At 38.3% G+C, this 832,823-nt stretch overlaps 1 protein-coding gene, 2 long non-coding RNA genes and 2 pseudogenes across 3 annotated transcripts; 2 read left to right on the top strand and 3 right to left on the bottom strand.

The window, feature by feature from the left end:
• Positions 1-200,266: 200,266 nt before the first annotated feature.
• On the bottom strand, positions 200,267-287,462 carry LOC129045161 (uncharacterized). The gene is made up of 3 exons (XR_008504905.1): positions 287,375-287,462; positions 216,122-216,357; positions 200,267-201,562 (listed from the first exon to the last, which is right to left on the bottom strand). It is a non-coding gene; the product is annotated as an uncharacterized LOC129045161 (long non-coding RNA).
• A 2,281-nt stretch (positions 287,463-289,743) lies between these two features.
• LOC129044977 (GPN-loop GTPase 3-like) lies at positions 289,744-291,451 on the top strand (annotated as a pseudogene).
• A 46,613-nt stretch (positions 291,452-338,064) lies between these two features.
• Positions 338,065-766,157, bottom strand: GPR158 (G protein-coupled receptor 158). The gene is made up of 11 exons (XM_054503519.1): positions 764,815-766,157; positions 715,495-715,600; positions 546,805-546,907; positions 530,303-530,526; positions 476,539-476,607; positions 389,007-389,116; positions 367,483-367,721; positions 351,410-351,548; positions 345,850-345,955; positions 343,504-343,650; positions 338,065-342,521 (listed from the first exon to the last, which is right to left on the bottom strand). The coding sequence occupies exons 1-11, from the start codon at positions 765,714-765,716 to the stop codon at positions 341,019-341,021; spliced, it is 3,648 nt and encodes a 1,215-aa protein (XP_054359494.1). The 5' UTR covers positions 765,717-766,157; the 3' UTR covers positions 338,065-341,018.
• On the top strand, positions 422,059-422,117 carry LOC129006983 (U6 spliceosomal RNA; annotated as a pseudogene).
• A 13,639-nt stretch (positions 766,158-779,796) lies between the features above and the next one.
• Positions 779,797-831,168, bottom strand: LOC129045162 (uncharacterized). Its single transcript, XR_008504906.1, has 8 exons — positions 830,541-831,168; positions 827,843-827,935; positions 827,136-827,257; positions 817,561-817,651; positions 816,058-816,137; positions 815,466-815,713; positions 782,544-782,674; positions 779,797-781,388 (listed from the first exon to the last, which is right to left on the bottom strand). It is a non-coding gene; the product is annotated as an uncharacterized LOC129045162 (long non-coding RNA).
• Positions 831,169-832,823: the final 1,655 nt, after the last annotated feature.

Here is an 832,823-nt window from a genome sequence, read left to right as displayed (position 1 = left end):
TGCAAAAGTCTTTGCCATGTAATGAATTCATTTGATGCTGAAGCATCCAGTGATGGGATGATGCAAGTTGTATTGGTGGCATTAAATTATACATTCACCTAAAGCTGAGGTAAAGTAACCCCACAGAGTTTGTTAAAATATTTACATTGCCAATTAGTGTAATGGGGGCACTAGATTCTGTACAAGATAGCTTTGTTTGAAAAGCAGGAAAACCAGTTAAGTAATAAAAAGAAAAAAAAAAAGAACAAAATACATCTTTGTAAAGAGGTTAGAAAATGTTTTCAGAGTCATCAACTCATTTCTTTTTCCCCCAAACCCACCAGGAATTTACATCTTTGAGCATTTGGTCTATGATGCTTATAAACAAATACAGGGGCATCTTTCAGGCAAAGCAAATCATAGCAAATAATTTTAGCTCCTTGTTGTAGGGGCTTTTGCCATTGTTGGTAGTAGGCAGAGTCCAGATTGGATGGGTGATAGGTGGGAGGATAAATATTGAGAATGATTGCTTCCTGTGGTGCCAAAGAGAAGCTGAAGCTGAAATGTACATCTGTACGCTGCAAGGTTGCCATGTCCTCCCTCATCATCTTCAAGAAAAAGTGGAACTACCCTAGTCCCTTCCATATACATTTGTCCTTCTGAAATTTTTTTATTGTGACAGTCAAGATACAACTAATTGTCATTTCAATGAGTTTATCTGAAAAAAGAAACAAGCATATTGAACACTAACCCTGTACCATATGTCTACTAGGCCCTTTGCATACATCATTTAACTTAATCCTCACAAGAACCCTACTGGAGGCTGGGTGCAGTGGTTCATACCTGTAATCCCAGCACTTTGGGAGGCTGAGGTAGGAGAATCATTTGAGGTCAGGAGTTTGAGACCAGCCTCGGCAACATAGAGAAAATAGAGAGATCCTATCTTTACAAAAGCAAAAAAAAAAAAAACAAACAAAACTTAGTAGGGTGTGGTGGCACACACCTGTAGTCCCAGCTCCTTAGGAGGTTGAGGCAGGAGGATCACTTGAGCCCAGGAATTTGAGGCTGCAGTGAGCTAAGGATTGGACAACAGGGCAAGATCCGGTTTTTTTTTTTTTTTTTTTTTGAGACGGAGTCTTGCTCTCTTGCCTAAGCTGGAGTGCAGTGGTGCAATCTCAGCTCACTGCAAACTCCGCCTCCCGGGTTCACACCATTCTCCTGCCTCAGCCTCCTGAGTAGCTGGGACTACAGGCACCTGCCACCATGCCTGGCTAATTTTTGTATTTTTTTTTAGTAGAGATGGGGTTTCACTTTGTTAGCCAGGATGGTCTCGATCTCCTGACTTCGTGATCCGCCCACCTCAGCCTCCTAAAGTGCTGGGATTACAGGCGTGAGCCACCGCGCCTGGCCGAGACCTGGTCTTAAAAAAAAAAAAAAAAAAAAAAAGGCTAGAAAAAAATTTGCATTTCCATTTTACAGATAACTAAAGTAAGGCTAAGAGGGGTTAAGTAACTAACTCAAGGTAGCACTGTTTATAAGAGGTGGACCCAAGCAGTGAGAAGCAATTTTTATGCAATTATACTTTATAGAGCATGGCATGTGTAGAAGACTTGCCTTATTATAAAAGTTGCCTAAAATAATACATTCTAATCACATGACTTTGGTGTTTAGATACTTTGTTTACAGACGGATAAGAAATGGAGCACCTTGATATGCCAGCTTGGTTGATTGTCTTTTAAAGATGTGGTAAAATACGTATAACATAAAATTTACCATCTCAACTATTTGTAAGTTTACAGTTTAGTGTTATTAAGTACATTCATATTGTGCTACCATCACCACCATCCATCCATAGAACTCTTTTCATTTTTGCAAAACTGAAACTCTGTACTCGTTAAACACTAACTCCCATTCCATTCTACCCTCGAGCCCCTAGCAACCACCATTCTACTTTCTGTCTGTATGAATTTTACTGCTCTAACCTTATATTAGTGGAATCACACTGTATTTGTGGTTTTTTGACTGGCTTATTTCATTTAGCATAATGTCCTCAAGGTTCATCAATGTTGTAGCATTTGCCAGAATTTCCCTCCTTTTTAAGGCTGAGTAATATTCCATTGTAGGTATGCATTCAAACACAAATTCACATTTTGTATGTGTATTCATTTGTCAATGGACACATGGGTTGCTTTTTTCACCGTTTGGCTGTTGTGATCAATGCTGCTGTGAGCCTGGGTGTACCAATATCTCTTCGAGTCCCTGCTTTCAGTCCTTTTTGATATGTTCCCAGGAGTGGAATTGCTGGAGCAAATGGTAATTCTATTTTTAATATTTTGGGGAACCACCACAATATTTTCCACAGTGGCTGCATCACTTCACATTCCCACCAATAGTGCACAAGTGTTCCAATTGCTCTACATTCTCACCAACACTTGTTATTTTTTGATTTATATTTTGTTTGCTTGTTTTTATAGTAGTCACCTTAAGGACGTGGGGTTGCTTGTCTTTTTTTTTTTTTTTTTTTTTTTTTTTTTGACTGAGTCTTGCTCTGTCACGCAGGTTGGAGTGCAGTGGCATGATCTTGGCTCACTGCAACATCTGCCTCCCGGGTTCAAGCGATTCTCCTGCCTCAGCCTCCCGAGTAGCTGGGACTACGGGTGCATGCCACCATGCCTGGCTAATTTTTTGTGTTTTTAGTAGAGAAGGGGTTTCACCGTGTTAGCCAGGATGGCCTTGATCTCCTGACCTCGTGATCCACCCATCTCGGCCTCCCAAAGTGCTGGGATTACAGGTGTGAGCCACTGCGCCCAGCCGGTTTTCTTTTAATGCACAGGTTTGCTTCTGCATAAAAAGGTAGGAAACTTTGTAGATATCGAAAAATATCTTCCAATTTACTTATCACTGAACCCGAAATTCTCTGCGATGTGTGAGTCATTAAAGGCCCTCAAGAGAATGCAGATTAATTATTAATTATTCATAGCATTTGTATAATTCTTTTCACGTATGTTTAATCCTTACAACGTCTCTTTGAGGTCAATATTATTATCCGCATGTTAGACAGAAGGAAACTGATGTCTGTCTTATTCATGAACTAAAAGATTCAAACCTAGATCCCCTGGCTCTAAATTCTGGATTGTTCCACACCTAGGGGATGAAGGCAGTTGGGAAGGGTGTTAAAAGAAGAAGCTATTATCACTGGTAAAAATTATTGGATTGTAGGTAGTTGGAGTTTGAGGTTACAGTGAGCTGTGGTAGCTATGGTAGTGCCACTGCACTCCAGCCTGGGTGAAAGAGTGAGACCCTGTCTCTAAAAATAAAACATAAGTTTATTGGATTGATAGAAGAGAGCAGATCCTGAGGGAATGGGAGGCATGATTATTGCTAATTGAAAACTTTTCCAAATACCTTGCCCTGATGATTTGCAATACAATCACATTGGTAATTGTTGTCAGTCTCTATAAAGACTGAATGAAAAAAAGACAAAAAAGTGAAGCCTTTAGTAATATCTGACATTCTAGTAATGTGATTTTTAAAAATACCTTCAAAGCTAGTATTTTGAGATTCTCTATCTAGGAAGAAATGAAATGACCAGAAATAATCACCCCAGTCATTTGCTTATTATCTGATCAGTTGACTGTAAGAGAACTTAAATATTGACAACCATTTAGTAACCCAACAATTCTGTTAATAAAATAATTTGGAAGAATGGAATAGTCATACGTTAAATAATTCAGACATGAGACTAAACTAGAAACATGAATAAACAGAAAAATATAAGAAAGAGTATGGAAATAAGTTTTGGAATGATGTAACACAACCAGACATCTCTAATAAAATTTTCTTCATGTACCTTACCCATTTCAAAACATTTCTTAGTTGACGTGGTAGAAGTACAAGTGGTGACTATAATTCATACATTCAACATGACTTCTAAATAAAAGTTTAAAACCAGATAAACTACCAAGATAATGCTCTATCTGTAGGAATAGCACATTAGCCATTATAGTTTGTTAGAAAAAATATTGCGAATGAGGTATTACACAACATCAAGAATGGAGCCTAATTTAAGTCTTCAAATTAGGGCCGGGCACAGTAGCTCACACCTGTAATCCTAGCACTTTGGGCGGCCGAGGCATGTGGATTATCTGAGGTCAGGAGTCTGAGACCAGCCTGGCCAACATGGTGAAACCCCATCTCTACTAAAAATACAAAAAAAAAAAAAATTAGCGCAAAGGCTGCAGTGAGCCGAGATCACACCACTGCACTCCAGCCTGGGCGACAGCGAGACTCCATCTCAAAATACATAAATAAATTAATTAATTAATTAATTAATTAATTAAATAAACATCTTCAAATTAAAAAGAGATAGTATTGCTTTTGATGAGTGTGATATGGAAGATTATTTCCATGGTTCATTATACTCATCTGGAGAAGTATCTAAGCAAATGTTACCTGACTCTGGCTCATAGAGGGAAACCCAATTCCTGGACAGTCCCGGAAATTCAGATACAAACTCTGCTCACCCCCACCAAGGGATTGACTCTGGTTAATGGTGACCCTGGAGAGTCTGACAACTCTAAAAGTGATCCTTGATCACACAGATCCTAAAAGGACCAAATTTGGTTAAAGTGCTTCTGAAATGCAGGTCCCGAAAAGCCTCAGAATACAAGAACAGGAATGTTTTCTTGCTGTTCTCACTAAATATCTCCAAAATTACACATACACACATACATACACAGAAATATAGGCAATCCAGAAGATTTTATTTATAAAATGAATTTCATTGTGTGTATGTATATATATATAGAGAGAGGTATATATAGGTGTATATATATGTATATATAGGTATATGTACCTCTATGTATCTATATATACATACTGAGATGATTCCTATTTCACTCAAGGTCACAGATATTTTTAGAATAAATGAGTGATCAAGGAGACAGATTAGCCAAGGAAGACTTTCAAACAGTCTGATGATAAAGGAAATAAGTGAGGCCAGGTGTGGTGGCTCACGCTTGTAATCCCAGCACTTTGGGAGGCCTAGGTGGGTGGATCACCTGAGGCCAGGAGTTCAATACCAGCCTGCCTAACATGACGAAACCCCATCTCTACTAAAAAATACAAAAATTAGCCGGGTGTGGTGGCACGCACCTGCAATTCCAGCTACTCAAGAAGCTGAGGCAGGAAGAATGGTTTGAACCCAGGAGGCGGAGGTTGCAGTGAGCCGAGATTGCACCACTGCACTCCAGCCTGGGCAATAGAGGGAGACTCTGTCTCGAAAAAGAAAAAAAAAAGTGAGAGGTAGCAACATCAGAAAGGATTTTTTGGTGGGTCTTGTAGATATTAGAGCAAGAGAAATGCATCTAGAAGAGAAGCAACTGCAGATTAAGCACCAATCTATCTTTGAAAAAAATAGTGTATATTAAGCACACATATTATGCCCTGTGTTACTAGTTTTTCATGTTTTTTTAGAACAACACATGAGGCACATGAACTTTCTTACTTTCTTCACTGGTACCTTTCAAACAGCTCTAGTCCCATTGACTTAGAATTTTACTTTTGTTTGTGTGTCTCCTCAAAGGCAGAGTCCATCATTTATTCATTTTTGTGTCCTTGGTGCTTTAATACAGGATAGAAGTTCTGATTGGTGAATGAATAAGTGACTGGATAAAGAGAAAGGGGGAAGAGGAAGAACCAATGGAGCGAATCCAGGGGAAGGCAAACGGGGCAAGCTCATGAACACACAGGCTCTGATAGCCTGGAAAGGTAGTATTCATCTTCAGTGACACAGACATAAGACCTAGAGAGTAAATATATGGGAAAACTTTGAAATGGGGAGATGAGCATTAAGTGAAGGCAGGCCAGTGCAGCACAGTACCTTTCAGTATGGTAAGTGGGTACACACTGAGAGACTGTGTATATGTGCACAGATGTGGGCAGGGCCAGGGTCTCCTGGCAAAGAGGAGTTTGTAACAAGCGAAGAGTGAAGACAATGTGGCTGCCCATGAAGAAAGTGTGATGGGTGGTAACCGGAGTAAGCTCAATCACTGGGGCTCAAATCTTTTCTCCCACTATAATTGGCTATTCAAGAATTGGAATAGAGATGCCATAATGAGGATATTACACGTGATTAGAAATTGGCAAAGTGAAAAGTGCAGACGCCAAGGAAGGGACCAAGTAGAGGTTGGAGATGAGTGTACTGGGGAATGGCAGGCTGTGGAGTCCAGTCTGGGGAGATGGGGGGCCAAAACATCAACCAACATGAACCCAGATTTCCTTCCATCCTTTCTAATTTGGTTCTTTTGTGTGTGTGTGTGTGTGATTGGCCAGTGCTAGAAACACTCAGGTGTGTGCTCTTTCCTAAAAGCAGCCAGATCCGCTTTCATATCCTAGCTGATTCATTTCCAGATGGTGTTTTATCCTAAGCAGTCAACATTCATTGCAGAAACGGCTATCCTTAACCCAAACCACAGGCTATGCAGGGGCAGAACAAATCTAGCAGCAGGAGGGAGGCTGACTCCCAGGATGTGTGTGTGGCCAAGCACTATCCCTTCATCAAATCACTGCCATCTGGCTCTCAAGATTGATCTGTGGTCCCCAGGTTTCCTTAGCAATAGGAAAAACCAACAGCGAGGAAATTTCTGGTCTCCGTTCTGGAGTGAAGTACACAGAAAAACATAATAAATATAAAGTTCAACTAAATCCACTCAGTGAAAACTATTATAGTTCCCACTAGAGACTGTGAACCGCCCACTTACAATACCAATACATCCATGGAGAAGGCACTGCAGATCGTGACCAGCCAGCACGAGTGGCTCACATATATTGACATTAATATGCAATAAATATTTGTGTTGTAAGAATTAAAGAAAAAAGAGAGAAACACAAAAAACAGCTCAACAGTCAAAGACTGTTGGAGAATAAATGTGAGAGGGGCTTCTGGCCAGTTTCAGTTAGGTGCGCTGTCTCTTACAGACTAAGAGTAGTTAAGGGTTTTAGGGTGAGAGAGCTCATCACAGGCTGTGTGGAGGAGAAATTTATTTCGGGGTTAGAATGCCTCTGTTTGGAGGGGAGGTTATCTTGGGGCTGACATCTCTCTGGTCAGAAGGGAGGTTATCTCGGGGCTGGCATGTCTCTGGTCGGGGAGGGGTTTATCTTAGGGCTGGAATGTTTCTGGTTGGAGATGTCATTTGTGGTTTATGGTCATGCTGACCTTAACCATTAGGCTGATGCCCTTTGGATTTAGGTGGTTTTTGATCAAGGGTAATTTTAAAATGGCGTCGCTTGTCCAAGGTGGTGATGCTCCTGTTCTGTTATGTCTGAGGTGACATATTATTTCTTCCACTTCTGTGATTTAAAAAAAAAACTGTCTTCCAGGTTCTTAAACACTTTGCACATTTAATATCTGACATCTAAGTCTTTCTGGAAGTAAATATAAGAAACTACTGCACTTGACACCTTGATCCGGGATACTATAGCCTACTTTTTTCTAAACCATTTATCTTTTCTTTCTTTCTTTTTTTTTTTTTTTTTTTGTAAGGCAGGGCCTTGCTCTGTTGCCTAGGCTGGAGGGCAGTAGCAGGATCATAGCTCACTGCAGACTCGACCTCCCAGGCTCAAGCGATCCTCCCACCTCAGCCTCCCTAGTAGCTGGGACTACAGGTGCATGCAAAACCATGTTTGTGCTGTCAGTTGCCTGACTCAAAGACACTTGATACCACTGCTAGCAATGCATGAGCAACTAAGCAAAGCAAAATGCATCTGATCAGAGGCCATTTCCCATTAGCAATTCACCTTGCACAACTCTCAATGTCTCATTTTCTTTTCCCTTTTCTTTAGGTTTTATTCATATTTTTCTTTAAAATGTTTTGGCACCTTAGTAACCCCATAATTGTTCTCAATCAGCATATATTTATTTATCTCTTATTAATATGATTCATATGTCTTCAGCACTGTGTTAGGTTCTGTGATGAACAGAAAAGAAGTAAATGAAATGGCTCTTGTCTTCAAGCAGTTAATATTTATCTGTTATATTTTGAAGAGCATGATAGAAGATCTTAATAACTGCCATTTACAGTGATTTACAGTTAAGTGCTTTCTTGTACATTTTTTTTCCTTCTAACAGTCTTATGGGGAGCTCTTGATACAACCGAGGTTCAAATGCAGTTGTTTGGATTCTAAATCCTTTAATCTTTTTAGTACACCACAGATAAATTGGGAAAAAATTCATGCAATTTCCAGACTCAGGATTCACTCTGGATTTAGCACTTATTGTTGATCATGGGTACAGAAATTCAGTTTCTTTGTTTGAAAAATGAAAAGAATAAATCCAGTCCTAACTTTTTTTTTTTTGCAGGAGATTTGTGAAGACCCAGTAGAGCATTTATAAAACCAGTCTGAAAGTCACAATATAAACAGGAAACATCATTATATACCATGGTTTTCTTATTTTATATAGAGGGGACACTGAATGTTTGTTTACATACCAAGAAATAAAACGGAAGCTTGGCAGATACTCTCCCCAAGAGACTTCTGCATAATTTCCTTGTTTTTTGCTTCTGGAATAGAAGGGCACAACATTTTCTTCTCCAAGACCTCATACTTATACCAGAAATAGGAGACTTGCTTGGTGGCAGGTATGGTTGCTTCCTGCTAATATGCCATTAGCGCAAAAGACATTGCATAACACATATGTGCACATCCCTGACATACAGTGTCAAGGATATTCAGGAAGAAAAGTATATTTAAGTGCTGCATTCTCGTTATTATTGAGTGAAGAATAGACTTTTAGCTCAATTCTTAGTTTTTTTGAGTGACAGGTTTGTAAGTCACACGCTTACCAAATTGAAAGGAAGGGGAGTTATTTTTAAACTACAGTAGTAAGATATTCTGAAGCCACTGTTGGGCTCTATAATTCTTGCAAAGTATTTCATTTAAAACATTTTCTTTTCAAAAGGCTGATTTTCTGAAAATACAATTACCCATAAGTACAGGAATGCATCAGTTTATTGTGCTTTGCTTTTCTGTAGTTTGCAGAGGTTGCATTTATTACAAATTGAAGGTTTGTGCCAACCCAGTGTCAAGCAAGTCTATTGGCACCATATTTTCAACAGCATGTGCTCACATCTTGTCTCTGTGTCACGTTTTGGTAATTCTCACGATATTTCAAGCTTTTTCATTATTATTTTGCCTTTATGGTCATGTATAATCAGTTCCCTTTGATGTTACTGTTGTAGTTGTTTTGGGGTTTGCCCATATAAGACAGCAAACTTAATCAATAAATGTTGTGTGTGTTCTGACTGCTCCACCAACCAGCCGTTCTCCCATCTTTCTCCCTCTCATTGGGTTTCCTTATTTTCTGAGACAAAACAACACTGGCAGTTTGCTGCTTATGTCTGCTCCCTGTGCCCAGGGTTGAGCCACCTACAGAGAGGACTGGAGCAGGAATTTTAAGCAATTATAATCTAAGTCCAATTAGCTATAAACTAAATTTATTTGTATTATTTTACTTTATTTTATTTATATATGTATATTATTTTATTTATATATACATATGTTACATATTTACACATGTATTATATATATTTACATATATGTATATATAAAGTAAAATAATATACATATGCAAATATGTAAATGTATATATAAATATGTAAATATGTGTGTACATGTATTTATACATATATATGTGCGTGTGTGTGTGTGTGTATGTATACACACACACACATATATATATATATATATCTTAGGCTAAAGCAATCCTTCCACTTCAACTTCCCAAAGTTCTGGGATTACAGGTGTGAGTCACTGTGTCTGAATTTTCTTTTTACATGAAGTCCCAATTACAGTTTTATTTATCAGTTAGCAGCTTGTTTTTGTCATTTACCGTAAAGTTTTGCTCCTAATTTTAAGTGAAATAAACCTGAAAGTCTTTGTTATAAACTATTTATCCTCCATTACGGTCTTTCATTACCATGTGCCAAGCAGCATCCTAGGAATTTTACATGAATAGACATCTTGAAATAATATTTAAAGCTCAGAGAGATTATGCAATTTGCAGAGAGTTGAGCACAGATTCAAACCCAGGACTTGTTTAACCATTTTACCAGGCCTCCTCTCAATGTTAAGGGTAATAGACCAATGCTCTCTTATATGCTGTCTTCTACAGCCTCTGCTGTTTAAATACATTTACATCCTACTATAACTTTAGTTTTTGTTGTAAAAAGAAGATTGTGCTACCTGTTTTTGGAAACATGCTGCCACTGTTTAGAATGTTGGGAAACTTTGCTACATTGCCAGACTTAAATTCCTTTGATGCCCAGGAAGATTTGCTTTTACAAAGCTTCCACTATCAGCCTCTGTCATGCATCAAAGATTCATCATGACCTTTGACATCTAGCTAGTAGATTGGACATCTAGCTTGGAAATGGGCTGGCCATCCACTACAAAGCTTGGTTCTGCAGCCTTCCCAGAAACAGGAAATGGGGGTCCCCTCTTGCACTGTCGCTAGTTCCTCTGCTAGGAAACATCTCATGAGTAGAATCACAGCAGGGAGCCTGCTCTGGAACTGCAGCATCAGCCATAGCACAGCAGGCTGTGATGGAAAGACATGGTAGTTGGAAATGATGTGATCCTTGTCCCATATAAAATGGGAGGGCAGATTATGTGGACAAGAATTTAGAACATATTCAGTTTAAATGAAACCATAATTGACATGGGCTACTGAAAAATATAATGTACTTGTACAATTTATTTTTGGAGGAATCTGTAAAAATTGCACACACACACACTCTCATGCAGCGATTTCTTTTCAAAGTGCTCTAGCAACAATAATTGCAAATGGAGGCTGGGCATGGTGGCTTATGCCTGTAATCCCAGCACTTTGGGAAGCCGAGGTGGTTGGATCACTTGAGGTTAGGAGTTCAAGACCAGCCTGGCCAACATGGCAAAACCCCGTCTCTACTAAAAATACAAAAATTAGCTGGGCATGGTGATGCACTCCTGCAGTCCCAGCTACTCAGGAGGCTGAGGCAGGAGAATCGCTTGAACATAGGACGGGAAGGTTGCAGTGAGCCAAGATTGCACCACTGCACTCCAGCCTGGATGACAGAGTGAGACTCTGTCTGAAAAAAAAAAAAAGAAAAGAATTGCAAATGGAAGAACGAGAATTTAAAAGTGAGGTATGTGGCTGGACATTGTAGCTTGTCTGTAGTCCCAGCTCAAGAGGCTGAGGAAGAAGAATCCCTTGAGCCCAGAGTTCAAGGCTGCAGTGAGCTGTGATTGCACCACTGCACTCCAACCTTGGTGACAGAGTGAAACTCCATCTCTTAAATAAATAAATATATATATATATATATATAAAGTTATGGAAGTGAGCTTAGAATAACCACAGAGATAGAATGTAGACAGTTTGAATTAGTGAGAATTTTTTTCTTGTTCATTTTATTGTTTTCAGCCATCAGTATGTTATTTGCACTCATGTGTGGAGACTTGTACACAGTATTTCTTGGGTGCAGACTTTGAAGCTGGAGGTAGATGTTCTGCAGAGTGCACAGGCGAGCCTCTTTCCCCAGAGCTTTACTGGGTTTGCATTTTTCTATGTCCTCTAGCTCTATCTTTAGCTCTCATGTTTAACTTTGATCTCAGGAAGGGCTCAATACTCAGGGTTATTAGTATACTGCAGAGAAAAACCTCCAAAGAATCCCAGATTGGGATTCTGTCAAAGAATCCTTGGGCAGCAGCTCCTGGGTCTGTCCCCTGAGCATTCTCCAACACCACGTCACATGCACATCTGGATGGGATGACAGCACAGTGAAAAATCAAGGGCCATTGTTTTACATTGATGGAATCAACTCTTTTCTACCTCTCTTGCTTTCCACTTTTGCTAAATCTTTATGAAAGCTATATTTACGTATCATTTTCCATATGGAAAAATTAGCCAACAAACAAACAAAAACTTCATTACACATTAGCTCTAAACTCTTGTTTTAATAGCAGCAGCATTTCACATTTACATACCAGTAAAAAATAGAAAACATCATTATCTCAAGGAATATTGTATTGAACAAAGTCGTTTCTGGTCAGCAGATGATCCCAAGTTACATATTTGAGGGATTCAGTGATGACAAATGCTTGAACAATCCTGTACAACATTACTGTCTGTATTAGTCTGTTCTCACACTGCTAATAAAGACATACCCAAGACTGGATAATTTATAAGGAAAAAGAGGTTTAATGGATTCACAGTTCCACATGGCTGGGGAGGCTTCACAATCATGGCAGAAGGCGAAGGAGGAGCAAAGGTACATCTTACATGGCAGCAGGCAAGAAAGTGTGTGCAGGGTAACTCCCATTTATAAAACCATCAGATCTCATGAGACTTACTCGCTATCACAAAAATAGCATGGGAAAAACTCATGATTCAATTACCTCCCATCAGGTCCCTTCCACGATATGTGGGGATTATAGGAGCTAAAATTTCAAGACGATATTTGGGTAGGGACACAGCCAAATCGTATCGTTCCAACCCTGGCCCCTCCCAAACCTCATATCCTCACATTTCAAAACCAATCATGCCTTCCCAACAGTCCCCCAAAGTCTTAACTCATTTCAGCATTAACTCAAAAGTCCACAGTCCTAAGTCACATCTAAGACAAGGCAAGACCTTTCCATCTACGGGCCTGTAAAATCAAAACCAAGTTAGTTACTTCCTAGATACAATGAGGATACAGGAATATATCTGTTCCAAATCGGAGAATCTGACCAAAATGAGGCAGCTACAAGCCCCATGCAAGTCCTAAATCCGGCAGGGCAGTCAAATCATGAAGCCCCAAAATAATATCCTTTGACTTCATGTCTCACATCCAGGTCATGCTGATGTAAGAGGTGGGTTCCCATGGTCTTGGGCAGCCCTGCCCCTGTGGCCTTGCAGGGTACAGCCCCCACTCCTGGCTGCTTTCATGGGCTGGTGTTGAGTGTCTGTGGCTTTTCCATGTGCATAGTGCAAGCTGTCAGTGGATCTACCATTCTGGGGTCTGGAGGATGGTGGCTCTTTTCTCACAGCTCCACTAGGCAGTGCCCCAGTGATGACTCTGTGTGGGGGCTCCCACCCCACATTTCCTTTCTGCTCTTCCCTAGCAGAGGTTCTCTGTGAGGACTTTGCCCCTGCAGCACACTTCTGCCTGGACATCCAGGCATTTCCATATCATCTGAAATCTAGGCAGAGGTTCCCAAACCTCAATTCTTGACTTCTGTGCACCCACAGGCCCAGCACCATGTGTAAGCTGCAAAGGCTTAGGGCTCGCACCCTCTGAAGCAATGGCCTGAGCTGTATGTTGGCCACTTTTAGCCATGGCTGCAGTGGCTGGGACACAGGGCACCAAGTCCTAAGGCTGCATACAGCAGGGAGGCCCTGGCCCAAGTAACCATTTTTTCCTCCTAGGCCTATGAACCTGTGATGAAAGGAGATGCTGTGAAGGTCTGTGACATGTCCTGAAGACATTTCTCTCATTGTCTTGGTGATTAACATTCTACAGCTTGTTACTTATGCAAATTTCTGCAGCCTGCTTGAATTTTTCCCAGAAAATGGGGTTTTCTTTTCTATCACATCATCAAGCTGCCAATTTTCCAAACTTTTGTGCTCTGCTTCCTCTTCAATGCTTTGCTGCTTAGAAATCTCTTCTGTTGGGTACCCTAAATCATCTCTCTCAAGTTCAAAGTTCCACAGATCTCTGGGGCAAAGGTTAAATGCCACTAGTCTCTTTGCATAGCAAGAGTAACCTTTACTGCCATTTCCAACAGGTTCCTCATCTCCATCTGAGACTTCCTCAACCTGGACTTTATTGTCCATATCACTATCAGCATTTTGGTCAAAGCCATTCAACAAGTCTCCAGGAATTCCAAACTTTCCTACACCTTCCTGTCTTCTGAGTTCTCCAAGTCTCTAGGAAGTTCCAAACTTTCCCACATCTTCCTGTCTTCTTCTGAGCCTTCCAAACTGTTCTAATCTTTGCCCTTACACAGTTCCAAAGCTGCTTCCATGTTTTTGGGTATCCTTATAGCAGCACACCATTCTACCAGTACCAATTTACTGTATTAGTCCATTCTCACGCTGCTAATAAAGACATAACTGAGACTAGGTAGTTTATAAAGAAAAAGAGGTTTAATGGACTCACAGTTAGTTCTACATGGCTGGGGAGGCCTCCCAATCATGGCAGAAGGTGAAGGAGGAGCAAAGGTACATCTTGCATGGGAGCAGACAAGAGAGTATATGTAGCGAAACTGCCCTTTCTAAAACTATCAGATCTCATGAGACTTACTCAATATCATGAGAACAGCACAGGAAAAACTCACCCCCATGATTCAATTACCTCCCACCAGGTCCCTCCCATGACACATGGGGATTATGGTAGCTACAATTCAAGATGAGATTTGGGTGGGAACACAGCCAAACCATATCACTGTCTCTCCAGTCCAAAATATAATGTCATCATATATGTCATTTTAAAAAATCCATTTCCACATCAAATTAGACATGGGATTTTTTAAACTAAAATATCCATGAGTGTTTATCTTTCATTTGGACTCCACCCAAAAAGAAACTATTATTGTTACTGAAAAAGCTCTCAAACTCCTCCCATGATCAAGGGAGGAGGTGCACTGAGTAAATTCAGGAGCCAGCCAGAACGGAGTGCTGATCTTCCAACAAAGACTAGGCTGACAGGAAATCTACAAAGACAAAGATCTTAGGTGACAGATTTTGGATGTATCGTCATCACTCTCTAGTAAACAAGCGTAAACCTAAAATAAAATTCTAAGCCCCCTCAACAGAATAAATGGGCCCCCTCTTGACCAAGAGGACCCCAAAGAAACCTGAAAAACTAGTTCAGGCCATGACAGGAAGGAGGAGCTAAACATGCCTCATTCTGGCCTCTGCCCTTTGGAGTTCAGGAACAACTGACCAGCATTAGAATCAAAACAGAGATCTTAAGACTAACAAAACAGACTTTTTCTAACAATAGGATACCAAATTCCAATCTGACTCTGGTATAGCATCATATGACAGATAGCAGGCAAAATATTTACCCTCAAAATGTATTTCTTTGACATATTTTGAAAGGGCCCTGCAAAAACATCTCTTATGGGGGAAATTTCTGTTCTGTAGAGAATATCCTTCCCTCACTAGGTCTTTTCTGGGGAGTCTGAAATTTTTTAGAGTCTGATAAGAGATATTTCCTATCTATTTTCCCTGAAGCCTGCTACCTAGAGTCTTCCACAGTCCCCCTTATCTAAATTACTCAAGCCTTTTTTTTTTTCCAAATTCAACTCTTTAGGCAGAGCTTACCTCTTTTGACCAATTGCCAATTAGGAAATCTTTGAATCTACCTATGACCTGAAAGATGCTCCCTACCTCCCTTCAAGATGTCCTGCCCTTCTGGGCTGAACCAATGTATAACTTCCGTGTATTGATTTATGTCTTTGCCTGTAACTTCTGTCTCCCTAAAATGTATGAAACCATGCTGTAACTCAACCAACTTAGACACATGCTCTCAGGACCTCCTCAGGCTGTGCCATGGGCCATGGCCCTTAACCTTGGGAAAATAGATCTCTAAATTGATTTAGACCTGTCTCAGATACTTTTTGGTTTACACAAGTAAGGGCACTAGAACCATCTGTGATAATAAGTCAAAGATTGAATATTTTAACTCAGACCAGACAATAGGGACAAGAGAAAAGTAGAATATCCAGAGAAAATAAAGACAGCATTTGAACTTCTCCCTCAGGAAGCAATGGTATCGTCTCTACTTTTTGTCTATAACTCCCACCCTATAAACATACTTAAGGGAAGCCGTGGAGACAGTTACTGGAGGCAGGAAGTCCCTGGCTCATCCTAGAAGTGACTATTTACCTCTCCCGGGCATATCTGGAAAGCCAGCAGGATAGCTTACCAGAAGCCTCTTTGCATGAGGCACGCACTGAGGAATATGCTAGGAGAGAGCTTCCCCTAAGGGAAAAATGAGTCATGACAAGCTTGACCCAGAAACAAAGCCTTAGTCATCACTATGGAGCACAGAGCAGAACCTGTCACTCAAATGTGTCCCTGCACCTTGACTGAGTCCAAGGACAGGAGAGGGGGCTGTACGTGAAGCAATTAAACAGCTGTCATACCAGAAGCTGAGCATTTCCATAAGGGCAGCGCAGATTTGATGCTCTTTAACTGTACTTGCATGAGACTGAGGTGCCTGTTGTGCCACAGGAAACACTATACAGTCCAGGCCTCTTGAGAGCTCCTGAGTGTCTGTGGTGGTGCAGGAACAAGATGGCAGAAGAATGATGGTGCCATGAGACAATCATCAGGGATGATTTGATCGGCAGTGTGCCTGGGAAGACAGAATGTAGGCCCCAAAGTGTCACATAAAGCATTCCTGGGGGATAATGAGAATTGTCACTTACAATGATGTTCTTTTCTGAAATATATATATATTTATATATTTATTTACATATTATTTATAAAATCTATCTATCTATCTATCTATCTATCTATCTATCTATCTATCTATCATCTATCTATCTATCTTCCAGAGGGTCAGGAAGGGACAAGACATTTGTGTAGAATTGAAAGACAGTAAGGAACAGAGAAAGGAAGCAGATGGTAGTTTCAGTTTCAAGATGGGTCGGGGGTCAGCAGGACATTGTGCCATTATCATTTCAAACCTTTCAAATCTATATATTTACTAATTTTTTTCTTTCCCTTAATTAAATTTGGTCAATACATTATAGTCAGATGCCTTAAATCTAGGAAGCACCAGGCTGTCCAATAAGATGTATTTGCTAAATTTTTAGGTAGGGGATTAGAATAAAATCAATATTATGATTCCCCAGTTAGTAACTTGGGCCCTCTAAGCTGTGTGCAGCTCTTGAAATTTCCAGTCCATTTCCTCTTTCAGGAAGAGCTAGATTAGTAGAAACTTGGCCAGGATTGCTTCCTGGGGCTTGGGGTGCAGGATACAACAGCAACAGCATAAAAGCAGAGGCAGGCGTGTACAGGAATACAAGGTGTGACTGGAGGAAACACTCTAAAACCAAATGATCAATTCACAGTAACCTCACCAAGCAGAAATAAAGGATGGGTCAGAGAAACCAGGTCAAGGTGCAAAGAAGTCAGAAAGCCTAGAGACTTTCTGGAGCCCCTCTATGGGGGCTTTTAGGTGTGCTCAGGGCATTTAAAGGACATGAAACAAAACCCACAAGTCTTATGATTCCATGTTGCATTACTTCCTGGAGGTTGCCATAACAAAGTACCACAGACTGCGTGGCTTAAACAACAGAAATTTATTTTCTCACAGCGCTGGAAGATTGAAGCCTGAGATCAGGGTGTTTGGCAAGGTTGGTTTCTTCTAAGGCCTCTCTCTTTGGCTTCTAGATGGCTGTCTTTTCCCTTATGTGTCTTCACATGGTCTTCCCTTTGTGTGTGGCTGTGTCCCAATCTCCTCTTTTTATAAGCACACAATTTGTATTGGATTAGGGCCCACATCTATGACCTCCTTTTAACTTTACCTCTTTAAAGATCCTATTTCCAAATACAATCCCATTCTGAAGTTAGGATGGCAACATTTGATTTTGGGGGTTGGGGCCCAATTCAGCTCATAACACATGTTTTTAAAATACAGTTGTCTCACCTTATCCATGGAGGATACATTCCAAGACCCCCAGTGAATGCCTGAAACCACAGATAGTACTGAACCCTATATATACTGTGATTTTTCCTATATATGCATACCTATGATAAAGTTTAATGTATAAATTAGGCACAGTAAGAGACAAACAACAATAACTACTAATAAAATAGAACAATTATAGCAACATACTGTAACAAAAGTCAAGTGCGTGTGATCTCTGTCTCGCTCTCAACGTATCTTACTATATGTAGTACTCTTGCACTGAAGTTGACCATGGGGAAGCTTTGGAGCGCAAAACCACAGTCGAGAAGGCAACTGTAATTATATCAAAGTATGTATCTATGATTAGTCTCTTCCTAATTAATTAGAATGAAGTGGTCCATCTTACCTTTTTATCTGTACTGGGAAGAAGCCATGGAGTGTAGAAAGGAGATGGATGATAGTTTCGGTTTCAAGATGGGTCAGCAGGAGACTATGCCATCAACATATTCAAAACTGCCACCTATGATTAGGGGAGAGCTGGACAGCAGACTCCCTTATTCACCCTTTCCCCAAAGGACTCCTTTCAAGCCAAGGAAAAGGGGAATGGTAGAAAAAAAGTGGCACCAAATCACTTTAATCAATGTCTTAAGAAGGAGACTGTGTTAGTCTGTTTTCATGCTGCTGATAAAGACATACCTGAGACTGTATAATTTATAAAGAAAAAGAGGTTTAATGGACTCACAGTTCCCCATGGCTAGGGAGGCCTCAAAATCAAGAGCAAAGGACATCTTACATGGCAACAGGCAAGAGAGAAATGAGAGCCAACAGAAAGGGGAAACCCCTTATAAAACCATCAGATCTTGTGAGACTTATTCACTACCACGAGAGAACAGTATGGGGAAAACCACCCCCATGATTCAATTATCTCCCACTGGGTCCCTCCCATAATACATAGGAATTATGGGAACTACAATTCAAGATGAGATTTGCATGGGGACACAGCCAGACCATATTAGAGACATTATCTTTTCCACCTTAAGATGGAGATCTGGCTGCAGGAATATTACTGGGAGTGATCTTGGGAACAACATCTGTAGGGAAGTAAAGAAATTAGGATTGGATAGAGGCAGTAGCCGAACTCAATGCAGTCAATGTAAATGCAACATAGGCCTTAATTGTCCAACAGATCTCCGGAGCTGGAATGGCCCTTTGGATTTGTGCTGTCACCTTATGCAAGAGGCTGGATTTCCTCCACCCCCAACACGCCCAGGGCAGCTCTTGAATAAGGACCATCCCCTGAGATGGGACAAGACCTTAGCTCTCTTCAACAGCACTCTAGCTGCTGGGGGGTGAGGGCCTCAGTTCCAAAGAGGGGGATCTGAGAGATACAGCATGGCATTCACTGCAGTCAACTTCTAATCTAAATTATACAGAAAAAAAGCAGCTGGGGCCCATGAGAAGTCAGGCCCTCAGATGACAATTACATGCTTGAAATTAATCTTTGCCCATGATCAATAAGAAATAAGTCCATGAAACATGCTGCTGTAATGTTGGTTTCAAACCACTGTATCCTCTAAAATAGGAGAAAGACTTTTAAAAAGTGACTCATGTGATCCATTGGCCCTGAAAGTGTCAATTAACTGCAATGAGCAAAATTCCTGAATTTACATTTGCCTCTTTCACATGACCTCTTTCTAGGCAACAGATAATTCTTCAACAATTGATCCATAAAAGATCAAATACTTCTAACTCTTTAAGCATACATATAAACATATAAAAATGTGTTGTCTTTTTTCATCTCTGACTTTTCAGTAATGAGTGAAAATAAATTATTATATATCTAGGGCATTTTAACGATGGAAATTTGCAAAGTTGTTTTATTCAATTCCCCAATTTCTTACATCAAATATTTACTGAACATCTTCTCTATGCCCAGCACAGTGCATTGTATTGAGCACTGCAAGTGAAAAAATGGAAAAGACAGATATGGCCCCAGCCTTCAAGTTATTTACAACTTTTGGGAGAGACAGACACACGAAAAAATGAAAAACTAATAAAATACAAGTTATTTTATGTGCTATTAAGACACAATGTGGATCTAGAGAATGACTGAGGTGAGGAGGTCATCTGCTTCAGTTGGTGTACTGGGAAGGCCTCTCTGAGCAATTGACCTTGAAATTCTGGCTTGAAGGTCAGAAAGGAATCAGACATTTATGCAAAAATGGAAGAGTGTTCCAGGCAGAGGGAACAATTTGTGCACAGGATGTGAGGTGGAAAGGAGCTTGGTTTGTTCAAGGGACTGAAATATAATCAGGGAGGGTGTAGGAGGTAGTGTTAGGGAGTATTGGGAACCCAATTGTGCAAGGGTTTGGAGGCCCTGGAAAGGTGTTTGCATCTTACTTGAAGTATAATGAGAAGTCACTGAAGGGTTTCCAGTTGGGAAGAGAGATGTGATCTAATTTCTATTTTAAGAAGAAAGTTCTGGTTTTGTGTGGTTAGAGGGGACTCTGAATGAAAGCAGAGAGAAGATTTAGGAAGACGAAGCTAAATAAAAATATAAAATCCAGGGAGAGATGATGATGAGATTATAATAACTGAAATCAGATAGACAGTGGCCAGCCAGTAAGGGAAAGGGAAATATTTACATTGACTCTGAAATATTTGGCTTGAGCAACTGGGTGGATGGTATTCCATTTATGGAGATGGGGAAGACTGGGCATAGAATAAAAGGTTTGAGTAGCAGGATTGAGAGGGTGAATCAGGCATATATTTTTCTGATTCTTTCTCTTCCTCTTTTCTCTTACCGTCTCCATCTGTATGCCTATACTTTCACAACAGGTAGACGTGAATTATATGTAACACAACAAATGTATTCATAATATAAAAACAATAATGACAATGATAATCTTATCAAGCGTTTTCCACATAGACCAGAGACTAGGCTAGTTGCTGTAATACATTATTTCTTTTCATTTTCACTATAATCCCAAGGGCCTATTCCCTCTTTTCTATGAGGAAACCAAAGCCTCCAGAGTTTAAGTCACTTGCACAAAGTCACATTACTTATCTGCCTGGCTATTGTCAGGCCTCTGAGCCCAAGCTAAGCCATCACATCCACTGTGACCTGCACGTACACATCCAGATGGCCAGTTCCTGCCTTAACTGATGACATTCCACCACAAACGAAGTGAAAATGGCCTGTTCCTGCCTTAACTGATGACATTATCTTGTGAAATTCCTTCTCCTGGCTCATCCTGGCTCAAAAGCTCCCCTACTGAGCATCTTGTGACCCCCACTCCTGCCCGCCAGGGAACAACCCCCCTTTGACTATAATTTTCCTTTACCTACCCAAATCTTATAAAATAGACCCACCCCTATCTCCCTTCGCTGACTCTCTTTTTGGACTCACCCTGCCCGCACCCAGGTGATTAAAAACTTTATTGCTCACACAAAGCCTGTTTAGTGGTCTCTTCACACGGACACGAGTGAAAGGTATCATCTATCTGCTGAGATCTGAATGAAGGCAGCCTGACTCCAAAGTTGACACAGTTTCTGTACATACTGAATTTAAGCCTTTTGAGATGTTAAATATTTTTACTGTTTTTATGACACTTTCAAGTATTTCTCTGGAAAGAAACATTTCCTTCACATCGCCATATGGCAGTTTCAGTTCATACTTCCTTACCACCTGTCGCAGGACTAGATCAGTCTACAAATACTGTATTTTATATCAACAGAAGCCTCCTAGCTGATTTCAAATATGCTGAAGCTGAGCCTAGAACAGAGCATGATGAATTGTCAACTCCATGGTGTATGATGTTGTTCTAGAGGATTTCTATATGCAGTTTCTATTAATGAAAAACGCAGTTAGATGAATTTTTTTTTCTAATTGTGAACAGATCGTTTTTATTCAAGAATATCAATGATTCTATTTCTGCCAGGAAACTGAATATTTGGATTTGTGGATTACTGACCCTTCTTTATTGCACTCTGAGCCCTGCAATCTGCCCTTGGCTAGATTGAGTAAGGAAGGGAGTGGGTAAGGAAGGGGGTTTCTTGTGGGTAAAGTACAGGTAGTGGATAAGGGAAGGGTTCTTTTGTGGGTGAGTGAGGAAGGGATAAGGAAGATGATGGGGACCAGCTTCCAGTAGAACTGGTCTGTACACCTCGGGTTGCCCAGGTTTCCCTGCACCAGCAGAGGTGTGGCCCAAGCAGGGCATGGGTCTCCAGGTGCCAGCTACTATCTCTGGGGGCTCCATGCACCATCTCTGAGCTTCACACCAAACTGCAAAGGAAGAAACTGAGGCCAACAGCCAGAGTCTGTGCTCTCACCTCTCCATCGCACTGGTGCTCACCTTTAGGGTACTCCAGGGTTAAAGCTACATTTCAGCAAAGCCACAGAGATCAGGTGCAGAGTCACAGCTGAGGGTCTGTCCCTTGGGCAAAATAGTTGGTTTTCAGTCTTACTCTAATGCTTTCTTTACCATGATGATTTCTATCATATATCCAGTAATGTTTCACTTCCTTGGCGACATCCTCTGCAGGGGTGAAGGGAAAGTGTCCCCTTTGCTCTTGGAAGGTTTGCTGAAAAATCAACTAACAAGAAGATTAATAAGAGAAAAGGCATGCAGATATATTACTACTATGTGCACAGGGAGAATCACAGAGTGACTGCCTAATGTCCCAATGGGATACAGCCTCTTACATACCCTACTTCTTAGGGAAAAGTGTGGATCATTTTATAGAGATAGTAAATAATTTTTAGGGGAATTCAGTGGGCTTGAAGAGCATACAATGGTTTAGGGCAAAGTCTGTTGGGCCCTCAGAGTGGATAAAGGTTATGACAAAAATTTGTCCAGGTTTGTTGTCGGACTTTAGTCTTCCTTCCCGTGATAAGGGTTCAGCTAATGAAAACTTAAGAGAAAGGACCAGAGCTTATTGTTTACTTCTCTGTTAGATTTAGATTTTAGGTAGATAAGACAACTTTATCTGTGCTTTGGGATAGGGAGAGGATTTGGGGGTGTGGGGGTTGAGATGGATTGTTCTCCATTGTTCTTGGTGGGTCTGTCTGATCTTTAATTCAAAACACTCAATATACCATATACCATATTTTCAGGTGAAGTTCCTTGTGCTCTTTCATTCTTTAATCAACAGTTTTTTCTTATTCCTCTTCCCATCACTTTATATTAATTGCTATTGCAATTTCAATGTTTTGTTTACAAATGAATGGTCATTACAGGAAATTGAGACATAATGCCAAAATAAAAATGAAAATAAATCACCTGTATTCACACTACCAAGATATAACCTTGGTTGAAGTGCATATTTCCTTTTAGGTTGTAAAAGTATTTTCAGAATCACATTAATTTTGTAAATACTATTTTACTTTACTCTCATTTTAAAACAATAGAACACCAAGAGAATCTTCCCATGTTGTTACCTATTTGTCAAACAAAAACACTTAAAAATATTTATAATGTTCTAGGATATGGCTATGGCATAATAATTTCCCTATTGCTTGACATTTAAAATTGTACAAGGGAAGATTAAACTGTGGTAACAGATATACCAAAAATATATTATGATACAGACACAATATTTAGATGTACCTAACTAGCAAAAGGGAAAAGAGAATTTGGAACAGATACACTTGTTCTTTGGTTAATGTTATTATTTTTTTGAAACAATGTCAAACTTATAAAGAATTGCAAGAATGTTTTTATTCATGAAACATTTGAGACTAAGCTGCCTACAGGAGGCCTCACCACCTCTGAATGCTTTAGTGCATTTCCTATAAACAAAGATATTCTTCTACATAATTACAATACCACCATGGAAAATTGGTGGAAATTAACATTGCTACATCATCGTCATCTAATCTTCGGACCCCATTCCAGTTTCACCAATAGTCCCAACAATATATTTTAGTAAAATGATTAATTGAGAATCACATTACACATTATTGTCACGTCTCTTTGGTTTCCACAAATCTAGAACAGTTCCTCAGTATTTCCTTGATTTTCACAGCCTTGGTACTTTTGAAGATTACACATCAATTATTTTTTGGGATGTCCTTCATGAGTTTCTTTGAGGTTTCCTCATGATTAAATTCAGGTTATGCACCTTTGTCAGGGATATCACAGAGGGGAGGCTCTAGTCTTCTCATCACCTCTTACCAGGCAGAACACTACCTAGATTTGTCCTATTACTAGTGATTGGCACATTAAACATTTGATTAAGGTGGTATCTGTCAGGATCCTTCACTGTAAAATTTATCTTTTCCCTTTTGTCTTTAGTGAGTATAGTATTGAGATGGAGGAGTGATCCCTCTCAGGGGCCTGCCAGCCCAATGCCCCATCCCCCACAAGCATGGAAAGAAAGGGAAATCTTGAGTTATTTCAAAGGAAATTCCAGGCACCTAGCTAGCCTGGAGAAGTAAATGAGCAACTTGATAAGCAAGAAGGTAATAGTAGCTTAAAACAACAGACAAGGAAGTTAGAGTCACGAGATGTTTGGTTTCCTATAGGAACAAAAGATAACAGCTTAACATATGTCTCCGAGTTGTTTTTCAGAAACCCCAATTCCCATGAGATGGAAAACGTCATCCACTGGCACATAGAGGGAACCGAGGATTGAACTGTGACCACCATTCTTTCTTCTAAATTTCTTCCTGAGGGGCCTGGAGGGGGTAAAACCCATGGGCCACAGCTAACATTATTTTCTGCTGACCTGAAATTTTAGACAAATCTTTGTGTCCTTAACCAATCACAAATCAGAAAATCTTTGAATCCACCCACGACCTGTAGGCCCCCGCTTCAAAATGTCCGTTTTTTTGTTTTTTTTTTTTTTTTTAAGTCGAATCAATATATACCCTCCATGTACAGATTTATGAGTTTGCCTGGAACCTCTGACTCACTGCCTTTAAAAACCTTTACATGTAATTCATTGGGGAGTTCAGGTCTTAATCATGAGCGCCCTGCAATAAATACCTCACTTTTCTCTTGCTGCAAATCCTGATATCAGCGTTTGGCTTTGTTTCATTGGGTGGGCAGACCTAAGTTTGGTTCAGTAACGGTGTTTTGAAGGGAAGGATTTTGAAACTGTGTTATCCTACTGAAGCAGCATCATTTGTCCTTATCTGGGGTAAATACCCCAGGTTTATCATCTCAGGCCAGGGAAATCGAGGACTCAGACACACAAGAAGTGAGTTTAAGAGTGGAGCCACTGCACTCCAGCCTGGGCAACAGGGCAAGATTCCATCTCAGAAAAAAAAAAAGAAAAAGAGTAGAGGTTTAATAGCTGAAAGAAAAACAGAATCGCTTCGGGGAGAGGGAAGGGTGGAGGTTTTATAGACTAGCTTGAGGAGGCTGTGTCTGATTTATACAGGGTCCAAAGATTGGGTGGACCAGATGTGCCATTTACATAGCACGTGAAGAAGCTGGCTACCCTACCCTAATCTTTTATTTTGCAGATCAGTTTTCTACCTGGCCAGGGCCATGTTGTCTGTTCCTTATTGTACACGTAGTTGACGAAAGAAAGGGAAGATGGAGCCGCCATGTTACACATGCCTGGCCCCCAGGTAGCCTTTCCCTGTTCGCACAGCTGCCAGCATTCACCTGTGCAAGCTTCCAGCTTGCTTATCTATGCTTGCAGCACTATTTTGCAGGCTGCTTTTTTTGTTAGAAAAGAAATGATTTGGAGGCTGCTTTTTATTAAAAGGAAAGCGTTACTGAGGACTCTCTTACCCTCACTATCTGCCTAAATAATTTCTTTTTAACTCCTATATCATTACATTATCCTACTTTGCCTCAAAATTTCAATTATTCATTATTAATTTATATCAGTATAGACTCATGGATACCTAATTGATTCGATAGGGTATAATCTATTATTATCATTTATATTTATGTTCAAATAATCCCAGACTTGGCCAGTGGAAGTTCCTATATCATTTGGACGTATCTTTATATTCTTTAAGCTCTTATTTTCTGGCACAATGAGATGTTCTAGACCCATCTTGTACTTTCTTACCCCAGCCCTGGAATCTGCCGTTTTTCCAGAGTCCTAGTTTCTTTTAGTGGATACTGGTTTATGTAAACCTGTCATCATTTAAACATTTATAGTGTCTTCCATTATGTTTGTATCAGAAAGTCCTTGCCCCACTAAACTAATTATTTATTTCACGTTTTCTTCTAGTTTTCTATCGGCTTCCTTTATTATGTTTAGTTCCTCATTTGGAATTTAATTGGGGCATGTTATAAGCTGAAACTCTTGTTTATTGTTTCGAGTAATTAGCCAATTTCTCATATAATTTATGAAATAAGTGCATCCCTTCCCTACGTGTATTCCATTTTCAAATAAATTTCAGGGCTGTTCATTCTGTTTGCTGATTACTTTGCCACAGCTATCCAGTTTTCATTATTGTAGCATTCTATTACATCATAATGTCTGTTAAGGTAATTTCCCAACACAAAAAATCTTACATGTCAATGGACTAGTATTTTCTGCTCCCAGAACACTTGGAAGCATGGTCCAATGACCCAGGAAACTATTTGGAGTTTGAGGATTTTGTGTCATTTCCCAAATGTTGTTACATATGAATCTATTTCTTTTACATGCCCTGGATTTTTAAGAGGGAAGAATATATGTTGTACGCATTATACTGACAGGATACAGACATATTGGTGGCTTCTTACTGATGGGACAGTTCATCAGAGCATCTGCAGGGATAGTGTAACTAACCAGGAAGGTAGATTTTGATCCTTCCATACAAAGAGAAAAAAACTTAAGCTCGCTCAGTTGTATTTCAACAACTTTCTTACCCCCTTCTTTTGTTTCCTAATTATCAGGTGTCATTTGCGCAGAACAATTTGCACTTCAAAGCAAAGCTAGGGAACCACCCCAGACAGCATAGAAGTTAAAATCTAAATTAACCAGAGAATCAAACCACAAAAACATGAAAACAAAGCATTAGAAAATAAACAGGTTTTCATTTTCATACTATAAAATCCAGAAAATTTATTTCATTGTATCCTAATCTGGTTATCACTGTGCCTCATTTATTCCTTCTGGTGACTGAGATAACTGTGCTCATTTGGAGGAGTGATGTTTTAGTTGGGTATAGGGTAGGCAGCAAGAAGGCAGCAAAGCAACTCTACACCTTTGTCGTTATTGGTATTCCACAGGCAGGGCTGCTAGTGTGTCCTTAATTTCTTGCTTCACTGATTTATAAATGGTAACTGTATAGCTGGGAATGAACACAGTGGTAGACTAAGGAGGGAAAAAAAAGCCCCTAATCTCTTAAATGGCAAGCAGGCAAGTGTCCAGACGGCAATTGTTATCTGAAACAGCAGAGTGACAATGGAAACATTGATGTTGCATGATAACGAGTCACAAAGCTAGATGAGGCTACTAGGTCACTGGTGCTTAAATGTTTCATATTGTTTTCAAAGGTGCAACTTTTATTACTCAATTCTGCAATGGCACTGTTTGCACAGAAAATACTAAATGGCTTTTAAATACTATTACATTAAGCATGACCAAATAGAAAAGGCCTTAAAGAGAAACAGTGACATCAATATTTCAGATAGAAAGAGATCTTCCTAGGTGTCTGCATGTTCACATTACACAACTAAGTCTATTTTCTCTCTTTGTTTAAAAAATAGTCACATTTATATAGCACTTAGGGCTGATAGAAGCTTTCATATATATTACCTGTTTTTTTAAACTCACACACATTTATTGAGGCCTTGTTCAGCACCACACACCGTACGGAGAACACATAAACATTATCTCATCAAATCCTTACAAGAGCTCCACAGGGTGACTGTCAGGTTAGCCTTTTTACATAGATGGAAGAACAGAGGTTAAAGAGCTTAGGTAATTTCCCCATGGTTACTCTCCGCTTCTAGTGAGTGCTAAGAAAAGAGACAGCTCTTCCTTCTGCATTTGGTTATCCTGGCACAACATCTGGGTATTTCTAAGGATACCTTGGGAGCGTTTCTTGATAAGCTGATTTTTCCAGTATTAGATATCCTTTTGTGTCTCCTTCTGTATTTTTCCTCCCCATCTTCCAGTCTCTTATGGAAACAACCACAAAGGGAAGGTTAGTTAGAATACACAGAGGGAGTACCCGTTATCTCAATCAATTGAAAGGTTGAGAAGATGAGACAAAATTCAGACTATCGGGGTCTGACAAAGTATCTAAAACACCTTAGATTCTGAGGGATGCAGACTAACGAAGTTCTCCTCTAATAGCATTGGGGTGTAAAGTCATACATCTTGCTTTTGCTAGGTAAAATAAGAAAATTCATTCTTTTAAACAATTAATTGATTAATTAATTGTGACAGAGTCTGCTCTGTCGCCCAGGCTGGAGTGCAGGGGCGCAATATCGGCTCACTGCAACCTCTGCCTTCTGGGTTCAAGAGATTCTCGTGCTTCAGTCTCCCAAGTAGTTGGGATTACAGGTATGCACCACCATGCCTGGCTAATTTTTATGTTTTTAATAGAAACAGGATTTTACCATGTTGGCCATGGTGGTCTCGAATTCCTGGCCTCAGGTGATCCACCCACCTCAGCCTCCCAAAGTGCTGGGATTACAGGTGTGAGCCACCGCGCCTGGCCAGGAATTTCATTCTACCTTTCACACCAGGAATTTAAGAAAGGAAAAGTCGTTTTATTCCTCCTCTTGATCTGGAGTCCTTAAAGCTCAGGCCTGAGTTTGAATCTTGAATCCTGGATACAGCCTTTATAGAGATGGGACTTAGGGAAGTTACTTACCTTTCCTGAATTTAAAGTTTCTTGGTGTTACATTGGGGATCTAATGACAGTGATTTCTTTATGGTGTTGTAACAAGAACTAAACTAGATTGTATCCAGGCACAGAATAGACACAGGTAATTTTAGCTATTGTTTTTATTTAAAGAGAAGGATTGTGATATTTTTAAGTGATTCTTATTTTCAGATACCAGATGCTGCTACCAACTTTGGTTTTTACCCTGCATGACCTCTCCTTCCTCACCACTACCACATGGGCAGCCCTAGACATGGACACAGACTGACGATCATTCCCGGGAGAGCTCTGAGACCCTTCTTGCATTGTATGCAGCTTGGCTGTGTACAAAGTGGTTCTCTGGGGCTCACAACAGCCTCTCTCTCCCTTGCTTCTGGCTCCTGGCCTGTATGTTTGTTTAGTGGACAATTCTTGGATGTTTCAAATTCTCCTTGAATTTACCATCATAAATCCATCTCAGCACATTTTTCCTCTTCCTGCAAATTGTCCTACTTCCTGATTTTCCTATCCTCATTCTCTCTAACCTTTAGAATACTTTTTATTTATTTTTTTAGAGAGATGAGGTGTCGCTATATTGCCTAGGCTAGTTTTGAACTCCTGGCCTCAAGCGGACTTCCTGCCTCAGCCCTCTGAGTAGCTGAGATTACAGATAGGTGTACTTCAGAATTATTTCAATTCCCTCCTTTTGCTTAAATATGACAGTTACCAAAACAGAAGTGTTAGCTCTGTTGATGGTAGCCTCACCTGGTACCTCTATTTTCAACGCTTTTTAAAGTTTATACTTACTTGTAGGTTTGTTTGTTTGTTTGTTAAATCACTACTGTTGTAGTGTAGGAATGTTCTTTCCCTGTAAGGCTATGAGCCCCATGAAGTCTGGGTCATATCTGGTTTCTCAGTGACAGTATCCCTAGTACCTATTACAATCTCTTGTAATGACTGGCACCCAGCAAATACTGGTTGACTATCGATCTGTTCTGTGTGATGCTTTCTTTTTGCTCCACTTCTATCTCACTGTTGCCAATGACACCTTCCCTAGTGAAAACATCAATGCCTCTCACTTGGATTTTGAAAGACCTTTTACTGTAAGAATATTTGGGCCATCAGATACAGACTGAATCCTGGTTCTGCCACTTACCAGCTATGTAATCTTGGGAAATTTTTTGAGCCTCAATATTTCCATTTCTAAAGTAAAAATGATAAAACGCACCAATAGGATTGGAGGGTTACATGAATTAGTCGATTTAAAGTGCTTTGGACGTGCCTAGCACATAGTAAATTCTCAAGGCATGTTGGCTAGAGGGAAATACACAACGAGGAACATAAAAGACAACTTTGTCCCTGATTTGTAACATGTATTAGATTACCTGCTCTGGAACTCTATTCCTTTTAAATCTCCTTTAAATCTAAATGTCTGAATTTTATTCCCTCAGGCCTTTACTCTCTCTGTTTGAAACTAATGGCTAATCTGGTAAACTAATATATGTTAATGACTGATCTCTTAGGGGCTTAGTATGTCACCTCTCTGGTAGCATATTTCACATGAACAGATCCTCTAAAAGACTCCTTAAAAGTTATTCTAAAGATAAGACATTTGAGCACATGGCAGGAAGGCTGGTGGTTTCATCTCCTGCCAGGGTTCCCATGCAGTATCGTCTTTTTCTTCCCATAGCTCTGCTTCTAGACTCCTTCCATTGGGCTCAGCTTCATAAAAGCCTAAAAGGTCAAATCAACCTTTACAGGGGATGGAAAGAGGAGTTCTTGCCTTACACTCTGAGACCCTGAATGGATCCTTCTGTGGCTGGTTCAACTCAAATCTGAGGTTTTCTGCCTTGTCCGTGTTGTAGTACCATTGTCCTTCTAGATATATGGAATGCATTCCTCTTTCTAGTCTTGTTTCAAGAGACTGGCTCTCTTGCTCTGAATCCTAGAGTCCTTGCCGGTTTCTTGCTGTGACAGATTTTCCTGCATGCAAGCTCTCTCTGCTTACCTGATCCTAAATAGCATCCACTTTGGAATTACATGGGCTTCTTTTCTGTTAGCTGTGTAGACTCCCCCTTCCCTGCCACAGGGTGACTTATGTCTGTTTTCCTAGGCTCTGGATTCTCAGCTCTCTCTCTTGACTGACATCCCTCCTAGAACCTGTATCTGCAGCGTTTGTCCAATCCAGGAAATTATGTCTAGAAAACAGCACCTTCCAGCCTGCCTTCTTCACCCAGTGGAATTAACTGATCTCTCTTAGGTGTGATCCCAAGATAAGAGAGATGGAGAAGAGATATTGTGCAAGCCAGTCTTTTTGCTGCTGATCGAATCGTTCTATGCACAGTTATTTCTTCTACATGAGAGCTAACATCTTCAATTCCTTGAGCTAGGCATAACTAGAGAGGTGGTTAAAAGCACTTTGAGTGGTCAACAAAACACAAACAAAAACAAAAGCACAACCACAAAAGAATTCTGTATGAAACATTATAATTTACCCTAAATTACCATAATTGTATTTATTATTAAAATATCTTTAATATGATTATAAAAGTTACTGCAGTTGATACAGACAAGAAGCAAGGAAATACTAGGTAGAAGAGGGTGGTTGCCTGGCAAATAACCCATCCTCAAGCCTGGAAATCTGCAGCCCTAAATGGGAACAGGCATTCCTGTTTTTGAACCCAAATTTTGTCTTTTTGGCCCGCCATACCCCTGTACCCTGTACTCACATAAACCCCAAACAACAGGCTCCACCAGCAGATGAAGAGACAAGCAGATGAGCAAAAGAGCAGAGGAACAGAAAAGTGGCATGGCAGAGCAGGAGAGAAGAGGAGCATCTGAACATTGAGAGGAGTTCAGCTGAGGATGGTTGTAGAGGAGTTTGGCTGTGGGATGGTCAAACTCCAGGGGAAGAGCATCTTCCCACTCCATCCCCTTTCCAGGTCCCCATCCATCCCACCAAAGCCACCTCCACCACTCAGTAAAATCCCTGCATTCACCATCCTTCAAGTCCATATGTGACCTGATTTTTCCTGGATGGCAGACAAGGACCCGAGTACCAAGAGGGCACTGAACTGGTTAACACTTAAAGTTTGCAGATGGCAGAGCTAAAGGAGCACAGTAACACATCCACTGGGGCTTTGGGAGTCACAGATACCCATCGCTAGATGCTACCATGGTGCTGGAGCCCAAAAGTGTGCACCTCGGCTCCTGCATCTGCCCGTCTGCCTGCTCCCCCTCTTGTAAGGAGTTTGAGAGTGTGGTGGTCAAACAGATGAGCCACACCCTATTGCGTGTTCTGTGATGGAGGTCAGGGAACTCTCCCATTTCACAGTCTATCTGGCATGAAGTAGTTTTATTTACAACAGGATCTGTGAATCCTAGTCACATGGCATTCCTCTTCAGGCCTATTATAAAATTATCTGTAAAGCTCTCAAAAATAGTAACCTATTCCTTAATGTTAAAAAGCAAATATTTAATAGCACATTTATTATGAGATGTGATATATTTACACAATCGTAACTTTAAAGTGATAAATAATAATAATTTTCAAAAGACTGTGAACTATTGGAGTTTGTTTATGGAAGACTGCTGTCTTTTATAGCAGAGGATTAATGACTTATAGATCATCTGTCACATTTAGGAGGTATCTGGAATTCTTCAGGAATTTTTCTACTGACTCAGTATGACACCTGGGACAAGGGAAATGAGTTGCATGAGGCCTCAGTTGCTTCAGATGATTGACAGGAAGGATTTCAGAACTGTATCATAAGAAGCGGAAACCTAAGCAGAATGTCACAGTGTCCCTGAGTTGAGTTGTCAGAGATTGGAGCATGTGGAGGTTGAAAAGGCTAGAATTTTCCTGAAAAGGTCCTGGAGAAGAGGGAGCTACCCAGAAAAAAAGAAAAAAAAAAAAAAAGCCCTTTAGGATGAAATTTCCAGGGAGTTGTAAACTGAACATTTCCAAGCAGCTGAGTCCTGACTAGCCAAGGTGAGAATGCTCATTGTTGAACACACAGAGTACGCAAAGGGCCATACTTTAGTAAGAGGACAAACTAGCTCTAGAGCAAAGGCTAGTCTAGACCTGCCTCAATAATCTTTCTTTACACTTAGATTCTGATTTTGATCAGAGTGGCAATATACTCAGTCACAGATCTATGCTTTTTTCTTTTTTCTTTCCTTTTTTTTTTTTTTTTTTTGGAGATGAGTCTCACCCTGTCATCCAGACTGGGGTGCAGTGGCGTGATCTCGTCTTACTGCAACCTCTATCTCCTGAGTTCAAGTGATTCTCCTGCCCCAGCCTCATGAGTAGCTGGGATTACAGGTCCATGCCACCATGCCTGGCAAAGTTTTTTGTATCTTTAGTAGAGACAGGGTTTCACCATGTTGGCCAGGCTGGCCTCGAACACCTGACCTCATGATCCACCCACCTCGGCCTCCCAAAGTGCTGGGATTACAGGCATGAGCCATCGCGCCGGGCCTTTTTTTTTTTTTTTTTTTAATCAGCTTTCTTTGCTACTCAGTTTGTTCATACAAAAGTTTTAGGTAACTGCAGTGTCTAAAATCACTGTAAGGGGTTTCTGAAAAAGTTCTTTAAAGGGGAGTAACTCACCTGGCTTATATCTTTTTCTCATTTGCTCTTCTTCTTGTTGCTTACTGGAATCCAAAAGTGATGTTGGATCAAGTGCAGCCCTCTTGTCACCATGATGTAGTAAGCTTGATAATTAAGGCACTCACTGAGGATGACTAAGAAGAAATTCAAGAGGAAATCATTGTCTCTTGAAGGTATTGTAGAACCACTGTACTGGTCCTTAACTGCCTACTTTTAGGTTTCTTGTTAAGTAAATTGTTGAGAAAAGCTAGTCTCACACTCCTGGCCTCAAGTGATCCTTCAGCCTCAGCCTCCCAAAGTGCTGGGATTTCAGGTGTGAGACACTGCACCTGGCCTCAAGGTGTTTTTTAATTCTGAAGAAATAATCTTATGTAAATTTTCATTGTAATCCCCTTAATTTAGAGAGCTAGAGGCTAATGTAGGCTTCAGAACCAGACTACCTGGATTTGAATCCTGATTATACCAGTAGTAGTTGTATAACTTTGAGCAAGTATGAATGTCTCTGTGCATTAGTTTCTCATTAGTAAAATGGAGATAACTGTAAAATAGAGTCACTATGAAGATTAAATGATTTAACATCTACAAAGTATTTAAAACAGAACCAAGCACATAGAAAGTGATTAGGAAGTGTTAGCTATTACTATCATCATTATTATTATTATTTTGAGATGGAGTCTCACTCTGTTGCCCACATTAGAGTGCAGTGGCACGATCTCAGCTCACTGCAAGCTCCACCTCCAGGGTTCACGCTATTATTATTTTAAATAGATATATTTGAAAAGTATTGACTCTCATATTGAGCCTTATTATCCACAAACAAATATGCTTTTTCTAATATTTAAATTTTCTTTTACAAGACTGAAGTTTTTAAACATTTTCTTTCTTAAAGACTTAAAAGTTTCCTTTTTTTACACACTCTCCCATTTAAATGCAAATGATTATATTTCAATAAAAATACGTTTGTTCTTTCTATCTACAAATCAAATACTTTCTGGACATAAAAAGATAGCAGTGTATGTTGACAAATTGAATAATTATGTTATCCCACTTCAATACACATTTAAAACATAATTATATATTGAGGTAAAAGAGAACATGATAAATCAGTAATCAACATTTTAGTTTTGGCAGTTTGAGATATTTTTAGCAATCTCAGTGATTTATATTTTCAAATGATTTTGTTGCATAGCACTTTTTAAGCACAAAGTATTATTTTCTGGAAAGAAATGTAATGAAGAAAAACGGTGAATTTTATTAAACTTGGTTACATCGGCTGCTTTTGTCTAATAAACAAACATAATCCAAATGGAAACATGTATGTATGCCAAGGGAAAGATACTGTTAATAAAGATTGCATCCAAATGTCAAAACCATGTAGAATTTGTAGTTTTGTAAATGTGCTCCAAAATCCAAATGTCATAAACCTTCGAGTGACCTTTGTGTTCCAAGCCATAACTAAATGGCCAAATCTGGCTTGTGTTACCATGGAGACACACTCTGATGGAAAGACCTGTGATAAGGTTGAGCAGCATGAATGATTAGGGGGCAGTGTTGTGATAAATAAGGATTCGCCTCAGCGTAGCACTCCCTGCACGAGATTAAGGATGTGTGTGCTGCGTAGATAGCATTGTTTAAGAAAATACTTGATAGCAGCTAATATCTATAAGTAATGAGCAAAGAAGAAATATTCTAAAATTTTAATATTCTTCCTGGGGTTCTTCATGTGAAAATGCCGGGGGAGGGGGTGACAAAGATGTCAATTCAATTTAAGGACAAAAGTTAATCACCAGCGTAATTTATTTTATTATGCTTCACTATGCTTCTCAACAAATATTTGATGTTATAAAAAATACTACATAATACAATAAATAAACAATGATCATAGAACTGTTCAGTCCAAGCACACTATATAGAAGAATTTTCTGTGATTGATAGGAGCTGGTCATAAATTCAAATTAATTCAATTTTAGTCACAAATGTTTCGCCTGATATAAGGACGGCATTGTTATGTGCAATGGGAATCCAAAGAGAGGAAAGATAACATACTCTGTTCTCAAGAGGTAATAAGTTCACAAATATTTAATTCTTTTTTTTTTTTTTTCAGATGGGGTCTCACTTTGTCACTCAGGCTGGAGTGCAGTGCTGTGATCTTGGCTCACTGCAACCTCCACCTCCCAGGTTCAAGCGATCCTCCAACCTCAACCTCCTGAGTAGCTGATGCTACAGGTGCACACCACCACAGCCAGCTAATTTTTTTGTATTTTAGTTAGAGATGGGGTTTTGCCATGTTTCCTGGGCTTGTCTTGAACTGCTGAGCTCAAGTGATTCTCTCGCCTTGGCCTCCCAAAGTGTTGGGATTACAGGTGTGAGCGCCTGTGCCTGGCCCGCAAATATTAAATTCTTATTTATGCTACAACTTGCTCATAACAGGGATTCAAATTTAGGACCATAAGAATTGAGTGGAGGAAAATATTAACATTTAAATGTGAGGAAAAGGTAAATCTTCAAGGAACAGAAAGCCCTTAAGATAAACAAAGAATAATACAAGAAATATGTAGCAAGAGTCTCACTAGAATAAGGAAGGCTTGGAGGAAGAAAAGCAAAGCGTATGTGCCCATAGGGTCATTATTAGATGAATGTGGCTGGTACAGAGTAAAAGAGAACACAGAGGGAAATAAGAATGGGTCAAAATGACAGTCTAAGTACATATGCTTCCATCACCACAATTATCCCATGAAAACATTATGTTAGAACAAAGCAAAAAAAAAAATCCGTAATCATATGGGAAAACAAAAGTCTAATCAATGCATCAGAAATTTTGAAGAATCTTTGATATAAAATCAATCAGGAGCAGCTCTATGGAGAAAAGTAACTGGAGGAAATCTTAGCTCATTAAACATGCTGTCCAGCCAGGATATGTTCCAGGGAGCTCCAGCCCCAGAGACAAAAAGCCCAAGGAACAGGAGAGAGCATTATGGCAGTCTTCAGGATAATTATTGGACAATTGCATCTTGAACTGCAAGATGAATGGGTTTCTACAACTCAACACAGACAACAGAGCCATTTGCTCACAACCTGTGGGGGCTGAGCTCCAAGTACAGGTAGGGCCTTAGAAAGATACCAACATAGGGCAGAGACAGGCAGCCTAAAGAAGCTACACCTGGAGGGAGGCAAAAGTGTGCAAACGTTCTTGCCCTGTATGTTGAGATCACAATAATACTGTAAATTTTGAAGATAAAATGTATGTTAGAAAAGTATGTATGCTAGGAAGCTAAAGATTCATCTTAGCGTACATCTTTTTTGGTCACGAAGGTAAGGATTTAGAATGAACAACTTCCCAACAGAAGAAAAATAAATAGAACAAACAATGATCCATCAATGTAGCAAAAGGCAGAAAAGGAAACAAAAAGGAAACCAGAAAATATGGAAAAAGAAAACACACAATAAAATGACTTTAATATGTCTAAACATATCAGTAATAACAGTAGCATTAATTGATTGATAAGCTTTGCTAATAAAACACAGAGGTATTCCGGTATGTAAGTAGAGTCTAGCTATAGGTTTCATTCAAGAGACACACCAGAAAATGTGACCAAAAATATACAATGAAAAGGGGTGGATAAAATATGTCAGATAAACAATAACAAAAAGAAAGGCAAAAGTAGCAATAATAACACTGTACCAGACATAATTCAATGTAAAATATATTATATGGGACAAACATTGATTTCTTTAATGGTGGAAAGCCAGTCAAGAATATATCCACTATAAACATGTAACTAACAACACATAAGGCAAAAATTAATATAAAAAATAGACACATCCACAATTATGCTGGGAAACTTATGACATGTTTCAAGAAATGACAAAATAAAGAAAAGAAAAATGAAATAAGACCGTAGAGAACTTGAGTAACACAATTAACAAGATTTATCTCTTAGATCTAAATAGAATTTTAAACCAATATATAAGAAATATTTTTTCAGACACATAGAACATTAAAAAACAAAGTGAAATAGGCCACACATAAAATTGCAGTAAGTTCCTAAAAATATATTTCCTACAGACTCATAATAGACTAAAATTCAATGCTATTAATAACAAAAAGATAATTAGGCAAGAGGATATGCACAAGAGGAAAAGATGAGAATTTTTAATGGCTGAAGAATAAATAGGGATGAAAAAATACATATCAACCCTTGAGATAATAAGAACAAAAGAAAATTTAGTGAACACAGAACAAATATAAATCAGTACATTTATTCAATTAAAAAATACAACATTTTGTAAAGCCTAATAAAATAGTCATAACTGATATACTTGATCAAGAATAAAAGAGGTAGTAAACAACCTAGTTCATTGCAGTTTTGGTAGAATGTGCCCAAGAGTTCTTATCATAAAAATATGGAAAACATCTCTATAATGGTAATGATTCCCCAGAGAAATGAAACTAACAGAATATATATAGTACTGAGATGGAATTGATTCATGAGACTGTGGAGGCTTGGCAAAACCAAAGTATGCAGTGTAGGCTGGCAGGGAAGAGTTTCTTTGGTATGAGTCCAAAAGAAGTCTGCTGATAGCCTTTCTTCTTCTTGGGGAGGTCAGTCTTTTACTATTAAATTTACTATTAAAGCTTCCAACTGATTGGATGGGGCCCACCCACATTATGGATGATAATCAGATTTACTCAGTGAACTGATTTAAATATTAGTTTCATCTTAAAAATACCTCCACAAACATCTAGAATAATGTTTGATCAAATATCTGATTATCTTGACCTACCTAAATTGACACATAAAATAACCCATCACAAATTTACCCTGTGTCAACTTGGCACCCATACACAGCTCCTTAAACCACACTTACTTTCCAAATAAAGACAATAACAAGGTCATGCTTCCACCTAAAACGATGCAACTGTGTACAACTGAAAATGCACTGACCCCTTCCCCAGAAGAGGATGCAAAATCCTTGGGTCATGTTTACTCTTCTCCTTGATATCCTTTGTTATCTCCTTGACAACAAATAGTATGATGTAAAGTTAGCATTTTAATGCTATGAAATCAAGTCAACAAATCTTATATTGCATAAGAAGAGAATAAGAAAAGGAAGAAAACAGGCCAGGCATGGTGGCTCAAGCCTGTAATCCCAGCACTTTGGGAGGCCGAGGAGAGCAGATCACGAGGTCAGGAGATCGAAACCATCCTACCTAACATGGTGAAACCCCGTCTCTACTAAAAATACAAAAAATCAGCCGAGTGTGGTGGCGGGCACCTGTAGTCCCAGCTACTCAGGAGGCTGAGGCAGGAGAATGGCATGAACCTGGGAGGCACAGCTTGCAGTGAGCAGAGATCACGCCATTGCACTCCAGACTGGGCGACAGAGCAAGACTCCATCTCAAAAAAAACAGAAAAGGAAGAAAACAGATATTTGCAAACACACACATACAAGCACACACACAGAGTCACAAACACATTCATAACAAAATAAGGAAGAAATATTCTTGACAATTATAATGCTCATTTCTGTAACCAGTCATGTTTATGTAGCTTGTACCTTCTTCTACTACCATTCTGTATTCCCTTTGCCGTTAGCTGTGCATTTGTTTTACCTGGTGGGGTAACCCGGGTCTTCATTCCTGAAGGATCTGGGCCATTAATAGCCCTGCCTGGATGGGGTTGTGGCTTTCCAATAACTTTAATAACAGAGCTTGGTAATATTAAAAGATATGTTAAGCAGTCTCCTGTATTCCAGACATATTCTTCCTTACCTCTATTGTGGAGTAGCTGTCCAATTTCCCCTTGTAGTCTGGATCAATCAACCCAGCCAGCACAGTAACTTCTTTGCTTGCCTGTAGATTCAGACGCATCAGGTGACAGTCTTAACTTGCAGTTCAGTATAATCATTGTTGTGTCTCCTGGTGGAACCATTCCTTCCTTTGGAACAAAGACTTTTAGGACAACAGAACATGAGTCTTTGGGAAAAGAAAGGAAACATTTTGCTGGTAAGTTGCTAGAGATAATTGTAAGTGATGCCCCCTTTCATTTCCATCCCTAGACTCCTGGACCTGTGAATCTTGGTTATGGGAGGGAAAGCATCACATATTGGACTTTGATGAAAAGAATGTACAGCCTTCCAGAGGAGGCAATACCTTTCCCCAGCCCTGCAAGGTATTGCTACCCATCTGGAACTGTGATGGAGTCTTCAAAATGCCATTGCATTGTTCTACCAAGTCAGCGGCTTCAGGATGATGGGTAATATAGTAAGACCAGTAAAATCCATGACCAAGGGCCCATTGCTGCACTTCTTTCACTCTGAAGTGAGTTCTTGTTCAGAAGCAATGCTGTGCAGAATATCACAATGGTGGATAGACATTCTGTGAGCTCACAGGTGGTAGTTTGGCAGAAGCACTACATATAGGAAATGCAAATTTGTATCCAAAGCAAGTGTCTGTTCCATTGATAACAAAATGCTGTCCCTTCCATGAGGAAAATGGTCCATTATAATCAACTTTCCACCCATCCGACTGATCACTCTGGAAATGCTGCCATATTGGTGACTTAAGTGTTGATCTCTGCCACAGGCAGATTGGGTACTCAGCAACTGTAGCCAGATCAACCTTGGTGAGTGGAAGTCCATGCTGCTGAGTCCATGCATCCTCCATCTCTGACCCCATCCCTGGCACCTCCATCCCTGGCACCATGGCCACTTTGTCCATGAGCCTAATGGGTGATGATAGGGGTGACTGGGGAAAGAAACTGGCTGGTGTCTACAGAATAGGTCATCCTATCCAGTTGATTATTTACCTCCTCCTCTGCTGAGGTCAGCCTTTTTGAGCATTCACATGGGACAGAAATACCTTATGTATTTGTCTGTTCTGAGAGGTTTATCCTCTGACCTCTTCCTATGACTTCCTTGTTACCAATTTTTTAATAATAATCCTTTCAATTCCCTAATTATCCTGCCTAACTATTGGCCACAGTCTGTGAATTGGTATATAATCTCACATTTGGTAATTTCTCCTTCTAAGCAAATTGAACAACAGGTGCACTGCTCAGAATTGTCCCCACTGGGTGGATTTCCCTTCACCCTTTCCTTCACGAATGTCCTAGAGAGGGGCTACAGTGCTGCAGCTGTCCACTTCCTGGAAGTATGTGTATATCATGAAAAACCATTTTAAAATTAGGCCTGATATCTTTCATGTTTTGTCAACTGATTTCAGGGAATTCTTCATGAGGCCATAGACACTGGCTGGGAGAGAAGTTGGGTAGCGAGAGTGAAGACTGTGGACGTTCGTGCCACTTTTTCATGTCATTTTTCCACATGCCTTCAGGTCCTGATGAAGCCCAATCTTGAATATAACACCACTCCCGTTTGATTATGGAATGTGGCTGTGCATGCCCAACCTTATAGCATGTAAGAGACACACCTGAAAATAGGACCCCAAAAGATAAAGAGATGGATAAAATATATCAGTTGAGTCTGACAAAAAGAAAGGCAATTGTAGCAATAACACCAGAAAACATAAAATTCAATGTCAAATATATTATATGGGACACAAATTTAGGTTTCCCAATTCAGTGACAGTAGCTCCCACTATAAGTTCTTGCCTAGTGAGACAGGGACCCCAGAACTCTTCCAGGTTGGTAGGGCTCTCCTCACACATTTATTTCCCACAGATATGGAAAAAAGTGTTCCAGGGTGGATGAGCAGATCTGAAATGATAAATTCACTCCAACTTTTCTTTCTCTATAAGCTTGTCAATCCCTTCCTCTAGAGTAACCAGGGTAGTTCTGGCATTTCAAATTCGTTTACTGTGCATAACCTTTTGGTCCGTGTTTCAGCCATCCAAGCAAACAAATGAGCTTCTTCTGACTCCCCAGGCTGCAACATTAAATCAAGAATCTCTGCTTAGTGGTCCCATATCAATAAATTTGGCCTGATCCAATCTTATATTCTTCCACCATTATCCCACATCCTTAACGGCCATTCCTACACATATTTCCCAGATTTGGCTGTATAAATTGGAAAAATCAAGTAGTCCTTTTGGAGTATAGTATACCTCTTCATGGGTCACATCTTGTGCCTTACCTTCAGGGGCCTGCTAGGACTTAAGTCTAGTATAAGTCCAGAAGCAAAGAGGAATGGTGGGATTGTGGATTTGTAGGGAAAAGAAAGAGAGATCAGTCTGTTACTGTGCCTATGTAGAAAGGGAAGACATAAGAGACTCCATTTTGAAAAAGACCTGCACTTTAAACAATTGCTTTGCTGAGATGTTGTTAATTTGTAGCTTTGCCCCAGCCACTTTGACCCAATCACTTTGATCCAACCTGGAGCTCACAAAAACATGTGTTGTATGAAATCAAGGTTCAAGGGATCTAGGGCTGTGCAGGACGTGCCTTGTTAACAAAACGTTTACAAGCAGTATATTTGGTAAAAGTCATCGCTATTCTCTAGTCTCAGTAAACCAGGGGCACAATGCACTGCGGAAAGCCACAGGGACCTCTGCCCTTGAAAGCTGGGTATTGTCCAAGGTTTCTCCCCATGTGATAGTCTGAAATATGGCCTCGTGGGATGAGAAAGACCTGACCGTCCCCCAGCCCGACACCCGTAAAGGGTCTGTGCTGAGGTGGATTAGTAAAAGAGGAAAGCCTGTTGCAGTTGAGATAGAGGAAGGCCACTGTCTCCTGCCTGCCCCTGGGAACTAAATGCCTCGGTATAAAACCTGATTGTACATTTGTTCAATTCTGAGATAGGAGAAAAACCGCCCTATGGTGGGAGGCGAGACATGTTTACAGCAATGCTGCCTTGTTATTCTTTACTCCGCTGAGATGTTTGGGTGGAGAGAAACATAAATCTCACCTACGTGCACATCCAGGCATAGTACCTTCCCTTAAACTTAATTATGACATAGATTCTATTGCTCACATGTTTGTTGCTGACCTTCTCATTATCACCCTGCCCTCCTACTACATTCCTTTTTGCTAAAATAATGAAAATAATAATCAATAAAAGCTGAGGGAACTCAGAGACTGGTGCCGGTGCAGGTCCTTGGTAAGCTGAGCACTGGTCCCCTGGGCCCACTGTTGTTTCTCTATACTTTGTCTCTGTGTCTTATTTCTTTTCTCAGTCTCTCGTCCCACCCTACTAGAAATACCCGCAGGTGTGGAGGGGCAGGCCACTCCTTCATGTATTAGTTTGTTCTCACACTGCTATAAAGATACTACCTGAGACAGGGTAATTTATGGAAGGAAAGAGGTTTAGTTGACTCATAGTTCTGCATGGCTGGAGGGGCTTTAGGAAACTTACAATCATGCCAGAAGGTGAAAGGGAAGCAAGGTCTGTCTTCACAAGGTGACAGGAGAGAGAGAGAGTGCAGGGAAACTGCCACTTTAAAACCATCAGATCTCGTGAGCACTCCCTCACTGTCACGAGAATAGTATGGGGGAAACTGCCCCCATGAGCCAATCACCTCCCACCAGGTCCCTCCCTTGACACATGCGGATTACAATTCGAGGTGAGATTTGGGTGGGAACACAGAGCCAAACCATATCAGGCTTGGCCATAAGAAGAATCAGCAGGGTCTTGAAAGATTGCCTCTAGGGAGGCCATTGTAGTTTCAAAACACACAATGAAACAAACAAATAATGATTGCAGAAAGGTCAAATATATCCTACTATAGTCAATAGAATGTATACAGCAATGAGAATGGATAAACCGTTGCTACATGCATCAGCATGGATGAATTGCCCAGGCATAATATTAAGCAAAAGGTGAGACATGAAAGAGTATATGCTTTTATGATTCCTTTTTATAAAATTTAAAATAGGCAAAACAAATGCATAGTCACAGAATTCAAGAGAGTGCATCCCTTTGGGGTGGGGAAGTTCCTGGGAAAGGGTGGCGAAGGAGCCTTCTGGGGTACTGGTCTTCTGTTTCTTGATCTCCATGGCAGCCACATGGTTATGTTCACTTTGTAAACATTTATTGGCCTAGCGTGGTGGAACACACCTGTAATCCCACCACTTTGGGAGGCTGAGGCGGGTGGATCATTTGAGGTCAAGAGTTTGAGACCAGCCAGGCCAACATGGTGAAACCCCATCTCTACTAAAAATACAAAAAAAAAAAAGGCCAGGTGCAGTGGCTCACGCCTGTAATCCCAGTACTTTGGGAGGCCGAGGAGGACGAGGATGGATCACCTGAGGTTGGGAGTTTGAGACCGGACTGACCAACATGGAGAAACCCCGTCTCTACTAAAAATACAAAATTAGCCAGGCGTGGTGGCGCATGCCTGTAATCCCAGGCTACTTGTGAGGCTGAGGCAGGAGAAGCACTTGAACCCGGGAGGCAGAGGTTGCGGTGAGCCAAGATTGTGCCATTGCTCTCCAGCCGGGGCAACAAGAGCGAAACTCAGTCTCAAAAAAAAAAAAAAAAAAAAAAGCCGGGTGTGGTGGCAGGCATTTGTAATCTCCGCTACTCTAGAGACTGAGGCAGGATTATCACTTGAACCTGGGAGGCAGAGGTTGCAGTGAGCCAAGATAGCACCACTGTACCTTAGCCTGGGTGACAGAGTGAGACTCCATCTCCAAAAAAATAATAACAATTATTGAGCTGTATGTTGGTGGTTTGTGCATTTGCATGTATATATGTTGTCTTAGTCCATTTTCTGTTGCTTACAACAAAACACATGATACTGGGTAAGTTATAAAGAAATTTATTTCTTACAGTTATGGAAGCTGATAATTCCCAGGTGACAGAGCCACTTCTAGTGAGAGCATTCTTGCTGCTGGGAACTGTGTGTAGAGTCCTGAGGCTGTACAGGGTGTCACATAGAGACAGGGCTGAACATGCTCACGTGCTAGCTCAGGTCTTTCTTATAAAGCTATGGATCCCACTCCCATGATAACCCATTGATGCATTAATCTGTGAATAAATTAATCCATTCATGAGGGCAGATCCAATCACTTCTTAAAGGCCCCACCTCTCAAAACTACCACATTAGGGATTAAGTTTCAACATGAGTTTTGAAGACATTCAAACCATAACATATGCTCTGCAACAAATTGCTTTAAAAAAGTGAGTGGCTATTGAGGAAGTGAAGGTAATTAGCCGCTATAGACCGAATATTTGTGTCCCTCCCAAAATACATATGTGAAAACATGAACCATAATGTGATGGTCTTTGGAGGCAGGGCCTTTGGTGATTAAGTCACGTGGGCAGAGCCTTCGTAAATAGGATTAGTGCCCTTATTAAAAAAGACTTCCTCACCCCTTCTGCCATGTGAGGACACAGTGAAAAGACAACTGTCTTTGAATCAGGAAGCAGGCCACCAACAGAAATGGAATCTGCCAGCATATTTATCTTGGTTTCCCAGCCTCTAGAACCAGAAGAAATAAATGTCTGCTGTTTAAGCCACCCAGTCCATGGTATTTTGTTATAGCAGCCCAAATGGAATAAGGCAGTAGCTTCTTTCGTATTAATGTTTCAAGTCATGTAGCAGCTACAGAAAGGAGAAAAAGATCAGTAAACAGAAGCACTGAAATGAAAGAAGGGAACTGTTTCAGCATAGGAAAGACTGGAGCCAATTTGCAGACAAAGGGGAAAGAGAAAGTTTGAGGCTGTCTAGAGCCAGCTAGAAAAAAAGGAATCAGGAACACAGTGGAATTATCCTTGGAAGAGATGAGCAAAGAATAAAAAAAGTTGAGGGTTTAGGAAAAATTTGAAATGGAGATTTTATATGAAAGAGCCTCTATCTGCTCTGTGTGTTATTGGACCAAACTTGGGTCTGCCTGCGCAGTGCAGCAAAGCCAAACGCTGACATCTGGATTTGCAGCAGGAAAAAGTGAGGCATTTGTTGCAGGGCACCATGCAAGGGGAATCGAGTAGCTCATGGTTAAGACCCGACCTCCCTGACGGCTGACAGGTAAGGCTTTATAAAGCAGAGGTTAGGGTTACCCATGGATGTGATTTCCTCCAGGACCCCCAGGAAGAAATTTAGAACACAGAATGGTCAGAGTTCAGTCCTCAGTTTCCCCTTATGAGGTCTACATACCAGCCGATCCATTTGGTGGGGGTCCGGGTTTCTGAAAAACAACTCAGGGACATATCTTAAGATGTCATTTTGAGTTTCTATAGAGAACCAAAACATCTCATGAGTCTCACTTCCTTGGCTGTTGTTTTAAGCTACTATTACCTTCTCGATTATCAAGTTGTTCATTTACTTCTCATGGCTAGCTAGGTGCCTGATATTTTTCCTTGAAGGAACATAAGATTTTCCTGTATTTCCATTCTTGATCAGGGGGTTGGGGGTGCAGCAGTCCCCTAAGAGAGATTCCTGCTCTATCTCACAAGCAGAAGGCTAACGGTGTTGGTAGAGCTGTTTCTATCTTATTATTGGAGGAAAGCACGTTCTTTGATGAAACTAAAAGTCTAGATGAGATCGTTTAAGTCATGGTGAGTGTTCCTTAATGATCACATGCCTACTTTAAATAAAAACCTGTTCTGAAACATGTTTAAAATGACAAACTTATATTTTACATAAAAACTGGGAAGGGAACATGGAGTGACTGCTATTACAACTAGCTATATGAGAAAGGCCTGCACTATTGCCTTTCTGATACGGGTTGTATCAGTACAAACAATCAGTAGACTTTATATGAAAAATTATCCAACAGATGAAGCTTGAAAAGTAAATGAACGCTCATAGTTTTGCACTTGTAAATGCTGAGATGCTGAGAGGTTACAATGCCTTCATAGCATCCGGGGCAGAGCTCAGTAAGTAATGAATGAAATAGTTAAAATTCATATGCTATGAGAAATCAAAAATAGTTGCTCCTGACACTCTTCAGAATTGTACACATAAGCAAGGGCTACCAGACACACATTTGCACATTTATTAGTTCAGTCATTTTTTCATTCACGTGTATATCAAGTTACTCAGCAAACACTTAATTGGAAAAATTATCCTTGGTTGGACAGCCAGTGATGAATATGATGTAGTTCCTGTCCTTGAGGAGTTTATGGCTTAGGACAGGAAGTGAATGTAAATAACTGTCATCTATTTATTTTATTAATTAATTTATTATTATTATTTTGAGACAGGGTTCCACTCTGTCGCCCAGGCTGGAGTACAGTGGCACGATCATGACTCACTGCAGCCTCAATCTTCTGGGCTCAGGTAATCCTCCTGCCTCAGCTTCCCAAGGAGCTGGGACCACAGGTGTGTGCCACCACACCTGGCTAATTTTTAAATTATTTGTGTAGGTTCTCCCTATATTGCTCAGGCTGGTCTCAAATTCCTGGGCTTAAGTGATCTCCAGTCTTGGCCTCTCAAAATGCTGGGATTACAGGGGTGAACCACCATGCCTGGCCTAAATGACTGTAATCTAAAGTGATATAGAATTGTGCCCCAAGTGTTAATCGCGAGCTAAAGTAGTAGCAAGTGTGAAATTTCTATGTTAACAATATGCTGCCTTAATATTCCTGGACAGAGAGGGCCTTTATAAAGCAGAGCAGTCCTATAAACAAAGGATTTTCTTAGAAACTGCCAATTAGAGTTTCAGCTCCTTATTTCCCACTAAATGATCTGGAATAAAGACACTTAACTGGCCACATCTCATTTCCACATCTATAATTTGAAGATGATAATTCCTCTCCCATCAGCTTGTCACGAAGAAGACTCAATGAGATACTGCAGACGTGACCCAAATGTCCCAGGCCTGTGACTACAGAATAAGGTCACATTCACTTTCATATTCCCATCACATGACCCTGGATCTCCAAAACCCCCCCCAAAACAGCAAGTCCCATATCTCAGGACCGAATCCCCAGGCACTTTACTCTGGAATGGCCAGGAATTCTGGGTACTTTCTTAACCATAAGTGTCAGCTTTGTGACTCTCACCTCTCTGTTGAGTTCGAAGAAAGTCTCTGGGCAAGACAGAAGCTTAGCGATATTTTCCCAATATCCCAGAAAGAGCTAGATGCCCTTTTCCCCACTCTTGTTAATGGGAAGATTGAGGTTCTAGCAAGTTGGCTGCTTGCTCAGGATTACATGCCTAGATTTTGTGTATTGGGTTATAAAATCCCAAGCCCAGGCTGCTTCCCATCATGATAAAATAAGGCAAATAGATAACAAAAAAGGAAAAAGAGGTTTTAAGGGTTTGGGGTAGGGTGATGGTGATGAGTATTTTTCATTTGTTTTGTTTTCTTTAATCAATATGCACAACATACATGTAATAACCTTTCCGTAATCCAGGAACATAAAACAAGAATGGAATATGAATTCATTGACACTGTATATTCAAACTCCCTCATTTAATACTGCCATTGCTTGTGGAACATGAAAATGAAAAGTAGCAAATATACATTTTTTGGAAGTATAAATCATTATCTCAATATCATATTTCATTTCTTTTTGGTGTGATTTTGGTAAATACATAGTGCTTTACTTGTTTCTCTATCAACCAGATTATATGTTCTGGGTTTGTGTTACGCAGGAGTGAAACAAGCAGAAACCAAAAAAACCCAACCGTTTCATCCAGTATTAATTTTAACCCCATTTGTCTGTCCTGAAAATGTGTCAGTGCCGTTTTTTTGCTTCTACTCTCTTCTAATCCTATATTGTCTCCAGGGTCTCTCAGCCTAGTTAAATTGCTGGATATAGAGAAAATGTTTTTCTTCTGTTTCTGTGCACTCCATAGGGGCCAGTATAAATCAAAGGGTTGATATTTAGTTTTTAGTTAAAATACACTTAGAATTTAATTGACATGTACTATTAATAATTATGAACTACCATTAGTTCTCTCAAGCTCCTGTATCCTTTTCCTCTAATTCTCAGCAAATGACCTTGTTCTCCTCTTTCCTGAAAAAATGAAGATGTCATGAGTGGGGATTTTCTCCTTCCACTGGCCTCTCTACAAATCCCTCCTGCCTCTCACCTTAGCTCTTTCACTCTTGACTCTATTTACTCGACGCCCGTCTGGACCAAAGCTCATCACTCCAGCTATTCCTTGGCTAATATCACTTCATATGTGATACTCAGTTTCCTCTGATCTCTCCCCTTTTGCGGAGATGCCTCAAAGGCAGGGGAGGGAATTCATTGTTCAGTGAGCTCTGATCCCACCTACTAAAATATACCCAAACATGTTTTCAGATAAGACCTTCATGGGGTGAGATGTATCCCTCTAAACCCTGACGGCTTCCAAGTATCTCAGAATCAGTCTCATTGGCATTCCTGTTTTCATTCTTGTCTTTCACAACAAAACCAACCGTCATCCTGAGAATACCGACATGGACAGCAGCTCCTTCCTCTGGTTCACCCTAAATCCTAAATGCCACACGGATTTCCTGTTCTCAGCTTCATGTCTTCAGATGTGAGCAGAGTGCTGGGCTCTCCTGCCTTCTGGTTCTCACTGAACTTTGCTCTTCCTCTTCCAATTCCTCAGTGCACTCATTTCCATTTGGCTGCTGGACTCACCCTTCCTCCAGCCAACGCTGCTCTCTGGCCTGGTCAGGACTTAACTGCCAATACCTCTCCCTCTCCCAGAACTGCATCCCCCTTTCTTCAGGGATCTGCCTCTCATTCCTAGTATTGTATGGCTTATCCTTTGTTAAAAATAACTGGGTTTTCCAGGAGGCAGAGGTTGCAGTGAGCCGAGATCATGCCACTGCACTCCAGCGTCGGTGATGGAGCCAGACCCTCTCTCCAAAACAATAAATAAATAAATAAATAAATACTAGGGTTTTCATGCAATTTCTGCTAATTGTCAGAGTTAGGACAAAGGAATGAGATATCCAGAGGAGGTGTGGACGAGAGGAAAGGCAGAGGGAGAAAGAATGCAGAGAGGACTAAAAGTGAGGTCCGAGAAGTCTGTCATTAGAATAAGGAGGAATTCAGTTTTCTAGTTCCTCAGTGAGATGAAGGATTGTAAACTATCAAAACTGGATGAATTGGCCGAGCATGGTGGCTCATGCCTATTATCCTAGCACTTTGGGAGGCCAAGACAGGCAGATCACCTGAGGTCAGCAGTTTGAGACCAGCCTGGCCAACACGGTGAAACCCGTCTCTACTAAAAATACAAAAAATTAGGGGGGTATGGAGAAGCATTCCTGTAATCCCAGCTTCTCGGGAGCCTGAGGCAGGAGAATCGCTTAAAACCGGGAGGCAAAAGTTGCAGTGAGCTGTGATCATGCCATTGCACTCCAGCCTGGGCAACAGAGACTCCATCTCAAAAACAAACAAACAAAACAACAACAACAACAACAAAAAACAGAGTGAATTACCATATGACATAGATTCCTTTAACTTTACTTAATAATATATATGTAATTCAAAATGATACAAGTTAACATAAAAAAGCTCAAAATTTAACTGTAAAAACTTAACTAAATTTGAAATGCATTAAATTACATGTTACCATGGGACCCAAGGGAGTACACATTAACTATTGCATTTTGATCAGTTTTGACCGCCATCCCTGGTTCAGACAAGGTATCATAATAAGGCAGTTGTGGAATTTAATCCTTTGAGCAGAGCTGCTTGTTCCTCTAAAGAGAGAGTGATAAAAAAGGTTCTTCCCCTCTCAGAATGATTTTGAGACCCAGGGCAGAAACTAAAGGGAGAATGTGTTCCCCACTTCCCCAATCTAATCAGTGCATGCTCCAAGAAATGAATGAAAACATAAAAGATTTATAGCAAAGAGCATCAAGGATCAAGCCAAGACTCCACAAAAATTAAGTGTAAAGAATCAAGGATTTCATGGAATTTTATATTTCCCTTTGTGTTCACTCTGGAGATAAGAGTGGTTTAGGTTGTTATTGGAATTGTTGACATTTCAGTGATCATTTTCTAGAAAAATAACTTTTTCTGAAAGGCACAGTCTATAGCACAGCAGTCCTCAACCTTTTTGGCACCAGGGACTGGGTTCATGGAAGACAATTTTTCCAGACAAGAGTGGGTGGTGGGGGGATGGTTTGGGGATGATTGAAGTGCATTACATTTATTGTACACTTTATTTCTATTATTATTACGTTGTAGCATATAATACAATAATTATATAATTCACTGTAATGTAGAATCAGTGGGAACCCTGAACTTGTTTTCCTGCAACTAGACTATCCCATCTGGGGGTGATAGGGTCAGTGACAGATCATCAGGCATTAGATTCTCTTAAAGATTGTGCAAACTAAATTCCTTGCACACATGGTTCTCAACAGGGTTCACGCTCCTATGAGACGATAATGCTGCTGCTGATCTGACAGGAGGTAGGGCTCAGGTGATAATGTGAGTGATGGGAAGCATCTGTAAATACAGATGAAGCTTTGCTCACTTGCCCACCCTAACCTCCTGCTGTGCAGCCTGGTTCCTAATAGGCCACGGATCAGAATGGATCTGCGGCCTGGGGATTGGGGAGCCCTGCTACAGCAGACACTTAAAATAGAAACTTTTCTTCATATATATCTATATATCTCTATTATTGGCTCTGGCTCATATTCTTCTGTATTTATTTATTTTAGACACAGGGTCTCACTGTTGTCTGGGCTGGAGTGCAGTGGTGTGATCATGGCTCACTGCAACCTTGAGCTCCTCGGCTCAAGGGACCCTTATGCTTCAGCCTCCTGAGTAGCCAAGACTATAGGCATGAGCCTCCAAGCCTGGTCTACATATTCTAACTGGTTTAAAAAAAATGTTGCACTTAACTAGTTACTTTGAAATGACAGTTTACAATAATGGAATTTAATTTGGCATACAGTTATTTTAGCAGATACTGAGATAATATATGACCTGGGCGATGTCCCTAAAACTAAATATTCCTTCAGAGCAGTTAACTATTCTATTGAAAAGACTAATTTTTAAAAACGAAACTTGTGGCTAAGCAACACAAGGATTTAAACTCTATTGACTGTCTTAATGTAAATTTTCACTTGCTCTTCATGTGGAATCACGAGAGTTTATCAGATGGAGCTGAGATAGAAATAACGGCTCATGTGGGAGGCTGAGGCTGCCAGTCAAAGGGCTCACTATTGACTCACCCCCACTGGGGGACTGGGATGCCAGGACCTTCCACAATTTGATTGTTCACTGGATTCTAACACCAAACCCAAGTCCACTCGGCCCACCTTGGGGATCTCATTATTAGAACAATCTATCAGCTGCCTCACTTTGCCAACATTAACTAGAAATGTGATTTCAATTCTGTATATCAGAAATGCAATTAAAATACATTGATTTTATTAATGAGTTTCATATTTGACAAAAGATTTGTTGGAAAGCAGATTTTTTTGAGACATTTCAAGGACTTTTCATAAGATATAAGACTTCCCCCAAATCTTTGAGATGTGTATTTTATCCCCATTTTACCGTTGAGGAATTTAAAACTCGGGATATGATGATAGTTTGTATCTAACTCCAGATTTATTTATTTATTTATTTATTTATTTATTTATTTTTGAGACGGAGTCTCGCTCTGTCGCCCAGGCTGGAGTGCAGTGGCGAGATCTCGGCTCACTGCAAGCTCCGCCTCCCGGGTTCACGCCATTCTCCTGCCTCCGCCCCCCGAGTAGCTGGGACTACAGGCGCCTGTCACCACGCCCAGCTAATTTTTTGTATTTTTAGTAGAGACAGGGTTTCATCGTGTTAGCCAGGATGGTCTCGATCTCCTGACCTCGTGATCTGCCCACCTTGGCCTCCCAAAGTGCTGGGATTACAGGCGTGAGCCACCGCACCCGGCCAACTCCAGATTTATTTCACTCCAAAGTTTGTGTTCTTTCGTTTATCCTTACTTTTCCTCAAAAGAAAGAAGGCTAAAACTATTGACTAAAAGAATGTTTGGAGATTAACAAATGCATTTCAACCCTGTATCCAATTCCTGTTACTGTTACCAAAGATCTGAACAACCACAGAAACAGCTTATAACCTACCAAAACTCCAGAAGCAGTAAGTAGCATTAACCTCAAACAGGGAATCTGAACAACAAAATTCCTCTATAAAATATTTAATGGCATTTAACTTATCATATGAGTAGTAATTCTCCTGAGAATAAAGCTGTTGTCTTGGATGAATATCATACAGGATTTAACTTATTATATAAGTAGTAATTCTCATGAGAATAAAGCTGTTGTCTTAGATGAATATCATACAGGAGGTTGCTTATGAAACTGACACCTGGAATCCACTCCCACACTTACCCATGTTGTTCCCTTTTATGTTGATGTTATAGCCAGTTAAAAACATAATTCTATCTGGACAGGTAGATATGGTTAATAACTAAGGTATTGTTAGCCATTAACATTTTGTTTCAAATTAGATAACCAGATTAACAAACTGGCCACTTAATAAGCCCCTCCTAGGAAGTAGAAGCTAGGACATTTTAATTTTGAGGAAAGAGTTCAGAAAATTAGCAGAACATTGAACAAGTTTGGGTGGAATTCTGCATTGAAAAATAATTCCTGATGTGAAGAAAGACTCCATAAACCTCCATTAAGATGCTCTTCAATTCTAACATTTTATAATAAAATAATGTTACAGACAGGTGAACATTTTTATAACCTCATTTTTCTTAGGGTCAATTTTGCATAAAAAGAAAGTCAATCAATACCAGTTTCTGAAATTTCGAATATAGGAAATCATGCAAACAATAACTCCCACCATAATCCCTTGACAATATCTCTTCTCAGTGTACCCAAGAGGGCCAAAGGGTACCCTGACTGTCGAGCACACTAAGCTCCACGCGCCCTCTAGTGCATCCCTCTGGAAATGCAGCCACTAGTCCGAAGCTTAGGTATTTTCTCTGTTAAGAAAAGAATTTCCAGAGCAGCTGTGCTTAAAATCTGTTTATCCTGCATAGCCAACTCACACTGAGGTGTTTCTCCAGGGTTCATATAAATTCGTTAAGCTAACTTATTTATTTCCCATCTATTCTCAAAGGTGACTTACAAGAACTCATAAAATATGACAAAATTGAAAACATTAGGCTGCGTTGGATGAGACAATATAACAAGGGTGAGGCAAAGTGATCAAGAAATTAAATCAAAATACATGTAAAATAACAACTGACCATCCTCCCGTCGATGATATATTTAGCTGTATATTAATCAGGATGCACCAGGTTCTACTATGGTAAAGACAGCTCCCAAATCTCAGGAGTTTTTGACAACAATGCTTTAATTTCTCTTTTGTTACAGATCTCAGGCTTCTTTTTAGTTTCTAAGCGAATGGAGCAGCCATTGTCACTCACATTGCCTGCCACCATGGCAGAGGGGAAGAGCTTTGAAAAATCTTGCATTAGCAATTAAGTGCTCTGATCACGTTGATTCTACTCACTCTCATTGGCCAGAACTCGCCTCATGTCTCTACCCACAAGAGAGGGGAAAAGTCAGGTCTTCCATGTGTAAGGAGAGGAGGCAGAAATTTGTGGACAGCTGAAAGCCCACTACAGCATTCCCAGGCAGGGTCAAAAAGGAAACCAGAACAGATCTGACTCAGAGTGTTCATGAAATTAAAAGCAAATACAACAGCTCAGTAAAATTACAAGTCTTTTTGATTCTAGGGTCAGACAAGAATTTCTCCAGGATTCCTCATAGGACAAGGTATAACATAAATCATGTCATCATAATGCATTTGTGGCCTTTTCTTATAAGGCTCTTGTATAGGTTTATGACATTACAATAATCTACAGTTTGTCTAAACAAACTCTGGAAGAGTCGAATTATAGGTATCTTCCTCTTTGCTAAACTTCTGCATCAGGGACATATGTAAACATTCCACCTTGCACACTGTGTTTAGTTCTTTGAAGGGCAGTGAACACTAGGTTGTGTTCTCGAGGAAGCTTCTGGACAAGAGCTAATTCTTTGCTTATAGGTGAGAACCAACTCACCTTCCTTCTCCCTTCGCTTCCCTTCCCTATCCTTCCCTTCCTTTCCCTTCTCTTCCCTTCTTTTTCCTTTCGTTTCCTTTCCTTTCTCTCCTCTCTTCTTCTCTTCTCTTCTTTTTTCTTTTTCTTCACAGGGTCTTGTTCTGTCTGCCAGGCTGAAGTGTGCCATCGTAGCTCACTGCAAGCAACGTCAAACTCCTAAGCTCAAGTGAACCTCTCACCTCAGCCTCCCAAGTAGTTAGGACTACAGGCTTATGCCTGGCTAATTTTTTAATTCTTTTTTTTTGTAAAGACTGGGTCTCACTATGTTGCCCAGGCTGTTCTCAAGCAATCCTCCCTCCTTGGCCTTCCAAAGCGCTGGGATTACAGGCATGACCCACTGCATCTGGTTCCAAATTATCTTTCTTAATCATTATCAACTAAGGGTTGGTTAAGGTCCAAATATGGAAACTTAGGAGCCAAGAGGGGCTCCTTTGTAACCAGAATCCATGCTAGTGTTCTGAGGTGAGCTGAGAGAGGAACCAAAATTTGGGCCAAGATCCTTTCCAGACAGTTCTGAATTTTTCTAATTGTACAGGTAAGTGGTCGATTAATAGATTTTCCATGGTTCTATTTCATTGCCAGGGGCAAAATAGTTTTAGCCTGAAATTTGTAAGACAAGGCATAGCTAGACCTTCATTTCAGCCACCTTAAACTACCATCCGAATGCCCAGGTTTGAACAATTCTACTTCTAGAAGAATCCACAATAAAACAAATGTTTGAGATACCTTTCCATCCTGAAAATTTATAATAAAACAATGTCACAAATTTTATAATAAAATAATATTATTTTATTAATAATTTTGCCTAGGAATTCTATGTATTACCAATTTAAAAGCTGGAGACTTGTCTTCTAAAACAATAAATAATAAGAATAATAATAAACTTTGATTGACTGTTTGCTGTGTCCAAGCAGTGTGGTAAGTAAGCACTTCAAATGTAGTATCTCATTTAATTTTACAGGCAAAATCTGTTATTACTCTTAATCTACAGATGAGGTAGAGTGAGGTCATATAATTTGTCTAAGGTCAAACAGGCTAACAAATGATAGAGCTAAGGGTTTTGACAGGACATCTAAATCTAGAACACATGTGCTTAGCAACTACATTTTCACCTTTCATGAATAATATCTTTATTTTTAGGAAAATATAGCTATGGTTCTTATGCAGAGAGATAATTGACTAGCAGGGTCAGTACTTGTCAGCTTTAGATAGTAAAAGCATCAACGGCATATGGAGGCAAACTGGTTTTCCTACTTTTGGTACACCAACTGCACCCAAAATTGGTCGTTGATTGACTACTAGAAAACAATTTTTTTTGTTTTGTTTTGTTTTTTAACAGGACTCAGCAAAACTGTGTTTTCCTTTGCAGGAAGATTTATTTTTATTTTTATTTTTTTTTCAATTTTTATTTTATGTTCCGGGGCACATGTGCAGGAGATGCAGGTTTGTTACATAGGTAAACGTGTGCCATGGTGGTTTGCATTTTTTTAGGTACAATGTCTTGCTCTGTTGCCCAGGCTGGAGTGCAGTGGTGTGTTTATGGTTCACTGTAGCCTCGACCCCCCTGGGCTTAGGTGATCCTCCTGCCTCAGCCTCCCAAGTTACTGGACTACAGGCAAGTGCTACCATGCCCAGCTATTTTTTTAAATTTTAATTTTTGTAGATATGGGCATCTTGCCATGTTGCCCAGGTTGGTCTTGAACTCCAGGCCTCAAGCAATCCTCCCGTCTCAGCCTCCCAAAGTGCTGGGATTACAGCCATAAGCCACTGTGCCCGGCCTACAGGAAATTTTAACTACTGTCAGAAAGCCACTCCCACTGTCTCTTGTTCATATTAATATGGTTTAGTTCTCCATGAGCACCAAAACCCAAGGATCTATAACATTCTCCTACAACTTAGTCCCAAACCAACTTTTGTTCTGGAATTGAAGGCAAAAAAAAAAAAAAAAAATTCCTATTTAGTGTTGCAGACTTTGACCTACACCTGATGGCTTAAACAGCTGTCCACACTGCACTTTGTTCAGGAAACTAGCTTAAAGTAGCTCATTTTCAAAAACTTATCCTGGGTAAAGGGCACAACATCAAGTGGCAGTACTGCTGAGTTGTCATTGTCATCATCCACACAGGCAACCCAAAGTCCCTTTGTCTGAAATGTTCTGGTTCTCTTGAAAGAGGTCATTCCTAATGTGTGAAGTACTTTTGAAGGATGATCTTCCATGCTAGTCATTGTGTTTTGATACTTATTGATTGAGAAAATATGTGATGACAAATACTACTGTAAATTCAGCCTCATCTTTGAGTGCATTTATATAACTCTACTAGTAATCACATCCCTACCTATATATATTTTATGTATATTGGTACATACATATACAGCATTTATTCAGTCTATAAACAAAGTTTAACCCATATACGAATTCACAGATGCCTTATAATAGCTCCAAGACATCCAGGACTTATTACAAATAAGTTGAATATACCTATTTTCTACTTTCATAAACTCTCTAAAGCTACCAACAGTTCTCTTCACACTCCAACCCCTCCATCCCCACCCCACTGGAACTCCATGAGAATTTTATAACTTTGAAGCCAAAACAAAATCTGAAGTAGATAGAACCTACCTTAAAACTTACATGCAAGCTGGACACTGTGGTGCATGCCTGTAATCCCAGTTACTTGGGAGGCTGAGGCAGGAGGATCACTTGAGGCCAAGAGTTTGAGGCTGCAATAAACTATGTCATAGCACTGCACTGTAGCCTGGCAGCAACATAGTGAGATCCCATCTCTAAACAATAGTGAGATCCCATCTCTAAACAATAACAATGACAACAACAAAATACTGCATGTATATGGCTGAAATGCTTAGGGGTGAAATGTACTGATGTGTACTTCAGAAAATGAAATGGATAGAAAAGTGGATAGATGAAAACATAATAAAGCAATCTGGCAAAATGTTAACAATTATCGAATCTAGGTTGGTTGGATATATGCATGTGTATTAGTCTGTTCTCATGCTGCTAATAAAGACATACCCAACACTGGGTAATTTATAAAGGAAAGAGGTTTAATGGACTCACCGTTCCATGTGGCTAGGGAGGCCTCACCATCATGGTGGAAAGTAAGGAGGAGCAAAACCACATCTTACATGTTGGCAGGCAAGAGAGAGCTTGTGCAGGGAAACTCCCATTTATAAAGCCATCTTGTGAGACTATCAGACCATCAGACTACCATGAGAATGGTATGGCGGAAACTGTCCCCATGATTCACTTATCTCCACCTGGCCTCATCCTTGACACATGGGGATTATTACAATTCAAGGTGAGATTTGGGTGGGGACACAGCCAAACCATATCAGTGCTCTTACTGTAAAATTCTTTCAATTTTTCTCTATATTTGAACATTCACATAAAAAGGGAGAAATAAATTCATGATTCTCATAATTATTTGATACATAGAGACTATATGTATAATATTTGGATGCAATTATCATACAAATTTACAACATAAAATTCTAGTCAATTAATTAATTTATATTTATTTATTTATTTTATTTTATTTTTAAACAGAGTCTTGCTCTGTCTCCCAGGCTGTAGGGGAATGGTGCGATCTTGGCTCACTGCAACCTCTGCCTCCCAGGTTCAAGTGATTCTCCTGCCTCAGCCTCGGAGTACCTGGGATTACAGGCACCGGCCACCACACCCGGCTAATTTTTGTATTTTTAGTAGAGGCAGGGTTTCACCATGCTGGCCAGGCCGGTCTTGAATTCCTGACCTCAAGTGATCCACCTGCCTCAGCCTCCCAAAGTGTTGGGATTACAGACATGAACCACTGCACCCGGCCTAGTTAATTTTCAGTATTAAAATCAGCTCCTTTCACACTAGGGAAACACTCTTCTCATGTCTCTTGGCCTTCTTCCCTCTCCTGACACTAATCCCTAGTTGGAAAAACCTGCAGAACATCTGCCATAGGCTAGGACCTCAAGAATGGGAGGGAGGAGAAGAGTCGTCTCTGAGCTGGTCTCTGGGCAGAGCTGTGCTGTAGGGCTGGCCCCAAAAGAGGTAGACAGAAATCCAAATTACGGGTTTTGTTTGTTTGTTTGTTTTTTGTTTTTGAGACGGAGTCTCACTCTGTCACCCAGGCTGGAGTGCAGTGGCGCGATGTCGGCTCACTGCAAGCTCCGTCTCCTGGGTTCACGCCATTCTCCTGCCTCAGCCTCCTGAGTAGCTGGGACTACAGGCGCCCGCCACCACGGCTGGCTATTTTTTTTGTATTTTTAGTAGAGACAGGGTTTCACCATGTTAGCCAGGATGATCTCGATTTCCTGACCTCGTGATCTGCCAGCCTTGGCCTCCCAAAGTGCTGGGATTATAGGCGTGAGCCACCGCGCCCGGCCCCAAATTACAGTTTTAAAGGGAGAATGACATCTAGGTCTGATGTGGGCTGTTGCTGGCATTCCGCAAGGTGCTAGGCTTAATAAGGCATCAAGAGCAAGTCCAGATCTTAAAAATTAGGGAGATTGGAACCTCCAATGCCCTATTAAACTTGCTTTCATTCACTTAAAGACTGGGAAGGGCTGAACCCCTCGGTTGAAGGCTCTTGGTACCTGGAGCTGAGCAGGATAAAATAGAGAATATCCTGGCACCCCAGGCAGGAAACACTTCAGGGGCCACCCGAGGGCCTCTGTTGACACGGGTTCTGGGCATCCAAGGGAGTTAAGGGGAGCTACCTTAGAGATAGGGCCTCCTTAGTTCATTAGTGTCTCTCAGAACAACCTTTTGGAGTTTGTTCCACTTTTTATTATAAAAGGAATTAGGCTTCTCTTCAAACATTTTCTTAAATATTTAATGGACTTTTTGGAGCTCCAAATTTCCATTGAGGCCTGAGGTTGGGAAGAGGATGCTACAAGTTTATGATCTTAAACTCCACTTTGATATAGTGCTGTGCAAGATCAAAACCTGAGAATTTTATTGCCTTTCTGCAAAAGGGAGGGGTACTGTCAATAAGGACACTTATGCCAAATATATTATCCTGTGACAGTTTAATAGGAATGAGTTCCTGCGCTTATGTCGTTAGGCAAGGACTTGAGTGTGGACTTAATTTTTCTGCCTTCCTTCTCTCTCAACTAACCACGTGCTCACAAAATCAAATACATGTGATCCACATTCGTGTTGTTCACTTATGATCAATGGCAATTTATCAAGGGAATTCTGAATATATAGGTGAATAAACAGAGAACCCAGTTTTCCCCAAATGATCACTGGTGTGAATGGTTATCCAACTTTAGCTGATGTTTGTTGTCATAAATCCTCAGCATATAATCCCATCCATAGATCTGCCAGAACAAAAGTGCACTGGGAATTATAATCACATACATGAAAGATTTTCTAGCATATAAAGAAGAGTGACTTTATGGTCCTATTCACCTGTATTCTATACTCTGATGTTAGAGCCACCTAGAAATATCCTATCTTTGAGGTTATCAGACGCCTGTATTTTGCCTCAGCATTTAGTCATCCATAAACACAATTTGTTACTGTATGTACCATTTGGTTATAAAGATCAGCACTGAATTTCATAGTGATGTACTGATGACAGGACAAGTCACTTCATTGTTCAGGATGTTAGGGATTTCCAGTGGAGAGATATGTCCATGTCCTAACTCCAGAGCCTGCGAACATGACCACATATGGAAAAAGGGTCTCTGTAGATGCAACTAAATTAAGGATCTTGATAGGAAATCACCCTGTATTATCAGGGAGGGCTCTAAATCCTTCAGTCCAATCAATTGACACCTAATATTAACCATCACATTAGATAATAGAATAGAGGAGCAAAGGAAGAGCAAAAGTATAAAATACATTGGGGGAATATATATATACCCAAATCATTTTAGTCACGAATATCAAATGCTGCTACCATGATTTTTACCATTTATGCTTCCAGCATTTTATATGGTACAAAACAAAGTAAAACAACACAAAACAATACATGTAAAGTAAGTCAAAACTAATAGTGTAATGACTTCAACTCGGAGGATTACAAAACGCTTTGTTAAAATATATATATTTCAGGGTCTCACTTGTCACCCAAACTGGAATGCACACGATCTCAGCTCCCTGCAACCTTGATCTCCTGGGCTCAGGTAATCCTCCCACCTCAGCCTCCCAGGTAGCTGGGACTGCAGGTGCGCGTTAGCACACCCAGCTAATTTTTTGTTTTGTTCTGTAGCGATAGGGTTTCACCATGTTGCCCAGGTTGGCCTTGAATTTCTGGGCTTAAGCCATCTGCCAGGCTGGTCTTGAACTTCTGGGCTCAAGTGATCGGCCTGCCTTGGCCTTCAGAACTGCTGGGATTACAGGTGTGAGCCACTGCAACTGGCCTAAAAATATATATCATTTGGTCAACAAAGGGTTCAACCTAGAATAAGGGCCCAACCAAAAATGGAAATCTTTTTATTTGGAAAAGAGAAAAATGAATTTCAACATAAGTGAATTTAGTTATATGTAAGATTAAAATATCAACGATAATTTCTTACTCATTTTAGTGTAAGTTGCCTCAAATCCTCGGTGGAATAAAACTGATATATAGCATTCAATCAATCCATCAAGATAAAACAAAAGGTAAAATTTCAACTGTGTCATGCATGCTTCTATTTCTAAAATCTTATTTTCCATTTTTTAATTTTCTCAATACTGTTGCAGTATTTTTAAATGTTTACCAAAACTTTGTCTTTAGATTTTCAAAGCTGAATTTATCCTCACCTCCTGCCCACTAATTTACTCATTTGTTTATTTCCTACTCCCTGTCAACGGCACCATCATTTTCTGCATTACAAAAGCTTCATTTTTTGAGTCATCGTTGACTCATTCTTCTTATCTTTTGATTTTAGTCACCATGAAATCCTACATAATTGTTTTGCAAGATATTTCTGGATTGCATCCATTTGCTTATAATTGCATAACCTCACCGCCTTGTCCTCGTGTAGCCTAAATACTCCTTGTGTACCTGAATCTCTGTGCTATGTCAGTTCAGAAAAATAAAAAATAAAATTGATTACAACTCAAGACTTTACTCAGTCTCTCAAGAACTTTGCAGTCTAAGTAGCTAAGAGCCAAGGTCTGAAGCCAGATTGCCTGAGTTAAAAATGGACTCTGACAATTCCTAGTAGTGCCTCAGTTACTTCATCTGTGAAATGGGAGTAATAATGGTACTCTAAACATCATAGGATTATTGTGACAACAAAATGACTTAACACATGTACAGCATTTATAACAATGCCTGGTATATGAAAAGCTATTATTATTATTAGTTTTCTTATTGTTAAAAACCCTTATTAGTCTTTGTCACTATCAAAGGGGATAGCAATTGTTTTCCCTAATTTATTTCTCATCTCCACTCTCTACTGCCCACCCAAATACTCCTCCAGAAGCCAACCTACACTGCTCCCAATGTCTCTGGCAATTTTTTCAACTTGGTGGATCCTTTTCTTGTCTTTTCCCAAGGCAAGATTCGCTAGCCCATCTCTGATTCTTTCAGGTTTTTCAAACTTTCTACCAAAAGGAAGATAGCGAAACCAGTATACCAGGCACAGGTGATAAAGGATGCATCCATTACAGAGAATTTCAAAAACATCAGTGGAACTGATAAAAAGTCTGTTTGACTCTAATCTTTACCATATGCTGGCAATTATTGAAAATATCTGTAAAAGTCAAGGCACAGTGGCATGTGCCTGTAGGCTCAGCTGCTCAAGAAGCTGAGGCAGCAAGAGGATTGCACCCAGGAGTTCGAATCCATTCTGGGCAACATAGTAAGACCTGGTCTCTCAAAAAAAAAAAAAAAAAAAAGCAATAAGTGATAAACTGCTCTTTTGCTCTTCCCTCCTTCCATCCAAATATTTTATTGGTCTAATTTCTGTAGTTGCTGTTGAGTTTTAACAGCATACACATATATAAAAAATGTACGCATATATACATATTTACATGAATATATGTAAAAGCTTTATATTATTTCATTTTTATTACTTATCCTCTAGTCAACATTAGGTTCTACTTGTAAATTAATTCTGAGAGCTCCCAGTTAACACAGTTGGCCCTGACACATGTGAACTAAAATTCCCATATTGTTTTGACAATAAGTTTATGAGTGTTTAGAGCCATTCCAGCAGGTTCAAGCACAATCTCTGTCCAACTCTTGTGGTATTGCATATTCTTGCACTTAGACAGTAGTTTTAAAATAAACAGTGGTATCACAGTGACTGTAAAGACAAAGAAACTGAACTTAAATTTCTTCAATTTGGCATTCTATGTGACCAATCAGTTTTACTCTGAGTTTAAAGTTTAAAACAGCCAAAGAGTGTAAAATTGAAGTGTATAATTTACTGAATTCAAATAGCCTGAAAACTTCTTTTTAAATTGTTTTTTCAAATCTAAGGAATGCATCAAGAAAATAATGATTAATACTGATAATTGCATGATTATTACTGAAAATAATTATTTCATACACATCGGGGGCTATTAAAAATGACTTGTCTTTGCATATCAAATATCCTCATAGTAGCTTTCTTTCAGTATCCCTGGTCTGCATGACACAAGACACAAAGCCCGATTGTTTTGACTTGGCATCCTTCTCAGAAAAGGGTTTGTGAAGTCTGGGAAAACTCATATGCATTAGTAACTCTTGTACAGTTCACAGATTACTGAATTGGCCTTTTAGATAACCTTACTGCACCAGGTTGTGACTCTCTGTTAAGCTTTGCTTTCAAACTCTATCTCCTTTGCTCAATCCCACATCAGCACAACAAATCTAAACTTCTCTGCCTGGTTCTCAAAGTCTCCCACAGTGACTCTGTTCCCATTTCACCATTCATGTGTACCTATTGCTAGCTCCCATTTCACGGAAAATATAAGAATTACAATTTACCATCTATGCAGCCTCATGGTTTGAACAAACAACAATGGTAGTAATTATACTGAATCAATTACTGAACATTGTGATGATCTGCTATTATCCATCATTGATAGTGGTTTGCAAGAAGAATGTAAGCTTCTATTGGATGAGGAGGGGATTATAGAAATGTTACATATTCACCACAATGCTTAATCTGGGGCCAAGGACAGGTTATTCCTTGAAGTTACTCTTTCAGTCCCTCATATGGTTTGGCTGTGTCCCCACCCAAATCTTGTCTTGAATTACAGCTCCCACAATTCCCATGTGTTGTGGGATGGACCTGGTGGGAGGTAATTGAATCATGGGGTCGGGTCTTTCCCATGCTATTCTCATGATAGTGAATACATCTCATGAGATCTGATGGTTTTATAAAGGGGAGTTCCTCTACACACGCTCTCTTGCCTGCTGCCATGTAAGATGTGCCTTGGCTCCTCCTTCACCTTCCGCCATGATTGTGAGGCCTCCCCTGCCATGTAGAACTAACTACGAGTCCATTAAAACTCTTTCCTTTATAAATTATGCAGTCTCAGGTATACCTTTATTAGAAGCATGAGAACAGACTAATACAGTCCCTAAAGTGTTGTGAAACGCCGTCTGAACTTGCCCTGTCCTCTACATTTTCACTTGAGGGTGTGCTTTAGTCAGTGAGCTAAAACTCTACTCTCCCCACACCGTGTTCCCATTGTTATATTATTCCACTGCTGAAACAAGTAATGTGATTTCACCCTTAAAGAAAAGAAGTGTGTTAAGGGAGAATGTTCCCTGTGTCATGTTCACATCAATTTTAATTTCTGACTCTACCTCAGTTGTTCAGCACATGTTTTCCTTTCCTCTGGTTTGGATCATGTCTTTTTTGTGTAGCTGTTGTTTTTCTTGCATCCTATTTTATTTTCCACTTTTCAATTCTTCTTATATGCCTATACCATATCAACATGATCCATTCACTTAATCTTATTTACTTCAGTAAGTCTACTTCCTCCTTGGAAACATTCCTTCTGTAGCCCTCAAACTTTCTGTTTCCATGGAATGAGTTGCTCTCTAGAACTCTGACAGCCATCTTTTATTTTTTTTCTATTTTTTTTTATTGAGACGAAGTCTTGCTCTGTTGCCCAGGCTGGAATGCAGTGCTGTGATCTTGGCTCACTGCAACTTCTGCCTCCTAGGTTCAAGTGATTCTCGTGCCTCAGCCTCCAGAGTAGCTGGGATTACAGGCATGTGCTACCATGCCTGGTTAATTTTTGCATTTTTAGTAGAGACAGGGTTTCACCATGTTGCCCAGGCTGGTCTCAAACTCCTGACCTCAAGTGATCTTCCTGTCTCAGGCTCCCAAAGTGCTGGGATTATAGAAGTGAGCCACTGTGGCTGGCAGCCATCATTTTATAAGTGTGCTTTTTAGTTTTAAAAATCACTGAAATCATTTTGTTAAAGTAATATTTGATATGAGGCTTAAGAAAAATAGCATAAACATTTATAATGATAATTTTAAAAAACAGTGTCCTGTGCCATCTTTCCCCAACCTCATTATTATACTCCCCAGAAGCAATTCTTTTATTATTTTAGCTATCCCTTTTGATAGTTACCCTCAATATCCTAAATACTTTCTTCATTTATTCATTTGAGGCATTATTTCCTTTCATGAAGGAAATTTTGTAATGACACATCTAGGGCTGGACATCCTTTTATTACCTATAATGAATACTCCCTCTATTCTTTCAGTCTGAAAGTTTATGTCCTTCATTTGGGGAAATTTTCTTCAATTATTTCTTTGATTATTTTTCTTTGTTTTTTGAGATGGGGTCTCACTCTTGTCGCCCAGGCTGGAGTACAATGGTGGGATCTTGGCTCACTGCAACCTCTGCCTCCTGGGTTCAAGTGATTCTCCTGCCTCAGCCTTTGAGTAGCTGGGATTACAGGCACCTGTCCCTACATCTGGCTAATTTTTGTAGGGGAATAGAGATGAGGTTTCACCATGTTGGCCAGGCTGGTCTTGAACTCCTGATCTCAGGTGATCTGCCCACTTTGGCCTCCCAAAGTGCTGGGATTACAGGCATGAGCCACTGTACCCAGCAGTCATCATTTTATAAACTTTTTTTTAGTTTAAAAAATCACTGAAATCATTTTGTTAAAGTAATATTTGATATGAGGCTTAAGAAAAATAGCATAAATATTTATAATGATAATTTTAAGAAACAGTGTCACCATGTTGGCCAGGCTGGTCTCAAACTCCTGACCTCAGGTGATCTGCCCGCCTTGGCCTCCCAAAGTGATGGGATTACAGGCGTGAGCCACCACGCCTGGCCTCTTTGATTATTTTTTTAAATTTTTGTTCTTTTCTCTCTTTTCGAAATACCTATTAGAGAGATGTTGAACTTTCTGGATTGAGTATCTTTGCCTCTTTTTTCCCCTCTTACATTATCCATCTTTTGTCTTTTTAGGATATTTTCTTAACTTTGTCTGATTTTTATTTGAAAACGTATAATGTGATCTTCTCAAGAACTTCTGAGGGTTATCAAATAGAGATTTTAAAAGTTCAAATGCTTCTATCTCTTTCCTCACTGACCATTTTTTCTCTCATTCTGCAGTTTCTTTAAGATTGGTCTTTTTCCTTTATGTTGAAAAGTCTTACCAAGTATCTGCTGATATTAAAGAACAAGGCATTGAAAAGCTGAATGAGAATTCTGCATGTTGGTGATGGTGAAGCCTTCTGTGGACTGATGAGTATCATTTCTAATGGCTGCTTACCTGAGTTAGGGACCCATGTGACCTCTGACCTCCTGCATGGAGGCAGACACTTAGTCGCCTGTGTCCTCCTCGCACGGACAGTTTGGGAATAAAGTCTTCTACCCACACATTTGCTGTTCCCCTGTTTCCAGCCCCATGTTTGACTCTTCTCCATTAGTCTCCCGGGATCAGACTCCCAGTCTAATTCCATAACCTCTTCAGGGAGGGGCAGGTGCCTTGGCTTCATTGTTTGGCTTTATTGTTTCCCATGTGCCCTGGAAGGCATCCCTTGTCCTGTAATTTCTTCTGCCCTGCTACATCAGTTTTACTTTCTTCATCAATTTTCTTCTGCCAGTAATATTTTAAATCTATGACCTATTGATAATCTCTTACCTATTCTCATCATAATTGTGAGTTTGTACATTTAAAATATCTGCACTTACATTTTAATTGATCCTGGCAGGAAGAAGAGGTATACAATAGGCATCTTTAGCCCAAACTCTTATAATTTATTTTCATTGGTATTCCTGGGTACAGTGGAGGTGAACTTTTTCAAAGTTGACCTGTCAGAAAATGTCTGTATTTGGCCCTCTCACTTGGTTGCAAGTGATTCATAATCACTTTCACTCAGAAGACTGGAGGCATTCTCCATCGTCCTCCAGCCCCGTTCTTGGTAATGAGAATTATGAGGTCAGATGATGCTTGTTTCTGGCTGAGATTTCTTTATTTTATTCTGAAACTTTTAGCAATTTCTTATCCAGGATGATTCTGGGTATAGGTATTTAAAAAAAAAAAAAAACTCTACTCAGCATTTGGTGAGATTTTTCAACCTGAAAATATGTGTCTTTCTTCAAATCTAAAAATTTTTTACTATATATTTATTTTCTTTCATCCAGTTTTTAATGTTTTCTCTGAAATTTAATAAATCTACATAAAAAATTTACATAAAAAATTTTAAAAATCAGTAGAATCTAGATGAAAGAAATAACTAATTGGCAAATTTATTTGGAAAAAAAATTCCAATGGCAATAACCTATAAAATGCTTAGAAACAAACCTAAGAAGAAATGAGCAGAATTACTTGAAGAAAAATATGATTTTAGGAAGAATATTTTAAAAACCACTCGACTATGTCCTTAAATGGGAAGACTCATTATTGTAAAGATATTTACAGTAATTTAACAATAAATTTAATACATTCCTTAAGTTTTTTCTTCTTTTGCATATTATCAGTCATCTGAAATTGTATTTACATAAGGACAGCCAAGTATAACAAAGGTTATCTTGATATAACAGCTAGAAACTCTTTTTAAAGCTCTAGTGTAGTAAAAATATATAAAAAGTTCCATAGAATACAATCATGAGTCAAAAAATAGACTGAAATATACCTGTGATATAGTTCAATTTATCTATTTTTACTTTGTTGTCTGTGCTTTTGCATCATATCCAAAAAGTCTTTGCAGGCTTCTCTGTCTATAGAGTGACCATTCTTTATTCCTTTACTTAATAAACTTGCTTTCACTTAACAAAAAAGTCATTGCAAACCCAACTTTAAAAAAAAGTCACTGCAAACCCAACTTCATAAACTTTTATCCTATGTTTTCTTCTAAGAGTATATAGTTTTAGCTCTTGTATATGTTTTTGACTTATTTTGAGTTAATTTTTGTATATAGTGTAAGGTAAGGGTCCAATTTCATTCTCTTACATGTGAATGTCTGGTTTTCCTAGCACTATTTGTTTAAAACACTCCCCTTTCCCCCATTTAATAGTATTAGTACCCTGGTCAAAAATCATTTGACCATATATGTGAAGGTTGGCTTCTGAGCTCTTTATTCTATTCTTTTGGTCTACATGTCTTCCTTTACACTAGTATGACACTGCTTTGATTACTGTAGCATTGTAATATGTTTTGAAACCAGGAGTTTGAGATCTCAGACAACATTTTTTCAAGGATATTTTGGCTATTTAGGATCTTCTGAGATTCCATATAAACTTTAAAATGGATTTTTTCATTTCTGCAAAAAATGCAATTCGTATTGTGATAGTGATTACGTTAAATTGGTAGATTACTTTGGGTAGTATTGACAGCTTAATATTAAGCCTACAGCCCATAAGCACAGAATATCTTCCCATTTATTTGTGTCTTCTTTAATTTCTTTCAGTAATGTTTGGTCTCAAACTCCTGAACTCAAGTGATTCTCTTGCCATGGACTCCCAAAGTGCTGGGATTACAGGTATACACCACCATGCTTGGCCTCAGCAATGTTTAGTAGTTTTCAGTGTACAAGTCTTTTTTTCTCCTTGGTTAAGTTTATTCCTAGTATTTCATTATATCTAACACTATTGTAAATTGAATTATTTTCTTAATTTCCTTTTCAAATTTTTTCACTGTTAATGTATAGAAATGTAACCAATTTTTGCAAGTAGAGTTTGTATACTGTACTGACGTTATTTATTCGTTCAAACAGTTTCTTTTTTGGTGGAATTTTTAGGGTTTCCTACATGTGAGATCATGTCAGCTTTGAACGGAGATAATTTTACTTCATTTTCAATTTTTATGACTTTCATCTCTTTTTCTTGTCTAATTGCTCTGGGTAGGACTTCCAGTATCATATTAAATAGAAGTGGCCGGTAGACATCCTTGTTTTACAACTAATCTTAAAGGAAAAGCCTTGTCTTTCGCTGTTGTATATGACGTTAGATGTGGGCTTTTCATATCTGGCCTTCTATAGCTAATTTGTTTAGTGTTTTTGTCATAAAAGAGTGTTGAATTTCATCAGATGCTTTTCTGTATCTATTGAAATAATCATGTGATTTTTATCCTTTCTCTTTTTAAAGTGCTGTATTATACTGATTGCTTTTCATATATTGAACTCGTATTTCAAGAATAAATCCCACTTGGTCATGGTGTATAATCCTTTCAATATGCTGTTGATTTTGGTTTGGTAGTATTTTGTTGAAAATTTCTGTGTCAATATTTATAAAGAATATTGGTCTGTAGTTTTCTTTTCTTGCAATGCCTTTCTCTAGCTTTGGTGTCAGGGTAATGCTGGTTTCGTAGAATACAATTGGAAATGTTTCCCCGTTTTTCATTTTTTTTGGAAGAGATTAAAGAGGATTGTTGTTAATTCTTTATATTTTCCATAGACTTCACCAATGAAGCCATCTGGTCCTGAGCTTTTCTTTGTTGGGAGGTTTTTGATTGCTGATTCAATCTCCTAGCTAATTATACGTCTGCTCAGATTTTCTGTTTGTTTATGATTCAGTCTTGGTTGGTTGTGTGTTTCTAGGAATAGCCATTTCATTTAGGTTATCCCTGTGCAACAATTTTCAACCTTACAATATTAAAACACCAAATACATTTACAAATGAATAGCCATTTTTTTAAAATAGAAGGGTAAAGTTAAGATGTTTGGTAACATCCATTCTGGCAAGAAACTAAGAAAATAGGAAATATTTTGCACAATTGCTAGGGTGTCAGTACAATAACAGTATTTTGTCTATGGAATACGAAATGCTCACAATCACGGATTCATCCATTAGAACTAGCACATACTCTACAAGATATACTAACAGAAGCGTGCATTGTTAAATGTACAAGAAAGAAAGTTGCAGCATGGTATGTAAAAGGTAAAAATCAGAAAACATCTAAAATGCCATTGTCAAGAAAAAAGTTTCAATTCTGCGTTGTTTTAAAAATGCTTATGTTACAGTTCTTGTTTATTTTTAATTGAATTATAATAGGATGTTTTGAACTTATAGCTCCTATTTCGTATACAAAATCGCCTCCAATTGATATCTGTATAATATTTCTTCCTATATTTATTAGATCATCAATTCATTTATTCATGTTCCCTTCCACAAACATTTATTGAGCATCTTCTAGAGGCCAAGTACTGTGTATATTAGATATAGAATAGTGCGTGAAAGGAAGCCCTAGATATCATTTATTTCTTCACTTATTTAAGTCTTCCTTAAGGTCTTGAAATACAATTTTATCATTTCTTTTGTTTATTTGCTTTTTGTTTTCCTTATTTCATTTTCTTTTCTTCACACTGGTTTGAAAGAGCTATATTCTTTGAGTGACTATCCTTGGAATTTTAGCCTTCGTATTTACCAAAGACTGATGTATTCAGTATCTCGTCTCATATAACGTAAGTGCTCTTGGAATGCTATAACTTCAACCATATTCCTCCCAGTTAATATTTGTGGTTGTTCTGTATCTTATCTCTATCTTGTTTTAAGTATATGTAACCCTGCAGATTAGGTTATTATTGTTGTTTTATCATTCCAGTGTTTGTTTAGATTTATCTACATACATACCTCAAAATATATCCTATTTAAATTATTTGGGGTATATATAGTTTGGAAACTCTGTTTCCATTTATCTTTTTTTTTTTTTTTCCTGAGACAGAGTCAGACTCTGTCTCCCAGGCTGAAGTGCAGAGGCACGATCTCAACTCACTGCAACCTCCACCTCCCTGGTTCAGGCAATTCCTCTGCCTCAGTCTCCCAAGTAGCTGGGATTACAGGCACATGCCACCATACCTGACTAATTTTTTTGCATTTTTAGTAGAGACCAGGTCTCACCATGTTGATCAGGCTGGTTTCGAACTCCTGACCTCGTGATCCACCCACCTTGGCCTCCCAAAGTGCTGGGATTACAGTGCAGGCATGACCCACTGCAGCCGGCCTGTTTCTATTTATCTTAAAAATATTTTTATTTTAACTTTGTTGTTAAAAAGATATTTTTATGGAGAATACAATTCTTGATTAATTGTTTTCTGTTTGGTTTGGTTTGGTGTGGTAAGTAATTTGAGGATAATTTTTATTTGCTGAATTCTGCCATCCAGTGTTGCTTTGGAGAAGTCGGCTATCAATCTAATTTTTGTATTACCTTGAAGTTGATGTTTTTACTCCGTGATCCCTTTATGATGTTTCTCTGTCTTTGGTGTTTAGCGGTACCATTATAATGATTCTTCCCGAATCTATATATTGATATTTTCCCTCAGTTCTGAAGCATTTATGCAGACAAGAATATTATTAGTTTGAATCTATATCTTTGCACTACATAGCTATTATATTCTTTCTGTTCATTTTCACTCTTGTCTTTTTCCTATCCCTTTTGAACAAACTGTCAAAGTTTGTACTGTATTATTGATGAAAATTCCTCTTTAAATGTTCTATTTTCACTTTTACACAGTTGGTGAGACTGTAAACTAGTTCAAACATTGGGGAAGACAGTGTGGCGATTCCTCAAGGATCTAGAACTAGAAATACCATTTGACCCAGCCATCCCATTACTGGGTATATACCCAAAGGATTATAAATCATGCTGCTATAAAGACACATGCATACATATGTTTATTGCGGCACTATTCACAATAGCAAAGACTTGGAACCAACCCAAATGTCCATCAATGATAGACTGGATTAAGAAAATGTGGCACATATACACCATGGAATACTATGCAGCCACGAAAAAGGATGAGTTAATGTCTTTTGTAGGGACATGGATGAAGCTGGAAACCATCATTCTCAGCAAACTATCACAAGTACAGAAAACAAAACACCGCATGTTCCCACTCATAGATGGGAATTGAACAATGAGAACACTTGGACACAGGAAGGGGAACATCACACACTGGGGCCTGTCGTGGGGTGGGGTGGGGGGAGGGATAGCATTAGCAGATATACCTAATGTAAATGACGAGTTAATGGGTGCAGCACACCAACATGGCACATGTATACATATGTAACAAACCTGCACGTTGTGCACATGTACCCTAGAACTTAAAGTATAATAAAAAAAGAAAATGTAACATAAAACACTTAAAAAATAAAAATGGCAATATACCTAAAAAGATAAAATAAATGTTCTGTTTTAAAATTTAAATGTGGCCAGGTGCAGTGACTCATGCCTGTAATCTCAGCCCTTTAGAAGGTGGAGGCAGGGAGGTCTCCTGGGCCCAGGAGGTTGAGGCTGCAGTGAGCAGAGATTGCACCACTGCACTCCAGCCTGGACAACAGAGCAAGACCCTGCCTCATAACAACAACAACAACAACAATGACAGCATTAAAATTCAAATGTAAAATTCTATTCCCTAACCTATTTTTCTTTTTCATTTATTTTTATTTTTATTTTAATATTTATTTATTTACTTATTTTTGAAATGGGAACCTGCTCTATTGCCCAGGCTGGAGTGCAGTGGTGGGATCTTGGCTCACTGCAACCTCCGCCTCCCAAGTTCAAGAGATTCTGGTGCCTCAGCCTCTCCAGTTGCTGGGATTACAGGCTTGTGCCACCACACCTGGCTAATTTTTTTTGTATTTTTAGTAGAGATGGGGTTTTGTCATGTTGTCCATGGCTGGTCTCGAACTCCTGACCTTAGGTGATCCGCCCACCTCGGCCTCCCAAAGTGCCGGGATTACAGGCGTAAGCCACCATGCCTGGCTTCATTTATTTTTTAAACTTCAGACTGCTCTCTTTTTATCTCCACTTTGGTCTTAGCCACTCTGTCTTCCAGTTTCTTGTTCATGTTTCCTCTTCTGAAAACTTTTTGAGGAGAGCAAGATCTGATTTCTAAAGTTTTCTGTAGAACTATTATAGAGAAATGCTTTGTCTCTGAGTTTTCTTCATAATCATAATTCATGATGTATATTAGCTGAGGATTTGCCAAAGGGGGACAACAGAAAGGAGGAGAGTGTTCTAAACATCTCTTTTTGTATATATGAGTGTTGACTGGTTCCTGTTTTTAGCTGGAGATCTGATACACAAGCTTATGTGATTAGGAAACATTCCTTCAATACTTGCTAAACTTCTCCAAAGAGATTCTGCTTTGCCCATTATACTCTAACACGACTAGAGTAAGATACAGCCTATATTTTTTTTCTTGGCTTAGGTATGGGCTCTGAAAGCCTTTCCCCATAAGTGACCCCACTGCCAGGGCCCCTGCTGTCTCTGCTCATCAGCAATGTTTCTTTGTTGGTTACTATGCATTTCATAGCATACTATGCTTTCCACTAAGAAGTTAATAAAAGGAATTGAAGGGGTTATAGTGCAGAAGCAAGGTGCAGCTTTAAAAACACCTAGTTAAAAACAATCCCTGTATCGTTGAGGATTGCTATGCCAACTGTACATCCTTCTATCCCTACATTGGAGATAACAGGGAGTTAATTTAAGACTTGCCTTCTTTAATGCCGTCTGTTATATTCCGCTTCTGAAGGCAGAATGCATGATGTTAAGGAACACATTTCTCTTTTATCCTCCATAATTTGCATTTAATGGGAATATCTCCAAGTGTGTTATTAGTTTTAGTTTTAAATGGTATAATTGGGTTTTGTGATTATTTGGCTGTTGACATAGTGCTTTTCATGGGAAATTGGGAGAAGTCTCTGCTGGTATTCTGAACTGAAAGCCAGTAGTCCTATATTTGCATGTTTCCCTATATTAGCTTCCTTCTTGATTTTAAGGACTTTTGTATCATTTATGTAACACAGACCACCTCTTTTTAATATTGCTGATTTTCTTCATTTCATAAAATTGATCTATTCAGAAAAGAAAAAAGTTCCCATGATTTCTACTTCTATTTTCCCTTAGAGGAGTCTGGTTATTTTATGAAACTATATGAGCTAGACTCTAAGAGAGTTGTCTAATTGGCTGACTAGTAAGACGATGGATCAATTGCCTATATCTCTCTTTTGTGGGATTGGAGAATTAAATGTTCTGAATCTAAGGCAGCTACATTACTCATACTATGACTTCCTTGGTAATCTCAGCCACCTTCCATCTGGTTTTCTGACTTCATAAACATATTAAAATAGAATATTTCCCAACGTTTTATCATGAAAATGTAAAAAAAAAAAAACCTCTAGAAAAGTTGAAAGGCTATTACAACAAACATCCATCTATCCCTAACCTAGCTTTACCAGTTATTAACATACCCTCTGTGGGTGTGTGTGTCACTGTTGTTTTGTTTTTGCAGAACCATTTCAAAGAAGCATATGAGTTGTACACTTCATGACACTACTTTTAAATGTTTTAGAATGTATCTACCCAAAGCAAGCTTATTCTCAAATAGAACCACAATAACATTATTATAATAAAACATTTAGTCACTTTGATACAATAATATGTGATAATTTTATTTGATATACAGTCCCAAGTCAAATTTATACAATTGTCCCAATAATATACTTTATAGTTATTTTTTTTCCAATCAGGATCTCTTCAAGATCAGCTATTGCAGTTAGTTGTTTTTTCTTTTCTTTTCTTTTCTCTTCTCTTCTCTTCTCTTCTCTTCTCTTCTCTTCTCTTCTCTTCTCTTCTCTTCTCTTCTTTTCTTTTCTTTTCTTTTCTCTTCTTTTCTTTTCTTTCTTTATTTTTTCAGACAGGGTCTCACTCCGTCATCCAGGCTAGAATGCAATGGTGCTATCTCGGCTCACTGCAACCTCTTCCTCCCAGGTTCAAACAATTCTCATGCCTCAGCCTCCTGAGTAGCTAGGTCTACAACCATGTGCCCGACTAATTTTTTATTTTTAGTAGAGACAGAGTTTTGCCGTGTTGGCTAGACTGGTCTCAAACTCCTGGGCTCAGATGATCTGCTAATCTTGGTTTCCCAAAATTCTGGGACTACAGGTGTGAGCCACTGGGCCCGGCCAGTTGTTATTTTTCTTTACTTTCTTTTAATCTAGAATAGTCTCTCTGCTGTTATATTTCAAATCCAGACAGTAGTGCAGCTGTAGACAGAATTATGTTTTAGTCAGATACCTAAAACATATCTGACTTGGAAGATTAATAAAATGATTTATTTTTGAATTGGTTATGTTCCCGTAAAAAATTAATTATCCATTTGTTAATCTGCAAAGGATCTCTTAATGGCTAACATCATGTCTTTATTCTATTAATATAAATTAAACAAATTATACTCATTATAAACATTTATAGCTTACAAATTGTTGTTTAAATTATAAAGACTATAATCATAATAAGGCTCATTTTACCCGTCACTAAGATGCATAAATATAATGCCTTTCATCACTAACCATTCCATCCTTCTGTCCATATTTGACACTCATTCTACTATTTCTTCTCATCATTTTACCTCTAATTATATCTCTTTTCTCCTCATCATTTTTAGTATCTGTTACTTTCCCTCCCTGTTTTCTCTGTTCCTTATCCCCCTCTCCTGTAATACCATTTTCCACAGCAGGAACAAGTAATTTATCCTTGTTAAAAGCGTTTTGTGTGTTGGGCATGGTGGCTCGCACCTGTAATCCCAGCACTTTGTGAGGACGAGGCGGGCAGGTCATGAGGTCGTGAGATCAAGACCATCCTGGCCAACATAGTGAAACCCCGTCTCTACTAAAATAACAAAAAATTAGCCAGGCGCGGTGGCGGACGCCTGTAGTCCCAGCTACTCATGAGGCTGAGGCAGGGGACTCTCTTGAACCCGGGAGCTGGAGGTTGCAGTGAGCCGAGATTGTGCCACTGCACTCCAGCCTGGGCGACAGAGCAAGACTCCGTCTCTCAAAAAAAAAAAAAATTTGTGGTATGGAATAAACATCCAACCGTTTAGTTAAATCAACTAACATTAATTATTGTTTCTACCAAATGTTGGGTGACTTTTAAGGTTAATCTCAGCATAAAAAGGAAACAAATGAAATAAAAGCAACCTCAGAAAGTGAATACCGTGGAGAAGTGACTGTGAAGAAGTCCGTGATCTTGCCCATGTTTACACAGCTGCTCAGTGGTGAATCTGGGAAGTGAATGCTAGCAGTTGCAGCCAGAGTCCCTGACCCCAATCACTCTACTGCCTCCCCAAGGCAGATATCAGAGAGCATTTGAGTTTGTGATTCCTATCTTGTCTTTCAGGATGCGCTCTGTGGTCCTTGATCTCCCTTTTGGTAGAAAGCTTTCCAATAGCTTTCCTTGGGGCCTTATCTCTTCACCCCTCTCTGATGGCATGTTGGCTCTTTGCATCCCCTGGATGCCTCCTGGGATCCACCTCTCTTTGTCCTCTGCAGGGAAGTAGGTAGAGTAATTGTGGTTATGGGCTGTGGCCACTTAGCTGCATTCAGTCCAGCTTCTTCTGTTTGGGGATAGGGGAAGGAGGCTTCTCATCACACAGGTTGAAGATGGTGAGAGAAATAGTCCTTTACTGTGCAGGGATGTGCATCTACTCTGCCGAGATGAACATGTTTCTCTGCTCTGGATTCATTTCCAAAAGGCCCCTCTCAGTTGTCTTTGACTTAGTACCTGTCAGACCCCAAAAGGGGATGAAGGTGGGATAGAAAACACTATAGCAAAAGTTACTCAATTAGCTGAGCTCCTTTACTGCTCTAGGCCTGAGACAGCACCCGCCTAAAATAAGGATACTAATGCCAACCTTGCATTCTCTAGTAAGTACAGAATTCCCCCCAATCTGTAGTGTTGCTTTCTGGGGTTTTTGTTACCTGTAGTGAACAGAGGTCCAAAAATATTTCAGAAAATAAACAATTCATAAGTTTAAGTTGTGTGCCATTCTGAGTAGTGTGATGAAATCTCCTGCTGTCCTGCTCCATCCTGCCTGAACTGCGAAGCATCCCTTTGTCCAGAGAATCCTGTATGTGCTACTCACTCTTTAGTCACTTAGGAGCCGTCTTGGTTATCAGATTGAAAAAACAGCGTATTCAGGGTTAGGTACTGTGAAAGGAAATTATTGTGGGCCCTCAAAATCACTGAGCTAAAGGGAAAATTCAAGCTGGGAGCTGCTCAGGGCAAATCTGCTTCCCATTTTATTCAAAGTCGTCCCTCTGCTTACTCAGATAGATGCATATTCTGATTGCCTCCTTTGAAAAGGCTTATCCAAAACTCAAAAGAATGCAACCACTTGTCTCTCACCTGTCTCTGACCTGGAAGCCCTCTCCCTGCTTCACGTTGTCTCCGCCTTTCTGGAAGGAACCAATGTACTTCTTACACATATTGATTGATGTCTCATGTCTCCCTGAAATGTATAAAACCAAGCTGTTCCCCGACCACCTTGGGCACATGTCATCAGGACCTCCTGAAGCTGTGACACAGGAGCACAGACAACCTTGGCAAAAAAACCTCCTAAAATGATTGAAGCTTGTCTCATCATTTTTCTCGATTAACAATACTATCTGTAGGTGGAACTACTGTATTTGATAAAATTAATCACATGAAACACTGAGGAGATAAACTAGTAAAAAAAAAAAGCAAACTCTTCAACAGTGGTAGCTATTCTTATTTATCTTGACAAAGAATCTTATGTGAATTGAAGCAATTTTCTCGGAGACTCTGACAGTGTTTCTGTGTAGTTATTAGTATTCACAGGATCCTGATAAATGTTTATTTCACTGAGACCTCATATACATAGAAGATTGTCATAAATAATCCTGGTATACGGATGTGATGCTTTTGATGTGTTTTGCTGTGTTGCTTTGTTATGTTGCCTTTCGGGGGAGTGGTAACTTACTGCAGGATATATTATTATAATTTTGCTTAAATATAATTGCATAGTTTCTCAGAAAATTACATGTGACAAATAGCAGTAACATGTGACTTGATTTAGAGGAGTGACTATATTTTTCATCAATTTTCAAGAAATAGACATGGCAGGTTTTGATTACCCACATGTTGAGGTTTCCATTTTGGTCTTGAAAGTCATTACAAATATGACTCACCTGGACAATTTAGAAAACAAAAGCCAGAATTTACCTTAAAGCAGGATTTTTCAACCTCCCCACTACTGACATTTGGGGCTGCATAATTCTTTGTTGTGGGGACAAGGACAGTCCTGCACATTGTCAGTTGCTTAACGGCATCTTGATATCTACCCCCTAGATGCTTATAGCATCCTCTCAATGGTGACAACCAAAAATGTTTCTAGACATTGCCAGATGTCTCCTGGGAGTGATGATGGTGCAAAATCACTCTAGTTGAAAAATCATAGCCTTCAGCTCACATTATATTTAATTTTCCTGAGTAAGTCTTCAAATAATTGAGAAAACAATTTCCAGTAGGAAAAAAGATAAAAAGAAGAAAGAGGCTTCAGATAATCCATTCCTATTGATTTTGCATTCAGGCCATTTTTTTTGGTCAAGATATTTTCCTAAAAGAGAAAAGAATCCACCCACTATTCTCACAAATGCACTTTCAACTCCTTCCTGCTTGACAGATCATTCCCAGGCAAAGCAAAGAGCTCCTGATGGCTGTAATTTATTTCAGCATCCAATGCACCAATTTCCTCCTCACATCTTGAGCTATTGTTCTTCCTCCAGTATCATGTGATAACATTTACCTCCCACCACTTCACAGAGACTATTTCTCTCAGACACTATAAAGTTAAGGAATCAGTATTATGCAATTAAATGGTCCTTTTTAAGACTTTACAAAGCTCCATGGATTCATTTAAATAGTGACTCATCACATTATCCTTCTCAGAAGCAAAACCCACTTTCCATTCCCCCATTTATGGCCTCCCTACATCGTGTGCTTGAGGTTTAAAATGTTAAGAGTCTGCTAAGACACAAACTCAACATATCTTTAAACTAGCACAGTGTGAAATACAAGGGGTCATGAAGATACCAGAACTTGCAACCGATCTTTCCTGGTGAAAAATTTGCTTTGTTTTACAAAGCAATTTCTTGCATTTTCTCTTTTTATTATCCCAATAACCCTTATAACCATGCATCAAACTGCCACTCCTATTTGAATAAAGCCCCTGTCAATCTGGTAAATGACTAAAACACATAATTTTTCAGGGTGTAAGGAAACAATAGATTTGATCTCACAAGATAGTGTCTGGGATGAATGGATCAAATTCCCCCCTCTGCCTCTTCCCATCCCAGCCTTTGATGTCTACTCTCCATGAGAGACTGAGAGAGATGGTGAGGTTTGGGGTTTATTTGTTTGGAAGACGTAAAATGTCGGTAAAGGCTGTCTTCAGATACAAGAATCTGATGATCATTTCTGGCTGTGCTGGGGAACATAGAGAAACTCTAGCAGGGAGGAGTTTGGAAGCAGTTTCTGTTCCTCCCTGACTACCCCATGGCTCTGGTCCTAGATGGGAGAAGAATGATGTCAGTCTGTCTGACAATCTAATTGTCTCTGAAAGGGCCAAGGTGTGGTATCCAAATTCCACACACTGTCATCTTACCAGGTCTGGCTCAAATGGCCCCTTTTCAGACAACTGTCCCTGTTCCATCACTTAATCAATCACAGTCCAGTCTTTTCCAAGGGAGCCCCTCTGAAGTCTCTTATCCCTTTATACCAGTGTTGCATTTACTTAGGTACGAGCCTTTGATCTTGTTTTAGATGGTGTGGTCCTTCAGAGCAGGGCTATGTGGTTGTTTGTCTGCAGGCATCCAGTTCTGAGCTACAGCATGTGTCTTCCCTGAATAAAAAGAGGAGAGAAAACCTGTGCCTGATGTCCACACAGCATGACCTTCACTTCAGGGCATCCCTAAAATTTGAGTCCTCACACCCCCAATCCTAAACAAAAACACTCTGCACAGTAGTGATAAATATCCTCGCTTCTTTGCTTCTCTTTATATATAGTGTTTGCATCAGCAAATGTTATTCAAGCAATAGTTATAATTACACTCATCAGTGCAGGAAATCTGAATCCACCAATAGATTTCTCTTTTCCTCTCCCTGTCTTTCTTCCCCCTTTCCCTTGTGACATGGTTTGGCTGTGTCCCCACCCAAATCTCCCCTTGAATTGCAATAATCCCCATATATCAATGGTGGGAACAGGTGGAGATAACTGAATCATGGGGTGGGTCTTTCCTGTACTGTTCTCATGATAGTGACTACGTCTCATGAGATCTGATGGTTTTATAAATGGGAGTTCCCCTACACAAGCTCTCTTGCCTGCTGCCATGTAAGACATGCCTTTGCTTTTCCTTTGCTTTCTGTCATGATTGTTAGGCCTCCCCAGCCATGTGGAACTGTGAGTCCATTAGACCTCTTTCCTTTATAAGTTACCCAGTCTAGGGTATGTATTTATTAGCAGACTGAGAACAGACTAATACACCTTCCTACCTTCCTTCCATCCTCCCTCCTTCCCACTCTCCCTTTCTTCCTCCCTCCCTTTTATCCTCCCTTTTCCCCTCCCTCCCTCCTTCCCTCCCTCCCTCCCTCCCTCCCTTCCTTCCTTCCTTCCTTTTCTTCCTTCCTTCCTTTCCTTCTTTCCTTCCTTTCCTTCCTTTCCTTCCTTCTTTCCTTCCTCCCATCAATACATATTTTAGCATCTACTCTGTGGCAGTTTCTCTTCCAGGCACTGGGATTCATTGGTGAATAAGATCAAGTCCTTATCCTCATTGAACTTACATCTTAGTGTAAATCTCACACTTATCCTGAAGGTCTCAAAAGTGATTTGGCCACCTTCCTCCACCCAGGTTCAGTTGTTGGAGGCCTGAAAAGTGGAGAGCAGAGCCTACCATCACAGCAGCATGGGGTGCCTTGGGTCCCTTCCACGAAGGATCCATGAGCATCACACTCCTGGTTTCTGCCCAGACCAGTACCCCTCATTCCTCATCACCTCAGGGAACTGGAGACAAGGAAACAGCCTCTCACAGGACGATGAAGCCTCCTGGAATAGCTTATTTTGCTTACAAAGTGATTTCTTGCATTTCTTCTTTTTCATTATTCCAGTAACCATAAGAAAGACGCATCAAATTGCCATCCTTTTTTGGAAAAAGTTCCCTTCAATTTGATAAATGGTGAAAACACAGCATTTTCAGGCCATAAGGAAATCACAAGGTATTAGTTTGGTGCAAAAGTAACTGTGGTTTTTGCTATTACTTTAAAAAAAAATGCACTGGGCGCAGTGGCTCATGCCTGTAATCCCAGCACTTTGGGAGGCTGAGGCAGGCGGATCACCTGAGGTCAGGTTCGAGACTAGACTGGCCAACATGGTGAAACCCCGTCTCTACTAAAAATATAAACATTAGCTGGGCGTGGTGGCACACACCTGTAATCTCAGCTACTCAGGAGGCTGAGACAGGAGAATTGCTTGAACTCAGGAAGCAGAGGTTGCAGTGAGCCGAGATCCCGCCACTGCACTCCAGCCTGGTGACAGAGTGAGACTGGGTCTCAAAAAAAAAAAAAAGACAAAAACCACAATTATTTTCACGCCAATGTAGTACTTGCTGATTTGCTATCTGACATGAATCTTTACTGATACTATGAAAAGCTGTTGCTTTAAGAAAGGATGCCCAGGAAAACTCTTTATACCCAACATAGAAATAAGGGCTTGTAGAACCCTGACATGGAGGGATTTTTTTTTTAAAGGAATTTCCTAATAAGAATTTCTAGTCTATCAATAGAAATGTCAATTGTTGCATATGTAATGTCTCACTTACATTGGGACTTTCCACTAGGAGCAAAATTATTTCTATTTTGTGAGCAGAAAAAACAACAAACAAACTGGCTTCTTTGAAACCCAGGGAAGAGAAACGTGACAAGATACAGGTAGAATGATTGCATGTCATTAGAAGGAAAGAGAATGAGTTTCTGCAAAGGCACATTTGATTTTCTGTTTGAGAAACAAATTCTCCCAAATAAGAGGTATTTTTTGAATTATTGAAAAATGTATTTCAATTGGACATACTGTTCCTTCTCAGTGACAGCTTGTCCTTTATAACGATGTTATATGATAAAACTCTGGTGAAGGAATTGGCTTTTGTGCCCCATTTAAACTAATTTTATCAAGCATGCGTAAGGAACCAATATTATAAATCAACGCACTAAACATACTCATGTCACTCATCATATTTTCTTAACAGTTTTCCAGGCTATTGTCCTTATTTCCTTTCTGGGAAACCTATTTAGTTTCTGTTTGTGTATGTTCGTTTTTGTTGTATGTCCCAGAAGAGCATTTCTACGGTCACTACATCAAGAGAAACTTACTCCAGTGGACCAAGTGAAGTCACTGTTCACATCTGTTGTTTCAAAGCAGTGTTTAACGCTACAGTCGCCACCAGCCACTTTCTCTGTTGGCTACACACTTACGCAAATGCTTTGTGAATACATGTTACCACGTATCCAAAATATAGAAAAGTCCAGGATTTGGGGTACAGTTTCCAACATGAGGCATTATCATTCTGTGTCAAATTTGCCAATTTGCCAGGCACGCTGGGACACTGCTAATGGCTGGTCAGAACTGTGCTTCTCAAACCACCTGAAGAATAACTAACAACAAAATTCGATTCCATCATTGGCTAATATTTTACAAATTAGAATAAATCATGAATTACTAGAAAAAGCATTTTTAAAAAATCAAAGGTATACACAATAAAATACCATTTAAAAAAATTATTAGAGTCTAGCTGGGCATGGTGATGTGTGCTTGTAATCCCAGCTACTTGGGAGGTTGAGGAAGGAGGATCTCTTGAGCCCAGAAGATTAAGGCTGCAGTGAGCCATGATTGCGCCAGTGCACTCCAGTCTGAGAGACAGAACAAGAATGTAAATATGATTCAATAGACATAAAGTTGTGTAGGAGAAAGAAAAAGTAATACCTTTTCCTCAACCATTGCAAGTTTCATGGCCGAAATCCCTGTAACAAAAGACAGACTAACAGGAGAAAAGCATAACCAAATTTATTTACCACAAGTTTTATGTAATATGAGAGCCTTCAAGATGAAGACCCAAGGACCCAGGGAAAAACTGTATTTTTGTAGTTAAATTTGATGAACAGGGATCAGTCATGCAGAAGTATGATTAGACGAAAAGGAGATACGACCTGATGGCAGTAAACTGGTGGTAACTTAACAAAGTCTATTTTTTCAGATTTTTCTGGGCTTTTCTATGTAACATTCCTTTCATGGGGTATAGGGCAGGACACGTGTCACATGAGAGTCTTCAAGAGAGAAGGTCAGAGAGAACTTTCTGCTTCCATGGTTTTTTCAATTTCTTTCAGCTCAAAATACTCAGCATGCAAAGATGCCACATTTTATGGTAGTATTTCCTGCAGACCATCAATTGCTTTCAAGTTTCTAAATGCTTACTTTCAGTTTCTAATCCTACCCTGTAGGGAGCACACATGGAGTAACAATGCCTTAGCAGGTACCTGGCTAGAGGTAAGCAGGTCAAACTGAAACAAATTAACAAGAGGTAGATGTAGCAAATCTTGAGGGCTCAGCTCTATTCAGCCAACAGAAATACTACTAACAGAACAGCCTTCGTGGCCTCCGTACTAGGGTAATGTAAACCAAAATGTATCTGAGACAGGTCTCAATCAATTTTGAAGTTTATTTTGCTGAGGTTAAGGACATCTCTGGAAGAAAATAATAGGGAATCACAGAAACAGTCTGTGATCTGTGTCTTTCTCCAAAGAAGAGTTTGAGGGCATCAATATTTAAAGAGGAAAAGTGGGCTGGAGGGGAAAGAAGATGGGTATAGTCATTCATATGTAACAGAAGAAAAGAAGCAGGGAGGGGAAGAATCAATGACACTTTCATCTGTGGCTCAGAACGGACACTTTACATAATATAAGGGGAGCATAGAATAGCTACCTGTGGAGATATTTAACCTATTTTTTTTTTTTTTGAAACAGGGTCTTGCTCTGTTGCCCAGGCTGTATTGCAGTGGCATGATCATGACTCACTGCAGCCTCAACCTCCTGGACTCAACCTCCTGGTCTTCCTGAATAGCTGGAACCACAGGCATGTACCCACATTCCCAGCTAATTTTTGTATTTTTTGTAGAGACAGGGTTTTGCCATGTTGCCCAGGCTGGTCTTGAACTCCTGAGCTCAAGTGATCCTGCCTTCTCGGCCTCCCAAAGTGCTGGGATTATAGGCGTAAGCCACTGCACCCAGCCTTTAACCTTTCATCTGCAGCTGCCTGATTAGCAACAAAAGGAAAGGCCGTGTCTTGCATGATTCAGCTTTTGACTTAATTTTTTCCTTTTGGCTCAGTGAATTGGGGTGCCAAGTTTTATTTTCCTTTCACTGTAAGTAATGGCCAAGGAAGTTTACCATGGGATGGCATAAGGACCTGTAATTTTATCATTTAGCTGTTGCTCTGTGTATTTATATCTTTATTTTTCTACATACTTATATTTTCTTTTAGCACAATGTGGTAGACTTGAAATCAGACCACTAGTTTGGTCCACTGGAGAGACTCCCCAGATTTCTGCTTAGGAGCTAGAACTGCAAAATTGTATCACTCTTAGAATATCACCCAAACTTCCCAACCACTAGCATCTCTGACACAAAGCATTTCAAAGAAATAACACGTCTATGCTTATATTTTAGTTGTACGCTACAAATAGTAGGTGAATCCCTGGCCAAAACAACTTTTCTATCATGTGCTGCATTCAATCCTGAAATATCTGCAAGAAATCCAAGATGAGCAATCGTTTGCCAAACTGCGATTTGGTTGGCGAAATCAAAAGCCAGGGTGGGGATGAGGTGGGAGTGAGAGGTATTTGTTAGAAACAGAACACAACGCATATTTGGGGGTAAACAAAAAGGGAACTGTAAAGATAAAGAAGATTTATAGAAGGCCAGGAGATGAATAGCCAATAATTTTTCCTTGGATAAGCCTTTATTACTCAAGGCAGTGTGCATTATAAAATATGAGAAACTGAAAAAGAAGAGGAGTCAAAGGCAAACTCATGCAGATCATTAATCATTGATAAAGAAGAGAGACAAGACCCATGCGAAGGCTCGGAGTAATGGCCTTGAGGATTCTTTATCACAAAACCGGGGTAGATTGTAAATATGAGACAGAGTAAGAACACGAAAATCACTGAAGTCTGTCTGAGAAAATCTGAGCAATGTACATGCAATCCTGTTTTCAGTGAACACCGAGCGGGCCGTGGGAAGAGAAATCCAAAAGCAGCCTCATTTGTTCCTATGTCAAGTTGAGAATGAGTTGGATTGATTTAGGAGATGAGAATGCTGAGGATTCGACAAGCCATAATTATGGATGCTCAGGTTTTTACAGTGACTTTTTCATTTCATGGAAATATAACCTTAAAGTTGCATAATCTGCAGTTTAAAAATACTGAAACAGCTTGGTGAGTGGGAAAGGGATCTGACCTTTACTTTAGGAGACCTGGTTGCAAGTCCTTCAGTAACTGCCCATCTGACATCGAGCAGGTCTCCAAACCTCTTCTTGACTCAATTGCATTGTCTGAGATAAGGAAATAAGTATTTCTGCAGAGGCCAGGCACTGTGGCTCATGCCTGTAATACAAGCACTTTGGGAGGCCGAGGTGGGAGAATCGCTTGAGCTCATGAGTTTAAGTCCAGCCTGGGCAACATGGCAAAACCCCGTTCCTACAAAAAATATGAAAAATTAGCCAGGTGTGGTGGTGCGTGCCTGCGGTCCCAGCTACTCGGGAGGCTGAGGCATGAGAATCACTTGAGCCCAGGAGGTGGAGGTTGCAGTGAGCTGAGATCATGCCACTGCATTCTAACCTGGGTGACAAAGCAAGACTGTCTCAAAATAAAATAAAATAAAATAAAATCTGCAGGGTTTGATTGATTGACCAGGTTGCTGAGTGAAAAAAAGGAAAATGACTGAGATGTATAAAATCTGGGAAATACAATTATACACTTAAAAATAGCTTCGCTTAGCTTGGTCTTGATTCTAGAAAGGAAGGAGCTTCATTCTTAGTATGTAAATAAATTTAAGATATGTATTTATTTCTATATTTAACTTATTCCAGATATTTTTAGGTAACTATGTAGGCTGTATTAAGTTCATGTCAATGACTTATGGGATAGACTTTTCTTTCCTATAGTGTAATGTTGAAGAACTAAAAACTAAAATATGGTGTATTTTGGTTTTTATTGTTGTCTTTGCTGTTGCTATTTTATTATTTTATCCTCTTCTTCAACATCAAATGTTTCTTAATGGAGGTGAACTAGAATCGAACAACTAATCTGGACATTCGTTATATCTCTATTGCTTATTGTGTGGTGTTTTCAAATCAATTCCTTGTGGCTTAGGGCAGAAAACTGACCGAACCCCAAGGTGACTCTACTGCTTTGGGGGTATCCAGAGCTTTTGATGGGTCAGGAGGGGAAAGGGCGTTGTCATCTGACTGTGGGGTCCAGAACTCCCATTTGTTCTTTGCAACTGTAGGCTGATACTCAGGGGAGCTGTAAGAATAAGCTCAACCCCTCAGAGTCCATGCCCCTGAGCCCAGCCTACTGGCCAGCAGCCAGTCTCATTTTCCCAAAACCCGCCTGTATGTAAATGTCCACAGCTAGTCAGCTACATAGGAGCAGCTGTTAACCTTGAAATGCTTTAATTGTTGGGGCCCTATTTCCATTAACATGTGTTCCTTTGTCTTCATCTCTCCACTAATGGCATACAAATTAGCACAATTTATGCATTACTTGGGAAATCCTATAATGGTGCCCAGTGCATTTTAGGAATAAGGATCTCCCAGGATACTATTGTACACATTCTAGAAGGAGGGAACAGCCTCCAGGGAGCATTTTTCATTTCCCAAAGACACATTTTATCTGATTTAAATGAATTCATATTGCTTTTCAGTATTTTTTATTATACTTTAAGTTCTAGGGTACATGTGCACAACGTGCAGTTTTGCTGCATAGGTGTACATGTGCCATGTTGGTTTGCTGCACCCATTAACTCGTCATTTACATGATACAATGGTACAAAGAGGAGCTGGTACCATTCCTTGCTTTTCAATATTTAAAGGGAGGCAAGGGGAATAAAATTTGAGCTTCTGAATTCCAAGTAGTTTTTGGTGAAAAGGCCAAATTCTAAACTTTGCTGCTTAATCTCTACACTATTACTATAGGAGGTCAGCAGACCTAAAGATGTCAATTGAGCTTAATCTCTCAACTCTGAAGATATAATGCTGAAAGAATGCAGCTTTTAAATATTCCTGTCTTGAAGCATACAGCTTGATGGACTGGACGAGAGGTATGAAGGGTCCTTAAAGTGCCCAAAAGAAATAGAAACAAAATACATTCCACAAATGAGTTTTTAAAACATTCATTGCAAGGTGCCTATGATCATAAAAGGCATAGATAGCTACTTATCCATTTAAAACTTGTAAAAGCAGATGTAATCTTGCTAACAGTTTTTTGTGTGTTTGTTTCTTATTTGTATAATTTTTTATTATACTTTAAGTTCTGGGATACATGTGCAGAATGTGCAGGTTTGTTACATAGGTATACACATGCCATGGTGGTTTGCTGCACCCATCAACCCGTCACCTACATTAGGTATTTCTCCTAATGCTATCCCTCCCCTAGCCCGCCACCCCCTGACAGGGCCTGGTGTGTGGGTGTGTGATGTTCCCCTCCCTGTGTCCATGTGTTCTCATTGTTCAATTCCCACTTATGAGTGAGAACATGGGTGTTTGGTTTTCTGTTCCTGTGTTAGTTTGCTGAGAATGATAGTTTCCAGCTTCATCCATGTCCCTGCAAAGGACATGAATTCATCCTTTTTTATGGCTGCATAGTATTCCATGGTGTATATGTGCCACATTTTCTTTATCCAGTCTATCACTGATGGGCATTTAAGTTGGTTTCAAGTCTTTGCTATTGTGAACAGTGCCACAATAAACATATGTGTGCATGGTCTTCATAGTAGAATGATTTATAATCCTTTGGATATATACCCAGCAATGGGATTGCTGGGTCAAATGGTATTTCTGGTTCTAGATCCTTGAGGAATCACCACACTGTCTTCCACAATGGTTGAACTAATTTACACTCCAACCAAGAGTGTAAAAGCGTTCCTGTTTCTCCATATCCTCTCCAGCATCTGTTGTTTCCTGACTTTTTAATGATTGCCATTCTAACTGGTGTGAGATGGTATCTCATTGTGGTTTTGATTTGCATTTCTCTAATGACCAGTGATGATGAGCTTTTTTTCATATGTTTGTTGGCCGCATAAATGTCTTCTTTGGAGAAGCTTCTGCTCATATCCATCGCCCACTTTTTGATGGGGTTGTTTTTTTCTTGTAAATTTGTTTAAGTTCTTTGTAGATTCTGGATATTAGCCCTTTGTCAGATGGATGGATTGCAAAAATTTTCTCCCATTGCTCACAGTTTTTTTAAAATTCAGTATTTCCCTCGTTTCTTCACTTTTACTGTTATGTAAAAGACTTGATCAATGTTTAGCTAGAATGTATGTAAATGACAGAGAATTTCAGAAATTTGGCCATCAGAAAACATTTACATATATCACACTAAATATTAAACAAAGTATAGTAGTTCAATATAAAGTGCAGAAGAGATTAAGGATGTTATAATTAAACATGAGCTGATTAATAGGAATTTCAATTCACGTAACTTAGAGAAAAACGTGGCTGTTTCAATAAATGAAACTAAAATTTCTCCTGGATCCCAGAATTCAAATTGTATTTATAAATACATCATGTATTCAGCTACTATTTGGTTTAAATGAACTTGTTGGGCTAGCCTGGGAAATGTTATCATTTTTACTATTTTGTACAGAGAAAATATTTTCTAATTTAAGTTGGAGCTATCTGTGCAGTGGTTTCTCTACAGTTGTACATAAAATAAAATGTTTTTACTATAAAATGAGCTAATATACAAAAAAAGATGAGCTGAGTAACATGAAGCATAAATAGATTACAAAAAAAAAGCATTTCACGGGGTTGCTATGAGCATCCAATGAGGTCATATATAAAGTGTTTTCAATAGTGATTGTCCATAGTGAGATTTCAGTGGAGATTTACTATGACTACTGCTGCTATTACTAATGCTTTCTTTATTAGTTTTCATAGACTTTTTCCAGAGAAAAATACACATACGTTCCAAACTTGTACATCTTCATCCGGAGAAATATTATTGAGACTCTCTGAAGACAGAATTTCCAGTAATTGGGCCATGGATTTAGTTGTGTACTGTTACAAAAATTGTAAAATTTGGAAAATGTCAGAGACACTTCTTAAATTTTTTAGAAGTATTCCTCCTGTGCAGTAGCTTTTGAAGAAGCATTTAAAAATTAGGGGAGCAAAATTCTAGCCCCACTTGGGGTGAGAGAGTGGGAAGAAGGGACAATGATGAAGAAATGCTGGTTAATACCCAAATGATTGTTGAATGGACTGTGAATGTTTTACCAGCCTATTTTAGAGGGAAGTGCTTTTCTTTTTCTTTCTTTCCCTTCCTTCCTTCCTTCCTTCCTTCCTTCCTTCCTCCTTTCCTTTCTCCCTTTCTCTCTTTCTCTCTCTCTTTCTCTTTCTCTTTTTTTTCTCAGACGGCGTTTCACCTCTCATCAGGCTAGAGTGCAGTAGTGCAATCTCAGCTCACTGCAACCTCCGCCTGCTGGGTTCAAGTGACTCTCCTGCCTCAGCCTCCCGAGTAATTGAGACTAAAATCATGTGCCACCACGCCCAGCTAATTTTTGTATTTTTAGTAGAGACTGGGTTTCACCATGTTGGCCAGGATGGTCTTGATCTCTTGACCTCATGATCTGCCCTCCTCAGCCTACCAAAGTGCTGGGATTACAGGCGTGAGCCACCAAGCCGGGCCGGGGAAGTGCTTTTCTAACCAAAGATATACCCAGTATCTTGTTACCACTATTGGGGTGATTCACTTTCTGCAGCTTCCTTCATATTCTTCTTTCCTCATCTGTTGGATTTAAGAGACTTAAAGCTGCTAGAAACGTAATTAGCTCAAAAGTGATAACATATGTGTGGCCAACATTTGAGCATATTTGCTGAGCTAAGTGCATAAGCAGGGCTGGTTATTTAATTTGAGTAGCTTATCAGTTTCATTTAGAGTGACTGGAGAGTCGCTACAGCCCATTATTTAAAAAGTATATTTCTTTTACCACTTTTATATTTTCGGATGAGAGACAGGCCCATGAGGGAGACTACAGACAATTAAAAAAATTCTAATGTACACAGCATTTCATGGCTCTTTGACAGAATTAATGAGAAAAGTATAATCTTGATAAATTTATAATAAATTTACTTGTTTAGATCATAATTTGCACAGATTAAGCCAAAGGTAGTCTAAAATAGTATCTTCCTCTTTGACTTTAGAACATATACACATACCAAAATCCTCAAAATAAAAAGTTAATTTAGTATTCCTGGTGATGATAGAAATATACCACCTAATTTTTAAAAATGCCTCTTCTTATACATACTATTGGAGAAACACAGGGCTACATCCATCTCCATAGAGCCATTTGCCTGAAGCCTGCAGCTTGAGGGACCCCACATTTTGGCCATTCTTCTGTTGCCTGGTTGTGGCAAGGGGAACAAGAGAAACCTCAACATAAACTTTGATCAAAATTGATATTGATCATTCCCTGGTACTAGATCAATTTAAGAATGAGGGATAAATCCACTTATGAAGGTTTTGGAATACCTGACTCCTTCTCTACACTTCAAAATTCAGTACATATATAAAAGGATGGATCGGGTGAGTCCAAAGGCAAAATTACGAATTGTGAATAGCAGTTAAGTACCCTAGCTTTCTCCTCTCCCCAGTTTATGCCACTGTATTTTGTACTATCAATGATTATTTATAAGTAGACAAAGTTCTGAATTAGTTAGAAACTGTTGTCCCAATGAATGTGATACTATTGGTACCACATTTGTTTAAATATCAATTTTAAATGGAAGGATTTTATGATATTAAGTGACTTATCACGTGATTTCTCATTTATCAGTAAAAGTTTACAAGTTCTGGGATGAGCTCTGCAAATAAATTTAATCAGATATATTCCTTGTTCTTTAGCAATTTGTAGTTGGTAACTGACATAGCCATCTACAACAAATCAAAGTGTAATTTTTCACCAAAGGGGAAATAAAGTTTGCCTTTATGATCATATGATTTCATTCATAGGTGTATCATGAAGCACACAGGATTTGGGCATTTGAACCACACTTCCTTCTTCATTGATCTGGAATCCTAGCATCAACCATTCCCATACTTGCTATATTCTATACTCAGTTACACTTTTAATCCCAACTTTGTTGATCAAATATTCAGTGTAATGTGCATCACCATAATCTGAGACTATATAAATTTATGTTCAAATTTCAGTCTAAAATGACTCCCTCCTTGTAGGTATAGTAGCTAATGCCTCCTCTGACTCCTGTACCTTCTGCTCTGGGCTGAGGGATGAGGGAAACAGCATCTTTCTTTTTCACATTAGCTGGGTGACCGAAGAGTTAAGAATCTGTCACTCTTTTTATCAATCTTTACTATAATAAGCCATCATTAAAAAGTCCTTTTTCCCCTCCAACAATATCAGATATTTCACTTGGGAGACAGTGGAGTTAAACTAAAGTTCAAAGCACACATATCATACTTTCCACCCAAACTTAAACTTGATTCTATTTAGTTCTTGTTCTGTTAATGATGTTAAATCCCCATCCACCCATTACATATTCATTATATTATGCTTACCTTCTTATTATTCCAAGGAGTCCCCAAGTCTTTCAGACTCTTCCTATAGGAATATTTCTGGCATTGATTGTGTTCTCTTCATTCCTGCTGGTTTAACCCTAGTGCGAGTCTTCATTGCATAGACAATTTACTTTTCTGGATGGTATGATCTTTGGAGTCTTAGGTTATACTTTGTACTTGTTTATATCTCCCAGCATGTAGGATGGTATCTGCTATGGAAGACCTTCAAAATGTTTCTTAGAGGGTTTTTATTTATTCTGCATCATCACAAACAACTGTGCAAAAATGTCTTGACTCTCAAATCCAAATGTCCTTCTATGTCTTTTAAAGCATCCATTAAGATTCCTGAGTTAATATTGTCAGTTTGCTAAAAAATAGATGCATACATATTACAAATCCCTGATTTATGAGTTGTTTGGTTATACACTTACTGGTAACTGACACTGAAATGGGCATAGTACAATACTAGAACAACTACATTTTAGAAAAATGGGAGCTGTTAGTTTAAACTAATGAAAGAGAGTGGCATATTTTGGTCTTGGTTAATAATGTCCCCAGATTTATCCCTCAGCTGTTCAGATGCCAAAAGCTAGCACCAGTCAAGCATAATAGTGCCAGATGTATGTACTTTTTCATCTGAAATGAGGGCATAAACAATTTGCCCAAGCCCTTTGGCTAGTTGACATGGCATATCTGTGGGGAAGTCAGAGTCCCAGATTCGTGTGTGAACAGGTTCCCTTTGTGCATTCATGGGTAAGTCACAGCCGATGAGCTACCATGAAGGGCTACTCTTTCTTTGAGGGCATTCCCTTTGGTTTCATATGATCTTTAAAAATTTCAAGCTGCTTATTGACAGAATCAGTTTTAATCTATTACTCATTTACACTGCTCACATAAGTCAAATAATAGTTCTCACTGATATTGACACACTGGATGTTTGTTAGACAGAAGAGCTTTGATGGAAAAAGGAAAACAGATTTCACATAATAGAAACAGCTAAAATAGAAAATTAAAGGAAATAAAACAAAGTGATCTTTAATCATCTCTCTTCTATGAATCTTGGCATAAGTTTAAGAACACTAGTGATATTATTTTCATATATGTATACAGTTTTCATTTATAAAAGACATTATGAACACACACACACACACACACACGCACACACACACACTCCAGAAGCCTTCAGGCCTAGCTTTTAATGAGATAACTAGATTCTATTGAAAGGAGTCCAAAGTTAAATAGCCACATAATGATTTCTGCTGCATGGCGAATGGTATTATATAAAGGGGAAGGGATGTTCACAAACATGGTATTATAATAATATCTAAATGTTTTCTATCTAAGGCACTGGCTGATTTTAACTACTTGGTATATGGTCAGTCAGAAGAATAAAACCCGTCTCCTATTTTGTTTCTTGTCTCTCTTCAAATAAGAGTGATTGAGTTTACCAAATTTCATAAAAGATTTCCTGATGAAATTAAAATTGTATTCATGCTAGTCACTGTATTAGTGAAAATTGGTATATATTTCCATTTAGTCATTGCTTTCGTGCTGTAGGTACATATGTTGAACTATTATTTTTATCATTCCTATACCTCTGTCTTTAAAGATGGGATTCTTCCCTCTCTGGGTCAGTCTGGTTTGATCCGATAGCCTGAAATGTAATAGTCCTCTTTTGGGACTGTTTATTCTCCCTACTCACTAGACTCCCACTTGTCTTGAGTGGACACTTAGAAACTTCTAGAGCATTCGTGAAAGTCAAGTGCATTAGTTAGGATAATTATACCCAATAAATGAGATTTTAATACTCTTGGGATCTACTGCATTATTAAAAATGGTCCTGATAAGACTGGAGATAGTGCTAAGGGCACTATTTAAGCAGTGAGATATGATGTTTGTGGTTATTCAAAACTGGAGAATATTAGTTTGAAGTTTAGTGCCTCAGTGGTACAAAACAGCCAAGGTAAGCTGCTTGATGTGATTTAATATTTCATTTTTAACCCCATGAATCTTTGTGATGGAAAATGAGACAGCATTAATCTGGTGAGCTTTAATAACATGGATTTTAGTGAATATCTGAGGGTGAAAATGAAAAATAAATGACCAGTCATAGAGACTCCACCCAGCTACAGAAAGAGAGCATAATAGACATCTACAGAGCTCTCCACCCCAATCAACAGAATATACATTCTTCTCAGCACCACATTGCACTTATTCTAAAATCGACCACATAATTGTAAGTAAAACACTCCTGTGGTTCACGCCCGTAATCCCAGCACTTTGGGAGGCCAAGGTGGGCAGATCACCTGAGGTCAGGGGTTTGAGACCAGCCTGGCCAACATGGTGAAACCCCAACTCTATTAGAAATACAAAAGTTATTTTTCTGGGTGTGGTCATGTGTGCCTGTAATCCCTAGTACTTGGGAGACTGAGGCAGGAGAAGCACTTGAACCCGGGAGGCAGAGGTTGCAGTGAGCCGAGATCACGCCATTGCCCTCCATCCTGGGTGACAGAGCAAGACTCCATCTTAAATAAATAAATAAATAAAAGAATTTATGCCATAAAGCTATATATCACTTTTGAAAGTTGTGTTTCTCACTCGTTTTTAAATTATTATTTTTTTGTTTGTTAATAAGAACACTTAACATAAAGTCTATCTTTTTTTTTTTTTTTTTTTGAGATGGAGTCTCACTCTGTCGCCAAGGCTGAAGTGCCGTGGGGCGATCTTGGCTAACTGCAAGCTCCACCTCCCGGGTTCAAGCGATTCTGCTGCCTCAGTCTCCCAAGTAGCTGGGATTACACGCGCCCGCCACCATGCCTGGCTAATTTTTATATTTCTAGTAGAGACACGGTTTCACCATGTTGGCCAGGCTGGTCTTGAACTCTCGATCTCATGATCTACCCTGTGACATCCCAAAGTGCTGGAATTACAGGAGTGAGCCACCGCGCCCAGCCAAAATCCACCTTTATGGGAAAGTTTTAGATATACAATACAGTATTATCAACTATCAGCACTATGTTGTGCAGTAAATCTCTAGGACTTATTCACCTTGTGTAACCAAAGATTATTCCCTTTGACTAATATCCCCCTGTGTCCTCCTTGTTCTCCTGCCTGGCAACCATTATTCCACTCTTTAATTCTGCCTGTTTGACCACTTCAGATTCATCCTATAAGTGGTAGGATGTGGTATATTTTTTTCTGTTTCTGACTTATTTCACTTAGCATAATATTTTCCAAGTTCACTCATATTGTCACAAATGGCATGATTTTTTTTTAAGGCTAAGTAATATTCCATCATTTTTATTTTTATTGTTTTGAGACGGAATCTCGCTCTGTCGCCCAGGCTGGAGTGCAGTAGCGTGATCTCGGCTCACTGCAACCTCCGTCTCCTGGGTTCAAGCAATTCTCTTGCCTCAGCCTCCTGAATAGCTGGGACTACAGGCGCCCGCCACCACGCCCGGCTAATTTTTTGTATTTTTAGTAGAGACAGGGTTTCACCGTATTAGCCAGGAAGTTCTCAATCTCCTGACCTCATGATCCGCCCGCCTCGGCCTCCCAAAGTGCTGGGATTACAGACGTGAGCCACCGCGCCGGGCCCGGTGTTCTCTTTTCTTTACATCTTTGCCAACATTTATCTTTCATCCTTTTGGTAATAACCATCTGAAAAGTTGTGAGTTGATATCTCATTGCGGTCTTGACTTGCATTTTCCGGATTATCAGTGATTCTGAGCACCTTTTCCTATACCTGTTGGCCATTTGTATGCCTTATCTGGAGAAATGTCTATTCAGGTCCTTCGCCCACTTGTGAATTGGTTTTCTTGTTATTGAGTTGTAGGAGTTCTTTATATAGTTTAGATATTAACCCTTTATTAGGTATATGACTTGCAAATATTTTCTCTTGTTCCATAGATTTCTTTTGTGTTTTGTTGACTGTTTCTTTTGCTGTGCAGAAACTTTTTAGTTTGATGTAATCCCACTTGTTTACTTTGGTTTTTGTGGCCTGTATTTTGGTGTCACAGCCAAGAAATCATTCTCAAGGTCAAAAGTTTTTCATTATGTTTGCTTCTAGGTGTTTTATAGTTTCAGCCCTTACATTTGGGTCTTTAATGTATTTTTTATTTGATTTTTGCATATGTTATAAAATAAGGCTCCAATTTCATTCTTTTGTATATATTCAGTTTCCCCAATACCATTTATTGAAGTGACTAGCCTTTTCCGATTGTATATTTTTGGCACCCTTATTGAAGATTAGTTGACTGTGTGCACACGGGTCTATTTGTGGGCTATTCTGTTTCATTGGTCTATATGTCTGTTTTTATGCCAATATGACACTGTTTTGATTATTGTAGCACAGTGATGAGTTTCAAAATTAGGAAGTGTGATGCCTCCAGCTTTGTTTTTCTTGCTCAATAGAAGTGTCTCTTATAAATAGCCTAGAGTTAGATTATTTTTATCCAGACTGATAATCTTTGATTTTTAATAAAATAACTTGGTCCATTTGTATTAGTTATAATTATTTGATATATTTGAATGTATTTCTTCTCTTTTCCTTTGTGCTTTTGATTTCTTCTGCTTTTCTGTTTACTTCCTTTTTTCTGGTCTTGACACCCATCCCTCTGCTTTAAAAAAATAAAAAGATTTTATTGTTATTTCATTTACTCCCTTGTTTTCCTTTACTAGTTTGCAAATTATGAAATCTTTTTCTCTTCTCCTAGTTGTTATCGTAGAAATTGTAAAATGCACCCGTAATCAATAACTTTTTCTTAACCTTCTCTGAGCCATACAGACTTCATAATGTATTAATATCTATTAGCCTACTTTTATATGTCTTAAAGTATCTTAATTTTATCTTTTTAAAACAAATCATGTCTTGTTTTATAGTCAATATGTACTCATTTGTTTACCATTTTCTTTTCTTCTATTTTTTGTACCTTCATCCTGGCTCCTCCTTCTTCCTAAAGTACATCATGAATTCTTCTGTAGCCTTCTGCTGTTGCTGCTCAGCCAAGAGCAGAACAACTTTTCCTTTCCTCTCACCTTCCAGTCTTTCACCAGTACCTTCTTTTGGTGGAACCCAATCATAGACCAACTGGCAAGATAATCTGAGAAATGTGATTTTCAGGACAATACCTCCAGGCAAGACAGAGGAGAACACAGTGAGTTGGGAGCAGGGATGAGCGCTATCAGACTGTAACTGGCCTAGTAATGTGCACTCAGGTCACAAGCCCAGATGAAGGCTGAATTTTAAGTAATTTCACCTGCTCCTTCTACCCAGCTACTATAAGACAGGCAAGTTTCCTTCCTGACTTCTTTGAGGAGTATTTTCCCTCCTAATTCATGTTCTTTCTGCTAGCCCTTTAGTACTTGAGATTTATTTTTCAAACAGCATTGGCAATGGCCTCTACTCTTGCACCCATGTGGTTACTTAGTTATCAGAGATGAAGTCCTGGGTCGCTAGGTCTGGATACAATATTGCTTACCGTGTTAATCAATATATGTTAGGTTTTGTGCAGTAACAATGATTTTTAAATCTCAGTAGCTCACAGCTGAGCTTTATTTCTCACTCACAGTGCACGCGAATCTTTAGGAGGCTGAGAGCTCTGTTCCATACTGCCTGAGAAATGCCAGGGCATGGAGACTCCACTTCTGATGCATCTCTGGTTTATTGTAGAGCGACGGAAACTTGGTTAATCAGCCTCGCTCCTTAAAGGCCTCTGTCTTGAAATGATACACATCACTTTGGCTCAAATTTCTTAGCCAAAGAAAGGTACAGGAAAGTGAAATCCTACCAAGTGTCAGGAAGAAGAACACTAAATATAACTGAAGAGCACTAAGGACTATTCCACTTACATTTACTTCTAAAAACCTGTAGGTATCTATAGGATGTCTTCCAGTCATGTTTGTCGGGCATTCTAAGTGCAAGTTTGAAGCTCAGAAGAAATATCTAGGCTTAAGACATAGAATCGAGGTCTACAGGAACAGATGAGATCACCTAGACAGGGGTTACAGGTCTGCACTGTCCAACACAGGAGCCATTAACATGCGGCTATTGAGCACATGAAGTAAGAGGAGTCTAAATTAAGATGCGCTGCAAGTGTAAAATATGTACTAGATTTTGAAGACAGTATGAAAAAATAATGTAAAATATTTAAATTATATTAATGAAATGTTGAAATGACAACATTTTGAATATATTTGTTACAAAAATATATTATTAAAATTAATTTACCCTGTATCTGTCTGCTTCTTTTCAACATGGCTACTAGAATATTTAAAATTACATGTACAGCTTGCATTGTATTTTTACTGGACACTACTATTAGAGAATGAGAAGAAATAGGGTCTATGATAAAGCATTTAGAAACACAGGACCAAGTTTCCAAGAGCAATTAAAGAGCTGCTTCAAACAGAAGTGATCAGTTTTGCAAACTGCTAATCTGGTTGCTTTGATCTTATTTGTTGTCAGAGCTGAAGGGACTGTCTTATAGTGGTATTGCCTAAAACTATCCACTGGTACCATATTGACCAATTTTTCATGCACGGAAAATAGAGACATGTCATGAGTTATTAAAAGACTAACATTTTGTTTTCTTTATTTATTATGGATTGTATTGCTTGTAACTCCTTTTAGTTAACATACTTCTTGCTTAAGACCAATGTCCTAAGTGTAGGAACCAAATTGAACTCACAAATCAAGAACTACTTTAAATAGCATTCCTTGTTCTTATTGTATTTCATGCTAATTAGACATAAAAGGATAATGTAGTTGATATAGGTCATTGCAACCATTTCTATTTTTTATGACTTTAAACAACTATGAGGGAAGTAATTCAGCAAACTTTTAATAATTTTTTCACTTGTCATTAATTAATCTACAGATTTATTGCAAGTATTGTGGCAGTTAATACGAAATATTTTATTTATATCAATATACTTATTAACATATAACATATTAATACATTATAAATACTTATTCACTTACATATAATTAATGCAAATATTTTATTATATAATCATGCTAATTAATATAGCAATATATTAATTAATATTAACTAATATTAAATGCTTTAATATTAAATATTTATGTATATTAACATTTAGTATTGAGTAATTTAAATATTAGACATAGATTATTTAAACATTTTATGTGAATGAATTAGCAATATTTTATTACCCTTAGTCAAACCATTATAAAAACACTGGGTTTTCTGCAGGCAAGGGTACTCTTAGATGGGCCAATGACAATTTATGGTCCTCTAGCCACTTCCTTTGCTGAAGGATTGGTGGTGGTAGAAGAAATTGTTCTTAGTGGTCGGTCCCATAACCCAAGTGCTCTTCCTGGGGAATTTGGAAGCCCTAGTCCCCCCCCATACCTAAGAGTCTTAAAAACCGTCTCAGAAGCTGGGCGCGGTGGCTCACGTCTGTAATTCCAACATTTTAGGAGGCTGAGGTGGGTGGATCACCTGAAGTCAGGAGTTTGAGACCAGCCTGGCCAACATGCGGAAACCCTGACTCTACTAAAAATACAAAGATTAGCCAGGAGTGGTGGTGGACACCTGTCATCCAAGCTACTCTGGAGGCTGAGGCAGGAGACTCGCTTGAACCCTGGAGGCAGAGGTTGCCGTGAGCCGAGATCATACCACTGCACTCCAGCCTGGGCAACAGAGTGAGTGAGACTCTCTCTTAAAAAAAAAAAAGAGTCTCAGATGAAAGACATTATCTTTTCTTTTCAGGTTTCTCCTCCATTGTTCTTCCCAACAGTAGAAAAGAGGAAAGAAAGCACAAACATTTATTTTCATTCTTATCTAGGAAAAAGCTAAACATTATCTGCTCATACCATTTAGTAATCAAAGGTGACAGAAGATGCTTCTTTTAATAAAAGAGGCAGCTGTGAAACTGCCAATCTGAAGGGGTTTTTAAGACACCAGAAAGGCAGTGCGGTAAACAGCTGGACAGGGCGACTGAGGGAACTAGTGGAGGTGAGATTATCAGCCAAATTTAGAAGTTAGAAAACCAGGAATGATGTTCATTAGCAGCCATGTGGATGGAAATGATGCTACGTGCACTCAGCACTGAATGGAGGGGTAGCACCGGGGCACAGTAACAAACTCCATCCTGCCACAGACAGTCACAGATCGGAAGTCCTGAGGGCTTCTTTTAGCTTGATGAGATGGAGTTTCTAATACCTTCTTCCAGGAGAATGGCTGTTTTGATGTGAGCATATAAGGAGAGTCATCGTTAGCCGTGTTTGGGATGACTGAAAAAATGCCAAAGTGGGGATTCGGGCACAGAGGGTGCTGGCCTGCCATTAAAGGTGATGCAGAAGTGGATGGGAGTACAAGGAGGGCACAGCCTGGCCCTGACAGATTCTGATCTAGGCAGAGTAGCCTCCTGGTTTCTTTGGACACTTCAGGTGTGCTCCTGCTTCAGGGCCTCAGCACTTCTTTCTTCTGCGTGGCATGCTTGATGCAAGATCTATTCAGACCGCCTTCAATGCCGTAATGCAATTCTGATGTCCACCATCCAGGGTTAGTGTACACTACACAGGTTTAAGGACACAATCTCCAACAAGACTGTCTTCACTTCCTATGCCAGCTGCAAATTCAGGGGTCTCCAGGCTACCCTCACTTCTGACCGACTGGCTACAAACTCAGGAATTCCTATGACCCCTTCAGATACAACTTGCCAGAATGACTCACCGAATTCAGAAGCATACTATACTTATAACTACAGGCTTATTTTGAAGGGCACAAATCGGAACCAACCAAATGAAGAGATATGCAGGGCAAGGACTGGGAGTGTCCCAAACACAGAGCTTCCTTGCTGTCTCCCTGTGGAATTATGATGCATTGCCTTACTGGCACACGGATGTGCTTACCAGCCAGGAGGTTCACCTGAACCTTGATGTCCAGAGTTTATTCTTATTTTTAATTTTTTTTTCAGAGATGAGGTCTCACTCTGTTGCCCAGGCTGAGGTGCAGTGGTGCAATCACAGCTCACTGTAGCCTCGAACTCCTGGGCTCAAGTGATCCTCCTGCTTCTGCCTCTGGAGTAGCGAGGACTACAGCTGTGCACCACCATGCCCAGCTAATTATCATTATTTTTAAAGATGTGGTCTCGCTGTGTTGTCTAGGCTGGTCTCGACCTCCTGGCCTCAAGTGATCCTCTCTCCTTGGCCTCCCAAAGTGCTGGGATTACAGGAATGAGCCACCATGCCCAGTGATGGGCAAACCCAGAGTTTTTATTGGCATTATGTAGGCATAATTGATTGAATCACTTGAAACATGATTGATTCCACCTCCAGCCCCCTCTCCTCCCTGGAGGTTGAGAGGTTGGGCTGATTTTGTGTGGATCAAAGCCCCAATCCTCCAATCACATGGTTGGTCTTTCTAGCATGGCCAACCTCCACCAGAATCATCTCATTAGCATAAACTCAGGTATGGTTCAAAAGTCTCATGAACAGAAAAGACAGTCCCATAACACAGGAAATTCTAATTAACTTCTCAGGATCCAGGGACAAAGACCACATTCTTTATTATATAACAAGCTATCTTCTGATCTTTGGTGATTGTTCTGCTACAGCAAAGTGTTATCTGAGCATCCCCATTTGGTATAGCATTTATATAACAGATACAGCAATAGTATCAGCATAAATACACCTAACATTTGGAGGAGCCAGTGTAGGGTAGGGACAGGAGATTTAACTCAATTTCCCAACACATTTAACCACTCCTATCAGTATTATAATCTTACCAACAATGCCAGTGTCAGATCATATTAGAGTGTAGGAGATGTAACCTGAAAAATAAAAGTTCAAAGATATTTGAACATTACTAGAATCCCATTCAGTCATTATAACTAGCCTGGTCCATTGTCATATTGTATGCCAAAATATCTTGCAGGGTGAGCCCACTAAAGTGTGCAGGCTTCCATTTAGTCTTTGCAAGTTCCACAAGCAGGTGTGGTTTCAGAAATACACGACTTCATCCATTCAGGAATCTGGTATAACAGAGCTAAGAGACAACGTCATCACTTGCTCTAAGCCTATTGGATTATCTTATTGCATAATCCATTTATTTATTTCTTTACACTTTGCCATTCATTGTCTCTTCTTTTTCTCCATTTATACCCAAACTTTTCTACCTTTGAATGGGATGTTAGGTTCAGCCACTGTTCTGGTTTAGATTGCAGGCTTTGCAGGCAGGAATAATAGTCTAGCAAGTGTCTCCCCCTCACTCCATCTTATTCATATAGCATAGGGTTACTTAGGCACATAACTAGTGAACTATTTCTACTACTAAGCAATATAGTAGCATACATTATTAATCTCATTTGTTCCAGATGGGGTGAAGGCATAACCTACCCTATCAGGCCCTTAGGAAATCTGGCATAAAGGTTTCAAAGCATAGTTACGGTTTCTTGCTTAGGAATCATCCTTGCTTTCTTCACTTGTAATTGCAGCGCTGGTCCTGGGACCACTGCATTAGGAAAGAAAAAGAAAATTGAGGACTGGGCACGGTGGCTCACACCTGTAATCCCAGCACTTTGGGAGGCTGAGGCAGGCAGATCACGAGGTCAGGAGATGGAGACCATCCTGGCTAACACGGTGAAACCCCGTCTCTACTAAAAATCCAAAAAATTAGCCAGGCTTGGTGGTTTGCACCTGTAGTCCCAGCTACTCGGGAGGCTGAGGCAGGAGAATGGCGTGAACCCGGGAGGTGGAGCTTGCAGTGAGTCGAGATCGCGCCACTGCACTCCAGCCTGGGCGACAGAGCGAGACGCCGTCAAAAAAAAAAAAAAAAAAAAAAAAAGAAAGTTGAGGTGATATGGAAAAGAAAGAAAAAATTATAGTCATAGCAGCGTCTTCTTCTCATGGGAATGAATAACTGCATAGTCATACAAGCAACAACCTCTCCTGCCCTTTTTTCCCAGATCCACCAGAAAACCAGGAATCTGTCTAATATGGACTTTCCCTTGGACCTCCCCAAGTTGAGTGTAAGCACACACTCATGAAAGAGTGTAAGCTTCATGCCTATCTCTCTCTCTTTTTTAGACAACCAGTGTTGTAATTGCTCATTTCAATTCTTTACCAAACCTTTATTCTGAAGAAGTCTAAGGAAGTATTACTCTGTAGTGAAGACTGATGCAGTATTTTTTGCTCCAGTTCTTTTATAGCACTCTGAGGATTCCCTTCTACCACCAGGTATGCAAAGCCTGGTTTAGAGTAAGTGTGTGTTCCTATCAGGACCCACTAGTAGTGTCCTGGGGCTACCGACCTCACTCCAATTTGGCTGCTCTGTGTAGGACCTTCCCCCAGAAAATCTGCCCAAAGCCATTTGCAGGCTCTGTCTCTTTTACTGGCAGACAGAACAGCTCTTAATTTGTGCCTCAGGTAGTTCAAGAGGAATATGTATAGATTCAATCCATCTCTGCATTGCTGCAGCCCCTCAATATCCATTCATTTCATGGAACCAGGTGGCTACTTCGAGTGAGTATATCAGGAAATCCACTTGCACGCTCAAATTACTTCTGATTTGTGAAGAGGGTTCTTCTGATGGGCTTTGGCATATCCTACTTAAATGCACCCTTCAAACTCCCATGGTGATTCCATAGGGCTGTTTCCTATACAGGCATCCCTGAATAGACCAGTTTTGTATTGCCCTTCTCTCTAACCATGTGGTTAGGCCATTGGCCACTGCCCATGAATTGGTCAAAACCCAAACATAGAGGCAAACATCATGCAATTCAGCTGATTTAAGTTTACCTTCATTGATCAGAATGTCAGCCTTCTAAACAGGATGCTCTTTGATCACCTTGGAACTGCCATCCATAAACCAAGCAGCTCTTTTTTGGTCAATCAAAAGCTGTTTATAGGGCACTGTTCAAGTGACAAAAGAATGTATCAGCTCTTGAAGTCGTTCCATAGTTGGCCCTAGGAGAAAAGATTCTACTTGTCTGTAAATATGCTGGCTAACTCTGTCCTTTCTCACTGTAATATCCCTGCACAAATCATAAGAGAACTGTTCTGGCCTCTTATCTCACCATTAAAGCATTATCTGACATCATCCAAGACATGAGTATTTCAGGTTTCAAGATTATTTTGTTTCTCAGTCAGAGGAGCAGTTTCAGCTAATGTCTTACATCAAGCTAGTAATTGCTACCCTACATGCATGAACTCCCCATCTCTCTTTCTTATTTTATTTTTCTCTTCATAGCACTTATTACTATCTAATATATTATATCTCTTATTGATTCATCTCATATTTGTTAATCTCCTCTCCACCTTGCACCAGAACGTAAGCTTCACAAGTGGTGGGATTTGTATGTGGTTTTCATTTCGTTATCCCCATTTTCTAAAATCATGCCTGGCACATAACAGATCTTCAGAAACATTTGTTAAATGAAAAAGTGAATGAATTAACAAGTAGACAAATCAACATTAGCCCAGAAATAAATCTCAGAATATAAAAATAGTGTGTGATAAAGGTGATACCATAAATCAATGAATAACAAAAGGAATAGTCAATAAATGCTGTTGAGTAAGCTGTTCAGTCATACTTTAGATTAGACACTCTTTTCTCATCTTACACTAAAAAGATCCAGATGTATTTAAGAGATAAATATAGAATAAAATAACATAAGGCTCAAACTCTTTTAGATATTGGTGTATGGAGAAACTTTCTAAGTATAAAACAATTAGAGAAGTCACAAAGGACAAACGTATTAAAACTAATAACATGAAGTATAAAATCATGCCTATAGAAATTAGTAAAAAGTAAAAGGCAAATGTCAAATGAGAGTAAAATAATTGCAGTAACTATGACCAGCCAAAGAATAATATTCTTACTAGAAAGTGCCTTAGGGTAAGAACAACACAATCAGATGGCAAAAAATGAACAGTTATGACCAGACGATTCACAAAGGGGAAGATGTGCAAATAATAAATAATGTTACAAGGACTATTCAGCTCTGCCAATAATACATGAAATGAGTATTTAAGTGCCAGTTAGAAATCATTTTTAAAAAGTCAAACAGCAAAAATGTTAACATGATGCTATTCATTGCTAGTGAAGATGGGGTGATGGAGCACTCATAAACTGTTGGTGGGAGTGGAAATTATTATAACATCCCCATAAATGAATAAAGCAAGATCATACACATGACTATAACAAGAGTCTCCACAATATTCTTTATTTTGACACTTTAATACCATTTCTTATAATTTTTATTAAGGAATGAATTAGGGATGTGACCAGATATTTATTAACAAGGATGTTCACTAAAAGCATTTGTTTACAGTAAGTAAAAATCCGAGAATTAAAAATTTTTAAAAATGGATAATCATTAAATTATGGCACAACGAAACATTGGAATATTATACAGCCATTAAAAATATATCTTAGAAAAAGATTAATAACTTGAGTAAATGCTTACACTATTAAGAAGAAAACTGGATAGCAATCACGTATATAGTAATTGTTCATTGTGTTTGTGTATGTGTGGATAAAATTTTAAAGAAAATACACCATGTGTTAGCAGTAGTGATTTCTGAGTGATGTGATAGTAGATAATCATTTTTAGAGGTGGTGTCTTGCTCTGTTGTCCAGGCTGGTCTTGAACTCCTGAGCTCAAGTCCAGGAACATCCTGAGCACTTGGGACTACAGTGTGCATCACTGCGCCCAGCTCGTAGGTAGTTTTTAATGTTTATTTTTGACTTTTTAACCATTTTCCAAATATTCTATCAAAGGTGCTTAAATAGACAAAAACAATAAAAGTAACAAAAATGTCACATGTCCTTACTTGTATGTGGGAGCTAAGAAAGTTGATCTCATGGAGATAGAGAATAGAAGGATAGTCATCAGATGCTAGAAATGTGATGAGCATGAACAGAGGTTGGTTAGGTTGATTAATGGGTACAAACATACAGTTAGAACGAGTAAGTTCTAGTGTTTGATTGCACACTAGGATGACTACAGCCAACAACGGTATATTGTGAATTTCAAAAAAGCTAGAAAAGAAGATTTGAAATATCCCCAACAAAAAGAAATAATAAATGTTCTGGGTGATGGATATCATAATACCACCTAAATACCTTGATTTGATCATCACACATTCCATGCATGTATCCAAATATCACATGTGCCCCAAAAATATGCACAAAAATTACATGTCAATAAAAATTTTTAAAAATTAATGAAAATAGTCTCAAAGACATTGCAAAAACTGTCCCAAGCGGAAGAGCAAACAATTTTCACCATCCTATATTTCGTTGGGAAAGGTCACTTTCAGGTGTACGCACTTGACAGTTACATGTACCAACTGGCCTTTATCACAACAGAAAATCCTTCAATTTATATTTCACAAATAAACCTGAACTTATGGTGCATTCTATGTGATTTCATCAAAAGTGCTAGAAAGACTGCAGATCTCAAAATGAATGGGTTGTGTGTGCTGTTAAAAGACTCTACACTCTCTCAAGGGAAATCTTGATTGGAAGAGTTGTGTGATCTTAGCACTCGAAGGGCATGAGCCACTGCGATGAGAAGTGCATGTTCTGCAAAGCCTGAGGAGTTCTCAGCTGGCATGATGGGCCGAGGGGGAGGAAATCCTATTTTCTCGAATAAGTCAGGGATACACACCATATTGCCAAATCTAACAATAACAGCATGGTAGCCTTATGAATGTAATAGTAACAACTAAAGCCAAGGGCAGCCTCTATTCCTAACAGATTAACATACTTTCCTGAAGTAACAATACCAGGACTGCAGGGTCTTTTATACGTGTTATCTTGCTTAATCTCTCGTAAGACTCTACAATACAAGGTCATCTGAGGATGAAGTAATGGAGACATGGCTCTAGATCTTTAAAAAAAAAATCCAATTCAGATAAAGTGTCATGGAGCCCCATTTTTTTGTAATAAAATTCATAGGAAGGAAACTGACATGTATACACACATGCCATATGCCAAGGTTAGGACTGAGTATTCTATCATGTAGATATCAATCAACTCTTTTAAATTTAATGTATGTAATTCATTTCAGAAGAACTTTTGTTTGCCAATGGGAACTTTATAATTTATCATTAAAAAAACATTTTAATGCTAATATAGGTGAGTTGGGAGACAGTTTGTGAACCATTCCCAAACTAGCATGGCTGACTAATCAGGTATATAATCACTCTTCATAACATGTAGTCACAGGAAACATTACAAACCAAAAGTAGCAAAATTAAAATGCAGTATCATAAAATCCAACCAAATTTAATTCTCAGATAGTAAATGATGAAAATTACCACTCAATCAGCACAGACATATAATTCATGTTGAACTTTTCTCCCTCATCTCCAACATGATATTCTGGTAGAATGATATCTAGAAAATTTGAATATCAAAATTATTGTGTGCATTCATTGTACATAAAATGCATCAAGAAGTAAATAGCATAACTGGGGTCTGATAATACCAGAAATAAACCAGACAATATTATCAATAAAACATTTTGGGCATTTGTGAAAAGTCTCAGTTTCTCAATTATTGATAATTTATATTAAATTAAAAGAAATTAAGGAAAAAGTAACATTTACCTTAAACCCACATTCTTTTGAAACTTATTCTCTTATATGTATATTATATAACCATGATTGTTCTGATATATCTGATGGTGTATGCTAAGGCTCTGAATTTCTCTTCTGTGGGCAGAAAACACAGCCCTTTAATAGAGAGCTGTACATAGCTGATCCTGTTTTCAAATATAAACTAAAATCATATGGAATGAATTAAACACCTGCTTTTACATCAAAACAGCTGGAAATGATGTGACTTGTCTAAGGACCCTTGAACTCTGGCCTTGACTGCTGCTCACAAAATTTCAGAAGGAAATTGACTGAATTTTATGTTTCTATGTTACCTGAGATTTGCTAAATCACTCATAGGCTCATAATTTCTACATACAAAGGCGAAGTTCCTCAAGACACAAGACTTGCCTTTCCTTTTGGTGTCAATTCTTGCATATTGAGCTCTCTGAGTGATCTCTTGAGCTTCTTTTGTGGTCCTACTTGTAAGGATTCTCTATCTCTTTGCTTTCCTTAATAGCATTGTTTCCCGTATTTCATTTGTGCTGGACAATATATGGAGTAGTGGCTTTTTCTCTTAATAAACCCAGTAAACAAACTTTGCAGAAACCTGAAGCAGTGATTAACTTTAGGTAGAACAATATTAGTCCCTCATTATGATTTCTCAGTGCCCAGACACATTCCAGAGGTAATAAGAAAATTCCGAGACTCTTTGTGGGCAGGAACCATTTTTCTCTCACATCCTTATTGGATGTGCATCCTAATAAAAAAAAAATTCTAGGGAGATCACTTGGGTAAAGAGTCTTTCTAATAGTTCTCAAAAGACTGGCCTGGATTGGAAAGCAATTTCAATTTTCTCTCAACTTTCCTTTTCTGCTCACATTTAGAATAAGAATATGTCTTTCTTTTGTAGCCAAAAAATAACTGTCAGCAGTGACATTGTGCAAGAGACTCCAGGCTTGTTCTTTTTCCTTGTGTTCTCTGAAGAGAAAATGATTACACTGTGACTTGCCATTGATTAACTAAAATCATCCAACTATAGAGAGAGGAGAAAGTGCAGCCCAGAAACCATAGCAACCTCTGCAAAAATGATTCCTGTAATGACACTCTTTCAGAATGTCCAGGCTTCCAGGTGGGCGACTGCTTGTCATTTTTACCTGTAGTACTGGATCATCCACAGTGGAGCTGACTGGGGTTTACTTGTAAGGGCCATTCTAATTATGCAAGGAGAGCTCATACTTGCTGCTGAGAAGGAGCAACAGAAACATTAGCTTTTGCTACATTGTACCATCAAGGAGGGATTACCTATACTCACCTCACTGCATTGGGAATCTATATGTATCTGCTCCCACTAATCTTTTCATTTCACCAGATAAACAAGAAGTTAGCCTCATTTCAGAGTCTAAAGAGTCATTTCCATTTTGTGGGACACAGCTCTCACATCAGGGACTCCTATTATTATTCAAGAGCGAGAATATTGAAATTTATCAGTGCTATTTTGACAATTTATGTTATGAGGACATCTATTTGATTGCCAACTGTAAGTTCAATAGATGAGAGAGTGGAACTCTGGACATGAAAGAGCAGTGTTATCACCTGGAGATCAGTGGGAAGGTTGGAAGTAATAACCTTTTTTCACTAGATTTTTATTTTCACCATTTGGAATAATTTTCCTTACTACATTTTCAAACATTTTTAACACCCACATTTATACACAAAAAGCGAAAAGAACACAGCAGTCTGCTATCATTGTTGCTCTGGTATTTAGCCATTTGCTCATATACAGTGCAGCCAGCTGTCAAAGGCAAATATTGGAAATAACTTATAGATTGTTTTAAAGGCAGGCTTTTGCTTATTTAGAGGAATCAGAAGATACTTTATCCAAACTAGTACTGTGCTAAATCGTCTTGTATTTTAACACTGTTAAGAAGACACATTCATTCATTCTTTTTTTAAAAAAAATCAAGCAAATAGGGAATACTGAAAGTCCAGTGTGTACTATATAAGTAAGCACTGGGCCAATCAAGATAAAAATTATCTTTCTTCAAGGGAGCTACAGTCTAGAAATCTTCAAGTTCCTACTTGTTAAGAAATCAATGGATATTTAAAGATTTTAGAGTTGTTCCAGAGGGTAATTTGCTACCAATGGAAATGGCTCCAAGACACTTTCTTTGTTTTGACTGAAGCTCTCCTTTCACACAGGCTGCTTAAGGCTTATGTGATAACCTCTTATGAAAACTACTCTCCAATCATGGGATAATGGTAATCTCCCATTTGATAAAGAGAAAGTATTCCATCTAAGGCTTCTATGGGCTGCAGTTAGAGTGGAAAGAAGTAGGCTTCAGGCTATAACTGGAGAGCAGAGGCCAGCAAGTAACTGATAAACTGCAGGACATAGCACAGCCTTTGTAAACCACGAATCTTACATCATTTCCATACAATTCTTATTTATCTATGACTGTTTCCATGTATCTAAGTCTTTTTTCCTCAGCAAGACTTTCCTTTCTGGGTAGACAGACTGTATCTCACGCTCCTTTTCTATGCCCATAGTATATGAGATGCTTAATAAATATTTATTGACTTGACTGAATTTCTCTCTCATAATTTAAATTATAAGTGCAGAAAGCAAACTGAAACATTGAATGCCACCTATGACTATAGAAAATCTCTTAAAAGGTTTGAAGCTGAGTTTAGTCATCATTTAAATCTACTGTGGGGTTATGCAAGGTTATTTCTTGAAGCTAAATATAATGATGAATACATAAGTTTGCATTTCACATTCTCCTTTTAAAGAACTCATTTAGCTTATCTCTCAAAAACAGGTTTGATTAATTTAAAATATACCCTTGGATATTGACTTTTCTGAATGAAAACCTACAAGAGGCTTGGTGCATATATAAGCTGTGTACTGATCACGGAAAATACAAACAAATGGCAGACTCAGCAGAATCCATGCCACGTTTCAAGGACTTGACCTCTAACGCTGAATAGTTAATGTCTCATTCTTTATCATCAGTAATTATTGCCTTTAACGCAATTAGTAAAACTTGCAGGATGTTCATCAGGGAGTGAATTTATAGGTTGTTATGTGATGGTATTTTTTATTTCTAAAAAACAAATATATCGTGAGGCAAGAATTCATGTGGCAAGTCCTATGGCTAATTGCTTCCTTTGGGGCAGGCAGTTATTTGAGGGGGCTGAGGGAGAAAGTGCTTAGTTAACATTCACTTGGCTGGCGATGATCATAGTTGAAACTATACTTGAGATAATTTTGCTTATATAAGTAAAGTGAGTATTACTGGCAAAATGTCATGAAAAATGTAAAAGTTACTGTCAATTTATACTGAAATGCAGCTAGTTAGAGAGAGAGGATTTTGAAGGAGATGATGAGTCAGAAAATATTCAAGAAAGCTTCGGTGTGCATCCATTTTCATGATGGTAAAAATACATTGTTTTTCCCTCTCCCGTCAGTAATGTGCAAATAGCTGGTTAAGTAGTTGGTATTTCCTAAACCTTGTGGTTGCTGTAGAAGTTTGAATAGCAAGTACAAAATATTTAGTTCAATTTACGTAGCACGTATGTTTGTTTACATGACTAGATATGTCATTCACTAGACATTGTGCTCTAGAGAGCAAGGGCTGGAGTGTGATTCAAAGTTTAAGGGAGGGCCGGGCACGGTGGCTCATGCCTGTAATCCCAGCCCTTTGGGAGACCGAGGTGGGAGGATTGCTTGAGACCAGCCGGGGAAGCATAATAATGAGATCTCATCTCTACAAAAACTAGGATCACTTCAGCTCAGGAGTTCTACTAACACTGAGTGAGACCTTGTTTCCACTAAAATTCAAAAAACATAGTGAGACTTTGTTTCTACCGAAAAAAAAAAAAAAAATAGCCAGGTGCTGTGGCACATCCCTGTAGTCCCAGCTACTTGTGGGGCTAAGGTGGGAGGATTGCTTGAGCCCAGGAAGTCGAGGCTTCGGTGAGCTCTGATCGTCTCTCTGCACTCTAGCCTGGGCAACAGAGCAAGACCCTATCTCAAAGTCTAAGGGAGGCTTCCAATCATTCTAGTTTAAAGTGTTGGTGAGAGTCAGCTTGATCTGGTTTTTAATCTGGGCTCTGCCATCTACTTGCCTTGTATTGTTGTATATTTAACCTCTATAAAGTCAAGAACATGTACTTTGTAAATGGCAGTCATTGTATATATGGTTTTATTAGCATGGTGAAATGTTTCATTTTTAGTATGTTCTGGAGGACAGAGAGATAGGGTGGTGGAGAGGAGAAGGGGAAAGAGTTTAATTTGTTGGTTTGCTTCAGCTAAGAGGTATTAGTTTAGTACAATGGTTGTTAAATATCTATCTGCAGTTCCATTATATTAAAGACTCTTGGAGATTTTTAAAAATGTAGATTTCTAACTCCATTCCTTAAGTCTCTCTGGAAAATTATTTTCTCCACTTACTCACTAACCTACAAATGGAGAAAATGACTGCTCAGTGTGAACTCCACATGGTGTTTCAGTAATAGTTTTCAATATATTTTGACCACTTGGGATAAAACAAAACAAAATGCTCACCTACATCACTCAAGGTCAAAACACATTTAAGCATAATTGTGGAGTATTAAGAAAGTGACAAGAACTCTACAAATCAAGCCCATAGCATGAGGCTAAAGCTGTACTCAGGGACAAGTGCTTAGTATCAAATATTATACACTATTGAAGAGTAATTTTAAAAAATGAAGCATTTAAATGAAAAAGCTAACAAAAACAACAACCAAAACTGTATAAGGAAGGAAGCTTTAAAAAGTGAGATAAAAGCAGAGATTATTCAATAGGAAAACAGACAATAAAGCCCTATAAATAAGGATTTTTGTTTTGTTTTCAGTTGTGGGACATGTCAGTTTCATTAAAGAAAGAACATAAATATAGCAAATGTGAAACCAAAATAATGTCATATCAGATAGAATGGCAATTATGACAATAACACATTTCGTAGAATATTATGCTTTATAATAAATTGAAAATATCAGTGTTAAAATTTACCTTAAAAAAATAAACTGCCATCATTAACTCAAAAAACAGGTAACCTTAATAGACCAACAGTAAGGGAGGAAATTAAAAATATTGTAAAAATAATTATCTCCCAAAAGGCTCTGGCTCCACATAATTTTACCAGTGTGTTCTTAAGATGTTTTCAAGAACAATAACTATTTACTATACAAAATGATCCAGAACATGAAAAGAAAGAGAAGGGAATTAAAAAAAAAACTCATTTATGATTCTGCCAGAACAGTGAATTACAAATCTGATACAGATTTGTTCAAGACGAGCCTGGCCAACAGCGTAAAACCCTGTCTCTACAAAAATACAAAAATTAGCTGGGAGTGATGATGGGTGCCTGTAATCCCAGCTACTTGGGAAGTTGAGGCCGGAGAATCACTTGAACCCGGGAGGTGGAGGTTGCAGTGAGGTGAGATTGCACCACTGCTCTCCAGCCTGGGTGACAGAGAAAGACTTCATCTCAAAAAAATAAATAAATAAAAATAAAGTTCAATCATACATGTTATTACAAATGCAAAAATTTCCAAGTTAAACATTAATTAATATCGTTTATTCTCAGATATTCTCAGAATGCCAGGATCATTTAATGTAAAAGAAAATATTATATTTCATAAATCAGTAAAAGGAGAAAATTATCAGAAAGTGAAAAGGCATTTGAAGATGTAGCCTCTGTATTTGATTTACAAATTGTTTTATTAAGCTAAGTTTTGAGAAATATTTTTATCAAATAGCTTACTAAATGCATCTCAGTGCAAACCTAATACCCTTAACAGTAAAACAACGCAGGAACATAATTGTTCAAGTCTGGAAAAAAAGCTGTTGTGGAGTTATTACTACTATTTAACATTGCTCTATAAATTCTAGCATTCACTAGTCAAGAATAAGAGTAGTATATAAGCTGGAACTCAGACAGTGAATTTTCATTATTTACAGATGATATGATTATCTTAAAAGCTCAATAAAGTAAATTCAAGGAGAAAAACATGCTAAAACTAAAAAAAGACAAAGCCATGTATTTAAAAAACTAACTATATAACATTAACGGACAATAGATATATATGGATAATGACCAGTTAGAACATGTATATACCAGGGAGAAAGTAACAATTTACTCTAATGATAAAACAAATCATCAATTTAACAATAAAGATATAAGAGTCATTATAAGAACATTTAAAACCTGCTGAGATAATTAAAGGAACACTTGGACCATCAACATATCATTTTCCTGGAATATAGTAAAGATATCAAATATCATTTAAATAATTTTAAGTTAGAAAAATAATAATCTGATAGGTATTTACTATTATTTAAGCTTTTTACTTTGCTACATGTAATTGGAATTAGTTTGTAGTTTCCTTTTCATATTATCAGGAAAAAAGGGCAAATTACCCAAACAATTTACAATAAGTAAGTTGCTTGTGAGGGAGATATTGTAGAAGTTATTAAAACATTTTAAAAATATGATTTAAACAGTATGTTGCTGGTTCACGAATAGGCTTTCTAATACAGGTGACAGAATAGAAAGGAAGGAGTCTGATATTTAGAATGTGGTAAAGCTCATTATTTCAAATAAGTCAGAAATGAACCATTATTTAATAAAGTGTGCTGAAACAAATGATCACTTCATTTGAGAAAAAAAGTTAGACCCCTGACTCATACCTTACATTTCTGGAACTAGTTAATAATGGGGATAATTATAGTACCCATTAATTATGGTACCTACCTAATCAGATTGTTTGTGGATTAAATTAGTTAATGTGTATGAAGGCCCTGGCACATGGTGACTTAGCTTTTGTTTGTTAATGAAATAAACAAAATAATAAACAATAAGCAAAATAAAAGCTACGTTGCCATGTACCAGGCCCTTCATACATATTAACTAATTTAATCCACACAACCATTTGATCAGGTAGGTACTATAATTATCTTCATTTTACAGATAAGAAAATAGAGGCACAGAAAGGTTTAGTAATTTGTCCAAGATCATCCAGCTATTAAATGGCAAAGACAGCATTTACACAGGGCTCAATCTGTATGCTAAACCCTATTTGTCCTAGGATATGATTCTGTTAGCTTATGACTGATCAATTCTATTTAGTGTTATTTTATTTAAACTTTTCCCTTTGATATTTATTCAAAAGTGAGAGGGCTTTCAGGTTTTCTTTTTGCATACCTTCATCTGATTTTTATATTACTGTTATTCTGGCTTTACCACAAAGAATTTGGGAGCTTTCCAACATCCTTATATTCTAGAGCACATTAAATGGCAGTCAAAGAATCTTTTTGTTCATGTATCAAAGGACCCCATCTTCTTTCTTCATCTTAATATCCTAAGAGACATTTCTATGAACATAGTTCATTTTCCAAAGGAAATGGGCACATGTGTGGGAGTGGCTATACAGAATTCTCTTTGCAGTGGCCATACTGTTGGGACACCTGATTAAACATAGCATCTGACAACGGTGCAGAGAACTTAAAATCAGAGAAGTCTCTTCACTGCGCTGTTTCCTGACTCCGGGATGCAGCCGAAGATCAACCCTGCAGCTCCCTGTGCTCTCTCCTGCCTAAGTCACATCTCTGAAGTCAAGGGGAGGGGTCTGTCAGGGTGCAGGCACGACCAGACCTTTATTTAGCAGGAGGCACAGCTGACTCAACCCCTGCTCGTGACACCCAGGGTGCTAATCAGAAGTCTATTGTGAGGTGCTGAGGCTGAGCCATCACTCCAGCAACTCTGACTTATCTGCAAAATGATGCCTGTTTCGGGAAGTTTCTTCCTGAGAAATGATCCATAGGGTGGGCAAAAAAGTTCTCAAACGGGCAAATGTGCTGCCCCAAAAGACGATTTTCACAGACACAGCGATCTCTCCCTGATATAGATTAGATATTTGTCCCTGCCCAAATCTCATGCTGAATTGTAATTCCCAATGCTGGAGGTATTTGGGTCCTGGGGGCAGATCCCTCATGACTTGGTTCTGTCTTCACAGCAGGGGGAGTTCTTGCACGATCTGGTCATTTAAAAGTGGGTGACCCCTCCTCTCCACTCTCTCTCTCTCTCTTGCTCTTGCTTTCACCACGTGACATGCAAGCTCTGGATTTGCCTTCCACCATGAGTAAAAGCTTCCTGAGCCCTCCCCAGAAGCTGAACAGATGCCAGTGCCATGCCTGTACAGCCTGCAGAACCGTGAGCCAATTAAACCTCTTTTGTTTATAAATGACCCAGTCTCAGGTATTTCTTTATAGCAGTGCGAGAATGGACTAATACACTCCCTCTACAATAGCGAAAGGTGTAGATTGGTGCAACCAGTCATATAATTTTAACCACTGAGAATGTAAGACTCCATTTATGATATCCATTTTATAGGTGAGAAAACTGAGCCCCAGAAAGTTGATATAACATACTTAAGGTTTCTCAGCTATTAATGACTGAGTCAAGTTTTATCCTTTTCCCATCTGTTACTGTCTCCTAGTCCACCAGTGAGAATAATTTTATATCCTAGCCAGGCACAGTGGGTCACACCTGTAATCCCAACACTTTGGGAGGCTGAGGCAGGAGGATAGCTTTAGGCCAGGAGTCCAAGAACAGCCTGGGTAACATAACAAAACCCTGTCTCTAAAAAAGCCTTTTTAAAAAATATACTCCAAACAAAGACGTCTGCACCTGGCTGCACAGGTTGTGCACTGCACAACTTCAAGTGGTGCTGTTCATATAGACTGAGTAAGAAACAGAGAATGGGGTAGTGCCGCCTCCTACCCATAACCTTTGGCTTATATCACTCCAGTGACACCCTGGGTTAAGGCAGAGAGACATCTATTCCCTGATTTTTGCTCCTAAGTAAATTCTTATGAGAATAGAGTTGCCTCCCTCCACTCAAGAATGAATCAATAAAGATTGAATCGAAAGATGAACGCTGACTGACGAAAAATTGCCTTTCTCCTTTGAACATAAGACTTTCTTATTATCCCTATTGCGGAGCCTTAATTCACTCCTGCTTAGGATGAGTTATTTTGCAAAATTTGAGATTCTTTGTGCAAAGAAATTCTTGGCTGGCTCGTGTTACCAGCCCTAGGGACATGGCCAGGTTTGTGCGTCTCTCAGCAGTGAACACAGCTCAGACTCAAGCTGAGAGCCCCCAATGCATGATGATAAAGTTGGTTCTTGTCTGGGCATGGTGGCTCATGCCTGTAATCCTAGCACTTTGGGAGGCCGAGGTGGCCAGATCACTTGAGGTCAGGAGTTTGAGACCAGCCTGGCCAACATGGAGAAATGCCATCTCCACTGAAAATACAAAAATTAGCCATGCACGGTGGTGCACGTCTGTAGTCCCAGCTTCTCAGGAGGCTGAGGCATGAGGATGGCTCGAACTCAGGTGGTGGAGGTTGTAGTGAGCTGAGGTCTTGCCACTGCATCCAGCCTGGGCAACAGATCAAGACTCCATCTCAAAAAAATAAAAAATAAAAAATAAATAAACAATAAGTTGGTTCTCTAAAAAGATAGTACATGTTAAGGGTTCTCATGATTCATTGAAAAGAAAACAGAACAGAGGGTTCAGGGATCTGGGCTCCCACCTGACTCTAATACAGAAGGCCCGAGTGGCTGGGAAAGTTATTTTGTTTTTCCAAGCCTCATTTTCTCAACTCGCAATCTATAGCATTGGATTAGCCCTTCATTATTTCCTTCCTACAATAAGTGCTATACGATGTAAGTATCTTTTTATTGTTGTATCTCATTCTCCAGAGACAAAGCAGCTCTAGAAACCTTCCTCACCTGAAGTTGTGAGACCATCCAGGGACCTAACTTTCCTATCACTTTGAGTTAATAACTTTTGCAATAGTTTTGTCTGTTGCTGTCCCAGAATCCATCATTGTGTGGTGTCGGTGCCTGGGGTTAAGGTGATTTGATTAGATACTGGGGTAGTAAATGGAAATAGAAAGCACCAATACAGATTTGAAGTATGACAGGACAGACTGGGCAACAGAGCGAGACTCCATCTCTACAAAAAATGTTTAAAAAATTAGCCTGGCCTGGTGGCATTCACCTGTAGTCCCAGCTACTCAGGAGGCTGAGGTGGGAGGATCACTGGAGCCTAGGAACTTGAGGCTGCAGTGATCACCAGCCTGAGTGACAGAGCAAGACCCGTCTCTAAAAAATAGAAATAAAATTTAAAATCAAATGTGATGGGAAACTTTGTGTAGTAACAGACTCACTTGGAGCTTTGTTTATGGCTCCAGGGGTAGCACAAAGAAGACACAGCCTACTGTAGTGACCTGAGAGGCATCATACAGGCCTTCTTCACCCACAACATCCTCACTCTGCCCTGCAGTGGTTCAAGGAGAGATACGGCTTTGAAAGCTGATTTTAGTCACTAAGAATACCCCAAAGAAGGCCAGGCATGGTGGCTCACACCTGTAATCCCAGCACTTTGGGAGGCCGAGGTGGGTGGATTACTTGAGGTCAGGTGTTGGAGAGCAGCCTGACCAACATGGTAAAACCCCGTCTCTACTAAAAATACAAAAATCAGCCGGGTGTGGTGGCAGGCCCCTGTAATTCCACCTACCTGGGAGGCTGAGATAGGAGAATTGTTTGAACCCGGGAGGCTGAGGTTGCAGTGAGCTGAGATTGTGCCACTGCACTCCAGCCTGGGCAACAGAGACTCTGTCTAATACACACACACACACACACACACACACACACACACACACACACACATACATATACCCTGAAGAGGAACAGAGGTAGACATGCAAAACCTTTACAACCTCATTTTTAAGTAGGGTCCAGTCTCAACGCAATAAAGGTCACAACCTGGCATAAAATGAGCAGCCCTAATGAGGAGGCTGGGGGCTCCAAAAGGGGAAATAAGATAACACCAAACTCAGCCTCACCCCCATTGCATAACTGCCCCAGAATTGGAAAGACTTCCAGATGCCCCTTGATGCACAGGAAGAGGTGGTCCCAGTTACTTCCTCCCATCTGCATGTATTAATTTACAAATTTCAAGTTCACTTGGCTATCTGAATAGTCGGTTCTCGCCTCCCCTCATGCTGAGGCAACAGCTGAAGGCACTCATTGCTCACGTGTGTGCCAGAGTTTCAGAGAAACGCCGTATGACCTCTGCCTCCTTATTATTCCTGCCCACTCGGCTCTTCTGAGTTAATGAGGAACCAGAACCTTCCAGGGGCCATTGTTCGGATAATGCTAGCTCATCTTCCTGTTTCAGTTTCAATTTTCATCGCCTTAATAAAAAGAGTGTTTTCTTTCTCTTCAACCTTGCCTGCCATACCCCGAATGGCCACTTCCATCAAATTACGTAAAGGATGAAAGAAATGGGCAAATACAGCTATATGAAAGGGGAAAAAAACCCTGCAAACTAAAAAGTCAATGCTTTGGAACTGCACATAATTTTCTTCTCTCCCCAGTTATCCACATATAAGTAGGAAGGGGCAACATGAAAGCTTTGTAATTTTTCTAAAAGGTTATTCCATAATGTGTCAAACCTGGGGAGCAAAAAGAATGTGTGTACTCAAAGCCACATCTCTTTCACTGCAATTTTCCCCGCTATTACTCAGATTGCTAAGATGGGCTGATAGGACAGCTTTTTCCTCCTAAAACCACATATTGAAATTGGAAAACCCTGCTAAGAGCCAATTCGAGTTTCTGACATCATTGTATTTCCTGAAGATGAGTTCTCATGCTGATGATGGAAAAATGAAAAAAATAAACAAAACAAAAAGCTCAAGCCTTTGTTTTCCTGAGAGGACAGATTTTGCTGCTTTGAACCAGGGGTTTCTGTGGAGCAACGTTCTTGAGACGAATGTGAGTCAGGTGCAGGAGGTGAGGCAAAAGCCATTAATTCAATTACAGGAAATTAGGATGAATATTTAGATTTCTCTACCTCTGTAACATTTTTCATTTGGATTAAAATCAGGCTAAGAAATAAATCTTCTGATAGGAATTTTGCCCAGTAAATAATGTTGAATTGAATCTACTTCCCTACTAGTGGTTCCACTCATCAGTCATTAGTTCTACTCTCCCTACTAAGAGTTAAAAGATTTCTGTTTAAGGAAAGCTTCTCTCTCCCTCAAAGAACAAGATCTAAGATATAAAATAGACTATAATTAAGCAAAGGGGATATCATGGAATACCTTCCAAAGTCATAGAGCTAAAACTTTGCTTCTGTAGGGAGTAGTTCAATTTAGTTTTTCTTCAATCTGTACATCAGCAATAAAACAGCAAAAGCAGAATTAGAGTGGCTGTGTTCGCAGCAACCTGGATGGGACTGGAGACTATTACTCTCAGTGAAGTAACTTAGGAATGGAAAACCAAACATCATACGTTTTCTTTCATAAGCAGGAGCTAAGCTGTGAGAATGCAAAGGCATAAGAATGACACAATGGACTGTGGGGACTCGGGGACAAAGAGTGGGAAGGGTGTGAGGGATAAAAGACTGCAAATTGGGTTCAATGTATACTGCTTGAGAGATGGGCGCACCAAAATCTCACAAATCACCACTAAAGAATTAACTCATGTAACCAAACACCACCTGTTCCCTAAAAACCTGTGGAAGTACAAAATTTAATAAATAAATAAATAAATAAGTTCCCATTCAAAATAAAAACAATTACAGTGGCTATGGGCTAGGATTCGTCCTTAATTTTTCCCTACTAGGCCTAGACAATAGGTAGGTACTAGGCTAGAAAGCAGAAGTCTGGAATGCTAAAATAATTACGGGGCAGGCCATGGGCCTTATCCAGGGAATCCAGCAGGACTTACGTATTGGAAGTCTGGACAGGCATTTCATTCATTCATGTATCAATGATGCAGTGCTCACCTTGGCAGCACATACACTAAAATGGGAACAATATGGAGAAGATGAGCATGACCCCTAAAAAGTAAAAAATAAACCAATAATGATGCACTAATTGGGTACACGTAGCAGGTGCTTTTCCAGACAGTTGGGATATATCGGTGGAACAGACAAAGATCCTTGTCTTTGTGGAACATACATTCTGAAGCAATTAACCATAAACATGATAATGGGGCAAATTCTACAGTGTGTTCAAAGCTGAGAAATGCTATAGGAAAAAAAATGAAATAGAAAGATAGGGATCAAGAATGCCACGGAGGCAAGTGGAATGTGGGTTTCAAGTTTTAAATAGGCAGTCAGGTTTTATTTCAACGGTGCCACTTGAAGAAAAGACGGGAAGAGCACGAGGGCCTTAGCCAGTTAGGTGTCTAAGGCAGAGCATTCCAGGAGGAGGGGATGATTGTAATACAAACGTCAGAGGCAGGAGTGCATCTGGCAGGCTGGTGAAAGGAGGGAGGTGGGTTGGCTGTAGCAGAGGCAAACAAGGTAGAGAGGAGAGGAGCTGACATCAGATCCGTAAAGGGAAGAGGTTATAGTTACTGTGGACCATTGTAGGAGCCTTGGCTTTTACCCTGAGCAAGATGGGAGCCATTGGGGTTTTGTGGGCTTTGTATATTGAATTAAGACTTTCATACATCAGTTGAGAGAAGAGAATTTTAGGTGATTACTGTTCAGGTCAACAGTTCTGTTTCAGCAGTGCTGCTATCTGTGAGGAATGCTTTGCAATAAATTGTTTTTTTTTTTAATTGTGATTTCATCTTTTTCATAAAAATTAAGTGCTGGTCCTAATTCAATTGAGACAAAGCTGGAAATCGTTATATCTGTGATTCCTAACCCTGGTCATAAATTAGAATCCTATGGGGAGCTTTTACAGCCTATGAATGCCAGAACCCATGCCCAGTGATTCGGATTTAAATGGCCCAGGAAAGAGCCTGGGAATCTACATTTAAAATAAAACTAAAACAAATAGTGCAAAGAAAAAGACTTTCTAGGTGATTTTAATGTGCCACCGAGATTGCCCAGTTCTGCATTAGATGCTTTGAAGGTAAAAATCTTTAGCTCATTGAACTAAAACTAATAGATCCTCTATTTTGATTAAAAACAATAAAATTTCAAAAATATGCATGAAATCCTCAGACACTACCATGAGATAGCATGCCTAAAAGGAATGATGTAGTCAGAGATTTTAGAATATTTTCAATGTAAATGAAGCCTCTGCTTACAACATGTCAGCCTGTAGGAATTTCCTTCACTTTATTTTGCTTAGAGTTTCAAAGAGTAGTTTTTAAGAGTGGGGATATGGGAGTCTATGAAAATGTACTTCTCTTTGATGGTGACTGAGCCCACATGCACGGTGAACTGGATGTCCCTAAATGCATGACTGGCTCTGCAGTGTCCTCTCTGCTCATCAACAAACTCCACTTTGGGGCACAGGCCTCCTTGCCCAGTCTGTAGAAATGAGGCAGCCACTCACCTGAACAAGCGTTTAAATTAGCCACATTAAAATGAAAAGGATAAAACATAAAAACACTCCTGACGCCCAAGGAACAATGCCGCATGTGCAAGGGTAAAGGAAAAAGCAAAATAGTTGATAAAGAGAAGGAGGGCTATAACTGGAATTTCTATGTAGCACTCTGCTTTCCTGTCTTTTTGGATGACAAGTAAGAGGAAGCCTGCCTGTTACCCTCAAAGATGTTGCACTGTACTAAGTAAAATCACCTTTGATCATTTCAAAGTGGGGTATGCATGTTTTAAATCATTATTGTCATCACAGCTTTATATTCATGATCTTATGCCGTTCTCACAATCCTGACAGTTAGATATTATATTCACCCCCTTTTACATAGAGAGAAACCCAATTTTAGAAATCTAGAAATCTGAGGAAACTTTCCTATTCTAACAACTGGTGCATGGCAATAGCTGGCTTTGAGCCCCTGCAGTCTGGCTTCAAGGCTGTGACACACAGCTACCCTGCTCTCCCCTACTCCATTGGAATAGAAATGCTGGATCCTATGCCCCAATGCAGCTCCTATAACTGCTGAATAAATAGGATTGAGGTTGTGGCTGATTTGCTCAATATTTTCTCCAAATAAAATATTCTTAGAATGTACATATCTATTATTCATTCTGCAGATGAGTATAGGCACTCCTATATTTCTCCTGGCATTAAATGACTTAGATGGCATTTATTGTGCTATGACATCAAAGATAAAATAAAATATTTTGTGAACATCACTAGGTAAATCTCATCTTCTTCCTTGAAAACTGCTGTCTGCCTACTCATTTTGACTTGATTTCATCACTGCCTTCAAAATGTGGCAGCCAAAATTCTACTAATGTTAGGGTGAGGAAAAGTCCATTCTCAAAAAGCCGGATTACCCAGATGGAACAGAGAAATCTGTTACCGGCCTCCAAATAACAACAGTGTATAATTAGCAGCTGCTAAAAGAATAGAAGTCAATTGAACAAAAATATGGTATGATCCGCATTCATTTATTAAATACCTTATGTTTCCAAACACTGCTTTTCACAGTGGCTGAAAAGTCTTCTTGGGGGCATTTCAGCATGTGTCCCTGGGCACCAAACACAGAGGGAATTGACAGATTTTTTTTAAACTTCTAAAAGGAGCTATTACTACATCCAACAGCCAGGCACAGACATGCCTTTTACATCTGCAGGATGAAAAAATACATTTGTCAAAAGCAACCTTCAAGGAGGCTGCCATTATCAAAGACGTCAGCAGCCCATCTCCCTAGGAGACAGCGAAACCCCGCATTTATCTAAATTATCTCAGTAATATGACAGAGTGATTGCTCACTAATGGTCAGTAACAGTTTTCTTTGTCATTTTCCTAGTCATTACCTCCTCAGAATGAACTCCAGAATAAACTGCTTGCAGTCCGTGACTAGAATGCTAATTTCCTCCTTACATTTGTGACTATTTCTCTTAAACATATGAACATGGCTATCATATTTCTGACATTTTCATTTTGTGAAAAAGAACACCCTGCCTTAGAAAAACTGATGAACACAGAGATACTTTGCATGCAAAAAAAAAAAAGATACTGTTAGAATTTCCTCTCATGTGAATTCTTTCATCTGACAAAGCTTGTAGTGAGTGACTGCAAACTCAGAAAAGGCCAGAGGAGGTTATTTGCAGGTGTGGGCTCTGTTTTTGTGGCTTTATCAAAATATGCCTCACGTTTTCATTTCTCAAACCATCCTCCTTTGAAGATACCGGTGATACAGTCGAACCAAGTGCCCTGGACAGCAGATTCTGTGAATATTTTGCTGCAACAGCATGAGTCTCCAAACCCTTGGTCCTTTCTGAGAAGGAAGGAAGAGGTGACCAACTGTTTGTTGTACATGATTTTCTGCCCAATAAAAGCTAGATTGGACTTTAGAAAAACTAAAAAGCCCAAAGCCAAAAGGAAAATGGTGAGAAAGCAGAACTTTTTCTTTCAATAAATAGAGCTGGGGAAGTTGTTAAAAAAGAAAAAAGTGAAGTTTAAAAAATGTTGAAGAAAGAGCTGTACCGGGAAACTAGGTCACAGTAGTGCAAGGTGATCACTTGGCTGGTCAGTCCAAATACAGCAGCCAAAACAATCAGCTGGGGATTCAGAATGGCAGCTACAGTGACCATTACAGTTAGGAAAAGCCGGGTCAGCTGTGCTCCTATCCTGTGCAGAACTTCCACCTTACAAAAGATGAAATGAAGTAAATGCAAACACTATGGAAATAAATGTATGAGAATATCACTGTCCGTTCATTCATGTGCAAAAGGAGTCGTGAACAATTTGGTAGTCTCCTTTGCAACCTGGTGCAATCTCAACTGCATTGTTTCTCTAGCAATTTTGACCACTTTGTTTATTCACTTAAAAACCAACCATACGACTCATATTTTCTGGGAAAGTCCTGACTTAAAGGAATTTGTTCCATTTCTACTTGGAAGTACATACATGCTTACTGGAATAAGTATACTGATTATGGGGTTGGGAAAATATGACCGCTAAACAAACACACATCAGACCTACACTGAGTTCCAGTACAGATGTACTCCCTGTCATCCACTGTAATCTTTCCCTATTTGACCTGGTGCATGTGATCAGTCACACCTTACTCCCCAGAGTACCCATATGTCCAAGTGACAATTAGAACTGGCAGCCTACATGCCCTACAGGCATTTCAAAGGTATCTTATCAGAATACTAAGCTCCACATTTTCCCTTTCCAATTTGTGGTTTAATCTAGTAAGTTTCATAAACCAGAACACTGTGGTTATCCTAAAATTTATCTTCTCCTTCACTTCCAAGCCAAATCCAGTTCTACTTTTGTTTGCTCCCCAGAGTACATTTGCACCTCTGTAGGCCTAACACTACTGCGTATCAGGCCCTCCCCATCCATTGTTTGAACTAGTGCGGCAAACTTCTTTTTTTTTTTTTTTTTTTTGAGACAGAGTCTTGCTTTGTTGCCCAGGCTGGAGTGTAGTGGTGTAATTATAACTCACTGTAGCCTTGAACTCTTAGACTCAAGAGATCCTCCTGCCTCAGTCTCCTGAGTAGCTGGGAATACAGGCATGCACCACCATGCCCAGTTAATTTTGTTGAAAGGTTTTTTTTGTGGAGATAAGGTCTTGCCATTTTGCTCAGGCTGATCTCAAACTCCTGGGCTCGAGAAATCCTCCCACCTTAGCCTCCCAAAGAGATGGGATTACAGGCATGAGCCACTGAGTCTGGCCCCAACTAACTCTTAATTGGTCTCTCCATTTCTAGTTTCTTCATTTCCAGGCCATTTTCATACTGCTTTCACTTTTTTTCTTAATTAAAAAAAAATCTTGTCTATTCTCCTAATTTAAAATACAAAATGGTCCCCCAGATTCTTCAAATCATGGCATCCGATTTAACCCTAATTCAGTCTCTGCCACTCAGTCTCTAAACCCCACTCAAACATGTTATGATCCCATCAAAATTGGGCTTTATGTGGCCACTTTCATCAATGTCGCATCGTCCTTCCCTCCGTGTTTACACATCTTTTGAAACCAACCTTAAATCCCATCTTCCTTCTTTAAATTTCATTCCATCCCTTAAGTAAATTAACCCTACTTCATACTTTCTCTATTTGATTTTTCTTTTCTCTATGCTAGCTCAATTTCGATGTCTAATATAGGACTTAACACACTGAATTTGTAGTTGCTGCTTTACATGTCTGGTCTCCTTTCCAATCTATCAGCCCCTGGAGGGCAGATGCTGTTATCCATTCACCTGTGTGTCCAAGTACCTGGCATATAACAAACCCTTAATGCATACATGCTGAATTGAATGACTATAGATGGTCATATTTGACATTCTAACATCTATATTATTAAAAAACAAGGCATAACTTTTAAAAAATACTACTTTTCTCATGCAATAGTACTTCAAATCCTAAGACTTCTTCTGTGTTAATGATAATAACCTATCTTTTGTCTGTGGCCATATGAACGTGCCTAAACTTGTCTGATCTTGGAAGCTAAGCGGGGTCTGGCCTGCTTAGTACTTGGATGGGAGACCAACTAACAGGTGCAGTCGTCTTTAAAAGAAAACAAAACCCCATCTTGTGTCTAGCAGCCAAATGTTGTCTGGTTTAATCACTCAAATAGCAGAAATCCCACGTTAAGGGTAAAAGTCTTTGAATAGCAGAATCATGGGTAAGGAAAGAAAAATAACACTGTTGTTTGCTGGGCTGTACACAGCAAGCCTGTGGACTGCAACTAGTGTGAGGTGGAGGTTGGGGGATTTAAAAACATAGGAACAATATTCCAGTCCATAGGCACTTCTCAGACTTCATGCTATCCTTTTAAAATATTCTTTCCCTACCAGATATTTTTCCCGGAATCCAGAGTCCCTTGATGTTAGTTTGAATGTGATATAAAATTTGGAGATGATTTGCTAAGAACTATCATATAACTCCTCTCCTGTCGAAGGAGAGTTCTTGGCCATGTCAGCATCCATAAACTTTGTTTTGAGAAGAGGCAGAGGTATCTCATTTCAGAAGAGGGGGCTGAGAATATTGAACATTAAACTGTACTGAATCAGTAAACTTGAGGTCACAATATAAAGCCAAAAGCTGAACCCCTGAAAAGCATAAGCCCCAGTATAACACAGATAGTTATACTTACCCCAGTGGGCCTTGACAGCATTGCTGTATTATCACTCAGTATAAAGGCTGATGTTCAGAATGTTGACATTGGGCCGGGCATGGTGGCTCATGCCTATAATCCCAGCACTTTGGGAGGCCAAGGCTGGCGGATCACTTGAGCCCAAGAGTAGAGATCAGCCTGAGCAATGTGGCAAAACTCTGTCTCTACAAAAAAAATACAAAAATTAGCCTGGCATGGTGGCCTACCCCTGTAGCCCCAGCTACTCAGGAGGCTGAGGCAGGAGGATTGCTTGAGCCCAGAGTTCGAGGTTGTGGTGAGCCATGATCATACCACTGCACTCCAGCCTGGGTGACAAAATGAGACTCCATCTCTAAAAAAAGAATGAGAATGTTGACAATGAGTCATCAACGAAAGGTTAAATTATGCTCAGTTCATCTATTTATGAAGTCAGATGAATATAGAATATGTTTGAGGAGGAATTCCTCTCAAACAGCATAATTTTAAGGATCTTGTGTTTCAGGGAGTAAAATTCCATTGCCTGGTGATTTGCTTTTTTGACAATTAGCTCTTTTCCTACCCATGCAAAGTCAACTGAAGTATTTATCATACCAATAGACTAACTCCATGACAGTGATACATCTGAAATGTATTTTTAGGTGTAAATGGTTTTAAAGAGCATTTTGTACCCTTGTGAGAGATAAACAGCAGATATGGACTATAATATATACTCAAAAACAAACTCTGAAAATAAAGTAAAACATTTAAGATAATTCCATGGTTTGCAGCTTTTGATTTTGCCTTATTACAACTATGTACTCTGTTTATTTCTTTGCCTTCTGTCTAAAATAAACGGTAAGTTATTTGAAGCACGATTGTGTCTCGCTCATCTTCCATGTTATGCAGTACCTAAAGGAAATGGCTAACATTATTAACATTCTCAATATTAGCATTGATAAGGGACCACTAGCATGAAACTCTGGCCTGGTCATCATAGACAGATTCTAAGTTGAAGACCAAGAAGGTATCTCTCTATCTGGATTACCAGGTGTCACAAATAGATGAGTCCTTCATGCTTCATGAGATACAAGAGGAGGAACTGAGTTTGAGTTCAGACATGACTGAAGACCTACAGAATCTCAGTTTGCATTTAATAGGGTAGTTGCAACTGATAGTCACTTTTAGTATCAATACAATTTTTGTGTTAAATCTCTAAATATCTTAAAATAACATCCATTAAATAAAGATGTCCTTCTCTCACTAGGGTGTATCTAGAGAAAATTGATTGAGATGGCAAAGTCATGAAACCAAGCTATAAAGGGAAGTATTTTAGCTAGAAGAAAATAAATCCAAATGCCATGATATTTGAAGAACTATTAAATGCAAAAAAAGAGCAAAATGTTTCTTTTTGTTATTTAAGCTGGTTAAAGTAGAATCAGTAAGTGAACCATATTACAGAGGGGCAGAGAAATGTGTGTGTGTGTGTGTGTACGTGTGTGTGTGTGTGTGTGTACGTGTATGTGTGTGTGAGAGAGAGAGAGAGAGAAAGAGAGAGAGAGAAACTAAGCAGGAAAATAAAAAGAGAGAGGAGAGATTGAGAAAGATAGTTATATTTTCAGACTTTCAGTGATTCTTCCAATTAGTGAGAGATAATTCTTGATGACATCGAAGGTCCTTTCCAACTCCAGATTCCATGATTCCATGTCTGGAGGTTTATTTTACTTAGAAGGGAGTGAATGATTGGCAGAAATAATGACTCAGCTTCAAATGGAATCTTATTAGCAATTTTTTTGTTGTTGTTGTCATAGCTTTTCAACCTCCAGCTCCTTAAAAAAATATTCAGTGGAAACACATAGAAAATAAGTCTCCTTGAATGTCCCTCAATCAAACAGCAGCAGTAGTCTATGCTACCCGACAGACACAAGTCTTGTATTTCCCTACAGACGTCACTGCGGAGAGTATGTTGGCTGACTGCTACATACACACAAATTCATTCAAACACCAGTGACACAATCTGGATCTTGCAGACAGCACAGATTCACATCACCTTCTGTGCTGCATGTCTGTGCTTCCAGATTCCATTACACTGTTGCCTGCATCTGTTATTGAAGAAACAGCTTGGTTTAAATGTCTGCCTGGTATACAGAGAAACATTCCCTAGGATTTGAGCTGACAGTGATTTCACCAGCTTGGAGAATGAGAATACGAATGATGGGTTACTCCTGGAATATAAATCATGGCTTGGAGATTAGGAATCTATTTAGTTTAGTATGAGCTACGAGTCTCCCTTGTGAGATAATCCTACCATTCCAGTGATATCCAACCTTTACAGGCAACAATATCGCATCTCCATCAGGAGGCACTGGGTAGAACATGGGGCAGTGTGGCTTGCCCGGAATCTGCCTGCAAACTTCTTGCTCCTAGTCCCATCATTTCTATGTAACACTGACATTCTTCTCTTTGTTTTAAAGATTTGGAGGTCAGAAACCATTATATGGTAAAATAGACCCCATATATGTAGACATCCAGATCTTATTTATCTATTTACTGTTATTCTGAGCAGAACAGGCAGTTTGTAAGAAGACTGCAATTCCACTATTATAGAGTTGTCTATGGCTGAGAGGGGACATAGAGTCAATAACATCAGGACTACACTCCCATAACTATCAGAGCCAAAAGACCTGCCTGTCATTATCCAAATAACCAAGTCTCAGTCTTTCTAAAACAGGCCTGTGTCCTGCATCAATACTTTACTCATTCATCAACCACATTAGATAGTCTCCTAGGGTCATTTTTCTCTAGTGGTTTATGTTCTAATGGGAAAGGCAAGACTCCCTCCTCAAAGGAAGGCTCAGTAGATTGCCCTGAATGGGTAAAAGACACATATCATATAGGAATAGAATAGGTAACAAGTGTTGGATGGTTTTATGGCATGGCATGACTGTGTTGATGATTTAGAATAGCAGTATTTTCTCCTTCTTCATAGAATAAAAAAAAAAGATGAACTATGTTGCAGTGGCCTCTTTGGTTAATGCAGAGCTTGTGGACTAGGGAATGAGAATGTTGAAATAACTACATAAAAAGTTAGATGCTTATATGTCACAGAAAATGATAGGCCATTGTAACTCCTAGGCATTAGAAATTTTAAGGAGCTAAATCATAGGGGAAGGCTGGGTGCAGTGGCTCACGCCTGTAATCCCAGCACTTTGGGAGGCGGAGGCAGGTGGATCACCTGAGGTCAGGAGTTTGAGACCAGCCTAGCTAACATGGTGAAACCCCGTTTCTACTAAAAATACAAAAAATTAGCGAGGTGTTGGGGTGCGCGCCTGTAATCCCAGCTACTTGGGAGGCTGAGGCAGGAGAATGGCTTGAACCTGGGAGACAGAGGTTGCAATGAGCCGAGATCGTGCCATTGTACTCCAACTTGGGTAACAAGAGCAAAACTCTGGCTCAAAACAAACGAACAAATAAACAAACAAATTATAGAGGAAGTGATTGTAGAATTGTCTCAGATCTATAAATATGTCATACAATATGTAAACCTTCTGCTTTTAACCTGTGAGTAAATGAAATTGCATTCTAATACCTTTCTACTGCTTGTACGAGAGGTTTTCTTTTATTAATTGGAGTTTAAAAATACACCTCCAATAACAGAAAGGGTAGGAAATCCTGCACCTTCCAAATTTTTTTTTTTTTTTTAGACGGAGTCTCACTCTTTCGCCCAGGCTGGAGTGCAGTGGCGCTGTCTCGGGTCACTGCAAGCTCTGCCTCCCGGGTTCACGCCATTCTCCCGCCTCAGCCTCCCGAGTAGCTGGGACTACAGGCACCCGCCCCTACGTCCGGCTAATTTTTTGTATTTTTAGTAGAGACGGGGTTTCACCATGTTAGCCAGGATGGTCTCGATCTCCTGACTTCGTGATCGGCCTGCCTCGGCCTCCCAAGGTGCTGGGATTACAGGCGTGAGCCACCGAGCCTGGCTCAAAATGTTTAAAGTGTCTCCTGCAGGAGCAAATTCTCCAGAATCCCAAATGGTAAAATACCATTGATTCAATTGGGTTTAATCAATTCCTTGCTGTATTTCAGTTTATGGAGAACCTTGCAGAATTATTTAAAGAATTGCTTATTTCAATTCAATTAAATTATTAAATTGAAGTTTCAAATCAATGTATAATACATATTTTATTTTTTATTTTAAATTGCAAAATATTAAACACATACAGCTAATACATAGAACAGACACTTATAGACCCCATCCACCAAGATTAAATGAATGTAAATATTTTGCCATATTTTTTCACATCCTTCATTTAAAGCAACAATATTTATACTCAAATTCCAATAGCCTCACAGGTCTCTTCTTTTCCGGAGGATATCCTTATTCTCTAGAAGTAAATATCATTTTCATATGAGTATCATTTTATGCCTTTTTACATAGGCATATATCTTGTAAAAATAAAAGGAAAAAATATAAACCTTCTGCTTTTACCCTGTGAATAAATGGTATTTCATTCTAATATGTTTCTCCTACTTGCCACTTCATTCATTCATTTTCAGATTTATTGATAAATTATTTTAGGTACCTGTGGCTCCACGTCATTCATATTCCTTGCTATTCAATGTCCCAGTTAGATGTTCCAATCCTCTAGGTCTGAACAAGCTAGCTTATCCACAGGCTGCCTGACTCCACCGTGAGTAAGAGCTGCTGGAGCATGTCTGTGGGTGGCGCTGTCAGCTGCAGGGAAACATCACCTCCTTCTGCAATCTTACATCTCCTAGTTTTCACAAGCCTTTCTGTAATTGCCTGGGGGATTGAGTGTGTTGGTCATTCTGATTTCCTTGTTAGTCAATTGCATTTTCACACTTTTTGCTCTGTAGTTGGGGTGGGCAGAGTTGGGTAGGGTGGGGTTGCTTGTCCTTTTCTTATTGATGGGTAATTCTTTATATAGACTGGAAAACTCTCCTTTATCTTTCAAGGGTGTGGCTTATAACTTTCCCAGTTCACTGCTTGACCTTGAAACTTTCTTTAGGTGCCATTTGTCTAATAGACATTTTAAATTGTAATAAAGTCTGATTTATCAAGCTTTTACTTTGTGGTTTCTCCTTTTTTCTCTTATTACCTAAATCTTATTCTACTCCAATATTAAAATTATTATTCTATGTTCCTCCATAAAGTTTTAAAGTTTTTTTATCCAAATTTTGGTCCACCACTTGCTACTAATTCCATGGCCTTGGTTAAGTCACTTTGACCTCCTTACCTCAGTCTCCTCACTTGTAAAAGGGGGTAGTAACAGTAGAGACCTCACAGGGTCACTGAAAGGAGTAACTGAATCAATGTATGTGAAGCACTTCAAAAGTCCCTGGAACATAATAAAGGCCACATAAGTGCTGGTTATTATTAATAACATTAGAAGCAATCATATTACAAGAATTTAAGTAAATAGTAGTTAAAAAATTCTAAGGTCTGAGGTATGTTTAAAAGGAGTACAGGAATACTAAATAATTATATACTGTGTTAAAAATATTGATAGTATGATATGCCAAAAAAAACCCACAAAATAAAATGGTAGTTATAATTTTAAAAATATCATAATTATAATACAAGTAAATTGAAAAAATCGTCTTTGGAAAAATATTGTTAGCTTAGATAAAAACATAAACAGATGCTAGCCAAATCCTCCTGACAAGTGATAATGGCTTAAAGTAAATGGATGGAAAAAGGTAAGTATGAAAATGCTAGCCTAAAGAAACTTGCCTAGAAATAGTTATATCAAGCAAAGTACAATTTAACCCAAAAGGTGTTAATAAGGATAAATAGGGATACTACATAAAAATAAAAGGAAAATCTACCAAGAAGATATAATAATCATGAACATGATTACCCTAACCACTTAGCTTTAAAATACGTAAAATAAATCCTGACAATATTATTAGGAAAAAAATTAACAAAACTATAATTACAGTGTGAAATGTTAATATATTTCTATTAGAAGCCAACAGACAAAGCATAATAACTTTAAAAAGTCTTTTTGAAGTTTTAAGAAACAAAATTAGCCAGCCTGTCTAATTCTCTCTCTCTCTAAAGATCTATCGGTCTGCATCCTTTAAATAGAAAATATTTATAGGTTTGAGTACACAAAGAATGTTTACAAAAACTGATCATGTATATGTCACAATTTCAGTAAATTTCAGAGAATAGCTATTACATAAACACATTCTCTGACTACAATATTAGATACTTTTAAAAAATATAGGTTTAGAAACCCCAAAACACACTCCTAAGTAGTTCATGTTTAATTAAAAAAACAAAACATTTAGGAGAACTACCACAAAGCATTACATTTTTTTAAAATGTGAGATACACCTAAAGTAGTATGTAAAGGTAAATGTATAGTCTTAAATGTATTTGTTTAAAAAAAGTCTAAATAAATTAACTAAACAGTAAACTTATAAACTAGGATAAGATCATAGTAAATCTGAATAGCTTAGAAGGAAGAAAGCAATAAAGAAAGAAGCAGAAATCTATCAATTTAAAAAAAAAACAGAAACAACAAAATTAACTTTATCCTGCCACCATTTGTTTTATTTATTTATTTGTTTATCCATTATTTATTTCATTTATCCTTAGAACCATTTGTTCTAAGTTAAACCTGAGCTTCCTTGTGAGGAGACTTTATTTCTCCAATTTACTTGGCTAGTGTACTTAAATGTAGTCAGTAGAAGTGAGGTGGATAGAGGTAGAGAAACAACTATGTTGGCTGGGCATGGTGGCTCATGCCTGTAATCCCAGCGCTTTGGGAGGCTGAGGTGGGCAGATCACTTGAGGTCAGGAGTTCGAGACCAGCCTGGCCAACATGGTGAAACCCCATCTCTACTAAAAACACAAAAATTAGCATGGCGTGATGGCAGGTGCCTGTAATCTCAGCTACTCGGGAGGCTGAGGCAGGAGAGTTGCTTGAACCCAGGAGGTGGAGGCTGCAGTGAGGAGAGATCCACCAATGCACTCCAGCCTGGGCTATGGATCCAGACTCCGTATCAAAACTTAACTACTAATAGTCTAATGGTGACTGGAAGCCTTGCTGTCAGAGGCGTTCAAACCAGAGCAACTTCATCTTGAGTGAGGGCTAAGAAAATGACGCTGAGACTTGCTCGGCTGCATTCCCAGAAAGTTAGGTATTCCTGGCCTCAAGATGTTTACAGTTAAGGGAACAGATTGATAATGTTTACTAAACAGACCTGGACTTGGGAGTGTCCTAATATCCCGATATCTTGAGAACAAAAGCATTCCTAATTTTGCTTTAAAGATAATAATATCGATTCTTGCAAAATAATTAAGAAAATTAATCCCTTATCACAAACTCTTACCAGAGCACATCTCCCCGTAATCTTTTTTTATCCTATATATAGGAGCATTTTACTTAAGGGGGACGCCTTCCTCCTCTTACTTTCGGGAACCCCCTACTCTGTCTATGAAGTAGCTGTATGTATTCGTCCGATTTCACGCTGTTGATAAAGACATCCCCGAGGCTGGGCAATTTACAAAAGAAAGATGTTTAATTGGACTTACAGTTCCACGTGGCTGGAGAAGCCTCACAATCATGGCAGAAGGCAAGAAGGAGCAAATCACATCTTATGTGGTTGGCAGCAGGAAAAGAGAGGATGAGCTTGTGCAAGGAAACTCCTCTTTAAAACCATCAGATCTTGCGAGTCTTATTCACTATCAGGAGAACAGCACGGCAAAGACTTGCCTCCTTGATTCAGTCACCTCCCATTGGGTCCCTCCTACAACATGTGGGAATTCAAGATGAGATTGGGGTGGGGACACAGTCAAACCATATCACTCTACTTTCACCACTTTACTTTCTTAATAAACTTGCTTTTGCTTTGTACTGCGGACTTGCCCTGAATTCTTTCTTGCAAGATCCAAGAACCCTCTCTTGGGATCTGGATCTGGACCCCTTTCCCGTAACATTGCCAATAAGATAAACAGTCGATTAACACATATTTTGTATGTTATATGTATTATATACTACATTCTTACAATAAAGTAAGCTAGAGAAAAGAAAATGTTATTAAGAAAATCACAAGGAAGAGAAAATATATTTACTATTCATTAAGTGGAAGTGGATCATCATAAAGGTCTTCATCCTCATTCTCATCGTCTTCACGTTGAGTAGGCTGAGGAGAAGGAGGAGGAAGAGGAGGGATAGTCTTGCTGTCTCAGGGGTGGCAGAGGCAGAAGAAAATTTATATATAAAAGGAACTGTGTGGTTCAAACACATGTTGTTCAAGGGTCAGTCAACTGTAGCAGTGAACAGGCAATTGGCTTTTAAAAAGAGCTTTCAAATGGCAAATGACCTTTATCACTTATGAGAATGTGTTTGCTAATCTCTCTAACAGAAAGATAAAATGCAGCTCAGATGTGGGCCTCTGTAAATCCCTCTATATTTGGCCTTTCATGGGTCAGACCCCCTTCTCAGCTGAGAACAAGAGTCTCATCCTAACTCATTGTTTGTGCTTCTGGGGCGTGTCCCTGTTGTGTCTCTGCCAGCTGTGAGGTGGCCCAGGTGCATTGGCAACAACCTCAATTTTCCAGAATTGGCAAAGAGGAGAGGGTGCAGCCCCTGCTGGCAGATTGGGGTCAGCAGTGCCTGTCGGCTAGGAGCTTGCCAATGTATCTGCATGGCTTGCCCTTTCCCCTGCAAATATTTACAGCTCTAAGCAAAATCTCAGTGAACTGAAACCCTTTTCTCATTTGGCAGATGTTTGGGCAAATTATTTTTCTGCTGATAATCTGAAGAAAATTGGCAATAACAGTTAGTGGCTACTTGACACATTGAGTTCCCTACAGGAGAAACAAATCAAATGCAATTAGAGATTTCTTTTTCAAGACCGGGATTTGTTCAGTCTTTCAATATTATCGTTCAAGTGCATAGCATTACAGGACCACTTCTATCTTGGGCTCAATCTAAATAAATGACATATTATAATAAAGCATGCAATACATGTTCTCTTGAATAAATATGATCCCTATTTTGTTTTAAAATAACATTTTAATTAATATTTGCTATGACAAATATACCGTGATGAACTTTATCTTTGGTGGCAACTATCATAAAGAATAATCTGGCTTTTGAAAAGCTGAATTTGAATATTTTATTAAGCAATTATTAAGACTAAATCTAAAAGGTTACTAAATATAGCATATAATTACAGTTTGAGAAAACCAATATTAATTAAATACAGTTGTGCATTAAATGAGAATTTTGCATTTAAGAGTCCAAAAGCGAACTCATTCATAGTAGGTAATAGGTATTAGGTATTGGTATTGACAATATATGCCTATAGTTTCAGACTATGGATTATAAATATTAGACAACAAAATTAATACACTTAAATATTTTCAGACCACTCAGTAGAATTCAATAGTAATAATAATCAACAGAAATAAAAATTATTTTCCATGGTCGGGGTCTAGAAATCCAACAGTCTTTTCAAAAATAGAAGGTTCAGTTTTCTAACCCCTTAGTGCTTTCCTGGGAAATCTGTTTATTTCCCCCACTTTGCTACTACACTTGAGTTTCTTCAGTTATTTTCTCTAGAGGAAAACCCTCTGCTCTCCTGTTTCTCAGGCTTTGTACAAGAATAAAACAAAATGAAATGAAAGGAAAAATATACAACAGACTTTCAGAATCTCCAAAAGAATTCACATGAAACTTCCCATAGCCATACACTGTTGCTTAGGAGATTATATTTATTTCCAAGTCAAAACAGTTACTCGGTGGAATTGATTATGGTGGGTTTGTTAGCCACCATGATGAGAATCGTCAATTTTGTGACCGATAGCAAATCCATGAGACAATTTGTGTTTTATTCCACTTAAGCAACAAGCTAAGCAGATTTCCATGTATCCACCAGGACTCTGACTTTCCCGTTTCATTATTTACTCTCTCCATGTATGTCAGAGGTTTTGTTATAATCATGAGACCAATTTAACATCCTCCAGCTCATGGCCTCCAGCAACCAAGCTCCTCTCCCTAGGAGTTTTTTCTCTATCTTTCCAGAAATATTATATGCATACCCAAGTAGCTCGTGTGTATGGATATACCTAATCTTTTTTCATACAAAACAGAAAAATAAAATTAACAACAAAAATCTCCACACTATTCTCAGCCTTGCTTTGCTTGCTTAATAATACACTTTAGAGTGCTTTCCACATTAGTGCTTACAGATCTGCTCCATTCTACATTGTATTATTTCATTCTACAGTTATACCATAATTTATTCAACATTCTTACTAAAGAAGGTTTAGGTCAGTAGCTCTCAATCAGAAATTTGGCCTCCCCAGGGAATATTCGTCCATGTTTAGATACATTTTTTATCATTGTTTACTTGGGAGAAGGTGCGTTTACAGTCTGTTTTATAATTGTGAATTTTTATCAATTATTTATTCTGATTGGTATTGTTTTCACACAGTGAAGACTCTTGATTACCATATATTAATTCCCAGTCATCTTGCTTATTTCTCTTAATGTTTTAACATTTCAAAGTTGATGATTCTGGAATTTTTAGGTATATAATAATGTAATTGTCACCTACAGATACTTTTAACCCTCTTTCTAAATTTTACTCCTCTTTATTTTCTCTTTATGTTTACATTAGCCCATACCACCAGAATAATGATAAATAATAGTGATACTAGATACTTTGTACTGTTGCTGACTCTGATGGAGATATTTTCATCATTAAATATGATCCTGGGGTTTGTATGTGTGTGTTTATGCAGGTATGTGTGTATACCAACTCATATTAAGGACATCAATATCCATCATTGTATTAAGAGTTTTTATTATGAATGGATGTTGAATCATATTGAATGCCTTTTTGAAGTATATAGGAATGATTGTATTGATCCATTAATGTGTTGGATTTAATACTGAAGATTTTCTAATGTTGACTAATTCTTGGATTTCTGGAATAAACTTTACTTGCTCATATTGTGTGTTTTTTTTAATAGACTGCTGAATTCTGTTTACAAATATTTTTAGGAGATTTACATAAATATTTTCATATGTGAGGAAATTAGTAAATATTTTATCATTAGTTATCTGTTTATACATAATACATATAAAATTATATATTATATAAAATTATATATGTATGTATTATATATATTTACTATGTATAAATATATAAAATATACATATATATGTTAATGCCTCAAGAAAACAATTTGTAAATCTTTTTTCTGTGTTCCAGAAAATTACAAATAGCACCAAATTTATCTGTTTCTTAATGCTATAGAATTTCCTGAGACCCTCCCAGAGAATGATGTGCTTGTTTTGAGGATGTCATGATTGGGTAGATTTTTTACAAATTTTACATGTTCTTTTATGGTATTTATTCCTTTAAGATTTTCTATCTCTTTAGTTCTCAGTATTAATAATTTATGGCTTCCATAAAAAATCATGCATTACATCCAGTTTTTCAAATTTATTTACACGGTATTGACAGAGTAGTCCCATAATATTCTTAATTTCTCCTGTATCTATAGATGTCTTTCTATTTTCATTTAATTTGCATAATTAAATTTTGCCCACTTTTTCTTGTTACTAATTTTTGTTGCCATCACCATTAATTTTTAGTTTCTGCCTTCTTTAAACATGTATTAAACTTTTTTTCAAGCATTTTGGATTGGAAACAACTGTTAATGTTTATTCTTTCTTTTAAAAAATATAACTATGTAATACCACATATTTTTCAAGTATTGAAGAGTATGTATTTTCCTCTGATATATAGAGATATATTTACTTTTATTTTTCTAAGAATGCTCAATCTTCAATACTCATTTCCTTGGTTATACAAGAGTGAAGAAAATTATTACTCCAAGTAGAAGTGAATTCGGTATGGTTGTTGCTGGTTTTCTTTTTCTTTTTGTTGTTGTTTGTTTGTTGTTTCTTTTGATTTTTTGTTTTGTTTTGGGGTTTGTTTTTGCCAATTTCTATGCTGTTTTCATTGCATTACAGTCAAAGAATGTTGTCTATGTAATTTCTACATTTTGTAAATTAGTTATGGTTTGTGGACAATATGTAGTCATTTTTCGTCATCATTCAATGGAAAAATAAAAGTATATTTTGTCTTTTGAGAGTATAGTGTTTGATTTACACCAATTAAATCTACTTTACTGGATATATTTTTCATGTTAGTATATTAATTATTTATGTCAATTTTCAGATTACTTTCTTAAATTTAATTTGTTCTTACTTTTCTCCATGTTATTTTTTACAGCCTAAGAAGAGTGAAGTCTCACATGTCTATTATTTTTCTATTTTTTCCTATAGATTTCTTGTATTTTGGCTTACTGAATATTGATGCCATTTTAAGTGGTGCTTAGTCATAAATATTAAATATTAAACATTTGTCATTTTAAAGAGCACTTCTTTGATTCATATAACGCCTATTTGACCTGATTCAGCCCTGTTTCTTAAGATTGCAACTCTTGCTTTCCTTTTGTTTGAATTTTCCTAATATGCCTTTGGCGGACTTTATTTTCAAACATTCTGAATTCTGATTTTTATTTATTTATTTATTTATTTATTTATTTATTTATTTATTTTATTATTATACTTTAAGTTCTAGGGTACATGTGCACAACGTGCAGGTTTGTTACATATGTAACATGTGTATGTATATGCATGTATATTATTTATGTGTATGTATACATGTGCCATGTTGGTGTGCTGCACCCATTAACTTGTCATTTACATTAGGTGTATCTCCTAATGCTATCCCTCCCCCCTCTCTCCACCCACAACAGGCCCCGGTGTGTGATGTTCCCCACCCTGTGTCCAAGTGTTATCACTGTTCATCTGAATTCTGATTTTTAAAAGCTATGTTTGTTGTTTCCATCATTTTGTTAAATGTTGCTTTGGGATCCAAACTTGGAATTCTTTGTTTTCCTTTATTGGAAGTTTATTTGTATTTCTTAATATAATCGATACCTCTAGAGGCCCATCCTGACATTTGAGAAATCTTGGGCAAGAGTACAAATGCAGGTCTATATATAATAGGTCATGAATGTATTTTTTTTCATCTTCTAATGCGGAGGCCAGAGTCACTCTTTGTTGTTTTTGAACCAAGATTTTTATAGGAATAATTCTTTCTTATTTTCGTTGTTTTGATCAGAAATTAAATATTCATTTAATAAAGAAGATGAAGTTTCAAGGATTTGACTTGTTTGAATTCTGGATTCAATAAGATTAATTGTCTTGCTCTTTTTCATTGTTTTTTTATTTCTCTTCTCAGCTCATACCTAATTTCATTGTTTTAATCAGTAATTAAATCTTCCTAAATAATGAATTTGTAAGGTTCTATTTTAGAGTTATTTGTGAATTATACTTTAAAGACATCTGTTCACTTTTACTGTTTAGAGTTTTCAAAAATGTAAACAAATTTTTTTCTCAGAATTTTGATTTTTTTCTTTCAGCTCTTCTCTATTACGATCTGAACTGTTATATGTTGTTATCAAGATTGCTCCTTGTACACCTTGTAAAATTAAAAGAAATAAAATGCAATTATCTTCAAAGTGTATGCAGTTTGAAATTTTTTTATCATAAACTCATAAATGAAAGTAAAAGTTAGAAATTGAAAAAGTAAAAATTATTTATGTACATGTTTCCCAAAAAAGTTCTTTTTTTCAAAAATAATAAAATTACTTTTTAATATTAAAAACCAAAAATACAAATTTTGCATATTAAAATAGCATAAAGGCTGGGCATGGTGTCTCACCCCTGTAATTTCAGCACTTTGGAAGAGTGAGGCAAAAGGATTGCTTAAGCCTAGGAGTTTAAGATCACCCTGGGTTGATAAACATAAAGAGACCCTGTCTCTACAAAAAAGTTTTAAAAAACTAGCCAGGTCTGTTGGTGCGTGCCTGTGGATCCTGCTACTTGGAAGGCTGAGATGGGAGAATCTCTTGAGCCCCAGAGGACAAGGCTGCAGTAAGCTATGATCAAGTCATTTGCCCTTCAGCCTGGGTGACAGAGTGAGACCCTGTCTTAACAACAACAACAACAAAATAAAAACCTAAAAATAAAATAAAATACACATTAAAAAGCACATAAAATTCTCGATAACGTTTTAAAAATAAAGTGGAATTTTAAATTTATATTTTAAATTTCACTACTTTCATTAAGAAATATTATAAATGTACAACTATTAGCAATTTTGTGTGTTTGGGGTCTATTTAGCTACCAATCATAAAGAGGTATGACTGTTGTTAATAATTGGCTGATATGTTTAAAGTGCTTAAAACAATGCAGAGCTCATATTAAAAGCTCAATATTTCCCTCATTATCATTACTACTAATATTATTTTCTATTCAGCTTTTTAAGTTATATCACTTTAAACTGTTAGGATTTAAAAATTTCCAATCTGTTCAGTGATTGTAATACCTAGATTAAGCACTTCTATCTTGTCTTTGAGTTAAATATTTTCATGCTCACTGCTACTCTTTCTGTCATAGTTTCCACATTCATCCTTTGATTGGTTGACGTTTGTCCTCAGGTAACCTAAGAAAGGCTTAAGACAATATGTTTTGTGAGTTCTCAAATGTTTAAAACTATTTTTTGTTGCCTTTATGCTTAAATAATAAGTTGGCTGGGTATAAATACTATCATATTATGTTTCCTTTAGAAAACAAATGATCTATTCTCTAATTATTTTTATAGCACTTGATATTGCTAAGGAAAAAGATACGCCCACTGTGTGTGTGTGTGTGTGTGTGTGTGTGTGTGTGTGTGTCCTACCTGGATTCTAAGGATCATCCCAATAATTTTACTGGATTATTCTCACTGTTGATCTTTGTGGATCAGTTTTCCCCCAGATATAGTAGGCCCTTTAATATTAGATTCAAATACAATTTTACTTATGAGAAGTTTTCTGAAATTTTGTAGTAGTCTTCAGAGATGTTCACAAATATTGCCATTCTTATCAAACAAAAGCCACACAACACCATTTAAAAAATGGGCAAAAGACATGAACAGACACTTCTCAAAAGAAGATATATATGTGGTCAACAAGCATATGAAAAAAATGCTCAATATTACTAATGATTAAAGAAATGCAAGTCAAAACCACAATGAGATACCATCTCACACCAGTCAGAATGCTTATTATTAAGAAGAAGAAAAAAAAAACAGATGCTGGAGAGGTTGCAGAGAAAAGGGAATGCTTGTACTGCTTGCACAATGCTGGATGGAATGTAAATTAGATCAGCCATGTGGAAAGCAGTTTGGAGATTTCTCAAGGAACTTAAAAACAGAACTACCATTTGGCCCACCAATCCCACTACTGGGATGTACCCAAAGGGATATGAATTTTTCTACCATAAAAACACATGCACATATTTGCTCATTGCAGCACTATTCACCATAGCAAAGACATGGAATCAACCTAGATGCCCATCAATGCTGGACTAGATAAAGTAAATACGGTAGGTACACACTGTGGAATAAAAAAGAAATGAGATCATGTCCTTTGCAGCAACATGGATGCAATTGGAGACCATTATCCTGGGTGAATTAATGCAGGAACAGAAAACCAAATACCATTGGTTCTTACTTATAAGTAGAAGCTAAACATTGAGTACACATGGACTCAAAGAAGGGAACAGTAGACACAGGGGCCCACTTGAGGGTGGAGGGTGGGAGGAGAGTAAGTATCAAAAAACCACCTATTGGGTACTATGCTCATTACCAGAGTGATGAAATAATTTGTACACAAAACTCCCATGGCACACGCTTTACCCACTAACCAAACTGCACACGTACCCCCTGAACCTAAAATAAAAGTTGGAAGGAAAACAAAAATACAAAAAAACCCAAACAATATTGTAGTTATTTTTCTGGGCATATGGAAGCATTGAACTTCCCTCCCTATTTGAAATGGACTGTGGCTCCGTGAGTGGCTAATGGCCAGGGAAATGTTTGTGGAAGTCACATGTGTTATTTCCACTAGAAACTTGAAGAGCCCGTATATGATATGACTTGTTCATTTCTCCGGGTCACAGAGATTTTAGGACATTGCAGATAATGGTGGCTCTTTTAGCCTAGATTCCTAAGTAGGAATGTCATGAAGCATGGCTCAGTCAACCCAAGAAAGAACATAGCCTGAGCGAAAAATAAAAATTTGCTGTTTTTAGCCACCAAGATTTAGAGGTTTTGTGTTGCTGCAGAGTAACTCAGTCCACTCTGATAAATAGTTTTGTTTTGCTTCGCTTTGTTTTGCTCTGCTGTTTCTTTGACTTAGGTTTGCTTTCTTTTCTGACAACATTTTTTCTGATCAGTGTCTTTCATCTTCTATTTCTCTTTCAGTCTTTTCTTCAATTCTCATTTTTTGTAAGTAGGATCTCTGTATGGATTCTGAGCTGGTTTTTCTGGATTAGTATTCAACTCTCAACAAGGTTAGCTTTTTCTAGAGAAGATCTTTGTTGGAGAGGGGTCAGAACCATTTTCTAGCTGTACCAAGATTATCTCTGATTCATACTGTAGTCCTTCATAATATAGGGTTCTGTGTGCAATTGAAACTTTTAGTCTTTTCTTCTCCCAAGTGAACCAAGATCAGCAACTTCAGGGCTACTCACCCTACACAGTCTCTTTTTCCCCCAAAATAATGTGAAGACAGTTTCGTAAAATGTAATTCTAGAAAACACTTACACAGCCTGTACATTGTGCTAGACGGTGTTCTAAGTGCTTCAAAAACATTGATTCATGTAATCATCATGAATTCTCTATGGCATAGATATTACATCGATTTCCACTTTATAGATAATGAAATGGAGATACTGAAGTTTATTGATTCACCAAAGTTTACACATCTGGTAAATAGCTGAGCCAGGCCTCAAACCCAGACAAGCAGCCCTTGGGGTCCTCATTGCTTGTTACCATAGCACATTCCACCTATCCGATATCATGGTGACAAAGAATCTGTCCTGGATCAAGCTCTAGCCAGGCTCCTCTGAGCCCTCGTCTTGAATAGGCCTCAACCTTGGCCTATAAAGACTTGAATGAACACTGACATACTTTCTTTTTCTAAATTTTAATTTAATTGAATTTCTAAAAATTTTAAGTTCCAGGGTACATGTGCAGGATGTGCAGGTTTGTTACATGGGTAAACGTGCGCCATAGTGGTTTGCTGCACCTATCAACCCATCACCTAGGTATTAAGCCTGGCATTGCATTAGCTAATTTTTCTGATGCTCTCCCCAACTCCCCACCCTCCCCCAACAGGCCCCAGTATGTGTTGTTTCCCTCCCTGTGTCCATGTGTTCTCATTGTTCAGCTCCCACTTGTAAGTGAGAACGGTGTGGTGTTTGATTATAAATACAGTGCTTGGTTCTCTGTTCCTGCATTAGTTTGCTGAGGATGATGGTTTCCACCTTTAACAATGTCCCTGCAAAGGACACAATCTCATTCTTTTTTATGTCTGCATAGTATTCCATGGTGTATATGTACCACATTTTTTAAAAAACCCTGTCTATCATTGATGGGCATTCAGGTTGATTCCATTGCAGCACTATTCACGATAGCACTGACAATACTTTCCAACTGCTCAAAGCCACATCCCTAGGATGACCCCAGCATCCCCCCACTCCCCAAGGTGCCTGCTTGAAAAAATTCAAGGCTGCCAAATGAATTTACTATTTGTTCTGGCCACGCTTGAAGATAGGGCCCCTGTCTCCCAGCCTCTGTGGGAAGGTAGGGGCTTAACCTCCTTAAGTGCCCAATAGCAAACCCACATGGGTTTCACAATGACCAACCCCCTTTCTGCTTTTTGTAATTTTTCATTTCCCTGACTCTACTGAGCTCCTGCTAGCCCCTTTTCCTATTCCCTCATTATCCCTTTAAAATGCCAAGATATCTGTCACCTGTGTATGGTTCACATTGGACTCTTTTTCCTATTGAAATAGTTATTACTAATTACACCTGCCCTTAACACTTTAACTAGTGTCCAGCTTTGTGTATCTTGGACAGTGGTCAGTGGTTCTTCATTCGATGTCAATTCCTTTGCTTCTCCTTGGTGCCAAACCCAACTCAGAAAAGCTACCATCCCTTGTACTCTGTTCCTGTGTCTTGTATCCTGGTTTCAGACAGTGGGCTGTGGTCTTGTCTCACCAGATATGCCAGTTCTCTGGAGCTCTATCCCCTTTGCCTGAGAGATACCCCTGTGGGCGTGTTTTCCTTGGTTTCCCCATATCTGAATTTGACTTCACCTCATAAAGAAGACCATCCTTACAGATCATGGTTTGAAGTGAGGGCTGTCTTCTAATTTTGTCATAGATGAAATGTATGCTTATAGTCAATCCCCTGTGATTTTAAACACGATTTAGAAAAGGAGAGAAGGTGGGAACATTTTTAGTCTGCCATTTTAAAAATGAAATTTAGGATTTATTCTTAAGATTAAACTCACTGATGATACAGAGCCAATATCAACTCTAAATACTCAATAACCTTGGATGTAGGGAAATTAAAATGTTGGCCAGTAATGGCTAATCTTACAAGCATTTGATAGGACTAAGTCATGTGCTTCAGCGACCTTAGGCAGATCAGGTGGTACCACACATAGTAGCCACATGTTTTCAATTTGTTCAATAGAAGATACCAATAAAGTTTGCAGTGGGGGAATCTTTCCCAGCATGGGCTACTTGCAAGATATTACTTTTCCCACTGTAAAGGGTTTAAAATGATGCTTGACAGAAAATGGAAGAAACTAGAGAAAAAGCAGCCAACAGGTCCATGCATCTCTCCCTGGTGTTAACAATTGAGGTGGGGGTTGGGGCAGGAAATATTGGAGCTATTACTGGCCAATAATTTAATTTTCCTAAATCTGAGGTTATTGAATATTTAGAGTTGATATTGGCTCTATATCATTAATGAGTTTAACCTGGGGGTTGGGGCAGGGACAGAAGTTTTTGAAACATACTGGAGGGAAGCGAGGTTTCCTTTTAATTAATTCTCTAGCATTGTTCAAGGGTATAGGGGAAAATAAAGAAGAAAAGAAGCTTTTTACTTGAAGAATGCTAGCTCCTTTAAATGATCAGGCCCAGAAAGGCACGGAATGTGACAACAGTCACATAATCACATCACTCTCCCTTGAGCTAAATAGTTACCTCCTGAAGCCACTTGCTATGAGGGATCTAAACTAAGTGAGGAGTCATAAAATTCCATATGCTGGACATCATAACTCATACCCTAAAATCCAAAAATGAATAGCCAATCACTAATCAATGTTATCTCTGTAAACCAAGGAGAACTGCTGTCAAACAACTTTGTGTGCACCCCCTCCTTGTTCCATTTGCCTTTAAAACCCGGCTTGTAACAAATGCTGAGGGAGCACCCCCCAAGGCAACTTGGACGTGTGTCCAGGCAGCAGGCCTCACTTTGGCTCAAGTAAGCTCTAACTTGTATTTTATGTCTCATCTTCTTCCTTTTAGGTCAACAAGGGGATGAAAGCAGTAGTCCCAATTTAATATATGTTACTATAAAGGGTATTTTGAGCACTTAGACAAGAAACAAAAGTGAGAAAAAAAATTATAGTCAAGATTTTTTTTTGAGACCGGGTCTCGCTCTGTCACCCAGGCTGGAGTGCAGTGGCACGATCTCAGCTCACTGCAACCTCCGCCTCCCAGGTTCAAGCAAGTCTCATGCCTCAGCCTCCTGAGTAGCTGGGATTACAGGCATGCACCATCATGTCCAGCTAATTTTTGTATTTTTGGTAGAGACAGGGTTTTTCCATGTTGGCCATGCTGGTCTCAAACTCCTGACCTCAGGTAATCCGTCCACCTTGGCCTCCCAAAGTGCTGGGATTACAGGTGTGAGCCACTGTGCCTGGCCTATACTCAAGATTTTGATGCTCCAAGTAAGCATCAGATAAAAACAAACAAACAAACCAAAAAAAACACAATTATTTAGTCACACCAAGGCTAGGTGTTGCCCTGAGTGTACCAGATTTCAGGTGTGAAACTTTTCAATTTATAATCTTACCAGTTCATTACTTCATCTATTCACTAATTTATTCATTTGTTTTTGTGCAACGCGTGGTAGCTACAAAGATCAACAGACCAGAGGAGAATTTTCATCCAAGTCAATTTCTTTAACAGATTATGGCTCTCCAGACTTGAAAGGAAACTTAGTTCTCCAAACCAGCTTCCTTGGGAAAAAGTACAATATGCCTATGTTTTAGAAGAACATTTTATAAAATTAATCTGCAATCTGTCATTTAAAATAACATTAAGAACGGGGATGACGTCCTGTGTATACTTGTCCCCAAGCAACACCTAATGCCATTATGTTCACGGTAGACACTTAGCAAATATTTGTTAAAAGAAAAAAGGTACATGTGTATATATGTCTATATGTCTGTGTATATGTATTTCATAGCTAAACAATGGTTTATCATGCTACATATTAATTACATTGATTTGAATAAGAAATTACCATGTAGGGAACATTGCTATGAAAAATCATAGTTGTATTGGCAATAAAGAAAATTGTATATCTAAAAGGCTAGGCGAGGTAATCATTCATACGTATAGGTGTCGGAGTAACAGTATCCATTTGTTAGCAAATCAGTAATTTATCATGTTCAAAGAAACCAAATATTTTCTCATTCTCCCAGAGATTGTGCAATAAACTTTCTTCCATAAAGGCTTTGAATCTGTTAAAATACTCATTAGTTCAAAGTGCCAGATTCTCTGGAAACCAATTCAAATAGCCTGTCGGCAAGGTGATAAAACACATTTACTTGCTCAAATGCCCTAGATAACAATGTCAGCTAGCAATGGCACTGCTAAAGCCAGTGGCACAAAATTCCTAATTGAGAGCCCTACTAAAAGAAAATTGATGATTATAAGGCTTTTCTTATTCAGCTTTATTAAAATTTTTCCTTTTTTAACATTGAAATATGATGTTCTAGTGAAAGTTCTTGGTTACAAAAAATCCAGAAAAGGATGCAATAAAATACAATAAGGACAGGAAGGGCGATTGGATCAATATAAGGAAGTCTCAAGGAAATGAAATAATGTTGGGCTTCATGAAAATGCTAGTTACTTGCAGCAACATGGGTAGAACTGAAGATCATTATGTTAAGTGAAATAAATCAAGCACAGAAAGACACTCATATGTGGGAACTTAAAAAGTGGATCTCATGAAGATGAAGAGTAGACTGGTGGGTACCAGAGGCCAGGAAGGGTGGGGGCAGAGAGGGATGAAGAGAGATTGATTAATGAGTGCAAATATACAGTTAGATAGAAGAAGAAATAAGACCTAGTGTTCAACAGATCAGTAGGCGGACTATAGGTAATAATAACCTATTGTACATTTCAAAATAACCTGAAGAGAATAATTCAAATGTTATTGGCATAAAGAAACGATAAATGTTTAAGGTGATGGATAGACCATTACTCTAATTTGATCATTTTTTGTTTGTTTAAAGAGGCAGGGCCTCTCTCTGGCACCCAGGCTGGAGTGCAGTGGAATGGCCATTGCTGACTGTAACCTGGAAGTCCTGGTCTCAAGTGATCCCCTCCCACCTCAGCTTTCCAAGTAGCTGGGACTACCGGTGTGTGCCACCATGCCCAGCTAATTTTTAAATTTTTTTGTGGAGACAAGGTTTCGCCATTTTGCTCAGGCTGGTCTCAAACTCCTGACCCCAAGCAATCCTTCCACCTCAGCCTCCCAAAGCACTGGGATTACAGGAGTGAGCCCTGATTTGACCTTTACACATTATATGACTGTATCAAAATGTCATGTGTACCCAGAAAATATGCACATCTATTATATATTAACATCAATAATAAATGAATGAAACAATTAATGAATAAAAAAATTTAAAAAAACAAGTTCAGTGGTTTTTTCTCTTTCTCTTTCCCTTTCTGCCCTCTTTTCTTTCTTCTCTCTCTTCCTCTCTGTTTTCCTCCCTTCTCTCTTCCCTCCCTCTGCTTCTCTCCCTCTGCTTCTCTGTGTGTAGGTTTCTCTGGCCACACGGTCTCTCAACTTTCTTTTTCCGTGTACCGCTACTACAATCTCATCTCTGCAACTTGACTTCTGCTGTTTTCTCTTATTTGACTCCCTTGTACTATAAGTAGTTGTGGCTTGCTTTGGTAGCTTTTAATTTCTGATTATGACTTCTGGCCTCTTAGTTCAAACTGTTGACAGGGATAATCTGATGGTCTCTGGCCATTCGAACAAATTGGCTTCTGGGAGGTCAGGTACCCATCCCTGATCCAACTGGTTAAAAGTACAAATAGTATAAAATATGGGTCCTTTTGCATGGGGTGGAGTGGAGTGGGGTGTGGTTAAGAGAGAAGGCAACATGAGGTGGCTACACATTCAGCTCTTTCTACTATATACAACAATGACCAGTGCCAGGCACAGTTGCTCATACCTGTAATCTCAGCACTTTGGAAGGCCAAGCCAGAAGGATCACTTGAGCCCCGGAATTCAAGACCAGCCTGGGCAACATAGTAGACCCTGCCTCTATCAAAAAAAAAAAAAAAAAATTAAATTACAGGTGTGCACCTGTAATCCCAGTTACTTGGAACGCCGTGGCAGGAGGATTGCTTGAGCTCAGGAGTTGAGGCTGCAGTGAGCTATGATCACACCACTGTACTCCAGCCTGGGCAATAGAGCAAGACCCTGTCTCAAAACAAACAAACAAACAAACAAACAAAACAAAACAGAACTCTTAGAAGTAAAACTCCCTTCTAATACATAGTCCATGTGTTTCAGAAAATGGAAACTATGCATGGAATTCAGGCTTGCTCTTATCTTTTGTCCCATCATTTATTTGTTCATTTTTAGTAAGTACTTTTGAGGATCAACTACTAGCTAGATACAAGTGTGGGGAAAAAGATATTTTTATTTTCTTTATTGCTCGGTAGGAGATCGTGTTTTGATTCTGACATACTAAGTCATCTGTAAATGTCAAATAAAAGAAACCAAAGGAAATAATTACATTAAGAATGTCTTCTTTCAATCTATGTATGTTTATTTGCCATTAGATGTGACTATATTGTTGAAGAAAGAGTCTTGGCATCTCAGGAAATCAGGCCACCACCCCCAACCCAGGCTGGCCCTTCAATGAACTAAACATAAAAATGTAGGCAAGTCAGTTAAATACACTTCCTCAGTTTTATCATCTCTAAATTGGGAGAAACGATATCTATTGTACATGCATCACAGAGAGTTCTTGTAAAAGGGTAAAAACTTAGATGTTCTTTGTGGGCAATGATATGAGATTTATTTCTAGGGGAAAATTACTTCTCAAAAAGGATCCAAGGAAAGCAGTTTTGGATTTGAGGAAAACTTAAACGATCCACCTTCATTATATTGCTTGTAAAACATAGTTAGAAATACTGGATTTTTGGTTTTTTTTTTTCAGGCTTCTAACTTTAAGGCTTCTGATGCCTAACAGTGAATTCATAAATATTTATATTACTTGATATTTTAAAATCCTTGAAGAAGAAAAAATAAAAGCGTGTCTTAAATAGATGTAAAATTAGCTCAATTTTCCCTTTTTTCTTAAAGCGTGTAGATTCATATAAGCAGAATTGCCTTGGATAAAACCTTATAGAAACCTCCAGGATCTGTGCAGCACTGCTGCATAGCTACACTGGGACCCTTTCAAAACCACAGAAGCACGTAGCTCATTGCATGTGGAAACTTCATCATTTTCAAGGCCAGACAAAAGAAAATGAATTTCAATTGAGGCCAAAGACATTCAAATAAGACCTCAGGTACTTATTTATCTCTAATGGTAGAATTATTTGGAAATCAGATACTGAGAAACAGAGAATGGGTTCCAAGAATTACTCTAACTCTTGGTTTTAATCAGACAAATCAGTATGTTCTGTCTTTCTGTACCTGTTCTGTCTAGAATGTTCTCCCCCAACCTCTGTGCCTCTTTCCCCCTTACCATTCATTGCCTCAGGACAGGTGTCCCACCCAGTCAGAGTCAGTCTCCTCTTGTGCCTTTTGATAGCATCATTTATCAATACTGCCATCATTCTTTGCTAACAGACAATCTTCCCATGGAACCGGCACCTCATGAAGATCTCAGCTGCCCAGCTGCACCCCCAAAGTCTGTTGCAATGCCCCACACATACCTGGTGCAGCGCTTGTATGGAAAACACTCAGGAGCTAATTTCAACTTCTCAGGAGGAGAAGGAAATGCCAGCCTGAGTGAGGGGGATTTTGCATGAAATATTTTTTGTGAATCTTTTCCCTTTGGAAAAAAAAAAGTATTAGGCTGGGCATGGTGGCTCATGCCTGTAATCCTAGCACTTTGGGAGGCTGATGCGGGCAGATCACTTGAGGTCAAGAATTTGAGACCAGCTTGGCCAACATGGTGAAACCCTGTCTCTACTAAAAATACAAAAATTAGCTGGGCATGGAGGTGGGCTCCTGTAATCCCAGCTACTCGGGAGGCTGGACAGGAGAAATGCTTGAACCCGGGAGGCAGAGGTTGCAGTGAGCCAAGATCAAACCATTGCACTCCAGCCTGGGGGACAAGAGTGGGATTCCATCTCAAAAAAAAAAAAAAAAAAAGAAAAAAAGGGAATTAAATGCATACCTACTGTATTTAAACTTAGATGTTGTGTTTCAGTTTAAAATATACAATGAATCAAAGACAATTGGCCAGAAAAATGTTTTAATTCTATAGGACTAGAGCCTGCTGATGAAGGCTGACTCTAGAGGTAAACTTCACAAGTTTGAATCTTACTAATTCATGTACTTTGTGAACCTGGGCAAATTCCTTAACCTCCAAGTCTCAGGTCTTCATCTATAAAATGGGGAAATTATTGAACCCATCTTCCACACTTTGATCAAAGAGACCTTGCTAAAACACAGATTTGATAGTTTCTTTTCTTCTTAAATAAAAATGTAAGTTCTTCTGGAAGGCAAAAATTGCCCTTCCAGAGCTGTTCCCTGGGTTCACCCCAGCATATTCTGACCCTCCCCCAACTCTCTGCCTTACTCACACCAAACTACTTATGGTTTCCCAAATATTCATTCATTGGCGAGAGGGCCAAGCCCATTGCCTCAAATCTCCTAGGGATGAGGTGGTATTTGATTAGAAATAAAAATCTTTTTGTGAAGCAATGAAATTGAGGCAGGTGAATATATTTCTCCCTACGTCTGTTACTTAAACCCATGAAGTCTCTACCTGGGCATTATTTAAGTAGCTATTTCTCCTTAAAATGTAAAGTATGTTTTTAGCATGCTGCACATAGAACTTTAAGTTTTATTTGTGTTTCTCAAAGCGAGGCTTGAATTCTGCCATCATAAGCACCACCTGGTACCTCATAAATGCAGATTCCTGCACCCCACTCTACATGAATGAATCAGTCTCTGGGGTGGAGTCTGAGAATCTGCAATTTTATTAGCTATAACTTATTCATGCAGCCTGAGGGTGTTTTTCAAAAAGCTTCCCTCCCCTCAATAAATTGTCTTTATTTTTAATGGTATAGGTGGGAGGCATCAGGAGATGGTCTATCTTCCTTAAAGTACCAACAAAAATGCATGCTATTTGCTGTAGAACTCCTGGTGCTCGAGCAACGTGGTGGCCTGGTGCAGGCAGCAGTGCAGACATAGACTCAACACAATCCATATATGAAAGGAGGCTCCTCCTGCTCCTATAATTTGCTATTTAATAGCCACCAGCCTTTTCTTCCAGAGAGTGCTACTGTTTCAAAAAGAACAGAGAATCTGTGCTGCATGGCTTAGTCTCACTTTAATATCAAATAATTTGAGTTTGACTTAGGGAGACCTGCAGGTGTTCTTTGGGAAGGCTTCAGAAATCAATACAACTAAAAAGAGAAGTAAATAAAGTCACGTTTAAAAGGCCAACTTGATAGAGAGGTGTGTAGACAACAGCCTAGTGAAGTGATTCAAGACTGCAATGCCATTTTCTATTAGCCAGGAATAAGTCAGAAATTGCACTGTCAAGATCTTCCTTTTACCTAGAAAATGTCTGATGGTCCCATGAACTCGCCCTGCTCTGAAGACGCCAGGAGAAGCAGCAGAAGTGGTGAGAGGGTTTAGGGGTCACTGCTGACCACTCCTTTACTAAGTAGCAAGGACATTTCTTTTTCTTTCTTTCTTTCTTTCTTTTTCTTTCTTTCTTTCTTTTTCTTTCTTTCTTCCTTCCTTCCTTCTTCTTTCTCTTTCTTCCTTTCTTTCTTTTTCTTTCTTTCTTTCTCTCTGTCTTTCCTTCCTTCCTTCCTTCCTCCCTCCCTTCTTTCTTTTCCTTCCTTTCTTCCTTTCTTTCCCTCCCTTCCTTCCTTCCTTCCTTCCCTCCCTCCTTCATTCCTTCCCTCCCTCCCTCCCTTCCTTCTTTCCTTTCTTTTTCTTTCTTTTCACCAAGTTTCACTCTGTTCACCCAGGCTGGAGAGCAATGGTGTGATCTCGGCTCACTGGCTCACTGCAACCTCTGCCTGCCAGGTTCAAGCAATTCTCCTGTCTCAGCGTCCCATGTAGCTGGGATTACAGGTGCCCACCACCACGCCTGCTAATTTTCATATTTTTATTACAGGCAGGGTTTCACCATGTTGGCCAGGCTGGTCTCAAACTCCCGACCTCAGGTGATCTGCCCGCCTCAGCCTCCCAAAGTGCTGGGATTACAGGTGTGAGCCAGGAACCAGACATTTCTTTAAGAACATGAATAAGAGGCATTTCTTGTCATAGAAACGACACATGAATTCACTTAGTTTGGGTTTGTAAGACTTCAGATTGGTGAGTAGGGGTTATTAGGATAAGAATGGTTAACTTAGAGTGAGTGGAGAGGACTGGGACATTGAAACACAACCCTAGAGCTGTCATAGGTCACCTTAGGCTACCTCCAGAGGCTGGGAGGACAAATAACTCCACCAGCCATGAAAATCACACAAAATCCCAAGAAAATTGGAAGCACAGGTGTCACATTTTAAATGTTTCAGATTGCAAGTCTTGAGTAAGCACTTAGTGAATACTTGCTTATCTGACTGGTGTGGCAATTGGCAATGAGACAGCTCTCCCTTCTCAGCCAGCCAGCTGTTGTCTATTTTTCACAGACTCTCTGTCAGGATCTGTTCTGTGATAGACACAACCTCACAATATCTAGTGCCAAGACTTGATTTGAAAACAAACGGAAAAGAACCAAACAGGTGGTAAACATCCAGGTGTTTCTGGAGTTACATTGATATCACGCTTGTTATCATCAGGATGAAGAAAACTTGAGATCAAACAGTAAGTTGTTGATATAAAGGTCAGATGCTGGACCAGAAAACAGGAGCAGTCTGTAAAAATTAATCCAATGTGAGGAATTTAAATAGACTCAAAAATTACACACAGAGGTTGGGCACGGCGGCTCACGCCTGTAATCCCAGCACTTTGGGAGGCCGAGGCAGGCGGATCACGAGGTCAGGAGATCGAGACCATCCTGGCTAACACGGTGAAACCCCGTCTCTACTAAAAGTACAAAAAAATAGCCAGGCGTGGTGGCAGGCACCTGGAGTCCCAGCTACTCAGGAGGCTGAGGCAGGAGAATGGCGTGAACCCGGGAGGTGGAGCCTGCAGTGAGCCGAGATCTCGCCACTGCACTCCAGCCTGGGCAACAGAGCAAGACTCTGTCTCAACAAAAAACAAAACAAAACAAAAACAAACAAAAAAAATTACACACAAAAAGTCATGTGGGGATAAGCTAGTGTAACTTTTATTGGTAGTTTATTGAAATTGTTTAATTTGCATAACTCTTCCTTTAAGGTGAAATGCACTAAAGGATAAACAAATGGCTGTGACGTCAATAAACTGGCATACTACTGCTTACTGTTAGCCACATAAGCAGAATACCTGCTTCTTTAATTAATCCTATTGTTTTTATGCCTTATATAATACATGACAGTAATAACTGATTCAGAGTTGATTCTGAAAACATCCAATTCACACACTGCTGCTGGCCTGTTACGGCATTGATGTTTAATGTAAACCCATATTTTCTTACAGGTGAATGTAATTATGCTTTATTATGCAGATATCAAGTATCAAGACCCACATCATCAGCAACAGCTTTATTCAGAATACAATATTAGGAATACACACACATAAACTCAAACTGCAAATTGAAGAACAGCAATTTCAGCATGAGTCAAAGCATTTATATGAACAGCTAACTAAAACGAAATTGCAAAAGCAAAATAAGCTCTGATCCACTCTGGCTTCTCTTTCATCAGGCCAGTTACCTGATCTCTGGTCCATTCTTTCCTATGTTGCCCAGTGAAAGGAGCAGAGAGCTGACCTTGGTAACAGGAGAAAGAAAGAAGCACCCTGGGAGAGCAAGGTGAATTTGTGATCTAAGCAGAGAATGCAGGTGTCCAAAATAAAAAAGGTAGAGACTTCTAATCATAGTAACAAGATGAATCATGGAACTTGGAAATAATGACACATAGCATGGCAAAAATACATAGACTAGAGTAAGAAGACATTTTCTTATAAAATTAATTTTCCAAACGTCATTATGAGTTACTCTTTAAAGGAAGGTTAGGAAAGATTAAATGAGACTCCGACCAGACTTATAAAGTAGTACCCTCTCTTAAGGACAAAGACTAGTGAATAATGATGTTTTATGGTCAGTTCTAGCCTCTGACTGTAGCATAGGCAAAATAAGTAATAATTAAGTAATGCATAAAAGTAGAATGAAGGCCAGGTGCGGTGGCTCACGCCTGTAATCCCAGCACTTTGAGAGGCCGAGGTGGGTGGATTACCTGAGGTCAAGAGTTCGAGACCAGCCTGGCCAACATGGTGAAACCTCGTCTCTACTAAAAATACAAAAATTAGCCAGTGTGGTGGTACACTTCTATAATCCCAGCTACTGGGGAGGCTGAGGCAGGAGAATCACTTGAACCCGGGAGACAGAGGTTGCAAGTGAGCCAAGATTGTGCCACGGCACTCCAGCCTGGGTGACAAAGTGAGACTTCATCCAAAAAAAAAAAAAAAGAATAGAAAGAAATAAAATATCTTCAAAAGCATAATAAAAAGAGTAGAAAGAAACTAGAAGGTGATTTAAGGGAAATGTCAATTTACTTCATATAAATGTGGATTACATCTAGACAGATTAACATAGGGAAGTTATTCAAACAAAGGAAAAAATGCCAATGGCAAATTGGTGATAGATAAACTAGGGCAAAACTGAAAGAAAACATGTAGACATGGTTTAAATTAAAGAAATAAACTAAGAACAAAAATGATACTGACCATGGCTTGACAGTTTTAAATGAAAAATAAATCAAGAAAATCATTCTTGCCGGCTTCCTTTCTTTGTTGAACAGTTATGCTCTTTTAAGAAATTAGTTCATTAAGATCATAAAATTGCAGAATTTAGTCATATACTTAAAATGAAAATTAATAAGCCAAAATGTTGGCTTTGGCAATAGATTAAAGTATAGGAAACAACCAAACAGGTGTTTTGAACGATTTTTTATTGATACCCATGTATATTTTTCCTCAGGAACATCAGTTAGGGCTGCTGTACCAAGAAGCATTTCTTTAGATTATAGATGTGGGGTGAAATATGCAAGCAGTTGACAAGCACTGGAAGTCTGATATCTTTCCAAACAGTGGATCCACTGCCATATGGAAAGCGTGTTCCATTCCCTTGGACTCACACAACTCTGGATGCCACTGATGTTTCACGGAAGGCAGAATGTGGACCCAGGCATTCCCAGTGAACAACACCATGCCTGTCTTCCTGCTATTCATTGCAGTTGCTTTTATCCTGAATCTCTTTCTCCTTCTACCATTTCTCTATATTATATTTAGTCACATTCAGGGACTGCCTCTTCCCCTGGTAGGGAACCCATCAAGAACCAAATGGAACAGATCAAGACCCAAGGAAAGCTTTGGGGCACTATGGAACATTTCTTCATTGACCACATAATGTAGCTGCAACATGAACTTTATCCAGCAACGTAATCTTCTCTTTGAGTGTTTTGGTTTAATAATTAAGTAAAATAAGAAATCCTCTTATCTCAAAATGCAATGTCCCTAAGCGATTCAGAACCTTAAATTGAGGCCTGTGCTATACATACTTGAAAAAAAAAAAAAAAAGAACTTGAATCTGAAAAGCAACACAGGTGCATTTCAAAAGAATTTGATTAAAAAAAAAAAGTAGAGGTGTTATCTAGTTGAAAGGAAAGAGAGATGACCCTGTAGGATAACTTTGTGAATGAATCGAATAAAAAGTTTGCTCACTAAGGCAAATGGTTGAGTCAGCTGCTCGAGCTGAAAAGGCAAACTGAATTGTTTTTTAAAATCAAACAACCCTATTACTGTGAAATTGGGAAGTTGAAAGTCCTGTGTTTGATATTGTCTGAAATACCAAAGTCTGGAGGAACCTGATCCCTGTGGTATTTTCTTGGATTTCCTTGAATGCCTGTCTCTTACTTAGTGCCTGTCATGTAGTATCTATCATTGAAATGTCAGAATGTCTCCCACAATTTCATGCCACCCTGGAAAAGGTCCTAAATACTATGCAGGCTTTGACACTCCAAAAGCTTTTTAAAGAAACTGTGTTACCAAAATAGATGACCAGGGTCAAAGAGCTCTTAACATTTTTTTAAAGTTGACTTTCTAGTTTTGCCTTTAATTACAGCACTGAAATTTTTCGATATCAAGAACAACAAACAACATGTCTCAGCAGCTAGGAAAAATATCCACTGCCTGGTTACATATATTGTCCTTCGCGAGGCTGGTGATGTGAGTTTGCTGCGGGAATTTCTCAAGACTGGAACTTTTTCATGGAGCCAGAACCTAGCACTTACACAATGACTACTACATGTGGCAACCCATGGGTACTTTGAGGTTCTTTTATTAGTTTTGCTGTGAACACAAAATGGACCCACATGGATGATTTACATATCAAAGGAACAAAAAGGCCCATGCACACATGATAAAAGTTACTATGCTAGTAAAATCACAGAAAAGCAAATGATCGTTTTCCTCTCATCAAATTGACAGATATTTTTTAAATGATAACTTGAAGTATTGGTGAGCATACAATAAAATAGGTCCCTCCCAAGTAGCTGCTGGAGGGCAGGAAAATCATCCTTTGACCTGGCAACTCCATTGATATGAAATTACTCTAAGGATATCATTACAGATGTGTACAATAATTTATGCACAATGATATACACCATGGTTTTCTTTATAAATGCAAAAATAGAAATAATCTAAATATTTAATAATGGAAGGCTAATTAAATGAATTATAATAAATTCTTATCATGGAACACTATGCCACTGTTAGTGCTCAGAAGACACTATCCCAAAATATGACACTTTGGCATGCTGCATACTTTAACCTGAAGGACATTGGAACAGACTCAGAAGCAAAGTCTCTTTCTGATCTTTTCCCTTCTTTCTCCTGCTTTTTTCCTCCTCCAGGGTAGGCCATAGAAACTGGAATCCTTCTTCCTCAAGGCAAGTCATGGAAACCATAACCCCTTTTCCCCAAAGTGAGCCATAAAACCTAGAAATATTTCTCTAACTTCCCCCCACCTTACTATGTATGAGCCGGCTATAAAGAAGTTCTCTGACCTACCTTGTCTGAAAGTAGATCATAAGACCCTCATTACAGAGGGGTCCTGCTCTATACCCCGGAAGAAGGAACGTTACACAGAGAGCCCAAGAAGAATGTAAACAGACAGGCCTTGTTGGGTTTTCCTACTGAGTCTATTATTATTAGATCATTCTCTTTGCATCCAATCATAATTTCTACACGGCTGTTCACTCTTCATTGAATCTAAACATACACATGGAGAGTTTTCTTTTGGGTCTTTGGGTCTTCATTTCTGAAGTCTCCCATGCCATGTAAAACTATGATTAAATAAGCTTGTTACGCTTTTCTCCTGTTAACCTGTCTTTTGTTACAGAAGTGTCACCCATGACCCTTATGATGTGGTGAGAAAAGGTATCATATCTGTTTGGACCCTACGCCATTAATAAAGACATCAAAAAGTGCCTTTATTAATACTTACAGCTGTTGGAAAATATAATCTGTATATTTTTAGATAAAAAGTCAGGTCACAAAACAGTATATCCAGCTGTCTGTTGTGATCCTCATTTTGTTTTAAAAACACACAAGACCGGGCATGGTGGTTCATGCCCATAATCCCAGCACTTTGGAAGGCCAAGGCCGGAGGATCACCTGAGGTCAGGAGTTCGAGACCAGCCTGGCCAACATGGTGAAACCCTGTCTCTACTAAAAATACAAAAATTAGCTGGACGTGGTGGCATGAAACTGTAATCCCAGCTACTTGGGAGGCTTAGGCAGGAGAATCGCTTGAACCCAGGAGGCAGAGGTTGCAGTGAGCCAAGGTCGTGCCACTGCACTCCAGCCTGGGTGACAGAGCAAGACTCCGTCTCAAAAACAAACAAACAAACAAACAAAAAAACAAAACAAACAAACCAAAAAAACCCCAAGAATTTGGGTGCAGTGCCTCATGCCTGTAATCCCAATACTTTGGGAGGCCTAGATAGGAGGATTGCTTGAGCCCAAGAGTTTGAGAACAGCCTGGGCAACATAGTGAGACCGTGTCTCTACAAATAATCAAAAAAGTAGCCTGATGTGGTAGGTGCACACCTCTAGTCCCAGCTACTTGGGAGGCTGAGGTGGGAGGATCACTTGAACCCAGGAGGTTAAGGTTGGGGCTGCAGTGAGCCATGATTGGGCCACTACAGGCCAGCCTGGGTGACAGGGTGAGATCCTGTCTCAAACAAAACAAAAAACACACATGTGCACACATGCATGTACAAATGAATATAGAAAAACATGGTAAACTGGGACAAAATGTACCACAATATTAATGATAGTCATCTCTAATTGGTGGGGTTCCAAGTAATTTTGGTACTTCTTATTACTTACAAATACTTTTTAAAGTTTCTATAGTAACCAGGTATTATTTTATAATCAGAAACAAATATTATTTAAAATAGTTTTCTAACCAGAAAGAAAGTACGTATCATTTTTAAAGAGCTGAAATAAGAAGCTATCCCTTCACAGTGTCTACATATGTGGAGGATACAGAGAGGATAACAGAGAAATGTTGAAGTTGCCTAATCTGGTTTGCATCTGTGTCCCTGCCCAAATCCCATGTCAATTGTAATTCCTAATGTTGGAGGTGGGGCCTGGTGGGAGGTGACTGGATCATGGCGGTGGATTTCTCATGAATGGTTTAGCACCATCCCCTTAGTGCTGTTCTTGTGTTAGTGAGTGACTTCTTGGGAGATCTGGTTGTTTAAAAGTGTGTACCATCTTCCCCCAACCCCTTGCTCCTGCTTCTGCCATGCAAGACATGCCTGCTCCCAATTTGTCTTCAGCCATGACTGTAAGTTTCCTGAGGTCTTCCCAGCCATGCTTCCTGTATAACCTGCAGAACTGTGAGCCAATTAAACCGCTTTTCTTTATAAATCATCCAGTCTTGGGTATTTCTTTATGGCAATGTGAGAGCAGACTAATACAGTGCCCTTCTTCTCCAGGGCTCTCACAAAAAGTACTGTTATATACTTAAATGGGGGCAGAGCATTAAGCAATAAAAGCCAATACTTTGCTACTTGCATTGAATTTGTTGAGAACTAGGCGTTTTAGTCCTTGGAACTTCATCAAATGTCAGTACCATTACCATTTACAGATGTAAATAAGTAAATTATGAATGAAATGTTCATCTCAGAATGAGAATGTTCCATCTTATTCCAAAAACAGAAACCTACAGCACCAGGAAACTAAACAAGGTCCGCTTAGTTGTTATGATCTATTAACGTGCAGAGCCAGAAGATGGGCTTTAAAATAATCCATTAGAAGTAAGTAATGAAAAACATGTTCATTTGACTGAAAAATATCTCTTCTAATAAATCTGATCTTGAACTCATGAGACCAATAGAAGGCACCACAGAAGATTTTTTTTATTACATTAGATAAGTCAGTTAGAGACAGAAAGAGAAAAATAAACCCTGAGCACATCATCAACTAATAAAAAATCAGGCTGGGCACTGTGGCGCATGCCTGTAATTCCAATGCTTTGGGAAGCTGAGGTGGTGGGAGGATAACTTGAGGCCAGGAGTTTGAGACCAGCCTGAGCAAAATAACGACAACTCATGTCTACAAAAAATTTTTTTAAAATTAGCTGGGCATGGTGGTATGCACCTGTAGTCCCAGCTACTCAGGAGGCTGAGGTGGGAGGCTTTCATGAGACCAGGAGTTCAAGGCTGCAGTGCACTATGATTGAACCACCGTGCTTCAGCCTGGGCAACAGAACAAAAATCTGTCTCACACACACACACAAAATCAGTTTGTCCTGCCTTCCTGGTTTCATTAAATCCAGGTATTTCTGAGGCTGATGATGATGCCGAATAGGATCGCATCATAGAACTAGAAAGACTTCACAAACTGTCTCATCAAATCATCATCTTTTATGGATGAAGAAGACAACCCCCCACAGAGGTGAAAAGCCTCGCACAAGATCACACAACGCTTAATAGCAGTCAAGATGAGGATTCCAGTCTGACTTCCAGGCCACTCTCATTTCACTACAACACACTTTTTCAGTGCGAAATGTCTCATTTGATCTGTTTCATTTATGTATCTACTCAGAGAATGTCCTCATGGACCACAGCAAACGAGGCTGGGTGACAGCTATAGTAAGTAACACATTCTCAAAAGATGCCATCTATCTGTGCAATGTATTTTTATCCATCCTGATAGATCATTTGCACTTCAAGCATTATAAAACACCTTTTAGAGTTAATTCTAAAGGACGTAAAGATCTTTATTTTCAAGCATGACCTGTGCTACCAAAGTCCAGATATATTTCAAATAACATTTTACAGAAGGACAGTGACTTTTTCCAGCTAAAACCCACAAGCCTTTAATAGACATCAAATGTTGGTTAAATAGGATGTGTATAGCCTAATATGGAAGACCATAAATATACACAAAAGGTAAGACACATCCAGGTAATAAATCAATCATATCCCAAAAAAATTTTAAGATGGGAGGGGAGTGGTTTTTGTTTGTTTTTTTGAGACAAGGTCTTACTTTGTAACCCAGGCTGGAGTGCAGTGGTGCAATCTAGGCTTACTGCAGCCTCGACCTCCTGGGCTCAAGCAATCCTCCTACCTCAGTCCCCCAAGTAGCTGGGACTACAGGCATATGCCACCATGCCCAACTAATTCTTGTATTTTTTTTTTAATACAGATGGAATTTCACTATATTTCTCAGGCTGGTCTCGAACCCCTGGGCTCAAGCAATCTTCCTGCCTCAGCCTCCCAAATTTCTGAGACTACAGGCATGAGCCACTGAGCCCAGCCTGTGTTAGCACTTTCTATACATCACAACATTTAATCTTCACAATAGCTCGAGGAGGTAGATATAATTATTTCTCTCATTTTACCAATAAGAAAACAGAGACACAGAGAGGTTAAATAAGTTGACCAAGGCAGAACCAGGATTTTCACTGAGACAGTCTGGCTTTGTAGTCCCTGCTCTGAACAAGGAGGAGAAATATGACTTGTGAAGAGAGAAAGAGTAGCTGAGAATTTTTAGAGTAAAGCCCAGGGTATGGCTGTTTGTAGGACCTCCCATTTTAACTATAAAGCTGTAGGACATATAAGTCACAGTTAAATGCACTTATAACAATCAGATACCTAAATGTTGATGTTGTTGGCTATTTCCTAAACAGTGTGAGGCCATTTGCCTTGATGAGGCAGTACAGTCAATTCACTACGAGGAGATACATTTCATGAGAAAATATGTTCAATATGGGGGCTTATTGTGGGAACCACATGGAAAAAGCATATAAGAGAACACACAGAGAAACTGTCAGTTTTTTTTCCCCTAGAGCCTCATAATCCAATGGAGGAGATGGGTGCATATGCTTATGACAATAATGAGGACAATAATAATGATTGTAAGTAATCAATAGTAGGCAGTGCTCTGGGTGCTGTCTTGGGTGTCTTATGTCATTTTTTCTAATCCTCTACATACTAAATATGAAGACAGGGTGGTAGAGTCTCCAAACAAGATCCTTACTAAGTTCTTTGGAACTATGCTGGCTGAGTCAATGAAATTTAAGAGTAGTAAATCAAACATTATCATTTGCAATGACTAAGCCCTAATAAATACAGCATGTTAGCTTTTTCCTGAAGGACATAAAGCATAGCTGTATTTTACTTATCCCCTCTCAGCCATATTTCCTGAGAAGATCATACACAATGGTGAGGGTTTGGGCAACAACTGCGTAAATGAGGTTGTGACGATGAGCTCCTGGAGAGGACTTCTAACTCCCTGCGTTCCTTTGCAGCTTTCCCCAGCCCCAGACTGTTAGCACTGAGAAGATATGGAGTACGATTTCCTGACCAATTACAAGATCACAATGTTGAGGAACTGAACTGAGGTCCGCTTATCTGGCGTAATAAGGCCAAACATCCACATTGAGATCCTGCAGTTTGAAAAGGAGACATTTCTTTGCAAAGCACTAAGCAAGGAGAATCAAGAATAGGGCAGCTTACACTTCAGACCCAATCTCCTCAATGGCTTGCAAACAAGGATGTTTAAAGGAAGTGGAAATTTTCAGGAAAGCAGGAAATCAGTGACAGGCAAAAGTGTAAATCAATACATTAAGGTTACACATTGGTTTGGCCTGAAGGGTGGGATATCTTGAAGCAGGGGGCTTACAGATCATAGGTGGTTTTCAATTTGCAATTGGTTAAGGAAAAGATTTTCCCATTTGCAACTGGTTAAGGAAAAGAAGCTTTGTCTAAAAAAATTGGAGGCATCAGAAAAGAATGTTAGCTCTGGCTTGTGGACATGACTTCCTCCAGGCCCCTCAGGAAGAAATTTAGAACAAAGAAGGACAGTTGGAGTTCAGTCCTCAGTTCCCCCTTATCTGAGGTCTATGTGCTGGCAGATCTATTTGCTGGGGGTCCAGGTTTCTGAAGAACAACTCCGGGACATATATTAATATGTTATCTTTAGTTCCTATAGGGAATCAGACATCCAGTGACTCTAACTTCCTTAACTGTTGTTTTAGTATACTATTACTGATACAGGAGATAGAAATTATTTAGTCAGATAGGGCAAAAGAGTCCTCGGCAGAACTTCCCTTCTAACAAAGAGCTCCCAAAAACATTTCTTTTCTAACAAAGAGCAGCCTGAAAGATTGAGCTGCAAACATAGATAAGAAAGCTGGAAGCTTGCATGGTGGAATACCAGCAGCTGTGCCAATAGAAAAGGGGTACCTGGGGGCCAGGCATGTCCACCCTGGGAGCTCCATCTTCCCTTGTTTGTTAGCATGTGTACAGTAAGAAAGAAGTGGGCAACGTGGCGCAGCTCAGGCTGAAAACCTGCCTGCATAATAAAAGCCTGGGGTGGGGGCTGCCAGAGATTCATGCCCTATGCAAATGGCACACCTGGTCCTAACCAGTTTTTCATGCCCTATGTAGATCAGACACCACCTCCTGCCAGCTCATCTATAAAACCCTCTGCCTTTCACTGCAGATTGGCAATCCATTTTTCTGGGACCTCCCCCCCCAGCCGTCTCCAGCAGAGAGCTATTTGCTTTCTTTCACCCATTAAACTTCTGTTCTTAACCTCACTCTTTGTGTGTCTGTGTCCTTGATCTCTGTAGCCATGAGACAACAAACCTTTGGTGTCACCCCAGACAATGAGGCAGCTTCATTACCTTCTCACTTAGGAAGTTGCTCATCTACTTCTCAGGCCTAGCTAGGTGTCCAGAATTTCCCTTGAAAGAATTCAAGATTTCCCTTTATTTCCATGATTGGGATGGAGAGCCCACAGGCCCCTAAGAGGGGCCCCCACTTCATCTCAACAAAGGAAACACGCCTTTCTAGAAATTTCAACTTGAAAAGAATAGCCATTCATTCAACAGAAATGTTGAGCATCTACCAAGTGCCAGTGCTGGAGATTTTACAGTGATAACTAACATGGTCCCTGCCAGCCCTTTGCTGCTATAGGATGCCTACTTGGCTTGCAAGAGTCTATTGTTATTTGCAGGAATTTTACCAGCCTGTAGCCGCCATGTTGGTACTTTGGGGAGACAGCAAACTGAAGAGACAGCAAACCTGGACAGCTGGTTGTTAAACATTTACTAGCACATTACTGCTTCCTGCCCCCCTAGGACTTACACTCTAGTGGGGAAGGAATTTAAAACATAATTACAAGTGTGATAAGTAGTAGCAAGTGGAAGGCCAGGGTGTTATGGGAGGGCTTTGTCAGAGGGTACTCAGAAGTAAAAATTGACTTACATCCCTTCTTGTTTTTTTTTTTTGGTTTTGAGACAGTCTCACTCCATCTCCCAGGCTTGGGTCCAGTGGTGCGATCTGGGCTCACTGCAAGCTCCGCCTCCTGGGTTCACGCCATTCTCCTGCCTCAGCCTCCCAAGTAGCTGGTACTACAGTAGCTGAGCTACAGGTGCCCGCCACCACGCCCAGCTAATTTTTTTTTTTTGGTATTTTTTTAGTAGAGACGGGGTTTCACCATGTTAGCCAGGATGGTCTTGATCTCCTGACCTCGAGATCCACCCGCCTCGGCCTCCAAAAGTGCTGGGATTACAGGCATGAGCCACCGCACCCGGCCGATTTACATTGCTTCTTAAAGTCAACTACATTCCTCCTTAAAATGTTTTCAGCACCGATTTATTTTTATTTTTTTTTATTTTTGAGATGGAGTCTCACTTGATTGCCCAGGTGATCTTGGCTCACTGCAAGCTCTGGCCTCCCAGGGTCAAGTGATTCTTGTGCCTCAGCCTCCCGAGTAGCTGGAACTACAGGCATAAGCCACCATACCCCAATAATTTTTTTGTGGAGACGGGACTTCACCATGTTAGTCAGGCTGGTCTTGAACTCCTGACCTCAAGTGATCCGCCTGCCTCGGCTCCCAAATGTTGGGATTACAGGTGTGAGCCACCACACCTGGCCAGCACTGATCTTTACCACATCTCTGAACTGCATTTTATATCTCTCCTATAAAAATAATAATGTATTACCTAGTGTTATAGACAGGGTGCAGTGTACAGAGATCTGAACTCAAAGTGAAGCCCTGACATTGCCAGACTGTTTGGCTTTGGACAAGCCACCTAACCTCACTGAACTCAATGTTTTCGTGTGTAAAACAGGATAATCGTGATGTTTTGCAGGGTTATTTTGAACATTAGCATATTAGATGTATAACACTTAATTAAATGCATTTTTAAATCATTTTTAGTCATGCAATTGTTTTTATTCTAACTCCTACTAGATTTTAAATACCTTAAGGAAAGACAGAATATTTTATTTCCAGCATATGCTAGAAGTTGACATATGATAAAAGTTTGTTGAATTAATTCATTCTTAATTGAATTAAATTGCCCCTAAATGTCTGTTTGCAAAGATAAACTGCTTATTTCAATTCAGATCTAGAATATACACTGCTTTGCTGTGCTGGAGTTGAGGATACATTTGTTTTAAAACTAAAATAAACGAAAACATTAACAAAAACTGTATTTAATTTTAACAAGTTAGTAATGATAGCACCAACTACATCAAAATTACTAAAGCTATTGATGCCTCTCAGTACGACCTTGGTAATAATGATTTTTGTTATTCCATCAGAGAAATTTCCAAAAAAGGAGTGCTGTGTTGGGTAATGTAACACATAATCCTTTCAGCAATTCTGCTTTCCATATCTCCCTTATTTCCATATTCCAGATATCTTGTCTAAGTCATTTCTAAATACTGTAGGAAATTGATTTTTACAGTCTTGCATTTTAAGAGCTGAAAGAGATCTTAGCAATCATTTTTAGCTTCATTTTGCAGGTAACTGAAATTTTAAAAAATAAAGGACTAAAGGTCACACTATGAGGAAAAATCATCCCTTGTTAAACTGTTTGGCTTAGATTGGAATCAGAATTACTATTACAGAACAACTTTGTAAGGGAAACAAGAAAATATGAATTATAAAAATAGTCCCATACAACCATTGTGGAAAACAGAACAAAGTCTCCCTGCTGGCACCAAAAAATATGGCAAATGAAATAAATGAAGAATGAATAAAGCCATATAAATTAAATGTGAAATTGCACTAGCAAAAAATAAAAAAGAGAGAAAACAAATTTTCTGTTTTCTTCATAACACATGTGAACGACCCAATCTGAAGCAATGGGCATTATTGCTTCTTGTAAATTGCCTTTTCTTTTTCTTCCCAGACATTTCTAGTTCTAATCCTGCTGTCCTTCCTGTATTTGAAAACCAAATCAAACGCTGAGTACGTCAGACTCTTAGATAGGCCGACGTTGATAAGGTTCTCTGGCACAGCACGGCTTCTTCCCCTCGCTTAACCTTTTTTCTCCTAATCCTTTCCGATCTGAGTCCACCGATTTTATATTTCTAAGCAATTAATTTTTTGGCTGGGCTGCGCGATCCACAGGTGGGGGATGATTGACACCGCGCAGATAGGCTCCATCTGTTGGCGGCTGATAATGGCATCCTGGGGGCTTCTGGGTAATGTCTTTGCACACATAAAAGGGAGCAGCCTAATCTATTTGCAGCTCAGGCAGAAAAAGCCCCTCAGCTCGCATTGTTATTCAACAGGAACAATTGGTTACAGGCAGCACGTTTATGGGCACAGTGGGGTGGCTTGGGGAGGGGGCAAGGTTCCCACAGTGAGTGATGGTTCCTCTAAAGCCCATGGTATTTTTCCCTCTTTGGGAAGAAAAGAAAACAAACAAACAAAAAACAGATGCCACGGGGAGAGGGGGAATTTTGTGACAATCCCAGGAGAGAGAGAACTTGGGGTTCCTGCCTATCCTTGGCTTCACGCATTATCAAAGAAAGATGAGGAAAAGGGAAATAAATAATGATAATAATTATAATTCAGTTGTGATGTAAACAAATAAATGAATACGGAAATGGCAGGGCTGGCTTCAGAGCCTCCGCGAAGGCTTTGTTAAATTCCTGGGTTCCTCATGGAATGTAAATGACAGCACTGGTGTTCTGTTAAGAGCACCCACGTACAGGGGTCTACACTTTAACAGAAAGATGATCAGGTATTCATCTAGGGTGAGTGGGGTGGGGGTAAAATTAAAATTGCTTTACTTGTGAAACAGATATTTCAAAGGCTCTGGACAAGCAGTACAAAGATATTCAAAATCAGAAAGATTTTTAAACATTGTCTTAAAGTATTTATAATTAGCAAATATTTCAGATTTAGGTAAACAATTGATGTGGCAATATTTGAGGATAATATTTAAGGCTTTTAATCTAAAGCCTTAAAAATGATGAAGTTTTTGCTTTTCTTGTCTGATTATCTTGTTCCCTCATCAGACACCAGTTGGAGACAATTTAGCCTCATCGTCCCTTGCCAAAGGATGCAATGATTCTTAAGGTCAGTTCTTCTACTTTGATGTATCAAGTTGGATTTTTTTAAAAGCAGTCTTTGATGTATTAAGTTGGATTTTTTTTCCCTCCCTTCTATTTTCTCTATCTCGTGTTCTCTCTTGCTCTCACCCCACACTCATTTCTCTTTTGGAACCCAGTAAATAAAAGTCCTTTTACACAAGACAAGCATATCCAGGTCCATTTTAAAACCATGCTTGCCATAGTAGTCGGTCCTTATGGCCCCCTAGCATCACTCAGACCCACTAAAACACATCCAGCCTCCTTGTCTCTGGGTGTTTTTATCTACTCCGAAAGACAATCTATATGGTGATTTGAGAATCCTTAATAGGTAAGGAAATTAAATGCATATTTGCTTACAAGCATATAAAATGACTTGTTATCTCCTTTCACAGCTGATGTTTAGAAGATGAACCTATGTCAATAAGCATTTCTTTCCTCCACACTTAAACTCAGAATTATCATCTACCAGAAAGAATCAGAGGTGATATAAATGTAGTAGACAATGAAGTCTGTGTCTAAACAGCACTAACATCAGTGCTCTTTAAGTGATTGAAAATAGAGTCAATATTCCATCAACCTCATTCATACTAGGGGGGCAGGAAGCTGGAGGCATTATTTTGGCTAATATGACACTAAATAGTTTACAATGGATTATGTAATATTTTGGGGAATATGACACTAACTAGTTTACAATGGATTATATATGTGAGTGACAGATATACATTCTCATGGTCATGATAATTGACAAGACTCAGGTTTCTGGAGCTACTGCTTTCTTTATCTCTGTAACTCAAGTTGACTTTTGATTCTCAGTGTCTAATTCTACTCTTGGTGTAAAATGTAACTTAGTCATTTCTGAGATTTTTCTTCTATCTAGTCCAACAATTTCTCAGTCAATCTGTCTCTGCATCATATTTTGTTCTCTATTTTACATTCCGATCAAGGTCTAATTCCACAATTCTCAAATTCAGTCAAGTGAAGACTGTCCCTTCTTGACTTTTTGGAAAGCATCTCCTAGGGTTCAGGGGGAATTTATCTGTTAGTGCACAGGAACTATCCACAGTCACGTGTCTTTCACAATAGATGTAATTTCTTTGGCTAGGATTCTGCCCTAACTTTACCTCTGAGACTTTGGGAAACCCAAGGCTGTCAGCCTCGCAGCAGATACACACACATGCACACGCACATGCACACGCACTGCCCTATGACCCCTCACCAACATTTCTGTGAAATGCCAACTACCAGAGAACATATCAAACAAGCACTAATCCTCACTAGTTTCCTCAACTTGTTGGGCAGTTTCCCTCCTGTCTCCTGTCTCCACCACTATTTGAGAAAGATGGGTGGAAGAAATACATTTTTTTCTTCCAAAATATCTCCCTCCCTTGTTTCAGGTTTTATTGACTCATGCCCAAGATATCTCCTTACAATCAAAGAGTATGGACCAGTCGTTACAATCGTGGGTGTTCCTTGGTTTAGCTGCCAGTGGGAAGATGTCATATACCAGGCAGGCAGGAAAGAGCACATGGACATCAGAATATGTGGGGTTGTTAATACATGCTGTTAAGGATTAAAAGTGAAGCGGCGCCACTGTCTGGGATAATACTGGAGATTTGTCATCGAACGACAAGGAAATCGAGTAAGCGAACACAAGAAGTGGGTTTAGGAGCAGAGGTGTAATAGGCAAAAGAAAGAGAAAGGAGAGTAGCTCTCTGTCTTGTAAGAGAGAGGGGTGCTCAAATGGGACTTCTGGCTTGTGGTGGAGTGCACCGGATTTTATAGACAAGCTTGAGGAGACGGTGTCTGATTTACACAGAGCCCAAAGATAGGTTGGACCAGGTGTGATGTTTACATAACGCGCAGGGAAGCTGGCCACTCCACCCTAATCTTATTATGCAAATGGAGTATTGCCTGGTGGGGGCCATGTTGCCTGCCCCTTACTATACACGTGACTGGCAAAGAGAAGAGAAGATGGAGCCACCATTTTGAACAAGCCTAGTCCTAGGTAGCCTTTTCCTATTGGCATGGCTGCCGGCATTTATCTATGCAGGTTTCTAGCCTGCCTTTCTGTCTTCAGCTCAATTTTACTGGCTGCTCTTTGTTAGAAAAGAACATGATTTGGGACTGCTTTTCTTTAAAAGGAAAACCTTACTGAGGACTTATTTACCCTCACTATCTGCCTAAATAATTTCTTCTTCTATTTCAAAAGCATGAGGACACACATTACCATAAAATCCATTAATATGTATTCTAGGTAATAAGATATACTTTGTAATCTAAATTCAAAAAACAATTAAAAATATAAGGACAATGAAAAAATCAGGCAGCTCTGTTTAGAGATGCAATTTAAAGGTAATATAAACATTTAAATTTGTGTAGAGTTATAATGTAAAGGAAGCATAGGAGTCAGGGCATATCTTTGAACAGAGTGCATGTATGGTTTTTGGAAGACAGTCAGCCTGTTGAGGATTACTATCAGACATGGTACATGCAGAAACCCACCATGTTACAGCCACAGGAAAGGAGAGGTACAGAAAGTGCAGGCCTGATGCAGTCTTGTGTAGAGGGCACTGTTAGACAAATACCCTGCAGCAGAGGGGACCCTGGAAAGGGCCAGGTAAGGATGTAAATGAAGGTTTCTCTGGTCTTGAGTAACCATCTAAGTCCAAGCTCAATGTTTGAGAACTTTAGGGATTGTCACTTCCGGGCTAACTCCGGTTTGGCTGGTGATGGCAAGAAAGCCTGTTGCTAAAGAATCTCCCCTGGAAAAAGGCAGAGGCTCCTTCTCCTGGACATTGATAACCCAGCTGGGATTGGATCCATTAGATCAGACTGAGGTGCAGATCATTCTCCTTGCTCTTTCTGACACAGGAGTAATACAGGGTGGTCACAGGAGAATAAAAAATTCCAGGCAGCAGTTTCACATGACTAGAGGCTATGGGCTGATAAGACTCTGAAACACCAGAGTGTGGACCAAGCTGGCTAAGACTGACTGGACCCAACATGGCGTTGGATTTGACCTAGGTTTCACCTAGGACCTCATTATATGCTAATTAACATACTAATCACACATCCACCAGTGCTATGACAGTCCAGAGACCACCCATATTTAGTGTAAAAATGGGTGGCACCACAATTCTGAGAAATTGCCATCTTTTTTTCTGGGAATTTTCATGAATATTCCACCCCTTGGTGTAAAAAACCCATAAAGGTAGCAGCCCCAAACACTGCATGACTCTCTCTTGAGTCCACCCACACTCACTCTTCTTGAGTGTGCACTATTTTCTGACTCATCCTTGAATTCCTTCTCTCAACAGTATCGAGAGCCTGGTCACCAGCTGGCATCAAGGTCCCACCAGCATTTGGGGACCCCGCCTAGCCCACCAGTATCATTTTCACAGCCCCAGAGTTGGAACTGGGAAGGAGAACAGGGGATTGATATTTGCATGATGTTCTATAGAACAAATATCTTAGTGTCAATTCTTTCCCTTTCGATGTCCCTTGAGATCCTTTTCTAAAACTCCAAATTCATAGGAACACAGAAAAGGACTCTCAATAAATACCCATTGTCCTAGTCAGCTCTGGCTGATTATAACAAATTATCAAGGAGTGGGAGGCTTAAACCACAGACATCTATTTCACACAGTGCTGGAGGCTGGAAGTCAAGATCAAGGTGCCGGCAAATTCGGCTCTGTGGAGGGCCTGCTTCCTGGTTTGCCGTTGTCCTCACGTGGAAGAGACAGAACAAGCTTTCTGGGTTCTTTTCATAAGGGCACTAATCCCATGACGAGGACTTCAGTCCCCTGGCCTAGCCATTTCCCAAAGGTCCCACCTGTTTTCATCATGTCAGAGGTGTATGAACTACAGCAACCTACTGGGTTGCATTCCCAGACAGTTAAGGCATTCTAAGTCACAGGATGAGATAGGAAGTCCGCCTAAGTCCGCATAAGACACAGGTCATAAAGACCTTGCTGATAAAACAGGTTGCAGTAAAGAGTCCAGCCAAAATCCACCAAAACCAAGATGGTGATGAGAGTGACCTCTAGTTGTCCTCATTGCTACACCCCACCAGCGCCATGACAGTTTACAAATGCCATAGTAATGTCAGGAAGTTACTCCATATGGTATAAAAAGGGGAGGCATGAATAATCCACCCCTTGTTTAGCATATCATCAAGAAATAACCATAAAAACGGGCAACCAGCAGCCCTTGGGGCTGCTCTGTCTATGGAGTAGCCATTCTTTTCTCCTTTACTTTCCTAATAAACTTGCTTTCACTTTACTCTATGGACTCACACTGAGTTCTTTCTTGCACAAGATCGAAGAACCCTCTCTTGAAGTCTGTATAGGGACCACTTTCCTGTAACAATCACATTGGGAGTTAGGACTTCAGCACAGGAATTTGGAGGGTGCGTAAACACCCATTGGCTGACTGGCTGAGCAAACATGTAAATAAATTTGCTGCTCAAACTTTGCATCTCTACCCTCAAGTCTTTCTCACTATCCCTTTTGCTGTTCTTCTCTTTGCCTCTTGTATTTCAACACTGTAGCCCGGTCTGATTAGCTAAAGCTGCAGATTCAAACCCTTGAGGCATCTGTTGGTTTTTATAGTCAAGCCTCCATCTGTAATTTCAGCCAGCACTTTCTTGATTGTTTTCACACAAAGGGTATCAGCGATACCTGTATGTCAAAACAATAAGAATTATCAGGTGAGTGTAGTTAGTTGCCTCCTTTCTCTTATATCTTCATTAATTTCATAAGTTAAATGTTTTCCCATAAAAAAATGCAGTTTGCTCTCAGCATTCATTTAATTTTACATAAACGCGCTCTTTGAGGCTGAAGCAAATCTGACTGATTTTCAATGTGAAAATGAAATATAAAAACTGTTCTTGGAGTTATTTCTAAACAGAACTAACATCAGAATCATCTGAATCATTAGAATCATCTATTTTGGAAAAATCGGATTCATCAAATGAATCTTCAGCCAACTGTTAGAGAATGATGTTAACATCATGTGTAGGAACGCTACATTTTCTAGGATTTGACATTTTCAGTGGTTGAGAATTACTATGTTTTGTAAATGGAAATACTACTACTAAAAACAGATGCTATAAATAGAATGATGTCTTTTGTTTCTCAAGTCGATATACTAGAGTGATGCAAAAATAATAATAAAAGTGAGATATTTTGTGGCAAAGTTATCTTGGGGTAAACACTGCTGCTGAAAGCCCACCGGCAAGTATTCCCAGAGCAAACAGGAAAAGGGTTAATTTAGTTTAATAACTGATTTTCCCCCTATATTCCTACCAAGTTCAAAATCTGTCTTACAATCAGGCCTATTGTCGATTGCACTTGCCAACCCTACAAGCCGAACCTAGCAGTCTCTCATATAGCTAAGCAATGACAAGAGCGTCAGGCAGCAGAAGTGAGGACAGATCACTGCTGAGTCTTCATGTTGAGAGCAGTGGGGCAGTTGTTAGCTGGAGGTGGCTTGCACTGATTAGTGAGAGCAGATTGTGTATATTTCTTCCCTGTGCTGAGTTCAGTGTGCACTGATACATTGGTAGGATGAAATTTACCATGGTGAAAGTATTTACACCATGGAAATTGGCAAATGCTATTTATCAGGCCTTTTTTTTCCTCTCCTAGATCTATTATTAAATATTTTCCAGCATACCACTAGATGTGCAGAAGCACAAACTACCCAACAGGCTTTTTGTGATTCAGCCTTAAATGTTAAATCCCCAGAATATAAATAGGGAGATCTTATTGGTTGGATGTAGGTGGAAAAGTATGAAAGGTAATGCAAGGTCGAATTCAGATGCACTCATATGTGAATGCCCATTATTAGCCTGTCCTCAATCAATTCCCAAGGCCAAGCCTTGGGAAATTGAGCATTAGTGAAAGGAAAATGTCTGCTTTGGTCAACTGAGAATAATCTCAAAGACTAAACAATTTAAAAGTTAGCTGCCTTATGAAAGCTTTCATAATGGTGAGATTTATATCTGGACAGATGACAGCAGGAGAGATATTAAAGTCAATAAATAAATGTTTATTAAGGATTTCTACTAGAGACTTTGAAAATACAAGGACATACAAGCTATAATGCCTTTTCTCAACAATCTCACATGCAGGGGTATATTAGTCTGTTCTCATACTGCTAATAAAGACATACCTGAGATTGGGTAATTTATAAAGGAATGAGTTTTAATTGACTCAGAGTTCCATGTGGCTGGGGAGGCCTCGCAATCATGGTGGAAAGCAAAGGAGGAGCAAAGGCATATCTTTACATGGCGGCAGGCAAAAGAATGTGTGTAGAGGAACTCCCCTTTATAAAACATCAGATCTTGTGAGACTTATTCACTATCACGAGACTCTCCCCCATTATTCAATTACCTCCCACTAGGTCCCTCCCTCAACATGGGAATTATGGGATCTACAATTCAAGATGAGATTTGGGTAGACACAGCCAAACCATATAAAAGGGTAATAATATTATGTGGTGGAAACACATCAGTTGGGAGTCAACGAGTTCCTTTATTGGCTTTGCACTAACTGGCTGGTTGGTCATGTCCTTTACTGTCTGTGGACTTCACTTTCCTCTTCCATAAAGTAGAGATTTATGTTCTTTGAGATTACACTCTGAGATGTTATTTTGTTTAGCTATGAAAAGAATAAGAGATTCCAGGTCCAAAAGAAATCAGTGTGATTGCAGTTATTTGCAGATGTGTGTATGTCTGTATGTTCATTTCTCCTGGACTGAATTTTTTAAAAACATAGATAATGTGTTATTCATCCTTATATTCCCAGTACTGGACACATATTGGATGTTCAGTAAATGTTGAATGAACAAATAAAGAATAAATACCTCTATAATTGATCAGGGAATAGGTATAACACAAATTAGGTTGTGGACCTGTGAAGAAACTGGTGTACCCTATTGTACTTTTCCATTTGGTTTTCATAGGAACCCTGTTGGTACAAAAATATATGCAATTTCTTCAGATTCTGGTGAGAGGTAGAGATAGGGCCAAGTTGCTAAAAAAAAAAAAAAAAGTGTCTTCTATGAGTTTTTTTTGTACCGTTACAAAAAATTTTTTTGGAAATACCTAAGTGTACTTTGTTTTATCAGATAATTGGCACACTAGTTTTATTATAACTGGTAAGAATCTTGCAGTACCTAGAGGCAAAGATTCTGAACATTGATAGATTATCTAAGCATATATTTGTAGTGATGTAATTGTAGCTATAGGTGACTGGATAACATCTATGCAGGGCATAGGACGTTTTAAAAAGTTGCTTAACCAAATGAACCTCTGCTATCAACTTGCTGTGCTACTACATTTACCTTTCTTCTCTTTAGTGTTGTAGGGCAAAAAATCTGGCTAATAGAAAATTTTAATTCACTGTTTGGTTGAACTGACTTAATTGATTGCAATTACTGAGGTAGTATTTAAACAACCAGAGCAGTAGCTGTGCTTTTTCACATCATAAATGCATGCTAAATTTATCTTCCTTTATAATGTAGCTTGTAGGTTTGCTCCATTTTGCTGTGTGAGTAAATGGTTAAACATCTTAACAGTTTGTATTGCCCCTCAGGGTTAGAGAGAAAACAAGTCATTTATCTTCAAGAGCTCCCCTGAGACCTGCAGAAGGGTGTGCTGCTTTTAAATAGCTTTCTGTAGCAAAGTGCACAGTCATTTTAAAGCTACTGACGTATTTGGAGACATTCATTTCCTATCTGTCAGCCCCTACCTTTGGATTTCATATTTCCTTCTAGTTCACAACAGGGGAAGTGCAGACTGACTCAATGCTGCCCCCAAGTGTTAGCTCAAAATATAGGCTCAGGACAAAAGCAAGACAAAGAGCCACTAATCACAAGAAAAGAAATTCATTATCAAAATCTACAGTTTATTTTGAATTGTGCTTCTGGTTGCTATTTAAAGAGAACACATTATGAAATGAAATCAAGTCAACAAATATTTTTGGAAAACCTATGCTATGTGTAAGAGGATACAAAGGAACAAAACACGATCCAAGCTTTAAAGGCTTTTAAACAAGTCAAAGAGACAAGAGTGGTTGAAAGGCTAAATAAAAAACAACTAATAGATGTCACAAGAATGAATTAGATGAACTGTTAAAATAATGGTAAAGTAATCTAATTTGTACAGCTGACATTTTAAAAATATAACCTAATAGACATTTTTAAGGCATGTGCTAAATTCTTTGTATTCATTATCTCATTCAATCTGCACAATAACCCTATGAAGAAAGAAACAGTGTAATGTCTCCTTTTTTCTTGAATGAAACAGAGGCTTTCAGTCTGGTGCAAAAGTAATTGCAGTTCTTGCCATTAAAAGTAATGGCACCAACCTAATAGCTAAGAGCTAGGTCACCTACCTATGACATGACAGAGCTGGGACTCACCTCAAGTCTTCCTGGCCAGAAGGCCTGTGCTCTTACCTGAAATGCTTTGTAACCACAAGATGCTAGAGAAGACAACCATCACGAGAGTAGAGGTGATCCCATGGGGTTTTCCAAGGATGTGTGGTTTGAGGATGTTCATACTTACAAAAAAGTTAGAAAGTTTTTTTGTTTTGTTTTGTTTTTGAGAAGGAGTCTTGCTGTGTCACCCAGGCTGGAGTGCAGTGGCTCGATATCAGCTCACTGCAACCTCTGCCTCCCAGGCTCAAGCAATTCTCCTGCCTCAGCCTCCCGAGTAACTGGGATTACAGGTGCCTATCACCACGCCTGGCTAATTTTGTATTTTTAGTAGAGACGGGGTTTTATCATGTTGGCCAGGCTGGTCTCGACCTACTGACCTGAAGTGATCAGCCCGCCTCGGACTCCAAAAGTACTGGGTTTATAGGTGTGAGCCACCTCACCCGGCCGAAAAGCTTTCAAAATGAAGCAATCAGCATTGCTTGTGTGTCCGGAATTGGTGGGTTCTTGGTCTCACTGACTTCAAGAATGAAGCCGCGGACCCTCGCGGTGAGTGTTACAGCTCTTAAGGTGGCGTGTCTGGAGTTTGTTACTTTTGATGTTCAGATGTGTTCAGAGTTTCTTCCTTCTGGTGGGTTCCTGGTCTAGCTGGCTCAGGAGTGAAGCTGCAGACCTTCCCGTGAGTGTTACAGCTCTTAAGGCCGCAGGTCTGGAGTTGTTCCTTCCTCCTGGTGGGTTCGTGGTCTCGCTGGCTTCAGGAGTGAAGCTGCAGACCTTCGCGGTGAGTGTTACAGCTCATAAAGGCAGTCTGGACCCAAAGAGTGAGCAGCAGCAAGATTTATTGCAAAGAGCAAAAGAACAAAACTTCCACACTGCGGAAGGGGACCTGAGTGGGTTGCCACTGCTGGCTCGGGCAGCCTGCTTTTATTCTCTTATCTGGCCCCACCCACATCCCGCTAATTGGTAGAGCCCGGTGGTCTGTTTTGACAGGGCGCTGATTGGTGCCTTACAATCCCTGAGCTAGAATTCCCCACCAGATTAGCTAGACAGAGTGTGGACACAAAGGTTCTCCAAGGCCCCACAAGAGTAGCTAGATACAGAGTGTCAATTGGTGCATTCACAAACCCTGAGCTAGACACAGGGTGCTGATTGGTGTGTTTACAAACCTTGAGCTAGATACAGAGTGCCCATTGGTGTATTTACAATCCCTGAGCTAGACATAAAGGTCCTCCATGTCCCCACCAGACTCAGGAGCCCAGCTGGCTTCACCCAGTGGATCCTGCACCGGGGCTGCAGGTGGAGCTGCCTGCCGTCCCGCTCCGTGAGCCCGCACTCCTCAGCCCTTGGGTGGTCGACGGGACTGGGCGCCCTGGAGCAGGGGGTGGCGCTTGTGGGGGAGGCTGGGGCCGCACAGGAGCCCAGGGAGTTGGGGGAGGCTCAGGCATGGCGGGCTGCAGGTCCCGAGCCCTGCCGGGCGGGAAGGCAGCTAAGGCCCGGGGACAAATCCAGTGTAGCACCGGTGGGCCCCCACTGCTGGGGGACCTAGTACACCTTCCGCAGCCACTGGACCGGGTGCTAAGCCCCTCATTGCCCGGGGCCAGCAGGGCCGGCCGGCTGCTCCGAGTGTGGGGCCCGCCAAACCCACGCCCACCCGGAAACGCCAGCTGGCCCGCAAGCGCCGCACGGCCCTGGTTCCCACTTGCTTGCGCCTCTCCCTCCACACCTCCCTGAAAGCTGAAGGAGCTGGCTCCGGTCTTGGCCAGCCCAGAAAGGGGCTCCCACAGTGCAGCGGTGGGCTGAAGAGCTCCTCAAGTGCCACCAAAGTGAGAGCCCAGGTAGAGGAGGCGCCGAGAGCAAGGGAGGGCTGTGAGGACTGCCAGCACGCTGTCACCTCTCACTTGGTTTGGTAAGAGGAGCAAGATTTTTTCTTTTCTTTTCTTTTCTTTTTTGAGGCAGAGTGTCGCTCTGTCACTCAGGCTGGAGTGCAGTGGCACCATCTCGGCTCACTGCAACCTCTGCCTCGTGCTTCAGCCTCCCTAGTAGCTGGGACTACAGGTGTCCACCATCATGCCTGGCTATTTTTTTTTTTTTTTTTGTATTTTTGGTGGAGAGGGGATTTCTCCATGTTGCCCAGAATGGTCTCAAACTCCTGAGCTCAGGCAATCCACCCACCTCGGCCTCCCAAAGTGCTGGGATTACAGGCATGAGTCACGGCGCCTGGCTGCAAGAGATTTTTTTAGTCAGTCAGATTTATAAGCCTGAGTTTGAATCCCAACTCAGGCACTTGGTTGATCAGTGACTTGGGCAAACATCTTACACCCAGTTTCCTGTCCTGTCAAATGAAGACAGAATAACACATACCTCTGCTGTGTATCAGACATATATGAGAAGTATCTTGTCCATGGTGGGGTGACTCATGTCACAGCTCCCTTCTTCTTCATGGAAGGGAGGAGTAGAAAGGTTGGGAGTCTTGGACCCAATGTTCACGGCCTTGAGGGACAGACGAAAGTGTGATTTCAGAACACAGAAACTTTCTAAGGAGAGAGTTTTTAAGACTCATACAGGCTACTGGGGATGGCACAATTTTATAGCTTATGCAATTTATACTTTTTTTTTTTTTGAGACGGAGTTTTGCTGTTGTTGTCCAAGCTGGAGTGCAATGGTGCAATCTCAGCTCACTGCAACCTCTGCCTCCCGAGTTCAAGCGGTGGCTCATGCCTGTAATCCCAGCACTTTGGGAGGCCAAGGCGGGTGGATCACTTGAAGTCAGGAGTTCGAGACCAGCCTGACTAACATGATGAAACCCAGTCTCTACTAAAAATACAAAATTAGGCCAGGTGCGGTGTCTCACGCCTGTAATCCCAGCACTTTGGGAGGCCAAGGCAGGCGGCTCATGAGGTCAGGAGTTTAAGACCAGCCTGGCCAATGTGGTGAAACCCCATCTCTACTGAAAAAAATACAAAAATTAGTTGGGCGTGGTGGCATTCGCCTGTAGTCCCAGCTACTAGGGAGGCTGAGGCAGGAGAATCGCTTGAACCTGGGAGGCGGAGGTTGCAGTAAGCTGAGATCGTGCCACTGCACTCCAGTCTTGGCAACAGAGTGAGACTTCATCTCAAAAAAAAAAAAAAAAAATTAGCTAGGTTTGGTGGCGCATGCTTGTAATCCCAGCTACTTGGGAGGCTGAGGCAGGAGAATTACAATTTAAACTTTGAAATACCAGCCTAGAATATATAAGTTTCCTTCCATAAATATCTCTGATCTAATCCTTATACTCCAGGGAATGTAGCTCAGAGAAGCATAAATAAAAGAGATTTTAAAAAATTACCGAGGTCTTTCTAGATCAGATTTGTAGCTTATAGTTATGATCTCTAAGCCCCTCCTCAGCATGTATAAAATTAGGTCATCTTGGGGGAACTCAAATGATCACTTTGTTCTGCCTGGTTCAAATATTTTCTAAGATGCTGTTGACTTCATGGGGTGCCATGAGCCTCTGAGCCCTCTTCTGCATCATAGCAGATTCCTTCTGGCTTGGAAAGCCTATTGTCAATGCAAGTCGATTTTAGCACTTTTAAAATCATTGTTGCTATGTGTGCAATGGTACCTTGCTTACCTGAAATGGTTAATTTGCCTTTCTAAGTACTTAACTCAGGTCTGAGCTGCGACTCAGGCTGTGCCTGTATGGGGAGATGGAAATGAACTTGAGCAATGTGGTCATCTGCTCTTGACTTCATGGGGCTCTTTCTGCCTGAGTGAAACTTTCCCTGTGCTGAAAATTGCAGCAACCAATAGGATTGCATCATTGCATCATTGCATCATTCCAGTGCGATTTTCTTGAATTTACATGATTTTTAATTTTCTCTTTTAGTATACATTTTTTGAGAGATAACCCAGTTAACAGGTCTTCATGTTCTAGATGAAACAGTGGGTGTTTAGGTCCCTTTACTAGAGGCAGTCAGTTCACAGGATTTATACCTTTTCATCAGTGAATAGTCGATTTCACTTTTTGGCATATGTGAATTGCTAAAAGAAAAGAAGGAGGTGGAAAAAGAGGAAGAAGTGTAGGAGAAAAAAATTTTTCCGATGTCATGCTCTCATCTCCCCAAAATAAGCAATTTTGATGCTTTCTATTGCATTAAGAATTCCTTGAGTAATTTGTGAAATTCCAATAGAAGATTTCTTTTTCTTTTTTCTTTTTGTCTTTCTTTCTTTTCTTTCTTTTTTTTTTTTTTTTTGAGATGGAGTCTCACTCTGTTGTCCAGGCTGGAGTGCAGTGGCACGATCTCGGCTCACCGCAACCTCCACCTCCCAGATTCAAACGATTCTTGCGCCCCAGCCTCCTGAGTAGCTGGACTACAGGCGCGCGACACCATGAGCAGGTAATTCTTGAATTTTTAGTAGAGACGTGGTTTCACCATGTCAGCCAGGCTGGTCTCAAAGTCCTAACCTCAAGTGATCTGCCACCTAGGCCTCCCAAAGTGCTGGGATTACAGGCTTGAGCCACCGTGCCTGGCCCCAATAGAAGATTTCCAACCCACTCATGCTACCCTTCCAATGTTTTTAATCTCCCTTCAGTGTTCGTTTCTCTTCTTCCTCAGATTAGAGTCCATGGCCCATCATTATGATTCCCTTGCATTATGACACAATGTCTTGTACTTCTCTCCCTCTGTGCTGGCACATGTGACAAAACCTCTGTGGATTCATCCCACTTCTCTGCCCAGTCCACTTTTGTATCCAAAGAACTGAAAACAGTTGGAGAAAAACATGATCCTCCTTGCTGTATGGTTGTGAATTTATGAACTCAAACTGCAAGGGGACCTCAACATTTTCTGTTGACCTTGATCACGTCACTCCCAGAAGACTATTCTCTCCTCTCTCCCAAGACTCTTCCTTCCCCCTTGTATTAGTCCATTTTCCCAAATTATAAAACATATCTAGGGCTGGGTAATTTATAAAGGAAGGAGGTTTAATTGACTCACAGTTCCACATGGCTAGGGAGGCCTCACAATCATGGCAGAGATGAAGGAAGAGCAAAGGGATGTCTTACATGGTGGCAGACAAGAGAATAACCAAGCAAAAGAGGAAACCCCTTATAAAAACATATATCTCTTGAGACTTACTCACTACCATGAGAACAGTATGGGGGAAACCACCCCCATTATTCAATTATCTCCCACTGGGTCCCTCCCACAACACGTGGGAATTATGGGAGCTACAATTCAAGATGAGATGTGGGTGGGGACACAGCCAAACCATATCACCCCTCCTTACTCCCAGCTGGTTCCTGTTTATCAGTTTTCTAAGATGATGGAAGTGATTAGAAAAGAACTTTCAATTCTTGCTACCTTTAAATTGGCAAATACATCTGCATCTCGGCCCATAACCCTGCCTTCCTTCCTATGACAATGGATAAATTGTCCGTAGCTTAATCTAAGGTTAATCTCTCCACCATGCACTGAATCCCAGGTCTTCTCACCTCCTCAAAGATGATGTTCCTGCCAAGAAGTTAAACAAAGGCTTCCTTCTTCTCATCTCCTTTTAAAGCGACTGTTTCATTTCTTTCTTTACTTATATAGTAAAATTTTCTAAAAGATTTGTCTTTACCTGCCCTTAACACTTTCTCACTTCCAATGCTCTCTTGAATACATGCCAATGGTCTTCATCCACCTCTTGCCAAGTAATCACTCTTATGAAGGATACAGGGACATCCGCAGTACAAAGCCAATACTTAATTCTCTGCCCTCTCCTTCTTTGGTGTCTCAGGTCCATTTGGCAGAGTCTGCCTTTCCTTCTGAAGCAGAGCACTGTCTTGTTTATCTGCTACCTCCATAGTTGTTTCTTCTCCATCTTTTTAAAAATATTTTTTGCTAGATTCTCCTACTTTTCCCAAATTATAAAACACTGGAGTGCTCCAGGGCTCAGGCCTCACATTTCTTCTCATCTCTATCTACATTCATTCCACAGACATTCTCTTCCTGTTACTATAAATCACATCTATATGTTGGTGATTCTCAAATTTAAATCCCAGCTCAGACCCTCTCCTAACCCCAGTGTCACGGATCCTCCCGTCTGATCACTCTCTTCTCTGAGGCATCTAAAAGGCATCTCCAACCAAACCTGTTCGAAACCAGAATCACGATCCTTCCCCACCCCAATCTGTTCCATTCCCTTGAGTGCCACTCGTCTATTTCTCCACCAACCACCCAGTGAATCAGATTCATTTTGGAGTTAGCTTTTGAATTCTCTTTATTTCCTCCAACTCCTACATTCACCCTATCAATAAATCCTGTTGACACCACCTTCAACATATATGGAAAAAATAGCACCTCTCATTGTCTCTCCTGCTACTATCCTAGTCTGTGTCATTAACATCTCTCATGTGGAGTATTCCCAACAGCGTCCAAATTGGCCTCTCTTCTTCCGAACTTGCCACCCTATAGTGACAAGTCTCAATATTGCCCATACAGTGATTCTTCAAACACCAGTCAGATCATGTCACACCTTTGCTCTCAAATTCCCAGCTTCCATGCTGTTTGTCTCCTTCAGAGTGAAAGCCCAAGTCCTTACCATTGTCTAGAGGTGCTACATCTTCATATCACTGGCTGTTTTTTCTCGCTCTGGCTGTGCCACATTAGCTTTGTTGGTTGTCTTCTTTAATTGTACCCCAGTCATTTTCTCAGGGCACGTACACCTGCTATTCCTTCTTCCAGGCACACACTCCCTCTTAAACATTCACATGACTTGCACTGTCACTTTATTCAGATGTCAGTCAAAATGACTCCTTTAGGAGGTCTGCCCTGACCACCCTACCTGAGGTAGCACCTTTGTCACTCTCTGTCTCCTTACCCCACTTAATTTTCTTTATTATACTTCTCACCATCTGACATCATGTTATATGCTTATCAACTCATGTATTGTATTAGTCCATTTTCATGCTGCTGATAAAGACATATCTGAGACTAGGTAATTTATAAAGAAAAAGAGGTTTAATGGACTCACAGTTCCACGTGGCTGGGGAGGCCTCACAATCATGGTGGAAGGCAAAAGGCACGTCTTACATGGTGGCAGACAAGAGAGAATGTGAGCCAAATGACAGGGGGAACCCCTTATCAAACCATCAGATCTCATGAGGCTTATTCACTTATTCCCCCATGAGAATAGTATGGGGGAAACTGCCCCCATGATTCAATTATCTCCCACCAGGTCCCTCCCATAACCTGTGGGAATTATGGGAGCTACAATTCAAGATAAGATTTGAGTGGGGACATAGCCAAATCATATCAATTGTTTTCCATAATATAGGCTTTGTGAGGGTAGGAACTTTGTCCTAGGTACCTAAAATGGTCCTAAGCACATGGTAACTATTCAGTAAGTATTTAATAGTTGTTCAGTCAATAAATGAATGGAAATCATCATGAATATGAATGAAAGGCATTCTCCAGGTTACAGTCTTTGCACTGGCTTTCTCTATCCTTGGAAAGTTCTTCCCAAGATATTTTCAAGGCATCTTCCCACACCTCCTTCAAGTCTTTCTTAACCCCATTACCTTCTCAAGTAAGCCTGCCTCACCCTTATTCAAAACTTCAGCTTTTCCCCTAATACTCCTGACCCCTCTTTACCTACTTCACTATCTCTTTTTTATATAGTGTGTCCCCCTTGCAACATATTATATCATGTCCTTATTTTTTTAAATAGATTTTTGTTTATTGTCAGTGTGTTCCCCTCTCTCCACTCAAATGTGAATCCCATCTTTGCCCAGTTTGTTCACTGATGTATCTCAAAAAAGTTCCTTGGCTGGTCGTGGTGGCTTACACCTGTAATCCCAGCACTTTGGGAGGCCAAGGTGGGTGGATCACCTGAGGTCAGGAGTTTGAGACCAGCCTGGCCAACATGGTGAAACCCCATCTCTACTAAAAATACAAAAAATTAGCCAGGTGCGGTGGCACACACCTGTAGTCCCAGCTACTTGGGAGGCTGAGGCAGGAGAATTGCTTGAACCTGGGAGGTGAAGGTTGCAGTGAGCCACAATTGCGCCAGTGCACTCCAGCCTGGTCACCAAGAGTGAAACTCTGTCTCAAAAAAAAAATAATAATAATAAATAAAATAAAATAAAATAAAAAGTTCCAAGAGCTGTTTGTTGAATGAGGAGATACTATGTTGGGAATGACATTTTACCTATTATCTTTTGAATTCAGCTCAAAGGGTCTCTGTTGCTGGAGAGGACAGTAGATGGTATAGAAGACATGCTACAATTATTGTATTTGTACCTACAAGCAGTTTTTCAGTTGCATGATCATAGCCCAGAGGTCGACCACCTGGAATACTGCAGGTGCACTGTGCTCAGTGGTGCCCCCTTGACACCTGGAGTTAATGTGCCTTCCTTAAGGACATTAATTAACAAATCATGGGCTCATGACTTCCAGACACCATTCTGGTTAAAATCAATAAGTTTATCTTATTGGTCCATTTTCAACTAATTCAAACTTTTCATAATTCTGCATGTACAAATTTTTTTTATTTAAACAGTAACAGAAAGACTCCTTTCAATGTAGCTAACCAAAAATGTTAAATCACAGGAAGTGGTCTGGTGAGATTTGGTGACCAGGAGTAGGAACAAGCAGCCTTTGAAGTATTGAGAATCAGAACTCAGAAGTAGACTTACCACAGGTATTGAAGGGATTCTATTCTGACAAGTAGAACATGGCCAATGTATAGTGACTGTGGTGGTTAATTTTTTTTGTCAAACTGACTGGGCCAGCTATTTGGTGAAACATTATTCTGGGTGTGTCTGTGAGTGTGTTTCTGGATAGGACTAACCATCCAGTCCTATCTATACTGGGGAGGGCAATTTGAATTGAGTAAGCTGAGTAAGGAAGAATTTGCTCTCTCTGTCTGACTGTCACTGAGCTGGGAAATCACTCCTCTTCTGCCTTTGGACTTGAACTCAGGCTGGAACTTACATCACCGGCTCTCCCGGTTCTCAGGACTTTGAGCTTGGACTGGAACTAGACCATCATCTCTCTAGGGTCTTCACATTGCTGCATTGCTGACTGCAGATCTTGGGACTTCTCAGCCTCTGTAATTTCATGAGCCAATTCCTTAAACTTAATAAATAAATATTCTGATGACTATTAATGTGAGCACAATGTGCAAACATAGGGATGCAACAAATCTCTACTGATAAATGAACTGGCTACTGTTTAGGGTATATTCTCTCACCCTATCAATGCAAAGCTTCTTCTACTCATATGTATTCAATACACACTTAATTAGTAGTAATTATTTTATTTATGACATCCTTTGATGGTTTCGAAGATAGTTTTCATCTACTGACCCACATATTCAGCTGCTTGTCTGTCTATTTCAAGGTCACCTTAAACTTACAGGTTGAGGAATTGGGTTTAAGAGTATTCTAGGCCGGGCGTGGTGGTTCACTCCTGTAATCCCAGTGCTTTGGGAGGCTGAGGCGAGTGGATCACTTGAGGTCAAGAGTTTGAGACCAGCCTGGCAAATGTGGTGAAACCCTGTCTCTACTAAAGTACAAAAATTAGCTGGACATAGTGATACGTGCCTGTAATCCCAGCTACTCAGGATGCTGAGGCAGGAGAGTTGCTTGAACCTGGGAGGTGGAGGTTGTAGTGAGCTGCCAGCCTGGGTGACAGAGCAAGGCTCTGTCTCAAAAAAAAAAAAAAAAAAAAAAAAGTATTCTAGTCAATAAGCATTATTTTCTAATAGAATTAATGGTCTTATATTATGCAAGTGATCATCTTGTTTGAAGAGAAAAACTCACTTTTTCTTATTTTAGGAGACATGTGGGAATCCTTCTAGAGAATCTATTATTCTAAAATATTTGTCTTTATTTTTAACCTTACGAAATTATCAACTGTTTTATGGATTATTCTCCTTATTACCATTAACTTTGACTTTATTTAATTAACTAAAAATAATTTTAAATAAGAAAATTTAAATGAAGTCTCAGTACATTTGAGAGAAAACAATCAAATATCAAGATCTCTAATGTGATCTGAAACTGACAACTGAAGCAAAAATTCCATAAGAATAGACCATTTGTGAGCCATTCTCAGTTACAGAAACATCCAATTCTGGGCCTGGGAAAGAAGCAATCTCCCCCGGGGTTTGCTAATATTTCCCTTAGCTTTTGCCTCTGAAACCTGAACAGGGCATCTTCTTCCCTTGGCCTCCTCTTTCTCCTTTCCCAGAAACGGGTTCAATGAATGACAGAAATGGGCTCTTGTTATTTGAGTCAGCTGGTCATCTGTAATCACAAAATGCCAGCTCAGACAGTGGCAATCATGCAGAATAACTAACTTTCCTTGGCACCATTAGTCACTGAGAACAAAATAAACATAAAAACAGGAGAAACAATTATTTGGTTAAGGAGTTTCCTGTGAAAGATGAGTGGGCAACCCAGCCCTCACATTACTCATGAAATGTGGGCTTAAGTTTACATACAAATTGGTTGCTTGGAACTCAAACACAGTTTTTCCACCAGGTTTGTTGTTTATGGTCTCAGGTAAGGGAACAACCATTTATTTCCTCTATGAGAGTATTGGTTGAGTTGATATCAAAGAATATTGCAAAGAATATTTCATCATTTTTTCTTGAATAGAGGACGAGTCTAAATTAAAATATTTGGTATTTGGTATTGGTCTTTCTCAACTTGTTTTCTGAACCCTTCCTCATGCTGTCCTTGATCCTTTTTCCAAAGGGACCCAGACTCCAAAATCATTTCCCACACTGCCTCTTATCAAAATGCTCATTCCTTTGGCACATTTTGATCTCCATTAGGCAATAGAAGCCATGCACATTAATGCCTGGCTTTTATTTAATGTGTTGAAGAGCACAGTAATAGCTCTTCAACATCCCAGAAATAGCTCAATTTTTTTAAGAGGATGAATTTTTTTTCTGAATGCATTTCTAAAGTAGTAGAATATCAGAGTCTCTTAAAGTAAAGTGAAAAGGGAAATTTTAGACGGTCTGTTTTGCCTATGCTATTTCTGCCTGTTGTAGTTTCATTCTTTCCTTCACTTCTGAAATCTATAAAATTTTCAGTCATCTTTCCAATTCAGCAGCAGGGGGTGAAGGTGGGACAGGAGGTGGGAGCAGCCTTCATGTGCTGACCAAGGATTCCAACCCGAAATGCTGATTGTTTAGGTTTCTCTTCACATCCTTCTCACAGCTTCATTAGACAGCTACTGTCAGAATGCGTGAAGGAAACACAGAGGAAAACTAGCTTACTTAGTGATTAATTGGGACTGGCTGGTCCATACTGAATCACAGCTCTCAACTCAGACTTCACAATTTAAACTTCACTAACAGTCTTCTTCATTTGCCAGCCACTTCTACAGGCTATCTTTGAACTAAGAGCTTAGCTTATCTTTGGAATGAAGCACGCGCATTACTTTTAGGTCTCCAATTTGGTGTGAGTCATTCAATCCCTAAATCAAACAATGTGTCAGGAAGCAAATTGGTTTCCCTGGACCTCAGTCACTGATAATAATAACCCAGAAAATTCTAACTTATTTGGGATAATTCCCTAGTACCTGTGACAAGCTAATTTCCATAAATATCTCTAGGGCCTAAAAGTACCCAAATCACTTTGCGTATTACTATAGAAGGATATGATTGACATTTTATACTCTTTGTGGAAATAAAAATGTAACTAAAAAGATAATAATTCAGGTAGGCTCCCCCAAATCACATATCTTTGGTGACTCTGCTACCAACTGTTCATTAGAGAACATATATTTATCCATGATCTTCAGCAGAGTTGGAATGGCAATTTTATATTAAAATTCAATTATAATTTGTGCCAATTACAGTTTTACTTTGAAGATATATCTTAAATTTCTGGGCTCTGAATAAAGGTCTCTCAGTTAAAAAGAAGTTGTATTTGTTTAAACACTAATAGGAAGGCAAGTCACCAAATTTCTGATATTGATAGATTTCTTACAGACACCTAACTAGCAGTTAGCTATTCAGACTAATGAAATTTAGATGGAAAGAATGTACTCACAGTTCTGAAATAGGCTTATAGTACCACCACGTCTTTTTGAAAAATCCTAATGCGAATGTTCATGGAATATAGATCCAATAAGATCTGAAGTGCCAGGAGTGATTTGAAATTATATCACTGCTTATAATTCAATATCATGCTCATCCGTATCAATAACAACATGTTTGAGTTTTCATTGCTTCTTTGTCAAACTGACTTTAACACCATTGTCTCAATTCTGCATCAGAATTAATTGAGACACAGAAAAACTCTATGCTGAAGGCTACCTATAAAACAAGAAAATATCAATCCATTATGTATGCATAGGTGGAGGGGAGTGAAGAAATTAGACATTCATGCTTAATATGGTGCCTTGTATAATGGACAAACTTTGAATAATTATTAATCATGATGGTGAAAAAATAATTAAATCCCGTTATCACTCCATTTTTAACAGTGCCAAAGTTATTAGCATTTAAATAGAAAAGAGGAAGAATTTAAGTTTTTCCTAAGGAGAAATATATTGAAAGAAAGTGTCATCTGGATTTAGCTTGAGGATTAAAGGCTGGAAAATAACCTGTGAAAATAGTGAAATTCACAGAGACACAAACTACACAAGCCAGTGGCTTTTTATGCTTTTTATACATACATATTGAAAATCTCTCATCTTTGAAAAATTTTCTCCTGCCTTTGATCTTTTCTCCTGGCAGAGCAATGAAATTTCTACTGCATGTGCTTACAACTATACTGAATAGCAAATTTCAACTCTAGAAATGGATGTACATTACTGTCAGGGAGGTAAAGGGGACATCACGTATCACTGTATTTTTACAGATTTCTTATTCCTCAAAATGAGGTTCATGATTTGTGAAAATTGTCCACATATTTTTATCTTTTTCTTGTTTTTCCTTCCCTCCTTCCTTCCTTCCTTCCTTCCTTCCTTCCTTCCTTCCTTCCTTCCTTCCCTCCCTCCCTCCTTCCTTCCTTTCTCTCCCTTTCTCTCTTTCTCTCTTTCTTTCTTTCTTTTTCTTTCTTTCTCAAGATTTTGTTCTCTTATCCAGGCTAGAGTGCAATGGCACAATCATGGTTCACTGCAGTCTCCACCTCCTGGGCTCAAACAATCCTCCCACCTCAGCCTCTTTGAGTAGCTGGGACTACAGGTGCACACCACCAAGACTGGCTATTATTATTTTGTGGAGACAGGGTCTTCCTATGTTGCCCAGGCTCCCAGGCTTGTCTTGAACTCCTGGGCTTAAAGTGATCCTCCCACCTCAGCCTCCTATAGTGCTGGAATTACAGGCATGAGCTGCCATGTCCAGTCTTGTCCAAGTATTTTTCTAGAGTGAAAGGTTTGAGATGATGCTGTCTTATAAACTCTCCAACTTACCAACTCCATACGTGATGTTATATATAGCCATTTTCATCTCTTGGTAACAAGTGCATCTCAATTGTGAAGAGTTAGCTCCATGTTGTAAATTCATCTTTTATGATCTCCAGCTGAGCCATGGAATCTTGAGTAGAGCTTCCCCGCAATTTCACGTTCAATCAAGTCAGTTATGTAGAAAATCAGTTAATCTGGCAACATTACTAAAGGATATTGTTGCCATGTTCCATATGCTTTTAAAAAGAAAAAAAACTTTTCATTTTAGAAAGGCTTTAGATTTACAGAAAAATTATGAAGATAGTGCACAGTTCCCATGTACCCCATACGTTATAATTAACATCTTATATTACTATGGAACATTTGCCACAATTAACCAATATTGATACATTATTATTATCTCAAGTCTGTACCTTATTCAGATTTCCAGTTTTTTTTTTTTTTTTTTGAGACAGAGTCTCACTCTGTCGCTCAGGCTGGAGTGCAGTGGCGCAATCTCGGCTCACGCAAGCTCCGCCTCCCAGGTTCACGCCATTGTCCTGCCTCAGCCTCCCGAGTAGCTGGGACTACAGGCGCTCACCACAACGCCCGGCTAATTTTTTGTATTTTTAGTGGAGACGAGGTTTCACCATCTTGGCCGGGATGGTATCGATCTCCTGACCTCATGATCCACCCGCCTCGGCCTCCCAAAGTGCTGGGATTACAGGCGTGAGCCACTGCGCCCGGCCTCAGATTTCCAGTTTTTACCTAATGTCCTTTGTCTGTTCCAAGGTCCCAACCAGGATACCATGTTACATTTAGTCATCATATTTCCTTCAACTTTTCTGGACTGACCGTTTCCTGGACTTTCTTTGTTTTCAATGACTTGGACAGTTTTGAGGAGCACTTAATGGCCAGATATTTTGCTTACTGTTCTTTTATTGGAGTATATCTGATGTTACTCTTATAATTAAACAGGTGATATCTTTGGATGATACTGGTCTTGTAGAATGAGTTGGGAAAATGCTCCCTGTGCTCCTATATGTACCTATATGTATACATTTTTTCAAAAAGTTTGTGAAGGATTCATGTTAATTCATCTTTAAATATTTGGTGGAATTCATCAGTGATGCTATCTGGGACTGGACTTTGTTGGTAAGAAGTTTTGTTATTAACAATCTAATCACTTTGCTTTTTATACATCTATTCAGAGGTTGTAAGTCTTCCTGAGTCAGTTCGGGTGGTTTTTATCTTTGTAGAAATCTACCTGTTTCACCTATATTAATATGTTGAAGTACAATTGTCCATAGCAATCTCTTATAATTCTTTTTGTTTCAGTAATGTCAGTAGTAATGTCCTCTTTTCATTCCTGATTTAGTAATTTGAGTTTTCTCTCTTTTTTTCTTATTCAGTCTAGTGAAACTTTTGAGAATGTTATCAATACTTCCAAATAAAAAAATTTTGGCTTTGTTGATTTTCTGTATTTTTCTATTCTCAGTCTCATTTATTTACACTCTGATCTTAATAATTTCCTTTTTTTTCCTGCTGTTTTGCCTTAAATTTGCTCTTCTTTTCTAGTTTCTTAAGGTAGAAGAATAAGTTTTTAATTTGAAATCTTTCTTCATTTTAGGTAGGTGTTTATAGCTAGAAGTATCCATTTAAACATTGGCTTAGCTGCTTCCCATATGTTTTGGTATGCTGTATTTTTGTTTCCCTTCATCTTAAATTATTTTCTAATTTCCCTTGGGGATTTCATCTTTGGCCCATTGGTCATTTATTAGTGTTGTGTTTAATTTCCACATATTTGTGAATTTTCCAAAATTCCTCTTGTCATTGATTTCTGTTTATATTCCATTTTGTTCTGAGAACATACTCTGTATAATTTTATTTAATTTAAATGTATTGAAGTTTGTTTTAGTGGCTGACATGTAGTCTTTCCTGGAGAATGTTCATATGTACGTTAGGAAGAATGCATATTTTGCTGTTTTCTCAAATGGTCTACAGGTATCTGTAAGGTGTAGTTGGTTTAGTGTTGTTCAAGTTTTCTATTTCTTTGTTCATCTTTGGTGTAGTTCTGTACATTTTTTAAATTAGGGTTTAAAGTCTCTGTTATTGTTAAACTTTCAATTTTTCTCCTTAATTCTGTTAGTTTCAGCGTCATGTATTTTGGGGTTCTGTTGCATGGTACATATATCTGTTTATAATTGGTATGTCTTCCTGATGGGTTTCCCCTGTTATTATAAAATGTCCTCAGTGTCTTTAGTAATAATTTTTGTCTTAATGTCTACATTTTCTGAGGTTAGTATAGCCACTTAAGGTGTCGTTTGGTTGCTATGTGCATGGTATACTTTTTTTTCATTCTTTTATTTTCAAGTCAATTGTGTCTTAATTTGAACTTTTTTTTTTTTTAAGAGAGAGAACATACAGTTGGATCATTTAAAAAAAATCTATTCTGCCAATCTCTCCCTTTTGATTCAAGTGCTTAGTTCATTTGCATTTGATGAATTTACTGATAAGATACTATTTCCATCTATTTTTCTATTTGTTTACTGTGTATCTCATTGTGATGGTTAATACTGAGTGTCAACTTGATTGGATGGAAAGATACAACGTGTTGATGCTGGGTGTGTCTGTGAGGTTGTTGCAAAGGAGATTAACATTTGAGTCAGTGGGCTGGGGAAGGCAGATCCACCCTTAATCTAGTGGGCACAATCTAATCAGCTGCCAGCAAATATAAAGCAGGCAGGACAACTTGAAAAAGAGAGACTGGCCTAGCATCCCAGCCTACATCTTTCTCCCGTGCTGGGTGCTTCCTGCCCTCGAACGTCGAACTCCAAGTTCTTTAGTTTTGGGACTTGGACTGGCTCTCCTTGCTCCTCAGCTTGCAGACAGCCTATTGTGGGACCTTGGGACCATGTAAATCAATACTTAATAAACACCCCTTTATATATATATATATAAAAAATATAACATATAAGTAATATATATTATTATATATTATATATAATAATATATATTACTAATATATTATTATATATTATATATAATAATATATATTACTAATATATATTGTTATATATAATATATAATAATATATATTATATTAGTAATATATATTACTAATATATATTATATTATATTAGTAATATTATATATTATATACATTATATATTATATAAAGTTGGATATAAAGTTCTGGCTAAAAGTTTATATATAATATATAAGTTATATATATAGTTTTTTTATATATATATAAAATATATATAATATTAGTTCTGTCCCTCTAGAGAACCCTAATACACTCATGTGCTTTTTTTCTCTATTCTGCCTTAGCTGCCTTTTCTGTGTTAAATACATATTTTGTAGTATACCATTTTAATTACTTTTTACCCCCTTTTGCTAATTTTTGAGATTTCCTTAATGATTCCTTTGGTGATTATAATTTACATCTTAATTTAAAATACAACAACCTAATTCAGATTAAAACCAACTTAATTTCAATAGTAAAATCTTTGCTTCAATACAACTGAGTTTCCTCTACTCTCCTTTGTACTATTGCTGTACAAATTATATCTTTGTGCTTTATTAGCTGATCAACATTGTTTTATAATTATTACTTTATGCAGTTGTCTTTTATATCAGATAGAAGAATAAAAGAGTTACAAACAAAAATATATTTATATTATCTTTTATATTAACCTATGTAGTTACTTTTACCAGTGCTTTTTATTTGGTTTTGTGGATTCAAGTTACTGCTTAATGTCCTTTCATTTCAACCCTAAGTACTTCTTTTAGTATTTCTTCTAGGGTAGGTCTCATAATAAGAAATTCTCTCAGCTTTTGATTATCTGGGAATTTTTAAATTTTTCCCTTGTTTTTGAAGCATAGTATCGTTGGATATAAAGTTCTGGCTAACAGGTTTTTTTTTTTGTTCATCAAATTGAATATGTTATCCCACAGTCTTCTGGCTTTCATGGTTTCTGATGACAAGTAAGCTATTCATATTATTTAGGACTCCTTGTATGTAATAAACTGCTTTTCTCTTGCAACTTCCAAGATACTCTCATTTTTTATTTTTTTGGCTTTTGACATTTTGACTACAATGTGTCTAGGTGTGGATCTCTTTGAGTTTATCCTACTTGCATGTGCAGATTAATTTTTTTTTTAACCAAATTTAAGACATTTTGTACTATTATTTCTTCAATTTTTTCCTTTTTCTTTTTTATCTTTTTCATTGTATATTTTCTTGTGCATGAACCATTTTTTCATGTTTTTTTATGTGTGTTAATCTCTTGTTAAAAATTGGGTATTTAAAGTAATATAATGTGGCAGATCTGGAAATTAGATCCCCCTCCCCTAACTCAGGGTTTATTGCTTTTGTTGCAGTAGTTGTTGCTGCTGTTTCCTGAAACAATTCTGGAAAGTTTGTATTCTTTATCATGTGTGGCACTGAAGTAACTGCTAGGTTAGATTAAGGGTCAGCTAATAATCTGGCAGAAATTTCTTAAAATGCCTTGAATCAATATGTCCCTCAACTTTTGCCAGGGTACTCTGTATGTGGCATATCTTCAATTCCCTGTTATGCTTTCACTTTCTTCTTGCAGAAAACCTCTCTTCTTCTTGCTCAGGGCCTCAAAGTCAATCAGAGGTGAAAATTGAACCTTTCTTGGGCATCTATACAGCCCTGCAAATGCGGGTCATCTTCTAGATTCTCAGGAATATGATAAAGCTTTTTGAAGTTCCCTAAGGACATCTCAATTCCTTTTAATTTTTTTTTTTTTTTTTTTTTTTGGTCAGCTTTTTGTTAGTTTGAAGTGCCAACACTGATTCAGGGAGCTGCAACGTTAAACAGTTACCACTGTTTTTTTTTTTGAGACAGAGTCTCACTCTGTCGCCTAGGCTGGAGTGCAGTGGTGCAATCTCGGCTCACTGCAACCTCCGCCTCCTGGGGTCAAGCAATTCTCCTGCCTCAGCCTCCTGAGTAGCTGGTTCTACAGGCGTGTACCACCAAGCCCAGCTAATTTTTTGTATTTTTAGTAGAGACGAGGTTTCACCACGTTGGCCAGGATGGTCTTGATCTCCTGACCTCCTGATTCTCCCGCCTTGGCCTCCCAAAGTGCTGGGATTACAGGCATGAGCCACCGTGCCCAGCCACCACTGGTTGTTTTTGATGAATGCCCTGGAGATAAGGCTGCTCAGACAGAGCAAGCCTAAGTCGTATCAAATAGAGAAAAACTCTGATAATTGATTTTTTCATTGAGCTTCCAGACAGTCTAACTATAAGCATGCCTCAGAGATATTGTGGGTTTGGTTTCAGATCATTGTAATGAAGTGAATATCACATAAATATTGTTGTTTCCCAAGGCATATAAAAGTTATGTTTACAGGCTGAGTGTAACATAACAATCATGCCTATAATTCCAGCACTTTGGAGGCCACAGATGGTTCATGCCTATAATTCCAGCACTTTGGGAGGCCAAGGCAGAAGGATCACTTGAGCCCAGGAGTTCAAGACCAGCCTGAGCAATATTGTGAGACCTCATCTCTATAAAAAATAAAAAAGTTAGCCCAGTGTGGTGGCACACGCCTGTGGTCCCACCTAATCAGGGGGGTGAGGTGGGAGGATCACTTCAGCCCAGGAATTGGAGGCTGCAGTGAGCTGTAATCATGCCACTTCACTCCAGCCTGGGTGACAGAGTGAGAGCCTGTCTCAAAAAATAAAAATAAAAGTTGTTTCTAATACATTGTAGTCTATTAAATGTGCAGTATCATTATGTCTAAAAACACAATCTGCATACCATAATAAAAAAACTTCATTGCTGAAAAATGCTAACAATCATCCGAGCCTTCAGTGAGTTGTAATCTTTTTGCTGGTGAAAGGTCTTGCCTCGATGTTAATGGCTGATGAAGGTGGTGGCTGCTGAAGCTTGGGGTGGCTGTGGCACTTTCTTAAAATAAGACAACAGTGAAGTTTGCCACATCAATTGACTTTTCCTTTCACTAAAAATTTCTCTGTAGCATATGATGCTGTTTACTCACAGTAGAACATCTTTCCAAATTGGAGTCAATCGTCTCAAACCCTGCTGCTGCTTTGCCAACTAGTTTATGCAATATTCTAAATCTTTTGTTGTCATTTTAACAATGTTCACAGCATCTTTATCAGAAGTAGTTTCCATATTAAAAAACCATAGTCTTTACTCATCCATGAGAAGCAACTCCTTACTCATTCAAGCTTTATCCTGAGATTGCAGCAATTCAGTATCATCTTCAGGCTCCACTTCTAATTCTAGTTCTCTTCCTATATCTACCACATCTACAGTTTCTATACTGAAGTCCTAAGCCCTTTGAAGTCTTCCATAAAGTTGGAACCAGCTTCTTCCAAACTCCTGTGAATGTTGATATTTTGACTTTCCACAATGAATCATGAATGTTCTTAATGGCATCTAGAATGGTGAATCCTTTTCAGAAGCTTTTCAATTTATTTTGCCCAGATCCATCAGAGGAATCATTTTCTATGGCAGCTATAGCTTTAGGAAATGTATTTCTTAAATAAGACTGAAAGTTGAAATTACCTTGGTCCATGGGCTGCAGAATGGATGCTGTGTTAGCAGTCATGAAAACAACATTAATCTCCTTGTACATCTCCATCAGAGCTGTTGGATGACCAGGTGCTGTGTCAATGAGCACTAATATTTTGAAGGAAACCTTTCCATCTGAGAAGTAGGACTCAACAATGAGCTTAATATATTCAGTAAACCATGCCATAAAGAGATGTGCTGTCATCCAGGCTTTGTTCTTTCATTTATAAAGCACAGGCAGTTCATTTAGCATAATTCTTAAGGGCCCTGGGATTTTCAGAATGGTAAGTGAGCATTGGCTTCAACTTAAAGTTACCAGCTGCATTAGCCCCTAACATGAGAGTCAGCCTGTCCTTTGAAGCTTTGAAGCCAGGTACTGGCTTTTCTTCTCTAGCTGTGAAAATCCTGTATGGCATCTTCTTCCAATGGAAGGCTGTTTCATCAACACTGAAAATCTTTTATTTAGTGTGGCCACTTTCATTAATTACCTTAGCTAGATCTTCTGGATAATTTGCTGTAGCTTCTACATCAGCACTTGCTGCTTCACCTTGCACTTTTATGTTATAGACATGGCTTCTTTTTTTAAACTTCATGAACCAACTTCTGCTAGCTTCCAACTCTTCTTCTGCAGCTTCCTCACCTCTCTCAGGGTTCATAGAATTGAAGAGAGTTAGGGTCTTGCTCTGGGTTAAGCTTTGGCTTAAGTGAATGTTGTGGCTGGTTGATCTTCTATCCAGACCACTCAAGCTTTCTCCGTGTCAGTAATAAGGCTGTTTTGCTTTCTTATCATTTGTATGTTCACTGGAGTAGCACTTTTAATTTCCATCAATAAGTTTTCCTTTGCATTCACAACTTGACTGTTTGGCACAGGGGCATAGCGTTTGGCCTGTCTCAACTTTTGATAGGTCTTCCTCACTAAGGTTAATCACTTCTAGTTTTTGATTTTAAGTGAAAGACATGTGACTCTTCCTTTCACTTGAACATCTGGAGGCCATTGTAGGATTATTAATTGGCCTCATTACAATATTATGGTATACCAGGGAATAGGGAGGCCCATGGAGAGGGAAAGAGATGGAGTAATGGCTTATTGGTGCAGCAGTCAGAACACACACAACATTTATTGATTAAGCTTGCCATCTAATATGGGTACAGTTCATCGCGCCCCAAAACAATTAAAATACTAACATCAAAGATCACCAATCACAGATCACCGTAACAGACATAATAATGAAAAAGTTTGAAATATCATGATAATTACCAAAATGTTACATAGAGACACTAATTGAGCACATACTGTTGGAAAGTGATGTCCATAGACTTGTTCATTGCAGAGTTGCCACAAATCTTACATTTGTAAAAAATGCAATATCGAGGAAATGCAATAGAGTTAAGCACAATAAAATGTGGTATGCCTGTAATAATAATCTCTAAAGAAGGGATTTTTGGGAGCTCCAAATCTCTTCTGTGCCTTCCAGTGGCTGCTAGGCTGTCAGTGTTTTTCACAACCACTGTAGTTGTGAGGCTGTTGTTTTCCATGGCTACTGTGAAGCTGGACAGAGGAGGATGGGATTAGGGCAAGTCATAATGCCCCAAAGTTCATTCTTCTTTTCAAGATTCGGTTGGTTTTCTTGAATAAAAGCTCCTAGAGTTTTTGCAAGTCTTATTCAATTTGTAGAGTTCTGAAAATGTTGATTTGGACAACTTTTGGGGTCAGGGTACTAATTATTTTTGTGGAAGAGCAGATTTCTGGAGGTTCTCAGCCATTCTGGATGTTGTCCCATTTTTAATTTGGTCATTTGTTTTCTTCTATTGGGTTTTAAGCATTCTTTGTGTATTTTAAAAACAAGTCATTTATCATAGATCTGTTTTGCAATTTTTGGTCTGCACCTATGTCTTGTATTTTCATTCTCTTAACAGTTTTTTTCACAAAGCAAGGGACTTTATTTTGTTGAGGTGAAATTTATATAACATGCAATTAACCATTTTAAAGTGTACAATTCATTGATATTTAGTGCATTCAGAATGTTGTGCAGCCACCATCTCTCTCTAGTTTTGAAACTTTCTCCTCACGTAAGAAGAAACCCCAAACCTCTTAAGTAATTACTTATTCTATTCTCTCACTATCACCTGGCAACCATTAATCTACTTTCTGTCTCTATGTATTTGCCTATTGTGGATATTTCATATAAAAAATTATACAATTTATGACCTTTTGTGTACAGCTTCTTACTTAGCATACTGTTTTTGAGATTCATCCTAGTTCTAGTATGTATTGATATTTATTTCCTTTTCATGTCTGAGTAATATACCATTGCATGTATATACCACAATTCGTTTATCCCTTCATTAATTGATGGATATTTGGGTTGTCTCCACCTGTTGTTACTATGCTTAATGCTGCCATAAACATTCATGTACAAGTTTCTGTGATGATTTATATTTTCGTTTCTCTTGGGTATAAATCTGAGTAAAATTGTGGGGTCATATGGTAATTTTATGTTTCACTTTTTGAGGATCTATCAAACTGTTTTTCAAAGTAGCTGCACCATTTTAGATTCCCAATGTATGAGGGTTTCTATTTCTCCATAACCTTACCAACACTTGTTATGTTCAGTTGTTTTTTCTTAAACATTGTTGTCGTCATGCATGTAAAGTGGGATCTTGTGATCTTGATTTACATTACCTTAATGACCAATGATGTCGAACATATTTTTATGTGGTCGTTGGCTATTTTCATATCTTCTTTTGAGAAATGTTTATTCAAGTCCTTTACCCACTTTTAAATTGGATTGTTTGTCTTTCTGTTGCTAAGTTGTGAGAATTCTTTATATAATCCACATATGACACCATTATCAGATATAAGATTTGCAGATATGTTCTTTTATTCAGTAGGCAGTGTTTTTACTCTTTTGATAGTGTCATTTAATGCACAATAGTTTTTAATTTTGATAAAGTCTAATTTATCAATTTTTTCTTTTATTACCATGTTTTTGGTGTCAGATATAGAAATCTACTGTTTTCTTCTAAGAGTTTTATTGTTTTAGCAGTTATATTTATGTAATTAATCTATTCTGTGTTAATTTTTATATATGAAGTAAAGTAGGAGTCCAAATTTATTCTTTAGCATGTGGCTGTCCAGTTGTCCCAACATCACTTGTTGAAAATACTTTTCTTTCCCCATTAAATGATCTTTGCACACTTGTTGAAAGTCAGTTGTCCATAGATAGTTGGGTTTATTTCTAGACTCTCAATTTTATTCCATTGTTGTGTGTGTAGAATTTTATATTACCATAGAGTTGAAGTAAGTGTTAAAATTGAGAAGTTTTAGTCCTTCAACTTTGTTTTGCTTTTTTTAATATTGTTGTAGCTATTTGAGATCCTCTTCAATTCCATAGAAGTTTGAGGACTGTCTGTCCCATTTCTGAATAAAAGGTTGTTGGAATTTTTATAGGAATTACATTTGATCTGTAGATCACTAATGCTGCTAAAACTGTTATCTTAATATTGTCTTTTAATTATGGATGAATAATGTCTTATTTAGGTCTTCTTTTTTTTTCAATGTTTTGTAGTTTTAGGTGTATGAGTCTTTCACCTACTTGGTTACATTTACTCCTAGGTATTTTATTCTTTTGGATTCTACTGTAAATAGAATTATGTTCTTAATTTTGAAAAGTTCAACTTACCTATTTTTCTTTCTTTCTTTTTTTTTTTTTTTGAGATGGAGTCTTACTCTGTTGGAAAGGCTGGAGTGCAGTGGTACAATCTCGGCTCACTGCAGCCTCTATCTCCCGGGTTCAAGTGATTCTCCTGCCTCAGCCTCCTGAGTAGCTGGGATTATAGGCGTGCACCACCACATCCAGCAAATTTTTGTATTTTTAGTAGAGACAGGGTTTCATCATGTTGGCTCGGCTGGTCTTCAACTCCTGACCTCAGGTGATCCAACCACCTCGGCCTCCCAAAGTGTTGGGATTACAGGCGTGAGCCACTGCGCCCAGCCCCTTACCAATTTTTCTTTCATGGATTTTCCTTTTGATATTATCTCTAAAACCTCTCTATTAGTCCATTCTCATGTTGCTAATATAGACATATCCGAGACTGGGTAATTTATAAAGGAAAGAGTTTATTTATTTGTTTGTTTATTTTTTTTTTTTTTTTAGTAGAAACGGGGTCTCACCATGTTGGCCAGGCTGGTCTCGAACTCCCGGCCTCAAGTGATCTGCCCGGCCTCGGCCTCCCAAAGTGCTGGGATTACAAGCATGAGCCACTACGCCTGGCCAGGAAACAGTTTTAATTGACTCGCAGTTCCTCAGGGCTGGGGAAGCCTCAGGAAACTTACAATCATGGCAGAAGGAAAAGCAAATGCGTCCTTCTTCACATGATGTCATGAAGGAGAGGTGCCAAGAAGAAGGGAGAAATGCCCCTTATAAAACCATCAGATCTCATGAGAACTTACTATCATGAGAACAGCAGCATAGGGTAACACTAACATTTTCCTACAGAATTGCTTATGGATGTCCAACTGTTCCAGGACTTGATCTTGAAAAGACTATCCTTTCTGCATTGAATTTCTTCAGTATCTTTATTAAAAATCAGTTGACTATCTTCATAATTGATGCTGGGAAAAACACATATTCACATGCAAAACCATGAACTTGGATCTTTATCTTATATTGCATATAATAATTGACTCAAAATGGATCAGAAACCTAAGTAGAAACGTTGAAATTATAAAACACCTAGAAGAAAACACAGAGCAAAAGCTTCATAACATTAGATCTGGCAATGATTTATTGAAAATGGCAACAAAATCACAGGCAACAAAAGAAAAAAATAGATACACTGGACTTCATCAAAATTAAAAGATTTTACACATTAAACGACACTGTTGAGAAAGCAAAAAAAAACAACCCATAGAATAGGAGAGGGATTTTGAAAATCAATATATGATAAGGAGCTTTTATGCAGAATATATAAAGAACTCCTGCAACTCAACAATAACAGAAAAATAATACCCAGCCCAATTAAAAAATAGACAAAGGACTTGATTAGACATATCTCAAAAGAAGATATACAAATGGTCAATAAGCACAAGAAAAGATGGTCAACATCCGTTATCATTAGGGAAATGCAATTCAAATGTACAATGAAATATTACTTTATACCATTAGTATGGCTACTATATATTTTTAAAAAGAAAAATAAATGTTGGTAAAGATTTTGAGAAATTGAAGCTCTTATGCATTGTGGTGGGAATGTAAAATGATGCAGCTGCTGTGAAAGACAGCTCAACAGTTCCTCAAAAAGTTAAACATAGAATTGACATATGATCCAGTAATTCTGCTCCTAAGTATATATCCCAAACAATTCAAAGCAGTGCTCAAATAGACATTATACACCAATGTTCATAACACCGTCATTTATAATAGCCAAAAGATAGAAACAACCCCCAAATATCCATCAGCTGATGAATGGATAAACTGTCATATAGACATACTATGGACTATTATTCATGCTTGAAAAGAAATAAAATTCTGATCCATGTTATAACATGGATGAACCTTGAAAACATTACATAAACTAGGCACAAAGGACCCATATTGTATTATTCCACTCATATTAGGCACTGAGAAGGGGCAAATTCATAGAAACAGAAAGTTCAATAGTGGTTACCAGAGACTGGGGGCAAGGGGGGAATGAAAATTTATTGTTGATAATAGGCACAGAGTTTCTGTTTGAGGTGATGAAAAATTCTGGAACTGGATAGTGGTGACGGTTATACAACGTTGTTGATTCTTAATGCCTCTGAACTGTGCACTTAAAAATTGTTAAAATGGTAAATGTTATATACATTTTAGCACACAAAAAACCTCTTGACTATATCTGTGTGAATTTATTTCTGGAAGATGTATTCTGTTTCATTCATTGATGTGTCTATTCTTACATCAATACCACATGTCTTGATTGCTGTAGCTTTACTTGAAATCAGGAAGTGTGAGCCCTTTCACTTAATTCTTCTTCAGTCTTGTGCTCCACATGCTTTTTTAGTCATTCATGTCATTTTGCTTGGATAAAATGATAGAAATAGAGTATTTGTTATCTGCAGGTTATTACTGAAAAAGTACACACTACGCGTTTCTATTTCCGTGGCATTCTACAATAGCCCAAACCTATCTACCGTAGGAAAATATCAGAACACTGATTGCCCGGACAGTAGGGGCAGGGCGGGACTGGTGATTGCATGGTGTAAATAAAGAGCTGATAACAGAATCTTCCTTACCCCAAATTCTGCAACCTGACTGGAAACAATGGTTCATATAGCAAACTGAGAAACAGTGATGCAGGAGATGGAAAAAAATTATTTAGGCAGATAGTGAGGATAAAAGAGTCCTCGGCAAGGCTTCCCTGCTAACAAAAAGCAGCCCAAGAAATTATTTTTTTCTAACAAAGAGCAGCCTGAAAAATCAAACTGCAAACATAGATAAGCAAGCTGGAAGCTTGCACGGGAGAATGCCGGCGGCTGTGCCAATAGAAAAGGGCTACCTGGCGGCCAGGCATATCCAACATGGAGGTTCCATCTTCCCTTTTTTGTTACCACGTGTGCAATAAAGAGACGGGCAACATGGCGCTGGCCAGGCAGAGAACCCATCTGCATAGTAAAAGATTAGGGTGAGGGCATACAGCTTTTCATGCCCTCTGCTAATGACACACCCAGCCCTAACCAGTTTTTCTCACCCTATGCAAATGGCATACCTGGTCCAACCAATCTTTTGTGCCCTATGTAAATCAGACATCGCCTCTACAAGCTCATCTATAAAACCCTTTTCACTTTGGAACTGGCAACCCATTTTCTCGGGACCCCTCTCTGCAGCAGAGAGCTCTTCTCTTTTTTTTTGCTTATTAAATGTCTACTCTGAACCTCACTCTTTTTGTGTTCACGTACTAGTTTTCCGTGGCCTTGAGACAACGAATCTCGGGTATCACCCCAGACAAGGAAGCCGCTTCAGCAGTACCTTAAAAGAAGTTGTAAGAAAACTAGAAGAATGTGGTCTCAAAAAAGTCAAAACAAGCTTTCTTTTTTGTTGCTTGTTTTTGTTGTTGTTTGTTTTGTTTTGTTTTTCTTTAAAAAAGGTGACTCGTAGTGTCAAAATCTTTGGACACGTTGTGTACGTTCGGGAGCGTGCACTCTCCAGGAGATTTAACAAGAAGGAAGTTGTTGCTAACCTGGGAGAGCCATTAATGAAGTCCTCAGGCTTTAGGAGCATAGCAGGACATCTTAGAGAAACTGAAGTCTGTGATTTCTGAAAGTCTGACAAGAAAGCCTTAAGTAAGGAAAGTAATTTTCAGAAATAATATAGTGTGGCTGCCTGGAATATTAGTTCTGATTTCTGAACAGGTTTCTTATGTGATAAAAACAACCCAAGCTGTCTCCCTTTCTGTGCCCGTACTCCTACATCTTACAAAAAAATCTCTCATAATAATCGGGAATGCTACTTAAGAAGCTCTATGTATAACCACAGCTGATGACAAAGTAAGGTGTCACATGGTTAAAATATTTTAAATTTACCTCTCTTCTTAATCTGGAAGGTAACAAGGCCATGACTTCCTTTTTGAAAACATTTTATTTTATTTAAAGTTCCAGGACACATGTGCAGGATGTCCAGGTTTGTTTCATAGGTAAATGTGTGTCATGGTGGTTTGCTGTACCTATCAACCCATCACCTAAGTACTAAGCCCAGCATGCATTAGCTGTTTATCCTGATGCTCTCCATCCTCCCACCTCACCACCAGCCCCTGGTGTGTGTTGTTCCTCTCCCTTTGTCCATGTGTTCTCATTTTTCAGCTCCCGTTTATGAGTGAGAACATGTAGTGTTGGTTTTCTGTTCCTGTGTTAGTTTGCGGAGGATAATGGCTTCCCGTTTCATCCATGTCCCTGCAAAGGACATGATCTCATTCCTTTCTATGGCTGCATAGTATTCCATGGTGTATATGTACCACATGATTTCTTTATTTGCTGTAACTCCTCCTTCCAGAAAGAAGAGCCATTTCCTCCCACCTGAGTAGGATATCTTTCCGTGATGAAAAAATATTCTTATTTTCAAACAATTACATATCATCTGGGAGAAAGACAGCAGGATCTTTACTATTTTAGATTGTGACATTCTGAAATAAAACAAAGGGTAGACTACTCTGCTGGTCTCTAAACACCCTCTATAGCACAGCCCTGTTCCTCCATGGCACGGGTTTAATTTTTGGATGCCTCAGTCTGTTATTTTTATGAGATTAAAGCCTCAAACTCTAAATGCATCTCTCTCTAAGTAACAATCCTGAATTTATTTACTAGTCTCTAAGAATCCTGTAAATATTTATTGTATGTATCTTTCTGGGTCCTCTTTCCTCATCCACAGCCCAAGGAAGATTGCTAGCAGTCATTAAGAATGCCTGGATGCTGCTTTCGGTCTGTGTTTTGACCTGGTAAAGGCAGGGCAACAATTGATACATAATATTTTTACGTATGTACGGGGTACATGTGATATTTGCTTCATGCATAGAATGTGAAATGATGAGGTCACGGTATTTGGGGTACCCATCACCTTGAGTATTTATCATTCATATGTGTGGGGGGACATTTCAAGTTCTCTCCTCTAGCTACTTTGAAATATACAATACACTGTTGCTAACTATAGCCATCCTACTCTGCTACCAAACATTTGAACTTTCAACCATGGAAAAGCCCTACTTCTCAGTCCAAAGAGATTTTTAAGGTAAAGCTTCAAAATAAAAAAACAACTAGCCAGGTGCGGTGGCTCATGCCTGTGGCTCCAGCACTTTGTGGGGCCAAGATGGGTGGATCCCTTGAGCTCAGGAGTTAGAGACCAGCCTGGGAAACAGAGTGAAGCCCCATCTCTACAAGAAACACAAAAATTAACAGGCATAGCAGCATGCGCTTGTAGTCGCAGCTACTCAGGAGGCTGAGGTGGGAGTATCACTTTAGCCCAGGAGGTTGAGGCTGCAGTGAGCTCTGATTGTGCCACTGCACTCCAGCCTGAGCAACAGAGCAAAATCTTGTCTGAAAAACAAAACAAAACCACCACCACAACAATAAGCAACTATCAGTCATTTCATCTGCTCCTTGGTAATCTTAACTCTCTTTTAACTTTATGTTTGCTGTGTTTATAATAGTAATAATCATCAGTGTTATTAGCACTAACATTCATTAACCACATACCATGTCTCAGGTATTGTTTTAAGTACTTTGTCCATTTTATATTTTAAAAAATGAGGTAGGTAAAATTATTATCCTCTTTTATAGATAAACTGAGACCTAGAGTTTGTTAGGTAACGTACTTGTTGGGTGATAGATTACCACCCAGAGGGTGGGGGCACTCAGTCCTGGATTCCCTTTGTCTTAACTACAGCTGGCCCCTGATTTTGCTCTCTTCCCGTGTGCAAATGACTGGGGAAACGATCCTTTCACCCCTGGACAACATCAAGGAGCAAGAGGTCAGGGACCAAGGAAGAAGCAGCCTACTGTTCTGTAGGCAATGCAAAACTAAGCCAGGTGAAGGCTGGGCGCAGTGGCTCATGCCTGTAATCCTAGCACTTTGGGAGGCCGAGGTGGGCGGATCACCTGAGGACAGGAGTTCGAGACCAGCCTGGCCAACATGATGAAACCCCATTTCTATTAAAAATTAGCCAGATACGGTGGCACGTGCTTGTAATCCCAGCCACTTGGGAGGCTGAGGCATGAGAATTGCTTGAATCCGGGAGGCGGAGGTTGCAGTGAGCCGAGATCACGCCACTGCACTCCAGCCTGGGTGACAGAAGGAGACTTCATCTCAAACAAAACAAAACAAAACAAAACAAAAACTTAGCCAGGTGAAGAAGATTACTAGAGGTGCCAGGCCAGAAACTGCATGGCAGCGTCATTTCTCCCAGAGTGCCAGCCTCTGGTTTCATGTATTTGTGTATACTGTTGGGGGCTTAGAAAATATGCTAGAAATGGAACCAAAGAAGCAGTGTCAAGATCTCTCTAACCTCCCCTCCAATCCGTTCAATCTTCTCTCTCTCCCAAACACAAGATGAGGCTGTTCTCTGAAGTCCCCTTGTTAACCTAGAAACTAGGCTTCAAAAGGGAACACAGTTGGATCCCTTGCATCTGTCCCCTGAAATTTCATTAACCAGAGAAGATTAAAACTCATCACAGAGGAAGAGATTGGAAGTTAAACACCATACCTGGAATGCAAATGAACTTTGTCTCAAACTCTTATCTGTTCTCTGTGACCTCTCAGTTCCAAAGAGCATCATTTACAAGATAAATATCTGCCTCCTGGATCCCTTCAGACTTCCCTAAAAATCATTTTCTCCTACAGACTCTCACCTCCTCTTCCCCTCTGAAGAAGAGTATATAAGAATCTGGACCTCATTGGGTTATTGGGAATTCATTCTCCTGGGATTCCCCAGTGCTATGCATGTTAAAATAAATTTGTATGCTGTTTTCTCCTATTAATCGGCCTCTTGTCAGTTCATTTTCAGTGGACCTTCAGAGAGAGAAGGGGGAAGCTTTCCCTCTTCACCTCTACACCTCTACAACACTCCAGGGGCTGAAACCAGCACCGAAGATGCCAGAGAAGTGAGGAAACAAAAAATAAACAAAGTGAAGGAAGGAAGGGAGGGAGGGTGAGAGGGAAGAAAGAGAAAGAGAGAGAGTGAAAGAGGAAGACAGAAAGGGAGGGAGGAAGAGAAGAGAGTGGGAGGAGGTGTGTATTAGTCCATTTTCATGGTGCTAATACATATCTGAGACTGTGTAATTTATAACAGAAAGAGCTTTAATGGACTCACAGATCCACATGGCTGAGGAGGCCTCACAATCATGACAGAATGTGAAGGAGGAGCAAAGGCACTTCTTACATGGCAGCAGGCAAGAGGGCACGTGCAGAGAAACTGCCATTTATAAAACCATCAGATTTCATAAGACGTATTCACTATCACAGGAACAGCATGGGAAGACCCACCCCTATCATTCAATTACCTCCCACTGGGTCCCTCCCACAACATGTGAGAATTATGGGAGCTACAATTCAAGATGAGATTTGGGTGGGGACACAGCCAAACCATATTAGGGAAGTGGGGAGAGAGGAAAGAAGGAAGGAAGAGAGAGAGAGAGGAAAGAAAGAAAGGAAAGAAAGGAGGGAGGGAGGGGGAAAACAAAGGGAGAGAGGAAGAGGGGAAGAAAGAAAGAGAGAAAGAAGGAGAGTTAAAGGGAGAGAGAGGAAGGAATTTGTACCTTTTACTGAACTCATGACTGGGACACTTTAACTCCAGTGAATTCCTGTTGTGACAAATGTTCCCTTTGTTGAAAATAGCAAAAACTTTTTGTTCAGTTATTAGGTACTCAGGATAACTACTTTTGTTCTTAGCAAACTCATGAAAACTTGGGTTTGCTAGGTTTTGGAGGGAGAGAACAGGTCAAATGCTAACAAAATTCCTTAGCCTTGTGGAAAAAGGAGTCAAGCTGTGTTTTTGAGTAGACTGCCATCTAGTGGCCACGAATGGATACATTTACATGTCAAAAGCTATCACACCGGAGTGGAAGATAAAAAACAGTGGGACAAGAAGTATCCAACAGAGAGGCCTTGGCAATTTCCATCTCAGTCTCTCTTGGTTCATTTTCTCGGATATATTTTTGTAACTGTAGTTGGAAATTTATCATTCAAAATGCAAAATTTTGTTTTCTTAAATGCCACGTTTAGAAATTATGATTAATGACATTATTTTCTATCACAGATCACATATATGTTAGAAAGAAAGTAACAATTTAAATATATATATAGAGGTCAGGCACAGTGGCTCACTCCTGTAACTCCCACTTTGGGAGGCCAAGGCAGGCAGATCACTTGAGGTCAGGAGTTCAAGACCTGCCTGGCCAACATGGTGAAACCCCATCTCTACTAAAAATACAAAAATTAACTGGATGTGATGGTACGCGCCTGTAATCCCAGGTACTTGGGAGGCTGAGGCACGAGAATTGCTTGAACCGGGAGGCGGAGATTGTAGTGAGCCGAGATCATGCCACCGCACTCCAGCCTGTGCGACAGAGCAAGATTCTGTCTCTAAATAAATAAATAAATAAAAATTAAAATATATACAGAGAGTATCATCAATTTTGTCCCTAACTTCAGTGGGCCACAGATGCCAACAAATTTCTGAAAGGTGCAGCACAAATAGACAGATAGTCATTCAGATATAGAGCATTGATGCCCTTACGCTCTTCATTCGATGGCATATTGTTATCGCAGGGCCACGGGAAACTTCCCCTTCACTGTCTGATGGTTTACTGAAAGTCAACTGGCAAAAGGCAGATTAATGAGAGAAAAGGCATACAAATTTATTAGATCATAGTTTTATGTGACATGGGAGCCTTCAGAATGAAGATCCAAAGACATAGAGGAAATTGTTCATTTTTATGCTTAGGTCCAACACAATATGGACAGCCCTGTAGAAACAGGATTGGGTCATAGGTTCTGGTCTAATGCTGACAGACTGAGTGAGGAAACCCAGCAAGGCCAGTCTGCCTAGATTCTTCTTGGCCTGTCTATGCCACGTTTCTTCCTTCTGGGTGTGGGGCAGGACCCTCTCTGGAATGGGGCTATTATGACCTACAATCAAACAAGGTAGGTCAGACAATTTATTTATGGCCAGCTTTTACATAGAAAGTCATTGAGCCTGGGGAGTGGTGGCTCACGCCTGTAATCCTACCACTTTGGGAGGCTGAGGCAGGAGAATCCGTTGAGCCCAGGAATTCAAGGCCAGCCTGGGCAACATAGTGAGACCCTGTCTCTTTCTCTTTTTATTTAAAGAAAAAATTAAAAAAAAAAAAAGAAAGATGTGGGGGGAGGCAGAGTAATAATTTTCGGTTTTATTGTTGTTGTCAAGGAAAAGAGGTTCTGGTTTCTATGACCCACTCTGGGAAAGAGATAATCTTTCTTTCTTTCCCTTTCTTTTCTTTCTTTCTTTCCCTTTGCTTCCTTTCTCTTCCTTTCTTTCTTTCTTTTTTTCTTTCCTTCCTTCCCTCCCTCCTTCCTTCCTTCCCTCCTTTCTCTCTCTTTCCATCCTTCCTTTCTCTCTCTTTCTCTCCTTCCTTCCTTCCCTCCTTCCTTCCTTCCCTCCTTCCTCTTCCTTCCTTCCCTTTCTCTCTCTTTCTTTTTTTCTTTCTTTCTTTCTTTCTTTCTTTCTTTCTTTCTTTCTTTCTTTCTTTCTTTCTTTTCTTTCTTTCTTTCTCTCTCTCTCTCTCCCCCTCCCTCCCTCCCTCTCTCTCTATCATGCTGGACTAACTTTTGCATTCTTAGTAGATAGGGGGTTTCGCTGTGTTAGCCAGGCTGGTCTCAAACATCTGACCTCAGGAGATCTGCCCACCCTGGCCTCCCAAAGTGTTGGGATTGCAGGCGTGAGCCACCGCGCCTGGCCAGAGATAGTTTCGTTCCTATTAGTAGCCTCAGGGAGAATGAGACGTCAGAGTCAGGAGGCAGCGGAAAGTCAGAGAGAAACTTTTGTTTCTGAGGCCTGGATTCTGGAGTATCCTTTCCTGAGCTCCTGCGTGATCACACCAACTTAAAGCTCCTTGCTCCTTTGTTTCCTTTTATCCTCATTCCCCATGCCTTCTCCTCTCTTTCTCAAATAGGCTTAAGGACCTCACTCTTGAAAATGAATGAATAACCAAACATCATGAGGTCATCCTTATGGAGCTAGACTGTGGGATGCATTACAAGAGTCCCAGCTATTCTTGTCCCCTTCCTGTATTATATTTAAAATGAGTTTTTGTACACTTTGCCTATAATAGTGTTGCTTCTAAGATGTAGTATAATCTATATCATCTCTACTTTTCCATTTGCTTGTGCTAGACCTCCGAGCTAGACCACAAACTTCTTTTGCCCTTGATCTCTTCCTTTTCCTGAAGAATGTTGTCAGCTACTTTAATATGTTAGAAAAACATGAATCTGCTTGTATTTGCATTTTTCATATGTATATCACCAAACCAAGAGTAGTCAGTGTATTTATTAATCAAAAATTAATAGAATGCATATGTGTGGGTCTATTTCTGGACTCTGAGTCACTGATCTGTCTCTCTTTTTCTATGAAAATACCACCTCATCTTGATTACTTTGGCTTTAAGTCTTGAAATTTGGTGCAGAGTCTTTTCAATTTGTTCTTTTTTTTAAAGGTTGCTTTAATAATTTTAGGTCCTTTGCATTGCTATATAGATTTTAGAAACAGCTTGTTAATTTCTATGTAAGGAAAAGTCTTCTAGGAACATGTTGAGACTGCACTGAAGACACATTAATTAGGGAAGAATTTCACATTTTAGGAATATTTAGTTTTCTAATTCATGCACATGGCTCTCCATTTATTGATGTCTGCTTTGATTTCTCTGGGGAATCTTTGTAATTGTCTAGTATAAAGATATTTCAAGACTTTAAACATTTTTCTAAGTATTTTGTATACTTCTCTCTATAGTAAATAGCATAATCTTAGATCTTATTTTTTGAGTTGTCTAATGCTAGTCTATAGAAAAACAATTGATTGTTGTATTTTGACCATGTACTTTGTGATCTTGCTAAATTCACTAACTTCTGGTAAGTTACTTGTAGATTCCTTAGGATTCTTTTCATGCATGTCCATGTGAAGAGACCACCAAACAGGCTATGTGTGAGCAACAAGGCTGTTTATTTCACCTGGGTGCAGGCGGGCTGAGTCTGAAAAGAGAGTCAGTGAAGGGAGATGGGGTGGGGCCGTTTTATAGGATTTGGGTAGGTAAAGGAAAATTATAGTCAAAGGGGGGTTGTTCTCTGGCAGGCAGGAGTGGGGGTCACAAGGTGCTCAGTAGGGGAGCTTTTGAGCCAGGATGAGCCAGGAGAAGGAATTTCACAAGATAATGTCATCAGTTAAGGCAGGAATGGGCCATTTTCATTTCTTTTGTGGTGGAATGTCATCAGTTAAGGCAGGAACCGGCCATCTGGATGTGTACCTGCAGGTCACAGGGGATATGATCGCTTAGCTTGCGCTCAGAGGCCTGACATTCCGGTCTTCTTATATTAATAAGAAAAATAAAATGAAATAGTGGTAAAGTGTTGGGACGGCGAAAATTTGGGGGGATGGTATGGAGAGATAATGGGTGAAGTTTCTCAGGGCTGCTTCAAGCAGGATTGGGGTGGTGTGGGAACCTAGAGTGGGAGAGATTAAGCTGAAGGAAGATTTTATGGTAAGCGGTGATATTGTGGGACTGTTAGAAGAAACATTTGTCATTTAGAATTATTGGTGATGGCATGGATATGGTTTTGTATGAATTGAAAAACTAAATGGAATAAGAGAAGGAGAAAAACAGGTATTAAAGGTCTAAGAATTGGGAGGACCTAGGACATCTAATTAGAAAGTGCCTAAGGAGATTCAGCATAGTCCTGCCAGCAAAGATTATTTATTTACTTCAAGAGTTAAGAGTGGCAGTTTGGGGATAGCACCAGGAGATATCAGCTGTGATGGCTTGGAGAAACAGTGTAAACTGGCAGTGTAAACAAGATCAGGGCATGTATGAGTAGTTGAGAACGGTGAATAGGAGTATGACTAGACAGAAGATAGTAGGGATGACAAGTTTTTGGGGGCGCAGTCCAAGTTGGTCTGGTGTCTGGAATGAGACTGGGGCTTAATAAAAAGGAGCATCTATACAGGAGCTTAAATGGGCTGTACCTTGTAGCATTCCGAGGACAGGCCTGAATTCTGAGAAGGGAAAGTGGTAAAAGTATTGTCAGTTCTTTTTAAGTTGGTGGCTGAGCTTGGTGAGGTGTGTTTTTAAAAGACTATTAGTCCATTCTACCTTTCCTGAAGACTGAGGACTGTAAGGGATATAAAGGTTTCACTGAATACCAAGAGCCTGTAAAAATGCTTGGCTGATTTGACTAATAAAGGCTGGTCGTTATCAGACTGTATAGAAGTGGGAAGGCCAAACCGAGGAATTATGTCTGACAGAAGGGAAGAAATGACTGCGGTGGCCTTCTCAGACTTTGTGGGAAAGGCCTCTACCTATCTAGTGAAAGTGTCCACCTAGACTAAGAGATATTTTAGTTTTCTGACTCAGGGCATGTGAGTAAAGTTAATTTGCCAGTCCTGGGCAGGGACAAATCCTTGCGCTTGATGTGTAGGAAAGGGAGGGGGCCTGAACAATCCCTGAGGGGTAGCAGAATAGCAGATGGAACACTGAGAAGTGATCTTCTTGAGGATAGATTTCCATGATGGAAAGGAAATGAGAGGTTCTAAGAGATGGGCTAGTGGCTTGTAACTTACATGGAAGAGGTTATGAAATGATGACAGAATAGAATGGGCCTGTGATTCTGGAAGGAGATATTTTCCTTGGTCTAAGAACTATTTGCCTTGTGTGGGAAGAGATTGATAGGTGGAAGTTTCAGTGGGGAAGTAGGTGGGAGTGACTGTTGTGAAGGAGAAAAACTGGCCTTGAGGGACAGAAGTTGGAAAGCTAGCTGCTTGTCTAGCCATCTTATCAGCATAAGCGTTGCCTAGAGCAATGGGATCTGATGCCTTTTGATGGCCTTTGCAGTGAATGACTCCAACTTCCTTTGGAAGTAAAGCGGCCTTGAGCAGAGTTTTTATTAAAGAGGCATTAATGATGGAGGACCTTTGCATAGTGAGGAAACCTCTTTCAGCCTATATAACAGCATGATGGTGCAGAATATGAAAGGCATATTTAGAGTCAGTATAAATATTGACACGTATTCTTTTTGCAAGAGTGAGGGCTTGAGTTAAGGCAACTAATTCGGCTTGCTGAGAGGTAGTGGAGGGGGGCAGAGCGGTAGCCTCAATGGTAGATGTGGAAGATACTATAGCATAGCCTGCCTTTGCTGGTGAGTGGCAATTAGGCCTGGTGGAACTGCCATCAATAAACTAAATGTGATCAGGGTGAGGAACAGGAAAGAAGGAAATATGGGGAAATGGGGTGAATGTCAGGTGGCTCAGAGAGATACAGTCATGAGGGTCAGGTGTGGTATCCAGAATAATGTGGGAGGCCAGATTGAAGTCCGTGCCAGGAACAATGGTAATTGTGGGAGACTTAACAAAGAGTGAGTACAGCTGAAGGAGCCGGGGAGCAGAAAGTATATGCATCAGGTGTGAGGAAGAAAACAGATTTTGGAAGTTATGAGAACTGTAGAGAGTGAGTTGAGCATAGTCTGTGATTTTTAGGGCCTCTAAAAGTATTAGGGTGGCAGCGGCTGCCACATGCAGACTTGAGGGCTAGGCAAAACAGTAAGGTCAAGTTGTTTGGATAAAAAGTCTACAGGGCGCGGTCCCGGTTCTTATGTAAGAATTCTGACTGCACAGCCCTGCACTTTGGCTGTGGGTAATGAAAAGGGTTTGGGATGAGTCAGGGAGAGCTAGGGTGGGGGCAGTCTCTAAAGCTGTCTTCAAGGAACGGAAAGAGGAGTGAGGAAAGGATTTAGGATCTATGGGGTCAGCTAGTTTTCCTTTTGTTAGTTTATATAATGGTTTTGTTAGGATGGCAAAACCAGGTATCTAAACGAAAGTATCTAACCATGCCTAGGAAGGAAAGGAGTTGTTGTTTTGTAGAAGGTGTTGGGGTTTGAGAGATCAGTGGAACACAATCAGCAGGGAGAGCATGTGTGTTTTTATGAGAATTATGCTGAGATAGGTAACAGATGAGGAAGAACTTTGGGCTTGACTGAAGTAATGGGGGCAGTCTGTGAAGCCTTGCAGCAGTACAGCCCAGGTAATTTGCTGAGCCTAGTGGGTGTCAGGGTCAGTCCAAGTGAAAGTGAAGAGAGGCTGGGATGAAGGGTGCAAAGGAATAGTAAAGAAAGCATGTTTGAGATCCAGAACAGAATAATGGGTTGTAGAGGGAGGTATTGAGGATAGGAGAGTATATGGGTTTGGCACCATGGGGTGGATAGGCAAAACAATTTGGTTGATAAGGCACAAACCCTGAACTAACCTGTAAGCCCTGTCTGGTTTTAGGACAGGTAAAATGGGGGAATTGTAATGAGAGTTTATAGGCTTTAAAAGGCCATGCTGTAACAGGCGAGTGATAACAGGCTTTAATCCTTTTAAAGCACGCTGTGGGATGGGGTATTGGCACTGAGTGGGGTAAGAGTGATTAGGTTTTAATAGGATGGTAAGGGGTGCATGATCGGTCACTAAGGAGGGAGTAGAGGTGTCTTATACTTGTGGGTTAAGGTGGGGAGATACAAGGGGAGGATGTGAAGGAGGCTTTGAACTGGGGGAAAAGATGGCAATGAGGTGTGGCTGTAGCCTAGGAATAGTCAGGGAAGCAGATAATTTAGTTAAAGTGTCTCGGCCTAATAAGGGAACTGGGCAGGTGGGGATAACTAAAAAAGAGTGCTTAAAAGAGTGTTGTCTAAGTTGGCACCAGAGTTGGGGAGTTTTAAGAGGTTTAGAAGCCTTGCCGTCAATACCCACAACAGTTATGGAGGCAAGGGAAACAGGCCCTTGAAAAGAAGGTAATGTGGAGTGGGTAGCCTCCGTATTGATTAAGAAGGGGACGGACTTACTTTCCACTGTGAGAGTTACTTAAAGCTTGGCATCTGTGATGGTCTAGGGGGCTTCCGAGGCAATGGGGCAGTGTCAGTCTTCAGCCGCTAAGCCGAGAAGATCTGGGAAGGAGTCAGTCAGAGAGCCTTGGGCCACAGTTCCAGGGGCTCTGGGAGTGGCTTCCAGGTGAGTTGAACAGTCTGATTTTCAGTGGGGTCCCACACAGATAGGATATGGCTTGGGAGGAATCCTGGGCTGTGGGTATTCCTTGGCCCAGTGGCCAGATTTCCAGCACTTGTAGTAAGCTCCTGGGGGAGGAGGTTCTGGAGGAACCCCTGGCAGCTGCGGTTCAGGGGTTTGGAGTTCTTGTGTGCTGGAGATGTGGCTGGGGTTTGTCTTACAGTGGAGGCAAGGAATTGCAATTCAGAAATACTCTGCTACTTGGCTGCCTCTACTCTAACTCTATGATTGTACACCTTGAAGGTGAGGTTAATTAAGTCCTGTCGTGGGGTTTGAGGGCTGGAATTTAATTTTTGGAGTTTTATTTAATGTCACGAGCGGATTGGGTAATAAAATGTATATTGAGATTAAGATGGCCTTTTGACTTTTTAGGGTCTAGGGCTGTAAAGCGTCTCAGGGTTGCTGCCGAATGAGCCGTGAACTGGGCTGGGTTTTTCATATTTGATGAAACAGCCTAAATGCTCACTGATTTGGGAGAGGTTGGATAAAGAAAAAGGAGCATTAACCTTGACTATGCCTTTAGCTTCAGCCACCTTTTTAAGAGAAAATTGCTGGGCAGGTGGGGGAGGGCTACTCACAGAATGAAACTGTAAAGTGGACCGGGTGTGAGGAGGGTAGGTGACAAAAAGATTATAGGGTGGAGGAGCAGAGGCTGAGCAAGAATCGGGACTTAGCTCAGCCTGGCGAGGAGCAGCCTGGGGAGGAGGGGAGAGGTCAGATGGGTCTGTAGAAAAGGAAGATTAGCAAGACTCAGTGATGCTTGGGGTTGGGATTGAGGGGACAGGCAGGGGGGAAAGAAGGAAGATTTGGGACAAGTTGCACTGGGCACAGAGACTAGGGAGGGACCCACGTGTAAAAGAATACCTGGGTGTCAGGCATCATAGACCGTTTGCCTATTTTACAGCAAGAATTATTTAGATCTTGCAGGATGGAAAAATTGAAAGTGCCGTTTTCTGGCTATTTGGAACTACTGTTGAGTTTGTATTGGGGTCAAGCGGCATTGCAGAAGAAAATGAGGCATTTAGGTTTTAGGTCAGGTGTGAGTTGAAGAGGTTTTAAGTTCTTGAGAGCACAGGCTAAGGGAGATGGAAGAATGGAGGGTGGACGGTTGCCTATAGTGAAGGAAGCAAGCCTAGAGAAAAGAGAGAGTAGAGACACGGAGGGAAGGAGTTCGGGGGTTCTTACCCCCCAGAAAAGTGGGAAAGGGGTCAGGGCATGGAAATAAGGGGTTGGGGCACAGAGATAAGAGGTCGGGGTGTGGAAATAAGGGATCGGGGCGCAGAGATAAGAGGTCAGGGCACGGAAATAAGGGATCAGGGCACAGAGGTAAGAGGTTGGGGTGTGGAAATAAGGGATCAGGGTTCTTGCCCCCAGAAAAGCAGAGAAGGGGTACAGACACAGAGAGAAGGGGTTGGGGGGTTCTTGCCCTCTAGAAAAGGGGGAAAGTGGTAGAGACATGGAAAGAAGGGGTTGGGGAGTTCTTGCCCCCTAGAAAAGCGGTACTTGCCACTAAGGGTGAAGGACCAAGGCAGGCGTCCCTGCGTGGTCAGACACCTCTGAAATGTGGGTGAATAATCAGAGAGGCATCCCTGCAATCATTAAACACCAAGGGAAGGCTGCCTTCCTGAGTCTGTGACCGGCGCCGGAGTTTTGGGTCCACGGATAAAACGTGTCTCCTTTGTCTCTACCAGAAAATGAAAGGAATTGAAATTAAGAGAAGGGAGAGATTGAAAGGTGGTGCCAAGATTGAAAGGAGAAAGCAGTTGAAGGATAGTGAGAGAGGTTGGAGAAGAGAGTAAGAAGAGGCTGCTTACCTGATTTAAAATTGGTGAGATGTTCCTTGGGCTGGTGGGTCTGAGGACTCAAGGTCATAGGTGGATCTTTTGCACAGAGCAAAGAGCAGGAGGACAGGGGATTTATCTCCCAAGGGAGGTCTCCGGATCCGAGTCACAGCACCAAATTTCATGCGCGTCCATGTGAAGAGACCACCAAACAGGCTATGTGTGAGCAACAATGCTGTTTATTTCACCTGGGTGCAGGTGGGCTGAGTCTGAAAAGAGACTCAGTGAAGGGAGACAGGGGTGGGGCCGTTTTATAGGATTTGGGTAGGTAAAGGAAAATTACAGTCAAAAGGGGGTTCTCTGGCGGGCAGGGGTGGGGGTCACAAGGTGCTCAGTAGGGGAGCTTTTGAGCCAGGATGAGCCAGGAGAAGGAATTTCACAAGATAATGTCATCAGTTAAGGCAGGAACCGGCCATCTGGATGTGTACATGCAGGTCACAAAGGATATGATGGCTTAGCTTTGGCTCAGAGGCCTGACAGTTCTCTACATAAATATCACATCATCTGCAAACAAACACAGTTTTACTTCCTTCTTTCCAAACTTTCTTCCTCCCTCCCTTTCTTCCTTCTGTCTCTTTTAAAATTCTTTATTTATTTAAGTTTACCTTATTTTAGTAGCTCTAACCTCTTGTATAATGTTGAATTGAAGTGGTGAGAGCAGATATTCATGATTTTTTTCTCCAAATTAAGAAGGAAATAGTTCAATATTTCATCATGTATGTTAACAGTAGTGGTTTTCGTACTGACCATTATGACGCTGAGGAAGTTCACTTCTATTCCTAGTTTGCTATGAGTTTTTGTCATGAATGACGTTAATTTAGTCAAGTGTTTTTGTTCATATATTAAGATAATTGTGTTGTTTTTCCTCCCTCATCTGTCAATGTAGTGAATTATCTGAGTGGTTTTCTATTGTTAAATCAGCTTTGCATTCCGTGGATAAACGCTCCTTGGTTGTGATGTAATATTATTTTTATATACTGCTGGATTTGATTTTCTAATATTGTTAAGAACTTTTGCATCTATGTTCATGAGAGACATTTTCTGAAATTTTCTTTTCTGATTTGTCAGATTTTGGTATCAGAGTGATGCTGGCCTCATAAAATGAGTTGGGAAGTGTTCCTTTTTCTATTTTGTGAGGGTTTTGGTAAGATTGATTCTTTTCTTATTTCAGTGTTTGATAGAATTCACCATCTGAAACTGCCTAGGACTGTATCCTTTATGGAAATGATCGTTATTGTAAATTAAATTTTTTTAGTAGATACAGGGTATTCTGATTCAATATTACTTCCTGGAACAATTTTGAAATATGTCATTTAATTTAAATTGACATATGTATTAGCATATAATTGTCCATAATATTTTTATTATCCTTTTAATGTTTGTGGGATAAGCAGTTATATTTCCTCTTTCATTCCTAATTCTAGATATTTTGTATGTGTGTGACTGGTTTTTTATGAGTTTATTAATGCAATTACTCTTTTCAAAGGAATAATTTTTGGTTTTATTATTTTTTCTTTATTTCTTGTTTCATTGCTTTCTGCTTTTATCTTCATTATTTTCTTTCTACTACTTAATTTGGTTCAATTTGAATTTTTCAGCATCCTGAGAAGAAATATAACTGGTATAATTTTTTTCTTTTCTAAATATTTAAAGTGATAAACTTCCCTCTAAGCATTGCACCTCATAGATTTTGCTATGTTGTATTTTCTATTCTCATTCAGTTCAAAATATTTTCTAACTTCACCTGTAATTTTATTAACATCAATTAGCTTTTTAAAAAATGAAACGTGGACATTTTCTAGGTGTTCTTTTCTTATTGGTTTCTGATTTAGGGCCATTATTGGAGAATATAGTCTGTAAAATTGTAATCTTTTAAAATGTATTAAGACTTTTAAAGTCTGATATATGGTCAATGTACAGCTAAAAGTATTTATATTCTGAACTTGTGTATTAGCTCAGGCTGCCATAAAAATACAATAGACTAGGTGGCTTAAATAAAAGAAATTGGCCGGGTGCAGTGGCTCATGCCTGTAATCCCCACACTTTCAGAGGCCAAGGTGGGCAGATCACCTGAGGTTGGGGGTTTGAGACCAGCCTGGACAACATGGTGAAACCCCATCTCTACTAAAATACAAAACTTAGCTAGGTGCAGTGGTGCATGCCTGTAATCCCAGCTACTCATGAGGCTGAGGCAGGAGAATTACTTGAACCCGGGGAGTGAAGGTTGTAGTGAGCCAAGATCGCGCCATTGCACTCCAGCCTGGCCAACAGAGCGAGACTCTGTCAAAAAAAAAAAAAAAAAAAAAAAGGAATACATGGATTAGATAGACCTGGAGCCAAAGGAGTTGACCAGCAGTCCCACCTTAACACATGGACAGAGTGTGCACTGGTTGGTCTCTAAAGTAAAACTGAGGCGCTGGTACTAAGGAATGCAGGCTGTATGGAAAACAGGTGAAAGCCACAGGTGTTCATGACATCTGTACTTTTAATTGTTTTTTTTTTTTTTTGTTTTGAAACAAGATACCTGGATTTCTTCTGTATAAGTAAATAAAATGAGGTTTGGCCATATTAAATAGCTCAGGCTCTTTCTATTCTGATCACTTCCTCAAAAAACAGCTTGTGTTTTATCTTTATTCTCCTTGCATACAGCACAATTATACTAACCTACTGTAAGCATTCCCTATATTTGTTCAGTCAAAATACAGTCATCCTTTGGTGTCTGTGGGGGGTTCTAGGACCTCCCACGACTACCCAAATCCACAGATGCTCAAGTCCCTTAAATGCAAATTCTACACCATTGTAAAATGATGTCTTTTTAAGTGTTTATTTGTGGGTGTGCAGACAAAAGGGAAAATAGTAATGTTTGCAAATATGTAGTGTTGCACATAACCTACGCATATCCTCCCATATCCTCTAAGTCATCTCTAGATTACTTATAATACCTAACACTATGTAAATGCTATGTAAATAATGGTTATACTGTATTGTTTAGGGAATAATGACAAGAAGAAAAAGTCTATATGTAAACAGTACAGACGAATTATTTTTTCTAATATTTTTGACCCATGTTTGGTTGAATCCATGGAGGCAGGATGCACCCACATGGAGGAGGATCAACTGTTATCTCATTAAAAAGAATCTTGGCTAGACACAGTGACTCACGCCTATAATCACAGCACTTTGGGAGGCCAAGGTGGGTGGATTACTGGAGGTCAGGAGTTCAAGAACAGCCCGGACAACATGGTGAAATCCCATCTCTACTAAAAATACAAAATCAGCCTGGCATGGCGGCATGTGCCTGTAATCCCAGCTACTCAGGAGGCTGAAGCAGGAGAATTGCTTGAACCTGGGAGGCGGAGGTTGCAGTGAGCCAAGATTGTGCCACTGCACTCCAGCCTGGGCAACAAGAGTTAGACTCCATCTCAATAAATAAATAAATAAATAAAATAATAAAAAATTTTAATAAAATTGGCCACAAGATGTCCCCACAGCTTTAAAAGATACTTTTTCCATCTAATCAGGCCTTTTCATATTTCATTTGATTGTATGCCCGTAAGAAATCAGTTATTAAACGTTCAGAGTAGTAGACATCTTCAAACTAGACTTCAAGTAATAGTCCCAAATGCTAAATGTACATTTATCCTTTAAAGGTTCATATTAAACTATGGTTTTCCTAAATTGCGGGGATTCTTTGAGGCCACCTTGAATTCTTTTTTTCTTTTTCTTTTCTTTTTCTTTTTTTTTTTTTTTTGAGACAGTATCTCGCTCTTGTTGCACTGGCTGGAGTGCAATGCAATGGCGTGATCTTGACTTACTGCAAACTCTGCCTCCTGGGTTCAAGCGATTCTCCTGCCTCAGCCTCCCCAGTAGCTGGATTTCGGGCACGTGCCACCATGCCCAGCTAATTTTTGTATTTTTAGTAGAGATGGGGTTTCACCATGTTGTCCAAGCTGGTCTAGAACTCCTGACCTCAGGTGATCCACCCGCCTTGGCCTCCCAAAGTGCTGGGATTACAGGCGTGAGCCACCACGCCTGCCCTTGAATTCTTAAGTGAGCGGAAAATGCTACTGCTTCACATGGTGTTTACAGCTCTATTACGGTCTGTAAAAGCTAATTAAAAGTGAAGAAGGGTGAAAGAAAAGTGTGTCCTGTCAATGTTTACTGCAAGATAAAAGAGGAATATAAAAACATTCTATTTGTTTTGTTATAAACATGTGCTCTGGAGACTGCTGAGTGAGTCTAGACTGCAATTTTGGAGACTTCCATCACATTTACCAAACACATTGAAATTGGGGTTACTCTGAGCTACCGACAAGGACTGGTTCTCTTCCCTGTGGGTACATTGCAGACACCGAAATCATTAAAGGCAGTCTAACTTGTTGCTTCAAGGATCCCTTAAGTGGAAAACATTCTGGAAATAACCTCTAAACATCACTATACTTGAGTTGGAGGGGTAAAAACAGATAGGCTAGAAGAACTGGAAAGCTTCTAGAGGCAAAGTTTTATGATGACATATAGAAAAAGACATACAGGAGAACAAGAGTTTTTCTTTAGTTGACTTAGAAAGTTTTCTTTTTAAAAAAATGCTTTTGATTTAATTACTGATTAAGAGGAACATTACAGAAAATATAGTAATCCCCTCTTATCTGACGGAGATATGTGCCAAGCCCACTAGTGGAAGCCTGAAACCATGGACAGTGCTGAACGCCATATACACGACTATAGTATACTATATATACTACTGTATGTTTTTCTCTTATACATGCATACTTATGATAAAGTTTAATTTATAAATTAGGCACAATAAGAAATTAACAACCATAGCTAATAGTAAAATAGAACGATTATAACAATATACTGTAATAACATGTATATGAATGTGTTGTCTCTCTCAAAATATCATATCGTACTGTACTTATCTATTTTTGGACCGCAGTTGACTGTGGGTAACAGAAACCATGAACAGTGAAACTGTGGACAGAGGAGGAGGCTACTGTGTAGGTACATGTTGACTGAGTCTCTATTTTGAAATGGACAGGATGAGTGATATGGTTTGGATCTGTGTCCCCACCAAATCTCATGTCCAATTGTAATCCCCAGTGTTGGACGTGGGTCCTGGTGGGAGGTGATTGGATCGGGGGGTGAATTTCTCATGAATACTTTAGTACCGTCCCCTTGGTGCTATTCTCATGATGGTGAGTTCTCACGATACCTTGTTGTTGAAATGTGTGCAACACCTTCCCCCCACTCTCTCTCGCCCTGCTCCTGCCATGTAAGACGTGACTGCTTCCCTTTCACCTTCTGCTGTGATCATAAGTTTCCTGAGGCCTCCTCAGAAGCTAAGCAGATGCCAGCACCATGCTTCCTGTACAGCCTGTGGAACTGGGAGCCAATGAAACCTCTTTTCTTTATAAATTACCCAGTTTCAGGTATTTCTTTAGAACAATGTGAGAACAGACTGATACAGTGAGAGACTTAAATGTTCTCATTATTATTTTTTAATCCACTGACAGGTGGTGTTATAGTTTTATATGTGTCCCCTGCTAAATTCATATGTTGAGGTCCTGACTTCCAGTACCTCAAATGGTGACCTTATTTGGAAATAGGGTCATTGCAGATGTAATTAGTTAGATGAGGTCATACTGGAGTAGGGTGGGCTCTTAATCCAATATGACTGGTGTTCTTATAAAAAGGGGAAATTTGGACACAGAAATGCACCCAGGGAGAATGACATGTTATTCAGCCACAAGCCAGGGAACTACGAGAAGCTAGGAGAGAGGTCGAAAACAGATTCTTTCCTAACATCTTCAGAAGGAACCAACCCTGCCAATGCCTTGATCTCCAGGACTATGAGACAATGCATTTCTGCTGTTCAGCATACAGTTTGCAGTGCTTTGTTATGGCAGCCCTAGCAAAGTAATGCAGGCAGTAATTGACTTAAGGAACTGGTTCATGTTCATAATAAAACATAAACAGTATATCGATTGATTATGTTGCTAACTGCCTTTCTTTTTATTGATAGATATCCTCATTTGGTATTTAGTCATTATGTAGCCATGATTTTAATTTAATATTTCCCTGGGAAGCATATGTTAAATAATTTTCTCTAGAGTCATAAGTAGATTTCAGTTTCCAATCCTACTAATTAATATAATTTTAGAATCATCCAGGATATCCACTCTTTTTATAGATGAGGAAATTAAGGTGGAGAGGTTTTAGGACAACGCTTATCTACATCAGCTTTCTGTCCCCAACGAAGTAAAGTGGGAAACTTTGCATATCTCCTTCATTTTGACTGTTTGCCTCACAATGGAAAGTTAGAGTTTTTAGTCATGGAGGGAAACAGACATAGTCTGGGTACTATTGAAATGTGAGTGATACAGTTTTGCTCTACATCCCCACTCAAATCTCACCTTGAATTGTAGTAATCCCCACGTGTTGTGGGAGAGACCAGGTGGGAGGTAATTGAATTACTGGGACAGGCTTTTCTCATGCTGCTCTTGTGATAGTGAGTAAATCTCACGAGATCTGATGATTTTATAAAGGGGAGTTCCCCCGCATAAGCTCTCTCTTTCCTGCTGCCATGTAAGACGTCCCTAGCTCTTCCACCATGATTGTGAGGCCTCCCCAGCCATGTGGAACTGTGAGTCAATTAAACTTCTTTTCTTTGTAAATCACCCAGTCTTGGGTGTGTCTTTATTAGCAGTGTGAGACCAGACTGATACAGTGAGTGCACTATGAGTGCTATGACAAGCAGAGTGTAGATGAAAGAAGACCTAGAAACCCTGAAACCAAGCTTTTATCAGTGACTTATCTAGAGGCAGCACAGAGCCTCCTTATTGTCATCCAGTCTGTCTGTGTTTGGTGTCTTTCCCTTACCTAAGAGTAGATTGAACGATATTTGGGCTGGGCACGGTGGCTTATGCCTGTAATCTCAGCACTTTGGGAGGCTGATGTTGGTGGATCACAGGGTCAAGAGATCAAGACCATCCTGGCCAACATGGTGAAACCCCGTGTCTACTAAAAATAGAAAAATTAGCTGGGAGTGGTGGCTGGCGCCTGTAGTCCCAGCTATCCGGGGGACTGAGGCAGGAGAATTGCTTGAACCCGGGAGGCAGAGATTGCCGTGAGCCGAGATTGTACCACTGCACTCCAGCTTGGGTAACAGAGCAAGACTCCATCTCAAGAAAAAAAAAAAAAAAGAAAAGAAAACACACACACACACACACACACACACACACAAAACCAAAAACAAAATCTCTTTGCCCAAATTCCAGCCCCTCTCAAGCCTTCTCTGCCATATATATGTGCATTCCACTCTACTCCACCTCTGCTGCCTCCTCCTCTTTGCTTTTCTCAGTCCTACATTTCTGTTACCAATTGAATTGTGCCCTCCAAAATTCATACGTTGAAGTCCTAACCCCAGTCCCTCAGAATGTGACTGTATTTGGATAAGTTATTCAAAGAGGTAATCCAGGTAAAAGGAGACCACTAGGGTCGGCCCTGATCCCATATGACTGGTGTCTTTATAATAAGACACACACACTCAGAGGGAGGCCCACGTGATGACACAGGGAGAGGACGGCTGTCCGCAAGCCCCCGCAAGACACCTCCGAAGGAATTTCCCCTCCCACACCTTGATTAGGCTTCTACTCTCCAGGACTGTGAGAACATTAATTTCTGTTGTTTTATGCCACTCAATTTCTGGCACTTTGTTATGACCCCCCAAATGCACTAATACAACTTCCTTGAAGACCCAGTCAGCTTTTAACAGCCACATTATTTCCCACTCACTCAGGACATAGCATATATTGACGATTTTTATTTTTACCCTTATAGACTTTATCCCCAGTTCCAAGCCTTGGATCTTCGAAGTGCACTGTTGTTGGTAGAGGTAAATCATAAGAAAAACACAAGATTTTACACACACACACACACACACACATACACACACACACTTCAATATAGCTGAGTTTGTTATTGGATTCTGTCTCCAGCTAACATGTTTCATGGAAGAAGTAACCATTTTAAGTTCAATGCTTTTCATCTTTTCTGGAGTCTGGAGCTGGGCCTCCAGTCCCAAGTTCAAAGCATCATCACCTGGTCCCTTCCCAACAGGTAATTAATTATGGCACCTCTTCATCACAGGAAATGTGATAAACCCACCTGTCATTCCCTAATGATAGGCGATAAGCGTTTTTGGAAGCATGCTATTTATCCACCGAGGTTATATATTTCCATGATAGCAGAAGTTTTCTGGAAGCTGGGTTTTAATGCAGACAGACTACTTTAATTTTAAGAGCTGTGGTAGAACCAGCAGTGTGTGGTTTTATCCCATGAGGCCTTTCAGTGTCTCCAAGCACAGGGGTGTATTGAAAGGACCAGGCAGGCCATCTTGGCTTCTGAAAACCTGGTCATGGCCTTGGATTGTTGTAAGAAGTGGAATAACGGTCCTCCAAAGATGTCTGCATCCTGATCTGGAACCTGTGGATATGTTACTTTACATGGCAAAAGGAACTTTGCAGGGGGGGTTAAGCTAAGGTTCTTGAGATGACAGATGACTTTGAATTATCTGGATGGACCCAGTGTGAACCCAAGCATCCCTATAAGCGAAGGAGGGAGGCAGGAGGCGGGGAGCGAGAGATGTGACTGATGGCAGAGCAAAGATCAGAGTGATGAGCCGAAGAATGCAGGTGGCCTCTGGAAGCTGGAAAAGGGAAGGAATGGGTTTTCCCCTGGAATCTAGAAGGAATGCAGTTCTGTCCACACCTTGATTTAAGCCCGTAAAACCCATTTTTGACTTCCGACCTCTGGAACCGTGAGATAATAAATTTGTGTTGTTTTAAACCACTAAGGTTATGGTAGTTTGTTACTGAAGCCACAGGAAACTAACACAGATGTCCGGTAACTGGGTTGCTCAGCCGTGCCTCTTCAATGCGGGACTTCTAAAACCTGAGCAAACTGGGAGCCTAGAACCCCAAGCAGCTCCTCTCCAGAGCCCAGTCCCCCAGCACGCTTGGTTTAGCTCATGATGCCCTGGGAAGACCTTTTCTGTTCTGTGGATGCTTGTAAAAAGCATTTGATTAATCTGATCTAATCGTCTGATCTTTCTAGTCATCTAATAAATCAAACCAGAGCAAACTGGTCTGCTGCCTGCTTGATCTGATTATTGGACTAAATTGATTGATTAATTTGGTAAATGAATTCACAGTGATGCATGAATGGCTGTCAGTGCCTAAATGAATTACCTTATTTAGAAATTATCAGGTTCTTTTCTTTTTCTTTTCAAAACTTTAGGATAAAATGTTAGACACAAAACCAGCTGGGGAGCTGTGTGGTCATTTCGTTTTTGCTGTTGAGGAGGGGTGAGGATGTGGAGGCAGCATCAAGAGGAGAGGGGAAGATTAAGCGACCACTGGCCCCGACTCACTTGTAAGACTACAATAGAGGAAACAGGTGGTGGAAGAAGACATAATGCTGAGACTCAGGGTGACCAGCCCTAAGGTTCTGGATCTCATTCACTTCAGTGCATTTCTAAGACTCTTGTTTGAGTTCTATTCCTGGGCAGAGATGCATCATAACTCCATGTATATGATAAATATACTGTGGCCTTCAAGTGAGATTTCTACCTAGGCCTGCCCAACACATCTGAGTCTATACATTTCAATGCCAATGGGCCTGGCTGGTACCTACATGAGGGACGTGAGGTTGGTGGGAACTACTGTGAGGTAGTCACTGCCTGCCCTGGGATGCTTACTCCACCCTCGGGCCACCAGTGTTTGACCTCTGGGCATGTGATTAGAGATGACACATGCAAAATGGTATTGATGAAGGTGATGGTGATGATATTAATCTCATTGGTGCTAGTGAGACAGCCACATCCCTGAACAGATGTTAAGTGGTTCCCCTCCCATTTTTAAATTCTTTTCTTCCCCCTCTTTTTTTTAATTTTTAATTTAGAGACAGGGTCTTGCTCTGTCTCCCAGGCTAGAGTGCAGAGGCACCACCCTAGCTCACTGTAACTTAAACTCTTGGGCTCAAAGGATTTTCCGGCCTCAGCCTCCCAAGTAGCTAGGTCTACAGGAGAGTGTCACCACACCTGGTTAATATTTTAATTTTTTTTTGTTAGAGATGGGATCTAATTTTTTTTTTTTTTTGGTTAGAGATGGGGTCTTGCTGTGTTGTCCAGGCTGGTCTCAAACTCCTAGGCTTAAGGGACAGTCCTTCTTTGGCCTCGCGAAGTGCTGGAATTCAGGCATGAGCCACCACACCTAACCTCTGCTCCCTCTTCTTTGGCTCATTCTTTCTTCATTTTCTTGTCTCTTTTCAAGCAAACCATTGCCTTCCCAAGCCTTTCAGGTTTAACTATCTCCAGAGTACCCACCAACTTCAGGCTAAAATCCAAACTGACAAATCTTACAGCAAAAACATCTTTGAACCATACACAAGCCTGTACTTGTCTAACATAAAACCTTAGGGAGGGGCTTCTTGGTGCAGCCCTGTTTGTTATAGGTGTGTAAATGGGAATCCAGGAAAAGACAGGGCCTCTCTCAGCATATCTGGGTTGCAGGGGTGTGGGCAGCAGCAATAAAAACATGTAGGGCTATGATCCTGGCTGCTACATGAGTGCCCCCTTGATCCCATCCAACCTCTTCCATCAGGTCAAGTGAGGATGGTGACATAAGGTCTTGGAAGTCCTGTTCCCTGAGGTCTTTTTCCCGTGGAGAGCTGAGGATGCAGAGCTAGACTAAACATGAGTAGATCTGTGCATAGGTGGAGTTAGGAGGAGATGGTCTTGCAGAGTCTCCCAAACACCAGCCCTTGGGGTTGCCTAGTGTTTCTCAAGCACCCAAAAGATTTTGGGTGAAGTCAGGCAGGAGTGCCATCTGTAGGAACAACGTGACAACAACTTCCATGGTTTGATGGCTGAGGACCAGATTCCTCATCCGGATCCCAAAGCACTGTTTATATTCCCAACTAACTCAGACATGACCCTAGGAAACATGGGTCACGCCGGACACCATGGCTTTTGACTGAGATTAAGTTTCTGCAATCTAGTGGATTACTGGCTTGCAATTCAATGAGATGGCATTTTAGAAAAACATCCCAGAGAACCTGTCTCCTCTAGTGAATAAGAATGCAGATTCTGTTCACAGACTACCAAATTTAGTATCTCAGCTCTGCCTCTTTACCTGTGTGTTGTTGAGCAAGTGACTTGAAATCCTTGTGCCTTCATTGTTTTAATTCAGAAAGTGAGTCTAATAGTACCTACCTTATAGGGTTTTTCAGTTACTACACTTCAAACCTTCAATAAATATTGGCAACAAGCCACTGCCAATAGCAGCAAAAACCTGAGTCTGAGACCTGCCATCGACACATAATATGTTAGGATTTATTAACTTGTGAGGGAGGTGTGTTAGGCCATTCTTGCATTGCTATAAAGAAATACCTGAGGCCGGGCACAGTGGCTCACACCTGTAATCCCAGCACTTTGGGAGGCTGAGGTGGGTGGATCACGAGGTCAAGAGATTCAGACCATCCTGGCCAACATGGGGAAACCCTGTCTTTACTAAAAATACAAAAATTAGCTTGGTGTGGTGGTGTGTGCCTGTGGTCCCAGCTATTCAGGAGCCTGAGGCAGGAGAATCGCTTGAACCAGGAGGCAGATGTTGCAGTGAGCCGAGATTGCACCACTGTACTTCAGCCTGCTGGCGACAGAGAGAGACTCCATCTCAAAAAAACAAAACAAAACAAACAAACAAACAAAACCTGAGACTGAGTAATTTATAAGAAAGGGGGTTTAATCTTTAATTGGCTCACACTTCTACTGTGTGTACAGGAAGCATAGCACCAGCATCAGTTTCTGAAGAGGCGTCAGGAAGTTTACAATCAAGGTGGAAGGCAAAGGCGTAGTAGGAATGTCACATGGTGAAAGCAGGAACAAGAAAGAGAGAAGGGGGAGGTCCCAGACTTTTAAACAACCAGATCTCCCAAGAACACACTATCGTGAGGGCAGCAACAAGCCATGAGGGATCTGGCCCTGTGATCCAATCACCTCCTGCCAGGCCCCACCTCCAACACTGGGGATTACAATTCAACTTGAGATTTGGAGAGCACAGCCAAGCTGTATCAGGAGGGAACACACTTCATTAAGTCCATGGATTTTCTCTATCATGGACGCACTTTGTGATGACACCACGAGAGAACAGATACAGATGTCGCGTTTATTTCTAAAAGTCAATCTTGACAGTGTAAGACTGGCATCTGGGAAGAGGCCCCATGCATCTTCTCTAACGCTGTGAATTCTGTCTTAAACCTTCAGTTAGATTTGAGCCCCCACAGCCTGTGTCCAGAGGAGAGCAAACCTGGATGTCAAGGAGGATGTATGGGTATCAGGTAGATGTTTCATGGACAGCCCATAATTTTTAAGAATAGACAAGGCAAATATGTCTGGAATGGATATGGAGTGAAAGAAAGTGGGAGCCATAGGCTGTAAGGATTGACCAACTAGCACATCTTTGGAAGGTGGGGATTGCAGTACCTCTGCAAGCCACTTAGGTTACATTTGCACAGTTTTAATTCAGACGACATCTCCCATTTCATTGCTAGTTTTTGTTAATCTGGAGGGAGAAACCAGTCACTAAAGATAAATTATAGATACAGAGAAAATAGTTGTATAGAAATGTGAATTATTTGCATTCAATAATAATGAGAATAGCTAATTTACTAAGCATTTTTCTGTGAGCTAAATTTGTCCTAAGACCTTTGCAAGTATCTACACATCTAATCTTTTTTTGTTTTGTTTTGCTTTTTTGAGACAGGGTCTCACTCTGTCGCCCAAACCGGAGTGCAGTGGCAGGATCTCAGCTCACTGCAGCCTCTGCCTCTCGGGTTCAAGCGATTCTCCCACCTCAGCCTCCCAAGTAGCTGGGACCACCAGGCCTGGCTAATTTTTGTATTTTTTGGTAGAGATGGGATTTCACCATGTTGTCCTGGCTCACCTCGAACTCCTGAGCTCAAGTGATCCGCCCACCTCAGCCTCCCAAAGTGCTGGGATTACAGGTGTGAGCCACTGCACGGGCCTCATCTAATCCTTAAAAAATATACATTTGTTCTACTGATGAGAAAACTGAGGCTCAAAGAGGCCAGGTAACTTACCTTACATCACTTACAGCTGTAAATGATGAAGCCTGGAATCAAATGTAACCAGATGGTTATGACACACTCGTAACAACAGTTTGAACTATGGAAGCAAGAGAAAAAACAAATGGCTCTATGCATTAACTACTGCTGTGTAGTAAAATTCCCCAAAACACAATGGCTTAAAAAAACAAACATGGGCGCGGTGGCTCATGCCTGTAATCCCAGCACTTTGGGAGGCCGAGGCAGGCGGATCACAAGGTCAAGGGATCGAGACCATCCTGGCCAACATGGTGAAACCCCATCTCTATTAAAAGTATAAAAATTAGCTGGGCGTGGTGGCGGGCGCCTGTAGTCCCAGCTACTCGGGAGGCTGAGGCAGGAAAATCGCTTGAACCCAGGAGGTGGAGGTTGCAGTGAGCCAAGATCACACCACTGCACTCCAGCCTGGGCGACAGAGTGAGATGCCGTCTAAAACAAACAAACAAACAAACCCAAACACTTGTTTTCTGATAGCTTCTGTGGAATGGAACTCAGGCCCAGCCCAACTGGGTCCTCTGGCTCTGGGTCCCTCATGAGGTTACAGTGAGGCTGACAGCTGAGGCTGTGGTCATCTCCAGGCTCTAGTGGGGCTGGAATGGCCACTTCCCAGCCCTCTCTCCTGGTTGCTGGCAGGTCTCAGTTCCTCACCACGTGGGCCTCCCCCAAGGCTGTCTGCCTGTCCTGAAATGGCAGTTTGAGATTGCAGTGACAAAAAGTTAGCACCCAAGACAGAACCCCTTTGTGACATGGGATGATACAGCATCATTTCCTGTGTATTCCAATCATCAGAAGCAAATCGTTAAGTCCAGGCCATACTGAAGGGGAAGGATAACAAGGGCAGGGATCCTCGGAGGTGGTGTCTCTGGGGGGTCTTTTAGAGATTGCCTGCTATGGTAGCCTTTGGAAATTGGAAAACCTAATATGAACAGTACAGCTAAATGTTAGCTCTAAATTGTCAGAAATGTTTCCCCCATATTTTCCAATAAGGCATTTTTTTGTTTTGTTTTCCTTTTTTTACAGAATTACAATAATCTTATATTTATATCTTTATTAAAACATAAACTCAAGAGGCTGAGACAGGATGGTTGAGGCCAGGAATTCCAGACCAGCCTGGACAACATAATGAGACCTTGTCTCTTAAAAAAAAAAAACAACACACAGAATTATTCTCTATTTCTGCATTTGTTTGACATTTCCCCAAGTAAGCTGTGTTGAGTAGAAAGGGGTGCATAAAGCAAGGCCTTTGCACTCTATGGAGCCCATAGTTTCCCACGTTGGAGAATTGCCCCACTAATTTGAGGGTTGAGCTCTTCTTTCTTTTTTTTTTTTTTTTTTTGACAGAGTCTCACTCTGGCACAATCTCGGCTCTCTGCAGCTTCCCCCCTCCTGGGTTCAAGCAATTCTCATGCCTCAGCCCCCTGAGTAGCTGGGATTATAGGTGCCTGCCACCACACCTGGCTAATTTTTTTATTTTTAGTAGAGACAGAGTTTCATCATGTTGGCCAGGCTGGGGATTGAGCTCTTCTTGTTGGAAGATGAGGAAATAGCAAAGGTCGAGGCCTTCCTTTACTCTGCCTCTCTTCAGCCTGGGAGACCTTCCCGTTTGCTGGCAGCAGCTATCCCTTTCTATTCGGTCACGCCTCAAGTCCCTGCCATTTCATGGTGTTGCATTAAAACTAGGTCAAGCTGCTCTTTCATTAAAATGTCCCCCCAAATATACCTCCGTCCATTCCAGAATGGTTTTTCCAAGCCTGGTCAGTCAGTGACAATGCCTGAGGAGCCTTGGGGGTTGCCATGGTAACCACCAGATCAGCCGGGAGATGAGGCTGCACGGGTTAAACAAGCTGTCTTCCTCGCAGGCCACGCGGGGCTGCTCGGGTGGGAGGCCCCGGTGGGGTTCTGGAGCCTGGAGCCAGCCTGGGATGCCCCAAGCATGCAGGGCAGCAGGGAGGCCTAGCCGAGATGCTGCGGCAGGAAGCGGGTCAGAGCCGGGCATCTGGAGGGGCAGATTGTGCCACTCAGCAGCCCGGCCCTCCCTGGGGACTGTGAGGCAGGGCCAGCCTTCTGCACTCCAGGTCACCCCAGCTTCACCCTCCCTGTCTCAGAATTCCCCAATATGAGTGTGCCATTAATTTAACATCTCATGCACACAATTTCTCTTGAACAAGTAAGCAGGTTGGGTAGAAAGGGGTGCATGAAGCAAGGACTTGCTATGTATGGATCCCATAAAAAATGTGCACTGGGCTGGGCGCCGTGGCTCACGCCTGTAGTCCAAGCACTTTGGGAGGCCGGGGCGGGTGGATCACCTGAGGTCAGGAGTTCGAGACCAGCCTGGCCAACACTGGCGAAACCCTGTCTCTACTAAAAATACAAAAAATTAGCCTGGTGTGGTGGCGGGTACCTGTAATCCCAGCTACACGGGTGGCTGAGGCACGAGACTTGCTTGAACCCGGGGGGTCAGAGGCTGCAGTGAGCCAAGATCCTCTACTGCACTCCAGCCTGGGCGATAGAATGAGATGTGGCAAAGAAAGAAAGAAAAAGAAAAAAGCGGCATTGCCCTTTCCTGCAAGAAAGGCAGTGTTTTGTAGCACGTCTGCTTCTCCACAGGTCCTGTGTTTTCTGTCTCTGGCTCTTTATTTTTAATGCAACCTAAATAATTATTTTTCTTTCTGACAAGATGTTCACTGCCATCTGCTGACCAAACTCAGCTACTGCACATACAACTGCAAACCTGAGAATAAGAAGAGAATACTGTGTATTGCCTGTCCTAATGTCTCTGAATTAATTGAAACTTAGATAGATGTCTCTATTTAAATACGATCATTGTGGTATTAAGATCAGAAGAAAAATGATGTTACAGTATAGCTTCATAGAATATTGGAAAAATAGAAAAGCAGAACACAAATGACAAATCATTGAGTTAATACCAAAAACACATCCATCATTTTTCCTTCTCAGACATGTGAACAAAAGGCACATGTCACAAATACCAATGTTTATTCTGAAACATTTAAATGAAAATATTACCATTTAATGCTTTAAGGAGGAAATGACAAATTTAGACACCATGAAATAAAATCAAGGGAAAATGAATCATTAAGATTGACCCTAACAGGGTCTTGGTTTTGGAGTCAGTGGCTGAGGAGAGAAGCCCGGACGGAGAGCATGCTGCCCTCAACATTGCACAAATGGGCCGGGCGCGGTGGCTCAGGCCTGTAACCCCAGCACTTTGGGAGGCCGAAGCAGGTGGATCACCTGAGATCAGGAGTTCGAGACCAGCCTGGCCAACACAGTGAAACCTGTCTCGACTAAAAATGCAAAAATTAGCTTGGCATGATGGCACACACCTGTAATCCCAGCTACTCGGGAGGCTGAGGCAAGAGAATCGCTTGAACCCTCGAGGTGGAGATCGTGGTGAGCCGAGGTCATACCACTGCACTCTAGCCTGGGCAACAAGAGCGAGACTTCATCTAAAAAAAAAAAAAAAAAAAAAGCACAAATAAATGGAAGCCACATACCATATGTCCAACATATAAAGTTATAAATTGAGCTCCACACTGTTACATAGAATATGTTTTGTCCTCCTACCTTGGCAAACAGTGCTTCCTAAGGACATGGAATACAAAGTTTGAATTCAGAACTTGGGTTCCTCCGTGTGAAGTACCAGAATATCACCTCACAAGGAGAGCCAGCCTCCACTCCCCCAGCCTGTGACCCTGCCCCTTCTCTTCTCACTCCTGGCTCCCTCCTGCTTGGAGAGGTGACTAATGATGGGTGGACATCCCAGCTTCACATTCAAGTTCTACTGCAGCCCTCCAGCCCCTCAGCTTGCAGAGCACACCCCAGAAGCCCGCTTGGCCCTCCAGAAGGTGGACCCTGGAAAGAGGCAGGCAGGGATGCTGGAAGTGGGCTTGGGACTATAGGAGTAGATCATTCCAGGGTCCCAGGTACTGGAGGGTGTGGTCTAGAAGGAGGTGCATGGATTCCGGGGGACATGGCCCTTTGGCCCCTTGGAATCATCACCTAGTGGTGACCAGCCTGGCTGGAGAAGGGCAGAGAACATCTTCTAGAACGTGGCACTAGGGCCAGGGGCTCCTCTGCCAGCATTTACAGGAAGGACTGATGTGACAGGAGGTAGGAGGCAGGAAGGCATGACAGTAAGCTGAGATTGGGAATGTTCTCTTCCCCCACCTCCTTCCCAACCTCTCTTCATCCTCCTCAAATAACACCCACTCTTCAGTTATTCACGCTCAGACACCTGGACTGTCTCTTGTATCACATCATCAAAACTCCTCTGCCTAGTATTTCAGGTTTGTGTCATTTGCCTTTTGTTCACCTTTCTGCAGGGGCAAGAGGATGGATGCTGTTTAAAATGAACTCAGTTTTTTTTTTTCATGTTTCCTGTTTTTCCAGTGGCCTTATCAAGCCAAGACACTGTAACTTTTAAAAACGTTTCAACAGAGATATCCTTAAAATGATCTACATGATCTGATCCCTGAGTTTAATCTTCCTGACTTCATCTCCTACTTCTGTCCCCTTTGGTTTTGAGAGTGTGACCGGATCTGCAACCTTAGTTTGTGCACACATCGCTCCCTCCAGGACACACAAGCACATTCATAACAGACACAGCCAGGCAGACATGGCTACTAGCAGAACTTCCACATCCTTCCTACATTGGTTTGCTAGGGGTCCCATTACGAGACACCACAGACTGGGTGGTTTAAACAACAGAAATGTATTTTCTCACAGCTCCAGAGGCTAGAAGTTCAAGATCAAGGTGTTGGCAGGTTTGATTTCTCCTGAGGCCTCTCTCCTTGGCTTGCAAGATGGCTGCCTTCTCCCTGTGTCCTCTCACAGCCTTTCCTCTGCACACGCACAAGCCTGGTGTCTCTTTCTCTTAAGAGGACACCAGTTGTACTGGATTAGGGCCCACTCTAAAGGCCTCATTTGAGCATAATGACCTCTTTAAACACCCTCTCTCCAAATACAGTCACATTCTGAGGTTCTGGAGATTAGGACTTCCAGATAAGCATTTTAAAGGGAGAAGAATCCATCCCATAATACTTTCCTACTTGTGTTAGGCCATTCTCATATTGCTAGAAAGAAATACCTGAGATTGGATAATCTATAAAGAAAAGAGTTTTAATGGTCTCGTGGTTCTGCAGTCTGTACAGGAAGTGGCATCAGCTTCTGGAGAGATCTCAGGGAACTTATAATCATGGCAGAAGGTAAAGGAGGAGAGAAGTGTCAAAAACGGCGGGAGCAGGAGAAAGACAGAGGGGCCAGGGGGAGACGCTACACACTTTTAACAACCAGATCTCATGAGAACACATTCACTATTGCCACGACAGTACCAAGGCGGATGGTGTTAAACTATTCAGGAAAAACTGCCGCTGTGATCCAATCACCACCCACCAGGCCCCACCTCCAACATTAGGGATTTGACATGAGATTCGATGGGGACACAGATCCAGACTATATCACTACTTAAAGAAGATGTTTAAAATAACATCAACAAGTAAGGGAAGGAATGCTCATGAAAAATGTCCCGGAATGAAGAAAGGAAAGACCGGACACATAGAAAGAAGTCATCCGCTTAACCCCTTCATTCCTGGGGCTTTGAACTGCATGCTTTCATGGAGTCACACAAAGAACGGGGGCACAGAGGCCAATGGCTAAGGGTGACCAGAGGTGGGGATCCTGTGGCTCATCCTCAGCACCTCCAAATCCAATAAATATGTATTCATATTTCTTTCTGACTTTTGTTATAAGTTTTATGCCTTAAGGTACTTGCTTTCCTGGGCCTCTGTACTTCCATTCTTTTATAGTACCGACACTATTTCTTACCACCCACCTCACAAGCTCGTTTTCTGGCAATCTTCAGTCCATTCATAGCACAAGGCTCCATCCTTTACTATCTGTTCTTGTCACTCTGTGTACTTTCCCTGGGTGCCCCATGTTACATGGCTTCAAGTGCAACTTTGATGCAAATGGTTCCTATTTCTGTCCCTAGCATTGATGTACCCATGACACGTCACTCACTTGGATGAAACATGGGACCTTCACACTCAGCACTTTCAAAGTCAGATTCATCACCTTCCTCCCCTAACCCGCTCCCTGTTCTCTATTCCATGTTATCAACATCAGTACCAGCCAGAAAGCCCAGAGCCAAAGTGCACATCGCCTTCTCACTGAGTCCCACCCTCAGACACTCACCAACACATATTAATTCTTTTTGTTATCAGTTATATTTCATCCCTCCCTCTCCATATTCGTGCTTTTGTTTCTGATTTTGTTGTCCAGACAACTGCACTTTCTTTTTGCCTCCTTTCTGCTCACCTTCCCTCTATTCATTTGTTCTTGATATTTAAAACACATTGGCCAGGCACAGTGGCTCACCTCTGTAATCCCAACACTTTGGGAGGCCCAGGGGAGTCTCTTGAGTCCAGGAGTTTGAGACCAGCCTCGTCAACATAGCAGGATACCATGTCTATAAAACAATAAAAACGAAAAAGAAAAACATTAAATATACAAGAATTCACAATTTTGTTGGTCACATTTGATTGAATTCTTATTAAACAAAACATAAATTAAACTTTTTGAAGTGAACAACTAATTTGTCTCACCAAAGTTATTCCATTATCTTTTGAAGAAACTACTATATTGTAAACTTTAAATTAATTTTTGTAACAGTTACATGTCTGTATTTTTTGTATCCAGAACAAGCAACACATACTATTGTTTTCAATGTATATAAATGGTATTATGTATATATTAAATGTCATTTTAAATTTTGTCATTTTAATTTAAGATTTATCCTTGTCCATGTATATGTGTATACAAAGTATATGATGTGTCTGTGTGTGTATATATGTCACATATTTATATGTCTGTCTATCCATCTATCTAGAATACTGGTTCACTCTACTTCTAAATTGTAGCCCAACACATACATATATCACAATTAATTATTGATTTCTCTGCTGAATATTTACATTTTTTCCAATGAACATCATTGTACTTGTTTCCTTGTACACATATGTGAAATTTTTCTTTGGTTATATACTTGGAAGTATATTTTCTGGGTCGTTTTATGACTTAGAAAAATGTGTGTGAGTGTGTGTGTGTCTGTGTGTGTGAGAGAGAGAGAGATGACACTTGGGGACTGAAGCTGGCATTAAAAGGTGTAGTGACCACACCAGGTCCTCCTCCCTTCCATGTCTCCCCTGGGCCCAGGACCTCCCTGGTGGCATCCGTGATTCTCTCTGTATGGCCTCTCCATTCCCTTCTCTCTTCCTACTGGCTCCGTCTGCTGTTGCATTTCTGTTTCATCACCACGGTAGCTCTTCAGAGTCACGGCTCACTACTGCCCAGCCTCTATCTCATAGCACTTCCGAGCTTCTGACCCCTCCATTGACTCAATCTCTCTCTGTTGCTTTATTTAAACTCTTTGGAACCACCATACAGTAGTCTTGTTCGTTTTCTGAACCAGGCTTTAGTGAGGGGACCTCAATCTCTCTCTGCTGATTTATTTAGACTCCTTGGAACCACCATGCAGTCGGCTTGTCTGTTTTCAGAACCAGGCTTTAGTGATGGGTGCTGCCCTCCTGTGGCTGCTGCAAATTGGAGATGGGCTGGGGGCTTGGGTGCTGCAATGCAATCTTCATGCCAGCAGGGCCATGGGTGAGAGGAAGCTTGCCTTAGAGGGAGGGGTGACAATGGCCAGCATTCTGAGTCTGGCCGGTCCACTACATTCCTATTTCCCCCCAGAACTCAGCCAGAGCATCTCTTCAGGACACATTCCTGACTTCCCCGTCTGATTTAGATGATCACTTTTATTTCACGACCCCACATATAACTCTATGATCATGTAAAGTACCGTGATCTGTTCCTTCTGATAGATGTTAGTCAGCTTGATAGCAGGAACCACATCTTACCTGGCTTTGCCCAGGCCCCAGCACAGCATCTGAAACACATTAGATGATTAATAAATGAAAGAGGTTGGGTGGATAAAAAATGCCCCAGATACTAGAATAGTCAGGGAATGCTTTATTGTTGAATTGGATCTTGCACAGGTCCCTACATTTAATCTGATTACACTGGACTTTTTCAAGCTTATCAGATTGTTTTCTCTTAATTTCAGGCAGGTGGACCTCAGTCTCATGGCAAACTGAGCACATGTTTCTCCGACCCTTTCTGTGAGCTCTTTGCTCCATCTTCACTCTCTCCAATCACCCCCACTTCCCCACCGATCTTTCCACATACACAATTTTAAAACTTTTCCCAGGTATCTAGATCTGTCCAAATTCTACCCAAGAGTGCAGGGCCCTTGAAGCCAAGTGGGAAACAAAAAGTCAAAAGAGCATCAAAGAAGTCTTGAATCTTGGATAGTCAACTAAGAGCTTTGGAACAAAGGAAGAGATGGTGAGAGGGTAGAGAGTTTGCAATCGGTATCGTGGAGGGGCGGTGGCCCTGGACACAGGGCAGAGCATGGTGGAAGAAAAGGCTGCAGGAGGTGAAGAATTGGTTACTGGAGGAGAGGAAGGTAGGGAAGGGAGGCCAGGGGATTGGAGAGGGCATTTGTGGTCACTGACTCACCAAGGAGCCTCATGAGGATGGCATTGAACAGACTGTGTCAAGGAAGAGGTGCTAACCTTATTGAGAGATGAGAGGAGCTCAACTCAGTGATGCATAAAGGGATGTAGCAAGGAGGGGTGGTGGGTGGTAGTCTGAGAATGTGAGGACTGTAGAGGGGAGAGGAAACACGGTCTTTAGTCACTATGAGGGGCACACCCAAAACCAATGTGGGATGTGGAGAGGAAACAGCTGCCCCTTCGAGGGGCCATAAGAGGCAGAGGCCTCAGAGCAGCAAAACAGTAAAGGGACCCATCAGAGAGGTGGCTGAGGATACAAGGATTTTACCTAAAACTGACCGTGATCCCAAAGGGTGTGTTGGCAGCGTTTCAAAAGTCGAGGGTGATGGGAGGTGGGGTCAGGGTAGCAGACGGGCTTCACATGTTGGGGTGACATGGAGTCTAGGCCTTCCTGTGGATACGGAGTCACACGGGAGAAAGGGCACGAGGAGATGCCTCCGATGGCCTCAACACGGTCAGTGCTTGCGAAGCTTCAGGGCTGGGGGCAGGGAACGGGGTTCTTTTCAGAGACATGCAGAGCTTTGGGGTGCCCTGTTTGTGCCTAACAGTGGCTGGGTGGAAGCCGAGAGCGTGGGATTCTGGGTCGACATCAGCTAAGCTGAGACCGGCTGCCCGCGAGAACCGGGATCTGGCTGGAGGCACCCGCATCATTACGATGGCTGTACTCACCTTTTCCCCTTTCTCCTCTCGTACTCTCGTAACCCACCCCAGGTGTGGCTGGCCCTGCCCTCTGTTCCAACCTGGAAGTTTTCACAGGCCTCCCAGTATTGCCTGGGGACCTGGGGATAGAAAATTCCCGAGACTTCCAGGTCAGGTCGGCAAGAGGGTTGCTCCCTGTCCTGCAGCACAAGAGAATTCGCTGCATACCACTCCACTCTCCTCATATCCTCGGGCCCTTGTGTCTTCCCCCCAGGACTCCCTCACTAGCACATCCCATCACTAGATTTTACTTTTGGTCAGTGTCAATACAGTATCCATTTATCTCACAATTTCACTGAGAATTGCCCACCAATTTTGCCTCTTTTTAGAAAAAAAAAAAAAAAGTCTATTTTTACAAAGACATGGAATCAACCCAGGTGCCCATCAGCAGTGAACTGGATGAAGAAAGTGTGGTTCAAATACACCATGGAATACTACACAGCCATAAAAAAGAACAAAATCATGTCCTTTGCTACAATGTGGATGCAGTGGCGGCCATTATCCTAAGTGAATTAATGCAGGAACAGAAACCCAAATACTGCATGTTCTCATTTTTAAGTGGGAGCTAACCATTGGATACACATGAACATAAAGATGGCAACAATAGACACTGGGGACTCCAAAATGGGGGAAGGGAGGACAGAGGCAAGCATTGAAAAACTATTGGCCAGGTGTGGTGTCTCATGCCTGTAATCCCAGAACTTTGGGAGGCCAAGGTGAGTGGATCACCTGAAGTCAGGACTTCAAGACCAGCCTGGCCAACACAATGAAACCCTGTCTCTACTAAAAAATTAAAAATTAGCTGGGCATGGTGGCAGTCTCCTGTAATCCAAGCTACTCGGGAGGCTGAGGCAGGAGAATAGCTTGAACCCAGGAGGCAGAGGTTGCAGTGAGCTGAGATCGTGGCCACTGCACTCCAGCCTGGGCAACTAGAACAAGACTCCATCAAAAAACAAAACAAAAACAAAAAACAAACAAAGAAAGAAAACTATTGAATATTATGCTCACTTCCTAGGTGACAGGATCACACACACCCCAAACCTCAGCAACATGCAATATACCCAGATAACAAACCGGCACATGTACCCCCAGAATGGAAAATAACAGTTTTTTAAGGCTAATTTTGTAACCATTTAAAAATTGACAACAAAATATAATGGATAAGTTAATGTTGCTATGCTTATTTTACAACCTAGTTATCACAATTAGAATTTAAATTTCCTACAAGTGATTCCAATTCAACTGTTACCCAGGGAAAATGCCATTTTACAAGGCAGTAAACTCTAGCAGAAAGAAAAAAAGCCAGCGTTGAAACAGTTTTTCCTTTTTACACAGGTCCTGGGTCAGAGTTTTAGCTGCATACAACCTTAATAGTTTTCATCTACATGTGGTCATTCACCTAATGGTTACAGCTTTGCCTTGTTCAGGGACAGGACCATGTCTCTTCCTGAAAGCTGAGCTGTGCTGGTGAGCAAAGTGCCGAGGGGATCTGACCTTACTCACTCCACAACCCCCTCAGCCCCCAGAAGTCTCTGGAAGTAGGCTGTGATCCAATACGGAGCACCATCATCCTGGGACTATTCCCAGGATCTAGTCTAGGGTTGTAGTGGAAAGGGTCCAAGGATGTTAAGGCTGAGATGAGACAAGGATGCTCTGGGAAGCCAGATTCTGCATGGTAGCATGGCAAGCCACAAATCTTGTAGCTTTCTCCCCTGAAAACCACAGTGGCCCTTTGGGCTCTCTCCTTTGAAGATAGATCCACACCTATCAGGCACAATGTGGCTCTGTTGAAGGTTAATGCTGAGAGCCTTAACCCTGTCGTCCTTCAGAGATAAAGCAGAAGCTGCCTCTGATCATCTGAGCTGGCAGTCACCATTCCTACACCTGGTCCCATTGTGTCCTGTGGCTCTCAGCAGTAAATGACTTTGTCTAAGATTACATTCAAAAAAGAGTTAAATTCCTGAGTGAGGAAAATGCAAAGCCACCTCAAGTATTGCTCTTGTCAAGAATTTGTATCATGGGCTGAAAGACCACATTCTGCAACAAGAGATTAAGGGACTCACAGGGACAGGCAGTGCTGGAGGCCCTGCGAGAGGCTGGGGGCCTGAGGGAGTTGGTGCCACTTCACTGCAGGATGTTAGAGCCAATTGTGTGAGAGGAGAGCTCACAGACTGCCAGGACTCCACGCGGCGGGACGGGCTGGTACAGATGTGTGGAGAACTCAGAGACCATCTGGGCAGTGCAGATGGGTTTAATTCTTCCTTCATCTTCTGCCATTTGTGAGACAACCTGTTGTTCCAAGATTCTTTGTGATGTCCTCTGTACTTGCCCGGTTGGCCATCCTTGCTACTTTGATAGAGGCGTTGGATCTTCTCTCTGCCACTCTCTTAGGATCTTGTTTTTTTCCAAAGTGGTCACAGGAATTTGAACTTCAGTAGCTAACTGTGGCTGAACTGTTAATATATGTGAACTTAAAAATGCGACTTTCTCATCACTCTGGGGGATCTTCAAGCTCATCCCTGGAGAAGTCTAAGAAAGGCTACAGAACCATCAGGAGAGAAGGCCAAAATGTCACGTCCATCAGGTTCCAGGTACTATCCATGATAGCATTACCAAAAAGCGTATGCATAACAATCAGAGGTCGTTTTAAAAGGTCAGCCAGTCAGAGAGGGAACTGTCTTTGGTGCCAATGCACACAGCCTTGGAGGCAATGGTGCCCCCAATCTACTGCTTCCTTTTGAAGACATGTTTGTAGGCTGAATTTCACAGTTACTGTCTTTTGTGTCCCCACAAGATCCATGTTGGTTTTCTAGTAACCCCCCTGGATGACCTGTACAGTTATCATGGTGTGAGCAGATGTGAGGCGGTCTCCATCATCTACCAAGCTGGACCTGAGCTCCTAGGCTGTTCCTTGCATTCATCAAAGGCTTGGTTTTCACCAGCATCTTTACACAGTTTTATTTATTTTTTTGCTGCATTAAAAAACTACACCCAAACCCACTGGCATGAATCATTAGTGATATATCTCTTCTTACGATTTTGTAGGTCCACCACATAGCTCTTCTGTTTTATGTAATGTTGGCTGGAGCATTGGGATGTCTGAAAGTTTCCAGGTATCCTCACTAGCCTGGCTAAATGCTGGTTGGGAGCTCAACTGGGGCTTGGCTGATAAGGCCTTCGATTCTCTTCTAGTGGATCTTGCCACATGGCTGATAGGGCTTCCTGTCATCATGGCAGCAAGGAGTGAGAAGCTTAAAGGGCAGGAGGAGTTGGCTGTTGCTCAATGTTGTATATGTCTTGACTCCTTTCTATTCCCATTGGGCCTAAACTTTGGAAACTCAAAAGCTAAAAGCTAAAACTAGATTAGCTTACACCATTTTTTTTTTTTTTTTTTTTTTGGTGGTGGTGATTGGGGAGATGATGAGGCCCAGAGAAAAAGGAAGTATCCGTTTAAAGAAATTAGTTGACATTTCACAAAAGGACATCCCATTACGCTTATTTTAACACTACATAAGTTTTGCATAATATCTTGTTTCATTGCTATGCAGATTTTTCACCTTTGGTCTAAGCCTCTTAGCTTTCTGTAATTACATCTGCCATTTAACACACACAGCAGGACTGAAGGATGTCTCTGCAATAATTAATTCTGAAATCTGTTGATTTAGGTAAAACTGAACACTTTTTTAAAATAACAAGAATAGTATATTACATTTTTATGAAAGCATTTGGTCTATCAATCTGGTAGGCAGAATAATGACCTCCCCCAAAATGTCCATATGCTAATCCCCAGAACCTGTGCATATGTTATTTTACGTGGCAAATGGGACTTTGTGGAGGTGATTAAAGTTAAGGACCTTGGGATGGGAAGATGATCCTGGATTACATGTGTGTGCCCGATGTAATCAAAGGTGTTCTCTTAAGGGGGGAACCTTTCCTTGGGTATGCTCAGAGAAACAGATAGATCTGTGGAAGTAGGTCAGAGAGATGCTCCGTTCCTGGCTTTGAGAAGAGGCTACAACCCAGGGAATAAAGGAGGCTTCTAGAAGCTAGAAAATGCAAGGAAACCTATTTACCCCTAGAGTCTCCAGAAAGGAAGATAGCCCTGCAGACACGTAGATTTTACTAAACCCAATGAGACCCACATAAGACTTGTGGCCTACAGAACCACAAGGTAATGCATTTGTTTTGTTTTCAGCCACAAACTTTTTACAATCTCCTATCAGTTTGCTCAATGCTATTGATGATTGTTTCTACGAGGAAGCTTTCTAAAAAAACAAAAGAAAAGAAAACTTTCTTTTTTTGTACTTTTGCATTGCTTAGATTCCTCAAAAAAGTGTGCACTTTTTTTTTTTTTTCAAAACAATGATTTTCTGAGGAGAAGGAGGAGAAAGAGAGGCATAAGGAGAGGAAAAAGAAGAAAGCAAGGCAAAGGCAGAGGAGAAGGAAATACAGAAGATTCTGGGACACATTTCTGCTCAGATTTTATGTCCCATTGGACACTTCTTGGCCAAAACAAAACTAGCCTCATGCAGAAGAAGCTGAATGTCAGGCAGAGCCAGCTGGTGGCTTCTCTGTCCCTTCATGTGCTCATGTGTGGCTGCCACATGGATCCTGAGGAATCTGCCTCACTCAAAGGGAGTGTTGGCATGGGGGAGTGTCGATATATATTTTTTGGATTAAAAAAACTACGCTGAATTTTAAAAATTGCTTTTGCTATCATGAATTCTCAATAGCCTCTGATGTGTGTTTCTGAAGCTCATTTTGCGGGGATTGCATTTTCTCTCCTTGACTTATTTCTGATGAGACCAGGATGCCTTTCAGCTTTTGCTTGGCTTTTCCTGAGCGCTGGGGCCTTGCCATCAGCTTCTTGGCATTCGTCTGTGTTGTCCTCACAGCAGCCTGAGTGATCCTTTCCAACATGTCTTGTCACAGTTTTCCTTGCTCAGGGCAATCTGTGGCTTCCCGCCTTGCTCTGAGTAATGCCAAAGTCCTTTCTGTCATCTGCAAGGCCCATCATGAGCTGGTCCCCGTCCTCTCTCTGACTCACCTCCATTCCTTTCCCACCTGCTTCTGTCACCACAACCAGGCTGGCCTCCTTGATTTCTATCATCACTTGAAGAAAGTGGCCCCTCAGGGCATGACACCTGCTTTACCACTGCCTGCAGGGCTCTGTTCTCAACAGCTCTGGGGTCTGTTCACTCATTCTTTTAGAAATCTGCTCAAATGCCTCTTTTCAGAAAGGTCTCCTTGTCACCCTACCTAAATGATCACTCTATCTCCTATGACTTGCTTTTTTTTCCTTTAAAGAAATTATCATCAACTGTCATCCTTCGTATATGGAATATATAATGTCATACTATATTTATATAATGCCTATATATGGACTTATACATGTATATAGACACAAATATAGACATTATATAAAGTCTAGTATAATGTATTAATACAAGAAAAATAACTGTAGTATAAACAACATATATACTATACATATATACATATTATATATGCTGTATATATACACTCTATATAACATATACTATGTTATATATGCTGTATATATAGTATGCATACAACATATATACTGTATATACTATATATAGTAGTATATATAATATATATAGTATAGTATATATAGCATACTACATTATAATATATAGTATTATCTTATAGTATTCTATGTAGTATATATAGTATTCTATATATAGTATTATAGTATTCTATACTATATTATATATAATTTACTATATTAACATAATATACTATATATCATACTAATATAATAATGTACTATACTAGTACCTATAATATACTATATATAATATATAAATATAATACTATAAAACAGTATTATATTTGTTATGTTATAGTATTAATATAGTATATACACTACATGTAATATAGAGTATATATAGCATATACTATATAGTATATATATACTATATAGTGTATATATATACACTATATATATAGCATATATATACATAGTATATGGTAAATATAGTATATAGTATATGTGTATGTATATATTGTCTATATAGTATATACTATATAGAATGCCATACTACACATATATAACCTTTACTGTATATGATGTCATATTACATATATAATAAACAAACATACACGCACATGTATAAGTGGATGTGCATTTATTTGTTGATGAATTGTTTCTAACCAGTAAGAATTTAAGCTCCATAATGGGAGGGACTTTTTTTTACTCTGAATCTTTATTGCACATCCTAAGTTTTGGTAATATTTGGTGAATGAAATATGTTGTAATGAATGTATAAATGACAGTAAAGCTTAATATTTTTCCAGTTAAACTGCATGTATGCATCTGTGTATTCCTATGTGTCCATAAAAAGCAATGTTTTGAAATACGAGGACCAGAAGATGCCTGCCTTAGAAAAACCTAAGGATCTTGTTTAAAATGCCTATTTCGGGGCAGAGACACTGAGTCTGAACGCCTGCGGATGGGTTCTAAAAATCTGCTTTGATAGCAAAGTCCTCATGAGATGCTCTCACCAAAGCGTGAGATCCAGTGGTCCGTGAAGTCCTATGAAAGAATGGATACAAGAGAAATGCAGATTACTATATTCCCTCCAAGACTTCACTTCCCTGTTTTGATGGAGAGATAGCATGTCACCTAGAATAATGCAGGAAAAAATCAGTAGAACCAAATGATACCATGCAAACAAAATACATCAGTGGTGATGTATTGTGATTATGATCAGCCCTTCTTTACACAAATTTTAAGAGACTCCAAGTCTCCTGGGTTTACACAACCAGTGTTATAATTGGACAGCCGGGCTCTTTGTCATTTCCCAGGCTCTCAAAATTAGATAATTTTAAAAACATCCACAAGAGCAGAAACCACAGCAATAAAACTAATGGCCATTTTCTTTCCTTCTGAGAAGAGTTCCCTGTCTTTGGGTCTTCTGTTTAACCCTATGTGGGGTTTTATCTAACAAGCATGAAAGACCTGGAGATCTTGCATGAACCTAACAACAGAGACACCCAGACTCTAGGTGAGCCCAGTGATGACAAAGCAATCCTCAGGGGAGTCTGGAACTTGGGCCTGGGTGTTCAAGTCACCCATGCTTCAGGGTAATTGATAATTATTTTTACCTATTCTTTCATTCCAAAATATTTACCAAGGGTATATGGGGTTATTATAACAATATACATTATCATCATCATTGCTAACTTTTTTGGACATTTACTATGTATCTGGTTCTGTTGCCATTTATGTTGTTAACTCATTTAAACATCACTGCAACTCACTGAAGCAGGTACTGTTGTTATCATCCCCCATTTATAGAAGAAGAACACACAGCATAGAAAACTACTACATAGATGCTGAAGTAATAAATCACATTGAGTCAAGGCACTTACATAATGGGAAAAAACCCACAATTTCTGTAGAAGAAAATCATTTCAAGTTATTTTGGGACCAAGGACAAAAAGGGTTCAGACAGGGGAATTACGGAGAGATGAACATTTAAGCTGGATATTAAAATTTTATATGAATTATAGACTCAGAAATGATGTGTGGAGAAAAAAATGGGCTGTGAGGAGGAGGGGGAAGGCATTCCAGGCAGAACAATCCTCAACACTGGATTGCAAAAATGAGCATCTGGACCCTCGAGTGGGAAGCACCAGTGCCCACCAGGATTTGGGGTTTCAAGGGTATTACACTTTGCTGGACTTGAGGCCTTGCCTTGAACTCTTGAGTTTCTCTGTTCACCAATGGGATCAACTGGTTGGTCCCTATTCCCAAATTAGCCTGGACATTGACCACAAAGCATAGGAACAAGATTTTAGTAAAAGTTTTTAAATACCATATGTTATACAGCAAATGAACTCAGGAGTGGGGTCCATACCTCCGCTCCTGGGCCCTAGAACAAAATTTGAAGCTCTACCTTCTGGGCGATGTCTTCAAGTCTCCTGTTACCTGGAGAAAGAGAGCAGCAGAGCTCAGAAACCCAGTGCGGCAGGGCTGCAGATTGAAATGCCTCCTCTTCCGACAGTATTTTCACACACCCTCAAGATTAAGAATCCCTGCTTTTTTTTTTTTTTTTTTTTTTTTTTTTGCTAACTGCACTGTTTTTCTCTCTTGGTTTCATTTTTGATCTGAAACAAACAAACATTGGATCTTGTGAGAACCAGCTAAGTTGTTGCTCTGTCCTTTGGGTTGAGAAAGGTGGGGAGAAATTCACTGAAGACTAATTTAAATCATTTCCCACTTTAGACCCTCACTGAAGAGTATTAGAAACATCTAGGTTGAGAAAGATTTGTATCCTTTCATCATAAAGAACAGCTTCTTCACTTTATACTTGTTAGGAAAAAAGTTTCTCTGGAATGCAAATAACAGAATCCTACGTAGAAATAGGATTAAAGAGTGAGACAGGGTAGGGTGGGGTGGGCTACAGGGTGGAAATGTGTATATTAGGAGAGAGAAAGGAGGGGGGATAAAATATTATCCATAAAGTTGGGCTCTCCATCTGGGGCTGATGGAAGAAGAAATTTGCCTACCTTCATTGTGTAGGATTTGAAGTCCTGGTACCCAAAGGCAAAGCATCTTTGTGGGGTGTGTCCCATATCATTAACCTGGTCATGCATGGCATTTTTCCTGGAGATAATTTCCTCTCCTAGTCTATCAATGTCAAACATGAAATATTTAGAGTCTGTAGCTGTTCTACAAGAAAGCTACATGAAACATTGTAGCTTCTTAATTTAAATGACTGATCACCCTCAATCACGTAATTCAGGCCCCACATGGGGAGGGGGTGGCTGACTACACAGCCTTTGTTAACTATGTAATTCCTGATTTCCTTTCTTCCTACTTTCTTCTTTCTTTATGCAATGGTAAGCTATAAGTACCTGGGGGTAAAATTAAGGTTTTACTGGGAGTACAAAATAAGGGTATGTGGACATGCAAAAGCCAAGCTCAACCATATGTAAAAAAAGTCATCCTAAGTTATATTTGATAAAAGGGTGGATCTAGACTATGAATGCCCAAGTTCAGAGACCAGGACAAAGCTAAGGAAGGGAATGGCCTTTAGGGGGTGCTCAAGATGGGAGGTTGGTTTAGACAAGGCTTGTGACAGGGCATCGACAACAGTCTGGGGGAGGATGCAGGGGCCTTCCAGCAGGGAGGCAGCCAACCACATCAAGGTACATCCCCCACAGGTCAGTGCGCATCCCGCGGATTCATGCCATTGTGTGCACTTGGTTTTCCAGTATGCTTTCACTTCCTACAGCCAGCACCTGCACCTCTTTGAGTCCTGTGCCTAGGCCAGTGCCGACTTCTGTGAAGGTTGCCAGAGTCTGCTTTCTGCACACATGGGTGACTCTTATCCAGTGGCTCTGTGTGCTGGAGTATAAGTACTCCAGTTCTCTTACCCCTAATGGGACAGTTTGATGTGGGAACTGCTCTACCTCCAAAGCTCTCCTGTGAGGTTGAGCCAAACTCACCTTCCTGGGGACTTCACCTGGTAATTCAGCCTTGCTTACCTCACTTCCCATTCCTGTTCCACTTCCCCACTCACTTAACCAGTTTTTCCTGGTAATACATTCTGAAAAATCACTTTCATATGAATCCTTGTCTCAGAGTCCATGTGCTTCTAGGGAACCCAACCAGAATGCTTGGCAGGCATGTCCCAGTCAAGACAGGTGAGCCAGATTACTATAGCTCAGTGATATTAGCCTTGCAGTTCATTCTTTCTCCTCCACACCCATGCTTTCATTCCATGATCACCAAACAGCTTCCAACTATAAACCCTCTTTTCATGTAGCTTTTCTACAAAGAGAGAAGGCAGAAAGAACATTTCTAGCTCACTTTGGCAGTTTTATTTCACAGTGTACATTTGGAGCTCTGGATTATATATTAGTCTCTAAAGTGCCATCAATGCAACACTTGCCCCAAGAGTCAGACCATGCCTGGGAAATTGACAAGTCATATTTTAAAACCTGCAAAAGCTGAGATGTTTTAGAACCACATCAGGTGTCACCTTGAGAGAACTTGTTTGGAAACCACTTAGCTTTCCTTGGTAGTTTCTCTATTAGATTGCTCTTTAGTCACCAGAAGCTGCAGTGTTTGAATCTCCTGGCCAGGTAGAGTTGAAAACGTGAATAGTAAGTTTCCCTCATCTCCTTGAGAGGGGTCCTCTCCCTTATTGCTATCATTTTAATGTTTGTCCCTTTCACAACTCATGTTGAAATTTAATTCTTATTGTAGGAGTATAAAGAGGTAAGGCCCTTAACAGGTGGTTAGGCCATAGGGCTCTACCTTCACGGGTGGAACTGGTGCCTTATAAAAGGGCAAGTTCCACCCCATTTTGCCTTCTTGCCATCTGCCATGGGAGGATGCAGCACAGACGCTTGCACTTGTACCAGATGCTGGCACTTTGGTCTTGAACTTCCCAGCCTCCAGAACTGTGAGCCAATACATTTCTCTTCGTAATAAATTACCCAGTCTCAGCATTCTGTTAGAGCAGCACAAAATGAGCTTGGGCACCTATTCTGAAAAGTGGGCAACTTATTCAGTCAGAATTTTTAGAGATAGACCAAACACTGGGGTCAAGTTTCTTGGCTTGTGTGTTTTGTTTGTTTGTTTCTTTGCACCCTTTGCCTTCTCAGTTCAAGTGATCCTGGTGCCTCAGCCTCCTGAGTAGCTGGGATCACAGACATGTGCCACTCTACACCTGGCTAATTTTTTGTATTTTCGGTAGAGACAGGGTTTCACCATGTTGGCCAGGCTGGCCTTGAACTTCTGGTCTCAAGTGATCCTCCCGCATCAGCCTCCCAAAGCGCTGGGATTACAGGCATGAGCTGCTGCACCTGGCTCTTTGTTTGCTTTTTGAGACAAGGTCCTGCTCTGTCACTAAGGCTAGAGTGACAGTGATGTGTTCTCTGCTCATTGCAATCTCCACGCACTGGGGTCAAGCAATCCTTCCACCTCAGCCTCCCAGTAGCTGGGAAGGTTCCTTGGCTTATTGTGCAATTCATAGAATCTCTTACTTACATTCTGTGAGCTCTAACCGTTGTGTATTAGGAAGAGAAACACAAGTCTATTCTTGCGGACGCATTGAAAGTACGAAGTAAAAACACAAATACAGAAATCTGGAGAACTCTTGTCTTTGTCTCTCCACAACAGGCAGAATCCCAATCTAATCTTTTGCTTCTGTGCAAAATTAGTATATGGGAAGTTTTTGTTTTTAAAGAAGGCTTAAATTTTGATTAATAAGTTCCCTCTAAGATCTTTAAAGTGATTGATTATAATGATTAAAAAGTGTTTATAAGTAGAGTCACACACTATGAACACAAAATAACCATATTACTATATTTTTCCCAGATATACTTTGCTTCACAAGAATCTTAGTTGAGTGGAAGGTACTATAAGTTTCATTTAGTTTTTCTATTTCTGTACAGAAGTGCCAAATTCCTGTGCAGCATTTAATTCCTTTGCTTTCCTCTTAAACATCCGTTACAAACTGGTGCTCAGGTGAGGTCATTCGCATGACTGAGAATGTGGGATCATCAGCTGTCAACTATCAGTATAGAGAGACCAGCACTAAAGGAGGAAGCTGTTCTCAGCTATTGTGCTGAGCAAGGTCTCACCCTTTCTGACAAAGGTTGAAATTTTGCTTTCTCGGCCTCTGCTTTTTGAGGTACAGAATTCATGAACAGGCAGCCGGCTTCCCCTTGCACTTCTGGGCTGGAACCACTGAGGGATGCTGCTGTATTGAATTCCACCATGGAGATACAAAACTGAAAGTTGGGAAAAATCAATGGCGATGAGATCACTCCCCTCTGTGTGTCTTTCCATTTCAGGGGACTGTTTTTCAGTGAAAACTCCAGACACTGACAACCATCATTCACAGCTTGCCTCTTTCAGAGCCAGGGCAGGGGCCAGGGCAGGTGGGAGAAATGCTTTCCATTCTGCGGAGCTGCCTGTGCTGTGGAAAGAGATGCCAGAAATAGACCTGGGAAAAAGAGGAGAATGGGGACTTAGCAGATGCTTGGAGCCGTTTCTCTTGATAAATATATCTGTGCACTTCCCACTCTTGTCCGTGTCGCTGAAGGCCATTAGCGCTCTATTTCTGTCTCTGAGGAGGCTCCGGTCCTGGCCCACCCTACCTCCCCTCCTGGAAGATGACCTCAAGAGGGCAGCACTCCTGGGATGAGGGTCTGACATCATGAATTATTTTTATCCCAGTGGATTGCAATATCATAACAGCACATATCTTGTGCCAGAAAGTGGCCCCACTGCTGATAAAGAAGAGACATTATCTCAAAGGTAAACTCCTTGATCTCAAAATGCCTCCCAAGGTATGCTATTTAAAGCCGTTGCAACACGAGTAACAAAAATGACACATCTTTAGTGTGGCCTGGAGAACAACGTAATATCTTCTCCAGTTTCCTAATCACCACAAGAAGGCCTTATGAAAAGATAGTCGTATGTCTAGTTAAGGTAGGCAGCCACTTGGCTAGATTAGAACTGAGGGCCAAGAAAGGTGTCCTATCACTCCAGATCTATGCAAAGCTATCCTCTCTGCTTTCCTTACTCTAAAAAAGTTCTCTTACTGGATTCCTTTGGGTTCCATTGTGCTCTAAGAGGGGAAGCTGAATAACGCATGAAGCTGCAGCAACACCTAAGCATGATCCCTAACGGGAGAGCTGTGGATTTTAACGCAGTAAAAGGAAGAGAGTTCAAGGACAATGTGAACTAGAGGATCCAGCAAGAGGCCACTCAACAACTGGCAATATTTGGAGAAGTTTAGTGTAAGACCAGAAAATACCTGGAGCACCAAGCGGGCACAAAAGACAAACTTCAGGCAACAGAGCTACATTAAGCTGTACCTTGTGAAATTCCCGGTTTGGTTGGCCAGAATTGGTCAAAAACCAGCTCTGGAGTCAAGCAATCCTGAAGATAAGTTGGACCTGCCAGTAGTGGTGAGTGGCCCTCCTGCAATCCAGGACTGCCAGCTCTGGAACTCTTAGAATATAGTGCCTGTGTTTATCACCCCTCTCAGGCATCTGAGTGTCATCTCACATCCTTTAAACTCAGTGGGTTTTGGTGTCAATTATTACTAGCCTGTTTTCTCTTTAACACACCTAACAGATGACACTTCCATGCAAGGCACCTTCATCAGTAATGTGGCCACCGTGTTGGCAGTTACACAACTAAAAGAGGTGAGAGTCTAGGCACATTTCCTGAGCTGCTCTAATTCCATCTTTCTTGTCAGGTTACCCTGTGGTGTGGAGAGAGAAACATTTAAGAACATCTGGTGTAGAAGATCAGGAATATGAAAGAGGCTTTAGGAACAAGGTTTTATTGGGAAAATTTATCAGCCTCTCTACTACAGATCAATAAAAACTGTCATTAAAATCTAATTGGGTTGGGCTTAATCTGAAGGTCTCTGTGAGACAGAATCATGGGTCTTCTCATTTGCATGGAGATTCGCTCAAATAGATGATGGTACAAAAGAAACACCCCCAGGCCTGGCGCAGTGGTTCGTGCCTATAATCCCAGCACTTTGGAAGGCCAAGGCCGGCAGGTGGTTTCGGCCCAGGAGTTCAAGACCAGCTTGGACAACATAAGGAGACCTCATCTCTACTAAAAATTAAAAAAAAAAAAAAATTAGCTGGGCATGGTAGCGTGTGCCTGTGGTCCCAGCTACTTGGGAATCCCAGCTACATGGGAACTTGAGCCCAAGAGATTGAGGCTGCAGTGAGCCCTGATCGCACCACTGCACTCCAGCCTGGGTGACAGGGTGAGACTCTGTCTCTCAAACAAAAATCAAACAAAAGAAACACTCCAAAAAAAGAGCCAGCTCCGGTTTATGACTCTGTGCCCTTAGGTTGAATGCCAAGTTCATGGGAATCATCCGAGAAGCCGGGACGAGAGCTGCTGTTGATGGGAAGCTGTGAATTGTGCTTTTAGTGACTCGCTAAGCATAGAACACTGACACTCAGGGCACACTGGGTGCTGCAATTTCCAGAAGGGAAAGGAAATAAAAAGGGTTCACCTTCTATGTCTCAATTTTATCTCTTATTAACAGGAACAGCTGAATAGAGTACACAGATATGCTGCTGTGTGAGTCCCTGTGGAAGGGTACCTCCTGGGGATCGCAGGCAGGAAAAGTCCCTCAAACACAGAAAGCTTGGAGGGGACTAATCCGACAGAGTCAAAGACACTTATGCTGTTTCATGTTCAAACATTAGAGAATTTTTATAAAATCATATAGCAGAATTTAAGAATTTCTTAGAAAATAGATGGGATAGACACCAAACTCCAAAATCTGATCACATTTATTATGACTTTTTCGTGCTTATTTCTCTCCTCTTTTCACTTACCAGTGAATAGCCACATAATTATCCTACTAAACCAATCCATAAGCCTTCCTGGGATTCAGCCCAGGGTTTTTAGCTCTAGGAAGCCTTCCTTTCAATTCTGACAAAGTGGTCATTCCCCTTGGTGTTTTCATCGCTATTCAAATGTACAGTATTGAAAACATAGATTGATATCCTGCCAGCCTCTCATTTGATCACCCCAAGGTGAACAGATTTATGAGCTGTGACTATAAGATAATGAGGACGCTTTTAATAAACTCTCTCTTAGAGTGATGCCAACAGGGACACCAACTATATTTTGAATAATAACCTCATCTTGAGAATAAATGTACAGGCTCCCACAGAGTCTATCTTGAAGGAAAAATTCATTTGTTTGGTTAAGTTGTGGTCTGTATACTCATATGTGAATTTTTTTTCTCTAAATTTACAAATTTCTGGACCTTGATGAGCATAGATATCTTTGGGGAAATGAATACTACATATTGCATTTGAAAGACTTTATAAGTTAGAGTTCAACTTCTCTTTGCAGGAAAGTTTCTCATGTAATTAAATGCAGCACATGAGGGTTTTAGCCCTCTACACTAACTACAGTAGCTAAAACTAGAGTGTTAGAGATAATACTTTTATGAGGCTGTTAAATGCATGTACAACATTCAGAGTTTAGGAGCTATCTTTGGAGCTGGGCACCACTAGATTGGAGTGGAGCCATTCACCAGCATTGGCAAGACCAACCAGAGTTCAGGACTGCTTGTCTCCAAAGTTGATGATTTTTACCATTTCCGGCTTCCAAAAAATGGCATTTCATATGATTCAACTTAATTTTAAGCTTCGCTGCCTTAGGCTTGTGCCTGTAATTATAACCACGAACCAATATTTAATTTTTGTAGGCAGGTTACTGTAGTCAATGTAGTACTACAGAACAGAAGACATATCTGTGATTTAAAAGTCCAGGAGTACACAGCATGTTTTTGAGTCATTAGTAAATGTCATAAAGTACAAATACCAAAGCTCAGGTCCAAAGTAACCTACATGTTCTGTAAAGGTCTGAGCAATGTGGATACATGATAATTTCCCTACAATAAAAAAACCCAAGAGTTATTCTCTCTGACCCCTCCTCCACACAGTGTTAAAACTGGAGGCTGATGTTCATTTGACAATGAGAGTGAAAGTGAAATGATGACTCTCAGATATAATTACAGAGAGTTACACACAACACGGTAAATGCCTTTCAAAACCATTTGGTCTGCAGAAATTCTGTTCGGCTTACAGTGAGACATCAATTCCATCAATTTTTATCTGTTGTTTATTTAAGTCTTCTTCACCCCACAGATTGTCTTTTGTTGAGTCATCTCCCAAGGCTGAGTGGAAATCAACTACCACCCAGAGAAAATATACTCAGATATCTCATGAATTTGCTTTGTTATACAAGCATCTTAAGGACAAACAGAAAGGAGAAGTCAATTGCAACTGGGCTCAGATTGAGTAATTGGTTTTAATTTTATTTTATGCTCCAAGGAAACAACTTCATTTAAAAAACATGAGATCTTTTAGATTGTGTAGTATACTTTAACTTATTTCTAGTGAGATGATCATTTTTTCCCAAATTAAAAAGACAACTTTTTACTTTTGTTATTGACCTCTGTACATGTGAATTGACTGGTTAACAAAGAGAATTTTGAGTCTCAAAATTTACTCTAATGCTTTCCAAACATTTATTTATTTATGTATTTGAGACAGGCTTTTGTGCAGTGACATGATCATAGCTCTCTGTAGCCTTGAACTCCTGGGCTCAAGCTATCTTCCCACATAAGCCTCCCAAGTAGCTAAGACCAAAGGCATGCACCACCATGCCTGGCTAGGTTTTTATTTTTATTTTTAATAGAGATGGGGTCTCTCTATGTTGCCCAGGCTGGTCTTGAACTCCTGGGCTCAAGCAATTCTCCTGTCTCAGCCTCCCAAAGTGCTGGATTATAGGTGTGAACCACTGTGCCAGCCACTCACCAAACTTTCTTAATGCACTGGATAAATTAACAGATCACAGCATAATGTATACTTGGGATGAAATAATTATCAGTGAGACCATTAACATTTCAAACAGTATTCTTGATAAATGCACTTTTGGGGGCCTCTTTTTTTGGTCAGATTGATTATATGAAGATTGCTTTTATTGAAGATGTGGTTGGCAGAGGGATCGTGCAAAAACCAAGACAAATGGTAATGTCATTTTCTTCTTCACTTTTGCTGAAATTGTTAGCATTGTGATGGATGTATACATTTTTGGCAAAACTCTTTTCAAGTCAATTGTTTCTTTTGTAATGATCTATAATTAGATAAATATAATCTATAAATTCATTTCATTCAGCATGAATGCAAATTGCAATGCATCACCATGCACTGAAAGATCACTGGGGCAGGGACCACCATCAGCTCCTATCTTGTGAGATTCCCTTTCCTACTTTATAGGAAATTCCTGGAAACCCCTAGAAGATATCTAAATCATAGACTAATGAAGACCTCAGCATCAGCTACTATTTTAAATATTATTAAAATAAATTTTCTATTTTCTGATAAAGAAAGCTAATGGAAGTAGAATACCAACATTTCTTCCTAAACTCAAATGAACGGTCCTATTAGATGACCAGTTCTCAAATGATGATACCATGAGCCACTGTCATCAGAATTATTAACAATAATTATTTTAAATGTAGATTTCCAGGATCTACTCTGGATGCATTTTTTTTCAAGTCTTTTAATGAGCAATCCAACGAGTAATCGTCATTTAATAATAATACATACCGATCATATATTGTTTGACAGACACTTTTCTAAAGCTTTATGTGTATTAACTAATTTTTTTTCTTTTTTGGGGACACGGTTGCCCAGGCTGGAATGTAGTGGTGCCATCAGGGCTTACTGTAGCCTCAACCTGCAGGGCTCAGGTAATTCTCCAGCCCCAGCCTTCTGAGTAGCTGGAACTAAAGGCGCATGCCACCATACCCGGCTAATTTTTGTATTTTTGTTGTTGTTGTGGAGATGGGGTTTCACCATGTTGCCCAGGCTGATCTTGAAGTCCTGGGCTCAAGTGATTTGCTCCCCTTGGCCTCCCAAAGTGTTGGAATTACAGGTGTAAGCCACCATGCCCAGCCTTGTATTAACTAATTTAATGTTTAGATCAACATTATGAGATACATACTGTTATTATGCCAGTTTCACAAATGGAGAAATTGAGGCACAGAGAGGTTAAGTAACTTGTCCAAGCCTACATGCTATGAACTGGCTGTGAAGTTAATTTTAGTATTAACTTAATCAGGTCATGCAGTGCCCAGATTAAGCCTTATTTCTGGGTGTGTCTGTGGGGGTGCTCCAGATGAGATTAGCAGCAGCATCAGTGGACTCAGTAAAGCAGATGGCTCTGCCCAAGGCAGGTGGGCACCATCCAGTCCACTGAGGACCCAAAGAGCACAAAAGGCAGAGGGAGGAATAACTTGCTCCCTTTTATTTCTGCCTCACTATTTGAGCTGAGACATCTCATTCCACCTTTCCTGCCCTTAGACTGGGCTTAGCACCAGTGGCTCCCCTGGCGCTTTGAACTGGGACTTAATTACACCACTGACTCTCCTGGATCTCCAGCTTGCAGACAGCAGATCATGGGATTCTAGGGCTCCATAATCATGCAGGATTTCTCCTCATAAATCTCTCTCTCTATTAAACTGAATTACAGTTTTTGTCCTTAAAAGTAAAGGCAAAAATCGCAATTACTTTTGTACCAACCTAATATACACACATGCATGCACACATAGATAAATAGATGTGTGGGTAAGGCCTGTTGGTTCTGTTCTTTTAGAAAACTCCGACTAATACACTAGCAGAACGGGTTCAAAACACTCTTAGATAAATGAGTTCTTTAGATGATTCTTATGTGCACATTAGGTTTAAAACCACTGATTTACACTGTGTTCTGAACGCCTTAAAACTGATATATAGGCCAGGTGCAGTGGCTCACACCTATAATCCTAGAACTTTGGGAGGCCAAGGCGGGTGGATTGCTTGAGTTCAAGAGTTTGAGACCAGCTTGGGCAACATGGAGAGACCCCGTTACTACAAAAATATAAAAATTAGCCTGGCATGGTGGTATGCATCTGTAATCCCAGCTACTCAGGAGGCTAAGGTGGGAGAATAGCTTGAACCCAGAAAGTGGAGGTTGCAGTGAGACGAGGTTGCACCACTGCACTCCAGCCTGGGTGACAGAGCGAGATTGTCTCTCAAAAATAAATAAATAAAATAAAAATAAATAAAAATTGAAAATAAAATAAAATAAAATTGAATATATATAAAGAACATTCTTGATTTCTTGTTTCTGGGTCAAATTATTTGTAAGACCACAATAATATATAATTATTAAACTGAATACAGATTAGCCCCTATGTTCCATGAAAAAGAAAAACAAATATGCCAAAAGTACATGCAGTGTTTGATATATTCATTTAGTTAATATACACATAATGTCAATAGGTATGATCATAATTGCAGTTTTGGGTTTTTTTCCCATATAAGTTCTTTAACATAAAAGAGGTCACACTGCTGTCTGAACCCACGTGTCATTTATTAGCAAGACTAATTGAGAACAAATGCTTCCTGAGCAACGCCCCTGTATCGCAGAAACAGAAGGAAGGAAGCAACCCCGTTTTGGGATGTTCCGTGCAGGTGGGGTCTATTTTTAGTCTCTCCAGCTATATGTGTCAGATGGGAGTGTATAATGCAGTAGAATCGCTTAGTAGTGCATAAAGGCAAAGTGCCCCATTAAAACCGGGGCAGCAATTAAAGAACAAAGCTGTTGTCCCAAGGCTCCCAACTCAGCCAGGCTCTCTGTTTGGGTCTCACCTGAAGGTATGTCAGGGCTGGGTGCATGGGTGAGATACAGTCACTGATGTAGCTGCTCCCATGTCACCAAACATCTCGGTCAGTAGCTCTAAAGTGCCACAGCATTAGCAGAGAAGCATGTTAAGAATACAAACCCTTAGGACCCACTTTCAGAAATTCTGTTCAATGGAATCAGCATTTTAGCAAGGATTCCAGGTGATCCCAGTGCAGGTGGAATGATAACTACTTGTTGAGAAACACCGGTAGAGAAAAGGGTTGTTTATCACTAGAATGGATACAATTTGAACAGAAGATATAATTTTTATTTTATTTTTTTACTTTTATTTTTGAAACAGTCTCACTCTGTCACCCAGGCTGGAGTGCAGTGGCATGATCTCAGCTCACTGCAACCTCTGCCTTCTGGGTTCAAGCGATTCTCGTGTCTCAGCCTTCCAAGTAGCTGGGATTACAGGTACACACCACCACGCCCAGCTAATTTTCGTATTTTTAGTAGAGTTGGGGTTTCACATGTTGGCCAGGCTAGTCTCAAACTCCTGACCTCAAGTGATCCTCCTGCTTCGGCCTTCCAATGTGCTGGGATTACAGGTGCACACCACTACACTCGGCTAATTTTTGTATTTTTCGTAGAGATGTGATTTCACCATGTTGGCCAGGCTGGTCTTGAACTACTGACCTCAAGTGATCCACCCATCTCAGCCTCCCAAAGTGCTGGGGTTACAGACGTGAACCACTGCACCTGGCCAGATATAATTTTTAATCATGGACAATATCAGTTACCTAGAACAGCACAGAGATGGAGTACAAAAATTGGAGGAAATAAATAACTGGGCATGGTGACAGTATAGTCGTCCTAGGTATTTGGGAGGCTGAGGTGGGAGGATCCCTTGAGATCAGGAATTTGAGGCTGCAGTGAGCTATTGGGGAGCCTGCCCCGATAGTCACGTAGGTTATTTTCTATTTTCCCTAAGCGTCGGCCGGTTTGAGAAATAGAGGGACAGAGTACAAAAGAGAGAAATTTTAAAGCTGAGCGTCTGGGGGAGACATCACATGTTGGTAGGTTCCGTGATGCCCCACAAGCTGTAAAACCAGCAAGTTTTTATTAGGGAGTTTCAAAAGGGGAGGGAGTATATGAATAAGGTGTAGGTCACAGACATCAAGTGTTTCACAAGGTAATAGAATATCACAAGGCAAATGGAGGCAGGGTGAGATCACAGGACCACAGGACCGGGGCGAAATTAAAATTGCTAATGAAGTTTCAGGCACCATTGTCATTGATAACATCTTATCAGGAGACAGGGTTTTGAGAGCAACCAGTCTGACCAAAATTTATTAGGTGGGAATTTCCCCTTCCTAATAAGCCTGGGAGCGCTATGGGAGACTGGGGTCTATTTCACCCCTACAGTCTACAGACCATAAAAAACGACCACACTCAGGGGGGGCATTTATAGAACTATACCCCCAGGCACGTATTCTCTTTCCTAGGGATGTTCCTTGCTGAGAAAAAGAATTCAGTGATATTTCTCCCATTTGCTTTTGAAAGAAGAGAAATATGGCTCTGTTCCACCCGGCTCACTGGCGGTCAGAGTTTAAGGTTATCTCTCTTATTCCCTGAACAATTGCTGTTATTCTGTTCTTTTTTCAGGGTGCCCAGATTTCATATTTGTTCAAACACACGTGCTCTACAATTTGTGCAGTTAACTCAATTATCACATGGTCCTAAGGCGACATACATCTTCCTCAGCTGACAGGATTAAGAGATTAAAGTAAAGACAGGCATAGGAAATCACAAGGGTATTGATTGGGGAAGTGATAAGTGTCCACGAAATCTTCATAATTTATGTTTAGAGAGTGCAGTGAAGACAGGCATAAGAAATTATAAAAGAATTAATTTGGGGAACTAATAAATGTCCATAAATTCTTCACAATCCACATTCTTCTGCCATAGCTTCAGCTGATCCCTCCGTTTGGGGTCCCTGACTTCCCGCAACAGCAAGCTATGACTGCACCACTGCACTCCAGCCTGGGCAACAGAGCAAGATTCTGTCTCTGAAAAAAAAAAAAAGAGGGAAAGAGAAGAAAACAAAGACTGAGGAAAACAGTAACTGCAGGGAGAGGAATAAGGTTCTTATTTTCTGCCTCTTTTCTTCAGTTGGAATCACAGAAGTGAATGAGGACAGACATTTGATATTACCCCTGGTAGTGTGGATGCCTTTTGATGGCTAAAGAAAGTGGCCAGGCTATTTCAGTATCCTTGAGGGTGTCACTTTAGGGCCATGTCTTGATCACCATGCAGGGCCACATGGAGGTTGCACTTGGAAACAGTGGGAACAACCAGGGGTCTTGGGAGGCTGACTTTGTAGTAGTAAGAGGGTGGGGTGCCCTTGGTTCTTTCATGAGGATGTGATCAGCCTGCAAATAATTCCATTAACTGGCAGAGAAGGGAAACCTGCTACTCAGGGATAAGCAAGAACTTATCCCTGGTCCTGGTCCTCTCTGTAAGGAGTGTTGTTTGGATGGAGGACCTTATTTAGCGGGGCAGAGTAGAGAGAGGAACTTGCAGTTAGGCCATTAGAGGCCTTTTCACTTTCAGATGTCAGGGGAACACATCAAATTTGTTTCAGGCCTTTCACCAGAGGCCAGCTGCCTATTTGTTCATGTTCTACGAGCAAGGCTTGGGAGAGAGATAGGATGCTGGTCCTTTCTGTTCAAAGTCCTGGTTAGGTGCCTCCATTTTTACAAAATGTCCTATTATCAGATGTCATCAACTTTAAAGGCTATACTTTCACACATTTCTCACCCACAGCTACATTCCCAAGGAAAGTAATCTTGGCCTGTCAGCAGCTCAGATTTTCATCAAAAGTCTCCAAAGAAAGATCTGACATTCATGTAAAATTGAAAAATATAATTCAGCCAGAAATACTAGAATTTACCCCTGGATAAAACTGGAGCTAAGAGACCTGCAGAGTGAAACAACATTGTTTTACCATCCTACACACTTGTAGTTTGGCAACAGGTCTCAGCTGACTTTCAGGGATACTAGAAGGAAAAAGCTCTACACACTTTGTTGCTATGCTTGTGGAAATAAATGGTTAAGAATGGCATCTACTGTGTCACTCAGTGCTCTCTCTATTTTAAACTTCATGTAAGAAATTTATTTCAAGCTTAAGTGTAAGGAAAAGATGTTCCTTTTGTTGATAAACTGGCATAACTTTTCTACAGATGCGCTAAGACATCTGGAGATCTGTTCCAATCTTTCTTTATATTTATTTATTGATTATTGATTATTTATTTGTTTATTTTTAGAGACAGGGTCTTGCTCTGTCACCCAGGCTGGAGTACAATGTTGTGAACACAGCTGACTGCAGCCTTGAACTCCTGGGCTCAAGCTATCCTCCTACCTCAGCCTCCCTAGTAGCTGGGACTACAGGCATGTGCCACCACACTTGGCTAATTTTTAATTTTTTTTTGGTAGAGACAGAGTCTTGCTTTGTTACCCAGGATGTCTTGAACCTCTGGGCTAAAGCTATCCTCCCACTTCAGCCTCCCAAGGTGTTGGAATTATTGGCATGAGGCTGTCCTTGTCCCAATCATTAACCTGACCCTATCTTTCTCTTTGTTGATAGTTTCTCTAACTCTAATTTGTTTTTTTATGTATATAACTATGAATATTGTGTAATATTGCCTCAAATCTTTTGTGAAATTAGGTAGATAGGTAGATAGATGGAGACACTAATTTTTTTTAATTAAGGAAGATGGATTACTTCCCCTTAGCATTTGTTCTGTTTATTTTTTTCCTGCAAGCTGTGCATATTTAGACACCTATAATGCTACACTGTTCTTCATTGCAGTATTTCTCTGCCTGTTAACTTTATTTACATGTGTATTTTTTTTTTTACTGTTCAGCATTAAATGACTGCTCCATTGTTTTAATCTTGGGTTTAGTGATGACCATGAGCAAGAGCTCCCATTCTTAGGTAAAAGATGTGAAAATCTTTCACAAATGAGAAGGCATTGTGCACATTTTTTCGCCAGGGAATTTGCAGCACTGCTCAACCGTGGTTGAACTCAAATTTCAAGCCTGGTGTTACGAGCAATAGCAGAGCTGTTCCCTGTCTGTGCGTAATGTTTCATGACCTTGGCATACATCTTCCTGAGACTCAACTTTGAACTGAAGTTTCTCTGGGGAGGATGCCCTCAAAATAATGGCTTTCAGAGTGCACTCACTGCCCCTTTTCCTTAGAGTTTATCTATTGGTAATGTCACAAAGGATACATACTAAGTTTGGGGGGGTGTAAAGAGAGACATATTAATTTCAAGATTTTTAAAATCCTCTCCACTAACTCCTGCATGACAGCTCTCAAACAGAACATATTCACTTGGGTACTCATCCCAACACACGCCCCGTCTGTTGTCATGTCTCTAGGGCTGGATTAGATATATTGCGTGATTAAATAAACAAATGAATTGCTTTAGAGCCGGAGCCCCATGTTAAACCCTCTTTATTTTATTTTATTCTTTTTTGGATTTTGACTGGATGACAACTTCAGTATGTTGCCTTTTTTATGTTGTTTTCCCTTAGGCTGCTACTATGAGATTTAAACTAATTGAGGTTTACACCAATACAGTTTACAACACTCTAATAAATCAAGTTTACAAGCCAAATGAAGTTTTAAATCTTGGTAGCTTAGAAATAGGTATTTAAAAACAGCAAGTAGATCCATAATGGAGATGAAGGAGGCAAAATACCCCAAAGATCAGATAATGTTCACTATGTGTAGTTCTTATGAGGATTAAATAAAATAAATAGTACAAAGCACATAGAACACTTTCTGGTACATAACAATATGAAGGTGAAATAAATGATAGCATAGTAGGCTGTCTTAGCTGAGCAAAAACTGATATTCAGTTTGTTATTTGTGAAACAAGTGGATTTCGAGTGTAGGTACCACTGTTGAGTTCTACTGGAAATTTCTATGGTGAAATATTTACTAAATTAATTGCACATTAAAGCTAAAGGCTGCAACTTGGAAATCACTGACAATGCCAGATAGTCAATGGACAGCAAGGATGTCTGAAGTGGACCATAGTGTAGAAGAATGCTTAAAAACACAAGCCTGCAAGGAAAATCAGCAGCTCTGGGCTTGGAGAAAATTTTTTAAAGCATAGACCTTTCTCCAAGGAGGAAGTAGTCTAATAAGAGAAGACAGATGATGGGCAAACAAAAACTTGGATGCAATAAGGAATAAATGTAAGAGGTTCCACACTAGAAGGTGGGGAGGCAATTAATGGGTAAGTTTGATTAGGGGAATTTCAAAATCATGGACCTTTCATGGAATTCTTTCTTCCTTTCAACTGTGTTGACGCATGAGTATAAGAAAAAGAGAATAGCCTTCTGAGTATGTTGTTTTACACCTTGTATATCTTAACATGCTAACGGGCACAGCTGAGCTCCAAATGTATTTGCCTTAGTCAAAAAATATAGCTTTCACTGTGGTGTTTTCTGGGCAACTGTGTTCTGTTTTGATCTTTCCTTGACCCAAATTTATAGTCATTGAATTTTAGAGCTTTATTCAACCTGAAGTCTGATATCCCCATTTGGTTAAGAGCAAAACTTTTGGATAAAGTAGATTTGGATGAGAACCACTGGTTCATTGCTCAGAAATCTTAGACAAGTTAATTAAGTTCTTTTAGCCTTGACTGTACAACTAAATAAAAAAAATAAAATTACATTACTAGGTACAGTCATTCTCATAAATGGACATTATTACTATTCTTTTTAGGGCCCAGGCAAATTAAGTGATTTTTTTCAAGCCACACAGCTAGTTGTGGAATTCAGAATCATATGAAGATTCTCAGACAGGAGCTATTACCACTACATAATATTAGTTTTTGGATCCCCAAAAAGATTCTTTCATTTCTCAAAAAAAAAAAAAAAAAAAAAAGGAAAAAGTAATCTCTCTTCTGACTTTCATGCTATCTGAAATTTTTTTCTAAGCTCAATTGATGATTATTATTCTTGGACATGTGCTTTGAGAAAATCTACTTCAGTAGAAAAGCCACACTTTTGTGGCAGAACAGAATAAAACGTGTACTAGTACCTTATAGGTGTACATTGTGAACTACTCAATATTCCAAAGAAAGGAGAACAGTGAGAGAACGAGAGAGCAAGATGAGTGTGTGTGAGTATGTGTGAGATTGTATTTCCCCAATTTCTTGGGCTCCAACTCTGTGCTTAGACACTCTACTAAGTATTTACAAATGTTATCTCATTTAATCTTTACCATACTCTGAAAGATAGATACTGTATGGTTACAAAAACCTGAGGCTCAGAGAAGTTAAGTAATTCACCAAAGCCACAAAGCTTGAAAATGACAAAACCAAGACTTAAATCTGGTCTGTTTGTGCCCCAAACTTATAGTAATAATGAATGAATTACATTGCATTCCTCTATTGCCTATCTGAAATGAGTACTAAATGGAAATTGGACTGGGGAAAGTCTCATTAATAGGCCTGTTGAACATGCAACTTTACATAAAGGAATAATGAAAACCACCAAGCAAGAATCAGATTTACTGACTATTTGTACACATAATAACTTATTTAAACAAAGACAAATAACAATAACTTATTTATTTTTATTTAAATAATGTGTCTATTTGGACAAAAAGTTTATTAATGGATCCTCCTCCTTTGAGCATCCCCTCTTATTTGTCTGATTAGCAGAGCTGACTGCTGTGCTAGATCTGAACACAAAGTTGAGTTCTGAGAAGGGAGAATTAAATGAGGAGAATGCTAGTTGTCCATCAAAATTCATCTCACCTTCTTATATGTTAATGTAGCAATATCATGGCTATCCAATGAGATTATATGTTCTAGCCTACCTTGTAGTAGGTATGGCCACGTGACTACAATCTCACTAACAAAGGGTGAGCTTGAGACTTAATCCATGTGGATGTTCTCTTCTCCAATTTATTTTACCCCTTACAACTGGCTGTTCTGGAAGAGAAAGAAAAAGTGGCAGAACAACAAACACATGAAAAAAGGCTCAACTTCATGGATTAGTGAAATGCAAATCAAAATCACAATGAGATACCATCTCACACAAGTCAGAATGGCAATTATTAAAAAGTCAAGAAACAACAGATGCTGACGAGGTTGCAGAGAAATAGGAATGCTTTTATACTGCTGGTGGGAGTATAAATTAGTTCAATCATTGTGGAAGACAGTGTGGCCATTCCCCAAAGATTTCGGACCAGAAATACCATTTGACCTGGCAACCCCATTACTGGGTATATACACAAAGGAATATAAATCATTCTATTATAAAGATACATGCACAGGTGTGTTCATTGCAGCACTATTCACAATAGCAAAGATGTGGAATCAACCCAAATGCCCATCAATGATAGTCTGGATAAAGAAAATGTGGTACATATATACCATGGAATTCTATGCAGTCATAAAAAAGGAATGAAATCATGTCCTTTGCAGGGACATGGATGGAGCTGGAAGCCATTATCCGCAATAAACTAACACAAGAACAGAAAACCAAATACTGCATGTTCTCATTTCTATGTGGGAAGTGAACCATGAGAACACATGGACGCAGGGAGGAGAATAACACACAGTGGGGCCTGTCAGGGATGAGGGGGACGAGAGCATTAGGAAAAATAGCAAATGCATGCTGGGCTTAATACCCAGGTGATAGGTTGATAGGTGCAGCAAACCACCATGGCACATGTTTACCTATGTAACAAACCTGCACATCCTACATTTGTACCATGGAACTTAAAATAATAAAAAAAGAGAAAAAGAAACTACATAATTACTACTAAAAAAAGGTGGCAGCAATCCAACTTTGACCATGTAGGGGTTGTATTTAAGGGGTTATGACATGATGGCTTGAGAGGAGCCTTGGAAAGAGCTGCCCTGCTTACCATGCACTGCTAACCTTTAAACTGATAGCTGAGAGAGAAATTTCCATATACTTCAAGGTGCTGTGTTTTATGGTCTCTCTCTCTCTCTCTCTCTTTTTTTTTTTGGCAACTGTTTAGCTTTATCATAACTAAAACAGGGATAAAATAGTTGGGTAAGACTCCCTAGAGAAAGAGACTTGAGTTGGACCTTGAAATATTCATTGAAGATTAATCCAATGGAAAGCAAAAAGGCAAAGACAGAGAAGAAAAACTCTTCTTTATATGTCGAGTAGGAATTAGACATTCCCTTGTCCATTATAAAATAGAACAATAAAATCTGTACTTGGCAGGAGTCTCACTTTATGACAAAATAAAATTGCTTAACAAAGTAAAAAAAGATACTCTAAATGCAAATATACAATAGAAGTACACATCTTTAACTCTTACTAAAAGGTGTCTAGACCTGGTTCCCTGTACATTATGGGGAATTTTTAGTGGAAGTAATGGAGTTCTATTGGGGATTATATAAAATTGTAGGATAAAACCTACTTTAGTTCTATCGTACAGTTGAAAAAAGCACAAGCAATTACTATTTGACTATACTTGCCATATCCTTAATTACGTTACTCTCTACATTTTATCTTTTTGAAAACAAATGTTTCACTCAAGTCATGATGGAGTAACTGGTACCAGATTTAATATCCTACCATAAACAACTGGAAAGCTGTTTTCAGACATTGGACCAAAAGCAGTATAAGATGGATATCCTTGAAAGAAGAGAAACAAGAAAATGAACCTGACCATCACCCTGGCTTTCTGTCTGGAGGCTTTTTCTGGGCAGCCATCCAGGCAGGAGAAACTTAAGGAGAACATGGTCTTTTTGAGTTGAGAAAATAGGGATCAGAGTCTGCAGGGGTTGAGGTGACTGGAATTTGCAGTGTGAAGAACCAGACAGGAAAAGGGTATGCAGAGAAAGAGTTCCATATATATGTATGGAGGTCACCTTAGTATTGCGGAGTACTAAATGACACCTACAAAGGGTAACATTCCATGAGACTGAGAAAAGAATGGGGTGGGACATGTGTGCTAAATAATTCCCACAGTTCACATAGGGTGGGAGGAGATGTTCAGCTTTCAACCAGTCAGAATGAAGTGAACAACTGGAACATTCCGTAGAGTCCCCTGAGAGGTCATGGTTTAGTAGCAGAGTGAAATGATGCCTAGGGTAAAGGCAACATTATATCTGCCCCAATATAGTTTTAAAACAAGCCTCAAAATAATTCAGCATATCCCCACGTAATTTTAGTGCATTTGAGAAAAAGTCCAACACTCTTTAAAGACAACAAAATCTAGCACTCAACGTCATACTAATCACTAAGCTTAGCTTCCAATGAAAGTTTACTAGGCACATGAAGGAGCAATAAAATGTATTCATAATTTGCAGAAAATATGTCAATGATCCAGAAAAGACAATGATGATATTAACAGATGAGGACTTTAAAATATTTATTGTAAATACATTAAAAGACTTAAAGGAAAATATAAACATCATGAGGTAATATATGGGAAATATATTTTTAAAGAAACTAATAATAGAGCCGAAAAACACAATATTTCGAATGAAATTTTTACTGGATGCAATAAACAGCAGATTGAGCACTAAAAAAAAGCAGGCTGGGCATGGTGGCTCATGCCTGTAATCCCAGCACTTTGGGAGGCCAAGGCGGGCAGATCATCAGTTCAGGAGATTGAGACCATCCCAGTCAATATGGTGAAACTCCGTCTCTACTAAAATACAAAAAAAAAAAATTAGCTGGGTGTGGTGGCATGCACCTGTAGTCCCAGCTACTAGGGAGACTGAGGCAGGGGAATCGCTTGAACCCAGGAGGCGGAGGTTGTAGTGAGCCGAGATTGTGCCATTGCACTCCAGCCTGGCAACAGAGTGAGACTCCATCTCAAAATAATAATAAATAATAATAATAATATAAATAATAAAAAAGCAGTGAAGTTGAATACATAGCTTTAGAAACTATTCAAATGGAAATAAGAGAGGATAAAAAGAAACATAACAACTATCTCAGTTACTCGTGGGATAGTATCAAGCAGTGAAACACGTGCAACTTCAGCCCCATAAAATCGAGGTGTACAGAAAACATCTTTTTAAGTTACAGCCAAAAAAGTATAAATTTGATTAAAACTACAAAGCCACAGATCTAAGAAGCTCAACAAATTCCCAGCAGAATAAACACCCATAGAAAACTAAACCATGGCATGCCACAAATTGTTTAAAAACACTGAGTAAGAGAAACCTGAAGAGCAGCCAGTTGCTGGGGTACAGGCATTGTGTACAGGGGAACAAAGATAAAAAGACTGTGGATATTTCCAGCAAGCTGGAAGACAGTGGAACATATCTTTAAATGTTAAAACAAACAAAAACCATCAACCAAGAATTTCATATGCAGCAAAAATATCCTTCAAAACTGAAGACAAAATAAAGGATTTTTCGGATAAATAAGATGCTCAGATAATTCATTAGCAGAATATCTGCCCTCTAAGAGTTTCTTCAGGCAGAGGAAAATGATACCAGATGAAAATATTGAAAAGTGAAGATTGTAAGAAATAATAAATATGTAGTACATTTTTATTTCTTTTTATATTTTTAAAAATATCAAATATTTAAGGCAAAAATATCAAATATTTAAGGCAAAAATATTAACACTGTATTTATTATTAGGTTTATAACATATGTAGAAATAACATGTATAACAACATAATGGCCAGGGAGAATTGAATTATCATTAAAAGTAGACTCTAATAAGTTAAAGATGCATATGAGAAACCCTAAGGCAGCCATTTAAAAAATATCAAAAGAGTAAACCTAATAAACTAATACATGGATAAAATGGAATACTAAAGAAATATAATTAATCCAAAAGAAGGCAGCACATGAGAAAAGAAGGAAGGAAATACAGATGCTACAAATAGAAAACAAATGGTAAGATGATACATTTACCATATTGAGATCCTCACTAAATATACATAGTCTAAATATTTCTGTTAAAAGCACAGATTGTCGGTCTGGATAAAAAGGCAAGCCCCAACTATAAACTATCTACAAAAAACATACTTTAAATTAAGAAGACATAGACAGGCTAAAAGTAAAAGGATGGAAAATATTTACCATGCTAATATGAGTGATAAGAAAGTGGGGTGGCTGTATTAATATCAGTTAAAGTAGACTTTGGGTCAATAAATACTGCCCGACATAAAAGAGACATTTTATACTGATAAAGGAGTTCATGCTTGAATAAAATATCATATTTCTAAATGTGTATGCACCTTGCCTAAAAATAGAGCTTCAAAATACATGGAAATAACTAAACAGAACTAAAAGGAGAAATAAATACACATAGGTAATTGTAAATTGCAACAAATCTCTTTATGTTATTCATTGAGCAGGCAGACAAAGAAAATCAATAAATGCTTAAAAGTCTAGAGCAAAATTGTCAATCAACCTAACAAAAGTAGAATGTATATTTCTCAAAGTTAATATAGAATATTGGCTAGGATAAACTATCTGTTGAGCTGTAAAATAAATCTTAGCATATATAAAAGGATTGAAGTCTTATAGAAAATATTCTTTGATCACAATGCAATCAATTAACTATAAATTGGAAGCAGAAACATATCTTTCAGATCTCTTAAATTTTGAAATTAAACAACACACATTTAAATAGTCCATGGGTCAAAGAAGAAATAACAAGGGAAAATCAGAAAATAAATTTTAAATTGAAAAATAATAGAAAACTTAATGCATCAAAATTTGTAGGATGCAGGTAAAGCAGTATATAGAAGGAAGTTTGTAACTTTTAAATGCTAAGTTAGAAAAAAAGAGCAGTCTCATGATTTAACCTCGTATCTCAGGAATATAGAATAAAAGAGCAAAGTAAACCCAAAGTATATACAAGGAAAGAAAAAATAAAAATAAGAACAGAAAAATCAATGAAACAAAACATGAACAGAGAAAATAAATGAAAGAAAAAGAAAAATCTGTAAAATATTAATAAATACATTTCTAGCCAGAAAATTAAAAAGTGAAGTTATATGAATTAGCAATATAATAAATGACAGAGAAGACATCACTACAGATCTTCTTTATGTTACATTAATTATTAATGATTTTATGCCTGATATTTCATTTTTGACATCTTCAATTAAATGAAGATGTCAATTGAAGGTTGACATCTTCGATTAAATAAAAAATGCCTTTAAAAATTATCAAAATTTACATAAAAAGAAATAGAAAAACTTAATAGCCCTTACATATTAAAGAAAGTAAATTTGAATTGAAAATGTTCCCACAAAGAAAATGTCAGACCCGGGTGGGATCATTGGTAGATTCTATCAAATATTTAAGAAAATAATAATACCAATATTTTACAAGACGTTTTGTAAAATAGAGGAAAAGAATTATCCCAGCTTGATTCACAAGGTCAACATTTCCAAAAATAGGCAAACATTGTGCAAGAAAACGAAATTACAGACCAATATCCCTCATTAACATACATGTAAGATTTCTTAACAAAATATTTAGCAAATTGAATCCAGTAGTATATAGAAAAATAACATGTTATAACCAAGTGGGTTTTATTCCAGGAATGAGAGGTCAATTTAGTGCTTAGAAACCAATGTAATTACCATAGTAACAAAACAAAGGAGAAAAAATTACACACGATTATCTTAATATATGCAGAAAATTATCTGACAAAATTTAACACTAATTCTCTAAGAACTTTCAGAAAACTAAGAAGAGAAGGTGACTTTTACAATATGATAAAGGATAATAATAAAATCTCATAGTCATTATCATACTTAATGGTGAAAAACCAAGATAAGGAAGAAAAACAAAGATACCATTGTCACCATTTCAACACTTTACAAAAATCATAGTCAATGCAATAGGATCAAACTAAATAAAATGTGAGAGGAAGTAGAGCAAGACGGCTAAATAGAAACTTTCACTGATTGTCCTCCCTGGAGAAACACCAAATTTAACAACAATCTACACAAAAAAACACCCTCATAAGAACCAAAAATCAGGCAAGCAATCACAGTACCTGATTTTAACTTCATATTACTGAAAGAGGCACTAAACAGGGTAGGAAAGACAGTCTTGTATTGCCAACACCAACCCTCCCTCATCTCCTGGCAGCAGCCACATGGCATAGAGGCAAAACTCTGTGCTTTGGGAAGGAGAGTGCGACTGTGGGAGTTGGCACTAGAACTTAGTGCTGCCAACACCAGGCAGAACTCAGCCAATTAACATGGAAGGAACATTTAGACCAGCCCTAGCCAGAGGGGAATTGCCCATTCCAGCAGTTGTAACTTGAGATACCACAAGCCTTGTCACCCTGGGTTTAAGCGCTCTGGGGTTCTAAATAAACTTGAAAGGCAGGCTAGGCCACAAGGACTGCAACTCCTAGGCAAGTCTTAGTGCTGAGCTGGGCTTGTAGCCAGTGGACGTTGGGGGCACGTGATTTAGCAAGACACCAGCCAGGGCGGCCAGGGAGTGCTTACACTGCCCATCCCCCAACCCCAGCCAGCACAGCTGACAGCTCCAAAAGAGTTCCCTTTCTTCCACTTGAAGAGAGGACAAGGAAGAGTAAAGAAGACTTTGTCTTGCATCTTAGATAACAGCTCAGCCACAGTAGGATACGTCACTGGACAGAGTTGTAAAGCCTCCCACCCAGGTCCTACCTCCTGGAAAATATTTCTAGACACACACTCAGCCAGAAGGTAAACTGCTGCCTTGAAGGGAAGGATCCAGTTCTGGAAGGATTCATCCTCTGCTGGCTAAAGAGCCCTTGGGCCCTGAAAAATCAGCAGTGGTAACCAGGTAGTACATGCCATGGGCCTTGAGTGAGACTCTGAGATGTGCTGGTTTCAGGTGTGACTCAGCATATTCACAGTTGTGGTGGCTATGAAGAGAAACTCCTTCTGCTTGAGAAAAAGCAGAGGGAAGAATAAAGGGGACTTTGCCTTGCAGCTTAGGTACCAGCTTGGACACAGTGAAAAAGAACACCAAGTAGACTCTTGGGGTTCCCAATTCCAGGCCTTGACTCTTGGATGGCATTTCCGGACCTACTCTGGGCCAGAAGAGAGCCCACTTCCCTGAAAGGTGAGTCTCAGGCCTGGCAGCATTCACCACAAGCTGACTGAAGAGCCCTTGGACCTTAAGTGAACATTAGTGGTACCCTGGCAGAAATCCCCATGAACCTGTGGTGGTAGACATGGGGAGAGGTGCCTCTGTCTGGGGAAAGGGGAGGGAAGAGTGGGAAGGACTTTATCCTGTGATTTTGGTGCCAGCCTAGTCACAGTAAAATAGAGCACCAAGTAGATTTCTGAAGTTTCAGTGGCTCCTGGATGGCATCTCTGGACCTGCCTGAGGCCTGGGGGGAGCTTGGCACCCTGAAGGGAAGGACACAAAACTGCCTGGCTTCACCACCAAGTAGTGGTTACAGCAGGCTTTGGGAAAGACCCAGTGCTCTGCTAGTTTCAGGTCTGACCCAGCACAGTCTCACAGTCTCAGTGGTGGTAGCCACAAGGGTGCTTGTGTTACCCCGCCCCCAGCTCACCAGAGAGCAGCTCACCAGAGAGAGAGAGAGAGACAGAGTTTGTTTGGGAGAAAGTAAGAGAAGAATACAAGAGACTTTGCCTGGCAATCCAGATAATTTTTCTGGATCTTATCCAAAATTACCAAGTCCGTACCTCTAGGAGTCTGTAAGAATCACAGCATTACTGAGCTTGGAGTGCTCCCTAATGCACATACAGCTGCAGTGACTAAAAACTTGGATCACAACACCCAAGTCCCTTCAAATACCTGGAAAGCCTTCCCAAGAAGTACAGGCACAAACAAGCCCAGACTGTGAAGACTACAATAAATACTTAACTTTTCAATGCCCAGACATAGAGAAACATCCACAAACTTTAAGACTATCCAGGGAAACATGACCTCACCAAATGAACTAAATAAGGCACCAGGGACCAATGCCAGAGAGACAGAGATATGTGACCTTTCAGACAGAGAATTCAAAATAGCAGTTGTGAAGAAACTCAAGGAAATTCAAGATAACAGAGAAGGAATTCAGAATTCTATTAAAGTTAACATAGACATTGAAATAATTTAAAAAAATGAAGCAGAAATTCTGGAGTTGAAAATGCAATTCACATACTGAAGAATGCATCAGTCTTAACAGCAGAACTGATCAGGCAGAAGAAATAATTAGTAAACTTGAAGACAGGCTATTTAAAAGTACACAGAGGAGACAAAAAATATGAAAGAATGAAGCATGCCTACAAGATCTAGAAAATAGCCTAAAAGGGGCAAACCTAAGAATTATTGGCCTTAAAGAGGAAATTAATACATATCAGCAGAGAAAAACAGCTATATTTAAAGGAATACAGGAAGAAAGAAAAGAAGGAAAAAAAGGCCACAAAACAACAGAAAACAAATAATAAAATGGCAGGAGTAAATCCTTACTTGTCAATAATAAAACTGAATGTAAACAGACAAATCTCTCCAATCAAAAGACATAAAGTGGCTGAATGGATTTAAAATATAAGACAATGGTGTGTTGCTTACAGGAAAAATATATTTCATGCCATTGGAAACCAAAAAAGAGCAGGAGTAGCTATACATGTATCAGATAAAATAGACAAAATAGGTTTAAAGACTAATATGATAAGAAGAGACAAAGAAGGTCATTATATAATGATAAAAATGTCCGTTCAGCAAGGGAATATAACAATTTTAAATATATATATTCACCCAACACTGTAGCACTCAGATATATAAAGCAATTATTATTAAAGAAAGAGATAGACCCCAGTACAATAATAGCTAGTAAAGTCAGCACCCCACTTTCGCATTAGACAGATCATCCAGACAGAAAATGAAAAATGAAATATCAGACTTAATCTGCACTATAAACAAAATGGACCTAGAAGATTATTTACAGAACACTTAATCCAACAACTGCAGAATCACACTTTTCAGCGCATGGATCATTTTCAAGGATAGACCATATGTTAGGTCACAAAACAAGTCTTAACACATAAAAAAAAATTGAAATAATATCAAGCATCTTCTCTGATCACAATGGAATAAAACTATAAATTAATAAGAGGAATTTTGGAATCTATACAAGCACATGGGAATTAAACAATATGTTCCTGAATGATCACTGGGTCAATGAAGAGATTAAGAAATAAACTGAAAAATTTCTTGAAACAAAGGATAATGGAAACACAACACACTAAAACCTATGGTATGCAGTGAAAGCAGTACTAAGAGGGAAGTTTGTAGCTATTAGTGCTTATGTGAAAAAATAAGAAAAACTTCAAATAAACAACCTAATGATGCATCTTAAAGAACTAGAAAAGCAAGAGCAAACCAAAGTCAAAATTGGTAGAAGAGCAGAAATAATAAAGATTAGAACAGAAACAAATGAAATTGATATGAAAAATACAATACAAAGATCAATAAAACAAAAAGTTTGTTTTTTCAAAAGATAAACAAAATTGAAAAAGCTTTAGCCAAACTAAGAAAAAAAGAGTGAAGACCCAAATAAATAAAATCAAAAATGAAAAAGAAGACATTACGACCAGAGACACTAAACCAATACCACAGAAATTCAAAGGATCTTTCTTTCCTTGTTTGCAGAAGATATGATCTTACATTTGGAAAAACCTAGAGACTCCACCAAAAAGTATTAGAACTGATAAACAAATTCAGTATTATAAGATATAAAGTCAACATACAACAAACAGTAGCATTTCTATATACCAACAGCAAATAATCTGAAAAAAAATCAAGAAAGTAGTCCCATTTACAATAGCTACAAATAAAATACCCTGGAATTAACTAATAAAAGAAGTGAAAGATCTCTGCAATGAAAACTGCAAAACATTGATGCAAAAAATTGAAGAGGACACACACACAAAAAATGGAAAGATATTTCATGTTCATGGATTGGAAGAATCAAAATTGTTAAAATATCCATACTACCCAAAGCAATCTACAGATTCATTGCAATCTGTATCAAAATATCAATGACATTCTCACAGAAATGGAAAAATCAATCTTAAAATCTATATAAAACCACAAAAGACCCAGAATAGCCAAAGCTGTCCTGAGCAAAAAGAACAAAACTGAGGAATTACATTACCTGATTCAAATGATACTGTGGAGCTATAGTATCCAAAACAGCATGGCACTCGCAAAAAAACAGATATAGAGGCCAGTGGAACAGAACGGAGGACTCAGAAACAAATCCAGACTTCTACAGTGAACTTATTGACAATAAAGGTGCCAAAAATATACATGGGGGAAAAACAGTCTCTTCAATCAATGGAGCTGGAAAAATTGAATATCCATATGCAGAAGAATGAAACTAGATCCCTATCTCTCACCATATACAAAAATGAAATCAAAATGGATTTAAGACTTAAATCTAAGGCCTAAAACTATGAAATGACTACAAGACAACATTGGGAAAATTCTACGTGACATTGGAGTGGGCAAAGATTTCTTGAGTAATACCCCACAAGCACAGGCAACTAAAGCAAAAATGGACAAATGGGATCACATCAATTTAAAAAGCTTCTGCACAGCAGGGAAACAATAGACAAAATGAAGAGATAACACACAGAATGGGAGAAAATATTTGCAAACTACCCACCTGACAAGGGATTAATAAGCAGAACATATAAGGAGCTCAAATGATTCTATAGGAAAAAAAAAATCTAATAATCCAATTAAAAAATGGGTGAAAGATTTGAATTGACATTTCTCAAAAGAAGATATACAAATAGCAAAGAAGTATATGAATTGGTGCTCAATACCATTAAGAATCAGAGAAATGCAAATCAAAACTACAATAAGATATTATCTCACTCCAGTTAAAATGACTTTTATCCAAATGATGGACAATAACAAATGCTGACAAAATTGTGGAGAAAAGGAAACCCCAGTACAGTGTTTGTGGTAATGTAAATTAGAACAACCACTATGGAGAACTGTTTGGTGGTTCCTCACAAAACTATAAATAGAGCTACCAGCGTATGATCCAGCAATCTCACTGCTAGATATATATCCAAAAGAAAGAAAATCAGTATATCCAAGAGATATCTGCACTCCCACGGTTATTGCAGCACTATGCACAATAGCCAAGATTTGGAAGCAACTTAAATGTTCATCAACAGAAGGATGGATAAAGAAAATGTGGTACACACATACAATAGAGTACTATTCAGCCATAGAAAAGAATGAGAGCCAGTCATTTGCAACAACATAGATAAAACTGGAGGTCATTATGTTAAGTAAAATAAGCCAGGCACAGAAAGACAAACTTTGCGTGTTCTCACTTCTTTGTAGGTGTTAAAAATTAAAACAATCAAACTCATGGAGATAGAGTAAAAGGATGGTTGCCTGAGGCTGGGAAGAGTAGTTGGGGGATTGGGAGGGGGACGTGGGAATGAATAATGGATACAAAGAAATAGTTAGAAACAATGAATAAGATCTTGTATTTGCAGCACAAAAGGGTGACTATAGTCAAAATAGTTTAATTGTACATTTTAAATATCTAAAAGAGTATAATTGGATTGTTTGTAACACAAAGGATAAATGCTTGAGGTGATGGTTACGCCATTTGCCTTGATGTGATTATTACACACTGTTTGCCTGTATCAACATATCCCATATAGTCCAGAAATATGTACACCTACTATGTATCCACAAAAATTAAATGTTTAAAATTTAAAAATTAATAAAATGCATACAGTTGTAGAAAGAAATAAAAGTGTGTATCTTTGTATACATCATGATCATTTATATAGAAAATCATAAGAAAACTTCAAAAATCTACTTGAACGAATGACCTTGGCAAAGTCATAGGGTTCAATTTAATATAAGAACTACGTTGTGCTTCTATATACTGGTAATAATAATTGGAAAATAAAATTTGATCAACTACACTATTTAGCATATTATCTGAAAATATGAGCTATTTAAGAATAAAATATTTGCAAGATCTGTACTTTAAAAACTTCAAAACATGTTGAAAGAAATTAAAGATAACATAAACAAGTGTAGATATATACTATGTTCATGGAACAAGAAACTCAATATGTTAAGATGTCAATTCTACTCAAATTGGTCTGTAGATTGAATGATATGCTAATCAAAATCCCAAGTCTTCTGATGTAGAAATTAGCAAATTGACCCTAAAATTTATACAGAAATGCTAAGAACATAGAACATAGAATAGTCAAAATAATTTTGAGGTAAAAAAAAGAATAAAAATTCAAGATATAACCATCTGATTTCAAGACTTCCTGTATGGTAACAGTGATATGGTTTGGACATGTGTCCCCACCAAATCTCATGTTGAATTGTAATCCCCAGTGTTGGAGATGGGGCCTAGTGTGAGGTGACTGGATCTTGGGGAGAAGGTCCCATGAATGGTTTAGCACCATCCCCACTTGGTACTGTATAGTGAGTGAGTTCTCACAAGATCTGGTTGTTTAAAAGTGGGTAGCACCTCCCCTCCTCCCTTCTTGCTCCTGCTCTGGCCATGTAAGATGCGCCTGCTTCCCTTTGGCCTTCCATGATGATTTTCAGTTTCTTGAGGCCTCTCCAGTAGCAGAAGCTGCTATGCTTCTTGTACAGCCTGAAGAGTCATGAGCCAATTAAAGCTCTTTTCTTTATAAATAGCCAGTCTCAAGTATTTCTTTTGGCAGCCAACTGACTAATTAGAACTGACTAATGCAAACAGTAATCAAGATAATGCAGTATTTGCATTCAGATAGACCTGTAGACCACAGGTCAACTCATTGTTTATAAAGGCAGCAAGGTAATTCAGTTAGGATGGTCTTTCCAATAAACAGTGCCCAAATCACTGAAGAGACATTGATTAAATAAAAAAGAACCTCAATGAGTTCCTCATGTCACAGGCAAAAATTTACTCAGAATGGAGTATAGGTCTAAGTTTAAAAGCTGAAACCATAAAACTTCTAAAAGAAATTATAGACAATGATCTTCACAATTATGGGGTAGGCAAAGCTTTTCAGGCCACACAAAGGACAAACTACAAAAATTGGAGAAACTGGACTTCATCAAAATTTTATTTTATTTTATCTTTTTATTACTATACTTTAAGTTTTAGGGTACATGTGCACAATGTGCAGGTTAGTTACATATGTATACACGTGCCATGCTGGTGTGCTACACCCATTAACTTGTCATTTAGCATTAGGTATATCTCCTAATGCTATCCCTCCCCCCTCCCCCCACCCCACAACAGTTCCCAGAGTGTACTGTTCCCCTTCCTGTGTCCATGTGTTCTCATTGTTCAATTCCCATCTATGAGTGAGAACATGCGATGTTTGGTTTTTTGTCCTTGCCATAGTTTACTGAGAATGATGATTTCCAATTTCATCCATGTCCCTACAAAGGACATGAACTCATCATTTTTTATGGCTGCATAGTATTCCATGGTGGATATGTGCCACATTTTCTTAATCCAGTCTATCATTGTTGGACATTTGGGTTGGTTCCAAGTCTTTGCTATTGTGAATAGTGCCACAATAAACATACGTGTGCATGTGTCTTTACAGCAGCATGATTTATAGTCCTTTGGGTATATACCCAGTAATGGGATGGCTGGGTCAAATGGTATTTCTAGTTCTAGATCCCTGAGGAATTGCCACACCGACTTCCACAAGGGTTGAACTAGTTTACAGTCCCACCAACAGTGTAAAAGTGTTCCTATTTCTCCACATCCTCTCCAGCACCTGTTGTTTCCTGACTTTTGAATGATTGCCATTCTAACTGGTGTGAGATGGTATCTCATGGTGGTTTTGATTTGCATTTCTCTGATGGCCAGTGATGATGAGCATTTTTTCATGTGTCTTTTGGCTGCATAAATGTCTTCTTTTGAGAAGTGTCTGTTCATATCCTTTGCCCACTTTTTGATGGGGCTGTTGGTTTTTTCTTGTAAATTTGTTGGAGTTCGTTGTAGATTCTGGATATTAGCCCTTTGTCAGATGAGTAGCTTGCGAAAATTTTCTCCCATTGTGTAGGTTGCCTGTTCACTCTGATGGTAGTTTCTTTTGCTGTGCAAAAGCTCTTGAGTTTAATTAGATCCCATTTGTCAATTTTGGCTTTTGTTGCCATTGCTTTTGGTGTTTTAGACATGAAGTCCTTGCCCATGCCTATGTCCTGAATGGTAATGCCTAGGTTTTCTTCTAGGGTTTTTATGGTTTTAGGTCTAACATTTAAGTCTCTAATCCATCTTGAATTAATTTTTGTAGAAGGTGTAAGGAAGGGATACAGTTTCAGCTTTCTACATATGGCTGGCCAGTTTTCCCAGCACCATTTATTAAATAGGGAATCCTTTCCCCATTGCTTGTTTTTCTCAGGTTTGTCAAAGATCAGATGGTTGTAGATATGTGGCATTATTTCTGAGGGCTCTGTTCTGTTCCATTGATCTATATCTCTGTTTTGGTACCAGTACCATGCTGTTTTGGTTACTGTAGCCTTGTAGTATAGTTTGAAGTCAGGTAGCGTGATGCCTCCAGCTTTGTTCTTTTGGCTTAGGATTGACTTGGCGATGCGGGCTCTTTTTTGGTTCCATATGAACTTTAAAGTAGTTTTTTCCAATTCTGTGAAGAAAGTCATTGGTAGCTTGATGGGGATGGCATTGAATCTATAAATTACCTTGGGCAGTATGGCCATTTTCACGATATTGATTCTTTCTACCCATGAGCATGGAATGTTCTTCCATTTGTTTGTATCCTCTTTTATTTCACTGAGCAGTGATTTATAGTTCTCCTTGAAGAGGTCCTTCACTTCCCTTGTAAGTTTGATTCATAAGTATTTTATTCTCTTTGAAGCAATTGTGAATGGGAGTTCACTCATGATTTGGCTCTCTGTTTGTCTATTATTGGTATATAAGAATGCTTATGATTTTTGTACATTGATTTTGTATCTTGAGACTTTGCTGAAGTTGCTTATCAGCTTAAGGAGATTTTGGGCTGAGACAATGGGGTTTTCTAGATATACAATCATGTCGTCTGCAAACAGGGACAATTTGATTTCCTCTTTTCCTAATTGAATACCCTTTATTTTCTTCTCCTGCCTAATTGCCCTGGCCAGAACTTCCAACACTATGTTGAATAGGAGTGGTGAGAGAGGGCATCCCTGTCTTGTGCCAGTTTTCAAAGGGAATGCTTCCAGTTTTTACCCATTCAATATGATATTGGCTGTGGGTTTGTCATCGATAGCTCTTATTATTTTGAGATATGTCCCATCAACACCTAATTTCTTGAGAGTTTTTAGCATGAAGCGTTGTTCAATTTTGTCAAAGGCCTTTTCTGCATCTATTGAGATAATCATGTGGTTTTTGTCTTTGGTTCTGTTTATATGCTGGATTACATTTATTGATTTGTGTATATTGAACCAGCCTTGCATCCCAGGGATGAAGCCCACTTGATCATGGTGGATAAGCTTTTTGATGTGCTGCTGGATTCGGTTTGCCAGTACTTTATTGAGGATTTTTGCATCAATGTTCATCAAGGATATTGGTCTAAAATTCTCTTTTTTTGTTGTGTCTCTGCCCGGCTTTGGTATCAGGATGATGCTGGCCTCATAAAATGAGTTAGGGAGGATTCCCTCTTTTTCTATTGATTGGAATAGTTTCAGAAGGAATGGTACCAGTTCCTCCTTGTACCTCTGGTAGAATTCGGCTGTGAATCCATCTGGTCCTGGACTCTTTGTGGTTGGTAAGCTATTGATTATTGCCACAATTTCAGATCCTGTTATTGGTCTTTTCAGAGATTCAACTTCTTCCTGGTTTTTTCTTGGGAGAGTGTATGTGTCGAGGAATTTATTGATTTCTTCTAGATTTTCTAGTTTATTTGAGTAGAGGTGTTTGTAGTATTCTCTGATGGTAGTTTGTATTTCTGTGGGATCGGTGGTGATATCCCCTTTATCATTTTTTATTGCATCTATTTTATTCTTCTCTCTTTTTTTCTTTATTAGTCTTGCTAGTGGTCTATCAATTTTGTTGATCCTTTCAAAAAAAAACAGCTCCTGGATTTGTTAATTTTTTGAGGGGTTTTTTGTGTCTCTATTTCCTTCAGTTCTGCTCTGATTTTAGTTATTTCTTGCCTTCTGCTAGCTTTTGAGTGTGTTTGCTCTTGCTTTTCTAGTTCTTATAGTTGTGATGTTAGGGTGTCAATTTTGGATCTTTCCTGCTTTCTCTTGTGAGCATTTAGTGCTATAAATTTCCCTCTACACACTGCTTTGAATATGTCCCAGAGATTCTGGTACGTTGTGTCTTTGTTCACTTGGGAAGCGCAAGGTGTCAGGGAATTCCCTTTCCTGGTCAAGGAAAGGGGTGACAGATGGCATCTGGAAAATCGGGCCACTCCCACCCCAATACTGCGCTTTTCCGATGGGCTTAGTAAACAGCGCACCAGGAGATTATAGCCCGCACCTGGCTCAGAGGGTCCTATGCCCAGGGAGCCTTGCTGATTGCTAGCATAGAAGTCTGAGATCAAACTGCAAGGTGGCAGCGAGGCTGGGGGAGGGGCGCCCGCCATTGCCCAGGCTCCCTTAGGTAAACAAAGCAGCCGGGAAGCTCGAACTGGGTGGAGCCCACCACAGCTCAAGGAGGCCTGCCTGCCTCTGTAGGCTCCACCTCTGGGGGCAGGGCACAGACAAACAAAAAGACAGCAGTAACCTCTTCAGACTTAGATGTCCCTGTCTGACAGCTTTGAGGAGAGCAGTGGTTCTCCCAGCATGCAGCTGGAGATCTGAGAACGGGCAGACTGCCTCCTCAAATAGGTCCCTGACCCCTGACCCCTGAGCAGCCTAACTGGGAGGCACCCCCTAGTAGGGGCAGACTGACACCTCACATGGCCGGGTACTCCTCTGAGACAAAACTTCCAGAGGAACGATCAGATAGCAGCATTCACAGATCAAGAAAACCCGTGGTTCTGCAGACACCGCTGCTGATACCCAGGCAAACAGGGTCTGGAGTGGACCTCTAGCAAACTCCTACAGACCTGCAGCTGGGGTTCTGTCTGTTAGAAGGAAAACTAACAAGCAGAAAGGACATCCACACCAAAAACCCATCTGTACAACATCATCATCAAAGACCAAAAGTAGTTAAAATCACAAAGATGGGGAGAAAACAGAACAGAAAAACTGGAAACTCTAAAAAGCAGAGCGCCTCTCCTCCTCCAAAGGAACGCAGTTCCTCACCAGCAACGGAACAAAGCTGGACGGAGGATGACTTTGACGGGTTGAGAGAAGAAGGCTTCAGAGGATCAAACCACTCTGAGCTACAGGAGGAAATTCAAACCAAAGGCAAAGAAGTTGAAAACTTTGAAAAAACTTTAGACGAATGTATAACTAGAATAACCAATACAGAGAAGTGCTTAAAGGAGCTGATGGAGCTGAAAGCCAAGGCTCGAGAACTACGTGAAGAATGCAGAAGCCTCAGGAGCCGATGCAACCAACTGGAAGAAAGGGTATCAGTGATGGAAGATGAAATGAATGAAATGAAGTGAGAAGGGAAGTTTAGAGAAAAAGGAATAAAAAGAAACAAACAAAGCCTCCAAGAAATATGGGACTATGTGAAAAGACCAAATCTACGTCTGATTGGTGTACCTGAAAATGACGGGGAGAATGGAACCAAGTTGGAAAACACTCTGCAGGATATTATCCAGGAGAACTTCCCCAATCTAGCAAGGCAGGCCAACATTCAGATTCAGGAAATACAGAGAACACCACAAAGATACTCCTCGAGAAGAGCAACTCCAAGACACATAATTGTTAGTTTCACCAAAGTTGAAATGAAGGAAAAAATGTTAAGGGCAGCCAGAGAGAAAGGTCGGGTTACCCACAAAGGGAAGCCCATCAGACTAACAGCGGATCTCTCGGCAGAAACTCTACAAGCCAGAAGAGAGTGGGGGCCGATATTCAACATTCTTAAAGAAAAGAATTTTCAAACCAGAATTTCATATCCAGCCAAACTAAGCTTCATAAGTGAAGGAGAAATAAAATACTTTACAGACAAGCAAATGCTGAGAGATTTTGTCACCACCAGGCCTGCCCTAAAAGAGCTCCTGAAGGAAGCACTAAACATGGAAAGACACAACTGGTACCAGCTGCTGCAAAATCATGCTAAAATGTAAAGACCATCGAGACTAGGAAGAAACTGCATCAACTAACCAGCAAAATAACCAGCTAACATCATAATGACAGGATCAAATTCACACATAACAATATTAACCTTAAATGTAAATGGGCTAAATGCTCCAATTAAAAGACACAGACTGGCAAATTGGATAAAGAGTCAAGACCCATCAGTGTGCTGTATTCAGGAAACTCATCTCATGTGCAGAGACACACATAGGCTCAAAATAAAGGGATGGAGGAAGATCTACCAAGCAAATGGAAAACAAAAAAAGGCAGGGGTTGCAATCCTAGTCTCTGATAAAACAGACTTTAAACCAAAAAAGATCAAAAGAGACAAAGAAGGCCATTACATAATGGTAAAGGGATCAATTCAACAAGAAGAGCTAACTATCCTAAATATATATGCACCCAAAACAGGAGCACCCAGATTCATAAAGCAAGTCCTGAGTGACCTACAAAGAGACTTAGACTCCCACACAATAATAATGGGAGACTTTAACACCCCACTGTCAACATTAGACAGATCAATGAGACAGAAAGTCAACAAGGATACCCAGGAATTGAACTCAGCTCTGCACCAAGCGGACCTAATAGACATCTACAGAACTCTCCACCCCAAATCAACAGAATATACATTTTTTTCAGTAGCACACCACACCTATTCCAAAATTGACCACAAAGTTGGAAGTAGAGCTCTCCTCAGCAAATGTAAAAGGACAGAAATTATAACAAACTGCCTCTCAGACCACAGTGCAATCAAACTAGAACTCAGGATTAAGAATCTCACTCAAAACCGCTCAACTACATGGAAACTGAACAACCTGCTCCTGAATGACTACTGGGTACATAACGAAATGAAGGCAGAAATAAAGATGTTCTTTGAAACCAGCGAGAACAAAGACACGACTTCATCAAAATTTTAAATTCAGTTACATGAAAGAGACCAAAGAATATATTGTCCAAGCACCATGGTTCATGCCTGTAACTCTAAGATTTCAGGAGGCTGAGGTGGGAGGAACCCTTGATCTCCGGAGTTTGAGGCTGCAGTGAGCCATGATTGCACCACTGTACTCTAGCCTGGGTGAGAGAGCAAGACCCTGACTCAAAAAAAAAAAAAAAAAAAGAAATAATATATATAAAGAACTCTCACAACTCAATAATAAGACCAATTGAAACTACCTTTGCAAAAATTATAACAGTGAGAAAATTATGATGCTGAGAGAAATCTAACCTGATTCCATCTAGCTTCTAAACTCCAAGCTGCCCTTGTTCATTCCTGATCATAGGCTGAACTAACTTTGGAAGGAACTTAGTTTATAGTTTAACTTTGAAACAAAGATAACAGCCCTTTCCCCAAATCAACTCCCATCTTGCCTGGGGACCAGACTGCCCTTATAGGAGCAATATATTAGCCACAAGATTAGAAATTATGTTCTGGAGTCATACAGCCAGAGGCCACAAGATGCTGAACCTCCCCAGTTGCTCCTAGGGATAACATCACTATTATAAAACCTAAGACTGGTGCTCGAGACACTTTCTAGACCCTGCATTCTGATCCACCAGCTAGCACCCAGACCAGTAATCTGGCTCTACCAGTTCTGCAATCCCACCGAGGAACAGAAGACAACAAGAAAAACCCACTTCGATCCCTTGTGATTTCATCTCTGACCTAACCAATCAGCACTCTCCAGTCCCCGGCCTCCTGTCTGCCAAATTATCCGTTAAAAACCCCGGTCTCAAAATTTTCGGGGAGACTGAATTGAGTAATAAAACTCCAGTCTCCCATTCAGGTGGCTCTGAGTGAATTCAGCCCTGTCTACTGCAATTCCTTTACCTGGGCATGCAAAGGACAAACTCCTTGATAAATCACCTTTACTTGGGCAGCAGGCAAGGAGAACCCATTGGACAGTTACAAAATGGCCCTATTTTTAAAAATGGGCATAAGATTTTGCAAACATTTCACAAAAAGGACTTCACGAATGTCCAATAAACACATGAAAAAACTTAACATTACTAGTCATTAGGAAAATGTGATTAAAACAATGAGATACCACTTTATACGCATTTCAGTGGCTCTGGTTTGGAGCAATTAGAAATCTCGGGCATTACTGATGGAAATGTAAAGTGGTACAGTCAGTTTGGAAAACAGCTGATGGTTTCTTATAAAGTTAAAAATACACTTACTATATGATACAGCAATCCCACCCCCAGGCATTTACCCAAGAGAAATGAGAACATATGTCCACACAAATACATGGATACTAATACCCATAGCCGTCTGATTTTTAATGGGCTAAAACAGAAACAACCCAAATGCCCATGGATACACATATTGGAGTACGTTTATATAATAGAATACTACTCAGCCAATGAAAAGCATGGACTAATGATGTACATACAGCAACACGGATTGAATCTCAAAAAACGTTCAACTGACTTTTTAAAAAGCCATCAGATAACTTCATTTATATGGAATTCTAGAAAAGGCAATACTAATCTACAATGACAGAAAGGAGACCAGTGGCTGTCTATGACCAGGGCTGGGGAGAGTGGTTACTGCAAAGGAAACCAGAATTCTTTGGGGTGATGTCAATTCTCCATGTTTTAATGTGGTTATGGTTACATAGGAGGATACATTTGTCAAATTTGTTAAACTGTAAAATAAAGTTAGTTTTTTTTAAAGAGAGACTGTTTTTCCTGTTTTGTTTTCCCCTTCACTTTTCAGAATTAAGCTGCACTTAGCAGACTTTCCTGGTTACTTTGAATCAGGAACTCCTCAAAAAGTCTGTTGATGAAGGGAGAATCACAGTTAGGCATTTAGAGCAGCTTGATATGACAACTAAATGTAGAAATTCCTAATGAAAAAAAAAAAACCACTTGAAATGTTGCCACATATGGAATGGGCTGGAGAAGATATCACTGAGGCATCATTGTTGTAGGGGGTCCTTTCTAGGGAAGGGAAGGGAGGCGAAGGACCATGAGCTCATCATTATCAAGGATTCTGAAACTTCAGTTCATTTTTTATTAATAAATTGCCTTAATGTGGCCAACGAATCGCCAGTCTGATTGGAAACTCTTTCCTGCACTGAAGAAACTGCACCAATTAGCAATATTCATCTGCCAATTCAGCTCTGCAGGTTCAGGCTCATTTAACTTGACAAAAATAGCTTCTTTTTCTTGAGTAGGGGAAGTTTTTCCTCTGCCTCCGGCCCTAGTGATGGGCAGAGGTGGTGGAATCTTATTACAGCCTCCCTGTCCCTGATGCTCTTTATCCACAGGCTACCCGTTTTTTTTTTTTTTTGGATACCCATTTCACGACTTTCTTTGGTTTCTTTATCACAAAAGTCACTCTATGTCTTTTAGCTCAAAGCCCTACTGCAGTATTCTCTGTTTGTCTTTTTCCCTTTACTCTTAATATCTTCTTTATTTGTTCCTTCCCTTTTCCCCTTCTTCCCTTATCCCGTTTCATTCTTCCCTCTTTTTTTCTTTAATTCTTCACCAGCCCCTAGCATATTGTAAACTATTTGCCCCTTTCATGATGTAATCAGGAACCGACCTCTGCCGTAGTAATCAGGTGGGTTTTTTTTTTCTTTGCAGTTTCCTTATACTGAAGTTGTACCACCCCGCCCCCATCACCATCACCTCCACTTCATTTTAAATGTTCTACTCTTGTCCAAGAGAGACTGGCCACTTCTTCCTACCATTTCAGCCCATCATAAATTCGTAAATATGGATTCATTTGCTGAGCCTAAGTTTTCTGCATGAAAGTAAATCCCTTTTGTGATACCTACAAAAGTCACAGAATCATCAACCACAGTTCAAAAGAGCAAATGATAAATATTCATTGCATCACAATGAACTTGATTCTAAAAAGCAAATTATTTGCTATATAATAGAAACAGGCAGGTTAAAAACAATAATTAGAGTGTGAAAGAGGTAAAAGAAAGTTCTGAGAGTGATATAAAGTTTCATTACATTGACTGAAGATGGTTTCATGGAAGTATATTATGTCAAAACTCATCAATAATACACTTTAAATATGGATGGTTTATTTACATCAATTATGCCTCAATAAAGCTGTAAAGCAAAGCAAAGAAATAGTAAGAAACAAAGACAAACAAAAACACCAATGACTTAGGAGTAATTAGCCAAGCTATTCTTAAATGTAGGCTAGTGTATATGTAATTTTAGCCTTGCTATTTATCAGCTGTATCCTTATTCTATGAAAATCTCATTTTATCTTAAAAAAAATTAGGATGCGAGGACATACCTCTGAATGTTCAGTGGTCCTGGGATGATCTCATGCAAGCTCGTTTCACTGTGAGCTGATGAATCAGCATAAAAGCTGAATGGTATCTCATGATCACACTCTGCTCTGCCAATAAGACAGTTTATTTTAACTTGCCGTTCCCATATTTTGAAAGAAACTGACTGCTGCAGAAATACACAAATCAGAGATATTATCAATCCTGAACTCCCAGTAACTTTATTTTTATTCTACTTGGTCACACAGGCTACTGGAGTTAATGTCCTATAGGCACTTGAGGATGCTGGGCACCTGGCAGGTATGCATGTTGGTCAATTCATTTGACCACATTTGTTTGCGAGGAAAATTTTCCTTAATGCATCTTCAAATAGAAAAGTCTATGAGTAATCAAATGTGAGTGACAGAAGAGTAACCTTATTCCACTAATGTCCCCTTTAAAAATTTTCCCCCTGAGCAACCATAAAGAATAAAAATAGTGATAATTATCAGTTCTCCATTTTTGCTGTGGAAGCTGGGGAGCTATGAAACAAATATGCAGCTCAGTTTCTGAGGACATTAAAAAATGCATTATGCGTGTTATTCTTACCCCAGTGACAACTTATTTTTTTTAACCATTGTTTTTTCTCTGACCTGATCCTTCCTTCCTTCCTTTCTTTCTCTCTTTCTTTCTTTCTTTCTTTTTCCTTCCTTCTTTTTCTTTCTTTCTCTCTCTCTTCCTTCATTTCTTCCTTTCTTTTTCTCTTTCTCTCTCTCCCTCTCTCTCTTTCTCTTTCTTTTTCTCTTTCTTTCTTTCTTTCTCTTTCTTTCTTCTCTTTTGTATCACAGAAAGCTTCCTCCAATCCTTTTTCTAACAAGGTAGGGTGCAAACAAAGGAATAACAAACTTCCTTTAGATATGAGAAATGTGGATCTTTTTAAGTGTTATTTTTGAGAGTCTTAAGGCAACATTAGGATAATGACATAACATGAAAACTGTGGAGATACATTTTGATCTCATGTGAGCCCCAGGGTGGCTTTTATTTACAAATCATGTTTACTTCTCAGAGGGGTGGGCAGACATAAGCCAATGTTTCAGAGACAATCTGAGGTGAAAGCTTTTCTCTCCCCAACAATGGCATATTTGTAGTAGAATTTTCTCATAAAAGTCTTGGTGAACAAAAATACACAGGGATAGAAGGTGGAATGGAAGGAAGTCCATTTCAGAAAGAAATAATCCTAACATAACTTTCAAGATATAACAATAGGTTATTAACTGGTGGATTTGGCAGGGAAAATTCTCCTACATCATTTTTTCTTTTTCTTCTTCTTCCTTTCTTTTTAAATTTATTTTATTTCATTTTTTTATATTTAGAGACAGAGTCTAGCTCTGTTGCCCAGGCTGCAGTGTAGTCGCACAATCATAGCTCACTGCAGCCTTTGACTCCTGGGCTCTAGAGATCCTCCTGCTTCAGCCTCCCAAGAGCTGGGACTGTAGGTGTGCACCACCACGCCCAGCTAATTTTTTATTTTTTGTACAGACAGGGATCAGCCTCTATTGCCCAGGCTGATCTTAAACACCTGGCTTCAAGCAATCCTCCCACCTCAGCCTCCCTAAGTGCTGGGATTATGGACATGAGCTACTGTGTCCAGCATGAAATCATTTATGGTATGTTGACCATTTTTCAACTGGATATGAAGGCAGTATAGACACACAACTGTGAATTTGTGCTTTGTTTACTTAGTTTCTTTATATAGGAATTTTCAAACAAATGTAAAGTGGAGGCATGTACACTGCAGTAGGTAATGGCTGTATCAGTCAACACTTAGCCTTAGTTGTCATCACAGTGTTTTACCCCAGTACCATGCCTATCCTCGTGGGCCAAAAACACAGATAGAGTCTAGAAGAATGCACAAAGCAGCTTTTCACCAAGGGTTCAGTTTCCATTCTACTTGCTAACCCACAGAGAATGCATAGAAGGTGGAGATTAGAGAGTGACTTCTACACTCCATTCAGCAGATTCCAAGTTTCTCAATGGCCATGAAGAGTCTTCGCTCTAGAGCCTCAAGGTTACTAAACTGCCACTTTTCAAGGTTCCTATTCTTGCTTTCTCCTCCATGCCGCAGTCTTTAATTCCTTTGGTCTTCCCAGTTTTTCCCAGATTCTGCCCATTTGGTCTCTGGAAGGGGTTGTCAGTCACTCAGCTCCATGGGTTTTAATGCTAGGTGGAGTCATAGTGAAGTTTCTATAATGTAATCAGACTTATTATTCCAAGGCCAAGACTGATCTACTTTTATCAGTTAGAACTCCTTATATTGCAAGTGACAGAAAGCCCAAGCCAAGGGACTTGGGTCAAGTTTGTCCTCAAGAACTCGCTTGTCCTTTCAGCTTCTAGTATGTCCTTGCCCTCATCTACTCAGGCTTTCCTACCAATTTCTGGCTGGCTGTTCTATAGTGACTTCAGGTTCGACATCAGACACAGAGACAACAGCCTTGCACAGACTTCTCCACCAGCAACATAGTTTCATAAAAATCTAACCCCCATAACAAATCCTTTAATCTATATTACTTCTAGTGGTTCTACTTCTTTGACTAATAATATGCCTTTACATAATACATTCCAAGGTCTTGGAAAAGTCTATGCACATTGCATTCATCTGTTCTTGCACTGCCATAAAGAAATACCTGAGACTGAGTAATTTATAAAGAAAATATGTTTAATTGGCTCACAGTTCTGTAGGTTATACAGGAAGTATGGCAGCATCTGCTTCTTGGGAGGCCTTAGGAAACTTACAATTATGTCAGAAGGTGAAGGGGAAGCGGGCACGTCTTACATGGCCAGAGCAGGAGCAAGAAGAGGTGGAGGGGCAGCCTAGGCAGGTGATACAGACTTTTAAACAACTAGATCTCGTGAGAACTCTATCATGAGAATAGCACCCAAGGGATAGTGCTAAACCATTCATGAAGGATCCACCCCCATGATCCAATAACCTTCCACCAGGCCCCACCTCCAACATTGGGGATTATAGGGACATGAGATTTGGTGGGGACACAGACACAGACCATATCACACATATACTCTGTCTGCCACTCTCTTGATTAAAAATTGCAATCTAGTTTAGACAGTCGGTCTTAGTAATAGTGAGCATTCTCTTTTTATATTTTATTGAAGTCATTAGACAAATAATTATAAAGCTTGAGTCACTATTTAATATGTCATGAGCATTATTCATGCCCTTGCACAGTCTTTATAACCATAATTTTAAAAAGGCTTGACAATATTTGAGTGGATGCTCTGTAATTTCATTTTTCACTTTTCTATTGTTGGCGCTGTAGGTTTTTCCCAATACTTTACTGTTATGAATAATGATCTGAGGTGCTGCTTCATGCATATAATTTTTCCATATTTTTGGAATATTTGGTTAGTCTATAATTTCATAAATTGAGGATAAAGGTATGTAAAAGGTATTAGCATTTGTATTGCTTTTGATTCATATTGTTTAATTGCTTCCAAAAGGACTAGGACAATTACAATCCTGTTAGTAATTGGTAATATCCTTGCTAGCTTCGATTGTCCAGCTTGGACTGAGTTGTACATTCACCTGACTGTGATGAAGCAGCTGGTCCTGCAACTCGAGCAGTGGAGTTTCCGAGTCTATAGAGTTTTTCTTGTTGATTCTCAGTTCATGGTGGAGTCATTCAAGTGTATTTCTGGCATCTTGGCAGTCCTGAGTGCCATGCTCTCTCTAGAAATTCCACAAGTTAACATCGTGATCAAAATGTAGCTGCAGAGTAAAAAAGCTAAAAAGCAAACTGAAAGTTTCTAGATCTAGACGTGGATTCCTTATTTGATGATTCTACAAGTGGCTTAGGAAGCAAAAAATTCAAAAAAGTAACTAAAGTTTTATGTGGACTGATGACTGCAGCATAGTTCTCTTCTTACCTTATGATCAGTCAGATGAAGAAAGTATGAACATTGTATTATAGCATATTGATTTTGCCATTCAATGTGGAGAAGATTCAAAATTTAAATAACCAAAGGAATATGAAAATGAGTCTTCTTCTATGTTTGATGAATATTTTCAAGAACACCAGGATGAATGAAGAGTTTACTAAGGAGTAACTGTCTATATGTGAAGAGCTTGTGGCCAAACTGGCAGAATATTCTTCTCTTCAAAGGATGCAGTAGTAGAAAGCTGCATATTCTAATGAAAAAAAAAGTACATTTTTTTTTATCAGCAGCATGCCTGAATCAAGTTTTGAATTATTCTGAAACTGCTGCTGCTTAACATGGAAACTTGTAGTATTATTTTGATAGTATCAATTTAAATTTAAAAGTCAAAATTGAAATGAATGCACATAGATTTGTATATAAATTAGCACCTCTGCAACAGTTAATAAGGCTAATACAATCTCATTTTTACTGTTTGTATTGTTTTTGAGGTGCAGGAATTATTGTAACAAAATATACATGTCTATTCAGAGGGAAATATCTGGAAGGATATAGGTAAGATCACTGCCCATCTGTATCTTACCATTTCCCTACATTGAAAATGTATTATTTATATAATTAAAAAATTTAAAAGGGAATATAATTTTAAGTTCTTTCCCGATTTAACAGAAAAAAGTGCCTATTCAATTTGAAAGGCATTCTACATTTCTCATTTTATGCTAGTATCTATTTTCTGCTTTACAATATCTAGAAAATATCAATATCTTTACTGATCCAGAGTACACCTGAAATATTGGAAAGACACTTTCCCTGGACATTAATTTCTGAGTTGTGAATGCAATCTGCCAAAAATATAAGGATTTGACCGCATATTTTCTGATTAAACTAGGATACTTATTTGGATCATTTGTGTAATTGGAAAGGTTAAGAGAATCATCAGGGGAGACAATGTGGAGGCTATAAAAACACTGCAATTAATATCTTATCTTTTTAAATTTTAGGTAATAGCACTTTTGCTCTTCATAATAGCATCTTCAGGGAAAGCATATTGAATTCAATCTGTTGTGTGAAATATTTTCAGTTAGAGAAGGTACAGTATATATATATAAATGAATGTACAGATTGCTGATGATTTATTTTGGATCTATAGCAGCCTTGGAAATAGAACTGAGTTTTATATAGATCTTTCCGAGTCAGGGTAGCCCTAAGCTCTTTATAGAGCAGTAATGTTGGCTGTGTCTAAATAAGACCCATCCTTACAGCTGAAAGATAAAAAAAAATTCAGATAATGAACCATTTAATTTTTTCTGTATAATGTCACATAAATAGTTTGATTTGGGGCTTCCAAAACTGCATGGCTATTTTGGCTTTATGGATGCATCTTTTGCAAGTCTCAATGCCCTGTAAAAGTGGGAAGGCTGTCAGAAATATCTTTAAGTAGGCCGGGTGTGGTGGCTCATGCTTGTAATCTCAGCACTTTGAGAGGCAAGGGTGGGAGGATCACTGGAGTCCAGGAGTTTGAGACCAGCCCGGGCAACATAGTGAGACTTCACCTCTAAAAATAAAAACAAAAAAAATTAACCGTGTGTGGTGGTGCACACCTGTAGTCCCAACTACTCAGGAGACTGAGGTGGGAGGATCACTTGAGCCAAGGACTTCAAGGCTGCAGTGAGCTATCCAGCCTCGGTGACAGAGCAAGTTCTTATCTCAAAAAACAAAAAACAAAAAGAGTGTCCTAGGTAGCCTACTGGGTAGGGGATGGGAATGCTTTTCCTGGCAACTAGTCATGGAATCAGCATGGCACTAGTGAGTTCAAGATGCTGCCCAGGAATACAAGGACAGCTCTGTCTCAAAAGGGGAAACTCTAGCCTGGCCATGGTGGACGAGCTACAGTGAGAAGTAATTGGAGTTGTCAGTATTGCTGATGATTTCCTTGCTTGCCCTCAGACAGGACCCATCAGAGCCCCTCAGCTGCCTGAAGGTAAATGTATATATGTGACGCTTCCTACCTTATGTTCAGGAGTAAGTTTAGCACATGTGTCTACAAAGAGTAGCGTTTTATATCCTGAACCACGCATTTTGCTATATTAATAGCAATGCCTCACATTTATATAGATTTTCTGAGTTTCTCAAACCCATTTATATTTCCTAGGATTATCCATACAATAACATCTCAGCCATTAGCTGCAAGTCTTCTCAGCTCCACCTCTATGTACCTCAATCTTCATCTTCTCCCTTCTATCCTTCTAGCTGAAATCTGTATACTTGCTTGTACAGCTTCAATTGCCACTGAACTGTTTGTCCTACTTATTATACTGCCTGATGCTATGACAACCTCTTCTCCATATAACAGCTTGAGAAAGCTTTAAAAATTGTACCTCATGACATATTTCTGCTTGCTTAAATCCTTTGTTGCTTTCTAAATGGCTTGGGAAAAATCCAACCTCCTTAATGTGGCACGAAGGCCCTGCCTGATCTGGCTCCTTCTGACTTATCCAGCCCATCCTTCTCTTTGTCTCACCCATGGCCACATTGGCCTTTTCTAAGTTCCTTGAGTGTAACCCAAAACTGTCTTCCTTGAAGATCCTTGCACCTGCTGATGTGTCTGCCTGAAAACCTCTTTGTATGGCTAAATCCTTCTCATCCTTCAGGCTTTAGCTCAAGTATCTCAGCCTTCAAGAATCCTTCCTCTACAAATGGGACTTCAGGAAGAATGTGGGACTCAGATAAGGATGCACAACTATGAAAGCATGGAGCCTGGACAGAACCTAGTTCTTCCAACTCCTCATCCATGATGCCTGCCATGATGTATGCCAACCTGTGATTTAGATGCATTTCTTCTGTCATGAACTAGGGAGATGATAAATTATAGGGACAACGTCTTTTATGTTTGTTTGCTTGCATTATTTTGCAGGGAAAATGGGGAGATTATTGCAGATGTTAAATAATTTCTGAGTGGTTGAGACTGATTCTGGCAGGAAGGATTTTGACCATCTGAGAACCCACACAGATGTGTGCTTACCAGCTTCCACAGAGACATGCGCACATGAGTCCCTTTTTAAAGTCTGTAGAGAGACAGCTCTCCTTGCTCTCTATTTGTCTGAAAGGACATGGATATTTCCATTTTAAAAAAACCAGAAAACATCTCATTATGAGTTCTTTAAAATAAAATGGAAGTATATTTTAGGCCCAGTTTCTGCCCTTATAAGTCATATTTTATCTAAACTATCAGAATAAACAGGTCATTTTTCCTCTGGACTATTAATCCAAGCATTGTCATGCAAATACAATTTTGGCATCTATTTGTGACTCATTCTCACCTTTTTAACCTAGAGACTCGCCCCAATGTCAGCTTGTCTCCTCTGAGTTATTCATCCAGGTTTTGAGCATATTGAACACATATGGCATGTGTCACCTTGGACCGGCAAAACCAAGGAAGGATAATAAACAAAGAAACAAACATTACTTTTCTTAACCATTCATAAGTGATATGCATTTGCATTTCAGATTTTCATGGTCTTAGATTTTAGAATAATTGAATCACACAATAGAAAAAAAATTAAAAGATTGTTTTGCCCCATAATCTCATAGATACATCAAGTCTCCTTGGCTGTGTCTCCGCCAAGCCTCATTCAGCCTCTCTTTTAAGATGTTCAGCAATGGGAACTGACTCTCTCCTGGGACTGCACCATCTTTGCAGAGAACTAACTGTTACAAATTTAAGTCAAGCCTAAATTTGGGGGTGTTAGTTTGATCGGGGAATAGCATATGTTTTCATTTAGGTCATCAGTTGAACACTAAAAAGCCAAGAACAGTGCACTGAGGTCAACTTCTAGAGAACTCCAGAGCCATTAATCAAGACATGCTGTATCCTAAAAATCTGGCCACAATGCTCATTGAAGAGACCATGGAAGCCTTTGGCAATGTCTTACAAAGGTCAAGATATGCTATGTATTCCATGAACATTCCTTTGTCTAAGAAGCTTTGGTAACCTCATGTTGCCCTCTGGCATCCTGATAATAGGTAATGTTATTAAGTAAGCTCAACTCCAGGTAAAGATTTGACAAAGATTTATATATTAATAGATTAAAACTCCTTCTCCCATTGCATAATTTTCAAAATCTCCTTAAAGCTCATCCACCTCTCACTTCCATGATAATACATACCATGATAACCATTGGAAGAACCTGATAATTTGATTTTATTGCCAGTTGAGAGCTGTTCATCTCTGCACACACCGCCTGATAATGGTATATTCCTTTTTCCCTTGGAATCTTGGTATTTGTGGATGCACAGTACCTCTCCAATAGCACTAGAAAAATCACCAGGTGAATCTAAAACTCTCATTGTCTTCCCACTAAGGATACTATGTCTATGTGTCTTCTCAAAATCTAGTATTCACAATCAAAACAAATTCTACAATTATGTAAATTCTATATCTTCAGTTTGGAAAAAGCTAAAGGATCCCAGCTGTACACAGGTTATAGAAGAAGGAATGTGGATTCTCACTGGATGGCCCCAGACCTAGGTAGGGAAGTAGAGGATTATAGAGTTCTGAAAAGAACACAGGCCAGGGAAACAAAGAGAAGAAAAATATGGACCAAGAAAGATTGGCGATGACCTTAAGATGCATAAATGTAGCTCACCTCAATTCTGTTGGACTATCCCTCATTTTAGCATACTATAAATGATGTGTACATTTGTTTGTAACTGCATCAAAAAGAAAATGAGATTAGTCTGGCATGACTTACTTGTTCTAACTGAACCCATGCTTGCTGCTAATGATTGCTTTCTTTTTAAATGCTCCCAAGCCATCTGTTCAATAATCTATTCTAGAATTTTTCCTGAGAAGAATCTCAACGCTAGTAAAGTGAAAAGATCTCCAGGCAAAGACCAGGAGACCCAGGTTCTAGCTGTGCTCTGTCATTAACCAGCTGCTAGGCAAACACCTTAGTCTAGCTCATCCTGTTTCACCTCAAAAATGAGTGGGTCAGAATAGATGATCTTCATCGCTCCTTCCAGATGTGGATCTACGATTCCTTCATTTCATTCATCTATAGTTTTTGGAGCCTACTCTTTCCCCTGCTTAGAAAATCAGGACCTTAACCATTTATAGTCTTTGAATGTTTCTGCTCTGTGTCTTCTAGATCCTGCTCTCCCACTAATTTGTTAATTAACTCTGGAGCAGGTTGTTTAAATTCCATGGGTCTCAGTTACTTCACTTCACTTTAAAAATGAAGGAGTTTAAATCAGATGATATCTAAATTTCTGAATATGAGTCTAATGTCTAGCTATATTGGATATTGTTTCTGCGATTACATTCTATACATTCTTGGAATAACTAAGTGTTGTGTGTTTGATTCTTGGGCATAGAAACATAGACTTATCAGTCTAAGTTGGGCAGAAAGCTTAGCCATTATCAGTCAAACAATTTATTGAATAATATTTAGAATGGCCAGTTACTTTCCTTCTTGACTTAAATTTAAATTATCTTCTTATATTTTTTCTTTATTTTTTTTGTAGAGATGAGTTCTCACTATGTTGTCCAGGCTGGTCTCTAATTCCCAGCCTCAAATGATCCTCAAGACTCAGCCTCCCACAGTCCTGGGATTATAGGCATGAGCCACTGCACCCGAACTAAATAACCTTTATTTCTGATTCACGCTGAATTTGTAAAGTCTCCTGCCTCTTTAACAGCTAAGTCTGCTGGTTGGCCCGTTTACATTGAGGAAGGGCACTATGCTCATCTCATAGAATGCCACCAAAGCTCCAAGGTTGCAGAAAGAGGAATCTTGCAAATTTCTCTGTTTCTTATTTCACAGGTGATGAATGCTTTGGGTTGTGGAGCTATTTTATTCTGGCCTGATGGTGTTGCATGACTCAGAATAGATGATTCCCACAGGAAGGTCTGATTTTTATCCCTTGACTAAAATCTAAAAATAGAGCCTTCAACTCATCCTGCACTCTCAGCTGTCATATGCCAAATAAACCTGGACACTTGGCATGATTGCTTGTGGCTTTAAAAGGATCACCATGTTCTCTAGTTTAAAACAAAGAACAACACATATAAGGTATGAACCTGGAATGTTGTTTATGTTGTTTCATTTGCTGTTGCCTTTATGCTGGGGGAATTATGCAGCTGAAGGCAGTTTGCCTTTCAAATTCATTTGAGTACAATTCGTTTCAAGGTGACCATAATCAGGTTTGGCCAGGAAAAGAGATATTCTGTCTAATGACATAGTCTTGTTAAGTCTACCTTCCAAATAATAATAAAGGCTGATGGAACTTTATGCTTTGCATAGTCTTATTTTGTGTGGACGATAACCATCTGTTACCATTCTCACTTTAGGAATAACCCAATTGGGATTTAGTGAGTGCTTTGCTTAAAGTCTCAGGACTATGGAGTAGATGAGCTAGAACTGGAATCCAGGATTTATATTATCCAGGATTTATATTACACTTCATGTCTTTCCACTGCCAGTATGTTCCTGGACCAAATTGAGGGTGGGGCTGCTTATTCTCATGGCCCAATAATGAGATGCAGATGATCTGGGAAAGAAGGGAGTTTATTTCCATACCTGGGTACAAGGAGAAGGCCTGGAAAATATCACCAGACCAACTCAAAATTACGAAGTTTTCTAGAGCTTATATACCTTCTAAGCTATATGTCTACGTGTAAGTTTGCATTCATCTAAAGACATAAGTGATTAACTTCTTCTAATCTATAACTAATATCCGAGTTCTGAAGACCTTCCTCTGGAGCCTCAGTACATTTACTTAATCTAAATGGGTCCAGGTTCTGGGGTGATTACCCTTATCTTGTCTCCTGCTAAATCACGGAGGTCTGGGGAGTTCCTTCAGACCCCCAATAAACTTGTTTGTGGAGGTCTGAGGAGTTTCTTTAGACCCCCAATAAAACTTGTTTAATTCTAAACGAGTCCTGTTAAGAATTCCCTTATTATCATTTCATACTTCAAGGCCCTGGAAAGGCCTAGGCAAAAACACTTGGTGGGTTTTTATTACATTCTAGCCTTTGTATAAGGGCACTGGCTCTATCTGCTTTTAATATTTAACTTAACCAGTCAGTCAGTGCTGAAACAGCTGTTATGGAGGCCTGGGTTAGTGAGACCTGGCCTGCCACAAGTACACAATGCACCATTCCCCTCAACACAAACACAGACAAACCCCACAAAATATTAGGCAAAGTCAGTGCTACCTTCTCCATGAGCCCTGCCCAGGTGTTCAAGTGCACATAGACCCATGGATGGTCCCTGTCTCTGAGTATCTCTTGTAGCTAATGTTTGTGCCACATAATTGAGGCCCCTTCCTTAGCTCTTTGTAGTGTTCTCATAATCATATGTCCTGGCCAGAATGTCTATTTATTTTATAAAAACCTTTCTCTGCTGGCTGCGGTGACTCGCACCTATAATCCCAGCACTTTGGGAGGCTGAGGCGGGTGGATCACGAGGTCAAGAGATCGAGACTATCCTGGCCAACATGGTGAAACCCTGTCTCTACTAAAAACATGAAAATTAGCTGGGTGTGGTGGCGGGCACCTGCAGTCCAAGCTACTCGGGTGTCTGAGGCAGGAGAACAACTTGAACCCGGGAGGTGGAAGTTGTAGTGAGCTGGGATTGTGCCACTGCACTCTAGCCTGGCGACAGAGTGAGACTCTGTCTCAAAAAAAGAAGAAAAAAAATCTGTCTCACTGTGTATAGAGCTGGGTCCATAGTAGATTCACTAGTTTAGTTCAGGAAAATAAGCTTTCAGGATAGAGAGGAGGAATAGCCCCATTCCTGGAGTTAAATGGGACACCTCTAGCACTTAGCCTACTTCAGAGGCCTCTTCTGGTTATGTGGATAGATCACTGTGTGCAACTTTAATTAGTCACATATAGACTCACCATATTTCAGCAGTAGAAAGAGAAAAAAAGTTATTATACCTAAATTAAGACCTTTGAGACCCTGGTTGATAAAATTCTTAAATATTATACTGGAAAATATTTCCCAGCATCTCTCAAATAATTCATTACATGATTGCATGATCAGGAAGTAAAATTGCAATAGCAACCAGTTTGATTATTTTGACTGAATCAGTTGGCAAATTCAGTTATGCAATCCATAATAATGGTTAATTAAATTTTAAAATATTCAAATTGGGTTTATATGCTCCTATGGCCAATGTTTACTTTAAGTCTCCCTTTGTTCAGTTCCAAATTCCGCTCTGGGAAGTTTCTAGTAATAGGCACAGAGCTGTAACAGAGCATGCTGCAGACGTCTCATTAGGTCTTAGACGGACCTGCTGAGCCAAATAGGAACCCAGGTTATTACACTTCTTTTAAGAACTAGGGCCAGGTGTGGTTGCTCACACTTGTAATCCCAACACTTTGGGAGGCTGAAGCAGGTGGATCACTTGAGATTAGGAGTTGGAGACCAGCCTGACCAATATGGTGAAACCCTTTCTCTACTAAAAATACACAAATTAGCTGGGCATGGTGTTGGGTGCCTGTAGTCCCAGCTACTCGGGAGGCTGAGGCAGGAGAATGGCGTGAACCCAGGAGGTGGAGCTTGCAGTGAGCCGAGATCGAGCACTCCAGCCTGGGTGAAAGAGCGAGACTCCGTCTCAAAAAAAAAAAAAAAAAAAAAAGAAATAGGCTGGGTATGGGGAGCATAGAGAACCTGCAGTTCTGTTCATAGAAGCAGATTAATTGTGAGAGCCATTACGCCCACAATATGCCACTGGCTAGTGCTAATATTCCCTTGTCGGAGGTTCTGAGCATGACATTGAAAATCGTCTTGGTGGACGCCGGCCATTTCTCCAAACCTGCACCTTCATTTTACCTACTTTGAATCTATGCCAGTTATCAGTGCCTCATCTCCAAATCCACTCTTCTTTGTCCTGCTTTGTGCTACTGGAGATGGACCCTGAAATATGTCTCCTCGGCCAGTGCCGCTGGTCCTTGACAGAGGTGAGAGAGTGGGAGAGATATTAAAAGAGGACAGGGCTTGTCTTTCCCTTTCTGGTACTTTATTTTTCTTGCTCTTTCGGCATAGCCATGGCTGCCAGCAGGTGGCTTCCTTGTTTAGGAATTTCACTGATTAGAAGTAAGAGACAGCTGAACCCTCGTGGGGCCATTCATACAAGTCCCTATTTAGGGAACAAAGCGGGCAGCTTTCCTGCCAATGGGGCTAGGGATACCGCAACCCAAGGGGGTAAGCCCCAATAGCACCCACCATGGGCAGTTTCCTGCCAGCCCGTCCTGGCCTGTGGCATCTCAGAAAACTTCTCCATCCAGTGGGCCATCGATCCATTGTCTCCAACAAAGTAAGTCTCAGCCATGGAGTGGAGCTTTTTCCAAGTTTGTTCCTTCCTTGAGCACTCTTTCAGCCCCTTCGTGGAGTGGTTGTACTCTAGAGCTGCTATTTCTGTTTTTGTTTTTCATTTTTTTTTGTCTTTAGATGGAGTCTCATTCACTCTATCTCTAAGGCTGGATGGAGTGCAGTGGTGTGATTTCAGCTCACTGCAACGTCCACCTCCCCAGTTCAAACGATTCTCCTGCTTCAGCCTCCTGAGTAGCTGGGATTACAGGCATGCACTACCATGCCCAGCTAATGTTTGTATTTTTAGTAGAGATGGGGTTTCACCATGTTGGCCAGGCTGGTCTCGAACCCCTGACCTCAGATGATCCACCCACCTCGGCCTCCCAAAGTGCTGGGATTAGAGGAGTGAGCCACCGTGCCCTGCCTATTTCTGTATGTTAAGAGTTATCTTTATCTCTCCTAGAAGGTAATCCCTCATCAGTAGTTAATAACTTTGATGTTAAATTGTCCCAGTAAAAATTAGTCCTGTGATGTTTGTTTTATGGCAGGACCCCAGCTTTTGTAGCTGCTGCTTCATGAGTAGCTCATCCTTGCCCTTTGGTCCAGGCTGGCTTCAACTATTCTGTTTGGACCTTGTTTTAATTTGTCTTTGGACTTTGCTCCTTGGCATTGATAAAGAATTACACTATGCCTTAAAATTCCCCCAGGTGCCATGAATTGGTTTAAGCAGGTTTCATAGCTACATGCAAGACCATTGTCTTGGTAGCAGCATCTACCTTCCCCATCTCTATCCCTCACCCCTACTTGTCCAGGAAGAGTGATGAGTCAAGTTCAAAAAGTGCAAATAAGATGATCTGTCTACAAAGCTGTATGAACTGCAGAAGTATAAAGTACTTGTTGACTCATCACTGCTGTTTGAAGGGATGCAATTGAAATGGTTCTTGGAAGCATCCTGATGCTGCTTTGGTGCATAGAGGCTGTGCAGCTGAAAGACCCTTAGAACATGTGTGTGAGATTACAGAATGGTAATTACCACTGTTATCAGCATTTATTGAAGGCTGTGAGCCAAGTGAAACTCAGAGATCGAGCAATGTGCTCAAATGCATCCAATCAGTAACAGGTGGAGACACCATTTTTCCTTAGGTTTGTCGTTTCCAGAGCACCCCCGCTTTTTGTTTTTTTAAGATAGGTCTTCTGTTACCCAGACTGGAGTGTACCACAGCCTCCCAAAGTGTTGGGATTACAGGCATGCCCACCATGCCTGGCATACAGCCCTAGATTTTAAGACCTTCACTTGAATCTCTTCCCTGCCTGACAGACAATACTGCTACTCCCCTAGGAACAGACCTTAGCTGTAGGAGAGGTTTGCTTTAGGAGTCACCATTAGAACTGAGTTGAGTCCCACCTGTTCTTTTCAAACGAGTGAGAATCCATAGCATAATAAACTTTAGACCACAAGCTATAAAACCAAAACAAGCATCTCATCATTATCAACTAGCCATTGAATCTGGTTAAGAGCTGTTTCAAAGCCATGGCCAGAATCTGGCCAAAAACCTTTGGTCTGAACATTTCCCTTGCTCCTTTGAGTATTTGCTTTGATTGATTTATTGAAGGTCATTGGATTTCAGGTGCTGAGCATCTTTAGAGCCATATAACAAAATTTAGTTTTATTCTTAGCTTTCATGAGTTACACATGAAGACAACATAGGAAAGGATCAAGGTAATAGAAAATATATAAAAACTATGGGTGTTAGGAATAAATAATTCAAATAAGGGTCTCTTCAGGGAGGAATAAGTGCAAACTGTCTTATGCAACAGATATGCTTCTATAGTTTTGGGTTTTACATTTAAGTCTTTTTTTTTTTTTTTTTTTTTTTTTTTGAGACGGAGTCTTGCTCTGTTGCCCAGGCTGGAGTGCAGTGGCGCGATCTGGGCTCACTGCAAGCTCTGCCTCCTGGGTTCATGCCATTCTCCTGCCTCAGCCTCCCGAGTAGCTGGGACTATGGGTGCCTGCCACCACGCCTGGCTAATTTTTTGTATTTTTAGTAGAGTCAGGGTTTCATCATGTTAGCCAGGATGGTCTTGATCTCCTGACCTTGTGATCTGCCCGCCTCAGCCTCCCAAAGTGCTGGGATTACAGGCTTGAGCCACTATGCCCAGCCTACATTTAAGTCTTTAATCCATCTTGCGTTGATTTTTGTATATGGTATGAGGAAGGGGTCCGGTTTTAAGTTTCTGTATATGGTTAGCCAGTTATCCCATTAATTGAACGAGGTGTCTTTTCCACATTGCTTGTTTTTGATGATTTTATTATCAGATGATTATAGGTGTGCAGCTTTATTTCTGAGCTTAGAGAATCATGTTATTAATCACATTTTTCAAGAATATATTTTAAAAAAAATATGCATTAGGAGAGTGGCCCATTTTCAAGAATCACTGCCTGAATTCTTCTGCAAAGTGAATAATACCTGAATTATGTTAAGGAAATCTAGACTTTCATGTATCAAGTTTGCTTAAAGCGTGGTCCCCTATAGCATTATATTTGTCCTATCTGGATCCTAAGGCCAAACTCCTCCCTCCAACCTCTCTATCAGCAACCCCTATGACTTCTTGATAATATGGATGATCTAGAATTCTCTCCCTTTTGATTTATGATTTGGCTAGCATTCATATAAAATGTCAAACTGCTAGTTCAGATGTGAGAAAGTTGCATTTTTTTTTTCCAAACTGTCTTTCATATACAGGTTAATTCCTGCAGTGACCAGAAACTAAGAGTTGGGGTTGAAAGCAAAGGAGAGAAATGAAATATACCAAGAAATCACAGAATAAGCATTTAATTATGACCCACTTATTATTTTTAACAGCATGACCCCTCTGGACAACATTCTTAACAACTTTCAGATTTAATTTTACCTGTCACCACTCTCTCGGTGACTTCAAATTATCCCAGTAACTTTTATTTTTTTCTTTGCCTCTCTTTATTTTTGTTTGTTTCTGGAATAAACAGTGAAAGGCCCTTTGGGCAAGTCCATGTACTGACCTGCACAAAGTGAAGCTTGTAATAGGCAAATAAACTCCAGATAAATGAGACTCATTTCTTTTAACTGTTCATGACTTCAAGTTGACTTGCATTTCTACTTCAATAATTGATATACATCAGGTGTGAACATTGTTACTCCTTTTGTTCTTGCAGCAGGTGAATAAGGTGGGATTTGAAATCAGCATGGCAGCGTCCAGCGGAAGAAGGGAGCTGAAGTTTTTTGAGGGTGAGTCATGTGCTACACTCCTTATCTTCATTAGTCCATTGGATCTCACGTTGGCTCCATAATATAAAGAAAGTTTATGAGCAAAGAAATCTGTGAGTGCATTTTTTCTTGTACTAACTGGTTTGTCACTCACTTAGCTGTAGAGTTTAAATAGAGTTAAAGTTACGGTTAGATTCAGTTTAAGGCCAGGGACTCAGGATCAGAACGAACTCTATTTTCTTTTTTTTTAAATATCAATAACGATTTAATCTTTGTCTTTTTTATTATACTTTAAGGTTTAGGGTACATGTGCACAACATGCAGGTTTGTTACATATGTATACAAACTCTATTTTCTAATGAGAAAATAGAATTGCAGAGAGATTAAGGGATGTTTCCCATGTCACCCAGTGTATTTGTCTTCTATGCCTGCTGTAACAGATTATCACGCACTGAATGGCTTCAAACAATACAAACGTATTACCCTGCAGTTCCCTAGGTCAGAGTCCAACATTGGTCTCACTAGCCTGGAACCAAAGTGTTGGCAGGGCTGTGCTCCTGTCTGGGGCTCTGGCATGGAATTGTTTTCTTGCCTTCTCCAGCTTCTAGAGGAACCCTGCATTCCTTAGCTCCTGGTCATCTTCGGAGACAGCAATGGCAGGTGGAGTCCTTCTTACTTTGAGTCACTCCAATCTCCTTTTTAGCCTTCCTCTTACACTTTTAAGTGTATTTGGGATTATGTTGGCTCCACCTGGATAATCTAGGATACTCTCTCACTATATTACAGTCAGCTGATTAGAAACTTTAATTCTCCTTTGCCATGGAATCTCACTTATTCACAGACTTGGAGGATGAGTACATGGACATCTTTGGGGAAGGGGTTCATTACTCTGTCTACTCCACCCAGCTGCTTTCTGAAGGGGTAAGGAACATAGGAGTTTAAGCATTCACATTTTCAGATAAATAAACGAAAGCTGAGAGAGCTAAGAAAACTGTGATGGGGTGGGGGATTTGCAGACTGAGATTTCTGCAAATCTCAGAGGGGAGCACCGATGCTTAGAGAGGTCAGGACACTGTCTTTATACCATTCAGTTCTGTGTTTGGGGGTTTGAAGGTTGGGATTGGATATGTTATTGCTACTCTCCAGAAGAGTGAGAGGAGGAACAGAGATGGAACTTAGCTAAAGGCTGAGGATAATTGACTTAACCTCTCTGGGCTTCTGGTTCCTCCTCTGGGAAAGGAAGATACACATTTACTTATCTCAAGGGTTATTGAGAATTTAAGTGTGTTTAATGCACGTAAGGTGCTTAGTACAGCACCTGACACACTAGTCAGTAACTATAAATGTCAGTTTTATTATGAGGTTAATGAAGAGGTAATGTGAGATGCAACATGTCAATTTTATAGTTCTGTGAGTTTTTTCTCTTGGGTCTAGACTCTCATATCAAAGCTTGTATGCCCTCCATTGTACTCAGCAGATTTCTAGAAGCTATTAAGAAGGTGGGGAGGAGGTCAGGCACAGTGGCTTATGCCTGTAACTCCAGCACTTAGGGAGGCCAAGAGGGGTGGATTGCTTGAGCCAAGGAGTTTGAGACCAGTCTGGGCAACATGGCAAAACCCCATCTCTACACATAATAGAAAAATTAACCGGGTGTGCTGGTGCATGCCTGTAGTCGCAACTACTTGGGAGGCTGAGGAGGGAGAATCCCTTAAGCTGGGGAGATCAAGGCTACAGTGAGCCATAATTGCACAACTGCACTCCAGCCTGGGCGACAGAGAGACATCCTGTCTCAAAAAGAAGGTGGGGAGGAAAAAGGATCCCTAGGGGTGTTAAATCTGACCTTGACTAAACCACTGACATCTCTGTGAACAAAGCTCTTGGCCCAAAGGTTTATGATGCATTTTTTTGTACTTTATTAATAAAAATGGCTACAATCTCAGGGGAACTAGGACAAAATGGCTAAATACCCAACCTAACTCATAAGAGAAAAGAAATTCTTTTAAGAAGTATTTTATGCACAAATCATGGTTGAACTACAAGGAATTAAAATGAAACATTCTTGGGAATTGAGGGGGGTGTGTGTGTGTCTGTGTTTGCAAGTGCGTGCGTGCACGTGCTAAGATACTGAAATATGTCAAGCCATACAAGAATTCGCTTCTGTGGACATAATTCACTTATGCCAAGATACAAGGAGAAATTACTAACATTTAGAAGAGGAAAAGCCAGGTAATGGAGGAGCAGTGAGGAGACGGCAATGTCTTCTCCAGAAAATAATATGTAGGGAAAAATTAGCAGAGTCTTGAATGTGTCAGAGTCATCCTCCTGATAAAGGTTACAGGGATTGTGTCAGGGAAAGGGAAAGAGGGCAGAGGCCCTGGGACAACACAGCAGTGGGAAGAGTTGGAAATCAAGGGAGCATACAGGGTCTCCAGAGGATTCTCAAGCACTTTGATGCAAGAATTATTTCCTTTTCAGTGACACCCAAACAAGCATTGCTAATTCCTAGCTCTAAATAGTGAATGCAAAACTCAGAGTTCTTTATAATTTTTATTTCTGTAACATACTTTCAATATTTAGGTCATGGAGTTTTTTTTTTTCCCAAATGAATATTATTTCTTTTTTGTACTTTGAAAATTACCATCCTCCCAGCAAGTCTGATACAGCTATCTGCATGAAATGGGGGGTCTGGATAAGGACTGCAGCTGGGATCTAAAGAGAAAAAGCTAATGCTGAATTTCTGTCATACCAAATAAGATTATGCAACAACAACAAAAATAAGTTGCGGCTGGGAGCAGTGGCTCACACCTGTAATCCCAGCACTTTGAGAGGCCGAGGTGGGCAGATTACTTGAGGCCAGAAGTTTGAGACTAGCCTGGCCAATATGGCAAAACCTCATCTCTACTAAAAATACAAAAATTAGCCAGGTGTGGTGGTATGCGCCTGTAATACCAGCTCCTTGGGAGGCTGAGGCATGAGACTTGCTTGAACCCAGGAGGCAGATATTGCAGTGAGCCAAGATTGTACCACTGTACTCCAGCCTGAGTGATAGAATGAGATTCTATCTTAAAAAAACCTATATCTTTTATATAAAAGATAAAAGTTGCATGCATGGCTTTATATAAAGGAAGAGGGGTTTCTAAATGGCTTTAGGCCTTGCAGACTTGGATGAGAGTGTATTTTTTTGGAGGTGGAGAAGATAATCTTTTCATGTAGAAGAGGGGGAAACTGCCCTTTCTAGCCTATTAGAATTGTGGGAAAGAGATGGAGAACAAGGAGGTCAGATACAGGGGCTTTCATCCCTCTATCCATTCCAGCTTCTGTGCTTGACCATCTGGTGTGGAGGAGTGGCTTTAGAAAACTCAGAGAGGCATGAGAGAGACCAAGCATATTTAGGTTCATGGCGTAATTCTCCTGGCACCGGGAGCAGAGGAGGCTGCCAGCCATTGGGAGAAACTCTAGAGACAGTTCCAACAGGCCCGGGGTGATGGCATGAAGGTGGGAGCAGACCACAAATGGTTGATCCCTATGGCCTATGTTTGGTATGCAAGAGAACCAGATGACTCTGCATGCCCTGGCTATGAGATATGGAGGTGCTAAGAGCACCCCTGGACTGCAGAGCTCTGGGGTCAGGACCAAAAGGCTACAGAGCTAGGAATTTCTAAACAGGAGGCAAGTTCCTGGGAGTATGAGCTCTAGGGATGGCAGCAACACAGATCCCAAGAGAGAATCTCAGCAGCAGTCACCAGACCAGTGAGCAAACCAATCCCATCATTTGGAGCAGTGAATCTAAAGCCCCAGGATATACCAGATAGACCCAAGGACTCTGTTTCTTTCCACCACTATGAGAGCCCAAAACTCCTCCTATACCCCAAGCCAGAAGTGTAGGAGGGAAAGAAAAGGGTAGAATATGACATTATTTACATAAATTTCATCATACCAAAGGTGATCCCAAAGAGAGTGAAAGGAGTGAATGTTTATAAACAGAAAGGAAACTGCTTAAATTAGAAGAAACAAAAGTAGGCCAAATGCAGTGGCTCACCCCTGTAATCCTCACACTTTTGTTGGCCAAGGCAGGAGGATTGCTTGGGGCCTCACCATGTTTCCCAGAATGGTCTCAAACTCCTGGGCTCATCTCTATTTAAAAAATTTTAAAATGAGGCAGGAAGATTGCTTGAGCCCAGGAGGTTGAGGCTGCAATGAGCTGTGATTGCACCATGGCACTCCTGCCTGGGTGACAGAGGGAGACCCTGCCTCAAAACCAAAAAACAAATAACTGGCATATCAAAGTTTTCTCTCTCTCCCAGAGGGGTAGAAGTCTGGAAAGAAGATTAGGACAATGTCAGAGAATTGGAAACTAGATTTTTTTCTGTGTGTCTAAGTATAGAGTAACTCTGCTTTGGTTTGTAAAGTTGTTAAAACTTGGCCTTCAAGCCCATTAAACAAACCAAACATTCTGAATGAAAAATGAAAAATGTAAAGTTATTAGGGATTGGAACTGGGTTTTTTTAATCTTATAAAGGACATTTTCTAGACAACTGCCTTAAATTATTCCTTTAGAACTATTAACAGTGGAGGGTGTCCAGGTTCCTGGCGTCTTGAACAAAGAATTGGACAAAATGCACAAAGCAAGCAAGGAAGGAATGAAGGGATTTATTGAAAATGGAAGTACACTCCCCACAGTGTGGGAGCAGGCTGAGCATAGGGGCTGAAAGGCCCCACTCCAAAATTTTGGGGAGTTTAAATACCCTCTAGAGGATCCCATTGGTTACTTGGGGTATACCCTATGTAAATGAGGAGGATGAAGTAAAGTTACAAAGTCATGGAAAGGATATTTCCTGTCATAGCTGAAGTGTGAATTAGCCTTGGGTCCCCTGCCTTCAGACCCTATTGTCCTGCCTCAGAACCACTGGCTGTGGGAGTTGACTTGGGAAAATACTAAAGCACCTTGCATCCATCTTTTTATGAACTACGTCTCTGCTGGATTGGTTTCGTGCTTGCTGGATTGTAAACTCCTCAAGGGAAGTGAATACATTTTCTTTCAGTGAGCACGACACTTTTTACAGTGATCATAATGTAAATTTGGTGATTACAGTCCCATTTTCTTCACCAGGGAGACAACGGGTGTATGTCTTAAGGCACAGCAAACCGTGCTGGGTATCTGATTATATGTACAGTTATCGTGCCATTGCATCATGACTTTCACGAGTTTGTTGAGGTTTCTGATTTCCTTTTTGTCTCTATACTTTAGGACCCCAGAGTACCTTGTGTATTGAGGCCACTTGGTGCTGCAGTCGGCGGAATGCACTTTGCTGACCCTATTTCTTCTAATCTCAGCTATGATTTGTGCAAGCCATAGTTTCAGTTGTTCCTAGTAACTGTTTTTTTCTTCCTCACTGCCTCTTATTTTTCCTTTCATTGCTTCTTTAATGATCCTTCTCAGTTTGTTGCTACTGGAACTAGACTTATCAACATCATCTGGTCACCTCAGGCCTTTTCTTTTTCACTAGGCCTTCTGTGCTTTCAGTGTTTTTAGTGTTTCCCAGCTGTTTTGACTGCTGGTCATTGTCAAGTCCTAATCCATTTCCAGATCTGGGGCTGTTTCTGAACTCAGACTGTTAGCGCTCCCACATGTGAAAAATGCAGATATTATAATGCTAAAAAGAATCAAGAAAATGAAATAAAAACATCTGTCAGATGAAGCTTAAAGGAGAACTTAAAAAAATCAAGAAAGTGTGAGTTGCTAAATGGTACTAGACACTGAATAAATGGTACTAGACACTGAATAATGTCCTTCTATTTAATATCCTAAAAACACTTTTAAAATGCAGTAACCATCTTTGACCTAGGGGATAAAACATATAGAAGCACAGAAACCTAGGCTTCAGAATTACTTACGTGCTGTTACTTTCCAGTGCACCATCTTCTGCACTCTGTTTCTTTTTTTTTTCTTTTTATTATTATTATTATTATTATTATTATACTTTAGGCTCTATGGTACATGTGCGCAATGTGCAGGTAAGTTACATATGTATACATGTGCCATGCTGGTGCGCTGCACCCACCAACTCGTCATCTAGCATTAGGTATATCTCCCAATGCTATTCCTCCCCCCTCCCCCCACCCCACAACAGTCCCCGAAGTGTGATGTTCCCCTTCCTGTGTCCATGTGTTCTCACTGTTCAATTCCCACCTATGAGTGAGAATATGTGGTGTTTGGTTTTTTGTTCTTGCGATAGTTTACTGAGAATGATGATTTCCAATTTCATCCATGTCCCTACAAAGGACATGAACTCATCATTTTTTATGGCTGCATAGTATTCCATGGTGTATATGTGCCACATTTTCTTAATCCAGTCTATCATTGTTGGACATTTGGGTTGGTTCCAAGTCTTTGCTATTGTGAATAATGCTGCAATAAACATACGTGTGCATGTGTCTTTATAGCAGCATGATTTATAGTCCTTTGGGTATATACCCAGTAATGGGATGGCTGGGTCAAATGGTATTTCTAGTTCTAGATCCCTGAGGAATTGCCACACTGACTTCCACAAGGGTTGAACTAGTTTACAGTCCCACCAACAGTGTAAAAGTGTTCCTATTTTTCCACATCCTCTCCAGCACCTGTTGTTTCCTGACTTTTGAATGATTGCCATTCTAACTGGTGTGAGATGGTATCTCATTGTGGTTTTGGTTTGCATTTCTCTGATGGCCAGTGATGGTGAGCATTTTTTCATGTGTTTTTTGGCTGCATAAATGTCTTCTTTTGAGAAGTGTCTGTTCATGTCCTTCGCCCACTTTTTGATGGGGTTGTTTGTTTTTTTCTTGTAAATTTGTTGGAGTTCATTGTAGATTCTGGATATTAGCCCTTTGTCAGATGAGTAGGTTGCAAAAATTTTCTCCCATTTTGTAGGTTGCCTGTTCACTCTGATGGTAGTTTTCTTTGCTGTGCAGAAGCTCTTTAGTTTAATTAGATCCCATTTGTCAATTTTGGCTTTTGTTGCCATTGCTTTTGGTGTTTTAGACATGAAGTCCTTGCCCATGCCTATGTCCTGAATGGTAATGCCTAGGTTTTCTTCTAGGGTTTTTATGGTTTTAGGTCTAACATTTAAGTCTTTAATCCATCTTGAATTGATTTTTGTATAAGGTGTAAGGAAGGGATCCAGTTTCAGCTTTCTACATATGGTTAGCCAGTTTTCCCAGCACCATTTATTAAATAGGGAATCATTTCCCCATTTCTTGTTTTTCTCAGGTTTGTCAAAGATCAGATAGTTGTAGATATGTGGCATTATTTCTGAGGGCTCTGTTCTGTTCCATTGATCTATATCTCTGTTTTGGTACCAGTACCATGCTGTTTTGGTTACTGTAGCCTTGTAGTATGGCAAACAGAATCCAGCAGCACATCAAAAAGCTTATCCACCATGATCAAGTGGGCTTCATCCCTGGGATGCAAGGCTGGTTCAATATATACAAATCAATAAATGTAATCCAGCATATAAACAGAACCAAAGACAAAAACCACATGATTATCTCAATAGATGCAGAAAAGGCCTTTGACAAAATTCAACAACTCTTCATGCTGAAAACTCTCAATAAATTAGGTATTGATGGGACGTATCTCAAAATAATAAGAGCTATTTATGACAAACCCACAGCCAATATCATACTGAATGGGCAAAAACTGGAAGCATTCCCTTTGAAAACTGGCACAAGATAGGGATGCCCTCTCTCACCACTTCTATTCAACATAGTGTTGGAAGTTCTGGCCAGGGCAATTAGGCAAGAGAAGGAAATCAACGGTATTCAATTAGGAAAAGAGGAAGTCAAATTGTCCCTGTTTGCAGATGACATGATAGTATATCTAGAAAACCCCATTGTCTCAGCCCAAAATCTCCTTAAGCTGATAAGCAACTTCAGCAAAGTCTCAGGATACAAAATCAATGTACAAAAATCACAAGCATTCTTATACATCAATAACAGACAAACAGAGAGCCAAATCATGAGTGAACTCCCATTCACAATTGCTTCAAAGAGAATAAAATACCTAGGAATCCAACTTACAAGGGATGTGAAGGACCTCTTCAAGGAGAACTACAAACCACTGCTCAAGGAAATAAAAGAGGATACAAACAAATGGAAGAACATTCCATGCTCATGGGTAGGAAGAATCAATATCATGAAAATGGCCATCCTTCCCAAGGTAATTTACAGATTCAATGCCATCCCCATCAAGTTACCAATGACTTTCTTCACAGAATTGGAAAAAATTACTTTAAAGTTCATATGGAACCAAAAAAGAGCCCGCATCGCCAAGTCAATCCTAAGCCAAAAGAACAAAGCTGGAGGCATCACACTACCTGACTTCAAACTGCACTCTCAGTTTCAAGAGAGGGTGGCCACTAGGGTACATTGGTTAAAGGGAGTCAGAAAATTTAATTCTGTCCCTCAAAGTGCAACAATTAGGGTTTCGTCGTAACATAAACTTCACCATGAGCAGCAGGTTTCTTCAGTTTGTAATTCTGCTGTTTCTGAAGTGCCCTTATAAGATTAGAATTGTTTCTGTATCCGTAACCCATAATTAGGTTTATGCAGAAAGATCTATGGTATCACTGATCCTCATAGAGCCTGAAACAGCTGGTACATTCCAAGAGTAGGTGCAAAATTTAAATTTAAGATGGACCGTATTATGCAGCCATAAAACAAAACAAGATCATGTCCTTTGCAGCAACACGGATGGAGGTAGAGGCCATCATCCTCAGTGAACTAACCACAGGAACAGAAAACCAAATACTGCATGTTCTTACCTGTAAGTGGGAGATAAATATTGGGAACACATGGACACAAAGAAGGGAACAACAGACACCAGGCTACTTGAGGGTGGAGGGAGAGGGGGGTAAGGATCAAAATACTGCTATTGAGTACTCTGCTTATTACCTGGGTGGCAAGGTAATCCATACACCAAATCTCCATGACACTCAATTTACCTATATAACAAAATAAAATGGGCCAGACGTGGTGGCTCATGCCTTTAATCCTAGCACTTTAGGAGGCTGAGACAGATGGATCGTTTTGAGCCCAGGAATTTGAGACCAGCCTGAGCAACATGGCAAAACCTAATCTCTACAAAATATACAACTATTAGCCAGGCATGGTGGAGGGTGCCTGTCGTCCCAGCTACTTGGGAAGCTGAGGTGGGAGTATCTCTTGAGTCCAGGAGGTTGTGGCTGCAGTGAGCTGTGATCACACCACTGTATTCCAGGCTGGGTGACAGAGAAAGACCCTGTCTCAAAATAAATATATACATACCTATGAAAAAATAAACTGCTCAGTTTATCACCCTCAAGCAGCAGCTAGAATGAAATTATAATATAGACCCTGAAAGAAAGATTCTTCATGAAAAGGATGGTTTCCAATTCTATCAAAAGCCACTGATTTCCTCAATAATTATGTCTCCCCCTCACACACCAACAGGCCCAAAGTAAGGGCTAAAGTGATGGAGTTTAGGCTATAGTTTCGCCAATCTATTGACTAGACTTTCAGTATCAGTCAGCTTTTCTTGGGTTGCGCTGTGGTAACAAACAACTCTATATTCTTACTGGCTTACAAAGTCAAGTCTTATATTTTGCTCCTGTTACATGTTGGCTGTGGAACTGCTGTGCTTTTGCTGGGCTCTGCTTGGCTGTGCTCCATGTGCCTTTTTTATTCTGAAATCTAGGCCAAAGGAGAAGTCTCAATTTAGAACATGCTGTTCTTGTGGCAGAGAGAGAACAGCTAAGCCAGAACCACATGAAGATTCTGAATGCTCTGCTTGAATGTGTCCAAGCCTGAAACCCATGGGGACGGGAGTATTCTCTCCAGGAGGGCCCACAAGTCATGTGCCCCTGGGTAAGAACGGCTGCATCTCCCTCTCACAGGGAAAGCTGCATATGAGCAGGAACAAGAATGCAGTCCACAACGGTCCAGCCTCTTGCTTTCTGCCTTCACTAAGAAAAATATACTCACTTCTCCTCCAAAGAAGATGTTGTAAGAGTTTTACTCAGGTATTAAACTAACCTCAAAGCCCATCATCTCATGACATCATCTTATCAGGTCCAGATAAAGCTTTTCTTGATCTAGGGTTCTCTGAACTAAAAGGCAAATTATGTACCCTGCTCCCTATGTACCCCAGAAACAAGGGTGGGGTGGAGAAAGGATGGCCACGGTAAGTATGTCTATCCTGAAGTGGAAAGAATGTCAGGTGGGTTGGGGGAGTCATAAAATCTCATTGAGCAACTTTTTTTTTTTTATGGATTTAGGGGTATAAGCATGTTACATGGATATATTACATAGTAGTAGTGTTCTGGACTTTCAGGGTGCCCCATCACCCAAATAGTATACATTGTACCCAATAGGTCATATCTCATTCCTCACCCACCCCACCTCACCTACCCACATTTTAGAGTCTCCCGTGTCTATGAGTCCCTCTTCATGTCCAGGTGTACCCACTGCTTAGCTCTCACTTATAAGTGAGAACATGTTTTTTACTTTTTGTTCCTGATTCATTTCAGTTAGGATAATGACCTCCAGTTCTATCCATGTTGCTGATAAAGACTCCATTCTTTTATTTTTTATGACTGAGTAGTAGTCTGTGGTGTACATATATGAACCACATTTTTACTCCAATCATTCCTTGATGGACACTTAGGTTGATTCTATGACTTTGCTATTATGAATAGTGCTGCAACAAACATATGAGTGCAGATGCCTTTTTGATAAAATGATTTATTTCCTTTGGGTAGATGCACAGTCGGGGGATTGCTAGATCAAAGGGAAGTTTTATTTCTAGTTCTTCGAGAAATCTCAAAGAACTGTTTTCCAGAGAGGTTGTACTAATTCACATTCCTACTAAGAGTATAAACATTACCATTGGGCAGATATTAAGAGCACCTTCCTATCCTGGGAGGAGATGTCTCTTGAATAGAAACTAGTTGTTCATTTCTCACATTTAGCTCCCCAGTAAAATGTATTTTGTTGTCTTTGTCTCCATTGTCTGGGCAGTACTTCCATTTCCATAATTTTCTTGGCCACATCTGAATATGACCTTGGAGAACATATGACTCCTTGGAGGTGGGGCAGGCTTCCTACTGCCTATCAAAAGCTAGGTGCCAAAAGGCAATTTTACATCTCAAGGCAACTTATCCTTTTTGTTAGAATAATCATATATTCTAATTTGTCCAGAAGCTCTAGTTTATGGCTACAGTCTCAGTATAATGAATAATGCCCCTTTATCTCTAAAAATGCTCCAGTTTGGTTGATGAATTATAATTATTCTGCTTTTATCCTGCAATTTTTTGAAAAAAAATTAACTCTTTATTCATTTTATGTCTATCATCACCATGTGCCAATAAGCTTACATGCAATTCTTTTTGAGATAAGCTTTTTTCTTATACTTTAAGTTCTGGGGTACATGTGCAGAATGTGCAGGTTTGTTACATAGGTATACACGTGCCATGGTGCTTTGCTGCACCCATCAACCCATCATCTACATTAGTTACTTCTCCTAATGCTATCCTTCCCCTAGCCCCCCAGGCCCCTGATAGGCCCGGGTGTGTGATGTTCCCCTCCCTGTGTCCATGTGTTCTCATTGTTCAACTCCCACTTATGAGTGAGAACATGCAGTGTTTGGTTTTCTGTTCTTGTGTTTGCTGAGAATGATGGTTTCCAGCTTCATCCATGTCCCTGCAAATGACATGAACTCATCCTTTTTATGGCTGCATAGTATTCCATGGTGTATATGTGCCACATTTTCTTTATCCAGTCTATCATTGATGGGCATTTGGGTTGGTTCCAAGTCTTTGTTATTGTGAACAGTGCCACAATAAACATATGTGTGCATGTGTCTTTATAGTAGAATGATTTATAATCCTTTGGGTATATACCCAGGAATGAGATTGCTTGGCCAAATGGTATTTCTAGTTCTAGATCCTTGAGGAATCGCTATACTGTCTTCCACAATGGTTGAACTAATTTACACTCCCACAAACAGCATAAAAGCATTCCTATTTCCCCACATCCTCTCCAGCATCTGTTGAGTGAGAACATGTGGTATTTGGTTTTCTGTTCTTGTGTTAGTTTGCTGAGAATGATGGTTTCCAGCTTTATCCATGTCCCTGCAAAGGACACAAACTTGTCTTTTTTATGGCTGCATAGTATTCCATGGTGTATATGTGCCACATTTTCTTTATCCAGTCTGTCATTGATGGGCATTTGGGTTGGTTCCAAGTCTTTGCTGTTGTGAACAGTGCCACAATAAACATATGTGTGCATGTGTCTTTATATTAGAATGATTTATAATCCTTTGGGCATATACCCAGTAATGGGATTGCTGGGTCAAATGGTATTTCTACTACTAGATCCTTGAGGAATCACCACACTGTCTTCCACAATCGCTGAACTAATTTACACTCCCACCAACAGTGTAAAAAATATTCCTATTTCTCCACATCCTCTCCAGCATCTGTTGTTTTCTGACTTTTTAATGATCGCCATTCTAACTGGCGTGAGATGGTATCTCATTGTGGTTTTGATTTGCATTTATCTAATGAACAGTGATGATGAGCTTTTTTTCACGTTTGTTGGCTGCATAAATGTCTTTTGAGAAGTGTCTGTTCATATCCTTCACCCACTTTTTGATGAGGTTGTTTGTTTTCTTGTAAGTTTAAGTTCTTTGTAGATTCTGGATATTAGCCCTTTGTTAGATGGATAAACTGCAAAAATTTTCTCCCATTTCATAGGTTGCCTGTTCACTCTGATGATAGTTTCTTTTGCTTTGCAGAAGCTCTTTAATTAGATCCCATTTGTCATTTTTGGGTGTTGTAGCCATTGCTTTTGGTGTTTTAGTCATGAAGTCTTTGCCCATGCCTATGTCCTGAATGGTATTGCTTAGGTTTTCTTCTAGGGTTTTTATGGTTTTAGGTCTTATGTTTAAGTCTTTAATCCATTTTTATTTTTTGTATAAGGTGTAAGAAAGGGATCCAGTTTAAGTTTTCTGCATAAGGCTAGCCAGTTTTCCCAACACAATTTATTATATAGGGAATCCTTTCACCATTTCTTGTTTTTGTCGGGTTTGTCAAAGATCAGCTGGTTGCAGATGTGTGGTGTTATTTCTGAGGCCTCTGTTCTGTTCCATTGGTCCATATATCTGTTTTGGTACCAGTACCATGCTATTTTGGTTACTGTGGACTTGTAGTATAGTTTGAAGTCAGATAGTGTGATGCCTCCAGCTTTGTTCTTTTGGCTTAGTATTGTTTTGGTTATGTGGGTTCTTTTTTGGTTCCATATGAAATTTAGAGTAGTTTTTTTCCAATTCTGGGGAGAAAGTCATTGGTAGCTTGATGGGGATAGCATTGAATCTATAAATTACTTTGGGCAGTATGGCCATTTTCACAATATTGATTCTCCTTATCCATAAGCATGGAATGTTTTTCCATTTGTTTGTGTCCTCTTTTATTTCCTTGAGCAGTGGTTTGTAGTTCTCCTTGAAGAGGTCCTTCACATCCCTTGTAAGTTGGATTCCTAGGTATTTTATTCTCTTTGAAGCAATTGTGAATGGAAGTTCACTCATGATTTGGCTCTCTGTTTGTCTGTTATTGGTGTATAGGAATGCTTGTGATTTTTGTACATTGACTTTGTATCCTGAGACTTTGCTGAAGTTGCTTATCAGCTTAAGGAAATTTTGGGCTGAGACAATGGGGTTTTCTAAATATACAGTCATGTCATCTGCAAACAGGGACAATTTGACTTCCTCTTTTCCTGTTTGAATACCCTTTATTTCCTTCTCTTGTCTGATTGCCCTGGCCAGAACTCTCAATGCTATGTTGAATAGGAGTGATGAGAGAGGTCATCCTTGTCTTGTGCTGGTTTTCAAAGGGGATGCTCCAGTTTTTGCCCAGTCAGCATGATATTGGCTGTGGGTTTGTCATAAATAGCTCTTACTATTTTGAGATGCGTTCCATCAATACCTAGTTTATTGAGAGTTTTTAGCATGAAGGGCTGTTGAATTTTGTCAAAGGCCTTTTTTGCATCTATTGAGATAATTATGTGGTTTTTGACATTGGTTCTGTTTATGTGATGGATTACATTTATTGATTTGCGTATGTTGAACCAGCCTTGCATCCCAGGGATGAAGCCCACTTGATCATGGTGGATAAGCTTTTTGATGTGCTGCTGGATTCGGTTTGCCAGTATTTTATTGAGGATTTTTGTGTCAATGTTCGTCAGGGATATTGGCCCGAAATTTTCTTTTTTTTGTTGTGTCTCTGCCAGGTTTTGGTATCAGGATGATGCTGGCCTCATAAAATGAGTTAGGGAGAATTCTCTCTTTTTCAATTGTTTGGAAGAGTTTCAGAAGGAATGGTACCAGCTCCTCTTTGTACCTCTGGTAGAATTCAGCTGTGAATCCACCTGGTCCTGGACATTTTTTTTGTTGGTAGGCTATTACTGCCTCAATTTCAGAACTTGTTATTGGTCTATTCAGGGATTTGACTTCTTCCTGGTTTAGTCTTGGGAGGGTGTATGTGTTCAGGAATTTATCCATTTCTTCTAGATTTTCTAGTTTATTTGTGTAGAGTTGTTTATAGTATTCTCTGATAGTTTGTATTTCTGTGGGATCAGTGGTGCTATCCCCTTTATCATTTTTTGTTGCATCTATTTGATTCTTCTGTCTTCTTTATTAGTCTGGCTAGGAGTCTATTTTGTTGATCTTTTTTAAAAAAAAAAAACCTTCTGGATTTTTTTTTTTTTGAAGGTTTTTTTATGTCTCTTTCTCCTTCAGTTCTGCTGTGATCTTAGTTATTTCTTGTCTTCTGCTAGTCTTTGAATGTGTTTGCTCTTGCTTCTCTAATTAAAGAATTGTGATGTTAGGGTGTCGATCTGAGATCTTTCCTGCTTTCTCTTGTGGGCATTTAGTGCTATAAGTTTCCCTCTAAACACTGCTTTAAATGTGTCCCAGAGATTCTGGTATGTCATGTCTTTGTTCTCATTGGTTTCAAAGAATGTCTTTATTTCTGCCTTAATTTTGTTATTTACCCAGTAGTCATTCAGGAGCAGGTTGTTCAGTTTCCATGTAGTCGAGCAGTTTTGAGTGAGTTTCTTAATCCTGAGTTCTAATTTGATTGCACTGTGGTCTGAGAGACTGTTTGTTATGATTTCCATTCTTTTGCATTTGATGAGGAGTGTTTTACTTCCAATTATGTGGTCAATTTTAGAATAAGTATGATGTGCTGAGAAGAACGTATATTCCATTTATTTATTTGGGGCAGAGAGTTCTGTAGATGTCTATTAGGTCTGCTTGGTCCAGAGCTGAGTTCAAGTCCTGAATATAATTGTTAATTTTCTGTCTCATTGATCTAATATTGACAGTGGAGTATTAAAGTCTCCCACTATTATTGTGTGGGGATGTAAGTCTCTTTGTAGGTCTCTAAGAACTTGCTTTATGAATCTGGGTGCTGCTGTATTGGGTGCATGTATATTTAGGATAGTTAGCTCTTCTTGTTGCGTTGATCCCTTTACCATTATGTAATGGCCTTCTTTGTCTCTTTTTGATCTTTGTTGGTTTAAAGTCTGTTTTATCAGAGACTAGGATTGCAACCCCTGCCTTTTTTTGTTTTCCTTTTGCTTGGTAAATATTCCTCCATCCCTTTATTTTGAGCCCATATGTGTCTTTGCATGTGAGATGGGTCTCCTGAATACAGCACACTGATGGGTCTTGACTGTTTATCTAATTTGCCAGTCTGTGTCTTTTAATTGGGGCATTTATCCCGCGTACACACTTAAGGTTAATATTTTTATGTGTGAATTTGATCCTGTCATTATGATGCTAGCAGGTTATTTTGCCCATTAGTTGATGCAGTTTCTTCATAGTGTTGATGGTCTTTGCAATTTGGTATTTTTTTTTCTTTACTTTTTTTTTTTTTTTTTTTTTTTTTTTTTTGCAGTGGCTGGTACTGGTTTTTCTTTTTCATGTTTAGTGATTCCTTCAGGAGCTCTTGTAAGGCAGGCCTGGTGGTTACAAAATCTCTCAGCATTTGCTTGTCTGTAAAGGGTTTTATTTCTCCTTTGCTTATGAAGCTTAGTTTGGCTGGATATGAAATTCTGGGTTGAAAATTCTTTAAGAATGTTGAATATTGGCCCCACTCTCTTCTGGCTTCTAGGGTTTCTGCCAAGAGATCCGCTATTAGTCTGATGGGCTTCCCTTTGTGGGTAACCCAACCTTTCTCTCTGGCTGCCCTTACTATATTTTCCTTCATTTCAACCTTGGTGAATCTGATGATTATGTGCCTTGGGGTTGCTCTTCTCAAGGAGTATCTTTGTGGTGGTCTCTGCATTTCCTGAATTTGAATGTTGGCCTTTCTTGCTAGGTTGAGGAAGTTCTCCTGGATAATATCCTGCAGAGTGTTTTCCAACTTGGTTTCATTCTCCCTGTCACTTTCTTGTACACCAGTCAAACGTAGATTTGGTCTTTTCACATAGCCCCATATTTATGGGAGGCTTTGTTCCTTTATTTTCATTCTTTTTTCTCTAATCTTGTCTTCTTGCTTTATTTCACTAAGTTCATCTTCAATCTCTGATATCCTTTCTTCTGCTTGATTGATTAGGCTATTGATACTTGTGTATGCTTTGTGAAGTTCTCATTCTGTGTTTTTCAGCTCCATCAGGTCATTTATGCTCTTCTCTAAACTGATTATTCTAGTTAGCAATTCGTCTAGCCTTTTTTTTTTTTTCAAGGTTCTTAGCTTCCTTGCATTGGGTTACAACATGCCCCTTTAGCTCAGAGGAGTTGTTATTACCCACCTTCTGAAGCCTACTTCTGTCAATTCGTCAAACTTACTCTCCATTCAGTTTGTTCCCTTGCTGGTGAGGAGTTGTGATGCTTTGGAGAAGAGGCATTCTGGTTTTTGGAATTATCAGCCTTTTTGTGCTGGTTTCTTCCCATCTTTGTGGGTTTATCTACCTTTGGTCTTCGATGCTGCCGACCTTTGGATGTGGTCTCTGAGTGGACGTCCTTTTTGTTGGTGTTGACGTTATTCCTTTCTTTTGTTAGTTTTCCTTTTAACAGTCAGGCCCCTCTGCTGCAGGTCTGCTGGAGTTTGCTGGAGATCCACTCCAGACCCTGTTTACCTGGGTATCACCAGCAGAGGCTACAGAACAGCAAAGATTGCTGCCTGTTCCTTCCTCTGGAAGCTTCGTCCCAGAGGGGCACCTGCCACGTGCCAGCCAGAGCTCTCCTGTATGAGGTGTCTGTCGGCCCCTGCTGGGAGGTGACTCCCAGTCAGGATACACGGGGGTCAGGGACCAACTTGAGGAAGCGGTCTGACCCTTATCAGAGCTTGAACGCTGTGCTGGGAGATCCACTGCTCTCTTCAAAGCTGTCAGGCAGGGATGTTTAAGTCTGCCGAAGCTGTGCCCACAGCCACCCCTTTCCCCAGGTGCTCTATCCCAGGGAGATGGGGGTTTTATCTATAAGTCCCTGAGTGGGGCTGCTGCCTTTTTTTCGGAGATGCCCTGCTCAGAGGCGAGGAACCTAGAGAGGCAGTCTGGCCGCAGTGGCCTTGCTGAGCTGTGGTGGCCTTCACCCAGTTTGAACTTCCTGGAGGCTTTGTTTACACCGTGAAGGTAAAACCTACTCAAACCTCAGAAATGGAGGATGCCTCTCCCCCCACCAAGCTCCAGCATCCCAGGTTGACCTCAGACTGCTGTGCTGGCAGCGAAAATTTCAAGCCAGTGGATCTTAGCTTGCTGGGCTCTGTGGTGGTGGGACCTCCCGAGCCAGACCACTTGGCTTCCTGGCTTCAGCCTCCTTTCCAGGGGAGTGAATGGTTCTGTCTCACTGGCATTCCAGGTGCCACTAGGGTATGGGGGGATGGGGGGAGGGAGAAACAAAAACAACAACAAAAAAACCTCCTGCAGCTAGCTCGGTGTCTGCCCAAACAGCTGCCCAGTTTTGTGCTCGAAACCCAGGGCCCTGGTGGCGTAGGCACTGGAGGGAATCTCCTGCTCTGTGGCTTGTGAAGACCATGGGAAAACTGCAGTGTCTGGGCCGGAGTGCACCATTCCTCACAGCACAGTCCCTCACAGCTGCTCTTGGCTAGGAAAGTGAAATCCCCCAACCCCTTGTGCTTCCTGGGTGAGGTGATGCCCCACCCTGCTTCGGCTCGCCCTCCATGGGCTGCACCCACTGTCAAACCAGTCCCAATGAGATGAACTGGGTACCTCAGTTGGAAATGCAGAAATCACCCACCTTCTGTGTTGATCTCACTGGGAGCTCTGGAGACCACAGCTGTTCCTATTTGGCCATCTTGCCAGCAAAATGAGATAGGCTTTTTTCCTCTATAGTAATTGACTGGTACATTGATCTTATCAGGCTTCTGTGAGAGAGACATGCCCTTATTTACTTTTTCATGAACAATTTTGAAAGGATTTACTGGGGCCAACTCCAACTCAGTTTAGTTAAGTCTTAGATCTTTACCCAAAGCTGAGGCTGAATTGGTTTTTTGGCTCAAAAGTTTTTAGGTTTTAAGTTCCACCAGTTTCAGTTGAGAAATCATTACACATCCCAGCCCTGCAATTCTCAGAATTTCTGGATAGCCTATATCCCTTTTAACTCTGCTTACAAAGCAGCCAATTCTTTTCTGAGCTTATCTCTTTTTTGGTAGTAAAACCGCCTTTGCAAAAATTATGACAGGGAGAGAAATCTAACATAACTGGCTTCATCTTGTCTCTAACCTCACAAGCCAACAGCCCTTGCCCATTCCTGGGCATAGGCCAAGCTAACTATGGGAAGAATTTAGTTTCTAGTTTAACCTTTAAGCAAAAATCGTTTCTAGTTTAACCTTTAAGAAAAAAAAAAAAAAGCCCCTTCCTCAAACTACCCCTCCTTGTTTGGGGACTGAAACAACCTTTGTAAAAACCAAGGAAGGGCCACAAGATTAGAATATGAGAGAAGCCTGCATTGTGCTAAGACCTATGCATAGTTAAATGATAAGTAGTCATTATCTACTAACTTTCTTCCTGCTCAGAAGTAATACAGCCAATGGTCAAAAGACTTGAAACTTCCCCAACATCACTATTGTTAAAATCTAAGACTGGCGTTTGAGATATTTTTCAGATTTTGCATTCTGGTAGAACAACTGATGCCATTTGGACTGGTGACCCCAACCCAGAAAATTAGCCCACAAAGACAGTTTTCAACACCCTTGTGATTTCATCCCCAACCCAGCCAATCAGCATTTCTCATTTCTTAGTCCCTCTGTCTGCAAAACAATCCTTAGAAACCCTAGCTTCCAAATTCTCAGAGAGGTGGATTTGAGAAGTGTCCTCTGTCCTTCTCCTTAGCTGTCTTGTGATAATTAGACTCTCTGCTGCAATAAGCCTGCTGCCTCAGTGCATTGGCTTTATCTGTGCAGTGAGCAAGAAAAACTCATTGGGCAATTACAGTAGTATTTAACCTAGTCAAATTCAGCCAATGACTTACTAACTCATAATTGCAACATTCTGTTTACACAGTTTTTGTCTAAAGTCACAAGTTCATCAGGGAGTTTATTGCAAACAACTGTTTTACTAAATATTTTGCCACTAAATATGCCAACCACTAGTTATATTTTTCTTGACACCCACTGAGGCAAGGTATTGAGAGCCAAGTTTCAAAAGAAAGGATTTGTGGCTGAAGGCCCAGTAAATACTGTATATATGTACATGCAGTAGTTAAGATTAAATTCTATTTCAGGTGACAAAGTAAAGGGAATGGCTTAAAAAAATAAAAGTTTATTTTTTCTCTCATGGATTCAAAATCTCCAGGATAGTTCAGGGGTGGCACAATAATAAAGTGTCGAGGATTCTTCTATTTTGTTTCCTGTCATATTTAATATGCGTATTTTGCCTCAGGGTCCCAGATGGCTATTAGACATCCAGTTGTGAGGAACAAAAAAAGGCAGAGTAAGAGGCATGTTTCCTCACATTTTAGGACACCTCTTGGAAGTCACATGTCTCATTTCTACTTACATCTTATTGACCGGTCATTTACTGGCCAAAATGTATCATTAACTTAGTCATTGGCCATACCTATCAGAAAGAGAGGCTGTGAAATTTAGAGTTTATTCCAGGGCACTCTGTGTCCAGCTAAAAACCCAGGATTAAATTACCAAGAAGTTAAAAATAATAATGAGCATAACCACCAGTCCTTGCCAATGTAGTCAGATGGCAAAATAGGAAATATAATTTAAAACCTCAAATCATTCAAAATTAAGAGGCCTTTGTTAATTTTTCATTTTATGGTTTCTCCGTGTTGATGGAGGCTATATTCAAGGCTGAAATTAGAACTTTGTGTTACCAAAATTGCCTCAGCTGCTTGCAGCTAGGAATGCAGGACTGTTCCTCTGGCAGAAGGCAGCAGAGCTCACATCATATTTGGTAACATCAAACCACTGTCTGAGATAGACTGAATGCTTACTGGCCTCCTGGACTATGGTGGACAGCACATAGGCTCAAGTTTGGTCCATTCATATTTTTGTTAACATTAACTTTTTGCCTAGTATTTGGTCTGCCCTCCTTCCATTCCTGCCATTAGCTATACTTCTACTGTCTGCTATGCCATCTTTAGAGACCCATTTCATTTAAGAAAAAGGGAAAGCTACCTAGACATAAACCCTGCCCCTTCACAACTGCATACTGGAAGGCTCCATTGGGACCAACCTCAGATAGCTCAGAGTCTCTTTAAAATTCATGACAGAAGGCCAGGCGTGGTGGCTCATGCCTATAATCCCGGCACTTTGGGAGGCTGAGGCAGGCAGATCACTTGAGGTCAGGAGTTCAAGACCAGCCTGGACAACATGGTGAAACCCCATCTCCACTAAAAATATAAAATTAGCTAGGTGTGGTGGTGGGTACCTGTAATCCTAGCTACTCAAGAGGCTGAGGGAGGAGAATTACTTGAATCTGGGAGGTGGAAGTTGCAGTGAGCCAAGATCTTGCCACTGCACTCCAGCCTGGGTAACATAATTAAACTCTATCTCCAAAAAATAAATAAATAAAATTCATGCCAGAAGAGGGGTGGAGAAAGGTGGTAGAGTAGAAGGCCATACCAATCATTCCTCCCACAGGAACATCAAATTCAACAACTATCTAGATACAAAAAAGCACCTTTGTAAGAACCAAAAATTGGTGAGCACTTACAGCACCTGGTTTTAAATTCACATCACTGAAAAAAGCACTGAAGAGTGTAGGAATGACAAATTTGTCTTGAATTGAATTGGTGATGCCATTCCTCCCCCATCCCCTCACAGTAGCTATGTGGTGAATAGAAATCTGTGTTTGGGAGAGGGAATGCAACAGTTGTGACACTTTGTATTGACCTCAGTGCTGCCTTAACACAGCACAAAGCAAAACCTGGCTGAACTCAGCTGACACCTGCCCATAAAGGGAGCATTCAGACCAGCCCTAGCCAGAGAGAAGTCGCCTATCCCCGTCGTCAGAACTTGAGTTCTGGCAAGCTTTGCCATCACAGGCTGATGTGCTCTGGAGCTCTAAATAAACTTGAAAGGCAGCCTAGGCCATAAGGACCACAAGTCCAAATACTGAGCTGGGCTTGGAGATAGTGGAATTTGGGTGTACACGGCCTACTGAGATACCAGGTGGGGCATGCTTATACCACCCCTCCCCCAACCCCAGGCAACATATCTTGTGCCTCCAAAGGAGACCCTTTCCTTCCTCCTGAGGAGACGGAAGAGTAAAGAGGACTTTGTTCTTGCATCTTGAATATCATCACAACCACAATAGGATAGGGCACAGGGCAAAGTCATGAGGCCCCCATTCCCGCCTCTAGCTCCCAGACAATATTTCTAGACACATTCTGGGCCAGAAGGGAGCCCGCTGCCTTTAAGACAAGGACGCAGTACTGGCAGGATCCATCATCTGCCAACTGAAGAATCCTTGAGCCCTGAATAGCAAGCAGTAATACTCAGGTAGTATACCATGGGCCTTGGGGTGAGACTCTGAGATGTGCAGGCTTCAAGTGAGACCCAGCAAATTCTCAGTTGGGGTGGCTACAATGAGAGACTCCATCTGCTTGAGAAAAGCAGAGGGAGAAGTAAAGACTTTGTCTTGCACCTTAGGTGCCACTTCGGGCACAGTGGGGTAGAGTGCTAAACAGGCTCTTGAGGTCCCTGATTCTAGACCTTGGCTCACGGACAGCATTTCTGGACCTGTCTTAAGACAGAGGAGAGCCCATTGCCTTGAAAGGTGAATCCCAGACCTAGCAGTATTCACCAGAAGCTGACTGAAGAGCCCTAAGACCTTAAGGGAAAATTGGCAGGAGCCTGATAGTATTCCCAGTGGGCCTGTAGTGATGGTGACCATGAGGTGAGGCTCCTCTGCCTATGGAAAGGAAAGGGGAGAGCGAGAAGAACCATGTTGTCTTGTCATTTGACGGCAAGCTTAGACAGAGACTGAGACTTCATTTGTTTGAGAGAAAGTAAGGGAAGAGAACAAGCCTCATAAGGGCAGATCTTAAGACTTATTGGCCTTAAAGAGGAGGCAGAGAAAGAAATAGGGGCAGAAAGTTTATCCAAAGGAATAACAAAAGAGAACTTCCTGAACCCTGGTAATCCAGATAATTCTTTTGGATCTTATCCCAGACTACTAGGGTGGTACCACCATGAGTCTGCAAGAAGCACAGCATTACTAGGCTTGGGGTGGCCCCTAATGGAGATATGACTTAGATCACGACACCCAAGTCCTTTCAAATACCTAGAAAGCCTTCCCAAGAGGGATGGGTACAAACAAGCCCAGACTGGTTAGACTACTATAAATTCCCAACTCTTCAATGCCTAGACACTGAAGAACATCAACAAGCGTCAAGACCATTCAGGAAAATATCATCAAATGAACTAAATAAGGCACCAGAGACAAATCCTAGAGAAGCAGAAATATGTCACCTTTCAGACAGAGAATTCAAAATATCTGTTTTGTGGATACTCAAATTCAAAATAACACAGAAAAAGAATTCAGACAAATAAATGTAACAAATGGATTTAAATAATTAAAAAGAATCAGACAGAAATTCTACAGTTGAAAATACAAGTGACATACTGAGGAATTCATTAGAGCATCTTAATAGCACAACTGATCAAGCAGAAGACAGAATTATTGATCTTGAGGACAGGTTGTTTGAAAATACACAGAGGAGACAAAAGAACAAAGAGTAAAAAACAATGAGGCGCACACCTACAAGATCTAGAAAATAGCCTCCAAAGGGCAAATCTAAGAGTTATTATTGACCTTAAAGAGGAGGTAAAGAAAAAGATGGTGTAGCAAGTTTATTCAAAGGGATAATATCACAGAACTTCTCAAACTTAAAGATATTAATATCCAAGTACAAGGAGGTTATAGAACACCAAGCAGATTTAACTCAAAGAAGACTACTTCAAGGCATTTAATAATCAAGCTCCCAAAGGTTGAGGATAAAAGATCCTAAAAGCAGCAGGAGAAAAGAAACAACATACAATGGTGATCCAATATGTCTGGCAGCAGACTTTTCAATGGAAACCTTACAGGACAGGAGAGAGTGGCATAACATACTTAAAGTGCTGAAGGAAAAAAAAAAAAACAAAAAAAAACTTCTACCCTAGAATTGTACATCTGATAAAAATATTCTTCAATCATGAAGGGCAAATTAAGACTTTTTCCAGACAAAAGCTGAGGGATTTCGTCAACACCAGACCTGTCCTATGAGAAATGCTACAGGATGTACTTCAATCACAAAGGATGTCAATGAGCTATAAGACATCATTTAAAAATACAAAACTCACTAGCAATACACAAAAACATAGAATATTATAAATATTGTAACTGTGGTGTATAAACTACTCAAGTAGAAAGGCTAAAAGACTAACCAATCAAAAATTATAACTTTCAAGACATACACAATACAATAAGATATAAACAGAAACAAGAAGTTAAAGGGTAGGGAAACAAAGTTAAACTGTAGAGTTTTTATTAGTTTTCCTTTTTGCTTATTAGTTTATGCGAGCAGTGTTAAATTGTCATCAGCTTAAAATAATGGGTTATAAGATAGTCGCAAGCCTCATGGTAACCTCAACCAAAAAAAATACAACAGATAAACAAAAAATAAAAAGCAAGAAACTAAATTATATCACCAAAGAAAGTCACTTTCACTAAAAGGAAGACAGGAAGGAAAAGAAAGAAGTAAGAGAAGACCACAAAACAACCAGAAAACATAACAAAATGGCAGGAGTAATTCCTTACTTATCAATAATAACATTGAATGTAAATGCACTAAAATCTCTAATCAAAAGACATGGAGTGGCTGAATGGATTAAAACACAAGATCCAATGATCTCTTGCCTACAAGAAACACACTTTACCTATAAAGGCACACATAGACTAAAAACAGAGGAATGAAAAAAATTTCATGTCAGTCAAAACCAAAAAGGAGGAGTAGCCATACTTATATCAGAAAAAATAGATTTCAAGACCAAAACTGTAAGAAGAGACAAAAAGGTCATTACATAATGGTAAAGGGGTCAATTCAGGAAGAGAATATATCAGTTGTAAATATATATACACCCAACACTGGAGCACCAGATATATAAATCAAATACTAGAGTTAAAGAAAGAGATAGATCGCAATTCAATAATAGGTGGAGACTTCAACACCCCACCTTTAGCATTTAACAGATCTTTGAGACAGAAAATTAACAAAGGAACACTGGACTTAATGTACACTATAGACCAAATGGATCTACATGTACAGAATACTTAATATTTACAAAATATTTTATCCAACAGCTGCAAAATATGCATTCTTTTCCTCAGCACATGGATCAATCTCAAGGATAGACCATACGTTAGGTCACATAACAAGTCTTAAAGCATTCATTAAAAAACCTGAAATAACATCAAGCATCTTCTCTGACCACGATGGTATAAAAACTGGAAATCAATAAGAGGAATTCTGGAGACTATACAAGCACATGGAAATTAAACAATATGCTCCTGAATGACCAGTGGGTAAATGAGAAATTAAGAAGGAAATTGAAAAATTCTTGAAATAATGACAATGGAAACACAACATACCAAAACTTATGGGATAACAGCAAAAGTTGTACTAATAGGAAAGTTTATAAGCTATAGCACCTACATCCAAAAAGAAGAAAAACTGTAACCTAATGGTGTACCTTGAATAAATAGAAAAGAGCAAACCAAACCCAAAACTAGTAGAAGAAAAGAAATGAAGTTCAGTGCAGAGATAAATGAAATTAAAATGAATCAAAAAATACAAAAGATCAAAACAAAAAGTTGGTTTTTTGAAAAGATAGAATAGACGTAATTGACATGCTTTTAGCCAAGCTAAGAAAAAAAGAGAAGATCCAAATAAAATTGGAGATGATAAAGGAGACATTACTACTGATACTGCAGAAATTCAAAGAATCATTAATGGCTACTATGAACAACTATAGGCCAATAAATTGGAACATTCAGAAGAAATGAATGAGTTCCTAAACACATACAACCTGTCAAGATTGAACTAGGAAGAAATTGAAAACCTGAACAGACCAATAAGAAGTAATGACATCAAAGCCATAATAAAAAGTCCTCCAGCAAAGAAAAGCCCAGAACCCAATGGCTTCACTGCTGAATTCTACCAAATATCTAAAGAAGAACTCATACCAATTCTACTCATACTATTCTGAGAAATAGAGGAGGAAGGAATACTTCCAAACTCATTCTACAAGGCCAATATTACTGTGATACCAAAACCAAAGACACATCAAAAAATAAAAACTACAAGCCAATATCACTGATGAATATTGATAGAAAAATCCTTAACACTAGCAAACAGAATTCAACAACATATTAAAAAGATCATTCATCATGACTAAATGGGATTTATCTCAGGGATGCAAGGATGATTCAACATATGCAAATCAATTAATGTGATACCTCATATCAATGGAATGAGGGACAAAAACCATATATGATCATTTCAATTGATGCTGAAAAAGCATTTGATAAAATTCTTTCATGATAAAAACCTTAACAATCCTGGATATAGAAGGAATATACCCCAAGATAAAGCCATATATGACAGACCTATAGCTAGTATTATACTAAATGGAGAAAAACTGAAATCTGAAATCCTTTCCCCTAATATCTGGAACATGACAAGGATGTACACTTTCATCACTGTTATTCAACATAACACTGGAAGTCCTAGCTAGAGCAATCAGACAAGAGAAAAAAAGGGCACTTAAATTGGAAATAAATTATTCTTGTTTATGGATAATATCTTATATTTGGAAAAACCTAAAGACTCTACCAAAAAAGTGTTAGAACTGATAAACAAATTCCATAGTTTCAAGATACAAAATCAACATTAAAAAACCAGTAGTTTTTCTATATGCCAACAGTGAATAATCTGAAAAAGAAATGAAGAAAGTGGTCCCATTTAGAATAGCTACAAATAAAATACATAGGAATTAAATTAACCAAAGAAGTGAAAGACCTCTACAAGGAAAACTATAAAACACTGATGAAAGAAATTGAAGAGGAGACCAAAAAAAGGAAAGATATTCCATGTGCATGGATTAGAAGAATCAACATTGTTAAAATATCCATACTATCCAAAGCAATCTACAGATTCGATGCAATCTCTATCAAAATACCAAGATAATCTTCACATAAATAAAAGAAATAGTCCTAAAGCTATGTGCCAACCACAAAAGACTCAGAATAGCCAGAGTTATCTTAAGAAAAAAGAACAAAACTGGAGGGAATCACATTACCTGATTTCAAATTATACTCTAGAGCTATAGTAAACAAAATGGCATGGTACCGACATAAATAGAGACATATAGACCAGTGGAATAGAATAGAGAACCAGAAATATAATCCATACATATACAGTGATCTGATTTTTGACAAAGGTGCCAAGAACATTACACTGAAGAAAGGACAATCTAATCTCTTCAAGAAATAGCACTAGGAAAACTGGATATCCATATGCAGAAAAATGAAATTAGACCCCTATCTCTCACCATATATAAAAGTCAAATAAAATTTGATTAAAGACTTAAATCTAAGACCTAAAACCATAAAACTACTGCAAGAAAACACTGGGGGAAATTCAGGATATCAGGGTGGGCAAATATTCCTTGAGTAATACCCCACAGTGACAGACATCCAAAGCAAAAATGGACAAATGAGATCACATCAATTTAAAAAACTTCTGCACAGCAAAGAAAACAATCAACAAAGTGAAGACACAACTCACAGAATGGAAGAAAATACTTGCAAACTATCCACTTGACAAGGGATTAATCACTAGAACATATAGGAAGCTCAAACAACTCTATAGGAAAAAAATCTAATATTACTGTTAAAAAACGGACAAAATATCTGAATATACATTTCTCAAAAGAAGACATACACAGGCAAACAGGTATATGAAATGGTGTTCAACATCATTGATCATCAGAGAAATGCAAGTCAAAACTACAATGACATATCATCTCACTTCAGTTAAAATGGCTTATATCCAAAAGACAGGCAATAACAAGTGCTGGTGAGAATGTAGAGAAAAGGAAATCCTTATAAACTATTGGTGGAAATGTAAATTACTACAAACACTATGGAGAACAGTTTGGAGGTGCCTCAAAAAACTAAAAATAGAACTACCATATGATCCAGCAATCACACTGCTAAATATATACCTAAAAGAAAGGAAATCTGTATGTTGAATAGATATATGCACTCCCATGTTTATTGCTGTTCACAATAGCCAAAACTTTGAAACAACCTACACATCCATCAACGATGAATGGATAAAGAAACTGTGATACATATCAACAATGAAGTATTATTCAGCCATTAAAAATAATAAAATCCTGTCATTTGCAACAACATGGATGGAGCTGGAGGTCATTATGTTAAGTGAAATAAGCCAGGCACAGAAAGAGAAACTTTGCATGTTCTCACTTATTTGTGGGAGCTAAAAGTTAAAACCATTGAACTCATGAAGATAGAGAGTAAATGAATGGATACCAGAGGCTGGGAAGGGTAGTGGATGGTAGGGGGGATGGGAAGGGGAGTGGGGATGGTTAATGCGTACAGATAATTAGAATTATTAAGACCTATTTCCTAGCACAAAATGGTGACTATAGTAAAGAAAAAATGTACATTTTAAAATAACTAAAAGAGCATGATTGCATTCTTTGTAACACAAAGAATAAATGCTTAAGGTGATGGATACTCCATATACTTTGATGTTTTTATTATTGCATGCCTGTATCAAAATATCTCATGTAAACCATAAATACATACACCTACTATATACTCACAAAAACAAAAGCTAAAACACTTAAAAAAATTCTAGATCCTTGAGGAATCACCACACTGTCTTCTACAATGGTGGAACTAATTTACACTCCCACTAACAATGTAAAAGTGTTCCTCTTTCGCCACATCCTCTCCAGTATCTGTTTCCTGACTTTTTAATGATTTTCATTCTAACTGTCATGAGAATGGTATCTCATAGTGGTTTTGATTTACGTTTCTCTAACGACCAGTGATGATGATCTTTTTTTCATGTGTGTTGGCCACATAAATGTCTTCTTTTGAAAAGCGTCTGTTCATATCCTTTGTCCACTTTTTGATGGGGTTGTTTTTCCTTGTAAATTTGTTTAAGTTCCTTGTATATTCTGGATATTAGCCCTTTGTCAGATGAATGGATTGCAAAAATTTTCTCGCATTCTGTAGGTTGCCTGTTCAGTCTGATGATAGTTTCTTTCACTATGCAGAAACTCTTTAGTTTAATTAGATCCCGTTTGTCAATTTTGGCTTTTGTTGCAATTGCTTTTGGTGTTTTAGTCATAAAGTCTTTACCCATGCCTATGTCCTGAATGGTATTGCCTAGGTTTTCTTCTAGGGTGTTATGGTTTTACAGGGAGGCGAATATCACACACCAGGGCCTGTCACGGGGTTAGGGGCAAGGGAAGGGATAGCATTAGGAGAAATACCTAATGTAGATGACGGGTTGATGGGTGCAGCAAACAATCATGGCACATGTATACCTATGTAACAAATCTGCACGTTCTGCACATGTATCCCAGAACTTAAAGTGTAATAAAAATAAATAAAATTCAGGCCCATGCTATGGCTGCTGTTCAGTGTGTTCTGGTCCCAGGCCAAATAGTCCAGCAGCTTGAGTTTCATGAATTTGTATTGGAAACTAAAAAGGAATTTCAAAATAATAAAAATTTCATTCTAAATTTAACTTCCTTGTTAAATTTACTGCCTGAAATAGTATTTTATCTTTATGGAGAACTAAACTCATTGCTTACATAATGCAGGCTTTTGGGGGAGGCATGTTTGCTCTGTTCCTAGTATTTTATCTATTCTTCGTGATCAAAGAATAACAATAATTTAAGTTAAATACAGCTTTATGAAACAGCAGGGAATAACCGCTGTAGAAGCAGAATGTGAGTGCAGTGATGCAATCGTAGCTCACCACAGCCTCAAACTTCCAGGCTCAAGTAATCCTCCAATCTCAGCCTCCTGAATAGCTAGGGCTTCAGGGGCAAGCCACCACCCCTGGCTAATTTATGAATTTTTTTTGTAATGACAAAGTTTCACCATGTTGCCCAGGCTGGTCTTGAAGTCCTGAGCTCAAGCAATCCTCCCGCCTCACCCTCCCAGAGTGCTGGCATTACAGGTGTGAGCCACTGTGCCTGACCCCTACTGTTCTTTATCAGAGGTATTTACCACTATTTGTACATGTTATAAGATATCTATCAAATATCTCCCAACTTACACATGGTTTTTTAAAATGTGTTTTAGGATTTTTGTTTCAATGTGTTTTTAATTCATACTTTCTATTACACATTTTTTTTTTTTTTTTGAGATGGAGTTTTGCTCTTGTTGCCCAAGCTGAAGTGCAATGGGGTGATCTCAACTCACTGCAACCTCTGGCTCCCAAGTTTAAGCGATTCTCCTGCCTCAGCCCCTGGAGTAGCTGGGATTACAGGTGCCTGCGACCACATCTGGCTAGTTTTTTGTATTTTTAGTAGAGACAGGGTTTCACCATGTTGGCCAGGGTGCTTTCAAACTCCTGACCTCAGGTAATTTGCCTGCCTCAGCCTCCCACAGTGCTGGGATTACAGGTGTGAGCCACTGCGCCTTGCCCATGTTTTTAAACTTAGTCAAAGACATACAAATTTAATGAAAGTAAGTGGGTACAGAAAGCAAGAGGAGAGGTATGCTTTGCCTTGGCTTTTCCATGCCTTCTGGGTCCCGCACCACTGGAGGAGGTGTACAGAGGCAGGTAACTGCACAGGTAGGATACCATCAGAGTTGAGAAAATAGATGACCGCTCTTCTTCTTTACAGGGGGCTGTAAAGAGGATGAGTGTCTATTATATATTTGAATGATAGCCTTTCTAGCTTTCCCATGGTCCAGCAAATGCTTACAGGGCAGTCAACCTGCTGACCCTTTCATTCAAGTGGTCCAGAAACTGAGTTTGTGCCTGGGTGCTCTTAAACAACTTTATTTCCAGTTTTCTCATGTGTCAGAAAGTAGACCCCTTATTGGCCGCCTCTTGACTCTGGTTTAATCCCTATTTATTTACATGGTTCCATCATCAAATTTTGTCTAAGGACTACAATAATAAATCTAGGTTCCTCAACTTATTATAAGCAGCATGTAATATGAAAGGCAGAGGGACAAATTTGTAAATTATTCACCATATGTGCATATTGCTATTAGTCTTTGAGATGTAAAAAGAAAAAATATTTTTCATGATCTTTTAATATCTGTACTATGTGGCAAATTTAGATGCTTTTTATATATTTTCCCAATTTCCAACAAATGATATGTGTATATGTATTTACATGTAACATATATATTTCTGTTCACACAAGAAACACTTATGGTTATATGCAAGCATATTATGACTACTTCTATATAACACGAAACATATGGACAAGAAATTCTCAAGTCAACCAAATGTCCAAATAGTTTGTTCAAACTCAATATCTCACTTCTCAGCAGCATCTGAAAGCCAAGCATCAGTATCTATTTTTATGTGGATGTTTTATATAGACTCAGCCATGCTTTATTTTTCAGAAAGAGTTCAAATAACTAAAAGCAAGTTCAAGTTCCTACAGCCTAATGCAATATTTCTTACTTTTTATGACATATGGAAATCTCTTTCATAGCTCTAACAAACCGGGCCATGGCCGCAACCTTAGCTTCTCTTTCCTTATGGTGGCAAATCAATACTTAACGTTACAAAGCTGGAGAGTTAGAATTAACATGATTCAATCATACTCTATGGGTTTTCCAGGAACTGCCAGAATCTACATGGAAGTCCAGTTAAATAACATTTTAGAAATGCCGCAGCAAGTTCTCGCCCAACTTCTGAATTTCTCCCTCTCTTCAGGTGTATTTTAAGCAGTGATTAGTAATCAAAAATTCCAGTTGGGCAAATATTTACTGAACTCAGGGCAAAGCACATTATGTAAGATTGGGGATCTATAGATGAATAGAGCTCTTAATTTAGCAGATGACTCAGTGGAGCATGTAACTAAATTGTAAGTCAGTGCAGTAAGAGACATAAGTAAATTCCTAAGGCGAGCTGAGAAGAAGGAATTCATTCTGACTTGAGGAATTAGGAAATGTTTCACGGAGATAACAGGGGCCTTTGTGCTGCTCCTTGAATTAGGGAAAACAAACATCCTGGGTGACCAGGGGTAGTCCCAGTTTACACTGTTATCCAGGTGTAATTTATTTTTTTAAGACAAGGTCTTGCTCTGTCACCTACACTGGAGTGCAAGAGGCATGATCATGGCTCACTGCATCCTCAACTTCCTAGGCTCAAGGGATCCTCTTGCCGCAGCCTTCTGAGTAGCTGGGATTACAGGCACATGCCACCATGCCCAGCTAATTTTTTTTTTTTTTTTTTTTTTTTGGTAGAGATGGGTCTCGCTGTGTTGCTCAGTCTGCTATTGAACTCCTGGCCTCAAGCAGTCCTCCTACCTTGGCCTCCCGAACTGTTGGGATTACAGACGTGAGCTGCAGTTCCCAGCCAGGTGTATAGTTTAATACTGCCCTTTTACTCTCAAAGGTTTTCTTTGGCCAATAAAATATATGATCACTCTAGCATTAAAGTGTACATAACATGTTGGCAGGGAGAAGAAGGGGAGGGAATTTGAGCTGGACCAACAGGCAAACACAAAAGGCATGGAAGAATCAGACCTCTTGGTGTATCTGGAGAAAAAACTGCATGAATCTTTCTCTTGTGTGCACAACTGAGGGCATTTTTTTCTTTTCTATTGCTGATTGAATTGAAATGGGAGTATGTTCTACAAGAACTGGCATGGACCTTCTATTTGCATATTTAAATTATTTTTCTTTCTAGGAATGTGACTGCTGTGCAGCACAGGCCTCTTCCTATATTTATCCCTTATTTTCCATGTTCATTTGATCAGACAGTTTTATTTCTGGCAATTTTCACATCACAGGGAAAGAGAGGGAAATTAAAAACCGATTCATATATTTCATTATCTGACTTCTAGCCAGTTAACGCTGAATTAGAACACACAAGATGCTTGAACTTTGCCCTTGTACTTTCTAAGAATCAAAATGTTTAAAGAGAAAACAACACAAATTAGAAAGATTTGATTGCTGTCTTTACAACTATTCAGGGGGAAAAGATGGAATATCCTGATATAAGAAAATCTTAACTAACTTGCATTGTTTTAGGACACCAGATTTACATTATTAGTTTTTATGTGATAAAGTCTATTTCTGATTTCCCTTAGGTATTTTTTTTTAGCAGAAAGATTCTAAATTTAGAACAAAGAAACAATATATATGAAAAAATAATATAGCCAGGCAGGTCAACTAGGCAAGTCCAGCAATAACTGAAAATTCTGTAAGTGGCAATGGTGTGAGCAGATGGGAAAAGGTAGTTGCTACGCTTCTTCCAAATAAAGAGGGGTGCAGGGATAAGGTGGGGGACCAGCTCTCTTCCCTTCCCTCTTTTCAGGCCTGGTTGTCTTTCTAGAGCTCTTCTGACCTGATAGAAACTTCAGTCCACACTGCAACATGCCCCAAGTGCCTTCTTTCCCAGCCCAGTTTAGTACCAAGCTTTCCCATAGCAGGAACATGGGATCCTGTTCGTGAGCTTTTCTCGTGAACAGATGATATGAGGTCTACCAGTCTTCAGAAAGGGCTTTCAAGGCTTTTGAAATCAGCCAAAATGTCAACAAACTTAGAAAAAAAATTATATTTGACAGTTATCTAGGTAACCTGATTTTTCCCATTTCCCATGAGTATAATAAAATAGTAAACTCAATTGGAGATGTGATTTTGATGAAATAAACACGATAAAAGAAAAAAAAAAAAAAAAAAGAAATAAACACGAATCTTTCCATCTCCTCTTTAGGCTCTCATCTTCTCTCATCATGACTCTCACACTAATCTTTTTTAGCTGCCTCTAGTCTCTTCCCATTTCAGTCCATTTCAGGGCTGCTTCCAAAATGATCTAATTTTTGGCTTCATTATGCCATTTTTAAAAGCTTCCCGGTAGCTTCCAGTGCTCCAGGATGAAGCTGCAGTTAACCTGAAGCGTGGCGTGCAGTCTGTGCTCAGTTACTTCTCCAGCCTTACAACAGTTTCCCTTTGATACCTGTTTGTTCCCTTTGCAGATTTTTGGCCTGGTGAACCTGAACTCTCTAGTGAGACTTCCCTGACCTTACTTATGCTCATCTGCATATTGTTATACTAGTGACTGGATACTCTCATGGGCCTGAGTGTTCCTGGAGGGGTTGTTTATCTTTGTATCATCGCTCCTTAGCAGATTTCCTGGTACTGTGTGTGGAGTAAACAAGCAAAGAAAAAAGGTAGCTGAGTTAGTTTCCATTTGGGAAGAGCCTTCTTAAATCAAAACCACAAATAGGTTTGATTGCCTCCAAATGATTACCTGTGTGTTTGAGGCCACATTTGGCTAATCACATATTCCTATAGACTGGCAATATGAGGATGTATGTGCACAAGGATACCAGAGCCAAACAAATATATGGAATTTCTTTTAAAGTTGGATGAAATAAATTCAGTTTTCTATAGATGAACACACAAATCCCCACAAATCACTTTCATATAAATATGTTTTATTGCAGAGAAGTTATAATTATTTACATGCTGCAACACGTCACAACATAAATTTACCAAATATTTCATGGTGGGATGCTGTAGGTTTCAGATAATAGTTTTAGGAGAACCACAGATTAAGTGAAGAGACTTACAGCTTTATTGACTCTACGACTCTCGGTTGCTAAATGCTAGAAGTCAAAAGGCAGTGTTTTTTCAGTCCTACCTGTCATAACTTGCATGCAGAAACCTAGGAAGCAAATACAAGAGAACTGTCGAGTTTCAAATCCATATTGCCACCAAAGTTTACAGTGGGTTGAGTTATACTTCATGTTGTAAAGCATTTAATTCTTGCATAAAATATACAATTCTATTAAGATTGGTATAAATCTACTTATTTATAAACCCTGGCTTAAAAACAAGGACAGGATGCAGCCTGCACATGCATTGAGAAGGACAACGTAGCAAATGTTTGCGACCTTAAAAGTGTTTATTCACTTTCTATGGTTATCAATCTGCAAAAATAACCTCCTGACTTGTAAATTTCAACTTCTCTTGTTGATAATGGCAATGAAACTCTCAGAAAGACTCTAGGCACTCTCACTGATTTATGCTGGTGGAGAATAATCTATGAACTATAGAATGTCGCTAAGGTATAATTTGGCAAGTCTTTTTAAGTCACATCTCTAGCAGGATCAATCCTGAAGTGCAATAGAAAGTCACTGATGCTTGACTGCATATTTCTCAAGAAAAGAATCAAGTGCTAACAGATTTCAGACATAAATGAAACAAATATGTGGGTCTAGGAACTTCCAACCCAATTCACAAAGACTCCTTAAAGGAGGTCACCAAGCATATAGGCCTTCATTGAAAAGGAGGAGATAAAAGAAATAAATAGTGTAAAGACACAAAAATAGAATTTCTATATCTTCTCAAACCGACCCCACCAACCTGAGTAATGCATAAAGTCAGCAAATGGGTGAGGAAGATTTGCACACAGCTTTGTGAAATAGTGAAGTGCTTGCTTACTCCTGAATAAAAAAATCACTGAGAAAAATTTGATGATGAATATGGAGAATTCTGTTTTTACCTTCCACTGAAAATACTCTCTAAGAACAGCCCTATATCCACCCTCTGATTCTGTTTCTCCATCTTTTTATCACCCTAGCATGTCCTCCTTGCTGCTTGTGACATAAAAAATAGTTATTTGTGCTGGGAGTGTCCTGGCCAAATAAGCAGTTGATACTTGGGTGTTTACAGGGAGAAAAAGGGAAGTCTCGGTTCTATTTCTGAGTGATTCTTCTTTAAATGAAATGAGACTGAGCTTTGGAATCTCATTGCATGATCATGTCGGTAGGGCTAAGTCGGCAGCTTAGGATTCCCATGCCAAGAGATCAGTGTGGAATGCAATAAGCTTTATAAAATATGCTTTGGGGGCTGCTTTGCATTGCAAATAGACCTCACATGTTACATGTCGAGCAAGTGGCTCACAATGGCAATTTGCAGGACTTAGACATTTTCCAGTGCTTGGGAGAATGAAGATTCCATACCACCTTATAGGCTTTGATTAAATAAGGTTATGAAACCTCTTTGGGATTTGAGCCCAGCAAGTTCTACCTCTAGCTGAAGCAATGAATAAGAGTTTATGAGAATAAATAGTCTAAGGTATTTTAAAATACTGTATTTTCAGTATACATAATAAAAATATATCCATACAATGATCTTAATGCTACCATAATTTTTCTCTTTAAAAAAATAATCCCTTGAAAGTGCTATCAGGAGCTACCTGTGTTTTTTTTGAAAGGCAAACTTCCTGGGTCTATAGTACTGCTATAATTCTCATGTCATCCCTAGAGTCTTCCCTTTCCAATGGTAATAATAATGCACGGTATATTTTTCTCACTCTTAGCTTCTTCCTTTGGAAATGCTGCTAAGTAGGAAATACTGAAAGAGTTAAAAGGGACAATTAATTGGAATGAAGGCGTTATCTATCTCTGACTTTGAATAAACAACGGATAAGTTGTCCTTAACTTATTGAGACATATGACTAAGTAGGACCACTTGATCTCCAATATTAATAAAGCTTCTGAGTCCTAACAAGAAGTGCAAAACAAGTAACTCAACTTGTATAAAAAACCCTGATTAAGACAGTATAACAAACCATGATGTGAAATAATAGAGTCAAATTCAAAGTCACAATATATAAACCACAGCCAAAACTAAAAGTTTTTATAGTAACAGTTATGGCTTCCCAAGACAGAGAAAGCTTACTGTACTTCAAGAATCAACTAAAGTTGATAGATAGCAGGTATTCTGTAAGGTGCAATAACAATTGAGTAGCTGCAGATTGCATAAATGTGTTGTGTCACATAATACCAAAGTTATTTGCAAAAATTATACAATCTGGAATGCTTGAATATGAGACACAATGATGTACTGAAACATACATTTATAAGAAAATGAGAGCAATCATTAATATAAAAGATATTTTTGGGATGCATTAAGTTAGCAGTGCTATCAAGGTTAAATAGGTAAAGTAAGTTCTTCTCGGTCAGCTACTTAGAATTTCAGTTATATATGTCTATACCTTTTCCTTCTTTGCAAATCTGGTACGTCTTCTGTGTCTCCTGGTTTACTTAGCTTAGGATCTTCAAAGTCCCATGGGTACGTATTGATCAGGGCAGACACTGTGGGCTATTTTCCTTAAACATGCTGAAATGGAAAGATTTTCCTAGTGTTACCAGGGGAAGGACTTTCTTGACCAAAGTCTGACTTCTCCATTATGACGTTGTTGCTCTTGCTCCCCTGGTCCTCTTCTACCCATGCCTTTGACTTTACCTCACCATCTGTCATGTTTTCCTTGATTGACAAATCCTCCTTGGGAATTTTTGATTCTTATATCTTCTGTCTCATATCCAATCCGGGGTTCCCTCCTTTTCGTCTTCTTCCTGGAGATGCTACACTTTGAAAGTATCCCAGACCTCTTCTTTCCTAGGCCCTGCTATCTTATTAGCACTTAGAGCAGAAGAGGCAGGTAAAGCTACACTTCTTCCAGCATTTGGTTGAGCTGGGGTCTCAAACTCCCAAGGACAAACCTCCGCTCGTGATGTTAAAGGTTGTTGGAAGTTATTACTTGAGTTATAGGAGCCACGCACATTCTCCTCAGAAGATGTCTTTTTTTCCTGGTGTCCTATTTGGTTGAGATTTTCATTCTCTGTTTTTGATGCTACAGCTTTGGGGGGCAGTTCTTCACTCTGCCCAGCACACACATTGGCTGCATGAGGCTGACCTCCATTCTCCTCTTTTGCCCTCTCTGGGAGAACTGGAGTCTTGGAAATCAAAAGCTTCTTATCTTCCAAAATGGACTGGCCTTGGCTCTCCCAAAGGCATACTTCAGCCTTATCTATGCGCTTCTGATTGGATTGCTGACAAACCTCAGCTGCCTTAGGCTTGTGGTGAGATTTCTCCTTTAAGGAAAAAGTGGGGTTTTTCTCCATTTCAGAAGCCACAATAGACACGTGCTTTTGAACTTTTGATTCTGAAGGCACAGGACCAGGGGTCAGGTCATAAACCTCCCAAGGACACACCTCCCCAATGTCAAAGTTGTCCTTCATCTGGGTGGCACCTGGGTTCAGGTCAGAATTGGCAGTGGTGGGGTTGACCCTTTGTTGTTTCATAATCCCAGATTTCTGAGGCTTTCTTGGCTCCTCTGCAGGATTTGAGTTTTGGGGGGCAGGATCTTTAGTCTCTGTGTTATCAGAATTTGAGTGATTTCTGTTTGCCTCTTTATCTTTTGGCAGAGGTTTCTGGGATTTAGTGCGTTCTTCCACACCTGCTGTTTGGGTTTTCCCAGCTAATCCAAGAGTCTTCTCCTTGGCGCTTGCTATGACACTGAGAGACTTCTGTAACATCGATGTTCGTGGGTGCCCAGGTTTCTTCTCTGAGCTGAGGTTGTGAGCGCTTGCTGACTTGCACACCAATGGCACCGACTCCGTGGACTCAGCCTCACTGTCTTCTTTTAGTTTTTGTGTTAGTTTTTTACCCGACAGGGATTCCAGTGTGGAATTTTCTGTCGCCTCCTCCTCCTCTTGGCTTTCTGTGGGTAGGCTACTGGACTCTTCCGTTTGGTCTCTCACGTGGTCATAAGTGCTGTGGGATTTCTTGAGTGAGAAGACTCGGTTTTTCAGGGTCTCCTCCTTGGATTTCCCTGTGTTCCCTGAAGACTCTGGGGGGTTCTTCCTGATGAGGGCAGTGCCTTTGGCTGTGCCATGGTCGGCGCCCTCCTTGTCCTCTTTAGAGCACTGCCGGCTGACTGTCTCTGGGATCTCGGTAATGCGTCTCATGATGGAACGACCTAGGCCCTTCTTCGAGCACCGCTTTTTCTGGAGGTGGGGGTTGTTTGTGATCATCTTCTTTCTTTTATATATTTCCAGTTGGGCATAGAGTTTTTTCAGCTCATCCTGCCAGAACAAAAGCAAATTCAAAAAAGTGTAGAATTTAGTGTTTCAGTCATAGAAGATCACTACATGGTACTGGAATTCAGTAAACTTGGGCTCTAATTTAGGGCAACTGCTCTACAGCTTTCTCTGACACATGTACTTGTCGATTTTCTCCCCATTTGTACTTTCTGATTCTTTTGTGTTTTGTTTCACATAAAGTGTGGACCTTAAGACATGAACTCATGTATTCTAACCTTGCTTCAAGGAGCAAGCACCTTCTGATTTGTACTTTTCTGATTTGTATTTTCTGATTCTTTTGTGTTTTGTTTCACATAAAGTGTGGACCTTAAGACACGAACTCATGTATCCTAACCTTGCATCAAGGAGCAAGCACTTTGCACATTCAAGTTGTGAGGACCAGACTGAGCCTGGACCAGAACAAAACACAGCATATTGTTTATAGGTGAACCATATCCCTGAGCAGTATTGGAAGAATCATGCAGCTACTGATAAAGTTACATGTGATGTTAGATTACGCTTAGAGGGTAATAGTCCATTGACTATTAAAAACATCTGCTTCCTTCAGATGCTGATATGTAGTCATAGATTATTTTAAATAATCCAGGCTCTCCTCTCTGCTCCACAGATCTATCCTACCTTTCCCTAAGCAAGATGTTATAAACATGTATCATGGAACACATTTAATCAGTTCATCACTATGAATACCAATAAGTTAGTTAAGACTACTGAGGTTGACCACGCTACTATAAAAGTTGAAATGGCCTGTGCATTCTAATTTATACTATGGTTCATATATTTTAGAACTGGATTAATCCTGCATTTGACATCTTCAGTTCATACCCAAACACATTCCCTCTTTCTGAGACATACATGCACAAACATGAGTGCACATGCATGCACACACACACCCCAACCCACACATGCCTGCCTGTATAAATGAGGCTAATCTGAAATAGGAAGAAAGAAAGAGTACTGGCATTACCCGAATGTCCTCTGGATCCAAGCTGTGCTCACTCCAGGCTGAATTGATACTGCTGTTCAGGTAGGATCCAGATCGGCCCATGTCTAGCTCATCCTCATATGCTTCTGTAGCAATATCATCTCGTGGGTTATTGCTTGAATGTGAAAACTGAAACAGAAATTCAGTATGAGCAGTAGATGTTAACTCAGTGTAAGGCATTGCATAGATATATCTATATCTATATCTACATATACATATAGATATATATATAGAGAGAGAGACAGACAGACAGGGTCTTGCTATGTTGCTCAGCCAGGAGAGCAGTGGCTATTCACAGGCATAGTCATAGCACGCAGCAGCCTCAAACTCGTGGGCTGAAGCCGTCCTCCTGCTCCAGCCTCCCTGGTAAACTGAATCTTTACTTTACTCTTCTACATATGTTTGTGAGACCCACAGATGCCATGAACTAAAGGCCACAAATTGTGAATATCATAGAGTTCCTGCCCTCCAAAATAACATACGCCACTGGTTACACCACCTGGAGGTCATTTATAAAAATGAAATTGTTTTTCTTGTTTTCAAAGTCTTGGAGACAATTATGACTTTAAGAAATAATGTCATTTGTCATATATTGTCCATTTCCTGCTTTATTATTTTTCCTTGGCACTTATCTCTATCTAAAATACTATTTTAAATACTACTTACCTTATTTATTTATCTTGTCTGTTTCCCCTTCCCCCTCTCCCCTTCTCCAGAATATAAGTACTGTGAGAACACAGGTTTTTATCTGTTCATTTCTCTTATTCTAAGGATATATAACAATGCCTAGCAAAGCCCCTCTATAATATTTTAACATTCTCTTTTTATTGAGATAGAATTCACATATATACTATAAAATTTATAACTTTAAAGTGTACATGTCAGTTCTTGGTACATGCATGAGGTTGTGCAACCATCACCACTATTTAATTCCAGAATGGTTTTGGAATATTCATCTCAAAAAGAAACCTTGAATCCATTAAGCAATCACTTCTATTCATCCTTCCCCCAGCCTGTGACAAACATTAATCTACTTTATGTTTCTATAGATTTGCCCATTCTGGACATTTCACATAAATGGAATCACGCAATGTGTGGCATTTTGTGTCTGGCTTTTGCACTTCTTATTGTTGTAACGTGCTAGAACTTCATTCCTTTTTACTGACAAATAATAATCCATCGTATGGATATACCACATGTTTATACATTTATCAGTTGGTAAACATTTGGGTTGTTTCTACTTTTTGGGTATTATGAACAACACTGCTATGAACATTCATGTACAAGTTTCAATCCTCTTTGGAACTCAGTAACAATTTATTAAATAATCTCAGTATAGCTCCATTCATCTAATACAAGTGTAATCGTATTGTGCAAAGTATCAAAATAGTTGAGATAATCTATAAAAATACTTGTGTCTAGTTGTAATTCAAGTAGGGAATAAAATAGGTATCTTGTTCTGTTTACAATGGTTTAGACTTGTCAATCAGGCTGAATCTCAATGTTCTGGCTAACTGTGAGACTTGAGGAAGAGCCTGGAGTGAAGACAAGAAATCATAATTCTGGTTTCAGCTGTGCTAACACTGTATTTTGTGGCACTGAAAAGATACACAGTGTTCTAATATTGTGTTTATGTATAAAAGAGGAAAATAATAACAATGATATAATTTGTATAATACCCTCCCCCTAGAGGAAAAAAACTCCAATATCATTTTATTTTATTCCAGGAAGCCTTACTATTATATCACACACACACAAAAAAATCAAAAGTCCTGGCTAGTGTCATAACACACAGCCAGTTTCTGGAAGGTCCATGAGTCCAGAATCCCTGTATTCTGAGTCCTGGCTCATTTTTCCTCATTTCTTGGTGCTGCCTGGATAAGTCTTTGTCAGTATCTATCATTATGGAGATTCCTCTATTTATTTCTATATACATAAAAAATTATTTGAATGTTTCAAACAGGAGATTTCTCTGAATATGAATCCAAACAAGAGGATTCTTAGGAGAGTTCTTTTAAAAAAATGATCTTGATGTTACACCTAGAATGAACCCATAATAAAACATACTAGACATCAATATATTTGGAAAAAGACTGAAACAGATGATGGGTTTTTGTACAAACAAAGGCATTTAAAAATTATTTAAGAAGTTTCCAAAATTCAAAAAGAAAGCAGCCAGTTTCCGGAGGAGGGAGCTTTAAAACTCTTCTAAATATTAAGCAAATTTCCATACCTCCCTTTGCCTATAGGATAAACAACTCCATGTTCATTAAAGATAAGTTTTGCAAAAAAAAAAAAAAAAAAAAAAAAGTAATATTAGAAGAATACCTTTGGAATCAAAAGCAACCCGATGGTGACTGTCACAGTCAAATGAGTATGTGCAAAATACAGCATCAACATCCAATCAGACTGAAGTCTCGAGGCAAGAACAAATCTGAAATGAGAATTCATTGAGTTAACAATCCAAGATTAAGATTCTACTTAAAACACTAGGATTACTTGGAAACTCTTTTTTCCTCATTGTATTAAAAAAGGAAAAAGGAAATTGTATTACTATTTCTATGGCATATATTTTCATCTCAGAAGAATAAAGTCTAAGCTTAATTTGATGCATAATATATGAACACTTTATTATGATTTTAGATTAACAATAGTAAGAAAGGCAGCATAATAATTCCCAAGATTATTATTTTATATGTAAAGTGGCCTCTAAAAATCAAAGTGGTAAATATATGTAAATTCAACAGGAGTAGGCTACAAACTTATAAATTTGTAGAGTTATGAGTTGTAATATTCTTAGAACTCATAATTTGCCTACAAAACAATGTTTAAAAACAGTTATAATTAAGAAAAAGTGGACAATTATTTATCTTTGTGAATGATCCAAGGATTGAAATGATAAAACAATTTAATGGATACAACAATTTAATGAAACATACTAATGGTTTATAAAATGTACCCTTTAAAATTGTTCTAAATTATCAAATTGTCTAAAATAATTTAAAATGCAGTAGTTAAAAATCTTATCTGATTGAGAAATTTATAAAGTTGTGTTCCAGTACGCCTCTGCAGGAAAAATGGTGAGGAGAAATTCAGTACTAAGGTCTACTCTAGTAATTTGGGAATATTTTCATAAATTAATAGGTGTACGTACACAGTTCATGCTTTAAGGATGCATCCTTATGCAGAAACCAGGGGTTTCTTTCATAAAGGTCTTATCCATTGTTTATCCATGAAAGCAAAATATGACATTTTGCCACTTGAAATTAGAGAATTACAATTTTGTTTCACATCATCAAATTTGCAAAGTTAACATCCTAAGAAAATACTCATGATATTATAATCACAAAACAAACATATTAATCGCTAAAATAGGAAGAAACTAATTTTTATATCTTCATTCTACCATATTAATGACAAATTTACCAAGTAAATTATCATTAATGTTTAAAATTGTCATCAAGAGGATTTCCTTCTCATTTTCACCTCCATGCTGCTCCCCTAAGGATATCAGGCTAAAATGGAAGCTCACCAGTTACCCAAAATGGATAATTATTTTCCCTTGTGTCTAGAAATGCAAACCAAATAGGCTTGTAACATACATAAAATACAGGGCACTCATCACAATAGCTCACATTTCATTAAACAGGGATAGGGCTTTCTGGCTAACCATCTTCTCTAACTTCTTTGTGAGAAAAACACATACCTTGAATATGACTGCAAAACTCAACCAGTTTTAACAAAAGATTTTGAAAATAGACTTTTGACACAGTCTGTTTTCTTGGGTCAGGCTTTTTTTTTTTTTTTGCATTGAAATAGGATCATTACACTCAGTAACAAGAAACAGTCTCTGAGGCATATAAGGGATACAACCAACACTCTGGAAAAATAATACAAATCCAGTCTGTTGGGGGTCATTCCAGTATTTGGAGCAGAAAGTTACATTAAAGGAGACATTCATAAAAGGATCCTCATGTATTGAGAATTCCATTTTAAATGTAAACCAAATAAACTTTAAAGTAGCATGACAGTATCTAGAAGGAAAAATGCTTGCACATAATTTAAAATAGTGAACCTTCAAAAAAGCACCAACTGTGAAATATACAGACATCACTCTCAATCAGTTTTAAATTACTGCCAGGTTTTTAAGGTTGCAATTCAGACTAGAAATATTTTGAGAAAAACTGGGTTTGCAGTAATTTTAAAGCTTTATTTTTTCAAGAGTATTTCATCTTTTAAAAAATAGGTCTAAAAGCCAGGAGCATAAGATATTTGAAAATTAAGGTTAAAAATAAACACACTTAAAAGTCTTGTACTTTCCCAAAGATTTGCTTTATGCTTAGCACTAAAAATAATAAAGGGTAAGGGATAATAACAGCCTGGGAAAAACGTCTCTGCGTTATTTATCCTTCTAGACTTAATTCTTTGCTATTAGTCTATTTTTATGCAACTTGACAATTTGATATGAATAAAGGTAAATCTGTATATAATGTATAGTCATAGTTTTTAATTTATATATGTATATAAACACATATACACATAAATTTTTTAAGCATATAAGAAAGAACACATGCTATATTGATAGAGAATATATTTTTCAATGTTGGAAGCCTTATTTTATATTATTTCATTCAAGGAAAAAATTACCAAGATGGATACAGCTGATTTAAATTATTATGTTATTGCTTCTTATTCTTGGACTTTATAAATATTTGAACTATCACATGTATAAGTTCAGGCCATATGTAAATAAGACATTGTACATACTTGATTGATTTATTATTGCCTGTTACTTTCTCCCTATCAATTCCCCCAAAATCAGTGTTATGCAGATTTACTGTATTAAACTACAATTCCATTCCTTCATCCTTTATAGCCATATAAATTAAATTTCTGAGAGTAGCTAATACATGCTATGATTCCTTAAAGTCAATATACCACAGTCTGATCCAATCTAGGCAGAAAGATATAGTGGGTCAAATTTGGAACTTAAAACATAGGGCTTCTTCAGGTTTATTTAAGCTGGCTAAAAAATCAAAGCCTACCAAGCTAGTTAGTCTTTCTGTGTCACACTTGCTACCAACGGAAGTTCTCCCTTTTCAAAAGTAATAGAGGTCCACACAGTTGTCTGGAGGAAAATTGATCTTGCAAGTACATCATGTCTACTCAACACCAGATTTACTAGGTTCAACATGGAGCATTCAATCAGAGTGTGTGTCTATAAGAACCAAGCTCATGTTCATATGATTATTCTGGTTGGGCCAATGGGTTGCTTGGGGCTCTGTAGGAAAGATTTAAAGCAAAGTAGTAAAGCTGTTTTCAATCAGTATTTAACGTGTACTTCCTGTCACCTTGAATCAGTAGTAAAACAGTATTTTCTGAAGTGTGGATGCTGTTATCAAATGTCAAGTGAGGTTTGGGGGGATTCCATGGTCAATTAAGTTTGCAAAATGCTGGTTAAATAAAATTAAGTAGGTTTCCTTGCAGCAGGACTTCTCAGCATGCTAACTTGCATTGTGACACTCTGAAAAGGAGACTATAAAGTGCAATGTATCATAAATATACAAACACACATAAACATCTAAAAGTGATATACTAAGATGTTAAGAGTGCTTATCTTTGGGTAGCGTGATTGGGGAGTTTATTTACTTTTTTCTTTATCATTTTAGGATTTTTCTTTAACATCTATTGCCTTATTAAACTTTTTTTTTTTTTTTTTTTTTTTGAGATGGAGTCTCCCTCTGTCGCCCAGGCTGGAGTGCAATGGCGTGATCTCGGCTCACTGCAAGCTCCGCCTCCTGGGTTCACATCATTCTCCTGCCTCAGCCTCCCTAGTAGCCGGGACTACAGGCGCCTGCCACCATGTCCAGCTAATTTTTTGTATTTTTAGTAGAGACAGGGTTTCACCGTGTTAGCCAGGATTGTCTCAATCTCCTGACCTCGTGATCTGCCTGCCTTGGCCTACCAAGGTGGTGGGATTACAGGCATGAGCCACTGTGCCCGGCCTAAACTTTTAAAAGATTCACTTAAGAATAGTTTACCATGCCTACTCCTGAAAGAATCTGGGCCAGTTTAGAGTTTGACATCTATTGAGAAAATAAATTTAATGATGAAAACTGAACAGAGAAAACTTTAAGGAATAAAAGGATATTTAGATATTTATTAGACCTGTAAACAGATTTAAGTACTTGGACAATTTGTTTCTAAAAAAATCTAACAGTTTATTATAAGGCTTAAAGTGGACAACCTTCTGCACTACATAAGCACATTTTGACCATACAAGATATTTAAACTCATCTCTGAGAAGCCTTCTTACTGGTTTATAACTCTTTAGTTGATTTGTTAACCTTAGTTGATTTGTTAACATTTAACTTGTAGCTGGTTGTAGAAAAGCATGTTTGTTGTATCATGAAATATGTCTGCTTGATATTCTTCAAATAAGCAAAAAAGTAGCGTTTCTTGGAAGAAACGCTTCATTTTCTGGGGAAAATGTCAAGGCTGTTCGAGCTGTGGCATCAGGAGGAGACATTCTATGGTGCTCAAGATATTGTCAACAGAGGGCATCCCCTCTTAGGTCCTGAAACTCCAGTCTGAGTAGCTGCATTTCTTCCTTTGCTTATTTATAATCTTATATTTCCATTCTTATATTTCCTTCCTCTTCTAACGACTGTCTCTCTCCTCTCTCTTGAGAGAGAGGGCAAGACAAAGCAAAGAGGCCAGTTTTCTAGATTCCTGGCCTCTTGATGGAGTCTTCAGGGTTGTCAGACCAGAGATACCTCCTTTTCTTATTTAAAAGTTTTAAAAGTGTAGGCTGCAACTGCGGCCCACTGCTGTCTGGCAATGTCTCTTTCTAACGATGTAAGATCGCGTCTTCTGACTGCTGACTAAAGTCAGAGAGGATAGGCATCCTATAAAATTCCCCCAGACCCACAACTGCCTTCTTCCACTCCCTCTCCCTCTCCCATTCTCACTGATCTCCAGAAGAGTCTGAAGGTCAAAAAAGGAACAGAAACCAAAGAAAGGGGATCCCTTCTTTCCACTGAGGCCAGAGACAAATGTTCAACATTTCTAATTTTCTTAAGTGTGTCCTAACTTTCCATATCTGTCAAGCAATTGAATGACATCCTTTTGCTGCTTTTTAAATTATAGAATTCCTTCTTTTAGTTCTGCCCTGAGAGTTTCATTTCATTTTCAAATATGAATCAGGGACACATTTTCAGAAGATAAGTCATATATGTTTCATTTTGTTCACTTCACGATAAGCCACTGTCTTCCTCCTCTGTTCTCCTCTGCTAGAGAGAAACCTGGGATGATTACACAATAGAGGACCAAGCTATATATTCTTATCCCAGAAATTCATTACTAGAATGTGTGATAGTGCCAAAGCCCATTGCACATGATAATCTAGTCATCAGATTGAAGTACTTTTTGTGTTTTGAATTCCAAAGAATTCATACATATAAGTTGTCTATATGAATATTGAGATTTTGAAAATATAAACCAGCCCATTAAACATGAATGAAAATATAGATGAGTTAACTGTATCTGCTTTACAATGTATGCACATATTGCATTACATCTTCGTAATGAAAAGTGCTACATATTATAAACAATATTCCATTACATTTCCATAAGTGGTTTAAGATAATACAATAACATTGAGTTAACCTTCAAAATAGAAGAAGGCAATAAACAACACAGCAGAAGGAACTAAGAACAACAGCTTTAAAAACTATTCATTTTCCATATCTGTAAAAGAAATTAGTCAACTTATAAAATGCTGTCTTTCCTAAGTCTCTCTATTATGCATCTTATCTAATTTTGCTATTTAAACTGCAACACATCAGAAGAATAAAATAGTTATTTACTAGCTCTTCAGATCACTTGCCTAATTGTATGGAATATAGCCGAGATGATGAGCTCATTGTGAACTGCAACAGCCATATAGCGGGGCTCATGGAACGCCGATGGGACTGTCCGCACTGCATAGCAGAGATAAACACCCCACAAGAGGAATAAAAATTCAGCTGTGAAAATAACAAACCATTTTGATCAGTTTTATAGGTGAAGAAAAAATAAAATTCTACTTCTTTAGCATACATTTTGTCTATTATTAAACATAAGTTTTTTAGAAATAGATGGGTTAGAAAGTCTTATTGACATACAAATACAAATGCCATATATTTTTAAATTTCAGCTTATGGAATATTTTTCAAAGGGTATACTTTGTTGTTGTTATTGCATTTCATTTAAAGGTACACTTTGTTGTTGTAATAGCATTCAGAATCTTCTAATTTTTTGGTAATACCTTGCTTTTTCCTAAAACCACTGTAAACTAATTTTCCATATCCCTAACCTAAGTTTAGGTTGCTCGTGGAACACTCAGGTCACAATAAAGTTACCAAGGCAACAACAACAAAAAATTTTAGAACATGTTTATATGCAGCTTCTAGAAATTTAAATTCAAACTGCACTAAGCCCAGTACAATAAGTAAAGATACCATTGCCAGCTATGTGAGAACACGGGTTGCTAAACATTCAGTGGCATATTTTATAAATAAAACCTTGTTTTGTCACGCATGACAGAAATCATGTCTTCTGTGGGTTAAGTGTGGAAAGGTTTAGTAAAATTCACAATCACCTTGTTTGATCACTGAAGCCAGAAGAGACGAGCACAGTGTAGCAGCTAAGAATGAGGACTTCAGCACCACGTCAGACATAATTCTGACTCTGACTCTGGTTCTATCCCTAAATAACTTTGCATAATCTTAGGCAATTTACTTAACCTCTCTGGCCAATTTCTTCATTTGGAAAATTAGGATAATAAAAGTACGTATTTCATGTGATTATGTGCTAATTAAATAAAATAATGCATATAAAGCACTTAACATAATTTCTGACACATAGTAATTGTTAAATAAATGGTTTTTATTATTAAACATTTCGTTTGACTTTTTTCCCCAAACTAAATATTGCTATTTTATCTCATTTTGAGTGATAATCTATACAACCCATTTTATCTATCTTAGTGGCATGACCTTTCTGGAAGATAGTGTCTAATTAATAAGGAAGTTCTAATTTGGAGAAAACATTTCATCAAATGCATTATCTAGATGGAACTTTCTTGTAAACAGAAACATTGATGTCCACTCAAAACATGGATCATCCATCCAAACACCAAGGTGTTTTCCTTGCCAAAGTTTCAGTATATTTCAATCAGCATTTAAACGGTAGGTAGGGCCTTAATTATTTAAAATCCCTTAAAGGAACAAATGTCTCAGGAGCTACTCTAAAACCCTGATGTAGCCGGAAAACAAAAAAATTAATGTCACTCGAAACTCTCCATGAGATCTAGTGTAGGTCTGTCTTATTCAGCATGGTGGACCCTGGCCATGCTATGAATGTTTCCAGCCAAGTTTTATTGGATCGAGAAAAGGGAATCGGGTAACTCTGAGATTTTCATGTATAATTTCCTTTCCCAACTCTTGTATTTCTGTCCATGGAATTACCGTTGCCTTCTTTACCTAGGTTTGAAATCTCCACCTTTCATTTCTACATTTTTCTTCGAGTCATTTCTCAGATGTATTAATTCCTCTCAATGCCCACAATAACAATCTTTGCCTAAGCCCCTATCAGTTTACTCCTTATTTGTTGAAATTATTTTTCAAGGGCTCATCTAAACCTGACTTTGAAACTGGTCAAATTGTCCCACAGAACTGATATTTGTGGTTTCTTTGAATAAAAATAGAAATTGATCCTCCCAGTCTTACCATTTGAAAAGGTTACATTTGTCATATCTGAGATCCTTTTTCAGGAAACCAACCATCAGTCCTCCAGATAGAATCAAGGAGCTGAAACTTACCAGATCACTGCATCTGGACAATGAGACACCAGATCCCTCACCCATCATGATTGCCTAAACAACCACATGCTTCCTGTTGACCAACTTCTCTTTGTTACCCCTCCCTAATTCCTGTTTTCCACATATGGTTACATTTCTTCCCTGCTATATAAACCTCTAATTTTAGTCAGTCAGGAAGATGGAATTGAGACTGATCTCCCATCTCCTTGGCTATAGTACCTGATTAAAGCTTTCTTCCCTGGCAATATTGTTGTCTCAGGGATTGGCTTTCTGTACAGCGATCAGTAGGACCTAGACCAAAACCCTGGCATTTCAGTAAGTTTCACCTGTGTTAACACATTCTTCATAACAGTAACAGGTTCATTTTTCTGTAACTCCATTTTGATCATATCGGGACTTGTCCACATCTGTGCCACTGCATTTGGGTTAACCCAGTCACATCTCCATTAGAAGGTTCATGCCTACTGGGCCGGGCACGGTAGCTCACATCTGTAATCCCAGCACTTTGAGAGGCTGAGGCAGGTGGATCAGGCTGATCAGTAGTTCAAGACAAGCCTGGCCAACATTGGTGAAACCCTGTCTCTACTAAAAATTCAGAAAATTAGCCTGGTGTGGTGGCACTTGCCTGTGGTCCCAGCTACTCAGGAGGCTGAGGCAGGAGAATTGCTTGAAACAGGAGGTGGAGGCCTCAGTGAGCTGAGGTCATGCCACTGCACTCCAGCCTGGGTGACAGAGTGAGACTCCGCCTCAAAAAAAAAAAAAAATTCACGCATACCTACTTACAACCCTGGAAATAATTCCTGTCCCAAAGGAAGACCTTATGGCCTTACTTTCAACACTATCTTACTGCACAGCCTTCACGTTAGCTGCCCATGTTGCTTGACTTTATTTATTTATATTTGCTTGTGGTTTCTAGACCTTCACTTCTACTGTGGTCTCTGGCCTTCGGGTCAGCCTTCTGTGAGGCGTCAACGTGTCCTCATTCAGAAATGTTCAATGGTTCACTATTATTTCACAAATCCTGTTATCCTGGCATTCCTAGCCCTCTACAATTTGACTTCATAATATATATCTAACACGACATCTCAGTACTCCCCAGCATAAACTCTTTGAGCAGATCTAGAAGGTCTCTTTGTCCTCTGAACACTCCAAATCTTTTTATATTTTTGTTTTTTTGAGACAGGGTCTTGGTCTGTCACCCAGGCTGGAGTGTTGTGGCACGATCTTGGCACACTGCAACCTCTGCCTCCAGGGTTCAACCGATTCCTGTGCCTCAGCCATCTGAGCAGCAGAGATTACAGGCATGAGCCACCATGCCCGGCTAATTTTTGTAATTTTAGTAGAGATGGGGTTTTGGCATGTTGGCCAGGTTCGTCTCAAACTTCTGGCATCAAGCAATCCACTCACCTTGGCCTACCAAAGTGCTGGGATTACAGGCGTGAGCCACCGCTCCTGGCCCGTTCCAAATCTTGGTCTTGCTTCTGAGCTATTGGTCTTGCTCACACTATTGCTCTCATTTCTATTGGGAGCTAGAATTTCAGGTGGAAAAATCGTAATCAATTTTTCAATGTCCAGTTGAAGTCCTATTTCTATCACAAAGCCTCCTGAAATGATTATAGCCTACACTGAATTTTCTTCCCTCTAGTATCTTTATAGTTTTTATGTATACAGCACAATGCAGAGAATACCACCCAACATATAACTGGAAGGAAATTGTTCATGGGGTCTTGTTAGTTGACACCCATCCCAACTAGTTAAGAACTACCGGGCAGGAACTGAGTTTTTCAGTTTTTTTCTCCCTTTGCCCACATAGGTGGTAGCAACAGTACTGGGACAATGTAGATAAGATTTAGTAAATAACTGTTAAGTCTAAATGATGTCAGTTTCATGTTTAAGTCATTAGAGATTGAGACTTTCTGTTACCTTGCCCCTCCATCTAATGTTGCAGGGCCTGTTAAAGGAAAATAAGCAAGCCATTAGCCTTTAGTTTCTATTTGCTTGCATAAGGGTTCTAGGCATACAAACAGAAACTAAAGGTAGAAGCATTCTTTGTAACTGATTAATTGTGAAGGAAGCTTCAGCCAATCATAGACAGCCAAATAGCCTATTGGTTTTGTAACCTGGGACCTCCCACTGGACAATATCCAAATAAGGCAAACACCTAGCTCTAGCCAATCAAGTAGTTTGTTTTGTTTTGTTTGTTTTTTAAATTTTGCTTCCATCTCCAGCCTATAAAAGTTCAATGCTCAGGCCGCCACAGCAAAACCCACAACCTCCCTTTGGTTTTGGTGCTTCCTGATTCATGAAATGATCTTTGCTCAGATAAACTGTTAGATTTTTATTTTGTCTCAAGTTTTTTCTTAAACAGGCTTATAAGTGATCTAAAGATCATACTGGCATCATTAACTGTGTTAATCTGAAACTGATGCACCACTGAATTTGTGGTACTGTGCTTGGCACAAAAGAATGGTGAATGCAAAAGTATTATTAAGTACCACTAGCACAAAAAAATGCTGTAGTTGAAGGATTCACATGTAGCTGCATTATGAAAACAGTATCTCCTGCTACTTACCACACAGTTTTTACATAATGTTATAGTGAAGATTCAAAAAAAGAAAAGTTATCAGGTTAATTAGTGTGCTACAATGGAGAATTATATTTAAAAATATAAGACAAAATAAGATTTCTCATAATAGCTCGGTTGAACATTAAAATCATTTCATTAGCAATACCAAACAATATGCTGTAGCTGAAAAACAATTTATTATTCAAAGTACCAATTAAACTAAATGTGATATATAAAAGTTGTGCTTGGGAAAAAAATCAGTTTCATATAATTAACTTCAGACTAGCAGTGCAATTAGTAAAGAAAATATGCAGATGTTACCAAATTTGTGGTGTTATTACGTGGGAGTTGAAATACGTGTTGTGCTTCTTCTTTAGAAAATAATTTCTGGTGTTAAATAATTTTGATGAAAGGCATGAGTATAGTTACAAAAAGGACTGCATTTATATTTCGAGATCCAAATAGGGCTTTCAGAAACTGAGGTCTTTTCTTTTTAATCTGTATGGAATAACACTCAGTTTAAAAGTTAACTACCATAGCCTTTGAAAAATTAATATACTATAATGAGAGTATTTTCAAGTTATTTTTTCAAACGGCTGGGCCAAGCAAGGAAATGAAAATTAGCAGAAATTCTTTGACACTGAAGGTGCTCCAGTTCTGTGATCCTAGACCACCCACAAAAGCTGAGAGAAAAACAACTTCAAAGTGCAAATGCCACTCAAGCTGTGGTACTCTGATTTACCATGTTGCAAGGCATTTTGTATTAATAACACTTTACCCTGCTTGGCCCCATTAAAAATTATCTTTACGCAGCATAAATAAGTACATAAATGATAAAACATTTAGGTTTTATTTCTCAAGTGTCTCTTTTAATGTCCTCTTCTATTTTTCTCTATATCCTATCCACTTAAAAAATTCATGGTTAAAGTAAAAAAAAAATATTTACAATTCTACCCAGGATAACTCATTTTGTTTTCTTTCTAATGACAGAGTGGGTGGCACAGAGGTTATCACTAAGTGTTAAATCAAACAACTTCAATAATTCTTGAATACCTTCAATTCCAGAATTCTAGGCTTCAGCTAGTATAAAGAAGCTTGAATATGAATAATAAGTATTTATATTATATTATACGCCCTAGATATTCTGGGTGGTTATCTGGCTCTTCTTTGGCTAAAATAAAGCCAATTATGAGTTACACTGATTAAAACAATGAGAATGTCTCTTCTGATAGAATTAAGTTACAAGTGACTTTATTAGACCATGTAGTGAACAGGTACATTTTTGAGTGTCTGTGCTGCTGGGAAGCAGGTAGTTGGTGAGCTGCTGTTATTCTGCTGGCCTTAAAGTCAGTTGATTCAGCTCCGAGATAGAGAAGCATACAGAAGACGTCGCAAGTTACAGTGCATTTCACAACTAGGACAATGGAGGCTGGGTGTGTGTTCCCTTTCCAGCTCTCTGGAAGCACGCAGCCCCAGGATGGGCGGGATGGGCTATAGGATATGTCTGCAGAGAACCTCCGTTCTCCAGCTGCACTCACCCTGTGAGCAGCAGATTGGAGCCTAGAATCCGAGTCTCTTAGTTCCTGACCAGTGCTCCCTAAATTATATTCTTGGCTGAGATTTTCTTAACCCTTGGAAATATTTTTATCTTACTGAAGAAAACAAATATTTTTCCAGGCAGCAATTGTTTGTATTTAGAACAGCTGATACGTTAATTAGAATTGAATAGCCTGTGGTGATTAAAGGAGCTCTCCTCAGAAGTACTTTTGTCCCCTCAATCTGATTTCATACCTGACATCTGTTGAATGGACCGGGCACTGTGCTAAATGTATTTTGTACATTATCTACCTTTGTGAAGATTTTATTGTAGAACTTGTAAGTCCTTTAAAAAGGCAGGAGTAACAATTTTGAATGCTGAAATGTCAAGCTTGGGTCAGAGATACTGTTGGGAATAATGGGGAGTAACACAGTCAATCATACCAACGGTATGAAGTCACATAGTGACTTGATTACTCTATTCTCTTACCACTCCCTAGGAGCTGCAGGCTCTCTGAGGCCAGAACTTTTGGAGTGACCACACATTTACAGGCTGGCTTTTCTTCATTGCTTCTGTTCACACTTCACTAGAATGGGGACTAAGATTTTTTTTCCTTATTTTCCATTGCATCTTAAGTAAAAAGGGTAGGGAGAGTATACTGTTCTCTCTCTGGCATATACATTTAAGTTTTTAGTTTCACATGGGGTGACAGAACTCTGGCAAAACTCAGCTACCTCAGAGCTTATGGATACACATTAAAGAGTGGGGACATGATGAGCTCACAAAGGCAGACTCAGATGGAAGTCCTCTCAGAGCACAGGGTCCAGGTCAGAGGAGCAGGCTATGTCTTCCATTTCGTCTCTGTCTGATATGGTTTGGCTGTGTCCCCACCCAAATCTCATCTTCAATTGTAGCTCCCATAATTCCCATGTGTTGTGGGAGAGACCCCCCACCCCACCATGGGAGATAACTGAATCATGAGGGTGGTTTCCCCCATACTATTCTTGGGGTGAGTAAGTCTCAGGAGATCTGATGGTTTTATAAAGGGAAACCCCTTTCACTTGGTTCTCATTCTCTCTTTGTGTGCCACCATTTAAGATGTGCCTTTCACCTTCCACCATGATTGTGAGGCCTCCCCAGCCACGTGGAAGTGTGAGTCCATTAAACTTTTTTTTTTTTTTTTAAATAAATTACCCAGTCTAAGGTATGTCTTTATCAGCAGTGTGAAAATGAACGAATACACTGTCCTTTGCATGGGTATTGTTTGGGGAGGGAGCTGGATATGGGATCACTTGCTACTATTATCAAAGTGTCTGATTTTTGATCTTTTATGAAAGCCTGGTAGCTTTGACTAGTGATCTGCCTTTCCTCGGGCTGCATCACTAGAAATTCACACATACTGTTTGAAGTGATAGCTGGTAGGCTACCATGAAGACTGCTGTGGGGGGTTATTTATTTATTTATTATTTACATTCTGCTTTTGTGGAAAACTGTTTTACTTCTTTGAGGCACAGTTATTTGAACTATGCTAAAGGGCAAAGAGAAAGTAAAGCACTTTTCAGAAGAGGTGGTATATAAATAAGAACTCCCAGTTCCATCATTCCGAAGACACTCAAGCAAGTGCTTTGAGAAGCATGTGTAGTTTCTAGTGATGTAGCCCTAAGCCAAGACAATGTGGTCAGGCTTTTATCCTTTGATTGAAAATTAAAAATACATGTTTAAGGTCACACATGGTGGCTCATGCCTGTAATCCCAGTAGCTTGGGAGGGAGGATTGTTTGAGGCCAGGAGTTTGAGACCAGCCTGGTCAACACAGCAAGTCTGTCTCTAATAAAAATAATGTTTTAAAAATTAGCTGGGCATATGGTGGTGCACCTGTAGTCCCAACTACTTGGGAGGGTGAGGCAGAAGAATGGCTTGAGTCCAGGAGTTTGAAGCTGCAGCAAGCTATGATCACACAACTGCACTCCAGCCGGGGTGACAGAGGGAGACCATGACTCAAAAAATTTTTTTTAAATAAAAATGTATGTTTAAAATAGTAACAAGTAATGCAGTGTGCATTAAGGCATATGACATATTGGAATAAAAGAAAATGTATGTAATGAATCTAAATAACGTTAATCTGTCAGATGAAGAGAAAGTCTAATCTATTTTCTGTAACATTCATTAAATGGCACTTATATCACATTTCACCTGTCATAATAAAGCCTAATCTTCTAGGGTAATTAAGTATTTAAATCCTTAAGAACAATTGCTATTTTAGAATTTCCTTATATAACTCAGAGAGAGAGATGCTGTATTTTTCTTGGTTCTTTCTAAACATTGGCATATGACTAATTAAATTACTGAACACACTGCCTGTTTTTTTGTGTGTGTTAAAAATATTGTACCAGGAAAGAGAAGAACAAAGGAGAAAAGCATGTCGATAAAGAAGAATAAAGACTGTATTTTCTATAGTGGCAATATTTTATATTATGTGAAATCCATGGAAACTAATACTTTTGAACAGTGGAGTAATCAATGCTGGAATTCACTAAAAGCACAAATATTTAAAAATTTCCAAATGGAATTAGACTCAAGCCTATCATACCTGTTTAATTATTGCTTGTATTTTCATTTACGTCTTGTATTTTCATTTATGTGGTGAATAAAATATATAAGAAGCGATGTCAAGCTCTGAGTTTCCAGAACCATGAGACTCCTCATGTATCAGTGGACTTTCACAACTATGAAGAGGTGGAGGGTAGGGGGAGAGAACTTAATTTATAACAGGATTCCTATCAGGGAACAGTTATTAGATCATATAAATGCTGTTAAGAAGAGTTAGGCTATATCAGTGATACAGAAAGAAAGAATTACAGGAGATGATAGAGGATGAATAGAAGCCTAGATAGGGCTTTTTGGAAATATTGTGCCAGGAGGGCAGTAAAATAGATTTATTCTCAATTACATAACTTTTTATAACATTCTATCATCAACTAACTTCTGGAAGAAACTGTGGAAACAGCTCAGCGCTTGCCTGGGTCAATATTAAAGTCTGATGTGCAGATTTAACCATGGAAGGGAAGTTCTAAATGTCCTCGATGCTACCATTTATTAGCTACTTTTTTGCGGTCTTGTTGTTTCTTGCAGGTAAGGTAAGAATCTGCCCACTTGTTCTAGCTTATCTTGGTCACTGGTTCTGCTCCAGTATCTTCAATGTATGCTCTAAATGTGTAATCACAAATTGAGTGCTATCCAACTACATATGTCAACAGATGAACTCCATTACATCACTACCTTTGTTATAAAATAAATGTATTTTAAATTTGGGTGCCCCATACTGGAGGACTTGCCTGCCTGGGATACCTAAATCTAGGTGTCAAGATCTGGTGTACTTGACTCTAGTGAAATTGTAACAGTTAATTCAGGCATGAGAAGTCAATTCTACTTATTTGTCAGTTTGTATTATCCAATTAGAAAACTCATAGAGGAATAAAGTTTTGACTTTTTAATATGACAAGTTTAACGTTATTGCAAAAAATCCTGAACATGGACAATTGACTGCCAATTTACCAACCAGGATAGGAGGATTTAGAAAAAAAAAAAAAAAAAATCTGACAGTTGTACTACCAACAGTTTCCAAAATGAGTATGACATGATACATTGATTTGTTTTCTTCATTAATTTAGGAGAATGTTTCCCAGTCTCAACCCCTTTAATCTTTACTTTGTTATTATTGTTATTATTATTTTTTTTGAGACGGAGTCTCGCTCTGTCGCCCAGGCTGGAGTGCAGTGGCGTGATCTTGGCTCACTGCAAACTCCGCCTCCCAGGTTCACGCCATTCTCCTACCTCAGCCTCCTGAGTAGCTGGGATTACAGGTGCCCGCCACCATGCCTAGCTAATGTTTTTTTGTATTTTTAGTAGAGATGGGGTTTCACTGTGTTAGCCAGGATGGTCTCGATCTCCTGACCTCGTGATCTGCCTGCCTCGGCCTCCCAAAGTGCTGGGATTACAGGCATGAGCCACCGTGCCCGGCCAACCCCTTTATTCTTTAGATAGCTCTAGGACAATAGTGAAATAATCAAAATGTTCATTAAATCTATTTTATTCTGCTTCAATATTTGTAATTACACTATGTAATCTTTAAGTTATAGTTTTCCTTTGCCATGCAAATTTGTACCAATCTGTTATGACTGTTGGAGAAGTCAAAGGTAGAGTTTCATAAAATGGCCAGCAATTATCCATTAGTTTCTATAACTTGCTCCAAAATACCTCCCCCCAAATTTGAACTTATACATTTACCATGAAAATGAAGCTGGGGACAAGTGTATGACTTCCACAGTCTTTAGCTTTAACATGTTTCCTCATACTGGTCTAAGTCTGACAATAGAAAATATCACAAGATAAAGACAGCTGACTGCTTTGTTCTTTCAACAAATATTTTTCAAGATCCTACACCTGGCAGGTTCTCTGTCTGTGTCAGGGATAAGTGTGAACAACGTAGGCCATGTTGCTGAGGAGCACGTAGCTACAAGAGGGAGGAGCAGATGGAAAGATTCTTTTGTCTTCAGTGAGCTACAGAAAATATATTTAAATGTACTCAGAAAAGTTCAGGGTACTGAGTCATATAATGATGAGTAGTGTAAGTACTATAGTATGTATTGTTATTATAGATGTACATGATTCTCAAAAAGGTATGGCAGTTTAAATGTTTATAGGAATTATAATCTGATCTAGAAATGTCTTGGAACATCCAAATTTTAAAACTCTCTTTCCACCAAATGAAAAAGTCATTTGTTAAGAAAAACTGACTACTCTTCCTGAAAAGCACTTCTCACATTGTCCAATGTCCATGTAGCAATGTCTTTATCCTTATTTTTTCCATTAAATCTTATCTCATTTTTTTATACAGGACAAATTGATTGAAAATTATAAATGGACATAAATGACAATGTGATTCTGAAAACTGTTTTCCCCCTTCTATGTTTTAAAATCATTTCTTCAAAGAAGAAACTGTGGCTCTTGTAGGTTCTGAGATTTTTCCAACCTATTTTCTATACGTGTTTTCTCTTTTGAAACACTTGTGGTAGGAAAATTATCTGAGCAGTTTTGGAGCAGCCCTGTGCAATGAGCAAAAATAGAATGAACCCGGTCTTTGAATGTATGACCCATATTTCTAGCCAGAGCTCTACTTCAGTGGAAAAACTAGTATTTCACTCTCTCAAATGATTTCTCATTTTGAAAAACGGATTGTTTTTGACGGGTAAAGCTGATCCCAGAACGCAAATGTACCAATGTATTTAACCATCACTTTTTCTTTTTTTTCTGAATGAACTCTTGACACTAATGTAAGTGCACACAGCTTCTTGAGAAAGTTTTCCCACCACCCTCACGGTTAAGCCTATTTCCTCCCTCTCTACAGTCCCTTCCTACATGGGAACATTTCCGCTTAGGATCCAGGAAATAATTTAGTGTTCAGTACAGGTTTTCTAGCTGACTGAAGATACATGGATTTATTTTTGATTAACAGTCTGAGTATCAAAAACATGTTACTTATAGAGCTCTATAAAGAGACTGTAAAAAGGCACACACTACACGTTAGAAACCATTAAATTAAGAGAGTTTAAATATTGATGCTGCATGCTGAAACAGAAATAAATGAAAACTTTTATTAGGATAGTGTGAAAAATAATTACAACAACCACATGTCTCAGATTTCTTAAGACAGCCCTAATTCCAAATATTATTTTTAAAAATTATGTGCCCTGACTTTTATTTATTTATTTATTTATTTTTATTTTTGAGAAGTGTCACTATAGGATGAACACACTATGGGAACTAATGTGTTACAGTAGTTTATAGGACTTTAAAACAATGACTGAGATGACAAAAACACCACCCAAAATTTAACTTCCTCTTACTTCTTGGTCCCTGCACTCTCATCACGAGTCTTGATTTTCTAAGAGACCCTAATGTTATTGCCTAACACCTTTAGGGGTATTTGTTTAATTTCTTCCTCTTAAGTTTTGGTACTTCTATCTCATTCCTGAAGCCATGACCTAGATCCTACCACTATAATCAATCTCTTCTCTTAGCTTCTCGGTACATCTTTAACTGAGACCTGGTTGTTGCCTAAGGAACTGCATGCCCTGCAGCCATCTCAAGCTATGAATCTTCATTTTCTATTGCACTATCTATCTCAGGGTCGTCATTACTCTCTATGTCCTCTTTCCCAGTATTATTCAAAATTAATGTCTTTTAAAAATGCCCATTTTCTTTTCATAGTTCCATTACTGCAAGTGGAAAAATCTGCTGTCTCTGGAGGACAGCAGAATTTAGGTGGAGGACAGCAAAATTTAGGAGGATTAAAGTACAATGAAAACAGTCTATGTTACTAAAGAGCTATTGTAGAGAGAGTAAATGAGCTAGGAATGGGTTGTGATCAGAATGGAGTTCTTCATAATTCAGGAATGACAAACCAAATTCCGTACGTCCTCATTTATAAGTGGGAGGTGAGCTATGGGCACACAAAGGCATACAGAGTGGTATAATGGACACTGGAGACTCAGAAGGGGTTAGGGGGTAAGGGATAAAATACTACAGACTGGGTACAATGTACACTACCTTGGGTGACAGGTGCAATAAAATTTCAGACTTCACCAGTATACAATTCATCCATGTAACCAAAACCACCTGTACCCCAAAAGCTACTGGAAAAAAACAGAATTCTTCAATGTCTTCAATGAGTGATTTTTGGAGGTAGGGGAGTTTTAGATAACAGAAAGTTCATATAAAGTGAGAGTGGCCACTGGAGAAAAGCTACTGGAAAAAAAACAGAATTCTTCAATGTCTTCAATGAGTGATTTTGGAGGTAGGGGAGTTTTAGATAACAGAAAGTTCATATAAAGTGAGAGTGGCCACTGGAGATGAGGGGGCCAAAATGTTAGATGAGTCTGGCACAGGTTGTGGTGTTACCTTAGATAATATGGAGAAAAGATAATAAATGTGGATATGGGAAGATTTATAGATGATATGAACGCAGGAATTTGAAGACATTTCTATTGTATGGCTCCTGTTTATTTTTTTTCAAGTAGAAGTCATCTAAGAGAAAACAAACATGGAGAGTTTGGAGGTATGAAAAGAGGATTTGAAATAATAATTGAAAACAATGTTCTAGTGTTTGATCAGGGGAACAGTAAGAGTGAATGGAATGGCCAGGGCACTATTGAGATTAGTTATCTTTATGTTTTCTCAGACGTTCATCTGACTCCCTCCACGGAGTCAGTAGTTCTGTACTTTAGAGTAATATGAGAATCACCTGGAACACTTATGAAACAGATTGCTGGGCTCCACTATCCGGGAGTGTCTGATTGAGGAAGTCAGAGTGAGCTCTAAGAATCTGCATTTCTAACAAGTCCCCAGGTGATGCAGCTGCTGCGGGTTCTGGGACCACATTTTGAGAGCTGCTCTTTCTCCCTTCTAATGATTCCAACTCCCAAACCCCTGAATTTGGTGAGTTTGGTACATTTCACTTAAACAAAATAATACATCCTTATAGTCATCTTGATTGAATTTACCGATTCATTATATCACTTTTCTGCTTCTCTAAATTCCTCTAAGACATTTTCAATAAACTTAACCATACAGTATTATTAACAGTATATTCAATAAACTCACAATATACTCAACCATCTAGCATTACTCACAATGTATTCCATCATTATCTTATTTTCTAGGTAGGCATTTCCTCCATGTTTCATACAATTTCCGCCCACTTCCATCCTTCACTATTTTTTTTTTTTTTTGAGATGGAGTCTCGCTCTGTTGCCCAGACTGTAGTGCAGTGGCGTGATCTCAGCTCACTGCAATCTCCACCTCCCAGGTTCAAGCAATTCTCATGCCTCAGCCTCTTGAGTAGCTGGGATTACAGGTGCGAGCCACTGCCCCTGGCCCATCCTTCACTATTTTTTTTTTTTTTTCTTTGAGACAAAGTCTCACTCTGTCTCCCAGGCTGGAGTGCAGTGGCATGATCTCGGCTTACTGCAACCTCCGCCTCTTGTGTTCAAGCGATTCTTCTGCCTCAGCCTCCCAAGTAGCTGGGATTATAGGAGTGTACCACCATGTCTAGCTAAGTTTTGTATTTTTAGGAGAGATGGTGTTTCATCATGTTGGTCAGGCTGGTCTCAAACTCCTGACCTTGTGATCCACTCACCTCGGCCTCCCAAAGTGCTGGGATTACAGGCATGAGTCACCACACCCAGACCTTCACTGTTCTTATAAAATGAATGTTCTTTACACCTCTTTACAGTAATATAAATATTACCCATGGTTAAAGAACTTGTCTTTTATAAAAGGTTCCTGAGTCCTGGTCCAAACTGCTTATCCTTTTACTAAACTACTATTGTACCAACAATCTTCACCACCTAACTTTGCTTTTTAATAATTTTTAATAATTCTCATGCATCTATGTGAATCAATAATAAGCTATCTAACGAAAGGAATAATGACTTTATACAGGTTACTATCAATTATATATTTCTACATAGAAATCACAAATATCCTCTTTGGAGTGCAAAATAACTTTTTTAAAGGTCTCAAATGCATCTCAATTCCAATGCATAAAATAATTCTTGGTAAATAGGCCATGCTATGTGCTTGTTTGTGTCATCATGTATTTTGAGGTTTTTTTTTTTTTTTTTTTTTTTTTTTTTTTTTTTTTTTTTTTTTTTTTTTTTTTTTTTGCAAAACAGAAAAATAAAAACTAGTGGCCTTTGCTTCACAAGAATACAAGGAAATGATTTTTCCTATTTGGTTAACTTGCATTGAGAGCATAAAATAATGTTAGGGTGAGTCGAAATTTTTTATCTATACAATTTAATTTTCATATCCAGACTAAAGTCAAGATCAGAATTGCTTCCTACCTGTGCCATGATTTATCTTCTGATAGTTATATTACCCAAAATATAATAACCTTTATATTATAATCATTCCCTTTACATACCCATATTGCTTCACTATTACAGATATCAGGTTTATAAGGCTCCTAAAATATCTTGCCCAGAAAACTATTCCTCCATTTGAACTCTAAACTAAATACACATTTTATTAGCTTCCAGCAAAAGACTATTTAGCCAACAATTGCAAAATATGAGGGAGACAAAAAATGGGAATCAAACTCATGTTTCTATTTTTTACATCTGCCAAATACAATTAAGGTTTGTCCTGTGGCTTACTGAGGGGAACAACAATAAAATATCCCTTTTTTTTGTATGTTTAGGGATTTAGTTTAAAATAGACTAATACGAGCAACAGAAAAATTCCTATGTATTTTCCTCCTCCTTTTTTCAAAACACTAGGCTGCCAGAAAAATAATCCATGTTTTGGGCCCAAGCCATGATGAAGCTCTTCAAAATTCTCCAGGTTCTCAGCCACATAGCACTTACTACGTTCATGGAACATGGCTTAGTCTTTGTGTAATTCTAAACCTCCAGAGAATTATAAATAAGTTATCTTTTGAGGTCAGCAAAGGAAAGATAGATTAATCAGAAATTCTGCAGAGACAATATTTTTACAAAGAGTGCCCTACATATCAAGTCTGATATATTATAGGGCCAACATTTTATTTAAAAAACCAGCATGCTTCCTTTTTCTCTCCCAAGTAAGGAAATAAATTAAGAGAATAGCTAATATTAATCAAATGGGGACCAATTGATAAGAATGAAAAAAGTAAGCTCTTTATACACAGAAGTTGCCATTATTCATTTCTCCTTTCTGATTTATTTGATTACATTTTATAAACAAAGCTATATATCTTTGAAAAAACAATAGAAACTTCCAGAAAAAGTTTGCATTTCACATGCCATTACTGCCATTTTCATGTTATTTTACCAGAAATACATTAGGTGAGATTAGTTTAGGCTTTACTAAAGAGTCTGGCAAGACTTTTAAAGAAGTCAGTTTTAATGCTACTGAAAAATGGTAAGACCATCACACGAAACAAGTGACCACATACCAACTGCTGTCATGTAGTCCCAGCGGTCAATGAGGCACATATTGAAGATGAGGTGATCGGATGTTTGCCCCTGGCCAATAAGTGAAATCTGTTTCTCCAAATTCTGGCACACAGAAGAAGTCCAGCCAATGAGAAACCAAAACACTACCAAGAGTATTACTGCCAGCATCCTCATGACCCGTCCGCCAGTCATATATGGAATTCGTTGAGCCGTTCGTGAAAGAAACACCTTCAAAACCCTAGAAAAGCAAAAGTTCAAATGTGAAAGCAAACCTAACATTCAGAAAGTATAACTCTAAAATAACTTATTTTTCTAGGTAAAATGTAAACCCACCAAAATCCAGCTAGTCAGAGTTTGCTTTGTTTTGTATTTGTTTTTGTTTTAGAGACAGGGTCTCGCTATGTTGCCCATGCTGGAGTGCAGTGGCTATTCGCAAGCACAATCATAGCGTACTGCATCCTTGAACTCCTAGCTCAAGCATTCCTCTCGCCTCAGCCTTCCGAGTAGCTGAGACTCCAGGCACGTACCACTGTGCCTGGCTTATGCAGAGTTTTAACATGAGAAAGTCTAGAAACAGTATTGTTCATATTTTTATTTAATTTTATCTTAGTTTATCTTCCAGTAGTAAAACACTTATGTTAGAGTCCATTAAGTCAATAGGTTCATATACAATGGGATGTCTTTGAGCGTGTCTTAATATTTCAAGGAAAATTCTCAGGACTTTAGAAAGATCCGTAGGCAAACATTGCTCAAACAAGGTTTCTGGGGGATCAAAAAATAGTCCTGAAAGTAAGTGGTTGTATTTTACAATATTATACTAACTCAAATAACTTCCTTGAACAAGTTGTTTTTATAGTAGAATGTTATTAAAGATATTTTCTGAAAATCATTTCATATTACCTACTTTCATGGTCATTTTATATTACCAAAAATAATACGAAGTAATAATAAAAATGAGAGAAATATTTAAACATTAAGTAGACTAAGGCCATTGCATTAAGGAAGAAAATTGGGATGACCTATAGGAAATGTGATTTTTAAAAACTAAGAGTTTTTTCTGTATATATCTCAGATGAATAGCCAGAGTTGAGAACTACTAGATTAGATGATATCTAAGCACTGTTCTATCTTTAAATATTTTGTGAAGACAAAATGCACCCTTACTATAGGAATTCTCTACCCATTCTTCAATTTCATTTCTAGAATATTCTTGGCTAATTTTAACTCCCTACCCCATTCTGATATTTGATGTCACAAAATTATGATTTGACATAAACCACCATGAGTGGCTTATGATACTATGAGAGTATCTGTAATCAATTTCCATAAAGCATAAAAATAAACACATTTTCTCAATGTTCTATTCTCTCCTTCACTTCATTCTTTGAATAATTTTAAGTCATATGAATTTTTTATAAAGATTATTCTAAATCTAGAAATGAAGCCAATACACCTGAAATAGCCTAGAGGTACTATGCTATATTTTTCCTCCATATATAGACCTTTGGCAATTCTCCCTGAATTAACACAACACATCCATTAAATTAACCCCACTGTCCTTCAGGACAGAGGGAAAAGTTATTTAATTATTAACAAAATACTTCTCAATTTTTCTGTGGAACAATGTCAGAAATATAGTAACAGATACAAGTAAAACAGAAGATCTCTTAACCACGCTCCATCTCATCAGTTCCCCAGATTAACAGTTACTCTCCATTCTGTATATGCAATATATTAAGTGCCATCCATGTCATAGTGAACGCTAACACTGGCAGGTAATATCTTCACTATGCCTAAGCACTTCTGCTCCAACCAGTTTAATTACTATTTGTTATGAATCAGGTGTATTTGTTCCCAAATTATGCCCACTGTTATAAATATTAAATAAAATAATTATACATGATTATGAAACAAAAGAAGACTACTTTATTTTTTTTAAGATGGAGTCTCACTTTGTCACCCAGGCTGGAGTGCAGTGGCATGATCTCAGCTAACTGCAACCTCCACCTCCTGGGTTCAAGCGATTATTCTCCTGCCTCAGCCTCCCAAGTAGGTGGGACTACAGGCATGTGCCACCATGCGCCACCATGCCTGGCTAATTTTTATATTTTTTAGTAGAGATGGGGTTTCACCATGTTGGCCAGGCTGGTCTTGAACTCCTGACCTCAGGTGATCCGCCTGCCTCGGCCTCCCAAAGTGCTGGGATTATTACAGGCGAGAGCCACCGTGCCCAGGCAAGGAGACTTATTTCTATGGAATCTCTCTTGAATGCTTTGGAAAGATAAAAATAAAACATTAAAATAAAATGCTAACTTAGTGGAAGTGAAGAAATTTTAAAATAGAGAGTGGTCAATAAACAAGAACCTAGAAAAATTCTACACTCAGATTACTTCAAAAACATTTAACACAATGCAGTAGACAATACATTTTGGTGATTTATGCTATAGAGAGAACAATGAACTCTAACTATCAAACCCATAGTCAAAAAGAGACCTTATTTCAAAAAGACTAGTGAGTAATTATTTGTGTTTTAAATTACAGTATCTATATACTTTTTAAATGCTTTTCTACTTTAAAAAACTTCAACAAATTGACCAAATATAATACGAAGTCCAGTTATATTGGATAAGAAGGTTTCTATTGTAATTAACAGATTAAAAGATTCAAGAATTCTACCTTAGAAATAAGAGAAATTTCCTGGAAAATTAATATTTTTGCCAGTTCCAATCTTATTTTCTGTAGGAGAAAGTTGTAATCATAATGTACACATATTTGTTTCTGGTTGAACCCGGATGAATTCTAAATTTTGAATGACTACATTCTCCAGAGAGAACCTGACCCACTTTTCTTCCATAGTTTGGCAAGGGCAGAAAAAGAGAAAATGGTTCCAAATTCTAGCTTTACTCTTAATGTAAACATTTTAAATATAATGAACAAACATTTATATAGTGACAGCCATATGTTAGGCATCATGCTAGGCAACGTGGAAAGTATAAGATATAATTTTTTTCTCTAGAAACTTACAATTTAACTAGAAGTAAGTAAGTTTGCAAATAGCTACCATATGCAGTAGCTAACATTATATATTGTATGTGGCTAGCAAATCTACTAACCCAATAGAACAGGTAGTATTTGATCTGGGCTTTGGGGGATATCAATAGGTAGAAATGAAGGAAAGTGGAAAGGATATAAGGGGGTATTCTAATTGATGGGAATCAAAAGCAGGGAAATGCAAGTTGTCTTTAGGTAGGGACAGTAGGGGGAACTGGTTGTCAGGAAGCAAAGTTTGGTTCTCAATACCCAGCAACTCCTAGGGAGTTTTCAAGTTAAGGCAAGGAGTTTTCATCAGGTTGAGAAACAGTGCTTCAGAGAAAAAATAGTTATGAACTATATATTCTTTCCATGGTCAAAATGTGATAAATATTTTTTTTGATACTTGAGTTTCACAATTCCCATCGAAACTTTAAATCTCATAGAGAGCTAATAGTGGATTTGTTAACTGTCTCCTTTAAAATACTTCTTAATAAGTTAAGTTTTGTCTTTTGCAAAGGAAATCTACGATTCCAGTTATAGTAACCTTTTACTCAAGAAATCCCATTTCCAAATTATCAGAAATGTTCATGTTTTCTAGATGGCCCTTTGGGTATTTATGGTATAGCTTGAGAATTCAAGATTGTCAGATCCCTATAATCTCATTTCAAGAGTGCAAAACCAAAGCAAAATCCCTCATGAGTCTTCCGTTATTGATTTTACTGGCTTTCAAATAACAGAAAACATAATAAACACAACTCTACACTTCAATCTAAGCATTTCAGGATATTGGTTTTTGTAAAATGGAATAAGATGCATTTTTCTAGGATTGTCTTAAAAGAAGCCTAGAGGCCAGACTATAAAAAAGAATTCATAGACATGCATTTGTATGAAATACAACTGTAGAAAAAAATACAAATCACTGGACTTCCTATATGGATGACTTTTCCACTATTTTTTCGTAGATAAATCTTCAGGAGACCATGAGTTCAGAAGGTTTCACTATTTCTGAAGGAAAGCCCAACATATATGGGAAGACTGCAAGAAACTTCCAAAATTTAATATGAAAAGGCATATTTAAAGCGTACATTCAATTTTCATTAATAGCAGATAAATTCATGGAAATCATTCTGAAATGACAAAAAGGGCAACCCAGAAATTGTCATTATATTCATCTGCCTCTGTTTTCTCATTTTCTATACATTTCTGGTTCAAGCTATATAGCTCACTGTAAGAACCTGTACTTGGGTTATCCAAGACCTTCCTCCAAGAGCTAATTGATACTGTTCACTTCTTAGTTTACATGGTCTCTCCCCACCTTTTGGTGTGGCTGGAACCCTCAGCTTCCATGATGTCACATTCTCTTGGTTTTCTTCCTAGTTCCCTCTTCCTACTTTCTTCCTACTTCTTGGCTAGCTCCTTTTCAGTCTCTATTGCAGACTTCTCTACCTCAGTCTGCCCCTTAAATGGCAGTGTTTCCAACGATCTCCTAAATGTGGCCATGTTATATTATCACTACATATTGCACCCAAGAAACTCCATTGGCTCCCCTATCTCAGTTATCATCTATATGCCAGCAAGTCCCACCTCTATATCTCCAGTTCAGATCACTCTCCTGGGCTCAATCCCTGTATACTCAGTGTCCTACTGGACATCAGCAGGGCCTGAAACAAAATCATCCCTCTCTCCATTTCTTCCTTCTCCAACCCACTTTGCTGTTCTCCAACCTACCTTTGCTGTTGTGTTACAGCCCTGTCTAACTGTACAAAGCAGAAGCTTAGGAATAAACTTTGATTTTTCTCCCTTATCCACATTCCAGCAATCAAATGAATCATTAAGAATTTGATGTCTACCTCTTAAGTATCTTTCAAATTCTATTTTTCTCCATCCTCACTGCCACTATACAGCTCCTGGCCACCAACTCATTCCTATAGTAGCTTCCTAGCTAGTCGCCTTACTGGTCTTGCCCACCTTCAATCCACACTCTACGATGGACGACATGGTCTTTCACTATTGTACATCTGATCGTATTGCTTCCCTGTTTACAATCACTGGCTCTCTACCAAAATTTAGTATGGTAAAACGCTTCTAATAATTGGTTCCTCCTCACCTCTGCAGGCGCATCTCTCCGCACTCTCTACATCCTATAGTTCTGCAGGTCCCTCTGGATGACATGCAGTTATCCTCTATCTGAGCCTTTGCCCTCAGCTTTCCTCACCATCCTTCCTCCCACCTACACAAACAGTGTTTTGCTAAATCCTACATCTCCTTCATGTCTCAGTTTAGATGTTACTTGCCATCGACACCAGCACTTACCAAACAAGTAGCATCAATTTTACCCACAAACTTGTTATGAATGAGAACTCTTAGATCCCACCCAGACCTACTGACTCTGAAACTCTGGAGGGATGGTCCAACAATCCATTTTAACAAACTTTTCAGGTAATTTTGATGAAGGGTAAAGTTTGAGAACCGCTGCTCTAAACAATTTTTCCTAGCAGATCTAAGATTGGTGCAGGTGCCTTTCCAATAGGCTGACCGCTCTAGCCTGCCAGGTAGATTTTTCAGTTTTTATTATGCCGATGACAGAATGCAAGGCTTCTAATAATAGCTTTCCATTTTCAGAACATTTGCACTTGTGATTTTGCAGCATCTCGTCTATTTATAAAAAAGGAATGAAAATATATATCCTCAAGCCATCCAGTCTTCTGTCCTATTACCTTAATTGGAATAATTCTAATGTCCTGAGTTTCTTCATTACAGTGTAATTTCTATTAATCTTCCCATGTTCGTAGAAATTCCAGAGAATAAATGTTTGTGATAAAAGGTATGAGGTGACACTTCTTGTAAGAGTAAAGCCAATCAATTATTGACAAAAGAGTCCTGAGAGCTAACAATTCAAAAAGTGCTGGGGAGGTTCTGTCATTCTGCTTTTAATGGTGACAAATCCCATGTTCATTAAGCTTTTCATCAATTTCTCAAAATTTCATTTTCAGAAGTAAAGTAACTTCTTGGTCAGTGGATGAATTTTAGATAAATACCTAAAAAGACTGGCATCACTGGCATAGAAATAGGTTTTACACACTTATCAGACATGAAGTTCTACAAGTTTATTATGAGTATATTAAGTTATTGCTATTACAAGAAAATTCACAACTGGGTTCTAAATATATTGACAAATTTTTGTCAGTTTCTGTGAGCTGCATGAGTTCTCATATCTCAAATTGTTTTTCCTTTTTTCTCACCTTCCTTTTTTCTCTAATTAAAGGTAGATGGGATAAGGAAGAATAATGAAAAAAGGAAGGAAGGAAAGAAGGGCTGCAAGACTGTTACAAGTCAAATCTTAGATGGTTATGAGAGGAGGGGCCAGCTGGGCTTCCTGGGTTGAGTAGGGGCTCAGAAAGCTGTGAAACTCACTCACTTCCTGCATCAGGACTTACTTCGGTCTGGGATGAATAATATTGAAGATATATGCTTAAAATACTCCTAACACCAGGATTTGTGTATGTGGTTTTCTTCCCCAAGAAAGCTATAAACAGCGAAAATTTTGCTGTAAGCTTCCCTGTGTCCTCGCTCCCTTCCCCTTCCCCAAAACTAAAAGGAATGTTAACTGCCCGTTTTTCTGTGACCAGCAGACCTTATCTATGCTCCCAATTCCAGTTCCTTGTAAACACACTTTATTATAAAGTCCTGTAAGATCCTGTCTCCTTTGCCATGCCGCTGCAAGGTCATAAAGTAGATAAAACCTAAGTTGCAATTCCGGTTTTCCTCAAAATCTAAGACATGTCACAAAATAATTTATGGCCTTTGTTTCTCGCTCTAGTAACATCTTCCCACCACACATATTTCTGGCCTTAAGGAGTTTAAAAGGCAATTGTATAATCTAACTCTGGCTTACCCGTTCGAGACCCCTTCCACACTGTGGAAGCTTTGTACTTTCAGTCGGCTCAAAAGAGCCTACAGCTTTTTCTTGCCCTTGGGCCCCTGTCTCTATCACTCGCCGCAGTCAGCCGCCACACCAGTTCTTTGGCATGGCCAAGCAAGAACCTTTAGCGTTAACAGTTAGAGCTGAAATGCCTCTCGGCATTATCTGTTCTGATCCCACTAACGTATAAAAGACAATTCTGAGGCCCAGTGAGGGGAGTCATTTATCTAAAGCAAAACAGTCAGTAGCAAAATCACCTCAAAACTCCTATCTTCTTACTCTCATGTGAGTACTTTTTTCAGTTACAGTATTTTACCAAAATAGAACTATCTAGCAGTTGGTTCAGGGCCATATCATCTTTTAAAAGCACAACAGGAATCTGCCTTTCCAAACATGCCACAATTCCTCTACTTCCCTACATGCTCTTTTCTCTCTAATCTAGATGCTCGTACCTTTGAATGCCATCCCATCTGTCTGAACTGATTCAAATCCCATTTATCCTTGTACATTCATCTCAGGAACCTCATCCAATTTACATCTTTGTCTGACAGTCCCAGGCCACAAAATTTTCTCCAATTACCACTATTATTCAGTTGGTATTTCCTGTACCCTTATAAATCTTCCTGAAGTTGGGAGATGTTTATTTTCTAAGCGCCTACAGAATCTAGCACATGAAGGCAAGAAGATTTAATTGACCAATTAGTTAAACATGTCCTTCTGACGGTTATGACCAACAAGAAAAAGTTTTATGGTTGATACAGCATCCCAGAAACTCGAAGAAGCAGGGTAAAATGGAATTTGGCAGAATTTTGATAACAATATAGGATGTGAGAGTAAACATTAGCTCCTGTTATGTGTCAGTATTTGCTAAATCACAGAGGTTCAGTGCTGAAAATGGCAGTTATCTACCTGTTTTCATGTTCATTATAACTCAGTAAATATAAATGAATAGGCAATTTAAACACAAGCTTAAAAATGATGGAATAGGGAACTTCAAAAGTCTATCAGTCCATAAAAGCAATCAACAAACTAGCAAGAACTGTTAGAGTCAACTTTTTTGGAATTCTAGAAACTACTTAGGAGCTTATAGAAAAGAAGGGGATACTTAAGAGAAAAAAAAAAAACAGCTGAATCTGAGTAAAAGAGCTATGCAGCATTTCAACTTACTTTGATTCTGTCTCACGCTCCTCAGCTCAATGGCGGCCTTCAAGACATCTGCATGCTCAGGACAGGTACCTAGTACTAGAGGAGCACAATGGACCTTATTTTCAAAGAACTGCTGTTTATTTTGACCTGGCTGGTAGATCCCTGAAAGACTGACTCAAAGGGCTTGCTTTTGTTTTACCCAACTGCTAATTTTCCTAAGGCTGACAAAGCTAACGGGGGTCATTTATCTAAAAGTTTAAAGGCAAGTGGATTAGTCAATGCTACCCGGGACAATGAATAATGGTTAAGACAAACAATTGACTAAACAAAAAGATTGGGAAGAAAGAATGGGAAATGAGATGATCTGGGGAATAAGAGCATTGAAAAGTACCAATATATTTCTGGGAATCTAGAAGCCTGGAACATTCTCACAAAAGGCCTGAGATGAGAAGGGCTCAAAGCTCTCATCTCCTGCCGACCTCAGGCTCTGCACATGCAGGAAATAGAGGCTTATGTGTATTGAAGACATACCCCACACACAAACATGCAGTTCATCTGCAAAGAATTCAGATTTTAAAAAGTATTTTTTGGTCCAAGCTTTGTGAAAATCTCTGTTGAATTACCAGCTGACTACTTACCCAACAGAAAAGAGACTTCAGTGGCCACACAAAACAAAGAATACAGACTATAGAAGTCACTTAACAAACAAGCCTGGAAAGGATGGAGAATCTGATTTTTGGATTTACCATAATATAATATTCAAAATGTTCAGCCTCTAAAAAAAAAATGAGGCATGCAAAGAAACAAGATTATAGGGTCCATAAGCACGGAAAAAAAAAGACACTAATAGAAATGATACCTGAAGACATCCAGACATTAACCTTATTAGACAAAGTTTATTAAAAAAATTTTTTTTGCAACTTCTGATAAAATACAGATGCATAAAACAGTAAGTATAAATCTGTGTTAATGAGTTCCCAATGCTTAAAGATATAATTTGCAACAATAAAAACATAAAAGAGGAGCATAAAGGTTCATAGGAGCAAAGTTTTTGTATACGTCTGAAACAAAGTTGGTATTAATTTGAACTAAACTGCTATAAATTTAGGGCATTAACTGTAATCTCCAGGGCAACAACTCAGAAAATAACCAAAACATACGTAGTAAAATAAACAAGAAGGGAATCAAAATGATATATTAGAAACTTGATTTACCAAGCAGGCAGTAATGGTGGAACTGAGAAACAAAATGGATATAAAATATATAAAAACAAATCACAAAATGGAACAAGTCCTTCCTTATGAGTAATTACATTAAATGGAAACTAAAAGGTAGAAATGGTAGAAGAGATTTTTTAAAAGATGATTCAACTATGTTTTCTATAAGAGAGTTACCTTAGATGTAATGAAATAATAGGTTGTAAATAAAAAGGTAGCAAATGATATTCTATGTAAACAATAACCAAAATGGAACAAGTCCTTCCTTATGAGTAATTACATTAAATGGAAACTAAAAGGTAGACATGGTAGAAGAGATTTTTTAAAAGATGATCCAACTATATGTTTTCTATAAGAGAGTTACCTTAGATCTAATGAAATAATAGGTTGTAAATAAAAATGTAGCAAATGATATTCTACATAAATAATAACCAAAGTAGCTATATTAATATCAGATAAGATGTACTATAAGGTAAAATTTGTTGGAGACAAAAAGTGACATTATATAATTATAAAAGGGTCAATCCCTCAAGAAGATGAACAGTTATGAACATATCTGTACTAAACATCAGATCCCCATAATATATGAAGCAAACAGGAACAGAATTGATGAGAGAAAAAGATAGTTCAATAATAATCTAAGTTGGAGACTTCAAGGTGCTGCTCTCAGTAATGGATTGGATATCTACACATACAAACAATAAGAAAACAAGGGACTTGAACAGCATTATAAGCTAACTAGACCTTATAGACAAACACGGGGTATTCATCTCCACAGCAGCAGAGTACACGTTCTTGTCAAGTGCACGTGGAACATTCCCCAGGACAGACCATATGTTAGACCACAAAACCAGTCTCAATAAATTTCAGAAAATTGAAATCATACAAAGTACCTTCTCTGAACACAGTGAACTGAATTAGAAATCAATAATAGGAGGAACACTGGAAAATTCACGGATAAGTAAACATTAAACAAAATACTCTTAACGAATGGGTTAAGGAAGCACCAAAGAGAAAACAGAAGATAAGCTGAGATAAATGGAAATAAAAAAAACATATCAGAATTTATGGATTGCAGTACATGCAGTGATTGAGGTAAATTTATAACTGCAAATGTTTATATGAAAAAAGAAGAACTACATTAAGTCAATAACCTTATCTTTTACTTTAAGGAACTAAAAATTGAAGAGCAAATTTAATCCAAAACAAGCTGAAGGGAGAAAATAATAAATATTAGAGTGAAAATAATTGAAATGTAGAGTAGAAAAACAGCAGAGACAATTAAAAACAATCTAAGTTGGTTCTTCCAGAAGATAAACAAAATTACAAACATTTAGTTAGACTGAGCAACAAAAAAAGACTCATTAGAGTCAGGAATGAAAGTGGGGATATTTCTACTGACTTTATGTAAATAAAAAGAATTATAAGATAATACTATGAATGGTGAATTTTGTTATGTGAATTTTACCTCAATACAAAATATACAATGGTTCTCTTTCTTGCAAAAAAAAAAAAAAAAAAAAATTCTTCTGCATCCTCCTGAACATTGCAGACCCAGTCTCTTATAGCCCCAGGGTATCTTCAGCCATCTGGTTGTTGTTCTCCTCCCATATGTGAGATTCAGCAGGCTTAAAACCTGGGCTCTGCACTAATTTGTTACCTGCAGTATGACTATTTTAAACTTATATGCACCCTTCCTTATTCATCAGAGTTCATTGTGTAATCTTAGATCTGTAAGAAAAGACTGAGGAAATGTGATAACATATCATGGTTGATTCCCTCAAATATAGGCCAAGAATGCTGAATGAACTCAAATCAGACCTTAATATTAACTAAGCATAAACACCTGTTCCCTAAACCACTCCTTTGAAGCCTTTTCAGTTGTAGTAATATTGCAAATAAAGGACATTTGATGGCCATTGGGTGATTGTGCTCCAAAAATGTTTAGTTTTGAAAAGTTTGGCATAAAAGCTTACAGAGAAACGGATTTAAATATAGATACTATTGGTCCCTCCCCACTGCTTCCCCTACTCCCAGCTTACTACAGAAAGATATTTCAAACAATAAGCAGATGGTCAATTATTCTGAAGATCAAGAAGAAGCCAGATTATTCAGTTTGGGAATTACATGCTTGTTTATTTCCTTATATCCAGAGTAAATATGAATTCTAGGACCATGGTCTGCCAAGTACCTATTAGAATAAATTCTGTCCTTAAATCTCAATGATCTAGCACTGATTAATCAGAAATAATTTTAAATTTTCATTCCAGGATTAGTTATTTTTTTAAAATGTAATGTTTTACTATTTAATACAACATTTTGGTATTCAAGAACATGAATTCAGATAGACTATAAAAACAAATTTATTACAGATGGTTGCCTAATAGCATCATTACTTAAATGAGCAATTTTACTACAGTCTCAAAAGGGAAACATCACTAATTGCATCACAAAATTGCATGGTTTTGTAGATAGAAAATATCTAAAATGACACCATCTTAATATTTAAATCTTGATCTGCTCTTACTCTTAATTCAGGATTTAGTTTTTGTGGTCTAAAAAAGCCTTTTCTCTAAAAAACAAACAAAAACAAAAACAAAAACAAAAAACAGTTAATCACATAAGTATTTCCTAGAGATATCACAAGGGAAAGCTTTTTGAATCTGTTTTCTCTGTAATCAAGATTGTCCAGATTGAAATGTGGTAGAAATGACTAATAGCGAAAATGTTTCAATTTCCAAAGAAAGTTTCCATCTAATTTTATAAGACCTAATTGCTGTACTTTTGTAGCCTTTTTAGCATATTATTATAGATAAAGAATGGTATTAGACCGCAGGGAACCCCAAAAAGATGACAAAATTCTTTGTAAATATGAACTTCCCATTTAACTGGTGTGATCATTTACAAACAGACAAATATTTAATTCTCAAAGCATAGTTGCACATTAATATCTTTATGTACTTTAGGTGTTAGTCCAATATAAAAGAAGTTTTAAAAACAATATTTTAGGACGGGCACGGTGGCTCACGCCTGTAATCCCAGCACTTTGGGAGGCCGAGGCGGGCGGATCACAAGGTCAGGAGATTGAGACCATCCTGGCTAACATGGTGAAACCCCGTCTCTACTAAAAACACAAAAAATTAGCTGGGCATGGTGGCAAGCACCTGTAGTCCCAGCTACTCAGGAGGCTGAGGCAAGAGAATGGTGTGAACCTGGGAGGCGGAGCTTGCAGTAAGCCAAGATCATGCCACTACACTGCAGCCTGGGCGACAGAGTGAGACTCCGTCTCAAAAAAATAAAATAAAAAATAAAAATATTTTTAAAAATCCTACTTACCATTGCATTCACCTTAACCTTAACCCACAGTAAAATACACAAATATGTGCTGCAACCACGAAAGTAATTTAGGAGGTTCACTGTGTGAGTACATAACAGTTGCTGAGTTTGACTGCTCATGTTTATAGCTGGTTAGATAGTATTATTAATATTGAAATAGAATAACTTTCAGTCGCTATCAATGAAACTTTTGGAAACTAATTATAAAGTGCTATTGTGATTACTCTTTGGTGGTTGCGCTATTTAATTGTTTTCCCTTTGCACACCACTATATTAAAAACTCTTGACTTAAATTTCCTTGCAGGTCCCAAAGTGCCTTCCACACCACCTTACCTGTTATAGATCAGAAGAGTTACATATTGTGACAAAGGCCTCATCTACTTTTTAGTGCAGATTGATTCCTCCATTAAAACTGTAATAAATGGTCAAAGTATAAAACTATAAACAAACATAAAGAATTAAAACCATCTAAATAGCACTAGTTATATATAAACACTGTTAACTCTTGGATGGATTTTACTCTCTAGTATTTTTTCTATACATAAAATATTTTATAACATTAGGATTATAATATATCATTTATGTTATGCTTTTCTCGTAATATGGCTTTCTGAGAATTCTCATAACATTCTATCTTTGTAAACAACATGATCTTTGATAGCACATACCATTTACTTAAATCATTATTTCTTTATTATAAGCCACACTCTAACGAATATTCTTGCAGGTAAATCTCTGTTCACACCTAATATTTTTTTCTTTAGATTTCAAAAAGTAAAATAACCCAGCTTTTAAAAAGCTCTTGATACACATTGCTACATATTTCAGATGAGCTGTATCAATTTACTCTCTCTCCAGCATAATATGAGAGTGTCCTACCCCACCGAATACTTACTATAAAGACAAAAATAGGTCAAAAGTAAAATAATGGAAAAAAATACCATGCTAACACCAATCAAAAGGAAACTGGAGTGGCTATATTAGCACCAGACAAAATAGATTTCAGAGCAGAGAATATGGCAAGGGATAATGAAGGTCATTTCATAATAATAAAAGGTTTGATTCATGAAAAGGACATAACTCTAAATGTTTATGCATCTCAGAATGAAACTTCAAAATACCTGAGGCAAAAACTGAAAGAACAGTGAAGAAAATAGGCAAATCAGAAATTTCCAACTCCTCTCTCAATAACTGATGGAACAAATAGAGAGCTAATGAGTAGGGATATCGAAGATTTGAACAGCATTACCAAACAACTCCCAAGTAGAAGAAAACACTTTCTTCTCAAGTGCCTGTGGAACATTTACCAAGACAGATCATATTCTGGGCTTCAAACAAGTCTCAATAAATGTAAGCGGATTTAAGTCACACAAGGTACGTGCTCCCACGACAATGGAATGAAATTGTAAATAACAAAAAGTTCATGGAAATCCCCCTAATATTTGGAAAACAAAAAATCACACTTCTAACTACCTTGTGGGTCAAAGATAAATCAAGTTTGAAATTATTTTTAACTGAATGGAAATAAAAACACAACTCAGTTGTTTTGGACTGAGCATGTGCAAATGCTGGGTGAGGGGCAGCAGAGTAAGCGGCAGCCAGGTGGGCCTCTGGCACATCACAGAAATCATGGGTGCAGCCGTCCAAAAACAAGCCAAGACCCTGACTCTGGGCCCAGATGACAGCAGGCAGGTGCAACAGCAGGCAGGTGATGCCAGTGAACAGCTTGCAGGAGCAGAGAGTCTCACCTTGACCTTTAAAGAAACCTGCCCCTCCCCTTTTTGCCGCCTGAAGTAATCTCATTTCACACTCATTCTCTTACCGACTTCACATAAAGAAAAGAAATATTTTCACTTGAGGGTATACAAGATTTGAACAGAGAGTTGCTAACGAAGAATATTAGGATAATAAAGTGTTTATCAGCTGTAGTCTGCTAAGTACTAATTCTGAATTACCAGATGGGTTTTTATAAGTTTAAAGTTGGTTGGAACACACACTCACGTGCGCACATACATATAACAAGTTGAAACCATAACAACTCAGGCAACAAAAAATCTTGTGTTTCAGATATGGCACATAGCTCTTAAACTACATATTTTAACCAAGCCTCTTTTCAGAAATCTGGACACAAAATAGTAATGCTGCAATTAGAAATTAGAACATGTATATAAATATTTTTTAAAAAGAGAAGCTCCAGATTGAAAAGCTTTGAACGTATATGTTAAATAAAGTGTATTTCAAAGTCATGTGTCATACAACAAAACAAGTAGGACATCTGCAGATGGACAAAATAAGTAAAGCTTTAAGTCTCCTTAGTTCTGAGTGAACTACATTCTTATTTTATTCATATCCAATAGTTAATGTGTTCTGAAAGGGAGGACAATTAAAATGGTTTTGCTTTTATTTCTACTTTTATTCAAAAGGTACTCATTGATGTTACAGATTTTATATGAATACAGACCTCTAGTTAATAAAACATGTCAGTATGCTTATATTTCCCAAATCTCTTACTTCTATGAGTAGACTAAACATACTAATCTATAAATGGAGCTACTCATGGCAGAAATCCCTGATTTGTTTCTGAAAGTTAAATGTATATACCAACCCAGTTAAAAGCATTAGGCCATTTAGCTGGGGGCCTCTGCATGCCGGATAGGACAGTAGGATCAGAAGTCACTGGAGGCGGTGGGGTGGGGAGGAATGAGCAGAGGGAACTATCTCATCTTCTAGCCAATTAGAGATTTTACAATTAAAGAGTGACTCTTTGGAGCTTAGAAAGTTTCGTTCTTGTTTTCATGGTTTCTGGGGGAGCCATTCCTAATGATAAGCTGTGTGCAAGATTCTGAGGGAGCTCCGGGTAGCTCCAGACAGACTGCAAGTATGCCAAGGAAGAGAAGATGAATGCAGGAAGAAGTGAGAGGTCACTGCCTACTTATTCCTCGGGTTTCAAGGGCCTCCCGTCTGTGCTTCCAAGCATATGAATGATGAGAATGACAAATATGCAGGGTTTGTAAAACTAAGACCTGTAACTACACAGAGTTTCTGAGATTTAGCTAGAATAGAGATAGCACACAAATGGGTCTGGGCACCAGCACGGGTCTTTATGGTGCATTCCACACTAATGCTTCCTCGATTAATAAAATCATGAAGAAAATTTATATTTGTTAAGAGCCAAAGGACTTTTGATCTTTCCTGTTAAGTACAATTTAAAATGATAAAAATGTCTGTAGGGAAACCTTAAATCTTCATCTCAAAAAGCCTAGGGTAGCACTTTAATAAACAGGAAAAGAGAAAGTCAAGTCAAGTCACTTACAAAACTTTTTTTTTCAACGTTTTTAAATGCTAGTTTGAGAGTTCTGAAAGATCATTTCAATCCTTAATCCTCTAAGCGTTCATCTGGAGCACATTAATTTTCTTTAAGATGTTTGGCTGTTCTACTGGTATATGTGAAGTGTGGGTGTATGAGGTAAGCCTTGGATATTTTCCAAATCACCTCTGCAGCTAGTGGACTTTCCTTGGCTTTCGAAGTTGCTCAGCTTCCTGTCCAAATAGTACACTCATTGACTGGGAAAGAGACCTTCCTCAGAAGCTTAAGAATGAGTCCCGTTTTTTTCTGGTGAATCCTGTGGTTCTTAAGAAATGTCGCTATAAGTAATTCTCCACTTAAAGATACTCTACATCCCAGAGTAGGCAGCCAGTAAAGACAGAAACCCCCATGAGTTCAGCAGAAAGGAGGGCCTGAAATCCGTATCATTACCAGGATTCACATGGCAAGCTCTTTCCATTTTCTAGTCAGAATGCAATGTTCACAGCTACGTGTTCAAAGGATGCTTTATTGGTGTATTATTTTGGCTGAGGTGAGAAACTGGCTAAAATCGTTTTGAAATTGCTTCATGTTAAAACCGTTGGGGTCATGACTTAGGATCTTAAACAGCATCCACCTGTGTGCTGGGTGGGGTCAATGGAAGAAAACTTTTATTAGAGGAATCTTCTGGATGCCAAAGGCATTTATATTTTGGCCTTCATAAACTAGGGCTAAGCAACACTGTTCTGTGGTCTGTTGAGGCAGATGAGCCTACACGCAATCAACCAAGTCGAATAACTGCACTTCAGGCATTTGCCTAAGACACCATCTTAAACTCTCTGTTGTCACCTAGTGGTTGTCACAAGCTAAGCTGCATTTACGTATCCTTATAAGAATACATAAAATAAATAAATGTAAATGTCTTCCAGTTACTTTTCAAACTTTACTAGGAAACAAACTAAAACATTTAAAATAGAAACCTTCCCCAAAACTGTAAATATTTGGTGCTAATGAGGACAGTGAAGAAAACAGCTAAGGGTTGTACCCAGAGCAAAGAGTACTGAATAATGCATGAAATGACAAATCCCAGGCCAGAGCCAGAAGATAGCTTTTCCCAGCTTGCTTAAAAATTCATTTGAAACATAGTACACAAAAAAGTCTTTTTTTTTTCTTGATTAGCCTTAGAAAAAGGAAAAGCCAGAGTCTTCAGAAACCATATTATAGGAAATAGGAAAATGTTCTTTCAGCATTAAGTTTTTAAATCTTTTTTCACCCCCTTTCATTTCAAACATTTGCTCACTCTGCCTCCTGAAAATATACCTGGCTTTTCTGAGCGTAGAGATACTGCCTTCTCAAGTTTCTGTAAAAGAAAATTGCTTAGCAGGGGTTCTGTGAACCCACATATCATGGGAATGCTAGGTGTTCTTTTAGATCTGCCCCACATCACTATATACTAAGTCAAACACATCCAAGGTTCCTGAAGGAAGTTCCTTTTTGTAAATAAACCTTCATCGTTTGTGCCTACTTCAGCCCATTTTCCTTTATGATCCACACTGACCTAGCTAAAAGCTGTACTCTTTTCTTTCTTTCCTTTCCTTCCTTTCCTTTCCCTTTCCCTCCTTCCTTCCTTCCTTTTCTTTCTTTTCTTTCTCTCCAATAGTTTCAGCTTCAAATAAATTACATCGCATCAATGGCTTGCCAGTGAGGTGGGGCTATGTGAGTGGTCTGCCTGGGGGTGTAGGCAACAAGAGGATATTTTTCCAAATGGCTGTGAGAATTTAAGGCAATAATAAAGACAACTAAAAGCTGGTCTTTTTATAATCACCATATACTGTTGATTCTAAACAATGACAGTGATAAAAAACAGAATACACCTTTCTAAAGGGACAGGTCACTTCACCCCAAACCCCAACTTGGTGCAATTGTGTTTCTTTGTTAATAAACAAGGGACCCTTTTATAATTTTCGTTTGGATTATTATAGTAGTCTTTGGCCACATGACTCTCAAATGTGGGGAGAGACCACCATAGAAAAAAGCGGGAGATTTGGTAAAAGTGAACAAAACCTTTACGTTCTCATCCCAGACTAATAGTATTTATCAAATGAAAACAGTATTTATTTTCATTTCTGGTGACAGAGTGTGATCCTGTTTCTCTTTCCTGTTTGTTTCAAGTTTTCAGTGCTACAGGAATTCTACAAATACTACAGTCATTTAATGAGAGACCCAGGTGATAAGAGAAAGAAGTATTTAATAATTCCACTAAGCCAGAAGGGAAATGGCTGAAATAAAACAAAAACTCAGATCTTTACTGCCTATCTTATCCTCAAGGGACTATAACAGTCATTTCATAAATCAGTACTCATAATTTCCTGAGAATTTTCTGCCTAGAGAGGTATGGTTTACTTTTAATTTTTTAAAACCTTGAAATGAAAAGTGAAATTCCTATAAAAATGAAGCTATGGTATTCAAAAGGCATTATGCCTTAGCTTGGGCTACTTTGATCCCTCAAGCTACCCTGGATCAGCTCCTTCCAAAGCCTGGTTCTTTAGCTTTCCCTTCAATGGGTGACACTCCCCCATCCTTCCAATGAATCCCGTTTTTGCTTCATTTAGCCATAATCCATTTCTGTTCAGCCAAATCCATTTGGTTCTGTGCAGCCATAACCCATTTTGTTTGCAACCAAAAAACCCTACTTGACATATTTACCTACATTCAAATTATACTTAGTCCCTATAACTTTACCATCTTAAAGTTATTAAACTTTAAACCATTTTACAGATGAGATATTAAACCATCTTACAGATGAGAAAACTAATTCTCAGATGTTAATTTATTCTTTGTTGTATAAATAAGTAATGGCAGAATTGAAGTTCCAATTTGGATTTGTCAGGATTTACATCTTTCCTCTCTATCATGTCACCACAAAAGCTTAGACATCCCTCCTTCAGGTCCATATGTTTCTTGACTCTAGGGAGACACCTGCCAAAACCACCCTTTGCAACTCCATTTACTAGAACCATCCACCCATTCATTCATTCAACAAATATCTCAATACATAATCTGGGAAAAATACAGTACTAAATCTGGGGAGCACAAAGCTGGTTCAGCTGGTCCTTCCTTCAGGTTGTTCACATTTCTATGGGATGCTGATTGTTCAGTTTATAGATGTAAACAATGTTGGGATCAGTTAAATTTAAGCAATATAGAGAAAAAAACCAGAATATAATAGTAAAGCCATATGGTTCACAGAGGATAAGAATGATTCAGCTCATTACGTTAGCAATAATTTCAATTTAAGCCTTTGGTGGAGAAACTCTTCACTGCAATGACTTCTAGAGATACAAAGCCAGAGGGAAAATAGTTTTAATTTCGTTTTTTAAAATAAAAGAGAGAATGTTATAACACAGTTTCCCAAATTCTAATCATTTGCATACTAGTGTCAAGATTTCTGCTCTATCTGTGCATCAGCTAATAATTTCTTTAAGTCAATTTTATATTTATTGTTTTAAAATATTTAAAGGAAGATTTATATCACTACTTTATCACTATGTAGTGATAGTCACACTTTCCATAAATAGAAAATAACTATAAAAATAAATGCAATGAAAAAAAGATAACGAATCTTATGGAGACAGCATTGCAGTGAAAAGCTCTGAAACTGAAGCCTGATCTGCTCTTCATTGCAAAGGAAGATTGGCAACTATTCAGCAAGTGTTAAAGACCAACTAGTTCCCAACTAATCTTTCTCCTGAAAATAATCAGAAGGATTGAAGGAGAACCTGCACGGAAGTAATTTTCTCATTAAATGATTCAGTGCTACTGAACACTGGGTTCACATCCCCCTAAACATCCTCTCACAGACCACAGTGTTATGTGTTCCAGACACTTGAAGACATGCTGAGGTAGACCACAGTGAGTCAGGGGAGTATGAATGGGTTATGTGTGGAGAGAATGATGGGAAGCAGCTTCCAGGGCTGCCACTGACATTTTTCATTCATTCACTCATCTACTCATAGGTATTAAACATGTCCCATGGGTCAGTCATTTGTGCTGAGTGCTGGGGATTCAATAATGGTATAATTCTCACTACAAGGAGAAAGTAAATGAAAGTGAAGACAATTAAATAAGAAAACTGTAAGGCACCATAAGTATTATAATAGAGGACCCACTAGACACTAAGTGCTAGACTAACAGGGACAGAGTTCATCTTCAAGTCTCAACAGGGCATCTATTCTTTCAGGGTTTCTAGAAGGCTTATTGTCCACATGGGCTGTCATTGATTTCTCATTTTCTTTGGTGAGCACCAGCTGGAAAACAGCTATCATATAAGAAATGGAAACCTGGAAGGTAGTTGAAGAAGGATGCCGGAGGGAAGTGTGCTGTGATATGGATAGCATACAGTGAGAGTCAGGGAGAACATTAGAGACTGGTCTAATCTCTCCTTTTGTAGGAAACAGAAGCCTATAATTTATTAGAGTTAGAGGCTAAATTGGGATTTAAATAGGATCTCTTGAAACCTAATCCAATATCCTTTGTACTTTACCACATATATAAGAAGGGAATCTTGAGAGTCAAACAAATTCACTTTTTCCCAAAAAGATAAAAGGATAATCTAGAGCATTCTCAGTAATTAAGTACCAAAAGAGAAAAAATGAAAATAAAATTTCTTACGTGGTAGACATGACCCACATTAGGAGATTTTCATTCAGAAACATGTATGGCTAGACTAGCATGAACATACGAATGGCTTACCATGGTTGTCGAAACAGCTTTAAAGCTGATCAGTACAAAGGGTTTTCTTTATAGGGATACAGTTTTACCCTGCAGAGAAACTTTATTGTTTATCTCCTATGCTCTTTGGCACCACTTAATTCCTCTTAATTGAGACTTTCTTTAAACTTGGAAAAAGGAGGCAAGGGAAAGCCCTGGAATAATTTCCAGCCATTCCTAGCCTTTGTAGATAGGTAGTTTATTTTGTTGCTTCCCCCGCCGCACCCCAATATTTAGGTGGTTTAGAACTAAGTATTAGGGAACTTAGAGCATTCTCCATTTTCCAAGGTTGATAATCACTGAAGCACACTGGTTTAGGAGAAAAGCCAAAAGCACTATTTTCTGAACTTCACCCATTGAATATCAGCAGGATTACCTTGGGGCATGGAACTTGGGAATGGCGGACAGTAGTTTTTGTCAAATAAGTGTGTTCCTGTATGGGATTCTATGGTCACTCTGGATATGTAACCTTATTTCAGCTGTATTACCTTTGTATTCCTTCCTGCTCTGAACTAGTAAATACTGTTTCATATTTTAAGCTTTATTAGGAACTAACCCTTTCCATAACCAATGACACATTTTATTGAAGCATCTTGTTCAAACAATTCAGTTGTATTAAATATTTCCCTGAAGAATCCAAAAGATGTCACACCTTGAAAGTGAAAAATATATAGTACCTTGCTATCTAAATTCTTGAAACTGCGCCATTTAAGTGGTCAGCCCAGCTAACAATTATGTGCCAAGATGATCAGTTTGATCTTTCAATGAGAATGACGATGAATAAAATATATATACCTGTGAAGTTTGAGAGTGACAGTTCCGTAAACAGTAGCAAAACCGAGAAGACGGACCCATCTTAGGAGAATACAGCGAAATGTGCTTGGCTCAAAGTACAAAATAACAACCTGTGGGATGAAAACAGAAAGAGACCTTCAGGATCAACTGATGACCCACAGACCCAAGTCAATATCTCATAGCCTGATGTTTCATACATAAGAATTTTGATATAAGCATACACTCATCTGAATACTTCTTTAAAATTCTATTTTGACCATTTATTGTCCGGACCAAAGAAATACACAGTCTCCCTACTGCTTATCAAATAAATCTAAATTCTTAAAATTTTCTAACTTTGGGGGGAGGGATAGCATTAGCAGATATACCTAATGTTAAATGACGAGTTAATGGGTGCAGCACATCAACGTGGCACATGTATACATATGTAACAAACCTGCATGTTATGCACATGTACCCTAAAACTTAAAGTATAATTTAAAAAAAATCTAACTTTTAGGAGTTTCTATCAACTGTCTCTAAGTCTTTGGTGTATGTCCAAACTTACCTCTCCTTATTGTCCAAAATGAACAAGCAAGGATAGTCCCATTGCCATTCTCCCCGCAGAGCCGTTTGTTCCCACCTCCACACTTCTGGCAATCCCTTTCCCCCATCTGAAACAGCCCTGAGATTGCTGTGTACTGCATCTTGCAAACAATCTACCACTCCATATTTAGTACTCGGCTCAATTACCTCACTAATTCCATACTTTCTCACTCCAGAGTTTTTGTTCAACAAATATTAAGCATTTACCCTGAGCCAGGCACGGTGCTAGGTGCTGCTGATACAAGATACAAAGGCCAAGAAGAGGGGGAAAAGAGACATGGAAATAGGAAATTGCATTCAAGTAACATAGGTACTGTGATAAATATTTCTACAATTTCAGTGGGACCACAAAGAAACGAGTGGCCAATTCCAGGGGAGAGTGAACAGATAACGTGCAAGACACTCCACCACTCTTCATATGCTACTGTACAGTTTTGAGTGAGTCCTTGTAGAATAAGAATTGGTTTGACCCTGCCTAAGAAACCTTGCAGTGCTAAAGGATTAATACTATTGAAGAGCACAGACTCTCAATCTTCGCTGGAGCAGCTGGCCTGAACTATTTCTGCTAAAAGCAAGGTCATAACAGAAAATATGCCCACTGCCAAAACCCTGAGTATGACTTTTGTTTTTCCCTGCCAGAGATGTGCATATTGCTGGGGGCCATGGGGTAGGTACTGACATTTTCTTGCTGATATTTTACAAATACAGCCCCTCTCTCTAGCAGTGCCAAGAATGAATTACCTAAACTCTCCTGGCATTTCTCAAGTATTTCTACTACATAAAGACATTAAGTTCTCAAGGAGTGGAGAAAATATGGACAAAACTGTTAAGGAGAAATTAAAGAAAGGTAAAAATAGGTGTGAACAGGAGCTAATGTTGTTTTGCGCGCTCCTGAAGTCAAGCAAAAATATTCAACTTTATTATTTCACATACACAGAATTTGTCCTTAGTTTTCCAATTTACTAGGTCTGTGTGAAGATACAGATAAATATTTTCCTTCAGGATTTAATCTACCAGAAAAATGTCTAGATTCAGGAAAAAAAAGTAAAAACCTGTTTTTACTATTTTCACAAAACAAGTTAAAATTGTACAAATTTGCATTCCAAGTTTGAGCTCGTGTATTTCAGACATATTTCTTTGCATAGTAGTTCAATAGGAATAAAGAGTTCTGCAAAGCAAGTTTTATTGTTTACTAAGGACTTGAAGCTAAAAGGGGGAGGAAAAACTTAGAGGGGGGAAGACAAATGGAGAAACCTTGACAGAAGATTGAGGTATGTGGGGAGCATATGTGCTCCTTCTCATGGAAGAGAGAATGACAGATCAGAGACTACACATACAGGGGTCTCAAGTCTGGAATATGTAAAATCTCAAATATTTCCACTAGAGATGGCCATAGAAATTCTTCTGAAACAGTGGATTCTTGGGAGCTGCAAAATCCTATCAGTAAAGCTTTTCATTATCCACCATGCTTTCTCTAGGTAATGAATGAGCAAAGGTGAACAACTGTAATATAGAAGTCTGCATAATTTTTACTTAAAAATACTTACTTTTGAGCTGTCTGGGAACTACTGATACACCTTCAAACTTTTTATTTCACAGATGAAGTTCAGGACTGGTTAGTATAAGTGAAAGATTGGGTTGGCCAGAAATACATGAAATAACAATATTTTTCAGCATCCATGGTGGAGGTATAAGTTTAAAAATAATATGAAATTCTAGTAAACTAAATAAAATGTGTTATTAAAAATAGTTCAGCAAATAGTGGACTGTAACTCTTAGTTTGCATGTGCCACAGGCAATGCTGGTGGTAGGAGAGAGTACAGGCTTTGAATCCAGTCTCCCTCGGTTCCAATTCTGGGCCTACTCTTTCTTAGTTGTGGGGCTTCCACCGTTTATTTAATATTGCGTTGCTATACTTCAGTTGTCCCATTTGTAAAATGGGCACAGCAACAAAATACTTCATCTTGGAAATATATCGAAGCTTAAACATAATAGTGTGTGGTAAGCAGTCAAACACAGTGCCCGGTACAGTATTCAATAAGTATTGGCTAATATTATTAGGAGAGTTGATTTATTTATGCTTTGTTCTAAAAATTACCATTCTCATTGCAGCACAATTACATCTCATCATCTCAACAAATTGTTTTCTGATCAACCCAGCCACCCCTTCTTTTGAATTCCTACTATGACTATTAGACTATATGCTTCTTCTACTGCATAAAATGTATTAATTAAATGTAAATTAATTAATCTGAATTAAATGTAAAATTGAAGAAGGGCCTGTTCCTCAGTATATTCTGTGTGCTTTACAAACTAAAAGTTTATACATATTAAATATTTGCTCAATGATCTATTTTAGCCAATTTTAAAAGGAAAATGTTACCTTCAAAATAAACGATTTGAAAACTGATTAGGGCTTCCTAATCATTAGTATCCTAATTGACATATTCAATATTTATTTACTCTGTGTGAGGCAGTAAGGGATTTGGAAGCCATAAAAAACATCAGATGTGGATTAGGTCTTCAAAAAAGTTATAATTTCATAGAGCAAATATTACATGTAAGTGATAAATATGATTTACTAAATAGGCAACACTTACTATATGCTAGACACTAAATTAAGCATTTTTGCATACATTTACTCATTTAATCCTCACAATACCTTAGAAAGACGAGACTTTGATTTTACTGAAGGGAAATAGGGCAAAGATAATTTAAGTGATGTGCTCAGAGCTACACAGCTAGAACTGTCAGAGCCGGGATCTGAATCCAGGCAGTTTGGTTCCAGAGTTCATGCTCCTAAGAACAATGATGTCATCCTGCCTCCTAACTGGCTCTACTGTGTGGGGGAGGTGATGAATGCCATCACCCTGTGAATTGCATTATAATGAGGATTTCGGAGGAAAGGGAAATTACTGGCAGTGGAAACAAGTGAAATTATCCTGGAAGGGCTGACAAGTGAGCAAGAACGGAAGGAGGAACAGGCTTAAGTGTTCATTCAGGCGAAGACGAAAGAGGGAGGGAGCCCAGTACAAAAAGCATATTGTGGGAAAGTTCCGGAGTGTGGAGTGTATAGTTACAGCCAGTAAGACAAGAGGAATCATGTAAAGAAAGCTTTAAAACAGATGGAGCCAGATCATTGTAAGCTTTGAATAATAGGGTGGTGCATTCAGATTTTATTCCAGGAGCAGTGTACATGGCATTAAAGCTCTCTGAGTTGAGGTTAGCAGCGTGTGCACCAGGGAATCCATCCGGCTACAGCACGGAAGAGCATAGGTTGGGCTATGGAAAGGGGAGAGATCGAAGGCAAGAAGAACTAGTTGGAAGAGAAAAAGAAAAACCAAGTTCATCTTCCCCGCTGAACGTTTTCCTATTTCTTATTCCAGTGTCTGTCATTTCAGTTCCCAAATGGCAACTGATGGGATCTTTCTCATCACCTCACTTCCCTGCTTAGAACCTTTCAGTGGCTCTCAGTACTCTTAGGAAAAAGTCAAAATTATTTAAGATGGTTAGCAAGAGTCTTCACACTTGGAGCTAGCTGATGTCTACAACATCATTATTTCCACCAACCTGATCCCTGCGGTCCTTGCATTTGCTGACTCTTCTGGCTGGATGTTCCTTGCACAACCCCCGTCTCACTTGTACCTGGCTTTCTCCTGTTCACCCCTTCAAGCCTCAGCCCAAATATCCCTTCCTCTAGGAAGAACATGCCTCCCCTGTGGCTTAGCACACTATCCCTACTTGTTAATCGTGTCTTCCCTCTGGTAGGCTGCAGGCTCCGTGACAACCATGGGTTTTCTCATTCACTTCTGTGACATTGGCACTAGCAGTGTCCTGGCACACAGAAAGTGCTCAGGAAATATTTCTTGGATGAAAGGAAAAATAAAGCTATAGGGCAAAGGCAAAGAAGGATGTGACTAATATGGTGAGAGGGATAATTCATTCATTCATGGGGATACAGGAAAGAAGATATGAATCAAGAAAACTGGGCAACCTGTTATTTGTTGAGGCAAAAGGGAATATAGTGTCAAACATAACGTAAGATTTTAAGCCTGGGTGACTTGGAGGATGATTGTACTTGAAATGAAACAGCAAAAAGAAAAGGATGCATAAGTCTGCAGAAGACATTTCGAAGTCTGCTCGATTGCCTTGACTCTTTGGATACTGAACACAGCTAATGGGGGTGAACAACAGAACCACAAAGGATAAGACTATTAGGCTTCTCAAATATGCACAAAATAAAAGAATGCTTTACAATGGAATAACTTTTTTGCAAGTATAGACACACCACTAGAGACTCATAAAATTAATCTCCACTGTGTCTGCTCAGTAGGCACAATGCCTAGTGCTTTTAAAAGAGAAATGCCCTTTGTCAGATGAGTAGGTTGCGAAAATTTTCTCCCATTTTGTAGGTTGCCTGTTCACTCTGATGGTAGTTTCCTTTGCTGTGCAGAAGCTCTTTAGTTTAATTAGATCCCATTTGTCAATTTTGGCTTTTGTTGCCATTGCTTTTGGTGTTTTAGACATGAAGTCCTTGCCCATGCCTATGTCCTGAATGGTAATGCCTAGGTTTTCTTCTAGGGTTTTTATGGTTTCAGGTCTAACATTTAAGTCTTTAATCCATCTTGAATTGATTTTTGTATAAGGTGTAAGGAAGGGATCCAGTTTCAGCTTTCCACATATGGCTAGCCAGTTTTCCCAGCACCATTTATTAAATAGGGAATCCTTTCCCCATTTCTTGTTTTTGTCAGGTTTGTCAAAGATCAGATAGTTGTAGATATGTGGCATTATTTCTGAGGGCTCTGTTCTGTTCCATTGATCTATATCTCTGTTTTGGTACCAGTACCATGCTGTTTTGGTTACTGTAGCCTTGTAGTATAGTTTGAAGTCAGGTAGCGTGATGCCTCCAGCTTTGTTCTTTTGGCTTAGGATTGACTTCGCGATGCGGGCTCTTTTTTGGTTCCATATGAACTTTAAAGTAGTTTTTTCCAATTCTGTGAAGAAAGTCATTGGTAGCTTGATGGGGATGGCATTGAATCTGTAAATTACCTTGGGAAGGATGGCCATTTTCATGATATTGATTCTTCCTACCCATGAGCATGGAATGTTCTTCCATTTGTTTGTATCCTCTTTTATTTCATTGAGCAGTGGTTTGTAGTTCTCCTTGAAGAGGTCTTTCACATCTCTTGTAAGTTGGATTCCTAGGTATTTTATTCTCTTTGAAGCAATTGTGAATGGGAGTTCACTCATGATTTGGCTCTCTGTTTGTCTGTTATTGATGTATAAGAATGCTTGTGATTTTTGCACATTGATTTTGTATCCTGAGACTTTGCTGAAATTGCTTATCAGCTTAAGGAGATTTTGGGCTGAGACAATGGGGTTTTCTAGATATACTATCATGTCATCTGCAAACAGGGACAATTTGACTTCCTCTTTTCCTAATTGAATACCCTTGATTTCCTTCTCCTGCCTAATTGCCCTGGCCAGAACTTCCAACACTATGTTGAATAGAAGTGGTGAGAGAGGGCATCCCTGTCTTGTGCCAGTTTTCAAAGGGAATGCTTCCAGTTTTTGCCCATTCAGCATGATATTGGCTGTGGGTTTGTCATAAATAGCTCTTATTATTTTGAGATACGTCCCATCAATTCCTAATTTATTGAGAGTTTTTAGCATGAAGGGTTGTTGAATTTTGTCAAAGGCCTTTTCTGCATCTATTGAGATAATCATGTGGTTTTTGACTTTGGTTCTGTTTATATGCTGGATTACATTTATTGATTTGCGTATATTGAACCAGCCTTGCATCCCAGGGATGAAGCCCACTTGATCATGGTGGATAAGCTTTTTGATGTGCTGCTGGATTCTGTTTGCCAGTATTTTATTGAGGATTTTTGCATCCATGTTCATCAAGGATATTGGTCTAAAATTCTCTTTTTTTGTTGTGTCTCTGCCAGGCTTTGGTATCAGGATGATGCTGGCCTCATAAAATGAGTTAGGGAGGATTCCCTCTTTTTCTATTGATTGGAATAGTTTCAGAAGGAATGGTACCAGCTCCTCCTTGTACCTCTGGTAGAATTCGGCTGTGAACCCATCTGGTCCTGGACTTTTTTTGGTTGGTAAGCTATTGATTATTGCCACAATTTCAGCTCCTGTTATTGGTCTATTCAGAGATTCAACTTCTTCCTGGTTTAGTCTTGGGAGGGTGTATGTGTTGAGGAATTTATCCATTTCTTCTAGATTTTCTAGTTTATTTGCATAGAGGTGTTTGTAATATTCTCTGATGGTAGTTTGTATTTCTGTGGGATCGGTGGTGATATCCCCTTTATCATTTTTTATTGCATCTATTTGATTCTTCTCTCTTTTTTTCTTTATTAATCTTGCTAGCGGCCTATCAATTTTGTTGATCCTTTCAAAAAACCAGCTCCTGGATTCATTTATTTTTTGAAGGGTTTTTTGTGTCTCTATTTCCTTCAGTTCTGCTCTGATTTTAGTTATTTCTTGCCTTCTGCTAGCTTTTGAATGTGTTTGCTCTTGCTTTTCTAGTTCTTTTAATTGTGATGTTAGGGTGTCAATTTTGGATCTTTCCTGCTTTCTCTTGTGGGCATTTAGTGCTATAAATTTCCCTCTACAATGAACTCCAACAAATTTACAAGAAAAAAACAAACAACGCCATCAAAAAGTGGGCGAAGGACATGAACAGACACTTCTCAAAAGAAGACATTTATGCAGCCAAAAAACACATGAAAAAATGCTCACCATCACTGGCCATCAGAGAAATGCAAATCAAAACCACAATGAGATACCATCTCACACCAGTTAGAATGGCAATCATTCAAAAGTCAGGAAACAACAGGTGCTGGAGAGGATGTGGAGAAATAGGAACACTTTTACACTGTTGGTGGGACTGTAAACTAGTTCAACCCTTGTGGAAGTCAGTGTGGCGATTCCTCAGTGATCTAGAACTAGAAATTCCATTCAACCCAGCCATCCCATTGCTGGGTATATACCCAAAGGACTATAAATCATGCTGCTATAAAGACACATGCACACGTATGTTTATTGCGGCATTATTCACAATAGCAAAGACTTGGAAGCAACCCATATGTCCAACAATGATAGACTGGATTAAGAAAATATGGCACATATACACCATGGAATACTATGCAGCCATAAAAAATGATGAGTTCATGTCCTTTGTAGGGACATGGATGAAACTGGAAATCATCATTCTCAGTAAACTATCGCAAGAACAAAAAACCAAACACCGCATATTCTCACTCATAGGTGGGAATTGAACATTGAGAACACATGGACACAGGAAGGGGAACATCACACTTCGGGGACTGTTGTGGGGTTGGGGGAGGGGGGAGGGATAGCATTGGGAGATATACCTAATGCTAGATGACAAGTTGGTGGGTGCAGCGCACCAGCATGGCACATATATACATATGTAACTTACCTGCACATTGCGCACATGTACCATAAAACCTAAAGTATAATAATAATAATAATAATAATAATAATAAAAGAAAAATGTGGTCTATAAAAAAAATAAATAAATAAAAATAAAAGAGAAATGCTAACAAGACACAGTGGTCATTTCCTGCCTCATCCTGCATGTCTCAGCTCAGGGTGGGCATTCATGACTCTCTCCAGCATCCCTCAGACTGAGTTAGGTTTCCATCTTATTTGCATGTTATTTACTCTCATTGAATGCTGAATTTTCCTTTGTTGCACTCATCAGCTCTCCTTGGAAATAATTCTTTCTGTAATTCATTTGTTTAATGTATCTTCCTAGTTTATAAAGGTGCACGAGGGCAACGATTGTAACTAATTCTTGATTGCACATCCATTCCCTAAGATAGTACCTGGCAATAGGAGATAATCAGTACATGATGTGGAAGGGATGAGATTAAAAAAGGAAGGAAGGATGGGAAGAAGAGAGGAAGTGAGCAAGGAGGGAGAATAATATGTTCATTCTTGGAAATGCTGAGTAAAAGTTGCCTATGGGACATCGGATTCGGGTCTAGGTTTGTAACAGTTAATATAATCTGTAACAAGCAAAAAACCGAAACCAAAAATGAGATTAGAAAATTCAATATTTTCAAATCCCCCAAATTAACCTTTTATCATTAAAAATATTATCTATAAACAACCCCATCAAAAAGTGGGCAAAGGATATGAACAGATACTTCTCCAAAGAAAACATTTATGTGGCCAACAAACACATGAAACAATGCTCATCATCACTGGTCATTAGATAAATGCAAATCAAAACCACAATGAGATACCATCTCATGCCAGTTAGAATGACAATCATTAGAAAGTCAGGAAACAACAGATCCTGGAGAGGATGTGGAGAAATAGGGATGCTTTTACACTGTTGGTGGGAGTGTAAATTAGTTCAACCATTGTGGAAGACAGTGTGGCGATTCCTCAAGGATCTAGAACCAGAAATAACATTTGACCCAGCAATCCCATTACTGGGTATATACTCAAAGGATTATAAATCATTCTACTATAAAGACACATGCAGACATATGTTTATTGCAGCACTGTTCACAGCAGAGACTTGAAACCAACCCAAATGCCCATCAATGATAGACTGGATAAAGAAAATGTGGTACATATACACCATGGAATACTATGTAGCCATAAAAAAGGATGAGTTCATGTCCTTTGCAGGGACATGGATGAAGCTGGAAACCATCATTCTCAGCAAACTAACACAGGAACAGAAAACCAAACACCGCACGTTCTCACATATAAGTGAGAGTTGACACAGGGAGGGGAATATCACACACTGGGGCCTGTCAGGGGTTGGGGGGTAGAGGAGGGGTAGCATTAGGAGAAATACCTAATGTAGATGATGAGTTGATGGGTGCAGCAAACCACCATGGCACGTGTATACCTATGTAACAAACCTGCACGTTCTTCACATGTATCCCAGAACTTAAAGTATAACAAAAAATATTATATATAAACATATATTTTAACAAAATGATTATAAAACATTCCTTTTGAAATCTCAATGACAAATTTCATAACAGACTATAACAGTGAAGAAATTGAGAAAATCAAGCCACTAAGCTGAAGAATTTATGAATTATGATAATAGTGATATACTGATAGCTATCATTTTTATGTACCAATAACAATAATAGCTACACATGCCTCCCAACACATACACACTGATTGCCATGCTAGACATATTACCTATATTTAGGGTCCAAAATATACTTTATTATCTCTCTTTTAAAGAAAAACAGACTGAGTTGTAATGGGATTAATTAATTTGCCCGTGGTTATCAAAATATTTTTAAACAACCCATAAAAAGTTCCTTTACTGGAAGAACTGCCTAAGGCATAATTCCAAAGTATGTATCACACACACACACAAAACACTATGCTGATTCTCTTTCCGATACTAGGGGCCGGTAATAGTTATGAAAATGCTGCATTGAATTTGCGGACCACAGGAGTAAAGCATACCACTCTATTTATTAAGTAACCTAGGGACTGAAGAGCTTGCATAATTGCTGGATGAATGATCACAGCATATAAAGTACAGGTGTTGTAAAATGAGACATCCTAGGTTAAAGAGGATGGGCTTAGTGGAAAAGATATCCAGGATCAGCAGCAGCAGATGTCACACCCAAACCACCAACTTCCCTTTACCTTTAAGAATGCTTCTTGGGAACTCATTATAATTTGCCTAGAGGCTTGTTTCTCCCACAGTCTTTGAGAGCAAGGCTTCAGTGTGAAGACCTAAGGTAGACGTACCTCGGTGTGTGTTTGAAGGACTTGGTTCATAACCATGGAAGTTTTTTCAAATGCTCTCAAAATTCATATACCATGGAATACTACTGAGCCATAAAAAATAAAATTGTATCTTTTGTAGCAAGGTGGATGGAACTGCAGGCCGTTATCTTAAGTGAAACAACTGAGAAGCAGAAAGAAAATTCCTGCATGTTCTCACTAATAAGTGGAAGCTAAATAATCTGTACCCAAGGACATAGAGTATGGAATGATAGACAAAGGGGACTTGGAAAAGTGGAGAAGTGAAAGGGGGTGGCTGATGTGAAATTACTCAGTGCGTATAACAAACGTTATTTAAGTGATGGATACACTAAAAGCCCAGTCATCATTACACACTATAGCCATGTAACAAAATTGTACTTGTACCCCTTAAATTTATACAAAAAAATGCAGTCAAATGATCTTAGTGGTAGGAGTTTTTAAAAAGTATTGCTGGCTGGGTGCAGTGGCTCACGCCTGTAATCCCAGCACTTTGGGAGGCTGAGGTGGGTGGATCACTTGAGGTCAGGGGTTTGAGACTAGCCGGGCCAACATGGTGAAACCCTATCCCTACTAAAAATACAAAAATTAGCTGGGCAGGGTGGTGAACACTTGTAATCTCAGCTACTTGGGGGACTGAGGCATGAGAATTTCTTGAACCTGGGAGGCAGAGGTTCCAGTGAGCCGAGATTGCGCCACTGCACTCCAGCCTGGGTGACAGAGTGAGATTCCATCTAAAAAATAAATAAATAAATAAAAATAAAAAATAAAAATAAAAAGTATTGCTGTGGTAGAAACAGCCCTCCAGGCTTTCCTCTCAGGTACAAAGAAATCTTTGAAATTATTCTCCCATTTCAAAGATTTCAATTTCAATAACAAAGAAATTATTCTCCCATTTAATTGAATGTGATTTTGTTAGCATGTTTTGAAGTCTGCTTGATTGCCTGGACTCTTTGGCTACTGAACACAGCTAACAGGGGAGAAATAGAGAAATATAAAGGAGACTATTAGACTTCTCAAATATGCTCAACTTAGAAATAGAACTTTTTTTTTTTTTTTGAGATGGAGTTTCACTCTTGTTGCCCAGGCTGGAGTGCAATGGTGCGATCTCGGCTCACTGTAACCTCCACCTCCAGAGTTCAAGTGATTCTCCTGTTTCAGCCTCCCAAGTAGCCGGGATTATAGGTGCCCACCACCAAGCCCAGCTAATTTGTTGTATTTTTAGTAGAGACGGGGTTTCACCATGTTGGCCAGGCTGGTCTCAAACTCCTGACCTCAGGTGATCCGCCCTCCTTGACCTCTCAAAGTGTTGGGATTACAGGCATGAGCCACCGCGCCTGACCCATAGAAGAACATTTTTAACAGAATAACTTATTTGCAAGTATAAACACATTGATAGAGACAGAAAATTAATCTCCACCATTTCTGCTCAGTAGATACAATGCCCAGTGCTTTTAAAAGAGGGATGCTGACAAGGTACAATGATGAGAAGCCAGCATGGTCCAAAGCTGTTCCCAAAGCTCTGAGAGTCAAAGGTGTGAAGCTCTTGGTTTAGGCCTGATCTCTTTAGAATCTGAGCAATAGTGTTGAACACAGCAGTTCCCCTTTCCTAATTGACTCTCCAAGTGTTATTTACTTCAGTTCAGTGAAACTGGTTGTGAATTTAACCACTTTTACAGGTAAGTGAGGTGTTATGTGCTTTGGGGTTTCTGTTAGCAGAGAGTGTGAGAACAGTTTTACTTACGAAAAAAAGAAAAAAGAGTACTGTGTACTAGGAGGCATGGTAACAGACTCAAGTGGCAAGATTTTTGTTGATGAAGTTGTCCTTTGATAAGGATTTGAAGAACATCTGAGGCTTTAACGACTCTCTACCATATTCATAATTTCCCCCTGCTTCCTACAAGGAAAGGGCTTACTAGTCAAATATTTTCCAGAGCTGCTCATCCCCAGGTTTGCTATGCTGCCAACAATCCTAACAACATGGGAAGAATTAAGCTGATCATTTTCCTTGATGGAGGACACTCCACAAAGGTCATACTAGTACTAAACTAAACCTTGTGTGTAACCTCTCCAGGTTTGCTTTGTTTAAAGTAGGAGGCTGGAAATGAGTCATTAGCCAGAGCCATGTTCATTGAAGCCCATTTATTCAGGATCATCTTTTATGGGCCTTTATTCAATGTCCTGTGGTGTGTTCTAAAATTCTTTTTTTTTTTTTTTGAAACTGAATTTCTACTTTACACCATACATAAAAATCAATTACAGGTGCACAAAAGACATAAATGTGAAAGGCATAACTTTAAGACTTATAAAATAGAACACAGTCTCTTCATGATTTTGGTGTAGGAGATAATTTCTTAAACATAACTAAAATTTTTAACCATATAAAAAGTAAAAGATCAATAAATTTGATTTCATTAAAATCAAGAACACGGAAAGAAAATGAAAAAAAAAACAAATCATATGCTAGGAGAAGATGTTCACAAGACATAGAATTGGTACAGTGTTGTTATACAGAATATGTAAAGAATTTTTATAATTCCATAAGAACAAATAGGCAATTTGAAAAAACAGACAGTGAACATTTTATTGGAATTATGATTGGAAGTAAATCAATGAAAAAGATTCTAAACCTCACTAGTAATAGATTATTTATTATAATAAGATATTATTTTACACTCATTAGTTTGGTAAAATTAAGTCTGGCAATCAAAAATCTTGATATGTATATGGAGGAACAGGAACTTTTATATATAGCTAGTGGGAAAGTAAGGTACATTCCTTGTGGAAAAAACTTTTAAATTCAAATTGTACACATGGTCTATACTTAGCTATTTCATGTAGGTGTAGGTTTTAGATAAACTTTTTAATATATATATTTTTTATTATACTTTAAGTTCTAGGGTACATGTGCACAACGTGCGGGTTTGTTACATATGTATACATGTGCCATGTTGGTGTGCTGCACCCATTAACTCGTCATTTACATAAGGTATATCTCCTAATGCTATCCCTCCTGTCTCCCCCCACCCCACGAAAGGCCCCGGTGTGTGATGTTCCCTGCCCTGCATCCAAGTGTTCTCATTGTTCAATCCCCACCTATGAGTGAGAACATGTGGTGTTTGGTTTTTTGTCCTTGCGATAGTTTGCTGAGAATGATGGTTTCCAGCTTCATCCATGTCCCTACAAAGGACATGAACTCATCCTTTTTTATGGTTGCATAGTATTCCATGGTGTATATGTGCCACATTTTCTTAATCCAGTCTATCATTGTTGGACATTTGGGTTGGTTCCAGTTCTTTGCTATTGTGAATAGTGCTGCAATAAACATATGTGTGCATGTGTCTTTATAGCAGCATGATTTATAATCCTTTGGGTATATGCCCAGTAATGGGATGGCTGGATCAAATGGTATTTCTAGTTCTAGATCCTTGAGGAATCGCCACATTGACTTCCACAATGGTTGAACTAGTATACAGTCCCACCAACCGTGTAAAAGTGTTCCTATTTCTCCACATCCTCTCCAGCACCTGTTGTTTCCTGACTTTTGAATGATTGCCATTCTAACTGGTGTGAGATGGTATCTCATTGTGGTTTTGATTTGCATTTCTCTGATGGCCAGTGATGATGAGCATTTTTTCATGTGTCTTTTGGCTGCATAAATGTCTTCTTTTGAGAAGTGTCTGTTCATATCCTTCGCCCACTTGTTGATGGGGTTGTTTTTTTCTTGTAAATTTGTTTGAGTTCTTTGTAGATTCTGGATATTAGCCCTTTGTCAGATGAGTAGATTGCAAAAATTATCTCCCATTTTGTAGGTAGCCTCTTCACTTTGATGGTAGTTTCTTTTGCTGTGCAGAAGATCTAATTAAACTAAAATTCTTATATTTTTCTATATTTGGCAAAAGATATGCTTCCATACGTGGGACTTATTTAGGATAAAAATGCATGTCCTTCAAATCTTACTATGGGCTCATTTTTGATTCCATAGTTTTGGATTCAAAATAACAAAAGCACCTAATGCAGCTTTACATTTATACAATTACCATATACATGAGAATGGCTATACTTGTGATTATGTGTCTTTATACAACCATGGCCTAAAACTTAATATTTGGCTCCTATTACCCCAAAACAACAAAAAATGAATAGCTTCCATAGTAATATAGAAGTAACATTTTAAAAATTATAAAATATACAAGATTTGGGGGTTAATGTGGCAGCAGATGATATGTTGTGCCTCAATAAATCCTCTTCAAAATTCCCATAGAATACACCTGAAAATGTCAAAAAAAAAAATTAAAAGGGGTTACAGGTCTAAAAACTAAGGGCAAAGAGGACAAGTTCCCAAAGTCTTAGTGGTGATTCTACTCACAGCTTGGTAGATCTTATCCAATAAAGGAAGTACCTTTTAAATAAAACACAGGCCTCATTCTCTGAACCGGAATAAGATCTAAACCCCCCACACATAACAAGGAAAGATTTTCATTCATACTCCTCCTCATTGGGGTCTTCTAACTCTGAGACCCATAGCTTTTTACTAAACAGAAGATCAAATTTTGAAAACACTTGGTCATGCCCCAACTAGGCAGGAGCTCTATTACACATAAGCCAGTCTTGGAGCCTCCTAGTCCAATACTGCTCCTCCCCTAGCAGCACCTCTCATCTCCATCCATTCATAGGTTAGAACACCCAGGATGGATGCAGCACTACATTCATAAATGTGACATTTAGCTGCTCAAGGAAAAGCACAGCAAGATGCAGAAAACCAGCGTGCTGGGAGGGCACACAATGGAAAGTTCAGGTGCCCTCCCTGGTCTCGGTTTTCCCATCTCTCTATGAGGAGAGGCGCTTCATGGAAACAGCCCATTCTAATACACATAATAAACAAACATATGACTATTTTTGCTCTAAACTTTCACAACTTCTCAGTGTATGTGTTCAAAATAAATACTGTTTTGGCCAAGAATAAATTATGATGCGTGACTTAAGATAGAAGTTTATACCATCCTTAATAATCATGTCCTCAAAAATAAAAAATATGGGAAAGCTCTCAGGATTTATGTTTAGTGAAAAAATAAGCAGCACCTAAAATGTATATAAAATATACAGTGTGATAGCAGTTATGCTCAACATTTATGTGTAGCCAGGCACCGTGGCACATGCCTGCAGTCCCAGCTGCTTGGGAAGCTGGGCAGGAGGATCATATGAAGCAGAAGGATCACTTACGGCCAGGAGTTCAAGGCTATAATGTGTGATAATTACACCTATGAATAACCGTTGCACTCCAGCCTGGGCAATATAGTGAAAACCCATCCCTTAACAACAACAACAAAACATTTGTGTGTATATATATGTACATACCTAGAAACATACACAGAGAAATGAAAGCACACTTGTCCCCTGCTTATTACCTTGAATTGAACATCCTTAATTTATTCTATAAAACAAGGCATAAAGGAGCTATGCATAAAAGCTAATGGGGAAAATATCCTGGAATGTCTCTTCCCTAGAACTTAAAGTATAATTAAAAAAAAAGATATTCATCTAAAATATCTGTTCTCTGTAATTGCCAAAAAAGCAAAACAACAACAACAAATCTGAAGCTTTGGCTCTGGTTTGGCTTCTTGTTTTCTCTCTTGATATCCTTATGAGCAAACTGCATGTGCCTCTGAGAGAAAAACACACACTAGTGAGCAGAATGTTGAGTACTGTGATCAAAGTATTATGGTAAAAATTTTTTCGTTTTGTATTATTTTGAAAAGATTGATCTTTTCTAAAATGGACAGTGTATTAGTCTGTTCTTGCACCACTATAAAGAAATACCTGAAATTGGGTAATTTAAAAAGAAGAGAGGTTTAATTGGCTACAGTTCCGCAGGCCCTACAGGAAGCATGGCTGGGGAGGCCTCAGGAAACTTACAATCACCGTCGAAGGTGAAGGGGAAGCAGGCACATCTTACGTGGAGGAGGAAGGGAGTGAAAGAGGAGGTGCTACACACTTTTAAATAACCTGATCTTATGAGAACTCACTATCACGAGAATGGCAAGGGGGAAATCCACCCCCATATCCTCCGACCAGGCCCCTCCTCCAACACTGGGGATTATAATTCCACATGAGATTTGGGCAGAGACACAAATCCAGACCATACCAGGCAATTAAGCTCCAGTTCAAATCCTTACTGTAAACGTGTATTGAGAAAAGGTTAATTTTCAATAATATAAATATATATATAATTTTATGTGTGTATATACATAACACACAAAGTAAACAATGTTGACAGAGATTCTCTGGTTTTAGTATTAGATATGCTTTTAAGTCCCAGTATCTTACACATGTTCCATAATCAGAAAAAAGTTAATTTAAAATAAGAAACTACTCCAATATCCATTACAGGTGCTTAGTAAATGGTAAATAACATATTTATGTCATGATACAGTCAAAGAAGTATATGGTCTTATGCTTTAGAAATAAGATAATCTTATTAGGTATCATATTACTGTATTAAGGCTGAAAGAGCTAAATAAATTAAGAGTCCTCAGAAATAATGGAAAAATGGATAGTGCAATAGAATAATTCCTGGGAATTACTTTGTTTTGGTTGGAAAGAATATACAGTAAGGCAGGGCTTCTGCATGAGTATGCAGTCTGTGCATTACACAATTAGCAAGAACATCTTGAATACATTGTCTGCTTTAGATTGATTATAATCATTTTCTGGCAGATGACAATAAAGTGACTTGAGACACACAGGTGGAGTTTAGCCTGGAAGTAGTGCCACTGTGTGAGCTGGACCACTTAGGACTCTGCCATAAAAGGGGCTTAGAACAGTGTTTCTCAAACCTTCACGTGCATACAATCATCTGGAGAGCTTGTCAAAATGCAAAGTGTGCTTCAGTAGGTTTAGGGTGAGGCCCAAGATTATGCATTTCTGACAAGCCCCTTGGGATGCTAATCCTGCTCGTCCTAGGACCACAGTTAGAGTAGCATGGGTTGGCTGAACTGGGCAAAACCCAGAAAGTGAAGCCTGCCAGCCCAGGATAACTGAATCTTTCAGTTTAATCTGTGCATATAATGGAAAGATAAAGATAAATCTTTTGAATCATCTCCTAAAATGTGACTAAAAGAAAGATGCAGTTTATGAGCTAAGATATTTGGCAGAGAGGTTAAAAATATATTTCTCAAGAAATGGACAAATTCAGAAACAAATGAACTCTGAATATGATCAATGATTTACTGATTCAGGAATTTTCTTTTATAAAGGACAAAAACAGTACAAGAGTTGGTAAATGGGATGTTAATGAAGGCCATTAGAAACAGGAGACTTTATACTTCTTCATTCAGAATACAAAATATTTGTAGCACACATCTCAGAAAGATTTGTTTTCATTACTGGCCAAATAATATGCCTGGTTTAGAGCAAAATAAAATACACACACTTGGAAATACTTAATTAGCTTCAGTAAAACCACTACATGTAAAGGAGGCTGGAGATTTAATACGACAAATAATGTAAAATATATTTGCATTATTTTACAAATGAATTTTCTTTAATAAAGAAATTAATATTAATATCTTTAATATTAAAGAATCAAATATTCTTCAATAAAAATTGAAGGCTTTTATTTGTAAAATAATACAAATATGTGAGCTACCTACTAGTCAGGTGGAAAGGAGCTGCAGCCTAATGCAGTGGGTAAAACAAGGAATTTGGTGTTAATTGCCCTAAAGGCCAGGCTAGGCTTTGCCACCAATGAGACATATAACCTGGGACAAATTCCTTAATTTCTCTGGGCCTCACTTTCCTCAACAGTTTAGTGGGGACACAGTGTGCATGCACTTAAAACAGTACAAAACAATGGAGAAATGCCAGTTTTATTACTAACATATGAGAATTACTTTTGATATTTGTCACATTTGAATCAACAATCTATTTAGTCTTATTCTAAATGTATCTTCAAATAAGGACAGAAAAGAAGCTTCTGAATAGTGTGGAGTTGAGAATGGGGCATAGAGAGAAGAGGAAAGAAGCAGACTAGGCAAACTGAGCTTTGTCAAAGCAAAGTCAGAACTATTAATATGATGGATAAAACCAGGACAATCAAGGTGCATTCATTATCTACTTGTATGTAACAAATCACCACAAACTTAGTGGCTTAAAACAATACTCATTTCTTATCTCACAGTTTCAGTGGGTCATTAATCCAGGCACTGCCAGCCTTAGGGTTACTCACACATCTGTAATCAAGCCATTACTCAGGTCTGGGGTTCCATCTGAAGGCTCAACTGGAGAAGGATACACTTCCAAGCCCATGTGCTGTTGTCAGGATTTGCCTCCCTGAGGGCTAGAGGAACTGACAGGCCCTTTGTCCGTGCTGGCTGTTGGTTGGAAGCCATTCTCAGTTCCTTGCCATGTGGACCACTCCAATATGGCAACATGCTTCATCAAAGCCAGCAAGAGAGAGTCTTCTAGCAAGATGAAAGTTGTAATTTTTTTAACCTCATTGTGGAAGTCACATTCTTTCAATGTTAATTTGTTTGACTGATTAGAAACTAATTAGTCAAGGGGTAAGAATTACATAGGCCATGATTACCAGGAGGTAGGGAACATTGGAGCTATTAGTTACTTACCACAAAAAGAGACTACTTTTAAATCATCAGAAATGCTGTTATCTACCTGGGTTCAAAGCAAATGATGTAAGAGGAATATAGACTACAAAGCCATTAGATCCCCAGAGCATGCATTTAGAGAAAGAATAATGTCAAAAACTACTTTAAAGGAGAAATTTTTGAAAGCAAGAAAAGAAATCCAGTAAGGCTGCCTTCTCCAATAGAGTCTAACCCATCATCAAGATCATGATTCTTGACTAAGAACTGCTGAGAAATGACTACACATAGCTCATGACTAAGAACTGCTGAGAAGTAACTTTTTATTGTAATGTTTTAAACAGTAAGAAAAATGGTATGGTCATGTTGAGTTGCAAGCTATAATTCAGATCTCTGTCTGTCTGTCTATCTATCTATCTATCTATCTACCTATCTATCTATCTATCTAACTTTTTGAGATGGAGTCTTGCTCTGTCACGCAGGCTGAAGTGCTGTGGCACACTGTCGGCTCGCTGCAACCTCCACCTCTTGGGTTCAAGTGATTCTCCTGTCTTAGCTCCCTGAATAGCTGAGATTACAGATACGTGCAACCATACCCAGCTAATTTTTTTTTCTTTTTTTTTTTTTTTTTTTTTTTGCATTTTTAGTAGAGACGGGGTTGTACCATGCTAGCCAGGATGGTCTCAAACTCCTGATCTCAAGTAATCCGTGTTTTTTTTGTTTTTGTTTTGTTTTTTTTTGCATTTTTAGTACATTCGGAGTTTTACCACATTAGCCAGGATGGTCTCAAACTCCTGACCTCAAGTAATCCGCCTGCCTCAGCCTCCCAAACTGCTGGGATTACAGGCATGAGATACCGCGCCTGGCCTAATTCAGATCTTTAAAAGTACATATGTCTATGTTTAAATTGTAACTAAGGAAGAGTGAAGATGTCAGGTAAAACCTGGCAGATTGAACATGTTTATGTCTGCTACTTTTGGAAACCCTAAATGACTGTAAAAACACTCAAGGCGAAAAACGAATCTCAGTAAGAATGACAACAGATGATAGATATCAACACAATTATAGAGAGGAAAAGCATATGCCAAAGCATAACCAGATGAAGATGTCAAAGCAAGCTGAAAGCTGAAAGCTGGCCCAGGAGAGAAGGAAGCAACTCAGAGTCTATCTCATTATCTTTTTGGCGAGGGGTAATAACAACATCTAATGAATGCATGCTATATTCCAGTTACTTTTTAAGTGCCCTACATAAAATAACTTATTTCTTACAACAATACTGTGATGTAGGCATTATTACTACTCCCACTTTACATATGGGCAAGCTGAGGCAAAGTTAAGGAATTTGCCCCAGGTCACATAGCTGGTAAGTGGCAGAGCTGGGTTTAAACTCAGCTGGGAGATATACCTAATGCTAGATGACGAGTTGGTGGGTGCAGCGCACCAGCATGGCACATGTATACATATGTAACTTACCTGCACGTTGCGCACATGTACCATAGAGCCTAAAGTATAATAATAATAAAAAAAAAAAAAAAAAAACACACACACACAAAAAAAAAAAAAAAAAAAAACTCAGCTGGGGTCTGGAGTCTGAGCTCATTATCGCTATGCAATATGCCTTACCTTTACAAAGGAAAGACAGAGTAGAAAGATTAAAATTAGTGATCTTTGATGGAGGCTGGATGTTGTAGAATGCCTGGTGCTATAAAATGTTGGCCAGTTTGTTCAATGAAGTGAACAAGGCAGGGTTGAACTGAACACTGCTGACAAGGTAAAAATAACTTCCAAGGAAAATAAATGAAATATATAAAGAATGAAGTTAACAAATGGTAAAATGAATGTTTTAAGCCAAATAATTCATGTAGAAAAATTGTGAAAGCAGAGTGACATCCCAGAGATTAAACTACTGAGAGAGAAGATATAGCCATAGCCATGATAAAGAGTGGAAGCCAGGAACCAATGTATTGGTCTTCCACCCTGATTGAACACCAGAACCAACTATAATGGTTTAAACGATATATAAGTTCAGGTTTTTCTTGTAGAAACTGATTCCGTAAATTGAGGGCAGAAACTGAATGATTTTTTTCTTAAGGTTAACAGGTGGTTTTAATTTGACAAGGACTAAGGGCTGCTAATACTAGTCCACAGCCCGGAAGCAAGCCACATGTGAAACTGGTATAGCCAAAGCTCAGATGAAGACTAGGGATGGAAAATGTCTAAGAACTGCTGAAGTACAGCAAAAATTCTATTTCTGGAAAACTGTCCTACATAAACATCATATGAAATAGCAGAAATATATATGCAAGAATATTCACTAAAGCATTTTTTGCAACACCAAAAACACTGAAAACATTCTCCACCTCTAGGGGACAGGTTCACTATGGTAATTAAAGTTACAGCCATTCAATGGAAAACCGTGAAATTTAAGGGAATTAAGTGGATCTGATTCTGTTGCTATGAAAACACCTTTAAGATAAATTGTTAAATAAAAAGAAAGCTGCAGAACAGTATTAGCATATGCTTCTGTTTGTATCTACATCAAAAGGAATATCTAGATACACATTCAATACACTATAAAGACTACCTCTGAGTAGGTTGACTGGGAATGACAAGGCAAGGGGCAAAAGGAGATTTTACTCTTTAAGTTATATGCTTTGGTATTTTTTTTTAAACAAATGTATCACTTTTGTAATAAAGGAATGAAAAAATGCATGAAAGGATTTCTGGTTATGTAATTGCATAAATGCCTGGCTCTTAAAATGGGAAATTGAGGGTGTTTTCTACACATTGGGGAACAGAGAGCAAAGTGGAGAAAGTATCATATGTAATATCTATATGGTGACCTTATGTGGAGGTGGAAAGATACAGAAAACTACCCAAGGAGAAGCAAGAGAATCTTAAGAACTCCAGACCTCAACAAAGAAACAAAAATGCAGAAGAATTCACAGGAAAAGAGTTGAGGTATGGTATTTTGAGAAGAAAGATGAAAAAATGATGATGAGACACAATATAGAATTAAGCGATACAGGCAAAAGCTTTTTTACAGCCAAGAACAGAATACACACAAAAAATGCATCACTCTTAGGCATACCCTGTCCCTGGGCAGTGGCCCACCTGTTTAGCTTAGTATGGTGCCTCATCCGTTTCACAGATAGTCTTGCATAGACCATTCTCTGGCGAAAAACAAACAACAACAAAACCCACCTCTTTCTCTTTAGGGTCCAAAGATTCATGTCAGTAGTCCTCCTTCTCAACTCGGTTAAAGAAAATGTGCAAAACATATAGTACAACAGACTCCAAAAACCACAAATTACACTAGAAGTCTAAAGTCATAATTATGCAAATTGCAGTTACAACCTAGAACCAGAATTGTCCTGATAGTCCTATGTCTCCCTCTGTGAAGAAGTCACCATTTCCAGTACGATCTCCCAATGCTCCAGGCAGAAATAAGCATCTATTTCTGGAGGAGCAGGGTGGTATCGTGGAAAGATGATAGGCTCTGGAGGCCCAAGGGACTGCTCTGCCACTTCCTAACGGCATGACCTTGAGCAGCCCACTCTGACCATCTCCTCCCTCATGTGGAAAGCTGAGTAATAATCCTCCCTCCCTCACAAGATAGGAAGAATTATGTGAAAGCACTGACAACTAAAGTGGTGTAATTATTTCTCCTATATTTATTCCTTAAAGATTGATGCAAAACCCGTTTTATTCCTGTCTAAAGTGAGCATGAGGTGATCCTACCAGATCCTTATAAATTCCCTCAATGGCAGATTAACATAAATAATACCAAATCCTATGACGAGGGAGCCGCTTTGCCAGCCTGTTTCAGTCTGACTCACTGCCTCATCCCTTTTGAGAGGACACTTTCTTATTACTTAGCCCCAAATAAAAAGGACTGAAAATAAATATCTAGGTGTAACTATGAGTTGCCACAAAACCTTTTCAGATTTGTCAGCAAACAATAACAAATTGGTGTTCTCCATATATTTTTAGTCTTCCTCCTATTCACTTTTCTAGAAGGCTCTGCTTAACACATGGTCATTATCAATAATCAAAACCAGCACGGACACAGGGTTTTTACCTTTTGTTACATACTTGATGTTTCTCTTTTCCTGACTTGAGATACTTAGGACAATAAGTAACTTGCCCAGGACAACATAGCTGAATGTGTCAAAGGTGGAATTACCCTAAATTGTCAACATTTTCAATCTCCACACAAGGTGCCGTTCTCTATAAAAAATTTGTTTTAATATAAAAATATATATGTTATCTTAAAGGTTCCAATAAAAGAATTGTTCAAGAATACTTTTCTTACTAATCATTGGAATGTCTAAAATACCTACCATTAGCATTATTTTTTAATCTTCAAAAGATCCCTAGACATGTGTCTGAAAGGATTAGAGTAATGACAAGTAACTGAAAGCCACTTAGGACAGAATAAGCTCCTGAAGGAAGAGGCACAGAATGGCTAAGTTTTGACGCAAAGTAGAAGGGAAGAAAATATTCAGGACATGGTCTACTGCTCAGATGGGGAGATTCCAGTGAAGCCGTCTCCAGCAGACCAGAGAGCTGACACAAGGCTGGAAAAGGGCTTGGTACTGGTGCAGAAAGAATTGTTCAAGGAGAGGCAGAGAGCGACTGAGAAGGAGTTAAATGATCCTTGACCTGTTTCCTGTCACTTCCTCTAAAGATGTCTTATTGCATCAAAATTGGTTAAGTGTTATCGCATCAAGATTGCTTAATGTAAGCAAGACCTGAAGCAGAATTTGTCTCTGCATACGTGCTTATTTGTCTGGATAATGGATAAGCTTTGTTTGTTTTATACGTCTTTAAACTCTCCTGCCTGTTGGGGACTCACTAGCAACAGAGCACTCTTGCTGCAGCACACCCTCTGCGGGCAGGTGGGGCAAGGACGCTTAGCTGCAGATACTTCAAAAGGCTGTCAGATGGGCCTCCTGCCTTTCCAGTGTCCAGTCAGGTGTGAGGTCCTGTGGATTCTACATCTGTAATAATATTTTATCACTACAGGTCATTTTGAGCTGTTCTTATACTTCACAGAAACAGAATCAAAGAATGTGTGTTCCTTTGTGAGACTGAGTGACTACCGTCTTCTTGGTGCCGTAACCAGATTCACGCTGGCATTAAAATATGCCCACATATTGGGAAAGCCCTTGGAGTTCTGTTTTGTTTTTTAATAACACTTTTCACTTTTCTCATGTATTATCTTATGGAAGAAGCCACACAGTTACAGTTCCACTTCAGCTCATGAGGAGACCATCTCAGAAGTATAGGGATGACAAAGATCTTCAGCTGCCACTCCATCTCCCGCCTCCCCACCTAGAGCCTATAAGGAGCAGAAGGGCTGAGGAGGCAAAAGGGGGAGAGGATGAGTCTAGACATTTTCAGTGGTGACACACTAAAGCAGTAAGATACGAAAGGCCAGTAGGTTTTAATTTTCCTAATCAAACGGATGGAAAAGTGAGACAAAATATGTGAAAACAATTGTTGGTTGCTTGGCAGTTGTTAGAGGAGCAAGAGAAAAATATGGGCAGAACGGGGCAGGTCTAGGCACTGGAACCAAGGCCTGTTACTCAAAACAGAGGGAAACTTGAAAGATCAGGCCATGGTCCCAATGGCCAGGAATGAAAAAGGCTGTCGTGAGAGGGACTTTTCTCAGGCCAAGGCATAGTATTCCTGATTCCTTTAACTCCATCTCAGTCTTCACATCTAAGTGATTTTGGTGTTCATGTGTTTTACCACAATTTCTTGGCATTGTTTTTTATTAGTAACCTTTATATTGTGCTTTTATCTTGTACTTGTATCTGCGAGTAAAATAATGAAGCACAAGTAAAGGCAATACCTGAGTAACGGGGGCAACCTCCAGTCCAACTTGCCACTCCCCCATCCCTGCAATGAGAGGCTTCCAAAAGATGCTTTTTGATAAGAAGTCTTACTTTCTATGAATTTCAAATTATTCACTTTATCTTTTATGTCCATTGATTTGTATATACTCTCAAATTGTTTTGTTTTTTTGAGAAGGAGTCTCGCTCTGTCGCCTAGGCTGGAGTGCAATGGCGCAATCTCGGCTTACTGCTACCTCCGCCTCCCGGGTTCAAGTGATTCTCCTGTCTCAGCCTCCCGAGTAGCTGGGATTACAGGTGCCCGCCACCATGCCCGGCTAATTTTTTGTATTTTTAGTACAGACAGGGTTTCACCGTGTTAGCAGGATGGTCTGGATCTCCTGACCTTGTGATCCACCCGCCTCAGCCTCCTAAAGTGCTGGGATTACATGCGTGAGCCACCACGCCTGGCCATATGCTCTCAAATTGTTGCCTAAGCTGGTTGTTACTTCCTCCCATATATTTATCCAGTTGTTTCAGTACTGTTCATTGAAAAGACTTTACTTTCCCTGTTGAATTACCTTGAAACTTCCATAACAAATCAATTGACAGTATATGTGTAGATATATTTCTGGTTGCTTTATTTTGTCCCATTGATCTATTTCTCTATCCTTAGGCCAATTAACACTGTATTAAGTCCTGTAACTTTAGAGTAATTTTTGAAATTTCATAGTATAAATCCTCTAGCTTTGTTCTTTTAAAACACTGACTTAGCTAGTTTGCATCTTTTATTTTCTATATAAATTTTAGACTAAACTTGTAAATTACTAAAAGAAAAGCCTGCTGGGGTTTTGATTACAATTGCAATGGTTCTACAGAACAATTTGAAGAGAACTTACACCACTTAATTCATGAACATCATGTGTTTCTCTATTTAGGTTTCCTTTATATTCTCTTAACAATATATTCTAGTTGTCAGTGTAGATTTCTTGCACATTTTTAAATGAATCTACTTGCATGTATTTAGTGCTTTTAGGTACTACTGTAAATGTAATTTTAAAATATTCATTTTCCAGTTGTTTGCTACTGTATGTAGGAATATCCTAGAACCCTGACAAATTCACTTATTAGTTCTAACACTGAAGATTTCTTCAGGTTTTTTAATGTACCCAATTATGTTGTATGTATATTTTTAAAATATTTTAATGCTTCCCATCTAATTTGTAGCTTTTTATTTCTTTCTCTTGCCTATTGCACTAGCCAAGACCTCCAGTATGATGTTTAATGAAAATAGTTTAAAAAGATATCCAGGCCTTGTTCCTGATGTTAAAGAAAAGTGTACATTCTTTCATATTAAGTATGATTTTAGATAGGTACCCTGTATTATACTGAGAAAGAGCCCTTTTTTTCCTTTTTACTGGGAGTCTTTAATCATAGATGGATGTTGAATTTTATCAAATGCTTTTTTCTGCATCTGTTGAGATGATGATATAAATTTTATCTTTATTCTGTGATAAATTTATTTAAAAAATATATTAATCTTGAATTGCTGAGATAAACACCACTTGGCCACAACGTATTATCATTTATATATGTATATTTATTATATATATATTATATATATAATTGGATCTCTCTATATGTATCTATATATGTAGATCCAATTTTCTAATACTTTGTTAAGGAATTTTGATTCTATGTTCATAAGGGGTATTGTTTGTCATGTTCTTTTCTAATTATATCTTGGTCAGGTTTTAGGGTCAGTATGGTAGTATGAGCTGATATCAGGATATTGGAACAATATGAATTGGGGGGTATTTCCTTTTCCTCTATTTTCTGAAAGAGTTAAGATTGAGACTATTCCATTCTTAAATGTGTAATAGAAGTAGCTAAAGATATCTTTGTCTATAGCTTTATTTCTGAGAAGTCTTTTTATTATAAATTTATTTATATGAAAATGTGTATTAAAATTTCCCATCTCTTCTGTCAATTTTAGTAAGTTGTATTTTTCAAAAAAAATTGTCCATTTCATCCAAGTTGTGGACTTTGTTGGCATCAAGTTTTATTGTAATACTAGCTTATTATCCTTTTAATCTCTGCAGGATCTTTAGCAATATTTTCTTTTTCATTCCTGATACTGGTAATTTGTGTATTCCATTTTTTTCTTGATCAGCCTTGACAGAGGTTTATCAACTTTATGACTTAAAAAATAACAGCTTTTGGGTTTAATTTTCTCTATTATATGTCTGATTTCAAGTAGATTCTTACTTTATTTTTTCCTTTATTCTACTTGTTTGGGGTTTGATTTGTTCTTTCTCCAGATGCATAGGGTAGAATCATAATTCACATTTTTTCTAATGTTAGCATTTAATTCTGTAAAGTTCCCTATAAACACTGCTTTGGCTGTATCCTACTAATTTTGATATCTCACATTTTCACTGTCATTCCATTTGAAATATTTCTAATTTCCATTTTCTTGTTTTACGTGCTAATTAAAAATCGTTTAATTTCCAAATATTCGGGGCTTTTAAGTTAACATATTATTGATTACTAATTTGATTCAAATTGAAGTCATAGGATATTCTTTTTTTAATCTCCATTTGAAAAAGTTTATAAGGATTCATTTTATGGTATACCATATGGTTATCTTGGTGAGCATTTCATACGTACTTTCAAAAAATGTGTAGTTTTGTGTATATCAATTAGTTCATCTTTTTAAGTCTATACCACTTGTACAGTTTTGTTATTTATCATTATTATTTTGCACAAAGGTGTAAAAATCTCTGACTTGACTGTGAATTCATCTATCCTTTTAGCTCTGTCTTATCTCTTCCTTTATGCATTTTGATGTTCTATTATTACGTGCATATATGTTTAGAATTGTCATGGCTTCCTGATGAATTGAGTTTTATCACTATGATAACATGTCCTTCTTTTTTTCTGTTAATATCTCCTTTCTTGAAGCCTATTTTGTCTGATATTAATATAACCATTCCAATTTTCTTATGACTGTATCTTTTGCAATCATGTTACTTTTATCTTATCTATACATTGTACAGCATATAGCTGGGGCTTGTTTTTTTGCCAGTCTGGTAATCTTTGCCCAATTGCTTCCCAGCCTGTGAGTGGGCTTCCAAAGCCCTGAGTCTCTCTGCAAGCCAGTCCACCAATCTTACTTTACTGGGGTTGTTTCTTGATTGTCTGGCATCTGTGGACCAGCTCTGCCTATGTAACTCAGCAAATTTCTCTGCCATCCAGTGGGCTGCAAACATACCTTCTGCAACAAGGTCTGAACCCCAGCTTTACAGAGGAAGCCTCTTTCCAAGTTTATCCTTTCTTGAGCATGCTTCTTCAGCCTCATGATATTATTGAGTTCTCTTTGCATGCTTCTTCAGCCTTATGATATTATTGAGTTCTCTTTATATCTTTACAGTTATTGCCCTATCATAGTTTTAACAACTCTTTACATAAACTGCCACTATCCAAATTACTGTATAGTTTCTGTTTCCTGATTGGATCCAGATGAGTACATCTGCCTCCTGTGGCCCCCTCCTTTTCATAATTTACCCCCTCAATTTCCAGCTTCTCTAGCAGGATTAAACTCTATCCTCTGACATCTCAAGACAAACAGATTGCAGCTTTTTGCTTAAGTGCTAGTCTTCACACACTACATAAACTGGGAGCGCCCTCTGCAAAAGAGTAGGTAATGTAGCCCCCTACCTAGTGCAGTTCCCTTATTAAAGGATTAAATCCCTTCTAGTTTCTGCCTGCTTTTGACAGTTTTTCAGTTCTTTCAAATAATTGTGTTTTTATATATTTTCCAGAGTTGTATCTGCTGGAAGGTCAATTCAACATAACTGCTCAGTGATTAGAACCAGAATTGCTATGACTATTTTTTTTTTTTTTTTTTAAAGACAAAATTGGACTGTCGCCCAGGCTGGAGTGCAGTGGTGACGATCTTGGCTCACTACAACCTCTGCCTCCCAGGTTCAAGCAACTCTCCTGCCTCAGCCTCCCGAGTAGCTAGGTTTACAGGCACATGCCACCACACCTGGCTAATCTTTGTATTTTAGTAGAGACGGGGTTTCATCATGTTGGCCAGGCTGGTCTCGAACTCCTGACCTCAGGTGATCCACCCACTTCAGCCTCCCAAAGTGCTGGGATTACAGAAGAGAGCCACCGTGCCTGGCCCTACTATGACTTTTATAAATAGCTTTATTGTAGTGTAATTCATATATCATTCATTCATTTGAAGTATAGTCACAGAGTTGTACAACAATTACCACAATCAATTTTTGAACATTTCCCCACCTCAAAAATGAACCCCATAATGATTAGCAGTCATTCCCCATTCTTCCCCTGCCACAGGCAGCCACTGACTAGTCTCCTTTCTGTCTCTATAAATGTGCTAATTCTGGACAATTCAAGTAATGGAATCGTGCAATCCATGGTCTTCTTTGATTGCTTTTTTTGATTTAGCACAATGTTTTCAAAGTTCATCCATACAATGTAGAGTACCATACAATGTATACTACTGATATACTGTAGCATGTATCACTACTTCTTTCCTTTTTATTAATAATATTCCACTGTATAGATATAATACATTGTGTTTATCCATTCATCAGTTAATGAACATGTGAATTGCTTCCACTTTTGAGCTATTATGAATTATGTAGCTACGAAGATTCATGTACAAGTGTTTTTGTGGACATATGCTTTCATTTCCCTTGGTTATATACTTAGGAATGGAATTGCTGAGTCATATGGTAACTCTGCTTAACATTTTGAGAAAATTTTCAACTGTTTTAGAGAGTGACTGCACCATTTTACATTCCTACCAGCAATGGATGATGTTTCCAATTTCTCTATCTCCTTGCCAACACTCATTGCCTATCTTTTTTATTATAGCCATCCTTGTGGGTGTAAAGTGTTATCACATTGTGGTTTTGATTTGCATTTCCCTAATGAGAAATGATGCTGATAATCTTTTCCTATGCTTATTGGCTATCTGTATATATTCTCTGGAGAACTGTCTATTCAGATCCTTTGCCTATTTTTTAGTTGGGTGAATTGTCTTTATATTATTGAGTTGTAATATTCTGGATATAAGTCCCTTATCAGACATATGATATACAAATATTGTCTCTTATTCTGTGTGCTTTCTTTTAACTTTCTTGGTAGTATAACTTGCAATATAGTTTTTGACTTTGATAAAGTTCAACTATGTATTTCATCTTTTGTCACTTGTGATTTTGGTGTCATATCTAAGAAACCATTGCTTACCCCAAGGTCATAAAAATTTATATCTATGTTTCCTTCTAAAAGTTCTACAGTTTTGGCTCTTCCATTTAGGACTCTGAGCTGTTTTGAGTTAATTTTTATATGTGGTATGAGCTAGGGATCCAACTCATTATTCTGCTTATGGATATCCAGTTCTTCTAGCATCATTTATTCAAAAGACTATTCTTTCCCCATTGAACATTCTTCACACACTTATCAATTGACCATAAATGGAAAGGTTTATTTTGGAACTCTCTGAATTTTATTCCATCCATCTTCATGTCTGTCTTATCTCAGTACCACATTATTTTGATCAGCACAGCTTTGTAGTAAGTTTGGTGGAAGTAAGGGAGTATGAGTCTTCCGATTTTTTTTCTGCTTTTTGAAATTATTTTAGATATTCTGGGCCTCTTGCATGTCTATATACATTTTAGAACGAGCTTGGAAATTTTAACAAAAAGATAGTTGGGTTTTCATAGGCTTGCATTGGATCTGTGGATCAATCTGGGGAGTACTGCTAACCTATTCAGTTTTCTAATCCATGAGTTCCATTTATGTAGTTCTTGAATGCCTTTTAATGATGTTTTGTAGTTTTCATTGTATAGTTTTGCACTTCTTTTATTAGATTTGTAAATATTTTATTCTTTTTCTAGTGGAATTGTTTTATTAATTTCATTTTAGGATTATTCATTGCTAGTATAAGAAAATAAAATTGCTTTTATATTCTGATCTTGTATTCTGCAACTTTGCTGAACTTATTAGTTCTAAAGATCTTTTTTGTGCATTCCTTAGAGTCTTCTCTCTATAAGATCATTTCATCTGCAAATAGAGACAGTTTTACTTCTTCCTTTCTAAAGTAAAAGCCTTTTTTTCTTCTTCTTCATTTTCTTGCCTAATTGCTGTGGCTAGAATCTCCAGCACAATGTTGAATAGAAGTTGTAACAGTATAAATCATTGTGTTGTTCCTGATCTTAGATGTCTGCTAGGTCTAGTTGGTTTATACTGTTTCCTTGTTGATCTTCTGTTTAGGTTGTTCTATTCATTACAAAAAGTAGGGTACCAAAGTCTCCAAATATTTTGCTTAAATTGTTTATTTCTCAGCTACACAGCTTTCTGTAGCAGAAAAACGTATTAGAATTTGAGGAGTCCACCTACTGACCAAAACCTATGTCTGATTTTTCAGGCCCAACCACAGGCAATTATAAAAACTTTATCTGGCAAACCTTTTAGGGGAACTCTGTCCTCCCCACTTGGTGCACAGTCTTGATGCACTGCAGTTGCTAGAGGGGGCTGCAGTCAAGGACTCAGGCTCCCTGGCTAGCCACGCTCTTACTCATGTCTGCATTCCTAGCAGAGCTGTCTCCATCCAAGCCATCCAAGAGTTCTTCCACACAGAGGACCTTAAAGATGTTTTCTTCACTCTGACTTAGTACTCTTCCATTTCTAGCCCTTCTCCCAACCCCTGGATCCACAGGACTTCAGGAGCCTTTTGTTCAGGCCTCCCACTGCAGTGAGACATTCCCCATGCCTGTGTTGACCCATCTGACCCTTGTGCATGGTGCCGTCCCATGGGGAAAAATGGAACAGCAGGGAAGACAGCACTTTCTTCAGTTCAGCCTCTTGCTTATACTAAGCGATTAAGGGCTTGACTGTTTCTTCCATTTCGGCTTGTTGCCTTAACCAGTTATACTGACATCTAGCAGCTCAGCTTCTCCAGTTCAGCTCAGCTCTTGAAAGTACTTTTAAATACAATTTTACTTTTTTTCAGTTTAAAAAAATATAGAAATTGATATTAATATAACCTTGCCATCTGCACACCACACAAATTAATACGTGTATATATTTTGTTATAATCGCTGTGGCTCTTTAAAAAACTGAAAACTTTACCCATATTAAGGAGAAGCTTCCTAATTCCCCTTCACAGTCCCATGTCTCCTACTTTCTCTAGAGGCAAGCACTAAAAAGTCTGACATAAAGCCATCCAGTACATGTTTTCTATGTTTGTTCCATTTATATGTATCCATAAATAATATACAAGCGTATTTTGTGAGTTTTCAAACTTGTATGTAAGTAGTCAATTGTGTTTCAGCCTTCTGCAACTCACAGGTCTGTCTTTATAGTGAATTAAATTAAATAAATGCAATTTCCTTCAAGGCAAAGTCAAATCCAGATCCCTTTTCTCATTAGTCATTTCCCCCCAACATCTATATCTCATTACCAAAGCCAAAGAGAATTTGATGGAAGTTGGCATTGCCATCAACAGGGTTACAAGGGATAAGGAGGCCATGACTCTGTTGGAATATCTCTCTTTATAAAAAAGTAAGCCTACAATTTCCTTGAAAACAGGACTCAAATGGATGTCCAGAGCTTTTTAAAAGCAGGTGATTTATTACATTCCCTGACCATGCCAAGCACTGGAGGGTAACAGGGTTAACAGGAACTAGTTGAAAATGTGGATTTAAATATTTTGGGGAATTTCTCTAAAACTGCCAAGAAATGACAGAGGTGAGAAGAGCTGTTGAGAATACCTATGTCAATACTCTTAACTTACATAGTAAGAAGCTGAGACCCCAAAAGACTAAGTGACTTGTGCTAGGTCACACAACTGGCTACACCAGAACTATAACTCAGTTCTGATCCCTTGTTCTCTGCTTTTTACACCAATTACTGGTTATTAAACTGGCCTCTGTGGAGACATCTCAGTGGTTATTTATGACAGTCAGAAGATCAAGTAAGTGAGTTTCTGGGCCCTTATCTCCTTTCATCCAGAGTGCCTGAACTCTGAATAATTATCATCTTCTTATTGTCTATGTAGGATTCAATGACTATTCCTTCAATACCTTTTGGCAGCAGTTTTCATATAAAGTAATATTTGTAGGATTTTTTTCTGCCATTGCTTTCACACCATCAGCAAGATAACATTCTACTAAAGTCATTTGATGTGTGCTGCATTAGCATGGCCCATGTGCAAGGATGACACACAAATTCATGAAGCATTCCATGTTTTTCTGACCAGCAGCTCTTGCGCCCCAGATCTTCCCTCTGACACAGTCTACCAAATGAGAAGAAACCAGAAAAACAATTCTGGTAATATGACAATACAGGGTTCTTTAATGTCCCCAAAAGATCACACTAGCTCACCAGCAATGGATCCAAACCAAGAAGAAATCTCTAAGTTGCCAGAAAAAGAATTCAGGAGGTCAACTATTCAGCTAATCAAGGAGGCACCAGATAAAGGTGAAGTCAAACTTAAATAAAAAATATGATACAAGTTAGGAAGGAAAAAATTTTCAGTGAAATAGATAACATAAACTAAAAACAATCACAATTTCTAAAAATGAAGGACATACTTAGCGAAATGCAAAATGCACTGGAAAGTCTCAGCTATAGTATCGAACAAGTAGAAGAAAGAACTTGAGAGCTCAAAGACAAGGCTTTTGTATTAATCAACAAAGACAAAGAAAAATTTTTTTTAAAAATGAACAAAGCCTCCAAGAAGTTTGGGATTATGTTAAATGACCAAAGCTAAGAATAATTGGTGTTCCTGAGGAAGAAAAGTTTGGAAAACATATTTGAGGGAATAATTGAGGAAAACTTCCCCGGCCTTGTTAGAGATCTAGACATTCAAATACAAGAAGCTCAAAGAACACCTGAGAAATTTATCACAAAAAGATCATCACCTAGGCACATAGTCATTAGGTTATTTAAAGTCAAGATGAAGGAAAAAATCTTAAGAGCTATGAAGTAAAAGCACCAGGTAACATATAAAGGAAAACCTATCAAATTAACAGCAGATTTATCAGCAGAAACCCTACAAGCTAGAAAGGATTGGGGTCCCATTTTTAGCCTCCTTAAACAAAACAGTTATCAGCCAAGAATTTTGTATCCAGCAAAACAAAGCTTCATAAATGAAGGAAAGAAACAGTCTTTTACAGACAAACAAATGCTAAGAGAATTCACTACCAAGCCAGCACTACAAGAACTGCTAAAAGGAGCTCTAAATCTTGAAATAAATCCTTGAAATATACCAAAATAGAACCTCCTTAAAGCATAAATCTCACAGGGCCTATATAACAATAACACAATGAAAAAGAAGGTTTTCAGGCAACAAACAGCACGATGAATAAAACAGTACTTCACATCTCAATATCTCAATACTAACATTGAATGTAAATGGCATAAATGCTCCACTAAAAAGAATGGCTGTCTTCAAGAGACTCATGAGACTCACCTAACATATAGGACTTACATAAACTTAAGGTAAAGGGCATGGAAAAAAGATATTCCATGCAAATGGACACCAAAAGTGAGCAGGAGTAGCTACTCTTATTTCAGACAAAACAAACTTTAAAACAACAGCAGTTAAAGACAGAGGGACATTATATAATGATTCAAAAAGTGTCCAACGGGAAAATATCAATCTTAAATATGTATGCACCTAACACTGGAGCTCCCAAATGTATAAAACAATACTAGATCTAAGAAATGAGATAGACTGCAACACAATAGTGGGAGACTTTAATACTCCACTGACAGCACTTAGGTCATCGAGACAGTCAACAAAGAAACAATGGATTTAAACCGTACCTTAGAACAAATGGACTTAACAGATATGTTTAGAACATTGTACCTGACAACTGCAGAACATACATTCTATTCATCAGCACATGGAACATTCTCCAAGACAGACCATATGATAGGACACAAAACAAGTCTCAATAAATTTTAAAAAACTGAAATTATATCAAATACTCTCTCCGACCACAGTAGAATAATATTGGAAATCAACTCCGAAAAGAACCCCCAAAGCCATGCAAATACATAGAAATTAAATAATCTGCTACTGAATGATCATTGGGTCAACAATGAAATCAAAATGAAAACTTTAAAATTCTTTGAACTGAAGGATAATAGTGACACAACCTATCAAATCCTCTGGGATACAGCAAAAGCAATGTTAAGAGAAAAGTTCATAGCATTAAATGCCTACATCAAAAAGTCTGAAGGAGCACAAATAGGCAATTTAAGGTCACACCTCACAGAACTGAAGAAAAGGGAACAATCCAAACCCAAACTCAGCAGAAGAAAAGAAACAACGAATATCAGAGCAGAGCTAAATAAAATTGAACCAAAAAAAAAAAAAAGATAAATGAAACAAAAAACTGGTTCTTTGAAAAGATAAATAAAATTGATAGACTGTTAGTGAGATTAACCAAAAAAACAAGAGAGAAAATCCAAATAAGCTCAATTAGAAATAAAAGATATTACAACTGATAACACAGAAATACAAAAGATCATTCAAGGCTACTATGAATGCACAAAAACTAGAAAATCTACAGGAGATGGATAAATTCCTGGAAATATACAATTCTCCTAGACTAATCCAGGAAGAAATAGAAACTCTGAACAGACCAATAGCAAGCAGCGAGACTGAAATTATAATAAAAAAAATTGCCAACAACAAAAAAATCGGGACCAGATGAATTCACAGCTGAATTCTATCAGACATTCAAAGAAGAATTGGTACCAATTGATCCTATTGACACTATTCCAAAAGATAAAGAGGGAATCCTCCCTAAGTCATTCTATGAAGCCAATATCAGCCTAATTCCAAAACCAGGAAATAGCATAACAAAAAAAGAGAACTACAGACAAATATCCCTGATGAACACAGATGTAAAAATTCTTAATAAAATACTAGCTAACTGAATCCAACAGCATAACAAAAAGATAATCCACCATGATCAAGTGGGTTTCATACCAGGGATGCAGAAATGGTTTAATATCCACAAGTCAGTAAATGTGATATAGCACATAAACATTATTAAAAGCAAAAATCACATGATCATCTCAATAGACACAGAAAAAGCATTTGACAAAATCCAGCATTCCTTTATGATTAAAACTCTCAGCAAAATCAGTACAGAAGGGACATACCTTAAGGTAATAAAAGCTGTCTATGACAAACCCACAGCCAACATTATACCGAACAGGGAAAAGTTGAAAGCATTCCCCCTGAGAACTGGAACACAAGACAAGGCTGACCACTTTCACCACTTCTATTCAACATAGTATTGGAAGTCCTAGCCAGAGCAGAGAAGAGAAGGAAATAAAGGGCATCAAAATTCATAAAGAAGAAGTCAAATTGTTGCTGTTTGCTGATGATATGATAGTATACAAAGAAAACCCTAAAGACTCATCCAAAAAGCTCCTCGAGCTGGTAAATTAATTCGGCAAAGTTTCAGGATACAAAATTAATGTATACAAACCAGTGGCTCTGCTATATTCCAACAGTGACCAAGCAGAGAATTAAATCAAGAATTCAATTCCTTTATGATAGCTGCAAAAAAATAAAATACCTAGGAATATACCTAATCAAGAAGGTAAAAGCCCTCTACAAGGAAAACCACAAAACACTGATGAAAAAAATTATAGACAACACAAACAAACGGAAACACATCCATGCTCATGGATTGGTGGAATCAATATTGTGAAAATGACCATCCTGCCAAAAGCGATCTACAAATTCAATACAATTCTCATAAAATACCACCATCTTTCTTCACAGAACTAGAAAAAATCCTAAAATTCATATGGAACCAAAAAAAGAGCCCACATAACCAAAGCAAGACTAAGCAAAGAGAACAAATATGGAGGCATCACAATATCCGACTTCAAACTATACTGTAAGGCCATAATCACCAAAACAACATGGTACTGGTATAAAAATAGGCACATAGACCAATGAAACAGAATAGAGAACCCAGAAATAAAGCCAAATACTTACAGCCAACTGATCTTCGACAAAGCAAACAAAACAAAGTAGGGAAAGGATACCCTTTTCAACAAATGGTGCTGGGATAACTGGCAAGCCATGTGTAGAAAAATGAAACTGGATCCTCATCTCTCACCTTATACAAAACTCAAGATGGATCAAAGACTTAAATCTAAGACCTGAAACCATAAAAATTCTAGAATATAACACTGGAAAAGCCCTTCTAGACATTGGCTTAGACAAAGACTTCATGACCAAGAATCCGAAAGCAAATGCAACAAAAACAAAGATAAATAGATGGGACTTAAACTAAAGTGCTTCTGCATAGCAAAAGAAACAATCAGCAGAGTAAACAGACAACCCAGAGAGTGGAAGAAAATTTTCGCAATCTACACATCTGACAAAGGACTAATATCCAGAATCTACAACAAACTCAAATCAGCAAGAGTAAAACAAATAATCCCATCAAAATGTGGGCTAAGGACATGAGTAGACAATTCTCAGAAGATATACAAATGGCCAAAAAACATATGAAAAATGTTCAACATCACTAATGATCAGGGAAATAAAAATCAAAACCACAATGCGATACCACCTTACTTCTGCAAGAATGGCCATAACCAAAAATTCAAAAAATAATAGATGTTGGCAGGGATATGAAAAAAAGGGAACACTTCTACACTGCTGGTGGGAATATAAACTAGTACAACCACTATTGAAAACAGTGTGGAAAGTCCTTAAAGAACTAAAAGTAGAACTACCATTTGATCCAGCAATCCCACTACCAGGTATCTACCCAGAGAAAAAGAAGTTGTTATATGACAAAGATACTTGTACATGCATGTTTATGGCAGCACAATTTGCAATTGCAAAAATATGGAACCAGCCCATATGCCCATCAAGCAATGAGTGGATAAAGAAATTGTGGTTTATACATACCACGAATACTACTCAGCCATAACAAGGAACAAAATAATAGCATTCACAGCAACCCGGATAGAATTGGAGACCATTATTCTAAGTGAAGTAACTTAGGAATGGGAAACCAAACATTATATGTTCTCGCACATAACTGAGAGTTGAGCTAGGAGGATGCAAAGGCATAAGAATGATATAATGGACTTTGGAGATTCCCAGAAAGGGTGGCAGCAGGGTGATGGATAAAAGACTACACATTGGTTACAGTGTACACTGCTCAGGTGATGGGTGCACCAAAATCTCAGAAATCACCACTAAAAAACTTACTCATGTAAAAAAACACCACCTGTTCCCCAAAAAACTATTGAAATAAAACATAATAAATACATAAATAAATACATAAAACAAAGTCCTTTGATGAATTCTCGACAGTTCATCTAAACAGATTGTACTGGGCTAAGTTGCCAAATAATATTACTATCAACTTTGTACTCATTTACATATCATGCTAAAATAGGTAAAACCAAGGGGTTTACAACATGGCTATTCTATTAAAATGTAAAGCTCCTTTACAATATCATCTTTGGAATTAATTTATTAGCTATATGGTATATACTTTTTTATTTTTCTTTGAACTATTTTATCAAATAAAGGTACATTCGGAAACACTCTTGGTCGTCTATCTGAACAAAATTATTCTTCTTCATTACCAATTCAGATGTTATTCAAGGGTCCAACTCTGTGGAAGACTCTATTTTCCAAAGATGAGCACACTGATCTATGTCTCATCCCACATGCTCTTCTTACTATATGTGCTTACTTACCTCCTTGCACCTTGTAACTGCCTCGTCCAGTAGAGTATACTGGAAGTGACGTTATGGGACTTTGGAAGTTAAGTCATAAAAGGCAATATAGGCTGGGCACAGTGGCTCATGCCTGTAATCCCAGCACTTTGGGAGGCCAGGGCTGGTGGATGACCTGAGGTCAGGAGTTCAAGACCAGCCTGGCCAACATGGTGAAACCCCGTCTCAACTAAAAATACAAAAATTAGCCGGGTGCAGTGGCACACGCCCATAGTCCCAGCTACTCAGGAGGCTGAGGCAGGAGAATTTCTTGAACCCAGGTGGAGGTTGTGGTGAGCGGAGATCGCACCACTGCACTCCAGCCTGGGCGACAGAGTGAGATTCTGTGTCAAAAAATAAAAAAATAAACAAAATAAAAGGCAATACAGCTTACACCTGGCTGTGTTCTCCTTGGATTGCCTGCCCTTTGAACATGGGCATGTTTTGTAAGGAAGTCAAACATCCACACAGAAAATACACATAGGTGTATATGTTCCAGCTACAGCTCTAGCTGTTATAGTCATCCCAGCCAAGAACAAGCACCAACAGTAAATGTGTTAGTGAGAAACCTTCAGAAAAATGTCATCCTAAGCCTTTAAGTCTTCCAGAACCGGCTCAGACATCCTGGAGCAGAGAGAAGCCATTCCTGCACTAGCTTGTCAGAACTATTGACCCACAGATTCCACGGGCATGATAAGTAGCTGCTTTATGCCTAAGCTTTGAGGTAATTTGTTATGCAGCCATAGTAACTGAAACAACCCTGCACAATGAAGTCCATGATATTCAGGGGACACTTACTCTATATATTGCCCCAGAGGTGAATTCTGATTAAATTAAGCGTGTAGTTCTCAATCAATCAGAAGCAATTGTGCTCCCAGGTGACATGTGAAAATGTCCAGAGACATTTTTGGTCGTCACAGTGAGGGAGGCGGTGCTTCTGGTGTTTACTGGGTGGTTGCCAGGGATGCTGCTAAACATCCTAGCATGCACAGGACAGCCTACCCCCTCCACCAACAAAGAATTATCTAGGCCAAAATGGCAATAGTGCCAAAGCTGAGAATCCTTGAACTAGGCCAACAGCTTTGAGCACATAGACTTTACCAACTAGTAGCTACTTGTGAAGGAAATTCTTAACAGGTGAGTGGGAGAAAAAAAGATGCTAAGGCGTGTTAAAACATACCCGCAGCTGACAAACTAAATGGACTCCCTGTGGCTGAAATAAAGCATCAGAAACAGAACCAAGCAGCCATAGCAGGGAGAGGGGCTGGTCAAATACCCTCATATTACTAATTGCAATAAGGTCTTCTTCCTGTAATTAAGCAGAAACTAGTGCTTAAAAAACATTATCAAAACAGCTTTAACCAGGAGTTTCCCAATTGACCCTGGTGACCTGCCAGATGCCAGCTGACCTGACTTCCCCTACCCCCGACTTGTGGTCCCATCAGCAACTCTGATTGGACAGGAGACTGACCTTGCAAACATTCTTTCCTGATAAACAGCTACAGGCCTCAAGCTAGCGTCAGCCAGCATACAGAGACTGTGCACAAAATGCCTTTATACCCTCTAGTTCACCTTTCGTTGTAAAAAGCCAAATTCTGCTTCATTTTAATGTTAAAATTCCACCCTAAAATGAACATAGAATACATGTTACATATAGGTTTGCCTACTGCATATGTGCTTGACTTCCCTTATAAGTACCCGTAATTTTCCCCAAACCTGCTAAAAATGCATGGAAGGCAGACCTGAAAGACGGGAATGCCAGCTTTCCCTCTCCCTCTCCCTCTTCTGAACATGTGGTTTCGGTTTTCCTGGAGTTGACTTTCCCTGATCTGCAGATTGCCTCTCTGAAGATAAAAGTGTTCTCCTTTTCCTTCCTCCACAGATCTCATGGTCACTTGTTTAAAAAAAAAAAAAAAAAGATTAAATTCTAGCATCTAATTCTAAAAATTATGATGAAGTTGGAAACCAAACACACACAAAAACACCAACTATCGTCCCTTGGCTGATATGGGAATTCAGGTGGAAATTTCCATTCGTAATCATCCTGCCTTTTTTGTTACGTTAAAAAACTGTCCTTATAAAATTTCTGTCATGAAAAAAAATAACTTAAAAAAACCTGCACATCAGAAATTATGGCTATATTTTATGGAATATAACTTCAGTATTGTAGGTTCTTCCTTAGTAAGTATTCAAATTGTTGCCTTGGGTAACAGTCAAGCTGGAATCCTAGATTTCTGAAAGTATAAATCTTTGACTTCTTTTGTGTGTCAAAGAAGCTTTGAATTTTCCTTTTCCCCTTTGCCATAAAGAGAAATTAACTGATGACTCTGATAATTTTATTTTAAAATAACATACCAGAGTGATTGTCATGTTAGATCATTGTTGCAATGTCATTAAGTTTTTTAAAAGATTTTCCTCGATACAGTATTATCTTTTCTTCCTTTGTGATACATAGCTCACCTTTTAAGAATGCTATAAACATATTTCTATAGTCAGATTTATATTTCCTTTTGCTGGTAGACTCTGTGCAGCATGGCATAGATTTCTTGAATTGTACAAACACAACATGAAAATTACTGCTTTGTTGCATATACATTTGGGCTCTCAATCACCTATGTTTTATAGATAGTGTTTTCTATCTACCCCCAAACTGTTTACAGACAGAAACATCTCTGAATGTGTGTGCTTCCTGGTTCTATCTTCTTTCTGAAGGGTGGTGACTTTTTAACTAGGCTCCTCAGCTCTGTGTAGTAATCTTTAGCGCTGTTCAAAAATATTCTTCTCTTTCCATGCAGGCAATAAATGATTAGACTGCCGTTCCACTTCTTCCTCTTAAAATTAGGAACAGCCATATGATTTTCCTTGGGAGCTACATGAGCCAGTGTGCACTTTGCCACATTCTCCTTTCCATCTGTCCTATGGCTAGCAATGCTCCATGTAGCTGTCTGGATCCTGGAATGAGGACAACCAGCATGTTGACCAGAGGCCCTGGCTGATGCATGATAGATTTATGTCACGAACCCGAAGCAAAGCTTCTTGTTCTAAACTATTAAGAGTTTGAGATTGTTCATTATCACAGCATAGCCTAGTGGTATGTGTCATAGACTTTGATGACATTACAGTCAAAACTCCTTTGTGAGGTTGACTCTCAAATAATAACACATAATGCCTGTGCTTTGCATGTTAGATACATAATTCTATGTTAAGCAATATGTAGCAAAAGCTAAGTTGCAAGAAATAAGAATAATATACTCTCTCAGCTACTCTTAATTATCTGAATTAAGGCATACTATCATGAGAGTACTGCATACTCATGCTACCTTGGCTGGGCCTGTATGGATTTTCCTGAATTGTATTTTTGTATCATGCTATCAGCCCTCACTGATGATTAGTTCAAGATATATCCCTAAGAAACTCATTACTGCACTTGTCAGAAGAACGTGAACACACAGCAGGGTTGTCTCTTTATGTGAGTCTCTGAACTCTGGTATGAGGAACGCCTGTGATAAAAGGGGTTTGTGGTTAACAGTGCCTACTGTTTCAACAAAATATAATAGAATGCTTCAAAAATGACTTTCTTCTTTACTTATGTTTCCATATGCTTATTTAGCTATCCTGCTGTTGGGTTAGATTAGGAATATACCAATGGATACCTATCCCTTTAAGCCTGAGAGATCTGCCTAAGTTGGGGGTCCGCTTTCTGGAGGATAGTTCTTCAATAATCTCTTCATGACTATAACTTTATGAGACTTAACAGAATGTCATCCTTTGAGTAATATGTATGGACAGCATATCTTATTATCTTAATGCTACTATCACCATAAACATTTCCTGAAATTCCTCCTCGATGGTTACTTTTAGAAGCATACAAGTCATGTAACAAAAATGATCCATAACTGGCTATGGTGGGATTATAGCACTTAAAGGCAAATCACAATTGTGTGCTACAGCCAGAACCTAGTGTCAAGTTGTTCAAGAGATCCAAAATAGCTCAACATTGATTGATTGCTTAAAATGTGTCAGATACCGTGTTGGACCACAAAGAAAGCTAAGACCTGCATTTGCTATGGAGGAATTCAGAGTCTACAGATGGAGATAAAGCTGTGCCTACATCATTTCAACGCAATGACAAACGTGTACTGGTAGAAGGACATGCACAGGGAAGAAAGCTTGGGTCGGAAAACTTTCTTGATGACAAAAAAGCCTGAGTTGAGCCTTACAGGACAAGTAGGAATTACCCAGTTGAAAAAAAAACGAAGGAGTGTTTGCATGAGGCACATACAAGAGCATGAAGGCGTGGGATAGTTTTGTGATTGTGGAGAAGCACAAGCACTATCAGATTTCCTGGAGTAAAGGGTGCTAACAGGGAGGCTGGATCTGAGGACAGCATTGTCTCTGAGAGCCTTGCATACCATACCAATGAGCTGAGATTTCATCATACAGTTGAATAAGATGCCAGAGAGGTTGTAAGCAGTAGAGTAACCTAGTCAAACTCATGTTTTTGAAAATTTATCCTGTCAATTATGTGGAAGATAGATGGAACTGAAGTAAAAGGTGCAAAAGAAATCCAGAGATGAGAGAAACCACAGGGACTTGGAGATCTAGAAGATGCAGACACTGAGGTGGACTCAGAGGAATCACCTTAAAGCATGAGGCAAGTGTAAAAAGGATTTGTTTACCAGAAAGAGGTTGTTCTGAATTTGTCTGCCTTTATGTTAAGGAGTTATTCTACAGTCTTAGAATTCTGTGCTCAGAAACAGAGCAGCATAGACTCTTGGATTTATTTGAATCCGGAAGGGACATTAGAACATACCTCACACATCTCCTTTACTTTCAAAATCAACAGAGAACAGAAAATACACAAAAAGGCTTTCATTGTCAACATCATTATCAAAATAAGAGCTAATGTTTATACAATGTCTATTATGTGTTAGGCACAGTTCTAAGTTTTACACATATCATCTAATTTAATCCTCATAACAATTCTATGAGGCAGGCACTATTACTGCCCCCATTTTACAGATGAGAAAAGTGAGGAATATAAAGACTACATAATTTTCCTAAGACTCCACAGCTAGTAGGTGCTGCAGTTGAATTCCAGGCAGTATTACTTTAGAGCTCATGCTCTCAACTGCGCACTGAACTGCAGCTGCTCTCAATTCTATACTTACTGCATCTAAGCCACACAGGTAATAGCTGACCCAGAACGAATACTCAAGTTTCTAATCCAGTGCACATGATAACATGATAGAATGAAAACTTTCCCATGAAAGGATAAAAAAAATTATATACACTTAAGAGTATTCAGCTGTGATAAAACGGTTAGGTCAGTAGGAAAAAGCCACACTCCTGCAGGTAGGAGGTGAGATGTCACCTAAAGAACAAGATTCTCAATGAAGTCAGGCACTCTGGGAAGAAAACTTCTCGTGGGGAAAGTAGACTCAGTAGGAGGGCTCCAGAGGGCAGCAGAGTTGAGATGTGCCTTTGTTGGTCCTGACTGTGAAGGTGACTGTTTAACATACCTTCAGATGATGGATGTGAAGATGCTATCCACCATGTTGGAAGCTAGCCAAAGGCTAGGAAGTAAAGAACCAAACAAGGCTAAGAGATTAGAGTCAATTCTTGGGAGACAGGGCTCAGGCAGTCCACCCCTTGGAGCAAATAAAGATAAAACCAAGTTAAGGAATGGGGGGCTCAATATATTTAGAAAAAGGCAGGGGTACTTGGGCAGCCCCACTAATTCACTTATTCTGCCATTCACTCATTTATTCAACAAATATTTGAATTCATATAATAGGCACTGTGCTAGGCAAAGGATAATAAATCAGTAAATTAAAAATGTAGTAAAATAGGGCCAGGTGTGGTGGCTCATGCCTGTAATCCCAGTACTTTGGGAGGCTGAGGCAAGTGGATCACTTGAGATCAGGAGTTTGAGACTAGCCTGGCTGATATGGCGAAACCCTATGTCTACTAAAAATACAAAAATTAGCTGGGCATGGTGGCAGGCACCTGTAATCCCAGCTACTTGGGAGGCTGAGGCATGAGAATCGCTTGAACCTGGGAGGTAGAGATTGCAGTGAGCCAAGGTCACACAATCGCCCTCCAGCTGGGGTGACAGAGCAAGGCTCTGTCTCAAAAAAAAAAAAAAAAAAAAAAAAAAGTGAAAATAGAGTTGAAACCAAATGAAGGGGGGACCCTATAAATAAGTAAACAAATTGATATTATGAAATATTATGTGACTAAAGAAAGAAACAGCATGCAAAGAGAGAACACGACAGTGAGAATGGGAGCTGTGGGTAGACCAGAAGGCTTTCAGAAGCAACATCATAGCCAGGACAAGAACTTGGTTTTTAATCATGTGACATGCAGTAAACAAAAATTGCAAGCTGAGATCATAGCATGCCTATTTGTGCAGAGTTTAATACATTCCAAGGAACTGGTAAGGAATAATATACCCAGAGATTCTCCCTGTGATACTGACACAGTAGAGATTTTGAATTCTGCTTTAGTAAGAGAGTTAAATTCCTTGCCTATGCTGACTGCACTTTTCTCCCATTTCTATTTTTCTCCACTCTTAATAATGCGGAATCTGTTACAAGGCAAAGGGCAATATGTCCACAGATACTTAGGTATCTATGACAAAGGTTGGGATTTTTTTTTTAAATAAATTGGAACTGATTTAAATTTTTTTTGTCCCAGATTGGAGTGCAGTGGCATGATCATAGCTCACTACAACCTCAAATTCCTGGGCTCAAACCATCTTCCCAGCTCAGCCTCCTAAGTAGCTAGGACTAGAGGCATGTGCAACCATGTCCGGCTGATTATAACTTTTTTTTTTTTGTAATGAGGTCTTGCTATGTTGCCCCATCTGGTCACCAGCTCCTGAATTCCTGGTCCTCTTAGATCCTCCCATAGTGCTGGCATTACAGGCATGAGCCACTGCACGTGGACCTCAATTAAATTTTAATTTCATATATATTCCAAGATTTTTCTACAACTATAAAGTTACACTCATGATTTCAGAGCAAGGATTTTAAAATGATCTTCCCTAAAACATGTTATCAAAAGAGAAGCTTTGCCTTTTTGATAGCACTATATAACAATTTTAAAAAGGTGGCTTGGGAACTTTCTCTGGAATTGCTGAGTAACCCTGTGTTTGGTGCCCTTTTTTTGTAAAGGAACCAGCCAATTTACTACCCACCTTTATCATTTTTGCCATTCCAGTGCCTATAGAAAGGAATGTGATAAATTCCCGGCACCTTTATATGTGAAAGGCACACATGCAGGGAAGAGAAGCTGCAAATGTACCTCAGAGCCTTTACTTGCTTGAAATTTATTCACAGTCTGTTTGACAGCAGACATGGTCCTGCCTATAGATGGTGTCCTTGGGAATTAGCAACTCATGGCCTCTTAGTTTGCTCATTGTACTTTTAGCAAGCTAGTCCCCCATATTGAAAAACCTACCGACTGTTTGGTGCTTCATTACCCAGCAGGAACATGGAAACTAAGCCAGATGCCAGATTATTTTCAGTGTCTGGAGGACTACTGGGCTGCAAAGTGGTCCCACCTTGCCCCTTACTCACACTGCTGTTTCCAGGACAGCTCTGTGAATGTGGTTCTAAATGACAGCCTCACGCAGGGTTTTGGTTGTTCCCCACAGTTGCCTCGGTTCACCGTGTACAGGATGATAAATGTAAAATGCTTGACACATGGGAGGTGCTCAGTACATGAAAGTTTTCTCCCCTGTCACGGGTCCTAGGGAGGGTGGTTGATGGTGGAAATACCCCGGCTATATCTACTTTAATCAGCTCTGCAGTGAGCTGTGGAAATCATGACTGGTCTGAGGTTATATAAGCCCATCTCTGTCTCAGGGGAAGCTTAAAATAGTCTCAGACTCAGGCATTCCTGCTTTGGAACTAGCCCTGGGCTGAATTGTTTCATCTCAAGAAGCAGGAATTAGAGCCTGCAATCTTCCAGGGCACTGGGCGTGTTTTATAGCAGCACCCAGGAGGAGAGTAGCAGATTTGCTTTGGAGGCAGAAGCGTTATAGAGCTCAGAAACAGTTCCCTGGTATGGTGTATGTAGGGAGAGACAAACAGTTTGCAAGTGCTGGGGATACCAAGCATACGGAGAGCAGTGTGAGGAGATGAGAAAGGGAGACGAGGGACTGGTATTCAAGTTCAAATTAGCCACGTAGGTTGGGTAGTTTCTTTTCTGTTGTTTGTTCTGATTTCTAAACACTAGAATGGAAACTATGATTTCCCTCAGTCTATTTCACAGGTTATTAGGATAATTTATGAGATATTGTCCAGCACCCTCATCAACCCAGTTGACAGGTTCAAGTCTGCTCCGGCTACTTGAGTGGGGAATATACACACGTCTCTGAGCGCACACTGGCCAGAGCCGCATTCCCAAGTCTATTTCATGTGGGGTGCAGCCCCAGTTCACAGCAGTTTTCAGACTGTTTTCCTGCAGGTTCTATGTTCATTCAGCAAATATTTCATACGTGCCTACTATCTGCCAGGCAGAGCTAAATGCTGGAGAGACAAAGAAAACATGACCCTGCCCTAGTGCAAATTGTAAGTTAGTAAGAGAAAGACAATACCTGAGTAAACATATAAAGATATAATTTCAATTTATCACAAAGGAAAAGAAAAGTAGATTCAATCATAGAAAATCATGGAAGGAGATACCTTTGATAAAGACGGTCAGGAAAGGTTCCTCTGAAGAAAGTGGCATTTAAGCTGAGACTGGAAGGATGAGCGAGTAGGACGCCAGGCCCCGAGTGAGACTGCGCAGCACAGCATCTCTGTGAGGGGTCCCCACGCTGCCTGGTGCTAACCTATCCCACTCCCAGCAATTCTCTTCTCAAAGCCGCCTTTGACTTTTTCTATTCTGTGCCATGACCTGGGGGATTTCTCCTGCCCAGCTTGCTCAACAGGTCAGAGTCCCTGATCTTCCCTGTGCCTCTTCCTGGCTTCTATCTCCTACCAGAAATTATCTCCATAAAGCAACCTCCATTTATGCATATGATAGGCTGATACCAATGCATGTTGTATAATTTTGACTCTTTTTTTTTTCTTTTTATTATTATTATTATTATTATTATACTTTAGGCTCTATGGTACATGTGCGCAACGTGCAGGTAAGTTACATATGTATACATGTGCCATGCTGGTGCGCTGCACCCACCAACTCGTCATCTAGCATTAGGTATATCTCCCAATGCTATCCCTCCCCCCTCCCCCCACCCCACAACAGTCCCTGAAGTGTGATGTTCCCCTTCCTGTGTCCATGTGTTCTCAATGTTCAATTCCCACCTATGAGTGAGAATATGTGGTGTTTGGTTTTTTGTTCTTGCGATAGTTTACTGAGAATGATGATTTCCCATTTCATCCATGTCCCTACAAAGGACGTGAACTCATCATTTTTTATGGCTGCATAGTATTCCATGGTGTATATGTGCCACATTTTCTTAATCCAGTCTATCATTGTTGGACATTTGGGTTGGTTCCAAGTCTTTGCTATTGTGAATAATGCAGCAATAAACATACGTGTGCATGTGTCTTTATAGCAGCATGATTTATAGTCCTTTGGGTATATACCCAGTAATGGGATGGCTGGGTCAAATGGAATTTCTAGTTCTAGATCCCTGAGGAATCGCCACACTGACTTCCACAAGGGTTGAACTAGTTTACAGTCCCACCAACAGTGTAAAAGTGTTCCTATTTCTCCACATCCTCTCCAGCACCTGTTGTTTCCTGACTTTTGAATGATTGCCATTCTAACTGGTGTCAGATGGTATCTCATTGTGGTTTTGATTTGCATTTCTCTGATGGCCAGTGATGGTGAGCATTTTTTCATGTGTTTTTTGGCTGCATAAATGTCTTCTTTTGAGAAGTGTCTGTTCATGTCCTTCGCCAACTTTTTGATGGGGTTGTTTGTTTTTTACTTGTAAATTTGTTGGAGTTCATTGTAGATTCTGGATATTAGCCCTTTGTCAGATGAGTAGGTTGCGAAAATGTTCTCCCATTTTGTAGGTTGCCTGTTCACTCTGATGGTAGTTTCCTTTGCTGTGCAGAAGCTCTTTAGTTTAATGAGATCCCATTTGTCAATTTTGGCTTTTGTTGCCATTGCTTTTGGTGTTTTAGACATGAAGTCCTTGCCCATGCCTATGTCCTGAATGGTATTGCCTAGGTTTTCTTCTAGGGTTTTTATGGTTTTAGGTCTAACATTTAAGTCTTTAATCCATCTTGAATTGATTTTTGTATAAGGTGTAAGGAAGGGATCCAGTTTCAGCTTTCTACATATGGCTAGCCAGTTTTCCCAGCACCATTTATTAAATAGGGAACCCTTTCCCCATTTCTTGTTTTTGTCAGGTTTGTCAAAGATCAGATAGTTGTAGATATGTGGCATTATTTCTGAGGGCTCTGTTCTGTTCCATTGATCTATATCTCTGTTTTGGTACCAGTACCATGCTGTTTTGGTTACTGTAGCCTTGTAGTATAGTTTGAAGTCAGGCAGCGTGATGCCTCCAGCTTTGTTCTTTTGGCTTAGGATTGACTTCGCGATGCGGGCTCTTTTTTGGTTCCATATGAACTTTAAAGTAGTTTTTTCCAATTCTGTGAAGAAAGTCATTGGTAACTTGATGGGGATGGCATTGAATCTGTAAATTACCTTGGGAAGGATGGCCATTTTCATGATATTGATTCTTCCTACCCATGAGCATGGAATGTTCTTCCATTTGTTTGTATCCTCTTTTATTTCCTTGAGCAGTGGTTTGTAGTTCTCCTTGAAGAGGTCCTTCACATCCCTTGTAAGTTGGATTCCTAGGTATTTTATTCTCTTTGAAGCAATTGTGAATGGGAGTTCACTCATGATTTGGCTCTCTGTTTGTCTGTTATTGATGTATAAGAATGCTTGTGATTTTTGTACATTGATTTTGTATCCTGAGACTTTGCTGAAGTTGCGTATCAGCTTAAGGAGATTTTGGGCTGAGACAATGGGGTTTTCTAGATATACTATCATGTCATCTGCAAACAGGGACAATTTGACTTCCTCTTTTCCTAATTGAATACCCTTGATTTCCTTCTCTTGCCTAATTGCCCTGGCCAGAACTTCCAACACTATGTTGAATAGAAGTGGTGAGAGAGGGCATCCCTGTCTTGTGCCAGTTTTCAAAGGGAATGCTTCCAGTTTTTGCCCATTCAGTACGATATTGGCTGTGGGTTTGTCATAAATAGCTCTTATTATTTTGAGATACGACCCATTAATACCTAATTTATTGAGAGTTTTTAGCATGAAGGGTTGTTGAATTTTGTCAAAGGCCTTTTCTGCATCTATTGAGATAATCATGTGGTTTTTGACTTTGGTTCTGTTTATATGCTGGATTACATTTATTGATTTGCGTATATTGAACCAGCCTTGCATCCCAGGGATGAAGCCCACTTGATCATGGTGGATAAGCTTTTTGATGTGCTGCTGGATTTGGTTTGCCAGTATTTTATTGAGGATTTTTGCATCAATGTTCATCAAGGATATTGGTCTAAAATTCTCTTTTTTTGTTGTGTCTCTGCCAGGCTTTGGTATCAGGATGATGCTGGCTTCATAAAATGAGTTAGGGAGGATTCCCTCTTTTTCTATTGATTGGAATAGTTTCAGAAGGAATGGTACCAGCTCCTCCTTGTACCTCTGGTAGAATTCGGCTGTGAACCCATCTGGTCCTGGACTTTTTTTGGTTGGTAAGCTATTGATTATTGCCACAATTTCAGCTCCTGTTATTGGTCTATTCAGAGATTCAACTTCTTCCTGGTTTAGTCTTGGGAAGGTGTATGTGTCAAGGAATTTATCCATTTCTTCTAGATTTTCTAGTTTATTTGCGTAGAGGTGTTTGTAATATTCTCTGATGGTAGTTTGTATTTCTGTGGGATTGGTGGTGATATCCCCTTTATCATTTTTTATTGCATCTATTTGATTCTTCTCTCTTTTTTTCTTTATTAGTCTTGCTAGCGGTCTATCAATTTTGTTGATCCTTTCAAAAAACCAGCTCCTGGATTCATTTATTTTTTGAAGGGTTTTTTGTGTCTCTATTTCCTTCAGTTCTGCTCTGATTTTAGTTATTTCTTGCCTTCTGCTAGCTTTTGAATGTGTTTGCTCTTGCTTTTCTAGTTCTTTTAATTGTGATGTTAGGGTGTCAATTTTGGATCTTTCCTGCTTTCTCTTGTGGGCATTTAGTGCTATAAATTTCCCTCTACACATTGCTTTGAATGCATCCCAGAGATTCTGGTATGTTGTGTCTTGGTTCTCGTTGGTTTCAAAGAACATCTTTATTTCTGCCTTCATTTCATTATGCACCCAGTAGTCATTCAGGAGCAGGTTGTTCAGTTTCCATGTAGTTGAGAGGTTTTGAGTGAGATTCTTAATCCTGAGTTCTAGCTTGATTGCACTGTGATCTGAGAGACAGTTTGTTATAATTTCTGTTCTTTTACATTTATTGAGGAGAGCTTTACTTCCAAGTATATGGTCAATTTTGGAATAGGTGTGGTGTGGTGCTGAAAAAAATGTATATTCTGTTGATTTGGGGTGGAGAGTTCTGTAGATGTCTATTAGGTCTGCTTGGTGCAGAGCTGAGTTCAATTCCTGGGTATCCTTGTTGACTTTCTGTCTCGTTGATCTGTCTAATGTTGACAGTGGGGTGTTAACGTCTCCCATTATTAATGTGTGGGAGTCTAAGTCTCTTTGTAGGTCACTCAGGACTTGCTTTATGAATCTGGGTGCTCCTGTATTGGGTGCATATATATTTAGGATAGTTAGCTCTTCTTGTTGAATTAATCCCTTTACCATTATGTAATGGCCTTGTCTCTTTTGATCTTTGTTGGTTTAAAGTCTGTTTTATCAGAGACTAGGATTGCAACCCCTGCCTTTTTTTGTTTTCCATTTGCTTGGTAGATCTTCCTCCATCCTTTTATTTTGAGCCTATGTGTGTCTCTGCACATGAGATGGGTTTCCTGAATACAGCACACTGATGGGTCTTGAGTCTTTATCCAATTTGCCAGTCTGTGTCTTTTAATTGGAGCATTTAGTCCATTTACATTTACAGTTAATATTGTTATGTGTGAATCTGATCCTGTCATTGTGATGTTAGCTGGTTATTTTGCTCGTTAGTTGATGCAGTCTCTTCCTAGTCTCGATGGTCTTTACATTTCGGTATGATTTTGCAGTGGCTGGTACCGGTTGTGCCTATCCATGTTTAGCACTTCCTTCAGGAGCTCTTTTAGGGCAGGCCTGGTGGTGACAAAATCTCTCAGCATTTGCTTGTCTGTAAAGTATTTTATTTCTCCTTCACTTATGAAGCTTAGTTTGGCAGGATATGAAATTCTGGGTTGAAAATTCTTTTCTTTAAGAATGTTGAATATTGGCCCCCACTCTCTTCTGGCTTGTAGGGTTTCTGCCGAGAGATCCGCTGTTAGTCTGATGGGCTTCCCTTTGATGGTGACCCGACCTTTCTCTCTGGCTGCCCTTAACATTTCTTCCTTCATTTCAACTTTGGTGAATCTGACAATTATGTGTCTTGGAGTTGCTCTTCTGAAGGAGTATCTTTGTGGTGTTCTCTCTATTTCCTGAATCTGAATGTTGGCCTGCCTTGCTAGATTGGGGAAGTTCTCCTGGATGATATCCTGCAGAGTGTTTTCCAACTTGTTTCCATTCTCCCCGTCACTTTCAGGTACGCCAATCAGACGTAGATTTGGTCTTTTCACATAGTCCCACATTTCTTGGAGGCTTTGCTCGTTTCTTTTTATTCTTTTTTCTCTAAACTTCCCTTCTCGCTTCATTTCATTCATTTCATCTTCCAGGGCTGATACCCTTTCTTCCATTTGATCGCATCAGCTCCTGAGGCTTCTGCATTCTTCATGTAGTTCTCGAGCCTTGGTTTTCAGCTCCATCAGCTCCTTTAAGCACTTCTCTGTATTGGTTATTCTAGTTATAGATTCTTCTAAATTTTTTTCAAAGTTTTCAACTTCTTTGCCTTTGGTTTGAATATCCTCCCGTAGCTCGGAGTAATTTGATCGTCTGAAGCCTTCTTCTCTCAGCTCGTCAAAGTCATTCTCCGTCCAGCTTTGTTCCGTTGCTGGTGAGGAACTGCGTTCCTTTGGAGGAGGAGAGGTACTCTGCTTTTTAGAGTTTCCAGTTTTTCTGCTCTGTTTTTTCCCCATCTTTGTGGTTTTATCTACTTTTGGTCTTTGATGATGGTGATGTACAGATGGGTTTTTGGTGTGGATGTCCTTTCTGTTAGTTTTCCTTCTAACAGACAGGACCCTCAGCTGCAGGTCTGTTGGAGTACCTGGCCGGCAGTGTGAGGTGTCAGTCTGCCCCTGCTGGGGGGTGCCTCCCAGTTAGGCTGCTCGGGGGTCAGGGGTCAGGGGTCAGGGACCCACTTGAGGAGGCAGTCAGCCCGTTCTCAGATCTCCAGCTGCGTGCTGGGAGAACCACTCCTCTCCTCAAAGCTGTCAGACAGGGACATTTAAGTCTGCAGAGGTTACTGCTGTCTTTTTGTTTGTCTGTGCCCTGCCCCCAGAGGTGGAGCCTACAGAGGCAGGCAGGCCTCCTTGAGCTGTGGTGGGCTCCACCCAGTTCAAGCTTCCGGGCTGCTTTGTTTACCTAAGCGAGCCTGGGCAATGGTGGGCGCCCCTCCCCCAGCCTCGCTGCCAACTTGCTGCTTGATCTCAGACTGCTGTGCTAGCAATCAGCGAGACTCCGTGGGCGTAGGACCCTCTGAGCCAGGTGCAGGCTATACTCTCCTGGGGCACCGTTTCCTAAGCCCGTCGGAAAAGCACAGTATTCGGGTGGGAGTGGCCCGATTTTCCAGGTGCCGTCTGTCACCCCTGGAAAGGGAACTCCCTGACCCCTTGCGCTTCCCGAGTGAGGCAATGCCTCGCCCCTGCTTCGGCTGGCGCACGGCGCACTCACCCACTGACCTGCGCCCACTGTCTGGCACTCCCTAGTGAGATGAACACGGTACCTCAGATGGAAATGCAGAAATCACCCGTCTTCTGCGTCGCTCGTGCTGGGAGCTGTAGACTGGAGCTGTTCCTATTCGGCAATCTTGGCTCCTCCCCCCAACTTTGACTCTTAAAGCACATTTTCCTTCACTATGAATGTGACTTGATGCCAAACATAGCTGGAGACCTCCAAGCAAACTTTTCAGAGAAATAAAACGTTGAAATGATTCTCAAATTAATTTGATCTAACACAGCAACCTATTTTTTCTTCCATTCTTCTACCTTGCAGTTTAATTTATATGCCAATAAGCTACCATGTGCAATAACTTTGTGACTGTAAATGCTGTTCATTTATCAGTTACTTCACGCTGTCCATACCTCTCCAAGATTTAAATGCATGCATCTGCCTAAATGTTAAGCCCAGCCAGTTCCACAGGTCAGCAAAGAAAACAGAGAAGATCTAACAGCACTTATGGTTTAATTCCAAACAAACAAACACTTGATCATTTAGTGAAGATTGATCATCTCAAATAAATTACTGTGCAAAGGTTACATGTGTCACATTCTAGAGTAACTTAATAAGGGTCCTGTCTGACTTCTTTCAGGATTTAGAAGTGATAGGAATTCAATCTGTCTTTCATTTCTTCCTTTTTGTTCTGCCAAAAGGCACGTAGTAATCCCCAGGTATTTTGAAAAAATCCAAGTAGACTGTCAATTTAAAAGCAAATATCATTCTAAAATCCAATGAAGGCCTCACACAAGCACCTCTTTCCATATTTATCTGCAGTACATGAATTCTTTTGTATAAAATCCAGGTTTTTAAAGAAGTCTCCAGCTCTCAACAAACCAAACTCAATTAAAGTAATGACTGCCAGAAACTACAAGCTCGATTATTACCAGGGTAAAGGATAGGAATTCAAACACACATCTGTCATATCTTCCTCTGATACCATCAAAGTTCACATGTAAGTGAAAAGTTCATATGTAAGTGAAAAGAAAATTCACAAATGTCTGATCTTATGAGACAAATGGATTTATTCTGTCTTTTTAAAAATCTGGTTAATCGTATGCTAAAATCACATCAAGTGAAGGTAATCAACCTGTTGGGCTCAAAGGCTTCTCACTGAACTTGGAATAAAATCCACCTCCCTATGCTCACCAAGGCCCTACATAAGTTAGCCTGTCTGCCTCTCTGAGCTCACCTCCTACTGTTCCTCTCCCTTCCCACAGTGATGCAGGCACACTGGGCCCCTTTTCCATCCTCCATGTCAAAGCCTATCCTGCCTCGAGGCTTTCCACTTGCTATGCATGTTGCCTGGAGTGCTGCTGTTGTGGGTGTGTGCATAAGAGTGGTCCCTTGTCTTCATTTATGTCTTTTGTCACACATCACTTCTGCAGAGTGGCCTTTTAACGCCTCAACCCACCACCCCTCTCCCATTTTGTATTCTTTATAGCATCTATCATTATCTGAAATGTTTATTAGTTAATGTTATTTTCTGTCTTCTCTGCTAGGATATCAGCTTCATGAGAGCAAGAGTCATGTCTTGTTAACTGCTATATCCTCCAAAAGCAAACAGGTGATTAGTTCAAAGGAAACACACAAAGGCAAGGAACAAACATGTGATCTTCACAGAGCAGGAAGAAGCATCCTAGGCTCTTGGCTGAGATTCCACATACCACCTTGGTACCAAGGCATCCCAGCACCCGCTCTTCTGAATGGTGGGTTAACCACTCATCAGGAGACTTTGCAAAAGGGTTTGGAGCCCTGGGTATGCAGCTTGTGAGCACATTGTATTTCAGGAAAGGTAAATTGTCCTGTCACTGAATCATAGCGAAATTCTTCCAGACTCTGGAAATTGCAATGTTATTTGTGTTTTGTGAATTATAATTCTGTTGCAGTTTTACTGAAATCAGAAAACTTTTGGAAAAATGTAAAGAAAAATAAATGAAATATATCGACTTTTATCAGCTTGCTGCTGAGACAATCTTCTGGCTAAAATACAAATAATTTCACAGAACTGAGATGTTTCTGCCTTTCCCACTTAACCAGATTCCTGAGAATTCAGTTCTGTATTCTTCCAAGTCTGAAATATCTTAGTCACACCTGAAGGCATCCTTAGGCCATGAGAAGAGGCCCTGCAGGCTTCTAGGGTTCAGAAAGTCCTCAAGCAAATGACTCATTGCTCTCCAGTCTCAATGCAGGGGATGTATTGCCTTTTGACACAAATCCGACAGCTCTGCCATCCAGCACCTACTGATGGCATTCCAGCATCTTCTAGGCAAAGGCTGTTCTAATGCGAGCAATCCTATTCACCTCCCACACAGCCCTACATTCAAAAATGGTTTGCTGCCCAGGTGACAGACAGTGGGAGGATTATTAGTCATATGTAATATCAACTTCTCTTGCCAAGCTACAACCCCAAATCTAGACACAAAGCCCAGGTTTACAAATATTAGACAGCTGGGCACAAAACTAGCTCCAGTATTGTGCAAACATCTATGGCTTTACCTTCAACACATTACAGAAGTGATTCTCAAACTTGGGTGCGCATTAGAATCATCTGGAGAGCCTTGAGAATGCTGGTTCCTGGGCCCTGCCTCAGACCAATCACAGTAAGTATCCCTTGATGTAGGACTCAAATGTCAGTAATTTGTAAAGGTCTTAGATACTTCCAGTATGTGACCAAACTTGAGAACCACTACATTATAAAGAGGTCTGTATTTAGAGCTAAGTGTGCCTTCTAGGTGTCCCTTAAAATTCTCAACATAATGAATGACTGCATTTATATACAACACACACAGGCCAACTACATCTATTCCGAAAGAAGTTGGGATAGTGGTTACTCCGGCGGACTGTAACTGAAAGGGAATTGAGTAAGGCATGTGTTTGGAAGGCTGGTAACATTGTAGTTTGGTTACACAAGTGTGTTCATTTGTGGAAATTAATCAAGCTGCACACTTCTCATGTGCACTTTTCTGCAAACAATATACATTAAGCAAAGGTCAAAACAAAACCTTCCTCTTTCTCTTTCTATTCCTCATACTTTCTTTCCTTTCACCAAATTAATATTTTAAAATTTATTTCCAAAATGCTAAACTGGTCCAAGATCAAGTGAAGCCACATTTAAACAATTAAAACCCAGCAATGTTAAATTATTTTTACAAGGTTTAGTGATACTGATAATAGTAAAATGGATGTGTCTTGATGACATATTTAAGAGGAAATAAAAAGCTCTCCATCATATTGTTCAACAAAAACGTAGAAGGGTACTCTTCTTTGTTCCCTTTTTACAGTACACATAAAAATTTAATTCTACAATTGTCATCTCCCTTTAGATCTTAAACTCCATGAGGGCAGAGATTATTTATCCCTTCTTCACCATTTTATTCACCTTGCTTAGCACACAGCGTATAGTATTTGCTTAATATCTCATGAATGGATAAATGAAAAAAAAAATCCAACAAACTAATGAATACCGAGAACAGAGACTCTCTCCTGAAGAGTCCTATCTTTTGAATATTTTACACATACTTGTTCCAATCTGTCTACATGCTAGTACTAGACTATCTCTTTAATTACATCACCTCCTGCTTTATGAAAATGGTGAATGCTTCCCTATTGTCAAATTCAAATTCTAAGCTGTTCCACTGACTGTTAATAGGGGCTTTATGTTCTTATTTCTCATAACTCTCCCTCACATCCACCTTATGGGAAATACATTGGGAAATGCTGTATTAAACAAAGTTAAGCCTTTAAATACCAATATACATGTTAAGTCCACAGGAAGGCATGTATCACTTCTCAAGTTTATTTAACCATAGGACACTTTATTCAAAGAGCATCTGCTGGGATTATTGTTTCATGGAGCCCAATTTGGGAAACATTAGCTTCCATTATACAATCAAAATTCCTCAGCCTGCTATTCAAGGACCTCAAGATCTGGCTCCCCTTCTGGCTTTCTCACTCAGTTCTTACATACCAAATATGCTTTGAGCTCCTATGTCAGCCTCTGAATGCACACCATTTTACTTCACTGGGATACTGTTCCTCACCTCCTTGGCATGTCACCTGTCCAAGCTCAGATCCCAGCTCTTGCAAGCCCACTTCTTTGACCTCTGTAGTCCACAGGATTCTTTCTTTCTCCTAAGTTCCCACTGCTACTGTCTGTACTATCCATTTGGTAACTGAGATACTTCCTCATTCATCAAACAACTGTTCCTCACTGCTAGTAATGTTACCCAACTGCAACAAGGTTTGTGTATAATTTCCCGTAGACTGTAAGCTCCATGACGCACAGGGCTCTGCTCTTTTCTCACTGTTTCTCCCTCAAATGGCCTGGCTCAGTGTTTTCGGCACAGTGATTACTGAACACGAGTTAACAGTGGTTCTAAGGTGTACCCACGTGCTGCTCTTGCAGGATAATCCTTATCTAATGCAAAATGAGAATTAGACAGCTACTTCAGCAGTTAAAGTTCCTTCTTTCCTCTCAAATGCCTCCTAAGTCTTCCAAGCATCCTTTACCAGCTAATTGGAAAAGCAGAAAGGATTTCTATTAATTTGAAAATTCCCCAGAGTCTTTTACTTTTCACCTTGTTAAACACCTGCTTATCTAGAGAAAGAGTAAAATTAAGTCCACTTCATTTGTTTAGAATGAGATCCAAAAGAGAGGCATGTGGAGTTAAATGCCTGGTGTAAAGCTGTAAGGTGAGCCATGGTCATACGTGCACAGTGTCTCTCCATTTCTCATGTTACAAGACAGCAGTATTCCAAAGGATCCTGTAGTGTAGTTGATGTGCAGAAGTAACTGGGGCGTATACGGACATGTCACAGCCAAGGCCTCTCATGTCTACCTTTACTAATCTGAAATCACAGCAGGATAGAAAGGTCAGAGCCCAGTAATCAAAAGGATGTTCACATGGTTGGGGGGCGGGGACAAGTGTCATAGAGAACATTAATAAAGTAATAAAGTGCTGAATTAGCCTTAAATCCTTGCTTTTTAACCAGGAGTTAATTTTTGCCCCATAACTCCAGGACACATTTGGCAATATCTGAAGATATTTTTGGTTGTCATAACTGGGGCTGAGGTGCTATCTGCATTTAGGGGGTTGAGAACAGGGATGTTAAGAGACATCCCTGTTCTCAGGCATGAACAGCCCCCTACAACAAACAGTTGTTCAGCCCAGAATGTCAATAATGCTGAGCTTGAAAATTCCTGCTCTAAAAGAAACGATATAAGCTAAGGTGGAGGCAAAATTTCTTATTTTGCAGCCGAAGGAAAGAAGAAAAGAGGTTATTGTTTAATTTAAATGGGTACTAGTAATTTTATGATGCAGGTTGCTAATAATTTTAGGTAATCTCCACTAATTTCTGTAATAGATGGAGATAAAACCCATGGAAACACTTAAGAGGAAATGCGCCGACAACATACAACTCATCATCATTTGGTAATTTCTCTTTACTGTTGAATGATATGGTAGCATACAACATTTAAAAAAAAATCAGGACCGGGTGCAGTGGCTCACGCCTGTAATCCCAGCACTTTGGGAGGCCGAGGCGGGTGGATCACGAGGTCAGGAGATCAAGACTATCCTGGCTAACACGGTGAAACCCTGTCTCTACTAAAAATACAAAAAATTAGCCGGGTGTGGTGGCGGGCGCCTGTAGTCCTAGCTACTCGGGAGGCTGAGGCAGGAGAATGGCATGAACCTGGGAGGTGGAGCTTGCAGTGAGCCGAGATCACGCCACTGCACTCCAGCCTGAGTGACAGAGCAAGACTCTGTCTCAAAAAAAAAAAAGAAAATCAGAAAAACAGAAAATAATGATAACTTAAAATAATCTCAAAAATAGCAAAAGTATAGAGTTATCCATAAATTTTTACCTGTTAAGTCAGTAAATAAACTTTGGTAAACTGAATTTGTTCCTTATGTACCTAGATATCTAAAAAAAAAAAAAAAAAAAAAAAATTAGTGGATTATACCTGTCTCTAAATGGTGAGATAACTTCCTCCTGTCTGCTTATCTATGCTTTCTAAATTTTCTATGGTGAATCAATCCCCACCATTGACCTTCAGCTTCAGAAAACCACTGGTTTTCATTACTACATATTAAATTTGTCTTTCCCAGGGTTTCATATAAATGGAATATGGGACGTGTGCTCTGGAGAGGCAACATGCTCCTCTGTTGGTGAACATTTGGGTTGTTTCCAGTTTGGGGCTGTGATGAATAAATAACAAAACTTACTCTTAAAAAATAAAACTTATTTTAAAATAGCAAATCAGTCTGAAAATATTTAGAGTTTAAACTTAAAAGAGTCCATGTATTTAAACCCCCTAATATAGCAATGCACTTTATAGAAACAATTAGAAATTCAGATAGTCACATCCAAAGAACTTTGCTATGGAGTGGTTTAAAATCACCTGAAACATTAAAAAAAAAAAAAAAAAAAAAAGTCCAGGAATAGTTACACAAAAAGTCTGAGCATACTTAAATAAATTTTGGTACTATAGTACATCCAGATAGTTGACTACCACACAATTGTTATAAGTTATAATGTTGCTGAATACTTACTCCTACAGGTAAATGAATAAAGAATAATATTATCTACAGTAGGAATCCAATTTTTATACTTAAACAAAAGTAGTACCAAACAAAATACATGATTATACTAATGACAGTTATCTCTGAGTGATGGAATATGGGTGGTCTTTACTTTTTTCTTCATATAGCTTTACATTGAATAAACTTCTTAATAAAACAATGCAAATTTATGATTAGAAAAATATGAAAAATTAATATCCATTAAGATATTGGTGAACAAGTGTTTAAATTAAAATTAGCTGATAATATAGATTGGTAAATTCTCTTTGCATATTGATTTATGCTATCCAAAACAATATTATTTAGCAATACCATTACACATACCAAAGATTCTTTCCCCCTAACCTCGGGTATCATGTTGGATTTTATTCTTGGCTTTCCTCTCCCTCCCTTTTTTCCTCAAATTAGTATCAGGACTATTGAGAAATGGAGAAGTCAACTCTCCTCTCTAGTATGCAACACTTTTGTGACTTTATTATGGATGAAATTGTTTTAGCTCTAATATATTGTAGAAATTAGATGATACTTGCTTTTGTGTTACATTTTTGAAATGACTTAAATCTTACAGAGAGTCATTTATTATTGATTTAAACACCATAAGCAGCCATAAGGAAAAGCTTTAACACAATAAGCAAATAACTACAAAATCACCTCATCTACTTTTTGTAAATAAAGCAGAAAGGTCATCTGTGTTGTTGAGTCTAATTAAACAATCTATATCTGCCTGAGCTGTCACAAAATATACACTTTCACAGCCTTGAGATTCAAATGATATTTTACTAGACACTTAATTTACTAGTCTATATGGTTAACATTGTTTGCATAATTTCTCAATACAGATACTAAAAATTTGTAATAGATGAGATCACTAAGAAACTTGACTGCCTGAATCAGATACTGAAGAACATCGACTTAGACATATATATATATATTTTTTTTTTGCTCTGTGTTTATCCATCTAAAAAGTCTAGGGAGTTTCCTGAGTAATGGGGTACCTGTCTCCAGATGCTCTCCTAAAAGGCTAAAAAATGAAACTTTTTTTTTTAGAAAGCCCTCTACCCAAACTATCCTTCAGAATGGATTCAGTCAGCGAACCCTTTAAAAAAGAACTCTTTCAGAAAACATCCTATCTATCTTCTTCTAAGAGTGACATTTACAAAGAGCAGCATGGGGCTCATCTGAGTGGTGCAGAGATAAACTTGGCTGGAATAGAAGGACACTGGGTTATGCGAAAGGGAGAGGAATTGAGTGAGTAATGCCGAAGTCAGACCAGAGAGGACAAAGGCAGAACACAGGGCATTTGCTGCAATTGTGTTGAAGCAGGCCCCATGCTAGGGAACCTCTCAAAGTCTAGCTCTTCAGTGCTGCCTGAACAAAGGCACTCATGACTCAACCATAAACACAGCCCCAAAACTCTCTTCTTGTGAAAGGGCTATATGTCAGTAACTTTTAAAAAACCTACTAGAAAATGTGGTTTTCTCTTAAGCTGCAATTCTGTATGTGAAGGTTTTTGCAGTCATTGTTGGTTTTACTCTTTGTAAATGCTAATTTTTATTCAAACTTGATAAATCATTTTCAAATATTAAGGGAAATTTAGGAAGTCTCTTATCCAAAAATTGGATGTTGAAATATGTATTAATATGTGTTTATATATCAATTATATATATTAATATTAAAATACATATCATTAGTATCAAAATAGAAAAAGATCATTTTTTATTGATTGGATAGCTTGAATTGTTTATCACTTGTTATAAGACCAGTAAGATGAGTTCATTATGTGAGTGTTTTCATTTTTATCCCTTCATGCAAATTGTCTCGGTTTATTCATTGCTCTAGTCTTTTTTTGTGCATGGACCATGTTCACATTAAATGTTCCATAAGCCTTCTCCACATGCAGATATAACAGTCAAAAATTCTGTAATGTTTTGATCCAGAGCATAAAGAGCTTAGAGTACAAATATGAAAACATTTTTCTTTTCAAGGTAGTTTTGAAGACTAAGGGATGAAAACGAATGGAGTAGGAAGAACAGCTCTTTCACTAATTGGAACATACAGTGGACAATCAGTGCGTCTTAACATGGAAAAGTCCCAAGCAGCTTGTGACAAAAAAAAAAAAAAGAAAAAAAAAAGTGTCACTGAAGAAGCTAGAGATGGTGGGGGAAAGTCTGTAAGCAAGGGATTGTTTCTCATGGAAGAAATTCACCAGCCTGTTTTCTATTTGAATAGTGTTTCTGACTCAAGGGTTGGCAGAGGCAGGGCCTGGTGGGAGGTGTTTGGGTTGTGCAGGTGGATCCTTAATGAATTGCTTGATCCTATTCCTGCAGGAGTGAGTTCTCACTCTTAGTTCCCCAAGAGCTCGTTGTTGAAAAGAATCTGGCATCTTCTTGCTCTCTCTTTCTTCCTCTCTCACCATGTGATCTACACAAGCTGGCTCCCCTTCGCCTTCCACCATGAGTGGAAGCAGCCTGAAGCCTCCACCAGAAACAGATGATGGCACCAAGCTCTTTGTACAGCCTGCAGAACCATGAGGCAAATACACCTCTTTTCTTTATAAAGTACCCAGCCTCAGGTATTCCTTTATGGCAACACAAACAGACCAAGACAAGGATGTTCTTCATAGCAATAACTATAATGACAAAGATAGGAAACCACATGTCTATCAATTGAGAATGTGATAAATGCATTTTTGACCTACCCATATAATGATAAGCTAAATAGTTAAGTAAAATGTTCTTCAGTGATATAAAGAACAGACATACATTTAAGTAAACAAGATAATTGCTAAATTATTAATAATTATAAGAAATAGAATTATGGGTATTTTTTACCATGCTTATACTTAACTTCAATTCCTAATTTTTCTAAAATAAATATTTGTATAATACAAAACCCATCAAGAATTACATATTTAAAATTAGAGAATAAACTTTAGGACTTTTAGCGTGATAAATGATAATTTATCTCAACAATTTTAAGAAATGTATATTTATTTGAAGATAGTTATTAGTCAACATTCAACTAAGCTAAGCTGCAGAAACAAATGAACTCTGAAATCCTAGTGACTTAAACAAAGGCTTATACTTCATTCTTTTTTGAGTCCACTGTGGCTCAGGCCATCCTTCTCTACCTTGCAGCCATTCATGTAGAAAATATGTCCTCCATAATTACCATAGCAGAGGAGGAGAAATATAAAGGAGACACACTAGGTTGTAATTGCTTTTTACAAATCATTGTGCATATTTCATTGCCAGACCTAGACATATGGCTCTTAAACTAACTGCTGGGAAGGTTGGGAGGCTGGGAAATGTAAAGAAACAGAGTAATATTGGGTGAGCAATAACTGACTTCTACAAAGATTTATAGAAAAGCTTCGATGTGATAATTTTTGATACACACACACATACACACCATATATGGCTATATTAAAAATCTACCTTGAACATCACAAAGCTCAATTCTTCATGCTTTTATTTTGTCTCCAAGGTTTCTAAAATGAATGTATTTATTTTCCTTATTAATGAATATTAGGACCCCCCCCAACACAAATTTTCACTATAAACATCCTTAAACATATCTACTTACAAACAAGTATGAGTCTTTCTCTAAAGTATATGTTTAGAAGTAGTATTGTTGGGTTGCATGTTATAGGTATTTTACATATACACACTGTATATAAAAATGTGTATGTATCTTTAATTTGTATAAATATTGATAATTTGCATTCCAAAGTGTCTCTGCATACAAACACAAGTGAGAGTTCCAGTTTAGGTTTATGTTTCCAAATATCTCCACAACCAATGGATGTGAAATGGAATCGCAATTTAACTTTGCATTTCCTTAACTGCCCTTGAGGTTGTACAGTTCTTTATGTGAATATTGCCCAGCTGGATTTCCTCTTCTGTACATTTTCTTCTGATATATTTTAGCTAGTATATATGTATTTCATCATATAAAAAGTTTTGAATGTTGAAAATATAAATCTGCTTTTTTTCTTGCTGTCTGCGTACTAGTCAGTAAATCTTTTAAGGTCACAAAGATAGTCTTCTATATTTTCTAACAGTTCAACTTTTTAATTTTCATATTTATAATTCTAATTTGTATGACTTCTCTGTGTGTATGGTGTGAGGTAAGAATCTGATTTTAGTTTTTCCATAGAGAAGTCCTTGTCTCAATAGCACTCATTCCTCCACTGTTTTTATAACACTTTGTGCATATATCAATATCCCATACAGAGAACACATGCAGGAGGTGACTGAAGGGAAGGCAGCAGTCTAAGGAAATCTCCTCTGGTAGACCTGAAGGACAATGAGAAGCTAAATACCTGAAGAAGGGAGAGTACAGCTAGGGGTAGAGAGTTGGGGAGACCAAAAATGAATAATTATTTGAAGAGGCATTCTAGTGTGAAACCTTTGTATTCTTTGAAAACTTAGTGCCTCATTCACTGTTCTACAGTATCTATTAACATGATTTGCAAATGGTTTCTCAGAATACATGTTTTCTTAATACTTTTAAAATTCACATCAGCCATTCATACAATATGAAACCTCATCACTGCTTAGTGGATTGAAGAAAACTTAGAAGTATGGGATGGAAATAAAAATAGAGGTAAAAACTGAATATATATAAGAAATACGACTTGCCAAGAGTCCTAGCCCAGTCCCGATAACATTTATACAGTTTTAAATGTGAGGTTTCCTTAAACTTCTTTAGCAGCTCTTGCTGTTTGAGATGTCTCTAATTTATAGATAGGCAGAAATTTCAGTTGGTGTTTATGTTGTTACACTTTGGAAAAATCATTTGGAGGAAAATGTTTTATTTCATTATTTTCCCTTTTAACTAGGATTTCAGGCCCAACAAGTTTTTGTCTACTTTTCTCCCTTGACTTCAAAGAAATTCTAGGCATTTTGTTATACATTAAAATTAGCAATTTGTATAAATATTATCTTCCTTTTACAAAAAGCCCATGGCAAGGGAAATGAAGCTTAGAGTAAAATCATAGTTTTTTCCTCTTTTTTTCATGAACTTTAGCACACTATACTTAGTGTGCCTACACTATAGCTTAAAATAACTTTCAAAGGTTTTTGAGCCACTGAAATTAGTGCACCCTAAAAAAGAATAGAGCTGTTATCAGAAAAAAACAATATATGAAAATCCATCTTAGGTGAATCCCTCTTTAGTAGTCATATAATAGCCTCATAGATTAAATAAGCACTTTCTTTCATGTCTGAATCACATCTATTACATAATTACTTTCCTTCCAAGAAAGTGAAAGAAAGAACAAGAAGGAAGAGCTATATAAAGATTATAATTAATAATTGATAGGCAGTTTTCCACAAAACGAAGCCTGTATTGTGAGTTACATAATCAGTACCTCAGCAACCTCAGTTTTCTTCTCAAAAGTAAGAGCTAGGAAGAATCAGAGATGAGACTTCTTTATCTTTTTTTCGTTTCACAAAGATAACATATATGCATTGTGAAAATGTAGAAATACAAATAAGCAACTTGAAGAAAACAAAAGCCACGTGTATAGCAGAGATAGAGTTTTCACAATACACATAATTCTCTTCTCCCTTATGAAAAGAATCCCAGTTTTTCAGTTGGGCACATGGCTCCCCTACATAAATGACGATTTCCTGGCCTCCCTTGAAGCTAAGCGTGACCTTGTGATTAAATTCTGACTAATGAGGTTAAATGGCAGAGAAGTATAATATTCCTTCCCCATGTCCCCCTTCCTGCTGCCTCTTCAATGGATAAAGATGCAATGGTTGGACACAGTAGAGGGAATGGAAGTCACCCAGGATCCCTAGCACTTTGAAATACCATTAGCTTTGGACTATCCACTTCCATACTTCTTTTATGGGAGAAAGAAAGAAAAAAATTTAGCCTTTTAAAGCTTCTCTTCCTATGTTCCTTGGTACTTGCAGCCAATCCTAATGCTAAGGTATTCTAATACTTCCATTTAATAATTATTTTTATTACCTAGCTTTCGAGCTTTTAAATGCTCACAATTATGTGCTATCTCTTTAATTTTTATTTTTAGGTTAATTGGTTAGTTTATTTAATTTACACTGAAAACTCAAGGAGTACACAGCTTCCTTAATCTAAAGGCAATTTTATTCATCTGAACTGCAGTACATAGGTGTCAGAAGAAAAATGCTTTTCCTTTTTCTTGTCAAAACTTTCAATTTCAGGGGCAGCAAAATCAAACAATATACTGAAAGCCCAGGCCTTAACTTACTCTATATGAATAAAATGGGTCTGCATGCATAAAGTCATTTACTCTCCCAGTTATTTTCAACTTACAGATAAGGAAGTGGAGGTGAAATGACTAACTCAAGGTCACAAAGCTCGTAAGAGGCAGTTATAGTCTGGCTCCACTGTCCACACCCTTAACCTCTCTCTATACTGTGACTCTGAAAACTAGAATACAAAGGCACACTCCTAGTTGGGACAGCCACTATGCCACTGCAACAGATGGCTGGCATTGTGGGAATGAGGGCCTGGTATTTACGGCCAAGGAGGAAAATGGCCTTTTTATGTGAATTTTCCTAATTTTTAAATGATGTTGCCAACAATTTACAGAAAAATAAATTAGTCCTCGTATAGAAGTGCAAATTTCTCCAAAGCACGGATTCCTGGTATAAGCTATAAAACAGGAGGTGTTTTTTTTTTTTGTCTTGTAGGCTGCTTACATTGAAAATATGGCTTTGGATATTAGAATGTCTCAGAGACTTGTGGTGGCTCTGATTAAATCAGGATCACCTGATGAGCATGTTGAATTTGAATGTTATGACTGGTGTGGCAAGCAGAATAACAGCACCCACAGATATCCACCTCTTAATCCCAGGAACCTGTGAATCTGTTATATCATGATTCCCATTTAAAAGGGGGATAAAAGAAAGGGTTGCTAACATACCAAGAGGGACTAGCCTAACATGAAAGTGCAGACATTCACTTTATTTGCTATATGAATTCTCCCCCTTTTCCAAGGTATTAACAGAAAATTCCCATTTATCTAGAAATAAACCAACTGGAAAGCTCAAAGAATAGAAAATTCCCATTTATCTATTTTTTTATTTCACTTTCCTGGTAATTCATATTTATTGTATTTTACCAAAAAAAAAATGGTCTACCATAGTTAGAACAAACAAAGCAAACAGGTAGAGAGCAACCATTCCTTTACCACACATAGTTTGAAAAGCTACGGCAAATGGTTTGCAGAGTGTGGTTCAAGGACCATGGACCAACAGCATCAGCATCCCTCTGGAACTTTGTAAGAATGCAAATTCTCCAACTTTGTCTTAGACTGACTGGATCAGAAACTTGAGGGTGAGATCCAAAAAACCATGTTTTAGCAATCCTGGGTGATGCTTACACTTGCTGAGGATATGCACTTCATCAACTAACATATTCGGGGTTGGATAAGGGTTAGTTGATAAAGGGGCATATCCTTAAGCATTCTGCATTCATAAAATCATGTAGTCCCCATAATGCTTTTATTATTTTCACTTTACAGATGAAGAAATAGAGGTCTAAAGAGGTTAACCCAAAGTCACACAGCTAGTGAGGGCCAGTTATAATCTGGCTCCACAGTCCATGCTCCTAACTGCTATACTGTAAAGCCCAAGATTGTTCAGATAAGTAAGCATGATTTAAAGTAGATACTGGGTACAGACATAAAAGAATGAAGAAGGTCAAAGTTGAAAGTAGGGTTTGAATTAGGATGTCATCTGAATATGTCTATTTTTGAATTAATCATGTTTATATGATCCCTGCCTTAGCCCATTTGGACTGCTCTAACAAAATGCCACAAATTGGGTAGCTTAAAAACAACAGAAATTTATTTCTCTGAGTCCTGGAGGCTGGGAAGATCAAGGCATCCATAGATTTGGTGTCTGACAAGGGCTCGCTTCCTCAGAGATAGCTTTCTTCTCACTCTAACCATGGTGGAAAAAGTGAAGAGTCCCTTTCAGGCCTCTTTTAAAAGGGCACTAATCCCATTCATAAGGGCCCTACCATCATGCCTTAATCACCTCCAAAGGTTTACCTTGTAGTAGCATGGTCTTGGGGGTTAGGTTTTCAACATGAATTTTGGGAGGACAGAAATATTCAAACCATAACAATCCCCAAAGCCTAGTGATAGCATTGAAAATAAAACTCAATTTGGAATACTCAAGGATAGACAAATCATACAGACTATACATATCTAATCACAAATAACATTTACTTTAGATAATTTATATGAAGTATTTTTAAAGATTTGTCAATAGTGATATTTTCACAAAATACCATGTATTTTCTTCATATTTCAGCAACTATAACATGAAGTTATTCATATAAAATAATGACAGTTTGAGATAAATGTATAACAAACTAAACTCATAAATTGAGACACTTTTCTGATAAATTCTGGAAAAGCATCTTGTTTTTCTCCTAAAAGTTCACATTGCCCTTTCTAATTTTAGCTATAGATCCAAATGCTCCATTCGATCTCACGTTTACATGGCTCTGGATCCTTTTAGGGTGGGTTTTTATTTATACGACTCTATTTAAGTATGATGTCTTTATATTTCTCTTCTTTTGCTATTTTCTTTAAATATCTACTTTACTGAACTGTGACTCTTTAGAGACATTTGTAGCCCTTGACACTTAAAGTATGATTTACACTTTGTCAAAATGTCATCTACTTGTCATTTGAAAAAAATACTTGTAACCATTTTCAATGTGCTTCTAAGCCTTTTACAATTTTTTCCAATATATTTGAAGATAAACTATTTCTCAGGACACATTGCTGAACTCTGACAACTATTTTTTTCCTGTCTATAGCTATTTTCTTAATTATATTTCAAACATCTCTAGGTATTTCATATCTTCTTAGGTCAGACTGTTCACCTGTAAGACCACAGAGATAAACGCAGACATCACAGTATTAGTCGTCTGCTGACAGAGATGTCTGACAATTCTGAGAACGTTTCCCAGAGACTGTTAAAATTCTCTAAAATCACATTTACATATAATACATAATATCTAAAGTACAGATTGTTAGCCTTTTAATTAACTGAAAAATTGCTTATCAGACTCTAGAAATGAATAATTACCTATGTGTCCTGGACCTGCATGGGAAAATTCAAGAAGCATTTTTGTATTCAAGGAAGAAACAGTAACTACTGGAAGAGACAGAAAGAGCCCCCGCCATGTTTTGCCCGTGAGCAAAGACATTAACTATAGAAAGAGAATTAGAAATGAACTGATACTTTACCCTTTTCAGAATTTTCTTTCTACATAGCTAAAACACTCCAGCTATGACATTGCTGCAGAGACAAAATTTCTTATCTTTCGACTCTAACTGTCTCACTGTCAAGTTTTCTATCATGCTAGAGCCAGCATCTTCTCATTTGTTCCCATGAAGGCAATCTCAGGATCATTGATGATGTTCTTAGTCTACTGCCAAATTGTGTCACTTCTGCCTTCACATCACCACTGAATCTGTTTCCATTTGATCCGACTGGAAGTTCTCTGCAATGATGGTGGTTTATTCTCATTTTAATGTTACAATTTTTGAGTTAACCTTTCCTTTCTTATTCTAAAATAATGAGTTCCTTAACTTCCTTTCACTGAGAAGTGACATTTGAGCAAAGACTTAAAGAAGATGAGAATGTGAGCCATGGAGATACGTGGGCTAAGAGTGCTCTAGGAAGAGGAAGCAGACAATGCCAAGGCTGCAGGGTGTGTGTGCCAGGCATGTTCAAGGAAGAGCAAACAGAACAGAAATGCTGTGGCAGAGGGAACAGAGCACAGTGAGGTAGGGCTTTAGGTGGGAGAGGTTAAGAACAGCCAGATTACATAGAACGTTATAGGTTAGAATTCCGGTCCCTTTATTATCGGTCTTTTCTATAAGCCCATAGGGAAATTAGAGATAAAGATTTAGAGAGACACAAAGATAAAAACAGAGATGCCAAGCTATACATTTATATTCTGTGTGCTGCATGTGTATAATTGCTTTAGTTAAAATTATATTGAAATTCAACAAACTTTTTAAGTGCTGTGATGGAAATAGATGCAGCAGACGTGGTCCTCATCTTGAAAGATTTACAATTAAAAAAATCTGATTATAACTGAAAACATCAAAAATAAATTTTAAAAGGTACAATAATTTGTTATTAATAATACAAGGGAAGAGCCACACTCCATAAGTTAATGTATGAAGAAATGTCTGAAAAATGTTCATTATTTAACAAATATTTTTTAAGCATCCAGTTCCATTAGGCACTGTTCCAGGTGCTGAAAAACAGCAGCGGATTCAGATTTTTGTCTTGAGAATTTAAATTCTTGGGTGAGGTGAGGAGAACAGAAAATAAATAAGTAAATAAGTACGTGTAAGAAATAAAGATAATAAAGTAACAGCATGTAAAAAATGATCAATTCTATGCAAAAAGAGCAGGATGAGAGAGATCAGAAGTACTGTGAGGAGTGGGGCAGGCTGCAATTTAAAGTCGGGTAGTTGGGGTGAGCTTCATCAAGAAGAATTTATTTTAGCAAAGACATGAAAGAGGGGAGGAAGCAAGTTCCAGATGAAAGCAATAGTCAGTGCAAGCCCTTTGAGGTGGGAGTGTGCCTGGTCTGTCTGAGAACAATGAAGAGCCCAGTGTTACTGGAAAAGACGAGCAGGGTGAAGAGATAGTGTTACACGAGCAGATCATGAAGGTCTTTTCGGTCTCTAGGTTTCATTCTGAATGAAATAGGGAGCTAATGCGGGGTTTTGAGTGGGGGTAGCACTACCTGACTTAAGTTTAAAAAAGGATTTCTTGCTACTGTGTTGAAAATAGACTATAATAGGCAAAGAGTGGAGAACAGGGAGACTAGTTAAAGGGTTGTTTTAATAACCTAATACTCAATGATGGTGACTCGGGCAGGAGTGATAACAGTGAAAGTAATATGAAATGGTTAGGTTATTGATATGTTTTGAAGGTTGAACTAAGAGGACTTCTTGATGAGTTGGATATGTGACATGAGAGACAGAAGGAAGTCAAGATGACTCCAAGATTTTGTCTTGAGAAACAGAAAAAAATTGAATTGTTAGCAGCTGGAATTGGGGAACTTGCTGGAAGAGCAGGTTTGGTGGTGGTGGTGGGATTAGAAGTTAAGTTTCAGATGAATTAACTGCAATTTCTATCAGACTCCATGTAGAGATTTTGAATAGATACACGTACATACAAGTCTGGAATTCAAAAAAGAGATTTGAGCTGGAGATATAAATTTGGGTGGTGTTGGCACGCAGAGTATATTAAGCTATGAGAATGGATGAGATCATAAGGGAAAAGAGAAAAGACCCAAGAACTGAGTTATAGCTGTACCAAAAGGAAGGGAGACAGAGAATTCTTACAAGCCTACTTCAGAGTTCAGCAGGAAGCCTTGTTCCAGTCCTGAAACCGCAATCTGTTCATTAGATAATTGAATTTTAAGCCAAGCACAGTGGTTCATGCCTGTAATCTCAGTTTTCTGGGAGGCTGAGGTGAGAGGATTACATAAGGCTAGGGGTTCAAGACCAGCCTGGCCAATATAGTAAGACTTCATCTCTAAGAAAATTTAAAAAGTAGCCAGGCGTGGTGGCATACACCTATAGTCCCAGCTATTTAAAAGTCTAAGGTGGGAGGATCACTTAAGCCCAGAAGTCTGAGGGTACAGGGAGCTATGACCATGCCACTGTGCTCCAGCCTGGGCAATAGAGTGAGACCCTGTCTCTTAAAAAAAAAGAATAGAATTTTAGGGCATGGAAGGCCAAAGCAGAACTAGGGAATTTTCTGGTAGAAACAGCATCATCCCAGATTGGTGGGAGATTTAGAGACATGTCATCTTTGTTGATGTACCTGTGTGGCACACTAGCTAAAAAAGATAGCCAGAGCTAAGGTATGGTCAAACAGGAAGGCAAAGCACCAGATTATAACACAGCCTGAAAATCTGAGGCTCCATGTGATTTCAAAATGATGGAGTAGCCTCAGTCTGTTCCTCTCCGCCCAGTCCTCTACATGACTATGTATAAAACAGACACCCTAAAAACCTGCCTCATTCAAAAATCAAAAATATAAAATCAAAACCATAATAAGCTACCAATTCACACTCATATGGATGGCTACTATAAAAATATAAAATGGAAAATAACAAGTCTTGGTGTGGATATGGAGAAGTTGAAACACTCTGCATTGCTGGTGGGAAGGAAAATGGTGCAGCCACTTTGGAAAAGAGTTTGGCGATTTCTCAAAAAGTTAAACATAGATTTACCATATGATGCAGCAATTCCACTTCTAGGCAAAGACCCAAAAAATTGAAATCAGGGATTCAAACAGATACTTGTACACTAATGTTCATAGCAGCATGCAGTAAATTCCTATAATTTGATGTTGCCTCAGCATGCATTGTGAATATAGGTTTAACTTTCTCATACACGGAACAGGGCCCAGTTATCCTTGACACAATTTCTAGCTCCCTGACCTCTCCTAGTTCCTTAAGGTGGTCAATCCAGGTATCTGGTTTATACATCACCTCCTGATGATCATCTTCTTGGGACATATACTCGACTCTATTTGACTCATCTCACTGACCCCCATAATCCACATAAATGCAGAAACTGCAGCTTGGCGTGCAGCGGCCACACCATGATGCTGCGGAATGCATGCCTGCTTGCTTTAAACCCATCAACTGGGACTCCCAGCAGGAAATCTGCTTGGGTGACACTCTGTACCCCAGTAAAGGTCTCAGTCCATAGGTCTGTCTCTGTCTGGCTCCCCACCTGCTGGTTGAGCTCATCATCCCTGTGACCTTTCCCTCAGCTCTTCCTGGTACCCCTAATCACTCATGAACCTCTAAGTAATAAACTGCTTCTGTGTTATTTATTTTGCTGTGTTGTCTCCTATGTGTCTGACTGACTGACACACTTGAGCCCAAATTTTCTCCCGATTGAGGTTCTTCTGGAGAGTGGCTATCTTGGCAGAAATAAACTCAGACAAGAGCCACGAAGGTGTCTTTCAGTATTAATACCTGATGAAAGGGACACCTGGTCACAGGCTGGACACTCAGGCAGCAGGCTGTCCACCAGGATAAACGAGTATCTCCTGAAAGGCATATGGTAAACATCCATGACAAGCCCAATACAGAGAAATACAACAAGCATTATTCACAACAGCCCAAAGGTGAAAACAACCTAAGCGTCCAGCGACAGATGAATCAACAAAATGTGGTATATATCTATAATAAATTATTATTAAGCCATATAAAGAAATGAAATTCAGATACATGCTACAAGATAGATAAAGCTTGAAAACACTACGGCAAATGAAATAAGCCAGGGACAAAAGAATAAATGTTGTGTGATTCTGCTCATGTGAAGGGCCTGGAAAAGGCAATATCATAGAAACAAAGTATAACAGATGTTCAAAGGCTGGGGGAAGAGGGAATGGGAAGTTATTGTTTAATGAATACAGAGTTTTAGTTTGGGATGATGAAAAAGTTTTGGAAATAGATAAAAGTCATGGCTGCACAACACTGTGAATGTATTTAAAGCCACTGAATTGTGCATTTAAAATAGTTACAGTGGTAAGTTTTATGTTATGTATATTTTACCATAATGAAAAAGAATGGTTATAATAAAAATGAATAAAAATCAGAGAACCACCATGGCAGACTCTTTGTTTAAATATTGGTGGGAAGGGGGCAGATAAGGAATGTTAACAAAAGGGACATTATCAAATAAAACAGATAAAGATTCAAGTAGGTAATTCTCATGGCCTCAAAGAAATTATACAAAACATGTTCCTTCTGACAAATAAACTCAAAGAAAAAGATACTAGAGAGTAAAGAAGAGATAAGAAAAACAAAGAAGGACATAAAATGGCTCCAAGAAAGCAGGGATGTAGAGGAGAAAAATGAAAATAAAACAAAAACATTGGAGAGGTCACAGAAATATCAGAATCAACTCATGCAGGATAAACATAACTGAAATTGCTGTAAAGGTCATAGAATAAAGACTTGAGGAAACCACACAAAATAAAATGGAAAAGGACAAAGATATACAAATGACTAGAAAGATTAGAGATAAATGTAATGTACCCATAACTTAGGTATCATGAAGAAGAGGAGAAATATAACAGAAAAAAATTAAAGATAATTTTTTTAAAATCTAGAAATAAAAGGGGTCTTAAATCTATATAATTGAAAGGGAATATCATAATTGAAATAAAATGATAAAGAACAATAAATTCAGGCCAGGCGTGGTGGCTCATACCTGTAATCCCAGCACTATGAGAGGCCGAGGTGGGTGGATCAATTGAGGTCAGGTGTTCGAGACCAGCCTGGCCAACATGGTGAAACCTCATCTCTATTAAAAATACAAAAACTAGCCTGGCGAGGTGGAAGGTGCCTGTAATCCCAGCTACCTGGGAGGCTGAGGCAGAAGAATCATTGGAAACCGGGAGGCGGGGGTTGCAGTGAGCAATATCGCACCACTGCACTCCAGCCTGACTAAAAAATGACTTTTATTGGCATCTGGAAAGAAATATCAGGTCATCTACAGGAGAGAGAAATCAGGCTATCTTCAAGACCCAATAATATTCAGCCACTAGATACAAAGAAGGACGAAAGGAACTGTATTTGAGTTCAATTTCTTAGCGGTCACAGCTGGAGTCAAGTGATACTATCTCAAGTTGAAACATATAGCTAAATAAAAAATAATTAGCCCAGTCTTTTAAATGTATTACAATTTTTTTAACTTTAGAACTTTTAGAACCAATAATGCTTATCGTAAAATACATTAATCTAAAAATCATGGATTATAAATCACGCTGCTATAAAGACACATGCACACATATGTTTATTGCGGCACTATTCACAATAGCAAAGACTTGGAACCAACCCAAATGTCCATCAGTGATAGGCTGGATTAATAAAATGTGGCACACATACACCATGGAAAACTATGCAGCCATAAAAAATGATGAGCTCATGTCCTTTGCAGGGACATGGATGAAGCTGGAAACCATCATTCTCAGCAAACTATCACAAGGACAAAAACACCAAACGCCGCATGTTCTCACTCATAGGTGGGAACTGGACAATGAGAGCACTTGGACACAGGAGGGGGAATATCACACACCGGGGCCTGTTGTGGGGTGGGGGGAGGGAGGAGGGATAGCATTAGGAGATATACCTAATGTAAATGAGAAGTTAATAGGTGCAGCACACCAACAAGGCACATGTATACATATGTAACAAACCCACATGTTGTGCACATGTACCCTAGAACTTAAAGTATAATAATAAAAAAGTGAAAAAAATTAGTAATATCTGGGTTTTGTTAAACTAATAAAGATCACAATTAGTATCTTTTATAAAATCTCATAGATTAATCCACCATCCATCCATTTTTCTCCTCTCTCTCTCTATATACACACACACACACACACACACACATACACATGCATTATATATTTCATCTATTTCTATTTCTCTCTACATGTATCTACACATCTGTCTCATATAATTAAATGTACATAATGACTATTTCTGGATGATAATGACTTTGGTTGATCTTTTACCTTTTTCATTGTGTTCTTTAATTTTGTTCTACTTTGTAAATATTGAGAGATTATTATATTTCACTAAAGCAATAAGGTATTTTCAAGAGGCATTTTCTAACTGGTGTTTACTGTAGCAAAGATGATAACCTGTTGCTTTTCACTGACAAAGTAAAGCCAAGATTCCAACTCTCAATTTTTTAAGGCTAAGTTTATTAAAAACTCTTTCAACTAAAGGAAGATTATTGGTTAGTTCCTCATACATCACTGATTGGAGTAAGGCTCTTAACCATACATCCTAGAATATGCACACTGGGCAGCTTCCATGCCTTTACATGATGACAGCCACTCCCACCAATGATCAGACTTCTCTCTGATGGGTTGAGTACAGAAGAGGAGACAAGCCAAGTGGATAAATGGAACTACACAGAACTTCTGGGTATCTATGGCTATTTCTTCTATTTCTCTAACCTACACTATAGAAGAGAACAAAGTGTCTTGGCATCCCATTCTTCAAGCTTCCTGAAAAGTCCAGATCTCTGATGTCTTTTGCTCTCTATATGAGCCAGTATTCCTGAAATCCTCCAACAGTTTAGGGATTAAGAGTCTAATATTCCCATACTTTCTGAGCTATGTTGACATAAAACGGCTATCCCCATACTATTGTGTTCCCAATAGTCATGTTATGTTCATAAGTATTTAACTTTATTTCCAATTTCGTTTTTTTTTTTTTTCTCTTGTATCAATCCAAATGGCTCTAAAGGGCACCAAGTGAGATGGATTCTACGGATCAGCTTAAAAACCATAGTCTACTTGTAAAGTTGGGGGAACTTTCTGTTGTCTGTCATGGAAGTCAATCTGTCACAGAAGTGAACTGCTACCATTCTGCCCTAAAACGAACCAGGGCTCTTTGGAGAAAAGGCGGATTGCAGGGTTGAGGGAGTGAAGTATAAAATGAGTTTGGAACATTCTGTTGCACTAGAACACAGAAAAGTGCTCAAAGAATGATGGTGTCATATCAAAAGGATACAGGAGCCAGCCTAAAGGGGTTCTCGCTGCCAAATCTAAAGCAATTTTAGCAATGAAAATAAATAATAGTAATGGATCAAAACTTGGCTGCTTTAGCTATATTCTCATTGTTTCATTCTCCCTCTCCACTTTCAACTCCCTCCTTTATCTCCCTTCCTTTAAGCTGTAATCATAGGATCAAATTCTCTTGTTTTTCTTCTGCTTCAGGGTAATACCTATGCTCTGGATGGGTTTTTTCTACATTGGAAGAAACTGGAGTTAAAAAAAGTCTTAAGTTTTAGTTTAAGGTTTTGGGGTGATCATTGAAGAAAACAATCTCTTAACTGACACAGGTTCTACACCAGTAAAACCAACCTGATGTTAGCATGGAACATAAAATTGCCTTTTTTATAGGTAAGATGATTGAATATCAGAAACTTCAGATGGCTCAATGACATGGTCCATCCAAGCTCCTCGGGAACTTACACTGAGTCTTAGAACCAAACCCTGAGCCATTAGGAATTGATTCCTGGTTTCAGTCATCCTCTGTGCCTTTTTTTTCCTAATGAAGAAGGGTGACTGGTGAAGGCGTACAACATGGGCCTTCCCAGCCTCCCGTTTGATGTCATTTGAATATCACATTCATATCCTCTGTGAGAAGTACTGCCGTGCAGGGAAAAGAACAGCAGACCAGAAGTTAAGAGAATGGATTTAATTCTTGGCTTTCTCATTATCCAGCTGAAAAAAAAGGTGGATGAATCTGAATCATAATCGCTCTCAGCCTCTCTTCTTGCATTTGCAAAATAAAGAGGCTGGAGAAAGACTGAGTTGTATATGGTATCCCTTCTAGTTCTAATACTTTGCAGTTCTTCTTATAAGACCGGGATAGGGAGGAACAACCTGAACATAAGTATTACTTACATATGCATTGGAGTCCTTTATAGGAAGACATATCTACCAACCAAATAAAGTAACCAAGGTTAGAGGGGAAAGAAAAAAATAAAAACCCTTATTAAATGAAACTGACGGTTTAGTCAAGGCAGAACAAACTTCTAGATTTTAAATTACAAAGAATGTGCTTTACTAATCCATAAAATGTCTTTTTAAATGTAATTTAGCAAAAAATACACTTTAGTTTTTTCTTAAAAGTCTCTTCTCTTTCTTTTATAAATTATACAAAAGTTGCTAGGTGATTATGAATAGTGATCACTTGTTCACAAATGTACGGACTTCAAATCATGCGCCTCTTTTGAGAATCTGTAAGAAAACGTTTGAATGCTTCAGCTCTCTGCTACCCAATATAACAATGCTAAATTTAGTCAGATTTTGGTTTGTCCTCATCTGCACAATGATGATAATCTCTAATTTGGACTTTCCAATATAAGCATTGTTATGAAATCATCTGTAGTCTAAGATTGCTTAGAAAAGGCAAAAATAACCTTAATTCTTGCAAATCTGAACAACAATATGCAGCATATAAAGAAGAAAAGGCTCATTGCATAACTCAGAAGAACAGTGAATATCCACAAAGCCTACTTCCATGGAGTTAGCTAGCCCTAAAAACAATTCTATTTTATTCAAATATGCTTTTAAAAAAATTGTAACCTCCCAGTAGAACTTTCATGAGCAATTCTAGTATAATCCACACCAGGAACACAGACAGTAGGTAAGGTATTTAACAAACAAGAAAGATATTAGTCACATTGATACCAACAAATTATTAGATTTTTTGGCTATACTTGGATACTTAGTCACCTTAACCACTTAATACAGGTCTTCCTTATAGCAAAATTCTAGGCAAAAGTTATACACTTGTTTCCATAAAACCAAACGAAGCCCATGAGTCCAGTCCAACAACCAGGTTATTCTTCGCCTTTAATCTCCTTTTCCCCTGTATTTTATGCTACATCCAAATCTTTATTAAATAACATGGTCCTTTCTATCTTCAAAGCATAAGCCCTAAATTAAAACCAAGGTGCAGAGTTATTATCTCGAGCCATTACAAAAAGAATTTATGTTCTGAAAAATAAAATAGCTAGTTAAGCATGAAGTCAATAATATGTGGTATCCTAATGTTTCTGTTGGGTGGAATTTGTTTGGTAAGCCTCCATTTTTGTTTTTTTCCTTACAAGCATATTAGAATTATCATGAAGTACACAGTCTTTTTCTTTTAATGTGTCAGTCCTCTGTATCTGTTATCACCATAAGGACAGGTCAATCAGATATCTTTTAAAATTGAATCTCAGTCAAGGAAAGATTCCCTGGTAACTGCTTTTAACATTTAGTAACCTGACACTTGCTATTCTTTCAAATGTCATACTTTATTCTAGAGTATTTCTATTTAAGAAGCTTTACAATTCTTCTACAGATTATAGGACTATGCTCATTAGTACAACCATTTGTTTTGAATAAGTATGAACATTAGAAGCCAAAATGAAATGAACTTCTGCTAAGTCCCAAAAATAACATGAGAAAGTGTTTTTATTGTCTAACTGCAGGTGCTAAATAAATATAAATAAGGGCCCTCATTCTTAGTCTTCCACAATCAAGCAGAGTCTTTGGAGGGTGCTTCAACAGGACAGTAGGCACCGGTTTATGGTACATTTCTAAGTTCATCTAAGTATAACTTGTTCACTCATTCCATGCCTATTTACTGTGCTTCTACTACGGTGACAGGCACTGGGCTAATTGCAGCAGATGCAGTGCTGAGCAAGACAGAAACGTGCCCTACCCTCACAGAATTTAATATCTGTGCAAGAGAATGACATTATCAAATAATCAGACTTTCGAATGTGTAATTACAAATTGAAACACATGTTGTCAAGAAAGAGCAGGATTCCATGAGAAGTTATTGCAAGGAATCTGACTCAGATTAGGGGTCAAGGAAAGCATTTCTGAAAAACTTCTAGAAATCTAGAAGATGACTATATACTAATTAGCCTAAAGGATGGTAGGGTAGGGGTGAGGAAAAGGAAAAGAGCAAGATTCTTCAAAACCAAAAAAATGTAGGTGAAGAGGTCCTATCACAAGGGGTATCTTAGTTTCCTATAGCCACTATAAATAGTGTCATAAACTTAGTGGCTTTAAACAACATGGACTTACTATTTTACAGTTCTGGAGGTCCTAGGCCCAAAATGAGTCTTAAGGAACTAAAATCAAGGTGTTGCAGAGCTGCCTTCCTTGTAGAGGGTCTAGGGAAGAACTTATTTACTAGACTTTTCCAGCCTCTAGAGGCTGCCTGCATTCTTGGGCTTGCAACCTCCCTCATTTATCTTCAAAGTTGGCAATGCCAGCCAATCTTTTTCATCATGCCATCTATTTGGTTCTCTCTCTTCTGCTTCCCTCTTTTCACTTAGGATCCATGATCACACCCAGATAATCCAGGATAATCTCCCCATCTCAAAGTTTTTAACATAATCATATCAGCAAAGTCCATTTTTCCATGTAAGGTAACATATTCAAACAGGTTCCAGGGATCAGGATTGTGGACATTGTTGGAGACCATTATTATGTCTATCATGAAAGAGATCACGTTTTATCTGAGAACTGAAATAAGGTCAGGGTGGTTGGAGAGTAGAAAGTGAGAAGAAAGGTAATATAAGATGAGGCTGGGGAGACAGGCAAAGACTATAAACACCTCTACACAAATAAACTAGAAAATCTAGAAGAAATGGATAAATTCCTCGACACATACACTCTCCTGAGACTACACCAGGAAGAAGTTGAATCCCCGAATAGACTAATAACAGGATCTGAAAGTGAGGCAATAATTAACAGCCTACCAACCAAAAAAGTCCAGGACCAGATGGATTCACAGCCGAATTCTACCAGAGGTACAAGGAGGAGCTGGTACCATTCCTTTTGAAACTATTCCAATCAAAAGAAAAAGAGGGAATCCTCCCTAACTCATTTTATGAGGCCAGCATCATCTTGATACCAAAGCCTGGCAGAGACACAACAAAAAAAGAATTTTAGACCAATATCCCTGATGAACATCGATCCAAAAATCCTCAATAAAATACTGGCAAACCAAATCCAGCAGCACATCAAAAAGCTTATCCACCATGATCAAGTGGGCTTCATCCCTGGGATGCCAGACTGGTTCAACATATGCAAAACAATAAACGTAATCCATCATATAAACAGAACCAAAGACAAAAACCACATGATTATCTCAATAGATGCAGAAAAGGCCTTTGACAAAATTGAACAGCTCTTCATGCTAAAAACTCTCAATAAATTAGGTATCAATGGGATGTATCTCAAAATAATAAGAGCTATTTATGACAAACCCACAGCCAATATCATACTGAATGGGCAAAAACTGGAAGCATTCCCTTTGAAAACCAGCACAAGACAGGGATGCCCTCTCTTACCACTCCTATTCAACATAGTGTTGGAAGTTCTGGCCAGGGCAATCAGGCAGGAGAAAGAAATGAAGGGTATTCAATTAGGAAAAGAGGAAGTCAAATTGTCCCTGTTTGCAGATGACATGATTCCATATTTAGAAAACCCCAGTGTCTCAGCCCAAAAATCTCCTTAAGCTGATAAGCAACTTCAGCAAAGTCTCAGGATACAAAATCAATGTGCAAAAATCACAAGCATTCTTATACACCAATAACAAACAGAGAGCCAAATCATGAGTGAACTCCCATTCACAGTGCTTCAAAGAGAATAAAATACCTAAGAATCCAACTTATAAGGGACGTGAAGGACCTCTTCAAGGAGAACTACAAACCACTGCTCAATGAAATAAAAGAGGACACAACCAAATGAAAGAACATTCCATGCTCATGGGTAGGAAGAATCAATATCGTGAAAATGGCCATACTGCCCAAGGAAAATTATACATTCAATGCCATCCCCATCAAGCTACCAATGACTTTCTTCACAGAATTGGAAAAAACTACTTTAAAGTTCATATGGAACCAAAAAAGAGCCCACATTGTCAAGTCAATCCTAAGCTAAAACAACAAAGCTGGAGGCATCACACTACCTGACTTCAAACTATACTACAAGGCTATAGTAATCAAAACAGCATGGTACTGGTACCAAAACAGAGATATAGACCAATGGAACAGAACAGAGCCCTCAGAAATAATACCACACATCTACAACCATCTGATCTTTGGCAAACCTGACAAAAACAAGAAATGAGGAAAGGATTCCCTATTTAATAAATGGTGCTGGGAAAACTGGCTAGCCATATGTAGAAAGCTGAAACTGGATCCCTTCCTTACACCTTATACAAAAATTAATTCAAAATGGATTAATTACCAATTAAAGCTGAAACTGGATCCCTTCCTTACACCTTATACAAAAACTAATTCAAAATGGATTAAAGACTAAAACCATAAAAACCCTAGAAGAAAACCTAGGCAATACCATTCAGGACATAGGCATGGGTAAGGACTTCATGTCTAAAACACCAAAAGCAATGGCAACAAAAGCCAAAATTGACAAATGGGATCTAATTAAACTAAAGAGCTTCTGCACAGCAAAAGCAACTACCATCAGAGTGAACAGGCAACGTATAGAATGGGAGAAAATTTTTGCAATCTACTCATCTAACAAAGGGCTAATATCCAGAATCTACAAAGAACACAAATGTACAAGAAAAAAACAAACAACTCCATCAAAAAGTGGGTGAAGGATATGAACAGACACTTCTCAAAAGAAGACATTTACGCACCCAACAGACACATGAAAAAATGCTCATCATCACTGGCCATCAGAGAAATGCAAATCAAAACCACAATGAGATACCATCTCACACCAGTAAGAATGGTGATCATTAAAAAGTCAGGAAACAACAGGTGCTGGAGAGGATATGGAGGAATAGGAACACTTTTACACTGTTGGTGGGACTGTAAACTAGTTCAACCATTGTGGAAGACAGTGTGGCAATTCCTCAAAGATCTAGAACTAGAAATACCACTTGACCCAGCAATCCCATATTACTGGGTATATACCCAAAGGATTATGAATTGTGCTGCTATAAAGACACATGCACACGTATGTTTATTGTGGCACTATTCACAATAGCAAAGACTTGGAACCAACCCAAATGTCTATCAATGAGAGACTGGGATTAAGAAAATGTGGCACATATACACCATGGAATACTATGCAGCCATAAAAAATGATGAGTTCATGTCCTTTGTAGGGGCATGGATGAAGCTGGAAACCATCATTCTCAGCAAACTATCACAAGGACAAAAAACCAAACACCGCATGTTCTCACTCATAGGTGGGAATTGAACAATGAGAACACTTGGACACAGGGCAGGGAATATCACACACTGGGGCCTGTTGTGGGGTTGGGGGAGGGGGGAGGGATAGCATTATGAGATATACCTAATATAAATGACGAGTTAATGGGTGCAGCACACCAACATGGCACATGTATACATATGTAACAATCCTGCACATTGTGCACATGTACCCTAGAACTTAAAGTATTATAATAATAATAATAATAAAAGAAGACATCAAAGAGGTGACAGACTAGATTTGACATTTTTAAATCTCTCTGGCCACTGGGTGGAAAATTGATTTTAAAATAGCAGAGGTTCAGAAAAAAAAGATAATAGTAGCAACAGATATTCAGATAATTAAACATTTTCATCAGGTTACTGAGGTCATTTCAGATATTTCATTCTTTATTAGGTGATCTGATGACTTTGGTTAAATATCTGCCCTAGGGTTCTGTGGGAAAGATTAAATGTTAACATGCATGACACTCCGTTTATACAGGAAGTGTACCAATAATAAACACTAGGTCTTTATACTGCTGCATTGCTTCTGTTACTAATTATTATGCATAACTCTATGCTAGAAAATTAGAAAACTTAAGTAATACGGATGACTTTATGAAAAAATTAATACTGATTGTCTTAGTCTGTGCTGCTATAACAAAATACCTGAGACTGGGTAATTTACAAAGAATACAAATTTATTTCTCACAGTGTTGGAGGCTGAAAAATGCAAGATCAAAGTGTCAGCATCTGGTTTCTGGTGAGGGCCTTCTTGCTGTGTGGAAGGGAGAAGAACAAAAAGGGCCAAACTCCCTCCACCAAGCTCTTTTACATGTAAGGGCAATAACCCATACATGAGGGCTCTAAACACCTCTGAAAATACCCCACTTCTCAACACCATTACATTGGAGATTAAGTTTCTAACACATAAATTTTGGAGTACACAGTCAGATCATAGCACTGATTATATGTAAATATATCTCTATTTTAAGAATAAATAGAAAAATTATTTCGAGACCTGAATAAAGAACACTCGATCTACACACTGAGTGCAGGAAAAGGATTAGAAAATGATGTTATAGAGGGGCAGTGTCCGAATTACATTAAGCCTCAGTGGCCACAGGAAGGATTTTGGCTGTTACTCTAAATTGGGGAATCTTTGGGGAGTTTTGAGAAGAGGAGTGACATGGTCAGTCTAATTTTCATGTTAAAACTGGCTGACATTTTGAAAATAGATTCTAGGCGGCTAGCATGGAATAAGAGAGGCTAATAAGAGAACATGGCAACAATCCAGGAGGGGTGGGTCACAGGTGACACCAGGTGGCAGCAGTGAATGTGGGAGGGGCTCATTAGATTCTTGCTGCACCTTTTTTTTTTTTTTGAGATGGAGTCTCACTTTGTTGCCCAGGCTGGAATGCAGTGGCACAGTCTCGGCTCACTGCAACCTCCACCTCCCAGGTTCACACCATTCTCCTGCCTCAGCCTCCTAAGTAGCTGGGACTACAGGCGCCTGCCACTGCGCCTGGCTAATTTTTTGTATTTTCAGTAGAGACAGGGTTTCACCATGTTAGACAGGATGGTCTCGATCTCCTGACCTCATGATCCACCCACCTTGGCCTCCCAAAGTGCTGGGATTACAGGTGTGAGCCACCAGGCCCGGCCGATTCTTGCTGTATCTTTAAAGGTTTTCTAATGTGAGAGAAAGAGTGGTATCAATAACGACTCCTAGGCTTTTGGCCTGAGTAACCAGAAGGATAGAGCTGCCATCAGTGGACACTGGAAGGCTGAATCTGAGGGGGAGATCAGTGCCTCTGTTGAAAACATGATAGGGAATTCTGCTGGACATGCAAATGGAATGGTTGCCTAAGCAGCTGAATATGAGTTGGGAGCTCAGGAGAAAGGTTTGGGCTGCAGATATAAATTCGGCAGTCATTGGCATATAAATAGTACTTAAACTTTGAGGCTAGATGAGATCACCAAGTGAGAGTGTACATTAAGAAAAGCTACAAGAACTCAGTCCTGAGGCATTCAAGTATGAAGAAGGGGGAGTTAAAATGAAGAATCAACAAAGCAGGCTGAGACGGAGCAGGGAGTGAGGTAAAACAAAAACCAGAAAGAATCTGGTGTCCCGGCAGCCCTACCTTTCCTTCTCTTACACCTACTCACCTTTCAGGTCTCTGCCAAGGGATATTTTATTCCCTAAACTTGATTAGATATCTCTCCTAAGTGCCTCCACAGCATCCTGTCTTTACTGCTTTCTTAGTGTTTGTCACATTGTATTATCATTGTTTGCATTAACTCATCTCTTCCTCTACACTGTAAGCTTCTTGAAAGCAGAAATCAAGTTTGTCTTGCTCATAGAGTATTCCCATAAATTAGCATAGTGCTTGGCACACAATAACCACTGAATGTAAGTTGGCTGAGTTGAACTTGTAAAGTCAGTACTTATCTTCTGGTTTCAGACATGTTACTGGTATGCTAGCGTCCACTATGATTACCTAAGCCACTAGCACCATACATACATTTATTTCATCATGCTTATTTTACTATGTAACAATTTCAGTTTTTCCAACATTAATTGGTGTGTCTCATGGTTCTGATTCAGGTAGAGGAGAAGAAAGAAGGAAAGCGATACTTATTTGTATATATTACGCATACATACCAACTTTGCCTTTCATATGTAGTCACACTTAAGCATACAACCTTCCTCACAAATTTGGGAAGAAAACTATAATTAGCTCCATTTTATAAGAAAAAAACAAGGTTTAGGAATGTTAAGTAACTTGTCTAAGGTCATTCAAATGGTAAAAACCAGGATTTAAATATCTGTAAAGAACTTGCGTTAGAGTAGGCAGATAGCCAGACATGAGCAGAAGTGGGGAGTCTCTGAAAAAGGGAAGTCCAAAAAATTTCACACCCCAGAAGTTGCATGATAGATATGAGCAGAGAGAGGGGAAACACCTATGTAGAAAGGAACGCCCCCAAACACTCCTTAAGATGCCCAATGATCACTCATTCTGCAGTTAACTGTCAGAATGTAGCTAGCTACATGCTGAGAAGAGGGAAAGAGGGCAAAGGAGAAATTCCTAAGAGATACACAGGTGCAATAAGTACAGATTTAACCACGATATGACCTTCCTGGGATGGTGGTATGGAGCAATGCTGCCATTAGGCAGAATTCATATCTAATGCTAGGAGGCACGTGTAGATCAACAGACAGCAAGGGAGAATTCTACAAACCTGGGGCGGGAACTGGGTGGGGACTTGAGGCAGAAGTGGGAAACTAGTCAGAGACAAAGGCAGAGACTTGAGACACAGACAGGAACTTAAAGGGTCTGACATAATAAAATCAGCAATGCAGAACCTTAGAGCTGCTGGCTCATCCTCTTTCAAGCAGCCGGCTTTGCCCCGTCTTTCCGAGTGTACTGTTCTCTGCTACTACTTTCCATCCAGACCAGCCCACTCTTCTCTTGACGTGTACTTTGAGGACCAAGCTCTGATTTTTTTCTTTATCTTGCCCAAATTCCTATCTAAGGGGTCTGGGGAGTCATGCCCTACAAACCATAAATTCTCATTAGATAGGTTTTATTTAACCCTCTGTCTCATGACTTACTTTCCAATCTGACTCTGGCGTAACAGTATGTGACAAAGAAGAAAATCATAATATTTTTACCCCAAAACATGTTTCTGTGCCATATTTTGAAATGGCCCTGCAAAGCCGTCTTTTGTGGGGGCAAATTTTCATCTGTAAAGAGTCTCTATTAACATAGCTAGATGTTTTTCTTCCAGGCCCTCCCAATCCTGAAGATACTAACTGAGCGGCTAGCACCTTTTAACAGTCTGAATAGGAGACATCTGTCATCTATCCTCTCTCAGGGCAGCCACTATGAGACTTCAAAAGAACCTTGGTCTCCACAGTCTTTTATCTTAACCTGAACATTTCCTTTCTATTGATCCCAGGTCTTTAGACAGATTCAACCAATTGTCAACCAGAAAATGTTTAAATTTACCTATAGTCTGGAAGTCCCCCACACTTCAAATTGTCCTGCCTTTCTGGGCCAAACCAACGTATTGCTCCAATCTGATTGAAGTCTCATGCCTCCCTAAAATGTATAAAACCAAGCTGCACCCCAACCACCCTGGGCACATGCTCTCAGGACTTCCTGAGGGCTGTGTCAGGGGCCATGGTCACTCATATTTGGCTTAGATTAAATCTCTTCAAATATTTTAGAGTTTGACTCTTTTAATCAACAACTTCCTTCAATAAACCTTTGCTTACTTTACTAATTGTCTCTTGGCCAAATTCTTTCTTTCAAGTAAGACAAGAGCCAAAAACTCCACACTTCCTGGTAACACCAGGGTGTGTGTATGTGTATGTGTGTGTGTGTGTGTGTGTAAACAGTAGCTTTACAGTATGCAACATAAAATAAATTTCTACTTTAAAAACATAATTCTGTTACTTACTGGAAAGTATAGGAGCAGAGATCCAAAAAGGATCGTTTCCAACAGGATAAGGCCTGATGCCCGGATGCTCTGAAAAACAAAATAAAAACGTCATTACTAACTTACATTTCTAAGCCTGGAGAATTCACGCTATTGTGAAAATGCCACAATGCAGTAGGACAGCATTCTTTGGGGGCAATTAAATAAATTAATGAAAATTGGTTAGTATTCAGGTGGGTAAAAAACTAGAACATGCAAAAAGACTGATTATAAAGGTGATGATAGGCTTAATAATATCGCCAGTGGCTTCATGAGATTTTGTCCTCTAAAATTTGTATCATTAAACAGTCTGAGCAGCTAAGAACACTATTTTGAAGATACTTTTGAGACGAGAAGTCTTCTCCCGATTGAAGGTCTTTTCTCGATCGAAGGGTTCGTGGTCTCACGGGCTTCAGGTAATGAAGCCGTGGACCACAGTGGCGAGTGTTACAGCTCGATTAGAGAAACACACAGACCAAAAGAGTGTGTGGTGTCAAGATTTATTAAAGCGAAAGTGAAAGTAAAGCTTCCGGACAGCAGAAGGGGACCCGGAAGGGTTGCTGTTTCTGGCTTGGGTGTCTTATGCTTATATCCCCTTATGACCCCTCCCCTTTTCCTTTTTCTGTCCTATAGAATTAGCTTATTTTCTATCCACCTGTGAGTTGGTGGGCCTGATTGGTTAAAAACATCAGGCTGCAGCTAGAGCTTAAACTTCCCTTTGATTGGTTGAAGTTTCAATCCCTTAGCTTGCGGCTATTTTGGCTTAGGGGAAAGTCCCCTTAAGGAAGTTGCTATTGACCCAGGAAGAACAGCCAACTTTGCCACTTAGTCCCTCACTTTCAATCCAAAAAATTTACAAACGAGATCTTGCCTGTATTTCTAAAATATAAGCCACCAGTGCATACTGAATGCCATCCCTAAACTATTTCACAAATACCTGTGGGATAGTGTTGGTGGGTAAAAAAAGCACATGCACAAGGTCTTGAAGTCTCCATATCTCCCACCACACTAAAATATAACCCCTAAAACTCACAAACACAGCTTCGCTATGTGCACAATATAAATCACATTAAATAATAAGGGTATCTCACCTTGTGAACATGCATACATGTTATTCTTTACTCAAAATTCAAAAGAGTTAGTTGATTTGATTTTCAAATAAATTTCTGAATAGTTTGCTAAGCATGAATATATCTAATAACCTTAAGGTATTTTGTTAGACTTAAAATAGCATTATCTTCTCAAAGCAAAATTCTTAGAATTGAAGCAAGAAATAAAAGTCCAGTAAAATCAATCTTATTTTCTACAATAAATTTTGCTTTAATGAATTCAAGTATCAACGTAGAGCAAATATATCAATTAATACTACAAACACAAAAACAGGTCATTTTAGGCATGCTGTGTTTTCACTAAATATAATACAAAATGTATACAGAAATTACACGTGGTGTAAATAACAGGAAAATAATTTGTAGTAGTAACAATTAATTTTGTAACAGTAAAAAAATTCTGAAAGGCCAAACCACAATACTGCATTATATAAAAGAACTCTCAGACAACTGGATAGCCAAGGAGAAAAAATTCTAATTCCCCTTCCAAAAATCCCTGTGGGGTATTGTTAAAGATATAGAAATACTTTGTGTAACCCTCAAAAAAAACTCAGGGCTTGCATTAATTTAAGAATTTGGGAATAGAGAAACAAGTTTAGTCAGTGAACAGCCTTGATTATTTGAGTGGCTTCTTGCTATTGGTCATTATGTTAGACAGCAGATACTTTTGGTGAAAAGAAAATTTCTATCAGCAAGCATTTAAATGGGTTTTGGCTGGCAGAATTTCCAAAGTGGCAAGGTACATTTGCATAGTATGCCTAATTATGAAACTTATTTTTTAAACTTTCCAAAAAAGACACAAAAAATGAAAATCCAAAATATACATGACCGTCTGTAAAATAATTTGTACACTATTGGTTGGCTGAACAAGAGGACATGAAAAGCTGCTGCAAGGCACAATGAAGACAGACAGACTTTGGAGTTAACTCCATCTCAGTTTGAATTATGAAATAACCACTTTGAGTTGGGCAACCTTGAACTTCAATGGTCTCACCCATAAAACGGGTATTTTAATCTTCACCTTATTAAATCTGACAGATTTATTAAATATGAAGTATGCAAAATGGCTGGCATTGTACCTGGTGCTTAATAAGTAGATACCTATTCTTCAAGGTAGAGAACAGCACCAGGATGATGAATTTGAAAACTAGAAGGAATATATCGCTAACAGTCAAATTTTGTTTAATGCTTGGGATCCAAAATGACCCAAGAGGAGACGAATGCCTCGAGTTGGGGACCTTCCCAGGGCTGTGGTCATGCTGTGGTTTAATGGCCTCTTCCATCCTGCAATATTTCCTAAGATTTTAGGTCCAGTAGGCTCAGTAGCAGTGTCACAACCATCACTACCACATAACAGCAGCAGGAGTACATGCTTTTATATGTTCTCAGAGCAGATAACCTGTCTCCTTTTCATTTGTAATTGTTGAACAATCTTCTTAAGAGTTCACTGCCTTGCTCCTGGCTAAGCAGAGGAGCCCATAATTTCAGATTCTAAATTGGAACTCTGACAAGTGGTTCCATAATAAAATGTAAGTCCTGTTCAAAATGTGCACTTTTTTCTTTCAAAATATTATTTGGAAGAGCTGGCTTTGTGGCCTCACAGAATGAGCAGGAACCTAATAGGTGAGATTTTAGGACAGAGAAGACACCCATACTCTCCAACATATTTCCTCCACTGTCTTATTGGTACTAGAAAATCTTTTAACTGGCACAGAGCCTTTTATTTTATGCTTGGTACCAAGGATTAATACACAATTTTGTAAGTAATACATTGACAAGTTCAAAGCAAAATATAGGAATCTTGTTTAGAGTCTCACTGGTAGGGTGAGGAAGGACAGAAAAGACACTAAGTGTGTACGGGGGAGGGGGGTGGTTGAAAATTGAAGATGGATGAGAGAGATAATGAGCAAAATAACAGAGACCAAGAAAAAAAAGTCATCTCCTTCATAGTTATGCCTGAGATAGAAAGAAATGGTGATATGACACTATAACCAGAGTTGTTAACTGGGAAATTTATAAAAAAACTTAATTGAAAGATGATCAGTAATACGCAGTATGACACTATTTATACAAAACACATACACATAAAACAACACTATATATTTTCTCTATGTATCCAGGCATACCTCATCTATCTATCTGTCCGTCCGTCCATCCATCCAGGCAAACCTCAGAAATATTTTGGGTTTGGTTTCAGACCACAGCAATAAATCAAGTATCAAAATAAAGTGAATCACACAAATTTTGTGGTTTCCCAGTGCGTATAAAAGTTACGTTTACACTATAGTGTAGGCTATTAAGTATGCAATAGCATTATGTCTAAAAAATAATGTATTTGCCTTAAGAAAAAAAATACTTTATGGCTAAAAAATGCTAATAATCATCTGAGGCTTCATCAAGTTCTAATCTTTTTGCTGGTGGAGGGTCTTGCCTCCATGTTGATGGCTGCTGACTGATAAGGGTGGTGGCTACTGAAGCTTTGGATGGTTGTGGCAATTTCTTAAAATAAGAAAACAATGAAGTTTGCTGTGCCAGTCGACTCTCCCTTTCATGAGAGATTTCTTTGTAGCATGTGATGCTGTTTGATAGCATGTTACCTACAGTTGAAGTTCTTTCAAAATTGGAATCAATCCTCTTAACTATAATAATGTAATATTCTAAATCCTTTGTTGTCATTTCAACAATGTCCATAGCATCTTCACCAGGAGTGGATTCCATCTGAAAAAACTACTTGTTTGCTCATCCATAAGAAGCAACTCCTCATTCATTCAAGTTTTATCATGAGATTATGGTAACTCAGACACATGTTCAGGCTCCACTGCTAATTCTAATTCTCTGGCTATTTTCACCAAATCTGCAGTTAGTTCCTTCACTGAAGTCTTGAACGCCTCAAAGTCATTCATGAGGGTTAGAATCAATGTTTTCCAAACTCTTGTTAATGTTGATATTTTGATCTCCCATGAATCATAAATGTTCTCAGTGGCATCTAGAATGGTGAATCCTTTCCAGAGGTTTTCAGTTTACTTTGCCCAGATCTATCAGATGAATCACTATGGCAATGATTGCCTTATAAAATGTGTTTCTTAAATAAGAAGATGTGAAAGTCTACCTCCTTAATCCATGGGCAGCAGAATGAATGCTGTGTTCGTGGGCATGAAAACATTAATCTCCTTGCATATCTCCATCAGAGCTCTTGGGTGACTATGTGCATTGTCAATGAGCAGTAATATTTTGAAAGGAACCTTTTTCTGAGAAGTCTCATCAGTGGGCTTAAAATATCCAGTAAATCATGCTATAAATAGATGTGCTATCACATCCAAGCTTTGTTGTTACATTTCTACAGCACAGGCAAAGTTGGTTTAGCATGATTCTTAAGGCCCCTAGGATTTTCAGAATGGTCAATGAGCATTAGCTTTGACTTAAAGTCACTAGTTGCATTTGCCCCTAACAAAAGGGTCAATCTTTCTTTTGAAGTTTTGAAGCCAGGCATTGACTTAACCTCTCTAGCTATGAAAGTCCTGGCCTGGTGTGGTGGCTCATGCCTGTAATCCCAGCACTTTGGGAGGCCAACGCGGGCAGATCACAAGGTCAGGAGATCGAGACCATCCTGGCTAACATGGTGAAACCCCGTCTCTATTAAAAATACACACACACACACACACACAAATCAGCTGGGCGTGGTGGCAGGCACCTGTAGTCCTAGCTACTCGGGAGGCTGAGGCAGGAGAATGGCGTGAACCCGGGAGGTGGAGGTTGCAATGAGCCAAGATCACACCACTGCACTCCAGCCTGGGCAACAGAGCAAGACTCCATCTCAAAAAGAAAGTCCTAGATGGCATCTTCTTCCAATAGAGGGCTATTTCATCAATACTGAAAATCTGTTGTTTCGTGTAGCTACCTTCACTGATGATCTTAGCTAGATCTTCTGGGTGACGTGCTGCAGCTTCTCCATCAGCACTTGCTGCTTCACTTTACACTTTTATGTTATAGAGATGGCTGCTTTCCTTGTACCTCACGAACCAACCTCTGCTAGCTTCTAACTTTTCTTCTGTAGTTTCCTCAACTCTCTCAGCCTTCACAGAATTGAAGAGAGTTAGGCCCTTGCTTTGGATTAGGCTTTGGCTTAAGGCAGTGTGGTGACTGGTTTAATCTTCTATCTAGAGTACTCAAACTTTCTCCATATCAGCAATAAGCCTGTTTTGCTTTCTTATCATACATGTGTTCACTGGAGTAGCATTTTTAATTCCCATCAATTTTTCCTTTGCATTTACAAATTGGCTATTTAGTGCAAGAGGCCTAGTTTTCAGCCTATCTCAGCCTCCACTATGTCTTTCTTATTAAGCTTAATCAATTCTAGCTTTTGATTTAAAGTGAGTGATATGTGACTCTTCCTTTCACTTGAACACTAAAGGCCATTGTAGGATTATTAATTGGCCTAATTTCAACATTGTTATGTCTCAGGGAATAAGGAGGGCTGAGAAGAGGGAGAAAGATGGAGGAATTGCTAGTTGGTGGAGCAGACAGAACCAGAACACATTCAACACTGATCACTTAAGTTCACCGTCTTATGTGGGTGCGGTTCATGGCATTCCAAAACAATTACAATATTAACATCAAAGATCAGTGATCACAGATATAATAATACTAAAAGCATTTGCTGAAATATTGCAAGAATTACCAAAATGTGACACAGAGATACAAAGTGAGCACATGCTGTTGGAAAAATGGCTATGATAGATTTTCTCAATGTAGAGTTGCCACAAACCTTTAATTTGTAAGACACACGGTATCCGTCAAGCACAATAGAGCAAAGCACAATAAAACAAGGTATGTCTATATACATATACATACTAAATAGATGTCTGGAGGATACATATTAAGTTGATAACAATGTTTGTTTGTTTGTTTCCGGAGAAAAGGGTAGATTTGGGGATAGATCAACTTATCTAGAAATGTTAATATCTTTGAAGGAGAGGTAGTCATTTATTACTATGTAATATATTTTAATAAATAAATTTTAAAAACCTTCGTGTCAACTCAACTATTAGAAAATCTATGATTTTAGGCTGGGCATGGTGGCTCAAGCCAGTAATCCCAGCACTTAGGGAGGCCGAGGTGGGCGGATCAATTGAGGTCATGAGTTCGCCTGGCCAAAATGGCGAAACCCCGTCTCTACTAAAAATACAAAAATTTGCTGAGCGTAGTAGCAGGTGCCTGTAGTCCCAGCTACTTGGGAGGCTGAGGCAGGAGAATCCCTTGAACTTGGGAGGCAGAGGTTGCAGTGAGCCCAGATCAAGCTACTGTACTCTAGCCTTGGCAACAGAGCAAGACTCCATCTCAAAAGAAGAGGGAAAAAAAAAAAGAAAATCTCTGATTTGGTATTATAATATGCAAATATTATTCAATAAGTCTAAACAAAGCCCTTCCTTTAACTAATATTCTTTAATGAGTTTCTATTTGGCACCAGCTGATGCATATAATCATCAAAAATCTGTATCTTATAATTTTTGCAGGTGAATATAATGCTGGGGGAATTATCATTGAGCCTAACTCTCTGGTTTGGAACCCATAAACCCTAATCATTATACCTCCCAAGTTTACAATAGAGGTGAGTATATTCTACCTTACTCCATTTCCATCCCAACTTCCCCACTTCGTAAACTTTCAGAACTGACTTATGGAGGTTTATAACAGCCAGATATCAAACCCATAGACACACACAAAAAAAAGTCAAATTATATTATACTCATTTCTATCAAATTATATCAAAGTCAATTTCTAAATTCCATGTTTGGATGCCAAGTATAGAAGCATAAGATGAAGCACAGTTGTAATTGCCATAGAAGATTTGCCTGGGATATAAGCACCCAGAGAAAGCTAAGTCACTGGATGTAATAAGAAGAGAAGAATGCTCAAGGCTGCATTTTTAGAAGTAATTAAAATGGCTTATTATTATTTTCCTGATTCTATGGGGACTAAGTACTTCATTTATATTTTTTAAACATTTTTAGCCTCTGGAAATTAATGTACATCTTGCTAAAACAAGGCAGCTATTTTTTTGGACACTGCTGATTTCTTCAGCCTTACAACATTTAGACCTTCTCTTATGAAAAAAACCTCTGAAGATAAATATGCTTTTATATAGTTGGACCCAGCATCTATGAGGAAAATATAGGAGAGCAATAGAATTATATTTTGAAAGAGATGAACTAGCATGAGTTTGAATGACAAACCAAGACTGTATAAATCTATATCCTTTTAAAAAAGATATACCAATGCAAGCAGGATAACAAACTTATGAGCTGTACTTTTTCTTTTAAAATTATGCTATTTCAATGAGAAATTCATGGACAGAGGGACTTCATAGGAAACCTGACAAACACCTGATAAAATAATTACACAATATGGATTGGAAAAAAAGATGTAAAAGGTGAACCTAAAGAGAATCTTAACATTGAGAGGTATGAGGACACTATCTTTCAATAATTTTATTAACAATTACATAAATGGAAAAGAATAGACTACATCCAGTTTGAAAGACTGCATATAGTTAGCTTATGTTAAGAAGATCTGTGATAAAATATTTAAAAACCAATCAAATTTTGTAAAATTTCTCAAGGCACAATTATATAAAATGTGGTCAGTTAAAATCAATTTTAGGTTTTTAGGAGAATTCTCAGCAATAAAAAAGCTATTTTCATAAAAATGAAGAGATAGGGTCACGGAAGAGACTCCCAAAGTAAAATGTATGTAAGTTAGAGAATTGCAAATTGATGGATTAAACCACATAGATTTGATCGCTAGATGGTCTAGTACTTTGGTATTAACCATTTATTAGCTGTGAGATCTTGGGCAAGTTGTTTAACCTTTGAGCTTCAGTTTCTTCATTTATAAGATGGGTATAATAATGCCCAGGTATATATTGTTGCAGAGATTGGCAATAATGCTGTCTGGCACAGAGCAGGGGCTCAGTCAACGGGTAGTTCTTCATGAATCTTTCAAGTACAGAGAGAGGAAATGAAGTCAGCAGAGAAGCGAAGCTCACTCAGCTGATCAGTGCCAGAACAGTCCTGTCTTCCATAGCTGCTGGTTCTCAAATCAGTGAGATTTCCTCGGCGCATCCAATCTGACCCTCAGTGATTTTCTTACCCAAAGTAACAAGAACAGAATATGTAATAATGTAGTAACAAAAACATGTAACACTACCAAACTACTTAAAAATAAATTACAAGTAAGGGTTTGGTACAGGTATTATAAAAAATTTACTAATCAATTTTAAATTCTTGACAGTCTTAATTAAAACACTAAAAGAAATTGTCATATTGCCTTAAGTAGGTATTCTTTCTAACTTCTAAGGCTTCATAAGAAAGCCCATTTTTTCATACAGCATAATTTATAGGTGAACAGTTTAATAAGACCTTTTGAAGGTAAGTTTATCAAAAAATAAAGTTCACATTGATTTATACATAATTTTATGTTCTTTAAAACAGTATGACACACTAAATAAAAAATTAATGATTTTATATACATGTGAAATTAGAAATAACAAGTCATTCATTATTAATTATGATTTATCATATATAGCCAGGCAGAAACTTTACATGGCTATGGTGATTTTTTGTTTTGTTTTCAAAATTTACATGAGATGCTTGTCAATTCATTTTGCTTTGTTTCAAATAATGTGCACACTTAAATGTATTCCCCTCCAGTCTCATCTGATTTTATATCTCAAAATTGCTGACTCACTGCAGTTGCAGGGATGCAGAATAACTTAGATGCATGAGAAAGAATGTTTTGGATACCCTTCACTTAGCTTATCCCTCATGCTCATGACCAAAAGCAACTTAGCACCCAAACACTTGTTATCAGCCTTCTCCTCATCTTTCAGACCCCTTTTCTGGCTAAGAAGCCTTTCAAATACATTCCTAAGATATGGATGGCTTTGTCCTTACTTGGCCTCATTTTTCCGATGGCTTCACTGTAAAAATATGCAAAATTAGCTGCTACTTCTCTGTAACCTATTTGTGACCTTCGAATTCCTTTTTCTTCCAATACTACTACATAGAGTAACTCATATTTCACTTAAGTAAATTCTCTAAATGAAAAAAAAAAACATACAGAAGTCATACAGTCAAAAATATCACATAAAGAGATCTTGCCTTGAGGGGTTACTGTACATCCTTAAATAAAGTAGCATAAAATTACAGAAAGAAGCAATGGCATTTGATTAGACTTCTACTATTCATTAAAAGCTATTAACAGGCCAGACGCAGTGGCTCACATCTGTAATCCCAGCACTTTGGGAGGCCAAGGCTGGTGGATCACCTGAGGTCAGGAGTTCAAGACCAGCCTGGCCAACATGGTGAAACCCCGTCTCTACTAAAAATAAAAATAAAAATAAAAATAAAAAAGTTGGGCATGGTGGCGGGCACCTGTAATCCCAGCTACAAGGGAGGCTGAGGCAGGAGAATTGCTTGAACCCAGGAGGCAGAGGTTGCAGTGAGCTGAGGTCACACCACTGCACTCCAGCCTAGATGACAGGGCGAGACTCCAACACACACACACACACAAAGCTATTAACATTATTTTTCAAACAAGAATTAGACTATTGAAAGAACAAAGACCCCCCATGAAAAATCTTAATAGAATTAAACTGTAAAGATTATTAGATATTTAAAAATGTGACACTATTGAGAGAAAACACTTGATTACCCTTTCAAAGCATCACTCTTTGTTACACTGAGATAAACTCAAATATTAGTGAGTTTGACATCAGTCATTTTTAAAAAAACATAAAATGTACTTTATATTTAGAGAAATTCAATAGACTTCACAAGTCATTCCTCAGTTTCACCTGACTGCTAAGTAAAAACAGATGTAAATAATTTTTCTTTAACATTTGAACCTTTTTAATCTTGGAAGTTTCTGTTTTTTAAAAATTTGAAATGTCAAGAACTGGGTTCTGCAAGGTAACTACTTTAAAATTCTACTGCTCACACCTAGGCAAAAGAGCCCATCAACTGGTTGCTAGAACTCATCAGTAACGCCTCAGTCTTCTAAAAAAAGGAGAAAAATGTCATAATAGGAAGAGAATTTCTCAGAACTGTTAAGTTTATCTTTAACACACTGTCTATCCTCTGTAGTATGCTTGGAAATGTATGAAATGCCCAGAAAAAGTGTAAAACAAAGAAACATTTCCTGTTTTGTTTGACATTTGGAGATAGCCTAAACATTCCAGGACTTGTTATGCTCCTTATGCTATACTCTACATGTAACACAACAATTTTTGATTCTGACAAGACATTTACAAGGATACAAAAAAGTGTGATAAGCATTTCAGCAAGAAAACAAACACAAAAATGATTTAATAAGGTGTAACAGATGCCCCCTATTTGCAAGAAGAGGAAGCAGTTCAGAAATTTAAAATAGCAGTATCGTATTTGACAGGCAAGCAACAAACGTAGACTATAAAGGTTTGTAGGGTAGCGATTGTTATTTAGATGCAAAGATGATGAAGACAGGAATTTAAAACTCAATCTCTAAAATGGTATAAACATTTATAGATCAAGTTGGATTCCGATTTGCCTCAAACTTGGGAGCATTAAGAACTGCCAAATGGGTATTATAAAATTTAGTCCACATTGAATGTATCATTCTTAAAGTTGTCTGCCAAAGGACAAAGTGTAAAAAAAGAGGGGAAAATATTAATTAGCTAACATCCTGTTTACATTTTTGTTGTCAGTTTTAGTCATTTGCTTCACTAAATTCTGCTGTCTCATTGGTCTTTATGCTTATCGGCGAATTATTAATATGTTGCAATTACATATCTTGATATTTTAGAGTCTCATATATTCTATCATGAACATGAGTAAGTAACGATTTTCAAATAATAAATTCACAAGTCTTAGCTAAATAATAAATGCTAACCCGTACAGAATTCATAAAGCTCACATTAACTGATGGATGTTTTAATTAGTCTTCTTTCTTATCTGTGATGAATCTTTTGCTCTAACATAGATTATTTTACACATTAGGATCAGACTATCAACTCAGAAAGACACAAAAGACAGAAGAGAAATAATTAAATACATACAGAAATCTGACAGTAGAGAATTACTGAAAAATTAAGGCAATGTTATAAAACCAAATGTTAGGAAAAAAAGTTTTATAATAAAACACATTTTTTTAAAAGCAAGTGTTTAACCTTATCAAAAGCTGAACTACTACTAAATCAGTTTCCTGGAAGTAACAAGCTTTTTGAAACTTTCTAAACTAATAACTCCAAACAGATATCTTCAGCCCAAACCTCTTTCTAACCTTTAGACTCATTTTTCATTTGTTTCTTAGATATTTCCACCTGAATGACCTATATAGAGGCACCTCAAACTCAAGATGTCAAAAACTAAATTTTTCCAACCTGCTTTTCTATTTAAGTTCCCCATCCTGGTGAAATATAATAAATAATTTACCAATGTCATAGTCAAACTATATCTGAAAAATATATATACAGGCTAGAAATAAAGAAGTGGGTTTTATGAAATATTCATGTTTAACTATTGGTATTTTTCAGAACTCCCAAAATTTTGTTGACCAACTGCCTTACTAAATAAATGAATGAGTGACTGACTGACTAAATAAATGATGAAATGGAAAAATCCAGTACTGTTGATGCATTTTCAAGGGGAGAGGAAATTCTTCATTTTTAATACATGGTCTCTTCTGTGATTTAGAGAATAAGTTAAACAGTCCAAATCTCATAAGGAGAAGGAGGAGGATAAAAAAGTAACAGAAGGAAAATGGGAGAAGTAGAAAAAACTATCTATTTATATTTGGTTTAACATACTACTAATCTTGGTTTCACAGGGATTAAAAATGGGTGAGGCAGACAGGGTGGGTGGAGGCAGAACAGGACCCAGGTGTAAATGAAATCACTGTCCTTTTACCTTTCTCACAGATGCCTTCATCTGTATTTACTGTTACTCTCCTGCCCTTAGCCCTCCCACCTCAGACAACTAATAGCTTCGTGTCACCTTTTCTGTCCTCTCATCCAGGCTTGCCTTCTTCAAGTAAGGCACATATTTCAAAGTAATTCCCTTATCCCTCCTAATCCATAACTTTCAATTTCTTCCACACCTTAATCTTTCTTATAAAGAAAAAGAATATAATACATTTCAATTAGGCTGTTAATAATTGAGAGTAATTTAATCATTTCTCCTCCAGGTCAGACTTGGAAGACAAAATAGCCAAATAGCCAACACGTAAAATCTAAAGGCAAAGATCTTTATCTCTGAAAGGTAGAGAATGACATGTTGGCACAGTGAGCCTTCTCATGTCCTCAAATATCACTGTCTGTCACTGTGACTGTTCCCATATAGAAACTAACCAAAGTATCAACATTTAATCAGAAACTGAGATATAGAATTTCCTTTTAGTAATAAAAGGAACTTCATCTTGCCAATCTTGTGTTGAAGATAATTTTTTAAGAAGGAATTCACATTTCAAAAAGGTTTTATTTCCATTTATGCATTTACATTTTATCAAGAATAAATGAATTCAGTAAAGTTGTAGGATACAAAATCAACATACAAAAATCAGTTGTGCTTCTATACATCAACAACAAACTATCTAAAAAAGAAATTAATAAAACAATCTCATTTTCAATAGCCTAAAATGAAAATATGGAAATAAATTTAACCAAGGAGGTGAAAGAGCTGTACATTAAAAACTACAAGATATTGATGAAATAAATTAAAACACAAATTAATGTGATATCCCATGTTAATGAATTGAAAAATTTAATACTGTTAAAATATCCATACTACCCAAAGTAATCTACAGATTCAATGCAATCTCTATCAAAATTCCAGTGACATTGTTCACAGAAATAGAAAAAAAAAATCCAAAAATGCATGTAAACCACAAAAGACCCCAAAACAGCTAAAGCAATTACAAGTCAAAAGAACAAAGTTGGAGGCATCAAAATACTTGACTTCAAAATATACTGCAAAGCTATGGTAATCAAAACAGCATGGCACTGGCATAAAAACCAGACACGCAAACCTATGGAACAGAATTGAGAGCCCAGAAATAAATCTATACATTTATGGTCAATTGATTTTTGATAAAGATGCCAAGAACACACAATAGAAAATGAACAGTCTCTTCAGTAAATTGTATTGGGATAATGAGATATGCATAAACAGAAGAATGAAATCAGATCCTTATCTCACATCACATAATACACATACACAAAAATCCACTCATTAATTGGAATTAATAAGAATATTAATTTTTTTAAAAGAAAACATACAAATAGCCAACTGGTATATGAAAATGTGCTCAACATCACTAATCATCAGAGAAATGAAGAAAAACAAAGATACAAGAAATAAAACTACCATAAGATGTCACCTCACATCTGTTAGAATGGCCATTATCAAAAAGACAAGAAATAACAAGTATTAGAGAAGATATGGAGGAAGGGGAATCCTTGCATACTGGTGGGATGAATGTAAATTAGTATAGCCATTATGGAAAACAGTATGATGTTTCCTCAAAAAATTAAAAATAGAATAATCGTATGATCCAGTAATCCCACTAACAGATACATAGTCAACAGAAATGAAATCAGTATGTCAAAGCGGTATCTGCACTCCCACGTTCACTGCAGCATTACTTACTATAGCCAAGACATGAAATCAGCCTTAGAGTCTATCCACGGATACATAGATATAGAAAAATGTGGTGTATGTACACAATGGAATGCTATTCAGCCTTTAAAAAGCAGGAAATCCTGTCATTTGTGACAACATGGATAAATCTGGAGGACATGCTAAGTGAAATAAGCCAGAGAGAGAAAGACAAATACTGCATGATCTCACTCAGATGTGAAATCTAAGAAAGTTGAACTCATGGCAACAGAGAGTAGAATGGTGGCTGCAGGGGCTAGAGGGCAAGGGAAGTGAGGAGATACTGATCAAAGAGTAAAAACTTTCAGGTATAAGATGAATAAGTTCTGAGGATCTAATATACAGAATGGGTGGTGATGGATGTGTTAATTAATTTGGTTTTGATAATTAATAACCAGTGTATATCATATCCTTATGTTGTATACTTTGAATATATACCATCTTTGTCAATTAAATATTTCAAAATTTAAAAGAGTAAGTCCATCTAACCACAATTACCACACATCTGTGCCTCAGTAAGACCCCTAAGGCCTTGTTGAAGACAAGATATATGAGTAGATTTGCTTCCCTTTATCCATTTCTTTGATTGAAGCAAAAGTCTGTATAATAAGGAAGTCCAGCTTTTCTGATGTGACAAGTGCCATGACATGCTGGGTGGGTGCCACTTCAAGGTCCAGAACAGCAACTCTCTTCCACTGCCACAAATATACTCCATTTACTGTAGTTTTTTCTGTTTCTTTTTTGGCTACATTTTTAAGACTATAAAAGAGATATAAATGAATGAATTGCAGGAATACAAAAGCCAATTTTGGCCAGGCGCCGTGGCTCATGCCTATAATCCTAGCATTTTGTGAGGCAGGGGCAAGAGGATTATTTAACCCCAGGAGTTTGAGACCAGCCTGGGCAATGCAATGGGACCTCATCTCTACAAAAAAAAAAAAAAAAAAATATATATATATATATATATATATATATATATATATATATATATATATATATTTAAAAGTTTTCTGGGCATGGTGGCACGCATCTGTTGTCCCAGCTACCAGGAAGGCTGAGGCGGGAGGATCGCTTGAGCCCAGGAGGTTGAGTCTGCAGTGAGCTATGTCCACACCACTGCACTTCAGCCTGGGTGACAGAGCAAGGTCATGTCTCAAAAAACAAAAACAAAAACCAAACCAAACCAAAACAAAACAAAAAGCCAATTTGGGAGAAGGTGGGGAGATACATCCATCTAGAACCACTCTACTGGGTAAAACAGGGACCTAGAAGTATATCCAGCATTGCTAGTTCATCCATTCAAGGGAATTTTTCTCCATGAAAGACACCTCCTCGCTCTAACAAAATGTTAATAATGAATGTGGTAATGAGTAACAACAATGATAACAATAATGATGACAACAGATGCATTTTTGTACCAGCTATCATTCTAGCACTTCACACTTATTAACCCCACAAAACACATTTAACCCTCACAACAAATAGTAGATACGCACTTTATAATTGAAAAAGCCTGAGGATTAGAGAGGTTAAAAAAATATATATGGCCAAAGAAATGGATGGAACTGACATTACACACTGGTATTACTCAACTTTGCCCTAGCACTTTTAACATCCCATTTTGTAAAGCTGTCATTTTAAAATAGTATCTGGATAGTGGCTCCTGAAGCAGCTTTTACTAACCTTCTACTGAAATATAAAAACATATGTGAAATAGGAAACCACGCCCTGCTGTGAACAGGGAATTCAAAGCAGAAATACAAATAGAAGTAAAAAGTGTGAAAAACTTGTCTTCCTCACAAGTAATTGGGAAATGCAAATTAAAATTATTCTATTTGATTTTCAACCCATTTGATTAAAAAAGTTAAAAAGACTGATACTGTCAATCACTGATTAAAATGCTAAGAAGTGGGCAATTTCATGCTAATGGAAATACACATTGATGAATCCTTTGGGTAGGCAACTTTGAAGGGTCTATGAAAATTTTAAGTGTGTACTTAATTGTACCAGCAACTTCACATTTAGGGGGCTTATCTTAAAGCACTACTTAAGCACCATTTGTGTGCATGTCTGCACAAAAATATACGCACAAGAATGTTTACCAAAGCACCACTGGTACAGTACCTGTTGAAAAAGTTGAAACAGTTGGAATATCCATTAATAGGAGATGATATAACATATGGTTCATCCATATGATGTGATACTTAGCTATTCGAAAAATGAAAAAAAAACCCACATATACAGACAGGCAAAAGTTCCAAGGATTTTTTAGAAATAATTCTTAAAAATCTTTATTAGATGAAGGCATGATATGAGTATGCATGCATGTATCTAACCCTTGATGGCAGATTTGGAAAAGATAAATAGAAATGGGAGGAAACAGAGGAGCTTTTACTTTCTGCTTCATATTTGTCTTTATGTGTTAATTTTGTACAACAGTAATTAACTAAAAGTCCCTATTACCAGTCAAAGAAGGGAAGAAGGAAGGAAGAGAGGAATTAATGAAGTGAGTGCAAGGAGACAGACACTCTCAGTTTAGGTCAAAACCAACAAGATGTAATCAAAGTAGAATCTATTTACAGGTGATTTAACTACCAGAATCAAGAGTAGAGATCTCTAAATTGTCTCTAGGGTCTGGCATACCGTAAGCATGTAAAAATTTTTATGGAATAAGGAAGCAAGATAAGTGGAGGTAAAAAGAAAGGGAAGATGGAAAAAGTAAAATCTACAGAAAAGGGAATTAAAGATTTATCATGTAAAAGAAAAAAACTCACAATGCCAATATCTGTCGAAGTGAAATTTAAAAAACAAACAAACAAAAACTTGAAAAAGGAAAAAAGAAGGCATGAATCCCTGAAGATGGAGAGCATCTTCAGCGCAGAGCAGCCCCGGCTCACCCCTCAGCTCTTCCAGCCTTGGGTCCCCCTTGGCTCACTAGGCTTCTGTCAACCTGGTCATGTTTTATGAATGCAGCTGCTCCCCACCATACGGCTGCAGAGCTCCTCTTGTTCCTCACCCTGGCCTATTTCCACCTCCCTGCTCTCTCTCGCCTGGCTAACTTCAGCTTAGTCCTCAGGTCTAAGTTTCACTGACTTTTCACACAATGAAGGTGGTTTTAGTTTTTTGTTTTTCTGAATGTCTCCCATGTACTAGCCAAGGTGGTGGACATGGGAATGTCAGGGGAGAGGTTTTTTTTTCTGATTATTTTTATTAAATTTTGTTTTGCTTCTCAGTTTACTTAGCTCTATTTCATTTAGTAAGTCACATTTTACTGTTATTTTATAAAAACATACAATATATAAGAAATTCACGTTCTATAACTGGGTGTATCGGGATACATTTTTAAAAAATTTTAATTGGAAAATTTATGATGTACAAGAAGTTTTGATATCTGTGTACATTGAGGAAGGGCTAAATCAAGCTAATTAGCATATCCATTACCTCACATACATTTTTTGTGGTGAGAACACTTAAAATCTCCTCTCAGGGATGTTCAAGTATACAATACATTGTTATTAACTATAGTCACTATTTGGTACAACAGCTTTCCTGAACTTGTTCCTCCTATTTTATTTCCTTTGACGAACATCTTCCAGTACCCACCTCCTACCTCTGGTAACCACTGTTCTACTCTCTCCTAGGAAAGCCTTTTCTGAACTAACCACACTGGGTGATGTTCCCCATGTTTTGTGCTCACTGCACACGGTACTTCCATGAGTGTCACACTTACAACTAGAATTAATGTTGAAAGCAACATTGATAAGAATCACTTCCTTAGCAGAAAGAACATCTACCATAAACAAACACCCAAGTCTTACTTAGTAGTGAGGCAGGCATAAGACAAGGATAATAAATCCCAATATTAACACTGCAATTTTACATTATTCTGGAATTTCCATAAAATCCAATGATGTAAGAAAAAAATAAGAGCTATCAAGACTAAAATGAGACATCATTATCATGATCTGGCAGGAAGTTGTTGAAAGGAAATAATCAGAATCATACATAAGATTTGATTATAGGAATGCTTCATGTGCAGCATTATTCATATTGGAGGGAAATTACAAACAATCCAAATCTCAAAAAGTAGACAAATAGTAAAATGAATTATCATACAATCTGGTGTAATAATATGATGTCATAAAATTCAAGGTTTGGGATGCATTTAATGACTAAACAGTGTCTGATTATAACTTACATACTATAAAATATTTTCATATTAAATATTTTAAACACCAAAATTCAGAATTGTAGGTGTTTTTTACATTATTACTTAAAATTTTCAATATTTTCCAAATTCTATAAAATACATTTGTATTGCTTTACAATATGGAATAATTTAATTTCACAAAAGTATTTGACAGGATAAAGCCACAAAGAAAAATCTTCTGGAATTGTTAAAATTAAAAAGATTGACAATACCAAAATGAGAGAGGGTTTACAGCAAATGGAATTTCCATACATTGATAATGGGAATTTAAAATGGTACAACCACTTTGGAAAATGGTCTTGTGGCTTTTTATAAAATTAAACACACATCTGCCCTGTGGCCAGGAAACTCTACTCCTAGGTATTCACCTAAAAGAAAGAAAAACATTTGAACACAGACTAGCGCAAGACTGTTTATAGCAACTTTATTTATAATAGCCAAAAATGGAAACAACACAAATATCTATCCAACAGGCAAAGAGAGGCACAAATTATGTAACATTCATAAAGTAAATACTCCTTGGAAATAGAAAGGGACAAGTGATGCACACAACAGACGGAGATTAATCTCAAAACTACTAAAGAAGTCAGACATAGCCGGGCGCGGTGGCTCACGCCTGTAATCCCAGCACTTTGGGAGGCCAAGGCGGGCAGATCATGAGGTCAGAAGATCGAGACCGTCCTGGCTAACACGGTGAAACCCCGTCTGTACTAAAAAAAAATACAAAAAATTAGCCAGGCTTGGTGGCGGGCGCCTGTAGTCCCAGCTACTCAGGAGGCTGAGGCAAGAGAATGGCATGAACCTAGGAGGCAGAGCTTGCAGTGAGCCGAGATCACACCACTGCACTCCAGCCTGGGTGACAGAGCGAGACTCCGTCTCCAAAAAAAAAAAAAAAAAAAAAAGAAGTCAGACACAAAAGAGAACATCCCCTGCATGATGTCATTTATCTGAAGTTCTAGAACAGGCAGAGCTAATCTATGTTGCTAGAAATCTGAACAGCGGTCATCTCTGGTTAGGGGTGGAGGGAGGTATGGGACTGACTGCCAAGCGGCATACAGGAAACTTCTGAGGCTAATGGAGACTTCCACATCTTCATAGACATGTGGGTTATGTAGGTATGTGCATTTATTAAACTGACTGCACTGTACACTTCAAAGCATTTCACTCTATGTAAATTATACTTCCATAAAAAATAAAGGATTTGAAAATCCATATTAAAGGGGTTAAGGATAAAAAGTCAATAGATCTTTATTACCTTCACATATATGAAGTGAGTGCCACCAATTTGCAAGACTTATCATGAAAGAGGGATAAACTAGCAAATAATCCCACATTACACAACTTTCTGCTATTTCTACCATTTGTTCCTTCAGTTGCATACTTAATTAGCTCACATTTAAGCCAATGACATTTTCACGCTTTCTATTCATTTACACCTATCTGATCACTTTGCAAAGATGAAAGAAAGCCCTGCAAGAAAAGGAATGAGAAACTAACAGAAAGGAGCTCAGCATTCTCCACCCACATGCCATGAAAGACTCAGACAGAGCACCACACATAAGGTGGTAACTAAATGTATAAGCTTTGCAGTCTTTATGACCTGAGTTTCCATACTGGCTCGGCCACTTAGTGGTTCTGAGTCTTTGGGAAAATATATTAATATTCATTTAGTTTATTTTAAAAGCTATCAAAAGTTCAATTTAAATCCGATTCTTTCAAGAACATGCTATATCCAGTAAAATGTACCATAATTAATAAAATATATATGTGTACTCATTTCTCACTGCACATAAAAATTATTTTGAAAATATTATCTATAAATCTATTGTTAAATTCTGTCCTCCTTAGGTATAAACAATTTTGCCATTCAGTGAATTCTTCAATTCAATTCTGATATGAGTGAAATATTGCCAATATATTTTAATTGTGTTTAAATTCAAAATATCATTTTTTATAACCTTTTAACTTGTAAGTCACTTTTTCCTGGCATCAGATAATGCCTTTATCTGAAAGGGAACCATAAAAAACAAATAAAGCAACAAAATTCCATTTGCTGTATTAAAACTAACAGGAGATCTTGTTGGATTAATCTTTCCTATCTTATCTGCCGATTTAAAATATCACTACAGATACGAAAAGGTTGTCCTATGGCTGATGTGGAAACACTGTTGTATCATTTGCTGTTAAACATTCAGATCAATTCATGTCAGAATCTATTCATATTACCTAGTTACTTACAACTGGTTTTGGCAGACACATTTTTATAGTAACCCAACACAACAAGCAAATAGGTTAGAACTTGATTGGAGCATGAAATAATTAAATAGAATGTTTCTGGTTTACTCAATTACAATAACTATAATGGCACTTCTAGCCGTTAACACAAATGGACCATATGCCAGATAAAATACAAGAAGTTCTGAAATGAATACACATGGAAAGCCATGGACAAAGTATACTCTCTCAAGAGAATAAAATAAAGATAATCATTAAAATAGAATGCATTCGTTAACGTTAAATCAGTGCAAAAACCTATCTAACCCATTTTCAAACCCTCCTATTTTTCAATCACTGCTTTTGGAAGGCAAGAACTCTCTCACCATATGCCTGTGGTCTGAAAGCACATATCATGAAGGCTGTTCGCAAAGACTTGCAAAATTTACAAAGATGTTGTGACTTCCTGACTCACAGAGAGCTGTAAATAGAACTGAGTACTTATTTTAAGGCATCTCTGCACTAGTTCTCTGATACCAATAGAATAAATAAATCAATGCAAGTGGACATGAAAGTAATTCCATTACTTTCTCTTTCTGAATCTTAAAATACAAATCCTTCAGGTGATTAAAGTTTCGGAGAAAAGACTTAGAACAAGGCACCCCTTAGCTGAACCTTTCCTTGGTGATACATGATAGGAGTCTGCCTCTCTTCTTCATACCCTTCCTCTGAGGTACCTCTTCCATTCCCATAGCATCAGTTACCACCCCCTCATAGTAACTCAAGTCTATCTCTGGTTTTGATTTCTCTTCTGAGTCCCAGTTCTGACTTCTCTAGCTAGAGGTTCTTGAATACCTTAACCTCAGGATGTCCAAAATCAAACTCATCTTTGTCCATTCAAACCTGTTCCTTCTAAATCCTCTCTTTGTTAATGGCTTTGCAATTCATGAGGAAAATCAAATTAGAACTCTGAGAGTCCTCCTAGTCTGTCTGTCTGTGTCTGTCTGTCTCTCTCTCTCTCCCTCTCTCCTCTCTCTCTCTCTCTGCCACTACCAATATCACGTCATTTCTACTTCCTATGGTCTTTGGAAATTACCCCCTTTCTTCCACCCCTAGTGTTGCTGCCTTGAATCATGCTTTTCATCATTTCTCCTGGAAACTATTATAACAGATCCCTAATTAATCTTCATATTTCCAGTCTCACACATTCTAGGCTATCTTCCACATTCAACCAGAGAGATTTCTATGGAATACAAATGTAACCATGTCATTTTCTTTGTAAATCTTTATGATGGTCTGCTGTACATAAGTCCAAATTCCATAAGCTCAACATTTAAAGCTCTTCATATTCGAGCCCCTACCAGTCTTTCCACCTCATCTGAAACATTCCACAGCCTACATGCTGTGCTCCTTCCAGCCAGCGATTTTCTTTGAATATACTGTACCTCTTTTAATTCCAAGACTTTTGCAGATGCTGCTCTTTCTTATCTAGAAAAGTCTTACGCATCTTTTAAAGCAGTTCAAATATCATCTTTTCTAGGAAGACGTTCCTAATTTTTCCATTTAGAATCAAGCGTTACTTCCTCTGTATACCTGTTCCTTTTTTCTCTTTTATTATTATCTTTATGTCTACCATTTTTACTAGTTACTTGGAGCTGCTAGAAGATAACTTATCAAATCATAGAGTACATTCCTGTTACATCTAAGAAAGACTTTAGATTCCATCTCCATTTCAAGTTTACATATTAGTTATAGTGTAGGTATAGTTTTTCCCCAACTAATTAATACTAAGTTTTCATATAACTACATGAAGTATATGAACGGATTTTAGGCCACCTGTATAGATCAGAGAAGTTGAGTCCCCTCCTTAAGAAGTGTCATGATCTGGAGCTTTTCATTCATGGATCAGAAGCATACACCACATGACTACTGTTCTCTAAGGAACTGTACCTCAAAATTATGATGCTTTAAAACTCAATGATATTATAAATGGTATTCTTAAATTTCCTTCTTGATGGAAACAAAATAGTGAACTTAAGATTAGAACCAAGTAGTGACATTATTCCCCACTGGTGGGTTTTTTTTTTTTTTTTTTTTACCATTCTCTCATTCAGCATACACACACACACACACCCCTCCAAACAAAAACACACATCTTCACATATACCACACCCACACACCCCACACATACCCGCACACTCCCACACACACACTCCTCCACACAAATGCACATACCTCCACACACACCACACACACACTCCCACACACATACCCACACTCATACATATGCCCACATTTCCCCTACACATACATGCACCTCCACACACCCACATACACTCACACTCAAACACCACATACACACACACACACACTCACACTTACCCACATACACGACACCCCCATACACACCTACTGCACACATACACTTCCACACACACTTACAGTCACGCACATACCCTCACCCCCACTCACATATATACACATGCCCCTCCCCCACAAACACACACTCACCCCCCCCCATTATTCCTACTCTCTGGAGTATTCAGGTTTTTGAGAAAGACACACATCACAGGCTGCAGTAGAAGAAGCTGCCTACCTGTGGTTTTCAACCACCAGGAGTAATTCTTCCCCCCAGGGGATCATCTGGCAATGTTTGGAGACATTTTTGATTGTCACAACTTGCATCTAGTGGGCAGAAGCCAGGGATGCCACTTACAAAGCACAGGAGCCCTCTCCACACCAACGAATCATCTAGTCCAGCAAGCTCACAGCATACATGCTGAGAAGCCCCACGCTATAGGGAACATACCCGAAACTGCAATAGGACATAGAAAATAAATGTGGCCATGACTGACAGCATAGAAGAGGCTTCACTGAGAGTGATGGAGGAGTTGAGGTCTGAAAGATCTGTAGAAGAAACAGGAGCTGACTACATGGGGTGATGACAGAGGGAGAAAAGTACACCAGCGAGTGTTCAGTCCCTGGGGTGCATGTCTCACCAACTGAAAGAAGGGCATTGCTAGAGTACCAAAGAAAAGAAGAAGGGCTGGGAGCAGTGGCTCACAACTGTAATCCCAGAGCTTTGGGAGGACAAAGTGGAATGACCGCTTGAGGTCAGGAGTTTGAGACCAACCTTAGTAATATAGGGAGATGCCATCTCTACAAAAAAAAAAAAAAAAGAGAGACAGAGTCTCGCTCTGTTGCCCAGGCTGGAGTGCAACTTGGCTCACTGTAACCTCCGCCTCCCAGGTTTAAGATATTCTCCTGCCTCAGCCTCCCAAGTAACTGGGATTACAGGCTGGTGCTACCATGCCTGGCTAATTTTTATATTTTTAATAGAGGTGGGGTTTCACCAAATTGGCCAGGCTGGTCTCGAAATCCTGACCTCAGATGATCCACCCGCCTCAGCCTCCCAAAGTGCTGGGATTACAGACATGAGCCACTACAACCACCCTCACAAAAAAAAAAAAATTTTTAATAGCCAAGCATGGCAGTACATGCCTGTAGTCTCAGCTACTCAGGAGGCTGAAGCATGTGGGATCACTTGAACCCAGGAATTTGAAGCTGCAGTGAACTATGATCACATCACTGAACTTCAACCTCTGTAACCTAGTAATACCCTGTCTCTTAAAAAAAAAAAAAATAGTGGGGTGGGGAGAGAAGTCGGTGTGGAAGTCATAGAAAGGGTCCATGTCAACCATGACCACACTGGAAGTTTTAAGTGTGGTTTAGGATTTTGGTCTCTATCCTATAGCAGTGAAAAGTCATCAGAGACTTTCGAAGAGAAGGCACTGGTATTAAAATGATAAAATCTGAATTTAGAAAACATGTTTCTGGCTGTGGGGTGAAGAATAAATTGAAGGAGGATGTTGGATGCAGGAAGGTACTATAACTTATAGTATATCAATAGAACTATATCAATAGAAGAGATGACAGTATCTTGGACTGGAATGGTAGCAGTGGGGATGGAGAGAAGAGAATTGATTCGAGGCTGTAAATTTGACAGAACTTTGAAATGGACTTAGCTATGGAGAAAGGAATAGAGCTATGTCAAGGATGAGAAATATGTGTTTCTTACTGGCTCTCTGATATATGGTGGTGGCATTCTCTGAGACAGGGAAGAGTGAAAGCGGTTTAGGTTTGGTAGGGAAAGATCTGGAAGTTTTAAACATACTGACGTATTAATATACTGGAGTATTAATATACAAGCAGAGATGTCAATTAGGCAGTTGAGACTCCAGGTCTGGAGAGAGAGAAAATGTCTGAGATTGCCCAGACAGAGATAATGGGAAAAGAGAGGGTTCTGGGTTCAACTGAACTGCAGCTGCTCCTGTTATTTATATGTGATTCTCATCTGCTGTCTTTGTTACATCTGTCTTATGTAGTTATATCTTTTAGCTTATTTCCCATATTTATCTCACTGGTGAGCCACTCGTGTTTGCTTTCTGCGATGTTGGTTTATTTGTTGCTGTGTTTAACTGCTCATTTAGTTTCAGATAAGCATGTCTCAGTTTGCTTATTTGTGTCAATGAAAAAAAATAAAAAACCTTAAAACTCCTTTCTGTTCTTGTAGCTTTTATTGTCTCTCAGTCACTTCACGCTGCTAAACACCCAGAGTAGTTTAATCAAGGGCTTTCCTTCACGTTTGATTTCTTTTAGAATCAGCTTTCACAGTTGTGCCCTCTCTACATTCACAGACATTTTAAAATAAAATGTCCTTCTAGCTCCTTCATGGTCTGAGACAAACAGCTCAGGAATTTAATTTCACTGGGAGAATCCTGAATAGTTTCAAAGGGCCTTAAACTCTCCATTCACGTTCCATTGTCTCTGAAATTCACTGCCCTCAAGGAACACATCTTCACTTGGTTTCATTTCTCCCTGACTAAGGAAAGCCAAAAAGAGAGATGAACCATGATATTTTAAAGTTGTAGTGTCTATGTGATTGTGACAAACACAAGATTAACAAAGAAAAGTCTCATTTCTGGTACTCAGATGAGAAAAAATGATATTAGGTTTCAGGATATAAAAAATAATTTTCAAGGTTATAAGTCAATGATTCCCAATCTTGGAGGTATACGACAAACAGCTATGATGATTTTTTAAAGTTACATTCTTGGAGACCCTATTGCAAGAAACTCTTCTTCTTAAGGTCTGAGAAGGGGTCTGCTCAGCCTAATTTCAAAAGGCTGCACAAGGGATTCTGAAATTGATTGCATAATAGATTTAAGTGACAGCCACCCAACCCAAGCACATGAGACTTCATTGGAAAGAGCAGTCACCTGCCAACAGTGAGTGTCTAATAATAGTGACTAAATAGGACAGCCAGAGTCTAGCAGTCAGAAGGGTGAAGAACATGGAATGAATTACAAAGCAGAAAGGGCAAATTCCAAAAGACAAGAGCCAGAAAAAGGAAAACTGGTTATCTTGGCATGGCCAGTACACGTTTTGCTAATTGCTAACTGAATTGGGTATAGAGATACCTTTAAATAGAAGCAGGTAGCCAGACAGAGCACCAGAACCATGACTTCTGTGATTCTGAGTTAATAAGAAGAGTTAATAGGAAGAGAAAATTCTGTGGATAAAGAGAGTCCTGAAGCTCAAAAACAGAAGGTAAATAAACAATAAATATAGATGCTCATAACCCCCATAGTAATTATGTATTAAATTTCTACTGCCATAGGCCCACAAGGGTTATAGCCTTTTTTATTTGTTTTAAGCTTCTCTGCTATTATTATGCACCTTGCTTCCCTATCCTTTTTATTTTTCATAAGGAATATGAGGCCAAATATTTTAGAAATGAGACTATGAGTCCTACCTCTAATCTATTTTAAATTCGGGTCCTAGAGCTAAAAATTGACTGTATTACTGAAATGTCAAAGATGATCCTATCTGAATATTGTATTCTGAAAGAGAAAATAACATATACCCCTTAAGAGCCCTCAGCAGTATTGTAAAACAGTATTATACTTACATTTAGGAATGCTTTATGGAGAAATAAACTGGAAAGTTAAATGAATCAGCAGACAAACTTTAAAGACATTTTAATTTCTCAAAAATCCTGCACTTATCTAGTACTTTTATAAATAAGGGATATCACTTTGCTATTAATAATTAGCATTAAAGAGATTACTTAATTTCAGAGACTTTGCAAAGCAAGATTTTAAAAGTCAGTAAGAACGTTATTTCTGTTGAACTTAAAACTTTCTCATGTCAACTCGGCCTTTTTCCAAATGCAACAAGTATCTCCCTGTCAGATGTATTTCTTAGGCACCATTAGAAGGGTGCTATTATGGAAAATTGAAGGGGAAAATGGAAACCAATGTTTTGTTTCTACAAACATTAAGCAGCAATCAATGGGAGTGTTGAGTGACCTTTTTTCTCTTTGACTTTCTATCCTAAAGGATCCCAGCTCAAGGCATGATCAACAGTATCTTTTCAAAACAGCCCTATCCACCCCTCAAGGCTAAGTAGAGCTCGGCTCAGTCTGAAGTCAGTGGCCCAGGCTTCTGTGCTCAGCCACTATTCATTCCATTCCTTTTCTAAGATCTGTGTATGGTACAGAGAGACAAGAGAGGTAATCTGGAGGAAGAGTTCAGATCTAAAATTAAAGTGAAATCTCAGGGGAAATCTATCACTTCTAAACATTACTAACAATAAAACCTACCAACAGGTTCACCTTTACCTTCAGGAAGCCAGGTTATATAATTACAGGTGTGTGGAGGAGAACATGATTTTTTTATGGACATGAAAGGGGAAGATAAGATGGAGCCCTGATTTCATGAAAGCTCATCTCTAAAAATATTCAACGGAAAGAGAAAACGTGCAGCTCCTCGCTGTGGTTGCCTTCCTGTAGCCTTAGAGCCCTGTGATTTTAACTGGGTGAAGAGAGAATGCCAAAGAACAAAATTTTTGTAGACACAATTGTAGATAATTGTTCTTTGCACTATTAAATGCAATACCAATCAAAATTCCAATAGGATTTTGCACTGAGTCTGACAAGCTTTCCACATGTTTCAAGGTAAAGACTAAAAATGTCCAAGGAATGGAGGGTATAAATTAGCTCTGCAACCTCAAGGATGGCTCCTAACCTCTCGTTTGAGGAACAATGCCACAAAAAATTAGTAGGAAGCTTCAAAATGCATAGAGGACACACACTATATAACACCAGCCAATGGATAGAACCAATGAGTAAGGTACTGAGAGATGGGGGGATAGGGGCAGAAACTGGACCAGACAACTGCTATATTTTCAGAGACAGGAGACTCGATGTGGTTTGGCTCTGTGTCCTCTCCCAAATCTCATCTTGAATTGTACTCCCATAATTCCCACGTATTGTGGGAGGGACCCAGTGGGAGATAATTGAATCATGGGGGCGGCTTCCCCCACACTGTTCTCGTGGTAGTGAATATGTCTCATGAGCTCTGACAATTTCATAAGTCGTTTCCACTTTTGCTTCTTTCTCATTCGTTCTCTTGTCTGCCACCACGTGAGACGTGCCTTGTGCCTTTCACCTTCCACCATGATTGTGAGGCCTCTCCAGCCATGTGGAACTGTGAGTCCGTTAAACCTCTTTCTTTTGTAAATTGCCTAGTCTCAGGTATGTCTTTATCAGCAGCATGAAAATGGACTAATACAAGACTTTTTCTGTAATGTGCCAGATAGCAAATATTTCAGGCCTTCCAGGTCATACCTTCTCTGTTTTAACTATTCAATTCTGCCACTGTAGCATGAAATCAGCCAGAGGCAACATGTAGACAAACAAATGTGGCTGTATTCCAATAAAACTGTATTTGTGGACACTGAAATCTGAATTTCATATAATTTTCACAAGTCATAAAATATTTTTCTCATTTGATGTTTTTTTCTAAATGGCAGCAAGCCATAGTTTGCTAATCTCTGCTATATTAGGAAATAAGACTCAAGAAATAAACCCCTGACTTCAGTTTTAACTAGGATTGGCCTAGTTATAACAATATCCTGAGTTCCTATGACAGGACTGGCTCAAGATGCCTTGCAACCATATTATTCCCACTAAAGTCATAAAATATGCTCCTTTCATTAAATTTGGAGGATGTTCATTTAATTATGAGTAAACAGTGGTTTGCAGTATGACCTCAGGAGTATCTTTAGACATCAATTTTTCCATTTGTAACTGAAGATGCTAATTACTGTTATTTCTCTCCCTCCTGGGGATTTCTCTAAAATTAATTAATGGTCACACATATCAATGCTGTAAATGCACTGAAGAATGGAGAATGAATTCATAAATCCACTTTAAGAACAAACAAATGGACATAAAACAAAGTGCCATTTGCAAAATATTTGCAGTTCATCAGATGATAACCATTCAGTTAACATAACTACCTATGCCAATATTTTCTCTTTTTTTTTGCCAATATTTTCTACCTTTCAGTTTTTTGCCTCTTCTTCCTTTGATTAGAACTTCAGAGAAACCAACCTGATCTGGGCTTTCAGCAATCCTTCTACGTGCACTTGAACTTCATCCTCCTTTCCCCACAGTGACAATACCAAACTTTCAATAGTCTTCTCAAGTCTCTACCTAACTCTAGCCAAGAACACTTAGTAAGTGACGTTATTCCAAATCCCAGCCAGAAAATTCAAGTTAGAATTGTTTAGTTTTGTCTTAACCCCAAACATTGACATCTGCCTCATCAGCATCACTGTTGCTGTAGTCGCAGATAAAATTCAGATCTGCTGTCCAAAGTGAATAGCTCCACCTGCACTCAGGTCCTATTCCCGTCTGTTACACATGGTTCCCTGCTGCATCGATTATTCCATGTTTCTCTGTATTTTCAACCTGTTATTCCCTCCTTTTGCTTATTCTCAACCTGTTATTCTCTCCTTTGTTATTCTCTCCTTATTTATAAATAAGCTCCCATATTAAAGATGAAATGTCCTTCAATCCTTGGGCTCCTCTATGGCCATTTGGTCAAGCCCTATTTTTGCTTACCTCGAGACACACTTCTGGAAAGAACGTTGTATATTTACACTCTCTACTTTTCCATCTCCAATCCATCTCTGAGCCCACTGCAATTAACTTTATGTACCTCTGAGAAGACACTGCTCAGAAACTGCTCAGACAAAAGTTCTCAATGACTTCATAATCATCAAATCAATCTAATAGGCTCATTTCCATCTGGAATTTACTGCAAATGGTGTTAAGGGCATGATCTAATATTGTATTTTTCCATATGAATAGACAGTTGTTCCTGCACTATTAAATGCAATCTCAATCAAAATCCCAATAGGGACTGGGCCCAGTGGCTCATGCCTGTAATCCCAGCAATTTGGGAGGTCTAGGAGGGTAGATTGCTTGAGTCCAGGAGTTCAAAACCAGCCTGGGCAACATGGTGAAACCCTGTCTCTACAAAAAATACAAAAATGAGCCAGGCTTGGTGATGTGCACCTGTAGTCCTAGCTACTCAGGAGGTTGGGGTGGGAGGATCTCTTGAACCCAGGAGGTGGAGGTTGCAGTGAGCTGAGACTGTACCACTGTACTCCAGCCTGGGCAATAGAGCAAGACCCTGCCTCAAAAAAGAAAAAATCCCAATAGGATTTCACACTAAGTTTGAGACAAGCTTTCCTAAATGTAATAAAGAAAAGACTAAAAATATCCAAGAGATTTTGAAGATTAATACTATCAGCTACCAACAGTTTGTCCCAGTAAAACAATTAAAACAGTGGCAAAGTTACCGTGATAAGCTTATATTAGGCCTCCTCCTTCTTAATTGTTCTGCATCTCCTGCTACTGTTAACAACTCCCTCTGTTCTGAATCCCTCATTCTCTTTTCGTCTCTGTGAAACTCCTCCTTCAGGGGTAGCTCAGACCTCATCCCTCCATTGCTTTTGCCTCTTTCTTTTCTTCTATCTATTCCAAAGATTGTTTCAAATGTCTTCTTTCCTTACTCTAAACACTTCCCTGAAAGAGCTCAGAATTTTGCATGTTTTTAACTATCACTATCTAGTCAACATGCTATTTTTTCTGCTCCTTCTCAAATAAGATTCTTGGAAGTTTTGGTACAAGTGCTTTCTCTACTTCTTACACCATCATATAAATGTGTACTGCTAAGTTTCCCAATAATCAGTGTTGCCAAATCCACTGCATCCTTCTCACTCCGCGTTTTATTCCATCACGCAGTAGTATCCCTGATAGTTGGCTGGTTTTTCCTTTTTAAAAATTCTGTAGCATCACAATGATCTGGCTTCCTTCCATCCTCTCTGGCAACTCTTGAATTATTCAAAAGACTTGCATTCTACTTTAATTCAAAATGTTGAAGAGTTCAGCTCTGGGCATTTTTCTTGTTTTCTTCTTTCCATACTTCCTACCTATATGGTCTCACTCATTCTTGCAGCTTAAATTCTCATGTCTTAATGCTCATGACCCTCATTTATAGCTCTTGCCCCAATTTCTCTACTAAGTTTCCAGCTCAAATATCTACCTGCCCACTTGGAATTTCAACTTGGATTTCTCATAAATAGGTTAACCATTACGATTGTCAGATAAAATACAAGATGCTCAGGTAAGTGTGAATTTCAGATAAACAACAAATAATGCTTTAGTATACACATGTCTCATGTAACACCAGGCACACACTTATGCTGTAACATTATTCATGGTTTATCTGAAAATCAAGTTTAACTAGGGATTCTGTATTTGTATTTGCTAAGTTTTTAAATCTAGTTTCAAGATGGAACTTTTGATTTTTCCTTCCCTCATCCTGCAAACCATCCTCTTCTCAGTGTTTTCCATTTTTTTTAATTTAGTAAGTAGTCCCACTCTTCACCCAGTTCCCCAAGCTACAGGAATCAATCTGGATTTTTATTTTCTCCCATGCCCCTCACATCAAATTCATTAGCAAGTCCTGCCAATTCTGTCTCCAAAAAGGTATCTTACAGTTAGCCACTCTTCTCCATCTGCACTACCACGACTATCTCTTACCTAGACTAATTCAAGAGACTTCTTGTCATTTCCCCCACTTTTACACTTGTCCCTTACTAATCTATTCTCCACAGTGCAGCTAGAAAAATTGGTTTAATAATCAATCAACAGGACCACCTATACATGAGATCCCAATAAACAGATCCTCTATTCCCTTGCTTCAAATCCTTGAGTGGCTTCTGACTGCACTTCGAATAAAATAAAACTTGACCATGTCCTGTAGGCCTCTGGATGACTGAGTCCTGATGACCTCTCCAAACTCACCTCTCCACTCTGCCACTGTTGTCCATCTGTGATGGCATCCTTCAGTTTCTAGGACACTTCAAGCTGCTTCACACTTGGGTGCCTTCATAGACATAATTTTTTCTGGGATACCCGTTTTCTACCCCTATTCTTCCCCCACCCCCACCCCGCCCACCTCCTGGTTATCCTTGAGGGCACAGGTTAAATGTCAGGACCTCAGAGAAATCTTCAGAAACAACCTCATTTAAAAAGATTCTCCCCAACCCATTATCTCTCCAACCTTATTATCCTTTCTCACTTTGTTACTTTCCTTCATGTCACTTAGCATTACTTATATTAATTTATATATTCACTGGTCTTTACACCCCTACAAGATTATGAACTCTACCCATAGGATCACAGAGGATGCCTGTTTTGTTCATCATTTATAAACAATGCCTGAGAACTTAGTGCACCCTCAAAACACACTAAATGAATGAGTGACTTACAAACCTATTTGTGTAGTGCCAGACCATATGTCTAACATCCTTAGATAGCTCAACAATTTATCTCAGCTGCCAATAGGATAAAGTGCAAATGCTTAGCCAGGTTTTCCTCTGTAATATCTATGCATATATATCTTTCTGCCTAGACTGTCCGTCTTATATTCTATTAGTCTGATTAGTGAAATTCCTTTTTCAAGACTCTTATTACTTTTTTGAAGTCTTCTCAGACCACCCAAGGTAGACTTAACCATATGGATTTTTATGCTGCTGTCATATTCTGTACGTGCCCTTATTAACAGCTAGTATTTATTGAGCACTTTTTATAGGAAATTGATTGTAATAAGAAGTTTATAAACATTCCACACATTTAAGCTTCTCTACAACCCTAGGGTATTAGGTTTATTATTATCTCCCTTATACAGAGGAGAACACTGACATAAAAGAAGGTTTAAAAGCTATCACATGAGAGGCCAGGAAAAAAAAGTCCTAGATAGATGGACTTTAAAGTCTGTGACCTTAATCACTATTCTCAACACACTGTGCTACATATATTTATATATATTTCCTTATATTCCTTTCTCCATTAGATTGTGAGCTTCTTGTGGGCAAACAAGTATCGACATCATTTTCATAAACCTAGCTAAACATTCCTGAACAAATGATTAATGAAGGCATTAATTTATAACTGTGCAAAGTCCTTTGCTTATGTAACATTTGATGGGATTTAATGAAAATTCTAGAAATTTGGAAAAACCGCCACCGATTGATGTCTCACAATATTTTTCAAATAGCAAGCAATTTGGTATATTTATAAAGCTCTTTTTTAGCATATTTGATAAGTAACTGGCTTTACTACTCAAGCAGACATAAGTAAATGTAAGTACCTCAAGAGAATGTGGTAATAGAGCTTGGTAATCACTAAGCATTTTATATGTCTTAAGACATATACAAATATGTTATAATCACTTTACTCATTCTTCATAACTCATAATTAGTATTGCAGCCACCAGATGGAGTAGCAGGTTATTTAAATGATTTCTTTTTTTTTTTTTGAGACAGAGTCTTGCTCTGTCACCCAGGCTGGAGTGCAGTGGCGCATCTCAGCTCACTGCAAGCTCCACCTCCCGGGTTCACGCCGCCATTCTCCTGCCTCAGTCTCCTGAGTAACTGGGACTACAGGTGCCCTCCACCATGCCCGGCTAATTTTTTTTATTTTTGGTAGAGACGGGGTTTCACCGTGTTAGCCAGGATGGTCTCGATCTCCTGACCTTGTGATCCACCCACCTCGGCCTCCCAAAGTGCTGGGATTACAGGCGTGAGCCACCACGCCTGACCAATTTAAATGATATTCTTAAGGAGAACACAGAGAAAGAGATCCAAGTCAGGTTCAGTGGCTCATGTCTGTAACAGGACCAGCATATTAGGAGCCCAAGGCAAGAGGATCACTTGAGATCAGGAGTTCGAGACCAGACTGGGTAACATGGCAAGAACCCCACCTGTACCAAAAAAAAAAAGGAAAGAAAGAAAGGAAAATGCCCTTCAGATAAACTACTTTTCTCTATTCCCCTGCTTCTCTCCTTATTTACCCTTACCAACACCTTGACATTCATATATGCATATGCACATGCATGCACGCACACGCGCGCACACACACACACACCCCCTAACTAAACGATCACCTTTTTGCTCCTTGAGTTCAGGCATTAAATGATACTGCTAAATTCAAAAGTGTGTAGTAACACCAAAAAGCAGGGCCAAGGAACATATAAAACCATTAAACTGGTGCTATGGAAGAACTTAATTTATTCAGTTTGCTGTAGGCATCCAGCAAGAATGAGGCATCTGGCACGTAAGTTTCAATGAGGCAGAGAGAATAGAGAGAATAAGAAAAAAAAGAATTTACGCAGGCCTAGAACTTAGATTACTACAATGGGGCCAGAGTTGACTGGGTCTATTCTCTCAAAGTTTAAGAGCGAATTACATTGTAAACGTGTGAGAGATAGGCTAGCACAGTAGTTAACAGGTATAATGGGCTGTAAAGTCAAACAGACCTGAGTATAAATCCTAGCTTCCCCAAGTAACATTAGGCTGGTTCCTTAAATTCTTTAGGCTTTGGGTTTATTCAAATGTAAAATGAGGATAATATCCAACTAAAATGGTGACTGTAAGAATCCTGTAGCCCCAAAGTCATTCACTATACGTGATACTGTTTCATGATACCATACATGATACATTATACTGTTTCATTGTGATCATAGTCTGATACATTCTTTATTTCTTTATTATCTATCACTACCAACCCCACACTGGAACAGAAACTCCTTAAGGGTACAGTTCTTGTTTGTCCTGTTCATTATTATACACCCAGTATGGATAATAATTCCAAGCACTAAGCAGATGTTCAGCGGATGAATGATGAATCAAAAGAATGAATGAAGGAAGGCAAGCAGAGAGTGAGGGAGAAGAATAAGAGAAAGGAAAAAGAAAAAATTGGGAAGTGCTCAAGCCTGGTGCTTAGGACATAATAAAATTTCAATAAATGGAGGAAATGCAATAGGGAATGTGATGGTTAAATACTACATTAAAAACATTTCACTCATCATTTAATATTTTACAAGTATTTTATAGGTTACATATGTAAATGCATGATGACCTAACCCAATTTTGAACATACAATTTTTCCCAGTTTGCACTACATATAGTGCTATAAGTATATGTACATATATGCAGGTATTTGTACATCTTTGTGAACATATATGTTTAGTACAGACTTCTAGAATTGAAACGACCATGCACTTTTAATTCTATTACATCTATATCAAACTTCACCGAAACATTCTATCAGTTTACACAGTCGTCAGCAATAGATGGGACTAGTTAGTTCCTAACACCTTCACCAACAGAGAGAATTATTATTTTTATGGACGTACATGCCATTGCTTTAATTTGCATTTATTAATACTCATGGAAATAGAGAATATATTTTTATAAAGTTCTGATTAACACTCTTAGCCCCTCTTTCTACTGAGTGTTTTTCCTGTTCTTCGTGGTTCCTAAGAGGTTTGTTTGATTGGTTTTTAGGTTAAGGATGCTAATTCCTTGCTACTGTATAAAGATATAGTAGTATTTTTCATTTACCTTTTAATTGTTTAAATGTTACATTCAGTTCTAAAACCCACCCTTTGCATTTTAAAAGCCCAGTGACCAGAGAATGTAGACATTCCTGATCCCTAACAAAAGAAGTTTTAAGGAAAGGTAATCTACAAATGAGCTAAATAATTTTCAAAATAACAAGAAAAAATAAATATTTGAAACTCTGAATTTGAGCTGTGGGACTAAGCTTCATTTGAAACTCAAAAAATATTTGCTTTTTGACAAAATACACGGAGGTATGTGTTGTGTGCTGGCATGGAGGCCATATATTTTTCAGATAAAACTTCTGGCATTTTAGTGACATATACCATGCATATTTGTTCGAAGAAAAGTAAAAATTGGTAAGAATTAGAAGTACTACATTTTATTTGAAACTCACTTATGTTTAAATAATTAGGGAAAAGCACCTGTGACAATTACTTTTCAAACTATCTCAAGTTCAAAATGCCTGAGAATTGGCTAGTAGGCTATGCAATGAGATAACTCCCAGTAAATTCAATATATCTTGGATAGATATAGTATTTCATCCTCTGTAGAAACCCTGAATGTTAATATAATTCTTCAGGTGGGCTATCCCCAAACAGAACAGTTCCGCTGGCCATGCTGACTGTTCTGCTTATACCCAACTGTAATGCTAAAGATGGCCCTACGCATATTTCACAGGTTCCGAAGAAGATAATTTGGAAGTTACTTCAAAAAGCATGATTATACTGCTCTAAACTTCAAGCCTAGCACTTCAGGTTTCTTCATATATACATCTGAATTTACTGCATGAAAATAAAATGTTATGCAAATAAAATCAAGCGTCGCATTACAGAATCAAATATTTCATTGCAAATGACATAAATTTTAATTATTACTTGTCTTCTTACCCCCATAAGGACAAAGGTACGGAATTGAAAGCGGTGATACATTCTCCTTTGGTAACTCTTGAAATGGTCCGGAAATCCCTTCAATCTGTCTTCAAATACACGTAGGATATTAAAAGTTCATCTCACATTAGCTAGTATAATATGATTCCTATTTGTGGATTCCATATTCCCGTGAACTGCTTACGACATTAATCAAGCTTGACTTTGGAGTACATATACTTTTTAATCTCAAACTCTTGGACCCCTTAAAAGAGTTCTCTGGATCCAATTACACTTATGTCCAAAATATATTAGCCACTGAAATGACAGTCTCATCAGTGCCAGCTAATCTTTTTATATAATTAATGAAGAGTTTGGATCTACCAGATTCAAAGAGTCAAAGAATATTAATGCTTGAATTTTTAAAGAAGTTACCTAGTCAAATGTGTCATTTTAAAGAAAAGGAATACCAGTAGAATTTTAGTCTCTTAACTCCCAAGTGACAAGAAAATAGATATTAAATAAAATGATTTTTAATATAAGTAATAGTAGTACTGTTCAACAGAAAAACAAGTAAATATTTTACAAAAACTAAGTTTCTCTTATAATATTACCTTAACATTGTTTTGCTATATTATCTACAAATCCATTTCTTCATCAAATACATCCTGTCAGTGAAACAAACGTATAAAGCAATCCAACATAATTTATATACTCCAACTCATTCATCTTTTAGTAAGAGGTATGATTATAAAAGAATGATGTTAATTTTGTTATTTTGTATATAAAGAGGAAGATTGAGTAATTATTGTATGGACATAGACAGGTTTAAATTCATGAAAACCATGAATACAAGGTTACCTAATCAGCCCTACACTGGGTATTATATTAAATGGAAACACATATATAAAAGTAAATGTTAACTTAAGAAAAACAGTAATGATTAAATCTGTTGTGGGGTGGAGCAAATATGTAAATTCAATCCAAAGTCCGCAAAGCTCATATGTAAGAACTTGATGTGAAAGGAAGAATCCATATCAAGTCTAAGATTTTCTGACTGATATAAAATACTAAAGAATGCAAGTATTTCTAGGTGGTATGGTGATGTGAGCAAGGCATGCAAGTGCCAATCTTCTCTCATTCCAAAACTGAAATTATGTAAATTATACAAATTTATAAAACCTATATTAGCAGTAACAACCAGCCATCAGTGGTGTTTCTATATCAGTAAATGGGAAATTTTATAGGTAGATACAATACTGACTGAAAGAAACTATTATGGTCCAACCAGTGACCAGTTCCTGAAAAAAACATATTCTCTGCATTTCCGTCATCACTGAGTAGGCTTAAGGTTAGCAACAGTATAAATAAGCACACACAGCAGAGGTCAAACTTGAAAATGGTGTAGCAAGAGGTAGGAGTAAAAGAGGGTGGCAGGAAGTATATGAGTCTCCCTCCATAATGATTGTTCCTTATCAGAAGCCCAAAGAGTAAGTGCCCCACGTCACTAATACAGTGGTTTGACCTTCTCCCGACACCCTTCACACCCACTGCTATATCGTTAATTGATAATCATCTATTTCTCTTTAACCTTCTGTCTGAGCTTTGGAGTTACTCTTGACAGAATTCTGCTTATCCACCATTTGACTACAGATTAATATAGGAAAAGATAAGGACAAAAAGACAAAGTTAGTGCAATTGAAAAAAATCCATAATTTTTGAAGAACTGTTTCTTAAAGAGATGTATAGCAAAAAATATTAAAAATATCTAATTTGAATTATTGGCAATAATCTAGAGGACTTTGCATCATTGAAACTGTGGTAAGTAAAACTCATACTAGCACACATCATTTTATCGAGCTTCACTTTATTGCACTCCACAGATACTGCCTTGTTTACAAATTAAAGGTTTGTGAAAACCTTGCATCAAGCAAATCTCTCAATGACGTTCTTCCAACAGCATGTGCTCACTTCACGTCTCTGTCACATTTTGGTAATTCTCACAACATTTTCATTATTATTATATCTGTTATGGTGATTGGTGATCACACATCTTTCATGTTACTCTTGTAATTGTTTTGGGGCACCATGAACCGCACCCATGTAAGACAGCAAACTTCATAAATGTTGTGTATTCTGACTGCTCCACTGACTGGCAGTTCTCCTGTACCTCTCCCCATCCTTGGGCCCTATTCCCTGAGACATAACAATCTTCAAACTAGATCAATTAATAACCATACAATGGTCTCTAAGTATTCAAAAAAAGGAAAAGTCACATGTTTCTTCCTTCAAATCAAAAACTAGAAATGATTACAGTTAGGGAGGCATATCGAAAGCTGAGATGAGCTAAAAACTAGGCCCCTTGTGCCAAATAGTAAACTAAGTAGTAAATGCAAAGGAAAAGTTACTGACAGAAATTAAAAGTGCTACTCCAGTGAACACACAAATGATAAGAAAGCAAAATAGCCTTATTGCTAACATGGAGAAAGTTTGAGTGGTCTGGATAGCAGATTAATGCAGCCACAACATTCCTTTAAGGCAAAGCTTAATCCAGAGCAAGACCATAACTCTCTTCAATTCGATGAAGGCTGAGAGAGGTCCACATTTTACATATGATGAAACTCATCTAGAGAGATTCCATGACTTGCTAAACTACACAACCTTAGTGTCATACAACTAGAAAATTAAAGAACCAGAATTTTAACTGTTTGTTTAACCCCCATACCTTCACAGATAAAGAGAGAAGACATAAAGAACAATTACACACAGAATAAAAACAGTTGCTCCATATTAAAATAACACGTATATAGTGAACAGCAGCTTGGAAACTGCTGAAAGCTGAAGGAGTGAAATAGAGGACAATCTTGATCTGCTTCTCAAAGCACAAAGGAAACCACACAAATATAACACAATAAAAACATAGAAAAAGAAAGCTGGAGAGCCAACCTATATGCAATAGGAGGTCCTAAGAGAGAAGCCAAGGAGTGCTAAAGCAGAAGAGGTAATATAAGAAATAACCCATAAAATGGGATTGTTTGTTTTGTTCTTGCTGATTTGTTTAAATCCCTTGTAGATTCTGGGTATTAGTCCTTTGTCAGAAGCACAGGTCATGAAGATTTTCTCCCACTCTGTGGGCCGTTTAGTCTGCTAATTATTTCTTTTGCTCTACAGGAGCTTTTTTGTTTAAGTACCATCTATTTATCTTTGTTTTTGTTGCTTTTGCTTTTGGGTTCTTGGTGGGCTAAGGACATGAACAGACAACTCTCAAAAGAAGATATACAAATGGCCGATGAACATATGAAAAAATGTTCAACATCACCAATTATCAGGGAAATGCAAATTAAAACTGCAGTGTGATACCACTTTCACTCCTGCAAGAATGGCCATAATCAAAAAATAATAGACATTGGCATGGATGTGCTGAAAAGGGAACACTTTTACACTATTGGTGGAAATGTAAATTTGTAAAACTACTATGGAAAACAGTGTGGAGAATCCTTAAAGGACTCAGGATACAAAATCAATGTTCAAAAATCACAAGCATTCCTATACACAAATAACAGACAGACAGACAGCCAAATCAAGAGTGAACTCCCATTCACAATTGAAGAGAATAAAATACCTATGAATCTAGCTTACAAGAGATGTGAAGGGCCACTTCAAGGAGAACTACAAACCACTGCTCAATGAAATAAAAGAGGAGACAAACAAATGGAAGAACATTCCATGCTCATGGATAGGAAGAATCAATGTCGTGAAAATGGCCATACTGCCCAAGGTAAATTATAGATTCACTGCCATCCCCATCAAGTTACCAAAGACTTTCTTCACAGAATTGGAAAAAATTACTTTAAATTTCATATGGAACCAAAAAAGAGCCTGCGTTGCCAAGATAATCCTAAGCAAGAGGAACAAAGCTGGAGGCATCATGCCAGCTGACTTCAAACTATACAAGGCTACAGTAACCAAAACAGCATGGTACTGGTACCAAAACAGAGACATAGACCAATGGAACAGAACAGAGCCCTCAGAAATAACACCACATATCTACAACCATCTGCTCTTTGGCAAACCTGACAAAAAGAAGAAATGGAGAAAGGATTCCCTATTTAATAAATGGTGCTGGGAAAACTGGCTAGCCATATGTAGAAAGCTGAAACTGGATCCCTTCCTTACACCTTATACAAAAATTAATTCAAGATGGATTAAAGACTTAAACGTTAGACCTAAAACCATAAAAACCCTAAAAGAAAACCTAGGCAATACCATTCAGGACATAGGCATGGGCAAGGACTTCATGTCTAAAACACTAAAAGCAATGGCAACAAAAGCCAAAATTGACAAATGGGATCTAATTCAACTAAAGAGCTTCTGCACAGCAAAAGAAACTGCCATCAGAGTGAACAGGCAACCTACAGAATGGGAGAAAAATTTTGCAGTCTACCCATCTGACAAAGGGCTAATATCCAGAATCTACAAAGAACTTAAATTTACAAGAAAAAATCAAACAACCCCATCAAAAAGTGGGCAAAGGATATGAACAGACACTTCAAATGAAGATATTTATGCAGCCAACAGACACATGAAAAAATGCTCATCATCACTGGCCATCAGAGAAATGGAAATCAAAACCACAATGAGATACCATCTCACACCAGTTAGAATGGCAATCATCAAAAAGTCAGGAAACAACAAGTGCTCGAGAGGATGTGGAGAAACAGGAACACTTTTACACTGTTGGTGGGAGTGTAAATTAGTTCAACCACTGTGGAAGACAGTGTGGCGATTCCTCAAGGATCTAGAACTAGAAATACCATTTGACCCAGCAATCCCATTACTGGGTATATACCCAAAGGATTATAAATCATGCTACTATAAAGACACATGCACACGTATGTTTATTGCGACACTATTCACAATAGCAAAGACTTGAAACCAACCCAAATGTCCATCAATGATAGACTGAAGAAAATGTGGCACATATACACCATGGAATACTACACAGCCATAAAAATGGATGAGTTCACGTCCTTTGTAGGGACATGGATGAAGCTGGAAACCATCATTCTCAGAAAACTATCTCAGGACAGAGAACCAAACACTGCATGTTCTCACTCATAGGTGGGAATTGAACAATGAGAACACTTGGACACAGGGCAGGGAACATCACACACTGGGGCCTGTCATGGGGTGGGGGCATGGGGGAGGGATAGCATTAAGAGAAATACCTAATGTAATGACGAATTAATGGGAGCAGCAAACCAACATGGCACATGTATACAGATGTAACAAACCTGCACATTGTGCACATGTACCCTAGGACTTAAAGTATAAAAAAAAAAAAAAAAGAACTAAAAGTAGATCTACCATTTGATCCAGCAATCCTACTATCAGGTATCTACCCAGAAGAAAAGAAGTCATTATACTAAAAAGATATCTGCATATGCATGTTTATAGCAGCACAATTCACAATTGCAAAAATATGGAATCAGCTCAAATGTCCACCAATTAACTAGTGGATAAAGAAAATGTGGTGTGTGTGTGTGTGTGTATATATATGTGTATATACATATATATATACACATATGTACATATACATGTGTATATACGTGTATATATGTATACATATATGTGTATATATACATATATACATATGTACACATATGTACGTATATGTACATATGTACACATATGTACGTATACGTACATATGTACACATATGTACGTATATGTACATATGTGCACATGTGTACGTATATGTACATTTCTATGTGTACATATATGTACATTTCTATGTGTACATATATGTACATTTGTATGTGTACATGTATGTGTACATATATGTACATTTGTATGTGTACATGTATGTGTACATATATGTATGTGTGTATGTATACATATATACATATATGTGTGTATATATGTATACATATATACAGATATATGTATGTGTGTATATATGTATACATATATACACACAAACATATATATACACACAGACATACCATGGAATACTACTGAGCCATAAAAAGTAAAACAATGGCATTCGCAGCAACCTGGATGGAACTGGAAACTATTATTGTAAGTGAAGTAACTCAGGAATGGAAAACCAAACATTGTATGTTCTCACTCATAACTGGGAGCTGAGCTATGAGGACGCAAAGACATAAGAATGATACGATGAACTTTAGGGACTTGGGGGAAGTGTGGGAGGGGGGTAGGGAATAAAATACTATACATTGGGTACAGTGTACACTGCTCAGGTGATGGGTGCACCAAAATCTCAGAAATCACCACTAAAGAACTTATTCGTGTAACCCAACACCACGTTTCCCAAAAACCTACTGAAATAAAAAATAATAACACAAGAAATTCTCCAATCTCAGGAAAAAATTCAAGCTGAAATTGGAGAGTATATGTCACATTTTTTTTGCAAATACAATGAAAAGAGAATAGATGATGGTAAGAGAAAGTCAAAAAGCATTCAGATGAGGAATTCTGTTATATAAAGCAGCAGTTTCCAACCATTTTGGCACCAGGAACTGGGTTCGTGGAAGATAATTTTTCCATGGACGGAGGTGTGGAGGGTGTGGGGGGGGTGATGGTTTCAGGAGGAAACTGTTCCACCTCAGATCATCAGGCATTAGATTCTCATAAGGAGTGCACATGTGCAGTTCACAATAGGGTTTGTGCCCCTATGAGAATCTAATGCCAAGGCTAATCTGACAGCAGGTGGAGCGTAGGTGGTAATGCTGGCTCACCCATCGCCACTCACTTCCTGCTGTGCAGCCCCAGGGGTTTTGGACCCCTGCTGTAAAGGACAAAAAGTGGGCCATGTTCAATTCTAGATGGTAAATAAAGTGGTAATAACAGGGCTTTTGGAGAAAAAGACAGTAACCCCAAATTCTGCCTAGAGCCACGTTGTTGCCACATAGAAGCAACAGTCGGTGGTGGGTGAATGGTCAGGTTTGACAGGCATCTAAAACTACCATTTACTGAACAAACCACTTGAGAATACAGACATTTCATAATGAGAAAATATTGGCCAAAAGTCAGAACTCAAAAGCAAGAAATTACAGTTAGAAAGGTCCAATAGTGAGCAATTATACCAAATAAACATATAGAAAGTCCCCACAATTTCCTTAAATGTAGTGAGAATCAAAAAAATTAGAGAATTGTTTTGCTTTTGAAATTGGTTGCTCTTATTGAAAACTGATGGCAGGTAACTCTAGATTAAATTTTAATAAACTGGGAAGGGGGAGAAAAGGAAAAAATAAAAGCACCAAATTTTGTATTCATATTCCATTAAAGGGAGCAAAAATAATATTGTTTTAATAATGTGATATTTTATTAGTTCAATAGAATTAAAATAATGTTATATTTATTTGTTTAATAGAATAAGATTTAAGATTAATTTTGTAGACCTTAGAAAAACAAAAATTGAAGGAAGTATCATCCATTATAAACCTATAGAAGTAAATAACATCATCCTATATTGGGTATAGCAGCAGGCCACTACTAGAATTAGGTTTAAGAAAAAAAATTTATAAATCAGTAAGGAACTTCTACAATACCCCTATAGGTGGACTAAAGGTACAAGAAATGCTACAGGTCTTGCCTTCTAACCATTAGACAAGTTTTTATGTATTATGTATTTTCACATATTATACCATACTTCCCTCCCATAAATCACAGGAAATAGAAAGCATGAAGGAGGACCATCAATTGCTAAGTACAAAAGAAAAATCATAGACTTGATATTCATTGGGACTATGGAAGATAATATGTGAGATAATCCATTTAACTAAAGGACAATACAAATCATAAAACCTATTTATAAAAAGTGATATATCATAATACTTACGAATAAATTTAACCAAGGAGGCAAAAGGCTTATATATTGAAAACTAAAAACATTACTAAGAGAAATGAAAGACACATATAAGTAGAAAGATATTTTGTGTTTATTGATTAGAAGACTTAATACTGTTAAGATGGCAATACTACCCAAAGCAATCTACAGATTCAATGCAAACTTGATCAAAATCCCAGCAATAGTTTTGTAGAAACAGAAAAACACATCCTAAAATTTACATAAAATTTCAAGGCAGCTCAAATAGCCAAAACAATTTTAAAAAGAATAAAGTTGGAGGACTCACTCTTTCTGATTTCAAAATTTACTACAAAGCTATAGTAATCAAAACAATGTAGTATTGGCATAAAGAGAGGCACACAGACCAATGGAATAGAGTAAAAAGCCCAGAAATACACCTTAACATATATGATAAAATGATCTTTGGCAAGGGTGACAGGACAACTCTACAGGGAAAGGACTATATCTTCAACAAATGGTGTTAGGAAAACTGGAAATTCACATGCAAAAAAGAATGAAGTTGGATTCTGATCTTATACTATACATAAAAATTAACTCAAAATGGATTAAAGACCTAATGTGAGTCCTAAAACTATAAAATTCCCAGAAGAAAACATAGAGGAAAAGCATTATGACTTTAGATTTGGCTATCATTTCTTGCATATGACACCAAAAGCACAAGTGACAAAAGAAAAAATAGATACACCTCATCAAAATTAAAGACACTGGGGGCCAAGCAAGGTGGCTCATGCTGGTAATCTCAGCATTTTGGGAGGCTGGGGCAGGAGGACTGCTTGAGGACAGGAGTTCGAGGCCAGTCTCGGCAACATAGCAAGACTCCATCTCTACAAAAAATATTTCAAAAATAGCCGGGGTTGGTGGCATGCATCTGTAGTCCTAGCTACTCAGAAAGCTGAGGTGGGAGGGTTGCTTGAGCCCAGGAGTTTGAGGCTGCAGTGAGCTATGATCATACCACTGCATTATAGCCTGAGTAACTGAGCAAAACCTAGTCTCAAGTAAATAAATAAATAAATAATTTTGGGGCTTCAAAAGACCCTATTAAGAAAGTAAAAAGAAAAATCACAGAATGGGAGAAAATATTTGCAAACCATATATTTAGTAAGAGATTAATATACAGCATATATAAGGAACTCCTACAACTCAACAATGAAAAACCAAATAACCTGATTAAGAAATGGGCAAAGGCAGAACACAGAGGATTTTTAGAGCAGTAAAACTAGTCTGCATGATAATATAATTGTGGATAAATGCATTATACGTTAGTCCAAAGTCACAGAATGTACAACATAAAGAGTGAACCATAACATAGACTTGTGAAAATAAAATGGGCAAAAGATTTGAATAGACATTACTTTAAAGAAGATATATAAATGGCTCATGGCACATGAAAATATGTTCAACTGTCACTAATCGTTAGGAAAATGGAAGTCAAACCCACAATGAGATACCACTTCACACTCATTAAGATGGCTAATACTAAAACAACAACAACAACAACAACAACAAAACAACAGAAAATGACAAATGTAGATTAGGGTATGGAGGAACTATAAACCTTTCAAACTGCTGGTGGAAAATGGTGGGGCCTCTGTGAAAAACTGTTTGGTGGTTCCTCAAATCACTAAACATAGAATTATATGATCCAGCAGTTCCATTACTAGGTATATAGCAAAAGAATTTAAAATAAATATTCATATAGATACTTGTACATGAATGTTCACAGCAGCATCATTCACAATAGCCAAAAAGTAGAAACAACTCAAATGGCCATCAACAGATGAATGGAAAAACAAAATGTGGTATATACATATGATAAAATGTTATTCATCATCAAGAAGAAATCAGGTTATAATATATGGTACCACATCAATGAATCTTGAAAACATTATGCTAAATAAAATAAGTCAGATATAAATGAATAAATATTACACGATTCCACTTATAGAAGGCATAAACATAGGCAAATTTGTAGCAACAGAAAGTAGAACAGAGGTTACCAAGGGATAGAAAAATGGGATGTTATTGTATAATGGGTAGAGAGTTTGGTTTGTGATGATAAAAAAAAGTTCTGAAAATGAACAATAAAAATTTTACTAAAATAAAAATATGACATACCTATCTTTATTTTACCAAAATAGTCATTAGAACATCATAATTAACCTATTAGAATTTCACTTAAAAAAATCACTTCACATACTATATTAAAACATCTCATTTTCAAACAAAAAGTTAGCATTGTTATTAAATCTCTTGTCAACTTCTAATTTTTTAAAAAGAAAGATGATAGAAATAGAGGAGAAAATACCAACTACAGTGTGTTCATGTTTTTAAAAAATCAATCTTTTCTTCTAAATTACTAAACTCAAAACATGCTAAAATTTACTAAAAATAAGTCAAACAAAAGATTATTTTCAGAAATGGTATATGCTGCTGTTCCTTCCAGTGTACCTTGTTTCTCTGAAATTTTCATCTGAAAATAAATTATACTAACACTTGACATTATTAAGCTGTAAGGAACCATACTCTCTCTTTGCGATCACGAATAGAAAAATGTTACTTATCATAATATTTAGTAAAAAATGTAGAATAAATTAAAAATATTTAATATTCAGGCTCTTTAAAATACTGTTTTAAAATTCTTGTTATTTTAGAAGAACACACTGGGCTCAAAATTATTCACAGTTTACTGACAGATTTCATCTTTAACCAAAGGCATAGGGACAAATGTGTGTAATTAGTTTCCTAAATGTTTCTGCAGAGTGAATTTTAATTTGCTCTTGGAGGTGTCATCCCACAAGTCCCACCCTGGAGTATAATGGAATCTCATTTGTGTCATTTAAAATGATAAAATGTTAAACCAATATTTCATCAATGATGGTTAGTAGTTAGTTACTATAGAGTTGATATTTTGGGCCTGGACAAATCTCTTTCAATTAAATGTACTAAAAATTAGACTTTCCTGGAAGAACCATGCAAATGAAAGACATAAGTATCTATACTATGTTATGTCTCTTTAACATGATCACCTAATATTTCATTTGAGAACAGAGAACTCTCTATTACCCCTACACATATTTGCTTGCTGCCCAAAAGGACTGGTTCAGCTGCTAGGTTTGACACTGCTATTGGTTTTCCTGTCTTTGATTTGCCAATTCACGGAACTACTCTAATATAAATAAAAGGAGCCTCAGTTCCAAAATGGTCCCTTTCTAGCAGGCCCTCAATGACATATGGTGCACATACGAAAGTCAACTAAGATGTGACATTTTATGAATTCTGGTGAAACTGGATTAAAGAACATGGTTCACATGTCAGCAAAAGAGGAAGTAGAGAAAAAGTCTCAGATTCTAGCTTAGGTGCCATCCCTAGCCAGGTGTTTCCTGGCCCTCCCTCAGGGTGTCTTCTGGCATCTGAGAGCATGTACTTCTCTTCAGGTGTGTGTCTAGGTAGATGACTCAGCCATCATTAGCACACGTGATTCTATCCCCAGGTTCACCTACTATAACAGCACATAGTTTCACAATCAACTGCCTTCTTGTTCTTGATAGGGAATAGAACCTCGAATTTGGTTTCACTCGGTGAATACCTTTTGAAAACTCAGTAAAGACCAGCAGTATTTATAAAAGTTTATATGAAGGATTTGCAGCCCTCCTATTTTTCAAGATCCAGGAGAAAAAAATAGATTTCATGCATAGAATCTGCTTAGAGTCCTAAGAATGGTTCTGAGGCTGATTCTGAATGAAATGGGAAAGAGAACCATGTGTGTCTACCATAGTCATGTAGCAGTAACATGTGGGCTGCACAGTGGCCAACCGTGATCTAGACACTCTAAAAGTACCTGCATTAACATCAGCCAAGAATAGTGTATCAGGACCACATTATGACACCCCTAAAGAGTTGATTTGCCTGTGCTGTATTTAAGTATTCAAACATCAGCACACATTGGGGAAATTAACAGAAACAGAGCCATGACTAGCCATATGTAGAAAGCTGAAACTGGATCCCTTCCTTACACCTTATACAAAAATTAACTCAAGATGGATTAAAGACTTAAACATTAGACCTAAAACCATAAAAACCCTAGAAGAAAACCTAGGCATTACCATTCAGGACATAGGCATGGGCAAGGACTTCATGTCTAAAACACCAAAAGCAATGGCAACAAAAGCCAAAATTGACAAATGGGATCTAATTCAACTAAAGAGCTTCTGCACAGCAAAAGAAACAACCATCAATGGCAACCTACAAAATGGGAGAAAATTTTCGCAACCTACTCATCTGACAAAGAGCTAATATCCAGAATCTACAATGAACTCAAACAAATTTACAAGAAAAAAACAAACAACCCCATCAAAAAGTGGGCGAAGGACATGAACAGACACTTCTCAAGAGAAGACATTTATGCAGCCAAAAGACACATGAAAAAATGCTCACCATCACTGGCCATCAGAGAAATGCAAATCAAAACCACAATGAGATACCATCTCACACCAGTTAGAATGATGATCATTAAAAAGTCAGGAAACAACAGGTGCTGGAGAGGATGTGGAGAAACAGGAACACTTTTACACTGTTGGTGGGACTGTAAACTAGTTCAACCATTGTGGAAGTCAGTGTGGTGATTCCTCAGGGATCTAGAACTAGAAATACCATTTGACCCAGCCATCCCATTACTGGGTATATACCCAAAGGATTATAAATCATGCTGCTATAAAGACACATGCATGCGTATGTTTATTGCAGCACTATTCACAATAGCAAAGACTTGGAACCAACCCAAATGTCCAATAATGATAGACTGGATTAAGAAAATGTGGCACATATACACCATGGAATACTATGCAGCCATAAAAAATGATGAGTTCATCTTCTTTGTAGGGACATGGATGAAATTGGAAATCATCATTCTCAGTAAACTATCGCAAGAACAAAAAACCAAACATCGCATGTTCTCACTCATAGGTGAGAATTGAACAATGAGAACACATGGACACAGGAAGGGGAACATCACACTCTGGGGACTGTTGTGGGGTGGGGGCAGGGGGGAGGGATAGCATTAGGAGATACACCTAATGCTAAATGACGAGTTAATGGGTGCAGCACACCAGCATGGCACGTGTATACATATGTAACTAACCTGCACATTGTGCACATGTACCCTAAAACTTAAAGTATAATAATAATAAAGAAAAAAAAGAAACAGAGCCATGAAAATAATTATTGTATTCCATGTAAGAAAGCTCATCATTCACTACATTTTACAATATTGTCTATATAAAGATCCACAGGAGAAATTTCTTCCAAGACTCGGTGCCAGGAATATTTGAATTTCATCTCAGTGACTGGTTGGTTTTTATCTTATGGCTACGATGACTTGTTTTTTTTTTCCTCCCATTTGCACTGCTACTAGAAAACTCCAGGAAAGCCCTTCCTGCTGGCACTGGGTGAGAACAGTATCCCTGCCCTCATGGAATCCATTTGATATCTTAACCTCACCCTTGATTTCAACTAATTTTTTTCTATACTTATTTTCACTTAGCCTTAATTTATTAACTTACACTTTTAATCTTCTAGAAGTGTTTTTATTTCATATTCTGGAATAAGGCTAAATATACATGCATAAACTTTTCAACCTAGCTGTGTTACCTTTGGAAACTTAATCTCTCAGGGGCTGGATTTTCTTATCTATAAAATGAGAGGTTTCTCCATTCTAGTTCTGAACTGTTTTTCATCTTGCTAAATTAAAACCAGGAAAGTATTATAGTAACAAATTTTTCCTATATTACAACTTTTTTTCTTTTTTTCTAACTATTACTTTTTTTCTAACTATTATAACAACACAAGAAGGAGTATGTGTCCTAATTCTCAACATCCCTAATGAATTCATGATCAACACCCAGGAGAGGTTTCCATAACTTTCTCATTTTGAGGGTGGGGATGGAAACTGAAACTTCCTAGAAAAGCCAGTAATATCAATAAGTAGGTAAATAAACTGAGTTTTGTTTGCACACTAAGTAATCACTCTTGAAAAGGACAAAAAGCCACATATAAATAAATGCACAGTAAATGGTTTTTAAAGATTATCAGCACAGAAATATTTGTGCGATTGCATGTGTGCCTATGAATGAGTACTTATGGAGCTTGGGTGCCTACTTCAAAGAGGCACAGCTATGTTTCCCAACCTCTCATTCTTTTGAACTACTTTAAATGTCATACTTGGCCCCCAATGTGGGAAGCACACATGAATTATTAATTTTATAAAGAGGTCCACAAATTATGTTACAAAAGACAATCACCTAGTGAAGACTAAGTGTAAGGTATTTTACATGGATTATCTCATTAACTCTTTTAAATAATCCCAGAAGGTAAACTCCTTTAAAAAATTTGTAACAGATTTATTGAGATATAATACACATACTTTAATATTCACCTTTTTAAAGTATATAATCCAGTAGTTTTTAGCATATTGACACAGTGGTGCAACTATTACCATAATCCAATTTTGTAACATTTTTGTCTTTCCAAAAAGAACCCCTGACCTCATTAGTGGTAACTCCCCATTTTTCCTTCCTGGCAGTACCTGGTGACCACTAATCTACTTGTCTCTATGAATTTGCCTATTCTGAGCATTTCATTTAAATGAAATGATACAATATGTGGTCTTTGGTAACCATTTTACTTAGCAGTTTTCAAGGTCCATCCATGTCCTATGAACATTAGTATGCATATTTCTTTGTAGACATATGTTTTCGGTTCTTCTGGATATATACTGGGAGTGGAATTGCTGGATCATATCATACTTCAATTTTCAACTTTTTGAGGGACTGCCAAACTGTTTTCCAAAAGGGCTGTACCATTTTACATTTCCAACAGGAATGAATGAGAGTGTCAAATTCTCCACATCTGCAACACTTGTTACCATCTTTTCTATTTTTAGCTATGGTAGTGGGTACTGTCGGTTTGAGTTGCGTTTTCCTAATGACTATGTGTTGGTAATCTTTTCATAAACATTTTGGCTTATTTATATATTTTATTTGGAGAAATGTCTATTTAGATCCTTGGCTCACTTTTTAAATTGGTTTTACTTATCTTTAGTTATGTATCCTTTATATATTCTGGATACTATTCCTTATCACAGGTAGGATTTACAAATATCTTCTGCCATTCTGTGTGTTTCTTTTTTACTTTCTTGATGCTGTCTTTGATACAAAAAAGTTTTCATGAAGTCCAATTTATCTACTTCTTTTGTCATGTATGCTTGTGTTGTCATACCTAAGAACCCACTGCTTAACTGAAGCTCATGAAGATTTATGCCAATGTTTTCGCCTAATAAAAGTTTCTTGGGTTTTTACTCTCTCATTTCGATCTATGATCCATTTTAATTTAATTTTTGTATATGGTGTGTGAATGCCATTTTACAGAGGAGAAAACTAGACATAAAAAGGCTAAGCAATTCTCACAAAGTCTCACAGTATGCAAGGAGCTGAGACAGTATTCAAATCTAAACAATCTGGCTCATGAGTCTGTACACTTATCCGCAATTGTAATGGTACTTCTGTATTACAATTGGATTTTTTTGTCAAAATAGATGTAAATTGATAAATTATGTGAGATTTGTTCTCTTAATTATCAATAAGTAGAGAATGTAATACGAAACTCCAAAAGAAATGTCAATATTGCTACAAAAGAGATCGTCAAGTTTCTTCTTTATCCAAAGAAATGTTGCAAAGACACAGGAAATCTTTAAAAAGCAAATCTAAATTCTGCATTCTATAAATCTCCAATCTCTATACTGGAATGTTCTGTCATTTTTACAGTTGCTTTTAGCAATTGAAATCACAGCAGAAAATTGCACTGAACATTTCTTTTCATCAGCACACAAAGTCTATGTTCATTCACTTTATTAGCTTATATCCCCCTTATAGTATGTCACATTCTGTAGAAACTGATTCTTCGAAAGGCGACCATCTTAAAACTAGATAATGTTTAATTTATCAATTCCTACTATTAATAGTTTTTAATCTATAGAAATTTCGCTAAAATGACATGTAAAGTTATGTATTCTCATTATAGTCCTGTAAAGTAGGATTCTGGTCATTAAAATGACATTTCACGTGGAGGTCCAGGGAAATTAGCAAGGTTTAATAACTGGCAATGCTAAGTAACATTAACATTAAGACATTGGTCTTGTCAGAACTATCTCAGGTTTCTAAATACCCAATGTAATATTTTACCTACCATGTATTACTGACTCACTTAGCAGAGCAATCATTAATTATCAAAATCAATTAAAATTCATAGGGAACTGTGTGTTATCTACCATATAAATTAATTACATTATATCAGAGAGATTTCAGACAAGTTTATTAGACAGACCTTTCAATTCTACCCGCTATGCCACTGACAGGCTTTTTACAAAACCTATTAATTTTATCTAGGTAACAGTGGTTATATACTTCTCAACTCTACTTGCCTACTATTTTTATTATATAACACATAGTTTGTTGCAAAAGAAAGATAAGTATTGGTTAAATGAGGAGTTATCTGCCTGTCTGCACTTTCTTGCTGACTTAAAGCTTGATTTTAATTTGTGCTAGATTCTTCTGTTAATGAAACTGTCCATTTTAAATGACTATCAAAGTCTATAACATTAACATAATGAATACAATCTCCTAGAATCTCAACAGAGGCTTTATAATAATAAAACTGTTTAACTTGAGGCTTCATAATAGATGCCATTCACAGAGGGTATTTTTTTAAATTTCTAATGGGAACACTTTATACCTTCAATGAGCTCTGTAATCTAAACCAATCTGTACAACTCTGCCAGTATAAAGAGATCATTTGAATTTGGAAAAGGTTGGAAACTTTAGGTTTTGTTTTCTTTCCAAAGGCACAGATAAATTTCTGCAAGCATCAGAATCACAAATTCGAATACAACACTGGCTACATATAATTAATTGGATGGCCAACTGGAGAAAGCTCCCCCAAAAGCTTTGTCCTGCACATTTTAACATTTCATCTAGCCCTGACTGAAAGGCATACAAATGCTTCTACCCACCCCTTTTTATTGAGACAGGGCAGGGTCTCACTCTGTCAGCCAGGCAGAAATACAGTGGTGTGATCATAGCTCACTGTAGTGTTGAACTCTAGACTCAAGAGATACTCCTGTCTCAGCCTCCTAAATAGTTGGGATTATAGGCATGCACCACCACACTGGCTAGCTTTTTGTAAATTATTTGTTTATTTTTTGTAGAGACAGGGTCTTGCTATGTTGGTCAGGCTGGTCTCAAACTCCTGGCCTCAAGCAATTCTCCAGCCTTGGCCTCCCAATGTGCTGAGATTACAGGCATGAGCCACTGCTTCTGGATTGTACTACTCTTGATTACTTAGACTAGAACCAAAGGACATGTTCTCTCCAAAACTGTGTAAGTTCTTCCCGGGATTGTTATTATTCTGGGACACTAATGTAAGACAGAATATAAGGTCATAAATAAATTCATTCTTCAAAGTATAATGCGCTAAAAATAGTTGAGTCATTTACCATCTTTAAACACGACTAAGAAAAGAAAAATATAATAAACATAACAAAGCTTCTTAGATACAAAAAAAAATTAATAATACATTGGATGCTGGTAGAATAAGTTTCTCTAGAGGCCAAAGACATGATGTAAAGGAGAGTCATTTAAGTCAATGAAGCACTTGAGATCCAGGCTAAACAAGGGGAAACAGTCTGTAAATGTTAAAATAAAGTATCATGTTTTAATCTCTATTTTTCTCGTCAGCTAAAGAATATAACTTTCATGTTCTAGTCCAATCATATTACAGAAAGACTGCTGCTTAGTAGGGAAGCAACTTGAATTGGAAAATTCTGTTTGCTTAAAAAGATAAGAGGTTGCTCTATAATAGAGGATCATAACCAGGGTACCTGGGTTTACCTTTGCTTTGCGAAAGTGGTAGACCACCAGCATGCTAATGAAGTCGAGCAGCATACACAGGGCTTGGAAGGAGATGATGGCAAGTCGTAAATACTTATCCTCCTGGACGAAGCATGGGCTGTCATCCGCACAGAAGGGGCAGCCCTCCCTGCAAGGTAGGCAGACATAGGCTTCTTCTGACACATCTTTTGTACTTCCTGAAATATGTTGATCCGGACCCCTTCCTGAAAGTTCCAAATAAAACCACAGTGTCATTTGCACCTCTTAGGTAGGTAAGATTGAGTATAGAGTCAAAAGACATCCTTGACTCCTCATTTCTTTTCTCACTTATTAAAGACCTTTTGTCAACCCTCTTGCTAGGGGAAGGAGTTACTTTTCCTTTAGACTCTTACAAAATTCTTTTTATCCTTTTGATTTTAAAAATCATCATTGAGAGTGGTTGAGGGAAAATTAGCAAAAATGGAAATAAAGCTTCATGAGGGCAGGGAACAGTTTTCTAAGTTTTTTTGTTTTGTTTTGTTTTGGTTTGGTTTTTTTTGAGACGGAGTCTCACTCTGTCACCCAGGCTGGAGTGCAGTGGTGTGATCTCCGCTCACTGCAAGCTCCGCCTCCCAGGTTCACACCATTCTCCTGCCTCAGCCTCCCGAGTAGCTGGGACTACAGATGCCTGCCACCATGCCTGGCTAATTTTTTGTATTTTTAGTAGAGACAGGGTTTCACCATGTCAGCCAGGATGGTCTCGATCTCCTGACCTCATGATCTGCCCATCTCTGCCTCCCAAAGTGCTGGGATTACAGGCGTGAGCCACCGCACCTGGCCTTCTAAATCTTTTATATCATTATCTACCACTCACCAACTGAAAAGCACAAATCATATTCCACAAATATTTGTCAGAGAATTAACCAGAAATAGGAATAAGAAAGTTGATGTTTTTATGTACCGAGTAAATACATGCATACCTTTGGGAACTTCTTGACCTAGATAGCACAGAATCCAAAATGAGACTTTGACTGCTCCTTAATTCATTCATCAGGGATCTCGTCTACCAAGTTCATTAGGTCTAAATTAGGTTAAATGGTATTTAATTGACAGTTGTTCAGTGTGCAATTGCCTAATGATGGTGCATCCTTTGCCCAGAGTACAGTCCATACTTACAAGCTATCATGTAATTTCCCACTTTGCATGCTCTTAGGACATTTTCACACTATTCACTTACTGCTATCGATCCTCCTTTTAATTTTACATTCTTCTGTCTCAGTTATCAAACTTAAGTTACTTCTGAAGCCCAATAGGTAAAGATTCTCTTTAATGGTTAAGATGAGTTTAGCACCAACATCTATCCAATTAATGCCAAATACTAAGAAAAAAAAAACCAGAAACAACTATTTTCAAGTCTGAATTCAACATAAAAGACATTAATGAATATGAACTCATTTCAGTATATAACACAATTTTGATTAACTGAGGAATTTGGGAAAGAGGTTATTCTAGGTAACAGCATTTTAATAATACACAGTTTAACAGAAAGTCTTAGTTTCTTTCAACTCTTATTAAGGATTCACAATCTTTCTATAATGTATTTGTCTGCTTTGTTTCCTCAGTAAAGACAATAGCAAAAGCATAATTGAATATTTCTCTGATGATTGTGGATATAATGCTGTTTAAGAGTCATCATTCTGTTACATGATGAAAAGCAAATGGATTTTATTGTCAAGCAGACATGGTTCCCTACTCCAGATAACTCTGTGACATGAGACAACTCACTAGAGCACTTGGGGTCTTAGTTTACTTATTTATGAAACGTGAATTGCTGTGGGACTAAATGAGATTTTTTATTTATTTATTTATTTATTTATTTATTTATTTTTGTGATGGAGTCTCACTCTGTCACCCAAGCTGGAGTGCAGTGGCATCATCTCGGCTCACTGCAACCTCTGCCTCCTAGGTTCAAGTGATTCTCCTGCCTCGGCTTCCTGAGTAGCTGGGACTACAGACACGCGCCACCATGCCTGGCTGATTTTTGTGTTTTTAGTAGAGACAGGGTTTCACCATGTTGGTCAGGCTGGTCTCAAACTTATCACCTTGTTATCCACTTGCCTCAGCCTCCCAAAGTGCTGGGATTACAGGTGTGAGCCACCGCGCCTGGTTGAAATTATTAATATTTATAGAAATCATAGTGACTGGTTCTATCTCCTCTTCTCCAAATATAGGAGATGCAAAGAGTAATTAGGAATTCATGGTGCCTTAAAGATATTCCTCCGAAACAGAGAAGTTAGAAGAAAGAACTGAGATATAGAGTGGGTGTTAGAGAGAGAACCTGCAGAGATCTCTGGGAGTGGATAAGATAATTATTGGGAAATGTACAGAGGGAGATGCTATACAGGGAGGAGTATTTACAGTGTCATAACAGAAATGCAATTTACTAAAAAATGCTATAATGTGATCAATATGATGACTGAGAAAAGGCTACAAGATTTAATAATTATTTTATCCTTCACTGACTTATAAGGTAATAATTTCCAAAGAGTAGGAGATTTAGTCCCTAAGTTGCCAAGGCTTAAGTACTAAATAAGTAATAAGATAGAATATTATTTAAATAAATGCTCTATTGAATGAAAAAAGCAAGAAAAACTCATAGTTGATAGGAATAATTATGGTATTTTTAAAAAGCGATTTTGTTTTTTGTTTTCTTTGAAACAGGTGAGATCATAACACAACTGCCTCCAGGAAAAATGAGCCTTTGGAAATTCAGGAATTATATGAGAAAACTGGTAAAGAAAGAATTTGAGAAGTCACGATTGAATGTAATCAAGAGCATAGTTGAAGAAATTAACTTTAAGAATATTTGATATCTCTTCTTCTAACACTGGAAAAAAGTAGAGGTAAATCAAAGATTTTTTAAAAGATGTTTTGTTTTTTAGCAGAAAGAAGGGATCAGTTGAAAAAAAATACATTTTGAAGTAGAAAAAATGTGGCAGCCAATCTTGTAGTCTTATCCTTCTCAACAAAGCAGGTAAGAATACATATTGAGAGTGAAGAAGGCCTTTTTTGAGACTGAAGACCTGAAAGTTGAGGCAGAAATATAATACAAGATGATTTATCAGATCACTTGGCAGAAAAATAATCCAGTTAGAGTAAGACAGTATGCATTACTAAGAAACATAGTCAAGGTAGTTTGTGATTTTGTACAATTATTGGTAGCATACAAACAAATGCAGAGGATAGAACAGTCACAGACAGAGAATAAAGAAAGGATTGTGCTAATGACAGTTTTAGGCTTCTTTTCATGTGATTACAAAATGTGCTCCCAGACAGCAAGAGTGTGAGAGGAGGGGTAAAAAGGCGAAAGAGGAAAGCCAACACAAGGCTGTATAATGGAGCTGCAGCCTTCACTCCCTTGCAGCAGTTTGTGCTCTATCCTCCAGGGACTTCTTGAATCTGAGTCAATCATGGAGATAAAGGGGAAAACATGTCTCCATTATCAACCTTACTCATTGATAAAGGGTTTCCAGAATCATCAACCGCCTCCACGTGGCTGCATTATGCACACTTGAGTCCAAAGCAGGTTCTCACATCTTGTGCCATGAACACAGAGGTACCTCATAGCAGAACAGGAAGTGAGAAGCATGATATGAGGAAAGGCACACCACAAGGGCACTTAAACAAAGCCATTCGAAACCTTCAGGAAATGGTGATCACAATGGGTAGAGAAAGAGATAAGGCCAAGAGCAATTTGAGATGATGAAAAAAAGGTATCCAATGCAGAGGAAGACTTGAAGAATCATAGGGCACACAAGTCAAAAACTAAGAAGTATGAGAAGCTAGGATACTGAGAAAACAATGAGTTAACTCGAGTACAAACTGGATAATTACATAAGTGAAGTCAGAGTCATTTCACTGAGTAAGATAAAGGTGTCAAGGATTCAGAAGGTCTGAGGATGGTGACTACAATGTCAAAAGTCATAGAGCACTGTAGAATAGGAGATGATAAAGTATGGGCTCTAAGATTCAGATTTGAGACACAGAGGTTAGGATTTCCCCCTTCTGGACAAGATGGAAGAACAGGGATTAAATTTACCTTCCCATTAGAAACAACCAAACACAATGGACAAATTGAATCATGATGGCTTTACCAGGCACTGGACATTAGCAACAAAGGACACTGAATCCTAACAGGTGCAAGCACTCCCCACACAAACCAAAATACCATAAAAAGAACTACAATAGAAGTTAAATTAATCAAAAAAGTATCTGTGAAGGTATTGTTTGTTTTGGAAAATAGTCCTTCTTACACAAATCTTTGCTTTCTTGCTTCAACTAAATAGGCTGACCTTTTTTCACTGGCTTAGGAAGATATTGGCAACATTTAAACTAAACAGTATACATTATTTACTTTCAATACAAATGAAACTTGAAACTTCACCCACATCAGCTAAGGTTTAATTCTCTGAGATGGGATAAGCAGAGATATTTAGCACCTCGAATCACTCAAACTTGAAAAATATTGCAGTATGTTAACTGCTCATATATTTAAGCTTAGTTTTTGCAGGGTTAGGGTTAGGGTTAGGGTTTTGGGTAGAGGAGTAACATGATATGCTTTACATAATTAAAGGATTTCTTTGGTTGTATAGAGAACATACTATAGAAGACAAGGGAAAGAGCAGGGATAGTGGTGAGAAGCTACTGTAATAATCCAGGTGAGACTTGATAGTGGCTGGGACCACAGTATAGCAGTAAAAATGGCTGCACGCAGAGTTTGAAGGTGGAGTCGACATAATTTTAGATGACTTGGTTATCATGTGAGACAGAAAGAAAAGCATCAAGGCTGTCTCCAAGGTGTTTAGTATGAATGAGTGGAAGAAAAAAGTTACCATTAACCAAGAAGGGAAAGAACATATGTGGAGAACGCTTTGGAAGAGATCATAAGTCCGATCTTGACATGTCAGGTTAAGGAAGTCTACTTGAGATCCAAGTGATGACGCCTAAAAGGCATCTTGATATATGTGAAAAAGGCCTGCACCGAAAATAAATATTTGAAAATAATGGGCACTTAGGTAGTATTTAGAGCCACAAGACTAGATAATATTACCCAAAGAATGAATAAAAATAGCAAAGATACCTACGGCCCCCCAATATTAGTGCCAAACAAAATTCTTAATTATCCCCAAACTGTCTCTCACTCTGCCTCCTATTTTACAAGAAGCAATGCATTATTTCTTTCTTTAACTGCACATGCAGAAAGCTTTAACAGAAAATAACATTTTTTTCTGAATTTATATGCAAATTGCCACTACCAAACAGCTAAAGCTGCTATTTTCATCTTGGTCCCCAGAAAGCAGAACTTGAGATAAGAACTTGGACATAGATATCTGATTTAGGAGATGACTCCTAAAACAAGGTGTAAAATATAAAAATAAGTAATTCAAAATCTAAGCTGTTGGAACTCTAGATTATTTTGAGCCTTAAAGGAATGTGATTATGGGGCCCAAGTCACATAACCTGCAGCTATAACCTTTGTATCTTTGATTATAGATTAGCCTTATTCCTTACCTACATTGTTTTGTAAAATGTTGCAAGTGACTAAAAGGCACCAGAAAAGATCACCTTCCTCTTCATTGTTGATCTTAATGATCTTTATGATAGATTAACTTCCCTCCTACTAATTCTTTCTCACACAAACACTTCATGACTATCACATTGTCATGAGATGGAATGTTAAATACAGTTTTGTAAACTGGAAAGAAAATGAAAACCAGCTGTAAAGAAAAGAAATTAAGCCAGATGGAAAAGAAAACAAATTATAACTAATTAAATTGTTGTAACTCATAAACCAACTTTTTATAGAAAATACTGCAATCCTATTAAATTTATTTGTTTTCTTCCAATAAGAAAGACATTTAACTTTTAACTTCACAGCACTGACCACAGTTCTCTGGCATCCGTGTTTCCCAGCTGGCTATTCCCAGCTTTTTGCTTGAATAAACTCTTTTAAACTGAAATCTGATCCTTTCAACTATTTCAGGTTGACCAAAAGTAGAGTGATAGAAGGAGATCAGATATAGTAAGACAAGGAAGAAAGAAAAGGTAATAAAAGGTAGATTATTGAGTTGGATATTACTCTGGGCAAATGGGGGATCAATCCTGCTGGGATCCCTCTAAAAACTGTATACAATGCCCTTCAGATCTGACTTTCCAGAGGATGGAAGGCTGGAATATTTATCCAGCAACTACCAATCCTTTTGTTTGACAGTTATCCCAGGAAACTTCCATTTCACCACACTTCTGGGCAAGGGCTGAGCAAGGTTAGAGGGCTTCAGAGACAGCCCTGAGGCAGAAAAGAAAATAAATTCTGTGGGCACTTGAAGTTGGCCACTGGCAACATGTTCAGTAATAGTAACTGTCTACTGTAGCTAAAATCTAAGGTGAGTCAACAGTATGTGATACAGGGCATGAAAAGCTTGTATCATAGCTTCCACATTCCAAAGTGAGCTGTCTCTGGCAGCATTCATATAGAATAGAATTTGAATGGTGCCCCTAGATTTGAACAACATGGTAATCATGTGATGGACATGGAAAAGTGAACTAACTTGGGATCTTGTAGGTCACTAAGATAACTCTAATCATGATGTTAAAGGCTTTCCTTTACATTCACAAAACAACTTACTTCCTAGAAGTAGTTTATTCTTGCCTGTGGTCATTTTTGCTCCTTTATAATACTAAATTTAAATCAATTTGTTAAATATAGTAGAGAATGAAATAAATTGCTTCCAGTTAAACCACTGCACCTAAAGAGTAGAGCCCTCTCTATTTCACTCTTCGCTGTGTTGATCAGAACTCAACTGCTGTATGGTGGGATACTCTAATATCTGGGCTAATCAAACTACCCAAGCAGGGCTTTTAACATCTGGAGGCCCAATAAGCTGACATCATCACCAAAGGAACAACCTTAATGTCATGTTAGCAAAAAAAAAAAAAAAAAAAAAAAAAAGGAAATTGTTTCTCTTGTCAGATTTTGCCAAATTCTACTAATAATTATAGAATATTGTCAAACTAAGCCATTATGAAACATTCTAAACAATTGGGCTTAGGATCAGCTATTTATTTCTTTTTTGTAAGATATATCCTAGAGTTTAAAAAAAGTATCTTTTGCAATTAAAAATGCAGTACATTCTTTTAGAAATGTATTTGTGTGGGTTAAATTTATATAATTAATGAAAAATTAGTCTCCCTTCCTTCTCTTACTAGAAAATGTTATTTCTAAATCAGACTTAGATATCATTTCTGCATTATAATAGAAAGATACATATCTTTTTACTAATCCAATCTTATTGTTCATCTATCTTTCCTAATAACGGTCTCTTCTACATTGACATAATTTGTTATTCACATAAATTAAGGTTCTTTCATAGTGACTGCAATGTTCTCCAATTTTGATTCACCGGGAAGACTGAGTTCCTTGTCTAGATTCAACCTTTTGAAATGGAGAATTGGGGATAGAATTTTGGAACATATGAATTGCAGACAGTATGCCGAATAGTCCACATTTGCTGTCCAAAGGTGGACTTCAATGTATTTCCTTTGTGCCATCATTGTCCAGAGATCCACATCAACACGGAGAGCTTTCCATGACTGATATACTCTGTCTCTGCTCGGTTCTTTTCCGAAGGCCACATGCCATTGTGATTTTCTTTACTTGCCGGTATTATTCTACTCTGCTTACTGCTAGAGTTCCACAGATCTATACGGTATGTGAAAAGAAACTGTGAGCTCTCTAAGAATAGGACGATGGGTTTATATCTTTATTTTCCCACCTATATTAAAATTACAAAAGACTCAAAATACTGGGCCATAAAATACAGTCATGAGTGCAGGACATAGAAAAAGCCTATACACTTTATTATCTTCCTCAAGTAGGAGAGAAATCGTAGTTAACAGGTATTCTATCTACTGAATTAGTAGCAACTAGATATAAGGTTGAAAACTGAATGTAACTCCAAACAATTCTGTATTTCCTGATATGGGAAGTACATTGTTGGATAAATATTTCAGTATTCATGTATAAAAGGCAACTTGTTGGAAAATAAATTATGAGCACATTTTATTCTTTGTGCTCACAAATATCATGAGATCAATTCACAAATGGCAAACAGTAACATGCCATCATAAAAAACTGCCTCTTTAACAATGTATTTAACTTATTTGACTATCAAAATTCATGAGGTTCTGTAAGGAACACAAAGTTGTAAAAGAGAGAGAAAGCAAAACCAAAAGTCAAGAGACCTGATTTCTAAAGCTCAAAAAGCAACTAAAATTAAAGACAGAGCTTTTGATATTGAGTGTTTCCTTTAGTACTCAAAGCACAATTTAATAATCTTCTAGTTCTGAAAATATTTTGCTGATTTATCCTGAAGTTCTCTATCTAGGAAAAGAGAACATATGCAGCTAGTAGAAATCATACTACTACATAATAATAAGAAGCTCTATTTAATGGTATCTTAAGCTTATGATTGTTTAAAAGTTTACATTCTTTGAGATAGGGGCCATGATTTATAGATGTATCTCTTTATACACTTAGCACCTTAGTAGTTTATACATATTGGATACTCAATAAACAATTGTTACCAATGAAAGTGCTCTCTCAAAAGAATAAATTAACTGATCTATAATACAGATGCTTAGTTGAAAATAATAATATTCAACCCACTACTTCATTGTTCATGCTCTCAAACCATGTATGCTTAAGAAATTTAATTAAAGTAGTATTTTTCAAGGTGCTGGAAACAAACTAGAAAAACACATTAAGAATATGAGTTAGCACAGCTGACTTTGGCACCTATGGGCAAATCTGTTTAGAAACCATGTTGTATCAAAATTTGATTTGGAAATCTCAGTTCTGAGCAACTAGAAACACATCCTCCATGCACAGAATGCCAATCTGCCTTGCTGAAATCTAAAAACCCTTGAAGATGAGACTTAGAACTTTCAGATAAAACAAATACTTCCTGAAGACAAATGGCAAATGTATAAAGCTATATAGCTTTGGCAGTAGCAGCTCTTTAGTTTCCTATGAGTATTGCCTTGAGAAAAAATATAGAGAAGGACATTGGGAGAAGGTTACAGTAGCATTTACAGGCCATCTGAGGAATCTAAAACTTTCACCTGTAATCATAAGCCTGCCAAAATAAATTGTGACAATTTGTGAACAGTATGTTAACTTATTTGCTTGCCTTAATTTTATTTCATTGACAAGAATAAAAACATAAAACTTCTAGATATTTTTATATAAATATACTCACATTTATAGAAACTAGTAAAAGTATAAACCTTAGAATGGTTAAGCAAACCACAGTGCATTTATTCAATGGAATTCTATGTAACTATTAAAATTATGTTCAAGAAAACTATGTATATTTTAAATAAATATAATTCCAAATTTTTAGAAAGATGATATATGCAGACATTTGTTACAAACTATAAACTGAAGAGAATTAAATGAAAAATAGACTTTGAATGGTCTTTAAAATTCTACTTTTGTATACATTCCAAAGTTTATTGAATGAGTATATAATATTTTTATATTAAAATAATTTAAAGCCATATCTCTTTTGATAGCAATAAATTCACTTTGGTAAGTGAATTTTAGCTCCAAATCACAAATATCTAATTAACCCACCAAAGCTACAATTATTGAAATATTTAAGTCCTTTGAATTTAAACAGATATTCTGAAAGTTAGATTTTGTAACTTATAACTGTGATATAATTTAAATTTTACAGAAAATCTACAAGAATAGTAGAAATAAATCCAATATATTCTTTACCCAGATTCATCAATTATTTACATTCTGCTGTATTTACTTTACCATTCATATTGTCTTGATAGATGTTTATAAATTTAAATGTATACTATTCTTCCTGAACCATGTGAGTATAGGATGGAGATTGTATATCCCTTTACCCATAGACACTTCAGCTAGCATGTCCTATGAAAAGGGCATCCTCGCACAAAACCACATTACAGTTATCAAAGTTGGAAATTTAATACTGATACAATATTATCATCTAATACATAGCCCATATTCAAATTTCGCCAATTGCCAGAATAAAGTCCTTTGCGGCTACTTTTCTCCATCTAGGGTGAAATCTAGGATCATGCATTGAATTTACTTGCCATGTTTCTTAGCCTCTGATTTGAAACAGTTTCTCAGCATTTCTTTGTTCTTTTCAACTTTGAGATTTTTGGAAAGCACAGACCTGTTATTTTGTAGAATGCCCCTCAGTTTTGATGTGCCTGATATTTCCTCATGATTAGATTCAGATTATTAACTTTTGGCAGGAACACCGTAAAAATAATGCTGTGTCCTCAGTGTAACATACCAGGAGGCACAAGGAGTCAGTTTGCCCCAATAATTGATGATGCTACTTTGATTAATTACTTGGGAAGGTGGTGTGCCACAAGTCTGTTCACTGTAGGTTTTTTCTTTGTAAATAGTAATTTGTGGAGAGATACTTAGAGGCAATGTAAATACCTTGTATCTTATCAAAGTTTCTAAATTTGTTAAAAGTCGGGTAGGAATATGTTCTGAATGTTATATTTTATTTTTAAAATATTATGATTTTGTGTAAGAAATGTATTTTTACTTAGGGAAAAAAGAAAACACAGAAGCAAAAAGAAAACAAAAATTACAAATAATTTTACCATGCAAAGACAATTGTCACTATTATGTTGGTAAATGAAGCTTCAGACATTCTTCCTACCACAGTGAGCTAATTAATAGTCAAATTTCCCTGCCAGAGGTCTTGCTTTAATATTTGGGGAAAGATGATTGTTAATATAAATAAGTCTCTAATTAGCAGTCTAGTAAAGTAAAATAATGCAAATATATAAAATTATATTAAATAAGGGGAAAAGTCTAATAAAGTAGTATTTCAGCTAGTGGAGGAAAAGGAAGATTTTTGGAGGACTGAAGTATTATATCTCAGTCCACAGCCCATTTTTAGGACAAGTGAACTGAAGGAATCTGAGATCTGGAAATATGTTCAATTTGCATTTTTCATTAGTCCCTACAAATAAGACTAATGAAAAATATATGAAAATTGAGCAAATTACTGAGGCAAAAACATAAGACCAGCAATCGGATGGAGAATCTTTCTTCTACAACTAGAGTAAAACTGATTACGACTAGGTTCCTATAATACAGTAAAAGCCTAGCTTCAGAACGAGTCTACGAGGTTGAAGTCAGACCAGTGGTGAAAGTGACGATGCTATTTATGAGATTGTGGTGTTCAAGCTCTTTTAATCTATTCCATCTAAGTTTAGAATAGATACTAGAGACTGATACTACTGAGCTTAGTCTACAGAAAGCAAATTTCCCAACTCCCCAGCCATGAAACAGAGTAGGAAGAGAGTGTGAGACTCAAGCGAGGGAAGAAAACCAAGACTCATCCCAGAGACAAGTCAGCCTTGCTTACCATTTGCTGTAGAGCTCAGCCAGAATCCCTAAACTGTACTGCTTTCAAAGAGCTTCCCTTCCAGAACTGCGTACTCTTTATGTCTCTAATTACTTTGTTGTCTTTTTCCTCCCATTGCATCTTCTCATATCAATAGCACTAGATTTAGGTAAGTAGAGATTGTCATTTTTGGATATGGATCACTTGTAAATTTGGATTTGGAAATGTACACAGGCTGAAGTCAATCCAAAAGGCCAAAGAAATAAGACTGGAAGACTGGTACTATATCCACACAAAAGATAAAAGCAGTTTCACTGAAGACAGAATCCATACTAAGACAGATGAATTTGAGGAAGATGAGCTAGTCACAAGCTTGTGTTTCATCAGCTTGGAAGGGAACAACCTGGATTTGAAGAGACAGCAAAACATCAGTACTTGGTTATTCTGAAATCCTGCTACCATCCAGATGTCAGATCCTGCTAACTCACATATGATTACCAATCTCAAGAGAGATGCCAGGAACAAGGTCTCTGGGCTGCCAGCACAATTTCAAATCATGTTATTTGAATACATTCTGTTGGTCTTCATGAGCCATTTGTTTACTGTGGGCCTAGGTCTAAATAAAGATTTTTAAATCACTTCATATTTTAACAGAATTTTTAAGTCATATTTATATTTTCTCTAAGAGATCAGCACCACATCTTAGCTCCTCTCTCCAAAGGGGACACAAGACTACAAGAGATTTAGGAATTTGGGGTCTTTTTCTATATTTACAATTATAAATTAAGTGAATTTTATCTTTGCTGTATATCCTTTCTGTTTCTCCCTATTAGGCAGCTAATTTCCTCCTATTGTAGAATTCATTCTCCAAAGGTCCTAGCTAAAGTCACTGGTTATCCTAATATAATAAAATATTTGAGATAAGGTGCTAATGACCAGTGTGCTTAGGAGCTATCTCTTTACATGCATGGTTAATGTTTTGTTTTTATATGTGTGTGTATGTGTATTCAATTATTTAACTGTATATTGATCACTTACTATATGCCATGTACTGTGCTAGCAGTTTTCCATGTTAGTTCATATGTTGGGTCCCTAATGCCTTTCTTACCTTTGGCCCAAGAGCTACATGCGGTCATTCCTTATCTCACAGATACCTCATCAAGAAAGTATAAAAATAACATTCCCTATAACTTGCCTGGATACTATGATGAAGAGACCTAATAAATTAAAACATGGAAACATGCAATATATTCTCATATAAGCCCAAAATAAAAAAAAAAATATTGAGTAGTTCTTGGATGATGACCCTGGTGAGTTACACAGCTCATATTCCTAGTCAGGTTGTTGTACTCTTTCTTTAGGACAAGAAGTGATTAATGTTGGATTTTCATGCAACTTGACAAGGCCATCAGGAAAGATATTTCTGGTCAAAGAGTACTTTACTGCAGTGGTCCCCAACCTTTTGGGCACCAGAGACTGGTTTCATGGAAGACAATTTTTCCATGGACTAAGGTAGAGGGCATGCGGGATGACAGTTCGGGGATGAAGCTGCTCCACCTCAGATCATCAGGCATTAGATTCTCATGAGGAGCATGCAATCTAGATCCCTCACACATGCAGTTCACATTAGGGTCTGCACTTCTATGAGAATCTAATGCCACCACTGATCTGATAGGAGGCAGAGTTTGGGCGTTAATACTGTCTCACTGATATGGTTTGGCTCTGTGTCCCCACCCAAATCTCACCTTGAATTATAATCCACCAAGTGTCAAGGGCAGGAACAGGTGGAGATAATTAAATCATGAGAGCAGTTTCCCCTATGCTATTCTCATGATAGTAAGCGAGTTCTTGTGACATCTGATGGTTTTATAAGGGCCTTCCTCCTTCGCTCAACACTCATTCTCTCTCCTGCCACCCTGTGAAGAGGTGCCTTCCACCACAGTTGTAAGTTTCCTGAAGCCTCTCTAGCCATGTGAAACTGTGAGTCAATTAAATCTCTTTTCTTTATAAATTACCCAGTCTTGACTATTTCTTCATAGCAGCATGAAAATGGGCTAATACACTCACCCACTGCTCATCTGCTGTGCGGCCTGGTTCCTAACAGGCCATGAACTGGCACCAGTCTGCCGCTCAAGAGTTGGGGACCCCTGCTTTACTGGCTTCAAATTACAACATGCAGCGACTGTTCTGCTCTGTCACTGAGGAAGGTTGGTCTTGGCTAAGTATGTGCTGAAGTCAAAGCTGAATCAAAGCTGAACTCAATTATAGACCATCTTCCTGAAAAGAGTGGCCTCTCTCTCATGGCTGCAATGGGTATAACATGGGAGTTAGACTTACACAGAGAAGCAGCCTTTTCTTAGAGTGTAGGTCCAGTAAGAAAACACTGGCTTTTAAAATAAGGAAGAAAGTAGGAGTGTGCAAATTAAATAAAGATAAGTTGTTAAAGGTTAACCAGTTTCTCCTGGTAGTGTTATAAGCAAATGGCATAGTCATTCTCTGATTCTACAATATTTAGATGTTTTATTTCAGTCACATAGTGGGAGCTGAGAACAAATGTGGGTAAACCAGATACAAAATACCTTCACAGAACATAAGCTAAAACCTTTTCCCTTAATCCTTCAGTGTTGAATCATATGTTATGTCTGGACCATAAACGTGAAAAATGCCAGAGTAGCTCTGGTGTCGCCATGGTCTGGCACACACACACCAAAAAGCATAATCATCCTTAAAATATATTACCAGGATTGCTATTGTATATTTGCAATTGCTGCATTATAAATGATCAAAAGTTTAGAGGCTTAAGATGTCTGTTTATTATTTCCCTGTTTCTATTGAATAGAAGTCTTGGCACAGTGTAACTGAGTTCTCTGTTTAGGGTCTCACCAGGCTGAAATCAAGGTTTTGGCTAGGCTGCGTTCTCATCTGGAGCTCACGGTCCTCTTCTGAGAGTATTCAGGCTGTTGGAAGAATTTACTTCCCTGCAGTTGTAGTACTGGAAGTCCTTGTTTTCTCATGGGCTATTAGTAGGGTTTGCTCTCAGTTCTTAGAGGCTGCTCTCAAGCCCCAACCACATGGCTCCCTCCCAACAAGGTAGCTTACTTCTTCAAAGCCAGTAGAAGATTCTCTCTCTCCTTCCAGTCTGCTATGACGGAGTCTTAGATAAAATAATATAATCACAAAAGTGACTATATCCTCACTCTCTTATCTTGCTAAATAACAGAACCTAAGCAAGGGAGTGACTATCCCAGCAAATTTATAGATGACACCCACACTTAAGAGGATGTGGAAGCAGAACCTGGGAGGCCACCTTAGAATTCTGCCTACAACAACTCACTCAGAACAAGGACTAAACCCTGAAATATGTGGTGGAGGAGACAGCAAAATGCTTCTCACCTCCAGAACCTACAACTTAAATGTAAACAGTCTCAAGACCAAGAATAGTGACTTCTAAGAGAGAGAAAAAGAACTATATATAAATCTATAAATGCCTACCAAAATTCCCAGAGGAAGACATTCAGGTCTCAATCTCAGTGAACCCTTTGAACTATGCCTCAGAGAAATCCAAATTCCTACACAGATAATAGGGCTGTAAAAGATTTATGGGTAACTATTTGAAAGAGACCTATACTCTAGTTTTAGCAACTCCCAAACCCTAACTTTCCATGAAACTACCCCTGTTACCACTACAGTATTTCTTCTTAGGTATTATATCCAATAGCTATAAGGTGATGTGGCAAGAGTTTATTCTTCAGAGAAAGAGTAATACTCAATACTTGAATTGTAACACTGACATTTTCTGGAGTAGGAATAAAATAACCAGATGACCAAGTTTCAATTCTGGAATAGAAGCCCTGTATAATCACTTCCGTTTGAATGTGGGTGGATCCGTAAATATCATGAGACATTCTCTCTTTCGTTGGGCTACGTTATATGCTGAAGTGATGGGAGAGTCACTCCCATGATTACACTCTGTCATTTAGGACTCTGTCTTAGCAGGCTAGGGAGATTCTCCTGGTAGCCTTCAAAAAGGAATCAGCCATGTTGTGAGAGGGTGACGTAGCTAGGCCTTGAGGGAACTTTTAGGAACTAAGAGTGACCCCAGGCTGACATCCAGCCAGAAAATAAGGGCCTCAGGCCTACAAATGCAAGGAACTGAATTCTTCCAACAATCCTAAGGAGCTTTGAAAAGGACCCTGAGCCTCTGAGAAGATCACACCCAAATGAGACCTTTATTTGATTTTATTTTTATTTTTTGAAACTATAAATTTCTACATGTAATATTTTATTATTAAATTTATGAAGACATGGCTCTGGTCATGATTGTTTATAGAGGTCAGATAATGCAAATAACAGCAAGTAGACTTGTATTTTTTTGAAGATGATCTCTGCATTGTATTATTATTATTATTATTATTATTATTATTATTATTACTGAGACAAGGTCTCACTATGTTGTCCAGGCTGGTTTTGAACTCCTGAGCTCAAGCGATCCTCCCACCTCAGCCACCCAAATTGCTGGGATTACAAGCGTGAGCCACTATACTCAGCCAACATCTTGATTTTAGAGTGGTGAAACCTTGAGTTTAGGACCCAGCTAACCCAGAACTAGGAACCTTACCAATGGAAACCGTATGATAACGAATTTGTGCTGCTTTAAGCTGCTCACTTTATGGTAACTTTCTATGCAGCATTAAAAACATATAAACACCTTGATAAATAAAATAAACTGACAAAATTAGTTTTAGGAACTTTCTGTAGCAGCATCTTTCAATAACTAAATCCCCATTGGTCTTACCAGATAGCTACAGTATTTTCAGACTTTTAAAATGTATTAAAAACTAATATATACCCAAGAATATTTTAGGTATATTTTAGTGGTTCTCCAGAGCATCGTAGATGACAAACTAAAACTAAAACTCCTTAAGTGATGAGAGAATGCCAAGCCAATGATTATTCAACCATATAACTCCAACAAGGATAAAAGAAAATTTTTGTAATAATAGTATATATGATGTATATACATATATACACATAGAAACAAAGGGCACTTACTCCGAAAGTTGTTCACTGGTAAGACTCCAGGATGATAGAATCCTGCTTTGCAAATGCACTCATAGGCTCCAAGAACGAATCCTAGGCCTTTAATTGGCATACACTATGAAGAAGAAAAGACAGCAACATAGTTGATCATGACTTATCTCATGGTATAAAGGCTCGCAGATATCCATCATTGCAAATGGTAACAGAAAACTAACACATTTTCCAGAAATAAAATAGCTCTTTTTTGAACTTTTTAGTTTTGTTGTGCCAACAATTTTTTTTTTAGAAGTCGTAAATTAAGTTTCCTTTCTAAATTTATGCCATTACAGCTGCAGTTGCACACATCTTTACTTCCTGTGGCAATGGAATGAGTTAATTACTAGACATAGTTTTTCTTTTTAATGCCTCACATATCATCTTCTTGCTTTAATTGTTCCAAAGCCTATAAGAGCATTTCAAAAGTGATTCCATACTGAATGTTTCTGTCAAAGCAAAGGTAGGTAGGTGGGTAGATAGGCAGGTAGGTAGGTAAACAGATAAATAAAATTTAAGATGTAAAAATTGCTTTTACGAATTAAATAGTCATCAAATTTTATCCTGGAATCAATCAAAATAACACAGATTGATAAAATAATAAAACAAGTAAATTTAAAAATGCAAATTTAGAAGACAAAAATAAAGATGAATTAATTATTCCAGGGCTGTTTACCTAAAATCTGTTTAATAGATAAATGTTTTACATATACATATAAAGAAGAAAAACAGCTTTCAAAATATGTCACTATCAAAAACAATAGACATCTGCCAAAAATTGAATCTTGACTTCTTTCAAGCGTCAAGGATATAACCTAGCAAGCAAAAAATATAATTTTAACCAAGTAAAATTTAGCTTAACATACTTCATTTTTGCTACATTTAATTACATAGCAAGGAATAACTTCTACTAAACTACAAAAACTACATCAGTAAAACTGGAGAATTTAAATAATCTAATCAACACTGAAATTTCTTTCATGATATTGCTCTACCATGATTCCAACACATTGCCTTTTTACCACTATAATCTATTAAAGGAACTTAGAATCTAGTGAATTTAAGAATTATAAGATGTCTCTCTTTTCAGAGGCCCTTGAGATAAAATTTTAAATAATTTAAATAATTCCATAATCTAAGCTTAAATGATTAGCATTAAGATCAATATTACACATCACAAAAACTCCAGCAATTAGATAAGCATTTGTATGTAAGATAAAAAAAGCTAATACATATTCTAAAGTCAGAGACATAGCAAGAAATCTCTGAAAAAGAGCTTTCTAAAGGACCTTCTTGAATATTTTAATTTCATTAATACCCTCTTCTTTTCCATCTAACACACACATATCCAATTTCTATGTTGCAATTGAAAACACATTTCCTAACCCAGAGCAAAATAAAATAGCAAAAGAGTACCAGTCGATTCAACTGAGTTAGCAAGTATTTACGAAATAACCGCAGCATGCATAGAGAATGCCTATAGAACCTAATGAAAATAACATGTACTGTTTATAAAGCTCCAGTTATACAATAGGTCAAATCATATTTCTAAACTATGTAAAGAAAAAAGTAATTATAACATGTATTTAGGAGAAGCACTAGTATTATGGAAAGAGCATATTAGTTGTGGTCAGTCAGAAAAGATAAATTTGAAATCTGACTTCATCACTTCCCAACCACGTGGATTTGGGCTGTTCTCTTAACGTCTCTGAGCCTTACTGTCTTTAATTAATGAGAATAACTATTCCACCAGACACAGACATAGTCTGAAAAAGGTGGAGCCACCATAAGAGGAAGAGAAAAATAAAGGACGACTCCAGTGTTTTTGGCCTGAGGAAACTTAAGTATGGAGTTATCATTCAACTGATCTAAGGAAGTCTTTAGATTTAGGGAAAAGATCAGAAGGTGTTTTGGAAATGCTCACGGTGAAGTGATTATTCAAAAATTTAGATCTACATCTCAAATACGTAGTTTGATAAACTAGTATGACGTTTAGAAGAGATGTCTGGGCTGTATAATTTGTGAATCATTTGCATAAAGATCATAGATAAATCCATGAGATTAGATAAGACTAAATCACTAAGCAGTGCCTTCAGTCAGTGAAGGAAACAGATCCAAAAATATGAGAGTAATCCGGCTGCAACATCTGCCACCTCATTGATTGCCAGGATTGATTCAGCTAATCTGGCTGACTTGGCAGGTGTCTTTTTCCTTCCTCACTACTCCATGTGTGTCCTTCCTGAAGCTACTTGCTAGGTCAAAGAGGATGACCTTCCCAAATAGAGGAGAACCATTCTTCACTCAAGGGTACACAAGCTGCTGTGTTCCCCTGCTAGAACCTCTAAACATACTATCAAGGAAATAGGTCCAAGTGGTGAGACTCAGGATACTTCAGAGCTAAAATGTTAGGCAGAAAGAAAGAATCAAAGGATCCTGAGAAGAGCAATTCAATGGGGTATCATTACTTCCGTTACGACATCGCGATACTATGAATATAGCATGTGGAGTTTGTTGTAAGTTAGATTTACTAAATATTCATCCAGCAAGGATTTGTAAACTAAGGTAAACCAGGTAAACTAAGTCTTAGATACTAAGACTACATTAGAATTCTTGAAATATTTTACCTTGCTGAAATTCAGAGGTCAATGCTATTCATTAGAACATAGAACATCACTGATTTCATGATGATATGACTCAGCACTGCAACAGTGACTCAGTTCAGAATTTTAAATTCTTATGGAAGATCTGAAAGTTTATTGTAATTAAAGTATCTCTCTGCTATAAACTAATTCTACAGCCAACATAAAAAAATGAATGTTTAAAAAATTGAATTGATTAGATCTGGTACATATTGCCAAATAAAATATTCCTGGAACTTGAAAGAAATGCCTCCTGATTTTATTACATAAAACACAGAAACATGAATTATTAGCTATCTTAAACTTGTTATTCTATTAATAAATAATTTTATGATCTCAAAGGAAAGAAAAAAAACTTTGTCAATTAAAATCAATAAAAGCAGATCATCCTGCTGTACTGACTCCACCTCCAAGACAGCAGGGCCTGCACGGAACCAAATGTGCTACTGTTTTCATGCTTTTGCCCTGAAGTATACAAGTTGTCTTGGCTTATTTTTTTTTATGAAGAATTGTAAATTTTCAATAAACTTGCAAGGCATATTTTCTTGCTGTACCCACCATGATTCCCTTGCTACTTCATCCCTGTTACCTCCTAAACAAAATTATACATTTTTAAGATTAGGAAATTAGTTTAGTTAACCTAGTTTAAAAAAAAAAACTGTAAATAGAGTGATGCTCAACTAATGTTTAGTCTGGGTTTGGGCTGAGGGGCTGCTTGTTAAGTAGCACTTCTTTTTCCTCCATGAGGGTAGCTGCTCCATGAGTAGCCTTTGATAAAAATTGATAAAAATATAAAAATTAAGAGTTATTGTTATGGGATCCTTGGAGTGTCATTTTGCCAGCCAGAAACCTCTGTGGCCAGTGGCTCCTCAGCCTGACTTTTGCTCTGGCCTGCTAGGCACATTATGCCCACTCAGCCTGGAAGGCTGTCCTTGGCTCCCGCTACCAGCCTGGATCCCACACCTGCCAAGGGCGAGCCAGATGTGGAGCAGTGGGGGTGTGTGAGTGAGTGTGGGGTCCACACACTGTGTGCAGCAAGGCACACCAGCTGCAGAAGGGAGGACAGCTCTAGGCACTGGCAAGGGCACTGGCTCCCTGCAAGACTGCAGCTGAACCAGGTGTACCATAAGCAGCTTCGATGGCTGTATTAGTCCACTCTCATGCTGTTATAAGAACACACCCAAGACTGGGTAATTTATAAAGGAAAGAGTCTTAATGGACTCACAGTTACACATGGCTGGGGAGGCCTCATAATCATGGCGGAAGGCAAAAGAGAAGCAAAGGCACATCTCACATAGCAGCAAGCAGGAGAACGTGTGCAGAGGAACTGCCCTTTATAAAACCATCAGATCTCGTGAGACTTATTCACTTTCAAGATAACAGCATGGGAAAAACTCACCCCCATGATTCAATTACTTCCTACCAGTTCCCTCCCATGATATATGGGGATTATGATAGGAACAATTCAAGATGAGATTTGGGTGGGCACATAGCCAAACCATATCATTCCACCCCAGCCCCTCCCAAATCTCATGTCCTCACATTTCAAAACAAATCATGCCTTCCCAACTGTTCCCCAAAGTCTTAATTCATTTCAGCATTAACTCAAAAGTCCACAGTCCAATGTCTAATCTGGGACAAGGCAAGCCCCTTCTGCCTATCAACCTATAAGATCAAAAACAAGTCAGTTATTTCCTGGATACAATGGGGGTACAGGCATTGGGTAAATACACCCATTCCAAATGGGATAAATTGGCCAACACAAAGGGGCTACAGGCCTCATGAAAGTCTAAAATCCAGCAGGACAGTCAAATCTTAAAGCTCCAAAATGATCTCCTTTAACTGCATGTCTCACAACCAGGTCATGCTGATGCAAGAAGTGGGTTCCCATGGTCTTGGGAAGCTCTCCCTCTATGGCTTTGCATGGTAAAGTCCACCTCCTGGCTGCTTTCATGGGCTAGTGTTGAGTGTCTGTGGCTTTTCCAGGCACACAGTGCTAGCTGTTGGTGGATCTACCATTCTGAGATCTGGAGGATGGTGGTCCTCTTCTCACAGCTCCACTAGGCAGTGCCCCAGTGGGGACTCTGTGTTGGGGCTCCCACTGCACATTTTCCTTCTGTACTGCCCTAGAAGAGGTTCTTCATGAGGGACCCACCCCTGCAGCACACCTCTGCCTGGACATCCAGGTGTTTCTATGCATCCTCTGAAATCTAGGCAGAGGTTCCCAAACCTCAATTCTTGACTTCTGTGCACCCACAGGCCCAACAACACGTGGAAGCCACCAAGGTTTGGGGCTTGACCCTCTGAAGCAATGGTCTGAGCTGTACCTTGGCCCCTTTTAGCCACAGCTGAGACACAGTGCACCAAGTCCTAAGACTGCACAAAGCAGGGGAGCCCTGGAGCCAGCCCATGAAACCATTTTCTCCTCCTGGGCCTCCAGGCCTGTGATGGGAGGGACTGCCATGAAGACCTCTGACATGCCCTAGAGACATTTTTCACCATTGTCTTGGTGATTATGCAAATTTCTGCATTTCCTTGTTACTTATGTAAATTTCTGCAGCCAGCTAGAATTTCTTCTCAGAAAATGGGTTTTTATTTTTTACTGCATTGCCAGGCTGCAAATTTTCCAAAATTTTATGCTTCTCTTTTAAACATAAGTTCCAATTACAAATCATATCTTTGTGAATGAATAAAACTAAATGCTTTTAAAAGCACCCAAGTCATCCCTTGATCACCTTGCTGCTTAGAAATTTCTTCTGCTAGATACCCTAAATCCTCTCTCTCAAGTAAAAAGTTCCACAGATCTCTAGGGCAGGGGCAAAATGCCACCAGTCTCTTTGCTAAAACATAGTAAGAATCACCTTTGCTCCAGTTTCCAACAAGTTCCTCATCTCTATCTGGAACAGCACAGCCTGGACTTCATTGTCTATATCACTATCAGCATTTTGGTCAAAACCATTCAACAAATCTCTAGGAAGCTCCACACTTTCCCACAGCCTCCTGTCTTCTTCTAAGCCCTCCAAACTGTTCCAACCTCTATCTATTACCCAGTTCTAAAGTAAATTCCACATTTTAGGGTATCTTAATAGCAGTACCCCACTCTACCGGTACCAATTTACTGTATTAGTCTGTTCTCAAGCTGCTATAAGGATACACCCAAGACCTATAGAGGAAAGAGATTTAAAAGAGTCACACTTCCACATGGATGGGGAAGCCTCATAAATATGATGGAGGGCAAAAGAGGAGCCAAAGCATGTCTTACATGGTGGCAGACAAGACAGCATGCGAAGAGGAACTGCCCTTTATAAAACCATCAAATCTCATGAGACTTATTCACTATCATGAGAACAGCATGGAAAAAACCTGCCCCCATGATTCAATTACCTCCTACCAGGTCCCTCCAACAACACATGGGGATTACGGGAGCTAAAACTCAAGATGAGACTTGGGTGGGAATAAAGCCAAACCATATCAACAGCTAACACCAAGAAACGTGGTGTGGTGCCCAGAAGCTTGGGGATGCCAGGAACCACAGAGACCTAAAAAGGATGTCACAGCCCTGGCTCAGGGAGCTTCCAGGTCTGGGATCCCCAAAGGGCCACAGCTCTTCTTTCCTTCTCTATTCTTTCCTTCTTGTCACCCACAATATGGCATGCAAGGGGCGTGTTTCAGCCCTGTTTGTGTTACAGCTTTTTTAGCCCCACCATTCACTGGGTCCCAAGTTCTTGTACTCCATCCAGGAAGAAAGTACACAGACAACTGGAGGGTCAACAAGATAAAGAGGCGCTTTATTGAGCAATAGAACAGCTCAGAGACCTGCAGTGGGGAACTCCTCTCTGTAGCCAGAATGTTCCAACAAGTGTTCGGCTCTCAGCAGAGAGGGTAGCTCCTCTCTGTGAGGCAGGTCATCCTGAGGATTGTCGAGCTCTCAGCAGAGAGGTTAATTTCTTTCTGCAACTGGATGTCCCATCATCTCCTCAGCCCTCAGCAAAGAGGAGACCCTGGGGTGGGCAGCTCCTGTCTGCAGTTGGTTGTCCCATCATCTCCTTGAGTCTGGCTGAGTGCAGGGCTTTTATGGGCCTCAGCGGGGAGGAAGTACATGTCCATTGGTCCATGGGTGGCCATGGACAGGTCCGGAAAAGGCACCACCTCCCCTGTCTGAAGGTGGAGCTTCACTGGGGACCCTCCCCTCTTCTTCCCAGGATCTTGTCTGATGCCTGCCACCATTCATGGCACCCAGGCTGTTTGTGCCAAGGGATGCCTGCAGGCCAATGCCAAGCTGCCCTCAGCACCCGCTGGGCCTCCCTCCCATGCTCATTGGTGCCCAAAGTCTAGAGGGGGCCAAGGTGGCAGGGGCTGGCCTGTCAGCACTGTCCCAAACATGCACACACCCTGTCAGGTGGCAACAGCACCTGGGCTCAGCTTCAACTTTGCTCCATGATTGGAGTGGGCACTGAAAGCAAGGAGAGGCCAGGCAATGGGAGCAGACACCTCCAAGCCTGTGTGGGCAAGGGAGGGGGCCTTCCCAGGCCCCCCAAGAGTGCAAAATGCCTGGGTCTGCAGCCACTACTTGGGCAGCTGCAGCCACACTTGGGAGTGCAGGAATCTTGCCTGCTCCCAGGTCCCACTGGCTCCATGGAGCACAGCACTGCCCCGGACCCAGCTCCACCTCTGCCCGCCCTTCATGCCTGACCATGCTGCTCCACCACCAGCAGGTGACCTGGCCTGGCCTCATTGTGATGGCCCCCAGGGCAAAGGGTGAGATGCAGGTGGTACAGTGGACCTGGCCAACCCCACACAAATGACTCCCATGTTCCTGGGGCCAGCCCCATGAGTCCTGGCTGCACCTTTGGCCTGGTGCTTATGGGCCCATGGGACATGGCAGGGAGCAAGGTTGAGGCCACAGCAGAGGTTCTGGGCCTGGGAACAGGTTCTGCCTGCAAGGCACCCCATGCAAGGGTGGGGGTGGTGCAGTTGACTGCCTCAGGGACCCAGGGCACAGAGGACCCACCGCCACCACTACTGCTCCCACAACCACTCCTGCTGCCACCGCTCTCACCTCACCACTGCAGCTGGCATAATGATAGCAGCTGCTCTGGATGGCCCACCATTGCTGTCATTATTGTACCCCTGAATGAGGAAGCTGCTTACAATACTGGAAGCCTACTTTGATGAACCTTAACAAGCCACTAGCAGAGATTTACAAAAGACAGCTCTTAAGAACTCACAATCAAATCCAGGTTTCTAGGAGCAGACCAGATCCAACTGTGTAAGATATGGTGGTCAACAGTTTAGAGTGAAGTGGATAAATTTCTAGAAACATACATACTATCAAGATTCAATCATAAATAATAAAAAAAAGATATATAACTAGTAAGGATATTAAATTCAGTAATCAAAAAAATTTCCCAATAAAAAAGTGCCCATAACCAGATGTCTTCACTGGAGAATTCTACTAAACATGTATAAAAGAATTAACAACAATCTTCCTTAAACTCTTGCAAAAAATTGAAGACAAGCCCAGGCACGGTGGCTCACACCTGTAATCCCAGCACTTTGGGAGGCTGAGGCAGGTGGATCATGAGGTCAGGAGATCGAGACCATCCTAGCCAACATGGTGAAACCCCATCTCTGCTAAAAATACAAAAATTAGCCAGGCGTGGTGGCGTGTGCCTGTAGTCCCAGCTACTCAGGAGGCTGAGGCACAAGAATCACTTGAACCCAGGAGGCGGAGGTTGCAGTGAGCCGAGATCACGCCACTGCACTCCAGCCTGGGTGACAGAGCAAAACCCTGTCTCAAAAATAAAAAATAAAAAAAATTGAAGAGAAAGGAACACTTCCAAACTCATTTTATGATGTCAGCACTACACTATACCAAAGCCAGTTAAGTATACTGTTGGAAAAGAAAACAATAGACAAATATTTCTCATGAATATTGATGCAAAAATCTCAAACCAAATTCAACAGAAATTCAACAGACATTAAAAAGGATTATACACCATGAACAAGTGGAATTCATTTCTAGAATTCAAGGATAGTTAAACATACAAAAATCAATCAGTGTAGTTACAAACATCAACAGAATGAAGGACAAAGCCAAACGATCATCTCAAGTGATGCAGAGAAAGCATCTGACACAATGTAACACCCTTTTATAATAAAAACACCCAACAGACTAGAAATAGGAGGAAATTACCTCAACATATTAAAGATCATATGTGAAAAACCACAGATAACATCATACTCAATGGTAAAAAACTGAAAACTTTTCCTCTAACCTCAGGTACAAGGTGTGAAAGCCTTCTCTCTCCACTTTCACTAAACATAGTACTGCAAGTCCTTGCCAGGACAATTAGTCAAGAAGAAAAAACTAAAGGGCATCCAAAAAGGAAATTAAAAAGTAAAATTATCTTTGTTCACAGATGACAAGATCTTATATAATTTGAGTGTAGAAAACCGTGAAATTCCACACACAAAAAAACTACTAGAACTAATAAATGTATCCAGCAAACATGTAGGATAAAAAATCAACATGCCAAAATTGGTTGTTTCTATATACTAATAATGAATAATCCAAAAGTAAGTTGAGAAACAGTCTCATTTACAATAATATAAAAAAGAATAAAATGACAATATCAAAAAGAATAAAATGATTAGGAGTAACCAAGAAGGTGAAAGAAGTATACTCTGAAAACTGTAAAATATTGCTGAAAGAAATGTTAAAAGATATAAATAAGTGACAGTGACATCCAGTATTCATTGCAACACTGAATTGAAAGATTTAATATTGTTAAAATATCCATACTATTCAAAGCAAAGTAAAACTACAGATTGAATGTAATCCATATCAAAATCCTAACGACATTTTTTGCAGAAATCAAAAAAATGTCCTAAACTTATATGGAATCCCAAGGACCTGAAATCATCAAAACAATCTTGAAAAAGAACTAAGTTGGAGGCATCACACTTTCTGATTTCAAAACACATTACAAAGCTATAGTAATCAAAACAGTGTGGTACTGGCATAAAGACAGACATATAGACAAATGGAATAGACAGCCCAGAAATAAACCCTTACATATAATGTTCAAATTCTCTTCAACAACTCAGTGAGGACAGGACATTCTCTTCAACAGGTGGTATTTGGAAAATGGAATATGCACATGCAAAAGAAGAAAGTCAAACCTTTACCTAACACCAAATACAAAACTTAATCAAAATGATTTAAGACTTACTTAAACATAACACCTAAAAGTATAAAACTCTAGAAGAAAAATGGGAAAAGCCTTATGACATTAGATTTGGGAATGGTTTCTTGGATATGACATCAAATCCACAACCAACAAAACCAAAAATAGACAAATGGGACTACATCAAATTTAAAAACTTATTTGCATCAAAGAATGCAATACAATCAACAGAATGAAAAGTCAGCCTACAGAATGGGAGAAAACATTTGCAAACCATGTATCTGATAAAGGGCTAATATCCAGAGCATATAAAGAACTCCTGCAACACAATGACACAGAAAAACAAATAATCTGATTTTAAATGGGCAAATTTCTGCAAAGAAAATATACCAATGGCCAATAAGCCAATGAAAAAATGTTAAACATCACTAAATACTTAGAGAAATGCAAATCAAAACCACAATGAGATATTATCCCACCTCCATTAGTATGGCCACTATCAAAAAATTATAATAATAATAAATGTTTCTGAGGATGTGGAAAAAATTGGAACCCTTGTGCACTGTTGGTGAAAACATGAAATGGTGTAGCCACTATGGAAAACAGTATGAAGTTTCTCGAAAAAATTAAAAATAGAATTACTATATGATCTTGAAATCCCTTTTTGGTATGTATCCAAAATAATTGAAAGCAGGAATTTGAAGAGATATTTGCATACCCATATTCATAGTGGCACTATTTAAAATAGCCAAGAGTTGTAAGTAACCCAAATACCCATCAACAAATAAATGGATAAACAAAATGTGATATATAAAAATAATGGAATATTATCCAGAATTGAAAAGAGAAGGAAACTCTATCATCTGCTTCAACATGGTTGAACATAGAGGACATTATGCTAGGTGAAATAAGCCTAGCACAAAAAGCCAAATACTCTATGATACCACCTATATGTGGTACCTGAAGTAGATAAACTCATAGAATTAGAAAGTGGAATGGTGTTTTCCAAGGGTTAGGCACAAGGGAATATGAGGAGTTGTTCAATGGGTGTAGAGTTTCCATTTTGCAACATGAAAAATTTTTAGAGCTCTGTCACACAACAATGTGAATATAAATAACATTACCGAATTGTACACTTAAATAGGTTAAGATAGTCAGATTTTTATATTATGCATTTTTACCACAACTAAATTTTTAAACAAATATTTTAGAGCAAAATGATCTTTCTAGTACAAAGATGTGTATGTAAACATTAAAGGTCGTATTGCAATCGGCATGATGTATATCTCATCTCACATACCTCAGACTGCCAACTCCTGGTAAACATAATTGCAGAGCAAAACCTGGTCAGCCAGACAGTCAAGAAGATTTGTATGGAGGTATTACTGAGAAGTGGAATGGCTAAAATGAAAGCTAAGATGAGGTGCACACAGGGAAGACTTGTTTGGCATTTAACAGAAATAATACTTGTGCCTAAAAACCACATTTATAAATAATTCTGAAAAAAAAACCTTGGACTGAAAAGAGGCGTCAGAAAAAAAAATTCAAATAAATAAAGTTTATGTAATTCCAAATCTTCTAGAAATGGACCTTTAAATGCCTTTTTAAAATTTTTGTTTTGGAATTTTCCTAAAATGTAAAATTCTTTCTGATTTCTCTAAACTGAACACCATGAACAGAATTTAACATCTTCTCCATGAGTCAGAATCATTACTCTGAACAATAGGTACTGAACTGTGTTGAAATTCACTAATGCCCTCTGGAGCCATTGAAAGTTTATGGCTATTTTCTCACACATTAAATAGCCCAGAGTGCTATATTTTTTGAGTTCTTATGCTTTGTTTTCATGGTTTTTTATTCTTTATTTTGAGCTAGCAGCTCAAAATTTTATCCTAAAATATAGGCTATTTTAATCCTAAAATACAGACTTAACTCTACAAATGTCTTTTCTCCCTTTCAAATCATAGTTATAACTGCCTGTATATCTGGACACTAGATCGCAAAGCATGCAGGGTATATGAGATAATAAAGTAAGAGTAAATAAGATAATAAATAGTTAATATTTGCTGTTTACCACATACCAGGCACTGCTGCACAAGTATTAACTCAATTCTATAGCAACTCTATTATCATTTCCATTTTAGAGATGAGAACTTTGAGGAACAAACTGCTAAAGTAACTTGCCCAAAACCACACACAGCTAGCAACTGGCTGAGCCAGGATTCAACCCCAAGGGTGTGGCTCCAAAGAGTATCAATCACTGCCTAGGAAGTATAGGCTCACAGAAGTATTCCATAAACGAGGAGCAGATGCTAGTGCATGGTCACTTTAGAGTCTATTTTGATTGTTTCAACTTTTTTTTTTCTATTCTTCTTGGTTTCAGGCAGTATTCCAGATGGACCAGTTTGCTGGATCATTAAGCTTCAAATAAGGGAAGATTATTAATTTCAAAATGTACATATGAAATATATTTTAAGAAATGCAATTAAGTCTCACACCTGTTACAATTTTTACAAATGAATCTCCTTCTTCCCAATGCAGAGTTCCTCAACTCAAATCTTAGGAAACAAAACCTTCATTTCAGGGCATCCAGGTGCAATGCCTCTTCTCCGCCTAAATTTCCTGAAAACGAAACCCACCTTGTGCCTCAGGTAAGTCTCCGCAGTGGAAACAAAGGTGTTTCTATGGCAGTCTTGTCTGTCACTTCTTTTCTGCTTTAGTGGCGAATGCATAGCTCTCCTTTGTTTTGACCGGAGACTTATCTATTTCCAGCAAGTTTCCTGCTGTATTGATTGCTGAGCCTTATTCAAAAACCAGATGGCAACACCACAGAGGCATAAAGGAAGATTAAAAGCTTGACACTAGCAAGACGAAGTAGAAATGGAGGCTTCTAGATTTTTAAAAAGGCAGCAGCTTTCAATATTTTTTTACTCCTTCTTTGTAACTTATGAAGAAATACTTTAAAATGTTGAATCTTCTCATCTGGGCTGGGAGCGGCGGCTCACGCCTGTAATCCCAGCACTTTGGCAGACGGAGGCAGGTGGATCGTGAGGTCAGGCATTTAAGACCAGCCTGGCCAACATAGTGAAACCCCATCTCTACTAAAAATACCAAAAATAAGCCGGGTGTGGTGGCAGGCACCTGTAATCCCAGCTACTCAGGGGGCTGAGGCAGGAGAATCGCTTGAACCTGGGAGAAGGAAGGAGGTTTCAGTGAGCCGAGATCACGCCACTACACTCCAGCCCGGGCGACAGTGTGAGACTCCATCTCAAAAAAATAAATAAATAAAAATAAAATAAAATAAATAAATGAATGAATCTGCTCATCTGGGAGTGGGTTTGGGGAGACTTTGTACTAAAATAGGTCAATTATATTAACATTCAGTAGCCTCTTTCCCACAACTATTTGCAAGTTTATTAAAGCCAAAGGAGAACACTCAAACAGGAAATCTAAAAGGCCTCCAGGTAATCATACGGTACACATCACTCACATATTTTACCAAACCATCTTCCAGGAAAACAAGAACCCATGAATAACAAATAATGCAGTATTTCACCAGGGAGAAAAAGAACTACATCTTATCTCTATTATTCAGCAGCTGTCAAAACCCAGTTTTAAAAGTATGATAAACTGGGGCACGGTTGGGGGGCAGAAGAGAGGATGTTTTATTTTATGACATTGTTAAAATTAAAAACGAAACTTTTCTATTATTATTTTTTGAAATGTTCTTATGTTCGATGGAGCCAGCTCTCACAAAACAGGGCTAAGGGATAGCAACACAGCATCTGGTTCAGACACGTTACAAGTCTGCAGACTTCACACTGACACACAGCAAGATGCCTTGTGGGGGCTGAGACTGACTCAGGAAAATGTCAGAATTACATCTCGCTGAGTGAGCAAGCCCAATTTTCTAGGCCCTCCTACAGAAATAGCCCAAAGGCTTGACAAACGTAAATTCTTTATATGTTCGACACTTTCAGATAATGAAACACTCCCCTCCACTAAATCACAAACTCACTATGATGCATCTATGCTCTAACTTTGACACCCCATGCTCCCTGCAGTCACAGTTCACATCACTGGGGACTTTGTTTTCACTCTTGACAGAATTTAACTCTTGCTTCCGAACCCTGTTGTGCATTATTTGCTGAGGCAACAAAAAACAAAGTCATCGTCTGGTTCTCAGGCAGCTTAAAACCCGCAAGCATAAAGAAAAATTGGACCTGTTATAACTATGCTTTACCCTATTTACAACAAAAAACTTCATGTGTGCTTGATTTGTTTGTTTTTGAGTAGTCCTTCTTTAAATACTTTGCTAAAATAAATTGTTGTTTAAAATAAAAAATGCTAAACAAAATAAGTTAATATGAATAATGTCTTTGAATTCAAGATGAATTAAAAATACTTTTAAATGTAAATAAAAGCCATGAGCAGAAACTCCCTCAACTGCCTTTGAGCAAACCAACAAGTCTACTAAATCTACACCCATATGCTCCTAGTAAAATGGAAACCATGTTCCTCCTCCTATTTAAAGCTGATTAATTTCAATATTTGTCCACTCTCACCATACATGTTCCTAGTGACTTCCTCTAGCAAGAATGTTCCCTTTCTTGTTCAACCTTTTCCTCTTTACTAGCAACATTCCTCATTATTAACTGTGCACAAATCTCAGCCATATTAAAACCATAATAATAAAATTAAACCATCTCTCAACCCTAAATTCACTTCCAGTTACTACCCAAACATCTTGAAGGATTTATCTATGCTCATTAGCTCCATTTACTTACCTCCCTCATCAAACCAGAGCAATTTGGCTCTCACCACCCTTGCTCCATTGGTCTGATCTTGCCAAATTCACAAGTGATGTTCACATCATCAAATCTATTAGCTATTTTCAGGTCATAATTTTTTAACTTTTCTGCAGAATGAGACACTTCTGACTATTCCCTCGTTCATGAAACACTTCTTTCCTTGACTTCCCATTCTCAAATATTCAACTCTCCTCCTACTTCTTTTGCCACTCCCTTTCAGCCCCGACCTGACATTCTTCCTCTTCCTGGACTTACCAACTGAGGTTTCCAGGGCTCTGTTCTATACTTATTCTTACTATAAATTTGATCTCTGTGTCATTTTATAACTTTCGTGCAAATGTTAAGGTTATCTGCGTACTTGCTAACTGCAGAAGCCCAGATTAGAAACTTACTTTTCCTTACTCTCCAAGTTCCATCACTTCTACCTTTTAGCTATATGTAAAATCAATGCCTTTCTCATCCCTATTGTCATAATACTAATCCAAGCCTCTATCATCACTCAATAGAATTAGTATAACTGCTTCATATATGGTTTCTCAAATTTGCATTCCTTGAATCCGTTTCTTATATATTACACAGAGTGATCTTACCATTATTTTTAATTATTACTCTTAATTCCATACAGATTACATGAATAAGTTCTTAATATAAAAGTTAAAATAATAAAAATTAAAGTATCTAATACACACACATTTGAAAATGATTTGGCATTGTTTACACAGTTGAAGATGAATGTACCTTACAACTAAGAAACTGTACTCCAAAACATTCAAAATGTGTGTTTATTGAAAAAACACATAAAATGCAATATATTAATAATTGTAACACTAAAAAAAAGAAAAATGAATGAACTCCATTATATACATAAATATAGATAGATCTAATTAAAACATCAAGAAGCAAATGCAAATTGTGTGAGAGTACATATAATATGATTTCAGTTTTATAAAACTCAGAAACATGTAGAACTTTATAAAGTACACTTTAGGATATATACACATTTGAAACTATAAAGAACAACAGTGATCAACATAAAATTCAGGATAATGATTACTGTTTGGTGAGGGAGACAGGTATAGGATGAGGGAGGAGCACTTGGGATTTCTAACAGACTTGTAACAATCTATTTCTTAAGCTGGATTGTGGGTTCAGTCTTCTTCACTGCAATGTTCCTAAATCCTAGCACAAGCATGGCACATAGTAGGTGCTCAATAAATATTAGTAAAATGAGGGGAAAAAAGAACAAAACTGAACTCAGTTTTTTTCTATGAAACAATAGTTTGTTAGCAAGCTGTAGCACCTACCAAAACAATTAGAACAACTGGATAAAATACGAAAGAAAAAAGAAAAAAAAAAAAACCCTATGTAGAGGCATAAGAACGCTTACGTGAAGCCAAAATGGAGGGACCAAGATCCAAGGAAAAAAAAGGAGGTAAATGAAAGTCCTGTGTTCTGCATTTCTGTATTAAACCGAGTATTTCATGATATGAAGCACTGGCGGAAGACTGAGAATCCAGACAGATGTAAGCTGATAAGAAGAAGAGATGCCAGCTAAGTTTTGGCACTCTCACAGGCATGAGAAGAAAAGAAAAAATCAAGTTTGGGGCTAGAAAAATACTCAGGAAGACAAAATCTCAGAGAGAAGGGAAGTACAGAAAAAAAAAAAAAAGGATCTAATCCTCAAAAAAATTTGTTGAATTCTTCATCTGTCTAGGGTGAAACTCTAAGAAACTAAGCAGAAGCTGAAGAGAAAAAGAGGTCTTTTGCCATATCACAATGTTAAGGAGACTACTTCGGAATTTAGGACCCTCTATGGATAAAGGGTCCTAGTAAACAATCCTGGCTTTCTCAATGATAGCCTCTGTAAGTTAAGAGTGAATAAAAACTAGTCTGAGCCTTTCATGGACTACTATCCATCACTGGGACAGCTCAAGCTTTGGATGGATTGAGGTGATATGTCTATATCAAGTTACTTATCAGAAATAGGTTAAAGCCTCTCCGGAAAAAGATAATGCATCCAGAACCACTGTAACAACACGATGCCTGACATTCAATCTCAAATTATACCACACAGAAGCCCAAAGATACAGGAGGGAATGAATAGCAATAGAAAGTAAATACGTGAGTAAATCTAAATTAATACTGATGATACAAGACGGTAATAGTAATAATAATATCTCATGGATTTAAGACGTATATTAAATTAAATGCAATATAAAAGGCAGGTGGGGTTGGGCACAGTGGCTCATGCCTGTAATCCCAGCACTTTGGTAGTCCAAGGCTAGAGGATCACTTGAGCTCTGGACTTCAAGACCAGCCTGGGCAACACAGTGAGACCCCATCTCAAAAAATTTATTTTAAATCAGCAAAGTGTGGTAGTACATGTCTGTATTTCCAGCTACTCAGGGGGCTGAAGTAGGAGGATCATTTGACCCTGGAAATTTGAGGCTGCAGTGAGCTATGATTGTGCCACTGCACCCCAGACTGGGTGATAAAGTGAAACCCTGTCTCAAAAAAAATAAAAAATAAAAAATAAAAATAAAGGCAGGTGGGAAGTAAATCCAGTTAAATGGTGCTGATATCTTACTTTGTATAAGAAAGGTAAAAGGAATAACTTACATCAGTCTTTAGTGAGCTAAGGATGCATGCTGAAATCCATAGAATAACTACTAAAAGTATTAAAAAATTAATATAAGCAATATATATATGCCTAACTGGCAAAGAGAAGGAAAAGTTAAATAATAAAAAAGAAATACTATATTAAAACCAAATAACATAAGAAAAGAGGAAAAAGGAGCATCGTGGGACAAATGGAAAAATATAAATTAAGATCGTATATATGAATAAAATAAGAAAGAAGGAAAGTAGGAAGGCAAGCAGGCTGTCAGTTTTCTAACAATGATTTAAAAAAAAAAACTTGCCTATCACTGTTATGTAGTTTTTCCAGTGTTGATTAGAAAGCAATTTCATTTGCATTTTAAGCCATTCAGTTTATATGAAGTATGATTACATTTATACAAAGAACAAAAACAAGCACAATTAATAGACGCTCTTAGAAATCAGAATAGTTGTTACCTTTCTAAAGGGATAAGTTGGTGATTGAAAGAACAAAAATGAATTTTGCTCGTATCATTCTCTGTTCCCATCTGAATGCTGGTTAGACAAGTTAAGTTTGTGCACTATTCTGCATTTATTTTGGACATCAGTAAGAATTTTAAAAAATAACCAGGAACCACTATGAGATACTACTTCACACCTACTAGGATGGCTAAACAATAAAAGGCAAATAAGTGTTGGCAAGGATACAGAGAAACTGGAATGCTTATACATTTTGGTGGGATTGAAAATGGTGCAGCTATTTTGGAACAGTTTAGTAGTCACTGTAAATGTTAAACACAGAGTTACTATGTGATCCAGATTCCCCTCCTACATATATACCCAAGACAATTGAAAACATATGTCTACATAAAAATATGCACAAAAATTTTCATAGTAGCCCCAAATGAAAGTAAGCCATATGTCCATCAGCTGACGAATGGATAAATAAAATGTTGTTTATCCATATAATGGAATGTTATTCAGCAATAAAAAGGAATGTAGTACTAATACACACTAAACATAAATAAATCTCAAAAAAGTATGCTAGGTGAAAGCAGTCAGTCACAAAAGACCACATATTATATGATTTCACTTATATAAAATGTCCAGAATAGGCAAATCCATCAAGACAGAAAGCAGAATAGTGATTGCCAAGTGTTGGCTGCTGGTGAGAATGAACCTAATGGGTACAGGGTTTCTGTCTGAAGAGACAAAAATGTTCTAAAATTAGTTAGTGACGATGGTTGCATGACTCTGTGAATATACTAAAATAACTGAATTGTACACTTTAGAAGGGTAAATTTTATAGTATGTGAATTACATTTTAATAGAGCTGTTTTCAAAAAAATAAGTAAATAAAAGAAGATATTTCTTTGAAAACTAAAAAAAAAATACAGACTGCAGAAACAAACATACATGATGGCATGCAGGTAACAGAGTTATTACATTTAAAAGTCTGGAATTAAACACAGAGAAACAAAAAAGTGGACAATATAGAAAAGAACATGGGAACAATAGAAAACAAAGTAAAAATATCTAACATACCTATAATTGGAGAGCCAGAGGGGAGGTGAGAGAAATAATGAGGCAAAAATAACCATTTTAAAAGATAGTGGCTAAAAATGTTCAAAGATACATTAAGCTTGTATTGAAGAGGCACTACAAACTCTAAACTGGATTAATACAAAGAAAATAACACCTACACATATCATAATAAAACTTCTTAAAATCAAAAACAAAGAAAAACTTTAAAGTTGGTAGTTTAAAAAATATACACATATAATTATTATACATATATAATTATATGTATATATATGTTATATACATAAATCAAACGAGCAACATAAAAATATACAGCTGACTTCTTAACACAAATAATAAAAATAAGGTGACAATAAATTAGTGACTGAAAGTACAGAAAGAAAATAACTGCTAATCCAGGATGTATACACTATAAAAATATCCATCAAAAGTAAAAGTTAAATAAAGATATTTTCAGAAATCTAGAATCTGAAATAACTTTTTAGCAGCACACCAATACTACAGGAAGTACTAAGAAGTGTTTATTAGGCAGAGAGAAAATGATCCCAGATAAAAGTTTGAAATTGCAAAAGGGAATCAAAAGCAATGGAATGGATAAATATGTGGATTAATCTAAATTAATATGTATGGTTTAAATCGCTGACAATTATGTATAGTAAGGATACCCCTCAGAGAAGACTTGTGTAAAACACAAAATTGATAGTGGTGAGAAGAAATTACAGAAAGAATCAAAGAGGAAAGATAATTAGAAATCAATGTGTAAAACTGTATATACAAAGCCAAATACATCATTAACTATATCAAACAAAAAAATCCTATAATTTAAAATATTTTAAGATTGTTTAAGTATACATTACTAAAAAGAAACATGCCTAAAAGCTATGTATATGTATCTTTAATTGGAAAAAAATACACAAGAGACTTATGAAAATCAACTATATCTATAAACACTAACAATAAACAAGTGAAAACTAAAATAAAAATCACAATACCATTTATAATCACCCAAAATTAAAATCACAATATCAATTACAATCACCCAAAAGAAAATGAAATACTTAGGTATAAATCTAACAAACAGTGTATGGAATCTGTATGCTGAAAATTACAAAATGCTGCTAAAAGAAATCAAAGACCTATAGAAATGAAGAGACATACTATGTTCATGGATTGGAAGATTCACTATAATAAAGATGTCAATTCTTCCCAAAGTAATGTATAGATTTAGTGCAATTCCTATCAAATCTCACTATATATTTTGTATACATAAGGAACCTTACTAATTTACGTTATAAATTGTAGCTCCTAGAATAACTAAAACAATTGTGACAAGGAAGAATTAAATGGGAGAAATCAATCTACTCAATATTACAACTCATTATAAAGCTACAGTAATTAAGACACTACGATATTAGCAAAGGAATAGGCAAAAGATTCAATTTTTAAAAATAGAAAACTTAGACTCATGAAAATATGCCCAACTAATTTTTGACAGATGCACAAATATAATTAAGTGGAAAAAGGATCACCTTTTCAACAAATGGTACTGGAGCTATTTGATATTGATAGGCAAAAACAAAAAACAAAACAAAAGAAAACAAAAAACTGACCTAAAATTCACATCTTATGGGATACTATGTAAATACTAACTCAAAATGGATCATGGGCTAAAATTTAAAATGTAAAACTATAGGAATTGTAAATAAGAGAAAAACCTTAGAAGTCGGACCTAGGTGGAACATTTTTAGACTTGACATCAGAAACACAATTCACAAAGAAAAAAATTAAAAATTGGACTTCATCAAAATTAAAATCTTTTGTTCTTCAAAATCCTGTGATGAAAACAAGAGCTATGGGTTGGGAGAAATGATGGCAAGCAACTTATCCAAAAAGAATCTAGAATATTTCCAAAACTCTTAAAATTCAAGAGTAAAAATACAAGCACTGCAATTAGAAAATACGCAAAGGACATAAACATTCACAAAGAGGATATACTTATGAAAAATAAGTACATGAAAAGATGTTCATCATCATTCACAAGTAGGGAAATGTAAATTAAAACCACAAAGAGATATTATCACACATCTATTGAAAGGGCTAAAATAAAAGTGATTACACGAACTACTGGCAAGAATACAGAGAAACTAAATCTCTCAGATATTGATCATAGGGGTGTAAAATGGTACAACCACTCTGAAAATGCTTTGGAAATTGCTTATAAAATCAAACTTGCACTTTCCATGTGACACAACAATTGCATTCTTAGGCATTTAAACCAGAAAAAAAGTTAACTTTGTTCACATAAAAACCTGTACATGAGTGTTTGGCTTTATTTTTAAGAGCCAAAACTGCAAAAAATCAAGCATGCTTCAGTTGAATAAAGGTTAAACCAACATAGTACATCCATATTATGGAATACTACATAGTAATAAAAAAGGAACACACGATTGAGACACACGACAACTTGGACAGATCTCATATGAATTATGCAGAGAAAACAGTCTCAAAAGGTTGCATATTACATGATTCCATTTAGACAACACTCTAAATTTAAAAATTTTAGAAGCAGAGAAGAAATTAATGGTTGTTAGGGATTCATAATGGAGGAAAGGAGGTGGGTATGGCAATTATGAATAGAAAGCTTCATAATGAAGTTCTGTATTGTAATTGTGGTAATGGTTATACAAACCTACATTTGTGATAAAATCGCATAGAAGTGCACACATGTACATAAATGCATATAACATTGATGAAATCTGAATAAGCTCTGTGGACTGTTACCAATGTCAAGTTTCCTAGTTTTGATATTATACCACAGTTACATATGATGTTACCATTGGGGAATACAGAGTGATGAATATAGAAAACCTCCCTCTATATCTTCTGCAACTTTCCGTGAATTGATAATTATTATAAAAGAAAAACTACATATTATATATAAAATAACAAAAAGAAAGCCTGTATATTCATTTACAAAGAAGGATTTAAAGCAAATAAATCTCAGAAATAGAGTGGCATTTCACAACAACACATTTATGAGTAACAAAAATTCTAAATATATATGCATCAACAATATACATATAAATTTAATAAGGAAAATTCTAACAGAAATCTAAAAAGAGTGAACCAATCCACAATTATAGTATGGGATTTTAATACCTTTTTTTGCAGTAATGGTAGAAAAATTACACAAAAAATCATTAAGTATGAAGATTTGAACAACCTAATCAAAAAATTTGACCTAAATGATATATCCATTATATTAAAAAGCACTGCATAAATGTCATTCTTTTCAAGTGTATAAACTGGATTTATAAAATTTGAATATACAGTGGACTAAAAGGGACTCTCCACAGATTTCAAAGTACTAAAACAATAGAGAGTATGTTCCCTGGCCACATTAGAAGTCATATAGAAATAAGTCACAAAAATATAACTAAAGAATCCTAGTATACTTGGAAACTAAGTCACATATTTACTTCTATATTACCTTGGGTCAAAAAACTCAAAAATCAAAAAGGAAATTAAAAACATTTTGAACCAAATGATAATGTAAATATGACACATAAAAAGCTGTTGAGTGCACCTAAATCTGTGCTCATAAGAAATTTATCGCCCTAAATACATATACTACAAAGGAAGACTGAAAACAATACTGTATAAACCCAAAGAAGATACATAAATAAGAAAAAGAAATGTAAAGCAGATGGTAGATTTAAATCTCATCTATAGCAATAATTATTACAGACACATATTTGAAATACTTAAAATATTATTATTATCTACCAGGAAAGGGAGATAGAAGTAAAAATAAATAAATAATATATTAACATTGTCAAATTGGATTAAATGAAGTAAAAAAAGTTGCTAATAAGAGATTTATTTTACTTTTCTTTTTTTGCAAATAGCATGCAGTTTAAAGAGATGTATTTTAAATACAAGGATGTAGCAATATCATAAGTAAAAGCCTAAAAAACATGTTGTCTCTTTTTTTTAATAATGCAGAGATTTTTTTAAAAACTTTTATTTTAGGTTCAGGGGTACATGTGCAGGTTTTTTATATAGGCAAATTCATGTCATGGGGGTTTGTTGTACAAATTATTTCGCCACCCAGGTACTAAGCCTGGTACCCAACAGTTTTTTTTTTCTCTGATCCTCTCCATCTTCCCACTCTCCACCTTCCAATGGGCCCCAGTGTCTGTTGCTTCCCAGTTTGTGTCCATGTGTTATCATTCAGCTCCCACTTATAAATGAGAATATGCAGTATTTTGTTCCTGTGTTATTTTGCTAAGGATAATGGCCTCCAGCTCCATCCATGCTGCTACAGAGGGCATGATCTCCTATTTTATGGCTGCACAGTATTCCATAGTACATATGCACCACATTTTCTTTATCCAATCTGCCGTTGATGGGCATTTAGGTTGATTCCATGCCTTTGCTATCCTGAATGGTGCTGCAATGAACATAAGCATGCATGTGTCTTTATGACAGACAATTTATATTCCTTTGGGTATATACCCAGTAATAAGATTGCTGAGTCAAATGACAGTTCTGTTTTTAGGTCTTTAAGGAATCACCACACTGCTTTCCACAATGGCTGAGCAAATTTACACTTCCACCAACAGAGTATAAGCAGTCCTTTTTCTCTGCAACCTCACCAGTATCTGTTATTTTTTGACTTTTAATAATAGCCATTCTTACTGATTCAGATGGTATCTCATTGTGGTTTTCATTTGCATCTCTGTAATTATCAGTGATATTGAGATTTTTTCCATATGATCATTGGCCATATGTATGTCTTCTTTTGAAAAGTGTTTATTCATGTATTTGGCCCACTTTTTAATGAGGTTATTTGCTTTTTTCTTAGAAATTTAAGTTTCTTATAGACGCTAGATATAAGATCTTTGTCAAATGCATAATTTACAAATATTTTCTCCCATTCTGCAGGTTGTCTGTTTACTCTAAAAAAACATACTGTCTTACTTGGGATACATCAGAAGTAGATCCTGAAACAAGGATTAAAATACCAGTAGTTTATTTAGGAGGTAACTCCACAAAACTGGAGAACGGAAGTAAGGCAGAAAGGAAAAGGAAGGCAGGATCAAATAGACAGTACTTCATCAGGAGAGCTGCCATTCTGGCAAGTGGGGCTAATTCCTTTAGGGAATTCTAGAAGTCAGCTTAAAAGAACTTCAGAGCCACCACATCTGAGTAAGGTTGAAAGCTATTCTCAAAAATATTAATTCTCCGGCACTTGAAGTTTCCATGATTCAGGCACCAGGGGCAGCCCTCAGGCAATTGGAAATCCAGCCTGTTTATCACAATCACTGAAAAATCTGACAGTATATGGATGGGACACTGGCATATATCCAAAGAGAATTCCATGCAAACATATACAGAAGAGAGTTTGTGCAACTATATTAATATCAAATGAAGTAGATCTTAAGGCAAAAAACATCACCAGAGTTTAAAAGGGACATCCGAAGAAATAAAAATGCCAATCCAGCAGGAAGGTGTCACAACCCAAATTGTTCTGTATCTAAATATGTAACTTTGAAATACATAAAACGATAAATGAAGAGGTCAATGAGACAAACAAAAACCCCACCTTACTGAGATAAATTAAAGAAAATATGAATGGAAGGATATTCTCATGTTTATGGATTGAAAGACTATTGTCAAGATGTCCATTTGTCAGAATTCATCTATGGCTATAATAACTTCCAAATTGACAAACTAAGCCCAAATTTTATATAGAAATGTTCAATGCCATCCCCATCAAGCTACCAATGACTTTCTTCACAGAATTGGAAAAAACTACTTTAAAGTTCATATGGAACCAAAAAAGAGCCCACATCGCCAAGTCAATCCTAAGCCAAAAGAACAAAGCTGGAGGCATCATGCTACCTGACTTCAAACTATACTACAAGGCTACAGTAACCAAAACAGCATGGTACTGGTACCAAAACAGAGATATAGATCAATGGAACAGAACAGAGCCCTCAGAAATAACACCGCATATCTACAACTATCTGATCTTTGACAAACCTGAGAAAAACAAGCAATGGGGAAAGGATTCCCTATTTCATAAATGGTGCTGGGAAAACTGGCTAGCCATATGTAGAAAGCAGAAACTGGATCCCTTCCTTACACCTTATACAAAAATTAATTCAAGATGGATTAAAGACTTAAATGTTAGACCTAAAACCATAAAAACCCTAGAAGAAAACCTAGGCATTACCATTCAGGACACAGGCATGGGCAAGGACTTCATGTCTAAAATACCAAAAGCAATGGCAACAAAAGCCAAAATTGACAAATGGGATCTAATTCAACTCAAGAGCTTCTGCACAGCAAAAGAAACTACCATCAGAGTGAACAGGCAACCTACAAAATGGGAGAAAATTTTTGCAACCTACTCATCTGACAAAGGGCTAATATCCAGAATCTACAATTAACTCCAACAAATTTACAAGAAAAAAACAAACAACCCCAACAACAAGTGGGCGATGGATATGAACAGACACTTCTCAAAAGAAGACATTTATGCAGCCAAAAGACACGTGAAAAAATGCTCATCATCACTGGCCATCAGAGAAATGCAAATCAAAACCACAATGAGATACCATCTCACACCAGTTAGAATGGCGATCATTCAAAAGTCAGGAAACAACAGGTGCTGGAGAGGATGTGGAGAAATAGGAACACTTTTACACCGATGGTGGGACTGTAAACTAGATTAACCATTGGGAAGTCAGTGTGGCAATTCCTCAGGGATCTAGAACTAGAAATACCATTTGACCCAGCCATCCCATTACTGGGTATATACCCAAAGGATTATAAATCATGCTGCTATAAAGACACATGCACACGTATGTTTATTGCGGCACTATTCACAATAGCAAAGACTTGGAACCAACCCAAATGTCCAACAATGATAGACTGGATTAAGAAAATGTGGCACATATACACCATGGAATACTACGCAGCCATAAAAAATGATGAGTTCATGTCCTTCGTAGGGACATGGATGAAATTGGAAATCATCATTCTCAGTAAACTATCGCAAGGACAAAAAAGCAAACACCGCATGTTCTCACTCATAGATGGGAATTGAACAATGAGAACACGTGGACACAGGAAGGGGAACATCACACTCTGGGGACTGTTGTGGGGTGAGGGGAGGGGGGAGGGATAGCATTAGGAGATATACCTAATGCTAAATGACGAGTTAATGGGTACAGCACACCAGCATGCCACATGTATACATATGTAACTAACCTGCACATTGTGCACATGTACCCTAAAACTTAAAGTATTATAATAATAATAATTTAAAAAATAAAATAAAAAATAAATTAAGTTGATTAGAAAAAAAAAAAAAAGAAATGTGTATATAAATGCAAATGGCCAAGAAGAGCCAAAACGAAATCTTGAAAAAGAACAGAAGAAAACTGGGGGGCTTATCATATAGGTTATCGAAATTTTTTGTAAGGCAACAGTAATTATAATAATGTAGTATTGACATAAGTCAAGAAAAATTGCACAGTGATTCAGAATAGAGAGTCTAGAGAAAAAAAAATCCATGTACCCAAGGACTGATGATGTATGACACAGGTAGTAGGAAAAAAACATAGCCTTTTCAGTATATGATGCTAGGTCCCTTGGGTAGCTATATGTAGAAATATAAAATTTTCCCCTACTTCCCATCACATATAAAAATATATTCTGGTTTTGATTATAGATGAAATATGGAGTAGAAAGCAATGAAGTTTCTAACATACAACAAAGAAGAAAAACTTCACGATTTGGGATATTATTAAATATAGAAAAATACATTAAAATTAAAAACTTTTGATCAATAGACACAATTTATAAAGTAAAATGTAAAGCTATAGAACAGGAAAAAGTATCTCAAATTAAAAAAAGTCTATAGCTACAATATAAAAGAACTCTTACATCTGAATAAGAAAAAGATAGACATGCCAAAGTGAAATGGAGCAAAAGTCTTAAACAGAATATTACAATGGTTATTAAACATATAGAAAGGTTTCAACCTCATTAATCATCAAAAAAAATTTAACCAATACACAATCTAAAAGTGTCAAATTCATAGAAGCAGAGAGTAGAATGGTGATTACCAGTGGCCGGGGACAAGGACAGGGTGAATTGGAGAGATTCTGGTCAAAGAACACAAAATTTCAGCTAGACAGGAGGAAAAAGTTCAGGAGATCCATTGTACTATATGGTGTTAACACATATCATTAATTAACTAGGTATTGTATACTTGAAAATTGCTGAGAGTAGATTTTATATGTTCTCATCACAAAAATGATATATACTTGAGGTAATTAAAATTTTAGTTAGCTTGATTCAGTCATTCCACAATGTGTGCATAGATCAAAACACCATGTTGTAAAACCATAAATACATATAATTTTTATTCGTTAAAGTTTAAAAACTAAAATAACCAGTGCTCGCTCATCAAAATGGACAAAACTCAAACTGACAATCAAAGTTTTAGTGAGAATAGAAACCTCACAAAGAGCTGGTGAATGTATAAATTGATGTAATCTGGATATAGGTTTGGAATTATCTATTAAATTTGAAAATAACACATCCTATTATGCAATTATTTCAGTCCTAGGAATATACCCAACTGAAAGATAGGTGGATGTGCCCCAATATAAATGCAAAAATAAATGGACTATTTGTAACAGTCCCAAATTACCAAAAAAAAAAAAGAAAAAAAAGTTTGTCTACAGTAGAATGAAGAAATAAATTGTGCTATATTGAAAGAACATACTATACAACAATAAAAGTAAATATATTAGTGTTATATACAAGATGGATGTATCTTTTAATCACTCAATGTTGAACAAAATAAGTCATATATGCTGAATTATATAATACTATTTATGTAAGGTTTTTAAAAAGAAAAATGTAATATACAGTGTTAAAAACCAGAATGTCTGTTAATTTGGGGAAACAGTGAGGAGGATGTGATTGGGTAGGGGACACAAGAAGGCCTTCTGGAGTTTTGGAATGTTTTCTCTCAAGTATGTTCTCTTTGTGACAACTCATTGTGCTGTATACTTATTATGTGATTTATGAAACATTTATATGTCAATAAAAACATAAAGTTTATACTAAGCCATACTATCCCTCCAAAGAATCTTTTAGTTCCTTTCTCCTTCACCTGTCAAAGCAATTGTATTTTTTATTATGACTTATTTGATAGAATCAGAATATTTTGTCTACTCCATTCTTGCTGATAGATATAGGATCTATGTAATGATACTGAAGGAAGAAGCCACTGGATATTAAAAGTGATTATATAAGAATTATGCAAAACTCAGAATGTGTTTGCATGCACCAAATACTTGGCTGCTTCTCAAGTATTGAGAATCTGAATATACATATGCATTTCCCTAGTGAAATTTTGCAGGGTTTTTCAGTACTAATTAGCAAATCAAGTAAAGAATAAAGGGCATAGGGCTAAATCAAAAGGCAGGAACTACACTGCCTACTAAATGCTAAATCAAAACTAAATGTTATATTCCCAAATGACACTGAGCTTTTATTATGGGGAGAAAATTAAATATTGTTTATCACTCACAAAGAAAATTATTTTAATTGATGTAATTGCTATCTTTTCATCTGCAAACATGAAAAATTTTTAACAATTTATCTTGTTATTCCAGAAAAATTTACAGGATGCATATATGTCCTTAGTTAACTATTAAACTACCAAAATAATGTTTTCCAAAATAGGAAAAAATTTTAAATAAATATTTAACATACAAAAATGTTTTCAAGTACTTTAGGAAAATATAGTTTTACATAGACAGTTGAAATGTTGATTATTTCTGTATTTATTCTTTATTATTAAAGCAAGCCCTTCTAAATACTCTCTATGGCATAACTCATTCAAAGTCCTGCACACACTCTTTCAAGTAATAGAACTTCAGTATGCTTTGCTTGTCTGCTACTCTAAATCTAATTCTAACCACCAAAACAAACACATTTGACCGGAAATATAAATTCTAAAGAAAGTAGCTATATCTTCTTAGCATTCCTAATATCTGTCAATGAGAAGGCCAACTATAATTGACAGCTCTCCTAGACTTTAATAAGACAGATTTTTAAATGCAGAAGAGAAAAATTATTCAATGAAATATACATAAAATTCAGACAGGAAAGGTATTCAGGAACACTAAGAAACTCTTAAAAGTACCATTCTGAATACAGAATCAGAAATAATATCCTTTGAAGGAACACAAGGAGTAATCAGCATTAGCACTAAAGAGTCAAAAATTTTTAAGCACCCTCATTTCCTTTGTGAGATGGTCTGTTGCAATGGTGAATCAGGGATATACATAAAAGGCATATGTGTGTACTTCAAATCATTATTCATGGATTGTTTAAAATTTTTCAAATTTATGGAGAAATGGAAAAAAGATTTGAGGATACTGTTGAATGATCATTTAACAAACAGTTCTGATTAATAGGGGGAGATTTCTGGCAGAGTATTCTAAGGCCCCTGGTCATGACATTCTCTAATGTGTTTAACAAGGATTTGGATGAATCATTGAGAAGATGATGCTGGTGAATTTGTGGTTAAGAGCATGGACTTTGGAGTAAGACATGCTTTAATTAAAGTCCCAGCTATGCCCTTAATAGCAATGGAACCCTGGGCAAATTACTTATATATCTTTAAATATTATTTTCCTTACTGATAAAATGTGAAGAATAATACTTCTTATTCCATAGAATGGATTATTTCATTATACAACTACATATATGGTGCTTATTATATGCTAGGCATTATTTTAAGCACTTTACAAACATTAATTCATGTAATTCTCAAGCAACTCAGTGAGTAGATGCGATTAATTATAATTATCCTCATTTTGTAGATGAGAAGACAAGGGTAGAGTGCTTAAGTAACTTTGTCACCATACCAGACCAATCTGGTTCAACTTTTATGTAATAAAGTTGTCAGTCATTTTTCAGTTGCCATGGACCCTCAGGGTCATGTAACCTGAGCATGCTTAGATGAACCAAGCATGCAACCACAAGGGGAACCTAAGTGCTTGAACTGAGGATCAGGGACAGCATTAAGAAGCAGGCACCACATAGCAGGATCCAGGATTCAACCGGATTGAGCTCTGGCATCACCCCATGAAGGGATCCAGTCAGATCATGTCCCCAGGGATCACCTCATTGTAAGATCTAATCAGATCACGTCTCATTACTCTATGATTATAAAACCTTTCCCAGCCACCAGCTCAAGGAGAGAGATTTGAGCATTTCCTCCTGCCTCCTTGCCAAATGACTTGCAACAAGGATTTTCTTTTCTCAAAAGCCAGTGCCATGGTATTGGCCTCTGTGCACACTGGGTAGTGAGCCCAGGGATTGGTCAGTAACAATTCATCTTAGGTCACACATCTAATAAGTGGCAGAGTGGGGTTTAATCAACAGAATGCTTAGTCATATGAATTAAATATTAACATTCATCATTATCATCATCATTGGAATGATAATGAATATACTGGATGATAAAAACAGAATCTGAAAAGACATCAATCAGCTAGTAATAACAAAATATAATTTGACATAAAAATATGGGATGCTGTGATTGGATCTATAAAAACCGGCCACATCACTGCAAAGTTATAGTAGGGCTGCCAAAAAAATGCTAAAACAACCTTTGGTTGCATTAATTATAATAAAGTAATCTAGAATAAATAATCAATCACAGATTGATTCTTGATATCAATTTTCAGAACCTGCTTAAAGAGACTACAACCAAATGGAAGAGGTAGCAGAAAAAAAGGATGTAAAAAAACATGATTCAACCATATATTGTGAACAAGAGACACCTTAGGTGAAAGCAAAAGGACAGAAAGAGATATACCATAAAATCAGTAAACAAAAGAGAACTTGTGTGGTTATATTCATATTAAACAATGTATAAAAAGCAGTTATTAGAGACAAGGAAAGTCAATTAACAAGGATGAGGTCAATCTGTTAGAACTCATAAATGAATTCAGTAAAGTTACAAAATATAAATCAACACACAACGATCAGTTACATTTGTATACACTAACACTGAGCATTTTAAAAGTTAAAAAAACAATTCTACATACTAGCATGAAACAGTTGAGATAGTTAGGAATAAACCTAATCAAGGAAGTTAAAGATTTGTACACCGAAAACTACAAAACTTTGCTGAAAGAAATTAAAGAAGATACAGATAAATGAAAACCATCCCATGTTCATGGATTGAAAAATTAACATTATGCAGATGTACATACTACACAAAACTATCTTGTATTCAACACAATTCCTATCTAAAGTCCAACATTTTTTGCAGACATAGGGAAGTTCATCTTAAAATTCATATAGAATATCAAGGGAGCCCAAATAGCCAAGAAAATGTTGAAGAAAAAAAAATTTAGAGAATTCATACTTCCTGATTTCAAAACAAATTATAAAACCACCATAATAAAAACAGTGTAGTACCGACATAAAGACAGACATGTAAGCCAATGGAATAGAATGAGAGCCCAGAAATAAACCCTCATGTAATGATGAAATGATCTTCCACAAGAATGCCAAGACCACAACATGGAGGAAGGACACTTTCTACAACAAATAATGCTGAAATAATCTGGAATTCCAAATGCAAAATAGTGAAGCTAGATCCTTATGCCATATATATTAACTCAAAGTAATTTAAGATCTAAAGCCATGAAACTTCTAAAAGAAAACACACAGGAAATATTTCAGGATATTCTCAGGACTTGAGAATAATTTCTTTAACATGAAACCAAAAGCTCAGACAAAACTACCAAAAACACACAAATGAGACTAAATCAAGCTTAAAAACTTTTGTGCACTGAAGGACACAGCAGAGTGACAAGGCAACCTGTGTAATGGGACAAAATATTTGCAAATCATATATATGAAAAAGGATTAATATCCAAAATTATATAATATATAAAGAAGTCCTACAATTATGCAATATATAAAGAAGTCCTATAACTCAACAACAAAATATCAAATAATCAAAGTTAAAAAATAGGAAAAGGATTTGAATAGCCATTTCTCCAAAGATGATATACAAATGGCTAAGAAGTATCCAAAGAGATGCTTGCTTAACGGAACTAATCATCAGGGAAATGCAAATCAAAACCACAATGAGATGTAACCTCACATCCATTAGTATAGCTACTATCAAAAGAACAGAAAATAACAAATGTTTGTGAGAATGTGGAAAAATTGGTACCCTTGTGCATTGTTGGTAGGAATTTTAAATGGTGTGGGCACTATGGAAAACAGTAGGAAGTTTCCTCAAAAACTCAAAAATATAATTACCATATGATCCTGCAATTCTACTTCTGAGTGTGTATCCAAAATAATTGAAAGCAGGATCTCTGAGAGATATTTGCAAACCCATGTTCATAGTGGCACTATATACAATAGCCAAGGGGTGTTAAGTAACCCAAACACCCATCAACAAATGAAACAATAAGCAAAATGTGGTATACAGAAACAATAAAATATTACTCAGACTTAAAAAAGAAGGAAATCCCATCATATGCTACAACATGGTTGATCACTGAGGGCATTATGCTATGTGAAATAAGACACTCACAAAAAGCCAAATACCATCTGATTCTACTTATGTGTGATACCTAAAGTAGATAAATTAATGGAAACAGAAAGTAGTAGAATGGTTATTACCAGCAGCAAGGAGAAAGGGTAAAAAGAGAGTTGTTGTTGAATGGGTATAGAGTTTCAAATCTGCAAGATGAAAACGTCCTGAAGATCTGTTTCACAACAATGTGAATATAATTAACACTACTTACAAGGGAAGTGAAGGATCTCTTCAAGGAGAACTACAAACTACTGCTCAACGAAATAAGAGAGGACACAAACAAATAAAAAAAGCTTCCATGCTCATGGATAGGAAGAATCAATATCGTGAAAATGGCCATACTGCCCAAAGTAATTTATAGATTCAATGCTATTCCTATCAAGCTACCAATGACTTTCCTTGCAGAATTAGAAAAAAAACTACTTCAAATTTCATGTGGCAACAAAAAAGAGCCCATATAGCTAAGACAATCCTAAGCAAAAAGAACAAAGCTGGAAGCATCACACTACTTGACTTCAGACAATACTACAAGGCTGCAGTAATGAAAACTGCATGGTACTGGTACCAAAACAGATATATAGATCAATGGAACAGAACAGAGGCCTCAGAAATAATGCCACACATCTACAACAATCTGACCTTTGACAAACCTGACAAAAACAAGCAATGGGGAAAGGATTCCCTATTTAATAAATGGTGCTGGGAAAACTGGCTAGCCATATGCAGAAAAATGAGACTGGACACCCTCCTTACACCTTATACAAAAAATAACTCAAGATGGATTAAAGACTTAAACATAAGACCTAAAACCATAAAAACCCTAGAAGAAAACGTAGGCAATACCATTCAGGACATAGGCATGGGCAAAGGCTTCATGACTAAAACACTAAAAGCAATGGCAACAAAAGCCAAAATTGACAAATGGGATCTAATTAAACTAAAGAGCTTCTGCACAGCAAAATAAACTATCATCAGAGTAAACAGGCAACCTACAGAATGTGAGAAAATTTTTATAATCTATCCATCTGACAAAGGGCTAATATCTGGAATCTACAAAGAACTTAAACAAACTTATAAGAAAACAACCTCATCAAAAAGTGGGTGAAGGATATGAACAGACACTTCTTAAAAGAAGACATTTATGCAGCCAAGAAATATGAAAAAAAGCTCCTCATCGCTGGTCATTAGAGAAATGCAAATCAAAACCACCATGAGATACCATCTTATGCCAGTTAGAATGGCAATCATTAAAATGTCAGGGAACAACAAATGCTGGAGAGGATGTGGAGAAATAGGAATTCTTTTACACTGTTGGTGGGAGTGTAAATTAGTTAAACCATTGTGAAAGACAGTGTGGTGATTCCTCAAGAATCTAGAACCAGAAATACCATTTGACCCAGCCATCCCATTACTGGGTATATACCCAAAGGATTATAATAAATCATTTTACTATAAAGACACATGTACATGTATGTTTATTGCAGCACTATTCACAATAGCAAAGACTTGGAACCAACCAAAATGCCCATCAATGATAAACTGGATAAAGAAAATGTGGCACGTATATACCACGAAATACTGTGCAGCCATAAAAAAGGATGAGTTTACGCCCTTTGCAGGGAAATGAACGAAGCTGGAAACCATTATTTTTAGCAAACTGACATAGGAACAGAAAACCACCACTACATATTCTCACTCGTAAGTGGGAGTTGAACAATGAGAACACATGGACACAGGGAGGGGAACATCATACGCTCAGGCCTGTCAGGGGTTGGGTGGCTAGGGGAGGGATAGCATTAGGAGAAATACCTAATGTAGATGACGGGTGGAGGGGTGCAGAAAACCACCATGGCATGTGTATAGCTATGTAACAAACCTGCACATTCTGCACATGTATCTCAGAACTTAAAGTATAAAAAGTATAAAAAATATTGTTAAGAAGGTAACTTTCATGTAATGTATTTTTACATATACATGTAATGTATTTTTACAATACATATGTGTGTGTATGTGTCACAAAATGGTCAATCAATCCCTCAAGAAGACGTAACAATATTAACATGTATGTACTTAAAAACAAAGCCCCAGAAGACGTAAAATAAAAATGACAAAATTGCAGAGAAATAAAAATTTATCAATTATAACAAGAGACTTCAAGACTCCCCTCTCAATAATGGATAGAATAAGTAGACAGAAGATCAACAAAAAAAATGGAATACTTGACCATTACAAACCAACCAGATCTAGCAGATACCTAGAAAAAACTTAATTCAACAATAGCAGAACACATATTCTTCTTAAGTACACATGGAACATTCTTCAGTATAGGCCATAATTTATGCCATAAAACAAGTTTCAAACAATTAAAAAGAATTAAAGTTATGTAAATATATTCTCTGACTAAAATGGAATGAAATTAGAAATAAATTTCTAATTCCAGAAAATTCTGGGAGTTCACAAACATGTGGAAATAAACAACATACTTGTATTAGTCTGTTTTCATGCTGCTGATAAAGACATACCCGAGACTGGGCAATTTACAACAGAAAGATGTTTACTGGACTTACAGTTCCACATGGCTAGGGAGACCTCGCAATCATGGTGGAAGGCAAGGAGGAGCAAGTCACATCTTACGTGGATGACAGCAGGTAAAAAGAGCTTGTGCAGAGAAACTCCCGTTTTTAAAAAGCATCAGATCTTATGAGACATATTCACCTACACGTGAACAGCACAGGAAAGACCTGCCCCCATGATTCAATCATCTCCCACTGGGTCCCTCCCACAACACATGGGAATTATGGGAGCTACAAAATGAGACTCGGGTGGGGACACAGAGCCAAACCATATCATTTCACCCCTGGCCTCTCCCAAATCTCATATATTCACATTTCAAAACCAATCATTCCTTCCCAACAGTCCCCCAAAGTCTCAAATCATTTTCAGCATTAACTCCAAAGTCCACAGTCCAAAGTCTCATCCAAAACAAGGCAAGTCCCTTCCACCTATGAGCCTGTGAAATCACAAGCAAGTTAGTTACTTGCTTGATACAATGGGGGTACAGGCATTGGGTAAATAAAGCTATAGTAAATGGGAGACATTGGGCAAAACAAAGGTGCTACAGGCCCCATGCAGGTCTGAAATGCAGCAGGACAGTCAAATCTTAAAGTTCCATAATGACCTCCTTTGACTCCATGTCTCACATGCAGGTCACGTTGATGCAAGAGCTGGGTTCCCATGGTCTTCAGAAGCTCCACCCCAATGGTTTTGCAGGGTATAGCTTCCCTCCCAGCTGCTTTCACAGGCTGCTGTTGAGTGCCTGCAGCTTTTCCAGGCACACAGTACAAGCTCTTAGTGAATCTACCATTCTGGTATCTGGACTATGGTGGCCCTCTTCTCACAGCTCCTCTAGGCAGTGCCCCAGTAGGGAGTCTGTTTGGGAGCTCTGACCCCACATTTCCCTTTCACACTGTCCTAGCAGAAGTTCTCCTTGAAGGCCCTGCCCCTGTAGCAAACTTCTGCCTGGACATCCAGGCGTTTCCATACATCCTCTGAAATCTAGGCAGAGGTTCTCAAACTTCAATTCTTGAATTCTGTGTACCCACAGGCTCAACATCACGTAGAAACTGCCAAGGCTTGGGGCTTGCACTCTCTGAAGCCACAGCCTGAGCTGTACCTTGGCCCATTTTGGTCATGACTGGAGCAGCTGGGATACAGGGCACCAAGTCCCTAGACTGTACAAAGCATGGGGGCCTTGGGCCTGGCCCATGGAACCATTTATTCCTCCTAGGCCTCCAGGCCTGTGATGGGAAATGCTGCCATGAAGACCTCTGACATGCCCTGGAGACACTGTGCCCATTGTCTTGGGGATTAACATTTGGCTCCTCATTACTTATGCAAATTTCAACAGCCAGCTGGAATTTCTCCTCAGAAAATGGATTTTCTTTTGTATCACTTTGTCAGGCTGCAAATTTTCAAAACGTTTATGATCTTCTTCCTTTATAAAACTGAATGCTTTTAACAGACTCAATTCACCTCTTGAATGCTTGGCTGCTTAGAAATTTCTTCTGTCAGATACCCTAAATCATCTCTCTCAGGTTCAAAGTTCCACAAATCTGTAGGGCAGGGGCAAAATGCCACCAGTCTCTTTGCTAAAACATAACAAGCATCACCTTTGCTCCAGTTCCCAATACGTTCCTCATCTCCATTTGAGACCACTTCAGCCTGCACCTTACTGTTCATATCATTATTAGCATTTTGGTCAAAGCCAATCAACAAGTCTCTAGGGAATTCCAAACTCTCCCACATTTTCCTGTCTTCTTCTGAGCCCTCCAAACTGATCCAACCTCTGCCTGTTACCCAATTCCAAAGTCATTTCCACATTTTCAGGTATTTTAATAGTAGCACCCCATTCCTGGTACCAATTTACCATATAATTCCATGTTCATGCTGATGATTAAGATGTATCAGAGACTGGACAGTTTACAAAAGAAAGAGGTTTATTGGACTTACAGTTTCACATGGCTGCGGAGGCCTCACAATCATGGGGAAGGCAAGGAGGAGCAAGTCACATCTTATGTGCACAGCAGCATGCAAAAGGAGCTTGTGCAGGGAAACTCCCGTTTTTAAAAACTATCAAATCTTGTGAGACCCATTTACTATCACATGAACAGCATGGGAAAAGCTCTCCCCCATGATTCAATCATCTCCCACCTGGTCCCTCCCAAAACAAGTGGAAATTATGGGAGCTACAAGATGAGATTTGGGTGGGGACACAGAGTGAAACCATATCAATACTCTTAAACAACCAATGAGTCAATAAAAAAAGTCACAAAGGGAGGACTTCAGATTCCAAAATGGCAGTGTAGAAACAAGCTAGCTTCACTCCCCAATGCCCCTCCACGATCAAAAACAAATATACAGCACTGAGGTTATTATCAGCAATACCCCAGAACTCAAATATGTGGATAGGCAGGTTCCTGCGCCACATAGAAGTAAAAAAACTCTGAGTACATGGTAAGAAAATCATTTCCATATCCATGATGCCCCTCTCCCCACTCTGCCCGGCACCAAATGTGAAGAAAATTTTCCCCTGACTTGTAGTTTCTACACTGGAAAAAAATAGATTGAGGTAGACAATCAGCTTCCCCACTATCTTCTGTTCCTTAGCAGGAGACCTGTCTCTACCTCAACTCATGAGAAGCATTGGGAGTTCCTGAGGAATAAACATCACTGAAGACAGCTGGAGAGAAAGTGGGGAGGTGAAACCACCATACCCAGCCCTGGATATTCTGCTCTGTAACTTGGCCAAAGGATATGCTAAATCAGAGTGGCTGTTCTGCATTTCCACACTATTGGAGGTTTGTTCTTTAGGTTCCCTGGGCACAAACCCATAGCCAGCCTTCCCACACTACTAGGATATCACCTTTGAAACCTACCCCATTCAGAATAAACAGCACTCTGTTTACTAGAAGCAAAGCAAATGTGTCAAAAGAATACAGTAACCTGGCAGAAAATGAAAATACAAAAGAAAGAAAATCAAGAGGTAAATTACAAAGAATCTCTAAGCAAACAGATCCAATAAAAACCAAAATATGCCAGACACAGAAAATTGGAATGAATAATCCTTCAGTGCAAAGTCATAGATATACATCCACAAGAAACAAATAGCCAACAGGGAACCATGACCTCCTCAAACAGATAAAGGAGCCAGCAACAAGATGGTGATATATGAATTCTCTGACAAAGAATCCAAAATAGCACTTTTAAAGAAACTCTGTGATCTCCAGTAAAACATAGAAAAGCAATTCAAAAATTTATCAGATAAATTTAACGAGATTTAAATAATTTTTAAAAATCAAACAGATACCTTAAAACTGAGAAATACATTTGCTGAACTGAAAAATTTATTAAAGGCTCTCAACAGCAGAATAGTTCATGCAGATAAAAGCAGCAGCAAGCTCAAAGACAGGCTATTTGAAAATAAAGAGGAGAAAAAAGAAAAAAAATGTTAAAAGAAAAAAGATTACCTATAAGATATTAAAAATTTATCTTCAAAGACCAATTCTAAGAATTATCAGTGTTCAAGAGGGAGTTAAGCAAGATCTAGAAGTAGAAAGCTTGTTTAAAAAAATAATAGAAAACTTTCCAAAACTTTGGAAAGGGATAAATATCCAGGTACAGGACAGTAAGAGAACACCAAACAGATTTAATCCAAGTAAGACTACCCCAAGGCATCTAATAATCAAGCTCATAGGTCAAGACAAAGAGAGGATCCTAAAGCATCTAGAGAAAAGAAGCAAATAGCATATAAAGGAGTTCCAATATGTCTGGCAATAGACTTCTCAATAGAAACCATACAGACCAGGAGGGAGTAGGGCAACATTTTCAAAGTGATGAAAGAAAACAACTGCCATCCAAGAATACTTTATTTTGCAAAGCTATCCTTCAAATATCCTTCAGATAAAGTCTTTTCCAGACAAACAAAAGCTTAGAGAATTCACCACCACGAGAACTGTCTTTCAGAAAATGCTAAAGGGAGCTCTTCAATCTGAAAGAAAAGATGCTAATGTGCAAAAAGAAAAAAATTGAAGGTATAAAACTCACTGGCAAAATCAAGTACATGCATAAGCCAAGAATACTCTAACACTGAATTGTGGTATGCAATCTACTCATAATCCAAATATGTAAAGCCTAAAAGGCAAATCTATTAAAAACAATAATACTACAGCAACCTATTAAGAGGCAAATAAAAATATGTAAATTGAGACAAAGTCTAATTGTAGGGGGGAATGGAGTTAAACTGTAGGGAGTTTTTTTCATTTTTTTCTTAGTTTGCTTCTTTTCTTTGTGATCTAAGGTAAGTTGTCATCTCCTTAAAAACTTTTTTTTTTTTTTGAGACTGAGTTTCACTCTTGTTGCCCAGGCTGAAGTGCAATGGCACAATCTCGGCTCACTGCAACCTCCGCCTCCCAGGTTCAAGTGATTCTCCTGCCTCAGCCTCCCAGGTAGCTGGGATTACAAGTATGAGCCACCACGCCCAGCTAATTTTTTGTATTTTTAGTAGAGAGGGGTTTTCACCATGTTGGTCAGGCTGGTCTCGAACTCCAGACCTTAGGTGATCCACCCACCTTGGCCTCCTAAAGTGCTAGGTTTACAGGCATAAGTCACTGCACTCAGGCTTTAATAACTTTTTAAATCTATAAGATGATTTTTGTAAGCGTCATGGTAACCACAGTGCAAAACCCTATAATAGATTCACTAAATGCAATTCACTAAAAAGAAATGACAACATACTACCTGAGAAAATCACTTAACCACAAAAGAAGACAATAAAAAGGAAGAGTCAATTTACAAAAAAAGAAACAAAGTGGCAGAGCTAAGTTCTTACTTAATAATACAATGTGAATGGTCTCAATTCTCCAATTACAAGGTTTACAGTGGCTGAATGGATAAAGAAACAAGAGCCAATTATATGCTGCCTTCAGAAAACCCAATTCTATAAAGACACATTGACTAAAAAGTAAAGGGGTAGAAAAAGATATTGCATAAAATTTGAAACCTAAAAAGTGAACACTGGTAAATCACTGTTTTAACATTTTTTAGCCTCTCTGCAGAGGAAAATTCTGTGATTTAGTAGCAGGGGAGAAGATTCTCCTCTAATCCCACAATAAAATATAGCAAACACACATGTGAACAAGAGGTAGACGTTCAGAGCTCTGAATTTTACATTTCATTTTTAGGCTTTGATCCCAATTTTTATTATGTAAAAAAATCACTTATGGAAATCTTTGCAATTTAAAGCAGAAAACTTAGCCTCCATTTTATGCTAGATTCAACAATTCTAATTAGGCCAAATTTACCTTATGAAACCGAGGTGTAGGAAATAATTAATCATTGTAAAGGACTTTTTAAATACCAAGTGCTACAGAAATGTTAAATAATAAGCTTAAGTGTTACAAAAATTAACTATTAAATAAAAAATTGGATTTTCAAGGAGAACAAAGTACTCAACAGCAGAAATCTATTTCCCCTAATTTGTAGATAGTTGTAGTCATTACTGCCGTTGCAGAATTTTAATAAGGTTTATAACTATAGTAGTAACAGCCATTAGCACAGCAATGCTGTAATATTAAGGATGCCAAGGAATATAAGCAAAGCTCTAGAATATAATCTTAGAAATAACTACGTCAGATTGTCTTTTGTCTCCTTTCTAGCACTGCATATGTCATTTATTTTATATTTTTATGTACTTTTCTGAGCATATATTTAATTGTGTTATATGGTTAAAATGACCATGCTCAATACTAAGAAATTCAGGAAGAATTAGGAAAATAACATACAGTGTAACTGTTCAATGCCTATCCTAATTCCATAAATATCTAAAACATGAGTCAGATGTAGATACCAACAAACAAAATTAAATGGTTTGTAAACACACTGTGAAATTATATCATTAGTCACCTTTATCCTCTTAGAACTGGAAGGTATCTCTAGAATCTGTGTCTTTAATCTGGCACAAGCATCTCTAATGCCAGGGTAGGCTTATAAAACATGTATAATTTGAGCCTTGATATTCATATAGACTCTGATGGTTAAAAAGGCAAAAGTAACCAGTCAGCAAAGTCATATCTGCCTTTATTCTTAACATTATAAACTTATTAATTAATATTAATATAAGCATGTGAAAACTTATGTGGAAGGTTCTAAAAACTAAGATATTATTTTAATGCAAGGATGAATGCCAAGAAATATCTTAGAATTTTGCATAAATTTATTTCTCTGCTTGTTTTTCGTTGCTCCCTCAAAGATTCCCATTTTTATCTGAATTTGAGGAGTGCCTTACTCAGTAGTAGTAATTGCTGAGCTTGCTGTGAAGCTCACAGCGTTAGTTTTTAATTAACTAAACTAATGGGCTTACCTTTATCACTACCGGTTTCACTAGAGTGATATTCACAGTATTTAATGACTAGTATGGCATGGATATCAAACAATCACAAATGCTGGCCATAGGGCTACAGCATGGTCCTGGAGGCCCTCTGCAGATCCAGAGGCCCTCTTTTAGTTTGGGAGGTTGCAGGGGTTTCTGATGGAAGGGTCAGGACTGGGAGGGGATAAAGTATGTATTTGAGTGGTTCTGGGTAGTGGCTATGCACTATGAAAGAAAAACAGTACTCACTGATAACTGGGAGCTGAATGGTGAGAACACATGGACACACAGGAGGGAACAACACACACTGGGGCCTGTCTGAGGACTGGGGTTGGGGGAGCGAGAGCATCAGTAAGAATAGCTAACGGATGATGGGCTTGATACCTAGGTGATGGGATGATCTGTGCAGCAAACCACCATGGCACACATTTACCTATGAAACAAACCTGCACATCGTGCACATGTACCCCTGAACTTAAAATAAAAGTTGTAAAAAAAGAAAAAATATTAAAAAAAAAAAAGAAAGAAAAACACTATTGCTACGGCAGCACTTGTACACCAGACCAGGGTGTCACCCTTAAAAGAAGCAGGTAACTGATTCAAATGAAAAATGAAAAATTCAATTTCCATTTCAAAGCTACTGCAGGAGAGAGTTACTCCTTTATCGGTTGCCCTTGCTTTATGTGATATCATGTGGTCCAACCAGGAAGCCTGAGAACCTCTCACATTTACATTTTATCTTATGTTGTCTGAATTTGATGTGTTACCATATATCCCAGGATAGGCATTTCCAGCCCCCCATCCCCCACTCCAGCTCCAACATGAAAATAAAGTTGTTTACTTGCTACCATTACCACCACCCACTGCCTTCCGCTGAAGCTGTCACACAGCCTGGCTTAACCCGCACTCCGTAAGTCTGTCTTAGTTGGAGACTTCTTAAAGGGGTCACATTTTTATTTCAAATGTTAGATATCCTATTTGAAACAAAGAAAACTAAGTTCGAAACAGAATCTGAAGAATCCCCTCCCTTCTCAGGTATATCTAGGTATATCAGGAAAGGTTGGGAGTTTATATGTTTATAGAGAAGGGGGTGCCTGCCCTTCCCTATAAACAGCCACGCGTTCAGGCTCACAAGCTGTATAGGTGTCACCTCTTCTGCGAAGGAATCTCCATTTTACCTAGAGAGAGTGGACTATTTTCTCCTAGCATTTTGGTTGCATTTTTATTATAACCCCTCATAAAACTTGTTTTAAATCATTTATCTATAGTCAAGTGGACTGGGAATAACTGGTAACCAAATATTTGTTGAATGAATTAGAGAATGAATGAATGACAAATTCAAGTCCACGAAATAAAAATGCTGTGATGAGCACAAGTATATAAAACAAATATTCTTGATATATAGGAGGTCGAGGAAAGAAAGGCAGATGAATCCTAGCAAAAGGAGGAGGGGTCACCAACTGATGCTCTTCAGCATTCAGGTCTAATCCTGAAACAACAGTCCTGTCTCCAAGGCAACCAAAACTCAGAAAAGCATTTAGAAAATAAGAAAGTACAGCTTCCCTGCCAATACACCCCTCCCTGGAGAATGATTATGGAGAAAATTTCAATACCCTTATCTTGCTTACCATCTCAACTTCTTATCCTGACAATCTTTTAAAATTAGGATAAAACTGACCAACGGGGCTAAGTCAAGAAAGCAGTGTTGTAGCTCCACAAATATGACCTTTGATACTATGTTCACATTTAAGGGGCAGGTTAGAAAGAAGTGCAAGAAAGATAACAATTCAGAAGAATTTTGATTTACGTAAAGAATATTGACAATGTATATTAGAGACAGAAGCCTATGGGTCAGTTTAATCCATTTCTGCTATAGTCCTCTTCTGAGCATAACCCTGACAACAAAATTTTATGACCATTAGTCTATTTCATTTAAAAATATTGAATTTTATTTATAAGTATAAATTTCTGAATAATCACAATACATAGTCACTAATGAATGGGGTTGCCCCTCCCATCTCATGCCTTACTGATATTTGTAAGTTATGGTCAACCCAATTAAGATGATCTATGCTAATTCATCTTTTTTTTTTTAATCAGCCAGGCCTGGATGCACTTCACTAGCTAAAGGTGAAAATTCAGCCCCTATCCCCTTATCTCCATAGTTTAACTTTATTCAACTTTTATTACCACCAAGGTCATCTTTACAAGAAGAATCAAACTACTTCCAGAAAGCACACCAGATACATTTCCATAACATTATTCCACTAGCAGAATTTCCAGATGAAGCTATCAAGTACAGCTTTCCTTTAGTCTCACCAGAAAAGATCACCAGTGTGATTTCATGGGATGCTGTGGTAGTTCTACCTTCTGTAGGCTGAATCATGCCCCTATCCAAAGACATCTGCATCCTAACCCCTGAAACTTGTGAATATGTTCCCTTACATGGTGAATTAATCCATTGTCACACTGCTCTTAAGAACTACCTGAAATTGTGTAATATATGAAGAAAGGAGGTTTAACTGACTCATAGTTCCACAGGCTGTACAGAAAGCATGGCTGGGAGGCCTCAGGAAACTTATAATCATGGAAGAAGGTGAAGGGGAAGCAAACATGTCTTGCCATGATGGAGCAGGAAAGAGAGAGCTAAAGGAAGTACTACACACTTTTAAACAATCAGATCTTGTGAGAACTCACTCACTATTATGAGAACAGTAAGAGGGAAATCTGCCCCATGATCCAACCACCTCGCACTGGGTCCTTCCTTCAACATTGGGAATTCAAAATGAGATTTTGGTGGGGACACAGAGCCGAACCATATCACATGGGAAAAGAAACTTTGCAAATGTGTTGAAGTTAAGGATCTTGAGATGAGGAGTTGAGCCAACATTGTCTACCTGGGCGCAATGTGATCACAGGTGTCCTTATGAAGGGAAGGCAGGAGGGTTAGAGTCAGGAAAGGAGATGAGACAACAGAAGCAGAGGTCACAGTGATGCCAGGAAGAGTCCGTGAGCCCAGGAATACAAGAAGCCTCTAGAAGCTGGAAACAACCAAGAAACAGATTTTGCCCCAGAGTCTCCAGAAGTAACCAGCCCTGCTGACGACCTGACTTTAGTTCAGTGAGACTCATTTCAGAATTCTGGCCTCCAGAACTCTAAGATACATTTATGTTGTTTTAAGACACTAAGTTTGGGTAATTTGTATAACAGCAATAGGAAATAAACTCACCTCCTCACAGACCATCAGAATTGGTTATGAATGGTGAAATAATAATGAACATCAGAGTTCAGGTGGTTTGCTTTTCTTTAGGCTCCAAAGTAGAACTGAACACTTTGTGAATTAAGCAGCTGCATGACTAGAGTGAATCTTCAAAGCAAGTTTCAGGTGGCCTGAAGAGGGCTGTTATTGAAGCCTCCTCTTTTTTACATACCACATGCTAGTTTCCCAATTCTATAACTTGAAATGTAGGATAATCCTGCTGATAGGGAAAAATTTATCTTGGATTAAGAAAGAGGAATCTTTTGGAGGACACTACAAACTCATTATTTGTGTGTTTCATTAACAATCTGCTTTTGGCTTCACTAGGGGAGATAAGTGTTCAGTTTCTATTTCCTGACATTGTAGAATGCCAGGTAGGGCTGATAGTATTACCCCTCCCCATCCCGTTAACTTTTGACATCAGTGTACTATTCGTAGCTTCTTAGTGCTATTAATATTATAACTTGTTTATGCAAAATTATAATACTTACTGATGGGGATATAAATTTGTGGGTTTTTCCCTCTGTGTGTGTATGTGTGTGTGTCTTCCTAAAATTTCATTTCTGGGTAATATTTTGTACTAACAGTATGAATAGCCTTTAATGTTTTCTATTGTCTGTATGCATTTGTGTCTCAGACATTAAAAAGAATTTAGAAAAGCAACAGATATACCCCTAACGGCCTCCTACCCAAAATTTTCAGGAGTTGGCTTAAAATCTCTGTCTAAAATCACTGAAACATGAAAACCTATATAACCTACTGATCATACATCACAATTTTGAAGAATAAAGCAGTCAGGGAATAGGATAATTCGGAGAGCTGCATTAACTCTTTGGCAGGTTTCAGGTAAGCACAGGCCCAGATCCCTATATGACAGCCCAGAAATGTGGAGGAAGAGGCCGTGCACATACTACAGTAGGAACCAAGGTCTTCCAACAGACATTTGCACCAAAGACTTTAGGCTATTAAGGGCCACAGAAAGGCTGGGCATTAATATTGGTGATGGTGGAGGCAACATGATGGAATAAAATAATGAACTGAGCTTCTTACACTGGCATGATCTCTAACAGATTGTATGGCTGTGATCAGGTAATCCAACTTGCTTATTCTGTAGTTTCTCCAACTATAAAATGATAACTGGATCAACTTATTTTAAATTTCAAAATGCTGTAATTCTTCTGAAAAGTTCAAAATGCTATGTGAAGATACATTAAAATATTGGGAAAATATCAGAGGAATGAATGAATTATTAAAATATGTGGCCTATGCCATTATCTATATACCCTACAAAGAGTATCTTCCAATTTTCCAGATAGCCATTTATTTAAAAAATATACACCAAGTATTTTTGAGCTCCTAACATATGTCAAATAGAATGGTAATGATGAAAACAGCTTGTATAATGATGATGTTAGACTTACCATAAAGCATTAGGCACGGTAGTAGGCCCCCCAAAGATGGCCACATCCTAATCTGTGCAACCTGTGAATATGCTGCCTTACATGGTAAAAAACAGTTGACAGATATAACTGAATTAAGGGCCTTGAGATGTAGAGATTATCCTGGATTCCGAGCTAATCATATGTGTCCTTAGAAGTAGAGAACCTCTGTGGCTGTGGTCAGAAAGAGATGTGAGTACAAAAGACAGGTCAGAGAGATGACACTTGCTGGCTTTTAAGAAAGAGAAAGGGGACATGAGCTAGAGAATACAGGAGGTCTCCAGAAGCTAGAACAGACAAGGAAACCACTTCTCCCCTAGAGTCTCCAAACTAGGAATGCAGCCCGGCTGAACCCTAGCTCAGTGAGACCTGTATCCAACTTCTAACCTACAGAACCATAACATCATAAGAGAACAAATACAGGCACTATGCTTGGTACTTTGCAAACACCTCAGTTAATCCTCAATGCAATCCCATGAGGCGGAAATTATAAAAATTACTATTTTAAAGATGAGGCCAGTAGTACTCATGGAGGTAAAGTAACATTTCCAAGGTAACACAACTGGTTAAAAAAATCAAGCCAGGATTTGAACTTGGATACATCTGACTCCACTTTTGTTCTCTTAGCCCGGTACTTCAGGGCTTTTCATGTCTGTGTCAGGTATATTGGAGGATAGCAGAAAACAAAATGTAGATCTTTCATTAATTGTTAAAGTAACTAGGTTCAGGTTCTAAACTCAAAATTTTGACATATTTCCTTTATTTTTGCAAAAGTTTTCTCAATGAGAACTCTTTGTAGGAAACAAAAGAAAAATGAACTCAATCTTGCCTTCGTAATCACAATAACTTATATCATAAATGGCACTTCGATTTAATCTCTTACCTAAATGTCCTATGGGAAGAATACCTTAGAAAAAGATCCAGAAAACCTATAAGGAACATATGCACCTGGAAAGAGTCGATGAAGTTTAATGTGCACCTAAGGATGCTCAATATGTTGTCTTCTCTGCTTGCTTCCATCTTTTTAAAAATATTTTTAAAATTATGAATTCATTCAGGTATAAGAGAAAAAGGTTTGTTTATAATGGACACCTGTACTTTTGAGGCACTAGGAATAATTCCTAAGTACGTTATAGGGTTTCTCCTTTTGCAAGGGTAAAGGAGGTGAGTTTTATTGTCAGATGACTTAATGCACATTAAAACTAGAATTGAATGAAGTACTACCCAGTTGTTTTGTCTTCCCAGCAAAATACTTCTTTGTTCAAAATAATCGAGAGCACCCAGAAACATGAGAACTTCAGTAAGAACCTAACATATGGCTATTTGATACTCTTTTATTATGGGTAATTTAATAGAAAGGAAATTCTCATTATATATGAGATATATAAGAGCAGCCTTGCTAAGTCCATTGAGGAGTGACTTAGATCAGTGGCTCAGCTCAGCTCCAGGCTTGAGGTCTAGATATGCTATTATATATTTAAATTAGTTTCCTATTATCTTTGGTGCCTTCTGCTCCTCATGCTCAAGAAGCAGGACATACTGCTCACAGAGATTGTAATCCAACATTTTTCTAGAGCTCTTATCACTTGCTCTTCCCCACCCCCAATACAGACGTCTTCTGCGTAATGCCATAGCATCACTAAAATGGATTATGATCCTAGACCTCATCTGGGGGCTTTCTGGGACAGGATCAGTTGTATCAGTTATTTGGGCAATTTCTTCCTTGTTTTCCCTACCTATAAAATAAGGAAAGCCCTTATTAAGACATCTTCCATAGCTGATGTGAAAACTACGATGAAAGTCAATATTAGCCAACAAATTACAATTTTTGCCAGAGAACTATAGCTAATAAAAACCTCAAAAAACAAGCTAATTTATAGCATCAACATTTGCATCATTAATGATGCAAATGATACATTTGCATCATTAATGATCACAAATTACTAGGAGATGAGAATAGGGCTGGTATCTCCCCAGGCTTAATCGGCAAATCCTTTACTTCTTTCCTTGCAATATTTTAATTATAATCTGGATTATGTTTCAATTTATAAAAATACAAATCACTACATTATAAGATTAATAGAAATATGGATATCTTTCAGACTTAGGTTTAGAATCCCCATGGAGTACTCTTACTGACTGATTTCACAAGAGATCAAAGTACTGCAAAGACTGTTAACTTCTGTTCTATGATAGAAGTCAGATGTCTTGTCAACAGCCTTGCCAAGTGGTAAGATGGGTAACAGAAAAGCCTCCGTCAGAGAGAGGCTTAGTAGAGCTCCCACTGGCGAACCAGCAAGAGGGTCCCTTTGTCTCTGTTTGCCGAATGTTGCCGGACAGGACCATTGAGGGAACAGATTAGATGTTCTGCTAGGCAATATAGAGCAGATGGAATCTGTCCTTAGTTACTTGGCAAATGAACTGCTGCGGTCTGAATGCCTGTGGCCCTTCAAATTCATATGTTAAGATTCTGGCCCCCAAGGTGATAGTATTAGGAGGTGAGATCTTTGGAAGGTGATTAAGTCATAAAAGCAGAGCCCTCACTAATGGCATTAGTGCCCGTATAAAAGAGATCCCAGAGAGTTGCCTTGCCTCCTCCACCATTTGAAGATGGAGTGAGAAGTCGCTTTTTATGAAAAGCGGGCCCTTACCAGAAAATCTGCTGGCACCTTGATATTGGACTTCCAGGCTCCAGAACTGTGAGAAATAAATTTCTGTTGTTTATAAGCTACCCAGTCTGTGGTATTTTATCACAGCAGCCCAAACTAACATATGAACACTAGCTTCCATCTCAAGTCAGGGCCAAGTACAGCAAATAGCATTCATTTCAGAAAATACAGCTGCATTACTTGAATATAATAACTATGAATAACACTGGCATTTCTATGCTTCATGATGGTGCAAATCCATCATGTTTAGACTTCAGTATTTTTAATATCAAACATTTAGAATGTTTTATCCATGAATGAATTAGCTATAATGCAGATAGGGCCTTAGATTCTATAACCTCTTTTTTTTTAAACTCAAATTCAAGAGATCTATTGTGTATCATCGTGACTATAGTTAATAGCATAGCATATACTTGAACATTGCTAAGAGAGTAGATTTCAAGTGTTCTCACCACAAAAAATGGCTATGTGAAGTAATATATATGCTAATTAGCTAGATTTAGCCATTTCACAATGTATACATATATCAAAACATCATATTATACACCATAAATATATATTTTATAAATTAAAAAATTAAATTTTAAAATCAAGATAATTTGTTCTTAATATACTCTTTAGCCTCAAAGCAAAATAAAACACCACCAAAATACTGCCAGTGAATTCTTTCAATCTTCATATTTTGAGATCCATTTTGAATTTAATGCTGTACAATTTGAAAAATGTTTTCAGCTGGTTGAACCTTTAAAGCAGTGAGTCCTGAGGAATATCTCTTCTGAGAAGAATGCTAAGCACAGAGCAATAATGGAAATTCAGACACTAATGAAAGCAAAGGTGACCCAATGGCTTCCAGTTAGTGTAGGAGATCTGAGTTATACCCTAGCCTCTATGACCGATTTTTCTTTAATATGCCTAATGATCTTAAATGAAACACCTGATTCAACAGTGCCTTCCTCTTTTGTGAAATATTAATGAGATGTTTTACCTATTTCTTGAGTATATGTTGACAATTCTAAGTGATCCAAAGTATACAGTGTGTGTGCATTTTCTAGCAGACATATAACCACCTGCTAGGAGTTATATAGGCTAAGCAATGGTTTTCAAAAAGTAGTCCATTGTACCTGTCTCAGAATCGTCAGGGGTGCTTGTCACGTGTTCTGAGGTTAATTTAGATGTATTAATTGAAAACATTTTGGGGATTAAGTCCAAGAACAGTTTTCAAAACACTTTAGATTATCTTTATGTGCCCTAAAGTTTAGAAACTACTGAACAAAATTTTGATAAATCAGGGATAAACTATGAGATCACCAACTCTAGGATTTTATGAACAAACTGGAAAGAACAATGAGTAAATAAGTCATGTGGTATAAAATTAGTAACTTATTATCTCTGTAAACGTAATAATTGGATTATGCTAGCAGATTTACACAATTTCACATCTTCCTAAGGATACACAATAGTAAGAGATATAGTGACACAGATCTTTTACATTCTGTTTTAAATGGGTTGAACAAAATTAAATGAATCAGGAAACTTATCCGATTTTAGTCATCTGCTTACTTTCTTCCTCCTCCTATTAAAGTCAAAACTTAGAAGAAAGAGAGTCCTAGTTTCCTCTACCTCTGAAAATCCCTGAACATTAAATTTGGGAAATTCTAGATATTTAGCAATTGCTTAAAGTGGCAAACAACATTCATTTCTAATACTTGAGCAGATTAAAAGGAGCTACAAGACATCTTAAGCTCATCTCCATTTGACCAAGATGTAAACTCCATTTGACCAAGATGTAAACCTCACTAGGAAGTTTGCTCATAATCTAATCAGTCTCCGTTTACTCAAATCAGAGACTTTCATTGATATTTTACTTGATCAGTGTCTTATATTTCAGAAACCCTAAGAAGATGCAACTCTTTCTTTAGGTGAAAAAAAGCTGGAGCCCCACTCATCCCCAGCACACTCCCCATCTGCTGACAATGACAATAGAAACATCTCCTAACCAGAAACGTTAAGCTTCTGTGACAGGATTAAAACCAAGAAATATGTAAAATCATGAGCCTGGGACAGAGAATTGAGTTATTTGGAAAAAAAAAAAAAAAGAACTTAGTTCTCATTTTTGCATTATAATTTATATGTATCAAAGCCTGAGGAAAAAAGGTACTAATCTCTGTTCCTATATACCATCAATAAAAAAGGACAGATTCCAGAAACAATGAAAATAATTGTCTGAAACAACAGGAAGGATTACATTTTTTCCCAAGCATATACACCAATATTTTAAGTGATTCTCTCAGGATGGTAAGTTTCATGTGCCTTTTATTTTCTTTGTTGTGATTTTCTGTACCTTCCAAAAATTGTACAATAAGGCTAAATTGCTTTTCTTATAACAACAATAATAGAGTTGTTAAAAATAAGAGTTGAAAAGATGCTCAGTCAGAAAAGCACATTTCTGTGGGTTATTAAAGAACAAGAATAACAGGTATTAGGATCCAAGGTAAGAAGGCAAGAGCCTCCAGAGCTGCAGAAACAAGAAGGCAGAACAAGACTTGGAGGGGGAATGATGTAAGGCAGCAGGGATTATCAAGAGACATGGAAAGTCAGTGCTAGCATCTAGGCCTAAAAAAAAATAAAACAGTTCCCTTCAGTATTTAAAGAGCCAGATATAGCACACATACTTCAGGGCTTAATGATTAAAGTGAAGTGGAAGAAATAAGAACTTGGTGATTAATTCAGCATGCTCTTTTAGAGGGTTAAATAACCAAGGAACAAAATAAATAATTATCAGGCAAGCGTGTATGTTAGATTTTAAGAAGATATGAAGGTATAGTATATTTGTACCACCAAAGATGCTAGAACTGAAAATAAGAGCAATAAGTACCAGGAACTCTGTCAATTAATCCCAGCCAGTTAGAGAGAGAGAAAAATGGAGGGATTTGCTGGGGAAGTGGCGGGGTGGTGAGGTGGAACCAGAAAGTGAGTCCTTCATATTCTTAGATTTTCATTTGCTCCTGTTTTTTTTTTTTTTTCAGAATACATATAAAGGATGGACTTAACTTTAAATAAAAGCTGCAAAAGATTGGCACAGACCTTTAAGAGTGACATCAGGCTAAAATCCAGAATAAATAAGAGTGTAAAAAATACTAAAAAATTATAGTTTATGAAGGTGGAGAGATGAATGATTTGCTTATGCCAAAAAGATAATAAAGGATTTTCCACTGCTGGCAATAAGGTGGCCCAGATACTGTAATGGGCACTCCCACTGCAATACAAGTAGATCTTTTAAAACATATTGTTCTTTTTCTCTCCTGGATTCCCTTTTTTGGATCCATTATTTATTATTTCATTTTTCTTATCTATTAGATTCATAGTTATTTATCCTTTTACTATTACTTTAGATGTGTCCCAAGAGAGTACAATATACATCCTTGGCTTATCAAAATCTAATATAGATTCTCTTCCCAGATAATGCATAGATATTAAAATACACAATTAACTTCCCTTCCAATTTATGTTCTAGCATATTTTAATGTATTATTATTACTGATTTGTACAATGTTCATTTACATTTACCCACATTCAATATTTGTATTCCCCTTCATTCTTTCTTGTATCTCCAGACTGTCATTTAGAAACATTTTCCTCTGCCTGAAGAATACCCATTAATATTTTCTTTAGTGCTGCTCTGATGCTGATAAATTTGTCTCTAATTGTCTGAAAATGAGTTTATTTCAAATTCATTTATGAAAGATATAACATTCAAAGCTAGCACTTATTTTCTTTTGGCATTTTGAAGATGTCATTACACTGTCTTCTGCCTTCCATCCTAATAGAAAGTCAACTTTCACTCTTACTGTAGCTCCTAAAACATTTCTTTTTGTCTATTTAAAAAAATTTTGTATTTGGTTTTCACCCATTATACTATTATATGTATAGTTTTCGTTTTCATTTTTATCCTCCTTGGAGTTAATAGTACTTCCTACATCTGTGGCTTGATTTCTCTCACCAGTATTCTCAGCCATCATTTCTTCAAATATTGTTTTTGTTTCATTCTCTGCTCTTCCTTTAGGGCCTCGGTAACACATAGATTGTAATTTCTCACTCTATTCTGTTTTTTAAGCTCTTTTCTACATAGTCTTTTTATTTCTCTAAACTTCCTAGTAAATAGTTTCTTCTGACCCAAATTCCAATTCACTAATTTTCTTCCTCCGGCTATCTCATCTGCTCTTACATCTAAACATGGGGTTCTCGCTATTTGAGTTATGGTGTTTTTCTCTTCTAGACTATACATTTGATTCTTTTACTAGTTTCTAGTTCTCTGTTGAAATTTTAAGCTGTATTTAACTTCATGAACATACTAGACATAGTTATTTAAAGTCTTCCTCTGACTGGAATGTTTCTGTTTAACATATACATTTGATAGAGTACAGGAATATTTATTTCCTGAGTATCCTCCCAAAATACATGCACCTGCTCATGAGCATTTTTACTTATTTTGGAACCCCCACTTCTGTTCATTAATGGCCTTTAATGGGTATAACTTGTTTCAAATCAACCTTCTTGCTGAAACTAACTCAAAGATCTGTATAAAATAAGACAAACAAACAAAACCTCTAATTGTTTGAAGGCTTTGGAGAGCAACCAAAGCAACCTGGACTTGAGGATCCAAGATCCTGAGAGAAGAAAACCTCACTGAGGTGAGCACTCTACTCACCACAGATTTTTTTTCCCTTGAAGACACAGGGCTGGCCTAGAGCTTAATCAGTATGGCTGACCTAGGAAGACAAAATCTGGAGTTTGGTGACACTAAGGCAGGCAAAACTTGAGGACTAATATCCAAAAGCACAAAAACTAAAAAGAAGTAAGCTAACATTATGCAAGAACTTTTCCCAAAGGCATTTCTGATTCCTAAGCTGCACATATGCGAAGCAAAATGAACCCAGCTGCACATAAAATAACCTGTTATAATAAACTTGGGTTCATTCCAGAAATACAAGGTCAGTTTAACATTAAGAAACCATTCAGTATAGTTCAGCACATTAACAGAATATACTAGAAAAAGTATATGATCATCCTAGCAGTGCATCAAATATAGAAAATGCATTTGATAAAATTCAACCACTTCATGACAAAAGCTTAGCAAATGAGGAAGAGAAGGGACCTTCCTTAATATAATAAGGATTATCTACAAAAACCTTCAGCAAGCATCATAATCAATGTTGAAATATTTAGAGCTTTCCCACTGAAATAGGAAGAAAAATGTCTGTTATCTTTGTATCAACACTTCTATTCATATTGTACTGAAATTCCTAACCAATGCAATCAGTAAGAAAAACAAACTGAAGGTGTGAGAATTGGAAAGGAAGAAATAAACATGTTATTATTCAGTGATGACAAACATGTGCAAATAGAAACCCTAAGAGAATCACAAAGAAACTATTAGAACTACTAATCAATTTTATTTTTGTATACTAACAACAAGCAGGTAGAAAATTAAAATTTTAAATATATTACAATAGCATTAAAACATTAAAAAATTTAGAAATAGCTAGGTATGGTGGCTGATGCCTGTAATTCTAGCACTTTGGGAGGCCACGATGGGAGGATTGCTTGAGGCTAGGAGTTTGAGACCAGACTGGGCAACATAGCAAGACCCCATCTGTATAAAATAAATTTTAAAGCTGGCCAGGCATGGAGGTGCAAGCCTGTAGTCCCAGGTACTTGGAAGACTGAGGCAGAAGAATCACTTGAGCTGCACTCCAGGCTCTCTGGGCAACAGAGCGAGACCCTGTCTTAAAAAAGAAAGAAAGAAAGAAAGAAACCTAACTTAGAAATAAATTTACAGGGTAAAATATGTGTAGGACCTTTAACAGAAAAGAAATAAATTTACAGGGTAAAATATGTGTAGGACCTTTAACAGAAAATCTTAGGACATCACTGAGAGAAAATAAAGGAAATCAAAATAAATGTTGATGGCTTAGGAGACTTCATATTGTAAAGATGTAAATTCTCTCCACATTATTGTATAGATTAAATGCAATCCAATCAAAATTCCAGCAGGCTTATTTCTGGCACAAATTAACAAACTCATTTAAAAGTGTATATAGAAATGCAAAGTTCAAAGAATAATAAAAACAATTTTGAAGAAAGAACAAAGTTTCAGAATTTACAGAACATATGACTACTACTGTGATGTATTGATACAAGGATGAAAAAGAGACAAATGAAACAGCAGAGCTCATATATTTATATGATTTTTATTATATATAATAATATACACAATAATACATATAATATATATAATATATATATACAGAGAGAGAGAGAGAGAGATAGTCATCAGATTTATGGGAAGGCTGCTTGGCAAAACACTGGAATCAACAGAATTTATACAGAAATAAATGTGTTTTTACCCCTACCTCACACCTAAATAAAAATCAATTCCAAATGAATGAAAGAAATAATAAATCTTCTAAAGATAATAGAGAAGACTACATTTATAATCTTGGGGTAGGCAAAGATTTCTTAGTCACAACACAGAAACTACAATTATAAAGGAAAAGGCCAATAAATTGGACTTCACTAAACCAAAACCTTTTTTTCTACAAAGATATCATTAACAGAGTGAAAAGGCAAGCTGCATAGAGGAAAATATATTTCAATACCTACATTTGATAAAGAACTCACATCCCCAATATATAATGAATTCCTATAAGTCAATAAGAAAAAAAGGCATTTTAAAAAACAGTCGACTTAAATATTAATTTCAAAAAAGGATGCCCAAATGACCAGAAAACATATAAAATGGTGTTCACCCTCATTAGTTATCAGAGAAATGAAAATAGAAACTAAAATGAGATAGTGCTGCACATCAGATAGGCTAAAATTAAAACTGACAATATCATGGTTGGCAAGCATGTGGAGCAAATTTTTCATTCATATATGGCTGATAGAAGTTTATATCAATACAATCACTTTAGAAAATCCTGACAATATCTACTAAAAAGTAGTATTTGCCCACCCTATGACTCATCAATCCCACACCTAAGCATTTACTCAACAGAAATGTATAAATATGTATACAATCAAAGACATGTATCAAAAGGTTCAAAAAGTAGCCAAAAATCTAAACGTCCATCATAATAAAATGGATAAACTGTGGAATATTCATACAAAACAATACTATAGAGAAATGAAATAAACTACTATTGCTATGCAAGATATACATGAATCTCATATTTCAAACTGTTACGCAAAAAAAGCCAGACACAAAAGGGTGCATGTTACATGATCCAAACATAACATTCAAAAACAGAAATATTTATCTATGGTGTTAGAAATGTGGTTACCCTTGAGGAAATGGTGTTGACTGCACAAAGCACAAGGAAGACATCTGGGAAGCTAGTAATGTTCTCTATGTTGATCTGGATGGTGGTTTACGTGGGTGTGTTCTCTTTATAAAAACTCATTGAGTGTCAACTAAGATTGATGCAGTTTACTATATGTATGTCTTTCTTAAATTTTGAAAGTCAAAAAATATTTTCAAAGTATTGCTAACATTGTATGAAGTGGTTCTATTTCTCTTTGAGAAAGAGATGTGAAATGCTGCTATATTTTGAAAAATATTCTGTATAAAATGTTAAGTATCTACAGAATCCTACAGTTATAAATTACTTATTTTTCCATTTGCATAATTCTCTGAAGGATATAAGAAAACAAAAATATACAATGAGTAATATCATTGAAGGTGTCTATTTTAGCTGTATCAGAAAACCCTGACACAACTGAATTACACCAGTAAGGAATTTATTGTCTTGTAAAAGAATCCAAGAGGTTGACAGTTCCAAGGCTGGTTAATTAATTGCCTGAGCACCATCTTCCAGGAACCAGCTTTCCTTCATCTCACTTTTACCATCTTCATGTGTCAATTTTGTCTCAAAGCTTTAGACTTAGTGATCACAAGATGTCTGCAACAGTCCCCAGCATTACATCTTTGCAAGTGTCCAGAAGCAGAAAAGGAGGACTTTTCCATTTTGAACCAATCAAACATTTCTCCGAATCCCTTCAGCAGACTTTCCCTCGGGTCTCATTAGTTAGAACTGTATAACATGCCCTTGGTTAAACCAATTATGGACCCAGGGAATAGGAGATTGCACCAAACAGGATAAGATCTACCAGAATCTAACCCTGAGGCACTGGGGGGAAAGTAGATACCTGAATAGAATTAGAATTCTGTTAACAAGTAACAGCAGAAGAAAGATGGTTGTCAGAGAGGCAACCAAAAACATCTGCTATAACAGCCAACTGAATCACAATAAAGGAAGAAGAATATAAATTATTCTTTGGTATTATTCATAATATTTGTCATGTTATTAATTTTTAAATAGTCTTTTTTTTCTATTATGTATCTTGCAAGAATTATACAGACTTCAAATAACGTAAACATTCAAATAAAGAATTGATTTATCCATATTTTGTGTCTTTTTTTATGATAGGTAGACAGGTTAAATACAAGGATTCACTTTATAAAATACTCACCAGTTTAAGTATTTAACTAAATACACATACAGCTCCATCATCCATATTTGTTTACAATAATAGTATGACAATGATCTATCTTCACATTTGATAATAATAACAATGACAGCTAATTTTTAGCAGGTGCTTACACACGCAGGCACTATTTTCAGCATGTACAACATAAAGAACTTCTTGAATCTTCATAACGAATCTTTGAGGTACTACTGTTATCCCTCTTTTACCAATAATGGAACAGAATCACAGGAAGGATTGTTTTATTTCCCAAGGACACACAACTAGTACACCCTGGAGTCATTTAGTCATATTTCTGATTGGCAATTTTGAAAGATTATTAGGAACACACCTAATATAATATGGTGCATATCAAGGATTTGTTTTTTACTATAAAATGGTGTCTCAGAGAAGCAAATATGGAACAACTAAGGTACTTATTTGCCATAAACTATAAACAAAATGCTAAAATTGCTTTACAAATTTCAAGAAGAGTTTATTAGAATAGCCATTCCTTCAGACTTTGCAAATATCTGGGTCGGGAGAGGAAGGAATGATCTAGAGAGAAGGTCTTAGTTATTGGACAAAACACAAAAGTGAACTCCTGCATTTAGGAAAATTCCATGGAACCATAAAGCAATAGCAGAAGAACATTTTTTATACCCTAAAGCCATGGACTATTGGAATTAGCATGTTGAGGTATTTCAGTAGATTCAACATATAAAAGTCAACAAGTTATTAATAAAAACAATATTCCATCCTTTATAACATCAACAAAAGGAACTGTTATTGCATCACTTCATAAGCCTAGATATTTCTATCCCTATGCAAAAAGCTATTAGTGAGTAATGAAATATTAATAGCAAGAATGTAGTTGCATATTTGGCATCTGACAAAATTTAAGCCATTAGTAAATCCATTTGTATTGATGCCAAAAGAAAATCCAAGGATAGCACTCATTTGCTCTCTCTCTGTTAAGTACTATCTCAAAAGCTTGTTGGATTATTCTAGAAACATAACATCACAAGAATCTGTTGACCGTACTTATATCCTGAATAAGTATCTGTAGCACTTGGGGTCTCCCAGTAGCCCAGAGATCTGTGCAATATTCTCTGTAAAAATAAATGCACAGGAAAAATATTTTTTAAAAAAATTAAAGATTTGCATTGACCTTTTCTATCTAGCCAGCTGTTCACTATGAGATCCTTTTGTTCTGACCTTTGTTTAGCATCACATTGATTCCCATCCATTCCCTAACCTGCATATTAGCAATGAAGACACATTTGAAAGGACTTTGATTTAAAAAAACATGGAAACAAGTAGGATGGAAATATCAAATAGACTAAAGCATTGAGTTGAGCAAAAAATCTCATTTCATATTTGTCTTGTACTTCCCTTTTCACATCTAGTATCACATTTTATTCTCACAGGAACTTTATGAGGTAGTAAAGGAGGTAATATTGATACCATCTTACAAGGAGAACTGGGTCACATAGATATTCAATGCCTGAAGTGAGCCAGCTATTCTGTAACAATCATAACTAGAATCTAGTTCTCAAGTTTTGCCCATTCAGACCTTGGTTCCTTCAGATATCGCACATTCTAGCTCTGCTTGCATAGTGTGAAAGAAATTGGATTGCTTATTGAAAAATGAAACGGACCTGTCACAGCAATTCTCGACTTATTGGGACTCCTGATGTCAATTCTGTTGTCATATGCATTGAAGCTTCACAATGACAGGAGATTAAGCATACGGGTGGTAGGTTATGTTTCCAGCAGGACAAAATTGATAATTATAGATTTTGAGAAAATAGCAATAACAGAATAAGCTCTCAATGCATTCCATTTGGAGTTATTTTAATAATTGTTCCAAATTTTATTCTTCATTGAAATCCAAAATGTTTTGTTAGCTACAAAGTGAATAGTTTAATGCCTAACTTTTGGGGTTTTATTGTTATTATGTATGCCAAAACTTAAAATACGTCTACTTTAACTTCTAATTGTCATTTTATAAAAGTTGCCTATTGTCTTTTAAAAAATTCCATTTTAACTTTTTATAAATAAAAATATTCTCTTTGATTTCTAGTAGGATATCACTCTCCTTTTAGCGTTTTTATAAATAGAACTAATGCATTTTCTCTAAAAGAACCACAGTATATTTGAACTATAACGTATAGGTTTACAAAATAAAGCAATATCTGAGGAACTCTGTCAAGAGTACACGGAGGAGTGTGTCTGGGTTTTCTATACCTGGGCCAAGACACTTGAAGTTAAACCCAAATGATGTCAAATAAGAAGCTCTGCCCATTTTCTTTTTTTCAAAGCTCCAGGAAATCGTCTACATTTAAATAGTTTGTACTATCTTCTCTTAGGAAAAAGAACCACTATGTCCTTTGAGAATAAATAATATTGGTAGACAACTTCTGCTGATATACTTAGTCTTTAGCCTTTTCTCATTTTGAAGGATATTTAGAAACTAGTAAATAATGATTCTTTTCCTCTTGAATAAAAATCTATTTTCAATCATTCATTCTCCCTTTTCCATTGTAACATATCCAGCTACTTAGTTACAGTGGGACAAGTGCATCATTACAGTACTAACATCTTACATTGGGGATGGGTTGTAACATCACCTGTAGCAAAATTCTACAGAATTAACATTAAGAAAATCCCTTTAAACTCTTCTAAAGTTCACATACAGATATGTATATACAACCTTGCATTACAGTAATCCCTTTACATATTAAATTTAAGAACCACTGGGATACCTAAAAAATGAACCAAGAGAAAGACCACATGCAGAAGTGCGGGCATTCAAACCATCATGCCATTTAAGATGACTACTAAATCCCTACCTAATAAAGAATAGGTAGAAATTCCTAATGTGCTCCTGCGTGCCTGCAGTGTTTACTCCATTTCTTTTGGATACTAAGCCTCTGGTTTTGTTGTTAGGAGAACTCCAGGAAATGAAAAAGTCATATGAGGAAGAGTTATGTTCTACAGCCAAGCCTAAGTTAAAAAATAATCAACTGAACCTTCACATTCTTTGCGTGTCTCTCTCGTTGGTAAGACTCTATGATCCTGTGAATCCCAAGAAAGTGAAATTTCTTTCTGTCAGATTTCTATAAACTTGATCCCAAATGCCCAGCTCATCCTCTAGAGACCAGTTCATGTCAGGCAAGAATGAATACCTCATGTATCCCATATTTCTCCTGCTGCTCTAAGACATCTTTCTTTATCAGATGCCAATGCTGGGGGAACTCCAGAACCCTAAAGTATGTTGAAGCCATTCATAACATGGAGAATAACTATCTTTCCTTAGTGGTAAATAGAAGTTATCTCTAGGATTAGTGTCGATTTTTTTTAAGTTATAATGAGAGATCCTAAATACTAGGAATTAAAATTGAAATGTTCTCTTTGAAGTTAAATCAGCTTATTATTTAAAGTTAGAGGGAAGAGGAGAAGAGAGGCAGCACGGTATGATGGAAAGAACAATGAAATGAAAGTCAAAAAGTATGGCTAAGTTTCTCCAGGTCAGGAGCTACAGCTCTGTGTCCCAAATGCCTCTCCAAATACAGTACCTGGCTCCTTACAGGTTTCCAGTAAACATTTGCTAAACCTAGATGTTGAGTTGTGTGCCATGTTCTATGTCTCAATTTCTTTATCATAAAATAAAGAGCTAGGACAGGGATGTCTAAGTAAAATTTTAGCTTCAATATTCTATGAATTCTTACTAGATTTTATTCCAAGCAAACCAACATCATAGGCTATAAACCAAAAAGAAAAAGAAAGTGCTAGCCTAAGAAACATTGTCAATATCACCAAATTGGTGAATTCCATCAATTTTACTATTTTCTATCTTCATCAAAATCTTTTGCCAAAATTAGTTTCATAACATTATCTAGCCAACCAACAATGGCAGGGGCCTCCAAGCTTGTCAGCACATCAGAATCACTGGGAAACTGCTGCCCTCCTCCCATCTACTGAATCAGAATCTCTAGGTATGGGAAACGAGAAATGCATTTGCTCCCCCAGGTGATTTCTGATCAATGCATTCTAGGAATCTCCAAGTTTAACATCACAGAGGCATAATACGGCATATACTTTATTGTATGTCACATATAAACAAAGGACTTTTAACTTTTTTTTCACTTTTTAGACTCAATTTTTTGTTTTTATATATTCCTTTAACTTTTTATTGCAGACTTTTTCAAACATACACCAATAGAGCAAATAGTAATTCCCCATTTAAAATTATCAATTCATTACCAGTCTTACTTTATCTACACTGCCATTGTCACTGTTTTATATTATTTTGAATCAAATCCCAGAGAAAGCAAAGGATCTTTTTTGAACCATTACAAAATGGGTTCTTCTCAAATAATGTCATGCCCTGATGTAGAGAACAAAGCATGCGGGACTCAAGCCTCTAACCTTGGAGTGCAGTGACTGGGGTGAGAGAGGCCAGATATACCGATGAAAGCCATAGGCAGTGGTGACCAAATCTTTACAGAGCCATTGATGTTAGCCTTTCTTAAGGTTAAGTTATTCCTTACACACTGTAATGTGCTATCATACCTCCTGGAGTAATGTTTAAGTCAGTCTCTTTTTATGCTATGGGTTCATAGATAAAATTCCCTTGTTCATCTTCACCTCTAATCACAATAAATTCTAGACAGATCAAAACCAGCTGATCACACCAAAACAACATTAAATTATAGAAAAGAGTGATATTCGTCTAATTCGAGTACTAAAATTATGTCAGCAAAGAAAAAAATGCTGGAAATACTGCTAAATGTGATATACTATCCCCTAAGAAGAATTGTCGCCCCTTTCTCTTTCCAGTGGCAGATATGAAAGCAGTATTCTACTCAGTAGATAGAAGGTATTGTCTTAAAAATAAAAATAGGCATTTATTAGTCTGAGCACAGTGGTTCACACCTGTAATCCCAGCACTTTGGGAGGCTGAGGCTGGAGGATTATTTGAGGCCAGGAGTTTGACACCTGCCTGGGCAACATAGTGAGACTCTGTCTCTACAAATATATATATATATATACATATATACATATATACATATATACATATATATACATATATACACATATATATACACACATATATATACACATATATATATACACATATATATATATACACATATATATATATACACATATATATATAAAGCTAGGCACTGTGGCATGCACCTGTAATCCCAGCTACTTGCGAGGCAGAGCCATGAGCATTGCTTGAGCCCAGGAGTAGGCTGCCATAAGCTCTGATGGCACTGCTTGCACTACAGCCTGGGAGAAAGCAACACCCTTTCTCAAAAATAAATAAACAAAATATTTTAAAAAATAAAAATGGGCATTTACTATTTGATTACTATTTATTATAATTTGGGCATTCAATATATAGGAACAAACATTGTATCCTGCAGTTGCGAAGTCCTTCTACTATGGAAAAACATTCCATTCTTCTCTACTGGATTCTCTTAGGTAGTTAAAAGAATGATTTTTTTTTTTTAATCCTCAAGGCCTTAACCATTCAAATGTCAATGAGTCAAATTTCAACAACTTAACATTGCTTTAACTTGTTTTCATCCATGAAAGAAGGTTTTCTTGATGAAGGATGGAGGAAAGTATAATTCAATCCCAGTGTTGCAGACCATAAACTGTTTCCTAAACATTCCCAAGATATAACTTCTAAACATAATCAAATCAGAGTGATAACAGGATCAATCTCACTAAGCTGCAAATCCTATATAGTATCCTGAGGGTAACCTGGTTTTCTTTGATTTTGGTCTCTATTATAACACTACTTAATAAACTATCCAAAGAGCAGAAACGCTCCTTGGAGGTACTCAAATGCCTCGCCAAACTTGAGTTCCCTTATACTAAATTTTAATATATGTGACTTTGCTTCTGTGCTCTTTCAGCAACCATAAAAAATTCTAGTTTCAATAAATGTGAGTCATTACCATTGGGGACAATTATAAACAGAGGGGCGTTTATAGAATAGAAAAGAGAAATAAAAGGATATCTTAGCTAGAAAAGGAAGGTTTTAAAAAGTTAAAGGAAATAAACACAGATGTTACACAATCCTACATCTGTCAGGAAAGAGGGAGTGAGATAATACGTAAGAGGTAAGAGTTTGTCCTTTGGGAATGTGTCTCAGGAAAGTCACAGTGAGATCCAAGGGCAGGTTTAACAAATCCAAATCATAAAAGCTTAAAACCATTGAATATTTGTATGGCAGGCCAAGCAGCAATAATAAAATGCATCTTTTTTTTTTTTTTTTTTGAGACGGAGTCTCGCTCTGTTGCCCAGGCTGGAGTGCAGTGGCGCGATCTCCGCTCACTGCAAGCTCCGCCTCCCAGGTTCGTACCATTCTCCTGCCTCAGCCTCCTGAGTAGCTGGGACATAAGCACCCACCACCACGCCCGGCTAATTTTTTTTTGTATTTTTAGTAGAGACAGGGTTTCACCGTGTTAGCCAGGATGGTCTCAATCTCCTGACCTCGTGATCTGCCCGCCTCAGCCTCCCAAAGTGCTGGGATTACAGGCGTGAGCCACCGCAACCGACCTAAAATGCATCTTAGTATGCATATTATCTACAACAGGGCAAAACAAATTTATAAGCATTTTAATCAAACTACCAAACTACCAGGAAGAATGATCCTAGAACATTTCCAGTTAGCTAGGAATAGTAAATGGAAAGTAATCATATACAGAAATATTACTAAACTGAGATGTATAAAATGTCTTTTATATTATTTTTCTTTAGTATGCTACCTTAATTTTTTTTTTTTTTTTTTTGAGATGAAGTTTCGCTCTTGTTGCCCAGGCTGGAGCACAATGGCACGATCTCATCTAACTGCAACCTCCGCCTCCCAAGTTCAATCAACTCTCCTGCCTCACCCTCCCAAGTATCTGGGATTACAGGTGCCCGCCATGATGCCTGGCTAATTTTTGTATTTTTAATAGAGACGGGGTTTCATCATGTTGACCAGGTTGGTCTTCAACCCCTGATCTCAGGTGATCCACCTGCCTCGGCCACCCAAAGTGCTGGGATTACAGGCGTGAGGTACCACGCCTCGCCAATTGATTCATTTCTATAGACAAAAATAAATATTTATAATAGCTTTCATTTGTTTACTGGACACATTGACTTTTAAGTCATTAAAGATTAAAATATGTTCTTTAGGAATTCTAGTGACTAAAGAAATATTCCAACAAAACAAACATTAGGTACCAAATATTTACATAATGGAGTACATATTTATGTTAGTATATATATATTATATTAGAACTAACATAAATATTAGTACATATATTTATGTACTATTATTATTGACACTTAACAATTTCCTACAAATATGAAATGTGTTTTTAGATACTAAATAAAGTTTATCAATAGGCTTCAGTCTTTCTGATCTGAGACCTTCACTTCAATCACAGTTCTATTGTTGCCACAGATGGGTTCTAAGATAGAAAAGTGTGAGGATTCCTTGGCATCTATGTATTTCTATGTATATCTATATCTATGTATTTCTCTTTCTCCATTAGGAAGACAGGAATTAGTCCTTTCTTATTCAGGTACATTCCAAGTAAATTAACTCACAAACCCAATGCACTAACCAAATTATACAGACGAACTGTATATGCTTTAGCATTATCTATAGATATACTGTTAACACTGTCATTCCTTAAATGTTTTTCTTCAGTTTTGGTAAATGGCTTGCCTAGCTACCAAACCATTAAGTTAAGCTAGAGGAATAGGGTCAATAACGAATGTCTACAAATAGATTTTCTATAATAATGTATACAAACTTTCAAAAAATACAAATTTTAAAAATATCCCAATCATTTTACCAAACAAGTTTGATAATTCAAACCAAATCATTCTGAATTTCGGTCTCTTCTTCATTCTTTCCTTTTGCTCTCTTTTAACCTTTTTATAATTTTGTCAACTTTTCACTTTCCACTTATGCCCAATAGTTAAAAATGAAGCACACAGGCAATTAACTGTCCTATCAATAGTAGCAGTTATGAAAGCTAGTGTGGCTATTTAAATTTGGTAGTGTTTCATTGCTCCTGTCTTCCCTCTCTAAGAATCATAAATCCCAAAACCTCCTCAGAAGGCTAGCCACAGATGAAGGGAGTTTTTATTTCACGTGAGAACTGAGAAGGTGAAGTCATTCCAAAATGGGAGAGAACATAGCCAGCCCAGCATGCACCATTTAATTCAATGGTTCCCTTGTGAGGTGCTTCGTTTGCTGCTGTACTGCTGACAGCAGAAATGCAGCTTAGCACAGCAACAGATTTGCCATTTGTGAGGTATTATGTTAGCAAATTGTTAAGGCCACAGAAAACCTGGAGAAGTCAATGGCATTAGGTTGTCCAGGTGACTGAATCAAGGCTTCAGGTTACTGTGTGTGTTTGTGTGTGTGTGTGTGTGTGTGTGTGTGTGTGTGTTTTTAAGTGTCCTGTGCATAAGGCAAAGCAAGATATTGCAGGTATTTAGGGTGGTTTTTCTTCATTTCATGCTTCTTGTGCATGCGTGTGTGTGCTTTCTTTCACTTATTTTTCTTAGCAGAAATTCTCTCCAGCTTTATTAAGGTGCAATTGACAAGTAAGAATTGTAGATACAGACATTCCTTGGCTTACGATGGGGTTACATGCTGATAAACCCACTGTAAATTAGAAATACAGTAAGTCAAATGTGCATTTTTTGCTTACCCGGAATTTTTAACTTAAAATGGCTTTATCTAGACATAGCACAATCATAAGATGAAGAGTTTACTGAATGTGAATCACTTTTGCACCATCATAAAGTGAAAAAGCCATAAGTCAAATAATCGTTAGTGACCATCTGTATTTACAGTGCACAATGTGATGTTTTGATATATGTACATGTTGTGAAATTAGTCAAGGTAATTAACATATCCACCACCTTATATACTTACTTATAGTAAAAACACTGAAGATCTACTCTCTTAACAATATCCAAGTATACTACACGTTATTATTAACTATAGTCACCGTGCTGTATGATAGATCTCCAGAATTTATTTATCCTGTCTAACTGAAACTTTTTACTTTTTGGCCAACATTTCTCCCCAACCCCTATTCTCCTGGCAACCTCTGTTCTATTCTCTGCTTCTATGAGTTCAAGTATTTAAAGACTCAACATATAAATGAGATCGTGTACAGCAAAGGGAACTACCAATCGAGTAAAGAGAAAATCTACAGAATGGGAGAAAACATTTGCAAACCTTATATCTGACAAGGAAATAATATCCAAAATATATTTAAAAACTCAATAGCAAGAAAATAAATACTCAATCAAAAAATGGGTAAAGCAACAATGATAGACTGGATAAAGAAAATGTGGTACATATACACCATGGAATACTATGCAGCCATAAAAAGGAATAATATCATGTCCTTTGCAGGGACATGGATGGAGCTGGAAGTCATTATCCTCAGCAAACTAACGCAGGAACAGAAAACCACACACCACATGTTATCACTTATTCACTTATAAACGGTAGCTGAACAATGAGAGCACGTGGACATGTGGGCAGGAACAACTCACACTGAGGCCTGTTAAGGGGAGGGAGAGCATCAGGAAAAATAGCTAATAGATGCTGGCCTTAAATATGTAGGTGATGGGATGATCTGTGCAGCAAACCATCATGGCACATATTTACCTATGTAACAAATGTGTACATCCTGCACTTGTTCACCTGAACTTAAAATAAAAGTTGAAGAAAAGAAAATGGGCAAAGAACCTGAATAGACATTTCTCAAAAAAAAATAATAATACAAATGGCCAATAGGTGTATTAAAAAAATGTTCAACATCACTAACCATCAGGAAAACACAAATAAAAACCACAATGAGATATCACCTTACACTTGTTAGAATGGTTATCAAAAAGACAAAAGATAACAAGGGCTGGTGAGGATGTGGAGAAAAGGGAACGCTTATACACTGTTGGTGGGAATGTAAATTAGCGTAGCCATTACAAAAAATGGTATGAAAGCTCCTCAAAAAATTAAAAATATAACTAGCATATGATCCAGTAATCTCACTTCTGGGATATAGCCAAAGAAAATTAAATCAGTATGTCGAAGAGATATCCGCACTTCCATGTTCAGCATTATTCACAGTAGCCAACAAATTGAATCAACCTAAGTATCCATGGATAGATGAATGGATAAAGCAAATGTAGTGTGTGTGTGTGTGTGTGTGTGTGTGTTTGTGTAATTATATATATACTTAGACATACATATATATATTTAGACACACACACACATATATATGAATACTATTCAGCTTGGTCTTAAAAAAGAAGGAAACCTTGTCATTTACAAGAATATGAAGGGACCTGGAGGACATTATGCTAAGTGAAATAAGCCAGGCCCAGGAAGACAAACACTATTCCATACTTTCTGAATGAATAAAACGAATATTAAATGTCAATCACAGTTTTTACACTCGAATGCTCTCCCTTTCTCCCCATCTCTTCCATATTCACCTTTTCCTCTGATGTGGAGATTTAATCTGTGAAAATGACAGGGAAGAATGGGCCAGGTGCAATGGCTCATGCCTGTAATCCTAACATTTTGGGAGATCAGGGTGGGAGGATCACTTGAGCCCCGGAGTTTGAGACCAGCTTGGGTAACATAGCAAGACCCTGTCTCCACAGAAATAACAATTTAAAAAGTAATCAGATATTGTGATGGGCACCTATAGTCCCAGCTACTCAGGAAGTTGAGGCAGGAGGATTGCTTGAGCCCAGGAGTTCAAGGCTGGAGTGAGCTATGATCATGCCACTACACTCCAGACTGGGCAACAGAGCAACACTTTGTCTCAATGTTTCAAAAAAAGAAAGAAAAGAAAGAGAAAGAGAGAGAGAGAGAAAGAAAGAAAGAAAAAAAAAGAAAGAAAGAAAGAAGAAAATACAATTACCTAATATATATTTTACTTATTGTTTATTGTCCATCTTCCTCTAGAAGAAGATACACAAGCATAGGCATACCTCATTTTATTGCACTTTGCTTTATTGCACTTCACAGATACTGCATGTTTTACAAATTTGAAGATTTGTGGCAACTATGCATTGAGCGAGTCTATGGGCACCATTTTTCCAACAGCAGGTGATCACTTTGTGTCTCTGTGTCACATTTTGGTAATGCTTGAAACATTTCAAATGCTTTTATTATTATTATATCTGTTATGGTGATCTGTGATCTCTGAAGTTATTATAATTGTTTGGGATACCATGAACCATGCCCATATAATACAGCAAACTTAATCAATAAGTGTTGTATATGTTCCGACTGCTCCACAAACCAGCCGTTCTCCCACATCTCTTCCACTCCTCGCTCCTGGGGCCTCTCTATTCCCTGAGACACAACAATATTGAAATAAGGCCAATTAATAAGCCTACAATGGCCTCTAAGTGTTCAAGTGAAAGGAACAGTTGCATGTCTCTCATTTTAAATCAAAAGCAAGAAATGATTACTTAGTGAGGAAAGCAGGTCAAAAGCCAAGACAGGCTGAAAGCCAGGCCCCTTGTGCGAAACAGTTAGCCAAGTTGTAAATGCAAAACAAAAGTTACTGAAGGAAATTAAAAGTGTTACACCAGTAAACACACAAATAAGAAGGCAAAACAATCTTATCACTGATATGGAGAAAGTTTTAGTGGTCTAAATAGAAAATCAAGCCAGATATGACAGTCCCTTGATCTGTAACCTAATCCAAAGAAAGGCCCTAACTCTCTTCAATTCTATGAAGTCTGAGAGAAGTGAGGTAGCTGCAGAAGAAAAGTTGGAGTATAGCAGAAGTTGGTTCATGAGGTTTAAGGAAAGCAACTATGTCTGTAACATAAAAGTGCAAGGTGAAGCAGCAAGTGCTGATGTAGAAGCTGTAGCAAGTTATCAAAAACATCTAGCTAAGATAGGCCAGGTACAGTGGCTCAAGCCTACAATCCAAGTGCATCTGGAGGCTGGGTCAGGAGGATCATTTGAGGCCAAGAGTTTGAGACCAGCATGGGCAACATAGAAAGACCCTATCTCTATAAAAAAAAAAAAAAATTAATAGCTGGGCATAGTGGTGCACACCTACAGTACTAGCTGCTTGGTAGGACCACTTGAGCCCAGGAGATCAAGGCTGCAGTGACCTATGATTGCACCACTGTACTCCAGCCTGGGTAACAGAGCAAGACCATGTATCTCAAAAAAAAAAAAAAAAATCTACCTAAGATAATTGATAAAAGTAGCTACACTAAACAACAGATCTTCGATGTAAACAAAACAGTCTTCCTTTGGAAGAAGATGTCATCTGGACCTTTCATAGCTAGAGAGGAGAAGTCAATGCCTAGCTTCAAAGCTTCCAAGGGCAGGCTGAGTCTCTTGCTAGGATATAATGCAGCTGGTGACTTTGAGTTGAAGCAAATGCTCATTTACCATACTGAAAACCCTAAGGCCATTAAGAATTATAATAAATTGACTCTGCCTGTTCTATAAATGTAACAACAAAGCCTAAATGACAGCATTGTGTATAGCATGGCTTACTGTGTATAACATGGCTTAGTGAATATTTTAAGCCCACTGTTAAGACTTGCCAATCAGAGGCCAGGTGTGGTGGCTCACAATTGTAATCCCAGCACTTTGGGAGGACGAGGCAGGTGGATCACAAGGTCAGGAGATCGAGACCATCCTGGCTAACACAATGAAACCCCATCTCTACTAAAAATACAAAAAATTAGCCAGGTGTGGTGGTGGGCACCTGTAGTCCCAGCTACTCGGGAGGCTGAGGCGGGAGAACGGTGTGCACCCGGGAGGCAGAGCTTGCAGTGAGCCGAGATAGCGCCACTGCACTCCAGCCTGGGTGACAGAGCGAGACTCCGTCTCAAAAAAACAAACAAACAAAAAAGACTTGCCAGTTTCAAAATACTACTGCTCATTGACAATGGACACAGTCACCCAAGAGCTCTAATGGAGATATACAGGAAGATTAATGTTGTTTTCATGCCTCCTAACATAACATCCATTCTGCAGCCCAGGGATCAAGGAGTGATTTTGACTTTCAAGTCTTATTATTTAAGGAATACATTTCATATGGCTATAGCTGCCATAGATAATGATTCCTCTTATGAATCTGGGCAAAGTAAATTATAAACCTTCTGGAAAGGATTCACCATTCTAAATGCCATTACGAACATTCATGATTCATGCTAGAAAGTCAAAATATCCTCAGTAACAGGAGTTATGAGCAAAATTTTGTAAAGATACAAAGACTCTTCTAGCTAAAGAGGAATCTTTGGATATAAAACAATTCATCTAAGGATGGGTCCACAAGTATCTGCGATTTTCTTTTTTTTTTTGAGACGGAGTATCTCTCTGTCACCCAGGCTGGAGTGCAGTGGCGCGATCTCGGCTCACTGCAAGTTCCGCCTCCTGGGTTCACGCCATTCTCCTGCCTCAGCCTCCCAAGTAGCTGGGACTACAGGTGCCCGCCACCACGCCCAGCTAATTTTTTGTATTTTTAGTAGAGACGGGGTTTCACCGTGTTAGCCAGGATGGTCTCGATCTCCTGACCTTGTGATCTGCCACCTCAGCCTCCCAAAGTGCTGGGATTACAGGCATGAGCCACCGCGCCTGGCCATATCTGTGATTTTCTAAGAAATCTCCAGTAATACATAACTACAAAGTGGTCCGAATATACTCAAATTTGAACAATCTATTAAAAGACCAATTAAACAGATTTCAGTTATTTTAGTCCTTGTTTTTCAGAATAAAAGAGAGAAAAATATGATTTAAACATTTTCACTATTTTCCATATTCTCTAAATATCCTCACTACAAGTAAAATAAAAATATGAAATGCTAGAATAAAAAATATATAAGATAATGAACAAGTTTGATATACATAAGTTACATCCTCCTTATTGTAAAGTTTCAGAGGTTTACAGCCCTGTCTTGCTTTGAGGACACCTATATACAACTCAATTCTAGGCAGGCTCAGTGAAAAAAAAAAAATGGATGGCCAAAGGGTATATAAGCATCTCTTTGCCTGCTGGTCTGTTTGGTTTTGTTTGTTTGTTTGTTTGTTTTAAAGGAGGGTTATATAAGCATTCTTTATTAAAAGAGTTCTTTGTGACAGGTCCAGGGTGGTTCCAATCAACCCTATCTCCTCTAAATCACCAAAATTATACCAAAAACATCTAAGTAAAAGCTGTGTGCTTTCTGTATAAACACAGCTTACAGATGAATTTCCTAAATATAATTCCAAACAGCTTCCCTTCTTTAATTCCTTTCATATAGATGTACTGGATCTAAAACTAGTAAAGGTCTTCGTGTTTACTCAAAGAGACATTAATTTGTTACTTAAGATTCTCAGGTACAAATGTTTATTAACCATTACAATTCTCTGGAATTATAAATCCCAACATATCTAGAGATGCTTTCATATTGTAATGTTCAGTTGAATGACAAAAACATTCAACTCAGTACTGTCCAGTTTCACACCAATAGAAATACATATTTAGCATTAAATTGCATATCTCACTGCAGAACCAGAGAATATATATTGTCCAGAGATTGTCTGTTATGACTTTCTAATTTTGCAATTGAGGAAATTGATTCCTAGAGAGGTTAAGTACTCTGACCAAATTCAAACAGTTCATTAGTGCCAAGCACGGATTAAAAATAAGTCCACTTAGACCATCCAGAAACATTTATATTACTTTGCGCTATGCAAACTTTCAAGGAATCCAGTATGTGTATGTTACATATGAATGCCATTGCATAAATTACACATGAAAATTCATGATTTTCTCCTGAGTTAGATACATTAAGGGAAAATTAGATAAAATTCACTTGCCTCCACCTGAGATCTATAAAACAGTATTTACATTTCCTACAGTTCAGATTAGTTGATTAGAATAAAAACTCCTGCTAGGGTGACAGCATTATTTTTCAGAATGATATTTTAATTTCACCTCAAAATGCTGATCCATTCTAGGAATAATACAAAAATGACAGTTCAATAATAGAAATCAGCAAGAAAAGAGAATATTCATATGTAGAGACAAACAGCAAGAATTTTGTGACTCACATTTTAGATTAAGGCCATACTCACACACCAGGTATCCCATAGTAGGCCACCAACTTATAAATATAAAGCTCATTAAAGGTATCTCTGTATTAGGCACAGCAATTGCCAAAATTATTATACCACTGGAAAGGCCATCTCAATGTGATTTCAGATGCCATTTTTAACAAGCGAACAGCCCAGCTGGCTAAAACACCATGCTAAGTGTGAAGAGCAGACCCACAGATGGTCCAGGCAGCTTCTCTCTCTTCCATGATCACAGACTGTATGTGCCTGGCTCCTTAATGAATAAGATGCAATTTAAAGATTTCTAACACCATTTTGTCCTCCGAGTCACAAGAAGCACCGAACATAAATAGACCATTAAAAGTCCACTATTAAGGACTACAGAAGTAGAAAAAGGAGGACAATCACAAATGTAGTGTGTGAAGGGTGAGATATACTATGTGGAGCAGCTACAAGAAAAGAAGGCCTCTGGGACATATAAAGATATCTCAGGAAACTACGCTTAAAGGCAGATGTGCTGTACCATGATTAACTGTAATGAAGAAATATGTTTATAAAACAGTGTGACTTGACGGGGTTGGATTAGGGTGGATCATAAAGCAGTGTGACTTGAGGGAGTTGGATGTCGAGGAGAGATATAATAGAGGCCAAAAGAATAAGGTATTTGGATGAACAATCCCAAAGTTCAAGTCAGGCCCACCTTTTTGCTATCCCCATCACAATGAGGCAAGGGGCCCTGGTTGGATTTTGAACCCTTATTTTTCATTTGCCACAGCACACAGAAAATCAGGTCAGGGTTTTTTTGGGGGGGTGGGGTGTTCAGCAATATCACCTGTCACCACCCATGAGTATAAACAGACTAACAAATTCAGGACTTGAGCTAAAAGTAAAAACTCTCCATGTTTTACATAAAGAATGATGTCACCGATGTGATTAGCTTAGAAGAAAAAATTTCTCAACCAGCAACTATTTATCTTAATTATAATGTTCTTTTATGTTTTAGATAAAATTGACCCAGCTGGCAGCAAATAAGGTTCCTCATTAACTAGAAAAGTATGTTATAGCTTTAATTTATTCTCAGAATTTTACCTGTTCACATTAGGTTTCATTCTAGAAACCCCAGGGTATCAAATATGAGAGATTCTCTTAGAAATTCTGTGACTTAACTTTTAGTACCCTGTTCAACAAATCCTATGGAATACCCATTATGTACAAGGCATTGTGTTAGACTAACACAATGGGAATTTAAAAAAAAAAAAAAAGACATGGCTCTGCTCTTAGAATGGTCAGTCTAGTGGGTCAGGCTTCTGTGTACACAGTAAATGTCAATATACTGCGACAAGTGTGATGACAGAAGTGTCCACGGGCTTCTAAGGATGGACACTGGGAGGTAACTACTCTAGAGGTCAGTCAGAAAAGAATTCTGGTGGATATGACACCTCAGAAGAGTCTTGAAAAATGAGTAAGGAAACAAGGAAAGCAAAGGCTATTCCATTAAAGAAACCGACCCAGAGACCCTGGTGCACAAAGAGAACTATGTATAGCTTAGTTCCCTTGGAGCAAGAAGTCTGGACCAGTCAAGTAGGAGAAAAGTCTTCCACATTATACCAAACAATTTAGTCCTATACCTTTAATCCAGGGATTGCAAATTGTATAGCAAACTTAATGTAACTAAAGACCCAGAAGAATTGTTTCATTTCATCAACCGAGACTTTTTAGAACATTTTAAAGGCAGGACACACAATCTCCTGTGTTCCACAGGGAATAACATTCTTTATTGTATTAAATACAGCCATTTTTACAGTTACTGCACCTGATTGACGCTTATAAGCAACTGATGGATATAAAGCGGAGACATAACATGTCAGACTTTCATTTTAATAAAATACAGTGAGTATAGCTAAAATAATGGTGATCATACGAACAAAAATTGCAAGATATCCTTCAAAAACTATATAAACAGTAAGAATAAATGAAGCCATACAAAACACACTTGCAGTATAACTAGAAGAGAGAACGTTACAAACATCACATTAGCTCTATACAGAACAAATAAGTGACATTTTCCAGTAGAATTGTTTCTAACACCCTGCCCTAAGCCTTGAAAGACAAGAAGCCAGGGTCCACAAAAACTGTACGGAAGAAAGAAGAATGGAATGAAGGGTTTATGATTAAACTCAGCCACCCTCAGAAAGAGAATGTCTATCCTAGGTATGAAAGCACTAGAGAAAGAAGTTCTAATAGATCAAAGTGTAATTATACGGAAATGACTTAAACGTGCACAAGGGACTCCAAAAAGCATTCTACAAAGGCAGTGCTCACCAAGAAAGATGAGTGAGGGAGAGGCAACTGTTGGAAATTGCACAGTAAAGGGGAAAATGAGCCAAAAGGGTAAATTAAGGATGCTGTAAGACACATAATTTTTTAAAAAGCTGGAAGACACATACTCCCTCCCCTCCTATCACTATGCTCCAAAGGAGCCATCCATTAAATAAATTATATTTCACTTCACTGACAAGAGTGGGTAGCTCTTGAACTAGAAATCTCACAACTCACATCAAAACTGCCAGCCCTATACAAGGAAGTAGAAGAACAATCAAAAGTACTTTATGGGCCAGGCGTGGTGACTCACGCTTGTAATCCTAGCACTTTGGGAGGCGGGCGGATCACTTGAGGTCAGGAGGTTGAGACCGTCCTGGCCAAAATGGTGAAACCCCGTCTCTACTAAAAATACAAAAATTAGCTGGGCTTGGTGACACATGCCTGTAATCCCAGCTACTGGGGAGGCTGAGGCAGAAGAATCGCTTGAACCTAGGAGGCGGACGCTGCAGTGAGCTGAGATTGCGCCATTGCACTCCAGCCTGGGTGAAGAAGTGACACTCTGTCTCAAAAAAAAAAAAAAAAAAAAAAAAATTTACGAAGAAAACAGAATTTAAGAATCAAAACAATTCAGCTGATTTAAACCTAAACACAAAGAAAAAGAAGACTATACCACAATAATCCAACTGAATTAAATATTCTCAAACAAGTATATGGGGAATATTAAAACAAATATTGCGACAGAAATCCCAGAACTAAGAAGAAAACTAATCAGGAAGGAGTAAGAAATGATGGAACTCAGAAATTTTTTTGAACTCAGAAAAGAAATAGAAGAAAAAAATAAACATCATATCAGAAATAAATTACAAAATGCCCAGGGGAGAATGGATTTGAATTAAAACTTAACAAGGGGAATTGAAGAAAATGAAAGTGAGCTTTAAAAGACATTTAAAAAATCACAGGCCAGGTACAGTGGCTCACGCCTGTAATCCCAGCACTTTAGGAGGCTGAGGTGGGTGCATAACCCGAGGTCAGGAGTTCGAGACCAGCCTGACCAACATGGTGAAACCCCATCTCTACTAAAAATACAAAAAAAATTAGCCAGGTGTGGTGGTGCCTGCCTGTAATCCCAACTACTCAGGAGACTGAGACAGGAGAATCGCTTGAACCCAGGAGGTGGAGGTTGCAGTGAGCCAAGATCACACCAACTGCACTCCACCCTGGGTGAGTGAGACCCGGTCTCAAAAAAAAAAAAAAAATTACACTTTAAAAATTTAAAAATCACAAAGAAAGTAGTTAAAATAGGCAAAGAATGGATATGTATAATTGAAGTCCTTAAGGAAAGAAAATGAAACACTGGAAAAGTGTATATATATATATACATATACACACACACATACACACATATATAAATATATACCAAAAGAACGTTGTAGAATTAAATGACCTTAATCCAATGATTCCCAAACTGTGTGCTGAGACATACCAGTATGCTGAGTGAACTCACAAGCACGGTATGTGATTTTCTTTGATATTTTAAATTTTAGAGAAAAACACATCAATATATAACATCTGTTGAAAATCACACAACTCGTTCAAAATATTTCACAGAACATTAGATAGCACTGTATCTCATGCATCAAATATTTCTGAAGTTAAATTATCAATAGTTGTGATTTTAAAAAAAGCAAACACGACATGAAAATCAATGTAGAACGGACACTGTCCAATTTGATTCTAAGGTGTGAGAAATTGTACAGTGTTCAATAAGCTCACACAATGCAATCATAGGTAACCTGGGTTACAAACAAACAAAAACACCATCATTTTTTCTTGCAACCATTTGCAAATGGCCGCCAAGTTGTTAGAACATAAATATTTATTAAGTTCTTTGGACCAAACAACTTAATAAATAGAACTGTTATATGTATTTATTGGCCTAGGAACTCCATGAAAATATTTCTGAGATTTTAAAGGCACAATGAACTGAGAAAGTTTAGAATCTCTGCTTTAATCTACATATAGGAAGAGCCTACCAGATACCTGGGTAAATTGATCTTCAATGATCAACTCTGAAACATATCCTATTGGAACTATTAGGCTTTAAAGATAAAGAAAAATCTTCGAGGCCTCAAGGAAAAAGACCAAATAAGTTACTAGCACAAGAGAATTAGACTGACATCACACTTTTGAAAAGCAACATATAAAGCAAGACTACAATGGAACAATATTTTCAAGAACTCAAGCAAAGAAAATATAAAATACAGGATTTATATTCAGCTAAACTGTTCTTCAAGTATCAAGTATGTAGAAAAACAGTTTTAAACATGAAAGAACTCATGGAATACAGTCCACCATGAGCCTTTCTTTAGCAATCTACAAACAATACATCAAAGGATACAATTAAAATCTGACAGATGAGATAGCAAAGGGTGAAATTTTAACAACAGGGTCTAAAGGCATTTCAAAAGGTGTTTTAACAACAGGGTCTAAAGGCATTTCAAAAGGCAACTGCTGGAACAAAAATTAAGCCTTCCTAATCCCAAAGGAAACTTTAAAAATTAAAGAGCAAAGAAAACAAATCACAGAGTGAAAAAACCCCAGCAATAAAACATATTATAAAACACACAGAAATTATAACAATATAAATTACAGAGTTGAGATCAAATACAATAGTCATATCAATGTGAATAGGCTTAAACTCATTACATGACCAAATTTTTCAATTTCGTTCAAGAATAAGACTCAACTACATGCTAAATAATCAAAAAACACACCCAAAACAAAGTGATTAAGGAAGGCTGAAGCATCCAAAGTGAATGAAACCAGTAAGAAAGCAAGGGTTGTGATCTTGCTATCAAAGTAGACTCTAACAAAAAAGGCATTAAACATAGCAAAGTTTTTTTAAGACTAAAAGCCACAACTCACAATAAAATATCACATTCATGAATACTCATGCACCAATTAACACAGCAACCATCTTTATTAAGCAGAAATGACAAGATATGCAAGAAGAGATAAAAGCATAATAAAATATATTTTAACACATCACTTTCAGTAAAAGGGTAAAACAAAGTAAAGAAATAGCAGACCAAAACTCTATAATCAATTAAGCTTCAAATTATGGATATATATCAAACTTTTCATCCTCATGAGCTATATAACACACTTTCATCTCGAGTACATATGAAACATTCACAAAAGTTTATCATATTTAGGTCACAATAAAAGCATAAGTTTTATAAAATAGAGATATTAAAAAGAATACTGACAAAAAAATTCAGAAAAACTAAAAATTAATAAAATATACAAAATATCCTTCCTCCTGAACAGTGTGTGTGTGTGTGTGTGTGTGTGTATGTGTAAACTCATTAGTCGTATATATATATATATGACAGTGTGTGTATGTATATACGTGTGTGTGTATGTATGACTAAAGGCTTTTTTCTCCTTTACTGTGCACTGTGTGTGTGCATATATATTTATATATATATAATTTATAGTCGTAAACTTTATAGTTTTAGGAAAATTTATAGTCTTAAACACGTTTGTTGACAAAACAGAAGAATAAAATAAATGTGCTGGTAAAGCTAATCAAAAGCTAAAAAAAAACAACAGTCAGTCACAAGAAACAAAGTGAAGGAAATAATAAAAGTAAGCATAAAAATCACTGAGGTAAAGAAAAAATTGATCTAATTAATAAATCAAACTCCTCATTTCTTGAAAAAATAAAAAATATACTTGTTTTTAGGAGGAGGGAAAGAGAAAGCAAATATCAAACATAAAATGATAAGGAAGAAAAACCACTGAAATTAAAAAGGCATAGATGCAAATCTTTATGTCAATAAATTTGAAAACCAACTGGGCATGGTGGCTCACGCCTGTAATCCCAGCATTTTGGGAGGCCAAGGTGGGCAGATCACAAATTCAAGATATTGAGACCATCCTGGCCAACATGGTGAAACCCCGTCTCTACTAAAAACACAAAAATTAGCTGGGCGCAGTGGTGCACGCATGCAGTCCCAGCTACTCGGGAGGCTGAGGGAGGAGAATTGCTTGAACCCAGGAGGTGGAGGCTGCAGTGAGCCGAGATTGTGCCACTGCACTCCAGCCTGGTGACAGAGTAAGACTCCATCTCTAAATAAATAAATAAATAAATAAATTTGAAAACCTAGATAAAATAAATAATTTCCTAGTCAAATACAGGTTATAAAATTTACTCAATAATAAAATGTTTTAAAATACTGATTTATATACTAAATAGAGAAAGTTTTAAAGAAATTGCCAAAACAAAAAGTGCCAGGCCCTGATGGTTGCATTGGATAATTACACCAAACCTTTAAAGACCAGGTCATCCCAATGCTACCTAAATTATTCCAGAGTATAGAAAATGAAGGAAGTCTTCCAAATTGTTTATAAAGCAAGTATAACGATAAAGTGCAAATCAGTAAAGAGAGCACAAGAAAAGAAAATTACCAATCAATATAATTTATCAATATCAGCAAAAACTACAAAGTAAAATACTAACACACTGAATCTAATTCTATATAAAGATAGGTATACATCATGACCAAGTAAGATTTATTCCAAGAACTATAGTAATGGGTTAAGGAGTCCATTAGTATAATAAAATATAGCAAAACATCTAAGGAGAAAAATGACATCATTATGGCCATAAACGATCAAAAATCTTTGGGAAAATATAATGTCCATTTCTGATTTAAAAGCCCTCACGAAAGCAAGAATTAAAATATACTTTTTTTTTTTTACCCATGGATTCTAGTTTGTTTCTCAACAACAATATTTCAACATATCTCTCTGTTAAGTACTCCGAAGCGGTTTTCTTTTTTTTTCTTTTTTTTAAAATTTTATTATTATTATACTTTAAGTTTTAAGGTACATGTACACAACGTTCAGGTTTGTTACATATGTATACATGTGCCATGTTGGTGTGCTGCACCCATTAACTCGTCATTTAGCATTAGGTATATCTCCTAATGCTATCCCTCCCCCCTCCCCCCACCCCACAACAGTCCCTGGTGCTTTTTAAACATAATGAAGTTTATACTTAGTCTTAGAGACAGCATCCTATTTAGTGGGCAAATACATAATATATTTCACTTAATATTAGAAACAAGGTAAGGTCACCCATTTCCTCCACTATTGTTTAAGAATGTACTGGAGGCAACGGTAAATGCAAATAGAGAAGAAAAATCTATTAATAATCTGCAGTTCTTAAAGTATGGTATGCAAACCCCAAGGGATCCCCAAGACACTTTCAAGACATCCTCAATGCCAAAACTTTTCCTCCAATAATACTATGATATTATTGCTTTTTCTACTGTACTGATACTTGTACTGATAATGCAAAAATGTGGGGGTTAAAATTTTGCTGGCGTCTTAGCATTAATCAAGGCAATGGCATCAAATTTGATTAATAACGATTGTATTCTTCACTGTAACCACTAGAAGAAAATAATTCAATTTCACTTAAGAAAGCCTTTGATCAAAAAGTAAAAATTATGAATATTACTAAATCTAAGGCTTTGCATACATTTCTTTTTAATATTCAGTTCAACAAATAGGAAAGTATGTGCAAAGCACTTACGCTGCATACCAAACTACAGTGTTTTTCTCAAGAAAATCACTTGTACAATTGTTTTAGTTGTGTGCTGAATTAGCATTTATTTCATGGAACACCATTTTCCTTCCAAGAAAAATTGACAGATAAATTATGGTTATTCAGATTAAAGATATCTGGCAGACATTTTCTAGAAAATGCACAAAATGAACTCTACTTCAAGGAAAACAAGTGGCAGAATTTTCTGACAATAACAAAATTCAAGTTTAAGAAAACTTGTATCTACCATCATGGCTTGACAGCTTCCTAATATTAACATCTTCTGATGAGATCAGTGGTAATTTTAATGTGATGTTTTACATTTTGGGTTAAATGTATCAACATTTGAAATATCTACATAACTCGGTGAAACCATTTCTCTGATATACATACATAACAAAGTCATGTATGGGTAAAAGATCCATTCAAATTGTAATATATACTTATGGCTTTTAAGTAACATTGTCCAACAAGTCCTCTGAAATGGTTTCAGATTGCAAATAACATTTAAGAAATTTCCACATGTCAAGTTTGGGAGTATAAAGGAAAATATCCACAACTCTCTGAAAAACATTACAAAAAATCCTCATTTTCCAACTACAAATTTGTATAAGGCCAGATAATCTTCATATAGTTTGACCATAATAAATATTGCAAAAGACTAAATGCATAAATGGATGTAAGTATCCATCTGTCTTCTATTAGGCCAGATGTCAAAAATATTTATACAAAATGTACAACCATAACAATCTTCTCACTAGCTTTGCATGTTTCATAAAACATAGGGTTTTCTTAACTGTACAGATCTGTGCAAACATACAGTTAATAAAACATTTTTAACTGTAAAAAATGGATTACCATTGTCCTTTTAAAAAAATTAATGAACATTTGGAATATTCTGAGTTAATTTCTAATAAGCTAAACATTAATAGGTATACCTCACATAATCAAAAAGTCTTGGGGCACTCAAAAATATTTAAGCATGTAAAGGAAGTCTTGAGACCAAAAAGTATGAGAAATGCTGAATTCGAGCATTAGAATAGAAAAACAAGTAAAACTATCTCAATTTGCAATTTCTGAAAAATCACAGAACGTCAGTGATGAAGCAAATTAAAGTAATAAAAGAAGTCAGTAAACTATCAAAACACAGACTCAACATACAGCAATCAATAGCTTTCATGTACACAATAAATAACATGGTAGACTGAATATAATGTTATAATAAAGGCATTTACATTAAAAGCCAGAAAATAGAATATTTCATATAAAGGCAACAAAAATGCAAAGCCTAGGTGAGATAAACTTTAAAACATATCTGAGGGATACAGAATAATGTTGAATAAATAGGAGGATGTCCTTTGTTCTTCTATAGAAAAGCTCAGCGTCATAAAGGTGTCATTTTCCCTGAGTCAATTTATAAATTTGATACTATTCCAAAAAAATATCAGAAAGTTTTTATAGAGTTATGAAAGTTCACATGGAAAAATGAACATGCAAACTAAATTAAGAAAAACTGAGAAAGGAAAGAAACTAGTAGGGAATTAGCCCAAACAAATATTAAAATAAAAAAATCTCTGTATTTCAAATAGTGTGATGCTAATGTACGAATAAGAGACTGGGGAACAAAAGAGAAGTAAACCCAATATACAATTTCAGTAAATGATAAAGGTGAGCTCTCAGATTACTGGGGCTAAAATAAGAGACATAATAATAAATGGTGCTAGGACTCCTGGAGAGATATTTGAGGAAAGATAAAATCAGATCCATACCTCAAACATACACAAATTCCAAGTGTATCAAAAATCCAGACATAAATACAACTCTTACAAGTTATAGAAAAAATATTGATAAATTCCAGCATAAACTGGTTGTAGAAAAAGACCTCTATGACTCAAAATCCAAAAGAAAAATACAAATTTCACTTCAGAAACTAAACTTATATATGTCCAAAAAATGCAATAAACAGAGTTGAAAGATATATATTTAACGGGGAGAAAAGATTTGCAACTTTCTCACAGATAAAATACTAACATCCCTTATAAATAAAGTGCTCTTAAAAATTAAAAGTGATGTAATAAAAGCCACAAAACATTGCTGAAAGAAATTAAAGAAAACATAAATAAATGGAAAAACATGCCACATTCATGAATTGGAAGACTTAATACTATAATGTCAATATTTCCCAAAGTGATCTACAGATACAACACAATCCCTACCAAAATCACAATATTTTTTCAAAAACACAAAAGTCCACCCTAAAATTCATATGTATTCTCAAGGAAATATAAATATCAAAAGCAATCCTGAAAAAGAACAAACTTGGACTAACACTCTCTGATGCAAAAACTTACTGCAAATATATGGGAATCAAATGGTTTTGTAATGGCACAAAGACAAACATAGACTGATGGAACTGAACAGAGAGCCCAGATATGAACCTTCACGTATATGGTCAAATGATTTTCAACAAGCTGCCAATGCTACTCAACAGGTAAAGGACAGTCTTTTCAACAAATGTTGTTGGGAAAACTGAATATCCACAGGCAAAAGAATGAAACTGGACACTTACCTATCACCATATATTAAAATAACTCAAAATGGATCAAAGACTTAAACATAAGTGTGAAAACTATAAAACATAGGGCAATAGCTTCATGACATTTGATTCAGTAATGATTTCATGAATATGACATCAAAGGTGTATTAGTCTGTTCTCACACTGCGAATAAAGACATACTCAAGATGGGGAAATTTATACAGAAAAGAAGTTTAATGGACTCACAGTTCCACATGGCTGAGGAGGCCTCACAATCATGGCAGAAGGCAAAGGAGAAGCAAAGGCACATCTTACATGGTGGCAGGCAAGAATGAGTGTGTGCCCAGGAACTCCCCCTTATAAAACCATCAGATCTCATGAGAATTACTCACTATCCTGAGAAGCACAGGAAAGACCCACCCCCGTGATTGAATTATCTCCCACCAGGTCACTCCCATGACACATGGGGATTATGGGAGCTACAATTCAAGATTAGATTTGGGTGGGGACATGGCAAAATCATATCAAAAGCTGTAAAAGGCAACAACAGAAAAAATAGACAAACTGAACTTAATAAAAATTAAAAGCTTTCTGCAGCAAAGGACACTATCAACAGAATGTAAAAGAATAACAGAAAAATTTGCAAATCATATATCAAATAAAGCATTATATCCAGAATATACAGAAAACTCTTAAAACTCAATAACAATGGAAAAAAAACAACTGAATTCAAAAGTGGGCAAAGGACTTGAATAGATATTTTGCTAAAGAAGATATACAAATGGCCAACAAGTGCATGAAAAGATGTTCAATATCACTAATCATTAGGAAAGCGCAAATAAAAACCACAGTGAGATACCACATTACACCATTAGGATAGCTATTGAAAACACACACATACACACACACACACACACAGAAAATAACAAGGATATGGCAAAGTTGAAACTCTTATGCACCATTGGTGAGAATGTAAAATGGTAGAGCCAGTACAGAAAACAGGATAGCAGCTCCTCAAAAGCCTAAAAATAGGCTTACCATATGACGCAGATACTTCATTTATGGGTATACACCCACCAAAAAATAAAAGCAGGCTCATAAAGAAATATCTGTACACCTATATTTATACTAGCATTATTTACAATAGCTAAAACATGGAAACAACCCAAGTGTCTATCAACAGATAACAAATGAGCAAAAATGTGGCATACACATATAACGGAATATTATCCAGCCTTTAAAAGGAAGAAAATTCTGACAAATGCTACGACCTAGACGAATCTCGAGGACATTGTGCTAACTGAAATAAGCCAGTCATAAAATATGCTATATGATTCACTTACTTGAGGTATGTAAAGCAGTCAAAATCATAGAGACAAAAAGTAGAATGGTGGTTTTAGGGGATGGGGGAGGGGAAGAAAAAGGGGTTATTGTTTAACAGGTGCAGAGTTTCAGTTATGCAAGATGAAAAGAGTTCTAGGAACTGGTACCATTCCTTCTGAAACTATTCCAATCAATAGAAAAAGAGGGAATCCTCCCTAACTCATTTTATGAGGCCAGCATCATCCTGATACCAAAGCCGGGCAGAGACACAACCAAAAAAGAGAATTTTAGACCAATATCCTTGATGAACATTGATGCAAAAATCCTCAATAAAATACTGGCAAACTGAATCCAGCAGCACATCAAAAAGCTTATCCACCATGATCAAGTGGGCTTCATCTCTGGGATGCAAGGCTGGTTCAATATACACAAATCAATAAATGTAATCCAGCATATAAACAGAACCAAAGACAAAAACCACATGATTATCTCAATAGATGCAGAAAAGGCCTTTGACAAAATCCAACAATCCTTCATGCTAAAAACTCTCAATAAATTAGGTATTGATGGGATGTATCTCAAAATAATAAGAGCTATCTATGACAAACCCACAGCCAATATCATACTGAATGGGCAAAAACTGGAAGCATTCCCTTTGAAAACTGGCACAAGACAGGGATGCCCTCTCTCACCACTCCTAGTCAACATAGTGTTGGAAGTTCTGGCCAGGGCAATGAGGCAGGAGAAGGAAATAAAGGGTATTCAATTAGGAAATGAGGAAGTCAAATTGGCCCTGTTTGCAGACGACATGACTGTATATCTAGAAAACCCCATTGTCTCAGCCCCAAATCTCCTTAAGCTGATAAGCAACTTCAGCAAAGTCTCAGGATACAAAATCAATGTACAAAAATCACAAGCATTCTTATACCCCAATAACAGACAGAGAGCCAAATCATGAGTGAACTCCCACTCACAATTGCTTCAAAGAGAATAAAATATCTAGGAATCCAACAAGGACCTCTTCAAGGAGAACTACAAACCACTGCTCAATGAAATAAAAGAGGATACAAACGAATGGAAGAACATTCCATGCTCATGGGTAGGAAGAATCAATATCGTGAAAATGGCCATACTGCCCAAGGTAATTTATAGATTCAATGCCATCCCCATCAAGCTACCAATGACTTTCATCACAGAATTGGAAAAAACTACTTTAAAGTTCATATGGAACCAAAAAAGAGCCCACATCGCCAAGTCAATCCTAAGCCAAAAGAACAAAGCTGGAAGCATCATGCTACCTGACTTCAAACTATACTACAAGGCTACAGTAACCAAAACAGCATGGTACTGGTACCAAAACAGAGATATAGATCAATGGAACAGAACAGAGCCCTCAGAAATAACGCCGCATATCTACAACTATCTGATCTTTGACAAACCTGACAAAAACAAGCAATGGGGAAAGGATTCCCTATTTCATAAACGGTGCTGGGAAAACTGGCTAGCCATATGTAGAAAGCTGAAACTGGATCCCTTCCTTACACCTTCTACAAAAATTAATTCAAGATGGGTTAAAGACTTAAACATTAGACCTAAAACCATAAAAACCCTAGAAGAAAACCTAGGCATTACCATTCAGGACATAGGCATGGGCAAGGACTTCATGTCTAAAACACCAAAAGCAATGGCAACAAAAGCCAAAACTGACAAATGGGATCTAATTAAACTCAAGAGCTTCTGCACAGCAAAAGAAACTATCATCAGAGTGAACAGGCAACCTACAAAATGGGAGAAAATATTCACAACCTACTCATCTGACAAAGGGCTAATATCCAGAATCTACAACGAACTCAGACAAATTTACAGGAAAAAAACAAACAACCCCAACAACAAGTGGGCGAAGGACATGAACAGACACTTCTCAAAAGAAGACATTTATGCAGCCAAAAGACACATGAAAAAATGCTCACCATCACTGGCTATCAGACAAATGCAAATCAAAACCACAATGAGATATCATCTCACACCAGTTAGAATGGCAATCATTAAAAAGTCAGGAAACAACAGGTGCTGGAGAGGCTGTGGAGAAATAGGAACACTTTTACACTGTTGGTGTGACTGTAAACTAGTTCAACCACTGTGGAAGTCAATGTGGCGATTCCTCAGGGATCTAGAACCAGAAATACCATTTGACCCAGCCATCCCATTACTGGGTATATACCCAAAGGACTATAAATCATGCTGCTATAAAGACACATGCACACGTATGTTTACTGCAGCACTATTCACAATAGCAAAGACTTGGAACCAACCCAAATGTCCATCAATGATAGACTGGATTAAGAAAATGTGGCACATATACACCATGGAATACTATGCAGCCAAAAAAAACGATGAGTTCATGTCCTGTGTAGGGACATGGATGAAATCGGAAATCATCATTCTCAGTAAACTATCGCAAGAACAAAAAACCAAACACCACATACTCTCACTCATCGGTGGGAACTGAACAGTGAGAACACATGGACACAGGAAGGGGAACATCACACTCTGGGGACTATTGTGGGGTGGGGGTTGCGGGGAGGGATAGCTTTAGGAGATATACCTAATGCTAAATGACAAGTTAATGGGTGCAGCACACCAGCATGGCACATGTATACATATGTAACTAACCTGCACATTGTACATATGTACCCTAAAACTTAAAGTATAATAATAAAAAAAAAAAAAGAAAAGAGTTCTGGAAATGGATAGTGGTGATTGTTGCATGAAAGATGAATGTGCTTAGCACCACTGAACTGTGTATTTGAAAATGGTTAAGATGGTAAATTTTATGTTATGTGTATTTTACAACGTAAAGAAAAAGGGGAAAATGGTGAAAAAAAAATCTAGTACTAAAATGGGCAAAAAACCTGAACAGGCAATAGAATAATGGCTCATAACCACATAAAAAGATAGTCACCTTAGCAAACTAACACAGGAACAGAAAACCAAACACCACATGTTATCACAAGTGGGAGAGAAACAGTGAGAACACATGGACACAGGGAGGGGAACAAGACACACTGGGGCCTGTCAGGTGGTAGGTTTGAGGGGGGAGAGCATTAGGAAAAATAGCTAATGCATCCTGGGTTTAATACCTAGGTGATGGGTTGATAGGTGCAGCAAACCACCATGGCACATCTTTACCTACGTTACAAACCTACACATGTACCCCAGAACTTAAAATAAAATAAAATAATAAAATAAAAAAGTTAGCACCCTTTACCAATATTAAAAAATACATGTAAATACTGGACTGAGACATTTTGTACTTAACATATTGGCTAAATTAAAACGCTTGACAACACATGTTGTTGAGGCTAAGGGAAAACAGGAATTCATATCTTGCTGGTATGAATGTAAAATCACACAACAATCTAGTGAGGAATCTGACAATATGTAAGAAAAAATATGTGTTTTGATAAGTAATCTCACTTTTGGGAATTTTTCCTGAAGATGCACCTTCAAAATATAAATACACGTAAGCACAAGGTTATTTAGAACAATGCAAGAAACTACAAAATATTTTAAAAAGCCAAAACATAAAAGAGTAATTAGTAAACTACAGAACAGCTACACAATGCAGCACTACAGCTGTAGAAAAGTATAAAGAAGAACTTTAAGAACTGATAGAGAATTATTTTCAGAATATATTATTGAGTAGAATATTAAAATAGGACAGGTATGGTGGCTCATGCCTGTAATCCCAGCACTTTGGGAAGCCAAGGCAAGATTGCTTGAGCCCAGAAGCTCGAGACAAGCCTGGGCAACACAGGAAAACAAAAAAAAAAAATTAAAAAATTAGCCAGGCATTGTGGTGTATGCCTGTAGTCCCAGCTACCTGGGAGACTGAGGCAGGAGGATCACTTGACCCCAGGAGGGCAAGGCTGCAGTGAGCTATGATGGTGCCACTGCATTCCAACCTGAGATACAGAGTAAGACCTTGTCTTAAAAAAAAAAAAAGTAATTAAACTACATGAGAGTATGGCACTTTGGGGGACTTGAAAGAAAAAGGAGTGTGTGTATATCTGTGTGTGTGTCAGCATTTCATGAAAAACCACGTGAAGAAGTAGCTTAGTTGCATTTTGGAGTCTTGTAATGCAAAAAAAAAAAAACTACCTTTAAATAGAATTATGCTTATATTGGCTAATGCTCAAACTATAAGACTACCTGAAAGGAGCAGATCAACTTTGATCATCTTAAACTTATTTCAGGGCACATTTAATGAATGATAGGTGAGATCATCAGAAATATTTAAATTGTTCTTACTTATTCTCTCTCTTTCCTCTCTGTCTCTCTCTCTCTCTCTCTCTCTCTGTGTGTGTGTGTGTGTGTGTGTGTGTGTGTGTGTGTGTGATTCTCTCCTCCAACCCTTTCCCTAAAAAATAATTGTTGAATTTGTAAATTTAACAAGTATGTTATATGATTTTACTTTATCATGGAAAAACTTTGGAGGACTAACTGGGAAGAGTGTAAGCAAGAAGACACACTAGAAGTCATTAGACCAGGTGAAAAATGATGAAGATCTACGGAAATAAATATTTTTAAAAGTAGGAGGATTATATGTTTGATTATATCTGAAGGATAAAGACAAAAAAGCACACGATGTCTCCCACTGTTCTGGCATGCATGACACATTACTAATAGATAAAGGTAGTTCAGGAGAAGCTCCACTTATAAGGTAGTAAAAGAAGGAAGTAATCCCTTGTAACAGATTTAACATATGGAAAGATACGAAAACAACAGAAGTATGTGTGTATGTCTGCACATGCATACACATACATGCACGCATACATATATTGTAAAAAGGTAGCAAAAGACTAATTTATGTCCCTGTATTTTTTCTTAGTGTGTTATTCTATTAACACTTGTATTCTCCAATCAACTCTGTGTACCACGATGAGAGGTCTCATGTCTCTTTTGGTCACAGTTTTATCCACAATACTTTAGCAAGCATTTATGGAATAATGCACGAAGGCAGCGAGACTAGTTTGACTATAACTGAAACTTAGAGATATTTAGTACTAAGTAAAAACTAAGGCTGGAGAAGCCCAGTATAGGCAAATTATGGATGATCTAAAAGCCAATCAAAAGATAAATAAAAGTGATTAATAAACTGGATAGTAGGGAGCCACTGTACATCCTTGATCAGGGAAATGATCTTGTAAAAATGGAATTTTAGGGAAATGGTAGGGATATAACAGTTTAGCAAGAGAAGAGAAAAACAGAGAACAAGAAAGTAAGTTGGGAGCCAACAACTGTACACTAAGTGTCAAGTGATAAGAGCCTAATTTAGTGTGATAATAACGGGAGTAGAGAGGGAGGAAAAATCCAAAGAGGCATTTCAAATAAAAAAATGAAAATACATGAATCATTAACGCCATGTTTTTAATTGCTTGTAATAACTTAGATTCACTTTTTGGAGACTGAGCCACAAACTTAAACCAAAAACAAGGAATTGTAATTCCTAAAATACCTCTTCTGCTTCATGGTTAATTTGCCTCTACTTCTACCTCTAGTACATTAACATGTGAGGAGATCTGAGCCACCCCAAGCCATATTTATGATTTAATCCCATGATGTCATAGGGCACCTATTGTTACTGTTTTGTCTGCCCCTTAATCTCTGTGCAAAAACACTCAGCCAAGGGAAAGTTAAAAACCATGGTTAAGGGAAGCTTGCAGAGGCACACAGTCCTCGACTGCCAGAGGACCCCTCTCTCCTTCTTTTTTTACCTCCAAATCATCCTTAGCACAACACAGGCATCTCCTTCACTGAGACACATTTGCTGACACTTCCAAACTGGAATGAAACCTTTGTATCCATCCCCATAGGATCCTGGACTCACATATAATATAGAATCATTGCACCATCTTATAACTATTGTAATTATCTGTTGGCCTATGTATGGTCCCCATCCACACTTTGAGTTTTCCTGGAAACTGTGATGTAATCTTACTCTTGTCAGTATCTCTAGCACTTAACACACCCTGGCACATAGTAAAGGCTTAAAATATGGCTGATGAATGAACTACTGAATGTACATAAACTAAACATGTAATGCTAAGTGTCTGGGAAGGAATCCTTTGGGAAAAGAGCGCATCCCGCCAAACTGGAACAGATTTGCCATCACGCTACTTCTGACATATAACAATCTGATTTCTGTTAACTAGTTCTCTCCATCTTAGGTGACCTTGCCAAGTTCTACAGGGAGAGAGGGTCACAGAGGCAAACAAAGTATAGGATGATTATTTTCAAACTGTGCTTCATTCAATGTTTTCAGAAGCTACCACCAAGGGTGTGGGAGCATCTGAACAGGTAGAGCCCTAGAAGATCTTTGAAGAGCTAAGAGTCAGGGGCTATAGAAAGGCAGAATATCTCACCTCCAAAAGAATTTACTCTTCAAATACAGATGAGATAACTATTTGTTGAATTGCTACAGAGGCTACGCAAGAATCAGAAAATAACTGGATTACCAGTATCATCCCTTATAGGCTTGAGGCTTATGAGGTTATATATAGTCCTGTGACTCATATTCTCAGAAGCAATGTCAAAGAGAGGTGCCTCTACAATTCACTGTGCTACTTATTAGCCTACTAGCCAGTATGACTTTGGACAAACTGCTTAAGTTTGTCGATCCTCATATGTAAAATGTGAAAAATTGTTTGCAGAATTGTTCTGAAGATTTGTAGAAATATGAGATAAAATCCAGCATAAATCTCTTGCTATATATATAGTTACATATGTTACATATATATATTATATATAAAAACCTCACAGCAACTCTATGAAGTAAGTTCTATTATCATCTTTCTTTTACAAATAAGAAAACAGGCACTGAGAGATTAGGTAGCATCCTCAAGATGAAAGTGGGAGAGTGGGGAGTTGAACCTAGGCTCTCTTCTTCTGGAACCAGAATTGTGAAATACTGTGTTATAAAAGGGGTGACATATCTTACCTCTTTTCAACTTTCCCATCCTAGCTAACTCAGTTTTATATAAGAAACATCTATATCTCACATAACCCTTTCAGCAATCTTGAGTTTAGATATCCACGCAAATAATACTATCGGACACTGGCTAAGGTGATATAACTTTAGTAAACTGTGAATTTTTAGGTTCAAAGCCAGGTATTTCCAAACCCAAGCTGTCTGCCACACAGTAGCTTTTGGAAAAAAAAACCAAAAACCAAAAAACAAAAACAAACAAACAAAAAAACAACCATACCCTTTCTTTTGAGGAAAACTTACAAACTTTATAAAGAATAAACATGAATCTGCTTAGAAAGTTCCAAGATAGCATTCACAACTGAATCACCTCTTCATATATAGGCACCACACACATAAAGATGTAGCCTAAATCACAATCACTTCTCACCAGGGATGGAGATAGGAATTTACATTCTTGACTTCATTGAGTCCCTAATTGGCAAAAACCTCCAAGCCTTTTATACACAGGCTGTGTGTAGGCCAGATCTCACTCATTCTTATGATTGTGCAAATAATATGGAGACCAAAAGGCAGGGTTTTCATTTTATTTTTGTTACATTTTACCTTGTTAGATCTAATCCATGTCTCTAGGTTAATAAACAAAATAAAACATATTGCCTTACTCCAGGATTTCTCAGAAGCTTTAATATGCTGAGATTCATTTCGACTTACAAAGAAGGGATTATCATCGAATTTATTTTGATAAAGGTGGAGTTTGATTGCCAAGAAAGACAATGTTCATATAACACATATTAACTTATTAACGGTTTGGGCTACTATTATTCCTAAGATGCTCTCAAGGTATTTCGGGAATATGAGTCATTTTAATGTATTTATTTTCCTTCCCAGCTTTGTTTTATCTACAAATTGGATAATCACATTCTCTTGATCTGTATCATCTTCCTCTAAATTACAGTAAAAATGCTGGATAATACAAAGTTAAGGACAGAGTTCTTTGTCATGCCTCTAGAAACCTCCCTCTGGCAGTGACATCCAATAGAGCTTTCTAATGGAAATGTCCTGAACCTGGGCTGTCCAATACAGTAGCCAAAAGCCACTGCAGCTATTGAGCATTTGAAATGTGGCTACTGCAGCTAAAGAACAGAAATGTAAACTTAATTTTAATTAATTAAAATGTAAATTTATATAGCTACATGTGGCTAGCAGTTACTTATTAACTAGCAGAGCAATTAACTTGCCAAGAGTTAATATTCCCAGTAGCCAGCTTTGACCTAAATTACTATCAGCATTTACCAAGTAAGAATCCTTAACTGTCTTCATATCTAATTTCTCCATCTTGACATGGGGCACCATGAGAGTCTTTGCCTAATGTCACGTATAATGATTACTACATTCTATTCACCTACCAGACTAAGAATTGAGTCAAAGAAATAAATCACAGTAAATCATGTGATTTGCTCAGAACCTACATTGGTATCATCTGATTGCTGTTTCTTCTTCATATTATTCATAAGTTGTTTTTAAAAATCCATTCTAGATTCCTTACTCAATAACCACATTTGGCTAGCAGCTACCATAAGAGACAGCTCAGATATGCACTCATCACAGAAAGTTCTATTAGATAGCATTGACTTAGAACAGGGGCTGCCAAACTGTTTTTGATCTGCAGTCTGTTTTTGTATGGCTCTCAAGCTAAAATTGTTTTTACATATTGTACAAGTTATCTTAAAAAAGTAAGAAGAATATGTGACAGAGACCATATGTGGCTCACAAATCCCAAAATATTTACTACCTGGATATTTATAGAAAAAGTGTGTTGTCCCCAGTCCAAAGGGAGGATGTATTCTAGACTCTACCTAGAAAAGCCTCAAAACAAGCCCCTAAAAAGATCCTCAGGGGAGACAGAGTTTTAAGGCTGAGTCCTGACAAACTAGAAAGGCTTAGGAAACATCTTGGGCTTTTCAACAGATTACTATTCAGCAATAAAAAGGAACAAATGGCCGGGCAAGGTGGCTCATGCTTGTAATCCCAGCACTTTGGGAGGTCAAGGCCAACAGATCACAAAGTCAGGAGATCGAGACCATCCTGGCTAACACGGCGAAACTCCGTCTTCACCAAAAATACAAAAAACAAAATTAGCCAGGCATGGTGGCGGGTGCCTGTAATCCCAGCTACTCGGGAGGCTCAGGCAGGAGAATGGCGTGAACCTGGGAGGCGGAGCTTGCAGTGAGCCGAGATCGCGCGACTGCACTCCAGCCTGGGTGACAGAGCGAGACTCCATCTCAAAAAAAAAAAGGAACAAATTACTGATAGATGCAATAAACAGATAGATCTCACAAACATTACACTGAACAAAGCAAGCCAGACACAGAAGAATACACACTGTATGATTCTACTTACATGAAATTCTAAAACAGCCAAATCCATAGTGATAGAAATTAGACCAGCAGTTGCCTGGCAGAGGAGGTAGGAGGAGACTGATTGCAGAGAAACACCAGAAAACTTTCTTAAGGGAAGAAAATCCCACACATCTTAATTGGCAAGTGGTAACACAGGCATATATCTTTGTCCAAAGCAGTTGACCTTAATATGTATTTCATTATACATAAACTATTCCTCAACAAAGTTGATTTTAAAAGTCTATTCTAGAATCTCAAAAAAAATCTGTGTCAAAGGTATCAATTTGCAGTACGTTACTCAACTATTTTCATTCTTTTGAAAATCAGAATGTCATCCCCCCCTACAGTTTTTCAATACCTTTCTACTTTTTCACAAATTCCTCACAATCCCAACACACAGAACATAATTTATCTAAGCCACGAAGTAATTCAAAGCTAATAAGTGCCCACTTATTAGCTTATAATATTCACTTTAACTTACTCTATCCCTTTTCTCCTGAAAATCTTTATTTTGGAAGAGAACATTGAATTGTAATAAGGAATTAAGCCAGTATCTCTGGGGGTAGGGACCAGGCAATGACATTCTCTATTTCATTTCTAACTAATAGCCAGAGTTGAGAACTGGACTATCCTTTGGGACTATTAATGCTAGAAGCTAGGATCTTACAAGGTATTCTAGTCAGAACATCTTATTTTAAAGAAGGAGAAACTAAGATGTGGCAGTCTATTAATTGAAAAACCTTACAGAATAACACTATTTCTGAACAATTCTTCCCCTTGCCGACTCTCCCTTTCATAGATATATAAACATTTTGACAAATTATCTCAATATATTTTGAAGGAGTTAAGAATGGCAAGTATAACCATATATAGTTATCATATAAAGCTTATGTTGATATTACACAAAATGGTTAAAACTTGAGGAAAGAATAGCTGAATGAGATAAACTCAGGAGCAATAAGACACCACATTAGTCTCAGCCTCCACATGAAAAAACATCAATCAATGAAGTAGTGATGTTTCCACTGTGTCCTATTTGATACTGTCTCATTTAGACAAAGCCAAATGAATTCAATCAATTTTACTTCTGTTTGTCTAATAAGGTTTCTCTCTCCCTCTCTTTCCCTCTCTCTCCTGCTCCCTCCTTCTCCCTTTATTTTATTTCCATGTTTCTATTTCTTTGCATCACAGGGGGTTACCTGGTGATTTAAACAATTGAGGACAATAAACTGGTTTCTTATACCCTCACTCACTATAAAAAGATAAATTTGCATATAAACATTAATGGAATACTTAAAATTATTCTTATCTCTTCAGCAAAGCAAGTTTCATGAGGACCTCTAGCAGGCAATATTTTCTCAGTTTATTCATACTCAACTGGAAGAGAAAGAGTTATTTAAGAATATGTGGTAGGCAAAATAATGTCCCAACCTTCCAACCCCAAAGATGCCCACACACTAATACCCAGAATCTGTAAATGTTACTTTACATGGCAAAGAATTAGGCTGCAGATGGAATTCAGCTAAGGTCACCTACCTTAAAATAGAGAGAGTAACCTGATTATCCAGGTGGGCACAATATAATCACAAGTGTTATTGAAAGTGAAAGAGGAAGGCAGAAGAGAGCCAGCTGGAGATGACTATGGAAGAATGCTCAGAGATGCAAATTTCTGCCTTTGAAGCTGGAAGAAGGGAGCCACAAGGCATGGAACCTAAGTGGCCATAGAAAGCTGGGAAAGACAGGGGAAACATTCTTCCGACAGCCTCCAGAAAGGAATGCAGCCCTGCTGACACCTTAATTCTAGCACAATGAGAGCTGTGTCAGACTTGTAATCTAAAGAAGTGTAAGATATACATTTGCATTGTTTTAAGCCACTAAAATGTGGGTAATTTGTTGCAGCAGCAATAGGAAACTGATATAGGGCTGGGCATGGTGGCTCACACCTGTAATCCCAGCACTTTGGTAGGCCGAGGTGGGCGGATCACCTAGCCAGGCGTGGTGGCACGCACCTGTAATCCCAGCTACTCCAGAGGATGAAGCACAAGAATCACTTGAACCCTGCAGGTGGAGGTTGCAGTGAGCTGAGATCATGCTACTGCACTCCAGCCTGGATGACAGAATGAGATTCTGACTCAAAAAAAAATAAAAAGGAAAACTGATATAGAATGCTTCTAATATGTAATAAGGTAAGTTAAACTTTTCATGCAAAATTTGTACTAAAAAGAGAAAAATTAGTAGGATTTGAAGAAACACACGAGTATAAACATATCTGCACTCCCGTGTTCATTGAGCATTATTCACAATAGCTAAGATACAAAAATTATCTAAGTGTCAGAAGATGAATGGATGAAGAAAATGTGGTACATATACAAAATGGATTACTATCCAGCCTTTAAAAAGGAGAGCCTGTCATTTGCAACAACGTGGAGGAACCTAGAGGATATTATACTAAGTGAAATAAGCCAGACAGAGAAAAAAAAGAATTGTATGATCTCACTTATATGTGGAATCTAAAACAAGATCAAATACATATAAATATAGGGTGGAAAGGCAGTTATTGAGGTGGGAGAATAGGGAAAATGGGACAATATTGGTCAAAGTGTACAAAGATACAGTTTTTCTCCAATGAATAAGTCTAGGGATCCAAGATACATTACAATGACTATAGCTAATAATATTGTACTGTATACCAAAAATTTGCTAAGTGAGTACATTTTAGGTGCCTTTACCACACACACACACACCCACTTAAGTGTGAGATGGTGAACATGTTAATTTACTTGACTGTAGTAATCATTTTACTATCTATGTCAAAACATGTTATACACCTTAAACATATACAAAAATAAACAAAATGTATACTGATAACTTATTCAAACTATTCTAAGAATATAGCTCTTTCAAATTTAAAAGAAATGTTCAGTTATGCTAAATGTTCAATCTTTGCTGACCAAAGTCTACACAATTAGCAAGCACTGTGTGTATATTGTTATACTCAGCTTCAGGTAAAGAAATTAAGTACAAGAACGAAACTTAAAGGTCAAGTGAAAAAGCTCCTTCTGATTGTGGTAAATAAATAAACATGGAGATTTTTATCTTTTTAGCAACTTTATTGATGGCTCTAGTAGAAGAGAAATAAAAACAAACTAAAGCAATCATTTTAAGCTCAACTGCCTAGGCAGGGAAATATAGAAGACTTGAAACAGAGAGTAAAAACAATTTTTAAATAAGATAACATAAAAAAGAGTCAAACTGCTGAGAAGTACACAGGCCATGATGTTTATGATTATGATTCATGCAAAAGTTTGAACAACCCACCTTTTAATTCAAAGCCAGATTCTGGCCTAGCTGATAAAGGAAAAAATAAAAATTAATGAGAAAGATAAAAATGTGCCTTAAGCTGCTTAAGAGAACAAACTTGTATTGCACCCTTGAAGAGAATCAAAAGCACCATTTTTAGATTTAAAATATGCATTAATATTTTAATTTGCAATAGTTCTCTTTTAATAAGGCAAATTTTCTAAAAGGTACTTTGTTAGCTCAAAGGCAAAACCCATTGGTTATAAAACAATAAGACAACTTTACATTTTTTAAAGAAAAGACCTGTTTTAAAAGATTGCTTTGAAAATTATTTTGTTGGGTAATACTATTTAAAGTCAAAAGTTTGCTAAGTTAACCAAACACACACAATATTTAGTAATAAAATATGAAAACTAGAATTAAAGTGGCAAAATTCAAGCAGAGATTCTAATATCTAGAACCTAATTATAGGAACATCTCAAAGTGGAAGTAACCTATTAGTATACAGAATATAATCTAAATTATTATTATTAGCTAGCACTTATTGTTTAAATGTTTCAATAGGCACTCTGTGAAACACAATCCCCACAATATGCCACATTTATTCATTTTATACAGATGGAACCTGAGGTTCAGAGATGCTAAGTTCCTTGCCCAAGCACTCAGCTATTAAGGGGCAAAGATGGGATTTGAACCCAGGTGTGACTGGCTCCCAAGTCCGTACATGCTCTTTCCAATGTATAGCACAACAAACATTATATACAAACTTCTGAGATGTCACTGTTCTTGTAGAGGGTGTCCTTGCTCATCTAAAGTGGTTTCAAAACACAATTACACAGCTACTGACACATGTAGAAATTCAACTCTGTCTGTTGGCCCCAAATCTAGTTTTCTTTCTATAGGTTATGATTCACAAGCCACTGATAAGTATGTTGCCTAGTAACTAAACTGATTCACCTGCGTCTTTAATCGCCATCTGAACTTTGGTAAATTCAACCTACACGGGAGATGGGGGTTAAGAGATAAAACAGAACATACTTCTGGTTTCTGAAACGAAGACCCCCAGGTGATAGGCCTTCTGCCATGTACAGAGGACAAGGTAAAAGAAACATTTATGCTTCTGGTTAGATCCATATCTTCTTATGTTTCTGGCTTCTTGGTCTAAACAGTTAAAGCAACACAAAACAATTCTTTGGAATCTCAAATGATACTTACACATCTGATTCACTCATTTACTTATGTATTGATTCATTCATAAAATACCCATTTAAGACCAATGTCAAACCTTGTATGACTGATGTCATGCAATGCCTCAGGCTACAAGTTTATTCATCTGGACCAAACTTCTCACTTTACAAATCAAGACACTGAGGCTCAGAGAGACTGAGAAAGTTGTCCCAGTCTGTAAAGATAGCAATGTCAGACCTAGGAGCAGAATTTGTATCTTTGAACTCTTGGTAAAGAGTTCTTCTGATATGGAATACATCATACAATAAACAAATGCCTGAGTTATGGAGAGCTAATTAAAATACAGGCCAAGGTCACAAGTGATGGCTAGAGTGGCAGAGTGCCAGCCTTTTGCTACCTAAGGCCCCGTTGCAGGACACAGACACAAAAATATGCCAAAGGAAGAATTTTACTGAACTCCCATTTCATTACTGTGTTGAAACAGAATGACAAAGATGATCAAACTACCTAGAAAATGCTTCATGACTCTAACTCAACGGATTTATTCCTTCAACACTCAAAGAGTATTTACAGAGAGGCAGTGGATTCAGCCTGGAATAAAATCCTAGACTCACCACTCCCCAAATGTGTAACTGTGGGTAAGTTACTTGGCCCCTCTGTGTCACTTTCCTCAACTGTAAAATGAAGATAATAATAGTACCTCTTTTATAATATCATTATGAGAAGTAAATGAATTAATACTTGTAAAGCACTTAGAATCACATCTGGCATGTTGTAAACACTTAATACATGTTAGTTATGATTATTTTTGATACTTTTAACGTACTGGGTACTCATTTGGGTACTAGGAATATAGCAATAAGCAAGGCAAAATCCCTACCCTCTTCATTTTAATCTTGGACAAGGAAAGATCAATCAATAATCAATCAATCAATAGATAGATTAGCTATAGATAGACAGATGATAGACCAACAAGTAGATAATATGTAATGTTATAATGAAAAGTGAAACCGGGTATCTAATAGGGTCGGCTACTTGTAGCAGATGCTGTTAATACCCCTACCAGATACCCCTTCACTAGGTGATGCACCTGCACCTGTGACTGTTGGCTGTTACGGGCTCACAGCTACCTCTTTCTCAGGAAAACTGCCCTCCACTGAAGGAGAGTTGCCTCACCCCGGAGACTGTGTCCCATTATCACTATCCCAGGGGCAGCCAACAATTGACTGATACTGTGTACAAATAGCCAGTTTCCTTGCCTCGAGGTGGGAGTAAGCCTCTGACGTTATTTTTGTTCCAGGGTATCCCCTGCAACCAGGCTGAAGCATGTCCCCAGCTCAGCTGACATCCTTGCTTAGGTTTTTTTTTTTTTTTTCCTCCCTGCCCCTGCAATGTTTTCCTCATTTCCCTTTTACTAAAAGCACTGCCTCAATAAATGACTTTCACAAGAATACCTAAGGCAGTCTCAGCTTCTGAGGCCTCTGATCTAAGGCGTTATTTTTTAACGGGGGATTCAGGGAAGGCCTCCTTGAAGAATTGATATTTGACAGGAATCTAAATAATAGAGCTTTGTAAAGGTATGGGGAAAAGTATTTTTAGGCAAACAGAATGCTCTCAGTCTGGAGAGAATTTGGCACATTTAAGGAAGAAAAAGGTCCCAGTAGACCACGAAAAGTTTTTTCAGGTTTTATTTGAAGTATAAAAGAAAGGGACGTCAGGCCGGGCACGGTGGCTCACGCCTGTAATCCCAGCACTTTGGGAGGCCGAGGCGGGCGGATCACGAGGTCAGGAGATCGAGACCATCCTGGCTAACATGGTGAAACCCCGCCTCTACTAAAAATACAAAAAATTAGCCGGGTGCGGTGGTGGGCGCCTGTAGTCCCAGCTACTCAGAGAGGATGAGGCAGGAGAATGGCGTGAACCCGGGAGGCGGAGCTTACAGTGAGCCGAGATCGCGTCACTGCACCCCAGCCTGGGCGACAGAGCGAGACTCCGTCTCAAAAAAAAAAAAAAAAAAAGAAAGAAAGGGAAGTCATTTTTTCCGTTTTGAGCAGGAGAGAGACATTATCTCCTTTGTTGTTTAAGTCAGTTACTCTGGCTGATGGATGAACAGACTTTACGGAGTGCAAGCATACATGCAGAGCTGCCAGCTAGGAGGCCACATACGACAACATGATGGTTTGGACTATGGATATAACAGTGAAATTGATGAGAAGTGCATGGATGTTGGATGTATTCTTAAGAAAGAGATGGACTCAATGATAGAAATGATGTCAGTAATCAGAAAGAAGAGTTACGAATCACTCCTAGGATTTGGGCTACCCGTGGGTAAGACAGGGAGGTCCGCATATGGGGCAGACTAGGGAAAGGGACAGATTGGGAAAGGGCTAGGTAAAGAAAATCTCCTAATGAAACACTCGCAAAGCAGTCAAATTCCATGTCCTCTTCTATTCAAGTATTAAATTAGTAGAGGTTAAAGTTATTATCAGGTGTTAATGATTCTTCTCATTTTTATTTTTAGTTTCTATGCATCCCATACACCTAGATGATGACCTGAGAAGCAGACATTCTGACCAGCAATTTGACATCACATGAAATCACAGACAGGATCAGTGTCTTGCCCCAGTCTAACTTTATGTTTTAAAAGGCAAAGAGAATATCAATGCCTACGAAGAATTTTGCTTCCATGCTCTTAGGAGGCAAAGAAGGAGGTTCTTGACAATATTAGAACACTTGCTAGTGCAGTATCTCTTTACACAAATCATTGACCCTTTACCAGACAGAAATGATTACATCCAAATCATAGAGGTTGCCATTTTTTTTTTTCCACATTCCTCTTGCTATCCATGCTATCACCTGTACTGGTGTATTTCCTCTGTTCATTGCAAACCAAAGACAAAGCAGTGATAGTCAGGTAGCCTTTTTCAAGAAAATCTGAAATGACTCATCATCAGCAAAGCCAGCTCAGTGAGTCACAAGCACGACTCAGAAAATTCAGCAAAAGGATGCCTTTATGAACTGAAATTATCTTGCTGAGCAAACTAAGTTGATTTAAAGAGGGATTTCTACTCCTTTTATTTTTAATTACAATAAAGTATTAAAATTAAGACACGATTTTAATATTCGTTAGAAATTCTGTTACATGGTTATGACTCACAAAGTTTCTCCCACTATTGTCCTACTAAAGATGTTTTATTTGAAAGAAAAAAAAAGATGTTTTATTTGCTTACTCTTAGTCAGCAGTCCCTCTCTTGGTTCAGATAACTGGAATCTCACTCATCTTTTATTAGTTGATTGATTATACCATAGCAATATAAATGTAGTTGACGCAACAATGGCAAGATGAAAGAAAGTTAATTTATTTGTAAGTAAACCTGTATCATTTAAAATATAAGATTACAGGTTTAGGCTGGGCGCAATGGCTCAGGCCTGTACTCCCGCACTTTGGGAGCCTGAGGCAGGTGAATCACAAGGCCAGGAGTTCAAGACCAGCCTGGCCAACATGGTGAAACCCTGTCTCTGCTAAAAATACAAAAAATAAGCTGGGCATGGTGGCGGGCGCCTATAATCCCAATGACTCGGGAGGCTGAGGCAGGAGAATCGCTTGAACCCAGGAGGCGGAGGTTTCAGTGAGCCAAGATCATGCCACTGCACTCCAGCTCAGGCAACAGTGTGAAACTCCATCTCAAAAAAAAAAAAAAAAAAAAAAAAAAATTACAGGTTTAAAGAACTTTTTAAAAATACCCAAACCAGAATCAAGAAGACAAGATGATCCATATGAGCAAGAAAATAATTTGCTATGGAGAAAAACATTCTGCATCTGATTATCTGGTATTTCCTCTCTCCAATCCTAAACACTTACCTAGAAAAATATTGGGTCTACAAAAACCTGGAAGAAAATTTGGTCGTTATTTTTGCCAATTTGCCTCCAAAAATACCACCACCAGCAATAATAAAAGAATGGTTAACTCTTTTTGAGAGACAAATATTTGATAGCCATGTGTTAGGTATATAATATCTCATTTAATCTTCTAAACAAGGATTCATGTTATTGTGAAGATGATCCCCATTTATTTAAAACATGCTTAGCCTAGGCAGACCACACCTACTATGTAAGTGGGAGAGTCAGAAACCAGGTTCAGTTTCATGGTCAGCTATCTTCCCCTGACTCCATATAGTAAGTAAACATGTTACAACGAAGGTTTTTCCACCTACAGATAAAAGTAGAGAATAAGTAACAATGCAAATTCCTCTATTCTCTACTAGAAAAGGAATTCTCAACTCAAGGCAGTAGCATATAAAGGATGTATCTTTTGCAGTTAATTCACAAAGAAAAAGCTGCAAAATCCCAAAGCTTCATTTAGATATCAATGTACTTGGTCAGGGACAGTAGAAGACAATTTTCTACTAACAGCAAGAGATAATTTTTGTGTGCTGTCTTTAACTGATCAGATCTCTCATCCATTTCATGGTGGGAAAAATCACATCCAACTCACTGTGACTGATCTCTCCTACCATTGTCTTATAACTCTTGTTATTTTTATCATTGTCCAGCATTGTTTGCTTTCTTAATGAACCACATAGATCTAGACAAATGAGTGTCTTTTGTAGCAAATAATAAATAATTCTTGTAGAAAATACATGTCTAACCAGGAAAATATTATTTTTCTAAGAAATAAATTTCTCTCTTTCTAAATGTGTGTGTGTATGTGGGGAGAGGAAGTTAAAAGCAACTTTCTGTGCATGAAATTTGGCTCCACTTTGTACAATTTAGGCTTATATCTTTAAAATCTTTAATCTTTAAAGACCTCATTTATTTTTGCTCTTCTCATAGGTCATTATACTAAATTTAGCTCTATCTACTTCCCATTCTCAAACTGTTTACTCCCTCATTCAATGATTCTGCTATATAGAGCGAATAATCTAATGATAAAAAGAGAGTGCTGGAAGGTTGCATTGAACAGCATAACTACATCAATGAAATGCTTTAAATTGTCTACTCATCATGGGAAAGTCATCAAAAAGGAAAGAAAAAAAAGTATCCATTCAAAGTAACCCTGAAAGGTTATTTTTAAGAGAAAAGGAGCAACCAGCTCATTCCAAAGAGACTGTCTAAAGTAAACAGAAATATTAATCTATATGTTTCTTTAAAATGCATTATACAAAACTGATTCATTAAAAATGTTTCATAAGAATTCAAAGGACGTAGAACTTTGAGAAATGTAGTATTTTTACTTAAGTGCCTTTTTTCTATTTCTACCCCCCACCCACGCCACTGTCTATTATTTTATAAACCAATTGATACATAAGTAGTTTCTTGGGGGATGATATATTACTTACACATTTTCTATGTAGTAAACATGTATGTATATGTGTGTGGGTGTGTATCTAACTACTTTGTTGGAGTGATTCCTATGGTTTGGAACTGCCGGGGCCAAGTTTATACAGAAATCTACATTTTTTGAGTAAACTCCCCATGACTACAGTAAGTTTCCCCAGTATTTGAGAATTCTTCATTTCCTAAAGCTGCACAAACATCAGATATCAATATTTGTAAGGATCGATAATGGAATTTATAATGAAATTGCTTTCTCAACTATTAATGTTAACTATATCATCTTCATATAGCCTTATAACTTATTTGTGCTATTCTATTTTCCTCTGTTCCTTTTTTCTCTTCCCTTGTAATTTTAGTCTCTTTGTACTGATTTCTGAAGAGTTCATTTATGATTAAAGATGTTAACATTTTGTCTAGAATTACAAATATGTTTTTTCTCATTTATTTTACTGTGATGTTTTGTTTTTTGGTTATACAGAAGTTGTATATTGAAATATAATCTTGTTCTGTTTTTTTTTAAATACATTAAGGTATGCTAACTTTAGTTCTATAGTATTTGCCAACACTGAGAATATTAAAATGTGTGTTACAAGAAGCAGCCCCATGAAATGTATGGCTATATTTGACATTAGAGTGATGTTGAAGCCATTGTATCCTCTTTATGATGAAAAACAAAAGAAATTTATCTATGGTTTCAGGATTAAAAATATTTGTTACTTCTCCTAAACACCTGATCTGTTTTAATCTACTAGACACAATAAATCAGAAACTGATCCCATTTCCCTCTTTAAGCGTTTGCTCAAAGATAAATCTATGGCCTGTATCTAATAGCTAATGACATAATTTTTATATTACCTCACACATTTCTTATTTTATCCTGCCCTTCCCTTTCTTTCTCCTGAATTCTTTCTTTTCCTATTGGTTTTAATTAATGTTACTTTGTTTTATTGTGCATTTCTTTGTAAGCTATTTAAATCTTTTTTTCAACAAGATGGGGAGAGATGGCAATTCACAATACAAAAATTGTAATATAGAAATGCATGTTATGACTGCAAGTATGTTAAAAATATGGCTGCATGCAGAAGGCAATGTGCAAATATTAAGATAATTGCATGAGATTGTAGTATGTTTTACTTTTGTCTAATTATGACATTATTTTCATTAATTTTTTAATAATTTGGTTTAATTTTTACTATAGTAGAATTTTATTTTTAATGTACAGTACTTTAGGACCCCTTGTGCAATCAAAGGAATAGAATACATTTGATTGGGTTAAGCTTAGGTTTTAATTAAATATTTGAAAAGGTAATGTAACATTTAGTTATCTAAAAGAACTGAAATGAACAAATTATTCTACTTAGGATCAAAGAGGGAAGATACATAGTAATACAGATAAATATAAGAAACTACTCCATGAAATCATTTGCCTGATACATACGACCACCTCCCTCCCACAAAGTCATTTATCACCTGATTATCTAACATTTTTCCATTGCTAATGACAAAGGCCTACATTTTCTGATCATTACTTTGAATATTGATCTATTTCTTCCTCAGACATTTTCTACTGTCCTTGCCTTTCCTTTCAAAATCACATTTTCTTTTCTCCTCACTGATAAACTATTTTAAGGTTTAACCATCATATGAATTGTCCTCTTCTGCTCTATTTTAAGGTTTAACCATTATATGAATTGTCCTCTTCTGCTCTTAAGCTTTTTCAATGGATTCTGTAGACTGTCAATACATCCTTAAGCATTATATTACATATGTCATTAACAGATTTTCGGGATATTTTTCTTCTTAAATACTAACCTCTGAAAGCAAATTTTGCTTAGTTTATTACAAATGGCATTATACAAGAGGCTAGTAGTAACAGGAATTTAATCATGTGAAAAAAAATCAGAGACAGTATATGGAATTCTTTTCAAAAAGCCAATGTTATGAAATGTCTTTGATATATCCGATAAAAAGAGCCACATTTAATCCGAGTAAGTTTTCCTATCTCTTGGCCTGCCTGTGTTGCATGGGTTTTAACTATAATGCTAGTCAATTCTACCATCAATTATTTAACCCTGACGTTGTAAGCAATGTTACTTTGTGTTTGCGACCTCATAGGGTCACTAACTGTGTGATGATTTTATTGTCAAGCTAATTAGTGAAAATGTTAATTAACCTGGCTCATGATAATGAAGACTTGCAGGACCCAATTTCTTACAATTAATTACAGTCTTGATTTGTCATTCTATCTCCGTATCTTATTAGTGAATTTAAACTAGGATTTCTCTAAGGTTATTATCTGTAACTGTAACATGATGGTTTTCAAAATTCAAACCATATTTTTCATAATCCCTTGATACATTGTTTCTTAAAAGCAATGACAATCCCTCATGTTTGTGGACTTCAACCAGTTTTTGATGTGCAATTAGAAAACATTTAAATGTTCGGCCGGGCGTGGTGGCTCACACCTGTAATCCCAGCACTTTGGGAGGCGGAGGGGGGCGGATCACGAGGTCAGGAGATCGAGACCATGGTGAAACCCCATCTCTACTAAAAATACAAAAAATTAGCTGGGGGTGGTGGTGGGCGCCTGTAGTCCCAGCTACTCGGGAGGCTGAGGCAGAATGGAGTGAACCCAGGAGGCAGAGCTTGCAGTGAGCCGAGATTGCGCCACAGCACTCCAGCCTGGGCAACAGAGTGAGACTCCATCTCAAAAAAAAAACAAACAAAAAAATTTTAATGCTATTCCTTTGCCTGGAAGGCTTTTTCCTCACCTGCTTGCTGAACTCTTACTTTTAAATATGCCCTCTGTGAATATTCTGAGTCTGTCAGATCTGCCTTTCCTATATTAAACTTTTATACATTTTATTGCATGTCACAATTATTTACACATCAATACCTATACTAGACCCACCACAAATTCATCGGAAAGCAGTAGCTATGTCCTATTCCACTTTGTGTCCCCAGTGTCCATCACTGTGCCAGGCTTATAACAGAAGTTCAATAAATGTTTCTGGGTAAATGAATGATCCTCATACACCATGCAGTACAGGTGAGAAAACAAAGGCTAAAAGATATTAAAACATTTGCCAGAGGCCAAGTTGCTTGTAAGTCACAAAACATGATAAACAATTCAAGTTTTCTGACTTCTGTCCCACTACATGCTACTATGTGTATGTAAACATCATAGAAAGGTGACGAGAGAAAGGAAGCAGATGGAAAGTCTGCCCTTAAGGGTTATATAAATTTCCACAGGCATTGTATTAAATAAAAGAGAAGAGTTAGAAAACAGAGCTATGATAATGAATGAACTATATATTTAAGATACAGTCTTTCAGAGGACTAGCAAGAGTTATTATTTTTAAAGCTTAGCAGAACAAATGGCTTCTACAATCAAATGTACTCATTAATAAATACTGGAGGGAAAAAAGCCTTTTGATAGAAAATTCCCAACTACAGATATTTACTTTGTTCCCTGCCTGAACGAAGATGAATATTTTAACTTTGGATATGTTCTGTTCTTGGACATATATAAGTTAATGTGATACAATTACATGGCAATCTGAAAATTACGTTCCTCTCCATCATTTGAGCTGAACCTATAAATAAATAAATCTTAGCCCAAATAAGAAATTGTTTAAAAATGAATCTCTAGATTTGGAGCACTGGAACTGAACTCCCATTTGTAATCGAATGCTGTGATTAAATAAAAATAGCATGGGAAATGGAAACCTTGGTTCTATATGGAATCAGCCCCAAACCATGTGGTTGGTCCTGATGAGTCATTTAACTCACATGTTTAAAATTTCTCACTTGTAAAATAAAAGAGCAGGACTAGATGCTCTTCAGAATTCTGAAGTACCCTGATTAATCATCCTTTTATACTTTTATTTGGGAAGTGATAAAGCTGATTAAAAACACTTGTGTTCAAACCCCGAAATCTACTATTTAGGAGGTAGGATGACTTGAGCAAGTGGTTGACCTCACAGTGCCTGAGTTTCTTTATTAGTAACATAAAAGTTGTGATGATTAAATGGGTTAATATGTGAAGCATGGTTAAAACAGTGTTTCACACATAGTATGCATTACGCATGTTTTAGCTATTATTATTTTACCCCCCTAACTTTCAGTAATGGAAATGTGGATATAAGAATGTAAAAATTATGTTACAATGGGAGTTCCACATGAGCTAATCCAAACCCAAGGACTTGGTGATTTGCAGATGTATTCCATGCATATATATTCTACATTTTCATATTCTCCCACTAAAACGTAATTGATTGGTACTGCCAGCTTCTACTTGGGATGCAGAAGGTTGCAAAGGGCATTGCTTCCAACCTCAATAAAATAAAAATAGCCAATAAAATGGCAGACAATATGAAAACCTCTAACTTTTCTTGAAATCATTAGAGAGCCGAGGGGGTAGAGCAACAACCTCTAACCCCAAATCTAAGGAAAGGCAGGTACTTGCAAGGACAGACAAGATGTATGCATTTGCTTACAGACACTGTCAGATGCCAGTAACAATTCAGCTAAAATTTTAAGTAAATTGGTAAAGGTTAAACGTGGGCTAGTCAAGAGTATAAAATGTTAGAGAACCACATATAAGGAGCCACATATAAAAGAGATTCATACCACCTTCATGCTCTTCTTCACTTTCTCACAGTCCTGACTTGCTGCTCACCAATATAAACAAACAAAAAAAGATTGGTGAGGGTCCTAAGATAGCATCCTTCAAGATTTTGGACATGAAATGAAGGGGGGTAATAAAAAAAGGACTCAAAAAGAGACATGAAAACCCACCTAAATCCACCTTTCTTTTCTCCTCTACAAAACAAATGCCTTCAAGTACTGGTGGAGGGTCAAGAAAGATGCTCACCCTTAGGGCACTAGTGAAAATCAACTGAAGCTAGGAGAAAAGAAAAGGAAAGAAAACTCCCTACATCTTGGGGAAGAGCAGTGGAAAATCAACAGAAGCTAGGGAAAAAGAAAAGGAAAAAAATCTGTCTACATCTTGGGGAAAAGCAGGAATACAACTAGGAATGGAATAGGAGCACTGAGAAAATCATAACCCTAAGAAATGAGTCTTAGGGCACAGTATCTGCCTAAAATAGAAGCTTAATTAGTACTATAATAAAAATCCCCCCAACCCTCACCACAAGGATAGTAGGCATCAAGTAACAATGGTATACCACAGGGAGATTAAGCAAGAAAGGGGAGAGAAATTCTCTCTAAGGCACAGCACAAAGGGAAGACCTGAAGCTTAGTGCAGAGCAGACACTTAGAAAAAACTGGGGCAAACTACCATCACCCTAAACACAAGGTAACAACTACTGAAATGGCAAGCTGGTGGTACAATGAGGGTAACCATAGCAACAATTCCAAAACCAGACCAATTCCTGTCCTTATTGAATGAAATGCCACACTGAAAGCTTAACATACAGAAAGGCATACCCATTTACAGGCAAAAAAAAAAAAAAAAAAAAAGCTATCTACTTCTGTGGCTACTGTCTTACACCAAATGCATAAACTTCTACAAAAAAGTTATGAGCCATCAAAAAATTCAGAAAAAAAAAACCACTGTCAAGACACAAAGTGATCTAAGGAGCTAAATACAAATATCACACACGTAATAACTATTAGAGAGTCTAAAATACTATTATTGATATGTTAATGGTGCTAATGAAAAAGGTAGACAACATGTAAGAACAGATGAGTAACTTCAGTAAAAAGATAAAAACCATAAGAAAAAAAATCTAATGCAAACGTTACAGTGAAAAGCACAGTAACAAAGATAAAGAATGCCTTTGATAGTCTAATCAGTAGACTTGACAGAGCCAAATAAGGAAACAGTGAACTTAGAGACAGGCCAATAGAAAGTACCCAAACTAATGCAAGAGAAAAACAGAGTGGGAGGCAAGGGGAAGGATCAAAACAGAGCATCCGAGATATATGAGGGAACATTTGATTTAATAAAAACACAAAACCACAAATCCAAGAGGCTCAGATAACCCCAAGTAAAATATATACTAAAATACAAGAAAGAGGGAAAAAATGCATGCACACACACATCTAGGCATATCATATTCAAACAGCTGTTAACTAAAAATAAAGAAAAAATATTGAAGGTCACCAGAGAAAAAGGAAATATTACATAGACGGAAACAATGACAAGAATGACAGTAGACTTCCAATAAGAAGCACTGCAAGTCAGAAGACAATGGAATGCCACCTTTAAAGTGCTGAAAGAAAAGGAAAACGTCAACCCAGAATTTTATAGCCAGTGAAATTACCTTTCAAGAGTAAAGGAGAATCTAAGATTTTTCTCAGGTAAACCAAAGGAGAATTTTTTGCCAGCATACCTGTAAATGTTTGATTTTAGGTGTCAACTTGACTGGATTAAGGAATACCTAGAAACCTGATAAAGCATCACTTTTGAGGTGTCTGTGAAGGTTTTATTCAAAGAAGATTGGCATGTGAGTCCGATGGGGTTAGAGAAGATCCACCCTCAAAGTGGGTGAGTACCATCCAATCCATCAGGGATCCAGAGGGAAAAAACAAACAAAGGAAGGGCAAATGTGTTGATCTATCTGCAGAAACTGGAATACACTTTTCTCATCCTGTCCTTGGATAACTCCAAGTTCCCCAGGCTTTTGACTCCAGGACTTACACTAGTGCCTCCTGAGGTTCTCAGGCCATTGGCTTCCCTGGTTCTGAGGCCTTCAAATTTAGACTGAACCATGCTACCAACATCCCACGGTCTCCAGCTTAGAGAACAGCCTGTCATGAGGCTGAGGCCTCTATAATCACATGAGCCAATCCCCCCACTAAATCTCCTCTCAGATGCTAGATGATAGACAGACACATACATACATACATACATATCAATACATACGTGTGTGTGTGTGTATAGAGAGAGAAGGGGAAAGAGAGGGGGAAAGAGATCTGTATCTATATCTCATTGATTCTATTTGCCTGGAAAACCCTGGCTAATACAATACCTACAATAAAAACAATATTAAAAGAGTTCTTCAGGCAGAAATAATATCATACTAGACAGAAATGTAGATTTATGCACATGCATACACACACACACACACATAATGAATAGAACTGGAAATGCAGTAAAGGAAAAATATACAGAATTACCTTTTATTTGTAAATTATCTAAAAGATAACTAGCAGCCTAAATAAAAAATAATAGCAATGTATTGTGTGTATAGTATATAGGAAAGTAAAATAACATAAAATAGCACAAAGAATAAGAAGTAATTAGGAAAAAAATGCTATAAAGTATTTATACTATATTGAAACAGTATATTATTTTAAGGTAGACTTTAGGTAAATAAGATACATATTGTAAACCATACAGTAACCACTAAAATATTTGAAAGAATGGAGTATAAATAAAAAGACAACATTGGAGGTAAAATGGAATAATAATATCCAACTTTTTAAAAAGAAGACAGAAAAAGAGAAAAAATAAAGAACAAGAATAAAAAGTGCATAGCAAGACATTATATTTTAATCCAAGCATATCATTAATTACATTAAATGTAAATGATTTAAATATATGAATTAAAAGACAGATTGTCAGACTGAATAAAACTCTAAACCTAAATATATGCTATATAAAAGAAAATTTATCCTAAACATAAAAACAAAGATATGTTAAAGACAAAGACACAGAAAAAAACATATTATTCCAACATGAATTAAAACAAAACTAGAATAGGCATATTAATATCAGAAAAAGTAGACTTCAGAACAGGAACAATACCATACATAAAGAGAGACATTACATAATTAATGGTAAAAATGACATTCCCCAAAAAGACATAAAAATTCTATATATACATGCAACTAACACCAGAGCTTCAAAATATTAATATGTGAAGCGAAAACTAATCAAATTAAAAGAAAAATAGACAAACCCACACTTGTAGCTGGAGACTTCAAGACTCCTCACACAGAAACTGACAGAATAAGTACACAGAAAATCAGTAAGACTATAAAAGCCCTGAACAACACTATCAACCAATTTGATCCACTTGTCATTCATAGAACACTCTATCCAACAAGAGTAGAATATATCTTACTTTCAAGTATTCATGGAATACTTACCAGGACAGACAATACTCTGGGCCACAAATGTCCTTAACAAATTAAGAAGAATACATATCATACAAAGTATGTTTCTTGACCACACAGTAATTCAATTAGCAATCAATAACAGAAAAATAGCATGGAAATCCCCAAATACTTAAAATTAATACAATTATAAATGAACTGTGGGCCAAGTGGGAAGTTTCAAGAAGAATTTAAATATATTTTGAACTAAATTAAAATAAAAATACAATATATCAAAATTGATTGAATTCAGCAAAAGCAATGCTTATGAGAAAAAAAATTGTTTTAGATTATTTATATTAGAAAAGAAAAATGGTCTCCACTCAGTAATCTAAGCTTCTGACTAAAAAATAGAAAAAGAAGAAATTAAGTATCAAGTAAGGAGAAAGAGTAAAAATATGAGCAAAAATCAATGAAATTGGAAAAACAAAATAATACAGAAAATCAACAAAACCAAAAGTGAGTTATTTTAAAAGATTAACAACATTAAACCAGTTATGCCTAGTGTTCCATTATTTGAACACTAAGCTTCCGGGAGTTATTTATATCCTACTGCTCAAGGTCATCACCAATGTCTGATTTTTCACAAAAAAGAATTTGCAATCTTCAGCATAAATGAGTTAATAAATTTCTAGTGTGACTAAAAGAGAGAAGACATGAATTATCAATATTATAAATTAAAGAGAGAAAATTGCTAAAAACCCTACAAACATTAAAAGAATAAGAAAACACTATGAAAAATTCTATGCCCATAAATGCGAAAACTTAAATAAAATTACCAGTTCCTTGAAAGGCACAAACTATTCCAGAAGAAATAGATAATCTTAACAGTGCTATACCTGGTAAGGAAATTGAATTTGTAGTTTAAAATCTTCCAACAAAGAAAACCTCAGCTCTAAATGATTTCACTCTGGAATTCTGCTAAATATTTAAGGAATATATACTCTGAACTCTACAAAATCTCTTCCACAGAATAAAAGGGATAAAACACTTCCCCAGTCATTTTATGAGGCCAGCATTATTCTGATGTCAAAACCAGAAAGACATTAAAAAAAAAGAAAACTAGAGACTGATACCTCTCATTATCATAGACACAAAAATCCGTAACAAAATATTAGAAAACACTGAGCAATATATAATAAGACATCACAAATAAGAATATTTAGCATATACAGAGAACTCAGATAATTCATAAGAAAGCAAACAATACAATTGAAAAATGAGCACACACACTCAAAAATTAAGCAGAAACTTCACCAATAAGATGTATGAATGGCAAAGAAGCACAAGAAAATATGCTCAACATTATTAGTCATAAGGGAAATACAAATTAAAACCAGAAGTACACACGTATCTATGAGACGGACTAACATTATTTTAAAACTGAAAATTGAAAGTGATGGCAAGGATGCAAAACGAACGGAACTCTCAGAAACTGCTAGTGAGGATACAGAATGATAGAGCTACTTTGGAAAACTGTGTGTCTCTTTCTTAGAAGGTTTAGCACTCATTTACTATATGCCAGTCCCACACCTAGGTATATACCAAGAGAAATAAAAACTTATGTTGACACAAAAACCTGTACATGAATATTTATAAATTGTAAGCATAATTGTTAAGAAACTGTAAATTTGATACATGGAATGTACTTCAACTGGTGAATGGATATTATGTTACAATCCCTACAATGGAATACCACTTAGCGATAAAAAGAAACAAACTATTAACACATACAACAATATGAATGAATATCTCAAGCGACAAAAAGAACCAAACTATTAACATATACAACAATATGAATGAATATCTCATGGATTATGATAAATAAAAGAAGCCAGACTGAAAGGGCCAAATACTGTATCATTTATTTATATGATTTTCTGGAAAATGCAACACTTTATGGGAGGAGAACAAAATTAGTGGTTACCAGGGGTCTAGGGTGAGGGCTAGCGGATGATTTTAAAGGGGCATCACAAAGAAGTTTGGGGAACGATTGACCTGTTTTGTTGCTTGATTATGATGACGGATAAATACTCAAATCTTTGAGTTCATCAAAACTAATAGATATGTGTACCAAAAAGTTAATTTTAGTTGATGCAAATTTAAAAAGTAAATGTAAAATTGGTAAAAGAAAAAATTCAAATCATTCTTTCTATTGAGATTACATTTCTATGTCTACACTGGTATCCTTGTAATGGATCTTCACATTTTATACTCAATGAAAAAATGTCATTGGAAATTATGATTTTTAAATCTAACTTGAGATTTTGTTGATCCTCTGTATTGCATGTCTTCTATTTCACTAATTCTGCTCTTTACTATTTCCTTCCTTTTACTTTCTCTTGGCCTATTCTACTCTTTTCTAAGTTTCTTATGTTAGTTACATACTTCATTGATTTTCAGCCTTTTTTTCCTCCTTAAATGATTATGGAGTAATTTCTAAAGTGCCATTTTAATTACATCCCAAATTTTTGATATTTATTATTTTCATTATTTTTAGTTGTTTTTGTTGTTGTTTTGAGACAGAGTCTCAATCTGTCATGCAGGCTGGAGTGCAGTGGTGCAATCTTGGCTCACTGCAGCCTTGACCTCCCATGTTCAAGCAGTCCTCTCACTTAAGCCTCCCAAGTAGCTGGGACTATAGTCATGTGCCACCATGCCCAGCTATTTTTTTTTTTTTTTGTATTTTTGGTAGAGGCAAGGTTTCACCATGTTGCCCAGGCTGGTCTCAAACTCCCGGGCTCAAGTGATCCACCTGCCTTGGCCTCCCAAGGTGTTGCGATTACAGGTGTGAGCCACCCCATCCAGCCTAACTGTATTTTTTCATTTGAATTTTGATTTCTTTTTTTTTCTTTAACCAATGGGTTACTTACAGGTCATTTAATTTAACCTAGGAAAAGATGGAGAAGAGATTCTTTTTTGTTTTAACTGATGAGTAATTTATTTATTTATTTATTTTTTGAGATAGAGTTTCACTCTTGTTGCCCAGGCTGGAGTATAGTGGCATAATCTTGGCTCACTGCAACCTCCACTTCCAAGGTTCAAGCGATTATCGTGCCTCGGCCTCTCCAGTATCTGAGATTACAGGTGCATACCACCATGCCTGGCTAATTTTTGCATTTTTAGTAGAGAGGGGATTTTGCCATGTTGGCCAGGCTGGTCTCCAACTCCTGGCCTCAAGTGATCCACCCACCTCAGCCTCCCAAAGTGCTGGGATTATAGGCACGAGCCACCACGTCCAGCCTGATGAGTAATTTAACTGCAGAGGCACAGCATGTGGTCAGTATACTAGCTCTTTGAAATGTGTTGATTCAGATTCAAGTTTCTTGGTAAAAGAATATGTACGTACATACATACATACATAAAATGTGTTGATAAGTGATTTATGGCCTCATGGTCAAGTTTCGTGAATGTTTTCTTTGAGAAAAAAATGCAGTCTGTAATTGGAGACTGCAGAGTTCAATGTATGTACATTAAGTCAAAGTTCTTAACTATGGGTTAATCTTCTGTTTCCTTATTGTCTGTTTGACCCAACAATTTTTCATAGCTTCTGCTTTTGTGGTAAGTTTGTCAATTTCTCCAAGAAATTCTATCCATTTTTGCTTTACATAACTTAAAGCTATCTTATTAGGTGCATACAAGTTTAGAATTGTTATCTATTCCTTAGTGTAAAAACCTTTGCTTATATAGTGACTCTTTATAACCAACAGTTCTTTTTGCCTTCAAGTCTATTTTTAATGACATAAGATAGCTATCTCAGCTTTCTTTTAATTAGTATTCTCCTGGCATATCTTTTTTCATCCTTATTCTTTCAAACTGTCTATGTCCTTATGCTTTGAGTGTGTTTTATCTAAACAGAGTATAGCTGGATCTTGTATTTTTAATGCAATCTGTCAACCTCTGTCTTTTAACAAGCAACTTCATTTTTACTGTTGTTTATTAATCAATTCTTTTGTTCCACTTCTACCATCTCATCTTGTGCTTTTATTTTGACCTGATTTTTCTATGCTTTTTTGGAATTTTTTTATTGCTAACAAGATCCCTCCCTTATTCCATTTTTCTCCTCTAATTCATAAGTAGTTATAATATTTTCTTTTTTTTCATTTTAGTGGTTACCTTTTAAACTTTGCCAGGCACAAAAGTCTAAAATTAATCAGTAGTGGTACAGCCCAGTGGTTAGGATCATGGACCCAAACCAGATTATCCGGACTCAAATCCTGTGTTGGAACAGGAATTAAAATAAATTAAAGACTGTGTAAGCAAAAACTCAGTTGTATGTAAGAAAACCCAATTCCTCTGAGGAAGAGAAAGAGCTGAAGTCTTTTAAAAATTGACTGCCTGTTTTTCTGTGGCTAGTGAGCCTTATCTCTCCTTTCCCCAGGCATTGTGAAGACTGTTCCTCTAGCTGTGCAGCTGCAAGGTCACTAAACAGATAAACTCAAGTTATAAAACATGTTGTTCCTTGAAAAGTAAGAAATAATGTAATGCATGTCTTAATTTAAATAACTGTCTTTGTTTCTCACTTCTGTAATACACTTCCCCCTGCACAAATCTCCCCCCACCCCACAAAATGCTTAAAAGGTAGCTTGATTCTTTGTTCAGGGCTCAGTCCTTTGGATGTTCATCCGACTGGGTCTGTGCACCTACATAATTAAATAATTCCTCCTCAACCCCTCGGTCTCTCTGATTCCTTAATTATCCCGCTGCAGTGTCACATCTGTGGCTTCTCATTGTCAGGTTTCTCATCTGGAAAATGGAGATAATATCACTAACCTCATAAGGTTATTATGGCCGTCAATTTCCATTAATATACATACAGCAATCAGAACATGGCTGGCATATCACTAGCACGAAATTTATGTAAACCAGTAGTAGTAGTAGCAGCAGCAGCAGCAGCAGCAGCAGTAGTATTGTCATTTACCTTCTGAGCTCAGGCCTAATCAACTCCCTCCTGTCTTATGTGTTATTTTTGTATAATATTTTATTTATATCTTAGGATCTTAGAACTTCTTCTAATATCACATATTATGCATTATTAATACTTTATATTTAAAGTTTGTAATTGCACACATACATACTATTTTCTTTGCACATCTTTTGAAAAAATTATCAGAACATCTTTCTGGGATTATTTTATCTATTTCATATATATTCTATTATCTTTATGAAGTACCTTTAATGAAGGCCTGGTAACAGTAAGTGCTCTCAGCATTTTATTTAGTTATTCCTCATTCTTGATATAGAAATTTTCTAGGCACTTAACTTCAGATAAATTTAATTTTATTAATTATTTAAATACTTTATTTAATTAATTTAAATTATTTTGTCAGCACTTTGAAGATATTAAGTCTCTGTTACTCCTTTGTACATTTTTTCACTCAGTCTACTTTTAATATTTTCTCTTTGTTTTTATTTTACAATTTTTTATAATATGTATGAGTTTCTATTTATTGTTTGTGAAATATACTCAGCACTTTATCTAAGAATTTTCATCTTTCATCCATTCTGGAAAATATTAAGGCGTTACTTCTTCAAATATTGCTTCTTCCTCATTCTATGTTTTCAGTCTACTAATCTGGGTAGCTATATGTTAGTACTTATTATTTAATCCTCCAAATATCTTAATTGCTCATATTTTTCATCTGTTCCTCTATATTTTGCATTCTGGATAACTTCCTTGGATTAATCTTCTAGTTTATTAATTCTCTCTTCACCTGACTCTAATATATTTAATTTATGAGTTAATGTTATCAATTTTATTTTTATTTCTACACATTCATCTTTAAATCTGCATGGCATATTTGACACTGTCTCACTTATTGCTCATTTTTTTCTTGCCATCTCTATTTTTTGTGTGTGCTATTTTGTTAATAATCTTAGTATCTGAAGTGTTTGAAAATCTAAACCTGTTGTCATTTTCATTAACTTGCTCATGATTTACCAACATGATCATTATTTTTCATCACATATTATTTGGCTAAACTCAGTCCCTAGGAATTTTGAGGTCTTGAGCTGCAGGTGGTTTTTTTAAGGAAGCTTTATACTTGCCTCAGTTAGACACTATAGGGAAGTCTCCAAACAAGGATTACTTTAAAATAATGTCTGGGCTTGAATTTCAATAAGCAGGCCATTTAAATTCAAACTCCACATCTGGATGAGGGGAGGCCTGAGGTCTGTAGTTGCAAATTCTCAAGAAAGTTCCTGTCTCTTCCCTAAAACCAGAGCCACCAAGGTGTCGGAGAGGTTTCTTCGTTCAGTTTGCCAGCCAAGTGAAGTTTTTTCTAGGCTATTTTCCTCCCAAGAGTGCTACCCCTTTGAGGGTCCAGGTTTAGCCCCTTTCTGACAAGCCTTAGGTATAATCTCCACAGGATTCTCCACCAGGAAGCCATTAATTCACATGACGAACTCTCATACCAGCATTCGCTCCCATAGCAGCCTGAGTTCCCACACTTGGTTATGTCATTCGTTTCAACTTCTGATTTGCTTCAAGTTTGGATTTTGTTTTGGTTTTGTTTCTTGTTTGTTTGTTTGGGGATGGGCTCTGTCTCTCTCTCTCTCTCTCTTTTGCTTTTTCCCCAAAGTCAGCTACTCAATTGAAATTGTGTTTATTCTATTTTATTCAGCTTTTCAGAATATCGTATTTATCATTTTGCTAGAAGTAGTTTTTGTATTCATTTTTTTCCTATAGGAGCTCATAGTGCTATCCTACTCATTATAATTTTACCTGAAAACTATGTTACAGTTTTAGTTTTCTTTACAAAGATTAAAATAAATGAATAGGTGAGCTGAGCACTGTGGAACACGTCTGTGGTCCCAGCTACTTGGAAAGGCTGAGGTGGGAGGATCCCTTTAAGAAAGGAGTTTAAGACTAGCCTGGGCAACATGGTAAGGCTCTATTTTCTTTTTAAAATTTTTAAATTGGATGGGCATGGTGGCATGTGTCTGTAGTTCCAGCTACTCAGGAGGCTGAGGCAGGAGGATTCCTTGAGCCCAGGAGTTCAAGGCTGCAGTAAGCTATGATCATGCCACTGCACTCCAGCCTGGGTGACAGAGTGAGACCCTGTCTATTTAAAAAAAAAAAAAGATAGTTGGATGCTTTTGTAATACTCTGGATGTGGGAAAAAATGTCTCTAGGATCTATCTTTCACTGTTCTTTTATGTCCTTACTGCTTCTGTGACCAATCTATTCCCAAATCATTCTACTTGCCTTCACTTTTCTTGCCTTAAAATCTCTGGAATTGGTTCAGGTGAGTTTCTTGCTTAGGTTTCCTTCAGAAAAAGCATTTTTCTTGATTAAAAATGGTCTCTGTGCTCAGCAGATTCTGTTCTCCAGGACCACCATTTTTCAGGCACAGAATGTGACACTCCTCTCATTCCAGTTACAATGTTCCTCTTGCCTTATCTCTTTCCAGACGAGGTTCAATTACAAGGATCTTTACTAATGTAATGTACTGCGTTTCTTAGCTCTCTGTCTAGATTTTGTTTTAGATCATTATGACTTTATCACCATAGTATGTTATACAAAGTGGCCTACATTCAAAATTTAATTAACTCATCAAGTGAGCTATCACATAATTGGGAGGGCAAAGAACCTTATTCTTATACCCATTCCACTGAATACTTTGAGTATATCCAACAACCATTAATTAAACACTTCAAAGGAAGAAAGAGAAAGCAGTTTTTGTTTTTTGGTTTTTCTAAATCAAAATTGAGGAAGAGAGAGAAAGAGAGTCCAGTGAACCTAACAGCATGTGGGTGGATTCTGCTCAAGGTACCGTAATACTACCATCCACATTTTAATCAACAGAATTCACACTGATCAGTGTTATTACAGCAAATGCTAATTAAATGTACCACGTCTTGACACCTAAAATAAAGTGTTACCAAATTCAACCTCAAGCCGCAGGGATCAAATTCCTCTGAAAGCTACAATTTGCACAAAATCTCACTCAATAAGAAATGTGTTTTTTCAGCTGTTTTCCCACAACATAACAATAAATAGAAACAGACCTGGGAAGCAGCAAGACCATTAAGAATAACAAATCAAAGATGATGTACAAGCTACAAAACAATTTTCTCCTCACATAAATAAGTGCAATACACAAGATTTTTTTAATAACATGCCAGAAGACATCAGTGCTCTGGGAGTCAAGATACTTGGGTCCTGTTCTAGTACTTTCAATAATTAGGAGTGTGATTTTGAACAAACCACAAAACCTATCTAAGCATCATTTTCTCCATATGTAAAATGACAGAATTGGGCAAAATGACTTAAATTTCCTTCTAGGAGCAAGTTATATGAATTTTTAAAAATAATATGTAAATGCTTTATCATGGCAGAGGGCTATATAAATGAAAGTCCTTAAGATGATCATTCTTTGATACTGTGTCAGAGTTGGAGCAATAAAAGACGAATAAGGAAGAGTGGAAATAAATAAATACCAAGCATCCACTTCTCAATTTTTTCCTTTGAAAGCCACCCCACATCTCTCTTCCTGGCAGCACGTGAAAGAAGGGTGTTGGAAAAGGTTGTTACCCATAGGAAAGTAATTTATCTCTTCTGCTATTGTAGTACTTAACCAGGGGCTAAGGGAGAGAACAAGAGTTTAAAGAGTTCCATGGGAAGACATTTATAAAAGAAAAAGGATTGCTACTTAATAAACCAGTGGTTCCCAATGTTTAGGGTGTATCAGAGTCACCTGGGGCTTTTATTACGTCAGAAATTCGGAAGGTTTGGGGTGGACTTCAAAAATCTTGCTCCTGACAGTTTCCCCAGATGATTGTGATAAAGGTAGTCCTGGACCACACTTTTAAAAACACATCACTAAACAGAGTTCAAATTATAAAATTTCCTATGAAACTGTGGAACAGTGCCTGCAGAACTGAACTTTCTGGAAACTTTTTAAGGAGATTTAACCAAAATCCCAGCACATGATCTTTTAATAGCAACAGGCTATATAATCAGAATTCTAGAACTGAAAATATCATGAAAGTAGCATAATTTAACGTATTTCTCATAAACAAATGGCTCCCAACTAATTTTCAAATAAGGAAACATTTCTATTAATTCCAGCAGTATCGTTTTCTGGAGAGTAATTCGTCTTTGTCACCGTAGCTCAGCATTTATAGAGCTTCACTTCTTAGCACACACACAAGTCAGAATTTAGAATATGGATGATGAAGAAAAATTTATATTTACAACTGGGACTTAATTCACTACAATACACCAAAGAACACAACAAAAATAGTTCAGTTAACTTTTTTTAACACTTGTTAGAATTAATACTTCATAATATCTCTTCAGTGCCTACTTAATAGTTATATGGCTTTGGCTGTTACATGGCATCAAGTAAAATTAATTTTGAAACCATCTGCACTAGTGGGCTTTTAGATATATCGTAAGTGCGGATGACATTCTGACCTCAAAAGAATATACCTTGGAAGTGGATCATTTGTTTTTCAGCTGTCACCCATTTCCTCATGATAGTCTATATGTATTTAGCATTGAGGATTAAGTTGTTTTACAAGTCACATTAAATCACCTATGTTGCAAACTAATGAATACCAAGTGAGGGATAGGGGAGTACATACAAATTAATCTTCATATAAAACTATCTTTTCAATAGAACACTTTTATGTTCTTTTTATATTATTTCTATTTGAAGACATTGTAACTAGCTTACTTTAGAATCAAACCTATTTTATTATTCATGTGTTATATAGGATGTGACAAGACCACCTAAAGTAATAGACTAATAAATTGTGTGCATGTACATGTTTTCTGTAGATAGGAGGAAAATGAATATCACCTAAAGAAAAATGTTTAGAAAGAGCTGAGCAACAAAATCAAAACAATCTTTGGTGTTGTGTAAATAAATTTAATAAAAATATTGACTTCAAAGGCAGAATAAATAACTGTAGGGGGAAAGAAAAATATCCCCATTGCAAAAGGACAATCACAAAGGAAGCTGTGCACTGCCAACTTGTCTCTTTCTAAACCACACGGAGCAGAGAAAAACTATGTCTAGCAAAAAACATTTTCTTTGAGGCTAGGCGCAGTGGCTCATGCCTGTAATCCTAGCACTTTGGGAGGCTGAGGCAGGCGGCTCACTAGCCCAGGAGTTTGAGACCAGCCTGGGCAATATGACAAAACCCTATCTCTAAGAAAATACAAAAAATTAGCCAGGTGTGGTGGCGCGCATCTATAGTCCCAGCTACTCAGGAGGCTGAGGTGGGAAGATTGCTTGAGCCTGGGAGGTCGAGGCTTCAGTGAGCAGAGATCACACCATTGCACTCCAGCCTGGGCAACAGAGGGAAAACCTGTCTCAAAAAAATAAAACAACAACAAAAAAACCATTTTCTTCAATGCATAAAGAAGTTATAGAAAAGGTAGAGTGATTTGGGAAGCAAACAAAGGCTTTCTCCCTAAGAAGTTAAAGTCATAGTAGACTGCCTACCCAGACTTCTGGCAGTACATTAGTTGTAGTAGGTGCAAATTACCTCATAAGTCTTTGTATCTGAAAAATATGTTTAAAGTATGCCAAGTGCTATTTTCTACACATAATGGGAAAACAACCAAAAATCTTTACTTCATGTTATATGTGCAAAAAAAAAAATTAAAGATGCCAATGTGTTAAGAAAATCCTTGAATATTCTTAGGATGGATTTTCAACTATAGACCATTTGTCAAACTTCTTCTCCACGGGTAAAAGTAAGGATACCCTGTTAGACTGCATAATCTAACATGTCACTCTTCTTTAAGTTAAGAGGTAGTGATTGACAATGAGGTTGCCAGTTTGGGAGATATCACTGGCATTATACCTGATGATCACATTCCATAGAGCAAACTAGAGAGGATATGGAAGGATACAGCTGATATGGAAGGTGCATTTTCAGGAACCAGAAATCAATTACAGTCCTTGTAAAGTGACATAAAAATTGACTTGGGTATCAAAGCATCTGGATTATAGTCCCAGATGCCACGAACTAATTGTGTGATTTTGGGTAAGATACAGCCTTTATTTCTTTAGGGTGTCCTCCAGCTTTTATGGTCTAGAATCCCACGAAATTATGACGTTGACATATGCATGGGGTTCACTTATAATTCTAGGAGCTCAGCCTTGGTTCAAAGGAGTTCTGAATAAAATTTTAGAAGTCTAGTACATCCCTGGATAACCTTCCTTTCTTGCTGCAATTCGAAGGAACATTTGCTGTTCTATTTCTTCGCCTAACACAAGCAGCCAACGTTTTTCCTCCAAATTAGGCTTCCCCTCCCCACCCAATCTCTGATTGCTGTGTTTATCCTAGTATATCTTGACTGTTTCTATTTCCATTCCATTTTGTACAGGAGGACCAACTTCTGTCTTGATGAATGAATCTCCTGGGAGAAGCAATCCATTTTTATAAACATTCTCAGAAGGTAATTTCCTGCTCAAAATAGAAAGCTGACATTTCTCTTTCTGTCTATATTTATGGATTGACTTAAGCATAAAGGCACGTAAACAAGAGGTGGGGTCTTGTGAAAAGGTAAAGAAAAAAGAGCTACAGAAAGGAAGGTGAAGAAGGAGAGGGAAGCAGAGGAGATAGAAAATAAAGGAAGTATAAAATAAATCATCTACCAGAGAAGTGAGCACATTATACTATTTCTATTATCTGAAAAAGCACCATATCAAAATTTTCTTTCATTAAGAAAATGTGAGACAAGAGAATCAAAAAGCAAATAAGAAAACAATACATTCCTAAAAATAATATTTTTTGAAAAAGCTTAGCAAGAACTTGGAAAACTCAAGTCAAATTATTTTAACTGTTTGGGAACATTACTGAATTACATTAATACCATTGGATTAAGTGGCTACATTATACTATTAATCAGAAATGTTCCTTTAACCTCTGAGGATCAGAGGCTCTCACTACTGTTGATCTAGATTTCAGACAGCAACCCTCTGAGTCCTCTGATGGCAAGAAGGATATGAGATGGTTTAAGATGACAGGAAGAATTCATTATTACCAAAGAACCAATCAAAGGCACTTCTGGGCATTTTTGCCCACAAAGAAATCATAATAATATGATATTGTGGCCCGAGGCAGTGGCTTATGCCTGTAATCCCAGCACTTTTGGAAGCCGAGGCGGGCAGATCACCTGAGGTCAGGAGTTCAAGACCAGACTGGCTAACATGGTGAAACCCCATTTCTACTAAAAAAAAAAAAATTAGCCGAGCGTGATACACGGGAGACTGAGGCAGGAGAATTGCTTGAACCCAGGAAGTGGAGGTTGCAGTGAGCCGAGATTGTGCCATAGCATTCCAGGTTGGCCAACAAGAGGGAAACTCCATCTCAAAAATGTTTCTAAGTTATATGCGCTGGCATAGAACTGTATATAGGTAGCATTCAAAAGTCCTTGGTATCTGTTGCCACATTCTAAACCCTTAACTTCGAACTGCCATATGACATGTGTGGTCAGAGTGAATGGAAGAGAATATGTCCATCACCACTTCCAGGAGCACAATTGGAAACAGACAACTCAGAAAATCAGACGGTATGTCAATAAGATGGCTTCCTGTAATGTCAATTCTTTGACTCATTTAATACTTGAGTTGCTGTTAATGTTTAGAATTATGCTAAAAATTAAAGATAAAATTGGGGGTAGAACAGACACACGTAGCTTAAAGTTTAGTGAGAGGGACAGACATAAGTAAAAATCATTACATAAATAAATACATAATTAAAAACTTTTATAAACACTATGAAGAAACAGGATAGGATGCCATTAAAACAAGTAACAGGGATAACAAACCTAGTCTGAAGTTAGAAGCAGCTTCTCTAAGAAAATGCTATTTGAGCAGATTACTGAAGGAGAGAATGAACTAGATTAAAACAGGAGAAAGAGAGATCCAAGCACAGTGACCTGGGCACATAGGTGTCCTGAGGTGGGAGGCAGCTCGGAACATTGGAGGAGCTAAAAGAAAGCCAAGCCATTGTCGCTAGGGCAAGAATATCTACGAAGTGTGAGATGAAGATTTTTAAAAAGTGGTCAGGCCAGAGTATGCAGGACTTTATAGGTCTTGATAAGGATTTAGACTTTATCCTAAAATCAGTGATAAGCATCAAAAACTAAGCATCTCAGTCTCTTAAGTCTCTTAACTGCAATAAAAATGACAGCAGAGAGGACAATAATGGATGTAAACAGATCCATCAGAAAGACTGAGTTTTCAATAGCTGGAACTGAGTTGTTGCTGGATAGATATCAAGACAAGTAGACAAAAATATGTATGAGATAAACTCAATGGGACCTCGATAAGGTGATGAGGAAGAAGGAGATGTAAAAGAAGACTTCTAGATTTCTGGCCTGTAGATTTCTGGTTGGTACATTTCTGGTTGGCAGATGGTGTCACTGACTGGGATGGGGAGCATGGAGGAGGACTAGGTTGGAGCAGAGTGGCATTAGTGAGATGAGTTTGGGGTACGCGGGGTCTGAAGTGCCTTTGGGACAGCCAAAAGTAGATGGTTTGTAGGTGCAAACCATTTCCCTTGTTGCCTGGCTTTTCTTATATCTCCTCCTTCTCTTATACTTCAATCATGCCTTCCAGGAATTCCAAATCCATCTCACTCTATTTTACAGACAATTTCAACTATACCAGCTCTACTTCCATATTCAGTTCCCCTGCACATAGGAGGAAAAAAAAATCAAACTGTTCAGGTGAAACAGAAGACCATCTATTCTTCAGTAACCAAAGAATCTATACAATTCTAGCAGAATCATCTTTCTTGAAAGGCTCTTATGGTTTTAAATAGCAATTATTCCCTTTGACACTAAATGTGTACTAATGGGAAAAAGAATTAACCTTTCTGAAGCTACAATGGAGTACACCTGAAGTATCCTACTTTATACTTTGTTGAAGATTCTGTGTGTCCTCAAAGTCTACAGCAACCATCAACCCGTAGATCTCCCCAGAAATCTTTGTCCTTGAACCAGTAGAACTTCTTTCTGCATTATAGGTGGTAAAAGAGCTTGAATTCCCAATATAAAAGGCCAAAAGTCCAGGATTTAAGATTATAGAATCTGAGACTGTAGCTTAGATTTAGGATATTTAATAAGAGAATTGACAGCTTCAATAAGCATACTAAAATGAAACAAACTGCATAGTACCATGGGTATAATACAAAGGTTAAAGGATGAACACTTTTGGATATCAGGATCTCACTGCATTGATGACAATATGTGCAACAACTTGTGACAGAGCCTGGCAACATCAGCTCAGTTCCTCTGTTTCCTCATTCATGAAATGGGGAAAACAGCTGCAATTTCATTACATGGTTGCAATGAGAGCTAAATGGTTTAACTCATATAAAGTTTACGTGAGTGTCTGGTCTATACTGTGTTTAATAATGTTAGCGAAAGTTGCTATTGCTTTAAGGAAAATGAGTCAAAATGATTGATTTGCTAAAGGTCCCACAGCTAGTGAAAGTAAAACTAGAATTTAATCCCTGCTCTTTCCTTCTATGCTAAAATATAAAACTAAAATGTGGTCAGGGACTGGGGGAGGGATATAACTGAAAAAATCACAGGTTCTTCAGCCACAGAGGCAACCAACATAGGATTAACAAATACTTTTCAAGTTCATTTTACCATTCTGTTTCCATTATGATAAAAACATAGACAAAGGATATAAAGTAGAACTTCTTCACATACTCTGCTCACTAGCATATTGCTGTGTTATCATATGCAAACTTACTCTTGGGTATTTTGAAAATAAGTTTAAAATCTAAAATATTCAGAATCCAACTTCATGTTCTCCCATTTTCCTACATAAACCATCTGCTCTATTCAAGCTAAAATTAGTCTATTAATTTATTAATATGATTTATTATCAGAAATTCTTTGGTTCATTTTTTTTAACTAAATGAAGTGTTAACCACGTGCCAGCTTCTTTGTCAGAGTATTGAGATATTAATGTATATAAAGTAACATTATGTCCATTGTATAGGTGAAAAAAAAATGAGACAAGAAGAATTCGTAATTTGCTTTAAAGGCAGAAGTAATTGCTTAAACAGGTTATTGACAAAAAAGGTGTTTTACTCACACCTTAAAGAACATAAAAAACTTAATAACAAAAGGATGTAAGCAACACCATGAAATACTTAGGACGTTCCTAACACAGCTTTTATATAGCATCGGTTCATTTGAAAAGAATTTGCTGGATAGCAATGACATTTCGTTGACCTTATGTGGTGCTCATTGTGAAGGCGAAGGTTGGCAGCATGGTTACTGCATGATTACTCTACTCTTCTATATTCTATCCCAATCTCTGACTCCACTTCCACGTGGACTATAGAAGTGTGCACACAAAAATAGAAACTATTTTCGTGGTATTCTAGAAGGAAAGGCAGACCTGAAAAAAGTTCCTCATAGAAGATACATCCCAAGTCTCTCACTGTCTGCTACTAGTATTTTTTTAAGCTGTTCATTGAGAATACCGATTCAGAGCTTTTTGGGGAGGTCCAGCTGCACTGAGGTACAATTTATATACAATAAAATTTCACATATATAACTCAATGAGTCTTAGGGTCACACATCTCATTTATGAATTTGATCTAATCCAGGAAGACTCTCCCTTTTAAAAATGCACATATGGCCACAATTTTATTTAAAATCACAAAGACTTCACAGATATACTAAAGTTTATCCAGGCACGCTCACAGATAGATCCTAAGAACCTTGATCAAGAAATAGCAAAGCATCTAAGGGAGTCATATTCAAGTAAAAATTATTTTCAGGTTAAACAGTTTACCCCTCATCCTATCAATAGGATAATGAGTATTCTTTAAGCTCACTTTATTGAGTATTCATTTGATTTTATATAGAGAGTATTCAAAAAATTGGCATATGTAATACCAAAATGTATATTCAGAGTACATATACAGGACACACTTTGCATGCATTCCACTTAAGGTTACTGCTTGCAAAAAAAAGACTTGTGTGGTCAGTGCTTTTCACAATTCAAACATATTGATTTTAATTTTTTCTAGTAAATATATTTATAGTGGAAGATATGTGATAATAAAATTGAAAGTAACAACTGAAAGAAAACTAATTTTTGTAAAATATCCATCCATCTATTTGGGTAATTCTTCTGCAATTCCATTAACTTAAATAACATTTAATAAATAACATTATTAAAAAATAATTTCCTACTCACATGTTTTTGAAAAGTTATAACTAAGAGTCTGGGCCCTATCATTAAATACGTAAAAAATAAGATTTTACTTTCATTTAAAACAACATTGGGTTCAACCACAGATCCAAAATAAATGATAGGTTTTGCTACAAAGAATCTGGTCAAATTAGAAGGCACATTTTTAGTGAGATTATGGTGAAGCTTTGAACTTCTTTTTTTACATAAGATTCCAAAATAATTCCATAAAAATAACATACTCCCCTATAAACATTTTAGATATCCTTTGCTCGAAAATGTTTAAACCCCGTGATATGGTTTCACTGTGTCCCCACCCAAATCTCATCTTGAATTGTAGTTCCCATAATTCCCACATGTCGTGGGAGGGATCAGGTAGAGATCATTGAATCATGGGGGCAGTTTCACCCATCCTATTCTCATGATAATGAGTTAGTTCTCACAAGATCTAATGAGCCTCCCCCTTCACTGGGCACTGATTCTTCTCTCTCCTGCCACTATATGAATAAGGGCATGTTTGCTTCCCCTTCTGCCATGATTGTAAGTTTCCTGAGGCCTCCCCAGCCAAGCTGAACTCTGAGTCAATTAAACCTCTCTGCTTTAAAAATTACCCACTCTTGGGTATGTCTTTATTAGCAGCATGAGAACGGACTAATACACCCTGATTGTTATGTCATTTAATCATTTTTGCTTTCATGCTATAATGCTAATACGGTCTAGAAAAGAGGTTCTAGCTATATTTGATTGAAATTTAAAGAGGAATAGAGGGTGGAAAGACAAAACTCAGAAGAGAATAACACAATTTCTTTCAAGAATATTTACTTAAATAATCAAATGAAAGGAATTGCCAATTACAATTTAATCCAAGTAAATAAATTAGCTTTGCAGCAAAATTAAGATAAAACAATCAATGTGAATTAAATACTTTGAAACAGATAACAGATTAAAATTTCCACTAGTATTTTCATGGACAAAAAAAGATTATCTCACATGTTGTTTCTAGGATCATTCTAACACTCATCATCAAAAAATATTTATGAGGTTATAAAACTGCTCACAGCATTTTATAGAATATTATCATTAACTTATTCAAAATATATTTATTGGCAGCAGCTACTATTTATAGATTTATTTGCCTGGCTATGCACTAACCTTGTCTTTTACTTCTATAGCCAAAAAAAAAAAAAAAAAAAAAAAAAAAGGGAAACAGAATGCTTAAGAAGCTTAGAATGAAAAAAAGACAATAGAAATTACATTCTATTCATATGAAAGTCATTCCCAATTTGTTTAATTCCATTAAATGGAACCGAATCCCATTAGAAAGAAAATCCAGTGATCTGATTATGGGATGGCCGAAAATATACTAGATTACTTCTTCACTCCAGCTCTTCAGGTCCATTTGGACTTCTCCCTTTGACAGTAAACGGCCCACAAAGGCATCCATTCCACCTTCTATTTACTGGTTATGTCCTGACCACTAGGCATAAAGTGATGAGGAAACACAAAGGACTACCCTCATGAAGTGAATGACAAACAATCAAACAATTGCACTTAAACATGTAAATTTCAGACGGAGATAACTTCTCTGAAAGAAAGAAACCCAGTTCTATGAAAACCTCTAACAAAGAAACTGAAGGTCAGAGCAAGATTCCTGAACATGAAGACTGGGCTGAGATCTGAAGGCTACAGGGATTAACTAGGAGAAGAGTGGAGGTTGGAAGGATGGTAAAGGAAGAAAAGTTTTCAGATAAAGAAGGAACCTGCCCTCAGAAATCCAGTAAGACTGAAGCAAACAAACTGAAGAGGAACACAGCAGTCACAGCAATCCAAGAATGTGGATCTGAACCCAGTCGGCAATGTAAAGCCATTGGAATGTTTTAAGCAGGTGGGTGGTAACATCAGAGTTTCATTTTGAAAATAACACTCAAGCATCCACGTAGAGACTGGATTGTTCAAGAAAAAAAACAAAAGATCAGGAGCAGTTCTGAACAAAACCAAGAAGGAAAGTTTTGTTTTCAGACCCTGACATGCCTGGTTCTTCTGGCAAAATATTCCACCTAGGATCACCCTCTTGGCAGAATCCCAGTTTTCCTACCTGTTCCCTCTGCCTTGTAGCCAACTGAAAGGTCTTTCATTCTCTCAATAACCTGCTTTGTGCTTCCTACCTTCACTAATCAGAGCTAGGTGCTAACAGATCGATGAAGAATGCCATGTTTCCCATTCTTGCTCGTACTTTAAGAGTAGAAGTACCTTAACTAGTATCTTACCATATTAAGGTAGGTTGGCTTGGCCTGCATTATAAAAATTCATCATGAAATCCCAGTGGATTACACAAGAAAAAAAGTCTCCTTTCTATTACATGCCCAACTCAAGTCTATAGGGAACTCTGCTCTACATGGCCACTTAGGGACTCAAAATGCTAGATGTTCCTCCATCTTGAAACTGCACAATCTGGAACATATGACTTTCTTGCTTATTGCAGCAAGAGAAGAGAGAGAATGTGATGTTTTATGCTGGTAATAAATGCTTCAGTTCAGAAATGGCACCCAGCATTTCTGTTCACAGCCCATTGTCTGTTGTTCAGAACCAACCACAGAACCCAACCCAAAAGTAAAGGAGTTAAAATGTGCAGACCTCTGTGGGCTTAGAAGGGAAAGAGTACTAAATATTGGGAAACATTAATAAAGTCTAACACATTAAGAAAGCCATTTTGTTCTTCTCACTAGGATCCCATATTTTAAAAAATTCTGTCCACAAAAAAAAAAATCTAAATCTCCGTATTTCAGTATAATTCATTTTAATGAGATACAATGAGAGGGTGATATATACATAGCCCAAAGCAAGGAAATGTGTTAACTGTACAGCCTTACCTTGGGTAAATGAACCATTTTAGTTAGGCTTCTAGAAATATTAAAAATAGTTCACAGAGTATCAATTCTACTTTCAAGAAAGCATGAACCCCACATATAACACTGGAAACTGGAAAAGGTACTCTTTTAGGTACCACTGTGACAAGTTTCAATAACATCATATTGGCATATGAAGGATCTGCAAGATACTATCGACAAAAGTAATCGAAGTAAAGAATTACTATGGTAATAGCTTAGCAATCAGTGTCCAAGTCTTCTTTGGCCTTTATTCTGGTTCTCCCTGCTGTGTAACAAACCACCTCAAAGGTTAGTGGCTTTGAATGACTATTTCTTATTATCTGTCACAGTTCTGTGTGTGGATTAGGTTTAGCTGGGCAGCTTTTGCTTGGGTTCTTTTATGCTGTTGCATTTAGATGACAATTGGGTTGGGAGTAATATTATGGCTTGACTGATCCAGACACCCAAAATGTTTCTTCACTCAAATATTTTGCATTTCAGCTGGGATAGCTGGAACAACTGTGGACTGATCAAGTCTCCCTCTCTCCACCTGACTTCTCCAAAGGCCTTGAGCATCCCTGCAGCTTGGAAATGTCAGGTTAGCTGACATATACTTCTTATATAGTGAGAAGTATATGTATACTTCATATATAGTGAGAAGTATATATATACTTCATATATAGTGAGAAGCATATATACTTCTTATATGGCAACTGGCTTCCCCAAGAGCAAGCGTTCCAAGAAATCATAGTGGAAACTGCAGAGCTGCTTACCACCTTGCCTTGGGAGATGTGCAGCATCAATCTGGTCTTATTCTATTGGTTACAAAGAGCCAGTCCAGATTCAACGTACAAAGGACTGGATACTGGCATAAAAAACACAAGATGTGATTCATTAGAAGGAAGCAATCTTTGGAAACTAGTTACCACAATGCTGGTTTGGGTAATGAGAGCCATACTCAAAAACGCCTGATATTCATCAGTTAGGAATGATTTTCTTGAAGACAAGCCCCTAAAGATCCAATAAAAAAAGTCTCCAAAAGATAATACCAAAAGATGGCATTAACCAAAAGGTGAAATTTATTTCATTTTTTTTTAAGACAGAGTCTCACTCTGTCGCTGAGGCTGAAGTGCAGTGACACTGTATCAGCTCACTGCAATCTCCATCTCCTGGGTTCAAGCAATTCTCCTGCCTCAGCCTCCCAAGTAGATAGGATTACAGGCACCCATCACCACGCCCAACTAGTTTCTATAGTTTTAGTAGAGACAGGGTTTCACCATGTTGGCCAGGCTGGTCTCCAACTCCTGACCTCAGCTGATCCACCTGCTTCAGCCTCCCAAAGTGCTGGGATTACAGGCGTGAGCCACAGCACCCGGCCTTAAAATTTATCGTAGCATATAATGGCCCCTACAGCCAATTCTAGGCATACACATGATCACACAGCAGATTTTTTTTAAATAGTGAGAAGCAGCATCTTTAAACATGAAATAAAATATAATAGCATTTTGAAAAGAAACTAAACCTATTAACAAAATAAAATGTCAAAAAATTAGATCAGAAGGAGAACAAAGTTGGAGGACTGATATTACTCAACTTCAAGACTTACTATAAAGCTATAGTAATCAAGGCAATGTGGTATTAGGAAAAGAACAGATATACATAAATGTCATGGAATAGACAGCCCACCTAAGTACATTCAACTGAACCTTGAGAAAGAAGCAAAAGCAATACATCAAAGAAAAGTAGGCTTTTCAAAAAACGGTGCTGGGAACAACTGGACATCCACATGCAAAAATAATAATTTAGGCACAGACTTTAGACTTTTCATAAAAATTAACTGAAAGTAGATCAGAGATCTCAGTGTAAAATAAAATTATAAAACTCCTTGAGGATAATATAGGAGAAAACCTAAACAACCTTGGGTATGGCAAGTACTTTTTAGATACAATATCAAAAACACAATCTATGACAGAAATAATTGATAAGCTGGTCTTCATTAAAATTAAAAACTTTTGCTCTCCAAAAGACAACATCAAGAACATAAAAGAGAAGCCACACACTGGGAAAAAATATTTGCAATACACATCTACTGAAGGACTGCCACGCAAAGTATGCAAAGAACTGTTAACATTCAACAACAGGAAAGCAAAGAACCCAATTTCAAAATAGGCAAAGAATACACAGAGGATTTTAGGAACATTGAAACTTTTCAGTATGATACAATGGTAGATACATATCATTGTACATTTGCCAAAATCCATAGTAGAATGTACAATGCCAAGTGTGAACCTATATGTGAGCTATGAACTCCAGATGATAAGGATGTATCAACGTAGGTTTGATTGTAGCAAGTGAACCACTGTGGTGCAGAATGTAGACAGTGGGGGAGGTTCCACATGTGAGGGATAGAGGGTATATAGGAACTCTATACTTTCCACTCATTTTGGTGTGAACCTGGAATTGCTCTTAAAAATGTTTATTAATTTTGCAAAATTGTAAAACAAAAATACCTAGAAATGTGTGGGTATTTATTAAAATAATTTTTAAAGAAAAATAATATATCACAAAATTTGGAAATAAAACCTTTCTCCCGGGTTTCCTTTATCCATATTCATTCTTTCCTAGATACTAAGAAGTTACAGAATGTCTTCCAAAGTGTATTGCAATCATTAATTTGTTATTCCACACAATGTTCCCCTGAGGAAAATAATGATAATTATCCGTTATTATGGAAAGCAATAGCAGGCTTCTAAAGACCAACTTGCCCAAGTGTATACCCAAAGAATGTGAGTTTTCTCTAAAGCATTCCAGATCTCCACTCTCCCCACTAAGTCAAGAGAAGTCTATCATCCCTGGTTAAGCCATCTGTTCACTTTGGGAAATATCTTTTATCTTGTGGACACTAAAATTAATGTGTTAAACAAATCATTTGCTAATATTGCAGCTAGATCTCTACTTATTCTACTTGGTCCCAAACCCTAAGCTTCAGAACATGTAACAACTTGTTTTACTTGCAAGAGATAAGTCATTATTACTTCCCCAGGATAAATAATTATAAATTTATAATTATGTCTTATATTTTCAGATGCTCTGAACACTACATTAAAGACGGTCATAAAACAGCGTTTTAGTAACATGTTATGGTCAGTTAACATACTGTGACCTCAAACAAAGTATGATGGCAAAACTGTACCATTTGCTACATCTGGCCTAGCTGCTGTTGTCATTTATCTTCACCCTTTCTATTAGCTCCAAAGGGAAAAGGGCCATGGCAGTCATAATGGTTAAAAGCGTGGATCGTTTTACAAGTAAAACAGAGTGCTTCTCTGAGCAAATATGCATTATTCAAAAAGACAACTGACTCCGCCGTGTTAATTGGCTCTAATTTATTCCATTGAAATTACATCATTTTCTGTGCTAAGCTGTTCATAATCCAAGCGTATCACACGCTGATTTGCTGAGACTATGAAACTAGTCTATCAGAATTAATTAGCAAATTAAGAGACTTTGCACTAAAAATTTCTCAGTGGAGGAAAACAAAATTGTATCAGCATAGTGCAAAAGACATAAAAAAAGAGAATGATGTAAAAAAAATAAAAACAAGCTGAACATTTTGCTATTAGTTGACCATAGGTATACTAGACCTAGTTTCACAGAAAGTATATTGGTTTGAAGAAGTAAGTCAGGAGTACTATAAACTTGGTGTTTTATGGGAATGTGAACATCTGGCCTCAGAAGTAAACTATTTGGCTAAGGAAAGTGAAAAGGCAGGTGAACTCGAATAGACATGAATCAAATGGGCAGCTACAATTTAAACAGTTGTTCTTAACCTTAGCTGCAAAATGGAATCCTGTGGGGAGCTTTAAAAATTACTGATCCCTCAGATATTCTAATTTATTCAATTCTGGAGTATGGCCTGAGCATCAGGATTTTTAAAAGCTTCCCAGATGGTTTTAATGTGCAGGAAGGTTTAGTCATAATCAGGTAGGATAGCTCAGGACAAGAGTCTGTGATCTTGGGTAAAGTCAAATGGGAAATACTGGTTTTAGCAATATAGCAGAATAGATGTTCACACAATCTCCTTCTGGTATAACACAACTAAAAATGCCAATTGAAAACTTTCAAAACATTTTTTTCTTACGCCTTCCTCATCTAACAAGAAACTAAGAGGCCAGAAATCATTCTCAGAGGCCACAGATGAATAGAAAGCAAAAATCCAGAGAAATAAGTAGTATGGGAGCTGGCAGTTGCTTTGTCATATACAGCAATTCTTGCTAACCTAGAGCCTGAGTGTTAATCAGCTGCATATGGAAAACAAGACAAAACCTAAGGCCCTTTTAGGGTAGAAGGTGAGATTAGAGATGCTCCCTTAAACCCAGCGCTTTCAAAGGGTGACATCCTAAGAACATAAAATGAGGGAGGAATAAAAACAAAAGTAACTGTCCCACCAAAAGAATAATACAAGTCAGTCTTAGCCCTGAACTCTGGATTCTTTGGAAGAAAAGTTAAAAAAAAAAAAGTCTTAACATATGTAAAAATTCATATTAACTGTGTGTCCTAAAAAGTCTCAGGACAAAAATTTAATTGAAGTGGTCCTGAATTGATAGTGACCACGCTAACAAAAGCAAACACAATTTTTTCTCTGGAAGAACATGCTCACTTTGATCCAGGCCTAAAAGATTTCCAGAGATGAAATTCTAAGAAACATGGCCTCATAATATATGCAAAATTAGCCTCCTTGAAGGAGAGTTATAAGGGGAAAAAGACAAGGAATCACACCAAGCACTGTAATTATCAGGTACAAAATAGAAAACAAAGCAAATTCCTTGGCCTAATAAAGTATGCCTGACAAACAAACAAAAAATCTACCACAAATGTTATGTGCAGTAGTCAAACAGTTACCTCGTTCTTTAAAAAGCAGGGAAAATATAGACATTCCTATTCTTATTACTTGTATTCAACATTGTACTAGAGGTTGTAGTCAGTGGAATAAAATAAATTTTAAAAAATAGCAGTGGAAATGAAGAAACAAAACTGTCATTATGCACAGACAATAGAATAAACTCCAAAGAAATGTTTACTAGAATTATTTTTAGAGTTTAGCTATAAGCAGCATATAAAATTTGCTCAAAATTATACACATCAGCAAAAAGAGTCAGAAAAAGCAATTTTTAAGAACATAATATTTATCAGAGTGACACAAAAATAAAGTAGATAGGAATAAATCTAAAAAGTGATGTGCAAGGCATTAAAGAATATTATAAACTTTAATCAAGACATTAAAGATGACCCAAATAAAAGCAGAGATACAATATGTTCAAAAACAGCAATACAGTATTTTGTTAGTTCTCCCTATATGGATATAACACAATTCCATCAAATTCAAAGTGGAACTTGACAATATGATTTTTAAGATGTATTTAAAAGAGGGATGATCAAGAAAGTCCAAGACACGTCTAAGGAAGAATCACAAAGAACTTTTTTTCTCTGCCAGATAACAAATCTTATAATAAAGCTATAGTACTTAGAAAAGCGAGATACCACAACAACTAAAACAATTTTAAAACACACATACAAAGAACTGAGAAACACATATATGGAAACATTATACAAAAGAGCAGGCACTGAACATCAGTGGGAAAAGAAAGAGCAAAAAAGTTGTCTGAGACAATTAATTATCTACACAAGACACCGGCAAACTATAGTCCACAGGCTAAATCTAGAGAGACTCCTGATTTTGTAAATAAAGTCTTGTTGGAACTAGCAATGCCCATTCATTTATATTTTGTCCTTGGCTGCTTTTGTGCTACAATGGCAGAGTAAAGTACAGCTGACCCTTGAACAACACAGGTTTGAACTGCTTATATGTGGATTTTCCTCTGCCTCTGCAACTTTTGAGACAAGGCCAACCCCTCCTCTTCCTCCTCCTCCCTCAGCCTATTCAACATGAAGATGACAGGTGGAAGTGGATCATCATCAAGGTCATGGATCATGAAAAAGAACTTCATGATGATCCACTCCCACTTAATGAATAAAAAATATATTTTCTCTTTCTTATGATTTGCCTAGTAACATTTTCTTTTCTCTAGCTTACTTTATTATATGCATACAGTGTATAATACATAGAACATACAAAATATGTTAATTGACTGTTTATGTTACAGGCAAGGCTTCCAGTCAATAGTAGGCTATTAGTAGTTAACTTTTTGGGAATCGAAAGTTACATGTAAATTTTCCACTATACAGGCGGTTGGTGCCCCTAATCCCTGCATTGTTCAATAGTTAACTATAGTTGCAACAGAGACCATATGACCTAAATAGCCTAAAATATTTATTATCTTGTTCTTCACAGAAAGCTTGCTGACCCTTGGTTCATATGGAAAAAAAAAATTAGAATGAATTCCTACCTCCTACCATAACAAAAATCAATTCTAAATAGATACATAATTTAAATGTGAAAGCCAAAATTTTAAAACTCATAGAAGAAATTATAGAAAATATTTCTATGATTCAGAAGAAGGGAAGTATTTGTTACATAAGAAAAAAAGCTCAATTGTAAAGGAAAAAGTTTATGAAAATTGAGTAAGTTAAAATTAAGAACTTTAGTTCCTCAAAGAAACTACAGAAAGAATTAAAACAAGATAAGCCACAATGAGGGGTAAAATATTTATGTCAGATTAAGTCAGATTATGTCAGATTATTTATGATAGTGCCTACAATGTAGTTAAGTTCTACATTCAGTGTATGATAAATGCATAAACAAATGAATAAGTGAATGAGAGAAGGTATGCATGCATGCTTTATGTAGGGGTGATTAAGTGCCCTAAATAAGCAGTTGGTTACTCTTAGTTTAAGATTTTGCTTGATGCCTTTCATTTTGAATGGCTTACATGTTTCCATTTGACTCCGGGCACAAAGTGAAGTTCTCTGGTAGTTAAAAATATCTCATAGAATTAGTTCCCTAGAGACTAGGGGATTATTTTTATTTCTTCAGTGTATAGCCTCGGAATCAACTGGTAAAGCCACATTTTACTTCTATTTTACAGAAGAAAAGCATTCCCATCTCGAAGAGTCAGGAGGCACATAAGAAAGGAAGGATGAGCAAGAATGTGGAGGATTTTTCATCTCTTCATTTTTCCTAACCCACATGGACAGAAGAGAGAGGACTGTTGTAAGGCCAACAAACTTGCAAAACAAGTCTAATTACATAAGTGATATATCCATATGAAAACGGACCCATGTAACTTGCAAACTGTAGCCAAAACTTAACGGCCATCCAAAATAAATATTGACACAAATTAATGATATAATATGAATACAAAGTGATTTATATTTAATAAGCAGAATGGACAAAATGAGAATACATAAATAGGGAAGAAAAATGTTTGCAAGCTTTGAGAAATTATTTTGAATAAATAAGAAAAGGAAAAGACAGCACATATACTTTATTTCTTCTGATGATTAGAAAATAGAGCAGATTGCTTCTCAGTCCTTTGGCTAAGATCAAGTGTAGAAAATAGAGCGGAATTATTACTTTCCTTTTCTAAATAGCCCATCAGCTTTTTCTGGCAGCCCATATCACTGTTCGTTCACATGAATCTCAATGCTAAGCAGAATTTCTAAGTCTTTTCCAAATGTATTAAGAGGTATTCCTATGGTTTGAATATGTCCCCCAAAGTTCATGTGTTGGAAATGTAACTGCTATTCTAATAGTATTAAAAGACAGGGTCTTTAAAAGATTAGATCATGAAGGCTTAGCCTGCAGGAATGGATTAATGCTCCTATTACAGGAGTAAGTTCTAGGGTGGGCTTTTGATAAAAAGGGTGAATTCAGCCCATTTCTCTGTCTCATGTACTTGCTTCCATCTTCTCCCTTTCTGCTGTGGGATGACCCTCACCAGATGCCAATTCTATGCTCTTGGACTTCCCAGTCTCCAAAACTATGAGCCAAATGAACTTGTTTTCCTTATAAATTACTCAGTCTGTGGTAATCTGTTACAGCAGCAGAAAATGAACTAAGACATATATGCTAGAAATCTATCCACTAATCTGTACCTGAGACAGTGTTTTTCTTTTAGGGAACATCAATACAGGGCTTTAGGTTTATCTCTATCTAAATGTATCCTGTTAATTTCAGCCTATTATTTTTATTCTGCTAGAATACTTTTTGGGTCTCCATTTTATAACTGTAATATATTTACTAATGCTATCGGCTTTGTTTCATCTGCAGATTTGCTGAGCATATCTATATGTTTAATTAGGGAAGGAACAGGACAACAAAGGAGGACAACTAAAGCACACTATTGTTTTTATTTTATTTTATTTTTTTTATTGTTGGGAATAGAGTCTCACTCTGTCACCTAGACTGAAGTGCAGTGGAGCCATCATGGCTCACTGCAGTCTCAACCTCCTGGGCCCAAGAACTCCTACCGCCTCAGCCTTCTGCCTCAGCCTCCTGAGTTCCTAGGACCACAGGACATATGCATACACACGTGCTACCATACTTAGCTAATTTAAAAAAAAATTGTAGATTGTAGAGACAGGGCCTCACTATGTTACCCAGGCTGGTCTTGAACTCCTGGCCTTGCGTGATCTTCCTACCTCAGCTTCCCAAAGTGTTGAGTTTATAGGCGTTAGCCACTGCACCTAGCCAAGCACGCTATTTTTAAAGATTAGTTTCTACCATGTGGAATGCATGATAAGGTATATTGAATTGCACATTCTTGGAAATTATCTCTAAACACACAGCTTCTTTTTATAAATATTTTTATATTTTTGGATTATAATAGTAATTTTAAACGCTGTTTGGTGTTTACTTTTCTGCTAAGCATAAGGGTTTTTTTTTTTTCAGTCTAAAGTACTAATTAATAGTAAGGCAAGTGCTACCAGATAATGATGGCAGATGGCAGTCACAGGCTATGGTAGCTATGGACCCATAAGGTCTTTAGTCACAGCACTCACTGATACACTTGCAACTCAACACTTCAATTCTGAACCAGTGTTGAAAATAGAAACTCATTCTGAAAAGATATGGCATATGCAGAAGGTAAAATTCTAAGATGGTCCCCAAGATTCCTTCCTTTTGCACACACCATTTATCATCCCCTCCCATTGAGTATGGACAGGTATATAATATGATGGATTTTACTGCCATGATTAAGTGATATTACCCAACAAAGATGAAGGAATGTTGTGGATGTAATCTCAAATCAGTTGATTTTGAGTCAAAACAAAAATTATCCTGGATGACCTAACTTAATCAGGTGAGTTATTCAAAAGAGAAAGATATTTGAAATGAAAGAGATTCTCCTGGTTGTTCTGAAGAAGAAAGCCATCCAGGCTGTGAGAGAAATACACGGCCATTTCCTGAGGACAGCCTCTAGAAGCTGAGGCCAGCACAAAAGAAACAAACAAAAAACAAAAAACAAAACAAAACAAAAAAAACAGGGATCTCCATCCTATAACCACAAGGGAGTTAATTCTGCCAAGGACCAGAATGAACTTGGAATGGGAATCCAAGCTCCTGATAAGACCACAGCCCCAGCTGAAGCCTAGAGACCTAGAGAGACCCTGAGCAGAGGACACAGTCAGGTCATCCAGCCTAGGCTTCTGACCTACAGAAACTGTGATATAATAAATGTTTTTTGTTTGAATGATGAACTTTGTTGTAGTTTGTTACATAGCAATACAAAACTAACACAGCATACAAGAAATAAGACTCAACCATTCTAACCCTGCCATCCACCAAAATACCTAGTGATTTGATGGACAAAGCTGAACTGAGCTACACTGAAAGCTGTAAGGGAACCTAACAGAAAAATAAAATTCAGCTATAATTGTCAAAGTTTTCTATTTGGGACAGTATTGTGTTTGTGTTGCTCTCAGTAAAAGAGCTATTTGCAAAGAGAGAAAAACAGAGAAAGACTGAGAGGGAATCAATATAAATCATTTACATAACTGGAGAGACTGATGAAAATAGCATCCAGGAATAGCAGGGAGTCCAGACCCATGGAATACTTGATGTCATTACAAAACCTGCAGCAAGAATTTCCAGGAAGTAATAGACCCAGAAGGACTACTCGAAGACTTTCTATGTTGATTTCAAGGTCTGAGTATTGAAATTAACTGAGCTGAGCCTCCAAATCAACTAACTCTCTTGAAAAAGTAGTTTTAGAATGTGTCTAGTCATTAGATATTTCCAAGGTGAGAAAGTTAATTTGCTAAAAGTTTTAGAAATAAACAGTAATCAACAAATACATTACACTAATATGCTTTCAAAAAGAATTTTCAGTCTCCAATCACATACTCAACTGTTTTCTAACAAAAATAACAAGATATTCTGGATGTAGATATTTAAAAATTCCCTTCCTATTTATCTTCCTGAACTTTGTTTTACTGTATATAATTAAATGCAGTTATATAAATGCTATATTATTAGAAATAGAACTTATTTTTTCATTACTCTTATTTCATAACTTAGTGATCCCCATCTCATTTATTTATGAGCCTTTTAAAATTTTCTCGATCAGTGACTACACTGAAATTATTAAAGAAAATTTTTGTCTACTTTTAAAAATAATCAAACCAGAATTCTTCAGAGAAATTAATATTTTAAACTAAAGCAGTTGTGTTTTTTCAGGTGATAAGCTTTGTTCTTCAGGATCTGCTACAGCGTACAGTATTTTTATAAACTCTCTCTTAGAGTATATCAGCTCATGTGGTTTTGCAAATCTATTTGTCCTGTTTTGCCATGAAGAGAAAACACTTTTATCAAGATGTCTCCATGGATGTTTCAATGAAAGTAAGAAAAGAAAAAGAAATAACTAATTTGTAAAGACAGCCTTGACTTTCTTGGACAGTATTTTATAAACCACAAACAAAGAGCCAAAGCCCCAAGTACAAGCAGTAGAATAAACCTTAAAAACTCATCACAACATTTCTTAGGTCTTAGCCACAGAAGTTATCTTTAATGACCCATAAGTGAATTGTATAAAATAGTCAAAGCTCTTGAATTCATATACACATATCCTTCCATTTGAAAGAGCAAACTAAACAATGCTAATTATGTTAGACTGAGACAGTTGCTTTGAAATACCAGGAATAGAACCTTTTCTATGGTTCCTACAATTTTATTACTCTGATGTATTAGTTTTTTAATTATAAAACTGGCAAACAGCAGTGGACAATATTCGGTTTGCTGGTTTTGTCCCAAGGCAAATTTTATAATTTTCTTCCAAAAGGAAAACTTCTCTTTCAAAGAATTATCCCATCAACAAGTCAGAACCATTTTATACATCATTAATTGCAACACAGCTCAGAAACTATCAGAGTGCAATATATATATAAATAATGGTTTCAGCATGGTTCATATGTTTATAGAGCATCATTCATTGGAAAATTTTGTTACATCTTACCAATATCTTCTCCACAGCAGGCTTGTAAAAATTAGCATATTTTAGATAATTATATTCTGCCTATGACAAAGAAGATTCTGAATGACATTACCAATAATAATCAACTATTCCTTCCAATCTTGAAGTCAAAGGTGGAATCCCAGTTAGGATTCCCCTTATTTAAGCTTTTCATGTATCTGAGGTTGACATTTCATAGCTCTTTTAAGCACAAATATAGTATCTCCTAGTATTAGCTCCAACAAGTAATTAGCTCAGAGGGACCCCTCCCGCATTATCCTAAAGAATAAATTGAATTTTAAAACCATGATAGGTTGTTGAAGAAATTATTGTGCACAAGACTCAGTTCAGGGTTTGAAGATATTTGATAAGATAGTTGATGCAACATCAATTTTAAAATCATAAAAAATAGACTGTCATCTCAATGGGATGTCAGAGTACAAATGACCTTCTCAGGAAAAGAAGCATGACTCCAGCTAGTGCTGAAATGAATGGTGGAAAAAACAAATTGGATCTTTCTGGTAAAACTGTTGTTACACATTCCTCAAAACCTCCAAGTTGGCTAAAAAGGCACCGTTGACTTTCACCAAAGCATGTGAGGCTTCCAATGGAATGATTTCAGAAAAATCTGTTAATTTAGATTAATACCTATTAATCTCTTCAATACCTGTTAGTAAGCATATACAATTCCCTCATCAACTGACTGCAGTGCCTATCCTGAACATATTAAACCATAATAAAGGTACTATGAAAAGGATCTCATGCTTGCTAGTGCCACATCCAAAAATCCTTCTTATCAATCAGCTGCATAAAGCAGTGACTGTTTAACTTACAAGAATAATCTTGTTTCTGAAGGAGTCATTATTAATTGCTTTAAAAGCCAGATCTAGTATTTAGAAGTTTCTTTACTGATCATTCATTGCTTAAGCGTTGTGTGCTCCATATATGCTTCCTATCCCCACCACCAATGAAACGTCAAGCTCTTTGCAGGCAGGTGCCATGTCACTCATCATTCTATTCCCCCGATAATGCTCAGCTCATCAGCTTTTACATATTTAATTGAACTAACAGTAAATATTAAAGCTTTAATGCTTAATTTCTCATTTGGTGGTGCCTCCGTCTCAGAAGTTCTGATTGGAGATTTGAAAAATCATTTTCAAAATTAAAACTGAGTCCAGTTTTTAGGGGGGAAAAGCATGTAACACAAACCAAGAAACAGTGATGATTTATTATTTGCTGATACACACAAAAAATGCAGAAATCACTTTATATAGTTAAGTCTCTCTCTTTGCAAAGGTGTCACGGCTTTCAAGGATAATATTTATATTTCTGTGGCTTGTATTCTACAGTGACTATCAAATTTGGCATTACTACTTGCTCAGAAAGAACAAGCCCTCACAGCTATTTTAAAAATCACTGTAAGTGAGCTTTTCCCAAGGACAGAGTAGGTTAAAAACTTTATATGGGTCTAGGGAAACTCATTCACCATTTTTATTAAAGGACTGATCCTCAAAACTTGTATCAATTTAGAATAGATTTGTCATAAGGGGTGACATGGCTATGTGCCAATAGTAGCCCTTCCTGCTTCTAATGGGATAAACTGAAGCAAACAGAAACAAAATTCTATTTTACAATAAAGATTCAAATTAGCTTTGGAGTATATTTCAATAATAACATTAAATAATGCCTAATTTAATAACAAAATAACTATTATAAAAGATTTCATAATTTTTTTCTATATCTGAAATAGTTCCTCAGTGTTTTCAAGATTAAGTATTGATTGCCCAATTAGCATTATTTCCCATCCTTTTCAGTATTTTTAATAAAAGTTAGATTATGTTGGAAACATAATTTCCAAAATCTCAGGAGAGAAGTTACTCCATTTTGAGATTAATTAAACTACACCTTTGTCTTCTCTTTAAAAAGTTCCATAGCAGGAGTTTAACAAGGAAAATTTTTAAACTTTTATGATTTTTTAAAAAGGAACTTTACCACAATCTTGGAGATTGTCAATGATGTCACAAATCAAAGTTGAGAATCACAGTCTTACACCCACCCCCCAACACACACTCATATGCAACAGAACTAGAATTCAGTTTCATGTGAAGAATAGGTCATATTCCAAAAATAGATAAACAGTTTCTAGGTTACTATTTAGGAGTTAGTTTTTTTTGTAATCCTTTCTTCCTCTTCTCTGAACACTCTATCATATGTGTTAGTAAAAAGAAATAATCAAATCCCATGATCCTATGACTCACCATAGGATTCACTGACAGAAGACATGGCCTGGGCCAGGCCCACCCTTAGAGATCTGATCTATCACGGGCCTCTTCTCCAAAGAAGAAAAGGTAGTTTGTTAACAAATGCACACTAATCCCCCTGTTGGGCTCCTCCTTTACTTCCCCTTCAGGTGAACTGGCATTCCTTTGAGCATCGTGATAGACAAAGATGCTTTCAAAGACATTTCAATGTTCTCTAGGAGCAATGGACAAAATCAGTAGTTGAGAGAAACTCCAACTCAGGAATAAGAAGAATTCTGAAGCAATGACTGGGATAGGTAATGCCCAAGGAGCCATTCAACATAGCATGTTATTGAAAGCTTTGCTGAGAACTGTAGCATTAATCCAACCAAGTGACCAGCGTCATCTGTGCCTGCCAAAAGAAACATGCACCTCTGGTTAAATAAACCAGAAATCCAGGAGAAAAGAGGTTAAGTACCAAGCCATCGGCATCAAGAATTTAAGAAAAAAAAGTCTAGGATACAAAGATGTAAGAACCCCAAGATAATTACTATTTCCATTGTGAGGAGTATCAAACCTTCTTAGTTGATCATTGTTGTCATAACCCTCCAATATGTATCAGGATGTTGTTTAGGGTCAAGAGTACCCCCAAGTCCTCCAGCTCTCACTATTTCAGAGCTGGGGACTGGACTGTCTGGCATACCTGAGGCTAAACCTGAGGTACAGAGTAAAGACTCAGACCTGCTTTGGGGTCTGCACTTTGGCCACTAAAAAGAGCTGAAGACAGAAAATGAGAAAGCAAGTGACAGTGGATACTTCTAGATTCCTCTAGATTTCCATACTCCTTCCCTGATCTTGTTGGATATCACCTTCTGCATTCTAAGATGTTAAGTATATCCACATAGGTAGCACTATAGAGTTGTTAACTTCTAGCATTAAGTATGATACTCCTACCTTAAAATCTGATGGAGAGAAAAGGATCCTATAAAGAAAAGGCAGTGGCTCCTGTCCTAAGGTGGCTCCTGCCTTAGGCTATCTCTGGTATTACTTGAGAATTGGAGCACAGAGTCCCAGGAAATAACTGAGAAACATATGAAGAGATAAAATAGCTACTGAATACATGAAGGATGAGAGAGTAGTGGTAACAGCAAAGTGGAGTAATTTACTAGTCTTTTGATTATTAACCAAGAAAGGGGGTTTATTTACTTTTGCAAGCCTAGACAATTAAATAATGAGATGCCTATAAACATGTGTTTAGAAAGGATGACTCTTGTTCTAAGTGGATGAGGCAAGGCTAAAATTGTTGGGACCCAGAAAAAAAAATAGGCCCCTAAAAGCCTGGAAATATTTACTGTCCATTAAATCTCCTCTAATATTATATAGCATTTCCTGTCTCTTTTCCTACTTAGCTAGAGTCTCTTAGAAACAGGAAAAACATAATTGTTATGTCTTCTATATATAAGCCTCTATGATAAACACAAAGGACACATAAAGGAAACTCTAGTAGCCTAATCTTACTGGAGATGGAGGACTCACAGTTTCAAACATCCAATAAACATGCAATTCTATTGATTATTCATTTTAGTTCAGGCATCATATCTCTGGCTGGTATTAGGGACACAATAATGAAAAAGTAACATAGTGCAGCTAAAAGAGCACAATATAAAAGATTGGAGACACAATTAAATAAAATTGTATGTGCTGTGAAAACATACTGCATGCTATGAGAACTTATATTAAGGGAATGTTCCTTTGGGATAAAAACATGTCTTTCCAGGGAAGGTGATATCTAATCTAGTTTGGAAAAATGCTTGAAAGTCAAGTACAGAATGATAGATCACAGGCATTCAACTAACTTTAATAGACTCTTTTGCTAAAGAACTTCATATGAAGGATAGCATTGTGGGAAAGGCCTTCCAAAAAGATCCACTTGTGATGGGCTTTGAAACATATGCAGTAATTTATAAGCAGAATGCATGATTAAAGACCAAGCTGAATAACATAATACAGAAAACTCCTTCCATTTTATAGCCAATTACAGCTTGCTTCTATTGATGACCAGTGAGGTGTTAGGTCTTGAATTGCGCTTTGAAAAACAGGTAAATTTAACAAGGGTAAAGAAACATTCTAGCCCAGGTGAACACAACAAGTAAAGAGCTGGAAAAAGGGATTGATATGATGTATGTGAACAACAGAATAGCTTGTAAAGAGGGGGAGATTTGTTGGTTAAATTAGCTAGAATCTGTGCAGATGGCCTTAAGGGCCATGGTGACAAGATTGCACTTGATGTAGTAGCAGCAGCAACCATTGTCTGGTGCTATATGCTTCTGTCTCTATTTCAGTTTTGTGAACTATGCCTGGGACCTGCCATGTTACCAGGCCTGTGAATTCCAAATCTGGCATGGAAAGGGATATGGTCAGGAACTGAGTATTTTAGTGGAGCAATAAGTTAGGTAATGGACCCATTTATGAAAGATGCAATGAGGAAAATGTGCAGACCTAAAACATTTATTTCTATTTGGATGAACCTTAAAACTGACCACATGATATATATTCTCTGAGATTCCCTGAATGTAACAGGAAGACTCCACATATTCTGATAAAATTGGAAAAGAAAAACAGTACACTCAAGTTATTGAGCTAAAATAAATAATTTTCATTCCATACATTATTCTGATATTAATCTTAAATAAAGGAAAATCCAGTCTATAAAGTGTTTCAACTCAAGTAAAGGAAAGCATTATCTGAAGAGAGAGAATGGCCAAGGGCTTATCCAAAAGTCATCCACAAAGTTTCTGTTAACACTTAGTTCTAATAAATAAATTTCCTAACATTAACCCTTTCCACATCACTTTCCTATTAGCATAGACAAAGGAGATCAAAAATTATATGGACAAATCTGACTTTCAATCTAGTTTTCTCTAAGGAATTCAATCACTCGGAAAATATTGAGATTTGTTTTTCTGTATAATTTCATTTCTATTTATTTATTTATTTATTTATTTATTATTATACTTTAGGTTTTAGGGTACATGTGCACAATGTGCAGGTTAGTTACATATGTATACATGTGCCATGCTGTTTTTAAAAAGTCTATTATTCTAATTCATAGCACTCATTTTCTATGAAATTAATAACCAGGTTTTACACCATCTAGATTTTGAAATTTTATTTCAGCATCTGGTGCCTTCCATTTAGCTTCTGATACTGTTTAATGAAATGAAGATTCACCATGTCTACTGCCAATGTTTGTCTGCATCTGTGAATTAATTACCCTAAGCGTGGCCTAGGTCATTTTATGCTATTAAAAGTTGCTGCCTCCTCTTTTGGGTTTTCCTGCAGATTTCACGAAACCACATGGCTACTGAGAGGTCCTTTGAATTGGTAATTTTCTTATTAAATTGCCATGTTTAGTTTATAGAAACATTTCACTCATTTAAGCCATTCATTTACTCACTCAGCCAATATTTGTTAAGTAGATACGGGGAATAGGTACTCAACTATTTATTAAGTACAAGAGACTTTTTAAAATGCCTCCATTGGAGTGTCTCAACTAATGGGTCTACATATAGAAAAATGTGTTTAAATTGTCCAGCAACTATCCTAGTGCTGTGAGAATTCAGTTGTACCAAATTCAGAAGTTAGTTGTATACCTTAAGTTTACTGAGGTCCAGCAAACCACATAACAATATAAGGAAGTAGAACAGAGTTATCTTATTCAGTATCAAAGTAAAAGGGCCAGGCACGGTAGCTCACACCTGTAATCCCAGCACTTTGGGAGGCCGAGGTGGGGGGATCACCTGAGGTCAGGAGTTCGAGATCAGCCTGGCCAACATGGTGAAACCCCGTCTCTACTAAAAATACAAAAAATTAGCCAGGCATGGTAGTGCGTGCCTGTAATCCCATCTACTCAGGAGGCTAAGGCAGGAGAATCACTTGGACCCGGGAGGTAGAGGTTGCAGTGACCGAGATCACACCACTGCACTCCAGCCTGGGAGACAGAGCAAGACTCTGTCTCAAAAAAAAAAAAAAGAAAGAAAGAAAGAAAATCAAAGTAAAGTAAAAATTCAATATTTGGTCATAATTGAGTTAAAAATTACATAGAAAAACAAAACCTCTTTAGGAAATTTCCTTAGAACCAAAAGTAGTCATAACCCAATTATGTTCAGAAATCACCACTTTCCTCAACCTCTTAATGGAAAACAAGAGGAATCCATGTTAAGGAAGGTATCCACTTAGTCAACATCTTAGCAGCCAATGATAGGTAAGCACACTATTGAGAAAGTTGGTCTAAATCAGTTGGGCATCTTCATGAAGGTAGATATTGATTCAAGAGTAAAGAATTTTAAGGAATTTCTTCCGAAAGGTAGCTCCACTCCAAATTAATAGATATTTACTGATTGATCAATATTGATACTAAATTCTGATATGCATATTTGAAATAAAAATTTATATATCTTATTACATAAGAATCCAACACAAAGTACATGATATAAAGTTCTGCTTATTCCATTTTCCTACATTTAGTACCATCCATTTGTTCTATCAGCAAACAATGTACTTAGGAGATACTGCAATGAAGCTCACCTTTCCTTATCATTTCTAATCAAAATTCTTCCTATTCTAAAAGGCATGCATCCTGATGCCTGTTCTGACCATCTAGTCAAAGTGACCTCTTTGAGATGGAGTCTTTGTCTCCCAGGCTGGATGGCGCAATCTAGGCTCACTACAACTTCTGCCTCCTGGGCTCAAGCGACTCTCCTGCCTCAGCCTCCCAAGTAGCTGGGATTACAGGCACGCGCCACCATGCCTGGCTAATTTTTGTATTTTTAGTAGAGACAGGATTTTGCCATGTTGGCCAGGCTGGTCTCAAACTCCTGACCTCTGGTGATCTGCTCCCCTCAGCCTCCCAAAGTGCTGTGATTACAGGCATGAGCCACTGTGCCTGGCCAAAAGTGACTTCTCTCTGAACTTTCAGAGCACTTATTTGATACTTATGGTGCCAATTCATTTGAACAGAATAATTTTGTCCCCATTACAATATAGGATGACCTATCATGACTTTAAGCCTGAAATGACTAGATTAATCAATCCCTTTGGAAATAGGTAGTAGAGTAATTGACTTGTTTTGCTGTTTTATCTTATAACATTAAGACAGATGTTCTATCTTCCCACAAAGATTGTAAACCTTAGAGGACATGAACTGCATACTATACTACTTTATAAAATCTCCACAGTTCCTGGTACAGTATGCTACTTAGAGTTGGTATTCAATAGATGACAATAACTAAAAATGAGATATATTAAATACTTATTATTAGTGTTTTCAGTGCCTGGTATATTATTGGCTTTGTTTTGTTTACTACAATATCTTCAGTAGCTAAAACCAGACAAACCGAATGGTAGATACCAATAGACTAGCCTATCCAACAGAACTTTCTGCACTGAAGGAAAGAGTCAAAGAAAGGGGCTTTAAATTTTACTGGCAGGCATATATTCTCTAATAGAGAAAATACAGGGTAGTGTGCACCAACCAGGAAAACTTGGTGGTAACTTTTTTTTTTTTTTTTGAGACAGAGTCTCGCTCTGTCACCCAAGCTGAAGTTCCGTGGTGTGATCTTGATTCACTGCAACCTCTGCCTCCCAGGTTTAAGCGATTCTCCTGCCTCAGCCTCCCAAGTATCTGGGATTACAGGTGCCTGCCACCATGCCCGGCTCATTTTTTGTATTTTTAGTAGAGACGGGGTTTCACCATGTTGGCCAGGTTGGTCTCGAACTCTAAGGAGATCTCTCAGGAGATCTGCCTGCCTCGGGTTCTCAAAGTGCTGGGATTACAGGCATGAGCCACCACGCCTGGCCCCTATTGTTTTAATCACGGCTGGCCAATCTTGAGGTTGGTTGTGGCTGGGGGGTCCTCTCACCCATATCTCCCACTCCATACCTCCTGAATTTCATAAAAGAAGCTTCCCCAGCAGCTCATCCAATTTAAAGACAAGTCAAAATTAGCTCTTCATTAGCAAGAGTTAGACAAAGTAAAAATAAGTCCACTTCAGAGGCAGGCTTACCCTTCCAGTTTCTTCACTCCATGTACCCTCTACATCCTCCCTCCCAACTCACTCCCACCTCCCCCAACAAGTAGATGAAGCTCTTTTCTCAGAAGATAATCTTTCCAGTTCTGAATTATAATGTATGATTGAAAGATATAATTAGACCACACAATACCACCCTTGAGATTTTTTCAGTTACAAAATTGAGGAAGGATCACATGTCCTTAATATTCATGGCTATACCTGTATAAAGTGTGAAGCTAAATATGTGCAACAATTGAACAGAACATATTCTAATCATAGGGTCCTGAACAAGAAACCTAAATGTGGTCATGTTCTGCAGGTATATTACAAGACTTACAGAAGATCCGCTGGATTGGCATTTGATACGGCTTGCATGGAAACAAATCCCATTTTCTAACCCATTCTTGATTTTGTTTGATGTAAGTACCACATACCTTTTTCAAAGCAGAACTAGGTGAGCTAGAAAGTAAATCCCCAAACTCTCTGAAAGTAGTGTATAACAAGCAGCTCATAAATCTCTGTGGATTCACAGAGTTATCATAAGCAGTTAAAAATGCTCAATAAACCACACGAAGTAATCATTCTAGTTTAAATTAAAAACATATCTTGATCATTTATGTCTTGTTTTTCAAATGTATATAAAAGATGTTGTGATTCCAGATACATTAAATTATGAATTTATTGTTATTTTATTAACAGATATTAACATTACAATCATACTGTAAAAGATATGCAACCAATACTTCAGGACTCCCAGGTATTATGTGGTCTAATGATGTCTGTCAATCACACATTATAATCAGAACTGGAAAGATTACCTTCTGAGAAAACACAGTTTCATCTACTTCGGGAGGTGGGAGTGAGTGTGGAGGGAGGATATGGAGTGTGTATGGAGTGAAGCAACTGGAAGGGAAAGCCTGCCTGTGAAGTGGACTCCCGCAGCCTTGGCCCAAATGGTGCCATTTCTTTTTGGAAATTAGAGCATTTAGCTTTCACCTTTCCTTCTGCAAAGTGGTGATTATTAAAAAATAAATAAATAAAGAAGAAGAAAAGAAAAGAAAGACAAGAATTTTTGAAAAAAGGAAGAAAGCAGAGAAGAGAGAAAAGAAGAAAACAGAAGAGACAGTGAAGTAAGTGAAGGATGGGCAAAGAAAGGAAAGGGAGTGAGGGAGTGAGTGAGAAAGGCAGGGAAAGAGGGAGGTGGAAAAGGAGGGGATAGAGAGGACAGGAAGAAATGGAAAGCTGAAAATTGATTATGATAAGTTTTTCAATTACATTTCCATGTAGATATACTGTAAAATTTGATGTTGAGAACATAATCTAATTTTTAATTTAGTGGTTTGGTTGTGGAGAAGGATTTATATGGATTTAGCTGAGTAGTAGTGAGTAAAACTCACTTTTTGTCAAAAAGAGAGAGATGCAGCTTTAAAAGGTATCATGTGCCTGTTCATTCTTTCAAATCTAGATAAATGACAAAAATACATGACAATGGTGAATGAGAATAATCACTAGTCAGTTTGAAGAGCCACCTACTCTAAATTCTGTACACCCTTTTCATAAAATTCATCTATCACAAATGAAAAACAAAAGAAACTAAACCACGTAACTGAGTCATTATGGCATATGCAGTTTTTATTAGATTCTAAAAATAATAGTTGATTATAGTATGTATAATGATAGACATTCCCTAATAGGAATTAAAAGTATTCATTTTAATTCAACCTCTATTCATTTTTAATTAGGACTGCTTGCAATGAAATGAGTTAATGAAGTAAAACATAAAACAAATTAAAGTTAGACTTAGAATCTAAACATCCAAGAAGGTTTTCAGATACTAGGAAGAGTTTCATGAGTAACCAGGTTCTATCTGGAATTTTCCATTCCTGAGGGAAGATGAGATTACCTGGCAAACTACAGAATTCATCTAAATCTTTCCTGTGGGTCTTAAGATAAATTAGTGATGAAAACAGCAACCATGAACTTAAACCACCAAAACAGCCTTACCAATGAGATGTGCAAGTAGGTCACAGCCCTTGCCTCAAGCTACTCTCGCATTAGCAATCGATCACTCCAGATTATTAACTGATAGGTAATCTATATTAATTTCTTAAAATTTCTGAGTCTCAGTTTCCTCAGCTGTAAAATTAGAATAATACATATTTTCTAGGATGACTTTGAAGATTACATACAACTTCATATATATTTATAGACATTTGTATGTATACTCATGCATACACATTTGACAAAGTGAAAGGAAAGGCATCCAATAAATGTAGTTATTGTAATTAATAGCAGCCAAATAATTTTAGTACAGCATTCTAGGTGTTACAGTAGAAACATGTACAATGTACTACAGTGGCACATAGGAGAAAACAATCTTCTGCCTGAAGTGGAGAATAGGCTGCCAAAGGCTCACTGAGAGCAACTCTAGGACTCAAAGAATAAGCATGAATCGATCAGGTGGCGAAAGTGGGAAATAGTATGTTATTCCAAAGGAACAGCATGTGCAAAGAAATCCATGGAGACATGAAAAAGCATGGTAGAATCATGGAAAGCAAGTGGTTGGGTACTGCAGAATGAGAAGAAATTTAGATTTTTTTTTTTTTTTTTGAGACAGAGTCTCGCTCTGTCACCCAGACTGCAGTGTAGTGGCACGATCTTGGCTCACTGCAAGCTCCGCCTCCCAGGTTCATGCCATTCTCCCGCCTCAGCCTCCCGAGTAGCTGGGACTACAGGCGCCCGCCACACGCCCGGCTAATTTCTTTTTGTATTTTTAGTAGAGACAGGGTTTCACCATGTTAGCCAGGATGGTCTTGATCTCCTGGGCTCATGATCCGCCCGCCTTGGCCTCCCAAAGTGCTGGGATTACAGGTGTGAGCCACCACGCCCAGCCAAAATTTAGATGTTGAGAGCAAACTACAAATACTTTTTAAAATGCCTTAAACAATAAACATTGTTATGGCACTTGAGACAGTGGTGAATGACACTAATTTGGTTTCTGCCCTCATGGAGCTTACAGTCTAGCATAGAAGATCGATACAAACAATTATAAATAATAACTGTAAGCATACAAAGTGCTATGGAGGTTGGCAAACATTTATAAAGAATGTACTGTGCAGGCCGGGTGTGGTGGTTCACGCCTGTAATCCCAGCACTTTGGGAGGCTGAGGCGGGCAGATCACAAGGTCAGAAGATCGAGACCATCCTGGCTAACATGATGAAATCCCGTCTCTACTAAAAATACAAAAAATTAGCCAGGCATGGTGGCAGGTACCTGTAGTCCCAGCTACTTGGGAGGCTGACGCAGGAGAATGGTGTGGAACCCAGGAGGTAGAGCTTGCAGTGAGCTGAGATCGTGCCACTGCACTCCAGCCTGGGCGACAGAGAGAGACTCCATCTCAAAAAAAAAATATATATATATATATATATTTATATATATATATATAAATAAATATATATATATATACTGTGCAAAGAACTTTACATAGGCTAAAAAAAACTATCCTCATTTTACGGAAATTTGAGACATAAAAAGGCTAAGAAATATGGGTGGTCTGAATCAAAAACAAGCACTTTTAACTACTATGCAATACAATCTCTAGAAAAATATACTGCCTGATGAATGATGAACTGAAGAGGAAGAAAACTGAAGACAGATAGTATTGCAAAAGTACAAGCAAGCTAAGAGTAGATTTCAGGTGCTCTTGCCATTTAAAAAAAAAAAAAGGAAGAAGAGAAATAACCATGTGAGAAGATAGATATGTTACTTTATTTGATTATCGTAATCACTTTCCTAAGCTTATCAAAACATCATGTTGTATACATTAAGTATATACACTTAAAAAAACATTAAAGTTATAAAAGAAAAAAAGACCAAGCAAGTAGTGATTAGGAATAGAACTAAGATGTAGTAAGAATAAGAGAAGAAAATAGATTCATGAGATACTGAAGTAAAATTTACATCACAAGTGGCTAATGTAGAAGGAAAGAGAACACCTAACACATTGCTACCAAAAAGACCAGACTACCAAGCACTTTTGTAATTTAAGGTCTATTCAATTCTGACCAAAGAGAAAAGATGTAGGATTTCATTTCTACTCATTGCCACTCCCTAACCCAAGCTCAGCTTCAACACATACCTTCTTGTGGCAAGGGTAACAAAATATCATTACACAGGGGGCAATAAATTATTTTACCTATTTAACGAGAACTCTGAAAAACTTAGATAAAAAAGGATTTTGGAATCTCTGAACTATTTCAACAAAGGAACAAAAAGCCAAATTCACTTTTCATTTTGCATATATATGGTATTCATTTGGTCCTAAGAATATCTTGATGCTATACACAAAAAAATGATGCTTACTGAATTCACAATCTGCTACTTAAAAATTAAAATTAATTAGCAGATGGCCAGCCTTCCAAATGATCAGTGTACAATTTCAGACCAATCTTCAGAAAAAATCTTTTGAGGTATTACTTGAATAAGCCATCTAACTGGTAACCAAATACTAAAATTATTAACAATCAGCACTACTCAGACAGACAAATTGGTCTCTATATACACTTAGGGCTGCAGAATTCTATACAGTTCTAATACCTTGGCATGTAAATGATTTTCAATTTACATTTAAAATCCCAATATGAAAAATTTGAAGAGTAAAATACAGAATATTCCATCCTTTGGCATTTTGGTCAAAATTGTTTAAGAAAATGAAGTCAAAATAAAAATCCTAAAAGTGTGGTTTTCACTTAAGCTATATAAGTGAAATAATAAATGAACATTCTTACCCATAATGCACTCACTATAGTTAGAAATACGTATCAAACTAATATGTGAAACGTTAATTTGGATAGATTGCCCTTTTAATTAATGTGATTACTGTGCTTGTGTCACCACCAATTCTAGTGACACTGGGCTGAGAATTCAGCGGGGTCTAAGGCTGAAATGATCAGGAGGGAAGGCAGAGGGGAACAAGTGAGTTATAAAAGTCTGCCAGTCGAATCACAGAAGTAAGGAAAAGAGAAAGAGCCCAGAAACCAGTAAGTGGAATTAAGGTCAGAAATCATGCAGTAGCTGATGAGTGTACCTCTTACACATTTCAGTCTTGGGACCCCTTTACACTCTTGAAAATTACTGAGTATCCCAAAGAGCTTTGATTTATGGGGGTTATGTCCATTGATATTTACCATCTTATATATTAAAACTGATAAAATTCCAAAATATGTATTAATTCATTTAAAATCAATAAAACAAATATATTAACATAAGTAACATATTTATGAAAAAAACTATATTTTCCAAAACAAAAAATATTTAGTAAGAAGAGGGTCATTGTTTTACATTTCTGCAAATCTCTTTAATGTCAGACTTATTACAAGACAACTGGATTCTTCTCTCTTTCTGCATTTAATCTGTTTCTATATCACATCTTGTACAACCTCTGGATACTCCTAAGAGAATGGAGAGTTCCAAAGGCAAATAATGGCTCTGAATTACTATGAAAATACTTTTAACTTCATAGACTCCCTTGAAAGGGTCTTGAGGACCCCCAGGGGTCCCAGGACCACACTTTGAAAATGACTGCATTATACAGGCATATTTTAAAAAGTGTCAGACAAAGATGATTTGCAGACAAGCATAAAAGCATAGCCCATAAGCAGGGTTGCTCAGTTTGTACACCTATAAATTCTGGTATTCAACAGACCTAGAATTGCAATGGGGCCAAGCCTACAGAGACAGTTGTCCATTATCCTATTTCCAAATGTAAATATAGAATCAACTCAATAGAATCTCCTCCAGGTGATCATGAAATTGTAACCACCAGCAGGGAAAAAAAAGAAACTGCTTTTGCATGCATAAAACAAAGATTGTACTGACAAGCCAATAATAAAATCTACGGAAATAATTACACAATCAAGATTAGGTCATGGCTTCACTTCATTACAGATAATTATGGTAAGATAATAGAAAGCACTGCTGAGGGACAGCTCTCTTTCCTGAAGAGCTATAAAAATAAAGTGGATACCCACATATTTAGAATAAAGATATTCCTTTCTGGAGACAGCGCATGGACCAAAATCCTCCCCCAGACTTACAAGTCCCTCTGAGCATGTTTATCCCACTAAATGGGCTCTGATAATCTAAGGATTCCTCCTTTACACAGTTTTCTACTTCATGCACAATAACTGCTCTAAATATTCTCCATTTGCAGTTTTTTGTTTTTTCTCCTTAATCCTTCTGTTTTCAATGGTCTTTTGTTCCATTTCCAGCCTTACTCTTATTTGTTTCATCAATTACATTCACTCTTCCCTACCACTTTCCATACACCTACGTGTGAGCTTATATTTTAAAATACAAAAATCTTGTGCATTTTAGAGACAATAGTAACCCAAACTATGAATAAGCTAAAAGAAGAGGGGGGCAAAAAAACAATGGCTTCAAATGACAAAAATAATTTGAAATAGATACTTGTACGTTACTTTGAGGACAAAAGCGTTTTCAAGTGATCTCAATACTTTATGTTCTGCTTGTATCATCAACACCCACTTGTTCTCTCTCAATCTATAGGCCCTTGGGGAGGGAAAAACAATGATAAATCGAAACCTGTCCTGGATGAATACACATAAATGACTTGGTGAAGATACCAACAAAATAAGAAGGTGGCAAATAAGGCCTTTCATCTTAGAACAAGAAGATATCAAGGAACAGAGTTTAACTCTTGTATAATACAGTCAGTTAAAGCTCTCTAAATCAGCCAAGAGCTGTAGCTAAGCAACATGATTCTTCACTTGCTCAAAAAGGGGGCTGCCAAGCATCAGTAGCCTCATTTCTCACTGAAAGCTTTGACAACTTTCCACCATATTTTATATAATTGTAGCAGAGGGAGTGCCAGATTAGATCTGATTTGCTGTCATAATGGGATTTTTTCCCACATAAGTTAATGATGCAAAGCTATATTTAACCCCCAAAAAGTCATCCTCAGGCACTCACTGTATATTCTGATTGCCTCTCATATCTAGAATTGGACAAGTAGCAATTTTTCTGCTACTGAATATGACAAAAGCAAAGGTTTAATAGGTAGGTTTTTTTTCCCCCTGATTGGCTCCATTATAAATTTAGCTGCATATTCCAAATCTGTTCACTAACTTCATATTTCATCAGATGTTCTCTCACTGAATTGAAAAGATCAAGAAAGTCTGGTACTTTGAGTTCACATCCCTTGGTGTATGCAAGTCAATTCTCTCGCCCCAGCTTACTCTTGCCCTGCCCTGCATATGCTGCAGATCACCCACCTTCAAACTCAGCCTCACCCTGATCCCAAGGCCACAGAGAAGCTTCAAAGCATTTTACATGTTTGTATTTAGCAATGGTTAGAGTCCATAACATATATTGTCATATGACAATTTATGATAATATATTATCATAAATGTAGTGAATCCTCTGAATCCTCTTGTCATCCCTGTACATGGTAAGCTGCCGTCCTCCATATTCACCTTTGTTTTATTCCTGCATTCCAATTTGTGTTCTAATTCTCTACTAGGAGTAGGTCTCTTCCATTAACGCCAGCCTTTTAATTGACGCCCAGATAACGTGTATAGACAGAGAGGCAGTCTATTCACCTTGAATAGTCAGGTAGCTCTCTCCTTTGTACATTCTAATTCAAATACTTCAAAGGTCCTAACATTAGAGCAACAGATTCAAGAAAGTTGGTGACACAATCCAGTGACATAGATTGTATAAAAGCAGTGTCATTCAGGAGCAGACTCCAAACACCATGACCCCATTCTAGCTGGAAAATTGATTTATCTCCTACTCTAAAGTATCTGATTCCTTGATAAGCAGAAGAGGCAAATTGGATTATTTTTAAAAATCAATGGTGCTTCCTATAATATTGCCTCCTTTCTGGCTCAGATTATCCCAGATTTGCAATCGAAGGTCAGCTAAACATTTTTTGGCTTTTTCATCTCACTTTCATCAAAATTTATCAGTCTTGCATTAACATCCTAAAAGTGCTTAAGGGGTAACTGGACATCAACTCCTATAAGCTAGCTTGAATGAACGTGGCAATGCTGAATAACAGTTTGCTTTATCATTATCACAGAGAAAAATCAGAAAATCTCACCTTTGGCAAGCACAAGCACATAAAAAGTGAGAATTTAAAGTATTACCAGTACAAGGACAATGAGAGTATTCTTTTGGATGGAAACATCTTTTAGCGGTTCCCTTTAGAGTATACTAGGTATAAAATCTTAACACTACAGAAAATTTAGAGGTATCTAGTCCAAACATATAGCCAATATCGCATGCAGTTTTAGTGAGCTCCACAAAATTGTCATGTGGTACCTTTCACTGTTGAAAATACCAAGGTCTACAACATCCTCTCCAAGTGGTCATCCCTGCAAGGTATGACTGAATAACCGTGACATTCAAATTTATAATCTACTATTTTAAAATGTGTATTTTTCATTTTTTAACAATTCTGATTATTAAAAAGTTCCACTTACATTGAGGTAAACAGAGCCTTCTGCAGTTCCTGTTGTTTTACCAGTAAGTCACAGACTAGCCCCTGTATTCCTTGAGAAAAAGTATAAATATCCATATAATAGCTATTTTGATATTTGAAGACAGTTATCAGATCACCCATGAGTCTTCTATTTCCTGGAAAAACATTCTCAATTTCTTTGATTCTTCAAAAAGTAAGGTTTCAAAGTCCTTCGTAATACTAATTTTCTCTTCTGGAGTGCTTCCACTTTATCTACACACATTTTAATGTATGAGAACTGGAACCTGTCATACTATTTTAGGTATTTTCTGCTAAGTTCTGAATACAGTTGCAATATAAGCCTCTCCAGATCTAGAGAACAATCTCAGACTATGTTGGCTTTTGCTATGGTTTTGCAGCCACACCATACTGTTGACTTATTTTCAACTTTCAATTATCCTCCCAAATATCATTCACATGTGATCAAACCAAACCACATCATTCTTCCTATGCTCAGAAAGATAGGAATTTTGATTCACATTCAGGATCTTATCTTTGTTCTGATTAACTTTCACTGTGATGGAGTTGTCCATTTCTCTAATTCAGCAATATCTTTTTAGTCTCTGATTTTAACTTTGAATGAATTTGTTATTCTTAATTATGTGTCTTCTGTATCATTATTCAAAGAATAGATGAACATTCTGGCAAGCACAAAGCCCCACATAAAGTCCTATAACAAACGACCATAACCTTCACTGAAAGTTCATATCAGTTCATTCAATCACTTCCTAATATATAGCCTTAGACTTAAACAAATCCAGGGACTATGGGAACTTTAATTCCTCTCCTACTAAGAAGGATGCTGGATTTTCACAGCAATTACTTTATGAAATGCCAAAGCACCATGTCTAAAGTGACACCTGGTGTAGGATAATATCCCATCATCTCTCCTACCCAATTTCCAAGGTTAAATGTAGTTTGTAATCTAAAATACCCCATACAGCCTCATGTCTAATCCTAAATGAATTCATCTGGTTACATGTTTCCTAGAAAATAAGAAGTATTTGATTGTAGTAAAACAAAAATAGGCCTAGAATCAGATAAATCTGGATTCTAATCCCAGTTTTACCAACTACTATTTGTATGAATATAAATAAGTTATTTAACCTGTCTTGGCCTAGGTTTCTCCTCAGTAAAACAGAGGCTTTAAAGATTAAAGAAATGCATATAAAGCACAAAGACCAATTATTGACCCAAACCAAGCACTACCAAGTAGTTGCAGCCACTATTAGTGTTAAAATTAATAAGAAGATTTTTAGATTTTGATAAAAATCTATTGAGTTGAAACAACAGAAAAAGTAAAATTTATCCAGTCTTTACTGTGAATCCATCCACTTCCCACTGTAACCTTCAATTTTGGGGTTATTTGCATTAGCAGTCCTCACTATGATCCACAAAGGAAAAGGGAGTCCCTAAATATAGCGATGAATCTACCACCTCCTCACAGATATGCTCAATGTTCTTCAAATTGTCTTTCTCCATCATCTTCTTCCCAACTCCATACAAGGTCTAGATAGAGACACCACCAACATTATAAGATAGACAGATTTTTCTTTTGAGGTTGCATATGCCCTCTTGCCTTTAATCCACCCTCCTTTTTACAAACTGCGAGCTAGTTTATACAAATCATCTTTTTTTTTTTTTTTTTTTTGAGACGGAGTCTCGCTCTGTCGCCCAGGCTGGAGTGCAGTGGCGCGATCTCAGCTCACTGCAAGCTCCGCCTCCCGGGGTTCACGCCATTCTCCTGCCTCAGCCTCCCGAGTAGCTGGGACTATAGGCGCCCACCACCACGCCCGAATAATTTTTTGTATTTTTTTTTTAGTAGAGACGGGGTTTCACCGTGTTAGCCAGGATGGTCTCGATCTCCTGACCACGTGATCCACCCGCCTTGGCCTTCCAAAGTGCTGGGATTACAGGCGTGAGCCACCGCGCCCGGACTACAAATCATCTTGTACACGTTTCCACAGTAATAAATTTCACTTCTCAAAACTAAAGGGGCGCACATTCAGGGGCAAAAAAACATTGGCTGCTTCTTACGAAGCCTCTACTCATCTACTCAATACATGCCAGAAAGCCTTTCCTACAAACATCACTTTTCTCTATATCCCCAAATGCTTACTAATCCTTAAACCATACTGGAGAACCTGTTTATTTTAATATATATAATGAACATCATTCTACATCAATGAATGAACAGTATTCATTTTAAGTAGCACAATGGTATGATATTATTTGAGTGCACTGTAATTTACTTACCCAATTCTTTCTTATGCATTTGTTTCTAAATTTTTGCTACAATATGTAATACTGTGAGAAGTAATCTAGTACATATATATTTATGAATTATATTTTAGAATTATATTGATATATTTTAAAATTTTCTAATGTTTTCTTAAATTATTTTTTTTAGAAATGAGGTCTCACTCTGTTGCCCAGGCTGAAGTGCAGGGGCACAATCATAACTCACTGCAGCCTCGAACTTCTGGGCTCAAAAGATCTTCCCGCCTCAGCCTCCTGAGTAGCTGGAACTACAGGCATGTGCCACTAAACCTTGCTAATTTTTAAAATTCTTTTGTAGAGACAGGGTCTCGCTATGTTCCCCAGGCTTAAATTATTTAAAGTAGAAGTAGAGAAAAAACAGGTAGAACAAAGAAGTATGCATTTTTAATGATGATACATTTTTACCATATTGTCAAAAAATTTATAAACATTTGCATTCCTACCAATAACACATTAGAATATCCTCACCAACATTGAGCATAATTCTTTTTTACTGTTTGCCAATCCAGTAAATAAATTCCTGCACTTCTTAAATATGTGTGAAGACTTCTCTTTTATGACTAGTCTTGTGTCTCAGAAATTAATATACGATATTTTAGTACATATCACCTAGAAAATTTAGTACATAAAAAAGTTAAAGTCAATTGGTATATTTCTAAGTTCTCTGGTTCCCTCTAGAATGCAATGATCTCTTTTAAATTATAAATTTCCTCTGTCTTATTCACCACTGTATCCCTAGGACCTAAAATAATGAATTTGAAATAATGTTACAAAAGGTATCCCATGGAAAAGATAGCCTATATCTTATTAGCCATAATAATAAGAAGAAAAAATACTAACAATAATAGTTCAGCAAACTTGTAAAGTGTCCTCAAAGAGAGAAGCCCAGTACACCTAATTATATGTGAATAGACTAAAGTCAGAACTGGGTTGCATGAGACAGTGATGGAAACAGTGGTTTAGTATTTAACCAGAATACAACACACAAATAGCTTGCAACTGTACACAGGGAAAGATGTATTTTAATAGTGAAAGAGATGTCTAGACAACAAAGAAATAGTTTAATGTCACTTAATTTCCTACTACAGATTTTCTCTCTCTCTTTCCCCCAACCACAAGATGGCGATAGCCACTGGTGAACTCTTGGCTCAGTTGCTGGAAACATCTAAAACAGCCAGCTTGCCCTTAACTGACTTATTAGGCTCCCCGGCTCAGTGGCTTTAGCACAGTGATTTCTAACCCTAGCTTTGAAACAATTCGAGAATCTCTATTCCAAATAACTCTCGAGAGCATAGTGGAAAACTCAGAAAAATACCATCGGTTTCTATTAATTTTAAAAAGAAAGACTGTAACAAAATCAAATGAGATAGGCTTTAGAACTCCAAAAACAAATAAGGATCCATACAGTGGTGATATGGCCTCCTTCGGCTAAGCCTGGTAAAGCAGGGATGCGTGACTGAAACAGAGGATTAGCCTAGAGGAAAGAAGACTTACAAGGTAGCTAACAGCAGTCTTCAAATACCTGAAAGGCAACTACTGCAAAAGTTGTGGGGTGGGGGGAGGGGGGAGGGATAGCATTAGGAGATATACCTAATGCTAAATGGCGAGTTAATGGGTGCAGCACACCAGCATGGCACATGTATACATATGTAACTAACCTGCACATTGTGCACATGTACCCTAAAACTTAAAGTATAATAATAATAATAAAAAAAAGAATACATGAAACTTGGAAAAAATAAAAATAAAAATGACTTTGGCATGTATAAGGACTTTCAAAGTGTGTTAAAAAAAAAAACATTGTGCTTAATTTTATTTTGGGCAATTGGTCAAAAGCGATGGCCATGTATTAGAGGGAGGCCATCTAACAACAGCAAATTATCTCCATTAATTCAACAGTGTCAGGTACTGTTCTAGGTACAAATGAACACCTGATCATTGTCCTACATTCCAAAAGAAGAGTGTGACTTTATATTAAATAACCACATTTCACACTAGTAATAGGAGAAAAGAAAAGTTGTGCTACAAATACAATTAAAATGTAAATATCCACAGTGATTACCAGTGTTTACTCCTCACTTACTGTAAGACTGTTACAGTTTCCAGTGTGAAATAATGGCATTAAAAATAGTTTGCAACATTCTCATTACTTAGTTTCAATTGCACTAATACAGATCATAAGAAGATTGCGTAAGCCAAAATTCATTTTAAGTTTGTCCTTAAATGTCCCTCAGTGAATTTTAAGGCAATGTTACTGACAAGCGTACAAGGAAACTCAGGGATCTGAAAGTTTTAAAAAACCTGTGTGGCTTGACTACACTATAAGCTAGACTATATCCTAGGGCAGAGCTGTCCACTGCAGTTTTCAACATGGTAGCCACTAGTTACATGGGCTATTAAATGCTTGAAATCAGGTTAGTGAGGCCAGAAACTTCCTTTTTTGATTTTGTTTAATTTTAATTGGTTTAAACTTCAGAAGCGACATGTGGCTAGTGGCTATCATACTAGACAGCATGGCTCTAGAGATAGGTGAACAATAGTGTTTGTTAAACAGAAACTTTCTGGAGAAAAGAAGAGCAATGGTGAGATAGCAGCCACAAGATGGAACTGACACATAGCTATTTCTAAGTGATTCAGTAAATGAAAAGTTAAACTAAATGAAAGATCTCTAGAAAAGTACTCTAAACCCACTGTAGTCAAATGAGTAAGTTACATTTGGTATGTAAGAGGGTTTTTCTGCTTTCTTTGAATCTTTGCATTCTAATCCTCTTCTCATATACCAAATGATATGTTTTCTTACCTTTTTAGCCTTCTTTAAAATTTATCTTTAGAGATTCATTAAACTACATCTAATGTAGTAGTAAAGAATTACAAATAGATTTTCACCCAATACATTCCATAGAAAAGAGGAGATAATGGGAAACTCTTAGAGCAATATAAGACCAATGACTGGGGTGATAACACAACCACTTCAGTGAATCTGATATCTTCAAAAAGTGGTCTCCAAAGCAGAATAAACACGACTTTAATTGGCATGCAAAAAGAAAATACTAGAACTTCTGTTTACATTTAACTTTTTAATAAAAGAAACATAAGCTGTTAAGCCTTGTTTTATTTAGGACTTGGATTAATATTAATGCCCTCACTCAATCTATACTTCACATGATCACAAATCTAAGAAGGCACTTGAGACATCCTGAAGGAAAACTGGGAGTTTCAACACAGAAAAACATTGACACTGGTCACTGGGTTCCTTCATTTGCTTCAATTTTCCATTTACTGCCTTTATATTTGGCCATTTAGATTAATTTTCAGAGTGTATTGTTTTAAAGTGTAAAATATTTATGATTCTTCATGAGATGGTGTGTGACCCAGAAAATCTTCCCCCATAAAGATTCTCTCATTATCTCAAAATGAACTGCTCACTTCTGAGCTTAAAGATGGGTTATACATTGCTTTTTACAAAAAAAAGGGCAAATGTTCCAAATTTGCTGATCTGTTCTGGGACGGCAAGTGGTTGGTTGTCAATAGTGTCTATGAAACAGGTATTTAAAAAACAACAACAACAACAACAACAACAAAAATTCCTTCAAAGCCATTTTAACAATCCATGAGAAAGTCTTTTCAAGTGAGCATTTTGAAAATGGATATTCGAAAATGTTTTCAGTGTTAAGTGTTTTTTGTTGCCAAAACCTATAAATATTCACATACCTCTACAGTTTTAACTTGAGAAGTAAAATGTCCTACTCTGCTTTAATATATTTAACATGAAGAGATTCAGTGGGTTTTTAACCTATTCCTTTAAAATATTAAAATGACCAGCTTTCCAATTAGTTTGCAAGGACCAACTGACATCAAGTAAGATGAAGAATTACCTGCTGTATCTCTGCAAGGAAAAACTCTGCAAAAATTGGTAGCAAACATAGTTGACAATTTATTCCTTTAATTTGGACTGATTTCTCCTTGTGAGGAATCTTTTTCAATCATGACAGATATTAAAACTAAGCACAAAAATAAAGTGAACTTAGAGACCTCTGAATCACTGCATTACTAAGTATTAAACTGAGATTTTCAAAAATTATGACATAATCATAATAGTCTCACTAAAAATTTTATAAAAATTGTGAATCAATTATATTGCTATAAAAATATAATTCTTTTAACAAAGTAATATAATTCATATTAAAATATTATTTCATCTTCATCTCAACCTTGTAAAATCTTCTGATTTATAATATACTTAACATAAAAATATAACAAAAGATGTATATACACTCTAAATTTAAAATATACATATACCATGGACTGATGTTTAAAAGGTATTTACTAATGGAATATAACCAAAAAGTTTCCAGGATACTCTCCTAATATTTCCTATTTCAAACAATGGGTTCTTTTTTAACTTCTTTTAGTGGAAACAAAGCAAAAGAAAATATTTAAAACAAAAATTAATATCAATTAATTTTATGTTTAAACCATTCTGTAGGAGAGGATGTGAAAACTGACCAAATCTATTTTACAGTAATCTAGATTAGTTACGAAGACATGTCCTTCAAAAAATGCTTAGTGGCCTCCTAGACCTTGTGAAGACCTAAACTCACTGAGAGATTATTTTCTTCACAAACCATTCCATGCCTTTCTAAAATGCTCCTGAGGCTTTTGTCATTGGTTCCATATCACTTATCTGTTTCCAACATCAGACGTGATATTTTGGTTGTATATACCCTACAGGCTGGAAAGTTTTCCAACATCGTTAGAAAATTTTTTACAGTGAAAAGTCTGCCTCATTTATAACTTTGAAATTTGTAAATTTCTCTATTGTTCATAAGAGAAGAATGTTAAACATTAGAAAGATAAAACCCACTGTAAACCAAGATGAGTGTCTTTATTTCTAACGATATGGACATTCATAAAGACAGGACCCTACATCCTACAAATGTGGATCACGTTAAGTGCTTCCCAAAATAAGCCAGTTTACACAGCGATCCTTGCGGTGGTAACAGAGGGGTTGTTACAAAGAATAAAGTAGAGCCAGAACACAAGAAAAATGCCACAAGCGAGACATGTTTCTTTCTGTTTTCCCAAGCAGTAAAAATCTCCAGAGAAGCCAGCTTCTAATCTCTAACTCACATCCATATGGGAAAGGAATTAAAAGACTATTCCCAGTAACTATACTGAGGATGTGGTCCAGAACTGTTGCAGGTACCTAGAGTGACCAGCACAAACTATATGACCTTAGAGAAGCCCAGTACAATGTGTGAAGAGTTCCAGGACAGACCTGTGCAGGGAAGACTACTCCACGAGGGCCTCCTGAGCATAGCCCATGACACAAAGATTCTTTCCTCCCAACTCCAGTACCTGGTCAACGAAAGGGGGTGAGAGTGACAGAGTGCAAGTTGAACATACACTCTGTAGATCCATCGTTTTGATACTACTTTTTCATCACTCAGCCTCTTTCTACAATATTTTCAAATGAAATTGTAGAATATTTTTTCTACTTTTTTCAGTAGGAATGTAATAAATATAATGCTCCCATACATAATCCCAAAAGTTATAAATTTCAACCTCATCTTTGTTAATCAGAATAGAGGATAATATTTTATCTTGAAATAACCTAGTTTATTTCAAAGCTTTAAAAAGACACAAAACCCAGAAAATTAATCATCCTGATGCAATGAAAATAAATCAATCTTCCAAAAGGAGAAAGAGGTTCTTTCAGTCTGACCATCTAGTCAAATAAACAGATGTGCTGTAAGGACACAAAACCACACCATGATTATTAGAGGCAAGCAGCAACTGTAACAAACTGAAAAGTAAGTATCTCCTTGTTTCTAGGCAGACTGCTTATTGAACCACCCAGGAGCACCACTAACACAAGCCTATACAGAAATGAACACACACAGATCAATATCCACAATATGACACCCATGCAGAAAAAAGTCCATTCTGGCTAAAAGACAATGCTAAGTGGCTATCTGCTCCTAATAGAACAATATTGCTCTAGACATTTGGCATGGAGATGATAATCAGACTAAAGATATTCACCAAGCCAAGCGATTGAAATTCACATCTTAGAAATGCCAGAATCACCCGAAGTGGAGGCTCAGAAATGTTCAAAACCCTAAGAATAATTAAAGGAGACAAAAAGAAGAGCTCAATTTTGTGAGTTAGCAAGGCAGAAACATTAACTGTGGATGGCAGTCTCTGTGGAGGTGTATGGAGATGTGGGAGGAAGTGTGTGGATGTGAGGGAATGGGGGGGCTGTGGGAATGTATTGATGAAGTGGGGGATCATCAGGATATGGTGGAGAGATGTGATAGATTTAGAGGGATATGGGGCATTATGGGGGCTTCTTACACGCTGGGGGCAAGAGGACTGAGGGATGCTCTGGAGAGTGTGGTGACGGGGTGGAAGTGTGTGTGGAATGTATGACGGATGTGAGAAACAGTGAAAATATATTTGGGAGTGTGGGAGTACAGGGGTATGTGGGTTGTGTGTGGCAGGAGTATGTGTGGTGGGTGTATACATGGTAAACATTCAATGGGCATATATACATGTATATGCATGGATGTATACCTGTGCACCTATCTGTGCATTTGTGTAATGGCACAAATAAGTGCTTATTGCTAAATTTCCTCCTGATTTAAAATTCCTTCCTTAAAAATTACACTATATACAATCACCTTTCACAAATGGCAAAAATTCAAATTAAAGTTGTAGATTACTACATTTGTGGAAATATCCTCTCTATTTTAAATAAAGCAAGCTGACTTTCCTCACAAACTCATGGAATCAATGTTGGACTAGCCCAAGTATTTAAGATCAAGAACTTTATTATATGTTTGTTCCATAGTTTGAGGACTTCAGAAATGGGCTACTAAAAATGAAATCACCAGTATGTCATCATATTCCTTCTCTGAAACTACAAAAGACAAGTGACAGTCTTATTTCCAGAAGCATGATCTCCATGCCTGTTTCCTATCAACCAGAGTATCATCAAATCAAGCATGGATAGGGACTAAAAACTGAACAAATACACACACATATACACAATTCCTTTCCAGGACCCTGTACAGTGTTTTCTCCTTGTTTTCAAAATTGCCCCACCATGCCTTCTCTAGTGCTCTTCTAGCAGATAGCAGTGTGTCTGAATGAATACCACCAATATTTCAATAAGCATCATATTCCATAAAAAAACAGGCATAATTTGTTTGACCATTCCTGGGACTGGTTTCTCATCTCAGGACTATTTTAAATTTCCAGCCCATTTTGAAGAATAGGGCCAGGCTTTGACTAAAGTCAAACTTCAGATGTAATTGTAGTTTTGGCCTTCTTTCAGTCCCCAAACGAACAGTTATTCTACACAAATTTTATTTTCTACTCCTATTTTAGTTCATTTGGCAGCTCTGAGACCTACATAGATTTTTTTCCCAGTAAGATGCCTCTTGTTCATTTACCCACACATATATAACACATTCAAAATAATGTATTCCTGAGCTTAAAGAGGATTTTATTTTCATCTTCTTACCTCTGAATTGTTGAGGTGGCATTTATGAGTTCCTGAAAACCAGCCATCACTTGAGCATTGGTCAATGTCCACTTTCTGAAGATTTATGTCAACTTTCATGACACCCCTAGAAACAGAAAAGGATAAAAAGAACAAATTAATCTGGACATTTATAATTTCTCTGTATTTTAAGCTTGAAATTAGAAAATTATCATAAAGAACATGCCAAAAATTGTCAAATTGCCTACTCATATTCAACCAAAGTGTACCAAGAGAAGATACACAGTATAAGAAAATCATTAAGTACTGGCTTTATGTAAGTCCAAAGGCAGGGAGCTGTCTTCACTTCCTTATATAATGCCTGGTACATAATAGGTGCTCAGTAAATATATGTTGATTGCCTGAACTCCAGGACAATATTGCTCTAGACATGGCAGAAAATGTGACTCTAAAATAACACTTGCTCTCAGAACTCCTTCTAGTAAAGTAAATTAAAATAAAGCCTTCAGTTCATTTCTTTCTACTCCTATTTCCCATTTCAGGGCTAGGAAGATTGAGGAGTAGGGAGGACAGTATCAGAAAATAAGCATCTCTTTTCTCTGATCTCTCATTCTAATAACTCTAAACAGCTCTTTAGGTCTCCCAGTGTTCCACATTGAACAGAGATTTGCCTCACTACAGAAATGATGACTGCATTTCTTTTTCTTTTAAATCTGGAAACGAAGAGACTACATTTCACTTAGCCATTTGAGAAGCGTCACTAAGAAGGACAACTCACAAATTCAGAGCCAATCAAAAGCTAAATTGCAAAGAAAGCTCCAAGTTGGTCTAAAATTCCTCCACTTCCTCCAGCCAACTTTCTCTCTATATTTTCGTAAGATTCCCTCCTTTCTATTTTTCACCACCACCAGCACCACTAGCAGCAGTTGCTGCAGAAATATCTGTCCAACACTGCACTATCACACATGGACTTTATTGAAATAAATTTTGCATCCTGGGCCATGAAGCTTTATAATGTAGTTTTTCATAAACTTAAGTAAAGTATATATACCCCACTACAAACTACTCAAAGTAAAAACACATTTTTGAGGTCCCACACCCCTAATTTAAACAATTTTTCATTATGGTATCACTCACATATATAAAATATAAAAGTAGGCTCAAATTCCTGATTTTATAGCTCCTGTAGCTACAAAGAATCCCACAGAATTACAAAATAAATGCAAACAAAACTGTAAAACCAACGAAAACCGAATTTAAAATATTAATTTAAGAAAACCAAACATTATGCTTTGCCGAAACAAAATCACCTCTCAAAACAGGAATATAGTACTGACTGCTAGTTCAGCAATCCTATTTTGCCACACATCTTATGACTCATTTCTCTCATCTCTTTTCTCCTTTTAAACTACTGTGAAGCATTCTAACAGCATGGCTTAATGCCATTCGGGCTTCCTTTGGGGTGAATAAATCATTTCTTTTTTCAGTCTGCCTCTGTTCTTTTCTTTAACCTGTGAGAAAAGTACTACATTGCCTAGTGCCTACATGCTCAAAAGATACACAGAAATAAATAGGGACACTAAAACCTCCTGCCAGTATTTGGTTTATCCAGATAATCCAGAATATGTTTGAGTTGATTTTCCAGATGACCGGTGAAATGAAAACACAAAAATTACAGAAAACACGCTGATCATTCAGAAATATAAACCTCATTTTGCAAAATATTACTGTTATGGGCCATAATGCAATAAAACAAATGTTTACGTGATAAATAAATGGATTTCCAAGTAACCTAATGCCTTAATCCAGTTCACGCCTTTCCTCTTTCAACAAATATTTATCGTCTGGTATGTGCATATCACTGTAAGATAACACTATGCAGGACAGAAAGGCAAACCTACCCCCAAGGAACACTAAAAGGCATAAGACATTTCGAAAATGACCAAAGTGTTTAATGGACAGTGGATGCTAAATTCTGGAGGATTTGGAAAGCTATCATTTGGAGTGAAGCAGGGCTTCAATAACCATTCGTTGACTTACCGACTGCTTTCACTACTAATCGAACTATGTCCCGCCAAAGTTAATCCAATCATGTAAGCCCACTTCTGGTTCTACTTTACGCCCTTTGGAAATAACTTTCTTTCACTGATTCAGTAGATACTCAGTGAGTGCTTACTATGTGCCAGAATTGTTCTTGGTTTTTGAAATGCATCAGTAAGTAGGAACATAAAATTCTGCCTTCATAGAGCTTAATTCTAGTGTGGGATAGAAAAATAGGTAAAATCAATGACTAAATTATACTATATTTTACAAAAAAAAAATAAGTTCCATGGGGAAAACAACTTCCAGCAGATAACGGGGATGAAATCGAAAAATTTCAGGATAAGTCTCACTGAGGTGAAATTTCTGACTCAACACAGTTCAAGGTATAATTAGAGCTGGTTTATAAGCACACTGTAAATCACCAGTATCATAAAGCTTCTCACTGGACTACTGTTGTCCACTACATTTTGGTTATCTTTCTTGAATATCTTATTTAGAAAGTATTTGTAATTGGCAAACTAATCAATATGCATTTCTACTCGTTCCACAATTGTTGGTTATAATGAGGTCAAGTTTTTCTCAACAATCCTGCCATAGCAGTCCAGTTCCCAGACAGTGGAAATCTCAAATCTTCCAGCTTACTCAGACATCGGCTAACTTGGAAAATAAAAAGCTGCAATTACTGTGGTCGTTTCGTTCCCTGGAGAAAACCGACTTCAGAAAAAGGCAGCTCAACTGACTGAAAGCTTTCGCCCTTCATTCCAAGTTCGTACATGGAAGCTAAAAAGTCACCGCAGACCTCAAGCCCGGCCCATGAAGCATTCCAGGCTTGTGCTAAACCGTGGAAGATAACGAGCTATGTTTCCCAGCTGGGAAATCAACAATGAGGCTTCTTCATTACAGCCTAAGCCTGGGCGCCCAGAGACTTACAAAACCCTGGGGAAGGCGCTGTAGACTTCCTGTCGGGGGGAAGCGGAGGTTTGGGGGATATAACAGAAAGAAAACCTTCTCTTTGTGGGGAAGAACATCCTGCCGCCGAAAGGGACGCAAAGATCCAACACCTAAGGACCCACGTATCCCATCGCAGACCAGGCAAGGTGAGAGCCCTATAGCGCCTGTGCCCTCTATCCCCTGAGTGGGCCTCTCAGGGGTTGAAGGGCTCCTGGGAAATTCTGAGAGTGAAAAGCTGGCTGCTGTTTCATGGCCTCAGGACAGGAAAGTGAGGGTCAAAAAAAAGCCTGTAAGTGGCCTCCAGAGAATGGAAAATATAGCAAATAGGATCCCCTAAACACCTGGGTGCTTAGCTACACTACAGACCAGCATTTTCCTCTACTTGTCCATTAATAGAACAACAAGCCCGAAGCAGCATTCAGCCCATCAAACACGATTTCCCTACTGGTCTTTCTCTGTGAATGGACCTCCAAGTCAAAGCAATGGCCAAGTGCCATAGGCTGGACTCCCTTTGTGCTTCTTGTATCTTGACTTCTCTTCCATATGCGTGGCCACTGCCTTGCTTCAGGCCCTCATCTTTCACGGGTTAAAAAAATTTAATAGCATTCTCTTGGGTCCTGTTTGGCATTGCTCCAAGTAAAGATCCTGGTTTGTAGCTCTTGAAGTTTATATGGTTTAGGGACTTTCTTTAAGAAAAACAAAATCATGAATACACATTTATGTGATGAGATGACCTTTGGCCCTAGGTCTTTGGGTGATAACTGTTGGATGGGTAGGCACCATGGGCATTAAGAGTATTACCAGAAGCCATTTCTATACCACAATGACCAGTAACTTCACTATACACAGAAGTGACCACAGACAACTTTAATATACATTGCTAAACCCAGACTAAAAAAATCCTAAACTTCCTCTTAACCAGTTTGCAAAACTGCCCACAGCCTAGGAAAAGTGTAATGGAGGCACATTATACCAGAAAGAGACCATTGCATTCCAAATATCTTATTTTTGCAAATTTTACAGAAACAGTGGACCACAAAACTCATTTCTAGTACCCATTCCAGGATTTTAGAAAGTTCCCATGCAAGTAAGGGTTGCTGAAGCCCAAGAATCATACACTGCTTTCTATGTAATATTTGAAACATATAAACCCAATCCTGACAATTCCCTACTTGAAATCAATATTGCTCACTTTTCTAAAGAATAAAATCCGAGTTCTTTGGAATGACAAAATCAGGGCCCTCCTACTTCTAACTTCTCCAACCACTCTCATGCATATATTCCTTGTCCTAGACAATTCAGAACTACATTTAGGGTCCTAAAAACTTCATGCTATCTCAAACCATCCTTTCACAGATGCCCTTATACCTGAAGTCCCTTTGCCTAAACTATGCCTTACATTATAACTGCTACCTGGCCACTTCCTAAAGCCTCCCAAGAACTCCAAGTCTGATATGGAAGAGAGTCCCTTATTCTCCCATAATGCACTGTGCTTACCTTCTTCACATCAATTAGCACGCTATATTATAATATTTGATTTTCAATGATATGTTTTCCCCACTAAAATTTCCATGGTCTGTATCTTTTTTAACATTTTTCCTCAGCTCCTAAATCAGCCCACACCCAAAATTAACTTTGGAGGAATTGCAGACATGAGAGAAGCAAGGAGTAGCTAAACTGATATCCCCCTCCCTCAAAAAAATACCCAAGCAAATTGAAAATGTCATAAACTGCTGTGGAGGAATGGATAGAAAGAGAGACTGGATAGATTGATGGAAAGACTTGAAATTCTGCTTTTCCTCCCTCCCCGTGTTACCTTGGACAATAATTTTTCTGCTCCATCACTGCAAAAAAATGGACAGCAACAGCATATGTAGTCAACATTGATGGGATATGAAGGTAGAAGCTGTGCTGAAATAGATTGACGAAAACAGGTGCCTGTAGATCAGCTGCCATCAGTCATTCACTTCTAACAACAGACAATCAGAACAGAATCCAGTGCCTGGAAACGGATTGCTGCCATAATAAAAACTCTAAATCTATGCCAGTGGCTTTGGGAACAAGCAAAAGCTAAAAGGGCCTCAGTGATGGTTAATGGAAGTGGGAATTTGTTGGTCAGTTTTGAAGGACAATGAAGAAAATGTTACTGGAGGCAGGAACAAAAGGGACTTTTGTTATATAGTAGGTAGAAAGTTTGACAGCACCGTCACCTGTGAACAAGTGAATTTGTAGATCCAGCTGAGGAAGTTTCTAGACAAATGCAGAAAGTACTACACTTGGCTCTTTCTAGCTGTCACTGATAAATATAGAAAGAAAGACACGGACTAAAGAAGGAGATGGTTTGTGGTTTTATGTTTTGGCTTTTTGAGACACAGTCTCTGTCACCCAGGCTGGAGTACAGTGGCACGATCTCAGCCCACTGCAACCTCCATCTCCCCGGCTGAAGTGATTCTCCTGCCTCAGCCTCCTGAGTAGCTGGGACTACAGGTGCGCACCACCACGCCCTGCTAATTTTTGTATTTTTAGTAGAGACTGGGTTTCACTATGTTGGCCAGGCTGGTCTTGAACTCCTGACCTCAGGTGATCCACCTGCCTCAGCCTCCCAAAGTGCTAGGATTGCAGGCATGAGCCACTGTGCCCAGCCATATTTTGGCTTTTTAATTGTGGTAAGATATACATAACACGATTTACCATCTTAACCATTTTTAATGTACGCTTTTGTAGATTGAGTTCATACATATTATTGTGCAACCAGTCTTGAGAACTCTTTTCATCTTGCAAAACTGAAACTCTGTTCCCTTTAAATGACAAATCCCTATTCCCCAACTCGGCCAAGCTCTTGGATTAGAACTACCTTTCTACTTCCTGTCTCTATGAATTTAACTACTCTAGCTTCCTCATGTATGTGGAATCATACAGTATTTGTTTTTTCATGACTGGCTTATTTCACTTAGTATAATGTTCCGGAGGTTCATCCATGTTGTAGCGTGTGTCAGAATTTCCTTCCTTTTTAAGGCTTAACAAGATTCCATTTTATATATACACCACATTTTGTTTAGCCATTCATCTGTGGTGGGCCCACTGAGTTCCTTCCCCCTTATGGCTATTGTAAATAATCTTGCTATGGAGCTGCTTAGATTTTTAACAAAATTTAGAAGAAATATAAAAAGCCAGGACTTCTGAATTTGAAATGAAACTTTCTACGGAAACACAGCAAGCAAATAAAATATGGTGTATTAGTTTGTTAAGGCTGCCATAACCAAGTATCTCAGACTGGGTGATTTAAACAACAGAACTTTTATTTTCTCACAATTCTTTAAGCTAGAAGTTTAATATAAAGGAGTCAGCAGAGTTGCTTTCTTCTGAGCTTCTCTCCTTGACTTGTAAATGGCCATCTTCTCCTTGTGTCTTCACACAGTCTTCCCTCTGTGCATGTCTGTCTCCTCGTTTCTTATAAGGACATCAGTCATGATGGATTAGGACCCACCCTAAATGACCTCATTTTAACTTACTTCTTTAAAGATCCTATCACCAAATACAATCACATTCTGAGATATTGGAGGTTAGGAGTGCAACATATCAATTTTGGGAGAACACAATTCATACCATAATATATGGTATACTGATTTACATCCTGGAACAGAAAAGGGACATTAGTAGAAAAACAGGAAACCTGAATGAAGCCTGTAGTTTGGTTAATATTAGCTCCTTACTTTTGATAATTTTGCCATGGTTATGTAAGATGTATTACTACAGGAAGCTGTGTCAAGAGTATATAGAAACTTTCTTTTCTATCTTTACTAATCTTCTGAAAGTCTAAAAGTATTTTAAAATAGTTTTAAAAACTTTCTAGTTATAGAAAACTAGTTTTTTAAAAAATAAATAAATAAATAAGGGAGACTCGGCCAGGCGCGGTGGCTCACGCCTGTAATCCCAGCACTTTGGGAGGCCGAGGCGGGCAGATCACGAGGTCAGGAGATCAAGACCACCCTGGCTAACACGGTGAAACCCCATCTCTACTAAAAATACAAAAAATTAGCCAGGTGTGGTGGTAGGCGCCTTTAGTCCCAGCTACTCGGGAGGCTGAGGCAGGAGAATGGCGTGAATCCGGCAGGCGGAGCTTGCAGTGAGCCGAGATCGCGCCACTGCACTCCAGCCTGGGCGATAGAACAAGACTCCATCTCAAAAGAAAAAAAAATAGTAATAATAAGGGAGACTCAACAATTAAAGAGAAAATATGCAAATAAACAGAAAATATGCAAATAATATGCAGAATGAAGAGATAAAAAGGAATGTTTAAAAAGCAGTCTTAGGATAAATTGTTCTCTAACAAACTTTGAAAAACTAAAAGAGAAGGATTAAAAGGATAAGTTGATAGGCAATATAAAAATGCCAGTTTGCCCCAAAAGGAAGAAAAAACTTTAACAGTGCAATCAGCATAAAAAATTTAAATCATTCACTTCCCTGAAAACTTCAGGCCTAGATGGCTTTATATATTAATTCTACCAAACTTTTAACAAACAGTTCTGTTTTTATGTTTTCACAAACAAAAAAAGAAAAAAAACCCACCCAGCTCACTTTACATGATTTTTATTCCAAACCACATGAAGGCAATAAAAAAAAAATGCAGCCACATTTTAACTATGCATGTAGATTTAAGAGTCTTAAAGGAAATATGGGCTAAACAAATGTTTAAATATATTAAAATAATTATATGTCATGATATAGTGGAATATGTATCAGAATGAAAGGTTGTTTTAGCACTAGAAAAATATATCAAAAAATCAAAATAAAAGAAAAGAGAAAAAATTATTTTAATCAAACTAAAGAGGCATTTTACAAAGTTCAACAACTAAATTATTTTTAATGGCAAACTACAAATAGAAAGAAACTTAAATTGGCAAAGCTTGCCTCTAGCAACATTACTCTTAAGGAAGAAATTTTAAGATGTTCCCTTTAAGGCAAGCATGCTTACTGTATCACTGATGCTATGTAACATACTACTGAAATCTTGACTAATTCTATAAGAACCAAAAAAAACTGAAAAAGAAAAATGAGATGTAAAGATCAGAAGTGAAGATATTAATTTGTCATTATTTGTACATGATATGATCATTTAAAATCAGCAGATAAATATGAGAATAAGGAAGTTCAGCAAGGTTGCTGGATACCAGATCAAAGAACAAAAAGCATTAGCATTTCTCTACAACAATCTCCAGCAAAAAAATTATAACTAAAAAGACAACATTTAAAATAGTAACAAAACCTACAGCCCGGGCACCGTGGCTCACGCCTGTAATCCCAGCACTTTGGGAGGCCAAGGCGGGTGGATCACAGGGTCAGGAGTTCGAGACCAGCCTGCCTAATATGGTGAAACTCCATCTTTAATAAAATACAAAAATTAGTTGGACATGGTGGTGGGCGCCTCTACTCCCAGCTACTTGGGAGGCTGAGGCAAGAGAATCGCTTGAACCCAGGAGGCAGAAGTTGCAGTGAGCCGAGATGGCGCCACTGCACTCTAGCCTGGGTAACAAAGCAAGACTCATCTCGAAAACAAACAAACAAACAAACAAAAAACACTATAAATTCTCTAGTAGTTAAGAATACACAAAACCTCTATGGAAAAATTTTGAAAACTCTTAATGAAGAACAATAAATGATCTGAATAAATGGAGAAACATACTGATATGGTTTGGATCTGTGTTCCCGCCTAAATCTTATGTCGAATTGTAATCCCCAATGTTGGAGGTGGGGCCAGGTGGGAGGTGATTGGATCATAAACGGCTTAGCACCACCCCCTCAGTGCTGTTCTTGTGATGGTGAGTATGTTCTTGTAAGTTCTGGTTGTCCAAAAGTGTGTAGCACACCCCGCCTTGCTCCTCCCATGTAAGACGCCTGCTCACAGTTTGCCTTTCATCATGAGTAAAAGCTCCCTGAAGCTTTCCCAGAAGCAGATGCTGCCATGCTTCCTGTACAGCCTGCAGAACTGTGAGCCAGTTAAACCTCTTTTCTTTATAAATTACCCAGTCTCAGGTATTTCTTTATAGCAGTGCAAAATAGACTGACACACATGCCATTCTCTGAAAGGGGATAATTCATTGTAATAAATATGTCAATTCTCATCAAATGAAAGTATAAAATTAATGCACAACCTACCAGAATTCTGTATGAATTTTTGAGAAATAGCTTAAGTAGAATAATAAAAGTCAGTTGTGAAAAAGAAAAAGAGGACTTGCCCAACCAAATATTAGGACATACTACCCAATTGTGGTAGACATGGGAAGCCATGGAACAAAATAGAGAGCTCAGAGACAGACATATGGATATAAGGCACTTATACGTATGATAAAGGAAGGTAGCATTAGGAACTTGGGCCACTAATGGATAAATATAATAACTGGATCACTACCCAATACCATGTACACAAGTATATTCCAAATGTTAACAACTTGACTGCAAAAGGTAAAATTATAAAGTTAGTAGTTGAGAATATAAGAGAATATTTTTGTGACAGGGTATCAGAAGGCTTCCTAAATGCTATGGCTTAAATGTGTCCCCCAGAGTTCATGAGTTAGGAACTTCATCCCCAGTGCAACGGTTTAAGAGATGGGACCTATAAGAGGTGATTGGTCATAAGGGCTCTGCCCTCATTAATGGATTAATGTGGTTATTAAAGGAGTGGGTTTGCTATAAAAGCAAATTTGGCCTCCTCTTGTGCATGTGCTCCCCCCATCCCTTTTTTCTGTGCACGAGTAGGCTCTTTTGTCCTTTCACCTGCCACAAGATGACACAGCAACAAGACCCTCACCAGGTGTGGCCTCCCAACAATGGACTTCCTGGCCTCCGGAATTGTGAGTCAAATAACCTTCTAATCATTTATTGTGAGTCAAATAAATGTCTAATGATTTTAATCACTATAAATTACCTAGTCTCAGGTATCGTTATAGTGGCACAAAACACACTGAGACAACAAACAAAACCCAAAAGCATAAACCACAAGGCAAAATTTTGATTAAGTAAAAAACATTAGAAATTTTTTTAAATTCTGGTTTTCTTTTCTTTTCTTCTTTTTCTTTTTTCTTGAGACAGAGTCTCCCTCTGTCGCCAGACTGGAGTGCAGTGGCATGATCCCAGTTCACTGCAACCTCCGACTCCCTGGTTCAAGCGATTCTCCTGCCTCAGTCTCTGGAGTAGCTGGGACTACAGGCGCCCACCACCACGCCCCGCTATTTTTTGTATTTTTAGTAGAGATGGGGTTTCACCATGTTGGCCAGGATGGTCTCAATCTCCCGACCTCGTGATCCACCCGCTTCGGCCTCCCAAAGTGCTGGGATTACAGGTGTGAACCACAGCACCCAGCCAAAATTCTGGTTTTCAAGGGAGGACATTATGGACAAAGTTAACTGAAAAATGACATATTGGATGATTTTGCAATGTCTAAAATGGACAAGGATATAATGTCATGAATACACAAAGATTTCTTGCAAGTCAACAAAATATAGCAGTTATAATAGGAAGTGGGCAAAGGATACAAACAGTTTACCAAAAAAGTAAACCCAATAGGCCCACAAGCATATGAAGAAATGCTTGAGCACATTGGTAATCAGGAATGCAAATTAAAACAATAATGAGATATCACTACACATTTGTTAGACTGGCAAAAAAAATATTTAGAAAGCTGTATAATGCCAAGTGTTGGCAGGAATGTGAGGCTATAGGAACCCTGCTGGTGGGTCTGGAAACTGATGCATGCTGTCTAGAAAGTAATCTTACAATATTTAGTAAAATTGAGTTTACCCCTCCCTATGACTCAGAAATCCTACTTTTGGGTTTCTCTTTCAAAGAAATCCTCACTCATTCATAAAGGGGCATAGAACACACATTATTCAGCAGTAGAGAAATGGATTGGTTTTATATGTAGCAACATTAAGAGATTTTTAAAGCAGATTTGTGTGAATAAAATGCAAAATAATGAGGTATCTAGCAACTATTTAATCAAAATTATTTACAAACAAATAGCATGTGAATAGAAGAATACACTGCACAGGCTAGTTGTAAATGGGGTGGGTTCAAGGGAAACAAGATACTTTTTTGAAAATGGAAGAAGAATGATTTCCTTTCTGTCACTGTGTAACTGAAGATTCTAGAGTCATAATCTCATGACTTTTAAGTTTTAGCTGAAGTCATCTTTGGGTGTCTTCCTTATCTGTGGCATCTCATACTAAGAAAACATTGCTCACAAAAACACCCTGCATCTCTATCATTTAGCTCAAGCCCAGAACTACAAAAAGTACAAGAGCACCAAGAACACAGTTCTCCCAGGGCTTTAATGACAGAGAAAATATTTGGCAAATCTACCACAATTAGGCATGACCTTAGTACCAAAGTACTTGGTGGCTGCTTACTTAGCAAATATAAGCAGATAATCTAGGTTATTTGAGGATAAGGCTAACTTTTCCTCTAACACAACTAAAACTTAAGTCACAAGCTACTGAGTAAACAAAGCCGGGGTCAAGACACCAGAAACCAGATAGGATTTTGGAGCCAAAGATTAAAATAAAAATATAATATCAACAGTTAACTAACATTTCTTTTATCTGTAACACTTTTCAATTATAAAATAGATTGTAAAATAGATTGTGTGTGTGTGTCCCTACTACATGTAAAGCTCTTTGCTAGGTGGTAGCGCAGATGCAAAGCACAGGATATCACTCTTTAAAAGATTCTGGTTTAGTGGGAAGAAAAAAAAAACCAGAAGATACAATTTATTCATTCATTTACTCAAAATGCATTGAGCACTGAGTTACCACTGTTGCTCTACATTCTGTTCAGCCCTCTGATGTGGCATTGTGCCATGATGAGGGTATTCCAGAATAGGCAATCCAGTAAGCAGACACAGATCATTTAAAGGTTTGTCTTATAAGAGGAAGAGATAGAGTAGTACATAGATCTAACAGTAGTCAAAAAGAAGAATAAAGGAGGTAGGAAACCATATTCCATACAATTTACATATTACACATAAAAGAGAACTGCCTAAAGAAAACAGGAAGTGGCTGGGCGCAGTGGCTCACACCTGTAATCCCAGCACTTTCGGAGGCCGAGGCGGGCGGATCAGAGGTCAGGAGTTCAAGACTAGCCTGGCCAATATGGTGAAACCCCATCTCTAATAAAAATACAAAAAAAAAAAAAATTAGCCGGGTGTGGTGGCACGCACCTGTAGTCCCAGCTACTTGGGAGGCTGAGGCAGAAGAATTGCTTGAACCCAGGAGGTGGAGGTTGCAGTGAGCTGAGATCGTGCCACTGCACTCCAGCCTGGGCAACAGAGTGAGACTCCATCTCAAAAAAAAAAGAAGGAAAGAAGGAAAGGAAAGAAAGAAAGATAGAAAAAAAACAGGAAGTGACCTGCTCTCCTGTACAGTCTCCAAGTAATCCCAAAGCCATGCTCTAGTGGGTTTGCAGGTTAATTCAGGTGAAAGCAGGTTTGGGACCTACCTAATTTGACAGTTTGTAGAGGCCACCATGTGGTCAGGAAACGTTGAGATGTTCTTGCTGCCAGCACCATGTGACACAGTTCCAATGCTTCTCTCTGTTCTTTTACTTCTCAATTCTAATACACACACACACAAATTCACATAGGACCAAAGAATCTCATACTGAGAACAGTGGTTCTGGTGATGAGATGGTTGATAGAAGAATATCATATATACCAATATAAGATGTACAGGATGCAAATTTTGTTTATTCTTTTACAAAAGCTTCTTGAATACCATCATTTATTTAGTTGTCAATCAACTTTTAAAAAGCGTTTTTCTCCTTCTCTTTCAATTATAGCGCTGTAGGTAATTGAGACAAAGTTTTCTTTTTTCAAAACTTTGCATTTCTAAATGCAACATTTGCTAAAATTAAAGTAAAATCAGGAAAAAATAATCTCTGTATGTTTGCTAGAGATGCAAAATTATCATTATTGGCATCTTAAAATGTGAAAAATCAATTGAAATAACAATGGTTACTAACCCTGACCAATAATAAGCCATGTGACTAATGAACAAAGCAAACACATTCTATAAACCCTGCTCTGCACAATTGAATATACCATGTGGTAAACATTATATTTTAAACTCCTACAAGTGTTTAGCTCTTTCCAGTTTTCAAAGAACTTTTGACATATATTACCTCATTTTATCTTTACTAAATGACTAGGCATAAAATACATAGTTGTCAATGATAGTATAAGAGTAAAATAATATTATAATAGAAAAAAGTTAAATTTCAAACTAGAAAAATAATTATTTCACTGCTTGAAAGTCCTTTAGAGTAACAGATTTCATAGTCTTCCAGACTTTTTCTCTTCTACCAATTAAATGGGTTGTTCTTATATTTAATCAACTATTTCTTAAAACTCTGGATATTTAAGAACCCATATTTGGGCCAGGCGCAGTGGCTCACGCCTGTAATCCCAGCACTTTGGGAGGCCGAGACAGGTGGATCACAAGGTCAGGAGATCGAGACCATCCTGGCTAACACGGTGAAAACCCGTCTCTACTAAAAAAATACAAAAAAATTAGCCAGGCGTGGTGGTGGGCGCCTGTAGTCCCAGCTACTCGGGAGGCTGAGGCAGGAGAATGGCGTGAACCCGGGAGGCAGAGCTTGCAGTGAGCTGAGATGTGCCACTGCCCTCCAGCCTGGGTGACAGAGCAAGACTCCATCTCAAAAAAAAAAGAAAGAACCCATATTTGGATGTCAACTCAACACTTGACCAAATGGACTGAACAAATATCCATAGAACTCTCCACCCAAAAACAGAATATATATTCTTCTCATATGCACAAGGCACAAAATCTAAAATCATCTAAAGAATCAGCCATAAAACAACCCTCAGCAAATTTAAGAAAAAAAACTAAAATGATACCAAACACACTCTCAGACCACAGTGCAATAGAAAAAGAGAAATTAATACCAAGAAAATTGCTCAAGCCTACACAATTACATGGAAAGTAAACAACCTGCTTCTGAACTTCTGAATAGCTTTTGGTTAAACAATGAAATTAGGGCAGACATCAAGAAATTCTTTAAAACTAATGAAAACAAAGATGCAACATAACAGGATCTCTGGGATACAGCTAAAGCAGTGTTAAGAGGAACATTTATAGTGCTAACTGCCCACACCAAAAAAGAAGGATCTCAAATTAACAGCCAAACATCACATATAAAGGAACTAGAGATTGCATAACAAGAAAAAAGAAAAATAAAAAGGGACTACAGAAACAAGAGCAAACAAACCCCAAAGTTAAAAGACAAGAAATAACCAAAATCAGAACTGAACTGAAGGAAATTGAGACATGAAAAACTATTCAAAAGATCAATGAATCCAGGAGTAGGTTTTTTGAAAAAAACAAACAAAAAACAAAATAGAACACTATTTAGAATAATAAAAAAAAAAGAGAAGATCCAAATAAACACAATTAGAAATGACAAAGGGGACTATATTAGTCCATTTTCGTGCTGCTGATAAAGATATACCTGAAACTTGGTAATTTATAAAGAAAAAGAGGTTTAATGGACTCACAGTTCCACATGGCTGGGGAGGCCTCACAATCATAGTGGAAGATGAAACGCAAGTTTTATATTGGTGGCAGGCAAGAGAGAGAATGAGAACTAAGTGAAAGGGTTTTCCCCTTATAAAATCATCAGGTCTCATGAGACTTATTCACTAGCATAAGAACAGTATGGGGGAAGCCACTCCCATGATTCAATTATCTCCCACTGGGTCCCTCCCACAACATGTGGGAATTATGGGAGCTAAAATTCAAGATGAGATTTGGTTGGGGACACAGCCAAACCCTATCAGGGACATTACCACTGACCCCACAGAAATGCCAAAAAAAAAAAAAAAAAAAAAACCCTCAGAGACTACTTTGAACACCTCTGTGCACACAAACTAGGAAACTTATTTTTTAAAAAATGGATTCTGATACCAAAGCCTGACAGACACACACACACAAAAAAAGAGAATTTTAGACCAATATCCCTGAAGAACATCGATGCAAAAATCCTCAAAAAGGGGGAGGAGCCAAGATGGCCGAATAGGAACAGCTCCGGTCTACAGCTCCCAGCGTGAGCGACGCAGAAGACGGGTGATTTCTGCATTTCCATCTGAGGTACCGTGTTCATCTCACCAGGGAGTGCCAGACAGTGGGCGCAGGTCAATGGGTGAGTGCACCGTGCGCCAGCAGAAGCAGGGGCGAGGCATTGCCTCACTCGGGAAGTGCAAGTGGTCAGGGAGTTCCCTTTCCAGGGGTGACAGACGGCACCTGGAAAATCGGGCCACTCCCACCCGAAAACTGTGTTTTTCCGACGGGCTTAGGAAATGGTGCCCCAGGAGAGTATAGCCCGCACCTGGCTCAGAGGGTCCTACGCCCACGGAGTCTCGCTGATTGCTAGCACAGCAGTCAGAGACCTAACAGCAAGTCCACAGTGAGGCTGGGGGAGGGGCGCCCGCCATTGCCCAGGCTCCCTTAGGTAAACAAAGCAGCCTGGAAGCTTGAATTGGGTGGAGCCCACCACAGCTCAAGGAGGCCTGCCTGCCTCTGTAGGCTCCACCTCTGGGGGCAGGGCACAGACAAACAAAAAGACAGCAGTAACCTCTGCAGACTTAAATGTCCCTGTCTGACAGCTTTGAGGAGAGCAGTGGTTCTCCCAGCACGCAGCTGGAGATCTGAGAACGGGCTGACTGCCTCCTCAAGTGGGTCCCTGACCCCTGACCCCCAAGCAGCCTAACTGGGAGTCACCCCCCAACAGGGGCAGACTGACACCTCACACGGCCAGCCAGGTACTCCAACAGACCTGCAGCTGAGGGTCCTGTCTGTTAGAAGGAAAACTAACAGAAAGGACATCCACACCAAAAACCCATCTGTACATCACCATCATCAAAGACCAAAAGTAGATAAAACCACAAAGATGGGGAAAAAACAGAGCAGAAAAACTGGAAACTCTAAAAAGCAGAGCACCTCTCCTCCTCCAAAGGAATGCAGTTCCTCACCAGCAACGGAAAAAAGCTGGACGGAGAATGACTTTGACGAGCTGAGAGAAGAAGGCTTCAGACGATCAAATTACTCCGAGCTACGGGAGGATATTCAAACCAAAGGCAAAGAAGTTGAAAACTTTGAAAAAAATTTAGAAGAATGTATAACTAGAATAACCAACACAGAGAAGTGCTTAAAGGAGCTGATGGAGCTGAAAACCAAGGCTCGAGAACTATGTGAAGAATGCAGAAGCCTCAGGAGCCGATGCGATCAAATGGAAGAAAGGGTACCAGCCGTGAAAGATGAAATGAATGAAATGAAGCGAGAAGGGAAGTTTAGAGAAAAAAGAATAAAAAGAAACGAGCAAAGCCTCCAAGAAATGTGGGACTATGTGAAAAGACCAAATCTACGTCTGATTGGTGTACCTGAAAGTGACGGGGAGAATGGAAACAAGTTGGAAAACACTCTGCAGGATATTATCCAGGAGAACTTCCCCAATCTAGCAAGGCAGGCCAACATTCAGATTCAGGAAATACAGAGAACGCCACAAAGATACTCCTCGAGAAGAGCAACTCCAAGACACATAATTGTCAGATTCACCAAAGTTGAAATGAAGGAAAAAATGTTAAGGGCAGCCAGAGAGAAAGGTCAGGTTACCATCAAAGGGAAGCCCATCAGACTAACAGCAGATCTCTCGGCAGAAACCCTACAAGCAAGAAGAGAGTGGGGGCCAATATTCAACATTCTTAAAGAAAAGAATTTTCAACCCAGAATTTCATATCCTGCCAAACTAAGCTTCATAAGTGAAGGAGAAATAAAATACTTTACAGACAAGCAAATACTGAGAGATTTTGTCACCACCAGGCCTGCCCTAAAAGAGCTCCTGAAGGAAGCACTAAACATGGAAAGGCACAACCGGTACCAGCCACTGCAAAATCATACCGAATTGTAAAGACCATCGAGACTAGGAAGAGACTGCATCAACTAACGAGCAAAATAACCAACTAACATCATAATGACAGGATCAGATTCACACATAACAATATTAACTTTAAATGTAAATGGACTAAATGCTCCAATTAAAAGACACAGACTGGCAAATTGGATAAAGACTCAAGACCCATCAGTGTGCTGTATTCAGGAAACTCATCTCACGTGCAGAGACACACATAGGCTCAAAATAAAAGGATGGAGGAAGATCTACCAAGCAAATGGAAAACAAAAAAAGGCAGGGGTTGCAATCCTAGTCTCTGATAAAACAGACTTTAAACCAACAAAGATCAAAAGAGACAAAGAAGGCCATTACATAATGGTAAAGGGATTAATTCAACAAGAAGAGCTAACTATCCTAAATATATATGCACCCAATACAGGAGCACCCAGATTCATAAAGCAAGTCCTGAGTGACCTACAAAGAGACTTAGACTCCCACACATTAATAATGGGAGACTTTAACACCCCACTGTCAACATTAGACAGATCAACGAAACAGAAAATCAACAAGGACACCCAGGAATTGAACTCAGCTCTGCACCAAGCAGACCTAATAGACATCTACAGAACTCTCCACCCCAAACCAACAGAATATACATTTTTTTCAGCACCACACCACACCTATTCCAAAATTGACCATATACTTGGAAGTAAAGCTCTCCTCAATAAATGTAAAAGAACAGAAATTATAACAAACTATCTCTCAGATCACAGTGCAATCAAGCTAGAACTCAGGATTAAGAATCTCACTCAAAACCGCTCAACTACGTGGAAACTGAACAACCTGCTCCTGAATGACTACTGGGTACATAATGAAATGAAGGCAGAAATAAAGATGTTCTTTGAAACCAACGAGAACCAAGACACAACATACCAGAATCTCTGGGATGCATTCAAAGCAGTGTGTAGAGGGAAATTTATAGCACTAAATGCCCACAAGAGAAAGCAGGAAAGATCCAAAATTGACACCCTAACATCACAATTAAAAGAACTAGAAAAGCAAGAGCAAACACATTCAAAAGCTAGCAGAAGGCAAGAAATAACTAAAATCAGGGCAGAACTGAAGGAAATAGAGACACAAAAACCCTTCAAAAAATCAATGAATCCAGGAGCTGGTTTTTTGAAAGGATCAACAAAATTGATAGACTGCTAGCAAGATTAATAAAGAAAAAAAGAGAGAAGAATCAAATAGATGCAATAAAAAATGATAAAGGGGATATCACCACCGATCCCACAGAAATACAAACTACCATCAGAGAATATTACAAACACCTCTACGCAAATAAACTAGAAAATCTAGAAGAAATGGATAAATTCCTCAACACATACACCCTCCCAAGACTAAATCAGGAAGAAATTGAATCTCTGAATAGACCAATAACAGGAGCTGAAATTGTGGCAATAATCAATAGCTTACCAACCAAAAAAAGTCCAGGACCAGATGGGTTCACAGCCGAATTCTACCAGAGGTACAAGGAGGAGCTGGTACCATTCCTTCTGAAACTATTCCAATCAATAGAAAAAGAGGGAATCCTCCCTAACTCATTTTATGAGGCCAGCATCATCCTGATACCAAAGCCTGGCAGAGACACAACAAAAAAAGAGAATTTTAGACCAATATCCTTGATGAACATGGATGCAAAAATCCTCAATAAAATACTGGCAAACAGAATCCAGCAGCACATCAAAAAGCTTATCCACCATGATCAAGTGGGCTTCATCCCTGGGATGCAAGGCTGGTTCAATATACACAAATCAATAAATGTAATCCAGCATATAAACAGAACCAAAGTCAAAAACCACATGATTATCTCAATAGATGCAGAAAAGGCCTTTGACAAAATTCAACAACCCTTCATGCTAAAAACTCTCAATAAATTAGGTATTGATGGGTCGTATCTCAAAATAATAAGAGCTATTTATGACAAAACCACAGCCAATATCATACTGAATGGGCAAAAGCTGGAAGCATTCCCTTTGAAAACTGGCACAAGACAGGGATGCCCTCTCTCACCACTTCTATTCAACATAGTGTTGGAAGTTCTGGCCAGGGCAATTAGGCAAGAGAAGGAAATCAAGGGTATTCAATTAGGAAAAGAGGAAGTCAAATTGTCCCTGTTTGCAGATGACATGATTGTATATCTAGAAAACCCCATTGTCTCAGCCCAAAATCTCCTTAAGCTGATAAACAACTTCAGCAAAGTCTCAGGATACAAAATCAATGTACAAAAATCACAAGCATTCTTATACATCAATAACAGACAAACAGAGAGCCAAATCATGAGTGAACTCCCATTCACAATTGCTTCAAAGAAAATAAAATACCTAGGAATCCAACTTACAAGGGATGTGAAGGACCTCTTCAAGGAGAACTACAAACCACTGCTCAAGGAAATAAAAAAGGATACAAACAAATGGAAGAACATTCCATGCTCATGGGTAGGAAGGAAGAATCAATATCATGAAAATGGCCATCCTTCCCAAGGTAATTTACAGATTCAATGCCAACCCCATCAAGTTACCAACGACTTTCTTCACAGAATTGGAAAAAACTACTTTAAAGTTCATATGGAACCAAAAAAGAGCCCGCATCGCCAAGTCAATCCTAAGCCAAAAGAACAAAGCTGGAGGCATCACGCTACCTGACTTCAAACTATACTACAAGGCTACAGTAACCAAAACAGCATGGTACTGGTACCAAAACAGAGATATAGATCAATGGAACAAAACAGAGCCCTCAGAAATAATGCCACATATCTACAACTATCTGATCTTTGACAAACCTGACAAAAACAAGAAATGGGGAAAGGATTCCCTATTTAATAAATGGTGCTGGGAAAACTGGCTAGCCATATGTAGAAAGCTGAAACTGGATCCCTTCCTTACACCTTATACAAAAATTAATTCAAGATGGATTAAAGACTTAAATGTTAGATCTAAAACCATAAAAACCCTAGAAGAAAACCTAGGCAATACCCTTCAGGACATAGGCATGGGCAAGGACTTCATGTCTAAAACACCAAAAGCAATGGCAACAAAAGCCAAAATTGACAAATGGGATCTCATTAAACTAAAGAGCTTCTGCACAGCAAAGGAAACTACCATCAGAGTGAACAGGCAACCTACAAAATGGGAGAAAATTTTCGCAACCTACTCATCTGACAAAGGGCTAATATCCAGAATCTACAATGAACTCCAACAAATTTACAAGAAAAAAACAAACAACCCCATCAAAAAGTGGGCGAAGGACATGAACAGACACTTCTCAAAAGAAGACATTTATGCAGCCAAAAAACACATGAAAAAATGCTCACCATCACTGGCCATCAGAGAAATGCAAATCAAAACCACAATGAGATACCATCTCACACCAGTTAGAATGGCAATCATTAAAAAGTCAGGAAACAACAGGTGCTGGAGAGGATGTGGAGAAATAGGAACACTTTTACACTGTTGGTGGGACTGTAAACTAGTTCAACCCTTGTGGAAGTCAGTGTGGCGATTCCTCAGGGATCTAGAACTAGAAATTCCATTCGACCCAGCCATCCCATTACTGGGTATATACCCAAAGGACTATAAATCATGCTGCTATAAAGACACATGCACACGTATGTTTATTGCTGCATTATTCACAATAGCAAAGACTTGGAACCAACCCAAATGTCCAACAATGATAGACTGGATTAAGAAAATGTGGCACATATACACCATGGAATACTATGCAGCCATAAAAAATGATGAGTTCACGTCCTTTGTAGGGACATGGATGAAATGGGAAATCATCATTCTCAGTAAACTATCGCAAGAACAAAAAACCAAACACCGCATATTCTCACTCATAGGTGGGAATTGAACATTGAGAACACATGGACACAGGAAGGGGAACATCACACTTCGGGGACTGTTGTGGGGTGGGGGGAGGGGGGAGGGATAGCATTGGGAGATATACCTAATGCTAGATGACGAGTTGGTGGGTGCAGCGCACCAGCATGGCACATGTATACATATGTAACTAACCTGCACGTTGCGCACAAGTACCATAGAGCCTAAAGTATAATAATAATAATAATAATAATAATAATTTAAAAAAAATCCTCAATAAAATACTGGCAAACCGAATCCAACAGGACATCAAAAAGCTTATCCACCATGATCAAGTGGGCTTCATCCCTGGGATGCAAGGCTGGTTCAACATACACAAATCAATAAATACAATCCAGCATATAAACAGAACCAAAGACAAAAACCACATAATTATCTCAATAGATGCAGAAAAGGCCTTTGAGAAAATTCAACAGCCTTCATGCTAAAAACTCTCAATAAACTAGGTATTGATAGAACATCTCTCAAAATAATAAGAGCTATTTATGACAAACCCACAGCCAATATCATACTGAATGGGCAAAAACTGGAAGCATTCTCTTTGAAAACTTGTAGAAGATAGGGATGCCTTCTCTCACCACTCCTATTCAATGGAGTGTTAGAAGTTCTGGCCAGGGCAGTCAGGCAGGAGAAAGAAATAAAGGGTATTCAATTAGGAAAAGAGGAAGTCAAATTGTCCCTGTTTGCAGATTACGATTGTATATTTAGAAATCCCCATTGTCTCAGCCCAAAATCTCCTTAAGCTGATAAGCAACTTCAGCAAAGTCTCAGGATACAAACTCAATGTGCAAAAATCACAAGCATTCCTATATACCAATAACAGACAAACAGCCAAATCATGAGTGAACTCTCATTCACAATTGCTTCAAAGAGAATAAAATACCTAGGAATCCAACTTACAAGGGACATGAAGGCCCTCTTCAAGGAGAAATACAAACCACTGCTCAATGAAATAAAAGAGGATACAAACAAATGGAAGAACATTCCATGCTCATGGATAGGAAGAATCAATATCGTGAAAATGGCCAAACTGCCCAAGGTAATTTATAGATTCAGTGCCATCCCTATCAAGCTACCAATGACTTTCTTCACAGAATTCGAAAAAAACTACTTTAAAGTTCATATGGAACCAAAAAAAGAGCCTGCATTACCAAGACAATCCTAAGCAAAAAGAACAAAGCTGGAGGCATCACACTACCTGACTTCAAACTATACTACCAGGCTACAGTAACCAAAAACAGCATGGTACTAGTACCAAAACAGAGATGTAGATCAATGGAACAGAACAGAGCCCTCAGAAATAATACCACATATCTACAACCATCTGATCTTTGACAAACCTGACAAAAACAAGGAATGGGGAAAGGATTCCCTATTTAATAAATGGTGCTGGGAAAACAGCCTAGCCATATGTAGAAAGCTGAAACTGGATCCCTTCCTTACACCTTATACAAAAATTAATTCAAGATGAATTGAAGACTTAAATGTGAGACGTAAAACCATAAAAACCCTTGAAGAAAACCTAGGCAGTACCATTCAGGACATAGGCATGGGCAAGGACTTCATGTCTAAAACACCAAAAGCAATGGCAACAAAAGCCAAAATTGACAAATGGGATCTAATTAAACTAAAGAGCTTCTGCACATCAAAAGAAACTACCATCAGAGTGAACAGGCAACCTACAGAATGGGAGAAAATTTTTACAATCTACCCATCTGACAAAGGGCTAATATCCAGAATCTACAAAGAACTTAAACAAATTTACAAGAAAAAAATTAAACCCCATCAAAAAGTGGGCAAAGGATATGAACAGATACTTCTCAAAAGAAGACATCTATGCAGCCAACAGACACATGAAAAAATGCTCATCATCACTGGCCATCAGAGAAATGCAGATCAAAACCACAATGAGATACCATCTCATACCAGTTAGAATGGCAATCATTAAAAAGTCAGGAAACAACAGGTGCTGGAGAGGATGTGGAGAAATAGGAACAGTTTTACACTGTTGGTGGGAATGTAAATTAGTTCAACCATTGTGGAAGACAGTGTGGCAATTCCTCAACGATCTAGAACTAGAAATACCATTTGACCCAGCCATCCCATTACCGGGTATATGCCCAAAGGATTATAAATCATGCTGCTATAAAGGCACATGCACACGTATGTTTATTGTAGCACTATTCACAATAGCAAAGACTTGGAACCAACCCAAATGTCCACCAATGATAGACTGGATTAAGAAAATGTGGCACATATACATCATGGAATACTATGCAGCCATAAAAAAGGATGAATTCATGTCCTTTGTAGGCACATGGATGAAGCTGGAAACCATCATTCTGAGCAAACTGTCACAAGGACAGAAAACCAAACACTGCATGTTTTCACTCATAGGTGGGAATTGAACAATGAAAACACTTGGACACAGGAAGGGGAACATCACACACCGGGGCCTGTTGTGGGGTGGTGGGAGGGGGTAGAGATAGCATTAGGAGAAATACCTAATGTAAATGACGAGTTAATGGGTGTAGCACACCAACATGGCACATGTATATATGTGTAACAAACCTGCACGTTGTGCACATGTACCCTAGAACTTAAAGTATAAAAAAAAAGGATAAATTCCTAGAGACATACAGCCTCCCAGTATTTAACCAGGAAGAAACTGAATCCCTGAACAGACCAATAAGAAATTCTGAAATTAAATCAGTATAAAAAGTATAGAAGTAAAAAGTATAAAAACCTACCAACCAGAAAAAGCCCAGGACCAGAAAAATTCACAGCCAAATTCTATCAGATGTATAAAATGAAGAGCTAATACCATTCCTACTGAAACTATTCCAGAAAGTTGAGAAGGAAGGACTCCTCCATAAGTCATTCTATAAGGCCAGCATCATTCTGATACCAAAACCTGGCAGAGGAACATACAAAAAAATCTTCAGGCCAGTATATTTGATGAACATATATGCAACAATCCTCAACAAAATACTAGCAAACCAAATCCAGCAGCATATCAAGAAGCTCATCTACCATGATCAAGGAGGCTTTCTCCCTGGGTTGCAAGGTTAGTTCAGCATACACAAATGAATAAATGTGATTCATCACATAAACAGAATTAAAAAAAAAAACATGATCATCTCAATAGAGGCAGAAAATCTTTCAGTAAAATTCAATATTCCTTTGTTAAAAACCCTCAACAAACTAGGCATTGAAGAAACATACCTCAAAATAAGTGCCATGTGCCATGTATGACACAGCCGACATACTGAATGGGCAAAAACTGGCAGAATTCCCATTGAGAACAAGACAAAGATGACAACTCAGAACGCTGCTATTCAACATAGTACTAGAAGTGCTAGCCAGAGCAGTCAGGCAAGAGAAAGAAATAAAAGACATCCAAATAGGAAGAGAGGAAGTGAAACTATCTCTGTTTACAGATGGTATGATATTATACCCAGAACTCTGTATTCTCTGCCCAAAAGCTCCTAGAACTAAGAAACAACTTCAAAGTTTCAAGATACAAAATCAATGCACAAAAACCTAACATTCCTATACACTAATAACATCTAAGTCAAGACCCAAATCAGAAACACTATCCCATTCACAATTCCCACAAAAAGAATAAAATATCTAGGAATACACCTAACCAGGGAGGTAAATGGTCTCTACAATGAGAATTACAAAACATGGCTCAAATAAATCAGAGATGATGCAAAAAATGGAAAAATATTCCATGCTCATGGATAGGAAGAATCAATATTGTTAAAATGGTCATACTTCCCAAAGCAATTTATAGATTCAGTGCTAGTTATATCAAACTACCAATGACATTATTCATAGAATTAGAATGTTTTAAAATTCATATGGAACCACAAAAGAGCCCAAATATCCAAGGCAATCCTAAGAAAAAGAACAAAGCTGGATATATCACATTACCTGACTTCAAACAATACTAGGCTACAGTAACCAAAACAGCATGGTACTGCAAAAAAAAAAAAAAAAAAAAAAAACAGATACATAGATCTATGGAACAGAATAGGGAGTCCAGAAATAATGCCACATACTTACAACCATCTGATCTTTGACAAAAGTAAGCAATGGGGAAAGGACTTCCTGTTTAATAAACGGTGCTGAGATAACTGGCTAGCCATATGCAGAAGATTTTGACACTGGACACCTTTCTTACACCATATACAAAAATCAATTCAAGATCAATAAAGACTTGTAAAACCTAAGACTATAAAAACCCTGGAAGATGACCCAGGAAATATCATTCTGGATATAGGCAAGGATTTCACGATGAAGACAAGAGTAATTGCAACAAAAACAAAAATCGACAAATGGAACCTAATTAAAGAGCCTCTGCACAGCAAAAGAAACTATCCACAGAGCAAACATAGAATATCCACAGAGCAAAAATAGAATAGGAGAAAATATTTGCAAACTATGCATCTGACAAAAGTCTAATATCCAGAATCTATAAGGAACTTAAGCACGTTTACAAACAAAAAACAAACAACCTTATTAAAAAGTGGCCAAAGGACATGAACAGACACTTTTCAAAAGAAGATATATCCATGGCTAACGAGCATATGAAAAAAATGCTCAACATCGCTAATCATTAGAGAAATACAAATCAAAACCACAATGATACCATCTCACACCAGTCAGAATGGCTATTATTAAAAAGTCAAAAAACAACAGATACTGGCAAGATTGCTGAGAAAAAAGAACACTTATACACTATTGGTGGGAATGTAAATTAGTCCAGTCATTGTGGAAAGCAGTATGGCGATTTCTCAAAACACTTAAAACAAAAATGCCATTTGACCAAGCAGTCCCATTATTGGGAATATACCTAAAGAAATGTAAATCATTATACCATAAAGACATATGCATACGTATGTTCATTGCAGCACTATTCACAATAGCAAAGACATAGAATCAATCTAAGTGCCCATCAACAGTAGATTGGATAAAGAAAATGTCATACATATACACCATGGAATACTATGCAGCTATATTAGTCTGTTTTCACACTGTTACAAAGAAATACCCGAGACTGGGTAATTTTAAGAGGCTTAATTGACTCACTGTTCTGCATGGCTGAGGAGGCCTCAGAAAACTTACAATCATGGCAGAAGGCCATGCAGAAGGGGAAACACGGCAGGTCTTCCATGGGGGCAAGAGAGAGAGTGGAGAAACTGCCAAACACTGTTAAACCATCAGATCTAAGGAGAACTTACTCACTATCATGAGGAGAGCATGAGGAAATTGCCCCCATGATCCAATCATCTCCCACCAGGTCCCTCCCTGGACGCTGGAGATTACAATTCAAGATGAGATTTGGGTGTGGAAACAGAGCCCAACCATATCAGCAGCCATAAAAAGAATGAGGCTATGTTCTTCGCAGCAACATGGATGGAGCTGGAGGCCATTAACTAATGCAGTTACAGAAGACCAAATAATGCATATTCTCACTTATAAGTAGAACTAAACATTGAGAACACATGGATGCAAATAAGGGAACAACAGATACCAGGGCTACTTGAGAGTGATGAGTAGAAGGGAGAGGAATGAAAAACTACCTATCAGGTACTATGCTTATTACTTGGGTAACAAAATAATCTGCTTATTACTTGGGTAAGAAAATAATCTTTACACCAAACCCCTGTGGCATGCAATTTACTTACATAACAGACCTGTACATGTAAACATGAACCTATAATAAAAGCAAAAAAAAAAAAAAAAAAAAAAAAAAAGCTATATTTGAGCCCAAAGTGGATCTCTACCATCTATTCAACCAAGCATGTTTGATACAGTCAGGGCAGGAAAGCAAATGATTATTTCTAAAACTTAAAGCGAATTCTCTAAGTATTAGCAACCTGATTAGAAATATTTTAACATGCTCTCTTATAGCAAATAACAAGGATGAAAATGTCAGTGGCATAATAGTAGAAGCTGCCTTGTCATCATGATGTCAGACTTTAACCAAACCCTCAATAGAAACTATCTAAACCCCACTTATAGCCAGAGCACTAAGTTATTAGTTATATTAATACTAATCATAGACCATCCGACAACTAAATGTATTTGGCCCATTGATGACTGAACACAATGTCACAACATTTTTCCTTCATTGCTATATGGTAACCCATTGCTCAGCCTTAAGATAATAAATGTATTTTTGCCTCTTAAATTCTACAAAACTATTAGCATTAGTTATACAAGAATACTATTATCAAATAGCTTTCTGCTTATTTAGAAGGCCAAATTTAAGAGGCATTTGTAGCTTTTTTCTCTAGTGTCATTAAGTAATAATAGTTATCTTCCAAAAATATTGCCAGAAAACAATTTAAATCTATTTTCCAACCATGTAACTATCCATAATTTCAATCATGACCTGATATTCCTGTGATAATGTAAATTGTAAGACCTGATCCCCTCTAAAACATATAAGAGAATTTTACAGCAAGTCTGAAAGCAAGGAAATGTTCTCCTCCCCCACACCACTTTGCAGCAGACATGTCCAGAGAAGCTTGCCAAAACTTTACATAGTATTCATGTCTTCCATCTGTCTGGCTTCTTGTTCTTGGAAGTCTTTCTGGCAATCAGGTCAAGGTTTCCTTGGGAAGGTCTGTATGTTTTACGTGGCAAAATATAAGTTTGATAAAGTCAATAAATATATAATGAAGTAAGCTCAATCAGCATGGAATATCTATCCTCTATCCACAAATACAATTCTTGTGTTTTGGGGCTTCTGCAGGTTAAATGCAGCACATCTCTTAAAATTGCTAAGGTTTAAAATCTGATAATAGGTGACTGTTCCCCTGAGAAATATATCTTGAGTCTGCTGTTTTTGCAAAGGTAGCAGACTAACATCTCATTTTTGTGGTTTTCCTTCACTGTAATCATGTTTAGCTGCAATTTTATCAAACACATTCACAGGGTTCTTTAAAGAACCTCTTTGGATATGACCATTTCTGAATAGGATGAGACAATTTCTTGTCAGGGAACCCAGTGCAAGGAGGTCACTTCTATTATTGACTTGTTTAATTCAAAGAGTCCTAGGAGAGAGAGAGGAGGAAATACTTTTCTCACTTTATAGATGAAGAAAATTAGATTCATAAAAGTTTCATAACATGTCCAAAGTTATATTTTTTTACATTGCCAGGGAAGAAGAAATAAGAACAAAGCATGTTCTGTCAGAGAAAGAAAATGTATGTGAACACTGTAATCTGCCTTAAAATATACAATGGCTGTCTCATACCTTGAGATCTAGTGATTTAATTAAACACGCCATTTGTGTTAAGATTTTACTTTAATATTCAAGCAAAGATATATCTTCTTTGTTAATAACTTCTTAAATTTAAATACTCTTTTTTATGTTGAATCTTATTCATACGGATCTTAAAGTCAAATTACAAAGCTGATAATTTACACAGACTTTTAAATTTCAGATTTTTTTCTAGATCCTAATAGACATTATGCTAGACACCCTTAAAACATCCTCATTGAAACTGTATATGACTGATACTATTCTCCTCAATTTATACTACAACTACATATGGTCAGTATTATTCTCCCTAAATAATAGGAAGAAATTTGGGACACAAAGAGGTGAGATGGCTTCTACCTAAAGACACAGGTAATAAGTAAAAGGGCGAATGTGATGTTCATATCCTAAGTATAAGGGTAAGAAGACTGGTCAGAGGACCTAGGTTCACGTTCTTGTTTAAAATAGTGAACTGATCATATGTTTCTCTACCTCCTCCCTCCACATCCAACTGTAATGACAGGAAGTACATACAAGAGGGAATAAGTACAGTGAGGAGAAGTAGCTGACCAGAGATTTGAAAGAATTCTCCAGGATCGTGATGATAAGGCAGGGAGGGGAGGCAGCTAAGGACATGCTTAGCAGAAGCCTGGAGCACAGGTGGAAAATGCTCATCCAGGACAGCTTGTGTTAAGGCCATAGTTGGCAGGCATCAGGAGTGTGAGTGGAAACTAAAGCAGGCATCAAGGTGATTAAATGAAGGACTTACTTCTAAACAGATACATGAGTTGGCACATCCCCTCCCTAGAGCACAGTGATGGCATTTTTTCCCAAGCAAAAAATCAAGAACTCTTCTGCTTGATTGAAAGACATTTCTGGGAAGAGTGAAAGTTTCTAGAATGGTTATTAGTTCTCCTAGAGTAAAGGTCCAGGGTGGGGCAGAGACTGCCAGCTTCTTTCTGTAGCTTCCTAAGGGGAAAGAAACCCAATAGTCAAGGCAGAGATCTGTTGAAGAACAAGGCCTGCACATCTGTCACAAGATATGTGCCATCTAACTTTACAATTTAACCTAGTCCTTCAATCATAAAAATAATGACCAACTAAGGATCATATTTAGCAGAACTGGTGGCATAAAGGAGAACAGATACAAACAAGCAAAACAACTGAACTCGGAACAACAATAATTCAGGGAACAAAAGAAAATTTATAGATATTTAAATTAAGATCCTCAAAGAGATTTAAGAAAATGAACAGACAACTATGAAAAATAATCCAAGAGCAAAAAAAGGGTTCATGAACATTAAGAGAAATTGCCAAAGGAAAACTATTTCAAAACAACAAAAAAAGAAAAGAATAAAATCTCCCAGAAGTTTTTTTTTTAAAGGAGAAAATGAAACAAAAGTTAAGAAATATAGAAATCTATCCAGAAAGTCAAATATTCAACTGTAGGAGTTACAGAAAGAGAAACTGGATAGCAGAAAATAATTTTATGTAATCATAAAAGAAAGTTTCTGAGTGAAAAAGTCTAAAAGGGCCCACTAAGTGGCAAGTGTAATCAATAAAATGAATCACATCTAAGCACATCATCATGAATATTCAGAACCCCAAGGAAAAAGAAAAGATATTAAAAGTTTCCATAAGGAGAAAATATTACCTACAAAAGTATAATAAATCAGGTTACATCAAAGTTTTCATAAGCAACAATGAATGCTAAAAACAATATAACAATGTGTTTAAAATTCTGAGGGCACAATGACTTTGAACCTATACTTCTGTATTCTGACTAACAATTAGAAGACATTTTCTGACACGGGAAGACTTAGAAATTATAAATTCTACATATCCTGTCTGAAAAATGTGTTTGAGTGTTCCATAGGGTGAAAAAAAGAAAAACAAGAGGAAGAATTTTAGAAATAAGAAGGCTTGCATCCAACACACAGTTGTTGAACTAATCCAAAAGGTCAATAATTTGAAAAGATGTCCATGATAGTTGTTCTGCAAAAGACCTAAAGCAACTTATACAAATTACGGGACTCCAGGAATGTCTTCAACAAAAATATGAATTTTCTTTAACAAATGGAATGATTGATTTAAGAAGTTGGGCTGGCGGGGTGTGGTGGCTCATGGCTGTAATCCCAGCACTTTGGGAAGCCAAGGTGGGTGGATCACCTGAGGTCAGGAGTTCAAGGCCAGCCTGGCCAATATGATGAAACCCCGACTCTACAAAAATAAAAAAATTTAGCCCAGTGTGGTGGTGCATGCCTGTGTTTCCATTTACTTGGGAGGCTGAGGCATGAGAACTGCTTGAACCCAGGAGGAGGAGGTTGCAGTGAGCCAAGATCATGCCACTGCACTCCAGCCTGGGTGACAGAGTGAGATTCTGTCTCAAAAAAAAAAAAAAAAAGAAAGAAAAAAAAAGTTGATCTTAGAAATAAAATGTGACTCCTTGGGTTTTTTTTTAACATGATAAAAAGGCAATTAGCAACTCCAAGGGGTGGGGAAAAATCTTGATGGAGATATGCACAAATAAAACGTAGCACGGTTTTAAGCAAGTGATCTAGAAAAAGATCTGGACTTTGAAATTTGGAAGATTCTTAAAATGGCAGGATTCAATTATTTATCTGTCAATTCTTAGAGGAAATTAATGGACAAAGCAGAGGATTCTTTTACTCTAGTAACAGAATACAAATGTTATTATCTTTAATTATCCAAAAATATTAGAATAGTCAACAGAGGTAGGAGGGCAAAAGAAGAAAAGAATAAAAGATATCTAAAATTTATAGATGCAAAAATCAAAATAACCAACAGAAAAATTATAACTATAATAAAACAATAGAGAGGGTAAAGAAAGAAAGGAATATAACGAAACCAAATTCCACATTTTTCATATTGGAGAAGCTAATGATGATTTTATTTCCTAAAACTCATTATGCCAGTTTTCGATTGTGACTACTCTTCATTAGGGATAAGTCTGCCTATACTTCCTTCTCCTGTCATGCAGAATTGACCTCCTCTAACTCCTCCAAGTCGTCTCACTTCTGGCTCTTCCATTCTTTATTTATTTATATATTTTTTGAGATGAAGTCTTGCTCTGTCACCCAGGCTAGAGTGCCGTGGTGCCATCTTGGCTCACTGCAACCTCCGCCTCCTGGGCTGAAGCAATTGTCCAGCCTCAGCCTCCTGAGCAGCTGGGACTACAGGCATGCACCACCACGCTTGGCTAATTTTTGTATTTTTAGTAGAGATGGGGTTTCACCATGTTGGCCAGGCTGGTCTTGAACTCTTGACCTCAGGTTATCCACCTGCCTCGGCCTCCCAAAGTACTGTGATTACAGGCGTGAGCCACTGGGCCCAGCCTGGCTTTTCCAATCTGACTCCTGTGCCTTGAGTCTCTTACTGGCAGTTCTTTCAGCAGCCCTGACCTCAACATTTTAGACCCCACCATAAAAAAGCAGCAAAGTGTGTGTCAAGAAATGCCAGATAACCAGACTTGCCAGCCTCCAGCTTGAAAGAAGTCAGGGACCTGCCAGATGTCATCCCAGGTGGGCTCGTGAGGAAAAGAAATGTTGAGCCATGAATTGACCCAATGTGCCTCTTCCCTTATTCTGCTACTGCTATGTGTGTCTTGAAAACATTTCATTTTACAGGCTTAAGCCTAAGAGCCAGAAAAACACCAAAGTGATTTTTGCAAGGAATTCTGAATTTTCTTTTTTTTTTTTTTTACCCCTTTACCTTTCAAATATTTCAGTTTATTCATTTACATTTGAGAATGGAGCAATTAGGAATAGCTTATTCTTTGACTGAAGTCTCATCAGAGAAATTGGAAAACCCAAGCTTCCAGAGCTAAGGAGGCAGTGGGCAGGAAGGCCAAGACTGAAAGGAGGAAAAAGAAAGAGAAAGTAAAACTAAAACACTACAATAAAGACACCCAAAGGGGGAAAAGATGTAAATGCATTCACAATTTACATATTCATAGAGGGGAAATTTGTAAAGCACTTCACATGTTTCTATGTTACCACAACATTTTAACCATTTATTGAGCACCTTCTGAACGCCTTCCTCTCATCTTCTACCATGTTACCCATCTCTCACTACATTCCAGCAACACTGGCTTTCTTTCTGTTCTTAGATCACTTGAAGTTCATTCCATCTCGAGGTCTTTGTTCCTGTGGCTTCCTATCTGGAATGTGATGACCTCAGCTTGCTCCATGAACGTCTTCTCATCCTTCCTTCCTCAGCTCAGAGTCACCTCTTCAAGTAGGTCTTTCCTGACCATCCTATTGAGTGCATTCTACCCTACCTCTCAGCCATTCTCTGCCACATTCCCCTATTTTTTTCCTTATAGCACTTGGTTCTATCAATAATTACTTATTATTTTTATTTTGCCTGTTTATTATGCATTTCCCCCATTCCCACAAGAGTCCATGAGGACAGGGATTTTGTCTGTTGTCTTCACTATTCTATCCCTAGCACCTGTAGCCATAGCCAGGTGCATGTAATATACAGGTGCTCCTCAACTTATATTCTGATAAGCCCATCCCAGTAAACCCATCTTAAATTGAAAATATGTAAATTGAAAAATTTGTTTAATACATCTAACCTACTAAACGTCATTGCTTAACCTAGCCTACCATAAACATGCTCAGAACACTTACATTAGCCCATAGTTGGGCAAAATCATCTAAAATAAAGCCTATTTTTTACTAAAGTGTTGAATATCTTATGTGATTGATTGAATGCTGTACCAAAGTATAGTTTTTACTGAATGTGTATCGCTTTTGCGCCATCAAAAATTTGAACAATTGTAGGTAGAACCATCATAAATCGGAGACTATACATTATAACTTTTAAAAAAAGTTTAGTACGTTTCAGAAATTATGTTAGCCTCTTTACATATATAAGATTGTTTACTCTTTACAACAGTAAGAGGTATTCTGTACCTTTTGCAATGAGGGAATTGAGCCACAGAGTTACATAACTTTCTAGTGTCACACAGTAAGTGAAAGTGGAAATTCTTGGATTCAAACCTAGGTTTATGATCCCAAAACCCCTCCTCCAAGACACTATTCCCATGCTGTTTTTCTGAAATAGGCAAGGTACTTTGAAAAGGCACTGTATTAGTCCGTTCTCACACTGCTACAAAGAACTGCCCGAGACTGGGTAACTTATAAAGGAAGGACATTTAATTGACTCACAGTTCCATTTGGCTGGGGAGGCCTTAGGAAACTTAAAATCGTGGCGGAAGTTGAAGGAGAAGCAAGGCACCTTCTTCATAAGGTGGCAGTGGGGAAAACGAACACAGGAGGAACTACTATACACTTATAAAACCATCAGATCTCGTGAGATCTCCCTCACTATCACGAGAACAGCACAGGGGAAGCCGCCCCCACGATCCAATTACCTCCACCTGGTCTCTCCTTGACACGTGGGAATTATGGAGATTACAATTCAAGATGAGATTTTGGGTGCAGACACAGCCAAACCATATCAGGCACTGAATACAGGAAGTCATAAAATATGGTCCTGGTACTTAAAAAACCTGTAGAACTCTTTGGGAAACAGGATGTTTACAGAAAGAGACAGATAATAACAGGAGGCAGGTTGCTCTTATGATAGCCCCTATTTTAAAGTTGAGAAAACAAAAAACCCAAAATAAAGTGAGGGAGAAATAGGAGTATACAGCCAAGTGATTTCTCATTCCAAGGCTCAGAACCTGTGAGCTCCCTGCCTTCATAAAGAACCTGCTAGACATTGTAAATTTGCAATACTGTTAGGCTCCTTCACAATATTAGAATGTTTCAGGTACCCAGAATGGCCTGTAACCAAATTTTTTCGGTGACTAAAGCTGCAGTTATTTATATCAGCTGTTTATATGAAGTTGTTTATATGATATGTTTATATGTGTTTCAATTTTATCAAATACTGTTTACTTTTTCCCAAGTTTGTGTTTAAGGACTAACTACTTCCGAATTACAAAGACTTCATGTTTAATATAGACTTCGGATCCTATTGCAGATTGTCTTGTTCACAAGGTCTAGGCAGGGCCTGGGAACATATTATCAGGCTCTTCAGGTGATCCTTATGCCCAGCCAGTTTGGGATCAGTGAATAATGAACATAAATTAACCTTTATTTGATGACTCAGCATCTTTTTGTGTCTGTTATTAAACTGCAAGTTCGCTGCAGCCATAGCTAATGCAAGTGATGGTCCCCAATTCCCTTGGTCTCATTTTCCTCACCCATAAAAATAAATTGGATTATGTGATCTCTAAAATCCCCTTTACTTCTAAAATTCTAATTCAGAAAGGGGCTTTTCACAAGATGTTTACTAAAAACATTGGTTCTTTTACTAATGCCTCAATATCATTTGTTATTTGCCTCTTTTTCATAAACACGGAAAGACAGATACATTGCTAAATAACTTTCAGGGGACTGTATTGTGAGAAGCTTTCCAAAGAACTAATTATTGTCAATACCCAAAACAACCATCCTAAAAGTTTGCCTTATCCAGAAAAATCATAGTCTTCATCTTTCTTTTCAGAAGCCTTGGATTCATCTCTAATATTCACAACATTGTCTCTTATTTCTCCATAATGAACATAATGTACAACAGCAAGCTCCTCTCTTCTCACAGTAGGTTGTGTATGTTTCATGTTTATGGATAGGGAGTAAAGAATTGGTCACTCTTCAGTTTGTGCTAAGGTAATTTGCACCATGAAACCTAAACATTCTTTTTTATCATGTGGTCATTGTTTGTTTTTGTTTTCTTAAGCTTTCTTCTGACTTAACAGAATTCTAAGCATTATTAATATTTAAAACTGCATCTTTAAACATATGCTTATTAAAGCTTTAAATAATGTATATGTAGGGCCAGAAGCGGTGGCTCACGCCTGTAATCCCAACACTTTGGGAGGCTGATGCAGGTGGATTGCTTGAGCCCGGGAGTTCAACCAGCCTAGGGAACATGATAAAATCCCGTCTCTACAAAAAATAGAAAAATTAGCTGGGCGTGGTGGTGCACACCTGTAGTCTCAGCTACTTGGGGAACTGAGGTGGGAGGATCGCTTGAGCCTGGGAGGTTGAGGCTGCAGTGTGTTGTGTTTATGCCATTGCACTCCAGCCTGGGTGACAGAGTAAGACCCTGTCTCAATAATAATAATAATAATAATAATAATAATGTCTATGTAATATAGCATTTCAATCATTTCTTCTAGGAAATTCATGTGTAATAAGTTCAAATTCTGAACAACTTCTAGTTGAATCAATAAGTTAAAATGGCAAATGGAATATTTACAAAATACATTGTAGGGTACTAATATTCCTTTAATGGGATAAGCTCAAATAAAGTTCTGAAATGCAAGCACAGTCAACTTATCTTTATAACGATTAAATCATCAAGATCTTAACTCCTCAACTACCTACTAGGGAAAAATAGTTCAGTTTCATCAGAACTGTAAAACTGCTCAATGGTAAATGGAGCTTCATGTAAAAATAAGGCAATATTCTGCAGGATCAGAGATTGCTAATTGTTTTCTATCAGTTCATTCATCTTCATTTTTTCTCTTTCTCCACTCCTCTACACCAAACTGTACCCCCCTTCCCTCTTTCTGTTCTTCCAGGTACACACACACACACACACACACACACACACACACACACACGCTTTCCTTTCTTTTCTCTTTTTTTTAAAGCTTTTTTAAAAAATTATACCTTAAGTTCTAGCATACATGTGCACAACATGCAGGTTTGCTACATATGTATACATGTGCCATGTTGGTGTGCTGCACCCATTAACTCATCATTTACATTAGGTATATCTCCTAATGCTATCCCTCCCCCCTCCCCCAACCCCACGACAGGCCCCTGTGTGTGATGTTCCCCTTCCTGTGTCCAAGTGTTCTCATTGTTCAACTCCCACCTATGAGTGAGAACGTGTGGTGTTTGGTTTTCTATCCTTGTGACAGTTTGCTGAGAATGACGGTTTCCAGCTTCATCCATGTCCCTACAAATGACATGAACTCATCCTTTTTTATGGCTGCATAGAATTCCATGGTGTAGATGTGCCACATTTTCTTAATCCAGTCTATCATTGATGGATATTTGGGTTGGTTCCAAGTCTTTGCTATTGTGAATGGTGCTGCAATAAACATACGTGTGCATGTGCCTTTATAGCAGCATGATTTATAATCCTTTGGGCATATACCCGGTAATGGGATGGCTGGATCAAATGGTATTTCTAGTTCTAGATCCTTGAGGAATCGCCACACTATCTTCCACAATGGTTGAACCAGTTTACTGTCCCACCAACAGTGTAAAACTGTTCCTATTTCTACACATCCTCTCCAGCACCTGTTGTTTCCTAACTTTTGAATGATCACCATTCTAACTGGTGTGAGATGGTATCTCACTGTGGTTTTGATTTACATTTCTCGGGTGGCCAGTGATGATGAGCATTTTTTCATGTGTCTGTTGGCTGCACAGATGTCTTCTTTTGAGAAGGGTCTGTTCATGTCCTTCGCCCACTTTTTGATGGGGTTGTTTGTTTTTTTCTTGTAAATTTGTTTAAGTTCTTTGTAGATTCTGGATATTAGCCATTTGTCAGATGGGTAGATTGTAAAAATTTTCTCCCATTCTGTAGGTTGCCTGTTCACTCTGATGGTAGTTTCTTTTGATGTGCAGAAGCTCTTTAGTTTAATTAGATCCCATTTGTCAATTTTGGCTTTTGTTGCCATTGCTTTTGGTGTTTTAGACATGAAGTCCTTGCCCATGCCTATGTCCTGAATGGTACTGCCTAGGTTTTCTTCAAGGGTTTTTATGGTTTTACATCTCACATTTAAGTCTTCAATCCATCTTGAATTAATTTTTGTATAAGGTGTAAGGAAGGGATCCAGTTTCAGCTTTCTACATATGGCTAGGCTGTTTTCCCAGCACCATTTATGAAATAGGGAATCCTTTCCCCATTGCTTGTTTTTGTCAGGTTTGTCAAAGATCAGATGGTTGTAGATATGTGGTATTATTTCTGAGGGCTCTGTTCTGTTCCATTGATCTATATCTCTGTTTTGGCACTAGTACCATGCTGTTTTTGGTTACTGTAGCCTGGTAGTATAGTTTGAAGTCAGGTAGTGTGATGCCTCCAGCTTTGTTCTTTTTGCTTGGGATCGTCTTGGTAATGCAGGCTCTTTTTTTGGTTCCATATGAACTTTAAAGTAGTTTTTTTCGAATTCTGTGAAGAAAGTCATTGGTAGCTTGATTGGGATGGCACTGAATTTATAATTTACCTTGGGCAGTATGGCCATTTTCATGATATTGATTCTTCCTATCCATGAGCATGGAATGTACTTCCATTTGTTTGTCCTCTATTATTTCGTTGAGCAGTGGATTGTAGTTCTCTTTGAAGAGGGCCTTCACGTCCCTTGTAAGTTGGATTCCTGGGTATTTTATTCTCTTTGAAGCAATTGTGAATGGGAGTTCACTCATGATTTGGCTCTCTGTTTGTCTGTTATTGGTGTATAGGAATGCTTGTGATTTTTGCACATTGATTTTGTGTCCTGAGACTTTGCTGAAGTTGCTTATCAGCTTAAGGAGATTTTGGGCTGAGATGATGGGGTTTTCTGGATATACAATCATGTCATCTGCAAACAGGGACAATTTGACTTCCTCTTTTCCTAATTGAATGCTCTTTATTTCTTTCTCCTGGCTGATTGCCCTAGCCAGAACTTCCAACACTATGTTGACTAGGAGTGGTGAGAGAGGGCATCCCTGTCTTGTGCCAGTTTTCAAAGGGAATGCTTCCAGTTTTTGCCCATTCAGTATGATATTGGCTGTGGGTTTGTCATAAATAGCTCTTATTATTTTGAGATACATCCCATCAATACCTAGTTTATTGAGAGCTTTTAGCATGAAGGGCTGTTGAATTTTGTCGAAGGCCTTTTCTGCCTCTATTGAGATAATCATGTGGTTTTTGTCTTTGGTTCTGTTTATATGCTGGATTACGTTTATTGATTTGTGTATGTTGAACCAGCCTTGCATCCCAGGGATGAAGCCCACTTGATCATGGTGGATAAGCTTTTTGATGTGCTGCTGGATTTGGTCTGCCAGTATTTTATTGAGGATTTTTGCATCGATGTTCATCAGGGATATTGGTCTAAAATTCTCTTTTTTTGTTGTGTCTCTGCCAGGCTTTGGTATCAGGATGATGCTGGCCTCATAAAATGAATTAGGGAGGGCCGGACGCGGTGGCTAACACCTGTAATCCCAGCACTTTAGGAGGCCGATACAGGGGGATCACGAGGTCAGGAGATTGAGACCATCCTGGCTAACACAGTGAAACCCTGTCTCTATTAAAACTACAAAAAAATTAGCCAGGCGTGATGGTGGGCGCCTGTAGTCCTAGATACTCAGGAGGCTGAGGCAGGAGAATGACATGAACCCGGGAGGCGGAGTTTGCCGTGAGCCGAGTTCGCCCCACTGCACTCCAGCCTGGGCGACAGAGTGAGACTCCATCTCAAAAAAAAAAAAAAAAAATGAGTTAGGGAGGATTCCCTCTTTCTAAAATTCTCTTTTTTTTGTTGTGTCTCTGCCAGGCTTTGGTATCAAGATGATGCTGGCCTCATAAAATGAGTTAGGGAGGATTCCCTCTTTTTCTACTGATTGGAATAGTTTCAGAAGGAATGGTACCAGCTCCTCCTTTTACCTCTGGTAGAATTCGGCTGTGAATCCATCTGGTCCTGGACTTTTTTTGGTTGATAGGCTATTAATTATTGCCTCAATTTCAGAGCCTGTTATTGGTCTATTCAGGGATTCAACTTCTTCCTGGTTTAATCTAGGGAGGGTGTATGTGTGCAGGAATTTATCCATTTCTTCTAGATTTTCTAGTTTATTTGTGTAGAGGTGTTTATAGTATTCTCTGATGGTAGTTCGTATTTCTGTGGGGTCGGTGGTGATAACGCCTTTATTATTTTTTATTGTGTCTATTTGATTCTTCTCTCTTTTCTTCTTTATTAGTCTTGCTAGTGGTCTATCAATTTTGTCGATCTTTTCAAAAAACCAGCTCCTGGATTCACTGATTTTTTGAAGGGTTTTTTGTGTCTCTATCTCCTTCAGTTCTGCTCTGATCTTAGTTATTTCTTGCCTTCTGCTAGCTTTTGAATGTGTTTGCTCTTGCTTCTCTAGTTCCTTTAATTGTGATATTAGGGTGTCAATTTTAGATCTTTCCTGCTTTCTCTTGTGGGCATTTAGTGCTACAAATTTCCCTCTACACACTGCTTTAAATGTGTCCCAGAGATTCTGGTATGTTGTGTCTTTGTTCTCAATGGTTTCAAAGAACATCTTTATTTCTGCCTTCATTTCATTATGTACCCAGTAGTCATTCAGGAGCAGGTTGTTCAGTTTCCATGTAGTTGAGTGGTTTTGAGTGAGTTTCTTAATCCTGAGTTCTAGTTTGATTGCACTGTGGTCTGAGAGAGAGTTTGTTATAATTTCTGGTCTTTTATATTTGCTGAGGATTGCTTTACTTCCAACTATGTGGTCAATTTTGGAATAAGTGTGATGTGGTGCTGAGAAGAATGTATATTCTGTTGTTTTGGGGTAGAGAGTTCTGTAGATGTCTATTAAGTCCACTTGGTGCAGAGCTGACGAGACAGAAAGTTAACAAGGATATCCAGGAATTTTTTTTTTTTCCTCTGTCGCCCAGGCTGGAGTGCAGTGGTGCGATCTGGGCTCACTGCAAACTCCGCCTCCCGGGTTCACGCCATTCTCCTGCCTCAGCCTCCCGAGTAGCTGGGACTACAGGCACCTGCCACCACGCCTGGTTAATTTTTTGTATTTTTAATAGAGACAGGGTTTCACTGGGTTAGCCAGGATAGTCTCGATCTCCTGACCTCGTCATCCATCCGCCTTGGCATCCCAAAGTGCTGGGATTACAGGCGTGAGCCACCACGTCTGGCCTAGTGCTTTCCCTTCAAAATTCATCTTTTTATGGAAAACCTTAAATATTAAACATTTAATCATGTAGGTAGTAAAACCATGCTTAGCAACAGATTCTACATATTTAGTCAGATGTTCTTTTTGAGCCCGGATGACATCCCAATGTAAATTAATTCATATTTCATTGATCTATCAAAATGTTTCAGTTCTCACTTGTGTCAGGTTCTATATATACAATGATCTTATATTTTAAATAAATAAATAGACATGTAATCTGACAAATGCATATATGAGCATAAATATATGCACACACAGATATATGTACACACATATGTGTACACATACATACAGAACCCTTGAAATAGGGATAGTCCCAGAGTATCATTTTATACGTTATGTATCATATGTGCTCCCCTACACCAGTGGCTTTCAACCAGAGGCAGTTTTGCCCCACAGGGGATATTTGGCAGTGTCTGCAGACACATTTGGTTTTCACACTGGCAGGGTGTGTTGCCACTGGCATCCAACAGATAAAAGCCAGAGGTGCTGCTAAACATCTTACAATCAATAAGACAGCCCCCACAGCAAAGGCCTATCTGGTCCCAAATGTCTGTATTTCCAAGGTTGTGAAACCTTGTTCAGCATAGTGGTCTGAGGCATCAAATAAGAGGAAAATAAAACTCTTCAATTTTATTCCAAGCAATTGACGGGAAAAAAAGAAAAAATGCTTATCCTCACAATTGCATTTAAATCTCATCGGTCAAAACTGGTTACATTGCTACGTAAGAAGTAACTTCTATTGTGAAACCTTTACACACTTTAGAAAGGAGAGACATATCTATTCCCTCCTATTATTAGTCCATCAGTGGTCCTTTATTTTCACTATCCTAGGAATTTTCCCACAGTATCAGGGAAAAACTGCCAGATGATGTGAGAAAAATTATGATAATTCTGACTTTACCTATTCGGAAAATAAAAGTTGCTGTAGTTTCTAGCACAATATTTTGTGTATTTCACATACATCAAAAAGAAAACATGATTACATGTTTTAGTATAGCTTGTCTATTTTAAACAAAACTATTATGAAGACAAATAGCAATCTAATTTATATACAGCAGGAGCTGAGTGTGCTGGCTCAGGCCTGTAATCCCAGCACTTTGGGAAGCCAAGGCAAGACCGTGTCTCTACAAAAATTAAAATTAAAAAATTAGCCAGGCATGGTGGCATGTGCCTGTACTCCCAGCTACTTAGGAAGCTAAGGCGGGAGGATCACCTGAGCCTAGGAATGCAGTGAGCTATAATCTCAACCCTGTACTCCTGCCTGAGAAACAGAGTGGGACACTGTCTCTTTTTAAGAAAATAAAAAATAAAAAAATTTACGTACAGCTGTAAGGTCTACATTTTGCTTCCATATGTGAATATTTTGCTGCAAGTTGATAATTTATAGATGATAATACAACTTTGTAGTTGAAGAGACTCTGGAATTTATTTTCCCATTTCCTAATATCACATTTCATCAAATATAAAATGGCATTAATTGTAAGATGCCTTGTTATATTGTGTACCACCGAAAGAAAAGAAATGCCAACTGAATATGACATGCCCTCAATTGTAAGACACATCCCAATTTGAAAGACATCAATATGTGAAAACGGTGCACGTTAGAATTGATACAATATTATTCTTTACTATCATACCATTTCTTCTTTCTCAGATAAAAGCCATGTGTCAAGTTCTTCTCTGATAATGTAACAAGGCATATGCACTGGACAAAACACATAAATGGTGAGAAAGCTAAATAAATAAACCAAAACCTTACATAACTCTAAGATTCCTTTTAAGCTATAGGTGCAGTGGGTACTTTGCCAATTGGACAGGTTTTTAAAAATCCTACACTGTCTTGTTTTAGTCATATTTATTAAATAAGAAAGATTATAACAGATATTAAAATGAATAAAAATTAATTGGATGTCAATTAAATAGAAGTATTAACAACTTTGTGTGGGGGAAGAGAAAAGAGACAGAAGCTGCCACCTTGTACAAAAAGATAGGTAACAGGATTTTTGTTTGGAAAAATAAACTTTACTACCTTGGGATCAGATTATATTTAAGCTAATTTGTGTTTCCTCTGAGCTCTACCTATAATGAAAGTAATAAAACTAGATGTATCCTATGATTGCTTTGAGGCACTCAATAATATCCCTGGATATAAAAAAGAAATTCACTCATGGTTTCTATACTAGATTTGGCACTGTAGGAAAGAGGAGGGTGTGGAGGGGCGAAGCTGTGAAAGACTTAGCCAAGAGGACTAATCCTCTCCTAAACTGAAGAAGTATTTCACGGAATGGTCATCTACCCAAATATTTGTATAGGTCAAGTTTTTCTTCCTGTAGGAAGAAAGACTCAGGAGAGTAATTGCCCAGCCAAAGTGGAAATTATGCTATGTGTAATTTTAGTTTGTTACTAAACAAATTTTAGTTTATTACCAAAAGCTGAAAAGCAGATAAAGCAAGCAAAACAAGCCCCATTGATGCATATGACATTGCTGTGCTGGGAAAAGCTTCACAACGCTGCTGGCTGCAGACTCTCCCAAGCATAGCCCCAGTGCTAGTGAACTGCCTATTTGCACATAACAGCCATCAAGCTGCCAAAGTTATCAAAATCCCAATGTGCTATCTTAGTAATTCTGCATAAATAACTCTTTGAACACCAAATCAGCACTGAACAGAGAAAACAGCCAGGGCCTAATGCTTCTTTACCAACTAAGTGCAAAATAGCATCAACAACATACGCCTTGGCATCACAGTATATTACAATGTAATCATAAAATGCAGTGTATGTTGAATCCAACAGCACTCTTAAGACTGAAAAAGGGTAGCCTTAAAATCTGAACCGTGTGCAACAAACTGCTGCCTTTCTGGAGTTGAAAGTAACATTTGGCTTATCCAGAAGTTGAGGCTGGAAAATCAGTCTAGTGAGAGCCTCAGTTATCTCTCCAGACAGTAAGCATAACTCTTGTAATTTATTTTGCGGTTTGGGAAATCCCCTTTCTACTTCCAAATGCATATTCTAGAAAATGGGAGGATAATCCTGTACCATTGCTACACCACAACATATAACCCTTTTTTGAAATTTTAAAGCCAACTACAGAGGCAAATTGAAAACAGGTTGTTTTTAAAAAGTAAGTAGGGAGCTTCCAAATGTCGAAACATGTATTCTCTTGAGAGAAGTTATAGAGGTATACTGAGGCCCTTGGTCTAGAAATCTACGAAGCAACTTCATGTTGACTCCAAGTAAATCAGGAGGTCTTAAGTCCTGTAAACTCAGATTATGCTCATTCTTATTTTGAAATGGAGTTCTCATTTCCATTATTAGTTTATGTACTTAACTCATTGTACATTGATAGGACTTTCTGTAAATATTCTGTGAGTAAATGACCGTTATGAAGTCAAACATGGAACATATGAACATGTTCTGCATTTATATAGCATTCATTAACTGATTTCAGCAGTGAATCAAATAAAACTTTACAAGTTAAAGCAACGCATTGGGCTAGGTGTGATGGCTCATACCTGTAATCTCAACACTTTGGGAAGCTGAGGCAGGTGGATCACCTGAGCCCAGGAGTTCAAGACCAGCCTGGGCAACATGGCAAAACCCCACATCTACTAAAACTGAAAAAAATAGCCAAGCATGGTGGCTCGGGCCTGTAGTCCTGGCTACCCAGGAAGCTGAGCTGGGAGGATCACTTGAGCTTGGAAGGTTGAGGATACAGTGACCTGAGATCGTGCCACTGCACTCCAGCCTGGGCAACAGAATGAGATCCTGTCTCAAAAAAAAGAAATAAATAAAATAAAGTGACATATTGAATGATGTGCATAATCATGGACCTTTAGAGTTATAAGGAGTCGTCTTGTCCAACCTCCTCAATTTACAGTTGAAGAAACTGAAAATTAAAGAGGCAAGTCCTGCCTCTGGTAACACCCTAAGTCAAAGATATAGTCCAGGCTGGTACCAATATCTTCTGTCTCTAAGGCCAGTATTTCAACCATGAACCATTGCCACCACAAGCCTTCATAATGATTAGAAACAAAACTAAACCTCTATATAAGTTACAAATTACTGTAAGTCAAATGACTTTAATACTAGTAAATGAAGACAGTTATGGCCAGCTGAGGATAGTATTTGGGAAGACAGAAGCTACAATACAAAAATATTTACTAAACTTCCTATGTGATGACAGTTCTTCGTTTAGTTTTTACAGAATTTCAAAGGAGATACACATTACTCTTCATAGCTTAAAGATGATGTAACTGAGACTTAAAAGCCTCCACAGCAGAAGTTCATCTGAAAACCTTTTAATCTATAACCTAGGCAAAACACCTCTCGGCTATTCCTGTAGGTAAGCCTACTCATCATTTTCAGCTCCTGTAAGAAAGACGTAGGATATGTTTGGCCTAGAGCAAGATGGTCATTTTTCTTACACTGTGTGAATTGCCCTCTTTTGTTGAAAGCAGAAATCTGTAATAGAATCACTGAAGGAGGTGTGTGGGTGTCTTGTGTGAGGGAGAGAAAGTGAAGTGAGCACTCAGGCAGTCAGTGAATCAGTGACACTAATGTTCATTAGTTTCTAAAAAGAGATTTCCACACTATTGCGATCTTTCCCTTATCTCCCTATTGACTTTTCTTTCTTTTTTTTTTTTTTAACCAAATACCAGGTCTAACATTCACTTGGTTTCCTCTTCCTCTGCATGTGACTCTCTCATATCATTTCCACAAGGTGGAATGATGTGTATCAGCCCTGTTTCCAAAACGTATTTGTTGACCATGTGGATAGGCCAATTAAGATGTATATGGAAATCATCAAGTCTATTTCCACATTTGTATTATGCAGAAACTGATTTCCAGACAGGTATTACAGCCAGTCAGAGACAAAACTGGGACTTGAGGCAAAGTTCTGCCTCAAATTGAATACTATTCTCACTGTACAACATACTTGGTTGCATTGTTGGCCCAAAAAGAACAAGTGTATGTCACTGGTTTGGGCGAAGTATATTACTTAATTCAAGCCAATATCATCTTATACATCTTTAATGACAGAATTGGGGAATCAAGATATAGAAATCAGCACAGGATGGTGGAGAGACTACGCAGGCTTCATAGCTAGACAGATCTAAATTTGATTTTAGCTCCTTCATTTACTAGCTACATTAGCTTGGGCAAGTTGCTCAACTTTTCTGAACTGGTTGCTACCTGAGAGTTCTAAGAATTAAATGCACTGAAATATATAAAGTATCTAATGTATAGTAGATGCTCAATAAGTATTGGTTTTCCTTAATTCCCACCCACCACAAAAGAGCTATTCCACTTCTAGCAAATTCCTTTAGCTATTTGGGTCTCAGCTTCCTCAACTATAAAATGAGGAGAAACCAAAGGAATTCCAAATTCCCTCTCAGGCTCATTGAGAATTAATTCTTTAATGGAATTTTAAAGAAACTCACCTTCTTTTAAATTCAACAAATCCTTAAGTACCTGCTAACCATCCTTGGCACTGAACGATTCCAACCACCACCAGAGAGTTATCTATGCATTCAACAGAAAGGGATCCAACTCCATAGTACTTTAAGTTCCACAAAGAAAAATCATTATGCAAACGAAAGAACCCTAGCTTTAAGGAAAATGCTTCAAGGATATTACAAACCTAATGTTAAAAGTAAAAATATTTTCAGGGTGTATCTTAAATTATTACTCTCTCTTTTTTGCTAGGATGAAAAATGAGAACCAAGTGTTCATACTATAGATATGTAAAAAAAGACTCAAGAAATTCTTAGTTAAGGGAAATGAGTGACATTTTTTCAAAGACAAAAAATGAGCAATAAACTTCTCTTCCCATATGTGTATTATGCTGGGTCTTAAATTTTAAGATACTTGTGTCATTCTGAAACACAAGGGAATAGAATTTATTCTGAGAGATTGTTTTACAGTGATAAACAGCAATATAACAAGATATTTTTATGTTGAACTTCTTATAAGAAGTTCTACATTTTACTTTTAAAGTTCATGCTTTGGATTTATATTATCTAAAAATAAAATGTAATTTAATTTACATTAATTTAAATGTCTGAATCTTGTAAGTAAGACCTGGGAAAATATTAACTAATCCTAACTAAAAGTTTTTTCTCCTTTTCTCTTTCATAAGTAAACCGTTGTCAATGGATTTTCTGTTATACATAAAACTTTTTGCAAATAACACTTCACATGTTTAAAAGACTATTTCAAATCATGATCAGGGCTCCTAATCTGGTTTACCAAAAATTCATTTGAGGTTTACCTTGTTACCATACCTGTCAAATACTATTCACCTATGTTGTAGAATTTTAGAATGCATATCTTAGATGATAAAATATCATCAACAAAAAACCTTTTCCTTTTATGAGTGTGAAGATATACAGAAAGGGTCCATTTAAATATTATCTCAATATGTGAAATTAACAATGTAATCTCTTTTTTAAGTGACAGCTGTTTTCTATGGGCTAATTTTTTTGGCTGTCATAAGTAATGATAGAGAATAAAGTATGTCCCCAACACAGGTTGTGTACAGAGGTCCAGAGAGCCACAGATACTTGCGTTAGGTATATATTTATCAAGTATAGGATAAATCAGAGGCAGAAGGCCTGGATCCCATTTCTGTTGTTGCTACAAACTTGATACATGATTTTTGGACAAGCCACTTTATAGTTCTGTTTCTTCATCTATGAGACAACAAGTGGAACTATCTGATGCCTGTAAGATTTTCTTCTGGTTTCTGCTGTGTGGACCCTCAATACAGCATTTGAAGGGCACAGGATATGGGGCCGAAGCACTCACAGGGGAGCACTTACCTTGTGATTCTACTGAGACAAGCCAGCTTCTATAGAGAGCCAGACACTAAATGGCTGGCTGTGTGCCTTGGCTGAAGAATACCATCTTTGTCTATAAAGGCACTTAAAGAAACAAACTATTTTCTAAACAGAGTGAAAAAACAGGGAGTGTCTGAGCCCTCTCAACCTGAGACTCTTTGTGTCCTCAGCCTTTCAACTTGGCTGCCAGAAGGCACTGAGTTCATTTAGGCAACCTATGCTTTCTGATCCATGTGATTAAGAGAGGTAATTCTGAAAATGAATGGTTTTCATCCTCAGTTCCACAGCGGCCCTTGAAAATACATTTTTTTACACAGTAACTACATTGTTTATAGCAACCCCTAGGACATCTTCATAGAACAGAGTTTGGAATGGTGGTACATATGATATGAAGTATGAAGTGGGCTTAAATCCTGGATCTGCTATTTTACTGCTGTGCAATCTTAGGCAAGAAGCTGAACCCCTCTGGGCTTCAGATTCCTTTTCTGTAAAATAGAGAAAATAATAAAACCTAACTCATAAGGTTATTGTAATGGCTAATCAAGACAACGCATGCCAAGCAGTTAGCACAGAGCCTGACATAAAGTGAATGTTAGATGAAAAAGACAGATAAATCCTGGGACTTGGGGCTCCCTAAAAAGACTCATTTAAAGGCTACAAACAGTTTGCTGGCAGTGAATAGCATCTGCTGGTCTTTCCTCTTCTGAGCAAACAGCATGGCAAAGATTCAAAGCTGGGCTCAGCTCTTACTAATAGGATCCTGCAGGAATTAGGAGGAAATGAGATTATCTTGAAAGTAGAAAAGAGTTAGTCTGGTTTAAAACAAGACCTTTAAAAGAGATAGAAACACATGCAAAGACACACACACATGCACTTAATATGGTCATACAGAATCAGACAAAGGGGGTTATTGTCCTTTATGCCTTCCCAAGTGTTGCCAACATTAAAAGCTACAGAACTTGATAACTGGATGGCTCCCTAGAGACTGTCTAGTTCAACTCCCTCACTGGACAGAGAAGTAGCTGAGGCCCAAAGAGGTTAAGCAAGTTGTTTGAGGTCATTCAGCAGTAAATGGCAGTACCAAGACAAACAAGCCTTCTGACCTTTCCCACTTGCCCACCCAGTACTTGATCTGGCATCTTTCAGCAGGTCAGCATCCTGTCCTTGCTGTGCCAGGGTATTTAAAAAATAAATAAATAATCCACACACAAAGGTTTCTCACTCCTGCCCAGGTTCCCAAAAAGTATAAAAGCAACCTCAGCCCCCAAGACCCTCTTTCCAGAGCCTTCCCTCATGGGACTAAAGTAAGATCTCAGTCCATCTTGGGCCCTCTCCTAAGCCCTCTTTGGTGTAACTACTCTTTCAGTTCCTTCCTCACATCTACTCTTAAAGGTTGCTTGTAGAAATTCCCTGCCTCAAAGGTCAGGCACTTCCCAGGCAGAAGTTAAAACCTGTTAATTTGCAAATTATCTGCTTCCCTCAAATGCTATAGTTTGAGACAGGAAATACAGACTCCCTTAAGTTTCCTCCAGCCTCCTTGAGTGAATTCAGTCACAACGGATGCCTCCCTCCCGAATATAACTAGGTCCATTTATAAATCATGTGAGTGTGTGAAGAGCTGGAGAACCCTTAGGTATGCCTAAGACAGGGAAGAGGAGGAAAAGGCCACCAAGGAAGGAAAGATCAATTGCGGGGAGAGGGGAGACCGGTAGAAGGAGCACCCTGACCAAACTGCAAAGTCTGGATCCCAGAGACAGCTAGCTGCTGGGACTGACTCACTGCTGAGGGGCCGGAACTGAGAGGAGATGGCACAGTTTTAATTATAAGCTCTGACTAACAACAGACCGGTGCCCCCAACTGCACACGTAGGAAGCAGGCAGAGGCTACCCCAAAGTGGCAGAAACAAGGAACTCTCTGTTCCTCCTGCTCCCTTTTCGCCTCTCATCTGAGGCTTGCCACTCCGCGGACCCACACGGCGCTCGCCAAGTTGTCGCATTGTCCCCGGTGGGGAACGCCCCTCCCTGCTCTCCGGACAATTGGAGGGAAGCACAGAGCAGCGGGGGTGTCTCCGTCCTGCCAAGGGCTGCCTGTCCCTCGCCCCGTGCGGGGAAACTGGTCCGAGAGAATGAATGGCTTTCACCGAGCGCCGGAAGCTGACGGGCGTGGGGCGCTTCTCGCCCCCAAGCACCCGCGCCCGCGTGGGGCGTCCCTCAGCCCGGGTCTCTGCTCTGAGGGTGAGAAGCGTTCGTGTCACAGCGAAGGGTTCCTTCCCCAGACGTGCACCCACCCGCAAGACCGGAAGGAAAGCTTCGCTTTTGCCTTCCCCCCTGCCCCCCGGCCCTCCTTACCTGAATTCCGGGACCAGGTTAGGCTGCCACCCGTACAAGGCAGAGGAAAGAGTAACCAGCCACCCGGGCTTGTAACTCCCGTTCTCGCACTCCAGATAAGGCGAAGACCACTTGACGTGGCTCTTGTTCCCGCCGAGCCCGTCCTTGCGCCGCCAGCTGTGGCCCAGGCCCCGGGGCCCCTGATTGGGGCCGCGGCGGTGTAAGTGGGGCCTCCACTTGCGCCGGAGGCCGTGGTACCACTCCGTCTCCAGGGTGGCGTTGGCCAGGTGGGGTGCGGAGGAGGACAGGTCTTGGAAAAGGATGCGGCTCTCCTCGCGCGTGGCCTGGAGGAAGACCTGTGGGGCCGGCGCGGACAGCGACTCGGTGCTGAAGGTGATGGCCGCCCGGGAGATGCTGGGCTCGCCCTCCAGAAGGCTCCGCACCAGAGCCTGGTACCACTCCAGGTCGTCCTGCAAGTTCTGCTCCCGCGACTTATTGCTCTGCAGCATCACGTTGAGGAAGTTGGTGGCGTGTGTCAGTGTGTCCAGCGCCCCGTGCAAGGAGGGATGCGCGCTGGCCAGGGCTGGCCACTTCCCCGGCAGGCCCGCCAACTCGTAGCGGCCGGAGCAGTTGGCTCGCTTCAGCTGGTGGGAGTCCCCGGTGTAGAGGTAAGAGGCCACGTCCATGGGCACCTCCTCGGCGAGTTTCTGCGCCAAGATGGTGCCATCGGTGGAGCGGCTCCAGGGGGCCGAGGAGTCCGAGGCAGAGGCTCGAGCCGGCTGCTGGGCGTGCGGCTTCCCCCTCGGGGTCCTCTCTCGAGGGGAATCCGGCCGTCCTTGGGGGTCGCGGCTGGCGCCAACAGCTCCCAATCCCAGCTGAGCGAGCAGGAGGCAGAGGAGTAAGGGGTAAGCCATGGCTCCCATCTGCCTCGCAGAGAGAAGAGGAGGGAACGGGGCGGGGGGGGAAATCACTTTTTAAATTTGGATCGTCAGTTTCTCAACAGTCAGACTTTTTCGAGGAGTCTTCCCCCTTCTCCAGATGGCACCCAGTCCAAAGGACTTGAAAATAAGAATGTTTCGAGATTGGCCCCGGGTGGCTAAGCTACCGTCGCAGAAATCAAGTCACCTGTGGCAGCGCTGGCCGTGCCCGCTGCGCGAGGGGCCGGCTGGGGATTACGCACCTCGCAGCCTGGAGCCGAGCGGGTTACATGGCCTCGCGCTCCCAGCGGCTGGAGTCAGCCCGAGTCCGTCTCTCGGCCCGGCTGCCGCCACCGCCGCTCTCATTGAGGCGCGTTCAGAAGCTGCTGCTGCTGCTGCTGCTGCTGCTGCTGCTGCCGCCGCGGCCGCCGAAGACGCTGCTCCATAGTCTCAGCCGCCGCAGGTCGTTCCCGCCTCCCGGCTCTGGCTCCTCCTCGACCGCTTCGCCCGGAGGCGCGGGGCGCGCGCCCAGACCCGCACCGCGAGCGCAGCCGCGACTCCCGAGGAGCGAAGACGTCCTTTAAGACGTTCGTCTCTCCGGAGTAGCGAAGGCCGGGCGGCCGGTTAATTGCAGCCTTTAGGTTTGGCCGCAAACCACACTCCAGCCTCTCTCCCTGCTCCCTCCTCGGGGGAGGAAAGCCAGTTTAAAGAGGCAGCTTGGCCGCAACCAAACCCTTGTAGGGCGGCTGCAAGTCGTCTTGTCCCCTGTTTGGTCGGCTCCTCTGTCAATCAGCCGACTGCCATTTGTGGGGCCGGGGCGGGAGCTGTCCAGTGCTGAACCCGAGGCGGCCCGCGGGCGGCGGGGGCGCGGGAGGCAGCCTGCCGAGTCCTCGCACCCACTCGCGTTCCGGATGACTCGGAAACCTGCGTGGGTGGCGTAGGGTGGGCGGGAGAGGGGGGAGAAGCAGAGATTCGGTGGCTCAGAGCGAAGGAAACTTGGACGTACTGAGGAGAAGCGTGTTGGCGTCTTGCATGCTTAGTTAAATCAGCCTTTTGCCTGGAAAAGAGGGAGAAGGGAGTAGTTTTCATTTCTAGGTGAAATTGGACAGAAGGGACATAGAATGGAGACGTGTCCTCCTAAGCATCTGCTCATTTTAGGCAAACTATCAAATCATCTTCCTTGTTGTCAGTTAAAGAAATGATTAAAACATACTTGTCTAGGCTCATCTTAGCTGAGGGAGTAATGGAGAAATCTACCAGCTGTGCTTTAAGGAGAGAAAAAAAAAGTCATATTTAAGGAATCTCTGCTTGGGGGCCAGAATGGAGGGGAACCTGTAAAAACGTATGCAAGTAAAGATGTGTAAGGGAGAGAGCAAGGGGAAGGACTCATGAGCTGTGGCAGAATGAGAAGGAGCCTGTGTTGAGTGAGAAGGGAAATCGTCCTGACTGGGAGTTCCTGGAATTGAGAGATAAGAACTAAGACTTCTATTTAGCTAAAGGCTGGGATATCCCAGCAGAAGAAAGAAGAACTGAGCAAGTATGCCAAGTCCCCCAAGTTATTGGTAAATTTCTTAACACAATCTAATTGATGTTTTGACGCTTATTAGAGAATTTAAGTGTCTTCTGACACTCCAAAAGTAGACTGATACCAGAAAAGTAGTGTTTTGCGCAGCTAGCTCCACTTTCCATATGCACCTCTATTTTCAAATTCCCCAAGAAAGACACAAATAGAAAATCTCCAACTTACTTTAATTCCCAACTAACAAAAATGTCCCTCATGGCATTCTAAGGAGGCACTGCTTAGATTCACTGTACTATTTCATGTCATCCTTCCTACTGAGAAAATACTTAAGGACTGGAATGTAAGCTCCAAAAGAGCAAAAATCTTTGTCTGCATTGGTCACCGAGGTACCTTGAGCACCCAGAACACTACCTGGCACATAGTAGGCTTTGACTAAATAGTTGCTAAATTAGTGAATGAACGGGAAGATCATGATGATGAAGCTAACTTAAAAATCAATCTCCTCACCCAAGAAGAGAAGTCTGCCTGACACACCAGTGATGAGGGTTTTTGGAAGAAGACACAGCAACCAGTTTTTCAAACCACAGTGGCTGGTCTCCAAATGAGTTTTTATAGTTATGCAAAGAGTGGTTATTAGATTTGTATTTACTTACAAGTAGATTTCATGTTCATATCCGACTTTTTGTTTAAATTTTGCTTTGCAATGTATGCTCCTATGCTAAGTAAAGGTCATCCCAGTTTAGTGCTCTGCCACAGTATGGGTGGCAATAATAACAGAAAGAGTTTCTGCTTATTTAATGTATCAAAGTATACACGATGGTATTCCATTTACTTAACCATCTAAAGGCCGAAGTATAATTTCCTCATTCATTGATCCTTTTAGAAAACCTACATAACTTATTAACAATTCTTTAAAATCCTCTAGTATCTAACTTAAAAAAGAAGACATAATTGTATTAGTAGATCCTTCTGTAAGTAATCAAATGAACTAAGCACAATCAAAAGACCTGGATTCTGGTTCTAGCTTTATTTTAAAGGAAGATATATGACCACTGGCAAGACATTTAAAATTTCTGTGTCTCGGGACACAAACTGTGTGTGGGCCTCAGGATTTCACATTGAGGTTGTACTGGGGAGGCACCTGAGCTAGTCCCCCAGGGTACCAATCCTTTCCCAAGTGCACATCTAATGAGAAAGATGCAGACTATGAGAGACTCTTGCAATTCTAGTATTCCCTTCAATGGATCCCCTTCAACCTACATTGCCAAACAGCTGGGATGAGCTAGTTGGATCTAGAACAGCACTGCCCAATAGAAATACAATGTGAACCAGAAGTAGGACCCTTATAAATAATTTCAAATGTTCAAATAGCACATTAAGATAGTAAAAAGAAAAAGAGTGAAATTAATTTTAATAATAAATTTTATGTAACCCAATATATCCAAATTTTTATCATTTCAATAAGTAAACAATGTAGAAGTATTAATGATATATTTTACACTTTTTACACTAAGTCTTCAAAATCTGATGTGTATTTTACACTCACAGCATAAGGCACTTCACACTAGCCACATTTCAAGTGCTCACTAGCCACCCGTAGCCAGAGGTTACCCTAGAGTGCAAGCTCTAGAAGACAGTCCATTGCGGTCCAGAGTGCTAAGAAACCTAGGTCCATGCAAGATAAGGCACAAAGTTCCAAATGCTCTAGGAGTTCTGGTCCATTTAATAGGTCTGGAATCAAAGTAACTGAGTAGGTAGATAATCCTATGTCTATGTTAGTGTCTATCAATAAAGAAAATAATCCAAAAGAGGTTCTTTTAAGGGATCAAGGTTTGACACACACACTCACACACACACACACACACACACACTCTTCAAAGCAGACTACAAAATTCTACACCATCTTGCATAAGACATACTCATTCATTCAACCAATGTTCATTGAGCCTCTACTATGTATCAGGCATTGTGCTCGGTACTGAGACAAAATAGGCACATCTTCTGTCTACATGGCTCTTACAGCCAAGTGGGTAGAGAGAGAGAGCTAGAGATAAAAATGCAAACAAATAAATAAGACAATAGCATGTTGTGATAAGTACCATGAAGAAATAAACACTGTGAAGTGATAAAGGGTGCAAGGTACAGGAGCAGAGAACATATATAAAGAGATAAAGGAAAGAAAGACTATGAGGTGACAATCAAGCTGAAACCCTAAGAATGAGGAGTAACTGCCTAGGTAATACGTAGTAGTGAACCAGATAAGTGTAAGATGGGAAGAAACTTACCTTAAGTAGAGGGAGTAGTGAATGGATGCACTAAGAATACAAATATTCTATCCTTAGCAGGAAAGGCAAGTGGAAAAAAATAAATGCAATATGCTAATGGTCATATGTAATAAGAATAGAAAAAACAATTGACACAAAGGAAAATCATTTTATAAGATAAGACAGGAAGTGGGGTGGGGATGATTATCTCCCTCCCCCAATTATATAAGCATGCTTTGTAGATAGAGATAAATATCCCTATGCATGCCTCAAAATTAAGAGCTAAGCTGTCTAAATGAACATTTATACTGTGTAGGAGCTTTATTGTATTTTAATAGAACTATGGGTACATGACCTATGACCCTGGGTGGAAAAGCCCAAGTAGTTTTTCAACACAGCCTGAAAAGTCAATCTAATTGCTTTAGAACAACCAAATTTGCACTGATGAAAAAGCAGTATGTAATGGACATATGGGTTATTAGTTGTCTTTATATGATTGATTTATCACTATTATAAAGAGGAAGATGTGACATTAACATATCTTTAAATAAAATAAAGGTCACAAACTACTGAAATCATATTTTATGTGAGCAGTATAGGTTGAGTTTTAAAAAATATTTAAATGCAGCTTTAACTCATTTAAATAAGCAAGGATTAAGACTACAGGATGTGGTGAAAGGGCACTGGATTGGCCATTGAGAGACTCAGCTCTAACTGGTTCTACCATTTTCTAGTCATGCAACTCTTGACAATTTTTCCAACCTCCCTGAGCCCTTTCTCTGCATCTAGAAAATAGGAGTTCTGTTCAGATACACAATCCACAACTGGAATAATTACAGCTAAGTGTGAATCATAGCCTATGCATATTTACCAGGAACTCATTGTTCTTGTCCTCCCAGATTTATAAGGTAAAGGTTATTTTTAGATTAAATAATAATGGATCTCAGTAAACAAAGTAGCACAACTCTGGTTAAATTTCTGATAATGTAAATAAAACTACAGACAATATAGTTTTTTAATATAACACAAAATCAGAAATCCAGTTCTTATTCCTGAGTCGACTGAGACTGGCTTTCTCTAAGTATATGTTATCCCTGTGTCTCATGTGCTCATTTGCAAAATGAAGATTATAGTTTTTGTTATACAAGAGTAATGGTTTTGAAATTTCAGGATGCAGAAGTATCACCAAAGAATTCGAATTTTTGATCTGGGTGAGACTTTAGCATCTGCATTCTCAGGTGATTCTGATACAAATGATCCGTGGAACGCATGCTGAGAAATACTGCCTTGAGCCAAGGAAAATAAGATATTGGGAGAAAAGTCATTTCGTCGTTTTTGTTTTTTGTTTTGTTTTGGTAAACACAAAGGCTTACTATCAATTGTGAAACGTAGCCTGTGAAAAAATAAAACCAGTAAAAAGTATTATTATTATTATATTTATATAGCACTTACAGTGGCCAGGCATTATGCTAAGGACTTTACATACTTTAGCTCATTTAATCTTTATTATAACACTGTAAGTTTGGTACTGTTTCCATTTTACAGCTGGGAATCAAACAGCCCAAAAAATAAATTGCCCTAATTCACCCATCTGGCTCCAGATGTCATGCTCACAATAATTAGACCAGTGACTCGCAAATGTTTATATATTGGATTCACCTGGAGACGTTTAGTCAGCACACAGATTAGTGCCCCTGCTCCCAAAATTGCTGATTCAGTAGTCTGGAATAGGGCCTGAGAATCCACATTCTTAACACATTTCCACTGATGCTAATACTGCTGGCCCAGGGATCACACTTTGAGAACCACTGCCCTGTACCATGCTTTTTACCATTATAATCTGTTGCCTCTATATGCTTACACGTTTCCACGTATTTTACATGGAAAAAGGAGAAAGTCAAAATGAATGAATGAAAAGATGCCTAAAATCTGCTAAGAAAAAAAATATCTCTAGTTTGTCTATTTCCAACTTAGAAAGCTTACCCAAGATATTTATGTTTTTCACTTTGCAATTTATTCTCATCTGCCTCCAGTTTACCCTTAAACTCTTACTCCCTGTCGGCATCACTTCTGACAACACTCCAACTCTTTCTACAGTTATCTCCTCTGCTTTTCACTATGAAGACATGACTTGGGCTGTCCCTGAATTCTCAATGAAATATTTTGTTTTTGTTGTTTTCTTTAAGTACTACTGCAAACAGTATCATCTCCATAGTCACTGGGGCTTTGACCCAAATTGCTAGTTTCCTCCATCTTCTCCCCATCACACAAAATTGATTGCTAAACCCAAAGACATCTCAAGAACTTCCCAACCACAAGGGAAGAAAACACTAGGAGATGGTATTTATGTAGGAAAATCCTGAATGTGCTAAGGCAAAACATTTACCTAAATGACTTTCCATGTCATTGACCTGACATGCAGTGCAGTTAAGGGCCAATATACCATTTACTAAAAATTATAGCAAATTATGGACAGCCCAACTCCATTCAATCCAAAGACTGACTCCCTTTCTCATCAAGAAATAAAAGCAATCAAAACTTTGAAACAAAATCTACTGAAAAAAACTGATCTTGTGGATAAGAAGAGATGAAAAATTGATTCCTTTTTTTTTTTTTTTTTGCTCAATTTTGCCTGCTTCCCTCACTGGAGGGAAGCACATCACACCTTAAGTATATGTATGTTGTCAGAGCCCATAACATTGTTTCCGTCAGCATATTACCCTGGGTGTCATGGGGGTTTATTTCATAATCAATGTAGGACTTGGCTTTCCATCTTAACACAGGAGATTTGGAAAGTTGGGAACTTCAAGTATTCGGGACTGCTACCGGAAGGACAGGTTATGAGGTCCTTGGTGTTTGGAACAAAGAATTGAACAAAACACACAAACAAGTATTAATAACAAAGGAATGAACCACAGGAATGAAACAGCAAAAGCAGGGATTTATTAAAGGAGGAAGCACTCCCCAGGGTGGGAATGGGCCCCAGCAAGCGGTCCAAGGGCCCAGTGATAAAGTTTTCTGGGCTTTAAGCCCTCCTTTTGAGGTCCCTATCGGCTCCCCCTTATCTGGATGGTGGATTTGGTCCGTGGCTAAAGGCTGAAGTGAATTGGCACCCTACACAGATGACGGGATGGTCCATACTTGGCCCACGCCAATCCAGGGCACTTTCCTTTTCCACCTGAGCCTGGTGGACTGGGGAGGGTTGCAGGGAGAGTAGCCTTTGATCCTTTGCTACTCTGGTGTGGGGAGATAGGGTTTTTCCTTTTGGTTTAGCTTTAGGAAGTTTGTGTTAATTGCTCTTAGGTTCCCTGCCTGCAGACCCAGATGTTTTCCCTTAGAGTTAACATTAGGAAATTATCACGAATTGGCCTTAGATTCCTTGCCCCAGACTTTGGTGTTTTCCCTTGGTTCAGCTTTAGGAAGTCAGCACCAACTTGCCTTAAGTTCCCTGCCTCCAGACCCTATTCTCCTGCCTCAGGACCACGCCTATATGATGTGTGCACATCTCACACACACACAGGACGCACTAATTAATGACAATTCTTCATTGATAAAGAGCAGAAACGTGTGACAACGTGGATAAACCTGGAGAACATTATGCTGACGTGAAATACGCCAGGCACAGAAAGACAAACACCACATGATCTCACTTGTATGTGGAATCTAAAAAAAGTCTCACAGAAGCAGAAAGTAGAATGATGGTTACCAGGGCCTGGGGTGGGGGCAGCGAATTGGGGAGATAGTGAAAAGATACAAAATGTCAGTTAGACTGTAGGAATAAGTTCAAGAGATCCATTACACAACATGGTGACCATAGCTAACAATAATGTATTGTATACTTCAAAATTGCCAAGAGAGTAAACTTTAAGTGTTCTTACTACAAATAAATGCTAAATATGTAAGGTAATGCAAATATTGAATAATTAAGGTGGTGGCTCACACCTGTAATCCTAGCACTTTGGGAGGCTGAAGTGGGCAGATCACTTTATTCCAGGAGTTTGAGACCATCCTGGCCAACATGGCGAAATCCTGTCTCTTACTAAAATTACAAAAATTAACCAGGCATTGTGACGGGTGCCTGTAATCCCAGACTACTTAGGAGGCTGAGGCAAGAGAATCACTTGAGTCTGGGAGGTAGAAGTTACAGTGAGGCTGAGGCAAGAGAATCACTTGAGTCTGGGAGGTAGAAGTTACAGTGAGCCACGATCATGCCACTGCACTCTAGCCTGGGCAACAGATCGAGACTCCGTCTCAAAAAAAAAACAAAGTTGAATAATTCAGTTTAGCCATTCTACAATGTATACATATCTCAACACATCATGTGGCATACCATAAATACATACAATTTTTGTCAGTTTAAAAAAATAATAAAAAGCAGACATTATAAATCCAAACTTACAAAGATCAGGTTAAAATAATAGGAAGCTGCTTGTAAAATGTTTACTATTTTTAAAAATTGAGGGAAAATAATCCAGTGGTGTTGATTTTGTTCAGATTTCAGATATTATCTTGAGTTTATTTTATCTTATTACTTTTTTTTATAGAGACAAGGTCTCACTATGTTGCCCAGACTGATCTCAAACTCCTGGCCTCAAGCAAATCTCCCACTTCGGCCCCGCAAAGTGCCGTGGCTACAGGCATGAGCCCCTGCGCCTAGCCCAGGTATCATCTTAAAGTTAGGATTGTATGAAATAACAAAACAAAGAAACACATCACAGAAATATGTTCTAACAAAATATTGTGAAAAAAGAAAATTACTGCATATGTCCTGATGGAAGTATCTTCAGGCTAAGAAAATGGACTATTACCGAAGTATGAGTCAAAACAGAAAACCGTTTTGTAGATCTATAGTTGTATTTTAACTGTAATATTATGCATGCCTAAAAATGTTTCCTCCAGACCCCTGCTGTCCCTAAAGAAAAAATAATGGTGACAAATTTACTTTCAGGCTTTTTTAATCTAACCTCTTAGTCAATTGGTCTCTCCTCCTTCTCCTTCCTCTCCTCCTCCTCCTTCTTCTCCTCTTCCTTCTCCTCCTCCTTCTCCCTCTATTCTTTTTCTTCCTTTTTCTCTGACAAGCATCAAGTGCTCAATGAGAAATTAGCTGTAAGTGTGAACTGTCCCCAAGGGAAGGGAAGAGAAGGAACTTCCATATCTGTGAGGTACTTATTAAAATGTACTAAAAAGTGGCTTGTTTTGATTGCTTTGGGTGCTATCATTAAAGTAGGTCTGATGCAGAAGCCTCACTGTGTGGCCTATATAAATCATTTCTACTTGTCACTTTGATGTACGCTTTGGAATGAACAGTTTCGGGCAAGATTTTGCCTGGTGTTTACCAACAGCTCTCTATTCAGACACACAAGAATTTTAGAATTTTGGTACAACAAGCTTTCAGTTCCCTTTGTTCTCTGTGTCAAAGAAGGTTCTTCAATAACAAGACTGACTTCAAGCATATATGACTATCACTCATCACAACATCTGGGGAGGCATGAGTTCTTTTAGAGCACTATACAGAAATAACAAATTCTTATATATTGCATCGAAAAACACAAGCTAGAGGACAGAGGGCAAAAAAGAGAAACAATTTTCAAGACTCCACAGTGTCATGAGTACCAAATGTGATTAAAACGTAACCGTTTCAACTGGTTGTTTTTATATCCCAAATCAGATTTTTTTTTAAGTAAAGAATTAAAACTTGCCAGGCACAATGGTATGTTCCTGTGTTCCCAGCGACTCAAGAGGCTGAGACGGGAGGATCACTTGAGCACAAGAGTTTGAGGCTGGCCTATGCAACATAGTGAGACTCTGTTTCTTAAAAAATAAAATAAAATTTAAGAAAGACAAAAAAAGTGATAAGAAAGCTCTCTGAATGTCAAGGTTGTTTTCATTGAAATGGATTAACCAAGAAATGAAGATAATCTCCACAACTGGAGACCGTTGTGGTCTCCAGTAAAACAATATCCATGTATCAGAAATGAGCTCTATTTAATTCTGACTAGATTGACAGGTGAACCAAATAACCATGGGAATCCATCCCTTTCCTACTGTTCTATGATAGACTAAGGAATACATCCTATTGTGTCCGCACGAACAGGAAAACTGGTAAATATATATATTCAACCATAACACTTGTTTTAAGCATCAGAATCCAATCTATCTTTGCCACCACTTCTCTCAGGCCAAATTTTTCAACCTGAAATTTAAGACCATTTACTGATTTTTTTTTTTTTTTTTTTTTTTTGCTTATCGCACCAGTTCTCCACTACCTTTTGGAGAGTCTCCGTTCCAACGAAGTTAACCTGTTTACACTTTCCCATTAAAAGTTATTTGCACACTCCAGTCCTATGTCTGCCTTTGTGGAAACTAATTCTATTGAGAAAACTTTCACAAATACATGTTTCCTCTTCTTAAAACTTTTAACAACTACCAACTCTCTGAATAGACATATATCCAAAGACAATATATAAATGGCTAATAAGTGTATGAAAAGATATTCGGCCTCATTAGTGATTAGAAAAGTGAAAATCAAAACATCAGGTTCAAGTTGGTGTTTGAAAAAAACAACAAAAAAAGAAAATCAAAACAATAATGAGATACCATTACATATTTTCTAGAGGGACTATAGTAAATAAGACAATAACAAATGTTGGTAGGGATGTGGAGAAACAGGAACCTTCATGGAGCAGATGGGAATGTAAAGTGCATATCCACTTTAGCAAACAATTTAGCTGTTTCTCAAAAGTTAAACAAAAACTGACAAATGACCCAGCAATTCCATTTTTAGGCGCTTACCTGAGAGAAATGAAAACATATGTCCACACAAAGGTGTGGATGTGACTGTTCACAGCAGCATTGTTCATAACAACCAAAAACTGGAAACAGCCTAAAGGTCCGTCAACCAGTGAATGGATAAAGAAAATGTGGTGCAGCCATGTAACAAAATACTATTCTGCAGTAAAAATGAACAAATCACTAACCCATGCAGCATCATGGGCACAGCTCAAAAATATTATGCTAAGTGAAAGAAGCTAGACACAAGAGACCATGCACTTATAAAAAATATCCAGAACCGGCCGGGCACAGTGGCTCACGCCTGTAATCCCAGCACTTTGGGAGGCCGAGCCTGGTGGATCACGAGGTCAGGAGATCGAGACCATCCTGGCTAACACGTGAAACAACCGTCTCTACTGAAACTACAAAAAAAATTAGATGGGCATGGTGGCAGGCGTCTGTAGTCCCAGCTACTCAGGAGGCTGAGGCAGGAGAACGGCTTGAACCCGGGAGGCGGAGCTTGCAGTGAGTCGAGATCGCACCACTGCACTCCAGCCTGGGTGACAGAGCAAGACTCCGTCTCAAAAAATAAAAATAAAATTAAAAAAATATATATCCAGAACAGGCCTAGCATGATGGCTCATGCCTGTAATTCCAGCACTTTGGGAGGCCAAGGCAGGCAGATCAAGAGGTCAGGTGTTCGAGACCAGCCTGGCCAACATGATGAAATCCCATCTCTACTAAAAATACAAAAATTAGCCAGGCGTGGTTGTGCATGCCTGTAGTCCCAGCTACTCGGGAGGCTGAGGCAGAAGAATCACTTGAACCCAGCAGGTGGGGGTTGCAGTGAGCCAAGATCATACCACTGCGCTGCAGCCTGGGTGACAGAGCAAGACTCCATATCAAAAAAAAAAAAAATCCAGAACAAGCAAATTTATAGAGGCGGAAGGTAGATTAGTAACAGCTCAGCCTAGAAATGAGGACAAGACTCAACTGTAAAAAGGATCTTATTGATGGGATAAAAGATGTTCTAATACTAATTAATGGTGACAGTGAGAGGTGAAGCCGGTTGGGCTTCTGGGTCAGGTGGGGACTTGGAGAACTTTTCTGTCTAGCTAAAGGATTGTAAACACACCAATCAGCACTCTGTGTCTAGCTAAAGGTTTGTAAACGCACAGATCAGCACTCTGTAAAAACGGACCAATTAGCACTCTGTAAAATGGACCAATCAGCAGGATGTGGTCGGGACCAAATAAGGGAATAAAAGCTGACCACCCAGCCAGCAGCGGCAACCTGCTTGGGTCCCCTTCCATGTCATCGAGACCACGAACCCACCTGAAGGAAGAAACTCCAGACACATCTGAACATCTGAAGGAACGAACTCCTTGACACACCATCTTTGAAAACTGTAACACTCACCGCCATGGTCTGTGGCTTCGTTTTTGAAATCAGTGAGACCAAAAACCCACCAGAAGGAATAAATTCCAGACACAATAGCTCAGTGAAATTACTAAAAATCATTTCATTTGAAAGTGGTGATATATAAAATGTACCTCAATAATTTTATTTTCTTTTATTTACTTTTTTTTTTTTTTTTTTTGAGACAGAGTCACACTCTGTCGCCCAGGCTGGAGTGCAGTGGCATTATCTTGTCTCACTGCAACCTCCACCTTCTGTGCTCAGGTCGTTCTCCTGCTTCAGCCTCCTGAGTAGGTGGAATTACAGGCACACGCCACCACGCCCGGCTAATTTTGTATTTTTAATAGAGACAGGGTTTTGCCATGTTGGCCAGGCTGGTCTTGAACTCCTGAACTCAGGAAATATGCCCACCTCAGTCTCTGAAAGTGCTGGGATTACAGGCATGAGCCACCACATCTGGCCAATAATTTTATTTTAAAATCAGAACTACCAACTCTAAGTAGTCCCCCAACAATTCACAATTCAATCAACAATTCACTTGATTTTCTAGAATCATCTCAGTTCTTATGAACTCATTTTGTATAATGTGTTTCATATTTCCTGATTGGATGTTATCTGTGAACATTTATGTAAACAAGAAACTTCTGGTTGCCTCCTCATCTATATAATCTATTATTTTATTTTATTTAGCAAATAAATATCTATTGGGCATCAGCTGTGTGCCAGACATAGTCCTAGTCTAGATAACATCTTTGACATTCTAGATAAAAGATACCTAATTGTTCTAGATGAAAGTGATATAGCAGTGAACAGTCACATTTCTGCCATCACGGTGCTTGCAGTCCACAGAGGAGAACAACAATAAACAAATGAAAAATAATATGACATAATTTTAAGATGTAATAAATGCTTTGAAAAAAATACAGTAAAATAAGAATATATGTAGGGATTGGTGGTCAGGGAAGGCACCTCTCATTAGGAAGCACTGAGCAGACAAGTGAATGATGTGGAAGAGTAATGGACAGGAACACCCAGGAGAACAACTTTCCTGGCAAAAAAATAACCATCATAAAGGCGCTGATCAAACTCGGTCTGTCAACAGGATGAAGCTCAGTCTATCCCAGGAACAGCATCAACAACTGCATGGATGGAGGCCAGGGAATTAGGGATGGAAAGAGGAGGCAAGGATCAAATCATGTAGGGCTTTATGGGAAGTCATGGGGGGATTTTGCCAGGAGTGACAAAATCATAGGGGCTGCCACACAGACTTAAGAGGGAGGGTAGGAGAAGAAGCAGAAGAACCAGTTAGGAAGCTGTTGAAGTAGCCAAAGAAAGAGGTGATGGTGATTTGCCCTAAAGATGAGTGGAGATGGTCATCGTGGTTGAAAATTGTTGAATTTAAGGTTGTAATTTTCAATGGATAAAGAAAGCATGGTAAACATACATAGTGGAATATTATTCGGCCAGAAAAAAGAAGGAAATCTTGTCATTTGCAACAACATGGATAGAACTGGAGGTCATTATGTTATGTGAAATAAGCCAGGCACAGAAAGACAAATATTGCATGTTCTCACTCATATGTGGGAGCTAAAATTTAAAATTTGAACTCATAGAGTAGAATGATGGTTACCAGAGGCCGAGAAGGATAGCGGGGTGTGGGGGATAAAGTGGAGATGGTTAATGGGTGCAAAAATGCAATTAGATAGAATGAGTAAGATTTAACATTTGATAGCACAATAGAATGACTACAGTTAATAATAATTTATTATATATTTTTAAATAACTGAAAGAGTAGAATTGGAATGTTCCTAACACAAAAAATGATAAATACTTATGATTATGGATACCCCAGTTACCCTAATGTGATCATTATACATTGTATGTCTGTTTCAAAACATCATATTTTGATAAATATAAGCAACCATTTTGTACTCACAATTAAAAACATTTTTAATTAATGTTTAAAAAGATCGTAATTTTCAGAATGTCATGAATGTTTCCCATTAATACTCCCTGTATATTAGATGCAAATAGGATTTTCCTGGCATAGAAATAATATTAATGTGAAAATCATTTCTGTAAATCCATCTGGGAGTAGAATACTAAATTTAAATTTTGAAAGATTTTTATTCTTTAGAAAAATCACTGTTCCTACATATCAGCATAAAAGTACTTTTATCCCAATTGAAAAATGACCAGAAGACATGAACAGAAATTTCAAAACAAAAGAAACATATATGACCAGTAAACATGAAAGGGATGTTCAACCTCATTACTAAGTGTGGAAATGCAAATCAAAACACAGTGAGATACAAGTGAAACTTACATGCCTGACAAAAAGTTAAAAGTCCAATAATGCCAAGTTATTGGTATTGGACATGGAGAAAAATGGAGGGGATGTGGATCTATAAACTGTCTTGTACTCTGCTGGTAGAAATGTAAAATTAGTATGTTTCGGAAGATAATTTGCATTATCTTGTGATGTCAAGTATTCACCTACTCTATGAGCAATTTCCATCTCGATATATATGCAAAAGAAACTCTCACACAAGGTATACCCTGTGATATGTACAATAATATTACTACATCACTATTTAAATATGAAAAACCTAAAAACAACCTAAGGGCTCATCAACAGGAGAACAGTTACATAAACTGTGGGATACTCACACTTTTAAAAACAAAAGCAAGGAAATTGTGAACACAGGATCCTGGGAGGTAGCTGAGCTCCTTGGGTGGAGTGAGGTATGAGGATGAGAAAGGGAAGGACTATAGAGTTAGATGTAAAATATTGTCAATGTCCTAGTTTTTGTACTAGGTGGTGGACTCATGGTGCCTATTTAAAATAATTAAATAAATGAGATCATAAATGGACCAATGATGAAATTGTATGGAACCAAGGATTATGGTTAATCAGAGGTCCGGAGGTCAATTAAAGAAATGAAAGAAAGGAACAGAAAGGGAAGGGAAATGAAGGAAACAAATCATTATTAATTTCCATTTCTTCTGTGGTCTTGACCCCAAATGAATGAGTCTCATGGGCTACATGACCACCCCTCACCCTTTGCAAGTCACTGGGCTGACACATCTGATAAGCCAATGGTACAAATGTCTCCATAGGCACCAACGCACTTTGCCTCCTGAATAACACGGCCAGCCCTTCTTACTGTCCTTAGCCCAGTGGTCCAGCAATTTGCCTGTGGAAAGTTCTGTGCTCTGGTAGGCCTGTGGGGGTAGCATTTGAGATGAGGATGGATTTTTCTTCAGGGTATTTTTTCAGCTGGATCTTTGCATTAATAACAGTTGTGAATCATTTACAGTACATTTTGCAGAGCCTTTATCTTGAGCAATGGTCCACTTCAGGCTGAAGTTGAATTTCACTTTCTGAGGGTCAAGTCTTTTCTTCACTCTCCTATCTGTCTGTAAACTTACGTCATCTGTATCCAGAGCACTATTCCTAGGCCTCCAAGGTGTCTCCTCAAAGACTGGCTGACCCACTTTCCAGATGGAGCCAACATCATCCTCTGTCTCATCCATAAATCATGAACAGAAGGCCCAGGAAATGAGAAGCGGAGTCCCCACTGGGAGAGGAGCAGAGCTTCCAGCATGAGGCCCACAGCGAGATCACAGAAGCACAGTGGAATTCTCCAGAAAGCCAGTTGTGATCAATGGCAGCACAGCCTGGTCCCACATGAAATGTTCCTGGATTTTAAAACACAAATAAACAGTAATGCAGAAATTAGAGAAGACGTATCGTTTACCAAATTTAATCTGGCACATTTAATAATACATTATGATAATTATGGCACCTGAAAGCTAGATATAAATACTCATTCATTTGCAATTCATTGACAATAATAGTTATTTCTGAGATTCCCTCAGACCAATGATGGGAAAGAGAAAAGATAAAGTTAATGAGCTTCTCCTCTGACAGAAGGAGGTCACAGGCCACTCTTCTGGTCGTCATTCTGTAAAAAGGATTAAAGGTATGAGCTCAGGGAAGGATGACTTCCCACAGTACTTTCTTGAAGTTCTTTTGGAAGAAGAAATAGTTAGATACCCTAGAGAGGCTGATTTCGGTGTTCATTTAGAAGTCAAAGGCATGAGGTCAGACCTTGGTCTCATAATAGATTAACAGCAAGAGAAATTATTACTGTGGGTTTTGTTTTTGTATTTATTTATTTATTTAGACATCAAGAAACTGTGAAACTGAGCAGCCCTTCAGTGGGAGCTGGTAGGAAGGGCAGCTAGATATGTAAGCAATCTAGAAAAACAGTTGTACTTTCAGTAACTAATAAAATTTAGTCCAAGTATTTGCCTAAGACTTTTACTTTTTAGTACTCATACTTTTTACTACTCATCCCAAGTAAATTAAGAATTGAAGTCGGAAAGGCCAGATCACAGAATGTCTCTTAAATATAGGCAAATGATTTTAGATTTTATACAGTAATTTCTTGATCACTGATAAGTTTGTCTCTAATATTGACTCAAAGGTGAGGAAAAGAGTAGTTCTCAGACAAAAAAAAAATGCCCAGGAATAGGTATCAACATAGCCAAATGACTTGTGAATTACTGAATTCCTAACAGCCAGGACAGAGCTTTTGAAAATTATGATAAAGTTATCTTCTTCTTCAGTTTTTTGGCGTTGTATTACAATGTCTAGGAAGGAAGCTGGGTTTCCCCACCCTCACATCTACTCCCTTCTATGAGGAAGGCAGATATAGGACAAGGACCAGGACAGTACTGGACCATAGCACTAAGGGGTAGGCTTTTAGGCATTAAGAGTGCAGAAGATAAAATTTAAAAATCAATCCATCTTAATCAATAAAACATCTTATCTCTGCATAGTATACCTACCTGAATTCCTTTTTTGGAATCTTTTTCCTTATTTAAACTTGTCATTTGAGCAGCTGAAGTAAAAATATGGGCCCAGGACCCCCTTCTTAGTGAGGAAATCGCTTCCTACCTTCACCCCAACCACATCGTCACTAAAACAAATCAATTAAAAACAGCCTCCAATCAAAGGTCAAAGGAAACCAGAGGGAGCTAAGGGAAAATGCACCATGAAGTGGGCAGTTCAGCCTGGTCATTCTAGCTCTTCCTTCTAAGAGCTTAAGTTTTAATTCATGAATTATCTCTTCCTGGTTGGGTTTGGCTTTTGTGGTTTTTTTCTTGCCATAAAAGTGATAAGGCATGAAATTCCAAGTTTAGGGTGTGAGCCTGGGGGAAAAATAGCCAAGAAAACCACCTGGTTGCCTTCAGGCTAGGCTTCCAAGTCCTAGGGGCAAAAAAAGAAAAGAAAAGAAAAGAAAAGTCCTTGCTACTGCTCCTAGCTGAACGCACTAGACAGAGGGGCCATGTCCAAGTTGGAGTCGAAATTCTAACAATTAACAATATGTGTGACTTGGGGGTGGTTTTCACCTCCTACACACAAAGCTGAATGAGGACCCCATTCAGTCCTGCTGGCCACATTCTTTATGACCAAGACTGATTCATACCTCCCACCGCCATTGGATGGCTCTGAGGTGGCATGCAGGAGTACTGCCTGTTACTGGGCAGGGTAGGCTAGGCACATGCCCTCTGAGCCTGGGCTGGGCAGATCTCTCATACCAGGTACTCTGCAACTCAGAAGGAACACAGGGAACACAGGGGAACCATGTGAGGACACAGTCAGACACAGGAGTAGGGGACCAAGACCATGCATCCATCCTGAATCTTTTTTTTTTTTTTTGAGATGGAGTCTCACTCTGTTGTCCAGGCTGGAATGCAGTGGCGCGATCTTGGCTCACTGCAACCTCCACTTCCGGAAGGGTTCAAGCGATTCTCCTCCCTCAGCCTCCTAAGTAGCTGGGACTACAGGTACCCGCCACTACGCTCAGCTAATTTTTGTATTTTTAGTAAAGATAGGGTTTTACCATGTTGGCCAAGCTGGTCTTGAACTCCTGACCTCAGGTGATCCACCCATCTCAGTTTCCCAAAGTGCTGGGATTACAGGCGTGAGCCACTGTGCCCGTTCTGTTCCTGTTCAATGCAAACAGTGCTTTTTCTTGAGGTCTGAGCATTGGACAAGAGTCAAGTGCCAGTCACCGAGATTTTGAAACTCCAAATTTGTTTTTGTTTTTGTTTTTTGCTTTCGAATAATTGTAAGCAAAAATCTCGGTTAACAAACTCGGATGTATATGGAGTATGGCTTTAAATATTCTAGAAGCTAAATTTTTACTTTAATACTTCATCTGAATGAGCAAATCAGAAATTCAGCCTCAACCATTCTGGAAAGATCTGCCTGCCCTATACCAGACTGGACTCGGGTTCTCGGGCTTCACATGGTGGCAAAGCATGGGGGCATAGTCATCGGGATCTAGCCATGCTGTTTACCACTAAGATATAAACTGCCCTTGATTGTATAGACCGAGACCCAGTAGTTCTTCGATGTGTGCCAGGCCACGCATGGGCCACAGGAATCTCTGTCCCGTGCAAAGCTGAACTCTGAGGTGCCTGTAAGCTAGGATTGCCAGATTTAGCAAAAACCAAACAAACAAACACCCAGGATGTCCAGTTAAATTTGGATTTCAAATACATAAATAATACTTTAGCATAAGTATGTTTCATGAAATATTTGAGACATACTAAACAATTATTCATTATTGGCCAGGTGTGGTGGCTCATGCCTGTAATCCCAGCACTTTGGAGAGGTAGGAGGATCACTTGAGGCCAGGAGTTTGAGACTAGCCTTGACAATATAGTGAGGTCTCATCTCTACAAACAATTTTAAAAATTGGAAAAAAATTCTTTTTAAATAAAGTATTTTCCAGAAACTTGACAGAGTAAAAAAATAAATAATGAATTTAAAAAATTAAACAAATGGCCGGGCATGGTGGCTCACTCCTGTAATCCCAGTGCTTTGGGAGGCTGAGGCGGGTGGATCAGGAGGTCAGGAGATCAAGATCATCCTGGCCAACATGGTGAAACCCTGTCTCCACTAAAAATACAAAAATTAGCTGGGCGTGGTGGCACATGCCTATAATCCCAGCTACTTGGGAGGCTGAGGCAGGAGAATTGCTTGAACCAGGGAGTCGGATGTGAGCTGAGATCGCGCCACTGCACTCCAGCCTAGTGACAGAAAGAGACTCCTCTCAAAAAAAAAAAAAAAAAAAATTAAACAAATTATTCAGCATTTATATAAATTTTTTAACTAGACATGCTGCACTTTATCTGACAGCCCTACTATGATCCCCACCTACCAACATTCTTCTTTAGATCTTGCTGCCTCCCTGAGACACTGTCAGTAATCAAGGCCTGGGTCACTGTTGCTCTGAGATTACAAAACTCTTCTTTTTTTTTTTTTTTTTTTGAGACAGGTTCTCATTCTATTGTTCAGGCTGGAATGCAAAGGTATGATTATAGCTCACTGCAGCCTCAACCTCCTGGGCTCAAGGGACCCTTCTACCTCAACCTCCCGAGTAGTTGGGACCACAGGTACACACCACCATGCCTAGCTAATTTTTTAAAAAATTTTGGCAGATACAGGATCTCCCTGTGTTGCTCAGGCTGGTCTTAAACTCCTAAGCTCAAATGAGCCTCCCACCTGGGCCTTTCAAAGTGCTGGGATTATAGGTGTGAGCCACTAAACCTGACGGATTGTGAACCACTTCTAATATCAGACCAGGGGAACTTTCTTGGGGAATTTGTTCTCATTAGGATCAGACTTTTTGAAACAAAGCCAGGAACATCTTGCAGATGGTTCTGCTTTCTACCTGCCACACGCCAGCCCTGAGACAATGAATTACCATCTACAAACTTGAAATGAAAGAGTGGAGAAATTAAAGTCTCAAAAATTTGTCTATACTTTATTTTTTCCTTTAGTTCTCTCTCTCTCTCTCTCTGTCTCCTTCTCTCTCTCTCTCTCTCTCTTCCCCAACCCCCACCCCCACTTCTTTCTGCTTTCTTTTTGCAATATCAAAAGAAAATGTTGGAAAAAATATTTTTCTTCCAATCAAGAGATTAGGCAGTTCTGAAATTATGAAAGAGATTTTTTTTAAAAAATACAATAAGATGTTAGAATCCCAGGAAGCCATGGGTACCTTAGAGCAGAAATATGAAGGGACAAATATATTCACATCTCCCAAAATCTTTTTTTCTAGATTTATATTTCAAGATGGAAGACTTCTTTCTCTACAAGTGTGAGCCCACTATAACTGAAAAGAGAAGTACTAAGAAAATACATTGTTGTCTGACAGCTACATATGCTTGTTTTTAAGATGTATTTTATTTACTTTATATGTGTTTAATTGACTAGATTGTTCCAACAAACCCAGGAATTCATTCTAAGGAATGAATGACACAACTGCATAAGATATATGTGAAAAGGATGCTCACTGCCACATTGTTTATGACAAAACCGTGGACCAATTTAAATGTCTTTCAATCCAACATTGGCTAAATAAGTTTTGTTATAATTACCTACTACAGCTATTAAGCTGGATATTTTATTCATCATTGTTTCAGAGTTTCTAAAGTAAGAAAATGAAATTAAAAGATATAAAGAGTTGAAAAGAAGATATAAAATTGCAATTATCCAATGGCAACATAACTGTGTTTGCATAAAATCCAAAATAATCTACATATTAATTATTTGAATTAATAAATGAGTTTAACAAGGTTGCTAGATGCATGTGCATATACAAAAATTAGTTATATTAATATGCATATTAGATCATATATATCAATGTATATTATACCAATATAGTTTAAAGTTGAAATATTTGTTTAAAAAAGTTAGGCTGTGTGCAGTGGCTCACATCTGTAATCCCAGCACTTTGGGAGGCCGAAGAGGGCAGATCACTTGAGTCCAGGAGTTCAAGACCAGCCTGGCCAACATGGTGAGACCTCATCTCTATAAAAATACAAAAAAAAAATTGCTGGGCATGGTGGTGCATGCCCATAGTTCCAGCTACTTGGGAGGCTGAGACAGAAGCATCACTTGGACCCAGGAGGCAGAGGTTGCAATGAGCAAAGAATGCACCACTGTACTGCAGCCCGGGTGACACAGCAAGACTCCATCTCAAAAAAAAAAAAAAAAAAAAAAAAAAAAAAAAAAAAACGTTTAGAGTGGTGTCAAAAAAGATTTGCAAAGACTGCACAGAAAACTATAAAATATTATTTAGTGAAATTAAAAGAGACCAAATAAGGGAGGAATTGATGATGTTGATGAAATACAAGACTCAATACTGCAAAAGTGTCTACTTTCTTCTGATTGAATCTATACATTTAATGTAAGCCCATCTAAAAACCCAGCAGATGTTCTTATGGCTGATGATTTTGGGACTTAAATGGAAATGCAAAGAGCCTCACATAGACAAGACAATCTGGAAAAAAAAAATGTCCTTAAACTCCCAGATATTGACACTTTTGGTAAAGCTGCAGTAATTGAGACATTGTGGTATTGGCTCAAGGATTGTCAAAGAAACCAATAAAACAGAATAGAGTTCAAAATCAGACCCACGTATATGGTCACTTGATCTGCGACAAAGGTGGCTCTGCAGAACAGTGGGAATAGGATAATCTTTTCAATACGTGATTCTTAGTCCACTGAATTACATAGATCCACCTTCAGCAGTGAGGCACTCATCTTCCCAGTTGCTGGAAAAGTGGGCTGCAGATGGCTTGGAGCTGCATCCCTCTCTGGAACTTCTCTTAGCCAAAGAAAATTGCTTCATCCAGCATGATACTCTCTCCCTGAGGGTAGCCCGTATCCAACAACTGTCTGATGCATAGGTTCAAAGTCCTGGCCCCTTGCCTAGATTGGTCTCTGAAGGACACTTCTGGCTCCAGATCTCCCCTTGGGACTAGTTTAGGTCACCATTGCAATGGTATCACTACAGCTTAACTTCTCCCCCCATCCTTCTGGTGTAAGTGCCAATTCTGCTTCCTTCACTCCCTCTTAGGTTCTGCCTGAGAGTTTTACCCCAGTAAAACTGCATACAAATCTCAGTGTTCCAGATTCTGTTTCCTGGGAATCTTGACCTGAAACACTTATAGAAAAGATTAGTCTTGACCCTAGCTCACACCTTACATACAACCACTTCTAGTCCAGATGTCATCTAAAAGTGAATGATAAGATCATAAAGTTTCTAAGAGAGCTTCTGACATAACAGAATCTTTATGACTTTGGAGTAGAAAAAAAAATGTTCTTAAACAGGACACAGAATCACTAACCATGAAAGAAGAGACTGATAAATACAACTACATTAAAACTTAACAAATTTTATGAAAGGATACCACTAAGAGTGAAAAGACTAGCCATGTAATAAGGGAAGATATGTACAATATCTATAATCTACAACGGACCTGTATCCCAAATATAAAAATAAAGACCAAAAAAAAAAAAAAAAAAAGAAGGTGGACAACCCAATAGAGAAAATAGAGAAAACAGCAAGAGACTTGAACAGCCATTTCTCCCAAAAGGATTTCATAATGGCCACGTGAAAGGGAATCTAAACATACTAGTACTCAGAGAAAAGCAAATTAAAACCACAGTAAAATACTCAAACCCACCAGAATTGCAAGACTGACAGTACCAAGTGTTGATGAGAATGTTGAGCAACTGGAATGCTCCGACACAGTTTGTGGAGACTTGTTTGACATAATCTATTAAAATTGAGTGTGTGCATTGCTATAGATTGAGTGTTTGTGTCTCTATAAAATCCTTATGTTGAAATCCTAACCCCCAATATGATGGTATTAGGAGATGAGGACTTTGGGAGGTGATTGGTCATGAGTGCACAGCCCTCATGAATGGGATTAATGCCCTTATAAAAGATACCCCAGAGAGTTCTCTTGCCCCTTCCAGCAAGTGAAATTACTGTCAAAAGACCCTGTCTATGAGCAAAGAAGTGGACTCTCAGCAGACACTAAATCCGTTCAGGCCTTGAACTTGGACTTCACAGCCTTCAGAACAGTGAGAAAGAAATTTCTGTTGTTGTGTTGATAAACCACCTCATCTATGGTATTCTGGTATAGCAGCCTGAATGAACTAAGGCATGCATGTATGCCAGTTTTAGGAATGTTCTCAACAGAAATGAGTATATGTATACACCAAAACACTTGCATAAAAATGTTCATCTCCCATGCAAAGCTGAGCTCTATGACTGAGTACTTTCATTCTTGATATATACCCGAAAGAAACTCTTGCACATATATACCCTGTGATATGTACAAGAATGTTAGTAACATTACTATTTAAATAGCAAAAACCTGAAAACAATCTAAAGACTCATCAACAGGAGAACAGTTAAATAAACTATGGGATACTCACACTTATAAAAACAAAAGCAAGGAAATTATAAACACAGGATTCAGGGAGGTGGCTGAGCTCCTTGGGTGGGGTAAGTTATGAGGATGGGATAGAAAAGTATCATAAAGCCAGATGTAAAATATTGTCAATGTCCTAGTTTTTGTAATATTGTACTAGTATTATTCATAATAACAAAAAATGGAATAGTCTAAATTCCTGTTAATTTTTATAGTAAATAGATGACTGGGCACAGTGGCTCATGCCTGTAATTCCAGCACTTTGGGAGGCTGAGGTGGGTGGATCACTTGAGGTCAGGAGTTCGAAACCAGCCTGGCCAACATGGTGAAACCCCATCTCTACTAAAAATACAAAAATTAGCTGGGTGTGTTGGCGGGTGCCTATAATTCCAGCTACTCGGGAGGCTGAGGCAGGAGAATTGCTTGAACCTGGGAGGCAGGGTTTGCAGTGAGCCAACCAAGAACATGCCCCTGCACTTCAGCCTGGGCGATAGGGTGAGACTCCGTCTCAAAAAAAAAAAAAAAAATTAGAGTCAAAATATATAAAGAGGAATGAAGAAACACCTGAGAAGCAATCAGATTATGCTGAAGCAGAGGGCCTAGAAATTGGAACAGCCTTGAATGAGAGAATGGTGGTGCGAATTAAATTAAAATTGTAGATACAGTGTCTCAAACAATAAGTTGGTTAATGGGTACAAAAATATAATTAGATAGAAGGAATAAATTATAGTATTCAATAGCACAGTGAGGAAATTATAGTTAACAATAATTTATTGTATATTTCAAAATAGCTAGAAGAGAAGTGTAATGTTCACACTACAAAGAAAAGATAAATGTTTAAAATAATAGATATCCCAATTACCCTGATTTGATAATTCCACATTGTATACACGTATGAAAATATTACATGTAGGCCAAAAATATGTACAAGTATGATATATCTTTTTTGTTTTATTTTGTTTTTATATTTATACTTTTCCCTCAGGATCTAATATCGACTTTTAGAAATACAAAAATAATAAATACACTTTTTAAAATAAATAATTAGGCCAGGCATGGCAGCTCATGCTTGTAATTCCAGTGCTTTGTGAGGCCAAGGCAGGAGGATTACTTGAGTTCAGGAGTTTGAGACCAGCCTGGGCAACATGGCAAGACCCCATCTCTACCAAAAAAAAAAAAAAAGTTAGCCAGGCATGGTGATGTATGCCTGTGGTCCCAGCTACCCAGGAGGATGAAGCAGGAGGATTGCTTGAACCCAGGAGGTCAAGACTGAAGTAAGCCACGTTGGCACCACTGCACTCCCACCTGGGAAACAGAGCGAGACCCTGTTTCAAAAGAAAAAAAAAAGAGAGAGAGAGGGAGAGAAGTAATTATTACTTTGTTTATAGTCAAAATTCATATAATTCATCCCTCTCCTCTAACAAGAATATTAGTTTATGAGTTAAAATAAGCTGAAAGTGAATAAAGTAGTGTATCCTTTAGGGAGCAGCTCCCCATCAGATCTGTACTCCCCTTATTCAGTGCAGTAGCAGCACACCACCTCACTGGCACCACTTCCCCCAGCCTGGTAGCAGGAAGCTTTCCTGTGTACAAGCCTGTGATGATTAATTTTATATGTCAGCTTGGCTGGGCCATGGTGCCCAAATATTTGGTCAAACATTATTCTTGAGGAGGAGATTTTTTTGGATGAGACTAACATTAAAATTGGTAGACTTTGAGTAAAGCACATTGCTCTTCAACATGTGGGTGGGCCACATCCAATCAGTTGACAGCCTGAATAGAACAAAGACTGACTTTCCCCAAGCAAGAAGGAATTCTCCAGACTGCCCTGAAGCTCAAACTGCAACTCCTACCTGAGTCTCCAGCCTGCCAACCTACCTGCAGATTTTGGATTCACTAAGCTTCCACAATCGCATCAGCCAATTCCTTAAAATAAATTTCAATCTCTCTCCGTCATCTCTCTCTCTCTCTCTCTCTCACACACACACACACACACACACACATCTACACATATCCTCTTAATTCTGTTTTTCTGGAGAACTCTGGCTAATACAAGGCTTACTACCTGGGAAAAGTCCATTTCCCCACCTGAATAAGCCTGGCATGAATTTTCCTGGCTTCATTGTATTCCTAGTTCTACGTGAAGACTGCCATGTAAATTTCTCTATTCTCTCTGATGCTCATAATCTTAAACGTGACCACTGTCTCAGTCTCTCAAACGCCATGATTTTTTCTGTGTCTTTACAGGAAATAAACTGAAGACAATCTATATTTTTTGCAAGAAATGGATACCTGTGTCAAGTTCTGGTCCTTTGCTGTGCTTTTGTGTGTGCTCTGACATTTGGATCTCCTCTAGGCAGGCTTGTCCCAGCTCAAGCATCCTCTGACATGCTTCAGTTCCTTCAGGATCTATTTCATTCTATTAGTTTGTATTCAACAGATTGAAATCTCCACAAACTAAACCCTTCTCTTTAATGTGAAAGCATTTCAGAGTTCGATTTTTTTTAATAGAACCACATTCCCCAAGGTCAGTCTTGCTCAGCTCTGCTACTGAACAAGACTGATATCCTAAGGTTACAGATTCTTCCCTCCGGCTAACTCCAAGAAATCGTTTCCAGCCCTAAGGTTGATTCACTACCTTATCATTCTCTAGCTCAGAATTACCTGAAGGGCCTATAAAAATATAAATTGTGGACCCCACTCCCAGAATTTGAGTCAGTAAGTCTCAGGTGAAGCCTGGGAGGCCCTCCAAGAGGAAGATGATGCACTGCATCCAGGGGCCACACTTTGAGAACCACTGCTCTAGCTCTGATTTCTGAATTGCTATCCCTGCACCTGTTCCTGCATTGACTCTCTTTCATCTTCAAATATTTTTTTAAGAGACAGGGCCTCACTCTGTTACCCAGGCTGAAGGGCAGTGGTGTGATCATGACTCACTGCAGCCTCTATCTCCTGGGCTCAAGCAATCTTCCTGCCTCAGCCTCCCAAGTAGCTGGGACTACAGAAACAGGCCATCATGCCTGGCTAATTTTTGTATTTTTTCACAGGGGCAGGGTCTTCTGTGTTGCCTAGGCTGGTCTCAAACTCCTGGCCTCAAGTGATCCTCCCATCTTGGCTTCCAAAACACTGGGAGTGCAGGCATGAGCCACCACATCTGGTCCTTCCAAATCTTTTAGAGATATTATTTCTGCTGGTTTAGGATGAAACTCGGAATGGGGAAATGGACTGGAAGCTTTCCACTACAGAGATAGGCCAACGATAGAGGGAATTCAACATCATAACCATTTCTTTTGAGTGACTAAGCAGTTGGAGAGGAAAGATTAGAAAGACAATAAGTTTCTGCTCTCAAGAAACTTAAAATTTATTAAGGGGAAAGGCCTACACAGAGACAACTATAATATAAAGCAGAATATATTGTAATAAGTGTTAAAAAGGCCATGGGACAATGAGGAACACTGTTGGTGCCCCAAGCTTATCCCCAAGGCCCGTCCCAGATGTCAAGGTCAAAACTTGTTCTCAGATTTGTGCAAGTGCAGCTCAGCAAGTCCACAATCCTTAAATTGTGCCTAGGGTGACTTGTTTCCCCCAAGCCCTGGCCCTGACAGAGGTCATGACAGAGAGTTCCAGTATGCCCTAATAGGTTCCAGCATTTCTCTGCATAGGGATATTCTCAGCCACAGGAGCCTGCTGAGGAACAACCTGTCGGATTAGGGACCCACTGTCTTTTAATCTATAGGTTAAAAGTTCTTTAGAGGCCCTATCTTCAAATATAGTTACGTTGGGAGTTAAGGCTTCCATATATGAATTTGAAGGGGACACATTTCAGTCCGTAACAATAATGTTACCCGCTACTATGAGATACAGGGAAAATAGAATTTGAGTGAATGGGGACCGGGCATGGTGGCTCATGCCTGTAATCCCAGCACTTTGGGAGGCTGAGGCGGGTGGATCACTGGAGGTCAGGAGTTTGAGACCAGCATGGCCAACATGATGAAACCCCATCTCTACTAAAAATATGAAAATTAGCCAGGCGTGGTGGTGGGTGCCTATAATCCCAGCTACTCGGGAGGCTAAGGCAGGAGAATCGCTTGAACCTGGGAGGCAGAAGATGCAGTGAGCCGAGATTGCACCACTTCACTGCAGCCTGGGTGGCAGAGCAAGACTTCATCTCAAAAAAAAAAAAAAATTTGGGGAGTGAATGGGGAGGCTTTGGATATGATAGCTGTAAACATTTTGGCTTTAGACCTGATGGTTAATATTGAGTGTCAACTTGATTGGATTGAAGGATGCAAAGTATTGTTCCTGGGTGTGTCTGTGAGGATGTTGCCAAAGGAGATAAACATTTGAGTCAATGGACTGGGAGAGGCAGACCCACCCTCAATCTGGGTGGACACCATCCAATCAGCTGCTAGCGTGGCTAGGATAAAGCAGGCAGAGGAACCTGGAAGGACTAGACTAGCTGAGTCTTCTGGCCTCCATCTTTCTCCCATGCTGGATGCTTCCTATCCTTGAACATTGGACTCCAAATTCTTCAGCTTTTGGACTCTTGAACTTATACCAGTGGTTTGCCAGGGGTTCTGAGGCAATCTGCCACAGACTGAAGGCTGCACTGTTGGAGTCCCTACTTTTGGGACTTGGACTGGTTTCCTTGCTCCTCAGCTTCAGACAGCCTATTATGGGACTTCACCTTGTGATCGTGTGAGTCAATTCTCCTTAACAAACTCCCCTTCATATATACGTCTATCCTATTAGTCCTGTCCCTCTAGAGAACCCTGACTAATACAGACCTGATAGTTGCTTAAATTACAAAAATATCCAATAAAACATTCTGCAATAATGAATATGTTCTCTATCAGCATTGTCTGTTGTGGTAGCCACCAGTCACATGTGGCCACTGAGCATTTGAAAGTGGCTAGTGAGACTGAGGGAGGGAATTTTTAATCATATATACTTTTAATTAAATTTAAATTAAATTGTATTGGGCAGCACAAGTTACAACTATAGGAACTTTAGGCAAAGGAAGGAGGTTCTGCCAACAGTTAGTCCTTCCAAGCCTTAAAGTCTTAGACTGTAGATCTACTTTAAACCACCTTTTCTGACAGATAGAAAAGCGAAGCTCTGAAGAGGTGTCTTTTCTAAATTAACACAGCTGGCTATTACAGATCCTTCATAAGGGCTTGAGTATTTTGATGGCAGCGGCCTTGCAATTGGGACTGTTTCACAGGCAGCTGAAGATGTGTCACAGGCATTTAGAGAAATTGTCAAGGACAGAGATAAATGCTCTGGAGTCATCCCGTGGATGGGGTGATGGTTGCAGCCAGAATGTAGATACAACCTAGGAAGAGAAGAGCGTGGGGCTCTGTATCAAGCCTTAAGAGATACTCACACCTACATAGAAGGAAAATAAAAACAAATCAGACCAGGCGCGGTGGCTCACGCCTGTAATCCCAACACTTTAGGAGGCCAAGGTGGGTGGATTGCTTGAGGTCAGGAGTTCAAGACAAGCCTGGCCAACATGGTGAAACCCCGTCTCTACTAAAAATACAAAAATTAGCTGGGTGTGGTGGGTGCCCGTAGTCCCAGCTACTTGGGAAGCTGAGGCAGGAGAATTGCTTGAACCCAGGAGGCAGAGGTTGCAGGGAGCTGAGATCACGCCTGCACTGTAGCCTAGGTGACAGAGCAAGACTCCATCTCAAAAAAAAAAAAAAAAGAATAAAATAAATAAAATAGAGAAAATTATTTTTAAAAACCAGAAAAGGAACAAGCTTTGCCTCTGTCAAATGTATACCAATAATCAGATAGCTCCAGAGTTGCTGCCACCTCACACTTTTAAAATTCATCTCTGAGTGAAAGGCACAATGATAAAGAGTGGGAGCCCTTGCTGGCTTCATGTTCCATCTTTACCATCTGTTAGCTGGGTGGCCAGAGTGAAGCACACAACCTCTCTATGCTTTCCTTATGTCAACAAGACATCTACACCCCTGTGTTTATTGCAGTAATAGTCACAACAGCCAAGATATAGAATCAACCCAGGTGTCCAACAACAAATGATAGAATAAAGGAAATGTGGTGTATACACAATGGAATACTACTCGGCCATAAAAAAGAATGAGGTCCTGTCAGTTGCTACAGTATGGATAAAACTGGAGGACATTACGTTAAGTGAAATAAGGCAGGAGCAGAAAGTTAAATACTGCATGTACTCACTCATAGTGGAAGCTAAAAAAAGTTGATCTCATAGAAGTAAAAAAAGAATACCAGAGGCTGGGAAGGGTAGGGGAAAGAAAGGGATAGGGAGAGATTTATTAAAGGATACAAAATTACCACTAGAAAGGAGGAATAAGTTCTAGTGTTCTATTCCATTGTAGGATGACTATGGTTAACAGTAAAACATTATGCAGTTTCAAATAGCTAGAAGGAGGCTGTTGAATACTCCCAACACAAAGAATTACTATGTACCCCATCAATATGTACAAATTATTATTTGTCAATTTAAAATGTTTTAAGATTTTTTTAAATGGAGGTAATGACAAGGCCTACTTCAGAAAACTGTTAAGATTGAGATAATAAATAAAATGCCAGCAAAACCCTGGCGTATCATATACATTCTTTATTTTTTCTTTCCATTTCTTTTTCTTTCTTTCTTTCTTTTTGTTTTTGTTTTTGTTTCTGTCATTGTTAAAATAGAGACGAGGTCTCCCTATGTTGTCCAGGCTGGTCTTGAACTCCTGACTTCAAGCGAGCTTTCTGTCTCAATCTCCCAAAGTGCTGGGATTACAGGCGTGAGCCGCCACATCCAGCTACATTCTTTAAACTTTATTTAAAACATAGAAGTTACCTTGTCCTTAATCTCATTCGTCTACCCGTGTCCCTGATCGAGGATAATAGCATTGCCCTTCACCTACTCAATCTTTTGAGAACTGTGAGTCCATCTTTGATTCCTTCTTCTTCTTCATTCCCCATATACAGTAATTCACTGAGTGTTATTGATTCTAGCTCCACACTGTCTTTTAAATACGATCTCTTCTCCCTGTGACCTCTGCTGCTGCTCTCACTCAGCTTCCCAGCACTGTCACCTGGACCACGGTCTCGTTGGACTTTCCACCAAAAGCGTCGCCACTACCAATGTGTTTGTTACACTCACCCATTCTCAACACCATCTCCAGGGTGGTATGCATAAGCCACAGGTCATTTTGCATCCATCCCCCTCTGGCAGTTTCTTTTTACAGACAGGATTAAGTGGAGACCCCTCAATATGGCATTCAAAGCCCTTCACAACCTGGCCCCAACCTATCTCTCCATTTGGAGTCTGTTTTTATATTTCACCTTTTACTTTGAACCAATAATACCCAAATAGGAATCAAGACATTTAAAAATTTCATGTGAACGATTATCTTATGACTGCGTGTGGACCTGATAGATGGAAGCAGACTTTCTATTTGCCTCTATAGGGGAAAATGCACAATTCTTTAATAAACCTTTCAGAGAGAGGCCAGTGCAGTGGCTCACGCCTGTAATCCCAGCACTTTGGGAGGGCAAGGAGGGTGCATCACCTAAGGTCAGGAGTTCTTGACCAGCCTGGCCAACATGGTGAAACCCCATCTCTACTAAAAATACAAAAATTAGCTGGGTGTGGTGGCACATGCCTGTAATCCTAGCTACTCAGGAGGCTGAGGCAGGAGAATCTCTTTAACCCAGGAGGCGGAGGTTGCAGTGAGCCAAGATCACACCACTACACTCCAGCCTGGGTGACAGAACAAGATTCTGTCTCAAAAAAAAAAAAAAAAAAAAAAAAAAAAATTCAGACAGATTCCTCATGAGTACTTCCTGTAAGTAGGGGGATCCCAAGACAGGTGTAAATCCCTTATTTACACCTGTTGATCCTGTAGAATTTTTAAGAGTTCCTCCACGTGGAGATAAAAGTGACTCCATCTTTTTGTTGTTGTTGTTGTTGAGGCAGAGTCTTACTCTGTTGCCACGTTGAGTTCAGTGGCACTATCTCGGCTCATTGCAACCTCCTCCTCCTGGTTTCAAGCTATTCTCCTGCCTTAGCCTCCCAAGTAGCTGGGATTACAGGTGCACACCACCATGCCCAGCTAATTTTTGTATTTTTAGCAGAAACAGTGTTTCACCATGTTGGTCAGGCTGGTCTTGAACTCCCAACCTCAGGTGATCCACCCACCTCGGCCTCCCAAAGTGCTGGGATTACAGGCGTGAGCCACCGCACCCAGCCATGACTCCATCTTAGAGGCTAATCTCCCATATTGACTTCTGATTATTTCTTGGCTGCATGAATGCCTCCTGATTCCTCCTTTATTTACTATCCCTATTGTAAGAACAAACCTACCTTAATGTTATCACACAAATTATAAGCTATGGCACACAGTATAGCATTCTTGCCTGTACTGAAGAGTTGCTTTGCCTTGTCTTGCTGGAGCACAGATACCTTTTCCCTATGGGATATAAGCCCTGGGTCTGGGGAGTAACAGTGCAGAGGGCCACCTGTCCTGTGGTCCCCAAGACCACACTTGTGTCTATCAGTTCCCCAATAAAAAACCTTTAAGAACACACTGGACTGATCTGCCTCCTTCTTTGGTTTCTCAGCTCCTTTCGCATTTAGGGGTTGCTTTGTATATGTGGTCTTTTCATGGAACACCCCATTTTTCATTCTCAAAAGTGTTCTGCTTTGGGCAATATGTTACGTGGTTGCCTAGAACTCCCCCTTGCCAAAATAAGTCAATCTGAAGACCTGAAGGGCAGTCCCAGAATGATCATTCCTATTCTTCCCACCCAGTTGGCTCTGGAAGTCACTCTCCTTTGCTGTCAGCATCCCCTACTTCCTTTTGGAACCCCTTCAGGGCTGCTTAGTCCTTGCTGAAACATCTTTTAAGGTATTGCCTCATATTTTCTCAACTCCTTTATTAAAAAATGCTTCACAGCCCTGTTCACTGAACCTAGCTGATTAGACAAACTAATAGCTGAGAATTGGCTAGATATGCCACTTCCCACAGAGCATGCATGAATTTTAAAAGGACCTTAAGAGCCCTGACCAAAGGAGTGACTAATGGAGGGATTTTAGGAGAGCTGTGTAGGTGTCAGCAGTCATTAAAGTGATGCATCAGAGGCCGGGGATGGCGTGAGGGACCAGGGATGACGTGAGCCATTGCTCACACTCTGACCGACAGGAGCAGAATGAGGGAGAGAGAGAGATGGAAGTGGGGGACACTAGGGGAAGCACATAATTAATGGATGACCCTGGAGACTACGAGCAATGTGAAAATTAAAGAAAAGAAAGATTCAGAAAAATTGTAGCTAGGAACTCTCTGGGTATGTACTTGGAAAGTAAACATGAGAAGAAAATTGTCAAGAGAGGTAGAGAATATGCAGGCTACTACAAAGAACCAGCAGTATTCCAGCCAAGCCAAGCCAGGCAGGCACAGGGTAGGGTGCATGGGATGGGACAGCAAGGGGCCTGGCTGTCTGGGGCTCCCACGTTCCCCATCTCTGCTCGGGACTGAGAGATGTTTCAGAGTCTGGGTTGAACAGGAGAACCTTAGGCGGGGCAATGCAATGACATCCAGGAAACAATTACGTAAGGATGGGATCACTTCCTTCAAAGGGGCAGGAGAATCTCGTGTATCATTAAGAGAGCAAAATAAAGCATTTTTGCATTTTGTATTAGTGAAGACTTAAAATCATAAAGAAAAAATACAAGGTTTGTGAGGAAAGAGTAAAATAGGTAATCATATACAAATGTAAGATTACAAATAGGGACAAGATTAGGCAATATGTATCAAAAGCTTACAAAAGTTTATATAAAGAAAGCAATCAAAAATATGCAAAAATCGGAAGGACGTGGTGGCTCATGCCTGTAATCTCAGCACTTTGGGAGGCCAAGGCATATCACTTGAGGTAAGGAGTTTGAGACCAGCCTGGCCAACATGGCATAACCCTGTCTCTACTAAATACACACACACAAAAAAAATTAGTCAGGCGTAGTTGTGCATGTCTGTAGTCCCAGCTACTCGGGAGACTGAAGCAAGAGAATCACTTGAACCCAGGAGACGGAGGCTGCAATGAGCCGAGATTGCACCACTGCACTCCAGCCTGAGCAACAAAATGAGACTCTGTCTCAAAAAAAAAAATGCAAAATAGTTTTATATAAAGATATTTATTGAGGTGTTACTTATAATCATGAAAAAATTAGAAAAACATAAATATGCAATATTAAAGGATTTATTAAATAAATTATGAGGCATACAATAAAATACTGTATTATTAAAGGTCATAAGAAATATAAGCATGAAGAATATTCATATTATATTTAAATCTAAAAAAATTTATAGAACAGTATTACATATGGATTTCAATTTTTGTCATATTATATATGCATAATAAAAAGTGAGAAAGGGATGGGCAAGGTGGCTCATGCCTGTAATCCCAGCACTTTGGGAGGCTGAAATGGGAGGATCACTTGAGGCCAGGAATTTGAGATCAGCCTGGGCAACAAAGCAAGACCTCCATCTCCATGAAAATAAAATAAAATAAAAAATTAGCCATGGTGGCATGTGTCTGTAGTCCTCGCTACTTGGGAGGCTGAGGTGGCAGGATTGCTTGAACCCAAGATTTCAAGGCTGCAGTGAGCTATGATCACACCACTACACTCCAGGCTGGGTGACAAAGCCAGACCTTGTCTCAAAAACACACAAGCAACAACAACAACAAACAGTGAGATGGCTTTATATATATAGTGTGTGTGAGTGTGTATGTGTGTGTGTGTGTATATATATATTTATGTTTATATTTATATTTATATTTATATTTATAATTTATATATATATTTATATATTTATATATTTATTTATATATATTTATATATTTATATATTTATATATTTATATATTTATATATTTATATATTTATATATATTTTTATATACATTTATATATTTTTATATATATATTTATACATATTTATATATATTTATATATAGATATATATTTATATATAGATATATATTTATATATATTTATATATAGATATATAGATATATATTGATATATAGATATATAGATATATATACTTATATATTTATATATATATTTATATATTTATTTATATATATTTATATATTTATTTATATATATTTATATTTATTTATATATATTTATATATATTTATATTTATTTATATATATTTATATATATATTTATATTTATTTATATATATTTATGTATATTTATATTTATTTATATATATTTATATATATATTTATATTTATTTATATATATGTATATATATTTATTTATATATATGTATATATATTTATTTATATATATTTATATATATTTATATATATTTATATTTATTTATATATACTTATATTTATTTATATATTTATATTTATTTATATATATTTATATATATATTTATTTATATTTATTTATATATATTTATATATATTTATTTATATATATTTATATATATTTATTTATATTTACATATATTTATATATTTATATATATTTATATATATTTATATTTACATATATTTATATATTTATATATTTTTATATATTTATATATTTATATATTTATATATTTATATATATTTTTATATATTTATATATATTCATATATTCATATATTTATATATTTATATATATTTATATATATTCATATATTTATATATTTATATATTTATATATTTATATATTTATATATTTATATATTTATATATATTTATATATTTATATATTTATATATTTATATATTTATATATATTTATATATATTTATATATTTATATATATTTATATATATTTATATATTTATATATATTTATATGTATTTATATATTTATATATTTATACATTCATATATTTATATATTTATATATTTATATATATTTATATATTTATATATTTATATATATTTATATATATTTATATATATTTATATATTTATATATATTTATATATATTTATATATATTTATATATTTATATATATTTATATATATTTATATTTATATATATTTATATATATTTATATATTTATATATTTATTTATATATATTTATATATTTATATATATTTATTCATATATATTTATATATATTTATATATATATAAAATACGCAATGTGTGATTACACATACCTATATGTAGATAGATAGCTATATATATATATATATGAAGATCTTTGTTTCGCTTTAAACTGAGCTCACCACTATGGCCAAGGTTCTGATATAGATCTTGATTTGCCAAGGTCCCTGCTGGTCCAGGACTTGGTACTTGCTGTTCCTCTGCCTAGCTACCTAGACTGCTCTCCCACCCATCTCATCCTCTACCCCTGGTGTATTCATCTGTTCTCTTGCTGCTAATAAAGATATTCCTGAGACTGGGTAATTTATAAAGGAAAGAAGTTTAATGTTCTCACAGTTCCACATGGCTGGGGAGGCCTCACAATCATGGCAAAAGGCGAAAGAGGAGCAAAGTCACATCTTACATGGTGGCAGGCAAGAGAGCATGTGCAGGGGAGCTCCCCTTTATAAAACCATCAAATCTTTTAAGACTTATTCACTATCATGAGAACAGCACAGGAAAACCTGCGCCCATGATTCAATTACCTCCCACCGGGTCCCTCCCATGACACATGGGGATTATGGGAGCTACAATTCAAGATGTGGTTTGAATGGGGACACAGCCAAACCATATCACCTGGTAAAGCTCTAATCATTTTTCAGAAGACAGTTGAAGGATACCTTCTTCATGGAAGTCTTCACTGATATCTGGCCCTGACCTGATTCCTCCGTTATGCGCTGTCTTAGACTAGCTTTCTGTTTCTTCAGAACCTCTCAGTTTGCAGTAATTCACATGTTCATTAGCATAATTATTTTTTCAATGTCTGTCATTCCCACTTCAAAGTAAACTATACCAGAGCCCAGACCATAGTTGTTTTGTTCACTATTGTATCCTCATGCCTAGCCAGTGCCTAGCACATATTTTTTTGTTCAATAAATATTTGTTGAAAGGATCCATTAATATTTGAATATTCATATTTGAATGAATGAATGGATATCAAGGTTCATCCTAATTTGATAATCTGGAAATCTTCCATATAAAATAGTGCTTAAAACTGGTAGAAACCAATATGAATCCTCCAGGCTTATTGTGGTTTGGAGTCAAATAACCTTCATCACCCAAGAGTATAGATACCAAACATGCTGCATACATTTATCCACCATCTGTGAATATAGTGTAGAGGTTAAGATCACAGTTTCTAGAGTCAGTGGCCTGGTCAAATATTTACTGTGTGACCATTGGCAAGTTAATGAGCAGCTCTGTTTCCCCATCAGATAATAGGACTTTTAATAGTACATATCTCAAGAGGTTGTTGGGAGAATCAAGTTAATACAAATAAATCACAAAGCTTGGCACATGGCCACAGTGTATGGGATCAATAAATGTTAATTATTGCTATTATTACTATTAATTTTTGTGTATAGAATCCTTGGTACTGTAGGATATGTAGGATGCAATGATAAATCAGGCAAGATATTGCCCTTCAAGAGCTTGTTAAGTAGGTGAAAGGGTAAGTGTGATGGTTAATTTTATGTATCAACTTGACTGGGCCACAAATTAAACATTCCTTCTGGATGTGTCTGTGAAAGTGTTTCCAGATGAGAGCCACATCAATCCCAGCACTTTGAGAGGTAGAGGTGAAAAGATAACTTGAGCCCAAGAGTTCAAGACCAGCATGGACAAGATATTAAGATCTCCAACTCAGAAATAGGAACACTTTTACACTGTTGGTGGGACTGTAAACTAGTTCAACCATTGTGGAAGACAGTGTGGCGATTCCTCAGGGATACAGAACTAGAAATACCATTTGACCCAGTCATCCCATTACTGGGTATATACCCAAAGGAATATAAATCATGCTACTATAAAGACACATGCACATGTATGTTTATTAAGGCACTATTCACAATAGCAAAGACTTGGAACCAACCCAAATGTCCAACCATGATAGACTGGATTAAGAAAATGTGGCACATATACACCATGGAATACTCTGCAGCCATAAAAAGGATGAGTTCATGTCCTTTGTAGGGACATGGATGAAGCCGGAAACCATCATTCTCAGCAAACTATCTCAAGGAGAAAAAAACAAACACCCTCATGTTCTCACTCATAGGTGGGAATTGAACAATGAGAACACTTGGACACAGGGTGGGGAACATCACACACCGGGGCCTGTTGTGGGGTGGGGGGAGGGATAGCATTAGGAGATATCCCATCCCTAATGTAATGATGAGTTAATGGGTGCAGCACACCAACATGGCACATGTATACGTATGTAACAAACCTGCATGTTGTGCACAGGTACCCTAGAACTTAAAGTATAATAAAATATACATATATATATATATATATATATATATAAAGATCTCCATCTCAACAAAAAATGATTAAAAAATAATCAGCTGGATGTGGTGGCTCACAACTGTAGTCTCAGCTACTTGGGAGGCTGAAGAGGGAGGATCACTGGAGCCTGAGAGGTTGAGGTTGCAGTGAGCCATGGTCACGTCACTGCACTGCAGCCTCGACGATAGAGCAAGACCTTGTCTAAAAAATGCAAAACAAAACATTTAAATCCATGGGCTTAATAACGTACGTTACCCTCCCTAATATGGGTGGGCACTATCCAATCTTTGAGGGCTTGAATGGAAGAAAAGGTGGAAGAAGGAGGAATTTGCCTCCTTTCCTCTGCTTTTTTTTCTGTCTCACTGTTGGAGCTGAAATGTTTCATCCCATCTTCTATTGCCCTTAGACTGAGATACATACCATCGGTTCTCCTGGTTCTCAGGCCTTTTGACTTGAACTGATTGCACAATTGGCTTTTCTGGGTCTACAGCTTGTGGATGATAGATCATGGGACTTCTTGGCCTCTGTAATTATATAATTATATAAGCCAGTTTCTCGTAAGAAATATATACGTGTGTGTGTATCTATCTCTCTCTATATATATATTTATAAATATATATATAAATATATATATATATATTAAATATATGTATATATATATGTATATATATATTTATATTATATATATTAAATATATATAGAGACACACACACAGATTAAATATATATATACAGTACAGATGAAACAAGAGTGCTAGGAGAATTCAGAGGAGGGAGTAAAGTCCATCCAGGGTTGAATCTTCTGTGGGCATCAGATCAAAGACAAGCTCCCTCAAGGCTGCAGTGAACTATGATCAAGCCACTGCACTCTAGCCTGGGCAACAGAGTAAGACTTTGTCTCAATAAATAAATAAATAATTCCAGTATGGTTTAAACAGCAAGATATATCTTGTTTACATTTCAATCACCTCAAACAGATGCTCTTAACCAAATTAGACAAATTCCCCACCAACTTAGTTAACCACTCTAGCTCATTTGTGCTGTAGCCACAGCAAGAGGAAGCCACAGCTCTGTGCACATTTTGGAAGGATTCCCACAAAGTGGAGACCATCTCCATGCAGGTTCTCGTGAAGGCTGGCCAAGGAACGTAAACATCAGACTCCGGACAATCCTATTCCCTATACCCGTAGTATTCTGCTGTTCAGCTTGATAGAAATGAGGGACCACTCTTTATCTCATTTGGGAGCAACAATTATCTGCCAGAATAAGATCACACCAGAGAACATGATTATTACCTAATAAAACATCTTTTCCAATGCAACATTTATCATGACTGAGTAATTTTATGAACCACTTAGAGAAGTATCACTTCCTTCACCCCAGTAGGAGTATGTGTATACATTTTCTCTCTCAGCATAATAATTGTCAACAACCATCAAAGGGCCATTGTCATAGAATATTGTTTATAGACAGATTAGCCCCATCAGGCCTTTCTCTGAAATATCCACCATCACCATCATCATCTTCACCTCCACCTCCCCCTAACATCTTTCTTCCCCCATTGTAGAAAGGCCTGTTAATTCAGGCCCTCAAAAAGTTTACCACACTTCAGTTCTCAGAGTAGATCAACAAAGCAGCATGTGTCAAATGGTGGACAGAAAGGAAAGTCGATCAAATCCAAACACAGCACCATTTAGACTTTAATACACTTATCCATAGTATCTCAAACAAGCATAAAGGAAAATAAGCAGTCTTTGAGATCCATAACTTTCCTGGCTGATAGACTTAAACCACCTTAAATGGGAGACTTGGGGTGCTTTTCCATAGTTCTGAGGTTAAATAGAATGCATGTATTTAAAAAAAAAAATTGAGAATTCTTGCCTAAGGCCTTACGTGAACTAACTTCCATGCATTAAATGAACTCATTCTTGTATGCAGTCATTCATTTATCAAAATTGTATTCAGGACTTGCTTGTGCTGGTTAGTGTTTAGAGGCAGGGGATACAGCAGAGATCCAGGCAGACACATTTCCTCACTTATAGAAAGGGAGATGGGCCAGAAACAAGCAAACAAATACACACGGCACTTGCAGACTTTCTAAGTGTTATCAAGAAATAAGTGGGATGGAATAAGAAGAATAACCTGAAAAGGGAGGTAAGGGGAATAGAAGGGGAAGCTAGAAAAGAGAGAGTAGCCAGTTAAGGCCTCTGTAAGAACACGATGTTTCAGCATGAACCATGCAGAGTGACCTACACAGAAGGAACAAATACAGAAGCTCAGATATGAACAAAAGCTTAACGTGTCCATACTACAGAAAGGGGACTCTAACAATGTCATGTGGTAGCGTGAGGAGGTTGGAGTACTGAGATAAAGTTGTAAGATATGCTAGATTGAGTTTGGATTTTATTTTTAAAATTACTGAAACACCACATACAAAAGTTATCTCAAAATGGGTCAAAGACCTAAACATAGCAACCAAAACTATAAAACTCTTAGAAGAAAACACTGGGGGAAAGCTTCATGACATTAGATTTGGCAGTGGTTTCTTGGCTATGACACTGGCACCGAAAGAAAAAGTAGACAAATTGAACTTCATCAAAATTTGAAGGTTTTATGCATCAACGATACACTATCAACAGAGTAAAAATGCAACCCACAGAATAGGAGAAAATACTTGTGAATCATATATCTGATAAGCAGTTAATATCCACAATATAGAAAGAACTCCTAAAACTCAATAAGAAAAAAAATCCAATTCGTAAATAGGCAAAGGACTTGAATAAACATCTCCCCAAAGAAGATATACAAACGGCCAATAAGCACAAGAAAAGGTCCTCAACATCACTAATCACTATGGAAATGCAAATGAAGACCACAATGAGATATCACTTCATCCATTAGCATGGCTACTATTTCAAAACAAACAGAAAATAACAAGTGTTGGTGAGGACGTGGAGAAATTGGAGCCCTTGTGCCATTGCTGGGCAGGAATAAAAAAGTGGTACAGCCACTGTGGACAAATATATGGTGGTTCTTCAAAAAATTAAACACGGGCTAGATTCAGCATTTCACTTCCTGGTAGGCACCGAAAAGAACTGAAAGCAAGGGCTCAAACAGATACTTGTATACCAGTGTTCTAGCAGCGTTACTTACCAGAGCCAAGGGGTGGAAACAACCCAAATGTCCATCAACAGATAAATGGATAAACAAAATGTGGTATACATGTACAATGTACTCAACCTTAAAAAGAATGAAATTTTGACACATGCTACCGCACAGATGAACCTAGAAACATTATGCTAAGTGTAACAAAGCAAATACAAAAGGATAACAGTATAATCTACTTATTTTAGTTACCTAGAATAGGCAAATTTATAGAGACATAAAGTAGAACGGTGGCTGCCAGGGGCTATGGAAAGGGGAAAACTAGAAGTTGTTTATTGGGTATAGAGTTTGGTATGACAAGAAAGTTCTGGAGATGGATGGTGTTGATGGTTGCACAAAAATGTGAATGTCCTTAATGCCACTGAATTACACACTTAAAAATTCAGTATTTTAAGCAAGGCATGGTGGCAGATGCCTGTAGTCCCAGCTATTTAGGAGGTTGAGGTAGGAGGATTGCTTGAGTGCTTGAGTTCAAATCCAGCCTTGGGCAACGTAGCAAGACCCTGTCTCAAAAAATTGTGTTATTAAAAACTATAAATTTTATCTTATATATATTTTGGTACAATAAAAAAGTTATTGGAAGGTATTGACAAGCTTTAAGCAGGGAATTTTCATAAGTTGGCTTACCTTTTTAAAGATCATTTCATTTGTTTTATGAAGCATAGATTTTTTTCACAGGTGGGGAAACAAGATACAAACAGAAGAACAAGTTGTTCCACGTGAGATATGACGGGTTAGTGACAGTGCAGAGTGCAGATGGAGTCAAGTGGCCAGATTTGAGATTTTGGAGGTAGAGGACAGACCCGATGTGGGGTGTAAGTAAAAGAATGAAACAAGAATGACACTCAGGTTCTTTGCTGCAGCAATTGAGTGGCACCATTAAAAAGACAGGAGTGGACCAGAAGTGGTGGCTCACGCCTGTAACCCCAGCACTTTGGGAGGCCGAGGCAGGTGGATCACGAGGTCAGGAGACCAAGACCATCCTGGCTAACACGGTGAAACCCTGTCTCTACTAAAAATACAAAAATTAGCCAGGCATGGTGGCGGGTGCCTGTAATCCCAGCTACTCGGGAGGCTGAGGCAGGAGAATCGCTTGAATCCAGGAGGCAGAAGTTGCAGTGAGGCAAGATCACACCACTGCACTCCAGCTGGGCGACAGAGCAAGACTCTGTCTCAAAAAAAAAAAAAAAAAAAAAAAAGAGAAAAAGAAAAAAGAAAAAGACAGGAGACTCCAGCCAGGTGTGTTTGCTATTCCCTCTGCCTGGATGTTCTTCTCACAAATCTTGGACTCTTTTTTTTTAAGATAGGGTCTTGCTTTGTCGCCAAGGCTGGAGTGCAGTGGCGTGATCTCGGCTCACTGCAACCTCCGTCTCTCTGTTTCAAGCAGTTCTCCTGCCTCAGCCTCTCGAGTAGCTGGGACTACAAGCACACGCCACCACAACCAGCTAATTTTTGTATTTTTTGTAGAGATGGAATTTTGCCATGTTGGCCAGGCTGGTCTTGAACTCCTGGGCTCAAGTGATCCACCCCCCTTGGCCTTCCAAAGTGCTGGGATTACAGGTGTGAGCCATGGTGCTGAGTCCTTCTCACAAACATTAATATGGCTTTCTCTCTATTATTTAAGTCCTTGCTTAAACATTGTTGCTTCAGAACAGCCTTTCTTGACTACCCTAATCACTCCCCACTATACTCCCAATCCCTCTCTAGTCCTCAAGCCCCACACATTCTCCCCATAGCACATCATCACTGCCTGAAAGGATACCCTGGTTGTTTGTTTTACATGATTATTTGTGTTTACTCTCCCCACTAGAATATACAAAGGAAGGGACTTTGTCTTCTTCACCTATGCATCCACAGGGCAATAAACATCTGTTTGTTGAATGAATAAATGAATGCAGTTGGAAGGAGGTCTGAGAATTTGCTAGTAGACATACAAAGGAGGCCCACTCTTTCCTTGGTCATTTTTCACCCCAAGTTATTGGCTGAGAATTTGTTTGTTTGGGGGTTTTTCTAATTGTAAATTAACAGTTTATAACTGTACATATTTATGGAGAACAAAATGATGTTATGATTCACGAATGCCATACGGAAGAATTAAATCAAGCTAATTAACATATCTATCACCTCAAATATTTATCGCATTTTGTGGTGAGAACATTTGAAATTTACGTCTTAACAATTTTGAAATGTACAATACACTATTGTTAACTATATTTACCACTCTGTGCAATAGATCTCAGAAAACACCCTTATTCCTCCTGTCTAGCTGAGATTGTGTACCCATCACCTTCCTACTCCCCCCACAGCCTCCAAAATCACCATTCTACAGCAGAGAATTCGTTTGTAAGAGAGGTACATTAAGAGAGAGGAAAGTGAAAGTATAAAAAAGGATTTTGAAGAATGGCAAACTAGAATTGTGTGAAATTAAGCCACCACTTGAGTTTTGTGGTTCCAAATTCAAAGTGAATTTATTCAACAAATATTTGAGTGCCTGCTCTGGGTCAGACCCTGTGCTCTGCTGGTGATTTAACAAGAGAGAAGTCTACCCAAGGGATTTGACTTTGTATCACCAAACTTGACCATGTCATAGGGAGTGTCCTTTCTCCCCAACACCTAGAAAATATGCCAACAGCAGCAACAGGAGTCGAGTTTACATGAGTTCAACTCTCATTTTCAAATTACCTATAAGATGCAAAACATGTATTCAGGACTCTAGGATTACAGTATTATATAATTATACCATATAATACATGCCACTTTCCTCATGGATATTATACTACAAACTACTTAGGGAAGCCCAATATCTAGATAAGCCAATCTGCATGACCTCCAACTTGAGTCCTTGAACACCAGGGTAAGTTGAGCTAGACTATTGGATAAAATCCATCTGTGGATATTCATCGAACTAGTCTTTTGACTTCCTTTTAGCGAGAGTTTTATTTTCTATTTGAAATTGCTCTTCCCCAGGCTCTGATTAGGACTGCGGAGGAGAAGAGCCCGTGCAGAGGATGTGGCCTCTATAGGAAGCACGTTGAATGGCATGTGTTTCGTTGTAAGAAACAGAAAACTCAACATAAACTGCATGTGCAATTGAAAAGTCCAGAGATGGCTGGGTGCGGTGGCTCACGCCTGTAATCCCAGCACTTCAGGAGGCTGAGGTCGGTGGATCACGAGGTCAGGAGATGGAGACCATCCTGTCTAACACGGTGAAATCCCGTCTCTACTAAAAATACAAAAAAAAATTAGCTGGGCATGGTGGCGGGCGCCTGTAGTCCCAGCTACTCGGGAGGCTGAGGCAGGAGAATGGCGTGAACCCGGGAGGCGGAGCTTGCAGTGAGCAGAGATCGCGCCACTGCACTCCAGCCTGAGCGACAGAGCGAGACTCTGTCTCAAAAGAAAAAAGAAAGAAAAAAAAAAAACAGTCCAGCGATGTCACGCTTTCTAAAGGCTGTTAAAAAGAAAAACAATAATTTTAAAAATCCAGAGATAGGGTAAAAATCAAATGCTATTTGATCAGGACTCAGGACTCCAGCACAATCTTGGCAGTTATCTCCATTCCTCTGCTACATTTCTTACCCATGTCACCCTCAAAGGTGTGTTACCTTCATCCTCAAGCTAGACATCTTTGAGACAAGATGGGTATACATGGAGGCATCAGTCCCAGGCCTGCTATCTCCATCTCGTTGCATTTAGGAGGACAAGAAACTCCACATCGTTCCATTTAGGACGACAAGAAACTTCTATTTCTCTAACCATCAATTCTTACACTTTAATTGGCCAAAGTTAGCTCTCATATCCTCTTGGAACTAACCGGCGAGACCAGGACACTGTAAGGGGCTGACTCTCATTGGTTTAGAACTAGGAAGGGACTCTCTAAGACAGTCACCATGGAAACATGGATGGGATCCTGCTGATTGGTTTAAGACATTGAGGACCCACCTCTCCCCACTTTTGGCTGAGGGTGGAGGTGTCAGGAGTCAATCTTACCCATAAATATTGGGGTTAGGAAGCAGGAAGGGGAAGATTTTGCCAGAAAGGAAAGTAACAACATACACCACAGAAAAGGTCTGAAAGGGGCTGTGAAATAGGCAATTTTATAGACCTCTCTTCAGACTTTTCAGTTTCCTCTGACACTGGAAAGCTTCAGACTCATTCACTAAAGTAAGGCAATAATATGGTGAGACACTTCTGTGGAAATGAATCAGTGCCTGTAAAGCATTTTGTAAGAATGACCTACTAAACAGTAAGAGTGTAATCACTGGAATGCTTCATACCCGCACTAACTCTGCAGCCTGCCTGAGCTCAGGATGACTCTGCTACTGTTAAACTCTGGCAGCCGTCCTCCTCATCAAGATTTGTTATGATGGGACCAGCTGAGCCTAGAGGGTTCTTCAGCTCCTCATTCTTCTCTATGACACTTATTACCTATTTCATAGCCCCCTCAACATCAAAAGAAAGGAAATGGGAGGAAGCTGAGCAGTCATGGGATCTGGCCACCTCCTTGCAGCCCCTTCTTAGCACAAATCTAAACACCTTTGCAGGAATGGGGTAGACCCCCTTCATTGGTTCAGTATCTCTCATCACTCCTTTCTCGGAAGGGAGCAAGTTCATATCTACCTGCCTATCAGCTGCTTGCTTCTTATCATGGAGATGTCAGGGAGGACACTTGATACGGATCAGACCACTGGTTTGGAAGTCAACCCAACTGAGTTCTACACGGGGCCATTCTGCAGTGTCTACTGTGTGACCTTAGTCCTCATCTTTCTGAGTGTCAGTGCCTTCTCTACAAAATTGGTTAATGTTGCCCTCTCATATCTTAAGGTTCTAGGTTTCTACGGCCAAGAGAAACTTCCGCAGTAGAAAAGTCTCAATCTTAGTTCAAAATTTAAAAGACATTCTGTATTAGTTGAGTGCCCTCCAGGAAACAGACCCTGAGATGGAGATTTGTATGAGGAAGTCTGTGGGAAGCGCTCTTAGAATCAACACTCATGCAGACGGGAAAGAAACAGGATTGGGAAAGGGAGGAGTTACATTGCAGTGCAATGTTAATGAAGGCCTCAGTCATCAACACACAGAGGGCAGGACAGCTGGGATGGCCGTTCAGAGTCCGACTTAAAACAGAGGAGCCTGTGTTTTAATCCCATCCCCCACCATCAAGTCCCCAGATGCAGCTTCCTCCAGTGGCAGGGACCTGATCGTGGGCGAAGAGGTTTTCTTCAACTATTGACAAATGCTCGGGAAGGACTCAGTGGTGAAATTTCAATAGCCAACACCCCCATAAATCAGGACATATGAATGTCTCTATCCTGAGGGGGGATTTGGGGATCTGGGTGTTGGACCACAGCACCCACTGTATGTTCTACCCCTAAATCCTCTGGATAGGGGGACCGAGGCAACCAGAGCCATGTCTCTTACCTTCCCAGTTTCTGTCCCCATATCATGACACAAGGTATCCACTTTTTCCTCTGGGGACTTACTGAAGGAAAAACCATCCCTGGAGTCCTCCTCACTTAGCTTTCCTCTGATGGTGTGAGTGAGTGTAAGTCAATTCTGCCAACAGTCCTCAGAGGAAAGCCAGGCTCCTTGGCATTACAGATGATGTTACTTTGACCCCAGTGAGCTAATGCACTCCCTTTTAAAGGGCATTTTAATTTATCTGCCAGAAAAAGGAATTTGATGCATTGAATGTTATCTTTATGAACAGCTCTATCCTGAAATATCTTCGTAACAGTTAATAACACCTAGTGAGATATTATTAGCATTTCCTTAATTTATACCCATGGGAGCTAGAGACCAGAAACCTTTTTCTGAAGGGTTCCTATGTTTGAAAAACTCTAGTGAGAAAGAAACAGTCTTTACAAGTGGAAATAACCTGGCTGGCTTAAACATTTATTTTCTTTTACCTACTGTTTTCCTCTGACTTAATTAATTATCTTAGAGTATGCTTTTCTTGTATTTCTGTCGTTTGGTTTTGAGCAAAAGGTACATCTTAAAAATATCTAATCAATAAGGAAGATGCAACCCCATTATGCATCACTTCCTTTAATAGAATCTATTTTAAACTTGGACTTCCTGGAACTAAGATATCCAGTGGCTTATCAGAAACAATCAGACATTTCGAATAAAGTATATTTACAGGACCACAGCTACCTCTTTGGATGCAAATTTATACACAGCCATCCTAGGAACTCTCTTAAAGCTAGCCTACCTGAGATGACATCCTCACTGAAATAGAATCATCCTATTGTGGTTATTCAGGAAGAAGCAAATAGAGACACAGCATCAAAAATAATTGTGGCTAGAATCCATCAGGGGTTTAGGAGAATCCAACTTTCCAAATATAACTCCATGATAGAAGACATTTTCCTGGTTGAAAAAATGCTCACTCTTATTAATCAATTGTAAAAATTTTACTGAAAGTTGATTTTATGCCCAATAATGCTGGCATAAAAAATTTTTCGGAAATTTACAGTCTCACTGGGGAGAACAGACTAGTGCATGAAATAATTAAAGCACAATTAAATCTGAAGTCCTGGAAGTTTAGTGGTAGTTCAGGGAGGGGAGGGCTCCACCACTGCAGGCTGATGTAGATATGAAAGCTTTCACAAGGGGTTAGGAGCAAAGCATTTGAAAGTACCAGTTGAACTGCAGGAATATTTTCTGGGAGGGGCAGTGTTTTATGTGCTTATTACTTTTTAATGTCTTATCGATAAATTATTGATTAGATTGCTGAACACTGAGCTGTACTTGAAAGCAATAGTCAGGTGAGTGTGAAGAAGGAGGACTCGGGGAAGGTCTGGGAGCTGGTGGCACCACTTGCAGGAGGGTAGGACTGGGTAAGAGTCCCGGTGTCTGCAAGAGGGTATTGACAGTCAAAGTGGATAAAGAGACATAAGGAAGAAAAGAAGCAACCAGGAGAGGAAGTTTCCCCAAAATAATTTGTCCTTGCTCTAAAATTCAGGGCCACACTTGCTGACCCACTGCGTTAGTCTGTTTTGTGTTGCTAAAGTAATACCTGAAGCTGGGTAATTTATAAAGAAAAAAAGGTTTATGTGGCTTACGGTTCTGACGGTTGGAAAGTTCAAGATTGCGCATCTGCATCTGGTGAGGGTGGGCCTCAGGCTGCTTCCACTCATGGTGGAAGGTGGAGGGGAGCTGCAAGTGGTACAGAGATCAGATAGCAAGGGGGGAGGTTCCAGGCTCTTTTAAACAATCAGCTCCGGCAAGAAGTAATAGAGTAAGAACTCACTCGCCCCCACAGGAAAGGCATTAACCTATCCATGGCCAGCTCCATCATCCAAACACCTCCCACCAGGTTCCACCTCCAACCTTGGGGAATGAATTTCAAGATGAGGTATGCAGGAGACAAACGTTGAAACCATTGCACCCACCATTGAGAATTAAAAGAGGGGGAAGTATTTTGGCCCCTCTGGTCATTTCAAATAACCCCTGGTCCTGGGACACAGTCACTAACTGCAGGGAGTCTTTTATGGTCCCATCCCTTTTTGCTCATTCTCAGCCTTTAAAGGGAGGGGTAGGGAGAGATTTAAAGGATACCAAATTATCGCTAGATAGAAGGAATAAATGCTAGTACTTTATAGCACTGCAGGATGACTACAGTTAACAATAATATATTACATAGTTTCTGTCCAGGCACAGTGGTTCACGCCTGTCATCCCAGCACTTTGGGAGGCCAAGGCAGGCAGATCACCTGAGGTCAGGAGTTTGAGACTGGCCTGGCCAACATGGTGAAAGCCTGTCTCTACTAAAAATACAAAAATTAGCTGGGTGTGGTAGCACATGCCTGTAATCCCAGCTACTTGCGAGGCTGAGGCTGGAGAATTGCTTGAACCCAGGGGACAGAGGTTGCAGTGAGCTGAGATTGCACCACTGCACTCCAGCCTGGGTGACAGAGGGAGACTCCATCTCAAAAAATCATAATAATAATAATAATTATTATTATATATAACAGTTTCAAATAGCTAAAAAGAGTATATACAATGTTCGCAATACAAAGAAACAATAAATGTTTCCGATGATGGATATGTTAATTATCCTGATCATTGTACATTCTCTGTAATTGAAACAACACTATGTACCCCATGAATATGTGCAATTGTTATTTGTCAATTGAAAAATAGGGCCAGGTGTGGTGGCTCACTCCTGTAATCCCAGCATTCTGGGAGGCCAAGGCAGGCAAATCATTTGAGGTCAGGAATTGAAGATGAGCCTGGACAACATGATGAAACCTCATCTCTACTAAAAATACAAAAACTAGCCAGGTGTGGTGGTGCACAGTAATCCCAGCTATTCGGGAGACTGAGGCGGGAGAATTGCTTGAACCCGGGAGGTGGAGGTTACAGCGAGCCGAGATTGTGCCACTGCACTCCAGCCTGGGCAACAGAGGGAGACTCCATCTTTAAATAAATAAATAAATAAATAAATAAATAAATATAGCACTAGAGTACATGTGGGAAAGACCTAAGCCACAGCAGCAGCAAACTCACTCAAGAATTCAGAGGGGAATCCTGTTAAGAGCACATAATAGGCAATCGATAATAATAATCACCATTAATTGGGCAGGAACTGTCTGCCTGGGCCTGCTGTATGCATTTCTGTTCAGTACCTCATTTAATCTTCAAAATCCTCCACTGAGACTGGTACTGTCCCATTGTACAGATGAGAAGAGTGATGCTCCTGGCAGGTTATAGAGCCTGCCTTAGGGAAGTATCTGAATGAGCCCCATAATTCAGCCACTGAAGGACTACCTCAATGAATACATCAATTACAAATGTCCCATAGGAATAAAAATTACCAACATTATCAAGGTCTGTTAAGTGCCTAGAATATTGACAAAGAACTTTCATATACATTACCTCTCTCTTACCACAATTTGGCAAGGAAGACATTTACTTCCTCCTTCTAATTCTCCTTCCCAGAAAGATGTGACTCTCCCACGATCTGTCAGCTTGTAAGAGCAGATTGAGGCTGGGCACACCGGCAGGGAATAGTCCTAGCTACTTGGGAGGCTGAGGTGAGAGGACCATTTGAGCCCAGGAGTTTGAGGCTGCAGTGAGCCTGCGGTGAGCTGTACCAGCCCAAGTGATATAGCAAGGCTTCCTCTCTAAGAAATAAAAAAAAAAAAGATAGAAAATAAATGACTGAAACAAGATTCAAACCCAGATGTTCCAACACCAAAGCCCCCTCTGTTTCCACCAAAGGCTCCAAGTCCAGGAACAGGAAGACAGTGTGAGGGTTGAAGGGAAAAGACACCCTCACATGGATGAACACAGTATGACTTACAGGATTGTTGGACATTCCCGTGATGATTACTCTTTTGATTTCCTTGTATCCCATTATCTTGTATACAAAACCCTCCTTTTTCCAAAATGGAATTTTTTTTTTTTGGTTGGGGGGAACTTTGATGGACAGAAGGGAAGGTGAACACAGTCAAAGACAACATCTTACCCTAAAACTAGTCTTGGGCAGGAAGAAAGACTTGATCACAGTGATCTCAAGGATAAAGAGAGGTGACGCCAGCAGAAAGTCTAGGGTTTGGGAAAAAGAAGAAAAGGGGCCTAGGGAAACAAGAACAGACTTGAAAGGCGGCATTGGGGCTTGGCTGGTGAGAAACCTGCCTGGTCTGTGCCGCTGGGGATGTTACCATGGCAGTGGGAACAAGGGCCCAGCCTCCAGCAGGAACCCAACAAAGCCAACCCTCTCTTGGAAAGACAGCGTGGAAATCATTATGATAATGCAGTTCCTTGCCGGCTTTGCCATTGGGAACACCAAGCAGATCCCCTGAGCCAGACTTTCTCTGAATGGAAGAGCTAGAGGAGTTGCTGCTATGGCAACGCAGTTCCCCTGCCCATTTATACCATCGGTGAGCTGGGGGAGATCCCTGAGGAAGTGGATCCCCACCTCCTTCACCAAGGCAGGGAAATCGCCAAGGACACACAGATGGAGAGGAGCCTTAGGGAATGTTCCCTCCAGCCTGAATGGCTGCTGGAGTTGCCATGGCAACCGGGTTCCTTGCCCACCAAACCATGAAGGAGGGAGATCAGCTTCAGCTGCAGGAGACCGCCTGTGCCGGCACAGCTCCCGGGGCCCCAATCTGGCGAGTTCTAGCAAGGGTGCGCCTTAGGTGAGAGGCATCCCTGGGAGTGCAGCTGTTTCCTGTGGTGCCTGGAGGGAGTGACTCTTAGATTCTTCCGTGAAAGGACATGCCAAGGCCGTAAAGGAGAACAGAAGGCACGCCTAAGGAAGATGCACCGATGGTTGCTGTCAGTCTCAACAATGGTTTTGTCATTGGGAAGCCTTTGAATTGTGTGTATCATCCTAAGCGTTATTTCTGTCTCTGTTTTTTGTTTGTTTTGTTTGTCTTTTTGAGACAGGGTCTCACTCTGGCACCCAGGCTAGAGTGCAGTGCTGCGATCATAGATCACTGCAGCCTTGAACTCCTGGCCTCAAGCAATCCTCCTGCCTCAGCCTCCCAAGTAGCTGGGACTACAGGCACGCACCACAAAGCCTAGCTAATTATTTGTTTATTTATTTATTTATTTATACAGATGAGGTTTTGCTATGTTGCCAAGGCTGATCTCAAACTCCTGGGTTCAAGCCATCCTCCCACCTTGGCCTCCCAAAGTGCTGAGATTACAGGCACGAGCCACCAAGCAGGCCCTGTCTCTGTTCTTGAGTTCTCTTGGGTAAATCCTTTAACTAATACTAATGTATATAATATTCAAATAGGTGGGTTTCGTCTCTTGAGGGCAAAAGAAATAGAAAGGGGTGGTGGGAGTCTCTGTGGGAGAAAACTTCTAATAAGTTAATTTAAAAAACATTTACATTCAGGATGTACAGGTGCAAGTTTGTTATATGGATGTATTGCATAATGGTGAAGTTGGGGCTTCTAGTGTACCCATCACCCAAATAGTAAACATTGTACCCAGTAGGTCACTTTTCAACACTTACCCTTTTCCTACTGTTACAGAAAACGGGTCCTGATCCAGACCCCGGGAGAGGGTTCTTAGATCTCACACAAGAAAGAATTCAGGGCGAGTCACTAAAGTGAAAGCAAGTTTATTAAGAAAGTAGAGAAATAAAAGAATGGCTACTCCATAGACAGAGCAGCTCCAAGGGTTGCTGGTTGCCCATTTTTATGGTTATTTCTTAATGATGTGCTAAATAAAGGGTGGATTATTCGTGCCTCCCCTTTTTAGACCATATAGGGTAACTTCCTGACATTGCCATAACATTCGTAAACTGTTATGGCATATAGCAGTGAGGACGACCAGAGGTCACTTTTGTCACCATCTTGGTTTTGGTGGGTCTTGGCCAGCTTCTTTACTGCAAACTGTTGTATTAGCAGGGTCTTTGTGACCTATATTTTGTGCCAACTTCCTATCTCATCCTGTGACTTAGAATGCCTTAACCATCTGGGAATGCAGCCCAGTAGGTCTCAGCCTCATTTTACCCAGCTCCTATTCAAGATGGAGTTGCACTGGTTCACACACCTCTTACATTTCCCCCCTCCCTTTTATAAAAGAACCCTTAATTGTAAGGGTTGCAGAGGGACAAAGATCCATCTTCTATAACTTCTTCAGGCTGAATAGGGGTGATGATCTATTCCTGGCTATTACAGTCTCTTGTGTTAGGGGGAGAGAGGAGCTCAGTCAGAAAGCATCAGTATGGTAAGGGCCATTCATAACTCTTAAGTTCTGACAAAAGGTGCTATCTGAAAAAATAATAAGAGTTCAGTTTAAGACAATGTTGAGTAAGCTTATCCTGCATTCCTACACAAAGAATACAACAGCAATAGATTCCACAACAGTAAAGCAAAATAAGTAAAATTATTCCAAGTAAACTAAATTGGAAGGCTTTCCATGAACTAGGCAACTGTTGGAACCAAGCTGATATGGGGTTGCTTGCTGATTGCAATGTGCCCAGAATTAGAATATTGATTTCGATTTTTATACTACCTATCCCTCTTGTTTTTTCTGAGCAGCAGTCAGAGATCACTGGTTGGTTCACAGGAATAAGCAGGGTTAGCCTAAATTGCAGAAACAAACTTAAAAACAACTGATGAGACTAAAATTTAATACAAGTGTACCATAGTTTCTGAAACATAACTTCTCTCTCCAGTTTCCCACTTTTATTAAAGACAAATCATGGTAACACTGATCTGCTTTATTATACTTGGCCTGATTATTTGTATAAACTGTAGCAAGAATAATTGTTTTTCACATAAGCTCTTTTTAAATTGGCTTTGATGGAACTCGGTTGCATAGAAGGAATCTTAGATAAGACTTTTTAGAGCCCAACCCTGCCACAGGTTTTTATCCTCAAATACCTATGAGTTGAGTAAATTCTTCTTTTCTTGGGGTCTGAAGATAACTTGGGGTTCCTGGACCGGTTAGAAAGTGACATTCTTTACTTACCACAGGTCAGAAACCCTGCACAGGGACTCTGTAGGCAAGGTATGAGGCCAGTTCCCCAAGCAGCTTTTATTGGCTTTACGAGTCAAGTTTGATTCCTTAAAGGAAAGCATCCATTCCAGTCAAAGCCTTGGTAAAATAACCAATTTCTCCAATTTTGTCCTGTGGCAAAAGAAAACAGGTTCTTATTGCACTTATGAAAATAACTACATTGCCATAAATTAAGATCTTACAAATAGTTTCCAAATTCTAGAGAAATCAGGTAGAAACAAATGTGCTCCAGATTTTGTTCACAGGAATACACTTTGCTCAATTGTTAAAAGCTGTAAATAACTAAAAAGAAAAGCTTTCTGGACTCTGGAAAACAAAACAAAGGATCAGCAATGTTTTAAGCAAAAAGTGAAAAAGATTATTTTAGACTGCTGTTAGATCACTCAACTCAGTTAACTCCTGTTCTGCTTGATATGTATGAACATTCCAGTTCTCCATGTATCCTGAAACTTTTTTCCTCTATTCTAATGTCACAATCTCCAAAGTTATCAGAAACTTGCATTTAAGAACATCTGTCAAAGTCCTGGCCAGGCATGGTGGCTTATGCCTATAATCCCAGCAGTTTGGGAGGCCTAGGCGGGTGGATCACCTGAGGCCAGGAGTTTGAGACCAGCCTGGCCAATATGGTGAAACCTCATCTTCACTAAAAATACAAAAATTAGCTGGGCGTGGTGGCACATGCTTGTAATCCCAGCTACTAGAAGGCTGAGGCAGGAGAATCACTTGAACCTAGGAGGCAGAGGTTGCAGTGAGCCGAGATCACACCACTGCACTTCAGCCTGGGCGACAGAGCAAGACTCCATCTCAAAAAAAAGAAAAAAGGTCCTACAGCTGATTATAAACCATCTTCTAAAGAGGACTAAAACAAGACTATAATTATCTGTGGATGACAAAACATCTTAGGACAGCCACAGTCAAAAACTTGATTGACAAAGAAATTTGGTTTCCTCTGTGGCATACAATGATTTTAACATAACAATTATTAATAACATACACTAAGTCATACCAGATTTATAGGAGTTTCCCACAATTTTGGATCATGTACCAATAACACATTTATACAAATACAGCCCAAAAAAACCAAACACTATTTCACATTTGATAATGCTTCCTGTATGACTTTTATACCAAATAGGCCAAATGTTACTGTTGCATTAGTGCATTATTGATGTCAAACCCAATTCTTAATAAGACCGTAGAGACAAGTGTATTTAATCTTAATCAATTTGACCATAAGGTAAGATTCTCATAAACCTTTTACAACACTTTACAATTCTTGTTAAAGAGCAGATCATAAGCAGGTTTTTGCTTGAAGAAAAACTTGTTGTGCATTTATTACAATGTTTAATTTACAGAAAAACTGAATACTTCTTTAACTTTAGCCAATATGTTTGCACACAGAATCTCTTCCACGACTGTCCAGACCTTCAGATTTTTCCCATCTCACTTAAAACCATCCTTTTACCCTCCAAACTTAGGCAAGAAATCCGCATTCCCATGCCTTCTTATAATCTTTTACCAAAAGTACATTCTACTTTCCTTACACGTCTTGTGTGTAGAACTTTTTCTTCAGTAGTCACAATTACATGTTGCAATGTTAGCTCTTAGCAACTTTTATTTTTGGTGAAAACCTTGGTAAGTTCAGGATTTTAATTATGTACTAGGTGTGGATCCTAGCTCAGGACACACCAGGCAAAAGTAAATGCAGATAAGGGCTGACTTTTTCCAGCACAGCTAGGGGCGTGGCTAACTCCACATGTCCCCAGGCCTTATCTAGAATCTAATGCTCCAAAGTCAATACATTGAACAATTTTTAAAAGTCAAAGAAGCAGTTTATGACCTTAAAGCATTTAGCAAATTTAATATCTGACCTGCATAATTTAGACCAAATGTTTTTATTTTACCAATAATCCTTAAAGCTGTTTAATAATCCTAAAGATTACTAAAGTCACATGAACTAAATAAAAGGCATTACACTTTTTACTTTTCTGACATTTGATTTATGCTCTTATTATTATTAAACCAATTAATCAAAGCTTTTTATATTACACACACATAACACATATAAATACATAGACAGACAGAAGATAAAGGACCCGTTCATTCCCTAAGCCAGGAATTGGACCCAAAACTGGGGCCATGATTGCAAAAAGAGAAAGCACGGCCACATAGTTACAAGGTCAAGCTCCCAAGGAAATGACTGACCAGTTTGCTGGGCCATCTTGAACAGCAGGCTTACAGGTGTCCTAAGCCTGTATTCTATCCTAAGTTACCCCTGTTATGACGGAACAATACAGAAAGACATACAAAGCATACCAAATTCACTCCAGTTAAAGACGAGCCTCACAAATCCTTTTTCCCATGAATCAAAACTTTACAGGAGATAAGCAATGATTTTTACTATTCATCCAGTTTGCACAGACAAAGAGAGAGAGACGAAAGCATTGCCTGAAGCAGGGTGGGGAAGGCGAGGCACAACAACCCTGAAAAGTTCAGGCAGCCGCTTCTCGGTAGCGAAGGGATCTTTTCCAGCAGTCCCATCAGCTCTCAAGTTTCCCCTTTTAGGGAGGAAAAAGCTCCCCATATCCCACAAACCTGTACATGCCTAATCCTGTCACCCACAGCTGTCAGCAAAGAGTGCAAGGCAGATTAATCAGAAAAGAATAGCAGTTAATATCCCATAGTGCCAAACCTGTTCTTAACTGAGAGGGACTTTACGAGAGGGACTTTACTGAGAGGGGCACCCACCCCCTAAATCTTAGAAGGGACTCTAACCCCTCCTAAATTGGGCCTCTAACCCACGGTTGGTCAAGTAACCTTGCTTTTTACTAAGAGGGGCCTCTAACCCACTGTCTTAGGAGAGACTCTAACTCCCTTAATTTGGGCCTCTAACCCAAACCCATCCTTTACCCGATACCCCACCACTTACCCAAAGTTGTCTAATCAGTGCTGAAGTCTATTTTCTTTGGGTCGGGGGGTGGGTCTCCTCAGTAACATCTTTTTTTGGGGTTTACCAGAAAGATGTTACCAGACTCCACCACTTACTGGGGTTTTCCACACTATAGTCCCTTCTGTGGTCGCCAGAAAGATGTTACAGGACCCCAACACTTACCCAAAGTTAACCTTTGGGTCAGGGGTTTCTGCACTATAGTCCCTTCTGTGGTCAACAGAAAGATGGTATAGGAAAGGGGTCCCAATGCAGACCCCAAGAGAGGGTTCTTGGATCTCATGCAAGAAGAATTCAGGATGAGTCCGTAAAGTGAAAGCAAGTTTATTAAGAAAGTAGATAAATAAAAGAATGGCTATTCCATAGACAGAGCAGCCCCAAGGGCTGCTGGTTGCCCATTTTTATGGTTATTTCTTGATGATAAACCAAGGGTGGATTATTCGTGCCTCCCCTTTTTAGACCATATAGGGTAACTTTCTCACGTTGCCATGACAGTTGTAAACTGTCATGCAGTCCCATCAGCTCATCCTTTTCTCCACATCTGTTGTTTTTTTGACTGCTTAGTAATAGCCATTCTGACTGGTACAAGGTGATATCTCACTGAGGTTTTAATCTGCATTTCACTGATGGTTAGTGATGTTGAGCACTTTTATATGTATATTGGCTGCTTGTATGAGGTTCAAATTTTAGTATCCAAATTATTTATGTGTGTATGATTAATGTGATTAAAATTTAAAAGAAATGGACAGTTGTAAACTGTCATGGCGCTGGTGGGAGTGTAGTAGTGAGGACGACCAGAGGTCACTCTTGTCAGCATCTTGGTTTTGGTGGGCTTTGGCTGGCTTCTTTACTGCAAACTGTTTTATCAGTAAGGTCTTTATGACCTGTATTTTATGTCGACCTCCTATCTCATCCTGTGACTAGAATGCCTTAAACATCTTAGAATGCAGCCCAGCAGGTCTCAGCCTCATTTTACCCAGTCCCTATTCAAGATGGAGTTGCTGTGGTTCACATGCCTCCGACACCTCCTTTCCCCCTTTTGGAATCCCCAGTGCCTATTGTTTCCATCTCTATGTCTATGTGTGGCTATTGTTTAACTCCTACTTATAATTGAAAACACACAGTATTTGATTTTCTGTTTCTGAGTTATTTCACCTAAGATAATGGCCTCCAGCTCCATCCACATTGCTCCAAAAGATATGATTTCATTCTTTTTTATGGCTGAGTAGGTATTCCATGGTGTATATGTATCAATCATCATTTCTTCATCCAGTCATCCATTGAAGGACATTTAGGTTGATTTTATGACTTTGCTATTATGAACAATGCTGTGATAAACATGAGTGCAGGTGTCTTTCTTATGCAATGATTTCTTTTCTGGGAAGGTAGATACCCAGTAGTGGGAGTGCTAGGCCAAATGGTAGTTCCATTTTTAGTTCTTTGAGGAACCTCCATGCTGTTTTCCATAGAAATTGTACTAATTTACATTCCCACCAACAGCGTATAAGCACTTCCTTTTCTCCACATCTGTTGTTTTTTTGACTGCTTAGTAATAGCCATTCTGACTGGTACAAGGTGATATCTCACTGAGGCTTTAATTTGCATTTCACTGATGGTTAGTGATGTTGAGCACTTTTATATGTATATTGGCTGCTTGTATGAGGTTCAAATTTTAATATCCAAATTATTTATGTGTATATGATTAATGTGATTAAAATTTAAAAGAAATGGAAAGTAAATAGAAATAGAGCCATTCAAGGAGCCAAAAGGCATGACTTCAATAGTCCTAAGACTGCTGATATCAAGAAGCATGTTACTCAATTAAAGCACAGAGACCTCAGGGTCTGCATTCCTGTCCACCGCCATATTCTACTTGTCAAATCCAGAGACTAACAGGAGTGGAGGATAAATAAAACACACTGATATATATTTGATTGGTCTTTTTATTGCATTTCCTCTAGTTCAGTCATTTGCATTTCCATTTGGGTTCAGAAAATCAACATCCCTTGACACATGATGGGGTTGGGTAGTAAATTAAACCAGGTAACAGGCCACATGGCTAAACTTGCATTAATAAGAAAAACTAATTGAATTTATTTTACCATCATTTTACCGTCTAAGAACTACACAGAGGCATGGCACAGTGACCTCGGCGCAAGATGCTGGCTGCAGGTGACGTGTCATACTTCTATGCGATCACAATGACAGTGACCATATATCGGGTTCCTATTCTGTGTCACACACTGTGCTCCAGGCTTACATAAATTCTTTCTTTTCATCCTCACAACAACACAGGGGAGGAGGTATTATTATTCCCATATCACAGTTGATGGAACTGAGGCTAAGAGAGGTTAAGCAATTTTTGCCTAAGGGCACTTGAAAAGTAAATATAAAATGCCCAGGCAATGCCCAAACCCAGTTCTGGTGCAAAGCAGATGCCCTTGACTTCTATATCCTAAGCTTTCTGGGTGGTTCTGTACATAGAAGCCGCCTACCTCACCAGTGGCATCTGGATTCATTGGAATAGGACAATAAAAATAAAATCGAGGGAATGATTAATAATTTCCTACTCACATTTTTCATTTAAACTCAAATCCTTCAACAATACCACTGTTTGCTCTACCAGCTTCAGGCTGTCTCTCCTATGCCTTCCCTTCCGCCGCTATGTGCTTTGCTTGTGTGATCTGATTAGCTCTCAAATGCCACGATAATTCTACGATTTATATTTCATTTCAATACATACAGAGTCCCAACTCCTAAATGTGCAGAGCTAGTTTTATTTCAGATGCTATAATAAGAAAGAACATGAATGAAAAAAAAAAAGAAAAAGAAACATACAAATCTCGTAACAACCTTACAAATCCACTGGAAAAATGAATATATTTCAAGTCAATAGCTGATCAGCATGTTATCTATCCAAGTATCTATGTAAAATTACTCAATCTCACTAATTGTAAAATATACAAGCTAAAATCAGACACCATCTCTTCCTATCTATCTCATTTTATCTATTTGCAGAGGCATGTTTAAATGCATACAAACACACACACACACAAATAGTGCTAATAAAATTGCAGTGGGATTTGGCCTCTCATCCATTGCTGATAGGATTTAGTTTGCATCTGTCTTTCTCAAAGGCCATTGGGCAAGATACACACACACACACACACACACACACACACGCACACACACACACATATATATGTGCTCCAGAAGTGCTTCTACCACTTGGCCCAGTGATTCACCTTCTAGATATCTACCCTAACGAATGAAACTGAGAATACAAGATTTACCTAAAGGCTATTTATCATTGCTTTATAATAGTAAAAACTATAAAAACAACTGAGATGTTGGCAAGTGGGAGACCAGTTAAATAAATCCTGGTACAGTCATATCAGGTGGACTGTTGTGAAGCTATTAAAATTATGTTTTTGAGAAGTATTTAAAGACCTCAGGAAATGGCCACCTTATACAGCTAAGTGCAAACAGGATACAAAACTTATGTAGAATATGATTCCAATCTTGTAATAGAAATTGTATATATATATATACACATATATATGTCATTATACTGAAACTTTATCAAATACTTATATTTTTCTTTTTAGAAAATATGGATGGAAAGGACACTAAAATTTAATAGCACTATTATTTTGTGGGCTATTAATTATATTCTTCATATTTTTCTGTACTTTTTAAATGGTCAGAATGACTACTTCTATAGCCAGAAAAAAATAATGATGCCCCTTTTTAAAAAAACAAGCCAGGCATAGCGGTACATGCCTGTAGTCCCAGCTACTCAAGAGGCTGAAGCAGGAGGATCCCTTGAACCCAGCAGTTTGAGACTACAGTGAGCTATGATCACACCACTCCACTCTAGCCTGGATGTCAGAGCAAGATGTTTTTTTTTTCTTCTTCTTAAAGACCGGTTTGATAGTAGGGACTCCATTTTAACAACAACAATAACAAAAACGCAAAATAGTAAATGAGTCTGGCTACAACCATTTATTGTCAGCATTTCCTGCCTCTCCTCATTCCCATAAAAGGAGCTAACTAAGGCATGGAAGAACAATCCAAACTGGGATTGCCACCATTAATCCTGTGAAATGCGATGACTTTTCTACCTGGGCTTGGTGACATAGATTTTTGCCTTTAGCATCTGTAAAAGGAAGACCATTGGTAACTTGCATAGAAACATTAAGACGCAGTCATATTGTATACAGATACAAACTATCACAGGTACCCCCCAAATATGTACAACTCATATATCAATTAAATGTATATATATAAAAATAATAATTTTTAAAAATACCTAGTAGAAGCTGTGTTGAATAAGGTCATGGCCCTTTCAGAGGAGAAGGAAAGTTGTGTCATCCTCTGAGTACCTATTTCTAGCACTTTCCTTTGTATAAGGACAGCATGACTAGATTACAACAAAAGAATCTTAGGAAGAGTCACTACCAAGAGGGAGTCAGTCATGTGAAAGGGTCAGGGGAAGAAAAGAGCAAGGCAAGTATGTGGGAGAGGCATCGCAGACACACTGCCCAACAGACAGAAAGTAGACATCCATATATCAACAGCGGTCCCTACGGTCATGGGGTGTCACTCATATCCCATGACTTTGCTTTTTGTACTTGATTATCTCAAATACGTGAAAACATTATCAATCAGCCTTCCAGAAAAATACCAACTAATGAGCCACCTTTTCGTTTCTTTCATTTGTCTATGTTACCAGGCTCAGTGTAAACCTTCCTGAAATAGACAGCAAATTTCTGAAAACATGTTTTAATGAGTGGCCCTCCACATTTCCCCTTTCCTGTTACTCTCTCTGTCTCTCAGGAGAAAAATCAGAAAATTTATTCAAATTCTTTTCCAATTGATTTTGTTTTGATTAGTGGTTCTGGGTTTTTTGTTGTTGTTTTTGGTTTGTTTGTTTGTTTACCTTTTTAAAAAAGCTGGCCTGACATAGTGGCTCACGCCTCTTATCCCAGCACTTTGGGATGCCAAGGCAAGCAGATCACTTTAGGTCAGAAGTTCGAGGCCAGCCCGGCCAACATGGTGAAACCCTGTCTCTACTAAAAATACAACAATTAGCCGAGCATGGTGGTGCATACCTGTACTCCCAGCTACTTGGGAGGCTGAGGCAGGAGAATCGCTTGAACCCGGGAGGCGGAGGTTGCAGTGAGCCAAGATCACACCACTGCACTCCAGCCTGGGCAACAGAAACTGACTCTGTCTAAAAAAACAAAATATTAATTAAAATATGCTTAGTTCATTTTGATAATATCTTTATAGGCATAAAGAAATAGCCAAGGAGGTTCATTATTGCCATGAGAAGATCAGCAATTGATCAGCTTCAAATGCAGTGTTTATTAAATGCTTCTATGCAGGTAATCATCTCTCCAGTATCCCCGTTGGCCAGATTCAATTTAGCTTGGTGAAGCATGTGTGGAGCACCACAAGCAAAGCCTGTGAGATACAGAGAGGGAATGAGCTGAAGAAGGTAGACTTGTATGCCAGGCAGGCCCAGGTCTGCTCATGAAAAGGCAGGACTTAATGGAAAATTCCTAGATCCTGAAATCCCAGAGCAGGGGAAGGGAGGTTGCCGGGCTGTGGTGCAGGTGCGCAACAAGAAAGGTTAGGTAAGTATGGCACAGAGAGAATTTCAGGACCCATGCCCCCAAACCCAGGCCTGGAAAATGTGCCTTTGCTGAGTAGCAGAACTCATGCCTTACGTGGTAGGGTATATTGTTTCTGGATGCTGACGGAACTTTTTAAGATGTAGAAAAATTCCCAGGGGCCCTTTTAAGCAGACTCTCACCCTGGGAAGACTGCTGATTATCACAGCTGCAGAAGGGGGACCCCAGGAAGCCCAGGTCTGTGTCTTTGGTAAGAAAAACATCACGCAGAGAGCCTGGAGGATTTTTATTAAGCAAAAGATTCACAGGTTACCAAAATAATATAAAAGCCAAATTTCATTTAAAACACACAACTGTAGGAAACCTTCCATATAACCTCAAGATCCTTACCAATTCATTTATTGCAGAAAAGATGCTAAAAATATTCCAGGTCTATAGAAGAAGTCTGGGAAAAAAAATCCATAATTAAATTTTGGAATTTAGATGATGACAGGATGTAGAATAAAGAAAGACTCAGAGATCTTTAGGGTTGATCAGGCGTGGCCATATGGAGGAAGAGATGTGGGGAATTTTATCTCCAATGTGTTGGGAACATAATGGCAGAGGAAGATGAAAGATCTCAGGAATGTCTACAGCAAGGCGTGGACTGGAATAACCACACATGCCAAGTGAGGCTGCTTCACCCTCACACCTCGAAAGGAGCAATTCTGGCTTACAGTCAGCCTTGGTCTTTATACCCTTGTCTGCTCGGGGTCAGATTAGGGGTTCCAGAATGTTCTGCATATTCCCAAATTTTCTTTCTAAAGCAAAGTCTGCCCTACTCTAGGAATCTAGGGTCTCCCAGAGATACTGTCACTCAGGAAAGATAATTGCATCCTGGGGATTCCTGGGATTCAAGCCTTCGATCAACAGGCTTGAGTCTCTAAATTCGTATTTTGATGAGTTCAGTTAGTCAAAAAGCTGGAAATAAGAAGTTGAAGCCCAGGAGTTCGAGACTGCAGTGAGCTACAGTCATGCCACTACAATACAGCCTGGGCAACAGAACGAGAGACCTGTTTCTAAAAAAAAAAACGGAGGATGAAGAACAAAATGATATGCAATGCTCATAAAACACACAAGGGGAAAGGAAGCATGTGGCAGAGAAAAGCACAGGAAATAGTAGATACAAGACAGGTTGAGATAAGATAATAGAGCTTAGTTTACTCTTTATACTGAAGGTAAGTAGTTAGAAACAACAGGTAGATTTTTCTAGCCCTTTCTACTCACATACAACCGAAAAAAAAACCATGTTGAGCAGTCAGAAACACAGGACAGGTTCTTTCTCATAGTTACAGAGAGAACCGCCCCCCTCATGTTAAATCTGAATTGAGAAAAAAAAATGCTGCTCCTTTGCAAAGATAAGAAACAGGGAGGGAGGCAGGGAGGGAGCCAGGGAGGGAGGGAGGGAAGGAGGGAGGGAAGGATCAGCGGCCACAGGACATGACACTTGCCTGTCCCAGAAGGGCAGCTTTGCCATGGCCCATAATTCAAGGTGGCTGATACAGACTAAATAAGCCAACATGTAGTAAGCACGTTCTAAGCCCAAGATCTGGAGGCTGTGGGTAATACAAAGATGAATAGGGTATGGCTCCTTGATCCCGGGTTCACAATCATCTAGAGGCGGACAGACCAGATTAAGAATAAGAAGGAAATCCAGGCTGGGCACGGTAGCTCACGCCAGTATTCTCAGCACTTTGGGAGGCTGAGGTAGGCAGATCACCCAAGGTCAGGAGTTCGAGACCAGCTGGCCAACATGGCAAAACCTCATCTCTACTAAAAATACAAAAATTAGCTGGGTGTGGTGGCGGACGCCTGTAATCCCAGCTACTTGGGAGGCTGAGGCAGGAGAATCACTGGAACCCAGGAGGCGGAGGTTGCAGTGAGCCAAGATTGTGCTGCTGCACTCCAGCCTGGGTGACAAAGTGAGACTCCACCTCAAAGAAAACAAAAATAAAGCAAAGTAAATCCAGTCTTTAGGGTCATAATAAACCAACCCTAAGGATGCCAAACCGTGTATTCAGGAGAAGAACAGCAATCTGCTCAAATGTAAGCCAAAGGCAGTAGCTCTCAGCCCCAGTCAGCCTGCCACATAGACATCGTTTGTGATTTTGGGGATTGCCAACTAAGAACACCAAATCACAATCCCTTTCTGCCCCCTGGTAGCCCACAGTCCAGTGTTTCACATGTCTGAATGTTCTCTGGTATCTCAAGCAAGGTGTGAGCCTAAGAGTAAGAACTCCCTAGATTCAAATTGTGACTCCCCTGTCTACTGTGTGACCTTGGGCAAGTTACATAACCTCTCTGTGCCTCAGTTACCTTATCTGTAAAATAAATACCTTCTTTGCCACATTGTTGAGAGAATTAAGTGAGCCGATACTGCAAAGCATTGAGAAGAGTGTCTGACACATAGTAAGCGCTTAATAAATGTTAGCTACTTTTATACTAAAGGCCTCTATTTAGGAAGTCCTTATTATTTCTTATCAGCCAATACCTTCACGGGAATGAGCAAGAAGATGTATAGGCTGAAGAGGGTGGAGGTGGAGACAAGTGGAGTGAGGAGTTAAAAGCATAGCAGAAAACAAAAAGCTCTCTGTTTCTCAATGCTGCTGGGTATCTGTCACCATGGTGATTTGGGGCTGGGACTAGGGGAAGGTGCACAATGAAAGCAGCTGCCTGGGCGCCTCTCAGCCCCACCCTGGTTCTGGCTCATCTTGGCACTCGTACTGGTTTCCTCCTGGGGCCTTTCTTTGGGTTTACCTGGCATCCTCTTTGATGACATAGGAAAGAACATGGACAAATATATGAGAGAAATAAAGAAAAGTTAGAAAACTAGTTACTCACCAAACATTCCGTAAAACTACAGTCAATGTGGGAGCCCAAGAGTGATGCCCACTTTCAAACACCGCTGCCCCCACCAGAGACTCAGTCTAGAACAAGCGGAGTCTGAATAGAGAGCACCCCTATCAGCTCCCACTCCCGCCCCACACCCCGCTGAGAGAGCTGCCCAGGGTGGGTAAGAGTTAGGAGGGACTGTCTGGTCAGCCGCGGGGAGCGCGTCAACCTCATTTAACCCTGCAGAAGCATTTCCCCCTTGTTTGTACTTAGAACAAACCAGGAATCCATTCTTTCACAGACCACTGCTCCTGTCCTGAGCTGGCCGCTTGCCTGGTAGCCAATCGAAATGTCTAGGCGCCCCCTAGTGGTAAAGGTTTGTGCCATGGCTGTAGAGAAGGCACCTGAGATCCTGAAAGGTGACGGGAAGGGTGTTTGGGAACGCGCCTTCTTCCCTCCCCTGTGCAAATGGATGTGCCAAACATTTGCTGCGCCAGGGGCCACCTTGGCTCATTTCTCTGCCAGACGCTATGGTGGGAGGTGAGATGCTTGCTGGGCAGAGACCAAATTTAATTTTCTGCTTGTTTCCATAAGTAAACTGTCTATCCCTTGTCAGACCTTCTCCTTAAGCTCTTTCTGCATCAGGGTGGTAGACACAACATCTGTGAATGCTTTTGATTTCTTGCTTGTTTGCCTAGGAACTAACTGGAACCTCTGTGAAGATGGAATGTGGTTTTCTTTCCCTTTCTCTTGGTCCACCTGTCAGTAAGGGGACAGGAGGGAAATCCTCAGGGCTGGCTCACATCTTTAAGGCAGCCCCTGAGTGGTATTCCATGTGGATTGGCTCATTGGTCTTTAACTTCCAGGCTAAGCTTGATCATAGGTTTTAGACATATTTATACTTAATGGTAATTAACAAACACTGATCATTTGAAGGAGTGTTGCTTGGTAACTAAGAGCATAGGCTCTGGCGCCCAGACTACCCAGAATCTACCCTCATCTTTATCACTTACAAGCTGTGTGACCTTGGGAAAACTCCTTAACTTCTCTGTGCCTCAGATTTCTAATCTGTAAACAGGGGTAATAAAAGAAATTACCTGATAGGGTTACCCAGAGGACTAAATGAGTTAAATTTGTAAAACCCCTGGAGTAGAACCTGATACATTGTGAATGTTGTGTTAGTTATTAGGAAAGTTGTTGTTATATGTCATGGATATCAGTAATCATTATGTTGATTATTATTATGCATTATTAGACGTATCACTTCCTTTATCTCCTCCACAATCCTTTTGTTATCCCCATTTCACAGATGAAGAAACTAAGGCAGAAAGTTGTTAAGTGTCTTTCCAAAAGACTGTATCAAACAGGTCCAGCACTGAGGAGTTCATGCAATCCATCATAGGAGTTCAGAGAGCCACAGGGTAAGCTCATGATCTAAACAAATATGCGTGAGGAAGTGTTATCAGTCCTCAGACAGATATCTGAAGAGGGTAATGTGTGGTGAATAAAATAGGGAGACCAAGAGGGGAAGGAAGGGTCAGGAAATCCTTGGATAGAAAGGGGAAGAGAAGGGTGAACAGAAGAAACATTGTGAGCAAAGGCAAAGATGTGGGAGGCAGCAATGGATGCTCTGCAAGCATGGCGAGTGTTGGTTGCAGTGAGAAACAGGATGAGCTGTGTACAGTGACTCATGCCTAGAATCCCAGCACTTTGGGAGGCTAAGGCAGGAGGATCTCTCAAGCCCAGGAGTTCAAGACTAACCTGGGCAATGTAGCGAGATCCCCGTCTCCAAAATATTTTTTTTAATTAGCTGGTCATGTTGGCTCACATTTGTAGTCCCAGCTGCTTGGGAGGGTGAGGTGGGAGGATTGCTTGAGGCTGGGAGTTCGAGGCTACAGTGAGCTATGATTGTGCCACTGTACTCCGGCCTGAGGGACAGAGCAAGTCCCTGTCTCAAAAAAAAAAAAAAAAAAAAGAGAGCGAGAGAAGCAGGATGAGATGGATTGAGAGGAGAGAAGGAGTCAGATCAGCCCTTGCAGGCTGGGCTGCACTGTTGGACTAGAAGGCCATGGGCAAAGGCTCTCAAATAGGGAAGTGACATGAGAGAGCCAGAAAATCCACTCGTCTGCCCTCTTTTACAATAACTGATAAAATTCCTGATGTGGCGTAATAGTTTTGAATTTTTTTTTAATTTTATTGAGATGTAGTCTCGCTCTGTCGCCTAGGCTGAAGAGTAGTAGGGAGATCTTGGCTCACTGCAACCTCCGCCTCCTGGGTTCAAGCCATTCTCCT

This window comes from Pongo pygmaeus, chromosome 8, assembly GCF_028885625.2.
Source record: "Pongo pygmaeus isolate AG05252 chromosome 8, NHGRI_mPonPyg2-v2.0_pri, whole genome shotgun sequence".
NCBI classification, from domain to species: Eukaryota; Metazoa; Chordata; class Mammalia; order Primates; family Hominidae; genus Pongo; species Pongo pygmaeus.
Note: the sequence above shows the minus strand (reverse complement) of the source record. Positions and strands in the feature narration are given on the sequence as shown.

Excerpts from the sequence above, each read along its gene's own strand:
- GPR158 (XM_054503519.1), bottom strand. The coding sequence starts at position 765,716 with ATGGGAGCCATGGCTTACCCCTTACTCCTCTGCCTCCTGCTCGCTCAG. Across the intron at positions 715,601-764,814 it reads AACCTGGTCCCGGAATTCAG|GGGTGTCATGAAAGTTGACA; the intron begins GTAAGGAGGGCC and ends TTCTGTTTCTAG. Across the intron at positions 546,908-715,494 it reads GCCACCTCAACAATTCAGAG|TGTATGCCAATTAAAGGCCT; the intron begins GTAAGAAGATGA and ends TCTTCTTCATAG.